This window comes from Macrotis lagotis, chromosome 1 (assembly GCF_037893015.1).
Source record: "Macrotis lagotis isolate mMagLag1 chromosome 1, bilby.v1.9.chrom.fasta, whole genome shotgun sequence".
Lineage (NCBI taxonomy): Eukaryota > Metazoa > Chordata > Mammalia > Peramelemorphia > Peramelidae > Macrotis > Macrotis lagotis.
In genome coordinates this window covers 238,335,578-239,382,888 of record NC_133658.1, presented here as the reverse complement: position 1 = coordinate 239,382,888, position 1,047,311 = coordinate 238,335,578, and the positions used below count along the sequence as shown (strand labels likewise).

At 36.3% G+C, this 1,047,311-nt stretch overlaps 4 protein-coding genes and 1 pseudogene across 8 annotated transcripts; 3 read left to right on the top strand and 2 right to left on the bottom strand.

Annotated features, from left to right (window-relative positions):
- Positions 1-105,445: 105,445 nt before the first annotated feature.
- On the top strand, positions 105,446-110,603 carry MRPL33 (mitochondrial ribosomal protein L33). The gene is made up of 4 exons (XM_074209810.1): positions 105,446-105,562; positions 106,161-106,179; positions 109,341-109,447; positions 110,265-110,603. Exons 1-4 carry the CDS (start codon positions 105,541-105,543, stop codon positions 110,312-110,314), a joined length of 198 nt encoding a protein of 65 aa, XP_074065911.1. The 5' UTR covers positions 105,446-105,540; the 3' UTR covers positions 110,315-110,603.
- On the bottom strand, positions 109,263-241,466 carry RBKS (ribokinase). Its single transcript, XM_074209809.1, has 8 exons — positions 241,051-241,466; positions 195,539-195,671; positions 174,488-174,551; positions 171,613-171,675; positions 166,924-167,088; positions 165,184-165,275; positions 159,946-160,137; positions 109,263-112,534 (listed from the first exon to the last, which is right to left on the bottom strand). The coding sequence occupies exons 1-8, from the start codon at positions 241,125-241,127 to the stop codon at positions 112,361-112,363; spliced, it is 960 nt and encodes a 319-aa protein (XP_074065910.1). The 5' UTR covers positions 241,128-241,466; the 3' UTR covers positions 109,263-112,360.
- On the bottom strand, positions 219,586-240,037 carry LOC141504667 (nuclear receptor-binding factor 2 pseudogene; annotated as a pseudogene).
- A 30-nt stretch (positions 241,467-241,496) lies between the features above and the next one.
- Positions 241,497-788,229, top strand: BABAM2 (BRISC and BRCA1 A complex member 2). Of its 4 annotated transcripts, none has more exons than XM_074209807.1 (13): positions 241,497-241,602; positions 247,858-247,998; positions 301,049-301,125; positions 344,597-344,691; positions 385,868-386,062; positions 394,701-394,775; positions 466,443-466,529; positions 512,314-512,423; positions 650,892-650,991; positions 653,087-653,157; positions 654,037-654,119; positions 725,388-725,541; positions 787,800-788,229. In XM_074209807.1, the coding sequence occupies exons 2-13, from the start codon at positions 247,871-247,873 to the stop codon at positions 787,861-787,863; spliced, it is 1,239 nt and encodes a 412-aa protein (XP_074065908.1). In that variant the 5' UTR covers positions 241,497-241,602; positions 247,858-247,870; the 3' UTR covers positions 787,864-788,229. The 4 variants fall into 4 exon arrangements, with proteins under 4 accessions (XP_074065908.1, XP_074065906.1, XP_074065907.1 ...); XM_074209805.1 differs by lacking the exon at positions 241,497-241,602 and adding an exon at positions 241,753-242,146; XM_074209808.1 differs by lacking the exon at positions 241,497-241,602 and adding an exon at positions 242,208-242,228.
- A 125,821-nt stretch (positions 788,230-914,050) lies between these two features.
- Positions 914,051-957,199, top strand: FOSL2 (FOS like 2, AP-1 transcription factor subunit). 2 transcript variants are annotated; one of them, XM_074209803.1, is made up of 4 exons: positions 914,051-915,208; positions 927,836-928,087; positions 939,839-939,946; positions 943,616-957,198. In XM_074209803.1, exons 1-4 carry the CDS (start codon positions 915,104-915,106, stop codon positions 944,129-944,131), a joined length of 981 nt encoding a protein of 326 aa, XP_074065904.1. In that variant the 5' UTR covers positions 914,051-915,103; the 3' UTR covers positions 944,132-957,198. The 2 variants fall into 2 exon arrangements, with proteins under 2 accessions (XP_074065904.1, XP_074065905.1); XM_074209804.1 differs by lacking the exon at positions 914,051-915,208 and adding an exon at positions 915,215-917,464 and having other exon boundaries at positions 943,616-957,199.
- The last annotated feature ends 90,112 nt before the right edge of the window (positions 957,200-1,047,311 follow it).

Sequence of the window (1,047,311 nt, the reverse complement as noted above, 5' to 3'; positions counted from 1 at the left end):
TGGCTTAAGGCCACACAGCTAGGTAATTATTAAATGTCTGAGGTCGGATTTGAACTCAGGTACTCCTGACTCCAAGGCCAATGCTGTATCCACTGTGCCACCTAGCCGCCCAGTGGAAGACTTCTAACACATATATTTCATGCCAAAAAAAAAAAAGAGACAGTGGTGGTTGTCCAGGTTCCAATATAGAATGGCAAAAAAAAAAATTGTAGTTAGTTGCTATTCCATGTAACCCTGGGAAGAATGTTACTAAACTTTTCAGAATCAGGGAACCTATGGTTGACTATGTTTGCCTCCTCAAATGTGGCTATAAGTCAATCATACAATAATATTTACTGAGTGTTCAATGAGTATGAAGAAGAGAAGGACTGTCTAGAGAAGCTGGAGGCTGATAAGCAGAAATAGACCTTACCGGGCAGCTAGGTGGCACAGTGGATAGAGTACCAGCCCTAAAGTCAAGATGACCTGAGTTCAACTCTGACCTCAGACACTTAATATTTACCTAGCTGTGTGACCCTGTGCAAGTCACTTAACCCCATTGCCCTGCAAAAAAACAAAAAGAAAAAAAGAAATAGACCTTACTCTTTTCCTAGAATTTCCTTCCACCCCTATTTGAAGGACTGGAATAAATGGGACTGTCAGTAGATGAACCATACATTGTCAGAAGATGATCCCCAGAGTTCTCTCCTAGTCTAACAAAAAGTGGGTATTATGCATGTGTTGGGGGGTTGGGGAAGGTCCCTTTACACAAGCTTAGTCCCTGACAAATTCCATATAAATGCTTGTCAACTAATTGGTTGATAAGAGTAACAAAGGTGTAGTGGAAAAAAGCACTAGTTAGGAAGTCAGAAGACCTGGGTTCTTATACTTGCTTTGCCACTGGTGCTGTAGAAAGATTTCTGCATTTTCAGTCAAGACCCTGTATGACCTTGGATAAATCACTTAACCTTTCTGAGTCACAGTTTCCACATTTTGGAAAATTAGAATAATTGTTCAAGGTGACCCCTTTTTCCTGCTAGCTCCAAGTCTATGATGATGATAATTATAGTGATTAATGAGCTTCATGGACTTCATTTCTCTGAGACTTATTTTCCTTCTAAGGAGATGGGGGATCAAATAATCTTTAAGTTTCCTTCCAGCTGGAGCTGGAAGTCTATTGATTTTCTAAAAATGACGAACTTTGGAGGTGGAAAGTAGAAAGAAAGAATTGTAGATGTAGTGGGAATAGGGATACTTGGGATGTTTCCAGACATAAGCTTGAAGAGAATAGTTTCTGTTGAGTGTCGAGGTCAGGAATCAGTTTGCAAAGAGTGGAGGAGTGAATGAGAGGAAAGGAAATGGAGGCAGCAGGTGAGGACAGCTTTTTCAAGGAGTTTAGTGGAGAAAAGGTGGAGAAAGATAGAATGATAACTTCAGAGGTTGGTAGGAGTGTTTTTTTTTTTAAAGGATGGGCTTGAAGTTACCTTCAAGAAAAGGAACCAGTGGAATCAAACACATATGTACAAATGTTGGCCTTGACAAGGAGAAGGGCATTTTCTTAGTCAGAAACTCTTTTTTCAGAGAGGAAGGAATGTTTCATCGTCAGCTCTCTGGGACTGAGATTATAATGAAACAGAGTTCAACCGTTTTTTTATTGTTTTCGTTCACATTACTTGGAGTCATTGTGCAAATCATTCTCCTAATTCTGCTTACTTCATTCTGCATCATCTCATCCAAGTATTCCCTGTTTGTCCTGAATTCCTCACATTCATCATCATTACTGTTCATTATACAGTAAAATTCCATCTCATTTATACACCACCATTCCCTTACTGACAAATATTGAACTTTGTTTCCACATTTTTGCCATCATAAAAAGACTATCAGTTAATTATTTTATTTTTTATTGATGTTTTCTGTTTCTTACATCACCATGGTATTTCATGTATCCCTCCCCCTTCAACCACCAAGAGTCATCCCATATGACAAATAGTATTATTTTTAGAGAAGAAAAAAATGCAGCACAACAAAAGTCTAAAAACATGTGCAATGTGAAACACATGTGGACAAAAGACTCTCAGTTATTTTTTTTTCAGACCAACCCCAGTACATTTTAGGAATAGTATCCATCAAGCCACAGTTGTAATCCCAATCTATCTACTGTAATCCTTCTCTCACGCTTCATCTCAACAGCATGGAGAAATAGTGAAGCTGAATAGAAAGAATACTGTATCTGGAGTCAGAGAATGTGGAACCAAATCCTCATCTGTGAAACCTTGGGCAAATTGTTTATTCTCCCTGGATCTCAGTTTTCTCAACCACAGCCATGATATCTATTGATATATCTATAGCTATATCCCTGTAGTCATTATATAGGAGGATTTCTTAAGTTTCCTCTAGTTCTAAATCTATGATTCTATGAAGCCCTTGTCATTGTGAGTGGGCAAGTACTGATCTGTGTCAATTAAAATATTAGATTCTCAAATGGTTCTGTGAACACATCAGTTTGTTCTCCAAGTCAAAGCTATGCCTCTGATATGTTACTATCTCAAGTCTGCAGATCTTTTCTTAGAGCCTGTACTATCCTGATGGGGCACTTTAGCTTGGTCTCATCTCTCTCTTTTTGATTTTAATAATATTTTATTTCTTTATTTTTCCAATTGCATGTAATGGTAGTTTTCTACAGTCATTTTTTAAATTAAAAATTTTATTTATTTTGAGTTTTACAATTTTTTCCCCCAATCTTACTTCCCTTCCCCCAACCCCCCACAGAAAGCAATTTGTCAGTCTTTACATTGTTTCCATATTGTACATTGATCCAAATTGAGTGTGATGAGAGAGAAATCATATCCTTAAAGAAAAAACATAAAGCATAAGAGGTAATAAGATCGGGGGTGGCTAGGTGGTGTAGTGGCTAAAGCACCAGCCCTGGAGTCAGGAGTACCTGAGTTCAAATTTGACCTCAGACCTTAATACTTACCTAGCTGTGTGGACTTGGGCAAGCCACTTAACCCCATTTGCCTTGCAAAAACCTAAAAAAAAAAAAGAGAGAGATAACAAGATCAGACAATAAGATATCAGTTTTTTTCTAAATTAAATGGAATAGTCCTTGAACTTTTCAACAATCATTTTTTGTAAGATTTTGAGTTTTACATTTTAACCCTCTCTCCCTTCCCTCCCCCTCCCCTGACAAAAAGCAATCTAATATAGACCATTCATGTAAGCTATTCTAAACCTCAATCCATATTAATCATGTTGTGAAAGAAAAATTAAATTGAAATGGAAAAAAAAAGACATTAGAGAGAAGAAAAAGCATAATACCTAGGACAACTTTTTAAAAATTGAAGATAGCAAGCTTTGGTCTGCATTTAAACTCTACAATTCCTTCTCTGGATATGGATGGTATTTTTCTATCACAAGTCTTTTAGAATTGTCTTTGATTATTGTGCTACTGAAATGAACAAGTCCATCATAATTGATCATCACCCAATGTTGCTGTTAATGTGTACAGTGTTCTTCTGGTTCTGCTTACTTCATTCATAATCAGTTCATGCAAGTCTTTCCAGACCATTCTAAAGTCCTGTCCCTTATGATTTCTTATAGAACAATAGTGTTCCATCACATTCATATACCACAATTTGTCCTCCAATTGATGGACATCCCCCCCAATTTCCAATTTTTTGCCACTACTACAAGAGATAATATAAATATTTTCACATGTGAATTTTTTAACCCCCTTTTTTGTTATTTCTTTGGAATACAGACTTAGAAATGGTATTACTTGATCAAAGGGTATGCACAGTTTTACTGCCCTTTGGGAATAATTCCAAATTGCTCTCCAGGAATGTTGGATCAGTCCTCTGATTCATCTCTTAATATGTTCAATTGAGTATTGTTAAAATGATCAGAGAGAAGGTTTCCTCAATGGATAGAAAGTAAGATATAGGTCTAGGCTATTTGAGACCTTCCAATATCAATATCTTATTGAGCAGCTTGCTTTTAGAATTTGTCTTGATTAGAGTAGATATAGGCAGGGAATCCGAAAACTAAGAAATACTTCCCTCTTCAACACTAGCAACTATGGAGGTTTCCTAGTTTCTCATTGTAAATGCTTATGCATAACTAGTGAAATGATCAGTCAATCACCATTAAGATGTTGTTTATATTTTTTATTCCTTATAGAGAGAAAAACTTAATGCAGACAAATCTCAAGGATTTTGTTGGCATATTCTCCAAATATTCAGCATGGGTTGGCACAGTGTGCACAATTTTTACACTTCTGAGTGACATCTGCTCTCATCTTTGGTCATTAAAATCTGTTTCCTACAAGCTTCAGGGTCCACTCAACCCATATGGACAAAAATTATCTTGTAGGGCTTTCATGGCCATAGGGTGTTATGCTTTGGGTAGCAACAACTTGCTTCCTGGTTCCATGTGTGGGATCAGTCACAATGCAGTATAGCATTCCATTGCATACTTCAACTTCTGACATTTTCCTAGCAGTAAGGTGTCTTCTGGCAATTAGAACTTGAGTCCTTCAGTATCAATTCCTTGCTTTTTTACTTTTATCCCTCTCTCAGTTCTTTATTATCCATCTGTCCTCTTTGCTGGTCATCTACAGATAATTGAAGCAAGGAAGATGATTCAGTGAAACAAAATTGACATGAACAGCCTCCCTCAGACCTCCCCTTATTTATTCCCTCACATACAAGAGGTTCCATTTCCATTAGTCCCTTACAAGTGGAGACTCTATCCTTGACAATTAATTTTTATATTTTTTCTTGAAACTCTCTTCTACTATTAAAACTTGAGAATTTTTTTGAAAGTCATTTTAATTTGTATTATACTTGGGATTTTTTTGGGACGGTTACCTTTGAGCTGTTCCCTGGACCAGATTTCTGTTGATGTTGCCCAGAAGTTGTGGGATTTTTTTATGTCTCAATCATTAATTTTGTTTCATATTTTTGTACTTAGTCACTGACATAATTTTATTTTCAGGGAGACATTTTTCAGGGTTTCATTTAATTCTTTGTAGATTATAGAATCCCATGATTATCAATCATATTACAACATTGTAAGGATATTGGTATTAAAAAATGGATCTTTGTTTCAGAGAGAATTGGATCTTTTGTTTTGGTATTATTAAAAGAATTTTATAATTTACTAGGGGGGTTCCAACCTGCATCCTTCCTTATGTCAGATTAGAAGAACTCATTTTCCATTTTAAATGCTTGTCCAGCACAGACACAAATATATACACAAGGATGGCACACATATGTTATATACATACATACACACATATATATCTTCTTGAGCAGCTTGCTTTTAGAATTTGCCTTGATTAAATAGAAATACTCTACATTCTTAGATACATTTATAATATTTATTTATTTATTTATGTATATACATGCACACATTCATATCATATATATGTATATACATATATATGAATATATAGTCTCTCAGTGGATAAAGTGCTGACCCTGGAGTCAAAAAGATTTAAGTTCAAATTCAGTCTCAGAAACTTACTATGTGATCTGAGGCTGCCCATTGATTTGGGAATGTCTAAACAAATTGTGATGTAGAATATTATTGCAACATAAGAAATGGCAAATGAATTCAAAGATTTTATAAGATTGAATAAGAGAACATTTACTTGATCATCACAATAATTTAAAATAAAATATTGAATGATTTCAGAATATGACGCGATGCCCACTCATGACTTTGGGAGCCTGTTGACAATGATTTGTCTTGCTTATTTCTTTTTAAGAAAAGTTGTGGATAAAAGTATAGAATAAGGCATTTTTCAGACATGTACTGTTTTATTTTATTTCTTTGGAAAGGTTCTGTTGGAATGGAAATGAAGAATGTCTTTAGAAAATGACAACAACTTTTGAAAAAAGCATCGTTTCCAATTTTTCAATTCAGACTGGGCAAAAAGTATAGCAAGTTTAGACTTTGCAGAGATCTGATCCTAGGAAAGCTCAGTGTTACTGATATATTATTGTTCAAGATAGTATTCAGTATAGATCAGGGATCTAGGTGTAATTCTCAGCTTCTCACTTTCTCACTCTTATTCAATTAGTTGCAAAGTTCTGTCAATTTGACTTTTGTTATCTTTCAAATGTGAGCCTTTTTCTTCTCTGACACCGCTAATATCCTAGCAGCAGTCCGTATTGCTTCATTTCTTTATCTTTGCAGTAGCCTGCTGCTCTATCTTTACCTCAAATATCTTTCTACTCCATCTGCCACTCAGTTGTCAAAGTATCTTCTTAAAGCTAAGGTCCAAACACCTCAATAATATGTTATGTCAGATGACAGCAAACAAAGGGAGGAGGAATGCTTCACCTGATACAATTCTTTTATTATCACAAAAGTGCTCAGTTCAAAGTCAATTCCTAGACACCGTTATAATTAACTGTGGGGACTTAAAGATAAAACATGCTAACAGGAACTCAAAGTAAATAAAATGCAAGCAGTGAGCCTATGCACATAGAGAACTCCCCTCCCCACTTAGTTAACTATAGCCTAGCTACCCTGCCCCTTCACACAGGTTGCTGCCCTCCTCACTGCAAAGCTCCAATGTATATATGTTCTCATTGTTAGGGATATTCTCTCTAATAGCATCTTTAGAGTCCATTCATTCTTGCTTTTCTGCGCAACTTCATGGACTATGAACCCCTTAAAACTACTCCCAAGTTAACGACTCAGTTTATTATTTATTCACAGTCTCATATTTCCTTTGGATCTCACTAGACAAAATAAGATAACACATGAATTCAAAGCAAAAAATATTTAAGAACAAATAATAGTAAGGCAAATTAGAAGAAAAAATTCCCAGAGGCAAAATGGGGCATTATCTCCCACAGATTCCTACACTGCCAATTGAACTAGAATAGAATCCCCAAAAGAACACCTCTCATAACTCTGTGATTAATTTCCTATACAAAGAGGGTCTGGTCCATATGTGGAGAGAGTGCTATGTGGAGAACTTGGAAAACCTGCTTCAGGGAGCACTGCAGAGAAGGGAAGTATCTCGAGGAGTCAGTGCAATATGCATAGACAATTCTGTAATTGGCTCAGGGCAGCTAACCATGGGTTGAAGAGGAGGCTCTTTCATTCTCTGTGGAGACATTCTAAAAAGTTTATCAGTTTTAGCTATTTTTACCTTTTATCTTATTGACATTCATTTGGTGAGTCCTTAGTTCACCTGAATCTGTTGTGAGACCATGGAAATCCTGGCAGTATAAACCACAGAAATCTCAAAATCAGGATTTAGATCGGGTTTCTCAAACCAACTCAACATCCATGCTCAAGCTGATATAAAATGTCTATATGTGTTTCACAGTCTCTCCAAGGCACTTTTCTTCCACATCATTAGGATTCTACTGGAAGCAGGCAACCTGGATTCTCCTCAAAGAGAGACACCTTGGGCCAAGACTTCAATTTCATTATACCTCTGAAGCTGCCATTTCCTGGTTCCCCCACAGAGTGGTTGCTATCTTCGGTTGCTGGGCTGCTTTTTGCATTGAGCTGCTGATGTTTTCTGCTTTAAAGGAAGTGTTTTGGATTTCTTTTGTTTTTTGTTTTATTTTTTGAGGGAAAGGAAGGAAGGAAGGAAGGAAGGAAGGAAGGAAGGAAGGAAGGAAGGAAGGAAGGAAATCTAAAAGAACCATGGTTTGGGCAATCCCTCAAAAAATTCTTATTGTTCTTATTGATATGAATATTTCCTCTAATGACGTGATTACAGCCCATTCATGCTTGCCTATTTTGTAAAAGTTCATGTCTCTCCAGAAATCTATAAAGTCTACCCAAGGTTTTTCTTTTAATAAGCAAATGTGAACACTTTTCTTGAGATCATCTCTATGTTATAGTAGGAGGTATGGAAATTTCAATTTCTTTCACTTGAGATGTGCAGTGACCACAGAATTATTGTTTTTTTCACTTCACAATCTGCTGAGAAATAGGAGGCATAGCAAAAAAGTCACCTACAAATAGCTCTAAAAAAGCATGATTTTAATGGTCCTATTGTTGCCAATTTTTTTTTTCCTGGCTTAGCTAAGATAATTTTTTTTATTACTTTTAGCCAGAAGGGAAGAACTGTGGACAGGTGTCAAATTCATGTTCTCCATCCAAACAGAGTATAGTCAACTAATTTATAGTCTTACAACAGAATTGAGAAGACAAAGGAAAAAACTGAGGGTGGTATAGAATTGAAAGTTCAATGGGGGATAATACAATTCTGAAAGAGGGAGGGACAAAATGCTCAAATTATGATTTGAATTTGAGAACTGGAAGTTCAGCAGATACTTTCCAATGTTGTGTTGCCTCAGAAAAGGAATTTTCTCCTAGTTGATTTCAGGATATCAATGTTTAGTCAATCTATAAATAGGCCTTTGCCTATATTCTCTAGAAATACAGCAGAATAAGATAGGCCTAGCATCCTGATTCTACACAAATCACCATGAGGAATGGAATACTTTTACAGTTAACCAACTCATCAAGTTGACAGAGTTTCCAGGGTCTCTGAACTCTAGGTCTTCCAAGACAATGCATTAATGGCCTCATTTATTGTGATAGAACCCTAACTTAGTTAAGATACAAAATTTTTAAAAAGTTTAATGCTAAATGCTAAAAATGAGTGAACAGCATATACAAAGAGAGGAGTGTCCAGGATGTGTTTTTGTTAGTTCTCTAAGAGATTTCCTAAGTCAGGGATAGCCAAAGCGAGTCTCAACATGTGACCCCAATGATAATTTAGCAAGACTAGCTTCTTTTGTTGAACATGGACTGACATGTTGAGCTGTGACAAGTCTTGGCCAATCTTCAACAGGTCACTTCAGGGCATCTTTAGTAAGTCTGTACATTAAGAAACTCATGCTATCAATAACCATATTAAAAAATGCTCCAAATCACTGAGTGAAATTCTAATTAAAACAACTTTGAGGTTCTACCATATACCCATCAAAGACAATTGACAGAAGAGGAAAATAAGAAAACTAGGAGGCACTAAAGAAAAAAAGAAATGCTAAATCATTGTTGATAAAACTCTGAATTGTTTCAGTCATTCTGGAAAGCAATTCGGAATTCTGTTCTAAGTCATCAGACTATTCATACTCTTTGACCCAGTAATATCATGACTAGGCCTACACTCCAAAGATTTTAAAGAAAGAGAAAAAAGGATACCTATGTATAAAAATATTTATAGTAGGTCTTTTCATTGTAGCAAAAAACTAAGAAAATGCCCACCAATTGTGAATGGATGAACAAATTATGGCATATGAATATAATGGAATAGTATTGTACAATAAGAAAGAATAAAATGGACAATTTCAGAGAAAATTGGTAAGATTTCAATGAAATGATGCAAATGAAGTATTTGGAACTAGGAGAACAATTGAGAATGTCAATAATATAATGTAAAACAACTTTAAAGGACTTTAGACCTCTGAGCAATGCAATAATAAATTGCTACAGATGTGTCCAACCTGCAACCTGTGGGCCACCTGAGGACTTCAAAGCCTAGTCAAGAAACTCCTGTAAAGTAACCAGAAAAGTAAGGAATGGGTGACAACACTACAACAGGACAGGCCAGTTTGACCCTTAACTTACACAGTTAGACTTTTTCAAGTAACTAACATTTGTGAGGTTCCACAGGCCACAGAGTTTTTGACAAAAGATATACATTTAGGAATTAAGATCTTTTTTAAAACATCATATGACTCATCAAAGTTGTAACAGATAACTTTATTATATACCACATTAACTACTATTTTGTTATAGGACTTTGAGAATAAATTTCAAGATATTAGAAAACAGTGAATATCAACATGTTAAGTGCAAAACTGCAAATAGAAGGTATAGAGTTTTAATCAAATATGCAACTTAATAAAAAATTTGTATTGGACTTTCAAAGTTTCTTGCTTAAATAAAAGTATCCAGCATCTCACAAACATATCCTGTTCGTGACTTTTTTTTGAGGAGTGTATATATATTTTAGAGCAGCTTTTTTTCCCTTATGAAGTATACAAAAAGTAAAACTAGAATAAAACTTTCAGATGAACTTCTTGAAAACAATCTTCATATTACTACAACCTTTATCAAAACAGATATAGATAGGGCAGCTAGGTGGCACAGTGGATAGAGCACCAACCCGGGAATCAGGAGTACCTGAGTTCAAATCCGGCCTCAGACGCTTAATAATTAACCTAGCTGTGTGGCCTTGGGAAAGTCACTTAACCCCATTTGCCTTGCCAAAAAAAACCCCACCTAAAATAAATAAACAGATATAGATGCACTGGCATTGAAAATGCAGGTTCAGTTTTTTGGGTTTTTGCAAGGCAAACGGGGTTAAGTGGCTTGCCCAAGGCCACACAGCTAGGTAATTATTAAGCGTCTGAGACCGGATTTGAACCCAGGTACTCCTGACTCCATGGCTGGTGCTTTATCCACTACGCCACCTAGCCACCCTGCAGGTTTAATTTTCACATGTTCTTTTTTTGTTTAATAAGTAAATGTTTTATTATTATATTCAGCTTTATTATTACACTTTATTGCATTTTTAAAACTTTATTACATTTTGTTATATTCATTGGTAAGTTGGGTTACATTGTAACCCAATAATAATAAATTATTGTTAAATAAATTTAAATTCTATATGCCACCCTTGACAAGTTTTTGAAGAGCTAAAAAATTGAACATCCTTATTCTACAAAATCAAAGATGAACAATGCTACCTCTATTCTACCAGAATGGTGATGGACTTAGAATGCAGAACAAAGTATTTTTGAATGTGGCCTATAATTTTTATTTTGTTTAACTGCACATTTGTTATATGAGTTTTCTTTTTCTTTTTAAATTGTTCAGTGGTGATGGGGAAAGAGGAGGGAGAAATGACAGATACTTGTAAAAAAATTAAAAATTAAATTTAAGAAAAAGTAACTTAACCATTCTTTCAATTCATTCTTGTCTATTTGCTTGAGATAAGGCACACCAGCAAGTAGTCAAAATATTCTTTTCCACAGATTCCTTAAACTTAACTGTAAATGCAGACTTTTTATCATAAATTACATTATACAGATAATCATGCATTGCAAATAGTTAAGTTGCTACAGAAGTTTGAGATTGAATGAAGAATACTTTTATTCTTTTAAAATCTATTTTAAGGAAGATATTACCACAATCAAGAAATTTTTCTTTGGGTCAGTTTTGCAAGCTTAATATGTATCCACGACTGAAAAGGTCCCAGAAAAACTTTATGCTTTTGTCAGGTTATACTGAATAAACCACCTGACATGTGTCATACTCCCTTAAAATCTTGTCAAAAGCAGAATCCATTACAGGTTACTAGATATAGATTCTAGCCAATACATCCATGAGAATAATTCCCGGATGCACTGCCTATGTTGTTTCTTCTGGAATAACAATGTGATTTCCTCATTTATTTGTCAGCAGATAACTAATGTGGACAATTAATGAATGGTTTTATTTCCTTCGGTAATTTCTCTGCTGGCTTCCCCCCCTCCATATCCAGTTTGTTTTTTTTTTTAGGTTTCTTTGCAAGGCAAATGGGGTTAAGTGGCTTGCCCAAGGCCACACAGCTAGGTAATTATTAAGTGTCTGAGACTGGATTTGAACCCAGGTACTCCTGACTCCAAGGCCAGTGCTTTAGCCACTATGCCACCTAGCTGCCCCTTATATCCAGTTTTTTTTTAAGTCGTTTTTCATTCACATCTGATTCTTCGTAACCCCATTTGGGGTTTTCTTGGCAAAGATACTGGAGTGGTTTGTCATCTCCTTCTCCAGCTTTATTTTACAATCAAACAGGGTGAAGTGACTTGCCCAGGTTCACACAGCAAGTAATGTCTGAGGAAGAGGAGTCTTTCTGGCTCTAGACCTAGTTCTTTATCTTGCCCAATTAGTAATAGAATTGATTTAGGCAAGCGTGGATCAGTGAGGTCTTTTAATATAAACCTTCCAGGGGACATGGTGCAACTAAGTTTGAAATCTATTTTGGCAGATGGCAAAAAACCAAAACATTTTAATTTGCTATTTCAAATACGTATTTAAAATTATTGGACAAAAGACTTCAACACTCCATAAAAGGTAATAATTAAGAGTACATTCTTATCCTTTAAAAAGGATTCACCTAAGAGACTTGTGACTAGTACAAATTCTAAAGGCGCAATCATAAAGATAGCCATGAAATTGCTCAACTCCTACACTCTCAGCCTTGTTTTCTTTGTCAGTTTATCAATTGGTGTGCAACTCAGTTCTGAAGATCACATTGTTCTTGAATAGCTGACACATCAGCTCCATCTGACATTTTATAGTTAAGCACAACTGCAACACCATAAGTGTCACTGCTAAGAAACAGTGGCTTACTTTCTAACAGCAATGCAGGAGTCAGTGACTGTGTGACATTCTCGAAAATGTCCTTGTGTTGGCAAGTTTCACGTGAGGAATAATGTCTTTCCAGTAGACAGCATTGTTGCTTGGCAACAGTAGTTTTCTGTGGAAGAAAACCTTATTTTGGGAAGGAAACCAGTGGCATTGATACCATAGCTTGGGAAAGGGACACTGTATGTTCTGAAATTTGAGCCTATTACAGATGAAGGTCCATATCCTCTTTCCATGTTTATTTTTACTAACAACCAGAATCAGATCAAAGTATATCAGATCATTATAGCAAAGAAAATGATAAGAGAAGCTTCCCCCATACCCATAGTAGTGTATTCTCCCACATTACCACATCACCAATGGGGAAGTGCACAAGTGCAAAGACTCCACATGAAAAAGAAAGGTACTCATCTAAAGGAAATGTGTGGTCTGGCTACACAAATGGACACTGTGTGTGTAAGCATAAGAATGGTCAGGGCAACATGTGTGTCTTGGGTAAATGACCCTGCCACTTCTATCCTTTACTAATATCATCATGGTGTTGATATTCATCATCTTCTAGGCATTATATCTCTATTACCTGTTGGGAAGACTATTAGTCTTTGACTATGTTGTTCCCTGAGCTGCTTTCCCTTGACATCTACCAGTCTTTGGTTATGCAACCTCTTTTGGCTCTCTGTTGCTCTCTTTTGCTAGAGACTAGTTGCAGGTAAACCTCTTTTTTTGTGAAAAATATTTTGTTTGTGTTTCCAACTACATGCAATTGTAGTTTTCAACAATCATTTTTTTCAAGGTTTTGAGTTTTACATTTTTCTCCCTCCCTTCCCTTCCCTCCTCCCTCCCCCCTGACAGAAAGCAATCTAATATAGTAAGCTCCAATTTTAAATGGAAGGTTAAGTTAATTCTGTTCTCATTCACAGTCTTAGATACCCACAAACTATCTGACCTGAAAATTTCTGATTGTCAGACTGTGTTCCCTCAGGAAATTCTAAAATTTTTTAATATTGCAAAATATGTCTTGGCAGCTAGAGCCTCAAGCCTCCTTTTATGTACCTACAATATAGGCGAATTAATCTGTGGCAAGGAACAAAAGGAATAGCTAAAGCTATCAATTTTTGGCTTAGATCTTTTGTTCTAAATCCTGTGTTTATTATTCACATCTGTCAGCAATAAAATCTCTAGATTTTGTGCAACATTTCAATGAATAAAAAATATACTTGGTCTTAATATTTTAGACCACATCTATATAGAAATGATTTTTAATAATTTTATGAATGTTGCTTTCTAAAATATAACATTAGTGCAAAGTCATAAATAATATATCATTTTATATGAGTAACATGGAAAAAACACTGGCCCTGTGCCTAAATTCCAGGGCTTCAATCCATAAAAATTGGATAATTCATTCATTCTGCCTGTGTCTCAGTTTCCCCATTCTCTATACAACTAGTGGTGTAGTGGTTAGATGCTTAACCTTGAGTCAGGAAGACCTGTGTTCAAATTTGACCTCAAATTGATTCTTCTGGTATGGCAAATTAGGCCATCTTTTGTCTCAATTCTTGCCTAACCCTTAATCACTGAATGGGTTTTGCCTCAGATAAACTAAGACCTGGAGAAGACCTTAGTTTAAAAAGGCCAAACTGTATCCTGCACCAGAGCTAGTCATTTTGACTTTTGACTTGCCACTGGACTCTGATGACTACAGAGGAGAGAGTGGGGCTGATGCTTTGCACTGCTCTGCCTCACTTAAACGCAATTCAGACTCAAGTCAAATTAAGGGACAAGTAATAAAAAGGTACAGAGTTGGGAAATGGAGTGTTATATATAAAGAACATCAAAATGACCAGAGCTACTGGAATATAGAATATGTGAAAGGGAGTAAAGTATAAGAAGATGAGGAAATGTGGGAATGGGCCAGGTTGTGAAGAACTTTAAAAGCTAAACAGAGGATTTTGTATTTGATCTTGAAAATAACAGGGAATCACTGGAGTTTATTGAGAAATTGAGGGTTACATGAATAATCCTGTATTTTGATAGCAGAGTAAAGAATAGACTTAGAGAAGGGAGATGAAGGAGACAGACGACCCAGTTTGGAGGCTTTTGCAATAGTCTTGATGTGAGTTAGGAGCTTGTACTTACACCTATATATTAGAGAGTAGGTTTCAATGATTATTTATTTTCAAGGTTTTGGGTTTTACATTTTTTTCCCTCCCATGGATGTGTGATTTTAGTGCAAATGAGAAGTTGAACATGACCCCCAGTTTGTGAGTCTGGGTGACTGGAAGGATGGTGTTGCCTTCTGCAATAATGGGGAAATTTGGAAGAATAAGAATTTGATATTAAAAATAAGAAGTTCTCTTTTGGACATGTTGAGTTTGAGGTTTCTATAGGACATTCAATTAGAAAAGTCCTATAAACAGTTGAAGTTGTGAGACTGGAGGTCAGCAAAGTTTAGGGTTGGATAGGTATATCTGAGAATCATCAGCAAAGAGATAATGACTAAACTTATAGGAGATGATGAAATCATCATACAATATTGTTGTTTGTCTTTTGTTTTATTGGGCAATGGGATTAAATGACTTGCCCAATATCATATAACTAGTAAGTATCAAGTGTCTGATTCCTGATTTGAACTCAGGTCTTTCTGACTTCAGGGTTAGCATTCTATTCCCTGCTCCATCTAGCTGATCCTTGTCCTTTGTTTTTTGAAGAAGATCTATGGCTTCACAGGTAGTGTTTTGATTTTTGGGTGAATTGGATTTATTTTATTTTTATTATTTTGGTTTTTTCAGGGCAGTCAGTCAAGTGACTTGCCCAAAGTCACACAGCTAGGTAATTATTAAGTGTCCAAGGCAGGATTTTGGGCTCAGGGCCAGTGCTCTAACCACTGAGAAATCCCTGGTGAGTTGGATTTAAATGAGACAGAGTTGCATAGTCACCAGCCTCTCTCTTTCAGAGTCATTGAAGTCCAGTGACAAGACAAAAGTAAATATAACTGGCACAATAACTGGGATGCAGTGGATGACTTTGGTGTCTTCAATGTCTGACCAAACTCTAAGCATTCCACAGCACTACTTCAGCTGTTTTCTTGGCTGTTAAAATAAACTGTTCTCATCTGCTCATTCTACCAGAAGAATTTTCATATGCTTGAGAGATACATTCCCCTAACTTATCAATGGGTCTTGGAACTATTGGTTCCACCCAATCTGGTTTAGATTGACTACTGAAATGGTTTTTACCAGGTTGTAACTATTGTGCTTCTATAGCTTTTTGGAACCACAGGTGAGAGTTGAGTAAAAGGTGGACACTAAAGATGAACAAGCAGCCCTGAAAAGGATTCATTCAATCCTAACACCAGAGGTTTTAAATACCTATAGGACAAAATAATATAGAGGGAAAAGAGGAAAAACCAAGATAAAAACACTTGGTGAGATATCTGTGGCTAGTGGGAGTGAACTGAAAAAAGATCCAAAAGAGACTGAGGAGGCAAGTAGGAGGAGAACCAAGAAAAAACATTACCATGAAAACCTAGAGAGCAGAGAGTGCCAAGGAGAAGAGGGTGATTTACTGTGTCAAAGGCTGAACAGGGGTCAAAAAGAAAGACAATTAATAAAGGATCATTAAACTGGCAACTAAGAAATCCTAGGTAAATTTGGATAGAACAGTTTTAGTTGAATGATGAGATTAGAAGGGGTTTAGAACAGAGGGAGAGGGAAGGAAGCAGAGACTCCTGTTTTAGACAATTGTCCCAAGGATCTTAGTCACAAAAGAAAGAAGAAATAGAGGTTGAAGGCTCCTAGAGATGGTTAAATCCAGTAAGGGTTTTTTGAGGACATAACTATATTTGTAGACATCAGGGAAGCAGCTGATAGATATGGAGAGATTTAAGATTAGAGAGAGTAGAGATATAATAGAGGAAGCAATCTGCTGAAAAGAAGAGTGGATTCAAAGGCTTATGAAAAAGAGTTTTTCTGGTCAAAGAAAAAGGTCTCTTGGTGAAGGAAAAACCTTTTCAAAGGAAATAGTGAGGAAATGCATTCCATTGATGTGAGATGAAGAAGATGGAGAAAAGGGTACTTTATAGCAAATGGCCTCAAGTTTTTTTCATTGAAGTTTGAGGCAAGGTCTCAGCTGAGTGGATGAGTTAGGGATGGGATTGCCAGGAAAGGGATAAGAAAGGATGAAATGGCTTGGAATAGCTGTTGGGATAGTGAATACATTAGGGATTTGCCTTACTACAGAGAGAACCCAGTTGAGATTATTTAACACATTTATTGTGGATCTTTTTAATGTGCTTTCATGATTTTCTGCAGCTTTATTCAACAGCAAATGAGCAGGCAGTGAATGGTGAGTGTAATCCAAGGTTGGTACTTATTAATATATGATCAGCCATAGGAAGGGACAAAGGAATTGCACTTGTTTACCAAGGGGTAAAGACAAGAAAGGAAGGAGAATGTAACCAGTGAAGTAGTGATGACTTGGTCAAAACTAAGGGTGGAAAAGGTCATAAGGAGGAAGAAGAACAGGTAAGGCAAGGGTTAAGATGGAAGGATAAAAGTATGTGATCAGATAAAGGAATTTTAAAATTCATTAAAATGGGGGTGTGACACTAGTAAGTTATGGCAAGATCAAGTCTGTAGTGGGGTGGCTAGGTGGCACAGTGGATAGAGCACCAACTCTCAGGAGTACCTGAGTTCAAATCTGACCTCAGACACTTAATAATTACCTAGCTGTGTGTCCTTGGGTAAGCCACTTAACTCCATTGTCTTGCAAAAACCTGAAAAAGAAAAATAAAGATCGATTCGATAGCCTTTCCTAGGGTGATTGGAAAGACTTTTAATTGACTTCATTATTGGGGGCAATCTACATTCCACAGACTGTTTATTCCTTTTGACTTTGAAGCTCAAGGACAAATCTCTAAGATGTCCAGCGGGTCATGTAAGGAAACTACTTTGTCCCCACTGAACCATAAAGCATGAGCTTATGGCCTCTTGGGGCAAACTAAGTGATTCTGTGGATAATAGAAATGGGTCTGGAATCAAAAAGACTTCTCTTCTTGAGTTCAGATTTGGTCTCCGATACTTACTAGCTGTGTGATCCAAGGCAAGTCATTTGACCTTGTTTGTCTCAATTACCTTATATGTAAAATGAGCTAGAGAAGGAAATAGCAAACCATTCTAGTATCTTTGCCAAGAAAACCCCAAATGAGGTCACAAAGTGTTGGACGTGTCTGAACAACAACATAACCCTATAGGTAAGTAAGTCTGTGTCTAAAATGAAGCCGCCTTCTATTTTTGCCATTTCTTTTAATACAGAACCTGGTGAGAGATCTTGGAAGGCAACTGGCATCTTCCCATTCTTGGACATTTGACTAGCATTAGCAGCTAATGGAGCAGTTATCGCCACAGCAGCAGAAGCAGACAGGCCAAAGGTGAAAGAGTCGTCTGGAAAAATGAAAGACCAGTGGACTTGAGATTGATTAGACTTCTCTCTGTGAAGGTGACATATAAAATGACTCATTAGCATCCCTTGGAAAGAAACTTTTTCAAATGTCCCCAACAAGTCTTGAATACTGACTTTTTGATTAATTGTACTGGTATTGATAAGTTACTTGATTCCCTTCTAATCATTATATTATTTTTATTGCTTATTGTCCTCTTTTTTGTATGGGAATAAAACTTCCTGTTTACAACTGGCTTGTATTCTCTTCCCTCTCCCCCCGACCCCATCCCCAACGTGTTGACAAGAACCTTTGAATTAGGATCAAAAATAGAACTCTTTTCAGTACTTAGGGTTGGGGTATGGGCCTATAGAGTGAAAATGGGGATGCTACTTTTCTTATTGAGATGCCAGACTCCCTGCATTGAACCTAAACAAACAAAGGAATAGGCAGAGGTTCCCAGCCCCTGGGATAGTAGTCTAATGATGCCTGTCTTGGTTACTGTGGTAAGTAATCTACAGAGAAGGGATCATTACAAAATAATCCTTTCTCCTGGAAAATGGACTAGGAACTATAAGTAAAGATCATAGATTTGGAATTACAAAAGATCTTGAGGTAATCTAGTCCAACCTTCCTCATTTTTCAGATGAAGAAACTAAGGTTCAGTGACTTGTTCAATGACAACAGGTGACAGAATAGCACAGTGGAGATTTAAATGCAAGTTCACTCTCTCCAAGGTCTCTTTCCCTCTTGGCTATGCTTCTGACTTTCCAAACTTTGCTTCCATGTTCTCACATAAGAACCTTCCTCTGAGTACCTTTTATGTGTTATCTCCTCATGTAAACTCCTTAAGGACAGGGTCTGTCCTTTTTATTTGCATTTATAGCCTCAACACTTAGCACTGGCTATCTAAAGAGGAGAGAACTTGTCCCGTTTAGGGAAAAAAAATCATATAAAGAGCCCATGAGTAGCCTTTGCATTTCTCAATTAAGTTTAGTTTAGAAAGACCCAGTCTCCAAACATACAAAAACAAATATCCAGTCCAGCAACTGGAGAAGAGCTAAATCAATAATGGCACATTAAGAAATTATACTGACAGTAGCATGGATGGAGATCCAGATTTGGTGGCAGGAAGACCTTACTTTAAGACTCCTGCTTCTAACACCTTCTGGCTGGTGAATTACCTCTCAGTATCCCTAGGCAACTTTCCAATGCTATTAGTTGCCCAGAAGATTTTGATCTGCATTGAAAGAAAAGTTTCCTTATTGAGAGTTCTTTCTACCAATAAAATCATTGATTCAGAATTTTAAAAAAAGTAATAGAATATTATGGTGTTCTGAAAAATGATTACTGTGAAGCAAGAAAGGAAACAGAAAGATCTCTGAAAGGTGATGCAGAATAAAATAAAAAAGTGTAACTGTGTGCAGATTAATTCAAGTATACTTTTTTAAAATTAGAAGAAAAGAAAGAATAGAAAGAAGTAAAATAGAGCAAAAAATAGTATAAATTTAGATAGCCCCACAAAAGGATATTTTCATTGATATATAAGTAATTCAACAGATAAGAGTATGGGGCCCGGAGTCAGGAAGACCTGAGTTCAAATTTGCCTTGAGTCACCCTAGGAGAGTCAATAAACCTCTGTCAGCTTCAGTTTTCTCAGCTATAAAAAAGGTGATAATAGTAACATTTATCTCCCAGGGATTTTGTGATAATCAAAGGAGATGTTTTTAAAATGGTTAATTCTTTGCTTATTTATAGTTTCCAGTTCATTTGGTTCTGTTCAATAAAGTCTAAGGGTTTGGGGTACAATTTTGTTTCCTGGTTTTAAGTTTATGCTTTTTCAAATAAGAGAGATTTATTTCCTTTGATCTGTGTTAAAGTCATCCCACAGAATGTAGGATAGACTTGGTATATTGTCCCCACAGAATGAACAAATGTGACTCTGGAGGAGAGCAGAGTGTATGTTCAACATTCCTTGAGAATTGCTCCAATCATAACATGTGCCACCAGAAGTGGCCAGGGTCTAGGTCTATCCCCTTGCACAGTCCATGAGATGGCTTCCACTATTTGACCTATATCTAATCTTTTTCTTCCTTGAGCTTTATGAATTCTGTGCTTGCAAGAGGAACCAGTAACAATACACTAGGTGTTATCATGTAATGAAGTTCCCATATATTCTGATTGGGGCAATCAGCCAGGGAAGTGAGAAATTCCTCAAAGTATGCCAAGGTCTGTTATGTCATGGGAGAGGCTCATACAACATTCATATTTGCCTTTTTTATTTTAGAAACTCAATAGTATTTCATTTCTTTTGCATATTTTTAAGTTTAATCATTTATTCCTCAGATGCTGGACATGTAGGTCATTTTCAATATTTTAGTATTATAAACAAATCAGTTATGAATATTTTTGTACATACAGGTACTTTTACCCTTTTAATATCTCCCTCAGGATATCATATCAATAAGAGATAGTGTCAAATGGTATGATCCTTTTCATGAGTCTTAGTATATGTGCCAGGCAGCTCTACAAAAAAAGTTTACACTGATTCAAATTTTCACAATTACAAGTCATTTCTCCAATTGATAAATAGTCAATGAATATGAACAGGCAGTTTTCAGATATTAAAACATACTCTAAACATCTTGATTAGAGTAATACAAATTAAAACATCTCTGAGGTACCACCTCACATCTATTAGATTGACCAATATGACAAAAAAAGGAAAATAATAAATGTGGGAAAACTGGATATTAATACACTGTTGGTGGCATTGTGAACTGATTCAACTATTCTGAAGAAAAATTTGGAACTATGCCCAAAGGGCAATAAAACTGCATATCCTTTGATCTAGCACTTCCTCTACTAGGTCTATATCCTAAAGAAATAGCAAAAAAAGAAAAAAGATCCACATGTACAAAAATGTTTACAGCAGATCTTTTTTAGTTGCAAAGAAATGGAAATTGAGGGGAGGCCCTTCAATTCAGCATTGGTTGAACAAATTGTAATATGTGATTATGATGAAGTGCTACTGTTCTGTAAGAAATCATGAGCAGTCGGACTTCAGAAAAACCTTGAAAGACTTACATAAACTGATACTGAATAAAATGAGCAGAACCAAGAGAACATTGTACAAATTAACAGTAACTCTGTGTAATGATCAACTGTGATTGGGCTTAGCTTTTCTCAGTAGTACAATGATCAAAGACAATTCTTAAAGACTTGTGATGGAAAATGTCATCCACATCCAGAGAGAGAACTATGGAGTCTGAATACAGACCAAAGTAAACTATTTTTACTTTTAAAAATTAATGTTGGTGTGGCTAGGTGGCGCAGTGGATAAAGCACCGGCCTTGGAGTCAGGAGTACCTGGGTTCAAATCTGGTCTCAGACACTTAATGATTACCTAGCTGTGTGGCCTTGGGCAAGCCATTTGCTTTGCAAAAAACCTAAAAAAAAAATTATGTTTTTTCCTTCTCCTGTTTTTTCCCTTTTGTTCTGATTCTTCTTTTTTAATATAACTAATTTGGAAATATGTTTAACATAGTTATATATGTATAACCTATATCAGATTACTTGCTATCTTAGGGCAAGGAGAAGGAAGAGAGGGAGGAAGAGAAATGTGGAACTCTAAATCTTACAAAAAATGAATGTTGAAAACCAGATTTACATGCAATTGGAAAAAAATTTAAAAATAAAGAAATAAACCAAAAAGTTTATACCAGTCTACAATTCCATCAAAAATGTTATATGTGATAGCTTAATCTAGACATCTGATCCATAAAAGAGCAGTTGGGTGATGTGATGAATGTCAGTGAGTGAGTAAATAAGAGTGAGTTCCTAAGGTTGGAAATCTCGTAATTTCGACTTTGGCTTTTTGGTGGATTGTATGACTTTAGCCAGTCTCATTCCTCTCCTCCAAAGGGAACATAGGAAGCCTTCCTGAATTATTTCAGAGGAATAAATGATGAACCTTATTATAATACATGCTCTATTATAGAGTACAATTATGCATGTCCATGTCTTGCCTTCCTTATTTGATCTTTAATCACCTTATTTATTTTTGTAGCATCTATTCCGATCAGAATCAGAATTAACCACAATTATAATACCTAGTAGTGCTTGTTGAATAAATGAAGGAGGGAGAAAGGTGAATATGGAGTCAGAAGACCTCAGTTCAAATTCTAATTAGTACATGGTTATGACTTAGTATATTGGGTAAATCACCTAACCTTTCTCTTTGCTCCTCAGTTTTTCATTTGTAAAGACAGAAACTGGATGGATAGCCTCTATGACTCTTGTCAGTTCTAGAGCCATGATCCTATAAGTCTATGAATTAATGACTGAAGAAATGAGTGAGTGAATGAATGAATTTGTTCTCAGACATGAAACTTTACCCCTTAAAGGAAAATAACAACTTTAGAACTTGTGGAACAAGTCAGTTTGTGTCACATGGAGAGACATGATGTAAGGCTATCCAGTTTATCACACAGACAACTCTCAGAACCCCTGAAAGTCAGCTGAATTGGGGCTCTGACTCATTCCTGTGACTCATGTACTGTCTCCCTAGGCTCCACTTTCTCCATAGCACATCCTCTGTAATAGCAGACCCAGAGGCCTCTGCAGTCTCAGTTGGGGGAGGGGGGATCCCTAACTTGGTACCCCCATACATGAGTCATCATCCTGAGTGGGAGGTAAGCAACTCTGCTACTCTGCATTGACCTTAGTGGGAGAGGAAACCTATGAGAACATTGAGCTCTGTCACTCTTTAAGACCTTGAGTAAGTCCAGTCTGCTCGAGAATCCATTTCCTCTTTTGTCAAATGAGGGGGTTGAATGAGGTATTGTGCTTTCAGAAATAAAATTCTTGGAATCTGTAAGTGGGGGCCACTAGTGACACAATACAGAGAGGACTGGCTTTGAAATCAGAGGCCCTGGGAGCATATTCTGCCTCTGATTCTCATTTTCTTTGTGACTCTGGTAAATTCATCAGCTTTCCTGAACCTCATTTTCCTCATCTGTAAAATGAGGAGGTTAGGCTAGATGACCCATGAAGTCCTAAGTATCTTCCCAAAAATTGTTTCCTTGATCCTCATCTGCCTTTTACAAGAAGAGTCTTGAATTGGCACACAGGTGTTAGGAGTAATTGTAATCTATACAATACTTATAATCTATTTAAAGGGTAAAGCTTCATGTCAGAGTATAAATTCATTCATTCATTTATTCATAGGATTAGATAGATAGATACATAGATAGATGTTAGGAATTGTCATGTATGGGAACACTGTAAATTATCTTCACCTGATGTCCTTGAGAACCAGAGCCTTATTTTACTAAGTGCCATGGGAGTGGGAGTGGATTAGAGACTGGGGGGGGGGGGTATTTAAGCCCTGGTATTTGGTTCAATAAATGGAGACCTTGGTGTATAGTGAGAACTTGTCATCCTTGTCTTCCTTGTCTTCTACCCCTCCAACACTCACCTGGGGGAAAAGATAAGGGAGTCCAGAAAGGGACTTCAACTTCCAAACTGGGACTCAATAGATAGATAGATGATAGATAGATAGATAGATAGATAGATAGAGAATCATAATTCCAGAACTTGCAAGTGCCATTGAGACTATTTATCCAGTCTCTCTCTTTACAAGTGAGAAAACTGAGGAGCAGAGAAAGAGGTTAATTGCTTTACTCATTATATTGAGTCACACAGAGCAGCAAATGCAGGCTGACTGACTGACAAGAAGGATCAGAAGATCATGGAACTCTATATTAGTGCTAGAAGGTACTTTAGAGCTCACAAGATCATTGTTTTACAGCTGGAAGGAACCTTAGGTTCATTTAGTCCAAATCTTTATTTGAGAGACTAGGAAAGGAAGGTCTAGGTATCCTGCTCAAGGTCACTTAAGTAGAAAATGGCTAAGCCAAGATTTGAGCCCAGGCTCTCAACTTAATAAACTTTTCACTTTCCTATGTGGTTTCCCAAATCATCCATTCTGGCCTCCTCATTTTATATTTATGTAAACTGAGGACTGGAGAAATTAAATAACTCGCCCAAGGCCACACAGAGCTAGAGAGGCATCCTGTTCCTTTGATTCCAAATCTAGCGCAATCTTGTCTGAGCTCCTCATTCAACAGGTGAGATATTTGGGAACTCAAGTTATCCACCCCTTCTGCATCCCAGAAGTCAGAATTCCACCTCTCTGGTCCCATTGTTCCTTTATGGCTGGTCACAACAGACAGATAGCCAGTCATATGAGGTCAGGCCCTACCAGAAGTGTTCAGTCCCAGACATAACCTGTCAGTCAGGAAATGAGCTCAAAGGGAACAGTTCCCTTAGTCATGGAGAGAGGGGATGGGCATACTCCTGGGAAGAAGGCATCTTAACCCTTTGAGGGGAACTGGGAAGGATGTTGGAGGAGGGACTAAGCCCTTGGGATTAGAGAGGGTGGAGTCTCCTGTCCAGGACATGCCATAGTCCTGGGAACTTTCCTCTGGCTGTGGGCTTCCCTGTTCTTGATCATAGTATCTCCAACCTTCATCCTGCTTGCCAGTGTGTGTGTGTGTGTGTGTGTGTGTGGTGTGTTCAACTAATTGAATGCTGAGATTCCAAGCCACCTCCTCTACTCAGAAACTGTTCTCATGGAGCAATGTGCCTGACATAGCCAGGAATCTAATTCCTAGCAAGAAACTCTGATAGGGTAAAAACTTCACTGTATGGGATGGTTCATAGTCTCAGGCCCAGGCTTGGATGAGAAAGATTAAAGGAAGTCACTTGCAGTTAACATTTATGGAGGCCCACATGCTAGGCAAGGGGAAATGAAACTTGATGTTTTTGTTCAATAAAATACAACTCTTCATCAACCCATGAAGAGTTTTCTTGTTAGAGAAACTGAAGTGATTTGCTATTTCCTTCTCTAGCTCATTTCACAGATGAGGAACTGAGGCAAACAGGTTTAAGTGACTTGACCAGGTTCCCATAGAAAGTGTCTGAGGATAGATTTAAACTCAGGTCTTCTTGACTCCAGGCCCAGGAGTTCTACTGGACTGAGTCACCTAGCTACTCTGATGTTGACTCTATCCTAAAGAATTTTTAAGTCTATTGGGGAGGAAAACATACACACAAAGACAGGAAAAATACCCCAGGCCCCTTGGAAGAAAAATCCTGGATTTGGGGAGATAAAATGCTATATTATCTGATACCTTGGAAAGAAGGGATTTGGTGGTCATCTTGTCCAATCCCTTATTTTACAGATGTAAACTGAGATTCAGAAAGGAAGTGACTTGCTCACACAAGTCACACAGGTAGTGGAGCCTGGATTAAAACCTAGGTCTTTGGACTTTTGGTCCAGGGTTCTCTCCATCATATCATTCCAACACTGAGTAGTTTTCTTCCTTCCTTCCCTCTCTCCTTCCTTCCTTCTTCATTCTTTCCTTTCCTTTTCTTTCATACTTTCCTTTCATCAGAAGCTGATAAGGAAAAGTAGATTCCAGGTGACATTAACTGTTTCGTAGGACATTTAAACTCAGGTCTAATTGATTCCAGACTGAGCCCCTCTACCCACTGAACCACCTAGCTACTCCAGTTAGGTAGCTCCAGGTAGAATGGAGGAGATTTAAAGTTGGCTTTTCCTTAATTAGAAATGAAATGAAAGTAGGATATAGCATGAACTCATTATTGCCTTAATTATCTGTGCATTCAGTTCTCCAGTCTGAAAAAATGAAGGAGCCAGGATCACATGAGTCCAGAGCTATAGTGACACAGAAAGGGTAGAAAGTTTCTTGACACACAAGGAGCCACACCTCACAGACTGGAACACTGGAAAAAACTCTGGATTTGAAGTCAGATTCAAATCCTGACTGTCCCCTTGATAACTTTGTGTTATCAGGCAAGTCACTTAACTTTTCTAGACCTTATTTGCTTCAACTGAAAAATGAAAGGGATGAACTAGATGACTTCTGAGATCCCTTTTAGCTCCAGTCCTCCAAAAAGGAAGCAAATAGTTCTGGACTCCCACTGAAGTATTATATCAGTGGGTGTGAGTTTTGTTCTCAACCAATTCTCCTTGCCTCAGTTATCCTTTCTTCAGTTGTCAGCAAATGCATTCATTCATTTATTCATCAGCATTTTTTTTTTAGGTTTTTGTAAGGCAAACTCAGTTAAGTGGCTTGCCCAAGGTCACACAGCTAGGTAATTATTAAGTGTCTGAGACCGGATTTGAACACAGGTACTCCTGACTCCAGGGCCAGTGCTTTATCCACTATGCCACCTAGCCGCCCCCATCAGCATTATTTCTTGAGCTCTTCTGTGGACCAAGTCACCATACCATGATGATACAAAGATAACGAATGAAACAGATTCTCTCTTCAAATAACTTCCATTCTATTGGGAGATTAAGGACAGTAATTACACAAAGAGGTAAATGTAAAGTATATTCAAAGTTAATAAAAAGTAATTTCCAGAGCAGGGCACTAGCAACTTGAAGTATCAGGATAAGTGCAAAATGGGTAGATGATTTATGCATAAAAGGTTATGCCATAAGTAAATTAAGAGGACATGGAATTGTTTATGTCAGATATATGGATAAGGAAAGAATTTAGGATCAAAGAAGAGATAGAGGGCATTGCAAAGTGTAAAACAGAACTTTGATTATATAAAAATTAAAATTTTTGTACAAACAAAAGCAATGCAACAAAATTATAAAGAAAGCAGAAAACTGGGGGAAGATTTCTCAGCAGGTATCTCTGATAAAGGCCTCATTTCTCAAATATATAGAGAACTGAATCAAATTAATAAAAATTCAAGTCACTGCTCAATTGATAAATAGTCAAAGGATATAAAGTCAGTTTGTAGACAAAGAAATAAAAGTTATATATAGTCATATATAAAAAAGTTCTAAATCACTTTTGTTTAAAGAAATGCAAATTAAAACAACTCAGAGGTACCACCTCACACTTATCAGATTGGCTGATAATAAAATAAAGGAAAATATTGGATATTGGAGGGAATATGGGAAAGCTGAAACACTAATACCTTACTGGTGGAGTTATGAACTAATGTGGAGAGCATTTTAAAACCATGACCAAAGAGCTCTGAAACTGTGCATACCCTTTTGTCTAGTAATACCATTGCTAAGTCTATAGCCCAAAGATACCCAAAAAAGGAAAAAAGGACCTATTTGTTCAAAAATATTTATAGTAGCTCTTTCTGAGGTGACTAAAAATAGAAAATGAAAGGGATGCTCATCATTTGGGGAAATGACTAAACAAGCTGTGATATGATTGTAATGAAATATTATTGTGCTATAAGAAATGACAAGTAGGATCATTTCAGAAAAATATTGACTTATTTGAACTGATGAAGTGAACAGAACCAGGAGAACTTGTATATAGTGACAGTAGTATTGTTTGATGAAGAACTATGAATGATTTAGTTATTCTCAGCAATACAATGATCCAAGTCAATCTGAAAGGACTGATGATGAAGCATATATATAAAATGTTATATTATATAAACATTATAAGATATAATGTTTATATAATATATGTTTATATATTATAATAATATAATATAATTACACATATAACCTATATCTAATTACCATCTTAGGGAGGGGAGGGAGAAGGAGAAGAAAGAGGGATAGAATTTGGAACTCAAAGCTTTAAACAAAATATTAAAAATTGAAAAAACCCAAAAGGTCAAGAATATTAAGGGAATCATCCCCTCCCCCTCAACAAAGGATAAGCCTCATATAGGATGAGCCTGGAAGGAAACTGAAGATTATAAAAAGTGGAAGTGATAGGGGAGCATAATCTAGGTATTGGAGACACCTTGTGTCACTCTACAAAGACATGGACACAGAATATGAAAATCTCTATGGTCCAGGGATCATGTACCATAGCAATCCTATTTAACTAGAATATAGAATGGATAAAAAACAGTACAGTAAGATGGAAAAGCAATAATATAATAAAATAATGTTTATATAATACCTATTCTTTGCAGGCATTGTATTAAGAACTTTATAAACATTGTCTCATTTGTTCTTCACAACAACCCTAGAGAGGTGCTATGATTACTCCTATTTTACAGATGAAGAAACTGAGGCAGACAAAGATTAAGTGATTTGTCCAAGGTCACACAGCTAGTGTCTGAGGTTACATTTGAACTGAGGTCTAATTGATTCCAGACTGAGCCCTCTACCCACTGATCCACCTAGCTACTCCAGTCAGGTAGCTCCAGGTAGAATGGAGCAGATTGTGATGGGCTTTAAATACTCAACAAAAAAGTTTGTCATTTATCCTAGAGTCAATAGGGAGCCACTGAAACTTTTTTTTTCATTTTAACATGATTTAATGAAATAGATATTCAAACCAATGGTTTATTAAAGTCAGGAATATAAAAATATTACTACAATAGTGGAAAGGACAAGGCAAATAATACTATTTCACAGGTGAAGGTGTCAAAACTAGTTTAATATGACAGTTATTTCTGTTTCTGGAGCAAAAATCTCATCTGGTTATTTTCTTTTCTTTTTGAATGTTCCTTCCCTGTCTCTTTTTGCAGGCTTCTCTTCATTCTCCTGACCTGCTTATTACAATATTCTTTCAGATTCTGTCTTTAATCAGCTTCTCTTCTCCATGTTTCTTGCTTTGGCCATCTTGTACATCTTGTCTTGGCCATCTTATTCATATATATATATATATTTACAACTATCATCTCCATAACATGGTTTGAAAATGTTTACATCACTGACCTGGTCCATATTGTAGATCCCCATCTCCAACTACCTGGCCATTTCTACCTGGAGAGCAACTAAGCAACTCAAATGAAACATGTTTAAAATAAAACATATCTTTCCCCAAAATTCTGTTCTTCATTCTGGCTTTAATATTTATCACTATTGCCACCATTTAACCACTTGTCCATTTTAAAAAGATTGATGGTATCTTTGATTCTTTAACTTTCTCAACAATTTTTTACCCAGAACTGTTGATTATATTTCCATAATATTTCTGGCGTTACTCTTTATTGTTACTGTCACTACCTAATACAGGATGTCATTATTGTCATCATTGACTATTTTATTTGTTCCTAGATCTTTCCTCTTTTCTTCCTTATTGTTTCCATATTAATTTTCCTTATGGTCAGATCTACATATGGCACTCTCACATTAAAATCCTTCAATATGGAAGCAGTAAAAAAGAAAGCCCAATAAAAATCCCAGTTCTGAAAAATGTATTCTCCAAGATCTCAAGCATTTATTATATACTTTAGGGGAAAATCTCTAAGTCTTTTATTCTTAAATTTCTCTTATGCTCTGATTTATCTAAGTTACTTGATTTTCGAGGTTATTAGTTGGTCTTAGGGATGTCCCTCATAGAGACACATTTAGAGTTATTGAGATGTTTTTAAATAGAGACAAGTATATCAAACCATTCCATTTCTCCTTATGCAATCATATCCCCTTTTCAATCGATGTCTTTTTTGTTTTGTTTTTTAATTTAATATTTATTTATCATTTTGTACAATTTTTTTATACATTAATAAAATATTCTTGCTTAAGAGTAAACAAAATACCTCCTCCCCCCAAAAATATAGACTCACTTGAGCAATAAAGTAAAGGGGAGAGAAATAAATTAAAATTAAAATAAAAAAATAATAGAAATAATTGTAGGTATGGCCAGGTGGCACAGTGGATGGAGCACCAGCCCTGGAGCCAGGAGCACCCAAGCCCATATACAGCCCTGTACACCCAACAATCACCCAGCTGTGTGACATGCAAGCCACCCCAACCCCACTGCCCTGCATAAAACAAACAAACAAAAAAGACCTAAAATAAAATAAAATAGTAATAATAGTAGGGGCGGCTGGGTGGCAGACAGAGCACTGGCCCTTGAACCAGGAGCACCTGGGTCCAAATTGGGCCTCAGACACCCAATGATCACCCTGCTATGCGGCCCCAGGCAGGCCACCCAGCCCCATTTGCCCTACACCCTCCCAAAAATAATAATAATAAAAAATTTGCTTCAGTCTGTGTTCAACACCACCAACTCTGTCATGGGTGGATCACATTCTTTATGATAAATCCATCACAAAAGTTACTTCCATATTTTTCCACCACTGCCATTGCTGATTGCAACTCCCTCTTTTCGTATTTCTCCATTACCATATACTATATTTTCTCTATCCTTTCACTCTGACTCTGCTGTAGGGTCGCTGAGTGGCACAGCAGACAGATCCCTGGCCCTGGTGCCAAGAGGCCCCGAGCCCCCATACCACCCCTTAGGCCCAACATCCACCTGCCCCTATGGTCCCGGACAGGCCATCCAATCCCAGCCCCTTGCAAGTTGTAAAAAAGAAAATGTGTTATATCTGACCACTCTCCCCCCATGGTCCATCCTCTCCTCCATCACTCACATCCCCCCCCCTTTCCCCTGTCCCCCTTCTCTCCTTCTTACTCTAGATGTTGATACCCCATTGAGTATATATGCTGTTTCCTCTCCTAGCCACCTCTGATGAGAGCGAAGATTCCCTCATTCCCCCTTGCCTTGCCCCCTTCCATATCATTGCAATAGCTCATTGGAATAAAGAAAAATCTTATTATATGAAATATCTTGGCCTATTCCCCCTCTCATTTTTTCTTTCTCCTATTATATTTCCCTTTTTTCCTATTGACTCCATTTTTACACCATATTTTATCTTCAAATTCAGCTTTCTCCTGTGCTTCAACTATAAAAGCTCCCTCTACCTGCTCTATTAACTGAGAAGGTTCATATGAGTATTATTAGTGTCATTTTTCTATGTAGGGATACATACAGTTCATCATCATTAAGTCCCTCATATTTTCTCCTTCTCTTCCAATCTCTATGCTTCATCTGAATCCTGTATTTGAAGATCAAACCTTCTGTTCAGCTCTGGCCATTCCAACAGGAACATTTCAAATTCCCCTGGTTCATTGAAAATCCATCTTTTTCCCTGGAAGAGGACATTCAGTTTTGCTGGGCAGTTGATTCTCAGTTGCATTCTAAACTCTTTTGCCTTCCAGTATATTATGTTCCAAGCCCTATGAGCTTTTAATGTAGTTGCTGCTAAGTTCTGTGAGATCTTGACTGCAGTTCCATGGTATTTGAATTGTGTCCTTCTGGCTGCTTGTAATATTTTCACTTTGACTTGGGAGTTCTGGAACTTGGCTATAATATTCCTGGGGAGTTGGTTTTTTGGGATCTCTTTCTCAGGGAGATTGGTGGATTCTCTCCATTTCTATTTTGCCCTCTGCTTCTAGGATATCAGGGCAATTTTCTTGTAGTAATTCTTTGAAAATGATGTCAAGGCTTTTTTTCCTGATCATGATTTTCAGGTATTCCAATAATTTTTAAATTATTTTTCCTAAATCTGTTTTCCATATCAGTTGTTTTTTCTATGAGATGTTTGACATTTTCTTCTAATTTTTCATTCTTTTGGTTTTGAAGTATTGAGTCCTGATTTCTGGTAAATTCATCAATCTCCCTGTGTTCTATTCTTTGTCTGAAGGATTTGTTTTCCTCAGAGAGCTTTCTTATCTCTTTTTCCATCTGGCCCATTCTGTTTTTTAAAGCATTCTTCTCCTCAATAACTTTTTGAACTGTTTTATCCATTTGACCTAAGCTGGTTTTTTACATGCTATTTTCTTCAGCATTTTTTTGGATTTCCTTGACTAAGCTGCTGACTTCATTTTCATGTTTTTCCTGCATCTCTCTCCTTTCTTTTTCCAGTTTTTCTTCTAACTCCCTCATTTGATTTTCAAAGTCTTTTTTGAGTTCTGTCATAGCCTGAGCCCAATTTCTGCTTTTCTTGGAGTCTTTAGATGCAGGAACTTGTGCTTCCTCATTTTCAGACTGAGTGTTTTGATCCTTCTTGGGCTCACAGGCAAAATATTTCTCAATGGTGTTCCTCTTGTTTCTCTGCTTGCTTATTTTCCCAGCCTTAGCCTGTTTTGGGGGTGCTTCCTGAGCTTTTGGGACACTTCCACAAGGATCTCAGTGTGTGATGCTCTGTCCTCCCTCCTGGTCTGTTGAATGACCATATGTGCCCCCCTCTGCCTCAGGGCTGAGGTGGGGGGGCCCTGCTGTTCTGTGGGGGGGCCTAGACTGTGATCAGGATCTGAATGTGGTCAGAACCCCAGTGTCCTGTTCCAGGGGAAGAGCTCTGCAGTCTCTCTCTCTTCACTCCCCTCCCTAGGTTAAATGGGCTCATGCCCTGGGGGCTCCTGCTTATCCACTCTGCCTGCTTCTGTTTCCTGGATCTGGACTGCCTTGGCCAAGCTGCTTGCTGTGTGCCCTGAGGGCTGGGCTTCACGTGCTCACTCTGGCAGAGGTCCCCCCACTGTTCCCCCAATCTGTGCCCGGTGCTCCTCGGGGCATAGGTCAGGAAACACCCCCACTGCTGTGAGCCCCGGCTCCTAGCACCCTGGGACTGCCTCCGGGAGGCTGAAGTTCTTTCGCTCTGGCGGGCCATCCAACCCCCCCACTGAAACTTCTTGAAAAGGGAATTAGTGATATAATCAGAGCTGAACGTTAGGAACAACCTCTTGAAAGCTAGGAGGCTAGGTAGGCAAGGGATAAGATTTAAATTAGGAGTTGTTAAAATAGTCCAGGAAAGATGATAAGGACACAAACTGGGATGGTGCCCACTTGGCTTGAGAGAGGGGACAGGTCCAAAAGATGTAACAAATGTAAAATGGACAATACTGAGCATCTGATTAGATGGTGGAGGGAAGCGGGAGATAGCAGGAAAAGTTAAGGACTTTGAGGTTACAAGCCGGTGCAAATTGATAAATGATGGCATTCTCAACAAAAATAAGGAAATTAGGAGAGGGATGGGTTTGGAAAAAAGATGACTTCCATTTTGGACAAGTTGAGTTTCAGATGTATGATCCAGGGTTATGAAAAGTAATGAAACTATTATGTGTTTATATGTGACTTCATGATCACTCTCAGGGGACATCCTGCTCTCTAGAGAATTCCAGAAGTTAGAGCTCTGCAAGGTATCATTGTTTTAATCCTGTCAGTGGAACTAAGAAGCCGGGATTGCCATACAAAGAATTTTGCTCTATTACCTTATAAATACTATTTGATGACTTTGGATACTTGGGACAAGAAAGACTATTTGAGTTAGTAAGAAACAAGCGTTCAAATCTCACCTGAGACACATATAAGTTTGTGACCCTAGGCAAACTGCTTAATTGGTTTGTGTCTCAGTTTCTTCAAATGAGTCTTGATGATCACTGTAAATGATTCATCTGTGAATTGTTGGAATTGATGGTCACTAAGATCCATTCCAATTCTAAAACTTATGGTTCCATGAACTAGTTTCTTTACCTACAGAAGACAGGCACTTTGAAAGCAAACTACTAAAGGAGGTATTGGTTCTGATAGGAAAAATTGTGATCTGCTGCATATGTTAGGAATTCTTAAGGTTACAGTCCCATCAAACTGGAAGTAGGTAGCTTTTCTGAAGAACCCAGAAGAGGAAGTGACTTAGATGCAACACGTAATTTTATTTTAAATTTGACTGCCCATTTTGTATCTATCTAGTGACTGGAAGACAAAACACATATGACTAATTGTCCATGGCCCAGGATGTATCCATCAACTATCTATTTATCCCATGACCAAAAATTGGTCCCTTGTAGCCAGAGGTCCTTGACTGAGGTGAGGGATCAGGGAGAGCTATGGTATTGCTTTACTTTCTATCTCTATAATGCACTTATTGCAATCTACCTTGTGCTAAGACTTTCCCCACTCTTTTCAAAATGATGTTGTCTTAGATTAGAAAAGGCATGTTAGGGGATATAAGAAAAGGTTTCCCTACTCACTGCTCACAGTATTTGCCTAAGAGATTCTTAAGCATAAACAGAATTAGAGAGGAATTGGGGTTCTTTACTAACATCCGAACATGGGGTACATCCCTTTGCTTGGAGAATGTCCATCTCCAAAGGAAAAAAAGAATATAAGATTTATCATCACCATATCTGAACCTGGACTTGATGACAGGGATTTTCTTGAAACTGAAAGGCAGCAATGTCCTGCTTGTTAGGCAAGTTTTGGTGAAGTTAGAGAATGGCAACGGTTATTGCAAAGGGGAAAAACTTCATAGAAAAGAAGATCCTAAACTGGGGCTGCTTCTCTGCAGTTGTAACACAGGAAGTATGTATTTCCTGTCATACAGGGCCAAATATGAGAGTTTTAACTTCTGTGTTGGCCAAGACTATTTTCAAATGATGGAAAAGGGTTGGCTCAGTACAAGATTTTAACTATGGCAGGGATCAGTGCCTGGTCCACTCGTTGGATTCCAAGTAGGACTACAAAAGTGACTATGACTGGCAAGATGGAGACTTTTGGAGTCAGAGGCCCTAGGTTTGAATCCTGTCTTTGTCACTTACTAGCTATGTGGCCTGTCTATGTCATTTGCCCCTCTATGAGTATTAATATCTTCCTCTTTAAATGAGGGATTTGAACTGAATGATCACTAATATCCCTTTTAGTGCCAAATTGTTTTTTTTTTAGGTTTGTTTAGTTTTTTTTGCAAGGCAAGGGGATTAAGTGGCTTGCCCAAGGCCACAGAGCTAGGCAATCATTGTGTCTGAGGCCGGATTTGAATTTAGGTACTCCTGACTCCAGGGCCAGTGCTCTATCCACTGTGCCACCTAGCCACCCCAAGTGCCAAATCTTGCACTTGGAATAGCACAAAGAACCTATCTATTTGGTCTGAGAAGTTATCTCAGGGAGAGGACTGCTCTTTGGAAAGTATATTTTCTTTGGGTTCTATCTTGGGTTCTGTTTTTTTCTTTGCTCTTTTAAAGAAGACTTTGATTTCATGAATTGCATGTTTTTGAGGGAAAGACATCATAGTGTCAGCTTATGATTTCCCCAGATTTTATGAGTGTAGGGTACAAAACAGAGAAGTAAGAAATCCCACAAAGCGGACTTAAGCCATTAATGCAGAGGATGCCTCAAGAAGGAGAAGGCACATTCAAGGACTTGATAATCTATTTGGGGAAACAGGACATTTTTGCACTTGAAACACCTGAATAATAATAACATTAGAGACACGTTTGCAAGTAAAATGGATAGATGAGTACTTAGCTGCTCTGGCAGCACTGAGTAGAAAAGTGAGCAATTACGTGGGAGCAACCTGGAGGAGGTGAATTTTGATCCATGTTTTGAAGGAAAAGGACATAGCATAGAGATGTTAGTGGCAATAAGTATGAGAAACCACTATATATCCCATTTTGTATGTATTTCGAAATGTTAGTCCTGAAATAAAGACAAAAACTTCAAAATAAACTTAGAGCATTCAAGCAGCACCCAGGGTCCTGCTAACATGAGGAATTTCCCCAGGTCTGATGTACTTGATAGGCCAGCACACCCTCAAAACCATAATTTGTAAATCCTTGGAAGCAGTAGTTTAAAACAGGAGGTATTTCATCTAAAAATATAGCATAATAAGTGACAAGACACCTTCCTCACATAATATACACAGAAGTACACACTCCAGTAAATTATCATGATATCATTGAAGGAAAGGGCACACATAGGTAACACAAGTTACTAAAAACTCATTTAAAGGGCACATAGAGAAGGAATACTTGTGGCGTGACATTGCTCTACAGCATCTGGCCTCTCTGCTGCCTTCTGCCAGGCTTCAATTCTGATATGACTTCCTTCCAAGTAGAGTCCTGTGCCAACTCTTTAGCTTATAGCCTCTTTTGTGATGCAGGCCCCAGCCAATCAGATTCACCAAATCAGCTAGAAAAATCCTTAGGGCTTTCTCTTCCTATTGCTTGCATATAAACTAAATTTTTATCTTTCTAAAAGTGAAATTCCTCTAATCTTCTTTCTATCTGTGATACTTATAGTGATTCATATAAATCAATTCTTTTGTGGGAAGAATGAAAGATAATCAAAGATGAAAAGTAAGTCTTTATCCCACTTCCCCTCCACAACCAAATCATTGTCCTTACTACATATAAACCTTACCATTTGATGCACATTAGCTTTTACACATCATAAGACTTCAAAACAAGAGCTTTAGTCAAGGAAGGAGGCAAATTGAGGAAAATTAATGATTAGAAGGGGGGAAAAGAACAGTCACTGTGAAAAGTAATACATGCATAACAACTATTTTCTCTCTGTACTGATTGTGAAAAGGAAGGGATGTAGAAAAGAGAAGGTTATATAGTTTACAAGGGCAAGAGTTGTTAGCAGAACAAAGCTGCATGCTTCTATCTTCAGATATCTGGAAAGTTAGTCAAAGTGTTAGTACTGGCATTCTTGAATCTTGAACCCAGATCTTCTTACTCTACTTTCAGGGCTCTTTCAATGAAAAGAAGAGTGGAAAATGTATCAGAATAAGTCCAGTGTTCAGTTACTATTTGAAATTTAGTGAGAAAATTTTACCTTTGTCTTGCTTTAATTATATCATACTTTCAATCTACATGTAAATATTATATAAATGTTAGTAATTAGATCCATTAATTATTATGATTTATTTTGATAAAGATATTTTTACATATTGAAAAGCTTAGTTGACTTGATGTACTAAATAAATATTCTTTAATAAAGTTCTTTACAAGAATGGTAAGGCTAACCAATTGACCTGTCCTAGGTCAGGTATCACAGTTCATCTGGGGGTAGCTACCCAATAGTAAGAATTGGAGAAAATGAGCATCCTGGAACATTCTCTGAAAAGGAAATATGGTGCTGGGGAAAGAGCACTGGATTGAATCTAGTGTTTTAGATACCAAATTTGACTCTGACACGTATGACCTTGAATAAGTCATTTTTTTTTTTAGTTTTTGCAAGACAATGGAGTTAAGTGGCTTGCCCAAGGCCATACAGCTAGGTAATTATTAAGTGTCCGAGGCCAGATTTGAATTCAGGTACTCCTGACTCCAGGGCCGGTGCTCTATCCACTGTGCTACCTAGCCTCCCCGAATAAGTCATTTTAAAAAATATTTTTATTTATTTGTTTTTCCAACAACCTGCAACAGAAGTTTTCATCAATCATTTTTTTACACAGTTTTGAGTTTTACATTTTTCTTCCTCCTTCCCCCACCATAGGAAGCAATCTAATAAAGGCTCTACATATGTAATTGTACTAAATATAGATCCATATTATCATGTTGTAAAAGAAGAATCAGATACAAATGAAAGAAAAAAGCAATAGAAAGAAAAATGACATAATACATAAGACAACTTTTAAAAACCGAAGATAGTAAGCTTTGGTCTGCATTTAAAGTCCACTTTAAACTCTAGATATGTCTTTGATTATTTTACTGCTGAAATGGACAAGTCCATCATAGTTGATCATTACCCAATATTGTTGTTAATGGATATAATGTTCTTCTGGTTCTTCTCTTTTCATTCATCATCAGTTCATGTAAGTCTTCTCAGGCTTTTCTGAAGTTCTATCCCTCATGATTTCTTTTAGAACACTAGTATTCCTTCACATTCATATACCATAACTTGTTTAGCCAGTTCCCCATTGATGGGTATTCCTTTAATTTCTGATTCTTTGCTACCACAAAAAGAGCTACTAGGAATATTTTTGTACATGTGGATTTTTTACCTTTTTCATGATTGCTTTGGTATGCAAACCTACTAATGTTATTGCTGGATCAAAGGATATGCAAAATATTCATAGCAGCTCTTTATGTAGTGGCAAAAAATTGGAAATTGAGGGGATGCCCATCAATTGGGGAATGGCTAAACACGTTTTGGTACATGATTACTAGTACTATTTTGGTACATGAATACTATTGTTCTATAAAAAACCATAAAGGGTCAGACTCTAGAGAAGCATGGAATGACTTACAGGATCTGATGCTGAGCAAGGGGAGTAGAACCAAGAGAACAATGGACATCAACAACAACATTACAAGATGAACATCTATGATGGAAGTAACTCCTCTAGGAAGTCCAGAGAGCTAGGATGACTAAATTTGACTGGTTATGGATTATATTATCCCCAACTAGAGGAAGAAAAACAAAACAAAACAGGAAAAAAAAACCCTTCCTAATCTGATGAACACTTTATAAAAATTATCTCTTATGTATCTCTTTCCCTTAATCCTAATTCCCCATGCCAAAAATTACTAATTTGTAAACACGTTTAACAAAATATGTGCATAAAATGTTAACCTGACTGTTCTTTGCTGAGGGGAAGAGGGGGAAGGGAGGATGGAGGGAAATTTTGTAACTTGGAAATATGCATGTACATATCAAAGAAAATAAATAAATAAAATTTTAAAAGGGTATGAACAGTTTTATTGTCCTTTGGACATAATTCTAAATTGCAGATGTCATTTAAAAAAATATCTTTGGGGGTGGCTAGGTGGTGCAGTGGATAGAGCACCGGCCTTGGAGTTAGGTGTACCTGGGTTCAAATTCTACCTCAGACACTTAATGATTACCTAGCCATGTGGCCTTGGGAAATCCACTTAACCCCATTGCCTTAAAAAAATCTAAAAAAAAAAATAAGCAGTATCTATCTAAAACTATCAATAAGCAATATATGTCCTGGAGATAAACCAGGAGTATTTATATTAAGATCAGGGGTGAAACAAGGATGCCCATTATCACATTACTTTTCAATATTGTATTAGAAATGTTAACTTTAGCAGAAAGAGAAGCAAAAGAAATTGAAGAAATTAGAATTGGCCTTGAGGAAGCAAAAATTTCACTCTTTGCAGATGATACAATGATATACTTATAAAACCCTAGAAAATCAACTAAAACACTATTTGAAACAATCAACTTCAGCAAAGTAGCAGGATATAAAATAAATCATAAATGCATATTATATAATATATATTAAATCATAAATCATCAGAATTTCTATATGAAGTTCAAGGGCAAGAGATAAAAAAGAAATTCCGTTTAAAGTAACTTACAGATAACAAAATACTTGGGAATCCACCTCCCAAGACAAACCTAGAAACTATATGAACACAATTACAAAACAGTTTTCACACAAAGTCAGGTCAAAACAATTAGAAATGTCAATTGCTTATGGTTAGGCTGAGCTAATATAATAAAAATGACAATTCTACCCAAATTAAATTACTTATTCAGTGCCATCCTCAAACTACCAAAAAGTATTTTATAGAGCTAGAAAAATTAGTAACAAAATTAATCAGGAGTAACTTACAAAAGGTCAAAAATACCAAGAGAATTGATGATGGCCTAGCTGTACTAGATCTAAAATTTTATTATAAAATGGTAGTCATCAATATTGTACAAAAGAAGAAACAGAAAATGTAGTAATCTATTTGACGATCCAAAACATTAGCTTCTAGGAATAGAACTCACTTTTTGACAACTGCTGAGAAAACTGGAAAACAGTATGGCAAAAACTAGGTATAGACCCATTCTCACCCTATACCAAAATAAAGTCAAAATGGGTACAGGATTTAACCATAAAGGTACCATAGACCGATTAAGAAAACATGAAATACTGTCAGATCTATGGAGAGAGGAAAAATTTATGACAAAACAAGAAATAGAGAACATTATCAATTGCAAAATGAATGATTTTGACCATATTAAATTAAAAAGGGTTTGCATTAATAAAACTATTGCAGCCAATTTTAGAAGGAAAACAAAAAGCTGGGAAACAATTTTCACAGCTACTGTTTCTGATAAAGGACTCATTTCTAAAATACATAAAGAATTGAATCAAATTTATAAGATTGAAAGTCATTCCCCAATTGATATATGGTCAAAGAAAATGAATAGGTGGGTCATCTAGGTGGCGCAGTGGATAGAGCACCAGCTCTGGAGTCAGGAGGACCTGAGTTCAAATCCAGCCTCATACACTTAATAATTACCTAGCTGTGTGGCCTTGTGCAAGCCACTTAACCCCATTGCCTTGCAAAAAAAAAAAAAGCTAAAAAAAATATATATCTTTGAGTCTTATTTTCTCATTTATAAAATAATGGGATTGGACTAGATCCAGAGTCCTTAGCCCCTTTGTAGTCTCCTTCCCCTATACCCCTTTATACAGAGTCCCTTGGTCCACCTTTTCAAATGAATATATAATTGGATTAGTGAGTCTTTTTGAAGAAAAACAAATATTCAGACAGAAGTCATTAAAAGAGTTGATTACTATAAACTTGAAACAAATATACAAATTGCCTCTGAGTCCTTTATACTGGATGGATTATTTGTAAGGTTCCTCCTGGAAGTAATAAGATATGATTCTACGCTTTGACATAAATTGCATTTAAGAGCCCTCAGCAGCTTGTTTCTGCCTATAGTTTTAGGCCTACACTCACAGTGCTTTTCTCATATAATCAAACTTCATGGGTACAAATTATGTTTTTGACATAAAATCCTAGAGGAGGAAGAGATCAATCCAGTGCTGACCTGAAGGAAGAATTAATTCCCATTAAAACTTATTGAGAATTGACTTCTATTTAAGAAAGAAATGATAAAAACATTTAAATTTTTTTGTACTTAAGTTCCAAAAACTATTAATATTTTCATATATAAAATAGACCTGAAAAAGGCAATTGCCTGTGAAACCAAGAATCTCTCCTTTGTATCACTTGCTTTCCAGGGAAATACATAAAAAGAAGACAGGATGGGGTAGGAACTTTTTCTGGTTTTACTTATTTCCTTATCCTAGTTGGGGTGTGGGTTTTTTTTGGTGGGGGGGGGGAGAGAAGGATGAAGTGGGGAAGGCCCAGATACATATTTTCATCATTGTAGGAAACTTCCAATGTGGAAATTCTCCCTGAAGAGCTGTAATTCCTTTGTAATTTAAATTCTTGAGACTAGCCCAGGGTACTAAACATACTAACTTTCCCAGAATATGTAAGAAGCTGAATGGGAATCTAGGTCTTCCTGTGTAGTTATCCTTCCCTGCCTCTTCCCCTTCTCTGTTATTACTTTACATAAATATTCTGGGGAGTAATGAGCTCATATTTATAAAGTACTCCAAGTTCTCAGATATGAATTTTTTTATACTACTGATATTATTCTTTTTATTACTATATTAACCAAGGCCACACCCTATCCATGGTTTTTAGGGGGTGGGGAAGGAGGCTAAAGGAGAAAGTTTGGGATCACTGAATGTTAAAGAATCAACCAGGAGTCTATTCCAGCTCCTCCTCCCTTCTCCTAAAATGTTGAATTAATTTTAATTTATAAGTTTGCTCTCACTCTTTATTAATATAATAGTTCAATAACAACACAAAATCCTATCAAAAGAATGCTGACAGACTGTGTTTGTTTATGTTGAGTCTGACTCTGAGAAGTTGCAACTGCTAATGCACTTTAAAAAAATACAATTAATTCTCAGAGGAGAGATAAGGAAAAATTTTCATTCCTTCTCCTTCTGTAGAAGATCAGTAGTTCCTGTGAGGTCTCAAGATAGTTTGTTTTAAAAGTGAATGTTTTAAAATGTTTGCACTTAATAAGTTCCAAAACTCATGAGCAGTTCCACACACAAAATTACCCCCCCAAAGATTGCTTATGAAATTATGACTCTCTATTACGTATCATTTGCTTTTTTAATTAAAAATTTTCAATATGCTATTTTCAAAATTCTCCTGCTTGTAACTGCCTCCTTCTGAACTTTCCTTCTGCTCCCTTTTGTACATTTTCTTTTAAATGTTTCAATGCTTCTCTTTTCTTTTTTGGCAACAATATTGATGAACTCTTTCCCTTCTCCCTCCTACCACCATTGGAATCAAACTAAAACAAACCCCTTGTAACAAATAAGGACAGTCAAACAAAACAAACCCTGATATTGGCCATGTCCAAAAATGAATGTCTCATCTAAAAATGAATTTATTCTTTCTGAGTCAAAGGGCAGGAGGACCACCAGAATTAGGTGGGTCACAGCTCTAGAAATAAATAGGTGATTCAGGCAAGTAGCTTACATTTTCATGTTCAGTTTATCCCCCCTTCCCCCCCCTCCATTCTTGTATATGTGAATACTTAAAAAAAATTTTGATGCAGTAACTACATCTAAAATACTTTTTTTTTTTTAAAGAAAGGAAAGTTCAAATTATCTTCAGGATACTCTGAGCCTCCTGAGTACAAGTAAAGGGAAGTGTGAATTTAAGAAAGACAATGAGAGAGAACTAGAGAATCAGTATTTATCTTTGGACAAGAACAATTCAGTGCCATTCAGTTCCATAAGCACAAGGTAAATAAGCTGGGAATACAAAGACAAAGACAAAAGTGAAATAATCCCTAATGAGAGATATTAATATTAATAATTTGTGATTCACCCTTTTCATTTTATTTCTGCTAAAACCCAACTTCTGAAAAAATCAGTTAATCTCTGGCCATGGTCATGTAATCCTAGCCCCCAGGGTACATCCTCATTACTAGGTGGGCAGGATCCTACCCAACTGGGAGACCTAATTTCTGTCTTGATTCAGTTTCCTCTTCCACATCTAGGTTTTAGTTTAAGAAATTAAATGGAGGGGGTGGCTAGATGGCATAGTGGATAAAGCACCAGCCCTGGAGTCAGGAGTACCTGGGTTCAAATCTGGTCTCAGACACTTAATAATTACCTAGCCGGGTAGCCTTGGGCAAGCCACTTAACCCCATTTGCCTTGCGAAAACCCGAAAAAAAAAAAGAAATTAAATGGAATTTTTGGGTGGATTTTGTGGAAGCTGAAAATGACATAGAAATGCATAAAATATATGTATAGAATTGTGTGATATCAATATATTTTATATTTTAATACCATAATAATTCAGACATCTCTGGTATGAAGGGAGGGGCAAAAATTTTTATGTAGAGCCAGATCATCCAGGGTGTCTACCCCTGAACCTCCAATTTGGAAAGGATAACTGCATAAACAGAATCCAGTATAGGTAAGTCTTTGCTGGGGGAAGAACCCCTTGTCCTTGGTCCCTTCCATTAGAGGGTAGGGGGATTTCGTTCATGAAGGAGCAAACTAGCTGGAGAGGTTCATATGGAAATGACTTTCCCAGTTCAGAAGTTTTAAGTCTTCTGAGTCTTTCCATCAAGCCATTTTTGTCAGTAGGAGAAACTTAAGACTTAGTCTACTATCAGTAGACTATGCTACTACCACAGACCAATTAACAAATCAAGAAAATAGATCTGTCAGATCTATGGAAAGGAGAGAGATTTATGGCCAAACAAGAAATAGAATACATTTATAAATGCAAATGGATGATTTTGACTATATTAAATTAAAAAGTTTTGCACTAATAAAATCAGTACTGCCAAGATAAGAAGGAAAGCAGAAAGCTGGGAAACCATTTTCACAACTAGGGATCTGTCTCATTTCTAAAATATATAGAGAATGGAATCAAATTAATTAGATTAAAAGTCTTTTCCCAATTGATAAATGATCAAAGACTATGAACAGGCAGTTTTCAAATGAAGAAATTAAAGCTATACATAATCATATGAAAAAATACTGCAAATCTTAACTGCAAATTTGAACAATTACGAGTTATCACTTCATATCTATTAGATTGGCTACGATGACAAAAAAGGGAAAATGATCAATGTTGGAGAGGCTGTGGGAAGATTGGGACATCAATGCACTGTTAGTAGAATTATGAACTCCTCCAACCATTTTGGAGAGCAATAGGGAACTGTGCTCAAAGAACAACAAAACTGATAATACCTTTTGACCCAGCAGTACCAATACTAAGCCTAAATCCAGAAGAAATCATAAAAAAAATGGGGAAAGTCCCACATGTTCCAAAATATTCATAGCAACTCTTTTTGTAGTGGATTGGAAACTGAGGAAATACCCATCAACTGGGGAATGGTTGAACAAGTTATGGTATGTGAATATTATAGAATTCTGTTGTTTTATAAGAAATCATGAACACTTGAACTCTAGAGAAGCATAGAAATAATTTCAGGAATTGATGCTGAGTAAAGAGAGCAGAACCAAGAGAACATTGTACACTAACAACATTGTGAGCTGATCAATTTTGATGAATGCAGCTCTTCTCAGCAGTTCAGAGAGCTAGGATAGCCCTGGAGACCTGTTACTGACAATGTTATCCACATCTAGATAAAAAAAAAAACAGAAAAACTGAATGAATACTATATTCACTTTTCAAAAAACTTTTCTTATGGGGGAAGCTAAGTGGTGCACTGAATAGAGCAACAGCCCTGGAATCAGGAGGACCTGATCCAGCCTCAGATGCTTATAATTACCTAGCTGTGTGACCTTGAACAAGTCACTTAACCACTTTGTCTTGCAAAAAACAAAAAAGAAGAAATTTCTCTTATGTTTTTTCCTTCTATCCCATGATTTTCTTTCTTTTCCCTTAGTCCTAATTCTTCATACAGAAAATGACTAAGGGCTAGGTGGCACAGTGGATAAAGCACCGGCCCTGGAGTCAGGAGTACCTGGGTTCAAATCCGGTCTCAGACACTTAATAATTACCTAGCTGTGTGGCCTTGGGCAAGCCACTTAACCCCATTTGCCTTGCAAAAAAAAAACCTAAAAAAAAAAAGAAAATGATTAATATGTAAACATATTAAATACAAATATACATGTGCCGTATTCACTAGACTGTTCACTGATGAAAGGAGGGAGGTGGGAAGGGAGGGTAGAGGGAAATTAGGTAACTTATAAATATGTATATGTATGTGGATGAATGTTGAAAAACTTTCATAATATGTAATTAGAAAAATAAAATATCAGTAAGAAAAAAAGACTTTTAGCTCACCTCCTCATTAAATGTTCATAGGATTGATTTTCACTTTTCAGGAGAGATCACTTTCTGCAGGAATTTAAGGCATTTCAGGGTCTCCCTTAGTGTTTGGTTGCAGAAAGAAACTAGTGATCACCATCAATTTATTGATTACCAGCTAACCCAATTAATAAACCGATTATTAATTTCCTAGGAACTCAGGAATTTCATTCATCAAAATGCTCTCAAGAAGCTTACATTCTGCTGGGAGATATAACCTATAAACAGATAAGGCTATACAAAATAAGTAGAGGCTGAGAGGATTCAGTTCCATTCCAATCAGCTATCTAACCTTTATTGAGTACCAGCTACAAAACAGGTTCAAGGTTTGGTGTTAGAAATACAAAGAGCTTCAGGGAGTTTACATTCTAAAATGTGAATGATTGAAGTGACCTAATAATAACACATGAATGTAACAGAGTATCTGGGCAAGTTCAGATGAGGGAAGAGTTGAAACATGTCTGAATGATCTTTTACCTTTGTGTAATGCTTATGGTTGCAAAGAATTTTATGTACTTTATCTCAGTTGATGAAGAGAGTGAAAAAATGTGTATGTATATATGTCTTTATGTGTTCACATAAATGTGATCCAAGGGTATCTGTGCATCTAGCCTCATTATTCATAGACTAATCAGCACAAATATATCCTTAATGTTCCCAGAAAAGGAAGGTTGTCAGATACTTTCCTAATTTTTTTTTAAATAAATGCTTCTATCTCTTATTCCCCTTCCAACCATTTTTGTTGAGGAGATTATCTTGGGAGGGTACAGCTAGATAGAAATTCTCCTGAAAAAAAAAATAAAGGGTTTACTAAACTCCAAGCTCCATATGAGTCAACAGTATTATATGGCAGTCAAAGATGTGAATACTCTTAGTTTGCATTGGGAGACATAGATTCCAAGAAGAAAGAAATGATCCCATTGAACTTTTTCTGGCAAGACTGCATCTGTAGTATTTTGTTCAATCATAGGAATAACATTTTATGGAAGATACTAAAAAACTTAAGGTTAGTCAGAGGAAGGTATTTTAGTTAACCAAAATAGCAACCTTGGAATAATATTTGACTTTATCTTCTTTCTCATACCCCCTCCTCTATGTTCAATCAAGATTTTGCCAAGTCTTATTGATTCTTCCTCAATACCTCTGTTTTTTAATTCTTCTCTCTTTTCACATAACTGTCATCCTTTACTAGGACACTTCTTGTCTGGACTATTGCAATACTTCCAATCTCCTTGCGTCTATCTTCTCTCTCAAATCCATCTTTTACACAGCTGCCAGATGAATATTCTGAAAACATGACTTTGATAAGATTGCTCCTCTGCTTAAAAATCTTCAGTGGTTCCCCATTTCCTCTAAGATAAGTTAAAAAAAACACCTGGCATTTAAAGCCTTTTACAATCCTGTTTCTACCTACATTTTCAGAATGATTTCATATTATTTTCTATGATTCTATTAATAGAAACTGGAAGATATGATTATTGAACCATTGTCAGTAATATCTGAAAGATCATGGAGAATAGGAGTGGTGCTGAAAAACCAGGAAAAAGGCAAGTGGTTTTAAAGAAGGTAAGGGAATGAAATCTGAAAACTCATTCTAGGTTCATGTGACTAATTCCAAAGGTTGGACAGGTGATCAGAGTTTTTTGCCCATTCCCAAAATTTAGTAGCTAATGCTTTCAAATGAATAACTATGTAGTAATGACAAAACCCAGTATCTATAACAAGAAGTTGAGGGCATCCTTGATGAAAACATGAAAGGAACAGTCAAGGGCAATTTTCTTCCTGAAATATAAAGGGGGATTGGTCTATAAGACCTACTCCTTATGACTTTGCACAGAGTACTTCAGTCTTCAGATATTTTCTAACTGGTTCTGGTTCACTAACTCCATGATGGATTACAACCTTTTTTATTTGTGGCAGTTGCAGAACTGCAATGGGAGTGCCTTCAAAATGCCTTTCTGTTCTTTCTTTTGGTTAGAACTCTCTGTTCTTGGTCTTCTTCACTCATGGTGTCCAGTAAGGGAAAATGCTGATGGGTCTTGTTTCTCTGTCTACTTTGGTACACCAATTCTTTCATCTTAAGTAAAGGGGATTACTCTGGAGGCTCCAACCTAGTGAGTCATGAAAGATCAAGACATTAATCCTAGGAAGGGGGGGGGGAGTTCAGGGAATGCAAGGAATTCAGGAATAGAATTCATGTTGGGTTTTGCAGACAATCTAGCAATGATGTTCCAAGGACAATGGAGTGAGCAACCTTTATAACTCAGTCCAAAGATAGCTGAGGTGAGGACTCTGTGGGAACAATACTACACAGAAATTGTGCTAAGTCTGAGTCCCAGAGATCAATATGGAATGGGAGAAGGGTATCAGGGGAAAATGTTAGTCTAGTGCTATTACTATTATTATTATTTATTATATCGGGGTAAATATACTTTATAAAAGCTAATTGATATTGATTGCTAAATGGTTCTAGGGTGCTAATAACTGACACCCAACAATTGGGGAAACACAACCAGAGAGGGCCCAAGAAGAGACATCCCATCCCTTCATGGGTACTCTTAGAATACTGAATTGAACAGTTAGCAGTGAGGCACTGGAATAGCATGTTGAAGAACACAGGTTGCACTTTAAAAATATATATTAACTCTTGTGACTTTGATACAGTAGACACTTCCCAATAATATCGATTAATTGATAAATATTTATTTAAGCACCTATTATGTACTGTTACTATCCTAAGCTCTTGGGGGAGGATACAAAAAGAGGCAAAACCTAAAATAGGAGTTTACAATCTAGATGAAGATAGTATGAAAACAAATATATACAAAGCAAGCTACAAACAGAATAGGTAGGATATAATGAAAAGAGAGAAGGCTCTGGAATTAGGAGAAAAGGGGAAAGGTTTTCAATAAAAGATGGAATTTTAGTTGGGACTTAAAGGACACTAGGTAAATCTTTTGGGAGGGCAAAGAAGGGAGAACATTGCCGGGTATGAAGGATAGCCAGAAAAAAATTTCTGAAGCAGGGAGGTTTAAGAAGCCCCGTTACAAACTACAGTCCTCAAAAAAGTTTGTTGATTGATTATTAACAGAAGGAAAAATATGTCATTTAAATTTGGCATGAAATTCATGTTGACCTTTGTATTTGAATATTATTTGCCTCTCAATGTCATCTTTATTTATATTTGTAGACCATTTTCCACCTCAGGCCACATCTACATAGTCCTACAGTTGACTCAGAAGTATATAGAGTATGAGTGCCTGCTGGGTGTATTGTTTATTGATTTTAAGCCAGGCAAGCATTTGACTCAGAAGAGCAAACTACAGCTTCAAAGGCTCTCTCACAAGGTGTGTGTCTCATGTATATATTAAGATCATAGGGGTGGCTAGGTGGCTCAGTAGATAGAGCACCAGCCCTGGAGTCAGGAGTACCTGAGTTCAAATCCGGCCTCAGACCCTTAATAATTACCTAGCTGTGTGGCCTTGGGCAAGTCAATTAACCCTATTGCCTTGCAAAAACCTAAAAAAAATCATATAAGATATAACCATAGATAGAAGTTTAACAGTCATCTGATTTGCAAAACTGAGGCATAAAACATAAAAATGAATGCTTGTGAAAAGTATTTTGCATTGTCATATAGGATATTTTGAGTAAAGACTAAATGGTAGAGAGAATTCTTATAGTATTTAATAATTAACATTTGTGTAGTACTTTCAAATTTGCAAAGCACATTGCAGCTATTATCTCAGTGAGCACCATCACAACTTTAGGAGGAAGGTGTTGCTGCTGTTTTTCAGTAATGTCCAACTCTTTGTGACCTCCTTTGGGTTTTTCCTTGACAAAAGATACTGGAGTGGTTTGCCATTTCTTTCTCCAGTTCATTTTACAGATTAGAAAACTGAGACAAACAGGGTTAAGTGACTTGACCAGGGTCACTCATCTTATAAGTGTCTGAGGTCAAATATGAACTCAGGAATATGAATCATCCTTACTCCAGGTCCACATTCTATGCCACTTAGCTGTCCTACCTATGAGGAATGTACTATAGATTTTATTGACTTCATTTACAGATGAGGAACTTGAGGTGCAGAGAGACTAAGGCCCATTGTCTATAGGACTAAGTGCCCATAGTCCCATAACCAGTGTGTCAGAGGCAAATATCGAGCCATTTCTAACCCCAATTCCATCATGTTCTTTTTTTTTTGGGGGGGGGGGTGATTTGCAAAGCAATGGGATTAAGTGACTTGCCCAAGGTCACACAGCTAAGTGACTGAGGCTGTATTTGAACACAGGTCCTCCTGACTGCAGGGCTGGTGCTCTATCCACTGTGCACCTAGCTGCTCCTGCATCATGCTGCTTACTACACTACACTGCTTCTGAAATGATGAGACACCTATTTGGAGATAATATTGTGCTGTTTGCTTCGAGTAACCCATGGCCTCTTAAAAGATGTCCAGCTATCAAGCTGCAAAGGGAAAGACAAATGAGTGGAAAAATGTACATAGTGGAGTCACATTTATTTGGGGACTAGTCAACATATAAGATGAAAGTGGCTTATAATTTGTATGATTCTATAATCACAGACATAGGAGTAGAAGGGATTTAAGCATCTTCCAACTTCCCTGCTTCATAGATGCGGATGCTGAGGCCCAGAAATATGAAGTTGTTTGTCTAAGTCAGAACTATACTTTCTGTCAAATCCCTTAAAATTGCCTATAAATTTCAATATGTTAGTTCAGTATTACAGGCCCCTAGGTGTGATGCTTACTAGCCCTAAAACTTGGCCTAGTTCTTCCCTACTTTGTGGGGAAGATAATGAGGTGTAGAGGAGGAGCAGGGGTAGCCATAGGGCACCTGGTTGGGTAATTAGAGATCCTTGTCCAGCTATTTCTTTGGCGCGGTCCCATTTTGAGTGTACCCCAGTTCAACTCAGTCCTAAGAGTCAATACTTATTCTGGAAAGACTCGCATGAATTGATACTGAGTGAAATGGGCAGAACCAAAAGAACATTATACACAATAACAGCAATATGAAGTGATTATCGATGGACTTGTTCATTTCAGCAGTACAATAATTAAAAACAATTCTAAAAGACTTGTGAAGGAAAATATCATCCATATCCAGAGAAGGAACTATGGAGTTTAAATGAAGACCAAAACTTACAATCTCCAATTTTTAAAATTGTCTTATGTCATTTTTTTTCTCAAATTTTTTTCCTTCCATTTTGATTTGATTCTTCTTTCACAACATGAGCATTATGGATCTATGTTTAGCATGGTTATACATGTAGAATCTATATTAGATAGATTTTGTCTGGGGAGTGGGGGAAGTAAGCGAGGAAAGGAGAAAAATACAAAACTCAAAACCTTGCAAAAAAAAGGATTGGAGAAAACTACCACTGGAAAAATAAATAAATAAAATATTTAAATTAATATAGATAGAACTTTTCAGTCATTCTCAGCTGTGTCTGACTCTTTGTGACCCTATTTGGAATTTTCTCGACAAAGATATTGAAGTGATTTATCATTTCCTTCTCCAGCTCATTCTACAGATGAGGAAACTGAGGCAAACAGGATTAAGTGACTTTCCCAGGTCTATGACAAATTAAAAATCCAAGAAACAGAGTTTTGGAGTAATTAATATTCAATTTAATAATTAGGCTACCTAATAACTAATTAATTGTCAGTTGTTTCTCTTGATAACCAAAGACAAAAGATATGAAGAATCTGAAAGCTTTAATCCTTGAAAGGAAATTTCTTTGACAACTGAAAATCAACCCTGATTGGTGGGCATGTAATGAGGCTGAAAGCATGGCTTGCTCGTGAGATTCATCTACCTCATACAATATGTACCAGGAATCCATCTTCATCCAGATAACTCCAGTTGGTTTTCTCCTTCATAAACTGGGTAACCTCAACCCTAATGGAGAGGTACAAGGAGAGGGGATTTTCTCCTAGTCCAGACTAGATTCTCCTTATACCTTAAACAGAAACAAGATCTCCCATTTGGGTAGGGTCCTGTCCATGATCTAAGAGCATGTTCTATGAGGATTAATACAATCTCAACAATCTTTCATGTTTTTCAGAGACTGAATTTTTATAGTGGCTGGACTTTAAATGAGAAAATAAAGGTGAAAAATTTGGAATCCAAATTAATAATTCATTATTGATATAATCACAAAATAATTTCTCTCATATCACATAGCTAGTAAGGGTCTGAAGGTGGATTTGAACCCAGAGATATGAGTCTTCCTGATTCCAGGTCTAGAGCTATATCCACTGAACCATTTAGTTACCCTAGTAGAGTATTGACTTGGAATCTTGAAGACCTGGGTTACTGCCTCAGACATATTCACTGTGTGACTTGGATAAATCACATAATCTCCCTTATGTGTAAAATGAGGGGTTGGATCTGATGTTTCTAAGGAAGGTTCCTTCAAAACAGCCCTTTGTAACCTGGTCCCCTCTTACATTATAGTCTTCTTACACTTGAGTGTTCAACACATAGTCTTTGGTCCAGTGACAATGGCCTCTTGGTTATTCCACAAACAAGACACTCCATTTCTTGGGGACTTTCTCTTGTTATCCACTGTGACTGAAACCTTCTCCTTCCCCTGCTCCAACTATTGACTTCCCTAACTTCTTTTAAATTCCAACTAAAATTTTACATTCTACAAGAAGCCTTTCCACTCCCTCTTCATTTCTAGTGCCTTCCATCTTTTAATTTTATATTCATCATGCACAGAACTTGCTGTTATCTCTCCATTAGTAAGCTCTCTGAAAGGAGGGACTGCCTCTTGCCTCTTTTTGTATCCTGAGTGCACATCACATAGTGATGATGATGTTTGTCCTTCATTCTTTTTTTCATTTTAAAGATTTTATTTATTTTGAGTTTTATACTTCTTCCCCTCATCTTGCTTCCCTCCCCCCACCCCCCCACAGAAAGCAGTCTGTTAGTCTTTACATTGTTTCCATGGTATACATTGATCCAAATTGACTATGATGAGAGAGAAATCATATCCTTAAGGAAGAAAAATGAAGTATAAGAGATAACAAGATCAGACAATAAGATATCCGGTTTTTTTTCCTAAATTAAAGTTAATAGTCCTTGGTCTTTGTTTAGACTTCCACAATTCTTTCTCTGGATGCAAATGGTATTCTCCATCACAGATAGCCCCAAATTGTCCCTGATTGTTGCACTAATGGAATGAGCAAGTCTATCAAGGTTGATCATCACCCCTATGTCCTTCATTCTTGGAGAGGCCTGTGACATCAGGGAGGTGATGCCATGACAACTACATGAATTAGATGATAACAATACCATATGTCATGTGCTGTGCTGTTACCAGTCTCACTTTCTCCTCCAGAGCCATCTGGGTCCAGTGGTCCGATATGAATTGGGTTAAATGGAGATGGCCCTGGATTTGAAGTAATTAGGATGACTTGTAATTAAGTGACTTGCCCAAGGTCACACAACTGAGACCAGATTCAAACTCATGTCCTCCTAACTCTAAAACCAGTACTTCATCTACTGCTCCACCAAGCCGTCCCTTCAGCACTTGGTATATATTTAAGATATTTAATAAAATGTTTATTGGTCTTGACATGGAATTGGGAAAAATACTATTAAACAAAAAATTTATTAATTCCTTCCAATTCTAAATCTACAAACTTTTTGAGTCAATTTTCTTTCCCTACATTATTCTAAAATGTTCACCAACTATTCACCTTCAGTGTCTGCTCTAAAGCTGGGATAGTGGAGAAGGTGGAGACATGACATATGGTATCCTTAATTTTTTTTAATGGGGACACAATGTTGCTTTGGGAAACTTGGTGGTACAGTCAATAGTGTGTTGGGAGGGAGTCAGAAAGACCTGAGTTCAAATCCAGCCTCAGACTCTTACTAGCTGCATGACTCTGGACAAGTCATTTAGCTCTGTTTCATTAGTTTCCTCATCTGTAAAAGAAGTTGGGGAAGGAAATGGAAAACCTATCTCTGTCAAGAGAATCACAAAAGAGGTCAAGGGTCAAAAATGACTGAAAACAACTAAACAATAATAACAGAACAGTGTTGCTAGGGAAAGCAACTCTGGACATCAACCCAATCTGAGAAGGAACATAGGAAACACAGTCTTACACAGCGGTGTAATTCCCTAACTCTGCTTAATGAGTTTGAATTTAAATTATTTTCTCTTTTCCCCCCAGAACATAGTCAAATTCTCATAAATTCAATACATATAAAATTCAACTCTACTTTTTCATTCAGATTAAAACATTGAATTGAATGGGTAGTCATTTGAATAAGGTCAACATTGTACATATCCCAAAGATTGGTGTTTAATGTAGGAGTCTTTTGGGTGTTCATTTATAAACCTATATCTTCATTCAACACTCACACAGTTTCTTAGGAACTTCCAAAGGTTATCATTGCTTCTTAATAACAGATTAAGCAGAAACCACAAATTGAAAAAATACACAGGGCAAATTGCCTTCTTTGGGGGGGGGGGGTGAGGAGAGGGAAGCAAGATTGGGGGGAAATTGTAAAACTCAAAATAAATAAAATCTTTAAAAGGAAAAAAATAATGAGAGTTAAATTTTAAAGTATCATATGTACATTTTTATAAAAAATAAATAAAAGACATGGCTATTTACTAGCATACTCCTGAGGGTAGTCCTCATCTCCTTAGCCATTCCTCTACTACACTAACTTCCTGCTGGATATCTTAAAGTAGTTGTTCCATAGGCATCTCAAACCCAACATATCTAAATAGAATTCATTATCTTTTTCTTCTCTTAACTTCTCTATTTCTATTGAGGATACCACTATTCTATTAGTCACTCAATGAAATCAGTAACTTAATATTATTCATTCTCCCATACTTTTCCAAATCTAATCAGTGGCTTAGTTTTTTTTGTTTGTTTGTTTTTTCGGGTAATCAGGGTTAAGTGACTTACCAGGGTCACAAAGCTAGTAAATGTTTGAGACCACATTTGAACTCAGGTCCTCCTGACTCCAGGGTTAGTGCTCTATATACTGCAGCACTACCTGCTCCCAGTAGTCAAACTTTGCTAAGTCAGCTTCCATAGCAAGGTTTCTTTCTCTGAAGCTGGAAAGAAGTATACAGAATTTTACGTTTAGAGAAGGCATTCTACTTGGAAAAAATGTTTGTCAATATCAGACTTCTTCCACTTCTGTTCTCAACAATTCTTTTTCCTTTCTTTGTGGTGTTTTAGGAACATGCCATGACTCATGAGATGCTATCATTAGAGATTTACAAGCCCTTTCACTCAGATTCTATATATTTCTTTTCCTTTGCAGTGTCTTCTATTTTCTTTCAGTGATATAATCACCATTTCCACACATACCCCAATCTCATAAGCAATGGAGTTCTGGAAAATTTTTCCAATGAGTGATCATTCTTTAGGCCCAGGCATTCTGGGAAATGTAGTCAGTTTTTCTCTGCTTTATCTTATCTAAGGTTGCCATAGATTCAAGTTGAGTCATTTTTAATTATGTCCAATTCTTTGTGACCCTATTTTTGGGTTTACTTGGCAAAGATATTAGAGTAGTTTGTCATCTTCTTTTCCAACTTTTTTTTTTTTGCAGATGAGGCAACTAAAACAAACAAGGTTAAGTGACTTGCCCAGAATCACACAGTTAGTTACTATCTGAAACCAGATATTCAGATCCCCTTGACTCTAGATTCTAGCTACTGAGGCATTAAGCCCATGGAAAACAAGTATCATAAATTAAATATACTATAGCATGTTACTGATGATGATAGATGAGTGAAAACAACATAAAAGAAATCAGTAAGGACATATATGACCAGAAAAGAAGGTAATGTCCTGAGAGTAAGGGATTACATGAAGAATAGTTCTCAGCAAAAAATGTAGAGGAAATCTTTGAGTGCATTCTGTAACTCCTCTATGGAGGCTTTTGGGAAGAACTAGTTAAGTATTGTACAGACTGAGAAGGCTTATAGGGTCTGATTCCCTGAGAAAGAAAAACATTAGTTAAAAAGCCTCCCTCCTTGGTCTTTAGATCCTTCTTGATTGAAGGAGCCTCTCCTGAAATGCTGTTATAGCAATGATTCTAATCTCTCTTTTCCAGAATGAGGAAAGCTAATTCTCTTTCTTTCTCTCTGAGTTTTGGAAATACTCCTATGAGGGGTAAGTAGTTTTCTCTAATGCCATGAACTTGAGCCCCCACTCTGCTGTGTTTTCCCCCAACTCTTAATTGTCAATGATTAATTTCTCAGTTCTATTTAACCAATTAACATCAATTAGCTTTCAAAGGGGTATTTACTTCAAAGATATAGCAAGAATAGAAGTATAGACATCCTCTCCCAAAACTTCATTAGTATATTCTTCCCTATATCACTTTAGTCCCTGGGAAGATTGGCTTAACTCAGTTTCTATATAGCATTTGTGTTTCTATATAGCATTCTATATAGTATAAGTTTACTTCTAAATATGGCATGGTTGATAGATAAACCCAACCATTGGATTGGGTCCTGAAGGTTATTCCTCGAGATTTAGCTGCCCACTAAATTTAGCATGGGTTTGCTCTCCTAACCTTTCCAAGCTCCCAATGTCATAGCTATCTCCAATTTCCTCCAACTCACAAAGGAAAGAACAAATGCAGAGACAAAGAATTGAGGACTGTATTTGTGGACTACAGATTGGAATCAGACAGGAAGGACCTGAGGCCTCTCTCCATACTTCATAGTCTCTATCCTTTTACTGGAATGTAGCCAGGGAGGAAGGAGTCAGACCAAGGGACTGGTCCTGCCTTTTGAAAATATCCCACTTCTGGCTATGTGCCAATCAATAGTCTGCCTCTTCATTACATAGTTAGCAGACCGGAACCAGTTACAGAATGTCTGCACATGCTCCACATTAAGGACCAAGGCACTCCAATTATATATTATTATGTCTTCCTGGAAGCAGGCAATCCAGACTTTTCCATGTTGGAGGGTGCATCATTCCCCTCCCTTCTCTTCTATCCCCAAACTCTTTCCCTGTATCAGAGCAGCAAGAGCAAGCCACCAGAAGACCTAGAATTAAAACCATGCTAGGTTAAGTGGTCAGTTAAGTCACAAGGAATAACCTTCAGGATCCAATGGTTGGGTTTATCTATCATATTTAGAAGTAAAATTCTAGTTAAGAAAAGGACAGCTACATTAGCTAAGTATTACCCCTATTTCTTGCTATAACCCAAACTATCACTGATCAGAAGCCTCTAAATTCTGAGTTTGCCCCTCTGGTCTCCTATAGTTTCAAGTCAATCCAGAGAGGAAGCATGAGTGGCTGAGCTTGGAAACAGAGAGCCTGAGTTTGATTGCTAGCCCTGCCTCATACAATCTGTGTGAACTTAGGCAAGACACAACTTCTCTGTCAAAGTAGAGGTTTATTATTTATAAAATGATTGCATTTGACTAAAAGACTTTTAAGATCTCTTGGGGATGGAAATCAATCTTATAAAGAGAGGAAATTGTTTTGTTTGTTGGCAAGGAATAGAATTTATTTGCATCTACGAATGCATACCAAAAAAGATATTAAAAGTTTTCATTAAGGTTCAAAAGTTAACTTATCAGTTGAAATGTCCAGTGATATATTTCTTGGACTTGCTAAACTTCCTTATCTGAGCTAATATCTTGTAAAACCCCTCTAGGATACAGGAACTGGCTACCTTAATTTGGAAATCATCTAGATGGTGGTATGGGGAGAGACACAATACATGACCTTTCCCTACAAGTCTTCCTAGACTTCCTTTTCCTTCCACAGTGCTCAGCAAAGAACCTAATCTCTAGTTTGCATGATCTAGGTCACTGTCAGGGTCAAGATTAGCAGATGGCTCCAGGCCAATAGGTAGGAAGATCCCTTAACTTAATCTTACTCTGACTCACGGCTTTGTTTATAGTGATCTTATTGTACAATAGAGAGCCATTTCAGAAAAGAATATGGCCTACATACAGATCATGCTTGCTATAGACCATAGCAGTCAACAGTTACTCTGAAATTCAAAACAAAAACCTATTCCTTTACCAGTCCTGCCCCATTAACTTTTGTTCTTATTCCCTAATGCTTTCCCAAATTTTATTGGATTTTGTCTTTATTTTATATCTACTTGTATATCTCTTGAAGGCAAGAACTGTTTCCTTTTGGTTTGTGAATTACCAGCACATGTATGTTATTATTAAACATTAAATAAACAATTAATAAATGCTTGTTAGTTAATTAGAGAGAGTATGTAGCACAGTGAAAAGAGCATTGCTTCTGGGGGCAGAATCTCGGGTAAGTCACCCAATTTCCCTTAGTCTTTATTATCTTTTCTGTAAAATGAGGGAATTAAAAAAGATGTCTTCTAAGGTCTCTTTCAGCTCTAGGTTTATGATCCTATAATTATTTATTCAAAAACATTTACATTCACTTTATGGGTACATATTGTCTCCCCTACAGAATGCAAGTTCCTTATAGGTAGAGACCATTCCATTTCTCTTTGCATTTGCTTAGTAAATGCTTGTTGATTGGTTGAATCTAATAAATACATGACATAGACTCTATTAATAAGGATCATGGATTTAGAACTGGAAGGTGCCTTAGTCTAGTTCAATCCCTTCATTTTATAGATGAAGCTTGGAGGGGTTACTATCTAGCAAATATTGAGATAAGATTTGAACTAAGGTCTTCCTATATTCAAGTCTAGTATTCTCTCTATTATATGATGACCTCTCCTAGTTTATGGTCTGGTTGAATAGGCTACACAAAGGAAACAAGTAAGGGACAAAATAACATTCTGAGAACATAATATGTCACTAATTTAGTAGAGACAGAAAATATAAAAAGAATTTGAGAGAGTAATTAAACCAGGGGCAGCTAGATGGACCTGGAATTAGGAGAACCTGAGTTTAAAATCAGCTTCAGACATTCACTAGCTGTTTGACCTTAGGCAAGACATTTAATCCTGATTGGCAGAAAAAGAAAAAGAAAAAGAAAAAGAAAAGAAAAAAGAAATGAAACCTGTGTACTGGAGTTATTAGGAACCAATTACATAAGGTAGATGAGACTAAAGATGAGTGTTAGGAAATGAATAAGGTTCATGAATTGGAGCTTTAGTTCATACTTTGTGAAATGCTACATTCAGACAGCAGGGGAAAGGGAACAGGAAGGGAAACAAAAATGTTTCCTTCACTGTAAATATTTCAATAATGTCGCCTTGTTTCTGTGATCTCATCAGTATAGGCATTCCTACTCATTTTGTAGGACATAGGATCTAGGAATGTGTCGTTCTTGTTTGAGTTCCCCCAATTTCAACTTTTCTCTAAGGTTCTTATCTAAGACCATCTCCTTCATGAAGTCTCCTCTGATTTCCCCTCCTTTATTTCACATTGTACTTTGTAACACTCATATATTTTTACATTTTATTTGGCAAAACCCCAAACAAGTGTGTGGGTCTCAAAAAAAGGGGATCACACCCTTGGGGTTTTCTAATTGGGATTTCTAGGCCTCAGTATACAAGTATCCTAATAAAAGCAAACAAAAAGAGCACTGGTTTGGAGTCAGAATAACTAGATTCAAATTCTTTCTTAGCTACATGGCCTTGGCCATGTAACTTAACCTCAATCTCAATTTTCTCATCAGCAAAATGAGAGGAAAATAGCAACTACCTTACAGGGTTTTTGTGATGCTTAAATGAGATAATACATATAAAGTGATTTGTAAGCCTTAAGGGACCATATAAATGCTAGCTATTATTATAGATGTGTTTAAAAGCAGAGGGCAGTTAGGTGGTGTAGTGGATACAGTGCCAAACCTAGAGTCAGAAGGAGTCTTCTTCCTAAGTTCGAATCTGGCCTCAGATACCTATTAGTTATATGACCCTGGGCAAGTCACTTAACCCTGTTTTTTGCTCATCTATAAAGTGAACTAGAAAAAGAAATGACAAACCATTTCAGCATCTTTGCTGAGAACTGAAATGACTCAAATTGATTAAATTCATAAGAAAAATATAAACTCATAATACCTAGGCATCAGTATTTTAGGGATGCAAACTTCATACTTATTATACTAGTTTCTAAATTGATACTTGTAAAGAATTCAGCAGTCTAACAGGAATCAGAGCTTAAATGTTTAACTATGCAAAAGTTATCTCAAAAGGTCCTAGTATGAATAGTAAAGGAAACAAACTGGAAAAACCAACTAAACAATTATAGCTCAAAACAACATAGAGGAAGAAAGTTGCCAAATATCCTCTAAAGCAAGGGTGGGGAAACTTTTCTCTATCAAGGATATTTATAACATCATTTGTGAGCTATATTTGGTCAAACATTTAATTAATTCACTCCTAAAAAGCTGCTAGATTTATTGAACTTCGAATCCCCACCTGTAGTGGCAACAACACGCCAATACAGCCACGTGTCTGTATTGCCCCTAGAGGAACCTCAAAATTAAGGTATACAATAACTAAAGTCCTATGTGGAAAGTCTTTCTATTGGGTCCTCATAGCACAAAGGACCTAATTTTTATATCAGAGGAGACCCCACATGTAGTCTATAAAAAGACTAAAGATTGGAAGAAAGGTGCCTTTTGCAATAATGCCAGGATGAGGTGAAAGAGATTTAGATGTAGATGATGGCAATGGAGACATACAAAGAAACAGCTCAAATGCCACTTCCTGACCAAGGGCTTCACTAATTCTGAATGGTTAGTGTCCTCCCCTAGTCCTATTTATTTTTATACGGACTTGTTGTATCATCCCAGTAAGCAATAAACTCTAGGGTCAAAGTCTATTTTTCTTTGAAATCGAATCCCCAGTTCCATTAAATGGAAAGCTTCTTGAAATCAGGGACTCTGTTTTTTTTTCCCTTTCACTGTATTAGCAAAGTGCTGAGTAGATGCCTGGCTGCCATGTAGGAGATATTTAATAAGTGTTTATTCTTATTGACTCCCTGAAACAGTGCCTTGCATACAAGTAGACACTAATAAATGTTTATAAAGTGGAAGTGATTGATGAAGGAAGAGTTGGTCAGAGTTGGTAGACTGGTTTGACTAGAATCTAAAGTGGAAAAAATGATGGATAATCAGCCTGGAAAGATAGACTGGAGCTAGCCTGTGAGGGTCATTTTCAGCCATTGAAGACAGCTGAGAGAAATATGGAACGTGTTAGATTGCTATCTCTCTGGATCTAGGAAGGGTTGGAATGGAAAGCCCAGGTGATGAGGTTCCTTTTCTTTTCAGGAGCCAGAGAGCTCATGCAGCAATGTGAGTAGACTCAGAGGAGAGGGGCAATCTCACACTAGTTCCATAATGTGTGCAACAACAGTCAGAAATTCTGCTATTCTTTAGTGGCTTGCTAGAGGAATATCTTGGGGGTCCTGCTTAATGATGTCAGTCACTGGCACTAAGGTGACTCAGGGCCTTGAGCTGATGGGGCTTGCCTTGGCTTGGCTCTAACTGCTGTGCCAGGAAGAGCCCATGCTTTAGCTGCAGGTGTCTAAAATGGAAATGAGAATACAAGAGCCCTTCCCTATGCATGGCAGGTTCAAGTATGTTTGCATCCCCAGGCAAATCTCTTCAGCATACTTGGCATCTAACACTGATGCCTGCTCAGCTCCTCTGCCTCTGCCCTCAGTTAAGCTTCCTTGTTTGTGTGCCAGAGTCCTGGGGCACCCCCCACCCATGTCTCCTTCTACCCTTTTCCTTCCTGGCAGTGATAATCTTAGGACTAGGACCTAACTTCAGACTAGAGAAAGGAATAAGCCTCATGTAATAAATGTCAGATACTGCTAAGTGCTTTGCGGTTACTTCATTTGATTCTCACAATAAAAATAATTTTAATAATAGCTAACATTCATATACATTTGTTCTGTACCAGTGCTTTACAATTATTCTTTCATTTGAGCCTTACAACACTGAGAGGGAGGTGCTATTCTTATTCCCATTTTACAGATGAAGAACCTGAGACAAACAGAGCTTAAGTGACTTGCCCAGGGTGAAACATTTCAGAAACTTCTGACAATTCAAGTTAATGTTGGAAAAGGATCTGATGTTGTAACCAGGATGTACAAGGCCCAGATGTCTCCTCTAAGCAATCTCCCCATCCTCTCCTCACTCCATATCCATTCATTTAAGTCCTACTTGTCTTTCAGTACCTGGCTTTGGTGTTGTCTTCTCTCTCAGACCTTAGCATGTACAAAGAGCAACTAGGTGGTACAGTGGCTAGAGCACCAACCCTGAAATCAGAAGGACCAGAGTTCAAATATGACCTCAGACACTTTGACAGTAAACTGTGTGACCATGGACAAGTCACTTAATCTTGATTGCCTCACATCCAGGACCATCTCCAGTCATCCTGATTCATATCTGGCCACTGGTTCCAGATGGTTCTGGAGGAGAAAGTGAGATTGGCGACCTAGCACAGCCTCTCTTGATCCAACTCTAGCTCATGTGCTTGCCATGGCCTCACCTCCCTGATATCATGATCTTTTTTGAGAAGGAAAGACAAACATCATCATCATCATCATCATCATCATCATCATCATCACCATGCACAATTAGGTGCAGTCAGTCCTAAGATTGTAGCTACAGAGTCTACAGAAGACCTCAGAGGCCAACTGATCCAACTTGCTCATTTTATAAGTGAATAAATTGAAGTCCAAAGACCCAGGTCATACAGGTAAGACAGTGGCAGAGAGAAGAATTGAGCTAGAGGCCTCTGACTGGAAAGTTGGCAGTCACTCTTTCTATTAGCCAGGCTGATTCCCACTCTGGTGAACCCTAGAGACATTTCATTGACATAGTATCTGACAAATAGTAGGTATTTAATAATTTATCAATAATTTATTGAAACTTCATCACCTATGAGCAAGAAGGGACTTTTTAGGTGGCACAGTGAATAAAACTCTCAGCTTGGAAGGAACCAGGAAGATTCAAGTTAAAATCTGGCCTCAGACTCTTACTTAATATGTGACCCTCTGGTTTTTAACCTCTGGTTGCCTCAGTTTCCTAAACTGTAAAATAGGCCTGAGGCAATGTTTCTTTTTTCTTTTTTTTTACTGTACCATATCAGTACAATTCCACAAGCATTTTTTCAGTGCCTGTTATGTGCCGGCCCTTGGGGTAGGGAATAGGATTACAAAGTCCATGACAATGTTTCATCATCTTTCATAAATATTTGAAATTAATTCCTTTCTGTCCTATAAACTGCTGAGCAGCTGCACTGTCTGGGACCACCCCCACCTTACTCCATCCAATGCTGTACATGCAATTTCCCACAAACCACCACTTCAGAGATGTCAAGGGAAATGCAATGGAAGGAAATTACATGTTTTCCAGCAAACTCATTTGTATAACAATGTGATTTGCATACTGGAGGGGACACTGGGCTGCTTGTCCTACCAGGCTTCCTCCCTGGAGGAGACCAGTAATATTCCAGAATTCTTTTTTAGGGAGGAAGCAGTTGTGTAGAGCAGAAATCCCAAGGGATATAATTTTGTTATAGAGAAACACTTTTAGTAAAAGGTCAGATAGTGGAGTCTGAAGGGAGCTCAGTATATAAGGTGGTTTTTTTTTACATTTTTTTCTTCTTTCACTCACCTCCAGCACATGACTGGAAAAGACTTGGAGGCTTCCAGTTTATCAAATTGGTCCTTTTCACCAATTTTCTGTGATCCTTGACAGTATCTCCCATTCACATCCTAGATCTCTATTGTATATTCTTGGAAGAATTTGGAGAGGGTTCATAAATCCCCTCATTTTATGGATAAGAAAACTGAGGTTTAGAGGGTCCAAGGAACATGCCTCAGGCCTTAGAGATTAAAACTCAGGCAATCTGAGTCCAAATCCAAGTCCTGTCCACTTCTTGGGTTCCTTAGAATGAGTGGATGATGCTAGAGGGCCAGATGTGCCTTCAGGTTATAGTTCCATTTGGTGAGGCTATTATATTTATATATATATATATATATATATATATATATTATATTTATATATATATATATATATATATATATATATTTATATTAACATTTATTATTAAGTACCTACTGTATTCTACATATTGTTCTGAGGATACAAAAGCAAAAATACCAGGTATCTAAGAACTTACATTTTATTGGGGGGTTAAAGCAGGTCCTGAGACAAAACACTAGAAGACTGGAGGGAAAGAACTGTGTCCCCTGAGGGGACCAGGAAAGGTCTGTGATTGGTTCCTGAACTGTACTTGAAGGAGACTCACTGGTCTAAGAGGTGGAAAGGAGGGACAAATGTGTCATGGAGATGGGAGATGGAATCTTCTATAACAGAACAGTTGGCCAAAAAAAGAGCATATGAAGGTAAATCACATGAAATGTTTGGAAAGATATGGAGGAGCCAGATTGTAAAGAACTTTACAACCCAGGCTGAGAATTTTATCCTAAATATTTTGAGGTCAGGGACTATTTGTTTTTTGTCTTTGTGTGCTGTCTAGAGGCAGCTAGGTGGTAGATTGAGCATTGGACCTGGATTCTGGATCCAAGTACCTGGGATACTTAACTAGTAGGGTGACTGGGCAAATCATGCAAACTCTGCTCATCAATAAAATGGCCATAATGATACTACCAAACTCTAGGGGTATTGTGAGGATCAGATGATGCTTTTTGTAGGTTCAAGTACTAAACAAACATTATTATTCTTATTACATATTATCTCCCCCTAGAGAAGGTAAGTTCCCTGAGGACAGGGATGGCCTTACTTTTATAGCCTCTAGTATGGTGGTTTATACCTTGTTGGTGCTTATTAAATATTGATTTGGATCAGATTGGATTGAATCAGTCTGAGGGAGAGATGCCTCAGGCCCAGGGCAGCAACCTTGCAGTCCTCATTGCAGTCCTCTAAGGAGGGAGGGTAGTATGCAGAAGTCTAGCTTCCCTGGTGATGAGTCACCCCTAAGCAGAAATCTGACCCCTAGACTCTGGTCCCACCCAGGCAGGGGAGCCTAGGGGGCCGGGGGAGCCTGGACCTACAGCCTGGGAAGGTGGCCAGCTGCCTTGGGGAGGGACGGACTTTACTGGGAAGTGACAAGAGCAGGAGGTGCGGTGGCATTTTTAGTTACTTGCCCATGGTTTGAGGGAGGGGGTAGGCAGGGGAGGGAGATGGTTCAGGGGCCAGGAAGTCTCAGAGCCCAGAGCACTTCTGGGAGACGGGGACAGAGACTGATGATTTCCTGTCCCTTTAGCTGCAGATTTCCCAGGGGCTCCATCTCATGCATCACAGAAGCCCATTGGTGTCAGGCACTTTCCTTTTCCCTGGGTGCTCGGCCGGCCGGCGACAAAGTTGCTGTAAGAGACACCAGGATATCCGGGAAAGAGGAGGATGAGGGGGAGTAGCTGGGGGCTGGGTGGAGGGGGGGGACCTGGCAGGGAGAATGCTGAGAAATGGGCAGCCCCCTTCTGGGAAAGGGCAGTGACTCACCAGCCCAGCCCCCTGCCTACCTTCTAGCTAGGCTCTGGAAAGATTCACTGGAAGGGGGTGGGGGTAGGAGGGTGGGAGGAAGGTGCCGGCCTGCCTGGTGCTAATCAGAAGGGCCCAAGAGGAGCAGGAACAAGGCTGCATCACTTGGCCCTGAGCCTGCTTCCTGGGTCTGTGGCTTAAAGCAAGGAGGGAGGCTCACTGCTGCTCCTGTGACATAGGTTAATCTACCTTTCCAGGCCGCTGGGTCACAGGGCATTGGTGAATGACAGAAAAGATGGCCCAGAAACAGAACTCAGACCTCTCCTTTAACCCAGTTGTCAAAGGGATCCCAGCATCATTCATCTGGGCTTGGAAGAGCCCTAAAAAATATCTCATCTAATACACTCACTTTTACAGTCATGGAAACAGACTCAGATAGAAGTGACTAGACAAAGACCTTTAAGAGAGATAGCAAGGATTTGAAGCCAGTCTTCTGACTTTGGATCAATATGATATGGTAGAGAATAATCTGGATACCTCAATAAGGAAAGAGCTAGCAGCCTTTTGAATACCAAATCCAGGTACTACTGATTTAAAGTTAGAAAGCATCTCTAAGATCATTTCAATTTCCTCCCTTTATGGTTTATGATCTTTGATCATATATTAAAAAAGCATTTATTGGCACCTACTGTGTTCCAGATATGCAATGGTAGTTTTCAACATTTTTTGCAAGGTTCTAAGTTTCACATTTTTCTCCTTCCTTCCTTTTCCTCCCCTCCTCCACCATTAGAAAGCAATTTAATGTAGACTATATATTTTATAACCATACTAAACATAAATCCATATAATTCATTATGTGAAAGGAGAATCAAATCTAATAGGGTTAAAACATTAGAGAAAAAACACAATACATAAGACAACTTTTAAAAATTAAAGATAATAAGTTTTGATCTGTATTTAAACTCCATAGTTTCTTCTATGGTTGGTATGTTCCATCATAATTGTCTTTGTTTATTGCAGTGCTAAAATGAACAAGTCCATTATAGTTGATCATCACCCAATTTTGCTGTTAGTCTAACAAATATTTTTTAAATATTTATTTTCCCTCTGGGACACTATTATACTGTTGGTGGAGCTGTGAACTCATCCAACCCTTCTGGAGAGCTATTTGGAACTATGCCCAAAGGGCAACAAAAATGTGCATACCCTTTGACCCAGCAGAACCACTACTGGGTCTATATCCTAAAAAGATGATGAAAAAAGGGTAAAAACATCACTTGATCACTTGTACAAAAATATTTATAGCAGCCCTGTTTGTGGTGGCAAAGAATTGGAAATCAAGTAAATGTCCTTCAATTGGGGAATGGCTTAGCAAACTGTGGTGTATATATATATATATATATATATATATATATATATATATATATATATATATATATATGTCATGGAACACTATTGTTCTGTTAGAAACCAGGAAGGCCTGGAGGGATTTGCATGAACTGATGCTGAGTGAGATGAGCAGAACCAAAAAAACACTGTATACCCTAACAGCAACATAGGGGTGATGTTCAACCTTGAAGGACTTGCTCATTCCATCAGTGCAACAATCGGGGGCAATTCTGGGCTGTCTGCAAAGGAGAGTGCCATCTGTATCCAGATAAGGAGCTGTGGAGTTTGAACAAAGTTCAAGGACTATTCCCTTTAATTTAGGAAAAAAACAGATATCTTATTGTCTGAGCTTGTTACCTCTTAGACTTCTTGTCTCTTCTCTAAGGATATGATTTCTCTCTCATCATACTCAATTTGGATCAAGGTACAACATGGAAACAAAGTAAAGACTGACAGATTACTTTCTGTGGGGGGATGGGGGAGGGAAGTAAGATTGGGGGGAAAATTGCAAAACTCAAATAACATCTTTAATAAAAATAAATTTAAAAAAATTATTTTCCCAAATTATATATAAAAACATTTTTAACATTAATTTTAAAAATTTGCATTCTAAATTTTCTCTGTCCCATCCTCAGTTTCTCCTTCTGACAAACTAAGCAATTTGGTATAATTATGTATGTGCAATCATGCAAAGCACAACAAATAATATTTTTAAAAGTCAGCAAACATAACTAATACATTGAACATGTCTGGAAATCAAGGTTGTGTTCCAGACTCATATACTTCTCCCCTCTGCAAAGGACTTGGGCCAGGATGCCTTCTCACAACTCTTCCCTGGGGTTATGTTTGTTCTTTGTAATTTTGCAACACTCACTTCTAATTGTTTAGTGGTGGCTGTTCCTTCCATTTATGTTGTTTAAATCATTTTGTGGACAATTTTATACACAATCCATTGTGTATTGTTTTCTTAACTTTGTTTACTTATTCTACAATATTCCTTGTAAGTCCAAGCTTCTCTATATCCTTATTCTTCTATAATTTCTTACAGTAAGGTGATATTCCATTACATTTGTGTATCACTATTTGTTTATACACTCCCTCAATTGATAGACATCTATTTTGTTTCCAGTTCTTTGTTGCTACAAAAAAATATGAAGCTTGTACTTTTAATGGGGGCTTGGGGGTTGGGAAGGGGAAACAGTATGTATGCAAACAAGCAAATAATATATATATATATATGTATGTATGTATATACCAAATATATATATGTATGTATATACCAAATATATATATATATATATATATGTATATACCAAATAAATACATAATAATTTCAAGAGGGCAATTGTAGGAAACAGGGGAGGTTCCTATAGAAGATGCTTCCTGATCTGAACCTTGAAGGAAGTTGGGGATTCTAAGTAAAAGCAAAGAGGGAGAAAGTATTCCTAGCATATGGATTTGACTATCTTATAGAGAATAGATTTCATGGAACATAGATTTGAGAGTGAAGAGACTGGAGTCAAGACCAATTGAGAGGTTATAAAAGTTCAGGCAAGAGCTGACAAAGGCCTGAACTTGGGGGATGCCTTTGTGAATAAGGGAAAGGAAAGAATGTGAAAATGTTCTGTAGGTACAATTGACAAGATATGCGAACTCATTGGTCAAGAGGGAAGAAGGAGGGTGAGAAGTCAAAGAGGGCTCCAAGATTAGGAATCTGGGTGACAGGAATGATTGTGAAATGGGAAAGTTAGGAAGAGGGTTGAGGTTGGGGACAGAGATCAGGGGTTTTGTTTTGGTCATACTAAGTTTGCACTGCTTATGGGACTACAAGTTGGAGAAATCCTGTAACCAGTTAGTGATGAGGGATTGGAGCTTAGAAGAGAGTCTAGAGAGTGAAATAATTTACATGAAGTCACATATTCTGTAAGTAACAGAGCTGAGATTCAACCCCAGGTCTTCTGAGTCCAAATCTGCTCTTTATATTGTACCCTCATTCAAGGTTCTCAGGAAATTTGCTAAGCAGTCAAGTACGATGTTCCCATGTTTGACTATTTATTTGTTTTCTTTTTTGGAATGAAGTACTTTTGCTCTATTTACTGAGGAGGCCTATAGGGTTGTTTTATGTTTTTATTTTTGCTATTAATTGCAGAAAGATTTACTGTGGCTACTTTTCAAACACTAGTTCAAAGCACAAGTTAATTCAATGAGTCTTCTTGAACTAGCTGCACATTCACTGTTAATCATATGATCATAATGAAACCTCCTTAAACCAGAATTATTGACTGCTTTTAAAAACTTAGAGGGGACAGTCGTATACATATAATCCGCATACTGTTGCTATTCTGTAGAAATCAGGTGCAGAGGTTCAGCAGAAATGGAAGCCTGCAGGTTAAACTAACATGCCAAGTCATGCTTTAGACAACTTTAGTGGCCCCCATCTAGAGGAAGCAGGGGCCCATAAATGGGCAGAATGGAAACCCCACAAGCTTGGGTGGTGATTTTCCCAGGACCTGCCTCTGCCCACACCCTTTCGAGGTTCCATTGTTGGGTGGAATCCACTGTTTAACCAGCATTCCTGTTGTTACTTGTCTAGTCTTCCTCCTACACTTTCAGGAGGCAAGAAGACTAGAACACAGCTACCTCACAGTGTTGTTATAAAGCTTAAGAATGAGATCATGATGTCAAGTGATTTGCAAACTTTAAAGTGCTATGCAAATGTCATCTATCTTTTTCTTTTTGAATGCTAGAGAGAGTGCTATATTTGGGGTGAAAACCTGGGCTTAAATCCTGTCTCAGCCTAGTTGAGTGGCCCTGGGTAAGTCATATGATGTCTGAGCTTCAGTTTGTAAGAAGAGATAATATAGAGAATCAAATGAATTAATTCATACAAAGTTGTAAAAATATCATAATAAAAATAAAGATGATAACTATTATTAGATAGTGTGAGTCAATTAAATGAACCCTGGGTTTAGCATCAGAAGCATTGGGTTTCTCCCTCTTACTAGTCATGATATTATGGAATAGAATTTTTTAAACCTTTTTGAACCTCTGTTTCCTCATTCATAAAATGTCAGCAATCATAATATTTACATAATTCACCTCACAGGTTGTTGCGAGGATGAAATAAGATAATGTATTTAGGGTACTCTATAACCACAAAGAGTTATGTGAATGCTAGCATTTACAAGCTTATGGGGATTCTAGGCCACCCAGTGCTTCCTCCACTGGACAACTCTTGAAGTCATAGAAATATGGTCAGAGTGCACATTGCATACCATTCCTCTCTTCATTAGACACAAACTTCCCAATTAGGTGGCACAATGAATAGTGCATTGACCCTGGAATCAGGAGGACCTGAGTTCAAATCTGATATCAGACAGTTGTTAGCTGTGTGACCTTGGGCAAATCACTTAACCCTGATTGCTTCTCCTTCAGGGCCATCTTCAGTCATCCTTATTCACATCTGGTCACTGGACTCAGATGACTTTGGAAGAGAAAGGAGAAAGAAAGTGAGACCATTGACTTAGCACGGCATCCCCTTCACTCAAATCCCATTCACTTGTTTGTCATGGCATCACCTCCCTGATGTCATGGTCCTCTTTGAGAATGAAGGACAAATAACAACGACTCTCACCCATCCTGGGGAGCACCATCTGTCAGAATCCACATTCCCAGGACTCTAGGATAGGATCAGGAGGAATCTGATGATCTCAGGTTAGGGAGAGGGGTTAGTTAACATTTAACTACTCAACAAGTTAGTACTGCTTTTCAATGTTCTTCCATGATTGTCTTGTGAAGCAGTCAGTTGAGTCTGAGTCTGCTGTCCATCTGATACTGAGTTTAGGTTTTGTTGACAATAAAAAATATAAGTACTCTAAGAAGAAGTTAGGTAATAATAGTGGGGCCTAAAGTCATGAAGACATGAGTTTGGATCCTGTTTCAAACACAACTACTTGCTGTGTAACCCTGGGCAAATCACTTGACTCTGCCTCAGTTTCTGGGTATAATAACAGCATCTACTACCCAGGGTTGTTGTTTCTGTTATTGGTGCAGTTAGATAGTGAAGTGGATAGATCACTGGGTCTGAAGACAGGAAAACTCATTTGCTTGAGTTCAAATCCAGCCTCAGAAGCTTATTAGCTGTGGGACCCTGGGCAAGTCCCTGTTTGCCTCATTTTCTTCATCTGTAAAAAATGAGTGGGAGAAGGAAAGGTCAAACTACTCCAGTATCTCTCCCAAGAAAACTTTAAATGAGATCTTAGTCTGACAAGACAGAAATAAATGACAGAACAACTGAATTTTCTGACTCTAGGTCGACCCTATCTATCTGCCCCTCAAATGAGATATTTGTCAAGGATTTAACACAATGCCAGAAGGTGACAAAGGGTAAAGAGAAATATACTGAAATTGTAAAGGGAAAGTCCTTCAGAGAGAAAATAAACATTCCACACCCTGGGAAAGATCAGAAGCTTGGATAGCTCAATTGCTTTAGTAAGAAGACTTCAAAGACAATGAACTTGTCTCTAGGGCACAGGTTGTAACCCTACCTTGTCCCCAGTCACTCAACCATAAAGACCTCCAAAGGAGTCTGGGAAGAATGCCTGACTCTACTGAGATAGATCATCATAAGAATAGGTAGAATACTTTACAGAGGGAATTGTCACTGAACAGGGAAGGATTGTTTAGTAGAAGACTAAACTACATTTACTATCTGCCTGGAGGTAACCTACCTCATAGCTAAGGGTCTAAGGGATTAAAAGGAGAGAGTTTTCTGCAAAGGAGCATTTGCCTTAGGATGGAAGAGCATACTTGAAAAGAGCACTATAACACACCAACTGACAAAAGCATTGTATCACTCAGTCAAGTCTTTTGCTGAAGGTAAAAGACTTAAGCTGCCTATCAAAGAGTAACTGGAAGTCTAGCAGATCCAGCCATACATATATATTTATAGCATACCAGAGATACTAAACCCAGAAAAGAGCAGTTAAAGTGGCGTGCCCAGGCCAGTATGGCAGCAGCTTAGCAAGGGAGTAACTTATTCATATTTTCATGTCCACACTATAATAAGAACTTTTCAGGACTCTCTGTAGAAAAATAGTTCCAGACTTGTGAGTTGCCTTGTCCTTGTATGGTTCCCTATATGCATACCTCACTATCATTGAACTTTAAATTTATACCCTCTCTTCTCCCCACAGATAGTATGTGTATTCGTGGAAGAGTTTAGCTCTGGTTTGGGAGGAAATGCTTTATAATTTCTGTTTGTATTGTGACACTGGAATAAATGACTTTTGCTAAAGAACTAAATCCAGGGGCTGATTGTGTGTTGTTTTTTTTTTTTCTGGCAAGGCAAATGGGGTTAAGTGGCTTGCCCAAGGCCACACAACTAAGTAATTATTAAGTGTCTGAGATTGGATCTGAACTCAGATACTCCTGACTACAGGGCCGGTGCTCTATCCACTGCACCACCTAGCCGCCCTGTAGGAGGGTGATGGTTAAAGGGAAGCACTGCTGTTTGCTCATGAGCCAGTATTGGAAGATACTTACCCTTAGGGTTACTCTTATAACCCTATCAATGTCTGTGTCTCTCTGGACACTCAACCTATCAATGCTAGTACAAGTTGGGGGAAGATACCTCAGAGGGAATATTACAAAAGTACAAGATACTCTAGGGTGTACTGATTGAAATTACAAGAGTCAAATTTCCAAGCATGATTTAATTGAATAACCAATAAATTGAGATCATTGATCTCTCTTGATTATCAAAGACCCCATCTGAGGGTCACAAGGTCTTTATATCCAGGTGTGTCTTCCTTTTGGTTGACCTGATACTACATCAGTGAAACCACCCCGGCAAAAGTAAGACAACTTTGATTGGTAGATGGGTCGACCTTCAGGTTTAGTTGTTTATGCCTCTCTCTGATGCTCAAGGATTTCCAGTTGCTCCATGAGACAGCTGCCTCCACCAATCTTGGCTCAATTAGGACCCTCTGGTTTTAACTTCCATACTGGAGACTAAATTGCCCTGAATCTGGATTAGAAAACAAGGTCACAAGAATCATTAGCTCAAACTGGCTTCAGGGTAAACAGAAGCAAAGCACTCTATTCAAGCAAGTAAGCAGATGCTTTGGAGACTGAGAGTAATTATCTTAATCACACCCTTCAGAAACTGTCCTTCAGATAGGGTCTGTCAAAATGAGGAAAAGGTTGGATGACATTATTAAATAAGACTAATAAATAAGGCTATTAAATATACAATTCAATATTAATTTTCCTCAGTTCTCCTGACTTTTTGATTCAGTGACTTAGTCTCCTCAATGATTCATTAACAGACATGACAATTATATTTTCCAGGATTGATTCACTAGGATACAAAAAAGATCTAAAGATAAAAGTACTTTCATCAAGAGTTTTAAAATATGAGACTAAAGTGTTTTAACATGATGGGAACAGTGTAAGGGGAAGAAAAATTTGAGAAGTTTGACTGATGCATTGACAAGAACCATTAGGGGCAGTTCCCTTTTGTAAGCTGTCTTTACAAAGACAACACCACAGAGGGAAGAAGTAAGAGGAAAGGGTAAACATTTAGTCTCTTTCTCAGTAACCCATTTCTACTTTCCAATTCATTAATTCATTATATCTCAGAGTTCAGACATCTCATGCAGCTGTCTGATTTCTCAGAACATCTAGTCTTCTGAAAATCTCTCCTTTTAGTCATTCTGGAATGAACTTGCTCTCAGAGCAGCTTCTTTTAGCAGATGTGCTTCTCTAGTTCAGGTCACTTGTAGTTATCTTCTAGAAGGTTCTGTTAAATTCTTTTGCAAGGAGACTTCTAGTGTAGAGCCAAAATGGTGGCATGAAACTAGTATGTTCCCTGAGTTTTTCCCTACACGATGTTAAATGAGTCCTCTATACAGATAATAAAGCTACAGTTCCCATCAAATAAAAAAGATGGAAACAAATTATCAATTGTAGACAACATGGAGCAACTTTAGTGAAGATCTGTCTCTTCTAGGAGAAAAGGGGAAACAAAGTCCAACTAGGCAGGGAGAGTGGGGAAGTCAGCAGGAGGCTTTTAGCCACAGGTCCTGGGAGCTAAATAACAGGCCAGCAGAAAAGGTTCCATCCCCAGACAAAGTCTGAACCCTGGAAACACTGGATTGACGGACAGGACTGCATAAGGGCATAAGGGAGTAAATGAACCTCTCTATAGGCAATACCTGGACTACATAGGCAACAGCTTGGCAAGTAATAAGTCAGAGATCAGACCTCAGCCCCAGCAAAAAAGCTTGGGACTATATTCCCTATACCCCCAGGAGCAGAGCTCAACAATCAAAATGAGCCAAAAAACCCCCCAAAATGTGCTATCCATAGAAAGATATCATTCAGATAGAAATAATAAAAATGCCATCTCAGAAGAAGAAAGCAAGGAAAACTTACCTACATGCAAAGTCTCAATGGAGTTTATGAATTGGATTCAAATCCAAAGCCTCATAGAAGAGCTTAAAAAGATTTTAAAAACCAAAGAAGAGAGGAAGAAGAAAAATGGAAAAAAGAAATGAGAATCATGCAGGAAAATTATGAAAAATTGACCAAAGAAATAAATTCCTTTAAAAGCAAAAATAATCAACTGGAAAAAGAATGTAACTCATTAAAAAAAATAAAATTGATCCAACTGGAAAAGGAATGCAGCTCACCTAAAAGTCAAATTAACCTACTGGGAAGGAAATACAACTCAGCAAAAAAGTAACATTAACCAAATAGAAAAGGAAAACAACTTTCTGAAAAATAAAATTAACCAACTGGAAAAGGAAACTCAAAAGCTAACTGAAGAAAATAAAAACCTAAAAATTAGAATTGGATAAAGAATCTATGAGACAACAAGATTCCATCAAACAAAATCAAATGACTGAAAAAATTGAAGACAATGTAAAGTACCTTTCAGGAAAAACAAACAACCTGGAAAATAGATCCAGAAGAGATAATTCATGAATTATTAATCTACCAGAAAGCCTAGATTTTAAAAAAGAGCCTGGAAAATATCATTCAGGAAATTATCATGGAAAAACTGTACAAATATACTAGATCAAGAAGACAATATAATCCTCGAAAGAATACACAGAACACCTCCAGAAACAGACTCCAAGGACTGGCCAAATTCTTTTTTTTTTTTTTTAGGTTTTTGCAAGGCAATGGGGTTAAGTGGCTTGCTCAAGGCCACACACAACTAGGTAATTATTAAGTGTCTGAGGCCATTTGAACTCAGGTACTCTTGACTCCAGGGCCAGTGCTCTATCCACTGCGCCGCCCAGCTGCTCAATCATAGCCAAATTCTAGAATGTTCAAATAAATGAAAAAATACTGCAAATAGCTCAAAACAATCAATTTAAATAAAAAGAACCACAATCAGAATTTCATAGGACTTAGCTTCAACATTAAAGGACTGAAGAGATTGGAATATGATATCGTAGAGGTTAAAAGACCCTGAATTACAACCAGGAATTGTAAAATTCAACATATTCTGTTAGGGGAAAAGATGGACTTCCAAAATTTTCTGATTAAAAAAAGACAAGAACTGAACAGAAAATTCACTCTTCAAATACAAAACTCAAGAGATGCATGGTAAGTTAAATGGAAAGGGGGAAAAAAAGGTTAGACAAAAATATCACATTGTGCATATCCCTAAAAGGGAAGTTAACACTTGTAACTCTTGAGAATTTCTCTCAGAGTAGTTAAAGGGTTGAATATAATTGAAGGGATTGTGCTTAGAGGATATGATATGGTTGGTTCTTGTCCTTTGTTTGAGACAAATTACAGTGTGTCTACCATGGCTGATCAGACCAATATCAGCTCAGAATGCTCTACCACAGGTTGGGCACAAATAGTTCCAGTGAACACTTGGGATGTTTATTTTAAACTTATGTATCTAATATTTCCTTTGAGCCACTTGAAATCTGCCTTGCTCCTAGAGCTCTGCATTTTCTCTGATGAGGGCACCCTATGCTGGGTGGTCCTCTGCCAGTGTTTCCATGCCTTGCAATCAACTCTAAAGTTCTTAAGAGAGATCTTCAGGGTTTCCCACTAATTAGAGATTTAAACATAATTAAATCAGAAGTAACCTTATATTACTACATAACTTAGTTAAGGAAGATTGTTTTACATTAAGGACAGAGGATGGTCCCCTTAAGTATGTTCCCATATGTCAAGAGTTGACATAAAGAAATTAGGAAGTGATCTTGGCCTTAATCCATACTTTAAGTTGACAAGGTTAACCATGGTTGGGGTGCTAAAGGGACAATGGAGAGAGGGTCCCCAATACTTTGGTTGGAAAGGATTGTAGGGCTATGCTTGGAGTACTATAGAAAAAGAGGGAGAGAGTGTACTTAGAGGGACTAGACCATTAAAACATGAAGAAATTTTGCTTTGCTTGACACTCTGGCTACCACTGCAGGAAGTGAACTTGGGGAGGTATAAATGGTTCATGAAATGATTTGGCTTTGCATGATGCTTTGGCTCAGGAGGTTTGTGTGTCCATAGAAGGTAATTGAAAAGGGGGTAAAGTATAAAGTGATGATTCTTGAGAAGTGTATTTCTAATGAGACAGAAGAGGGGAGAGAACTCAGCAACTATGAGACAATGCTGCTTATCAATCAATCAGACAATCAGTCAATCAACCTTTGAGAATAGACTTCCATCAGGCTAGATAAAAGGAGCATATTTTTGACAAAGGGATTGTAAATACAAGACAATATCAAAACAATAAAACATAAAAAGAATATACTAGGAGAAAGCTAGGCATTAGTGCATAAATAGTGCTAGGTAAAGGGGCACAAAGACCTAGTTGAGGGAAAGAAGGAAGGGTGTGAATCAATAGATTTGACCTAGAGAGAGAATAACATACATTACCAATTGAGTTAAAAAATCTTTCCTACCCTTCAGGGAAGTGGGGGGCGGGGAAAGAAAGGGGAGAAGGGACTGATAAAAGGGAAGGCAATGGTATGAGTGAAAATAAACTGAAAGTTAAAATTTAAGAGAGAAGCTAAAGAGGAACTGTAAATGTGAATAGGATGATGTTAGGGACTGTTGTGTATGGAAGTACTGTAAATTTTCATCACCAGAGCATTATTTACTGGTTGATTGAAGAGTGTCATGGGAGTGGAGTGGACCAGGGACTGGGAAGGATAATTAAGCACTTGTATTTTGGTAAATGAATGGAGATCTTATACAGGGAGAACTTGTCTCTCTTGTCTCTCTTGTCTCTCTTGTCTCTCTTGTCTCTCTTGTCTCTCTTGTCTCTCTTGTCTCTCTTGTCTCTCTTGTCTCTCTTGTCTCTCTTGTCTCCCTTGTCTCGTCTCCTGCCCCTTCAACATTCACCTGGGGAAAGGATAAGCGAGTCTGGGGAAAGGGACTCAGGATGAACTTTCCCATAAAATAGAAGCATATAGCAGAATGGATTAAAAACCAGAATCTTACAATATGTTGTTTACAAGAAACACATTTGAGGCAGATAGATACACAGAGGGTAAAGGTTCAGTTAAGATTATTAAGTCTTTATGCTGTATTTTTCCCATTTATACTTTTCTCTTTCCTTTTCTCTTACTCCTCTTCACCAATACTTTGCTTCTTCTCTTTAACTTTTCTTTTAAATTTTAACTTTCAGTTTATTTTCACTTATATTATGCTTCAGCAGAAGTAAAAAAAATCAGAGATGATACTAATTTCATACAAAGCAAGAGCAAAAATAGATCTCATTAAAAGGGATAAAGAAGGAAACTACATCTTCTCAAAAGGCACCACAGGCAATGGAAGTTGCGTATATATCAAGTGGATTTAAATGATTGGAAAAATGTCAATTGCTCATGGTTAGGTCGACCTAAAATAATGAAAAGGACAATTCTACCCAAATTAAATTACTTATTCAGTGCCATAGCAATCAAACTACCTAATAACCATTTTACAGTGCTAGAAAAAATTCATCCAGAGCAACAAAAGGTCAAGAATATCAAGGGAACATGAAAATTATGTAAAAGAAAGTGATTTAGCTGTACCAGATCTAAATCTATACTATAAAGACACAATCATCAAAACTGCCTGGTACTGGTTAAGAAATACAATTATGGAACAATGGATTAGGAAAGGTACCAAAGAAGCAATAGTAGTCTATTGTTTGACAAACCCAAAGATATTGGCTTCTGGGATAAGAACTCACTATTTGACAAAAACTATTGAGAAATATGGAAATTATATGGCAAAAACTAGGCATAGACCCACATCTCATACCTCATTTCAAAATAAGGTAAAAATGGGTACAGAATTTAGACATAAATGGTGATATCATAAACCAATTAACAGATCAAGAAATATTCTATATGCCAGATCTATGGAAAGGGGAAAAATTTATGACCAAACAAGAAGCAGAGTACAAAAATGCAAAATGGATGATTTTGTCTATATTAAATTTAAAAGTTTTGCCCCAATAAAATCAATATAGCCAAAATTAGAAGGAAAACAGAAAGCAGGGAAACAATTTTCACAGCTATGGGTTCTGAAAAAGGTCTCCTTTCTAAAATATATAAAGAATTGAATCAAATTTATAAGGTTACAAATAATCCCCCAATTGATAAATGGTCAAAAAATATTAATAAGCAGTTTTCAAATGAAGAAATTAAAGCTATAAATAATCATATGAAAAAATACTCCAAATCAATAATGATTAGAGAAATGCAAATTAAAACAACCATGAGGTACCACCTCTTACCTATCAGATTGGCTAAGATGATGAAAAGGGAAAATGACTAATGTTAGAGAGGTTGAGAAAGAATTGGGACAGAAATGCACTACTGGTGGACTTTTGAAATAATACAGTCATTCTGGAGAGCAATATGGAACTATATGCGAGAAGCAATAAAAGTGACCATACCTTTGACCCAGCAATACCAATACTAGGCCTATATACAGAAGAAATCATAAAAAATAGGAAAAGTACTACATGTTCCAAAATATTTGTAACAGCTCTTTTTATAGTGACAAAGAATTGGAAATTGAGGAGATGCTCATCAATTGGGGAATGACTGAACAAATTATGGTATATGAATGTTATTTCTATAAGATAACCATGAATGGTTGAACTCTAGAGAAGCATGGAAAGAATTACAGGAACTGAGGCTAAGTGAAGGTAACAAAACCAAGAGAACATAGTGAGAACATTAACAACATTGTCAGTTGATCAGTTATGATGGATGCAGTTCCCTTCAGCAGTTCAGAGAGCTAGAGAAATCCTGGTAGACCTTTTATGGACAATGCTATCTGCATGGCAAGTGAAAAAACCCAAACCCAAACCCAAACCACAGAATCTGAATGAACACTATGTTCACTTTTTAAAAAATTTCTTTCATATTTTTCCTTCCTATCCCTGATTTTCTTTCTTTTCCCTTAGTCCTAATTCCTCATACAGAAAATGACTAATATGTAAACATGTTAAATACAGAATTATAAGTACAATGTTCATTAGACTTCACCACTGAGGGGAAGGGGGAAAAGGGAAGCTGGAAGAAAATTGTGTTACTTATAAATATGCAAATGGATGAATGTTGAAAAACTTTCATAATATAAAATTGGAAAAACAAAATATCAATCAAAAAATTATTTTGCAAAACAGATTTCAATACAATTTTAATTTTGTTTTTGCCAATAAGTAGATTATAAAATGACTATGAAAAACTTATGGTATAAGAACATCAGATTAGGAACTTTTAAACCCCCAAAATGTGCATTTTCCCCATACTTCTTGCTATTAAGAATTTGATTTAGACACTGCCTGAACAGAGAATTTAAAAGGGTCTATGAAGAAATCAAATGTAGAATGAGCCCCTTTGGTTAAAAAATTTGATATTTACTTTTCATCTTGGATTCAAGCTCCACAAAGGGAACAAATTTCAGTTTTATTAACTTTTAACTTCCTGGTGATATAAATTGTTTTGTTGAAATATTTAGGCATTAGACAACATTATAATATATATGTATATATACATACACATACATAGCATAACATAAATATTTATATATCATGTTATTGTTGCACCATGCTATGTCTTGCCTTTTTATACATGTGTCATATCATGTCATGTGAAGATTCATTTCCTCCATTCAGGGACCAGCACACACATGTCCTTTAGAAAGGTGGCAGAGCATGTGCTAGCCCCATAAAGATACCGTAAGCCAATATAACTGGCCTTTACACATATTCCAATCACCAAAATAGAGAGCAATATCACACCATGTCACATATATGTTTTACAATAGCACACCATGCCACACTATGGGCTGTGTAATCCTGGGCAAGTCACTTAACCTCTGTCTGCCTTAGTTTCCTTATCTGTAAAATAGGATTAATAACACCATCTCTTCCTGGGGTTGCAATGAAGATAAAATGAGATATAATAAGCAGTTTTCCTCTCAGCTGTAGTAAGCTCTACTATTGCTAATGAGACCCATAAGAAGAATGAAGAATGGCTGTAGTGGGTGTTCTGTGGTTGGTGGAATTTGGAGCCTGTGATTGGGTCACTCTTGTTTGCCTGAAGTTTCCGCTGGGTAGCTGGAAGCCTTGAAGCTTCCAGATGGCTAATTGCTTTCTGCAAATCACCATGATTCACTGTCCCTGTTCAGAACATAGTCCCTTTTCAAAGATTTAATGGCTTCCAAAATTAATTTAGCCTGAACTGTTTTGCCCAGGCTCTTGTGTGCCATCTTCCTCCCCCCTTCTCATCCCTCAGGAGGCAGGGAGACTGGCACCAAGGAATTTATTTTTTTTTTTTTGCTATAGGAAGCAGTGGTGTGGAAACATGACTTGTTTGTATTTTGGAGATACCTTTTATTTCAGATTGGGACAGAGCCTGATTTTATATGGTGGTCTAACATAGAGACAATGCTCAACCAGGACTCAGGGGATGGCGACCTACACCAGTTTATGTTGTGAACCCAGACATCATGCTTCATACCAGATTAATCCTTGGGAAAATTTCACTTGGAATTCGGGGATTGGGTTCCACCTTCTTCCCTAACAGATACTCTAACAAATTCCTCATTCCAGCATCCTGAAAAATTGTTAATTATAGTAGCATTAATGATTTAAAAGTCTAAGGGATTTCCCACAGGTGAGGAAGTAAAAGATACTCAATGCACAAACAAATCCTATATAGGATAAGTTTTGGGTTTTTTTTTTTTGACGTGGAGAGGAATGCTAAACCTCAAATGGAATTTAGTAACAATTTACAGTTGCTATTACAATCTACTGAGAGGTTGATAGTTAAGCCTCATCAGTACATACAAGTTTGAGGGCCATAATTAGGAATACTGCTGACAATATCCTGCCAGTGGATGATGCCACCACCAGAATCACAATCTTTCAGACTTCTGAAGCTCACAAGGTTACCTTGTTCCTTCTATTTCAAAATACTCTTTTACCTAAGACCAGGAAAGAATAAACGCAAAGATAAAAAATAAAGCAGTCTCTTCCCTTTTGATTACATTCTGCTGAACCTCAGGTAAAGAGGTTGTCATCTTTGAGGCCTGAGAAAGAGGATGATCCTCTGTGGAATCATGTTAATGGAGAGATGTATTTCTAGGTATAGCTCTTGGATATTGCAAAGGGATGACTCTCATGTGAAGCAGTTTTTTCCTTTTAGGTTTTTGCAAGGCAAATGGGGTTAAGTGGCTTGCCCAAGGCCACACAGCTAGGTAATTATTAACTGTCTGAGACTGGATTTGAACCCAGGTACTCCTGACTCCAGGGCCGGTGCTTTATCCACTGCGCCACCTAGCCACCCCTCAATAATTGCTTTTTGATACACCTGATTTAGTAAACATATTTTCTAAAAAAATAATTAAGTCAGGCCCATGATCTTTGGGGAAAACACAAGTCCTTGTGAATCATATTACTAGAAAATCCAGTCCCTAAGGGTTAAACCTACAACCCTGCAATGTAAAAGCTATCCTCTAAGAAGGAAGGAGGGGAGGAAGGAAAGAAAGAGAGAAAGGAGGGAGACAATGAAGGAAGGAAGGAAGGAAGGAATGAAGAAGGGAGGAAAGGGAAAAGAAAGGAAGGAAGGAGAGAAAGAAGGAGGGATAGAAGGAAGGAAATAAACATTTACCGTCTACTATGCGCAGGAATTGTGCTAAGAGCTTTACAAATATAATCTCACAACAACTGGGTATGGTAGGTGTTATTATTATCCTATTTTACAGATGAGAAAAATGAGGTAGAGAAAGGTTATTTGTCCCGGAATCACATGCTATTAAGTATCTGAGCTCACCAATGAGACTAGGAATTGGGAAATTAGCCCCAGAGAAAGTGCTATACACTTCAAATTTATCAACTGTGGGCTTGATATTTTACTATCTAGAAGATATTTGTGTTTTCATATAGAAGTTATATATTTCTTCTTCCAGATCATTTATTTAAAAAAATTAAAACTCAAGCTCCTCCCTATTCAGAACTGAAGTGATTTTCCTAAAGTTCAGGTCTGACCATGTCACTCCATCCCACTCCACCCAATAAACTCCAAGAGACTTCCATGATCAAAACCAAAATCTTTTGTTTAGCATTCAAAGCTCTTCATAGCCATGGCTCTTCCTACCTTTCCAGTCTTCTTACACCTGACTCTCTGCTATGTCCTTTTTTATAGGTAATCAGATTTAAGTGACTTGCCCAGAGTCACACACTTAGCGTAGCTGAGACTGAATTTGAACTCAGTTCCTCCATAACTCCAGGACTGGTGCTCTATCCATTGATGTATTCTTTGATCTAGAGACATTGGCAATTCTCCAACTCTTAGTTCTAAGTTTTCTTTAGCTATTCAACAGGTCTGAAAATGTTCTACTTCCTCATCTCCCTGTCTACTGATTTGCCTGGTGTCAAGTCTTGTTTTCTACAGGAAAATTCCCCCAACCCTTCCTCTAATGCCTTTCCTCCATCTATTATTTCCTATTTATCCTGTAAATAGCATGCTGTATTTCCCCATGTGGTTGTGCGTTCTTGAAGTCTTTTGTCTTGTTTTGTATCCCCATGGTCAGTGCTTGAGCTAACTCCTGGGACACATAGAAAAGTACCCATTTACCCATGCTTTGAGTTTCTGGCTAAATCTATTGTTTCTTTATAGATTTACATAGGAAGCCCAAAGAAAGAACCATCTGCTTCTGCAGTAATGGGTCAGTCTGTCAATAATTATTCAATAAGCACCTACTATGTATCAGACTTGGTGCTCAGTGATGAAAGTTTGTTTAATTTCATAAAAATCCATTCTTTTCCTTAAAAAAAAAAACACCCTAGAAACATCATCAAAAATCTTTTTGTAAGTTTAAGTAAATTATAGTTTTTCCCCACAGGCTTATCTATCCTCTCAGTGACCTGAGCTCCAGCAAGTGAACATGACCCTTGTCCTCAAGGAGATATCCCTAGGTCCTGATTTGCCATCAATTGTATTCTAATGCATGTTGAAAACCAAGGTGTGGCTATTATTTGTCTAACCTGAATTTAGAGAATGTCTCTGGAGCTTTACAATGAGTTCAGGCTACTTCTGATTCTTTCCTCTAAGTCAGTTTTCTGTGTGTAGTAATCATATTCTGTGTACTCTGAGTTCAATTCAATTTGATAATTATTTTTAAATTTTAATTTAATAAGCAATAAGCCTATGTACCAGGCTCTGAATATGACACATGGTCATTCAAAATATATTCATTTTGCAGAGCCTCAATAGGAATCTACTTTATTTTCTTGAAATTTAGACCATCCTGGAAAATACAGCTGTGGAGTGGTTGCCATGGTCATACTTGCTTGACATGATCTTTGAGACACTTCATGTTCCATAATCAACATTTGGAAACAGTGACCTGAACTTGAGAATGAGTTAGGGGGGTGCACTGATGTGGGGGTTGGGGGTGAGAGTCATGCACATCACTGAACACAGATTAGTATTTATGCCTTTTGCAAAGTAATCTATCCCCTGTATTTGGAAGCATTGTTTGGTGAAGAGTGTGATTTGGGGCAAATCGCTTCATCTTTCTAGACATCAAGTGCTCTTCTATTGAGGTTGGACTAGAGGATCTCTCACTCTAACTAGAACCCTTCTGTCTCCAGATCTGTGATCCTTTGATGTTCCCCTTGGCCCCAGATGATCCCAAATGGCCCCTAACATCCTTCATAGAACATCCCAGACTCCCCTTTTACATGAGGCTTTCCCTCCCAGGACATTGGAAATTGTTTTGTATATATGTATTTGCGATCGTGTTAGATTCCCCTTAATAAGAACGTAAGCTTCATGAGAGCAGGAATAAGTTCATTTCTATCTTTGTCTCCCAGACCCCAGAGAAGTGTCTGGAAGACAGTCAGCATTTAATCGATGCCTGTTAGACTGAATTCTCATACTACTTTCCCCAAAGCTAACGTTTTATGCTATAAAATCAGATCTAGGGAAGCAGGGTTGCTGACCCACTTCATCTCTTCCCCAAAGTAGTCTATTAGTCATTGAGAAAGACATTCCCTTCTGGCTTAAAACTTTATCCTCCCTCTTCCTAGATGGCATCAATGGCTGAAATGGCTCCACTGGGCCATCCACACCTATACTCCTTTCCCCTAATAACTTATTAATCCAGGAAATGATCTCTTTGTTCTTGTTATACTTGTTGACCCTTACACACCCTTCTGAGGAGAGAATGAGGAAACTCATGGGGAAAGTGAGGTCAGAATCTGATTAAGGGAAAAGGTAAGCATCTGGTGGAAGATGGAGCCTCTGTGCCCTCAGTGCCTCTGCCCTTAAGGAATGTGGCAATGCTACCACCCTGCCTAAGTCCACCTGCTGCATATCCAGGTCCCCAGACCCCCAGGACCTTTAGGAAGTGAAACTACTGGAAATCTAAGCAGGGAGAGGATGTTCACAATAGATGCTTGTCTCTTAACCCCTAGTTAACCTAAGGACCTGACTGTAAATAAAGACACTTCAGCCTTGGTGTCTTCCTATAAAGCTGCCCTTCTGCTTGGAATGCTCTCCCTCCTGGAATCCCAATTCCCTTCAAGGGCAACCTCTTACCAGAGGCTTTTTCTGAGTCCCCCAGAGACCAATGCTCTGCAATCCCCTCCTTCACTGTGTTTTTATGTCATACATCTCATCCCATAGTTATACTTGTCTGTCAACCTCTTATAGACTCCTAGTAGAATGTTAAATTTCTTGAAGACAGGAACGGTCTCACACAGTTCTAAGCACCATGGCTGACACTTATTTTCTTTCTGGCTAGGATCAGAGAGTTCTTGATGAAGAAACTTCTTCCATCTATGCACCTTCTTTGCGATATATTGCTTTATGAGTTTGCATTGTGAATTTAAGAGGTTTGGTTAGGGTCCCACAGCAAATATATGTTAAAGGCAGGATTTGAACTGAGGTCTGAGGTTAGTTGTTTAATCCTCCTAAACTATGTAATCAAGAGCTTAAGCAATCACTTGTTTAGACAGCGACTTACCCCAAGAAGCATCATCATTTAATATGCTGTAATCTCCCTCTAGTAGAATGTAACCTCCTTAAGGGAGGACCAGCTTTTATTTTTGTCTTTGTATCCCCAGCACCTGACACATGCCTAGAAATATTAAGTGCTTAATAAATATTTGTTCAATTGAATTGACTATAGATTTGTATGATTTTTTTTTTTTTAGGTTTTTGCAAGGCAATGGGGTTAAGTGGCTTGCCCAAGGCCACACAGCTAGGTAATTAAGTGTCTGAGACCAGATTTGAACCCGGGTACTCCTGACTCCAGGGTCGGTGCTTTATCCACTGCACCACCTAGCCGCCCCTAGATTTGTATGATTTTTAATGAAAGCACCTTCTTCAGTAACTTGGGGAGTTGACCTGGGAGATAAGGATTGTTATCTCCATTTTACAGATGGAGGACAGGAAAGCTCTGAGGAATTCTCTGATTTGCTTGTTACAAAGCTAGTATGTAATAGATAGTAAAGCTTGGCTTAGAACCCAGGTTACTAACAGAGGGTTCTAGAGGGACATGAAGAGACCTCCTTTCCCAGATTCAGAGAATCTAAGAGTTGGAAGGAACCTCCAAACCAACCCATATACAAAAGAAATCCCAACCATAACAGACTCAGCAAGTGTTTGTTAGTCTCTGCTTGAAGCTCTCCCAGAGGAGAGCCCTATTTACCTGACACTAAGCCTAACTTCATTTTATAGCTTTTATCCATTGCTCCTACCAATGAGGGGGATAGACCAAACAGTCCTATTTCTTTGTTATACAGATTAGGCAACTGAGGTCTGATGATTTGTATTTTCCTATTTTTGATAAAGACGTGGTAAACTATAGATGTGGAAAACCACAGACATGGAATGCTTCATGTATTAGCAGGTATGGGTGATGAGTCTGTTTCTCTTGGTTACAAGGGTTCTATTAGAGAGGAGGTAGTTATTGGGGAAAATTTTTATATATATTGTATAAATATACAACATTATAATAAAATATTAAAATATAGAATAAATATAGAATATATACTTATTTAGTATACATTATATAATACATAATATATTTTAATATCATATGCTTTACTATATAATATCATATATGTATGTATACAATATATAATTTTCTCTTTCCAACAACTCTACTCCCCATTATATTTACAAAACAAACACAGTCCTCAGTCTGGACTGTATTTCCTTCTTACCTCTACCTCTTAGAATTCCTGGTTTCCTTTAAGACTCAGTTGAGGGGCAGCTAGGTGGTGCAGTGGATAAAGCACCAGCCTTAGAGTCAGGAGTACCTGGGTTCAAATCCAGGCTCAGACATTTAATAATTACCTAGCTGTGTAGCCTTGGGCAAGTCACTTAACCCCATTTGCCTTGCAAAATCCTAAAAAAAAAAAAAGACTCAGTTGAATGCTACTTTCTGCAGACCTTTTCTTGTCTGCTCAGTTATTGGTGCCTTCTTGTCTAGGATTACTTTTCTTCTACTCCATATATATCTTGTATATGTCTATTTATATTCATGTGGTCCCTATTTCACCTTCAATAGAATGTAAGCTCCTTGAGGGTAGGGATGATTTTGCTTTCATTTTTTAAATAGTCTCTGCATTTGGTACATGGCCTGCTAAATAGTGGGTACTGAATATTCAGTTCTATTTAATAAATATTTATTAGGCACCTACTTTGTGCCAGCACTTATCTGTGCTAAACTCTAGGGATTCAAAAGTCCTTACCCTCAAGGGGTTTATAATCTAATACTTATAGATTTATTCTTTCTTTTTTTAAAAATTGTTACTTTCAGCTTGGTACACACTAACTCTGATTATTTGTGATCCTCTCACACTAATCTTTTTCTTGAGTTCCTTCTCTCCTACCCCACTGTAGGTTCATCTACCTCCTGTTACCTTCCAGATCCTTCCTCTTGTGCATCCCACTTCAACCCCTGCTATGGGATTCACCAACTCAACCATCCAGTAGAAAGGTTCATTTATGTAACACTGAGATTTGATTTGTTTAAGAGGTACAGTGGACAGACTGCCAGGCCTAGAAGACTCATCTATGTAAGACTGGCCAAATCACCTAATGGTATTTGCCTCAGTTTCCTCATCTGTAAAATGAGGTGGGAGAGGAAATGATGATCCACTTCAGTATCTTTGGTGAGAAAACCCCAAATGGGGTCATGGAGAATCAACAACTGAACAACTATGTATCTATACCCCAGGTACCTGGAAGGGCTGAATGAGTGCTTGGAAACAGGGCTGGAGAACTTGATGGGGTCAGATGGGTGGTGTTCACCTAACAGTGTAGACTTCATGAATCATGGGACCCTAGATTTAGAACTAGAAGGGACCATCAAGGTCACCTCTAATTTTACAGATGAGGAAACTGAGGCCATAGAGGTAAAACAATGTGTCCAAGGTCCCACAGAGCATGGAAGCCAGAGCTGGTACTAGAACTGTGGTTCTCCAGTTTTATATCTGGGTTCCTTCTGCAGCACACCACTGCTCAAGGGAGTACCTTGCTGGACAGGTCAGCCTGCTCCTGTAAGACCTGTGAGATCCATTCACACTGGGAGCAGACAGGCTATTTTGCCTGGCTCAGAGGTTTCCTAACCACTACAGAATATCCTGTCTCCTGCAAGGTAGACAATCTAGTACTTTGTGTCATGTCTTGTATTGGGGAGCCTAAATAGCCCAGACTCAGTTCAGGTTTTCTGAAGCTCTTCCAAAATGGATTTTATTGAGGGTCATGGTGGCAAATACTTATAATTCCTGCTGTAGGAGAAGCTAAAACTGGTGGATCCTTTCTTCTCTGGAGATCTGAGCTGCAATGAGCTAACTCTACCAAGTGTCCACACTAAATCTGATATTAATATGGTGAGTCCCTGGGGTATAGTAATCAAGCTGCCCAACAGGGAGCCAAATCAGTTCAGGTTGAAAACAGTTAGACAAAGCTTCCATGTCAACCAAAAGGAAGAATTAGGTCTGTGAATGACTGCTGTGTTTCTACCCTGAGTGATATAGGGAGACTTAGTCCTCTCACCACCTCCCCACAAATGAATTCTACCTCCCCAACCTGCCCTGTCTGGAGTCTAATTAATCTCTTTAGAAAGGATCATCTCTGCCAATTTAGACCTATTTTTTGTTTTGCTCAAATCTTTGACAAATAGTCAATCTATAAAGGTTTTTGAATTCATCACCAATTTGACACTAAAACATTGCAGAATTGCTTGAGTCCAATACTCATTCATTTCATCTTACAGTAATTCAGAAGGAAAGAACACTCATTGGTCTAACTTCCTACTGGAGCTCCCATCTAAAGACCAACTAAGCCTGAGCACTGGGTTCTTTCAGCTCTTACAAATACAAATAGAGAGTAGTGGCTAGACATTAGGTAATCTGCACCCTGGTCATTATCTGCTATTAGCTAGCTGTGTGTCTTAAGACGCACCATCTTTTGACTCTGGGCATTTTCTCTAGTTGTCCCGCACATCCTTTCATTTCCATCTCCAAGCTTCTCTGGCTTCTTTCTAGGCTTAACTAAAATCCCAACTTTCCCAATCCCTCTATTGATTATTTCCTATTTATCATGCTTGTAGTTCATTTGCACATAGATGTTTGCCTTGTTTTTGCCATTAGATTATAACTCTTTGAGGAACTGTATTTTGCCTTTTTTTTTTTTTTTTTGCATCCCCAGAGCTTGGCACAGAGCATAGTATAATAGTAGGCAGTTAATAAATGTTTATTGATTGTCTGCCAACCTCTCTAAGCTTTGGAGTCCTCATCAGTAAAAGAGAAGGGGTCAATGATCTCAAAAAATATATCCTGATTTCTAACATTCTATGATTCTGCCATCCCCCAGTGTAAGATAACCATACAAACACAAAAAGCATGCCTTTTTCAATTCAGATAGAGGCAGATATTTTATAGAAGGACTGCTGATATGTTTGCTATCTGGAGGACTGTGGGGAGGCATCTGATTGCAGCTCTTTGGACCACTGAGGGGTTTTAGGTTTAGCCTCTCCCTGTTCCTGGGTAATTGCCTCACAGGCAATTACTTAACTTGATTTACCACTTTCCAGGGGCTGTGATGGAAGGACAATGTCTGATGCAACAGAGATGAAAGTACTGGGGAAGATCAGACTGGGCCAGGTCAATCTCTGATTGCAATCAGGGATTGCAAATCTAGGTTCTTTGATTTCCTCTTTCTCTTCCCTCTTCCTCTTTCTCTATGCTGCTGCTGGAAGGATGGGGTGAGGTGTGTGTGTGTGTGTGTGTGTGTGTGTGTGTGTGTGTGTGTGTGTGTGTGATGTGACTTTTCAGTTGGTTGCAACTGAATTTTGGTAAACTTAGGGAGATAAATATGTTAAATACAAGTGGGTTCTACTTTAAGAAAATCCAATATGTGAAAATCCAAATAGATAAATTCGTTGGAAGTATTGGGAAGGGGTTCTATTCATTTAAAAGAATTGACCACAGATGCCTCCTATTAAATGTATTGGCCCAAATATAGGCTTTACATTTTCCCCTAATTCCCCTAGTTTTTGTATGAAATGTTAGTGCAGCCTATAATCAGTTTTTTTTAATGGCCTAGGCATTTTGTTTTGTTTTCTTTCCCTTTCAGAGAACTCTTCTTTTAGGGGACTATTCTTTATTTAGACCTTAAAACCATAGACTGTTATAGCCGTAAGGGTCATCAAGTCCAATCTCCTTATTTTAAAGATAAGACTCAGAAGCATGTTCATATTCCATAACTTAATAATAATAAAATGCTTCTGATAAATGATATATAATATTAAAACATACAATATATAGAAAATTATATACTATATTATTATTACAACATAATAAAATAATAACGTATCTTTCAAATTTTTTAAAATTAACTAGTTAAATTAATTAAAATAATATCATGCCAGGGAACATATATAATAAAAATATATAACTACCCATTAAAATGAAATAATTAATTGATAATAAATAATAATTTAATAGTTTTGGAATGGATTTACATGGTAGTTCATATGTAGGTAAAGGTTGTGAAGTGAGAACTATAATTCAAAGAATAATTAACTGGGTCAACTTGAAACTTTATAAGATAAAAGGTATCTATAAATGGGGCAGGAAGAGAGCCCAGGGAACCCAATTTGACCTATAATACTTCCTAGTCCGTTCACTGGAAAGGAATGTGAATAATTTACTCAGATAACAAACTTCTCTGCCCTACTCTCCTCATTTAGTTTAGTCAGTTTCAATGAGAACACTGGTCTATCCTCATTTAATCATTAATTTACTCAGATGTTTATTTGGTGAACGGAATTTGGTCAAAGGTATGAGAACGATTGTCCTTACAAGAGCAGAAGCTTATGTGAAACTCCTAATTGTTTCCTATAAACTGTACTGGGATACTTCACTTTAAACAAAATTTTATTGCAAACCAAATGTATGCAGATCATACTGGAAAAGGACTATTTGTTGCCCTTCTGTGTGGAATCCATTCAAAGTTTATCTTTGGTAGAATACCTTTGAAATCTATGAGAAAAGATGAGCAAATAGTTGCTATGTTTGTACTTGTCTTATGATCCTTGATGCATCTGGCTTTATTTTCTGGTGTTGTGGGGAGGTGTAGGGCTGATTGTGACAGAAGGGCACAAGTTTTGGCACATCCTACCAAGTTGAAGAGTCTGAGCCCAAGGAAAGTCTTGCAATATCAGTGTATTAGTCACAGGTAGTGACTTTTTTTTTTTTAATGATAGTTAATGAAACTTAGAGGCACTGAAGTCATGTTTTCATCAGAGGAAGGAAGAGCCATATCAATAACATTAAGGATCTTTGAAATATTAATTTGTATTACTTCTACTAGATAGTTGGCCCTTTCTAAACTTGGTGATTCTATCTCCTTTCCTCTTATTGTTTTCTTAAACATATAGTTTAGCTTCTGACCTTCTCACTCAACTGAAACTTTTCTTTACAGATCCCTTTTCTCAATCCTCATCCTTGACTTTTCTGGGACTCTTGACACTATCAGTATTCTTTTCTTAACACTTTTTTGCTAGATTTTTTTCAATACTGCTCTTAGATGTTCTCCTACTTGCCTAATTGATTCTTCTCAGACTTCTTTGTTGACTTTTCATCCAGGTAGCTTCCACTAAGCCCAGATGGCTTTTCCAAGGTTTTGTCTTAGGACTTCTGTTTTATATTATTTTATATTATTTCTTTGAGTGAGCTCATCAACTCCCATGTATTCAATGATTATCTTTTTCCTGATGTCTCTTGATGTATTTATCCATAACCTCTCTCCTGACCTCCAACCTTATAGCTCCACCTGCCTCTTAGACATCTCAAATTAGATGTTCTATAGATACCTCATAGTCATCAAATCTAAAACCAGGCTCAATCAATATTTTTCTCTCCAAACCCTCCTCCCTTCTGAACTTTCCTATTTCTATTTCATGTACCACCATCATCTTACATCCCAGCTCACAACCTAGGTGTCACTCCCTCCTTCTTACCCTCATCCTCATCCAATCTGTTGCCTGGAACTGTCAATTCTATCTTTGCAATATTTCTTGGGTACAACCCTTTCTCTCTTCTGACACAGTTGCCATCCTGGTGCAGAATCTCATCCTCACTCTATTTCCATCTCCAGTCCATTCTCCATTTAGTATAGAAGTGGGCTTTCTAAATTTCAGGTTTAATCATGTAATTTCCCGGTTCAATAAATTCCAGTGGCTCCTTGTTACTTCAAAGATCAAATATAAAATCCTTTGGTTTTTAAAGTGATTCATAACTTGACCTCTTCCTTCTTTTCTAATCTTCTGACATCTTACTGAACTCCACATTCTAGTGACACTTGCCTCCTTGTTGCTCTTCGTACAACCACCCCATCACCCTACTCCATGTCTTCTCATTTGAATCGTTGATGCTTGGGATTCTCTCCCTGCTTTTCTCTGCTGCCTCTAAGTCTCAGCCAAAGTCTCACTTTCTACAAGGATCCTCTCCCGGTCTTCATTAAGACCAGGGATTTCCCTCTATGATCACTGCTAATTTAGCCAGTATATCTTTCTTGGACACAGTTGTTTGTGCATTACTCCTCTCCTGTAGATTAGATTGTGAGCTCCTTGAGGGCTAGGATTTTTTTTTTCTTTGCATCTCCAGTGTTGAGTATATGGTATATAGTAATTGGAATATAGGATTTAAGAAGCACTTTTGAAGAGGTTTTTTGTTTTGTTTTTTAATTTGGGGTGAGGGGAGATATGGGAGGAGCAACGATAAATGCTTGGCAATTTTAAAAAATGAAATTTAATTGAAAAAATTGAATTGCCTGATACCTTTCATTTGCTCATGGCAGATATTTCCACTGGCACACTGGAACCTCCAGTTGAAGACAAGTTAGACTTTTCTTCTAATATCCCTTGTTGAGTCCCTCTACCGGATGTCATATGATGAGTCCCTTTTCCAAACTCTTATGTTGAGTCCCACTTCTGGACTCCCTCAATCTTCCCCAGGTGAGCATTGGAGGGGCAGGAGACAAGGGAGACAAGGGAGACAAGGGAGACAAGCACTCCATCCAGATCTCCAAGTGCTCCATTTATTCACCAAAACACCAGTGCTTAAATACCTTTCCAGTCTCTAATCCACTCCCACTTCTATGACACTTAGTAAGATAAGACTCTGGTATTCAAGGACACCAGGTGAAGATAATTTACAATGCTCCCATATACAATGGTTCCTAAACAATCCCTAATGCATTAACATCTTTTGTCTCTTTCCCAATTATTAGTACCTTTCTTTCCTTCTTTTTTCCTTTGGAGACAATCGGGGTTAAATGACTTCCCCACTTTCACATGACTAGTGTGTTAAGTTGAATTTGAACTCAGGTTCTCCTGCCGCCAGGATCAATGCTCTGTTCCTTCTGCCACTTAGCTGCCTCTAAGAATACCTTTCCTAAAATATTTAGCTTGTGTTATACAAGGCAACTAGGAGTAGTGAGCATGCCAGGCTTGGGACTCAGGAAGGACTGAGTTTGAAGCCTGCCTCTTCAGACAATTAATTCTGTGATAATATACAAGTCACTTGACTTCTCTCAAACTAAATTTCTTCATTTGTAAAATAGGAATAATATTATCACAACTTAAAGGGTTAATGTGAACATCAAATGAGGTAATATAAGTAAAGCACTTTTCAAACCTCTAAGTGCTCTATTATTATTATTTTTATTTATATATGTTTTAGATATTTTTGTGGATGCTTGTCCTTTGTACACACCAGAATGGACAGAGACCTGGTTGAGCAATTAGGAAATTTTATTGTTTAGTTGTTTTTCATCTCAGCAAAGATCCTGGGTCATTGTCATTTCCTTCTCTGGTTCATTTTATAGATGAGGAAACTGAGGCAAATAGGGTGAAGTGACTTGCCCAGGGTCACCCAGTCAGTAAGTATCTAAGGCTGTATTTGAACTCAGAAAAATGACTCTTCCTGACTCTAGGTCCAGCACTTTATCCACTGTGCCACCTAGAAGCCAATTCAAAAAGACTTGGTTTTAAGTTTAGTTTCTGACACAGACTGGCTTATCCAGCCAGAGCATAATCTCTTGGGGCCTCAGGCTACTCTTCAAGATTATAAATTTCATAGGAAGTGCTGATATGTATTGACAAATTGAGTTTTTTCATCAAAAGTATCCTACACTAATTAAAGATCTAGTTCAAAAATTATCCACACAAATATATTTATATGCTTTCTATATTTATGCATAAATTATATACATAGCATATGTTTCTATGTGTTCATCTTATCTTTTTGTTTCATTTTTACTTCAATATACCCAGAGTTTAGCACAGTACTGGTACATAGTAGGTATTCAATGCTGATGGATTGATTTCCTCTTCACACTTCTGTGTTATAATTCCCATGGATCGGTGTGATCATTTCCCAAGGTGGGAAAGTGGTTTGGAAAGAATAAATTATAGAAGAAAATGGTTCCCAAAATTAAGGATATGTTTTCACTGGCCTAAGAACAACACATTAGTTGAAACATACAGAATAGGAAGGGTGAGACCTCCCATCAGGTGTGGTCAGCCACCTGGTATGTCTGTATTTCTCCTTGTCTGTTCAGTGTGTGTGTGTGTGTGTGTGTGTGTGTGTAGGGGAGGTGTAGCTATTAATCTTTTTGGGGAAAGGGAGGATGGGGACCTTTCAACTTTGATTTTTTTAACCTATTTAGTTTAAAATTTTCATTTACCTTTAATGATCCTAACCCTCCATAAAAGCTCTCCTCTGATGCCACCTCAAGGTATGGAAGTGACCCTGTTTTATTCTGTAGGTTATGCCAGAGGAACAAAAGTTATGGCAGGTCTTCCCCAGCGGACAAGGCTTTGAGCAGGGCTGGGCCACAGACTCTGTGTCTCGCCAGTCTCCATAACCTCCAGGTCAGGCTGCTGCTGCAAGATGGTTTTTCATTTATAGCAACCGTTGAAGCCGCCTCCTGAAGTCGTGATCTGAGTCAGTGAAGAGACTCCCCACACTGATACACTCATGCTCCCTTGAAGTATTTAAGTATAAGTGAGCATTCTGAAGAATTTTTAAAATGCTTTCTCAGGTATTAAACTGACATGTCTCCTGTGTGAGTGACTCATGCTCTGCTCTCCAGGACCCTTGAAGAGGAGGATTCTTCCCCAGCGGTGCAGGTGCGTCTCCACCTCTCTGCCGGCAGCCAGGAAACTAACCACAATCTCTTGGCTGTTGGCTCAGAGGCTCCAGCCCAAGATGGAAAATAGGCCCAAACCTCAGAGCTTATGTGAGGTCATCCTCGTCAACACAAAAACTTAGCAAAAAGAAACAGAAACAGACCCATCTGGACAGACCACTGAAGCATGAAACTTTTGTGGTTCCCCATTGCTGCTACAATTTAGTACAAACTCCTTTCCTTTTGGCATTTAATGCTCTTCACAATTTGGCTGTTGTTTAGTTGTTTTTCAGTGTCTGTGACTCTCTGTGACCCCATTTTGGGATTTTCTTGGCCAAGACACTGGAGTGGTTTACCATTTCCTTCTCTAGTTCATTTTAAAGATGAAGAAACTGAGGCAAACAGCCCTAGGGTCACATAGTAAATATCTGAATCTGGATTTGAACTCAGGAAGATGAATCTTCCTAACTCCAGGCCTGGCACTCTAACCAATATGCCACCTAGCTGCCCACCTGTCATGGAGCATTTCAAGTTCATATTAGTCTGATTGACCAGAGGTAAAAATATTGTAACTGACTCCAACACAGTGTGTCATTCTGGTCCTCTTAGAGAAGGAAGAACAATAGCCATTATCCAGCCTGAATTTCCCAGTTTTTTATGTTGCTTCCCTTCCCTCATTCTACTTTCCAGGTGACCTGGAATTTCCATCTTTGATGCTTTAGTGCTTTTGCCCTGGCTTCCCCCAGTGACTGGAAAGGTTTCTACCTTTTGGAATCCCTCACTTCTTCAAGCCTAAACTTGAGTTCCTCTTCCAACATGAGAATTTTTCTAGACTTTTCAAGTTATTCCCCTCTAATATTATTTTTTTATTGATTTGTTACATATTTTGTATTTAAGTTCAAAGTTTAAAAGCCTTAGACAGAGAAGAAGCCAGTTCAGATAAAGTAGTTAAAAGGTGAGCTTCCTTTTTGGAAACTTCTTCATGGGGGACAAGATGACCATATATGGTTGGTTGATGTTTTATTTCATCTTGACTATAATTTCAGCAGCTATCAACCAGACAAAGTGTTATAGGAATTTCACACGTTTATTCAAGTCAATGTTGCCATTTAAGCAATTCAAAGTTTCCTTTTGAGGAAAACATTGCTTGGTTTTTGTCATACCAAAACTTAAAATATTTATTGAGGGGGAAAAGACCCTTTAAAACATTACTAGGTATCTTTAGCAGAACATGTGGGTAGAGTGACATGGCAGTGAATGTGTTAAGGATTGAAATATATATTAACTAATGCCAGCATCAGTCAAGTAGATTCGGTTTGCTATTTTAAAAATCCCAAATTTAGAGGCAGCTAGGTGGCATAGTGGATAGAGTATGGGCCCTGGAGTCAGGAGGACCTGTGTTCAAATGCGGTCTTACACATATAATAATTATCTAGCTGTGTGACCTTGGGCAAGTCACTTAACCCCACTGCTTTGTAAAAAAAAGCTTTTAAAAAATCCTGAACTTAACAAAAATAAATAAATCCAGTATTTCCAAATATATAGAAAAGAAAAAAATGAATCATGTAGGAAGTCTTGAATCCATATTATTTAGAACTTGTTTGTTAAATATATAAACAATTTCAACAAATAACTTTCAAAGTTTTCCACTTGTGTGTTTTTTCCCCCTGACATTTCTGTTCTCTTTTGTGCATTTAAAAATTGCTTCAACTAACCTCTTTTCTTTTTGGTAATTTTTGGGTAACTTGGTAATTATTACTAGCTTTCCTTCTCTAATGCCCAATCCCATTAGCAAAAGAAAAGAAAAACTCTTGCAACAAGAATGCATTAGCTAAGAAAAACAAATTCTCTCACTGATTGCCTGTGTCTGAAAATGCATGCCTCATTTAGCACTTTGAATCTATCACTTCACTCCTAGGAGGTCTGAGGCATCTATCATTACTGGTCCTCTGGATTTGTAGCTGGTCATTGTAGCATTGATTGGTCAGTGTTTCTAGGATGTTTTTCCTGACAGTGTTGCTGTTACCATTGTATGAATCGGTCTGTTCTGCTCACTTTATTCTGCATCAGTTCATAGAAGTCTTACCAAGACTTACCATTATAGAACAATAATAACCCCTCACCTTCATGTACCCTAATTTGTTCATGCAGAGGTACCCTTTTAGTTTCTAGTTGTTAGAACAAAAAGAACTGCTATATAGCTATTTTTGTCCCTATGGTTTGAACTTGTCAACATGGGATATGATTTTGAATTCCATCACTGACATTTACTTGCTGTATGACTCTGGACCAGTCATTTAACCATCCTGGGTCTCATTTTCCATGTTTATAAAATGAGGTGCTAGATGACTTTTTAACTCTACATATCTAGACCCTAGGATCCTAGGAATGGTTCTATGGGTATATGTGATGCAGTGAATAGAGACCTTGGAAAATTAATTTTTACGAGTTCAACCCAATTTGCCTTTGTTTCCTCATCCTTGAAAATGAGCTGGAGAAAGAAATGATAAACTACTCCAGTATCTTTGCCAAGAAAATCCCAAATAGAGTCATGAAATGTCAGAAATAACTGAAATAAATTAATAACACAAGAACATAACCCTATATCTTGGTCCAATACTGGGGTCCATGATTGGAAGGGTAGGATTTGCACTGTATGAACCTAATAGTGGCAGCACATACAAGCTCACTCCAGTGAGGCAGAGGACTGATTGCCTCATCAGGTGGTTTTTTTGGCAATTAAATTCAAGATCGGCAACATGAAATGCATCATCTAAAGACTATGGAAAATGAGCATATGTAATAAAAGGATCTACAAACATGACACTTGTGACAAAAGGCACATGCTTAAAGTATGTACTGAACCCATTTTGTGAGCGATTGCACAATCTGAGGGGAGGCAGAGCTTGCTGCTGCTATACCTCACATCTTTCCCTGTACTTGAGACTAAAATTCACAAATTCAGATGATTTGACTTTGAAAATGGAGCATACAGAAATTACATATGTAACACAGATCAATGAGCAAGTTTTAATACTTATTTTGTCATTTTTTTTTACTTTTTTGTGATATCATTGAAGGCTTTGCCTCCTCTGCCTTCTCTGACCCTATTTCATTTCTCTGTCCAGAGTTCCAGTTCTTCCAAGACTAAAGTCCTGCTTTGATATCTTTAGTCCTTCTAGTATCTGGATTCCTATCTCAGAATCTTACTCTTTATGCATAGATTGTTCCTCTTTTAGGGGCCAACTTGGTGCATTCCTGATCTTCTGCCCAGCTCTTGATATCTAATTTTCCTCATACTGTGCACTGATGATCTTTCAGGACCTTCACCTATAATTACTGCTAAATCTCTTTATTGTTGACCTTTGGTCTGCTTGAATTTTCTTTTATTTTTTGCTTAGACCTTCTCAGATTTCTTGCCTTGCCCCTGTGGTTCTATCTGGTTTCTGAGTCCTGGTCATTCCTTGGCTGGGTCTAAATTCCTGTATAATTTTATACAATGATAATAGGAGATTTATAGTTGGATAGGATCTCTGAGGTCATCTGTTTAACACTTTCACTTTGAAAATGAAGAAGCTGAGATTCAGAGATATTAAGTGATTTACCAATTGCCTTATTATCTACTTGATCCGTTTATGAACTCTAGATCACAATCAAATCCACTTACTTACTAATCCTCACATAAGATATTCCATTTCCCTCCTCATTCCTTTGCCAAGGCTGTCTTCCATGTCTGGAATGAATGAATGAAACTAAAATTCCTAGTTTCCTTCAAAGCTCAGTTCAAGTACAACTTTTTCCATGAAACCTTCCCTGGTTGTTCCCCTGTTCCACCCACAGCTGCTGGTGCTTTCCCAATTACTATAAGTTTATTTTTTTAAATGCTTATATGTTTATATGTTCACCTACCTCATCCCAAAATACAAGATTTTTGTGAACAGGGATTTGGGTTTTTTTGAGTCTTTGTATGCCTAACATCTGGCATCATTAATAAGTGCTTCTCATTTGATTTCCCTAAGGTCACAAAAGTAATAAGTAGCAGAGCCAGTATTTGAATCCAGACCTTCCTCCTCCAAGTGCACTATCCTTTCCATTCTATTTTACTATCACTTTATGAAATTTGGCAGCAAGAGGATCTGTGGCTACAGCTTAGAGACAGTGTTTGTGGACAGAAAGGTGGAAGTGAGATAGAAGGTGACATCTCATAGGTGGGGGGTAGAGTAGGAATCCATAAGACTGTACCCACTCTGACTCTACTTGCTGTGCCCATCTTTGTCTCCACAACCTCAGGGTGGTCCTATTGCCATAGTCTGTGTAGCTGTAGTAGTAAATGTCTTCCTTTCCCCATTTCCATCTATTAATTTCTCTTCTACTACATTTACATTATTTAATCCTACATAATAAAGCCTTAAAATGAGAATTTGGTTAGGTAATTTATGTTTCTTCTTCCAGATTTTGATTTGTGAGGTGGAGTGATTGTTAGCTATTTTTGTGGACTTTGCTTTTAGTGTCTCTGCCAAAGTTCTTTTGTCATTTTTGTTACATGGAGAAGAAAATCAGATTCCTTTTCCAGAAATTGCTTTGGGGGAAGAAACTTTCATTAATCAAAGAGTTAGAAGAGAAGTTTGAGGTCATACAATCTAATCTCCTACCCAATGCAGCAATCAATCTCTTTCACAGACAATGGCAAAATCTCCTATTCTAGTCTCCAGTTTCTTTCCAGATAGCTCCACCCTTTTTCAATCTCTTTTCTTCAGCTTCTGTAGATCACCTTCCACTCCTCAACCCAAGTAATCTCTCAGCCAAACCACACATATTTAATTGGTTAGATTTTTCCCATCAGCTGGTTCTGTCATCTTTTCAATTTTACAGCTCTAGGACTAAGTGAAGTAAGTGGGTGGGAAGGGTATTATCGGCTGAACTTCTCACAATTCTCCAGGAAGAAAATTTAACCTCTTATTTTCCTTGTATTTTTATTAAGAAGTATTTTAAATAAATATTGCTACTTTATTTTGTCTTCTGGGAATTTTACAGCTTTCTGAGACCTAGATGGACTATGATGCTTCTAGTTCCCACAATACTTCAAGGCATTTTTATCCTCCGAATTTCGTTTACCCCACCCTCCTTCCCAGACAGTTTAAGGAGGTCATATTGGGCACTCACAGTCAGCCCCTGCCCCACAGGAAGGAAAATCAAATGAGATGTATGTGTAGACAGGATGGAACCAGAAAAGTTTTACCAGATCTTTTTCTGATTAATGAAATAAAGTTTCATGGAAGAATTGGGATTTCAGAAAATGCTCAACTATAGGAATGTTTGGAAGGTTAGAGAAAAATATGTTCCACGTATAAGGTATATTTTGACAGAAAACTATTTCAGAGGAGTTTTTGGACAAGCAGATGAGAAGTTGACTCTAAGGTGTAGAAAATGACAAGTTCAATAAAGAAAAATTCTTCCTGCCCTAAAGTGTATGATTATCAAATGACAGTCCAACAATTTGTTGAATTGATTGAGCTGTACTGAAGCACAATATATGTATGATTCTTGTGCCAGAGAGGCCTGCACAAGGAGGACTCAGGTGACTTCCCTTTACTGGGCTCAAGTTTTTCCACTTGAAAAAAAAGATTAGCTGATTTCCAAGGTTCCTTCTAATTCTTTTGGGAATTATGGGAACCTCCAAAGCTACTAGTTAGCTACTGAGAAATAAATAGTGCTTAGGACTGGGAAATGCATTCTGGTCAGGGTGACACATTTTAGGAAGGACTAAGAAGCTAAAGAATGGCAAGGGAAGTTAACAAAAATGGTGAAAATGGTGAAGAAAAAATGGCTGAGTTCTTGCCATATGAGGATGGGTTGAAGGAAAAAGGGGATTTTTAGCTTGAGAGAATTCTTAAGCAGATGTTATAGCATTCTGTGAGAACTTGAAGGACTGAGACACATGTAATATGGGGACTAGCCAATGAGGGCTCAGGCCTTAGAGTATGTTTAGGGGTGTCTTTCCTGTTGGGTTATACAGAGAATGTATAGTTCCTGACCTGATTTTAACCTATCCATTTTTAGAGGCCATGAGTGATTAAGTGACTGGTGCTGTGTGGCATCTTCTGGTTGCCTAGGGAGTTCAGAAAATGAATGGCTCAGAAGGTATTGGGCCAGAACTGAATTCTCCCTTCACCTTCTCCAGTTTCTTTTTCATTACACATTGAAGAGGGATTAAGACTTTGACTTTTCAGAACTAGGAGTGCTAACATAAATAGAATAATTATATGGAAGTTATGAGGAAAATTGAGACAATGTTAGGAAAAAACTCCCTATGTACTACATCAGTCTCAATATGGAATGGATCATCTGGGAAAGTAATGGCTCCTCCTCACTAGAGGTCTTCAAGCAAAGGCTATATGACCTCTTGCTGGGTAAGATGAGAGAGGATTTTTGTTTAGATGCAGAGTTGGGTTGAAAAAGTTCTGGGTCTATAATGCACATCCCTTTCCCTCAAGAACTGATCATTTATTTAGGAGGCAGAACATCCACATAAGAATGAGTTCAACAGCAATATAAGATTATGAATAATTGACGGTTGGCATGGGAAGTTCAAGGTCGGGAGTAGGGAAGACTTAGCCTTGAAGTTACTTCATCAAATGGGGAAAACTTCATGGAGGAAAGGGTACATGGAGGGGCAGCTAGGTGGTGCAGAGCACCTGCCCTGGAATCAGGAGGATCTGAGTTCAAATATGGCCTCAGATACTTAATAATTACCTAGCTGTGTGATCTTGGCCAAGTCACTTAATCCCATTGCCTTAAATAAATAAAAATTTTAAAAAAGGGTACACGGACCTGAGGGGATGGTTAGGATTAAAAAAATACAATTGAATTCAACTCATTAAGTATTTTAGACAAGGAAAGTAGCATAGTCATGGACATGGAGTATATACCTAGCTCATTGAATCACTCCTTGTTGAATTAATGCTGTTAAATTTGGTGTGTGGGGGGTGGTTAGAAGGGGTTCAGTGGAATTTTAGATGTGAGAGAAACCTAAAGGGTCAATTTGGTTCAACCCTTAATTTACAGATGAGGAAAATGAGACTTAAAAAGGTCAAATGATTTACATAAGGCTTTAGAGAGAGATTAAGAATCAGTTTCAAGATTTGCACTCTGGTCTTTTAGCCCCAGATTGTTTTCCTTCTACTATTCTACGCTGATTGAGGAGATAGAGGAAAATCCTGCCAGGCAGAAGATACATGTTAGGGAACTGTAAGAGACAGGAGACAGGAATGAATATTGTGGAAAGTCACTAAAGTGCCAGTGATGACCATACTCTCCAGCAAGCTGTTCACCCCTATGAGGCTTTGTTTCCCTATCTATGATATGGAGACAGGAATGTCTACATTACCGCTTACAGGATATTTGTGAAGACAGAGCTTTGAAAACTTAAAGAATCATATTCTTATTATTCATAGTAAAATCTTTGCCATTAGGCACATAATTTTTCTTGATGGATTCATATTAAGATACTAAAAGGGGAGGGGATAACATAATTGGGGGTGGGTGTAAAAGTCAGAGAAAATATTTTTCTTTTAAGTTTTTTCTCTTTTACCTTGCGGTCCAGAGCATAGCACAGTGTATGGCCCTACAGTAGGAGCTCAAGAAATGTTTATTGATTGATTGATTGTGGCAGGTTTGGGTGTATTGGTCTCAATCAAGGCCCCAAATGCTCAAGAATAAAAATCTGTGTGGAAATTCTCTCCCAGAGCTACTTACTAGCAATCTGACCTTGGGAATGTCTATCACTTACTTTGTACTCTATGAGGGTGGTCTATGGGGAAAAACCACTTTTCTTGATGTGGGTGGGGACTGTCTATGTTATAGCAGCACATGTAAAATGTTGAAATGTGTAAAACTCTATGGTAGGATTCCAGGAAGGAGCCACTCCCCAGTGGGGAAGGGTGGGAACCAACCTGGAAATGATTCAGCATTATGAGCCCAGTGAAAAGGTGGAGCCAACAGCTGGGTCTGGACCTGAACCAAAATGACCTCTTCATTTAATCTGAGGGGTAGTGAATTTTACCTGGACTTGAATGGGCTCAAGGAAAGGTCCTTGCCTCTTGAATTTACTGGCTACCAGTAATGATGTCAAACAGAACTTTTCTGTGTACTGACAAGGAGACTATGCTAAAACTTTAAATTATTAAGGTTAGTCCGAGAAACTAGCTGGAGATGAAAGGGATTAAAACCCAACTAGAAAACCAGCCTTATTCAGCATTCTTGACCCCTGTGGAGCAAGGTTATGGATTTGGTATGGTGGGTCAGCAGTGAGAATAAGAATCTCAAGAAAAGACAAGGTTTAATGGAGTTGTGAAGAGGACTTTTTCTCTTCCTCTTATTTTAACCCTTTATATCTTAATTTGGTTTATTTAAAATGTATATTTATTTCTGCTAAATTAAATCAATCACAAACAGCAGAAATCACAAACCTGGAAAACACTGAGCAAAGCACAACATAGAATGTGGTTTCATATGATTGAATATACATCTACTCTATGGTTAAAAGAATCAAAGATCACTTGAATTAACTTTGAGAAGGTAACACTCACTTTTGATTGAGGAATGCCTAAACAAATTGTGGAATGTGACTATAATAGACCATTACTATATTGTAAGAAGCAATGACAATGATAAATATAGAGTAAAATTTATGTGAACTGATACAAAGTGAAGTTAGCAAAGTCAGGGGAAACAAATATATACATGTATCTATATATTTCTGTGCATATATGTATGTATGTGTGTATCTCTATATCATAAACAAACATATTTGTGCAGTATGAGGAAAAATAATAACAAAAAATTGAATATTGTAAAATTATAGTGTTTAAAGTTGATTTCAAAAAAGAGGTATGAAAAGATACTTCTCATCTTGCTTTGCAGAAGCAGATGTCCATGAGCATGGAACATTGCATATAATGTCAGTTGCTTTCATTGTGCTGAAGGCTTTTGCTGAAATTCTTTCTTTCTTTTTTTAAAATTCTCTGTTTTTGAAAAGGAGGCTCTCTTGGTTGGAGGAAATGTAAGTTCTATAAAAACTAATAAATCAATAAAATCTATTTTTAAAAAGTTGGTACAAATATTGTCTATTGCTTTTACCTTGAGTTTTGGGCATGTTTTACATCATCTTCCTTCATAGAGTTGTAGATATGTTTTAACTCATACAATCATCAATCATATATTAAATGTAAAGCACTCGGCCAGGTATAAAAAAAGTGAAAATTCCCCAATGTCAAGACATTCTTTTGTTCTTTTAGGTCTGCTTTTTTTCCATCATCATTACTTTATCTTCCTGGATCTCTTGGTATCTTTCATGTTCATTTTTCCTTAAGGCTACTTTGTTTTATGTTACTCTTTTCATTAGATCCTTAGTAAATCTTCTTTACTCCTGTTTCCTTAATAACCTTGGCCAGAGAATTGAGGAACACGCAGTAATAATATTTTACAGTGCTCTATCAAGTGCTTTCCTTACAACAGAACTATGGAATCAATTCATGTATTACTGAATTGGAAGATATGACTGCTGACTTATCCTTAATGAGCTTTAAAAGGTAGTGGAGAGTAGGAGAGATCCTGAAGACTGAAGAAGAGCAAATATCCCAATTTTCATGAAAGAGAAGAAAGTTTGCAAATCATATATCATTGGCCTTGACTTCAATTCCTAATCAAATTCTTGAATGCGAATTATTAAATGTAAAGTTAGTGAATATCTAGAAAAGAAAGCAGTGGTAGGTATCTATGAATTGGGGAATAGTCAAGAAAATTATGATCTATGAATATAATGGACATCACAGTGCTATATGACAAAAGAAATGGATTTGGAGAAATCTGGAAAGATTGGTATGAACTAATTCAAAATGAAGTGAGCAGAACCAGGAAAGTGTGTGTGTGTGTGTGTGTGTGTGTGTGTGTGTGTGTGTGTGTGTGTATGTATGATGAATACAAAATTGTAAAGGAAAACAACTGTGAAAGATCTAAAGACTAATTAATTCAGTGACCAATCATAGCTCCAGAAGAATTTTGCTTTCTAAAAAAGTAGAGAGTTGATGGACAAGAGGAGCAGAAAGAGACATGCATTTTGAGAAGTGGTCAATGTGTGGATTAGATTTGTTCATTATGGTTGTTGGTATGGTTGTATGGTTGTTTATTTATAAAGGGAGGGCCATTATTGGTTTTTGGGGGTGTTTCTGTGTGGAAAGAGTTAGAGAGGATTATGATACCAAAAAGGAAGAAAGTAAAACATCAATGAAATATTTAAAAACATACAGAAGAGAACAGAACAAAGTTCATGAGTGGGTAAAGACTGGTATATTTAATCATATTAAATTTAATATTTATTTTTAAAATCCTGTTATTTTTGTAGTGTTAAATGTACATATGCAAAAGGAAAAATGGAGAAGGAAGTGGTGATCAGAAAGATTTAACAGGGTTATGCTAGACATTTTCATTTTTGACAAAGTTACTATATTGATAGATCAAATGCTATAACTGATAAATTCCATCATGCCATTTTTATAGACAGGATGGAGAGATTTGAATTTGACATTAGTAGATGGATGAATGAATGAATAGATTCAAAAATGGCTAATGATTGGGTCCCCAGAAAATTTAGATATTAAATTGGAAGGTCTCCAGTGGAGTACCCCAGGGATCTATGCTTGGCCTTGGGTTGTTGAACATTTTTATCTCGGCATGAATAGTCATCAATGGCATTCTTGTCAAATTTGTAGATGATTTCAGGCCAAAAAGGACAGCTTAAAATGCTGTAGGACAGTCAAAATCCAGAAAAGTATCAAGGGGCTAGAACATGGGAACAGATTTAAGAAGCTGAAATTTAATATGGATAAGTGTAAAGTTTTTCAGCATTGCATGAACCCCCTGAAAAACTGATTTTCATGTTAGGACATAAATAGCTTAAATAAATGCAGAAAAGAAATACTGAACATAACCGTTATTGATTATAAATAATAAAAACTGTGAACATGTGAAGCATGAACAAAAGATAGAACTTTAAATTGAGACTAAACAATGAATTGGTCATAGAAACAATAATTACATTAAAGAAAAATGGAAGCTAAATCAATCATTGGTTACTTATATTGCAAAGCAAGGGAAGACTAATTACTTGAGTATGCGATTAAAAAAATCGGGAAAAAAACCCCCAAACTGTAAGTGAAGTACAAAAGCAGCTATTTTTAAAATCAAATTAGAGATAAACATAAGCTTATAAAAGTAAGAGCCGGTTTCAGGTCAAGTTCAATAAAATTGATCATTATCATTAGCTAATGGGGAAAAGAGGAGAGAGACAGAGATAGAGACAGGAAGTAAATTACAAAAAAAATTACAAATGAGAAGAGAAAAATTGAACATGACTATTAGGATTAAGGAACTTTGTTAGAAACTTATTTATGATACCTACATCTATGCCAATAAAATGAATGAATTTCAATGGAATAACTACTTACAAAAAATATTTAAATGAACAAAACAGCCATTAGGGAATTAAAAATCTTGGTCTCAGATAAAAGATACTGTCTTGGATATAGCAGAGGCTGAATAAAATGTAGTTGGGTTGAATTGATTGGGGCCTGTCAAATTCCTGTTCACTAGAAACTTCAATTTTCCAACATTTTGAAATGCTGGTAATTATATGATTCACACTCTACAGATGAAATTATGCACAGTGGGGAATGGCAAGCCCCCTGAACCAGGAAAGATGGGCGAACTTACAGGCTGAGGGGGTTAGGAAGGGACCACAGGTGGAGGTGAAGCAGAAAAGAGGCGGGACTCCCGCAGCGCCCCGGAAGTGATTTTCGATCGCAGAGGATTGCTCCGGAAGTTAATGTGTGTAAGGTAGTTGGAGGGTTCCGTACAGTTAGGGGACGTTTTAGCGAATTGGGAAGGTCGTCTTAGTTTCCGTCGCCATGTTACTCTCTGCTGTTTGCCGTAAGTGGGCCTGAGGGCGGCGGGGGTGGCGGCTCGCTGGTGATAAGCGTAGGGAAGGCGGCGGTGCCCGGGATGTTGGACCCAGCGACCGCTCGGCAGGCCTCTGATTCGTAAGCTCTAGGCACTACAATACCCAGGAGGCCCCGCGCGGCGCGCCTGCGCACTGTATGCCGACCCGGGTTTCTTCCCTAAACAGTGTCCCAAGGGTCCAGCTTCGATATGTAGGCGATCGAAATTGATTACTTATTTCCCATCTCTAATACCCCCCCCCCAACGGGAAAAGCCAGATTTTGTAAAACTTGGTCGTGCATGTAAATGATCCGAGTCGAAAGGTGCCGGCGTGCCACCGAGTGTGGTGGAGTCTCTCCGGAGCAAAGTCAAGTTCAAAATGTTTGCAGAGCCGCGGAAACCCGAGATGGAGCCCTCCTACAAAAATGTTACCTGTCCCGGGGAGGCCTGGTGCCGTCAGAATGTTTGCCCTGATATGTTCATTTTGTGGGGAGCGGTAGTTGTGTTCTGTAAAATCATAATGGGAAGCCGTGGGTATTTGGCTTAACATTTTTTTTTCTTCCTTCCACCCTTGCTTTGCCACCAAAAGTTGCCAAGAGCAAATCAAAGTAAGTAAAAGTTTCCTTTGTTTTAAAACGTCAAAGAAACATTGGTTTTATTGATTTTTTTAAAAAACATCTTAACTTCACAAAGTTTCTTTCCCATCTGGTATCCAACCGGTCACCCGTTGTAATAGGATTAAAAAATAGAAGAAAAAAGTTTTGAGGGAAAAATACATGAATTTTGCCCGACATATGCACTATTTTTCAGACTCGCAGCCCCCTTCCTTTGCAAACTCAGAGGGGGTGTGTGTGCATTTTCACAACTCTTCTTTGGGATCGAGGTTCTTTCCATGGTAGCCATTATATAAACTATGTTTCTGGCTTTTCTTAGCTCACCCTGTATCAATTTATGTTGTTTTTTATGGGATCATAGATTAAGAACTGCAAGGGACGTTAGAAGTCTTTGAATTTGGGGCGGCTAGGTGGCACAGTGGATAGAGCAGCAGCCCTGGAGTCAGGAGGACCTCAGTTCAAATCCTACCTCAGACACTTAACTGTGTGACCTTGGGCAAGCCTTGCAAAAACCGAAAAAAGAAGGAAAAAAAAGTCATTGAATTCAACCATCTTATTTATTTTTTATTTTACAGATGAGGATATTGAGGCAAAATCACTTGTTCCAAGGTCACACAGCTAGCAAGTATATGAGGTAGAATTTGAATTCAGGTTTTTCTGATTCCAAATCCAGTTTTTTTTATAGCACAGTAATATTTTATTACATTTATACAGCACAGTTTGTCAACAGTCATTCCTCAATAGAAAAGCAACTATTGGGTTCCATTTTTGGCTACCCTGGAAAGTACTGCTTATTTATATTTTCTTGTATATAGTACCTTTCCATTTTTTGTCCCCTTAAGGTAGATAACCCTTCCTTTATTAGTTTCCTATGTAGTGTCAGAATAAATAGGTGAGCCATCATAAGTTCATCTTTTAATTAAAACTTTTGTGTTAGAGACTTGATAATTTAAATAATTTGAAAAAATTTGAAACCAAACCAAACTCTTTTCCTGACATTCCAGTTCTTAAGTGGACATATCTCATAGTGGGGATGGGGTGATGTCGAATTAACCTAAACTCAACTTTTTCTACATTAAATCACTACCTTGTTTCTCTCTCTTTTTTGGTCTCACGTTAAGGGTCTGCTATGATTACTCAAATTAGAGGGTTTGGTCAGGGATGCTAGTTCTTATAAAATGTCTCAAGTCATATCAGTTTCATTTTCTGGACTGAATTATTGTCATTTCAAAAATATCAAAGACTCAAACAGAGAGAGTCTGAAAATAGTTTGTAAATTGTAAATTGTAGTATTGGATTGTTGCCCATCATTCCAAAAAAAGGTCTCGTAGCTGATGACTAGAATAAGTCTCCTCTAGAATAAAGTCTGTGATCTTTTGAAAAGACATTTGCCTTTAGTTTATTAAAAAGTAAAGTGGGGGCGGCTAGGTGGCGTAGTGGATAAAGCACAGACCCTGGAGTCAGGAGTCAAATCCGGTCTCAGACACTTAATAATTACCTAGCCGTGCGGCCTCGGGCAAGCCACTTAACCCGTTGCCTTGCAAAAACCTAAAAAAAAAAAAGGTAAAGTGAATAAAGAGAAGGTTTCCTTTGTCAAAGTAAGTGAAAAAATTTTACTATTTTACTATTACTTTACTATTACTATTACTTTAATATATGTGCTGTAGAAACAGGTAACAAATAAAATGAGCCCTGCCCTCACAGTGGTGAGTCTGGCAGTCAGCAGCTCCAACTACTTGAAGCCTCTGACATGGAATAAGTAAATTGGTAGTAGTATCATTTTTTTTTTTTTAGAGTTTTCAAGGCAATGGGGTTAAGTGGCTTGCCCGAGGCCGCACGGCTAGGTAATTATTAAGTGTCTGAGGTCGGATTTGAACCTAGGTACTCCTGACTCCAAGGCCAGTGCTCTATCCACTATGCCGCCTAGCTGCCCCTTAACATTTCTTATTTATTTATTTTTTTTGCAAGGCAAACAGGGTTAAGTGGTTTGCCCAGGGCCACACAGCTAGGTAATTAATAAATGTCTGAGACCAGATTTGAACCCAGTTACTCCTGACTCCAGGGCAGGTGCTTTATCCACTACGCCACCTAGCCGCCCAGGTAGTAGTATCATTCTAATCAGATTTCACATTCAGGTCTTCTCTGAAAGTGCATTTCAAATTTAAGAATTTAGTGGGTTTCTTCTGCTATTATAGCAAAATGGTTTTTATTCTTTCTGCTATTCTGGACAATGCTATTTCATCAATTGTCTCTAATAGTGGGCCTGATCATGTGTTGTTTAGTATTAGTCTCTGCCCTCTGTCCTAAGTCTTTTGAGTAGCCCAATTTATATAAGGATGTTATCTACCTGGCATGGTGCATGATTTGATACCCAAGTCATCAAGTATTTATTAATTACCTACTATGTTAGTGCTGGTGTACAAAGAAAGGCAAAAAATTTTATTCTAATTATTGCATACTGAAGTCACATGTTTTTAAAATACCTTCTCCATAAGATACTATAAGAATACAAAGTTCTTGCCTTTGAGAGTCATAAAATCTAGGAGTCAAGTCACATGGGAAAAAATTACAATATGACTAGTTAAGGGCCAAATCAGTGATGTACTTTACAAATTTTGGCAATCTTTTACTCTGAACATATTAAATATACCTTAGGCCAAATATGAAGTAGCTGTTGAAATCTTGCCTTACATAAATACCAAGGTAGGTGTATATACTTATAATGGTTCAGTACTAGTACTCATGGATGGGCCATTAACTATAGTGTTTCAGAGGTATAGACCCACATATTTTAGGGAATTCCTATTTCATATTCTTTGTATCATGATATCTAGCCTGACCCTAGATGGTGGCAAGTATATCTTTTCATAGACTAATGTCCTTACAGTTTTCTAAATTAGTCTACAGGTTTTGCTGAGATTATTATCACTTCCTTAATTCTAAGGTGGGAATTATTGGGTCACCAGACATCTTGTTTTACATATAGAACTCCTGAAAATGCAGGATTTACAATGAAAAATCCTTCACTTGAAAGGGTATAAATAAAATAGTACAATTTTGCTAATATTGTACTATGTGATATCAATATATGCCATTGCTCGAGTGACTTTGTAGTTCTTTTCCTCATTTGGTGATAAATTCCTCTATAATTTTAGGACCCTCCTGGTGAAAATGGTGAGCCAAGCAGGGACAGGTTTCACCTTCAACACCAAGAGAAGCCGGTTACGAGAGAAACTGGTCCTGCTACATTTCGACCCAATTGGTAAAAATGAGAGAAGTTACTTCATGGAAAGAGTAGGCATTTCCAGGACTTATTGTAGCTTCTGGAAGCACACATAATAGCTCTGAACTTTGTCTGCAGGGTTTAGATTGGTCATTTAAATCCTTTCATGTCCATGTCCTTCTGTCTGTCTATTTTTCTGACTGTAGGAGATTCTGATTCAGGAGTAAGGGTGAATGTTTGAAAGGATAGAGGTGGTGATTTAATTTTGGCATAAGATTTAGGAAATCAAACTTTTCATATCTGTTGTTCATTTAAATGTCATTTAGTCAAGTGTTAAAACTTTAAGTCATATGCCTCCAGTAATGCCTAGAGGGGGGCGGAAAACCCTTTTCCTCAAAGAGACTAGCATTTGCTTGGTCTGCTTGTGGCTCCAGGTATCCTTTCAGGTGAACCATCATGGATTCTAGTTCCTGGGCCTAACCTTGCTTAAGACTGAATCAGTGATTAGCTGAAGCCTAAGACTTATTTCTAGCTTTCTTCTAATTTTCTTCTAGTTGGTGCACCAAGGTGGTTCATGCTTACCAACTCTTTAGGACTTCATGGATTAGCTGGTGGTTGTGAATTTGGCCTCTGGTCTTTTGACCAGTGTTTCTTGATCTTTCTTTGGCTACCAGTCAATGAATTATGTTGAATGAATCTTTCTTAAAAACGTAAAATGAGAAAGAATGTGTAGGAGAATAAAGGTAGAACATGGAGAAAGTTTATTTCAAATAATGTTTTTGATGAAAAGTGTTATCAGGCCTGTAAATTTTCAGATTTTAAAGTTTTCCATTAAAATGTTTGGTTTTTTTTATAGTGAACAAACGGGTCCTATTTGTGGAGAAGAAAAAAGTGCGTTCCATTTGAACAATGGATTGAAAACGAATTTGATTTATAAACGAGGAAGACTCTTGTTGGAGGGGGAACATTGATTCAGAAATCCTGCAGTGTGTGTACCCAGAGGAAAGGAAGTGACTTGGAATTACCACCTCCTTTGATTTGAATGCCATTGTGAAGGGAAACAATGCACTTGAAAGAAAATTCTTCACTTTAGGACATAGATCATTGCATCAACATTTATTTATCTTTCTGGTTATTTTTACAGCCTTCAATTAAAAATATTAAAATAGCTAGTACTATTGTCTTTTAGTTTTTTTTCCCCCCACTGATTTTTTTCATAGTATGGTTGATTTTTTAAAAATTGACCATTGTTTCATATACTGATGAGAAATGAAAATTTTCCATAACAGGACTTCTGGTGCAAGAGTTTTTAGCCCTCTTCTTATTCCAGAGAAGAGTAAGAATTAGCCTTCCAGAATAATCATACAAAAAGTACCTAGATATTTAAGGCAGAAATGAAAAGGAAAAGTAGGGAAACCCCCACATGGAGAATTTAGAATACCATGAAACTGTAGAAAACCCACTTTGTTTTTATAATTAGAAAAAAAAATTACAGTTAGCTCCCCTTCTTAAGCCCAAATCACCTAAAGTCTATTAGTTTTTAGTATAGATAGGTAGTATTTCTTATACTTCTTCTACCTTCTTAGAGAACCTCAACCTTTTCAGAAAAGCTATTTTTAATTTTGAAGCTTTGTGATCACATTTTAGGAGTAGAGAGCTTTCACAAGGTTGCAGCAGCTAGATTAGTATTGTAGAATATTAGAACTGAAAGAAACCTTGCACATTTAGTCCAGATTCTTCATCTATATGAAATATGCCCAGAGAAGTTATGAAAGTTGCCTGTAGTTGCACAGCAGGATAGCTGGCAGCACCAGAACCAGAAACTCACAGTATGAAAACTGGGCTTAAGAGGCAGATGTGGTTTCAAGATCTGGCTCTATCATTTACATCTTTGTTACCTTGGGCACTTCCCTTTGCTTCTGTAAAATGAGGCATTTGGGTTAGTAAATCACTGAACTCCATTTCTGTTCTTAATACTCTGTGACCCTGTTTCCTGTTGAGTATATGTCAAATGAGCCTTGGGGTCTTACCTATCTGTAGGTCCATCTTCAAAGAAGCACCTGCCATTCTCCTTATTCATTTCTTACAAATTTACTTTTCCTGAAAGCCTGGCTATGAGGGAATCTAGTGGGGAACTAAAAGAAAAAAAACATCTTCCCCTCTGAGAACTAGCTTGATTTCCATCTTTCAGACTGAGAATATTACTAGTAATGGTGAAAGAAGAAATGACACCATGGTTGTAACCTCTAGGAGGTTAACGCAGTTACAGAAATACTAGTCTTTCCATGGCTCCAGGCTAGCCTGTGGGACAATGAAAAATCTATATTTTAGCTTCAGGTGGACACTAGAGATAGGAATGTGTCAGGAGTCCCATTCTAAGTCCTACATAGGCTCAAATAATGCTGAGGTTTAGGAATAGGAGTTGGCACAGGGCATTAATATGATAAGTAGCTCTAAGGATATATAATTAAGCCTTAGACCAAATAATTTATTCATTCCCTGTCCCCTGTTATGCCAGTATGGAAGTGGGGACCCACTGGTTATTTTAGACTTAAATTTAGGAATCTCAAATAATTGTTCATTTTTTCATTTCATTCATTCACTGAACATTTATTGAGTGATGATTATGTGCAAGACAGTATAGGATATGTCTGATGCTACTGACCCACTAACACCAGACTGTCTGAATTGTTTTTAAATAGTGATGAAATTGCAGATCCCTGCAAAATTCCAGCCTAGCCTTGGGTTGCACCATTAACCCTCACCAGCTGCTTTGCAAATGTGTGCAAGAAGAATCTGTCATAATTACTGTATAAACAATAGAAAGAGGTACCCCATGGATAGTAGGTGAACACTCTTTGTATATAAAGGAGAGCATGTTATACTATACAAGGTAGCTGAATTATCTGCCTTGCACACATTATTACAATCATATGAGCCTTAGAATATCAATCAAAAAAGACTAAGTGGCAGGTCCTTTTTGTAAGGGAAAGAAGTCTGAGTTCCTGCAGATTGGACGCTGACTGAAGCAATGAAGTTGGCTCTCTTGATCATTTCTTCCATAGTCAGGTTAGGATAATAGGCCAGGTAGAAGGCCAGTGCTCCCACAAAACTATCGCCAGCTCCCTGCAAAGGGAAAGCATATTTATATAAATTAGCACATACTCCAGGCTCTTTCCAAGGAATCCTAGAAGATAACAGGTCCACTGTCTTTGTTTAAAAAATGTTTCTACAAATAATGAAGATAATGTCAGAGAATTCTGAAGAGTATGAATTGGTACAATTGGTAAATACAGTAGAACAAGGAGAATAATTTCTACTTCAACGAATGAAAAGCAAAACAACTTTCAAAGACTTAAAAACTCAGGTCAGGCAATGACCAAACATGTCTCCAGAGGAACTCTGATAATGCAGATTATGTATCTCCTGACAAAGAAAGACATTTTTCAAAATGGCTAGCATGTAGCTTTGTTTTGCTTGACTCTACTTACTTGTTATAAGGCTTTCCCCCCCCCCCTTCTAAATTTGTGTATGCAGGGAAACTGAATTTAGGAGAGGAGATCAGCAATTCTTTTTTAAACTTTTCTCTATATTTTTTTATATTTTTGCCAGGCAAATAGGGTTAAGTGGCTTGCCCAAGGCCACACAGCTAGGTAATTATTAAGTGTCTGAGGCCGGATTTGAACTTGGGTACTCCTGACTCCAGGGCCAGTGCTCTATCTACTGCACCACCTAGCTGCCCCAGGATTAGCAATTCTAATTCTAAAAAAGGGGTGGTAGTGTTGAAACACTTTAAAAAACATACAAATGAGAAGACATGGAATTTCAGAAAGAAGGATGAATACTTTTCAAAGAAGGAAATGGTATGAAATACAGACATGGTTTTATATAATTGTGTTCTATGTCTATCAAAATGCTCATTTTTTTTCCTGTTTAAATTCAAAATAATTAAAGTATTCTAGGCCTTTTCTGTGTAGTTCCAAAGATTGGGTTGGTGAAGATCTTACAGGGATAGAAACTGAGTAATTTAATGAGTCGTTTAGATTAGAAAGTGACTAAAATGGCAATATTTCTATAGTACTGTCCTTACAAAGGTTACAGATTAGCTGGTCAGAACATGAACTATTAAGAACAATAAAAGACAGTGAAATTAGTAAATGGTATCATCAGGCTAGGCAGCACAGTGTAGATTGTAGAGCTGTAAGAGTTCTGATAAGTGAGAAGAAGGCTGGCTGTGATAGATAAGATAAGTAGAGAAAACCAGATTTCAGGGAAAAGTTTTTTTTTTAAATGAAAAAGCATAAAGTAGAACTAATCGTAATAAGCCAGGTCTGGTCTGTGTGTAGAATTGATGTTTTAAAGTATAGGAAAATAAAACTGACTAGGTAAGCTGGAGTCAGAAAGCAGAGTTTGTATTTAATATAATAAGAAATCATTTGAAATATTTTAGCAATTAGTTTGATGAAAGCAGTACTTTACTTGAATATTTCATAGGTGTATGCTATCTCTACAGATGTACACATCAACCTCTTCAAAATGGGCATTGGTTCTATTCATTATCTGATGACTGATATTCTGGCAACAGGTCTCTCTTAAGTTGATGATGAAATTCTCAGGTGGTAAATGTTGAGATTGTTACTGGACTTATTTTGGAAGCCATTCCAAGTGTTAAGATGTATTCCAGTGCCATGGGCTTTGAGTCATTTGCCTACCACAAACTATATAAGGAAGATGAATTTAGTCATCAAGTATAAGCTGGTCTCTAAAAGCCCATTCTGAGACCTCATGGTGAGATGGAGGTTCTGGGTTGGGGGAAGGGGAGAGAAACAGTTTCATCAAACTTGAAAAGCTCTTCTAATAAGAGGCCCATGAGATACTGTTGGTGGAGGCCAAAAATGTCAAAGAACTTCACTTCCTTAAGATCCTCAAAAGCAGCAAAATCAGTCAGTCAATCAATGTTCATTAAGTTCCAATCATGTGTCAGGAATTGGCTAAGTGCTGGGTATACAAAGACAATAGTGAAACAGTCTTTGTCCTGAAGGACATTATATACTAAGCATATAAATAATATATACAAAATGAGTACAGGGTATTTCTTTTTTAGCTAGCTGGATCAGGAAAGGCTTCATGCAGAAGATGTCACTGGAGCTTGAAAAAGCTAAGAAACACAGATGAAAAGGGCTGCCCCCAAGTACAATGACATGGAGTGGGGAGAGAAGCATCAAGGCAGTATGGATGGAAGGGTCAGATTAGAAAGAGATTTAAATCCAAACAGAGAGGTTTTTGTGTGAATCTAGTGATAATAGAGAGCTGGGGGCAGGGAGAGAGAGAAGATGGCTATGTATTCAGATTTGTGTTTTAGTTAAACCACTTTAGCAACTATGTGGAGGATGTATTGGAGAAGGCAGCAGCCTGAGGTTGAGAGAAAAGGCTACTGTAATAGTTCAGGTGAGAAGATGAAGAACTAAACTAGGGTGATGGTAAGTAGAGATGGTGGGATGTATGTGAGAGATAATATAGAGACAGAAAAGATACAATTGAGCATATGATTAGAAATGTGAGGACAGCAAAGCTGTGAACCTGAGTGATTGGAAGGACAGTGGTGCCTTCAATAGTAATAAAGATACCAAATACCAATTAGGTACCATATTCACCTCCAAACAACCATAAAATAGCAGCTCCAAATGAATTCTGCAACAGAAAAACCAGCAAAGAGACTTGTTTTTTTTCTTTGAGCCCAAGAAACTTGAAAAATTGTCAGGAAATGTCTGTCTCACATGGGTAAAAGGAGAATGCAGTCCAAAATAAGAAATACCCCAGGCAAACAGCAGCAAGCCCCAGATCAATATTCACAGTAGATCCTGAGTCCTAGTACACTGGAACAGGCAAGCACAAACACCAGGACCACCTCATGTGCCTCAGCATAGCCAGGGGAATGGTCAGATTCCAGCTCTAAGAACCCTCAGGTACTTCAGGGTAGCCCCCAGCAAACAGGCAAACTCTAGCAGCCAGACTATCAAGGTTTTAGGGCTTCTGGTGTATTCCCTAGAAAACACCCCACTGGCCTTAGTAAGACCCTGCACCAGATCCCTAAGGCCTCCAAGTAGTACTCTCAGCTCAGCACTAGACACAAAGATCCTCTGCAGGCCTCAAAGCAATATTAGTGCAGCACTAGGAAAACAGCCAAAGTCAGAAGCCCCAGGCACAGGAAACCTGAGACAGTACTCCTTCTACCCTGGCAGCAGAGCTCAACCTTAAAGGAAAAAAGGTTAAAAAAAAATGAGCAAAAAACCAGAAAAAAAGAATTTGACTATAGAACATTTTATGGTGAGAGGGAAGATCAAGACAAACTCAGAAGAAGACAACAACATTAAAGATGACAACACCAATGGACAAAATCCCAAAATAAAATGGGAAGTGGTCTGAAACTCAGAAAGAGCTCATGGAAAAGCTCAAAAAAGTAACTTAAAAATCATAAGAGGTAGAAGTAAAATTGGGAAAAGAAATGAAAATGATGCAAAAGAATTATGAAAAAAGAGGAGCTTAGAAAAAAAGGAAAGCATTTGCTAAAAAATTAAATTGGCCAAATGGAAAAGAAGATACAAAAATCCACTAAAGAAAACAACTTCTTATAATGTACAATTTCCAAAATAAAAAAAATAAAGTACAAAAGCTGATTGAGGAAAACAGCTGCCTAAAAGTTAGAATTGGGAAAGTAGAAGCTAATAACTCCATGAGATATCAAGAATCAATCAAATGAATCAAAAGAATGAAAAAAATAGAAGAAAATGAAAACTATTTCATAGGAAAAACAACTGACCTGGAAACTATATCCTTAAGAGACAATGTAAGAATAATTGGACTATCTGAAGTCCTAATTAAAAGAAGAACCTAGTAAAACTGCCTTGATATCCTGGAAACTGAGGGCAAAATAGGCATTGAAAAACTCTCTACCAATCACCTCAGGAAAGAGATTCCAAAATAGAAAAGGAACATTACAACCAACTTTCAGAACTATCAGTCAAGAAAAAAATACTGTAAGTGGTCAGAAAGAAACAATTCAAATATCAAAGAACCAAAACAGAACTTAGCAGCTTTAATATTAAAAAATTAAAGGTCGGGTGGCTAGGTGGTGCAGTGGATAGAGCACTGACCTTGGAATCAGGAGTACATGAGTTCAAATCCGGCCTCAGACACCTAATAATTACCTAGCCATGTGGCCTTGGGCAAGTCACTTAACCCCATTGCCTTGAAAAATCTAAAAAAAAAAATTAAAGCTCAAGGAACATAATATTCCAGAAGGCAAAGGAACTAGAATTAAACCCAAGAATCACCTAAATTAAGCATCAAGGGGAAAAACAGACCATTCAATGAAATAGGATTTCATAAGGAAAAGACCAGAATCGAACAAAAAAATTTGATCTCCAGTATCAAGAGAAGCAAAAACAGTAAAAAAAGGGAAAAGAAAACATAAGGGAGTCAATAGAGCTAAACTATTTATATCCCTACATAGGAAGACGATACTTGTAATTCTTAAAAACTATACCACGAATAATGCAGCTAGAAGGAACATACATAGAGAGTGAGGGTATAAGGTGAATTTGAGGAAATGACATAAAAATAAATAATCTATGAGAAAAAGGAGTACACTGGGTACAAAAGGAAGAAAGAGAACAGGGTAAATTATTTCACATGAAAGACATTTTACAGCGAAGGAGAAGATGGGAGGTGATCTGGACCTTATTCTCATCAATATTGGCTCAAAGATGGAATAATATATACACAATCAGTTGAAAATATAAATATCTGATAGGTAAGTAGGAGGGGAGGAGATTAAGGAAATTGGGGGGGACAGATCAGGGGAGGTGATAAACAGGTAAAAACACTGATGAGAAGGGAACAGGTGAATGGAAAGGAGGAAAAATAGGACAGAGGGACATACACAGTAATCATAACTGTGAATGTGAATGGGATAAGCTCTCCCATAAAATAGAAATAGATAGCAGAAACACACTTGAAGTAGAGAGACACAGATTAAAGATAAGAGCTGAAGATGAAGGTAACTTAGAAACAACAGAGTTCATATTATATCACAAAGCAGTAATGATCAAAGCTATTGATCAGGTACTAGCTAAGAAATGGTGTGGTGAATCAGTGAAATAGATTAGGTCTACAAGACATAATAGTCAATGAAGGTAGTAACCTAGTGTTTGATAAACTCAAGGACACTATCCTTTGGGATAAGATATCTCTAACAAAAACTGCTGGGAAAATTGGAAAACAAGCTAGTTGTAGACTAACATCTCATGATGCATCCAAAGATAAAATCAAATTGGATGCATGATTTAGATATAAAGGGTAACATAAACAAATCAGAAGAACAAGCAAAGTCTTCATGTCAGATCTATAGGGAAGGGAAGAATTCATGATCAAACAAGAAATAGAGAACATTACAAAATGTAAAATAGATAATTTTGATTTTATTAAAAATGAAAAGGTTTGTATAAACAAAACTAATGCAGAAAACTGGGAAAATCTTTTAAACAAGTTTCTCCGATAAAGGCCTCATTTCTCAAATATATAGAGAAGTGAATCAAATTTATAAGAATACAAGTCATTCCCCAATTGATAAATATCAAAGAATATGAACAGGCAGTTTTCAGATGAAGAAGTTAAAGTATCTATTGGCATATAAAGAAGTGTTCTAAATCAATTCTGATCAGAGAAATGCAAATTAAAACAACTCTGAAGTACTACCTCACACCTATCAGCTAATATGACAAAAAAAGAAAATGATAAATGCTGGAGAAGATGTAGGAAAACTGAACTGTTCAACCATTCTAGAGAGCAATTTGGAACTACGCCCAAAGGGCAACCAAACTGTACATACCCTTTGATCCAGCAATACCATTAACAGGTTTGTATCTAAAGAGATCATTAACCAGGAAAAGAGACTTACATGTGCAAAAATATTTATAGCAGCCCTTTTTCTGGTGGCAAAGAATTGGAAACTGAGGGAATGCCCATCAACTGGGGAATGGATGAAAAAACTGGTATATAAATGAAATGGAATATTATTATACAATAAGAAATGATGAATAGGCAGATTTCAGAAAAAAAAATGTAAAGACTCATATGAACTGATACAAAGTGACATGAAAAGAACCAGGAAAACACTGTACACAGTATCAGTAACATTGTATGATGAGCTAACTATGGATGACTGAGCTCTTTTCAGCAATATAATGGTCTAAGACAAATTCAAAGGACTTATGAAGGAAAATGCTACCCACACCCAGATAAAGAAAGGATGAATTCTTGAAGCCCATTTTTTTCATTTACTTTATTATTTTTTATGCTTTTTTTCTTCTGATGTTTCTTCTTTTACAAGTATGACTAATATGAAATATGTTTTATGTAACATATCAAAGTGCCTACCATTTTCTGAAGAAGGGAGGGCAGGCACAGAGGGAAAAAAATTTGGAACTCAAAATCTTGTAAAAATGAATGTGAAAAATGTCTTGATATGTATTTGGGCAAGAAAATAAATAGTGTTAAAAATAAATAATAGAGGATGCAGGAGAAAATAAGAAACAAAACAAAATAAAAGCTATTTTTTGGTTTAAAAAAATAGGCACCAGGCTTATATAATCTCTCTAATTTATGCATTGATGGTTGGTGGAATGTTGGAAAATGGGGCAAAAGGTTACCAGAAATACACAGTTCTTATACTGCTAATAAATATTCATTTATCAATGTATGGGCAGCTAGGTGGTGCAGTGAATAAAGTGCTAGACCTGGAGTCAGTAAGATTCCTTTTCCTGACTTAAAAAATCTGGCCTTAGATACTTTCAAACTGTGTGACCCTGGGGAAGTCACTTTACCCTGTTTGTCTCTGTTTCCTCATCTGTAAAATGAGCTAGGGAAGGAAATGGAAAACCTCTCCAGCATCTCTGCAAAGGAAAACCCTAAATGGGGTCACAAAGAGTCAAATACAACTGAAAATGACTGAACAACAACAACTCAATGTTTAGTTTTTATTCAATGACCAACAAAGAAACTATTGCTGTTGGAGGTGAATAGTCTCCATACTTACATTTCTACCATAAATGAAACCAAATATCATAAGGCTGTTGCAGATATATGAAAGGATATTATAATATCAATGATGACTTATGTACAAGTAGTCTAAAAGATCATTAAAATATGTACACTAGAAAAGAAGATAAGTGAGTGATGTATTGAGAATGTGAGATAACAAGTAGATGATCCAAATTTTACAATGATACTCGAGATATCAAAAAAAAACTTGGTGGGGTTTTACAGTACTCTGGAGTGATTTATGGAAAGGCATGAATGAAAATCATATGAGCTGACAAGTTGTGGCTAAGTTGTGATCTGTACTAGTGAAGGAACTATGAACACCAATTGGATGCTATCTGGTTCTATTACTGTATCCATTTGTTGATCATAGGACAAAAATTGACAGAATGCCAATAATACTTGCAGATAAAATAATAATATAAAAATATAATATGAAATGATAATAAAAACAAAATAATACTTGCAGGTGGCTGTAGAACTATGCATTTAAAAAATAGTTTATGCCCCATTGTCTATTACTTCAATGAGATCAAAGATCCATCTGATTATTTCAGGAATACCAATTAAGAAGTTAGTTTCTTGTCCCAGATATGAAGTCATAAAAGCTAGATCCAGATGGCATTGATGGAAATGGAAAGGAAAGAATAAGTGATAGGCACTTCAAAGGATAAACAATACAAAGTGATAGATTAGATAAAGGCGATAAAGCCAAAGGGATAAAATGAAGATAATGATAATATCTAACATTAATCCACCACTTTTAAGTTTTGCAAAGCACTTTACATACATATTCTCTCATTTAATTCTCAAAATTCTGTAGTAGGTATATTATCATCCCCATGAAATAGATGAGAGAAGTTAAGGGCTGCACAGGTCACACAACTGCTGACTCAGTATTTAAACTGCCTCCAAGAACATAACTCTTTTATCTCCTGGGTTTCCCAGCTGTCTATGACAAATGAGGTATTAAACCTAGAAATCTGAAAGAAATGGGAAAACTGGAGAGAGTATGAAACAGGAATGAGGTTAGCTTTATAGGAAAAGATGAGGATGAGCTTTATTCCACCCAAGTTTCATTTGAAATAACACTGGGATATCCAAGTGAAAATGTGGTGGAGGCAGTTGTGTATATGGGATTCAAAGGCTGATGGTAATTCAGAGAATTCAGATAAACATTTGGAAATCATCAGCACTATTATGATCAAAGCTATGGAGATGAGAATACAGAAGAAGAAGAAATGCAAGTCTCATCGACTGAGTTTTGATGTCCATAGTTAAGGGGCAGAAATTGAATGAGAGGAATTCAAGAAGGTGATAAGGAAGGAGTGCTTGAACAATAAGGAAATGTAGTAATAGAAACCAAGGGAAGAGAGAGCTTGAAGATGTGGGGAGTGACCAAAGTCAAAAACAGCAACATGGAGATCACTGGTAGATCCTTAATTAGGGTGTGACACTGAGGGAACCTGGACTTGGTGACAGTCAGAAGATGGAAGGAGAGAAGAAAAAATTATGATGAAAGCAAGTTTGTTGCTGATGGAAGAGGCATACCAGAGGGCACAATGAAAGTGGTGTATGTTAAGTTGGTATTTTGGAATAGGTTGGTTGAAAGGGATGGGTATTAATTAATCAGGTAGTCGGGGATGGGAATGGGTTTGTATGATAAACTAAAGGGTTCTGAATCAGGGGGATGTGTAGAGTATTACCAGATGTTAGTTTGTTAATCAGTAAGTGAAAGACACCTCTTCTTCTTCCAGCAGAGGCTGGAAATCAGGCAAGAGAAGGTATAGAAGCAGATGGAAGGTCCCTTCTGTAGAAGACATGTGCAATAAATAGGAGGTGGAAAGCATGTTGCTTGATCTTTCCTCTTCTCTCTAAGGCTGGGGATGGCATAGGAGAGACAGAAGGCATGCCACTTATCCTTGTATTTTACTAAACTTGTTTCCACCATTCTCATCAACTAGATACAATTAGATACTTTGAACAAAAATAAACTACCAACATTTTTGTGAGTATGTTCTAAACTTAGCTCTTTCCCTACATAGCACTAGTGCCATCACACATATCCAGCTGTTGTTTGTTTGTCCTTCATTCTTGAAGACTAAGATTTCAGGAAGATAATACCAAGACATGCAAGTGAACTGGATTTAAGTGAAGGGGTGCTGTACAAAGTCACCAGCCTCACTCTCTCCTCTGGGTCCAGTGCTCAGATATAGATCAGAATGACTGCAGATGGTTCTGGATTCAGGGGAGACCTTGTCTTTTTTAAACTAAGGTCTTTTTCAGATCTCAGTTTGTCTGAGATAATAATACCCATTCAGTGATTAAAGCCAGGTAAGAAATAAGGCAAAGAATGGCATTTTACCTTTTCCAAAAAAAAAAAAACCCCAAACCAAAAACCCAAAACTAATCTTGGAGAGGAAGACCCTTAGGATTTCTGCCCAAAACAAGCTAATTACATTCACTCTTAGGCAATCAGGGTCCAAACTATTGCCAAGTGGGACTTGGCTGGGATCTATTATTGGCTAATCAGTGATAGCCAGAGTGATTTATGGTTCTTAAGAAAGAAATCTAGCTGGTAATCCCTAGATATCTTGAAGGGTTTCAGGGATCAAAATTTACATTCCTTTGGGCAGAGCACCTGTAGGGAAGGGTATGATACTCTATGTGGACAATGGGAAGGAAGGGGGGAGGGAAAGAAGAAAGAAAAGAAGGAAGTCAGGAAGGAAGGAAGAGAATGAGGAAGGGAGGAAGGAAGGAAGAGAAAAAAGAAAGAAGGAGAAAGAGAGAGAAAGAGAGAAAGAAAGAAAGAAAGAGGAAAGGAAGAGAAAGAGAAAGAAAGAGAGAAAGAAAAAGAAAGAAAGAGAGAAAGATGAGTAAGTGGGCTGTGTTGCCCAGTTGTCCAGTTCCAGTTGGTCCCCATTGGGGTAGCTCCTACCAATACTTATAGAGATTGTTGTTTGTCCTTCATTCCTGAAGAGGACCATGAGTTCAGGGAGGTGATGCCATGATATGCAAGTGAGTTGAATTTAATGAGGAAGGGCTGTGGAAAATCACCAGCCTCACTTTTTCCTCCCGAGTCATTACTGATCATGAATTTGTACCTCTCTACTGAAAAAGGGAAAGGATGGAAAATGTTTCATCTTCTATTCTTGAAAACCAAGAGTGTTCATTGCAACTAATTCACGTTCATTTGCCTTTGTGTGGTTTTCATCTTTATAACTTTAGTCACTATACTATATAAATTATTCTATTAGTTGTTATCTTTGTTTGGTACATACATATCTTCCAAAGTTTCACTTATTTCCTACATTCATTGTTTATAATGCACAACAATACTTCATCATATTCATTTACTTACCACAATGTATTCAAATATTTCTCAATTAACGAGCACCCACTTTTCCCACTTTTCTGTGTGTATGTGGTTATTGAACAGTACTACTATGAATATTTTGCTGTAAGTGGTACTATTCTTTCCTTCATTGAACTTGGGATTACATCTAGTAGTTAATTGCTGGGTCATAGGATATGAATTGTCTAGTGACTTTTTCCAAATTGTTTTTTCAGAATAATTGGAACAAACTGTGCGTAGCCTTTGATCCAGCAATATCATTATTAGGTCTATATCCAAAAGAGATTAAAAAAAACCAAACAAACCAGAAAAGTTCCATATGTATGAAAATATTTATAGCATCTTTTTTTTGTAGAGGCAGAGAATTGGAAATTGAGGAGATGTTAGTCAATTGAGGAAATGGCTGAACAAGTTATTGTGTATGAATATTATAGAGTACCACTGTTCTGTAAGAAATTATGAGTGACCAGACTTGAGAATAGCATGGAAAGAATTACTTGAACTGATGCTGAGTGAAGTGATCAGAATTGGAAAAGCATTGTACACATTAACAATAACATTATGAGATGATTAAATATGATGGATGCAGCTCCTCTCAGCAGTTTGGTGATCAAGGACATCCAGAGAGAAAAAAACCATGAAATTGGAATGTAGAGCAAAGCATACTATGTTCATTTTTTAAAGCTTCTTTTATGTTTTTTCTTTTTTGGCAAGGCAATGGGGTTAAGTGACTTGCCCAAGGTCACACAACTAGGTAATTATTAGGTGTCTGAGGCTGAATTTGAACTCAGGTCCTCCTGACTCCAGGGTCAGTACTCTATCCACTGTGCCACCTAGCTGCCCTTTTTCTTTCTTTTTCATGTTTTTCCCCCTCTTTGGTGCCAATTCCTCTTTCACAACATGGTTAATATGAAAATATATAAAACACAATTATACTTGTACAACTTTTATCAGTTTATTCCCCTATTATGGGGAAGGGGTAGGGAAAGGAGAGTAGCAGAAAAATTGTGGAACTCAGAATGACTGGCACAATTTATAGCTCCTGCAATAGTTTCTTAGTGTGCTTCCCTTCTTCTGACATTGACTGGAATATAACTCTTGGTTGAACTTGGATCTCAGCTTTCCCCTGGACTGGTTACCATGGGTCATTGCCAAAGGCTATAAATTGCTCCTCAGGGCATGGAACCTGAAATCCACATGATATGATGACAAGGAGTCTTCTGGAACTTTTGAATTCCCAAGACTATCAGCTCCCCTCCCTTCACTGATAGCTGAGCACTTTCAAGAGCTCAGAGGCAGAGTATATGGCTGAAGCTGATGGACTTTTCTGAATGCCTTGACACTCAATCCAAGAGCCCCCTCTTCAACACATGGTGGGTCAATCAGAACCAGTTACAGAATATCTAGGCAGGCTCTAATCCGTGTCTCTAAAGCACATAATTCTCCCAGAAGATGCTCCCTAGAGAACCTCTACATGGAGAGGTGCCATCTGCTCCCTAACATTCTCCAAATGAAGGAATCTGAGGCACTCTGTGCACCTGCCAACTCCCATAACACTATATAGGAGAGTCAGATCTGTGCTTTAGGAAAATCATTTTGGAAATTGTATGGAGGATGGATTGGAGAGGAGAGACTTGAAGCAGGGAGACCAGTTAGGAGGCTATTGTAGTAGTTTAGCTGAGAGGTGATTGTTCTGAACCAGAGTAGTAGCTGTGTGAATAAAGAGAAGGGTGGAGATGAGAGATGTGGAGGTGGAAGCAGAAGTTCTTGGAGATATCTCTCACCCTGTCCACTTAGACCAACACCACTTCTGTCACAGGCGAAAATTTCATATACTATACTTGGTTAATGAGACATTTATGCAATTTTTCACATATTATGCTTAAAAATAATAGATATATATTTGAAAACACACTATGTCATTTAATACATTTCCTCCTATAGTCAGGACTGAGAAAATACTGCTCAGAGATAGAGCAGTATATGCTGATAGCATTGTTGATATGATGGTTTGTTCTGTATCTTACTCCTTTTTAACTTCTGCTAAAATGTTACAAATTGCATTGGTGGAGATGAGAAAAGTAATCAATAAATCATTCATAATCTTGAATTCTATCAACCTTAAAAGTCTCTAGGAAATAAGGTTATTGTTTCTAAGCTATTTGCTGCATTAGTTTTGGGCCTATCTACCAGTTTGTAAATGGGTTAGTTTGTGCATAACAGCAAAAGACAAACACAAACAATGATACTATGTGGCCCTGGCCAAGTAACTTCCACAAAATAAGGGGGTCAAGATGAAATGATATCCAAGGTTTTTTTAGGAACTTGAAAATTTTGGGGGTCCTTTTATTCTGCTTCCTAATCTTTTGTTGGTTCGTGGAATCCTTTGGAATGCAGAAAGCTTTCTTTGTAATTCTATACAGCATATAAAATCTTGTGGGTACTCTAAATTTGCTGACTCACTAATATTGGTCAGCCTTGTATTGTATTGGTTCTTAGTTCTCTTTGTGTTTTCCTGTTTCTGTAGTCTGTTCTATGATGAATTAATTCCCCTTGGTGGACTAAATGTTATTTTCTTTTAGCTTAGTGAAAGTGTGGATTTAACTGCTATGAACTGGTTAAGTATTCAGAGTGGAAAAAAATAACCTGTTGTTTCTATTTATAACTAATGGTTTTTAAGTGCCAACAGATTACTTGGTTGTTGATTCACATCTCCAGTATAACTATTTTTATCTAGTAGTAAGATGCTTCTTATGAAAAGTGTTTTTTTAAGGTTTTATTGGGTTACCATGATTTTCCTGTAAATAAAACGCTTTTTAATCAACTATACTCAGAATAATAGAACAGCTCTCACTGATACAAAGCAATAATTTCTAAACTTTTTACTGAAAATAATTTTTGTGTTAAAAGAGTAATTTTCCATCAGTAAAAATAATTGGATAGGTTCTTTCTCACTTACTGTCACTTCCCTTAAGGAGGAGCCAATGTTTCAGGGTAAAAGGCCTGCACTGGGCTGAATAAAACCATTTATGGATGTCTAAGCACTAATCCAAGGGTCCAGCTGATGACACTAGAGCTTTGTAGTACTTTTTGGTGTTGTTCTGATCTTTTGGACCAGGACTTTTCTAGTCACAAGATTCTATGATTCACTAAAAGAAAGAAGTACACCGAAAATTACACTTATGGGGATTCTCAGTAGCTTGGGGAGGAGAAGGGCAATGACACACATACATTGACAATGCTCCATGCAGATGGATTTCCCATTCATAACAAATCCATGGAAGCCAGTGTGGGAATTCCCTGTAATGACACTGCAGTATTTTATAAATCAAAAACTGGATATGAAGGGAACATTAGCTAGCCTAGTATTATAGAGTAGAACCAATTGAGTTCAGACTCATTTTGCTAAGATATGGAAACTAACTCAAATCCTTAATTTCATTCATCAAATTATTATATATGATATTATATATAGCTTATTATATATTATTAACTATAAGGCAATATCCTAGGCACTAGGGCCATAAAGTTAAAAATGAAACTATTCCTACCTACAGCATTACACGGGGGGCGAGAGGGAAGGGCTAAGCCATGCATATAGAAAGGTATAATATAAAGTATTTTGATGAGGAAAAGAACATTGGGCAGTTGGATATATCATGGCAGGCTACATGAAGGAAGGAGCATTTGAATATAAATCAGATGAGGATTAGGAAAAATATATATGAGAACATAGTGGAATCCAGGTATGTGGAATAGCTAGCTTATAGAGTGCTTGGAGGCAGGAGATAGAAGGCCAAGTTTTGTGAGGATGTCATGGTAGTTTGATCCAGAACATGGAGGAAACTGAGTGCCAGAGTGATGTCTTTTATCCTATAGATGCTGAGATATCACCAAACGTTTATGAGTATGGACACCTCAAATGAACAAACAAACAATCATAAAACCCCCTCAAGTCCCTGGCCAGACCTGGGCTTTATAAGGCAGCTCAATGTCAGCACTGGAGAGGGGACAGAATGGAAACAGATCTAATTAAGGAAGCGATTGTAGTAGTCCAGGTAATAGATGTTGTGGAACTGATGATGTGGGCAATAGTCTGATATGGAGGATAAGGAAGAGAGAAGAGGCAAGAAGGACTCCAGAGTTATAAACCTCAATGACTAGAGGAGGGTGGGGCACTCGAGAAAAAGTGGGACATGTTGAGTTTGAGATGCCAGAATCCCAATACAGCTGTACATCACATCTGCAATTAAGAGCTGTGGGCCTGAAGTGAGAGAGATTAGAATTTGGAGACAGAGATTGGAGATATTTGCATCAAGAAAATACTTCAATTCATGGAGCAATCACCAAAGAAAAGAATATAAAGAGAAGAAGGAACCTTGAGAAATCTCCATCATCTCAGGACAGGAGATGGATGATGATTCATCAGAGAGAGACTGAAAAGGCATGATAAAAAGAACCAGGAAAGATGAGGCTTGGAGAAACCAAGGGAGGTCGAAGTATCTTGGAGAAGGATTTCAGTATCAATAGAACAGTGAAGGCTAGGAGTTTTATAGAATCTTGGGCAAGTACTATGACTAAGTAGTGTGTTTTGGGTACTTTCATGCTTCTTCTTTTGGTTCTTCTCCCATCAACATGCTTTTCTTCCATTTGTCCTTTGTCCTCATGTTGCTATTAGCTACCCCAGGTACTGCATTAGGTTGCTGTGCACTCAGCCTAGGTCTTTCCATTTTACTTCTCTGCTAAGTGACAGGGTTAATTTAATAAAACAACTCAAACTAAATTGTTATCAAATAAAAATAGATTAGTGTGTCATTTCTTCAGGTAATATTTAGCTTTCAACAAGACCTTTAAATACTTTAATTTGGAGAGAAATTTGAGATTTAAGATAACCTGGCTAGGTTAGGAGGGAAATATTTTGGGGCAGATTATTTTTTAGCTGATCATTACAGTGTAGACAGTTATGTATTCATTATGTATTCACACCCTTATGTGACCTTCACCTCAAATGAACTATGTTTGGTATTACATAGTTTTTAGATAGAGGAGATTACAGGGAGTTAAATCTTCTTGGGCTAAATTCAAAGTCATGATTCTTGGTAGGTACATGCTGTAAGGGCTTTAATTTAAGGCTCTTTTAATGGAGGCACTTTCTAGGCCCAATTTTAGAGGAATTCTGTGTTCCAGTGCTCCCTTCTTTGTGCACTACTGGAGAAAAGAAGAACTGAGTGATAAAAGAAAGAATTCACTCATATAATCCCATTACTTCCCCATTTCAAAGAGAATTCCATGTTATTAGGAAGATGAGAAAATTCGATGATCAGTTAAAAAAGAACAGGTACAATCTAATACATTGAACTGGTACCTCAAAAAAAAGGATGTTAGACAAAATGATATTACAGGGGATAATTATAAATACTGCAAATGTTAAATATGGTTGTAAGCTAAACAATACACAGTGGGGTTTTGCAACTTTAACTGTAAAGTTTGGTTAGAACATTTTAGTAATAGTATTGTGAAACAACCTAAGTTGGGGTAACCTTATGTGCAATATGCCTATCTGTTATATTCTAAATGATATATAGATAGGAGGGTCTAGATTCCTCTCCCTCATATACTCTGTGTTCCAGATAAATTGTTTACTTTTCCATGCCTTTGTATAGGTTATCCTCAATGCCTAGAATATACTTCCTTCTCATTTTCCCTACATGGAATTCTTAAGTTCCTTTAAGACTCAGTTTTAGTACTAGCTCTTATAGAAAGTCTTTCTTGACCCCTCCTTCTTTCTCTCTCTCCTTTCCCCCCAATTGTTATATTCTTTCCTGCTAAATAAATCAGAAGGAATCATCTTGGGTATCTGATGTGATTAGGAAAAAAATTAAAAAAGGATGATGTTAATCTTGAAGGTAGTTTTTCATTTATAAGATGATGACATATCTATAATCATGCCAAAAACAATGGGATCATCCAGTACTTCACACATCAGGAATTTGTACCCACTTTCTGACACTGGATGATTCATTAACCAAACTGCCAACTGGCTTAACCGTTAAAGCTTTTGCATTCCTAGAAGATGTCTCAACAAATTCCATCTAACATGTAGAGTCAATTTTTCTTTCTCCTCAAAACCTCTTCCTACACCAAATCATTTATCACTTCAGGCAACTTAGCTGACTTATAGTGATGTTGTGGGAGGCAGGGAAAAGGAAGATGTTAAGATTATGATGGAACTAAAATTGAAAATACATTTTTCTCCCTTTCCCCTGCAAATCATCCAGAGAGATATTGAAAGAAATGGCCAAAGATAGAATCCCTACAAGACAAGTAGATATCAAAAATGATCTATTTACTAAATCTTGCAGATATACTTAGAAAAATTTAGTCATTTATGCACCAGGTAGAACTGGAACTAATCAATTCTCAGTCCTTTGGGGAATTGAAATTACATTTTGAACTGGTTCACTCTGAATCCTTTGAGTATATATTAGAACTGAGCCAAAATCCTTTTGGTTAGGAGATAGCTGAATAATCTGAGAGTTGACAAGTGGGTCTAATACCAGCCACACTCCTATGACTATTCTGAGCTACAGTTTCTCATCTATGCTTGGATTCTGGATTCCAAATTCAGCACTTCTCATTCAAGTCTGGATTACTTCTGTGGATGTTGGATTCTGAATGACAAGAGGCTAAATTTTTTTTTACTTGCAATGTATGAGTATCTTTCTTATAAATCAGTCCTGTCTTAGCTATCCTTCTCCACCAGAATAAAAAATACCATTCAGAAAACCCAATAGCATCAAGACGACATGAAAAAAAAAAGTGTAAGAAGGGTATACTAAAAGGCTCAATTTTGCAACTCAAAAGCAAAATTTTTTGGAGAAAATTAGGAGTCCCAACATTGTTTTGAACTATGGTGGCTCATTTGAAAGAAATGAGGAGTGGGATAAGTCCCTAATTTAACATTTTAATTAATTTAATTATTTTTAATTATTTCATTGGATCTGATAAATTAAATATATTTCTTGTTTTAACTTTCACCCTGGTCCTCTTATCTTTTTCATACCAGTTTTGTTGACCTTCACTTTGGTCTCAGAGTCTTGATACTGCCAGATCCCTTTATCCTGTTGTTCTGAAGTAGTGAAGATACTCATCTAGTTTATGAATACGCTTCTTGCTTCTGGCCCTAGTCTCAAGGCTCATTTTTTTCACCTGATAATTGGCTTCTTTCACTATTATAATCTATTCTTTGCCTCTGGGCACTCAAACTCAATATTGTATTAGCACAGATCTTCCCACCTGACCTGGTACTCCATCTAATATGAAATCTCTACTTGAATTACAGAAATCTCTTAATCAAACTGGATATAGGAGATCAGGTTGGGCAGTATCAGTGGAAGAAATAGGATTCTCATTTGGATATGTAAGCTGTGTTTTTTGTTTTTTGTTTTAGTTTTTATAAGACAATGGAGTTAAAGTGACTTGCCCAAGGTCATAGCTAAGTATGTACTAAATGTCTGGTCCTCCTGACTTCAGAGTTAGTGCCTTATCCACTGTGTTACCTTGCTGCCCCTAGCTGTGTTACTTTTTAAAAATTAATTTCGTATTTTATAATGATACCTGCTATGACATCACTACATAATGAAGCCTAGAGAGATGGAATGTCTTGTCCAAGTCTCTATAGCTAGATGGGAGCAATGCTGGGATCAACTTTTAGTTCAATCTTCTTTCCTCTGTACAACATTACCCAAAGCTTTAATCATCAACATCTTAATTTTCTGACTTTAGATTAAAAAAATTATAAATAGTGGAGATGATACCTATATCAGAAACAACCAATTTCCCTACAGAATTCAGGGTCCCTCAGAGTAGCAGCAGCAGCATCAACAGGACCAGCAGAGTGTCCATGGATGGTAGAGGCAAGTACTAGTAATGTGAAAGCTCATGGGAAAGCTTTGACTCTTTCTAGTCTGGATCTTTCAACTAGGATAAGTCATATTCTAGTTAGAACCTAAGTTCAAATACAGAAGAGAAACATGCAATATTCCTTGCAGAAAAGACCTAGGAAAAAAATAGAATAACTGACTATACTTCCTTAAACGATGGAGGAGAAACAGTGTCCCACAAGGAGAAGAAAGGAAAAGTATTGCTAAAAATTATTTTTTAACTCTCCAATATGCTAGTATTTTTCTTACTTCTGTTTAATTTGTGGCAAATGCTGACACAAATCAGCGTGTTATCTTTTTTTTGACAGCTACATTTTTCTTGAATTATGCATTTCTACCTAGATTGAGTTCCTATGTGGAACTAAAGGCTTCTTTTAGTATGAAAAAGGCAAATGGGAAGAGTCCTAGATCAATGGAAAGTTGATACTCAAGAATGAGGTCTGGGTGGTCTGTGTGCTGTGCTGTTTCATTGCCAAATAAGGTTACATATGGTCTTACATATGCTCTTAAGTAAGAATGTTAGCTATTTCATTTCTTGAACATTGATTGAACTTGAGTTATTAGGGGGTAAAACTACTGGCCCTCATCCCAGGCACACATATTCAGTTCAGTAATTAGAGTTTAGAAGATATTAAAATGATTACTTCTATGATAGAAACTGCAATTTGATTTTGATTTTCCTTCAAACTAAATCCAAGGCAAAATAAAGTAATATTTTATGCTGAAAATTACTTTATTTTGCCTTGGATTTAGTTTGATAAGTTTCATAAACATATTCAGATCTACCATATGACTGGAACAGGCTGAATTCATTAGATTCAAAAATTCAAGAGGGTCAGCAATCTATGGGTCATTAAAATACCAAATAGTGGTGGATTTCAGATCATGGTCCAATTTGATGGGCTCTGTCTTGAGGTCTATTTATATTTCTGTCTATGTCCCTGAGTTTTTGGCCTGAAAGATGGATCTGAATTGTATTCTATGATATGGGGAATTAGTCATGTCAAAATTCATTGGTTTAACAAGAAACTTAATGGTGATACAATCTGGTGTCTATAAGGAAGTGTGTGCCAGAACATAGGTCAGCTTTACTATGGGAGTAGGTATCTCAGTAACAAAGAAGCAAAAGGGACAATGTCTTTGCATTGAGTCAACTGTCCCAATATTAATCTTTTAGAGTAGTTTGGAGAAGGGCTGTAGAGGTAACTGAGACCTGAACCAGAGTCAACAGGTGATTCTTCTTTTTTTGCAAGGCAGATGGGGTTAAGTGGCTTGCCCAAGGCCACACAGCTAGGTAATTATTAGGTGTCTGAGGCCGGATTTGAACCCAGGTACTCCTGACTCCAAGGCCGGTGCTTTATCCACTATGCCACCTAGCTAACCCTCAGGTGATTCTTAATTAGTTGGAACAATCTCTGAGACAGGATATGCCTTATTCTTAGTTTACTTATGAATCTAAAGAAGAGATTGGCTCTCCATTACTTAAATCTCGTTAATCTCTACTTTAGCCAAAATATTTGTGGTGAATTAATTTATTCTAAAATTCAAGGAATTTTATTTCATGAAAGAAAAGTGTGGGTTGTAGCTGAGTGTGGACTAAAAATGGATCACAAGAGTCCATTCTTCCATCATTGTTGATGGAAGCTTAAAATTAATTTAATTAATTGATTAAATTAAATTAATTAACTAATCCAAATATTGGTGCATAAATGACTTAAAACCAAGATATTGTGAGATACCCATTTTTAAAAAATGGGTCTCTCTAGACTATGATCTTTTTTATGAGTCTACAATTCTGGTTAGAAAACAGTTAATCCAATAAAATCTAGCAATTTTCAAAAGAATCTGCTGAAATATTTCTGCCAAATGTTCATCTTCTAACAGCTGCTTTTTTATTTCAGTGAGAGGTACTTGAAATAAAATCATTGTTCTTATTGAAAATTGCATGCTAAATAATGTACAGTTACCAGATTATTAAATAGCAAAGGCATCTGATAATATTAGCAGCAACCACAGGTTCCACTTCTGCTGATGCACAAAATTCTGAGTAATTAGTCATTGTGCAATATTGTATTTATATCCTTTCTTCCAGAGCCGTTAGGCCACAAAATCAGCAGGCAGTTGCTATTATAAAGGACTCTCTAGGTTATTTATAATGTTTTAGTTTCAGTACAGTTTCTGCTTCATTTTTAGTCCAGGTCTAAACTATGAAAATAAAGTAGAAAATTGAGCAATTAGTGAATTTAGGTTGCATTGATGGCTAGGGTAAATAATTCCTTTAAAAATATGAATTTGAGGGCATGAAAAATATGGTATATTTGTTTAAGGGGTCTACTCCACAGATCCTAGACTGACATAATGGAAAGAGCAGTCTGTTTGGAATTAGAAGATGAATTTGAATCCTAACTCTGTCATTTACTATGCATATGATCCTCAGCACATTATTTTATATCCATGCACCTCAGTTACCTCATTTGTAAAATAAGGGGCCAGGTTGTAGGATATCAAAGTTTCCTTCACACTTTGATTTATGATCTTGACAGACAAGCAACTATACTCCCAGAATCTATAAAACTCCCTTCAGGCATAAAAGTTCTTTTGTTTTATTAAGAATGGCTGGGTGGGGGCGACTAGGTGGTATAGTAGATAAAGCACCAGTCTTGAAGTCAGGAGTACCTGGGTTCAAATCTGGTCTCAGACACTTAATAATTACCTAGCTGTGTGGCCTTGGGCAAGCCACTTAACCCCATTTGCCTTGCAAAAACCTAAAAAAAATTAAAAAAGAATGGCTGGGTGGTGCAGTGGATAGAGTGCTCAAAAACCCCAAGCAAGTCACTTAACCCTGTTTTTTTTGGTTTCCTCATCTGTCAAATGATCTGGAAAAGGCAATGGCAAACCATTTCAGTATGGGGGGGATGGGTATCATAAAGAGTTGGGCACCACTAAAACAAATAAACAAAAAAACCCCAAGAACAGCTATGAAAAAAATGAAAGAAGCTTTATTTATCTACACATTCATTTAATAAACAATTATTGAGCATGCATTATAAATATGGCACTGTGCTTAGTGCTATTTGGGAATGGAAAGAAGAATAAAGATAGAAACAATTTCTATTTCTTCATAAAATCTCATGGTTTGGCTAAATGAGTACCCCATCTGAGGTAGCTGGTGACACAGTGGATAGTTGGGTCTGGAGCCAGGAGACTTTAGTTCAAATTCAACCTCTGATAGTCACTAACTATGTGACCCTGTTTGTATCAGCTTCCTCAACTGTAAAACGGGGATAATAAAAACACCTAACTCATAGGGTTATTGAGAAGGTCAAATGGGAAACAATATCTACGTAAGTATTTAGCATGATGCCCAGTACAGAACAGATGCTATGTAAATGTTTATTCCTTTCCTCCTTTCCTTAGAGCTTCCATTCAGTTCAATGATTCAATATTTCTATGGAATACATTTTAGCCTCTTTGCAGAAGTTTGGATAATACTTTATCCCAGGTATTCTCTAAGAAATGTCATTTCAATGCTCATACATCTTTAGTAGCTACCTACTGCCTATCAAGTGAAGTCCAGACTTATTAATAAACTTGTATTGAATTGAATAGTTATGAAAAAGGAGAAGATAGCGTAGAATCATTGATAGCTAAGTTATCATACTCACACTTTGAGACCCACCAGCATGGGAGCATTGGGACTCAGGTGTGTAGGAGAAGAAAGAGGAGGTCTAAGCCCTTCCTCATAAACCTGGATCTGTAAAAGAGTTGTTTATGTATTCTTACTATGGTTGTCATAGCTACATACTACTCTATATTATAGACCATGAGGGAGACTAACTAGGCAGGACAGTTATTTCTGATCATTTCAATCAAGAGTTGCAGAGGAGCTTGGGCATAGAACTACAGTAATTTAGATTCTATATACTGACTTTTGTTGTTCAGTCATTCAGTCATGCTCAACTCTATATGAGCTCATGAACTTTTGTCCACCTGGACTGGTTTGTTATTTCCTTCTCCAATGTGACTTTATTTTTACAGATGAAGAACTGAGGTAAACAGGGTTAAGTGATTTGTCCAGGAGCACACTGCTATAAAGTGTCTGAAGTAATATTTGTACTCAGATCTTCCTGGTCCCAAGCCCAGTGCACCACCTAACTGCCTCTCTGCTCAAGGACTTAGTCAAACTGTGAATGAACAGGGATAATTTCTATTTTTATTTATTCTCTTGATTCCCCCATTGCACCAAACACAATGACATACTTACAGTGGATACTCAAAATTGTTTGTTAAATCACTTTTACCAAGGTTTAAGGTTAAGGGCAATATTACTCCCTAGGACCATGTCAGTCTGGCACTAGAAACTATGCCCACTCCCTCTGCCCTATTTTTAATCCTTCTCCCCTCCCTTCCTAACACCCCATTCCATTACTTCCTTGGTCTTTGGCCTTGTGTGGTGTACCTGTGGAGCTTAAGACTGAGCACAAGATTGAGAGAGCTTAGATTTGACCATGTAATAATGCAATGGATAAAATAATAAAAAAAAGGGAAATCCCATGTAAAATAACAACATAATCCACAATCTATCCAAGGTATACCAAATACTCATATAGGAAATAAAGAACTTAATAACTGGATATTCAGTGTTCATGATTTTTCTTGTGTAATTATTTTATAGTGAGATCATGAATAATCAGGTGTCTATTTTGAGCTTATTATTATGGTTCATGCTGCAATCTAAATCTAATTTCTACCAAACTGATTTCCAGTTTTCTTAGGTCAAAAAAAAGTAGGAATGAAGTATGAATAACACATCTAAACTTCAAGATACACTATAAAGCAACAAATATTAATACTATTTGGTGATTCTTAAAAAAAGAAAAGTAGATCAGTGGGGCAAGATAAAGAAGAATCAGTACAATTAAATATGATAACCCATTACATGATAAATTTTAGAACATAAATTGTGAAATGAAATTTCAGAGTTGGAAACAGTTAAGATTGGAAGGGATGTAGGAAGTTAAGCACAACTTTTTCAGTAGAGTTATGAAACAGTTCAACCATTTTTTTTTTTTGCAAGGTAATGGGGTTAAATGGCTTGCCCAAGGCCACACAGTTAGGTAATTATTAAGTGTCTGAGGTCGGATTTGAACTCAGGTACTCCTGAGCCTCCAGGGCCGGTGCTCTATCCACTGCGCCACCTAGCTGCCCCCAGTTCAACCATTTTGAAAAACAGTTTTGAATTATATGAGAAAAATCACTAAACTGTTCACACTCTTTAATCTAGGATTCCCCCCAAGAGGCATAAATCCCAAAGAGGACTAAAAGAAAAGTCCTATATACAACAAAGTATTTATAGCACACTCTTCATGTTAGACAAAAATTGGTAAAAATGTTCCAGTTGATTGGGGAAAGGCTGAATAAACACTTTATATAATAAAATGAAATAAAATATTATTGTGTAGTAAGAACAATTAATAAAAAGAATTCCAAGAAACATAAGAAGACTTATGATATGTTGTAGTATGAAGAAAGAAGAAACATGAGTACAAGAAACATAATGGCTTCACTAGTGAAAATGAAAACAACTCTAAAGGAAAATAATCTGCTATGAAAAATCATAGTTCTTCGTAGAGAGAGACATAGGGAACTACAGGTATAGAAACTGCAGAAACTGTTAGATGTGGAAGGTTCTTTGTTTTTGCTTAATTGTTTTTCTCTCTATTATTCATACATGGAGAGTTCAATGGTAAGAAAAGGGTGAGGAAATATATTGAGAAATATTGTGATGTTTAAAAACAACAGAGCTCATTAATTAAAAAAAATAGCATGGAACCCTTCTTCTATAAGTGATGATGAAATTTCTGATGAGATCTTTTTAGAGTCCTGCATTTTATAGCTGATCACACACAAAATGAAGATGGATAATTTTAAATGTTTAATTCTGCCTGATTAGCTAATATATGAGGTGATTTGCTGAGGTGAAAGTAATATTATAATGCTAAAACTGTACCCTGTGGGTGATAGGCATTATGCCTGTCAGTTTTTTCAAAAGACAATTATCGCATGAAATGTCCTCTCTCTGCATTTATTTAAACCCTCCCCCCCCTTCTTTATATCTTTCCTTGGATAGCATTGAAAAGGAGAGTTTTCACAGATGATTTAGTAAGTTTAGTTCAATTTCCTTCAACACATCTTAAGTTCTTACTATATACAAGCCAGTGTTAATATTTAAATAGAAAGGGAAAAAAGTGGGAAAAAATTGCATATGGGACTGTGTATATAACAATAATCTATTAATATTCTAAATTCAGACATAGTTTCCTTATTAAATTTTATTTACTATGAATATGACAAAGAATGACAAAACCAAATATTTCTCTATACAAGATCTCTAAATCTTATTACATAAATCACATATATATATATTATATATTTACCATCTTTAAAGGTAATTTACTAAATTCAGTACATTAGCCAGTCAACAAGTGTTTAATGAGTACCTACTCTTCTGCCAGGCACTGTGCTCAATTCTGTGGATACAAAGAAAGGCGAAAGATAGTCTCTATTTCCTCAGGATCCATCAATGATCCTCAGTGTAGTGTCATGAGAACGTAGGGGGAAAGAGGCTAAATGACAATGTCAAAAGCTGTAGAGAAGTCAAGAAGGATGAAAATTGGGAAGTGGCCATCAAATTTGGCAAAGAATATCATTACTGATGACTCTGGAGAAAGCGGTTCCAGTTGAATGATAAGGTTAGAAGCCAGACTGCAGAGGGTTTAAAGCAGAAGACCTTATTGTGGTCAGCCTTCTCAAGGAATTAGCCACAAAAGGAAGTAAAGATAAGGGATAATAGCTAGTGGGGGGTGAATGTTTTGAGTGTTTTTTCAGTTTGGGCATGTTTGTAGGGAGTAGACACTTAATGAGTGAGTGGGTATGATAGGAGAGATCAGTTTGCTGGATATCAGATTGTTTATACATGTAGAAGAGTTTGCCTTGGCATCAACAGAGTCTGTACAGGAGATAGTGACAATGATATGGTATGAAGAAGGAATGAGAGGACAGAACTCTCAGAAAATGGTCTCAATTTTTTCATTGAAATATAAGGTGAGGTTCTCAGTCGAAAGGGTAGGAATTGCTCTTGGAGAGTTCAAGAGGGGGTGAAAGGATTGGAAAAGCAGCTGGGACGATTGAGATAGTGAATCAATTAGAGAGGTATAAAAGGATTGCCTTGTTGTAGTGAGGGCTTATAGTGAGACCTCCTATGGCTCTTCCTCCCCCCACTCTCTCAGTTGAGACCCTGGACTCATATTTTACAGAAAATATATTTATTGTAAGTTCCCCCTTTCTCCCTTTTCCTCATCTCTTATTACTCATATGCTTTCTGCTACTATTTCCTCGTTCACCCCGTTCCACATGATGGAACATTGCCTTACTCTTTGCCAGGACTAACCTCTCTACCTATTCAAGTGATCCCATTCCATCCTATATTTTTCAACATAATCTCTGTATTCCCTGTTTTATTACCTATTTTCAATCTCTTCTTGTCTATTGGCTTATTACCTGTCACCTACAAAGATGCCTTTGACTCCCCCATCCCTGGTAACTATTGTCCAGAATACACTCTAATGGTAGGTGTATGTACAGGATTCTGTCCTGGGCCCTCCTGTCTTCTTCCTCTACACTACTTTATGTGGTAATCTCATTAGCTCACATGATTTAAATACCTTTGTTATGCTGATACTTTCCCAATTATTGCAAGGGCAATATCATCTCCCAGTGCCTCAGGCTTACAACCTGTCATCTCTATTATCTTCACTATCTCTCAACCATCACATCTAATCTGTTGCCTAGGCCTGTCAGTTTTGCCTTTGTAACATCTCTCTCTCTCTCTTTTAGGTTTCTACAAGGCAAATGGGGTTAAGTGGCTTGCCCAAGGCCACACAGCTAGGTAATTATTAAGTGTCTGAGACTGGATTTGAACCCAGGTATTCCTGACTCCAGGGCTGGTGCTTTATCCACTACACCACCTAGCTGCCCCTGTACGCCACCTAGCTGCCCCTTGTAACATCTCTTGATGCTACATATGCTGCCTTCTCTCCTCTGACTTTGGCACCACTGGTACAGACCCTTATGCCCGAATCATTGTGATAGACTTCTAGAAGGTCTGCCTTTCTTTGTCTCTCCCCATTTCAATTCATCCTCCATTCAGCCAATGAAGTGATTTTTCTGAAGTATAGATCCCAAGTCACTCCCAGTGACTTTCTATTGCCTCCAGGATCAAAGATCAAATTCCCATTATATATGATGAGGACCAACTATATATGAGGCATTAGTAGGGAACAAGCAGGTTTTCCCATTCTCATTCAACAATGAGTCACATCTCTATCATCTCACAATTACCTGAGATGAATGATGTTGAGGATGTCAGATTCCATTGGGTATACTGTTTGTTGGTTGTAAAAAAGACATTTGATTGAGTAGAATAAAACATTACTTTATGAGCTTGTCTATAGAAAAATGTCTACCATGAATTTCAGGATCATTTTAGATTCCTTGGAAGAAGTAAAAAGAGAAAAAACTTGTTCAATAATCTATTTCATAATAAATGTCAGACAAAAGGTGTTGTCAAAGGTGTTTGCTAGTGTAATAGCCTTCTAAGACATTGTAAGAGATCTGTAAGAGTCTAATCTGTCCATCTAAACTGCAAAGACTGAGTGGATGATACTATCTATTGTCTAGAATTCAACATTCATTTCAGTGGATACCTTATGGAGCTAGTCCAACAACAAATAGTTTAGGTAGACAATGAACTGGGCCTAGAGTTAATAAGGAAGAGAAAATCAAGCTGTATTACTTTTGGAAAATTTGCAAAATGCCTTAAATAATCCCAAGGTTCATATGAAAAGTCCATTGTTTAATAATAACATTTTTACCAGTGCTATTATATATTATTGAGACTTGGAAAACCACTGCCTCTGAAGAACTGAAGATGATTATCTTCATATACTCATATGATTATCTTCATATATAACATATACTCAAAAGGGAATGATGAAGAACAGGTATGTATAACAAAGAGAGGATGTGCAAGAATGAGGGATGATAGGCAGATAGCTAGAATGCTCCACTGGTACCTGGTGATAGAGAAAGTGAATTAGGTCTCAGTACATTAAGTGGATGCTCTATGGTAAATTGTTATGAGAACACAGATGAGAAAACAAGATGGACAGACATGGTATGTGATGAAATGCATCATCGGAGGGTGCTCCCAGATTGATGACACTACAGATGCATTTGAGTGTTTAAGTATGGTTTATTATGTTTTATGATTTTCTTAACACTGAACCAGATCTACCTTCATCTTTATAAATTATATTTCTATAGCCTCCTTGTTAATATATTATTCAATATTCACAAGATATTTTTGCCTCACTCTGGTTTAGGTATCAAGACCATATTTGTGTCCTAGAAGAATACTGGTAGGAATCCTTTTTTGTCTATTTTTGGAAGCAGTTTATACAATACTCAAATTGTTCTTTCAGTGTTTCCTAGAATTTACTTTTAAATCCATCTGCTCCAGGGGTGGTTTTCTTCTGAAATTTCTTTCTGGCCTGTTCAATCTCCTTTTTTGAGAATGGTTATCTAAATTGTTTATTTGGTTATTTTAACATTAAGCCATTTGGTATTTTGGCATATATTGTATAAAATAATTTCTAATAATTTTCTTTTAGCATAGTGAATTTTCCTTTTTTATTTCTGATATTGGCATTTTAGTTTTCCTTTTAAAAAATCCAATACTTTTAATCAATACTTTTTTTGTCTTAATGGTTTAAAAGAAACTACTAGTTTAATCTATCAGTTCAATGCTTTTATTTTAAATTTAGCTAAGTCTTTTTGATTTTCATAGATTCTATTTTTGTACTTAGATGAAGTTTTCTCGAATTGTTGTTTTTCTATTTTATAAACATTACACACTTCATTCTTTCTTTTATTGATGAGAGTGACTAAGGGAGACAAATTTTTCTCTTTTGACTACTTTGGCTGCATTACAAAATTACTTAAATTTTTCTGTATACTATATTATTTTGGTGGGTTTTTTTAAAGTTTTTTTTGCAAGACAAACGGGGTTAAGTGGCTTGCCCAAGGTCACACAATTAGGTAATTATTAAGTGTCTGAGACCGGATTTGAACCCAGGTACTCCTGACTCCAGGGCCAGTGCTCTATCCACTATGCCACCTAGCTGCCCTTGGTGTTTTCTTTAATAAAATGATCTACGTTTCTTTGATTTGTTCTTTGGTGCAACAATTATGGTTAAATTATTTAGTTTATTTAAATTTAAATTATTTCTTTCAAGGCTCTTATTGATTATAATTTTTATATAGTATTGTAGTCAGTAAATGATATATTTAGTAGTGTTTCTGGTTTTCTGCATTTTTTTAAGGCTTTTATGCACTTGGGATGTAGTCAGTTTTTGTAAAGGTGCCACATACAGGGGCAGCTAGGTGGTACAGTGGATAGAGTACCGGCCCTGGAGTCAGGAGCACCTGAGTTCAAATCTGACCTCAGACTCTTAATAATTGTCTGGCTGTATGACCTTGGGCAAGTCACTTAATCCCATTGCTTCAAATAAATAAAATTAAAAAAAGAAAAAGGTGCCACATACATCTTGAGAACATATATATTTATTTAGACTTTCATTCAGTAATTATAGAGATCTATCATATCTAACTTTTACAAAGTTGTATCTATTGTTTATCTTTTTTGTTAGATTTGTCTAAGTCTGAGAGGGTATGTTGAGGGCCCTAAATAGTATAATTTTATAATCTATTTCTACCTAAATTCATCAATTGTACTTTAATTAATTAAATTATAGAATTATTATGGATTTTAATTACATAGATGCTATGCGATTTGGTGAATATCTTTTAAAGAATTGATAATACTTCATTGCCTATGGTACCTTAAGCTTAATGTAATTAATTTCCTTTTTCATCTTTTTTAATCATGCCTAATATTTTACCATTATTTTATCTGAAATCATGACTATTATCCTTGTTTTCTGAGTTTATTTTAAACATAATATATTTTGCTCCTGCCCCTCATTTTAACTGTGTGAATTTTTAATGTTTCTAAAAAGCAGCATATTACTATATCCTACTTTCTAAATCATTCTAAATAAGACAAACCTTGTTTGTCTTATTTATTTCTCCCAAAAAGTCTTGAAAACATTAACATTCTGAAAAGTTCCTTCTATCTTCTCCCATTAGAATGTAAGTACTTCTAAATGCTCAACTTTTTTTTTAATTAGGTTTCTCTTGATTCCTATGTTTGCATTTCAAAGTTTCTCTTAGTTCAGTCTTTTCATTAGGAGTACTTGAAAGTCTCTATTCTATTAAAAGAAATTTCATTTTCCCTGAACTCTGCTAGAGGATTATACATCAGTTTTGTAGATAAATTACTCTTTGGCAGAAAGTCTTTATCTTTTATCCTTTTGAATATTTTATTCTAAGATTTCTCTCTCCTTATTATGATTGCTGTCAAGACTTATGTGATCCTAACTATAATTTCTGCCTGGCTGCTTGAAGCATTTTTAATTTTGACCTAGAAGCTCTAGATTCTTTGGAGTTTGATTTGGGTTTTCTTTCAGGTGACTGGTAGTGTTTTTCTTTTTTTACTTTGACCTCTGGTTCTGCTAAGACTGGGAGATTTTTTTCATAAGTTTTTCAAATATGCTGCAAATTTACTCAAATATATCCAAACTTTTTATTAGTTATGATTTTTAGGGATTCTAAAGATTCTTAATTTTTTTTGACTATTTCTTACATGAAGGCAGGTAGGAGGTACAGTGCTTAGAGGGCTTGGCCTTAAGTCAGGAAAACTTACCTTCCTGAGTTCAAATCTGGCCTCAGATATTTAATAGTTGTGTAACCCTGGGAAAATCACTTAACCTGTTTGCCTCAGTTTCCTCTTCTGAACATGAACTGGAGAAAAAAATGGCAAACCACTCCAGTATCTTGGCCAAGAAAACCCTGGGGTCAAGAAGAGTTGGACAGTACTGTAGCAATTGAATAATGACAAATTTCCTAGATCAGTTATTTTTGATTATAGATATTTCATAATGTTTTCCATTTTTCAATCTTGATTTTGTTCTGTGTTTCTCATTATCACACATTGTCTCAGGTGCCATCTCATCCTGTTACTTCCCTTAGCACTCAGTGTTTCCTTACTCTGGAGCAACCCTCCGTCGTGCTGGTGAGTTTCTTTCGGGGGCCTCCACTTTGGGGAGAGGCTCAGGCTAGCCAAATTTCAATCCCTTCCTGGTTCTGCTTCCAGTCTTCTGGTCTTGGGCACTTAGTTACCTTTCTCTCTTTCTAGCACTCTTTATATGCTGTCTTCATCTATCAATGTAAGTTCCTTGAGACCAGGGTTAGTGTATGCATGCTTCATAAATGCTTATTGCTTTGTTTTCCATGATTGCTGAGTAAATGTGGAAGAGCTTAGGTTCCTCTGCACCTTTTCACAATGCTATTATTAACCAGAACTCTGTCATCCTTTATTTTAAACTTGGGTACTTTACCTGATTCTCCTTATAGTTAAAATAAATGCAACCTTCTGATGGAAGGAAAATTTAAGAATACTGTATGCTTTAAAATAGAAAACTAGGTCAGTTTTAAATTCTCAAATCTTAGAAAAAGAATATTTGGATCCGATGGTTGTTCTTTTCCTATGTATTTCCTCATCATAGTACAGGCCCAGAAGAACTAGTGTTCAGGAATGTTAGCAAGCAAAGGAAAGACAGTTTTGTGTAACAGAAAGGACATTGTTCTCGTAGTTAGGAGATTTGGGCCCTGCTGTTAACTAGTCCCATGATCTTGGGCAAATCATGTCACATCTCTGAACCTCAGTTTCCACATATGTAAAATTAGGAGCATGGAAAAGATAGATTCTAAGCTAAAAGCTTTAAAACTTTGTGATTTTATGATGCTATTTTCACCATCCCTTATGGTTACCAGAGTAGACATTATCATCTTAAACTGCTTGATTTGAAAATAATTTTCATATTCTTTTACATTCCTTTGAATTTTCACATTCTATGAATCCTTTTGATTCTTTTCATAATAATTCACATTTGGTAAAGTGCTTAGAGGTTATCTAGACTAAATGATACTTTAACTAGAATTCCCTCTATAATCAAGGATTCTTAATCTGAGATCTATGCACTTTTGTGTGTATTTGTATTTTTAATGTTGGTAAGTGTTACAGAATAAGTGGTGAAGTCAAGGTTATTCAACAAATAATCATATGACTTGACCATGTAACGATTCAGTTGGGCTCTTTCTGCAGTCAGGTCCCCATTCTTCCCAATTGATTCACTACCGTATTCTCCCTAGAGGTTGCTCTAAGCCTTCTTTCACTAGAGTAACTGAGCCCATTCACTATAAACTTCCTTTCTCCCCTTAACATCTCCTTTCACTCATATATTCTGCTTTATTATTTCTTCATCTACTTCCATGTAAGGTGTAGAGGTGGCCCCTGACAGAGTAAAGACAAGCCTTTGCTGTATCCTTGACCTCTTGCCATCCCCTTTTCCAGAAGATCTATCTTTTCTCTTCAGTTTCTTCCTATCTTCTGGTTCTGATCACGCTGCCTTCAAACATACCCAGACCTTCCCTCTCCCTGCTAGCATTTATTCCCTAGCTTTTCTTTGCAATCTGGACTCAGACACTTACTAGCTGTGTGACCCTGGCCAAGTCCTTTCACCTATGTTTGGCACCTCCTTCACATAGTTTGAGGATTAGATGAGATCCTATTTCTAAAAAGTGATGAACACAGTGGCTGGCATAGGGTAGGGGGCTAGAGAAGTGTTTATTTCCCACCTCCCCTCCATTCCTTCTAAGCTAATCTCTTTGAGAAATCAGTCTACACTAAATGCTTCCACTTCTTGTGCTTTCACTTTCTTCTGAACTCCTTGTGAGCTGGATTCTGATTTTATTATTCAACTGAAGCTGCTTTCTTCAAATTTACAGTGATCTTTCAACTGGGAATCTAACAGCCCCCTCTCATTCTGCATCCTACTGAAGCTCTCTGTGGCATCTGGTAGCCACTTGTTCCTCCTTTGGAGGTTGTGGTGATTGAGTTGTGACATGGCTCTCTTCTGGCTCTCCTTCTACCTGTAAGGTAGCACTTATTCATTCTCAATAGGTGCTTCATCCACTACATGTCCAGGTCCTCAGTGCGCCATTCTGAACCCTGTTCTCTTTTCCTTCTGTTATCTCACTTGATTTCAACAGCTTTCATTAGTTTAATTATTATGATCCCTGAGCTAGAAATGCATTACCAGTTTCTTTTGAACTGAAAATCCTTTAGAAATCTCAAATCCAACATATCCAAAACAGAACTCATTATCTTCTTTCCCTTCTTCTCAACTTTTCTATCACTTCTGAGACTGCTACCATCGAAGTCCAGTCACGCAGGCCTTTAACTGTTGTTTTCCTCAATTTTTCAATCTTACCCTATACATATATTCAATCTATTGTAAAATCTTGTTCCTGCCTTTCTAATGTCTCTTATATATTCCCCCTTCACTCTACTCACACAGCTACCCCTCTAATTCAGGTCCTCATCAACCCCTGCTTAGGCTATTTCAATAGACTTCTAATTAGTCTCCATACCTTAGATCTCTTGTTTCCAATTCATTCTCCACTCAGTTGCCAAAGCATTTTTATCTATGGTTTTGACTATGTGGGAGTCTCCCACCCAACTCATTAAACTCCAATAGACTATTATCTCTAGTATCTGATGTAAAATCCTTTAGGATTTTAAAGCTCTTCCCATCTAGCCTATTCTTACTTTTTTTAATCTTCTTGTTTTTTCCCCCTTTTCACATACTCTAGGGTCCAACTATTTGCCTTATTTGCTATTTCTTACATGTAACATTTGATCTCCCATAATGCATTGGCTTTCTCCTATACTTGAAATACTCTCCTTCCCTCTTACCTCCACTTCCTAGCTTCTTTCAAGACTCATCTCAAATTCCACATTGTTCAAGAGGCCTTTCCTGGTCCTCCTGGCTCCTTTCCAGTGATTACCTTCTATCCACTCCAGTATATATCTACATGTTAGAACATGATCTTCTTGATGGCAGAGACTGTTTTAACTTTCTTTGTATCTTCAGTGCTAAGCACAGTGTCTTAACACATAACAAATGAGTAATAATTTACTTTCTGACTGACTGGTTGCCCTTCTTTATTTGAGATATGGTCTGATCTCAGCAGAATGCATCAATATTTTCTATTATCACTTCCCTTGTCTATGCCTCTCAAGGTATTTAAAAATGTTGTTAGATGTTTTTTTAAAGCTGTCACTATCACTCTTGATGTTCACTAAATCCCCCAGATTTTTTTCAGGGGAACTATTGCCTATTTATCCTCCATTTTATATTTGTGAAATGTATATTTTCAAATCCAAGTATAAGACTTTACATTTATCCTCATTAGATTTTATCTGATCATGAATCAAGAATTTGGAATTGCAAGGGTCCTCCTTTATTTTACAGATAAGAAAATTGAGGCCCAGAGACATGAAGTGATTTGTCCAAGGTTATGCAGACTTTACAGGATCTGTCTCCAAATCCAGCTCATTTCCATTAGATCATATTGATTATATTAGATTTAGCCAATATTCTTGACTGTCAAGATCTTCCTGAATATGGAGCATCATCTAAAATGTTAGTTATCTATCCCAGTTTTGTATCATTTGCAAATCTGATATGTATGGAATCTATGCCTTTATCTAAATCAATGAAAAAAATTAGCAACAAAGGGTCGAGTACAAATCCCTAGGGTAATCAACTGGAGACTCTTCCAAATTAACAAAGAATTTTTTAAAATTAAATTTTTTATAATTATCAATCATTTTTTAAAAATATTTTTTCAATTACTGTTCTTCACTTTCTAACCTCCCCCTCAAAAGAAAACCAAAACCCTTGTAAAAATATGCATAGTCAAAAAAAAAACTTCTCACATTGGCCTTGTACAAAAATGTGGTATATTTAGTTCATCATTTCTTTGTCAGAAGGTGGGTAGTATTCATGGAATTATTAATAGTTACCCTGCATCTAACCATTTTTGAATCTTTTAAATCGTATTATTGTTTAATACATATTTCTCTCTTCTCCATAAGAATAATATAGGCATCTTTGTCAAATGCTTTGGAAAAATGTAAGTAAAGCATATTTACAGCAGTCTCTTGATCTTCCAGTTTAATAGCCCATTCAAAAAGGGAAATGATGATAGCCTGACATGTCTTGTTCTTGGAGAAATCAAAATAGACCCTTGTCAGCATCACTTCTTTTTCACTAACCATTTCTTTCCAATCCAAAGACTATTCTCCTCATCAGAGAAAACAGATGAAATTTAAGAGTGGGGTAGATATATCTTTGTCCTATCACCATGTTGCTTTCTTTGTTCTTCCCCTTTTTCACAAGAGATCTCAAACAACAATAGCCATAAGAACTCTCCTGGTTAACATTTACTTTCCTTGCCAGACTTAACTCATTGGGAATTTTAGTATTCAGGAGAGTTACTCTTAGAGGACCTGTGCCATGCTTTTATATTCATCTTCTGACATCTCTCTTCCGAAAATGGCTTTTACAATCCAATTGGGTTTTAATTCAGACAACTCCCATTTTTATTCATGGGTAGGATAGTTTCTTTTTTTCTTCAGGTTTTCATTCTTGATTCCTTACCATCTCTTCTAGGCTAAAGCAGTAGAACTTTAGTTTAGGGAATCTGTCTTATCTTTTCCTTAAACACTTTAAAACTGCTCTCCCAAAATTATAATGCAAGTCAGACTATGCCCAGCTTTCCTTTCTTGCTCAGTTACAAACTCGAAGATAGAACCATCACTTCCCACTAGATTTTCACCAGTTTCACCTGAACAATCAGGGTAGATTTTTCCCTTTGTCGATTCCTTTATTTTTTAAAGAATAAAATTGTTATTGAAACAAGCCAGAAGATTATTATCTACTCTGCCTTGACACAGAGAGAACTTTAGCAGCTATGCTGATAATGGGAGTTCTTTCTTCTGAATAATGACTCTGCCAAGCTTGTGACCTGTTTCCTGAGCTTTTCTTCCTTCTGCTTAGATAATCTTCAATGACAACTGATATCTCCCTTGATCTTTGCTCAAATTTCTCTTCCATGCTTTCCCTTCTCTGATTTGTATAGACTTACTTACATAAGTAAATCTTATTAATATTCCTCTGTAATTCCACCATTGTTCCACCTAGGAAGGACAAATAAGTTGCATAGATTGTTGGAGGCAGAATGATTTGGGTGGATTAGTCTCTTTGTCTAAGAGAACTGACATGATCAGAGTCACAGTTGAATCCTTGTTAAAAAAAAGCCCAACTTTCATTATAATTTAATTCTCTCATTAATTGCTAACCAATCATAATTTATTTTCAGCCTTAAGGTCACCCCCTTTTCAAAGGATATTTAAACATTCAATGGACTTCATGCAGGGTCTTAGTTTCCAAGAGAACCACTGATTTCAGTTTATTGATTATCTGTTAGTTTAATTAATCAATTACCCAGAAACTATGCCACTTTGGTTTTTCATTTATCTCAATACTTAAAACAATCATGGGAGATAATTGCTGTTATTCTATTCATTTGATAGTTGAGGAAACTTAAGCAAATGGAAATTAAATGACTTGCTCAGGGTCACCCAGTTAGTGTAGGAGGTTGGATTAGAATTCAGGTTTTCATGATTCCACAAGTGTATATCACAAATTGTAGTTAATCTTATATTGGCACATAAAACTATATGTTATGTTCTAATACATTAAGAAATAATTAGCAAAGTAGGCTGGAGTCCTAAGTCTCATTTAAATCAAAGATTTAATTATAGAAGAAAATTTCTAATCACTCTATCAAGGAAGGAACTTAATTCTCATAAACTAAAACAATTATTTATTAATAATTAATTAATAAATAATAAACTAAAATAAAGTCTGTGAACAAATAAATAATGACAATCTTTTTTTACTTAATCCAATTAAGGAAAGTATCTCTTTGTTCACCTTTGATGTGGTTGAAAGAAGAATCTTTAGAGCAGGGATTTTAAACCAGGGATTGATGAGATCTATGGATAGATTTCAGGGGACAGGCCAATGAATCTGGATGGGGAAGAAAATTACACCTTTATTTCATTAACCTCTAAACTGAAATTTAGAATGTCTTCCAATTATTCTTCTGTATTTCAATTATTCTTCAAATATTCTTCTGGGAGAGGTTCACAGGATCCCTCTAGAATGTACCAAGGGGACCATGACACGCAAAAAAAGTTAAAAACATCCTTTTTTTTTAAATAAAAAGGAGTTACAAAGGGAGTAATGGATATCAGAAGCTTTCTTCAAGAAGCATTACTTATGTTCTGTATAAGTAAATCCAAAGTCCTACATTTAAAACTACGTATTTTTATTTTACTTAGCTATGAAATTTTGTCATGTGTTTCACAATTCTATAGAATGAAACTAGAAACAGCTTGGGTCAGAAAGCATTCTGATAAGCAGCATAAACTCCCCTAATCTGAGTTCCCCTCAAGACAGAAATGCTTGTATAAATATTGTATAATTGTGTCTGAATAGGTTTCTTTAAGGATCTCTAGTGTTTTGTTTAGTGGATATACATGGCTATTTTTTTTTCTCTGCCTTATCTTTTCAATTTACAGGGCTTTTACTTTGTAAGATATTCTTACCAGTCTTTGAAAGGTATATCATAGAGCCTGTCATTCCAATAAATATTTTAAATTGTAAATTCCCTTTCTTGGATACAGCTACTTAACTAGCTATTTATTCCCCTAATCTGCTTTTTTCTTTTGAAGCCCTTGTCTGTTATGAGAATTAGTGAGGAAAGGCCACCTCTGCTCCAGGTCTTTAGTTTCTTGGCCAAAATTGTAATTTTTTTGTGGTACTTTCTAGACTTCTTCTGGTAGCATCTTATGTACCCACATGAATCTGAAGTGAGTGGTAGTCATCTGCCTTGATGAGTCTTGGGAGGTTTTTAGTCCCATCTTCTATACATGTGGTACCTAGGTGGTACAGTGAGTAAAGTGCTAGACCTGGACTTAGGAAGACTTGACAGCAAATTTAGCCTTTAAGATTTACTAGCTGTTTAACTTTGTTAAGTTACTTAGCCTGACTGCTTCAATTTCCTTCTCTGTAAAATGGGGATAAGAATTCCATCTACCCATGGTTGAGACAACTTCACAGGTAAAAAATATATACAGTATACTGTTCATCTGAAAAAATATTTGAGGACAGGTTTAATAAGTTTGATGACTCAATAAAAATATACCTTTCATAGAAGCAACAAAATGATAGATTAGACATTTTATCGATCCCCATGATCTCTTAAACCTGTCCAAAAAAAGATTATGTGCCAAAGATAAAGTAACTTCAGCAGTCTCCTTGGTCTAGAGACTCAAAATCCAAAAAAAGTAAAGATAAAAAACAAAAATAAACAAAAAACCAAGACCCCAAACCCAAGAACTCACACTTCTCTTAGTTCACTCAGAGCACTCTTCCTTCATCTCTCATTTTACTAGAAGCAAAGCTGCACTAGCAGAACCAAAGACAAGACCCTCTAGTCCTGCCTCCTTCTTTTCAGTGCTATGGAGACCTTGACTCAAGCCTCAGAAGTCTGCTGGATCTGCAACCTGGAAGAACCAGTGCTGCAGAGCTCTGAGAACAGGTTCTGAATTACAGGTGCAGAGCCAGAGAACTGAAGAACAGAAGGTGTAGGAGAGGTCAGGACAACATGCATGTGGGAGGTGATACAGCATTTGACCAAGTCTGGAAAAAAGAGAACAGCTCCCAGTTGTGGCCAGAGACCTTGGCTTATGAGCTGTAAATTGGCCAGTGTTGGAAGAGGTTAAGATGTTTTGAGATCCACCCCTAAAGGAAATCACAACCAGAAAGGAGTCAGGAAGTAAGTATAAGCAAAATAAGGGAGGAAAAAAAAAAGACTGAATTACTAAAGACTTCAGGAAGAAGAAAATTCAAGGTCCTTGAACATAAATGCCTCCAGAGCTAAATGAGCCCAGATAGCTATGAATAAACACTGAAAAATAAAGGAAAATGATCCAATATTTGTTAAGACAGAGGACCCTGTACAAGTTGAGAACATGGTACTACAACATGCTGTTCCTGAGTGGTTTGACAGAGAAATGAGAATTATGAGAGAAGAATTTATGTCCTGTTCAGCAAAAGTAATGAACAGAATAGAGAACTTGAACCTTCAATGGCAAATCTCACCAAAAAAAAAAAAAAAAAGACAGAATAATAGATTGGGAATGCAAATATACAGAAGGGAAGTACAACCTAGAAGAAGAGAAGTAAAAAACCAATAACAAAGAAAATATGTTCACTATGCAACCAAAACATATTTATTTTGGAGATAGGATGCATACGAACAACCTAAGGTTTAAAGGTTTCCCAGCAGAATATGGAAGAAAAACCCTTAATGACATAATGAAGGAAACAGAAGAGAACTGACTAGAATTTCTGAATATAGAAAATGAAATTCCAATGGAAAGAACTCACCAGATGGCCTCTAGAAAAAAACTGAAGGCTGCAAATTCTAAAACACATAGTGGTTAAATTTAACAGTTCAATTCAGTAACAAGTTTTGCAAGTCATCAGAAGAAAGACCTTCAGATACTTAATGTAAGACTATTCTTCAATCAGTAGTAAAAGGAGGGTATTCAATAACATGATCCAAAGAGCAGTGAAGCTCAGGAAGCAGCCCAGGGTGACATATTCTACAAATCTTAGCTTAACTATACAGGATAAAATATTCAGGTTCAATAATAAAGAAGAATTTGAAACATTTTTAGAAAGAAAACTAGAACTGAAGAGATTATTTGCTTCTCAAACACTCCAAACAACAGAAATGTAGGAGTGGGAAAAAAAAATGCAACACAAGAGGATAGCAACAGATTAACAACAGAAAGCCAAGTAAGAGATTGTTCTCTAAATGTACCCAAGGAGATATAGTGTTGATGACAGAAATCTGGTAGAAGTAATAGTAAGGAAGTAGGCAGAGGGAATTATAGATAGAAGCTGATGACACCTTCCCTCCAGGTGAATTAATACTGCTTTTAAAAACCTTATAAATGAGGAAAAATAAAAAATGGCAACAATCAATGATGGAGAGATTGTGAAATGATAGGCACACTAATACATTGTTGGTATAGTTGTGAAATGGTGTAACCATTTTAGAAAGCCTTTGGAATCATGCAAATGAAATGACTAAAACACACACACACACATACCACACATACTTGTACACACACATACAAGTACACACACTTTTTTTTTTCTGTTTTTAGATTTTTCAAGGCAATGGGGTTAAGTGGCTTGCCCAAGGCCACACGACTAGGTAATTATTAAGTGTCTGAGGTCAGATGAGCCACCTAACCACCCCCACACACTTGTTTTTGAATCAGAGACTATTATTGTAGGAAGTCATGAGTAAGAAGAAAGTTCAGATACACCAAAATCTTTATAGAAGTACTTTTTGTGAAAGCAAAGAGTTGAAAACAAAGTTGATAACCATCAACTGAGGAATTACTACACAAATTATGATACATGAGTGTAATGGAATAATACTGTACTGAAAGAAATGCCACTTGTGATGAATACAGAGAAACATGGAAAAAATCTATAAGAACAGATACAGAGTGAAGTAAGCAGAGCCAAGAAACAAAATATACACAATTACTACAATGTAATAGAACAATAACATATCAAAAAATCAAAAGTGAATACAACAAAATTATAAAACTCAAGCAGAACTCAAACACATTATTTGTCATATGAGATGACTCTCTAGGAGGGAAAGGAGGAGTGATTCTTGAGATAACTGCAGATGTAAGAAACTGACATAAAAAGCTTATTTAAAAAATAACACTCTGTTCAGGTCAGTGTAAAATTTGCATAGCACTCCTCACTCACTGGAAATGAGAACCTCATTTTGTTATTCTAGCTAGTAACTGTTCAGCAGAACCACTCTGATGCTTATGTGAGTGTGGGACTTCAACTGTGGAACACCCCTCCCCCACATCCCATCTACTTATGAGTGTTTCTTTAGCCCCTACCTGCCCAATTACTTCTGATTTCCTTTCCCATTATGATCCTAATCTTTTAAATGTCTTAGAGATTAATTTCTTATTGTCTTAGCTTCTTAGAGTTCCTTTCTTCTTCTTTGCTTCTCTCCCCTGGTATCCTCCTCCTTAATCTCAAATTTTTCCTTGAATCTTTCTCTTCCAGTTCTGGGCTTTTTCTTTTTTCAATTTGGGTCCTTCTCTTCTTAAATCTCTTCGGTTCCTCCTCCCCAAATATGGTGATCTTCACAATTCTACACTTTCTTCTCCTATTCCTTTTCTCATGTATCATTTTCTCATAGATGCTACAAATATCAAGGGGAGACAGTTTCCACTTTCAAAGAACTTACAGTCTATTGCATCATCTGGATACATATGTGGATTCCATTCCTATATGGTCCTTCATCTTCTGTAATATGAAGGCATTTCCCAAAGAGATCCTAAACTTTTCTGAGCAAGGAATGAGCTATACCTTTCTTTTCTTTTCTTTTTTTTTTTTAGATTTTTCAAGGCAATGGGGTCAAGTGGCTTGCCCAAGGCCACACGGCTAGGTAATTATTAAGTGTCTAAGGTCAGATTTGAACCCAGGTACTTTTGACTCCAAGGCCGGTGCTCTATCCACTGTGCCACCTAGCCGCCCTGAGTTATACCTTTCTTCGGTGAGCACCAAACACTCACTCAACTGTGATCCAGTGACTCTTAGCCCTGGTGATTCTTCTTGTTGTTACAAGAAGCCCTAAGGTGAACTACTGAGCCAGCATGGGGAGCATTAGTGCTCCCAGCCTCCTATGTGACAGCTGCTCTGTGCCTCATCAACATTACCACCTCTCTAGAGATGTAAATGTGATTTACAGATGCAAATGTGATTTAGAAAGTAACATGACAAGAACTGTATTGGCACAAGAAACAAACTTTTTTTCTGCTTTCCTATAGTAATCCTTTTGTATGAAGAAGTGTAGGGGTAACTAGGTATATGGTAGATAGCAGACTGGGTCTAGAGACAAGAAGTCCTGGATTTAAATCCTACCTGACACTAACTAGCTGTGTCATCCTAGGCATCTCTCTCTGCCTCAGTTGCAGAGATACTAATAATACCCATCTCACAGAGTTCTTGTTATGGTCTAATGAGATAATATATAATCCTCAAAGTGCTATGTAAATGCTAGCTGTTATTATAGTATCTTATTTTTCCCCAATTATGTGTAAAAATAATTTTCAACATTTGCTTTTTAAATTGAATTCCAAATTCTCTCCCTCCATAAAGAAGCCAAGCAATTTGATATAGGTTATACGTGCATAACACAGTTCCATAGTGGTCATGTTGTAAAAGAAAACATGGGACCAAAATAAAAACCCAAGAAAATATTAACAAAGTAAAAAAAATATGCTTTGATCTGTATCCAGACTCTATCAGTTTTATCTCTGGGGATAGATAGCACTTTTTATTATAGGCCCTTCAGAGTTGTCTTGGATCTTTGTATTGCTGAGAATTATTGTTATAATTATCAAAGGTTATAATTATTAAAGGGTAAATTAATTTAAAGCTCAGAGCAGGGTTAATTAACACTGTCACATATTCATATTGACATTGGACTAAGATAAAAACATTATAACAGAATTCTATTCACATGTGTATAGACTATTAATGAAAATTGGCTGCTTTTTCAGTGAAGTCTACAACACAGAGAGGACAAAGTTCTAGTGCTGCAGATTTGTGAAGGGACAGAATGAGGATATGAACTCTCTGTCATTATGAGGTTAAGTATCAGAGAACACAGAAAAGAATTAGAAAACAGACACATCTGTCATGTATTCCAAACTGAGCTGTAGACATCTGTAGTTACTGCCACCATTTCCTTCCAGCACAACTTGGGTAAATAAAAAAGGATGCAAAAATAGAAATGGTACACTCAACTATTAGCATTTGAGGATAAATTGAATACAGCAACCTGCAGAAATACTGACGTAGAAGAGGAAATGGTTTTCACAGGACTAATATGTCAAATGGACATTGTGCCAGCTAACTAAAGATGCTCCTATCATCCAGATCACCAATCATTCTTTTACTAGGAAAATAGAAAGAAAATATAAGAGAGAAGATTGAAAAACTAATTGAGACCAATTAGAGTCCTAGCAGAGAGGTAAAAGAGACCTTCACTGGAATGTCTTCCTTAATCACACAAATTATACAATCCATATTAGACTTATAATGAGGTCAGTTGATTGTGTGGGTAGCTAGGTTGTACAGTGGATAGGGTGCTGGGACTGAAATCAAGAAGATCCATCTTTCTGAGTTCAAATCTGAGCTCAGACACTTACTAGCTGTGTGACCCTGGGCAAATCACTTAGCTCTGTTTGCCTCAGTTTTCTGATTTGTAAAATGAACTGGAGAAGAAAATGACAAATCAGTCCAGTATCTCTGTCAAGGAAACCTCAAATTGGGGTACAAAGAGTCAGACTCAACTGAAAAATGACTAAACAACAACAAAAGATTGGTTAAGTACAGAATAGGCAAGAATTTTAACAATGAGAGTGACTAATGTAAGCAGTGATTAAATCATAATGCTGGCAGTAAAGAGAAGCATGAGATTCTTAGCCAAAAAACCAACTTTGTTTTCCGTCAGTGTCCCCTCTACTCCACACATACACTCTACGCCCCCCTCCCCAAGTTGAGAATTCATTCAATTATGCAGATGCTTAATTATAACAGTATCTGTCAAATAAAATATTTGCTAGACTGTCCTAGATTAAGCATTAGCAGTACTGAAATGACTTGTGGAAAAATCACAACTTGAAAGTGGTGATATATTAGGTTCTTATTTGAAGATACTAATGCTGGTGTTGTATCTTAAGGATAATAATTTAGTATGATAGCATGGTAGTGCATAACTTCATTTGGCATCTTACACGAAAACTAATTGGATGAGTCTGGGCACAGGACAGGAAAGGGTATATGTGTTAATTCTATACAGATTACTAGTTCATTTATTTATATAATTAATATTTTTTGGCTATTGGGGATGGAGGTGGGATGCTATGGAGATGTGGAAGAAATAGTTCCTTGGGGGTGGCTAGGTGGCACAGTGGATAGAGCACCAGCCCTGGAGTCAGGAGTACTGAGTTCAAATCTGGCTCAGACACTTAATAATTACCTAGCTGTGTGGCCTTGGGCAAGCCACTCAACCCCATTTGCCTTGCAAAATCCTAAAAAAAAAAAATGGCCCTTCCATCTTGGAGCTTATAGTCTTATAAGAGCAGAGATGAAACAGATAACTATAACATACTACATTATATAATTAGTGTTGCATGATTGGTGCAAATAATAATTGCTGTAGCAGTTGAGAGGAAGGTGAGAATACTTCTGGCTGATAAAAGTGGTATTTGACTGTCCCTTGAGAAATGGGTAGGATTTCAACAGTTAGGGATGGGGAAAACAGAATTCTAGGTAGAAGAAATGAACAAAGATGTGTTTTATAAAACATAAATAAATAAAATATAGAAATATATACATAAATTTATAGATAAGAACTTCTATAAATGTGAAATATTATTTTTTGAATTGAGAAACTTGATTAAAGAAGTGTTTTCAGAAGATTTATCTGGCTGCAGTATAGAGGATGGATTGGAAAAAGGAAAAGATTAGAAGCAGGAAGACTGGCTCAAAAAATTCCCCTTAACTAATTCAGTCACTGGAAGGGAAGGCTAACCTCTCTTTAAAGATTCTCAGGAGGCTGGTTTCAGCAAAATGGGGAATTTTTTAAAGCAGGTATTTGATGGCAGAATTGATGAGAGCTATGTTTTGAGCAGCTATGTGTCTTGGTAGCTTGAAAAGCCTTTGTATCTTTCGGTTCTAAGAGAAGCCCTATAGAACTACATATTGATTATAGGATTGAAACTGGAGTTCTCCAAAGCATATGGGGGTTGTAAGAGCCAAGAAATCTTACTATGTTCTTTCAGGGTTTAGGATAGCTGAGATACCCTCTTATGGTATTTCTTTTATCTACATGAGGATAGTGATTGACTGTGTTCTTACAATCATCCTGGCTGCTGAGGTCCTATAGAGATCTATAATAACTAGAGGACAAGGTTACATGGTTGAATGCATGCCTCCTTCCATATCAGTCATATTCCATCCTACTGATAACAGAGTGGAGAGATATTCTACAACAAGGACAGGGAACATCCAGCCTGTGGGTTGTGTAAGGCTCTTGAAATCATTTGGTCTGATGCTGCCAAGGCAACTGGTAGGCAGGACTTGAAATTCAGTAAACCTAGGATCTTTTTTAGAGGTGAATTAATTAAATGTTTGGCCAAAAATTTCTCCACTCCTGCCCTACAAAAATAACAGCCATTGCATTATAATTCAGGTAAACTTGCAGAAGGTTCCCTCAGAATATGAGTAGGAATAAACATGTATCTGTCCAAGACTCTAAATCTTTCAGGCAGTTGAGTGAAAAGGACTGTACCTTGAAAATAGGAAACACTAAAAAAATAGCTACTGAACTAGGTGGTGGATACATTTGCCAAAGATATGGTGAAGGCTTTATTCACAGATCCTAGATGACAGCTTGCTGGGTACATGTTATGGAACATTTAAGTGGTTGGACTAGATGATCTAATGCTAAGATTCTATGAAGAAAAATGTTCTATACATATTACAGTTAATCATATTTGTTGACCAAGATCATAAAGAAAGAGAGAACATTTGGAAGAAGAGGAAGGAAAGCTGTCACGATCTGTCCTAGATACAGACAATCCATATATATACAGTTGTCTATATCTTTAATCAGTTAGCAAATATTGACTACATATCAGACACTGTGTTAAATGCTGAAAGAAGACAACATGGTCCCTACTCTCAAAGAGCTCAGATTTTATTGGGAGAGAAAACATACAAACAACTATTTACATACAAGATAAAATCATGTGTAAATGGGAGGAAGAAGGCTATAGTAGTAGGGGTAGGGGAGCAAAGCAGAACCTGGGAAAGGCTTCTTGAAGGAGAGGAGGTTTGAACTATGTTTTTAAGGAAGCCTGGACGTAGAGGTGAGGATAGAAGGCATGCCAGAGAAAAGGGACACCCAGTGCAAAGGGACAAAGAGTCAAGAAATAGGGTATTGTTTTAAAATAAAGGAGAAGAAAAAGAATGAGAAGAGAAAAGAAGAAGGAGAAGAGAAAAAGAATGGAAAGAAGAGAGAATAATCTTTTGAGCAAGGCTATTTTAGTTTAATATTAACTTTTAATTTCTTGAACCATTCCTCACAAATTAGAACTATTATGCAGTGAACAAGCTATATGGTCTGGTGTTATAGTGTTTTATAAAAGGTAAAGGGTGGTTGTTAGGTATAACAAGTGTTTGCTGAAATATCAATCAAGGTGAGGAAGGAGAAATTAGTCCCAGTTGTCCAGGACAGGTTCCAAAAGCAGGTCAACATCCTAAGCATTCTAACACTTGTTTACAACACCCAAAATCAGAGAGAAGGAATATGATTTCTTTTGCCATGGAGGGAATGGAAGAATTTTTTGAAGGCAATAAACTAAAGATAAGTTACACAGGGTATCTCCATTAAGAATAAAAATAGGGGCGGCTAGGTGGCGCAGTGGATAGAGCACCGGCCCTGGAGTCAGGAGTACCTGGGTTCAAATCCGGCCTCAGACACTTAATAATTACCTAGCTGTGTGGCCTTGGGCAAGCCACTTAACCCCATTTGCCTTGCAAAAACCTTAAAAAAAAGAATAAAAGTAATATAAACTATATAGATACTTCCATTTCTTATTATGCAGAGAATATATATTTCATCTTCTTCCGATTAAAAATTCTCATTATGAATGTCATTTATTGTATGATATTGCAGTGTTAGCTCAAATACTAGTACACCTGTGAAGCAGTAGCCTTGCACTTAGATTTTATTAGTATTTGTATTTCACTTGTTCATTTTTCATGTTCTGATTTGTATTGAAGTTATTTTGCATTATGGTATCTCTCTCTCTCTCTTAAGGATTTTTGCAAGGCAAATGGGGTTAAGTGGCTTGCCCAAGGCCACACAGCTAGGTAATTATTAAGTGTCTGAGGCCGGATTTGAACCCAGGTACTCCTGACTCCAGGGCCGGTGCTCTATCCACTGCGCCACCTAGCTGCCCCTATGGTATATCTCTTACTAAATGTTCTTGAAGACAGGAAAAAAAGAATAAAAAGTATACAGAAGGAAAAACCTTGATGAATACTCCCTGAAGTAATTTAGCACAAAGATTGTGACATTTCCCAGAGCCATCATTATTTCTCAGTTGAAGAAATGGGATTTTGTAGGTTTTGTCATAGGGGGATCATTTTTCTCTACTATTTACAAGCTGAAGAAGATGTACTGTTTTATGTTCCTTCAACTAGAAGGAGACATCTGAGCAATGAAAGTAATTCATCGTGTCCTCATTGTTTCCTGGAGGCAGCCTTGAACCCCAAAAGGTTATCCCAGAATGGTATGAGTTAGGGCAGGTTTTCAGCATAGAATCTGTGACTGATTGTCTTTTGACTGAGGCCTGATGTAGCTTATTACTTTGAGATTATCCACTAGATGGTTACAGGTTTGGTCAAGGCAACTCATGAAAACATGAGTTTCCCAATCCTTATAATCAAAGTTTCCAAGTCCATTGTTTCTGATGACCAAGCAATCTTTTTTTCCTTGCAAGAACTCTGTGAGATAGAAAATATATTTAAAAATTTTGTTTGAACAGATTTACCAATTTATGGATTTTTATTAGGAAAGAAGATTTCTGGAGAGTTGTGAAGAAAGATTCAGTTGCATCACTGGATTAGAATCCAAATGTTCTAATGTGTTCAGTAAAATTGCCACTCTACCTCACTGGCTCTCTGGGCCTTCATATTTTCAATCTAAAGATTAAAATATACTAATTAGGTAATAAATAATTTCCCCCCAAAAGTACTAAAAAATAAACAAACCCCAAAACATACCGTAGTATCCACAGGCCTGATGACCTTCTGTGTGAGAATATGCTTTGGGCCAGGTTCTTCGGCTGATACAAACACACATCCTTCAGCACCCAAGGTAATAATGACTATTTTACAACCTCTTTCTATCAGCACAGAGCCAGCCTTTCCAGCTGCAGCAGGGCTATTAATTGTAAGCCCAGTTAAAATTTCAGCCTGGAAACCAATCAGAAAATAAAGACATTAACAAGTAATTTGTATCAATTTGTTGGAAGTGGCTTTATTAGAAAATTGTTTTTTTTTTCTTTTAGTTGAATAGGTTTTGAGACTCCTGAGAAAAGTGATATAGTGATGTCATGAAGCTTGGATTGTGTTGTACATTATAGGTGAGAACAAATGACATTTATATAATGCTTTAAAAGTTTTGCAGAATCCTTTCTATTTAGAATCATAATAGTAGTAACTGATTACACAGAACTTTAAAAATTTTAAAGTATTTATATACAGATACATAGGTTATCTTAAAAATCTTAGTGTGAATAAACAGTTCTGCAGATCTCCATGTAAAGCAATTTTTAGTAAAGAGAATTTGCCCACAGACATAAGGAAGGGAGGAAGAGAGGCAGGAAAGGAGCAGGGCCTTTGGAGGGAGAGGACTGGCACAGGGTTAAGGACATGATATGAGGCCAATTATGTTGCTAGAACTGAGAGGAAGAACACTGGGATCCAGGGAGCAGACACATAGGGATTGCACATGGACACAGACACAGACAGTAGAAGCCAGGTAACATATGGGGGGGTCTAGGGACAAACAGTTGTTATGGACATATGAGTAGGTGAACAGAGTGGGGCAAAAACCTCCTCTCTTGGGTACAAATCTCAAGCCAATGACTTGATTCAGCAGCTGTGGTCTCTCAAGATAACCATTCTACAACTTTCACTAAAAGGATTTTTTAAAACTTTTTTTGGGAAGAACAGGGTGCTAGTGAATAAGTGAGGAGCAGAAGCAGAAACATAGAGCACAGTGCTGTACAATAAAGTTAATGTGTTTTGGAAAAAAATTCTTAGTGCAGTTTTAAATTTTAATAATATGCCTTTGGGGGCGGCTAGGTGGCATAGTGGATAAAGCACCCGTCTTGGAGTCAGGAGTACCTGGGTTCAAATCCGGTCTCAGACACTTAATAATTACCTAGCTGTGTGGCCTTGGGCAAGACACTTAACCCCATTTGCCTTGCAAAAATCTAAAAAATAAACAACCCCCCCCCAAAATAATATGCTTTTGGGATATCCTTTATATTGTCTTATCTGAATCTTACAACTCTGTGATGTTAGTAGACACTAAAGGTATTCTTTTTTTTAAATGATGAAACTGAGAATAGAGTAATTAAGTGATCTGCCCCAGTAAGTATCAGCATCTTAAGTATAAGTATCTTAGCCAGTAAGTATCAGATGGTATCTGTACCTAGATATTCCTATGTTATATGGGGGGGATTTCTTTTAGAGAAAGAAGTTGGATTAGCTTATCTCTAGTACCTTGCAACTGTAAAATCACATGGTTCTATGAAGCCTAGAAGCTTGTAGTTTACCAAATGAATATATTTATATTTCAGTAATCATTATGGAAATGAGGAAATTCCCATGTAGAATATGAAGAAGTTATATGGCTTCTTGATGCTATATTAGGTCAGGGCATACTATCCGTGAGGCACATAGTCTTCCTTAGGCTGGGTATGGCAGTCAAACATTTATTCTAAACCTACAATTGTTTAATCAAGATTTTAAAATATTCCCAGCAAATAGGGAAAAAATTCAATTTTAGATTAAGTCCCAGGAGGTCTCAGTCCTGATATTGGATGGGTACCTAATGCTTCTGGAAAAAATCCTATTTATAAAGCTATAGTAGTATAAAAGATGAAAGACCCTCCTGTGAAATTTTCTTTAAAATCAACCAACAAATCAATCAAACAATCAACAAGTATTTATTAAGCGCATACTATGGTTTTCTTCCAGAGGCATTAGGTTTGTCCCTTTCTCCTATCTCCAGATCAAGGTGTGAACAGCCTCATTGCTTCATTAGTGTGGTCTTTGCTTAGGCAGCAGCAGCAGTTCATATCATAATAATGTGAATTCATATATTCAAACTGGTCTTTGAATTTGACCTTTAAAGACATATCAAGAAGTAGAGCAGTGATGAGAAGTTTATCTATGGTCACTATGTACGACTCGGAGCTAGGCATAGACACAGAAATACCTAAGTGGAGGTGGACCTGGAGAGAAATCTGAATAAGTATGAAATCTTTACAGAGGCTGATGACATTTGAAGAGATGAAACTTCAATAAGATAAAGAGGAAAAGGATTTTGGTGGGCTGAAAAGAAGATAAAGATATTTCCTCCACTGTAGTTGTGACAGAATCTGATAAAATACTCAGCTTGTATAGGCCCCCAAAATTAGAAGAACTGGCATGTGAGGAAACTTTACAAATATTGAGGAGCAACCTTGTTTTCAAAGGTCAAAAGTTATATGAACTATAAAGGTTGAGAGGGAAAGGAGGAACCAAAAAGAAAAGCAGGCAGTTCAATTGTGCTGGGAAGGGAGGGAGAGGGGAAAAGATAGTTTAAAACAAGCAGAGACATGGAGTCTGCTTCTGAGAGGTAGAAAGAGGTGATGTGATCTTGAGAGAGTCTGGGGGTTGAAGATGTCCATCACTGAGGCTCTGGTTCCAACATAGAATCAAGGTGAAGAACATGATCTTCCCTGACAGGTAGAAGTGGCCTTATGACAGAGCTAGTGAATCTTTTAAGCAAGTTCAATGAGCAAGCAATGAATGGTTGCTTCCTTCCAAGGTTCTTATCACATCCACATCACTAACCAATTCTTGTTGCTCAGAATAAAGGCCATTCCTATATAATTTTTTGATTCCTTTTCTTGGGAGATGAAATTATAGCAAGGGAAATAAAGAATTATAAATCAACAAGTATTTATTAAACCTCCCAAGTTCCTGTACAAGTTTCTTTGCGAGGTTCTGGGGATAAAAAAGACATAACTAAAAGCTTAGTAACATCAACATTAACAAGCATTTATCAGGTGCCTACTCCATCCCAGGCTCTGTGCTGGGGACTGAGGATACAAAAATAAAAATTAAGTATTCCTGCTCAAGAGGTTGCATCCTATTGGAAGAGAAATACAAGCAGAGAAAAGCAACTTCCAAATAATGAATACAAGGGAACTACACAATAATTTTGGAGAGAGGCAACTAGCATCTGGGGAGAACACAACAGGTCTTCTACAGATGACATCTGAGCAGTTGAGTTTTGGCAGATGAGAAAAGAGAATGTTTTGTAGAGCCATGCAAAGTTATGAAGACAGAAGATGAAATGTGATGTTTGGCAAGCATCAAGTACACTAGGCTGACTGAAAGAAAGCAGGCATGAAGGAGAGTGATGTTCAATAAATCCAGAAAGGTAAGCAGCTAGGAGCCAGATTGTGAAGGGTTTGAAAAGGCAAATACAGGAGTTAGCATTTTATTCTGGAGGCAAAAGGAGGCTAATGGAGCTTTTTTGAGCAAGAATTAACCCAGTCAGATTTGTGCTTTAGAAATGTCAGTCTGGCAGATGTGGAGACTGGTTAGAGGTGAGATACCTTGGAGGCAGAGACCAATGAAGAGGGAATGTTCAGGCAATAGGTGATGAGGGACAAGGCTGACTATGATATGGGTTAGGGAGAGAGGGAAAAGGATTTAAGCAATTTTGTGAAGGTAGAATTGGCAGGATCTAGTGACTGGATATAAGGGGTAAGGTGGAAAGAGGAGGCAAGGAGAAGTCTCGGGGTTGTGAATTAAAGCCACAGAAAGGATAAGACTGTACTAAGATATAGGGAAATTAGGAAGAGAGGGAGATTTTGTGGGAAGAACAGTGAGCTCTGTTGTGGACATGTTAAGTTTGAGATGCCTAAGGAACCATCTAGCTGAAAATACAGGGTTGAGTCCAGGAAAGAGAGCAGATCAAAGCATCATCAACAAAAATAATGGTTAAATTCATAAATTAATGAGTTCACTGAGAAATAACCTTAAGAGAGAAGAGGTTCTAGCATGCAGCTATGGACTATGCCTATGCAGATGGGGTGGGACGTGGATTTCATGAAAATCTGAAGAGGGGGCTGTCTAGGAGGAGGTGAAGGTCAAGAGTACAAAATGCTGCAAAGAGAAGACTGAGACATGGATGGGGCTTGGGAAGTAAGGGAGGTGTGGAAATGATGGCAATGACTTTAGACAGCTTTTTGTAGAGTTTGGTTGTGAAAGGAGCAAAGAAATAGAATGATTGATTACCTGAGACAATGGTAGGATCAAATGAAGATTTTATATATATATGTATATATTTATATATATATATATATATATATTCACACATGTATATATACACATACATATGGATGGTCCCATATATATATATACACATATACATATACATACATATATATACATATATATATATATGTTTTGTGTGTTTGTGTTTGTGTGTGTGTGTATGTATTTTGAGAATGAGGTCTAGAACTGTTTTTAAACATTAAGGGAGGAGTCAATGGATAGGGAAAGATTGAAAATTATTGAGAGGGAGGGTGATCAAAGGAAAGATCATAGAGAATGAGGGAGGAGATGGGAACAACGGAACAAGTAGGGAGATGGTATTAGAAAGAAAAGGGATATTTTGTCCTTCAAGGTGGGAGCTTAAAACAAGAGAGCTGTGTTGAGGTAATTTGGAGTATAGAACTGGGGAAACAGAGTGTGCTACAAAAAGAGGTTAGGATGTAGGGGAAGGCTGCGAGACAAGTACTAAGCTCCTTGAGAAAGTAGGGAGAATAACCTGGGGGTCAGGAAGAACAGCCACTAGGACCTGGACACAACCTGGTGTTGTGTACTCTTGTATTGGAGTTCAACCTCAGGAAGATTTTTGTTTGAAAGGTAACCGAATTTTAGTTTTATTTTTAAAATTCCCAGTATGTGGCAGATCTAAATAGATTTAAGAATATTTTGAATAAGGATTGATATAGTACTCTTATATTCTTACAACAGCTGTGGGAAGTAGGTGTTATTATCATCCCCATTTACAGCTGGGACATTCACTTCCAACCTTGCCCCCAAAATGAACAAAGCAATCATATAACTGAGTGACCGCATGACTTTGCTCTGTCCCTGTACTTTATCCCCGAAGAAAAAGTTTTTTTCTAGTTGTCATGGAAAGATCAGGTCCTTTGACTGTATTACCTCACTTTCGTTGCAGCAGAATACATCTGAAACAGTATAGAACTGTGTGTCCAGGTCAGCTGTGGCAGGAGCAGGATTGAACAGGGTCTTCACTGCAAGAGAATGAAAAATGTGTGTAGTGACTGGGATTTAGATACTATGCATTTTCAAATTTCAGAGTGTCAAGGCATACTATATGTTCATAGAATAATATAATCTAATGTGATGTGAGGAGGAAAGTGAAGGAAAGCTTCATGGAGCAGGTATCACTAAAAATGATCCCTGAGTGAAATTAGGGGAGGGAGTACAATTCATGTCTGGATAACGGCTTAAGTATAGCTAAGAAAGTGGAAGATTGGGTAGAAAGCTCAATGGCCAGCTCATTGTTCAATCTGGTGGAAAAGTATATAAAGGAGAGTGATACAAAATAAGGTTGGATGAAACTGGTCATGCTATGAAAGATGATGATTTATTAGGGGGTCCCAGAACTGATCAAATGACTGTGGCTCAAAGAATAGTTACTTGATGTTAGTCTACAAGAGACAGAGGTCTCTTGTAAGGTACTCCAGGGATGGATCTCTCCATGATCTTGTGCTTTTTAACTTCTTTTCGCCAAAGACTTGGATGAAGGCATAGATGAGATGCTTATTAATTTGGTGGCAATACAAAGCTAGGACTAGCTAACACAATGAGTGGCAAAATCAGAATACAATGTAAATCTCAATAGATTGGAACTATGGACCAAAGTGAATAAGATGTGATGAATACAAGGTCCTAAACTTGAGTTCCAGATCTCAATTTCACAAATACAAGAGGAAGGATATGTTTTTAAACATCAGTTCATCTGGAAAAGATTTGGGGGTCTAAGGGGATTGCCAGCTTGATAAGTTTGACTGTGATACAGCAGCCAAACAATGCTAATATGATCTTAGGCTGTACCAAGAGGCATACTATCTAGAATGAGAACGGTATCAGTTTCCTTTAATGTATTGTCTTCCCTCATTAGAATGAAAGTTTCCTGAGGGCAGGGACTGTCTTGTTTGCTTATATTTGTATTCTCAGCACAAAGCAAGCACTCAAAGATATCTATCTATTGAAGTTTAAAAAAGTACTAATTGAGAACTTATGGTAAACAAAAATGCCTTATATGAAGTTCCCAAACCTAAAAATATTCCTAAATACACAAAGATAAACTGCTTGAAAAATAAAAACTACTTAAAAAAATTCTGAAATTTGGAAATAACCTTCTGTTGCAGAAAAGGTTTGGAAGTTTTACAGAACTGAATAAGAATGACTCTCTAGCTTCTGAAGGTGTTTATCAAATGGTGACTATGCCGTTACCATACACGTTTATGTGACAAAATTCATTTCCAGATTCTCTGAGCTAAAATAACATCACCAGAAACTGTTTATGTTAGGCTGCTTCAGTGGTGATTCAAGTCAGTTCTGGCATTAGGCCTGGGAACTGGGCTGAGGGTTTGTATTGTGGGACAGCTGACATGCTAGCTTTTGGAGCTCTGTGACTGGTATTGAGCCAGATGGCTCAGTTTTCACCATATTTGTAAAGTTCCCTAACATTTGCTAAAACTAAACGACAAATGTAAAGCCAAGTAGATATAAGAAGACACAGTAGTTTGCTGTGAAAAATTGTTAAAGAGATCAAATCAAAATAAAGTTGCCTCTTAAAAAAAGCTAATTTTAAGTTAGCATGAGAGACACAGAGATGTTTTCATAGAAAGAATGACAAATGTGTAAAATTACCTCCACTCTTGCGGGCCATTGTCAAGGCTTCCAGAGAAGTAGCTGGAGATATTTCTAGCTGGCAGATAATTACTTTGGCTCTGCTAATGATATCAGCTGCCTTCCTCAGGTCATCAGAATTCAACAGCAAGTTTGCTCCGGCCACGATGACGATAATATTCTGTCCTAGAAAGACATTTCTGGGTGATTATTTAAGTCACAAAAACAAGCATCACAAAATCTCTGCGTTGGAAGGGACTTCAGAGGACATCTACTGAAAACTATCCCTGAATAAGAATTCATTCTACAACACACATCCAGCTTTTATTTCGAGGCCTCCCAAATGGGAGGAAAGCATACCACTTCCCAAAGAAGTCCATTTCATAAGTTTCAATTATTGTAAAGTTTTTCTTCACATCAAATTTAAAGTTGACTTTTTTCCTCAACCTCTATCCATCGATCCTAGTTCTGACCTTCGATGAGGGTAACCAAGGCCAAACAGATCAAATCGAATCTGTCTCTCATATGGCAGTAAGCTCTTTAAATACTCCAAGTCATTTGTTATATTTCCCTTAAGTCTTAAGGCTAAGCTGTTACTGCAACCAAGCTTTGTTTGACATCAACTCAATTCCTATCACATCCTTGCCTCTCTTCTAGCTTATTAGTATTGTCTCTTAAATGAGGTAATATTACTTCCCTTGTGGTTTGACCAGGGCAGAGGGCAGAAGGCAGTGGGATTACTACCTTCCTATTTCTAGAAGCTGTGTCTTTTCATGTAGCCCAAAACTACATTATCTTTCCTAGATGCCAACTTTCACGATTGATTTATGTTAAACTTCGTAAAGCCCCCAGACCCTTTCCATATTAACTATAATCTAGTCAGATTTCCTCATCTTGATGTGTAAAATTGTTTTTTTTTACCGAAGTGTAAGACTTTACATTTAGCTCTATTAAATTTCAATTTTATAGAATCAGGATCACAGTTTTCCATCTTGTTAGATTTTGCCCAATGTTCTAGTCTATCATGATTTTTTTTTTGAATCCTGACTGTCTTCTGGTGTTAACTATCCCTTTGAGCTTGGCATTATTCACCTATTTGAAAAGTCACTGATAACGATGTTAACTAGCATAGGACTAAGCATAGATCACTAGAAAACACTATAGGAGTCTGCCTTCTAAATGAACTTGTAATCTTACTACACTTATGAGAAAGGAATTTTTGGATGCTAAATGATGTAGAACATGAAGCAGTTGGATTAGATAAAGTATCTGGTCCTTTCCAGCTTTAAATCTATGATCTTATTGAATTCATCATTTAGCTTTCCATTAAGGGTAACTTTGGTAACTATAATTTTTTTCTATTTGCATATCATATTTTGATCACTTTCAATCTTGATTAAAATAGTAATTTATCAATGTTATTTTAGTAATACTTAATACGAGGTCCATATGCCAATTAATGCTATATGATGTTGTTATGGGAACTGTTTCCACCATAGTAGATCACAATTTGAATGTAAGTTAGCAGATAAATCTTAGGGGATTGTCCAATACTTAGAGAGATTAAATGACTTGTCCATGGTCATGAAGTAGTTGAGCATGAGAGGTAGGATTTAAATCTAAGTCTTCCTGATTCTAAGAATAATACTCTATCTATGGTGCCACACTATTTATATCAAAATTATAGAATAAAAATAATAATAGCTTAGATTCACAGAACACTATATTATTATTCAGCAAGTTGTAGAAGATTTATGGAAGGACACAAACAAGAATTACACTGGGTGGATAAGAAGGGATGAAAAGGCTGCAATCTAAAATAGCAGAAGGAGGACCTATATCACTGAAGTACTGAAATAAATATCTGGGCATAATATACCCAGACTACAGAACAACCTTGTGAGGCAAGTAAGGCAAATATCATTATCCTCTTTTTACATATGAGATAAATTAGCTGCAGGATGATTTAGCTGTAAAAATAAGGGTCTAGAGTCAAGGGACCTGGGCTCAGAGAGAGCTCTGATGCTTGCTAGCTGTGTGTGATCATGGACAGCCTGTCTGGACCTCAGTTTCCTCATCAATAAAATAGAAACAATAATGCTTGATATGTGTATGGTACAGAGACCTTTGTCTACAATGTGTTTTGTGTGGGTTTCCATGCTAAGTGGTAAGAATATGGAACAATGACAAAATTCCTGTCTTTAAGGAGCAAATCATCTAGTAGGGGGAATGTGACCTGTATGCCAATAACTCAATACAAGGCAGAAAGTGAGAAGAATAAAGAGCCCTCAACAAATCCTGAGGAAGGGATGGGGTGATCAGGAAAGGCTTCGTGCAAGAGATGGTGCTTGAGTTTGGCCTTCAAAAAATGGAAGCATTTCAACAAGCTGAGGCAGGGATGGGGAAATGTGGGGCAGGGAAAGCAAAAGCACAATGGAGAGAGGGTGGACAAGAACAGGGCACAGTGAATGGCCTCTCAGGAAGTGGGGAGAGATCAGGTGAAACTAGAAAAGTAGAGTCTAATTGTAGTAGGGATTATACTTAATATAGTAGGCCTTGGAGAATAGCTGAAACGTATGCCTCTGGGCAATGTCATTTTGAAATGATATATAAAACACTTTTTTTCCCTTTATATTTAGGGGGGGAGGGTAAGGGAGTGATGATAGTGGGAACAAGGTGGAGTTTGTGGTAAGGGTCTTGTAAATCCAAATGCAGACTTCACTGTTGTTGGTAAAAATAGGAGCAAATTTGCATGATACACATCGTCAATGAATCTATGTGCAGTTAGTTTGTGTGTACAAACAAATGAGGTATCAATCATGGCAGAGTTTCTTTTATTATAAAAAGTCTATAATTTGAAATATATGAAGAATATTTAACAGATGTTAAACTGTGACTGATACTGAAAGAATCCAGTGCCAATGACAATACTTAATATTACAGCCTCAGAATTATCCTTTTCTTACTAATCCCTAATTTTAGGGAAGAGAGAAATGGGACATGGAAAACTAGTCAAGGAGCTTGAACCCACTGTCTTATGACAGAAGAGTTTGCACCAGAGAGGCTACTGGTGCTTGGCCAAGGGGCTGCTCCAACCAGTCACCTGACAAAGGCATAGTACTAGTTGGAAAAGAGGATGAAGGATGGATGAGTCTAAATCTTTCTCTACTAACAGAAAAAGAATTCAAAAGAAGATGTCCTTGGGGTCCCATTCAAATGTAAAAGATAGCATTTTTATCTTAAGAATAAGAATAATCTCTGAGGTCCCTTCCACCTTTCCCATTCTATAATTCTAAGAAGAAAAATAGGAAAAGTGTATTTCTAAATACATAGACACAGCACTAAAACTTTTGGAATGTTTTACATGCACAAGCACACACACACACATACACATACCCCTTCCTTATTTCTTTTACATATATATATATATATTCATGCCAAAGTATATGTATATGTACACATACACATACATAGTTCTTGCAGTACTTATATATATAAATGTAAGAATATGACATTTAGAGTCAGAAGACAAAGGCTCAAATTCTAGCTCTGTTATTTGCTACCTTGAGCAAATCAATTAATGCCTTTAGACTTCAGTTTCTTCTGTAAAATATAATTTGTGAGATGAGAGGTTTGGATCAAATCCTTTTGAAGGTCCTTAATTCTCTAAATCTATGGTCCTCTGAATTTGAAGCTATCATTTACATACAAGAAGAGATATTAGACAAAGAATTAGTTTTAGCTTATAGTCATAATTATTCCAAAGAAAGTTTAAGGTAGATAATGGCATATCCAGACTTTTAACTGTCAGAATATAATAGAAACCAATATGTCTACTCTCAAATATGGAGAACTCCTGGTCAATTCTATAAGACTTGGCTTACCAAATCCAAGAAAAAACTGAAATAAGGAGCAAAAATTTAATTGAAGGAAATATGAAAAACTTAATTTTTCAGACAATTTTAATAGATGTAGTAAGCTTTTGTAAGATTCAGATGAAAGCAGAAATTTATTATTTGGACACTACTCAAATATGGGACCCAAATAAATACTGAAGACACATTAAGAGTCAATAGTTCCTGCCCTGTACCCAGGGGATATTAAAAAACTATTTATTAGGTGTCAAATTGTTATCCTTGCATCTACTTTTATTCAACATATTCAATATAATAACTTTAATACAATAACTGCTTTTATAAATAAATATGAATCTAGGTTTATATAAAGAGTAAAACTGGATATTAAAAATAAAAAATTTTATCTAAGATAACATATATGATGAGAGTGGTTAGAATGTGGATAGGGTCTAGAGTCAGGAAAATTTGAATTCAAATCCAGCCTCAGACACTTAGTAGCTGTGTGACTTTGGGCAAGTCGATTAACCCTGTTTGCCTTAGTTTCCTCATTTGTAAAATGAGTTAGAGAAGGAAATGGCAAACTACTCCAGTATTTTTGCAAAGAAAACCCAAATGGGATAATGAAGAGTTGGACATGACTGAAATAACAAAATGATGATTCCAAAACTTAATAAAGAGCAACTTCAGTAGAAATAGGCAATTTGATGAAATTTTATTATGGGACTTTTCAAAGGAATATCAGTACCAGGATGAGAAAACATAGCAGGTTAGGGTAAAAGCGATGTCTTCCTTTACAGTTGTGGAAGTAAAATATTCGTTTATAAAATGGTGCTTTAACATAAGAAATAACTACCTTCATTATTGACGATTATTGAAGCAGCTCCTGTAGAAGCATCTTTGGTTTGATACATATATTCTGAAAGAGAAGAAATAATACAAAATAGTGGTAGAACACAATATGCATAATATGTTTTGACAAAATAACAAAAATGAATAAATAATTTCATTCAATAAACACTTATTAACCACCCATTCTGTTCCAGGCAAAGATTCTGCTAAGTACTTGGGCTCTGAATCAAAAACTAAAACAGTTCCTTTCTTAAGGAGCGTACATTTAATTAAAAAGTATTATTTTATACCTACAAACTTAAAAAGAAGAAACAAAGGAACCTTTTTTCTGATGAATTTTTTCAGTGGCCATAAATTCCATAGCTTTAATAGAAAATACAATGGAATTTTTTGTTTTTTAAAAAAGTCTGTTAGAAAATTTAACACTGAAATCAAAACAAACAAAATCATGTATATGGTGACAATTTACATCTTAATAAATTTTAGTGAACAAAATATTAAAAAGTATTTCAGTCCTTGTATTCCCTTTGAGTCCCTATCAAATCTTTGTCCATTCATTCTCATTTTCTTTTCTTCATATGATTGTGATTAATGAATCTATAGATAAACTCCTTTTTCAGTTGTGCTTTTTTACTTTGAATTATTTCATACAGGTTTTTCTAGATTTCTTTACATTCATTGTATTGCATTAGAAGTACCATAATTTATTTAACCATTGTCCTATTGTTAGCTATTTAAGTTGTTTCCAACTTTTCATAATTATATATTATGCTGCCAAGGAAATCTTTGAGCAAATAGCTTTTTGTATTTTTATAGCAATTTAAGGGCATATTCTCCAAATTAATATTATTAGACTAAAGATTATGATTATTTTGCCTGTAGATTTTACTTAACTTCCACATTAGTCTCTAAAAAGATTCTACAAATTTGCAATTCTACCAGCAATGCATGAATCTTTTTTCATGCCAGCTCTGAATTTTGATACTTTTCATTATTTCTGCCAATTTGATGGATGAGTTTGTATCTTAAAGCTGTTTTAACTTCATTTGTCACTAGTGAAATTAAAAATTTTTTCAAGCAATTATTAATAATATTTTTCTTTTGAAAATTTCAAGTTTAAATCTTTTTGGCCATTTATCTATTGTGATCTGGGAGTTACCACTGTTCTTGACTTAATAGTCCCTCATGTATTTCAAATGTTATTTTTAAAGTTATGTTTGCTATAAAAATCTCCCACCTTCATGTTTATAATATTCCTTTTAGTTCCTTACAGTTAATTATATTTCTTTTTGTGGCAGAGAAAAAATTTTAATTTTAATGCAACAGATAATGGAATAAAACGTATATTTAGCCTCAATAATTCTTTCCATATATTGAATTTCAAAAAAATAATCATCACAATTCAAATATTTTATTCAATTTTCTTTCATTTTTTTCATGTTAATTATTCACTTGGAAATTAATGGAACATATGAATTAAGATTTGAGTCTAAATTCTTTCCCACTTCACTGACAGTCAATTTTCTAAAAATAATTTATTAAAAATTGAATTCTTTTGAGTTCTAATTTTTTAAAAAACATTGTCAAGTACTAATTTTTTTGTGTACTAATTTGTACACTAATACTAATTTTTTAAATGTCTGGTATATTTATTCTATTCCATCAAACTCTTCCTCTATTTTTTTTGTCCAGCCTCATTTTTTTTGAGTATAACTGCTTTGTAATATATATTAAAAATAGAATCTGAAGTATATAAGATTTTCTTCCCCCTCAATCATTCCCTCCTCCCCCCAGCCTTCATCAGCTTTTTTCTTCTTCTAAATAATTTTTCTTTTTTCTTTCATTTATTTATTTCATTGAAAAAGAGACTGACTAGTAAGATTAAAAAAGCATACTTGATTCTATTCTTATAGGCCTTCTACAAAAAATTATGATATGTGAAACTGTGATAAGGTGAAGTCTTGTTGGCAGCATAATGTCACACAATAACACAGAAGGAAGATTGGATTAAATCAAATGAGGAAGACCTTAATAACAGTCCTACCACTAATGAAATGTGTGACTTTGGATGAAGTTTTCTATCTCCATTGTCCTCTTTTCTAAATGTGGGAAATGTACTAGTTGTTTCCTTTATAATACTTACACATGCATGTACACATACTTGTATATTTATGTACATACATATATGCGTACATACATACATGTGTTTATACAATATGTTTTCTGGTCTGGGCCTATGTGTTCATTGGTCCAGAGAATTCTTAAATGAGGGAATCAACACCAACAATATAGATAGGCATCAAATTAGGACCTGGTGCAAGTCACTTAACTCCACTGCCTTACAAAAACAAAAGAGAAAAAAAGAAAGGAAAACTGACTTGCAATTTATATTAAAGATATGTCTGGGGCTTTAAGAAGTTAATTTGTCAAGAGTTGGAGTATGTAACAGGCTGGGCTCAAACACAGGACTTCCCCATTTCCAGGTGGTTTTTGATCCTATCTCTTGATTAACACAGACATCTGATAAGTATTTATTGAATGGAACTTCTCAGCATTAAGGTCTTGACCAGCTTTACTTTTTCAGATTTTATCCACTTAAGATTTTATCCTAAATGCCTTTTAGGTCAGTACATTCCAGTTTTTTCTGCCACCTCAGTTTGAAGCCAGGCTACCTGATAGAAAGTAATAACCGGCTTAAGTTTCACCTATCCTAGAAGAATTAAATTACACAAACTAGACTAGATAAAATACTGAGGGAGAAAAAATATTTGGCCAATAGAGGATAATGCAATAATAAATGTTTTTATAGCCAACTTTTTTCCCTCCCATAACAAGAACAAAAAAAAAGATGTTTTAAACTATAAAAGATGACTCTTTACCTGTAGAAATATCATTTTGTTTTAAGTTTTCCATATAATCACTGCCAAAAGAATCTTTGCCAACCTGTACCAAAGAGATGATGAATATTAGAGCTTTTACATTTAGCAAAATGCTATGATGTAGTTTTTAGAAAAATTAACATTTAAAAAGGGCATATCTGTACTATACTTTATAAACATGAACTAATTAATCCTCTTAATGTAAGATGTTAGACTTGATATTTTAGCCCAGAGAATTACACTATGAATTAATGTTCTAGTTATTTCCTACCTAAAATGAAAAACACTTCATGAGTATTTGAAGTGCTGACACGTGAAAGATGGATTAGACAATCAGTTTGGTCCAAAAGGATAAAGTTGGATGGAAATTACAGGGAAGCAAAGTTAATAGAAATACAGTCTAATACAGTAGAAAATTTCTAATTAGTAGAACCATCTAGTAATGGAATGGATTGTAGTATGCTTCATCAATGGAGGTACTATAAGAGGCATGATGGACCACTTATCAAGGATATGATGAAGGAAACTGACTATGAAAGTTCTTGATGAAGTGGACACCTGAGCTAAGTATTTGAAAGAAGAGAAAGATTTTGAAATATGGAGATAAAGGAGAGTGAGGATTCAGCCAGTCAATAAGCATTTATTAAGTGCTCACTATTTGTTAGGCATCTTTAAGCTTTGGGGTTACAAAGAAAGGGAAAAAAGGGGTCTCTACTCTTAGGAAACATACATCTGAATGAGGGAGACAACAGGCAAATAATGACTATTATAAGAATCATACAAAGTAGAAAAAGATTATTTGAAAGGGGGAGGGAATTAGCATCTGGAAGAATCAGAAAAGGCCTCCTGGAGGAAAGCAGGGAAACTAAAAGGCAGAGGCAGAAGCAGAGCATTCTAGGCATGTGATACAGCAAACGTAAAAAGATGGCATCCTGGTTGAAAACTGCAAGTAGGCAGGTGTAGTTGGATCGTGGGGAATATGAGAAGAGAAAGGAGGAAGAAGACTGGAAAGTCAGGAAGGGGCTAGGTTATGAAGAACTTTTTTCCAATGCCAAACAGCATTATATTTGATTCTGGAGGTAAAAGAGACTCACTGGTGCTGATGGAGCAGGGAAGGTGATATGATTAGACAGTCGTGAGTGGATGATAGAATGGAATGGAGAGAGACTTGAGATATGGAGAATAGTTAGAAGGCCACCGAAATTATCTTGGGGAGAAGTAATAAGGTTCTGAACTAGTGTTGTAAAGGTATGAGTCCAGAAGGGGATGCATATGAAAGATGCTGTGAAGGATTGGATATATGAAATGATTGATAGAAATACAAGAAACCACCAAGGATGGGGGATTGGAAAGATGATGGTAGTCTCAGCAGTAATAGGGAAACTGGGAAAAATTTTTTTTGGGGAAATATAATTCTTTTTTGGACATATAGAGTTTGAATTATCTATAGTTCTCTCAGTTTTGGATGAAAGAGGCAGCTGGAGATGTGTGACTATAGGTCAGTAAAAGGAATAGGGATGGATATATAGCTCTCAAAATAATTTTTAAAATGATGAAAATTGAACAGAAAAGAGGGCAAACCTACAGTGATAAACAAGATTAGCAGGTATAAAGTATTAGAGAGAAAAACCAAGAGCAGCAAAAGTGCCTCAAAAACCTAGAGGGGAGGGAGTCTACAAAAGACTGTGGCTGACAGTGTCAAACAGAACTCAAGGAGACTCATCATTAAGAAAAGACCACTAGATTTGCCAATCAAGAGGTCACTGGAAACTTTGAAGAAGACAGCTGAATGATGAGTTGGAAAAGTTTGTAAGGGTTTTAAAAAACAGTACAAGGATAGGGTCAAATAAAAGAACCCATATAGTTTTCTCAAGGAGTTTAATCATGAAGTATAGACATAGGATATGTAGTGGTGATATTTAAAGTGAATTTATTTTTTTAAAGAATGAGGAAGACTAGGACAAGCTTCTAGGGATCAGAGAAAGAATTGGAAATAGGAGGGAATAAAATAAAAGAAAGAGTGGCTATGACAGAGGGAGCTATCTCCTAGAGAACAGAGGAAGGAGTACATTCAAGGATGTGTAAAGAGACATGGCAAAGAGAAGGGGCACCTTTAAAATGAAAAAATGTTGATTTTCAATTAATAAGCACTTAATTTCTTTCTCTTATATCTTTCCACCTCAATTTAAAAGAAAAACAAAACCCCTGTAATAAAAATAAATAGCCAAGGAAAGCAAATCCCCACACTGTCTATGAGCACAAGTATATCTCATTCAGTCTTAAATCTATCCTCTATCTGAAAACAAGTAGCATTGGTAATCATCATTACTCTGGAATCATGATCACTGCACAGAGGAAAAAGCTTAAGTTTTAATTTCCCTCAGCAATGTTTTTGTAGAAATTGTTCTGTGACCCTTTCAAACAAGGGTTTGGTCATCAATTCTTTTCCTATAGTTCTGAAAGTTCTTTGTTTCTCTCATTTGTCTATGATGTGAGGATTACTTCTTCATCTGAGATCAGAGTGGAGGAGGAGACAAAGGGGGAAGTGACTCAGTGATGTGAAATGAGAACAAAGGAAAAAGAGAGAGGTCTTGCCAAATGGCCAGTTTGGGTTTTTTCAGTGAAGTGTGAAGCTAAAGAGGAGTAGAGGAAATGCTCAAAGAAAGGAAGTCTAGAATACACACTATGGAGAGAGACTCCACAAGCCAAGAAGAGAAGGGAGACTTGAAAGCTCACAAAGTTTGGAAAAGAGACTATTGAGGGAGGGAAAAAAAATAAGTTAGGAAGTAAACTAAATGTTTGCCTTGCTGCAGTTAGGGTCCATTAGAGATCAGATTGCATAAATCAGTAGTGGACCCAGTTAGCGCAGCTTTGGGATTTCCTTTAGTTCTGTTCAGCTATGTGGGAATAAAAGAAAGGGAAGTGGACAGCAGGAGTAGTTCTGGGTTGAGGTTTGGCAAGATATGATTGGTAATAGGATGAAGGAACAAGGAAATATAATGTAGGAGAGTATACAGATGATCTGATTCACCAAAGAATTGAGATAGGGAAGAGAAGTAGTGTAGCCAGTGCTAGAATAAGGAAAGAAAATGAGGGACAGAAAGAATAAAGATCATGTTTTGGGTGAAGAACTAGGTTATGGGTCATAGGGCATATGGAAAGATGGCATGATAAAAGATTATGATCAGATGAATGAATTTCAAAGTTCATAAATATTAAAGTATTAAACTTGTGGGTGATATCAAGGTCAATGGTGTGGCCATCTTCTGTGTAGCTTAAGTGGAATGGAGTAGACCTCAGGAATTTGAACAGATTGAGGAACTAGAAAGTTAGGATATTTTGAGGGGATATGAATATGTATGCTGAAGTCCCATAGTATATGGAAGGAGATGGGAAGGAGAGAAAGACTATGAACCAGGTACTGAACTCATTGGGGAAGGATGGAGAATGTCCTAGTGATATATAGATAAGAGCCACTAAGAACTGGATTGGGTGATAAATTTGGAGAAGGCACAGCAAAGAAGGAGAGGTTGCTTATTGAAGGTGATTGAAGGCAAGCCTCTTATTGTCAATGGGAGCAATGAATATTCCAGCTCCCGCATCATAACCAGTGAATAGGGGATTATGAGAGATGTAAAGGATAGTGAGGGAAGTGGGTTATAGGGAGAGAACCATGTCTCAGATAGGGTCAGAAGATGTAAGAAATAGATTTGAGATGAAAGAAATTTGATAATTATGGAGTCGGCATTATAGAGGGCACAGTGGAAAGGTAGGGAAATCTGATATAGTATACTGAGAGTAGAGGGTAAAGGTGGATAGGATTGAGGGAATAGAGCTAAAGATGGGGAATGGGGTCTCTAGGGAGTTCATGATTATTGGAATGCTATAAGTTTAAGGGAACAGAAGTATGCTGATCAATGTGAATATTATTGGTTCAAGTAAACTTCAGGAACAGGGAATAACCTGCACAAATGCAGAGGTTCTTGTGGAGTGTAGCAGGTATTGTCAGATGTAATCATGGAGTCAGCTGGTTTTGATTAACTTAAGCTCCATGAGGATGGATACATACTTTGGTTTCTTGCTAAGGGGTGTAAATCACCAGAGTTCCTTCTTAGTCCTTTGGCCCTACGGGGGTGGAGGAAGGGGTGAGTGCTGCTGAGAATCTCTGGTTAAATATGTTCTTTGACAATAGACTAGAATATGTTTCTAAAAGACAAGTTTCATTCATGCATCCATTTATTAATTGGGAAGGGAGGAATAGCACAATTGGAAATGGGTGATGTCAGTAAGTCAGTCAATATGTATTTAATAAGCCTGGGATTTTCTTTAGAACTGGAGCCTTCTTGTTCTGGAAGATCTAATTACTCCTTCAATCTGTCCATCCTATAATTTCATCCTCCTTCTCCCTAAATCCTCCTGGTGATTTCCTCTTGGAGCCCTTATTTTATGGTGTGGCTTAGATGAAGATGGACTTCAAAATCATGCCTTTATATTTGCAATTATATTTGTATTTTCAGCACATAGTTAATGCTTAACACATCTATCCATCTATCCATCCATCCACCATCCATGCATCCATCCATCCATCCATCCATCCATCCCTCTTTTGTTCCTTCTCTGTATCAATGCTATGTGCTGGAGAAACAAAAAAGAAAAACAAAACATTCCCTGACCTCAAAGACTTTACATTCTAATTAAGGAGAAGTGCATGTATATGGAAGCAATGCAAACTTATAAATACCTAGGCTTATATAAGCTAAATACAGAGTACATGGAAGGTAATCTCAGAGAGAAATTTTATTAGCAGCTGGGGGGAGGGAGGAGAGCTGCAGAAAATGCAATTTGATGCAGAAATGAAAGGTATGAATAAAACTTATTTTTATAGATAAACATCTAAATGCATGATATCAGTAGATAATATATCCAGTTAGAGGAACAGCTGAGTTGTCTAGTATGGTGGGTACGTAGCTTGGGGAAAGGAGAATAATGTGAAATCAAGATGGAATGATAGGAATGAGCCAAAATTCTCATGAGGTATGGCAGAAATGTTGCCAGAAACCAATGGTCTGATAGGCTTTTAGAGATTCTGGAAGTCTCCTTTGATATCTGCTTCTTCAGACAGCATAATTCTTCACCTCTTTACTGCTTTCTTAGATTTTTTAAAGATTCTTATTTCCATTTGTTTCATATTGTCAGAATCCCAATAATAGCAAACGTTCACATGCTTCAAGATTTGCAAAGCACTTTAGATATAGTATCTCTCATTTGAAACAAACTTGTGAAATAGCTGCTATTATCTCCATCTTACAGATGAAGAAACTGAGACTTTGAGAAGTCAAGTGATTTGCTCAGTCATAACTCATAAATGTGTCTGAGGCAGGATCTCAACCTAGACTTTCTCTTAGTCCAGCATTCTATCCACAACAGCTTCCTAAGTCTTATAATATTTAAACCTTAGTACAGTTTCAGTGCAAGAGATTTCTCTTATAGTAGGAATCCTCTGTCAAAGAAGACTTATCTATAGTAAATTGGCCCACTTCCAATGCCAGGTAAGTATTGAATTATCCTATTTCTTACTTCTGTGAGTCATACCAAAAGAACCCCTTCTTTCTTTTAAAAGTCCTTCCTTTGGGAAAAATTAAGTGTTGCACAGTAGGGGGTAAATTCCAGGCTAGAAAATTATAAATATCTAGAATAATATTTTTTATATCTAAACAGAGATAGCCCTATAAGTATGTAGAGCCAAGTTAAAATAACATTGTAAAGCTTTCCTCCCTACAGCTCATTTATGGATCAAAGACCTATGGTCTATCTTAACTACTCAGTACAGATGGAGCCTCATGGATTAATGATAGGGACATGATCCTAGAGAGAAGGATTGAACATTTCCTTAGTATTTTTTTTTTTAGGTTTTTGCTAGGCCATGGGGTTAAGTGGCTTGCCCAAGGCCACACAGCTAGGTAATTATTAAGTGTCTGAGACCGGATTTGAACCCAGGTACTCCTGACTCCAGGGCTGGTGCTTTATCCACTGCGCCACCTAGCCGCCCCATTTCCTTAGTATTCTTAACAGACTATCTTCATTCAATGTAGAAGCCATTGACCATTTACCTGAAGTTGAAGTCAATCTATCCTTGCTGAGGAAGAGGTTTTGAATGCTCATTAGATTCCTTTCATGTGGCAAAGCACCTGGTGCTGATTTTATTCCAGCTGAGATCTAAGGTGGGGGGGGGGGGTCATTGCTCATCCAAAAGTTGACTGAAATTTTCCAGATTATATGACATGAGAAAGTTATTTTACAGGAATTCATGGTTGCCTGCATTGTCTAACTCTAAAAAGGTAAAGGGAATAGATGTCCTGTGACAATTTTCTTGCCAGAATCCTCCTCACTAGGCTGATCCTTTACCTGGAAGATGGTCACCTCCCCGAGAGCCAGTGTGGCTTCAGAAAGAGTAGAGAAACGTTGATATGGTGTTTGCTGTCCAACAACTCCAGGAAAAATGCCAGGAGCAGAACAGAGGTTTGTATACAACATTTGAAGATCTGACCAAGATCTTTGATACCATCAGGATTGAAAATTATGGAAAATTATGTCAAAATTTGATTGCTTGGGAAAAGCTCATTAGTATTGTATGTCCATCATGCTTGCCCAGGTTCTGAATCATGCTCTCATGATTTACCAGTTACCAATGGATTGAAACAAGGCTTGCTTTATGCCTTTTAGCATGTTGTTTTCAACCACATTATCAAACATCTTCACTGAGGATGAACACAACATCAAGGTCAGTGACCACACTGATGGTAAATTCTTCAATTTGAAAAGGCTACAAGTCAAGACTAAAGTGGAGTGTTGGTGCATGATTTTGTTTGCAGATGGTTTATGCATTCAATGCAGCCTCTGAAGCCGAGAGGCAACAAAGTAGGGATTGATTCTCTGCTGCTTGTGCTAACTTTGACCTAATTATTAACACCAAGAAAACACAGGTACTTCCATCAGTAACACCATACTATCCATATGGAGAACCATCAGTTACGGCAAAAGGAGAAGTCTTGAATACTATGGATAAGTTCACTTACCTTGGCAGTGTCCTTTCTAGGGAGGTACACATTAATGAGATTGATACACTCATTGCCAGAGCTAGCTCAGTATTTGGGAGGCTCCAAAAGAAAGTGTGGGAGAGAAAAGGTATTAGACTGACTACCAAACTGAAGGTCTATAGAGCCCTTATGCTGACCTCATTGTTTTTTGCCTGGGAACCTGGACAGTCTGCCATGCTAGGAAATTGAATCACTTCCATTTAAATTGTCTTAGGAAGCTTCTGAAGATCACCTGGCAGGATAAGATAACAGACGATGCGGTCCTTTTTTGAGCTAAACTGCCAAGCATTCAAATATTACTACAGAGAGTGGAATGATAAGTGCAGGTCACATTGTTTGAATGCCAGGTGCACACTTGTCAACAAGACTATTTGATGGAGAGCTCCTACAAGGCAAGCACTCACAGGAGGCTTCGAAGAAGCTATATAGGGTCATACTGAAGGTCTCTCTTAAGAACTTTGGAATTTATTGTGCAGCATGGAAGACAGGATCATCCACCATGGCATGTCCTCATTAGTGAGGGTGCTATGCTCTGTGAAGAAGGCAGAATCGAAGCAGTTCAAAGGAAATGTTAAGTTTAGACTGGAAACTAATGGATGGGTATCCACTAACTGGCAATGGTTGCATAAATTATGGTATATGAACATAATGGAATATAACTATTGTGCCATAAGATGAGAGTTTTAGAGAAAGCTGAGAAGACTTGTATGAACATATAGTGAAATGATCAGAACAAAGAGAACAATTCTTACAGTTAAATCATCATTGTAAAGACAAACTAGCCATAGTTCTAGAGAACTGATGATGGAACAGGTTACTCAATTCCAGACAGAGAGGTGATAGATTTCTTTTTGAACATGAACATGAACATCTTTTTGAAGATACTTTTTGAACATGACCAATGTTGCAAATTGCTTTGTTTGACTAAACATATCTATAATAAAGTAGCTTTTCCCCCTAATATGGGAGAGGTAGAAGGTAAAGAAAATAGAATTTTGAGAAGTTAAAAAATTGAAATTTAAAAGAAAAAAGAAAATATGAAAAGGAGGTCCTTAGAAGTCATATCATTTCATTTTATAGATTATGAAACTGAGGCCCAAAGGAATTTAAATGACTAGCTCAAATTCCCCCCCCTCCCCCACCATAGCAGAGCTGGGATTTGAATCTCTGACACAGATCGAGTGCAATGTTTTACAAGTTGGTAGAGAAACAACTTCTATATCTTGGAGAGTTCGTTGCCTCCTGTGTGTGCTGTTTCCTAGGAGAATGGGATTCAAATCCTACTCTAGAAACTTACTAGGTGTGTGATCCTAGGCAAGCTACAAACTCAAAGTCACAAACTCTCAATTTCCTCATCTGTAAAATGAGGGGGTTTGATTTAATGGCCTCTAAGATGCCTTTCAGTTCTACAGCCAATGATGTATGAACTATGAAATAACAAATAAGAATTACACATTTTCAAAGAATTTTCTGGCAAAAGGAGACATGTTAGATGTTGGAATATACTTCAGTATGTTTTGAAATGATTTCCTCTTTCTCCTTCCATGTTAGCAGTGCTAATTTGATTTATGGCCAAAGAACATATGAGGAGGAGGAGAGTACTCAAACAAATCTGTTTAGGTCTTGTGCAGGATGCCTGTGCAATCTTTGGGGATATTCACTTCATTTTTCTTAACCTCTGTAGGGGGTCTTCATGTTAAAATATCATCAGCAACCATCACAAGACTACCCTTGTCCATAACTCAGGTGGTCATGGATACCAAGCACCAAACTCCTGCAGCTATTTCATTTCATACTCTTGTGAATGTCATTACAAAAATATTGATGTAATTCATACTTCTTATTCTTATTCACAATTTCTTAGCATACATTTTCCCTTAGCTCAACATCAGTCGTTTTTCCACCAAATGGACTTTACATCATTACAGCTGGAATTCTGGCTTACTACCAGGTAGTTTGGTTTATAGAAGCAAATTAATGATGCCAAGGAAAGAGACATTTCATATCAGTTTATCTTGTACTCCATCTGTTCATTTCTATAATGAATAATTCTATGATTTCTTCTTTCCTTTGGAAATTTTTTATTTTTTATGCTGTGGTAAAGCAAGTTTATCCATTTTGGCTATTGAAAATAAGTGGCTTTTACCATTTCTAGGTCTATATCCCAAAGACATTCAGAAAAAAAGAAAAGGACCTATTTGTACAAACATATTTAAAGTAGCTCTTTTTGGGGTGATGAAGAATTGAAAATCAAAGAGATGTCCATCAATTGTGAAATGGCTAAGCAAGCTGTGATATATAATTGTAATGGAATACTGTTGAGCTGTAAGAAATGAAAAGTTGAATGATTTCAGAAAAAACCTGGAATGATTTACATGAACTGATACATGGTGAAGTGAACAGAACCAGGATAATGTACACAGTAATAGCAAATGTTATTACAATGCAAAACTGTGAATGACTTAGCTATTCTCAGAAATACAATGATTCAAGACAATCCCAAAGGACAAATGATGAAGTATACTATCTACTTCCAGATATTGATTCAATATAGACTGAAGCATGCTATTTTCTACTTTTTTTCATTATTTTAATTCTGAATCATCTTGTAAAAAAAGATTAATATGGATGTTTTACATAATTGCACATATATAAACTATATCTGATTATATATTATCTCAGGGAGGAGGAAGGGGATTAAAGGAGGAAGGGATAGAATTTGGAATTCAAAATTTTAAGTGAAAATGTTAAAAAATTGAGAAAAAATAAGTGGTTTTTGCACTGCAAAAATACTGTTGTTTCATGTAACAATAACAGTCTGTTTCATCATCAGTGGGGCAGAAATTATTGTGATTAAACAAATCAGTACTCTAGGTTGCCAAGTCCAGGCCAACTTGGCTAGTTTTAGGAGAAATTATATTATCTTATCCCTCAATGTAATCAGCAATGCTTGAGTTCTATTAAAAGAGCATAGAATGGATGCATAATCCAAAAAAAAAAAGAATTGATTTTATAAGTTCTAAGGTTGTACTTTATAAATATAAATATAAATCACTGCTCAATAATTGAATAGAACATTTATTCATTTATTGACAAAACCTTGATGACTGATATCTTTTGCTGGGAGATGGGGAAGTTACAAAGATAAATAAGCCTCAGGACCTGACCATGATCAGTGTGCAGTCTTCCTCGATGTCCCCAGAAATTAGTGTCTTTTCTCGCCAAAAGTACTTGTCTCGCCAAAGCCGAGAACATTGCCTGGAACAAAGCAGGCACTTAATAAATATGAGCTGAAATGTGATTTTGCTTTTTTTGTCTTGGTATCCTTTAGATCCAGAAGCAGTGAGGTGATGTGGTAGATATAGGTTTAACTTGAAATCAGGAAGACTTGAGTTCAAATCCAGCCTTCAGACACTCATTTGATGTGTGACCCTGAAACTTCTGTTTGCTTTAGTTTATCTGTAAAATGAAGATAAAGCTAGCACCTACTTTTCAGGATTGTTGTAAGGCTCAAATGAAATAAAACTTGTAAGGAACTCAACACAAGGTCTTAGACACTGTAGGTAGTATAAAAATGTTGACTAGGGGGCTATTATTGATATTTAGGATAATACTTGGCTTTCTACAGAAGTATTAACATAGTACTTGCTATACTGTAGGTAGTTAATAAAAATAAGCTATTAGATTTACTGACAGTTTGATTCCTTTGAAATCTTACAAATCTCCAAGCATTTTCTCATGGCCTAGAGTGAACATATCTTAATAGGGTATTTAAGGTCCTCCACAGTTTGCTCCCAATTCCCTCTAAACTGTACCTCTTTCTAATATAGCTATGCTGGCTTTTTCCTTCTTTTTTTTTTAATGAAATTTTATTTTATTTTTTCAGTAACATGCAGTGATATTTTTTCAATATTCATTCCTTTGCAAGTTTATGAATTCCGCATTTTTTTTATTAGATTTTTGCAAGGCAAATGGGGTTAAGTGGCTTGCCCAAGGCCACACAGCTAGGTAATTATTAAGTGTCTGAGGCCGGATTTGAACCCAGGTACTCCTGACTCCAAGGCCGGTGCTTTATCCACTACGCCACCTAGCCGCCCCAGAGTTCCTCATTTTTATATCACCCTTCTTTCCTCCCCCCACCCCTTGGTGGCAAATAGTCTGGTAAAAGTTGTACATGTACATTCATGTTTAACATAGTTATATATTACTCATGTTGTGAAAGGAATTAGAACTAAGGGGAAAGAAAAGCCAAGAGAAAGGAAGGAAAAACATAAAAGAAATTTTAAAAAAGTGAACATAGCATGACTATTGTTTTTTTTTTCTCTGAATATGGATGGTATTGTCCATAACAGGTCTCTTAGAGTTGTTCTAGATCTCTGAACTGCTGAAAGGAGCTGCATCCATTAGAGGTGATTGTCTCATAATATTGTTGTTAATGTGTATAATGTTCTCTTGGTTCTGCTCACTTACTCAGCATCAGTACATGTAATTCTTTCCAAGCTTCTCTAAAATCTGACCATTCATGATTTCTTATAGAACAATAATACTCTAGGCATTCATATACTATAACTTGTTCAGCCATTTCTGGATTGTTGAACATCTCCTCAATTTCCAATACTCTGCCACTTCAAAAAAAGTTACTATGAATATTTCTGAACATGTGAAACTTTTCCCATTTTTTTTTAATGATTTCTTTGGGATAAACTGGATCAGTTTACAACTCCAGCAACCTTACATTATTACTGTCCCAAATTCTCTTCAACATTGCTCATTTTCCTTTTCTGCCATTTTAACCAGTCTAATAGGTTATGATCACCTTATAGTTGTTTTAATTTGCGTTTCTCTAATCAATATTGTTTTGGAGCATTTTTCATATCACTATATAGCTTTAATCTCTCTCTGCAAGGCAATGGGGTTAAGTGGCTTGTCCAAGGCCACACAGCTAGGTAATTATTAAGTGTCTGAGATGAGATTTGAACTCAGGTCCTCCGGACTCCAGGGCAGGTGCTCTATCCACTGCACCACCCAGCTGCCCCATCAATGGTTTTCTTACTTTCAATTTTATTAATTTCTGCTTTGATTTTCAGAATTTCTAATTCGGTATATAATTGGGGATTTTTAATTTTTTCTTTTTCTAGCTTTTTTAGTTGCATGCTCAATTCATGTAAACATTTAGAGATAAAATTTTCCCTAAAAACTGCTTTGGTTGCATCTCATAAATTTTGGTATGATGTCTCCTTGTTTTCATTGTCTTAGATGAAAAATGTTGATTATTTCTATGATTTGTTGTTTGATCCACTCATTATTTAAAATTAGGTTATTCAGTTTCCAATTTTTGGTTTATCTTTTCATTCCCTTTATTACATATGATTTTTATTGCATCATGATCTGAAAAGGATGCATTTTATATTTCTGCCTTTCTGTATTTGATTGTAAGGTTTTTATGCATTCTCAGTTTTGGTTTAGGTGCTATGTACTGCAGAGATAAAGGTTTATTTTTTCATATCCCCATTCAGTTTGCTCCAGAGTTCTATCATAATCTAAGTTTTCTAAGATTCTATTCACCTTCTCAACTTCCTTCTTGCTTATTTTCTTATTAGATTTATTTATTTCAGAGAGAGGAGGTTGAAATTCCCCACTATTATAGTTTGGCTGTCTATATCTATCTCACTATAATTCATTTAACTTTTCCTCTAAGGATTTGGATGCCATGCTACTCGATACATATACATATACATACATATATATATATATATATATATGTTTAATAATGATATTACTTCATTTTCTTATGGTGCCTTTTAGGAAGATATATTTTCCTTCCTTATCCTAATTTAATGTGATCTATTTTTGCTCTTGCTTTATTTGAGATCAGGATTGTTACACTGAAGCATAATATATGCTGCTTCAGTCTTTTGCCCTTTACCCTGCATGTGTTTCTGTGCTTCAAATGTGTTTCTTGTAAAGAACATGTAAGATTCTAGTTTTTAATCCATTCTGCTATCTGCTTCTGTTCTATAGGAGAGTTCATTCCATTCACATTAACAGTTAAGATTACCAACTTTGTATTTCTCCTCCATGCTATGTTTCCCCATTTATACTTTTTCCTTTCCCCTTATCCCTCCTCACCAATGATTTGCTCTCTCTCTCCTTTACCTTTTCTTTTTAATTTTAACCTTAACTTTTACTTTTGCCTTCTCTTTTATCACTTACTTCTTCCCCTACTTAGATTTAAAAAAAAAAATTTTTTTTCCCTACTTAGATTTTTAAACCCAATTGGGAATGTATGCTATTTCCTCTTTGGGCCAAATCTGTGAAGAGTAGGATTATATAGATCATTGTGCACTTCAAGTGGTGTTATTTATCTTCTAATGTCTACCCTTTCTCTAATGTAATCTTTCTTATGCTCCTTTTATCTGTCCTGATTGAAATACAATTCTCAAGGGTTGATTGACTAAATGATAAGCAACTTTGTCTTAGTCATTGTCCAAGTACACTCTCCTCTTCTGTCCATTAGAAATATACTTCTCAAGAGTCATAAATGACATCAAATTATATACAATTCATTCCCTTCCCTCTTTTCAAGTATCCTCTAGTCACACAATCCTCATGCGCTAAAGTATGAAGCAAAGCAAAATCATTTCATGAACCATTTATATTCTAAGTACAATCCCTCTAATTGTAGCTAACTATCAAGTAAGGCAAAATTAGTTCATGATCTATTTATGTCTAGTCTCTCTAAGTATATTTCTCCTATCCCTATAATACTTATAACTATAGCACTACAACCCTTGTTAACTTAAGTAGGGAATAAAGTAAAATCACTTCATGATCTATGTCCAGCCTAAGTATATTCTCTCCCTCTGTCCCTATTGTATTACATCCCTTGTTAACTAAAGTATCTAGTAAAAGTAAGATCACTTCATAATTTAATTATGCCCTCTAAGTACTCTCCCTCTTTCACTTGTAATCAATATCACTTCATGACTTGTTTATACTCATATCCTCTAAGTACAACCCTTTAACTCTATTTAACCCTCATTAGTTAAGATATTGGCTAAAGGCTCAACATTTTCATAGTCATCCTATATATCCTCTCTCTAAGTATGTTTCTAACTATTCTACGAAAAATACAGTTCTCAAGAGTTACAAGTATTATCTTCCTTTGTAGGGATGTATACAGTTTAATGTTCTCAACTAGCTATTTTTTCCCCTTGATCTTCAAATATAAGACTCAAGATCTCTTTTTTATGCATCTCTTGAGGCTTGTATTTGAAAATCAAATTTTTCTTTTCAGTTCTGGTCTTTTTACCAGAAAATTTTAGAGGTCCTATCTATATCTATCTTTCCCTTTGAATGAACATGCTGAATTTTGTAGGATAGTTAATACTTGGTTGTAATCCAAAGTTCTTTGCCTTCCAGAATATCATATTCCAGACCCTCCAATCCTTTAATAGAGAAGCTTTATAAGTCTTGTGTAATTCTGTTTGTGGTTCCTTGGTATTTAAATTGCTTCTTTTTGGCTGCTTGCAGTATTTTCTCCTTTAGATGAGAATTCTAGAATTTGCCCATGATATTCTTCAAGTTTTTATTCTGGAATCTCTTTCTAGAGGTGATTTGTGAATTCTTTCAAAGACTATTTTTGTCTTCTTCTTCTAGGATATTAGAATAGTTTCCATGATAATTTCCTGGAGGATATTTTTCAGGCTTTTTTTTTGATCAAAGATTTTGGGTACACCAATAATTCGTAAATTATCTCTCCTGGATCTATTTTTCAGGTTGTTTGTTTTTCCTAAAGGGTACTTTATGTTTTTTCTATATTTTTCAGTCTTTTGGTTTTGTTTGTTGGAATTCTGGCATCTCTTAGAGCTGTTGGTTTCCATTTATCCAGTTCTAACTTTCAGGAATTATCTTCAGTTAGCTTTTGTGTTTCCTTTTCCAGTTGGTTAATTTTAATTTTAAGTGAGTTGCATTCCTTTTCTATTGTTTAATTTTACTCTTTGATGTATTATATCCTTTTTCTATTAGTCATTTTAACTTTTAAAGGAATTGATTTTTTCAGTAAATTTTTCATAATTCTGAATAGCTCTTATTTCTTTTTTCCATTTTTCTTCTTTCTCTCTTTTGTTTTTTTTAAATGCTTTTTTGAGCTCTTCTATGAGGTTTTAGATTTGAGGTCAATTCATAAACTCCTTTGAGGCTTCAAAAATGGGCAATTTGTCACTGCTTTTTTTTCTGAGATGGCATTTTTATTGTCCCTTTCTGAAAAGTAGCTTTTCATGGTTTGCACTTTTTTCTTTTTTGCTCATTTTGATAATTGAGCTCTGCTCCTGAGCTACAGGGATTATAATCCCAAATTTTTTTGTGCTAGGATAGGGAACAGGTCCCTGACTCATCACTTGTCAAGGTGCTGACTAAGTAGCCCAGACACTGCCTTTGAAGTGGTTTGTTCCCAATCCAGTCCCATCTGTTGCCCCAGCATAAGGGCTTAGACTTTGCTGGGATTGGGACCTTCTCAGTTAGCCTGCTATCAAGGTGGCTTGCTGACCTAGGACCTGAATTACACAGTGGCTAGGAGTCTCCCACTGACTTTCCCATTCTCCTGCCTACTCTCTGCTATAGTTCTCTTTTACCCTCTAAGAGACTGATCTTTATTGAAGATCTTACACAATATTTTGAGTTGAGAACTTAGTTTATGCCTTTTTTTTTGTTGGATATATACCTTTAAGGTCTGTAAAAGGCATCATTTAAAGTTGTATTAAAATAAACTCTGAGAGTGTGCTAGCTTCATGCCACCATCTTGGCTCTGTCCCAGAAGTTTGGCTTTTTTTTTTATCACTTGAAAACAACTTTAAAAGGCATAAGCCTAAAGTTGCAGTGGATAGAGCACCAGCCCTGGAATCAGGAGTACCTGATTTCAAATCTGGCCTCAGACACTTAATAGCTATGTGACCTTTGGCAAACCACTTAAGCCCATTGCCTTGCAAAAAACCTAAAAAAACAAACAAAAAAAAAGGCATAAGCCATAGCTTCCTTAGACCATCCCTTTTTTCCTTCAGGCCTAACCAAATCCAGCTAGTGCTTTAATGCCCATCTTAAGATTCTCCTCTCCACTGGAGCCTTCTCAGATCATTCTAGCCCTTAGTAATCTCTTACTTCTTCAATAACACTTATTGACACCTCATATACAAATCTGTATTGTCAGTTAGCTTTTTATATGAATGTGTCATATCTCCTTAGTTAGGATGAGGACTCCCTGAAGGCAGACTATGACTCATCTTTCATACCAACAAAAAGTTTAATGGAATATATCCTGGACAATAAAAACTTTTTGATTATTTGATCTTGAACAATTCAGTTGAAAAATACATCCTAAGACATTCTTGTAAAATTAGATTTCCTTCATTTGACTTCTTCATATTACATGTGTTTCATCAAGTAGGGAGATGTGAACTCTATTATATTAATCACAGATTAATAAAGTTATACCTCAGTAATAGCTAAAATGATAATTGTATAGCCTGTAAATCACTGAAGGAATCCTAGGGAGAGAAAAATGTTGCAAGCAATAGGGAATTGAAGGTTGGCAGTTCAGAGAAGTTTCAGTAAAATCTGCAGTGTACTGAATTTGTTCTTTCCATCTTTTTCCTAAGGAAAAAAAATCAATCAAGTCTTATCCCCATTAAAGATGGATAAATCCATTTTTAAACATATCCCAAGGTATAAATATACCTTCAAATTTCACCAAATGCAAACATGGAAGGGAACAAACCTTTCACTTTTGGCAAAAATGTAGGTTCTTATGGTTCAATTTCAATTCATTTTAGAAAAATGAAGAGAAATGTAAATTAACAGTTCAGTGTATCTTTTGTTTGTAGAATAGTCTGAAAATGTTTATCATGGCAAAAAAAAAAAAGGTTTGTCACTCCTCATACCAGATGGAAATAATTTAAAAATGAGAGAAACACCAACTATTTGGCTAAGTATCTGAAAGCTTTGTTGCTGAAATTAAATTTATCCCACTATATTCAAAATTGTTTTGTTTAATTATCACCTCTAGGAAGATGATTGCCAAATTTATATATCTAGTCTTTCTCTCTCCTGACTGAACCCCATTCCTCCACCAAATCCCTGACAAGTCTAACTTGACACTCTAGACATCTTAAGCCCAAGCTAAACAAAGTTCATTACGTTTTCCCTAAAACCTTCCCATCTTGGGAATCTCCATATTTCTATACCAGATATCAAACAAATTAATCAATCAGTGAACAATTAAACCCGTTGTGCTAAGCATTGGAGATAGAAAGAAAGTAGTCTTTCTTTCCTAAGGAGCATACATGTATAGAAACAGATATGTAAACAGAAAGAAGATAACAGTAAAGGTGAAAATTCTAGAAGCTGAGAAGGTCAGGAAAGACCATTTGTAGAAGGTTATATTTGAACCAAGCTTGTAGGAAGCAAAGGGGAACTCAGAGACAGAGGTGAGGGGTAGAGTGCTTCTAGAATAGGGGTAAAAAACAGTTGGGAAACATGGTGACAGGAAATGGAGGATTGTGCACAAAGAACAACAAGTTGGTTGAATATTCTAAATAACTGGATGGATTGCAGAATGTGTGAAAGGGAGTAAAATGTATGATGACTAGAAATGCTGGAAGAGACAGATTATGAAGAGCTTTAATGCCGAACAATGCAATTTAAATTTGATATTGTAGGTAATCAAGTATCAGTGGAGTTTATTGAGAGGGGAAGGTCAGACACATTTTAGGAAAAGTCACTTTGGCAACTTAGTGGATATGGAGAGATGTGGGGCAGGGAGATCAATTAGAAAGCTATTATAATAATTCAGGAGAGATGTAGAGGACCTGAACCAGGTTAGAGTAGATAATAACATGAAGAGAGAGAAGAAGACATATATAATAGGTATTGTGAATGTAGGAATAAGATTTAACAATTAGTTGTATATAGGGAATGTGTAAAATTTAGAAGTTAAGGTAAAACTGCTATTGTATTTGCAGGTGACTAGAAGGATAGTGGTGCTATTAACAGAAATAGGAAAGCCTGGAAGAACAGAAGGTTCATGGGGGGAAATTTTTGAGTTCTGACTTGGACATAGTGAGTTTGAGATAATTAAGTAATTGGTGATATGAAACTATAGCTCAGAAGAGTAGGGTTAGATAGATAGACTTGGAAATCATATACACAGATTTAATCAATTAGAGGGCTGTTGAAACTATGAAGTGATAGTAGAGAAAGAAAATTGAAGAGGACCCAGAACATACCTTGGAGACTCCAAAGTTAATGGGTGTGACATGGATGAAAACCCAGCAAAGGAGACTGAAGAACAGTCAAACAGATTGGCAGAGAATCAAGAAAGAGCAGTGTTAAAAAAACCTAGAAATGAAAGAGAATACAGGAATTAAACAGGGAGAGGTCAGAAGAATAAAGACTAAGAAAAGGACATTAGATTTGGCAATTAAGAAATCATTGGTACTTTTGAACAGGGCAATTTCAAGTGAATGATGAGGTTAGAAAGTTAGAAAAGGGAAGGAAACAGAGGTACCTAATTTAGATGGTTCTCATAAAAGGGCATGGAGGAGGTGCAGCAAATAGAGTGCTGGGCCTGAAGTTAGAAAAATTCATCTTCATGGGTCCAAATCTGGCCTCAGACATTTATTAACTGTTTTACTGTGGACAAGTCACTAAACCCTATTTGCCTCAGCTTTCACATCTGTAAAATGAACTGGAGAAGAGAATGACAAATCACAACAAAAAACTGAGAAACTCCAAATGGGGTCATGAGGAGTCAGACACAATTGAAAAATAACTTAATAGCAAGGAGTTTAGCTAAGAAATGGAGTAATAAACATAGTATAATAAATATAGTATAAATATAATATAGCATAATAAATATAGATAAGATTTGGGTGTATTTGTAGGCTGTTAGGAAGGAACCAGTAGAGGGAAACTAGAGATTAAAGAGAGTGGGGATGATGGGAGGGCAATCTGTTGCAGAAGACAGGAGAAGATAGAATCAAGGGTGCATGTAAAGAATTTGGCAAGGAAAAAACAGATATCTTATTGTCTGATCTTGTTATCTCTTATACTCTTTGTTTCTTCCTTAAGGATATTTCTCTCTCATCACACTCAATTTGGATCAATGTACAACATGGAAACAAAGTAAAGACTGACAGATTGATTTCCGTGGGGGGGAAGGAAGTAAGATTGGGGGAAAAATTGTAAAACTCAAAATAAAATCTTTCATAAAAGAAAAAAACAATTTCAGGAAAAAAAAGAATTTGGCAAGGAGAAGGGTCATCTCTTCATGACAGACAAAAATGGAGGAGATATTAGGGAATTTTATCAGTGATATGAGATAAAGACAGTAGAGGAGAGAGTCTTGGCAAATAGTTCTCCCTTATTCTTTCTCCTTTCCCCAAATCTGAGCAGGAGTCAGTCAATTAAGCATTTACTGCTTACTATGTGCCAGGCAATTAAAAAGAAGCAAAAGACAATCTCTGCCCTTGAGGAGTTCATAATCTAATGAGGAGAGACAACATACCAACAATTATATATATATATAAAAAGAGATATACATGTTAAATAGGAAGTAGACAACAGAGAAAAGGCACCAGAATTAACAGAGATTGGGAAAGGCTTTCAATAGAAGGTGGGATTTAACACTAGCTGTCTACTGGAATGGAGATGACTCAGTGGACAGAATGCTGGACTTTGAGTTAGGGAGATTTGAGTTCAAATTCAGTCTTAGTCTGAATTATGAGCTGTGTGCCCTCTCTGTCTACCTTAGTTTCCTCCACAATAAAATGGGGATAATAATAGTACCTATTTCCCAAGATAGTGATGCTCAAATGAGATATTTGTAAAGTGCTTAGAACAGTATCTCCCAATAGAAGATGCTATATAAATGGGGGCTATTACTCTTATTATTATTATACCACCAAAATAATTTCTGAATATATCCTTTTCTCTTTATTCATATGGCTACCATTCAATTTCAGAACCATATCATTTCTACTTTGGAGTATATAACAGCCTTGCAAGTCGTTCCTCTCTTGCCAATCCTTTTCCTTTTCAAATCATGATTCATATTGATGTAGAAGGGACATTCTGGGTCTTTACCATGTCTTTCCCCTAATTAATAGGCTCCACTGGCTCCCTAATACCTCTTGGATCAAAATGCAACTTCTCTATTTGGTATTTAAAAGCTCATCTTAATTTGGCTCTAGTTTACCTATTATCCATCATGTTCCATGCTCTTGAAGACTTTCCCTCATGTTTAGAATGCACTCTTCCCTATAAGAGACCTTTTAAAAAATATCCCTAGCTTCAAGTACTTCCCTTCCAAAAATAATTACCAAGTATTTGTTTTCTATCTATTTTCTATCTACTTATATGTGTAGATGTTGCTTCTCTCTTAACATGTAAGCTTCTTAAGGGCAGGGACCATTTGGATTTTCATTTTGGTATCTTAGTTTCTAAATACAGCAATTATTATTCAGCAGGGATTCATGCTGGATTGGGTGCTGGATGGTCCCAGGCATCCTTCTCTCTCTACCTGTATAACAAGTTACTTTATTTCTCTGAGGCTCATTTTCCTCATTCTTAAGATGAAGAGAAGGTGAACGTTTTTTTTTTTTGGCTCTAAATCTATGATCCTAGGGGCTTAATAAATAATTGCTGTTTAATTGTGAAATTAAATAAAGAAATAAATAGAATTGTTTAACTGTGGAAATCCATAGGAACTCTACCAACGTTTCTCATACTCAATTTAAATCCTGTTCCTGAGATTATAAAGGCAGTGGATCTTGCATAATTTGCGCTTGCCATAGAAACCAATGATGATAAAATGAATGAAGGGCTTTGAAATATAATTATTTCAGATATGAAAGCAGAATACTTGGCCCATATAAATCTCTCTATTCTCGCTTACACTTACCTTACACACTATGGAAGTCTTGGCTCCAAGTCGGGCTGCTTGCACACACTGGTTGGCACCTTTTCCTCCAAAGCCAATAAAAAACTTGTGTCCATGGATGGTTTCTCCAACTTTGGGCAGACGAGATGTAAGGCTATTATAATCAAGAAAGGGAAAAAACCCAACAGATTGGACATGGATAACAGAAATGGCAATTAAATTGTTCAGAAGAGAAAAACAAACTTTAAAAATGCTATGTTCAACTATTAATATTCTTTATTAAGTCTTTTCTGATTAACCCAGATCAATTTTTCTCTCTCTGAACTTTAAATACCATTTATACCTATTAGATCTATATGGTGTGCTATATGAGATTCCCATAGAGCTGTTTTGCTCTTGAATTTCTACTTCTAACCCCAAGCTTGCCATCAATTTGCTCTACTATAAAAAATTCTACTAATTAGATATTTTCTGTAGTTATTAATCATGATACTCTTTGTAGAAGGGTCTCTCCTCATTCATTCCTCAGTGTGAATTAGGGCAATATGATTTTCTTCTGATTCAAATCTGACATAATTACAAGAAATTGGGATTAGTGTTAGGAGCAGGAAAGATAACTAATTTTGAGGTATGGAGGATCTGGAGGGGGAGGGATCGAGGAAAAGGAATAGAACAAGGATGAAAATGGAAACTTTTAACTAGTCTCTAATATCTGATAGCAAGTACTCTAAGAGCACAGAAAAAAAAGTTTAAAAAATCATCTTTATTTTAATTTTTGTCTCAGGCAGGGTCCTTTTTTTTCTAAGAATACTTTTGGTATTTAGTTATATGCTACTGCATACATTCTATAACTGTATTTCTTTATCTCTAACAGCTAAGGATGCTAGATTTTTTGAAGGCAGAAAGTACTCAATAAATGTATTGTTGTTGAGCATCTTCAGCTGTTTTGTTTCCCCCTCCTCCTCCTCCCCCCTCCCCCCAGACTAGACAATGCTCAATGGATAGTAACAGTCTATAAATACTTGTTTGAATGACTAGCTTTGCCCTTTCCACTTTATGCTGCCTTACCAAAGTCTGATCTCACTAGTAGGCAAATACATTATTCTCTTCCCTGCCAATTCGGGGCTTTCATCATGTTTCGCCTTTTCACCAAAATTAGCCTCTTTCCATTTCATTTCCTTGGGGCTAGGTACTTTCTGGGGTAACAAATAACAAATCTAAAAGAGATTTTAGAACCACAGCAAAGAGCACTGTACACTGGCCATTTTGTTCAAGCTGCATTTGGAGAGGGATTCTTCCTTATAAAATCAATGTAAAGTAGTTGCCTTGTCTCTTCTTGTGGATCTTAAGTGAGCTGTCAAACTACAATGTCTTTCTGCTGTGTCTACATACCAAAAGAGTCAAATGTTTGATGGTAGCTTTCATAACCTCCTAAGTTCCTTCTTCTCCTGATTATATACCTTCAGCTCCTGCAGGTGATACTCATATAGCATGGCCTCCAAGTTGCCAATGCCCTTTCTAAAAGAGTGTCAAGAAGTGAATATAATACTTCAGGTCATATAGTAAGATTAAAGCAGGGTCCAGTAGGAATAGCACATGTGGGGAGACCATGATATGCTGGATACAAGCCTTGATAAGGGGTATGGGCTTAAGTCTCGGATCAGTAATAAAGTGTATACTGTGTAATCTTGTACAAATAATTTAACTTCTGTCTCAGTTTTAAAAATAAGGAGGTTGGACTATCAGGTTTTTTTTTTTAATCATGGGGTCCATGAACTTTTTAAAAAGTATTTTGAAAAATATATTTCAATATAATTGGTTTCCTTTGTAATCCTATGCATTCTAAAACATTCTTCTGAGGAGGGGTCCATATCTTTTACCAGAACTCCAAAAGGGTCCATGATTTAAGAGTTAAGATCCCTTGGATGAGACATATTTAAGGTTCCTTCCAACTGCAAATTTTTGATTTAATGACTTTTCTAAATTCTGAATATTGTGCTTCCATTAAGTCAGTACAGGATTTTGTTAGTTTCTTGGTCACATCACTGTTGACTAATTGAGTTTGCAATTTATTAAATTTCCTATATAATTTTTTCAAATGAGTAGTCTAGCCAAAACTTGTTTTTTTATCCTTATGTAATTAATTTGCTTAAACCCAAGTTTTGTACTTTATATTTATCTCTATTAAAATTAATCTTTTTTTTTCTGAGGATAATAGCTCTATCTATACCTTTAATTCCATTCCTTTCCATCACATTTGGCAGTTTGCCCTCTGGATCATCCCTTAGCTCATTTTTACCTATTAGATTCTAAATATTTGTATAGGATTCCTCATTGTTAAAGTATACAGTCATGTACTTACCCACTCATGTCCTTTCCTTTTTTAATAGAAATTTTATTTATTTTTCTAATTACATGCAAAGGTACTTTTTCAAAATTCATTCATTTGCAAATTTATGAGTTCCACATTTTTCTATAACCCTTCTTCCCCCCCCCCCCCTTGGTGGAAAATAGTCTGGTAAAAGTTGTACATGTATATTTGTGCTTTAACATATTTACATATTAGTCATTTTGTGAAAGAGGAATTATAACTAAGGGGAATTAAAAAAAACAAAGAAAGGAAGGAAAAACATAAAAGAAGTTTTTTTTAAAAAGCGAAGGCAGTATACATTTAGAGTCTGTGTATTTTCCTCTGGATGTGGAAGGCAATGTTCATAGCAGTCTCTCAACTTGATCTCTGAACTTGTAAGAGGAGCTGCATCCATAAGAGTTGATCATCTCACAATGGTGTTGTTAATGTGTACAATGTTCTCCTGGTTCTGCTCACTTCACTTAGCATCAGTTCATGTAATTCTTTCCATGCTTCTCTAAAATCTGACCATTCATTTCTTTTAGAACAACAGTATTCCATAACATTCTTATACTCTAACATGTTCAGCCAGTCCTCAGTTGATGGACATCCTTTCCGTTTCCAATTCTTTCACACTACAAAAAGAATTGATATAAATATTTTTGAACATGTTCAAGTTTTTTCAATTTTTTATGTTTTTTTTTTGGAATATAGACCTAGTCCTGGGATTGCTGGTCAAACAATATGATCAGTTTTAATGATCTTTGGGCACAGTTCCAGATGGTATTCCAGAATGACTCCAGAATGACTAGAATAGTTCATAACTCATCAATAGTACATTAATGTCCCAATTTTTCCAAAACCTCTCCAACATTGATCATTTTCATTTTTTGTCATTTTAGCCAATCTGACAGGCGTGAGATGGTACCTTAGTTGTTTTAATTTGCATTTCTCCAATCAATATTGATTTTTTTATAAGACCATATATAGCTTTAATTTCTTCATCTGAAAAGTGCTTATTCATTTTTTAAATTTTTTTTATTTTTTTAGGGTTTTTTTTTTTTTGCAAGGCAATGGGGTTAAGTGGCTTGCCCAAGGCCACACAGCTAGGTAATTCTTAAGTGTCTGAGACTAGATTTGAACTCAGGTACTCCTGACTCCAGGGAGGGTGCTCTGTCCACTGTGCCACCTAGACGCCCCACCTATTCATTTTCTTTGACCATTTATCAATTCGGGAATGACTTGTAATCTTATAAATTTGATTCAGTTCTTTATGTATTTTAGAAATGAGTCCTGTATCAGAAACAGTAGCTGTGAAAACTGTTTCCCAGCTTTTTGTTTTCCTTCTAAAACTGGCTGCAATAGTTTTATTAATGCAAACCCTTTTTAATTTAATATGGTCAAAATCATTCATTTTGCAATTGATAATGTTCTCTATTTCTTGTTTTGTCATAATTTTTTCCTCTCTCCATAGATCTGACAGAGTATTTCATGTTTTCTTAATTGGTCTATTTTGACTTTATTTTGGTATAGGGTGAGAATGGATCTATACCTAGTTTTTGCTATACTATTTTCCAGTTTTCCCAGCAGTTTTTGTCAAAAAGTGAGTTCTTATCCTAGAAGCTAATATTTTGGATTGTCAAATGGATTACTAACTACATTTTCTATTTCTTCTTTTGCACACTATTGATGACTACCGTTTTATAATGAAATTTTAGATCTGGTACAGCTAGGCCATCATCAATTCTCTTGGTATTTTTGACCTTCTGTAAGTTACTCCTGATTAATTTTGTTACTAATTTTTCTAGTTCTATAAAATACTTTTTTTGGTAGTTCAAGGATGGCACTGAATAAGTAATTTAATTTGGGTAGAATTGTCATTTTTATTATATTAGCTCAGCCTAACCATAAGCAATTGACATTTCTAATTGTTTTGACCTGACTTTGTGTAAAAACTGTTTTGTAATTATGTTCATATAGTTTCTAGGCTTGTCTTGGGAGGTGGATTCCCAGGTATTTTGTTATCTGTAAGTTACTTTAAGTGGAATTTCTTTTCTCTCTTGCCCTTGAACTTTATTCTTCATATAGAAATTCTGATGATTTATGATTTAATATATATTATATAATATATATTTGTGATTTATTTTATATTCTGATACTTTGCTGAAGTTGATTGTTTCAAATAGTGTTTTAGCTGATTTTCTAGGGTTTTCTAAGTATATCATTTTATCATCTGCAAAGAGTGAAATTTTTGCTTCCTCAAGGCCAATTCTAATTCCTTCAATTTCTTTTGCTTCTCTTTCCTGCTAAAGTTAACATTTCTAATACACTACTGAAAAGTAATGTGATAATAGGCATCCTTGTTTCACCCGATCTTAATATAAATACTCCTGTTTTATCTCCAGGACATATATTGCTTATTGATAGTTTTAGATAGATACTGCTCATCATTTATTTATTTATTTTTAGATTTTTCAAGGCAATGGGGGAAGTAGCATAGTTTGGGCATAGTTCCAGATTGCGCTTTAACATATTTACATATTAGTCATTTTGTGAAAGAGGAATTATAACTAAGGGGAATAAAAGGCCACACAGCTAGGTAATTATTAAGTGTCTGAGGCCAGACTGGAACTCAGGTACTCCTGACTCCAGGGCTGGTGCTCTATCCACTGAGCAACCTAGCTGCCCCTCTCTAGTGTTTTTAAATAGAAATGGTTATTGTATTTTTGTCAAAGGCTTTTTCAGCTTCTATTGAGATAATAATATAATTTGTTAGTTTTATTATTTATATGGTCAATTATATTGATTGTTTTCCTAGTATTGAACCACTTCTGCCTTTCTGGTATAAATCCTACCTAGTCATGGTGTATATATTATTCTAGTAATAACTTCATGTAATCTCTTTGCTAAAATTTTATTTAAAATTTTTGCATCAATATTCATTGGGAGATTGATCTATAATTTTGTCTGTTTTGGCTCTTTGTGATTTAGATATCAGCACCATAATGCCACATTCCTTTTCTTGAGCTTGTCTTCTCAAAAACTATCATTCTATATAATTTCTTCCCTTCATTGCTAAACTCTCAGGAAGACGAATATTTAATTTCTGTTTTAATTTCCTCACTTTCCACCCCCTGACTCATCCCTTTTTTTCTGGTCTCTGATTCTAGCACTGTGTTAAAACTGCCCTTTTACAGTTTCTTAGAGAGGTCTCTTTAAAATTGTCATTGCTATCTTTGATTGCTATATCACCTTCATTTTCCAATATATTTCCCCTCCCATCCACAGAGTCACTTTCTTATATCAAACAATAAAAAAGAAAGAAAAGCTAAGCAGTAAAACTCAAAATCAACCTAGTCCAATAACATATATAGTCTTCCACACTCATAGCTTTTGATCTTTTTAAAGAATGGAGGGGCAGCTAGGTGGCGTAGTGGATAAAGCACCGGCCTTGGAGTCAGGAGTACCTGGGTTCAAATCCGGTCTCAGACACTTGATAATTACCTAGCTGTGTGGCCTTGGGCAAGCCACTTAACCCCATTTGCCTTGCAAAAACATAAGAAAAAAGAATGGAGGGAGATGCATTCTCATATCACTTTAATGGAGCTAAGCTTGGTCATAGAGTTAATTTTAATTTTTTTGTTCTTTTCATTTATATTATTATAATCATTGTTCATATTGTTTTCCTGGTCCTTCTTACTTTATACTTTACTTCAGAGAAGTCTTCCTGTGGATCCTCCATATTCATTATTTCTCACAGTCAAAAAAGAATAAAAAACATTCCATTCTGTTCAGGGACCACAATTTGTTTAGTTATTTTCCAAATGATGGGCATCTATTTTGATTACAATTCTCTATTGCTCCAAAAACAGTGCTACAGATATTTTGGAATGTATGAGATATCTGCCTAGTGATGGAATCTACTTGCAATGTCTTAATTTCTAAAGATATCCTGGCTCTATTCATGTGCTATGCTTCATTTCTATCTCCTCATTAAGAAACCATTCTGAGGCCCTATTTTTTCCTCTCACTGATGAGTCCTGAGCTTGTACAACCACTTTAGAAGGTGCTCTAGATAGGCTTGCTTCACTTTTAGTAGTCCTTACTCTAAAGACTTCTCATCACTTAACAAAATCCTTGCCCCTCTCTTCCTCACCCTTTCCCTCCAACTCCATTTATGTATTGCCCTTCCCCATTAAAAAAGTAAGATCCTTGAGGGTGGAGATTGTCTTATTTGCTTGTAATTCTATCTTCAGGGCTTATCATAGTGCCTAGTATACAATCAGTGCTTAAAAAATTCTATGTGTGTTTTATATACATATATAAGTATGTGCATATACAAATATATAATTCCTACTTTCTTTGCTTCTATGATACTTTCTTCTGATTCTGCTCATACTTGATTAATCTTAATCTTTGCTGATCCTTTAACTCTCATTCCCTAAGTGTTTCTCTCTATATTTGAGAATACTAATAGACTTTATGATCCTTATCTGGATATTCTGCTAGCAGCTTAAATTCAGCATTTACAAACCAGAATTCCTCATCTTCCTCTGTAAACCTCTCCCTCTATCATTTAACTTCTCAATTTCTTTTGACTGTATTCTCATCCTACCAATTATCCAGGTTCTTTGATTCTTGCCTCTTCATGTATAACCTCTAATCTGTTGTCAAGTTTTTTTTTAATTCTAATACCACAATATATCTAATATGTTTTCATTTTATTCACTTTGCCATCTGAACTTCTTGTCTGAACTTTAATTATGGTAACCTCCTAATCTTCCTTGTTTTTTTAAATTTTTTTTTAATGTTTTTGCAAGGCAAATGGGGTTAAGTGGCTTGCCCAAGGCCACACAGCTAGGTAATTATCAAGTGTCTGAGACCGGATTTGAACCCAGGTACTCCTGACTCCAGGGCTGGTGCTTTATCCACCGCGCCATCTAGCCACCTTAATCTTCCTTCTTTTAATCCCATTTCTTTTTCAATCCATCTTCCACACAACTGAAAAATTAATATCAATGAGGCACAAATCTGAGTGGGTCACTTCTTTGATCACAAACTTTCAGTGTATTCCCAAACGTTAAATAGGTAAATAAGACAACTATATGAGAACAAGTAGTTTTAGCTCATACACATCAAATTGACAAAGATAATAAGAATTAAAGGGAATAATTTTTTGAAGAGGTAGGGAAAGACACACTACCACACACCTTTGGGGAGCTCTACACTGACACTTACTAAGTGTCTATCATGTTCCAGGAACTGTGCTAAATGCTTTATAAATATTATCTCTTTTGATTCTCACAAAAATTCTGGGAGACAGTTGCTGTTATTATCTCTATTTTTCCATTTGAAGAATCTGAGGAAAAAGAGGTCAAGTGACTTGCCCAAGGTCACAGAGCTAGTGAGTTTCCAAATCCAAATTTGAACTCAGGTTTTCCTGACCCCAGGCTCAGCTTTACTGTACAACCTAGCTGTTCTGGAAAAATATTTGGAATAATAGTTAAAAATATTATTAAACTGTACATCTTTTTTGACTCAATGATAGACTTAAGGGGTGTATAGGGTATTCAGTACTAGAACCTCTGGAGGTAGGATTTGCTGAGCCCTTTTCAAGAATGCTCAGCCATCTTTGGGTTACAACCAGGATGAAGGTAGTTGACAGGCTTCCAACTCCTTTGTTAGGAGGATGGGGGGGATGTCTATTCCAAGCATATGAAGAATTTTCCCAATGGAATGGGTATCTGAGAACAATTTGTTCCAATGGCCATAAGGGCAGCTGTAGCATGAAGTGTGGAATGCTTAAAGCTTAGTTAGCCTGACCTATGGCCAGTCATCTTGACTTTTGTCCTGCCCTTAGACTTTGATGACTCAGGAAGACTGAGTAAGACCGAGGACTTTGTACAATTTTGTCTTATTTAAATCCAATTCACTTGCAAGTCAAGCCATCACTGTGATATTACTGGTTGTCTTCAAAAACAAAGGACAAACAACTACAGACTACCAGGTGTATACTTCAGAGAGATCAAATCCAGAAATAAAGGTGTCATATAGACAAAACATATTTTTAATACAATTTTTTTGTACTATCAGAGAACTGCTTTCCTTTGATTGAAGATTGAATAAATTGTGGTACATAATTGTATGAACATAATGGAATATTATGTCATAAGAAATGTATATAAAGAATTTAGGGAAACAGGAAGATGTATAATATAGAGTAATGTAGGCAGAACAGTTTGAATGACCACAATAAACACATTGCTTATATGTCAGTTATCCTCAACCTAGTTTAGCCCATCTCAGAACTGGATGAATCAGGTAGACTCCAAAGGTAGATGAGCATTCATGAAAAAGGCTCATGGTCTTCCACCATATTCTTTGGGTTATAACTTAAAGACTTCAGAATTCAGATCACTGTAGTGACAAATTGTGACTCGACAGGGTTAATGATGAAGTGGGATATCCACCTCTTGGCAAGAACATCAACCGAGCAGAGAGGTGGTGAATAGGCTTAGACATTTTCAAAAAAAGATAAAGTCTACACATGGAATGTATTTATTTTATTACAAGGGAAAGTTTTGTTGGTGATGGTGTTGAATGACATCTTTTTTAAAAAAAAAATCAAAACACTTAAAAAACTTCAGTGACTATTGTGTTTAGAATAAAATATAATTCCCTAGCTTGATGCTTAAAGCCTACAATGTAGCTTTTCAATGCCTTGACTGAAGTCCTGTATTCTACATTTCTGGCAAGCCAACTCCTCAAACTTGTCATGTTGCTTCCTACCTCTGCACAGACATAAGACTCTCAAACCTGGCATATCAGCCTAAATAATTTCTTTCTTAGAATCCTTTTCTTCAATGCTCAAATGCCACTTTTTCAGTGGAGCCTTTCTTGATTTTCTCCAAAGTAAGCATTCTCTTTCTTCCACCATATCCTCTGGGCTTATCTTGATCTTTTCTTGACCCTAATCATTTCCTACCTTGTACTATGTTCATTTGTGCCCATGTAGGATTCCCCCAGAAAAATGTCATATCTTTGAGGGCAAGAATGATTTTGTTTTTGTATCCCCCAATGCCTCACATGATACCTTCCTTATAGTAGTAGGTGACTAAACATGTTTGTTGAAGTCAACTACAGAATTCACACAGATGGTAACAATTATAAAAACAATTACATATTTATTATGAAGACAATAGGAATCAAAAGTAATGTTAACTTTTATCTTTCCACAGCCAATAATTCAAGATCTTCAAAATTTTTTTAGATGCTAGCAGATTTTAGGGAGCACTTCTGACTTTGTATGGGACAGTGAAGAGGTACCTGAATAGTGTTAGATTTGAAGTTGGGAAGATAGTTCAAACTTTGTCTTAGAAACTTATTAGCTGTGTGACCCTTTGAGAACAAAGGACAAAAGACAACAAATTTGTGGTCAATAATGATTAATAGCTAGGAATTATGTACTTTGTTAACAATGCACTTTTCTTTTGAGGTAGGTACTAGTTTATCTCAAGATCCTAGATACAAAGGGGGACCCTTGGACTTTTTAAGCTAGAATCTTTAACAGGTCTCATGAGGTTTGACTGAAGCAAATACCCTGTTTCAATGATTAAGGCCAAGTAAGTTATAATGCACTTCACTAAGAGAATGTCACAAAACTTACCATTTTCCTTCTCCTCTCAGTGTCTCCCAATCCCCTCCGGCCAACCCTCACCCATACTTCAGTATCTTTAGATCTTGTCTTCCAATAAGACATCAGATATTGTAACCTTTTCATCCTGTTTTTTTTCATTTTCTCCAAACTACATAGTAAATGAGTAAAAAACAAACCAAAAAACCCCCCCCCAAAACAAAGTTCTGGATTTTTGGTTACTGAAAGTCCTAAATCTAGTTTCTTTTATAACTTCAAGGAGCCTTAAATTGCTTGTTTGGATGATACCTAGTTTTGCTTAACTGTAATAGTTTTGGCAAGTCAGCCAAGATGGTGAAAGTTTGGACAGCTATAGAGATCACAAACCACTGAAAAAAACCTCTTGAAAACTCTGGTAAGATTTTCTAATGAGGAATTTTCAAGGCAAAGGAACACCCATCCTAGGATCTCCACTTTAGCCAAACTACATCCAAACAAAGTGAGTAGTCTCTGATGAGGGGGTCATGGGGGTCAGTTCTTCCTAGAACCTTAAGGAAATTCTTAATAGATTGACAAAAGGGAAATCTTCCCATTCACAGGGGGATGACTAAAAATCAGAAGTCTTAGAACTGTAAGATATAAATCCAAAATATAAAAAAAATCCATATGGGTCACTGATGTAGCCCAAAAAAAGGAACCAATGGTCATTGCTAATTAAAACTTCTCAAGATCTATGAACTTCAGTGATTAAAATATTGGGGTCTATTGGGATGCTCTTTCTTTTTTTTAAACTTTTATTTATTTAAGGCAATGAGGTTAAGTGACTTGCCCAAGATCACATAGCCAGGCAATTGTTAAGTGTCTGAGTTGTATTGAACTCAAGTCCTTCTGACTCCCAGGGCTGGTGCTCTATCCACTGTACTACCTAGCTGCCCTGGGATGCTCTTTCTGACATGGTTTGTCTCCTTGACTCTCTTTTGCCTGTTTTCTCTGTTTTGGTGTCTACTTTCTCTCTATCTTGTACTACTTCAATGAAGATCCAGAGACAATGAGTGTCAGACAACTAATTCTACTTGGGAAGAGATGACTGATTTATTGGGCATGTTTTCTTCCTCCAGGGAAAGAAAAGCTATCACTGAGGCTACTCTTTACCTCCTCGTGGAGGCAAATAATAAGGCAACCAACCAACTACCTAGGATCCTCATTGGAACCCAAATTACCTGGTGACTACACTAGATTAAAGAAGACTAGAGAATGTTTAATTAAGATAATGGAAAAGTGCTAAGAGGCCTGAAAGTTGGAATTAGTTCCAAGACCACTCAAAATAAGGTTGAGTCTCCAAATCAATTGTTTGAAAGACATGCTAGATGCTTTGTGGATCTAGATGCTTGCATAATCCAAAATGCCTTGCATATACTCTTATAGGGGGTTCACATTTCACTGAACAAATTCCTTTAGGTATCTCATCTTTCCATGCGAAACCATACCGTACTAGACTCTATCACAGCATCTGAGAAGCAAGCCTATGCAAAGATAAAGCAATCTTGTTACTCCTACATCAACAGATCTGGGACCATCCAAACTGCCTGCATAACACTTCAGCAAGTAATTGAAGAATTCCATTTTAACTCCCAAGCTTCTTCCTGGAGGGAGCCCTTGGTTACAGTCACAGTTTGGAGAAAAGCATTTTATCAACTCTATTCTTTCTGCTTACAATCTTTGTGATTCTTTGTCTATGCATAACTTGCTGCATGTCCTAGTGACCAGCTGTACTTCTTGCTGTAATCCAATGATACCCTTATGATAAAACTTAAATTTAAATAAGTGATCCTGGGGGATGGGATGTTAAGGGGAATGTAGCATTGAAATAGCATTAGTGATTCCATTTTGTACTTAATGTACCATCACTGATCAATGAAATTAAGTCTCAGTCACCTAATTTGGAGAAGTCACAAGATTACTTCACTGCTCCAGTCAGTTCAATTGCAGGTCACAAAATTACTTCTGGTCCTTCCCTCCTCAGTATCTATCTCCCAATCCCTTCCAGTCAAGCCCCTGAATTCATAGTCTCTAGATCTCCTCCAATAAGAAATGAGTAATTTTAATCCTTTCATCCTATTTTTCATTGTCTCCAAATTGTACATTACCTAGTTAAAAACCAAATTCTGGACTCTTGGCTAACAAAAACCTTGAAGTAATTTTATTTTTAACTGCATGCACTGCCAAATAAACTGTTTGTATGATATTTAATTGTAACAATTTCTCCCATATTAATTCTCCCATTTCTTGTTAAGACACTTAGTTTCATGTCTGTGAGATTCAGGGTTTGCCCCATTTAAAACATTCTCTTTTGATGAAGGTAATGATAACAGAAAGACGTGAGATTTTTGAATAATTTTGTAAAATATGATAACCATGAAAATCATACCACCCAATGACAGGATCTTAGGGTTATTATGGATTTAGAGCAGGAAGAGACCCTAGAGATCAATCACAATCCCTTTATTTTACAAAGGCAGTGACAGTACCTAGTGGACAGAGCACAAGACTTAAAGATTGTATGAATTCTTTTTCAGACATTAGTTGTTTGATCTTTGGAAAGTTATTTAACCACTCTCAGCCTCAATTTTTATGTCTGTAAAATGGGGATAAATAATAGAACTTACCTTTCAGGATTCTTATGAGAGTAAAATGAGGATGAATGATGAATTGATAGGTAGACATAACAATACTTGGTACAGGGATAAGTGTCTGAGACTTATAAATCAGAAAAAATAAGTTGAGGAAGCAGGTAAAGAACAAGAAGAGCTTAGAGAGAATAGATAGAACAGGATGAAAAAATGCGAAAAGTTAAGTCTTAGAAAGGAGTAAGGGCAATGATGAGCTAACAGGGAACTTGAATTTAGTAAACTGTAAAGTAAATGCCATTATAAATAAATTATCTTTACAGGCTAAATGTGAGATATGAGATATTAATAATCTATTTGGGGGCAATAAACAAATTAAAATATCTGTGGGGCAAAACCCTACACTAGCCACATTGGCATTTCTTTATTGAATAAATTAGTATAAATAAAGGTCAAATTCAGCCTAAAATATGAATTGAATTTACATCATGCTTGAAAATGATAAATTAGGCCATGCTTCTTTTTTAAATTGTCAAATATTGCTATTTTAGATCCAGAGAAGGCTTACCAATAATTTTGAAACATTCTACTTCTTCCCTTTCCAATTCTAATTTTACCTTGGATTCTAAATACATTTTTAGTAACTGATGCATACATATGTACACATATACATATATATGTTAACAGTAGATACAAAAACACATACCTATATAAATATAGACTCATATCCGGAGAATTTACTTCTACAAGTGATACTCAATTAAACTATTTTTAATGTAATGTTATTACCCTGTTATTTAGCAATGACAAGTGATTATATGAATTTGATTTGCATCAGATATCTTTGTAACATAACAGAACATTCTGTTATGAAATGGCAATGATGAGTAATCTGTGAGGTTGGAAAAAAAAAACAACCAGAAAAACTCTTGGCTTGTCAAAGGGGATTATTGAGGTGTTAATGGAACCTGTTCCTTAGGCTCTATTCCAGGAATTGGGTGGCCAATCAGAAGATGCCATCTTAGGCACCTTCTTACAGTTTCAGGCTCATATGGTACAATTTTTCCATCAATTTAACACAAAAGACTGAGTCACCTATTCTCTCAATATAGACATATGAGTCTCTTAGAGGGCAGGAGACCACCCTACTCTCCAGGGGAACAACTATGGCACAATTCTGTCTGATGGTAGTCACCAATATTTCCAGCACTGGAGAGAATATATTCAACAATATAGGAAGAGGAGTTAGGCACTCAATTGCTGTATGCTAATCGCTACAGCATAAAGTATTTAATGCAGTACTTTGGAAAGTGGCTCAATTTCTGGAATAGCAAGCTGGGAGGTCGATTGTTGTGAGATATAAACAATATATAGGAAGATTTTTTTTTATTTGTTGTGAGAGTCAACCTAAGCTGCAGTTCTAATTATTCCAAATGGTAAGTAGCTTTATATAGTATGCTTTATAACTGTTCACAGGTGCCTAAAAGGAGCCTTCTTTTAAGTATTAATGACTGAGCTGTAAACAAATTAATGACAGTATTAACACTTATTCACTGTTGCTCAGCTGTGTCTGAAATTTGGGATTTTTTTTTGGCAAAGATACTTTGCCATTTCCTTTTCCAGTTGCAAAAAATGAGGTTAAATAGATGACTTGCTCAGAATCATACAGTTGGCAAGTGTCTGAGGTTAGATTTGAACTTAGGAAGATGAGTCTTCCTGATTCCAGGTCTAGTACTCTATCCACTGTGTTACCTAAAAGTTGACTATATTAACATTCATTATTTTATAAAGAAACTTTCAACTTTATCTCAATCTATACACACTTCTAGGTCCCTAGATTCACTATTGACAAGGTTGTTCATAGGGGCAAAATTTGAGATTTCCAATAAGATAGTAGGCTGAATTGGCAATAGGTCAGTCACCTCTTTACTTCTGCCCCAGCAAAATAACAAATTTTAAACAGACTGAATGAACAGCAGAAAATCCAGTGAGAAGCTACTGTGACTGACACTTTCTACCCCAGAATCCCAAAACTGATGGAAAGGGACTATTTTAGCAATGCAAGTGATAGCATCACCACAGATGGAACATATTTAGCCTTCAAAACTTTATGTTTGGATTGAGAAAGCTCCAGAGTGTAAGTAAAAATTATTTAAAAATTTCTGTGATCTTATTTGGGCAAATAAATCACTTACAATCTGGACATCAGTGTCCTCTTCTATATATGAGGGATTGGTCCACATGATCTGAGGTTCTTTCCAGTTATGGATCTATGTTTCTGTGTCACATATCTGAAAGGTCCTGTGATTTGGAGCACCAATGGGGGAATGTCAAGAAACCTGAGCTATCAATTGGCTGAATTATCTCTTTTAAGTTCTTCTTTTAATGTTTCTTCCTTTATAAAATGGATTAATAACTCTTGTCAATCCCTTAAGTTTCTGGGTATTATACTTGGAATTACTCTATTGAAAGGAGGTTATCAGCAAAAGGTATCTAAATTTTGAATAATGTTATATAGCTGGTAGTGTCAAATAAATGTTACTCATGGCAGAGGAATGAACTGTGAGATGTAGATTAGAAATCTGTAATCTAAAGAGTTCATGTGCTAACACAAAGGGCTAAAAATGCATCTTGGATGCTATATTCCATCTAAAATTCTATAATTATTACTGCCAAAAGACAGGAAAATCTTTCGAATGAAAACATTTTCCTGTACTCTCTGGTTCTAGGCTTCTTCATTATAAGATTTTATGTACATGAATTGTATTAATAATAGTTGCCTAATGAAAATTCATTAACAATTCACTACTAGGATGTATAGTGTGATCTCTGACTTTGCAATTAATACTATTTTTCTTTCTTTCTTTCTTTCTTTCTTTCTTTCTTTTTGGTGGGACAATAAGGTTAAATTGCTCAGGGTCATACAGCTAGTTAAGTATCTAAGTGTCTGAGGCTAGATTTGAACTCAGGTCCTCCTGACTCCAGGGTTGGTACTTTATCCATTGCACTATCTAGTTGCCTCCTTTGATATTCTTTTAAACATTTGACCAGAACCTCTGCTGCCCCAAATTATCTGCATCCCAGACACATGAATAAAAATAACATATATTTTCAAAACAAAAATAAGGATAATTTTTATATCCAGAATAAAAGGTAGTAGGCTGACTAAAATCATTACTTTACAATTTCTGTAACTTGAATACAGTAGAAACTTGACCTTTTAATAAAAAGCAATTGTTCAAGGCTAGCAAGTTCTTCATAGCTAGTATCATATAATGAAAGAATTCTAGAGCTAGAATTTGTAGAGTAGAAATTCAAGGCTAGAAAGATCCTTACAGATTACCAAGTACAACATGGGATTGTGATTAACAACAATCCCTTCTACAATATGTGACAAGTATTTAATGAGAGTGCCTTCTGAAGATGTTTATTCCCCCTTTGGACAGTTACAAGTGTTGGAGAGTTTTCTCTAAGATGAAGCTATGATACAGCTTCACAGTCTCTGTCTTCTAGAGTCAAAGATGTCCTTTTTCCACCTGATAATTACCAGCCAGACAACTAACATGTCCTTTTTGACTTCAATATAGTTCCTTCAAGAATTCCTTGTACAGCAGTTTCCAGTCTTATCATTATTGTGGTTATTTTCTAGAAAATTCCAGCTTGTCAATATCCTTCTTAAAATGAGGTGCTCATTATTAAGACAATATTTAGTTGTGCTCTGACCTGGATCTTATTGAAAAGACTTGAATTTTATCTCAAATATTTACTATCTTTGATCACAGGCAAATCACTTAACCTCTCAAAACTTAAATTTCCTTATCTATAAAATGGGGATAACACTTGTACTATCCCCCTCATGGGATGGTTGTGAGTAAAGCACTTGGGATACTTTAAAGTACTATACAAATATGAGTTTTCATTGTCATTATCCATCAACATCATCATCATCATCATCATCATCATCATGCTGTAGAACCAGGAGGAGGCAGTTGTTTGTAGGGATGAGACTAAGCTGAATCAGTGTATGCCCAAATCCAGAAGAGATATGAAGTTCTGGAACCCTATATCCTTTTGTACATATGAAAGACCTAAGGAGAAAGGGAAGGGGCTCAAGGAGGGCTCCAAAATATCTCCTCTACTTAGTCCTGAATTATTCAATGAATCTATAATCCCTTAGGTAGGACTCTCTTTCCACTGGTGCAGATCTCAAACCACATTTACCTTCTTAACCTGTGTGAATCTTCATTGAGCTTTACTGTAAGTCATCTACCGAGGATTCACTCAACACGTTGGAGGATGTCCTCTACGTTCTTTTCATATTTAGAGGCTATGAGCACAGCTTATTTATCCACATGTTGTCTATCCCATGCCCTTTGTACATGCCTGGCCTACCTTCTGTTTGAGTCAGACATGTCCTTGATAAAATCTTTTATGTCAAGTTTTATATACAAGTCTTTCCTGGTAATGTACCAAAGGCAATTTTCACCTATCTTGAGTTTTTCCATTGCTATTAGGTCATGTAAAGTTTATGCTTTTTCTGAGTTGTGGTATTTTGTGGTTTGTAATCATAACTTTTTTTTGCATCTGTCATTTCATTGCTATAGGGAACATTTTAACAGGACACTCTTTAATCAATAAAAATCAGCACCTGTTTTGAAATTTATAGTTTTAGGAATCTACCTTGGCACTGAAAGGTTAAATCATTTGCACAGTGTTAGTATGTGTTTGATCTTAAGACACGAATATAGGTCTTTATTCCAAGATCAGGGTCATCTGCCTTTTCTTATAACAGTAATTTTAATATTTTGTTGTTGTTAAGTTGTTTCAATTGTATTTGACTCTGTAACTCCAATTTGGGGTTTTCTTGGCTAAGTTCTTGGAGTAGTTTGTCATTTCATTCTCCAGCTCATTTTACAGATGAGGAAACCAAGGCAAACACGATTAAGTGACTTGCCCAGGGTCAAAGAGCTAATAAGTCAGATCTGAATTTAGGAAGAAGAGTTTTCCCGACTTTAGGCTCAGCACTCTATACACTGTATCACTTAGCTATTCTTTAGTATTCTGGTAATAACATTACTAGAAAAATACTATGGCTAAGAAAATAGATTTTATAGCAGCACACAATTTGGGATCCAATCCAATCACTTCTACCTTTTTAATTCTGGACTCAATTCACTGTCAAATTCTGCTGTGCCTATCCAAGACATATGTCCTTCAGTGGGTTGTTCATCTAACTATATGCCATTACCTCAGGAGTGTGAATTATTCACTTATTCATTCATTCATTTATTTATCAATATAGATTCCTCAGCTGACAATCTTTGGAACAGTCATAGACTTTCCTCTAACTTTGCTCTAGTGAATGAGTGTAATTATTGGTCAGGGTCATGCTGTCTCAGCTGTTTAAATAAGATTTTAAGCTTGGATAGTTGGCAAACATGAAGCAAAAGGTTTCCCTTCTGGGGCAGCTAGGTGGCTCAGTGGATAGAGCACCGGCCCTGGAATCAGGAGTACCTGAGTTCAAATCCGGCCTCAGACACTTGTTAATTACCTAGCTGTGTGGCCTTGGGCAAGCCAACTTAACCCCACTGCCTTGCAAAAACTAAAAAAAAAAAAAAAAGTTTCCCTTCTTTTAGTCCTAATGGTTAGTTCAGTTTTGAGCCTATTGGGGTACAAAATCATGTCCACATGGATTGGTAGACTGAACTTGCACTAGAGTGTATCTATCATAAACCACTGAGAAGTCAATTAATTCTCTGAGAGGATTCCGAAAAGACCGAGCCTCAAGGATTTAAAGTGGAACTTCTTAACATTTTGTACCTGTACTCCTAGATCTATTTTGGAAATAAAAGGGTTGATGGGGCTGAAGATGGTATATGATAGCTAATTTGGGATATTATTTAAATATCAGAGAAGAGAGAGGCTCATAAAAGGCTGTTTCAAATAAGATGGCATATTGACTAAAATGACCTCTTGTAGATAGATGTGAGAGCTTTACAGACAAAATAACGGCCACATTTTGTGCATTTGGGGGTACTATACTGGAATTTTCTTTTCTTTTTTCCCCACCCTGGTATTCAACTCCTACTTTTACTTTCCTTATATACCAAGACTGACATTTTATAAAATGCTTTGAGATTATTAGGGGAAGGTAAGATCCTTAGGTAAATATAAAATGAAAATTTAAAAACATACTACAAAATAAACTCTCTTCTATTGATAAAGAAAATAGCAAAGATGATACATCATTGCCTAGGTTGTGTCACTACATATAGTAATTCTATGCATGACCAGAAAGTCCACCCATGAATTTTTTTCTTTTAGTTTTTTTTTTGCAAGGCAAACGGGGTTAAGTGGCTTGCCCAAGGCCACACAGCTAGGTAATTATTAAGTGTCTGAGACGGGATTTGAACCCAGGTACTCCTGACTCCAGGGCCGGTGCTTTATCCACTATGCCACCTAGCTGTCCCTCACCCATGAATTTTGATGATGGAACTGGCTAGTTTAGTTTTGGTTTAGTTTTGGGCATTTGAAAGGTAGGAAACTAGTCCACAACATTTACTGGCTCATGGATTTCCTAAATTGTGATGAAATTTCACTATGTGCAAAGCATTATACCTTATAGATCCTGATGATATAACAGAAGATATAGACATAATCTCCATGCTTAAATATATTCAAAGAAAATATTTAACATCTTCCATGTTAATACGACATGTTCCATGACATATCTAAGTTTCTCAAGGTCAGGGGCTGCTGCCTCTCTGCGTAGCTGGTACTTGGCAGGAGCTCAATAAATGCTTGTTGATTGACTGATTTGATATATGTTAACACCAGTACTAAGTACAGTGCCACGCACAGAGCAGTAGTTTAATATTTGTTGAAAAGATTAAAATACAATCAACTTCTAATTATTCACATTGTGGATTGTTTCAAACAAAATTTTAACTCCAAATTGTTTTCCAGTTATTTCTCCACTTTTTTCTAAGATAACTCTTTCATTTACTAGAATGCACTTAGTAAATGCAAAAGGACTTCAGATTTAGCCTAAGAAAAGAAAACAGAGGTTGTACGATTTATTGATTAAAACAGTTTTGGAATCAGGAAAACCTGAATTTAAATTCTGTCTTTTAAAGGCTCTAGGAGAACCCTGTAAGTGGGACAAGTTATTCCTATACATAAGTGAAAAAATTTCCATACCAGGAGTTCTCAATATGAAATCATAGGTTCGAACTTAAAAAAATGGGAAAATATAGTTAGGAAGGTAAATCTCCAGAAAACAAACAAAATTTTCCAAAAGAAACCTTTTAAAAGTTATGAAAACTTTTTTGGACTCCTGATGCTAATATATTCGTATGTCTCACAAGCAACAAGGAACAGGGATTGTAAATGTATAGCCAATGGTGGCAGACCAGAAAGATTCAGGAGTTAGGAGACCAGGGTTACTGTCCTCGTTCTTCTTCCACTACTGAGCTGTGTGATATTGACCAAGTCATTTAATCTCATTGTGCTTCAGTTTTCTTACCCCTATTCTCAAAGAAACCTCCAGAAGATGAAATGAAATGAGTGTTTTAAACAGAGGTGCTACTACATTCCCTGTTCTTCTTTGTCAGAGTTGTCCCATCATGGCATGAAGGTAAGCCTGTATAGTCAAAGGGTTTTTCAGTCTAAGTCTTCCTCAAGCTGAAAGTTTGCGACCCAGCCTTAGTGACAGACTGTCCTTGTCATCCAAGAACCCACTGAGCTCGCCATTAGGAGGTACTTCTTCAGCACTCATGTGGCTACTGTGATGAACAGTAAGGATACAACATAAGGCTTAAAACAAGCTCATAATGGGAAAGATAAGTATGAAAATAACTAGGTATATATAAGATATAAGACAAATAATCTCAGAGGGAAGTTAACTTCAGCAATTGGGAGCACAAGGAAATGAACTTCTGCAGAAGCTAGGATTTGATTTGAGGAAATTAAATAACAAAATGAGGAGGAAAGAGCACTACTGATAGAGGGGGAAAACCAGTGCAGGAGCATGCAGAGATGGCCTTGTAGTTGAGCTTGGAGCTATCAGGGAACCACTGGACTTTTACTGAGTGTATGTGTACAGGGACAGTGACACAGTCAGATCTATGGAAAATCAGTTGGGCAGCTGAATGAAGGATTAATTAGAAGGGAAGAGACTTGAGGCAGGGAGATGAATTAGAAGGCTATTGCAATAATCTAGCTGAAAGTGTTGAGGCTATAAACAGGGGTATAGCCATGTGAGTAGAATGAAGGGGAAATATTAAGATTTGTGAAGGTGGAAATGACAAGATTTGGTGGTAGATATATTGAATGAAAGAGAGGAGTTGAAAATAACATAATGTGTGAGTTTAACATAGTGGTTTCAAACTTGGATGAATGGAAGGATGTGGTTCCCTCAACAGTTATAGGGCCATTGAGAAAAGAGGAAGGATTTGAAGGAAAGACAATAAGTTTAGTAAGAAAGAAGAGTTGGAAATGCCTAAAGTGTATCCAATTTGAGATGTCCAAATAGTAGTTGTGGTGTGGAACTAGAGCTTAGGAGACAGAAACTAGAAAAAAAATGGGAATCACCTGCTAGAGGTGATAAGTAGACCTAAGAGAGCTGATACGATAATAATCATGTGAGAAAAGAGAAAAGAGAAGAGAATACAGAACCTTTAGGGATACCAATGGTTAGCTGGTATTCAATGGAGGAGGAGATATAAAAGATGCTGAGGAGTGGTCAGATAGATAGGAGAACCAAGGAGATATCAGTGTCCCAAAACTTAGAAATCAGAGAAAACCCAGGAGGTGTTCAATGATATTAAATGCTGCAGAGAGGTCAAGATGGATAAAGAAACAGTTGGTAATGTTTTCGAGGATAGTTCATCTGAAAGATAAGAGCAGAAGCCAGACTACATAGGGTTAAGACAAGTGATATGACTGGAAAAGCCCCCCTAGAATAAACAGCTTTCCCAAGGAGTTTAGCCAAGAGAAGTAAATAGAGATTTACTGAAAAGTTCATTAATAGAAAACTGTCAATGAGATTATGAATTTTTCAGTGAGGCCAACTCTTTAGGGTTGTGATATAATTTATGTAAGTGATGTGACTAGACACAATGATGAAACCTTGGATCCTTTAAAGTATCAAAATACTATAGTTATACAAATTATTATTTATACCATAAAGTAGACATCTGAAAAACAATGTGGTATAGTAAGAAAAGTGCTAGAGTTGGAACTAGACAACCTTGGTTTGTCCACAATCAAAATGTGTTGGAGTGGGAGCATCATATGCAAATCCATCTAGTCTTAAAGCCTCCATTTACTCATTTGCAAAATGAGAATGATGATACCTATCCTGCTGAGGCTGTGTGTGAGAAGAATGTTTGTAAACCTTAAAACACAAAAATCAATGAATGAGTGTTGTGTACTTATGGAGTTCAGAATTTGAATTATCCTGGGCAAGATGATATTGGACTGCAGAATGACTGCAAAGGAGAGAAATCATCCTTCCTCTACACATTTTGTTGTGCATTTTAAGTATTTTATAAAATAATAAAAATCTGGAGCTGTGGTTCTGAGTTTTATGTACTGAAACCTACTTAATGTTTTTTCCCCCTGGAATCCTGCCTCCTGCAAAATAAACAGGCTTAGTTTCACTGAGTTGAAAAGACATGATCAAGGCATATTAGGTGTGCATCTACAAGTGATGCTGCTGTCATTCAGCATCTGCTTGTAGATAAGGAGTCAGAGCAAAATCTCTATTTTGGCCCTCAGAGGGTCAACAAAAAGGCAAAAGTAATGCTCCATTTTCAGTGCACTAGGAAGTAAAAGTCTAGGGGCACAGGAGAAAATAATGAGGTGGAAGAACTTTATATTTCAGAAGGGAAAACCTACTAGGACAAAAAAAATAATTTCGGAGACAGCGGCTCAAGAGTGTTATGACATCTCATTTTAGGATTAACGACTATATAGGTATGGATAGTTCAAGGATTTATCTGTTTTGGGTTTTTCTACACCTCAAGTTCTGACAAATTAATCTTCTGTTTTAGCAATCTTAAGTTTTAGAAATAGGGATGGGAAATCTTTAGTCTTTGGTTTAATTAAATCTGTTTTATGGGAAGAATGCCAAGTTATTTCTAGGATTGTAAAGATTCAGAGCTCAAGGGGATTTTGGAGATTATTTAATCCAGCTCCCACTTTTAATAAATTAGGAAACTGACCACCAGAGAGGTGAATTGCTCAAGGTCACATGACTAGCAAGATTTTTTTTTACATCTGCAGTGCAAAAAACCACATGCCTTTAAATACCTTGCCAATGATGTTTTATAAAGGCTATAGAATGAATACTAGTGTTCCATGGAAGGCTGTCTATTTTCATTACTCTGCTTTGCTTTTTCCTTCTATTCAATAGGTTTTCATAGGATTATGAAAACATTCAGAGGTGGAAGGGATCTTAGAAACCATCACCTATTCCGAATCTCATTTTGCCAAAGAGAATAAGAAGACCCAGAGAATTCATGAAAGGGCTTGCCTTAGGTCACATAGGTACTAAGCAAGCAGCAGAGCTGGGAACAGAAGCCTTTGACTTCAAATTCACTATTTTTTTTCCTGTATCTGTTTCCTTCTTCAAGTACATGTCTTTTTCTTTAATTTACCAAATGTAGAGCTAAAGTTTAGTTTTACTATCTGATAGGTTTTTGTGCTCCTTATTTTTATTTTAAAAGTTCAGCAGAATGTTTTCTATTCCCCAATCCTCCCAAGTGTCTTTTCATTTGTTTGATTTTTGATATTTTTTTCCCCTGAGGTCCATTTTTTTGATATTGATTAGTTGTTTTCCATAGAAAAAGTTCCCTACCACATAAATGAATAATATTAACAACTCATATTTTCATTAATGTTTTAAGGTTTACAAAGCATTTTACACTACTGACTGATCAATCTTATGGATAGCCTTTTGCAGGTCTAACTTGGTAAGTAGATGGACTTATATGTTGGATCTGAGGAAGGAACTCCCTATTAGAAATGTCAATAAATACCATTTTTGTGGGTTTCTGAAAGGTTTTTTAAGTTTCCAACTGTCCCTTAACAAAAATGTACACATTAGTGACTTAGGTAACACCAAAGGCTTTACTCCCAGTCTTAGGTAGGAGACTGGTATATATGATTGTACTCTGGGATAGAGTAATTCATAATAAGTTGAAAAAGGAGATGGAAGAGGCAATGTCTTTATTGTAAAATTATAGTAAAGATACTTATACCATCTATCTCTTAAGAGTTGTTGTAAACAAAAGTCTTTTGTAAACCTTAAAAGTGCTACAGAACTGTGAGTTATTTTTATTGTTGCATATGGGATATAGAACATAGTAGTATAGTAAATTCATATCCCAGGTCTGACCTTCCACATTCATCAATGAGATGTCCTCTGTGTTCTAGCCTCAATACAGCTGGGGAGACAAAATAAACATATTTCAAACAATTAGAGAATAATTAAGTTCTCAAGTCTATAGTAATGACTATAAATATAGTAGGAGTTCAGAGAGAGAGAGAGAGAGATCAATTTGTACTCAAGCAGATGCTTGTTGGATGAATGTTGAGTGAACGAACAAATGAGAAGGCTTCCTGGAAGAAATGTGATCTGAAGAGAGAAAGGACAGCTTCCCAGTTGGAGAGAAAAATTTGAGCAAAGGCTCAGAGGAGAAAATGAGGTCAGTCTGAGCAGAGGAATTGTAAATCTTTCTCATGGGAGTGGAGGTTGTATGTTGTAGAAGGAGAAAGAGAAAAAAAAGCAGAGAAAAAGAAAAATAGGACTTAAGAGTCAGGCAAATAGAGTTCAATTTCTTGTTCTTCCCTTTAGTGCCTGTGTGACGGTGAACAAATTATTTAATTTCTTGGGGTAGCATTTCCTTTATCTACAAAATTAGACAAGTTGAATTGATTGCCAAGGTCCCTCCCACTGGATCTACAATCTCAAAATAAAAAAAAAAATTTTACTTCAAGAATTTTCCTATGACTGGCTCCAATTCTGTCAACATGAGAATAGTCCAAAACTAGGAATCATTTCAGCATTCTGACATTCCCTATTAATGAGATGTAATAACTCATGATTTTGTTTCTATGGAATGGTGTTGGTTGCCTTTGTCAAGTAGGGTCTAAGTACGTCATGCAGAAATACAGAACTGTCTTTTTACGAAAAATGACAGTTCACATTTATATATTGTTTTAAGGTTTGCAAAGTGCTTTATAGGTGCTATTTCATTTAACATAATAAGCCTATGAAGTAGATGCTATTGTCCTTCTTTTAGAGTTAAGGAAGCTGAGGCAGAGTAAAGTGAGTTGGACAGTGTTAGACACTGTCTAAGGAAGGAATGAAACTCAGATTTTCTTGACTCCAAATCCAGAACACACTATCTGCTATACTAATAATATGGTACTTTTCATTATGATTTTTCAAAGTACTCATACTCTCTCATTTCATTCTTACAAAGACTGTGAAGTAGGTAAACTAGGCAGTATTATCCCTATTTTTCTGATGGGGAAAAATGAAACTCAAAGAAGATAGGCTTATATGGTCTGGGGTAGAGCATTTGATCTTGGTCATATTCACAACTTGGTCATGGAGAAAGCTGAGGTAATGTTGGTAATAACTTTTCTGAGTATTGTGTATAATACTTTTTTCTTCCTGGAAAGTGACTCAATATAGAAATTACTCACATGTAGGAAATTTTTTATATATTTATTTACCTGTTTTTAGAGATACATGGGTGTATACATATACACATGTTAATAGTGAAAACAATTTGCTTCTTAAGTTTGCTTTGCTTAAGGATACATTGTTTAGCTAAGGGAGTCCTTCAGAAAAAAAGACCTCATTAAAATAGCTGTGAGTTCAGCTGATAAATTAGATGACTACTAACATTATTTCTAACTATAGAATTCTAAGAATCTGTGGGTAGGCCACTAATAATGAATTTTTAATACCTAAATCTGGGAATAGATTATATATATACTGATGGGTCAATATGCTATTATTTAACTTTTCATTTATTAATAATCTTCGGGATTATCATAAGACAGAACTTGTTTCAGGAATCATTCATATAGGACACCTAGGTGGTATGATGGATGGAACACCAGCCCTGGAGGCAGGAGGATAAGGAGTTCAAATTTTGCTTCAGATAATTGATACTTACTAGCTATGTGATTCTGGACAAGTCACAACCCAGAATGCCTCACAAAGGAGAATCAATCATGTAAAAATAGTTAAGAAAGTCAAGTTCTGATGCCTAACGATGAGGTTAACTTGATTTCAACATTAAGTATCTGCTACATATGACAGGCATTGTCCTAGGCATTGGGAAACAAACTTATGCAACAGTTCGTGCTTTCAAGAAGCTTCCATTCTTTAATGATATATAATAGAGCTATCATTGGTCTAGATATCAATCTGAACTTTATCAAACCACTGCTGCTATTCAATAGGCTCATATTTCTCATTACTAAATATAGTTTATATACATGTTATATAAATTATTTTATATATATGAACTATTTTTCAGCTGATGTCTTGAATAGGCAAGAAAAGTAGCTAATGAATTAGGGTTCTAGTTATATGATGCAAGATAATCAGCTGCCAGGGCCTAGTAATTATATTTCCACATGTCTCTCTTGTACTTATTTCCTTCTCACCTATACTACATCAATTCTCATCTTAACTACTGTAACAGTTTCTTAGTTTCCTTTCTCTTATTCATTCTTCACACTGCTCTCCAATTATTCTTCCTAATGTACAGCTCCTATGTTCAAAAACTTTCAGTGGTTTCCCACTTCTTGTAAATATAAGCTCCTTATCTTAGCCTTAAAGATCCATGACAATCTGGTTTTAATCTACCTTTTCACTGTTAATAAATGTTTGTTCATCATTTGCTATGTATAAGGTATAGGGCTTAGCACTAGGGAAAAAAGATGAAAAAAATGATCCAGGCTTTGACCTCAAGGGGTGTAATCTTGACTGCAGGGATATGACACATAAACAAGTTGATATATGGTAGGATTTGACAGGACTTCCAAAAGAAAGCCAAAGTTTTCACTCCAATTCCCAACATATTTTCTGCTTTCTAGTCAAACTGGATCCCTTTCCATTCAATGATCTTAATCTATACTCTTCTTCAGCATCTGGGCATTCAGGCAGGCTATTTTTAGGTCTTTCTCACCTTCCCCTACTGCTCTACTCTGGTTCTTTCAGACCCCTGCTCAAGTGCCAATTCTGTGAAGTCTTCCCTGATCCCCCAGTAGAAAGAGAATAATCAATGTCCCTTCATTTTTCCTGGAGCAGCTAACCAATCATTAATGACCATGCAGGTGAACCCCATTAGACTATCACTGATTACTTTTTAAACCACAGGAAATATAAATAAGGTTTTTACAGTGGATTCTTTTTTTTTTTTTTAGTTTTTTTGCAAGGCAACCGGGGTTAAGTGGCTTGCCCAAGGCCACATAGCTAGGTAATTATTAAGTGTCTGAGACTGGATTTGAACCCAGGTACTCCTGACTCCAGGGCCGGTGCTTTATCCACTATGCCACCTAGCCGCCCTACAGTGGATTCTTAAAGACTTTTGGTAGAATATCTTCTAGTGACTTTTGGAAATTTAAGACTAGTATTTGTATTTTCCACTATCTATTGATAAGGCTAAAAATGCAGAAGAATTCAACTTTATTAACATCACAGGCTGGGGACTGAACAAGATTTTAAAATAAAAGTGTGAATTTCTATTTGCAAGTGACATTTTAAAGAGGAGCACATGATGCTTCTGTAGTATTGTCAAAGAAATGGCAGTTGGAATTATTTTTGACCACCAAAATAGCCAATATGAATGTTAAATATTTGAAATCTGAGAAAAAACTACTTTTATTTAGAAAACAAATCAATCAAATAAATAATAAAAATATTTTATCATTTTCTTTAGAACACACATAAGAATGCCCCAAGTCAAATGCAAAGACATGAAACACAAAAAGATCACTTTGGAATATCCATGAAGAGATTTTTAAAATTACCCAAAATGGATTCTAATGCTGTTGCCATACATAGGAAACAGAGTACTACGTAATCTAAATAAATCTTGCTTTTGATGACAAAACCAAAGATTAAATGACCAATTTTACCATATAATATATCTTTAAAAAGTAATTTAAAAGTCATATCCTGATTTGACATAATAAATGCACAAGAAATTTAGTTATATTTAACTCACATTTTTCCTGAAATATCAGTTAATTTGTACAACCTATCCTGAGGAAGATGATTAGAATTAGCAGGATTTGCATTCCTTGTAAGCAGAGACTGTCTAGCTTTTCTGTCTGTATCACCAAAGGTTAGCACAGTGCTTAGTACATAAATTGCTTTTCATTCATTTGTTCATCTCAAGAACTTTGTACTATTATAATTAGAGAATGTATAACTAGACTTTATGTTAAACTCATTTTTACATCAGTGGTTTGTGTACAGTAAGATCAATGACTTAAATGACTTAAAATTAAAATATCAAAGCTAGAATAAAAATGTGGAAAAGAGTGGCCTGAAATGAAAATAATTCCATTCTAACCTAATTAAATGTAGTATTCATGATGAATAATGGGATATGGAAATAAAAGAGAACCCAGACCTAGATGACATTACTGTTATCTAAGAAAAGTCTAACTACTTTTCTCCATAACATGGAGCACATGTTATCTTAGTCAGCTGATACTTGACTTACTAGCCAAAAGAAGTAGCAGACAAGGATAATACCAGTTTAGAACATAAACTCATTTGTAACGTATTACAGAGAAAAAAATGATAGATTATAAATAATGTCACTTTATAAAACTGAGATTAGCAGTAGAGGGTAAAATCATTTTAAAGAGTTTGGAAAGCAGACTAATCAAAGTCATTCCAAGAGCATTTACAGCTGAAATCGAAAGGAAGACAACAAAAAGGAAAAAACATAAGAGATATGCAAAGATCTATATAATCAACTTTTTTTTTTTCAAACTTGGGACTTTCACATCAGAAGATATGCTTAAAGGAGACAGAAATAACAGTTAAGAAGGGAAAGGCGACTAAATTATATTAAGTATACAAAGAAGAGATGTATGATGGAGGGAAAGTAATTGTGAGAGTACTGAAGAAAAATAGAGGGGATGATAGCAATGATGTGGAAAAAATTATGGACCTTCATTGATTCTGGAAAAAGATGACTGGGAGAATACTGAGTTATTAATTTATAAGCCCTTTTCCTCATTTTTTATGAGAACACACACACACACAGACAGATACACCCCCCCAAAAGTTGTCATTGATAAAGCTATTTGTAGGAAACAGAAGGGTTTATAGGCAAAATACCATAATGACATTGCCCTTGTTTATTGATCATAAATAGAAGCATCTGATATGGTAGAATAAAACATGACCCTTATATAATAAGGTGTTTCCCAAGTATATATCAACATTAGTCAAGATTTTTGGAAAGCTAAAACAATTGAGAAAATCTTTGATAATTTTTTCAATTATTAATAACAATCATTTTTATTAAATGAAGCATAAAACAAGATGTATGTTTACCAATGCAATTCACCAAAATTATACTGGAAACCCAGTGTTTTGAACTAAAATGTGACCTCTGACAGATGGCAAAGTTCTCTAGATGATTTTGTCTTTGGGATGACATCATGATGATTGAATCAAATATAGAAACATTGTAGAACCTCCTGAATGAAATTTATAATCACTCAAAGGAATTTGGTCTTACTACTGACACAAGAAAAACCAAATGGTCTGAGTATCTAAAGTGATGAAGTCATAAATCAATTGAAGGCTATATCAAATTTTATAGAAATATAAAATATTTGACATATCAATTTTACAATAAGCAAACTATACGGTAAACACTGGAATAATGAAAGTTAATTTTAAGTTTTCTTAAAATTTGAAACAGAATGACAGTTGGTCAAGTCTTGATTTTATTATATGGCAGCATGATATTCAAAAAGATATGATTTTCACTCTTCCTTCCTCAAAATTTAGTTGACTAACATAGCACACATAGAAAGTAAATATCCAGAGGCTCCAGACAATTTGCAATCTTACATTAGCTGATTTTTGATAATGACGTTATGAAAAATGTTTATGTATTGAGCGATATTCTGTTGTTTTTAATTATTTCTTTAAACTATTTTCTCTTGTTTCACAGAATCCCTATTTTCTAGAATTATAAGATTATTGCAATTCAATGATGTTCTAATCACAAAATAACAGAGACTCAAACAGTAGAAACATTTTAGAGTAGCTTGTATAAGAAATAAGAAAACTGATGAAAAAGGAGAAATATAAAATTTTCAGTGTTACTATATCAATGGTATTTGGTATTCATCCAATCATAAAATAAGAAAGGTACCATCAATGATACACTTAACACTGAAAAATAAGAACAAGAACCAGAGCTTTATTACCCCTTCCTGGGATTACCAATTGCTGCTTGGTTTTTCCCTAGGAACTTCTAGCACTGGGTGCAGACTATCCTTTTGAGTTCAAATTTGGTCTCAGACACTTACTGGCTGAGTGATCCCGGGCAAGTCACTTAACCCTACTTGCCTCAATTTCCTCATCTGTAAAAGAAGTTGAAGAAAATGAAAAATCTTTGCCAAGAAAATCCCAAATGGGGACATGAAGAACTGGACATGACTAAACAAAAACTAGTATGAGGATTTCCAGCTTTCTGAGTCAAGGTTAGTATACTACAATGAACATAAACTATTATTTCTTGCCACAAATGGTTTATTGCATGATTTTACTGTAAAGTGTAATATCTTGTCATCACACAAAATGCCACTAAGGTTCAATTTAAAAGATTTCTCAGGCAGCTTTTGTTCTTACTAGAGTTATAAGGTTGAACTACTTATATAGCTATGCATTTACAAATGCTACTGATAAAGTCTCTGGAACTTATATGCATAATTATGTCACCAACCACATTATGCTCTAGTCACTTCCTTAGTGCTTAAAATTTATCTATTAGCCTTGAAAAGTAATACTTAATGCTGGTGCTCTAATATTCTGCTATTAGGAGAGCACTATAACAATCGATGCTTATAAAACACCAAGCTAGGTTCTAGAAACACAAAGATTAAAAATGACAAATCCCTTCTCTTAAAAATACTTAAATTTTACTGTGGATATGTAGAGAAGAGTGAGAATTTATATACAAAGGATATAATAGGATTAGATTATAAACTATGAACATATAACTCTTGACTGGACAAAAATCACTATTCTGATAGGTGGCACAGAGGCAGAAGTGCTGACCTGGAGTCAGGAAGACATTGGTTCAAATTTCTCTTCAGATGGGAGGAAAGTTAGGTCAGAACAGGATGCTGAATTCACAGAATAAGGAAGTGCTGATGGCTTATTAAGGATAGTTAGGGGCAAACTTAAATGTGAGGCAATGAGAAAGGTTGTGAGTCTGGGAGACTTAAGACAGAGACAAAGACTTAAACTCTGTCTGCCCCAGCAGGGATAAAAATATAAATACCTGCACTTCCTAAGGTTATTGGGAATATGAGGTATTTGCAAAATGCTTTGAAAACCCATATAAAAAGGGGCAGCTACCTGGTACAGTGGATAGAGCACTGGCCCTGGAAACTGGAGGACCTTAGTTCAAATCTAGTGTTGGTCACTTAATACTTACTTAGCTGTGTGACCTTGGGCAATTCACTTAACCCCATTACCTTGCAGAAAAATCAAGCAAAAAACCCTATATAAATGCCAGCTATCATCATTTTTGAGATATTTTTTTAAACAAAATATAATTTTTATTAATTTCTTTCAATTTAATACTGCTAACAGTATTATTCCCATTTATCATTAAAAATAAAGAGATGATTTTGGTATTTTTAAAATGATGCATAACATTTTAATACAGCAAAAATAAAGTTAAAACTTATGATGCACCCTGATGATGTAAACATATAATTTTCTAAAAAGCAGAACCAATAATTTAGTTCCTTTCTTCATAAAATAGATATTTAAACATTTCTCCCAATAGTCTTGAGGTTATCATCATGTTAAGATAAATGCAAAGTAGAACACATGTAGAATAACCTAGGAAGGCATAAAATAACATGCTTTATTAGAAATAATAAATTGTGCCAAAATGCATGCAGTCAATTCATGCCATAAAGTAGCTTTCCAATTCAAGGCTACACTCAGACTCCTGTATTATTTCAATTTTGCATTATCCTTTATGGCATCACAGACTAATTATGACATATAGCATAACTCTGAAGTTGAGAAGGAAAACTACAAGCTGTTTGGAAAAAGTTATCCTGAGTCATTTGGTTTGCATCAGGAGAAATTAAACCCTTGAAGTTAATCAACATTTGCCACCTGGAACATCTGGTGTGCTAAGTTACTTGGCTGTGCTAGATGTTTCACAGTGACCATTCTCTGAGTTGTGGCCAGGTCTCCTCTTATAGTGGTCTATCACCTGCTGATCCTTCACCTGGACTGGATCATCTCTAGCTTCCCGGTTTTCTCTTTTGCTGTGTTAATGATATGATTTCCTCTCTCTTACCACCACTGTTTTAGCCTTTTATGACCTTTCCATTTAACTATTCATAAGTCTTTTCAGAATATCTTTGGGGATCTCAAGAAAGAGGAGCTCTGGGGATGGAAAGAACAAAAGAGGAAGATTGGAAATAGGAATTTCCTTGGCTTTCCCCGTATTTCCTGCAAACTCCTGTCAGGTAATCTTTGAAAAGGGCAGCATTGAGTGGCTAGGTGGTGTAGTGGATAAAGCACCGGCCTTGGAGTCAGGCGTACCTGGGTTCAAATCCGGTCTCAGACACTTAATAATTACCTAGCTGTGTGACCTTGGGCAAGCCACTTAACCCCATTTGCCTTGGAAAAAAAATCTAAAAAAAAAAGGGCAGCAGGTTTCACAATTCAGATTTTTCTACCATCAATATTTACATCAAATTCCTTTTGAAGTGAAGTCTTTTGGAGTTCCTGCTTTTTAGCTTGGAGCTGTTTGTTTTCTCTTAAGCTTTCATCAGTCACAAAAACCTCAATGTTACTTTAGCTTAGCAATCTTCATTGATTCCTCTTTTGTTGTTCTGTCACCTTTTGGGGCTTTGTTGCTTGTATATTGCTCTGTTGGTCTTTCCTCTTCTGAAGGAGCAAAAAAAAAGGATCAGTCCCTGTCAAAGACCCCCTACCCTGCTCTTGAGAGTTTCTCAGGGGCAGGACTAAACTGCTGAGACTCAGGAACACTTCGGCTCTTAGACCCACACTTGGCAGATGGTTTGCACAATGTCAGAAGATGAAGAATTTCATCAAGTCTATTAGGCTTTCCATCTTTCCTGAATAAGTAAGAGTTGTTTCATGTGGCTAATTCCAGTGAAAACTGGGCCTGCTCAGATTGTTTCAGCTTTATGGCTTCAGAAAGATATGCAGCTGCCTTCTGGCAACACAAAATGGCCCCTTCACATTTTCCTGTAGCTAATAAGTAATCTGCTTTCTTTCCTGATGAGGCAGGTTGAGAGGCCTGTACATCACTATCACTTCCATAGATGCTGGAGGAGAGCAGTACTCTGACAGCCTCCTGCTTCCTCCTCCTCTTCAGCCGCTGATGGAATCAGAGCTATTTCTGTTATTGTTAATATTATCATCACTACCTTGCATTTCAGTCAAGCCAGTTTTCTATTCTTCACACTCCATATGCCATCTTCATACCTTTGCACTGACCACCCCACATGTTCATTACCTCCAAGTCACGGAATCCCTCCCTTCCTTTAAAAAGCAGTTTAGCACCACCTCTACATGAAACTTTTCTTAGTCTTCCTAATTGCTAATGCTCACTCTCTCAAACTGCCATGTATTTAACTTTTTATACTGATTTTTACACTTCTCTATATGTGTATATATGTGCATGTATGCATGTATATGTGTACACCCTCCCACACAAACACGTGTGGGAGCGCACACATACAGTGTTTGTTGTCTAAACTCATTAGTGGGAAGTGTTTATTTTTTGTATTTGTATCCCTAGCCCCTAGTACAGAACCTGGCACATAATTAGTGATTAGTAAATACTTGATTCCATGGTCTTTCTTTTTCACAATACATTTTTATTTACTTTGGTTCAGTATGGGGAAATTAAGGAAAACTTTTAACCAAGTTGTCAGACATAGGGGTAAGAATACTGAGAGTACAGCATAGACCAAAAGTGTCAAAACACATGGTTTGTATGTTGCCTGAAGCACTGAGAGCAGCCTGAACCAGATGAAAATGTCATTAGGAAATATTTAACAAAGTAAATAAAATACAACAGAACACATGTTAATATGGTTTTCTAAGTCACTATGTAGTTGACAGAGATCCTTATGCATAGTTTTTAGTACCCTCATTTTTTATTTCAGTTGGACACAAGTGGTGTAGCTTTTAAGAAGATTTGGGTTTAGTAAAGAGAGTATTGGCATTCGTATCAGAAAAACTGATTTCACTTCCAGTTCTGACTTTTTACTAACTATGGGATCCTGAGAACATCATGCACTTTCTCTATGTCTCCTTAGGCTTACTTATAAAATGTAGGTAATAATATGTGTACTATCTATTTCACAAGGTTGTTGTGAAGAAGGTATTATATAGAGTTTAAAGTGTGATATAAATGTGGATAATTATTATCATTACTACTGAGGATGCTATGAGATAGAAGAAGTAGAGGAAACTAACTTGTTAGATTTATTGTTTACACTAAGTCTAATAACTAATGAGTTCTCAAAAGACATCAAAACCTGTTGACTACATTCTTTGAGACAAAGATGAAATTCATAGGACAGTGTTGTATTATTGATGCTACTCTGGCAGCAGTGACTCTTCATTTATTTTTACCCTAAGAGATATTTTGGAGCTGTCCAAGGTGAATTCCTGCATTAGAGGATGTGGGTTATGTGTCAACAAAGTCCAGACTGTGGATGTACCTGTGTGGCAATGCCAGACATATTGATAATTTAAGAAAATGTTTCCCTCAGGTTCACTGGACCACATCCTTCTTGATCTCTGTTGTGCTTGATATTGCTATTTCTTCATAATAGTTACTCTCTCCTCTCCTATTTATCCTTCCAAAATACACCTTTTACTTATTTCTGAACTCTTACCATGAGAGTTCTCAAATTATCAGGCCTCGGCCTTCTTATCTTCCACATTTTCCTTCTATAGTCAAGCTCATTTTCTACCCAGTTTCAATTACTGCCTCAATATAGATTACTTCTAAATCTACATGTTCACTAATTTTTCAGTTCTATACCACATCTTCAGTTGCCTTGCACTTTAAGATAAGTGAGTCCAAATTAATCTTATTTCCCCTAAATTCACTATTTCTGCCTATGTCATTTTTCAGTATCTTGAATATGAAATGCTGGGATTACCATTCACTCTTCCATCTCCCTTACTTCTCATATTCAATTTGTTATCCACATTTTAATTCTACTTTTGCATTCTGTTTTTTTTTTTTTGTTTGTTTTATCGTTTTCCACTGCCACAAGCCTAGGATTCATCTTTTGTAGCCATTCTTTCTCAGGGCAATTGTATGCACACACACACACATACACACACACACAGCCTATACTCATAGATCAGCAAAGCTGCAAAACAAGCACTTGGTTTAATCTATGGAATCTGAAATGGAGTATTACAACCTGAAGCCTGGATTTTACCCTTTGGCACATGCCTTCTCTGATGTTGACTCAATTCTGAGTTTTGACACTTTCTGTTAGGGACTGTTGTGTGTGGGAGCACTGTAAACTATCATCACCTGGCATCCTTGAGCACTAGAGTCTAGTTTTACTAAGTGCTGAGTATTGAAATTTTGGTAAATAAACGGACACCTTGGTATATAGAAAGAAACTGGTCTTGTCTTCCTTGTCTTCTGCTCCTTCAATGCTCGCCTGGGGAAGGTAAGGGAGTCCAGAAAGGGACTCAACAACTTTCTACTTCAGGAGCTACCTCTTCCTTTAATCCTTTTAGCTCTGACTTCTATTTAAATCTAGAGCTTGGTTTCCTTACATCATGATTCTGATTCCAATGCAGGTATTTCTTAGCTGCCTTACCATACCCATAACCAAACTGAGGAAGATTCAATCGGCACAAGGGTTCCAGCTTACTTATATTCCTTTATAGAAATGGATTAGTTGGTTCTACTCTTGTTTCATTGATATCCAATATACAATGATTATATGGCCTCTATTCACAACTGCTATTTATTCCAATTGCTTCCCTTTATGCATAACTATGGGTCATCTCCTGCCTCTTTTACATCTATATCTTGCTTTCTACCAAAACCCAAAGTTCTATACTTGAATCTTATGAATTCCACCTAAACCATCTTAAAAATTTTTCTTATATTAGTCTTCCTAGATATCTGATGTTCCTCTGAGAGACAAAATCTTCTCAGGACCACATCTGTCCTTATGGAGCAATTTGCTTTACTACGTAGTTTGTCATTAGGGTTAAATTTAGCTCATTACCAATGAACTAATAATTCTTTTGAAAGGCTTTAAATTGCCTACTAGTAATTAACTTTTGAGATCAATAAAATGTGGATAAAAGGCAATATTTTTATTTCTCACAAGGAGGAAAAACTTGTTTTTTTAGTGATTGAGAAAATATGACTGGAACAAAGGCTTATTTTAGACTAAAGCACAATGGAGGATATTGCACTATGTTAAAATGATCTCAGACAACAAATCTATAGTTGATTTAAAAGGAGAAAAAAGCAAAACAAAACAAATATGGTCAACTTATCAACTGCTTTGAATCTGAAGTCATCTTAATTAATTTATTCTATATAAAATCTCCTGAGAATTAGGCAGTCATTTTTTTACTCTACATGGATTAAATTTAAAAGCATGGGTAAACAAGTTTTATCTCAATAGCTAGCATTTAAAATTACCAATGTGTAAAAGGACAGCATAATTTTCTGCCTGACATCATAGTTTATTGTCATGGAAATGATTGGCATAAACATAGGTGTGCAGTGAGATAACTATAGAACAACCTTGCCAGTATCAAAGCAGGATATGTACTCTTAAGTAAAATCATGTGTGATTCATTTCACATGAAATAAAATCAATTAAAAGTGACCCATCACATATGAATTCTGTAAATAAGCATGGACATTATATCACATGCCACATAAACTCAAAATAGATATGTAGTCTGATATTCTAATCACAAGAGGAAAAAAATAGAAAAGATCAGGTACTTTTCTAACACCTAAATACATGATAGAGGGAATCATAAAGATGAAATAGTTTGTATTTACTATAAAATTAAAAAGCCATTGCATGAATAAAATGGAATCAGAAAAGTGAGAAAATATTCACTACATATATCAGTCAACAAAGTTCTGATATCCAAAACATACAGAAAATTGAAACAACTACATTATACTAGAAACCATTTCCAAACAGATATATGGCCAAAGGATTTATAGTTTTAAAAACAATTGCAAATCACAAATGACCAGGTGAAAACATGCTCCAAATCACTAATATACAAAATGAAATTGCTGAGTTTTCACTTGAAACTGGATTTTGATAGAGATGATAAAAATGGCAGGGACAAATATGAGTGATTTTATGAACTAATGCAATCAATTACAAAACATACTATATACTTTGATGCAGCAATCATAGTACTGTTTGAATATTATAACCTGAGGAAAGTCAAATACAGAGACACAAGTCCAATATATTTCCAAAATATGTGTAATGGCACTTTTTGTTTCAAGGGAGTGCTCAATAGGTGGGATGTCAAAACAAATGTGATGTATTCATGTTTTGTTTAATAAAAAGGGTATTAAATAAAAAAATATGTATGTCATTTAGGCAAGCATGGAACTTTATGCTCAAAATGCTCCCAAAGATTTAAGTTTGTTTCATTCTTTTTTTCATTGGATTTAATGTGAATAGAGAACTTTTTTTTTTGTTTTTGCTCTTTTAGTTTTTTGCAAGGCAATGGGGTTAAGTGGCTTGCCCAAGGCCACACATCTAGGTAATTATTAAGTATCTGAGGCCTGATTTGAACTCCTGACTCCAGGGCCAGTGCTCTGTCCACTGTGCCACCTAGCTGCCCCCTGAATAGAGAACTTTTAGAGAATATTTGCTGCATTTAGGAAGATACTTGTATTTATTAATTTATTCAGAAAGTGACTATGATGTATAAGGTATTGTGCTAGGTATTAGGAATGAAAAGAAAAAAACAGTACTTGCTCTCAGGGAGTTTACATTTACACTTGTAAAGGGGACTAGCCAATTTGCTCAGTATGCACTATGAATATGTGTAGAATACTAGGGTGAATTGCCCTTGTGTGGGCTTTGGATCATTTGCAGACATTCTGGTTTTGATCTGCTAGCCACACGAAGAAGAGGAGTCTTTAATTAGCTATGCAACTGGAACTGGGGGTGCATTCAAAGGGTACAATTTGATCAGAACACTGAATCTTTTCTTCTTACTTCTTCCAGCCTAGCAGTAAAACAAGAGAGACAATGGAAGTGTCCATGGGCTCTCCCCATCTGAAGCCAATAATGTTTGTTCTTCGTTTTCAAAGATCATGACATCAGGGAGGTGACAAGGACATAAACTGGATGAGTGAGGGGGTTGTGTTAAGTCATCAGCCTCACTTTCTCCTCCAGAGCCATCTGAGTTCAGTGGCCAGATATGAATCAGGACAACTGGAGATGGTTCTGGATGTGAGGCAATCAGGGTTAAGTGACTTGCCCAAGGTCACACAGCCAGTACGAGTCCAGTATGGGAGTCCTGTCCTCCTGACTCCAAGGTCAGTGCTCTATCCATTGCACCACCTGGCTGTCTTACCTGTGGTCAATATATGGCCCATGAATAGAGGTCTCAGCTCTCTGCATTGGTAGCTTGTCTTTTATTTTAGGTGAGGATGGAAATGGAGGTTAAACATTGAAGTCCAGGTTGAGTTTTGCAGACAGTTCAGTATCAATACCCCAAGGAGTAATGAATGAATTTCAGGACCCAGTCTATTGATGGTTGAGATGGGGTTATATTTGGACTTGAACTTGAATGGCTCAATTCTAAGGAGAAACTGGAGTAAGTCTGAACCCAATCTCCCCTAGCCTGAGGTGTTATGGGAAAGGATATATCTCCCTGGTATTGGGGAGGAAGGGGAAATGTTAGTATTTCTGCTCTGATTATATTTTAGAAGTAGCACCCTGTAAAAGTAAATTGATATTGTTATATGAAATTAAGAGACCATTAAGAGTCTGTGTGAGTGAAAATATATAGGAATGGAGGGTTTGAGTCAGATATTGAACATTATAGTTAATTCTAAGGGAAAATGTAGTTTCAGGGTGGGTCAGTGAAGTAAGACTATTTGCTACCAAAAAATAAAATAAAGACAGATATATACAAGGTAATTTGGAAGAGGAGGAGAGATCACTAAAAACTGGGGAGGAGGGGCAGGGGAATCAGGAAAAGCCTCCTGTAGGAGTCTGTCCCTGAAATAAACCTTGAAGGAAGTTAAAAGACTTTAAGAAGCCAAAATGAGGATAAAGGGCATTTCAGTTTGTGCGTGCGTGTGTGTGTGCGCGCGCGCGCGTGCATACATGAGTGGGTAACCTATGGGAAAGGCACAGATGTGGAAAAGCAAGCAGTTCAGTTTGCCTGGATTAGAGAGTACAAGAAGGAATGCATAAAACCAATCTGGAAAGATTGGGAGTCATGTTGTGAAGTCTTTAAATGCCAAACAATGCCAATATTTATTCTAGAAGAAGTCAATGAAATTTTTTGAGGAGAGTAACATAATCAGAACTGAGCATTATAGGGGGCGGCTAGGTGGCGCAGTGGATAAAGCACTGGCCCTAGAGTCAGGAGTATCTGGGTTCAAATCCGGTCTCAGACACTTGATAATTACCTAGCTGTGTGGCCTTTGGCAAGCCACTTAACCCCATTTGCCTTGCAAAAAAACCTAAACAAAAAAAAAGAACTGAGCATTATTGACATCAATTTGCTAGCCATATGGAGAATAGAACTAAGGGGAAGGACTCTGAAGACGGGGAGACAAATTAAGAGGCTACTGCAATTGTCCCAATGAAAGGTTATGAGGATCAGAACTAGGAAGCTTGTGATATGACAGGAAAGAAGCAATCAGTTATAAGCAATGTTCTGGAAATAGAATAATTCAAACTTGGCAACTATATGAAGGAAAATGTACAGGAAGGGATTTTTCTGTGATTTACACCAATGAAGGGAAAGCTCATAGTGCTCTCAAAATCCATCAATCATGAAGAGAGGTGATATTTTTGGGAAAAGACAATTAGGTCCATTTTAGACATAAATTAAAATACAACATTCCTAGGTAAAATACATTTGAAAATATCCAAAAATTAGTTAGTAATGCTAGACCAGATAGGATAAATGAAGTCTATGTAAAATGTCATAATGTTTATAAAGAATGTAAATCTCCTGATTTTTTGAAAATTATCTGCAGAGGTGAGACAGTCAGTGCTACAAATGACCATAACTTAACCATGCTAAAATCTGCAAGGCCACCAACGGGATTATTCTTTATTAGTCATATTAATTAGAAATGAAAAAAGAAAAAAAGTAATATTGAAAACACATTCTATAATGGAACATCAATCGTCAATTTAAACATCAAAATTCCAAAGTAGAATTGATTTAGAACTCAAGCTGAAATGATTTTATTATTGAAATACTTAAAGCAATTTATCATGGGGGTTCTACAAGTTAGGCTTTCCATGTAAGGAAACTCCATGCTGTGGGCACAGTTCCTGAAGACAGTGGCTGATAAGCCACATGAGGTGTACTAAAGAGAACAGTAATGGGAATGCTGTACCTGAACCCAATGTCCCATAATAAATACCCAAGCCTTATCCTTAGACTTATTATCTTAGTTATCAAATATACTACAAATGGAGTATTATTGAGATACTATTATTATTTCTATTTTTCACATTTAATGAAACTGAGATGGTCTGGCTCAAAAAACTAAGTGGGGCAGTTAGGTGGTACAGTGGATGGAGCACTGGCCCAGTGTCAGGAGGATCTGAGTTCAAATCCAATCTTGCACACTTAATAATTACCTGTGTGACTTGGGCAAGCCACTTAACCCTATTGCCTTGCAAAAACCAAAAAATCAAACAAATAAAGAAAAAACCAAACTACTAAATGTCTGAGGCTAGATCTGAACTCAGCTCTATCCCCTGCACAAACACCTGCCAAACAGTTAACCTTCTGTCTAATTAACATTCACTAAATATTTACCATGTTTAAATTTCTGGGGAAGGAGGCAATCTTCCTGGAATTTAAAATTTAAAATTCAAATAAGGCAACTGTTATACAGTTTTTTTTTAGTCCAATCTGATTTTTTGTAACCCTATTTGGGATTTTCTTGGCAAAGATACTGGAGTGGTGTGCCATTTTCTTCTGCAGTTCACTTTACAGAAGAGGAAACTGAAGCAAAAATGGTTAAGTGACTTGATCAAGGTCACACTGTTAGTAAGGGTCTCAGGCAAGACTTGAAGTCAGGAAGTAAGTCTCACTGATTTCAGGCTGGGCACTCTATCCTCTGCCACCTAGTTGCCTAATAAGATATATAAACAAGTAAGAATGATACAGTTATGATAAAGGAAATACTTGAAATGCTCTAATCCCACATATTTCATTACCTCAATGGAAGTGTTAATATTATTGTATATCATATCTGACTTAAATATATATTTATTTGATTTTTAAATGTTTCATTCTGTTTAAATTTTTTTTTAGGTTTTTGCAAGGCAAATGGGGTTAAGTGGCTTGCCCAAGGCCACACAGCTAGGTAATGATTAAGTGTCTGAGGCCAGATTTGAACTCAGGTACTCCTGACTCCAGGGCTGGTGCTCTATCCACTGCACCACCTAGCTGGCCCCATTCCTTTTAAATTGTAAAGATAGGAAACTTCCAGACAACAAGGGTGCTTCAATAGGTACATTCAGTCCAATTCCAACATAGCTACTCAAGCAAATACCTCAATTTTGCATCAGACCAAAAAATGATCAAGAAAACCAGTAAGAACCTCTGAGTGACTTCTACCTGGAATTTTATCCCTGTCCTATCCCCCCCCCAAAAAAAAAATCATCTTGAAGCCTATAGGCAAAACAGTGTCAATTCAGGCAAAGATGTCTCTAGTGTCTCAGTGTGCCTATAATGGATTTGTAGCCCTTAGGGTACTGTGTCAGGAGGGAGTATTGGAGTTTGGGTTAACATAAATTTTTTTTATGCTTGAGCAAAAGTTAGCAAGTTGGTTAGTCCTTTAAGAGACAAGCAAAGAGAGCCAGATACAGTAAGACTTAAAGAGTTTATGTATTAAGACAAGATTCTGCACAAAGATGATTAGCACAATATCATGAAGAATTTTGTTATCACAACATCCTAAAGGTATACACCTCAGTATTTCCTTCAAGGGCTAGGGTTCTGTTCCATGTCTGGGGCATGACAACTTTGACAAAATGCATGAAAATGTTTATTGGGCACAGAGTACATGGAATGGAGAAATTTCTGTTGCTATACAGAATTTGTGATATAATTGCCATTGATACAAAAATGGCACCAAGAGGTATAAAATATCAAATTTTTCAGAGATGTTAGAAAATCATAATATAGCTTTCTTAGGTAGAAATTTAGCATGGAAAAGTATGTTAACTATTTGCTAGCATCACAGCATTTTTCCACTACCTAATATTTCCATGGCATTAAGAGCAGGAATAGGCTGTCTTCAGGAAGCACGAGAGAAACTAGCAATCGACAAGGTGTTCAGAAAAATTCGAGACCTTAAGAGCTCCAGTGAGCACTGTGGCATAGAAGTGCCCAAGGGATCCAGGGTCCATAGCACTATGAATGGAATTTCCATAGAGATTCCTCAAGCCTCAACACTCTGAACCCATCTGGGGCTGGTAGGTAGAGAAAATTGCAAGAACTTAAGTCATTCAGGGTAAGACTAAATAGGGGCCAGCACTCCACTCAAAATCATAGGAGTGGAAGGACCTTGGTCCTCTACATTTCAGAATTTAAAACTAGAGAGAAAAGCAATTTAAAGAAGATAGTGACTGGCTTAAAAACTTTTCGCAGCTTATCTACAGTCTTTCTTGAGGAAAGAATTGGAAGGAGAATAAATGGTTTAGAAAAGTGTTCACCTAATCCAGGTGATGGACTCCCAAAAAACTGGAAGCTATGAAAGAGAAATCAATAACTTTATCAACAAGCAAGAAATATTAGAAAAAAGTCAGGATTTTTAAAAAGTCCATAAGCCATCTGAGAAACAATTGACTTGGATATCAGATCAAGTAGAGATCATTTAATAACTGGGCTTCCAAGTAATCTTACTTCAAATCTCTACTATATTCCAGATAGATATTTCAGGTCAGGGAAACTGATAGGTGAGGTCTTTGTTATACTAACAAAAGATCAAAATGTTCACTGCAAATACAAAATACTACTAATCCACATGATGTAAAAATCATATTGATTGATGATATTGACAAAATGGACATAGGATATTGAAGAAAATTTGAAGCCATGCCATTGGAAAAACTAGTAATATTTATGCTGGAGAAGTACTGGGGTGAACAAGGCAAGGGGGGATAAGAAGAGTCTTTATATAGTTGAAAGGCTACCTCATTCCAGGGCAACTTTAGATCAAAACCCAGAAATTACAGGGAGACAGATTTCTTATGGATATTATGAAAAATCTTCTAACCATTAAGTGGAAGAATGAAGTCATCATTATAGATGACTTTAAATAGAGGCTGGAAGATTCATTAGATAAGATGATTTGGGTAGAATTTGTGTTATACTTTATGTACTTTGAGGTTCCTTTCACTCTTAGATTTTGATTTCTATTTCTTCCAACTCAAGTATCCCATGAATCTTTGTTTTTGCCCTCCCATTTTTAGTTATACATTATAAAGGAGCAACTTACTATGTGTCCCTCTAAGGCTCCAACTTCTTTCCTGGCTTCTTTCATACTACTCCTATATGTTCTTAACTTTTTGCCAAATTGAGCTATTAGCTATCCCCTAACAAGGTTTCTCCATGCAAGGTGTTCATATAATTACTATTCTTGCTCATTTCCTGAATAGAAACCTATTCTTTCAAGGATCAGTTCACCTGTCACAACTCTTGTGAAAGGTACTTTCGTCCTTCCCACTGAAAGTGTTCTTTCTCTGCCCAAGTTTTCCACACTACATCTGAATTACTTTGCCACAGTTACTTATTACTTTGCACTAAACTGAGAATATAGATTTATAGATAGAAGGTATATTATGGGGCATAAAAGCCTAATTTCCTTATTTTTTTCAGGAAAGAAAAATTAAGCCAAATTGGTTGTGCCATGTTGTAGGTCTAAATCTTTGTCCCTACTTCATCTACAGTAGTAGACCTAACTTCTTTGAGGCTTGCTTTTTTCATTTCAACTTCTAGTAAGTATGAAGACTTGCATTAAGAAATGTTTGTTGAATTGTATTAAATTAAGTTGAACGTTTGGCAAAGACTTGTGTTTCCAGCTTCTACAATGACTACCTCAGTGCTTGCCTGTAAAAATTCTTTACCAGGTAAGCTCTTGGGACCTTAAAAGCTCATTCAGTTAAAGAAGTTTCTTTTTTTTAGGTTTTTGCAAGGCAAATATCTTTGGATCATCCATTTAGATCCATAAAAAGGAACTTTTGAGATTATTCAGTGCAATGTTTGTCCTTGAAGAAAACCACATCAGGGAGGTGATGCCATGACAGACACATGAATTGGATTTGAGGGGGGGTGGGGTGCTGTGCTAAGTCACCAGCCTCACTTTCTCCTCCAGAGCCATCTGGGTCCAGTGGCCAGATATGAATCAGAACCACTGGGGAGGGCCCTGGATGAGAGGTAATCAGGATTAAGTGACTTGCCCAAGGTCACCTTAAAGAAGTTTCTTAAGGAGATAATAAGTTTCTTTATTAGTATTGTACTGGATAGGCAGCTAGATGGCACAGTGAATAGAGCACTGGCCTTAGGAATCAGGAAGATGAGAGTTGGAATTCCACCCTGGCACTTGATTCTTACTAGCTGTTTGACCTTGGGCAAGTCACTTAACCCTGATTACCTCTCATCCAGGGCCCTCCCCAGTGGTTCTGATTCATATCTGGCCACTGGACCCATATCCATATCCAATTCATGTGTCTGTCACGGCATCACCTCCCTGACGCGGTTTTCTTCGAGGACAAAGATTATTATTGCACTGAATAATCTCAAAAGTTCGTTTCTGGGGAGCAGCTAGGTGGTGCAGTGGATAGAGCACCAGCCCTGGAGTCAGGAGGTCTTGAGTTCAAATCCGATTTCAGACACTTAATATATGACCTAGCTGCGTGGCCTTGGGCAAGCCACTTAACCCCATTGCCTCGCAAAAGCCTAAAAAAAAAAAGTTCTTTTTTTTATAGATCTAAATGGATGATGCAGAGACATTTACCCCCCCCCCCCTTCTCCATATCACATTTATTGACTATTTTCTTTTGAGAGGCAATGGGGCATAAAGTTAAGGATCTAGGCCTGAATCCTACTTTTTTCAGGACTAATTACTTGTGTGACCCCGGGCAGCCCTTCACCTCTCTGGTAAGGGATGGGGGGGTCTGAGGGCTTTGGGGAGCTCTTTTCCTTTCCAGGGCCGGTCTGGAGTCACGTGCATGGGCTCTCCCCGCTCTTCCCGCCCAGACTTGGCGCCCCCCGAGCCGGGGCACGCCAAGGGCACGTCCCCGGGAGGACCCACGAGTCAGTGCCCGAGCACCGGCTGGAGGCCGGCCCGGGCGGCGGCGACCCCGCGGCACTAACCTGACCAGGTCGGTCATGCAGGAGCCCACCACCACCACGGCCGAGTCGGCTCGGAGCCCCTCCGCGCGGCCTGCCATAGTGCGCCCCAACCAGGCCGGCGGCTTCGCCTCCACCTCTGCCCTTTGCCCTTTGCCCTCCAGCCGGACTCCGAGGGGAGGGCCTTTCCCGTCCCGCTCCCCGCCCCCAGCCGCCCGGCGGGCAGCGTGCCAAGTGGCTGAAACAAAGCGGTCCTGCGGCTGCGCCAGTCGGCTCCCGCGGGGCTTGGCTGCCCCGGCCCGCCCCTCGCTCCCCCTGGGGCCCTCTGGGAGGCTGTCCGCTTAGCGGGCTATCCGAGGGGACAGACTGGGGTGCGGGAGGGGCACTTTGAGGCGCCGACTCGCCGCCCCACCCGCGCCGCCTCCGGGGTTTTCCCCACCTCCGGGAGCGCGCCCGTCGCCGGGCCGGGGGCGGGCGGCGGCGGCGGGAGCGCGCACGCCGCGGACGGCGCTGCGCCTCGCGGGCGGGGGCGCGCGCCTGGTCGCCGGTGTCCGCGTCTGTCGGCTGTAGCGGCAGGTACTCCGCGTGGGGCTGGGGGGCGGGCGGGGGGACGCGGCCCTGAGCGGGGGGCGGCAGGTCGGGGGTCGGGGGGCGCCGCCTCTCGTCCCGAGCGAGCCCCCGGGCCTCCCGGGCGCCTCCCCTCCCTCCTCCCCACCCCCCCGCGCGACATTTCCCCTCGGGCCGAGCCCACCGGGCCCACGCCCCGGCTCGCTTTTAGGCCCGAGCGGCCGCAGGCCCGCCCCGAGCCCGGCTCGGGGACACCTGTGCGGGCGAAGACGACGGCCCCGGGGCGGCGAAGGCCTGGGCCGGGAGCCAGGAGGACCCGGGTGCGAATCCCGCCGCAGACACCCAGCGGCCGGGCGCCCCCGCGCGACGCTGCCGTGGCCAGAAGCCAAGAGGAGGCGGAAACCGCGTGGCCGAGCCTGGAAACGCGCAAGAAGTGGACCAGGCTCATGTGCGCCCTGCCCACTGGCAGCCCGCCCTCGGAGAGCCATTTAGAGCCCTTGAGTTCTAAACCTGGGACTGGGCCCAGATTCCAAAGCACTTTGCCAGCCATAAGGTGCTATGTAAACACCAGCCATCATTCATTTCTCATTATTTGTGGAACTGAATTACATTGCCATTTCAGAGTCACCTTTAAGGTACCCTGGAGAGGGAACAGTTCATTTTTTCCCCTTCCTCCAGACAGGGTTTCCTCCCATGCCCTTTGCCGAGTTGAGGAATAAGTACACTCTCCTCCCGGGGCTGTGCATGATGTTTCAGTGATTAAGCACATGTCCTTTCCCTTCATCTTTTTACTTTCTCTGGCTTTGATATAGCATAGCATAAGTGAGTTGACTTTTGGGACCAACATGGGCCTCATAACTCAATCGCTCGGAACAGTTGATGATGATCAGCTACTGTCTGATTTCTGTATGCAGTGGCTCCTTTCCCGTTCATTTGCAAGGCCTAGTTAGCCCTAAAATGGCCTTAGACCATGGAAATAGTATAGACAATTCTTGCATTGCATAAGTGGATCTTTCCACAGGCTTCTATATAAAACAATTTTTACCTAATATGGTTTTGCTAGCTGAATGGGGGATCACTTGAACCTGGTTGAGAATAGAGAAATTGAGAGCAGGAGGTAAAATGTATGGACCAGTCTTGTAGGGACTTGGATACAGACAGGAGAAGATGGCAGACACATAGAGCAGAGATAGGCACACAAGATAGGGCAGAAGATAGAGACACTATGGGGCGGACTAATAGGTTTCAAGCCAATCCCTAATTGTCGGTGGTGGTGAGATTTCTCCTTCTGCTTCATTTGGAAGTTTGTTGTTTTTTTTTTTGGTGGAGGGAATGGAAGACCAGAGTACTAACTGGAGAGAGAGCAAAACATTGTATGCTAAATTTACCATTGGATTTTTCTTTCCTTTTTTTGGAATGCAAAATTTTTTCAGAATTCTTTATGAAGTCAGATTTACCTAAAGGGTTTTCTGTTCTATTTACTGTCATCTCCCTGCTTTAGATGGAAGGCAACTTTAACTGAAGTGCATTGCAAAAATGGATATTTTACTATAAGTTTACAAACCATAGGCCAGCGAACTTCAATTCTTATGAAGATTTTTAGAATAATCATTAAAGATATTAGTTGGTAAATATCTAGAAAAGGAATCAGCAATTACAGAGCCATCATGGCTTCATCAAGACCAAGTAATGGAAGACTAAACTAATTTCCATTTTGATTTGATTACTAATCTAGTAGAATAGGAGAATTCTATGGATATAGTTGAATTCGATTTTATCTGAAGTTTTGATATCATACCGTTATTCTGGAGAAAGGGATGATTATGTATGGATTAGAATACACAATCAGATAGTTTCAGATTGTGTTGGATTGCTTGACTTCAAGGAGTCATTAATGGTTCCATGTGCACATGGCAGGAGGTCTTCAGTGGTGTATTCTAGAGAACTTTGCTTGGCCTTGTGCTGCTTAATATTTTTATCAATGACTTGAATTAAGCCATCTTGTCAGATTTGCAGTTGACACAAAGCTAGTAGGGATAGCTGTCTCAGTGAATGGCAATGTTAAGAGCTAAAGACATTGTCAGACCAGAGTATTGGGTTGAATCTCATAAGATACAATCCAGTAGGAATAGATGCATTTGAATTCCAAAAATCATAGACCATGCCTATTTAAATGAAGAAAGTCAACCATGTTCACTCCTTAACATAAATCAAGAAACAACATTAATTTTAAGATCTTTTTTAATTTGGTAAAAACCTAAATTTATAACTTGATTTTTGTAGGAATTTGGAGTATAACAAATTGTTTAAGTAAAAATATTTCACTGTTATAAATGTAGGATAGTGGAACAACTTGAAAGTATTTAGCATTTGTTGTTCTATTCCTGTATCTTGTTCATTTTCTAAGTTGATCTTATGCTAATTTTTACTTCACATTCTTTGTGGAGTATTAGGAATGTTTAGAGCATTGTGGGGAAATCGGGTAAGGAAATGTTACAAAATTGTTATATGTCAAGCAGTGGGTAATCACATGTGAGATTGATTACCTTTTTAGTTTACAATACATATTTCACTACTTTTTGTTATTGATACTCTTTACATTTTTACAGTTTGGTTAGGGAAATTTTACTGCTTAGTTTCATTCAACAACATTGAAAGAGAAATTTCCATTTATATCCTTCATTACAATTCCAGTTCCAGTTCCAATCTTTGGAAAACGTGTGTAACCCACCTACTTGAAAGGGGGAACTAGGGTGATATGTTGGTGGGAAACAATATCTAGTTTCTGGGTGGGATTAAAAGAATTCCCCTGTTTTTCACTTCTAAAGAGGGAATGAATGGCACCTGTAGAATAAGGGACAAGGTGTGCTTATGTATGAGTAGATGCCCTCAATAATAATGTAGCTTACATTTATTTAACATGTTAAAATGTCCTTTACATATGTTATCACATTTGATTTTTCCAATAACTGACATAAGAAGTACTTGCATTATTGACTCATTTTTGCAAATGAAAAAACTGAGACTCAAAGAGGGTAAGGATCTTACCTAAGGTTACATAGCTAGTGAATGACAGGGCTGTAGCTTCTCAAACCCAGCTCTTCTGACTCTTTGTCCTCCTTGAAGACATGAATTATATATTAGCTTTTCTAGATATTTAGCATAGTGCCTGGCACCTAGTAAACGACTAATAAATTTATTTATTTATCTATCTATCTATCTATCTATCTATTATTTATTTATTTATTTATTTTGGTTTTTGCGAGGCAAATGGGGTTAAGTGGCTTTCCCAAGACCATACAGCTAGGTCATTGTTAAGTGTCTTGAGACTGGATTTGAACCCAGGTACTTCTGACTTCAGGGCCCGTGCTTTATCCATTGCTCCTGCTAGCTACCCCATCAACCTAATAAACTTATTGACTGACTTTCTGTTACAAATACCATGATCACCTCTCTTTTTGGAAAATTCACTTTGGCATCTCTCCTGTGGTAAATGAAGACTCATTTTTAAAGTGTTTATTATGGAGAAATGCCTATGAAACTTCTGTAATGAATTCTTTGTATAGATCTTAGAATTTGAAGTGGGAGAGAATCTTAGTGATTACTTAATCTCACTTGTCATTTCACAGATTATATTGAAACCCAAATTAGAATGGAACATTGCTTGTCACATTCTTTCTGTCTTGTACCTTACTAGAAATGTGATTTAGAGCTATTAGTTATTTTGAAGTAATGTGTTCATTTTAAATGTTCTCCCTTGCCCACTTAATAGTATTTTATTTTTTCCCCTACCACTTGTAAAGATAGTTTTCAACTTTGTTTTTATAAGATTTTGAGTTCCAAACTTATTTCCCTTTCTCCCTTTCCAAGACAGCAAGAAATCGGATGGAGGTTCTAAGTGAAAATCCTATTTATCATATTTCCACCTTAATGATTTTGTGGAAGAAGAATCAGAACAAAAGGGAGAAACCACAAGAAATAAAAAATTTTAAAATGTAAAATAGGATATTTCAATTTATGTTCACGTTACATAGTTCTTTTTCTGAATGTGGATAGCATTTTCCATCTCAAGTCTTTGGAATTTTCTTGGATCATTGTATTGCTGAGAAGAGTTAAGTCTATCATAGTTGATCATTGCACAATGCTATTATTACTGTGGGCAGTGTTCTGGTTCTGCTCACTTCACTCAGCATTAGTTCATATAAGTCTTTCCAGGTTTTTCTGAAATCTGCCTCTCAAACCTTTCTTATAGCACAATAGTATTACATTCAAATGCCAAAAGTTATTAAGCCAGCTTGTTTAGTTGGATCAGTTTGCAACTCTACCAACATTGCCTTTAATGTTCCAATTTTCTCACATATTCTCCAACATTTATCATTTCCCTTTTCTGCAATATTAGTCAATCTGATAGGTCTGAGGTGGTACCTCAGAGTTGTTTTGATTGCATGTCTCTAATCAATAGTGATTTAGAACATTTTTTCATATGCTTGTAAATAGTTTTAATTTCTTTATCTGAAAACTGCCTGTTCATATCCTTTGACCATTTATCAAATGGGGAATGACTTGTACTCGTATAAAGTTGATTCAGTTCTATGTTTTAGAAATGAGATCTTTATCAGAAAAGCAGGCTGCAAAAATTGTTTCCCAGCTTTCTGCTTTCCTTCTATGAAATGTTTTTTGTTTATGAAATATGATTGTCCATGTAGGAACTGTTAAAATGCATTCATAATCTACTCCATGATCTCTGCAGGATTTATTCAATGGTTGCTTTTGTACTTTTACTTAAAAAAAAAATCTCTGGAGGTAGTTAGATGGCGCAGCGGATAGAGTACTGGCCCTGGAGTCAGGAGGACCTGAGTTCAAATTTGGCCTCAGACACTTAATAATTGTCTAGTTGTATGACCTTGGGCAAGTCACTTAAAAATTCCATTGCCTTAAATAAATAAAACTTTAAAAAAAATCACTTGTTAAATAAATTTGGACAACTAATTTAACTCTGCCTTTAAGTTGGAAGGTAGAGTAGCACATCTTTTAATATTTAGTAGTAATGTAAAGTCTAGTTATTAAATGGAAGAAGAGTAGAATTATATTCTGTCATTCCTTCTTGTCTTTGGGAAGCAGTGGAATATCTGTTTTGAGCAGCCAATGGAGTACTTTTTGATCTTGGAAGGTTCTTTGAGAAGTCAGAAAAAATAGTGTGATCTTAGAACCACTGAGTTGATTCATGTTGGGGGAAGGGAGTAAGCATTTATTAGACTTAAGTATTTTCACATATATTAGGTAATTTTTCAATCAGTAAACATTTTTTAACACTTGCTGAGGACTGTACTAGATATTAAAGATACAAAGACAACAGTGAGACAGTTCCTACCCTCAAGAGACTGAGGATTTTCTTCAGGGAAAACAGTATTCACAAAAGTAAATGCAGTATTATGTGTGTGTGTATATATCTGTATATGAATATATATATAGATATAGATATCTCGATATCTCAATATATGTGTGTATTTACATGTACACATATTTAAACATACACATATATGTAAGTTTGGGAGGAAGGCATTTGAGATTAGGGAGACAGGACTCTTGATTATTTTCTTGTGTTTTGCACTCTACTTTGTATTATATGTTTATATGACTTATTCCCCTTACTGGAATGCAAATAATGCTTTGCTTATAGTGAACACTTAGGGCTTTTAGTGGATGGTGCCAGGTGATGTTTTTATAGAGTAGAGCTCTTAAGTGTTTGCTCATTAATGAAGGAAACTATTTTCTAACTATGGTAGGTAGTGAAATAAAAACTGTGGGCCATTTTCACACCAATATAAGGGCTGATTAGGAGGTCATATGGGATAGTAGAAGCATACCTGAAGTCAGAAGACCTAGGTTTAGGTAACAGCCTTGTTACTCACTAGATATTTTATATTGTATAATTGTATATTGTATACTGCATAAATCCTTTAATCTCTTTGAGCCTGATTTTCTTTATCAGTAGAGTGGCGATTATACTTGCTATACTCATTTATTGTACAAATGAATTATTAATTATATATCCTTGTATTTGAAAATTTCCATAGTAATACAAAAATGGACAAAGAACAAATACATTGAAATTATCTTTTTGTGTGTGTGTGTTGCCTTTGTGGGAGATGAGATTTGAACATCAGAGAATACACTGAATATATATTTTACAAGGATCTCAAAAACTGTATAGAATGTGAGGTTTGCTATGCTTGACCAAAATTTCTTTACTTTTCCTTACAGAGATCAAGCTAAAATGTCCCCTGAAATAGCCTTGAACAGGATTTCTCCATTGCTTTCTCCATTTATATCCAGTGTGGTCAGAAATGGAAAAGTAGGACTGGATGCTACAAACTGTTTGAGGATAACTGATCTGAAGTCTGGGTATGTATCAGAAGTAGTTACATTTAGGATTAAGAAGCCCTTCTCATAACTTTTCTTAAGGTCATATATATTTTGTATACAGTCAGTCTATTGTAAATATTTGTTGATTCATTTAGCTTTTATGTGGTTTTTGATATCTAATTTTTGAGATTCTCCTATTTATATTTTAGGCCACAGTGTTGTCATTTTTATGTCATATGCAGTGGAGTGGGGGGATTAAGTGTGGCTTTCATTAATGTGTGAATTTTTTCCTAAAGGTCTTAGATTTAGTGTTGGAAGGGAGTGATGGAAGTCATCTTCCTATTGAAGAGAAAAATCTGACTTAGAGAGCTTACTACCTGAATGGCCTCATGGAAAGTCACATAACATAAATAAGTAGGGAGTAGGAATTTGAAGCTAGGGACTCCTGAGTAGGAATTTGGAACTAGGGGCTCCTGATAGCAAATCTAGTACTCTTTCCAGGAGACCAGAGACTGGCAAACTATGACCTATAAGCCATATCTGGCATGCTACTTGTTTTTTGTATGGCTCATGAACTAAGATTGATTTTTATGTTTTCTAGTATCAGAACAGAGTATTTATTGTCTGTGCTTACATGCTATAAAGGTAGGGTTGAATAATTGTGACATAGACCACATATGACATTGTATGGGATAAAAATCCACTTTAAAAAATATAGAGACGCCTCTGAGCAAAAAAGAAAGTTTATTTTGGCTTTTCTCAAGAAAAGGGCACACTCCAAGTCTCACAAAGGTAGGGAAGATCAAGGAGCTGCCCCGAATTGACAGTCAAGACAGATTATATGGCCTAACGCGATCCCCTCCTTCTTATTGTCCCGCTCTGTCAACTCATTGGTTAGTCTTCAGAGTTACATTCTACTTGTAAAAATCTACCCCAGCAACAAAGAAAAGAATGAAAAGTTTTCATAAAATATTACCTCATCATCCAGATGATGAGAATAACCTTCAGGATTATAACTATCTTATTGAAGTAACAATCTACTTAACATCAAACAAGAGTAATCTTATGAGCTTTGTTGGAATGCAAGGTTTTTCTCATGGGAACAGCTTACCGTTCTCCCAGTTAAGATAGTTTTATCATCAAATAGGTGACTAACTAAAAATGCAAGGTCTCTCTGGAAATAGTCCACTATTTCCCCCCTTTCAGAATTGGGAGGGTGCTTGGCTTGGAATGCATGGTGTCTCTCTCCCTCTTTCTTCTAAGAATAGTCTTTCTTTTTAGGTTTTTGCAAGGCAAACAGGGTTAAGTGGCTTGCCCAAGGCCACAACTAGGTAATTATTAAGTGTCTGAGACTGGATTTGAACACAGGTACTCCTGACTCCAAGTCTGGTGCTTTATCCACTACACCATCTAGGCGCCCCTTAAAGGAACTTCTGAAAACAACATCTTATCAGGCAGATTCTTATTTTTATCATTAGACCATAAAATTCTAAAGCTATTAAAATTCACATTTTGCCTTACTCAGTGTCACATTGATATACATATTTTACTTTAACAAAAATACAACTTCCATAATTGTTCATCTCACAAGTGAATATATTGAAAATTATCAAGTTAACTTGAGCTTATAATATTTACATTAGGTGACCATCTTTGTACAAAGAGTATCCAGCAAGCGATGAATAGCCTTAATCTCTTGCTCCTCATTAAAATAATAACTCAAGTATCCTTAATTAAAATAGATTCTTCTTCCCAAAATGTTTCTTTCTTCTTCTTCTTTTTTTTTTTTTTTTGGTAAGGCAATGGGGGTTAAGTGGCTTGCCCAAGGCCACGCAGCTAGGTAGTTATTAAGTGTCTGAGGCCGGATTTGAACTCAGGTACTCCTGACTCCAGGGCCGGTGCTCTATCTACTGTGCCACTTAGCTGCCCCCCAAAATGTTTTTCTTAACTAAGCTATAGGTGATTCTTCTCCTGATATACTCAACTGATTGACATTGCCTTTTCAAAGTAGAACTTGAAACTGCTACTGCACAGAAGTCTATCTTGAGATTATATAACTTTCTTTATTCTTCTTACCTAAATATCCTTTTCCTAGCACAAAATAAAACAAAAGAACCTTAATTCTTCTCAAAACATATAGCTAACAGCAGAGGTTAAAACCACATGCTCAGGGTGGCTAGGTGGCACAGTGGATAGAGCACCAACCCTGGAGTCAGGAGTACCTGAGTTCAAATCCGGCCTCAGACACTTAATAACTACCTAGCTGCGTGGCCTTGGGCAAGCCACTTAACCCCATTGCCTTGCAAAAACTAAAAAAAAAAACAAAACAAAAAAAACAAAACAAAAAAAACCACATGCTTGCCTCTCTAGCTATTAAACTCCACTCGACCTAAAATTTCTATATCAGAATGAATTTTAGCAATTTACTATAAAGTTCTGGGACATCAAAGGAAAATTCCTTTATAGATATAATTTTGAGTATCAGTTTCTAAGCAGAGGCCATGTGGATAGTCAGATGCCTTAAGTCAAATTTTAGATTTATTTGGTGAGACATTCAAATGTCACATTTGGAGAAGTCAAGTCAAAAGCATCCAACTTCAGGTTGCACCAAAAAGTCGCCCCTTTGCCTTTTTCTCCCAATACATCTGCCACCTGTGGAGTGTCCAAGCCTCCTTCGGACTTCCAGACTTCAAGAGAGCATTGACTCAACAGCACTTCCTTTGCTGATCATACCCGATGTCAGAGACAAAACAAAAGCCAATTACAAGGCCCATGATCTAAAATAATTATTCCATCTAATTAGATTTCCAAGTGAATCCACTTCACAAGGACTAAATGCTAATTCTAATCTGGATTTTGGGGGGGGGCGTCACAATCAGCCCCCTTCCCTACACATAACATCACCTATATCTACTCTGAGTGCTCCTTTCATCAGAATACATTAAATAAAGTGACTTTCTAAAATGCAATCAAGTTCCCCCAGCATCTGGAGTATTCCTTTACATACCAAAAAAACCCTAACTTCTCACAAATATGTTTCATCATTCAACTAAAAGGTCTATCCTCCTGGTGGCACTAGCTTCTGCATACCCACAACCCTTTGAAATCATATCTGTTTTATTTCTGGATGAAGATGATATATTAGGGGCCTCTAACTAGCCTGCTGTAATAAAATAAATAAACACCTCCTTTGGTTAGGAAATAACTCTTAAGAATTCTCACATAACAATTAGCCAGAGATTGTCACCAAAAAAAAATCACAAATTATTATCACTATTTTCTTTCCCATGTTGCTCGGGTGCTTTTACTTCAAAGCAAACAACTACAACTTTGAGATTATAAATGTATATATTTACACATATACATATTACCACAAAAATTCCAATTATATATATATATGCATATATATATACATATATAAAATTGCAAGTTCTTATGCAGACAATTCTCTGTAATAAACCTGTTTAATTTTTAGCCATGTTTGAAATACAGATTATTACTTTGCAGAATTCATTCAACCTGTTAGAATATCTTAAAAGGGTCTCTAAATTTAGCAAAATAGTAATAAGTGTAACACATTAAAAACTAGATTTCACAAAACAATCTTTTCACTGTTACATTTATACCTGGACAGTTCTAGAGCAAGGTCCAACACATCATTTAAAATTTCAGGGAACCCAGAGGGTCATGACCTTTGATAATTTCCCTCATTATCCCTCCAAAGCAATCAATCATTAATTCTAGGTTTGAACATATTACAGTAAAATAGTTTATATTTCCAAAGATAGATCATATGTTTGATAACACTATTCAATATTTTATTTGTTGATAAGTCATCTGATTAGGGTTACATAATTTTTAATTTGTTAATCATTTTCCAAAGCCCGTCACATTTATGCAACATTACTGGAAAGGGTATCTTGCAGTTACACTATCCTTCTGAATCTGTATTTAATGTGGGGGAAGAAATCTGCAATTTTACTTTTTTTAAAATTTAAACATTAAATCCTTAACCTACATGAAACAGAAAGTTTTCATGCTGACATCTCCTCTTAAAGCAAAAAAAAAAACAACAGGTTCTCTTAAAGTTAACCTTATAATATCTTTTGCATACAAACCTCTTCTAAATTTATCTCTTCTTCCAAATACATTTATATTTTCAAGACAAAGAAAATATTCTCCATGAATGTAGTCTTATACATATGATAATTTCAAAAGCCCAATGTACACTTTTTACCTATGCTAGTGTTACATTTACATATATAATGACTTCTTCTTAAATAACTGATAATAAATAAGCTACATTGATCTTACATATAGATATTCCCTTTTATAAACATGAGAAGAAACAACAAAACAAAGCCTTTCACAAATTATCTGGGCCAAAAACCTGTTGGCAAGTTATTCTCTAGTTTTCTCATAACAAATCTTTAAAAATGTGATAGGTTAAATTTCAATATATTCATTGTTCATAAATCTTAACACAATCTTAAATTCTCAAAAAAAAGTTGTTTAAATCTGTTCTTATACAAAGTTTACTACTTTTTCACTATGTATTTCAGTTTCATATGTATTCCCTTTACTCCCTAGAATTTTGCAACACAGAAAAATTCTTAAGTCCAGTTGTTGCTAAAAATCCCTTTTTATAATTACAAGATTTTCTTTATACTTCTCTTAAATTCCAAAAGTCATGTTCAAAGTAATCTTAAATCATTTTCTTTTTCAAAGTCCCCCAAAAGTTTGCAAATTCTTTTTATCTTTAGTGCAATCCTAACTTCTCAGTGCTCTAACTTATAAGACTTCTATCCTTATTGACCAACATTTCTTAATATTGGAACATTTTATGTGCTGGGAATTGGAGATTCTCCTCAATTTGAGATATTAAAGGAATACGTACTAATTCTTTACCTTTACTGTTTATCATTCCTCACTCACCATCCATGAACTATACCACAAACATATTTCGAATCAGTGTTTCCCGAATCCCTTTGTTTAGTAATTCTAAAGTTTGATTAAGAGCACACTCACAGTCTATCCTGACAGTAGTTTTGGCAGACTGCTTGCCTCCACCAAGGCCATTCTGTCCCTATCTAATACAGCATTTCCATTAATTTTTTTTCCTCCTATGACTCATAAAATGTTAAACAACAAAAAAGAACCAAATCCGTTTTTTACACAAACCCCTTTAATTCAGTTTACATGTATCTTCAGATTACTTTGTGTAAAAGATGAACACATTATAGAATCAATAATAACAAAATAAAAAAGTTAACATTTACCTAGCAATTGCTTTCATATCAAACTTTTACCTTATTGGGTTTACCGCTTTTCCAATCAATTCACTGTCAGATATTGCAAAAGTAGCAGTTTAATGCAATTTTCAGATTACCTTAACCTAATTTAAACATATGTCTCCATTTGAACTTTTAGCTTTTTATACTACCCCCCCTTTTTTTAAATTGATTTTTGAAATCACCTCCCAAGGCTCCCCAAATTCCCAAAATCAGTCCTTTTGCTTATATGATATCAAACCTGCTCAAATCTTCTTTCCATACTTAACAAATGGTTCAAAAACCCCAATTCTCTCTGTGCCTTGATTCTCTTCCCAGTACTTTCAGAACCTCTCACTCAGAATATACAATTTATATTTTCCCTTAATATTCTGTTCTACTATTCTTTTTCATTAACTCTTTTTGACTGTAGTTAACACTGTTCTGAACTAGCTGTATAAACCACAGGCATGATTCCACTTTCCACACTTTCCATTTAAAGGATTTAATATTTAACACTTCTTGATTTTAACTGGTAAAACTTTTGAGAAGGCAAACAACTACTTAAAAAAAAAATCCCACAGCCTAATTAGAATATCACCTGCTCCTTTCTTCAGACAGAATAGACCACATAACTTTTCTCATAAGGAGGTAGGTCCAAAATCTTTCTTCTGTTCTTTAGGTCCCACTTGTTCCATTACCCTCTGTAATAACTTGCATCAGAATCTATGCTAATAAACTCCTGAAACTATAATGTTAGCATATCTTTCTGGTAAAAGATTAACTATTTAGTCTCCTTTTTCTGACATTTCTGTGTAACCAAATTATATGCTTTAGAATTAAAAGTTAACTTGACTCTCTTGACTTTTTGGAATTTTCTTCCCCAAAACTTTCAAATTAAAATAATATTTCTTTCTGTGATTTCTTTATTTAACATATTTGATCATTTTCATTGTCCCTTTCCTGTCTCTTTAACTTCAAAATAAGGTTCCTTTTAACACTTACTTTACTAAGTCTTCATGAATCAATTCTCTCTATTATTAATTTGTTATTTTTCTTAATAATTTCCTTTTTTGCTTCCACTTTCCTCCCAAGGTTGAGAGATAACAAGCCACCCCCCCCAAAAAAAAAAAACCAGGCAAGTGCCCCTGAGAAAAGAAGCAGGGAAGGGGAGGAGGGAAAGGAGGAGAAAGCATTCTGGCAACACAGAATCACGGTGAAGAAGCAGAGAAGAGAAAAAGTCAACAGCATTTTATCATTTTCTGCACTTTTCCCTTTTTACTTTGGATTTCTTCCCCATTATTAAGTCTAGACCCTAGAGCTCTTAGCCAGCACTTCTGGACCCTCCTGTCTTATCCCTATGGTCTCTAACTACTTAGACTTCTTTGGAATCTCTCCCTGCAAATTGTATTAATTACTTGGGAGTATCCTCCCCCCCCCCCTTTTTTTTTCTCCTATCAGATCAACCTGCAGATTTGATCTGATATGGGAGCAACAAGGGTGGGTCACCCAGGGCTACACCTGGGCTTGTGTACACAAACTTACAGACCATGGTGCCATCCCTGGGTCTTCTCCTGTGGTGGACCTGTCTCCTCTTCCGGAGGTCCTCTGGCTTTCAGTTTTGTTCAAGCTAAGTCTCTCTTCAGGATTCTTCCCTCACTCCTCAAGGGATCTGCTTGCACACTAAATCACAAGCTGCTGACAATTTCCAGCTTGTGTGTATGTCCACGAGAGTCTTAAGGAGGGGATTTATTCCTGGTCAGGGAACCAAACTGTGGGATAAACATCCACTTAAAAAATATAGAGACGACTCTGACCAAAAAAGAAAGTTTATTTTGGCTTTTCTCAAGAAAAGGGCACACTCCAAGTCTCACAGAGGTAGTGAAGATCATGGAGCTGTCCCGAATTGACAGTCAAGCCAGATTACATGGCCTAATGTGATCCCCCCCTTTTTTTTTAGGACCGGTGCTTTATCCATTGCGCCACCTAGCCACCCCGATCCCCTTCTTATTCTCTCTCTCTCTCTCTCTCTCTCTCTCTCTCTCTCTCTCTCGACTCATTTGTTAGTCTTCAGAGTTTTCTACTTGTGGATATCTACCCCAGCAACAAAGAAAAGATTGAAAAGTTTTCATAAAATATTACCTCGCCATCTAGATGGTGAAAATGACCTTCAGGATTATAACTATCTTACTGAAGTAACAGTCTACTTGACATCAAACAAGAGTAGTCTTATGAGCTTCGTTGGAATGCAAGGTTTTTATTAAGGGAACAGTTTACTGTTCTCCCAGTTAAGATAGTTTTATCATCAAATAGGTGACTAACTAAAAATGCAAGGTCTCTCTGGGAATAGTCCACTCTTTCTTCCCCAACAGAATTGGGAGGGTGCCTGACTTGGAATGCAAGGTCTTTCTCCCTCTTTCTTCTAAGAATAGTCTAAGAGTAATAGTCTGTCTTTGATTTAATGATTTTTTAATCATGAGAGGACTTCACTAGGACTTCACTCTTAAGAGGGAGTATCCCACTCAACACTGTGGGATTTTTGTTAGGTCTTGAAGGAAGCCAGTAAAGCTTAAAAGGTGGAAATGAGTAGGGAGAGAATTCCAGGCATGAGTCAAAGAATATGTGGGCTGAGGGTGGTGGAGTGTAAGAAGTAAAAAGATCAGAAAGGGGCATTTGTGGTATAACTTAAGAATTTTGAATGCCAAGTAAAGGATTTTATATCTGATCCTGAAGGTGATAGGAGGCATTGAAGTTTTTGAGTAGTGGGTAACATGGTTGAACCTGTGTTTTAGGAAATCACTTTGTAAGTGGGATTTAGAATATGGTTTGGAATGAGGGGTGGGGATTATTACAGGCTGACCCATCAGCAGGTTATTGCAAAGATAGGAGGAAATAAGGATCTATAATTAGATGGTGACAGTGTCAGAAGAGGGAAGAGGGTGTATTTGAGAAATGTTATAAAAGTGAGATTGACAGGCCTTGGCCACCGATAGAGCCCCAGGCCTAGAGTTAAGAGGACCTTTGTTAAGATCTGACTTCGGACTCTTTCTGGCTGTATTTCTCTGGGCTTAATTTATTAACTTGTTTGCCTCAGTTTCCTCATCTGCAAAATAAAGATAATAACAGCACCCACTTTTCAGGGTTAGAGTGAGCATAAGGTAATAATTGTTAAGCATTTAGCATAGGGTTTGGTACATAGTAAACACTGTAGAAATTATTATTATCGTTATTTTTGGATGATTTTGAAGTTTCAGGTCCAAGAGACTGGGAAACTTCCTTAGTAGGCTTTAAGTATAAAAAAAATACTGTTATTATTTCTGTATTTTGAATTTCATCAATAAAAAAATTTGTGGAAATTTGTTTTCTTTCTTGTTTTTATAAATATCTATATAATATCCTTGATTTTTGTCTCTTGGCATGTAAACTTAAAGTATTTGCTATCTGGCTCCTTATAGAATAAGTTTGCTGACCCTTGAATTAGACTTGTTATTTCCTCTTCCAGTCTAATTCAATTAAGCAGAAACATTATAAGTGATTGAATTTTTAGACTTGTAATATTTGTCTTATTTTGATACCTTGTCCTGATGTGAGGCATTCAATTATATTGTAAGGATATATTTGCCCCAGCATCCTGGGCACAGGAGTATATCCTCTTTTTCTTTTCTCTGTAACTCCTTACTGACTTCCTCTTCCTCTCTTACATATGTTCTCTATTTTAATAATAATAGCATTTACCCAGTATGTTATGGTTTGCAAAGTGCCTTGAAGTTGTGCCTTTGTTTATGATTTACTTCCCAAATATATCTGAGTATTACAACTCTTTTTTTTGCAATGTTAAACTTTAATAGATTTATCTATTTCAAACTTAGAACTTTGTTCTTATTTTTGTTTAGGATTGACGTACATAGATTTCCCTTGTACTCAATTTTGAATGGAAATGAGGATAAGGTAGTTTAATGGATGGAGCATTGGAGTCGGAAAATTTGGGTTCAGTGACATAACTAATATAGTTTCTTTGCTGAAGATTATGCTTTTGGGCAGTTGGTGGCTTGGTGGACAGAGTACTATTCTTAGAATCAGAAAGACCTGAGTTCCAATCCTGCCTCATACTTTTAAAGTAGCTATATGACTCTGGGCAAGTCAGTTAGCCATTTTTTTTGCCTCAGTTTCCTCATCTCCTATTTGGGGACAATAATGGCACCTAACTCCCAAATTTATTGGATCAAATGAGATAAAACTTGTAAAACATTTGTCAAATTTTAATTCAAGTTGTTGTTTTTATCGTAGTTATTATTATCTGAAATGACAGATCATTTGGTTCAGGATGTAAATAGGAGGCTTTAGTGATAAATAAGAAAGGAAAACTGTTAGTTTTTATTTTGCTTGCTATTTAACTATGCTATCATTGGTTTGATCATTTAATATTTGCTGTAGTGTTTTTCAATATGAAAGGGAAATAGAAATACTTTCTACTAATATAATACTAGATATCTGTCTGTATAGCACTTTTTGAAAATTCTTTTAGAAGTATTTTCTTTTTGACTTCTCAGTAGCCATGGTTTAAATTGCTCAGATTTCCACAGCAGGTCCAGAATTAGAAATAGAACTCAGAATGTTTGATTAATTCTCAGTTCTCCCTTTGAACATTTCACTTTCCTTCAGTGCTAATATTTGAAATCATTATTCATAATTTTATATGTCCTGCAGAATCTACCATATAATTTGTGATATTAAAATAGTGGAATTGTTTCTTAGATGCATGTCTATCATAGACGTTATTTATACTATATATTTCACTTGATTATCTCATTAATTCTCATGGATTCAACTATAATCTCCATGCTGATGATTCTCAAATCTTCTTTTCTTGCCCCATCTCTCCACTGACTTCCAGTCTTGCACCTCCAACTACCTTTCAGACACAAGAACTGAATGTCCAATAGAAATCTTTTTTAATTGAAATTTTATTTTATTTTTCTAATTCCATACAGTGGTAATTTTTCAACATTCATCCATTTTCAGATTTATGAGTTCCATAATTTTCTACAACCTTCCCTTCTTTCTACCTTCCCCATGGTAAAAGCTGTACATGTACATTCATGTTTAACATAGTTGCATATTAGTCATGTTGTGAAAGAGGAATTAGAAGTAAGGGGAAAGAAAAAAGACAGGAAGGAAAAACATAGTATGCATTCAGATGCCATGACTTTTTCCTTTGAATATGGATGGCATTGGCCGTAGCAGGTCTCTCCAGGTTGTCCTTGATCTCTGAACTGCTGAGAGGAGCTGTGTCCATCATAATTGATCAACTCACAGATGTTGCTAGCATGTGGGCAATGTTCTCTTCGTTCTGCTCACTTCATTCAGCATCAGTTTATGTACACATCTGAAATTCAATATCTCTGAAATAAAACTCCTTATCTTTCCCCCCTAAATTCTCCCTCCCCTTCTAAACTTCCCTATAGTTTGTGGGCTGGAGGATCTCTGTCCTTGTTCTACAGGAAGCCTTTCCCAAAGTTTTGATGCATTTCTCATTTTCATGCTGTCTTTTCTATTAGATTGTGAGTTCCTTGAGGAGAGGAACTATCTTTTGCTTTTCTTAGTATCCTTGTATCCCTAATATCTTGGTGTCCTTTCATAAACTCTTAGTGCAATGCCATAGAGTAGATCATGCTTAATATTAAATGCTTGACTATTAAATGCCTGCTGTGCAAGTCACGGTTTTAGGCATTTGTTAGACAAATGTAGAACCTTACATTCTAATGGGGAAGACAATGAATACGTGTGTGTGTGTGTCTGTTTGTGTGTGTCTGTTTGTGTGTTTACAGTATTAATAGAATAAACACTGATAAATTCAAAATAGTTAAATATAAGTTAATTTGAGAGAGAGGGCAGCATCAGTTGAGAGGATTCAAGAAAGTCTTTTTTTTTGCAGAGACTGGTATTTGATTAGTATCTTAAAGAAATGGATTCTTAAAGTTTAAAATGGGGAGTGTATTCTGGGCATGGTAATGATGGTGGCAGTAGTTACTTACAAAGGCAGGAGCCAGGATATGGAGTCTGTGAGAAACAAAGAATAGAACATTTTTTGCCTGGACCAGAGTGTGAGAAATTGGAGAAGGCTTGTGAAGAAGGGGTTTTAAAAACTAAGCAGAATTATATTTGTTTCTAGGAGAAACAAGATGCTGCTGGAGTTAATTGAATAAAGAAATGACATGGTTAACTAAATGCTTTAGGGAAATCAATTTGCTAACTATAGAGGATGAACTGAAGTAGAGAGAAACTTGGGACAAGAAGATTAATTTTAAGTTTGTTTCATTCTAATTTAGAAGTAGTGGGGGGGTCTGAACTAAGGTGTTTTCTATGGGAATAAGGCAGCAAAACCCACAGTGATGGTGTGAAACAATTTTCTAGTCTAAGATAACTTAGAAGGTCAGCAGGAAAGGTCTATTGCATCAGAGTGAGAGAAGAACACACTCTAGTTCAGGATGAACCAGCACATCCCTGACCCCAGCAAATGAAGAGCGGGGCCTTGGAGTGCCTGAAGCAGTGGCAGCAGTGACAGTTTCCAGACCTTGCAGCCTAGAGAAGTCAAAGACATCTTAGAAGGTCAGCAGGAAAGATCTCTTGCACCAGGGTGAAAGTTGCACCAGGGTGACAGTCTACAGCAGGCCACACCAAAGTTGACCCATCCCCTACAAATCAGGAGTAGGTCTTGCAATCCCCTTAATCAGGAGCAGCAGCAGCATTAGCTGCTACTGGAACTCTGCCTATAGATTGTATGGAGATTGAACATCTAGTCAGAAGATTACAAAAGTCTCTGTGCTAGCATTATGGCAGGACTTAATGACTTTGCCTTTACTCAGATCTGGGTCACAATCCTGCATGACTGTCTCAGGGCAAGGAGGAGCACTTGCACATCAGAGCTTGAAGCTACTGGGGAACAAAGATCCTCCTCACAGTTCCAGGGCGGAAAAGAGTGCTTGTGGTCTCTCACAAACCAGAGCATAGGCCAGGAGAGTAGTAAACACCTTTCCATAGATCACACCACCTTGGAAGAACTAAAAACTTACAGTACAATACAGAACAGACACTAGAAGGATCTTGGTAAACAGCTGCACAAAACCCCTGAAGCTGGAAGCAGATCCCTGTTTTATCTGTTAAAAGTCAAGTAAAAGGCTGGGAAAATGGGAAAATAGAAAAAAATTCTGACCACAGAATATCATTATGGTGACAAGGAAAAAATATACACTCAGAAGAAGATAACAAAGTTAAGGTTCTTGTATCCAAAACCTCCTCAAAAAATGTGAATTGGCCTCGGACCATGGAAAAACTCAAAAAGGATTTTGAACATCAAATAAGAGAAGAAGAGGAAATATTGGGAAGAGAAATGAGAGTTATGCAAGAAAATTAGGGGAAAAGAGTTAACATTTGGTAAAGGAGACACAAAAAAATTGAAGAAAATAACACCTTAACAAACAGATTAGACCAAATGGTAAAAGTAGTACAAAAAGTCAATGAGGAGAAGAATGCCATAAAAAGAACTAGCCAAATGGAAAAGGAAGTACAAAAGCTCAGTGAAGAAAATAATTCTTTAAAAATTAAAATTGAGCAAATGGGGGCTAATGACTTGATGAGAAATCAAGAAATAATCACAAAGCCAAAAGAATGAAAAATAGAAGGCAAAAAAACCCAACAACCTGGGAAAATAGATCCCAAAGAAAAAAATTTAAAATTACTGAACTACCTGAAAGCCATGTTTAAAAAAGGAGCCTAAAACATCATCTTTCAAGAAATTGTCATGGACAACTTGATGTTCTTGAACTCAGAGAATAAATTAGAAATTGAAAGAATCCACTGATCATCTCCTGAAAGAGATCCCAAAATGAAAATTCCAGGATTATGGATAAATTCCAAAGTTCCCAGGTCAAGGAGAATATATTGTAAACATACAGAAAGAAATAATTTGAGTATCATAAGAGTCTCAATCAGTGCAACACAAAATTTAGCAGCTTCTACATTGAAGGATTGGAGAGCTTGGATTACAATATTCTGGAATGCAAAAGAACTGGGATTACAATTAAGAATTAGCTGCCCAACAAAAGTGAGCATACTCTTTCATCAGGAAAGATGGACATTCAACAAAAGAGGGAACTTCCAAACTTTCCTGATGTAAAAAGATCAGAGTTGAATAGAAAATTTGACTTTCAATACAAGACTCATGAGAAGCAAAAAAAGGTAAATAGGAAAGGAAAATCATAAAGGGCTTAATAAGCTTAAACTGTTAACATTCCCACATGGGAAGATAATACTTGTAACTGGAAAAAATTTTCTAATTATCAGGTCAGTTAGAAAGAGTATATATATATATATATATATGTATATTATATATATATATACACACATATACATATATGTACATATTCAGAGGACTCAGTTTTGAGTTACATATGAAGGAATGATATCTAAAAACATAAAATTAAGGGGTGGCAGAGGGAAAGGGAAAGTTGAATGGGGTAATTATCTCACATAGAAGAGGGAAGAAAAAACTTTTAGTAGAGGTGAAGAGGGGGTAGATGAGGGCTAGTAAATGAACCTTAACCATTGGAATTGAATCAAAGAGGAAATAATATACATACTCAAGTGGGCATTGAAATCTATCTTACACCTCAGGAAAGTGGGAGATGAATGAGGAAAAGAGAAGAGGTGGGGGTGATAGGGAGGGTAGATTTGGGGAGGAGGTAATTAGAAGCAAAACACTCAAGGAGGACCAGGGTGAAAGGAGAGAGATAAAAGAATGAATGGGACAAATAGAATGAAGAAAAATACATTTAGCAATAGTGACTGTGAAAAAAATTTGAAGCAGGTTTCTCTGATAAAGACCTCATTTCTCAAATATATATAGCTGAGTGAAGCAAATTTTTAAAAATAAGAACTATACCACAATTGATAAATAGTTAAAGGATAAGAAGAGTTTTCAGATGAAGTAATCTAGGCTATCTATATCCATATAAAAATGCTCAGAGTCACTATTAATTGAAAAATGTAAACTAAAAATTCTGAGATACTAACTCATACCTATTTGATTGACTAATAGGACAGAAAAGGAAAATGACATTTGGGAGGCAATGTGGGAAAAATAAGACATTAGCTCACTATTGGAGGAATTGTGAACTGATTCAAACCATATGGAGAGAATTGGAACCATGTGCAAAAAGACTGTGAAACCATGCATATACCCTTTTGACCTCACAATGTCACTAGTAGGTCTATATTCTAAAAGAAATAAAAAACAAAAAGGAAAATGATCTAAATCTATGAAAATATTTATATCAGCTCTTTTTTGGTGGGGCAGGTCGTTGAAAATTGAGGGCATTCCATTTGGGAATGGTTGAACAAATGGTTGAACAAAACTATCCTATGTGATAGTGTTGGAATACTATCCTGCCATGGGAAATGATGAGCAGGATGCTCTTAGAAAACCCTAGAAAGACTAACATGAGCTGATTCAAAGAGAAGTGTATTATATTCAAAGTAATAACAATTTTGTAAGATTATCAACTGTGAATGACTTATCTTTTCTTAACAATATAATGATCCAAGATAATTCTGAAGAACTTTTGATAAAAAATTCCATCCATCCCCAGAGAAAAAACTGATGATGTTTGAATACAGACTGAAGCATACTTCTTATGTTTTATTTCTCTTGAGGTTTTAATTTTATTCTATGTTTCTTTTACAACATGATAATTATGGTAATGTTTTGCTTGACTACATGTTATATAACTGGTATCAAATTGCTAGCCTTCTCAATGGGGATCAGGTGAGGAGAGAGGAAGGGAGAAAATTTGGAACTCAAAGTTTTAAAAATGAATGTTAAAAATGTTTTTCACTTGTAACTTGGGAAAAATAAAAAACTAAATAAAATAAAAATAGAATTAGTATATTTAAATTCAACTTTACGTAAATCCATTTTCATTTTTTGATGAATGACATAATATACCTGTGAAGTTTCATCATAATGAGTTAAAGAAGCAACCTATTAAGTTCACAATAATAGAATTATTTTAGTTTCAGAATGAATTAGAATTTTGGTAGTTCACTCATGACAATTTACTTGGTTTATGCCTCTAGGTGGTGTGTATGCTGGGATTTAATAGTGTTGATTTCTGCTTTTCAGGGAGCTGTGCCAAGAGCTTACAGAATGTGTAGTAGCATCTTTGCTCCGGGTTATTCTGATTACAAGTAAAGAGCCATCTGCAAGATGCCTTACATTGCCATTATAAGTGATACTTATAATCTGGAAGATGTCTAAAATGTCTCTTCTGCATTTTGGAATTATGCCTGGAAATATATAACTCTTTAATAGTGGGAGAGGAGCAGAGGTCTGTCTGCAACTTGTAGCTAATCCTTAATAAGCTCTATTTAACATGTCCTGGGGACTCAACCCTACTGCCAAATGGCAGACTTCTCTGTCTAGGGCATCTGCTGTGGCATCTCACCCGCCCACAACTACCTGTTAAATTTTCTATCCATCTTCTGCATTTCATTATTGAGTTAAAAATAAATTCTTAATTCAGATACTTTGTTCCACTGTTTCTATTGATTGCTGGTTAGATACAGGCATTTAAAAACCATGAATGCATAAGGTGTCTTCAAGGCTTTTATGTCAATGTCTTTTTGTATAAACAATTGTCTTTAACTGGCAGGCTAAATTTTTCCTTCTCATACTATGAGGTGGGAAGAGGTTAGCAGATAACTTCAGATTGAATGCAAATCTTAAGGATTTAGGATTTTAAATTTTTGTTGCTTAGTTTTTTCAGCTTTTTCTTTTTTAAATTATTTTGTTTTCAGTTCCAAGAGTTTTCCCTCCCTCCCGTCATTCCTTCCCTCACCACTTGAGAAGGCAAGAAATATGATACCTATTTTACATAGGAAGTCATGCAAACATATTTCTGCCTTCATGTTCTTGGGAAAAAGCAAAAGTAATGGGGAAAATTGTGCAGTGAGTCCATCACTTCTCTGTCTGGAGATGGATAGCATTTTTTATTATAAGTCTTTTGAAATGGTGATGGAGTATTGTATCAATCAGTTGATTATCTTTCCAAAATTTCCGTTCTGCTTGTCACCTTAGCATCAGTTCCCATAATCTTCACAGATTTTTCTGAAACCATCTCCTTCATTATTTCTTACACAGCACAGTAGTTTTACCGATTATTTGCACTTGTACCAGAGACAAAAATAAAAATTATTCAGTAATGCAATCTGTGAATGATACTAGCTAACATAATATGTATCACTTTAAGGTTTGCAAACTAGTATATACCTTATTTCATTTGATCTTAATTCTACGAGAAAAGTACTACAGATAACAGCATATTTATGTGATTATTCATGCAACTAGCCCGTGGCATATTTGGATCTAGGTCTTTCCTACTTCTAAGTCATCAATGGTCATTTATTTTCATAGTTGTTTTCCATATTTTATATTGTATTTTATATTATTACTGCTCCTCAACTCCTTCTATCTTAAAATATGTATGTCTCCCTTACTTGAAAAAAAATTTGTATTTTGGCCAGCCTGTTCCTTTTAAGCACTCCATCTTTCCTTACTTTCACAGCCAGATTTCTTAAAACCTCTACCCACTACTATTTTTTTTTCCTTCTATTACTTCAAAGACCAGTTCATGTGAAAGATTTTTAGTGAATCCTTTTTTCATTCACCCAGCTGAAAATGATGTCTCTCTTTTTTGCTGAAGTACTTTTTTTCTCCACTCCTCAAAGGGGATGAGAGTACTAGGTACAGAAGTGAGAAAGCTTTTATGGGATTAGTATGATGCAATTTCTTCAGTCCCTCCCTTCCAAGAGTTAGATTAATCTAAATCTCTTCTGGGTTACAATCTTCCTGATATACCCTTTCTTTATATATTGCTTTCTCCTCTTCATGTTTCCCATATTATGTAAATGAAGTGTAATTTTATGAGGGGCATGGAAAGGAGTATGTATAAACCTTATTAAGCACGTGCAGTTCTTTCTTAGGTTTCTAAGTTTGGATCAGCTCCCCCTTTATTTCTCCCCCCTGCCTTTTTGCTGTCTTTGTTCATTTTTTTCTAACTGCAAACTTAACTATTTTTATTTGATTTTGTCTGGTCCTGTAAATGTTTCTACCAGGCAGTTATGAAAAGTTAAGTCTTAACATCACCATGACCTTGTTTGTCTCATGAATAGACGATTCTCATCAAACATCCTATGTCTTTCTCGTGATTAGATGTGTAGGTGTGGAAACTTAATTTTTTATTGCTTACAATTTGTATCCCTACATCTTAGCATGGTACACCTAATATTTGTTGAATCAAATTTATTGAATAAATGAATGAATAAAATTGTGATGACATAGATGGCTATAGGAAATTATATAAAGAGGCAGTATAGTGCAGTGCAAAGAGGACTGGTTTTGAAGTCAGAAAAACCCAGTTGGAATCCTGACTCTGGCACAATAGCTTGGGGCAAGTCACTGAAACTCTTTGGGCCTCATCTTTGTCATCTTTTAAATGAGAACTTTGGCCTAGTTGGTCTCTTATGTCCTTTCATGTTTGGTAATATCTACTTTAGGTGGTTTGTGTGAATTTTTGCATTCTAGTACAGTGATTTTCAAATACAATGTATTTGAATATGATTTATTTTATTTCCAATTACATGCAAAGATAATTATTAACATTCATCCTTTTACTGTTTATTTATTTGTTTTCTTTTTTTAAATAAAAGAAAGATTTTATTTATTTTGAATGTTACAATTTTCCCCCTAATCTTGCTTCCCTCTCCCCACCCCCCACAGAAGGTAGTCTGTTAGTCTTTACATTGTTTCCCTTGGTATACATTGATCTAAGTTGAAGCATTCATCTTTTTGTAAATTTTTGAGTTCCTCATTTTTCTACCTCTCTCCTTTCCCTCTCCCTTCCCATGACAGCATGTAATCTGAAATAGGTTATACATGTACAATCATATTTAACATATACAGTAGTATTTTAAATAATGAAAACCAGAATCTCAACTAAAAAACGGCCCAAAGCAAATGTTTATATTTATTTTAAGATTATTCATTGTACTGTAAAAGTATGAGTATCTTATTAATTTGAATATTTTCAGCATAAAATTTTGAATAAACTATATAATGAAATAGAAATTAGGGACGCTGGAGTAGAATCAAGGGTTTTAAAGCATCTGTTGGTCCCAGCACTGATATGGAGCATTGAGATAAGGTTAAGGCAAGGCCATCAAGTATTTATTAAATTGTACTATGTGCTAAGTTTTGGGAATGCAAATACTGGCAAACAGAAAGAAAGTTCTTTGCTCTCAAAGAGCTTACCTTCTAACAGGGAAGAAGGCACTTAAACAGAACCTAGGAGGGCTGGAGGAGATAAAAATATGCACTTGTGGGGATATGATAGAGAAAGTCTTTAGAGCAGAACCCAAAGAGAAAGGAAGACATTCCTGAGCTAGATACTGAAGTTCTAAGCATCCACACTACGAACTTTGAGACACATCTGGAATTGCAGGGCAGTGGACAGACTTAGGAATAGCCAGACCTAGTATAGAGTCCAGAATTAGCCAAGCAACAGTTTGGCATAAGGGACCCTGAGAGGCCCTCAGGGTAAGAGCTGGGGTATGAAGTACAACCTGGTTGCTATTTTGCACCTAAAGCATTTTTTGAGGAAAGAATGTCAGTGTAAGCAAACTGCCAGAAATCAGATAGTCACACAAAAACCAGGTGTCAGAGTAAACTAGGAATATTGAAAAAGATTAAGATTGTTGTTAGGACATTGAGAAAAGAAATCCAAAGTCTAAGGATCTAAAGATCTTCAGCAGCAGAATAAACAGGGCAAAACTAGTTTATGAACAGTTGTCAGGCACCCATAATTAGGAAAGATTTTATTGCCTCAGGGCTTTTATAGAGTTTATATGGAGTCAAGAATGAATCCCAGGGTAGGGAGAGCCCCTTGATTGTAGGGGAATAAAAGTCCCCAGTTTATATTTTTTAAAGACGCAAATTGCCCTCATTCTCAATTGTACAGGCATAGAATTACATTTCCACTTCACTTTCATCCCATATCATAAAGAAATCCAAAGATACAAGGGAAAGAGACTACTTAATAACTAACTTTGAAAAGTATTTTTGAACTTCATTTGTTGTCTGGTGGTGGGGGAAAAGAGAGAGGATTATGGACATTAGTAAAGCTTGCCTGTAGTGACATCAAGAACTCTCCCTTCCAACTTCTTATTGGCCTTGACTCGTTTTTAGGATTGCAGAACTACATTTTTAGTACATTATATAATGTATTTAGTTTTAATTTTTGAAAATTAGTCTCTTTTCTGTTAAATATGTAAATTAAAAAAATTTTAAAAGTGTTTTTGTATTGTATTTTTGAGGTCAAATTTTTGTCATAATATATCACTGAAACTATAATATTTTAGAAAACAATGTTTAATTTACATAAAATTTATCAGACATCACTTTTTTAACCAAGTAAGATTTGACAGTATAAAATAATACAACATTTAAAATGTTTAAAGAAAATGAAATTCCTTGTAGACAGTCATAGCAAAAGCCCTGTTGAATAAGTAAGTATAGGGAGGTCAGTTGCTATTAGGGAAGGAGTTATTAGGAGTCTAGGACCCCTGGAAATGAAATATTAAATTAATAAATATAAGGAATGTTGCTATATGTTATACATAATCAGAGGATGGAGAGGTTAGGGCATATCACAAGTGGATGTGGCATTTTCAAGATTTACTAATCAATACTCAGCAAAAGACCCTCTATCTTTGTCTTTATATTACTTGTTTTTTCCATCCCTCTTCTTTTCCCTTCCTTAGAGAGCTTTATAGCAAAGACTTTTTAAATAGGGGAGGAAAAGAGAAAAATTCAGCAAAGACATTTGACATATCAAAAAAATATTTCATACTTATGGATGATCTCCTCCTTTACACAGAAGTGTATGTATTGGGGGGTGTCTTTGTATATGTCTCCTTTGGGGCCAGACTTGGCCATTTTAATTCCACATCATTCAGTTTCAAAGGTAACAGCAGAGTTGTTATTTCCATCTCCATTGTTGTCAAAATAGATTTCTATTAAGTAGGGAATGACCAAAAAAAAGGGTGTTATGTGAATATAATGGAATATTACTATGCTGTAGCAAACAGTAATCATGATGCATAGAGAAAAGCATGCACTCATAAAGTAAATTAAGCTGTGCTAGGCAAACAATAGACATACAGCAATGTAAATTAAAAGAACAAAATATATTAAAAAGGAGACAAATGTTTAGTGTTGCTTGTATCTTGGGATTATGTTAAAAATTGAACTTTAAGAAAATTTTAAGATTGTTTAGTTTTCATGTTTGTAAAAAGAGAAAGGAAAGGGAATAAGCATTTATATAGTGATCTACTATGTTTTAGCCACTATTCTAAGAATTTGCATGAATATTTTCTCATTTGATAATGATGAAGAAACATGGGTAAATTTGATAGATCTCTGCGCACAAATATCTTAGCACAAATTCTTTCTAAATTTCTCTTGCTACTTCTCTGACTTTGCTATACCCTCCAGTCAGGTATCTTCTCCTGTCAATCAGTTTTCATCCTCCTTTTGTGCCTTGTCTTCCCAATGTTTATTGATTAATGTTGATGAGGGATAATACATTATCAACAAATTCAGCACAACTTGGGAAGAAGATTGGGAGTTTGGATCAGTGTCATTCATCAAAGAGGAAATTAGCACAGCTTCTGCAGAAGAATTAAACTTTTCTCAGGAATGTCTTTTTTCTAGCTTCCTTTTATGGCACCTTCATATTCGGTTGTGTTACACGTGTTTATGTCATGTTCCCCTTTTGATAAAAGCCTGAAGGCAATGACATTTTTTATCTTTGTCTTCTCAGGAGGTCACATAGTATCTTGCACCTTGAAGGTACTTAATAAATTGTTTTTGTTGGATTGAAAAAAAACCCTTTGCTAATAAAAATTCAAATAGTATTTTAAGTTTTAAAAATATTCTGAATAGCTTCAGACACTTAATAATTACCTAGCTTGTGTGGCCTTGGGCAAACCACTTAACCCCATTTGCTTTGCAAAAACCAAAAAAAAAATTCTGAATATTTGATAACCACAGGTTGTTTTAGTTATTGATTTTGCTCTGTAGAAAGATAGTTATTTTAGAATGCCTAGAAGGTTATGCAAATACAGATCCTTCAATTCACCTTTATGAGAAAAAGGGAGGGGTATAGATTCCCATAGCAATCTTAACATCAGCGACTTTCTTAGAAGCAAGCTTCTGCGAAAATCATTTGCAAATTACAAGAAAAATCCTGGAGTCAGCACTCATTTTGCAGTACACCCTATATTGTCTACATCAGTGGCTGTAGCTGTGACTATATCACAGTGAAACATTGATGTCCCTGGCAACCCTAAGTCATAATGAAAAGTTTAAAATTTTTTATATACAATTCACTAAATACTTTTTTCAAGAATCAATGAATCTCTATTGAAAAGTTGTTTAAAATAATTTGCAGAAATTATATTTAGAAATTTTCATCTGTGCAAATCACTTCATTTATATTATATAACTTGCTTTTTTGTATTACATTCTTTTTTTCTTTCCAGTTTCTGTCAGGCTTATCTATTCCTTAAAATTTTATTCCTTTTAAATTTTCTCTTTGAAGCATTCCTTAAATTCTTTCAAGGGACTGTTCATTTTTACTTATTTGAAGAATCGAAGTGTTTTCCTTCAGTCCTTTTCCTTTTTCTATGGCTTCTATTGTTTCTGTCAACCTCCATGAGTTTGACCTTACTAAAGAATTAAACTAAACCTGGTGTTAACCTTCAGACCTTGTTCTAATAAGGGACAAATATTTTTCTTTAGAGTTTCGTCTTAAGAAAGAACAAAACAATTAGGTAAACATATCCTTTATTAAATTTTTCTAAGCTTGATGATTATGGATGCATGTGTGGAAGCCCAACTAGAAAACTGCCCCCCTCCCAAAAATGGAATTTTGAAAAAAGGATTCTAATACAATCCTACTTTGAGAAGGTGGGATCTGAAAAAGCTGCTTTTGGCCTGACTCCATCACAGGAGTGGAGCTCAGTATCAGACATTACATTAGTTTAAGAGGAATGCCCCCTCCCAACTCAAGACCTTTGTACTTGTCAGTTGTGCTAGACTTCCACAAAGCATGGAGAATCTCTCCCCTTTAGTCAGTGCCATAGATTCATATTTGTTAATTTATATATACATAGGTGTTGCTTGACTATGACAGAAACATAACACATTTTTTTATTGTCTCCTTTATTCTATTTTGTTTTTTGTGGTTGTTAGAAACAGTTTTGTTATCCTCTTTTCCTTACTTGTAATTCTTAGGGATGTTACAGACTATCTCTTGGCTGCAAGTGGAGACTTGGTTGCTGGAGATTTTTGAGAAAAGTGTCTTTTATTTTTAATAAGATTTCTACTGTATCCTATGACAGCTGCTCATTTGCTTTGATCCTGTAATTAGCACATTCTTGGAAAACAGTGTGATATAATGCAAATGCAGTGGATTTGGTGTTGAAAAGACTCAGGAAAGTAAGCTATCATTCCCAGCTCTGTTACATACTAGTTGTATGATCTTAGGTGATTCACTTAACTTTTTTGATCATCAGTTTCTTCATCTATAAAACAAAAAGACAGGAACAGGTGACCCTTCAAGGTCACTTCAATTCTGATCTTATATGATTTCATGATATGAAATATAAAGTTCTAGTTGACAATTATGGGTTTCACATTTGTGGTTTTGGTTATTTGTGGATTGGCCATTGATAATTAAATGGGAATTTTTGCTTTGTAGTGTACTACAGAAAATGCAGATAATGTGGATGTATAAAGAAAACTAAAAAAATTTTAGTAAGTGAAAATGTGTAAATACTGTATTTAATCTTTTATCATTTGCTACCCTAAGAATACATACATAAGTTTATTTATAAACAGTTAAATTTGTTAAGTTTCAGTGTTCTTATGGGGCTTTGCATACTCTTTGGGAACTCCTCTTTGTCTTTCTACCATCCAAAAATCATGTGATTTTTCTCCTGCATTGATCCTTGTATCTTGCGCTTTTTATAGAAGAGACTCTGTGAAGTTGTTGCTGCAGCTATACTAAGGACTGTGAAGACTGCATAATGTGGGAGATACTAGTCTTTCTTGTATAGATATAATTAAGGTTTTATAGGTACAATGTTTTACTTGTTTTATGTGTTAAATGGATATTATCAGAATTATCAAAAATAAAGGTAGTTGAGATTTTTTTGCATTTGCAGGAATTTTGTGCCCCTAACCCCCACAAATGTAGAGGGGCATATATATTTAAACACATACCTGAGAAGGAATAACTAATTATACCATACCTAGAAAATAGTTATCCCTTTTGAGGCATCCATATCTACTTTTGATAGCTCTGTTTGTTAGTAAACATGAATTAAATGCTTGTCATATTAGCCAATCCTGATAGGTGTGAGGTAGTACCTTAGAGTTGTTTTAATTTGTACTTCTCTAATTAATAATGATTGAATAGCTCTCTATTCTTTAGCTAAAACTAAGTAGTGATGATGACTGCTATTGTTTCATAATAGAATTTGAGGTCTGAAAGTGCTATTCCATCTTTGTCTCTATTTCTTTTCATTATTTTCCTTGATATTGTAGCTCTTGCTTTTTCAAATGAATTTTGTTATTATTTTATCAAGTTCTGCAAAGTATTTCCTTGGTAATTTTTTTGTATATTACTGTCCTCCTTAAATTGTGGCACTTAAAAGAGTATCTAGAAAAGATCTGATGAGGGCAGAGTAGAGAGGAGTAATCCCCTCTTTATTTGGAAGCCCATCCAAAGGAAGCTGTAGTATAAAGTTAAAAAAAAAAGATTAATCTGAGAAAAAAGATGATTTAGTGAATTGTCATTCTCAAAATTAGCTATTTTATGTAATATTAGAAGTTAAAAAAGTAGAGTGAAAAAACTTTGTTCACCTTTTCATGTTTAGGTTAATAAAGAAAAACACTTAAGAAATCGTAAGTTTGGGACTATTTATATAATTTGTAAATATTATCTCATTTTTCATCACTTTTAAAAATCACAGTTTCCTACTTTGCATTTGTCAAAGCTATATATGGATTTATATTTTCCAAGTTGATGAGCATTTTAGCAGTATGTCAGTGACTTGGGTGGCATTTCAAATTTTTTTTCAAATTTTAACTGATGAACATTTTAAAAGTCTGCTAGTCACATTAAGTCAAGTCGTGTTAGAAGTTTTTTGTTAAAAGAAATATTTACCATTTGCCTTTTTAAGTTTGCTCTCTATTGTGGTTCATCAGCATTTTGAAAACTTTAATAATGAACTGATGTCCAATCTAGAAGTCTTATAAAAGTGCCATATGCTCTTAATTCAATCAGCTCAGTAGGAGTTTTAATACAAATAGAGAAGTCACACATGCTAGTGTGGTTGCTATTAGAGTGCAAATTAAAAATTCTCAAGAACTGTAATTTTCTGTATTCTGAATTTTAATTTTCCCTTATTTTTTTTATCTTGTCCTTAGAATGCATGAGATTCATTATAGTTCCTTATTCTTAGTGAATAGGAAACAGTTTTTTCTTTATTATTTTGCTTAATTTTTCCAATTACCTGCAAAGGTAATTTTCAATATTCATTCATTTGCAAGTTTATGAGTTCCATTTTTTCCTACCACTGTCTCTTCCCTTCCCCTCTCCTTATGACAGTGAGCAATTTGTTAAAAGTTGTGTATGTTAAATTGTGTTTAACTTATTTTCATATTAGTCATATTGTGAAAGAGGAATCAGAACTAAGGGGGGAAAATGAGAAAAAATGAAAAATATAAAAGATGTTTAAAAAAGTGAGCATAGTATGTTTTGCTCTACTGATTCATAGATTTTTTCTCTGGATATGGATGGCATTTTCCATAACAGGTCTCTCAGGATCATTGAACTGCATCTATCATAATTGATCATTTCACAATGTGCTGATAATGTGTCAATGTTATCCTGGTTCTGTTCACTTCACTCAGTATGGGTTCATGCAAGTCTTTCCTAGGCTTTTCTAAAGTTATAATTTTTAGAGTTATAGTTTCTTGCTGAACAATAGTACTCCATAGCATTCATATACCATAACTTGTTCAATCATTCCTCAATTGATGGCCATTTCCTCAATTTTCAAATCTTTGCCACTATCAGAAGAGCTGCTATAAACCTTTTTTTTTTACCATGTGATCTAGGAAACTACAATCTTAACAGGTAAAGGTACTACAGAAGCCATTGGTATGCTATAATTTTTAGCTATAACATTACAGAAAGAGAGTCTCAAGAGTCATAGAATCCTAGAAACAGATGGGCCTCAGCTGTAGCCTTTTATTCCAACTGTACCTGGAAAAGAATTCTTCCTATAATACCCACAGATAATCTAGTCTTTGCTTGAAGACCTATAATGAGGAAGGACCTATTACCTTTTGAGCTAGCCCATTATGAGTATGGGTAACCCTAATTGATAGGAAATTCCCCCCTCATCCCATTATGTGTAAGGTTTGTTATTTATTTATTTATTTTTTTTGCATATTTCACCCATTGCTGTGATGGGCTAAGAAGTTAAGGAAACTTAGACCCAGATGTCCGCATGACTGAATCAGAGGACAACAGGATATAGAAATTGAACAGAGCAATGATACATGTTGAAAGTTTTAGTTCTGATTCTCGTTTTGGTTTTTGTAGACTTTCCTATGTTTCCTTTTCTCTCAGGGAGATAGCATTTACAATGGTGACTGCTAGTAACTTGTGTGGTTTGGGAAAACTGCCAAGTCTGAGGAGGCTCCTTCCCATATTCCTGGCACTGTGTATTTTTATGTCTTTGGGGCTGCCAGATAAACATCACTGCTGCAATGCCTTCAGTCATATATGAAACAAAGAAACTTTTATATTTTAGTGACTTTTTGTCATAAGCAACTGTCCACCAGCATCTCTTAATTCCCACTGGTTTGTAATCCTATCTGCTTTGCTGTCTAGGCTGGGAATTCACTTGAAATCCTATCTTCTTCCAGACACCATTTCCTCCTTTGTAATATATATAGGTTTGGCCATAGCTATCATTATCTTTGGGTAAACAAAATAAGTCTGATCCTTCTAAGTGGCATTTTCATTCAAATACTTGAAGATACCTAACACCCTTTAAATTTTCTATTCTCCAGAACAAATAACACCAGTTATTTCACCTGATATGATCTATTCAATGCCCTTCACTATCCTGGTGGGTTGGGTTTTTTTTTTTTTTATATATATTTTTAGCTATTGATTGGTTTGCCTACATGGCATGGAGAACTGAGCATATTAGCTGAGATGAGATGTCTTCTAGAGCAGAGTAGAGCTGAGCTGCCACCTCCTTATTCTTGGACGTGAGGTGGTGCAGTGGATAGAGCACCAGCCCAGAGGATTTGGGTTCAAATGTGACCTCAGACATTTGGCACTTACTAACAAGTCACTTAACCCTGATTGCCTCTCATCCAGGGCCATCTTCACTTGTCCTGATTCATATGTGGCCACTGAACCCAGATGACTCTGGGGGAGAAAGTGAGTTTGATGACTTAGCAAAGCCTTCTGCACTCAAATTCATTTCACTTGCTTGTCCTGGTATCACCTCCCTGATGTCATAGTTTTCTTCAAGAAGGATATCATCATCATCATCATCATCATCATCATAATCATCACACTTAATGTGACTTAAGATTATATTAGCTTTTTGACTGCTGTGTGGACTCATATGGAGCTTCAAGTCCACTAAAAACATTTCAGATAATTTTTTCTTTTTTAATTATGAACTTAACAATCATCAACAACAGTAACAATTCAGTATACAAATAAGAACAGAAAAGATGCTTGTGTATGGAACCATAAAAGATGTGACCAATTTTTCTTCAGCATCAGTTCATGAAAGTCTTTCCAGGTCTTTCTGAATCCCACCTGCTTGAGATTTCTTATAGAACAATAGTATTCTATCACATTCATATATCACAATTTGTTCAGTAGTTGATGGGCATCCCCTCAATTTCTAATTCTTTGCTACTACAAAAAGAGCTACTCTGTACATGTGAGTCTTTCCCTCCATTTTATGATCTTTTTGGGATATAGATCTTGTAGTGGTATTGCTGGTTCAAAGGGTTTGTACAGTTTTATAGCCCTTTGGGCATAGTTTATTTGGTGTTTGGTTTTTTTTTTGGTAAATATTAATTGATTTCATTGAAGTCAGTTTTTTGACATGATGATGGTGATGATGATGATTATGATGTTTGTCTTTCATATTTTCTCTCTTTCTGTTTTGTTTTTGTTTTTTGTTTTGCAAGGCAATGGAGATAAGTGACTTGCCTAAGGTAACACAGCTAAGTAATTATTAAGTGTCTGCTCTATCCACTGCACTACCTAGCTGCCCCTTGTCCTTCATTCTTAATGACTTTGACATCAGAGAGGTGATGTCATGATAAGCAAGTGAATTGGATTTAAGTGAGGGGGTGCTATGCTAAGTCACCAGTCTCATTACTGAGTGATTGAGAGCCTAGAAATGGCAGAGGGTGAGCAAGCTATATTCTAGCTCTCCCATCTTGAGGACTAATTGAATAGAGGAGTAATGAGTAAAGTACACCTAGAGCTGGAAAAGGTTGCTAGGGAAGTTGTGCCATTAGGAGGGAGATAGGTTTCAGCAAGTACAAGAAAATAAAGCAGTGAGAATGGAAAAGCAAGTTTGTTAGCTGTGGAGTAGGCATTCTAGAGAATAAAGTAGAATGGGTGGATATTTCTAGGATGGTACATTTAAGAAGTTTGCTTGAGGACCATGGTAATAAATAGGGAATCATAAGGAATGGTGAATGGACTTTGAATGACAGCCAGGGCTTTAGAGAATCACTGGGTTGGGGATAGTGTAATAGGTGGGAGATTATTAGTAACTGAGGATGAATTCAAATAAGTATCAAACATTCTATCATTCTATTATAAGGGAAGCTATTTTTATTTTTTTGACAGTAGCAATAATATTTTTAATAAGAACTTTGAGTGAATAAATCATTTTGACTCCTATGGAAACCAGATGAACATATGAAGTTGCTATTTGCATTCAGAGGAAAAAATTGATAAAAAGAAATATGTATAGAATGATTTTTTTTAATTTTAGAAAGGTTTTATTTATTTTGGGTTTTACAATTTTTTCCCCCAGTCTTGCTTCCCTCCCCCCACCTCCCCCACAGAAAGCAGTTAGTTAGTCTTTACATAATTCCCATTAGTATTCATTGATCTAAGTTGAATGTAATGAGAGGGAAATCATATCCTTAAGAAAGACACATATAGCATGAGATATAGCAGAATTACACAATAAGAAAACTTTTTTTAAAAATTAAAGGTAATAGTCTTTGGTGTTTGTTCAAACTCCACAGTTCTTTCTCAGGATATAGATGGCATTCTCCATCGCAAATATCCCAAAATTGTGCCTGATTGTTGCCCTGTTGGTATGAGCAAGTACATTAAGGTTGATCATCACTCCCATATTGCTATTAGGGAGGGTGTACAATATTCTTCTGGTTTTGCTCATCTCACTCAACATCAGTTCATGCAAATCCTTCCAGGCTTCCCTGAATTCCCATCCCTCCTGGTTTCTAATAGAACAGTAGTGTTCCATGACACACATATACCACAGTTCATTAAGCCATTCCCTAATTGATGGACAGGGAAGTTACTTTTTTAGAGGATTATATGATTACAAGAAAAATGCAACATCCCCTGTATAAAGATAAAAAGATAATTGAATTCTTATTTAATACTTGGTATTTAATGGTTTGTATAATTCAGAGAACATTTACATTATATGTTTTACCCAGAAAAGAATGAAGATAAAAATTTCATTGCTGGCTCTGGAATCAGAAGACCTAGATTTGAAAATTCTGGCTCTAAAAATAGCATACATAGTGATTATAACAATGTAATTGGAAAGAATAGCCACAAAACAATAAAAATTGAATGTTGTAAAGCTTAGAAATGATATTATAAGATATTACTCCATAAGCTCTTCCTCTGCAGAACTAGAGCTCATGGGTATTGAAATTAGCATAAAATGTCAGATTTTTAAAAAATGTTACTTGGTTTTGCTGGTTTATTTCTCCATCTTTTTTTGTATTTTCAAATTTATTGCTTCTTTTTAGCATTTTTCAAATTTTGGGTTTCAAATTGTCTCCCTCCCATACCCTTCCCCTCCCATTGAGAAGGCAGGCAATATAATATTAGTTATACATGTGAAAACATGGAAAATATATTTCTATCTTAACCATATTTCTAAAAGCAAGAAAAACAAAGTGAAAAAAAATATATTTAAATTTGCACTCAAAGTTCATTTTTTTTTTATCTCTGAAGGTGTATAGCTTTTTTCATCATAAGGCCTTTGGTATTGTCTTGATTCAAGTCTTTTATAGTTGATTATTATGACAACATTGTTGTTACTATGAGCTATGATCTCCTGGTTCTTCCCACTGTATTTTGTATTAGTTCATATAGTTGCTTTTCTGTACCCCCCCACCAATCATTTCCCTTAGGACAATAGTACTCTGTTATTATGGTATGTTATGACCTGTTCAGTCATTCTCCAATTGAATAGCATTCTCTTGACTTTTTGTTGACTCTGCTACTCCAAAATGGATTTAAACCATTATTTTAAAGTTGTTTGGAGGGAAATAAGAGAGTTTAGCTAGATAGCCTCTAATCTGCCATATTCATCTTTTATTTAAAAATATTTTCTAAGAGATGGCTTTATGGAAGGGAGTAAACAAATGTGTACATCTAGGTGATGTAAAAGATTTATCAATAAAACTATTTTTTAAAAAAAATTTCTATCTCTACCATTTACTGTTATGTGACTTTGAACATTTCACTTATTTAAATTAAATTGTTTGCTTTAAGGTAGAGTAATTTAGTTATTAGGAAAGGTAATACAGTATAAGATAATTTGATTTTTCAATAAATATTGCCCATATCCCCTTGACAAATTTCATAAGTAATATTTTAATGTTATATGCAAAATGAGAAAGTTGGACTCCATGAAATAAAACTATTGAGGGACTGGGACTTTTATACTCTTTTAAGTAAGAACCATCTTTATTTATCTCCAGAATGATAGCCTCTACATATCTCATTTCTAAACTTTCTGCATTACTTATGGAAACTTTCTTTTTTCCTATCTCTCCTTCATTATTTTTCCATCATTATATAGAAAAGCAATACATTTAGATGGATGCTAATTCTCTCTTGAACATATTTATGATACTTATTTTTTTGTATGTTTTCCTTGGTGTTTAATTTCAACTGTCCTCAGGATAAAGAAACTACTTGAATTGTTTCTGTTATTTTTGTCTTCTGATTCAATTTGAGCTTTTTTCCTTTTAAATGAGTTATTAATTCAGTTCCTTTAAGATTTCATAGGAGTTCGATCTTTATATTTAAATTTTGCATATCTGTGATCTTATTTTGTAACATAACAAAAATACAGATATAATTATAGTTTTTCATCTGTCCAGTTTCCTTTTTAAGCAGTTGGGGAACCTTTCCCAGGTTAATGTTGCTTGCCTTCAACAATTGATAACATTTTATCAGGAACCTCCTGATTACCACATGAATTATAACTGTTTAATTGGCACTTTAAACTACCTATGAAACTATACTATCTGACAGAGAACCACAATGTCAGAGTGGAAGGTGGTTGAAGAGACCAAATAGAACTAAGTTTGACTGTTGGCCTTTCAAATTTTATTGCCCTTCCTAATGAAGGGATGGGGGAGGAAAAAGGGAACAAGATTTTTTTTTAAAAGACAGTGGGATTAAGTGACTGCCCAAGGTCACAACTAAGTAAGTATTAAGTGTCTGAGGTCAAATTTGAACTCAGGTCCTCCTGACTCCAGGACTTATGTTCTATCACTGTGCTGTCTGGCTGCCCTGGAACAAGTTTTTATTAAGTACTTAGTATTTTATAATTTAAAAATATCATCCTTACAACAACCCTGTGAGATAGGTGCTGCTATTGTTGTCATTTTACAGTTGAGGAAATTGAGGCAGACAGTGTTTAAGTGACTTACCTAGTATCATGCAAGAGTTAAAGATCAATTTCTCTTGCCTCAGGGCAATTAGAATCTTAATGGGGTAAAAATGAGGAAGGTCACAGTATCATAGCATCATATATATGGAGCTGGAATGGGCTTTGGAGGGCCTTCAAATCTAACCCCTTGGTTTTACAGATGAACAAACTGAGGTGCAATAGAGGGTAAGTGATTTGTTGGAGATCACATATATAGTAAGTGTCTGAGGCAGGATTTGAACCCAGCATCTGCTAACTCTAAGTCTAATATGCTCTCCCCTAATACATTGTCATGCTTCTGAATAGATAACTAATTGAAACTGGAAGTGAAGAAATTAGTTTACAATAGATCAGAAATTGTCATGCTTGGGTATGGGAATCCTGTCAAGGGGTTATGGTCAATGTTTACTGAAAAAATACAGTATCTTATATTCTATATTACTTTTCCTAATAACTAAATTATTAATGTTTGTGAAAATTTTTGGATTAGAGATTGAACAGTGAAGAGCTAGGGGTGTAATGAGAAAGAGAGGAAGCATTGTAATAGTGTATGTGGAAAATTTGAAAGTGATTTTTGATGGAATAATTCCTATTGATCAGAATCAAATGGAGGAGACTTGGTTGGAGATGAAAACCTTCTTATGGTGCGTTAGAACAAATCAGTGACAATGAAAGACAAACTAATTTATCTCCACAATAACCAGGAACTCCAGATTGATTTCTGATCAATGAAGTTACAGATTTTTGGTTTATTCTTGGAGAAACTGATCTCATTAAATGTACTCATAAGACTTTTAAATTCTGTTTATGACAATTTATGAGAATTAGGATTATCTTTCCTGTTCTCAGTTAAATCCAAAGAAGAAAGAAATTGTAAGTTTCATAATACCTAGATTAAAACTTTTCCTTGATAAGAAATAGTCAAGATTTTTGTTAATGTATTTGACTATATTCTCAAAAACAAATTACAATTTTGTAAAATTAAAAATGTTATGTTTTAAATAAACCTTTCATTATCAAACATCATTTTATTTTTATGTTCAGATGCTTGGCGAATTCTAGAATTTATTTTCTTTCTTATTGAATAAGGGACCCATTAATGTTTACTAAAAGCCAGATTGTATGAACAACAAAAAAAAGATTGATAACTCCTCATCTAAACTTCTTGAAATTCAGGTGATTATCACAAAAATGCTATGCTTTTTCCATGATGAGGATCTTAGTCATATAGTTTCCTTTTGACAGTGAGTCAGGTTACTGTACATACTTCTTTTTTGATTTAAAGGAAATGTTCTGTTGAGCCCAGGGATCTAAGTCATGACTATTATATTGAACAAACAAACAAAAAATTTTGTTATATTTTCAGCAATGAAAATGATTTAGAGATTTCCAGACTTTTGGGAAAAAGTAACATATATTGGTAATGGCTATAGCTTTCCTCCTACAGTGAGTGGGTAGTTTTGAAAAACAATCTATAATCTGTTTAATGAAAGTACCAGCTCTTTAAAGGAAACCTTTTTGTTGATATTTTTTATTTATACATTACCTTTGTTTCTTTACTTCTGTTATTTTCCCTGATATTACATTTTGCCCTCATCTGGCCAACTCATCATCCATTGTGAAACATTTTTTTTTTTGTTGTTGTCATTGAGTCATTATTTTAAGTTGTATTTGACTTTTCATGACCCCAGACTGGAAGATTTGCCATTTTCATTTCCTGCTCATTTTACAGATGAGAAAATGGAGGCAAGCAGAGTTAAGTGACTTGCCTAGGGTCACACAGCTATTAAGGGTTTGGGGTCAACTTTGAATTTAAGTCTTCCTGACTTCAGGCACAGTGCAAAGTATGTGTGATAGGCTGGAGAATCTTTTATGGTTTTTCCACTAGCTTGCTCTTTGAAATTCAACAACTGACTTTGCCTTCTCTGGGTATCAGTTTTCTTATTTATAAAATTTGAATATTGGACTATTTTAGAGGTAATAAATTTTTTTTATTAAATAGATCCTTTTGTTAGTGTGAATCCTTTCTCAGAATAATGTCTTTAAATGAAAAAATTAGGGGAAAATATAAAATTACAAAGAAAATAACTGTATCAAAATACAATTAATTATCAAAATATTTTAAAAAGAAAGTTCCCATACCCTGCCTAAGAAGTCCATGACTGGATGAACCCTGTAGATTTTCCTTCTAGCATTTCATGATTCCGTTACTTATGTAGTTTCATTACAGGAAATAAGCTTTGGTGTGAAATTGCATATCCTTTGTCATTATTTAACTCCAGAAACTTCTCACTTCATGAAGTTTTTTTATGTCATCAACTAATAAAATATCACCATGTTTATTAATACCAATGTCAGTATCTGTGATATCAGAAAAAGTTGCCCAAACAAGTAAGCCACTGATAATGATGAAACTTGTTCTCTTTTAGTGACAGGATCTTGTAACTCATCAACTATTGTCACTGACAGACTTCTGTCACTGAGGATGAATTAAGTCTTCTTTGACCTTGAACTTCAAATAGACAGATTGCTCTCAGTGAAATTTGTCAGTTTTCTTTGCTGTGAAATTTTGCTCTGAGTGGACACTGGCTAGGATGCTCTCTTGTCTTATTTAACAGTTATATCTATTGAAATGAGTACTACTAGTGAATTGTAAAAAAAACAAAGTAGAAAAAAAATCCCAAAACTTTTACTTTAAAAATAAGTTTTGTTGATAACTTTTGTTTTTATGACACAATTGGTTCTCACTAGTGCCTGCAAATCAAACTTTGCTAAAAAGAAAAATCATAAATAAATATACCTGATACAGAAATCTTGTGTGAGAATATTTGCCCTCTTCTGTACTAGTAATTTCTTTTCTTTTTTATTAAAGATATTATTTGAGTTTTACAATTTCCCCCCCCAGTCTTACTTCCCTCCCCTCACCCCCCAGGGAAAGCAATCTGTCAGTCTTTACTTTGTTTCTATGTTGTATATTGATCCAACTTGAGTGTGATGAGAGAGAAATCATATCCTTAAGGAAGAGACAAAAAGTCTTAAGAGATAGCAAGATCAGACAATAAGATATCTGTTTTTTCCTAAATTAAAGGGAATAGTCCTTGAACTTTGTTAAAACTCCACAGCTCTTTATCTGTATATAGAAGGCATTCTCCATTGCAGACAGCCCAAAATTGTCCCTGGTTGTTGCACTGATGGAACGAACAAGTCCATCAAGTATGAAAATCATCCCCATGTTGCTGATGAGGTGTGCAGTGTTTTTCTGGTTCTGCTCATCTCACTCAGCATTCATGCATATCCCTCCAAGTTTCCCTGAAATCCTGTCCCTCCTGGTTTCTAATAGAACAATAGTGTTTCATGACATACATATCCACAGTTTGCTGAGCTATTCCCCAATTGAAGGACATTTACTTGGTTTCCAATTCTTTGCCACTACAAACAGGGCTGCTATAAATATTTTTGTACAAGTGATGTTTTTAACCCTTTTTTCATCATCTCTTCAGGGTATAGACCCAATAGTGGTATTGCTGGGTCAAAGGGTATGCTCACTGTTGTTGCCTTTTGGGCATAGTTCCAAATTTCTCTCCAGAAAGGCTGGATGAGTTGACAGCTCCACCAACAGTGTAATAGTGTCCCAGATTTCCAGCAACCCTTTCAGCAATGATCATTATCCTTTCTGGTCATATTGGCCAGTCTGAAAGATGTGAGGTGGTATGTCAGAGAAGCTTTAATTTGCATTTCTCTAATAAGTAGTGATTTATAGCAATTTTTCATATGACTATGGATTGCTTTGATCTGTAAATTGCCTTTGCATATCCTTTGACCGTTTGTCAATTGGGGAATGGCTTTTTGTTTTAAAAATATGACTCAGGGGGCGGCTAGGTGGCGCAGTGGACAGAGTACTGGCCCTGGAGCCAGGAGTACCTGGGTTCAAATCTGGCCTCAGACACCTAATAATTACCTAGCTGTGTGGCCTTGCCCAAGGCACTTAACCCCAATGCCTTGCAAAAAAAAAAATATGACTCAGTTCTCTGTATATTTTAGAAATGAGTCCTTTGTCAGAATCATTAGTTGTAAAGATTGTTTCCCAGTTTACTACATTTCTTTTGATCTTGGGTATAGTGGTTTTATCTGTGCAAAAGCTTTTTAATTTAATGTAATCGAAATCACCTAGTTGGTTTTTGGTTATGTTCTCTAACTCTTCCTTAGTCATAACTGCTCCCCTTTCCATAGATCTGACAAGTAAACTAGTCCTTGGTCTTCTAATTTGCTTATCGTATTGTTTTTTATGTCTATATCCTGTAACCATTTGGATCTTATCTTGGTAAAGGGTGTTAGATGTTGGTCTAATCTAAGTTTCTTCCATACTAACTTCCAATTTTTCCAGCAGTTTTTATCAAAGAGAGAGTTTTTATCCCAATAGCTGGATTCTTTGGGTTTATCAAACAAAAGAGTACTATAATCATCTCCTGCTTTTGCACCTAGTCTATTCCACTTATCCACCACTGTATTTCTTAGCCATTACCAAACAGTTTTGATGACTGATGCTTTATAATATAATTTTAGGTCAGGTAGGGCTAAGCCCCCTTCTTTTGTGCTTTTTTTCATTAAGTTCTTGGAAATTCTTGACTTTTTATTTCTCCATATGAATTTACTTACAATTTTTTCTAGCTCATTAAAGTAATTTTTTGGAATTTTGGTTGGTAGGGCACTAAACAGGTAGTTTAGTTTTGGTAGAATTGTCATTTTTATTATATTAGTTCTACCTATCCATGAGCAGTTGATATTTGCCTAGTTATTTAAATCTGATTTAATTTGTGTGAGAAGTGTTTTATAATTGTTTTCAAAAAGTTTCTGAGTCTGTCTTGGCAAATAGACTCCCGGGTATTTTATATTGTCTGAGGTTACTTTGAATGGGATTTCTCTTTCTAGCTCTTCCTGCTGTATCTTGCTAGACATATATAGAAAAGTTGAGGATTTATGAGGGTTTATTTTATAACCTGAAACGTTGCTGAAATTGCTACTTGTTTACAGTAGTTTTTTTGAAGATTTCTTGGGATTCTCTAGGTAGACCATCATGTCATCTGCAAAGAGTGAGAGTTTTGTCTCTTCCTTCCCAATTCTAATTCCTTCAATTTCTTATTCTTCTCTAATCGCTGAAGCTAACATTTCTAATATGATACTGAATAGTAGTGGTGATAATGAGCATCCTTTTTTCAACCCTGATCTTATTGGGAATGCCTCTAGCTTCTCCCCATTGAATATAATACTTGTTGATGGTTTCAAATAGATACTGCTAATTATTCTAAGGAATAGCCCATTTATTCCTACACTCTCTAGTGTTTTTAGTAGGAATGGATGCTGTATTTTGTCAGAAGCTCTTTGAGCATCTATTGATATGATCATATAATTTCTGATAGGTTTGTTGTTGATATAATTGAGTATACTAACAGTTTTCCTAATAATATTGAACCAACCCTGCATTCCTGGGATAAATCCCACTTGATCATAATGTATTATCCTAGTGATAACTTGTTGTAATCGTTTTGCTAATATTTTATTTAAGATTTTTGCATCTATATTCATCAGGGAGATAGGTCTATAATTTTCTTTCTCTGTTTTAACTCTTTCTGGCTTAGGTAACAGCACCATATTGGTTTCATAGAAAGAGTTCGGCAGAGTTCCATTTTTCCAAAGAGTTTATATTGAATTGGAATCAGTTGTTCCTTAAATGCTTGGTAGAATTCGCTAATGAATCCATTACGCCCTGGAGATTTTTTCTTAGGGAGTTCATTGATGACTTGTTGAATTTCTTTTTCTGAGATAGGTTTGTGTAGGTATTTAATCTCCTCCTCATTTGACCTGGGCAACTTATATTTTTGTAAATATTCATCCATTTCACTTAGATTGTCAAATTTATTGTCATAGAGTTGGACAAAATAATTTTGAATTATTACTTTAATTTCCTTCTCATTGGTGGTGAGTTCACCTTTTTCATTTATGATACTAGCAATTTGGTTTTCTTTTTTTTTAAATCAAATTGACTAGAGGTTTATCATTTTACTGTTTTTTTCATAATACCAACTTTTGGTTTTATGTATTAATTTAATAGTTTTTTTTACTTTAAATTTTATGAATTTCTCCTTTAATTTTTAGAATTTTTAATTTGATATTTAATTGGGGAGTTTTAATTTGTTCTTTTTCTAATTTTTTAGTTGCATGTTTAGTTCATTGATTTCCTCTTTCTCCAATTTATTCATGTAAATATTTAAAGCTATAATATATCCCCTGAGAGCCACTTTGTGTGAATCCCATAGGTTTTGGTATGTTGTTTCATTATTGTCATTATCTAGGATAAAATGGTTAATTCTTTCTATAATTTGTTTTTTGTTCTATTCATTCTTCAAAATGAGATTATTCATTTTCCAATTGGTTCTGGGTCTATATCTCCTTGACCCAATATTGCATATGACTTTTATTGCATTGTGATCTGAGAAAGATGTATTTACTATTTCTGCCTTTCTACAAGTTGATCATTAGGTTTTTATGTCCTAATACATGGTCGGTTTTTGTATAAGTTCCATGTACTGCAGAGAAAAAGGTATATTCCTTTCTATTCCCATTCATTTTCCTCCATAAGTCTACCATATCTAGTTTTTCTTACAATCTACTTACCTCCTTAACTACTTTCTTGTTTATTTTATGATCCAGTTTATCTAGATCTGAGAGCAAGAGGTTGAGGTTTCCCAGTAATTGAGTTTTTCTATGTCTTCATGTAGTTCTTTCAGCTTCTTCTCTAAGAATTTGGATGCTATCCCATTGGGTGCATATACATTCAGTATTGAAATAATTTTATTGTCTATGGTACCTTTTAGGAGGATGAAGTTTCCTTTCTTATCTCTTTTAATGCTATCTATTTTTGCTCCTGCTTTGTCTGAGATAAGGATTGCTACCCCTGCTTTTTTTACTTCAGCTAAAGCAAAATATATTTTGCTCCAACTTTTTCCCTTTACTCTATATGTATCTCTCTGCTTCAAATGAGTTTCTTTTAAGCAGCATATTAATAGGATTCTGGTTTTTAATCCACTCTGCTATTTGCTTATGTTTTAAGGGAGAGTTCATCCCATTCACATTCAAAGTTATGATTACTAATTCTCTATTGCCCTTCATGCTATCTTCTCTCTGTATTTTTCCCCCTTCCTCCCCTTTATCCATATTCCCCAGTATTTTGTTTCTGAATACCACATCTTTCAGTGTGTTTACCCTCCTATATCACCCCCTCCTTTTTCTTTCCGCTTTCCATTTTCCCCTTTTCCCTTCCTTTCCTTTTGTTCTTTCCCCTTTTTCCCCCACTTCCCCTTCCTTTCTGTCTCCCCCCGCCCCTTTTCCTCTTTTAATACTTGAAAGGTTAGATGTTTTTTAAGTTAACTAAGTATGTGTAAGTTGACTTTAAGCCAAGTCTGATGAAAAGATTCAGGTGTTTCTCATCTCCTCCCTTCTTTCCCCTCTATTATCATAGGTTTTTTGGTACCTCTTAGTGTAATGAGATTTACCCCATTCAATCCCCTCCCTCCTCCCATCTCCTTCCTGTCCCTCTTTTTAAGGAGGTAGTGGTTTTTAGATCATTTTATCTGAGTCATAGAAAATTCTGAGTATCTGTCACTTCTAGTTCAGTATATTCTTTTTTTTTTTTTTTAAGGTTTTTGCAAGGCAAATGGGGTTAATTGGCTTGCCCAAGGCCACACAGCTAGGTAATTATTAAGTGTCTGACACCGGATTTGAACCCAGGTACTCCTTACTCCAGGGTCGGTGCTTTAACCACTGCGCCACCTAGCCAGCCCTAGTTCAGAATATTCTAATAGAGTTACAATTCTTTTCTTTTTCTTTTTTTAGGTTTTTGCTAGGCAATGGGGTTAAGTGGCTTGCCCAAGGCCATACAGCTATGTAATTATTACGTGTCTGAGACTGGATTTGAACCCAGGTGCTCCTGAATCCAGGGTTGGTGCTTTATCCACTGCGCCACCTAGCCGTCCCTAGAGTTAAAATTTTTGAGAGTTATTAGAGTCATTCTCCCAAGTGGGGTTAAAGCCAGTTACATCACATTGGATAGCAGTCTCATGGATAGGTCATGGATGTCCTTCACTTCTGGCTAGGCATATTCTCTCTGTTAGAGTTACAATTCTTAAGATTTATGAGAATCTTTTCCCCCATGCTGTGATATAACCAGTTTCAACTTAGTGGATAGCTGTTTTTTTTTCTTTTATAGCCCCCCCCCCCCATTTTATTATTTTTCCTCCACTTTTTCACGTGTCTCTTGAACCTCCTGTTTGATGACCAAATTTTCTCTTTAGCCTCTGGTCCTTTCATCAGAAATTTTTCGAATTCTTCCATTTTGTTAAGTGTCCATCTTTTTCCCTGGAAGAGAAGGCTCAGCTTTGAGGGATAGTGGATTCTTGTCTGCATTCCAAGCTCCCTTGCTCTTCTAAATATCTAGTTCCAGGCCCTTCAATCCCTTACTGTTTATGTAGTCAGGTCCTGCATAATCCTTACTGTGGCTCCTTGATATTTAAATTGTTTCTTTTTTGGCTGCTTGCAGACTTTTCTCTTTTATTTGATAGTTCTGGAATTTAGCCACAACATTCCTTGCTGTTTTCATTTTAGGATCTTTCTCTGGAGGGGATCAATGTATTCTTTCAATAACTACTTTGCCCTCTGATTACATGATATCTGGGCAGTTTTCCATCACTAGATCCTGTAATATTAAGTTCAGGCTTTTTTTTCTCTTCAGTGTTTTCAGGAAGTCCAATAATTCTCAGGTTGCCCCTCCTCGATCTATTCTCGAGGTCAGTGGTTTTTCTTCTTTTTTTTTATTTTTTTATTTTGTTTAATTGGCTCTTGCTGTCTCATGGAGTCATTAGTTTCTGCAGACTCAATCTTTTTTTTTTTTAGTCAGGAGTTTTCTTCATTAACCTTTTGCTTCTACTTTTGAAAGAGCTTTCCATTTGACCAATTGAGGTTTTGAGAGAATTATTTTCTTTTTGCAGTTGCCCAATTGAGGATCTGAGAGAATTATTCTCATTTTGTATTTGTCCAATTGATGATGTGAGGGAGTTATTCTCATTTTGTATTTGTCCAGTTGAGGATCTGAGAGATTTATTCTCATTTTGTATTTGTCCAATTGTATTTTGTAAGGATTTGTTTTTTTGTTGCAAGGTATTAATTGTCTCTCCCAAATTTTCCAGTTGATTTTTAAACTCCTTCTTTATTTCTTCAGGGAAGTCTTTCTGTGCTGAAGACCAGATTGTATTCTCTTCAGAGGTTCTAGGTCTCTCTGAGTTAGGGTGTTTAACTTCCAAGAATTTTTCTATGGATCCACCTTTCTGCTGACCCTTCTTCATTTTGCTAAGACCTTGAGTTAGAGAGGGACTGGTTCAAAGGGGTTTGGTGTTGGGATAGCTAGAAGTTTTACTCACTGAGTGCAGTTTCTCTGGCTGGCCAGTAGGAGGTGCTGGTTGCTTTCTCTGGCTTGTCTGTGACCTTGATTGAGGCCTTCTCCCTTAGCTTGAAGGGAGGAATTGGAGCTATTGAACTTTTTGCCTTCAATCAATGGTGGGCTTTACCCTGGGGTGGGGTCTTTTCTCTTGGTTTTGTCAGCTGGGCTGGTTCTTCTGCTCACACGCCTGTGCCTGAGGCAGAAGTAGTCTGCATTTGTTTGTTCTGGGAAGAGGCCTCAGCAGTAAGGGACAAGTGGACTCAGAGTTCCTCAGACCTGAGGAGCCCAGGGATGGTGTCCGCAGCTCTCCTGCATGGGAACTCTCCCCCCAGCCCTGTCTGCAAGCTCCAGAGGGACAGCACCAACACCAGTGCCTCTGCTCCCTAGTTGACTCAAGCCCCTGCCATCTAGCCCCACTGCTGATCCAGCAGGTCCGGCTCTCGGGCTCTCAGACTCCCCAGCTCCAAGTCAGCTGCTAATCTGGCTGATCCCGGGCTGATCTTGGGCTGATCCTCCCTCTGTTCCCAGACTCACCAGCCCAAATTCGCCCAATGTTGCTGTGGGAAACAAATCCTGAGGTAGGTGTTCTTTCTCATGCCTTTTTTTTTTTCCTGGGTTTTGTGTGTTGGATTTCTGTTAAGAAGTTGGTTTCATATGATAGATGGGGAAAGATCAGGAGACTTTAGAACTATGTCTGTCTTTTCCCCGCCATCTTGGCTTGAAATCCCCTGTGCTAGTAATTTCTCACCTCTTTTCCATGAGGTATTTTTATTCTTTTTTTCCCCAAGTCCTTAATTGGTTTTACTAGTTATGAGTCAAAAGCTTCCTCTTGCAATTTTTTCATTTACATTTGCTGTAGTCCTTGTATCATATTGTTTTCTTGATTATGCTTATTTCATTCTGCAACAATAGATACACTACAGTTTTCTAAATTCTTGTATGTTTATGCATATCTTATTTCATAGTATTATTCTATTCTATTCACATTCCATAATTCCCCCATTCTTCAATTGATCACCCACTTTGGTTACATTCTTTGGTACCACCAAAAATATTACTATGAATATTTTGGTGTATGTTAGATCTTTTGGTTTATCTTTGATTTCCTTGGGGCATATGCCCTAATATCATTTCTTTTGCTTGTTGAATCAAAGGAAGGACATTTCAGGCACTTGCAAAATTCCAAATTCAAACCTAGAACAATTGAACCACTTTCTAGTTTTATCAGAAATGCACAGTGTGCCTTTCTTGCCACAACTACTCCAATAGTGATTGTTTCCATTTTTCCATCTTTGACAGTTTGCTTATTTATATTTTATTACATTTTCTTCTTATTGATTTGAAGCATATATTCATGTGGTCATTTCTAGTTTGCAAATTTTCTTTTTTAAAACTGTTTTTGTTCCTCTCTCCCCCTTTCCTAGCTTCTCTATTGCTTTTTTGTTACATTCTAATGTGTTATATGATCATCCTCTCATTCTATCATCAGGCTCAGAATTTAGGTGTCATCTTCAAATCCACATTCTTTTTTAATCTCTCCCCATCTCCCCATTCCATGAGTACTGTCATTTCTACCTTTGTAAAAATTTTAATATAAACATCCTTCTTTCCTCTGAGAATCTACTTTGTGTTCTCTGATAATGGCCTGGACCCTGGCTTTGTTATTCCTTGCACTTGGTACTCCATTTCCCAATTGAACAGTTTTGTCGTGTTCCTCCATGCCTCCATTCTCTTCATCTCTCTCTCTTTTAGCTTCCCTGGTTTCAGCTAAAGTTCTGCTTCTTTCAGGTTACAAGAATCCTCTCCCAGTTCTCTTTAATCGTTCCCCCTGAGATTACCCTTAATTTATCTTGTCTGTATGTGTGTGCCTGTATGTTTATAGGTTATATATGTATACACAGATATAAATACACTGTGTAATATATATTTACATATATTTGTGCATGTAGTTCATACGTGGTTTATTTGCATGTTTTCTTGCCTCTTCCCTTCCCCCATTAGGCTGAGCTCCTTGAGAACATGGACTATTCTTCCCCTTTCTTTGTATCCTCCCATTGTTTAATACAGTGCTTGGCATTTAGTAGGGCATTAATCATCAATATTAATCTACTGTCAGACTTTCAATTTCATAAAAAGATTTTAATTCAGTGATCAGATGGGATAAAAAAGGGTTTTTGTTAATGTAAATAATGTTTCTCAAGAACTTCTCCCATTATTCACTTCTCTCCTATATTACCATAAAAATGTTATGAACCAGAAATGGTAGACTATAGTTTAATGATATATGAAAATTTGCTGTCTTTTAGAACAATGTGTAAGTAATAACTTTAATATTTTCAGAATGTGATTTGCTCAGGCTATGAATTACTTCTCTTTTGGGGGTAGCATAGCATTAATTATAATAAAAACTTTTTGATGCAAATGATCAGAAATCTGATATATGTAAATAAAAAATATTTTACTTAGCAGAGTTTTAGTTGGGATCTTGATTTTCTAGTTTTAGGTGTAAAGAGTAAAAAGGATAAGTAAAGATAGACTTTGGAAATTTAAATTAGTTTTATTATGAAATGCAATTTTAAAGAAATCGTCTTTCTTTCTTCATTATTAATCAGGCTGATGTTTCATAATCCCATGCACATGATCACTGTTGTTAGCTTTTATTGGGAGTATTAGAAAAACAGCTAATGCTTGCTTCTTACATAACTGGAGAGCAATACTATATACAATCTCTTCATGCTTACTGGAGTATTTTGCTTGCCGTTCATTCTGTGAAATTTTCTTTATGTGGTATCATAATCATTGGCATGGTGCCAAAAACATGTTGTGTACTAGGGTCATCCAAAGTAGGTGATGCCAGATTATTTATTTCTTATCTTCTCGTCCTTTGATAATCAACATGGTATAGAATCCTGAGTCTCCTCTTCTTTTTTGATTTTTCACAATCTAGTACAGCAAAGAGAAGGGGGAAATACTTCAGTGAAGAAGGGAACCAAAAGAATAAAATATACTTAATGACTATGTAAATGAAAAGATCAGTCGAAGGAAGTTATACTATGGGTAATGGAAAAAGAAATGAAGACCTTGAAGAAAGGATAATTTAACTTACTTCCCTCCTCATATTGGAGATGGGGGACTGCCAGTAGAGAATTGTTATATCATCAGATGCATTTATAGTATTGGAGGTTTTTGCTTGATTTTCTACTTTGAAGAAGCCTCGCAATAGAGGGTTCATTTTTGTGAGTAGTTAGAAAGGAAACCTTTCCAGAAATGATTGTGATTAAAAGACAAATTGCATCAATACATTTTAAAAAAAATTATTGATTTCCCTCCTGCTTTTGCCCTTTCCTTTTTCTAGATGATACCAATGTATATTTTCTGATTTCTTCTCACCTCGCCCCCCAAGTGAGAGAAGTAGGTAGAAGGCATCACTTGGAATCAGAAAGACTTGAATTCAAATACTAGTCCAGGAACTACCTATAAACTTGGGCAAGACACTTATGTTTCCAAAATAGGGACTCTAATAGCAGCTATTTCACAGAGTTGTAGGGGTCTAATGAGTATATGTGTGTGTGTGTGTGTGTGTGTGTGTGTGTATACATATATATATATATATATATATATATATATATATATATATATATCTTTCCCGTATTAAGACAGGTACAGATGAAATGTAGCAGCTGTAGCAGCAGCAGCAAATGACTACATTGTGCTGAGTGGGGTCATAGTAAGAAAGGGTCAGATTAAAGGATTATGTATGGTTCATGGAGAGGCCTTTGGTAGGACTAGCTATATCTCTATAGTTTCCCTCCAAACTCTTTAAAAGAAAGCTCAGACTCTTTTACTGTATCCCCTAGACATCTCCTCCCTCTTCCCAGTAATTTTGGAAAACTAGACATATCTAAGTGCCAGAAGATCAGCAGCAGTATAGTCTTAGGTTTGCTTTACTGTAAGATCTTTTTTTTCTAAATGGTGTTTGGAGAGCTCTCTTCCAGGAAATGGGAGATGAGAAATAGAGGACAGAGATGACTTTGTCTCCCTAAGGAAGCCCATCCTATCAAATAAACCTATCTCTAACTCCCTTATTCTCTAGTGTACCTACCCTGTTCATTGCTATGTCTCTTTGTTGAATAGTACCTGTTCATTGCTATGTCTCTTTGTTGAATAGTATCTGGAATAATTACCTCAGTGACATTAATAATATGTTTGTTGAATCATTGGAAAATTAGCTGAGGATCTTAAAAAATAGTTAAATACTACTGTACCAGATATAGTGTGTAATAATGACATACCAAGGGGTGAGGTGGGGAGAGAGAGAGAGAGAGAGAGAGAGCAGTGTGTGTGTGTGTGTGTGTGTGTGTGTGTGTGTGTGTGTGTGTGTGTGTGTGTGTTTATGTCAGTGAAGAGCAACAAAAAAACTAGCAAAAAATATTTTTATATTTCATTATTTAAGTCTCTGCTAGATACTGTAAAGTCCCTAGAAAATTTATTAAAGTCTTTTTTTTTTAGAGTAACATTAAGTACAAAAGAATACCATCATTAAAGAAGATTTGAAATTTCCCAAAGGCAATGTAGACCACTTTTTTCTTCCTTTGTAGTTCAGAGTCCAATTGTTTGTACGGTCTGTCCAGGATATCTATATATACACACATATGGATTAGCATTATGTAGTGTTCATAGTTCTACATGTCACATTATGCACAATAGACATTTTTCATCTCCTTCGTTTTCTATGTGGATGATGATGATGAATTCACCTGAGAGAACCAGTTGAGTGTTCTATGTAGTTAGTGCTGCTCTCACTTGACTTTTGTCCCCCCAAAAGCACCATCCTGTACAAAATTGAGCAATTAAAAATCATAGGGATTTATAGGGAAAATGAACTTTGGATGCAGTACCTAAAAATTTCATCTGTGATATGTTAGAAAAAGACATTTAATAAAAATGATAGTACCATTTTATATATGTTAAAAGATTAAGAAATACATACAAACTATAGTAGATAGTGATAGCATCTGTAACTTTAGATGGCTGATCTACAGGTCCCCCATCATCCCTCTCCCTTGATCCTTGCAAAGTCTGGAGCAAGTTGGGCAGACCAAAACTGGACCTCTTAGATGAGGGATGGTGGGTATTGGTATGGAATGACCCAGTCTTTTGCAATCTACATCTCCTACTGCACTAGAATATATATATGTGTGTGTGTGTGTACACACACACACACACACACACACACACACACACACGCAGTATACTGACACTTTATATTGAGAGAAGAATGAAGTTTGGAAATGGGAACTAGAAGGGTTACAACTCGTGAGTTATTGTGAAATGGTACAATTTTCTGCATTCCTGCTATTTCTTGTGGAAGAAATCAAGCAGAAACAAACTCCAAATGAGTTTTGTTCAAAACATTCTCTAATATATTAGTCTTGTTGGAACAAATCCATGTTGTTTAAAACAAGCATTCTAACAAAACTGACTGAACTCAGTACAACCAGTACAGTGACATACAAAAAACCTTAGCCCCAATAGTAAATCTATCTTGGGCTTGTATTATACCTACGCCTTGTCAATGACCAACACTTACAGTAAGCATTTATTAAGTGCCTACTAACTGCCAAGGGCTATGCTAAGCATTTGGAATACAAAGAAAGGCAAGGAATAGACCTTGTCCTTGAGGAAGTCATAGGCTAACATGCAAGCAATTATTTACAATATGCAAATAAGACAAATACATACACATACGTACACCCACAGATCTATGATATATAATCAACAAAAAAAAGAGGCATTAGAATTAAGGGAGATTTTGAAAGGTTTCATGTAGAATCTGGGATTTTATCTAGTACTTAAAGGAAGACAGGAGGTGATGATGAGGAAGAGCATTCCAGGTATGGGAATCAGCCAGTGAAAATACACAGAGCTAAGAAATGGAATGTCTTATTTGACCAGTGTCACTGATCTCTGACAAAACATAAACTTCCCTCTCTCTGACTTTAATTGATATATTTGTGATTGGAGCTATTGTAGGAAAGGCCTGGCTCATATCAGTTCACTGATGGTTTAGGCTCAAGAATGTAACAAAATGATATTGTGAAGCTTTTAGCAATTAAAATGAGAAAGTTTATTTTATCATGGTAGGAGCATATTCAGAAAGGACCATTCAACAAAGACACCATATGGATTGAGTCTAGTAATCACTTGCTTTGCTATCCCTAGCCTCTAGACCAAGTTAGAGATTAGTTACCAGGAAGCCACATCAGTAGCCTAACCCTTGTCCCCTGTTTCATTCTTAAAACCTAAATTCTTAGAGACCTGTTCTGTTAGGCCTTTTCTACTACACTTCTGATAATTTCAGTACCTTTAAGGAAAAGAACTAGCTGAGGCCACATCAGGAGTAGGGGAATAAGGGAAAGATATCTTTTACCACAAGAGAATTATTGAACAGAATTGTCTTTTTTTTTAAATTTTTTTTAAAATTCTTTCAAGGAATCTTAAATTTTCTATGTGGATAGAAGCCATCTTAGAACATTTAAGGTGGCATTTTGTTATACTGAAGTAATCAAGTATTTTTTAGTCAGCAGTCAGCATAATAAGACCTTATAGTGTACTGTAGTCTCCCATCTTTCACTGTACTGCCTGATGGTAAAGATCTGGTCTATTGTGGTATTGCTTACAAAAGCCTGTCAGTTTCCTGTTAATACTGAAAAACAAAGGCCTGTCTTTTTAATGTATTGCTATGATTCATGGACCACTGCAGAACTTAAAATGGTCACACAAAAGGCAATGGAGAGGCTCACAGTGTTTGTGAATAAATTGCATCATATTGCAAACCAGAAACTTTGAAGAAGAACCAAAGTAAAGGATATCAGAGAAATGTATGATCATTTAAATAAAGATGGGCTGTTTATGTGGTAAGACTGAGGGATAACTAACCCCTTGACAGACTTGGTATCCTCGTGGTGGAAGGAGAAAGTGAGGAACACTTCTAGATTGTTGGATGGCTCCTCTGTGACAGACATGGAAAACACAAATGAAAAAGCACATTTTGTGTTTCCTTTGCCAGAAGTTCATCTAGATTACTATGACAAACCATAGGGATTTCCTAAAATTTGTTCTGGGCTCTCTTCTGTTCTCTCTGTGTGATTTTCCCTTTATGATATCAGCAGCTTCCATGGATTCAATGATCTTCTCTATGCTGATAATTCTCAGATCTACATATCCAGCCCCAACCTCTTTCCTGACCTTCAGCCTGGCATCTCTAACTACATCTCTAACTTGATGTCTCATAAATATCTAAAACTCAACATGACCAAAATTGTTTATTGTTTTTCTATTCCAACCCCCCCCCCCCCTTTTATTATTATTGTCAAGGGCAGTCACCCAGGCTTGCAAACCTACATCCTCTACTTCTTATTCTCTTTTAATTCCTATAAACAAATGTTTACTAAGTCTTATTGATAAGATTTCTCATTTGAATCTGCTACCTTTCTCTCCTCTGAATCTGCTACTATCCTAGTGCAGACTTCATTCCTCGATTATTTCCACAGCCTTCTGGTTAATCTCCTTGTTTCAGATCTCAAAGTATTCTCCATTCAGCTATTGTATTTATTTTCTTGAAGTACAAGTTTCATCAGGTCACCCTTCTATTCAGTAAACTCCATAGACTATACCTCCATAACTGAATATAAAATATTGTCATTCAAAGTTTTTTATAACCCGTTCCCTTTCTACCTTTCCTAAATTATTACTCTGCAGTACAGTGGCCTGCCTACTGTTCCTCACACAAACTGTTCCATCACCTTCCTTTGGACATTTTCACTGACTTTCTTATATGCCTGGAATGCTTTCCTTCCTCCTCATCTCTTCTCTCCCTCCTCCCCCATTCTTGTTCCCTCTCTTCTTTTAAGTCCTTACTAAATTCCTACCTTCTTCGGAAGCCTTTCCTGATCCCCTTTAACTTGGGCCTTTCCTTTGTTGATTGTCTGCTTTTTATCCTGTGTGTTTATTTGTACATAGTTGTTTGCATGTTTTCTCCCCATAGATTCTGAGTTCCTTGAGAGCAAGAACTGATTTTTTGCCTTTGTTTCCTCAGTGCTTACAAAGTACCTGACTTAATAAATGGTAGTTGATTTGTTGTGAGGAATGAAGAGCATTGTTGGTCTTCACAGGCTGTGGAGGGGAGGCCCCTTTGAAATCCTTTACAAAGGGGAAATGGCTCCAGTCAATTACAAAACTGAGAAGTTCTCCTAATCCTATTCCAAAAATGACAAACTAGATTAGAAGAAACTAGTCCTTAACTGGTCAATTGTTACCTAGTCTTGACCTTCTCCTTTGCACATGCTCAAAGAGATCTATCTGTTCTTGCTCATTAGTATAATGAGCAGGGTGGGGAAATATATAGGAACCAATGTATCAATTAGATTTGTGATCCCAGGCTATGATTGGCATGAATGGGGCAGAAACAGAGTCCTTCAAAGTGCATGAAAAAGCTTGTATGTTGGGATTTCCCTTCCCTCTCTCCCATCATGAGAGAGGTGTGCCATTTTGTTACGATACCTTCATAAAAATTATTTTAATCACTCTGGACAAAGTATTCTTGAGCCATTTATAACATTTGTCTGTTCTGGACCAAGAAACAAGAATTCTGAAGGATAAAGGGCAGCTATTTTAATGAAATTTTAGAGGGAACTCAGTTTCAAGCCTTTTTGATAGGTCATATTATAGAGAGTAACTGTCTTAGGAGCTTCAGAGGTGAATGCCAGCAACTTTTTGGGTTATGAAAAATTGTTTTATTTTGTTTTTCAGACATTTTGAACTAGGCTGTGCTTTTATAGTTCCCTGGTGTTGCAAGGAAAAAAACTAGGTGACTGATGGGCTTAATCATCAGGAGCCAAAAGTGACATCCATTGAACCCTCTTAAAAATATCAGCAAGAAGAAAGCCTACCTATGGGAGGTTGCCAGAGCAAATAGCTGAAATAGAAAGGGGACAGATTTAGGTGGCAGGATAATAATGTGAACTTTTCCAGCAAGATATAAAACATTGTAAAATAGAGTATTATACTGTATGTAGAAGTATCCTGTACAATAACTGCTTTTTTTGGTAGTTCTGAGTATTTGTTCTTTGCATTTGAAAACATTCTGGAAATGGATCCCCAGACTTCTCTAGACTGGGCCAAAATCATGGACAACATAAAAAAAAGGATGAGAACCCTTGCCTTAGACTAATCCTAGGGTCTTCTGAATTCGTCTTTTTTTTTTTTTTAAGGTTTTTGCAAGGCAAATGGGGTTAAGTGGCTTGCCCAAGGCCACACAGCTAGGTAATTATTAAGTGTCTGAGGTCAGATTTAAACTCAGGTACTCCTGACTCCAGGGCCAATACTCTATCCACCTAGCTTCCCTGCTCTGAATTCTTAGTATGTTCCAGACTCTCCAAGGTAACAGAGGAATGATTTGGACAATAATACCTCTTCCCTAATCTCTGCACCCAAGACATTTCACTTTGAATGAAGACCATTTTTAGAAGAGGAACATTTAGAACACGTTCCAAATAGACTAATAATGCTTGGGGGAAAAATGCTCAGTATTACTTTTAAGTCTTTTAGTAGCCATTAGGCTTCACTTTTTAATGTGCATCAGTTTATGCTTTTTACTCAAATATTTCAAATGACTCGTTATTGGGGACAGAAAATATCAGTCTGCCCCCAAAATGGTTTTTTAAATGTAGAAAGGAAATCAGATCTTTGCAACCTGTAAAATTTAAATTTAGAGACAACAATATCACACACACACATATAGCTTGTAGTCAGGAAGACCTAAGTTCAAATTTGGCTTCAGATACTTAGATATGTGACCTTAGGCATGTCACTTAACATCTGTCTGCCTTAATTGTTCTGCCTTAATTTAATTGTAAAAAGGAGCAAATGAATAATAATTGTAGATCAGGCAGCAAAGGGTCTAGAATGTAATTGGTATTTGCTTAATAAATTATTATTTTCTTCTCAATTCCCTCTCTTTTGTAGTAATAAAACTAAGTTGTTAAACTGCTAAGCTGCTACTATTATATTAACTCTTAACGTTTTTAAGAAAGTTTATTAATCATCTAATATAAGGAGGAATTAAGTGATTGTAGTGATCAGTACAGAGTACATATGGCCATGTTAAGTTGGATTGTGATTTAAAGAAGACAGCCTGATGGAGTGAAAAAGATGGTTTTATTTGAAGTCGGAGCATCTGAGTTTGGATCATGATTCGGTCACATGCTGCCTTTGTGACATTGAGCAAATCACTGAATTTCTGTAGGCCTCAATTTTCTCATTTGTCACATGAGAAGAGTGGACCAGATATGCTTTTAAAAATTCTGTCCAGCACAAACTCCATGATCCTTTGAAATGGAGTGATTTGCACCAAATTCACTGTGATATTAATATCCTATGTAGCTTTTCTGTCTTTCATTAAAGTAAAAGCAGTGGTTACTTAAATGTAATATCATCCAAGGTATCATCCAATTAATCTAGCTTAAAGGGTTCCACAGTCATTTGGATATATATATATATATATATATATATATATATATATATATATATATATTTGTAAGACAAAACAAATGCCCCATTATTTTATAATCCTATCTCAAGTTATTTATTAAGCTTGAAGAAAAATTCTTTTGGCAGGTTCTTTCTACTTCTTTAAAAATACCTGAGGAATTTTGCTCAGGTGTAGGTGTGTGCCCTGTTTTATCATTTGACTTTTCAGTTATAATAAGATTCTTATTTGCAGCCCACAGTATCAGTGTTTCCTAGATTTTCTTAGAGCCCCTCCCCTCCTTCCCTTCCCACTGCCTTTAGAGAACCTCTTCTCTCCATTATTTGCTGGTGTCTCCTATTCTCTAGTCTTTCTTTATAGTTCTTCTCTATCTTTATCCTTTATTAAATTAACCTTTTCCTGTTTCATTTTATTATGTATTTGTGATGGATATCATAATAACAATTATTTAGCAAAAGCTAGAAATATTATTTTCCCATTAAATCAAAATATACAGCTCCTCCCCGATTCACTTTATAGTGACATTTTTATTTGTTATTTGTTAGTTTGTTGACAACTATAACTTGTGGGATGATCAAAGATGCTTTTTTGAGTAACACATCTATACTTGTGCTTATCTTTTTGTAAGTAATGTAGTTGAAAAAAATGACTGAATCCTGGATGATTAATATACTAGATTACTAGATTCGATTTTTTTTTTGGTTTTTGCAAGGTAGTGGGGTTAAATGACTTGCCCAAGGTCACATAGCTAGGTAATTATTAAGTGTCTGATGTCGCATTTGAACTCAGGTCCTCCTGACTTCAGGGTCAGAGGTCTGTCCACTGTGCCAACCTAGCTGCCCCTAGATTCAATTTTTTATTGAAGCTTAGTTTATTGTCATTCTTTAAAGTTTAAATTATAATATCTCGATATGAGCTTTTTTTGCATTTACATTGGAAGAAAGGAAGCTGTGTGTAGAACAGTCTAAAATCATCTCATTTTGTACTTATCAATTGACTGTAAAAAGTTTGTGTGTGCATATATCTTTAAAAATGTTCCTTTATTTTGGGGGTATATTTTTGGATCTCAAAGAATGGAAATTATTTTTAATTATAAGCTTAGTTTTGAAAGTTGATATTTGACTCTTGATGTTACTAGTTGGAAAACATTTGGCTATTTTGCTATAGCAATAAACTTTTCAGAGCCATTGAGGTTTTCATTTCAAGATAATCTATGTCTCCCTTATTAATGAAACATTTATATTTACATACATTCATAATCTCTCCTTCCCACAGCCTACCTTCCTTCCTCTGTTTAAAAAAAGGAAAAGAAAACCCTCATTGCAAATATGTATATTCCAGCAAGACAGATTCTTACATTGGTAATGCCAGAATATGTGTCCTTTTCTTTGCCTTCCTATCTTCTGTCTTTCAATTCGTCTGTCTACATCTTTTCTCTGACTGTCTCTGTCTGTCTCTTTCTCTCTTCATGTCTGTCTTACTCTCTCTTGGCAATAATCTCTCTGCTAGGAAAAATATGGAAAAACCATTGCTATAACGTTTTCATGTGCATATAAAATACATTTTGGTTAATTGTTTTCTAATTTTTTTTTTTTTTTTTTTTAGCTGTACCTCTTTGACTCCTGGACCTAGTTGTGATAGATTTAAATTGCATATACCATATGCTGGAGAAACATTAAAATGTAAGTAAATGCTGCCTATTTTTCAGTGAAATAAGTCACTATACTTTCTCAAATTATATTTTCCTGTGCGTTGAGAAGTGCTATTGCTTTACATTTACATCTTTGTGACAGGCTTTCCATGATTCTTAGGAATTATGCTTTTGTTATTTAAGGTTATGACTAGATCAAAACACCTCATTCTACCATGTCTGTTTATCCACAGTAAGAGAACCAACAGGTATTGGAATGCAATTAAAAGAACATGAGGTAAATCTTTACTTTTTCCTCCTAACAGGACAATTTTTACTTTCATTCATATACTACCAATTAAAAGGAACCAACAAAAGCGCAGGCAGTCACTTACTTATGAATACCTACATTATGAATGACTTGGCATGTGATCAATCTCTTCCTCTTCCAATCAATAAATATTTATTATAATTTTTACTAACCATTGTTCTTCTGCTGTTCAGCTTGCAACTATTCCTGTCTGTCCGGTAACAGCAGCAATGAAAACCATTTTAGCAAGAGTCCTCAATTTCTATAGAAGCCACAACTTCTAAAGTCCCTGCTCACTTATTTTAGGACTTCCTTTTTTCTACTCTTACTCCCAAGGCTCTTATCTTTGTGTTCTGTCATCTGTTGCTCCCCTTAAGATTCCCATCTGGACTTGGTCACTAATATCATCAAGATCACTTCTTGTAGAGGACCTAGGGGTACTTTCACCTTTGGGCTTATAATGAACACCAGGATAGGTAATAATGTGATTCCAAAGTATAATTATAAACATATTTCACATAAAATTGCTTGTATAATGTTAGTATAAATATTGTCAGTAGAGATCATTAGTTCTCAACTTGTAATCAGAAAGACCTGAGTGACTTGTCTAATATATACTTATTAGCTGTATCACTTAACTCTTCAGCTTAGTTTCATCAGCTGTAAAATAGTAATATAACACCATGCAAAGTTATTTGATTTTCAAATGAGACATTTGACAAGTGCTTTATAAACCTTAAAACATTATTATCACTGTTATTTTTATTAATAAAATATTATTAATAATAATAAGCTCCTTGAAGGCTTTCTTAGGCTACCCATCTGGAAGTGATCTCTCACTTAGCTTTAAGGCTCTCTTAGCTTTAAGCCTTTATAGACTAAGCATTATCTTATCAGCAGTACTTGGCAGAGTGCATTGCACAAAGAGGATAGTTAAATTTTTCTGAATGAATAAGTGAGTGATACAGAAAATTGAGTGTAGTAAGAAGTTGTGTTCCATCTTATAAGTTTAATATTTGTATTTTGCTTCTAGGCATTATGTTATACAGCATTTTGATTTGTCTTGGTTGTCATACATTTTACTTTTTATATTTTTATAAGATTCACTTACTTGAAGATTACTCTTGCACTTACATGCTATTTTTAGCATCTAATTAGAGAGGCAGGTCACCTCAGATTTAGCTGTATAGTTGTTCTAAAAAGGTTTTTTGAAGGGAAATTAGCAAGTTTTTTTGTACAATAGGTAATCTTTTTTTAATGGTAATGACAGTTTTTATACTTTTTGGTATTTTTTGCTTTTTAGAATGAAATAATTTTGAAGATTTCTTTGAATGGGTATTTCAAGATGCTTTAATAATTTCTTAGAATCCATATTGCATTGGATACATTAATTTGTAACTTAGAATAAATCTTAAGAAAATCATCGTGTTTGCTAGAAATAATATATGAAATCTTCTATTTGTTATTATTGTAATATATTTTACCAGGAATTTTTATTTGTTTTTAAACCCCTTTTTATGACTCTCAAGAGAATCATGGAATATTAGAGCTAAAGCAAAGGATTTTAGAAGTTACTTAGTCCAACTCATTGCTTTTGTGAATAAGAAAATTGTCTTTGAACATTAGATGAAAAGAAATAAGCTAAGAATTATAGGTGTTCATATAACCCAGAGGATGTATAACATATTGGATAAAGTTCTAGTCTTAGTGAGGAAAATCAATATTCAAACCCTATCTCACATGTATTAGCCGTGTGACTCTGGAAAAGGTAATTTTAGGGTCAGTCTAGCTAACAATAGTAGTAAAAATTCTCCACTAACTATAGTACTTTGAAGTAGTATCTACCTCAAAGAGTTCTGCTGTTTCCAGTTGTGTATTGGCTCAACTTTCTCTCCCAAGTTAGAACACAAGAAGTGCTCTAATCTGTTGTCATGAAGTATTCTGGTAGTAGTCTTATCTTGGGGCTGCTGCTTTTGTTGAATACAAATATGTGTGTTTGTGTGTGTGTGTGTGTGTGTGTGTGTGTGTGTGTGTGTACATGTTAAAAGTATATATATATATTTTAAGGTTTTTTTTGCAAGGCAATGGGGTTAAGTGGCTTGTCCAATGTCACTCAGCTAGGTCATTATTAAGTGTCTGAGGCCAGATTTGAACTCAGGTACCAAATATATATCTTGAAGAAGCTATGTCTTATGACCAGTCCAATACACTAGGTCACACATCTCCTTCATCCCTCTCACATCATGTTTCTTCTCTTTTTAATGATATAGTCTATTAAATGCCAATATATAAATGCAGTGTACTTTTCAGGGATATCCACACTGATGATGAGGTTCATGCATACATTATCACAAGTAGTTCAGTATTTGGGAGGTTCCCAAGGAAAGTGTGGGACAAAAGAGATATTAGGCTGCCTGCCAAACTGAAGGTCTATAGAACTGTTGTGTTGACCTCATTGTATTATGCCTGTGAAACTTAAATATTGAAACTGCACCATGTCGGGAAAGTGAACTGCTTCCATTTGAATTGTCTTAGGAAGAATCTGAAGATTACCTGGCAATAAAAGGTACCAGACTGAGGTCCTCTCTTGAGCTGAACTACCAAAAATTTAACTCTACTGCAGAGAGTGCAACTGTGATGAGTTGGCTACACTGTTTGAATATCAAATGTTTATTTGCCTTAAAGATTTTTTTACAGTGAATTCAAAACAAGTGCTCATATGAAGGTCAGAAGAGTAATCTAAGGCCATTCTTAAAGTCTCTTTGAAGAACATTAGAATTGATTATGAGACATAGGGGACAGTGGCAGAGGATTTTCTAGCATGTATGGTTACAGCAAAGAAGGAATTGTGCTGTATGAGCAAAGCAGATTTACAGTCATTCAAAAAAATGTAAGATGTGCAAATTAATAGACATTTCTACTCCAAATATTCACAAGGACTATTTTTCTCTAACCTTTGAGTTGAGCCTTCTTCCCTTATATTAATTTGATAAGCCACAGCTGGATACATGTACCTTGACTTCAGCATAGTGATGCCATTTTGGTCTTCTTTGAGCATGAAGGACAGAACTGACCAATCTCAAAGAGTTATTGTTATATAATGCTTTAAAAACTTTAAAATTCTGTTTAAAAGTATTATTCCAGAAAATTATTCATAAGAATAAAGGCAAAGTAATGATCAATAAAATCTATAGGATCCTGAAATAAAATCCTTAAATTTACTTCACCAAGAAATATTATGGTCAAATGTCATAATTTCATTATCAAGCAATAAATATTTTATGTATTCAGGAAAAATTCCTTCATATTTTAAGGAAAACAACTTCAGATTGCATAACTCAATATAAGAAATGAAAAGACAAATTAGAATATGTTAGCCTGAAAAAGATGATTCTCTTTCACTCCCAAATATGGTATTTTGTTAAGCTGAGCTTAGTAAATGGAAAAAAAAGATTTGACACATTTTGAAACCAGAAGTAACCATTTCATTTAATATCCACATTTCAAATAGTAGAAGAAGCCTAAGAAAGTTCCAGCAAAAAGTGTAAACCAGTTTTTTCTGAATTTTTAGTTTTTTCTAATTCAGGACAAATCTTTCTGTTCTCTCAATTTTAATCCCTCTAAGCTACTTTTAAGATAAACTGAATTCTAAAAGAAACTGGAGAAGGGTTAAATTACTAGACTTAAAGACTCACTAAAACTGAAACCCTAAGACAATTTACTGCAATTATATTGAAGTTACACATCTCTCCTTGCTGAATGACCACAGGCCACAGTTGACTGTCTAATCAGTCAGAAGTGAAGGTCACCTCTTAATAAGGTACTTCTATCTCTAGGGAATACCAAAAGTACAAATTAGAATCATGAAAGCTTGCATCCAGGTTCATTTTCATTTGCGCTCCTGGGCTCCCCTTCAGTTGAATCCATTCTATTCCAGTCCAGGGAGACTATTGCAATTATTCTGGTCTGGACTTGACTCAAGCGAGTTCCCTAAATAATTAGGTTTGATCTTTGAATAAAATGAGACACTCATTGATCATTAAATATTTATTAAAAATTTACTAGAGGGATAGTTATAGATAGTTAATAAGGATTAATATTGAGGATACTTTGTTTAAATTAGCTGAGTGTAGCTCCCTTTCCAGTTAACCTATCTTGAAATACTAGCCAAGTATGAGAGGGTCCACTTCCCTGTGGATGGAATTTCTGATCTTTGGCTGGAACTATGACCTATTCTGACTAATTTTTGGATTTCCTAGTCATTTTTTGTTCTCATGTGGAGAGGGGTAGTACTTGTGGCAGAAATTTTGAAATTGCTTTCCTCCTATTCCACCATCTTTTTCCATCATAGTATATAGGTTCTTAAAGGAATAGAAAGCGTAGTGCTATTTACATTGAATTTGAAAAACTTAGTGTTTTTATTATTTGAACAATAATATATTTTTTATCATTATTTGATAATTTCAAAAAATTTTATGAAAATATATGGGGTAGAGACATCATAATAGAAATAAACATAAAAGTTGAAGGAATGATAAGCATATCCTTTAAAAAGAGTAATTCAACAAAAGTCAGTAATGGAAACATGATTGAAAGAGTATGGGTCTGTAGAGTAAGAATATCCTCAATAAGTTAGCTAAAGCAAAAATCATAGAAGCAGTGAATAATTATTTTCAAGAATTTTAATGTGATAATGTACCGTTTTTTAATCAGAATATTCCAAGCAGTCCTTAAAAGAAATGTTTTACTTCTGAAAGCATTTATTAAAAAAAAGTAAAAGGAAAGTTAATGATTTTGAGAATTCATTGTAAAAAAGTTATAAAATCAGTATATTAAAAAGTCTAAAGAAAGCACAAAGACATAGCTTTAAAATTGTGGGAGAAACAGATTAAAAGAAAAATATTAAACTAAAGAGAATTATAAGCTGATTTTATAAAAATTATTTTTGAAAATGGCCATTGATCATGAATTATTTTTAAATTAAAATTAATACTTTGATCAACTGAAATAACATGGTATATTAAAAATTTATCACGTAAGAATAAGTTAAATCAACTGTAGTCATTGGTTAAAATTAGGGAAACAATTGGCATTTTTCAACAAATAAATATCAGAAATAAAATCTTTGTAAATAAGAACAGAAAAAGTATTTAAGAAAATATGGCATATTTAAACCCCTTAAATGCACAATAAGGGAATGGTCCTTTTTTTTAGTAGGATTAAAAGTATTATTTAATCCTTAGAGCTAATTTTGTTTATGAAATATTATATAGGATCTTTTCCAGTAAGTTTGGTAGCAAAGGAGGAATGACCTCTTTCCCCATGTATTTGATATAGAAATAGAAATATTAGCTCTAACAATAAAAAAAGAAAGTACATGTCAGCAAAGACAAGAAAACATCCTTATTTGCTGATTGATGCTATTTTTAGACAGTTTCAGAAAGTCATCTAAATGGTTATTCATTAAGGAGCAGATTGCAAACCAAATCTACAAATATCATTGGGATTTCTAAATCTACAAATATCATTGGGATTTCTGTAGAGTAGTAAAAGAATCCTGGATGAATAAATGGAAAGAAATTGTACATCAAATCTCCCAAAAATTCATAAAATAACCAGATTTTATACTATCAGTTCACTACTGGACTTTCTATGAATGTTGACTACAATTTGTCTGCAAAAGTAAAGGAAAACTTAAATAATTGAATGTATTCATTATGTATAGATTACATAAGCATAATACAATGGTAATGAAGCCACTGAAATTTATACAGTGATTTTACTCTCTATCAGTGTAATTAGTCAGGGAGGGAAGAGAAAGGCAGATGGAGATACTTTATAGAAGTAGACAAAGTAATAAAAAATTGAAGTAAAAGACTGAAGAACTTCATGACTTATAATTTTAGAATATTATTAATGATGGGGATCTCATACTGATAAGTCAGAAAAATATATATCAAAACCACACCAAGTCAGCAACATGGAAGATCACTTAGTTCTACACAGACCAAAGTAACTGATCTCAAAGATGAACCTTTTCAGACAATCCAAGAATGATTTGAATTATAGGAAAGTACAGTGAAACAACATTCCCTGCTACCTTGTTAAGTTTCCAGATTCCTCTAACTCTGCAGTATCACCAGTCATGCCTTGATTCTGGTAGGTATAACACGTTACCTTCTATTTTTACCTGATTACAGCTAGGCTTCAGGATACCTCTCAGGGGAAAAGCAATTTGCAGGTTAGGATAGTTGAGGGTCGTAACTGAAATCTGCCAGGTCAGCTTTGGTCCTTTTAGCTTACTCCTTTATTCCCTTCCATACTTCATTTCTATCCATCACATGAATCTCTTTCTTCCCCTTCCCTATCCCCTCCACCCACCAACTTCACAGTTTTATTCCAGATCTGCCTCTTTTCTACTGTTCCCTCTGTAACTCATGTTCCACAAGTAACAGACTACTCTTACCTCCCAACACTTTCTCTTTTGCTGCTTCCTTTCACCTTCTAGTTCTCATTGATACCTAATTTCTTCTAGATAATATTGGATATGCTTTCCTGTATTGGATGTACTTTTTTTTATACCCTCTGACTCAGTAATTGTGGTGAGGGTGTTGAATTATTTCTCATTCCTCACCACTATTTTTAAACTTTCTACCACCATCATTCAGAATCACTATCTTCTTTTGAGTTTCAGTGCAAAGTTTATCACCCAATCCAAATTGGGCAGTTGTTACCTTCTTATTCCTTTCTCTGTGAGTTCATTACCTGGCTCATGGTCCAACTCTCCACTCCAGCTCCTACTTTAATCTTAAAGAACTTCAATTTAGATATTTATCTTCCTTTAGATTCCCTAACTTCCCAGATCTTCAAACTCAACATCAATAGACTTACACCTTTATTTTACTCTAGTTATATATTAGGATATTCATATCTCAGCTTTTCTTTATTAGATCATAACATATGCTTTACTGCTCCTGTATCCATTCTTCATCTGTACTGAGACCTCTATTCAAATTACATGTTAGGATTTTTTTTTTTTTTTTTGGTAATTGACCCCCTAACTGATTTCACAGTCTCTTGACATTGTTTCTGTCATGTTCACTTAAGGCTATTATGATGTGATAGTACTATTTGCCAAGGCCAACTGCTGAAAATATACCCTTGAACCCATTCCTTCATAACTTTTCCAGGTCATCTCCACTGTCATTTCCATTATTTCTTTAATTTTTAATATTTATCTATTGATTCCTTTATTGTTGCCTACAACTATGTCTGGGTTCTCACATATTTGAAAAAAACAAACCCACCAACTATCTTTCCATATCTTTCAGCTACTTTCAGCTACATTTCTTCAAGAAGCTTTCGGTATTAAGTGCCCTTTCTTCCTCTCCCATCACCTTCTTTTAAACTTGAATTTTATTTCCAATCATCATTTAATTGAAATGTTTCTCCAGGGTTACCAATGATATCTTAATTGCTAAACCTAATGATCTTATCTCACTCATCAACCTACTTGCCCTATTTGCAGCATTTGAACTCATTGGTAATGGTTGTCCCCTTAGTAGTACTCTCTGTTCTCTCGGTTTTTAATAGTCTTTTCTCTATTTGATTTCTTTCTCTCTGACTTATTGTTTCCCCTAAGCCTTTTTTGTTAGATCTTCAACCATGTCCTACTCACTCACTACCTGTGGGTATTCAACAAGATTCTGTTGTGAGTTTTTGACTTGTTTCATTCTGTAGTCTATTATTTTTGTGATTTCAGCAACTATCATGGATTAAATAATAATCTTTTTATTATTTATTATATTATTTATTATATTTATTATATTATTTATTATATAATTACAGTCCTAGTTTCTCTTTTGATATCTAGCTATGTATTGCCAAATGTCTATTGGATATTTCAAATTGAATGTTCTGTAGTCATCTCATATTCAGTATATTCCAAACTGAACTTATTATCTTTATGCATCCAATCTTCCCCTCTTCCATACTTCTCCATTACTACCAGTATGTCCATTTATCCAGATCTGAAATCTTGATTTCTAGTCATCTTATATATCGATTAATTACCAAGTTGTAATTTCTTTCTCTAGTATACTTCCCCTTCTTCTGACTCACACAGCTGACACTTTAATTCAGGCCTTCACCATATATTTCCTGGACTATTGAAATAATTTTCTAGTTGGACTCTCTGCTCCAGCTGGGTGTGTGAAAAGAGTTGTGCAAATGTGAAAGAACATTGGTCCAAAATGGGAGAGGGATAGGTCAAGAGTAAGATGTAACAGAGGGACAGTCCATATGTGCCACTAGTACTAACCTGATTGCAAGGATACAGGAAGACTCCCAGGTTATTAGGCTGCTTGCCTCAGCAGAGAATTTATGACAGGACATTTGTGTTCAAGGCAAGAAGTTCTAAATGGGTTATAATTTCTACCACTGGAGAGAATATTCAGATTAAATTACATTGAATATTGAACTGTGGTACATAGATAACTTTCTATCCATTGTACCACAATGCCTTTCCAAATAGGTATATTGAAATCCTCTAGCTGCAGTAGACCGTGTGGATTTTTTCATGTTGAAATAGGAATTAACTGCCCCAGTACTACAATTTTCATTTACTTGTTTTCAGTTCAGAACTGCATATAACTTTGATACATTACTGTATTAGCATGCTTTAGCTTTTTTTTTTTGTGACTGAGACTTTGGTAAGGCTGAGCCCTTGATACTTTGATAGATCTATGATTTCAGTGACTTGGGTACTCCTTCCAACAATGCAGATCACAACCTACTGATGTCTGCCAATGCAGATTCTCTATATTCTTCTATAAAGCTTCCATTGAAAGTTCATTCAGTATGCTGGGAGCCTGCCTTTAGATCTGGCAATCTAGTGGAGCACTCCTTTTCCCCTTTCCACCTTTCTCTTGCTCTTGAAGTCTATTTAAAATCAGTCAACTTAATCAAGTTGATTAAATGGGTACTATGTGTCATGAACTGCTTTTTGATATCCTCAGCTTAAATAATAAGGTATTATTATAGATGAAAGCAATTGTAAGAAAGTTATTTATCAGGAAATAAATATAAAGTAGTTAAATGCCAAGTAGTTTGAGAGGGAGGGCACTAGCACTTGGTAACATCAGGAAAGGTTTAATGTAGAAGGCATGACAGGAAGTATTATTTATTTCCTCCCTGTTGGATACTGGTCCAAGTGTTGTTGATAAAAATACTGGCATAGAATAAGACAGTCTCTGCCATCAAGGAGCTTATAGTCTAATGGGAGAAGGGACCTGAAAATGAAGGGGAGTGGGAGAGTGTAGTATTAAAGTCTACAAAGTCAGAAGCAGAACTAGGAGGAAGATGTAACTTGGCTAGAGAGGACTCATTCCCCGAATGAAGAGCCTAGGGAGGGGAGAGGGAGAGGAACATGAAAGGAAACTGGAAGGTTTAAGGGAAGTTTAGGGTAAGAAGACCTCTAGGAAGGATGAATGTTCCAGGGTCAAGAGGTCCCAGGTAACTGATGGAAGTTCCAGGATGAAACAGCATCTGAGATATGATACTGATTCAGAAGCAGAGCCAGGGAGGGAAAGGTGGTGCTTTGAGTTCATCTTGCAGGAAGAAGAGGATTCTTTGAGGCATCTATCAGAAAGGAATTCATTCTAGACATGGGAGATAGTCACTCTCTTAGTTTGCATGTTCTTATAAACATGGAAAAAATGACTACTACAAGCATGGGACTTTGTCTTCCAAGTCAATCTCCCTTGCAGTTTACCTTTTTTTTTTTTTTTTGCAAAGAATGGGGTTCAGTGATTTGTCCAAGGCCACACAGCTGGGTAATTATTAAGTATCTGAGACCAGATTTGAACTCAGGTCCTCCTGACTCCAGGGCCAGTGCTCGATCCACTGTACTACTTAGCTGCCCCTGCAATTTATTTTTTAAAAACTTTGTAAGAACAAAACAGTGATAATTCTTCCCCTCCATACTGATGGCTATTGACCACATACCCTTTCCATAGAACTAAGGGTTAAGACAACGTGGGTTTTAACCTCCTTCTCTGTTCTAAAGCTCACAATTTTCTGATCTTGTGATCTAGTCCAGCTGCCTTATTTTATAGATGGGGAAATTGAATTCCAGAAAGAGGCAAGGACTTCTGAGGTTTATATGGTTCATTAGCTACAGAAGTAAGTCTGAAATCTATTTTGTAGCACTTCTAGTATTTAGAGTTTTTCTTATTTAGTACACCTATTTTTTTGAGAAGAATGTGACTAGGTATGACTAGGAAAATGGATGAACTTATATATTTGGACTTTTTCTATAATGCTACTCTCTCCTTTTTTAGAGGGTTCTTTAAAAATTGGGAGTAAATAATTTTTGTCTACCCCAGATGGGCATACATGTGGCATATTTATTGATGATAATTGGAGCCCAAGACAATATGGTTAGTTAATATATATCAGAGTTAAACTTTTTTACAACTAGAAGGTCATACTTTATACTTGTATTTAAAACTCTATTGCAAAAAAGGTCAGTTTGCCAATTAATTTAAATAAATAAGAACATTCTTCAATATGAGTGGTGAATTTAACCCTCCTTGGAATACTGAGCAATTTGTGACCATATGTTAAATACCATAAGACAGATTTAAATATTTGGTCTCTGGCCATTGCCAGATTGCATCGTAGGAGTACTACAGCATTGAAAAGCATTGACAATGTTTTCATTGGCTCTTGGGGGACATAACAGCTCCTTGATATAACATATAAAAAAAACCCCTGTTTTCAAACAAACCCATTACACGGAGGTGAATTATAACAGAGATCCTTTCTCCCATTCAAATGCGTTAAACTTAACCTCTGACTATAAAGTGGAAAAATCAGTTTGAAAAAGATTGTGTAGGAGGACAGGTTATGTAAAATACTATCAATGAATATAGAAGGTAAGCCTAGAGTTACATGATAAATGCTCTTATTCTTTTTAGAGTATGTACTGGTCTTTCTCAGACAAAAAAATCGTGTTACTCATTCATTTTATTTTTGCCAACTTTTCTAGTGTTAAAATTGTTTTTTAATGTTAATGCTGATTTCATGCCATAAGGGCTTCCAATTAGGGTTTTTTTTTCTTCCAGGACTATGATTCATTATCTGGTGAAGTCAAATATTAAATTTTCTCCTTGCCATAAGTTTAGGATACTTATGAATCATCTGTGGTATTCAGTAGGATCATGGCTAGCAGAATAAAGTCTTGTGCCAGCAAATATAAGATGGTTTTGGAATTATATAGTATTTTACAATTTATTAACTTGCATTCAGTCACATTGGCACCAGCGAAGGACAGTGTTATTAAGTATGTGGCAGGAACAAGAACCTCATGAAAGATTTTTTTGGCCATTCATTAATTGAACAAGCAATTAACCTCTCATTGTCCTCATTGTAACTCTTAAGGCAAAATATTTTCAATGCAGGTTCTGATTTGTATGGATTGAGGTAGTTTCCTTATCTGGAGCTCCTTATACCATGAATTCAAAGGTCAAGGCCAAAATAACTCTACCCCCAACCCAGCAAAATTTTAGGTAAGAAAACAAAATCAAAAACTACTCCTTATCTAATGCTGGAGGAAGTAGACAGCAGTTTGGAATCGCTGTTATTATATTGTATTAGACTGGGGACAAGCATTAGATTTATTTCAGTCTTATCTTACTCCTACTACCTCCTCCCAAATTTATTTTTTATTTGTTCTTTATATTGTATATACTTATTTGTGTACATGCTGTCTCCTTAGATAAAATTTAAATTCTTTGAAGATAGCTTCTGTTTCAATTTTTTTTCTATTCTCAGTACATACACTCAATATACACATACCTTCCCATCCTTTCTCTCTCTCTCTTTCTTCCTTATAGTGTGTGTATATATGTGTATATATGCATACATACTCACATGTAATCATATTTGTGTACATATATCTTTCACATATACCTATATATTTGTATATATCATATACTTTTACATTTATATATATATTCACACTATATACACATATACCAGAGAGACACATACATAGACACATACACATACACACATGCACACATATATATGCATGTGTGTATGTGTATGTACACACACATCAAGAAGTTAAATTCAATTGAAGAAATTGAAAGGAAGCATTGTAGAGATGATGTGAGTTGAGGGATAATCAGAAGGAATACTGCTGCTGGAGTACCTGGAGGAGCTGATGAAGAGTATAATAATGAGATCATAGATTGGGCACCAGGGCATGATATAGTAATAATGAGGATTATAATTATCAGGATATTTTCTGATGTTTTCTTTCTGAAAAACTGAGTTACCAGTATATATTTTTGGTCTTGCTTTAGTGATAATTTCATCCTTCAAAAAATGGAGGAAATAATGGAGAGAATTAATATCATGGCAATAATAATAATAGTTAATATTTCTTTAGTGCTTTAAAGTTTCACCTTGTTTTATAAATATAATTTTATTTTGTCATTATAACAACCCATGGGGGGTTTATTATCCTCATCTCTTTTTTATTACATAAATATTTTATTTGTTTTCGAATTATATACAGTAGTAGTTTCTACCTATCATTTTTTGTAAGGTTTTGAATTTTGCTATTTTCCCCCACTCTCCCTTCCCTCCTTCCTTCCCCTGAAGGCAGTCTGATAATCTTTACATTACATTCATGCTATGCATTGATCAAAATTAAATGTGTTTAGAGAAAAAACATATCCTTGAAGAAAAAATAAAATATTAGGGATAGCAAAATTATGTAGTAAATAAGACAACTTTTTTTTTTTTTTAAATTGAAGGTAAGAATCTTTGGTCCTTGTTTAAACTCCACACTTCTTTCTCTGGATACAGATTGTATTCTTCATCACAGATACCCTAAAATTGTTCCTGATTATTGCACTGATGAAATGAGCAAGTCTATTAAGGTTGATCATTACCCTGATGTTGCTGCTAGGGTGTATAATGTTCCTCTGGTTCTGCTCATGTCACTCAGCATCAATTCATGCAAGTCTTTCCAGACTTCTCTGAAATACTATTCCTCTTGGGTTTTTTGGGGATTTTTTTAGATTTTTCAAGTTAATGGGGTTGTGGCTTGCCCAAGGCCACATGGCTAGGTAATTATTAAGTGTCAGAGGCTGGATTTGAACTCAGGTACTCCTGATTCCAGGGCTGGTGCTCTATCCACTGCGCCACCTAGCCACCCCTCCCTCCTGGTTTCTAATAGAACAATAGTATTCCATAATAAGTGATGTTTTTACCCTTTTTCATTATCTCTTCAGGGTATAGACCTAGTAGTGATACTGCTGAATCAAAGAGTATGCATATTTTTGTTGTCCTTTGGGCATAATTCCAAATTGCTCTTCAGAAAGGTTGGATCAGCTCACAGCTCCACCAACAATGCATTAGTGTCCCAGATTTCCCACATCCCTTCCAACATTGATCATTATCCTTTCTTGTCATATTGGCCAATCTAAGAGGTGTGAGGTGATACATTAGAGATGCTTTAATTTGTATTTCTCTAATCAGTAAGGATTTAGAACAGTTTTTCATGTGACAAATGTATAGCTTCGATTTCCTCATCTTCAAATTGCCTTTGCATATCCTTTGATCATTTGTCAATTGGGGAATGGCTTTTTTTTTTTTAAGTAAATTTGACTCAGTTCTCTCTATATATTTTAGAAATGAGTCCTTTTTCAGAAATACTCATTGCAAAAATTGTTTTACTACATTTCTTTTGATCTTGGTTTTTGTGGTTTTGTTTGGGCAAAAGCTTTTTAACTTAATGCAATCAAAATTATCCATCCATGCTTTTAATAATGTTCTCCATCTCTTCCTTGGTCGTAGACTGCTTCTCTTTCCATATCTGACAGGTAAACTATTTCTTGTGCTTATAATAATTTTGTCTTTTATGTCTAAATCGTACACCTGTTTCGATCTTATCTTGGTGTAGGGTGTGAGATGTTAGTCAAATTCAAGTTTCTGCCATACTATCTTCCAATTTATCCAACAGTTTTTTATTGAAGAGAGAATTCTTATCCCAGAAGCTTGGCTCTTTGAGTTTATCCAACAGATTACTATAATCATTTCCTGATGTCTCTTTTGCACCTAGTCTATTCCACTGATTCACCACTCTATTCCTTAGCCAGTACCAGACATTTTTTTAAATAAGTACCACATATTTTTGATGCCTGATGCTTTATAATATAATTTTAGATCTGGTAAGGCTATGTTACCTTCTTTTGTACTTTCCCTCCATTAATTCATTTGATATTCTTGACTTTTTGTTTCTCCATATGAATTTAGTTACAATTTTTTCTAGCTTATTAAATTAATTTATTATTTAAATTAAAGTAATTTTTTGGAAGTTTGATAAGGTACTAAATAAGTTTAATTTAGGTAGAATTATTATTATTATTATATTAACTTAGCCTATCCATGAGCAGTAGATATTTTCCCAGTTATTTAAATCTGATTTTATTTGTGTGAAAAGTGTTTTATAATTATTTTCATAGAACTTCTGAGTCTACCTTGGCAGGTAGACTACCAAGTATTTATATTATCTTGAAGTTATTTTAAATGGGATTTCTCTTTGTAGTGCTTGCTGCTGTATCTTGCTAGTAATATGTAGAAATGCTGCAGAATTATGTGGGTTTATTTTATATCCTGTGACTTTGCTAAAATTGCTAATTGTTTCTAATGGTTCTTTTATTTACATTTTTAAAAATTTAAGATAGTGGGTGTAAAGTGACTTGCCCAGGGTCACACAGCCAGGCAATTATTAAGTGTCTGAGACTGGATTTAAACTCAGATCCTCCTGACTCCAGGGCCTGTGCTCTATCCACTGTGCCACCAAGCTGCCCCCTCTAGTAGTTTTGAAGATAATTTTTAAAGGTTCTCTAGGTATACCATCATGTCATCTGCAAAGAGTGAGTTGTTTCTTCCTTCCCAATTCTAATTCCTTCAATTTCTTTTTCTTCTCTTATTGCCAAAGCTAACAGTTCTAATACAATATTAAATTGTCCTTGTTTTACCCCTGATATTATTGAGAATGCCTCTAACTTATCCCCAATGCATTTAATGCTTGTTGATGGTTTCAGATAAATGTTGCTTATCATTTTAAGGAACAATCCATTTGTTCCTACATTCTCTAGTGTTTTTAGTAGGAATAGGTGCTCTGTTTTGTCAAAGGCTTTTTTTTTTAGTATCTATTGAGATAATCATGATTTCTGTTAGGTTTGTTATTGATATAGTCAATTATACTGACATTTTTCCTAATATTTAACCAACTCTGCATTCCTGGGATCAATCCTGCTTGGTCATAGTGTGTTATCCTAGAGATAACTTGCTGTAATCGCTTTGGTGAGATTTAAGATTTTTGCATTATTGCATATACAATAGGGAAATTGGTCTATAATTTTCTTTCTTTGTTTGACTCTTCCAGGTTTAGGTATCAGCACCATATTGGTGTCATAGAAGGAGTTAGGCAGCGTTCTTGTCTTCACCTATTTTTCCTGAAAGTTTATAGAGAATTGGAATCAATTGTTCCTTAAATGTGTGATAGAAATAACTTGTAAATCCAACTGGCCCTGGAGAATTTTTTTCTTAGGGAGTTCATTGATGGCTTGTTGAATTTCTTTTTTCTGAGATAGGGTTATTTAGGCATTTAATTTCCTCTTCATTTAACCTGGGCAACTTATATTTTGGTAAATATTCATCCATTTCACTTAGTTTATCAAATTTATTGACATACAATTGGGCAAAATAATTCTGAATTATTACTTTAATTTCCTCCTCTTTGGTAGTGATTTCACCTTTTTCATTTATGATAGTAGTAATTTGGATTTTTTCTTTTTTATTCAAATTAACAAATTTTATCTATTTTATTGATTTTTTATGGTTTTATTTATTAATTTAATAGTTTTCTTTCAGTTTTATTAATTTCTCCTTTAATTTTTAGAATTTCTAATTTGGTATTTAATCGGGAGTTCTTAATTTTTTCTTTCTCTAATTTTTTTAGTTTCATGCTTAGTTCATTGACTTCCTCTTTCTCTGTTTTATTCATGTAAGCATTTAAAAATATAATATATCCCCTAATAACTGCCTTGGTTGTATCCCATAAGTTTTGATATGTTGTCTCATTATTGTCATTGTCTAGGATGAAATCATTAATTCTATCTATAATTTGTTATAATTATATAATTACTCTTTTTTATCATTTTTAAAAAATATTTATTACATATTTATTACATTTATTATATTGTTTGATCCACTCATTCTTTAAAATTAAGTTCCCAATCATTTTTGGTCTGTCTCTCCATGGTCGATAATTACATGTTATTTTTATTTTCATTATGTTCTGAGAAGGGCGTATTCACTATTTCTGCCTTTCTCCGTTTGACTATGAGGTTTTCATGCCCTAGTACATGGTCAGTTTTTGTGTAGGTGCCATGTACTGTAGAAAACAAAAGTATATTCTTTTCTATCCCCATTTAGTTTTCACCAGTAGGGTTTTGCTGTCTATGTCTTCCTGTAACTCTTTCAACTTCCTGATCTAAGAATTTGAATGTTATGCTCCTTGGTGAATACATATTTCATATTGAAATTGCTTCATTGTGTATGGTAACTTTTTTGGAGAATAGTTTCCTTCCTTATCTCTTTTAATGAGATCTATTTTTGCAGTTGCTTTGTCTGAGATAAGGATTGCTGCCCCTGCCTTTTTCACTTAAGCTGAATCATAATATATTCTTTTACCTTTACTCTATATGTATCTCTCTGCTTCAAATGTGTTTCTTGTAAGCATCATATTGTAGGATTCTGGTTTTTTTATCTACTCTGCTATTCATTTACATTTTATGGGAGAATTTTTCCCATTCACATTCAAAGTTATAATTACTAACTTTTTTTTATCATTTAAAAAATATTTATTAAAGGCAATGGGGTTAAGTGACTTGCCCAAGGTCACACAGATAGGCAATTATTTAAGTATCTGAAGCCAAATTTGAGTTGATTTCCTCCTGACTCCAGGGCTGGTGCTCTATCCACTGCACCACCCACCCACTGTGCCATTACTAACTTTTAATTGCCCTCCATGCTATCCACCCTGTTTGTTCCCCCCCTTTGACCTTATTCATATTCCCCAGTATTTTGCTTCTGAATACCACCACCTTAAGTGTGTTTGCCTCTTTATATTCAACCTCCCCTCCCCTTTCTTTCCCCTTTCCTTTTGCCCCTTCTTACCTTTCTTCTGTTAGTTCCTCTTTTCTCCCCACCCTTTCTTCTCCCTCCTAATACTTGAAAGGTAAGATAAGTTTTTGAACTTAACTGAGTGTGTATATGTTAATCTTTCTTTGAGCCAAATCTGATGAGAGTTAAGATTCAAGTGGTTTTCACCTCTTCTCTTCTTCCCCCTCCTTTCTAAAAGGTTCTTTGTACCTCTTCATTTAATGTAATTTACCCCATTCAGTCTTCTCCATCCTCCCATCTCTGTACTGTCCCCCCCCCCTTTTAAGGAGATATTGATTTTGAATCATTCTATCAGTCATGGACAAGTTAAGAGTGTCCATTACTTCTGACTAAGTATATTGTCTCTAATAGCGTTATAATTCTTTTTTAAATTCTTTTTTATTTTTGTACAAGTGATGTTTTTTGAAACATTACTAAAATATTCTTGTTTAAGAGTAAATATAATACCCCCCCCAAATGTAGACCCTTATGAGAAATAAAGTAAAAGAAAGAGGAAAAATATGTGTTTCAGTTGGTTTTCTGATACCATCTGCTCTGTGTTGGATGGATCACATTCTTTATGCCAAGTCCATCACAAAAGTTACTTCCACATTTTTCCACTGTTGCTGTTGCTGATTGTAATTCCCTTCATCCATACCTCCCAACTACCATATGTTATATATATTCTCTCTCCTTTCACTCTGTCCCTCTTCAAAATGTGTGGTAGGGTAGCTGAGTGGTGCAGTGAACTGATCACTGGCCCTGGGACCAAGAGGCCCCCAGCTGACATACCAGTTCTGAGACCCAGCAACCACCTGTCCCTGAGTGGTCCTGGACAGGGCATCCAATCCCAGCCCCTTGTAAGAAGTAAAAAAGAAAATGTGTTATGTCTGACTATTCTCTCCTGTGTTCTATCCACTTCCCCCCACTTTCCCCTTTCCCCCTTTTCTCCTTTTTACTCTAGATGTCTATACCCTATTGAGTGTGTATGCTGTTTCCTCACTGAGCCATTTTTGATGACAGTGAAGGTTCCCTCATTCCCCCTTTCCTTCCCTCCTTCCATATCACTGCAATAGCTTATTGCAAAAAAAAAAATTTATAGGAAATATGTTGCCCTATTCCACTTCTCCTTTTACTCCCAGTCTATTTTCTTTTCATCCATTGACTCCATTTTTACAATATATTGTATCTTCAAATTCAGCTCTCTCTTGTGCTTCTTCATCTATGAAAAGCTCCTTCTACCTACTCTCTTAAATGAGAAGTGTCATATGAGTATTATTAGTATCACTTTTCTGTGCAGGAATACATGCAATTCATCATCTTTAACTTCCCTCGTATTTTACTCTTCTCCTCTGCTCTCTATGCTTCACCTGAATCATGTATTTGAAGGTCAAACTTTCTGTTCAGCTCTGGTCATTTCAACAGGAACATTTGAAGTTCTCTTGGTTCTTTGAAAGTCCATCTTTTTCCCTGGAAGAGGATGTTCAGTTTTGCTGGGTTGTTGATTCTTGGTTGCATTCCGAGCTCTTTTGCCTTATGGTATATTATATTCCAAGCCCTATGAGCTTTTAATGTAGTTGCTGCTAAGTCCTGTGTGATCCTGATTGCAGCTCCATGATATTTGAATTCTATTCTTCTGGCTGTTTGTAATATTTTCTCTTTGACTTGGGAGTTCTGAAACTTGGCTATAATATTCCTGGGAGTTGTTTTACTTGGATCTCTTTCCTGGGGAGATTGGTGGAGTCTCTCAATTTCTGTTTTGCCCTCTGTTTCTAGGATATCAAGGCAGTTTTCTTGTAGGAATTCTTTAAAAATGAGGTCAAGTCTCTTCCTGATTATGACTTTCAGGTAGCCTAATAATTTTAAAATCATCTTTCCTAATCTGTTTTCCAGATCACTTGTATTTTCAATGAGATGTTTTACATTTTCTTCTAATTTTTCTTTCTTTTGCTGTTGAAGTATTGTGTCTTGACTTCTCATAAAGTCATCTGCTTCCTTTAGCTCCATTCTACACCTGAAGGATTTATTTTCTTCAAAGACCTTTCTTATCTCCTTTTCCATTTGTCCAATTCTGCTTTTTAAAGCATTCTTCTCCTCAATAACTTTTTGAACTGCTTTATCCATTTGACCTATGCTGGTTTTTAACATGTTATTTTCTTCAGCATTTTTTTAGATCTCCTTGACTAAGCTGCTGACTTGGTTTTCATGTTTTTCCTGCATCTCTTTCATTTCTTTTCCCAATTTTTCTTCTATCTCCCTTACTTGATTTTCAAAATCTTTTTTTGAGCTTTGTTATCGCCTGAACCTAACTTAAATTTTCCCTGGAGTCTTTAGATGCAGGAGCTTATACTTCCTCATTTTCAGATTGAATATTTTGATCTTCCTTGGGATCAAAGACAAACTATTTCTAAATGGTGTTCCTCTTTTTTCTCTGTTTACTCATTTCTTCAGCCTCTGCCTGGTTTGGGGGTGCTTTGTGAACTTTTAAGTATTATTGGGACTTTCCCTCCCCCCCCAAGGATCTCAATGTGTGACACTCTGACTGCTCTCCTGGTCAGCGAATGACCTTATATAAGCATACCCTTCTGCCACTGGGATGAGGTGGGGGGAGCCCTGTTCTCTGGGGAGCCTAGACTGTGATCAGGATCTAAATGTGGTCAGAGACCTAAAGCCCTGTTACAGGTATAGAGGGCAGACCTTGGGTATTCTCCCTCCCCTACCTTCTATGAGATGAGCACTCAGGGCTCAGTTGCCTGGAGGCTTTTGCTTGCTGGCTCCACGCCTGTTTCTGTTTCCTGGCTCTGGGCTGCCAAGGCCACGACAGCTGCACTCAGTGCCCTGAGGGCCTGGGCTTTATGCTTGCTCTGGCAAGGTTCCCCCCCCCCCCCCCAATACTCTAAGTTGTGCCTGGTGCTTCCAGGCTGCAGGTTAGGAAATTGTTTCTGCTGTGGTAGCCTGCAGCTCCCAGGCTCCCTTGGGGCTCTTTCTGGGTGACTGAAATTTCTTCACTCTAACCCCATGGAGTGGAATTTTTCCACTCTTTTCCAAGTTAGCTTGGTTTGGAGAATTGTCTCACTGGATCTTTCTGTGGGTTCTGTCTCTCAAAAATTTAGTTAGAGTCATAATTTTAAGATTTTTGAAATATTATAGAGAGAGCACCTAGAAGAGGCTCTTCTCCTGGTGCTATCTTGGCTCTGCCTAAAGTTAAGATTCTTAAGAGTTATGAGAATCTTTCTCCCAAGTGAGAATATAGCCCATTTTATCTTATTGGTTACCATTTTTTTTCACTTTTTTCCCTTGTCATGTATCTTTTGACTCTCCTGTTTGAAGTCCAAATTTTCTATTTAGCTCTGGTCTTCACATAAAAAGTTGGAAGTCTCCTCTTTTGTTAAATGTCCATCTTTTCCCCTGGAAGAGAAGGGTCAATTTTGTCAGATAGTGAATTCTTGGTTGCATTCCAAGATCCCTTGCTCTTTGGGATATCATATTTCAGGTCCTTAGTTTCTTTAACGTTGATGCAGCCAGATCCTGTGTAATTCTTATTGTGACTCCGTGGTATTTAAATTGTTTTTTTTTTTTTCTGGCTGCTTGTAGGATTTTCTTTTTTATCTGATAGTTCTGGAGTTTGACCACCATATTCCTTGGTGTTTTCATTTTGGGATCCCTTTCAAGGTGGTATCATTGTATTTTTTCAGTATCATTGTATTTTATTCAGTATTTTTTCCTCTCCTTCCATGATATCAGGGCAATATATTCTGAAGTATCTACTCCATGCCATTTTTTTTTCTCCTCAATGTTTTCTGGAAGTCCAATGATTCTTTAGTTATCTCTCCTGGATCTATTCTCTAGGTCAGTTGTTTTGCAGATGAGGTATTTTACATTTTCCTCTATTTTTGTTTTTTTATTTTGTTTAACAGATTCTTGTTATCTCATGAAGTCATTAGTTTCCACAGATTCCAGTCTCTTTTTAGAGAAGAATTATCTTCATTTACCTTTTGCAACTCCTTTTCTAATTAGTCTATTCTATTTTTGACGTTTTCCATTTGCCCAATTGTAGTTTTGAGAAAATTATTTTCTTTTTGCACTTGTCCAATTGTATTTTCATTTTGTGTTTGCAAGATAATACTTTTCTCTTGCAAAATGTTAATTTTTTTTGCATTTCTTTTCCCAATTCTTCCAATTAATTTTTAAACTTCTTCCTGATCTCTTCTAAAGAGCCTTTCTAGGCTGGGGACACCATTCATATTTTCTCCAGAAGTTCTAGATCTGTCTGAGTTAGGATCTTTGGAGTCCAAGTAACTTTTTTTTTCTAGGTCACTTTCAATGGACTTTTTAGCTGGCTTTTCTTCATTTTCCTAGAATCTTGTTTTGGGGGGAGGGGCTAGTTCACAGACCTTTGGTGTTGAAATCCCAAGAGGTTTTCTCACTAGGTTTAGTAAGTCCAAGTGGACTGGCTGTTAGAGATGGCAGTTGCTTTCTCTGGAATTCTGTGACCTTGATTATTGGTCCCTTGGTCTGGAGGGGTGGGGTGCATGCAGCAGAATCCTGGTTATCCTTAAACAATGTGAACTGTGCCCTCAGCCTATATAGTTAATCTCCTTAATCTTCACTTTTCACTGGGAGAGGTTTACTGCTCACACCTGAGCCTGGGGGTGTAGGGGAGCTGTTACTGTGTTGGTTATGTAAAGAGTCACTTTTCCCCACAGGAATGGGGGTGGGGAACTCAACTGAAAACCTGGGGACTTCACTTCTAACATGGGGATACTGACCCTGGTCTTCCAGACCAGTTGAGATGACCAGATCAATGTCTAGCTGCATTCTGAAGCTCTCTTGCCCTCTGTGCTGGAACTCTCCCACCTGCTGCTCACACAGCCAAAGCTTCCATGGCTGTTCTCAGGTTAGTTCCTGGGCCTCATGATTCTCCCCATTTTGCAGATGAAAGTGAAGCAGACAGGTAAAGTGACTTGTCCAGTGTTTGATCTGATGTGAACTCATGTCTTGTTAATTTCAGGTCCAATACTTAATCCAGTGGGCCGCCCTGGTGCCTTTTAAATCACGAGCATTTGCTTTTTAAAAAAAATTTTATTTATTTAAGGTTATAGGGTTAAGTGACTTGCTCAAGGTCACTCACGTAGGTAATTATTAAGTGTTTGAGGCTGCATTTGAACTGAGGTCCTCCTGATTCTAGGGACAGTGCTATATTCACTGTGCCACCTAGCTGCCCCTAAGCATTTACTTTTTGAAAAAATATTCCAGATTTGAACATAGAGAATTTAGATTTGAACTTGAGATCTGTCACTTTCTTTGATGAGCTGGTCACTGAACCCAGCCACCACAAAATAAATATACAATTGGACAAGTGCAAAAAGAAAATAATTTTCTCAAAACTATAATTGGGCAAATGGAAAACTCCTTCAAATATAGAATAGACTAATTAGAAAAGGAGTTGCAAAAGGTAAATGAAGAAAATTCTTCTCTAAAAAAAAAGATTGGAATCTGTGGAAACTAATGACTTCATGAGATAACAAGAATCTGTTAAACAGCTCATATCCAATGCCACTGGATTCTAGAGATGCTTCTTCCCAATGAGGAAAACCTGTTTTCTACAGTAGGAATGTGGCAACCTTAGGGCACATCTTCCCCCACAGACTTCTGTTATGGTTTATTGTAGCAATTTTGCCACATAGAGTAGATTTTACAGAAATGTGTAGAGTATTAGACCTATGTAAAAGAAGACCTAAGACTGATAATGAGATACTTGGTGGTGAGAGTATCTAAGCAGTACCAATAAGGGAAGAATATGACCTTATATATTATTTGATCTTTTGTGCAGTGGTCTTTAGCTATAGGAGAGTTTTCAGTCACTAAAAAATATTTTGGATTTTCTCATGTGGTTAGATAATAGATTGTTGGAAGAAATTGTGGGGGATTTAGTTAAGCTAAATCAGGAAAGCTAAGATTGTATTAAGAGAAGTGTAGTTTCCAGGACAAGGAAAGTGAAAATCCCACTTTAGTTTTCTTTGGTTGGACAAGAGTGTTCAATTCTGGATGCCACGTTTTTGGCGAATGTCTAGGAGAGGTTAATTAGAATGATGAATACCCTTGAGATCAAGCCATAAGATCATCAGCTGAAGGATATGAAGATGTTTATCATGGAGAAGATAAAAGACAGAATATCTTCAGGTATTTGAAAGAATGTTATATGGAATAAGGTTTAGGACTCATTCTACTTGGCCTTGAAGATCAAAACTCATGACAATAAGGTGAATGTTTCAGAAAGTCAGATTTAAGTTCAATTTTAGGATGAAACTTCCTGATTTCAAGAACTGCTCATGAGTGGATTCGTTGCCTTAGGTGGTGGTGAATTTCCTTTCCTGGAAAGTCATCAGGCAGAATTGGATAAACACTTGTTTGGTATGTTGTAAAGAAGATTTTCTTTATCATCTTTGGATTTGACTAGGCAGTCTATGAAACCTTTTCTTTCCTTGGGAATTCTGTAACTTCTTTTTAATTTGATTAGTCCTGGAGTGGAGAGATGCAGTGCTTTCCAGTTTCTCCTTAAGAATGGAGACCACCTAAATTTGATGATCCTAGGTTATGGATATGGAGAGTTTGAAAAGACCTTAGAATTTATCTAGAACAATGTCTTTACTTTAAAAATGAAGAAATTGAGAGCCAGAGAGGTAAAATTACTTGCACTTGGACACACTGAGAGTAAATTTAAAAGTTGAGTTTGAATCTTAGTTCCCATATGTTTGTTTATTTTGCTGTATGAAAAATGAAAACTTTAGCCCTAGCAGAACTAGTACTCCTGTCTTCTACCTTTGTGGAAATTGAGATCCTTAATTCTCAATTTTTCTTATGGTTAACTGCCACAATAATATGTCTGGGCGATGGGGGTGAAGCATGAGGAGAGGAATCCTTATTGAGGATTCTCCATTCTCAATTTTTCTTTATCATCTTAGCACTTTGTCTAGGTCTCTTAATACCTTATACCTTAATACAAATAATGACTGCTCACAAATTTTCTGGAAATGCATCTTCTAAAGAAATCCAACTTTGCCTCTTTTCTCCTTTTAAACTTCTCAGAAACTTGTTTCCTTTCTTTTTTTTCTGTGCCCTTTGCTGATTTTATTTCTTGCATTTCTTACTATTACATTTAGAGAGGCAATATAACATAATGGCTAGAATGTTAGACTTGTATTCAAGACTTGGGTTTATTCCTGACTTTGATGATAGCTGGTTAACTGTGTCACTTGTCTTCTCTGAAGCTCAATTTCCTCATTTACAAAATAAGGAAAGTGATAGCTATTGTACCTTATCTCATTATGTTTTGTAAGACTCTAATGAGAAAGCAAAATATACATAAATATCAGTTGTTATTGTCCTCATCATTGTTGTTTTCTAATAGCCAAGTTTTGCTTATTCATTGGGTTTTTTTTTTTAGATTTTTGCAAGGCAAATAGGGTTAAGTGGCCTGCCCAAGGCCACACAGCTAGGTAATTATTAAGTGTCTGAGACTGGATTTGAACCCAGGTATTCCTGACTCCAGGGCTGGTGCTTTATCCACTGGTCACCTAGCCGCCCCTTCATTGTTTTTCAAATGTATTCCAACACCTGGCTTTTGTTTAGCAACTTCTTCTGTCTGAAGTGCCTTCTTCCCTCTTTTCTACCTATTTAAGCCTTTACTTTTCTTCAAAGTCCAAGTTAAGTCTTATCACTTCCTTGGAGTTTCCTGTAGTAATCATTTCCTTCTCCAATTGGAACATTCATTAGTTATGCAGCTCATTTGTCTCAGCACAATATGCTAATTTTATTTCCCCAAATAAGTAATGAGTTCCTGGAGGTCAGAGAATCTGTACTTACGTCTTTCTAGAATCTCAGCATAGGGATCTGTTTGTAATTAATTGTCAGTGAGAGTCTGAATGGTTTTTTTTTTTAGGTTTTTTGCAAGGCAAATGGGGTTAAGTGGCTTGCCCAAGGCCACACAGCTAGGTAATTAAGTGTCTGAGACCAGATTTGAACCCAGGTACTCCTGACTCCAGGGCCTGTGCTTTATTCACTGTGCCATCTAGCTGCCCCTGAATGTTTGTTTTTGATGCTCCTTCTAAATCTTCTGAATTTCCCCTTTTACCATGAAAGTGCATATGTATACTCAAAAATACACTTATAATCAGCTTCTTCCCTAGTGTAGATAACCAGTGCTCATCTTGATTACAGCATCATTTCAGAGTTCCAGTCATTTACTCTGAAAAAGTGAGCCAAAGCAGGAAGGAACTAGTTATTTTATCATTATATCATTGCTTAAAAAGTTTCTTATACTACTAGAGAAAGGGTGTTTTGCGCCCACGTGTGTGTGTGTGTGGAAAAAATAATGCAAGTGATTTCTACCTAAAAGAAGCATACTGAATCTTCCTTGCAGCTTTTTGAATATTAATTTTTTAGGGGTCAGTTGGTTAATAAACATTTATTAAGAACTTATTATGTATGAGGCACTGTACTGCTTAAGTGCTGGGGATACAAAGAAAGGCAAAAAATAAAACATGTGTTCTGGTTCCTTACAGTTCAGTTGGGGAGACTATATAAGCACCCAAATAACAAGCTATATGCAGGATAAATAGGAAATAAGGGCACTAGAATTAAGGGATTTGGAAAGACTTCCTGTAGAAGGTCATATTTTAGCTGGAACTTTAAAGAAGCCAGGAGATGGAATGGAGGAGGGAGAGTATTCTATGTATGGGGGATAACCAGGAAAATGCCTGAGATAGAATGTTTTATTTGAAAGATGTAAGTAGGCCAGTATTACTAAATTTCAGGGAATACTTAAATCATCAGAAAGTTGTTTCTGGTGATGATTCTAAAGATATAAGGAACACTTGAGTACATTTGGCTCTAAGTTTGTTGAATGGTGGGACAATGTATCTGTTTCAGTTTTGCACTCTCTAAAGTGCTTTTGCTCACAGTGAGAGTTCAGTTAAGTGTTGTTGACTGAATGACAGTTCATTCTATAAATATAATATTTGTTTCTGTTGAATCCATCAGTCTGGCTACCAGCCACACGCAAGTCTACTGTCAGTTTACTGTCTCTCTGAAGAATTATAAACTCCTTGTCTACGTGTAGTCTTTAGTGTCTGGGAATTCTGCTTGTTTTAGAATCCCATCTAGTGGGATAGGGTAGCTCTTCTGTTGTTAACAAACCTTTTGTTTAATGTTTTATGAACATTGAAGAAATTTTTTTTTGTGCAGTAGAAACCCTCTAAATACTCTTGTAGGTGGAGAAGGAAAACCTGACATACATTAACCATATTTATTATAATCTTTTACTTTTTGTTTCAGTGTATGCTTTTGATTTGTAGTAAAGCTAAATTTGTACAAAAATGAACTGTCTCATAATGAGATTCAAAAATTCCAAATATGTTATCAATAGTCTGATTTTTTTCCTCCACTTTCCCCAAATGCTCGTTTACTTTAATTCTTCTGTTCTCACTGACCCTTACATTTTTTTAATGTTTTCTTTTGTTCCTGGAAACTTTGATATGTGTGGATGCTTTGCTGTTTACAGAGATTATACTTGAATTGATTCTGTTCTTTTGAATGTAATTTTCCAGATGGCAATATATGATGTCTTTTTGTTTGCCTTTGGCTTTTGTCTGCTGAAATTTAAATAATTAAATAGTGTATTGCTGCTCTGATGTTACTGTTATTTTTTTGTGGCTTCTTGGTCATTTTCTTTTTTTTTTGGTACTTCTTGAGTTTTCAGTGAATGTTGTTTCCAATTAATCTTTTGAAAATAATATATAAATTAAAATCTTAGGATATCATCTGATTCAGTCCTCTTATTTTAAGTTGGAGAAATAAAGATTTAGAGAGCTCCTTCCCTTTCTCTCTCTCTCTCTCTCTCTCTCTCTCTCTCTCTCTCTCTCTGTATGTGTGTGTTTCAGAGTGTTTATTTTCTCTCCTTTCAATTGTAAATAATTTTTGATTTTCCAAATTTATTTTTGTTTTGATTTTTAAACACTGATTACTTTCCATGTTTTTAAAAAAGTGTATTCTTAATTCATTCATTTTTCTTTCATTCGTTTGTTGATAATCACAATTTAGAGATATCCCTAAAGACTTCTTTGACTTCATTGCAAAAGTTTTGTTATGGTATCCCCTTGTTAAAATTTTCTTGAATAAAATTACTTATAGATTAACAAATTAAGAATTTATTTTTCAGACTTTATCACCATTCTCCAGTTGCATTCTCTTTGTTCCTTTCCTGCTTCTTTCTTCCATTGTTGAATTCTTCTTGGAACTTTCCATTTTGAAGAAGGACCCAGATCAACCCCTTTCATTTCTTGTACTTTGGCACTCTGACCTTGAGTGGGTGCTAGTTCTTTCTTCTTTCCCAGCTTTCAATACTTTTGCGTATATTATCTTCTATCAGAATGTAACCTTCTTGAGGTTAGGGACTGACTTTCTTTTTGCTTGTATATTTATCCCTGACACATCATGACTTTCCTCATCATGGCTTTGATATATCTTGAGGTCTGCAAAAGAAATGAAATGGGAATTTTTTGGGAGTTTTGTGGAACAAGTGAAGCACAGAAAATGTTTAGAAACTTAGAATTGCATAAAATATATGTACAGCATTGTATAATATCAACACAGATTTTACAGTAAGGTACTGCAAATACCCCATAAAAGAAAAAAGAAAAATTCAGATTTCTCAATTACAAAGGGAGGAACAAAAAAATCTAACTTGAATTTTCCAGATTGTGGGGGTGCCACACCCATAATCTGTATGATATGGAAGGGACAACTGTATTTGTATCCTTAGCAGTTAGCTTAGTCCTGATAAATAGTAAGGGCTTAACATTTAAATACTTGTTGACTTGACTCCTTTATTGTTTATGTGATAGTTGTTATTTGACCCAATAATTCTTTGAAGTTATATTTTTTTAATTTCTTGGCCCTTCTTACTTTTAACTTATCCTTTAGTCACTTATCATCCTTTAGTTACAAGTTTCAGGGAAGTAAGTGGTACAGTTGAGAGTGTGTTGAGCCTGTACTTGAACATTCATTTTCCTTGGTTCAAATCTGACCTCAGATGCTTATTTTCTATGTGATCCTGGGCAAGTCACTTAATCCTATTTATCATTTCCTCATCTGTAAAATGAACTGAAGAAACAAATGGCAAGCCACTTGAATATGTCTGCCGGGAAAACCCTAAATGGGGTCATGGAGAGTTGCACATGAAAGAAAATGACTGGACAACAACAAGATAACATGTCTACCTGCATTTCTTCAAAAAAAAAAAAAAACCAAACCTCCTTACTTCTTGTCCCTGTATAATGGCTGTCTCTAGTACCTAGAATGTTCTTTCCCCTCAATTCCTCATAGTTTCCCAGATTTCTTTTAAAACTCAGCTCAAATCCTGCCTTCTGTGGTAGGTCTTCTCTTCTTGGTCTTCCCAACTATCTTCCATTTTCAGATGACATTTTTTATATATCTTATATATTTCTGGATATTTGCCTGTTGTCTTCCCCATTGGAATATACATTACTCAAAAGAAGGGACTATGAAATTTTTCACCTTCTTTATATCTCCAATTCTTAGTACAGGACTTGGAACATTGGGTTGTTAATAAATACTTTATGATTTACTGATTCCATTTGAAGTTAAATCTTTTCTTCAGATCCTCCTCATTAAATATAATTTTCATTGTATTATATTTAATGTTTGTTATATTGTATTCATTTTTTAGGCTTTTATGACTTAAAACATTTCAGTGTATTTATAGGTACTATACAAACCTGAAAAATATGGATACTCAGAGTTCCTGTTCAGTAGTTGTCAGAGATCTATTATTCCTATTTTTAATATTTTCTAGGTTCTTAAATTTTTTCCTGTTTAACTTTCTTTTAGATTTTTTTTCTTGAACTGAAATGGTCATATTGCAATTCTTGTTTTGCTATTTTTCTTGTAGTTTGAGTACCTTTCTTTTAAGTTTAGATTCCACAGCATTCATGCATATTCATTTTGTATGGAATTTTTTTATTCTGTATGGTACTTTTAAGCAAAATATAGTTCCTCTTTTTATGTTTTTAACCCAAGTGTGTTTTTATTCTTGTGTGAATTAATACTTACAACCTCAACTTTTTAAAAATTCTGAACTTAAGCAGCTCCCCAAAATGAGCATTTACATATATAGAACTTAGTCCAAAAATTATGAAATCTTATATAAAAACCATGGAAAAATTATGTGAATCCCTAGCTATTTCATACTCCTTCATTTTAATAATATTCCTCTATCTCTCACTCTCTCTCTCACTCTCTCATCATTGTTACTAATATCCATTTCCCCAGTTAAAAATCAAGAGGCAAAAAATAAAACCCTTTTAGGAAAGAAGTGGGAGGGTAGAGGAGTGTCATAAACTATGCCAAGTACTTTAAAAATTTCCTCTCATTTTATCCTCACAACAATTTAGTCAAGTAGTTACTATTATGAATCACCATTTGCAATTAAAATAATAGAAGCAGACAGAGGTTAAGTTACTCACCCAAGGTCACATGGTAAATGTCTATCACATTTGAACTCAAGTCCTCCTAATTCCAGACATACAGTTTATCCACTTTGTCCCAAGTATTCAAGTAAAAATTAATCCATACAATGTCATGTCTGAAAATGTATTTATGTCTCTGCATCTTGAGTCCATCACTTTTCTGTTAAGACATGGTTAACATGTTGCATCATAGGTCCTTTGAAAATATGATTTCTGTATTAATCAATGGTTATGTCTTTTTCTTTACAATGTTGTCCTTTCATAAATTGTTCTGGCAGGAGATAGGTGATGTGGGATAGAGCACCGACTCTGGAGTCAGGAGGACCTGAGTTCAAAACCGGCCTCAGATCCTTAATAACTACTTAGCTATGTGAACTTGAGCATATCACTTAACACCATTGACTTGCAAAAACCAAATAAATAAATACATAATAAAAATTGTTCTGATTCTGCTTTTACTGTGTCAGTTCATACTGCTTAACATTCTCTAGAATATTCTCTCTCTCTCTTTTTTTTTTTTAAGTTTTTGCAAGGCAATGGGGTTAAGTGTCTTGCCCAAGGCCACTGGCTAGGTAATTATTAAGTGTCTGAGGCCGGCTTTGAACTCAAGTACTCCTGACTCCAGGGTCGGTGCTTTATGCACTGTGCCACCTAGCCACCCCCTAGAATATTCTCTTGGTGTTTCTTATGGTGTAGTAGTATTCTATTATATTCATATACTACAAATTTTGTTCAGCTGTTCCCAGTTGAAAGACATCTTCCTTGAAATTTAGGCCTCTTCTACCAACTCTCCTCCTTCAATTCTCACCATAAGGATCAGGGAGTTTGTTTTGTTCTGACTCTTCTCTCAACTACCATCTAATTCCCCCCCTCCCCTTCCACCCCTAATTGTCACTCATTTTCCTTTTGAGTTTTAAGTATAGATTAACAGCAAAGTGTGTGTAATATGTTGTCAGCCCTTCTTTGTGAATTTTTCCTAAAAGTGAAGTTAATCATGTCACTCTCCACCATTCCTTCATCCAACTTTGCATCCTGTACTTGGCAATGCACACTAGGTCCTCTGTTTTTCTTATTTAATGACCGCAAAAATCCTTTGTACATATTAAGATTCAGAAAGGAATACTTGTTTCTTTTGTCTCTTTTTGAATGTTAGTAGTATACCATCATAAAATCTTTCTAGTTGCTCAAATCAATTTACCTTTCTAGGTTTCTCTGGACTTTTGTGTTTATATTTTTGAATTCCTACTCAGGGTCTTTTTTTTTTTAATCAAATGTTTTTAAAAAGTCCTATTTTCCATTAATGATCCATTTTTTTTTCCTTCAATAAGATTATAATCAGGTTTTTAGAACGAATTATTTTTAGTTGTAAGCCTCTATCTTTTGCCTTTTAGAATATTGTATTCCAAAATCTCTTCTCATTTTGACCAGAAACTGGTAGGTTTTATGTGATCATGACTGTGGTTCTTTGGTTCTTGAACTTTTTTTTTTCTGCTTGCATTTTCTTCTTTTCTGTTTTTTTTTTTTCTTTTATTAACTAAACTGTGTATTTGACTATGACATTCCGGGGACATTTCATTTTGGGACTTCTTAAAGAACATAATGAATGAATTATTTTCTTTCTTTGCCTCTAGTTTTAATATATCTGGTACGTTTTCATTTATGATTCTTTGAACTATATTGTCTATAAACTTTACATGTAAAATTTATAGATTTAAAAAAAGTCATGATTTTTCAGGAAGTCTATTTTTAAATGATTTCTCCTTGACCTATTTTCCAGGTCATTTATTTGTGATGTCACATATATTATGTTCATTTCTATTTTTTCAAACATTTGACTTTTTTTTGTATTTTTTTCCTATCTTTTGTTCTTTATTTCTTATCTGTTCCTTTACTTCTCCCTTCACCATAGATCTGAAACCATATCTCTTGATCTCTTAATTATTATATGGTATCACCCTTTAAGTCTAAATCCTGAGATCATTTTGACTTTATCTTGGTTAAGAGTATGAGATGTGCCTAACTTTTGCCATACTGTTTTACAGTTTTTGTTGAATAGCAAGTTTGTATCCCAGATTCTAGTGTCTTTAGGTTTATCAAATACAAAATTACTGTAATCATTTACTGTTGTTTCTTTTATACCTAATCTAATCCACTAATCTTTTACTCTATTTCTTAACCAGTTCCAGATAGTTTTGGTGATTTCTGCTTTATAATATAGTTTTAGATCTGGAATAGTTAGGCTTTGTCCTTTGTATTTTTTTCATCGATTTTCTTGTTTTTCTTGATTTTTTTGTGGCTTCAGATAAATTTTACTATTACTTTTTTTTTCACCCTGTTAAATAGTTTTTGGGAGTTTGGTTGGTATGTCATTGAATAAATAATTTAATTTGGATAGAATTGGCCTTTTTATTATAATATCTCTTCCTAACCATGAGCAATTAACATTTTTCCTATTGATTAGATCTGACTTTATTTCTGTGAAAAATATTTTGTAATTGTGTTCATATAGTTTCTGGGTTTGTCTTGTAAGGTAGATTTCTAGGTGTTTTATGTTTATCCACAATTTCTTTAAATGGATTTTTCTATCTTGCTCTTCTGATGATGACTTAGGTTGGTTTATTTTATGTCCTGCTACTTTGCAAAAGTTGTAGATTGTTTTAAATAGATTTTAGCTGATTTTCTACTTTTTCCTCTGAGTATGCCATCATATCACATGCAAAGAGTGAAAGTTTTGTTTCCTCATTGCCTATTCTAATTCCTTTAATTTTTTTCTTCTCTTATTGCTAAAGCTAACATTTCTAACACAATACTGAATAGAAGTGGTGATAATGGGATTCATTGTTTCTCCCCTGTTCTTATTGGAAATGTTGCCAGGTGATGCTTATATATATATATATATATATATGTGTATATATACACATATATATATATATGTGTATATATACATATACATATATATATATATATATATATATATATATAATGCTTGTTAATGGTTTTAGATAGATGCTGCTTATCATTTTAAGGAAAACTCCATTCATTCCTATGCTCACTAGTGTTTTTTTTTTTCTTTTTTAGGCTTTTGCAAGGCAAATGGGGTTAAGTGGCTTGCCCAAGGCCACTCAGCTAGGTAATTATTAAGTGTCTGAGGTCGGATTTGAACTCGGGTACTCCTGACTCCAGGGCCAGTGTTCTATCCACTGTGCCACCTAGCTGCCCCTCAGTAGTGTTTTTTTAAATCAGAATGGGTGTTGTATTTTGTCAAAGGCCTTTTCAACAGCTGAGATAATCATATGACTTCTGCTAATTTTGTTATTTATATGGTCAATTATGTTTCTTGTTTTCCTAATTTTGAAGCATATTTGCCCATCTGGTACAAATCCTACTTGATTATGGGGTATTATCCTCGTAATAACTTGTTGAAATTTCTTTGCTAAATTTTTGTTTAAAATTTGAATCAATATTCATTAGGGAGTTAGGTCTATTTTTTTTTTTTTTGTCTGTTTTGACTCTTCCTGGTTTAGATATCAGTACCTCCTTGGTTTCATAGAAGAAATTTGGCAAAACTCCTTTTCCTCTTTTTAAAAATAGTTTCTATAGTATTAGAATTAATTGTTCCTAAAATGTTTGGTAGAATTCACTTGTAAATCCATCTAGTGCTGGAGATGTTTTTCTTAGGGGTGTGTGTGTGTGTGTGTGTGTGTGTGTGTGTGTGTGTGTGTGTGTGTGTGTGATATTGTAGAGATAAAAGTATATTCCTTTCTATCCCCATTTAATTTTCTCCAGAAGTTTGTATATCTTAGTTTTCTAATGTTTTATTAACCTTCTTAACTGCCTTCTTGTTTATTTTTGCTTAGATTTATCGAATTCTGAGAGAGGAAGGTTGGGGTTGTCCCCCATTATTATAGTTTTACTCTTTATGTCTCCCTGTAATTTGTTTAGCTTCTCCTATAAGAATTTGGATGCTATATCACTTGGTGCATATGTGTTTAATAATGATTAAAATGATTAGAAACACCTATGATGCCTTCTAAAAAGATGTAATTTTCTTCCTTGTCTTTTTTAATGAGATCTATTTTTGCTTTTGTGTTGTCTGAGATCAGGATTTCTACCCTTGCTTTTTCTTATTTCTGCTGAAGCATAATATAAACTACCACAACCTTTTACCTTTACCCTGTGTGTATCTCTCTTCTTCAAATTATGAACAGCATATTATAGTATTCTAATTTTTAATCCATCCTACTATCAGCTTCCATTTTATAGGAGAATTTATCCCATTCACATTTACACTTATGTTTACTAACTCGATATTTTCCCCTATACTATCTTCTCCCATTCATTCTTTTGTCTTTCCTTTTCCCTCATCCCTCCCTTCTGACTGCTGCCTCTCAATCAACCCCTTTTTTTGTATCTACCCTTTTCCTTTCCTTCTGCCTCCTCCCTTTAACTTTTCTTTTATACTTAACTTTGCTTTTACATTTGCTATTCCTTTTTATTAGTCCCTTCTTCCCTCCCTTTCCCTTTTAACCCTGCTACTTCCTTGTCGAGTAGGATAAAATTTTAAACTCAATTGGCAATGTATGTTATTTCTTCTTTGGAACCAACTTGTAAGAGTTCTCACACTCTCCCTACTTTCCTGTCTATTGTAGTAAGTCTTTGCACCTCTTCATGTAGTTTTATCCTGTACGGTTTAGCTTTCTCCTGGTATAATCCTTCTGTTCATGTCTTGATTGTTTTATCCCTGTCTTATAGTCATAGCCCTCTGTCAAAATATATTTCTTTTATCTGTCCTTATAGAAGTACAGTTCTCAGTGGTTGGTTGATTGATTTTATGAGCAAAATTACCTCAAAGTCACTTCCTACCCATAACATCTGACCAAGCACCCTCCCCTCATCTGTCCCTTTAGAAATACATTTTTCAAGGACCATAAACAATATCAAATTATAATCAGTTTATATCTCTCCTTCTTTTCAAGTATCCTCTGTAGAAAACAATCCTCAAATGGGCAGCTAGGTGATGAATTGGATAAAGCACTGGCCTTAGAGTCAAGAGGTCAAGAGTTTAAATCCTACCTCAGATACTTGACACGTGCTAACTGTGTGACCTTGGATAAGTCACTTAACCCTGATTGCCTCACATCCAGGACCATCTTCAGTTGTCCTGTTTCATATCTGTCTCACTGGACCCAGATGGCCCTGGAGGAGAAAGTGAGGCTGGTGACTTAGCACAGCACCCCCTCACTAAAATCCAATTCACGTGCTTTTCATGATGTCACCTCCATTCAAGAATGATTGACAAAACATCATCATCACATCCTCATGAGCCAAAGTATCTTGTAAATCAAAATCATTTTAAAATCCATGTATACCCTCCCTTTCTAGGTAAAATCCCTTTAATTATAATTGAAGCATCATCAAGTCAAACAAAATCACTTCATGACCTGTTATGTCCAGATGCTCTAAATATACTGCTTTCCCCTGTCCCTATAGTTATACTGCCCTTATTAGCTAAACATCAAGTAAAGCAAAATGACTTCATGATGGAATCAATACCCCCTTCTAAGTACTTTATTCAACCCTCATGAGTTAAAGTATCAGCTAAAGCATCATTATTTTCATTTTCAATCCGGATATAGCCATACACTTTCTCTAAGAATGTTTCTTTTACCTATCCTAAGTGAAATACAGTTCTCAAGATTTACAAGTATTGTCTTCCTTTGTAGGGATGTATCCAGTTGAATGTTATTGACAAGTGCTTTTTCCCCTTCTTGTAGACCTTTTTATACATCTGTTGAATCTTCTGTTTGAAGATTGAAATTTCGGTTATGATCTTTTTAGAAAATTTTGAAATTCTTCCATTTCATTGAAAGCACATCTTTTCCCTGAAAGAATATGTTGAATTTTGCATGGTAGTTGATTCGTTGTTGCAATCTAAACTTCATAGCCCTCAGGAATATCATATTTCAGGCCCTCCAATTCATTAATGTTGAAACTGCTAAATCCTGCATCATTCTGATTTTGGTTCCTTGGTATTTAAATTGATTTTTTTGGGCTGCTTGTAGTATTTTCTCCTTCTACTGAAAATTCTCAAATTTGACTACATTATTCCTTGGCATCTCTTTCTGGAGGTGATTGATGAATTCCTTCAAGGACCATTTTGTTCTCTTATTCTAGTTAGGACAGTTTTCCATGACGTTTCTAAAAGATACTTTCCAGGGTTTTTTTTTTTGTTCATGTTTTTCAGGTCCACCAATAATTCATAAATTATCACTCCTGGATCTATTTCCTAGGCTGATTGTTTTTCCCAAAAGATATTTTACATTTTCTTCTATTTTTTTCAGCCTTTTGGTTTTGTTTGATGGACTATTGGAATCTCATAGAATCATTAGTTTCCTTTTTCCCCAATTCTGATTTTTAGAATTTTGTTTTTTTATTTTAGAATTTTCTTATTTTTCCTTTTTGATTTGATATATTTTACCTTTAAATGAGTTGATTTTCCTTTTTCTAGTTAGTTAATTTTACTTTTTGATGAGTTAATTCTTTTTTCTAGTTGGTCATTTTTACTTTCAAAGGGGTTGATTTCCTCAGTCAATTTTTCGTAATTCTCCTTGATACTTCTCATGACTTTTCTCCATTTTTCTTCTTCTTCTTTTGTTTTTAAGTTTCTTTTTTAAGTTCTTCCAAGAGGTTTTTTTTTGAGCTATGACCACATCATAAAGTCCTTTGAAGTGTCATGTGTAGACATTTTTCACTGCTTTCCTCTTCTGAGATGGCTTTTTTATCATCCTATCAGATTAGTAGCTTTCTATGGTTAGTGCTTTTTGGGGCTTTTTTTTGCTCATTTTGATAGTTGAGTGTTGTTCGTGGATACACAGGGAGAATAGTCCCCAATGTTTTGTTCTGGGACCCTGGCTTATTGCTAGGTGTTTGTTTCCTTTTTGGTTAGCTCAACCCAGTCCTGTGTTTTGGCTCAAACTTTGTTTTTAGAGCTGGGGTTGGGACCCTCACTGCTGACCTGCTGCTGCCACTCTGGCTTGCTGAATTGCTCTGTGACTGAGAGTCTACTACTGACTTTCCTGTTCTCCCACCTATGCTGGGCTATACTTCCAGAAGTGACAGACCTTTACCAAAGTTCCTTCACAATATCTTGGAGTTGAGAACTTGTTTCACTTCTCTCTCTCTCTCTCTCTCTCTCTCTCTCTCTCTCTCTCTCTCTCTCTTATTGGAATCTGTAGTTTTAAGGTCTATATAGAGATTTCTTTTAAAGTTGTTTTGGGAAAAATTCTGTGAGTTTCCTTTGTGCTGCCATCTTGGTTACTAATTTACCAGTTCTAAGCTATTTCTTTTCCTTTTAGTTATTTTCTTTTTTCTTTTTTTTTAGTTTTTTTTTTTTTTTTTTTTTTGGCAGTGGGGTTAATTGGCTTGCCCAAGGCCACACAGCTAAGTTATTATTAAGTGTCTGAGGCTGGATTTGAATTCAGGTACTCCTGATTCCAGGGCTGCTGCTCTATCTACCCTTTTAGTTATTTTCTCCAGAGCTTTTAATCTTTTATTTCTTGCTTTTTTCTAGGTTTCATATAGTGCTTATGACAAATCTATTTTAGGCTGAACTTTTGAGTATCCCTAGAGCTACAGTAATTTTTTAATAGTTGTCCCTTTCCTCTTTAATTTATTTATCTTTCTAAATTTAGTTCCTGAATTTAAGCATTATACCAAGGTCTAGGACTTTCCCATATGGTGCCTCCTATTCATTGCTATTCTGTCCCCTGCCCCTATGCTGCCAGAGTCGACAGCTACCCCTGCAGGAACCCTTACTACCTATAAATTTTGTCCTGAGACAGTGTTACCTGAGTGGGCTGTGACTCTGATTCACTGTGTGATGGGTTTGCTTCTTTTCAAATGGACACTGCTACCACTTGGACTAGCACAGAGTATGAGCTCTCTTTCTCTGTATTACTGGAGTCTAATTCTGTTCTTGACAGGAGACCTTCTGACCTATTCAGTATATATTTTGGCAGATACTGCAAATGGACAATGTGTAATGGAGTAGAATACAATAGTGACCTGAATTGTATTTGGAATAATGTACCATATTTTTAAGGATCCCAAGCTTTTCTTGAAATTGAAATACCTTTTTGTAGCATCATCATTTTTTGCGTGATGATGTATGGTTCTAAATCATGAAATTTTTTGAGGAATCAAGAGTGTGAGTCTTCTAGGAGGCAGTGGAGATACAGGCAGATAGAAAGTGGATACAACCAGTAGCAAATAGTCACCATGATTTGATTTAAAAAAAGATATCAGCCAGGATATATGTGACTACTAAAGCAGTAGGTTTATTATGTAGCTCAACTTAGAGATGATAGAGAGGGATCCATCATATATTGGTACTTTTCATATATTAAGAAATCCAATAAAAATCTGCCACCATATTGCAGGGGGGATCATTGGAAAGGATTTATTGGATCACAGGATGAGAAAACAAACTTAGGTTGTAATCTTTTATTGGAGGAGGTATGCTCATCTGTGAGATAATACATCTATTGGAGTATTGAAGTTTCTACCTTACAGATTTCTTGCAGGGATCACATGAGATGTTTTTACTTTATTTACATAATGTCTTACAGAAATAAAAGCAATTGTTTCTAGGCTTCCATAGAATTTTCTTTAATTTTTCAATACTCTTGTAAAATTTCTTTTCAAAATTATGTTCATTTCATACCTGCTTCTAAAAACCACAAGGAAAAACCATAGGTTGAGAAAGTTCAGTCTCTTTATGTTGTCAGTTCCATTATTGTCATTAAAAATGAATTTTAATAAATTAAACTAATGAAACAGTTTGTGCATATGCCTACAAAAATTATCAGGATAGGAAATTTCTGCTCAAGAATATTTATTGATCAATAAAATGATGCTAATTCATAGCACTTAACTTCAAAATGTGCTCAATTTAAATATTCAAAGCAGTACATAGAAAATTACAGGTTAAATCTTTAATTTAAACCTGTTATAGAATTTAAGAATACATTATACTCCATTCTTTAATTAAAGCACCATATATAAAGGTTTTTTTTTATTATAATTGGTTGTCTTGCTATTTATAAATAAGAATTAGGTGGTGCAGTGGAGTCAGGAGATCCTGAGTTCAAATTCCACCTCAGACTCTTAACAATTACCTAGCTGTGTGACCTTGGGCAAGTCACTTAAACCCCCATTGCCTTGCAAAAAAACAAACAAAAAAAGAAATAAGAATCATGTGCCTTAATTTTCCGGAAATCATGTTTTATGTTGAGTGGTTGAAGCAAATGAAGATGTTTAATGCCAGAAAAGATGTCTTCATATATTTAAAGAACTGTGAATTCTTTATTACTTCAGAGGAAAGAACATGGGTAAATGGGTAGAAATTATTGGGAACCAGAAAGAAATATTTTTCTACCAACTAGAGCAATCAATCTAGCAGTGATGGAGCTTATGAGATGACGAGTTCTGAATCACTAACAACATTCAGCAGAAAGTACTGAATGTGTTCTTAGACTTGAGCAGGGATCTTAACCTGGAATTCATGAATATTTTAAAAAATGTTGTTTTTTTAAATAATGTATTCCTTGTATTTCTATGTGTTTTCTTTTATGTTTTTAAAAACATTATTCTGAGAAGAGGTCTGTTGATCTAACCAGACTTCTGGAGGATAGCATTATTCAGAAAATGGTTAAAATTCTGACTAAATGATCTCTGAGATACTTAAAACTTTTAAGAGTTATAAGTTTCTCCCTTCCCCCAAAATTTTCTCCTTAGTGTACAGAATGGTGATTTTTATCACTGAATAGAAAGCTATGAACTCTGTAAAAATTCATAGAAGATAGATAGCAGTGCCTGGTACAGAGTAGATATCATGTAATGTCAGAGAAGAGAAATGGGCTGTATACAATGGGAAGAAATGGGAAGGAAACAAGTGCAAATAGAATTCCGACCATGTTCCAGGCATTGTGCTAATCACTTTTTACTAATATTATCTCAATTATTCTTCATAGAAATCTTGTGAAGTTTGTGCTCTTATACAAGAGATGTTGCAGACATATAAAAGACAGGACAGGACAACTGAATGAATCTTGGGAGTAGGGACTGTAAGAGAAAGTAAACCAAATCCAACTAGTTCTTTTCATTGAAATTTAGATTTAAGTTACTTTCATAAGTCACAAGATCATCCCTTTGGCTTTCCAAAAATTTTTAATCTGCAAGAACAAAGGAGTAGATGTAACAGTAGGAAACATAGAGCAAATCAGCCTTTCTTTCTCATATCTCTAGTTCAGTATAGTTTCTTTGACTCATTTAATGGGAAAAATTTAGTTTCAGTGAAGGTGAAAATGAGGAAAGAATGTGGGAAAAGATAAATCTAGTGAGATCTAGTGAGTGAAAGTATCCTTAAGAGAGTTTCAACACTATCTGTACTTTGATCTTTCCTTCTAATGAGAAAGTCCTTCCTTCCCCAGAACTACATGAGAACTTTGGTTACATTGGTACAGTTTATATATGTATTGGGTCAGTATTACATGTAATACCTGAAGTCCTACAATGTTTATTTCTAGTAATGTATGTTATATACCTTCTTTGGTCTAAATCTGTTGAGAGTCAGATTTACTCAGTGATCACACCCTTCCTTCTTTCCCTCTACTATAATAAGTCTTTTGTGCCTCTTCATGTGATATTACTTATCGTCTAATGTCTAGCTTTCTCCTAGTATAAATCCTTCTGTTCATGTCTTGATTATCATACTCACAGGCCCTCTGTCAGAATATACTTCTGTTATCTCAAGGATTGATTGATTGATTGATTGATTTATAAGCAAAAGTAACTCAGTCACATCATATCCACAGCCTCTCTCCAAGTACTCTCTCCTCATCTGTCCCATTAGAAAAATACTTATCAAGAGCCATAAACAATCAGATTATGATCAATTTATGCCACACCTTCTTTCCAATACCCTCTATAGAAATTCAGTTCTCTAGAACTGAAGTATCATGTAAAGCAAAATTATTTAAGTACGTTCCTTCTAATTGTAGCTAAAGTATCAAAGAAAGCAAAATCATTTCATGATCTGTTTATGTCCACACTCCCTCCCTCTCCCCATAGTATAGTCCTTACACAAGTATAACATGATCATTTCATGATCTTTTTATAGTCAGACTCTGTAATTACATTCCCTCCCTCTGTCCCAATAGAAAAACTACACTTATAAGCAGAATCACTTCTTTCTCCATTTATACTCATACTCTCAAAGCACAGTCCCTCCAATTACATTCAGCCCTCATTAGCTAAAGTATTGGCTAAAACATCCTCACTTTCACGTTCAGTTTCTACCCATACCCTCTCTCTAAGTATATTTCTTTTAATTCTCCTTGACGAAATATAATTCTTAAGTATTACAAGTACTGTCTTGTCTTGTAGGGATGTATCCAGCTTAATGTTATAGACTAGTGTTTTCCCTCATATCCATTTATCTTTCTATACATCTTTTTCTTTTTCCAGTTGGTTTATTTGACTTTTTGTTCTTATATTATTTTTCCAGTTGGTCATTTTTACTTTTCAAGGAGTTGATTTCTTCAGACAATTTTTTTTTATTTTTTTTGCAAGGCAGTGGGGTTAAGTGGCTTGCCCAAGGCCACACAGCTAGGTAATTATTTGAGCCCGGATTTGAACTCAGGTACTCCTGACTCCAGGGCTGGTGCTCTATCTACTACACCACCTAGCCGCCCCCCACCCCCACCCCCACCCCGAGACGATTTTTTTATAATTCTTCTGCATGGTTCTCATTTCTTTTCTCCATTTTTCTTCTTCTTTTCTTTGGGTTTTAACATTCTTTTTTGAGCTCTGGTTCCAAGAGGCTTTTTTTTTTATTTGAGACCAATTCATAAACTCCTTCACATGTAGTCATTTTTCACTGCTTTCCTCTTCTGGGATATTTTTATCAACCTATCAGAATCATAGCTTTCTATGGTTAGTGCTTTTTTGTTTTTATTTTTGTTTTTGCTCATGTTTTAATAGTTAATCTCTGCTTATAAGGTACAGGGAGTATAGTCTGAACCTGGATCTGGTCCCTGGCTTATTGCTTACCAAGGTGTTGGCTATACAGAAGTTTGATGCTTCCTTTATGCTTATAGAGTGGTTTCTTCCCAATCCAGACCCATCTGTTGTACCAGCATTCCCAACGCTTGAACTGTTTCTTCCAAGCTGGGGTTGGGACCTTCACTCCTGGTCTGCTGCCACATCAGCTACACTGCAGTTGAGAGCAGCTACACTGCTTTCCTGCTCTCTTGCCAACGCTGGGCTATTATTTCCTTTTACCTAGAAGAGAAAGACTTTTACTGAAATTCTTCCATGATATCTTGAGTTGAGAACTTGTTTTACTTTTTTTTTTGTAGTGGAATCTATAGCTTTAAAGTCTGTGTAGAGGCTTCCTTTCCAGTTTTTTAGGGAAAAGTTCTGGGAGCTTCCTAATTTCGAGTTGCTATCTTAGCTCTGCCCCAGAAGTCTGTCAGTGTGTTCTGCTTTATGTTTTTTGAACACACATTCACAGTATACCCACTTTCATTGTCTTCCTGATTGAGTTTTCTTTATGGGAAAACTTGTAGTCTCTTATGTTTCCCAAGAGAGGATTGGAGTTCCAGGACTGTGCCTTTTTTTGTTTTGCTTAAATTTTATTTTGCATTTTAGTTTTTCTTGAAATAAAATGTTTTGATCTTAAATTTGTATTGCCATTTTCCGCATTGGACATAGTAAGAAGTTTTTTGGTCATATGATTGTTAATTAAATGTAATTTCACAGGAGTCTTTTCTATGTAGAATAATAAGCAAATACTCCAGATATGATTGTATATATTTTCCGACTTTATTATATTCATTTTTTGTTTTGGACAGAATTTGTGATTTCACTAACCATTTCTCTCTCTCAGTGAAGAAACTCCCTTTACTATTGCACATTTTAATTTGCGTGCAACTTAAGAGTTTTAGAAAGAATCCTGAGTCAGTGCAAAGTTAAGGAAGGGACATGTCTAGGATTGCATATTCAGCATCTATCAGAGGCAGGGCAGAGAAGTTAGATCTTCCAACTTCTGGACCAGTTATTTATCATCTATGCCTTGCTATTTCTCTTTACAATGTATTACATTATAAATCAATTTATAGATTTTTATATATTCTTAAAAATTTTTCTTTAAAGTTTTTGGTGTATATGCATGGTTTAGGATGCTCACATAATGAAAAACATCTTTTAAAATTAAAGATTAATAAATATTATTTCAATTGTTCTTCCCAAATTACATTAAAAACCAAAAGATCTGGAGTTTTGTGTATAGCATGAAAGATATTTTGATTTTTAACATAGGATTATAAAATGCATTTTATTTTATTTTCCCTTAGGGGATATTATTTTCAATGCTCACTACCCAGAGCTGCCCCCTGATTTTATCTTTGGAGAAGATGCTGAATTTCTGCCAGATCCTTCTGCTCTGCATGTGAGTATCTTTGGTATACTTATATGATGATTATTTGATGTTGAGGAAAAACAATTGACTTTAAATGGAAAAATTTGCTTGTAATGCAGTTTGCCACCCACCTCTTTTTGTTATTATCCATATCCACTTTTACTTCGATTTGTAAATAAAGATAATCCATTTGCTGCTATAATGTTAATACTCAGATCATTTATTATAGCTTTATTTTCAAAATATTTTAAGTTAACTTAAGAGAAAGGAGAGCTTTTTAGATTGCTCTTTAGACAATTGAGGAATGGCTGAATAAACTGGTACAATAGAATAGCATTGTGCTATTAGAAATGATATAAAAAATGACTTCAGAGAGTCTTTCATAGTATGAATTAATGTCAAAAGTAATGAGAAGATCCAGGAGAATGATTTATATACAAAGACAATAACATTTTAAGGCAAACAACTTTGAACGAATTAAGTGTGAACAAAGCAATCAGACATCCTCTGATGAAGCCCAACTCTTGACAGAGGCGATAAAGGAATCTAGGGCACAGATACATTTTTGTATATGGCACCAATTTGAATTTGTTTGATTATGCTTATTTGTTACAAGATTCTCTCCCCCCTCTTCTTTCTTTATCTTCATTAATTTGAAGTAGTATCAGAGGGAGTGATGAAAAAGGAAAAAAGAATACCATTGAAGCATTTTTAAAAATACACAGAAAAGGACAGAAGGAAATTCAGAAGAAAGCATAAACAAAGATAACAGTTTGGAAGTAACAACTAGAATTTATTATATACTTTGAATAAAAGCAAGTGCTAGGAAGTAGAAATTCATGATTTCATGTAAAATACCATTTTTGTGTTCTGTTGTATGTATGGAAGTATTCATTTCAGTAATCAAGTTCAGTCTAAAAAAATAAAATTAAAAAAAAATTAAATCAATGCAATAGTTTAAAGTATTGGCCAAAATATTCTGCCTGCCAATTTAATGAGCCATACCGGAAACAGTTTGAACTTAATACTTAGTCCTTACAGTAGTTTTCTGTGTATCCAAGAATTAACATTTTAGTCAGTAGAATTTTTTTAAAAATTGTTCCAATAGTCTTTTTGAGTGGTAGAGTTAAGAGGTCAAGTTGGACTGAATTTTCGCATTACCTCAGGAGTGAAGCCCATGTCCCCTACATGTTGTATTCTATTACCATAAACAATTTATTTGATAAAATAAAAAGATACTGTAATTAAAATACTACTTGGGCAGGATTGTATTTTGCATGTTTATTGTAAGGAGGCTGTGACTTCTTGATTTAATATTACTGCCTATTATATAGAAATGTTGCTTTAAATGTGCTTGCTCAAGAATAACTGCCAAGTTGCCAGTGTTATTTGTACTATATTTCCATATAGTTTATAAATGAACTACCAACACATATATAAGTGTCTAATGGTGAAGATTTTATTTATTCCTACTATTTCTTTTTAAAATTTTTTAATTTTATTTTTAAGACAGTGGGATTAAGAGATACTTGTTCAAGGTCACATAGCTAGGCCGTTATTAAATGTCTGAGGTCACATTTGAACTCAGGTCCTCCTGACTCCAGCACTCCAGGGCCAGTGCTCTATCCACTATGTAAGCTTGTGCCTTTTTTTTTTCCTGTGGAGGAGTATGTAATAAAGCTATAGTGACATATTGTATTTCCCCATGTATTAAGATGCACCTTAATTTGGGTGCCTGAAATTTGAAAAAAAAGTATATTGCATAAAGTTATTGAACTCAAGTTTTATTCATCATAAAGTTCTTACAACTCATCACTGTCAATACTCCAATCCATTAGCTCATCCTCATCTGTGTTTGATGACTAATCACTGCTTTAGGAGAGGCAATGCTATCCTGCCTGTATTCTGGTCTGTGGTTCACCACAAACACTTCTTGGACAAGTATGGATAAAGATTCCTGTCTTATCCTATAGGGAACTAGGAGGGGAGGGGGAAAAGAAAGGGGGTGGGGCTGCTAAAAAGGAAGGCAGATTGAGGGAGGTAGTGATCAGAAGCAAAATACTGGCAAGAACGGTCAAGGTGAAAGGAAAGAGAAAGATATAAAAAGGGATAAAATAGGGTAGAAAATATAATATACAGTAATTTACAGAAGTAAAATACAGTAATATACAGTAATAACTATAAATTCAAATGGGATGAACTCTCACATAAAATGGAAGCCGATAGTAGAATCGATTAAAAACCAGGATTCTATAATATATTGTTTATAAAAAACATTTGAAGCAGTCATACATGGAGTAAAGGTAAAAGTCTGAAGCAGAATAAATTAAGCTCTAGCTGAAGTTGAAAAAAGGCAGGGGTAGCAATCATGATCTCAGACAAAGCAAAAAAAAATGTATCTAATTAAAAGAAACAAGGAAGGAAAGAACCATAGACAGAAGTAATATTAATATTAAACATATGCTTCAAATGGTATAGCTTTCAGGAGAACTTAAATGAGTTACAGGAGAAAATAGATAGTAAAACTATACCAGTGGGGGAATCTCAACCTTCTTCTCTCAGAACTAGAGAAATCTAATAATAAATAAATAAATAACCAAGTAAGAAGTTAAGGAGGTGAATAGAATTTTAGAAATGTTAAGTAGACAGAGAAAATCAAAAGGAACATACCTTTTTCTCAACAGTACATGGGACTACACAAAAATTGACTGTATCAGCATAAAAGCCTCACAATAAAATGCAGAAAGACAGAAATATTAAATTCGTTCTTTTTAGACCATGATGCAATAAAAATCATTTTTATTAAGGACAATGGAAAGATGAATGAAAACTTAATTGGAAACTAAATCTAATCCTAAAGAATGGGTGGGCCAAATAACAAAAACAATCAATAATTTCATCACATGAATGACAATAACAAGACAGCATACAAAAATTTGTAGGGAAAATATTATAATCTCTAAATGCTCATGTTAGTAAAATAAAGAACAGAACAATAAACTGGGCATGCCACTAAAAACACTAGAAAAAGAACAAATTAAAAATCCCCAAACTCCAAATTAGAAATCTTGAAAACCAAAGGAGAAATTAATAAAATTGAAAGTAAGAAAACATTGAAATAATAAAACTGGTTTTATGGGGAAAAATGCAATAAATTAGATAAACTTTTGATCTTTTAAAAAACAGTTGAAAATCAAATCATCACTGTTAAAAATGAAAAAGATGATTTTACCACCAGTGAAAAGGAAATTAAAGCAATAATTTGGAACTATTTTTGTGCAATTGAATACCAATAATTGACAATCTGAATGAAATCATTGGATATTTATGAAAATATAAATTACCCAGATTTACAGAAGAGGAAAAAGAATACTTAACCTATTTTAGAGGGGAAAAAAATTGAACAAACCATCAATGAACTGCCTAAATCAGATGGAATTACAAGTGAGTTCTATAAAAATTTAATTAGAAATTTATTTCAATACTATATAAACAATTTAGAAAAACAGGTGAAGGAGTCCTAACAAATTCATTTTATGATACAAATATGATATTGATAGATAAGAGGAACCCAGACATTAAAAGAAAATGAAAGACCAATTCTACATGAATTCTATATGATTATTAATGCAAACATTTCAAGTAATATTTTAACAAGAGGTTACAGCAATTTTTCACCATGATAATACATTATGATGAAGTGAGATTTATTGTAGGACTGACTTCTTAATAGGACTTCTTAATAGGAAAACTCAGCATAACTGACCATATCAATATCATAACTGACCATATCAATAACAAAACCAACAAAACTTATATGATTATATCAATAGATGCAGAAAAAGCTTTTGGCAAACTAAAGTACATGTTCCTATTAAAAACATTAGAGAGCATAGGAATAAATGCAGCTTTCCTTAAAATGATAAGAAGTATCTAAGACCAATAGAAAAACATTATATGTAATGAGAATAAGCTAGAAGCATTCCCAGTAAGATTGGATATTATCCCAATTTTTGTGAACTATTTTTTTGGATGATATAATGGTATACTTAGAGAATCCTAGAGAATCAACAAAAACTACTTGAAATAATAACTTTAGCAAAGCTGCAAAATATAAAATAAATTCACATTTCTATAAATGGTCAAAAAAGCCCAGCCCAGCAGAAGAGATAGAGAAATTTCTGTAAAATAACTGTAGACAATATAGTATACTTGGGATTCTACCTGCCAGGATAAACCCAGGAACAAATAGAAAACTTAAATCACATCTAAACAACTGGAAAAATATCAGTTGTTTATGGGAAGGCTGATAATAAAAATGGCAATTCTATCTAAATGAATTTAGTCAATGCTGCACCAATCAAGCTGCCAAAATATTATTTTATAGAACTAGAAAAAAATAATATCAAGATTCATCTGAAAAATCATGATTGCAGATATCAAGGGAATTAATTTAAAAAATGCAAAGAAAGGCACTGGATATACTTAGTAGCATCAGTCCTATATTAGAAAATGACAATCATTAAAACTATTTGGTACTGGTTAAGAAATAAAATGGTATTTTGGTGGAATAGAATAGTACACAAGACAAAAGTAATCTATTGTTTGATAAATACAAAAACTCCAGCTTCTGAGATAAGAACTCAAAATTTGACAAAATCTACTGGGACAACTGAAAACTAGTATGGCAGATCTAGGTATAGAATAATGTTTATACTGTATGTCAAGTTAAAGTCAAAACAGGCACATGTTTTAAACATAAAGAGTGATTTCATAAGCAAATTAGTAAAACAAGGATTAGTGTACCTGTCAAATCTGTAGATAATTTCCTCCTTCCCTCTCTGATTTCCCTCCTCCCTAAGGTGATAAGCAATTTGAAATAGGCTTTATATATATATATATATATATATATATATATATATATATATATATATGCAATCATGTAAAATATATTTCCTTATTCAACTGCTATTAATCTTGTAACAGGCTAAGAGATCTAAAAAATTTTCACACAAGTGACTTATCTAGCCAACCCTCTCCACTTTGAGCTCATGACATTGATCTTTTGAACCAAGTTCAGGATTTATTTATTTCTTTTAAATTTCATCTTATTATCTCAGTTCACTAATCTCCTGAAATTCTTTTAAATCATAATTCTTATTATCAGCATATTAGTTATACCTTCCAGGTTTGCTTTCACTCCAAATACAGTAAGCATTGCATCTATGCCTCCATCCAAAGCAAATTAAATGATATGTTGGATGAAATGTCAAGCATTACAGAACCATGAGGTATAAGGGAAGTTCCTTGGAAGAGACTGGAGCATATTCTGTAACTAATTCTTATTGTCTAGCTGCATGGTATATAGGAAGAACCTTTTTTGATTGGTTAGAAAGCTGAAACTGTATCTTCAAAAGGACCTGATTCAGCTTCAACCATCTCTTTGCTTCAATCAAGTATGTGACAATAATGACCCCTCTTTGTGTCTGGCCATATAATCTACCTTAGTGACCTTTCTACCTAACTGGTAATGCCATCAGGTCCACATGTCTCCATATGTGTTCATGAAGGGTTACAAGAGACTCTCAAATGCTTTGCTGGTCTGCTATGAGCAAATTAAATATATACATTAAAACTGTAAACTAATGAGTGATTTCTTTTGAACATAATGTAACTGTCTTATAAATACTATAGATACTATACTATTACTTTAAAAGACAAATTTTGGGAATTTGGGAGCTTATGGGGAAAAACAATTTATGGAAGTGAATGTTGAAATATGTCTTAGTACACTTCCTTTGGAGTGAAGTACAAGTGGTATATTTTGTCTATTATCTATGAAGATCCAGGGAGAATCTGTGGAGACAGAGCAAAGGGAGGCAGTATAGAACTTCTTATCAAAATTGTCAAAAGTGATGTTATGAGGAAAACTTAAAGGAAAAATCCTATGAAGAATTTTTGTTATTACTAAAGAGATCATTTAAAAAAATATTTATTTTTGAATTTCACAATTTTCCCCCTTACCTCATTTCCTTCCCCCCACCGAGATCATTTTAAAAAAGTTTAATCCAGTTTATTCCCCAAGAATAAATCTAACTCTTATATAAGAAGAAAAATATGAAAATTTATAAGGTTTGTAACCAGTATCTAGAGTAAATTGATTAGTCTGAGACTTTCTAGATAAGCAAAGAGGAAATTTACTGTATTGAGGATATGAGGAGATTATAGCTGTAAATTTCTGCATAATCACAATATTATAAATAACTATGTATGCTCTTTTATTAATTTTGGTAATTAGTTATATATTCAGAAATTTTCATATTTAGTTATAGACAAAGAAGATTACTTGCTATTACAAAGGTTTGTTCTGCTCACTAAATAATTAATATTTAATAAACTGGGATAGAGTCCTTAGCTAATTAATGAATGAGAAAATAGATCATACTCTAATTTTAGTCAGGCAGTCTACATTTCCCTCAGGGGTTTTAGGGTATCCTGAGCAAAGAGAAGGCTGAAGCTCATTCAAGTCCTTTTGAAAATATAGTTACAGCTATGCCACAAATTAAAAAAGACTCCTCTCATTCACCATGCAACTACCCAATAGGAATTAGTTACAGAATATCTGCACATGCTCCACAATCTCTCCAAGGCACTTCCATTACACATCACCATGCTTCCATTACAAATCTATCACTGTTGGCTCAAGTTCCCACTGTCTGTATTTTCCAGCTATTAGGGGAGCAGTGACTGACATCCCTATTCAAGGAAGGAGATAAACAAGCAATTATTAAATATCTACTATGTGCTAGACACCAAGCTAAGCACTTAATAAATATTATCTCATTTGATCCATCAATAAACTCTTAGAAAGGGATTTTTATTTTATTTTAAAGATGTAGTAGGAACAAATGTACTATATTTCCCCATGAATAAGATGTTCCCATATATAAGATGTACCTTATTTTGGAGCACAAAATTTGAAAAAAATTTATTACATAAAGTTATTGAACTCAAATTTTATTCATCATGAAATTCAAGGACCTTCTGCTCATAGTTTTCAGTAATCTTTTGGGCAAGTCTAATACTTGGATACATGCTTAGTCCATTCCATTTCATGAATCTGAAGCACCAGTTGTGTCCTCCTTTAAAATCAATAACTTCTTTTTCATCAGTAATTCTTCTGGCCTCATGCTCATCTTTGTGGACACAGGAATTCCAATTGCCCTCTGTTCTTAAAACCATATCTTCCATTCTCTCTCTGAATCAAGCCATTTTGCTGACTTGCCTCTCATGCCCTTCTTCTGCCATGGTGTTTTCAGAAGGGTTTCTTTTTTCCTGTAACCAGTCTCAGTTGGAGGAGGACCAGCATGATTTCCATTCACTTTTTCAAACTGGATCACTTTTAGCTTGAATTCAGCACTGTATGAAAATTTTTTCTGAGCCATTTCTGGGCAGAATATGGCAAACCTACCACATCAGTAACAAATAACTATTGACAACATTAAATACTTGGGAATCTACCTAACACGACAAAACCAGAAAATGTATTAACACAATTATAAAGGACTTCTCGCCCCAATAAAGTCAGATCTAAATAATTGGAAAAATGTCAATTCCTCATGGCTGGGTCGAGTTAAAATAATAAAAATGATGATTCTACCCAAATTAAATTACTTATTGAGTGCCATACCAATCAAACTATCAAATAACTCTTTTACCAAGCTATAAAAAATAGTAACCAAATTCATCTGCAGCAACAAAAAGTCCAGAATAATAGCAAGGGAACTGATGAAAAAAAATATAGAGGAAGGTGGCCTAGCTCTTCCAGATCTAAAACTATAAAGTAGCAGTCATCAAAACTGCTGGTATTGGTTAAGAAATAGAGTAATGGATCAGTGGATTAGGAGAGGTTCAGAACAAATGCAGTAAATGACTACAGCAATCTATTTGACAGATCCAAAGACATCAGCTTCTGGGATAAGAATTCAGTATCTGACAAAAATTATTGGGAAAAACTGGAAAATAGTATGGTAAAAATTAGGCATGGTCCCATATCTCACACCTCATACCAAAATAAGGTCAATATGGACACAGGATTTAGGCATAAAGTGTGATCATAGATATATTGATAGGCCAAGAAATACTCTATCATCAAATCTATGGAAAGGGAACACATTTATGACCAAACAAGAATTAGAGTACATTATAAACTACAAAATGAATGATTTTGTCTATATTAAATTTAAAAAAAATTTGTGCTAATAAAATCTATGCTCCCAAAATTAGAAGGAAACCAGAAAGCTGGGAAACAATCTTTACAACTAGGAGTTCTGATAAGGGTCTCATTTCTAAAATACATAGAGAATTGCATTGAATTTATAAGGTTACAAGGCATTCCCTAATTGATAAATGGTCTTAAAATGAAGAAATTAAAGCTATATATAAAATCATATGAAAAATACTTCAGTCGTTATTGATTAGAGAAATGCAAGTTAAAACAACTCTGAGGATCACCTCATATCTATCAGATTGGCCAAGATGAGAAAAAGGTGAAAATGATCAACGTTGGAGAGGTTGTGGGAGGATTGATGCATTGCTGGTGGAGTTGTGAATAGATCCAACCTTTTTTGGAGAGCATTATGGAACTATGCCCCAAGAGCAATAAAACTGTTCATTCCCTTTGACCCTGCAATCCCAATTCTAGGCCTATATCCAGAAGAAATCATAAAAAAATAGGAAAAGTTCCACATGTTCCAAAATATTCATAGCAGCTGTTTTTTTTTAGTGACAAAGAATTGGAAATTGGGGGAGAAGTCCATCTATTGGGGAATGGCTAAACAAGTTATTGTACATGAATACTATGGAATATTATTGTTTTCCATGTAATCATAAATGGAGAAGCATGGAATGAGTTACAGAATCTGTTGCTGAGCAATGGGAGCAGAACCAAGAGAGCAATGTACACATTAACAACATTGTGAGATGATCAACTTTGATGGAAGTAGCTCCTCTCAGCAGTTCAGAGAGCTAGGACAACCATATTAGCCTGACTATGGACAATGTTATCCCCATCCAGAGGAAGGGAAGAAAAACAAAAGAAAACAAAAAAGCAAAAACAAAAAACAATCCTTCAGAATCTAATGAACACTTAAAATTTTTTTGTTTTGTTTTTTGAATATTTTTTTAAATTTTGTTTTACAATTTTCCCCCCATTCTTGCTTCCCTCCCCCCACGGAAGGCATTCTGGTAGTCTTTACATTGGTTCCATGTTATACATTGATCTCAGTTGAATGTGATGACAGAGAAATCATATCCTTAAGGAAGAAAAATAAAATATGAGATAGTAAAATTGCATAATAAGGTAAGCTTTTTCTTTCTAATTTGAAGATAGTCTTTGGTTTTTGTTCAAAGTCCATAATTCTTTCTCTGGATATAGATGGTACTCTCCATTGCAGACAGCCCCAAATTGTCCCTGATTGTTGCACTGATGGAATGAGCAAGTCCATCAAGGTTGAGCATCACCCTCATGTTACTGTTAGGGTGTACAATATTTTTTTGGTTCTGCACATTTCGCTCAACATCAGTTCATGCAAATTCTTCCAGACTTCCCTGAAATCCCATCTCTCCTGCTTTCTAATAGAACAATAGTGTTCCATGACATACATATACCACAGTTTGTTAAGCCATTCCCCATTTGAAGGACATTCACTTAATTTCCAATTTTTTGCCACCACAAATAAGACTGCTATATAAATATTTTTGTAGAAGTGATGTTTTTAACCTTTTTTCATAATCTCTTTAGGGTATAGACCCAGTAGTGGTATTACTGGATTAAAGGGTATGCATATTTTTGTTGCCCTTTGGTCATAATCCCAAATTGCTCTCCAGAAAGGTTGGATGAGTTCTGATGAATATTTAATAAAAAGTATCTCTTATGTATCTCTTTTCCTTAAACCGAATTCCTCATACTGAAAAAGACTAATCTGTAAACATGTTAGCCAAAGATATGTATATACAGTGCTAATTGGACTGTTTGCTGCTGTAGCGAGGGGCATGGGAAGGGAGGGTAGAGGGAAATTTTGTAACTTAAAAATATACATGTGCATATGAATGAAAAAATAAAAAATTAAAAGACACCCTTTGGAAGGAAAACAATGGCAAATCTGGATAGCATACTAAAAAGCATTGCTTTGCTGACTAAGATCTGAAAAGTGAAAGCTATTGTTTTTCTAGTAGAAGGCTATGAGAGTTATACTATATAAAGAAAGCTGAGCACTGTAGAACCAGAAATTCCAAATGGTGGTGCTGAAGAATACTTTTAGGAGTCCCTTGGATAGCAAGGAAGTCAAATTTGTCAATACTTAAGAAATTCAGACTCTTCTTTGGAAGGACAAATGCTGAAGTTGAGACTTAAATACTTTGGTTAGGTGATAAAGATTAGAATCAATGGAAAAAACCAGATATTGTGAGAGATTGAATGTAAAAGGAGAAGGGGATAGCAGAGGCTGAGATGGATAGATAATTTCATTGAAATAATTTAAAAGAGCCAGGGCAGACTTTGAGAGTGGGGATAGAAGGACCTGGCATACTATGATGCATCTACAAAGAGTCAGATATGATAGAAAGTTTGAACAACTACAACATTAGTTTGGGGTACATGTTTGTAGTACAGGGATTAATTGCCCTTTAATTTAGGGAGGAAAATATTTTTGGCTATTTGGGACTAAATTTTTGCAACCTTCATTATAATTCTACAATTTTTACTGTTTCCTTGCATAAGTATTTTGTTGAAGATCTGATTCTGAATTGTTACTATATTCCATTTCTTTAAACAGATACACTTGACTCAAATATTTGTCCAACCTTTTTTAACATATTAACATATTTGAGTTGTTATTGATTACTTAATTTTAATTGGTCCTTTTAAAATAATAAAATCAAAAATAAAAGGAATAAATATTTTAGAACTTTGATTTCATTTTTGACTAGGTTTTTTCTTTTTTAAAAAATTTTATTTGTTTAAGGCAATGGGGTTAAGCGACTTGCCCAAGATCACACAGCTAGGCAGTTATTAAGTGTCTGAGGGCATATTTGAACTCACGTCCTCCTGACTCCAGGGACAGTGCTCTAGCCAGTACACCACCTAGCATTGTCCTTTGTTTCAATAAAAACTTTTATTAACCCTAATATTATATATACACATGTATGCATGTGTATATATATATAATATCTATATCTAAATAAATCTATAGCAATATATATGTACAGAAAAAGAGAGAAAAAAGACATAAACTTGTAAATATGTTTGCTGCCATAGCTATGAATGACCAGTGATAAAAAGGAGCAAAGATTCATGAATTAAAGAAGTTAGAGAAAAAATTTTTTGCTCTTGGGTAAGATACTAAAAGTAGTCTGAATAATTTTCTTAAGGAGCATACCCACAAAGAGAAGAGATATACATACAAACAAAATATATGTGTTTATACACTCGTAAATAATATACAGGCATATCTTGTTTTATTGTATTTTGCTTTTTTTGGAGTTTTTTTAAACCAACAAATAGAAGATTTCAGACAACTCTATTTTGAACAAGTTTATCAGTGCCATTTTTCTAACAGCATGTCCTCACATTATGTTTCTGTGTCACCTTTTGGTCATTCTTTTCATATTTTAAACTTTTTCAGTATTATATGTTATGATGATTTTTAATCAGTGATCTTTCATGTTTCTACTATTGTGATTGTTTTGGAGCACCATGAACCACATATAATTTAATCAATAAATTTAATCAATATATGTTTCATGTGTTTTGGCTACTCCATTGACTGACCATTTCCTCATTTATATATTCCTCCTCAACCCTCCCCATTCCCTAATATGTTATAATATTGAAGAATATCTTATAAATTTAGTTGACAGGATTTGAAAGGATAGACTCTAATTTTGAGAGTACTGCTGTGAGTAAAATGCTGTCTAATAGCATTACATGGTATAGAGAATCTTCAATGCAGCCAAACTTCATTGTTGTCTTTTTTGAGAAATTGCCATGACCACCCTGATCAGTCTGCAACCACCAACACTGAGGCCAAACCCTCCACCGGAAAAAAGACTGCCATTCACTGGAGGCTCAGATAATGACTACCATTATTTTAGCAATAACATATTTTTAAATTAAGGTATGCTCATTTTTTAGACATAAGACTATTACACATTTAATAGATTACAGTTTAGTGTCAACATAACTTTTACATGCACTGGGAAAACCAGAAATTCATGACTTGCTTTATTACAATATTTACTTTCTTGTGATGGTCTAGAACCAAACTCCCACTATCTCTGATGTTTGCCTGTATCTCCTTTTGTGTGTGTCTGTGTGAGTTTGTGTGTGTATGTACACACACACACACACACACTTAGACTTTGTAAAGGAATTTAGCCACAAAAGCAGGGATAGAATTCTAGTTTATGTGTATGCATACAATATGTTACACATAAATCACATAGATGTATGTATCTGTGTGATTCTAACTCTGTGTGTGTGTGTGTGTGTATGTGTGTGTGTGTATACACATCTTTACATCTTTCTATAGATAAGGCCATAGACTTCTGCTTCATGGCCAAACTCCTTAATAAATATGTCTGTATTTGCTCAGTCAGTAAGTTGGCACATCATACTTTAGACTGTGCTAAGTGCTAGTGGTGCAAAGAAACATACAAAACAACCCCTGCCTTCTTGAGCACATTCTCACAACTAGAGCTTCAGCTTTTGCTTTTCTAAATTCTTTGTAACTTGACTTCCCAAATTGAACATTCAGCTGAAATTGCCCTCTCCAAAGTTACTAGTAATATCTTAATTGTTAACTCTAATGGCTTTTCTCTCATCTTGATCCTCCTTGACCTTTCTGCAGCAGCTAACACTGTTAAAAACTTTCTCTTCTGTTTTCAAAATACAGGTCTTTTCTGGTTCTCCTATGTATCTACCTGTTCCTTCTTACTTTACTTTGCTTGTTCATCATTTATGTTATACTTCCTAACTGAAATATCTTCCAGTGCTGTTCCCTTGACACTTTTTTCCATTCACTTGGTGGTTTCATCAACTTCCATGGAATCAATTTATGTATCTGGATTTTCCATCATGTATCACTACCTTCCCTTTTTTTTAAGAAAAAATTTTCAAAAAATTTTATTTAAGGCAATGGGCTTAAGTAACTTGTCCAAGGTCACACAGCTAGGCAATTATTAAGTGTCTGAGGCCGGATTTGAACTAGGTCCTCCTGACTCCCGGGTTGGTGCTCTATCTACTGTGCCACCCAGCTGCCCATGTGCCTTCCCTTTTGACATTTTTTAACTAGATCTCTTATAGGCATCTCCAATACAACTTATCTAAATATGAACTCATCCTATTTTCCTGTCTTTATCCCCCAACCTCTCATTTTCATCCGTTTTCCCAATGAGTGATGAGTGTACCATCATTTTCCCAATTATTCAGTTTTGTGACCTTGGTAGCACCTTCATTTCTCACTCTTACTCAATCCACATATCTCTTGCCACTTGCTCCCTGCCTCTAATCTTGTTATTTTTACCTTCATATTATCTCTCATTTATGTAATATCACCACCCTAGTTCAGGATCTCATCTCCTTTTTTATCTTACCTATTATAATAGCCTTTTGGTTGATTTCTGTTACAAGTGTCTCTTTATCATCATCTATACTGTTACCCAGTTGATTTTCTTAAAATGCAGATATGCTCATGTCACATGTCCCCTTACCCTACTCCTCCCATTCTGTAAACTCCTGTGCCTTCCTATAACTTCTATATAACATAACTGACAAATTGAGTAGAGCTCTGTAGCTGGGGCATGAAGAAATTTTCTTGCTCTTCTGATCTGGATAATCTGTAACCATTGAGAACTCCTACTGCAGTAGTTTATGGGAACAAACGTTCATGATGCATAGAATTTGGGGAAAAATATTTTAGCCTTTGGATAAATGATTAAAAGCTCTCTCTACTTCAATTTCTTTAGAAAAATGAGAGATTTGGAATAACTAATTTTTAGTCTTTACGCCTCTGAAATTTTATCATCATTTGAGAAGTAGATTTTGAAAAGTTTTTAGAATATCTGACTGTGGACTCCCAACTAACATTTACTCATTCCCAGTAATGATTCTTTTGAAGTTGAAACACATTTCTCCCAAAGTATTACTTTATTAATTTCTCTTTCATATTATTAAAGAATTAAAGCTTTTTGTTATATTAATAATCTGAAGAAAAATTTTCCTTTTAGGATGTTGAGGAATCAAGAAATGTCTTTTGTAACTTCTCTTTTTCAAGGTCTCATATTGAAATAGTGTTGTTGAGCTATGTGCAAAAATAGAAAAGAAATATAACTATTATCTTATGTATTACATGGTTCAGCACTTTATTTTATACTTAAGAACAGATGAGGGACTGAATTGGCTCAGAACTCCTTTGTTTTGTGCATGAGTGAATGAATGAGTAAGTGGATGAAAGAGTGAAAAATTTAAGTACTTACTCCATAGGTAATAAAAATAGAAAAATCATACAGACTCTTCTTTCACAGAATACACATTCTAGTTGGAGAGGAATGTTCAACTATAGGGTGGCTAGGAATGCCCAGAGGTCTGCAGGAGGGAAGTGGTAAGCAGAAGATAAGGACAGAAAGGTGCATAGTGCAGGTAAATAGTAAGGCTCAGGGATTCTCCATCTTGCCAGATAAGCAAATTGGGAACTTCTTGCTCAGTATAGTAGTGTGAATGCCCTCTGGCTGGGGGGACTGGAAAAACCCAGGTAATAGAAGAAACATGTTTTCATATGATGAGACTTTTCCCTCTGTGTGCTGTGGGCTTATGGAATATTATGAAGAGAGATATAAAGCTAAAGCATCCCCACTTATCTTTCCTTGAAATTAAATTCTTTTTTAAAAAACTAAAACAGTTTATTTATACATTTATGATGAGAGCTGGAAAAGGGACTTCATTTTATTGTTTTGTTTTGTTTTTTTAGGTTTTTGCAAGGCAAATGGGGTTAAGTGTCTTGCCCAAGGCCATACAGCTAGTAATTATTAAGTGTCTGACACTGGATTTGAACCCAGGTACTCCTGACTCCAGGGCCGGTGCTTTATCCACTGTGCCACCTAGCTGCTCCAGGACTTCATTTTAAAAAATAAAAAGAAAGCAATATGTGATGTAGAATCTTGAATAGAAGAGGAAAAAGACACAAGAAGGGAGAAGAGACATACATATACTGACACTGTCTGTCTGTATCTCTCTCTCTCTTAAAAATATTTACATGGTTATATAGATAGGAATGATGGTAGAACTTTTGAAGGAAGGAAGCAAGCTGAGCAATCAAGGTCCAGGATTTTTACTAATCACTTGCTAAATATAGAATTCCTCCAGGCACTTTTTCAAGATTATGGTTCATCTAGAGATCAGCCACATGTCAATCCAGTGTGTTGTTGATGTTTCATTCTCCCAGCAAGTTCTGGATAAAAGCATGATAGAACTGGTATCTTGTGGAGTTATAGTTGTTGTTTTGGTCATATATGACTCTTTTCTGATCCCATTTGGGGTTTTCCTGGCAAAGATATTGAAGTGTCTTGCTATTTCTTTTCTAGATCATTTTAAGATGAGGAAATGAGGCAAATATTACTGGTTGTCAAATGACTTGTCCAGTGTTACACAGTTAATAAGTATCTGAGACTGGATTTGAGCTCTTGAAAGTGAGTTTTCCTTTTTCCCAGACCATTGTGTCATGTAACTTTGGGCTTTTTAAAGGCAAATGGGGTTAAGTGGCTTGCCCAAGGCCACATAGCTAGGTAATTATTAAGTGTCTCCATGTCACGTAACTTTGAAGAAGACCAAGCAGATGTTGCTTATGTGTTCATTTTTGGTAAGAAAATGACAGACATCACAAATTGATGTATTGAGGGATAACCTACTTAATTTTAGGAAAGTCTTGATCCTCTGGACTTCATAAACTAGTCTATCTGCCTCAGTGGCCCAGTCCATCCATATAAAGAAATTGACTTAAGGAAGGCAGAAATTCTCTTGTCTCTAGACATAGCTAGAATTGTCAGTTCCTGTTTTAATCTGTCGAGGGATCTGTTCCCTGCCTATCCCCTATCACAGTCTTGGTCACCTTTTGGGTGATGATGGAAGCTAGGTCATGATTTTGAGATGCTATTGAGGAAAGCAACTAAAAGGAAAAGGTATACCCAGGTGGCAACTACTCTAAATTTTTTTCTTGCATTGAGCTTTTTGGAATGAATTGTATAACTTAAGCAAGATCAGTAAAGTTTGTCTTTTCATTGTTCTTCTATTGAAGTGCTTTGACTTTCCTTCTAGATTTTAATAAGTTAGTTTGTATTGATTGTTAGGATTTTGTTTAAATTTATGTAATGATGTTATATTACTGGTTGAATTTTTTTTTGTCTTTCAACTTACTTTGTTATAGAGCTTGGATGTCTACAGATTTGAGCACATTAAAAAGCAAAATACTATTACAAATTTTGAATCCAATTCCGATGTATGTTTTTTCCAACATTTTGAAAAGCAAAAAAACCTTAACTGTTAAAAAATAATTTCAGTGAAATTCTCTTCATTGGACTGATATTGTATGCCAAACTTCAGCCCCCACAGAAGCCTTGAAGTGCCAAGATAATAAGCCTATGAGGAAATTGCCAATTCAACCTTAAGATCATCCAATGAAATCCTTTGTAATTCATGGATGCAATCTTGAATTGATTCTTACTTGAGTGCATATTACTTTCCAATTTAGGTTGTTAAGATGGAAAAATAGAGGAAAATTTCACTTATGCAAATATTAAACTTATTTCAGATATTTAAAGCTGTTTCCTAAATGAGAAGCTAAGAGGAAACACTGAAGTAGAGTATTATATATGGAGTTAAAGAAGAACTGGGTTCAGATCCCACCTCTTTATAGTTGTATGATCATGGAAAAATCACACCTTTCTGAACTTCAGTTTCTTCATTTGTAAAATGAATTGGTTAGACTAGATAACTGTTCATCATCCCTTCACATTCTAAATCTGTGATCCTATTTTCCTATGAATGAGTTTTCTCCTTGTCTATGCTAGATGGTTACTTGTCTAAAGATAAGTGTAGGGATCATTCTTTTAAAGATAGTAGAAATTTGTATTAGGTGACCTCTATTACATTTCAATTCTATGATTCTGATATTCATGTGTAGCAATGATGATATTAAAGTAAAACAAAGAACAGACACCGTAGTTTTCTTTAATTATACCAATTGAGGGCCAGGCCAGTCTCAAAAAGTAAAAAGTAGGAAATATAGAAGTCAAGTAATCTTGGCACATGAGAGGACTTCAGAGGTCTAAAGTATACCTGAACAGGAATCCTCTCTATAATGGTCCAATCATTCTAAATTATAAACAGGAACTAAATTAAAAATTACTTATCTTTTGCCTTTAATTACATCCTTTAGGGCAACTCGATAGAAATGGTTTAATGGCTAATATTTATATGCAACCTTAAGGTTTACAGAACACTTTATTTGTGTGAGAATTTTCTACTTTACAAAGTCAAAGTTGCTTATTTTCTATTTCATGATCTATATCTCTTAGTTAAGAATTTTTCTTCTATTTCTTACTGTAAAGTGCTGATATCTTTTTAACTGACTGTTCTCTTACCAACTATCTTTTTCCTTTGAACCTCATTGCTTAGATGGGCAGTAGTTATGGAAAACATCATAGATCTTCATTTTCCCTTCTCTTTTTTGCTCTTTTCTTCCTCTCCTCCTCCTCTAATTTCTTCTTCACTTCCCCTAAATTGGACTTTTCTATACTCTGGAAACTTTTTCACCGTGGAAATTGCCTCCTACTTTTGTGAATTTGTGAATATTTCACCCTGAAAGATCTCTTTATTGTTGTTGCCTCATCCATTCTGTGCCCATGCTAACCCCATACTCATTCTTTTATTCCTTTTCTGTAGTAATTCCTAATGCATTGGTCTGTTTTGTGCCCTTCCATGAGTATCTTTTTTGTTCCTCTTGCATTTTAATCTATTTTTTGTATTGTCTTTCCTTGTATAGTATATGGCATATAGTAAACATTTGTTAATTACTGTTGACTTAAGTTCTTTGATCCTTTACTGTACATCAGAGATGGAGAAGATGATATCATCACAGTCTTTGTGAAGAAAGTTAAGAAGATGATTTTACAACCTTTTTTTGGAGAAAGGGCCAGGCATCTTAGCTCCATCAAAATTTATGGTAGATCAACTGCTTAGACAAGTGGTTCCAAGCATCCTGGAAACACTAATGTCCTCAACCATGCTTACAACTTGACCCCACTACTATTGTCTAGAGTATTGAGTCAACAGTAACGTCTTACCAACTGCAACTAATATGTCAGGTGAATTAACTAGATGAAGCACTACCTTCTGTTTTCCTGTCTTGTTTCCATTTTAACCCTTGAAGGTAATCGGCCCATAGATCAGTGCCTTTTCAATGCAGGGTCTGCTATCCCAGGGACCACTACCAGTAGTGGCTGACCAGTTGCCAAACATGTGAACTCAAGAGCCCTAGTAATAGGAGCACCTTGTGGATCACAGGTTCTATAGCTAACTCAACCACTCTCTAAGGGAATAAAATTTGAGGAGATATGGATGATCAGCTGCTTCAGGTGTTTTCAACCCCTATTGGCCTCCTCAGCTTCCATAAAAAACTCATGAATAAAGATTAGCGTTTTTACTACCATAGTCCTTAGCACCTTCAGAAAGTTAAATGAATGTCATTTTTTTTAATGAAAATAAGACTAAATGATGTAATTTGTTCTACAGTTGTACCTTAAGGACCATGAGAGCTTTCCATCTGATTTAAAACTTCTTTTGTGCATGTTTTGACCTCCCTTGATAGAATATAAGCTCTTTGAGAGGTAGTGCTCTCCAACTTTTCTATTTGTATCATTAATGATTTGTTCAGTACTTTGAACATTTAATGCTTATTCATCATTCATAACATCATGACATATATAGAAAGCTTAAAAGTTCTCTATAAATATGTTTTAATATTATTAATTGCATAGATCTATAGAAATTGAAAATTTTGACAAAGGCATTATAATTTGGTTAAATTAATTTTTGATTATTTATATACTCAGATATAAACATAAGCATAATAGAATCCTGCTTTGGAATCAAGAGGCATTTAAGACAATGCCAGGTCTAGGACTCATTGGGTACTAAATAAATATTGTTTGGGATAGAAATGAATATATTATGATTGTATTATAAATATACAAAAATTATAGTGAATAGAGATTTCCTTCAGAATGCTCTATAATGGATTTCACTGAAGAATAAGAAATCACAAACCATATATGAAAGGTATAAGGCTATCAATATTCTAGAAAAGAAATCTTTTTTCTATTTATGCATTGTATATATTCATAGCTATTCATATACTTATATACAATATATATATATACACACACATACATACATATATATCTTTCTCCTAAATTTGGCTAAATCCTTATAGAGCATTCTGTGAAAATTTTTTTACCCAACCTCTATATAGATATAACTCTGTGCTTATTGATATTCATTAACTCACAGATACATATAACTCTGTGTGTATACACATACACATATATGCATATATTCCATATCCAAGTTTAATCTAGTTTAGTTTTCCCATTAAAAACCAATATGGTACAAGCATAATTTGAAGAAATTTGACTAAAACGTATTGAGAGGAAATTGGCTGTGAAGCAAAGTGATTTTGGCCTCAGACTATAGTCATACTGGCATGTTATGCTATCTGTTTCCTTGTGAGAATTCCAAGATCATAAGAAATAGTTGGCTCAGCGGTAGCAGCTTGTTAGTTTTCTGGAAGCACATTTACAAAGTTTATTGAAAAAAAAAACCAGGAAGATCTTTCACAAGGTCCCTTGAACTATGAGAACATTTAAATTTGATTTTATGTTGCCCTAAGACTTCAAATATTCAGTCATGATTATTTGTTTTTCAGTCTCTTAGAACAAGGAGAATAGTCTTCTCATTTAATTCTATTCCGGTAAATATTTCAGAAAACAGAAGTATTAAATAAAATGACAAGTTAACTTTGTGGTGGTTTTCCTGGTTTTTCACAACTCTACATGGTTGTCTTGACAGTCTGGGAAAGAGGGTATCTTCCCAATCCATCAATGGACCTTGCTTCACCTTCCTACAACTATATATTGCTTGTCTTGCTCTGCTCCCTTTTGGCAGAGGTAGGGTGGTGGACGGCGGGGGAGGGGATATAATTCTTCTCTTCTTCCAGCTATAGACCTCTACCTGAGATACTAGGACAGCTCTACCCTGAGACCCTAGGAACTAAGAAAATCTATAAAAATGCTATTCTCAATGACTATTTCCATCCTGTTATACCTTCCTTATTCCAGTAATCCTGAATCCTTGCTTTTATTGTTCAAATCCTGTTCTCTGTTTCATACTCGCCACTTCCTTATTCCCATCTGATTCAATTGAACCTAGTTCAATGTGACAGTCTAAATTTATACCCTGGAATATCTCTGGAATATCTGCTCCATAGGTCGCAAACTTTTTTTGTCTTTAACCTTTCCCTCCCTACATTCCATCTTCTTGAATTCATTCAGACTTGGCTCCCTGGTCACCCTTTCTGGCACTGGTTATTCTTCTAGGCTTCATTCATCATGGTACGGAAGTCAGAATACTCTTTGCTCCTGTGGCCACCTTCAAGCTTTCTTTATATCACCATCACTAAGTAACTGCTCACTGTTCCCATCTGGACCCCTTGATGAACCAATTCATTTTTTTTACTATCTTTTGAATCTCTTGCCCACCCCCCCTTCTTAGGTTTTTTTTTTTTTTTGCAAGGCAAATGGGGGTTAAGTGGCTTGCCCAAGGCCACACAGCTAGGTAATTATTAAGTGTCTGAGACCGGATTTGAACCCTAACTCCAAGGCCAATGCTTTATCCACTACGCCACCTATCTGCCCCTCTTTCCCCCTTTTCTTAACACACATCTTTGCCTGCCAACTGTCCCTCTCTCCTTTGTTCCTCTGAGTACTGCTGAACAAAATAGGGAGAAAAATCAGAAAACATGATGATTATGGATTCATATTACATAATCTCAATTGGGTCCAAATTGTAGCAAGGTATAACCTTTTTACCCCCTTAATCTTTTCATCTCTCCTCAAACCTCTTATGACACTTGCTTTCCCATCCTCTCAACTATGAATGTTGCTTCATATTTCACTCATATCTCTTTATTATCTGATATCATTCATATTCCTCCCACCATTACAATAATCTTCTAATTAGTTTCCAGGTGTCAAAGCACTCTCCATTCTGTCAGTCCTCAACTCAGCTTATATTGATCTTTCTAACACTTAGGTCTTTATTCAGTAAATTCCATTGATATTCCATTTCCTTCAGGATCAAATATATAAACTCTTTGCTGTTTCGTTTTCAAATCCCTTCTTAATACAGCACTTTTTTAACCTTTCTAGTCTTCTTACACTTTTTTGCCTCTCATGTTGCTCCGAGATCCTTTGACATTGTCCTTTTACTATTTGTTCTTGAATATCCACTCTATCTGTTATCTCTATATTTTTCCTGGGTGTCCTCCAAGTCTGGAATTTGGCCTTATGTTCTTCTGGAATATAGTTTTTAAGTTGACTCCATATGACCTCTGCAATATGTTTTGCTTGTTTGCCGTTCATATTTTCTTTTAATGATATTTCTTTTTTGCTTTCTTTCTTTCCTTTATTTTCATATATTTTCATTCTTAATCAAATATTCTCTCTTTTGTTTTTTGCGGGGAGAACTGCCACTGTAGATTCTAATTTTTTTCTTCTGCCAATTATTTCCACTATGCAGACCAAAAACTATTTCACAATTCTTATTTTCTTTTTTAAAACTATTCAGCATCCTGGGCAGCTAGATGGTGCAGTGGATAGAGAGCTGGCTCTGGAGTCAGGAGTACCTGAGTTCAAATTCGGCCTCAGAAACTTAATGATTACCTAGCTGTGTGGCCTTGGGCAAGCCACTTAACCCCATTGCCTTGCCTAAAAAGACCCAACTAAAACTATTCAGCATAGAGCAGCTGGGTGGCACAGTGAATAAAGCACAGTCCTAGAGTCAGGAGGATCTGAGTTCAAATGTGGCCTCAGACTTTCTTAGCTGTGTGACCTTGGGCAAGTCACTTAACCCCATTACCCTGCCAAAAAACAAACAAACAAACCAAAAAACCCCAATCATTCAGCAACATCCTGCTCTGGTTCCAGTCTCTCTTTGCAATCCATATGTTCTTCTGACTTATGAGAAATGAAAATTTGTCTGATAATATTTATTTGTAATTATCTAGACTTTTAGCTTATCTAGAGTATTAATCTATTCTGTTATTAATATTTTTCATTTGGTTCATTTAATTATGCTTTGAGGTCTTTGGTTCCATTTTTTTGCTTATGAGATATATAGTTATTTCAAATGTTAATATTCCTTTATTGCTCACTTTTTTGCATCCTCATTTAATCTGAAATGGTTTCACCGAGATTTGGACCTCTAAACAGTCTTAAGCTTCTACCCTGGGTGGGTAATTCATGATTCATCAGTCTGAATCTCTGCCCATGTGAGGTCTAGGAGATCAGAACTAGTCCCATATGGATGCTGGGCTGTTTTCCTCAGGCTTAGTAAAATTAAAAGAGGCATAGAAATTTTAATTATTCTTATTGCAAACTAACATAGAACTTAGTTATGTTAATAATTACCTCTTCCTGGCATTTTTTTTCTTTAGTTTTTGCAAGGCAGTGGAATTAAGTGGCTTGCCCAAGGCCACACAGCTATGTAATTATTAAGTGTCTGAGGCTGGATTTGAACTTACATACTCCTGACTGGTACTCTATTCGCTGCGCCACCTAGCTGCCCCACCTGGTATCTTTTCTAACACTAAAACCTCACATATCTTGAGATGTATGGTTTAGATTTCTTTATGACCATGTCTTAAGCCCAAAATTACTCTGGTTCTTATTGACTGACCAACTCTAGTCCCAGACTTAGCCCCTTTTGTCCATTTTTTGGGTCCTGATTGGCTCAAAGTGAATATAAATATCAGTTGTTTCTGTTTTGGCCAGAAATTCTGAGGGCTTCTCCTCCCAGATTGATTTTTTGTTTTGTTTATTTGGACTAGGTAAAAGAGACTATTTTTTGCTTCTTTTCTTTCTTTCTTCCTTAGCCTAGATCACTGCTTTGGTGTTGCCTCCGTGAAACTTAGAACTGCTAAATATCTTAGTTGAAATATGCCAAGTCTCTCACTGCATCTAGGGTCATCTGTAGTCAATCTGATGATGTTTGTCCTTCATTTTCTTTTTTTTTAGAAAGATTTTTATTTATTTTGAGTTTTACAATTTTTCTCCAATTTCGCTTCCCTCCCCCCCATCTCCCACAGAAGACAGTCTGTTAGTCTTTACATTGTTTCCATGGTATACATTGATCCAAATTGAATGTGATGAGAGAGAAATCATATCCTTAAGGAAGAAAAATAAAGTATAAGAAATAGCAAAATTACACAATAAAATAATGGGTTTTTTTTCATTAACAATAATGATGACATACTTATTATTTAATTTGCAAAACACTTATATCTGTGTCCCCAGAATCTTATAATCCATGATTTTACAAATAGTGGTTCTCTTTATTTTTTTTAATTTATTTTTTATTCTCATTTTGTACAAATGTTTTTTTTTACATTAATAAAATATACTTGTTTACAAGTAAACAAAATACCCCTCCCCTCATGAATATAGATAGACTTGCTTGGGCGAATAAGTAAAGGAGAGAGAAAAAAATTAAAATAAAAAAATAATAGTAATAATTGTAGGTATGGCCAGGTGGCGCAATGGACGAAGCACCAGCACTGGAGCCACGAGCACCCGAGTCCATATCCAGCCTTGTAAACCCAATAATCACCCAGCCATGTGACATGCAAGCCACCCGGTCCCCACTGCCCTGCAAAAACCAAAAAGAAGAAAAAAAAAAGACCCAAAATAAAATAGTCATAATATTAGGGGTGGCTGGGTGGCAGACAGAGCATTGGCCCTTGAGCCAGGAGCACCTGGGTCCGAATCTGGCCCCAGACACCCAAAGATCACCCTGCTATGTGGCCCCAGGCAGGCCACCCAGACCCACCTGCCCAGCACCCTCCCCCAAATAATAATAACAAAAAATGTGCTTCAGTCTTTGTTCCAACACCATCAACTCTGTCACAGGTGGATCACATTCTTTATGGTAAGTCCATCACAAAAGTTACTTCCATATTTTTCCACCATTGCCATTGCTGATCGCAACTCCCTCCTTTCTTATTTCTCTACTACCATGTACTCTATTTTCTCTCTCCTTTCACTCTGACTCTGCTGTAGGGTCGCTGAGTGGCGCAGCAGACAGATCCCTGGTCCTGGGGCCAAGAAGCCCTGAACCCCCATACCACCCCTTAGGCCCAGAATCCACCTGGCCCTGTGGTCCTGGGCAGGCCATCCAATCCCGTCCCCTTGCAAGAAGTAAAAAAGAAAATGTGTTATATCTGAACACTGTCCCCCCATGGTCCATCCTCTCCTCCTTTATTCACATCCCCACCCCCTTCCCCCTGCTCCCCCCTCCTTCTTACTCCAGATGTCTATACCCCATTGAGTATATTTGCTTGTTTCCTCTCCTAGCCACGTCTGATAAAAGCAAAGGTTCCCTCATTACCCCTTGCCTCCCCCCTTCCATACCATTGCAATAACTCATTGTAATAAAAAAAATCTTATTATGTGAAATATCTTGGACTATTCCACCTCTCCTTTTTCTTTCTCCCATTCCATTTCCCTTTTTTTCCCATTGACTCCATTTTTATACCATATTTTATCTTTGAATTCAGCTTTCTCCTGTGCTTCAACTATAAAAGCTCCCTCTACCTGCTCTATTAACTGAGATGGTTCATATGAATATTATTAGTATCATTTTTCTATACATGCAGTTCATCCTCATTAAATCCCTCATATTTTCCCCCTCTCCTCCACTCTCTATGCTTCACCTGAGTCCTGTATCTGAAGATCAAACCTTCTGTTCAGCTCTGGCCATTCCAAAAGGAACATTTGAAATTCCCCTGGTTCATTGAAAGTCCATCTTTTTCCCTGGAAGAGGACATTCAGCCTTGCTGGGTAGTTCATTCTTGGCTGCATTCTAAGCTCTTTTGCCTTCCAGTATATTGTATTCCAAGACCTACAAGCTTCCAATGTAGTTGCTGCTAAGTCCTGTGTGATCCTGACTGGAGCTCCACGATATTTGAACTGTGTCCTTCTGGCTGCTTGTAATATTTTCTCTTTGACTTGGGAGTTCTGGAACTTGGCTATAATATTCCTGGGGGTTGGTTTTTTGGGATCTCTTTCTCGGGGTGATCAGTGGATTCTCTCCATTTCTATTTTGCCCTCTGCTTCTAGAATAGCAGGGCAATTTTCCTGTAGTAATTCTTTGAAAATGATGTCAAGGCTCTTTTCCTGATCATGACTTTCAGGTATTCCAATAATTTTTAAATTATCTTTCCTAAGTCTGTTTTCCATATCAGTTGTTTTTTCAATGAGATATTTCACATTTTCTTCTGATTTTTCATTTTTTTGGTTTTGAAGTATTGATTCCTGATTTCTGGTAAATTCATCAATCTCCTTGAATTCTATTCTTTGTCTGAAGGATTTGTTCTCCTCAGAGAGTTTTATCTCTTTTTCCATCTGGCCAATTTTGCTTTTTAAAGCATTTTTCTCCTCAATAACTTTTTGAACTGTTTTATGCATTTGACCTAAGCTGTTTTTTAGCATGCTATTTTCTTCAGCATTTTTTTTGGATTTCCTTGACTAAGCTGCTGACTTCATTTTCATGTTTTTCCTGCATCTCTCTCCTTTCTTTTCCCAGTTTTTCTTCCAACTCCCTCATTTGATTTTCAAAGTCTTTTTTGAGCTCTATCATAGCCTGAGCCCAATTTCTGTTTTTCTTGGAGTCTTTAGATGCAGGAGCTTGTGCTTCCTCATCTTCAGACTGAGTATTTTGGTCCTCCTTGGGCTCATTTGCAAAATATTTCTCAATGGTCTTCCTCTTGTTTCTTTGCTTGTTCATTTTCCCAGCCTAAGCCTGTTTTTTGGTTTGCTTCCTGAGCTTTTGGGACCCTCCAACAAGGGTCTCAGTGTGTGAGGCTCTGTCCCCCCTCCTGGTCTGTGAATGACCATAAGCGCCCCCCTCTGCCACGGGGCCGAGGTGGGGGGGCCTGTTGTTCTATGGGGGGGCCTAGACTGGGATCAGGATCTGAATGTGGTCAGAGCCCCAGAGTCCTGTTCCAGGGGCAGAGGACAGAGCTCAGCACTCTCTCTCTCTCTCTTCACTCCCCTCCCTCAGCTTAATTGGGCTCATGCCCTGGGGGCTCCTGCTTACTGGCTCCACCTGCTTCTGTTTCCTGGATCAGGGCTGCAGAAAAGACCAAGCTGCTGGCTGTGTGCCCCTAGGGCTGGGCTCCAAGTGCTTGCTCTGGCAGAGGTCCCCAGCTGTTCCCCCACTTTGTGCCTGGTGCTCCTTGGGGTGCAGCTCAGGAGACTCCCCCGCTGCTGTGAGCTGAGGCTCCCAGTGCCCTGGGGCTGCCTCCGGGAGGCTGAGGTTCTTTGGCTCTGGCAGGCCGCCCCTCCGACCACGGGGAGCAGAGCCTTTCTGCTCTTTTCCAGGTTACCTTAAGTAGGAGAACTGCCTCACTGGGTCCCTTTGTGGGTTCTGTCTCTCGGAAGTTTAGTTAGAGTCCTTAGTTTATGAGTTTTTATCAGAGAGCTTCTAAGACTGGATCCCTTCATGTCACCATCTTGGCTCCGCCCCCTGTCCTTCATTTTCAAAGAAGACTTTGACATCAGGGAGGTGATGCCAGGACAAGCACTTGAGTTGGATTTGAATGAGGGGATGTTGTGCTAAGTCACCAGCCTCACTTTCTCCTCCAGCACCATCTGGATGCAGTGGCCATATATGAAGCAGGATGACTGAAGATGGTCCTGGAAGTGGCGTAATCAGGGTTAAGTGCCTTGCCCAAGGTAACATAACAACTTCGCCTCAAGTGTCTGAGGCTGGCTTCAAACTCCCTCCTGACCCCAAGGCCAGTGCTCTATAAGCACTGTACCACCTTCGGATCACATGATTCCCTTCCTAATGTGCCTGATCCACATCCAGCTACTGGACCCAGATGGCTCAGGGTAGGAAGTGAGGCTGGTAACTTTGTGTAGCCCTTTTGCATTTAAATCAAATACATTTGCATGTCATAAAACATCACATCACTGATGTCATGGTCCTCTTTGCAAAGCACCAACCATAATAAATTTGTACCAAACATACTGTTTTATATGTATTATTGCTTAATAAATATTTCTTGAATTTAATTGAATTTTTATCAATTGAATTTGAGATAGTTTGGCATGGTGTATAAAGAAATCAGGAGAAACTAAATTTCTTTCATACTGCTGATACATTCTGATTGTGTGACCCCCTCAGTAAGACACTTAACCTTTCCATATTTTCAGTTCTCCAACACCCTAATTTGCTGAGAAGTTACCAAAATGTATTGGTAAAGGGATTATGCCCAGGAGTTACCTATATCTACTCAGGAATTTCCTATATCAGTGAAATCAGAGGTCTAGTTCTTAATTCTTCCTTGCCCTTATTCCTCCAAGTTGGTCCTACAGTCTACTTAGGAAAGGCCAAGTGAATGAAGATTATCTGTTTCCTATGTGATGACATGGTTAATTGCATATAATATAAAGAATTTGTGAATACTTTTATTATCCAAGATAGAAATGGACAGCTAGAAAGAGATTTACTATATTGCTTTCAAAAAATTATAAAACTTCCTTAATGATCCTACAAATATGGCAGAAACAAAGGATTGTCTTTAATTATCAGCATTCTACCACTTTTGTATGACTCTGAGACATGATCACAGAAATCTGCAGATTGAAAATGGTGTTCACAAAGAGGACAGTGAAGAACATTGTGGTTGTTAGCAGATTATAGCCAATAAATTAAAATTCCAGAGAACAGGAATAGAAGATGTAATTAGGGAAATATATTATGAGGAGAAAAAAATGAGTAAGTCACATGAGGGATAACAGGTGAATAGCCTGAGTGTTCTATTGGTATTTTCTTTATCTTAAGAGAAATAAAAAAAATTCTTCCATTACATTTGGTAGGTCTTCTGTGATGTACTTATAGGAGAACATGGATAAGAATCCCATAAGATGAAGAAACATAGATGGGTTGTTATTGTCATCTTCGGTGGAAAGATCTAAAGATATTAGATTACAGATAATTTTAATATTGGAGAAATTTTATCATTGCCAAAAGGAAATCATTTATAAAAATTATGCCTGCCACTGGTTGAAGCACATAAGCATCTCAGCATTGCTTCTTAGCAAGGATGATTATAAAATAGGGTTTCTTACACATCTTTTTTGATTTCATTAGGTCTCCAACATAGCCTACATAAATCACTGCTCTGACGTAAGAGAAAGGATTTTATTGTAAGCTCCTTTTTCTATAATTTTGTGAGTTTTAAGTTATGAAAAACTTTGGTTGCTATACTTTATTTAGCTACATGATTTGTCTATGTAATTTGTAACATTTGTTCAGAATTTAGAATGTAGTTGGATAAAATATAGGATTGGAAAATTTTGATGTTTGAGATAATCCTAGAGATGACTGACATTTTCTAATGAAAAATGATAGCCTATAACGTATTTGCTGTATCTAAATGATTGCAGCTAATTTCTTGTAAAGAAACACAGAAGTGACTTAAAATACGATCAGACTGTTGTTTCTTGTAGTACAGCCAGGAAAAACAGTAACAAGCTGTCTTTTTAAAAATTCCTCTCCCTGAATGATATTCTAGCAACCTGGAAAATTTAAATATATCTCCAGGAAAAAAACAATTTGGATTCAGTTAGAGTTCACATTTGCTAATTTTCTTTCCTTCTTTTTTTTTTTTTTTTCTTTTTTAGCAGTTACCTTTTACTCTCAAGGATTATGTGGCAATGATGGAGATTCTGAGTCTCATCACTGCCTCAAACTGATACATGAATATTGCTTATGTTTGTAGATTCCCAAAGCAGGACTAAATACCTGTGTGAGAGGTTGTTTAAACCATGTTCTTTCCAGTCTATTCTGGTATTTGTAACCAAAAAAAGATAAAAGAAATTTTAAAAGAAATGAAAGACAATCTCGATAGGGTTCTTCCATATTTTGTTAGGTAACTGGGCTGTGGCTGGGAATGTATCATATTTGCTATACAAAGGGACGATTCAGCATTTTAAAGAAAGCATCTTCAACAAAGTGCTCCAGTGAATCCAGAAAGTAGATAATCCATTTTCTCTTCAAGAGTAAGCTGACTTTTTTTAGTTTTCAAGAATTCTGTGGTTTATATGTTTGGTACTTTTTTATAGACTATAAAGAAAACACTGCTACTACCTTTTTATATATTTAACTTTTAAATGCTACCTGACTGAATAATTTTATTCTCTTTGGATAATTGTTCATTTTTTGATTCTGTCTTTTGTACTAGCTCCTCCAAGAATTGACCATTTTAAGATTTCCATCTTTCATTGCAGAGAGATACTTCTTTCCCTAGGAAATTTTTTTTTTGTGACCTCTTCCTACTAAGGGGGTGATATATCCTCGTTTTACTCTCTCAATTTATATCTCTCCTTTTTTCCTCTTCTCTCATTTATTTGTAGCCACTCAGTTTGCTACTAGAGTTATCTTCCTTCTTTGTTCACTGTAGACTTGATTAGAATATATCATGAATTTTTCACTATCCTTTACCGTCCTTCTTTCTATATGTTTATCTTCCCATTCTGCAAACTATACTTATAGATGTATTATAGGTATTATAGGTTCTTTTTCATGGTGTTTCAGGTAATATCCTTCACCATCATTTCTAGTTTTGTTTTGTGTTTTAGTTCTGTCTTCATTTTTTAAAATTTATTTTTATTAAAGATATTATTTGAGTTTTACAGTTCCCCCCCCAATCTTACTTCCCTCCCCTCCATGGAATGGAATCTGTCAGTCTTTACTTCATTTCCATGTTGTACATTGATCCAAATTGAGTGTGATGAGAAAGAAATCATATCCTTAAGGAAGAGACAAGAAGTCTAAGAGGTAACACGATCAGACAATAAGATATCTGTGGTTTTTTTTTTAGATTTTTCAAGAAGGCAATGGAGTTAAGTGGCTTGCCCAAGGCCACACGGCTAGGTAATTATCAAGTTTCTGAGGTCAGATTTGAACCCAGGTACTCCTGACTCCAAGGCCGGTGCTCTATTCACTGCGCCACCTAGCCACCCCTATTTTTTTTTTTCTAAAGTAATGGGAATAATAGTCCTTGAACTTTGTTCAAACTCCACGGCTCTTTATCTGGATACACATGGCACTATCCTTTGCAGACAGCCCAAAATTGTTCCCAATTGTTGCACTGATGGTATGAGTGAGTCCTTCAAGGTTGAACATCACCCCCATGTTGCTGTTAGGGTATACAGTGTTTTTCTGGTTCTGCTCATCTCACTCAGCATTAATTTATGCAAATCCATCCAAGCTTCCCTGAAATCCTGTCCCTCCTGGTTTCTAATAGAACAATAGTGTTCCATGACATACATATACCACAGTTTGCTAAGCCATTCTCCAATTGAACGACATTTACATGGTTTCCAATTCTTTGCCACTACAAACAGGGCTGCTATAAATATTTTTGTCCAAGTGATGTTTTTACCCTTTTTTCATCATCTCTTCAGGGAATAGACCCAGTAGTGGTATTGCTGGGTCAAAAGGTATGCTAATTTTTGTTGCCTTTTGGGCGTAGTTCCAAATTTCTCTCCAGAAAGGTTGGATGAGTTCACAGCACCAACAATGTAATAGTGTCTCAGATTTCCCACAACCCTTCCAACAATGATCATTATCCTTTCTGGTCATATTGGCCAATCTGAGAAGTGTGAGGTGGTACCTCAGAGAAGCTTTAATTTGCATTTATCTAATAATTAATGATTTGGAGCAATTTTTCATATGGCTATGGATTTCTTTTATCTCCTCATCTGTAAACTGCTTTTGCATATCCTTTGACCATTTGTCAATTGGGAAATGGCTTTTTGTTTTAAAAATATGACTCAATTCTCTGTATATTTTAGAAATGAGTCCTTTGTCAGAATCATTAGTTGTAAAGATTGTTTCCCAATTTACTACATTACTTTTGATCTTCGTTACAGTGGTTTTATATGAGCAAAAGCTTCTTAATTTAATGTAATTGAAATCATCTAGTTGGTTTTTGGTGATGTTCTCCAACTCTTAGTTGGAACCTGCTCCCCTTTCCATAGATCTGACAGGTAAACTTGTCCTTGATCTCCTAATTTGCTTATAGTATTGTTTTTTATTGCTATGTCCTGTAACCATTTGGATCTTGTCTTGGTAAAGCGTATTAGGTGTTGGTCTAATCTAAGTTTCTTCCATAGTAACTTCCAATTATCCCAGCAGTTTTTATCAAAGAGGGAGTTTTTATCCCAGTGGCTGTACTCTTTGGGTTTATCAAACAGCAGATTACTATAATCATCTCCTGCTTTTACACCTAGTCTATTCCACTGGTCCACCATTCTATTTCTTAGCCAGTACCAAACAGTTTTGATGACTGATGCTTTATAATATAATTTTAGGTCAGGTAGGGCTAAGCCACCTTCTTTAGCACTTTTTTTCATTAAGCTCCTGGAAATTCTTGATTTTTTATTTTTCCAAATGAATTTACTTACAATTTTTTTCTAACTCATTAAAGTAATTTTTTGGAATTTTGATTGATAGGGCACTAAACAGTTTGGTTTTGGTAGAATTGTCATTTTTATTATATTAGCTCTACCTATCCATGAGCAGTTGATATTTGCTCAGTTATTTAAATCTGATTTAATTTGTGTCAGAAGTGTTTTATAATTGTTTTCAAAAAGTTTCTGAGTCTATCTTGGCAAATAGACTCCCAAGTTTTTATATTGTCTGAGGTTTCTTTGAATGGGATTTCTCTTTCTAGCTCTTCCTGCTGTATCTTGCTAGACATATATAGAAAAGCTGAGGATTTATGAGGGTTTATTTTATAACCTGCAACTTTGCTAAAATTGCTAATTTTTTCAGTAGTTTTTTGGATGATTTCTTGGGATTTTCTAGGTAGACCATCATGTCATCTGCAAAGAGTGAGAGTTTTGTCTCTTCCTTCCCAATTCTAATTCCTTCAATTTCTTTTTCTTCTCTTCATTGCTGAAGCTAACATTTCTAATACAATATTGAATAGTAGTGGTGATAATGGGCACCCTTGTTTCACCCCTGATCTTAATTGGGAATGCCTCTAGCCTCTCCCCATTGAATATAATGCTTGTTGATGGTTTCAGATAGATAACTGCTAATTATTCTAAGGAACAGTCCATTTATTCCTACACTCTCTAGTGTTTTTAGTAGGAATGGATGCTGTATTTTGTCAAAAGCTTTTCCAGCATCTATTCGTATGATCATGTAATTTCTGATAGGTTTGTTGTTGCCATAATTGAGTTTACTAACAGTTTTCCTAATATTGAACCAACGCTGCATTCCTGGGATAAATCCTACTTGATCATAATGTATTATCCTTGTGATAACTTATTGTAATCATTTTGGTAATATTTTATTTAAGATTTTTGCATCTATATTCATCAGGGAGATAGGTCTATAATTTTCTTCTCTGTTTTAACTCTTTCTGGTTTAGGTAACAGCACCATATTGGTTTCATAGAAAGAGTTCAGCAGAGTTCCATTTTTCCAAAGAGTTTATATAGAATTGGAACCACTTGTTCCTTAAATGTGTGGTAGAATTCACTTGTGAATCCATCAGGCCCTGGAGATTTTTTCTTAGGGAGTTCAGTGATACTGCCTTTATTTTTATTCCTTTGCATACTTGAATACGCTTATTTGTCCTTCTGTTATTTAATCCCTCAACAGATCTTGCTTCTTTCTTTTTCTTTAAAATAAAGATCTCCGGAAATTTATTTCATTATTTACTCTTTTCTTAATGTTTGCATTTACTTACCTTACTTGTTTCTAATGTTTAGAATATTTGTAAATTAAATAATTTACTTGCAAATTAAATTTTTTCTAGGAATACTTCAAAGGCCCCTCTTTACTGAATGCTAATCTTTTTTCATGGTGATTAAGCTTTGATTTATAGACTATGTGTTTTTGGTTTGCAGCTTGAGCTCTTTTACTTTTCACATTATACCCTTCTAGAAAGTGAAGAAGCGTAGAATATAGTCTCCTGTTATTTGTATTTTTTTTTATTTTTGAAAGTCATCCTTCTGATTGTTGCTTATTTAAACCAACTAGATTTGGAAGGACAGTTTGCCTCCTCTCTCTCCCAGACTTTATCTGTGGATTCTTTCCTTTGGTAGTTTGTTTTATGTGTTCAGAAGATGTTGGTAGATATCTTGTATTATTTCTTCCCATATAGTGTTCAGGTTTTTCAATTTGTCATGTTCTTCTGAGAGACTTTTAATTCTTTGGTTGTCTCTGGGCAGTCTCTATTTGGGATATATGGCTTTTTCTATGTTCATTGATCATGTGTTCTTCAGGGTTATTCTTTTTTCAATGAGATGTTTCACATTTTCTTTTAATTTTTCATTTTTTTTTTGGTTTTGAAGTAATGAGTCCTGATTTTTCATAAATTCATCAATCTCTCTGAGTTCTATTCGTTGTCTGAAGGAATTGTTTTCCTCAGAGAGTTTTCTTATCTCTTTTTCCATCTGACCAATTTTGCTTTTTAAAGCATTCTTCTCCTCAATAACTTTTTGAACTGTTTTATCCATTTGACCTTAGCTGGTTTTTAGCATACCATTTTTTTTTCAGCATTTTTTTTTTTGGATTTTCTTGACTAGGCTGTTGACTTCATTTTCATGTTTTTCCTGCATGTCTCTCATTTCTTTTCCCAGTTTTTCTTCTAACTCCCTCATTTGATTTTCAATGTCTTTTTTGACCTCTGTCATAGCCTGAGCCCAATTTCTGTTTTTCTTGGAGTCTTTAGATGCAGGAGCTTCTGTTTACTTATCTTTAGACTGAGTATATTGATCCTTCTTGTGATCACAGATAATGTATTTCTCAATGGTATTCCTCTTTTTTCTCTGCTTGCTCATTTTCCCAACCTTAGCCTGTTTTGGGGGTGCTTCCTGAGCTTTTGGGGCACTCCCACAAGGGTCTCAGTATGTGAGGCTCTGTCCTCCCTACTGGTCTGTGAATGACCATAAGTGCCCCCCCTCTGCCGTGGGGCTGAGGTAGGGGGACCCTACTGTCCTATAGGGGGCCCTAGACTGCGATCAGGATCTGAAGGTGGTCAGAGCCCCAGAGTCCTGTTCCAGGGGCAGAGCTCTGTAGTCTTTCTCTCTTCACTCCCCTCCCTAGGTTCAATGGGCTCATGCCCTGGGGGCTCCTGCTTATGGGCTCAGCCTGCTTATGTTTCCTGGATCTGGAATGTTGCTTGCTGTGTGCCCTGAGGGCTGGGCTTCACGTGCTTGCTCTGGCAGAGGTCCCCCACTGTTCCCCCACTTTGTGCCCGGTGCTCCCCGGGGCGTAGCCCAGGAAACTCCCCTGCTGCTGTGAGCCTCTGTTCCCCGCACCCTGGGGCTGCCTCCGGGAGGCTGAAGTTCTTTGGCTCTGGCGGGCCACCCCTCCGGCTGGCCGCCCCTAGGACCCCGGGGAACAGAGCCTTTCTTCTCTTTTCCAGGTTACCTTGAGTAGGAGAACTGCCTCACTGGGTCCCTCTGTGTGTTCTGTCTCTCGAAAATTTAGTTAAAGTCCTTACTTTCGAAGATTTATGAGAGAGCGCCTAAGACAGGATCCGCTTGTGTCGCCATCTTCAGGGTTATTCTTTTTATCTCCAAAATTAACCCCCGTTTCTGTATATTTGTATTTCTTATCTGTTGTTCTTTTTTTTTAATTCTTTGGAAAGATTCATCAGAATGGATTTCAGTTTTTTTACTCTTCTAATTGCATCTGCAATATTAAGGAAAAGTTTTGACATTTGTCTTATGTTTATAATTTGTCTTTAGAATCATTCTCTAACATCTTGTTATTCTTCTATGCCCTCTTATGATTCCACAAGCTCTTTGTTTCTTAAAGGCATTGTTTTGATTTCCTTTGTGTTGCAGTATTTATTTATAGAAGTTGTAATCTTTTTGATGTTTTCATATTTGGCTTTTCTTCCATCTTCAATATTTGCTCTGTTGATTTATTTACTTATCTTCCAGGTTTTTAATAGCATTTTCTTCCCCTTGAAATCTTTGGGGTTAACTTTCTGAAAATAAATTCCATTGCCTTTCTGTTCTGACTGATGGTTTTACTTCTCTGAGCTAGACTCTAAAGCTTTCTCAGTTTCCTTTCATGTTGAAGAATTTGCTTTTTTTCAACTTTCATCCCTGTCCTAGATTAAGCAAAATTATCTCACTTAATTAGAATGAACAAATAGACATCTATATGAGCATGAGGAGAAATGGGGAGACCAAATGAATATTCAGCTTCACTTATATAAAGTGGTTAAAGGAGGGAGAACACATACACACACACACACACACACACACACACACACACACACACACACACTCTCACACCAGAGTTGAGTACAGAAATACATTTAATTAAATGGAGATATAGGGAGAAGAGAGAATTAGTAGAAGCCTAACTTGAGGAAAGAATTAATGTTTTGGGTTTTTTTTTAGGTTTTTGCAAGGGAAATCTGGTTAAGTAGCTAGCCCAAGGCCACACAGCTAGGTAATTATTAAGTGTCTGAGACCAGATTTGAACCCAGGTACTTTTGACTCCAGGGCTGGTGCTTTGTCCATTGCACCACCTAGCTACTCGGAAAGGATTAGTTTTAAGAAAAATAAATGCCTAGACTACATTCTACCCTTCTTCAGTTTCTAGAAGGGTATAATCTGAAAAGTAAAAGAGTTCAAGCTGCAAACCAAAAACACATAGTCTATAAATCAGAGCCTAAGGATGTACAAAAATATTTATACCTCTTTGAGGTTGCAAAGAATGGGAATCTGATTGGTGCCCGTAAATTGGGGAATGGATGAACAAGTTCAAGTGTGATGGAATACCTATTGTGCTTTAAGAAATGTCGAAGGAAAGGATTGCAGAGAAATATGGAAAGACTTGTGTGAACTGATGCAAAGTCAAGTGAATAGACCAGGAGAATAATTTCTATAAAGACAACCAAATAATAAAAGCAGAAAACTTCAAGAGAATTAGGAATGCCTATCAGTATAATGATGAACTATAATTCTAAAGGTCTAATGTCGTATTACCATTTCCTCTTGGAGAAATGAAAATCTCGGGAGTAAAGGCATTTTCTTTTATATATGGGCAATAAGGAAATTGGTTTTGATTTACCAATCATTTTTTTTGTAATGGGTTTTGTTTTTATTTTGAACCTAGTTGAAGGTGGGACAATTTGGGGGGGGTAATAAAGCAGTTTCGCTGATTGATTCAGATAAAATGCATTTCAAGAAGATGCTACCTACCTCCTGATGGAGAAATGATAGACTTCAAGATATAGAATGAGACATAGATATTTTTGGAATTTGTTTTGATTTATTATGCATATTTTTGACAAATGTTTTGTTTCAATGGCAAGAAAAATTAACTGTTTAATTGAAAACAAAAATTAAATCAAAGAAAAATATAAGAGGTTATGGGTAGATAAACAGATCTGAAAATTATCGGACTTCAGGATAATGAGAGTTGAGTTATTATAGATAGAAAAGGGAAGAAGACCCAGGTTACAGTCTTAAGTGACATGTACAATTAGTGGGTCTTGGATTATGGTGTAGCAAAGGACACTAAAAAAGTGCAGTTAGAGGCAGCTTGGTGAAGGGTGGTTTAGCCCACTGGACCTGAGTTCAAATTCTACCTCAGACACTCATTAACTATATGAATGTAGTGAAATCACTTAAGCTTAATTGCCTCAGGATAAAAAAAGATAGAAAAAAAGTATGGTCAGACATTAAGAGGAGAACCATTAGAAATTGTTGCCATGGAGAAGAATGTGTTTGACTGGTCAGAGGCTGTGGAAAGGTCAGGAAATTGATAACTGAGAAAAGGTCATTAAATTTAGCACTTGGGGCAGCTAGATGGTGCAGTGAATAGAGCACCGACCCTGGAGTCAGGAGGACCTGAGTTCAAATCTCATCTCAGACACTTAATAATTACCTTGCTGTGTGGCCTTGGGCAAGTCACTTAATCCCCTTGCCTTGTAAAAACCAAAAAAAAAAATTAGCAGTTACTATAGGAATGATTCTACCTGGATTTTAATCCCCTTTCCTTCAAGCTAAGTGTAGTCATTTGCATTTACCCAGTTTTAATCCTGGCTTTTGTTATTTTCTTCTCCTGGTGGGCCAATATGGATTCTGCCACTCTTTGTAGGTTTGGAGGAGGTGTAGAATGTGTATTTGGGACAGAAACTTAAGCATTGCTGTTCTTTAACCCAGGGTCACATGAAACAGAAAGAAATCTAGCTGGCATATAATTCTCCCCCTTTTTTTAATTGTTAGAAAATATCTAATCTAGAAGATGGTCTAGTCTACCATCTTGTGTTGACTCTGTGATCTGGAAATCCTTTAATCTTACAAAACTTCATTTTACCATCTCTTTCAGTTATCATCCTATGTGCATCCTTTTACTGTCTGTTGGCAAGAATCATTATATTTGATGTTTCATCATCTCCTCAGGCCTGGATTGTTGGAGGAGTCTGCCATAAGTCCCTGCCCTCACCATTCCCCAAAATCCTTATCCAGTTTGTTCTTCACCCTGCTATTAAAGTGATCTTCCTAAAGTATAGGTCTAAGCAGTTCACTTACCTAGGCATTAAATTCCCAAGACTCCGTAACACCTCCAGGATCAAATATAAAATCCTCTATTTCATATTCAAAGTCTTCTTACACATTATACCTTCCCCCACACCCTATCACAGTCCCTCTTGAATTTTGTGATTCAATGACACTGGTGGTCTGATATTCCTTGTACATGACATTCCATCTCCCAACTCTAGATTTTTACAGACTGTTACCTGTATGGAATTCTCTTCCTCATCTCTGCCTCCTGACTTCCCTGTTTCTTTCAAGTCTTAGTTAAAATTCTCATCTTCTGCAATAGTCTTGCCTGACTCCCCTTATTTCTAATGTCTTTGCTCTGTTGGTTATTTCCAATTTACCTTGTTATGTAGCTTGTTTGTAAATGTTGATTATTTATTTGTCTCATTAAATAGTAAGCTTTTTGACAACTAGGACAGGCTTTTGCCTTTCTTAATACTCTTATCAATTAGCACAGGGCCTGGAACATAGAAAGTACTAACTAAATATTTATTGACTGATAGGTATTCTGCATTTGGTTTCCTATTGTATCCATTGATTGCATGCCATTGACTCCTTGCTCTGGTATTAAATATCAGAGCCAGAATTCAAACTCAGATTTCTGACTCTTAACTCCATTATCTGTTGTCATGTTCTAATTTGTTAGGCAATGAATGTGTTAGGAATAAAAAGACAAAAAGAACATAGTCCCTGACCCCAAGAAATTTACATTTTACTAGAAGGGAACAGCCTGAATTAAGTCCTTTTTTTTTTTTCCTGGGCTAAACCTGTGATTTCGTTAATTTATTCATTAATTAACTCATGATGGAAACTCTCTGATGGTTCAAATCAGCCACAACTTTTGCAACTTAGAAGTTTAAAAGACTTTTTACCAAGGCTAATAAAAAACCAAGTGACTTTCCCAGTGTTATTTGTGGCTATTATGTGTCAGGGCCATCATTTGGACTGAGTGAGGCCTAGTATATCCAGTATACCATATAGCTCTATCCACATATAGATATAGAAATATAGATATGTAGCTATAACCACACACACATACAGAATAAATGCAAAGTAATTTAAAAGTATAGTAGAGACTAAACTATTGAGGGAATCAGTAAAGGCCCTCTTTAGAGGTGGCAGTTGAACTGAACTTTAAAATGTGGGGCAGAATGGTAGTTGCAAAAGGTGAAAGTAAGAAAGGAGAGTATTCCTTACAAGGGAGGATGGTTTATGCAAATACAGAAAGGCAGTTGATAGAATATCAGTTATGTAGCACAGTGCATGAACCACTTTGGCCAACATTAAGAATACAAGAGTAGTATGTGGTCAGTTGGAAGGGGAGAGAGACAAGGGTCAGAGTATGACGGATTTAAACTCTCAAAGAAAGGACTTTGTCTTTTCCTGGAGAGAAGACAAACAGTGACATGTTCACACTTTTACTTTAGGAATGTAAATTTAGTTTGTGTCTGAAGACTTGATTAGGTAAGGGAGAGGCTAGATTCAGGGAATCAATTAGAAGGCTCTTGTAGTAATCTCTCCAAAAGGTAATGAGGGCCTAAAGGACCCTGGTTATGGTGTGAATGGAGAGAAGGAATTCTGGAGAGAAATGTTGTGGGAACAGAATCTATAAGACATGACAGCTGATAAGTCAGTAGTCTTGTTAATAATATGTCGCTTTAATTGAAGTCATTTCCTCTTAATAAAAAGTGAACACATTAAAATTAAACACCAACAAAAATTTTTAAATGACGTTTCACTTAAGGAATGATTAGGTAGGGAGAAATGACAAAAACCTGCTATTTGTAGGAAGTCATTGTTCATACATAAACACACACACACACACACACACACACACACACATGCAATTGTCTTAAAATAGTTCCATAAAGTAGAGGCCACACCTTTTCCTTTTTTTATTTTCCCAATGAGAAGACTTTCAAAAATTTCTTGCCTCTTCATCTACAATTAAGCTAATTAGACTAAATATATATTTATATATGTAAATCTATATAAATTATAATAAATATATTAGGCTAATGATATAAACTACCATTGGTCATTTTCTAAGACTTCATTTTCAGACACTATGCAAATCATAAGCAATGACAGAAAGATTTGTAAAAAATTCTTGTGCCTGTTACAACTTTTACATTCTAATATATTGTATTAAGTTTTCTGAAAATGTTATCTGAGACTCAAATTTTAAATAAAGAACTCAAGGTTACTTGTTACATTTATTTGATTAAGTAAGACATTTTATTAATAGCAAATTTGGTTTACTGAATGAGTATAAAGTTTACCTTAGAACTTTTGTAAATCATAAATTGAATTTCCTGTATCTCAAAATTGAAAAACAATTGACAGTGATTTGAATTGTACTGATTTTCTTCTAATTCTCATAAGATTTCAGAGGAAACTTCTCACACCTTCCCTGAATTCTTACTTCCTTTTTATTCTTATATCCTCCAAGTTCAGCCCAAGCTTATTGAGTTGAGTTGAGTTCAGCCCAAGCTTATTGAGTTGAGACTGATATTTTGTCTCCATGGTTGTCACTCTACTGCTTTAAATAGAATATAGGTTTGAAGTCATTGCTGTTCTGATATCAATAAATATGTAAATTTTAGATATAGTATAGTATATATCGAATAGAGATATGATATACTGGATATACTGGGCCTTCAAGATGGATTATAATAAAGAAAAACATTGATATAGCTGTACCTAATGTTTCCAAAAAGCCCAGTGTTCCATATTTCCCCAAACCTAACCCTCTGTTCTGCTACTCAACTCTTAATATCTTCTTAATACTAGCATTTTGTCTTTGTTGATGATAAATAAAAATATGAAGGATATGTGGCTTTGTTGACACAAAATTATTCTGTGTGAAGTGTGGAATTCCCTTTACCAACACAGATTGCAAATTATGATTTATTGGTTAAGTTGTTTAAGAAGTTGAATGACTTAATCCAAAATTATACAGCTAATTAATAAAATAAATTGTATTTGAACCCAGGTCTTTCTAACTATAATTAAACTCAGTAGTTGTATCTACTATTCTACGAAACTTTGTTTAAAATGAAAAAATGTCTAGAATGGAACCTCTAACTTCATGTGCTTATTATTAATAGCCCCTACCTCTGAGGCTTTCTGAAGCAATTTGGACTTAAATATAAGAAAGTATAATATTAAGTTTATATAAGCATTTTTTTTATCTTGTCCTTTGTTTATGTTATTTGCAGACCCTTGCAACCTGGGATCCATCTAATCCTGATTGCCTTCTACTTGTGGTGAAAGAACTTGTGCAGCAGTATCACCAGTTTCAGTGTAGCCGCCTCCGTGAGAGCTCTCGCCTCATGTTTGAGTACCAGACATTACTTGAAGAGCCACAGTATGGAGAACACATGGAAATTTATGCTGGGAAAAAAAACAATTGGGTGAGTCTTCAGGATAAATAAGTTAACAGCAAAAATTTTCCTATTAAATGCTAGTTGTCATAATGGATGGAGCCCTGGAACTGGTATCAGAAAGACTTGAGTTCAAATTCAGCCACAGGACATTTAATAACATTGTGATCCTGAGGAAACAATTTAACATATCCTAGCTTTTCCTCATCTGTAAAAAGAGGATAATGTTAAGGTCAAATACATTCAGAGCTATGTTTTTTTTAAGAAAGCCCCCATTCACTGGGGTCTGTGACCTTTTTTTTAAGTATTTTAAAAATTGTCTTCCTAATTTTTATTTTATTTTATTTATTTAAAATAGCTATTATGACAAGGGATGCATTGGTTCACCAGATAGCAAGAGTTGTCCGTAACAAGATCCAGAAGCCCTGCTTGACGGAGGCTGGTGTTTCAAGAGCCATAATTAGTACAAAATCAGTGAAGTTGTTATGCTAGGAGACAGTATGGTGTCATTGAAAGGACTGCAAACTCACATGACCTGTTTGTTCAAGATAATTTAAATTTATTAAATAACTGCATGTATAAGGGCAATTTTTAGAATTTTTGTATCCCTAATGGTAACACTATCAGGTTTAAAGAGTCCTTTGCACACAGATAGTGAACTCATATATGCCATTATAGGTTGTGTGCTATCAGAGGAGCAAAATCTAAATATCTTATATTCTACAGTCACTGAGACTTTAAGAAATGGCACTTGGGGGCACTAGGTGGTACATGGATAGAGCACTGGCCCTGGTGTGAAGAGGACCTGAGTTCAAATGTGGCCTCAGATATTTAATAATTACCTAGCTATGTGACCTTGGGCAAGTCACTTTTTTAAAAAAAAGTTTTTGCAAGGCAAATGGGGTTAAGTGGCTTGCCCAAGGCCGCACAGCTAGGTGATTATTAAGTGTCTGAGGCTGGATTTGAACTCAGGTACTCCTGACTCCAGGGCCGGTACTCTATCCACTGCACTACCTAGCCGCCCTGGGCAAGTCACTCTTAACTCCATTGCCATAAATAAATAAAACTAAAGAAAATAAATAGCACTTGGCTCAACGAACAGTAAGCCAAAATAGAAATTAGTCTCTTTTTATAATTTTGAAATCTTAGTGTTGGTTTATCTTGCTTTATGTTTTGACATTTTTTTTTATATTTGAAAGTTTTTATTTATTTTGAATCTTAGTTTTTTGCCTAATAATCTTTCCTCTCCAGAAAGGTTGGATCAGTTCACAGGTCTACCAATAAACTTTACATTGTTTCCATGCTATGCATTGGTCAAAATTGAATGTGTTGAGAGAAAAACATATCCATGAGGAAGAAATAAAATGTTTGAGATAGTAAAATCATGTAGTACATAAGACAACTTTTTAAAAATTGAAGATAATAATCTTTGGTCCTTGTTTAAACTCCACAGTTCTTTCTCTGGGTGCAGATGGTATTCTCCATCACAGGTGCTCTGAAATTGTCCCTGATTATTGCAGTGATGGAAATGAGCAAGTCCATTAAGGTTGATCATAACCCCATGTTGCTGTTAACATGTACAGTATGCTTCTGGTTCTGTTCATCTCACTCAGCATCAGTTCATGCAAATCCTTCCATGCTTCTCTGAAATCCCATCCCTCCTGGTTTCTAATAGAACACTAGTATTCCCTAATGTACATTTACCACAGTTTGTTTAGCCATTCCTCAATTGATGGACATCCCCCTGATTTCCAATTCTTTGCACCACATACAGAACTTCTATGAATTTTTTTGTACAAGTGATGTTTTTAACCCTTTTTCATGATCTCTTCAGGATATAGACCCAGTAGTAGTATTGCTGTATCAAAGGGTATGCACATTTTTATTGCCCTTTGGGCATAATTCCAAATTGCTCTCCTGAAAGGTTGGATCAGCTCACAACTCCACCAATAATGCATTAGTGTCTCAGATTTCCCACATCCCTTCTGACATTGATCATTTTCCTTTCTGGTCAGTCCTATTGGCCAATCTGAGAGGTGTGAGGTGGTACCTCAGAGGTGTGAGATGGTACTTCAGAGATGCTTTAATTTACATTTCTCTAATTAGTAATCATTTAGAGCAGTTTTTCATATGACTATAGTTAACTTTGGTTTCCTCATCTGCAAATTGCCTTTGCATATCCTTTGACCATTTGTCAATTGTGGAATGGCTTTTTTTGACTTATTTCTCTATATATTTTAGAAATGTACTAGTTGTAAAAAATGTTTCCTAATTTACTACATTTCTTTTGTTCTTGTTAGAGAGGTTTTCTTTGTGTAAAAGCTTTTTTAATTTAATGTAATCATAATTATCCCATTTGTTATTTATGATGTTCTCTATCTCTTCCTTGGTCATAAACAGTTCCCCTTTCCAAAGATCTGCTAGGTAAACTATTCCTTATTCTCATTGTCTTTTATGCCTATATCCTGTACCCATTTTGATCTTATCTTGGTATAGGGTTTAATGCCTCTTTTTTGCCACCTCTCTCCCCCTCCTTCTTGCACTTCTCTATCTAACTGCAGAGTTTTTGGTGCCATTGAGAGCTCCTACCAGATCTACATAAGGGAAGGCAGTCAAGCAAAGAATGCATCATTTGCACTTGACTATAGGACTTCATCATCCCCCTGTTCTAGGTACCCTTCCTTCCCTTCCTCCCTCCCTCCTTCCATCTTCATTCGAAGCTTTTAAAAATGTTGTTCTCCTTCATTAGACTTTGAGCTTCTTGAGGGCAGAAACTATATTTAGTTTTTCTTTGCATACCCAGTATGGCTTTAGCACAGTATGGGGCACATACAGTGCCTTGCATATAAGAGCTTAACAAATGTCTATTTACTAATACCATGATTAGGATTTGGATTATATTTAATAAACATTGGGGAACCTGTGAAGTTTTTTAAGGGAAAAATAATATCAGTATTTATTATTTTTCAGTGCCCAAATACTCAAGTGGAATTTCAAAATCATTAATTTAAGAGCTTGATCCAACAATGCAGACCATTGTCCATTTATACCTGCCTATCCTATGAAATTCTTGTCTTATATCCTTCTCAAAGTTCACCTATCTGTTATGTGAAGGTCTTCTTTGTTTTTCTCTTTACTTTTGAACTCATTTTGCCATAAAATATTGTAAAAATTTTAAAGCCAATTTCGTTTCAAATCAAGAACTGTTTTAAAATTTATGATTTCAAATTTTACTCGGAAAATATGGGTTCTACTAGAATATTGTATACATTTAATTTTAAAGAATATTTTGTTTTACAATTATATACAATAGTAGTTTCTACCTATCATTTCATGTAAATTTTTGAATTTTATAATTTATCCCTCCCCTCACGCCCCCACAGAAGGTATTCTGATAATCTTTATATTGTTTCCATGCTATGCATTGATTGAAATTGAATGTGTTGAGAGAGAAATCATATCCTTGAGGAGAAAATAAAATATTAGTGATAACAAAACTATATAGTACTTACAAAAAATGATGTAGGTAATAGACTAGTCTTTGTTTAAACTCCAGTTCTTTCTTTGGATACAGATAGTATTTTCCATTGCAGGTACTCTAAAATTGTCTGTGATTATTGCTTTGATCGAATGAGCAAGTCCATTAAGTTTGATCATCAACCCCATGGTGCTGTTATGGTGTACAGTGTTCTGGTTCTGCTCATTTTGCTCATTATCACTTCATGCAAGTCTTTCCAGGCTTCTCTGAATTCCCATCCCTCCTGGTTTCTAATAGAACAATAATGTTCTGTAACATACATATACCACAGTTTGTTCAGTCATTCCCCAGTTGATGGACATTTACTCGATTTCCAATTCTTTGCTACCACAAACATCTGCTATGAATATTTTTTCACAAGTGATGTTTTTACCCTTTTTTCATCATGTCTTCAGGGTATAGACCTAGTAGTGGTATTGCTGGATCAAAGAACATTGTATACATTAACAACAACATTGTCTGAGGTTCAACTATGATAGACTTAGTTCTTCTTAGCAGTACACACAAGGGACAACTTGATGGAACAGTGGTTAGTGCACTGGCCTTGGAATCAGGAATGAGTTTGATTCCAGCTTAAGACACTTGACATTTACTAGTTGTGTGTTCTTGAGCAAGTCACTTAATCCTGATAGCCTGGAATCCAGGGCTATCTCCAGTCATCCTGATTCATATCTGGTCACTGGCTCCAGATGACACTGGAGGAGGAACTGAGACTGGTGACATAGGACAGCCTTCCTCACTCAAATCTAATTCATGTAATTGTCATCATATCACTTCCCTCATGTCATGGTCTTCAGGAATGAAGGACAAATATCATCATAATGATCAAAGAGAATTCTAAAAGACTTATGGAAAATACCATCCACATACAGAGACATGACTATGGAATCTGAATGCAGAACAAAGCATATTATTTTGACTTAAACATTTTTTTTTCTTTCTCATGTTTTTTTTTCTTTTATTCTGATTTTTCTTTTGCAGTATGACTAATATTGAAATGTGTTTAACATCACTGTACATGTTTAACCTGTATCCGATTACTTATTATTATAGGGAGCAGGAGGAAAGGGAAGGAGGTCAATAAATGTGGAACTCAAATTCTTATAGAAAATGAAAGTTAAAAGCTATTTTTATATGTAAATGTGCATTTGTAAAATTAAAAAAAATACTGGTTCTAGTTCTGTCTCTATAATTTACTACTACTGCTCCTGTTGTTGCTGCTGCCATTATGATAGTTGACAAATTTCAAATGATAAAATTTAGGATTTAGATTTTATTTTAACAAGTGGTTTATTTACTACATTTTTCCTTTGATTAGTTCCTTTGTTAATGACTTTGGAAAATTTCTCAATCCTTCTTTTCAAATGAGATGAGATTAAATGAGATAAAGTACTTTGTAACCAAAACAAATAGTAAGTAGTAGTGCAGACATTTAAGTAGTGCTTTAAAATTTACAAGGTACTTTTCATCCATAATCTCTTTTAATTGGTTAGAATACTTTTTTCAAATAAAAAATTCTTATGAAGGTATTCTCTGTAATCTCAACTGCTAATTTATTCTGCTATATTCTGAGTTCTACAGAGAGTAATTATTGCCAGGAGTTACATAGATAAATATAATCTGGAGAATTTTTCTATTTTTTCTTTTGAAGAAAATTTGACTAGGTTTTCAATTCCATTTTGGCAGTGGAACCAATGGTAGAAAACACATGCAGTTAGAAATCTGGATACTTGAGATAATTTTCTCACTAACTACCTGTCTCAGGCAGGTGTTGTAATTGCTTTCTTATCTGGGAAATGAGGATGATAGTAATTTATTTACTTTAATGTTTTGAAGATCAAATATTCTTAAACAAGAAAGAGGAAAAATACTAAGTAGAAATAATACTTATTTTCCACTTTTTAAAATATGGAACACTATGAACATATTATCTATTTCATATGTTAGTTTGCCATCTGACTTCCTGCCTAATTTCTTTGAAATTAATTTTGAATAAAACAGAGTGCCATGAACTGTCTTGATCAACTTGAAGATAAGTTTATATTGAATTTCAAAAAGTATTTAATAGAGTATCTTAAGAGCCTATCTTCTGTGCTAGGCATTGTGGGTGTCTAGTTAAAATATTAATACTTTATCTCATTTATCTATTGAATAAGCTTATGAAGTTGTTGGTAGGTAGAAGTATTATTCTAATTTTGAAAATGAGAAAAATGAAGCTTATTGAGGTTGTTACTATAACAAGTAATTTGGTGAACAGCAGAACCAAGATTCAGTTATGAATATATATTCAGTGTTTTTGTAAATATTAGGTAAGAGAGCTTAGTTTTGAATCCAATTTTTAAAATTTTAATTGAAGTACTCTTTTGCTACCCCATGTTGCTTCTCCCATTTAGATTTGAATGTACTTGTAACTACTGCTGTAGATCACTGCTATTCCTTAAAAAGTTAATACCATTTGCAAAACCCCTCCATTTAGAATCTTAAGATTTTCAGAAGTCATGTAATCCAATCCATACTTTAAAAAAAAGGATCTTTAGTACAGTGTGTACTTGACAATTTGTTATCCAACTTTCCTTGATAACCTCCAAAAAGGAGAAACCCAGTACCTCCTAAAGCAGTTAATTCTAGTTGTTGGGGAATTGTTAGGAAATAGGTTATTTATTTATTTATTTTTAAGATCAAGTCTAAAGAGACTTAACTCTTTGAAAGTTATTCCTTCCGCCTCTTTCTGTACAGGTTCTCCTTGCTGTTCTCTCTGAAGCCAAAGAGAAAATATCTAATTTCTTTCCATATGATAGCCATTCATATTGAAGAAATTTATCTTTTCCTTTCTCAGCTTTTTTCTCCATTCTAAAATGTCCATTTCTTTTATGTAGATTTTTTATGTAATATGATTTTGAGGTTCTTATTGATTTTGATTACTCCCTTCTGTCTATTCCAATTTTTCAATGTCTTTTCTAAATTGTGTGCTTTACTCTAGATCTAAATTAAAGATTCTGGAGACCAGTTTGTTTGTTTAATGGATAGACAACTAATGCTCAGAGAAATTAAATGACAGGTCATGCAACTTAATAATGTCAAAGACAGAATTGAAATTAAGGCTCCCTGACTCTATTCTCTCTTGTATTATCCTAAAAACAAAAATAAGGGCTCTCCTGTCTCTAAATCTTTGTTCTCAATAAATGCTTTTTATTTTCAAATAGCTGCATGTTCTAATGGCATAATTTTTAATTATAGCTTCCCTCTCCGCAGTGGTTGTTGTTTATCCTTTATTCTGGAAAATCATTTAATCAAAGAGTTGATGCCATGACATGTGAATTGGATTTGTGTGAGGGGATGCTATTCAAAGTCACTAGTTTCACTTTCTCCTCCATATGGGTCATCCAGTGACCAGATGTAACTCAAGATGACTAGATTGCCTTGGATGTGAGGCAGTAAGTGTTAAGTAACTTGCCCAAGGTCTCACAACTAGTAAGAGTCAGCTAGGTGGTGCAGTGGCTTGGGAGTTAAGAAGACCTGAGTTCAAATCCAGCTGTCCCAGTGCTTTCCACAGCTGATCTAAGTTATTAGAACTCTGATCATAGGGTCCCAGAGTCTAGCATTTCCATGAATTTTTGCAGATGTTATTTATAGTTGGTAGAAAAGTGGCAGTCCTTGGAAGATGGCCAATGATTAATCCCACTGAAAAACAAGAAAAAAGAGAATGCCATTTGATACTGTAATCCCATTATTCACTTTTCTAGAGATAGTAGGATATCATTTAAAAAGTGCAAGGGGAACAGAAAAAATTCAGACAAAGGCACTGTCTATCACTAATCAAAATAGTTAAGGGTTTCAAGGAGTCAGGTCACTCAAATACCTAAAGCTAGTTTTTCATTCTCTGAAATGAACATTCATCTGGGTAGTAAACCGGATACTCTTTTTTGAAAAAAAAAAAGGTATCAATTGAATTGTGGCTAAACAAATTATTAGAAATGAATGAAATAAGATTTTTTGCTTCCTAACAAAATATTTTTATGAGAAATGCAAAACAGCATGGGATTATATAAATGAATGAGTAAAGTAAACAGAACCCAGGAAATGATGGATTTAGTATTGTTTATTTGAATGTAAATACTTTGCTTGATATTTTTGTTTTTGCAAGGCATTAGGGTTAAATGATTTGCCTAAGGTCACACAGCTAGGAAATTAAGTATCTGAGGCTGAATTTGAACTCGGGTCCTCCTGACTCCAGAGCTGGTGCTCTATCTACTGCCCATGACATTCTTTCATTTCTGTAAGCTCTCACTTTCAATTATATCCTGCCTAGTATACCTCCCTTATTTAATTTTGATTCTACTTGCTCTCACCCCTTGTTGAAGTTGAGAATGACTCCAGACTATCATTTACGATTATATTTTCCTTTTAACATAGATAGAGGACTTGACCTATTTTTGAATTTACCTTATGACAATCTGTCTTTTCACCTATCTGATTCTTCGCCTCAACTCCTAATTTCTTTTATCTAAAAATGGAAGTTCTTCAAAGTAATTAGATACCTTATATTGGATTAATATTTGCCTTTTTCCCCTCTGAGTAATTAAAAATCAAATTTATTAACAGCAGTCAATAAATTAATAGTCAGTCGTTTCTCTCAGGAATCTCAGTGCTTTTTTTTCTTGGTAACCAAAGGTCACTTTTACCTCTTTCTTAAAACTGGCTCATTAGTAGATTGAGATATACATAATGTTCATTAAATTGAAAATTATGGTTAAATAATTATCAGGTCCTTTAAGTACTTATTTTATTGTTTTATATAGAACACTTGATATATGTGTCATACATTTTTTTGTATTTTAATAATAGTGAAATGTAGCATCAAGCCAGTGTGCTATAAATATTAATGCCAATGATTTGAGTACTTCCTTATAAACTCACCAAAAAGGATGATGCTAATTACAATAAATTTTTGTACTTTTTGTTAATATACAATTCTTCTTAATTATCATTCTTTTCTTCCCCTTTTTTAGAGTTCTTTTCCCAATGTCGACTGAGAGATTTCAGGCCTTAAAAGAGAGGTATTATAATTATTATTCTTTGCCTTTTGGGGAAGTTTTTGTCTCACTGTCATGTTTCTCTTTCTACATACAGACTGGGGAGTTCTCAGCTCGTTTCCTTTTGAAGTTACCAGTGGATTTCAGCAACATTCCCACATACCTTCTCAAGGTAAGGGGAAAAAAAAGATTTCATCCAAGTTAGATTACAAATGAAGTATCTTGAAATAACCTGAAATATTGGATAGCCAGAAATTCCTCAGGATGATAAACAATTTTTATTGCTCATGCCATCTTTTTTTGTAACTTAAAAGTTATCATAGCCTCAAAAGTTAGTAGGAAATTAACTTTCTTTTAAAAATATAACACAGGAAAATTAAGCTTAGAAATAAAATAAATCATTGAAATTCTTATTTAAGAAATCTTGAAAGCGCTATGTTGTTTCAAGTAGAACTTCATACAAAATACTTTTTTTTTGTAAGCTAATCAATTTCTTATTTTATTTTTCACGTACTTATTAGTTCACTAGTAACTTAGTTTTGGAGACTATGAGATCAATTAGAAGGGACTGGAAACAGCAAGTTGGGTTGCCCCAGTGGGATTGTTGGGCTGAGAGAGAAGATTCAAACATGAATTATGATGTAGAGTTCATTTGATACAAGGATAAATGCATGAATACTGGAACATTAGGGGATGCATCAAGTTTTCTTCTTTTTCTTTTTTTAATCTTTTTTATTTTTTATTGCTACCTATTGCCTTTACCTATTATTTTACATTACTTTCATAATAATTATTTCTTCCTATTATTCTATTCATTAAACTCTTGTAACTGAAATTCTAAAAGAAAGGGAAAGAGAACACAATTTTTCCCCAAAAAAGCACATTCTTTATGTGTGACTATGAATACAATATTCCACACCCATTGTTTCTCACTTTTGCGAAGTTTTCTCTGTGTTAACAAAAAATAACTTTTATAACTCTCTCCTCAGATTCTAATGTCACTAAAGTCCTACTCTTTACTCCATCCTAGTATGGTGAATTCTCTGGATTCCTTTTGAGGGGGAGCTTTTTTTTTTCTTTTGAAGTAGCATTCGTTTCTAAATAAACAATTCTTCTCTCCTTCCTTTATATTATTTTTCCATTAAAAAAAGCAATTGAAGGTTTCTGGAAAGATAGGACCTAGGGAATTCGAGATCTTCTCCACACGGATGGACTGAGATCCTAAAATTGTGTTAGAAGGAGCAGTGATAATGAAAATCAAAGAAAAATCACCATGAATATTAATATATTCATCTTATTGAGGACTGCACCAAAATAACACCAGAATCTCCAGTAACTTTGAGCTGAGACAAACTAAGCCAGACAAGGATGTTGGTAGAGTACTTTTTCTCAAGAGAGAAGAACAGTGTATGTAACAAGTTTTAATTGTTCCTTAAATATTAATTAAAATCTATCTGACCTGGAAATACAGTTCTAAAGAGGGAAATGGAAATTGGTGATTTTTGTACCATGTCAATATGAAAAGATGAAAAAATTACCAAAATTAATTAGAACTGGAAAAGTCAGTAGTAAAGTTCATTTGTAAGACCAAAAATTCAGAATCTCACAGAAAATAATGAAGAAAGTTGAGTTTACCAGTACCAAATCTCAAACTATAAAACAATAATCATCAAAAACTATTTGAGTACTGTCTTGATAGATTTAGAGAATTAATTTCTCAAACCTTTAAAGAACAATTAAAATTTACCCTATACTGGTTATTCTAAAAAATGTTCTTTTATGTTTTTTGACTGGCTGAATTTTTATTTTAGAGATTAGGTTGTTTAGGGTCTTTTTGTCTTGATTGTCACAGCTTATATATTTTATAATCGGTTCCTTTAAATTCTTTCTGTTGACATATAACTTTGGTAATTTCTTATCATTTTCTTTGTTTTATTTCTACTTGTAATAAATTTAGCCCATTCATTTTGCATTTTGGCAATTTGCTTTCTCACCTCTCTTTTTGAATAAAATTAGCAACTTAATTTGTTTCTGTTTTAAGTAAATCAACCCTTTGTTTTCAATTTTTATTTTCAAAATGCCTTTTATGATTATTTTGGATTCTTATTATACTAATGTCTCAGAAACATATAAAGAACAAAAATATGTGTAAAAGTGAATCCCTTAAAGAGGAGCAAAACAAAAATGTCCAGAGAAGGGAGGAAGGAAAGGAAGTGAGGGAAGAATAAAATGATCATTTCTTGGAATTAGGTGAAATACATGTTGATTACTACAAGAAAGAGGGGGATCAGGAAAAAATAAGTAGAATCTAGAAATACTCATTTGCTTGAGCAAATTCTAAATTCTTTTTACTTTATTTTTTAAAAAATCTGCTCAATTTAACATAGTAATTTAAAAAAATTGTTTTTGCTTCTCTGTTCTTCCTATGCAAATGATTCTGAAAATGTCTTTGGATATAGTATCAGAGGATATATCTGTTACTTTCTGGGTCTTACACTCTTTTAAAAATTTTTTGCTAATTTAACAAGTGATAAGTAATTTCTCAATGGTGTTTCAAGTTTAGTTTTTCTTTTTATTGTAAAATTTGAATAGTTTTTCAGATGTTTATTATGTTCTTTAGAGAATTGCCTGTTATATTATCATTTATCGATTGTGGAAATGATTTTATTTTTACAAATGTATATTAATTTCTTAGAGATTTTAAGTGGCATATTTTTATTAGTTATTGGTATTATTTTTAGGTTCTTATCATTATTTCTATGTACATCTTATATTTACTTAGTAAATTGTAGACTGTGCAACAGAGACAGGGCAGTACCAGTGCCTTGGATAATGCCTGTTTTATGATAGATTAATGTTTTTCAAATTATAGTGAATAAATTTTGTTTAATTTCGTTCAGTGACACAGATGAGTGACTCAGTGGATAGAAAGACCTGAATTTAATCCAACCTCAGGCAATTGCAAGCTGTGTGATCCTAGGCAAGTCACTTGTCCCTGTTTGTCTCATATAGATAGTTCCTCATCTATGAAATAAACTAGAGAAGGAAATGGCAAGTGAGTCCAGTATCTTTGCCAAGAAAACTCCAGAAGTGGTCATGAAATACGACTAAACAACAATAAACACATAGCCATCCCTTGAGTTGTTAAAAGGATATTATGAAATGATATTTGTAATGTGTTTGCATAGTTCCTCACATATAGTAGATACTTTTAAAATGGTTGTTCTGTTCCCTGATTAATAGCACCAGCTTCCTAAGGTTCTTGTGAGAAAAATGTACTAATAAATTACTTTACAAACTTTAAAGACTTGTGTAAATGCTAGCTGTTGTCACAAAATTTTCACATAATACATTTGCTTTTCTTCAATAATTTTATTTTTAAAAAATAGGCAAGCAGTTTCTTCTTGACAACTGTGATAGTGGATTTCATTACATTTTCTAGATTTTTTTTTTATTTTGAAATATTCACATGATTAAGTGTTTGAAATCCCAACAATTTTTATTGGATAATGATTCCCTCCCTCCAGTTTTCCATATTTTGGCATCTATCAAACTTGTTGTATTACTTTCTTTGTTTTCAATACTGTGTTATTTATTCTAGTCTGTTGTTCTTTTTTATATTTTTCTGTTACTAGATTTTTTTTATTAAAGATTTTATTTGAGTTTTTTTCCCCAATTTTTCCCCCAATCTTACTTTCCTCCCCCACCCCACCCCACCCACAGAAAGCAATCTCTCAGTCTTTACTTTGTTTCCCTGTTGTACATTGATCCAAATTGAGTGTGAGGAGAGAGAAATCATATCCATAAGGAAGAAACAAAATTCTTAGAGATAACAAGATCAGACAATAAGATATCTGTTTTATTTCTCCTAAATTAAAGGGAATAGTCCTTGAACTTTGTTCAAACTCCACGGGTCTTTATCTGGATACAGATAGTATTCTCCATTGCAGACAAGCCAAAATTGTCCCTCATTGTTGCACTGATGGATTGTCCATTAAGGTTGAACATCACCCCCATGTTGCTGTTAGGGTGTACAGTGTTTTAGTTCTGCTCATTTTGCTCAGGATCAGTTCATGCAGACCCTTCCAGGCTTCCCTGAATTCCCGTCCCTCCTGGTTTCTAATAGAACTATAGTGTTCATGACATACATATACCACAGTTTGCTAAGCCATTCCCCAACTGAAGGACATCTACTTGATTTCCAATTCTTTGCCACCACAAACAGGGCTGCTATGAATATTTAAAGAAAGATTTTATTTATTTTGAGATTTACAATTTTCCCCCTAATCTTGCTTCTCTCCCCCACCCCCCACAGAAGGCAGTCTGTTAGTGTTTACATTGTTTCCATGGTATTCATTGATCTAAGTTGAATGTGATGAGAGAGAAATCCTATCCTTAAGGAGGAAAAATAACGTATAAGCGGTAGCAAAATTTCATAAAACGTTAAATTTTTTCCCCCTAAGTTAAAGGTAATAGTCTTTGGTCTTTGTTCAAACTCCACAATTATTTCTCTGGATATAGATGGTATTCTCCAGTTGTTATGCCATTCTCCAATTGAAGGACAGTCACTTAATTTCTAATTTTTTGCCAACACAAACAGGGTGCTTATGAATATTTTTGTATAAGTGATATTTTTACCCTTTTTCATGATCTCTTTGGGGTATAAACCCAGTAGTGGTATTGCTGGATCAAAGGGATACCAGATGATTTTGATAATTACCCTTTATAATATAATTTTATATCTAGCTGTACATGCCTTCTTTACTTTTTGTTATAATGCTTCCCTTTGATCTTCTTATCCATTTGTTCTCTCATGTGATTTTTATTATCAGTATAATTGATTTTAGCAGCCCCTTGGAATTTTGTTTTATATTTCACTAAATCTATAAATTTATTTGGGTAATATTATCATTTTTACTATATTGTCTTAATTATGTACATTTTGGTCATTTTAGATTTTTATATTTGTATTACATATCTTATTAAAACTGTTATATTGATTAATTGTTTTTGGTTGAAACTCTTGAAGTTTCTAAATATACTATTGTATCATCTTAGAGTATAGATATTTTCTTTTCTTTGCCACTGTTTATTTTAACTTTTTTCTCAATTTATTGTGTATAGTTGGGATTTTAAAAATCATGCCAAAAAGAATTCTATTCTTAGTAGGATTGGATCTATTTATTCATTTCATGTTTATATAATATTAGTTATTTTCATCATGTTTAGGAAATATACTATGATTAATATAGTTTTTAGAGCTTTAAAAATGAATTATTGCTCAGCTGATTATGGAGAAGCATAGATGTATAAAACAAGTGTCCAAAGCAGACTGCAAAAACAGCAAATATAGAACCATTAAGAATTGTAGTAAAACATGTTATCAGTCATTTAATAACTTTTAGTAAGCACCTGCTTAATGTGCCAGACAGTTCCGAGGCACTAGAGAAACGAGATTAAAGAACAAAACAATCTTTAGTTATAAAATGCATATATTCTAATGTTCAAGACAAGTACATATGTGTATTTATGTGTGTACACATAAAGTTAAAATTAGTACTTGCAAATACATGTATGTTATTAAATATAAAATAAGATGAGAGGAGGTGCCCTAGCAGTTGACAAGTTCAGGAACTTCTTCATACAGAAATTACTTGAGCTGCATCTTAAAGGTTTGGGAGATGAAAGTACATTGTTGACATGAGGAACAGCCAATACAAATAAACACATAGAGTGAGGAGATAGAGTGCCATATGTGAAGAATAAAAGAAAGCCCAGTTTGCCTAGATTGTAGAGTGCCCAAGAACTAAGAGGGAGGTTAATATTCAGTAAACCTGAAAAAGTAATGTGGGGTTAGGTTCTGTAGGTCTTAAAAAGATTAAAAGAGGAGTTCATATTTTATCAAAGATAATAACTTGATTGAGTAGGAGAGCCTTCTAGTAAGATATCTAAAGAAAAATACTTTAATAGGAATGTAGTTTGGATCTGAGTTGATAGCTTCAAGGCAGAAAGATCATTTAGGAAACTAGAAATATTTTAGAGAAGCAAAGATTGGGGTTTTAAACAGAGCTGGTAGCTTTATGGGTGGTGCAAGAGGGTCAGGTGGAATCTAGAAGTTTATTGAGTATGTGGGGGGGAGGGAGAGACAGACAGATAGAAAGTGAAAAGAGATGCTCGATTTAACAGGAGCATTATTATTATTATTGCTGTTAATAATTTCTATTTGGTAATTGCCAGAAATGGTTAATATCTATTTTTTCTAATATTCAGATCCTTGACATTTTTGTGATTTAATATTTTTAGATTTTTCTAAATCTTAATGAGATATAGATGCCCAACCATTTTTGATTTACTATTTGACATTCTTTAATTTAGCTTATCCTTTTACTTATATCGCTTCTATACTATTCAATGAAAACGCATATAATATGAACGTGATGTCATGTTATTGAGACACCCTTGGTATCTGAGATAAATAGTGAATCACTAAGTAAGGAAGATCAGGTATAACTCAGACTGTTTTTGTGGATGAAATGGGATTAGAATGAAAAAGAATGATTTTCAAATCATTTGACACTTAGGAAAAAGTTTACTTACCCACAGTATGGAAAGGAATCAATAGACTGAAAAAGTACCAAAGGAAAGATGAGTGTGAGGGTAGGGTCAGAGTGGGGAGAGAGAGATTATTAATCATTATGTATCAGAAACGTTTTTTTATTTACCACAAATTATTGATTGCTATGTGCCAGACCAATTTTCCTTGCCTCTGCTTGACTTTTTATGTACTAGCTTTTTTTAATTTAGCAATCAGAAATTCAATTTATTCATTCCTTGGGTCATTTAAGAATTTATCATGATTTCAACACCCTTTAAATAAAAACTAGCCTAACTTAAGAAAAGCTAGTCCAGGAGCTATGGCTGTGACTGTGGCTATGTTGCCAGTATTCAAGTCTTTTCCTTTTAATACACATTGGCTGTGTGGTCCTGTTTACATCATTTAATCTCTTTTTGAATGTGCTGATCTGTATTGGTGCAAAGACTTTCCCTGTGGAGAGTTTCCTATAAAAATAAAAGCATAGGTTTCATCTAAAAAGAATGTGTAATTATATGTCTTTATTTATAATATTATTTCCAGTTGCTATCTTTTTTTGTAACTGTTGCTTTGGTTAGTATTGCAAACTTATTATATTAGGTTCAGCTGAGACATAATAAATCCTTGTGTTATCCCTCTGTACTCCATTTCCAGTTAAGTATTGTAAATACAGTACATGTGCTTCTAATTTTTTCCTTTTGATTGTTCAAATTTTCATTATTAATATAGAATTTTCATTTTGTTTCATTTAGGATTCATATTCATACTATATCTTCTATACAAGTGTTATCAAATTCAAAGAGAAATGTCCCTGTGGCCATTGTAATGACTTAGAAAGTCATAAATTAATATTAATCATGTTGGAGTTTTATTTTGCTAAACATTTCCCAGTTATATTTTAATCTTGTTTATCTGCAGTCACTGAGTCAGATGCCTCTGATTTATATTGCATAGAGTGATGGGACTTGGAAGGATAGTGTCTTTTGACTGTGTTGTGTGGTATAGTAGTAAAATTAGTCTATCAGTCAAGAAACATATATTAAGCACCTACTTTGCCAGGTACTCTACTAAGTCCTGAAGAAAGCAAAAGATGAACAAGAAAATCTGTACCCTCAATGATCTGTTTATATGATAGATAGGAAATACTTAAGAGAGGAAAGGTGTCATATGGGATAAGATTAGATCTGACCTTTAGAAACATAACTATGGTGACTGAAGGAGAATGAATTGGACTAGTGATTTCAAGTTTCAGTTTGTTTCAAGATTTCTTTGATTTAGTAGCTGTCTTAACCCATCAATTTTTTTTTTTAGATTTTTCAAGGCAATAGGGTTAAGTGGCTTGCCCAAGGCCACATGGCTAGGTAATTATTAAGTATCTGAGGTCAGATTTGAACCCAGGTACTCCTGACTCCAAGGCCAGTGCTCTATCCACTGTACCACCTAGCCACCCCTTAACCCATCAAATTTAAATCAATCTCTGTGTGTGTGTGTGTGTATACATATATGTTTATATATATATATATATTTGATTAATATTTCTCAGTTGCATGTAGCATTTTTAAGATTAGTTTTTTTAAAAATTTTGAGTAGCAGATTGCCCTTCCCCTACATCTTAAGAAGGCAAGCAATGTATCAGGTACACATGTGAAGTCATACAAAACACATTTCCATATTAGATGTGTTGCAAAAGAAAGTGTGCGTGCACACACACACACACACAAACACACACAAAACACAACCAAGAAAAATAATGTCTGAATTCAAGTCTACTCTCAGATAGCATTTTCTATCATATGTCCTTGGGAACTGTCTTGGATCAATCAACCATCTTGGCTTAATCAGATTAGCAAAGTCTTTCACAGTAGATCATCCTTATGGTATTGTTATTACGGTGTACAGTGTTTTCCTGGTTCTGCTCACTTAATTTTACATCACTTTATTTGTCTTTCCAGTTTTTTTCTGAGAGCTCTATCATTTCTTACAGTATAATAGGATTCCATCACAACCATATACTACTACGACTTGTTTAGCCATTCTCAAGTGATGAGTATCCCTTCAATTTTTAATTCTTTGCTACCACATAAAGAACTGCCATAAATATTTTTATACATATAAGGTACAGAGAGATCCTTTCCCCTTTTCTTTGAGCTCTTTGAAATACAGACCTAGTAGTGATATTTCTGAGTCAAAAGATGTGCATAGTTTTAGACATTGCTCCAAAATGTTTTCCAGAACAGTTGGAACAGTTCACAATTCCACCAGTAACATCCTCTTTAACATTTGGCATTGTACTTTTCTGTTGTGTTAGCCAATTTAATAGGTGTGATGTGGTACTTCAGATTTGTTTTAATGTGCATTCCTCTTAACAATAGTGATTTAGAGTAGCTTTAAATGTAACTTTTGATAATTTCGATTTCTTCTTCTGAAAATTGCCTTTGAACATTTATCATCTGGGCAATGACTTGTTTAATAAATTTGGTTCATTCCCTCTATATTTCAGAAATGAAACTTTTATCAGAGAATTTTGTTATAAATTTTTTTCAAGTTTCCTGCTTTCCTTATAATTTTGGTTTTGTTGTTTTTGTTTGTACAAAATATTTTTAATTTCATGTAGTCAAAATTGCCCATTTTACTTCCCATGATTCTCTCTTTTGTTTGGTCATAAATTCTTCCTTTTTTCTTTAGCTCTAACTGATAAAAAAATATTTATTATCTCCTAATTTACATGTTGTTCTATATGTGTAAATAATTTATTCATTTTAATCTTGATTTACAGTGTGAGATGTTGGTCTAAGTTTTTTCCCAATCTGATTTCTAGTTTTCTGTCAAATGATGAACTTTTATCTCCAAAACTGTATCTTTGGGTTTAACACTATATTATTATAATCACTTGCACTTATTCCATTCCACTAATCCACCATTCTTTTTCTTAGCCAGTAATAGGTTGTTTTCGTGATTATTTCTTTGTAATATAATTTGAAATTTCATATGGTAGGCCACTTCCTTTTGAATTTTTTTTTCACTGATTATCTTGATATTCTTGACCTTTTGTTCTTCCAAATGGATTTTGTGTGTGTGTTTTTTTTTTTTTTACTGTTTCTATAAAATAGTTCCTTGGAAGTTTGATTAGTATGGCACTGAATAAATTAATTAGAATATTCATTTTTGTTATATTGGTTTAGCCTACCCATGATCAAGTAATATTTCTTCCATTGTTTAGATCTCTCTTTGATTGTAAAATGTTTTGTAATTGTATTCAATGGGCTTGTCTTAGCAAAAGTCTTCCAAGTATTTTATTTTATCTACAGTTATTTTAAATGAAATCTTTCTTATTATCTCTTGCTACTGGATTTTGTTGGTAGTAAATAGATATGTTGATGACCTATGATGTGGATTTATTTTATATTTTATAATTTTGCTAACATTTATTTGTTTCATTTATTTTTAGTTGATTCTCTGGGATTCTAAAGTACTATCATGTCATCTGTAAAGAGTGATAATTTTGCTTCCTCATTGCCTATTTTTATGCCTTCAATTTTTTATCTTGTCTTATTGTTTAACTTTCAAATCATGTATGATATTGGATAAAAGTGGTGATAATTGACAACCCTTATCTTTTTTGGAAGCATTCTAAGTTCATCCCTGTTACAGATAATGCTTGCTCTTGGTTTCAAATAGATCCTACTTATTTTTAGAAAGGCTTCATTTATTTCTCTACTTTTTAGTAATTTTAAATGGAATTGAATGTTGCATTTTTATCAAAAACTGTTGGTGCATCTTTTGATATAATCACATAATTTTTGGTTGCTTTAGTTATCAATGTGGCCAATTATGCTGATAATTTTCCTAATATTAAGCCAGCCCTTCAATTCTGGTATAAATCCCTCTTGCTCATAATGTGTAATCTTTGTGATATATTATTGTTATCTGCCTGCTGTAGGGAACCTAGGTGGTGGAGTAGACAGAACACTGACCTTGGAATTAGGAGGATAGGAGTTCAAATCCAGCTTCAGACATTTGACACATACAAGCTTGGTGACTTTGGGCAAATCACTTAACTCTAATTGCCTTGCAGCTGGGGCCTTCCTGATTTATATCTGGCCACTGGACCCAGTTGACTCTGGAGGGAAAAGTGAGGTTGGTGACACTACATAGCATTTCCCACACTTAAATCCAATTCATGTGCTTGTCAAGGCAGTCACCTCCCTGATGTCTGAAGGACAAACATTATCATCACCTCCCTGCTGGTATTTTATTTTAAATTTTTTCATTTATATTTATCAAGGAAATTTTTCTTATGGATTTCCTTCATTTTTCGTTTTCCTTGGTTTAGATTTCAGACCAATTTTGGAATTTGGTAGGACTCATACTTTACCTATTTTTTTCAAATAGTTTATATAATATTGAGATTAATTGTTCTTTAAATATTTTGACGAATTCATTTGTCAAACTATCTGGTCCTAGAGATTTTTTTTTTCTTGGGGAGTTTACTGATGGCTTCTTCAGTTGCTTTTTCTATACTCAGGTTAGTTAAGTATGATATTTCTTCTGTAAATCTGAGGAGTTTATTTTTTTTTGTTAATATTCATGTATTTCACTTAGATTTTTCATTTTTACTGATATGCATTTGCATCTAATATTCTTAAAAATTGCTTTAATTTCTTTTTGGTGCTATAATCATCCTTTTTTTGAAACTGATAATTTGATTTTATTCTTTTTTTAAAATTAAATTAACTAGTGGTTTATCTGCTTTTTAAAAATATAAAGCCAGCTCTTAGCTTAATTGTTAGCTTAGTTTATTGGTGTTTTTTGCTTTAAGTTTTTTCAGTATCTCCTTTGAGTTCCATTTTAGAATTTAATTGGGAATTTTTTATTTGTAATTTTTGTATGCCCAATTTATGATTTGTTCTTTCTCTCTTTTTTTTTGATATTTGCATTTAGAATTAAGCATTTTCACCTAAGAACTTTTTAACTGCATTACATAAATTTTGGTATCTTATCTCATTATTGTCATTCCATGTAAAGAAATTATTCATCATTTCCATGATTTGATCTTTGACCTACTCATTGTTTAGGATTAAGTTATTTAGTTCCAATTAATCTTTAGTCTGTACTTCCATGGACCTGTATTGAATGTAATTTTTCTTTGCATTTAAAACTGAACATGGTGAATTTGAAATTAATGCTTTTCTCCATTTGGCTTCTCCATGTTCAGGGCATGGTCAGTTTTTGTGAAATTACCATATATAGCTTAGAAAAAGATATATTCAGTTCTGTTTCCATTCAGTTTTGTATAGTGGTGTCTTATAACTAGTTTTTCTAAGATTCTATCAATCTTTTTAAGTTTTTTCATATTTCTTTTATAGTTAAATTTATCAAATTAAGAGGGGAAGATTGAGATTTCCTACTAGCATAGTTTTATAATTTCTTCTTGTAATTCATTTAACTTTTCATTTAAAAATTTATATACTGGGGCAGCTAGGCCACAGGCCCTGGAGTCTGAAGGACCTGAATCCAAATCTGACCTCTTACATTTAATAATTACCTAACTGTGTGACCTTGGGCAAGTCATTTAACCTCATTGCTTTGCCAAAAAAACCCATAAAAATTTGGATACTGTACTTTTTGGTGCCTTTGTCTCTAGGATTAGTATTGCTTCATTTTCAATGGTATCTTTTACCAAGTTGTAAGTTTTCCTTTTAATTAAATCTATTATATCTTTTAATTACATTTATTTTTGATTTTGCTTTGTCTGAAATCATGATTGCTACCCACTTTTTTACTTTAGCTGTAGCAAAATAGATTTTGGTAGGGATTTTACAGAAGCAGAAGAGATAGCAAGAATACACATAAGAACTATATAAGAAAGATCTTATCACCAATAACTTACTATGGTTTGGTTATTGATCTAGAGCTAGATGTTCTAGAGAATGAAGTTAAGTGGGCCTTAGAAAAAGCATCACTAAGAATAAGGCTGGTGGAGATGATGTAATTCTAGCTGAGCTATTTAAAATCCTAAAACATTTTGTTAATGTTGTTAAAGTGAGACAGTCAATATGCCAGCAAATTTGGAAAATGAAACAATGGTCATTGGATTGGAAAAGATCAGTTCATGTTCCAGTCCTAAGGAAGGACAATGCAAAGGATTCTTCAGATTACCAAACAAGTGCAGTCATTTCACATGTGGACAAGATTATGCTTTAGATCCTGAAATCTAGGCTTTAGCATGTGAACTGAAAATTACCAGCTAGTTTTTGAAGAGTCAGAGGAACTAGAAACCAAATTGCCAACGTTCTCTGAATCATGGAGAAAGCAAAGGAGTTCCTGGAAAGCATTTTCTTCAGCTTCATTGGCTCCACTAAAGCCTTGGACTTTGTGGATTATAATAAAATATGGGAAGTCCTCAAAGAGATGGAAATACCAGTTTATCTTACATGTCTCCTGAAGAACCTGTATGCAGGCCAAGAAACAGCAATTAGAACTGAATTTGGAACAATTAATTGGTTTAAGATTGATAAAGAAATATGAAAAAGCTTTATACTGTCACCTTATTTATTTAACTTATATGCAGAGTACATCATGCAAAATGGCGGGCTGGAGAAATCAAAAGCTGGAACTAAAGTTCTTGGGAGAAATATCCACAATCTCAGATGTAATAATCAATATCATTCTGATGGCAGAAAGTGAAGAGAATTACCAATTCTCTTGATGAGGTTGAAAGAAGATAGTATAAAAACTTTTAAGTCTTTTTCTTATTTTTTCAATTACATGTTATGAAAGTTTTTCAATTTTCATCCATTTGCATATCTGTAAGTTACATAATTTTCTTCCACTCTCCCTTCCCACTCTCCTGCCCTCAGTGGCAAACAGTCTAGTAAATATTGTACATATACATATTGTCTTTATCATCCTTATATATTAGGCTTTTTCTGTATGAGGAATTTGGATTTAGGGAAAGAAAAAAAACTATAGAATTAAAAGGAAATACCAGTGAGAAATTTTTAAAAAGTGAACAAAGTGTTCGTTCAGATTCTGTAGCTTGTTTTTGTTTTGTCTTGATGTAGATGATATTGACAGTAAAAGGCCTCCAGAATTGTCCAAGCTCTCTGAATTGCTGAGAGGAGCTACATCCATCAAAGTTGATCACCTCAGAGTATTGCTAATATGTAGTGTTCTCTTGATTCTGCTCCCTTCCCTCAGCATCAATTCCTGTAGTTCTTTCCATACTTCTCTAGAGTCCAACCATTCATGGTTTCTTATAGAATAATAGTACTCCGTAGTATTCATATACTATAACTTGGTTAGCCATTTCCCAATTGATGGGCATCCCCTCAATTTTCAGTTCTTTGCCACTACAAAAAAAAAAAACTGCTATGAATATTTTAGAATATGTTGGACTTTTCCCAATTTTTATGATTTCTTATGTATATATATATCTAGTATATACATATATGTGTGTGTGTGTATATACATATATATGTACATATATGTATTTGCTGGTTCAAAGGGTATGATGAATTTTATTTTTCTTTGGGCATAGTTCTACATTGCTCTCCAGGATGTTTGGATGAGTTCATAAATCAGCTATCCATGCAGTAATGTCCCAGTCCTCCCACAACCTCTCTAGCATTGATTGTTTTACCTTTTTGTCATCTTGGCCAATGTGATAGGTGTGAGGTGGTACTTCATAGTTATTTTAATTTGCATTTCTCTAATCAGCAATGATTTGGAGCATTTTTCATATGATTATATATAGCTTTAATTTCTTTATTTGAAAACTGCTTGTTCATATCTTATTAAGATTAATCAATAGGGGAATGATTCATAAACTTATAAATTAGATTAAATTCTCTATGCATTTTTGAATTGAGACCTTTATCAGAAACTCTAGCTATGAAAATTATTTCCTAACTTTCTGTTTTCCTTCCAATCTTGTTAGCATTGGTTTATTGGTGAAAAAAACTTTCTAGTTTAATATAGTCAAAATCATTCATTTTTGCAATTTACAATGTACTCTATTTTGGTCTTGAATTCTCTCCTTTCCATAGATCTGGCAGAATATTTCTTGATCTGTTATTTGGTTATGGTATTGCCTTTTATGTCTAAATCCTGGACTCATTTTGACCTTATTTTGATGTAGGGTGTGAGCTGTGAGTCTTTGCCTAGTTTTTGTCATAATATTTTCCAGTTTTCCCAGTAGTTTTTGTTGAATAGTGAATTCTTATCACAGAACCTGATGTCTTTGGATTTGTCAAACAATAGATTACTATGGTCATTTATTACTGTTTCTTTTGTATTTATCTTAAACCACTAGTCCATTGCTTCATTTCTTAACTAGTATTAGGAGGTTTTGATGACTGCTGCTTCATATAGATCTGCTACAGCTAGACCATGTTCCTTTACATTATTTTTTTATCAGTTCCCTTGATATTTTTGAACTTTTTTGTTCTAGACCAATTTTGTTACTATTTTTTTTTCTAGCTTGGTAAAATTGTTATTTAGTGATTTGACTGGTATGGCCACCCTGCTGTCTTTTTAACTTGTGAGCATTTACTTTTTTAAAATTTTTATTTATTTAAGGCTATGGGGTTAAGTGACTTGCCCAAGGTCACACAGCTAGGTAATTATTAAGTGTTTGAGGTCAGATTTGAACTCAGGTCCTCCTGTCTCCAGGGTTGGTGCTCTACTCACTGTGCCATCTCACTGTCCCTTAAGTTTACTTCCACTCATACTTTTGTCTTCTCTTTTATCAGTCCCTTTTCCCCTTGTCTTTCCCTTTACCCCCCCTTACTTCCCTGTAGGGTAGGATAGATTTTTAAACCAACTCAGAATGTGTATTGTTCCCTCTCTTGGTCAAATCTATTGAGTAGGATTTATTCAGTGTTCACACCCACCCTACCTTCTTTCTACTATAATAGGTCTTTGTGCCTCTTCACCTGGTGTTGTTTATCCTCTAATGTCTAGCCTTCTTCTAATATAATTCTTCTTTTCATTTTTTAATCCTATCTTGTATTTACATTCTCTTTGTCAAAATACATACCTTTTATCTGACTTGATAGAAGTACTATTCTCAGAGGTAGATTGATAATCAACTTTTCCTCATAATCACTAAGCACCCTCCCCTCTCTCATCTCATTAGAAATATACTTCTCAAGAGTCATAAATCACATGAAATTATAATTACTTTATACCTTATTCCATTTTTAAGTATCTTTTATGGACACACAGTGATCATAAGCCAAAACAACATGCAAAACCAAATCATTTCTTGAACCATTTATACCCCTCCCCCAGTCATATTTCCTCAATTTCTAGCCAAAGCATCAAGCAAAGCAAATTTCTTCATGATGTTTTTATGTCCAGTCCCTCTAAGTATATTCTCTCCTTCTGTTTCTGTACTCCAACAGTTGCTTTACAACAACTTCTCCAACCAAAGTATGGAGTACACTCTCTCCCACTATCCCTTTAGCACCCCAACCAGGGTACAAAACCCCTTAAAGAAAGTATGGATTAATATAAGACCACTTCTTAATCTCTTTATATCCAACTTTTTGTTCCATATCTTAATGGTAGAGCTTCATGAATTAGTATTGATCTGAATAGCCACAGTAGGTCACACTGTAATTTGTCTCAAACATAATGGTGTCCTTTTGTTCTTCAGTAACAAAGGAGAAAAACCAACCATATCCATATCCTCTAAGTACAATCTCTTTAACTATATTCACCCTTTTTACTATCCTAAGAGAAATGTAATTCTCAAGGCTTACAGGTGTTATTTTTCCCTTGTAGGATTGTATATAATTTTATGTTCTTGACTAACATTTGTTTCCCGCCCACCCCCCTTTTTTTTTTACTTTTTTTATGCCTTTCTTGAGTCTTGTCTTTGAAAATTGAATTCTCTGTTCAGTTTTGGTCTTTTTATCAGGAAATTTTCAATGTCCTCTGTTTCACTGAACATCGACCTTTTTCCCTGAAAGATTATGCTGAATTTTGCAGGGTAGTAAATTCTTGGTTGTAATCCAAGTGGTTGTCCTCTGAAATGTCATTTTTCCATGCCTTTAGATCATTTAATGGTGAAGCTGATAAGTCCTGTGTCATTCCGATTGTGCTTCCTTTGTATTTAAGTTTGTTCTTTTTTGCTGCTTGTAGTATTTTCTCCTTTATTTGAGAATTCTGAATTTTATCTGTGATAGTCCTTGGAGTTTTTATCCTGGGTCTCTTTCTGGAGGTGTTCTGTGTATTTTATTCAAGTGCTATTTTGTTTTCTTGTTCTAGTGTAGTTGGACTGTTTTCCCTGATGATTTCCTGAAAGACATTTTCCAGGCTCTTTTTTTGTTCTAGGCTTTCTGGTATATCAGTGATTTGTAAGTTATCTCTTCTTGATCTATTTTCTAGGTTGTTTGTTTTTCTAATAGATACTTTTCTTTTTCATCAATTTTTTCAGCCTTTTGATTTTGTTTGACAGAATTATGGTATCTTATAGATGCATTGGTTTCTATTTTTTCCAATTCTAATTTTTAGGGTTTTATTTTCTTCAGTTAGCTTTTCTTTTTTCCTTTTTCAGTTGGTTAATTTTACTTTTTGCTGACTTGAATTCCCTTTGCAGTTGGTCAAATTGAATTTAAATGAGTTACATTCCTTTTCCATTTGGTCAGTTTTATTTTTTGTAGAGTTGCATTCTTTTCCAGTTGGTTATTTTTACTTTTAAAGGAGTTGATTTCTTTGGTCAATTTTTCTCAATTTTCCTACATAGGTCTCATTTCTTTTTTTTTGCCATTTTCTTTATCTCTTTAAATTATTTTTTAAAGCTCTTTTGTGAGATTTTGAGTTTGAGTCCAATTCTTAGATTCCTTTGAGACTTCCCATGCGTTCTCTTCTTCTGAGGTAGCATTTTTATCATCTCTATCTGCATAGTTGCTTTCTATGGTTACAGATCTTTTAGTTTTTTTGCTCATTTTGATTGTTAAGCTCTGCTGTTAGGATACAGGGAGTATAGTCCCAAGCTTTTGCTGCCAGGGATGCAGTCTGACCCTTGCCTTAATCTCTATGCAGTCCAGGTGTTGCTTATGCAAAGACAGTTTTTAACATTTATCTTTTTGTGTTTGAATTCCACATTTTTCCTTATCTCCTTCCCTCCAAATAATCTGATATATAAATAATCGTATTTAACATATTTCCATATTATATATTTATTATAATTAGATATTAGAATCAGAACTAAAGGGGAAAAACTCTTGAAAAAAAACCAGAACAAGTTTTAAAAGATGAAAATAGTATGCTTTGGTCTGCATTCAGAGCCCAAAGTTTTTCTCTGACTGTGGATGGCATTTTCTATCACAAGTCACAGTGTTATACTGGTTCTGCTCACTTCATTCAGCATCAATTCTTGCAAGTCTTTCCAGGCCTTTCTGAAATCTGCCCACTTACGTTTTCTGACAGAACAATAGTATTCCATCACATTCATATACCATTAATTTTTCAGCTATTCCCCATTTGTTGGGCATCCTCTCATTTTCCAATTCTTTGCTATTACAGAAATAACTGCTATAAATATTTTTGTACATGTAAATTTTTCCCCCATATATCCCTAGATACAGACTTAGTAGTGGCACTGCTGTATCAAAGGGATTGCACAATTTTATTGCCTTTTGGGCTTAGTTCCAAATTCCTTTCCAGAAAGTTGGATTTGTTAACAATCCCACCAATAGTACATTGGTGTCCTAGTTTTCCCAGTCTCTCCAACATTGATCATTTTCTTTTCTTTATCATTTTAGCCAATCTAATGAGTATGAGCATAGTACCTCAGAATTTTTTAAATTTGCATTTTTCATTTTTTTCATTTTCTTTTTTTAATTTATTTTTATTAAAGATATTATTTGAGTTTTACAATTTTCCCCCATCTTGCTTCCCTCCCCCCACCCCACAGATAGCACTCTGTCAGTCTTTACTTTGTTTCCATGTTGTACCTTGATGCAAATTGGATGTGATGAGAGAGAAATCATATCCTTAAAGAGAACAGAATTATCAGAGGTAACAAGATCAGACAATAAGATATCTGGTTTTTTTTTCTAAATTAAAGGGAATAGTCCTTGTACTTTGTTCAAACTCCACAGCTCCTTATCTGGATACAGATGGTATTCTCCTTTGCAGACAGCCCAAAATTGTTCCCGATTGTTGCACTGATGGAATGAGCAAGTCCTTCAAGGTTGAACATCACTCCCATGTTGCTGTTAGGGTGTACAGTGTTTTTCTGGTTCTGCTCATCTCACTCAGCATCAGTTCATGCAAATCCCTCCAGGTTTCCCTGAAATCCCGTCCCTCCTGGTTTCTAATAGAACAATAGTATTCCATGGCATACATATACCACAGTTTGCTAAGCCATTCCCCAATTGAAGGACATTTACTGGATTTCCAATTCTTTGCCACCACAAACAGGGCTGCTATAAATATTTTTGTACAAGTGATGTTTTTACCCTTTTTCCTCATCTCTTCAGGGTATAGACCCAGTAGTGGTATTGCTGGGTCAAAGGTTATACACATTTTTGTTGCCCTTTGGGCATAGTTCCAAATTAGCTCTCCAGAACGGTTGGATGAGTTCACAGCTCCACCAACAGTGTAATAGTGTCCGAGATTTCCCACATCCCTTCCAACAATGATCATTATCCTTCCTGGTCATGTTGGCCAATCTGAGAGGTGTGAGGTGGTAACTCAGAAGCTTTAATTTGCATTTCTCTAATAATTAATGATTTAGAGCATTTTTTTCATATGGCTATGGATTGCTTTGATCTCCTCATCTGTAAATTGCCTTTGCATATCCTTTGACCATTTGTCAATTGGAGAATGGTTTTTTGTTTTAAAAATATGACTCAGTTCTCTGTATATTTTAGAAATGAGTCCTTTGTCAGAATCATTAGTTGTAAAGATTGTTTCCTAATTGACTACATTTCTTTTGATATTGATTACATTGGTTTTATCTGTGCAAAAGGTTTTTAATTTAATGTAACCGAAATCATCTAGTTTGTTTTTGGTGATGTTCTCCATCTCTCTTCCTTAGTCATAAACTGCTCCCCTTTCCTTTTTGCATTTTTTGCATTTGCTCATTTGAGGATCTGAGAGATTTATTTTCCTTTTGTGTTTGTCCAATTGTACTTAAGGTTTTGTTTTCTTGTTGCAAGGTATTAATTGTATCTCCCAAATTTTTAAGCTCCTTCCTTATTTCTTCAAGGAAATCTTTCTGTGCTGGAGACCAGATTATATTCTCAGAGGTTCCAGGTCTCTCTGAGTTGGGGTCTTTCCCTTCCAGGAATTTTTCTATGGATCCACCTTTCCGCTGATCCTTCTTCATTATGATAAGACCTTGAGTTGGGGGGGCTGGTTCACCTGGGCTTGGGATCGCTGAAGGCTTTACTGTGTGCAGTTTCTCTGACTGGCCAGTAGGAGGTGCTGGTTGCCCTCTATGGAGTGTCTGTGACCTTGGTTGAGGCCTTCTTCCTTTGATGGAAGGCAGGAGTTGGAACTATTGAATTCTTTTGCCTTCAATCAATGGTGGGCTTTACCCTGGCCTGAGGTCATTCCTCAGCTGGCCTGGTTCTCCTCACACAGCTGGGCCTGAGGCAGAAGTAGTTTGCAATTGTTTGTTTGGGAGGAGGCCTCAGTGCAATGGAGGCTTGGACTCAGAGTTTCTTAGACAGGAGGAGCCCAGGGATGGCATCTGCAGCTCTCCTGTACCAGACCTCTCCCTGCAGCCCCTTCTGCAAGCTCCAGGGCGATAGCACCAACACCAGTGCCTCTGCTTCCCCACGGACCCAAAGCCCCTGTCATCCAGCCCCACCACTGATCCAGCAGGTCCGGCTCTCTGGCCCTCAGACTCCTGGTTCCAATTCAGCTGTTAATCTGCCTGATCCGGGGCTGGTCCTCCTCTCAGCCCAGACTCACCTGCTGGTACTCAGCCAAGGCTGCTGCGGGAGACAAATCCTGAGGTAGATGTTCTTTCTCCTGGCTTTTCTTTCTGGGTTTTGTGGTTCGGATTTCTTTTAAGAGGTTTGTTTCATGTGATAGATGGGGAAGAGATCAGGAGACTTTAGAACTGTGCCTGTCTTCTCTTCGCCATCTTGGCCAGAAGTCTAAATTTGCATTCCTCTAATCAATAATGTTTGAATCATTTTCTCATATTACTATAGATCTCTTTTCATTTCTTAATCTGAAAACTGCCTGTTCATATCCTTTGACTATTATTTAAAAAATTTTCTGACCTTTCTAAATGGCTCTTTGTTAAGGATCATTTTTTTTGTTTAATCTTGAATGTTATCTTATTGTATTCAGATTTAGATTTCATCTCAATGTTATCCTATGAATTTCTTTGTAATTGACATACATATTTTCACTATTTATCCAAAAATTTTCTTTAATATTTCCTAATGGATTCTCACAATTTTAAAATTTTCAGGAAATCTTTTAATTTTTAAATTTTATTTCTTTTATTTGTCCTCTAAATATATCAATCTAAGCTGTGTTATTTCAAAAGAATTTCCACTTGTTTGACTTCTTGGGTTTGTTTTTATCATGCCATGTTTTTTCTGCCATTTTTATGAAATCCTACTTTTTCTTTGGATTCCATTTTTGTGTTTGCATTCCCTCCAGATATTTCTGTATTTGAGTTGCACTATCTTCTCCTGAGTTTCTATTTGCCATACAGGGCAGCTAAGTGTCACAATGGACAGAGCACTGACCTTGAAGTCAGGAGGACAGGAATTCTGCTCTGATCTCAGATACTTACCACCAAATAATGTGTGACCTTGAGTAAAGTCTCTTAACCCTAATTTTCTCACATCTAGGGCCATCTCTAGTCATCCTGAATCATATCTGGCCATTGTGTCCATATGGCCCTGGAGGAGAAAGGCTGGTGACTTGGCACAGCACCCCTTCACTCAAATCCATTTCATGTGCATGTCACGGTCTTCTTTAAGAATGAAGGACCAACCTTCAGTTGGGGAATGGTTTAGCAAACTGTGGTATATATATGTCATGGAACACTATTGTTCTATTAGAAACCAGGAGGGACGGGATTTCAGGGAAACCTGGAGGGATTTGCATGAACTGATGCTGAGCGAGATGAGCAGAACCAGAAAAACACTGTACACCCTAACAGCCACATGGGAGTGATGTTCAACCTTGAAGGACTTGCTCATTCCATCAGCACAACAATTGGGAACAGTTTTTGGCTGTCTGCAAAGGAGAGTACCATCTGTATCCAGATAAGGATCTGTGGAGTTTGAACAAAGTACAAGGACTATTCCCTTTAATTCAGAAAAAAAAAACCCCAGATGTCTTATTGTTTGATCTGGTTACCTTTGAGAATTCTGTTTTCTTTAAGGATATGATTTCTCTCTCATCACACCCAATTTGGATCGAGGTACAACATGGAAACAAAGTAAAGACTGACGGAGTGCTATCAGTGGGGTGGAGGTGGGGGGAGGGAAGCAAGATTGGGGGAAAATTGTAAAACTCAAATAATATCTTTAATAAAAATTAAAAAAAAAGAATGAAGGACCAAAAGAAACCCCATTTGTTATGCTTATTACCTTGTTTTGTCCTATATATTTTCAATTTTTTTCTTCGTATTTTTTTTTAGTTTGATTTAATTATAGCCTTGTTTCTGATGCTCATGTTGGTATTCAGTACATTTTCTTCTGCACTGTTTTCCCTGTTTTTTTTTTAAACTTAAAGACTTTTTTCTACTATAGGAGAAACTTTGGGTTTTGCTCATTGTCTTCTATAATTTTTACTTTTTTTCTTTTGTGGTTTTTGTTGTTTTCTTCTTTTTAGCATTTCTTTTACTATTTACTGATGGGAACATTGAGAATGTACCCTCCTTTTTTATCTGTCTCTTCCAGAAATCTTACCATAGCACTTTTTCCAAGATCTTGTAATGTAGTGATGTAGTATTTGAAAATATTTCATGAATTGAATGGGGGAATACATTATATGATAAAAATTTATAGTAGTGACTTTCTTTTTTTTTCCTGTTTTTTTTTTTAAAGATTATTCTTTATCTGAGCTCATTACATTTTGATATAAGTGTGTATGTTTCTCGGGAGCTTGATAGCCTTTGATTGCCTAGAGACAGGAGAATCATATACAGTTTTGGATAAAAATAATTGTTAATCATGAATATAATTGAATATGTAGGATTGTAAATGTTTTCCAAATTAGTGGATTTTTTTCAAGCTGCTAACTCAAAGGGAAAGAACACACTTTAAAAAAAATCCTGAGTAAAATACTAGTTTCCTGCCTCATTAAACCTTCAATTTCCATTTCCATTTGACTAATTTTCCACTTTGCACCCATGGGTTATAAAGTCCAAATGAGAGTGGAGATCAGCAATTTCTATCAATTTCTCTACCTCCTGTGTTGTGGAAAATATACATATTAAGTCTGTGATTATTAAGCATAATTAATTTGTTTCAGTAACTACTTTGCTCCATTAGAATAGTAAGTAGTTACTGTGGCAACACTTTTGACACAGATTTCTTGATGTCATCCTTATGCCTCAGTTAAGTTTCTATTTAGGCACATTCAAAGACTAATTTAGTAATATTTAAAAGCTTATTTTTAATATAATCTCTGTAACCCTAGAATTGCCATGATTATTCATTTGTTTTTATTTATATATAATAGAACCATTAAGTATAATACCTAGTCTAATAAATTTGTGTGCATCATCTGAGAAATATGTTTTATTTACATAAAATTTATTTTTATAATTTATTTGCATAAAATAAGTTTTACTTCTTTTCATATTATTCTAAGGTCAAGTAAAAAGAAGAGATTCTGCAATATAATATACCATAGACTTTCCCATTGGAAAGTTTTATTTATTGTTTTGTTAACATTATAACGCTAATTTGGAGAAAGTCAAGATAGTGAAATAAAAAAATGGAATACACCATTTAGTGTGTGATCCACACTAATGTTTTGCTCTAAGATGGAATATTTTATTCTTTTCTCTTTTTTTCAGTTTTCCAAGTATCTATTTATTTATTTATTTGTTCATTTCATTTCATTTTATTTTAAATTTTTAAATTTTTCCTGTGTGCAAAAGCAAATTTCAACAGTTTGCTTCTAAAACCTTGGGATTCAAATTTTCTCTCTTCTCTCCATTCTCCCTCTCATTGCATTGAGAAAGTAAGTTACTTGGTATAGCCATGAGAAACATTACTTCAGTAATCATGTTATAAAAGTAAACATACCTCTCCATTCATGCATGCATGCGTGGGCACACACACACACACACACACACACACACACACAGAAATATAAACCTCAAGAAAAATAAAGTGAGGAAAAAACCATGCTTCATTCTGTATTCAGACACCTTCAGCTCTGTCTTTAGAATGAATAGCACTCTTTATCATAAGTACATCAATATTTCAATATTTTTCCCCACGCTTGCTATTTCTAGCTGTATTTCTTTCCATTTGATCTCCCCCCAGCCCCAATCATTCTATTTTCTTTCTCTTATCTCTCTGTCCCTCCTCAAAATTGTATTGTATCTGACTACCCTCTTCCAGGATCTTCCCACTCTTCTATCACCTACAACTCCCCTCCCTCCCCCCTTTCTGCCCTCCCTTTTCTCTCCTATTTTCTTCTAGAATAAAATAGATTTCTATGTCCTGTGTATTTTTCTCTCTCTGAACCACTTCCAATGATAGTCTCATTCACTTGCCCTCATCTTCTCCCTCTTCCACTCCACTGCAAAAGCTTTTTCTTGCCTCTTTTATGTGAATTAAATTATCCCATTCTACCTCTTCTTTCCCTATCTCCCATTTACATTCCTGTCTCTCCCATCAACTCCACCTTTTTAATTTATTATATCTTCAAATTCAGCTCCCTCCTGTGCCTTGTCTATCTATACATGTTCCTTCTAACTGCCCTAATAAATGAGAAGGTTCATGTAAGTTATCAGTATTATCTTTCCATGTAGGAATACAAGCAAAGCAGTTCAGCAGCATTAAGTCCCTCATGCTTTGCCCTTTTATCTATCCTCTCTATGCTTCACCTGAGTCCTTGGAGATCAAACTTTCTATTCAGCTCTGGTCATTTAATCAGGAAAGTTGGGAAGGCCTTTATTTCATTGAATGTTCATCTTTTCTCCCCTGAAAGGATATGTTCAGTTTTGCTGGGTAGGTGATTTTTAGTTGTAATCCAAACTCTTTTGCCTTCCAGAACATATTCTAAGCCCTATAAGCCTTAATGTAGAAGCTGCTAAATCTTGTGTTATCCTAAATGTGGCTCCACAATATTTGAATTGTTTCTTTCTGGCTGCCTGTAATATTTTTTCCTTGTCTTGGGAGTTCCCGAAATTTGGCTATAATATTCCTTACAGTGTTCATTTTGGGATCTCTTTTTAGAGGTGATTCATGAATTTTCTCAATTTCTGTTTCACCCTCTGCTTTTAGGATATCGAGCAGTTTTCGTAGAGCATTTTTTGAAAAATTATGTCTTGGTTCGATCTCTCTTGGATCTGTTTTCCAGGACAGTTTTTTTTTGCCAATGAAATATTTACATTTTCTTCTAGTTTTTCATTTTTTTGGTTTTATTTTATTGTTTCTTGATTTCGCTCACAAAGTCATCAGTTTCCCTTAGCTCTATTCTACATTTGAAGGAATTTTTTTTTTTGTTTTTTTGCAAGGCATTGGGGTTAAGTGGCTTGCCCAAGGCCACACGGCTAGGTAATTATTAAGTGTCTGAGACCGGATTTGAACCCAGGTACTACTGACTCCAGGGCCAGTGGTTTATCCACTGCACCACCTAGCTGCCCTGAAATATTTTATTCTTAAAAAATAAAATAGCTAAACAATAGTTGTATGCAAATAATTTATAAGTGTTTTCAAATTTTATATACAAATTTTTCACTTAAGTTTAGAATTACAAAATAAATATTGTCCCTCTTTCTGATGTAGATACATCCATATCACTCCATATATTCAGTCAGTTCCATTGACACTGTATTACCTACAGAATCAAAGGCAAAATCCTCTGATATTCAAAACCTTTTAATAATCCTTGGCACCTACTCCCTCTGCCCCTTTTTTAGTCTTCCTGCATTTTCTCTTCTTTCATGCTCTTTGGCCTCTTTTCTTTTATGCAAATGATATACTTCATTTCTAAAGTCTGGATTTTTTTTGATGATCATTTCCCATGCCTGGAATGTTTTTCCATCTTCATCTTTCCCTCTTGGCTTTCTTCAAATTCCAACTAAAACTTTTCTCACAGGAAGTTTTCTCAGTCTCTTTTAATTCTAGTACTTTCCCTCTCTTTCATTATTTTTTTAGCTTGTTTGTACATATTTGTTTGCTTGTTTTCTCCCATCCCCCACCCCCTCAATTAGATTGTGAACTCCTTGAGAGAAGAGAATATCATTTGCCTTTAACTTAGCAAAGAATCTGGAACACATTGGGTACTTAGTAAATACTTATTTTCCAGCAGATGCAAACACATCACTATTTATTGATGTTCTCAATTTTGAGAAACTCTTCTTTTTTATTATTGAACAAATAATCCATGGACTGTGTGCCTTTTTTTTCCACCTCAAAGGTTTCCTTAGGTAGAACCTCCCTTTTGCTTCATTTTCATTGAACTGAACTGAATCTGTAAAAAGAGATCATTTGGTAAGATTCTAAGTATTCTAATGCTTTCATTTTGTATGCAATCTATTATTATTATTTGATGCCCTTGACTTTTACTACCTTTCATTTTGTATTTAATAAATTATTATTAACTAATGAACCTTGCAGTATATTCATTTATATCTATAACTTTTTGCATCTTTTTTACTTTGTACTTTTTGCATGTGTATTGTGTGTGTGTGAAGTAACCAATAATATCTCTAATATAACAGAAAGATGCCAATTCCCATGCTATTTTATTCCCTCAAATCATTTCCATACATTATACATACATATATGTAGACATAAACACACACAAATATATTTGTTTATATATATTTTCTTGCTCAGATACACACACACACTTATATAAAGGAATTTTTTTTGTTGAATTGTGGTATATAATTTTGCTGTACTCAGTAGCTAACTATAAAAATTATGTCAATATTAGGTACCTTCAGTTACTTTTGCCTTTCTATCTAGGTGTCCCTAAAACCACCACAGTGCTCTCTAGCCATCTTCATGTTATGCTACTACTACTACACATCACCCCTACCCTTCATCTTTGATCTGTAGTTAGCATTCCAGTTCTAGCCTGGCACCCTATGCTCCTGAATGACTGAGATTTCATATCTAGATGTCCCCATGCATAATATGATGAACTCCCATTTTCATGAAACATCGTTACATGCAAACCCTTACCCCTGCACCTCTTGAACTAATATTTTTCCCATTTTATATTTATGCTTGAATAATAATAATTAGGACTTCTGAATGTGTCATCAAATGACCTATGTCTCATTATACTTACCATACAATTTGCTTCTAAATTACACTGTCCACAACTCTCCCATCTTTATTGGCTTCTCTATTAAAATATAGTTCCTTAAAAACAGGGATTGTCTCTTTTGTGGAGGGCAGAGGGGTATCCTCAGTACCTGCCACATTATAATAAACATCCAGGTGTTCATTCATTCATTCATTCATTCAGTGTTGGCCTGTTGAGTTTTAGGCTGGAGTCAGGAAAACTTATCTACCTGAACTTAATCGGACCTCCCCCACTTTCTACTCATCTGTAAAATGAGTTGGAGAAAGAAATGATCAAAGTTGGCTAATAAAGAGTCGAACTTTACTGAAAATGACTGAGCAGCAACTACAGCAAACTATGTAAGACCAATCCCCAGATGGTTACACAGATAATGCATTATATTGTTATGACTGAAGCATCCACACCTGCCACAGGCATAATTTCTTAGTTTTATACCAGTTTTATTTGTAATCCTAAATATCACAAGGCAAGTTAAAATTAACCATGATGCTTGAGCTTGTTTTCCCATTCTCCTGCTTTTCCACTTGCTATTCCCATGCCTAGAATGCTCTACTTCCTTAGCTCTTCTGACTTTCTTGGCCTTCTTGATCTTTCAACTTAAATCCCATCTTCTGCAAGAGGCTTTCCCTATCTTGGTCACCTCCTCTCTTCCTTTCCCTCCCCAGATTTGCTCACGTACTCTGTATACTTTCTTGCCCAACCTGCATGATCGTTTTATTAATCTACTTTTGCTATTCCTCACCTATGATCTTCTGCCTCCCAAATCTTTACATTTCTACTAGCTGTCCCTCCAGGCCTAAAATGTTCTCCTTCTTCATCTCTGCTTTTCTGTTTTCCTTTAGGTCTCACTTAACATTGTTTCCCCAGAAGAAAGTGAGAAATTTGAGTTCAGGCACTGTTTCATTTCTTTCTTTGAAATTCATTTACCCAGCACTGGCCCTGGCACATAGAGACATAATAAAGTCTTGTTGAATTAAAGTGTATTTTATGAACAAAATATAGAACAAGAATAGGGAGAAAAGTAATAAGGCTAACCAACCCATGAAACTGAGGTAGGAGAGGATGGGAGTTGGAGGAACCCCACTTATAATACAATATAATGCAATAAACATTTTTAAGTGCCTACTATATGGCAGGCACTATGCCAAATCCTGGAGATACAAATAAGAAAAAGAAAGTCCTGCCTCAAGGAACTTATAGTCTCTATGGGACAAGATGTCACAAAAAAGGAAGCTGCAAAAGGGGTTTGGCAGGGAGGAAGAGAAGATATCTAGTTCAAAGCATGTTGAAAGTAAAAATTGAATCCAAGCAGTGCAGTTGGTAGGAAATGAAAAGTTGACCCAATTTCTGAACTTTCTTTAAATAGGAGCTTTAGGAGGAATTTTTTGTTTCACACTGTAGCCCTCCAATAAGAGACAGAGGTAACTGATGATACCTGAGACTGATAGTACTCTGACAGTAGCAGACAGTACTATTAAAGTGTGAGTATCAAAGCTGATGCCTTCTCCATGATGATAAGTACCCCATTTCCTGGGGATTGTTTGCTGTGGCTGAGGATAGTCTGTGTAATAGGCTGAAAAGGATCTCTAGGAAGAAGGTGAAATTTTAAGGGAATATGAACTGAGTGTCTCAAATCATTTAATTATAGTAACTATGGTAATTATGGTGATATTTTTCTACCTCATAAAGTTTATCTTTGGAAATTATCCCGTCACCTGAATCACATTTAGTTCTACTAGAAAACTATTTGTGTGAGATGAACTATTGTGGTGAAGTTAAAAGATGCTAATCCTACTACAGAAGACACAGAGAATGTGTGTGGGAGAAGAATGTTCTTGGTTTTTTCATGTCATTATAGAGAAAAATCATTGCTTCTATGGTAGATTATTTAACAAAGATCTCCTGGGTCAGAATATTATAGTCCTAGTGAATGTAGCAAATATGAGGAGATACAGACTATATTTTAGGGACAGAAAGTAGAGAAGTCTGACTAAAGTAGAGAATTATTATGATGTATATAGATTTTCACTCAGAGTCTAGAAACCTAGAAAATTTGGATTTTTCATTAATTTCTGGGGAGATTTAATTAAGTCATGTAGACATAACTGCTCTGGTCTTTCTACTTCTAGATTTTCCTATTTCCAGTCTCTTCTGTACCTTTCTGTCAGATTGATTTTTCTAACATCCCATTTTATTCAAGTCATTTTCTTACTCAAGAATATTCAGGGGGTGGCTAGGTGGTGCAGTGGATAAAGCACCGGCCCTGGAGTCAGGAGTACCTGGGTTCAAATCTGGTCTCAGACTTTTGATAATTACTTAGCTGTGTGGCCTTGGGCAAGCCACTTAACCCCATTTGCCTTGCAAAAAATAAACCTAAAAAAAAGAATATTTAGTGATTTAATCATGTGTTTGTGTGTGTGTGTGTGTGTGTGTGTGTGTGTGTGTGTGTGTGTATGTAGAAAAGCAAATCTTGTTTCTTTTGCCTGCCTTCAGGCCCCTCCCAGGTTAAGTTTCAGATTGTGGTAGGACTTATAGGATGATATATTTCATAAGATAAGGACGTCCAAAATTGGAAAGAGGATAAAAGGTCAGGGTTGTAGTTGGAAATATATGAAATATGTGCCTATAAGTGTCATTTCAAACTGAGAATGCATGAGAGTTTTGGTTTTGCCATGGAGTGTTTTTTGTTTGTTTTGTCTTGTTTTTTGGAGGACAGTGGGATTAAGTGACTTGCCCATGGTCACTTGTAAGTATTAAGTTACCTGATTCTGGATTTGAATTCAGGTCCTCCTGACTCCAGGACAGGTGCTTTATCGATTTTCCATTTCGCCACCTAGCTGCCCCCAGATGTATTTTTTGAAAATGTAAAATTCAAAAAGAAGAAAAGACCAATTTTTTAGGACCAGCCCTGTGGAATCACTATAGATAGAAGGCCAGGGGAAGAAGAGGGGGCAGAGAAGATGAGACTAATCATTCTTGTAGGAGTATAGGAAAGATGTTATATAAGCCAAGGGGTTAAAAAGCCTTTCAAAACGGAAAACATCTTGTTCATACGTGTCAAATGATGTTGCTAAAATAGAACTAAATCCATGAAAGAATTAGTTAATTTGACTAGGAGTAGAATGTTCATGAGCCTAGAGGACAATTTCACTGAAGTGCTGAGAGCATCCATCAAATTTTAAGGTATTATGGAGTAAAATGAAGGGAAGGAAATTTAGTTAGTGGTACTTGAGAAACTCGGCTTGGGGAATGAATGGAATGGTAACAAAGTGGTGACAAAGTTGAGTGAAGATGTTTTAAAATGTTATTTGATTTTATTTCTTCTAATTACATGCAAAGACAGTTTTCAACATGCATCTTTTTGTTAGCTTTTGATTTCCTCATTTTTTACCATCTTCATTTCCTTCCAACTTCCACTTGACAGTAAGTAATCTGATATAGGATGTAAATGTATAATTTTGTTAAATATATTCCCATATTAGTCTTATTGTAAAAAAAAGAATTAGAACTAAAGGGGGAAAAGTGAGAAAGAAAGAAAAAAGTTTTAAAAATTGAATATAGGGACAGCTAGGTGGCATAGTGGATAAAGCACAGGCCCTGGAGTCAGGAGTAACTGGGTTCAAATCCGGTCTCAGACACTTAATAATTACCTAGCTGTGTGGCCTTGGCAAGCCATTTAACCCTGTTTGCCTTGCAAAAAACAAAACAAACCTAAAAAAAAGTGAATATAGTATATTTTCTCTATTCAAATTTCATAGTTTATTTTTCTAGACATGAAGGACATTTTCTATCACAATTCTTTTAGGATTGTCCTTGATAAGTGGAGATTTTCAATTAAAAATTTATTTATTTATTTATTTATTTGTTTGTTTATTTAAGGCAATGGGGTTAAGAGTGACTTGCCCAAGATCACACAGCTAGGCAGTTACTGAGTGTCTGAGTTTGGATTTGAACTTAGTTCCTCCTGACTCCACGACTGGTGCTCTATTCATTGCACCACCTGGTTGCGCACCGTAAGTGCAGTTTTTTTTTTAGACAAAAGACAAAAAGGATTGTAATATTTATAAGGCCATAATTGATTATTATGTACAAATGATGTTTTTTATACATTACTAAAATATTCTTGTTTAAGAGTAAATATAATACTCCCTCCCCTCAAAAAATATAGACCTGTATGAGCAATAAAGTAAAGAGAAAAAAATAAAATTAATAATGATGATGGTAACGATAATAGGTGCAGTCAGGTGGCACAGTGGATGGAGCACCGGCCCTGGAGCCAAGAACACCTGAGCCCAAATCTGGCCCCCCACACCTAACAATCACCCAGTTGTGTGACCCTAGGCAAGCCATCCCAACCCCATTGCCCTGCAAAAAAAAAAAACACAACAAAAAAAGGACTGAAAATGAAATAAAATGATGATAACGATGATAATAATAATGATAGTAGTAGGGAAGGCCAGGTAGCACAGCGGGCAGAACACCAGCCCTGGAGCCAGGAGCACCTGGGTCCAAATTTGGCCTCAGACACCCAACAATCACCCAGCTGTGTGGCCCCAGGCAAGCCACCCAGCCCCATTTGCCCTATAAACCGCCCCCCCCCATATAATAATAATAATAATAATAATAATAATAATAATAATAATAATAATAATAATGATGACGATGATGATGATGATGATGATGATGATGATAATGTGCTACAGTCTGTGTTCCAACACCTCCAGCTCTGTCATGGGTGGATCATTTCTTTATGATAAGTCCATCACAAATGCTACTTCCATATATTTGACTACTCACCCCTCCACGGTCCATCTTCTCCTCCGTCACTCACATCCCCCCCTTCCCCCTGTCCCCCTTCTCTCCTTACTCTACATGTCTATATATCCCATTGAGTATATATGCTGTTTCCTCTCCTAGCCACCTCTGATGGGAGCGAAGATTCCCTCTTTCCCCCTTGTCTTCCCCCCCCTTCCATATCATTGCAATATTTCATTGTAATAAAACAATCTTATTATATGAAATATCTTAGCCTATTCCACCTCTCCTTTTTCTTTCTCCCATTACATTTCCCTTTTAGCCACTGACTCCATTTTTACACTATATTTTATCTTCAAATTCAGCTCTCTGTTGTGCTTCATCTATAAAACCTCCTTCTACCTGTCCTATTAAATGAGAAGGTTCACATGAGTATTATCAGTGTCATTTTTCTGTGCAGGAATACATGCAATTCATCAAGTCCCTCATATTTCCCCCTTCTCCTCCACTCTCTGTTCTTCAGTTGAGAAGGGTTTTTTTTTTTAGGTTTTTTTTAAGGCAGACGGGGTTAAGTGGCTTGCCTAAGGCCACACAGCTAGGTGATTATTAAGTGTCTGAGACTGGATTTGAACCCAGGTACTCCTGACTTTAGGGCTGGTGCTTTATCCACTACGCCACCTAGCCTCCCCGAGAAGGTTTGAAGATCAAACCTTCTGTTCATTTCTAGCCATTCCAGCAGGAATATTTGATATTCTCCTGGTTCATTGAAAGTCCATCTTTTTCCCTGGAAGAAGACATTAAGTTTTTCTGGGTAGTTGATTCTCGGTTGCTTTCTGAATTCTTTCGCCTTCTAGGATATTATATTCCAAGCCCTACAGGGTTTTTTTTTAATTTTTTTAGGTTTTTGCAAGGCAAATGGGGTTAAGTGGCTTTCCCAAGGCCACACAGCTAGGTAATTATTAAGTGTCTGAGACCGGATTTGAACCCAGGTACTCCTGACTCCAGGGCTGGTGCTTTATCCACTGCACCACCTAGCTGCCCCTAAAGAGATACAGAATATTTTTTTTTAGATTTTTTTTTTTGCAAGGCAAACGGGGTTAAGTGGCTTGCCCAAAGCCACACGGCTAGGTAATTATTAAGTATCTGAGACCGGATTTGAACCCAGATACTCCTGACTCCAGGGCCGGTGCTCTATCCACTGCTCCACCTAGCCGCCCCCCTACAGGCTTTTAATGTTGTTACTGCTAAGTCCTGTGTGATCCTGACTGCAGCTCCATGATATTTGAATTGTGTCCTTCTGGCTTCTTGTCATATTTTCTCTTTGATTTGGGAGTTCTGGAACTTGACTATAATAGTCCTGGAGGTTGTTCTTTTTTGAGCTCTTTCTCAGGGAGATTGGTAGATTCTCTCAATTGCTATTTTGCCCTCTGCTTCTGGGACATCAGGGCAATTTTCCTGTAGTAATTCTTTGAAGATGATGTCAGGGCTATTTTCCTGATCATGGCTTTGAGATATTCTAATAATTTTTAAATTACCTTTCCATATTCTAATAATTTTTAAATTATCTTTCCTGAGACTGTTTTCCATATCAGTTGTTTTTTTCGATGAGATGTTTCACATTTTCTTTTACTTTTGAAGTATTGTGCCCTGATTCCTCATAAAATCAGCAGCCTCCCTCAGCTCCATTCCACATCTGAAAGATTTGTTTTCCCCCAGGAGCTTTCTTATCTCTTTTTCCATCTGGCCAGTCCTGCTTTTTTAAAGCATTCTTCTTCTCAATAACTTTTTGAACTGTTTTATCCATTTGACCTATGCTGGTTTTTAACATGTTATTCAGCATTTTTTGGATCTCTTTGACTAAGTTGCTGACTTCATTTTCATCTTTTTCCTGTATCTCATTTCTTTTCCCAATTTTTCTTCTATCTCCCTCACTTGATTTTCAGATTCAGCTCTATTATAGCCTGAGCCCAATTTCTGTTTTTCTTGGAGTCTTTAGATGTAGGACCTTGTGCTTCCTCATCTTCAGACTGAGTGTTTTGATCCTTCTTGGGCTCATAGACAAAGTATTTCTCAATGGCGTTTCCCTTTTTTCTCTGCTTACTCATTTTCCCAGCCTGTGCTTGGTCTTAGGGTGCTTCCTAAGCTTTTGAGTATTATTGGGGACCCCACCACACACGGATCTTCATGTGTGAGGCTCTGTCTTCTCTTTTGGTCTGTGAATGACCACAAGCGCACCCTTCTGCCACTGGGCTGAGGTACGGGGGGCCCTGCTGTTCTATGGGGTGCCTCAACTGTGATCAGGATCTGAATTGGGCCAGAGCCCCAGAGTCCTGTTCCAGGGAGAGAGGAGAGACCTCAGAAGTCTCTCTCTGCTCTCCTACCTGGGCTGAGCACTCATGCCTGGGGGCTCTTGCTTACCCGCTCTGCTTGCTTCTGGTTCCTGGATCTGGGCTGCTGTAGTCACACTCCTGGCTCAGTGCCCTGAGGGCTGGGTTTCACACACTCCCTCTGGCAGATGTACCCCAAGTTGTGCCTGGTGCTCCCCTGGTGTAAGTCAGGAAACTGCCCCTGCTGCCGTGAGCTGAAGTTCCTTTGCTTTGGCCGGCTGCTCCTCCAACCCTGTGGGGTGGAGCCTTTATGCGATTTTCCAGGTTTCCTTGGACTGGAGAACTGCCTCACTGTATCCCTCTGTGGATTCTCTCTCTTGAAAGTTTAGTTAGAGTCCTTCTTTTATAAGTTTGGAGAGAGAACACAGAAGAGATTATCCTCTCCTGTTGCCATCTTGGCTCCGCCCCCCAAGTGCAGATTTTTAAAACAAAGTTTTGAATCATTTTTATGGAAACAAAATTATTTTAAAGAAGTATTAATAATAAGAGAATTATTATATTTTTCTCTATTAAGTATTTTTATAGTTTATATTAGCTTTTTAAATTCCTTTTTAGAATGTCTAAAGGAACAATGTTTCAAGTGCCATAGTAATTTTTTCCCATTCTTTAGAAAACAAATATAAATCAAATATAAATATACGAGTATTGTTATTTTAAAATATGCATATTCAAGTGGCTTGATTTTGAAAGAGAATTCTAGAGAATATTGGAATGTAGTCTAATTTATGTTATTAGTCCTTAAAGGTTCAGATATCATGAATCTTTAGTTTTTATTTAAATTATTCTATCTCCTCTTGAGGGCTGTTATTGAACCAGAAGAGAATTTTTTAATTTTTAAAATTTATTTTAGGCATATGAAATGTTTATTGTCACTTGGAATTTAAGAGTGAAATTTTTAATACATTTTCTAAAAAGGAAATTGGCAATTTTTCCATATTTACTTTTGATTTAAATTTCAGGCCTGCTGTATTACATCGCAAGCTAGTTAGGCTAATATGGATTGATTAAAGTTTTTTCTCAGCAAGTTCAAGATAGGTATTAACATGCCAGAATTTTTGATAAAAAGATATGTATTCAAAAGCCAACCCCAAAAAGAATTTTCCATAAACCTTTCATGGAATAATGATTTAGAATATATCTTACTCATTTAGTTAATTTTTTTTCTGTTGGTTGAAGATGACATGCTTTAATAGGCAGCTTTTAGAAAAAAAATGTCTTTTTAGCAAACCTTTATGAATCTAGCTTTAGAGCAAAGTACAGTTATCTGATACTTACATGAAAGTTTCTGAAATATTCCCAGGAGTCCCCCGTTCTCATCTCATCTCATCTTAAAGGAAAAAATTTTTGCCTAATCAAAGAGATGTGGGCTTGCTTTTATAAATGTCAGAATATATGCTCCATGAATCATAAAAGTAAAATGCCATATGCATCAGAGTAGATACATCTCATTAATTTTTGCTAATATAGAGGCTGAATCTTATTTGAGACAGTCTGATAGAAAGTGATCATAGTGATCAAAATATTGACTCTGGCCAGATGGACAGCTCTGTGTCCAGCGTAGAACAGACAACTTTCATCAACTGAAATAGAAGAGGATAACCGTCATTCATCCTTGTTTCTTACTTTTTGACATATGATCCACTTTCATCATTGGTTCTTAATCTTTTTTATGTGATGTACTTTTCTTCAACAGAGAAATCAGAGGTAGTAGCCCCTGAAGAGGAGTATAAGTTAATAGCTTCAGTCTGAGGGTCTATTAGGCTTCTTTTTACTTGACTTTCATTGTTAGAATTTATTTTTTCCTGTATTTTTTTTTTTTTGTTTTAGAAAGCTATCTTTTTTTTATTATTACACTTACACTAGGGATATACTAGAGAGCAGAGACTTTTTTTTTGGTATTGTATCCTATGCAAAGCACATAGTAAACATTTATTAACTTATTATATTAGTAATTTGCTGCATTCTTTATTGTGGTTTTTAAGTTTGTAACTCCTTATTTGAGAACTATTTTTTCTTAGTCATTGATCACTTATTTTGAGGAATGACTTTTGATGTTAAATATTTTTGCTAGTTATCTACATATCTTGTATTCCAGCCCCTAATCTTAGAGATATTGGCTTTAGCTCCCTAAACTCATAATTGGTGATTATGATTCAAATGGTAGCTTATGCCTTTTTTTCATAAAAGCAATAGAACACCTTGGAATGTATAGTAGGTTATAATGAGTGTTTCATAGAATTTTCCTAGAATTTCTGATTTTAGAAGGACTTCAGCAACTGTCTTTATCAAACTATATTTCAAATGAATTCTCAAACTATATTTCAAATGAATTCTCAAGATAACATACCAGAAAAGTGATCATATATCCTTATTGAAGACCTTGAGTGAAAGGGAACCTATTGCTTCACAATTCTATAAGGAAATTTTTTCCCTGCTTTAGGTCTCATTTTACCAATAAGAAGTTGCCACACCTCTTGTTCATGATTTCTTCCTTTGGGTTCCAAGCATAGTATCATTCCAGATCTTGTCTAAGTTGGGTAAAATAAGCCATCCTTAAGCTTAGAAGTTTGCTTCTCTTAATGTAGACCTAGTTCATATTGTACCTTGAATTTCCATAACATACTTCTGATCCTTCTTTCCACTAAAACCTGTAAATCCTTTTTTTTCAAGAGAAATTGATTTTTACTATATTTTATTTGTGAATTTAATTTTTTTATATTCATGTGAAATAGTTCATATTTGTTTTTTTTATTAGAATTCATCTCATTAGATTTAACTCAATTCTCTAGTTTTCCAAGTTCTCTTTGATTTTTCTTTTTAGCTTTTTGCAAAGCAAATGGGGTTTAGTGGCTTGCCCCAGACCACACAGCTAGGTAATTATTAAATGTCTGAGACCAGATTTGAACCCCAGTACTCCTGACTCCAGGGCCTGTGCTTTATCCACTGTGCCACCTAGCCTCCCTCTCTTTGAATTCTTCCTGTTATCCAGTGAGTTAAAAATCTCTCTCAATTTTGTATCATATTCAAATTTGATAAGTACTTATATTCATTTATTCAAGTTAATAAAAATATTAAACAGTTCAAGGACAGGCATAGTTCTCTGGATTACTATACTAGAGACCTGCCATTTTGTCTTTAGGGTTTAGGTCATTGAAGGCTATTACTACTTTTTGTATTCAGATATTAAACCTCTTGCAACTACAACTACTTATATTATCATATCTTTGATGTTTCCCTCAAAAAGATCATTTATCATATATCACATATACATGTTCTTCCATTCTTGGAATGTACTCCTTCACCTCTACCTGGAATTAAGTGCTGTCAGTAAATACTCAAGGTCAGTTGCTATTTTCTACATTAAATTTTTTTTTTATGCTTCTAGCTAGTTGCTAGAATTTACCCTTACAGATTGTCTCATTTTTGTTTGCATAAATTACATGTTTTCAGGGAGTCACAGAATCAAATAATAAAAAAATCCTCAATGGCAATTTAATCCAATGCATACAAGAATAGCATACCTGATATAATTTACCCTAGAAGTGCTCATCCAACCTATCCTCATAAAACCCTCAAAAGAGGACTCCATAACCTCACCAGGACAGGCTATGTTATTTTTGAACAGCTTTAAGTTTAAGGAAGTGTTTACTGACATCTTTGTAATTCCCACCATTTCACTTGATTCTGCTCTTTGGGACTAAACTGAACAAGTGTAACCAACCCCTCCTCCACATGATAGTTGCTAAGATATTTTGAAGATAGCTGCTACATCTTCAGTGAATTTTCTCTTTTCCAAAGTAGATAGCCTTTAGGTGATCTTTGAGGCCCTTTAATTTCAAATTTTTTTAAATCTTATTTTATTTTTTCTAGTTACTTGCAAAGATAGTTTTCAACATACATCTTTTTGTAAGATTTTGCAATCCACATTTTTCTGCCATCTACCCATCTGCCTTCCCCTCAACAGCAATTAATCTGATAAAGGTTATACATTATACAGTCATGTTTCATATATTTCCATATTAGTCTTATTCTTTTTTTTAGGTTTTTTTCAAGGCAAATGGGGTTAAATGACTTGCCCAAGGCCATACAGCTAGGTAATTATTAAGTGTCTGAAGCCGGATTTGAACTCAGGTACTCCTGATTCCAGGGCTGGTGCTCTATCTACTGTGCCACCTAGCCCTAAACTAAAGGAAAATAGAACCATGAGAAAGAAAAAAACATAAATCATTTTAAAAATTAAAAATAGTATTCTTTGATCTACATTCAGATGCCAGTTTTTTCTCTGAATGTGGATGACATTTTCCATCACAGGTATTTAAGAATTGTCTCAAAGTCTTTTGGCATCATGTTTTTCCTTCCCTGTCTTTGAATTCTGACATAATATTCAAGAAGAGATATCATTAGTACAGAGTAAGAGAGATTATCAGTTTTCTGTTCCTGGAAGCTATGCCCCTCTTAATACAGTCTAAGATTATATTAATCATTTTGGCAGTCACATCAAAATAACCATTGTCTAGCCATGTTCTCCCATTTTCTACTTGTGAAGCTGTTTTTCTTTGTATACCAAAAACATACTGTCTCTTCTGATAGATGTAACTCCTTGAGGCAGGAACTCTTTCATTTTTGTCTTTGTTTCCTGAGTGTCTAGTGTAATATTTAGTGTATAACATTATCTTAAGTAATGTTTGTTGATTGATAGATTAATTAATGATATACTACCAGTTCAGTAATTCTGTCAAGAAAAGGAATCAAATTTCAGTTGGCAACTCATTAATAAAGTGTTTAATGAAGTGATCCAATTAAAGTAATAATTCAGCTATTTGCCCCAATCTATGCTGATAAGTATGAAGATCTAAATGAATTGAATGAATATTTATGAAAATATAAGTTGCCCAGATTAACAGAAAAAAATAAAACATTTAAATAACCCCATTTTAGAAATATAAAGAAGTCATCAAAATGAACTCCCTAAGGAAAAAATCTCCTGGACCAGTTGGATCCATAAGTGAATTCTGCCAAACATTGAGAGATTAGTTTATTCCAATACTATATAAACTATTTGGAATAATAGGCAAAGAAGAGTCCTACTAAATTCCTTTTATGATTTCAAATACGGTGTTGATACTTAATGTCAAAATAGCCAAAATAGATTAAAAAATTATAGATCAATTTCCCTTATGAATATTGATGTAAAACTTTTAAATAAAATATTGGCAAAGAGATTGCAAGTTATTTCCAGGATTATATGCTATGTTCAGGTAGAGTTATAACTGATCATATCAATAACAAAACTAATTATCCCAATAAATGCTGAAAATTTTTTGACAAAATATAGCCACTTGTTCCTATTAAAAACACCCGAGAGTTTAGGAATAAATGATATTTTCCTTAAAATAATAAAGTATCAATCTATCAGCAAATTTTATCAAGCATTATTTGTAATGGGGATAAGTTAGAAGCATTACAAGTGGGATCGGGTGAAGTAAGGGTGCTCATTATCCCATTAATATAAAATACTGTTCTAGGAATGTTAGCTTTAAGAGTAAGAAAAGAAAAAGAAATTTAAAAAATTAGAAAAAGCAATGAGAAACAAAACTCACTCTTTGAAGATGATATGACCAGCATACTTAGAAAATTCTGAAAAATCAACTAAAATTACTTGAAATAAAACTTTTGCAAAGTTGCAGTATACAAAATAAACCCCCATAAATCATTAGCATTTGTATATTACCAACATAAAACCCTAATAGCAAAAACTAGAAAGAAAAATTCCCTTTAAAGTAACTGTAGACAATATAAAATACTTAGGAGTCTGCCGCCAAGTCAAACCCAGGACACAATTATAAAATTCTTTCACACAAATAAAGTCAGATCTAAATAATTGTAAACCTATCAATTGCTCATGGGTAGGTTGAGCTACTGCACTAAAAATGACAATTCTATCTAAAATCTACTTTCTCAGTACCATACCATTCAAACCACCAAAAATATTTTATATTAGAAAAACTAAAGACAAGGTTCATTTGGAAGCAGAAAAGATTTAAGATTATCAAGGGAATTAGTGAAAATTGCAAAAGTCAATGGTTTAGACATAACAGATTCTATAACTATGTTATAAAGTGGCAATTATCAAAACTATTTGGTATTGGCTAAGAAATAGTGATAGGTCAGTGGAATAGGTTAGTTGCATAAGACAGTATGGCTATAGAATATCCAATATACAAATACAATATGATTGTAGTACAAATAACTATGGTGATCCTCTGTTGGATAAACACAAAAAATACAGCTTCTGGGATGAGAATTCATTATTTGATAAAAAAAAATGCTGGGAAACTGGAAAATGGTATGACCAACATATCAATCTCTATACCAAGAAGAGGTCTAAATGATTATAGGATTTAGACTTTAAGGAAGATACCATAAGCCAATGAAAAGAATAAGGAATTTTTTATCTGTGAGATCTATAGAAAAGCAAAGGATTTGTGACCAAACTTAAGAGATAGAGAATATTATGAGAGGCAAAATGGATAATTTTGATTACATTTAATTGAAAAGTTTTGCCCAACCAAAACCAATGCAAAGAAGAATTAGAAGCAAAGCAAAATACTGGGAAACAATTTTTACATCCAGTGTTTATGATAAAGTCCTCATTTCTAAAATGCAGACAGAACTGAATCAAAATTATAAAAATATGTCATTCCCTAATTGATAAATAGTAAAAGGACAATTTTAGTCACATGGAAAAATACTTAAATTGGTAATGATTAGAGAAATGCAAATTAAGACAACTCTGAAGCACCACCTTACACCTGTCAGATTGGCTAAGATGACAGAAAAAGAAATTGATCAAGGTTGGAGGGTGATGTGGGAAAACAGTAACTTACTGTTGGTGGAGTTTTGAATTTATCTAACTATTTTGGAGAGCAGTATTGAACTATGACCAAATACTATAAAACTCTACTTACTCATTGAACCAGTGATACACTACCACTAGGTCTCTATCCTAAAGAGATCATCAAAAAGAGAAAAGGAGACAGACAGACAGACAGACAGACACACACACACACACACACACACACACATATTTATGGCAGTTCTTTTTGTGATGGTAAAAAATTGGAAATCAAGGAAATACCTATCAATTGAGAAATGGCTAAGCAAGTTGTGTTTGATTGTAATGGAAATCATAAGCAGGATGGTGTTTTTCTTTCTTTTATTCTTTAGGAATTTAAAGAATAAAACTTAACCATAGTGTTCCCTCCCCTAGTCAGTGCCTTTAATGTCATTTATAGGTCTAAGGGGGAAGAAGAGTTCTCCATTGCTGATTCATGATATTGAGACTCCCAGAACTGAATCACTTTGCCATGTTCTTCAGGATATGCATGGCTGCTTAGAGTTCTAGTCCCAGCCTTAGGCAGCAATTTATGGATCTGGTAGAATGGAGGAGGTGTTTTTTCAGCTTTATGATCCCCCAACCAGCCCTTTGCATTTGATTCCTGTATTACAAAACCATGCTTATCAGTATGTTGCAGCAATTATTTGATTGCTCAGAGCAATGTTTCCTGATCTAGAGGGAAAGGATAAGTGGTCCCTACCACTGTAACAGTTGGGGCAGTGGTCTTATTCTTGCTCTCTCCCAGTAGGATGGTAGATTGCAACAAGACTGACTAGCTGACCTTCTCTGCCTATGGAGGTACAAAACCCTCCCACATCTGACTAGTTCATTTGGATTTTGGCATACACAGTCAAATCCAAGATTTATTACATTACATTTTATTAAAGCAGCATAATAATACCAGCACTGATAGTAGTGGGGTAGGCAGCAATAGTTGCAAAAGTAGGGTACATAGCAACAGTGAAAAGTAAAAGGAAGAAGGACAGAACTCAGGAGAGAGAAAGAGAGAGAGAGAGAGAGAGAGAGGAGAGAGGGAGAGGGAGGGAGGTAGGTTCTTTTCTTGGGCATCCTCCACTTTGACTATTTGTTTTAGAGTGGTGTGTTCCTCCTCACTTCAGAGTGAAGAAGGAACATTTCTCCATGTCTTCAAAGTAAGGATAGGATGTTGACCCCTGAATATCTGAACAGCTATGTACCTTATCTTCAGAGGCAGGGTATTGAAAAGCTGCCCAACATCCCAGTTTCAGGGCCACTTTGACTGTACTGACTTTGTGCCAGGCATGGGTGTTCATCAGAATACATAGTCAGGGGAGGACAAGGTCTGGGGGATTTTAGTAAACCAGCTAGTGAGTGACCACAGAAAATAAAAATTGTGCCATAAAGTTACAAGTTAGGCCCCAAATAATGAAATTGATTGCTGTCATTTGTTCTCAAAGATAATCAAAATGACATTACTATGTTAGAGGCAAAGTACAGTGTGTCTGACTGGCTAACCAGACTAACATGAGCTTATCATAGGTTGGACACAAATAGTCCATATGAGCATTTGCAGTGAAATGTCTCTAAATTTGTTCATCTCATATTTCTTTTGAACTACTCCAATTGTGCTTTGCTCACTGAGCACAGTGCCTTCTTTTTATGCAAGCATTTTATGTTCCGGGATCTCCCTTACCACATAATTGATTCCAAAGTTTTTCAGTGTTCTTATATTACTACTTCTGTCTTTCACATAAGAGTTTGTTTTGTGTGAGTTCTCCTTAAAATGATCTTTTAAGTCAAATATATGTTAGAAATTTGAACAATGTAGCCAACCCATTGGAGTTGAACTTTACTAAGTAGAGTTTGAATGCTTGGCAAGGACCTCAGTTTCTGGTAACGTCTCTTGTCAGATGGTCATTAGAATCTTTCCAAGACAATTCAGTTGGAAACAATTCAGTTTCTTACATGGTTTTCACAGGCATATAACAATGAGTTCAGTGCAATGACTCTTTAGACCTTCAGTTTTGTTATCAATCTAATGCCTCTTCTCTCTCACACTTTGTTTTGGGAGCCTCCCAAATGCTGAACTAGCTCTGACAATGCATGCATTAATCTCATCATCCATATCTGCATCCCTAGCAAGTATACTGCTATTGTAAGTGAACTTATATTTGAATACTTCCCATAGTATCCAAAGTTTCTCTATTTGCTGAAGCCAGTGGTTCCTTGTATGGATGATGTGTTACTGGCTGGTGGAAAAGTCTGTGTTTTCCTGGTGTTGATTATTAGACCAAAGCTAGCATAAGCAGCAGAAAACCAATCCATACTTTGTTTTGTATTTCAACTTGAAGGCAACATTGAGTGCATACTCATATTCATATGCAAACTAAAAATCATGCACCAACTATCCTTCCACTTTAGTCTTGCCTTGTATCTTGTTGAAGTTAAATAATGAAAGCATCTGACAACATTACTGAAAATATAGTAGCAAGCTCAGTTTTGCTTCCTTCCATCTGTGACTGGGAAAGCAAGAGAGATGTATCCATTATTCAGAACCCATGCAAATATGCCAATATGACATTGATATACAATACTATTGAACTTCTCCATGCAACCAAATTTTGACATAATTTTCCAAATGCCCTAATGACTGACAGTATTATCAAAAGCTTTTTTCAGTACAAACATTTATACAGACCTCTGTTCTGTTCTGGAATTTTTCCTGGAATTGTTGGACATCAAAACCCATATTGACCATTTTTCAGCTCTTTCTGAAGTTACACTAGCTCTCAGGTAGATGACCATTTTCTAGGTAAAGCATTAACCTATTAAGGAGGTCTCTGGTAAGGATCTTTGCCAACAGTGACTAAGAGAGACTCCTCTGTGATTGTCACAGGACAATCTTATTTCTGGGGCGGCTAGGTGGCGCAGTGGATAAAGCACTGGCCCTGGAGTCAGGAGTACCTGAGTTCAAATCCTGTCTCAGACACTTAATAATTACCTAGCTGTGTGGCCTTGAGCAAGCCACTTAACCCCTTTTGCCTCGCAAAAAAAAAAAAAAAAACCTTAAAAAAAAAGGACAATCTTATTTCCTTTTACCTTTACAGAGATGGACAATGGCGGTTCCTTGATATTGGAGGATAACCTTCTCTTACCATATGACCTGGAAAGCTTTAGTCAGCTTTTGTAGAAGTAGTGGTCCTTGTAAGTGTCAGTGGAAAGAAACTCAGCATTGCATGCTTTGCCATATAAGAGAAGCCTAATGACATTCAATACTATCTCTTCTTTAATTGGAAATTCAGCTAGAGAGGAATTCAGTCTGAGGTATATGGTCAGTGGCTTCAGCATTGATTGATGATGATGGTTTGTCAAGAACATTATGAAGTGTTGAGCCCATCTCTCCAGGATCAAGTCATTATCATTAATAAATGTGACTCCATTATAACTGAGTAGTTGACATGTCTTTATGGCTAATGGTACAAATTGTTCTTATCCACCCATTCTGCTGAGGGAAGCCTTCACATGCTTGGGATAGACCCTCCCCTAACTCAACCTGATTTAGCTTATCTGATGAAATGGTTTACTGGGGTGTGACTGCTGCTCATGTTACAGTTTCTTTGAGCTACAGGCTTTAGTTAGGTGAATCAGGTAGACACCAAAGGTGGAAAATAACCCTGAAAAGGGCTGAACAACCCTCTTACAAGAGATCCTAATCTACCCTAAACACACCCTATACTCCAAATAGTGAGATGAATTTTAGGAAATCAAATCAGGAAGTCATAATAATAAACATCAAAGGATCATGTAGAGAAACATGTTATCTTTTTTTTTACCCACCTGAAATTGCTCTTGTCTTTGAGAAATCAAAGATAGAATAATGATGTCTCAAAGCTAAGGTAATTGGACAGCAGAAATTTATTTTGTAAAAATGAACCTATTTTTTCTTTTCAAGTTCAGTTTTGCTTTATTTTTAGTTACAAATTTTCTCTTTATTTTCTCTCTCCCCAATCAATGAGAAAACAAGAAACACAAAATCTATTATATATCTATGTGTCTATATCTATACATACTCATATATATATATATATATATTCATGTGTATATATGTATATGTGTATATATATATATGTGTGTGTGTGTGTGTATATATATATATATATATATATATATATCATCTCAGTTTAGAAGCAACCATTCCCTCTCCTACCCTTCCCCCCCTCCAGAAAAGAAGAAAACAAAACACCTTCCAGTTTACACTAGTAGGTTTTTATCTTTAGGTAAATATTGTGTTTCATCATGATTCCTTTAGAATGGTCATTGGTTACTGTGTTGATCTGAGTTACTGTTTAAAAGTTGATTATATTTGCAATATTGTTGTTACTGTATAAATTATTGCAGTTCTGCTCATTCTGCAGAGTATCAGGTCATAAAGAATGAGTATCAGGTCATACTTGTCTTCTCGAGTTTTTCGGTGACTATTCCATTCATCATTTTTGACAGCACAATGGAACTACCTTTCCTTGTCATGCATATAAGAGATTCGTTGTATAGTTTTTTGTTTCTTCAGCTTATTGAGTTTACTCTCTTTGACCCTAGGATAGAGTGAATAAATGTAAAATGCTCCCCCTTCCCTTAGAAGCTATATGTTTTAAAAAAAAAGGCCAAATTGCCATGCTTTGAGGAGAGAATAAAAGCCAACACTTGCAGACTCAGAAATGGAAGAAAGTTTTGGGGGTCAGCTGAACAGATGTAGAACCATCTGGGGAAAGTGCTTTCTTTATGCAGTCCTTTTCTGGTATTTATATTTTATTCAGTTTTGGAGGAATTAAACTGTTCTGCTTCATTTTAGATCCTTGCTTTTCCTGATAGGTGACTGCATCATATGACCCATAATATTTATACAGCTTTGTTTATTTTGACAAAATCATCACCCTATGCATCCCTGAATTCAACTTTTCCTTCATTTCTCCTGCTCTGGAATGGTAACTAGATAAATACTGCATTGCTGTTCTCCCATGACTTTTCTTTGTATCCCTCTATCTTTCCAAGCCATTATATGCCTTGACCATCACTCTCCCTTCTGTAAGCATTGCTTTTTCTTATCTGCTTCTTGTGATTAAAGTTGGTCTTCACATTAGTTTGTATCTTCAGAACTTCATACTGTGCTTGGCACAGAGTCAATGCCCCTCATTTTTTTTTTAATTTATCATTTCTGATGGAATGTAAGATCCTTCAGACCAGGTACTATTTTACTTTTGTCTTTTCTTTCTTTGCTTTCTAATGTAGTACCTAGCAGATAGATGGTGTTTAATAATTCCTTATTATTTCCCTGGGATTTCTCGTTTCTCTATACAATGTGTTTCCTACTTCTCTTCTACTGTGGTTTTTTTCTTGTTTCTGGCATATTACCTTTTGATCAAGTTGGTGAAGCTAGAGAATGATTCTAAGAATAAGCTCATTTTGTCATGTTTCAGTCTGGTTCTGAGATAAGAAACATAGTAAAAAGCTATTAATTAGCCAAAATTATTCTAACTTGCTGTTCCATAGGCTTTGCTCTACTGGCATAGTTTTCAAGAACACAGTCTTATATCACTGCTACAATAAAACATCAGATTGGACATTAGCAGGGAAAAAGAATTATGATCAGGATGATTCCATGAAGAACTTTCATCATAATAAAAATGTTAAAATTTGTAGTTGTTCTTGACAACTCACTAATTTCAACTTTATCAACTCTGTTAAATTCGGTTACTAGTAACTAACAACATATAGATATGCTGATGTCAAAGCCATATGTTGAAAGTCAAAGGAATTCTTTTTCTATTAGAGTTGCTTACATTTTATTGGCAAATTTTCTTGATGAGATCTGTCATCTGGAAGAACTCATTTTGTGCAGTACATGGTTTCTATAGGTTATGTTTTCTGTCTGAATCTTAACCTTTTGTAGTCATACTCTGCTTAAAATCTCATCACATTCATATAATACTTAAAACATTTATAAAAATTGTGACATTAATGGTTGACTTGTTAGAATTTTTTAGTATTTTTTAAAAATATCTAGTATTCTAGAACATACATATGTAAACATTTTAAATGAAATTTATATGAGTAAGCTGGAAAGTTCACAAGTATTTTGCATTGTGTGACTTAATTCAGATTTTTCTTAATACTGTTAGTTAGCTATATATATATATGTACACAGTAAATATTTTATAAGGAGATTGGCATGAAATTGGTATAAAAATAATTGGAGGTTATTGAATAATCATATGCCTATTCCTTGTTAGTCCATTCTCATGACAGTAAGTTATATATACAGTCTTAAAAATAGAATGACTTTAGTAATCAATCTTGTCTTTTGTTTTCTTTAAGTTTAGATTCTAATAAGGGTAAAAAGATGGGATAAAGAGGTAATTTCTAATTCCTTTGTAACTGATAGTAGCTCTTCAAAAATCATCAGGAATGTAGCACTCATGTCTGAATTATATGATTCCATGATATATTTATCATAAGACCTATCATTAAGTCAGAAAATATTTTAATCTTCTAGAAATTTATTAATTTGATTTTACAATAAATATTTAGAGTCCTTTCAGATAAGGGATCCTGACTTCTTTATCTTTATATCTCTGTATCTTCTTCAGGGCAGGAACTTAATTTAATATATATTTATAATTTCCTTTGGATCTAATCTGCATATAGTAAATATTGCTGAGTAAACATTTATTTAATTGGATCTCAACTGCTTCTTAGCATTGCATTACATTACAAATATGTGTGTGTGTACACATGTATATGAATATGTATATATGGAGGAGAAATTTCTTTGTAAATGGTTGTTGAATACATAGATGACTTACATGTGGTTCTACTCCTTACCTTATACCTTTACAATAGCATTTCGATTTGTCCCCCTTCTTCCACATTCTATCCTCTTAAAATTAGTTATACATTCTTTGACCAAATAATGTTTTTCTTTTTTCTTTTTTTCAAGGCAAATGGGGTTAAGTGGCTTGCCCAAGGCCACACAGATAGATAATTATTAAGTGTCTGAGGCCAGATTTGAACTCAGGCACTTCTGACTCCAAGGCCGGTGCTCTATTCACTGCGCCACCTAGCCGCCCCAAATAACCTTTTTCAAGATCAAATTTGATCATATTATTCCCCTGCTCATAAAATCTTCTAGGCCTAAATTAATGTTATTATTGCCTTCTTAGTAAAAACCAATCAATTCAGCATGACATTAAGGGTTCTCCACTCTTTGAATCTAATATACCCTTGTTTCCATTCTATAAGATGAGATAGATAACCTTTTTATTCTTAGAGTTGTATTCTAATCTACCTTCTGGGCTCAGAGCTTTAGGAACATTACTTTAATGACTAAATGGAGGATAGGTTGGAGTGATGAGAGACTTGCTACTGGTAGACCCACCAGCAGGCTCTTGCAGTAATCTGGGCATCTGATGATAAGGGCTTGCACACAGTGACAGTGACAGAAAAGAAAAGAGCACATTGGAGCAGTGTTGCGGATTGAAATTGACAGTCCTTGGGCAGTGACTAGGAAATGAGAGAGGAGATAGATATAGTGAGGAGTCCAGACTGACATCTAGGCTCTGAGCTTGTGGAAGTGTGAAGATGGTACTGCCCTCTATGGTAATAGGGAAGTTGATGGTGGTGGGAGGAGTTTAGGAGAAAGGTTAGGGAGAAATATAATAAATTTTGTTTTGTATCTGTATAAAATGTCTACTGGACATCCAATTCAAGAAATCTGAATGGCTGTTGAAAATAGTATATTAGAGACCAGTTGAGAGATTGGGGTAAGAAAAATAGACCTGAGAATTGACTGCATAAAGATGGTAATTAAATCTGTGGAACCTGATAAGATCACCAATTTAGTAGCCTAGAGGGAGAAGAGAAAGTCTAGGAAAGAACTCTGAGAAATAATTATTAGAGTAAGATCTGAAGAAGGTTCCAGCAAAGGAGAAAGAGAAGGAGATAGATAGGGAGAAAACCAGAAGAAAGCCTTGTCCCAGAAACCAAGAGAGAATCAAGGAGGAGTGATTAGCAGTGACAGGGGCTAAAGAGAAGTCAAGGAGAATGTATATTAGGTCTTAAAAGCAGCAACACATTAAATTTATTTTATTCTTTAATAAAGTTAAGACAGCATAGAATAGATTTTCACAGTTTCATATATTTCTTTTTGTGTTCTAACTTCAGGTGGAAATGCCCTTTTTCTGGGGTATCTGTTGGAATAAAAATTTAAAATATAATATTTTTAGTTAACACTTTGGGAGATGGAAATTGATTTTTTTGTTTGCAAAAGTGAAAACTAGGAAGATGGGAATGATCCTTGATGGATTAGGAGAATTTTTGACTACTTAAAAATACAAACAAGAAGATTCCAATTGTCAATAATAAATTGTAAAAGGAAGTGGAAAAGAATAAAAACAGATTATGCTGTTGTAATTTTACTTTTGACTATGTTATCATTGGCTACCATAAGTTGCTAATAGGCATTGAGATATTAAGACTGTTTTGTTAGGCTGACAACCTGACTTCTCCATCCATCTCTCCCTTCTCACTGGAGGGTAATTTAACTCTCTCCCAGAAATTTGTTTATTTCCTGCCCCTCTCATTCCTGAGAACAAGGTATAAAAGATGCAAAAATAAAATGAAGTAGGGATTAAAAGAGAAATATGTAAGATATATATACACACATGCTCCTCAGGGTCATTCAATTTCTATAAGTATTGTACAATAAATATTTATTAAACAGACAGATGGACAGATAGAATAATCACTATTTATGTTGGACTTAAACATTTGCAAAGTACTATATGTAATTCCACTTGATCCTCAACAATGTAGGGCAGTTGCTCTTATTATCCTCATTTTACAGATGTTGAAGCTGAAACAGGAGAGATTGAAGTGATTTGCCTTAAAGTCATATAGCTAATAAACATTTCAGCAGGTGACATAAATGTGTGTGTTATATACATTTGTGTGCATATATACATATGTGATTCCAGGTTCCAGGTCTTCTGTTAAATCTTTGACATGCAAAGGTAAAATAAAGGCATGAATGAAAGTCCTTACCCTCAAGAAACTAAATTTCTAATGGGGGAGCTAGTATGTATAACAGTATATAAATAATATCTATGTAAGGAAGTTGGCCTTTAAAAGTCCAAGACCTAATCATAGAATGTAAGGATCCAGATGTTAAGTAATGCTAGGCAAATTCTTTCTGAGATGGTAGAGTGGGTGTTTGTGTGTGAGAATTCCTTAAATTATTTTAGAAAGGGAGAAGTTAGTTTCAGTTTGTGCAGGCAGGAGAAACACCTGAGGTTGAATCTTACCCCATGAGACACATGGAGATAGAGAAGAAGTCAGGTGAGCAGAAGTTGGGTTAGAGGCATCCACTAACAGGGTTTAGGTAGAAGGAACTTAGCTAATTAGAAAAAGGTGCAAAGGCTCATGGGCCAAAGAATGATTGGCCATGTTGGCAAATTCCATTTAAAGCCATGCAAGATTTTGAGCAATCTGGATTAGAGTCTAGTGCTAATTCATGGTTGCTTTAAATTGGTTGAAGAAGGTAGACCAAAGGAGAAACCCAGTTTCCTGTTAGATTTTTAAAAGACAATGAGCTAAGAAAGAAAAGACTCTTGAATTGCTAGGAGACTGGATGCAAAGCAGAAGAATCCTTTTCTAGCTCCAGAGAAAACAGATAAAGTTAGCCATGAGCCTCAGTCAGAGACAAAACACATAAATTTCTCCCTTTTTCTTCATTGGTGATACTCTCCTCTCAAAATTCATTGGCATTGAACTTCCAGACTAATAATGCTTATGTTAACATTGTTTATAAAGAGAAAGTAAAATTTTTTTAAAGATTTTGCAAGGCAATGAGATTAAATGACTTGCCCATGATCACACAGCTAGGTAATTATTAAGTGTCTAAGGTCTAATTTGAACTCAGGTCCTCCTGACTTCCAGGGTCACGATCCTATCCACTACTCCACCTAGCTGCCCCCCAAAGTAAATTTTTAAAAAAAGATTTAATATATTTTATCTTGGCTAGCAGTAAAAGGCTCCAGGCTCCTATGAAGGACTCCAATGGAAGAAAGGAAATACAGAATTACCAATTTAGGGTCTGTATTCTGGGGAACTATAATGATGTCACCAGAGGTGACATCTAGTCATATGAAAAATACTATAAATCACCATTGACTAGAGAAATGCAAATTAAAGGCAGCTCTGAGACCTATCAGATCAACAAATACAAAAGAAAAGGAGAATTTTGGATGTTGGAGGGAATGTGCGAAAACTGGGACACTAATGCACTGTTGGTGGAATTGTGAACTGACCCAGCCATTCTAGAGAATTATTTGGAATTCTGCCAAAAGGGCTTTGGAACTGCACATACCCTTTGATCCAACAAAACCACTGCTAGTTTTTATCCCAAAGACATCCAGGAAAAAAAAGTGAAAGGACTTGTTTGTATACAGATATTTAGAGCAGCTCTTTATGTGGTGGCTAAGAATTATAAATCGAAGGCATGCCCATCAGATGGAATGGCTAAATAAGCTGTATTATGTGATTGCATTGGAATATTATTGTGGTATAAGAAATGGCAAGCAAGTGATTTTAGAAAAACTTGGAAGGATTTATATGAACTGATACATAATCAACTGAACAGAAGCAGGAGAACATGGTATATGGTAACCACAATATTTTTTGATGCAGACCTATGAATGACTTAGCCATTCTTAGAAATATGATGATCTAAGACAATCCCAAAATATTAATAATGAAGCATACTATCTGCCTCCAGAAAAAAGAATTGATGTTGTATGAATACAGACTGAAGCGTGAAGCATGCTATTTTTTACTTTCAGTTTTTGAATTTTCCTGTAAAAATGATTAATATATAAATGTTTTACATAATTACACATTATAACCTTTATCTGTTTGCTTACCATCTCAGGGAGAGAAAGAGGGATGAATTAAGTTAGAAACTAAAAACTTGAAATAAAAATGTTAAAAAATTGAAGAGTATGTTCGATTCAGAGGGATTGTTGTGATTCTCTAATCTGTATTCTAAATGTTTGAAATGTTTTGTGAATGATTTTTGGAGAGAAAACTCTGAAATTTAGGATAGGTAAGTCATTTTTTCATTACTTAGCTGAATGGGAAATATTCACATTTGAAAAGACATTCTGGAGAACTAGGTGAGGAAACAGGAAATCTCAGATGTAGTTTCACTATTGCAAATTTGAGATACTAGTTAGACCTAGTAATAGGAAATTGTCTCAGAATATTTTTTAATGTGTGATCCCAAGGAATTTTTTAAATTATTCATTCATTAATAAATGAAAATTTTATACATCAACCTAAAATAGCTCCAAGAAACAATTAAATTTAACATACGAACTTTAGTGACAAGACACAAGAATACTTTTATTACATGTTTGTTTATTTGTTATTGAGATAGTTAATTGTGTCTGGATCTACTTTGCATACCATGTGGTAGGAAGGACTTAGCTCTTTTTTGTAATGTAAATTGGTAGTGATTAGTTCATTGTTCTTGAAGAAGACCATGACATCAGGGAGGTGGTGATGCTATGGCAAGCACATGAATTGGATGTGAGTTGGGGAGCCCTGTGCTAAGTCAACAGTCTCACTGTCTCCTCCAGAACCATCTGGATCAAATGACCAGATACAGATCAGTATGACTGGAGATAGCCCTGGAAGTGAGGCAGTCATGATTAAGTGACTTGCCCAAGACCCCACAGCTAGTAAGTGTTAAGTGCATGAGGAGGGATTTGAACTCCCGTCCTCCTGACTCTAAGATCAGTGCTGTATTCACTGTGGACCTAGCAGGGCAGCTCAGTCAAATCCAATTCACATGCTTATCATGGTATCACCTCTCTGATTGTGGTCTTCTTTGAAAATTAAGGATAAATACAAGGTAAATTGGAAGTGGTATTACTGGAGCAAGATTATAATAACAGATACAGGTATTAAAGACTAGCATAATATTAAAAATGAACAAAATCAGGAATGGACTCATTGTTCTTCACATGAAGAATGTAGAACATATACTTAAATGGAAGTAAATTAAGAGGTCAAAGTTGATAGCAGTGAAATAACCCATCTTTGTCTATGTAATTCCTTAATTTATATTTACTGTTTCTATCACTTGAACTTTGAATCATTCAAAGGAATGTTTGTTAATTACTTAGAAAATTTATTTCACTAATATATTGTCTTCAAAATACAGAGATTATTCTTTTAAAAAAACTAAATCAAGGCTAGATTATATGTTTTGTTTTGTTTTGTTTTCTAATTCCTGACCATTAAGTATAGTTAAAATGCAAAGACTGCTGTTGCCTTGACCAGGAACACTCTTTTGCCTAGTGGGAGTTACACCACAGACCTTTTAGTTAAGAACAAATAACCACTGGGTAGTGGCTTTGTCATAGAGGTTCAACCCTGCTTTAGGGATAAAGCAGTGTTTTGTTATTTTACTAAGAAATTAAGGTTCTAGGAGGGAAAAAAACCACAACTGTCCAAAGTATAATTACGTATAAATTTAAAACGTATAAATTTAAAAACTTAGTCATCTCAACCATGCTTTTATTACCCTCTCACATGTTTTTAATTATTCATTTTAATTCATTTTAGCAATATGGTAGGTAGTATGGTATGATAGTTATAAAAAAGCACTAGATTTGGAGTTAGGAAGCCTTCTTGCTGTGTGATCTTGGTTATTTATCCTCTTTGTGCCTCAATTCTCTTATCTGTAAAATAAAGGATTTAAGTGATTTCTAATGTCTTAACTTGAAAAATTCTACATTATTCTAATTTAAAAATAAATATTATATATAATATAAAGTTGTGTTAGGAAGTTGATAAAAAATGTAGAATGACATAAAATGAAATGAAAATTTTATTTTATCCATTCGGATGAGACAGAATACCCCATAAGTGAAAATATTTTATAAAGGTTTTATAAAACCATGTTGTTTAATCATTTATGTATTTAAATCATTAAAAAGGAAAACAGCATTCTCCATATTACCTTTTATGTTAAATAGCTTTTTAAGCCTCATTGTTTTAACTAATGAAATTGGAAAAATTGTGTTCCATACATCAACCACATGAACTTTCACTTTTCATTCTAAAAAAAAATCAGAGGGGCAGCTAGGTGGCGTAGTGGATAAAGCACTGGCCCTGGAGTCAGGAGTACCTGGGTTCAAATGCGGTCTCAGATAATTACCTAGCTGTGTGGCCTTGGGCAAGCCACTTAACCCCGTTTGCCTTGCAAAGAAACCTAAAAAAAAATCAGAAATAATGGGGAAAATGGTACTTTTTTATAGCTAATGAAGTAACAATTGTTCTTAAAGAAAGAAATGAACAAATCAACAACAAATTTTTAATTTAAATACCTTGAGCATAATAGTTTAATAGATATTTATTGAAAAAAGTGAATACAGGTCCACTATTTGGTCACAAGATTTGGTAATAACAACAATCTAGTAATTATTTTTGAACGACCATAATGAATCATTAAGTCAGACAAAAATATTAAGTTTGATAAGATGAGATTTCCATGGTAATGAGATTAGAAGACTGAAATGGAATGTAAATTACTTTTATTGTGTGATAACACCTTGCTAATATAATTTTAAATAACTGTTAATCTTTTTCATTAAATGCCTGATACCTTTATTATTATAATACACATCTATGCTAAAATATATATTCCTTGCTGAATATCAAATTTAGTTTATTCTAGGCCTCTTTTCCTATTAAAACTACATAAGGCAAAGAAGTATTGTGGTAATAATGTTGCTCAGTTGTCTCAGAACATTAAGATTCACAGTCTAGATCTTTTGTAACCATAAAAGGCAATGTATCATGCTTTCCTGTTTTGTATCAACTAAAGAGGAGTAAAAAATACCAAAAGAATTTTTATTGCATCGAAATATTTCCTTCCTAGCAGTTTATGAAACAATAATATCCTTTCAAAAACAGCTTTTAAGTGGGGGAGGGATAGAGATGGAAGAGAGGAGAAATGGGTATACAAACTTGCTCAAAATAAATTCTACTTCCCTCACAGACACAAATGACCACAAGGACATTGTCAAAGCAAACTAGAAAGGAGTCCCATAGTTTATCCAATTTATTTTCTGCTCATTAACTTTTAATAAATCAAACCTGATTTCTTTCTGTATATGGCATAAGCTAATTGGTTAGACTTTTTTGAAAGACATAGGATGTATTTCATCAAAATTATCATCTTAGAAATGTTTGCCACCCAAGATGCTTATTTAGCAGCAAGATATTCTGAGAAGTGAACAATATTTTTAATTCCTTTTAGCACTGAATAGAATAAAAGTTAATCTATACAAAAGTAACATACACTTTTTGCCAGTGGAAGTGAGCGAGTGTCTATAAAGGCATTAAATCATGATAGAAGGCTAAATTTATTTGACCAGGTCATGGCATATGTGCCAGAGAAAGAAAATCTGTGTACTTCACTGGTCTTAATCACATGGAAGGTTCATCAAAGTTTTCTCTTCCAGGTTAAATATACTTTTCTTACTTCTAACCAGCCATGTTTGTTACCCCCCCCCCCCCCCCATTTTTGTCTTCTTAATCTCACTCTACTCACACATCCAGGCAGTGATAGATCTTGACATTTCCTGCAACTGCCATCCTGGCTCAGGCCTGACTTACCTCTTAGCTGTTCTTTTGAAATATCCTCCTAATTGACCTTCCTCTCCCTAAAGACTTTCTACTCCAATCCATCCTTTTTTGCCATTGCCAAGATTATTTCCCTAAAGTATAAGTCAGATCCCAAACAGAGTAAATTTCTTGAATCAGATATAGATTCTTCAAAGGATTTCAAGTTCTTCACAATCTTTTCCTTCCCCCTGCCCCAGCCAGTCTTGTAATCTCTCACACTTTACACTTGACATACTAACCCTGACTTGACATACTAACTGTGATTTAGTAGCTTTGTACTAGAGGCATGTTCATACCAAAGCACTGAGGGATACAATTACAAGCAAACACTTTGAAGTCAGTGTCCCTCCATGAGGGTGCTGACATTCTCATGAGGGAAAGCAGTATTTATAAAGAGCATTTGAAGAGGGAAAAGACAGCTTCTGAAGACATAGAAAGATCCAGAGAATGAGTTAAACTGAAAGTTGTGAGTTTGGCTAATAATAGTCATCCTTCGATATTGAAGAGGACCACACTGACCAAGTGTTTGGTGATGTGACTTATACAATTATGTTGATTATAGTGATGGGTATGTTGTACAAAGACATTATTGCTAGATAAGCACCAGCTTGTGATTTCTGGTGACAGAATGCAACATCCTGAGAAATCCAAACCTATCTCTCAGTGAATTAATCATCAGGATGCTTTTCCTCTCAGACCTTCCACTTTCAACATGCTGCCCCCAGAACCTGAAAATTCTGGTTTTCTAGAAGCTGCCTGGTAGGTCGTGGAATAAAAAGTGCCAGATTGCTAGTCAGCATTGTGTATGGTCAGAATTACTGTGATATTTGATTTTCTTCAAACCTCTGACTAATTTTTGATTAACGAAAACATTCTTAGGAAATATTTTCACTCTTTTCCATCTAGGGCCTCTCATGAAGTCAAAGTTAGGGACTCAAGCAATGAAGAAAAGAAACCATTGGCAGAAGTATTTCCTTGGTGGTAAAGCTACTGGAGAGAAAATAAAGAATTTTATAGATTAAGTTGAGCCATTTTTTCATTTAAAATTTACTATATATAAATAATGGAAACATAAGGTGGAATAATTTATTTTTCACTATCATATTGCCTTGAAGTTCTCCGTTGAATGATGAGGTCAAATGCGAGATTGTTAAGAATTTCTTAAAGAAGAAGAACAGTGAAGGAACTTACTTTGTTTTGATGGCTCTCAGAGAATTTTTTGAGCTTTGCGTGCCAAACATGTTTTTATATTTCATCCTGGAGGTGATAAGGAGTTACTGGAATCTACTGAGAAGAAGAATGACATGGTTGGACCTATATTTTAGGAAAATCACTTCAGTGGTTGAATGGAGGATAGACTGGATTAGGAAGAAATTTATGACAATCTGAATGACCAGTAGACTATTGTAATGCCCATGTGTGAGGAGATGAGACAGAATAAAGATGGTGTTAGTCAGAGAAAAGCAGGAGGTATATTTAAGGGATGTTGGAAAACATCTTGGCAACATTTTGACTAGGGGCAGGGTATATGGTGAAATGATAATGAGGAGTTAAGGATGACACCTGGGTTCTAAAGTTAGAGGACTGGGAGGATGGTAGTACCCTCATTAATGATAGGTTCACTGAGGGAAGGAGTTTTTTGGGGGAAGGATGATGAATTCTGCTTTTAACATGTTGAGCTTGAGGTTTCTATATGACATCCAGTTGGAGATGTTTCAAAGACAGTTGGAGATACTAGACTGGAGGTCAGCAGAGAAGCTAGGGCTGGATAAATAGATTTGAGAATCATCATCATCATCATCATAAATATGATCATTTAATCCATGGGAACTCATAAGATTACCAAGTGAAGTACTATCTAAGGAGAACAGAAGAGGGTCTTGAACAGAGTACTGAATGATAAGGCAATCTTTTATAGAAATTGGATCAACCTTAAGTGTTCAAGGTTGTTTGTGATTTAATACAAGAAGATATATACTTCAATACTAATGGGGAATACCTTCTATTAAAGTGAATATCAAACTTGATTGGTTGAAAAGTGAAATATTTTAGCTTATTTAATTTTGGTGGCAATCTGAAAGTCAAAATATGAAATTGTTGTGCAGCATATGGTACTTTCTGGAGATTGCCTTTAGAAGCAGTTTATAGATTTGGCTTTCATGGTAGTGAATTTCTTTGTAAACTCATCAGAAAGTCATTTTTTGGAAAGGTCATGATTTTTTCAAGGAATATGCATTTATGATAGTATTGAAGCTAATATGATTTTTGAGGAAAATCTTAGTTGACATACTTTTTATTCATTATTTTACTTTATTATTGGTCAATCATTTTTCAGTTGTGAGCAACTCTTTGTGATCCCATTTAGGGTTATCTTGGCAAAGATACTAGAATGATTTGTTGTTTCTTTCTCAAGCTCATTTTACAGATGAAGATAACTGAGGCAAGCAAAGTAACTTGCCCAAGGTCAAAAAACTAGTCAGTGTCTTAGGTTAAATTTGAACTCCTGAACGAGTCTTTCTAACTCCAGTCCCACCATTCTATCCACTGTGTCATCTAACTGCCTAGTATTTTACTTTTCTTCAGTATTAATTATATTAGTGAAGAAAAATATTACAATTATTCATTGTATGAAAAAACTCTTCAGTAACGTGTAACAAAAATATGCTTCTTGTATATCATGTCTGTAATTTTTGGTGACATATGAAAAAAGGAAAAAACTTAGGTTCCTAGAACAATGCTATAGACTTTTTTGTAACATAAATTACTTCTCTTTGCCTTATAAAATTGTATGCCGTTCTTTTGTTATGTGACAGTTTAATATTTTGGCATAGACTATAAATTGACTTATCCTAGAAGATTATTATACTCTTAGAGTAGTGTAGAAACAAACTATTTTCAGCTGTGTAGTTTCCTTAAACCCATCTGTACTTGAAATGTAATTAATCTGACATTTATAAAGGTTTCATTGAATTATATACTTATGTAGGAATATATCTACATATATAGACATATATACACAAAATTTTAACTCCAGCACTTAGGGAAGTATACTTAATAGAAGTGAAGATTTGGAGCACATCTTTCCGCGCGCACACACACACACACACACACACACACACACACACACACGAAATTAGCTTTTGTACATGAACTATTTCATCTGCAAATTGATACTTGAATTCTGCCTAAGTGCCACTGAAAGCTTGTCAAGCTTTTAAAACAGGGAAACATTAAAGTAGTACTCTCAGTTTTTTGAGTTTATAAAGCAATCTCATTTTTCTTTTGCTTCATAAATATTTAAAAATATAATTTAGTTTCTTTATTACAGAGGTCTATTAGGGTTCCATATCTACTTAAGTATTCTCTGTAATTTACAGATTAGCAAACCATTTTGGATCTTTATATGCACTCACACTTTATCTATCTATCTATCTATCTATAAACTTTAAATATATATATATATATATAAATATTTAAAGTATTTTCATTAAATTAGTATTTTTCCAAGGTTTTTTGTTATTTAAAAGTCTATCTTTTCTGTAATACTTTTGTTTGAAGGGAATGGAATTTAATAATTTCCTTTAAAGATGTATTATCTCCTTCTGATTTTATAATTTGTCATTTGATTTCTGTAAAAATTCATTGTAGACAAAATATATTTAATGATATGAAAGAACTATATTTGTCCAGATACCTTCTTTTGTTTTCCTTGGGCCCTTAGAAAATACTTTTACACTTTAAATTCAGTCTGTAGTGTCAGTTAAGGTCAACAATCACTATGGAACACCTAGTATTACCATCCTTGGTTATTTCAGCAGTTGTTGACCTACCTCTAAATCTATCAGAGTTAATGAGAAAAGCAGATAAAAAGCCCTTTTCTCCTCCAGATCACTTTCCATGGATCAAAGTTCAAGATGTTGTTGCATGAAGAAACAAATCTTTTTATCCATTTCAGCATATTTTATTTATATATTTATCTGTGTAATTATTTTATCTGACATTTATATTTTTAACATTTTCAAGATAATTTATATACATTATCATATTTTAGCCCCATAGCAACCTTATGATATAGGTTCTACAGATATTGTGTTTGATAGAAGATAAGTCTCTTACTTTGTAGAAAAGTAAAGTTAGCTTTTGAGAGGTAAGTATTAAAGGTGGGATTTAAGCTCCATTTTCCCGACTTCAAATTTAGTATGGTATCTCTATGCCTAAATGATGTAGGGTGAAGTTCTAGAAACTATGAATCGCCCTGTGACCTTCTAAGTCAGGGATTTTTCACTCTCCCCTCCATGACATCCAAGGATAGATTCCGAATAGTCTGTAAACTTGGATGGGGGGTAGGGGGTAGGTAATCACATCTTTGTTTTCACTAAAGTGAACTAATTGAAATTTAGCATTTCCATCATTTATTTAAAAAACAAACCTTTGAGAAGGGGGGTATATAAATTTTACCACATTGTCAAAGGAGTTAATGACACACAAAATAGTTTAGAATCCTGTTGAAATTTTAACTGTAATGCCAGCCACAGTGAAGGAGTCTCAACTTGGAATATTGTCTTGTTCTGATGGTAGTGCTTGCTATGGCCCTTCTGTTTCTTAGACTGAATTGTGCGCTTTCGTTTTAGTTCATCACCTTACTCTATGCCTTCTTTGTTCCCACAAAGAAGAGAAAATTGAGACTTTTCTGTGAATTATGCAGTTTTAGTCATTCCATAATTTTATTTCTGAACCTTATTTAAAATCAATTTTCAGTTTCCCACATTTTAAATTGTCCATGAGAATGTATCCTTCTTAAGTAAATTTTTCTCCTGATGCCCCTTTATACATGTTCCAGAATGACTTCATGTTGTTGTCGATAGGTTGTTCTTCATTTGTGTCTGGCTCTTGATGATACCATTTGGGATTTTCTTGATAGAGAGATATAGATGAGAAATGTGAGTTAAGTGACTTACTCTGGGTCACATAGCTAGTTGAGTGGCTTAGACTGAATTTGAACTCAGGAAGATATGTCTTCCTGACTCCATGCCCAGAACTCTTATCCACAGGGCCACCTAGCTGCTGTCATATTACATACTTCATATTACCACTCTGTTGTATGTTCATGCTGTATAATTTCAGTAATTTTCACTTGTTTAAATAAATATCAAATACTACCCCAAAATAAAATAATTTGAAGGTTTAATCTATATTGCTTTTCCCTTTTGTTAGAGTAGCCAAGAGTCCAGTGTAGTCCAATGTATATGTATAGTTTGGTAAAGGATTTACTAATAGCTGTCTATAAGTGGAGTGGGGTAGACATTTACTTTTTATGAAGAACCTATTTTGTAACCTGTTTATCATGATCATCTTCTGACATGAGACTGAAAAATGTGCCAAATAGAAAAATGGAAACATAGGATCCTCATTTTGGAAAGGATCATTCTTTACTTCTAGTCTGATTCTTTCCCTGAATCATGAATCAATCAACAATCAAGCATGAAATATTTATTAATTAAGCACCTACTGTGCATCAGAAAATGTACTTAGGGCCTGTGATACAAATTCAAAGAATAAATTCCCCCTATGGATGAACTTTAATATCTACAATGTTGGAAAACTCATTACTCTCCAGGATAGATATTTTAGGAATTTTTAGGAAAGCCATTTTATTGAATAATAGTTTTCTTTTTTTAAGCTTCTGTCAATTGACTTAGTACTGACTTCCAAGACCAAATAGAATAATTCTAATTCAAAAGATTGAAAATATTTTCTTTCTTCTTTCAATTTTTCTTCTTGTGCCATAATTTTGATCAACCTCATTATTATCTCCCTGTCCTAAACTGATTCTTAATTCTAGCATCCACAGTTGAACGCAGTACTCTAAATGTTATCTAATAAGGCCAGATTACATTGAAATTATCTTTTAATGTGAATTTGGATTTATACTACCTAAATCCCATTACTTATTTTAACTATTATATTATACTTGGTTGACTAGATCACTTTGGGGTAATTGCCCTGGTCACACAGCCATTATGTTTCAGAGAGAGAAATTATGCTAGGACTCCCTGATTTCTCGGACCAACTCTCTATATTTACTATACTGTTTAATAACCCTTTCAGACAAAGGAATAAATTTAATCTGTCATGATCTATTTTTGATGGTCAAAATCTTTATTATTACTGACTTTTTATTATTACTCTCTTTTTCTAGATATTCAATAACCAATCCTTTAATATACTGAAGAATTTTTCCATGAATCAAAATAACGCTCATTGGCCTATCATTTTTTAGACTCTGGTCTTTTTCATTTACTTAGAAATTTGGAGTGCATTTCTTCCTAATTTTTCAAAGATTATGAACAGTGGCTCAACAATCACAACTTTTCTTCTTCTTCTTCTCATTATTATTATTATTTTTGTTATTATTATAAATATTTTATTTATTTGTTTTTCCAACTACATGCAACAGTAGTTTTTACCAGTCTTTTTTGGCAAGGTTTTGAATTTTACATTTTTCTCTCTACCACCATTTTCTCTTCCCTTCTCTTGATAGAAAGCAGACTAAAAGAGACTCTGCATTCATAACCATGTTGAACATAGATCCATATTGATCTTGTTGTGAGAGAAGAATCAAATCCAAATAGAATAAAAATAATTAGAGGAAAAAAAGTGACATATAAGACAACTTTTAAAAGTTGAAGATAGTATGCTTTTGGTCTTCATTTCAATTCCACAGTTCCTTCTCTGGTTATGCATGGTATTTTCCTTTACAAGTCTTTCAGAATTGTCTTTGATTACTGTATTGCTGAAATGAAATGAACAATTCATCATTGCTGATCATCTCTCCATGTTTTAGGTAATGTGTATAATGTTCTTCTGGTTATGCTCATTTCTCTCAGCATCAATTTTTTCCAATAAATTTTTCCAGACTTCTCTGAAATTCTCTCTCTCATGATTTTTTTATAGAACAATAGTGTTCCATGACATTCATAGGCCACAATTTGTTCAACCATTCCCCAATTGATGGACATCCCCTCAATTTTCAATTTTTTGTCATTAAAAAAGAACTGATATGAATGTTTTTGTTTATGTGGAATTTTTACCCTTTCTTGTGATCTCTTTAAGTTACAGAACTAGTAGTGGTATTGCTAGAGCAAAGGTATGCACAGTTTTATTTTACTTTGGGCATAATTCCAAATTACCCTTCAGAAAGTTTGAATTAGTTCCCAACTCCACCATCAATACATTAGTATCCCAGTTTTCTCATATCCACTCCAACAATGATCATTTTCCTTTTTTTAGTAATATTGACCAATCTGATAGGTATGAAGTCATACCTCAGAATTGTTTTAAATGGAATTTCTCTATTCAGTAATGATTTGTTGGGGGGGCAGCTAGGAGGTGCAGTGAGTAGAACACTGATCCTGGCATCACGAGGACCTGAGTTCAATTCTAGTCTCAGCTACTTAATACTTAGCTATGTGACCTTGATCAAGTAACTTAACCCCATTGCCTTGAAAAAAAAAGGAAAAAAAATTAAATAATGATTTAGAGCATATTTTCATATGACTACAGATAGCTTTGATTGCCTTTACATATTCTTTGACTATCAATTGGGGAATAATTTGTTTTCTTATAAAATTTGCTTGGTTCTTTATTTTAGAAATGAGTCCTTTGTCAGAAATGGTAGTTGTAAAAATTGTTTTCCAATTTACTGCATTCCTTTTTATCTTGGTTGCAGTGGTTTTTTTTTTTATTAAAAACCTTTTTATTTTAATGTAATCAACATTACATTATCATGTCTTTCATAATGTTATTTATCTTTTCTTTGGTCATAAACTGCTGCCCTTGTTATTTATCTTTTCTTTGGTCATAAACTGCTGCCCTTTCCATTGATCTGACAGGTAAACTATTTCTTCTCCTAATTGGCTTTAATGTTACCATTTATGTTTATATCCCATACCCATTAAAACTTTATCTTGGTATGGGGTATGAAATGTTGGTCTAAGCCTAGTTTCTGTCATACTGCCTTCTAGTTTTCCAGCACTTTTTATCAAACATTAGCTTTCCTTTTCATTCTCGGCCCTCTTTCAGGCTTCTCTATTTTTTCAACAGCACTACCATTCTTTTAATTTTTCAGATACATTACTTTGGCTTTATCTTCAAATCTTTACTCTCCCTCATACCACATATCCAGTCAGTTGCAAAATTTTTCTTTTTCTGCTCCCATAATGGGACAGCTAGGTGACACAATGGAAAGAGTGCTGTGCTTGGAGACAGGAAGTCTTCATGTTTGGCCTCAGACAATTCCTAGCTGTGTGACCCTGGACAAGTCACTTAACCCATTTACCTCAGTTCTTCATTTGTAAAATGAGTAGGAGAAGAAAATGCTAAGCTACTCTATCTTTGCCAAGAAAATCCTGCAGGGGTCATGAAGAGTTGGACACAATTAAAATGATTGAATAACAAATCCCATATTATTTCTTATATCTGCCTCTTCGTTTCTACTGACAGAGGTGCTATCTTGAGTCAGAACCTTATCATTTTATGCCTAGATTATTGCAATAACCCTCTAATTTGTCTCTCCCTTAGTTGTCTTCCCACTTTAGTTTGTATTACATATTGTGACCAGCACAATTTTCCTTTAGTTCAGCTCAGATCATATTACAGCCTTATTCAATCAACTTCAGTAATTCCCTATTGCCTCTTGGGAAAAAAATGCAACCTCCTCTATTTAGCTTTTAAAGAACTTTAAAAAGAACTTTTTAACTTTTTAAAGTTAACTTTTTAACTTTAAAAAGTTCTTTAGAACCTTGATCCAACCTACCTTTCTTTCCTCATTGCAGAATTTTCCCACTACCATATGTTTTGATTTAATCAAACTGGTCTTCTCTCTATTCCTCATAAATGAAACTCCATCTTATCTCTTTGCACTGACTATCTTCCTTGCCTGGAATGTGCTTACTCCATCTTGACATCTGCTTCACAGAATCCCTCTCTTCCTTCAAACCAAAACTCAAGCAATTCCTTCGATGACTTTCTCAATTCCTTTAACTGCTAGTACTGCCCCTCTCAAATTTTCTTGTATTTAGCTATTGTATTTATTATGTTTGTGTGTGTGTGTGTGTGTGTGTGTGTGTATTTTTATGTGAATCCTTGAAGTCTTCATTATTAAATTGAATGCTCTTTGTTAGATAGGGTTATTTCATTTATTATATTTCTTTCCGCCAACCAGTACACTTAATAAATGCTTATTGTTTGAATGATCAAATTAAAGCTCTACAATTTATTAAAATATATCTTTAATTCTTGGCAATACTTTCAAGTTTAATTCATAATTTTTTTTTCTAATTATGAAATGAGTTTTAGCCAACTGTCCTGAAATTTGCTGTACATTGATTGGTATTTAGGTGATTAAAGGAAGAACTTTGACAGTGAATATTTGATCTCAATGGTGTGTTTATTTCCTCCATTTGTGAGCGTGGCAATCTACCATTGCTTTCTCATTCTGATGGATTCTTATCCTTCTACAAGCTTTTACATAGTGGGTCCTTTAAATGTATTGGAGACCTTTTTATAGGTTACATACGATTATATGGGTATTAATGAAAACAATAGCTGTCTGTCTGTTATCACATTCGATGACTTCCTCATCTCTTTTTTCCTTTGGTGTATAATTATGAATTGGTAATTTACTGCAAATTCCTTTGAGGCTATGGTATTTAATTATTCTGTTCTGGATCCACTTTATTACCCATTTGTAGTATCTATGTAAAATATACATATGCATACACACACTCTTATAGAACGGTTTATATGTATTGATTTTTCAGCTGTACATCATAGTTTGGATAATAGCCATTCTTCATTCACTTGTCTTTTTTATGAATAGAGGCTTTGTGCTGTTGCTGGCACATTATAATTGTTTAATAAATGCTTGTTGACTGCCTGACTGACTGTTTCAAGACTGGATGCAGAGCACAATGCAATGCTTTAACAAGATAATCTGAACAGTTCATCAGTTGAGAATTCCTTGCTCATTTGGACACTTCCTTTGACATCTGTCTTTACTGATATTTATGATGAAGGAGCTGTCAAACACAGTCACTGTTGTTTTCCTTTGTAAATTTAAATTATTTTAATGAACAAAAATCTATTTTCTTTCCTGAGGGAAAACAGCTTGTAAGAAATAACATAGTCAAACCAAAGAAATTCCCATATTGACAATGTATAGAACATACCTTGTTCTTTACTCTTAGTCCATTACCTCTCTGTGTGGAAGGAATTGGGAAAGCAGACTTATCACTGGTCCTCTGGAATTTTATTGTGTAGACAAAAGTTCTCAATTCATTCAAAGTTATTTGTTTCTGGACAGTTTTTGCTATTGTATAAATTATTGTTCTGGTTCTAGTTACATTATTCTGTAGCAGTTCATCTAAGTCATTCTTGGTTTCTTTGAAATTGTCCTTTCATCAATTCTTGCAGCTTAGTAATATTCCATTACATTTATAAATAGCATCATTTGCTTATGCATTCATCACCAGATGGGCATCTTAGTGTCCAGTTCTTTTCTACTATTTAAAAAAAGTGCTGCTATAAATATTTTTGAACGTGTAATACTTTCCTTTTTAGGGGTACAATTACATTTTTATTCTTTTTTTATTTAAAAAATTTTTTTTAGTTTTTTGGAAGGCAAATGGGGTTAAGTGGCTTGCCCAAGGCCATGCAACTAGGTAATTATTAAGTGTCTGAGGCCGGATTTGAACTCAGATACTCTTGACTACAGGGCCGATGCTCTATCCACTGTGCCACCTAGCCGCCCCTACATTCTTATTATTTTTAAAAAAAATTTTATGTGATTTTGACATTCATAGGAACAATCTTATTGGAAGGGAGTTTTAAAAGTACCATTTTCCTTCACCAAATTAACTACTTTTTAGTATTAAAAAACAATAGGCACAGTCTGTTTTAATCACCTATATATAAAAAAATGTGTATGACTGCAGGATATTATTTATAAATGCTTATCTGTTCCCTTTTTATATTTTCTTCAAGAATAAAGTATAGAATGTTCTTGTAAAGATCTTATAGAAATGTAAAATTAGGTACAAATTGATCATTATTTATATTACATTTTCATAATTTTTGTCCCCTAGGTGCTTTTCAGTGGATTAAAGAACTGGCTTTTAGAGTTATGAAGATCAGAACAAGTCTTGCCATTGGCACATACTATACCTGCATTGGGATTTTGTTTAATTGTTTCAAGTAGTTTTTAAGATAATTTTCTCAGTTTCTCTAAGTATACCATCACATCATCTGCAGAGATAGAAAGCTTTACCTCCTCATTGTCAATTCTATTTCCTTCAATTTCTTTTTCTTCTATTGCTAAAACTAATATTTTTAATGCTATATTAAATAATGGGGACAATGGGCAACCTTGTTTAACCCCTTATTGGAAATACTCCTAGTTTATTCCCCATTATGTATAATATTTGTTGATAGTTTTAAAAATAGATACTGCATATTATTTTAAGGGAAACTCCATTTATTCCTATATACTCTAGGAATAGGAATGGGTGCTATATTTTTACAAAGGCTTTTGTGGCATCTATTTAGATAATCATATGATTTTTGTTGGTTTTGTTATTGATATATTCAATTATATTGTATGCTTTCCTAGTATTGAACCATCCCTGCCTACTTGGTAAGTTGCTGTTATCTTTGCTAAAATTTTATTTAAGAGTTTTGCATCAATGTTCATTAGGGAGGTTGATCTAATAATTTCCTTTGTTTTGGTTCTTCCTGGTTTAGGTATGAGCACCATATTGGTATCATAAAAGGAATTTGGCAGAACTCCTATTTTTTAAAATAATTTATGTAGAGTTGGAATTAATTTTCCTTAAATCTTTGGTAGAATTCACTTATAAATCCTTCTGGATTTGGAAACTTTTTCTTCAGGAGTTTTTTTATTATTTCTTCAATTTCTTCTTCTGAAATGGGATTATTTAATATTTTATTTCCTCTTCTGTTAATCTAGGCATTTTATATTTTTGTAAGTATTCATCTATTTCATTCAGGTTATCGTGTTTATTGGCAATATAATTCGATAAAGTGGCTCCAAATTATCTCTTTAATTTCCTCATTGGTTCACCCTTTTCATTTTTGATACTGGTAATTTGGTTTTCCTTATTTTTTAATCAATTTAACCAAAGGTTTATCTATTTTTTTCCCATAAAACAAACTCATAGTTTAATTTATTAGGTCAAGAGTTTTCTAGCTTTCAATTTTATCAATCCCGTGATTTTAAAAATTTCAGATTTGGTATTTAATTGAGGATCTTTAATTTATTCTTTTTTCTAGTTTTTTTAGTTGCGTATACAATTCATTGATCTCCTCTTTCTCTATTTTATTCATATGAAAACTGGTATACCATAAATTTTGGTATGATGTTTCACTGTATCAGTTTCTGGAATGAAATGATTATTTGTTGTTTGATCCACTTGTTCTTTAAACAGTTTAGTTAATTTGTGGTTTATCTTTCCATGACCCTTTATTGCATGTATTATTAGTTTTACCTTTTTGCATTTGATTGTAAGGTTTTTTTTGCCTTAGTTCAGGTCTGTCCATCCATTCTTTTAAAAGTTTTTATCAGAGAGAGAGAGAGAGAGAGAGAGAGAGAGAGAGAGAGGTGTCTATTTGTGTTCTTTGATTTCCTTTTATCGTTGAATTTATCATTGTTCTAATGCATACCTAGAGTTCTCATTCAAAAATAACTTTTCCCTCTGTTATCAAGTATATTTAAAAAAAAAATTATTGAAGTGTTTACTAGGTACTTTGCTCTCTTACTCCTTCTTGAAGAAAATATGTGTGATATGTAGCCAAGAGGTTTTTCTGTAGTCTTTAGTCTGTTGGGCTCTTTTACTCCACCTCCTGACAGAGCATTCTCACTGCATCCTCCCTGCTTGGAGGGCTCTGCCTCTTCTGTCTCCTCCTCTGGCTTCCCTGGCTTTCTTAAAGACTCCCCCAAAGTCCTCTAAGTCCTATTCCTTCTAAGATCACCCTCGATTTATTCAGCATTTACCTTGTTTGCATAGAATTATTTTCATATTTTCTCCCTCATTAGCTTCCTAATTCTTTGAGAGCAGAAATTTTTTGTTTGTTTACTTTGCTTATGTTTGTTTTTGCCTTTTTTTTTGTCTCCCCAGTTCTTAGCACAGTACCTGGTATATACTAGGTGCATAATAAGTGCTTGTTAACTTTACATCTGGACAATATTTTTCATCATCTTCACCATTCTTTCCAATGTTTACCTCTTTCAAAAAAGAATAAAAATATTTTGGGGAGAGTATTCTTTGAAATCATAAGTCTTCTGTGACCCAGTTTTTTTTTTTCTTCTTTAGATAATAACCCTTCTCCTAGCCTTGTGTTCCCATTTAGCCTTTTCATGGAATTCTCCATATCTGTAATTCTGTGGTCCATTATCTTTCACGTTAAAAACTTATAGACTCCTTTTCTTTACTGAATCAGGGCTTACTAGTCAATCCTTGGTATCTCTCCCAGTCTATATGTGGGATAGGAAACTAATCAAACATGGCTGTCAGGTACCACACTCTCTTCATTTAAATCCTATGTGTCCTTACACTGTGTCACTGAGTTGTCCGGATATATGAAAGATAAAATCTAGGTACCCTTATAGTGAACTAAGGGGAGAAATTAGAACATAGTAGAACCTGGACATACCTGTTCTGAAGGTCATTCTTTTGTATAACAATTTTCTTCTATTCTATGTCCTAAAGATTATTCCACTCAAGGCCCATCAATTTCTCCTCTCTAATTGCTGAAACCTAAATGCATCAATCCCTTTTATTTTGCTGGTGCTTCCATTAGGTCTTATGATATCCCTTGTTTAAGTTTAAAAAAAAAGCTTTAATAAAGGACTATTTTTGGCATTACTGGCCAGTCCATTTCTTTTGGAAAAATCTCTTTATGTCCAAAGCAACTGCAGTAGACTGAGATACTAACATGATAATTTAATGTCAAAGTTTTTCTTAGAGCTCTGTATGAGCCTTCAGTTATTTACCTTTGGGAGTGGTTATTTTGTAAATCCTAAATATTGCATTGTGAAATGACTTTGTTCCATTCTTTGAAGATTGTTGTTACCTTTGGTATAAAATAAAAACCAATTCTTCAAATTCCTTTATTTTTTTCTCCATCTACTACTTTTATATTCTGGTTTAACTTCTTGTGAGCCTATCACTATTAGATATTATTTCAGTTCCTTTAAAAATATTCCTACTTAGTCATTGGGCAAGAATGTCATATTTAGATTTCTGAGCATGTAGTTAATATTTATAATTTATCTAACAATTGTGGTTTTTAGTTCTGATTTTTACAATAGAAGTACTAGAATACTGTGTAAGAAAAGGGCCATTTTGTAGTTTTCTTTATTTCGTGTTGTGTGCCATGAATCAAAAATTCATCACCTACCTTGTCACTGCTTTACTGGTGGTGGGAGCCACTCCATATTTAGCTAGGCCAAATACATACACAGTCTGTTGCTAGGACCATAGCTAAAGTCTTTCTAACGTAAACTAATAATAATAATAATATCAGCAACACTAGTAATCAGAAGTTATTATATAGTCACTAATAGTGCTTAATGGTTTATAAAGCAGTTTATATGTTTCATTTCATTTGATTCTCACAACTTTATGAATTAAATACTGTAAGTTTTATTGTCTACATTTTATAGTGAAGAAACTTGAGAATAAGAGGTCAGTGAATTGTGAAAGTTTATACATATAAACATCAAAAGCCATCTTTGAATCCATGTTTCTCCTAAGTTCAAGTCCATTATCCTTTCTGTCATAACCCTAAATGCTCTGCTGCTTCCCTTAAATCTAGAGTTTATACTCAAACCAACCTAGCCTTTTAAGAAACCAGTCACTTCTTCACAAAATACCAGAGTTGACCCTTTGTGGAAATTGACAATAATGACGTCCACAAAAAGGAGCTACTGGGACACCAGGTAGCATAGTGGATAGAGCATCAGCACTGGAGTCAGGAGGACCTCAGTTCAAATCCAGGTTCAGACACACTTGATACTTACTAGTAATGTGACCCTGGACAAGTCACTTAATCCCAGTTGCACCACCCCCCCCCCCCCCCGCCAAAAAAAGAATTGCCAGAAATGAAATAAAAGTACTTATTTGACAGTTTTCTAAATGAAGAAATTCTAGGGTACAAGAACTCACTTGGGATTTGAAGTAATAGGAAAATCGTTGCTCATCAATACTGAAGGGGATCTAGGAAGAAGAATTTAAGTTCATACTTCATACTTATCTGATTAAGCCTGAGCTCATTTCTAAGGCAAAGACTGTTAAGTCTAGGAGGAGTCTGAGAGATAATCTAGATCACTTTATTTTAGGTCCAAAAGTTTTAAATAAGGTCATATCACCAATTAATGATTGTGCCAAGAGATGTCAAGTCTCCCAATTTATAGTTTTCTTCTTTTGTCTACCATGTTATCAACTATTCTCAAGCAGTCTAAATGACAACAGCCCTATTCTGTTCTTCTTCCCATCCCAGACCAGGATTTCATGAGGTGCCATGCTTATTTTACTCTCAGCTCTACTCCTCACTCTCCAGACTTTTCCATGTCCTCTCCAGTATTTTTGCATCTAACATTTTGTGATACTCTTTTCTTATTGGTGAGTTCTTAACCTGAAATGTCATCTCATGGAATATCCAGAACTTACTTATTTCATTCCTGGCTCCTTTTCTCACAAGTATCCTTTCTCCCTTCTCCTTTTTCAGCTGAACAGCTCCCTTTTTGTGCTAGCTTCTCCCATTAGAATGATGATGATGATGATGATATTTATCCTTCGTTCTTGAAGAAAACCATGACATCAGGGAGCTGATGTCATGACAAGCATATGAATTGGATTTGAGTGAGGGGGTACTGTGCTAAGTCACCTGTTTCACATTCTCCTCCAGAGTCATCTGGGTCCAGTTGGCCATATTGAATCAGGACAACAGAAGATGGCCCTGGCGAGGCAGTCAGGTTTAAGCGACTTGCCCAAGGTAACACAGTATTAAGTGTCTGAAGCTGGATTTGAACTCAGGTCCTCCTGTCACTTAGGAAACTCTTAATCATTGCTTTATTTGCCCATCTATCTGTGTATCATTGCATATCTGTGTGTATCATCTCATCTCTCCCTTTCTAAATTTTAAGTTCTTTGAGGGAAAACACCAGACCTTATTTCTCTTTATATTGTCCCTCAGTTAGTCAGTGTAGAGCAAAGTACTTTGCTCTTGGGAATTGTTTATAAATGAATTGACTCATGATTGAATAAATTAGTGATTGAATCACTAGTTCACTTCAACTAAAGAAACATTTATTAAGCACCTACCAAATAACAGACCCAGGACTAAGAATGAGGAATATTTAAAAAGGCTTAAAACTGTCCCTGCTCTCCAAGAACTTACAGTTTAATGAAGACAACATTCAAATAAGCATACACACAACAAGTTATATACAGGACTAGGACTAGTAGGAAATAATTAACCAAAGTGGGGGTACTAGAATTAAGATTGTTTAGGGAAGTCTTCTTGTAGTAGGTAGGTTCAGATCCATGACGCTACTTTAGAAATATAGAATTTTCCCTCTTTTTTGTATCTGTACATATGTAGAAATACATAATAGATTCATATATTTTTATCATAGGAGTGAATCTCTCTGAAATCATCTAGCCCAACCCTCTCAATCAGTAATAAAAGTCTAGAGAGAGGAAGTAATTTGTTCAAAGTCTAGCTAGTTGCAGAATTAGACTTTGAATTTGAGTCTCTTAACTCCTTTTGCAGTGTTCTCACAACCAGAAATTGAATAATGATAAACTGATTGAAAAAAAAAGGAAGAATTAGCAAGTTTGATAAGAGTGACTGATTTAGTTATATTCCATCTAGCTGTCAATTGGTTCAGAAAAAAACACATTATTAGCAAAGTGATGTTATATAGAAAAGGCATGAAATCAATATTATAAATGGAGAATTAACTAAACAACTCTACAACAACATAATATTGGGGTTTGGTTATAATGTTAACAATATATTACTATAAAACAAGATGGGTAGTTGAGTTTCAAATCTGAGGAATTGGGTTTGCCAAGATACTGCCTGTAACTGCACTTCATTTAAACTCTCAAAGTCTCTCTATAGTGTCTTCCATTTGGCATATAAGAACTTAAGTTGAATCAAATATGTGAGATAACTTAACTCAGAAGCTCAGGGTTAGCCTAGGGCACAGGTAGACTTGGGATCCATTTCTGCTTCTGCCATGTGCTGGTTCTCTGACTGTAGACTGCTCATCTGCTGAAAGGATTTTCCTAAAACTCAGATCTGACCTTGTTATTAGCCCTCTTCTGATTTAATGCCAGGGTATTGCTGTTACCCCCACAATCAAATAGAGAACTTTCCTTTAATTTTTTAAACTCTTCTAATTCCATTCCTGCCATCCTAGATTTATTTTCTCCTTGCTTTATTCCCTACACCTTATGATTCAGTTAACCTGGTCCATTTTTGCTTTTTCTCACATGTAACCACTTATCTCCTAAATCCATGCTTTGTATCAGCTCTCCTCATACCTAAAATACCTCCCTCTTCACCTCTCTCTGCTTCTTAGCCTCCCTAACTTCAGGACTCATCTCAGATTCCATTTTCTATTTGAGGGCCTTCCACTTCCCCTTGATGCTACTTCTTTACCTCTAAGATGATCTTAATTCTTTCATTTTGCCATATCCACAGTGTTTACTATGCTAACTATATCATAGTAAATGCTTAATAAATTTTTGTTTACTGACTGATTTCATTTCTCAATACAGTTCTCAAAACTATGTTATAAGGAATTTTTAGTGCTAAGTAGCAGGAGTTTCTTATACTGAGTAAATCACAGGTACAGATGCCCTTTTCCATCCCACTTTAAATTCCATAATGAATGAGTAAGTCAATCAAAGGATAATACTAAGCCAATGAAAAGGAATAATTGAAAGCAATAATATTGTCTGTCACCATGAAAGTATTAACACAAAGAATAAGCTTCTGCATTACTATGATGAATGGTAATAAGAATATGTGGGTCACTGTCCACTGTAAAAAATGAATGCTGAGCAGTTGAAATAATTTATGTTGTTTCATTAAGGATTATTTCAGAAGCTATATATAGAAGTACAGGAGTTGATTGAATATGTTCTAACAAAGAAATTGAGAAAAATGGGGGCAGAGTCAAGATGGGTACAGAGCCAAGATGGCAGCAGGAGAAGAGCCTCTCTTAGGTGATCTCTCTAAAATATTTCAAAAACCTTAAAATGATGACTCTAACTAAATTTTCAAGAGACAGAACCCACAGAAAGATCCAATGAGGCAATTCTCCAGGCCAAGGTAACCTGGAAAATAGTTGAAAAACTATGTTCCATGGTGTTGGAGGGCCAGCTGCACCAGAGCTAAGGAACTTCAGCCTCTCGGAACAGCACCAGTGCACCTGGGAGCACCAGCTCCCAGCAGCAGAAGCAGTTTCCTGACCTGCATCCCAGAGAGCACCAAGCACAACTTGAAAGATCAGCTGGGAGACCTCTGCCAGAGCAAGTGCGAAGCTGAGGCACTCAGCACAGCCCAGATCCAGGAAACAGAAGCAGGCCCATAGAGCCATCCAGCAGGAGGCTCCAGGCTGCTACGCCCTGAGTGCTTCCTCTGTCCCTGAACAGGACTCTGGGACTTTGACCACATTCAGACACTGGTCACAGTCTAGGCCTCCATAGAGCAGGGGAACCCACCCACCCCCCAGCCCCTTGGCAGCAGGGTGAGCTTGTGGTCATTCACAGACCAGGAGAGCAGTCAGAATCTCACAAACTGAGGTCCTTGGGGGTGTCTCAATAATACTCAAAAGCTCAGGAAACACCCCCAAACCAGGCACAGGCTGGGGAAATGAGTAAACGGAAAAAAAAAAGGAACTTGACACTTTGTTCACATGGAGGACCAAAATACTACATCTGAAGTTGAGAAATTTCAAACTTCTGCCTCTAAAGACTCCAAGAAATATAGAAGTTGGGCTCAGGCTATGACAGAGATCAAAAAAGATTTTGAAAATCAAGTAAGGGAGATAGAAGAAAAATTGGGAAAAGAAATGAGAGAGATGCAGGAAAAAACATGGAAACCAAGTCAGCAGCTTAGTCAAGGATATCCAAGAAAATGCTGAAGAAAATAACATGTTAAAAACCAGCTTAGGTCAAATGGATAAAACCATTCAACAAGTTATTGAGGAGAAGAATGCTTTAAAAAGCAGAATTGGCCAGATGGAAAAGGAGATAAGAAAGCTCTCTGAGAAAAACACATCCTTCAGATGTAGAATGCAACTAAAGGAAGCTAATGACTTTGAGAGAAATCACAGGTACAATATTTCAACACCAAAAGAATGAAAAATTAGAAGAAAAAGTGAAATATCTCAATGAAAAAAACAACTGATCTAGAAAACAGATTCAAGAAAGATAATTTAAAAATTATTGGGCTACCTAAAAGTCATGATCAGGAAAAGAGCCTTGAACTCATTTTTTTTTTTTTAATTTTAGAAAGGTTTTATTTATTTTCAGTTTTACAATTTTTGTACAAATCTCACTTCCCTCCCCCCACAGAAGGCAGTTTGTTAGTCTTTACATCATTCCCATAGTATGCATTGATCTAAGTTGAATGTGATGAGAGAGAAATCATATCCTTAAGGAAGAAACATATATTATGAGATATAGCAAAATTACATAATACAATTTTTAAAAAAATTAAAGGTACATAGAAAGTCTTTGGTCTTTGTTCAAACTCCCCATCGCAGATATTCCATAATTGTGCCTGATTGTTGCTCTGTTGGTATGAGCAAGTCCATTAAGGTTGACCAGCATTCCCATGTTGCTGTTAGGATGTACAATGCTCCTTAACCTCATTTTTAAAGAATTTCTACAGGAAAATTGCCCAGATATCCTAGAAGCAGAGGGTAAAATAGAAATTGAGAGAACCCCCCCCCCCATTTCCTCAGGAAAGAGATCCAAGAAAAACAACCCCAGGAATATTATAGCCAACTTCCAGAACTCCCAAGTCAAAGAGAAAATATTACTAGCAACCAGAAGGATGTAATTCAAATATGATGGAGCTGCAGTCAGGATTACCCAGGAATTAGTACCATCCACATTAAGTGCCCGTAGGGCTTAGAACATAACATTCTGGAAGTCAAAAGAGCTTGGAATGCATTCGAGAATCAGCTACCCAGCAAAACTGAACATCCTATTCCAGGGGGAAAAGATGGACTTTGGTGAAACAGAGGGATTTTAAATGTTCTTGTTGAAACGACCAAAGCTGAACAGAAAGATTGACCTTCAAGTACAGGACTCGGGTGAAGCATAGAAAATGGAGGAGAATGGTAAAATATGAGGAATTTAATGATGATGAACTGCATGTATTCCTGCATAGAAAGATGACACTGATAATACTCATGAGAACCTTCTCATTTAAAAGAGTAGGTAGAAGGAGCTTTTATAGATGAAGCACAGGAGAGAGCTGAATTTGAAGATACAATGTATTGTAAAGATTGGAGTCAATGGTTGAAAGGGAAATGTTCTGGGAGTAAGAGAGGAGAGGTAGAATAGGCTAAGATATTTCATATAAAAGATATTTCATGTAGCTTTTGCAATGGCATGGAAGGGGGGAAGGTGAGGGGGAATGAGGGAACCTTCATTCTCATCAAAAATGACTCAGAGAGAAAACAACATAGACACTCAATAGGGTATAGACATCTAGAGGAAAAAGTAGAGAAGAGGGAATAGGTGGAAGGGGGGGTGTAGGTGATAGAAGAGAGGGTAGATCATAGGAAAGAATAGTCAGATATAACACATTTTCTTTTTTACTTTTTGCAAGGTGGTTGGATTGGGTGGTCTGTCTGGGACCACGGGCCTGGGTGGTTGCTTGGTCTCAGGTGGTATGGGGGCTTGGAATCTCTTGGCCCCAGGGCTGGTGCTCTGTCCACTGTGCCACTCAGCTACTCCACAGCACACTTTAGCAGAGGGAGAGAGTGAAAGGAGAGAGAAAATATAATAGATGGTAGTGGGGAGGAATGGATGGAGTGAATTACAATCAGCAACAGCAACTGTGGAAAAATATGAAAGTAGCTTCTGTGATGGACTTAGGACAAAGAAAGTAATCCGCTCGAGACAGAGCTGATGGTATTGGAACACAGACTGAAAGACATTTTTTTCCCTGTCTTTCACTTTATTTCTCATGTAGTTTTATATATTTGTGGGGGAGATTATGTTTACTCTTAAACAAGACTATTTTAGTAATGTGTAAATAAAAAATAAAATCTGTCTTGAAAAAAGCAATTGAGAAAATAATAATTTCTTGACTCAATTAGCATCAAAGCTTTCCTAAAATTAAAGATCTCTAATAAATGTTTAAATAAAATGGATTTATGTAAATTTGCAGCCCTTGCATTGGAGACAGAAAACACATAAATCTGAAGTGAGAAACTTTCACCATTTATATCCTGGAAATAAGATATATCCTAATACATAAGACTGAAGTGAAATTGCGTACATACATCGATTGTTTTTTCCTCTAACTTGTGTAGATGACCATGCATGCCATATTTATTCTTAGGGAGCAAAAAAAAAAAAAATAAAGGTTAAAAAAGGAATGTTTTGTTTAGGAGATAATTGAGCTCATTATTATTTAATTTTTTTATAAAAATTGATAAGAGAATTCTTGGAAAAATCAAATTAGACAATAATAATAATAATACTATCTAGCATTTATATAGTACTTTATCATTTGAAAAACCCTTGATAAATATTAACCACCTTGTCAGATTTCTTTTTCTTTGGATATTTCAGTCAACTCTGTGGGTTTTCTTGGCAAAAATACTGGAGTGGTTTGCCATTTCCTTTTCTAGCTCATTTTGCAGTTGAGGAAACTGAGACATACAGGGTTAAGTGACTTGCCCAGGATCACATAGCAAGTAAATGTCTGAGGCATGATTTGACATCAGGTTTTACTGACTCCAGATCCAATACTCATTCCACTGTGCTTATCAAATGAATGAATTAACCAAATTTCAAGATTGAAGTCCCCAAGATACCTTTCTATGGTGATCATCTTTTGTTTATCTTGTTTGTGTGTGTGTGTGTGTGTATATATACACATATATACATACTTACATACATATGTACATACTTAATTGTATGTTGTTTCCCTCACTAGATCGTTAACTTCTTCAGAAAAAGGATTATTTTCTTTTTACTTTCATTGTATCCTCAGATCTTATTCTTAGTGCTTGACACATGGTAGGGATTTAAACTACTTGTTCTGATTTAACTTGAGGTCATTTTCCTATTCTAGAGTTCAAATTTAGAATTTTTTTTCTCTGCTCTTGAATCGAATCACAATTGAAATAATGAGTTGTATTGCTTTTAGATCTTCTCTATTCTTAGTTTCCTATGGAAGTAGTAATTTAAGTTTTCATGCTTGTTAGAATTTCCACATGCCATTTGCCATTGGTTCAACTGGTTAAATTCTTTTCTAGTAATTGAATGGAATTGTGTGTAAGAATTAAATGAAAATACCACAGTTGATTGTAATTTTTTGCTTACTTTTCAACAAATGTTATTTGAAGTAAAATTTTGAAACTCATTTTAGGACTCATTTTTTTCCATAATATGCAAATTCTTATGTTTGTATGTATATATACATGTACATATACATATTGCATATCTATATATCTATTTCTAGATATACTTCTGGACATGAAAGGGTCAAAAGTGAAGAATATATGCTGAACTCTTCTGAGCATACTACCAGATATCTTGAAATACTTAAGGGAGTTTAATAATGTATTATGTGATATGAAGGGAATTTTATGCATAGCAGTAAAATCAGATTCATTTTAAGAGGATGAGGACACAATTAATTGCTTTTGTTGCCAGACTTAGCCAATAGTTTTTACTTACATATTACACTATACATTATGGTAAGTTAGTAGTATTTATACCGATAATTTGTGTTGTGACGTGGCATATTACTGAAACTTTGTTTATGCCTTTGGATGAGTTGGTGTAGTCATGGATATGATGCCATAGGAGTAGTTTTATCTCTGATTTTGATTTTTTCCCATGGATTTTGGACCTGACTTTATAGTTAGGAATTTTATTTGCAGTAAATGAGTGTAAGAAAAAGAAAGTGCTAATCAAATATGTCCAGCTGACAGTTCACTTGTTTTCCATAAAGAGATTTCACATCTAACAAGGTGTGGAAAACACTATAGTCCTGTGAAAGTAACATAAACAGATAATTAGTAAGAGTATAGCAGATCAATTTCCTATGAATAGTACTTTTTCAAAAAAAAAAACTATATTAAAGGTATGTTTTCTCTCTGACCACACTCACGATCTCTGAAACTATGTTGTAGATCACAGTAGTAAGAGGAAACCTAAAAAATCTAAGGAGTCAGAAGACACACTCCCCCTGTCTCCTGACATCTAAGGAAGGCAGTGCGATTATTTTGAAAAGCATTCTGAGTGAGATAAATGTGAATGGCTTTCAAACTTTTGGTAAATCATTTTTAGGAGATAAGGAATTGTAGAGGCATGATAGAGTGTTTTTGTTACTGATTTGAATGAAAACATAGCTCCCCATGCTTATAAAATGTGTGGATGGCATAAAATGTTTTTTTTGAATTTCAGAACTATATTTCAATGAATGCAATGACAGCATCTAATAAGACTTAATTTTAAAATGATAAATTACAAAGTTCAAGGACTATTCCCTTTAATTTGAAAAAAAACTGATATCTTATTGTCTGATCTTGTTATCTCTTATACTTTGTTTCTTTAAGGATATGATTTCTCTCTCATCACATTCAATTAGGATCAGTGTAGAACAAGGAAACAACATAAAGACTGACAAATTGCTTTCTGTGGGGGGTGGGGAGAAGTAGGATGTGGGAAAACTGTAAAACTCGGGGCGGCTAGGTGGCGTAGTGGATAAAGCACCAGCCTTGGAGTCAGGAGTACCTGGGTTCAAATCCGGTCTCAGACACTTAATAATTACCTAGCTGTGTGGCCTTGGGCAAGCCACTTAACCCCATTTGCCTTGCAAAAACCTAAAAAAAATAAGAAAGAAAGAAAAAGAAAATTGTAAAACTCAAAATAAATAAAATCTTTAATTAAAAAAATGACAAATTATAGATTCATAAAATGCCAATAGTGATATAGAATGGGGAACACTTGGTGTATCAGCAGTTTTTATAGAAAAGGTAGTTTCATTGGCTGCAATTTCAATATGTGTTACAAGTGGGATTTAACTTGTTCCTGAATCTTAAGTATTATTATCACATCTGGAGTATTGTGGGGTGGCTAGGTGGTGCAGTAGATAAAGCACTGGCCCTGGAGTCAGGAGTACCTGGGTTCAAATCCAGTCTCAGAGACACTTAATAATTACCTAGCTGTGTGGCTTCAGGCAAGCCACTTAACCCCATTTGCCTTGCCAAAAAAAACCCTAAAAAAAACATCTGGAGTATTGTGTTCAGAGGAACACTGGCAAACTAAACCAGATCTAGAGGAAGGCAACAAGATAGTGAAAAAATTTGAAGTCATGACATAGGAGGAATTGTTGAAGGAGGAATAGTGTGAAAAAAAAATTTAGGAAATAGATGGCTGCCACGTGGAAGAGGCATTAGCTTTTCTCACTGTGACTTTAAGCAGAAAAATTACAAGTTATAGGTAATTGTATTTTGGCTTAATATAAGGAATCAGTTGTTAAAAGAGCTATTAAATCAATTTACCTGCCTCTTGAGGCATTATATTTCTCCGTGTTTTGAAGTGTTTAAACAAAGAGATAGATACCTATGTCTTAGCATTATTGTATAGATGATTATTTACACATATGGCTTGAGGTAGGGAGTTAAATTAGAAAAGCCTATTCCAGCTCCATGGTCTTATGATAAATTTAGAGTACTTTTACATAATTACTTTATTATTCTATGAATGAAAGCTGTTTAATAAGGGACATGTAAGCTTGAATTGAACAATTTGGAATGTTAAGTCTGTTAGTTTTTTCTTTTTATAAACAAGCTAAAAAGACAAATACTTTACATGAAAAATTGTTATCGTCATTCGTGTAATTTTCCTGCAAACCATATTTAGCATCTTTTAAGCACTTAGATCTTTGTTAAGGCTTGACATTGAAAAAGGAGAGAAGAGGACAGGGAAAAGGGGGTTGGTGTGGGTGATAGAGGAGAAGGTAGATCATAGGAAGGAATAGTCAAATATAACACATTTTCTTTTTTACTTTTTGCAAGGTGGTTGGATTGGGTGGTCTGTTTGGGACCATGGGGCTGGGTGGTTGCTGAGTCTCTGGGGTGGGACATAGACTTGGGGCATCTTGGCCCCAGGGCCAGTGCATTGTCCACTGCATCACTTGGCTACCCCACAGCATTTTAGAAGGGGGAGAGAGTGAAAAGAGAGAGAAAATATGATAGATGGTTGTGGGGAGGAATGGATGGAGTGCATTTCAATCAGCAACAGCAAACTGTGTAAACTTCTATGATGGACTTAAAAGAATGTGTTCCACCAAAGACAGAGCTGATGGTATCAGAATACAGACTGAAACACTTTTTTTCTCTTTCTTTCACTTTATTTCTCATGAGGTTTTATATTTTTTGTGGGGGAGGGGCATTATGCTTACTATTACATCATTGGATTTTTGGCTAAAAATGTAATTTGAAAATAAATAAAATGACCAAAAAAAAAGGAGTTTCCACACCCGAAAATTCTTTACATAAAGTCTGTGCCTTCCATCTGTGTTCTCAGCATACATGTATTTGAATTTAGAGGTTAGAGTGTCTGGTAAATTTTTCTTAATTACTAAAAAACAAAACAACTACCTCTTTAAAAAAATTGTATTTTGTTTTTATTGGTAACTTTTATAACACATTTATTTTTATTTTTATTTTTTTTCAAGGCAATGGGGTTAAGTGGCTTGCCCAAGGCCACACAGCTATACTGGATTTGAACCAGGTACTCCTGACTCCAGGGCTGGTGCTTTATCCACTGCACCACCTAGCCGCCCCAACACATTTATTTTCAATTATATCCCTCTACTCTTCCCTCCTTAGCAAACCATACTTTATAGCAAAGTTCAAAATTAAAAGAAAAAGCATTTTAATTTCTCTTTAGACTCTTATCAGGTTATAAAGTCAGCTATATCAAATTCTAATTAAACTAATGAGAGAACTAGGTAATTCATCTTTGTAGTTAAGGGTTTTAAAGGATCCTTTCAGTCACCAGTCAGTTGATAAACATTAGGATCTTGGGACTTCATACTATGCTGTATCCAGTTTTATAAGACATTTTCCTATGCTTCCAAGATTTTAAACTATAGTTGGAGAGTATTTTTTTCCTCCAATACTTACTTCTTGTTCAAATTATATGAGTAACAAGCTACTTGTGAAATGTTTGGGATTAAACCTGTAGCTGATTATGAAAAACTTTGCCCCAAGCATTTAATTGCGTAGTGTAAAGACCTTTAGCCTTTGTGTCAGTAGACCCAGATTTGAATTCTAGTTGAGAAATTTATTAAAAGCTGTGAAACTCTGGGTAAACTAGGTGATAGAATATACAGCATGCAAGTTCAAATCGAACCTTAGACACTTACTAGTTGTGTGACCCTGAGCAAATCACTTAGCTTCTGTGTGCCTCAATTTCCTCTACTGTAAAATTAGCATATAGAATAGCACCAATCTTATAAGGTTGTTGTGAGAATCTATTAAGATATTTGTTATTACCATTTAGAATAGTGTCTAGCATATATTGATGCTCTTAATAAATCTCCCCTAGCCTCCCTATTTTGAGGCCTGAAAATTGGTATAAATATACTTGTTATGAAATAAATAGACATTTCATTTTGTTAATGAAACTTGCATTACAGGGGTGGCTAGGTGGTGCAGGGGATAAAGCACCGGCTTTGGAGTCAGGAGTACCTGGGTTCAAATCCAGTCTCAGACACTTAGTGATTGCCTAGCTGTGTGGCCTTGGGCAAGCCACTTAACCCCATTTTCCTGGCAAAAACCTAAAAAAAAAATATCGCATTACAGAAGATATATCTAGTTTAGCATTGCAACCTAAGGACAAGGTTTTTTAATCTGATTTGCTTCTTGAGACTTCTTTTATATTAGAATGTTAGTTCCTTTGAAAATAGGTACTATCTAGACTTTTCTGTTTCTTTTACCCAAATGATCTCGCAAATAACTTTTTCAATTAACTTTGTTTAATAATAAAATCAATCAACTTTCCAGTTTTGCTGTTTTCCTTTTTAATATTAATAAAAATCCATTTTCTCTGGCTTTACTGTTTAGAAGAAACAATACATATAATGACTACATCATTGTAAAAGAAAAAACAAAAAAACAAAACTAAATATTTAATCCAAAAGCCTGGTTTCCTCAAATTTTATCAATTGATAATTGTATGCTATACTGAGGGAGAAGATTTCATAGAATCTTTACATTTAAACTAATTTGATTTATTTTAATTAAATACATGTTCAGAAATGAATTGATTTAACATTTGCCTTTTTTGTCATGTTACTCATGCTTCACATTCTTATGCTTTTTCTCAAAGTGTATGTTTTTGTCAGTCATATTTGAAAATAGTGTTTCAGAGTACAAAAAAAAAGAGATTTAAATCAGCTACCATTCCCAAAACAGTTTCCTGTTAAATTACAAAGTAGAAATTGAAACCAATATAATTTAATCAAAGTTTTATTTTCTTTAAATTGGTTGCTCAATTTCCTTTAGTCTCTTTCTCTGTGTGCATGTATATTTTCATGGATACAACTGAGAAAAGATTGAGATAATTTGCTTCTATTTATTGGCTATTTCAATTTTTGAGACTACTTTTTAAAATATTTCGAATTATATTAATTATTGAAACACAGCAGAATAAGACTTTCAGCGACCTCAAAGTCCAACAAATCATGAGTAAATTAGATATTGAGACTTGTATGGACAAGGGCTAAGTAATAATTAATAGGTTATAAATATAAAGAGTCTAAAGGGAAAGCATTCTCCTACATCTAGCAGATCTATATACTTAGAAGAGAACACTTTAAGGGAATGGTTTCAAAAGAGATAAATAAAGTTCATCATTTAGCAGTTTGGTTCAGTTAAAAGGGATTAGACAGGGAAGAAGAGGCTTCTAAGAAAACAAACTAGATTGTAGACTCTAGGCTGTAAGTATCTTATCTGTTAAGACATCAATGCATATTGAGTATCAAGGTGGTAAATCTGCAAATGGTGTCTAGAAATCCAAAATAGATGAATTGGGTACACAAAAGTGGAACAAATGGTTATGGTCTTGAAACAAAGATAGTCTGCATACTCCCTTGGCTTTACATTGTCTACCAATTGTGATCTTAGGAATATTAGTGATTATGAGCCCATATTTATTGTGCAGCAGGGCTCCATGGATTTCTATAGAGACATCATGGTATAATGAATACTGTGGTACAACTAGAATTAAATAGTTCAAATTCCTTGTATAGAAGTTATAACTTCTCAGGACTTTGTTTTCTTTATCTATAACCTTAGGATAATAACACCTGCATCTAACTTGATCATAGTGTTGGACATGGGGCTTTGAAAATCTTAAAGTACCATGTAGATGTGGATTATTACAATAATGGCTTGTAATATAAATAGACATTTAGGTTCTTTATTTGTTTGTTTATTTATTTTTAGGTTTTTGCAAGGCAAATGGGGTTAAATGGCTTGCCCAAGGCCACATAGCTAGGTCATTATTAAGTGTCTGAGACCGGATTTGAACCCAGGTACTCCTGACTCCATGGCTGGTGCTTTATCCACGACACCACCTAGCCTACCCTGACATTTAGGTTCTTAAGGTGCTTCTAATATTTAAATGATCCTAACACATTTTCTGTGTTATAGCTGTTATATAGCTGTTAAGGGAAGCATTTATATGGTGAAGGTTGAATTATGGAAAGAGCAACACTTTCTCTATGTAAAATTAAGATGTTTGATTGTTTAGATTTTCCTTAACTGTGAGTCACATGCAATCAGTCCTCAATATTTACACACTTAACTTTTGTGACTTCAAACATTCATGTGATTTTAGTAACCTCATTTTTACTTTTGTGTTGGTAGCCACTCATTTGTGTAATAGAGAAAAAAGGAGAGGCACAGTGTGCACAAGTTTGAGGAGTGTCTGGTATACTACTATTAACTTCATTTTGTTTTGTTCATCCAAACATTTAAAAGAGAACCATGTATATCCCTTGCATATTTTCATTGTTTGCCTTTGAAATTTAAGTTTTTTTATTGCACTTTTGCCCCCCCCCCCCAAAAAAAAAACCATAGTGCAAGTTCTTTAGGCTCAAGACCTCACCAGTTTTGGCATTTTTCTAACAGCAGTGACCAATTTCCCACTAACCTCCCCCTTGGTTTTGAAAATACAGAGTTTTATGGCACTATAATTTTATCTAATCATCCTCTTGATAATTCTCATTAAGGATAAGAATACTCAGCCAGCTTGGGGGTCACTTAACTATCTGAACCTGTCTTAGGGAATTTTTTAAAGTTTCCCATTTTTGGTGATGCCAGTCTCCCCTTTGATTCCACCAGGCACTTTGTACTTTGTTGTCCTCTTCATTAATCTCCTATTCAGGTCTTTTCTCTGGAAAGTATCCATTTAACCCCTATCAACTACAGGATAAATTACTGATAAAATTATCACTCTTTAGAACCCTTTATATTGTTTCAAACTGAAATTTCAGTATACCTCTGTTTTCATTATTATCATCTAAGCCTATTTCTTTTCACAATAAATAATAGCAGTAATGTCAATAACTATATTAACTAGCATTTATATAGCTCTTAATTTGTGTCAGGCCCTATATTAAGCACTGTTCAGTTTTCTTATTTGATCTTGATAATGTGTGGGATAAGAATCCACTTAATAAAAAATATAGAGACTCCTCTGAGCAAAAAGGAAAGTTTATTTTGGCTTTTCTCTCACAAAAGTAGTGAAGAGCTGCCCCGAGGTGAAAGCCAAGCAAGATTATATGCCCGGCATGATTCCCCACTCCCTAGCCCCCTCTCTTCCAACTTGATTGGTTAAGGTTTTCAGAGTTACAGTCATTATGTGAAAAATCTACCCAGCAACAAAGAGAAGAATAAAAGGTTTTTATAAAATATTATCTCATCATCCAGATGGCAAAGATATCAGAAGAAGATTTCTAATGACCTTCTGTTAAATGAATTAATGTCTGAGTATGCAAGGTCTTCTAAGGAACTCTACTATCTTCTTAGTTTAGCACTTACCAACAAGAGAAGGTAGGCTACTATTCTCACAGTCTTTTATCAAATAGGTGGCTAACTAAAACTGCAAGGGCTCTTCTCTGGAGGTATTCCACTATTTCCCTCCATAACAGAATCAATGCAAAGTCTTTCTGGAATGAGTCTACTATTTCACTCCCTAGCAGAATCAGGAGGGTATCTGACTGGGAATGCAAGGCCTCTTTCCCTCATCTAAGAATAGTCTAAAGGTAACAGTCTGTCTTTGTTTTAATGATTTTTAACCCTGAGAGGACTTCACTAGGAAAATTAACTCTTAAAAGGGAATATTCCACTCAATAGCAAACCTAGGAGGTGCATACTCTTATTATATCCATCTTACACAGTGGAATGTAAGGTTCAGGTTTAAAAATGTTTGAGATTTAAGAATTTTTTTAATCATGCAATATTTATGATACTGTTAATTTCATGTATTAAAGTAAATATTACCTGAAGTCAGTGTTTTTTTTTTTGTTGTTTTTTTCTTGAGATGGTAGGACAAAATGTCACAACATTCTAGGGAGTTACCAGTAAGAAAAAATGTTTTGCATGTTACCAATTTTATTTTGTGTACTGTATTTTATGGATTATTTTTAGGTTACTGGGTGAGGAAAATGCATATTATCAGAATTAATATTTTGTTAAAAAGAATTGTATGGAAAAGTGAATGCTTAGTAATCTCTAGCAAAAGATTTCAGTTTTTGATGTCCACAGGTACCAAATATTCTATTTTCCATAGGGTCAGTGTATCAACATTCTCAGTTTTTACTTATGCCATTTTCTCAGTATTTTTAAGGATCTGTCATATCACTTTCCACAACCTATCTTTGAGAGACCAAAAAAAGTTTAAGCTAGTACTTAAAATTGGACTATTTGCCACAAGATCGTTTCATTCTTGTAACTGAATATACTGCACTCTGTTCCTGGCTTAGGAAACAGGTGTTCACAGACTCATTTGTAACAAGATGTTTTTGAAGAAAAAGAAAATTAAATTTACTTGTACCTTAAAGTGTATAGAGTAGGATTAAATACTACTGAAGTTGCTTTCTTTGTATGTTTAAAAAAATTCTTGATTATATGAAAAAAACAATTCTATACAGTCTTTAAAATATGCAAAAAATAGATTCAATCCCTGCAGAAGAAACCTTAGAAGTATGTTTTTTTACCTTTAGGATAAATGCAAACATCTCTGTTGGTCATATTAAAACTCTTATAGTCTGACTATAATCTCTTTCCAGAACAATTGCTTTATGCTATACCCCTGCATTTTCTTTACATTCCTACCAAACTTATCTTCTGTGTCTTTGCACAGGTTATCTTCTATGTCTGACATGCTCTCCTTCACCTCTTCGTCTTGAAGTCTTTGGCCTTTTTCATGGCCCAGCATACTATTCATGTCCTTCACAAGACCTTTCCTAATCTTCTAAGCTTTTGATGTTCTCTTTCCATCATCCCTTGTTTGCTCTTCTCATTATAGTATGTCTCTAGACATTGTTTCCACTCAGTAGAATGAAAGCTACTTGAGAACAAAGACTTTTTTCACGTGCCTGGCACATAGTAGTAATTTAAATGCTTGTTAAATTTAATTGCATTCTTCATTTTATTTTTCTACACCCTGGAACGAAATGGACATGGAAGTAGACATGAATTGTCTTTTTTTAATTCATGGGCTCATTTTACTTCTCTGTATCTTTAAGATAAACAATTCTAATCTACCACTTGGTCATTCTCCAGATTTAAAAGGAAATGGATTGTAGCAGTTGCAACTGTGTAGAACAGATGTTTTGGTTGGAAGGGCTATCAACCATCTGACTCATAATAAATCCTCAATTCCAGTAAATTCCCAGTTTTCAGTTACTGTAGGTAGAATGCAGGAAAAACATTGTCTTCAACTTTGGGTTCTTTGAATTTATCCCACATATTATCATTGTTCACTGTGCATTGCAATTTGTGAGAGGACAGAATTCTGGGGGAGGAAGGAGACAGCTTTTCCAGTAAACTATGTAGGCAGGTGGTGTTTTTTAGAAGGACCATTAAAGGTGAAACAAAACTACTGCACTCATTAAAGGGCACTGATATCAAAGAACATAAATATTCTTTTTATTCATTTCCTTCACTAAAATATATTCTGAAGTTGCACCTTTATAATCTAACAAGGTTTATGATTTTTTAAACATGAATTTAAAAATGCTTAAGCAGAAATGACCCATGTCAATAATTAAATCCACCCACAGCCTCCACTTTGCCCTTGTGTAATTGACAATGATGGAAAGAAAATAAATTGAAAGTATCGAAAGTGTTCTTGGGGAAAATATACATCAATTTATTATTGTTGAAGTTATATAAAAATATTGATTCCAGCCCCTTTTGTTATGTCAGAGAACTAGAAAGTAAAATGTGATGATGCCTTGCACTAAGTTGGGAAACAACTGAACCAGTTTTGGTATATTAATATTATGCAACAGTAACATTCAATAAGGGCTGTTTCTGTGAAACCTGAAGTAGCTATATTAACTACTATAGACTGTAGAGAGTAATAAATAACATTACTGTGGAGGTCAATAACTTGGCAAGATGTCCCATCTCTTCTTGTAATGAGTAACTAATATATCATGGACTTATTATTGTGCTACCTGCCTCCTTTCCAGGGGCTGATGGATACCAGATGTACAATAGAAGGGCCATATTGTTAGGGGGAAAAAAGATTTATGATTTTTACTTCTTTCTCTTCCCATAGAATTTTTTTTAGGTTTTTTTTTCAAGGCAAATGGGGTTAAGTGGCTTGCCCAAGGCCACACAGCTAGGTAATTATTAAGTGTCTGAGATTGGATTTGAACCCAGGTACTCCTGACTCCAAGGCCAGTGCTTTATCCACTACGTCACCCAGCTGCTCCTTCCCATAGAATCTTAAAGCAATGTTTCTTTGGTACCTTTTAGAAATGCATTCATTTATTCAGTTGTTGCTATTAGAGAGATAGTACCTCAATGAGGTATAGAAGCAAACCAAGAAGACCTGGTCTCAAATCCTGCTTCTCTTACACACTAGCTTTCTGACTTTGAACAAGTTTATCGATCATTCAGTGCTCTAGGTAACTCTTTTAAGATTGTACTTTGCAGAGAAATTGTCAACTCATTTTGGAAAAGGATTTCACTAACCTTGAAGTTCTGTCAACAGAACCACATGGTTGGCTCTTATGCTTGTTATTATTATTATTATTATTATTATTATTATTATTAGTGATTAGGTGTTCTCTGGGAAGATGACATGAACTTCAAAGGAGCAAATATTATGAAATGTAAATCTAGAAGTAGCAGGAACAGGTTGAGTTTTTTTACTATCCCAATATAGAGAGCATGCTGAATGTAGTGGTCCACCTTGAAGAGGGAAGCAAGGATTCATGGTCTTTTAGAGGCAGCTAGGTTTCCATGATTACTACATAATACAAAGACTGTGAAATTTAAAAGTCTTAAGGTGAAAGGAAGATTATTAACATTAGATTGGGAGTTCCAGTAGACATTTCAGAATGGAAGGGTTAGAGGAGGAGTTGAACTAGGGAGGTACAGGGTCAAGGTTGATAGAAATAAGTATAAGGGAGAATTAGACATGTCCCACAACCTTATCATCAGGGATTTGTATGACTAGAACAGGAGGTGAGTTAGTCCTATAGAAAAGTAGCAGGTGGACAGACCAAATCTCACACTGGTTTCCCTGAAATATTCAAAGGGAATCTAGCGTACCTTAAATAGATCCTCTTGGAATATTTATTGGAAAAATTACCCAAGGACACGATGGCATAGACAAAGTCTCACATCAGATCAGAATAACATTGAAGTAGAAGTTGAATATATATTTGTCAAACCAGAAATGTTCATTTTTAAATAGTAATTCTCCTGGATTGCTTTTTGTTATAAGACACCAATACCTTCATCATAATTTAAATATAATAATGGTTTATAGCTATTACAGTACGAAATTATAGATCTTCAGTCTGTTCATGGATGTAAACACTCTTAATAGAAACAAATTAAGCAAAGCACACTTTTTGTATTTAGCCTTAGTATAAGATAGTACCAACACCGGGGAGGCTAGGTGGTGTAGTGGATAAAGCACCGACCCTAGAGTCAGGAGTACCTGGGTTCAAATCCGGTCTCAGACACTTAATAATTACCTAGCTGTGTGGCCTTGGGCAAGCCACTTAACCCCATTTGCCTTGCAAAAAAAACCTAAAAAAAAAAAGATAGTACCAAAACCAAAATAAAAATATGTTCAACCGTACTAATTTAAATTTAGTAATGTTTAAACACTGAAGGATCTTATTCAGCAATTATAAAAACATAGTTATCTTGTTTAAAAGTTTTGATGTTTGAATTTATCATTGATCTTCTTATGATTCCATCTTTTTGAATTCCTCTCCATTGTATACTTTATTAGAATTTTTTTTGATTTGTATCAACTTTAGGACTAAACATCTTTATACTTTTGCCACATCACTTTTCACCTTAATTTTCAATCCCTGAAATATCATATTCTGCTTGTCACCCTCTTAACTCTTCTACAGGCCTGTTTATCCCTATTTCATGTCAAATGAAACTGAAAATATCAGTGATCATGGTCACGTTACCAAAAGAGTCATTGTGATTTTTCAAAGTCTCTCTGATTCTTTTCTATTTTTCCTAGGTGCCCACATTCTGTTATATCTATCATCCATTTTCATATGGCTTAACCATAGATGGGAAGCTTATCTTCTTGTCTTTCCCTGTATATTTTTGTCCTAAGTTATTTTCCTTTTTCTTGAACTATATATTGTATCACCAACTCCACTTAAATTTGTTTGCTGGGATGAATTAGGGAGCAGTCACCACCATGCAGAGGGCTGGATTTGGAATTAAAGGACTTATTTTACTCTTTTTTTACCTGTTTGACTTTGGGGACCTTATTTAATCTCTGAATTTCAATTTTCTCACCTGTAAAAATGATGAGATTAGACTAAAATTATTTGACAATCTTTCCAGCTCAAAATTTATGAAATTATAAGACTGATCATCTCCATATTTCTAGTTGATAAAAAATACACAGCCAGTTTAGGGTCATTTGATATCTGTACCTAACCTAGGGAACATCATGAAGTTAATCATTTTTTTGTGATACCAGCCTCCCCTTTAATTGTCTCTATGACAATTTGATAAGCACTTTGCACTTTGATGTCCTCTCCACTGAGTCTCCTATTGAGATCTTTTCTCTGTAGATTATCTGATTAATCCATTTCAACTACAGGATAAATAAATGATAAGATTATCACTCTTTTGGAATCCTTTAGTACTTACTGTATATACTAGTGGTTTCAAACTCAAATTTCAGGTTTGTTTCAAATTTGTAGTACTCCTTTGTTTTTGTTACTACTACCCAAATCTATTTCTTTTCACCATAAATAACAATAACAGCAACAGCAACAATAACTAGCATTTATATAACACTTAATTTGTGCCAGGTCCTATGTGGCTGTTTTGACCTTCATTCTCAAAGAAGACCATGGCATCAGGAAGGTGATACCATGACATGAATATAAATTGGATTTGAATGAGGGGGTGCTGTGCTAAGTCACCAGCCTCACTTTCTCCTTAGGAGCCATCTGGGTCCAGTGACCAGATATAAATCAGGATGACTGGAGATGGTCCTGGGTGCAAGGCAATCAAGGTTAAGTGACTTGCCCAAGGCCACACAGCTAATAAGTGGCAAGTGTCTGAGGCTGAATTCAGACTCCTATCCTCTTGACTCCAAGGCCAGTACTCTATCCACTGCACCATCTAGCTGTCCTGTGTCTTGTTCTATACCTATCTTGTACCCACACCTCTTTATCCTGATAGAAGTACAATTCTCAAGAGCCATAAGTATCACCATCATGATCAACCCTGTATTCAAGAATACTTTCTTCAACTTGCCCAATGGAAATATAACCCTCGCGAGCTAAAATGCCTTCATTTCATAATCAACCTCTACCTAATTGTTTTCCTCTCAACTGTCCTAAGAGAAATACAATTCTCAATAGTTATTGGTTTGTCTTCCTATTTCATCTCATTGATTTTTTTCTTAGTATTATTGACTAACTTTTTTTCTTTCCATTTACCTTTTTACACATTATTTAAGTCTTGCATTTTAAGATCAATTTTTCTGTTCAACTCTGGTCTTTTTTATCAGGTAGGTTTGAAAGTCCTCTATGTCATTGAAAGTCTGTCTTTTCCCCTGGAAGATTTTGCTGAATTTTGCAGACTAGTTGACTCTTGGTTGTAATCCAAGCTCTTTTGCCCTCTAGAACATCATATTCCAGGGCCTCTGATCCTTTAATGTTGAAGAGATTTTTTTTTAGGTTTTTTTTAAGGAGGCAGTGGGATTAAGTGGCTTGCCCAAGGCCACATAACTAGGTAATTAAGTGCCCGAGGCCAGATTTGAACTCAGGTACTCCTTACTCCAGGGCCAGTGCTCTCTCCACTGTACCACCTAGCTGCCCTCTTTAATGTTGAAGTTGATAAGTCTTGTGAATTTTGACTGTTAGACCTTGGAATTTAAATTGCTTCTTTTTGACAGCTCCTTTAAGTGAGAATTCTGAAGTATGATTATAGTGTTTCTTAGAGTTTTAATTTTTTTTTTTTTTAGGTTTTAGCAAGGCAAATGGGGTTAAGTGGCTTGCCCAAGGCTACACAGCTAGGTAATTATTAAGTGTCTGGAGGCTGGATTTGAACTCAGATACTCCTGACTCCAAGACCAGTGCTCTATACACTGCGCCAACCTAGCTGCCCCGAGTTTTAATTTTGGTATATCTTTCTGGGGGAAATTGATGGCCTCTCATAGAGTCATTCAGTTTTTATTTGCCAGTTCTAATTTTTTAGCGTTTTGTTTTCTTCAGTTAGTTTTTGTGTTTTCTGTCCAATTGGTTAATTTTACTTTTAGAGTAGTTGGATTCCTTTTCTGTTTGGCCAATTTTACTTTTAAAGTATTTCCTGCTATTTTCTGATAGTCTAATTATTAGGAAAATTTTTCTTACATCAAGTCCAAATTCTTATTTTTGCAATTTTAAACCTCTGCTATTAGTTCTACCCTCTAAGGTTAAGCAGGATGACATTTGTCTCTCTTCCTCCTCATAGCAATCCTTTAAATACTCTTTAAAAATATTTTATTTATTTGTTTTTCCATCATCATGCAAAGATAGTTTTCAGCAATCTTTTTTTGTAAGGTTTTGTGTTTCACATTTCTCTTCCTTCCTCCCTTCCTTCCCCTCTCTCCCTGACAGAAATCCCTCTAATATAGATTATACATATATGATAGTTACCTTATTTGATTTTAAGAAGTCTGGGAGATATATTCTTTTAGTTAATGACTTGCCCAGAGTTAACCAGCAAGTAAGAGTTTGAGATTAGATTTGAGCTCAGGTCTTCCTGACTCCAGTCCTGTTACCCTCTGCCAGCTAGGTGTGTGTGTAATCAAATTATATATTAATCTGAAGAGCCAGAATCAATGTGAGAGAGGGTTGATTGTAGGAGATTAAACTAACATATGCCAAATTTTGGGGTTATTTCCATTTATTTAGCAATTTGCGTTATACTGTTGCCTTATACTCATTGGATTTAACCATTGTTTTCTTGAGAATAGATAGAGCTCTGGGAGATAGGGCACTGTACATAAAAGTCACTCTGTAAATATCTTTAGCAATTATAGTCCTAGAGCTAAGTTGTTGGTTAGGAGGACAGTTATAATTGTTATGATGTATCAGTATTTGGTCTCAGCTTTGGGAATGTGCAACCTCAATTTTTAGCTCATTCAGGAGTAATCAAGTTCTGGGAAAACTACTACATTTATCCAGATTCACATAAGATTCATTGTAGAAGAAAGCTGTAGTATTTGTTGTAGAAAACAACCCTTTCTTAGTAAAGACGACTATTTGGGAAATAAGGTTCTCATAAGAATATTATTTGGTAAGCTTATAGCATTATGTTTTGATCTACCCAAACCTAATTCACTTCACTAATGCTAGAGACACTTGCCCTAAATTTCTCCAAAGACATTTTAAAAACATACATCTGTCACTTATCCTCTCTGAAATTCATTGTCCCCCTTGTAAAATAGAGAAATATTTCCTAAAGTCTCTGAGTAATAGGGTTGTTGAAAGGATCGAATAAGATGGTAAAAGCCTGTATACATCTCAGCTATTATTATCCCTCCAGCAACAGCCAAAATTACTGGGAAAAGTCCAAGATTGCTTCCTGGAGTGTGCCTCTCATAGGTATTAATCTCTCTTTCAACACCTTGTTGTTTCTGATTGCATCAAGTGAAGGACAGTGGGGTTCTACTTTTTCTAGGGACTGAGGCATTTAAATAACAACTTTGTTCTGTTGCCATGGGTACCAAAGAGTAGGTGCCAGGTGACCTACTGAGTGGGTGGGTACAAGGGTGCTCTTTTTGGTTCCTATACTCCTTTCTCCTCTCACTCTGAACCACCTCCAAGGTGATTATATATAATCATCTAAGATGTTTCAAACATTTCCCAGCTTCTGATCAGAACAGAATAGCTTTCATCTCTCAGACTCCAAAAGTACAGTATCCAGACTAGTATAATTCTTAAAATGAAGTGTTCTCCTACTTGATATAATAATTTGAACTAGAGAGAATATGATCTTCATTTCTCACCACAGAATTTTAGTTATTTAAAATGTTTTTAATATTAATCCTATAAATGATTCAGCTATTATGTAGTTAGAAAAACTTGGTTGGACCATTGTTGGTCTTACCACTTTAAGGTTATCACAGAATTTGAGAGTTGAAAAGAACCCCCAATGACTAGCTACTTCAACCAGTACTTGATAGCCCATTCACTGTAATGTATGAAATTTATAGTAGTACAGCCACAAGGTGAAGAAGTCCAAAGAGAAGGAGACCTTCTTTTCCTCTTGCAGCCTTCTCCAATTTGATACAACTCTCTTTGTTAGAGAGGGGTGTGTGTGTGTGTGTGTGTGTGTGTGTGTGTGTGTGTGTGTGTATGAGAAATCAAGTAAAATTTTCTTTCTTTGCCACATTTATTTATTCCTGTTTTTTCCCTCAGGGTCCAAAGAAGCCTCCAACTCTATTCCCTCCCTTTTCCTCATCACATCCTTTCAAATACTTGAAGTTAACTCTTCTATTCTCCTCCCTACCTTCCCTTCCCCATACTTTTCTCTCCAGGTCAACCATCTTTCAACAGATCCTCAAGCACCACAGTGAGTAATGTGGTAGACCTGAAATCAGGAAAATCTGAGTTCAAAACCAATCTCAGGCACTTATTAGTTGTCTGATTCTGGGTAATTGATTCTGTTATCCTCAATTTTCTTATCTGTAAAAAGGGGAAAATAATACCTACCTTCTATGATTCCTGTGAAGATCAAATGAGATAATATTTCTAAAAAGCTTTGCAAAACTTAAAGTACTACAGAGATGCTAGCTATTATATGGCATATCTTTTACTCTGACTCTCTTCCTCACTTATCAATGTCCTGTTATGTAATTTTAAGGGGCAGCTAGGTTGCAAAGTGGTTAGAGACCCAGCCCTGGAGTCAGGAGATCCTGAGTTCAAATCTAGCCTCAGACATGACACTTACTTGCTGTATGACTTTAGACAAGTCACTTAACCCTGATTGCCTTGCATCCAGGACCATCTCCAGTCATCAGGATTCATATCTGGCCCCTGAACCCAGGTGGCTCTGGAGCAGAAAGTGAGGCAGGTGACTTAGCACAGTGCCCTCCCTCCGCCCCCCAGCACCACCACCCAGTCCAGTTCACATGCTTGTCATGACATTATTTCCATTATGCCATCATCTTCAAGAACAAAGGACAAGCATAAACATAGGAAAGGTAGGGAATAAGTATCCATTTAGTTTCTGCTAAATGTCTGGCACTGTCAGAAGCATTTTTTAAAAAGTCATAGCAGCATATGTCATAAAGAACCACTGGATCTGGATTTATAGAACATAAGTTTGAATTCTTTTCTTCTAGACATTTCACAAGCATTTGATATATAATTTTTGATTGATTATATATTATTCTTTTGGACGATTATATATACTTTCTCCAATCCTCACGAATTCTCAAAACTCTTCAGACTAGGAATTATACATAAGAAAGTAAAATAACGTTTCTAGTAGAAAAGTACAATTCATCCCTGGTCTTGTGTTCTGGTATCTACTAAGTGGTTTTCTTGATGTTTCTACCCTCTTCCCCTGTGCTCACCCTACAGACCTCCATCTTCTTGCTCTTACCCCCTCTGGGAGAAGATGGTCATCAGCTCCATAAACACCATTATCATTATCCCCTTTCTTTTTGTCTCAGTGTTTAGCACAGTGCCTGAAATATCTTAAGCCCTTCACAAACTTTTGATGGTTTTGATTCATCCTCAACCTCAGCACAAAGGCCTGTACTAGCAGTGTTATCCTTATTTTTCCAGATAAGGGAACTGAAGCAAAGAATGGTTTTAAATGATTTGCCCAAGGTTACTTAGTATCTGAGGAAGGATCTCTTTAATTCCAAGTCCTTCACTCTATAATACTACATCACAAAGTATCCTACTTTGATCTTTCTTTTAGGCTTTAAGTTTCTTTTCCTAATTAAGGAACTAAGGTAGAATTTTTAAACAACTTTAGGTTTCTAAAGCAATCTTTCTTCTCTAAGTGAGCATGACATGCCTTTTCTGTTTGATTTCAGTTTTCCTTACCTCTTTTATTTTTCTTTCTATAGTATTGTATAGGTGAGATTTGTCAGGGAGATTGAGTGATGGAAGAAAATTTCTGAGAATATTTTTAATTATTACTAAACTGGTTTTGAGGAAGGTCTCTGTGTCTCCACCTGTGATTTGTGAAATGTTTAAGAGTAGGGGAGATGATAAGATGCATAGCCTTCCTTAAAATAGAAGCAGACTCTAAGACACATTCATAAGTTTCTACAATTTCACGTTAAAAATCTTAAGTCTTTTTAGTTCCATTTTATTGACAGTACCTAGCTTTTTTAAATGAGTTAGTCATTAGATTAAGGCAAGTTATATTTTAACATATTGAGTGAATTTTCTAATTTAATTTCTGAGCTCTTTTTGTTGATCTTTGGAAAATATTGTGATACAGACAAATCTCCTAATTTTCACAAAAAAGGAGAGGGTAAATTCTCTAAACTATAACCAAATAATTTGCTTGGGATTTCTGGCAAAACCCTAGAATTATTATTAAAAGAGTGAAATACATTCATTTTGAGGAAGGGAAACAATTCTCTGTAATAACCAGACAGGCCATTTTAGACTCAATCTCATTTTCCTTTTTTTACAGGGTTTAGAGATTAGTGGATCAGAGGAATTCCATAATTCTAATCTACTACTTGGACTTTAGCATGACATTTGACAAGTCTTTTATGGGTATCCCTATGGATAAGAAGGAATTAGAGAAATATAAACCAATTATTCTATAATCTTTTTAGATTTGCTTGAATGACTGGACATAGTCAGTTTGGCAGAAGATTTCTGATAAATCCCTTTATCACTGACGTAGAACTGGAAGGAGCCATATAGGTATCAATAGAGGCAGAATCCAAACCCACATTTTACATTCCCAGAGCCAGTGTACTTTCCATTACATCATTTGGCCGGAAGTGCTTCAGGCAATCTTTTCTTGACCTTTGACACAGTCTTGTTAGATCAGGCTTACTCTTTTGCTTGAGAGGAAGGGGTGTAGATGTAGATATAAGATATCTTCATACCATAGAACATAGAACAGAGGATTTAAAGTTAGGAAGACCTGTATTCAAACCTTTGTTCAGACACTTATTAGTTGTATAATGCTGGACTAATCACTTTGCTCAGCCTCAATTTCCTCATGAATAAAATGTAGATAATAATATTATCTGCTTTATAGAGTTGTTTCAAGAATCAAATGAGATAATAGATTTAAAGCATTTTAAAGCATTTTGAAAACTGTAAAGTGTTGTGTATATATGTGTGTGTGTGTATACATATATATATATATATATATATATATATATATATATATATATATATATATATACTATTATTATTGTTACAGTTGTTGTAGAAATAGCTGGAATGGCTCATGTCTCTTAATACCACAAATACAGCACCAATATTTATTGGTATTTCATTTGTACATAATGTATTCAGAAGTGCCTGGTTTCCACATTTGTTAAGATTCCTGCCTTTGTAAAAGACTTATGAATCCCTTTGTCTACTTCCTTATCAATACCATAAACTTTAAACATTTGTGTGGCTTCAAATAAGTTTTCTATGTGTGTGATATCATTTCCCAGAATTAGAATAAGACTATATAATGTGTGTAGAAATGGGACAGTAATATGTGTGTATCTAGATATATCTGTGTGTGTGTGTGTGTGTGTGTGTGTGTGTGTGTGTGTGTAATTTTTTTTGTAAGTGTAGAGTTGGAAGGACTCATATAGGTATCAATAGAGGCAGAATCCAAACAGTAATGTCTTCTATTAGCAATCTTTGTCCTTAGATGAGATGTAGATATGGCTGTGTTTCTATTCCACAACATCAAGAACCACATTAATGCAACTATATCCTGTTAAAATTTTTAATGAATGACTTAGATGAAGTCATTGATAGTCTGCTTCTCAAATTCGTTGATCTAGGAGGAATAGCTAACATGATAGATAACAGAATAAGATAAAGAGCTACAGAGAAGATAAAGATATAACCTATCTTCTCTCAAGAAATTTCTGATTTCATTTAGGGAAATTAAAATACATCAACACTTCCTATTTTTATATCACTGTTCTCCAAAATCAGGAAAGATATAAAAATGTAATTTAAAAAACAGTTTATTTTAACAATGTAGTAGAAAAATGTCACAAGACAGTGCATGATTAAAATTCTCACTTTTTCCTCACCAAAATATATGTTTGTACTTGTTTTAGACTTATTTAATATGAATCAAAACCTGGAATTAAGATTGCTGGCAGAAATATCAACAGTTTCATATATGCAGATGATACCACTTTGATGACAGAAAGTAAAGAGAAATTAAGACATTTCTTGATGAAATTGAAAGAGGAGAATTTACAAGCTGCCTTGAAGTTTAATGTGAAAACAAACATACCCAAAACTGAGATCATGACAACTGGTCCCATCACCTCCTGGCAAATAGACGGGGACGAAATGGAAACTGTATCACATCTTTTATTCTTGAGCTCAAAGATCAGTGTAGTTCTTTGCTATTACAAAAAGTAATGCTATAAGTAATTGGCTTTTGTATTTATATAAATGTATGTGTGTAGGTACGTGTGTGTGTGTGTGTGTGTATGTGTGTTTGTGTGTTTGTGAAGGAGAGAGAGAGAACCAGTATCCACCAAATCTTATTGTCTGTTTTATAGGTTTCTTATACATGTTTCAGTTTAACTTTATTACCAATATACACTTCTACAGACAGATTTTATTATGGATAAAAACAGTGATGTGATCTGTGCTTCTAACAGCAATAAACTATATGGTTTGCTTTGGTTTAGTTTTAGAAAATCAAGTATTTTTTTAATTATCTTTATTTGGAAGTATGCTTATTTTTTTTTTCATAGTACTACAATAGTCTTGTTGGTAAAGTAAGCATAATCTCCCTTCCCCACCACAAAAATAGAGAAACCTTAAGAAAAATAAAATGGGAAGGAAAAGAAAATGTGCTTCAGTCTGTATTCAGATACCATCAGTTCTTTCTTTGGGATGGATTGCATTCTTTATAATATGTCCATCAGAGAAATTGTTTCAATATTTTTTTCTCACATTTACTATTGCTAGCTGTTTTTCCTTTCATCCTATTCCTCCTTACTCCCATTTATTATGTTTGTTCTCTCTCTCTCTCTCTCTCTCTCTCTCTCTCTCCATTAACCTTGTTCCTTCTAAAAAAGTGTTTATCTGATTACCCTTTTCCATGATTTTCCTTCTCTTTTATCACCTACACCCCCCATTCCCCTGTGTGCTTTCTCCGATCCCTTTCCTCTCCTTTTTTCCTTTATAGTAAGTTAGATTTCTATATCCTATTGAATATATATATATATATATATATATATATATATATATATACATGTTATTTCCTCTCTGAGCCACTTCTAATAAGAATGAAGGCTCACTCATTCCCCCTCACCTTCCCCCTTAATATTCCATTGCAAAAACTTTTTCTTGACTTTTGCATGAAATAACTTAGCCCATTCTACTTCTCCTTTCCCCTTCTTCCAGTACATTCCTTTCTCACTCCTTCTTTATGATATATTATACCTTCATATTCCATTCCCTTCCGTACCTTTTCTATATATGCTTCTTCTAATGTCCTTAATGAATGAGAAGGTTCATAGGGGGTTTGTCCTAGCTGATTTCTTATATTTCTTTCAACTAACTTGAATTTATAATCCTCTGATCCAGACTGGTTTAATACAACATCATTAAATTCCTCATAATTTTCCCTTCCCATGCTCTCTGTGCTTCACCTGAGTCCTTGGAGTTCAGACTTTCTAGTTCAGCTCTAGTCATTTAAACAAGAAAGTTTGAAAGTCCCCAGTTTCATTGAACGCCCAACTTTTCCCCTGAAAGAGGATGTTCAAAGTTGCTTCTTGGTTGCAATCCAAGCTCGTTTGCCTTCCAGAATATTATATTCCAAGCCTACAAGCCCTTAAATTAGATGCTCCTAAATCCTGTGTAATCCTGAATGTAGGTTCCTGATATTTGAATTGTTTCTTTCTAGCTGCTTGTAGTATTTTCTCCTTGACTTAGGAATTCTGAAATTTGACTATAATATTCCTGACAGTTTTTATTTGGGGATCTTTTTCAGGAAGTGATGGGTGGATTCCCTTAATTTCTATTTTACTTTCAGCTTCTAAGATATCAGGGCAATTTTCCTAGAGAATTTCTTGAAAAATAAAGTCAAGGCTCTTTTCCTGGTCATGACATTCAGGTAGCCCAATAATTTTAAAATTATCTCTTCTGGATCTGTTTTCCAGGTCAGTTATTTTTCCAATAAGAAGTTCACATTTTCTTCCAGTTTTTTATTGTTTTGTTTTTATTTTATTATTTCTCGATTTCTCACAAAGTCATCAGCTTTTCTAACTCCATTCTTATTTCTTTCTAATTTTCCCTCTCCCTCCCTTATTTGATTTTCAAAACTTTTTTGAGTTCTTCCCTTGCCTGAGACTAATTCATGTTTTTCTTGGAGGCTTTGGATACCGAAGTGTTGACTTTGTCATCTTCTGAGTGTGTATATTCTCCATGGGGTCAAAGTAATTATTTATAGTCATATTCTTTTTCTTCTGTTGTTTTCCCATTTCCCCAGCCTATGACTTGCTTTCAATTCTTTGTTAAGTTGGAGCTCTGCTTTTAGGGTTGGAGGAGGGTGTACTGTCCAGGCTTTTGAGGGATTTTGCAGCTGTTTTTCAGGGACACCTCCCCTAGGACCTTATGGGAGGCTCTGACCTCTCTCCTGGCCTGTGTTCTGATCTGTGAATGACCACAAGCACTCTTCTCTGCCCAGGAGCTGTAAGGAAAATCCCTACTCTGCTATGCAGTAAAGTTTCCCTTTCTGAGACTGGGACCTCAGTATGGGCAAAAACAATAGATTGCTGCCTCAGAGATAGCAGAGAGATCTCTTTAGTCTCCCCCCTTACCATATATGGGCTGAATGCTCTAGAAGCAGCTGCTGGTGGCTCAGCAGACCTGCTTCCAATTCCCAGGACTGGGACTGCGCCAAGGTCTGCACTGGATTTGACTCCATGCTCATTCTGATGCTGCAGAGTTTTTCATGTTGACCTTCCAAGTTGTCCTTGGCAATCTCTGGTTTAAGAGGTCTGGAAACTGTCCCCACTGTCACGAACCCAGGCTCCCTTCAGGCTGTTCCTGGATGACTAGAGATGATTTGCTTCAGCACAGCCTGGGCTGTGCTGCAGCCCTTTCCAAACCTGGTATAACAGACTTTTCCCAGGGATCTTCCAAGTTCTCTTGGGGTTGAAAAATTGTTTCATTAAGTCTTTCTTTGGTTTCTGCCACTCGAGAATTTGATTGGAGTCATTGCTTAAAGGCATTTGAAAGTTTTTGGAGTGATCTGGGGGGAAAGTTTGTAGGATTTCCTACTTTGACCATATATACATACATACATACATACATACATACATACATACATACATACATATATATATATATATATATGATTTTTAATACAACTTGTGAAATCAAAATTTGTTCATCTATTAGCTCCTATAGTTGACTTTCTCCTTAATGTTAGCTACAAATGATTATCTTAGGAAGAAAGCACGTAAAGAGGCTATTTTTGGTAACTAACCTGATCTTAAGAGTAAATAGAGTAGATAGTTATTAGACAACAATAAATGTCATATCTCCCAATATCTATCTGTGACTGTAATACTATATTATCTGAAATATCATCTTATAGATTCCCTCCTTGGATCTTCTTTCTTAAGATTATCTTTTAATCTATTTCTAGATGTAAGCACATGAATGTAATTTGTAGTTAACTGTGATTTACTTGGTGTCTGCCTTCTCTATTAGCCATGCCAGGTTATCTTGCCATGATTTTGAGCAAGTCTTTTTAGCATCTCCAGTCTTCTTTTCCTTTACCTGTACTGCTGGGGTTTGAACTAAGTGATTTCTTAGATTTCTTTCAACTAACTCTAGGTGTTTGATTTTATAATCCTCTGATCCAGATTGGTTTAATACACTTTTTCATATCTAAAAAAACGACTTAGTCTATTGTGATAATATATTAGGTGGAGTTCCCAGGCTGTTTTAAACCTTATTATATATATATTTTTAAGTAATGGCTAATTCTTGGTGGAGTGGCTTCCTAAGGTCTTTTGTTGTGCCTTCTTCTGTCATCAAGCTGGAAATGAAATGACAGAAAAAGGAACAGTTCTTGTCTTCAGGGAGTTTGCATAAATTATATGCATAATACATACAAAGACAGTACAGTGATTGGAAGTAAGGATGTTCCTTGCATAAAGTTCTGAAGGAAGTTTAATATTCTAAGAGATAAAGAAAAGGGAATGTTCCAACCATGGAAACAGCTTATTCAAAGGCCCAAGAATATATACTTTTTACATCTTCTGAGAGTCATTTGAGTTTGAATTTTTAATTTTAACAATAGTATATCTTTGCAGATTATACCTAAAAAGTTATATTTTGCAGGTCTTTTGAAGAACTTTATTAAATGTGAAGAATGAAATACATTGTAGGAATTTTAACACAAAAAATGATACATAAATCATTCATCAATAGATATTGTTAGCTCTGTCAGATGATTATTTTTTGTGAAAACACAAAACTTTTTTTTTAAGTTTGAAATTTTCCCCTTCTCTTCCTTTTTTTTCTTTCCTTTTCATATTCCTTCTAAAGAAGGGGAAAGGGAAAAAATATAAAATATAAATATAAAAAATTTTGGAACAAATATGCATTCCTAAACAAAAAAAAATTCCCACATTGGTCAAATCTGAAAATGTAGGTCTTTTTCTGCATCTTGTGTCCATTATCTATGTCAAGAGACAGGTAAGATGACATCATCAAGGAGAGAAGAAACAGACTATAGAGGTTCTATGATTTATGAGGATTATGATAGGAATAATTAAGGTTCTAAGCAGGAGAAAGTATACATGAAGAATTGGAATCTGCAAATTTTAGGAAAATATTTTTGAGAATATATTACAGATCAATCTGGACACCTTTTGAAGGATCTGTTCTTCCTGACCTCTGGTTTCACATCCTCAGTTACTTATTAGATAAATTAAATTAAATTAAATACAGATATTTCAAACTCAGCATGTCCAAAACTGAATTTATTTTCATTCCTCTCAACCTTAATTTTTTTCTGTTTCTCTATTTCTCTAGTTGTCCAAGCTCCTAACTATGGTGAATACCAGTATCATTTTCATTCACACTCATCTTGTATATCAAGTTTCTTTCTAGATCAAATTGTCCCTTGTATTGATCCCCTATTTTCTACTCATATCTACCACTTTGAACCAGACACTCATGATCTCACAACTAGACTATTGCAGTGGTCTTCCTGATTTGTCTCTTGGCCTCATGACTACTTCCACTAGGCTGTCCAAATGATGTTCCTAAAGTACAGATCTGACCTTGTTATTGCCCATACTCTATCATTATTTTCCCCAACATCCTTCCAGAGAGCTATCATATTTAACAAATTATTTTTTTAAAGAAAAAGAAAAAATGAAGAGAAAAAAGTCAGCACAACTGATCGATGTATTGAAAAAAATCTGAAAACATTTGCAATATGCAAGACCTGTGTACCTCCCATCTCCACAAATAGTTGGGAGCATCACAACACATTTGGGAGAGTCCTATCACATTTCTTCTTTAGAATCATGCTTGTCTTTTCGTTATGGTAAAGAATTGGAAATTGAGGGAATACCCATCAATTGGAGAGTGACTGAATAAGTTGTGTTATATGAAGGTAATAGAATACTATTTTTCTATAAGAAATGCTAAACAGCTTTTTGTAGTGGCAAAGAATTGGAAATTGAGGAGAAGCCTCTCGTGGAATTTCTGAACAAATTGTGGTATATGAATGTGATGGGATACTATTGTAGTATAAGAAATCATGAGGGATGGAAATTCAGAAAAGCCTGGAAAGCATGAGTTGCTGCTGAGTGAAATGAGGATGACCAGAAGAACATTATACATACTGACAACATGGGATGATGATCAACCACAATGGATTTGTTCATTTCAGGAGTATAATAATCAAAGACAATTCTAAAAGAGTTGTGATGGAAAAGGAAGGAACCGTGGAGTTTAAACGGAGACTAAAGCCTACTATCTTCAGATTTTAAAAGTTGTCATATATTGTCGTTTTATTCACTCTAATATTTTTTTCCTTCAATTTGGCTTTGGTTCTTCTTTCATAACATGATCAATATGGATTTATGTTTAACCTGGTTATAAAAGAAGAGCCTGTATGATACTGCTTTCCTGTAGGGGGAGGGTGAGGGAAGGGAATGGAAGGGAGGGAGGGAAAACATGTAAAACTCAAAATCTTGCAAAAAAAATATTGTTGAAAACTACTATTGCATTGAGTTTGAAAAATAAATAAATTAAATATTTATTTTTTTAAAAAAGAAAGAAATGGTGAGCAGCCAGATTTCAGAATACCCTTGGAAGAACTACATGAACTGATACTGAGTGAAGTAAACAGAACCAGAACACTGTAAGCTTTAATCAACTATGATCTGATGATCAATTCTCAACAATTCAGTGATCAAAGACAGTTCTAAAAGACCTTCAATAGAAAATGCCAGAAAAAGAACAATAAAATCTGAATACAGATCAAAGCATACTATTTTCACTTTTTAAAATTTATTTTTTGTTTTTTCCTTCTGGTGGTTTTTCCCCTTTTCTTCTGATTCTTCTTCACAGTGTGACTAAAATGAAAATATGTATACATGATTGTACATGGTTAATCTATTTCAGATTACCTGTTATTTTAAAGTAGGGAAAGGGAAGATTGGGAGGGAGAAAACTTTATAAAAATGAATGTTTAAATTTCTCTTTACATATAATTGAAAAACTAAATAAAATTTTAAAAAAGAATCATGTTTGATCTTAATAATTTTCCAACATTCTTTTTTTAATATATTATTCTTTCCATTTACATTGTTGTAACTCATTAAAACACAGTATATTTAACAAAGTATATTCACACACCACAATTAGCCCTACTCAATTAGTGATCATCAAATTTGTTTCCAATTCTTAGCTATCACAGAAAGTTCTGCGAGAAACATTTTGATGTACATAGAGGTTTTCTCTGTATCAATGACTTCCTTGGGGTATAATCCCAGTAATGGAGACTCTGGTTCAGGGCGGCATATTTACATATTTTCTAATAACTTTCCAAAATTGCTGTAAAAAAATTTATTTGATCTCCAGGACTTTCTATTCTTAGATATTCATCTGAGAACTTTACATGATGGTTAGTCATTTCCAAGGAAGAAATTATTCCTTAGAAAAATCTTCCCACCAATTTGAATTTCCCATGTTTCCAACATTGTTAGGTGTCTACATTCCCCTTGGGACATATTATTGTTTCAGTATGACCTATGAGAACTCTAGTAAGTTGTTCAGTCATTTTGGTTGTATCCTATTCATAACCCCATTTGGGATTTTCTTGGCAAAGGAAATTTCCTTCTCCAACTCATTTTACAGTTGAGGAATTGAGGCAAACAGCATTAAGTGACTTTCCCAGAGTCACAAAGCTAATAAATATCTGAGGCCAGATTGGAACTTATAAAGATGAATTTTCCTAATTCCAAACCCATATCCATTATGTCCTCTAGCTGCCAATAACCAAGTTTTTTTTTTTACTTTGTAGTTTCAGTTGGTCAAATTAGAAAGTCTTTAATAAGTTTATCAGGAACAATTGGACTCAGAGGTCATCAGGTTCCTCAATATATTTCCCTAATGTTACACAAACTGATGATATTGATTAATAAACCAAAATTCTAAATGATGTGTTAGTTTACACTGAGAAACATAATCTCCCTAGAGACCTGGAATACTTATGTTAGCTGATGGGGCATATTTTTCTCAGTAGGGAAACTAAGGAAATCAAAGGATATAAATCACAATGACAAAATTGAAGTTCATTTGACTTAATGTAGCAAGTAAAAGAACTAGGATTTGAACCTAGGCCCCTTATAAATCTAGTATTCTTACCTTTCTGATAACTAGGTTCCTTACAAATCTAGTATTTTTACCTTTTTGATAACTATTATCCCTAGATTTTCACTTCTTTTCTTAGTCTAATGATCTATTTTGCTAATATCTGTTATCTTCCTCAGTAATTAATATGTCACTTAGATTTTTTCTGACTAAAGGAATAGTAATAAATTATAATTTTGTTCATCACCTGGTCTGTAAGATTAAAGGTTAGTGTTTCATCTCCTGATTTCAAGTTCTAAAAACTTTATCTAGTTGGATAAAGAAAACATTAGATCAGAATCTCCAGTCAGTTTACTACTGTGGTGCCTGAACCTGGGTTTTTGAAAGCTTTAACAGTGAACAAAAAGTCAGGTAGGTACTATCAAGTTTCAATTACTGGGTTTTGAACCTGTTGAAAATTTGCCTTTCTGAGGTCTATTGAGGACCAGTCAAGCTAAAGTTATCAGTTGAATTTAAGATGATGACAATAATACAAAGGAAAACAATTCCAAAACACTTCATATCTCTGATCTAAAGAATTACTTCTGAAGACTGATGATAAAGTATGGTTCACCCTCTTGCCAGAAATGTGACTGAATATAAATGCACAGTGAAACTTAAAAGTTACAGACATAGCCAGAATGTTGATTTATTTTGCTTAAATAGACTTTCAAGGGAAGGCTTCTATGCGGGAGTCACAGAAAGTCACATCATAGTGAGGTACAAAAAGGAAAAAACATGAAGAAAACATTTAAAAATATATAAAAGAAAAGGAAAGAAGTTTATAGGCACAGAAAGGCAGTTTTGTTATTATTGTTAAATTTATGTGCATTTAAATATTGTATATAGCAAAAGTTCACAATTCTATGTACACACCTCTTTTCTGGAGTCAGAGTAAGGATGATTAATCCTGGGTTCATCATAAATACCATTGTAAATATTTAGCACCATTTGGAAAAAGAAAAAATCCTTTAAAATCCAGCTCCATAGTTTTCTTCTCTTTGCCCTAATTTTATGTGTTGCAGTTTCAAATGGTTTAGTTTGTATAGCTCTGAAAATCCAGACTTATACATTTTAAAAGTGCTCATTTCCTTCCCAAATTCTTCCATTAGTGGTAACAATAATCATATGTAATGTTAGCTTCTAAGAATCATGGTGCAAGAGTTCTTATCATTTTCCTCTTGGGAAGAACATGTGTAATACAGTTAGAATCCCAGAAAGTAGAAAACAATATTTTATAGATTTATCTTTTTGTAGCTCTCTTAACTTATTTAAAAGTAACAGTTAAACTTATGTAACCACTGAGAATCAATACCAACTTAATAAGAACTACTTTAAAAACATTACGAAATCAGGGGCAAGAGCACTGGCCCTGGAATTAGGAGTACCTGAGTTCAAATCTGGCCTCAGATACTTAATTATTACCTAGCTGTGTGACCTTGGGCAACCCCATTGCCTTGCAAAAACCTAAAAAAAAATTGAAAAAATACATTACAAAATCCTAGAAATTACTTTATTTTTACATATGATAATAAGGTTTACTCTTTTCATTATGAAAGATGAAGAATATTTAATATGGAAACTAGGATCATTTCAGTTGCTTAAGAATTCTGTGTAATGCATTTTCTATCCTTTACCTTGAGAAGAGAAAATTTGTTAGAAAAGGAAAAATAAGTAAATATGGTAAAAGTATATTTTGGTAATAGTATAGAAAATATAGACTGTCTTAAGATTTTGTTGCAGTGGGTTTTTTTGGCAAGGTAGTGAGTTAAGTGACTTGCCTAAGGTCACACAGCTTGGTAAATAATTATTACATGTCTGAGACCATTTGAACTCAGGTCCTTCTGACTCCAGAGGCAGTGCTTTATCCACTGCACCACCTAGCTGCTCCCTCTTGGTGCATTTTTAAACAAATACATTTTTCATAGTCTATAAAACTATAATGAACTTTTGCAAGTTTTGTGAATTATTTTCATGACCTATAGCCTTCGCTGTTAGCAAATAATCTAATCTTCATGAGAAAATACATGAAAATCACCATCAGCCAATTATGAATGAATAAATGATAAATTATTGAGTACTTTCTATTCTGTTTTTTATGCTGGAAATACAAATAGAAATCAGTAGAGTTTCTCTAAAGTAGCATGTTTTATAATTGTGTGAGATATGCATACCATTTCATTAGATATTCTTCAGAGTGCCTTGACAGGTCTAAAGCAATGGCTACGAGTCTGGAGGGCCCAGTGTTTCTCCATTTTACCACAAGAATTGTAATTAATAACTCTCTGCTCTTTGAAGTGGGTGAATGACAATGTGGACAAGTGTCCATCCCAGATGCAAATAAGGTCATTTTTGCCTTGTCTTGAAAATTTTTTTCAAAACTTCATTTTGACACTCAAGTTCCCGTCATTTATAAATTTAAGTGTTAAATTTGTACTTTAGTTTCAAATTACTTTATAAGTCAGAAATAATTCTTTTGAATAACTCCTTTCTCTAACTTTACCGATGATCTTTCAATCACCAAATCTAGTGAACTTTTCTCAATCCTCTTCCATTTCAACTTCTCTTTAGTGTTTGACATAGTTGATCACCCTCTTTTCCTTACTACTCTTCTCTCTAGATTTTCATAACATTACTCTCTCCTGGCTCTGTTCCTACCTATCTGACTACCTTTTCAGTCTCCTTTTCTGAATTTTCATTTAAGTCACATCTGCCAACCATGGGTATTCTCCAATGTTTTCTCTTGGTCCCTCTTTTCTTTTCCCTTCATTTTGTTTCCCTTGATGATCTCATTGGGTCTCATCAATTCAGCTATCATCCAGCTCTCAAATGATTCTCAAATCTACTTATCCATCCTCACCTTAAGTCTGCCATCTATAACTTCCTATTGGATATTTCAAACTAGATGTTTCAAAGACATCTTAAACTCATAATGTTCAAAGCTGAATTTCTTATCTTTCTTCCCAAACCCTGATGTCTTTCTAACATCCTTAATACTGTTGAGGATACTATCATCATACTAGTTACCAACTTTATAGGTGTTATCCTTGACCTTTCTTTCATGCCCATATCTGATCAGTTGTTAAATTATCTTGATTCTAATATTTCTCCCATGCTTCCTCTTCTACCTCTGACACTTAACAATCTAGTGTAGACCCCTCATTGTCTCAGGCTTGCTCCTCTACAAAAATCTTCTAGTTAGTTTCCCTACCCCAAGTCCCTCCCTCAGTCCATCTTCCACTTTGCTTTTGAAGTGAAGTGATCTTCCTAAATTACAAGTTTGATCTTGTTGTTCTTCCTTCTGTCCCACTCAGTAAATTCCAGTGACTCTGTCACCTCCAGGATCAAATATAAAATTCTCAGTTTGACTTTTAAATCCCTCTATAATTTGAATTCTTCCTTCCTCTTCTGAATTCTTATTCTTTCTCCTCTCCATTTTCCTTATACCTGTCACCTCCCCAACTTACTCTTTAATCCACAGACATGTATTCCAGTGTCAGAAACAGAATTTAAATCTAGCTATCTTGACACCAAACCCAGTGCTTTTTCTGTCAGAAGACACTATATCTTTTTTTTAATGTTTTTACTGACTTATTTAAATATCAACAGCTTCATACCCATCCCTTTTATTGCCTAGTCGCTTTTAATATTCTAAAAAAAAATCCTTTACTCTTCCAGGTTTGGGTATCCAGTGATCAGCTAAATGGTGGTGCTTAGCAAAACTTCAAGTTAGAATGGACCATGAAAAACAAAGAACATAGAATATCTCAATCTTGCAGATGCACAAGAAGTGCACTTAGTCAGAATGTCAAATCCATTTTTTTTCCTCTTTTGCTGTGAGAGAAAGTGAGGTTGGGATATGGACAGATTAAACTTTGCAAAGATTTCAGAGAAAACTCACTTCTGTTGTTTTAGATACAGAAAAGAGAGAAAACTTGGTTTAGCCATGGAAAAAGCCATGGAAAAGTAACACATTGCAGTCATTTATATGAATGGCTTTCTATTTTGAACTAATTACTATGTATAAAAAGACTGTATGATATATTCAACAAAATCTAATTATTAAATGCCTCTTTTAGGCCAGGCATCATGCTAAATGCTGGAAATACAAAAGCAACCCAAAATAATCTTTACCCTCAGGAAGCTAACATTGAGAAAATTGAGGAGTGGGGTAACAACATTTAAAACTTAAATATATACAAAATAAGTAAATATAAGATATATGCAGAGTATTTTTGGCATTAGGAAAGAGCAATGCTAGGACTAGGAAAGCTTAATGTAATATATTGTGGCATATGGACATGACCTATGAAAGTATTAAACTAAAAGATGACCTTTTCTGAATCATTGACCCCTTTGGCAGTTTAGTGAAGGCTATGAACTCCATCTCATAATAATGCTTTTAAATAATGGAAGAAAATGCCAAATTTCATCTGAACTGTAAGTGAAAATAACCGTTTTCTTCCCCATCCAAATTTAAAACCTTTCCTCCCCTTCCCCCCCATCTCAGTCTAACTATGGACCTATTGGAGATCCATAGACTCTATCTTAAGGATTCTGTGAGTAAAGGTGGGGGAAAACATTCCAGGTATAGAAGACAAGTCTATGCAAGGGCACAAGTCAGGTGACTGAATGTCCTGAAAAAGGAACAGCAAGTACTCCAATTTGAAGGGATCCATTCTTAGGAGCTCTCTGATAAAACTCATCAGCTAAGGACTCTAACTAAACTTTTGAGAGACAGAACCCACAGAGGGACCCAGTGAGGCAGTTCTCCTACTCAAGGTAACCTGGAAAAGAGCAGAAAGGCTCTGTTCCCCGGGGTCCTAGGGGCGGCCAGCTGGAGGGGAAGAACTTCAGCCTCCCGGAGGCAGCCCCAGGGCGCTGGGAGCAGAGGCTCACAGCAGCGGGGGAGTGTCCTGCGCTACACCCCGGGGAGCACCGGGCACAAAGTGGGGGAACAGTGAGGGACCTCTGCCAGGGCGAGCATGTGGAGCCCAGCCCTCTGGGCACACAGGGAGCAGCTTGGTCTTTAGGCAGCCTAGACCCAGAAACAGAAGCAGGCAGAGCCAGTAAGCAGGAGCCCCCAGGGCATGAGCCCATTGAACTGAGGGAGGGGAGTGAAGAGAAACTGCAAGCTGGGTCCTCTGCCCCTGGAACAGGACTCTGACCACATTCAGATCCTGATCCCAGTCTAGCCCCCCCCCCCCATAGAACAGCAGCCCCCCCCCCCCACTTCAGCCCCGTGGCAGAGAGAGGTGCTTATGGTCATTCACAGACCAGGAGGGAGGACAGAGCCTCAGCCCCCCAGAAGCTCAGGAAGTGCCCCAAAAACAGTCCCAGACTGGGAAAATGAGCAAGCAGAGAAACAAAAGGAAGACTATTGAGAAATATTTTGCAAATGAGCCCAAGAAGGATCAAAATACTCAGTCTGAAGATGAGGAAGCACAAGCTCCTGCATCTAAAGACTCCAAGAAAAACAGAAATTGGGCTCAGGCTATGACAGAGCTCAAAAAAGACTTTGAAAATCAAATGAGGGAGTTGGAGAAAAACTGGGAAAAGAAAGGAGAGAGATGCAGGAAAAACATGAAAATGAAGTCAGCATCTTAGTCAAGGAAATCCAAAAAAATGCTGAAGAAAATAGCATGCTAAAAACCAGCTTAGGTCAAATGGACAAAACAGTTCAAAAAGTTATTGAGGAGAAGAATGCTTTAAAAAGCAAAATTGTCCAGATGGAAAAAGAGATAAGAAAACTCTTGAGGAGAACAAATCCTTCAGACAAAGAATAGAATTCAGGGAGATTGATGAATTTACCAGAAATCAGGAATCAGTACTTCAAAACAAAAAAAATGAAAAATTACAAGAAAATGTGAAACATCTCATTGAAAAAAACAACTGATATGGAAAACAGACTTAGTAAAGATAATTTAAAAATTATTGGAATACCTGAAAGTCATGATCAGGAAAAGAGCCTTGACATCATTTTCAAAGAATTACTACAGGAAAATTGCCCTGATATTCTAGAAGCAGAGGGCAAAATAGAAATGGAGAGAATCCACCGATCCCCCAGAGAAAGAGATCCCAAAAAAACCAACCCCTAGGAATATTATAGCCAAGTTCCAGAACTCCCAAGTCAAAGAGAAAATATTACAAGCAGCCAGAAGGACACAGTTCAAATATCGTGGAGCTGCAGTCAGGATCACACAGGACTTACCGGAAGGCAAAAGAGCTTAGAATGCAGCCAAGAATGAACTACCCAGCAAGGCTGAATGTCCTCTTCCAGGGAAAAAGATGGACTTTCAGTGAACCAGGGGAATTTCAAAGGTTCCTTTTGGAATGGCCAGAGCTGAACAGAAGGTTTGATCTTCAGATACAGGACTCAGGTGAAGCATGGAGATTGGAGGACAAGGGGGAAATATGAGGGACTTAAGGAGGATGAACTGCATGTATTCCTGCACAGAAAAATGACATTAATAATACTCATATGAACCTTCTCAGTTAATAGAGCAGGTAGAGAGAGCTTTTATAGTTGAAGCACAGTAGAAAGCTGAATTCGAAGATAAAATATGGTGTAAAAATGGAGTCAATAGAAAAAAAGGGAAATGGAAGGGGAGAAAGAAAAAGGAGAGGGGGAATAGTCCAAGATATTTCACATAAGATTTTTTTTATTACAATGAGCTATTGCAATGATATGGAAGGGGGGAGGCAAGGGGGAATGAGGGAACCTTTGCTCTCATCAGAGATGGCTAGGAGAGGAAACAGCAAATATACTCAATGGGGTATATGCATCTGGAGTAAGAAGGAGGGGGGAGCAGGGGGAAGGGGTGGGGATGTGAATAAAGGAGGAGAGGATGGACCATGGGGGGAGACTGGTCAGATATAACACATTTTCTTTTTACTTCTTGCAAGGGGCTGCGATTGGATGGCCTGCCCAGGACCATGGGGCCAGGTGGATTCTGGGCCTAAGGGGTGGTATGGGGGCTCAGGGCTTCTTGGCCCCAGGACCAGGGATCTGTATGCTGAGCCAGTCAACGACCCTACAGCAGAGTCAGAGTGAAAGGAGAGAGAAAATAGAGTACATGGTAGTGGAGAAATAAGAAAGGAGGGAGTTGCGATCAGCAATGGCAATAGTGGAAAAATATGGAAGTAACTTTTGTGATGGACGTATCATAAAGAATGAGATCCACCCATGACAGAGTTGTTGGTGTTGGAACAAAGACTCAAGCACATTTTTTCTTATTATTATTTGGGGGAGGGTGCAGGGCAAGTGGGGCTGGGTGGCCTGCCTGAGGCCACATAGCAGGGTGGTCTTTGGGTGTCTGGGGCCGGATTTGGACCCAGGTGCTCCTGGCTCAAGGACCAATGCTCTGTCTGCCACCCAGCCACCCCTACTATTATTACTATTTTATTTTATTTTGGGTCCTTTTTTCTTTTTTCTTTTTTTTGGTTTTTGCAGGGCAGTGGGGATTGCATGTCACATGGCTGGGTGATTATTGGGTTTACAAGGCTGGATATGGACTTGGGTGCTCGTAGCTCCAGGGCTGGTGCTTCATCCATTGTGCCACCTGGCCATACCTACATTTATTACTATTATTTTTTTATTTTAATTTTTTTCTCTCCCCTTTACTTTTTTTCGCCCAAGCAAATCTATCTATATTCATGGGGGAGGAGGGGTATTTTGTTTACTTGTAAACAAGAATATTTTATTAATATAAAAAAACATTTGTACAAAATGAGAATAAAAAAATTTTAAAAAAATCTAAAAAAAAAAAGATAGCCCATTCCACTTTTGAATAGCATTTAGCATTAGGAAGTTTTTCCTGGTAGCTGGTTTAAATTTACCTCTTTTGGTTTTTACCAGTGCTCCTAGTTCTATCCCCTAGAGGCAAATAAAACAAGTTTAACCTCTCTTTAAGTACTTAAGCACAGTTATTTGGGTATTTTTTTCTTCAGACTAAAAATTTCCAATTTTATCAACTGATCCTCAAATGATAAAGATTCTAGATCCTTCATCCAGATTGCCCTCCCATGCATACTCTTCAATCCTTATTGGGTGTCCCTTTTAAACTGATGCCAAGAACTAAACCCAGTCCTCCAGATTAAATCTGACCAAGGAAGAATACAGTGAAATATAACATGTCCCTATTCCTGGAAACTATGCCTCTCTTAATGCAACCCAAAATTGCATATGATATTTTTTGACTGTCACTTCACACTGCTGACCAATATTGAATTTTCAGTTCACTAAAATTCTTAAATGTGTTTCAGAACATCTACTATATTGTTTCCCCAATCTTATGCTGGGGAATTTTACTTTTTGTAGCCAAATGAAAGACTCGACGCTTATTTCTTTTGAATTTAATCCTATTAGAGCCAGTCCAGTGCTGTAGCCTGTCAAGGTCTTTTTTGTTTCTATCATTTGATATGCTGGCTATCCCTCACAGTTTATTGATGAGCATACAATCTATAACTTTATCTAAATCATTGGGGGTTTTTTAAGTATAAGAGGAGATAACCAAAGCAGGTCTCTGTGACATCCCACTAAAAAGCTTCTTCCAGGACTACATTGTACCATTAATAACTAGTTGTTGAGTATATCTATTCAACTAGTTCTGAATCCATATAATTGGACTATTCTGTAGTCCATATATTTCTATCTTCTCCAACAGCTAGTATGAGGTACTTCAATAAAAGCTTTGCTAAAATATAGGTGAATTATGCTTATTCCATTTCCTTCATCTCCTAGTTATTAAGCTCTCATTCTGGATAGTTATTAGTCTAACAGTATAAAATGTAAGGATCAAATGAAACAATGCTTGGTTAAAAAAAGACATTTTACACAATGACTGACACATAATGGACCTATTTAAATGCTTATTCTCTTCCCTTTCCTTCCTTAGTAAGTGTATATGTCATAAAGGGAAAAGGTCTTAAAATGCCAAACTAAGGAGTTTGTATAATTTTCTTCTATAGGCAGTAAGAACTTCAGTGGTTCTTGAATCAGGGAATTGTATAAGCAATCCTTTATTTTAACAATATCATGGTGATAGGTCTATTTCATTTGATTACAGCCACTCTTCTCTATATACAACCTTGTTTCATGTAGTTTTCTGCTTAAAAAATAAAATATAAGGAACATTTGTATTAGCCATGGAGATATAGAGGAAGTGCTCAGCCTAGGAAGAAGTATTGTAAAAGAAAATCATTATCAAAGAGGAAGGAATTGCTTGTTTACAAATCAGTGAATAAATAAGTATTAGGAAAAATGGGGTAAATTAAAGAGAATGAAGTGTCAAAGAGCTCAGTAAATTTGAGTTTTGGAAAGGACAAGGAGAGCCATTCAGTCATAGAATTAAAAGAAATTTTAGGGGTAATCTAATTAACCTTCTATCTCCTAAATTTAATAAATGAGGAAAATGAAGTTCCAGAAGTTAATTGACTTCTCTCCAATCAGAAAACAAACAAGTAGGGAGGCTAGATGGCACAGTGGATAAAGCACCAGCCCTGGAGTCAGGAGTACCTGGGTTCAAATCCGGTCTCAGACACTTAATAATTACCTAGCTGTGTGGCCTTGGGCAAGCCACTTAACCCCATTTGCCTTGCAAAAACCTAAAAAATAAAGAAAACAAACCAGTAGCAGAGCTAATAGTTGAGCACAATCTCTTGACTCCTGCCCTACCAAACCAGGCTACAGTAGAATTAAATGCAGCACAGTTAAAGACTGAAAAAAAAGCACTGAATTTTACTACCACCTATTGAGACCTTGTAATGATTATTTTGAGTACTGAATGAGGAGAAAAATTTAAGTTTACAAGATTGTGGGAAAATTGGTATGAACAATTATAATTGGTTACCATTGACCAGTTATTTGAGAAATTCAACTTTGTACAAGAAGTAGCAAGATGTTAAATGAAATTGATTATTTTGCCTGTTTTGGAAAGCAGAAACATAAGTAAGTAACAGGTAGAGAGGGAAAGGAGACAGGAAAGAAGCCAAGATTTAGGAAGGGGGACCATATTGCTTTGTAGGATAAAATACACACTCCTTAACCTGGTCCTTGAGGATTTCTATAATCAGGATTCTTTTCACAACCTTCTCTAACTGCCTTATTCTCTCAGTATCCTTTATGTTCCAGCAAAAAGGCTACTTTGTATTGCAAACATTTATTCAGCACCTGTTCTGTGCTAGGCATTGTACTAAGCTCTGAGAATACCAAGAAAGTCCAGAGATAGTCCCTGCCCTTAAGGAGCTCCCTGTCTAATAGATTAACAAGCAAACAACTGTGTAAAATCATGATAGGTTCCAGATAAACTAATGAATAGAGGGAAAATAATTGGATTAAGAGAATCAAGAAAGGCTTTCTATAAATGGTACAATTTTAGCAGGTATTTGAAGGAAGAAATAAGGGAAGTCTGAACCAGAGTAAGTACTGAGGGTATTCCAGTTTTAAGAACAGCTAGTGAAAATGCTTGGAATTGTGCTTAACTCTAATAGATCCAAATATTCTTGAACACAAGCATTTTTCATATGTATGTCTCCATTGCATGGAAAGAAAGAAAGTCATGTCATGGTCTTATCTTATTATAATGATTTAAGATTATCAGTAATTTGATATTATTTTTATAATGTCTTTTTATACTATTTATTTAGAGTAATAGGGGCAACTACCAAAGACTATTCTATTTTTTTATTTAAGGATGCAAATGAAGATCCTGGAGAAGATGTGGCTCTTCTTTCAGTCAGTTTTGAAGACACCGAAGCTACTCAAGTGTTCCCAAAACTATACCTGTCACCACGCATTGAACAGTAAGTATTAGTGCATTTGACTGTTGCCTCCTTTTTGTTGTTATTCTGAAGGTAGCATTATTGAACTCTGCTTGTATTGATTTAAATAAAGTATTTGAATTATGCTTTCTCTATAATTGATTGTTTTTTGCTTGAAAATGAAATGAATTGGGAGTTTGAAGATGGGAGAAATAGAATTCAAATTGTAATTGGATAATTTGAGTCCAGGAATAATTCCTTTAGTTGGATAATTTGAGATGGGCTCAAATTACAGAAATTACAGTACTATCTTAATATTATGCTGGGAAGCCAGGTGGAACAATGAAAAAATTACTGAATCTGGAGTCAGGAAACCCAGTGTGCATTAGTGTCCCATTTTCCCACATTCCCCCCAATATTTATCATTTTTCTTTTTTATTATGTTAACCAGTCTGATAAGTATGAGGTGATTCCTCACAGTTGATTTGATTGACAGTTCTCTCCATTTCTGTTCTCAAGAGCAATGTGCAGTGGATCTATGACTAGATAGAATGCTTCTCTTAAGATTGCATTGTGCTTTTGCTTTCATATTCATATTTCATATTTGCTTACATATTGACATATGTAATAGTCACAAAAATGCCCTGATCTTTTCAGACAAAATATAATCGCACAATACTTCCTGAAGCTTGTATGTGTGGAGTAAACTTTTTGAAGCCAATTGTGAGTCTTCATATTTATTCTGGTTGGATTTCATCTTCTTAGATTCAACCCAGCGCCCTAGCCTTTCTAGAACTTTTTGGACCTTGATTATGTCATACAACATAGTCTTTTTTTTTGCTTTATTTTATCTTCTGCATATTTGATAACTATGTTTTTAGGTTATTGATAAAAATGTACTATTGTACAAGATCATGAACAGATTCTTGAAGCATTCCTTTATTTTACTTAGACACATTAATGGTTACCCTTTGGTTTGGTGGTTCAATAATTTACAAATATATCTAAAATACTACTACCTTATCTGTGTCTCAGCATTTTAATAAGAATGACATGAGAAATTTTATTAAATGGCTTTCTGATATTTAGATAAACAAGAACAACCTTATTTCATTTTTCTAAAAAGAAAATGAGATTTGTCTAGCATGGCTTGTTTTTGATGAAGTTATGGTTGCTTTTGGTTATCACTGCTTGCCATTTTCAATTTTCTTAAGGTTCAACATGCCTTCTTTTGAAAATTGCAATATTAACATATTTTGGAGTACCATGGCTCTTCATCTATTCTCTAAATACTTCATTGATTTTTTACATTGCAGCAGTAATCCCAATTAACAGTAATTTTTGACTTGAGCATGTCTTCTGGGTCTGGTAATTGGAACTTTGTTCTCTTATTTTTCTCATGTAAACTTTTCAAGTAGGGATTATTTCATTCATTATAGTACCTATTATATAATAAGCCCTTATTAAAAGTTCATTGATTGATTCTTTTCTAAAGATTGTTCAACTTGACAGGAAAAAAAGAATAGAAAAGAGTTTCGTAGTTCTACTAGCTCTCTGTCATCTTATCTACCCTAGTACCATCCCTTACCTGATTCTTTTCTCTTCCCTAGAACGTATTTTTTTTTAATTGTATCATATTCCTAGTTCATATTCTTTTATTTGTAATTCTTAGCATTTCTTGTCAATCTCAGTGGAGATTTCAATTTTGGACTTTATATTGGAAATATTCTTTTTTTAAACAAGATTTCTATTGATATTTTCTATTTCTTATATATCATGATAGCATCCCTTATATCCCTCCAACTTCCCCTCTTGGAGAAACCATGCCTTATGATAAGTAGCATTTTTTTAGGTGACAAATAGTATTTGTTTTGTCAGAAAAATTGATTAATACATGTGCGATGTAGAATATTTGTGGACCTCCCACTTCCAGAAAGGGGTAGGTTTGGAGTATTTTCTTGTCTCTTATTATTCAATTCTATTTCTTCTTTATAATGTCTTCCTATGTATGTTTATGTGCATGTATGTCTCACTGTTCTTTGCACTTACATTGTAATGGTCATTGTATAAGTTATTTTCTTGACTCTCCTTATATCATCCACATTAATTCATCTAGATCTTTCCATGCAACTCTATTCATCACACGTAATCATTTCTTACAGTACAGTACTTTTCCATTACATTCATGTATCACAAGTTTGTTTAACCAAAACCCAGTTTTTGAGTGGCTAATTTGTTTCCAATTCTCAGATATCATAGAAAAGTGCTGTTATAATATTTTGGAATATATGGGGACTTAATTTTTATTGATGACTTCTTTGGACTAAATCCAACAGTAGAATTTCTAATTCAAAATCTATGAATAGTTTAGTCACTTATTTTTTTGCATATTTCAAAATTGCTTTCCAAAACATTTGGATCATTTCACAGCTTCAACAATATTGTTTTAGTATAGCTATATTTCCACAAACTCTAAAATATTGATTATTACCATTTTGTGGTAATTATTGCCCACTTGTAGGATGTGAGATGAAACTGCCAGGTTGTTTCAATTTGTATTTCTCTTATTAGTGTTTAGATACTTTTTTTCATGTGGTTATAAATGCTCTGCAATTCTCCTTTTGAGGAGTTTGTTTATATTCATTGACCATTTACATAGCCTTGAGAGCTATATGATTCTAATTTTCTTAAAGAATGCTTTTTAATATTAAGGTAATATGTCTACTAAGAACGTATTATGGAGTGTGGTATAAAATGATCTGATACTAATTTGATCTAAATCTAATTTCTGTCAGATTGCTCTCTAATTTCACCAGCAGTTTTTATTCATTAGGGAGTTTTGCCTTAACTAACTCATGTTTTTTCCATGATCAAATATTGTCTTTTTGAGTTCTATGGTTTCTGAATCTCCCTAATCTAATCAGTTTAATTGATTTATTGCTCTATTCTTTAATCAAAAACAGGTCATTTTGATGAGTAATGCTTTATAATATAGTGTAAGACCTGAAAGTGTTATAACAAATTTGTCTTTATTTCTTTTAATCCTTTCCATTGATTTTCTTGGTGTTCTGTTTTTGTCTAAATGAATTTTGTCATGAAGTCTTATAAAGTGTTCCCATGTTAATTTTATTGGAATAGAATTAAAAGTGTATATTAATTTTTCTAGCATTGTTATTTTTATTATATTAGGATGACCTAGTCATGAACACCAGTTTTTCCTCCAACTATTTAGGTTGTTCTTTATTTCTTTGAGGAATGCTTCCTAATTAGATCTATACAAGTCGTTTGGGGCTTTGAGAGGTTGAATTCCAGATATTTTGTGCATTTTGTAATTATTTGGAATGAGATTTTTTCCACTCATTAATGATATTAGTCCAGTTCTCTCTAGTTTCAAAATAATTCTGGTGATGTCCTTTTTTTCCTCAGTTTTTGAGAATAATTTGTAAAGTATTGGTACTCATTCTTCTTTAAAAGTTTATCGGGGGCAGCTAGGTGGTGCAGTGGAGAGAGCACCAGCCCTAGAGTCAGGAGGACCTGAATTCAAATCTGGCCTCAAACACTAATAATTACTTAGCTGTGTGACCTTGGACAAATCATTTAATCCCATTGCCTTTTCAAAAAAAAAGTTTATCAGAATTCTACCATGAATCCATCAGGACCAGAAAAATTTTCCCTTGCTAGTGTTTTTATAACTGGATTTATTTCCTCTTCTAAGATTGGATTGTCTAAGATCTCTATCTAGTCTTCTGAAAGTTTGGGTATTTCACATATATTTATGTATGAATTCCTCTATTTCTTATGCATTTTCAGTTTTGTTCACACATAACTGTGCATAATATGTTTTGGTTATTCTTTTTAATCTGGTTTTGCTATGATTTCACCTTGATTATCTACTATTTTTATTTAATTTTTCTGTTTCTATTTTATGTAAGCATTTTTCGATTTTATTTGTCTTTTCAAAAAATTAGGTTTTAATTTTTTTGATAATTCCTATTTTTTATTCCAACTTATCTTTTTCTCCTTTAATTTTTAACATTTCCTCTTATTATTACTTTAGGTTTATTTATTTTCTCATATTTTAAAATGCACATTAAATTTATTAATCTACTTTTCAATTTTAATGTCACTGTATGACTTTATAATTTTTCTTGACACGGAAATGGGTTTAAGTGACTTGCCTAAGGTCACACAGCTTTCTAATTATAAAGTGTCTGAATCCGGATTTAAACTCAGGTACTCCTGTCTCCAGGACTGGTGCTCTATAACATCTAGCTACCCCCTATAATATAATTTTTAATGAAGATATGGCTGGGCATTTAAGGACTGCTTTAAAATTTTTGATATTTATTTGTTATTTTATCATTTTATTTTTCACACTTGCTATTATTTCTATGATTTGTTCTTTCATCTACTCATTATTTAGGATTTCGTTGTTAAGTCTCCATTGGGATTTTTATTTTTTGTTTGTTGTCTCAGACCAATTTCTACTTATTGTCTCATGCTCTGTTAAAAGGATATATATTGATAATTTCTGTCTCTTTCATTTGTTTGCAATATCTCTATAGCCTCGTATGTGGTTAGTTTTTTGTAAAAGATCCCTATGTTGCAATGAATTACTTGTATATGTATGTAATCGTTTATGTGTATTTTTGTGTGTGTGTGTATGTATGTATATGTATATTCACATATTTTACCTCTTGATTATATTTGTGGAAAGATAGAGGGATAAATGGAGTATTGGGGTAGGTTTTGATATGTCTTGGATTCCTGAATTCTGCTTCCAGTTGTGTGGAAAATGGTAGTGGATGCTTAGTGAACTCTACATCCATAAATATCAGTTCATGGTTTGGTGTAGTTTTTTGTTTGTTAGGTTTTTTTAGCCTTCTTTGGATTCTGAGTGTCCTAGAACATGGAGGAAGCTGAAATTGCTTTATATTTGGCAAATAATTTCTATTTTGGAAAGGTTTGAAAGGTCTTGGGGATTAAAGAAAATTTTTGTCTAGTACTCATCTTGTAACATGATACAGAAGTGTAAAATCTGCTTTCCCTAAATTCCACTTACTATCCTAGTTCTATTTGCCATGGAAAATGAATGTGATTATTTTTATATGACTTGAAAAACCAGAAGAAAACTAACATGTGCTTTATAAGTCACCATTTTCTCTATGGTAATAACAGCAGAAATAATAATTGTAGCTTATATTTATTTTAAGATTTACAAAGCTGTGAGCTATGTATATATCATCCCATTTTGTGAAAGACATCAATAAACTTTAGAGCACAGAAGGACAAATTGTTGGAGATCAAAGGTCATTCTGTTTAAAACTCCATCAATGGAACTGGGAATATCTTAAAAGTAGAGATGGCTAACTAGGATGAGTACTAAACTTTCTTTAGCAGCCCAATGAAGCTTATTTACATCTCAGAATAATTTTCTTAAATTGAAATTGATTCTAATTTTCAATTAGAAGTTAGTGAAAATAAAGAAGCAAGTTTTCCTTTCAAAATTCATAGACCTTCATAAAATCTATCCGTAGATTGTATATGTCTTTTGCAAGTCAGGTTAAGATCTCCTTTCGTAGCTTAAGTATTTAAAGGATTGAACAGGTGATTTTCAGATGAAGAAATTAAAACTATATATAGTCATATGAATAACTGATCTAAATAAATATTGGTTAGAGAAATGGAAATTGAAATATTTCTAAGGTACTACCTCATACTTATAAGATTGGTCAATATAACAAAAAAGGAAAAATGATCTATGTAGAAGGGATATGGGAAAACTGGGACACTTAATTCATTGTTGATAGAGTTGTGAACTGATCCAACCTTTCTGCAGAATAATTTGGCATTCTGATCAAAGGGCTATAAAACTGTGTATATGGAGACTTCCAGGGCAGAGCCAAGGTGGTGGCGTGAAGCTAACATACTCTCAGAATTTTTCTCTGCCAAAGACAGGACTGGGTTGGGAACAAACCACTGTTAAGTCAGAACCTGGACATAAAGGAGGGGAAAAACCTCTGCACAGGCAAGGCCTAGACTGCATAGGCAGCATCCTGGCCAACAAAGAGCCAGGGATCAGATCGCAGCCCCAGCAAAAAAAAAAAAAACAAAACCTTGGATCTATGCTCCCTACCCCAGGAGCAGAATTAAAACAACAAAGATGTACAAAAAAAAGCTAGAAAACTACAGACAAAGATGACAGCAGTGCCATGTCTGAAGAAGAAAGCAGTGAAAAATATCACTCAAAGAGGGAAGTATCAAAACAGTCTATAAATTGGATTAAACTACTTAAAGAACTTATATACAAAGAGCTTAAAAAAGAATTTAAAAACTAAAGAAGAGAAGAAGAAAAATGGAAAAAAGAAAATCATGCAAGAAAATAATGAAAAACTGACCAAAGAAATCAACTCTGTTAAAAGTAAAAATAACCAACCAGAACGGAAACACAGAAGCTAATTGAAGAAAATAAAACCCGGAAAATGAGAATTGAACAAATAGAAACCAATGAATCTACAAGAGTGCAAAATTTTGTCAAACAAAATAAAAAGGCTGAAAAAAATTGAAGAAAATGTGAAGTACCTTTTAGGGAAAACGAATGACCTGGAAAACAGATCTAAGAGAGACAATCTACAAATCATCGGACTATTAGAAAGATTGGACCAAAAGAAGAACCTGGAAAACATCATCCAGGAAATTATAAGAGAAAAGTTTCCATATCTACTAGAACAAGATAACAGTATAGCCATTGAAAGAATCCATAGAACCCTTCCAGAAAGAGACCCCAGGCAAAAAAACTCGAAGGGCTATAATAGCCAAATTCCAGAACTTTCACATAAAGGAGAGAATATTGTATTCAGCAAAAAGAAAATAATTCAAATACAAAGGAAACACAAAGGACTTATCAGACTCAACACTGAAGGATCGTGAGAACTGGAATAGCATATTTTGGAGAGCAAAGGACCTGGATTACAGCCCAGAATGTACTACCCTCCAAAATTCAGCATATATTGTCAGGGAAAAAGATGGATGTTAAGTGAAATAGAGGACTTTCAGAATTTCCTGACACAAAGACCAGAACTGAACAGAGAATTCAGTCATCAAATATATGACTAAAGAGTTGCATTTAAAAAGGTAAAGGAAAAGGGGAAGGAAAAAACAAAACAAAGCAAAACAAATGTTGGTTAAAGACCATCATATTGTATGCAACCCTAAAAGGGAAGATAGAACACTTCTAATTCTTTAGCACTTTACTTCTCTTAGGATAATTAAAAGGTAGAATATAATTGAAGAGAATGAACCTAAAGGATATGGGTATAGTTGGATCCTCTCTCTCCATTGAAGAGATTCAAGTTGACATTGCTATGTTTGAAACAAAAAGCACTGGAGAAAAGCAGGTTTGTTGACTTTAAATTTAAGTGTCTCATTATCCATTGACCCACTTTAATTCTACTGTGCTTAGCACCTTGTCTAATGAGGGCATCTTTAACTGTGAGGATCTGAGTCAGTGTCTCTATAACTTTTATATCATTTAAAAAGTTCTCAGGTGATACCTCCAGAGTACTTAGAGATCTTTAAGATTTTTACAGTTAATTAGATCAGAGTTTCACTTAACCCTTGCTTCACTTAACAGGAGGTTATGTCCCCTGGGTGGGAGGGAGGAGGTGAAGTGTGAAAGAAAGAAAATAGGCCTTGCTTCACTTAACAAGGGGTTAAATGTCCTGATTTGGGTTGGGGAGAGGGAGGGAGGACTAATGTGTTAAAGAAAATAGGCCAGGCGGGAAGGGTACAAATAGTTCAAGAAATGGTATGGCTTTGGATGATACTTTGGTTCATGAGGAAGATTGTGGATACTTGAAAGATACTTGAAAAGGGGATAAGATAAAAAATGAATATAATTATAATTTGATGCAATTTGAGTCATTGCTGCTTATCAAGCAAACAATCTGTGATAATACCTTGATAATAATATGAACTTATCAAGTAATCAAATAATCAAACTAATTGATGATAACTGATTAAAAAGGAAGAGGCACAAAGATTTATAATTTTAGAGGAAAAGAAGGGAGAATGTGAATACTGAGTATATTCTATGCAATAGATTTAGCCCAGAGAGAGAATAAGATACATTCCCACTTGTGTTTTAAAAATCTAACTTAATCTACAGGGAAAGATAAGGGAAGAAGGGATTGATAAAAGGGAAGGTGAAGGTATAAGTGAAAATAAACTGAAAGTTAAATTTTTAAAAGAAAAGTCAAAGGGAAAAAGTAGTAAAATTTTGGTGAGGAGGAATAAGAAAAGATGGAAAGAGAAAAATATAAATGATGAAAGATAGCATGGAGGGAAATACAAAATTAGTAATCTTAACTGTAAATGTGAATGGGATGAACTGTCCCATCAAACAGAAGTGGGTTGCAAAATGTATTACAAAAACAGAATCTTACACCATGTTGTTTACAAGAAACACATTTGAAGCAGAGAGATACGCACAGGGTAAAGGTTAAAGGTTGGAATAAAATCTGTTATGCCTCAGCTGAAATAAAAAAAATCTGGTCTTGGCGATGTAATCCCAGATAAAGTAAATGCAAAGGTCAGTATTATTTAAAAGGGATAAGGAGGGAAACTACATCATTTTTTTTTTAGGTTTTTGCAAGGCAAACGGGGTTAAGTGGCTTGCCCAAGGCCACACAGCTAGATAATTATTAAGTGTCTGAGACCGGATTTGAACCCAGATATCCTGACTTAAGGCGGGTGCTTTATCCACTATGCCACCTAGCTTCCCCAAAACTACACCTTCTTAAAAGGCACCATTGGCAATGAAGCTATATCATTACTAAACACCTAGTGGTATAGCATCTAAATTCCTAGAGGAAAAATTGAGTGAATTACAAGGAGACTTAGACAGCAAAACTTTAATAATGGGAGACATCACTCTCCCTTTCTCAGAACTAGATAAGTCTAACAACAAAATTAACAAGAAGGAAGTTAAGAAGGTGAATGAAATCTTAGACAACTTAGATATGATAGACCTCTGGAGAAAACTTAATGGGGATAGAAAAAGCTTTTTCTTGACAATATATGACACCTACTCCAAAACTGACCATGTATTAGGGCGCAAAAAGCTTAAAATCAAATGCAGAACAGCAGAAAGAATAATAATAATACATACTTCTCAAACCATGATGCAGTAAATATTACATGTAATAAAATGCCATGGAAGAAGAAACCAAGAACTAATTGGAAATTAAATAACTTTTATCTTAAATAATGGGCGATTCAAAAGCAAAATAGAAATAATCAATAATTATATCCAAGAAAATGATAATGATGAGACATCATACCAAAATTTATGGGATACAGCCAAGGAAGTTTTGAGAGGAAATTTTATATCTCTGAATGTCTATATGAATAAAATAGAGAAAGAGGCGAATAATGAATTGGGTATACAACTAAAAAAGCTAGAAAAAAGCAAATTAAACATCCCCAATTGAATACCAAATTAGAAATTCTGAAAATCAAGGGAGAGATTAATAAAATTGGAAGGAAGGAAACCATTTATCTCATAAATAAAATTAAGGGTTTGTTTTTTGAAGAACCCAATAAAATAGACAAACCTTTGATAAAGATGATAAACAAATTACCAGTATCAAAAATGAAAAGGGTGAACTTAACACCAAAGAGGAAGAAACTAAAGAGATAATTCAGAGCTACTTTACTGAACTGTATGCCAACCAATTGGATGACTTGAGTGAAATGGATGAATATTTACAAAAATACAAACAGCTTAACAGAAGAGGAAATAAATTACTTAAATAACCCCATTTAAGAAAAAGAAATTGAAGAAACCATCAGTAAACTCCCTAAGAAAATTTCTCCAGGTCCAGATGGATTTGCAAGTGACTTCTACCAAACACTTAAGGAACAATTAATTCTATTCTACATTAACTATCTAAAAAAATAAGAGAGGAAGGAGTTCTGCCAAACTCCTTTTAAACACCAACATGGTGCTGATAGCTAAATCAGAAAGAACCAAAACAGACGAAAAAATTACAGATCAATCTTCCTAATGAATGTTGATGCAAAAGTCTTAAATAAAATTTTATCAGTGAGACTACAGCAAGTTATTGCTAGGATAAATCACCAGGAACAGGTAGGATTTATACCAGGTAGGCAGGGATGGTTCAACGTTAGGAAAACAATCAATATAATTAAATATATCAATAGCAAAACTACCAGAAATTATATGATTATCTCAATAGATGTTGAAAAAGCCTTTAATAAAATACAACATCCATTCCTATTAAAAACACTAGAAAATTTAAGAATAAATGGAATTTGCCTTAAAATGATAAATAGTATGTATCTAAAACTATATATAAAATAGGCATAAACTCAGAGCATTTCCAATGAAGTCAGGGGTGAGATAAGTATGTCCATTATCACCATTACTATTCAAAATAGTATTAGAAATGTTAGCAGTAGCAATAAGAGAAGAAAAAGAAATTGAAGGAATCAGAATTAGTAGTGAGGAAGTTCTTTGCAGATGATATGATGGAACCCAAGAAAATCATCTAAAAAACTCCTTGAAGCAATTAACAAATTCAGCAAAGTAGCAGGATATGAAATAAACCAACATAAATAATCAGCATTTCTATTTATGAACAACAAAGCCCAAGAGCAAACGATAGAAAGATGAATTCCATTTAAATTAACTATAGATAACATTAAATACTTGGGAATCTACCTCCTAAGACAAATACAGAAACTGTTTGAACACAATTATAAAATACTTCTCACCTAAATAAAGTCAGATCTGAATAATTGGGAAAATGTCAAATGTCCATGGTTAGGTCAAACTAATCAAAATGAGAATTCTACCCAAATTAAATTACTTATTCAGTGATTTACCAGTCAAACCACTAAATCACTACTTTGCTGAGCTAGAAAAAGTAGTAACAAAATTCATCTGCAGCAACAAAAGGGGAAAAAATAGTAAAATGATCAAAAAGTAAAGGAAGGTGACCTAGCTCTAACAGATATAAAACTAGATTATAAAGTAGCCATCATCAAAATTGCCTGGTAATGGTTAAGAGATAGAGTAATGGATCATTGGATTAGGATATGTTCAAAAAGTAAATGTCTATAGCAATCTACTATTTGACAAACCCAAAGACATCAACTCCCGGGATAAGAACTCACTATTTGACAAAAATTGTTGGGAAAACTGGAAAATAGTATGGCAAAATCTGGGCATAGATCTCACACCCTATACCAAACTAAGGTCAAAATGGGTAAGGACTTAGACATAAAGAGCGATACCATAGATAAATTAATAGACCAAGAAATGCTCTATGTATCACATCTGTGGAAAGGAGGTAAATTAATGACCAAAAAAGAAATAGAGCATGTTACTAACTGTAAAATGAATGATTTTGACTCTATTAAATTAAAAACTTTTTGCACTAATAAAATCAATGCTGCCAAAATCAGAAGGAAAGCAGAAAGCTGGGAACCAAGTTCTGATTTCAAAAATATATAAAGAATTGCATCAAGTTTATAAGGTCATAAGTCCCTCCCAATTGATAAATGGTCAAAGGATATGAACAGTTTTCAAATGAAGAAATTAAAGCTATATATAATCATATGGGAAAAATGCTTCAAATCATGATTCATTAGAGAATTGTAAATTAAAACAACATTGAGGTTTTTACATTTCACACCTAGAGAGATTGGCCAAAATGAGAAAAAGGTTAAAATGATCAATGTTGGAGAGGTTGTGGGAGAATTGGGACATTGATGCATTGCTGGTGGAGTTGTGAACAGATCCAGCCTTTCTGGAAAGCAATATGGAACTATCCCCAAAGAGTAATAAAACTGTTCATACCCTTTGACCCAGCAATACCAGTTCTAGGTTTATATCCAGAAGAAATTATAGAAAAAGGAAGAAGTCCTACATGTTCCAAAATATTCATAGCAGCTCTTTTAGTAATGGCAAAGAATTGGAAATTGAAGGGATGCCCATCAATTGGGGAATGACTAAACAAAGAGTGTTACATGTATACTACAAAATGCTCTTGTTTTATGAGAAACCATAAATGGTTGAAATCTAGAGGAGCATGGAATAACTTAGCTGAGTTAAGGGAGTAGAACTAAGAGAACAGTGTTCACATCAACAAAACATTGTGACTCATTTTGGATGAATGTGTACAATATGGAAACAAAGCAAAGACTGACAAATTGCTTTCTGTGGGGTGGGGGAGGGAAGTAAGATTGGGGGAAAATTGTAAAACTCAAAATAAATAAAATCTTTAATAAACAACAACAACATTTTGAGATGAACAACCTTAATGGAAGCAGCTCCTCTCAGCAGTCTATTCAAATGTAACAATTGTATTATACTGGCTATGGGCCAGAGGAAGAAGAACAAAACAAAATAAATTACACAAAAAAACCAACCCTTCAGAATCTGATGGACACCTTATAAAAATTATCTCTTATGTATCTCTTTCCCTTAATCCTAATTCTTCATGCTGAAAATTACTAATCTGTAAACATGATTATCAAAATATGTATGTACAATGCTTACCTGACTATTTGCTACTGAGGGGATGGGGATGGGAAGGGAGGGTGGAAGGAAATTTTGAAATTTAAAAATATACATGTACATATCAATGAAAATAAATTAATAAATTTATTTTAAAAGTAGAAAAAAACTGCATTCTCTTTGATCAAGCAATACCACCACTAGATCTGTATCACAAAAAGAAACACAAAAAAGGGTTAAAATCCCATATGTACAAAAACATTTCTAGCAGTTCTTTTTGTAGTGGAAAAGAATTGGAAATTGAGGGAATGATCATCAATTGAAAATAAATTTTGGTATATAAATATGATAGAGTATTATTCTGTAAGGAAACATAAGGGACAGGACTTCAGAAAAGCCTGGAAAGTTTTGCATAAACTGAAAATGAGTGAAATGAACAGAACCAGAAGAACATTGTACACACTAACAGCAATGTTGTGTGATAATCAACTATGATGTATTTGCTCATCTCAACAGTACAATAATAAAAGACAATTCTAAAGCACTTGTGTTAGAAAATACCATTTACATTCAGAGAAGGAACTATGGAGTCTGAATGCAGACCAAAGCTTACTGTTTTAAATTTTAAAATTTATTTTATGCATTATGATATTTTTCACTCTCATGGTTTTCCCCTTTTTAATTTGATTCTTCATTTACAGAATAATTAATATGGATATATGTTCAACGTAGTTATACATCTATAACCTATATTAGATTGCTTTCTGTCAAGGAGAGAAGGGAGGGAATGGAAAAAAGGAGAAAATGTTAAAACTCAAAACCTTACCAAAAAAGATTATTGAAAACTATCTTTTCATGTAGTTTGAAAAAAAATAAATTATTTTTAAAGTATTTAATGGATTGCTACATGGAGGAAGAAAGAGATGAAGATCTTCTTAGCCTTAGACAGTAGAACTAGTAGCAATCATTCAAAGTTGCAATGATTAGAATTTAGACTTTATGTAAGGAAAATTTTCCTAATAATTAGACCTATTTGAAAATAGAAGGTACTATTTTTAAAAGTAAAATTGTCCAAATGGAAAAGGAAGCACAAAAACTATCTGAAGAAAACAAAACCCTAAGAAATTTAAAAATTATACAAATGAAAACTGAATGACTCTATGAGAATCTAAAATTCCAGCAAGCAAAAGCAAAAGGCTGCAAAAAAATGAAAGGAAAAAATAAAGTACCTTTTAGGAAAAATGACTGCGTGGGAAAATAGATCCAGGTGAGATAATCTATAAATCATTGATCTTCCTGATAGACAAGATTAGAAAAAGAGCCTGTAAAATATGCAGGAAGTTATCATGGAAAACTGTCCTAATATCCTAGAACAAGAAGAAAATTAGTTCCTGAAAGAAGCCATCAATTTCCCCCAGAAAGAGATACCAAAATTAAAACTCTGAGAAATATTATAGTCAAATTTCAGAATTCTTAGGCTAAAAGAGGAAATACTGCAAAGCTGCTAAGAAGAAGCTATTTAAATACCAGGGAGTCACAGTCAGAATTACGTGGGACTTATCAACTTCAGCATTAAAGGAACTATTCCAAAGGGTAAAAGAACTTGGATTACAACCAAGAGCCAACTGCCCTGCAAAATTCAACGTATTCTTTCAGGGGAAAAGATGGATTCTCAATGAAATAGAGGACTTTCAAAATTATCTGATAAAAAGACTAGAACTGAATAGAAAGTTTGATCTTAAAATACAAGACTTAAGTAAATAGAAAAAAATAAAATATTAGTAAGACTAGGGGAAAAATGTCAGTGAGACTTGTATTTTTCTTAGGACAGTTGAAAGGAGTATAATTAGGCAGAGGGTGATCATAAAGTTTTGATATTTTAGCTCATGAGGGTCATATTTCCATTGGGAAAGTTGGGGAGACTATATTGGATATAGGGTGTGGGTACAAATTGATCATGATGATGATAATGCTCATGGCTCTTGATAATTTTACTTCTATCAGGATAGTTGAAAGTAGTATACTTTGACAGAGGATAGGGGGTACAAGACAGGTATAAAACAATTAAGACATGAGGCAGCTAGGTGGTGCAGTGGATAGAGAACTGGTCTTGGAGTCAGGAGGATAGGAGTTCAAATCCAGCCTCAGACACTTACCACTTACTAGTTGTATGACCTTGGGCAAGTCACTTAACCCTAATTGCCTCACATCCAGGGCCATTTCCAGTCATCTTGATTTGTATCAGTGGACCCAGATGGCTCCTGAGGAGAAAATGAGGCTGGTGACTTAGCACAGCACCCTCTCATTCAAATCCAACTTATGCACTTGTCATGGTATCACCCTCCTTATGCCATGGTCTTCTTTGAGAATGAAAGTCAAACCACAAAACAATTAAGACATGAAAAAAAGGATTATACATTTGATGGAGGCATTAAAGGATAATTAATACCACATGAAGAGACACAAAGGAACTATGGAAAGAAGTGAGAATTTAAACACAGAGTGAATCTTACTCTCACCAAATTTGGCCCAAAGAAGAAATGTTATACATTACCAATTGGATTTAGAAATTTATCCTACCCTACAGGAAAGTAGAATGGAAAAGGAGAAAGGACAATGTGAGGCAGGCAGCAATCAAAAACAAAACAATGGTGAGGATGGATGAAGGGAAAGGAAAAAGAAAGTACAAATAGAGGGAAGACTCTCACTGACATGGAGACTAAATTCCCTTCAAATGAAACTTCTGATTAAAAATGTAGGCAGAAAAGCTCCCAAGTATATTGTGATTCTGTGAGACTCTGAAATATGATCAACATCCTGAAGGTTGTTCTTTTTGCCCTGATAGTGGAATGGTTCTTCCTGTGTCTGTCAGCTAATACTTGACTACAACCCATTACCTGTTTTAGATGCAAATGAGGGTGTATAATTTAGTAAAGAATATCCCATTTAAGAATGATTCTCATAGTCTGTGCACAGGAAAAAATTATAATATATATATATATATATATATATATATATATATATATATATTATATATATATATATATATTTCAGACATTTTTAAATTTGTTTTCCCAATATCCAAAAATCAATCAGTCTTATTAAAGAATGAGGACATTATTTGATTTTAAAAGAAAAAAAATGCCATTGTTGAGTTCTGCAAAATAGAACTTCTTTCTTTTTCTTTAGAGACTTAGCTTGAATGTTAGAAGGGAGGAAAGAAATTTGATTCTACACTAGCTGAATTTTCCATTTGGCAGAAAAACTAAATTGTACTTATTTCATTGGAACTGGCACTAAGCATTCCTTGCCCTTCCCTTCTTCTCAGACTATTGGCAATTTCGACAGTGAAGGCAAATGTTAAATGGGCACTAGAGACTATCCAGTCCCCTCCTTACAGAAGTATAGGCTTCCAGTTCTTGATTGAACTGCCTTGAAAGAAAACCAGCTCTGTGATTCCATTCTATACTGTTTTCATTCCAGGGAAAAGAGATTCTGCCCTGAGGGAGTCCAGGTGGCATCTTTCACTAGGCCAATATTTGTTTTTAGAACTTTTTGTTGTCATGTTATAAACCAAGTTTGGAAATAAATATTAAATATTTACCAGTCCATAAAAATTAGCCAGCACTGTTTTTGCCAGTAATACACATTTCTGCATGACCAACCTATTAATCCTATTTCCTTAATATCTTTTGTATCATTATCTACATAAGATTTTAACCATGGAAGGCAACCAATGTAGCCATTGATGGTTAAAAAGACGTATTTTCTGACATAATTTAAATGGCTAGTTGGAAGGAAGAAGAAATGAGAAGAAAAGGGAAAAAATGGAGATTAGAAATCAGCTAAGATTTGGAAGAAATTTGCCAAATATATTTTGTTGATTGATGAAAGCTATTAGACAGGAACAAGGGAAGGAAAAAAGGCAAGAATAAAAGAAAACAAATTTGAGAGAAAAAGTGGAAGGAGAAAAAAGTTATAAAAAAATATTTAGACCCCAGTTCTGTACTTCTAGAGTTCTAGAAGGAACATGAAGACTTTGTGGAATATCATTTTCATCTTTTAACAAATATTGTTCTATTCTTACTATGTCTGTGCTTTAAATTATTTCTTGACTTCTAGAAATGAGTTTTACTGAAACATGTATACTTTATTCCAGATTGCAACTGCTTTCATTTTTACAATAACTGGTCATAATCTAGGTTTATTATTTTAGTCACAAAATGGACTTTTTCTTTGGGTTGTGCTAATTTTTTTGTCAACATACACCTTAATCCTTATTTTATTCTCTTTTTTTATGAGAAAGGGATGAAACCAGGGATATTTAAGTTTCTGAGATGTTTTGGAGGTTTATCATTGGAACTTGCAGATTAAAGACCTCCTTTCATTCAAAGTCCTATGTCCCTAGGAGCAAAGATTTGAACTGTCAAATTTAAAATGTTTAGAGTATGTGGATCTGCTTAGTTTAATCATTGCCCAGAAAGATTGTCAGTATTATTTAAGGAAAAGAATACTATTTGGGGAGACAAAAGACCTGACTTTGAGTACTGATGATATAGTAATTCACATGTGCCCTTGGTCAACTCATTGAATTTTCTAAATTTCTAGTTGTTCATCTGTTAAACGAGGAGGATGGACAATATGTTTCTAAAGTTCCTTAAAGCTGTAAACATTTAATTCTAGTCTTTCATCTGACCTATAATGCTTCTTATATATTTAGAAAATCATGTAATATCCCCCTCGATTTCAGGTTTTTTTAGATATTGATAAAATAAAAATATTTTACTAGATCACTTCCAAGGTCCTTTCCCGCTTTGTATCTTTAAACTTGTGATCTCATTCCCCAGTTAAAGGTGAGGGAAAAATATCATTGGGTTATAGGATTTGGAACTGGAATGAAAAATTAGAGATCTTTTCCCAACCTTACAGATGGGGAAACCAAGGCTCAGAGCAGTTAAGTAAATTACATTCAAAGACATACTTGTAGTAAATAGAAGAACTGGAATTAAGAACCATGTCCTTTAACTTAAATACCCCTTCAATTGTGCCATGCTGTTACCGAAAATATCTTTTTTTTTAAGCTAAGTGACTTAAGTGTCATTGTGTTTCCTTTGCCACATCTTACATAGTCTGTTAGGTATGGAATTATTTATTTTTAGAATGGGTTATCAGCCATATCTTGGACATGGTACATAAGTATTTTCTCATATACTTATTCCCTTTATTCCTGTTTTACCTATCCTAGAGTCCTTTTACTACTACTTCTACCCAATGTCATTATGCCTAAGAATAATGGTGACCATCTAAGAAGTAGTGACCACTTCAAACATGATCCATAATCTTAAAGATGATTAAAAGATATAACTCTTGTGTAAAAATCTAGTGAGAGTAAGATTTCAAAGTAAAAATCATCTTTCCTTTAGTATTTTTAGCAGTGCTTAATGATATTAAGATCCGGTGAAGTCACCAAAAAAAAAATCAAATAGCAACAAAGGTTGTTTATTGTGGCCAAAATGCAATCTTAAATAATAGAGATGTCACAAAACCAAAGCTTCTTGCTGCTGGCTATTTTATTCCATTAGTGAATTGTCCCAAAAAGGTTAGCCAGAATATATTGGAGCTATTTTGTGTCAGGATTTCAGTAATAGCACATCATAGTAAACATGGTTTAATTTAGCCTTCCTTAGACTTATTGAATCATAGAGATAATCTTATAATAAATATAGTTCTCCTGGAGGGTTTTCTTCAATGATAAATATACAGTCTTGAGTATGCTAAGACAACCAGCTGTCAGGAGAAGATATGTGTTTGACTTCATTGGGGAAAGCACTGTGTCTTGGCCTTTGGGAATGATGCTGTTCATTTGACTAGTCTGGGAGAATGGCCAGTGGGGCTCTTCGTGACTTAGAAAGGAATTCTGAAAAGTAAGTTCAGCAAGTTTTCATTAGGAAATTTGGTTTTTTTTTTTTGTCTTGTCTATTCCTCATAAGAGCAAGATCTCAGCCTCTACTTTGAAAGCCCATTAAAAAAAAAAGCAAAGAAAAAGAAATGAATTTATTTGGAGACAGAAACCAGTCAACCCTTAAATAAAATATTTATGGAAGCACTCTGATATGTAACTCCTAACTCCTTCCCACAAATGGGAGACATTTCAATGTTTTTAATGCATCCATCCTTTTAGAAAGGAATTCTTCACTAGAAAGTATACACGTGCAAATATAAATAAAAACTTAAATTCCTTTTTGGTATTTGCAAGTCAGTCGGGTTAAGTGACTTGCCCAAGGTTACACAGCTAAGTGTTAAGTATCTGTGGACAGATTTGAACTCAGGTCCTCCTGACTCCAAGGCCAGTGCTCATTTCTCTGCACCACCTAGCTTCCTCCTAAAACCTTAAATTTCTTAAGCTTCAAACCATTCGTATTTTTCACCAAACTTTTCTGCTTCCTTATAGCAGGTTGCTTGATAGAGCTAAATTAACTATGTCTTTTAATTGAATGCTTGACGGAATATCTTATTATGAATTGTAGGGTCTGTTGTTTAAAAAAAACTCACAAATAATATAATTAATAATCTTCTTTTATAGAAGAGAAAACTAAAATCTAAACCACACAACTAGCAAATATAAAAATCAAGGATTTGAATCCAAATCTTTTATTCAAATCCTATTGCTTTCCCCTCTTAGTAATGTTTCTTGGAGTACAGGAAAAAACAGTCTACCTCACAATTCAAGAAACTGATTTAATTTGTTTAGGTTCTTATTTCATTAACACAGTTTATACCTGAATGGATGATACTCTTGAGATATGTTGTCCTCTGTTATCAAAATCATTACTGCATAGGCAGCCTTTTTATTTTTAAGGATTTTGCAAGGCAGTGGGGTTAAGTGGCTTGCCCAAGGCCACACAGCTAGGTAATTATTAAGTGTCTGAGGCCGGATTTGCACTCAGATACTCCTGACTCCAGGGCCGGCGCTCCATCCACTGTGCCACCTAGCCACCCTTTGGGCAATCTTTTGATGAAGACTTACAATGTCAGATGTACCATTTGTAGATCACTGGGATAGATTAGGTACACAATAGATTGTAGTAATAACAATCATTTTGTATATGATAAACCCAGGATCCAAACTTTTGGGATAAGGACACTATTTGAAAAAAAAATTACTGGGAATACTAGAAAGCAGTTTAGCAGAAACTAGAAATTGACATCAACATCTCACACCACAGATCAAGATAAGATCAAAATAAGTTCATGCTTTGTACATAAAGGATAAAACAATAAACAACTTAGGGAGGCATGGAATAGTTTGCCTGTCAGATAGCACTGATATAAAATGGATCATTTTGACTACATTAAATTTCTGCACAAAAACCTTCTACACAAACAAAATCAATGTAACCAAGATTAGAAGGAAAGCAGAAAAAAAATTGCAGCAGTTGTCTTTGATAAAGACCTCCTTTTCCAAATATATATATATATATATATATAGAGAGAGATAGAGAGAGAGAGAGAGAGAGAGAGAGAGAGAGAGAGAGAGAGAACTAAACCAAATTTATAATAATATTATCATTCCCCAATTGATAAATAATCAAAGGATATAAACAGGCAGTTTTCAGTTGGAAAGTATCAAAGCTATCTATAATCATTTGAAAAAATGCTCTGAGTCACAGTTGATTATAGTAATGCAAATTAAAACAACTTTGAGGCACCACATCACACCTATCAGATTAGATTTAAAGAAAATGATAAATGATAGTTGTTGGAAGGGATGTTTGAAAGCTAGAACATTAATGCATTGTTGGTTGTAAACTGATCCAACCCTTTTAGATAGCAATTTAGACTGCTGTACATTCCCTTTGATTCAGCAGTACCACTATTACATCTGTATCCCAAAGGGAGGACATATCTGTGCAAAGATATTTGTACCTGCTCTTTTCTTATTGCCAGGTAACTGCTGATTCCTCACATACATTCCAAATTTTTTAAAATTTCCTTTCAGGTGGCATGCAGGGGAATACCAGTGGGACCAGGGGTCTTGATATTGAAACTGAGAAGCACTCTGGAACTCACTTCTAGGGTCATTGATTTTAATTGACATTTAACTTACTGGTCATATTTCTACTTTGGTGTCCTATACCTCTAAGAATCCTAGCTCATCACTGCTCCATCATGCCTTCCAACATATCAGAATACCACTTTAGGATTTATTTGTGGAATCATTGATGTTGTTCAGTAATGTGATAACAAAGTGCTGTGCTGTTTTATTTCCTTGGAAATAAGTTTCTTGAAAATTCTAATGGTTGGTACTTTGGAAAAAAAGTTTTGTTTTGTTTTTTGTTTTTATTTTACTTTCCTGTGTCTTATTTATAAAATATGCTTAGAAGATTATGATTTGAGGAAAACAATATGCCAATGAAGCCATTTAGCCCTATGGGGTTTGCTGTTAAGTGACCTTTAAAAGAATGGCCCTAGCCTCAACTGGAGTTTCTCTTAAACTTCACCTGACTCATAAGGTAACATGTCCTTATGTCCCTCTCTGCTCTGTAATAACAGATTGCCATGATCATTCCAGGTGAATCATAATTAAATATGAGAAGGGGAAGCCTTGGTGGTGCAGTGGATAGAGTACCAGCCCTGGAGTCAGGAGGACCTGAGTTCAAATCCGGCCTCAGACACTTAATAATGGCCTAGCTCTGTGACCTTGGGCAAGTCACTTAACCACATTACTTTACAAAAAACAACAACAAAAATACTTAAATATGAGAGTGCGCCATTAGAACTCTTATATTCTAAATTTTAAGTAATTGACAAGTATTTTTGCCTTGGCCTTTTAACATAGGATGTGACTTTTTTACCATAAGTTCCCTTAAGGAAAATAATATCAGTGTGGCTATCTATATATCAGGATAATGCCATATTGGTATTTTTTTAAGAGAGATCCTTTCTTCAACTAGAATTTTTGTTCATTCTAAATACAGCCAAAGCAAAATAGAAAGTTTTGCTGCAAATTACCACGTGCAGTTTTAAAATGCTTTTTCAGTACATTTGTTTATATTATTTTTGAGCTTTTGTTTACAATTTATATGACATCCATCAATGAATCTGTGTTATATTGGAACCCATGTTCTTATAAAAGGTATTTTGATATTGGCTTAGGATCATAAATTATAATTCTTGTTTTTCCTAATTATTGGACCTCTGTTAAATAGCCTTCTCTGTTACAGTATCCCTGGTTTTTGCCTGCTCAACTTTTTCCCTTGCTCAATTTTTTCCCTTGAGTTTTGTGACTTTTGTTTCTCTAGCTGTATATCTCTGAGACCAGCCTCTGCAGGATGCCAGCCAGCTTTGCCAGCTGATCATTCTCTGAACCCTGCCTCAATGTAGTATTGTATTAATACTCACTGTCTTAATGTATTAATCTCCAAATTGACTCTGAAAGGCCCCGAAGAATCTGGGACCTGAATAATTTTGAGGGGGGAATGATACAAAGGAAAGATGAAGAGAATTGTGAATGTAGAAACTGGATGGAGATGTAAATTGACTACCATCAAAAAGATATAGGGAATTATGATTTTAACTAAAACAAAATTTGTAGTCTTAAAGGCAGCTAATCTTGTCAAATTGGGTGGAGATCTCCATCCTTGAAGCAAAATTTGTATCCTGATCTCCTTAGGCTTCTCCTTCTACCTAATTCAAGGTCAGTAAGGGAAAGGGAATTCACCTTTTGCCCCCTGGGTGAGAGGCACAACATAAAAACCTGGGTTGGACTCCTGCTTAGGGCTGCAGACTTATCTGACCTGCTGGCCCAGCCAACTTGCTTGGCTGTTCTTTTATATCTCTCTCTCTCTCTCTCTCTCTCTCTCTCTCTCTCTCTCTCTCTCTCTCTCTCTCTCTCCCCCCCCCCTATCCCTTCCTAATAGGTCTTATAACTTCTTTTAATACATTTTTGTTTTATTTCCACCCAAAAAAGATTAAAATCTTCTAGTAATAATGCTGTGCAGAATTATTCTGAACTTATTAAAAATCAAACACTTCATAATTCATTGGCAGATGCTAATGTAGGCAGAAGACGTTAATTCAAACCAATAAATGATTAGCTCTGGCAGAAGAACTACAAAGGAGTCCAACTAAAGCCCACAAATGATTAGAGTTGACAATAGAAGTAACAATGAAAACTTATTAATGAATGCTTTTCCATTCTGTGGACATTACCCTATGAGGATAGTTTTAACAACCAAGAGAATCCTGCCAACTTTCTTCTGGGGAAAAAAAAAGTAGCTATTGAAGTATGTTGAGCTTCTTTTCACTCCCTTATGCCCTTCCCCCTCTCCTTTTTTTTTCTCTTGGAAGACTATAATGCATAGCTTAACTTGCTTGTATTAAATTTTCATCCTAGAACCAAATTTTACAGCCATATGTTTCTGAGAAAAGTAGTTTAATGACCAAATATGGCAACACTTACATGTGTTAATGTTTTCCTCTGACATAATACTTTTCCTTTCCTTCAACTTCATCTAAATTAAAATTGAGCCATTTAATGTATTTGAATGTTTAAAGAAAAAAAATCATAAGATGATAAAGGTCTGCTAAATATAACAATGTCTTGTAATGTTCTTCTTGAATTTGAACAATTTAAGGAATCTGTGATTTTATATATCAAATATTGGGTTTTTTAAGATTTTATTTGTTTTACAGTTTTTCGCCTGATCTTCCCCCCTACCCCCGAATGCAGTCTGTTAGTCTTTACATTGTTTCTTTGGTCTACATTGATCTAATCTGAATGTGATGAGAGAGAAATCATATCCTTAAGGAAGAAAATTAAAGTATAAGGGATAGCAGCCTGATATAATAAGATAAGTTTTTTCTTTTCTAAATTAAAGGTAATAGTCTTTGGTCTTTGTTCAAACTCCATGATTCTTTTTTGGATACAGATGGTATTCTCCATCTCAGATAGCCCAAAATTGTCCCTGACTATTGCACTGATGGAATGAGCAAGTCCATCAATGTTGGTCATCACCACCATGTTGCTGTTAGGGTATACAGTATTTTCTGGTTCTGCTTATCTCGCTCAGCATCAGATCCTTCCAGATTTCCCTGAATTCCTATCCCTTCTGGTTTCTAATAGAGCAGTATTGTTCCATGACATACATATACCACAGTTTGTTAAGCCATTCCCCAATTGAAGGACATTTACTTAATTTCCAATTCCTTGCCAACATAAGCAGGTCTGCTATGAATATTTTTGTACAAGTGATATTTTTACCCTTTTTCATAATCTCTTCAGCATAGAGACCCAGTAGTGGTATTGCTGGATCAAACGGCATGCACATTTTTGTTTCTGTTTCGGTATAATTCCAAATTTCTCTACAGAAAGGTTGGATGAGTTGAAAGCTCCAGCAAAAATGTATTAGTGTCCCAGATTTCCCACATCCCTTCCAACATTGATCATTGCCCTTTTTGTTCATATTGGCCAGTCTGAGAGGTGTGAGGTACCACCTCATAGATAATTTAATTTGCATTTCTCTAATAAGTAATGATGTAGAATAAATTTTCATTTAACTGTGGATCGCTTTGATTTCCTCATCTGTAAATTGCCTTTGACCATTTGTCAATTGGGGAATGGCTTTTTTTAAAAAAAAATTTGATTCAGTTCTCTGTATATTCAAATATTGTTTTGAAGGAAACTAAGCAAATCATTAGTTGATCTCTATGTTGACATAAAATGTTCGTGGAATTATTAGGGAAATTGAAGTGGAGAACCATTGGTCTTCATTATTTTGGACTTCTAGGCAACATTTAATCAAGAACTGACATTGTAACTTCAACTTTTTTTCTAAATAGCTTAGATTGGATTGTTAGATTTAGAAGGAATTTTAATGGTACCCCCTCATTTTAGAGATGACATTAAAGCTTAAATAGGCAAAATGACCTTGCTAAAGAGCATATACCTAATTAATGGAACTCACATCCTGACCTCTTTACTCCTATGCTTTTATTTTTTCCTTTGTACCATGTTGCCTGGTAAAAGGGGATTTTAAAAAATAAGTATTAAATTAGAGAGGATTCGTGGAATGTTTTACAACATGCAAATAAATTGAACATGTTTCTGAGAACTGTGCTGCAACTAAAAGAATGTACTTTGTGATTATACTTGAAATTTGATAATTATCTATACTGTAGTGTCACTAATCTTCCCATTCCACATTCATCCTCAAGGAAACAGTTATTAAGTGCTTAATTGCATATGCCAGCATGCTAAACCTTATATGAAGCAAATTAGAAACAGAATTTGCTCTTGAGAAACTTAGAAGATAAACAATGCTAATGGTGACACTTGTGAAAGAAAAGTAGAAGCTACATTCAAAAATCTATCTGCACTTTATATAGGTAATAATATACATGCATGGAAAAAATACACATGAGGGATAACTTGACTAGTTTAAGTAGAAAGTATCATGCCATGTCATGCTGATTCAAAAAAAAATGATAATACTGAATCTTTCAGTATTAACTAATGACTAGTTCCATTTTTTCTTCTGTACCTTTGGCCTCTTTGGATGCAGTACTTACAAACATTTAATAAATATTTTACAGCCAGCTTCTTCCTGGACCCACTCTCCAATCAGGTTTTTGTCTCTTGAACTCTTTTGAGTTCATTAAGGTCATTGATCACATAATACCTAAGATCCTTTCTCTCTTTTTGACCATTACTTCTTAACCATCTTTATGACAGATATCAAGATATTTACCACTCTTCAGTACTCTCTCCAGCTATGGCATATAAAACATTCTTTTTCTGGTTCTTTTTTCATTTATTTCTTCCAGTTTCTCTGGAGCAGGTCTCCAAAACAGTTGTTTATGATGAATCAGAAAATCTTGAGGTCCTTGTAGATTTCACAACCAGATATGGTAGTCAAACTTCTCATTTTAAAACATGTCCAGATTTCTAGTGAGAAGAATGAAGTTTATATTAGTGCTTTTTCCTCACAGATGAAAAATCCATGTTAACCCATATTCTTTGGGACCCTTATCTTTCTGGTCAGATATATTGTATTTTCCTAAAGATGAGTCATTTTGCATGCTGCTACCTCAAGGAAAATAGTAAAGGTGATGCTGTTCATTCATTCCTCTCCATGACCTGACCCTCCATTATAAGGACAATGATATTATTTCTCTAATATAAAAACCTTAGAGATATTTTTAGCTTCCCCTTCATAGAGAGCCATCCCTTATTACAAGTAACTAACTTTTTAGAGAGGGAAAAAAAAGTCAGTTGAAATGAAAATCTGAAAATATGTACAGTGTCCAATACCTGTACACCTTCTACCTCCACAGTTGGATAATTTGGGATGTTCTCTTATATTTCTTCATTCAGATCCTGTCTGATCATTATAATTTTATTACATTTACTTTTGATCTGTGTGTGTATGGTAGTTCTTTCCATTTGTACTGTTTTAAGTAATTATGTATTTTTTTTTCCTTAATTCAGCATCACACTGCATCGGTTCTTATAGATCTTGCTGTGCTTTTCTCCAGTTATTGTATATACATCTTACAGGACACTGATATTTCATTCCACATTTTGTATCACAAATTTATTTTAGTTCATTCCTCAATTGATAGATTTGTACTTTGTTTCTAATTGTTAGCCATCATAAAATGTACTGTTGTAAAGATTTTGATCTTATAGGGACTCTTTTCTTATTGATGACTTCAATGGTATATAAACCCAGTAGTAGAGTCTGTGGTTCAAAAACAGCTGCAGAGAGGGGCAGCTAGGTGACTCAGTGGATAGAGCACTGGCCCTGAGGTCAGGAGGACCGAGTTCAAATCTGGTCTCAGACACATAATAATTACCTAGCTGTGTGACCTTGGGCAAGTCACTTAAACCTACTGCCTTGCAAAAACAAAAACAGCTGCAGAGTTTTCAAAAATAATTTCTAGTTGCTTTTCAAAATGATTGTATCATTTCATAGCTCTTCCAACAATTTATTGGTATACTTGTTCTTCTACAACCTTTGTAACATTGACTCATTGCCATTTATTCTAATTTTTCCAATTTAATAGCCATAAAGTGAAACCACAGAATTGTTCTGATTTTCATTTCTCTTATAATTAGTGATTGAACATTTTTTCATGTGGTCTTAAATGCTTTACAATTCTGTTGATAATTGTTCATTCATAGTCTATGACCATTTATAGTATTGGAACTAGTTATTATTTAGAAGTATCTATTGTTTTTGTAACTTGGATAACAAATCCTTACCAGAGAAATCTGATACAAAGGTTCACCCACCCCATTCAACTACTTCCCTTCTTATTTTTAAATGCATTAGTGTTATGAGTACATGAGTACAGAAACTTTTCAGTTTCAGTAATCAATTTTCTCTTTTAAAATTTATATTAAAATTTAAAATTTAAATTTCATCTTTTAAAATTGTATCCTGTTTGGTTAAGAATCCATCTCCTATCCATACCTATGAGAAGTATATGATATATTTCTCTTCTGTTTTTTTTTTTACAGTATGATCTTTAATATTAAGGTCATATAACTATTTAGATTACATAATGCATTGTGGTATAAGGTTTTAGTTTAAGCCTAGTGTCTGGACTATTTTTCTATTTTCCTTACATTTTATCAAATAAGGATTTTCTTAGTTACCAAATACTAATCATCTCATTTTTTCATTAATTCCCTTAATATTCTTGACCTTTTATTCTTCCAGACCAATGTTCTTATTTTCCCTAGATTTTATTTTAATTTTATTTTAAAATAAGCATTTATTTTTAAAATAGCTTTTATCAATTTAATTGGCATGACATGAATAAGTAAATTAATTTAAGCAGGATTGTCATTTTTTGGGTTACTTCGACATTTCTTTGAACAGTTGTTTCTTCAAGTTGTATAAAAGAGAATTTTGTAATTGTTTGCATGTAATACCTGTGTGTGTTTTCAGCAGCTAGTTTTCTATGTCTTATTCTTTCTGCAGTTATTTTGAATGGTATTTCTCTGTCCTGGGTTTTGTTGCTAATGCTGATAATTTGAGTATATTTGATTTATATTCTGCAGCTTTGCTGAGGTTGCTAAGTTTTCAGTTAATTTTTTGTTGATCCTTTAGGGATCTCTAAGTAAATTATCATCTTCAAAAGTTGTACTTTTGTTTCCTCTTTATCTGTATTTACTACCTCACCTTTTTTTTTCTCTTTGCTATAGCTAGTGATAACTTGCATCCTTATTCTTGCTTTATCCCTAATCTTATTGGAAATGTCTTTGGTTTATCCCTGTTACAGATAATTCCGGTTCTTAGTTTTATTAAGGAAAGGTAGGTTTCCTTTGTTTTCTAGTAGTCATTAGGAATGAATGCTATTGTATCTTAACATTGCTTTTTCTTTATCTATTGATATGATCATGATTATTGACTTTGACTCTGCAAACTTTATGATGATGATAATGCTGATGATCCTTTCATTTTTGCTGCTGCTTTCTTGGGTTATTGAGAATTGTGTTATTTGAAGATTTTAGAACTGCTAGCTTTCATTGTGCCCAAAACAATTTGATCCAGAGTGAAACCTGAGAGCCAGCCTCCTTCCTGACCTGAACTCTGAGCAGAAACTCAGACTTGGATTTGGGTTTGAGCAACACAGCTGCAGGTTTGCTCCTTCTAGGAACTTCAGTAAAATATTGCTATACTTCACCACTGTTTACCAAGTTCAGGGCAACAGGACTTTAGTTATCATTTATACACTCCTGTACTAGTTATTTTGTTGCAGAATTCAGATTGGATTGAGGATTAAATCTAATCTTCTGTCTTCCTCCCAGGTTCAGAGCCACAGCTGCTGAATACTTTTTTTTGGTACCTCCTCCTAGCTAAGCACATAGCTGTGACAGCTCCTTGTCCTGGAATCAGCTCTAGGTACAGATCCCCTTCTCAATTCCCACTACATCTATAAACAGTCTTTAGATAAGTGACATAGGTGGTACCTATTCCTGTTTCCTTATTCCCATAAAACCTGAGACTTCTATGCTGGATCTAGCACCATGTCTTTCCTGTTTGAATAGCAGCCAACAAAGGCTCCAAGTGATGTATTCCTAGTTAGATCCTTTCTCCAGGTCCACAGACCTCTCCTTCCATCATGATACCAAACTTGCTAGAAAAATGAATCACTGTCATATTTTTTTCTTAGATTTTCCAATCAGGCTGTTCTGGTATGTTTTTTAGACCTTTGTGGAGTAGTTGTAGGAATTTCCTTACACTTCACTATCTTACTTGATCTCCCTGTCATAGGGTTTAGTAAGTTTAGCAAGTTTCCAACTCAACATTCTCATCTATTCAAATATTAGACCTTTCTTATAACTTAAACTAACCACTCTTCCTCTGAGTCCCCACTTGGGTTAGAGTTGACCTTGCTCAACTCAGTATAAGGGTTTCATATTCTAAATTTCATGTTAGGAAGAAAGTTCTAGAAATCTTAGGAATAATTTATTTATATAATCATAGATCTCAAGCATTTAAAATATCAGTTATTTCATATTTAAGAACATGATGTGTCATAAGAGACTGATTTCATATTTCTCATTCTAAAATTCTTTAAGTTTGTAGGGGAAAATGATTAGTGTCTTGTTACTCACTACCACTTTTGATAATGTTGGATTTTGAATCTACCAATGGAGAAGTACTGTATTTCAGTGAAAAAAAATTTTTTTAATCTGGACTTGAATTCAAATAATTTGGACTTAAATTCTCAGTCTGCTGTTTGCCAAGATTAAAATCTTGCCTCTTTCTCTTTCAAACTATGTGATATTGAACATGTCACTTAATTTCTCTTGACATCAGTTTACTTATCCTCAAAATTTAGGAATTAGACTAGATAGCCTCTAAGGTCTTTTTCTATTCCAAGTCTGAGTCTCCAAATTTCTGATGGTTACACTTCAGAAGTATCTGCTTTGATTCCATGTCAAGACTAACTCATTAATTTTTTAAGGTTCACTTACTTTTAACATACAGATAGGTAACTCCCTATTTTTTGGGAAAAAAAAAATTGGGTTCCGTTATGTAATTCTAAGTCTTTTGTTTGTAATTTGAGACCTCTCTTCTTATAGGAACAATGATGTAAATGGTGACTGGTTTCTAAAGCTCACTTAACCGATGATTAAAGCTCATTAATACTAATTGTATGTTTGCTATTCTGTGAACACATATCTGGCACACATATCTTGCCAGTATAAAGGCAGGAGAAGGGAGAGTGCTATGCCCATACTACTGCTATAGAGAAAGGGATTTGGCATCTGTGGAAGCAGAAATGTCTACAAATATATTGATAGAAGAATGGTGAAAGGGAATTTATGTGAGAGGTTTAAGATAACAAGATTGATTAAGGCCTTCTCCTGAGTAGTGCTGAGCTTCAGCCAGCAACATTAGTATCTGTAGCAGTGGAAAGAAGTAGTTCCACAGGATAGTGGGCTAGGATTACAGGAGAGATTGTAAGCATAATTACTTCCCAGGTATTAAGGAAGGTTCTAGCTACTAGAGAATGGGAACATTCATAAATTGGGTTATATTAAGGTAATGCTAAGTACTATCTTTGCTCTAATCTTCAGTTATGCTGGTTTCAGGTTCTCCTGGTGCTTTCTTATATTGATTTTTCTATGATTGTTGTTGTTATTATTATATAATTTACATTTGTATAGTCCTTTAAGATTTTCAGTTCATATGCACATCCATTATCTCATTGGCATCTCACAAACAATCCTATAAAATAAATATGACTAATATCTCCATTTTACTTTTGACCAAACAAGTAACACAGCTCATCAAAAATTAAAGAGTATCAGAGTTGGAAGACACCTCAGTGGCTATCTAGCTCAACACCTATCAAAAAAACCAAATCCTCATGATGACATACTTAACAATTCAGACTGTGTTCATAGACCTCCAATTAGCAAGAAACCACCATGTTCCAAAGTTATCTATTTCACATTTGAATAGTTTTAATTTTTCTTTCCATGAAGTCTATGACTTTAATTTTTACAACTTCTACTCTTCTGATTTTAGTCTTTTTTTTTCCTACTACATTACAGTCTCTTTTTGGAACTCTGTGTATTCCATAATATTTCTTAGTTCCTTTTTGATTTAGCTTAAGTAAATAGAGAATTGACATTCCCTCCCTGACTGTTTTACTAAAATTCTTTTAGCACTTATGCCTTTGTCGATCTTTTACCTCAGTAAATTGGCACCCTTGTGTTAGCTCTCGCCTTGCTATATTTGAGTTATTGGCACCTTCACATGTTTTACAAAGTGCATTAATGCCTTGGGTTACCCAGCTTGATGATTAATGAGATTACTATGTCTTATATAATGTCTTTCATCAAAGACCTGCATTATTACTACATTTTACTGAGAAGACTTCTTGGGTAAAAGGGTTAAATCACTTTGTCTAATGTCACAACAGCAAATCATTAGCAAGATAAGACCAGCCTCAGGACCTAGAACAATGAGGATGAAGCACAAAGCATATATTATATGAAGAAGCCTCATAGTTATCTAACTACTAGTCTTTCATGGCACAGCTGGCATCATATTCTCCTGATCTCTGAAGCCCAAGTATTACTCCAGGTGATTAAATTCTTGTTTAAAAATTCATTGTTGTCTATTTAAAAATATTTTCTTAATGTTCTAGAACAAGGCAGTCCAACCATAGATTATTCAAGGGCCACACCCAGAATACAAAATACAATACACTAATATAATAGTTAATTTGTAGTCTTACCTTAGTTAGCTTTAGCAAGCTCTATGAAAAGTCATGGTACTTTTACCTTCTTAGAAAGTGGGGGAACATGCATCACCAATATGGCAGGCAAAAGGGCAAAATTCAAAAGGAAAAACAAAACAACAAAGTGACAATGCAACAGTATAAAGGCAGATGCATATTGCCTAATCTGCATCACACAGACAGAATACATCCCATAGATTGATTGAAAATTCCATGTGATATATTCCATCTGTAATACTATTTAAAGATACCAAAGAAAATTAACATCAACCAGATTATTTATTAGTGATGGAATTAAAAAATCTAACATATATTTCATGTAAATTATTATTTTATTTTTTCTCTCAGACAACATAAAATCACACTGCAGACCACATGAGTCCCATGGGCTGTATTTTAGACAGTCTTATTCTACAATAAGCTTGGATTCAAAACTGCAGCCTTTAGAAAATAAAGGAGTCTTTATTAGATAATTCATAAGGTGCTTAAGTAGGTGTAGTTAAAGGAACTATTAGATAACTTTTGTTAAAGAAACCATTTTAAGTAAATTTCATATTTATCAATAGCTAGAATAGTATATGAAAAAAAAAGAAATATATCAAGGTAGAGTGACTCTATCTCTAAATAACAGTATTATTTTGGAAAAACCACTTCATTCTCTGGGTCTCAGCTTCTTCATCTGTAAAATGAGTTAACCATACTCAGTAGTCTTTCTCAACTGTAAACTTCCTTAAGGGTTAGTGGAAAATAACATTTCTCTAGTCTAAATATACATATATATAGAGAGAGAGAGATTAAAGAGAGAAAATTGTTTTCAACTTTTCAAATAGAGAAATATTTACGTCTTTCCTTGAGAGACGAAAGGAAAATAAAAAGATAGCAAATAAAAAGTTAGATATGGAGAGTCTATATTGTCTTTCCCAAGTAAATTTTTTCTCATGCTAGTTTATAGAAGAGTATGAATGAATGAATTTAAAGCATTTATTAAATGCTTACTTTTTTGTATAGCACAGTGGTAAACTTTGGGAATATATCTATCTCTATATATAATCTATATATCTAGATAGATAGATAGATAGATAGATAGATAGATAGATAGATAGATAGATAGATATGAAAGTGTGAGTCCCTACTTCCCAGGAGCTCACATTCTTATTGGGGGGAATAATACCTAGAGATGTATTTAACTACATAGAAGATGGAAGTACCCTGTGGTTCTTAAGGTGCATTGGAAGGCCAAATGGCAATTGCTGGGAATCTTGAGGTTAAATGGAAAAGCAGTGAAGACATAAGGGCACTCTGGTGGAGTTCATGTTTCCTCTTATTAACTGAAGAATTATAGTTGGTCATTCTCTGCTTATCCAGGTGTGTGAGCTGTTCTATCCCCTGTTTGGCATGGGGGGTCCAGCTTACTTTCATTGGGAAATAGAATGATCTTAGAGTCCTAGGGGAACAAGGGTGCCTTCTCACAGAGGTGGCATTCATAGAATCAGTCTCCAGCCAGTAAGTGGGGATTATGGAAGTTAAGATTGGGAGAAAATGTTCCCTAGTGGCAACTTCTTACTAGTCGCATGTTTGGAGTCTTGTATGAGTACAGAGGAGTAAAATATCCTTGAAGAGCTAACAGTTTACTAAAGAGATAAGACAAAGCTATCTGTAATATGCAGCATTACATAGTAAATATATCTCTTATTTTATAAATTTATTTATTTTGAATTTTACAGTTTTTCCCCCATTCTTGCTTCCCTCCCCTCCACCCCCATACAGAAGGCAGTCTGGTAGTCTTTGCATTGTTTCCATGGCACACATTGATCTAAGTTGTATGTGTTGAGAGAGAAATCATACCCTTAAGGAAGAAAAATAAAGTATAAGAGATAGCACAATTATATAACAAGATAACAGTTTAAAAAAAAAGTCTTTGGTCTTTGTTCAAACTCCACAATTCTTTCTGTGGATACAGATGGTATTCTCCATTGCAGATATCCCAAAATTGTGCCTGATTGTTACACTAATGGAATGAGCAAATCCATTAAGGTTGATCATCACCCCTATATTGCTGTTAGGGTATACAAGGTTCTTCTGGTTCTACTCATCTTGCTCAGCATCAGTTCATGCAAATCCTTCTAGGCTTCCCTGAATTCCCATCCCTTCTGGTTTCTAATAGAACAGTAATATTCCATCACGTACATATGCCACAGTTTATTAAGCCATTCCCCAGTTGATTCACTCCATTTCCAATTCTTTGCCACCATAAACAGGGCAACTATGAATATTTTTTGTACAAGTGATGTTTTTAACCTTTTTTCATCATCTCTTCAGGGTATAGGCCCAGTAGTGGTATTGCTGGATCAAAGGGTATGTACATTTTTGTTGCCCTTTGGCATAGTGCTCTCCAGAAAGGTTGGATGAGTTCATATCTCCATCAGCAATGTATTAGTGTCCCAAATTTCCCACATCCCTTCCAACATTGATCTTTGTCCTTTGTGGTCATATTGACCAGTCTGAGAGGTGTGAGGTGGTACTTCAGAGATGCTTTAATTTTCATTTCTCTAATAATTAGTGACTTAGAGCAATTTCTCATATGAATATGGATTGCTTTGATTTCCTCATCTGTAAATTGCCTTTGCATATCCTTTGACCATTTGCCAATTGGGGAATATCTTGTTTTTTAAAAACTTTGGACTTCTGGCCAAGATGGCGGGGAAAAGACAGGCACTGTGATAAGTGCTTCTCTTTCCCCTCAAAAATAACATGAGAGAAACCTCTTAACAGAAATTCAATCAACAAAACATAGAAAGAGAAGCTAGGAGAAGAACACCTACCAAGAAGATCTGTCTCAGGGTACCATGGGTGAACTAGGAGAAGAGAGCAGAGGATCAGTGTGGGGACAGCAGCTGGAGGAAAATGGAGGGGCAGCCTCAGCCATAGAGACTTTGGTGAGTGGCAAGTGTGAGATCCAACTTGAGCTGTGGAATCTTTCCCTGGGGTGAGAGGAGTTATGGGAGGGTGAGTTCTAGCACAGAGTCTCAGAGCATGCCTGGAGAATAACCAGCTGGGTCAGGCACCTGAGCTCCATACTTTCAGCAGAGCCTTTTGCTCAGAACAAACAATGAACAACCCCCCCACCCCCCTGAGGGCAACAGAGTTCACTCAATGGAAGGAAATCAACTTCTTCCCCCAGGGCCCAGCCCAGTGTTCAAGGTCAACTTAGACCCTGCTGCTGAGGAACTCAAACATTCCAGGAAGAGCAGCCAGTGCCCCCTACTGGCTGGCCTTTGCAATTACTAAGCCAAGTGAACAAAGACTCTAGGATCTTCAACAGTAAACTTCTGAGATCCAGCTTCCCCTTCCCCCAACACAGGATCCTAGAAAGATGAAAAGAGGCCAAAGGGAGACCCATGGAGAAATACTTAAAAGAGATAGATTCTAAGCCAGTGAGATCTACCACTGCTGAGGAGAATATGAATTGGTCTCCAGCCCAGAAATACTTGAAAACATCAGGAAGGAGTTTAAAAATCAGTTGGAAAAATTGGGAAAAAAGAAAGTCAAGAAAAAATTAATATCTTGCAACAAGAAAACAAATCCTTGGAAAATACAATTGGACAAATATAAAATGAGAATATCTCTCTCAGATCTTCAATTGGGCAAATGCAAAAAGAACATGATTCTCTCAAAACTACACTTGGGGAAATAGAAAATTCCTTCAAAGATAGAATTGATCAACTGCAAAAGGAGTTACAAAAGATAAATGAAGAAAAAGCCTTGGGCAAGCCACTTAACCCAGTTTGCCTTGAAAAAAAACCCTAAAAAAATACATAAATAAAAACAATACCTCATTAAAAAGCAGGGCAGTGAGGAGAAGGGAGGTTGGAGGGGGACTGAATGGGGTAAATCTAATTACATCAAGTGATACAAAAGACTTATTGCAATTGAGGGGAGAAAGGGAGGAGGAGAGAACCACCTCAATCTTCATCTCATCAGACCTGGCTTAAAGTTACTTTAGATATACTTTGTCAATTTAAGAAACTTACCTTACCTTTTAAGCATTAAAAGGGGAAAAGGGAAGGGGGGGATGTGGAGGGGGAGAAAAAAGGGGTACTAACAGAAAGAAGGGAAAAAGAGAAAGAAAGGGAAGGGGAGTTGATGTAAGAGGACAAACACACTGAAGGTGGTGGTATTCAGAAACAAAACACTGGGGAAATTGATAAAAGGAAAAAAATACAAACAGAAGGAAGATAGCATGGAAGGCAATAAAGAGTTAGTAATTATAACTTTAAATGTGAATGGGATGAACTCTCCCTTAAAACATAAGCAAATAGCAGAGTGGATTAAATACCAGAATCCTACAATATGCTGCTTACAAGAAACTCACTTGAACTGTTTTATCCATTTGTCCATTTATCCATATAGAGTAAAGGTAAAAGGTTGGAGCAAAATATATTTTGCTTCAGCTGAAGTGAAAAAAGCAGGAGTAGCAATCCTTATCTCAGACAAAGCAGCTGCAAAAATAAATAGCATTAAAATAGATAAGGAAGTAAACTATGTCCTACTTAAAGGTACCATAGACAATAAAGTAATTCTAATACTAAATATGTATGCACCCAATGGGACAGCATCCAAATTCTTGGAGAAGTTGAAAGAGCTACAGCAAGACATAGACAGCAAAACTCTACTAGTGGGAGACCTAAACCTTCTGCTCTCAGATTTAGATAAATCCAATCATAAAATAAACAAGAAGGAAGTTAAGGAGGTAAATAGATTGTTAGAAAACCTAGATATAATAGACCTATAGAGGAAATTGAATGGGTATGGAAAGGAATATACTTTTTTTTCCTGCAGTACATGGCACTTACACAAAAATTGACCATGTACTAGGACATAAAAACCTAATGATCAATTTCAGAAAGGCAGAAATAGTAAATACATCTTTCTCAGATCATCATGCAATAAAAATCACATGCAATACTGGACCAGGGAAATACAGACCCAGAATTAATTGGAAACTAAATAACCTCATTTTAAAGAATGAGTGGGGGGGGGCGGAGCCAAGATGGAGACAAGAGAGGAAAGTCTCTTAGGCACTCTCTCATAAAACTTCAAAAGTAAGGACTTTAACTAAATTTTTGAGAGACAGAACCCACAGAGGGACCCAGCGAGGCAATTCTCCTACTCAAGATAACCTGGAAGAGAGCAGAAAGGCTCTGCTCCCCGGGGTCAGAGGCCAAAGCGAAAGAACTTCAGCCTCCTGGAGGCAGCACCAGGGTGCTGGGAGCCATGGCTCACAGTAGTGGGGGAGTCTCCTGAGCTACACCCCACGGAGCACCGGGCACAAACTGGGGGAACAGCGGGGGGGGGGGGAGACCTCTGCCAGAGCCAGCACATGAAGCCCAGCCCTCAGGGCACACAGCTAGCAGCCAGCAGCAGCATGGCCAAGGCAGACCAGAAAAATGGAAGCAGGCGGTGCCAGTAAGCAGGAGCCCCCAGGGCATTAGCCCATTCAACTCAGGGAGGGGAGTGAAGAGAAACTGCAGAGCTCTGCCCCTGGAACAAGAATCTGGGGCTCTGACCAAATTCAGATTCTGATCACAGTCTAGGCCCTCCCATAGAACAGCAGGGCCCCACCCCCACCTCAGCCCCGTGGCAGAGGCGGGGCACATATGGTCATTCACAGACCAGGAGGGAGGACAGAGTCTCATTGTCCCAAAAGCTCAGAAAGCACCCCCAAAACAGGCTTAGTCTGGGAAAATAAACAAGCAGAGAAAAAAGAGGAACACCATTGAGAAATATTTTGCCTGTGAGCCCAAGAAGGATCAAAACATTCAGTCTGAAGATGAGGAAGCACAAGCTCCTGCATCTAAAGATTCCAAGAAAGACAGAAATTGGGCTCAGGCTATGACAGAGCTCAAAAAAGACTTTGAAAATCAAATGAGGGAGTTAGAAGAAAAACTGGGAAAAGAAAGGAGAGAGATGCAGGAAAAACATGAAAATGAAGTCAAGAGCCTAGTCAAGGAAATCCAAAAAAATGCTGAAGAAAATAGCATGCTAAAAACCACCTTAGGTCAAATGGATAAAACATGTTCAAAAAGTTATTGAGGAGAATATTATAGCCAAGTTCCAGATCCCAAGTCAAAGAGAAAATATTACAAGCAGCCAGAAGGACACAGTTCAAATATCATGGAGCTGCAGTCAGGATCACGTAGGACTTAGCAGCAACTACATTAAAAGCTCATAGGGCTTGGAATATAATATACCGGAAGGCAAAAGAGCTTGGAATGCAGCCAAGAATCAACCCCAGCAAAAGTGAATGTCCTCTTCCAGGGAAAAAAGATGGATTTTCAATGAACCAGGGGAATTTCAAATGTTCCTGTTGGAATGGCCAGAGCTGAACACAAGGTTTGATCTTCAAATACAGGATTCAGGTGAAGCACAGAGATTGGAGGAGAAGGGGAAAATATGAGGGACTTAATGATGATGAATTGCATGTATTCCTGCATAGAAAAATGACACTGATAATACTCATGAACCTTCTCAATTAACAGAGCAGGTAGGAGCTTTTATAGATGAAGCACAGGAGAAAGCTGAATTTGAAGATAAACTATGGTGTAAAAATGGAGTCCATAGAAGAAAGGTAAATGTAATGGGAGAAAGAAAAAGGAGAGGGGGAATAGGCCAAGATATTTCATATAATAAGATTTTTCTTTATCACAATGAATTATTGCAGTGTTATGGAAGGGGGGAAGGCAAGGGGGAATAAGGAAATCTTTGCTCTCATCAGAGGTGGTTAGGAAAGGAAACAACATATATACTCAATGGGGTATAGACATCTGGAGTAAGAAGAGGGGGGACAGGGGGGGGGAAGGGGGGGTGTGAGTGAGGGAGGAAAGGATGGACCTTGGGGGTAGAGTAGTCAGATATAACACATTTTCTTCTTTTACTTCTTACAAGGGGCTCGGATTGGATGGCCTGTCTGGGACCATAGGGCCGGGTGGATGCTGGGCCTAAGGGGTGTTAGGGGGACTCGGGGCCTCTTGGCCCCAGGACTAGGGATCTGTCTGCTGCACCACTCAGCTACCCTACAGCAGAGTCAGGGTGAAAGGAGAGAGAAAATATAGTACATGGTAGTGGAGAAATACGAAAGGAGGGAGTTGCGATCAGCAATGGCAATGGTGGAAAAATATGGAAATAAAATATGAAAATACCTTTTGTGATGGACATATCATAAAGAATGTGATCCACCCGCAACAGAGTTGATAGTGTTGAAACAAAGACTGAAACACATTTATTATTATTATTATTATTATTATTATTATTATTATTATTATTATTTGGGGGGGTGCAGGGCAAATGGGGCTGGGTGACCCGCGTGGGGCCACATAGCAGGGTGATCATTGGGTGTCTGAGGCCACATTGGTACCTGGGTGCTCCTGGCTCAAGGGCCAATGCTCTGTCCACCATCCAGCCACCCCTACTATTATTTACTATTTTATTTTATTTTGAGGGGTTGTTTTTTTTGTTGTTTTTTTTTTTTTGGTTTTTGCAGGGCAGTGGGGTTGAGGTGGCTTGCATGTCACACAGCTGAGTGATTATTGGGTGTATGGGGCCAGATATGGGGCCAGATATGGGCTCGGGTGCTTCTGGCTCCAGGGCTGGTGCTCCATCCATTGCGCCACCTCGCTATACCTACAATTATTACTATATTTTTTAATTTTAATTTTTTTCTCTCCCCTTTACTTTATCGCTCAAGCAAATCTATATTTTTTTGGGGGGAGGGGGTATTTTGTTTAATCTTAAACAAGAATATTAATGTATAAAAAAATGTACAAAATGAGAATAAACATTAAATAAAAAAAGAATGAGTGGATCAACCAACAAAATATAGAAAGAATTAATTATTTCATCCTAGATAATGTCAATAATGAAACAACATACTAAAACCTATGGCATACACTCAAGGTGGCTGTCATGGGTTATATTATATCTTTAAATGCTTACATGAATAAATTAGAGAAAGAAGAAATCAATTAACTAAATATGCAACTAAAAAAATTAGAGAAAGAACAAATTAAAAACCCCCAATTAAATACCAAATTTGAAATTCTAAAAAGTAAAGGAGAAACTAATAAAATCAAAAGCAAGAAAACTATTGAACTAATAAATAAAACCAAGACTGCTTTTATGAAAAAAACCAATAAAATTGATAAACCTCTGATCAATTTGATTTAAAAAAAGGAAGAAAACCAAATTGCTAGTATCATAAATGAAAAAGGTGAACTCATCACCAATGAGGAGGAAATTAAAGTAATAATTTGGAATTATTTTGCCCAACTATATGCCAGTAAATCTGACAATCTAAGTGAAATTGATGAATATTTAAAAGAAATAAGTTGCACAGATTAAATGAAGAGTAAATTTAAACCTAAATATCCCTATCTCAGAAAAAAGAAATTCAACAAGCCTTTAATTAACTCCCTAAGAAAAAATTTCCAGGGCCAGATGGATTCACAATTGAATTCTATCAGACATTTAAGGTACAAATAGTTTCAATTCTACATAAACTCTTTGGAAAAATAGGTGATGATGGAACTCTGCCTGACTCTTTCTATGACACCAATATGGTGCTGTTACCTAAACCCAGAAGAGTTAAAACAGAGAAAGAAAATTATAGACTTATTTCCCTGATAAATATAGAAATCCCATTCAAAGTAACCTCAGACAAAAGTAAAGTATCTGAGAGTCTACCTGGCCAAGGCAGACTCAAAAACTTTTTGAACACAATTACAAAACTCTTCTCACACAAATAAAATCAGATTTAGATACCTGGACAAACATTAACTGTTCTATAATAAAAATGACAATTCTACCTAAAGTAATCTACTTGTTTAGTGCCCTACTAATCAAAATTCTAAAATATTACTTTAATGAGTTAGAAAAAGGTTGTAAACAAATTTATATGGAGAAAGAAAAAGTCAAGAATTTCCAGGGCTTCAGTGAAAAAAAAAAGTACAAAGAAAGGTGGCTTAGCATAACCAGATCTAAAATTATATTATACAGATCATTCATCAAAACTGCCTTGTACTGGCTAAGAAATAATCATGCATCCAGTAGAATAGAATAGTTGCAATAGCAGGAAATGATTATAGTAATCTGGTGTTTTGATAAACTCAAAGAGTCCAACTATTGGGATAAGAACTCTCTCTTCAATAAAAACTTTTGAGAAAATTGGAAGTTAGTATGGAAGAAACTTATATTAGAATAACACCTCACACCCTATACCAAGGTAAGATCCAAATGTATACAGGATTTAGACATAAATAATATTATAAGCAAACTAGAAGATCAAGGAGTAGTTTACCTGTCAGATCTATGGAAAAGGAAACAATTTATGACCAAGGCAGAGATAAAGAACATCATTCAAAACAAACTAGATAATTTTGATTACATTAAATTAGAAAGCATTTGCACAGAAAAAAACCACTGTAACCAAGATCAAAAGAAATGTAGTAAATTGGAAAACAATTTTTTTGACTAGTATTTTTTTTTTAGATTTTTGCAAGACAAATGGGGTTAAGTGGCTTGCCCCAGGCCACACAGCTAGGTAATTATTACATGTCTGAGGCCGGATTTGACCTTAGGTACTCCTGACTCAAGGGCCGGTGTTTTATCCACTATGCCACCTAGCTGCCCCTTCCTAGTATTTCTGACAAAAGACTCATTTCTAAAATATACAGAGAACTGAGTCAAATTTTCAAAAAAGCCATTCCCCAATGGACAAATGGGCAAAGGATATGCAAAGGCAATTTATAGCTGAGGAGATCAAAGCAATCTATAGTCATATGAAAAATTGCTCTAAATCATTACTTACTAGAGAAATGCAAATTAAAGCATCTCTGAGGTAACACCTCACACCTCTCAGGCTGGCCAATGTGACCAGAAAGGACAATGATCAATGTTGGAAAGGATACAGGAAATCTGGGACATTAATACATTGTTGGTGGAGCTGTGAACTCTTCCAACCTTTCTGGAGAGCGATTTGGGATTATGCCAAAGGGCAACAAAGAAATGTGCATACCCTTTGATCGAGCAATACCACTACTGGGTCTATACCCTGAAGAGATGATGAAAAAATGTTAAAAACATCACTTGTACAAAAATATTCTAGCAGCTCTATTTGTGTTGGCAAAAAAAAACGGAAATTAAGTTAATGTCCTTCAAATGGGGAGTGACTTAACAAACTGGTATATGTATGTCATGGAACACTCTTGTTCTATTAACAACTAGGAGGAATGAGAATTCAGGGAAGACTAGAAGGATTTGCATGAACTGATGCTGAGCAAGATGAGGAGAACCAGAAAAACACTGTACACCCTAACAGCAACATGGGGGTGGTGATCAACCTTGATGGACTCGCTCATTCCATCAGTGCAACAACCAGGGACAGTTTTGGGCTATCTGTGATGGAGAATACCATCTGTATCCAGAGAAAGAATTATGTACTTTGAACAAAGACCAAAGACTATTACATTCAAATTAGGGGGGGAAACCCGTTATCTTATTATGTAATTTTACTATCTCATACTTTATTTTTCTTCCTTAAGGATATGATTTCTCTGTCATCACATTCAGCTGAGATCAGTGTGTAATATGGAACCAATGTAAAGACTAACAGAATGACTTTTGTGGTGGGTGGGAAGAGAGTAGTAAAAATGGGGGGGAAATTGTAAAACTCAAAATAATAAAATCTTTATAAAATTTTTGACTCAGTTTTCTGTATATTTTAGAAATGAGTCCTTTGTCAGAAATATTAGTCTTAAAAAAATGGTTTCCCAATTTAATACATTTCTTTTGATCTTGGTTACAGTGGTTTTTGTCTGTGCTTTTTAATTTAATGTTATTGAAATTTTCTAGTTTGTTTTTAATGATGTTCTCCATCTCTTCCTTTGTCATAAACTACTTCCCTTTCCATAGATCTGACAGGTAAACTATTCCTTGATCTCCCAGTTTGCTTATCATATTGTTTTTTATGCTTTATAATATAATTTTAGATCTGGTAGGGCTAAGCCAGCTTCTTTTGTACTTTTTTTCATTAAATCCCTGGAAATTCTTGACTTTTTATTTCTCCATATGAATTTACTTACAATTTTCTCTAACTCACTAAAGCAATTTTTTGGAATTTTGATTGGTAGGAAACTAAATAAGTAATTTAATTTAGTACATAATAAGTATATCTGAGCAAAATGCTATGAGGAGTTCAAGGAAGATATCATTGGTATTATAGGGATATTAGAAAGGACTTTGGAAAGAAAGTAGCATCAGATTTGATTGATATTAAAGGGAAAGGAGGACATTTCTGGCATAGCACAGAGTGCCTAAAGGAAACAAAGTAATCTAACCTGGCTGAATCAGAGTGTTGGGATTTTGGAATTATGGATACCTCCTCTCTTCTCTCTTAAATACCAATATGCATTATTCAATATTCCTAGGAGGAACAGAGTCATTTCTCTCTGCCTTGGACCCTCCATTAAAAGTCTCTTTATTTTTCTCCTCTCGGCTTATTAGTGACATGGGTAAATACTGTTCTATTCCAAAGAGACAGAGGCTCAGAGGGCCTTGACAAGAAATTACACCACACATGCTCACTCTAGCCCCATAGAAATGTACTATTTTATGATTATTTATAGGGCCTTAAGGGTCCCTAGAAGGCATCTAGTTCAAGCCCCTAATTTTATAGAAGTACATATTGAGGGTCATAAAGGGTAAATGCCTTAACCATGGGTACTTAAGTAGTAAATGGAAGGGCTGAAATTTGAGCCCAGGATCCCTGACTCCTAAAACCATTGCTCATTGTACTGAGCCTTTACTCTAAGCCAGAAATTTTCTCTTCACCCTCACACCATTCATATGCATATAGGTAATTTCTTGTAATAACATGGGACATTGCTTTTACCATTATATTGCAAGTATCTCTAAGCCAACCAAGGTTTTGGAAATGGTCATTGTAAATATGCACAGTTGATTTAGTGTCACAGTGCTACTAGAATGGAAACTTTCCCTAATACATTTGCTTTCTTTGGGGCATTAAAATCTTTAGTTTCTGCTGTAGCAATGTGTTTACATTGTGGTAAAATTGTCTGACTTCCTCTGGAAGCAATGCCCTTGTACTTTCATATTTTGGACTTACTGTATCATTTGGACTAATAAATGTCTCAGTTACTAGAGTTGGACCAAAAAAAAGAAAATATTATCTTAAATATTACCAGATTGCATTAAACATTTCATTTGGTAAAGGATATTTGTAAGACCACAATGTACATGGGCACAGAATTTCCCAGTTCTGTTATTTTTCTTTTTAACTAACATTCACCAAATCAGAAATATATAGGTCCTTTCTGGGGTCTTATGGCTATTTTTATAAAAGAAGCAGCAAACATAAATTCAAACGTGTGTGTGTGTATGTGTATATATATATATATACATATGTATATATGTATATATATATACATATATATAGTGTATGTATATATAATAAATATAAATTAGATCACTGAACCAGTGTATTCCTTAATAGCAATATGGCACTTGCCTAACGCTTCATGACCCTAAAATCTAATACTTTAATGCCCAGGCCATGGGAAGAAAATGGTCCCCGAGCCAGAAGACCTGAGTTCAGATACCTCTTCTGATACCTAATAACCTGTTTGACCTTGGAAAAATCCTCAATTTCTTTGGGTCTCAGTTTTTTCATATGTAAAATGATGGAGTTGGAATAAATACCATCTGGGGTTACATTTACCTCTTGTTCTATGAGTTTATAAAGAAAGATTTATGATGGGGCGGAGCCAAGATGGCAACAGGAGAGGACCATCTCTTAGGTGCTCTTGATCAAAACTTTTAAACTAAGGACTCTAACTACATTTTCAAGAGACAGAACCCACAGAGGGACCCAGTGAGGCAGTTCTCCAGCCCAAGGTAGCCTGCCAGAGTGAAGGAACTTCAGCCTCCTGGAGGCAGCCCCAGGGTGCTGGGAGCCGCAGCTCACAGCAGTGGGGGAGTTTCCTGATCTACACCCCAGGGAGCAGCAGGCACTACTTGGGGGGATCAGTGGGGGTACCTCTTCCAGAGCAAGCACATGAAGCCTAGCCCTCAGGGCACACAGTGAGCAGCTTGGCAGCCCTGATCCAGGAACCTGAAGCAGGCAGAGCTGGTAAGCAGGAGCCCCCAGGGCATGAGTGCTGAGGCTAGGGAGCGGAGTGGAGAGAGACTGCAGAGCTCTGTCCTCTGTCCCTGGAACAGGACTCTGGGGTTCTGACCATATTCAGATCCTGATCGCAGTCTAGCCCCCCCCTCCCCAATAGAACAGCAGCTCCCCCAACCTCAGCCCCATGGCAGAGGGGGGTGCATCTGGTCATTCACAGACCAGGAGGGAAGACAAAATCTTACACATTTTTTTTTTTACTTCTTCCAAGGGGCTGGGATTGGATGGCCTATCCATGACCATAGGATCAGGTGGATGTTGGGCCTAAGGGGTGGTATGTGGGTTCGTGGTGTCCTCTTGGCCCCAGGGCTAGGGATCTGTCTGCTGCGTCACTCAGCTACCCTACAGCATATTTAAGAAGAGAGACAGCGTGAAAGGAGAGAAAAATAGTATATTATATATAGTATATGGTAGTGGGGAAGTACGAATGGAGGGAGTTGCGATCAGCAATGGCAACAGTGGAAAAATATGGAAGTAACTTTTGTGATGGACTTATAAAGAATGTGATCCACCTGCAACAGAGTTGTTGGTGTTGGAACAAAGACTGAAGCACATTTTTTATTATTATTATTTTGGGGGGGTGCAGGGCAAATGGGCATGAGTGGCCTGTCGGGGGCCACACAGCTGGGTGATTGTTGGGTGTCTGAGGCCGGATTTGGACCTGGGTGCTCCTGGCTCAAGGGCCAGTGCTCTGTCCGCCACCTGGCCACCCCTACTATTATTATTACTATTATGTTTTATTTTGGGTCTTTTTTTTTTTTCTTTTTGTAGGGCAATGGGGTTGGGGTAGCTTGCATGGAGTCACACAGCTGGGTGATTGTTGGGTGTCTGGGGGTCAAATTTAGGCTTGGGTGCTCCTGGCTCCAGAGCTGGTGCTCCGTCACTGCACCACCTGGCCATACCTATAGTTATTATTATTATTATTATTATTATTTTAATTTTAATTTTTTTCTCTCCTCTTTATCACTCATGATGGTCTATATTTTTGGGGGTATGGGTATTTTGTTTACTCTTAAACAAGAATATTTCAGTAATGTATAAAAAACATTTGTACAAAATAAGAATAAATATAAATTTTTTAAAAAGTTAATTATAAAAAAGAAAGATTTACAACACTTCTAAAATCTAATGTTCAAAAATATTTATAGTTTCATTTAATTTAGTAACATTAAACAAAACCAAAAGGCTAAAAGAAAGAAAAAAGAAAATTTAGTTTAATTATTAATTTAATTTTAATTTTTATACTCACTAGCTGTGTGACCTTAGACAAGTCACTTAACCCTGATTTCCTTGTATCGAGGGTCAGCTCCAGTCATCCTGATTCAGGGATCTGACCACTGGTTCCAGATGACTTCGAAGGAGAAAGTGAGGCTGGTGACTTAGCACAACCCCTTTGCTCAAATCCAATTCACGTGCTTGTCATAGCATCACCTGCCTGATGTTGTGATCTTCTTCGAGAATGAATGACAAAACAAATTAAAATCTAAGATAGTTACTGATAGATTTCTTACATCCTCTTGGACACCATGATAATTCTTTAGGACTGCTTTTGTTACCCAGTACCTTCAAGTCTTTGCAGAATTGAATTTTGGGAAATATAGATCTGGTCATTTATGTTTATACTCTCTTTGCCTAATTTTATATCTCTAAAATGGCTTTTCAATATCCCCATCTGTGAAATGTTAGATTAATTTCTTTAACTGATATACGTTTTGATTTCAGATAAAATTAACTTTCAGAATGATTCAAAAATTGATAGATCATTGTTATCGTTAAAAATTTTTTATTATTGGTTGCAATTTGGGGGATATTCATCCCCAAAGAATTGTGCACCTTTCCAAGACCAGTGATTCTATGTATGATAATTAGAAAGCATCTTCCTATATCATGGATCACTGTATATTAGAATATGGAACATAGCTAGTCTGGACTGGGAATTTTATAATAATAGTAATTAACATAATGATACTTTTTAATTCTAGTGTCTTTCAACTGAAGGGTCTTATTAAATACTACCCTTGAGACAGAGGTCAATGTTAAATGTCTTATTTTAATGATTGAGAAACTGAAGCATGCAAAATTTAAGGATTCCCTGGGCCTGATTTGCTGTGATTGCAGTATAGATATCTTAACCAATAATTCTTTATTAATAATCTGATTTGATTTATATTTGATTCATTTATTTATTTTGATTTTTGGGTTTTGCAAGGCAATGGGGTTAAATGACTTGCCCAGGGTCACACAGTTAAGTGTCTGAGTCTAGATTTTGTATTCAAGTCCTCCAGACTCCAGAACTTGTGCTCCATCCACTGCACTACCTACCTCCCTTGCTATTTGATTCATTTGGAGAGGATCATTGTGTTTATCCTAAGGAAATCAATCAAGATATATATTTTTGGAGCAGTTAGGTGATGCAGTAGATAGAGCACCAGCCCTGGAGTCAGGAGTACCTGAGTTCAAATCCCACCTCAGACACTTAATAATTACCTAGCTGTGTGGCCTTGGGCAAGCCACTTAACCCCATTGCCTTGCAAACACCTTAAAAAAAAGATTAATATTTTGCAGATCTGTACTAAACTCTGGAGATGGATACATAGCATTTGTTGAACATTTACTATGCATCAGGAACTGTTCTAAGCTAAGTGGTGCAATGGATAGAATTTCGGACCTGGAGTCAGGAAGATCTGAATTCAAATGGGACCTCAGACTTTTACTGACTGTGATTCTGATCACCCTGACTGCCTCAGTTTCATCATCAAATGAGCTAGAGAAAGAAATGACAAACCAATCCTGTATCTTTGCCAAGAAAACTCAAATAAACAAACAAACCAAAAGGGTTCACATAGAGTTGGACACACTTGAAAAACAACCAAATAACCATAACTTCCAGACTCTAGTCCTAACACTGCCCATTGCCCACCTAGGTGCCCGGTAAACAGTGCTTTTAACAATGTAAATAGAAAGTGAAACCAGTGAGAAAGAGTGCAGGGTTCAAATGAATTCGCTGGAACTCTTGACTCATAGGTGTTAGGAAAATAAAAGTTGATTACCATTACTGCAGACTATTTCTTAAGGAATTAGCAAAGTAAAGAATTAAACAGTATTAAAGCAGGATTTCTTAGAGAAATTTAACAAAGTTAAGGGATTGATCAATGCTTGCTAGAGTAGATTTCCTTAAGAAAACAGCAAAGAAAGGAAAGACTTAAACTGAAGCAAAGCCTGTATTTGGGAATGCAAAATGGAGTGATTAGAGTGGAGTTAGGAAGGGACTAAGGAGTGGCTAGTTTTTAATGGAACATGCAGTTTGATTCTTATAGAAACATGGATTTTGGTCCTTAATCTGAGCATGTTATGTGCCTTTCCTACTGAGTTTTTGGAAAGGGGGGAGGAACTCATCTGCATATGTGAATTTTATGGAAATTAGGCTCTTGTTAACTTGCAGTTCAAAGTTAAGTTTACTACCCATGTCCTGAGTAGATAGCTAGCATTCATGTTTGTAATTTAATTGGTGTCCATTATCTCAGTGTATTTTTGTACCTCAGCCTCCCACTTTGGTGGGATAACTCTTCAGGTGCCAGTCCCAGGTGCCTTTTTGTCTGGATAACAAGAAATGGGATGGGTGTCTCAGCCTCCATGGTAAGATAGCTTTGAGGTGACATTTCTAGAAGTCTTTTATCTGGATAATGAGATGTAGCTGATTGGTGTCAGCACAAAATACAGGATTTACAGAATAGTACTATTGCTGGAGGAGTGATGGCATCGATTAAGATTTAAGGATTCTCACAAGTGAAAGAATTTACAGACAAGGGTGGGGGGAGAGAACAAATCACCGACCTTGCAGGGCCAAGTTAGGGTGAAGATGAGAACCAGCTTCTCCTCCAGTCCTACTTAAATGCTCTTCTCTAAGTGCCACCCTCCAGTCCTACTTAAATGCTCTTCTCTAAGTGCCACATTTGTGTTACTCAGAACTGAAGTTGCTCCAGAGTTCTGCATATGATTTATGTGATGCTGCAATCTTAAGGAGATCACAGTTTAAAAATAAAATCTCCAAAATAAAAACCAAATCTTTTTTCATGTAAAATATTGTCTAGCCATACTTCTTGCAACTTATACTACAGATATTTTGGACCCAAGGGTGGGTTTTTGCATTTAACTCTCCATTATTATTAGATATGAATTATTATTCCACTCTGTTTAATAGATCAGTTTCTTTTTTTGTAACAAGTTTTTTTTTTTTATTTTATTCATTTAAGGCAATGGAGTTACATGATTTGGCCAAGGTTACACAGCTAGGCAATTATAAAGTGTCAGGCGGCTAGGTGGCGCAGTGGATAAAGCACCAGCCCTGGAGTCAGAGTACCTGGGTTAGTATATAGCAAAAGCAACAACTACAACTCGTATTACTTTGAGATTTCCTTATAATACTATGAAGTAAATGGTACAGAAGTTAATCGCCTCCATTTGATGAATAAGGAATTGGAAAGTCAGAAAGTTTTAAAAATGACTTACTTATGGCCAGAGAGCTTGGCAATGTAGTGGCTTGGTAGGAAGAAAACTGAGTTTGTAGTCAAAAGTCCTGAATTCATATTCTAGCTCTGGTACTTATTAGTTTTGTGATCTTGAAAAAGTCTCTCTAATCATCAGACCAGGTCTCTCTGACCCTCCAATTTCCTAAAATAATAATAATACAATCTGAATTGCCACCTTTATGTAGTTATTCTAGGGAAAGTCCTCTGCAGACTTTTAAATGCTATACAAATATAATTATATTGAAAGTAATTTAAATATTAAAGTTGGGATTCAACACCAAAAAACAATAACAAAAATCTTGAAAACTAGTGTTCTTATACTATATTATACCACTCCAGAAACTTCAAAAAATTAGGGTTTTGATTGATTTAAATTGTAGCATTATCTTTTGGGCTTTATGTTCTATTTCTTACCTCTGTAGAAAGGGTATGGCTAATAGCAAAATGCTCCATTTTATGCATAGGTAAATAAAGTCTCCAGTTTCTCTTTTTAGCATGCTCCTTATTTAAACACTTGCATTTTAAAAGCATCTTAACTGAATATGACACTGAAGTGCTGACATTTTGATAGCTGTCATTGCATGGTATAGTTCCAGCGTTTTTCAGCACATTCACAAGCATCAACCTTTATGTGTTGGGTCTCCTCCAACAACTGTACCCATAAAATGAATAAAAGCTGCACATAGGAACATTATCTAGCTTTAAGACTAATGTCAGAAGTCTTTTATGACAATTGTATGTTTAACTGTTAAGATGTCAGGGAGATTTTGATTTTTTTCCTTTTCAGATATAATTGAATTGGAGAAAGAATAACCATGGCCTATAAAGCCAAAGGCAACAGAATTTACATTTTAACCATAATGTTATGGAAAATAAAAACTTATTCCACATTTTTAAGATCCCATTTTGTTTCATTGCACAAATTTATAGAATGACCACATATTCAATTTAAGAAAAAAAGAATATAGTTGTTCTCTTCTCCAGAACTACTCATATCTTTGTCACTTTTATGATAACTACACTGAGGGTCAGATCTGTATATTTACAGTTATAGCTTAAAGAAGCATCATTATCATTGTCAGGATTGGTCTTAGACCTATTCATTAGCTAAGATAGAATAGGTTTAGTCATTTTGTTCATATTTACTCTTATCCTCATCCCTAGTAAGCTGAATTCGAAAGAGCATTTCCCCAAAATCGGCTCTCTTGGGGAAATTTAGAGAATCAAAATACCATGTACACATCTATGAGCCAGTGGCAGAAACACAGACATGTACTCTCTGTACCAGAGACAGCTCAAACAAAAAATACATAGTTTTGAAAAATTATATGACTGCCACTATTCAGAAATTGAAATACCACCATCAATTTTACATAGATCCATTTCTCAGTTTTGTCTTCAAATATAGTTCTAATTTGTGTCTTTTTTGAGAATTGAATATGTTTCTACATAATTTGTCCAATAACTGTAGAGGGAAAAGGAAATGGATCCTGATTTCTGTTCAATTTAACAAAGATTTATTGAATAGCTATTATATACAAGTTCAATACTGAAAAAATTGTGAAGTAAGCATACATAAACCACTCAATTGGACTCTTATGATACTTTGAACTTCTCAAGGGGACTTTATAGTGACAAAGTAGTCACTTTATGATAGATTGATATCAAAGCAAATATCCTTTGTATTTTTCCCTTGTGAGATAGATTTTATTTAGAAATTTGGTACCAAGGTAGCCCTAGAACAACTATGTATGATAAAATAAGGACATAAAAAAAATCAGAGTATCGAGCTTGGATGGGGTCAAGGGGTCTAAAAATGTTCCTTTGTGACCTTGTTTATTCCTGTTTTTCATTTGGGGAAATTGAGGCTTTTGACATTCTCTCTCTCTCCTAATATTTTTTTCTTAAGTATTTTGATTTAAAAGTACTGAATATTATCAGACCTAAACTTTAAAACATTGGCATTCCTATGTCTTTTCTTCATCCCAGATTATTAGAGTATACAAATTAATTTCAGTTTTAAAAGGCCCATTGTTTTATAGTTATTTATGCATCTTTCCCTCAGAATGTAAACTCTTTAGGGATAATCACAGTGTGTTGGAAATGTTTTCAAACCCTGATCATAAGAAAATGGAATATTTTAACTTTCTATACTTTGCTCCTAGATACCAAGGAACATAGAGATGAAAAATATAGCTATCCTTTCAAAGGTGACATCTGGTCATTTGACAGTGTTGTCATGAATATCGAGTGTTGTGGAAAAATCTGTACAAATAGAGCAAGGCAAGCAAAATAGATTCAGTATTTGCTATTCCCCTCTGTTTGGTTTAGTACTGTCAAACATTATTTAACTAGAGTTAACCCTGCTACTGGAGTTTTTCCTTGCCTTAAATAGGCCACTTTCTGGATATTCCAAGTAATAGAAGTGAAGATTGAAATCCAGGGCATCTAAGGACATAATGCCACAAAGTCCATCAACATCGCTATCATGTTCAACACAAACAGATGTTTATTTTACAATGTTTTGTTCTTGGTGGTTTTCCAATACATTTTAGAATCATTTATTCTAATTATTCCCTTTTTCTGTTTTTACTTCTCTCTACTGCTGCCCTCCCCCCACTCTTTCCTCATTGCCTCCCCCCCCCCCATACATTTAGAGCTATTCCTACATAGAAATTCTGCCCAGCTGCTTTCCAGAATAGACCTTTCCATAGCTCTAACTAGTCCCTTTGTTCTTGTATTTGAGGGAAGTACAGATTGCTTTATGTCATTTATTTAAGCTCCAAAATTTTAAGATATATAAACTTTTAAATTCTTTTCATATTCCCCCCAAATTATTTTAAATTTAAACAAAAATAAATAATGTGGTATTCCCTTATTTGTCTGTGTTCAATATTTTTCAAGATTTAACATAATAAACTTTAGTTTTAGTCTCTATCAATTTGTGATCATTCATAATGAATTTTATCTTTGAACTCTTTATGAAGAGGCTGATATTTTTCTTCCACTTTGTATGAAGAAAGGTTTTTGTTAGTAAATATGTGAAGAGATATATATATTTTTTGGCTTTTAGGTCACATAGCTAGGAAATTATTACGTGTCTGAGATCTGATTTGAACACAGGTCCTCCTGACTTCAGGGCTGGTGCTCTATCCACAGTGCCACTTAGTTGCCCCTGAGAAAAAAATTTTAAGAATAATGCTTTAACACCTTAAAAATCAATGATTTTAAACCTCCTTAAACTGCTCAAAACATGTTTAAATTGAGAATAAGTCATGTACTAATTGCAAATCATTTGTTGCTTGTTAAAGCGATTTCTATAAACTTTTTTATAACTTTCTGTTGCCCTCTCAGACATTCCCTTTAGAAAGGGAAATCTCAAAGTCTCAAAGTACCCCCTACAACTTATCAGGGTCCACCAACTACTGTGTTTCAAGGGTACAAGTGTCACTGATCCTTTGACACAGAATTGGTATCAGCAAGCAAACATTGATATTATTCTTCATTTAAAATCTCAGCTTTCTACACAACTCATTAAAGTTTTCTTTCCAAGGACAGCACAGAAGAGGAAACACACACACACACACACACACACACACACACACACACACACACGGAAAGTAAAGTTTACTCAACTCTACAACCAATAGAGCCATTTTAGATATACCAGACAAGAACTACATTTAAAAAAAAAAATGCTATTAAGTTGACACTCTCACTAGGGCTGCCTTTCTGCTCTCCCAGTTCGGCTTTTTGTCAGGCCTTTTGGTAACATAACTGGACACTGAATCTGAATTAAAAATTCATTTCAAGTTCACTCCTAAATTTTGATTGACTGGTTATACTGCTCCAAGCACAGCTATATGCATAAAATACAAAGGGACTAGAAAGCAGACCACCAGACACATCTTTGGTTGCTTTCCCAGGGGATCAAGACACAGACATAGTACACATAAGACACTTGGAGTGGGTACTTTTCCTAGTCAAAAAGGCTTTTTCAGCCTTGTTTTTTCACTCTTTGTGAAGTTTTATTGTCTTTCACTCTTAAGATGAAAAAGGTTAAGAATAAAAGATTCTGTGATCAATCACAAAATATACCCCAAATCGAGACTGCCTTTCCCTTCTTAACATTTTAACACAACATAATGACCTTGCAGTGTCCCTGAAAGCTTCCTTTTAACCTGTATGATTCAGTTGAATCACCTACATTCCAATGACAAAGGTAATAGACAATACTTTATTAGCCTAGATTCATTATCATATATATTTAAAAGTTAAGTTGCATTTATTTCACAATGTCTTGTACATAGATCTTCAAAACATTTAATTCATTTACATATCTGTATATATATTTTTACTAATTCAAAATGACTATTTAATTTGTCTAGAACAATTGTTTACATGAATGTGTGAATGAAATTCTCTGTTAAAAATCATGCTTGGATTCCATTGAAAGAAACCTTTTGAATTTTTCGTTTTACAACCAACATCCAGTATTGCCTTTCCTTACCAAACCTCACTATTTGTCCACTTCATGATCTCCAATCGCTCAACTTTTTAGTTCTCTCTCTGGGTATCATCCCTGCACTAATCACGATTTACTAAGTTCTTGGTCCCATTTATCATATCACCTTTAGTCTCTAGCCAACCATCTGGAGAAACAGTGTACACGAATAGAGAACTGAACATAGAGTGATAAAGATTTCATGTTGAATTAACCTTTCACACTTCTAGATCCCTCACCTCAGGATGGCCATTTGACCTCTCAGAACCTGTTTTCTTCTCTGTAAAATGGGGATAATGATACCTCTAGTACCTACCTCAGAGTTGTTAAGAAGTTAGAAAAATGAATGTATAAAAAACTTTTTCATATACTTTAAAGTAATTGTCTAGTAGTAGCAGCAGCAACAGCAGTAATATAACAACAACAATAATAATAATGATGATGATGATGATGATGATGATGATAATGTTTGTCCTTCATTCTGGAAGAAGACCATGACTTCAGAGAGGTGATGCCATGACAAGCACATGAATTAGATTTAAGGGAGGGAGGGCTAAGTCACCAGCCTCACTTTCTTCCAGTCAGCTGGATCCAGTGGCCACATATGAATCAGGATGACTGGGATGGCCCTGGATGTGAGGCAGTCAGGTGAAGTAATTTTGCCCAGCGTCACACAGCTAGTTAATATCGGTTGTATGAGATCAGATTTGAACTCTGGTCCTCTGGACTCCCAAGGCCAGTGCTGTATCCATTGTATCACCTGGTTGCCCCAGCAGTAGTATGTGCTATTCATCTAACACCCTAATGTAAAATTGTTTTTTACTGGTATGCAAGAATATTATTCCACTATTTTGAAACATTTAATTCTCATTTATTCCTTATCAAGCATGTTAGTAGGCTTAACTTCTCACAGTACTTAATAAAATGATTATTGACAAAAATTCTCCATAATCTGGCTTTAACCTTCATCCTCTTCTCATATCACCTTCTCCTTTTACATCTTTTTTTTTTTAATTTAAGGCAGTGGGGTTAAGTGACTTGACCCAGGTCACACAGCTAGGTAATTATTAAGTGTCTGAGACTAGATTTGAACTCAAGTACTCCTGATTGCAGGGTGCTCTGTCCACTGCACCACCTAGCTCCCCCCACATCACCTTCTCCTACAGCTCTGTCTCTACAAAGAGTGAACTGCTCATCATATTCTAGATATGCCTTATACTTTCCTATTTTTATATAGTTATTCATCCCTATAATTAGGAATTCTATAAGTAGAATGTTTTCTGCCACCCATCTCTACCTATTTAAGTGGTATAGTAGGCAGAGTGCCGAATTGGTTTCAGTTCAGATATTGCCTCAGACCCTTACTATGTGATCCTACCAAGTCACTTAATCTCTGTCTTAGGTTATTTTCCAATTATATACACAAGTAGTTTTCACCCTTCCTTCCCTTCCTCCTCTTTATGGCAGCAAACAACCTGATATAGTTTATACATGAATAATTGTGTTTGACATATTTACATATTAGTCATGTTGTGAAAGAAGAGTTAAAACTAAGGGAGGAAAAAATGAGAGAGAAAAAATCATAAAAGTAGTTTTTAAAAGTGAGTATAGTTTGCTTTGCTCTGCTTTCAGAATCCATAGTTCTTTCTCCGGATATGGATATTTTCCTTAACAGATCTCTCAAGATTTTCCTTGATCACTAAACTGATGAGGGAAATTACATCCTTCGGAGTTGATCATCTCATAATGTTACTATTTATGTGTATAATGTTTTCCTGGTTCTGCTTACTTCACTCAGCATCAGTTCATTCAAGTCTTTCCAGGCTTTTCTGAAATCAGGCTACTCTGTACAGGACAATATAATTCTCATAAAACTCTATAACATTCATGTACCACAGCTTATTCAGCTATTCCACTATTGATGGCATCTCCTCAATTTCCAGTTCTTTGCCACAAAAGAACTGCTTATATAAATACTTTTGTATATATGGGTCTTTTCCCCTTTTTTAATGATCTCTTTGAGATAAAGACCAAATAGTGGTATTGCTGGAGCCAGTGGTATGCACAGTTTTATTATCCTATGAGTATAGTTCAAAATTGAACTCCAGAATGATTGGATCAGTCCACAACTCCACCAGCAATGCATTAGTGTCCCAATTTTCCCTCATCCCTTCCAATATTGATCATTTTCTTTTTTTTTTTTTTTTTGTTATGTTCGTCAGTTTGGTAGGTGTAATGTGATACTTAAGAGTTGTTTTAATTGCATTTCTCTAATCAGTAATAAATTGGAGCATTTTTTCATATGACTGTATGTAGTTGGTTTTATTTTTGTCATCTGAAAACTGCTTATTCCTATCCTTTGACCCTTTATCATTTGGAGAATGATTTATTTTTTTATAAATTTGATTCAGTTCTCTATATATTTTAGAATTAATGAGATAATATTTGTAAAGTACTTTCTAAGCTTTGAGGTGCTATGTACATGTTTCATTAATATCATTAGCAATAATAACAATACCAATTTCAACAACATCATAATCAACAAAGTCAGGGTCCAGTATGAAAAGCCTTCCTTTTTCCCTCAGTAAAAAGTAATTTGTACCATTTGATCTCAGAGCACTTTTTACTTTATGCTATTATTATATTATAATTTGTTATATCAGGGGGTACAAATGTAGCTCTCCTCTACTCCTCCCCCTTACAAATCAGCTCCATGATGGTAGACTATTCTTATTTTTTTTTTGTATCTCCCTTCAGCTTAGCCCATTTCATTTAATAAATCTGGATGGAATATACTAAAATTATATATCAAGTAGACTTTCAAAGGTATTCTTATACCAAAGGATTCTGAAGACTGAATTATAATGTTGTTATTCATTTTATCTGAAAAAATTAATAGCACACTCTATTAGATTAAAAAATTCATCCCTTTTAGCAGATTAGCATTTCAAATTAAAAACTATCCCCACAAGTTACTTATTTCAGCATAAAATTGTTAAAATCTATTATATACAAGGTCTAGTTTGTACAGAAACTGGTGAATAATAAGTTATACATTTGGTATTTTTCTAAGTAGAGAAAGCTAATAGCTTCTTCTTCCATGTCTAGAAATTTTCTAGCATCCTGGAATCATGAAAACTTAACAGAATTTCCTCATAGAATTAGGACGACCTTCATCCCATCCCAAGGCATTGATTTTTTTTTTATTTGTTTAGTCATTTCTTAATTAATGGTCCCCCACCCCACCCCCCACAGAATGCTGTCTGTTAATCTTTCTATTGTTTCCATGGTATATACATTGATCCAAGTTGAATGTGATGAGAGAGAGAGATCATATCCTTAAGGGAAAAAAATAAAATATAAGAAATAGCAAAATAACATAACAAGATAACAGGTTTTTTTTTTTAATTAAAGGTAACAGTCTTTGGTCTTTGTTCAAATTCCACAATTCTTTCTCTGGATACAGATGGTATTTTCCAACGCAGATAGCCCTGAATTGCCCCTGATTGTTGCACTGATGGAATGAGCAAGTCCATTAAGGTTGGTCATCAACCTCATGTTGTTGTTAGTGTATACAATGTTCTTCTGGTTCTGCTCATCTTGCTCAGCATCATCAGTTCATGCAAATCTTTCCATTCTTCCCTGAATTCCCATCCCTCCTGGGTTTCTAATAGAACAGTAGTGTTCCATTCCATATATATACCACAGTTTATTAAGCCATTCCCCAATTGATGGACATTCACTCAATTTCCAATTCTTTGTCACCACAAACAGGGCTGCTATGAATATTTTTGTACAAGTGATGTTTTTACCCTTTTTCATAATCTCTTCAGGGTATAGACCCAGTAGTGGTATTGCTGGATCAAAGAGTGCTAAGGCATTGAATTTTAAGTCTCTTACTTCTCTCCACATGATGAAGATATTTTTAGCACATTTTTGCTTGATAACTATAAACTTTTTTAAAGTTTACTCCAATATTCATCATCAAGTAAAGAATGATACATACCAGTGGAGGAGTTATTTACCTTTTCCCTCACTCCCACAAAATGATCTAGCAAGGGGTTCACTCCTCAAGAATCTGAGGAATTCCTTAGCAGATCTCTCTATACCCCTATCTTGACTTCTGTGTTGGACCCTTGTTAGCTCTTCTCAGAGGGTTAGCAATGACATGCAGATGCTCACACCTAATATTCATATATCTTGATTTTTTGGCCAAGAAATAATATTCAAAATTTGGGATTCCAGAAGTTGACTTGAGAAATACTTTTTTATGATGTTACTATTGCTTTAAATTACCATATATCATTACCTAGATTCAGATTATCTTGTTTCCAATCACAGCTCTGCTCTTTACTAACCATATGACAGTGAACAACTTCTTAGGCATTCTTTTCATTCTCTTTAAATAGAATAAATAATTATCCTAATCACCTTAAAGAGTTATTGTAAGGATCAAACAAAATAATATATTTAAATAATTTTTAATCTTATATCAGTATATGGGTATAAATCAGTATGTCAGCTATTCCATTATTGTTGCAGTTTAGAGCACTATTTTTTATAATCAGTCATTTACCTTTTCAGCCAAATAAGCAAGTCAGGAATTAATTAAGTACTTGCTATAGTAATTGGCCCTGTGCTAAGTACTTGAGATGTAAAGAACATCAAAAAAAGCCCTTGTCTGAAGGAACTCATATTCTAACATATACATATATATATATATATATATATATATATGTATATGTATGTATGTATGTATACACACATACACACATTGAAGTTATTTGGATAGAAAAATTGTACATAATCTCTGAGAAAGTACTGACATTGTGGGTGACCAGGAAAAAAAATCTTAAACAAATTAGCATTTTCACTGATCCTAGAAGGAAGTCAGGAAGATAAGATGAGTTGAGGAAAGCAGCCCAGCCCTGGGAGACAGCCAATAAAAAGGAAATGTTGCAAAAAGAGATGTTGCAAGGGTGAACCTGACAGGCCTTAGCCTAGTTGTGGGAGAGAGTGAAAAGTCAAGGGTGTCACCTTGTTGCAAACTTAGAAGACTGGGAGGTTAGTGATATTCTTGACAGAAATAAAGAAGTTGGAGGCAGCTAGGTGGTGCAACAGATAGAGCACCAGCCCTGGAGTCAGGAGGACCTGAGTTCAAATGCAACCTCAGACCCTTAATAATTACTTAGCTGTGTGACCTTGGGCGAGTCACTTGATTCTATTGCCTTGCAAAAATCAAAGCAAAAAAAAAAGAAATAAAGAAGTTGGGGGACAGCTTAAGGGAAAACAATGAGTTCTATTTTGGACATGTTGAATTGAGGGAGGTCAGCAGAGAGACAAGAAAGGCAGATTTGAGAATCATCAGCATAGAGATGGCAAATCCATGGGAACTGATGAGGTTACCAAGTGAAGTGGCAGAGAGGGAGAAAAGAACAGGACCCAGGATAGGGCCCAGTAGTACACCCAAGGTTAGAGCACAGACTGAGAAGGAACATTCTGATAGTTAGGAAGAAAATCATTTGTTCCAAAAAACCTAAAGGAGGTAAAAAAAAAAAGGTTGATCAACAATGAGAGGTTGAATAGAATGAGGATTGACAAAAGATCAGTGAAATTGGTCATTGAAGAGGTCATTGATAATTTTTCAAGAAAAAAATTTTGGTGGAATCATGAGGTCGGAAACTATATTATAAGCATTTAAGAAGAATGTGAGAGGAAAGAAAGTGAAGGCATCTGTTTATTATACATGAACTTTTGGGGGGGGGGTTTACAAAGGTGATGGGCTGAAGTCACTTGCCCCAGGTCACACAGTTAGGTAATTATTAAGTGTCTGAGTTTGGATTTGAACTCAGGTCCTCCTGACTCCAGGGCTGATGTTCTATCCATTGGGCCATCTAGCTGTCTCTTTAGCACATCTTTAATCTTTAGCAATGCTCACTGATATGTTTACCTGGTACAATTTTTCTAAAGGTACAAAATCAGCTTTTCCTATTATGTCCTTAAACATGACACTATTGAAGTTATTCTGCTTTGCTTTTGCTCCACTTGTGATGACTGAATGGTTCTAACATAACTAGTTTTATCATTATCATAGCTTTTTGGGGTAGCAGGTAGATATACTCACCCTATCTAGAGCTTTCTGTTAGTATTATAGTCTTTAATGGATTGTTAATATTATTTAAGTCTTTGACCTTAAAGATAGAAATAGTTTTCTTGTTTTGTCACCTGTGGTAACACTATAATTTAGTTAAGAATGTACATAGAAGTAAATTCTACCCAGTTCTCTAACTTTATAAATGTTCTCTTAGATCGATATGAGGTTGAGAACAGAAAAGCTATATAAAGTCATGTGTGTTTTCAGTACTTTTGCAAAGGCAAAGTGAATCCCTGAAGAAATTTGGTGTCATCTTTTTGAATGCTTTTCAGAAATATTCATGCAGACCTCTGGCTCAAAAAAAGCACAGTGCCTCGTGAAACACAGCATATCAGAATGAACACACAATAGTTTTCTTTCCTCAGCACTAGGGAAACCCAAATTCTGCACTGCGCACAAGAGAATTTTCCTGATTATATAGAATTCCTTTCTGATAAAAACTTAGTGTTCCTTTTATGACATGTGAAAAAATATCAGAATCGTAGAATATTAGACCTGGAAAGGATTTTGGGCCTTCTCATATGCCAGTGCACTTAAGGTCCAGAATACTAATCTGTTGAGCCCAAGGTCAGTTCATAGAAGGACTCTTCACTCAGCCACTTTGCTTCGTGTTAATTCTTAACAGATTGATGAGTCAAGAAAACATACAAAAACAAACCAGCAATGATAATCGTAGAAGCATTCGTGGAACATTCTAAAATAAATATGACATTTATTGATGAAATATATTGATTATAGGAATTTATTAAGTACCTATCATGTGACAAACACTATAAGTTATTAGAGATACAAAGGCAAAAATGAAAGTCCTGATCCAAAAGAGCTGTCAAGCTCTTCTATCAAGCTCTTCTATCAAGGAGCCTAAGACAAGAAAGCACTCTCATTTCTTGACTCTGGGGTGTCCTTTGGCTGATTCCCATGCCTGAAATACTCGGTTCTGGGATGAAAAATGGGAATAGTGATTAGAGTTTTTGGGATGTCCTTTTCAGGAATGATAATAGAGATTTGATTACTATTCTGCATGCCAGAGCTGGAGAGTATATGGTAGTAGAGAGGGCAGAGTATAAAGATAGCCAGTGGTAGGGTGGGCCTTTCCTCAGGCAAGATAAGGAGAATACTGTTCCATCAATATTGGCACTCTTATCTCTCCAGAAATTTTCTTTGACTGAAGAATGGCTACTGTTTTCCTTGACTTCAAGTTCAAATCTTCAAAATCTACCTTGTATTAGAACCCTTTTTCCAAGCTATCTTAATTCTCTTTTAATTATTTCTTATTTATCCTGTGTAAAGCTTATTGTAATATTCGGTGCTTGTTGTCTCAGCTGTTAAAAGACTTTAACTTAAAAGAGCCAAGGACTTACACTGTATTCAGGGCTATCTTCAATTGTTCTGATCCATATATGACCACTGGACCCAGATGGCTCCAGAGGAGAAAGTAAAACTAGAGAATTTGCATAACTCTCCTTCACTTAAATTCACTTCACTTGCATGTAATGGCATCACCTCCTAGATGGTCTTCTTCAAGAACAAAAGACAAACAATAACAAAGACTTCTTGTATCTCTTTATTAGACTGTGATCTCCCTGAGACCAGGGACTGTCATTGACTGACTGACTGACTGACATGTATACTTACAAGTAAATTGCAAAATATGTACAGAACATTTTTTGGCAGTAGCTTCTCGGAAGGTTAGAAAGAAAGTAGCAATATGAGAGTTGACCTTTGAAGGAAACTAGGGATTCCGAAAAACAGAGTTGAAAAACTAGTGCATTTCAGGCATGGATGAGTAGATAGCCTGTGTGAAGGGATGAAGATAAGTCATGGAACCTCATGTGTGAGGAACAGTAAATCAGCCACTTGTCCTTTCCTGGAAAGAGCATGAAGTGGGATTGGAAAGTAGTACTTTGCAGTCATCTTGGAAAGATAGTCTTAATCAATTAGGAATGGCTTTAAATGCCAAACAGTAAGAATGGAGAGCTGCTGGGAACTTTTTGAGCAGGAGAATTGGCATATTTATACATGGGTTTTAGAAAAATCAATTTGTAAACCTGGATGTCCAGAAGGATGGTGATACCCTCAAAAGAATTAGAGAAATTAAAATTTCAAGGAAAAAAGAGTTCTGGTTTAGACTTGCTGAGTTTGAGATATCTATGGAACATTTATTTGAAGATGTCCTATAAGCAGGTGATGATTATGGTTTGGAACTAGGGCTTAGAAATACATCTATAAGTCAAGGAGTTTACATACATAGAATTAATGATGATAATGTATGATAAAGCATTTATTAAGTTTTTAATATATGCTGAACACTATGCTTCGTGCTGAGAACATATAAAATAACAAAACAATCCCTTCCTTCAAGAAGCTTAAGAGACTAATGAGGAAAAGCAAAAAAAAAAGGGAGCTACATGGGATACAGGCAAATGATTTGGAAATGAGTGAGAAATTACCGAAAGGCTTGGTTCTGCATAAATTAAGATAAACGTTCAACCACCCCCAAAGTCAGAGACCAGGTAGTTTCAGTAGGAGATGATCGAGGATTAACTGGAATGGAAGCTTCATGGTCTGGAAATGACTGGAACTCACAAAAATGAAATTGAATTCATTGAAGTTACTGGTTAATGATAGAATCCAGTTTCACTTAAAGGCTGAAATTTTTTCCGTCATCCTGTGCATATTCATTCTGGAACAACTTTAGACAGTTGTGACAGATATTCACTTACTCTGTTGTATAAGTTAGTTTGTATTATGTGCCATCCAAGCTGCTTCATAGTTTTTTAGAATTTTCATTTTGCAGAAATGAAGTATATTTTTTATTTTTAAAACTTGAAAACAGACACTAATATCTTTTAAGCAAACGGTGGTATTATTATGAATTCATCTGTTGACATTTGCGTTACATTGCTTCATAGGTAATAAAAAATAAGAAGTACTAGACTAAATTTCCTCATGGAAAGACCTTATATCAGTCATTAGTTGCCTACATATCCACCAGCATAATCATGGTTTCCTTCAGATACTTTACCCTGATTTCTGTTTTGTTGAGTAACCAGTTTTGAGTAGAATAGAGCCACTTCCACTTGTTCAGTTGGATCAGTGCATCCCTGAGTATTGCTCCCTTCTTTTTGCAAAGGAAAGAAACCTCAGGCTTAATATAAAGTCCCATTTAAAATCTAGGTTTTTGGTGATATCTCAAACTCATGAAAAGGAAGGATTTCTCCTGATGCCTTGAATAATAACCTGTCTTGTGAATAGATTTTTATCTTCCCAGTGAGAGTATCTACATCTTAAGAGCAGGGGCTATATCTTATAACTGCTTAAATTTATTTTGAGACTTACTGGCACAGCATTTATTGAATGAAAGAATAATATAAAACTCTTGATGAACAGCTTTAATGAGACACTTGAATTTCTAAGAATCCATCATTGATTATTTGATTTTTCAGTCTATAAAAAATGTAAGAGAATATAGTGTTTACTGCTGAAATGGATTAGTGAAGTTGAACACTTAAAACTGAGGCTAGCACAAATCTTTTTTATTAGGAATTGTTCTTTAAGAATTTTTAAAAGAATTGAAGGGGGGGGCAGAGCCAAGATGGCAACAAGAAGGGATCAAGTCTTAGGAGCTCTCTGATAAAATTCATCAGCTAAGGACTCTAACTAAACTTTCAAGAGACAGAACCCACAAAGGGACCCAGTGAGGCAGTTCTACTCAAGGTAACTGGGAAAAGAGCAGAAAGGCTCTGCTCCCCGGGATTGGAGAGGCCGCCCACCAGAGGGATGGCCCACCAGAGCCAAAGAACCTCAGCCTCCCGGAGGCAGCCCCAGGGCGATGGGGGTCTCAGCTCACAGCAGCGGGGGAGTCTCCTGAGCTGCACCCCAAGGAGCACCGGGCACAAAGTGGGGGAACAGCGGGGGACCTCTGCCAGAGCGAGCACATGGAGCCCAGCCCTCAGGGCACACAGCAAGCAGCATCCTCTTTCCCCAGCCCAGGATCCAGGAAACAGAAGCAGGCGGGCCAGTAAGCAGGAGCCCCCAGGGCATGAGCCCATGGAGCTGAGGGAGGGGAGTGAAGAGAGACTGCCTAGCTCTATCCTCTGCCCCTGAAACAGGACTCTGGGGCTCTGACCACATTCAGGTCCTGACCACAGTCTAGGCCCCCCCACAGAACAGCAGCCCCCCCCCCACATCAGCCCCCTTCCAGAGGGGGGCGCTTATGGTCATTCACAGACCAGGAGGGAGGACAGAGCCTCACACACTGAGACCCTTGTGGGAGTGTCCCAAAAGCTCAGGCTTAGGCTGGGAAAATGAACAAGCAAAGAAATAAGAGGAAGACCATTGAGAAATATTTTGCAAATGAGCCAAAGAAGGATCAAAATACTCAGTCTGAAGATGAGGAAGCACAAGCTCCTGCATCTAAAGACTCCAAGAAAAACAGAAATTGGGCTCAGGCTATGACAGAGCTTAAAAAAGACTTTGAAAATCAAATGAGGGAGTTGGAGAAAAACTGGGAAAAGAAAGGAGAGAGATGCAGGAAAAACATGAAAATGAAGTCAGCATCTTAATCAAGGAAATCCAAAAAAATGCTGAAGAAAATAGCTTGCTAAAAACCAGCTTAGGTCAAATGCATAAAACAATTCAAAAAGTTATTGAGGAGAAAAATGCTTTAAAAAGCAAAATTGGCCAGATGGAAAAAGAGATAAAACTCTCTGAGGAGAACAAATCCTTCAGACAAAGAATAGAATTCAGGGAGATTGATGAATTTACCAGAAATCAGGAATCAATACTTCAAAACCAAAAAAATGAAAAATTAGAAGAAAATGTGAAACATCTCATTGAAAAAACAACTGATATGGAAAACAGACTTAGGAAAGATAATTTAAAAATTATTGGAATACCTGAAAGTCATGATCAGGAAAAGAGCCTTGACATCATTTTCAAAGAATTACTACAGGAAAATTGCCCTGATATTCTAGAAGCAGAGGGCAAAATAGAAATGGAGAGAATCCACCGATCCTCCAGAGAAAGAGATCCCAAAAAACCAACCCCTAGGAATATTATAGCCAAGTTCCAGAACTTCCAAGTCAAAGAGAAAATATTACAAGCAGCCAGAAGGACACAGTTCAAATATCGTGGAGCTGCAGTGAGGATCACACAGGACTTAGCAGTAACTACATTGGAAGCTCATAAGGCTTGGAATACAATATACCAGAAGGCAAAAGAGCTTAGAATGCAGCCAAGAATGAACCACCCAGCAAGGCTGAATGTCCTCTTCCAGGGAAAAAGATGGACTTTCAGTGAACCAGGGGAATTTCAAAGGTTCCTTTTGGAATGGCCAGAGCTGAACAGAAGGTTTGATCTTCAGATACAGGACTCAGGTGAAGCATGGAGATTGGAGGAGAGGGGGGGAAATATGAGGGACTTAATGATGATGAACTGCATGTATTCCTGCATAGAAAAATGACACTGATAATACTCATATGAACCTTCTCAGTTAATAGAGCAGGTAGAGAGAGCTTTTATAGTTGAAGCACAGTAGAAAGCTGAATTCGAAGATAAAATATGGTGTAAAAATGGAGTCAATAGAAAAAAAGGGAAATGGAAGGGGAGAAAGAAAAAGGAGAGGGGGAATAGTCCAAGATATTTCACATAAGATTTTTTTTATTACAATGAGCTATTGCAATGATATGGAAGGGGGGAGGCAAGGGGGAATGAGGGAACCTTTGCTCTCATCAGAGATGGCTAGGAGAGGAAACAGCAAATATACTCAATGGGGTATATGCATCTGGAGTAAGAAGGAGGGGGGAGCAGGGGGAAGGGGTGGGGATGTGAATAAAGGAGGAGAGGATGGACCATGGGGGGCGAGTGGCCAGATATAACACATTTTCTTTCTTACTTCTTTCAAGGGTCTGGGAATGAAAGGCCTGCCCAGTACCACAGGGCCAGGTGGATTCTGGGCCTAAGGGGTGGTATGGGAGCTCAGGGCACAGCAGGGTCATAGTGAAAGGAGAGAGAAAATAGAGTACATGGTAGTGGAGAAATAAGAAAGGAGGGAGTTGCGATCAGCAATGGCAGTGGTGGAAAAATATGGAAATTATTTTTGTGATGGACTTAACATAAAGAATGAGATCCACCCATGTTGTTGGTGTTGGAACAAAGACTCAAGCACATTTTTTGTTATGATTATTTGGTGCAGGGTGCAGGGCAAGTAGGGCAGATGGCCTGCCTGGGGCCACATAGTGGGGTGATCTTTGGGTGTCTGGGGCCGTATTTAGACCCGGGTGCTCCTGGCTCAAGGGCCAATGCTCTGTCTGCCACCCAGCCACCCCTACTATTACTACTATTTTATTTTATTTTGGGTCTTTTTTTTTTCCTTTTTTTTTTTGGAGGGGGGGGGTTGTAGGGCAGTGGGGATCGGGTGGCTTGCATGTCACATGGCTGGGTGATTGTTGGGTTTACGAGGCTGGATGTGGACTTGGGTGCTCATGGCTCCAGGGCTGTTGCTTCATCCATTGCGCCACCTGGCCATACCTACAATTATTACTATTATTATTTTTTATTTTAATTTTTTTCCTCTCCCCTTTACTTTTTTCGCCCAAACAAGTCTATCTATATTCATGGGGGAGGAGGGTTATTTTGTTTACTTGTAAACAAGAATATTTTATTAATATAAAAAAATTGTACAAAATGAGAATTAAAAAAAGAAAGACATTGAGGTAATTTCAGTTGTTTTACCCCAGCACCAAAGCATTCCAAATTAATATTTGTTTTTAAGAAGTTTTCTTTCTAATATTTTGAATGTAATTTTATATGGTCTATGGGCCTACAAATCTATTAGATAATTTGAATATGCCATTTTGATTTTGCTGTACGCTAAGAAACTAAATAATCACATTTATTAGAAGTGTTTGTAGAATGAGAAGAATGTTTCAAACAATAAATATCATTTATAAAGAATTTTGTCAACTAAAAAAAAGAATGTAAGGGCGGGTGAACAAGGTTCTGTAATCTGAAAAGATTCTTGGCTTAAAGTTACATTAATGGTATAAAAACACATTCCTTATAAGTTAAGCTTTAGATCAGGAAGACTCTCCAGATTTAAATTCATATTGTTTACAGTGTCTTATACTCAAAGTGGATGTTTGTGTTTTGGGTTTGTATCTAGGTGGAATTATCTCATATTCTCTTGCCTTAACCACAGAATTGCACAATACTAATACACACCTGTGTTTTGATCTTTAAAATCTACCTGTTGTAGGTATGTATCAGCCAAATTTAGAAAGATTCATGAGTGATCTAAGATGCACATCATCTGATTCCATCAGAAACACTGTTATCATAACTGAGTTAGGTCTATATTCCATTAAATTCCCATTATATTAAAGCACTTTTGCAGATTTCTTTGATTTTGACATTTTTTTATCTTATGTCTCCTTAGTTGTTTTCTGTGTATCATGATATTAACAAATGCAGAGTCACCAAACTGCACTCTTCCTGAGTTTTGTTTCCTATCTATTGGTTTAACACTTTTAGTCTTAAAGTATCATAATTATTGCCAGTAATTGAATTGTGATAACTGCTGATAAAGTTGATCTCATATACACTGTCATGGATTTTCTTAAAAAGTACAAGTTGTAAGGAATCTTTTGTCAAATTATTAGCTCCAGGACAGTGTATTGCACAAAGCTTAATCAGTGCTTGTTAATTGACTGCCGTGATGTTTTGTACTATTTATTGTTTATGATCAAAGTGCTTTTAAACTGAAAAGAGGGGCAGCTGGGTGGTGCAGTGGATAGAGCACTACCCCTGGAGTCAGGAGTACCTGAGTTCAAATCTGGCCTCAGACACTTAATAATTACCTAGCTGTGTGGCTTTGGGCAAGCCACCTAACCCCATTATGGCCTTGCAAAAAAAAAAATCTAAACTGAAAAGAATTTTTCCAGGTATTAATTTTTGAACCAAGAAACAGGTGATTATTTTTCTTTTTCTGCCTGTTGACATCTATAATATGCCAAAGTTTCTAATAGTTGTCCCTCCAGTTATATTTAATGATCTTATACTCATTGACCTAGAAGGTGTTATTCTACCACCTATGCCAGGCTTTATCCTAGGGCAAACAAATGATTATATCACTATTAGTTGCTTTCTTCCATTAAATTCTTACTTTTATTCATTTATTTATTTAAGGCAATGGAATTAAGTGACTTGAATTCAGGTCCTCCTGACTCCAGGGCCGTTGCTCTATCCACTGTGCCACCCAGCTGCCCCGAATTCTTATTGATTATTAATAAAGAAATTTGGAGAATAGAGCTGGGATATCTCAGATTGCTTTTTTTGCCAAACAATGAATAAGGTAAGATTCATCAATATAAGCTTATCAACAGACTGGTTGTATATCTTCTAATACAAGTTCTATCTGCTGGTTATAGCATCTGTCTTTAGGTGAATGATTGTACTATTCAGTTCATTTAGTAACAACAACTCTGGCTATTAAGTTATTTCATTGATCCTACAATAGCTTAGTATTTAGTACTAGTACCTTCCCTCTGTTGATTGTCTTCAGTTTCTTTTATATTTCTTTTTTTTTTGTACATAGTCTTCTCTATTAGGCTCTGATTTCCTTGAAAACGGGATTTTATTTTGCCCTTACCCTAATGCTTAGTGTAGAGTCTAGCACATAGTAAACAATAAATGCTTATAGATTTGACCAGCTAGTTAATAAACATTTATTAACCATCTACAATATATTAGGCACTGTGCCAAGTTCTGAAGATATAAATAAGAAAAAGAGAGTACTGGCCTTCAAGAGGCTTATACTTTAACAGGGGAGACCACATACACAAGAGAGAGAAAAGGAAAAGATGCACAAGCAAGGGCATGATGAAGTCCAAAAGATTGTTACTGAGTAGGAAACAAAGTGATGACTGACCTGGACATCCTCTTTAAATGGAGGTTTCAGGGAATAACACTCCTCTCCACCTTCCAATTAGAGGTATCTGAGAAGAAGAAGATACTGTTGAGGTCTAAGTACCAAAGTCCTCACAGAACAGTGAGGTTCCTAGAAACATGACAAAGTCCAAAGGAATACCGCCTGATGGAACATCAAGAATACTTGGAAGAAATCAGCCTAACCATCCAAATACTTAAGAAAAGTTTGAAGAGTGCACATTACTGATTATATTATGAAGTTGTACAATAAGGCTATTCAGTTAATGTAATCTATCTTGACCAAGCACTAAAAAAGAAAAATGTGATGAACTCAATTGGGATGGTTAGATCACATTTGGAAAATGTGGAAACATTTTCAATGATTCTCTGCCTCCAAGTCTTATCATTTTCAAACCAAATGTTATCACAGCAGTTCCATATAACTGTAAATCATAGGACTATGATCTCTAAGGATTGTAATTAAAAAAAGAAAAATAGAAAGATATTATTGAGTTTTAAGTACATAGCAATGTATTGCCAATAATGAATTTAAAATGTTATAAAAGATATAATCAAAGACAAATATAGCAATAAAAGGACTTGTTATAGACATTTATTGAGAGCATAGCATAACAGAATGTTCAAAAATTATACTGTTATTTATGAAATGTTAAAGGAACCAGGGGAAGCCCTCTAGCGTATTGGGTATTTCTGTTATGGAAAAAAAAATCACAGTATTAAGTGCATGGATATATTGTATTTTGACCAGTGAAAAGAATACCTACTGATGAGACAGAAATGAAGTATACCAAGATATAATTCCAGAAATGAGCATGTTATTTGAATTTAGAATGTCTGGGATAGTGGCCACTATGACAGGAACATACAGTCACTCTGAATTCCTTTGTGACTTTCATTTCTTCTGTAAAATAGACCAAATGATATATACTTATCTCTATAGGGATGTTATATTGAGTTCACATTAGTATTTCTCTTTTCTGAATGATCTAGTAGTCTTCATTAGTACCATTACTTGGTCACACATTGCTCTCATAGATTTAACAAAACTAATTCACAAGTATATAATTAATTTTTTAAAACTGTAAGTATGAAAATTTCCTTGGAGATAACATTTTGTTTTCTTTGTTTTAAACTTAAACACCCAAAAAGGTCTTTTTATATACATACAAAAATGGTATTCTAAATGAAACCATGAATATCTGTTTCACACTACCTACTCTTTTAAAAAAAAAATCAATGAATTCCACATGTTTCTTTCAAAATCATCCTATTTGTGCTTTCTGAACTTCTCTTTTGTACATTAAAAAAAAATATTACAGTAGTCTTTGGGGATTGGGGGAAATCACTTATGCTCACTCCCTCCCCAGGCTCACTCATCTCAATAAACTGAATCAGAGAAAGGAGGAGGGAAAATTGTAAAATAAAAATAACCATAGTTAAATTTACATAGGAGCCATGTCAAAAATTGTATGTATTGGCAGCCTGAGTTCATCACCTCTCAGGAGATAAGTAACAACATTTTCATTGCTTTACGCAAAGTTCATTAGACTTTCAAAATTGTTTTTCTTTACAGTATAAATTATTGTTCTGTTCTGCTCACTTCACTCCACATCACCTTAAGATTCGCTAAAATTGTCTCATTGTCTCTCATGGCACAGTAATATTCCATTATATACTTATACCAGTTTATTCAACCATTGCCCAATTGTCTCTGAGATTATTTAGATTCTTTTTTTTTCTTTTACCCTTCTTTTAATCTACTCAAGGATAAGGAAGTGAGTTGGGTTTTTTGGTTTGTTTGTTTGTTTCTTGCTTATTGCCTCCCAAATATGCTTTTCCCTCTTAACCTCTCCTCCCCATTCTTGCAAATTTCCTTTTTGAGTTTGTGTATTTGTATAAATATGCATATACATGTATGTCTTCAACCTTCCTTTGTCCATTTAATATAAAGTTGATTTACATTTACCCTCTCCTTCCATACTTGTATAATCTCATGTTCCCTAAATATAAGAAAAAGAAATTTTACTTCCTTCTCCTTTCTGTTTTATCTTTACTTCTTTTTCCTCCCTTAAAGTTCTCAGTACAGAGCCAACCCTCTATAACCCCACAGGGTCCTTTCTCTGATCCCTTTGAAAGCATTGAATTTCTCTAGAAGGACACTTGTTTCTCCCTTGCCTCCCAATAGAATGTTAGTGTATAATTATATAGCCCCTTTCAACTGTCTTCAAAATCTTTTTTTATTTTTCTTGACTTATGTTTGTATTTTTAAGTTCTATTGTTTTCTTTAGAAATGCTTGAAAATTCTCTATTTCATCGAAGATACTTTTTTCCCCCCTGAAAGGATTATCCTGGGTAGCCAAACCCTTCTTTAGGTAACTTTCTTGGCTAGAAGTTAATCATCTTTTATTTTCCCTAATGATTTAAGTTTCTTGAGGTGAAGAAATATTTTGTTTTTCTTTTTTACTTCCTACAGTGTGTACACTAAGCATAGTTAAGAAAGTATTTCAGTTATTAATAATATTATTGTAAACCAAAAGAACTTTAGGACTACTGTAGCTTGTAGAACATAATTCTTAGAATTGTTTAAAAAAAAAACTTTTACCTTCTTTATTTTAATGTTTTGATTATTTTTATTTACCTGCTTTACCATGCCTCTAGAATAGCTCATTTTCTGACTAACCAGGGAGGAGGGGGGAAATAGTAAATATATAAATAAATATTATGTTTAGATTTAAGGTAGTATTTTATTTTTATTTCAAACTCACTGGTATTAGCATATTGTATGAATGCAGACATTTATCAAATTTGAGTTATTAGAATATAGATTCTATATTTATATGACTGTCAAGTAGAATTAATACCACTAAATAACAAATTTCTGGTTCCTTAAGAGACTTAGACACACATACAAACACACCCCAAAAACAAACATTTGCAACAAAGTGTCAACATTTTTCTTAATTACAATTTGCTCTCCATATAATTATGTCCTCTTTTAAAAAATCACACTTTATAATTCTGAAATTAATGATTGGTAATTTTCATTGCAAAGAAATTCATTAACTAGCCATCTCTTCTAGTATATTTAAAATGATATTTGGTTTATAGAAATCAAGTTAATATGTTTTTCAGGAATCTATCTCTGACATAAGATGAAGTCCAGAAACATTTGTTTCTAATCACAATTACCCAACTTCTCCTATACCCTCATAATGATACAGCTTTTCAGTTTTGGAATTTGAAGTTTAAAGTAAGGATTTGTTTGTTTTTATTTAATTTCATTTGTGAATTCTTCCAAATGCCTGCCTTTTTTGATGTTTCCTAGGTGACAGAATATCTACTTTATTTGTCGGGATTTATTGATCTTCCAGTTCTGACTTTTTAACCAATGAACTTCAAGGATGCTCTGGAGTGGCCTCAAAAGAGTCAATTGCTGAAATTTCAGTATTAGCATTCATACCTTGAGATTTGAGAAATGCTACAAATCAAGGCTTGATTTATCATTGATTTCTTTAGAAAGTTGTGGAGAAAATATTAATTGTGCATATCAAACTTTAAGAAGTTGTGTATATATATTCTTACTAGTAAATCTCTGCTTATACAGGTTTATGATAAATTTTTATTAGTTCTTATAATCGATTTTTTCCATATACTAGGTTACAAATAAGTTTTTGTGCCATTTTCTTTAATTCATATAATTCAAAATAGTTTGTTTAAAATTATATGCTATATTCATTTGGCCATATTATCAGTTGCACCTTTATTATTTAGGGTTTATAACTTTATTACTATTTTGTCTAACAGAAATCATAGGATGTCAGAACTAGAAAAGAGTTTAGATATTATCCGGTCTAGCCACTTCATTTTGCAAGTGAGAAAACTGAGTCCCAGATTTCTATTAAGTATGCATCATGTTTTAAATTCAATGAATATCCTTTCTACCACACCATGTTGCTGTGTTGTATGCCCTTGAGTGAACTGTCTTAGATGGGTACCATATATCTTCTCTTTTTTTCAAAGTCTATATTTGGGAATCAGTCATCTTCAGATTTTCTATTAGATGCTTTAAACCCTTACATTTAAAAACTGTTAAGCTCTTATTAGCTTTACTGACCAATTTACTTGGACTACAATCTATCTTGCTGTAAAAGCATTCCCTCAGTTTTATTATCTTAGAACAATACAGGCTACTGATGTTAATTACACCTCTTTTACCTTCTTCATGTGGCAGGATGATCCTCTGAATTGTAGCCTTTGGGTGATGTGCATAATTTTTGGTTATTAGCATTCTGAACAGTTTTATAGTTTTATATGGATATGTTAGAACTAGAACTACAAAGTCATTTATAGCCTTAATCTTGTTGTGATACATTTTCCCTCTATATATGAACTAAATATTCTCAGCAGCTTTTCTCTAACTACAGTGTTATTAATTTCTGTCAACCGCAAGAAGTTCACATATCTGTAAGTTTCCATTTGAACTAGAATTTCCATAGTTACATCCTGTTAAAAACCTTTCTATCACTTACTTACTAGTTCTACCAGCTTTCATTTATCCATTTTAAGTTATATTTATATGTCTGATAATTTCACAGTTTTTTTAGAGTTGACACATCACTTCAAATCAACCGTGTCCATGTGACTGATACTATAAGATTTTATATGATATTTTCAAACATATCTTTTTTAGCATGATAGAATCATAGTATTGGGTAAAGAAACTCCAAAGACCATCTATTTCAGTCTTGCATTTCATAAATCTCCCACTTCCCTGACATTACCAGCATATGGTTTATCCAGTCTACCAGTGAATCATGACAGAGAATTTACCACATCATAAGGCACCCCTTTTATTTCTTATGTTTCTACTTAGCATTGTTACAAAGTTATTCTTTATGTTGAATTCAAAACAGCATCCCTATTACTTCTATTCATTAATCTTACTTCCATCTAATCATTTTCTAATAATGAATCTTCACATATTTGATAATAAGTATTATGTGCCCTCCAAGCCTTTTCTTTGTCTCTTAAATTTAAGCCTAGCTTAGCACTTTAGATGGAATAAAGAGGTACAACCAACTTCTCACTTCTTTAAGAGACAGTCTGCCTCTACTGAATTACTCAGATTACCTCTTGACTATCATTATTTCCAATCCTTCAGTCTTCTGGCTGATCGATCCCACCTTCCTAATTGCTTTCTGTTACAACCCCTTGGACCCTGAGCACCTTTGGAATTTGTGCCTCCTGGCATTATTTTATTGATGCTATTGCTAAGACTCTGCTTTACCAGCCCAAAATTGTTTGTCTGTGTGGTTAAAGTTATACTAAAAACTAGTATTGCCTTCAATCATCATGTTTCTTTGCTTCACAACATGATTAAGTTTGCTGATTGAAATGGATTTCTGGTCTCTTAATGACTTCCTCTTGTGGTAACTTTTACATGTGGTTAAACATCTAGGAAATAATTATAGTTGAAATCAATGTCTTTTCTTTTGTACATTTTCCATTTTTCAAAATTGATAACAAGTTTGGTAATGATTTTGATTTTTAACCACCTGACTTGAATACACACAGATAATAGATAGTTTTTGCTTTTCAATTTTTTTCAAATAACTGCCTTGCACCTCCTTCCCCCAACCCCCAACTAGGAAAAAAAAAGAAAAGCATAATGCTTCTAACAAATATACATGGTCAAGCAAAATAGATTTACTACACATTAACGATATCTGAAAATTTCTGTCTCATTTTTCTTGAGTCTGTCATTTCTCTCTCACTTTGATTCTCTGGAGTCATGGTTGGTCATTACATTTTTTTAGACTTCTTAAGTCTTTGAAAGTTTGAGATTTTTCCTATCTAATGTTATTGTTATTTTATAAATTGTTCTAATTCTACTCCTTTCTGCATCAGTTCTTATGTTTTCACATATTTCTTTGAAATTAGCCTTTTCATTATTTCTTTTGGTATACCATCATAAACATATACTATAATTTATTTGTTCATGTACATTGTAGACACTTTTAATTTTCAGTTCTTTTCTCCTACAAAAAAAGATTATAAATATTTTTTACATATTAGACTTTTGTATGATATTTGGACTTTTTCTATTTTTTAGTCATTTTTTAGTATAGGTCTAGTAATTGTATTATTGGGTCAAAAGATTAAAGTTTGGTAATTTGAGGTGCATAGTTCCAAGTCAATTTCCAGAATGGTTGGACTAATTTATAGCTCCACCGGAGCTGTGCCTATTTCTCTCATTCCTTTTGACATCTCTTTCTTTTTTGTCAACTTTTGACAGTCTAATGGGCACAAATTAGAACCTCAGAGCTCCCCTGCTTTGCATTTCTCTGATAATTAATGACTGGGAGTATTTTACCATATGACTATTAATAACTTGGATTTCTTTTTTGAAAGCTCCTTGTTCATATTCTTTAACCACTTTATTTTTAAATAATTAATTTATTTTTCCAGATATATATTACAATAATTTTCAACATTCACTTTTGTAGTTTCCTCCCTGTCAACATTACCTCTCCACACTATTAGGTAGCAAGTAATGTGATATGGATTATACATGTACAAGCATGTTGCATATATTTCTGTATTAGTTATGCTGTGAAAGAAGATTCAGAACAAAAGGGAAGAGTTATGAGAAAGAAAAAGGAAAAGCACCCCAAATAGAAAAAAGGGAAAATAATATACTCTGATCTTCATTCAGACTCCATAGTTCTTTCTCTGGATGTGGATGGCCTTTTCCATCACAAGTCTTTTAGAATTGCCTTTAATCACTGTATTGCTAAGAAGAGCTAAGTCTGTAATAATATGTTGAACTTACCTAGTGGAATATGCACAGTTTTATAGTCCTTTGGACATAATTCCAAATTTCTCTCTAGAGTAAATGGATCAATTCACATTTCCATGAGCAGTGTATTAGTGTCCCAATTGTCCTATGTTCTCTCCAATATTTTTCATTTTCCTTTTTCATCATACTAGCCAATCTGATTGATGTGCAGTTGTATCTCAGAGTTGTTTTCATTTGATTTTCTCTAGGAAAAAGTAATTTGTAGCATTTTTATATGACTATAGATAGCTTTAATTTCAAAGTTTTTTTAATTTTTTTTTTTTTTACTTAAGGCAGTGGGGTTAAAGTGACTTGCCCAAGATCACATAGCTAAGCAATTATGTGTCTGAGGATAGATTTGAACTCAGGTCCTCCTGATTCCAGCTGCCCCACTAGCTTTAATTTCTTTATCTGAAATCTGCCTATTTATGACCTTTGACCACTTATCAATTGAGGAATGATTTTTATTCTTATAAATATGACTCCATTCGCTATATATTTGAGAAATGTGACCTTTATCAAAAAAAGTCTGTAAAAATTATTTCCCAACTTTTTGCTTTCCTTATAATCTTAGTTATATTGGTTTTCTTTGTATAAAATCTTTCAATTTAATGTAAACAGAATTATCCATTTTGCTTTTCTTAACGTTCTTCTCTCTTGTTTGTTCATAAATTCTTTTCTTCATAGATGTGACAGGTAAACAATTCATTGCTCTTCCAATTGGCTTATGGTATCACCCTTTATGTTTAAATCATATATCCATTTTGTTCTTATCTTAGTTATAGGGTGTGTGATATTGGTCTATGCCTAATTTCTGCCATGCTGTTTTCCAGTTTTCCCAATGATTTTTGTCAGGTAGTGAATCTTTATCCCAGAATTTGGAATCTTTGGTTTATTAAACAGTAAATTATAATAGTTATTTACCACTATGTTTTGTGAAGTTAAATCTATTCCATTAATCTGCCACTATTTCTTTTTTTTTTTTATGGTTTGTTTTTCTTTTGCAAAGCAATGGGGTTAAGTGGCTTGCCCAAGGCCACACAGCTAAGTAATTATTAAGTGTCTGAGGCCGAATTTGAATTCAGATACTTCTGACTCCAGGGCTGGTGCTCTATCCACTGCGCCATCTAGCCACCTCCTACCATTCTATTTCTTATCCAGTACCAAATAGTTTTGATAATTGTCACTATATAATATAGTTTTAGATCTGGTATGGCTATCTACCTTCCTTTGCATTTTTTCCCATTAATTCCTTGATTTTTGATATTTGATTCTTACAGAAAAATTTGTGGCTTTTTCCTAGCTCTACAAAATATTTTTGATAGATTGATATATATGGCAGTGAATAGGTAAAATTATCATTTTTATTATATGAATTTGGTCTCCCCATGAACAATTGATATATTTCCTGGTTTTTAGATCTGATTTTATTTAAATGAAAAGTATTTTGTTACTGTATCCCCATATGGTTTCTTTGTTTGTCTTGGCAAGTAGACTCCCAAATAGTTTATATTGTCTAGAATTACTTTGAATGGAATTTCTCTATCTCTTGCTGCTGGGTATTGTTGGTAATATATAGAAATGCTAATGATTACTGTAAATTTGTTTTATATCCTACAATTTTGCCACCTCTGACTATTTTACCACTTGTGGAATGGCTTTTATTCTTACAAATTTGAATCAATTATTTATCTTAGAAATAACATTTTTATTATTGGACAAAATAGTTGAAAAAATTTTCCCAGTTAATTGTTTCCTTTCTAATTTTAGGTTCTTCAGATTCATCTATAAAATTTTCTATGTAATCAGTTGTCAGTTTTACCTTCTGTGATCATTTGTAACCATTGTGTGATTAGGAACTTTTCCCTGTACATAAGATCCAAAAAGTAATTTAAAAAAATTTTTTCAATTGCATGTAAAGATAGTTTTCAGCATTCATTTTTATAAGGTTTTTGAGTCCTACATTTTTTCCTTCCCTCCCTTTCCTTCCTTCTTCTCCATGACAACAAGCATCCCGAAATGTTATATCTGTACATTTCCATATTAGTCATGTTGAGAAAGAAGAATCAGAACAAAAGAGAAAAAATTGTGAGAAAGAAAAAATGTACAACAAATTTTTAACAGTGAAAATAGTATACTTCAGTCTGCATTAAGGATCCATAGTTCTCTCCCTGGATGTGGATGGTATTTTCCATCACAGGTTTTCTAAAAGATAAATTCTTTTATATCTGAGGTCATATATCTGTTTAGAGTTTATATTGCTATATGTTATGAAATGTTCCCCTAAACCAAATTTCTGCCATACTACTTTCCAATTTTTCTAATAGTTTTTTTTGAGTACTGAGTCAGCTATTAGCTGAATTCCTTGGATTACAATATACTGCTAGATCCTCTGCTTTTATATCTTGTATACTTAATTTATTACACTGAATAACCTCTATAACTGTATCAAATAATTTTGATGATTATTGCTTTGTTTTTATTTGAGATCTGGTACTGCTAGGCACTGGTGAGCTAGGTGGCATAGAGGATAGAGTGTTGGACCTGGATTTAGGAAGAATTTAGTTCAAATCTAGCCTCAGATTCTTACTAGCTGAAGGCAAGTCACTTAATCCTGTTTGCTTCAGTTTTTTTTTATCTGTAAAATTAGCTGGACAATGAAATGGCAAATGACTCTGATATCTTTGCCAAGGAAAAGATGAAATGGAATCTCAAAGAGTTGGACATGACTGAATACCAATTACTAATTCTACTAATGGGCCCCATTCCTTTCTTCTTTTTTTAAAAAAATTTATGTCTCAAAATTGTTAAACTATTCCTTTTGATGAATATTGTTATTAATTTTTCTCTCTCTCTAAAATGCTCCCCACTAAATAATTTAATTATTATTGTCATTTTTACTATGTTGACTCAGCCTAACCAAGAACAAGTCACTGAATAATTAAATTAGTTTTTAATTAGAATTGCCTTTTTTTAAGAGCAAATCATATTTTCCAAGTTATTTCTATCTTCATTTCTGTAAATAGTGTTTTGTAATTGAGTTCATTATAGTTCTTTTGTATGTCTTGGTAGATAGACTCCAAAGTAATTTTATATACATACAATTTGTAAAATCATCTGGTTCCCTTTTGGGGAATGGAATTCATTATGATTTTTTTCCAATTTCTTTTTCTGAGATTTAATTATTTAGCTGATTGAGTATAATACTTTGTATAAATAATCATCCATTTATTTAAATTATAAATTTTATTGGTATGTTGTTAGGCAAAAGAGTTTCTAATAGTTTCCTTTATTTTTTACCTGACTATTCACATCTTTCATTTTTGTTACTCGTGATTCAGTTTTTCAATCAAATTAGTTATTTTATTGTGTTTTTTAAAATGGTTCATAGTTTTATTAATTTCACTGGGTTTTTGTTTTGCTTTCAATTTTGTCATTTGACTTTATCCTATAATTTTTTTAATTTTAGAAAGGTTTTATTTATTTTGAGTTTTGCAATTTTTCCCCCAATCTTGTATCCTATAATTTTTGATATATTATCTCATCATTATGATTATCTTTGGAGAAATTATCCATTGTTTCTTTGATTTGTTCTTTGCCTGATTAAATGATTTGGTCTTAAATTAGTTTTAACCTTAACTTCAGTAGCCCTTTAAAGAAAATAATTTCTATTGTGTTGTAGTTAATAAAGAATATGTTTACTCCCTGCTTTTCCCCATTTGTTTGTGAATTTTTATGCCCTAAAAATACATGGCCATTTTTTTGTAGATTTGGCAATTCACAGCTGAAAATTTATCAATTACTCCTTTCTATTCCTATTTCATAATGATCAGAGAACTATGATATATAATTCTTCTAATTTCTATTTAGATCCTTAACTTTCTTTTTATTTCTTTTGGTAGTTTGCTAAAGGTCTACAATGATACATTAAAGTCCCTTACTAGCATATTTTACTGCCTATCTCTCCTTGTAGCTAATTTAGATTTTCCTTCAAATATGTAACTGTTATACCATTCAGTAAATAGTATGTTAAATATTAATATTAATTCCTGGTCCCTTCACAGTAATATGGTTTCCAGCTTTTATTAAGTTCAATTTTTGCTGTTTCCATGAATTTCATAATTACTTTGACTGCTTTTTTGAATTCAATTGAGCATATTACATCCAGACCTTTATTTTAACTATCAGTCTCTGTATTTTCAAATGGGCTTGCTCTAAATAACCATAATGTAAGAATCTGCTTTTAATCCATTCTATTACCACCTTCCATTTTATGGATAGTGAAGGTAACACCTTCAGTTAGATTCACTAATTGTGTTTCCTTCCCTCCTAATTAAGGGCCGCTTGTTAGCTAGGAGACAGGAAGATTCATCTTCCTGAGTTGATATCTGGCCATAGATATGTAGTTACTATGTGTGACCCTGGACAAATCACTGAACACTGTTGCCCCAGTTCCTCATCTGTTGAATAAGCTGGAGAAGGTAATGGTATAGACCACCCTAGAATCTTTGCCAAGAAAAACCCAAATAAGGTCATAAAGAGTTAGCCATGACTGAATAACAGTACAAATTATATTCTCAAATTATTTTTCTTCTCTTTTCTCCCCATTCCAATAGAAAAAGAGAAGGGTGAGGGAAAAGGCATGTACAGCACTCTAGATTACAATCTGCTTCTTTTTCCCTTCCTCTCTCTTCTCTTTTCTTCCCCTTGCCCAGGGGGCAAATCATCCTTGGAATTAGACTTTATTTTGCTTATAACTGATCTCTCCCTAAATCTCCATTTCTTCTTATTCCTTTTTCTTAATTTTTCCTATTTTTTTTTCAGTATTTTGACTTTGTTTTCCATTTTTTGTCTCATTGAGTCATTGATTTCTCTTTGGTCCATTTGAGTTTTCAAGTAGTCTATCACTTTGGTAAGGCTTGACTCTTGTTCTAAGATATTAATTCTGTTTCTAAATCTTTCCTCTAAAGCTCCAATTTCTGTTGAGTCAATATATTTCTCCAACAAATTCTCTTAAGTATATGTGTGTTTTATGTGTATGTACTTGTGCAATAGCTTTCTTTGGTAAGGCTCAAAGTGTTGCCTGATTATTTGTATAATCTATTTAGGCACTCAGATTATCTGAACTATTTAAGATCCCTCAGCCAACTCTTTCCTCTTTTCCTTTTTTTTCTCTAAGGCCATCAAAATATAATAAAACCACTCTTTGGGTCTCATGTTAAGTTCTTCTTTGATTTCTGATAACATCAGAATTCTGATGGGAAAACTATATCATCTCCTCTATTAGAATGTAAACACATTCAGTTCTTTCTGATTGCTCACTCTTTTTATATTTCTTTTGAATTCTGTGTTTCTGTTTCAGAATTTCTACTCTGCTTTGTTCATTTCATGAACACTATTTAAGAATCTTTTATTTCATTGAAAAACTCAACTGACTCCATTTTTACAATATATTATATCTTCAAGTTCAGCTCTCTCCTGTGCTTCATCTATAAGAGCTCCTTCTACCTGCTCTATTAAATGAGAAGTTTCTTATGAGTATTATCAGTATCATTTTTCTAGCAGGAATACATGCAGTTAGTTCATCATCAGTAAGTCCCTCATATTTTACCCTTTTCCACTCTCTGTGCTTCATCTGAGTCCTGTATTTGGAAGATCAAACTTTCTATTCAGCTCTCGGCATTTCAACAGGGGCATTTGAAATTCCCCTGTTTCACTGAAAGTCCATCTTTTTCCCTGGAAGAAGACATTCAGTTTTGCTGGGTAGTTAATTCTCGGTTGCATGCCGAGCTCTTTTGCCTTCTGGAATATTATATTCCAAGCCCTATGAGCTTTTAATGTAGTTGCTGCTATATCCTACATCTTTCTGACTGCAGCTCCACAATATTTGAATTGCGTCCTTCTGGCTGCTTGTAATATTTTCTCTTTGACTTGGGAGTTCTGGGACTTGACTATAATATATTCCTGGGGGTAGTTTTTTTGGGATCTCTTTCTGGGGGGAGATCAGTGGATTCTCTCAATTTCTATTTTTCCCTCTGCTTCTAGGATATCTGGGCAATATTCCTGTAGGAATTCTTTAAAAATGTTCTCAAGGCTCTTTTTCTGATCATGACTTTCAGGTATCCCAGTAATTTTTAAATTATCTTTCCTAAATCAGTTTTCCATATCAGTTGTTTTTTCAATGAGATGTTTCACATTTTCTTCTAATTTTTCATTCTTTTGGTTTTGAAATATTGTGTCTTGATTTCTCGTAAAGTCAGAAGCTTCACTCAGTTCCATTCTATGTCTGAAGGATTTGTTTTCCTCAGAGAGCTTTCTTATTTCTGTTTCCATCTGGTTAATTCTGCTTTTTAAAGCATTCTTCTCCTCAATAACTTTGAACTGTTTTATCCATTTGATCTATGCTGGTTTTTAACATGTTATTTTCTTCAGTATTTTTTTTTGCATCTCCCTGACTAAGCTGCTAACTTCTTTTTCATGTTTTTCCTGAATCTCTCTCATTTATTTTCCCATTTTTTCTTCCTATCTCCCTTACTTGATTTTCAAAATCATTTTTGAGCTCTGTCATAGCCTGAGCCCAATTTCCATTTTTCTTGCAGTCTTTAGATGCAGAAATTTGTACTTACTCATCTTCAGATTCAGTATTTTGATCCTTGGGATCATAGGCAATGTATTTCTCAATGGTGTTCCTCTGTTTTCTCTGTTTATACATTTCCCCAGCCTGTGCCTGGCTTGGGGGTGCTTCCTGAACTTTTGAGAATTATTGGGATACCCCCCCACACAAGGATCTCCGTATGTAAAGCTCTTTCTTCCCTCCTGTTCTGTGAATGACCACAAGCACACCCCTGTGCCACAGGGCTGAGGTGGGGGGCCTAGACTGTGATCAGGGTCTGAATGTGGTCAGAACCCCAGAGTCATCTTCCAGGTACAGAGGACAGATCTCAGAAGTCTCTGTCCATTTCCCTACCTCGGCTGAGCACTCAAGGCTCAGTTGCCTGAAGGCTCCTGCTTCCCTGCTCTGCCTGCTTCCCATTCCAGGATCTGGGCTGCTGTGGCCACACTGCTGGCTGAGTGCCCTGAGGACTTGACTTCATGGGCTCTCTCTGGCAAAGGTCCCCCGCTGATCTTTCAAGTTGTGCCCAGTGCTCCCTGGGATATGGGTCAGGAAACTGTCCCCACTGCCGTGAACTGTGGCTCCCAGGCACCCTGAGGCTGCCTTCGGGAGGCTGAAGTTCCTTCACTCTGGTGGACCACCCTTCTAACCCCGTGGAGCAGAGCCTTTCCACCATTTTCCAGGTTACCTTGGGCTGGAGAATTTCCTTACTGGATCCCTCTGTGGGTTTTTTCTCTTGAAAATTTAGTTAGAATTCTTATTTTATAAGTTTTGAAATATTAGAGAGAGCACCTAAGAGAGAATCTTCTCCTGTCACCATCTTGGCTCCGCTCCTGCCACCCACTTTTAACAGATACTTTTCTATGTCGTGTCAATTATACCTTCATAACACCTCTCCTGTACCAGGCTTCTCTGCTCTGACATTGCCAGTACCCTGATAAAAGGCATTGCCTCATACCTAAACAATTGCAATCGCGTATTGATTAATCTCCCTGCTTTGTTTCTTCCAACTCTATTCCTTCTTATTTTCAAAAGATTTTCTTAAACTATATCATAAATTGGGCATCTAGTTTTCAAGCAACCATGCTTGTCTTTGTTTCCTCTTGGCCTTCCTTCCACTCTTTCCTATGCATTCTTTTAAAAACTCAATGATTTTAATTTTTTTCTTTCCCTTTTGTCAAGCCTATCACTTAGCCCCCCTCACCTCCTAACAAAGGGAGGGGAAAATAAAAATATATAATTAAGCAAAAAGAATTCCTACATTATCCATGTACAAAAATATAATTCTCATCCTGTATCTCTGTTCATTATCCTTCTTTCAGTGTATGGGTAGCATGCTTCTTCACTAGTCCAGTGGAATCATGGGTGGTCATTGCATTGATCAGAGATAATAATTCTTTCAAAGTTGTTTTTTTTTTACTTTGGGTTTTTTAATTTTATTAGATTTTATTTATTTTACAATTTTTCCCATAATCTTACTCCTCCCGCAACCCCCACAGAAGGCAGTTTGCCAGTTTTTACATTGTTTCCATGGTATACATTGATCTGAATTGAATGTAATGAGAGTGAAATCATATCCTTAAGGAAGAAAGATAAAGTATAAGAGATAGAAAGATCAGACAGTAAGTTATCAGGTTTGGTTTTTGTTTTTGTTTTTTTCAAACTTAAGGGTAATAGTCTTTGGTCTTTGTTCAAAGTCCATAATTTTTCCTCTGGATACAGATTGTATTCTCCATCACAGACAGCCCCAAATTATCCTTGATTCTTGCACTGATGGAATGAACAAGTCCATCAAGGTTGATCATCACCCCTATGTTGCTGTTAGGATGTACAATGTTTTTCTTGTTCTGCTCTTCTCACTCATCATCAGTTCATGCATATCCCTCCAGGCTTCCCTGAATTCTCGTCCCTCCTGGTTTCTAATAGAACAATAGTGTTCCGTGCCAGTCATCATTTTCATGGCATATTTATATTCCATTGTGCCAATATATTGTAATTTTTTTCAATCTTTCCCTAATTGATGACCAAGCCTTCCCCTAGTTTTCGATTCTTTGTTGTAATAAAAAAAAATTCTATAAATATTTTTGGCCATATGATTTCTTTTGCTCATTCTTTTATCCCTTTTCAGTATAGACCTAATTGTAGTATCACGGTCAAAAGTTTGCTCAGTTTTGTCACTTTGTCCTGAGCTTTTGAGTATTATTGGGACACACACCCCCCATAAGGATCTCCATGTGTGAAGCTCTGTCTTCCCTCTTGGTCTATGAATGAACACAAGCATACCCCTCTGTCACAGGGCTGAGGTGGGGGTTTGGGGCCTAGACTGTGATTGGGATCTGAATGTGATCAGAGCCCCAGAGTCCTGTTCCAGGTACAGAGGACAGACCTCAGAAGTCTCTCTCCACTCCCCTACTTAGACTGATCACCAATTCCATAGCTCCATTCAGAATGCATTAATGTACCTTTTTTTTTCCTCAAAGGCTCTCCAGAATATACCATTGTTATTTTTCTTTTTTTCTTAATTTTGCAAATCTTGTGTGTACAACCTAACAAGAAACTGTTAAAAGGAAATAACAGAAAAATATAACACATTTATTCAACAAATATATTTATTCATTGCCTTCTGTTTGTAGAAAACATGCAGGCTTTCTTGGTCCACAGATTGAAACCACTGCTCCAATGGAATATGAGAAAGCACCCAATTATAGAGAATTGTATTAGCAAAGATGAGATAGTATAGCATGAAATATTTTGGGGAGACATTGAGTAATATAATTAGGCTATTGCATATATTGGAGTGAATAGTGTGAAGTAAAACAAAAAAGTAGTTAAGAACTCAATTGTGATGGTCTTTGAATATTAGCTTAATGAATTAAAATTTCTTGGTAGACACAAAGGAGTTATTGAAAGATTGTTCTAGTTTTGTGCTGGTAGAGGAGAGGAATGGAAGTTGATATCAAAGCTGCTTATTAAAATGGATCTTATTCTTGTATGTAAGAATGAATTAGGGAAAGAATGAAAGTGAGGAAATTGAATAGAAGTCTGCAACTTGGAATAGCATGGGAATGATAGTAGATATGAGAAATATAAAATTTTTCATTCTTTAGTAATTTATTATATATATTATTCAAAATTCATTTTATGGACTATCATTAGTTTTTATCAGGGTTTTTTCCATTGAGAAATCAATATATATTTGTTTCACTTATTTATGTATACATATATATACATATAAATACATTTATATTTATTGAATTCTCATGGAAAATATAGAGGGTAATTTGTTAAGGAAATTGATAAAAATGCTACATGAAATAGAAGTATTAATTCTGTCTTCCAATCACAAGTTATTTTAACAGTGTATAATTTTAGGGGAGATCTAAAATCAAAAAATACTACCTTTATAAAGCCATGGCACAAAAAGCCTTTTCCTCACCAGAGGGTTAAAGGATTCACTGTTGTAAGTATGTGAATTTGCTAAAGCAGTTGCTTTAGCTATTCAACTATAAATAATGGCTTAAATAACTTCCTTTTATTTCTTGCTTGCCTCCAAAGTCAATCAAACACAGAATAGTATCATTAACCTTTCTAAAAATAGATCAACATTAAAGCTATTTGTTTATCTTTTATTATGTAAATCTACATACTAATTACAGATTCATCAAAAATAAGGGGATTCCATATTCTTTGGGGAAAAGGAATTTACATCACTTGGGCCCTTTAGTAAAAAATGTAATAGTCATTCCAAGATCTATATAAACATTGGCTATGGTATTTTGTAAGAGGTAAACTTTTTTTAAATTATTTCATCCTCCAGTTCCTTATCATGGAATTGAGTTGATTCAATAGAGATATTTTAAAAAGAGCCAGGTCCAGAAGAGGTAATTATTTATCCTGGGCCAAAATTATACATATTAAGACTGATATGGGATTTGTGATTTTACTTGCTTAGAAGAAATCACCTTTAGTTAATTTTCAAATAACATAATGTAGTAAAAAGAGTACCAGATTTGCATGAGATCAAACCCCAGTTCGATCATTTGTCTATCTTTCAGTCACTTAACTTCTTTGTGTTTCAGTTTCCTTATTTGTAATGATATTACCTCCTTTACCTCTTTCACAAGGTTGTTGTGAGAGTCAAGTGAAGTTATATAAGGAAAATATTTTGTTTAAAATCTGTTCTGTTATATTTAGTCAGATTGTAACTCCTCCTCCAGTCAAGGATTTTTTTTCCATTTTGTAGCCTAGTGTCCACTACCTTTACAATTTCTTACAAAAAACTGAAATCTCCTTAAATCTTAAGAAGTTATAAATCTGGTAAGAAGCTACAGAGAATCATCAAGGATTAACTTGCAAAGTATCATTATAACCTCTGCTGGTGAAAGACCTTGGAGCAGTCACATTACAGAAGCTAATAAATGATGCTCTTCCCTATGGGGAATGCTTGAGTTAATTATAGGGCAAGTTAGAACATGCACTAAGATATTAAAACTATAAACCAACTAATTCTCACCTGAAAAAAATCAAAAGAAGTTATAACAGGAACCAAAAAAAAGTTGAAAAACAGGGTCATACGAAAACAATTCATATTTAGACTTTGAAAGGTGCCCTGGAATATGTGAAGGAATAAAGAAACCAGAGTCTGAATAAATCCTGAGGAAGCTCTGTAGGTGAGAGTTTTAGAGAAGCACGAGTTCTTAGTAGTTACTGGTGTTCATACCAGTGTTACTGGTATCTAAATGTCATATTATTTAGAGCCTTGATCTACTTTGTGAATCATTTTTTATTTTGTGATTCACTTATGAATCCTTAACTTAAAGGATTAATCAAAATAAATTATTTTAATTAATAAAGATGGTTTAAAAAAAGATTATTTAATGGATCCTGGACTATATACATTTTTTTCCCTTAGTTGCCCACACTTTAAGAAAACCCAGCTGGTGTGCTAATGCACTGAAGGCAAATAAATACCAAACATAGAGGGCTAATTCTCAGGAGAAATTTTTGTAGGGTTTATACTACACTTGCAGAATTTCTCAAAGTAATTATTATAAGCCACAGCTATATGTAGAACTTTACATTATCCGTAACTGTGTCTCTTAAATGTATGTTATTTATAGTACATTTGATATTTTAAAAATTGTTTAATGTCTGATTATATATTTCTAGATTTGCTTATTGGTATACAACTATGTTTTATCCATAATAAGTGGTATCTTTTATTGTTTTATTTTCTTTTCAAAAAAATTATTTATGCATTTTGTGTATGTTTACATCCGTGTGTTTATTTATTCTTCTCCACTGCCTCCACCCAGTGACCTTTAGGGGGTAAAAAATAGTTCTGTAATACCAGTGTATTGAGCATGACTGAGTGTATATGCTACATTTCAGACTAGGAAAAGAGAGTTCATTTTCAAAACTCTTCCCTAGGGAGGATATGACTGTGTGTATGTATATGTGTGTGTGAATACACACACATATATGTTTTTTATTTTCATATATATGTATCCATCCATATCTTCCTTTGGTTAGTATAGTTACAATATTTATCATTTCTAATGATGCATGTAATATTCCTTTACATTTCAGCAAGTACGTATCTTCTTGTGTGTTCTATTAAAATAGCAGTTGCAAATTCGGTAACATATACCTTATCCAAAGGACTTTCCAAAGGATTTTTTGCTAGTGTTTATGTCCAGTTAAGTTGAAAAAGTTCCCCAAAGAATATGAAAGATACCCTAATACTAGCCTGTGAGCAGGTAAGCTAAACTGCATGATATTCCTTGATAACATTGATGATGAGAAATTAGTTTAATTGTGCAATACCTAGCACATTTAGGTTGAAGATCATGGGCAGGGGCACCTTTGAGCCTGTTCATAACAAGCAAGGGACCCAAATATAGATAATAAATCATTCTTCTGCTTTTTTTTAACCTGCATTTTTATTGGGCTCTCTTTGTTGTTGCTCAGTTGTTTCAGTTGTGTCTGACTCTCTGTAACCCTGTTTTGGTATTCTTTTTTCTTTATATTTATTTTTATTAAAGATATTATTTGAGTTTTACAATTTTCCTCCCAATATTACTCCCCTCCCCCCAATGCCCCACGGAAAGCAATCTATCAGTCTTTACTTTTTTTCCATGTTGTACTTTGATCCAAATTGGGTGTGATGAGAGAGAAATCATATCCTTAAAGAAGAGACAAGAAGTCTAAGAGGTAATAAGATCAGACAATAAGATATCTGTTTTTTTCCTAAATTAAAGGGAATAGTCCTTGAACTTTGTTCAAACTCCACATCTCTTGATCTGGATACCGATGTCACTCTCCTTTGCAGACAGCCCAAAATTGTTCCCGATTGTTGCACTGATGGAATGAGCAAGTCCTTCAAAGTTGATCATCACCCCCATGTTGCTGTTAGGGTGTACAGTGTTTTTCTGGTTCTGCTCATCTCACTCAGCATCAGTTCATGCAAATCCCTCCAAGCTTCCCTGAAATCCTGTCCCTCCTGGTTTCTAATAGAACAATAGTGTTCCATGACATACATATACCACAGTTTGCTAAGCCATTCCCCAATTGAAGGACATTTACTTGATTTCCAATTGTTTGCCCCAGTGAACAAGGCTGCTATAAATATTTTTGTACAGGTGATGTTTTTACCCTTTTTGATCAACTCTTCAGGATATAGACCCAGTAGTGTTCTTGCTGGGTCAAAGGGTATGGATATTTTTGTTGCCCTTTGGGCATAGTTCCAAATAGCTCTCCAGAAAGGTTGGATGAGTTCACAGTTCCACCAACAGTGTAATAGTGTCCCAGATTCCCACATCCATTCCAACACTGTTCATTGTCCTTTGTGGTCATATTGACCAGTCTGAGAGGTGTGAGGTAGTACCTCAGAGAAGGTTTAATTTGCATTTCTCTAATAATTAATGATTTAGAGCATTTTTTCATATGGCTATGGATTTCTTTGATCTCCTCATCTGTAAACTGCCTTTGCATATCCTTTGACTATTTGTCAATTGGGGAATGGCTTTTTGTTTTAAAAATATGACTCAGTTCTCTGTATATTTTAGAAATGAGTCCGTTGTCAGAATCATTAGTTGTAAAGATTGTTTCCCAATTTACTGCATTTCTTTTGATCTTGGTTACAGTGGTTTAATCTGAGCAAAAGCTTCTTAATTTAATGTAATTGAAATCATCTAGTTGGTTTTTGGTGATGTTCTCCAACTCTTAGTTGTAAACTGCTCCCCTTTCCATAGATCTGACAGGTAAACTGCTCCTTGATCTTCTATTTTGCTTATAGTATTGGTTTTTTATGGCTAAGTCCTGTAACCATTTGGATCTTATCTTGGTAAAGTGTGTTAGTTGTTAGTCTAATCTAAGTTTCTTCCATACTAACTTCCAATTATCCCAGCAGTTTTTATCAAAGAGGGAGTTGTTATCCCAATGGCCAGACTCTTTGGGTTTATCAAAGAGCAGATTACTATAATCGTCTCCTGCTTTTATACCTAGTCTATTCCACTGGTCCACCACTCTATTTCTTAGCCAATAACAAACAGTTTTGATGACTGATGCTTTATAATATAATTTTAGATCAGGTACAGCTAAGCCACCTTCTTTTGCACTTTTTTTCATTAAGTTCCTGGAAATTATTGATTTTTTAATTTCTCCATATGAATTTACTTACAATTTTTTCCAAACTCATTAAAGTATTTTTTTGGAATTTTTATTGGTAGGGCACTAAACAGGTAGTTTAGTCTTGGTAGAATTGTCATTTTTATTATATTAGTTCTACCTATCTATGAGCAGTTAATATTTACCCAGTTATTTCAATCTGATTTAATTTGCATGAGAAATGTTTTATAATTGTTTTCAAAAACATTCGGAGTCTGTCTTGGCAAATAGACTCCTAAGTATTTTATGTTGTCTGAGGTTACTTTGAATGGGATTTCTGTTTCTAGCTCTTCCTGCTGTATCTTGCTAGACTTATATAGAAAAGTTGAGGATTTATGAGAGTTTATTTTATAACCTGCAACTTTGCTAAAATTGCTAATTGTTTCCAGTAGTTTTTTGGACGATTTCTTGGGATTCTCTAAGTAGACCATCATGTCATCTGCAAAGAGTGAGAGTTTTGTCTCTTCCTTCCCAATTCTAATTCCTTCGATTTCTTTTTCTTCTCTCATTGCTGAAGCTAACATTTCTAATACAATATTGAATAGTAGTGGTGATAATGGACACCCTTGTTTCACCCCTGATCTTATTGAGAATGCCTCTAGCCTCTACCCATTGAATATAATGCTTGTTGATGGTTTCAGATAGATACTGCTAATTATTCTAAGGAACAGTCCATTTATTCCTACACTCTCTAGTGTTTTTAGTAGGAATGGATGCTGTCTTTTGTCAGAAGCTCTTTCAGCATCTATTGATATGATCATATAATTTCTGATAGGTTTGTTGTTGATATAATTGAGTATACTAAGTTTTCCTTATATTGAACCAACCCTGCACTCCTAGAATAAATCCTACTTGATCATAATGTATTATCCTAGTGATAAGTTATTGTAATCATTTTGCTAAGATTTTATTTAAGATTTTTGCATCTATATTCATCAGGGAAATAGGTCTATAATTTTCTTTCTCTGTTTTAACTCTTCCTGGTTTAGGTAATAGCACCATATTGGTTTCATAGAAAGAGTTCAGCAAAGTTCCATCTTTCCCTATTTTTCGAAAGAATTAATATAGAGGGACTGCTAGGTGGCGCAGTGGATAAAGCACCAGCCCTGGAGTCAGGAGTACCTGGGTTCAAATCCAGTCTCAGACACTTAATAATTACCTAGCTGTGTGGCCTTGGGCAAGCCACTTAACCCCATTTGCCTTGCAAAAACCAAAAAAAAAAAAAGAGTTTATATAGAATTGGAACCAACTGTTCCTTAAATGTTTGGTAGAATTTGCTTGTGAATCCATCAGGCCCTGAAGATTTTTTCTTATGGAGTTCAATGATGGCTTCTTGAATTTCTTTTTTTGAGATAGGGTTGTTTAGGTATTTAATCTCTTCTTCATTTAACCTGGGCAACTTATATTTTTGTAAATATTCAACCATTTCACTTAGATTATCAAATTTATTGGCATAGTTGGGCAAAATAGTTTTGAATTATTACATTAATTTCCCCCTCATTGGTGGTAAGTTCACCTTTTTCATTTATGATACTAGCAATTTGGTTTTCTTCTTTTTTTTTAAATCAAATTGACCAGAGGTTTATCAATTTTATTGGTTTTTTCATAATACCAACTTTTGGTCTCATTTATTAATTCAATAGTTTTTTTTGCTTTCAATTTTATTAATTTCTCCTTTAATTTTTAGAATTTCAAATTTGGTATTTAATTGGGGATTTTTGATTTGTTCTTTCTTTAATTCTTTTAGCTGCATGTTTAGTTCATTGATTTCCTCTTTGTCCAATTTATTCATGTAATCATTTAAAGCTATAATATATCCCCTGAGAGTTCCTTTGAATGAATCCCATAGGTTTTGGTATGTTGTTTGATTATTATCATTATCTAGGATAAAATGGTTAATTCTTTCTGTAATTTGTCTTTTTGGTCCACTCATTTTTTAAAATGAGGTTATTCAGTTTCCAATTTATTCTGGGTCTGTATCTCCTTGGCCCAATATTGCATATGACTTTTATTGCATTGTGATCTGAGAAAGATGTATTCACTATTTCTGCCTTTCTGCAGTTGATCATTAGGTTTTTATGTCCTAGTACATGGTCAATTTTTGTGTAAGTTCCATGTACTGCAGAGAAAAAAGGTATATTCCTTTCTATACCCATTCAGCTTCCTCCATAAGTCTACCATACCTAATTTTTCTAACAATCTATTTACCTCCATAACTTCTTTCTTGTTTATTTTGTAATTTGATTTATCTAGATTTAAAAGTGAAAGGTTGAGATCTCCGTATATATGTGTGTGTGTGTGTGTATATGTGTGTATATATATAGATAGATATATATATATCCATTATTAAAATAACTTTATTGTCTATGGTACCTTTTAGGAGGATAAAGTTTCCTTCCTTAACTCTTTTAAAGCTATCTATTTTTGTTGATGCTTTGTCTGAGATAAGGATTGCTACCCCTGCTTTTTTACTTCTGCTGAAGCAAAATATATTTTGCTCCAACCTTTTACCTTTATTCTATATGTATCTCTCTGCTTCAGATGAGTTTCTTGTAAGCAGCATATTGTAGGATTCTGGTTTTTAATCCACTCTGCTATTTGCTTATGTTTTAAGGGAGAGTTCATCCCATTCACATTCAAAGTTATGATTACTAATTCTTTATTGTCCTCCGTGCTATCTTCCCTGTTTGTATTTTTCCTCCTTCCCCCCCATCCATATTACCTAGTATTTTGTTTCTGAATACCACCCCTTCAGTGTTTGCCCTCCTATATCACCCAATTCCCTTTCTTTCCCCTTTCCCTTTTCCCCTTTTCCCTTCCCTTCCTTTTGTTAGTTCCCCTTTTTCCCCCACTCCCCTTCCCTTTCTCTGCCCCCGCTCCCCTTTTCACCTTTTAATACTTGAAAGGTTAGATGTTTTATAAATTAACTGTGTATGTGTAGGTTGACTTTAAGCCAAGTCTGATGAGAAGAAGATTCACGTGTTTCTCATCTGCTCCCTTCTTCCCCTCTATTACCATAGGTTTTTTTGTACCTCTAAGTGTAATGCGATTTACCCCATTCAATCCCCTCCCTCCTCCCATCTCTTTCCTGTCCCCCCTTTTTTTAAGGAGTTAGTGTTTTTTTAGATCATTCTATCTAAGTCATAGAAAATTCTTAGTGTTTGTCACTTCTAGTTAAGTACATTCTGTGTAATAAAGTTAAAATTCTTGAGAGTTATTAGGGTCTTTCTCCCAAGTGTGGTTAAAGCCAGTTACATCCCATTAGATAGCAGTCTCATGGATAGATCTGAATGTCCATGTCTGGCTAGGTATATTCTCTCTGTTAGAGTTACAGTTCTCAAGATTTATGAGAATCTTTTTCCCCATGCTGGGATATAACCAGTTTCAACTTCTGTTTGGCTATTCTTGATAAAGGTTCTGGAGAGTTTGCCATTTCCTTTTCCAACCTATATTATAGGGTGAAGTGACCTGCTCAAGGTCACACAGCTAGTGAGTGTCTGATGCAAGATTTGACCTCAAGAAAGTCAGAACTCTTTGAGTCCAGGTCTGGTGTTCTGTCCACTGCACTGCCTAAACACCCTATTGCTGAACCTTCGGTTCTCTTATTTTATGTCTAAGTAGCCACTTGTCCCAAGACGATTAGAAATCCTCACCTGACAAACATTCAGAATGCAGCCCCATAATTAGAGGCAGCTCTTAAAAATCAAACTTGGGCATGGTGTTCAGCCTTCAGAAATGAGTGAGAAAAAGTGAAAAACAAAAACTGTGTCCACCACCACATCATACCCTCTAAGCTCATCTATCTTTTTCAGAGTTAGTTCCACCTGGGAGGGGAGGGCCGGCCCCTTTAAGCCTAAAACAAGACTGACTGCTATTTATTTTCATAATTTCCCCAATTTGCAAAAAAAGATAGATAATTCATTAAGCACTTGTGCCAAGGACATACAATATAAAAAAGTCTCCACATTCAAGGAACTTGCATTCAAATGGTGGAATGAAAAATAATGAGTGAGCCCATGAATGAGAAATGATAAGCTAATGGGAGGAGATGGGGAAACAACTCGTGAGGAGACTGAGCTTTTACAGAAGATAGTAGAAAGTCATAGGGGCTTATGATAATTTAACTGATAATTTGGACTTAATTTCAAGTGCTATACAGAGTGAGCCAAGAGAGAAGTGAGCAGCAATGCTGGAATTTAGGATGATTAAGAGATTCCAGGTCACCTGTCTTTCCTTGCAGAAATTCCTTCCCAACATTTGTAAAGAAAACTATGATTTCCCCTGTCCCCCAAATCCAGAAAAAAAAATAGAGAAGAAGGAAATACAGTGTTTGTATGAAAGAAATAAAAGTTAACAATCATTGTAGAGATTCAAAGGAATACATTGACATCAAAGTGAAAACAAGCAGAGGCCTGAAGGTCAAGATCAACTAAACTAGAACAGCAGCACATAGAAGAGAGGTTATGATCTATTCAGTCAGTCTTACTTGAAATTTATCATGCTACAAATATGTATTAGCTGATTGAATCATTCTTGCTAATAAAATAAAGTTCACATAGTATATTTTATACAAATCCTATGAATGGTTTTCTAAGAAATAGGGTTTTTTTTTTTTCAGCAAAATCAGTACTTAAATGGGTGGTTTGAGTATATATGTGCAATTATTCGTGCTAAAATACTTGAATGCTATTCTGTTTGGAGAATGAAGGAAGGAAGAATGGAGGGAGGAAAGGAAGGAAGGAAGGAAAGAAAGAAAGAAAGAAAGAAAGAAATCATTTATTAAGATACAAAACACTTTGCCAAGGGCTAGAAATATAGACAGTCCAAACCCAGTAATATTCTCTGGTATTTCTAGTGTTTGGAATTTTGCTATACTCTATGGTTCTTTGGAAATACTACCACATATATTTCTTATATAATAAATAATTTTAAAGTATCTAGAATAAAAAGTATGAAGGATGTTACAGGTATTTTCAGAAAATTAAGTAAGCTATTACAATATATTGGTTCATGGTAATAATCAAGCATTTATTATAGTTTTGAGGTTTTTTTTTACAGAACACTTCTTAAACTTTTAGTAGACTTCATTGCAGAGGGGAAGAAAGAACTGATTCACTTTTTATTATTATGGCCACTCATTTAAAAACATGTTCTGAAAAATAAAGAATTATTTGTGATTTCTGAAATTCCCTAGAATTTCTAGGAATTCTAATTTCTCATTTCTTAATTCCCAAAGATTAAAATCTTTTGAGAATTTGGAAACAATAAAAGCAAAGACTTACTCATTATAGAGTGGGTTCTTAAAATGCAGTCAGCCTAAGAAGGGCAAAGTGTATAGATTTGGTTGATTTATTTACTTTCCTGTGGTGGAATTCTGTTAAAGGTATTCTTTGTTGTAGGGGATCTCTTTTTTGTTCCAAATTTGCCTTGCAAATATATGTTTCTTTTGTACATAAGCAAGTTATCCAGCTTTACAAAACAGACTTAAAACAGAAGAACTTCACTATGGAATAGAAAGAAGGGTAGATACCTGTAGGGACACAGTTGGATTCTTCTGGATTCTAGTCTAGAAATTTAAAAAAAAAAAAAGGACTTCATGTCGTGTTTTTGTACCCAGTTCACAATTTGGTTCTAGAGTTTTCCTTCCTAAAAATGGTGTGCTCATAATTGAACAAAACTACAAAGCAGCTTAGTGGTGCAATGGCTAGAACACTGGCTTTGAACATACAGTTGAAGGAAATGGCAAGCTACTGCAGTATCTTTAACTAGAAAACTCCAGGGACAAAAGTCCTGTAGTCTAACATAACTGGCTAACTTATCAAGAAAAATTCTATAGCCTAACAAGGGTCAATACTGTGGGGCAATTGCCTTCCTTTTACTATTATGTCTCACTTAATATTGCCTAAGAACATATATTAATTTTTTGTCTAATTCATCATACTTCATTGCCTCAAATTGCACATTCAACTGCTGAAACCCTAAGATCCTCATATGAACAATTTCTTAGCATCCCTCACATATTTATTACTTTAGAATTTGATTTTTATAGTCAAATGAAGGATTTTTCATTCACTCATATTAAATTTCCTCTTAGATTTGACCAATAATTCTAACCTATTGAAATCTTTTTAGATTCAGATTCTGTCCCTTAAATCAGCTAACTTTGAGCTTAATGTCATCTTAATCATCAGATTTTAAAAACATGACATCTGTTTTCATCCAAGTTTTTTAATTAAAATATTAAAAACACAGGGCCATAGCAAAAGATACTCTTGTTATATAATTTCAAGGTAATATCAATCTATTAATGATTATTCTTTGGATATAGTTATTCATCCAGACCCTAATTATCACTTATCTTATATTTCTCTATTTTTCCATGAGTATCAAATAAGAAATCTCATCAGATGTTTCCTGAAATCTTGATATATTCCTGATTTACCAATCTAAAAGCCTTGTCCAAAAGGTAAGGTCTAGTATGACCTGTTCTTAAGGAAGTCAGTTCTAACATGTAGTGACCTCTGTTTCTTTCTAAATGCTAACAGACTCATAATTTAAAAATATGTTCCAGAATTTTTACAGGAATCTAAACTCTTATTATATATGGCATTGCATTTAGTATTTTGAAGTCTACATATAATATATATTATAAATATAAAAATTAATATATATATAATTAATATATATAACTATTTTATACACAAGGAGTTTATATATGTATAAATAAGACTACAGTCTAAAATAATGCAAATGTCAAAGCAGTGGAAAAAATGCACTAGGTCACCTGATTTGTAAACATCTTTTACATATAAATCATTGCTATGATATATACCCATGCATCATCACTACCTATTAAGTCATATAGAGAAAAACATGATTTTTTTTTTATGTATCCTCTATTTTTAGATCAAGTGTGTCTTCACCTGCTCTTTTCTTTCTTCTTCCCGGTGTATCACTTCCCTTATCTTCTCTCACAGGTCAGTTAATTCTATCTCAATTTATCTTATTCATAATATATGAATTTAAAAGCTTCTCTATTCTTTCAGCTCTAGCCCAGTTGTGTTGAGAAACTCTCTAGTTTTTCTTTTTTTCCCTTCTTTTTTTCTATCTATGAACCAAAACAACCTCAAACATGACTGAGAAACTATTAATTGATATTAATGATGCACTTGTATTAAAGAAAAGTTCGTGAAAATAGGCATAATAAACACCCCATGCCATCAGTCTCTAAAGCTCTTTAAAATGCCCATTAAACAGTCTACAAAAGCATGTATTTTTTCTTCATCTTTTAACTAAATCATAAAAACTTTTATTAATTTCTGTTTAAATTATAAATAGTGCCCAAGGTAATTTTTCTTGAATATTCTTTATTAATGTTTGCTATATCAAACACATTATGGTTTTTAAAATTTTTAATTTCCAACCTTTAGAATCTGACCACAATTATAATATTGTTTCTGAGAGGAAAGTGTTCTAAGGTCAAAATATCTGATATATAAGCCAAAAAAGAATTCTTATTTTGAAAGACACGGTCAAGAGATGAGAGGAAGTAATTGTCCTATTGTATTCTGTCTTATTTAGAGTACATATAATATTTTTAGGTATCTTTTAATAGGAAGGACATTGACAAACTGCTGTACAGAAGGTGATATAGTGAAGGGACTTAAAACCTTACCAGAAAAAAATTGAAACCAGAGATATTTTTCCTTGAGAGAAGATTTAAATGGACACATGAGAAAAGTCTAAAAGTATTTGAAGGTTGTCATGTGTTTGCTTGTCGCAGAGAGTAGAACTAGAAACGGTGAGCAAAAACTACTAAGAGGCAAATTTGAACTTGATATTAAGAAAAACTTTCCAGTAGTTAGAGTTGTCTCAGAGTAGAATAGACTTCCTCAAAATGTGGTGAGTTCACAATCACTGGAAGTCTTCAAGAGGCTAGAAATGTTAAAGACATTCCTGTTCAAATACAAATTTTTATTTACTGGCTTTATGTTCACCCTTGAGATTCTGTGGAATTAGCTTTTGCAATATAAAGTGAGGCTGATGACTTAACACAGCAGTCCCTCACTTAGATCCAGTTCAAGTGCTTGTCATTACATCAGCTCAGTGATGTCCTGGTCTTCTTCAAAAATCAAGGACAAACATTTTTATTTTTATATAGAACAACTTCCTTTAAATTTTTCTTTTGATGAGTTGTGTATACCAACAGAGGGGACAAGCTATTCACCAGTTTTTCCTTGCTTTTTCCAAGTGATAGACCATTTTCTTTTACATTCATATGTATGATAACATCCTTTCACAACTCTTGGCTAGTTTGTACCTCATTATAGCTCTTCAGGTGTCCCTTAACTGTACTTCTTCAGAGACTTTAGTAGTCCATAACTTTCAGTGGTATAACACTGCCTTAACAGTTGGTGTTTAAAGGATAGCTCTTTTTTTCTACTTTAAGGAGGAAAAACTTTGGATCATTATAAGTATAGTTTTCTTAAAACAATCATCAGCACCCCCACCCAGGAAACTTTTCCTATTCAAATGTGTACTCAGATAATTGTCCTTTTGCACAGTCTGCCCAGTAAAGTAAGTATTGATAGGACAGTTATATGGATTGTCCATCCAATTCCATATCATAATATGTACTATAGATTTTCTTTATCCATTAGATTTTTCTAGCGTGGATAGTTTGTCCAAACCCCTTTTAATGATTGTGTGCCTAGTTTAAGAAATCCTATATTATTCTAGTGCTTGCTACAGCATCATGTACAATCACGCATGTTTGGAGGGCCTCATCATTTATGAGTAATTCCTCTTCTATTTGGATTTTGCATTGGACTCTATGCTTTTCTTGATTATGTTGATCAAAAAGTAATCTAAGTTGTCTTCATCCTGAAATCTTATGCCAAATTTTGCCTAATGTTTTAATATTAGATTTTAATTTTAATAAATATAAATAATAATTATGAAGATTTTAATGACTACAAGTTATTCTGTGATAACTAAACAAGCAGTGTTTTTATACAACTTTAACAGTTCTTTCCAAAAGAAATGAAGGTAATTTGAACATATACAGCCATTTGCTACAAAAATCTCTATTCTGGTTATTAGAAACATTTGTCTGGATTTCACCCTGTAGTATTTTTATTTAGTAGATATTTCTTTAGCACCTCCCTTATGCTTGTGTATTATGAAATACCTAATGAAACAATTTGGAACAGTGGATATGGCGCACTGCATTTAAGACCTCGGTTCAAATTCATTCTGTACTAATTACTTGTGAAGCTTTGGGGAAATCATTTCACTTCCCTGGGTCATAATTTCTTCCTCTGCTTAAAAAAGAGAAAAAGTTGGATTAGATTGTCTCTAAGGTCCTTTCGGTTCTTTAATTACATCATATTATGAAGTAAAATTGATAGCTACATATTTTTAAATGGCAGTATATGATCAGTGTTTTGGTGCTTAAGGGACACTTAGCCCTAGAATCGATCAAAGTTATAAATGAGGTCTGATGAGAGAATGTTCATTAGGATTATCATCTATAAATTGTACTTCTTTTAATACAGACCAAGATTGCATTGGCCTGTTTTGGTTGTCACTTTACACTACTGATTCATATTGATCTTGAAGTCAACTAAAACCTCTGTATTTTTCAGAACAATTTCTGTCTCACCATGTCTTCCTTTTCTTGTGCTTTATTTTTAAGCCAAGTGTAAAGCTTTACATTCTATGCTATTGAATTTCAGCCCAATATTCTAGTTATTTCTCAGAGGCAGTTTGTTCATCTTAAAGATGACAGTAATCATGTCTCCCCTAGTGTTCCTCATGAAGATCAAATGAGATAATGGGCCTGAAAGAATTTTGTAAACCATAAAACAATGTACAATAAAGTGTATTGTTATTCAGGAATAAGGAGTAGTATGAGTAGAGGCTTAGAGACCAAAAGAAACGTTACTTTTGAGGGAAATAAAGGTACAAAACACCTAGGGAAAAATGAGAGATGAAGTTGGATAGATAACAGAGGAAGCTAAGAGAGATCCTATATGCCAGAAAAAGAAGAGTTTAGATTTCATATCATGGACAATATTGTGATATTGCACATTGAAGTAAATGAATCAGTTCATGCCTTGTCTTATAGTTCCTCATTTGAACAAGATAGTCTTACAGCTTCTGATATGAAACAGGATTCCACTTAAGCCTGTTATGTCAAGGCTTTTTTGGTAACTTTAACTTATTCCCTTTCTTTCATCTTTCTTGCAAGATAAAAAACAAAAACATTTGATTATAGTCATGCAGAGAATTCTTGTTGGGGGATTTGGGGTCATAATTAACTCTCCAGTTAATAGTAAATTTGAAGAAAATTTACAGAATTCTTAGAGACAATACAGAATTATTAGAGACCTGCCAACCATTGAGACTTTCCATTGCTCTTATACATGTTCATATTTTATAGTTATTCATTTAGCTTTTGTTCCCCTGCCATAAGAAGGTAAAAAAATTAAATCAATCAAGAAATATTTATTGAGTGCCTACTATATGAAAAACACTGCAATACACAATCAACAGTAATTATAAGGTTAGACAGCCAGTAACAGATTTCATTTGTTCACCTTACGTTTCCTAAAGAAAAATACTGAACCAGTAAAACAGACTTTACCTCTTGAAAGCCTTTTTTTTCATGTCATTGGAGAAATGAAGGATAGTTTGCCTGTCATTCATATTCAGAATTTATCTGCTTGTCACATCAGGCATCTTATAAAGCATAGAAAAAGACATCATTAATAGGATTTTGTATTTAAAGCTCAAAGAAATTTTAACAGTCATCCAACCAAAACTCTCTTATTTTACTGAAAAGGAAACTGAAGCCCATCTTATAAAGCAAAGAAAAAGACATAGTTCATAGGAATTTAGATTTAAAGCTGGAAGAGATTTTAATAGTCATTGAATTCAATCCCCCTTAGTTTAGAGAAGAGGAAACTGAAACCCAGGAAATTAATTTACCTATGTATTGAGTGGCAAAGCTGGAATTTGTACATGGATCCTTTCCTTCTAAATTCATTTTTACTATTATACCATATTATTTCCACATCTCCAAAAGGGATTTGATTGTATCTTTTGGCTACAAGAAATGAAAACTAATTTCTTTTGGTGCACTTTCCTTTTTATTTTAATAGTGTAGGAGAATGATTCCTTGAACCTGTTATTTTAAGGAAGTTAGCACCATCTCATTTTTGCTTAATTAGAAATAATAATCTGAGAGGATTACAAGTGAAGGAAATAACATAGAAATATTCTATGGCAAGTTGTTTCATTTGTAGGTAACAGAAATAGTCTTGGAGTGTCAAGGATATAGTTTGAGAGGAATATGGAGAACTGATTAGTTTCACACATAAAGACTTTTAGAGTGCAGTAGAAGATCATGGAAGCATGTTGGACTCAGGAAAATCTAATATGTTTATGGTATTTTTGGAAAAAGAACACGGCCACATAAATTTCAGCATGTCTGGTGTGGCAGAGCTAATAAAATTATTATATTAAAAATAGTTGTGGAGACAGCTAGGTGGTGCAGTGGATAGAGCACCAACCCTAGAGTCAGGAGTACCTGAGTTCAGACCCAACCTTAGACACTTAATAATTATCTAGCTATATGGTCTTGGAAAAATCACTTAACCCCATTTGCCTTGCAAAAAAAAAAAACAACCTAAAAAAAAACCTAGTTGTGGCTAAGTTTCTGTGTTGGCTGAAGAAAATCTCCCTACCTAAATCATAGTTCCTAGATAGTCTTTTTGTACTATGCCTGTGGTAATTACTATGTTTCAATTTTGTGCCAGGAATAGTTCCTAAGGGAAGAAATTCAAGCTATCTATAGCCATATGAAGAAAAATACTCCAAATCCCTCATTCTTAGACAAGTTCAAATTAAATCAGCTGTGCAGTTTCATCTCATACCTTTCTAATAGCACAGCTGATGAAAAGAGAATGACAGATATTGGAGAAACTGTGGAAGAATAAGCACATTGATGTAGTATTGGTAAAGTGAATTGGTACAGCCCCTCAGGAAGGCAGATTAGAACTCTGACCTTAAAGTTATTAAATGGCATAGATCACCGGCCCTCAAGTCAGGAGGACCTGAGTTCAAACCCAGCCTCAGACACTTAATAATTACCTAGCTGTGTGGCCTTGGGCAAGTCACTTAACCCCAATGTCTTGCAAAAACCTATGAATGAATGAATGAATGAATGAATGGTACATACCTTTAACCCACTGATATCATTACTAGGTCTAAAACTCATAGATATGAAAAAATATTAAAATGTCCCATGTGTATAAAAATATGGCAGTTTTTTTTTAATGGCAAAAGAACAGGAGACTAAAAGTGTCAGTTGGAGAATGAGTTAATAAATTGTACTATATGAATATAATGAAATACTATTTTGCTGTAAGAAATTTAAAAAGAGATAGTTTCAAAGAATCTTTGGAAAGTTTGTATGAACTGATAGAGTTAAGTGAACCAGAGGAACAATTTAACCTATAGCTCCAATATTGTAAAAACAAATTATTCTGAAAAATTTAGGAATTCTTTTAAATGCAATGAGCAACCACGATTCCATTAGACTTAGGGATGAAGAATGCTATTAACCTCATGACATAAGGGTAATGGGCTTATAAACAGAATGAGCCCTGAATTTCTTAGACAAGACCTGAATACACATGAATACTTTACTTGACCATTCTTATTTTTTATATGAGTTGCTTGTTTCCCCCTCTCCTGCCCCTAATGGGATGGCAGTTGGAAGAGTGGAGGAAAAAATGCTTGATAAATTTTGTGTGTTGATGGAAAAAAATTAAAGGTTACAAAAGCCATTGTTTTTTGGTTAGTTTGTGTAATACTTAAAGTATACTAATACAAATTTAGAACATCTTCAGAATATCTATTATCTTCCCATTTTATTCCTGAAAACATCCCCATTTACACAGAAAGAAATGCCTAGGAGACAAGTTAGAGAACCTGGTCCTTTGATACTCTGATGCTCTAGTTCCTTGGTACAAGGAAGCTCCTGGTTGAACTCATAGAATGATGCATTAGTGACGTAGAAGATAGTAGAGAAGGGAATATACATTAAGAAGCAAAGAAAGAAGAGAATAGTAATATTAGTTGATGATTCCCTGATCATAGCAAGAGCTATTTGAAAACTTGGTAACAATATCAAAGTAACATAGTTTCTTCCTAGGGCCTGTATTCAAAATTCAATAGAGAGCTTCTCAAGACTTATCAAAATTGATAAGTGCCCACTTTTGATGATTCATATGGGTAAAATTAACACTACCAGAAGGAATCTAAATTGGTTATGATATCTTGAACAAGTAATTGAAGACCAGGTTGTGTATTTCTCACTGTTGACCTGTGAAGGCAAGGGATCCAGAAGAGAAAAGTTAACTTGGTCAGTGAATCACAGGTTAAGAAAGGTGAAGCCTGAGAATACGATTTGGATTTTGGTTTACAATATAGACTTGAGACTCTTGACTGGAGATGGAATATAATCGACAAAGACCAGTAAGAATATACTTGCCATGTATCTTATAAATCTGATCAAGGGGATCAAAGATGGGATAGGACCTTTGCCTCAAGTGAGTAGGATGGTAATAATTGACAACAGAGAGAAGGCAGAGATGCTGACATCTAATCTTGTATATTTTATCTGCAAAGGAAAATGGTCTTTACATAAAACTAACATAACAAAATTATTAACATACTCAAGTATCAATAGAGAGAGTAAAAGAAAACCTAGCTGCCCCGGATGAATTTAAATGGCCTGACCCAGATAACTACATACAAAGATTGTAAGAGAATTGGACAATATGATTTCTGAGTTATCATCCTGGTCATTTGAAAGATCATGGAAAATGGGAGTAGTACCACAAGATTGGAGAGGGATGGTTTATTTTCCCTAGTTTCAATAAAAGGGAATTAAACAGTTTGCAAACTATAGATCAGTGAGTTTGACTTCAATTCCTGAAAAAATGGAGGAAAGATCATTAAAGAGATAGTTGGCAAATTTTAGAAAAGGGAAGTGGTTACTATAAAAATGCATTACTACCTTTTCGAGAACATAGCATTTTTTCTAATTGATTTCATGAATGATTGGACCAGTTCCCCCAGCAAAGTGTACCTACTTTCCCTTATCCTTTCCAATAATTGTCCTTTGCCTTTCTTTGCCACTCTCTTAGATGAGTTGGAACTTAAAAGTTATTTTATTTTTTAATTATGATTTATTTTTTCAGTCAGCATCCCATTCCTGCTCCCTAATTAAGAATGAAAGGAAAATAAAATCCATATTACTAACATGTAGAGCTATGGAAAACAAATAGCCATGTTGATCATGCCAAATACATACATATATATGTGTGTGTATATATATATAATGTAGATGCATTTGTATGTATATATATGCATACATAAAAACTATAAAAAAATTACACACGCACACACACGCACGTCAGTCCTCACCTTATAGCTTCTGTCATGTTGCTATATGATTCTGAGAGTTTTAATCCATTTCTTTCTTTTCAGGACAAGTACTATAACAAACCAAGCCTCCTAACTTGACTTCTAAGCAATCCCATTTGTATAATGAAATTGTCCTTAGGAAATACATTTTTGAGTGTGGCAGATAGATATTATGAAGAATTTTTTTTCCATTTGTATCAGGGCGTGTGCTTGTGTCATTTTGCACTCTGAGCTTCTGACTATGAGGAGAGTTTTCATCATGAGTCCTCTGAATTTATTACTAATAATTTTGCAGATCAGTGCTCCAATGTCTTTCAAAGCTTTTTGTTCTAATATTATTGTCACTGTACAAATTATTTTTCTGTCTCTGTTCTCTGTACTCTGCAGTAGTTCATACAAGTCTTTGCAGGTTTCTCCAAAACAATCCTTCTGATATTTTATGCAGCACAACAATACTACATTATATTCATATACCATAACCCATTCATGTTCATAACCACAGTTGATGGATATTAATTTTCCCTTCTTTGCTACCTAAAAATAACTAGATATTTTTTGCACCCTTTATTTTGCTTACAACTGATCTCTTCCTCAATCTTTCCTCCTTCTTCATCCCTTCTTTTCTCCTCTTTGACTCCTATTTTCCATGTTAAATGAAAGATATTTCTGTACCCAACTCTGTGTGTATGTATATATGTACATATTCTTCCCTCATTTGACTAGTTCAAATGAAAATAAGACTCAGATGTTAACTGCTTCCCCTTTGTTGTACAGACATCAATTTACGCACACTGATGATGTGAAATAATTTTTATCTGCCTTTCCTTTCCTATTTGGGCTTTTCTTGGCAAAGATACTGAAGTAGTTTGCCATTTCCTAGGTAAAAAAAGGGTTAAATGACTTACCCAGGGTCACACAGATAAGTGTTTGAGACTAGATTTGAATTCACAAAGATAAGTTTCTGATCCCAGATGTGACACTCTGTCCACTGTGTCACCTTGTTGTCCTTGTTTTTATTTTAATTTCTCATTATTAGTAAATTTGGGACATTTCAGAAAATATGATTCTTAAGTGGCATTTTAATTTTGTATTTTCAAACTTGTCCATTTTCTTTTATGTAGTCCTTTCATCTTTGGTCATGGCATTTTCTTTTGTCCAAAGTTGCTACTGGTATTTCATTCTTTTTTCCTTTGTTTTATAATGTGATCTTTTATATATTAACCCTAATTTCTTCCAGATATCTTAATAATTTTCCCAATAGTTTTTGCTGAAGAATGAATCTTTAATCTTTTAACTGATCATCTTATGGCATGGACTCAAGGCTCTTTATTGTTCGGATTAGTCTCTTCAAAACTTTCTCTAACTTATCAATGTTCTTTCGAAAATATGGTGCCCAGAATTATATCAAAGACATAGCCTTAGCAAGGCATAGTACAGTGAACAATTCAGTATTCCTAGAAAGTAGACCACTCTTATTGCAGCCAGAGATCAAATTAGCTTTGTTGGCTCCTATATCATACTTCTGGCTCATATTGTACTTTTCCACTATAAAAAAAAACCCTTGATCTTTTTCAGACAAATTGCTAGCTAACCATGTCTCCTTCTAATTGTACTTGTGAAGCTGTTGCTGAGCCCAAGTATAATATTTTATATATATATGTATGTATACATGTATGTATATATACATACATATATATATTTCAGTTTATTAGATTCTGCCCACTTTTTCTAGTCTCTTAAGATTTTGGGAAATTTTAATTCTGTTTTCCAGTATATTATCTAAGTGGAAGATAATGTTGTACAACAGAAAGGCTTTGAGAAGCTTGTAGTCATAGGTTTATAGAATTAAAGTTGGAAAAGACTAGAGAGATCAACAAGTCCAATTCCCTTTAAAAAGTTTGGGTTTGGATCCTAAATTCTGCTGCTTTCTACAGGATTGGATATGCCATATTGTCATCAATATTATGAGACAGGTTAATTTAGCCCTACTGGTGAGAGAGTATTGCCCCCCCAAAATCCCTGTATTACAATGGCTAGTCCATTGAGAGACAAGTTTGGATATACTATGTCAAAACCATTTTGGTGCCAGAAAATTATTTGCTAGCATTTTTCTGGCGATGCTGGGCTACCATGGTGCCTTGCTGATATGGGAGAGAGACCACATCCATAAGGCCATTTCTGCTGCATCCAGACCTTCACCAGAAGTACTGTTCCTATGAAATCAGACCATGGGGTGAAATGGTTCTGAAAAAGGCAATGAGAAGAATGTCTTTGCATATCTCCCTTACTATAATAAATATAATATGCAAGTATGCACATTATATATGATAACATAATCCTCTTCATTTACAAAGGATGACTACTGTTGATGCTGCTGCTACTGCTACAAACTACTATTACTGTTACTACTACCTATTCAAGAGCAGCTGAAATCCCATCCCTCCTAATTTCCAATAGAACAATAGTGTTCCATAACGTACATAAACCACAATTTATTCAGCCATTCCCCAATTGGTGGACATTTACTCGAGAATCATTTTATCTGAGATATTTACTAACCACTTTTTAAAGAATATATCATAAAAATTTGCCAGATATTGAAATCGAGCTCCCTGTCCTATACTTTATAGCCTCCCTTCTCTTCTCTCTCTTTGGAAATAGATACACCTTTGCCCTCCTGCATTATTTTTCCTGTTTTTTCCAATATTTCAAATATTATTGACATATGTTAATTGTTTTTGCTTGACTTATGGAATTTTCAATTGGTAGTATGAGTAAGTGGTGTGTGTGATAAAGATTAAAAAGAACACATCAATAAAACATTTAAAAATACATAGAAGAAAACAAAGTCATTCAGAATGGTAAACAAGCAACATTTTTGTTAATGCCTTGTTAAATTTAGTAGATTTTTAAAAAATTTATATTAAATAAATTTAAAAATAAAGTAAATAAAATTCACAATTATACCATACTCTTGGGCTCTTCCCTGGACATTAAGATGTTTATTTTTATTGATTATTAAATTTATAATAAAATGTATATGCATATTTTCATATATGAGTGAATTTTGGTTTAACTTTAGCTCTCCAGTTCCTTTTTAATACATAACAGTATAAATCAAATCAAATCATAAGAATGAAGGGAAGCTAAATTTTCATCTTGACATGCCCACAACTTCTTACTTAAAATAATTCAGTTCCTCTCACCCTTCCTCCTACCACCATGAGAACCAAAATGTAGGAATAGGCATATATAAAGGGTCCACTCACACTTTCCTATGCATCACCAACTAGAAGCATATATGTTACACCAACGACATAGATTTAGTGACCATTAAAACTGGAAAGGATAAAAACTGTCAGTTGCAGCACTCTCATTTTTCTAATGCTGAGTTCAAGAACCCTAGAGATAAAATCATTTGCCCAGAGTCATACAACAAGTAAGTATCAGAATCTGGATCTGAATCCTAGTCTTTTCCCATTACAATGAAATGAAGATTCCTTTGAGAACTAAACAAACTAAATAGAATATATGAAATTTCCAAAACGCCTTCTGCTAACGTTCATTAAACCTTCTCTACTTTCTTTGGCATATCTAGCCATGTGAGCCAGTGTTTCTTTTTTTGTGGTGACTCCTTCTTTCTGTAATGGAAACTAAGCACTTTAATCTGATTTTTAAAATTTATCATTAAATTTAAAAATTTTATTCTTGTTAAACTAGTGGCAACCTTTTTTACCTACTTTAATCTTTACCTCTTTAAATTGACTTTGTTCACTTTTTTGTTTCATAAACTCAGGGACATTAAAGCTAGGATAAACTTTCAGATTCATCTAGTTAAACCTCTATTTCATAGGTCAGAAAACTAAGGAAAGAAAGGTAAAAAGCTTTCCCAAGAACTCACCAGTAGAAGGTAGCACAACTAACTTAAATTCAAGTCCTTTCAATCTAAACCAGTGCGTTTAACACTATACTTTGTTTGAATATGTAATACTATACTCATGTTATAGTGTGCTCTGTATAGTATCCATCTTCTATTTCTAGACTGTAATAATTAATCCTCGTGTTTCTTAGGCACATTTTGGGGTAGTAAAAGTAAAAAACATTTATGTTCTTATCAAGTAGTTACAGCTTTCATTATGGTGAGTGTTCTATGCTCACCTTTATGGTTGTTTGTTCAGTCAATCAGTTAGTAAACATTCACTAAACTCCTACTATGAGCCAGATACTGTACTAAGTTCTTGCTATAAAAGAAATAGAAGAGTCTACTCTTAAGTAAATCACAGTAATGGAGGAGATAGCATACAAACAAATAATTGCAAGCCAGCTACAGATGAGATAAATTGGAAGAGGTTAACAGAGGTAGTTAAGATAGATAAGAAAAGGTTTCCTGTAGAAGGAAAAATTTTAGCTGATACTGAAAGGACATCAAGGAAACTAGGAGGCAGAGATGAGAGATAGTCATTGAAAATGCCCAGAGTCAAGGGGGCAAAGCCAAGATGGCTACAAGAGCGGATCTTGTCTTAGGCGCTCTCTCATAAATCTTCGAAACTAAGGACTTTAACTAAATTTTCGAGAGACAGAACCCACAGAGGGACCCAGTGAGGGAGTTCTACTCAGGGTAACCAGGAAAAGAGCAGAAAGGCTCTGCACCCCAAAGTTGGAGGGGTGGCCCACCAGAGGGGTAGCCTGCCAGAGCAAAAAGAACTTCAGCCTCCCGGAGGCAGCCCCAGGGCACTGGGAGCCGTGGCTCACAGCAGCCGGGGAGTTTCCTGAGCTACACCCTGGGGAGCACTGGGCACAAATTGGGGGAACAGTGGGGACCTCTGCCAGAGCGAGCATATGAAGTCCAGCCCTCAGGGCACACAGCAAGCAGCATGGCCACTGCATTACAGATCCAGGAAACATAAGCCAGTATGCAGGAGCCCTCAGGGCATGAGCCCATTGAGCTGAGGCAGGGGAGTGAAGACAGACTTCAGGACTCTGGGGCTCTGAACACATTCAGATCCTGATCACAGTCTAGGCCCCCCCCCACAGAACAGCAGGGGCCCCCCTCCATCTCAACCCCGTAGCAGAGGGGGGCGCATACGGTCATTCACAGACCAGGAAGGAGGACAGAGCTTCATACACTGAGACCCTTGTGGGAGTGTCCCAAAAGCTCAGGAAGCACCCCCAAAACAGGCTTAGACTGGGAAAATGAGCAAGCAGAGAAAAAAGAGGAGCACCATTGAGAAATACATTATCTATGATCCCAAGAAGGATCAATACACTCAGTCTCAAAATGAGGAAACACAAGCTCCTGCATCTAAAGACTCCAATAAAACAGAAATTGGGATCAGGCTATGACAAAGCTCAAAAAAGACTTTGAAAATCAAATAAAGGAGTTAGAAGAAAAACTGGGAAAAGAAATGAGAGAGATAAAACATGAAAATGAAGTCAGCAGCCTAGTCAAGGAAATCCAAAAAAGTGCAGAAGAAAATAGCATGCTAAAAACTGGCTTAGGTCAAATTGATGAAACAGTTCAAAAAGTTATTGAGGAGAAGAATGCTTTAAAAAGCAAAATTGGCCAGATGGAAAAAGAGATAAGAAAACTCTCTGAGGAGAGCAAATCCTTCAGACAAAGAATAGAAGTGAGGGAGATTGATGAATTTATGAGAAATCAGGACTCATTACTTCAAAACCAAAAAAAAAAAATGAAAAAATTAGAAGAAAATGTGACACATCTCATTGAAAAAACAACTGATATGGAAAACAGATTTAGGAAAGATAATTTAAAATTTATTGGAATACCTGAAAGTCATGATCAGGAAAAGAGCCTTGACATCATTTTCAAAGAATTACTACACGAAAATTGCCCTGATATCCTAGAAGCAGAGGGCAAAATAGAAATGGAGAGAATCCACCGATCCCCCCGAGAAAGAGATCCCAAAAAACCAACCCCTAGTAATATTATAGCCAAGTTCCAGAACTCCCACGTCAAAGAGAAAATATTACAAGCAGCCAAAAGGACACAATTCAAATATTATGGAGCTGCAGTGAGGATCACATAGGACTTAGCAGCAACTACATTGGAAGCTCATAGGGCTTGGAATATAATATACAGGAAGGCAAAAGAGCTTGGAATGCAACCAAGAATCAACTTACCCAGCAAGGCTGAATGTCCTCTTCCAGGGAAAAAGATGGACTTTCAGTGAACCAGGGGAATTTCAAATGTTCCTGTTGGAATGGCCAGAGCTGAACAGAAGGTTTGATCTTCAAATACAGGACTCAGGTGAAGCATAGAGATTGGAGGAGAAGGGGAAAATATAAGGGACTTAATGATAATGAACTGCATGTATTCCTGCATAGAAAAATGACACTGATAATATTCATATGAACCTTCTCAGTTAATAGAGCATGTAGAAGGAACTTTTATAAATGAAGCACAGGAGAAAGCTGAATTTGAAGATAAAATGTGGTGTAAAAATGGAGTCCATAGAAGAAAGGGAAATGTAATGGGAGAAAGATAAAGGAGAGGAGGAATAGGCTAAGATATTTCATATAATAAGATTTTTCTTTATTACAATGAGCTATTGCAATGATATGGAAGGGGGGAAGGCGAGGGAGAATGAGGGAATCTTTGCTCTCATCAGAGGTGGCTAAGAGAGGAAACAGCAAATATATTCATTGGGGTATAGACATCTGGAGTAAGAAGGGGGGGGACAGGGGAAAGGGGGGATGTGAGTGATGGAGGAGAGGATGGACCATGGGGGGAGAGTGGTTAGATATAACACATTTTCTTTTTTACTTCTTGCAAGGGGCTGGGATTGGATGGCCTATCTGGGACCATAGGGCCAGGTGGATGCTGGGCCTAAGGGGTGGTATGGGGGCTCGGGGCCTCTTGACCCCAGGACCAGGGATCTGTCTCCTGCACCACTCAGCTACCCTACAGCAGAGTCAGGGTGAAAGGAGAGAGAAAATATAGTACATGGTAGTGGAGAAATAAGAAAGGAGGGAGTTGAGATCAGCAATGGCAATGGTGGAAAAATATGGAAGTAACTTTTGAGATGAATTTATCATAAAGAATGTGATCCACCCACCACAGAGTTGTTGGTGTTGGAACAAAGACTGAAGCACATTTTTTATGGGATACAGTCAAAGCAGTTATTAGGGAAAATTTTAATCTGTAAATGTTCATTTAAATAAAATAGAGAAAGAGGAGGTCAATGAATTGGGCATGCAACTAAATAAGTAAAGAAAGACTAAATTAAAAATCCTCAATTCCATATTAAATTAGAAATTCTGAAAGTCAAAGGAGAGATTAATAAAAAAAAAACTATTGAAAGGAAACCATTGACCTAATAAATAAAATGTAAGTTTATGAAAAACCAATAAAATAGATAAATCTTTAGATAATTTGATTTTTTAAAAAGTAAGAAAATCGGTTATCAAAAAATGAAAAAAAGTGAATTTACCACCAATGAGGAAGAAATTGAAATAATATTTTGGAACTATTTTGCCCACCTGTATTCCAATAAATTTGACAATCTAAATTAAATGGATGAATATTTGCAAAAATATAAATTACCCAGATTAACAGAAGAGGAAATTAAGTTTCAGGAAGAGAAATTGAACAGACCATCAGTGAACTCCCTAAGAAAAAATCTCCAGGGGTGGCTAGGTGGCATAGTGGATAGAGCACCAACCCTGGAGTCAGGAGTACCTGGGTTCAAATCCGGTCTCAGACACTTAATAATTACCTAGCTGTGTGACCTTGGGAAAGCCACTTTACCCCATTTGCCTTGCAAAAACCTAAAAAAAAAAATTCCATGACCAGATGTATTCACAAGTAACATCTACCAAACATTTCAAGAAAAAAATAATTTCAATTCTAAATAAATTATTTGAAAACATATTTGAATACAGAATTCTGCCAAATTCCTTCTATAACATCAATTGGTACTAATATCTAAACCATGAAGAAACAAAACAGGGAAAGAAAATATAGACTTATATCCCCAATGATTATTGATGAAAAAATTTTAAATAAAATATTAACTAAGAGCTTATAGTAAGTTATCACTAGTAATAACACATTATTATCAGGTAGAATTCATAAAAGGAAATGCAAGGTTGGTTCAATATTAGGAAAACTGTCAGCATAATTGACCATATCAATAACAAAACTAGCAGAAATCATTAGATTTATTTCAATAGATGCTGAAAAAGCTTTTGACAATTATAACAGCACTTATTCCTGTTAAAAATATTAGATAACATGGGAATAAATGGAGTTTTCCTTAAAACAGTAAGCAAAGTCTAAGACTATTAGCTAGCATTACATGTAATAGGGATAAGCTAGAAGCATTCCCAATAAGAGCAAGGGTGAAACAAACATGCCCATTATCAACATTATTTTGAAATATGGTATTAGAAATATTTGATTTAGCCATAAGAGAAGATAAAGGAATTAGAATAAATAATGAAGAAACAAAACTCTCACTCTTTGCAGATGATATGATGATATACTTAGAGAACCCTATAAAATTCACTAAAAATTCTTGAAGCAACTTTAGCAAAATAGCAGGATATGAAATAAACCCACATAAGTCAATAGCATTTCTATATTTTACCATCAAGACACAGCAGCAAGAGATAAATTCCATTTAAAGTAAATATAGGGGTGGCTAGGTGGCACAGTGGATAGGACACCAGCCCTGGAGTCAGGTGTACCCGAGTTCAAATCCAGCCTCAGACACTTAATGATTACCTAGCCATGTGTCCTTGGGCAAGCCACTTAACCCCCATTGCCTTGCAATGAATGCATGAATGAACCCTTAAAAAAATAAAGTAAATATAGACAACATAAAATACTTGAGAGTCTACCTGCCAAAACAAACCCTCAAACTATATGAAAACAATTATAAAACACTTTTCATAGAAATAAAATCAGAACTAAACAGGGCAAATATCAGTTGTTCATGGTAGGTTAAGGTAATATAAAAATGAGAATTCTACCTAAATTAAATTACTTATTCAGTACCATACCAATAAAACTACCAAAAGAACTACTTTATTGGGCTAGGAAAAATAGTAACTAAATTCATGTAGAAGAACAAAGGTCAAGAATATAAGGGAATTAATGAAAAAATGCAAAGGAAGGTACCCTAACCATACTGGATCTAAAACTATATTATAAAGTTTCAGTCATCAAAACTATTTGGTACTGGCTAAGAAATAGAGTAGTGTATCAGTGTAATAGATTAAGTTGCAAAAGAAATAATAGTAAATAACTATAGTAACCTACTGTTTGATAAATTCAGATTCCAGCTTATGGAATATGAGTTGGATAAAAACTGCTGTGAAAGCTGGAAGATTATTGCAAAAACTAGACATGGACCAACATCTCATACTCTATACCAAGATAATATCAAAATGGGAATAATATTTAGACATATAAAGCGATAATATTAGCCAATTAGGGAGAATAAGAATAATGTAGTTTGTCAGATCTATGGAAAGGGGAGCAGTTTTATTACCAAAGACGAGATAGGAAGCATTATAGAATGCAAAATAGATAATTTTGATCACATCAAATTGAAAGGTTTTTGCACAAATAGAACTAATGCAACTAAGTTTAAAAGAAATACATGGGGTTGAGAAAAATTTTTACAGTTCATGTTTCTGAGAAAGACTCATTTCTATATTATATAGAGAACTGAGTCAAATTTATAAGAATATAAGTCATTTCCCGATTGATAAATGGTTAAAGAATATGAACAGGTAATTCTCAGATGAAGAAATTAAAGCTATCCATAATCAGATGAAAAATGCTCTAAATCATTATTGATTTGAGAAATAAAAATTAAAACACTTATGAAGTGCCATCTTTCACCTGTCAGATTGACCAATATGATAAAAAAATCAAAGTGATCAATGTTGATGGGGATGTGGGAAAATTGAGACACTAGTTGGTAGAGTTGTGAACTAATCCAATTTCTTTCTGGAGAGTAATTTGGAACTATACACAAGGGGCAATTAACTGTGCATACCCTTTGTTCCAACAGTACTACTACTAGGTCTGTATCCCAAAGAGATCATGAAAAAGGGTTAAAAAAAAAAAAACCTGTGCAAAAAATATTTATAGCTTTTCTGTGGTGGCAAAGAACTGGAAATTGAGCAGATACCCATCACTTGGGGAATGACTGAACAAATTGTAGAATATGAATGTAGAGTACTATTGTTTTGTAAGAAATCATGAAGGACAGGACTTCAGAAAAACCTGCAAAGGCTTGCATGAATTGATGTTGAGTGAAGTGAACTGAACAGAAGAACAGTGCACACTAACACCAACACTGTGTGATGAACAACTATAATGGACTTGCTCATCTCTACAGGACAGTAATCAAAGATAATTCTAAAAGATTTGTGATAGAAAATACCCTCCATATCCAGAGAAGGAACTATGAAGTTTGAGTGTAGACCAAGTTTACTATTTTCAACTTTTTTTAGGTTTTTTGGGGTTCTTTTTTTAGGTTTTTGCAAGACAAATGGGGTTAAGTGGCTTGCCCAAGGCCCCACGGCTAGGTAATTATTAAGTGTCTGAGGCCAGATTTGAACTCAGGTACTCCTGACTCCAGGGCCATTGTTATATCCACTTCACCACCTAGCCGCTCCTGAATCTTTAATTTGTATTGATCTTATAACATATACACTATAGGTCATGTTAGTGTTCAGGATAAATGTCTAAATTGCCTGCAAGATTGACAAATGTTCATTATAAAGTAAGTGATCTCTTTCACTCCTTTAGGTATTAAAAGTTTAAGTTGTCAAGTCAATTGCAAAAAAAAAACCTGAATTCATTAAATTAAGGATATATTTATACCACTGTGCATTTTCTGGTATTCTAGTTTTCATTGTACATTAATCTGCTTTGTCAAAAACTAGCTGTGAATATAAAATTGAATCCTCTAGAGCTATAATTTTTAAAGTTTGGGGAGTTGTAATGTCTTCATATTATCTCTCTGCCCTATAAATCATAGATTTTATATTGGAATTATTTTGGTTTTATTTATAATTAAATTGAATCAGGATCATTTCTTTAATATTTCATGCTGAAGAGATACCAGAAGTTACCATGGATGAAGGCCTAAGAAGCATGACTATAGGACAAAAATCTTCCAATTTTTTAGAAGAGAAACTAGATCTGATTAGTCTCTGTCCCCTTAAAACTTTGTGAAACTTTATCTAGTATATTCTAACTAGGATGATTGTCAGTTCTTTGAATTGAATAAATACAGTTAGAGAAGACTCAGTTCAATGTTAGAAATCCCTAGGTGCTAATCAAATTCTTAAAGGTTTTTAGTTGCATGAAATAAGAGAAAGACCAATTCTAAACTCAGAACTAGATCGAATTTAAAAGTAAAAGAAACCCTTTGTTGTTCTGTTTTACTGCAGCTCTGGATTGCTGATTGAAGCAGAATTCCAATGTTTTGACACACCACCACATTGTTAACACGACAGGGAAGATTTGATTATGGGAGAACAAGTCCAAAAACGGGAAATTGACCCCCAAAAAATCTGGGATCTTGGTTCTCAAGATGGCTTTTGTGGTTGAATTCTTTTATTTGATGTGGTTCCATCTTTCTCCTATGCCAAACTGTGTAATATGGAAAAGTGATGAAGCTGCAGAGAAAAGAAAAAAGAGAAAAGTAGACTGTTTAGTTACAAGAGAAAAATGAAAGAGTTGGAGATCAAAGACAGAAATACCTATCTCTCCAGTTGGGAGGAAAAAAAACTTCCTTTTCCCAAGCTTAGCCAAAGAACTTGACAGCTGCTTCTCATATAATCTAAACTAAGGAAAATAGCAACAGGGAATCCAGGGCTATCCTTTTAGTAGAAAAAGACAAGGTAGAGTGATCCTTTAGCATGCCAAATAAGAGTACCAGCAAAGTAGAGTATACCTTCCATCATCAAAAAATAGGACTAAACATATATATTTAACATTGGTCGAGGCAGGAGAACTGAAAGCTAGAAGGAAAAAAAAATCCATGTCGATTTAGATTTTCAGTGCTGGACAGATTTTTCTGCTCTGTGCTTTATGACTATCCAGAATGACATTTATCTTGCTTTGCCTTTTCAGTGTTAAAATTAATATTTTTATTTTAATATTTCTGAGGATCAGTCACTAGCTCAAAACTAGTGATTGAGGTAGAAAGAAGGCTTTTCTAGGTAATGTTTCTCTTAGCAATAGGTAAAAAGCACCAATCTCATTCAGAAACATATCTAGAGTTATTGATAATCTTAGTAGAGTTATAATACAGTACACTGTATAGAGATCTTCTATACCCTACAAAGTGCTTCATAGTCTCTAAAGGTCACTGATAACTCTACCTTCTCTGCTGATACTATTTCTTGAGATAGAATATCTTGTTATTTTTTCTCATTTACCATTCTGTTCACTCTCAAGTCTTGGTAGTTCAGTGTCATCTTTGGTAACTTATTCTCCTGCCCTCATCCGCTATCTTTATTGCTTGATTGATTATTGTCCTTTGTAATCGAAGAAGATCATGACATCAAGTGAATGATGGCATGGCTTGCACATTATTGATTAAAGTGAGAGGAATGTAATGCAAAGACATCCTTCTTACTGCCTCTTCCAGAACCTATGGTCTGTTAGTATAGGAAACCAGGTGATGATCTGGATACAGAGGGAAGCCTTGGCCATTTAGATGTGGTCTCTCATAATCAAGACACCACCAGGACGCTGGACAAAGTGACAATGTGGGATTTTTTTGGTGTCCCAGTTTTGACATTTACTAGTTATATGTCTAAATCACTTAACTTGTCTTGAGTCTTATTTTCCCCAAACATGATGAACAAATGAAAAGTATTTATTTAAACCCTTAATATGTACCAAGTTATTTTACATAGTACTCTTAGATTTACAAAGTACTTTTCTCACAATAATCCTTGTATTGCAGCAGTTACATTAAAACTCTGTTTTTATGCTTTATCATGATTTGGGGTTGACTCTAAGTTCTTCAAAGACTTATCCAGAGAACACAGTCTCTGATAAATCCTACCAAAGTGGAAGTATAGAGTTTGTAAAGCGTTCAATTATATATTACTTGTCCAAGGACTAATGCAGCTAAGTTTAGAAAACTAATTGACCAGTAGATATTTATTTTTTTTTGTTTTTTCCTCCTCCCAGTTCTCCCAATTCTCTTCCCTCTATCAAGAAAAGGAAAATTCTGAAGTTAGCTATTTCCAAAAAAATTATATGTCTCATTCTGGACCCCAGGTCTATCATCCTCTATCAGGAGATAGGTAGTATGCTTTACCTTTATCCTCTGGAATTATGGTTGATCATTGTGTTAATAAAACTTTTTAAGTCTCTTTTTATTTAGTATTTTACTTTTTCCCAGTTAGATGTAAAAAAAAATTAATGTTCATTTTCAATCCTTCAAAACTTTGAGTTCCAAATTTTCCATCTCTCTCTCTCTCTCTCTCTCTCTCTCTCTCTCTCTCTCTCTCTCTCTCTCTCTCTCTCTCTCTCTCTCTCTCTCTCTCCCCCCTGTAGTACTATGATGACTATGAATTACTTTGTAGGGCATAGAAGGTCTCTTAATAACTGTAGTTATATGTCTCTGAATGAGACATACCTTTTTACCTATTGCTAAGAGAAACAATACCTAGAAAAACCACCTTCCTACCTCAATCAGTGCATTGAGAAGACAAGCAATTCTATATAAGTTCTACATGTGTAGTCATGAAAACCATTTCCATAATGGTCATGTTGTGAAAGAAAACAGACAGCCCCCTCAAAAAATACTTCAAAAAAAATAAAGTTTAAAAATATGCTTCAATTTCTATTCAGACAGCTGTATTCAGCTCTTTCTCTGGGGATGGACAGCACTTTTCATCAGTTCTTCAGAGTTGTCTACTCTAAGAATAGCTAAATCATGCATAGCTGATCACCTTACTTGTATTGCTGTTACTTTGTCTTTACAACATTAGACTTTGCATCAGCTCAAATAAGTCTTTCCAGATTTTTCTCAGAGCATCCTGCTTATCATTTCTTATAGCAGAATAGTTCGTTATAATTCCCATATTAATGGATATCTCCTCAATTCCCAAATTTTTGCCACCAGAAAAGAGCAGCTATAAATATTTTTGCACATATAAATCTTTTTTCTTTTTCTTTTTTTTATCTCTTTTGGGATACAGACCTAGTAATGATAATGCTAGGTCAAAAGGTATGCATAATTTTATAACCCTTTGGACATAAATCCGAATTGTTCTACAGAATGGCTGGATCAGTTTACAACTACAACCAAGAGTGCATTAATGTCTCATTTTTTTCCACATCTCTTCCTACATACCTTTTCTGTCTCATTACCTAATCAGAATTGTTTTCATTTGAATTGGTCCAATCAGTAATGAATTAGAGTATTTTTCATATGTCTATAGATAACTACTATATCATCTGAAAGCTGTTCATATATTTTGATCATTTATCACATAGGGAATGACACTTATTTTTTTATAAATTTGACTCGGTTCATATAAAGAACTGGTTGAGAAATGAGGTCCTTACCAGAGAAACTTACTTCAAAATTTTTTCATAGTTAGAATTGCTATTTCTCTCCATCCTATTTCCTGTTTATTCTTTTCTCTCTCTCCTTTTACCCTGTCCTTCCTTAAAAGTGTTTTCCTTTTGACAATCCTCTCCCTAAATCTGCCCCCTCCTATAATCCTCCTCCTTTTCTCTCCCTCCACCTCTTCCTTTTCTGTAGGATAAGAGATAGCTTCACCCAACTGAGCATGTGTATTATTTCCTCTTTAAGTCATTTCTGATGAGAGTAAAGTTCACGCACTCCCTTCCACCTCTTCTCTCTTCCCTTCAACTGTAAAAGCTTTTTCTCACCTCTTTTATGTGAGATAATTTACTCCATTGTCTCTCCCTTTCTCTTTCACCCAATACATTCTGCTCTCATCCCTTAATTTTCTTTTTAAAAATATCATTCCTTCATATTCAACTCATACCTGTGCCTTCTGTATGTCTGTCTCTTCATTTATATATATATATATATATATATATATGTAAATTCCTTCTAATTGCTCTACTAATGAGAAAGTTCTTCTGACTGTCCAGTATCATCTTCCCATGTAGTAATAAACAGTTTAACCTTATTAAGTCCTTTATGATTTCCCTTTCCTATTTATATTTTTATGTTTCTCTTGAATTTTGAAAGTATTTGAAAGTCAGATTTTCTATTCCACTCTGGTCTTTTCATCAGGAATGCTCAAAAGTCCTCTGTTTCATTGAATATTCATCTTTTTAATTCTGAAGTATGATAGTCAGTTTTCTTGATTGTAATCCTAGCTCCTTTGTCCCCTGGAATATTGTATTCCAAGTCCTCTGAGCCTTTCATATAAAAGCTGCTGAATTTTGTGTTATTCTGACTGTGGTTCCACCATACTTGAATTATTTCTTTCTAACTATTTACAGTATTTTCTCCTTGACATGGTAGCACTGGAATTTTACTATAATATTCCTGGAAGTTTCATTTGGGGATCTCTTTCAGGAAGTATTTGATGAATTCTTTTAATTTATATTTTACCTTTTGTTTCTATAATATCAAGGCATTTTTTTCCAGGTAATTTCTTGAAAGATGATATCTAGGGTGGTTAGGTGGTGCAGTGGATAGAGCACTGGCCCTGGAGTCAGTAGTTACCTGACTTCTAATCTAGCCTCAGACACTTGATAATTACCTAGTTGTGTGGCCTTGGGCAAGCCACTTAACCCCATTGCTTTACCAAAAAAAAAAAAAAAAAAAGATGATATCTAGGCTTTTTTTGTTTGTTTTTTAGGTTTTTCCAAGCAGTGGGGTTAAGTGGATTGCCCAAGGCCACACAACTAGGTAATTATCAAGTGTCTGAGGCTAGATTAGAACTCAGGTACTCCTGACTCTGAAGCTATGCTCTATCCACTGTACCACCTAGCTGCCCCTAGGCTTTTTTTCTTTGATCATGGCTTTCAGGTAGACCAAGAATTTTTAAGTTATCACTTCTAGATCTATTATCTATTATCCAGGTCAGTTATTTATCCAATGAGGTATTTTATCTTTTCTATTTTTTGATTTTACTTAACTTATTCTTGATGGTCTCATGGAGTCATTAGCCTCCATTAACTCCAATCTGTTCTTCAAGGAAGTATTTTCTTCAGTTAGCTTTTGTACCTCCTTTTCCATTTGGCCAAATCTACTTTTAAGGAGTTTTTTTATTCAATGAATTTTTGTGCCTCTTTCTCCATTTGACCAATTCTAATTTTTAAGACATTCTTGTCTACATTAGGTTTTTGTACCTTTTTTAAACCAATGGTCTAGTCTGTTTTTTTTAAGTTATTATTTTTCTCATTATTTTTTGTCTCCTTTAAACATACTGTTGATTCATTTTTCATCATTTTCTTGCATCACTCATTTCTCTTCCCAATTTTTCCTCTACCTCTCTTACTTTATTTTCAAAATTCCTTTTGAACTATTGAATAATTTATATTTTTCTTGGAGACTCTGTTTCACATGATAGATGGGGACAGATCAAGAGACTTTAGAACTGTGCCTGTCTTCTCTCCGCCATATTGGCTGGAAGGCCTCTTAGAGACTCTAGATGTAGGAACTTTGACTTGTCTTCTGAGTGTGTGTTTTGTTCTTCCTATCACACATAGCAACTTTCTGTGGTCAGAATTTTTTTCTACTGTTTCCTAATCTATTTTCTCAAGCTATTACTTGACTTTTAACTCTTTCTTATAGTAGGGCTCTGCTTCCAGGGTGAAGGGTCAAGCTTCAGGGTTTTGTGCAGCAGTTTTCATAGATACTTCTTGGAGAACCTATAAATGATCAGTTCTTTCAATGTGATATCATTTAAGGAGAGGTGTCTGGCCTGTGCTCTATTCTGTGACTGACCCACAAGCATTCTTTTCTGCCCTGGAATTGTGAGACATGTCCCTACTCCATGCTCTGGTGTCAGTACTTCTTCTTAACCTGAGACTCGCACCCAAGACTGAGACCTAGATCAGAGTATTAATGACTGTGGACTCCAAATCTTGCTCCTGGTTTGCTGTGGTTAGGTCTGTGCTGGTGCAACCTTCCTGAGCTGCATATTCACCCTCGTGTAAATGATCTTTCCTATTGATGTTCTAAGTTACCTTTGGAATCTGTGAGTTGGAAGGTCTAGAAACCAGCACTCCTACACTGATTCAGTCACCCCAAGATTGCTTCCTAGTTTGCTGGAACAGGTATGTCCCACTGGCATGCCTACCCTGGTCTGGCAGACCCTCTCTCACCTTGGTGTAAAAGACTTTCCTGCCAACTTTCTAAATTGTCTCGGCTGGAAAATTGTTTCACTACATCTTTTTGTAGGTTCTACCATTCTAGAATATTTTTTAGAGTTGTTATTTAAAGGTATTTGTTGGGGTTTGAGGGAGAGCTCAGGTTTTTCCTTGCCTTTTCTCCACCATTTTGAATTCTAAGAGTTCGTTCACTCAAAAAAAAATTTTTTTTATCTCTACAGTATTGTCTGCAGGTAATATTTCAATCAATCATTTGTTAAGATCTTGCCATGTTCCAAGTGCCAAGAATGGAAAGACAAATGAAACAACCCTAACTCTTAAGAAAGGAAAGAAAAAAGGGAGGGAGAGGGGAAAGTTGTGAAATAAGATTGAAGAGTTAACTCCAAGGCTGTGAACCTAGAAGATTAGAAGAATAATGATGCATATAACAAAAATAGCAAAGTTCAGAGGAGGGGAGTAGATTTGGAGAGAAAAATGATGGTTTCTATTTTGGACATGTTGAGTTTAAAGTTTGGGTGGAAAAGAACATATGGAGATTTTTTTCTGGTTTTTCCAGTATCAAGTGTCCTTGGAGAAAATATGGCAATTCTATGGTATTTCAAGGATTCAGTTGAATTTCATAATTTAAACTTGTATTATGAATGTGGGTCCAAAGCAGAGGTTGAGAGTAGAGTTAGTAAAAGAGCAAAAAGGGATAGTGCCCTGTCCCCCTTGGACCCAGTGCCAGTTGACTGGAGCCCTTTGTTTCTGACTAAATGTTTCATGTGCACTCAATCAGATCAGTTTGGAGTTTCAACTAATGGTGAGGGAATTTTCTATGCAACTGTTTTTTTGTTTTGTTTTTGCAGAGCAATTGGGTTAACTGACTTGCACAAGGTCACACAGGTAATTATTGTCTGAGTCCAGATTTTAACTTAGGCCCTCCTGACTCCAGGGCCAGTGTTCTATCATCTACACCACCTAGCTGCCCCCCAGTCAACTCTTAAATCGCTTTAGAGAGACCTTCATAGTCTATAACATATTCTATAAAGGCCAAATTTCCTTTTGAGAAGGAAAAAAACTTAACTTTCTTTACCTCTTCTTCCTTCCTTCCTTCCTTCTTTCCTTCCTTTCTTCTTTCCTTCCATTCTTTCTTATTACCTTGGTTTGGGGAAGACTATTTCAAGCAACAAGAAGCACTAACAGTGTATGATCCTCACAGATGAATTGATGATCTCACCAGTTCTCATGAGTTCACTTAATACTTCTGCACATGTGATTCCCACATCTTTATATACAAACATAATTTCTTTTCTTTCTTCAGTCTTTCATATCACTAGATCTAGCATACATTTAAAACTCATAATCTCAGTGTCACCCTTGACTCCTCATTTTTATTTTTATGATTTTAATTTACTACAATTTTTATTTTTAAATGACTCTCATGCCCTCAAATATCAATTATTTAGACTTAAAATTTTATTTCACATTTTTCTATTTGTCAAATAACCTCTGTCACCTGCTATCTATAGAATTTCCACTGGGTGTTCCACTTTCAACTCATTTTTTTTAGGTTTCTTTTTTTTGCAAGGCAAATGGGGTTGAGTGGCTTGCCCAAGGCCACACAGCTAGGTAATTATTAAGTGTCTGAGACCGGATTTGAAACCAGGTACTCCTGACTCCAGGGCTGGTGCTTTATCCACTGCACCACCTAGCTGCCCCTCAACTCATATTTTATGTATGGAAAGCCTGATTCCTCTTTACCTCTCAAGCAAGGTCTCTTTCCCAATTTTTCTTTTAGTAAATGACATCAGCATCTGTCCAAAATCCCATGCTCAGAATTGCTGAATAATCTCTGACTCAATTTTCTCTCCTTTCTCACATATCATTTACTGAGTGCTGTTGAAATTTCCTTAGAGGTATCTTTTGGAGCCCCCTTGCCCCTGCTCCAGTCCCACTACTGTTAATTTGTCTATCCCCTCATTACTTCAGTCTGGATTGCTGCAGTTGCTTCTTTAAAAAAAAGTTTTTATTACTATCTTTTGGTTTTTACATCACCAGATTTCCTGTTTTCATACCTTTTCATGGAGAGCTATACTATATAATGAATAATATTTTTAAAACTAAGAAGAAAAAGAGAACGAGGGGAAAAAATTAGGCAAGATCAAAATATACATCAAGAAAGCCTAAAAATATATTAATGTCCCATACTCGTGGAACTCTCAGTTCTGCAAAGTAGAGGAGAATATCTTCTCCTGAAGATACAAGCTTATTTTTTGTAATTTTGAAATATTCACTTTTGATTGTTTTGTTTCTTTCCATTTAGATTGTTCTAAGTCATTATGTATATTGTTGCATTTGTCTTCTCTTCCTGATCACCTCAGTCTGTTTTTCTTCCCAAAATGTTGCTTTCATAATCTGCCTCCCTCAGAAACTTCTCTCCATTTAAGATTAAGGCTAAATGACCCAATGTAGCATGCAGAACTCCCCATAATATATTTTAGTATTATACTTTTACACATTTTTTATTCTGATATTCTTTCATTATTTTCCAACACAAATCCTTTCTTCAATCAGTCTGGGCTTTGGGCATCCTTCTCTCCCCATCCTAATACCCAAATGATTTCCACTTTTTTCAGATTTTCCCCCATTCTCCATCTCCATCATTTCTTTTGTTCATTTTACTTCCCAGCATAATAGATACCTTAGAAAGTAGTCAATAAATACTATACTAGCTCATTAATCTGTGAATTTATCTCAGCTTTTCCTAAAATCATATTTTCAGACTAAACTGCCTTCAAATGATACGTAGTTATATAAAGTAATCTTAACTTTTTTCCCCCAATCTATCTCTTCCAAGATTCATCACCACTGTACTTCACCATTTTACAGTCACTTAGGATCCAGATTTACCTCTTAATTCTTCCCTCTCCTTTGCCCCTTTTTCTAATGAGTTGCCATATCTCAAAGATATACTCCTCTGTCTCAGTGATATTATTATCTCTTATATCTGTTTCCTTCTCTTCAGAACCAGAACCTCTATATTAATTTAGGCCTTTAACACCTGTCCCCTAGACTATTCCATTGGTGTCATAATTATCTCTGCTTCCAGATTCTTCCCTCTCCAGTTCATCCTCATATTTGTTAATTTGATATTTTTTACTATTTTGCTATAAGACATGATTAATAGGATACCCTCAGAAAAACCTGGAAAGACTTAGATGAACTGATACAAAGTGAAATGTACTGTGTACAAAGTAGCAGCAAACTTGTAAGATGATGAGTTGCAAATAATTCTCAGCAACACAATGCTCCAAGACTACTTTGATGGACTTATGATGAAAAATGCTATTCATCTCTGGAAATAGAACTGATGATGCCTAAATACAAACTGAAGCATATTTTCTTACTTTATTTTTCGTGAGATTTTTTTTAAATCTATGTTTTCTTTCACATCATGACTATTATGGAAATTGTCAACACTTGTATAATCTATATCAAATTGGTAAACTTCTCAGTGGTGGGAGAAGGGGAGAGAGGGAGTAAGGGGAGAGAATTTGAAACCCAGAGTTTTTAAAATGTTAAAAAATTGTTTTTATATGTAACTGGAAAAATAAACTACTAAATATTTTTAAAAAATTGATATTTCTAAAATACATATCTAATCAATCTGTCCACCTTATCAAGACTTTTCAATGACTTTTTTAAACTTCTAGGTTAAAATGCAAACTCCTCTCTTTGTCACTAGTTAACTCCCACTTACCTCTTCACTTTTATTGTACGTTACAGCCCACCACATGCTTTCTAGTTCAACACGCTGACTGGTTCCTTGTTTCTTATACATGATCTCCTACATCCACAGCTTTTTGCACAAGGAAACACTCCCCCTACCACCTCAGAAATGTACTACTCATGTCTGTCCCATAAAACCCATGACTTCCTTCAAGGTATAACTCAGGTGTTACCTCATGGCAGTGTTTGCTGACATTCTCAGATATTAGCACTCTATTGAAAATATTTTTTGTGTTGCTTTGTATATATTTATCTGTGTAGATCCTGTATTTGAATTTGGAAGGATCCTATCTTAGTTGCAGTGTTCAAAGTATGTTAAGAGTCCCTGATGATAGTATCATTATGCTCACTGAATTTTTGGCAGTCTATAAAGTATCCCTATTAGTCTTTCCCAGTTAAAAACTGCAAATCTTTCTCACCTTACATATATCCATCCATTCCTCTAATCATTTTGTAATTTCCTTTCTATGGATCTTTTGCAGCACCATTGTGTATTTCTTGAGGTTTAGTGACCAGAATTTATTTTATTATGTGTGTAGGGGGATACAGTGGTTCTGAATAAGAGCAGAATAATGACCAATATTTTTGTTGGCTTTTTAAAACACAGTAATGCATTGTTGTAATGTGTTAAGAAGTAGTTTACAATCTAGCATCTTTATATAACTTATAGCTCAATCCAGTCAACATGAATGTGTTGTAGTATATTTGTTTATGATTAAGATTCATTACCTCCTTATTTATTCACATCCTCAAAAGATATTTCTGCAGTCATTTTTTATTAAGTCAGTATTTTACTACCCAGAGAAACTTAGTAAATTAGAAGTAAAGAAACTTTATAAATTTGTTGATTTCACTGCCCAATTCATATGTCAGTTAGTTTATACATTGTTAAATAAAACTATCCCCAGCACTGGTCCAGAGGAGAACATTATAATTTATATTTTTTCCACTCAGGCAAGTACTTTGTTTACCCTTTCTAAAGCATTTATCCATAACAGAACTTTCCTCTCAAACACTCAGTCAGAGAATAACTATTTTAACAGATTTTTTTGTGAAATCATGTCAAAAGTCTTTAAGTCTGAATATGAATGTTTTTATTGATGTCTTCTGTTTTGCTACATCATCATATTTGTGTCCAGTATCTCTCCTCCTCCCAGAGAGCTACCCCATATAACAAACAATATTCTTAAGGGCAAAAAAGAAACTAAAATCAGCACAATCAATACATTGGAAAAAGTCATCTAATTTTCCTTTGTCACTCATTGTACTTTTTTTTTAGGTTTTTGCAAGGGAATGGGGTTAAGTGACTTGCCCAAGGCCAGACAGCTAGGTAATTAGAAAGTGTCTGAGGCTGGATTTGAACTCAGTACTCCTGATTCCAGTGCAGGTGCTCTATCCACTGCACCACCTAGCCGCCCCCACTCATTGTACTCTTAATAGTTTAGTGAGGCATCATTTCATCTTAAGCCAGTGTATAGTTCCCCTAATTGGTTATATTTGCCTATTCAGTTGGTAACCCAGCCCTTCATTATTTCTTCCAACTTTGGGGGTATTTGTGTATTTTAATATTACATTTCTGTACTTTTATGGTGATACTGGGAATGAGACAGTAACTAAAGTAACTGAAATAAATTTAAACATATAATTATATTGCTTCATTTTAGCATTGTGAACAAATAGATTACTAACTTCACATTGCTAAAAATTAGGAAGACTCTACATTCAAGATGTAATGATGTAGGTATATAAAAATGAGGGCTGCCTGGATGAAAAAATCCATGAAATATACCATTGTTATTCTTTCCTCAGATTCCTCATTATGTAATTTTTGTGGGTAGTATATATATTTCTCATTCCCTTCACTGCTTCTGAACCCTATCTTCCTTTAACACACAAAAATCTAGTAGTAGGTACTTCAGGTGTCTGGTACATCATTATTCATCCAGGTATCTATTGAGTATTCTAAGAAGCAAGTATTACTTCCTTCTTACTAGCGAAAGAGTCATTACAATCTATAGTTCCCTTTAAACACAGGCACAAAGTATGTCTCACTGAGGACAAGCTTTGTAAAGATCTTTCTAAAAAGAAAGGTTTCTTTTAAAGCCTTTACAAATATAGGATTTGTTTTCTGTGCAATAAAATACCTTCAATAAAAATAATATGAAGTAGTTCCATGGGAACATGGAAAAAGACCAAGAAAAGGGCCATGTATTATGGTGTACATCTATAATACCTGATACCAGATAGGACTGAAGCTGTGGATTACCTGAACTTGAGCATTCTAAGCTACAATTGAGCTAAACTAATCAGATAACTGCTGCAAATCTAGCATCAGTATGGTAAAATCTTAGGAGTAAAGGACTACCAGGTAACCTAAGGAAGGTAGAGCCTGTCCTACTTTGAAACAAACAGGTCAATGGTACTGTGCCCATAAATAGTAGCATCAGGACCATCAGTGACAACTCTATTTTCATCCTAGATTAGATAAGAAGAAGGAAGGAAAGAGAAAAAATAGTAAATAAGTAAGTCAATAGGAATCTATTAAAGCATCTACTATGTGACAGACACTATGTTAAGAACTGGGGATACAAAGAAAATATCCCTGCTCTCAAAGAGTTCAGTCTAATGGAAGAGATATCATGTTAAAAATTATGTACAAACAAGTATATATACTAAGAAAAATTGGGATAATTAACAGAGGGATGGCACTAGAATTATGGGAAATTAAAAAAATCTTTATGGAGAAAGTGGAATTTTTAACTGGACCTTGAAGGAATCCAGGAAGCAGAAATAAAGGAGAATATTCTACACATGGGGACAGCCAGTGAAAAAAAACAGGTTCAGGAGATGGATGTCTTGTGTGTGAAACAACAGGAAGACTGGTATCACCAGATCACAGAGTATATGAAGAGGAGTCATATATAAGAAGATTGGAAAGGAGTGGCAGCAGGAGATAGCAGATTATAAAAGGCTTGGAGTTGGTAGGGAGCCACTGTGGTTTATTGAGGGTAGGCAGGTAGTGACATGGTCAGACCTCCATATTAGAGAGATTGATAGATGAGTGGAGGATAAGCTACAGAACAGAGAGATTTGAGAGAGGAAGACTAACCAACCCAGTAAGTAAACAAATAAAAAGATGGTCTGTTATAGTTTATTGACAGGTGAGCACTAAAATCATTCAACTATAAATTGATACCAGCCTCAGTAAATGTATTTTGCATTAACAAAGTTGACAGTGGCTCCCTGTGACATTATTCCAACTAGCCATCCAATTACCTAGTTGCTACGAAAGAAAAATTTTTGTTTGTTTGTTTCAGCATGATCGTGCCATGGGTGACTGGGCATAACATATAAGGTTGTTCATACCAAATTGTAATGTTACAACATCTGCTAAGACCTTTAAAAAAATTTTTTATACTTTTCCACATACTAACGAAATCCTGATGGTGGGACATCTGTTAAGATTACTGCCTTTTAAAGGCCTCTTTGCGATGTTAGCAAATTCCTTTAAAAAAAAACCAATTCTGAACAGAAACTTGGTTAGTTTTCATGTAATTAGGCATATTCTGTTTGCAATTACTATACCCCAATCCTTTTTTATAATGTGTTTAAATTTAAATCTTTCCAACTCACATTCCACCCTTGTCTGGGAAAGTTTTCTTGGGGTGTAATGAAGCAAATCATCTATACCTCAGGCTTTGGCCAAGCTTACAGGTGTTAATTTTTTTTGTACAAAATGAAAAAGACAGTAATCCTATACCAGAACTTAAGGAACAATTTTAACCATTATATATCAAAAATTAATAGGAAATGGAAGGAACCTCAGAGGTCATCTATCACAAACTCCTGCATTTTGAGCAAGGTCATGATTGAAACATCTGAGCCAGATGGTTATCTGTTCTTTCTCTGGGGAAAAATTTGATTCAGTTCAAGAGTTATCTGTTCAGTTTTAATTATGTGTTTAGCTCTGAACTTTGTACCATGATGGCTACAATAGTACATGACTAATATCTACTTTTAGAAAACTTACAGCCACAGTGAAAAGAACAAATTCATAGTTTTACCCATAAACATGAAATAATGATACAATTGACAGTGTAGCCAAGTGCTGTGATCCATGCAATAGATAGACAGTGGTCAAGAAGAGGAAAATAGTATCTAAACTAAACTCTGAACTTGGTACATAACACTTTACTAGGTACCAAAGAAGGAGCATAGGTTTTCTAAGTAATGTAACAGAGGCATATAATTTTCATGGCCATAAATAAGAATTGCATTACAGAAAGTGAGATCAGTTTGACTGGAATAAAGCATATAGATTATATGAATGTCATTAGGACAGAGAAGTCTTGAATTCCAGGATATGCATATGATCCTTTGGTCACTGGGAACCAGTAGGCTCTTGAACAGAGAGATGATAATGAAAGAATGAGCAAAATTATTAATTAATATTAAAAGAAAGTTGAAGCAAAAAAGCCATTGTAACAATATGAGTGAAATTGTGGCAGTGATAATAGAGAAAAACATTTGAACATAAGAAAAATGAAAACTGGGAGATAAATATAAAAGATAGAAAGAAAAAAGTTGAAAATGCTTCAGATTGATGTCATTGATAGGAATTGATTGGTAATGTATGAAAGGACAAGGTATGCATATCCTGTGAGAGCTCTTTTTCAGTCACATTTATTGTGTTTTCAGAACCCTTCAGTTTTTACATATGCCCTAAAAGCATGAAATATGAAGCTGAATAATGAAGATCTGACCTGTGATGGGGAGGCTTTTTCTGTTTCATGAGATTGTCAAGAACTTGCTAGGGATGCATTATATCATATTTATGCTCAGCTAGTTGGTCTTTATCTGGCATCATTTATTTTATTTCTAATAACCCTTCACTAAAATCCCTTTCTTATCACCCATTATGGCGTGAAAGGGATCCTGGGTTCTCACATGTTTTACCAGTAAGCTTTGGCATTTCTGGCAAAATCAGGAAAACTTTACGTTTGGGTCTGCTGAATAACTGTCATTCAGGACCCCTTGGCTGCTATACCCACAAGGTTGGTTACCAGGTGATAAGATGTTTGGTCCCAGCAATTTGTGAGACCATCTGTCAAGTGAGGCATGAAAGGCTTGTAGTCTACACTGCTAAAAGGAGTGACTCAAAAACCATATAGAATCACAGATTTTTTAAAGCTAAAAATGTTTCCTCGGTTTTAAAATTCGTACCTCATCAAATCTTACCTTCTGCAGGAAACCTTTCTCGTTCATTCCTCTCCTTTATTCTTCCTTCTCTTTTCCACTCCCCATCCCTGCTAGTGCCTTTTCCTCTAAGATCAGTCACCTTTTGCCTACCCTGTATATAACTTAGTGGTAAATAGTTATCTCCTCCATTAATATCCTCCCTGAGGATAGATATTATTTTTGCCTTTCTCTGTATCCCCTCCATATTTAGCACATTGCCTAACAAATAGTAAGGATTTAATAAATGATATTTGATTAAGTTTGGAATTAAAGCAATTGTATTCTTCCTAGTACTTTTTCATATTGAATTATATAGTGTTTTTTATTTAATTACATAAGATAACTGCAAGTTCTCAAGCTACTTGAAGATAAATAAATACATCAGACTCATTCTTTCTAAATCCACTTGTTGACATACTATGTATCCTAGGTCCGCCTCAAACACTACTTTGAAATTTTCCCTATTCTACCTCTTTTTCCCTATAAGAAATGATCTTTTCTTCATCTTGAATTTTTTTGCCTCTTATCTGTCTTTATGTTTTAATCAGCATTATATTTTCATATAGTTATGGCAGATTTGGTATAAGGATCATATGTCAATCATTGTAAACTCAGTGAGGGGGTCTCCTTGATCCAATGATGAGTGCCTTAGTCTTAGTGTATAAAATGTATATAGTGCTTAGGATTTATGGCTCTTGAATGAACAAATGAATGAACTTTCTTAAATCACTGAATTATAAAATCATGAATGGCTTCAAAGGCTGAAAAAATGCTCTAAGTAAAAGAACTTTCTAAAAACCAAATTTGAATTTCCTTCCCCTACTCCTACAAAAAAAAAAAAAGACTACATCCACCTACATATACATAACTCAATTGTTCCTTTTACTCAGTGAGATGAATCATTCACCTAATCCATTATTATTCTCTAATTGTCCATTCAGGAATTACAGTAGCAGCTATATCTCCCTGTCCCACCAACCCACCCTAGTTACTCAAATAGAGAATTTAAAAATCTCCTTTCCCTTCCATTTCCAAAGCTAAGTAGTTGCCATCATAGGATTTGTAGAAGATCTTTTGGTGTGGGTAAATATACTTTGGTAATATTCAGATGCTTCAAATCATATAAAGTGCACCAAATATTTGAAGTTTCAAATAATATTTCCATTTATAAAAGTATACATTCTATATAATTAGAGATAGCTAGTTCTCTATGTACATATTCAGAATAGGGAACTCATTTGCACCCTTTCCTAATGGTTCTCTTAGATCAGAAATGTTATTAACAGTTTATAGGTAAAGCCTGATTCTTACACAACTCTGTTTTCTTGTTTTGCCACTTTGAGTAGTATTTTTTGTCATTTCCCTCCTGCTAGAGATAGCAACCATATTATCCCTTCAATGTCCAAAACTCCAGTATAAGGGCATAACTCTCCTGGGTGTTCTTGACAGTGTTGGATATGGATACTTGGAACACTGAACACTGCAGAATATACACTGTAGATCTGTCTTAATGAAATCAATGCATTTTATAGTCAATTATTGTCATTTTGTAGAATTGTTCACTATTTGAGTTCTAATTACCATCTTGGGGGGGGGGATGTTTTTCCATGACGTTTTATTTTGTTTTAGAGCATCATGAGTTCTCATATATCTTAAGGGAAATTTCTCTTAGGCCTCTCCTAGTAACTCAAATCTTTATATTTTCTTTTTCATATCAAATAATTACCTCAAGAATCAGTCATATTCCATGTTTCACTTATATTCCCTGAATTTTGCCTCACCAGACCAAATGAAATTCATCCTTTCCATTTCCTAGACTTTTCCCCCACCTTTTTGCCCATGAAGCTTCCTCATTTTCTCCCTTTCTATACTGAAGATCAGAAGAATCAAGTTGTTTCTTTCATCTCAAGCTTACCACTTATGGCATGATTCTGCCTTTAGCCCACTTAATCCTGTGTCTGAGAGGAGAATTAAATACTAAGCAGGTCATGGAAGCTCCAAGTTTCTTTTCCTCTGACCCAACTTTATTTTTTTCCAACTCATTAATATTAAGCATCTAAAAATCACAATTTTACTCTTTTTGAAACTTTAAAGCCTCTCAGACTAATGATTTTGTTTCATACTGCTTTACTTGGTTTATTCAGCAAAATCAAAACCACTTTCAAACTATAATAAGTTTGTTAAATATTTACTAATGAGGTGGATATTTATATGAGTCAGCAGTACTTATCAGAATGTAATGGTCTGGACATTAGGTTCAGTAGGCTAACAGGCTAGGAAACTACTGAATCAAATAATGAATGAAGAGTCTTAAAAATAAGCTCTTCAGTTAAATTTCTTCATAGTAACTGAAATCCCTCACACATATTAAAACTCCTTTAAATAAATGAACCAAGTCATTCAAAATTAGACTTGACAGAAAACTAAGTGACTTACCACAGTCCACAGTTTGGTAAATTTAAGTTTATGTCTGTGTGGAGAAAAATGATAATGAAAACTATGAACAAGAGAAAAAGTCATTTCAAAATTCTTAATTTGTTGGAACTGAGGAACAGAAAAGTGAAGGGTATATATTGGATCATCTATATTGATACTGAAACTTGTGGGAGGGGGCACTTTGGCACTTGACAAAGTAAAGTTGCAAAGAATAACACTGTTGCTTTCTCTCAGCGTCATCTAACCTCATCTTGCTTTTGGAGCAGTTGTGTAATCTATCCCACTCCGCCTTCCCCTTTACTATTCCTCATCTCCACTGAAACTGAGTATTATTAGTGAAGCTTATTGACAATCCAAAGAGTCTACAAACTGGCTCTTTTGCTTCATCTTATGGAATGCTGTGCCACAGCCCGGGCTGAGTCTAGATTCATTGTTGTTTAGCCTGTCAAGTCCAGCAGTGAAAGGGCCAACAATCACCCAGCTGGATAATGTCCACGTTCCCCTTCTGTATGATAACATCTGGAAACATCCAGTGTACTACAGTGCGAAGAAATAGAGGGGACTGGTGAACACAGAATTTTTTAAATCTAAGTTTTATTTTTAAATCACAATCATTTCTAGATGAATTTTACTCCTCTCCTTTCTCACTCTCCAAGTCTTCTCTTTTAATAAAGGAAAACATTAATAAGTAAAATTATTTTTTAAAAAATTGAAAAAAATTGTCACATTTGGCAGCATTTGCAACCTCCCACACTCATAGTTCCCTATAGAACAAAAGGAGGGTGATATATTTCCTCATTTCTTCTCTGAGGCCAAAATCAATCACTGTAAGGACATAGAGTTGCATTGTATTTGGTTCTTTTAATTTATTTTGTTTGAATCATTGTTTATATTGCTTCTCCTTTCTGTATAATTTCATATGGCTTCCTAAGTTTCTCTGAATTCCTCATATTTGTTGTTTCTTATGGCACAGAAATATTCCATTAAATTCACATGCTAGATTTTATTTAGTCATTTTTCAGTCTATGGGCATTTACTTTGTTTTCAGTTCTTTACTATGAAATTTCTGCTGAAATATATGGCACCCCCCCCGTGTGTGTGTGTGTGTGTGTGTGTGTGTGTGTGTGTCTTTCTGTCTAATTGAAAGAACAGGAATTATCATTGACTCTTTTTTTATATAATTCTAAATGATTTTCCAGAATCTTTGGGCCATTTCACAGTTTTGCCAATAGCATTTTAGTGTGCCTTTTTTCCTAAAGTCCCCCCCCCAACACTGACCATCTCCATTTTTTTTTTAACATTTTTGCCAATTCTGGAGCCTCAGAATTACTTTAATTTTCATTTCTCTTACTTGTGATCTGGAACAGTCCTTTAGAAGTATGTTAATAGTTTATAATTCTTTTGAGAAACTTTATTTATATCAATTTATCAAGTTCTTATCTATTGGGAAAGTACTTTTGTTAATATCTATATATCTTGAATAGCAGAATTTTATCAAAGATAATGCTACATGGGGTATTTTTTCTCTTATTGTTTCCCTTCTTAGCCTAGCTACATTGATCTCTTCATGCAGATCTGTTAATTTCATATAATTTAAATTGTATGTTTTATTATTGATCTATTTTATTTGTTGTTGTTTTTTTTTGAAGAGTTCTCTCATGGCTATGAAAGGTAGGTTTTATTATAGGTGTTAGAACTGAAAGGAACTAAGAACATTATTTTACAAATGTTGGAAGTGAGACCCAGAGAGATAAAGTAACTTGTATGAATCATACAGTTGTGTTAGAAACAGGATTGAAACCCTGGTTCTTGGATTTCAAATTGGGGGGGGGGGGTCTCAGGTACCTCACAATGTGTAATATCTACTCTTTTGTCTTTTCCATTTTCCATTAGTATTGGTTAGAAAAATCTGATTATTTCAGAGCAATATACCATCTAAATAATGACAGATTCTTAGATTTAGAGAATTACTCAAGATTAGAAGATACTTTTATAGTTTATTTGCAGTTTATCTAATGATTATAGACAACTCAAAATATTTTAAATAGTTCATATCCCATTTCAAATAATTTCAAGATGTTCAAATTATTTTGTTGCACTCGAATTTTGTTGTAATAAATATTGCTCTATTAAGTTGACCTTACCTGCATATTAACATTTTTTTAGTCAGAGAGAGAGATTAGGGTATACTAGTAGTATTCATTATACCAAATTTTGATTAGTAGTTATGCTTTAGGAAAAAATCATTCATAGCTCTATATAAAATCCTATGCCAAAGCCTATGGCAGTTCTCTATGGTAGTGTAGAGATATCAATAGGTTCCCAAAGGCTGTGTCAGTAGAGTGCAAACACAATCAGTTCCTACCAAGATGGAAAAGCTTTGAGTATGAAACCAGCAATAGACTGATGGACTGCACCATCAACAATCATTTATGTGTATGTTCAGAAAATCATCCTTCCTAAATAAGAAGAGACTTAAGCCACAGATTAACTTCAGGCTCATGAATTTCTTTGGCCAAAGCAGCTCACCAATGCCATATCCATTAAGTCCCCAAGGAACTCTTGATATGCATTAGTAGAAAAACTACCCACCCACACTACAATTGCTGTTCCTTAGCATATGAAACTCAATAATTCATAAATTTGAAACTTATAATTTGTTTTATAATTATTCCATAGAATAGAAATGGAATGTTTTCTGACATGTGAACAAGAAATACACAAATATTCAAATGTATTTGGGATCTTACAAATTCAAGAGCCCCTCCAACAATATAGATGGCAATTTATTCATGCCTATCTGTCCTTGTGTAATTCTTATCCACATTCTTTCAAAAATGCATTGCAGGTGATTTTTTAACATACTGATGACTCTCCATTATTTTTCCTGACCTTATTAGGGTGCCATTGGAGAATCCTGATCATCTCCCTATCATTCCTCTCTCTTGCCATGAGACAAGCTCATTTTCTCTTCCTGTCATACAATTTTTGATATTTTTACTTCTTCAGAGTTCCTTGTTTGTTTTATATTGTAGCCTGCTCACTTATACCTCTATCATCTACTGTATCATGATCATCTTAGTTCATTGAAGCCAGTAATATTCCAGGTGTCACCTTTATATAGAATGATTAATAAATTGTTTAGTTGAAAAGATGGACCTTTGCTTTAATGGGAAACAAGGTCAATAAAAGAATTTTTCAGTTTTCCAAAAGCCAGTCAGGCTGCTCTCTTTCCGCTTTTCAACTGTTCCAAATCCTTGTCTATCTGTGTGTGTGTGTGTGTGTGTGTGTGTGTGTGTGTGTGTGTGTGTGTGTATAATCACCTATGCAGTAGACAAGTCTTTATCCATACACACACACACACACACACACACACACACACACACACACACACATACATGTATATAGACAATCTTCATCCATTTGGTCCTTCCTGTGTGCATGAACAAGCCATATGCCTTCAAGTTTTTTTTAAATATTTCTTTCAGGAGGCTCTGTATCATCTTGGAGCTTGATGTAATTAACCTAGTGCCATCTGCAAATAAGGACTTCTGGAAGACCTCACTATGTACAGAAATGTTTTATGCCTCTTATTGGTGCATATTGTCAGAGGGTCATAAAAAAAGATTTTTTTTGTTGTTACATTTTCCAAAGAATCCTAAATTATTTTGATGTATGAATGGAAGACATCTTGTTGTAAAAGAACTTGTCATAAGTGATAAGTTACTAAAAATGTTACCTTGTTCATTTGTCTTCCTCTATTCTGTATTCTGGGAACAAGTCATTGTTGACTGAAATGTGAAGACTCATTTTCATAAGTCAGAAGTTTGTTGAGGAATGTGATAGGACTGTCATTATTTTAGTAATATATGATTTTAACCCCCAATCGTAAAGTTTGGTTTAAGAGTCAAAAACTTCTTAATTGTTTAAAGTTCAACTTCATGGAAGACATGTTGAGATGCTTCTTCTAAAAGAAATTCTGAATTTCTTTTTATAACAAAGTAGACTTTTAGTTGCAAATGGTTCTTATAATTTCCATGTTGGTATAATTCTGCTTTAGTCAAGTTTTGTCATTTCTTTCACTTAGGTATGTAAATGAAATTCCTCTTTCATTTCCAGTAAAATATAAGCTCCTTGAGATCAGGACCATGTATTTGTCTTCATATTCACATCCTCTATCATATAACATAATAGATACTTGATAAAAATGTTTTAAAATTTAAAAGTCGTGTACTGATTAAAGTTGATAATGGGATATAGCACAAATGAGTTACTGGCTGTTAGGTAAATATGTAATTTATTTATATGTAAACATTCTGGATGCATAATTTTATGAATACTAAACATTTGAAATGAGAAACTTATAGATTTTCTAGTCCACTGTGCCCCAGATTTCTGCCAAACATATTATATAAACTTTTGTGAAAATGTTAATGTTGGTGACATTTCATTCTAAATTAGGAGTTCTTAGCCCTTTTTTGTGTAATTGGACCATTTGGTAGTTTGGTTATACATATGGACCCATTTTTCAGAAAAAAACAAAAGATACTTAAAATATATAGGATTATGGAGAAAACCAATTATATTTCAATATCAAAAAGTTATCAAAATAATTTCAATATCAAACAGTTATCAAAATAATTTAAAAAACAAATTCACAACCCCCAGGTTAAGAACCCCTGCTCTAAACTGTTAAACAAATGTCATATTTGTTTCTAGAAATACATATTGCATATCTCAGTTTGTATATGAAAATAGACTGAACTCTCTTTATTTTGCTCTGTGGTGTTCCTTATGGACAGGACTATGGACTGATATTTGTGACTTAAGTCCCATTATTGTTCTATGACCAAATGAATTTATACATCTTAGTATTCTTGCTCAGGTTAGCTTGGAAAATGATTTTCAGATACTTATTTTTATATAAGTAAACTAATGATATTTCCTTATTTGCCCCAGAGTCATGTAGATATTAAGTGGTAAAGAGAATCTTCTAGTTCTCAGTCCATTGTTCTTTCCAAGATATTACATGGTTTCAATTCAGCTAAATTCAATGCAGCAAGTGTTCTTTGAATACCATCTGTGAACTCGTCACCCTGTTAGGAGTACTAAAGAAAAGCAGGATGTTTCCATAAAATGGATAGAGTTTAAATATTATTAAGATATTCACAAATGCCCATTAAAATTGAGATTTTGTATTTTTGTGTGACAAAGACAAGTTTATAATTACTGTAATTTCTATTTAGGTTTAAAAAAGATAAGAGAAATGGCACAATACAGTTTGGTATTGTTCATACTTATATGATCTGAGGCAGCTGGTGATTTAGGAGATAATCAAAGACTTAAGAACATCATTTTTTAAATTTCTTGAGATTCAAAAGAGATGAAATATCTGATGAACTCTTATCTTTTCAGTGCTCTCGGAGGTTCCTCAGCTCTTCACATCCCAGCTTTTCCAGGAGGAGGATGTCTAATTGATTATGTTCCTCAAGTATGCCAGCTACTAACCAACAAAGTAAGTCATTTTTCTCTTCTGCTTGTGAAATATTCCCCAGGCACCTCTGTTTGTCCTAAACATTGTTAACTATCAAGATGTTTTAACCTTCTCCCATCTTTCCAGTTGAGGTTCTTCCTCACTGCCTTTTCTTAATTGGAACTACTGTCCTCTATTCTTATGAATAGGCATTTACTCTCTGCTCCTACTTTGTTCTATGAAGACTTGATCAGTTGTTTGTCTTTTATCTTGTCATTGCCTTCACCTGTTTTCATTCATCCCTGACTTCAAATCACGTCCACATTGTATAATTCTCAATAGATCTTGACTTTTTTTATAATTTTAAAATTCAGAAGTTTTCTCAATTCATCGAGGTTATTTATTCCCTGTCTCCATTTTGAGACTTTTTTAGCACTCTGCAGTGCCCACTGCTAATATCCAATTAACATATTCTACTCAAAATCTTTTTTAGCTCTTCTCTTCTCTAATTTCTGCTCTATGATTTCCAAATATATCTCCTTTTTGTCTTCATGTTTTCCATATATCCATTTGTTTTTATTCAGTCATCTATAGGAGGTCTGGAAATAGTCTCTTCTCTCCAAGGGTAAAAAACTCATAGGGATTATAGGCTAGCTTCCTTGTGAAAGTTTTTCTATATCTATCACAAAGATTAGTAGACCCTTATCACAAAAGCAATATATGTTATAGTTTGAAGAAAATAAATTTTAATTAATATCCATCCATTATATTTTTCTGTAAGATTGAAATGATCAATCTACATATGAATTTGAATTCATTTTTTATTCCACACTTACTGTGATTCAATTCATCAGATTGTCCAAAATGTTAATTTCTTCTTTACTTTTATTGAATTTGTGTTAAAGAATTTTTTACATTGGCTTCAAAAGTAGGCTTTTTGATTACTTCTGTCTTTCAAAAAATAGACCATCTCTCTAAATAGAAAATACTGTCTCAGGTCAATGATATCTCAAAGATTCAAGTATTTTTTTTAAATATCAGCATAACTCAGATTTGGAATCTATAGGACTGGCATATATTTCCTGAGGTTTAATTCTTTTGACATAATTAGTTCTAATAGAGCCAAGTGCCCATTACCTTCATTCTTTCTAGAAAATTGACATGAAAACAGAACTCAAATCTGCACTCAGATATCTTGCCCTTCCCTAAAACGTTTGTCACTATGTTGTATGGGGAAAAAAAGAATGCAGATTTAGTGTCCCAGAACTGAAAATAAAAGTCTTTTAAAAACTTTGCAATTACGATTAATTTCTAGGCACACTTTTTACTCAAAAAATTTTAAGACTATTTTCTTCAGAAATCAGTGAGTTTTTCTTATCTGGTTCCATTTCATTAATTTTACTTGTCTTTTAAAATTATTTTTTTCCTAGCTTTTCACAAATGAGGACAGTACTTGGCAGCTTTTAGAAACAATGTCTTCAAATGAATTTCCATAATTATACTGGAATCTCTTTATAGCCAGTTTTGTTTTGGGTTTCTATTAAAATGATTTTCTGTTTTTAAAAATCAAGTACACAGAGCTGTTTTCTTCTCTTTTTAAACAAAACCACTTAAGCAAACTTATCATCTGTTTTCTTTTCCCAAAATAACATTTTTTATCCTACATTATGCCTGCAAAGTAAGCAGTGTTTTTTATAAATTGCCATAAACCCTATTTTTATAAATAGAATTGTTTTACTTTTGGAGAGTACAACATAAGTATCAGTTCTGTCTTTATCAATGTTACTTCAAATAATTTTATTATAGGCATCTGTTAGTCTTGGAAATCTTATGGGTTGGCCAATAGAAGAAAAAAGTTTTACACTCTATCTCTCTCTCTTTCCTCCCTCCATAATAAAGGCACTTTAAAACAATGTGTTTTAGTCTTAAAAAATAATGTCTACTACTAAACTACCCCAGAATTAGAGATATTTAGAGCTAAAAAAAAAGAGTAATTAGAGATTATCTTTGTTTACACAGCAGGAAAAGTTCAGAACTAAGTATTTTTTCAGTGGACTGTTCATTGATTACAGAGAGACTTAAAATGGGGAAATATTGCTGACTTTATTTCACGTTTGTTTCTTTTTTTCTTTTTCAGGTGCAGTATGTTATTCAGGGATATCATAAAAGAAGAGAATACATTGCAGCTTTCTTGAGTCACTTTGGAACGTAAGTTTTTCATACTTAAAACTCTAATAAAAAGTACTTTCCTTTCATTTATCCATTCATTCATTTGTTCAACAAACATTTGCTGAGCACCTGCTGTGTGCAACATATATTGCGAGATGCCAACAGAGATTAAGATATCAAGAAAAATAAGACATGATTTCTACTGTCAGAATGGAATATGATGGAAAGTATGCTCCTTTCATTTATGCCATCGCGTCCTCAATGCTTAGTATTATGCCTTGCACACAACAGGTGGTTGGTAGAAAATTGTTAAGAAGAGTTCAGAGAAGGGAGAAATCATTCATACTCTTAAGTGCTAGAAAAACTTCCATGCTGGTAGCAAAATTTTAACCAGATTTTAAAGGATAAATCTGGTTTTAATCCCTTTTTAAACAAAACCACTTATGCAAATTTATCATTTGTGTATGTGCTTGAGCACATGTGTGTGTGGGGGGGTACATAGGTGGGTGTGAGGGTGTTTTTGCCACAGTGTCAGATGACTGTATAGATCTCAAGGGAAGTCATTGTGATAGAAGCTTCTATTGTCCTTCCTGACTGGCTCCTCCATCAAAGAACAGATGTACTGATATCCTTGTCCATCAACTTGATTAATTAAACTGAATTAAATTTTCTCTGTTCAAATGAACAAGCACTTTACATAATGTGTTTAATTTTCTGTTATCTAGTCACTTACTATAATACAATCTCAGGAGTATCCCTTTGCAATGAAGCTACCAGTGTGAAATTTAGTATATTAAAGTGAATTTTGGAAAAGTAAAAATATAACTTTTAATAACTTCAGAGCATTAATTTAATTTTTCATATGGTTCCTAGTCCTTTACATTTTATACTGATTGTGATATATTTCTTGTTTTCTAGAGGAGTGGTAGAGTATGATGCTGAGGGCTTTACAAAGCTCACCCTGCTACTGATGTGGAAAGATTTTTGTTTCCTTGTACACAGTAAGTATCATTTTGCCAGCCGCAACATAAAAGACTAACAATGCTCATACTAACAGGTTTGAAAATACTTAACATAGTAAGCTGTTTCTGCTCATTTGGGTGGCTATGAATTTTTATGATACCCTGCTAAAGGCAAATATAGTAGCAAGCAGATTGCTGTCTCAAGGTTAGATTATTGACTGTCCATTTTAGGTTCTGTAACTTCAGTGCTTCTTCTGTAATCCACAGTTTGAGATCAAAATTGTGTGTGTGTGTGTGTGTGTGTGTGTGTGTGTGTGAGAGAGAGAGAGAGAGAGAGAGAGAGAGAGAGAGAGAGTGTGATATCGGATTTATTTATACCTGTCCTTATCATATACTCTAATCCAGATTTTTCCCCCTGAATGAGTTATTCCCTTTTTTTGTAATTTCTTCATATTTTAGATAAATAATTAGATTGATCTTTTTTGTTCAGATCTAAAGAGGGAAAGGAAAAATAGCTAAGGCTTTATTTTGAAGTTATGTACTATAGTTAGGGGTATTCTTCAGTCCAGATGCATGTTTTATCTTTCCCAGTTATAGGCAAAGAACTTGTATTTTTTTTTTTTTTTTTTTTAGAAAAAGCTATGAAATTGTGAGCTAAACCAGTGGTGTCAAACTCAAATAGAAGCAGATCCCTGAAGGCTGCTCTTCAACTTATTAAACCACAAATTGGCATCCCATATGTTGTATTATATTTTCATATATTTTGTTGAATATTTCCTAATAATATTTTAATCTGATTGAATGGGAATTTGAGGGTTGTGAGAGCTAGAAGAGGCGAATTTGACACACTGAACTAGACAGCCTGGAACAGTGAAAAGAGTCACAGGATTTTAGAGCCCAGAAATGAAATCTTGAATCCTCACTCTAGAGCTTACTGACATGAGATATAGATAATGATTACAGACCTTTTGCCAGATTTGAAAGCTATAGAAATGTCATTATGACTAGCCGTAAGACCTTAGGTAAGTCATAAAAACATAGATTTCTAGAACTCTTAGTATTCTTCCTAGCACAACCCTTTCATTTTTTAGATAAAGAAATAAAGACCCAGAAAGGTTGAATAACTTGCTGGATACAACAATTAATTATTGTAATTCTTGATGAGGAAGCTGGAGTTCAAGCTCAGCATTTTGCTACCAGATCTTTTCTACTTTATCATACACACACACACACACACACACACACACACACACACACACACACTATCTCCCTGGTTGTAACTCCCAAGGTAGCTGCATGACTTAACATTTCTGAATATAAATTCTGTATCTGAACTTAGGTCCAAATTCTGCCTCTGCTACTTATCATCTATGTGACCTTGGGCAAGTCACTTTCTGTCATCTTTAGTTCTTCATCTGTAAACTGAAGGGGTTTAAACTAGAGAGCCTCTAGAAAGTCTCTGCTACAATTAAATCCTCTCTAAATTTATACAGTTAGTTGCTTTAGGAAAGTGCTTTGTAAAATGTTAAATAAAAGATATTTTTAACATGTAATTTTTTTCTGAAAGCAGTAAAGACAATATTTATCATATATATGTTTATATTATAAATGTGTATGTGTTTGTATATACATCTATATATACATGCATATGTATACACATACAAACATCTTGGAAAATGATTTTATAATTTTCCCCTTCTATGCCAAATTATCCTCCAAGTTACATTTTACTTAGACTGAATTAGTTATGAAATCAGTTTGTTCCCAAAATGAGCAGTAGGGAAGGAATCCCAGATGTGTGCTACTAGGTAGCTAAAGGAAACTCACTTGTAATTTTAAAATTCATCAGAAAAAATTTGTATGAAGATTAACTGAAAGTCAGTATTAGTTTTGAAAATTTAGAACTCCTTTCCTTTCCAGTGTTATTTCAAATATCATCACTGATCTGCTTTATAATAGTCTTCTATTAAAAAGTAAATACTTACCATGGAGTCTGATCAAAGTCCAAGGACTATTTCCTTTAATTTAGAAAAAAAAACCTGATATCTTATTGTCTGATCTTGTTACCTCTTATATTTTATGTTTCTTCCTTAAGGATATGATTTCTTTCGCATCACACTCAATTTGGATCAATGTACAACATGGAAATAATGTAAAGACTGACAAATTGCTCTCTGTGGGGGTGGGGGAGGGGGGAAATTGTAAAACTCAAAATAAATAAAATCTTTAATTAAAAAAAGTAAATATTTTGGGGCGGCTAGGTGGCGTAGTGGATAAAGCACCTGCCTTGGAGTCAGGAGTACCTGGGTTCAAATCCGGTCTCAGACACTTAATAATTACCTAGCTGTGTGGCCTTGGGCAAGCCACTTAGCCCCATTTGCCTTGCAAAAACCTAAAAAAAAAAAAGTAAATATTTAACAGACATTCAGTGAACTAGAAATATCTTTTCTGATATATCTTAAAAATATAACATTTAATTCTCATCATGTAAGTAGATGTTTTTAACAGAAGGACAGTAGACTAGACAGCCTTTACAAAGATGTATAATTCTTTTATGACCCTATGCTATACTCAGAAGCAAAGATCCAGCTGTTTTTTTTTTTTATTATTCTTCCTTTTATGTTGTTTGGTTGCAGGTAATGAATGAACTCAGTAGGCTCTAAAGAACTCAAGCTGGGGGCAATGAAGGGAATAGGTGTGAATAGACTACAAGACAGTATAAATGAGGGGTTACTTAGGAGGAACAGTATAAAGAATGAATGACATCAGAAAAACGATGGCCAGGAAAAAAGATGGGTCAGTCACAGTGATAGTGAAAAATTAACTGTTAAATAGACTTTGTGTTCCATTAGTTTCTATTTAATGTCAAATGAATTCAAAGAAACTCAAAAAATGTTGATTGGATCCCTGTGATGGATATTTGAGAGGACAAGGATGTGTGTATCATATCATAGACAAGGATGGACTAATTATGATTGTATTATTGGAGAGAGTACCCACAACAGATTTGTTTTTTGATCTATTCTTTAGAATTAGATGTTTCCAATTAATTTTAATCTGTTTCCACAGTCCTTTATTGATTATGTAGTTTTTATTCCATTGCAATCTGAAAATGATGCATTCAAAATTTTTGCTTTTCTGCATTAAAATGTGAGATTTTTAATACCCTAATACGTGATCAGTTTTTGTGTAGGTACCATGTACTGCTGAAAAAAAAGATATATTCCTTTTTAATTCCCATTCAGTTTTCTCCGGTTTTCTCTATCATGTCTAGCTTTTCTAAAATTCTATTCATCTCCTTAACAACTTCTTATTTTTTAGTTACATTTATTTAGTTTTGAGAGGGGAAACTAGTAGATTACTTTCTATTTACTTTCTATTCCCTAAAACCATTTAATTTCTCCTTTAAAAAAAATTGGATACTATATCATTTAGATACTTTGATTGTTAGTATCGATATTACTTCATTGTCTTTGGTACCTTTTAGCAACATGTATTTAGTTTCTTTATCTTTTTAAACTTGATCTATTTTTGCTTTTAGCTTGTCTGAGATCATGACTGTTACCATTTGTTTTTTATTAAAGTTCAGTTAATACAAAATATATTCTGCTCCAACTCTTTATCTTTACTCTCTGTTTCTTGTAAACAACATATTGCAAGATTCTGGTATTTTAATGTAGTCTGCTATCCATTTCTGTCTTATGGGTGAGTTCAGTCCATTCACATTCATAGTTCTTCCATCCTATTTTCGTCTTTTTTTTTATATTTCTTTCTCTTTCACCTTGGCACTTCTCACAAGTGTTTTGCTGCTTACCACTGCCTCCTTCAAACTCTCTGCCTTCTATGAATCTTCCCCATCTTTTATTCTGCTTCTCTCCTGCTTCCATCCAGAGTAAAATAAAGTTCTATATTGAATCGAATGCATTTGTTTTTCTCTCTTTGAACCAATTCAAATGAGAGTAAGATTCAGGCATTGTCTGCCACCCCTCACTTTTCCCTCCACTGTAAAAAGTCTTTCAAGCCTTCTATGTGTGAGTTAATTATTTACCCTATTCTACATTTTCCTTCCTTCTTCTACTAATATAATCTTTTTTCTCATCCCTTAGTTCTGTTTTTTTATATATCATCTCTGCAAATTCAACTTAGATCCATACTCTCTGATTATATATATATTCATTCTAACTCCCCTAATACTGATAAAGTTCTTTAGAGTTACAGGTATCATCTTTCCATGTAGGAATGTAAATATTTTAACCTTAATGAATCCCTTATGTTTTCTCTTTGTTGTTTACCAAATGGTAAATGCTGCTCTTGAGTCTTGTATTTAAAAGTCATATTTTTTCTTTAGCTCTGGTCTTTTCAACAGAAATGCCTAAAAGTTCTCTATTTCATTGACTATTCATTCCCCCCGCCTCAGTTTTACTGGGTAGGTGATTCTTGGTTGTAATTCTGGATCCTTTGCTTTCCAAAATGTCATATCCCAAACCCTCCTGATCCCTTAATGTAGAAACTGCTGACTGTGACTCAAGAATAATCGAATTGTTTCTTTCTAGCTACTTGTAATATTTTCTTCTTGCCCTGGGAGCTCTAGAATTTCTAGTATTCATGGGAATATTCCTTTGGGGATCTCTTTTAGGAGATGATTGTTGCATTCTTTTAATTTCTATTTTACCCTCTGTTATAGAATATTGGGGCCATTTTCCTTGATAATTTCTTGAAGTTAATTGGCCATATCTTTTTTGATCATGGCTTTCAGGTAGTGCAATAATTTTTAAATTGTCTCTCTCCTCAAATCTACATACCAGATAATTGATTTTTTTTGTTTGTTTTTTGTTTTGTTTTTAGGTTTTTTGCAAGGCAAATGGGGTTAAGTGGCTTGCCCAAGGCCACACAGCTAGGTAATTATTAAGTGTCTGAGACTGAATTTGAACCCAGGTCCTCCTGACTCCAAGGCCGGTGCTTTATCCACTATGCCACCTAGCCGCCCCCAGATAATTGTTTTTTTCAGTGAAATATTTCACATGCTTTTCTGTTTTCATCCTTTTGATTTTATTTTTTCTTGATGTGAAGTAACTAGCTTACACTTGTCCAATTCTAATTTTTAAGGAATTAGTTTCTTCAGTGAGTTTTTATATCTTCTTTTCCATTTATCTAATTCTGCTTTTTTTTTTTTTTTTTAGGTTTTTGCAAGTTAATGGGGTTAAGTGGCTTGCCCAAGGCCACACAGCTAAGTAAATTAGAAAGTGTCTGAGGCCAGATTTGAACTCAGGTACTCCTGACTCCAGGGCCGGTGCTCTATCCACTGCACTACCTAGCCGCCCCCTAATTCTGCTTTTTAAGAAGTTGTTTTCTTCAGTGAATTTTTATACATATTTTTTCAGTTTTTTATGCTCCTTTCATAGATGACTCTCTTTTTCCCTCTTGCATAATTCTTATTTCTTTTCCCAATTTTTCTTCTACATCTCTTATTTGATTTTTTTTAAAATTTTTTTGAGTTCTAATAGTTTTTTTGGCCCTCATACCAGTTTACATTTTTCTTTGATCCTTTCCAGTTAATTGTTTTGACATTATGGTCTTCTTCTGAGTTTGTTTTTTAATCTTTTTGTCGCTATAATAACTTTCTGTATTAGGTTCTTTTTTGTCTTTTGTTCATTTTTCTAACCTATTTTGTACTTAAATTTATGATATAATTGGGCTCTGCTCTAAGGGTGAAAGATAAACTGTCTCAAACCAGCAGCATTTGGCCCCACTGCTGGCCTTCTCTGGCTTTGTGTGACCTTACAGCTAGGCTCTCCTGAGACTCAGGGATTTGCTCCTGATTTGGGGGGGTATAGTCAAGTACAGGCTTGCCAGGATGCCACCTGTGCTTTCATCTAAGTAAGACATAACTTTCCTTAAAACCTTTTAAATTGTCTTGGGCTGGAGAATTATTTTACCCCATCCTTTTATTTCTTCTGCCACTCCAGAACTCATTTGTGGGCATCATTTTATAGTTGTTTGGAGATGAATTTGGGAGAGTTCAGGTGAGTTCCTGTCTTACTCAGTCATCTTGGCTTTGCTTCCCAAAAAAATCCAGGTTTAATCCCAAGTGTACCTGACTAATTGTTGGACTTTTATGTTGACCTCTTATCTTAACCTCTGATTTAATTTTCTCTCTTGTCAGGCAATTTATTCAGTTCAGTTGATCTGATATTTATTGGAAAGCCTTCTATGTTGGAGGGTATGTCAGAATTGGGCAGGGGCAGTATGTGATTTGGATCAGTTGAAGTTAGATTGCCAGCTAGAATTGTCATAATGTAAAGAGGAGACATCATTAAGTATAGCCAGAAATTTAAGCATTCTGTAAATCTCTCTGATGATGTTTTCAGACCCTACTTCATTTTAAATAATTCAAGCCAACATTTATTATATATCTATTTTATATTGAAGCTGCAAAGTAGTATAATAGGTAGAATGCTGGACTCAGAATTAATTAGATCTGAGTCTACCTCTTACCTCTGATTCTTACTTAGTTATGTAACCTGAGCAAATGACTTAATCTCTCTCAGGACTTGTTTGTTCATCTGTAAAATGGATACAACAGTAATACCTACAGCTCAGGGTTATTATAAGAAGCAATTAAAAAAAAGTGACATGTAAATTCTAGCTATTATTAATAGACATTATTTCTAGATGTTGTTATATGGAAAAAATTAAGCAAAACAACTAATTAAATATACATTTATATATCTATTATATTGTGTAGGAGAAGAACACAAAGAATATGGAATAAGAAATTTGAGGGAAAGATTATTCTGGCTGGGAAGATCAGGGAAAAACTCATGGTATAAGTAGCATTTAATCTGGGCCTTAAAAGACTAGAATTTCAACTGATTGAAATGTAGGAAGGCTTACATGCTAGAGAACTTTATGATCAAACTCATGGAGACAGAAAAGAGCATTTGGACTTGACCTTTGATATTTCCCTTCACCCATCTGGTCTTTTCTGTTTATGATTCCATTCCTTGTTGCCACACCCCAGAAGTTATGCTCCATGTTACTGACCTTAACTGACACCTTGAGTATGTTCTCCCCTTAAGAGGTGTTTTTTTGTTTCTTGACCAAAGACCATCATTAGCTCAGTCACAGAAGCCAGTAGGCAAGACCTAAGCTCTTCACTTGATGGTTCCTATAGTAATGACCCCCTGCCTTACACAATAGCTATGAAGAATATCATTTAAAAATAAAAGGATTATTAACAGTTTTGCAACATATCTGGCTTAGTTGGCTGCTTTCAACTAGCTACTTCCTCTCCAACTGCTCAGGAATCTGATCTCTTTGCATCCAAGGTTACTTTTGGTCTCTCAGTCTTGAATTATTGTACTTTCACTTTATGTAAACCCATATCAAATTTCAAAACATTGTGGTAAGAAGTAACATGGAGGACTGACCCATTAAAAGCAGTACTTTCCACATGGAATTCAAGGGTGAATTTTCTAGTGGTGGTTGGCAGGAGAAAATTGTCATTCACAGGACTGTTCAGGGAATGAAGAACACCATGGGGTGCATCCACCCATTAGATAGTTCCTGCCAAATCCCTTTTAAATATATTCAGTGTTATAGCTATTCTTGTTGCTTTTGAAAGCCTGTTCCACACATAATACTTTCTGCCTAGTGCCATGTGTCCCGTATCTCTGACAGCTCTTTTCCCTGCTTTCTTTCTTAACTTTTCCAAGTTTGACATATTGAACTGAAATACAATATCATATTTTCATTTGGCTTTGAATTATCTTGTTCAGAAGCATAAGGCTCCCAGGTGATCATTAAAACAGCTGCCAAAGACCTTGGGATTAGCTTAATTTTTCTTTTTTTCAAAAGTATTGCCCTAATGTGCCATAGCTTTACTCTTCCCTAGACTGTTTGCTCTTCATCTCTTAGCATCACTGCCTATGTTGTGTTGGCTTTAATTTAATTAAATTAAAATCAAGGAACTTTGGTTCTATTTCCTATTTCATCACCAAACACATCTTGATTGCAGATGAATTGTTTCCTCTAAATCATTTACTTTTTCTTATCAGAAAAAGAATATCTGTATCCTACAACCTTCAAAAGTGAATGACAACCATTAATTAAAGTATTTGTCCATATTCACCTACTTAAAAGCCTGTCACTTTGCTTCCCTCAGAATTGTCACTGTAGAAGGCTAAAATACCTATAGGAGTATCTATTCCATTCCTTCCCTATCTGAAGCTCAAGGAAAAGTGGAGCAGCAGAGGCACCACTCAATATTATAGTCACTTCCCTTCACCCTCAAAAAAGTCCCAATTAAGTGATAAGTGAAGAAGGATGTATTCTAGGATTGGGACCATGTACCTCTATTACTTAAGAACATTTCACAGTTGAAATGAACCTTAGGGACAAGGTGATTCAAAACATAACTGACTAACTTTGCTAACTAGTATTAATCCAATCTTCATTTGAAATTGGTAAAAGGAAGGAGCCATTGTTCCTTTGAGGTACCCATGTAAGACTTTTTTTTTTACACTTTCAAAATAATGTGGAAACAGAAAAATCTTGAAAGAAAAGATGTTATCACATTCTAAGATGTCTCAGGAGGTTCTGGAACATTCTGACTAATTGCCTTTTTGAAGCAACAGCTATAATGAATGATAAACCATAGTCATGACAGAGAATCCAAGCCTCCCAAGAAATCTAAGATCAACTAGAACAGAATATAATATCTTTTTGTTTAGTCTTTGCTAGAAAAACTTAGAATCCTCAGGAATCATACACAATAGGTGTGTAGGTGAGTAAACATCCATTTGATTGTTTTAATCTGTTTGGATTTAGAGATTATTCATCAGCTTCTCCATGCTCTAGGAATCTGTGTTTTCAATGGAGTACTAGAAGTACTAGCAAAAGAACAAAAACATTGAACACATTAAATATTTGAGAAAATGTAAGAGATAATGAGATGTGTCTCTGTGGTTTAAATGGTTTGTTTTGAATTTAACTTTAAATATCAGAAAAACCAATTAAACTGACTTTATACCTATTTACATTTGAATAAATTAATTTCAAACAAAATCATCTATATGACCCCCATCAGGTACTCCTATGTGAACTCTTAACTTTTTTACAGGTAGATACTTATGAGCACATTTTTTCCTCATATAGTATATATTTTTCTCTAAGGATTTTGTTTTCTAATATATTTTACCAACTCTTTGTTTTTATTTTTTTAATTATATAAATATTTTGTTTTCCAATTATATACAATTAGTAGTTTCTACCAATCAGTTTTTGAATTTTTGAATTTTACAGTTTTTCCCCCACTCTCCATTCTTCCCCCCCCCAACAAATCACAGATCCCCCAAAATTTTCCCTGATCATTGCACTGATACAGTGAGCAAGTCCATCAAGGTTGATCATCATCCCATGTTGTTGTTAAAGGTATAATGTTCTTCTGGCTCTGCTCATCTCACTCAGTACCAATTGATGCAAATCTTTCCGGACTTTTCTGAAATTCCAACCCTCCTAATGTTTTATAGAACAGTAGTGTTCCATCACATAAATATACCACAATTTGTTCAGCCGTTCCCTACTTGATGGACATTACCTCGGTTTCTAATTTTTTTGTCCCTTCAAACAGAGCTGCTGTGAATATTTTTGTACATGTGGGGTTTTTACCCTCTTTCAAGAAGATCTCTTCAAAGTGTAGATCCAGTAGTGGTATTGCTGGATCAAGGGTATGCACATTTTTGTTGCCCTCTGGGCATAATACCAAATTGCTCCCCAGAAAGGTTCACAGTTCACAACTCCACCGATAATGCATTATTATCCCAGATTTCCCACATCCCTTCCAATATTGAGCATAATCTTTTCTGGTCATACTGGCCAATCTGAGAAATATGAAGTGGTACCTTAGAGATGCTTTAATGTGCATTTCTCTAATCAATAATGATTTAGAATAATTTTTCATATGACTACAGATAGCTTTGATTTCCTTTTCTGAAAACTGCCTTTGCATTTCCTTTGAACATTTGTCATTTGGGGAATGGCATTTTTAATATACATATAAATATATATAAATATATATTTTATATAAATATATAAATTATATATTTTTGACTCCGTTCTCTATATATTTTAGAAATGAGTCCTCTGTCAGAAACACTAGCTGTAAAAATTGTTTACCAATTTACTACATTTCTTTTGATCTTGGTTACAGTGGCTTTGTTTGTGCAAAAAGTTTTTTAATTTAATATAATCAAAATTACCCAGTTTGTTTTTTTCCTAGGGTTCTCTGTCTCTTCCTTGGTCATAAACTTCTCCCCTTTCCATAGAACTAACAGTAGTATTCCTTGTTCTCCTACTTTGTTTATAATATCATCTTTTATGTCTAAATCCTGTACCCATTTTGGTCTTAACTTGGGTATGAGATGTTGGTCTAATCCTAGTTTCTGCCATACTGTCTTCCAGTTTACCCCGCAGAGTATGTTCTTATCCTAGAAGCTGGACTCTCTGGGTTTATCAAACAGCAGATTACTATAATCATTTCCTGCTGTCTCTTTTGCACCTAAACTGTTTCACTGATCCACCATTCTATTTCTTAGCCAGTACCAGACAGTTTTGATGATTTATGCTATACAATATAATTTTAGATCTGGTAGGGCTCAGATATCTTCTCTTGCATTTTTTTCATTAAATGCCTTGATAATCTTGACTTTTTGTTTCTCCATATGAATTTAGTTACTATTTTATCTAGCTCACTAAAGTAATTTTTGGAAGTTTGAATGGTATGGCACTAAATAAGTAGTTTAATTGAAGTAAAATTGCCATTTTTATTATATTAACTCAGCCTATTCATGAGCAGTTGATATTTTCCCGGTTATTTAGATCTGATTTTATTTGTGTGCAAAGTGTTTTATAGTTGTTTTCATAGAGTTTTTGAGTCTGCCTTGGCAGGTAGACTCCCAGGTATTTTATGCTGTCTGAGGATATTTTAAATGGGATTTTTCTTTCTAGTTCTTGCTGCTATGTCTTGTTGGTGATATCTAGAAATGCTGAGTATTTATGTGGGTTTATTTGATATCCTGTGATTTTGCTAATGTTGCTAATTGCTTCCAGTGGTTTTTATATGAATTTTTATATCTAAGTTCTATAAGTATATCATCATAAAACATCTGCAAAAAGTGAGTTGTTTCTTCCTTCCCAATTCTAATTCATTAAATTTCTTTTTTCTTCTCTTATTGCTAAAGCTGTCATTTCTAATACAATATTGAATAGTAGTGATGATAACAAGCATCCGTGTTTCACCCTTTATCTTATTGGTAATGCTTCTGGCTTATCCCCATTACATATAATAATTATCGATGGTTTCAGATAGATACTACTTATCATTTTAAGGAACAATCCATTTATTCCTGCACTCTCTAGTGGTTTTCATAGGAATGAGTGCTGTATTTTTTCAAAGGGTTTTTCAGCATCTTTTCAGATAATCATATGATTTCTGTTAGGTTTGTTATTGATTTAGTCAATTATGCTCATAGTTTTCCTAATATTGAACCAGCTTCACATTCCTATAATATATCCTGCTTGGTCATAGTGTATTATCCTAGAGATAACTTGCTGTAATCTCTTTGCCAAGACCTTATTTAAGATTTGTGATCCATATTCATTAGGGAAATTGGTCTATAATTTTCTTTCTCTGTTTTGACTCCTCCTGGTTTAGGTGTCAGCATCATATTGGTGTCATAGAAGGAATTAGGCAGAGTTCCGTCTTCACCTATTTTTCTAAATAGCCTATAACCAATTGCTCCATAAAGAATTTTGGTACAATTGTTTTGGTAGAATTCACTTGTGAATCCATCTGGCCTTGGAGATTTTTTTCTTAGGGAGTTCATTAATGGCTTGTTGAATTTCTTTTCCTGAGATAGGTTTATTTAGGTATTCAATTTCCTCTTCATTTAACCTGGGCAGTTTATATTTTTGTAAATATTCATCCATTTCACTTAGATTATCAAATTTTTAGGCATAGTTGGGCAAAGTAGTTCTGAATTATTGCTTTAATTTCCTCCTCATGGGTGGTGAATTCACCTTTTTCATTTTGGATACTAGTAGTTTTTCTTTTTTTTTAATCAAATTAACCAAAGGTTTATTTATTTATTTTATTCATTTATTGGTTCAATAGTTTTCTTGCTTTAGATTTTATTAACTTCTCCTTTAATTTTTAGAATTTCTAATTTGATATTTAATTGGGGATTTTTCATTTGTTCTTTCTCCAACATTTTTTAGTTGCATACTCAGTTCATTTTCTCATTCTCTATTTTATTCATGTAAGTGTTTGAAATATAACATATCCCCTAATAACTGCTTTGGCTGTATCCCATAAGTTTTGATATGTTGTCTCATTATTGTCATTGTACTGGATGAAATCATTAATTCTTTCTATGATTTGTTGTTTGATCCACACATTCTTTAAAATGACGTTATTTAGTTTCCAATTAGTTTTAGTTCTATCTCTCCATGGCCCATTATTGCACATGATTTTTATTGCATTATAGTCTGAAAAGGAAGTAGTCGGGGAAGCTAGGTGGTACAGTGGATAGAGCACCAGCCCTGGAGTCAGGAGTACTTGAGTTCAAAGCTGGCCTCAAACACTTAATAATTACCTATCTGTGTAGCCTTCAGCAAGCCACTTAACCCCATTTGCCTTGCAAAAAAAAAAAAGAAGAAGTTGCTATTTCTGCTTTCTGCATTTGATTAAGAGGTTTTTATGCCCTAGAACATGGTCAGTTTTTGTGTAGGTGCCATGTGCTGCAGAAAAAAAGGTATATGCCCTTCTATCCCCATTCATTTTTTTCCAAAGGTCTAGCATGTCTTAAGTTTTCTAACATTCTGTTTACCTCCTTAATTTCCATCTTGTTTATTTTATGGTTAGATTTATCTAATTCTGAGAGAGAGAGGTTTAGATCTCCCATTAGTGGTGTTTTGCTGTCTATGTCTTCCTGTAACTCATGTAGCTTCTCCTCAAAGAATTTGGATGCTATACATATTTAGTATTGAAATTACTTCATTTTCTATGGTACCTTTTAGGAGGATAGTTTCCTTTCTTATCTCTTTTAATGAGATCTATTTTTGCAGCTGCTTTTTCTTAGATAAAGATTGCTACCCCTGCCTTTTTCACTTCAGCTGAAGCATAATATATCCTGTTACAGCTTTTTACCTTTATTCTGTATGTATCTCTCTGCTTCAAATGTGTTTCTTTTAAGCAGAATTTTGTAGGATTCTGGTTTTTAATCCATTTTGCTATCCACTTCCATTTTATGGGAAAGTTCGTCCCATTCACATTCAAAGTTATAATTACAAACTCTTTATTGCCCTTCATGCTATCTTCCTTCCATTTTTATTTTTCCCCCTTTTTTTTAACCTTATCCCTCCCTATTCCCCAGTATTTTCACTTCTGTATACCATCCTTTGATGCATTTACCACTTCTATCCAAATCCCCTCCCCTTGTTTCCCCTTTCCCTTTACCCCATTTTCCTTCTTTCTCTTCTTTCTTTCGTCCCCACTCCTCCTTTCTTCTATTAATACTCAAAAGTTAAGATAAGTTTCTGAATTCAACTGACTGTGGGTGTTATTTCCTCTTTGAGCCAAATCTGATGAGAGTAAGATTCAAGCAGTTCTCATCTCCTCCCTTCATCCCCTCTATTGCAATAAGTCTTTCGCACCACTTCATGTGATTTATCCATGTGATATTTACTCCATTCAGTCTCCCCCTTCCTCCCATCTTTTTACTGTTCCCCCGCCTTTTTAAGAAAATACTATTTTTAAATCATTCCATCAGAGTCACAGACAGGTCATAAATGTCCATTACTTCTGGCTAAGTATATTCCCTCTAATAGAGTTACAATTCTCAATAGTTATGAGAATCTTCCTCTCAGGTAGGGATATAGCCAGTTTCATCTTATTGGATTACAGTTTTTTTTTTTCTTTTCCCCTCTTTACCTTTTCATGTATCTCTTGAGTCTCCTGTTTGAACACCAAATTTTCAGTTTAGCTCTGGTCTTTTCATCAGAAAAAGTTGCAAGTCTCCTATTTAGTTAAATATCCTTTTTTTTTCCTCTTGGAAGAGACAGCTGTTTTGCTGAATGATAAATTCTTAGTTGTAATCCAAGCTCCCTTGCTCCTTAGAATATCATATTCCAGGCCCTTTGATCCCTCATTGTTGATGCAGCCTGTCATTTGTAATCCTGACTATGGCTCCTTAGTATTTGAATTGTTTCTTTTTGGTTACTCACAGGTTTTTCTTCTTGATCTGCTCATTCTGGAGATTGACCACAATATTCCTTGGTGTTTTCATTTTGGGATCCCTTTCAGGAGGGGATCAATGTATACTTTCAATGACTATTTTATCCTTGGTTCCAGGAAATCAGGGCAGTTCTCTATTTCCTGAAGCATGGAATCCAGGCTTTTTTTTTTAAATGTTTTCAGGAAGTCCTATGATTTTTAAATTATCTCTCCTGGATCAGTTTTCCAGGTCAGTTCTTTGTTTTGCTGTTGAGCTATTTTACATTTTCTTCAATTTTTTTTCATTATTTTGAATTTGTTTAATAGATTCTTAGTGTTTCATGAAGTCATTAGTTTCCACAGGTTCCAAACTTTTTTTAGAGAAGAGTTTTCTCCATTTACCTTTTGCACTTTCTTTTCCAAATTGGTCAATTCTATTTTTGAAGGAGTTGTTGTGTTTTTCCATCTGTCCATTTGTATTTATGAGAGAATTATTTTCTTTTGGCACTTGTCCAACTGTATTTTCAAAGGATTTGTTTTCTTGTTGTAAGATGTTAATTTTCTCTAACATAATATTAATTTTCTCTTGCATTTATTTTCCCAATTTTTTCATTTGAATTTTTAAGCCAGAAAATTATTGTTTTTTTCTGTAACAATTTGTTTTATTTATTTTATATTATGACAATAATCTTGTGAAAGTAAACATAACCCCCCCCTTCCCCTGAAAAAGATAGAGAAACCTCAAGAATAGTGAGAGACAGAGAAATTGTACTTCAGTCTATGTTCAGATTCTAATAGCTCTGTCCCTGGGATGAGTTGCCTTCTTTACCAATAAGTCCATCAGAAAAGTTGCTTCAATATTTTTCCCACAGTTGCTATTACTAGCTGTATTTTCCTCCCCACTCTCATTTATTCTATTCTTTTTCTCCTTTCACCCTTTCCCAGCTCAGTAGTGTGTTATATCTGAGTACCCTCTCCCATGATCTTCCCTTTCTTCTATCACCTACTCCCCCTTCCTTCCCCCCCCCCCCCCATTCTACCTTTCCCTATCCCTTTCCTCTCATTTTTCTCTAGGGCAGGATAGATTTCTATACCCTATTAAGTGTGTGTGTGTGTGTGTGTATTATTTCCTCTTTGAGCCATTTCTGATGAGAATGAAGGCTCACTCATTCCCCCTCACCTTCCATTTCAAAAGTTTTTTTCTTTACTCTTTTGTGTGAAATATCTTAGCCCCTTCTTCCTCCCAGTACTTTCCTTTATCGCCCATTGACTCCATCTTTATACCATCGTTATATTCAACCCCCTCCTGTGCCTTGTCTATGTATTCTTCTAATTGCTTTTATAAATGAGAAGGTTCATATGAGTTATCAGTTTCTTCTTCCCATGCAGGAATACAAACATTTCAACATCATTAAGTTCCTCATAATTAGTCCTTCCAGTTCACCCCCTCTATGCTTTACCTGAGTTCTGTACATGCAGATCAAACTTTCTGTTTAGCTCTTGTTGTTTCAATAGGAAAGTTTGAAAGTCCCCTTTGCATTGAAAGTTCATCTTTTTTCCTGAAAGAAGATGTTTAGTTTTTCTGGGTAGTTGATTCTTTGTTGTAATCCAAGCTCTTTTGCCTTCTGGAATATCATATTCCAATCCCTATGAGCTCTTAATGAGGATGCTGCCAGATCCTGTATAATCCTGAGTATAGAGCCATGGTACTTGTATTGTTTGTTTCTGGTAACTTTTAGTATTTTCTCTTGGGAGTTTTAGAATTTGTCTTTAATATTCCTGGGAGTTTTTCTTTTGTGATCTTTTTCAGGAGGTGATCAGTGAATTTCCTCAATTTCTAATTTACCCTCTGCTTCTAGGATATTAGGCCAATTTTCCAGGAGAATTTCTTGAAAAATGAAGTCTAGGCTCTTCCCGGGTTGCAACTTTCAGGTAGCCCAATAATTTTTAAATTATCTCTTCTGAATCTGTTTTCAAGGTTAGTTGTTTTTCCAATGAGATGTTTCACATTTTCTTTTAATTTGGGAGTCTTTTGGTATTGTTTTATGGCTTCCTGATTTATCACAAAGTTATCAGCTTCCTTTATTTCCATTCTATATTTGAAGGAGTTATTTTCTTCATTGAGCTTTAATATCTCCTTTTCCAGTTGACCCAATTCTGCTTTTTAAGGCATTGTTCTTCTCATTTGCCTTTTGGGCTGCTTTTTTCCATTTGACCTAAACTGATTTATAACATGATATTTTCTTCAGCATTTTTTTTTTTTGTATTTCTTTCACCAAGCTGCTGACTTGGTTTTCATGATTTATCTTCATCACTCTTATTTCTCCTCCCAATTTTTCCTCTCCCTCCCTTAATTGCTTTTCAAAGTCTTTTTTGAACCCTTCTATTGCCCAAACCCATTTCCTATTTCTCTTGAAGGCTTTGGCTACATAACCTTCGACTTTTTCATCTTCTGAGTGTGTATTTTGTTCCTCCACAAGACCAAAGTAATTTCCTATGGTCAGATTCTTCTTTTTCCGTTGTTTACTCATTTCCTCAGCCTATGACTGATTTACTCCACTTCCAAGGTTTTAGGAGGTTTTTGAGACACCCCACAGAGACCTTAATTCCTCCAAGGTCTTATGAGAGGCTCTGACTTCTCTCTTGCCTGTGCTCTGATATGTGAATGACCACAGGTTCTCCCCTCTTCCCTGGAGCTGAGGAGGGTCTCTGTTCAGCTATGGTAGTATGGGGGTCCAAAATGCACCCTGGATCTGAGTGTGGCAAACAGCAGAGTTCTGCCCCAGGGAAAGCAGAGAGACCTCTGCAGTCTCCCCCTGTCTGTGGACAGGGAGCTCTGGAAGTACTGGGTGACTTCACTGATTCCTGCTGCAGATTCTTACCACAGAGCTGCTCTGAGACTACTTCTCTGATCCACACTCACTCGGGCACAACAGAGTTCTCTCATTCCCCATTTCAAGCTGTCCCCAGTGATTCCTGGGTCAAGAGGTCTGAAAACCTCCCCCTCTGCCCTGTTCCCAAGCACTCCCAGGGACCAAGGGACCCAAGCACCCCATGGACTGTTTCTGGAAGGCTGGAGCTGGTTTGCTCCAGCCCAGGCTCTTTCCAACTCCTGGTCCAATGAAACAAACCCTTCTTGCAGAACTTCTAAGTTGTCTTGGACTGGGAAATTGTATCACTCAATCTCTCTGTGGGTTCTGCCCATCTAAATTTTGGCTAGTCATATTTTGAAGACTTTTGGAGTTTTGGTGGGGACAAGTTTCCAGGAATTCCTGCCTTCATGCTGCCATCTTGGTTCCACCACCCCTCCCCCAATTGATTTTTTTTAGGTTTTGTTTTTTTTGTGTTTTTTTTTTTTGCAAGGCAAATGGGGTTAAGTGGCTTCCCCAAGGCCACACAGCTAGGCAATTATTAAGTGTCCGAGACCGGATTTGAACCCAGGTACTCCTGACTCCAAGGCCTCCACTATGCCACCTAGCCGCCCCTTCAGTTGATTTTTAAACTCCTTTCTGATCTCTTCTAAGAAGTCTTTCTGGGCTAGAGACCAATATAAATTCTCCTCCTGAAGCTCCAGTCCTCTCTCAGTTATGATCCTTGTCTTCAAGGTACCATTCAGTGGACTGTACTTAGCGCTAGGCTTTCTTTATTTTAGGCATCTTCCTTAGGGTCTTGTTGGGGAGGAGCTGGTTCACAGACCTTTGATGCTGAGATCCCTGGAGGCCTTGCTTACTCCAGGGGATTACTCAGTATGCTCTCAGGGATGCCAGAAGCTTTCTCTGGATTGTCTGAGATGATGATTAGTGGTGTCTCCCTAGGCCTGGGGAGGTGGGGGTAGGACAGCAGGATTTGGGCTGTCCTTGAACAATGTGGGCTGGGCTACAAAGTTAATCAACTTAATCAGCAAATGACTCTGGGGAAATCTACCTCCCACATTTGAGCCTTAGGGCAAGATGCAAACACCTAATTCTAGGTTTTTCTGGAGAAAGTCAAGCTCAGCTGGACTCAGCTGGAAACATGGGGACTTGGACTGAAAACTTAGGGTCTCGTGGCCCAGGTCTTCCAGATCAGGCACACTGACCAAATAGGTGTCTGGACACTCTTGTTGAGCTCTCCCATCCACCCTTTGCACACTGTTCTCAGGTCAGTCCCCTGGCCTCACCCTGTGATCCCTGTACTGGGTCTTTACTCTCTGCTCCCCACCCCACCCCACCCCCAGCCCATGGTCCCTTGTGACAGACTTTCCTGACTGGTTCTTCTCTGTGTTCTGTGGATCCACAATCTGTTAAGAGGTTTGAATCATATTAATTCAGAGGGAAAGCCAGGAGAGCTTAAAACATTGCCTGGCTTCTTCCTGCCATCTTAGCTGGAAGTCTTTACCATTCTTCATATTTGTTGATCTTAATTATGTTATGAGAAAGCATTATGATTTAATTATGAGAAAGCATAGTATATAGAGGGCTTCTCTAAGAGTCCTAAGGAATTGGATTCAAGTCCTGCCTCTGACATATATCAGATTGTGACTGAGTAAATAATTTACTTTTATTACTGCCCCTATTTTGTTCTTCTTTTCTCAATGAAGTTTCTTTGGTCTCAAAATTGTATTTCACAAATATTTTTTGATCACCTACTGTGTTTTCAGCATAATTTCAAAGCTGTACTATTAAAGAACATCAAATATATGATCTGCTCTTTAACCTTAGAGAAGTTTCCATCTATTTTGTGGGAAAAAAAATGGTCAAAACAATACATTATATTAAAGGCCAGATTAGTGTAAACTGGAATTGACAGAAGGCATCATAGAAGAGATAGAACTTAAATTGGAACCTGAAGGGCAAGTAGGATTTAGATAATTCTGGATTAGAAGGAGGAACTGAAGTGAAAGAATAATCATTTCTTGTATACGAAAAAGCACAAAGATGGAAGCAAGAATGAGAATGACTATTTTAGGAGTCACTAGGAGATCAAACTACATAAAGTTGATTCCTAGCAGCATGAGAGATAAGGTCCAAGGCTGGATTATACCATAGCACAGTGGGCCATATTGCTTAATATGGATCTTCTAGTTTGGCAGTAGCTAATTTGTGCTTTATTGATTTCAGACTGTTCACATACCAACTGTGCTTTTCATTTACTACCCTTCTGTTGAAGCTTTATAGTCCTAGCTTGTACTTTCGATCAGAGTAGTCCCTAATGGTTTATTCCCTTTATTAAATATTCTCTGTAGTCATGACCTCAGTCTTCCCATCAAGTTGGAACTCAATACTTTTTTTTCTAAATTTTTAAATTTATTTTTCCAATATATATAAAGAAAATTTTCAGCATTCATTTTTATAAAACTTTCTCCCTCCCACTCTTTCCTCCTCCCTCCCTAAGATAGCAAGCAACCTGATATAGGTTATACATGCACAATCATGTTTCACGTATTTCCATAATAGTCATTCTGTGAAAGAAGACAGAACAAAAGGGAAAAAAATCACAAGAAAGAAATAATAAAAAGACATTTTATAAGGTGAAAATGGGATATTTTGATCTGCATTCAGACTCCATAGTTCTTTCTCTGGATATGGATGGTATTTTCCATCATAAGTCTTTTAGAATGGTCTTTAATCACTGTATTGCTTAGAAGAACCAAGTCTTAACATGGTTGATTATCATACAATGCTGCTTTTACTATGTACAGTGTTCTGGTTCTGTTCCTTTCCCTCAGCATCAGTTCATTAAATCTTTCCAAGTTTTCCTTAAATCTGCCTGCTCATTGTTTTTTATAGAACAATAATATTCCATTACCTTCATATGCCACAGCTTGTCTAGCCTTTCCCCAATTGATGGTCATCCCCTCCATTTACAATTCTTTTCCAACACAAAAAGAACTGCTATGAATATTTTTGTACACATTGATCTTTTTTTCTCTTTTTTTCTCTATTGCTGGATCAAAAGGTATGCAGTTTTATATGTCTTTGGCCATAGTTCCAAATTATTCTCCAGAATAGTTGATCAGTTCACAACTCTATCAGTAGTACATTGGTGTCCCATTTTTCCCATCTTCTCTCCAACTTTGATCATTTTTCTTTTATGTCATATTAACCAATTTGATAGGTATGCAGTGGTACCTCAGAGTTATTTACATTTACATTTTTTCTAATTATTATTTTGAGCATTTTTTCATGTGGCTATAGATATTTTTAATTTCTACATCTAAAAAACTGCCTGTTCATATCCTTTATCCATTTGTCAATTGGGGAATGACTTGTATTCTTATGAATTTGACTCAATTTTCTATATATTTTAGAAAGGAGCCTTTATCAGAAATACTAGCTGTAAAAATTGTTTCCCAAATCTCTGCATTCCTTCTAATCTTGGTTGCTTTGGTTTTGTTTGTGTAAAAACTTTTTGATTTAATGTCATTAAAATTATCCATTTTGCATTTCATAGTATTCTCTGTCTCCTGTTTGTTCATAAGTTCTTTCTCTTTCCATAGTTCTGATATAACTTATGGTATTTCTCTTCAGGTCTACATCATATACCCATTTTGATCTTAGCTTGATATTGGTCATGTCTTGTTTTGGCTAGACTATTTTCCAGTTTTCACAGCAGTTTTTGTCAAATAGTGAGGAACTCAGTATTTCTTTGATAAGCCCTAGTCCAAAGATATCACCATCTGCTGTTTGATTCTGTCTACTTCTGTCTGTTGCCTTCTAACAACCATACACTCCCATAGAATAACCAAATTAATGATTATAGGTGAGACTTTATTATGTATGCTGTTTGAGAAACAAACATGATGTTAATGTCAATGTTCTTTTATTTTATTCCATGATGTCTTTCTTAAATCCCTTTTCTAATTTTATATAATTAATGGTTTCATTCAGTTTAGAGTCAACATATATTTTATGTTATCTAAATCCATTTTTCTTTTATAATTTTAAAATTCTGTATTCTGAGAATGAAATAAGAGGAGTACTTTTGACATATTTTGCTCTTAAAATATAAATTCAAAAATGTTAATGACTTGAATACATAATAGAATAAACCTATTTCCCATTTTTTAAGTATTGGGGTTTCTAAAAAACTTTTCAGCATGAAACCAAAACATCATGGTACATTATTATAAAACATTACAAATGAGACAAAACCCCCAAAATCTTGGTATCTGCAATAGAATCATAGCCAGAAGTACTGGCATCTAATAGAAAACACCACAAACAACATTTTAGGATACTTTTCAAAATTCTGTGACTATGGTCATTCAAAGATTAATTTGGAATCTCACAAGGATAAATGATGGATCCTTTACTCCCCTGATTTTATTTACTTTGTTGTAAAGGTACTTCAGATTTCCTTATTGAACTGATTTTCTTAGAGCCAAAAGGGAAATTACATCACTATCCTAAATTTGATAAGTCTTTTTAATAATGACCATCTGGATCACTGAATAACTTAATCCTAAGTCAAAGAATAAAAGTTTTTAAAAATTTAACTCACAATTTCAGACTGTTGAATGAATGGCTGCTTATCTAGACAGATGACATTGCTATGTATTCACTTAAAGGCCTTGTTCACAGTTTACCAAGAAATACTTCAATCACTATATTAATAGTCTCCTATCTGAGGGACAGCTAGATAGAGCATCAACCCTAGAGTCTGGAGAAGATGAGTTCAAATCCAGCCTCAGATATTTAATAATAATTACCTAGCTGTGTGACCTTGGGCAAGTTGCTTAAACCCATTGCCCTGCAAAAACAGAGACAGACAGACAGACAGACAGTCAGTCAGTCAGTCAGTCTACTGTCTGCCTGGGGACACAAAAAGAGTCAAAAGTCAGCTTCCAACCTCAAGATGCTTACAGTCTAATGGGGGACACAATATGTCCCTCAAAATATTGTAAACAAATAAAAATGCAACATGTAAATAAATATATGGAAAGCAAGCTATATAAATATATGGAAAGCCAGCTATATCCATCTTAGCTACACACACACACACACAGAATAAATAGAAAATAATTAACAGAAGGAAAGTACTAGATTTAAAAGGAGTTAGAAAAGTTTTCTGGTATAAGAATGGGATTTTAGTTGGGATTTAAAGGAAGTTAAGTTCAACAGGTGATCAGTAGCCCGCCCCCCCCAAGCTCTATTGCCCAACCATAGGACTTCAAGGGTAAAATAATTTGGATTTAGAAAATGATGTTATGGGAACAACTAACTTCATTTTCTGTGTGTGTGTGTGTGTGTGTGTGTGTGTGTGTGTGTGTGTGATGGTAGAATTTTTAGCCCTGCAGAAGTAATGGTTAACAAATAATTCAATAAAAACAAAGTTAAGATCTTTATACTTATGCACAAGATCTATACATAAAACTAAAATCAAAATCTTAAAGTGATTTTAATGAGGAAAAAAGTATGGGATATAAAGAAACTTATCCCAAGTTAACAAATGGAAATGATGATCCTGTTAAGGAATTAGCATGTTACCCTCAATTAGAAACCATATTTAGGTTTTAATTTCAAAATGAAGATTAATGTTGAATTTTATTATTTCCAATGGTGATGATAATAATAGGAAGTTAAATTGATTATGATAAAAAATGAAGCCAGCCAACCTCTTTATTATTTGAGGGAATAAAAGTACAGGAAAGAAAACAGGTCTCAGGAAAATTCTCTTTATTTAAAAAAAAAATTCTTATCTTAAATAAACAGAGGGACTGGACATTTTTGAATAATATTTTCTTATTTTGAATAATATTTGTTATTTTACCTTGAATGATTCTTAGAAAGAGAATGGTCAGGCCTTCACAACCCTAAACAAAGTTGACTATCTTGACTATAGGTATAGGCAAATAATATTTATTTAAGTTCTTTTATTTTTACATGAATTTAAACAAAACAACATAGCAAACATGCCTGTTTCATTATACGAAGAGCAAACAAAAAACTTTTGGGAAACTCAGGTTGTTTTTCTTACTTTGATGTTTTTCCTGCCCTTCTCATGTCAGGCATCTTTAACTCTGTGATATAGCATTATAACAAATTTATTTACTCTCCAGTGTGGAATCATTTTCTTCCTTCTCCATCCAACTTCCACAAAATCATTTTAACTAGAAATCTCAAGACAGATATTCATTCATTCCTGTAAGTGATTAAGAATATTGATACAACACTCATTCCTGAATATTACAAATATTCTCTTCATAATACTTTGGGTTCGCATCTCTTATTTTTATTTTAAATTTAAAAGATGATTGCAAATAAGTTATATGGTAAATGAACAGATGTCATGTTATAATATGACCTGGCCTATTTTTTAACCTACACTTTGGATGTCTTTTAGTTCTGTGCATGTAGAAATAGAAATTTAGAGCTGAAAGAGGTCTTAAAGGTCATCAAGACAACACTCCTTATCTTACTGATGAGGAAACTGGGACCCAGAAAAATTGAGTTGCACATGGTCATAGACCTAATTAGCCTTAATGGGGGATTTGAACTCGGGTCTAACTGTCTCCAAATCTGCTACAAACATTTATTATGTATCAGTATAGTTTCTTTTAAAATGTACATTCATTTCAATAACCAGAAATCATAGTTGGTATTGGGAAATCAAAGAGAAAAATTACAGAGGACCAGCTTACAAGAAGTAGGGACTGTATGTCTAAGAGAATATAGAACATATACATAGATAATTATTATATTTATATTTCATAGAGGACGATGAGATCCATATACTCTAAGAATACTTAAGGAAGGAGAAATCATGCTTAGCTTTGGAGATTAGAAAAAAGTGACACTTGTGGTTCATAGGAAGTAAAAGATTTCAACAGATAGAGATGAAGAAGGATATTGTCAAATCAGTCTTGGAGAATGGCCAGCTGAATGTGTTGGGTAGTACAGAATGAGATTGAGGAACAACTTTGTTCTAATTTGGCTTGTATGAAGAGTACATAAATTGCTAGTAATGTGAAATAAGACTGATGTAGAAAACTTTAATTGCAAAACTAGGTACAACATAGTTTTTCTTATAGGTAATAGGAAGTCACTAATGAGTTGTGTGGGGTGAAGTGATATGGTCAGATCTGTGAATTAAGAAAATGATTTTGCCATCTATGTAGCAAATGAATTGGGGGGGAGGGAGATAAGAACACCAGTTAAGAGGCTGTGGTAGTCCAGGTAAAGGCCTGAATGGTGGCAGTAAGACTTGGTAAATACAAGAAATAAAGGAGAAAGAAGAGTAAAAGATAAATCTGATAAATTTAAGTCTTAGTAAAAAGTGGTGCTTCTGTATAGTTGAGAGGAAATATTTCACCTATATGTTAGGGACGAAAACAAGCCATGCATTACAGACACAAAGCAGAGAGACAAATTTGGAAATCAAATGCATAGCATTCTGGTAAAACCCATAGTGACAGTTTGGAGAGCATATATATAGAGAGAAAAGAGGCAGCCTAAGAACTGAACTTTGGGGAGTGCCCATGCTAAGAGGACAAGAGGAAGATACTAGTCAAGTAAAGAAGACCTGAGGAAAGACCAGAGAGTTAGGAGAAGCAGCAGAAATAGAATCATAAAAATAGATAATAGCCCATGGAAATCAGTAATATTAAAAATAGGAGAAAAGTCAAGAAGGATAATAACTAGGCAACTAATTTATCTATTAAGAAATAAAATAGGAGAGCAATTTGAGTGAAAAAAATGAATCCAAGGAGCAGTTAGGTGACACAGTGGATAGAGCACTGGCCCTGTCCGGACTCAGACACTTAATAATTACCTAGCTGCATGGCCTTGGGCAAGCTGCTTAACCCCATTGCCTTGCCAAAAAAAAAAAAAAAAACCAAACCTAAAAAAAAATGAATCCAAGAACCAGAGCCAGGTTGCAGATGGTAGAGGAATTAATGAATGAACAAATGAATGCATGCACTATTTGTTTTTTTTTTTTCCTTCAGATAGAATTTTTGGAATAAAGTAAGTATGTCAGATCTGAGAAAGTCACTGTGATTAATTTAGTGGTTTTCAATTCCAGGATTTAATCAGGTTTTTTCATGTCTATATGTCTTAGAACAGGAGAAATGTATACCACAAGAAAATAATGTTCTTTCAGAAGTTATTTACCTCATTGGCCATTGGTAGCATTGGTGTATCACTTATAAGTAACTTTGCCTTGGTTTTGATGCTAATTAAGGTAGTTGTTCTGTGACTCTTTTGTTGCAGGGATAAGCTGATGCTGAAAAAGCATTTGAGGGGCAACTAGGTTGCACAGTGGATAGAACACCAGCCTAGGAATAAGGAGGACCTGAATTCAAATTTGATCTCAGACCCTGAGCAAGTAACTTCACTTCGATTACTTTAATAAAAAATGTAAAATAAAATAAAATAAACATTGGACTGAAAGTCATAAAACCTGATTTTGATCCTGACTCCCAGACTGGTGTAGATATAAATAAATTAGATAAATGCTTGATATTCAGCATGCAGAGATTTATGATATTTTGAGCAAAATTGAGAACTGGAAGAGAATTCTAATCCAGTATCCTCATTTTACAAGTGACGATTTTGAGATTTATATAATGTAGTGACATGCCCATAGTTATGTAGATAATAAGTAGCAGAGCCATGATTCTTAACCAGGCCCTCTGCCTAAATCCAGTACTACATATTTCCCAGGACCAGGCTGCCTTACTATAAATGTGAGTCAGTATTGCCCAAAAAGTCTCTCCTGCATTACTAAATTTATTTTGGAAGAAGTCAACTTCTATGTGTTGCTGTAAAAACAAATGACTTTTTGTAACTAGTAATAAACCAAGCATGCTCTTTTTCAGTACCAGAAGGCACAGTTTTCAGAATGTTTCCTAAGAGTCTGTCCTCAAAGTGCCCTCTTTTCTCCCTTTATAGTCTCTCTCAGTAAGCTCATTAAATTCTATCAGTTTTAAGCATTATCTCAATGCAAAAGGCTTTCAGATCTATTTATCTTTATATGCATACACATACATACACACACACACACACACACACACACACATACATCCATCCTCTACCCTGAGTTTCAATTCTTGGTGACTAATTTCAAATGTCCCAGAGACATCCTAAACTGAGTACAATTAAAACTGAACTCATCTTTCCCCCTAAAAATATCCCTTTTCCAAATTTCCCTATTTTTTAAAATGTTATTTTATTTTCTCCAATTACATGCAAAGATAGTTTTCAACACTCATCTTTTTATAAGCTTTTTGAGTTCCACCTTTTTTATCTCCCTTCCTCTCCTCTTCCCCTCTGTGACAGTGAGTAATCTGATATAGGTGATATATGTGCAATCATGTTTAACATATTTCTATATTAGTCATGTTGTACAAGAAGAATCAGGAAAGAAGGGAAAAAATCATGACAAAAAGAAAAAAACTAAAACAAGTTTTAAAAAGTGAAAGTGGTCTGCAGTCAGACTCCATAGTTTTATCTTGGTGTATGTGGATGGCATTTTCCATCACAGGTCTTTTAGAATTGTACTTGATTACTGGATTGCTAAGAGGAGCTGAGTCCACCATATTTGATCATCATACAGTGTTACTGTTGATGTGTACAATGTTTTCCTGGTTCTGCTCACTTCACTCAGCGTCACTTTATGCAAGTCTTTCCAGACTTTTCTGACATCTACTCAAGTCATAATTTCTTTTTTATAAGAAAGATTTTATTTATTTTGAGTTTGACAATTTTCCCCCATTCTTGCTTCCCTCCCCCACCCCCCTCAGAAGGCATTCTGTTAGTGTTTACATTGGTTCCATGTTATACATTGATTTCAGTTGAATGTGATGACAGAGAAATCATATCCTTAAGGAAGAAAAATAAAGTATGAGGTAGTAAAATTACATAATAATATAATGCTTTTTTTCCCCTAATTTTATGGTAATAGTCTTTGGTCTTTGTTCAAAGTCCATAATTCTTTCTCTGGATACAGATGTGTTCTCCATTGAAGATAGCTCAAAATTGTCCCTGGTTGTTGCACTGAAAGCATGAGCAAATCCATCAGGGTTGATCATCACCCCCATGTTGCTGTTAGGGTGTCCATTGGTTTTCTGGTTCTCCTCATCTCACTGAGCATCAGTTCATGCAAATCCCTCCAGGCTTTCCTGAAATCCCATCCCTCCTGGTTTCTAATAGAACAGTAGTGCTCTATGACATACATATACCACAGTTTGTTAAACCATTCCCCAGGTGAAGGACATTCACTTAATTTCCAATTTTTTGCCACCACAAACAGGGCTGCTCTAAATATTTTTGTACAAGTGATGTTTTTGCCTGTTTTTATCATCTCTTCAGGGTATAGACTCAGTAGTGGTATTGCTGGATCAAAGGGTATGCACATTTTTGTTGCCCTTCGGGCATTAATCCCAAATTGCTCTCCAGAAAGGTTGGATGAGTTCACAGGTCCACCAACAATGTATTAGTGTCCCAGATTTCCCACATCCCTTCCAACATTGATCATTGTCCTTTCTGGTCATATTGGCCAGTCTGAGAGGTATGAGGTGGTATCTCAGAGCTGCTTTAATTTGCATTTCTCTAATAAGTGATGATTTGGAGCAATTTTTCATATGACTATGGATGGCTTTGATTTCATCAGCTGTAAAATTACCTTTGCAAATCCTTTGACCATTTGTCAATTGAGGAAGGCTTGGTTTTTTGAAAATTTGGCTCAGTTCTCTGTATATTTTAGAAATGAGTCCTTTGTCAGAAATACTAGTTGCAAAAATTGTTTTCCAATTTACTACATTTCTTTTTTATCTTGGTTACAGTGGGGTTTTTTTGGTGCAAAAGCTTTTTAATTTAATATAGTCAAAATTATCTAGTTTGTTTTGAATGATGTTCTCTATCTTTTCCTTGGTCATAAACTGTTTCCCTTTCCATAGATCTGACAGGTAAACTACTCCTTGATCTTCTAGTTTGATTATTAGTTTTTTATGTCTAAATCCATTTGAATCTTATCTTGGTATAGGATATGAGGTGTTGGTCTAATCTTAAATTTCTTCCATACTAACTTACAATCTTCCCAACAGTTTTTATCGAAGAGTTTTTATTCCAATAGCTGAACTCTTTGGGTTTATCAAACAGCAGATTACTATAATCATTTCCTGCTATTGGATCTAGTCTATTCCACTGACCCAGGACTCTATTTCTTAGCCAATACCAGACGGTTTTGAGGACCGATGTTTTATAATATAATTTTAGATCCGGTAAGGCTAAGCCACCTTCTTTTGCACTTTTTTTCCATTGAATCCCTGGAAATTCTTGACTTTTTATTTCTCCATATAAATTTACTTACAACTTTATCTAACTCATTAAAGTAATTTTTTGGAATTTTGATTGATAGGGTGCTAAACAAGTAGTTTAGTTTTGGTATAATTTGCATTTTTATTATATTATCTCAACCTATCCATGAACAGTTGATGTTTGCCCAGGTATTTAAATCTGATTTTATTTGCAAGAGAAGAGTTTTGTAATTGTTTTCAAAAAGTTTTTGAGTCTGCCTTGGCAGGTAGACTCCCAGGTATTTTATTTTGTCTGAGGTTACTTTGAATGGGATTTCTCTAAGTCATGATTTCTTACTGTAGAATAGTAGTCCATTGGATTCATAATTAGTCACTTAAAACTAAGTATGTTCAGGTGTTTTCCAGTTTTATGATGCAATACACACATATGTATGTATATAAAAATGTATATTGTATATTTTTGTATATATGTATGAGTATATATGCATGTATATATAAATTTATTATGTGTAGTATGTATATATAAATATAATAGCTATGCATTTTTATGTACAGATATATTATCTGTGACTTTTTTAGAAGAATGGCCAAGCAGTGGGGATCCCTGTGCCAAAATTATATGAATTTTGCAACTCTTATTATATATTTCCAATTGATATTCCAAAAACTTTGGACCAGGTCTCTTTATCCTACTAACATTGTAATATTTCCCTGGAGCCTCACAGGCATTCCTTCCATTCTTAATGACATAATAATATTCTTCTACATTAACATAACCTAAGTTTATTCAGCCAGTTTTCTGTTTTTGTACAGCATGGAAAAGGTACCTGCTCTAAAGCTTTAGTACAGTCCTCTGTACAGCATGGATACTTACTCCATGTTTACTGAATTGAATTAAACCACAGGACTTAATCATTTAGCCCAACCATCAGTTGTGCAGATGAGAAAACTGAGACTGAGGAAAAAGTAGAAAAGTCACTTTATCTTTCTAGGTCTTAGTTTTCTTATATGTAGATCATGGCTAATAACAGTCCCTATCTCCCAGAATAGTTGTGAGGATCAAATGAGATAGCATCTATAAAGTAATTTGTTGACTTTGAAGTGCTACATGTATGGGTATGTAGATTATGTGCTTATGTGTAGAAGTGTGTGTGTGAATGTACTTATTAGTGACAGTACTTATTACTTATTAGTATGTACTTATTAGTACAACTTATTAGTGACAGATTTTGGCTTGTAACTGAAGTCTTTTGATTCCCAGACCAGCGATCTTTCCATACTGCCTATTTATTTTTATTTTCTATAGAAAAAAAAAACAATATAAATTGCTGAGATTTAAGAATTTTAAAATCCTTTTTAAAAGTAAACTATCCCTTTGTTTTATTATGAGGTGCTTGCTGAAGAGCCCTGGAGTCCCTGAAATGCTTCCCAACAAAAAATTAAATACATTTTTAAAAAATTTCTTTGGCTTCAGTTGAAATTTCCAGTTTTTCACTTGGCTATACTATTGGAAACCTTATGTGCATCCTCTAAGAAGTACCAGTTGGACTAGTATAGAACTAAATCTTTAAATTTATTTAGCACTCAGATCAATGTAAGGAGGTAAGAAGGAAAGTGATCGATTGGGGGGAGGGTGGTAAAATTGTATAGGGGGAAAAAAACTCTTCAAATCTGATATGGGTTTGATATTCAAGATATGTATGGAACTAACACAAATATATAACACTAAAAGTCATAAAGCCAGTCTATAAGTGGTGAAAAGTTATGAACAAAAATTCTCAAAAGAGACCAATTATTAATAACCATATAAAAGATTTCTCTAAATCACTAATAATAAGAGAAATACAAAACAAAACAGTTCATTAATAATAAGAGCAATACAAAAAAACTGCTTTGAAGTTTCACCTTATATCTAGCAGACTGGCAAGATGACAAAAGATAGGATTAATCCAAAAATTTAGAATTATGCTAAGAGTGAGGAAAATGTTTATAAGCTTTCACCAGATTCCTCTGCTTCAAAGACCAAAAAAAAAAGAGTTTAATATACATAAAATATTATTTTCAGTACTTTAGAATACACAAATTGGAAACAAAATAAATGCACATCTAATGGAGAGTAGGTAAACAAATTGTGGTACATGAATGTGATGAAATATTACATAATAAGAAACAATGATTTTGAAGACTTCTAAAGACAAAGAAAACAACACACAATGTCTACAATAAGGTAAGTCAAAAGGATAACAATAACAACTGAAATTGAATTCTGTGTAATTATAATGGCAAAATGAGAAACAAGGATACCTTTCTCTATTATTTGCAGAGATGGGGCATTATGCATATGTAATACTATAGTCTTCTGGACTTTTCTAATGGGTTGGTTATTTGTGCTGAATTGCTTCTTTTTGGCTTTGTCTTTTTAAACTTCGTTACAAATTTAGTTTTCTTGGGGGAATTAAGGAAGGATATATTGGGGGATGAAGGTGATATAATAACAAGAGATATCTATTTTATAAAGTTCAAATATATTATTACCTGTACACAGAGATGGGAAAATTTATAACAGGGTTATAAATAACTTGCTCTGGGGAAACTAAGGAAGTCATTGAAAACAAAACAAAATAGAAGCTAGTACTGTTCTTACATGGTAACTATTAGAGAGTTCTACATTTGGTCGCATGAAATGCTTCAGAAAACTAAGACTATTTCAATGCTCTGATGTTAATCTGGGCTGGTTCAAAGAAGTTAACCATTGTTTAGAAGAATCAGACTTGAAAAGCTGAAAATGAGAAGGAATTCCTTTTGATTGTGGTGGTTTTCTGTAGTCCCCATGATCTCTGGAATACTGGAAACAATGAGTGATGATGGAATAAACTGTCTTTGAACATTACAGAGGGCATAGATTCAAGTTGTTTACTTTGTGTGGAATCTACTGAGCCTGCAATCTTAGGCTATTCACCTCCCAGTAGAATTGGTCTTTTGAAGTTTTCCATCCTCTCTGGTTAGAAACTAACTGAACATTATTTCATCTTCTTGTAAATATGGAGTTCGAGTACCACTTTGTTGACTGTGTTTCACCTTCTCATTCATGGGTTGCAGGAAAACAACTTGAATTGAGAGCTGTTGCCAATTCTATGGTTCCAACATAAAACAACTGCAAAGCCATTTGGGGACACTTTAGTGACACCACATTTCATTTCTAAGGGTCAAATCAAAAAACAGGATTTTAATAAACTGAAAATTCTTTTCATTTGTCTAGCATTGATCTGAATGCTAAATAAATTTAAAGATTTAGTTCTATACTAGTCCAACTGGTACTTCTTAGAGGATGATACTTCATAAGGAAGAAAAATAATTACACAATCCATTAGGAGGTATAGACAGTCTAGACTCTCAGAGAAAATCATGTTTTTAATAACCCACCCATGAATATTGCCTGTGAGTTTTAATTGGGGGAGAGGAAGGAGTAAAAAGTTCAGTAGTGCACCTTGCTTCCTGTAACTAAAGAATAGCAACTTCCTTTCTCCTCAATTTATATTCAGAGAATTCATTTTTATAGACTTTACTTTTAACAGACACCTTCCACCACCACTACCATTCAGTATTCTAGATCTCTTCTTGTAATCTCAGGGCTTTGGGGAAAATAACTCTTCTAGAAAAGATTGGGAATTTCTGCTTCAGTAGACAATTGTTTTTTAATGTTGCCTTGGGAATACAATTCATTACCTCTCCTTAAAACATCAGATGTTAGCCTTTGAAGATTTGGTTGAGATAGAATAAGAATCTTGAAACTTGGTAACTCTTCTTGGCCAAGGAATTCAGATGATGAATCTTTGTTTCCATTACTGCCAATCCAAATTATAATTGGAAAAGCCCATTCCAACTGCAGAGGAGAAAAGAATTTTTTAAAAATTAATTTACTTGATAATGCATCTCTACATTCTCCATGTTGTAATTTTTGCTTTTGGGGTTTCTTTCTCCCAAATTTTAGTTTTTATTGAATTTACAGACAGATCAGTGACAAAACTAGCAAATTTGTGCTTAAAAGCACCACGCAGTGCTCTCCTACATATTCAGTCCTACATATTCAGTAGCATTCCCTCTAGAACCCTAGAGGAGAGCTCATTAATCATCCCCTATAAACTCACCCAAACCTGGACTTATTCTTATTTGGAACTAACAATTGTATGCCTAAAATTTTCATCTTCTGAAAATATATTTTCCAGCTAATGTATTTCCTGTTCTTCTTTGCAGAGTTGTAAAAGAAATTAATGGAGTCAGGGCAGGTGGGCCACTGTGGGCTGAGGGAAATAGGACCATCTAACTAGATTTGCATAAATGGGTACAAGGTATTTTCATCCTTGTTCTGTTCCATAGAGGAGATAATCAAACTGATTGTTTTAAATAACAAGTAGCTGTTGTGCTTTGATTTAGAGTAAAGCTTTAAATATCATGTTACTTAACAATTATATCTGTCATTTATATTTAAGGTTTGTAAAACACTTCTAAAATATTGTTTCATTTTTGCAAAACTTAAAAATATTATTTCATTTTATTTCCACAACAACCCCAGGAAGGTAGATACTATTAATATTCTCATTTTGCAGGTAAGGATATTGAAGCAGACAAAGATTAAGGGATTTGCCCCCACCACTATCACACAGCCATGGATGCCCAAGTCCAATACTCTATGCAGGGATCATCCTGGCACCCAGGTGATGGAAGGAACTGAGACCAGCTAGTCTAGGGTCTTTCAGCTGTTCTACAGAATCCTCAAGTTTGATGGATCCTTTCCAAATGTTTCTTGATCAATTTTGTCAATGACATTATGTTTTTAGGTATGCTTAAACAAGATTCTGATTTCATACTTTAAGTCTTTGTGAAGCCTTCTTTCTCAACCAAATAGATCCCTTTTTCTTTCATCCATCTCTCTTTAGCATCTGCTTTGAAGCATAGCATAGCTGAACTATGCTAAATGAGCAGTAAACTTGGAGATGGAACCAAGGTTGGAGGTTTAGTCCTTCTGTGCAATCATACAAGATGTTTGCATTTCTAAACCACCATTTTCAAATGGAAATATTACCACCCAATCCATGTCACAGGATGATTGTGAAGAAAAAGTTGTGTTAACCATTAAGCACTTTACATATCTAAGTTAGTATTGAGATTGTTTTCTTCGTAGACTTTATGGACAAAAATGAATGATTCTGCTTTTACTACTTTTATGTGGAATTTTTTTTGTTTTCCTTTGATCTTGAAAAGAAACCTGAAAAATAGAAACATTTTCTTGTGACCTCACTAATCCTGTATTATATGAAGTTTCTGTAATTTGAGATTTTTTTAAAATTGTAAAATCCTAACTTTATTTCATCTTACTCATACTCATCTCTAGAAAAGTCCTTAGAGTTCATTTTGTTCAAGCCCCCTTTTCCAGATGTCTCCAAGTAAAGGTCAGTTAACCCAAACCTTCCTTCTTCCTCTTCTCCACATTTATACTCAAGGTTCATTGGTCAACAGGGTAGCATATAGGCAAAACACAATTTACTCTTGACTTAAGAGAGAACAATAACTCACATTTATATAGGACACTGTAAAGTTTACAAAATATCTTACCTCTATTTTATCATTTGATTCTCACAACAACCCTCAGAGAGAGGTAACAGAGGTTATGTATCTTGCCCATTGTCACAAAACTAGGGAGTGTCAAAAGTTCCTGACTCCAATTTATGTTTTAAGGACACCAATGCCACACAAGCTCTGCGTAAAAAACCTTAAACTCCTCTGTTATTTGAGAGACATGGAAATAAAACAACTGCATTCACTGAATGCAAATAAAATATACTTTCATTTACTATTTTGACTAGCTAGGAGTAGAAAATGAAGTAAGAAGGAGAAACATCATGAATATGGGAAATAGGAAAGAGGTTAGAAAGAGGCAAAAAAGAAAAAGAAAAGCCAGCATATTCTTTCTGCCCAGCTCTCTACAGCAGTATTTCCTGCCTGGTCTCCCTTCTTTCTTCCTCTTCTCTTCCTTTGCCTCTGTTCCAACACTCTCCTGTCTAAACTTAAGTTCATTCTGGTCAGCATAGATTGTTTATAAGCCCAGTGCTATATCATAAAAAGATTGCCCTGTGATTTATCTTCATTCTTGGTCATTAAACCCATTTGCCATACTATGCTTTTTAGCAGTGGTAGTTCATTTTTTATTATGTGCCTCTTGTGATTTACTAATGCTCAGCAATTCTCTTTCCATTTTTCAACCATCTAGATCTTGTTTTTGCTTTATAAATTAAATGGCTTTTTAGAAGAAGGATTAAGAATAAAATGTTCAAACTGTATATTTGGTAGTTAAGAAATAAATCTGTATTCTAAGAAGTCAACAAAGAGTAGGCAGATGACTCAGCTGGTTTCATTTTTCCCTTCAGTATCAATATTAATTCAATTTTTCTGCCTGGTGTTATTAAAAGTGACATGAGTAAAAAATATATTTTGTAGTATTTGTCAAAATATTATCACCTCTGCCTGCATTTTGCAAACTTCTGGCCATAGTGAAATGTCCAGAATCCTGTGGTGGGAGACTGTAGGTAATGTGTAGGTAGTGAATCAAACAGAAAAAGAATACACTAAGGCCACATATTGTCAGCTTATTTGTTTAACTTATAGGCAGAGTACATCATGTGAAATACCATTCCAGACAAATCAAAAACTAGAATTAAGGTTTCCAAGAGAAATATCAACAATCTCAGATATGCAGGTGATGGACTTTGATGGAAGAAATTGAAAAAAGAATCAAGAAACCTCTTTATGAAGGTGAAAGAGGAGAGTGTAAAAGCTGGCTTGATGCTGAACACTTGGCAGCTGATCCTATCACTTCCTGGCAAATAGAGAGAAGAAATGGAAGCAGTGTCAGATTTTATGTTATTGGGCTCCAAGATAATTGTAGGTAACTTCTGTAAATATGAAATTATAAAAGACACTTGTTCTTTGCAAGAAAAGTTATAACAAATCTTGACAGCATACTAAAAAGCAGAGACATTACCTTGCCAACAAAGATCCATAAAGTCAAAACTAAAATTTTTTCAGTAGCAATGTATAGCTATGAGAAAAACTGTAAGGAAATATGAGTATTGTAGAATGGACACTTAAAATTGTGGTGCTCAACTTCCGGGCAAGATGGTGGAGAGAAGACAGGCAGAGTTCTAAAATTGTGGTGCTGAAATGCTTTTGGCACTCATAGATAGTAAGGAAATCAAATCAGTCAGTAGGTAAAGAAATTAATTCAGACTCTTCATTGACCTTCATTGGATTCAGTACTAAAGAAGAAATCTATTTTCATGTAAAAATTATCTAAATCATTATTTATTAGAGAAAGGCAAAATAAAATAACTCTGATGTACCATCTCATAACTTTCAAATTGGCTAATATGACAGAAAAGGAAAATGATAAAAGTTGGAGGGGATGTGGGAAAACTGGGACATTAATGAATTGTTGATGAAGTTGTGGCAACTTTATTAACCATTCAGGAGAACAGTTTAGAACTATGCCCAAAGGGCAGTAAAACATACATATCCTTTGATCCAGAAATACCACCTACTAAATCTGTATCCTAAAGAGATCATAAAAAGAAATCATAAAAAAAAAAGAGAAAACAACCTAAAGTACAAAAATATTTATAGCAGCCCCTTTTTGAGGTGGCAAAGAACTGGAAATTGAGGAGATGCCCATCAATTGGGCAATGGCTGAACAAATTGTGGTATGAATATATTGGAATATTTTTGTGCTATAGAAATATGAACAGATGGATATCAGAAAACCCTGTAAAAACTTACATGAAGTGATCCAAAGTGAAGTGAGTAGAATCAGGAGAACATTGTACCCCAATGATCAACTATGAATAACTTAGCTCTTTTCAGAAATTCAATAATCCAAAACAATCCCAAAGAACTGATGATGGAAAATTCTATGCACATCCAGAGAAAGAACTGATGGGGTTTGAAGGTAGATGGAAACATTACATTTTCATTTTATCTTTATTTTATTTTTTCCTTTTGTGTTTTCTTCTTTCACAACATAACTAATATGAAAATTTCTTAGTTGTAAAGCCTATTCTTATCTTTTTAGGGAGAGAGAAGAGGGAGGGAGAATTTTTTTAATGAATGTTCAAAATTGCTTTATAATTGGAAAATATAAAATACTATTTTTAAAAAAAAGGCAGAAAAATCTCAAAACAAATACAGAAGCAAAGGATAAATATTTTGACCATATAAATGGCCTCATTGGAAAAGACCCTGATGTACAAGCAAAAGAATTGTTCTCCTGAATGGTTAGTGAAGTTGCCACAACTTCATCAACAGTTTGTCCCAGTTTTCCCACATCCCCTCCAACTTTTATCAATGTCACAGAAGCCATGAGCATGAACTTGGTTAGAGATAGTAGAAGAAAGCAGAACTTGGCATATTTTAATAGTCCATGGGGATACAAAGAGTCAGATACAGTTAGACAACTGAACAACAAAAATGTATGCCTAATTTCACAATGATTATTCAATTCATCGCATACCTACTAAGCACCTACAATGTTCAAAGTACTTTGCCATTTATTGGTGATATTTATAAAATGAAATAATTCCCTACCCTCAAGATGCATCTCTTCTGAGAATACAAAATCATTCATTCAGCAAGTATTTAGAAAGTGCAACTCCTTGACAGCAGGGTTTGTTAACCTGGGACCATAGTGCCCAAGGGAATCCATGCATAGATTTCAAAGGGCTTCTAAATTTGGATATGAAATATGTACTTTTTCAATGACAATTAACTGAAAGTTCATATTTCCTATACTTAATGGTTTTTTAAATGTACATATTATTCTGATGAGACAGCCTCACCAATCAAAAGTAATCCGTGGCCCAAAAGAGTATTAAGAACCCCAGGTTTCATTGTATTTTCACGTACATGATTTTATTTGATTCTGATAGCAATCTCTAAAGCAACTCAGTAAACTAAAATATGGCTAAGGTAACTAACTCATAAAAGTACCTCCTAGCTGCAACTAAGCAATCTAGAAATATGCCCCTGCTGTTTTTTTTCCCTTCTTGATATAAAAGCATGCTGCCTCTTGAATCCCCATCCTCCAGAGGCAACTGTATGCTTTGTGCCTACCTGTCGAATCATGATGTGGAGATGTGCAACATCTTTCCAAGTGGCCCAACAGAATGCAATCCCCTGGCCAGAGATAACAGTCTGGATGCATTACAGTAAATAAGGGACTTATTCCAGAAGCCATAGTCCAAAACCTACTATGCAATGTACTTGGGAAATAAATGACTTATTCTCTGCTGAGCATGATGTTCACTTCATATATTCTTATATTAAAACCTTTGTAAATTTACTTTTAAGCTTCTGTCAAAACTTGAATAGCAGCAGGAGATAAAATACAACTACTCCTTGTTTAAATGTATTTTCCTGGTGGGGATTTTATTCAACAACAAGACCCTTATTTTATCTGCCATTTTCTAAAGACCAAAAAAGATAGACTACAGATACCAACAAAGACTTAAAAACAATTAAAAACAAACCTGGGCCCATTTTAGTAGTCCAGGAGATTCTTTTTTTTCCTTTATTTTTTGATACTTCATTCTTATTTTTTGTTTTTTATACAACAAAACATCTATTAAGCAAAACCATCTAATGCATTTACTCTGATTACTTTAATATTACACACCTGATAGATAACCACATCTCTTTAAGGAGTATGTTCCAATAGCAGTCATCTGGAACTAGTATTGCATTGTCCTTTATCAAAGTCCTATAATCTGTTAATTTTATAAGGAACTACTTTTTAAAAAGAAAGAAAACATTTAAGATTAAGTCTTCTAACTTGGATCACAATATTTAACATCATGGTAAAGAGCACTAGCCTGGAACCAATTCTAACCACACTTGACCACAAGATTCTAAAGATCTTATAGTAGCTATACTTTTCATGGTATAGCTATAAAATATGAGCTGCTCTGGAATATAGTTTGAGAAATCATGCCTGTCATATACCTGTAAATAATTTACAAAAAGATGCCATATGGGTGAGAAATAAAGCATATGGATTAGTTGGTTGGATACTGATGTGAATTGCAGATGTCTTCTATTACTTTCCCAACCTCTCCATACTGGAGGTTCAGCCTTCACTTACCATTGAAACTTGTTCCCATTCTTGGGATGATGAATTCTAACTGGTTATCATCCACCTTTATCTTGCCCAGTTTCAATACAACCATCCTACTTTCCAGTCATCATGATGCTATGCTGTGGTGTTCTGTGTCTGCCTCTCTGTACTCTTGTGTTCCAACCAGCTTAGTTCCTCACACCTAACATCTCCCATTTCCTTGTCTTACATTGTCTGCTATGATTAGCTTATCTCCCTCTTTTGTTTCCGCCTCATAGAATGCCTCTCCTTCTTTAAGACTCAGTTTCTTTCTTAAGACCATCACAAACTACTAATACTTTTTTCCAAATTATCTTGTATTTAACTACTTTGCATATTTGTATCTATTTATTTTACATTTATTCTGTGCATACAATTACATATGTATCTGTTGTCTCTCCATTGAAACATAAACTCCCTGTGAGGGGAAGTCATTTCTTTGTATTTCCAGCACTTGATATACATAGTACTAGACATCTAGTTGTAGACAATTTAACAAATTCTATTTTAAAAATATTTCATTTTATTTTCTTTCTCACCTCTATCTCACACATTCCCCTCTCCCATTGGTAAAGCAGGAAAAACAAAACCTTTTACAAATATGTATAATCTCACAAAACAAGTTCCTGCATTGAGTTTATCTAGAATTTGTTATGTATGTTATCACATGTGCATATGTGTATGTGTTTCAGTCTGCACTCTGAGTTGCTATTAGCTTTCTAATCTGGAGGTGGGTAGCATATTTTCATTATGAATGTTCTAAATTTGCTGTTGGTCATTTTGTTGATTATCATCCTAAGTTTTTCAGACTTGTTTGCCTTTACAATATAGTTATTATATAAATTATTCTTTCTGTTTACTTCTCTTTGCATCAGCTTGAACAAGTCTTCCCAGGATTCTCTGAAACTAACCTTTCATCATTTCTTGTAATTTAATATTATTCTATTACATTCGTATACTATAACTTGTTTAGCTATTCCACAATTAATGAGCACCCATCAGTTTCTAGTTGTAAAAGAAAAAAAAGCTGCTATAAAATTTTTGACATTGAGTCCTTTTTCTTTTTTATGTCTTTGGAAAACAGACTTAGAAGTATTATTTTAGGTCAAAGTAAATGCATAATTTAATAGATTTTTGGACATAGTTCCAAATTGCTTTCCAGAATGACTAGACTAGTTCTTTCAACATTGAATTAATATGCTTAGTTTCTCCTAGTCCCTCCAGTAATTATCATTTTCTTTTTTGGTCAACTTTTCTTTTTTTGGGGGGGGGGGTGCAAGGCAATGGAGTTAAATGACCTGCCCAAGATCATCCTGCTAGGTAATTATTGAGTCTGAGGTCAGGCTTGAACTCAGTTCCTCCTGACTCTAGTGCTGGTACTCTATTCACTGGGCCACATAGCTGCCCCTTTGTCACCTTTTCCAAACTTATGGATATGAGGTAGTAAGTCAGGGTTGTTGTAATTTGCATTTGTTAATTGTTAAGTAATTTAGAACCTTTTTATATGACTTTTGATAGCTGCTATTTCGCTTCTGAAAACTGCCTTTGACTTTTATCAATCAAGCTAATTCCCTATGTGTCTTAGAAATGAAATGCTCTACTTGACATTCAAAACCCTTTATAACCTAACCCTTTCCTACCTTTGAAAGTTTTCTTATACCCTAAATCTTACTATATACTTGTAGATCCAGTGACCCTGGCTGCCCCTTGCCTCCTGGCTGTTCCATGAAGAAGGCACTCCATCTCTTAATACTAGACATTTTTTCAAGCTATCCCTCATGTCTGGAATGCTCTCCCTCCTGTGACCTGATTAAAATCTCATCTTTTAACTAAAAGCCTTCTCAGACCCTCTTAATTGTAGTAACTTCCCTCTGTTAATTATTTCCTATTTATACTGATTATAGCTTGCTATATATATATATATATATACATATATGTATGTATTTTTTTCATGTTTTCTTCCCCATTAGATTAGATTTTTGTATCCCCAGTGCTTAGCACAGTAACTAGCAAATCATAGGCACTTAATAAATATTTATTGACTGATTGATTGAAATGAGACCTTTATCATGCCAGCAGTTGCCATGGCAGCATCATACCAAATGATTCCAAGGGCCTTATATAGCCCTCAACTGTTCCCTGATATACAGGATAAATCAGAAGTAAATTAAGAGAGAGAAGGCACTGGAATTCAGAGAGGTTGAGAGAGGCTTCTGATAGAAAAGGGAATTTTAGTTGTGACCTAAAGAGAACCATGGAAACCAGGAAACAGAGGTGGAGAGAGTGCCAGGCATGTTGGATAACCAAAGGAAATGCCTGGAATCAAGAAATGGAGTATCTCGTTCATGGAACAGGGAGTAATTAACATGTAAGAAGACTGGAAAGTTTGAAAAGGGCTAGGTAATAAAGAGCTTTTAAATGATAAACATGGGTATTTTTATTTGATCCTGGAGGTAATAGAATGCCACTGTAGTTTATTGAATTGAGGGATTGGGGTAGCATGACCTGTGTTTTAAGAAAACCATTTTGGTCACTAGATGAAGGATGGATTGAAGTGGGCAAGGCATTTGAAGCAAGCCAATCCATCAGTAAGGTCTTTGCAGTAATCCAGGTGTAAGGTGATGAGAATCTGCACTAGAGTGGTGGTAGTGCCAGAGGAGAGAAGGGGAAGTATTGGAAAGTTATTTCAAAAGTGACAACCTGCATTGGCAACAGATTTGATATGAGAGGTGAAAGTTAAAAATTGAGGATGACACCTAAATTGTAAACCTGGGGAACTAGTAGTTTAGTGGTGCCCTTGACAGTAATGAGGAGTGAGTATTTAAAGAAAAAGAGAGGGAGCAGCTAGGTGGTGCAGTGGATAGAATGCCGGCCCTGGAGTCAGAAGGACCTGAGTTCAAATGTGGCCTCAGACACTTAATAATTCCCCTAGCTGTGTGACCTTGGGCAAGTCATTTAACCCCATAGCCTTAAATAAATAAAAAGTTTAAAAACTGAAAAAGATAGTGAATTTAGTTTTGGACATGTTTAGTTTACGATGTTTACTGGTCATTCAGTTTGAAATGTCTTAAAAATATATGGAGATACAAGATTGAATTTTGCCAGAGAAAGTAGAGCAAAAAAAAAAAATGGATTTGAGAATCATCAGCAAAGAGATAGTAACCAAATCTGTGAAAACTAATGAGATCACCAAGGGAAGTTGTATAGAAAGAGAACAGAATAGGGCCTAGGATAGAACTCTTTAGGATACCTGCAGTTGGATGAGAATCCAACAAAGGAGTCTGAGAAAGAGCAGTTTGGAAGTGAACTAAGTAATGTCCTAATTAATGCCCTAAGTACGAAGTTAAGAAGCCATGGTTAGTTAATAGTTTGTCTGGAAAAGAAACATCTTAGGGTTTTAATAGACTGCAGGATCTATCATGGTCTTCTGCTTTCCTAGAAAAAGCTAATGTACTCTTCAGCTGCATTAAGAGGGACTTGGCTTCCAAGAATAAGGTGGTAATAATCAGTCAACTCTGCCTTTGTTAAACCATAACTGGAAGATTGTTTTCACCTCCAATACCACAGTTTAGGAAAAATGCCAATACAATGGAGATTGTCCAGTAGAGGGCAGCCAGAATGGTGAAAACCTTTGAGTTCATGCCATATGACTGAAGGAAATGGGAATTTTTAGCCTAGAGAAGAGAAGACTCTAGGACACATGATAGCTATCTTGAATTATTCAAAAGAGTAATAGAAGAATTACATCTATAATTCTGGGTCCCCCTGGAAAAATAAATAAATTGCAAAGAAGCAAATTTAGTTTTAGAAAAATTTCCTAACATAGTTGTCCATAAGTAGAATGAGCTACTTCAAGGGAATAGTGGATGTTTCTTCATCAGCATTTGTCAGCAAAAAGCTAAATGCCTCTTGTTGAATGTGTTGTAGTATAGATTCTTTTGAGCATATGAATTGAAAAAGCTGATCCCAGAGGTTCTTTCCAAAATTGAAAATCTGTGATTCTGAGTAAAAACCCCAAAGTTCTATAATGGAAAATTGGTTGAATAATAATGAGAGAGATAGTGAAATCAAGATGAGATATAGGTTTAGTGGGTTTAAGGAATACAATTTTTAGTAATATGTTCACTGCTGATGAAACATAGCAGGGCAACTTTTTGAAAGCAAAGGAAATGCAGGTCTGGAATTAAAATAAGAAATCAGAGCTCAAGATAGAGATCTTAGAGAAATTTCCATATAGTTCTGTAATACTCAGAGGAGTTTGGCCTATCCAGTCACTCAGAAAAGATCAAGTGAAAAAAGTGTCCTTTGGTCATATTTCAATATATTTTGGCAGAACCCTTCTCCACCTTACAAATGGATAGTGCCCAGAGTTCAGAAGGAGAAGAGTGGCTTGTTTTTGTCAAATTGCAAAGCACTTTTATTGATTTCATAGTTACCAAAGAATCAAAATTCCATCTTTACAGTACTAACATTTTATTTGTTATTGCTTTATGACTTCAAGAATACTGTTATCTCCATTGAATGAAAGATGGACAATGGGAAGGTGTGAACAGACTACAACATAAAATAAACGTGGAACTCTTAAGAAGAATAAGAGTAAAGAATGTTGTTAAGGAAAATGTTATAAAAGGAAGATGGGCTGATCATATGACAAAAGTGAGAAATTACAGGTAACTAGCCTGAATGATATCATCATACAATGAGAAAAATCTTCAACTTGTTGGGTGGACTCACCATAGCAAATTGTTGGGAGAATGAGGAAAAGGTTCCTATATAGGATGGGTAAGCATGTTTGAGTTTGATCTTCATCCTTGGAGGCAAGATGTCAGTTGATGAGATAATAAATCCAATTATGCATGGTATTTTAGTAATTGGAGTTACTTCATTCTCTGGTAGCTAATTTGGGTGGAGCTTTTAACAAATTTTTTAGGGCTTAGAATGAGCAATAGGCACCATTTTATTCTAAAACACCACTATGCACTGGGAAATATTGTTCAGATAATTATTCTAATGAGACTTAGAAGTGTGATCTGCTAAAGAAAAAAGAAAAAAACAGTTGTGGAAAATTATTTTTAGACATAAGATATGTCAATATTTCCATTCCTGACCAAACAGGCAAGAAATCCTTTCAGTACTTTCAGGCAGATGCCTAAGTATAGACATCTATTTTGGAACTTCCTCATAATATTTTACTTCAGCAATGCTACTGTAATACTTTTGATGTTTAAACAATATTGTGTAACCTCCAAAACTGTAGTCTATAAGAGCACAACCTGTTCTGCCTCAATTCACAGAGTATTTACCAAACATAAAAATTGGCAATAGTGATACATAGTTACATTAATATATATGCATTTATATGTCACTGGTTTTTTTACTCTTCCTTTACCAAAAAATGTGTCAAATTCAAAGCCTAGGCCCTTACTACATTAAATTGCTGACATTTCTTGCAACACCAAACACACACTCCAACCACACCCCAGGAAGAAAAATGCAGAATGGTTGACTAATCTTTTAGAACTCTGTTTTTCTGAGCCAATGGTAAACTTTCAAAGGAATTATTGTCCTTTAAGGGGAATATGGAATAAAAACCACATTCCCACCCCCAAATATCTTATGGAATACTCTTCCCTTCCCCCCCACTTTTGCAGATGCTGGTTACAAAAGCCAACGCTAATATGACAGCAAGATTTGTACCTTCACAAGTAAATATTACAATTTAACCAGATAACTTGTGGAAGCTTGTTAGGTGAAGTGACTCACTTACGTAGATGAAGTTATTTTTAGAGATGTAATTTGTAGTGTTTAAAAAGGAATAAAGAGATGGTAAAAGGCTAGATCCCTTATTATAGTTTACAGAGCTCATGAACCCAGCATCCATGTAAAAGATGACTAAGCACGGGGTCGGTTGATACTTTCTCTCAGAATTTTATGGACATGAATCATCTACTTTTGTCTGCAGACACAGCACTGAGGTACCTGTGACTCAGCTCCTGTTTGAAAATAGCACTAGTATTCAATTCAGATACACTCTTTTTCTTAAATAGCAAGGAAATTACATACCAAGACTAAATAGGCCTTTGTAATAGTCACCAATGGGATACTTTTAATGCAGTGATTTCTCATCTGTGCTCTTTTAGAGATCACTTTGTGATTGGTAGTCAGAAAAACCACTCTCTTACTTGTTGCCATTCTAGTGACACTTATCTCATTTCTGGCTCACTGACCCACAAGCATGTTACCCCTAGCAGAAAACTTGTCCTTGTCTCTCTGGCTCCCAAATTGGATGACAACAGCCATGAACTTTCCAGCACCCAGGCTTAATTCTTCTATCAGATAAATCCCAGCATGTGACTGAGTCACAAAAAAGTCTAAAGTAAATCAAAATCTAAACAATTTAATTATTCTCTGCTGCATGTTTCTTTTCCCCTAATCATCTGCAGTATTTAGCAGTTCATAGTTAAACAGGTCTTTCTCAGTATTCATGCTATCCATCAGGTTCACCCACATTTTTTTTTCAGAATCCAGAGCTTCCCGAAATTTGACCATAGGGGACAAGAGTAGTAATACGAAGAGGAGGCCAAGATATTCAGATTCCATTTGGAGAGGCAGAGTGATATGTCCCTGATTTTCTCAGCTACACCTAATTGAGGTCTAAATACTATAACTGAATTGCTTTAATATTGAACAACCAGTCATCTGGTAACAGCTACTAGACTGGAGATCATGAATTTAAACTATAGGGTTTGCTGTGTAATCTCAGATCCTTTAATTGATAGGAATTTCACAAAGGAAAAAATCATCAACAGTGACATTTTCAGAAGTAAACACAAGAAATGAAACTGCACTAATGGAAATGGGGGACAGCTTGATTGGAAATTCCAGGAAGCAAGAAATGATGTCAGTTCTAAATATGTTGCATTTCATTGATAGCAGAATATCCTAATGATGATGCACCTAGTAAGGTATAATGGAAAGAGGATGTATCCCTAGCAAGATCTGGGTTAAAATCCAGCTTCATTACTGAATTGTATAACCTTAGGCAAGTTTCTTCACTAACATTTCTAGAGCCTCAGTTTCCTTATCTATAAAATGAGACAGTTGGATTAGGTGAGTTTTAAAGTTCTTTCCAGCTCTTAAGTGTATAATGCTACAATGTTCTATATGTAGAAAAGTACCAGAGAGATGCATGGTTGAGAGGTAAAAATGTAAATTTAAGGATTATTAGTTTAGAGATGATCAACTTTACAAGTATAAAATAGGGAAGAAATACCTAAACAGATATTTGTCTGAAAAATATATGGAGATTTTAGTTTAAAGCAAGCTTAATATGAGTCTACAGCAGGTCAAAAAAAAAAGAACTAATACTCTTAAAAGAGTGTGCTGCTTTAAGAGAAAAATGACTTCCAGGAATAAAAAAGTGATTAATAATCTTACTCTGCTCTTTTCCTGGTCAACCCACATCTAGAATAATGGGTAAAATTGTGCTAGCCACATTTGATGAAGAAGTTTGATAAACTAAAGAACATCCAGAAAAAGGATAACCATATAGGAAATGACTTCTAGATTATGCCATCTGAGAAATCATTGAGGGGAATTGGAGAAAGGTAAATCTAAGACACCAGAGAGAAAGGGAGGATGTGATAGCTACTTAAAGTGTCTCAAAGTACAGAATATTTTCCAATTCTTTTTTTTTTTACTTTATTCATAATTCTAATAAGCATGGATGGTCTAAGCTACCACAGCAGATAAGAAGTAAAAAATAAAAAAGATTCATGGATCTGCTAAAGTTAGCCTTGCTGACTATGAGAATGAAAGCTGGAAGCATCTTAAAAAGTTAGACAACAGAAACACATCAGACATAGCAATGTGGGACTCTTCAGTGTAGGTTCAAGTAGACATTTGACTCAATTCTCTATGTATTTGAAAAACAAGATCTTTATCAGAGAAACTTACTGTGAAATTTTTCCCATTTTCCTGTTTTTCCTTCTAATCTTGAGTTCGTTTTCTTCTTGCACAAACTTTTTAATTTAATATAGGCAAATTAATCCATTCTATATCCTGCTCTCTATCTTTTGTTTGGTCATAAATTCTTCCCCTAACCATAAATCATTGCATTAAAGTCCAAGAGGATAATTTATGACCATAATGACTGACACCAAATCATCCAAAAAAGATTAAATTATATTGAAGGATTGCCATATTCAGTAATGGGCCATATAAAAAGTCCATAAATGTAGGTGCCTGATTTTTTGAATTCTTAGCAAGGATAAAAATCATAGTTCTTTAAAAGTGTATACTTTTAACGAAACTTTGAAAGCAATATTTTAGCAGAAAAATATAATTCAAATATGTTATTAATTTAAAAAATTAATAGATCTAGTGATATTCCTAGATCAATTTTAATAGTCCATGAAAGTACTAGTATTTAAAATAAAGCTATTCCTTTTTCCTCAGTTACATGTAAAAACATTCATTTAAAAAATTGTTTGCAATCCAAATTCTCTTCCTCTCCCCTACTTCTCCCCTTCTTTGAGAATGCATGCAATTTATTATGGATTACATATGTAGTCATTCAAAAAGTATTTCCATTTTAGCCAGAAAAATACTAAACAAATGAAGTCATTTTTCTTTATTGTCATATTAGCCAGTTGATAGGTATGCAATAATTGTATCACAGAGTTGTTTTGATTTGCATTCCTCTAATCAGTAGTGATATAATTTTTCATATAACTATAGATAGCTTTGATTTCTTCTGAAAACTGCCTGTTCATATCAGTTGGAGAATGACTCATATTCTTATAAATTAGACTCAGTTCTCTATATATTTGAAAAGTAAGATCTTTATCAGAGAAATTTGCTATAAATTTTCCCCCATTTTCCTGTTTTCCTTCTAATCTTGAGTTCATTTTCTTCTTGCAAAAACTTTTTAATATAGACAAATCAATCCATTCTATAGCCTGCTCTCTATCTTTTGTTTGATCATAAATTCTTCCCCATCCATAAATTTGACAAGTAAAATATTCTGTGCTTCCCTAATTTGCTTATTTATGTCAAAATCATTTATTTTGACCTTATCTTTGTACTCGGTGTGAGAAGTTGGTCTATACCTAGTTTTTGCCAAACTGATGAGAAAAGTTATTCTTAAGAACTGTGAGTTGTTTTCACTGTCAGCCAATTTGTAATCTCATTTAAGGTTTCTGTCATTGATCCTTTTCTACTTTGAATTCAACAATTTTATGTGTGAGACTGTACCTTCAACTGTTTTATTACCCTTTTTGGCCCACTACCAGTTTAACATGTGATCCATTTTTTTTTCTTCTAAAGTCTTGGGTTGATCCTGCCCAACATCACAAACCATAGATTACCAAATTTTTCACCATTCTTTATTATGTGGAAAAATATGTCATCATCCATGTTACATTTTTCTTTTTTAAATTGAGGTGCTTAAAAAGAAGCAACCCTTAACCTTCTGGAAAGATAAATTGTTCCTAGGGAAACACTGAACCACCAACTGTACTACAAAATGGAATTTAACTCCAGTGTTTTAGAAGAACAAGCTAATCCCAATACCAAAAGCAGGTACTTGCTCCATGGAGTTATACAGCTAATATTCACTTATCCCTGATAGTGACAAAAAAATGCTAAATCAAAAATCTCAATTTAGTCTTAACTTTATCCCTAATAAAATCATTTTTATCAGAGTTGCTACCAAGAAGAAAAATTAATTTAGCATTCATTGTTTTTCCTTGCAAAATTTTCTTTTTAGATTTCAGAGCTGTATTTTCTTCTGAAATCAAATGCTTTTTGAAAATCAAACAATAGATATAATTAGACATCATCTTTTCTGTTTTTCTCAGTTTTGTGATTATAAAGAGTATTGTGGGAAATTGTCTGCAAAAGCCTACTACCTTGTGGACAAACAGTTCTTAAAAGAATTGCATGCTATTAACTGTGTCAAATCACCCTCACCAATAGAAATGCAAAACAAAATACCCATAAGATTTCACTGTAGCATCCAGAAAATTGTCATGGATGACAATACATGGAGGAGGGATTCTAATTTTTTTCTGTTTGATCTCAGAAGACAAATCCAAAAGCAACATTAGATGAAAGTTGCAAAAAATAATTTATACTCATCAAAAAACTTTATAAAATTAGAGCTGTTTAAAAGTTGAATGAGCTGCTTCAAGACATAATGAATTGCCTCTCCTTGGAAGTCTTCAAGAAGAGGTCAGATCATTAATTGTCAGATATGTCTTGTAGAAAATTCTCTCTTGAACGACTTGAATTATAAGGTTATTGAGATCCTTAACAACTCTCACAGTCTATAATTCTGTGAAATTTGGTTATCACTTTCTCACATAAGTCATCTGTCACTAAGATAGAAGAAATTCAATCAAAATAAAATATCTGTTTTTGCATCTATTTGTTCCTTTTCTTGTGCTTTTGTTTATAAATGCTCTCAAATGATCTGGTTTAATTGAATCTCACACTAAGCTCTCTCCTAGATTATTTTCTCCTCATCTGCTTTGTTAGATGAAACTGTAGTTTTCTGTCATTCTATTCTATAATGTTTTACAAATGAGCCTGGTATATATTGTTATTGCCTTTGGCTATTATAATTATATGCTTAGCAAGAAATTTTTTTATGTAGAAAGTTTATGACTCTTGTCTATGCTTTGGTGTTACTTTTACTTCATTTAGACATCTCTAAAAATGTAGAGGTCAAAGTCTATTAACATCTGTAACTTTTTCCTAGATGTAGAGGTCATTCCACAATCAAGTTTGCAGTCTATTGACTCCTCTAATTAGTCTAATTGACTAATTAGAGCAAAGAACAAAGTAAATATGAAATTAGAGGAAAAGATAAAATTTTTAAAAATAAAATATCATAACAGATACTGACTCAACTTATTTAAGATGGAAAGATTATAGGCCAAATATAACCAAAAGACTCTAGTCTACTCAGAAACCTCATGCTTTCAATCATGAATATTTTCTTTAAGAAGGGAATAAGTGCAAATCACATCACTTTAATTTACCAGTAACAAACCCCCCAAGAACCATCTTTTATAAGAGAAGAAAAAAAAAGTACTTCACTAAAATTAAAAATTCATCAAGTAAGTCCTACATTCTATGCAGTGTAATACATTCATAGACCCCCAATAACACCCTGAGAAGAATGAAAAGAAGCATAATCTCACATCTTTTTTCAAGAACAGTTTTGATCATTATAGTTTCACAGCATTCATTTTCAACTTTTTATATTCTTTCCATTTTCAATTATTATAGTCATTGTATTGATAAGTCATTCAAGTTAACAAGCATTGTAATAAATGCTGACTGTACAGAGAAAGGTAAAAGACTGTTCCTGCCTCAAGGAACTCCCAGTCAAATGACAGAGACTGTTCAAACTTGATGTATATCATATCAATTAGAGATAATCCAACAGATTATAGGCACTAGCATTAAAAGGAATCAGGAGAAAAACAGCTTTAAAAGTTCACATTTTAGCTGAAACTTGAAGAAATCCAGAGAAATTAAGAAAAGGAGTATAGCCCTTAAAAATGACTATTTTCACCAGGAGATGTAGTGTCTCATGCAAAGTTCAGCAATGAGACCAAATGTCACTGGTTTGCAGAGTATGTAGGGGTAAGTGTGATACATAAGGAGTAAGAAGACTGTAAGTATAGGAAGAAGCCAGGTGATGGAAGGTTTTAAAAGCCAAACAATTTTATATTTGATCCTAAAGGCAAAAGAAGATAATGGAATTGATTGAATGGGGGGAGGGAAAAGAGCAGAACTTTCAAATCTGTTTTTTTCTTGGTTCTGTTTATTCATTAATTTTATTCATTCATTATTTCATTACATTTAAGTCTTTTCATACCTTCCCTGTTTTTCTTCACATCCATATATCATAATTTGCTTAGTAATTCCCCAATTGGGAGAAGATTCTGGGAAGATGTCTAAACAAATCAGAAAACTTTCAACTGTCCAAATTGCTTCCACAAAAAAAAAGACAAAACATGATCTCAGGGGGAATGTAGAGCATCAACAATAAGTAGAAGTCAAGGTAAAGCAGTTGTTCTACAGAAGTCACTTGAGAAGATCCCCCAGGAAAGACCTGACCTCCAGGGCAAGAAGTCAGACCTCAATGAAGTACAGATAACTCCAGGTCAATTCTACTGAATCAGCAAACAACTAGCCCAGTAATTGGGTTTGGGAGGTTGCCTCAGCCTCAGAAACTTTCTTCTTTTGGACAGTGTGGGGGTCCGACCTTTGAATAAAAAATTGAAGGGCCTTCAACAATACCAGCAGTGATAACCAGATACTTAGATACTTACCAGGCTGGGCTTCCAGAGAAGGGGAGAAGGATCTAGCACATACCTGGTGAATGCAGTAACAAGAGAGGTGAGGACTGTGCTGACTGTAGGCACTTACAGGAGAGCAGAGCCCTGCCTTTAGTTTCAAGGCAGAAAGAGCAGCTTCAGTTGCAGTCACAGGAGGTACCACAAGGAACAAGAGCATATTCAGGACAGCATGGCTTAGGAGTGGAGAAAAGAACCCATAGTTAGGCCCCAGGACAGATCTCAGCAAATAACAGTAGAAAAGGGCCTGAGACTTGGGATATCATTCCATATATCTCAGGACTTGAACTTGATTACACCAATAGCATCTAAAAATAAAACAAAAAATAAATTAAAATGATTAAGCAAAGAAGAAAGAACTCAAACACAGATAGTTTCTATGGGGATAGAGATGATATGGATTCATTTTCAGAAGAAGATAATAGAACTAAAAAGGCCACTCCTTTTTTCAATGAGTGATGTCAAATGGTCCCAAGCACAGAGAGAGTTCTAGGAAAAACTTTAAAAAGACTTTAAAAATCAAATAAGAGAGATTAAGGAAATCAAATTGTGAAAAGAAAGTCAACCATCTTGAAATAGAGAATCAAAAACTTAAGAAAGAAAATAATTGCTTGAAACTGGAATTGGACAGAAGGAAGCTAATGGTCTTCTAAGACATCAAAAGAAAAGAAAAGAAAATGAATGAAAACCAGAAGAGAATTTGAAGTATCCCATCAGAAAAACAACTGATCTGGAGAACAGATTAAGAAGAAATAATATAAGAATAGTTGAGCTACCTGAATGTTGCAATAAAAAAAGAATCCTGGTACAATATTACAAGAAATTATCAAGGAAAATTGGCCTGTAGTTCTGGAACAAGAAGGCAAAGCAGAAATAGAAAAATATAACAATTACCAACCAAAAGAAATGCCAGGAGGAAAATTTATTAAAATTATCATAGCCAAGTTTCAAATTTCCCGGGTTAATTAGAAAATATTGGCAGCAACAAGGAAAAGAACATCAAAAATATCTTCAAGGGGCAGCTACATGGTGCAATGGATAGAGCACCAGCCCTGGAGTCAGAAGGACCTGAGTTCAAATGCGACCTCAGAAACTTAATAATTACCTAGCTGTGTGGCCTTGGGCAAGTCATCTAACTCCATTTCCTTGCCAAAAAAAAAAAACAGAAAAGAAAAAAATTGTCTTGGAGTTGCAATAAGTAATACACAAAACCTAGCAAGCACTATGTTGAAGGATTATAGGTCTTAGAATACCATGTTTCATAAAGCAAAAGAGTTGTGGCTATGGCCAAGGGTAACTTACCCAACAGAGTTAAGTGGAATTCTGAATTTAAAAAAAAAAATCCAAATATTTAATGAATTGAAAAACTTTCAAGTATTTGTGAATTGAAGGGAACTTAAGGGAAAATTCAACATATAACATCCAAGAAAAAATACAAAATAAACATTAAAGAGCAATTATAAGGGACTCAATAAGGCCAAATTATTTAACTATGTGAAAATATTAAAAGTACTTTTATTACCATAATCATTATTTAGGTAGTGTGAAAAAAAGACATGATGAACTGTATTTGATGGTGGTGTATTGAGAGATAAAAAGGAAGAATCATCTCAGAAATGAGGTATGAAAGGAAAAACTGATGCAGAAAAAAACTAATTGGGGGGGTAGATAGATAGTACTAGAATCATTGTAACATCAGGGGTTAAAGGGGAACATATATATGTGTGTGTGTGTGTGTGTGTGTGCGTGCGTGTGTATACATATATATATATATATATATATATATATATATATATATATATATACACATATATCTAGAATGGTAAAAAATCCTTCTAAATTCAGAAAGAAATCAGGATAAGGGTATAGGACAGGGGGAAAGTAAAAGGGAGAAACTCTTAGAGGGATTAGGTAAATTTGGAATCAGATAGAAAGATGACAGACAAGTAAAACAGTAGTGAAGAAAAATAAGAATAGGATGAGAAGGATAGTGAAGAAAAACAAGAATCAGTACACAAAAAATTGTAAATTAGAATGTGAATGGGATGAATTTTCCCACAAAATGGAAACTATTAACAGGTTAAAATTTTGAATTCAACAATATGTTGCTTTCAAGAAATGCTATAAAAATGAGAGATATACACATAGCTAAAGTCAGGAGTAGAATTTATTATGTTAAAAAAAGCAGGAGTAATAATCATGATCTCAGTTAAAGCAAAATAGATTTACTCAAAAGGGAAAAATATGGAAAAGTCACAATGTGTCAGCAATATTCAGTATTATTTTAGACTATTTGAAATAACTAGATAGTATAAAATACTTGACAGTATACCTGCCAAAACCAATACAGGAATTATATGAATATAAATATAAAACACTTTTTAAATAAATAAAATCAGATCTAAATAACTGAAGTAATATTTATTGCTCATGGGTAGGTAAAGCCAATATAATAAAATGACAGTTTTACATTACTAATCTATTTTCTTAATGCTTTTCCAATTAAATTTCTAAAAAATAGCACAGTTCATTTGAAAAAAACAAAAGGTCAAGAATTACAAAGAAACTAGGAGAAAAAGAGATAAAGGAAGCAGATTCAGTAGTATCAGGTCTTAAATTGTAAGGTAAAGAGCATAACTAAAGTGAAAATTTAATAATTTTTATTACTTTAAATTAAAGATTTGTATAAATAAAACCTATGTAGCTAAGAAGAAGGAATGTAGAAAATTGGGGAAAACTTTCATAGATAATCTCTCAAATAGGATTGGCTTGAAGTATTGTTGTGGTAGGAATTATGTGTATATATTTATAGATATCTATGTATATGTGTATTTGTGTGTTTATTTATCTGTATTTAATTGTAACCTTGAGGAGGGTAGGGAGTGGAAAGGGGGAAAAAATAAAGTAAAAAGTACAGAGCAGAGAACAAAAGGCATAATAATATCTTTTATTTAAATATATAAGATATAATAAACTTTCTTGAAATGTACATTTATTGTTTTATATTGAATCCTTTCATGTTCTGCTGTGTACTTGGCAATTTTTTTAATCATTTTTTATTAAAGTTTAAAATAAATTTTATTTCCTCTTTGTTTTGTATTCTTCACTGTTACAAAAAGTGCTGAGAAAAGATGGGACAAAAGCCAAAATGACAGATTAGAGACAGCAACCCAGGTAAACTTTCAGCATTCCTCTATGAACAACTTTAAGATAAGATTTATGTGATACCAGAATAAAAGCCTGTGAAGATGCACACACCTGATGGCAGCAGCAGCTTCAAGAGTTTACCCATCAAATCCGGTCTCAGACACTTAATAATTACCTAGCTGTGTGGTCTTGGGCAAGCCACTTAACCCCATTTGCCTTGCAAAAACCTAAATAAAAAAATAAAAAAAAAAGTTGTTGGTAAGGCAGTCAGACAAATGATCAGAAAGAGATTACAGGTGATCCACTGTTGGCACTGGTTACATATGGTGCTGACTTGCATCTGTATTGTCCATATGCAGTTCTGGAGCACAGTTCCAGGATGTAAAGAAGCTCTCGTGGTCAATCAGGGAGAACATTAACCCTAGTCACAATTTCAGGGCCAAGAAGAATGCTTGTACCTGCCACTGCAGGGGACAAGGAACCCTTCCTGGGTAAAGTTCAGAGCACAGACCAGGAAAGCAGTGACCATACCTCTCCAGCGATCATATTACCTTGGAAGCCCTAAAAACCCAGATCTAAATTTGAAAACAGCAGCAAGCAAAAGCCTAAAGCTTGATACAATACTTCCCTATCCCCCAGTAAACTAAACCCAGTTTTACCATAAAGTTCAAAATTGAGAAATAGACTGGGAAAATAAGCAAAAGTAAAAACAACAAAAAAGGAACTTGACCATAAAAATCTGCTACCGTGGAAGAGAAGACCAAAATACAACCTCAGAAGAAGATAATAATACAAAAATAGCTATAAGCAAGACCTCAAAGAAAACATTGTTAATTGAACTGAAGTCTAGCAAGAATTCCTAGAAGAGTTAAAGAGATAAAATGCTAGAGGGAAAAAGTAGCAGGGGGAGGGGGCAGAATGAAAGTAATGTAAGAAAATCATGAAAAAGAGAATAACCTGATAAAAGAGGCACAAAAAAAATTGAAGAAAGTAATACCTTGAGCAGCTAGGTGTGGTAGACAGATACCAGCTCTGGATCAAGAGGACCTAAGTCCAAAATCTAGTAGTAGATATTTAATGGTTACTTGATTGTGTGATTTTTTTTTAGGTTTTTTTCAAGGCAATGGGGTTAAGTGGCTTGCCCAAGGCCACACAGCTAGGTAATTATTAAGTGTCTGAGGCTGGATTTGAACTCAGGTACTCCTGACTCCAGGCCCAGTGCTCTATCCACTGCACCACCTAGCCACCCCTGATTGTGTAATCTTAAGCAACTCTTAACCTCATTGCCTTACAGGGGAAAAAAAAAAAGTAACACCTTACAAACAGAATTGACCTAATGGTAAAAGAAGTGCAAAATTTCACTACAAAAATCCTTAAAAAGCAGAACTGTTCAAATACATAAAGAGGTACAAAAATTCTCTGCAGAAAATAATTCCTTTAAAATTTGAATGGGACAAGTAGAAAGTTATGATTCTATGAGACATCAAGAAACAACCAAACAAAACTGAAAGAATGAAAAAAAAAATCACTGTAAAACAACTGACCTGAAAAATAAATCAAAAAGAAATAACTTGAGAATTTTGGGACTACTGGAAACCCATAATCAAAGAGTCTGTACATCATATTTCAAGAAATTATCAAAGAAACTTGCCTCAAAGTCTTAGATCAACTGAAAGAGATCCCAAAATGAAAGCTCCCAGGAATTTTATATCCACATTCCACGGTTTTCAAATCAAGGAGAAAATATTGCAAGAACCAGAAAGAAACAATTCAAATATCATGGAACTGCAGTCAAGATCACAAGATTGAACAATTTCCACGTTAAAAGTTCAGAGATCTTAGAACATGATATTCCAGAAGGTAAAGGAGTCAATATTACAACCAAGACTATCCTACCCAATAAAATTCAGTATAATCCTTCAGGGGGGGAAATGAATAGTTAAAGAAATCATTGTCTTCTAACATTGCTGATGAAAAGATCTAAACTGAATAGGAAATTTGACATTTACAGGCGGCTAGGTGGCACAGTGGATAGAGCACCGGCTCAGGAGTACCTGAGTTCAAATCCAGCCTCAGACACTTAAAAATTACCTAGCTGTGTGGCCTTGGGCAAGCCACTTAACCCCATTGCCTTGCAAAAACCTAAAATAATAATAATAATAATAATACATTTTTAAAAGTTTTTTTTTAAAAAACAGATGAGAAACTTAAGGTCCACAGGTGCCCATGGTCACAGGAAATAAATGTCAGAGCTGGATTTGAGCACAGATCTTCTAACTCACCAATCAGTCTTATTTCTATTCTGTCATACGAATAGTGGAAGCAAGATTCAGTTCATTTGACTCCAAACCCAGGGATTAAAACATGGTTTAGGGGGCAGGTAGGTGATGCAGTGGATAAAGCATTGGCCCTGGAGTCAAAAGGACCCGAGTTCATATGCAGCCTCAGACACTTAATAATTACCTAGATGTGTGACCTTGGACAAGTCACTTAACTCTTGCCTTAAATTAAAAACAAACAAAAAAATGGCAACAATAATGTACTAGAAATAAGTCCTATCCTGAGAGGATAGAAATTCATAAAATTCTCTGGAATTATTTTCTATTGAGCTTTGCTGTTCAGTCATTTATGACTCTTCATGACCCTGTGGTCCATACTGTTCGTGAGATTTTTCTTGACAAAGATAATAGAATGGTTTGCCATTTCCTTTTTCCAGCTTATTTGAAAGATGAAAAAACTGAGGCAAATAAGGTTGTGACTTTCCCAGAATCACACATCTAGTTAAGTATATGAAGCCAGATTTGAACTCAGATTTAGCACTCTATCCACTCTACAATCTAGTTACCTATATTGAGTTACCAAATATTAACAAATTCCTTTGTGATTTTGTGTTAACTGTCTTGTGAACCAAAATAAATTCGCTTCTCTGAATTGCTAGATATGCCCTATTGTGCTCTACTCTCTGTGCTTCTCTAAATTGCTCCCTCTCCCTGGAATGTCTTCTTCAGTTAAACATCCATCTTTTAAAGCCCAAATGTATTTGTTACACATTCTTTTATTAGAATATAATTTCCATGAGAGTATGGACCATGTCCTATCTTATCTTGGGAAGCAGGACAGTATTGTGAAATGATTGCTGACCTAGTAGAAGGAAGAGATCTATTTGCTCTCATCATAAATAAATTGCTGAAGCTCTCTGAGTCTTGATTTTTTGGTCACCATAATGGAAATAATAAGATTTGCATGTTCTTGCAGGGATATATGGAAATGCAAATGAGATAACACATGTAATATGCATTAAATATTAAGTATTATATTTAATACACTACTTTGGTATATATATGTATATATATATATATATATATATATATGTATTAGACTTTTCTTTAACTTCTTTGGCAGAAAGATCATTGAGTAAAATGGCATAGACATTTTAGTCTTTTTATTTACTTAATTCCAAGTTCTACTTCAGAATTTTTGGACCAATTCACAGCTCCACCATCAGTATATTAGTGTTTCCTCCCACATCTTTTGTCATCTGTCAGTGGATTGAGTATAGGGTGAAATCTCAAAGTTATTTTGATTTACATTTATCTTTTCATTAGTGATTTGGAACAGTCTTTCATATCATTTCTTTTAGTTAGTAATTCTTGTGTGTGTGTGTGTGTGTGTGTGTGTGTGTGTGTGTGTGTGTGCGTGCACGCGCGCGCAAGGCAATGGGGTTAAGCGGCTTGCCCAAGTCCACACAGCTAGGTAATTATTAAATGTCTGAGGCTGGATTTGAATTCAGGTACTCCTGACTCCAAGTGCTCTATCCACTGCGCCACCTAGCCTTCCCAGTTAGTAATTCTTTTTTTTTAATTTTATTTTTTTATTCTCATTTTGTACAAATTTTTTTTTACATTAATAAAGTATTCTTGAGAGTAAACAAAATACCCCCTCCCCCCCATGAATATAGACTTGCTTGAGTGATAAAGTAAAGGGGAGAGAAAAAAATTAAAATAAAAAAATAGTAATAATTGTAGGTATGGCCAAGTGGATCAATGGACGAAGGACCAGCCCTGAAGCCACAAGCACCCGAGCCCACATCCAGCCTCGTAAACCCAGCAATCACCCAACCGTGTGACATGCAAGCCGCCCGATCCCCACTGCCCTGCAAAAACCAAAAAAAAAAAAAGAAAAAAAGACCCAAAATAAAATAAAATAGTAATAATAGTAGGGGTGGCTGGGTGGCGGACAGAGCATTGGCCCTTGAGCCAGTAGCACCTGGGTCCAAATCCGGCCCCAGACACCCAAATATCACCCCACTATGTGGCCCCAGGCAGGCCATCCAGCCCCACTTGCCCTGCACCCTCCCCCCAAATAATAATAACAAAAAATGTGCTTGAGTCTTTGTTCCAACACCAACAACTCTGTCATGGGTGGATCTCATTCTTTATGTTAAGTCCATCACAAAAGTTATTTCCATATTTTTCCACCATTGCCATTGCTGATCACAACTCCCTCCTTTCTTATTTCTCCACTACCACGTAACTATATTTTGTCTCTCCTTTCACTCTGACTCTGCTGTAGGGTTGCTGAGTGGCACAGCAGACAGATCCCTGGTCCTGGGGCCAAGAGGCCCTGAGCCCCCATACCACCCCTTAGGCCCAGAATCCACCTGGCCCTATGGTCCTGGGCAGGCCTTCCAATCCCAGCCCCTTGCAAGAAGTAAAAAGAAAATGTGTTATATCTGACCACTCTCCCACCATGGTCCATCCTTTCCTCCTTTATTCACATCCCCACCCCTTCCCCCTGCTCCCCCCTCCTTACTCCAGCTGTCTATAACCCATTGAGTATATATGCTGTTTCCTCTCCTAGCCACCTCTGATGAGAGCAAAGGTTCCCTCATTCCCCCTTGCCTCTCCCCTTCCATATCATTACAATAGCTCATTGTAATAAAAAAAAAATCTTATTATATGAAATATCTTGGCCTGTTCCCCCTCTCCTTTTTCTTTCTCCCATTACATTTCCCTTTTTTCTATTGACTCCATTTTTACACCATATTTTATCTTCAGATTCAGCTTTCTCTTGTGCTTCAACTATAAAAGTTCCCTCTACCTGCTCTATTAGCTGAGAAGGTTCATATGAGTATTATCAGTGTCATTTTTCTATGCAGGAATACATGCAGTTCATAATCATTAAGTCCCTCATATTTTCCCCTTCTCCACTCTGTATGATTCACTTGAGTCCTGTATCTGAAGATCAAAACCTTCTGTTCAGCTCTGGCCATTCCAAAAGGAACATTTGAAATTCCTCTAGTTCATTGAAAGTCCATCTTTTTCCCTGGAAGAGGACATTCAGCCTTGCTGGGTAGTTGATTCTTGGCTGCATTCTAAGCTCTTTTGCCTTCCGGTATATTATATTTCAAGCCCTACGAGCTTCCAATGTAGTTGCTGCTAAGTCCTGTGTGATCCTGACTGCAGCTCCACGATATTTGAACTGTGTCCTTCTGGCTGCTTGTAATATTTTCTCTTTGACTTGAGAGTACTGGAACTTGGCTATAATATTCCTGGGGGGTTGTTTTTTTGGGATCTCTTTCTCGGGGGGATCTGTGGATTCTCTCCATTTCTATTTTGCCCTCTGCTTCTAGAATATCAGGGCAATTTTCCTGTAGTAATTCTTTGAAAATGATGTCAAGGCTCTTTTCCTGATCATGACTTTCAGGTATTCCAATAATTTTTAAATTATCTTTCCTAAGTCTGTTTTCCATATCAGTTGTTTTTTCAATGAGATATTTCACATTTTCTTCTAATTTTTCATTTTTTTGGTTTTGAAGTATTGATTCCTGATTTCTGGTAAATTCATCAATCTCCCTGAATTCTATTCTTTATCTGAAGGATTTGTTCTCCTCAAAGAGTTTTCTTATCTCTTTTTCCATCTGGCCAATTTTGCTTTTTTTTTTTAAGCATTCTTCTCCTCAGTAACTTTTTGAACTGTTTTATCCATTTGACCTAAGCTGGTTTTTTAGCATGCTATTTTCTTCAGCATTTTTTTGGATTTCCTTGACTAAGCTGCTGACTTCATTTTCATGTTTTTCCTGAATCCCTCTCATTTCTTTTCCCAGTTTTTCTTCTAACTCCCTCATTTGATTTTCAAAGTCTTTTTTGAGCTCTGTCATAGCCTGATCCCAGTTTCTGTTTTTCTGGGAGTCTTTAGATGCAGGAGCTTGTGTTTCCTCAACTTTAGACTGAGTATATTGATCCTTCTTGGAATCATAGATAATGTATTTCTCAATGGTGTTCCTCTCATTTCTCTGCTTGCTCATTTTCCCAGCCTGGGCCTGGTTTGGGGGTGCTTCCTGAGCTTTTGGGACACTCCCACAAGGGTCTCAGTGTGTGTGGCTCTGTCTTCCCTCCTGGTCTGTGAATGACCAGATGTGCCCCCCTCTGCCTTGGGGCTGAGGGGGGGGGGGCTGCTGTTCTGTGTGGGGACCTAGACTGCAATCAGGGTCTGAATGTGGTCAGAGCCCCAGAGTCCTGTTCCAGGGGCAGAGGACAGAGCTCCGCAGTCTCTCTTCACTCCCCTCCTTCAGCTCAATGGGCTCATGCCCTGGGAGCTCCTGCTTACCAGCTCCGCCTGCTTCTGTTCCTGGATCAGGGCTGCAGAAAGACCAAGCTGCTGGCTGTGTGTCCTGAGGGCTGGACTCCACGTGCTCGCTCTGGCAGAGGTCCCCCTGCTGTTCTCCCACTTTGTACCCGATGCTCCCCGGGGTGTAGCTCAGGAGACTCCCCCACTGCTGTGAACTGAGGCTCCCAGTGCTCTGGGGCTGTCTCCAGAAGGCTGAAGTTCTTTTGCTCGGGTGGGCCACTGCTCCGACCCTGGGGAGCAGAGCCTTTCTGCTCTTTTCCAGGTTACCTTGAGTAGGAGAACTGCCTCTCTAGGTCACTTTGTGGGTTCTATCTCTTGAAAGTTTAGTTAGAGTCCTTAGTTAGAAGTTTTATCAGAGAGTGCCTAAGACTCGATACTGTCTTGTCACCATCTTGGCTCCTAGTGATTCTTTTAAGAGCTATTTATTCATTTTCTTTGACAAGTTATCCATTAAGGAAAGTCTTGTCAAATTTTTAATCATTTCTTTAGTTCATTTTCTGAAAGGATTATTGCACATATAAACTACAGTAATCTTCCTGGTAATTTGTTTGCTTATTCCCATAATGAGCAAGGTGAAACAACCTAATGTCATATTTCTTGTTTCTTTTGGGCAAATAATAAAGTTCAAATTCATCTAACTTCTTTCTTTAAGGAACATTTTCAAACCATTTTTCCATAGAATTCTAATTTCTTTTAGGCTTTCCTACTTCATTTATAGTGACAGTGTTGGTATGGAATTGATTAGTAAGTCATGGTGGCACATCATTGGTTAAGGGTCCTTTGAAAATTTGATCTTTAATAGTTATAAGACATCCCCATGTATAAGAAGCACCTTAATTTTGGGACCCAAAATTTCAAAAAATAAATTTATGTAAAGTTATTGAACTCCACTTTTATTCATCATGAAATTCAAGGACCTTCTTCTCATCATTTTTAGGCATCTTTTGGACAAGTCTGGTACATGGACACATGCTTAGTCTATTGTTTCATGAACCTGAAGCACCAATTGTGTCCTCCTTTGAAATCAGTAACTTCTTTTTCATCAGCAATTCTTCTTGCCTCCTGCTGAACTATCTTTTTGAACACAGGAATTCCACATGCCCTTTGCTCTTCAATCCATCTCTTCCATTCCCTCTCTACATCAGGCCATTTGGCTGACTTGCCTCTCAGGGTCTTCTGCCGTAGCATTTTCAGTGGGGTTTCTTCTTCCCATAGCCAGTCTCAGATTGTTTTCTCAGTTGGAGGAGGACCAAATTGATGTTCAGCAGTAGGATTTCCATTCACTTTAGCAAACTGGATCATTTTTAACTTGATTCAGCTCTGTACGAAAATCTTTTCTGAGCTATTTCTGGATAGAAACATAACCTAATATAATTGTAACAAATGCAAAAACAATGAGTACAAAGACAAGAAGCTCAAAAAAATGGGAAATACAAGTAAAACAATCTAAACAATGAGTGCAAAAACAAGTGCAAAAAAGCAAGAAATGCAAGTAAAAAATCTTCAATAACTGTATAAAACACTCCCAGTTTTTAGACCCCAAATTTTTCAAAAAAGGGTGTGTCTTATACATGGGGAAATATGGGTTTTGTATTCGTTGATTCTTAGGACTCTCTGCTTCATTTTCTACTACATACCACTCTCACTGTTGAGGTAGACAGGGATATGGACCATTCTGAATTTGACCAAAAAAATTAATTATCTGATGTTAACCCTTGTTTTACACATCAAATATACCTGCCTGGTGTGCAGGAATTACTCAGTGATTGGTTTCTATTCTTATGTCAAGGTTTCTTCAAGGATTTCTACAAGGTTGCTTTTACTATAGAAATTCTTAGGTCATGCAGATGCAAAAAAAAATTTTATATCTTTAGATATTTTTCTTACTTTAATTTCCTTTGATTTTTTGTGAATGATATTCCAGCTTTAAATTCTGTGCCTTCTTTTTATAACTGAATGATCATTTGCCATTTATATTGTATTATATTGCTCTGAGTGATATTTTTCATCTTAACAGCTTACCAAACTCTGTATTGTGGAATTCTAGGAACTAATTACAATGTAAACTAAATTTTTGGATTTTGGGTGAATATTAGCAAAACAATATTTCTGTCAATTACTCTTATCATTACTTGGAGAAATTAATGAGCAATTTCTTTGGGAAATGATGGTAAAATTCTTTATTTACATTTTTCTGATAACTACAATTACTTTGGTTTAATCTCTCTGAGTTATAGTTCTACCATTTTTGCAGATTGTTTTCAAGTCTCTTTCCATTTTGATTGTCCCTTGATCTTGTTTTGTGACCTTCTCTGCTTTATCTGCTAAGTTGCCTTGCCATCTCAAAATTTTATTTCCCCTTTGTTCCCATAATATTCCCATATTATCCCATTTGTGCTGCTTTCTCCATTACTGTTGACTTTTGTCAATTAGTTTCATTCTAGTTTTATTGATTATAGATCACATGTACTGTATTCCATTCAGCCGCTAAAGTGATTTTCCTAAAATGCAGGTCTGATCATGTCATTCTACCTCCCCCATTCACCTCCACACCACATACACATTTTCAATGTGTGTGACTTCATTTCGCTTCTTAGACCAAATATGAAATCTTCTAATTTGATCTCAGGCTTTCCTGACTTAAGACCTGTGACCCCATCTACTGTTTTAACTAGCTGCCCTAATATTAATAACAGGTTACATTAATATAGTGCTTTAAAGTTTGCAGAAAATTTCACACATTTATTATTACCAGATCCTTTTAAATTCCTTTTATTTACTGTTCATTTTGATATAATTTTTGATAGTTCTGGCTTCACTTATTAGTCTAGTTGTTTTGTTATTTTTTTCTGGCAACTTCTGAATCTTTTTATCTAGGATATTGCTCATCATGTTGGAATTTTTTTCCTGCTATTTGTTCATTTGCTCATTTGTTTGGCCTTTCCTTATCAGAAATCTAGAAATCCTTTTTTCAGAAACCAGAAAGACTCTGGTTGCTCTCCTTACATTATTCATTTTATTTGGGAGGGAAATTATGACACTGAATTCCTTCATGACTTCTCACTTTACCATTTTCCTAGAACTTCCTTTTGGTTTCCCTACCTAAACACTTGGATCCCTGTGGACCACTCATTGACTTAGAAAACTACAAATTGATATTATCTGTGTCAATTTTTATTTTCATTTATTTTGTTAGACATTTCCTAATTAAATATTAATCTGGCAGGTTTGATACTTTTTATGTCAAGAATGTTGATCAATGACTTGGCAAAAGGATGGCAATAATGTGATCCAAAAACTATATTGTGAGCTCTGAAAGTATCTTTATCTGACCTGCTGTCCCTGTAGCCCTTGTTGTGTTTCACTGTACTGCATCATTACATGTACTCCTCATAATTACACTATGAGGTAGACCATGTATGAACTGAAATTCAAAATGGTTATGTGATTTGCACAAGTCTCCACAGGTCACTCCACCTCTCTAGGCCTGAATTTTCTCTTATTAAAAATAAGGGAGTTGGACTATGTCGTTTCTAGAGCCAACATAATAAGTCAGGTACTAAAACTTACATATTCTGAATCCCAAGTCTAGTATTCTTGACTGACTGCCTGACTCAGTGAACCATTAGTGCCCCACTTGAAGGATATACCTACTCTGAAATGAGGTATTCACCAAAATAGAAATAGAGCAAGATTTGGAGTAAGGCAACTTGGGTTCAAATCCTGGTTCTTCTATGCTTTTTATAACTCCACACAAAATACTTCACATATCTATGCCTTGGTTTCCTCTTCTTTTCTAATTGGGCAGGTCAGTTTAGGTGATCTCCAAGGTCCCTTCAATCTCTGGACCTATAATCTAAAAAATCCTACTCCTTTGCAGTGGCATTGACAGTTACATAAAATAGCCTTGAATGGTAGAATTTCCAGAGAAGCATTTTGATTTTTTTATCAGAACTTGCTTTCTGCTTGCCTTTTTCATCTATCAAATTCTATATATACAAACCATCTTATCAGACCCTGGGAAAAATACAACGTTTATAGGAAACATTGTTTCTGTCACCATCAAAACAATACTAAGAGTTAGCATTTAAATAGCTGAAGTGTAGGGGTGGCTAGGTGGCACAGTGGATAGAACACCAGCCCTGGAGTCAAGACTACCTTAGTTCAAATCTGCCCTCAGACACTTAATAATTACCTAGCTGTGTGGCCTTGGGCAAGCCACTTAACTCCATTTGCCTTATAAAAAAAAAAGCTATAAATGTGATTAAGGTTTACAAAGCACTTAACAAATATTAAATCATTTTGTCCTCACAACAGCCCTGGGATGTAGGTTCTCTGTTTTACAGATGAGGAAACCAAAGCAGACAACATTAAATGACTTTCCTAAGGTCACATAAGCTAGGAAGTATCTGAAGTTAGGATTTGAACTCAACTCTTCCTAACTCTAGGCCAAACTCTTTTCACTGCATCACAAACTGCTTATGAAACTTTAATTCCAGTAACCACAACAACTTCATTATTTTTCAATCTTTTTCCCCAAAAGTAGAACAAATATTATTTTCCCCATTTTACAAAAGTTTGAGGAAATAGATTCAGAGAACCTGCTTGCACAGAGCTTCCCTGCTCCCAATGCCAGGGCTCTTGCTACTAAACTAAGCTGCCTTTAATTAACTTGATTGTCCATTCGTTCCCTTTTTGAATACACATACTGCCAGGTAGCTTCAATGAATATGTAGAGGACATCTCAGAATATAGCCTTATTAAAGCACCCAAAAAAAAATCACTGGTTGACCTCACTCCACCCCTCCAGTGGTCAAGTTTTCCACTGAAGTTTTCTTTTTCATTTTTTTTCCTAGTCTCTGGTCATCAGTTCTACTCTGACCCCATGGTCTTTGAATATGTAGGTTTTTTTTATGTGACATCATGAACTTATGTATCAGTTTTAAATTGACAAAAGTGAGTTGGTAGTTTAATTGTGTGGCTACTTTTGATCTCCAGAATAACTTTATTATCTTCTGGTAGTAAGGTTACCAGAATAAGTGTTGATAGTATACTCAAATTTACTAAAAAACTTATTTCCTTGAGAAAAATTGGCTTAACCTTCAGAGATAAACTAATCTGTGTTCCTTCCTCCAGACAGGATTGTAGTTTAAATTATTCCAATCAGAGAAATATATTTTTTCTCAAATATTTCCAAGTAGATTTTTCTCTGCCTTTCTAAGGTTTTGCCAATTCATAATCAAAAATATTTTTCTCTAAATTAATTCCCTCATCATCTAACATAAATATGGCATGTTCATGATAGAACATAGGAATTTTCTTTTTGAACATGGAAATTCAAATAGATTCTCACTATGCCCTTTTTGTATTCTTAAATTTCATTTTATTTTACTTTTTTCCCCGGTTCCATGCAAAAACTGAGTTTCAGATTTTCTCCCTTCCTCCCACCCCACTCTCTCTCATTGAGAAAGTAAGTTTCTTGGTGTAGGTTAGGTGAAAAATATTACTACAGTAGTCATGTTGTAAAAGTAAATATAACACCCCCCCCAAAAAAAAGAGAAATTTCAAGTAAAGTGAAAAAAGAAGACAAGCTTCAGTCTGTATTCAGACATCATCAGCTCTATCTTTATCGCAAGTCCTTCAGAGTTCTCTTGGATCACAGTATTGCTGAGAAACAGTAGGTCATTCTCAGTTGATCATCCTGCAATTTTGCGGTTTCTTTGTATAAAGTATATTTTTCATTGCATCTGCTCATGTAAGTTTTTTACTGAGAGCCTCCTGTTCATCAATTTCCATAATAGAACAGCATTTCATCTCAATCACATTACAATCGGTTCAGCCATTCCCCATTCACTGGAATTCCCCTCCAACTCCAGCTCCCTGTTACCAGAAAAGAACTGCTATAAATATCCCTATACATATAGGTAGTATGCCCTTTTCACAGAAATTTCTTGAATGTGTCAGCCTTCTCTTCTATATATAATCTTAATTCTTTTTGCCTATCTTCATAGACCAGACCTCATTTTTTTCATATCAAGGGCCACCAATAATAGGGAACAAAATCAATCAAAGGGCACAAATAGATGGAAAGCAACTTAATTTTAAGAGAAATATAAAACACTTTTACATACCTTAAAAATAAGGAAAACAAAAATGAACTGAAAACCCCTTATGCAGTGTATCTTTTGTAATCAGTCAGAGGTGATTTTAAGAATCTTAAGTAAACTATATGTTCTACCTTAGAAACACAAGTTTAAAACTAGCTCAAGGAGGTAGCAGTTTAACTTCTAGAGAAAATTCATGTCATTCTTTTCTAGTTGTTTAACCTAGGTACTAACCTAACTGTGTGGTATTAAATACAAATATAGTAGAAATAGTGTGGTTGTCAGACAGAGCTTCATGGAAGTATGGAAACATGAGTTGATTGTTTCAAGTATTACCTCAGGCATAAGGGAATGAATGGATAACTGGGACACTGAGTACTCACACAATATGCAAATCCCCAAATCAGGGAGATCAAAAACCAGGTTAGCAAATAAAACAAGAGAGCACAGATACCAGAGTATCTAGCAAGCCAAGAAACCAGTTTGTGCCTGCCAAATCTACAGGAACTGAAGGTGCAGCATGAAGTGGGTGGTTAGACAGTCATTAGTCGTGTGGAGTTCCTGACAACTAAAAGAATAGAGCAATGGATAGTCATCAAGAAAATTAGACAGCTACTGTGTAAACCTCAGGCGTCATTATTTTTTTCTTCCTCCAGATAGAGTAATTTCTGAGCAAGGGAATCTGACTTAAGAGGTCTTCGGGTAAGGTGACAAAAAAAATAGCTAGCTAAAAAAGTGTGAGAAGAAGGAACAGGAACCTGAAAGGTACAAAGACTTGACAAACCAAGCCTAGAATGAATAGAAAGAAAAAGCATACTCTAGACAATAGAAACAGAATAGACAAGGCAAGGAGATAGATATGAACCTGGGGAATAGTAAACATAATGGCCTTACTCCTGGAGCTGAAATTGCATGTTAGGAAAAAATGAAAAATATAACTGGGTAGCTAGGGAAAGACCACATCATAGCTTTCTTGAGTTTGGGACAAGTAAATAATGTGGATAGTGGAAAGAATGCTGAATGTCATGTCAGGAAAGACTTGATTTAAAATTCCTATTTCATTTACTAACTGTGTGTGGTCATGAGCAGCATTTAACCTCTATGAATCTGTTTCCTCATAGAGTTTGTTTCAAAGCCCTGTGTAAGTGTCCACTATTACAAGATCTCTTTGATGACATTGACGGATAGGAACTTCACAACAGCCCTGTGAAATAAGTACCAAAGAGATTATTCTTTTGTTGCAGAAGAGGAATCAGATTTATACAGATTAAATGACCTGTCTGTGGTCACACAGCTAATGTGTCAGATCTTCCAGACTTAAAAATTCAACATTCTGTCCACAACTGCCACATTGAATCTGATACCAAAAGAATCCATTGAAAAGAAAAACTTCAACAAAGCAATTGTTTTTTTCCAAAACAATAGGAAATAAATGGTTTAAATATTTTTTTCATTGAATGAACTCAACTGACCAGTTGTTTTTGCATTGTGTAAACATAGCCTGATTGTTTTCCCTTAAGACACTTCTTTTTTGTGTGCTTTTCCTTAGCATTTTGACCTAGTTTTTTTATCCATTATGCTATTTTTACTGATGTTGTTCAGCAGTTTGTTCTCCATTTCTTCATAATCTTTTTTAATAATTTTGAGTGATTCCTTGAATCTAACTTACTTAACTATCTTTGTTCCTTCAGTAACCTTCCCCTAAGACTCTTCTTCTCCTTAAGATCCTTCATAGGAAGGCTCACAGAGAGCTGGAATGATTAGTTAACTTTGTAAAAATGTTTTTAAAGTAATAGAAGCAATAAGTCTTTTGTGAATTTTAGCCTCCTAGAACAGTACCATGACTCAATAAAACTAAAGAGCCAGCCTAACCAGGAACAATGATAACAATGTTTCTTTCACTTTTTTCTTAAATAAATGTTTTTATATAAGTTACTAAGAACTGAAATTACCTTGATGAACTTTGAGAAAATGAGGTTAAAAATTTAGTTGAAAACAGTTGAATTTCATCAATAGAACTATTAAAGAAATCCCTCCTTGAGATTGAATTCAATGAACTTGAGTGTAAAAGCCATGCTAATCCACTTTTTTGGTTACATAATTTTCAAGTCACTCAGAGATGAATTTCCAGAATGTCAGAAAACTCCTCAAAGAATGGGAAATAAATTATAAATACCAAAAGAAAAATATCAACCAGGAAGATATCTATAGTTATCAATACTTATGCCTATTTTAATTAAACCTTTATGATAATGACCTAAACATGTAAGTTCCCTTTCTTATTGTTAAACTCTTTGTGACCCCATTGGAGGTCTTCTTGGCTAAGATGCTGGAGTGGTTTGCCATTTCCTTCTTGAGCTCATGTTTACATTTGAGGAACTGAGGGAAACAATTTAAGTGAATTGCCCAGGGTCACAGAGTCAGTAAAGAATCAACAGGTATTTATTAAGAGCCTAATATGCCCCGATCAAAAAGTGCTTATATTCTAATAAGGTAAACGTGTGTGTGTGTGTGTGTGTGTGTGTGTGTGTGTGTGTGTACACACACACACACACACACACACACAACTATAAAGGCACCAAGTACAGATATATATGTGTATTTCACTATAAGGTCTTTTGTGAGGAGAGGGATTAGCAATTGGACGAATCAAGAAAGGTTTCATGTAGACAATAGTGCCTGAGCTGCTTCTTAAATTAAAATAGAGAAAATCCATTAGACAGAAATATGCTATACACTCAAACTATGGCACAGAGACAAGAGATGGAATATTGTTTATATGGACTAGAATAAAATCTAATTTGATGATCATGGAGGAGGAGGAGGAATAATATCCAGTGAGGTTCAAAAGATAAGTTGGATCCAAGATATATGTCTATGAAAGTGAAAGTTTATTTTTTATCCTAAAGGAATAGAAAGCCCTTAGAGTTGACTAAATAGAGGAGTCACTCGGGCAGATATGTTCTAAGGAAAATAACATTGACAGAAGTGTGTAGGTTGATTTGGAGTGGGGAAGAGACTTGAAGCAGGAAGACCAATTATAAAGACCAATAATTGCAATAATCTAGGTGAGAGATAATGAGAACCCAAACAAGAGAGTTAGAAAGAAGGCATAAAAAGATGTTACAGGTGTAGAAGAAATGACAAAATTTGACAACTATTTGGATTTGTAAGGTGAGGGACAGTGACAAGTTCAGGATGATACTTAGGCTTTGACCTTGAGCCTTTAATAGAATTATGGAAGTTTGGAAGAGGAAAAATGATTTCAGTTTTGCACTGTTGAATTTAAGACTTCTCTGGGATATACTCTTTTAAATATGCAACAGGCAATTGTTGATGTGGGTCTGAAACTCAGAAGAAAATAGCTGGATATATAGATTTGATTATTATCTTCATAAATATAATTATTTCCATAAAAGTTGATAAGGTTACCATGAAAGAGAATGTAGAAGGCAAGATTTTACATAGCAAATGCTCAAAAAGTATTTGTTGAGTGAATGATTTTTTTAACTTAACCAACACTACCCTTCTTATCTAAACCATCCTTTAAGGACCAGCTCAAGTCTTCTCTGAGCACTCTCTCCTTTCTCTGAGTTTCTGTAGTATTTATCAGCAGGCATTAATACATAACATGTACTCCATGTACTGTTAATAAACTTTTCATGTATGTATCATTTCATCTCATTAGATTATAAACTTTTTTTAAGAAAGATTTTATTTATTGTGAGTTTTGTAATTTTTCCCCTAATCTTGCTTCCCTCCCCCCCACCCCACCCCCATGGAAGGTAGTCTGTTAGCCCTTACCTTGTTTCCATGTTATACATTGATCTAAGTTGAATGTGATGAGAAAGAAATCATATCCTTAAGGAAAAAAAATAAAATATAAGAGATAGAAAAATTACATAATAAGATAACAGGTTTTTTTCTAAATTAAAGGTAATAGCCTTTGGATTTTGTTTAAATGCCACACAATTCTTTCTCTGGATACAGATAGTATTCTCCATCACAGATAGCCCCAAATTGTCCCTCATTGTTGCACTGATGTCTATCGAGGTTGATCTAGACTATAAACTTCTTAAGACCTTAAGTACTGTCTTAGTATATGGCCCAAAATCAATTACAGGTGCCAGCATGAAGAAATGACAACCAGGGCAGTAAAGAGACTTGCCCAAAGCCATACAACTAACCACTAGCAGAGCCAGAGCTAAAATCTCATCCTGGTCATATAATGTTCACTCAGTATAGGTCTGGTAATTAATTATGGCTTTAACCCAAAGTCTGATAAGACCAAGAAAATTTACTTCCATCAATTTATATGCCCTTTTTCTTTTTTTCCTTTCTTGCAGTTGACCTTCCCTTGTATTTTCCTCGAGATCAGCCTACTCTCACCTTCCAGTCAGTCTACCACTTTACCAATAGTGGACAATTGTATTCTCAAGCACAGAAAAATTATCCATACAGCCCACGGTGGGATGGCAATGAGATGGCCAAGAGAGCAAAGTAAGTAAAATTTACTGTTTCCCTTGAGTTTAACATTTTATCTTTTTTTTTAAGGGTTTTTTTTTTGGGGGGGGGCATCAAGTGGCTTGCCCAAGGCCACACAGATAGGTAATTATTAAGTGTCAGAGGCTGGATTTGAACTTAGGTACTCCTGACTTCAGGACCAGTGCTGTATCCACTGAGCCATCTAGCCACCCTGACTTTTTATCTTATACATCTACAACATACACATATATGTGTGTATGTGTATATGTATGCTTACATACCTTCAAAAGTTGAAGAAGTCTAATTTCTTTGTGGGTACTCTTTCCACTGATAAAAATCACAACTCAGTTGTCATTGAGTAGAGCCTCTTGATGAATCAATGGAGCCTAAAATTTGTTCTCTTGGTAACCTAGGTGACATCCAACATGTCCTGGCTTATCTGTGCTGGTCCTCAGATAATGGAAAACACTGTGGTCAGGCCTAGCAGAGCTTTGCTCCACTGATCAGGCAGACTTTGTGTCAAACACTGAGCTAAGCCCTGGAGAGACCAAAAAGAGGGCAGGTGGGGTTGGGGGGCACCATGGAGACATCCCAGTACATTAGAGCTAGTGTTTCTGTAGCATCTATTATGTGCTAAGTGCCTTCCAATTTTTATCTCATATAATAATAATAATAATAGCTAATATTTCTATACTGCTTACTCTATACCAGGCACTGTATTAGGTGCTTGACAAGAACCCCAGGAGGTATGTGTTATTATTGTTCTCGTTTTTATAGATGAGGAAAGTGAGGCAAACAGGTGAAGTGATCACACATCTAGAAGTATCTGAGGCCAAATTTAAATTCAGGTCTTCCTGACTCCAGTCTCAGTGCTCTGCATATACAGAGGAGATAGAAAGTAATCTGAAAAGAGAAGGGATTAGTAGCTGGGGGCATATCAAAAAGGTCTCTTGTGTAAATAGATTTGAATTGGATCTTGAAAGAAGTCAAGGAAAATAAGTAGGGATGAGGAAGTAGGTATTGGGGATAATTTGTACAAAGGCACAGAGACATAGTACTATTTAGTTCTATTATAGGGAGCGTATGGAGGAAAGAATGGTATAAAAAAACTGTAAAGGTTGGAAGGGGTCAAGTTGTAAATAACAAAGGAATTTATATTAATCCTGGAAGTAATAGAGGTCCAGTGGACTTTATTGAGGTTGGGGGTGGCAGCTCCACCCCATCTCACTGACCAGCAGTGATCTATGCTTATCTTCCTGAGCTCAAGTCTGGGCTCAGACACTTATTAGCTGGGCAAATCACTTAACCCTATTTGTTTCAGCTACTCATCTGTTAAAAAGAGCTGGAGAAGGGAATGCAAACCACTCCAGGATCTTTACCAAGAAAATCCCAAATAGGGCACAGAGAGTCAGACTGAAAAACTATTTAATGCATCATAATTATAACATTCCTAGGGAAAATCATCTTGGTAATTGAGCAGAGGGCTGTTAAGAATGAAGAGGCATGAAACAGAGTAATTAAAAGACTTCTGTGTTAGTCGAGGCAAAAAAATGATAAGGGCCTTTATAAGTAAAGGGACGTGTAGAAGAGATGTTATAAAGGGAGAAACTAGATTTGACATTGGAATGGATATGTGGAATGTGTAAGAGTAAGGAATTTATGGCATTGTGGTTATGGTCTTGAGTGAATAGAAGGATTATGATACCCTTGACTGTGATAGGGAAATTCAGAAGTGATGAGGATTGTTTAGTGAGAAAAATAATGAATTCTGACCCATTCATACATGTTGAATTTGAGATATATAGATATAGATATAGATATAGATGTCCAATAGCTAACTGGAAATATGTGAGGAGAGAGGTAAGGTGAAAATAGGCTCTATAGAGCTCTATAGAGCTGATAATTGAAACCATGGGAGCCATTGAGATCACCAATCACCAATGGAGATAGAGTCCAAAACAAAAAAACTAACTAGTGAATACCAGGTGATGGTTGTGATAGCAAAGGCAACTGAACAGGAGTGGAAAAGAACCAGGAGAGCTCAATGTCATTGAAAAAAAAAATCTGGAAAGGAGGGAATATCCAGGAGGTGATCAGATGTGAAGGGAAACCTCAGTATCAGATGTTTTGGAAAAATAAAGGAAAATCCAGTTTGATAAAAGGCTGTTCATTAGATTTATCAATTAAGAGATCAGTGGAAATTTTGGAGAGAATAATTTCAAATATAAGCACCAATTTTGGTGGCTTTTTTGAATTTAGGCACAAAGGTAAAAGGAAATATAGGATGATAGTTAACAGGGATGAATGGATCAAGTGAGAATTTTTTTTTAAATGAGGGAAAGACAGTATTTGTAAAAAGCAGAGAAAAATCAGTAGATAGGAAACATTTTAAGAAAAGAGAAAATTTGACAAAACACAGTATCTTTTCCTAATAAAAATACAAGGGAACATAAGAATACATGGAGCTTTCCTTAAAATGATAAGGAGTATCTCAAACTATCGACAAGCATTATCTATAATGAGGATAAATTAGAAACCTTCCCAATAAAATGAGGAATGAAGCAAGGATACCTGTTCACCTCCATTATTCAATATTGTACCAGAAATGCTAGCTGTAGCAGTAAGAGAAGGAAAAAAATTAGAATATAGGCAATAAGAAAATAAAATTATCACTCTTTGCAACTGATATGATGGTACATAAGAATCCCTACAAACCAAATATGAACTTAGTTTTAAAATGTAATGATATTATGTTTTATTGTATTTTTTATTTTGTTAAATATTCTGTTATATTTTAATCTCCTTTAATAAGGACATTCAGGAGGGGCCATGTGTTTGACACATTTAGTATAGCAGGAGAAAAGAACCCACAAGAGAGTTCTGTAGGATGCCCATGGGACATCTAGGCATATCCTGGATAAAGAATCAGTCCAGAAGACTGAAAAAAAGCAGTTAAAAAAAGGTAGGAGTTGAGAAAGAGAGAGCAGACTAAAAACCTAGAGAGAAGAGAGCATCAAGTTGAAGAAGGTGATCAGCAGTGTCAAAAACTGCCAAGATCAAGAAAGATGATTGCTAGGAAAAAGACATTAGATTTGGCAATTAAGAGATCATTAGTAACTTTGACAAGAACCATGTCAGTTGAATGATGAGGATGGGAGTCAGATTTTTAGGCAGTTAAAAAAAGAAGAAAGGTAGTAGAGGTACCTAGTATTTGGAGACAACAAGGAAGCAACCAGTTGACAAGGAAAGATTAAAGAGTGGGAATGACAAGAACGTAATCTACTGGAGAAAACCACAGGGAATGGGATCTCTTGTGCAAATAAAAATATTTGCCTTTGCAAAAAGAAGGGCCATCTCATTTTGTGAGACTGAGATAAAGGAAGCCATAGTAGCAGAATGCATCTTAGTGATGATGTGTGATGAGGAAGAAAATAGAAGGGAGAGCTCTTGATGAATGGCCTCAGTTTTTCCAGTAAAATATTAGATGCAGTTCTCATCTGAAAGGCTGAAGCAAGGAAGAGTTGTGAGAAGTTTGAGGAGGAATGAAAAGGTCATCTAGTCCAGTCTCTTCATTTTATAGAGGAGGAAAGGAAGCTCAAAGATATTAAGTGGCTTGCCCGAGTTTCATGACTAAGATATGTGTGGTTACATTTTAACCCCTTTAAGTCCTGATTTCAAGTTCAGTACTTTATTCCCTCTGTTTATACACTCCTCAAAGGTCCTAAACCTAGCAGAAAATTTATGAATTTGTTGTATAGTTTAAGACTTTCAAAGTCATCTTGGCAGGTAAGTTTTACAATTAGGTAGAGTAATGCCTACACTTATGGATGAGAGTTCCAAATGTATAAACCAGTAGTGCCCATGTACTTGTGCACCTGCCTTTGCCAGTCTGGCAGGCTTATGATCATAGAAGGAAATGCATTAAGTAACATAAAAGTATATCAGTGCTTTGATGGAGCCATGATATCATCACTATATAAGCTCCATCTCCCAAATTAGCTCATCATCCATTTTAGATTTTAGATTTCAAGGTCTTTCCTTTTAAGTGACCATAAAGTAACCAAGCCTTCACTTACTAGGGTTTGAAGGATCATTTTTAAGCAAGAATATCTTAATAATCAAGTAGATATGGAAACAGAAGCTTGATAAAATAATTATAATTCACATTTGATGGAATAAATAGAAAATGTTTACTAAATGTTTGCTATGTGTCCATCAGTATGCTAAGTAATGGAGATATATTTATAACAATCCTTTCCTACAAAAAGTTTAGATTCTAACAGAAGGTAACACACAAAAGGGAATAAAGTTATTAGAATGGCACATGGGCAATTGGAGAATAGATTGAAACGCACAATCCAGGAACAATGGCTAAATTGATTTGACTCAGGAGTACAGTAAATTTTGACTGGGGGTTTTCCTGAAAAGATGTTTGAGAGAAGCAATCACAAATCATGAAAGAAAACTCATGAAGGCATCTGGTAAGGAGAAATCTAGAATAGATGCATGATTTGCTAAGTACTTAGATCACAACAACCTTGTGTCATAGATCACACAATTATTATTTTCTCCATTTTATAAGTAAAGAAACTGCCTCTGTAATACTCATCTGGTATTCTCTTTTTTGAAATGGCAGTGACTTGTTTAGGTTGAAATGAGCCCAAGACAAGGAATTGTACAGTGAGTTCCATATTTGTAGTGTTCAGCATATTATAATAGTCTGATAATTTCTGGGGGGTTTTCCTTGTGAATACATACAATGCATTTTGAGAATATAGGCATTTTATTTGTGGTGTGTGTTATGTTGACTGAACCAGACATTTATGTGGGGTTTCCATGGCAAAGGAATCCTGTTTTTTTTTCTTAAGCAGACAGCTAAGAATGCATGAATTGAGCCTCTAAGTAGCTATGATTTCAGTATAGAATATAGAGTATTGTAAGCTAAATTTGTTTATCTTAACAGATTAGCTTGGAGTGTCTAAGGACATTTGCTTTATGTTAACACCACTTTAAAGAAAATATCTGAAGTGACCTTTAAAAAGTAATGGTTTTTCTTTTGCCTTGAAGAGGGATCTATTTAAATGTGATAAGAGAAAGACAAAGACACTATCATAGGCTGGCAAGAAGAAATAGTTAAAAAGGCAGATTTGAAGCTTGAAGAATTTCAACTGGAATTGTGCTTAGATCACAACAGATGATTCTAACCAGGAAAATCACCTCTATAGATATACTTACCAGTTGGTGAGGGAGGTTGAAGAGGTCAAATACAACATTGCTAAATTGCCTTGTTTGTCTTATGAAAATATTTGTATGTCAAGAGTGGGTAAAAGACTGTAATTCATCCAGGGAACTCAGTGGAGGATATAAACACTCTCACGGTTTATGTGGAGCAGGAAAGCTCCCTGAGTAGAGTCAGCTGTTTATTCTCTTTTTTGGAACAAAATTGTAAGCATAGCAACTTTGATAGGGACACAACCCTACACTGCCCTTGACTCTTACTGCCTGTCATTGACCAAACATGTTCCTTTGTTCATTGGATTTGAATAAAATTCTCTTATGGTAGTTAAGGAAACTCTTAAAAGTAAAATACACTTCCAAGCCATGATAAGAAATGTACCCCTTCACATCATTCACATTCATTTTAGTGAAGTTTGGTCAAACTAATTTATAATTTGTTCAAGAGTAAATTAATGTGCATATTTTTTAATTATTTTTTAACAAGCATTTATTTTTTCTCTCTCTTACCTTCTTCTCTCCTCCCCCATTCCTAACTTGATAAACCAAGAAAAAAAAAAACCTCTTGTAGAAAATCTGCATGGTCAAGCAAAACAAATTCCTATTTTGGCCATGTGAAAAAAAATGTGTCTCAGTTTGCACTCTGAGACTTTCATCTCACTTTCAAAGCCTGGGCAGCATTCATCATCAGTCTTCTGGAATCATGGTTGATCATTGTACTAATAAGAATTCTCAGGTCTTTTAAAAGTTGTTAATTTTTTCAATATATTTGTATATAAATAATTTGCCTAACTCTACTCAATTTACTCTTATCAATTCATGCAAGTTTTTCCAAATTTTTCTAAAACTATTTTCATCATTTCTTGTAGGGTGATAGTATTCTAAAACACTCATATATTATTACATATGTATATAATACTCCCCAATTATTAGACATCCTCTTAGTTTCAGGTTCTTTACCACTACACACCAAAAAAAGAAAAAAAAATATGCCATAAATATTTGTGTACAATACAGGATCTTTTCCTCTGTCTTTGATCTCTAGATTATGATTTTAGTAATAGTATTCCTAGTATGAATAGTTTAGTAACATTTTGGAGCATTGTTCCAAGTTATTTTCCAGAATGGTTGTAACTGTTCATATCCCCCAAAATGGGGCATTAATATGTCTGCTTTCCTAAAGCCTGCCAACTTTGTGTCATTTTTCTTTTTTGCCAGCTTTGCAAGCCTAGGAGTATAAAGCAAAATCTCAAGAATTGTTTCAATTTCATTTCTCTAATCACTAGAGAGTTGGAGAATTTTTTCATGTGGCTGTTATTAGCTTAAATTTCTTTGAAAACTACTTATTTATATCCTTTGACCAATTGTGGTTTGAGGTAATAAATCATTCTATTGTAAATTTGTAAAATGTATATATACACACACATGAATTATGTACATATATGTGTATACACATAAATATGAAATCTTCAAAATGAAACCTTTATAAATAAATTTGCTACAGAGATTTTTCTCTCTAGTTACTTGCTTTCCTTGTAATTTTAGCTACATTTATTTTGCTTGTGGAAAGTCTTTTAAACTTTATGTAATTAAAAGTAGTCATTTTATCTTTTGTGATCTGTTCTGTTCCTTGTTTGATCATGAATTTTTCCACTAGCCATACAATTAAAAGATAATTCCATCCTTGGTCCTCTAATTTATTTATGATTTCAATCTTTATATGTAAATAATGTATCCCTTTTTGCTTTTCTAGCAAAAAGTTGATGTGGAAGTTGATCTATACTTAATTTCTGCCATATTGCCTTGCAATTTCCCAACATTTTTAGATTATTTAATAAGTTCTTAGCACAGTAGCTAGGGTCTTTGGATTCGTCAAATACTACTAGACTATTAACAGCTTTTTATTCTCTAAGTTGTGTACTTAATCTGTTCTTTTGATCAGTCTAATTATTAGTGATTTGGGATATTTTTAATATAATTTTTGACAGCTCGGAATTCTTTTGAAAATTGCCAATTTGGGACATTCATCAACTGAGAAATTTTGGGCTCTTACTGTAACAAATTTGAATCAATTCCTTATATATCTTAGAAGTGAGATTTTAGGTGGACAGAGCCAAGATGATAGAGTAAAGGCAGGAATTCCTACAAGTTCTCCCCCAGACCTCTCCAAATACCTTTAAATAATGACTCTAACCAAATTCTAGAGTGGTAGAACCCAAAAAAGACTGAGTGAAATAATTTTCCAGCCTAAGACAACATCAAAAATCCACAGGAAAGGTCTGTTACACCAGTATTAAAAAGGGTTAGGGTTTGGGTTAGAGTTAGGGTACAACATAGAACAGGATCTAGCCATTCAGGAACAACCCACAGGATGCTTGGATCCATGGCAGCAAGTGATTTCCAGACCAGTGATTTCCAAGTACATTTAGGAAGGGCAGCAGGAAAACTCTGCTGCACCAATGAGCACAGTCTGGTGCAGGCCTCAGTGCAGACCCTGGCTTGGAAACCAGTAAGCAGGAGCAGATTTGGGGAGCCACCTGGCAGGGAAGTACCTGGCAGCTGCTTCCAGAGTGGTAAGGGAGTCAGGGAAGACTGCAGAGGTCTCTTTGCTCTCCCTGAGGCAGGATTCTGTTGCTTTGCCCATACTCAGATCCAGGATACAGTCTGAGGCCCCATTCTCAGGAAAAGGAACTTTACTGCCACAGTAGACTAGGGACCCTCCTCACAATTCCAGAACAGAAAGGAGTGTTTGTGGTCATCCACAGACCAGAGAACAGGCCAGGAGAGTAGTCAGAGCCTTTCATAAAGCCTTAGAGAAATTGAGGGCTCTGGGAGGGGAGGGAGTGACCCTAAAAACAATTGCAAAACCCCTCAAAAGCTTGGGACAATGTATCCCCGACCAGGAAGGAGAGCCCACCTTAACAAAGAGTTAAAATCAAGTCATAATCTGAGGAAATGAGCAAACAACAGAAGAAAATAAATCCAAGCATAGAAAATTACTTTGGTTTTATGGAAGATCAAATAACTAAGTCAAAGCTTCTGTATCTAAAGCCTCCAAGAAAAATATGAATTGATCTCAGACTATGGAAGAACTCAAAAAAGATTTTGAAAATCAAGTAAGGGAGATAGAGGAAAAATTAGGAAGAGAAATGAGATGATGAAGGAATTTCAAAAAAAGAAGAAATTTTTAAAAAGAATTTAAGAAAAAAGAAAATAACATCTTAAAAATCAGTTTGGGTCAAATGGAAAAAGCAGTACAAAAGGCCAATGAGGAGAAGAATGCCTTAAAAATCTGAATTGGCCAGATGGAAAAGGAGATACAAAAGCTCTTTGAAGAAAATGATTCTTTCAAATATAGAATGGAGCTAAGGGAAGCTGATGACTTTGTGAGGGATCAAAAAACAATAAAGCAAAACCAAAAGAATGAAAAAACTAGAAAAAAATGTGAAGTATCTCATTGGAAAAAACAATAGACCTGGAAAACAGATCCAGAAGAGATAATTTAAAAATTACTGGACTACTTGAGTCATGACTAGAAAAAAAGACCCTAGACTTCATTTTTCCAGAAATTCTCCAGAAAGATTGCCCTGATATCCTAGAAACAAAGGATAAAATGGAAATTGAAAGAATCCATTAATCACCTTCTGAAAGAGAGCTCAAAATGAAAACTTCCAGGAATATTGTAATCAAATTTCAGAACTCCCAAGTCAAGGAGAAAATATTACAAGTTGCCAGAAAGAAACAATTCAGATATCATAGAGCTAGTCAGAATAATACAAGATTAGCATCTTCTACATTAAGGACTCATAGGGCTTGGAATATGATATTCCAGAAGGCTAAAGAGCTTGAATTACAACCAAGAATCAACTACTCAGCAAAACTAAACATAATCTTTCAAGGGGAAAAGATGGATATTCAGTGAAATAGTAAACTTTCAGACTATTCTGATGAAACAACCAGAGCCAAAAAGAAAATTCGATCAAGTACAGGACTCAGATGAAGCACAGAGAGGTGGATGGGAAGGGCAAATTATGAGGAACTTAATGATGTTGAATTGTTTCTATTCCTGTATGGGAAGATGATACCAATAACTCATATGAACCTTCTCATTTATTAGGAGCGTAGATAGACAAGGCACAGAAGGGAGTTGAATTTGAAGGTATACTATATTAAAAAGATGGAGTTAATGAGTAATAAAGGAATGTACTAGGAGAAAGAGAAAAGATGGGTAGAATGGGGTAAATTATTTCTCACAAAAGAGGCAAGGAAAATGCAATGGAGTGGAAGAGGGGGAAGGTGGGGGGAGTTAGTGAACCTCTACTCTCATCAGAAGTAGCTCAGAGAGGAAATAAAATTCACAATCAATTGGGTATAGAAATCTATCTTTCCCTAGAGGAAAATAGGAGGAGAAAAGGATGAGGAAAAGGCTTGAGGAGGGAAGGGGAGTGTAGGTGACAGAAGAGAGTAAAGATCATGGGAGAGGGTAGTTGGATACAACACACTTTTGAGGAGGGACAAGGTGAAAGGAGAGAGAAAATAGAGTAAATGGGGCTGGATGGAGGAAAATACAGCTAGCAATAGCAGCTGTGGGAAAAAATATTGAAGCAATTTCTCTGATGAACTTATGATAAAGAACTGGTGGTGTTTGTATACAGACTGAAGCAAACTTTTTGCCTCACTTTATTTTTCTTGAGGTTTCTCCTTTTGGGAGGGAGGATTATGTCTACTTTTACAAAATTATTATTGTAGTATTGTGTTTCATGACTACACATTTTTAAACTATGCCATCTACCTTCCTTTCTCAGTGAGGGGAGTGAGGTGGGAGGAAGGGAGAGAATTTGAAAATCAAGGTTTTTGGATGTAAATGTTGAAACTTGCTTTTCATTGTAGCTGGGGTAAAAATTTTTAAAAGAAAATTTAAAAAGGAAACTAAAAAAAATGAGATCTTTATCTGCCTGGTTTTTCTTTTCTTCATTCCTCTCTGGGCTTTGGGTCTGATTTTCTGAACTTCTTTCTCCAGCATGTCCCATCCCTCAAGCAAGTACCTTCCCTCTCCCCCCCCCTTTTCAGCTTCCTTTTATACATTGTCTTACCCATTTAGAAACTCCTTGAGGGCATGAAGTTTCTTACTTTTTACTTCTTTTTTAAAATTCTATACCCTTGTGAGAGTGGTAAGAAAATTAAATATTTATATGAAGTTTACTATGTGCCAGGCACTATGCCTAGCACTGTGTGTGTGTGTGTGTGTGTGTGTGTGTGTGTGTGTGTGATTATCTCTTTTGATCCTTGCAGCATCCCATTAGAGGTGCGTACTATTACATTTGAGGAAATTGAGGCAGAGAAAGGTTAAAGTCACTTGCCCAAGGTTTATAGCTTGTAAGATTATCTCATGCAGATTTGATCTCAAGTCTTCCTGACTATAGTCATACAGCTGTATTGACTCTGCCATTTAGCTAATTAGCATAGTTGATAACATATAGTAGTAACTTCTTAATAAAATTTATTGGCTTGGTTTGGTCTGTTTTCCTTCTAATTTTAGGTTTTCTTTGTGCAAAAAAAAAAAATCAGTTTTATGTAATTGAAATCAGTCATTTATCTTCTGTGATCTTCTCTATGGTAGTCTAATCTAATTTTTGCCAGACTGCTTTCAAATTTTTCTAGCAGTTTTTGTTGAAATCACAGCTAAGATCTTAGGATTATCAAACACAAAACTATTAGTTCTCATTTGTTTCGTTTATGTTGTATACTTCATTTGTTCCGTGGATTGATGTATTATTTAACCAGCACCAAATAATTTTTATGATTTCTGCTTTGGAGTCTAATTTGAGGTGCTTAGTCCCCTCCTTTCCTACCCTTTTCATTATTTCCCCTTTTTATTTTTTATCTTTTGTTCTTTCAAATGATTTTAAATTTTTTAACTATTTATAGTTATTTCCATTTTATTATATTAGTTTAGCCCACCTTTGTAAAAATAATATTTAGCGCCATCTCTGTAAAGATTGTTTTGTAGTTGAATTCATATAGTACTATGTGATAGGCAGACTTTTAGGTCTTTTATACATTCTGCAGTTATTTGGGGGGAATTTGTCTTATTTCCTATTGAGTTTTATTGATAATATGTATAAATACTGATATTATGTGGATTTGAGTCATAAAATTTTGTTAAAAGCTATTTTTCAATTAATGTTTTTGGTTCACTTTCTAGAATCTGTATCAAATTAGTATTTGTATGATGATTGAAATGAAAAAAAGAAATTATGAAAGGTAGTTTCAGAAAAACTTAGGAAGCTTTATACAGTTTATACAATAGCATAGTATAGTCAAACAGCTTTGAAAGATTTAACTCATCAATACAAAGCAAAAGGCAGTCATAATTTCCTATTGAATAATGATGAAGCATGATACCACATCCAAACAGAAAAGTGATTGATTTAGCATATAGAATGGAGAAAGATTTTTTGGACATAACTAATATAGGAATTTGTTTGCCTGACGATGCATCTGTTTACAAGGGACTTTGCTTTTTTTATCTCAATTAAGGGAGAGGGATGGGAGAAAATATAAATTTTTGTTCATTGAACATTTTTTTAAAATTCTGCCAAAGGAGACTGCACTTAAGTAATTGAAGATGTTTAGCCTCCAGAAGAAAGACTTTGCAGGAGACATCATAACTATATACAAACTTTTATTTAACCCCAAAAGACTTCAGAAAAACAACAGCTAGTTTACTTTGACTGGATAGAAGGCAAATTATTCTTAAAAATAAAAATCTTACAACGTGGATTAAACTTTCTTGGGAGGGAAAGGGCTCTCCGTCTCTCTATGTCTTCAAATAATGATTAAATGGAAATGTAGCTGATAGAATTCTTGATTGGATGGACTGAACTAAAAATGCTCTTGCTCAGAACTCCTTCCTGCTCTTGAAATTCTGTGGTTGCCAAGCCCCATTGATGACTTCACTGTTTTACTCTGCCTTCCCTAACAGATTTCATTAATATTCTTTGACTGTAAGTCCCCTCAATCATTCCTATTTTAGACTTAAAGGAATTTTAACTCCTAAAAGAAAGTACCATATCAGTCGGAATGTGGTCTACACCCTTTTCCCTTAAGAACCATTTGCATATATTTGTCAATATTTGTCCAACATAGGATCATTTAACTAGAGCTAGAAGACTCCAGAGGTCATAATTTTTTTCTCTTTTTTGACTCTTCTTAAGTATCAAAAACAATTTGATGTTAGAAGAAATTTAGTAGAATCCCCTCTTTTCTTACTTTTTCCAGTTTTTTGAAATAATAGGAATTGTTCTTTGAATATCTTACACATACAGCTATTACAAATCCATCCATTCCTGAAGTTTTTCTTTGGAAAGTCAATTATGGCTTTTAAATTTATTTTTCTGAGATTGAATTATTTTAATTCTTTTGACTTGTTATTTTAATCTAGAAGATTTTAGTTTTTATAAATACCTTTCTCATTTACTTTCTGTTGTATTAGAATCATTTTTGATGATTTCCATTATTTTGCCTTCATTTGTTATGAATTCTCCTCTTTTTATTTTTTGATACTGATATATTGCTTTTCATCTTTTTAACCTAAACAGCTAATGACTTGTTTAATTATTTTGAAAAATATTGAGCTTTTTATTTTAAATTTTGTTTATTTGGGTATTTAGTTGGAGAGTTTTAATTGGATTTGTAGTTTTTTCAAGTCATATGCAGTTTATTGATCTATGCTTTCTTTAGTTTATAAAATTGTTTAGTGCTATAAATATTCTACTATGAATTGCCTTGGCAACCTACAACAAATTTTGCTATGTTTGCCATTTTCTTTGATGCAGTGATATATGATTTGTTCCTTGACCCACCAATTCTTAAGAATTAAGTTACTTAATTTCTAATGATTTTCAAAGCTTTCTTTGCCCTTTAATGAATGTTATTTTCATTTCACTGTGGTCAGTAATAAATGTGTTTAATATTAGTATTTTTCTGCATGTTTGTGAAGTTTTTAATGCTCTAACATATGGTCAGTTTTTGTAAAGCTTTAATGAAGAGCTGATAAATATTTATAATGCCTAGTTTATATAATACTCTTTTCCATTTCCATTTGCCAGAGATCTGTGTGTGTCTGTGTGTGTGTGTGTGTGTGTGTGTGTGTGTGTATACATTTCCTAAAGTTCTTTTCAGGTCCCTAAATTCTTTCCTATTTACTTTTGCTTAGATTTATCTAAATATCAAAGAAGTACACTGAGTTCCCAGATTCTTAAAGTTTTACTATTTCTCTTCTATAATTTATTCATTTTTTCCTTTAAGTATTTAGAAGCTATGCCATTTAGAACCTATACCATAGATACATAGAGGTATAGGTGTATATATATATATATATATATATATATATATATATATATATATATATATATATATCACCTTAAGCTTAAGCACCTATTCATCTTGTTGCTATTGCCTAGTCAGCGATCATTATTGTGACCTTTTGGGGTTCACCTGAATCTTATAGATTTTGCTGCAACCCCTTATGTGCATTTTAAAGTCTCAAGTTTACTTTGAAAAACTAACATGTTGTTGGTTTCTCCTTTTAATCAATTCAGCTTTCATCATCTGTTTTATGGGTAAGTTCACATTCACAATTAAAATTATTAATTGTGTGTTTGTTTTGCCATATTTATATGCTTTTTTCTTTATCCTTTATTCTCTATTTTTATGAGAGATACTGACTTCCTTACCATTCCATAAGCAAGGCATTCCACCTCTTACCTCCCTGAATTGGCTCTGGATTTCCCCTATGCCTAGAATGCTTATCCTCCCCTTTCCTAAACCCTCTTAATTTAAGTACCCTCCCTCCAGTAATTATTGCCTATTTATCATGTATATAACTCTGTGGGGGGGGGGGGCGGTATGGTGTGTGCATGGGTTTAGTATTTGTGTGAATGTGCATGTAGTATTGTGTGGTAGGTGTGTATAATGGGTGTGTATGTGGTATGTATGTTGATGTTTGTAGTGAGGTGTGTGGTGGATGGTGTGAGGGAATGTGCATATGTGGTGTGTGTTTGTGATGTGGGGTATGTGTGTGTGTTGAGTGTGAGTGTGGTATGTGGTATGTGGGTGTGGTGTGTATGGTATGTGTGTAGTGTGTGCATGGGTATAGTGTGTGGCTATGGTGTTTGTGTGAGTGTATGTGTGTATGTGTGTGTGGTATATGTTTGTGTTTGTAGAGTATGTATGTGTAGTAATTGTGTGTATGTTTGTATTGTGTGTGTTTGTGGAGGACTGTGTATCTATGGTATGTGTTTATGGAGTATGTATATATGTGTAGTGAGTATGTGTGTGATGGGGGGCATATGACAGGTATTTAATAAATGTTTGATTGACTTCTCAATTTATTTTTTCTTTGATCTGGAAGCTCTGAAGTTGGCTATGATATTCCTAGGATTTTTCATTTAGGAATTTCCTATAAACAGTGTCTAGTAAGTTCTTTCTTATTTTCACTTGGCCCTCTGATTCTTCTAAATTTGGGCCTTTTTCCATTGTGATTATTTTCTCTTGTCTCATTTCTTACAAGAATTCCAGTTAGCCTTGTAACCAAGTTATGTTTTGCATTGAGATTTAACTTATAGATGAGGTAGATATATTCTCTTGCAAGTTTGTGTCTTAAATGTCCTTCTCTCCATAGTAGCTTTTTATTATTAGTGTTTTTTTTCTAGTCCTACTCCTGACCTAGAACTTTATGTTAGGGACAGGTTCTATGTGTTTCTGGAGAGAATGTTGGAGCCTTGTTCAGTTCCAGTTGGTTTTCACTGGTATCTTGTTACTGTGTCTTTAGGAATCTTGGAAACTTCTCAGGCCAGGGAGCTTCTGATTTTGAGCATATTCTTAACAGATTGATTTGGGTTTGACCATTGTTCTCCTAATCTTTCCTTTACAGTCTTTGGACTCTAGTTTGGGTGTGAACAGTACAATTCTAGGTCTCTCCATGGGTAGCTGTCCCTGCCCCACAATACTACAATAGTAATTTTGTAAAAGTAGACATACCCCTCTCCCAAAAAGAGAAACCTCAAGAAAAATAAAGTGAGAAAAAAAAGTTTGAAAGAAGAACTAGAACCTAAGGGGAGGGAGGAGAAAGCAGAAAGAAAGAAAAATCATAAAAAGTTTTTGAAAAGCCAACATATTAATCTTCGCTCTGTATTTAGAATCCATAATCTTTTATCTGGATGTGGATGGCATTTTCCATAGCATAGCTCTCAGGATTGTTCTTGCAGGTCTCAAACTATATTATAAAATGGCAATCATAAAAACTATATGGTACTGACCAAGAAATAGAGTGGTGGATCAGTGGAATTAAGACACAGTAGTAAATGACTAGAATAATCTAGTTTGATAAACCCAAAGATAACAGCTTCTGCTATAAGAACTTACTATTTGACTTAAAAAAAAATTCTGGGAAAACAAGGATGGTTTGGTAGAAACTAGACATAGTCCAACATCTCACACCCTATACCAAGATAAGGGCAAAATGGATATGTGCTTTAGATATAAAAGGTGATATCATAAGCCAGTTAGGAGAAGAAAAAATAGTTTACTTGTCAGATCTATGGAAAGGGAAGCAGTTTATGACTAAAGAAGAGATACAGAACATTCTAAAATGAACAGTTTTGATTACATTAAATTGAAAAGGTTTTATACAAATAAAACCAATGCAATCAAAATTAAAAAGAAAGCATTAAGTTGGGAAATAATTTTTTATAACTAGTATTTCTAACAAAAGACTGATTTCTAAAATATAGAATGATCTGAGTCAAATTTTATAAAAATAAAAGTCATTTCCATGGATATGGAAAGGTAATTTTCAGATGAAAAAATTAGAGCTATCTCTTGAAAAATACTCTAAATCAGTATTAATTAGAGAAGTGACCAAAATTGACTAAAAAAAGAAAATGATCAATGTTAGAGGGGATGTGGGAAAATTGGGACACTAATGCATTGTTGGTGGAGTTGTGAACTAATCCATCCTTTCTGGAGAGCAATTTGGAATTATGCCCAAAGGATAATAAAACGGTGCAGACCCTTTGATCCAGAATACTACTACTACTAGGACTGTATCCTAAAGAAATCACAAAAAGGGCTAAAAAACCCATGAACAAAAATATTTATAGCAGCTCTTTTCATGGTGGCAAAAAACTGGAAATTAAGGAGATGCCTATCAATTGGGGAATGGCTGAATAAATTGTAGTATATGGATGTAAAGGAGTACTATTGCTCCGTAAGAAATCATGAGCGGGACAGGACTTCAGAATAACTGGGAAAGATTTGAATGAATTGATGCTGAATGAAGTGAGCAGAACCAGAATAAGATTATAGACACTAACAGCAACATTGGGTGATGATCAACTATGATGGACTTGTTCATTTCAGCAGAACAATGATCAAAGACACTTCTAAAAGACTTGTGATGGAAAATACTATTCAAATCCAAAGAAGGAATATTGGAGTTTAAATGCATACTAAAGCTTACTATCTTCAATTTTTAAAAGTTATTTTATGGTTTGTTTTTTTCTCTCTAATTTTTTTCCCCATTTTGATTTGATTCTTCTTTCATTACATGATTAATATGGCTCTATGTTTAGCATGGCTTATACACATATAGCCTATATTAGATTGCTTTCTGTCAGGGGGAGAGAAGAGGGGAGGGATGGAAAAAAATATAAAACTCAAAATCTTGCAAAAAAAAGATTGTTGAAAACTACCATTGTATATTGTTAGAAAAATAAATTCTGGAGAGCAATTTGGAACTGTGCTCAAAGGGCTATAATATGATGCATATCCTTACACTATTAGGTCTATATCCCAAAGAGATCATAAAAGAGGGGAAAGTATGCAAAAATATTTATAGCACCTCTTTTGTGGTGGCAAAAAACTGGAAATTGAGATTATGCCCATCAGTTGGGAAATGACTGAACAAATTGTGGTGAATGAATATAATGAAATAGAATTGTTCTATAAGAAATAATGAATAGGCAGATTTCAGAAAAACCTGGAAAGATGTATCTGAATTGATGCTGAGTGAAGTGAGCAGAACCAGAATATTATATACACTAACAGCAACATTGGGTGATGATCAACTATGATGAACTTAGCTCTTCTCAGCATTTCTAGGATTAAGATTTTCCAAAAGATTCATGATGGAAAAATGTTGTCCACAAACTAAGAACTATGGAATCTGATTGCAGATCAAACCATAATATTTTCAGGTTTTGTTGTTGTTTTTCTTCCTTATGGATTTTCTTTTCTATTCTGATTCTTGTGGAAATATGTTTAACATTATTTTATGTATAATGTGTAAGCTATATCAGATTGTTTGGTGTCTTGGGGAAGGAGGGAGAAAAATTTGGAACATAGAATCTTATAAAAAGTGCGTCTTAGTTGCTATCTATATGTAATTGGAACGATAAAACACTATTTACAAAAAAAAAAATAAGCCTTAGTTTTGAAATAGGAACTGAAGTCAAGGCTCCTGGTTTCTTTTGTTATCTTTTTTATTTATTTATTTTTCATCCATATGCACATGGATATTTTTAAGTTACAAAATTTCCTTGCAGCCTACCTTCCCACCAGCTTCTCCTCAGCAGCAAACAGTCAGGTTAGCATTATACATACTATTTTTGTTAAACATGTTTACAGATTAGTTATTTTTTATAAGAAATTAGAATTAAGGGATAGAGATATGTAACAGATAATTTTTATAAAGTGTTCATCAGATTCTGAAGGGGGGAGTTGTGTGTGTTTTGTTTCATTTTGATTATCTTCCTCTGGATGGGAAAGCTTGTGGTTTCAATTCCAGTAAAGTTTCCACAAGAAATGGAGTATTATTGTTCTGTAAGAAATTAAAATCCCTAATTTTCGGGGCGGCTAGGTGGTGTAGTGGATAAAGCACCAGCCCTGGAGTCAGGAGTACCTGAGTTCAAATCCGGTCTCAGACACTTAATAATCACCTAGCTGTGTGGCCTTGGGCAAGCCACTTAACCCCATTTTCCTAAAACCTAAAAAAAAAAAAAAAAAGAAAGAAAGAAATGGGGGGGGGGCACAGCCAAGATGGCGACAAGAGCAGATCCTGTCTTGGGTGCTCTCTCATAAAAATTCTAAACTAAGGACTCTAACTAAATTTTTGAGAGACAGAACCCACAGAGGAACCCAATGAGGCAGTTCTCCTACTCAAGGTAACCTGGAAAAGAGCAGAAAGGCTCTGCTCCCCGGGGTTGGGGGGTGGCCCTCCAGAGGGGTGGCCATCAGAACAAAAGAATTTCAGCCTCCTGGAGGCAGCCCCAGGACGCTGGGAGCTGCAGCTCACAGCAGCGGGGGCAGTTTCCTGATCTACACCCTGGGGAGCACCAGGCACAAATTGGGGGAACAGCGGGGGACCTCTGCCAGAGTGAGCACGTGGAGCCCAGCCCTCAAGGCATACAGCTGAATGAGCAGCAGCGTGGCCGAGGCAATCGCGATCCAGGAAAAAGAAGCAGGCAGAGAGGGTAAGCAGGAGCCCCCAGGGCATGAGCCCATTGAACCTAGGGAAGGGAGTGAAGACAGAGACTGCGAGCACTGCCCCGAACAGGAATCTGGGGTTCTGACCACATTCATATCCTGATCGCAAGCTGGGCCCCCCCACCTCAGCCCTGTGTTAGAGGGGGGCGCATATGGTCATTCACAGACCAGGAGGGAGGACAGAGCCTCTCACACTGGAGACTCTTGTGGGAGTGTCCCAAAAGCTCTGGAAGCACCCCAAAACCAGGCTCAGCCTGGGAAAATAAGCAAGCAGAGAAACAAGAGAAACACCACTGAGAAATATTTTTCCTGTGAGCCCAAGAAGGATCAAAATACTCAGTCTGAAGATGAGAAAGCACAAGTTCCTGCATCTAAAGACTCCAAGAAAAACAGAAATTGGGCTCAGGCCATGACAGAGCTCAAAAAAAGACTTTGAAAATCAAATGAGGGAGTTAGAAGAAAAACTGGGAAAAGAAATGAGAGAGATGCAGGAAAAACATGAAAATGAAGTCAGCAGCTTAGTCAAGGAAATCCAAAAAATGCTGAAGAAAATAGCATGCTAAAAACCAGCTTAGGTCAAATAGATAAAACAGTTTAAAAAGTTATTGAGGAGAAGAATGCTTTAAAAAGCAGAATTGGGGGGAAGCTAGGTGGCACAGTGGATAAAGCACTGGCCCTAGAGTCAGGAGTACCTGGGTTCAAATCCAGTCTCAGACACTTAATAATGACAAAGCTGTGTGGACTTAGGCAAGCCACTTAACCCCATGGCCTTGCAAAATCCTTAAAAAAAAAAAGCAGAATTGGCCAGATGGAAAAAGAGATAAGAAAACTCTCTGAGGAAAACAAATCCTTCAGACAAAGAATAGAACTCAGGGAGATTGATGAATTTACTAAAAATCAGGACTCAATACTTCAAAACCAAAAGAATGAAAATTAGAAGAAAATGTGAAACATCTCATTGAAAAACAACTGATGTGGAAAACAGACTTAGGAAAGATAATTTAAAAATTATTGGAATACCTTAAAGTCATGATCAGGAGAAGAGCCTTGACATCATTTTCAAAGAATTACTACAGGAAAATTGTCCTGATATCCTAGAAGCAGAGGGCAAAATAGAAATGGAGAGAATCCACAGATCCCCCTGAGAAAGAGATCCAAAAAAACCAACCCCCCAGGAATATTATAGCCAAGTTCCAGAACTCCCAAGTCAAAGAGAAAATATTACAAGCAGCCAGAAGGACACAATTCAAATAGTGTGGAGCTGTAATCAGGATCTCACAGGACTTAGCAGCAACTGAATTAAAAGCTCATAGGGCTTGGAATATAATATACCAGAAGGCAAAAGAGCTTAGAATGCAACTGAGAATCAACTACCCAGCAAAACTGAATGTCCTCTTCCAGGGAAAAAGATGGACTTTCAGTGAACCAGGGGAATTTCAGATTTTCCTGTTGGAATGGCCAGAGCTAAACAGAAGGTTTGATCTTCAAATACATAACTCAGGTGAAGCATAGAGATTGGAGGAGGAGAAAATATGAGGGATTTAATGATGATGAACTGCATATATTCCTGTATAGAAAATGACACTGATAATACTCATATGAACCTTCTCAGTTAATAGAGCAGGTAGAGGGAGCTTTTATAGATGAAGCACGGGAGAAGGCTGAATTTGAAGATAAAATACAGTGTAAAAATGGAGTCAGTAGAAAAAAGGGAAATGTAATGGGAGAAAGAAAAAGGAGAGGGGGAATAGGCCAAGATATTCCATATAAGAAGAATTTTCTTTATTACAATGAGCTATTGCAATGATATGGAAGGGGGGAAGGCAAGGGGGAATGAGGGAATCTTCGCTCTCATCAGAGGTGGCTAGGAGAGGAAATAGCTTAATGGGGTATAGATATCTGGAGTAAGAAGGAGAGAAGGGGGACAGGGGGAAGGGGGGACGTGAGTGATGGAGGAGAGAATGAACCATAGGGGGAGAGTGGTCAGATATAACACAGTTTCTTTTTTACTTCTTTCAAGGGGCTGGGATTGTATGGCCTGTCCGGGACCATAGGGCCAGGTGGATGCTGGGCCTAAGGGGTGGTATGGGGGTTCAGGGCCTCTTGGCCCCAGGACCAGGGATCTGTCTGCTGCGCCACTCAGCTACCCTACAGCAGAGTCAGAGTGAAAGGAGAGAGAAAATATAGTACATGAAAGTGGAGAAATACAAAAGGAGGGAGTTGTGATCAGCAATGGCAACAGTGGAAAAATATGGAAGTAACTTTTGTGATGGACTTATCATAAAGAATGTGATCCACCTGCAACCGAGTTGGTGGTTCTGGAACACAGACTGAAGCACATTTTTTTATTATTATCACTTTGGGGGTAGGGTGCAGGGCAAATGGGGCTGGGTGGTCTGCCTGGGGCCGCATAGCAGGGTGATCGTTGGGTGTCTGAGGCTGGATTTGGACCCAGGTGCTCCTGGCTCAAGGGCCAATGCTCTGTCTGCCACCCAGCCACCCCTACTGTTATTACTATTTTATTTAATTTTAGGTCTTTTTTTTTTCTTTTTTTAGTTTATGCAGGGAAGTGGGGTTGGGGTGGCTTGCATGTCACACAGCTGGGTGATTGTTCGGTGTACAGCACTGGATATGGGCTTGGGTGCTCCTGGCTCCAGGGCTGAGGCTCCGTCCACTGCGCCACCTAGCCATACCTACAATTATTACTATTTTTTTATTTTAATTTTAATTTTTTTCTCTCTCCCCTTTAGTTTATTGCTCAAGTGAATCTATATTTTTTGGGGGGAGGGGTACTTTGTTTACTCTCAAACAAGAATATTTTATTAATGTATAAAAAAATTTACAAAATGAGAATAAATAAATATTAAATTAAAAAAAATCATGAGCGGGACAGGACTTCAGAATAACTGGGAAAGATTTGAATTAATTTATGCTGAATGTCATGAGCAGAACCAGAATAAGATTATAGACACTAACAGCAACATTGTGTGATGTCATAGTTAGAAGACATAGTTTTAAGTCCCAATTCTACACTTACTTATATCCAGAAACCCTGAAAAAATTCATTTCATCTTTCTGAGTCCCTACTTTAAAATAGAAAAAATCATACCTGCTTTTTTCCTTATTCAGTTATTGTAAGGAGCAAATAAACCATTTTGACTGAAAATATTTTGTAAACAGCTATATTCAAATATTTCTTGTTATTTCTTATTGCTCTCATCTTAATCATCTAGACTTTTTTATTGGTGTTTTGTCAAGAATTTTCATTTGTTTATCCATTTGTTCATTTAAAACAGTCAAGAAAGGGGAGACGAGACATGAATACAAATTATAAGATAAAGTAGCCTGTGAGAAGTAAATAAAAGATGTACAAACTATTCTGAGAGTTCAAAGGAGGAAGAAATTGCTTCTGGTTTGCATTGATTTGGAAATAGAGTATGAAGATAGAAATAAAGACATGAAAGAGTTAGCATTTGAGGTGAGCCTTGAAAAATAAGTAGGCTTTCAAAAGACAGTGGTCATTCGAAAGGTGAGGAACAAGACATATGCAGGTAACAAGTTTGACTATATCATAAAATGCATCAAAACAACTCATATTTACTTGACATTTTAGAGTTGACAGAGTTTTTTTTCTTTTTCACAGTACTATGAGAAAGAGTATAGTGTGATATCCTAGAAATGGAGGTTAGAGCTAAATTATAGAAAGTCTTTGATTCCAGGTTATGAAATATGGACTTTATTTTACAGACCAAGGGAAACCAAAAAAAAAAGAAATTTTAAATAAATTAGATGAATTGGAAATGAGATAGACTAAAGATCCTGTGCTTTATACCTAGTAGTTGCTTGTGGAGACAGTTAACTGGTTCCAATTGCAACATTCCAGGTAATTAATGTACAAGGGCCTAAAGTAGGGCGGCTGGCAGTAAGACTGGGAAATGGCAAACAGAGAAAAATGCTGAAGTAGAATCGTTAGGACTTGATTGTTGATTGGATATAAATATGAGGGTGAAATTAAAGATCACCAAGTTTTCTAGCCTTGAAAAGTCAAGAATGAGGGAAGGGAAAGTTGGGATTGGGGCGGGGGGGATGAGAGAAGGCAAAGGAATAATCATTTAACTAGCATCTGCTCCAAACCAGAAGACTTTACAAGGGCTTTACAAATATTGTCCCATTTTCATTCTCAGAACAACCATTTGAAGTATATGTAAACTATTATTATGTTAGTCGAGGAAATTGAGGCTTTCCCAGGGTTCTAGAGAGCTATAGTTTTAGAGGTCTGATTAGAACTTTGCTCTTCCTGACTCCAGGCCCATAGCTCTATCCATTGGACCATCTAACTAAAACAATTCATATGCATCTTACTAATTCTAGATGATGAGTTCAATTTTAGATATGTTAGTTTTCAAGTGTCAGAGGGAAACCAGGTAGAAATAGTGATAAGTAGAAAGTTAGAAATGTGGAAATAAAACTCAAGTGAGAAATTGGAGCTAGAGATAAAAGATATGAGAGGCATTTGGCAAGAACGGCTGGTTGAAGCCATGTGCATACAATTTATAAGGAAACAAATGTAGAAAGAGGAAGAGAGCCAAGAACAGTATCTAAAGATTGACAACTTTGTTTGTATTTAATCAAAACATCTCCATTCTTCCCTTAATTCTGAAGAACTATTTTGTAGTGGCAAAAATACTCAGCAATTCATTAGTTTATTGTTCCTCCCACAAAAAACAACAGCAACAACAAAAATTCAATGTCTATCTACAAGAGCAATCTATCCTCTAAGCAAAAGATCCAAACAGTTTTTAAAGGAAGAATCTGAAACTATCAGGAGTCATGAGAAAGATTGATCTAAAAGAGAAATGCATTAAAACAGCGCTATTTGTACATATATATATATATATAACCTGTATCAGATTACTCTTTCATGGAGGGAAGGAGGAAAGAATGTAGAAAAATATAGAAATCAAAAACTTACAAAAAGATGAATGTTGCAAACTATATTGAATGTAATTGGAAAAAATGATATAAATGATATAAAAATAATATTCTCTGTCCTCTGTCCTCTGATCCAGAAAATTAAGAAAGATGACAAAGAAATATCAGAAAGCCTTCAGGAAGACTGCCTAATACTTTGTTGGTTATGATTATTAATTGATCCAACCATTCTGGAAATACTTTTGGAATTACATGTATGTGAGGAAAGTCATTAAATTATTCATACTCGGGGTGGCTAGGTGGCACTTGGGGTGGCTAGGTGGCGCAGTAGATAGAGCATCAGCCCTGGAGTCAGGAGTACCTGAATTCAAATCCGGCCTCAGACACTTAATAATTATCTAGCTGTGTGGCCTTGGGCAAGCCACTTAACCCCTATTGCCTTGCTATATATATATATATATATATATATATATATATATATTCATACTCTTTGATCTAAAAATTCATCTGTTGTTTATATTCCCTAAAAAAGCTCTGAGAAAAAGGTTATATACCAAAATATAAGAATTTTCTAAGTAAAAAACCTTTAACAAAATGTGGGTGCAAATCAGTTGTGAAAAAGCTGAACAAAATTTGAGATATGAATATAATAGAATATAATTGTTCTAGAAGAAATGATAAATAAGATATGGAAAAATATGAGAAGACTCATGTGCTGATGCAAATGAAAGTAAGGACCAAGGTATAGAAAATGATTTTAATAAATCATGAATAATAATAATCATAATAAAGAATAAATAGATCAAAAGAAGTTAGACATTGTAATTTTAATGACTTATCTGAAACCCCCCCCCAGAGAAAAAGTGAAAAAAATATCTCCCTCTTTCCACTGAAAAATAGGAAACAGTGAGTATAGAATGTTTTCAGATACGGTTACTAGATTAATTTGTTTTGGTTAACTGTTTATATTTGATCAATGCTTCCTGGGTCAGAGTAGGAAAGCAGTAAAAATATCCAAAAATAATTGCAATAAAAACCAAAAAGCACCAGTAAAATTCTTTTAAGGGTCCACATACATTTCATTTGACCTCTCTATTGCTTCTGGAAAAGACTTGTCATTGTATTCATTTATTGCCCTACTTACATCCCTTTAACTTTCTAAAGCAAAACTCTTTCTTAGCTAGCACTCCCTTATAGATATTGTTTCTTCCTACACATCAGAAATGTAATGATGCAGTGACAATTTGGGTCATTCTACTTGAAAAAGCAAAGAGGTTGGTGTCCTCAAACAATAAGGCAGGGAGTTTCACTTCTTGCCAAATTCTCGAAAGTATTACTAAAATGATTTTTGTTATCCTTTAGAAAGGGGAGTTGGCATCACGTCTTCCAGGATGGATCATGCCTAACCAACTTAATTTCCTTTTTATGACCCTGATATTTTAAAGAGAATGACATTGTCATGATTTACCTAGATTTCCCCTAAGCATAGCTTCATGTACAAGATAGAGGATAGATGTGAGATAAATAGTATTCCAGTTTGATGAATTTAGACCCAAGTCCCCCATCCAGTTAGATGACTAAACATCAAGTATCATGTTGATGCTAGTTTTACATGAGGTCCCCAGTATATTAACCCAGAACTATATCCTTGGCTTTGGGCTGTTTAAAATTTTTTTTATATATGACTTAGCTGAAGGTGTAGACATTATTCTAATCAAATTTTCATAGAATAGAAAATGGAGAGGAATTACCAACATATTAGATAACTGAAAGGTTGCAACAGGCAAAAACAATGAGTCAAATTCAACTAAACAAAATTTAGTTAGAAGTAAATGGGTTTTAAAAATCACTTCTAGGGGCAGCTAGGTGGCGCAGTGGATAAAGCACCGGCCTTGGAGTCAGGAGTACCTGGGTTCAAATCCGCTCTCAGACACTCAATAATTACCTAGCTGTGTGGCCTTGGGCAAGCCACTTAACCCCATTTCCTTGAAAAATCTAAAAGAAAGAAAAGAAAGAAAGAAAATAAAACCAAGGTTCCAGGTAAACTTGGAATGTTAAAAAAAGAAAGCACAATTATGTTGCTGCTTTGTTAATTTAGTTCAACTTTAAATGTGAATTGTTTTATTGAGATTTTTTTGTATATTTGATTATCTTTTAAATTAGTTGCAGAACTGTAGAATGGGAAAGGCATATGAAAATTAGGGATTTTTTTTAGGTTGTTTTTTTTTTATTTTTGCAAGTCAAATGGGGTTAAGTGGCTTGCCCAAGGCCACACAGCTAGGTAATTATTGAGTGTCTGAGACCGGATTTGAACCCAGGTACTCCTGACTCCAAGGCCGGTGTTTTATCCACTACGCCACCTAGCCACCCCGAAAATTAGGGATTTTAATGGGATGAAAATAGTACAGGTGGGGGAATTTAGAACAGGTTGAATGGCCAGACTTCAAAAAACTGAAAAATGGCTGCATGTTATCTTGGATGCAGATTTCAAGTGGAGTGCTTCAGGGATCTCTGGTTGACCATTTGTTGTTTTGAATAAATATAAATAGTGTTTTGAATAAAAGCAAACTGGAATCCTTGTCAAATCCACAGATAACACAAAGCTAGGGAAGATTTCTAACATGTTGGATGAGTGAGTCAGGATCCAAAAAGATCATGAACCTTAGGCTGTATCCAGAGTGATGAAATATAAGTCATTTATGAAAAATCATATACTAAAGTTCAAAAATTGACAAGTACAAGGCATAGTTTTGAAAACTGAAGATATCAGTGATCTACAAGCTCAATATGAATCATTCGTGCAATATGACTGTCAAAAAAAAACCTAATGTAATCTTGGGCTTCATTAAGAGAAACATAATAACTTCCAGAATAAAGAGGTGATAGTCCCTCTGTATGCAGATGTAATCACACCTGCGGTCTTGTGTTTAGTTCTGTGCACATTTTAGAAAATCATTTAACAAGTTGGGGTACAAGATGACAAGGACAGATAGTGAGGGCCAGGAAACTATTCCATAAGAGAATGTGTTGATGGAACCAGACATGTTTAACCTAAAGAAGAGTAGATTGAAGCTAAGGGAAGTCAGGTGTTAGTTGTCTTCAAATGGTTGAAGGGCTATCATATCAAAGAGGGAATGGACTTATTTTGACCCAGAAGGAGGAAGTAGAAGGAAAGGATGGCCTTTGTAGCAATGAAGATTTTTAAGTAATAAAGCAATCTAGTAACAGACTTTTCTCAAAGTGGAATGGGCTACCTCTGCTTCACAGTATGTGCTTCAAAGACTGAATTATCAGAAATCCCACTTAGAGATAATGTCTTTCTGAGATACAGCAATTTTTCCAATAGTTAGAGCCAGAATAAAACCCTTCAACAAGGAAGGGTTCATTCATCAAGCACAGTTGAACCAGACCCCTCACTGTCTTAAATCATTTCCCTCTCATTCTCACCCCCTATCCTATCTAGAGATAGCTCTACTGACTCTTACTGATATTTTGACCTGAAAAACTAAAAGGAGTATGGGTAGAGGATATTAAAAAGAGTAAAAGAAACAGTCATATTTCTGGTTCCTTTTGCTCTGGGCTTCTCCAGCCTAACTGGAGATTAATTACTATCCAAAAGTAGCCAAAGTAGGTAGAATTGAGGCAAGGCATTCAAAACTTGATTAAGCAAACAAACTAACCTGTGACTGGACTAACCAGTTTGCATGCCAATCATCTTCTTTTCTTAATTCCTTAAATTTCCTAGTGGAAAAAAATGGCTTTATCGCTACTAAACAAAAAAAAAAGTCTTTTGACCTAGTTTGACCTGAACCTAATTTAGTTGAAAAGTCTAAAGGTTCAGAATACCCTGGAGACCAGAAGTAATGGGTGCAAGAGGCTGCCCCAGCCCAAACTCTTGGGGAAGAACTAGAAACAGGTTTTTTAAATCATTTAAACCTCTTTGAGCCCCATTTTCCACATCTATGAAATGGAAGTGGGGGAATATCTAATATTTATACTGTCTATTTCACAAAGTTGTGAGGAAAGTTTCTTAAAAATTTCAAGGTAGTATAAAAATAGGAGATGAAGGGGCAGTTAAGTAGTAGTGCAGTTGATAAAATATTAACTCTGGAGTCTGGAGAACCTGAGTTCAAATCTGCTATGACCTCAGGCAAGTCAATTAATCCCAATTAACTAAAAAAAAATGAGTTGCAATTATCAGTAATTACAATTATATTATCATTCATATGTTAATAATAATTCTATTAGACCAGGAGGAACACATTTGGGTGCCACCGAGATTGGTAATACTTTTTCACCTAGTTTTTCCATCACAAGCTCTTTTGAGTTTTAGAAAAATAAGAAAAAACAAAGCAAAATGAAAATCAGGGAGAAGTTATAGCCTGGGGCTTTGGAAGAGAAACATTTTGAAAAGCATCTTAAAGGGTTTTTTCAGTGGAGAAGTGCAATAACAATTGAGATGAATCCAAATTTGCCTGACATACAGGCATCCTCTCCAAAATGCGTAGGTCAGAGAGAACATTTTATTTATTAGAACTTGACATCTGTTACTGTGAAATGATAAGATCCATTTCTAAAGCTGGCCATCAATTATCATTACTCTGCCTGCGCTTCCCCCCCCCATCTACCAATGCACTGATTACAACCTTCTCTCCCTTCACAGTCCATGCTGTACCAGGCACAGAAGTATTTACAGCTCAGCCCTTTCCCTTCCCTAAGGAAAAATGTGCCAGTGTAGGTGTATCGCCTTCCCCAGCATTCCCTCTGCCATTCTGAGCTGCTGTTCTTTTGCCAAAGTGCTATGGCACTCTCTTCCACCTACTGCATTTGCTTCTGTTCCCTCTTTCCTTCAAAGAATATCTGAAGCAGTGAATCCCCAGCACTTCCAGTTTCTCTGTGGCAAATAACTTTGGAATCTTAGCATCTGAAGTGCCTGAGAAAGACATAACCTGTCAAAAAAAAAAAAGTGTACAGAATGAGTTGTTCTATGGGTCTTTGTTGGGGGGAGGAGAAGGATTCATTTATTTTTTCCTATGATCAAAGTGACTGAAATATTCCAGAAGGACTAGTCTTGAGTCCTAATGAGCACTCTTCTAGTCATGAGGAAAATAACAATCTAAAAATGCTATTTCCTAATTTGTGAGTTGTCAGGCTCCACATCAAAAAAGATATGCAGATACCTTATAGAGAAGCTCTGTTTGGAGTTTATAGTGTACCAAAGAAACATTCCTTTCCTAACTGGATCAATATTAGTTCTTCAGCATTAAGTATAAATTGTAAGCAAAAGTAGACCCTACATAGAAAAATGGGAAAGGGTAGTACACTAGTAATCCAGAGACCTTATATTAGTTCTGCCACCAATTGCCTATATGAATTTGAAAAACTTTAACCTCAGTTTTCTCATCTGTAAAATGAAGGGGTTTTACTGTATCTCTGAAGTTCATCTCTAGATCTATATGACCCTTTCTGGGTTTGTCTATAAAATTAGGTAGGCAGGGGCAGCTAAGTGGCACAGTGGTTAGATTACTGACTCTGGAGTCAGGAGGACCTAAGTTCAAATCCACCCTCAGACACTTGATACTTACTAGCTGTGTGATCTTAGGCAAGTTACTTAATACATTGCCTTGCAAAAAAAAATAAAATAAAATTAGGTAGGCTGGATTAAGGCCCTTCCAACTTCAAAAATTCTCAAATTCTCTGACTTAGTTCATTTAAAATATAGCTTTGCATATGCTTATTTTTCATGCTTCAGAGAATTTTTAATTGAATATTGAAAACTAAATATAATTAAGGAAATAATTATGAATGCTGCTTAATGCATCTATATAAGCAATATTCATATTCACTGAGTTGCATTATTGATCATTACTTACATTTATATATCATTCCACAGTTTACAAAATGCTTCCTTGGAGCAACAAAATACTCTATAAACTAGGCAATAAAGGATCTCCATTTTACCTAGAGGAAAATTAAACTTGGGTCAAATGACTTTTCCAAGTCACACAACTATCTAGCAGCAGAATCAAGAATGGGTTTCCTATGCAATATTATTTCTATGTTTCAAATATGTATTTGTACAAAGACCTCTGAGGAAGCATGAACTAGCTAGCTTCTCAAAGGAATTCAAATATGATAGATTTTACTATGGTGGAAAGACTTTGAATAAGGCCCCAGCAATGAACTCTGCCTGCCTCTTTTTTCCAAGAATGAGCCATCATATATTTATAGATCTTTATTAGTATGTTGACCACTGTTTGGTGAATTCGTTTATCTTATTAAACTGTGAAACAAAGAAAAATACAAAATGACTTCCAATCCTATGTGATCTTCTTCAGCTTCTACAATGGCAGAAAAGAGGCAGCTATACCTCCATATCAGATCCAGTTCAGAACATCAATTAATATTTCTTTACCCATTATTTCTCCAGATAGGAAACTTAAGTCTTATGATTTGCCATATTACAGAGGAACTGTATCCTATTCAATCTTGAGTTACTGAATGAAACCAGAAAATATAAGAATATTATAATTCAATAGAAAGTTACAGCTTGTCCTCAGAGAAGTAAATAAAGGAGTTAGTGGAGTGAGTTTGATTATAAATACAAGCATAATTTTGTGGAATATTTGGTTCTTCCTGAAGTATTCATAATAAGCTTAAGGTCCTCCATTCCCCTCCAAAAATAATAAACCATGAGGAAGATTGTGGCTTGTATGTCAGAATCTGTTGATGGGGTAGAGGAAGTAAAATTCTATAAATGTGAGAAATCACATGTAGTAAAACCCCTTCATTTTACAGAAATCATGAAAGTCATTTCTGAATTAATCACTTGTTGGAACAATCAATACCAAATTAGAAGATAAAGGATAAAGATGAGAAGAAGCTACCATATCCAACATTTATAGATGTCTGTTCCTACATCCATTTTTCCATTTTTGGTGTAGATAACTATACCAAATAGGTCAGTGTGACATTGTCATGATTTACCTGGATTTCCCCTAAACATAGCTTCAGGTACAAGATATAGGATAGATGTGAGATAAATAGTATTCTAGTATGGTATGGTATGGATTGGTAGGATTTAGACCCAAATCTCCCATCCAGTTAGATGACTAAACCAAGTATCTTGTTGATGCTTATTTTACATGAGGTCCCCAGTATATTAACCCAGAACTATACCCTTGGTCTTGGGCTGTTCACCCTTTCCTAAGTATAACTAATCATGTTAGTATGCAAATATAACTAATTATGTTAGCATCATCCCCAACAAAGAGGTTAAAGGGCCTGAAAAATGTCAGCCAGCAACTATTTGGTGGTCTTGATAAGTGGAAAGAAATGGTACCAAGTGACATTGGTATAGAGTGCAAACATATTTGTGAAACCTTATAGTAAAGGATGTGAAATATTTAAAAAAAAAAAGAAATATTTCATTAAACATTGAGAAGCAGTAGAGGCAAGAAGTAGTTTGAGAAAGTTTGATAGAACATTAATGTGGATTTCAGCCAATCTCATCATTCATTAGGGCTTGGAAACTTAAAAGGAGCTACTGATAAGGATAAGGTCAGTTCGTTGTGTGCATATTATTAATTCTAAAGAAAAGATCTATAGAAAATTAGTATCTTCACTTTCAAGTATCAGATCACAAAATTTATGGATAATAAATTTGAGCATGTTAAATTCAATTATCCTGTGTATTTAAAAAAAACCATAAGAAGGACAACAAATAGACAAAAAATGGAAAAGATGTACAATCATTTTTTTGATCGGTGACAGTGGACCAGCACATTTGGACTCTACCATTATACAGTTTCCAGTATGCTATGTAAGAGTATATTTTAAAACAAAACTTTAAAAACAAGAAAGGTGCTAACAGCTAAGCAAGGCCAAGTGTTTATAAATGGTATGGAATGGTAGAAAAAACATGATTTCAAAGACAATGAAAAAGTTATTTTTAAGATATATGAAATAAGGGGAGAGATCAAATAATAGGAAAAATCATGACAAGTATTGATATTTTAAAAAGAAAACATTCAAGAAGTCAGCACCTATTACTAAGTATTTGCTTTCTTAAACTTTACAAAATGAAAATGAGAATTTTGAGAATAGTTTGCATAAATATTCTCGATGAAACTAGAAGGGAATAGTTTTACCAAATATACTAAAGTATATATCTTTATAATAATCATTCTGTTTACTAAGAGGTATAGAAATTAACATCTTCTACCATGTTTATTATATTTTGCCTACAAAATATTTGATTTGGTATACCAAACCACTGCCTTAAAGGCTTTCTTCTAAGAAGATGTCTCCCATACATAGTTATTATCACATATAATTCCTTAGTAGACATAGCAATTTAAAGACTTTGTTCAGTTTTCTGATCATTAGTAGTAAGCAAAGCATAAAACTATTTTTTATTGTCAAAAAAGTTCCATAAAGAATCCAAAAAGAAAACACACACACACACACACACACACACACACACACACACACACAGAATCCAAAAAGAAAGAATTTTTATAGATATTAACTGTGATTCTTTTTACAGATGACATTGTGCTAATAGCATTTCAGGGATTCCTAAGTGAGGATTATTACCAGTTCAGAATTTTTAACCTAATAATTCATTTGTGAAAAACCAAATGAATGATCTATTTTCTAGACTGTGTATGCCATTATGAATAGTCCAATAAATTTATTTGTCACTACATGTATCTTCATTAAACTTTTCAGAGAGATAGTGAACTGGGCCAATAATTTATAAATAGGAGGATAAGCATGGGCTTGATTTTATTTAGGAAATAGAAGGTTGCTTTTAATGACCTCAAGCTTCTCTGAAACCAAAGAAAAATTTTTTTCGTTTTTTTAACATTAGTGTTCTTCACACAATGTTCTATAGCTTTAAATTTTGGAATGTCACATCTCTAGTGTTTTAAAATTTCATAGTACCCAATAGACAACAGAGATTTTTGGTAGGTGTAGATAACTACACCAAATAGGTTAGTGTGACATTATGCAAGTCAGCAAAAAAGACAGAAAATCAAAGAGATATATGACAAGAAACAGAGGTGTTTCAGCTGAAGCAAAAGCAAGGGATAACAGTGAACTATTCACATGCTACACTAGTACTCACCCAGAAGAATACATCAGGAGCAAAATGTGGAGTCTTAAGAACAAGATCCTCACTTCAAGAGAAAATGTGTGGGCTCAGTATCTGTTGCAATAAACAGAGCCTTAGATTTTGGGTTAAAGGACCTAGGTTAAATTCTGGCTTGGCTACTTTGTTATCTTAGGGGCAGCTAGGTAGCATAGTGGATAGGATGCTGGGCCTGGAATCATGTAGACTAATCTTCATGGGTTTAAATCTGGGCACAGATAATTACTAGCTGTTGCACCCTAGGCAAGTCATTTGACCCTTTTTGCCTCAGTTACCTCATCTGTAAAATAAACTGGAGAAGGAAATGGCAAACCACTCTATTTACCAATAAAACCCCAAATGGGGTCATGAAGAGTTGAACATGACTGAAATGACTGAATCACAAATGTGCTCTTGTGTATAGTGCTTTGGAAGTCTGAGTCCTAGTTTCGATGACCAGTTGAGCTCTAATAAGGTCCCTTCCAGGTCTAAACCCTAAAACCCTAAGAGCCTTTCTTGACACTAAAGCCATTATTTCCTACCCCCATGCTGAATGGACTAAACTTCTGACAAAAGATGATCCAGGTTTAGCAGTGATACTGATTTGTACCTTCTGAATGTAGTTCACTCATGTACACCTCCCTTATCTCTCAGACAAAATACTTGACAGACCTTGAACTGAATTCCCTCAATGTCCCATCCAAGCTGCAATACTTATTTAAAAGGATTTTATTGGAGAGACAAAGAGAGAAGTATGGTGAAAGAAGAAAGAAATGCTGTCTTAATGAACTAGTCTAGGCTACAGGAAGAAAAAACAAGCCCTGTATGACCTCTGGAGTGACCTGAAAAAACAAATGGAGCTAGAGTGAGCAAAGCCCATAATGAAATTAGTAATTACATTCCTTTATACTCACTCAAGTCACATAACCAAAGTAGCCAAGGTATAGCATCTACATCCTAGAAGCATAAGAGACAGCATGAAGGCCAATCTTAGAACTTAGAATTCCAGATCTAAAAGAGAGAGGTGAGGCAATATACCTAAGGTTATCTAACAAGTTCAGCACTGGAACCCAAGAGCTTTCTATTCTTGAGAAGGATAAAATAAATATTTTATTCATTTCACTGTTTTGTTTATTTGCTCCCAAAAGCAAAGCAGACTGGCTTAGTAGAAGGCAAGCATATACCCTTATGTCCAGATATACTTCATACATCTCCCCCACAGGTTAATAAGAAAATGAAGTATGTTTTACTAGAAATTCTCAGGTTCAGAGCAAATCATGGATTTTTTTGGCATCCATAAAAGACCATTAAGTAGAAATATCAGTAAAGATTCCATAGACTTTGAAAAGGGTTAAGATTAAGGTTCTTAACTTTCTTTGTGTCATGAACTTCTTCAGCAGTCTTTGTAGCTTATATTCATAAATAAAGGAAATGCTAAACTTAAGTTATATGTTAGTAAAAATAAAGCAAAACTTTTTTCTAATTTAAGTTCTTAGATCTCCTAAAATCTATCTCTAGACCCAGTGGGCCCCCTGGACCTAGATTTAAGAACCCCTGTTTTAAGAAAATCTTCATATGTTCCCATTGAAAAGATTGTAACTGGGGCAGCTAGGTGGTGCAGTGGATAGAGCACTGGTCTTGGAGTCAGGAGTACCTGAGTTCAAATGCGGCCTCAGACACTTAATAATTGCCTAGCTGTGTGGCCTTGGGCAAGCCACTTAAGCCCATTTGTCTTGCAAAAACCTTAAAAAAAAAGATCACAAGATCATTGTTTCAGAGCTGAAAGTATAGGTATGATGTTGGAGCCAATTCTAACCCACTAGTGAGACCCAGTTGTTAAATTTTTAGTGTGAGCATTTGCCTTGGAAACCAAAAACAGGGCTTGATTTATTGTTGTATTGATTGCCTAACCAGAGGTCAACAAACTATGGACTGTACCATGTTTTTGTTCAGGCCAGGAACAAGAATAGTTTTTATACTTGTAAATGAACTTTTATTATATTTTGAAATATAAAAAAACCATTCTTGGGGCAGCTAGGTGACACAGTGGGTAGAGTACCAGCCCTGGAGTCAGGAGTACCTGAGTTCAAATCTGGCTTCAGACACTTAATAATTACCTAGCCATGTGGCCTTGGGCAAGCCACTTAACCCCATTGCCTAGCACAAAACAAAACAAAGCAAAACAAAAAAAGTTCTTAATTCATTGGCTGTACAGTTGGCAGGAAGAAGTATTTGACTCCTGAGCTTTAATCTTCTGACCCTGGATCTAGACTTAAGGAAGTGATGGAAAGGAGGTTAGGTGGCACAGCAGATAGAGCATTGCCCGTGGAGGCAGGAAGACCTGTGTTCAAATACAGCCTCAGATACTTAATAATTAACTAGCTGTGTGACCTTGGACAAGCCACTTATCCACATTGCCTTGCAAAAACCAAAAGGAAAAAAAAGTGATGGAGAAAATGTTAATAATATAAATTAAACTTAAAGTGTGTCCTGCATAGAATTTGGAAATCAAAGTTTTTTTAAAATATAACAAAATTATTTTTAATGTATAATTGAGGGGAAAATAAAGTACAGTTTAAAGAATATAAGTTCCTTGAGGGAACTGTCTTTGTATATGGTATATACTGGGCATGTAATAAATGCTTATTGATTAATTGTCCCAAGTGTCAGAACTTGGATTTGAACCCAGTTCCTCTTTCTCCATATAGTACCTCCAAGGAAGCATAGTACTGTTGTAGGCCTAAGGTTCTTAGCCTTTTTATTAATGACATGAACTTTTGATGGTGAAGCATATGGACTCCCCAGAATGTTTTTATCTACATTCATAATTAAAAGGAAATGCTAAATTTTAGAAATTAGTTCAGATAAAGATACAAGAATTTTTTTCCTATCTAAATTCAGAAACCCCTCTGAATTTTAGCCACAAGTCACTCTGGAGTCCACAGACCCTTGATTAAGAACTTTCCCCATCCACAGATGGGGAAAATGAAGCCCAGAAAAGATAAATGGCTCACCCCAAGGTCACTTAGAAAGTGAATTAGGAGCAGAACTGGCATCCAGAACTCATGCCTCACGAATCTGTGTGCTCTTAAGCAATTATCTATGGGATGTACATGTTTTCAGCCAACCTACTTCGATAATTCCTAATCAGATTTTTTGAAACAGAGGCGTCTAGTCCCAAACTACTGGTTAATTATTGAAACGCCTCTTGATGCATTTTCAGAGCTCTTTTATCTGTCTCTTAAACCATGCTGTGTTCTATATAGCATAGTGATCAGTGAAATGAGTTAATGACAATCTCTTGGAGTCATGTGTTCCTTCACTCCATTAGCATGTCTTTCCTGATCTCCCGCCCCTCCCTCACCAAGCATTCTATAACTGGCATAGAGAAACCACCTTATAGTAATGGCTTTTACCTTTGTCCACATAACATGAAGTAAAAATGAAAACTAAGCAGGGTGTGGGTCTGAACAGAACAGCGCCCTTAGGCTTAAGAGTGACTTTGACCTATTCCTCCCAAACCAGAATCATTGTCCTGCTGTCAAACAGTTCTTAGTAGAATAATTTTATTTAAATGATGTCAACAGTTAGGTGGTATTAGTCCTAAGACCAGCTTTATCTGAACTCTTTGAAAGACAGCCTGACTATACAGATAGATATGCTCATTTGAAAGGAGAATAAGGATCATGGGATCTTCTTGCCTTTCTCTTTTCTTATTCTTGCCACAGCTTGTCATGAAATCATGAAAACTTGTTTTGAAAATGCTTGACAAGCCAAACAACCTTAGTAAGTAGGTTTATTTCTATAACTATTTGTGTACTGTTAGCCATGTGAGTTACTAGAAGAAATTAATTTCCTTCCTATAGCTTGAAGAAGTCAGTAGAGTGTAAAGACAGTTGAACTAGATGTTAAGAAAGACCTGGGTTTGTATCTTATTTCCATTATTTATTAGCTGGGTGATCCAGAAAAGCCATTGCACCCTCTCTAAATATCAGTTTCCTCCAGTATAAAATGGAAATGATAATAATAATTACCCTACCTCACATGATAATGCAGAAATTTGCTTTATAAAACCTTGTATCACCATAGAAAGGAGTTGCTATTTTATAATTCAGAGCAAGTGTCAATGATTTTCCAATTTCTCATTTCTCTCCCTTATAGCACTATGTGATCAGAGACTAGTAACATGTACTTAATAGACAGTTAATAGTTACATTTCTGCCACACAGATTTATATTTAGGTCATGTTTCCTAATCCCATTTGAGAAATTTGTAACCTGTGATTTTCTGCCTGCTTTTCTTGCTACTCCAGGAGTACATCAGCATGAGTAAAGTAGAGCATTTGTTCCCTTCACATGTAATAAATTCAAAATTAGCAGCCACTGAAGTCCTTTTTAGTCCTCCTACCCTGGAAGTAGCAAATAATTACAGAAAATAACATAGAACTAGGAATTCCTGAGTTTGAGCCCCAGCTCAAAGAGCAAAAGACCTGGATTCTAATTTTTCCTGTACTTCCTGCTATCTCTGTGACTTTGGGCAAGATTCAGAGGTTTCATTTAAGCCTCAAGTTGTTCATCTGTAAAATGTAAAATTAGACAATATGGCTTCTAAGGCCCCTTTTAGAACTAAATCCTCCATCCTGTGATCCTATCTGTATGATCTTGAGCAAGTCACTTAAATTCTCTATGCCTCAGTTTTCTTGTCTATACATGATGATCAGTAATAAAATAATTAGGCATATCAGTAATAGTTTCCCCCCCTTCTCCAAGGATTATTGTAAGACTCAAGTGAGACAATGGATATAAAAATGTTTTGTAAACTGTGGAGTAGTGTGCAAAGGCTTATATTTTTGTTGTCATCATCACCATATTGGGTTTGCCGGACTATTTCGTTATGTTTAGACCCTCATTATGAAGAATTCCCTAAATAGTTAATTATTCATTCTGACTCTCCTTGATGTCATAGTTAACAATGAACAACATGGCAATGACAGCATTCTATACCATTGAAATCTAAAGAAAAATTTGTTTCCCATATCCAGTGCCTCCTGTGATCACTTTTGAAAAACTACCATAGCAAAACAGAAATGATCAGATCAGGGTAATCTCCATAGTACCTTCCAGCTCTAAAAATCCTACAAATATTCAGTGGCATTTTCTGCTAAAAGTATAACAGCTTTTCCCTGTACATAGAAATGGCTTAGGAGAGATCAATCTCAAAGAAAACCAACTGTCCTGTTGGATTATAACAGCATCTTGCCAGGGTGAAGTGGGTAGGAAGGAAAAGAGCAAAGGGTGCATGTTAGAGCTTGTAGAGCATCATATCCATGTGTCTGCCTAGATCTCTACATCTAAAAACTTTAATGAAATGGTCAGAGACAGGAAATGATTGGCTGCCATAGGTGCAGGACAAGAGAGGAATTAATTAAAGCATGAACAGGGAATTGGGGGACCCAAGTTGGAAAAGAAGTAGAAAGGATGTCTGACAAATCGAACCATGAGCTTTGTTTTGTTAATGAATCCACAGTCTCATGACTTCTGGGTTTTTTGTATAAGATTGTCACTTAGTCCATTCCTCAGTACTCAGCTGATTATATATAATTATATCTGTACAAGGGATATCACAAAGAGTTAAAAGGATCATGTTGAATGCCCCTTAAATATTTATTGTAAATCACAAGTCTCTAAGGTCCTTCTTTGGGGCTCCTTCTGCTCCCTACCAGCAGGCAACTTCAGAAGGGTAGATCAATCCAACTTGATCCTAAATCTTAAGATCTCAAGGGAACTAAGTCAGTTTTAAGGCCTCTCCCAAGTACTTGAAATGGACATTCAGCAGGCTGGTAGTGGCTTCAGGACTGCCGGTCTGAATTGGTCCCCAGGCACCCCAAACCCTATACCTCTTTTTTGGATTCAGAAAACATAATAGTGGCTCAGTGTGGGAAACAAGATGCTTTGTAGGCAGCTAAATATGGGTACTTTTGGCATCATGTTCAGTAAAATATGTAGACTCTAATTCAGGTGCTTATTTTGGAGAGCACAAACTTTTTTTGTGCCAACTTTGGGACGAAAAGTGGTCTCATTTAAGGAATGCACGTGGCTTTCCAAATAGCTAAATATCAGAGAATTAATGCCAGCTGTGTTTTACAATGAAAACAAATGAGTGAAAACCCAAGGAAATAGAGATAATGGAGAGCGACCTAACCAACATCAGACTGCACTATTATCCATATATTTGGTGACATAACTTTGCCATTGCATTATTAAAATATAGATTTAAAGCTCTTTTGCAAGAACTGTTGTCCTTTATAGATTGCATTTTGCAATAGTGATGTCAGATTCCAATACTCATGTTCCTGTTGGGAGATTGTATTTGGGTCAGCCATATGGGTAGTTTACAAAAACTTAACAACCTGGCATTTTCTCTCTCAATCTACCAGTAATTCCCAATATTCTCAAGGGGAAGAGAGTGGGAGAAGAGGGTGGGCAGTCATAGGGAGCTGGAGCCTCTTTGTCCCAGGCCTAGTCCATCATTAACGCTACATGTTTTATATATACCAGGAATAAGAGGAAATAAATAGAAGAACATTTAATCCTTTTTTTCCTCCCTGTATATTTTTATCTATTTCATTAAATATCACTCAATTATATGTAAGAAAATTTAACATTCAGTTTTAAAATTTTGAATTCCAAATTCTCTCTCTTCCTCTGCCCTCTTACCCTTCCTTGAGAAAGCAAGCAATTTGATATAAATTTTATGTGAAGTCATACAAAACATATTACAAAAGAAAACAGACCCCCCCAAAAAAGAAAAAGAAAATTTTAAAAGCGTTCTTCTGTCTTCATTCAGATTTCATCAGTTCTTTCTCTAAAAGTAGATAACATTTGTTCATTATAAGTCCTTGAAAATTGTCTTGGATCATTGACTTGATCAAAATAGCAAAATCCTTAACAAATTTCCTTTATATAGTATTGCTGATACTGTATAAAGTGTACAAATGGACCTGCTTACTTCACTTTCAATTAGTTAAGTCTTCCCAGATTTTTCTGAAAACATCCTGCTCATCATTTCTTATAGCACAATAATATTCCATCACAATCATATGCCACAAATTTGTTCATTCATTCCCCAATTAACTAGCAGCCTCAATTTCCAATTCCTTGCCACCACAAAAAAGAGCTGCTATAAATATTTTTGTCATATTAGCCAGTCCAATAGCTGTGTATTGCAGTTTTAATTTACATTTCTCTAATCAATACACCATTTTTTCATATGATTATGTATAGCTTTGATTTCTTCTTCTGAAAATTACCTGTCCATATCCTTTGACCATTTTTCCTTTGAGGAATGACTTGTGCTTTTATAAATTTAACTCCATTCTCTATATATTTGAGAAATGAGGTTTTATTGTAGAAACTTACTATAAAAAGTTTTTCCCTAGTTTCCTACTTCCCTTCTAATCTGAAATCTAGTACTGCTAAGCTACCTTCATTCACATTTTTTTCCATATATTTCCTTAATATTCTTGACCTTTAATTCTTCTAGATAAATGCTATTATGTTTTCTAGTTTTATAAAATAATTATTTAATAGTTTGATTAGTAGATTGATTTGAGTGAAATGACACTTCATAAATGCCATTTAAGTAAATTAATTTAGATAGAATTGTGGTTTTTATTATATTAGCTCATCCTACCCATGAACAATTAATATTTCTCGAGTTGTTTAGATTTGATTTTATTTGTGTGAAAAATGTTTTGTATTTGTGTTCATAGAGTTCCTAGTTTTGTCTTGGTAGGTAGTCTTCCAAGTACTTTACATTTTCTGCAGTTATTTTAAATAGAATTTCTCTTTCTATCTCTTGATGATGGACTTTGTTGGTAATACATAAAAATGTTTGATTTGGTTTTATATTCTACAACTTTGATGAAGTTATTCCAGTTGGTTTTTAGTTGATTCTCTAAGATTCTATAAGTACAAACATTATTGAATAATAGTGATGATAATGGGCATCTTTTCTTCATCCCTAAACTTACTGGAAAGGCTTCTTGCTTATCCCAGGACAGATAATATTGCTAATGGTTTTTAACTTATCATTTTCATGAAAGCTCCATTTATTCCTATGTTCTCTAGTGTTTTTAATAGGAATTGGCATTATATTTCTCAGAAGCATTTTCTGCATCTACTGAAATAATCATATATTCCTTGTTATTGATATGTTCAATTATGCTGATAGTTTTCCTAATATTGAACCATCCTTGTTTCCCTGGGTATAAATCCCACTAGTCATAATGTATAATCTTTGTGCTATATTGATCATAATCTACCTGCTAAATTTTAATTTAAAATTTTTGCATCAATATTCACTAGTACAGTAATATTCCATCACAATCATATGCCACAATTTGTTCATCCATTCCCCATTCAAATTGATCCATAGTTTTCTTTCTCTGTCTTTGTTCTTCCTGATTTAGATATCAGCAATATATTTGAAATGTAAAAGGAATTGGAAGGACTCTTTTGCCTATTTTTCTCAAATAGTCTATGGTTGATATATTTAGTGGAATTAATTGTTCCTTTAAATGTTTGTTAGAATTCACTGATGGGGGCAGCAAGGTGGAGCAGTAGATAGAGCACCGGCCCTGGAGTCAGGAGTACCTGAGTTCAAATCCGACCTCAGATACTTAATAATTACCTAGCTGTGTGACCTTGGGCAAGCCACTTAACCCCACTGCCTTGCAAAACAAAAAAACAAACAACAACAAAAAAAAGAATTCATTTATGAATCTACCTGGTCCTGGGCATTTTTTCTCAGGAAGATCATTGATAAATAGTTAAATTTTTTTTAATTATGTAAGTATTCTATTTCCTTTTCTATTAATAAAGGCAATTTATATCTTTGTAAATAGTCCTCCATTTCACTTAGATTGTCAGCTTTATTGGCATATAATTGGACAAAATAGCTCTTAATAATTGTTTTATTCTTTGTTGGCAGTGAATTCACCTTATTTATTTTTAATACTGGTAATTTGGTTCTTTTAAGCCTTTTGAGTATAAGGTAAAACCCTCTCTGTTTTATACAACTAAGAAGTATTACATTATATGAGGGTAATATCACTACCTCAGGAGTACATGAATTTGATACTTGTGGGTAGTCTATTCATAGATCATTTTCATGGATTACATTAGTAGGAAAAAATGCATTACCTGATGACCAGCCTTCTAGCAACAATCCTCCCAGAACTTAGCTTTTTTCTCATATAATAAATACATAATCCTTTGATGCACCCAACTTAAAACTTTTTTTTGATTGGTAAGACTTTGTGATAGTTTGCCCTCTGCCAGCACAGTCTTCAGTTACTCAGGATTTGCCTTCATGCCAGGGCACAGCATCAGAGGAAACAGAATTTTAGCAGAGCAAGGTGAGAGCAGACAAAATCAAATGATAATTCTTTTGATCCTACTGTACTGATATGATATAGGGAAAGGCAACATGGTTTAGATCCCACCATGCTGAACTGAGTCATGAGGGCTTCAGGAAAGTTACTGAATGATACTTGGGCAAATCATTTCACTTCTCTAGGTTCTAGTTTCCCTATCAGTAATATGAAGTAATTGAATGGCATGATAATGTAAATCCCTTCTTCCCCTAACTTTCTATTCTTCTCTTTGAAAGTAGAGTAACTTGACATCAACTTTCTAAATTTTGTTTGTTCTCTAATGGTACTGGAATAATAGCTTTGCAAAGCAACGTGGAACCACAGGCCTAGTACCTGAGATTATTTTGGGCCTAAAAGAAATTCATTCATCTATGAGGGATCATCTTAAATTTTAAAAAATCTCGTCCTACATCACTGGAACTGTACTTTCAGCCACTGTCATCCTATCACTAAATCTCTTGTGCTCTTTCCTTGAGCCTGCACTCCCCAGTGGCTCTCAGAAGTTTCCAAAACATAAATCTGAGCCAAAAGACCCTGGATATATTTAAGGGGAAGCAGAATACTATAGTTCTGAGGTGGATCCCATAGACACTACAAGATTCCATACTGCCCAAGGCCAGAATACAGTGAGTTTCCTCTCACTGAAGGTCTTCAGGAAGAGATCATTCTTCAAGGATATTAGAGAAGCATTTCTTCTTCAAATAGGAGTTTAGGATTTCTCCTAACTTAGAGGTTCTATAATTCATTGAAATGCCTAGTTCGTTTCTGAGTCCATAAACCTTGACCAAATTTAACTTTCCTCCCTCAAGGATGTCCTGGATTTCCAGGGATAACATAGACCAAAATTCAACCCCTGCATCAATGATTGTAGGCCAAATAATGGGAGCCACTTTAGGAAACCAGCATAAAATGACCATTATAGTCATACAAACCACTGGTCTTTTACCATTTCTTCTCTCACACACCCCCCAAAAAAAGCAGGTTTTTAAAACATGAATGGAGTCTTCATTCAATGAATCCCGAAAAGAAAAATTCTTCCTGGAAATCAACTACTCACTTAGAGGTTATTTCTGGTGTTTATATCATATTGAGAGCCCCAAAAGATTTCATTAATTAAGTAGTTTACTCCAGGGAGCATTTTATTTCATCAGAGAATCCAGTTATTAAAAGCATATAAACATAAAAAGTTCTGTCATTAAAACCCTGCCAAGTAAAGATACTCCTAACTCAAACTCTTCAGATGAGAATTGATGTTTAATCTCACTCCTTTAATTTGATTGATATTGCTACTACCACAGCAAAGCAACACAAATATGACTGATAATTCTTCTTTTCAAATTTAAACACCAATAAATTCTTATCAGTAAAAACCAGTGGAAGTACATACTTGCATCTGACAGGTATTCTTGGTAATTCCATGAGTTTTTGCAGTTGTGTGAAAGAGGTAGGAACAGGAGACTATGTTTGCTTCTCTGAGATACAGTCCAAAAAATTACCCTAGTAGCCCATGGATTTGCTTCCTTAGAATAGTAAGTTACCTGAAGAACTGCAAGTAGGGATGGGAGAACTAGGATTGAGAAGGAAATAAAAACCACAATCAAAGAATACCTAAATAGTGACATCAGAGAGGCAACCTGACCTTGCATTTTGGAAAACAGAGAGACCTTGGAATTCTAGCCTCCAGGCCAACAACCTACAAATTCTTATTGAATACCTATTGTGGAAAAGGCCAGTTATGCAAGGATAAGGACAGACTGTATTACCCAGTCTTCAAAAAAAGAGAGGAAATTAGATAAAAGCATGAGAGTTTATAAGGGGAGAGAGACATATTCCTATGGAATGCCAATAGTATCAACAACACCAAGCAACATATTTAGACTCACTGTTGTTTCACCAAAAAAAATCTGGAACAGGGGGCGGCTTAAGGGGTGGCAGAGCGGAAAAAGCACCAGCCCTGGAGTCAGGAGTACCTGGGTTCAAATCTGGTCTCAGACACTTAATAATTATCTAGCTGTGTGGCCTTGGGGCAAGCCACTTACCCCGTTTGCCTTACAAAAAAACCTAAAAAAAAAATCTGGAACAAAGGGTGAGAAATTAAAGAAAGGGGGTGGCTAGGTGGCGCAGTGGATAGAGCACGGGCCTTGGAGTCAGGAGTACCTGGATTCAAATGTGACCTCAGACATTTAATAATTACCTAGATGTGAGGCCTTGGGCAAGCCACTTAACCCCACTGCCTTGAAAAATCTGAAAGAAAGAAAGAAAGAAAGAAAGAAAGAAAGAAAGAAAGAAAGAAAGAAAGAAAGAAAGAAAGAAAGAAAGAGAAAGAAAGAAAGAAATTAGAGAGGTAGATTTTAGTTAAATAAACACAATATGGATCAACTTGCTAATAATCAGACTCTTCAAAAATAGAATGAAATGTGATACTAAATAATGACCTCTCTGTTAGGAGTATTTATGAGGAGACTATTTGGCCACCTTATCAGGGATGTTTTAAAAAAAAGTGTGGGAATTCAACTAGATGATCTCTAAGGTCCCCCTAATGTTTTAAAATGAAATTAAAATTAAAAATAAATGAATGAGGCACCTCCTATGTCCCAATTGTATTGAGCTGTACTGAACATTTTGAAATACTTTCTCATTTGATCCCCACAGCAACCTTGCAAGAAAGGTATTGTTATTATTTTCATTTTACAAATCTCAGGAAACAAACAAACAAGAGATTGGCCAGAGTCAGACAGGTAGAAAGTATCTGAGGCCAGATTTGAATGTATGCCTTCCTGACTCAAGGTCCTAGCTGCCCCTAAAGATTGAAGATTTCCAAATTTTATGATATGATTGATAAATGAGTGGTAGATGTTTCGATGTTGTTTGACTGGGACAATGATGAAAAGGCCAAACTCCTCAACCTCTGTTTCTCATTTTATTTTCCAAGGAGAATTAAGGAATAGAAACCCAAGTTAAGTGAGATGGTAAGAAAGCACCCAGTACCTCTAAATGAGTTCAAAACATAGGTTCTCAATAAACTAACTGAAAAATTGAAAGATATAATTATTGAAATGTTGATGACTTTTTAAACATTTGTGTGTATATGTGTGGGGGTGTGAGTGTGTGTATTTATATATCTATTTATGTATGTATATTTGTTCAGGGCTACTACTAGTCATTTGAATTGAAGATGACCACACCAACCAACCAAATGATTGGAGGCATGATTTGTACAAATAAGTTTATTATAGTGAGAGGTATACTGTACAAAGTGTTCTTCTCACTTACCTTTACTAGTATCCATTACAGTTCTGATGTTTAGGAAACAGGACTATTAGAGATGGTCTGGCTACCACGAGAGTCTCTGGGTCTTAAACGCTTTTGATTCTTCCCATATCAGTAAGGCAAGTTGCAGCACATCTACAATGCTGGGCAAGCACTAGCTTGTGCTATGTGATAATAATATTCTACAACCTGGTACATCCTTACCTGTAAGATATTTGTTATATTTTGAGTTCCAAGCTATTTCCGTCTCTCCCAACCCCACACCAGAGAAGGCCAACATTTGACACAAATGTGTGAAACCATACAATACATACTTCCATATATCAGTTCTCTCTGTCATGGTAGATAGCATCTACCTCCATAGATCTTTTGGAGTTGATTTGAATATTCAAATAACTCAGCACAGTCTAGTCATTCACAGTTATTCTTCAAATAATATAGCTATTATTGTGTACAACATTCTCTTGATTCTCATTTCTATAAAAACTTTAAAATTTATCATAATCAAAATTATGTTTTATATCTCACAATGTTCTGTATCTCTTATATATTCATAGATTCTTCTATCCCTAAATCTGAAAGTTAATATATTCCATGTTTTTCTGATGTATTTATATCTCCTTTTATGTCTAGTTCTTGTATCCATTTTGACCTAATCCTGTTAAATGGTGTAAGATATTGGCTTATACCTAGTTTCTCCCTAACTAAAGTTTATCCAACAGATTTCACCAAATAGTGCATTCTTATCCCAAAGGCTTAAATCTTTACCATTTATCAAAAACAAGATTGCTATAATCATTTACTACTGTGTATTGTATGTTTACTCTATACCAGTCAATCTATGTTTTTTGTTGGAAGGGTTTTTTTATTTTTTTATTTTTTAAAGTTTTTTGCAAGGCATTGGGGTGAAAAGTGATTTGCCCAGGGTCAAACAGCTAAGTAAGTATTAAGTGTCTGAGCCAGATGTGAATTCAGGTCCTCCTGACTCCAGGACCAGCACTCTATTCACTGCACCACCTAGTTGCCCCAAGTCATCATAATCGATCATTTATAATGCAGTTTGAGATAGGACACTTTTACACCTCCTTCTACTTGTTTTTTTTTTCATTAATTCCTTGGATGTTCTTAACTTTTTATTCTTCCAAATGAATCTTACTTTTTTCCTAGCTCAACAAAAAAAGTTACATAATTTAATTGAGATAGCACTGAATAAGTAGATTAATTTGTTATTGTTTTCTGTTATTTTTATTATACTAATATAGCATAATTAGTATTTATCCAGTTATTTAAATCTGATTTCATTTGTATTTTAAAATTATGTTCATATGGTTCCTGGGTAAGTGTACTCCCAGGTATTTTATATTGTCTATGATTATTTTAAATGAAATATATCTTTTTGTAGGGCTGCTTTGATGCTATACAGAAATTTTGATAATTTATATGAGTTTATTTTATATCCTGCTTTGCTAAAAATTATTGTTTCAGCTAACTTTTTAGTTGAATTTCTGGGATTTTCCAAGTACTACATCATATAGTATGCAAAAAAAAGCCATAATTTTATTACTTCATTGCCCATTCTGATTCCTTCATTTCTTTTTCTTTACATATTGCTATTACTACCATTTCTAGTTCAATATTGAATAATATTGGTGATAATGGGCATCCTTTTTTCATCCCTTAAATGAAAGACTTCTAGTTTATCCTCATTATAGATAATAATTTGCTGATGGTTTCAGGTAAATCCATACTTGTGCTTTCAAATATCCTTAATAGAAATGAATGCTGTTATGTCAAAAAAAAAAAACTTTTTCTGCAATTATTGATTCATTATGGGCTTTTTGTTATATCTGTTATGCTAAATTTTTCATATATTGAACCAGCCCTAAACCATTTGGTCAGCATATATAATATTTGTGATATATTGTTGTAGTCCCCTAGCTAGTATTTTATTTAGGCTTTTTGGATCAATATTCATTAGGAAAATTGGATTACAACTTTCTTGCTCTAATTTTTCCTCTTCGTGGTTGGTATCAGCACCATATTTGTTTCACAAAAGGAGTTTGGTAGAACTTTCTCTGTTTATTTTTCCAAATGATTTATTTAATATTTGAATTAGTTGATCTTTAAATGTTTAGTAGAATTCAATTGTAATTCTCTCTGGTCTTAATATTTGGGGGATTTTCTCCCCCCTTAGGAAGCTCATTTATAATATTCAATTTCTTTTTCTAAAATGGGTTTATTTAAATATCCTATTTCCTCTTTTGTTAATTATGGGGAGTTCATATTTTTCTAAATATTCTTTTAGTTCACTTATTCATTACTACATAATTAGACAAAACAAGCCCTAATAATTGCTTTAATTGAAGCTTCATCAGTTATATAGTCACCCTTTTCACTTTTGAAACTAGTGATTTGGTTTTCATCTCTCTCTTTTTTAAATCACATTAATCAATGTTTTATTATTTTATTTTTTAAAAAAACAACTCCTAATTTTATTTATTAATTTGATGTTTTTCTTATATTCAATTTTATTAATCTCACTGTTAATTTTCAGGTTTTCCAATTTGGTGTTTAACTGGGGGTTTTTAATTTGTCCTTTTTCTAGCTTTTTAAATTATCTGTCCAATTTATTGCTCTGTTCTTTTTTTATTTTATCAATGTAAGCATTTAGAGAATATCCAGTGATAATCTGCATTTAACTCTGGCTAGATCTTTACCATGGAAGATCAGATCTTTCCTAGTGTCCTTCCAAGTTGTCTTAGACTAACAAGAACTTTATCCCAACATAACCTAATATATGGTCAATTTTTGTAAAGATGCCATGTAACACTGACAAAAAGGTATAGTACTTTCTATTCCCATTCATTTCTCTCCAGATTCCTATCATATCTAGCTTATCTAAGATTCTATGCTTCTCTTTGACTTTTCCAATTTACTTTTTTGATAAAAAATTTATCTGGTTCTGAAAGGGAAGGTTAAAATCCTCTAGAGTTCTAGTTTTGCTATTTAGTTCCAACTTAATTCATTTGTCTTTTTATTTAAAAATCTGGATACTAGAGAATTTGGTGCATATGTTTAGTATGAGATTACTTCATTATCTAGTATTGCCTTTTAACATAATGTTATTTCACTGCTTTTCTCTTAACTTTGAGGTCATTATTCCTGCTTTTTTTGTTTTTATATCAGCTGAAGCATAATAAATTCTATTCAATCCTTTATTTTCATGCATTGTGTTTCTCTTATTTTTAAATGTGTTTCTTGTAAACTACATATTGTCAGGTTCTGATTTTTTATCCAGTGGGATCCATTTCCTTTTCATGGATGAGTTTGTCCCATTCACTGTTATAATTACTAGTTATTTATTTCCCTACCACCACCATTATATTTTTCCTTCTCTCTATCCTTTTCTCTCTTCCTCACAACTCTAATTTACATTTGACTTCCCTTTTCCACATACCCTTATCTTATCACCTTGTCCTTTTCTCCCTAAGTTAAGACTTTTATACCCCACTGTCTTTGTGTGTGTGTGTGTGTGTGTGTGTGTGTGTGTGTGTAGTTTCCTCTTTAACCCAGTTCTGATGAGAATAAAATTACCACACTACCTGCCCTTCTACCCTTTGCTGCTGCCTCCTACACATAGCTGTCCCTGGGCCTTGCTATTTGTTTGAATTCACTTTGAGACTTTTTTTTAAGTTACATAGAAGGATATTTGGGAGAGCAAGGTAATTTCCTGCCTTATTAAACACTTGAAAGATCTTGAAGAAGGGGAGAGGAGTTGTAAGATTGGAGAAGAGTAAATGTCCTGGTCTTAATTTAAAAAAAAAAAAGGTAGAATCTATAAAAGGTAAACCAATGAACTTGAATCTGATTTTTCAAATAATTCTAGAGCACATTTTTATTAAAGGGATAGTTTGGATATTACAAAGAAAAGAGGGAATCATTAAAAGTCATCATGGCTCTGTTAAGAACAAGACTTGATTAACTAATCTTTTTTTGACATTTTAACATTTTATTTGTATTGCAATTATATACAATAGTAATATGTACCCTTCATTTTTTGCAAGGTTCTGAATTCTACAATTTTTCCCCCACGCTCCCTTCCCTCCTCCCCCCACAGAAGGCTGTCTGATAGTCTCTACATTGTTTCCATGCCATATATTGATGTAAATTGAATGTGTTACAAGAGTAAAAATAAGAATAAATATAAATCCCCCCCCCAAGAAGATGAGAAACCGAGAGAGAGAGAGAGAGAGAGAGAGAGATGTACTTCAGGCTGTATTCAGATTTCAGTGACTGACTCTAGGGTGAGTTGCTTTCTTTTTCTTAAGTACACCAGAGAAGTTGCTTCAATATTTTTCCCACAGTTGCTATTACTAGCTGTACCTCCACTCAATTTCTGCCCACTCTCATTTATTCTATTCTCTCTCTCCTTTCATCCTAGCCCTGTCCAAAAGTGTGTTGAATCTGAGTACCCTCTCCCTCAGTCTTCTTCTTTTCTATCACCTATTCCCCCCTTCCCTCCCCCCATTCCCCCTCATCCCATCCCTTTGCTCCCATCCTTCTCCAGGGCAAGATAGATTTCCTCACCCTATTAAGTGTGTATGTCATTTCCTCCCTGAGCCATTTCCGATGAGAATGAAGGCTCATTCATTCCCCCTTGCCTTCCCCACCTCCACTCCATTGAAAAAGCTTTTTCTTGACTCTATGTGAAATCTCTCAGCTTCTTCTTCATCTCCTTTTCTTTCCTCCCAGTACTTTCCCCCATCACCCATTGACTCCATCTTTTTACTATATTATACCATTATATTCCGCTCTTTCCTGTGCCCTGTCTATATATACTCTTATAAATGAGAAAGTTCATATGAGTTATCAATGTCTTCTTCCCATGCAGGAATACAAACAGTTCAACATCATCAAGTTCCTCATAGTTAGTCCCTCTCTTCCATTCCCTCTATGTTTCACCAGAGTCCCATACTTAGAGATCAAACTTTCTGTTCAGCTCTCGTCGTCTCAATAGGAAAGTTTGAAAGTCCCCTGTTTCATTGAGAGTCCATATTTTCCCCTGAAAGAGGATGTTCAGTTTTGCTGGGTAATTGATTCTCAGTTCTAAGCCAAGATTTTTTGCCTTCTGGAATATCATTTCAATCCCCATGAGTCCTTTAATGTAGATGCTGCCAGATCCTGTGTAATCCTGACTATGGAGCCTCAGTAGTTGAATTATTTGTTTCCAGGAGCTTTTAGAATTTTCTCTTTGATTTAGGAATTTGACTATAATATTCCTGGAAGTTTTCTTTTGGGATCTCTTTCAGGGGGTGACCAGTGAATTCTCTCGGTTTCTATTTTACCCTCAGCTTCTAGGATCTCAGGACAATTTTGCTCTATTATTTCTTTAAAAAAAATGAAGTCTAGGCTCTTCTCCTGATTGTGACTTTCAGATAGTCCAATAATTTTTAAATTATTTCTTCTGGATCTGTTTTCAAGGTTGGTTGTTTTTCCAATGAGATATTTTCTTCTAATTTTTTACTTTTTTTTGGAAGAGTTTTATTTCTTCCTGATTTCTTGCAACGTCATCAGCTTCCTTTAGTTCCGTTATGCATTTGAAGGAGTTATTTTCTTCATAGAGCTTTTTTAATCTCCTTTTCCAGCTGTCCAATTCTGCTTTTTAAGGCATTCTTCTCCTCATTTGCCTTTTTTTGTTTTGCTTTTTCCATTAGGCCTAAACTGGTTTTTAACATATTATTTTCTTTCAGTATTTTTTTGCATATGTTTCACCAAGCTTTTGATTTGGTTTTCATGATTTATCTGCATCGCTTTCATTTCTCCTCCTAATTTTTCCTCCACCTCCCTTAATTGCTTTTCAAAGTCTTTTGAGCTCATCCATAGCCTGGGCCCATTTTCTATTTCTCTTGGAGGTTTTGGAAATGGAAGCTTCAATTTTGTCATCATCTGACTATGTGTTTTGATCTTCCATGGAACTAAGGTAATTCTCTATAGTCAGATTCTTCTTTTTCTATTATTTACTCATTTCCTCAACCCAAGACTAATTTACAGCACTTCCAAGGCTTTGGGGGTTTGGGGGGGGCACCCCACTGGGACCTTTATTCTTCCAGGGTCTTATGCTCTTTAACCTGTGCTTTGATATGTAGATGGCCTCATACTTCCCTCTGCCCTGGGGCTATAAGGAGGGATCCAGCTTGATTGTTTAGTATGGAAGCCCAAACTGCCATATCTGAGTGTAGGCAAACAGCAGAGTCCTACCCCAGGAAGAGTAGAAAAATCTCTACAGACTCCCCTTACCGCCTCTGGGGGTGCAGGCTGCTTTCTCCTGATTCTCACAGTAGATTCTGCAGCCAGTGCTCCTCACTCCACACTCATTCTGGTGGAGCAGAGTTCACTCACCACCCCTTCAAGCTGTTACAGGTGATCACTGGGCTGGGCTGGGCTGTGTTGGGCTGCACTGCACTGTGGCTATGGCTTTTTTTCCAACCCTTCATCTTGGTGAAACACACCTTTCCAGCAGAACTTCTAAGTTATCTTGGACTGGGAAAATGTATCACTCAGTCTTTCTGTGGACTGTGGGTTTTGCCTCTGTAAATTTTGACTAGAGCCCTCATTTGTTTGTTTTTTGGGAGGTTAGGGGGTAGAAGTTCCTGGGAAATGCTGCCTTCACGCAGCCATCTTGGCTCTGCCCCCTTGATTGACTAATCTTAATTCCTTTTTTGACACAGTAAATAGACTGGTGGAGTAGGGGAAGCTGTGAACATTAGTTTTCAGTAAAACATTTGACAAAATCTCTGTGGACAAGATAGATATGGGCTAGAAGACAGTATATAGTCAGGTAGATTTGTAACTGTTTGACTGGAGACAAAAATAATCCTTAATAGTTCAATGTTAACTTGGAGGGAGATTATCAATCTTGTAATCTAACTTGGTCCTGTCCTGTTCAACATGTTTTTTTTAATTAGTTTCTTGGATGAAGACAAAAGAGACATACTTCTCATATTTGCCAGTGATGCAAAAGTAATACCCTAACGTGTTGAATAAGAAACAAGATCCAAAATAATTTTGACAGGCTAGAAAAGGAGTGGACAAATTACAGCCAGTGGGCCAAACCCCAGCCTTTTCCAGTTTTTTGTTTTACCTGTGAACTAAGAATAATTTTATAATTTTTAAATAAGTAAATTTTTATTTAAAACATAGAAAGCATTATAGTATTTGCCAAGCTCTGGACTAGAACAATGGGCTGAGTCTAATAAGATGGAATTTAATAGAAAAAATTATAAAGCTTTAATTTTAGATTTTTAATATAAATATAAAGTAGGAGGTGAGGTAGATTATGGAAAGACAACCCATGGAAAAGATTTGGAGATTTTGATGACTACAAGCCTAAGAGCAATCAACAGAATTGTGTGACAACCAGAAAAGATATTACTTTCCTGGGGTGCATTAAAAAGTATATAGTCCAGGAAAAGGAAAGTAATTGAACTGTAATCCTTTGCCCTGGTCAGAACACATCTGGAATACTGTGGCTTAGTTCCTCATTTTTGGATAGTTGTACATAAATTGGTACTAATCCAGATCAGAGTGACTTGGATGATGAGAGTACAAGATAAGTGCATAAAAGAATATGTTGAAAGAGCTAGGTATTTTTAGCCAAAAGATAATTTCTGAGGTAGGAAGGACACATGATGAGGAGCAGGACAGTGGTGATGATGGTAGTGGTGGAGATGAAGACAATGAAGATGATGATGATGATGATGATGATGATGATGATGATTACAGCTAATACTGACATGTACCAAGCACTGAATTAAGCACCTTATAAATATCTCATTTGATCTTCACAACAACCTTGGAAAGTTGATGCTATTATTATCCTCATTTATAGATGAGGAAAATAGTAATAGCTTGGAAATGTCTAAGGCTGTATTTGAATTTAGAGTTTCCCAATACCAGGCCTGGTACTCTATCCACCATGCTACCTAATTGTGATTTGGACATCTGAAGTACTGCCCCGTATACAAGAAATTAGACTTGTTCTGCTTGACCCCAGAACACACTTGGTATAGGTTTAAGGTAAGGAATATACTTCCTAGTCAGTTGTTATACAAAAGTAGAACAGACTTTCTTAAAAACTAATGATTTCCTCCTAATGTTGGAGGTTGTAGAGAAGAGTCATGTTTTTAGAATAAATATTTCAGAGATCTTTTCTAATTCTTGGATTTTGTGATCCTATAATAGTTCAGTTAAAGCAATAAATCACTTTGGTCTGGCATAGGAAGGAAAGTTTCCCAGAGGAGACTTGGGTGTCCACTGGCTTTGAAGGGTAGATAAGCAGTTCCATTTCAGAGGCAGCTGTTGCAAGCGTGGCCTGAAGCTAGTTGATTTACTTAAGTATAGATGTTAACACCTACTTGCCTTATAGTGCTGCAAAGAAGAATTAATTACTATTTGTGAAGCATTTTGAGATGCATGGATGAAAGGCCTTCTATAAATGCAGATTATTATTCTTATTATTGTTGTTATTTTTTATTAAAAGAACTAGATGTCTGCCGTTGCAGTAATGCCTTAGGTTACACTGAGTAGACCTAAGTGCCAACATCAGACACATGTTGTAATCTCTAAGCAAAAGACTGTAAGGGCCCAGCCAGAGTGGGAGCTAAATTGCCTGGGAGTGGAAAGAGGCCCCATAAACTATGGGAACCTGAGTGACTTATTTCATGACCATCTCAACTATAGTTGCTAGGGTATTCAGTTGCTATGTAGAGTTTGGGAAAACACAAGAGAGCTTGAGTTCTCAAGCATCTAGTATCCTCATTCTCATTTCTTGGGGGCAAGGACTAAAGTTAATTATTGTATGTCTACTGAGAAACAAATTTTAGCTCTGTAAAAGACAACAGATTGGTAGGACCTTTTTCTGTTACCCATAATCAGAAGCAACGTGGAATGTAAAACACCAGTTCAGCTTCTTCCTTTGAGTAGCCAACCCAATTCTAGTGAGCTTAAGTTGTTTGGGGTTTCTGCTTAACCTTCTGAACATTATCAATTTATTATGCAGCAGGCCAATTGTATAACAAATAGGGACCAGACCTCTTCTGCTTGATACTGGACTCTAAATATGAGGGAAATAATTTTTTTATATATTTAAAAGAAAACAATTAAAAGGACAGAAACAATGCAAGATTAGATAATCTGATTGGATCTTTTCAAGTTGGGAGAGGAGAACAAACATACAATTCCTTGAAATCAGAAAAAAGAAGTCCCACTAGGCCAAATGTCTGTAGTCAATCAAGGGAACAGGGAAACAGTAACTGATTTATCAGTTTGGGACCAGTTTTCAGATAAGATAAATAAACTGCTTGAGATGCATGATTGTGAGAAAACTCCCTGCTTCAAGCTTTGGCTCTGACTGGGTCTCTGGTCAGCAATCCTAGATCATTGATTAAGATCCTAAGCAACAGGTAGAGGGAGTGCAACCTTCCAGCCACATTGTGCTAATGAAGTTAAATTTTGCAACTAATTTGCAGCTCCCAAGCTCACGTGACAAGGAGCTTTCATTGTGAACACAATTTATCCTAAATACTATGAACTTTTCAAATGAGAAAATATGAAAAACATTTCACAAGCTTTAAAGTACTTTATAGATGCCAGCTCTCTTTCACTTACCTCAGGTGAGAGGTTGCTGAAGCCCTTGACAATGTATATAGAGAGAAGGGATCTCAGCTCAATCCAGGTTCTAGATGGACTTGAGCAAATGGTTTCACTTCTCTGCACCTTAATTTATTCATCTGTAAAATGAGAGGATTGGACTAGATGGTCTCTAAGTTCAGTCTATATTCCTGTGGTTCTTCTAGTTAGAACTATATCTGTTTTACTATTCATTAGCAGGAAGCCCCTGTGAAAAGCATTCCTTTATGTACTCAGTCAGCAACCATTAATTAAGTACTTAGTATGTACAAAGCACTGTCCTAGGCATTGTAGGAGAGACCAAGGTAATTAGGATAATATATGCAACACTACCTATTCTGCTAGAATATGGACTCCTGGAGAATAAAGATTGTTTCATTCTTTCTTTGTCCTTGTATCCCCAGTGCCAACAAATGCTTGTTGATTGATAATTGATCTATGCAGAAGTTCTGAGAAGATAAGGGTTTCTTAACAAACATACTAAAGTAATTTGCCATTTCTTCTCGTTTATTTTGCAGATGAAGAAATTGAGACAGTTTTTGCCCAGGGTCACACAGCTAGTATATGTCTGAGGCCATATTTAAACTCATAAAGATGATACTTCCTGATTCCAGACCTGGCATGCTATCCATTGCACCAAACCAGGACAAAAACTCATTTACTCCAAGACCTTACCATTGTCCAGACATAGTATGATTCTGGCAGGGATGTTGTTGTACCTACCAAATAGGGTTACTTCCTAATGATAGTGCCAGATTTTTTTACTTTCCTAGTCACTTCAGGATCAGATAGTAAAATTCACAGAAGCACCATGAAGACTTGAGGAAAAGGTCAGTTTAGCAACAGTAATAATTTTATGGTTACAAAACACTGATAAGACTGAAATTTCATTTGATATTAATAACAACTCCATGCACACACATTATTACAGAAGAAGAAACTAAAGTCCAGGAAGGTTAAGTGATTCATACATAGCTAATATAGAAGACCTAGAACTCAAATCCAGGTCTCCTTATTATTTGTTCATTGCTTTTTCCCCTACACCACACTATCTAACCAATTTCATTGTTTTGTTCACTTCATGGTCTTTGGGCCATAAAGAAAATAATTCAGAATAATTCAGTCATTATGCTGGAGCTATAGGACAATGAGGAGAAGAGGAGACCACGAGAAGTGATTTGCTGGGTTCCTCTTGCACTATTTACAGAACTGCTTTGATTTTCAAACCACAGTCGGTTTTCAGATGGCTGATTAAAAACATGTGCCAAAAACTGGAGAAAACAAAACCAAAAAAAATTAAGACCCAGATGTTTTGAAATGTGGCCACATTTGCACAATGCCCTCCATCTGCAGGTAGCTTAGTTTAACAGTATCCTTGCTCAATGGCACCTCAACTGAGACCACTCTTCTCATTTGACATTCCTTCATGACCTCAGTATGGCACCACTAGCCAGACCTTATTCCTATCCCCAAAAAAGTATTTTAGCAAAAGATAACTCCAAGACCCCTCCCATGAGACATTGTACAGCAATCTGCCTTCAGTCAAGATGTTTCAAGTTGTCCTGGTAAAGGGAATAAAGACACAAAACCCTTTGAATAGGATCTTCCTTATGTAGTATCTCCTCTCTATTTCTAAATCTACACCAGTTAAAGCTCTAATATCTCAGTTTCTTCATCTGTAAAATAATATATATAGATATATATAGCTATATATACATATATATTACTTCTTCAGGTTGTTATGAGGAAATGTTTCCTAAATAAGTGTTAAGTTTTTCTTATTGAACTTAGAAACATGGGATATATTAGAACAATGAGTTGTCCAATTTAGCTATTGTATTCGATATTTAAAATGAAATAATATGGGTAAGTCTGAAAAAGTAAATTGAAGGGTCTAGATATTGTAGGCTAAGGCGTTCTTATTAATTTTATTAAATACATGATTTCTTCCACCTATGCTGAGGAATTCCCATTTCACTGACCTTGGTTTCTTCCCCAAGTGCTTCTAGAAGGCAAAACTGGCCTCAGCTGGAGGTCAGTCCCCCTCTCTGTCTTAGGCCTAGTGGAATATTACATACACAGGCAATCTCCCCTAGCTCCCTCTGATCCTCATTCCCTGACTGAGTACTATTGCAGGTCAGAGCACCTTTTGCCTTTTGGTTTTCTATAAGTCTGAGGGAAAGCAGGGTGGGGCTCAGAAGACAGTGGGGCAGAGAAGATAGAAAGTCAGGTAATTGAGTCCTGTTGCAAACTGTGAGCATTTTAGGGATTAGTGAACTATGAGTATAATAGTGGTGATAATAATGATGATGATGACAGTGGTGAAGATGGTGATGATGGTGATGATGATGTTTCCAAAGTGCTTTATAAATATCTCATTTGTTCCTCACAATAACTCCAAAGTAGTTGCTATTATTACCCCTATTTTACAAATGAGGAAACTGAAGCAGACAGTGATTAAATGATTTGCCCAGAGTTACAGAGCTATTAAGTATCTGAGGCCATATATGACTTCAGGCCTTCCTATTTTCAGATCCAGTGCTTTTTCCACTATGCCATCTAGCTGCTTATTCATCAAATTTTTATCTTATTAGCATTTTTGTGGTTTAGACCACAGATTTAGCTAAAATTGCTTTGTGTTTCATGCATTATTACTGTTTTTGAGAGATTGAAAGGATTGGGTAAAGTGTCGATTCTTCTACCTCTTTGGTCATGTGACCCAGAAGTCCAGATCATGGTTCTTAAGAAATTAAGGATAGTCCCATGTCTCTAGTTGCCAAATACCCATAGTTTACCCTCAAATCCTACTAGGATAATATGGAGCACTTCACAGTAAAAGGTGAGCAATGCATTTGTACTTAGGGCACCAGGATGTTACATTAACGACTCAAGTCTTAGCCCTCTAGACTAAATAAGATTCAAGGTCAACACCTTTAAAGAAAAAACTAGCCTAATCTATATACATTAGGACCTGAGAATCTTATAGTTCCTACCGTGTCTTCCCAAAACCCACACATACACAATTTTTTAAAAATTACCTTTTCCATTCTAATTTTCTATCCAAGTAAAAACAAAAGACAAACAAAACCCCAATACAAACATGCATAGAGAAATAAAACAAATATCTGCATTGGTCATGTCGATACATACACACATGCATACATATACACATACAATTAAATGCATACTGAGTCTAAAGATCTGAACAATTTCTTAAATGATTTCTTAAAATACGATGTCTAGGCTCCTTAATTTGGTCATGACTTTCATGATCAAAATTCAGATAATTATTAAAATTTTGCTTTTATCTATAAACCATGCTTGATAGCCATTTATCATTTTTATCAGCAACCAGTAACATTAGCCAAGCATGCATGTGTACATGGTGCTAATAAAGCTAATTAAACAAACCAGGCCACTGAGAGCTTAGATTCTAAATAGAAGCTTGTTCCATGAGTTTCTGTCAGCTGAATCCTCAGTGAATACCTCTGTAATGTTCCTATTCCTCCAAATTCCTTGGACTCTTGACAGGTGAATTTTCATCTTGCTTTCCTAGGATCAAAGCCTTCATTTCATTTCCTGCACATCTTTAGGACACGTTGCCACGTAAACATATATATGCATACATATGTCCATTTCTCTGGGCCTCAGTTTCTTCAGCTATAAAATAAAGTGCTTGGTTGAGATATGAGTCGTTGCAAAACAACTTTTTCCCCTTAAAACAGTAGTTCAGCTTCTTTGTCTCAATGACATCCAGTAGAATGTAATTATAAAGGGTTTCATTTTTTCAGGATTGATAGGGATACACTATTCTCTTTTGTAAATTTCTTAGATAGTTGAAGTTTACTACCTTTTAAATTCCACAACCTTTTAAAATCAAAACATATTTAAGGAATATTAATTTATTGCAACTTCCCTGCCTCCCTAAGCAGAGCATATATCAATTCTTCAAAGATATGGAATTTTGTCTGGGTGAGCACTCCTTCCCACATGGATTGTAGCCCTTATGTCTTTCAGTTGATGATCTCTGAAAACCATTGTGGCTAAAAATTTCATCCTTCTGCACATAGCAGTTGTTGCTCTCTTCAAACATAATTGTGCAAATCCTTGGATAGTGATATACCATGTATCACCTGGTCCATGTAAGAAGTCTTTCTGACTTGAGATGACAACAGAACTGATTCTCCACTAGCATAACTTTCAACAACCCTGGCATTTCCATGCTATTACAAGATATTGGAGTAGAAGTTTATTAGTAGTCAAATAACTATAATGCTAATAGCTAATAGCTAGCATTTAGAGGGGGCCCACTTTGTGCAAATCACTACTAAGTGCTTTACTAAGTGATTTACAATCATCTCATTTGATCCCCACCACAACCCTGGGAAGAAGGTGCTATTAATATCATTCCCCATTTTACAAATTAAGGAAACTGAGGCAAACAGGTTAATGATTTTCCCAGAGCCACATAGCTAGTAAGTATCTGAATTTATATTTGAACTCAGGTCTTCCTGACTGCAGGCCCAGCACTCTAACCCCTGTACTACCCATCTGCCCCATTCTCCATTCTGTCAACATTTTCACTCAAGTGGAACTTTGGCATCTTCACTTTTCAGATCAAATGTCCATACATGACTTATTGAGACAAGATCACATTATAGAAGTCTGTGGAGAGTGCTTCAAAATATTCACATAGTTAAGAGAAAAAGATTATATACTGTCCTAGTGAAGGCTTACTTCATGGAGAAGATAACCTGACTTGAACCTGAAAGACAAGTACAATTCAGAGAAGCTTAGGTAGGGGTTAAGAGTGGCATTCCAAGGGAAAAAATGCCATAAGCACAGAGGCACAAGACAGTTTTGGCAAATGGCCAAACACTCATTTTTGGCTGAAAGATATAGTAAGTCCTGGGGAATTATTGGAAACAAGATCGAGGGGACAAAATCAAAGAGTGGAATGCCCTAAATTTCAGCCTGAGGAATTTAGGCTTTATTTGCTAAGTAATTATTGGGTAGGGTAGTCATTAAAGTTTCTGAGCAAGAAAGTGTCTTGATCAGAGCTGTGATTTAGAAAGATTAATTTATTGCATTTTACAGGATGAAATCAGAGGTAAGAAAAAACTAGAGACAAGGAGACTAGTTACAATAATATTCTAGTTTTTAGGCAAGAAATAAAGGATCTGAATTAGGTTGGCAGATATGAGAATAGAAAGGAATGCCACGTATGAGATGCTGCAGAAGAAGAACCTGCAGGACTTGGACACTGCCCTGATGAGAGGGTGAGGCAGAGCAACAAGTCAACAATTCATATTTTTGTGATCCTTTCAGATTTGCAAAGTTTCCCTCACATCACAAAATTCCTGTTAAGTCGTGCAAGTATTAACAGAATCAAAAGTAACCCTGAGATTTCAAGCCAAAGTAAGCAGTGGAGTAATTGTCCTTTAAGCAGAAATAAAGGAATCAGGAGGAGGAAGCAATTTGGAGGATGAGATGCATTGTATTTTGACCAAATGGAATTATAAGTATCTCTGGCATTTCTGAGTAGAGAGATATTCACAAGGCAGTTGTGCTCAGGGATTGGGAATCATCTGCATAGGGATAACAGCTGAAGCTTAGAAGTAGATGAGAAAATCTAGATTCAGGATAAAAACATGGTCTAAAACATAACCACAAGAGCACTCAACTTAGGAGGTTTAAGAGAACAATCCATAATCACAGGACAATTCAGAATTAAACAGGAAACCAAGGAAGGAATGAGTTTCAAGGAGAAAAATTGTCCAACAACATCAAAGAGGACTGAGAGAAAGCCATGGGATTTCAATTTCAGAGTTCATTGTTGACAATGGATAGAACAAAAAGCCAAGTTTTCTCAATGAAGGTACCATGTTTTAATTTAGCCTTATTTTTAAAGGACTTTTGATATGTGTGTTTCATATGATTTGCTGAAATTATATTATCACATTTGTTCCAGTCATTTCTAAAATAAGATTAAAGAAGCCCTGAATGAGAACCTGTGGGAATCTACCCTTTAAAAAGTTCATATATTTGAATGGACAGATTTAGGGGGGGGTACATTTTTTGAACTTTTTTTTCTTGCTTCCTGTTACTTAGTTGTATTTTCTTTTAGATGAAGTTCATCAAATCATAGAATAGAATTGGAAAGGTTATTAGGGAGCATCTAATCCAACACCCTCCTATTATAGTTGGAAATTGAGACTCAGAGAAATTAAGTAGTTTGTGTAAGTTCCTACAATAATCAGTCAGGCTGAGACTTGAGCCTGGATCTTTTGATTTTAATCTAGTGTTCTTTCTACTATACTTCCTTGATAAATGGTATCTAGAGAAGTGAAATTTTGTTATATTATTATTATCCTATTCTTAAGACTAGGAAACTGTGAAGAGAAAATGTTATGATCTGTCCAAGTCTTACCTCTGGTCTTTAACTAGAAAAGTTTGTATGCCTAGCCCATTTTCTTTCCAGTCAATTAGATTTCTTATGTATTCAAGTACCAATTTGAGATTTTAGGCTAATTGTGAATCATTTTCCAGCCCTTTGTTCTCCTAATATTGGAAAATGAAAAATTCCTTTCTATGAATACTTCATGTAAATAAAACATCTGTATGATCACCTGAATTTTTCACATTTTGCTTATATGTTTGACTGTCTGACAGACCACAGAAGGCAGGCTACAGCCTTGTACTCAGACCCTTTGGGTTCTCTCTGGCTCGGAGACACCCTGCAAAAACCCTTTTGAATACAGAATGTACAGACTGTCTACAAAGACATCCTAACAGGGAACTATGGATATGCATGGTTCTTTTAACTGGCCCAGAGAATGAACTGAGTGTTTAATTATGCCTCAGTTGAATAAATAAAGATTTATGCCAGCAAAGAAAGAAAACAATTTTAAAATGCACATGTGACAACTAACAACTGTTCTGAGTTAGGTCTGAAAGCTCAGAATTGCTGGGTCTTCATGCTGGTTTGTGCTAACCACGATTTCTTTTCTCTCTCCCTTTTCCCATCAGGGCTTATTTCAAAACTTTTGTCCCTCAGTTCCAGGAGGCTGCCTTTGCCAATGGAAAGCTCTAGGAAACACCAATCTGCAGAGGACACCAGCCAGATTTCTCTGTCCACATGCATGTCAGCACATAAGACAACTTCCTGGAAGCCACTTGGAACATCTTCATGGGAGCATTTTGCTTTATCAGCAACTTGGATCACCACAGACAACAATAACTCTGTGGAGAAATCAAGATTGAGTTCTAACCTGAACGTTTCACTCCTTTTGTTTGCTCTTAGTTTCTTTCTCTATATTTTTTTTCTCAGTCATAAGAACTTAAATCACAATATTAAAATGCAGTATTTTTCCAGGGCAGGTAATACATCACAAGTTGAGATATTCTTCTTCAGAATCATTTGTCCCTGAGATCTCAATAAAATTAAATTTTTCTTTCATATCTGTATTTTGAATGTTTTTTTTTTAAATCAAGTGAAAAAACAAAACAACCTTTCTAGTTTAGAGTTAATTTTCTCTTAGAATCAGAAAATGGATAGTCGTGGTGGCACATACCTGTCAATACTGCTACTATAGGGAGAGGCTGAGCTCAGGAGTTCTGAGCTACAGTAGGGTTAATGCTGATTGAATGTTCACACTAGATCTGGCCACCAATGAGGTGAGCCCCTGGGAGGGAGGGGAATAGCAGCATCATGTCAGAAACAGAGCAAGTCAGAGTTTCTGTGCCCTTCAGCTGTGAGATTCATCTATGACTGGTCACTGCCCTTCTAGTCTGAGTAAAGAAGAAAGGAAAGGGGAAAGAAGAGAAAAGAAGAGAAAGGAAGAGCAGAGGAGAGGAGAAAAAGGAAAGTCAGCTCTGTGTCCTATACTGACTACCTGGGAAGACAACTGAGGACACCAGAAAATCTACCTTGTCAGACTTGGATGAAGTTAGAGATTCCCAACTTATAATTACAATCCCTCCTTCCTTGGGCTGTTAAGAGACTTAAGCAATATTCATTAAGTGCCCAGAGATCTGTGAGTAAAAGATAAAGGTCAAGGGTAGTAGCTTAATAAGATTAATTTAGGCTCTAACTCAGACCAAGTGGGCTTTATGTTGTTTTTTTTTTATCTTAGTAATGGTTGATAAGGAGACTTCAAGCAAGATCCATTTTTCCTAGAGCCAAAAGTTGGATGAGACCTTAGAACCTGCACTGAACACAGTGTCTGATATATAATAAGTGCTTAATGGTTGATTGATAATCTAGTTAATAATCTAGTCCAACCCTTTCATTTTACAGATGGGGAAACTGAGCCCAAGAGAGATAATATAAGCTATTTGTAGGGCACTTACAGAACAGGACCTGGCACAAAGTAGGTGTTTATTCAATGCCTCTTCTCTTCTCCTTGCCCAAGGTGACAGAGAAGAGTTAAAATCTAGATCTTCTGACTCCCAGTCCCACTGTTTCTACCCTTTCTTTGGGGGGGGGGGCTTTTTATCCATTGTAGAGTTGAAACTTCATCTAGACTTATTTCATAGGATCATAGATTTAGAGTTTGAAAGATACTTAGAAGTCATCAAATCAGGGGCGGCTAGGTGACGCAGTGGATAGAGCACCAGCCCTGGAGTCAGGAGTACCTGAGTGCAAATTTGACCTCAGACACTTAATAATTATATATCCATGTGGCCTTGGGTAAGCCACTTAACCCCATTGCCTTGCAAAAATCTAAAAAAAAAGTCATCAAATCCACACTCTCATTTTACAGATGAGGAAATAGAACAGAGAAGTTAAATTCTAACTCAAGTCTTTCTGACTCCCAAGTCCAATGCCTTACCCACTATACTATATTATACTATACTACACTGCCTTCCAGAAGTCAGTAGCCCCCTCCCTAAGGGGTATGGGATATTCACACCTCTAGTGTCCACCTGGCACTCACCTTTAACCTGAAACTCCAAGAAACTATAGCATACCCAACAACCTTGCCCAGGTATAGTCATCTTAGCAGACAGGCTAAGCCAGGTTTTAGGGTAACTGATGTGCCTCAAACTTGTCACTATTTGGGGGGTGTCTATCCCAAGCATGTGAAGACATCCCTCAGCAAAATGGGTAGATGAGAACAATTTGTTTCAACAACAATGAAGGCAACTAAAGAAGACACTGAGGAGTGCTTAGAGCTTGGTCAGATATCAAAGACTCCCAAGGACATCTATTGCATCCTGGGCCATCGTCAACCATCTTGACCACTGGATTTGAATGACTCTGGAAGAGATAGGCTGTTGACTTTATGCAACTCTGCCTCAATTAAATCCAATTCACATAGGAGTCAAGACATTACCTCATGATGTCATTGGTCTTCAAAAATGAAGGATGAACAGCAGCTGTTCCCACCATGAAGCATGAACCCACAACCCTCAGATCATGCTCTTGTCAAGAACCCTGGCATTTCATGTCCTCAGAGACAAAAAGTGATTAGATTCACACCACTGTTTGAATGCCAGTTGTGTTCAGTTAAGGATGGCTATATATTGAAGTCCCAATATACCATTGTAACTCTTCATATGTCACTAATTTTCCAGTGACAAAGGAGAGAATGATCTAAGAATGGGGACTCCAGCAAATAGCAAAGCATCTTCTGGATTATTCTTATCCATGTCCTCCCAAAAAAATCTTCCTTGACAATTGTTCTGCCATGAGGAAATTATTCTGGGTCTTTTGGCATTATGTGAACACAAATGCCCAAGTTCGGGCAATTTAACCCAAATAATATTTAATAAGTTCCTATTTTGTGGTGGGTTCTAGAGATTATTGTTCAGGGGGGGTTAAATCTGGATTTGTAATTTCATTAGTATTTGGAGCCCCTGAGGTGACATTCAACCCCTCTACTAATTCAAATCAATCTCTGTTGTGCAACTTAGACCCTATGAAAATTACCTGGATAATTGATAAATCACAGAATCACAGAGCCAGTTTATGTCAAAGGCAGGACTTGAACCTAGTGCTGTGACTCTGAATCTAGTTTCCTATTCCCAAGAAACTGAGGATAAAAATAGAAAATCTCTGCCTTCAAATACCTTACATTCACAGATGAGTAAGTAAATACAAAATAATTTGTCAATTTGACAGGAAAACGCTGTTAAAAAAAGGGGGGGGGGCGTGACCAGAAAATGGGTCCTAAATTAATCCTTGAGGGAAGTTAAGAATTCTAAGAGAAGGCAGGATTGCATTACAGGAATGGAGAACAGCCTGTACAACCCAAGTTTTCCTGACTCCAACTCCGGGCAGAGAGGCATGAAATGGAATGTCTAACTCAGAGAATAACAAGGAGGTCAGTTTGGCAGGAACATAGATGTGTGAAGGAGGACAAACAAAATGAGTTGTACATGAAGTGCAGCCATGGCCATCTTGCTACAGGACTTATTCCAGTTATATTCCAAATAGATTACATCTTTTCTGCAGCTTCTAGCATATGATTTAACATTAATAATATCCTACATAGAGTCTAGATGATGCAGTGGATAGAATGCTGGGTCTGGAGGTAGGAAGACCTGAGCTCAAATCCAGCCTCAGACACCAGCTGTGTGTCCCTGGGCAAGTCATGTAACCCTGTTTGCCTCAGTTTTCTCATCTGTAATATGAGCAGGAGAAGGAAATGATAAACCACTCCAGTATCTTTGCCAAGAAAGTCCCGAATGGGGTCAGGAAGAGTCAAACATAACTGAAATGACTGAACACCATTATATAACCCACCACATAGGATCATAGATTTAGAACTAGAACAGACCTTCGAGAGTATTGAATCTAATGCCTTCGTTTTACAGATGACAAAACCAGAACCCAGAGAGATGGAGTGATAAGTCACTTAGCTAGTTAGTCTAAAGCAGGATTCATTCTTAGGTTTTTCTGCCTCCAAGTCAAGCATTCTGCATTTTACCCATTAAACCTCCTGGCTAACATATGTTTGGGTTACTTACAATTTTGGTTCTCTGGAGATTTCGGTGTTACTTAAGACAAATGGGTTTTTGAATGGTAATCTTGGGATCACTCAAAGTCCCCTCAATAGTATCCAGACCTCTTCCTCTCCTATTCAGTTCTGGGCTCAGCTTATTTATCTGTATTGTCTGTTTAAGGAACTGATAGATCAAATTATTAGGATTTTCATCCAACTGGGTATCTAAAAAATTAGCATTCTTCTTTGATTTGATTTTTCTTGTGTGGATTGTTAGAACAAACTCTTTTGGGAAGTTGTATATCAAATTAAAGAAGGTACATCCTAGATCTTGATATAATCAAGATATGATCACTGTATAATCAATTTGTCTTTGTGCAAACAGGAATACCTAAAGGACCTCACTATTAGGAATCTATCTTTATCTTAGATTCTGCATTAGATATTCTCCATAAACATGTTTTATGCTTCAATTAATGTTGAGAAACCAGAACCATTGAGCAAAGTCAATCTGTTTTATTTATCAAAGAATCTTATGTGATTTTAGCATTCATGGGATTCTTGATTGGAGAAAAACTATTAAGGCACCATATCAAATGCTTTTATTTTAAAATAATAAAAAGCAGTAAACAAATAGGCTCTTATATTCCCTATACTTTTGCATCATTTGAGTGACTGAAGATATGAGCTGCTATAGAAAATTATCTGTGGGGGCAGCTGGGTGGAGCAGTGGATAGAGCACCGGCCCTAGAGTCAGGAGTACTTTAGTTCAAATCAGGCCTCAGATACTTAATAATTACCTAGCTGTGTGACCTAGGGCAAGTCACTTAATCCCACTGCCTTGCAAAAAAAAACTAAAAAAAAAATTGTGAAAACTTTACCTGTTCCTTTCTAATACTTCAATTAAGAATAACTTAAACTTACAACTCATTTTCTTTTATTTGGGGGGGGGGCGGTTTGTAAGGCAGTGGGATTAAGTGACTTACCCAAGGTCACACAGCTATGTAATTATTAAGGGTCTAAGGTCACATTTGAATTCAGGTCCTCGTGACTCCAGGACCAGTGCTCTATCCACTAGCTACCCCTCAATTCATTTTCATTAAGATTTTTAAAGAAGGGTGAAGTCAAGATGGTAGAATAGCAGGAAAATGTATAGGAGCTTCAACACACCAAAAAAAACAAAACAAGGCAAAATTCTGAACATCTAGAAAATGTATCAGATCAAATACTTATAGGAGATGGAGCGACTGACCCTGATGTTTATATCCTGTTTCTTTCACAGCTAGGTCTGGGGTCCTATAATTGCTTCCAAGATGGTGTGATCTTGGTGATTCTGGTCACCACCTTTCTGGTCAGGGTTCTGCTCCTTAACTAGGCAGGAGCTCCTGCCTGTTCCCTCACAACCACTCCTTCCTATCCTGGAACTGTGACCTGAAACTTAGACTGGACAATGGAGTTGCCAAATGATATTTGATTTGGCATCCAGTGTTACTACAGGGGTCCATTGGAATTTCTTCCTGACCAGATTTTCATTGTCCTTACTGTCCCTGGGTAACTAGCATTCCTATCACCACTGCCTCTGTTGTCACCCTCCCAGGTCCACAACTTCTGTCACCTTGACAGTCCCCAGGCCAGGTTCATATGCATTTGTGACCTCCAAAGCTGCTCTGGAATAGTTTTTTTTTAATGACTTATTGAGACTTTTCATTGTTTCTTTTTTGCTATTTTGCTCAGAATTTATTTTTGATGCATTTTTAAGTTGTTTAGAGGATATGTTGGTAGTCACTTCACTCCACCATCTTGGCTTTGCCCTTGAGTTTCCACTACTCAGTTCTGGATCACACACTCAGAGTGAACTCAGGAGAGGACTTGGGCCCAAAGGTAGTATTACAATGTAAAGTGCAGTTGTATGCTTTGGTCTCTGTATAAAGAAGCACATAGCAGCAGTGGAGTTCAGATCTCTAGAGTGATACAATATTCCAGCCACAGCTTCCAGTGCAATCTTACATCTGCAGAGGAATATGTAAGGCAGAACTAAAGGAAACCTAAAGGTTAGCCGCTTGGAACCAAAAGAACTTCTTACTTGGCTGATAGTGACTGAGTCCAGAAATAGTCTGTTTTTGTTTGGACCAAAACTTGGGTCAGGAATTTACAGGTATCAAGAGCCAGGATGGGAGTGAAGGTGTGGATCAACCTAAGTCTTTGATCAGAAAACTTTGAGAGTACTGAAAGCTTATTTTACCCAGCCTGAGCTTTCATTGAACTAACACAAAACTCAATATCCCCAAGAAGGCACAGCAGGACCAGATCAGATTTTCTCTCCAGATGTGCATAGAGCATAGAGCATAACATAAAATCTGAAGTCAGAAAGTATAGCTTTGGTAGAAGAACATTGTACACCCTTACTGCAACATGGGGGTGATGATCAACCTTAATGGACTTGCTCAATCCATCAATGCAGTAATAAGGGACAGTTTTAGAATATCTGCGATGGAGAATACCGTCTGTATCCAAAGAAAGAACTGTAGAGTTTAAACAAAGACCAAAGTCTATTACCTTCAATTTTTTTAAAAGTCTTATGTATAAACATAATTTTGCTATCTTTAATATTTTATTTTCTCCTCAAGGATATGATTTCTCTCTCAACACATTCAATTTCAATCAAGGTAAAGAAACAATGTAAATAGATTATCAGACTGTCTTATGTAGAGGGATGGGGAGAGGAAAGGAAGGGTAGGGGAAAATTTATAAAAAATGATAGGTGTTATATTGTATATAATTAGAAAACTAATAAAATATTTTTCAAAATAGCTATGGTACTGACAGAGACACTCAAGACCCAAACCTAGAAGAAAATAACTACAAATTACCTATATGCAAAGTCACAAGGAAAATCCAGTGTGGGCACAAATTCAACTAGAATTTCTAGAAGAGATGAAACAAGTATTGCTGATTTTTTAAGAGTTAAATTTATATATACATATATATATATATATGTATGTATGTATGTATGTATAAAATGAGAATACTTGAGGGAAAAGTTCCCAGTGATATGGATTTAGCAATCATCATTATAAAGAGAACTTCGTGGAAAAGATACAGGTTTACAGTCAAGGATAACTTACTCAGCAAAACTAAGTATAGTTGTATAAGAAAAAAATGGATTTTTAATGAAATAGAGCACTGCCAAGCACTTGAAGTTCAAACATAGAAGTTAACAAAAATATGAAAAGATAAATAAGAATAAGCAATCAAAAGGGTCTAAACAAGGTCAAAATATTTACATTCTAATATGGGGATCTGATGCATATGTCCCTTTTGAACTCTTATCATCACTAGTGGGTTTTTCTATTATGACTGCAATATACTATAGAATAATAGAATAATGATGATACTTTTAATCTCTTACATGAGAGTAGAAATTCACAATTTAAAATATTTTACCTTATACTAAGAATGTTTTACCAAGGAGAAATAAATGGAAGTAGATCTATAAGTTGAATGAAATCATTCAATTATATATGTGTGTGTATGTATATATGTATTCATACACACCTATTAGCCTTTAAATACCCTTACATTCATTTTCTTTTTTTTTCTTTTTTTTCTTTTTTTTAGTTTTTGCAAGGCAATGGGGTTAAGTGGCTTGCCCAAGGCCACACAGCTAGGTAATTATTAAGTGTCTGAGGCCGGATTTGAACTCAGGTACTCCTGACTCCAAGGCCAGTGCTCTATCCACTACGCCACCTAGCCGCCCCTACATTCATTTTCATAGGCTCATATTCACAGATTCAAAAGTAAGCAACTGTGTTTTACATATAGATCAGAATCTTTTTTTCAGAGGTTTTGCTCTTTTGGAATCATAGATTGAGAAGTGAAAGGCATCTTAGAGTCTGCCAAGTCCAACCCCTTCCTTTTGTAGATGAGAAGTTTAACACAGAATAACACTACTAATGAGGATCTGAAGAAGGATTTGAACTTGGTTGTTCCTGACTGTAAGCCCAATACTATATCCATTGCACTCACCTAACTGCCTTCTCTCTCTTCACTCCACTGATCATTTGATACACTCCCTGAAGTACATAGCTCCCACTTTGGAGACTACTATTTAGTCTTTTAACATTCTATGGATATTAATGCAACTCCTAAGCTGCCCACACATGTGGCATCTTTCACCCTCCTTACATGATCATCCTACCTCCTTTTTCAAACAGGTACATCCTTATTAATATCTCTGACACTACAAGTCACCAAGGAGGAGTGGGTACGTTTTCCATTAGACAAATCGAGGTTTATTGGGAATTTTGGTTGAAATCTATGATTTCATCTAAAAAGAAAACTCCCAATGAAGACATTTCCCTCCTCTCCCTCTCCGTCCCTCCCTACCTATTCAGACTGGCAGTTCATTGACCACTAGAAAGTTGCTTGGGGTCCTAAGAGCTTGAGTCACAGTTATTTTGTGCCAGTTACATCAGGTCTCACTGACCTTCTCTACCTCACTTCTCTGGTGTTGCCATTAGCTGGCTAATGAAAAAAAATTGGGGCCCCACTTTTGTAGTCATCCCTTTGGATGATATCTATAATTGTATAATTATAATAACTACAGTTGGTTCTTAAGAGTAGAAAATATACCTCCTCTTTTTTGCAGAAGTGCAACTTTATATGAATTGGCAGCCACTATGTGTTGGCTAAACTTGCTGGACTAAATTTGTTTTGTCCCTTGCTTTTTCTATTCATTGCTTTAACAAATGGTTTGGGGGCAAGAAAACAAGGGTGGCATATATTTGGAAATGAAGTTAACACAAAAACAAAAGTATCAATAAAAACATTTTTATGTTTAAAAATATATGTATATGACAGCAGAGTAGGACTGGGCACTAGCATCCTATGCCAAGGTTTCTTCTTGACATGGAGGTGCCCCTGGATTCTTTTTTTCTTTTAGTTTTTTTTAACAAGGCAGTGGGGTTAAGTGGCTTGCCCAAGGCCACACAGCTAGGTAAGTAAGTGTCTGGATTTGAACTCAGGTCCTGCTGACTCCAGGGCTGGTGCTCTATCCGCTGCACCACCTAGCTGCCCCATGGCCCTGGATTCTTGCAGGCTGTGTTAACAGGGTACAAACTCTACAAAGCTGGATTAGCCTCTGGCATTGGACCTGTAGCAAATTACACATCTGTTTAAGGACTAGCAGAGTAAAGTTTAGGGAGGTTCATCTCCTGATGTGCTTCCAAGTGAAAGAGCTTTCCATCACAGCTCATCAACTGAACCAGAGTGGTTTCCAACCTCCTTCTGCGCAGAAACTATCCACACAGATGGAATCACAGATCCTTGAACTATTGACATGATAGATGATTTTTCTTGATAGGAATCAAAGTAACTCAGGATTGGGAATAACAAGCAACTTCACTTTGGAAAAGCCAGTGGTTCAAATATTGGTTGGTTCATGAGGTTTATCTGCACATCTGAGCAGAAAGACGCCTTTAGGAGCAAATGTGCCAGACGGGCAAAGGTCCCCTGGGTATTTCTTTCCTGTATCTTTGTACCCGCATGTGGATTACATCTCAGGACCAATTAGTTAATGTTTATAAAATGTTTCAAAGATGAAAGGTTCAGGATATAAAGACACATTATTATAACCTTGTAAATCCTGGCTCCAGTCCCCTGCCTCTCATAATTTCAACTGTATCTTAAGTGCTTCACAAACAGACAAAAAAGGTTCAGATGTATTTACTCATAACATATTGGTGAGATCAGAACAGTGTAGCTCCCCAGAAAGCAGGTGCTCCTGGGAATGTAGACTCCAAAGCCAGGTGCCTAACTTAGCTGTGTTTTCAGGATTCTGATGGGACAGTTTGATAGGCAAAGAACCTAGGAAGTATGGGCACACATACACACACATACACACACATGCATACACATACACACATACACACACACACAAACACATCTTTTCATTTTTCATTTAAACTTAATGTGAAGTTCTAGATGGTACTGGCCACTTACTGGGTGACCTTAGGTTAGCTTGGATCTGCTTTAAATGACTTCTATATATAAGCCATATGTGCATATACTGTCTTTCTCTATTAGAATGTAAGTTCCTTGAGGTCAGGGACTAGTTTTGTCACAGTACTTGTATTAAGTACTTTTGTCACCACAGTACTTAATAAATGATTATTGATTAGTAGATGATTAGTAGAGAGAGTCCTTAGTAACCTTATCAGAAGTACTCACCTGTGTAGTATCATAAAAAAAACAAAACCTTTGCATTTTCATTTGCATTGAATCTGTAAGACCTGAATGAATATCCCAGAGACCTGAGGAACATATCTGAAATGCTGGGGAATTAGTTTTAAGATTCGATTTCTAGTTGGAGGGTGAACTAAGAATACCACTGCCAAACACCAAGGCATTGCTATTCAGTAGCAAACAGTGGGGAGGGGTAAAGAGGAAGGTAAACTGGTGGGAATGGAAGCCAGCTTTGTGATATGGACTTTGGTTGGGTTCTTAGTCTAAAGATCAGTATTCTGCTGTGAGGTAGTTCCCTAAAGAACACAACCTTCACAAGAGTTCAGACTACAGGAGTTCCATCATTCACTTTCCGGAGAAAAATTTCCAAACTGCTGGAGTAAAAAAGATCACACTCACTTGAGGTTTTTCCTTTCCAAAAAACATCTCATGCTTTTACATTCATCCTGACACTGGACTGACCAGAACTGCAAAAAAAGTTGAGCTTCTAGTCTGTTTGCTTACTCTGACATTTCTTTCACCAGGATGGGGAGATTGGATGGGGTGGGTGTGATTTTGCCTCAACTCCTTCTCAATCCTGATAGCCACAAACCCTTGCTTTGAGCTCCACAGCCTTGCAAGGGAAAAAAATTCCATGTGTTCTGCATCTGAGGTCTATTAATGTTTAAATATAGTAGAATGGTCCCCAGAGGCCCAAGGAAATGTTTTCATTTCACTGGTCTCTTGACTGGCTCCTTTCCATTTCTTGGTCTCTTTGGGAAATGGCACTTGGCAGCTCTAAGAGACAACACTAGGGGCAAGGATGCTGTCCTTAACAATGATGGCAGTAAAAAGAACATCAAGAGTAAGTAGAGCAATCCTTAATGTTTAAGCATTTCATATTCATTTGTTCAATTTTTAAAATTAATCTCTATTGATATTTGTTTTTATATAGCCTAAATTTCCCCCTATATTACTACCCCTGACTTTTCCAGAGACATTCCATATAACAATGGATCTTTTTTAGAGAGAAAAGAATAAAAAAGAGGAAAACCAGCAAAACCAATCAATGCAACCCCCCCCAAAAAAATCTGACAATATGTTTAGTGTTCCACACCCATGGACCTTTGACCTCTGCAAAAAAAGTCAGAGTGAGATATCTTCTCATATCTTTTCTTTGAGGAAAAGTTTATTCTTTTAAATTTCATAATTTTCATTTTTGACTGCTTTATAGTAGTCATTCTGTTTGAATTGTTGTAGTACACAATATATTGTTTTCTTAACTCTATCTACTTCCCTCAGTTCATGTAAGTCTTTCCATGGTTCTCTATATTCATTGTTTTTAAAACTCAGTGTACATTTAGATATCACTTCTTATTTAGTTACTCCTCCAACTGATGGGCATCTACTTTGTTATTAATTCTTTGCTACCACAAAATGTGATGCTATAAATACTGTGATGGATATGGAGCCTTTCTTTGTAACAGAGGATATATGCCTAGAAGGGGAATCTCTTAGTCAAAAGATATGGATTCAATCAATTTTAATATATTTGCTACTGGAATAAGCAGCATTTAACCAAGTACCAATACAAAAACCAAAATTGAAATAGTCCCTGCTAAAAAGAATTCTACTGTGGTTTGATCAACTATGATTGACTTAGCTCTTCTTAACAATACAATAATCAAAGACAATTCCAAAGTACCCATTATGAAAAATGTTATCCATGTCCAAAAAAAGAACTGGAGTTTGAATGCAGATTGAAATATACAATTTTTAATTTTCTGTATTTTTCCTAGTTTTTTCCTTTTATTCAGTTTCTTCTTTCGAAACATAACTAATATGGGAATATTTTTTATAGTATTACACTCAACCTATATCACATTCCTTGCCATCTTAGGGAAGAGGGAAGGGAAAGAGTGAGGGAGAAAAATTTAGAAATCAAAATCTTATAAAATAAATGAATGTTAAAATTGTCTTTACATGTAATTGGAAAAAAGAAAATGCTATTAAAAGTATTCTATCAGGGAAACAAGTACACATATAAGTGAAAACATATATACACACAAAGTAACATTCTATAAGATTATAATAGCTAGAAGGATCAGAAAAGATCTCAGGGAGTGCATTTGAGAGGAACCTTGAAGGCAGTTAAGAGGCAGAAGGGAAGAGGGAATGTATTCCAGGCACAGAGTTGGGGGAGGGGAAAGGGAGACAACCTGAGCAAAGGTTTAAAGATAGGAGATATAAGGGGAACAAGACAGTTTGACATGTATGAAGTAGTAAGAAAGGTAAAAGTTTATGAAGGATGTATATACTAAGTCTAGAAAGATAGATTGGAATGAGGTTGTGAAAGACTTCAAATAGCAAGCAGCTGAGTTTGTATTTGATCCTAAAAGCAATAGAAAGTCTCTGAAACTTCTTGAGCAGATAGGTAGCATAATTCAACCTCTGGTTTAGGAATATCAATTTAGACTTCTGGGGTGGAGCCAAGATGGCAGCACTAAGCTTACATTCTCCCAGAGCCTTTCCCTAGATAAATGAAGCCTCTACTCCAACATTCACACTACAGATCCCACCAAGAAAAAGAGAAGATTCAAAGAAGTTTTCAATTGGAGACATCATGGAGGATCTTCTATGAAGGTATGTCTCTTTCAGGGAAAAGGGGAAGGAAAGTCCAGGAGAAAGAAAAGTGGGGAAAGCCAGCAAGAGGTTTTTAGTTTTTAGGTCTCAACAGCTTAATAATAATGGAGGTACCAGCAGCTAGATAGCAAGCCAGCAGGGATGATCCCAACTCTAAACAAAGTCTGAACCCTGAAAACACCAGGGTAAAAGACAGGATTGGGTTGGGAATAATTCTCTGTTAAATCAGAACCTGGACATAAAGGAGGAAAAAAACAAACTTCTGTAAAGGCACTGCCTGAACTGCATAAGCAATATCTTGGCCAACAACAAGCCAAGAATCAGACCCCAGCCCCAGCAAGATAAAAGCTTGGATCTATATTCCATATACCCCAGGAGCAGAACTAAAACAGTAAAGATGAACAAAAAAAGCTAAAGGAGCACTCACTATAGAAAACTACTTTACAAACAAAGATGACAGCAATGCCATGTCTGAAGAAGAAAGCAGTGAAAAATTACTCCCAGGGGAAGTATCAAAACAGTCTATGAATTGGAATCAAATACAAAAACTCTTTGAAGAGCTTAAAAAAGAATTTAAAAACCAGAAAGAAGAAGAAGAAAAATGGAAAAAATAAATGAAAATCATGCAGGAAAACTGTGAAAAGTTGACCAAATAAATCAACTCCATTAAGAGTGAAAAATAACCAACTGGAAAAGGAAACACAGAAGCTAGTTGAAGAAAATAAAATCCTAAAAATTAGAACTGAACAATTAGAAACCCATGATTCTACCAGACTACAAGATTCCATCAAACAAAATAAAAAGACTGAAAAAAAATTGAAGAAAATGTAAAGTACCTTCTAGGGAAAATGAATGACCTGGAAAATAGATCTAAAAGAGACAATCTATGAATCATAAGACTACCAGAAAGCCTGGACCAACAAAAGGAGCTGGAAAACATCATACAGGAAATTATAAGGGAAAATTGCCCAAATCTACTAGAACAAGATGGCAATATAACCATTGAAAGAGTGAGGGAGAACAGAACCCCCCCCCAGAAAGAAACCCTAAGATAAAAATTCCAAGGGCTGTAACAACCAAATTCCAGAACCCTCAAAAAAAGGAAAGAATATTGCAAGCAGCAAAATGAAAACAATTCAGATACAAAGGGAATACAATCAGAGTAACACAGGACCTATCAGCCTCAACACTGAAGGATTGGAAGAAGTGGAATAACATATTTCAGAGAACTAAGAAGCTGGGATTACAACCCAGAATGTACTACCCTGCAAAATTCAGCATACACTGTCAGGGAAAAAGATGGATGTTCAATGAAATAGAGGACTTCCAGAATTTCCTAATACAAAGACCAGAACTAAAAAGAGAATTCAATTGCCAAATATATGACTGAAGAGTTGCATAAAAAAGGTAAATGAAAAGGGGACTGAAAAAAACAAAACTATTTTAAACAAATGTTGGTTCATTATCAAATTGTATATAACCCTAAAAGGGGAAGATATATCACTTCTAATTCTTTAAAACTTTATTTATCTAAGGATAATTAGAGGGTAGAATATCATTGAAGAGAATGAAAGGATATGGGTATAATCGGGTCTTTTCTCTCAATTGAAGAGGTCCAAGATGACATCACTATGCTTGAGACAAAAAGCCTGGAAAAAAAAAGCAGGGGTACTAACTTTAACTTAAGTGTTTCATTATACTTTGACTCAAATTAATCACAAGCATCTTGTCTAATGAGGACTCAAAGTAATCACAAGCAATCCAAGCATCTTGTCTAATGAGGACATCTTAAGCTGCAAGGATCTGAGAAAATGTCTCTATTATTTACAATCATTTGTAAAGTTCTCAGGTGAGACCTCCAGAGCTCCCAGTACTTAGAGATCTTCATGATTCTCTCAGTTAATTAGATCAGGATTTGAATTAACCTGTGCTTCATTTAACAAGGGGATGGGGAGGGGGAGGGTAAAGTAGAGAGAGAAAATTGGCCCTACTTCACTTAACAAGGTGTTAAGTACTTTGCATGGGAAGGCCTGGAGGTAAAGCATGAAAAAAAATAGGCCTGGGGGAACGTGGCACAAATAGTTCAAGATATGATATGGTTTTGGATGATACTTTGACTTGAGAGGAGGATTATGTGTTCTTGAAAGATACTTGAAAAAGGGGGTAAGGTAAAAAATGATTACAATTATAATTTGATGCAATTTGAGCCAATGTTGCTTTTCAAGCAATCAAGTAAACAATCTGTGATGATATCTTGATACAATAGGAGCTTATCAAGCAATCAAATAATCAAATTGTGATTGATGATACCTGATAAATAATAATAATAATAATAATAATAATATAATAGATCAATAAATAATATCAAGCGAAGAGGCACAAAGATTTTTAATTTTAGAGGGAAAGAAGGGGAAATGGGAATGTTGAATAAATTCTATTCAATAGATTTAGCCCAGTGAGGGAATAAAATACATTCCCACTTGGGTTTAAAATCTAGCTTAATCTACAGGGAAGGGGGCACTGGGAAAGGGAAAGATAAGGGAAGAAGGGACTGATAAAAGGGAAGGGAAGGTATAAGTGAAAAAAACCTGAAAGTTAAATTTTTAAAAGAAAAGGCAAAGGCAAAAGGTAGTAAAATTTTGATGAGGAGAAATAAAAGGAAATAAATAAATATAAATGGAGAAAGATAGCATGTGGGGGAAATGCAGAATTAGTAATCTTAACTGTTAATGTGAATGTAATGAACTGTCCCATAAAATGGAAGTGGATAGCAGAATGGATTAAAAACCAGAATCCTACACTATGTTGTTTATAAGAAACACATATGAAGCAAAGAGATACACACAGGGTAAAGGTAAAAGGTTGGAACAAAATATATTATGCCTCAGCAAAAGTAAAAAAATCTAGGGTAGCAATCCTAACCTCTGACAAAGTAAAAGCAAAAATCAGTCTCATTAAAAGGGATAAGGAAGGAAACTACATCTTCTTAAAAGACACCATTGGAAATGAAGCTATATAATTACTAAACATGTATGCACCTAATGGTATAGCATCCACATTCCTAGAGGAAAAGCTGAGTGAATTACAAGGAGAAATAGATAACAAAACTTTAATAATAGAAGACCTCAAACTCCCTCTCTTAGAACTAGAAAAATCTAACAACAAAATAAACAAGGAGGAAGTTAAGAAGGTTAATGAAATCTTAGAAAACTTAGATATGATAGATCTCTGGAGAAAAATGAATGGGGATAGAAATGAATATACTTTTTTCTTGGCAGTACATGGCACCTTCACTAAAATTGAGCATGTACTAGGACACAAAAACCTTAAAATCAAATGTAGTAAGGCAGAAATAATAAATACACTCTTCTCAAACCATGATGCAATAAAAATTACATGTAATAAAGGGTCAGAGAAAGATAAACCAAGAACTAATTGGAATTTAAATAACTTTATCTTAAATAATGGGTAGATCAAACAGCAAATAATAGAAATAACCAATAATTATATCCAAGAAAATGATACCAAAATTTATGGGATACAGCCAAAGCAGTTTTGAGGGGAAACTATATCTCTAAATGCCTATATGAATAAAATAGAGAAAGAAGAGATCAATGAATTGGTTATGCAACTAAAAAAGCTAGAAAAAACAGACTAAACATCCCCAATTAAATTCCAAATTAGAAATTTTGAAAATCAAGGGAGATAGTAATAAAATAGAAAGCAAGAAAACCATGGATCTCATAAATAAAACTAAGAGTTTGTTTTATGAAAAAACCAATAAAATAGACAAACCTCTGGTTAATCTGATTTTATAAAAGAAAGAAGATAACCAAATTACCAGTATCAAAAACAAAAATGGTGAACTAACCACTAATGAGGAGGAAATCAAAGAGCTACTTTGCTGAAATGTATGCCAAGAAATTGGACAATTTGAGCGAAATGAATGAATATTACAAAAATACAAATGCCCAAATTAAGAGAAGAAATAAATTACTTAACCCCATTTCAGAAAAATAAACTGAAGAAAACATCAATAAGCTCCCTAAGAAAAAGTCTCCAGATGCAGATGGATTTACAAGTGAATTCTATCAAACATTTAATGAACACTTAATTCCTATTCTACATAAACTATTTTAAAAAATAGGAGAGGAAGGAGTTCTTCCAAACTCCTTTTATGACACCAACATGGTGCTGATACCTAAACCAGGAAGAACCAAAACAGAAAAAGATAATTATAGACCAATCTTCCTAATGAATATTGATGCAAAAATCTTAAATAAAATTTTAGCAATGAGACTACAGCAAGTTATTACCGGCATAATACACCATGATCAGGTTGGATTTATACCCAGGCAGGCAGGGATGGTTCAACATTAGGAAAACTTTCAACATAATTAAACATATTAATAGTAAAACCAACAAAAACATATCATTATCTCAATAGATGCTGAAAAATCTTTGATAAAATACAACAGCCATTCCTATTTAAAACACTTGAAAGTTTAGGAATAAATGGAGTTTCCTTAAAACAATAAATAGTATCCAATCTAAACAAATACTAGCATTTCCAATAAATTCAAGGGCGAAACAAGGATGCCCCTTATCACCATTACAGTTCAATATAGTATTAGAAATACAGCAATAGCAAAAAGAGAAGAAAAAGAAATTGAAGGAATCAGAATTAGCATTGAGAAAGCAAAACTTTTACTTTTTGCAGATGATATGATGGTATACCTAGAGAACCCAAGAAAGTCATCGAAAAAAACTCCTTGAACCCATTAACAAATTTAGCAAACTAGCAGTATATAAATAAATCCACATAAATCAACAGTATTTCTATAAATGAACAACAAAGCCCAAGAACAATAGATATAAAGAGAAATTCCATTTAAAATAATGGTAGACAATATTAAATACTTGGGAATCTACCTCCCAAGATAAGCCCAGAAACTGTATGAGTACAATTATAAAGCACTCCTCACCCAAATGAAATCAGATCTAAATAACTGGAAAAATGTCAAATGCTCAGTTAGGTCAGGCTAATACAATCAAAATGTCATTTCTACCCAAATTAAATTACTTATTTGGTGTAATAGAATCAAACTACCAAATAACTCATTTCCAGGCAAGAAAAATTAGTAATTAAATTCATCTAGAGCAGCAGAAGGGCAAGAATAGCAAGAAAACTGATAAATATATAAAGGAGGCCTAGATTTACCAGATCTAAAACTGTACTATAAAGCAGCAGACATAAAAACTGCCTGGTACTGTTTAAGAAATAGAGTAATGGATCAGTGGATTAGGATAGGCTCAAAAGAAATTGTAGTAAATGACTACAGCAATTTCCTATTTGACAAACCCAAAGATATCAGCTTCTGGAATAAGAACTCAGTATTTGACAAAAATTGTTGGGAAAACTGGAAAATAGTATGGCAAAAACTAGGCATATGTTCACATCTCACACCCTATACCAAAATAAAGTCAAAATGGGTTTAGGATTTAGACATAAAGAGCAATCCCATAGATAAATTAATAGACCAAAAGATACTCTATCTGATCTATGGAAAAGGGATAAATTTATAACCAAACAAGAATTAGAGTACATTATAAACTGCAAAATGAATGATTTTGACTATTTAATATAGGCAAAACTTTTAAAAACTTTTGCACTAATAAAATCAATGCTGCCAATTAGAAGAAAAGCAGAAAGCTGGGAAACAATCTTCACAGCCAAGAGTTCTGATAAAGGTCTCATTTCTAAAATATATAGAGAAGTGCATCAAATTTATAAGATCACAAGTCCCCAATTGATAAATGGTCAAAGGATATGAACAGCTTTCAAATGAAGAAATTAAAACTATAATCATATGAAAAAATTTTTTCCAAATCACTATTGATTAGAGAAATGCAAATTAAAACCATGAGGTATCATCTCACACCTATTAGATTAGCCCAGATGAGGAAAAGGGAAGATGATCAGTGTTGGAGAGGCTGTGGGAGGATTGGAACATTGATACTCATGGAGTTGTGAACAGATCCAACCTTTCTGGAAAGCAATATGAAACTATATCCAAAGAGCAATAAAACTGTTTGTACCCTTTGACCTAGCAATTCCAATTCTAGGACTACATCCAGCAGAAATTGTAAAAAATGGGATAAGTCCTACATGTTCCAAAATATTCATAGCAGCTCTTTTGGTAGTGGCAAAGAATTGGAAATTGAGGGGATACTTATCAATTAGGGAATGATTAAACAAGTTATGGTACATGAATGCCATGGAATATTATTGTTCTATAAGAAATCATAAATGATTAGACTCTAGAGAAGCATGGAATGACTTATGGTATCTGATGCTGGGCAAAAGGAGTAGAACCAAGAAAACAATATACACATCACAGCATTATGAGATGAACAACCTTGATGGAAGCAACTCCTCTCAACAGTTCAGAGCACTAGGACAACTGTATTTAACTAGTTATGGACTATATTATCCCCAACCAGAGGAAGAAAAACAAAACAAAACAAAACAAACCACACACACACACACACACACACACACACACACACACACACACTCATACACACATAAACACCCTTCCGAATCTGATGAACACACTTTATAAAAATGATCTCTTATGTATCTCTTTCCCTTAGTCCTAATTCCTCATGCCAAAAATTACTAATTTGTAAATATTTTTAACAAAATATGTATATAAAATACTAACCTGACTATTCCCTGCTGAGGGGAGGGGGTAGGAAGGGAGGGTGGAGAGAAATTTTGTAACTTGGAAATATGCATGTATAAATGGATAAAAACAAATAAATAATTTAAAAAATTAAATGTGAAAAAAAGGAATATCAATTTAGCATCAGTGAGGAGGATAGATGGGCAAGGGGAGAAATTTGAGGCAGGGAGTCCAACAGGAAGTTATTGTAATAAGTAAGATGAGGAATGATGGGAGCCTGAACTAGGTGGTGCTCAAGTAACTGAAGGGAAGGGGATGTATTCTGAGATGTTGTGGCAGTAGTATAGGCAAGACCTTGAAACTAATTGGTTGTGGGCAATAAAGGAAGAATCAAGAATGACTCAAAGATTACAATAATCAAGGATGAGTCAAAGTTTACAAACTTGGGTGACTAGCTGGAAAGATAGTGATATCCCCAAAATGAATGGGGAATGAATGAAATCATTTGGTGGCCTTGGAAGGACCTTGGATAAAACAAATACATTCTACTCAGTATGACTACAAAGTAATGACAAATATTTTTAACTAAATACACTGGAAATAGTACATTGAGATATAGTATATCCTTCAAAATAATCATCTATGGATGCCATCAATTTATTCTATAAATAATTCTGCCATGGTTCATAACTGATTTGGAACTACTCTTTGGAAGATGCCTTCAGAGATCATTTCTAAGTGACAGAAGAAAACTATCCCTCTCACTTCAGAGTCAAACTAGAAGCAGATCCCCTAACTTGATCACCCACCTTATTCCCCAGGGGTCACTCTCAAATATTGACTCCAGAAATTGAATTCTAGGGTTTGACCAAATTCAAAATCATCATTAAAAATAATATCTTCTATTAAGCCACAGCTCAAACACCACTCCTGAGCTCCTTTAATGCTGTGATTCTCTCCCAAAGTAACTCATATTGAACTATTTTGTATGTAATATATATATATATATATATATTCACTTTATATTTATGTATATTTATATATGTACTTTTTGCCTCCATTATTAGAATGTAAGTTCCTTGTGAGAAAGGATCATTTCATTCTTTGTACTTGCCTCCTCAGGAGCTAGCACAAATCTTGCCTGGCACATAGTAGACTCTTTTTTTTTTAGGTTTTTGCAAGGCAAATGGGGTTAAGTGGCTTGCCCAAGGCCACACAGCTAGGTAAATAGTAGACTCTTAATAAATATTATTAACAGATTAATTAACAAAAGACACAATAATGATAGTAACCTTAATGTAATACATGATATTTATTTTCCTTTTCAGAATAATAGCTGAAATTTACAGAGAAGTCAAACTAGCAACAAACATTTAATAAACACCACTATGCTCCAGGAGCTATGGCAAGCACTAGGGTTACAAAAAGAGACAAAAGAGAGTCCCTTCCTTGAAGAATCTTATAATCCAATGGGGGGGGGGGGGTGTAACAATATGCAAATAAAGCAAGCTATTCATAGGATAAATAGGAAATAATTAATAGAGGGAAGGCACTTGAAATTGAAGGGACTGGGAAAGGCTTCCTCTAAAGGATGGAATTTTAGTTGGATTTGATGTGTATGAGCTCTTTTGATCTTCACTATCACTATCAGTCCCTTAGAACCATGATATTAAAAAAAAACAAATAAACCTCAATATGATCACATGCTCAGGACTTTCCTAAATACCCTGTGAGAAAAATACATTGAGTATTATTATCTTCATTTTATAAGTGGGGGGGGGACTCAGATTCAGACCCAGGACCTTCAGTCTCACATCTCCACTTGCCTCTTAGTGTGTGTGTGTGTGTGTGTGTGTGTGTGTGTGTATGTGTAGACATAAGTATATAGACAACACACATACATATATCTGCATGTGTAAGTATGCTTTCATGTATACATATGTTTCTTTATATGTTATACATCTGCAAACATATATATGTCTTGTTTCCACCTGGTTGTTTGTTTGTTGTCTCCACAAAAAGATTATGAGTTCCTTGGGAGCAGGAATTTTTTTTTGCCCTACTTTACCTCCTCAGTGATTAACATAGTGTCTGGTACATAGTAGGTGTTTAATAAATGTTTGTTGGTTAACAGATTGACTGACTTTCTCAGATCTAGCTAGTCAGTGTCAGAGCTAGAACTGGAACCCCAGTGTCAGAGCTAGAACTGGAACCCCAAGCCTCCTGACACCAAGGCCAGTACTAGCGTTAATCTGTTAATGCTGTCTCATTAGAACCAGAGGAAACCCTGGATCTTAGTTAGTCTAAGTCTCTAATTTTACAAATAAGGAAGGACCATGGGGATCACACTGCTAGGAAGTGAGTATCAGAGCCAGGACTAGAACCCATATAAACTGATCCCTAGACCAATGTTATTTTCTTTGTTTGTTTGTTTGTTTTTAAATGAAAGATGCCCATTGATAACCTGTCATCTCCATTCTACCCAGGTACTAGATCTTGAGACTTCAACTTCAATACTATTTCTAATCTAATCTTATTGAAAGGACAAGGACTGTATTATATTCTTCTGTTTACCTTAGGAATACCTATCAAAGAACCATAGTTATAATGAATATTCACTGTCTGTTAAATTAATTGAATTAATTACTTGAATATGTTAACAAGAAAAGAAAAATCAAAAAGCTTCAGAGATGGAAGGGTCTTCAGCAGCCATCTAATCCAAATGTCATTTTGTTATCTTTATGTTCAAGCATCAAACATAAAATCCTGTTTGAGTTTTAAAAACCCCTTTACCCTGGTCCCTTCCTATTTTCCACACACCATCCTCAACTGCCACATAGTCTGGAAGCCAGTGATGCAGGACTCCTTTGCTGTTTCTCTCAAATAGCAATCTGTTTCTAATTCCAGGCATTTTCTCAGGCTGTTCCCCTACCAGGAATGCTATCCTTCCCCCTTCTCCACCTCCATGCAAAAGTCCCACCTTCTTTAAAAAGTCTTCATAATCTTCCTTTCTTTTGACATTATCTCCTATATATGACATTTACCCTTATGCATATTAAACATATTCATGCACATTATACACACATATACATCTTTTCATAAACATGTTTCTACAAATATATGCATATATAAACATACACACATTACACATATATGTGTGTCTATTCATAGATGTGTAAATGTATATATCCTGTTTGTTTTTAACTGTTTACATGCATATTGTCTCCCCATTTAGACCATGAGCTCCTTGAGACTGATTCCTGGCTTGTTTGATTTGGGGTTTTGCCTTCTTTGTATCTCCAGTACTTAGCACTGTGTCTACCACATAATAAGCACTTAATATGTTTATTGATGGATTGATAAGCATGTTATGTGTCTTAACAGATGAAAAAAAGGAAAATGGGTGGACTATCCAATTTAGGGTCTGGATCCCATGAGACCTAGAAGCTGATAATTAAATGGCATGAATCAGTCAAACTGAAAAGTCCAGGATCATAAATGGATAAATCTGGACTCTTCTTATGTTAAAGAATTGTGATAGATATGACTGAATAAATACCAAATTGTTCCATTGATTCTCATATAGAATATTCCATTTTTTTCTCTTTGCCTCTTGTGTGTTATGGACTCCTTGCTCTTCTCTGAACCTTAGAATCCCTGGATTCCTTCAAAGCTCAGTTTAAATACTACCTCCAACATTATTCTTGATCTTCCCAACTGTTAGTGCTCCTCCACCTTAAAATTATACAACACTATGTCTGTGTTGTATAGCTAGCCTACTTAGTCTTCATCTTAGTTCCCACAAGACTGGAGCTGGCAAAGTTGAGTTCCTGAAGATGAGAGTACAGTTTTGGTAAACACAGGACTCACTCCAGGGCTGGGAATACTTCTGCCATAGCGGAAAGTGGGAGTGGGGTAGGCGCAGACCAACCCTCCTTAGTCCTCAGCTACAACTGCACCAGAAGATACACAATAGATAAGGCACTTTAGCTTGAAAAAAACCTGAAGCTTACTTGTGGAAGTGGTCATGGGAATAAGTGTAGTTTATAAGTTATTGTAAAATGGTGCAGTTTTCTTGTGTTCTCTTGATGTTTCTTGCAGATGTATTGACATGCTAAGCAAACAAAAAATTCATTTCTTCCTCAAACCATTCTCTAACATATAAGTTGAAATAGAACAAATTCATATTTTCAAAAAAAAGTGTAATAGAATTGACTACACAAACATTTCACCCAGCATATCTGGAGCACACTCTTCCTTTATGACACCTCAGTCTCTGACTAGAGTGGGTTCTAACATAATGAAATTTCTGCATAATATGAATTCCCTCCAAGTTCATGTCTAAATGAGCCCATATCTCATCTACCACTGGGCTGGATCCCAAAGGTTGCTGAAGTAACTGAAGGCAAACCCCAGTACATAAACTACTTCTAGACATCTTAATGATTTGTTCTCCTAACCTTTTGAAATTCAAAAGGTTGTAAGCCACCAATCTCCTTCACCTAATATGAAAGAATAAATACCAAGGAATTAGTTAGATTAATATTTCCACATTCCCAGGCCACATATCAAACTTTGAGAAGGGTCCATAATAGTTCCCCTTAGTATCATTGACTTTTTTCTCATTGGAACTCTGCCTGACTGAAAGCAGACAGACAACAAAATTGAAAAGAAATGACTTTTGAATACATCCAAGTTCCAACTATTCAACCACAGTCATTCACAGAAACTCCTCTTCTTCATCATGTTGAACTACCTACAATTACAAAATGTCTGTGCCTGCTCCTAAGTCTTTGTGGGAATTACATAGAAGCATTCTGTATATGCTCATTAAGGCTGGCCTCACTGACCAGTTCTCCTTACCTTATATCTGTAGCTATTGTTTCTCTTACAGCTATACTTTATTTTAACTCTACAGGTATCCCTTTTTTTTCTTTTAGAAAGAAAATCAAACAGTCTGTATGCCTCACACTCATTTATAATACTCACACTGATGCCCTCAACAAGCCAGCTGGGTACTCTAAGAGGGGATTCTTGCTACTGCTAGTAAGGCAAGGAGATGCTATTTCCAAGCAAGAAGCAACTGTGTATGTATTTCTGTAATAACCTGGAGCAATTATGTGGTAAGTGTGCCCAGAATCATCTCAAGAAGAGTCTCTCTTGCCTCTTGAACAGTGTCTGGCACATAACAGGTGCTTCAAACATACTTGGGGGCAGCTAGGTGTTACAGTGGATAGATCACTGGCCTGGAGTCAGAAAAACCTGAGTTCAAATTCAAACTCAGACACTTGATACTTACTAGCTGTGTGACTTTGGGCAAGTCACTTAACCCTACTATCTTGCCCCCCCCAAAAAAATATACTTGTTGAGGGCTGTTTCTCTCCTTCATAAAACTATGTTCTCATCATTTCATGATAAAATCTTTTTTTAAAATATTAACTAGTTCATGGCTAGTGAGCTCTCCCAGGTTCCCTTTCAGTTTGCTCTTTCAAAGAGAACTACATATGAACTCAGAGAGCTAAAGAAAGAAAAAACCAAGAGGAGAATCTTTACACACAGATTTAGTCTGAGTTCCTTGGAGAGAAACCTTCTTGTCTATGCAATCTCTCTAGAGAAAAATGTGGCCTGAGGAACTGGTACCATATGGTAAATTGATAGCTTCTTTCCTACTATTTCTAATATTCTATCTCTGGGTGGACACTAGAAGAGAAAGAAGGTTCATCATAGAAAGGAATGAGGACATGAAAAAGCAACATGGATTTATTTCTTTTCCAATATAGTGAGTTCAGTGAATAAACTGTAAAGTTGTTTAATTCCCTGATAACATCAAAGGTAATACCATAAGCCTTTAGGATTTTATAGGGGGAGAGAGAGAGAGAGAGAGAGAGAGAGAGAGAGAGAGAGAGAGAAAGAGAGAGACAGAGAGAGAAGAGAAGAGAAGAGAAGAGAAGAGAAGAGAAGAGAAGAGAAGAGAAGAGAAGAGAAGAGAAGAGAAGAGAAGAGAAGAGAAGAGGAGAGGAGAGCTGAAGGATGACTTAAATAGAAGAATTTTCAATTTACTAACCTGCAAATTCACTTCACATCTTTTGCTCAGTACAAGTAGTTAATTGTTCTTGTTGATTATCTGACATTTGTTTTTTCTTATGGAAAAAGTACTTTCTTGCTATTAAAAAATGGATTGTATGGATACTTGGAAATGGTAGAATTCACCAGAGGAGAGCATTTCTTGACTGTTTAACAATTATAAATGCTTTTCTTTTATTGGGGTACCTAACCAGGGTAGTACTAGAAGATGGAATGACTATAAAGTTATTGAGGTATATAGAGGCCTAGCAGAGAGACAGGGTAAATTGTTTGACTCTTTGTGGACTTGGGTACAAATCTTTACCTGATTTTTCTGTTAAGTAAAGTAAGACCTATTCTTTATCAATACTTTGTTAGCTTGAGTGTTTCATTGAAACTGAAAGCCTTTTTCTCTTTTCCCTTTTTATAAATTTATTTTTTTAATGGATCTACTAACAAATCACAAATTCTAATATTCTCAGGTTAAACCCTTTCCCCATCTCCCCCCATTTCCCCCCCCCCAGGAAAATTGAGCTAAATTTTAAGGTTCCCAGGAGAACCTAGGTGGTGAAAATGACATTGGGGCACATGTGACCTCTGGTGTCTAATTACAGTAATAGATAATATTTACAGGATGTTTTTACATATAAAGTGCTTTTGTAGCCATTGATCTCACTTGAGTTTGATGCTATAAATTTTATTACCCCGTTTTACGGATGAGAAAAGTCACATTGTTAGCAAATGGTAGAGGCAAAACTTGAACCCAGGACTTTTGACCCCAGGCTCCATGCTCTTTCTACTACATGGCAAAAGAAAATAAGTAAGTAAAGTGTATTTGGTAAGACAATAAATCTTGAGTCATATGTGAAACAGTATCTTCCTTTTAGGGATGAGTGCAATGCAGTGACAGAGGACAAGATCAAATGGTATAACTGAGGTTGTGTAGTTATGGCAAGATCAGATGCTAGGGAAACCGAAAAGTGAAGGGGGCAGGGTCGTCTGTCCTTCCTCATTACTGCCTAAACTCACAGGGTGCCCTTCCCTATGCAGGGGAGGGAGGGAGCCAGTAGTCTTCCCCCAATTCCCATGCCAGAAGTTTATAGTGGGGGAGGAGGAAAGGGTCTGGTTGACCTAGAACAACTTCTTTGAGGAAAGAAGCTTCCTGGGCTGACACAAATGATTAAACTGAGACTGGAATTCTTAAAACTGGAAGGAGAGCTAAAGGTCACTTGGGCCAAAGGACAGAGATGACATACTTCTCAGAAGAGGAAAGTGTCTGCTTTGTCACACACCCCCTCCCATCGACACTTCCCCCAGGATAGGACAGAAATCTCTCCCTTCCTTCCTTCACCCTTCTACTTCATTCCCCTTCCAGCTTCCTTTAATGTGTCCTTTTCTCCATTAGAATATAAGCTCCTTGAAGGCAGGCACTGTCTTTCTTTTAGTTTGAGTTTGTATCTCCAGCAATTGGTATCATGATTGGCAGACTGCATATTATATATATTTATACATACATACATATACACACACATAATAAAAACCTGTGGCCCTAATATTTGCTGCCTTGCCTTGCTTCCCCTAGCCCTCCCCACCAATCACGGAAGAATTCTGAGAACTCCCATGAATGCATGTACACTGACCCTTGCTGGGAATTGTATTCACCTACCAGAATGTGACCCAAAGTTGAGAATGCCGTAGGCCCTTTCCTCCAAGGAAGGGAAGAGCCAGCCTGGCCAACTAGCAAGGAGAGTCGTTGCTGTGAAAATACCAAGAAGTACAAAGGAAATCCGATCTGACGTCCATCCTGTCACCTCAAGAGACCACAAGACAGCCCAGTGCCACAACCCTGGGGTAAACAAGCAGGAAGGCTTTTATTTCTGAGGTAAAGAATGAAGATAAGAACCAGGAGAACAATTTACACAGCACCAGACATATTGTAAAGATAATCAGAGGGTCATCTCCAAATGTCCTGATTTATATCTAGTCACTGGACCCAGATAGCTCCGGGAAAGAGAGTAAGGCTGTCATTCAAATCCAGTTCACTTACATGTCATCATGTCACCTTCCTGATGTCATAATCCTCTTCAAGAACAAAGGACAAGCAAAGATAATCAACTTTAAAGACTTAGAAACTCTGATCAACAGCAAGGCTGGCCCACAATTCCAAGGACACATATTGAAACATATACTCCACCCCCAGAGAGAAAAGTGATGGCCTCAGAGTGTAGAAAGAAGTAGATTTTCATGTATTTCTTTTTCTTGGTTTTTATTTTTAATGGGGTAGATGTGTGGGAGAAACCTGGCTAATGCAGAAATTTGTTTGCAGGGCTATACAGTCATTACTTCCACATTGCTAGGATTACAGACACACAATCCTCACAATCTAGAAAATCTGTGTAAAATTTTTTGGTCTTTCTTTCATACCAGAGAAGAAATCTGAATTTTTTTTTCTTTTATGGAGTGTTTATGGTACCTAATTGTAAGTTTGGGGTTGATAAAATGCAATACTATGCGTTTAATTTATGCATTTCTGAGTTTCTGAACTTTTTCTGTGTCATTTTGCTGGCCTTCACTTGTCATCTGTAGTTTCTGCAAAATTTGTAACAAATTCCCATTAATTTCTTATGTCGAACTGTGATACATCGAAACTGCGATGAGGAAATTCACAATGTGGAGGGGATAACTATATATTTTGTAATGAATTCTATTTTTCTTGCCTTCTCAGTGGGAGAGAAATAGGGGAAAGAAAGAATTGGAACAGAAAATAAAATGAAATTGAATTTTAAAAAGAATTAAGGCAATATTGAATACAAGACATTAAACAAGTAATTAGCTGGGACCTAGGACACATCACTTTCCTCATCTCCCCACCCTGCAGTCAATGTGTTTTTGTTCTGTTTTCCAAGCCCCTATACCAGCCTCTAGGAGTCAATAACTATGGTCTAATTTTTCTTTTCCAAAGGCACACATTAAAAGGAAATTTTGGTTCAGACCTCACCCTAGTCAATGAGGCAAACTCAGGAAAAAGGCAAAAAGTATTTTATTAGCCCCCGAGGCAGAAAGCAGTCGGAGGGTGGCCAGACCCATTTCAAACCAGGCCCAGCTTTTATAGACAGGAGTAAACAAATTCCATATAAGAAAAAGGCAATGTTCATTGGTCCACCATAGGTTTTTATGCCACCTCAGCTTTTCCCCATGTCCAAGTATGCATGTGAAAGAGTATCTCCAGACCCTCCTTCTCCACAAGATGGTTTCACATGTACCCTAAGGTCAAGCAAGGTTAAAGTGTGAGTCACTTAGGCCAGCTTTGCTCCATCCAACCCTCTCCCCTTTGTAGCCACACTCAGGATACAACTCCATAATTGGACCTATATTATTGCTCCTCTGTCCTCAACTATCTTAATCTTGACTGCTTTTAATTTGGGGTTAGGCCTTGTGAGTAGTTCCTTAGACTAGGAGAGACACACATACACACACACACACACACACACACACACACACACACACACACACACACACACACAGAATAGGAGGACAAACAGAAAACCTACCAACAAATAATTCAGTCATGAAAAATTGGGTAACCATGATGTTAACCACTCCCATGAAGACCAAGGCTCCTAGCTATCTGCCTGGAACTCATTTCCAAACCCAGTCCAGGTGGGTTTGAATGCTGTCAAAGTTGTCAGGAATGCAGGTGCAGCTCTCCTGGCTTAGGAGGGCACACACCCCTCCTCTGTCTGCCAGGAGGAAGTCCAGAGCCAATCTATTTTGTAAGGCCTCAGAACAGTACTAACCTCCTCCACAGTCCCTATGGTTCCATTGACCAAGACTTGCAAAAATCAGATCATTCTGTTTAGGAGATAAGGCAAAGGGAAGCCCCAGGCTTAGAAAATATAATTGTGAAGATACATTTCACATCATCACAACCAATATTTATTTTGCAAGTCGTGTACGCAAAGGTAAGGTAGGCATGACTGAAAGGCAAAAAAAAAAAAAATAGATCCATCTCACAATGTTCCAGCTAATTTTGGAGATGCTAGTAATATAAATTAAGACTTAAAAATGAAGGCTGTAAAAGGCTATCCTAAAGAATTCTTCAGTGATTATCAAATCCTTGGAGTAACAAACATTAGCTAAAGTTCCCTCTTCTCTCTGGAGAGTCACATTTTTACATAGTCCCATTGTATAGTTAATATCTTGTCTACCACCCCATTTACCTGGCTTCTTGTCCCATTTTGCTCCCAATATGGCCGAACTGGTCTTTTAGTACAGAGCATTTGAAATGGGGGATGAGAATAGAGAGTGTATGTTTATAAACCTTCTTTCAATCATAAATAAAGGGCTGAGAGGACTCATTTTTCCAACCTAGGGCAATACAGTTAGGCATGTATTTTTTACTTTCAGGATTAACTGTAAACCCATAATTGTAATTGTCCTAATTAAAGGGGCAAGGAATATAAATCCAATAATCAACAGCCAAAGTTATGCCTGCCATTTTGAATCAAGTTCATTTAAGTATTAGCTTCCTCTGTTTTTTTCCCAACCCCAAGTTTACAAAACAAGACAGAAAGTATGGAAAACAAATTTATAATAGGTTACAGTTAAGGTTATAAGGTTCTAATTCTCAGAATCAAATATACAACTGACCAAGAGCCACTGGTTTGTATCAGGGTCTCTTTTCTGCTTAACTAGGTCTACTGGCAGCTCAAGTCTTCTTCCTTGGTTGGGCTGAGATAAATCATCGAAGGCTTCACACTCCCATCCTCTTAGGCCAGACTCAGGCTCTTAAAGGAGCAGTAAGTGTTCCACCAAATAGAATTTCAAAATCTAAAATTTCAATCCACTATCCTGCTTCCTACCATTTCTAAGTTGTAACAGCACAGATACAATCTGAGGTCATTTTCACTGTTTCTTGGCATAGTTTTCCCCAAATGGGTCTTCACCTTCTTATTTAGCCATTCAACTTCCCCTGCTGATTATAGCTGATAAGGATTATACAGACCCAGGGTTATCTGGGAGACTTGGAGAGTCACTGGGTATTCTCCAAAGTCAAGTATGGCTCTTAGTCATAGCCAATAGTACATGGAAGGTCAAATCATGGTATGTCCTTGTCAGACAGCTTGCTACTATGTTTGCTATAGTGTATAATTGGAAAAACTTCTACCCAATGGCTCAGTTGGTCTCAGCATACCAAAACATATCTATAACCCATAGACTTTGGCAATTGAATAAAGTCTATCTGCAGATATTCAAATGATAGCCTTGCCTACTTTCTCCCCATTTTTGTCACAGTTTTCTTCCATGAGGAATTAAATTGTTGTCAAGGAAGGCAGCGACAGACCATAAAATGAGTCTCTGCAAAAACACCATGGACAAACAGTAACTGGAAAATTTGTACAAGGGCCTCAGTTTCGATATGTCACTGGGTATGGAGTTGCTGGCATAGGAGGCACCCTAATCATCTAAGCACAATGGGATGACTATCAGGCACAGCCCCTAGAATATCCCAAAGAATGGCTTCATATCTGATCAACTAAAGATCAGTTTAGATACCTCTTACTAAAGAAGAGTAGTCAGTGGGTGGCTGGTAAACAGCATAAGCAGTGGGTTTGGTGCTTCTTAAGGACCCAGCAGGCAGTCATTTGGCCACCTTTTTTGTAAACTAGTTGGCATCTTACGAAAATGACTGCCCTCGAGCGTAGAGTGGTCAAGGCATCATAGAGATGACCTTGGGGATCAAGATAGCTTGATGGGGTTGGTCAATAAGTGAGACATGAGCTCTTGAGTTGCCATTTGAGTGATAATACTGCTCTGATTCCACAAAGTGCCAAAGGTATGAGACTTCAAAGGCATATTTGAAATTGATATGAATGTTTACTCAGAGTCCACTGGCAAATTGGCATGCCCTGGTCAGCATCACCAACTCAGTTCCCTATGCCCCAGACCATAGGACATCATAGTTGTCCACTCAACACTTGAGAAAGACACAACCACTCCAAATCACAAATACATCATTCTCATAAAAGAAACTGTCTTTTGTGAACAATCTGAGATCACCTTCTTCAGACTGTGAGCTCTCAGTAACCTCAGTTACCTCAAGGCATTAGTGGCTGCAAGGGCCCTTTGCTTTTTCCCAAGGAAATATTCCTAGTTTCTAACCATCTCCCTTCTCTATCATTATGAATATTATCTCCAGGATCCAAAACATTGTACAGATGGTTTGGTGTCTGTTCTTTTATAATAAAAACATACTAACCCTTCCCCTTACTTTCTAAATCTCCCTTTCTGGTCCTTAGTTCCTTCTCTATCTTCCTGTGTCATCCCCTTCATGATAGCCACTAATATCTTCACTTTCTTAACCTCATCTTCCTTCTCTTTCTCAAGTTCCTTCTCCTTCCACCATTCAAACAAGTTCAACACAATTCCCTTGAGTTCACTAATAGTTTTCTTACTATCCAGAGCAGAATTTATGAAAATAAATGTGCATATTTATTTCTGATTGATTAACATAAGCTGAAGGCATTGCTTTTAGATAATGCTCATTTTTTGGATCCAACTGAGCAAATTTCTAGACGGTTGTACACAAATACAGAAAGTATCAGAATGTTCATCTAAGTTTTAAATAGTGGCATGGAATATTTCCCAATTTATCAGTTGTTGTGCTGCCTGCTTTAGAGCATCATAGAAGGTTGTTTTTGGCATTATTGAACATTCCCCACTCCCCATCATTAGTATAATTTCAGTTAGGAGTCATTTGCAGCCATATGGTCCAACTCTGGTCAAGACCTTTGCTTTCTCATCCTTTGTGAAAAGGGCATTTAATAATTCCTCAATATCCTCCCAAGTTGGGTTATGGCTCCATATAATGGTCTTAATTTCCTTAATGAAGCTGACTGAATCTGTTCGAAAAAGTGGAGTAGATTGCTGCCATAATACAGTGTCTCCTGGTGAAAAGGGGACATATATTCTTCTCTGGTTATTCCCTACAAAAATGGTCCTTAAGGGTGCCATGGTTTTTGATTCTGAGAATTTCAGATTGCACGGTGGTGGTCTGATGGCTTAGACCAGTGACTATGAAGGACAGCATAATGATGGGGAAGTTTTAGTTTCAAAGTTCTGCCCAATAGTACCAATAATCCTTTGCTGAGGCTCTAGATCTTCAAGTATGATTTTTATCATGCACAACTGACCATAATCAAAGGTCCCATATTTGTCTGACCAGATTCATTTCCCACAATTCTCTAAATACCAAGCCCAGTCCTAACTGAGCTTTACTTCTTGAGTCTTGGACATTTCCTGTTGAACTGGAAGTGTCCCCTTGTCTCAAGCTTTTAACAGCCTGCCTAATAAGGAATTGGAGGAAGTTTACTCTGTCTTGATTCCATGATGATAGCACTATGTCTTGATAATTCTGTTCTTTGGTGACCTAATTTTGGGTCAAGACCAGTTACCTTTTCCTTTACAAAGAGCCTCTTCTTTGTCTTTATACAAAATGAGAAAAGTTAAATTTTGGATTCAGGACCAGTTTCTTCTCAAATTTCATATAGTTAATTTCTCTGACCACTCACAGTTTATTGGCCTTTGGGAGAGTCTATTTCTTGCCCATGATCAAACAAAGGTCTGAGTATTGACTACAGAATCAGACAATAGGCTCACCCAGTGATGGTCATGTGAGCAAAAGATCCCTTTGTGGTCTCCAAAAATTGTGAAAAGGAAATTTTTGTTCAAGCTTTGCCCTGGTCAATGAGACAAGCTCAAGAAAAAGGCAGAAGTGTTTTATTAGCACACCAAGGCAGAAAACAGTGGGATTGTGGTTGGTGCTGGTTTCAAACTACATATAACTTTTATAGTCAAGAATAAACAACTTGCATATAAAAACAAAGAAATATTGATTATCCATATATGTTGAGGAGATAGCTTTGCCCATGTATGCATGCAAAAGAGTTAACTCTAGACTGTCATTCTCCACAAGAAGGTTGTGTATATACCCAAAGGCCAAGCAAAGTTAAAACATGGGTCACTTAGGCTAGCTTTGCACACATTCATTCATTAAGTGCCTCTAATGTTCTAGACCCTGTCCAGAAGACCTAAAAAAAAAGGGACCTGCTCTCACCCTGTTGATGAAGTCAAGTAATAACACAGAATTATAAGTCTAGAAGGGTCCTCAGTGAGCATCTCAGTTGATTAATTAAATGTGTTTTTTCCTTTTCAGTCAATCCTGTGTTTATTGAACATTATTCTAGATGTTGTATGGAAAGGTCCTAGCCCACAAAAAGTTTATAATTCATTCTTACATTTAAGTCCCAACTAAAATCCCACCTTCTATGGGTTGCCTTCCCCTGAGTCTTCTTAATTCCAATACCTTCCCCTTTTAAATTGTTATTATTTATCATATATATATATATATGCAATTTGTTTATTATGTGTTTCCCTATTGTTCCCCCCATTACATTGTAAATTCCTTGAGGGCAGAGATAATCTATTGCCTCTTTTTGTATCATCATTGCTTAGCAGAGTGTTTGGAACATAGACCTCTAATTGATGTTGATTGAATGATATCAAATCTTTGTGAAAAGAGTGGTTAACTCTGGAGACAGGATGTATGTTAAAATACTACCTTTGAGAATACATGCTGAAATATTTTTTTTACATAGTCATTATAGGAATTTGTTTGCTTGCATAATGCATGTTTGTAATGGGGATTTTATTTTTCTTGCTTTTTATATTGGGAGAGGGGATTGGGAGAGTGAGAGAACTCAGAAATGAAAATAAAATTTAATTAAAAATCAAAATTCTACCCTGACCCAGGATAAGACACACAACCACCCCAAGTCTCAATTTCTTATCTATAAAATGACAGTATTGGACTAGAGCTCTGAGATCACTCCAAGCTTCAGATACTGTGAAGCAGAATAAAACCTCTGGATTTTATTTTTTGAAGTTTTTTAAACAGGAGAATGATAGAAGAATTCAATAAGAAGACAAAGTAAGCAGAACCAGGAAAACAACAGAGACAATGACATTGAAAATGAAAAGAATAATCACAAACATAAAACAATTGAAAATGAAACTTGTAAAATTATAAAGAATAAGCATGATCCCAAAGAAGAAATGGGAATATACCTTCCCTCATTTCTTTGTGGGGTATGAGGTGTGGAATTGAGGAAGAATGTGAATATAGCATATAATACTCATTTTTTTTAAATTTTGGACATGATCAGGTTTTTTGGAAATGTTTTCTCTTCCTCTTAAAAAAAATCCTTTGCCAAAGAGGATATCTCTCTAGGACAGGGAAGGAGGAAATCTAGACAATATAAAAAAGGAAGATACCAATTAAATTCTATTAAAAAAAAGACAGGAAGTGGTGAGGACCTCAACCAGAGTAGTGTCTCTGAGAATGGAGCATCAGGGAAGCCCTATCAATGGGTTGGAAAGAATTCAGTTCTATCCAAACATTTATTAAGCCCTTACATTGTATTTGGCATTATTTTATTCTCTAAGGGGTTCCAGAGAAGACCAATAGCACAAAGTTCTCAAGGAATTATATGATCTAGTAGAGAGATAATGATGATGATATTAATAGCCCACATATATTTAGGACTTTTAAAGTTTGTAAAGCACTCTCTCTCTCTCTTCATATACATATTGTATATATATATATATATATATATATATATATGTATATATATTATTTCTTCAAGGCAAGTACTCAAATATTATGTTAGAAAATGATTTAGTGCACAGGAGAGGTTGGTCAAAGTAGTCTAGCTAGGTGGGGCCTATAGATACCATCTTAAAATGGGGGAAGACTGTCAACAGAAAATGAGGGTACCCTACAGCAGTAATAAAAGATAAGGCACACAAAGATAGAAGACACAGAGGTTAGGAAAAACTAGGGGGTTCAGTGGATAAAATGCTGGATTTGAAACAGGAAGATTTATCTTCCTGGGTTTAAATCTGGCCTCAGGTAGTTAACTATCCATGTGATCCTGGCAAGTCATTTAACCTGTTTGCCTCAGTTTTCTCATCTATGAAATGATCTGGAGAAGGAAATAGCAAACCACTCAAGTATCTCTACCAAGAAAACTCCAAATGGAGTTACAAAGAGTTGGATGTGACTGAACAACAATGAAGAGAAAGCAAGTTAAGATCAGAGAACAATAGTCAGTCTGGCTAGAATGTAGAGTATATATGGCACAAGATACAGCTATAAAGATCTGTTGAGCCAAATTGTGGAAGGTCTACAGGAAGGACTTTACTTTTGAGCAAAGGAGTGACCTGATCAGAGAGGGGCAGTAAAAATTTTATTTTGATGACTACCTGATTTGGAGAAGGCAGAGATTGGGAAAGAACATAATGGTGCAACAACAAAAAAAAAGCAATAGATTTGGAGTCAGAAGTTGTAGGTTCAAATTTCAATTTAATTACTAGATTTTAGGCAAATAGCTTCTTTCTGGGCAAGTTTCCTCAAGTGTTAAAACATTGGACTTAATGACTTCTAAGATCCCTTCCAGCTCTAAATCTAAGATCCTTTGATCAGTTTAGAGACTCAGGCCTGAACTAGGTTGTCTGGAGTGGGAGTGGAAAGGAGGGGGAGGATGGGAGAGCTATCACAGGCATAGAATCCAAAGGATTTAGCAATTGATAGGATGTGTGGGATGAGGTGTGGAACTTCTAGAAGAAGGAAAGATGATAGAGGGAATGAGTCAGGGATGAATCAAAGACCAGTCCTGCACGACTGGGAGAATGGTGACGCCATCCATTGACAAAGGCAGGGAAGTTGGGGGTGGGAAGCTAGTTTGGGAGCTGGGGGAGGGGGACAAAGGGGAAAGGAAGAAGATGGTGAGTTTGCTTCCTTTCCTCTAGTCCCAGAATTCTCCTAGATGGTAAAGTGGCAAATCTTGCTTTATCAAGAGATAAATCTTTACTTTCAGAAAGTCACATGAATATCCTGGATTCTACATTCACAAAGAAGAACTCTGGGTCTTCCTTTCCTGTAGTTCCAGAATTCTTCCAGGGGGTGTAGTGGCAAACCTTGCTTTGTGAGAGATAAATCTGAACCTTCAAAAAAGTCACATGAACATACTAGATTCCACAACTCATCAAGAATTCTGGTAAGTAAAATTCAAAAGTCACCATTTTCTCCAGTTGACAGAGATACCTGCTCATCTTACTTTCTCCCACCTCTCTCAGTTACTAACCTTATCTGGAAGCTTATATTGATCCCTGGTGATAACTGAACCTTAGGGAAAAGAATAATGTGGTAGAAAGGGCTCTGACTTTGGAGTAAAATCTCTTGTGTTCAAATTCTCACTCTGGCACTCACTACCTTTGTGACTAGGGGGCATACCTTTAACTTTCCTCAACTTTAAAATGAGGGAATTGTACTGTATGACTTTGGAAGTCCTGTCCCACTATAAATTTATTTGCCTGTGATCCCTCAGAATGATAATCATGTCCTTAGCTCTTGTGGTTAATTGGAGAATTTTAGCTAATAAAATTAGCAGAGATTCCCACTAGGTTACTGGAAGAAGTCATAGGGAAGAGAAGAAAACAGACAGATAGGCGGACAGACAGACAAAGCATTTATTCAGAGTTTACTAGGTCTCAGATACTGTGTCTTAAGTATTTGGAATAGAAATAGAAGCAAATGAGACAATCTTTGCCCCTTAAGGAGTTTACTTTCTTATGGAGGTAGACTACACATAAAAATGGTCCTGAAAAAGAGCAAAAGAAAAGAGGCTTGCCTATTAGGATAGGCACCAAAGGTAAAGTCCTAAGTTGTTAAGAATTCGATTCACCTTAACAAAACGTTTAAGTGCCTACTATAGTGGAAATAGAAAACGTCAATAAGATCTTGTCTTCATGAAGCTGACGGGCACACCACTATTCCCAAGAAAAGAACCAAGTTGCTAGGGCTTCAAAATGCAACTGAATTGTCCTGTTTAATCAGTCTATCAACAAGTATTTATTAATTGCTAGACATTTGGCACAAATATAAAGAATGAAACAATCCCTATTTCAATGAGATTGTTGTTCATTTGTTTCAGTGAGGGTTGACTCAGTGACCCCATCTGAGGTTTCCTTGGCAAAGATACTGAAGTGATTTGCCATTTCCTTCTGCAGTTCATTTTACATACCAGGTAACTGAGGTAAACAGGATTAGGTGACTTGCCTAGGATCACACAACTAATAAGTATCTGAGACTAGATTTGAACTCATGAAGATGAGTCTTCCTGATTCTAGTCCATCCACTGGGCCACCTGGCTGCCCTAATTTTTTTATTAGTATCTTTTAAAAAATATTGCCTACATTTCCCAATGTGTTTCTTCCTCCTAGAGCCTTAATAACAAAGAATTTTAAAAAGACAGGGGAGTGGGGTGGGGTGGAGGGGAGGGGGAAGAGAAGTTCAGCAACACATTAAAAAAAATCTGGCATCATATGCAGTGTTCCCAACCCAGAGTTCCCTCTCTCTGCAAAGAAGAGAGGGCGGTACCCTTTCATAGCTTTCCTTTGAGGTCAATCTTGGTTATTATAGTTTCACAGCATTTAATATCTATTGTTTTATTGTTGCAATTTTATTGTTTGTTCCATTAACACTGTTCTAGTCAATATACACATTTTTTCCTGGTTCTATTCATTTCACTTTGTATCAGTTCCTTTATCTTCTCATGTGTTCCTCATATTCATCTTTCTTTAAATAGCATAACAAGATTTGATTGAAATCACATATTACTGTTTGGCTAGCCAGTCTCCAAACAATGGGGAAAGTTGGAAAAGGGAGAAAGGGAGGAATGAACAAATATTTATATACTACCTACTATGTGTGAGGCACTGTATTAAGTGATTTTTTTTCTTCATTTTTCCGCTCATTTGATCCTCATCATAATTCTAAAAGGTAGATGCTATTATTATCCCCATTTTGCAGTTGAGGAAACTGAGGCAAATAGAAGTTAAGTGATTCACCAGGGTCACACATCTACTGAGTATCTGAGGCTGGATTTGAACTCAGTTCTAATCACTGCACCATGTTGCTGCCTTATTGATTGTCTACTTTGTTTCATGAACCTAGGTTTTTAATGGAAGAAGAAAAAAATTGTTGATCATATATTTAGAACCTTAGAGGACTTCTATCTAAATTGTGTCTCCTTTTTTATAGCTAAGGAATCTAAGAGAGTTTAAGTGATTTGTGCAAGGTCACACAGGTACTAAGCAAGTTCCCTAGGAGAAATATGAATCCAGATCTTTTGGATTCAAAGTCATCAGTCTCTTCTATAGTATAACTATCTTTCAAATCCAAAAGTCAATCCTGTCCCCTTTCTGTGACTCTATGCAATTCAAATATCAACAAATATTTAAGTGCCTGCTATGGGTAAAGCATTTGTGCTAGTAAAGGGAAAGTCACAAAGTTTAGATAGAATATAGTAGTGTCCTCAATGAATACAAAAATTAAGTTCATACTCTGTGCTCTGCATTATGCTAATTGATGAGAAGAAAAATAGTCTTTGCCCTCATGGAGCTTATACTCTAGAAGCTACTTAGCTACTGGCTAAGACAACAAATATAGGAGAATTTATCTACAGGATAGATGGAAAGGCCTAGAAGTACTAAGAGAATATCAGAGGTAGGATGGAAGTGAGTGTATATCAAGGAGAACTTAGTTATAGAACAGACAATAAGGCCTAACGGTTCTACATCTTACTTGAAGGATGTTATTTATGAATTTCAACTTATTCAAACTGTATGAACAGCCATGCCAATTCTGTAAGATATTGGGACTGAGGATGGCACACTGAAAGGTCAGTTGACCACCAGTGGGATATGGAAAGAAGGTCTGAGAGTGTGAAAAGAGAGGGGAATCCTAGGATCCCTTCCACAAGGATGGGAATAGTGGAGTCTGTGCCAGGATAAGGGAAGGAGACTTGGCAAGATGGTTAGGAAGAGAACGTCTCCCACTAGTGGCTTCCCCCCACTTGATGCTCAGAAAGAGTTTGTGTGGCTGCTGAAGGGAAAGGGGCTCCTTAAGGAGTATTTGTTCTATTTAGGGAGATAAGACATAAACAAAGATACCAGTAAATATACAGTATCACATGATAAATATGTAGCCCCTTACAATCAAGGAAGTTAGTGAGAACAATAGTTTTGGATTTGTTTTGATTTTTTTCCCCAATAAAATGAGGGATTGAGGGATCATAAGAGGTTGAAGCCTAGGAATTTTAGAATCTTGGGATGGGGGACATGTGCTGGAACAGGATAGCCAATTATAAAGAAAAGATTCTATAATCATAAGACTTATCGGGCTCGCTGATCCACTTAAGGAGGGATCTGCTTGGACAGAATTTGCTGCCACATTGAGAACTAGTAAATTTATCTCCTCTCCATTTCTTCCTCCTTTTCTGCCTCACAAATGGTTGGCAAACTAGCAATAGGAAGTTCCTACTCTCTTGAAATCTTTCTTTTTTGTTGTCTGAACTTTTATAATAGTTTTTTATTGCATTCTGTACACATTTGCTTACAAATAAATGGATCACACCATGAAGCAAGACAAAAGGGAGCCTTAGATCAAACTATAAGTCTATGTTGAAGCTCACTCATTTTCTCTCTCTCTTTCTCACAAAAACAGATTCCAAATGCTTCTGAGAAGAATAAGGAGTCCATGGGGTGGTTGTTAGTAGTGGGGGTATCAGGAAAGACTTTGGGAAAAAGATGGCATCTGAGTTAGACCTTAACGGAGAGGTAGGAATTCAACAAACAGGGAGAACATTCCAAACATAATTGTCCCTTGTGACTGGAGTCAGGAAGGCCTGGGGTGTGTCCAGGGAACAGAATAGTCTAGTTTGGCTGGATCTTAGAGTGGTGGGGTTTGGAATTATTGACACTTTCTCTCATCTCTAGAAGTACAAATACATAAGACTAGAGGGCTCTTCATTCCAAAGGTAAATGACCTCACTTCTCTATACCTCTGGTGATCACTCTGTATTCAAAGTTTTCTAATTTGAATATGGATATTAGGGAATAGATATGATTGTGAAGATGTAGGAAACTTCCCCACCCAAGGACTTTTTAGAACCTATTAAACTGATACTTGTAGAGTCCAAGATGATGGCACCCTTATTTATTCTATATTTCTCTCCATCAGTGACATGGGGGCATTATCTTCCATCTAAGTGAGCCAGAAAAAGGTTCAGGGCAACTTGTCAAGAATTCCCCTTTAGGGGTGGCTAGGTGGCGTAGTGGATAAAGCACCAGCCCTGGAGTCAGGAGTACCTGGGTTCAAATCCGGTCTCGGATACTTACTAGCTGTGTGGCCTTAGGCAAGCCGATTAACCTCGTTTGCCTTACAAAACAACCTAAAAAAAAAAAAGGAATTCCCCCTTCCCCCGCCCCCTTAGAAAATCAGGTACTAGAGGGCAGCTAAGTGGCACAGAGGATAGAACACCAGCCCTGGAGTCAGGAGAACCTGAGTTCAAATTCAGCCTCATACAAAAAAAAACCCCAAAAAGGGGAAAAAAAGAAAATTAGTGATGAAGCCTGGATGAGGACACATAGCTTGCTTGAATCCAGGATGTCATCTTTTAGTTTAAAAGAGTTAAATCCAAATTGGAGGCATTTTCTTGAGACAGACTGTCAATATTGGTTGGAGGGGAGGGGAGGTAAGACAAGACAGAGAAGACCAAGAGGATTATAGATCCTTAGACTTAGAGTCAAAAGGGATCCTTGAGACCACCAAATCCATGGACTCCCTCTTTATAGATGAGAAAACTGAAGTAGTAAATTGGTTTGTCTCTAGGTTGGAAGGGGCAAAGGCTGAATCTGAGCCCAGGTCATCTCTCAAGAGACAACGTGATTTCTATAGTTCAATTATACCAGCCCAGGCTCACCTGGGCAGGCGGGGCTCCCTGCAGTTTGGAAAGGACAGTTTCATGCTAATGGAGTCATCTGGGCTGCACATGGATATTTCCACCCAGGAGGGGACTCTGTAATTATACAGTGGACAGTGGCGTGTCTGAATCTAATGGCACATCGGACTCTCTTTGTGGGTGACTCAGCCTGGCACCAGGCCAGGGATGGGTGAGTCACACTCAACAGCCCATCGGCTTGATTGACCACTCCACCCCACCTCCTTCCCACTGAGGCCCTGAGAGCTTGGGGAGACAAGGGACTGGGAGCTCCAGGAGCAGGAACCAAGAGACCCTGAAGCCCCTAAACATTTCAAAACCTCCCTGAATTCTTGGGGGTTCTCTGGAAAACAAACAGGATTTAGAGTTCTAAGGATCTAGATTTTGAATCTAAGGTCCAATGTGAGCTCCCTCCCAACTACCATGTTCTAGTATTTCATGTAATTCTGCTACTTTTTGTAATTCTGCTCCTGTATGACTGTTATTATTTTTGTTGTTGTTATCCAGTTGTATCTGACTCCTGACCCTAATTGGGGTCTTCTTGGCAAGGACACAGGAGCAATTGGCCATTTCCTTCTCTAGCTCATTTTACTGATGAGAAAACTGAGGCAAACAGGATTAGGTTGCCTAGGGTCACACTGCTAGTGTGGCCAGATTTGTGCTCATGGGCAGCTATGTGGTGAAGTGGGTAGAGCACTAGCCCTGGGGATAGGAGGACCTGAGTTCAAATCCATCATCAGACACTTAACATTTACTAGCTATGTAACCTTGAACAAACCACTTAAACCTGTTTATCTCACATTCAGGGCCATCTCTGATGGTCTTGATCCACATCAGGTCATTGCACCCAGATGGCTTTGGAAGAGAAAGTGAGGCTGGTGACTTAGCACCCTCACCCAAGTCCAATTCACTTGCTTGAAATGGCATCACCTTCCTGATGTCACGGTCATGGTCTTCTTTGAGAATATAGGACAAACAACATCTCACAAAGATGAGACTTCCTGACACCAGGCCAGAGCTCTATCCACTGTGCCACCTAATTGCCCCACTGTATGACTTTAGACGTTATTTCATATTCCTGGGGCTCATCTCTAAAAGAAGAGGGTCAGACTCAATAATGTCTAAGGTTCATACCAACTTGAGTCCAGGCCATTCCAGGTCCCCCTTTTATGGAGTATCACCTCTGCCTTTCCTGGGAGTTTATCCTTTGTTTCTTACCTGTTTTCTTCATCTCCCCAACTAGACTGTAAACTCCTTGAGGACAGGACTGTCTTCAGATTCTCTGGGCTCTGGCTTGAGATCTGCCAAATCACACTGAAAGTCAATTTCTTCATTTCAGAAGGATGACAATGCCTTCCTTATAGTCTTTGTGAATGAGGATCACATGCTATGGTAGATAAAATGCAGTCTAGTCTAGATGGAAGATGGTCATGTCCCTCTTATGTGGTTATCTCCCCCACCTCACTAGACCATACTTGTAGGTACAAGACACTCATAGTGTGTTCTATATGCCAGCACAAGGGCAGCTCCTGTTAGCAAAGCCACAAGTCTTACATGATAACCTAAGGATTCTGTTCCTGTTGCAATTCTACCCAAGTCTCAGTGCTATCTCTGCAAAACGTGAAGCTCTACAGTACACTAATCATTTCTCTAGATTTACTTTGATTTTCTCTCTCCAGAAAACCATTCTAAAAAACAACAAGCAACTTGTATGTAAATGAACCTATTTTATAGCATAAGTAATGGGAAAAACATGGATTTGGAGTCAGAGGTTCTAGGTTCAAATTTTGCTTCTCTACTCCTAAGTCAGTGAACTTCCCTAAATTTCAGTTTTCTCATCAATAATAATGATCCCCACCCGAGCCACATGAGCTCTGAGATCCCTTCCCATATAAATCTTAAAAAGGAAGGAGGGAAGGTGTTGGGGATGGAGAGGTACCTTCGAGTTCTTTGCCATTTAGCCCTTTCCAGAAGATTTGGTGGTGTCTGATTAGTCAATTGGTACCTTCCAAAGCCCAGAGAGCAAATAAAGGTCAGGTGCTTTGCAGCAGGGTGGGGAGAGATTTATAAGCAGGGCTGTGCTAGAGACAGCTTTAGCCTTGCTGGATATAGAGAGTGTCCATGTCGGCTACGAATCAGGACTTGGTTTATTATGTTGTTGCCTGTCTGGACTTAAGAAGTTGATAGAGGAACTGTGCCTGAAGATTAAATTTAAAAGTGTTTTGTGCAGTTGCTTGTTAAGTATTTATCAGGACACCCTTGGTTACGAGCCTTGACTGTGGAGGGCACACCCAGTTACCCAAGGGTCAGGAGGGCCACCCTGGAGGTGCCAGATAGAGGACAGAGACCCCGGACAATGAAGCCCCCAGAGTAAGTGTCTGCTAGGGAGGGAGTGGCAGGCTTAACTGAGGGGTGGGGTGTGTGTGTTTGTGTGTGTATGTGTGTGTTGAGGCAGGGGCTGACACACCAAAAACAAACCTTTCAGCCTTCACAATTATGCTGTTGGGTAGCCCTGATCCTTCCTCTCTTTGTTAAGGCCTAAGACTTAGGCTTTAAGAGGAATGTGACCGACACCTTTTTCCAACCCACATTCTGCCCAGGGCAAGGGAGGGATGACTCAGTTCTGATGAAAATCAGAGGGATTCCTTCCTGACCCCCAAAGCACCCCAGTCTGTACTCAAAGAGACTTTAGAGGTGGGATGTGCCTCACAATTGTCTCATAAATAGCTCACATTTCTACACCATATTAAACTAAACTTTGCTCACAATTCTGTGAAGTACAGCAAGGAAATAGTGTTACCCCAGTTTTATGATTAAAAAGATACAGACCCAGAAAGATAAAGTCACTCACCCAAGGTGTTCTAGCTAGTTAGTATTAGTTCCAGACATTGCTCAGTTCTTTATATCTAATGTTCTTTCTTGCCTTTGGTCAGGTCTATGACAAGCTTCCAGATAAACTGTACTCTGCCTATATTTGCCTATATCTTTACATGTTTCTTCATTAGAAAGTAAGACCTCTGAGGATAAGGTATGTCTTTTTACCTCTAGGTTTTAGCACATGATCAGCCTTGATAAATAGCTAATAACTGACTGGCTGTATCAAACTGACTCCCCTGCAATAGAGTTAGGTTCCTAGATGAGCATGAGAAGCCTAGTGACAGCCCTTGGTTGTCACAAGTCAAGGACATAGTAAAACTTCTGTGCTTGTCCTGGACTTCCTAGACTAGAGGACCCTCTATGAGGCAAGGGACCACTGCCCTAAAGGGGGTAGGGGGAAGCAGTTAATAAAACTAAGCAACACATAAACTGAGTAATAATAACTATTATTATAGCTAACATTTATAGAGCATTTACCATGCTAGGCATGGGACAGCTAGGTGGTGCAGGGGTTAGAGCAACAGACCTGGAATCAGGAAGATCAGAGTTCAAATGTGACCTCAAGCACTTACTGCTGGACCCTGGGTATGTCACTTAACCCTTCTTTGCCTCACTTGCTTATCTGTAAAAATGGGGATACACTGGAGAAGGAAGGAATAAACTACTCCATGGCCAAAACTCAGACAAGACTGAACAATCAATGTTCCAAACTTTTGTGCACATTAAGGGCAAAGACAACCCTGAGAGACCTGTTATGAAAAATGAGATCCACATCTAGAAAAAAAAACAAAAAAAATCCTAAAACAACATGAAGTTTGAATGCAGAGCAAAGCATAGTGTGTTCACTTTTTAAAATTTATATTGTTTTTTCTTTTTATAATCATGGTTATTATTCCTCCTTAGTTCTAATTCCTTTTTCACAACATGATAAATATGAAAATATGTTAAACACAATTGTATAATTTAGCTGCCATGGGACAGAGGGAGAGAAGGGAGGTGATAGAAAAATGTGGAACTCATAAACTTGCAAATGAATGAATATTGGAAACTACCTTTGCATGTAATTGGGAGAAAAATTAAAATTAAATGAATGAATGAATAAAATGTTCCAGGCTAAACACTTTACAATTATTATCTCATTTGAGCCTCACTACTGCTCTGGGGTTATTATTATCCCCAATTTTATAGTTGAGAAAACTGAGGCAAACAGGTTAAGTGACTTGCCCAGGGTCACACAGTTAGGAAGTGTCTGAGGCCACATTTGAACTCAGGTCTTCCTGTCTCTAGGACCAACCCATATTCCATGGTCATACCTTACTGCCTTATATGTGCAATGTTCTACCCATCATCCTTTCTCTCCATAAAGACCCTTCTGAGTTTTAATGGAACCCTGGAAAGATCTGCAGTTTCTTGTACAAGAGTTTCTCCAAACATGCTGACCTTCACAGTTAAATTTCTTTTTGAGCTTGGGATTTTCCCTTGGCCTTGTTTCATTCAGTGGAACAGGGTCCAGGTTGGCTCAGAGCATGGGAAGGGCTTGGTAAATCCTGCTTTTCATTGTTTTGCAAGCTAGGTGGGAGCTGGGCAGAGATACCCTCCACTCCCTTGGCACCTCCCATGACTTCACACATTCTCCCTCAATGCTTCTCATTTGATTCTCCTGAAACACTTCATGGAATGATTCATTGTGAGAAAAGGGACCAGGACTGTCCTACACCAGAAGCCACTGGGCATTTTCCCAATGTCTTCTGAATAATTTATCTTTTTCATACTCTTCCAACCTAAGGAGAAAAAAAGCAAAAGCCTTATAATCCCAGAACTCTGAACTGATGGGGATTATTTGGTCTATCTGTGTTCACTGACCCACCTTTCAAAGACCAGACTCCTTCTTGTCTTCCTCCATCCCACTGTTGCTTAGAAGGGAACCCTGAAACCTTAACTACTTCTCCTACCAATGGGGTTTGATTGACTCCTGACTCCATTTACAAAACCTGACCATCTCTGCAGAAGGATAGGTTCAGGACATTTGAGGGAAGACAAAAGTGGAATTTGAACAGTTCCAGTTCAGGACCAAGCAAGTATTAAGTGTAGTTTTTTCTGATAGAAAGGAATTTTGTGAGGATTCTCCTTCACCCTGACCTCACTCAGGCTGGTATAGTATTTGTATGAATATTACCTTAATACTTAGGATAGCTTCTGTTACAAACTATGGGATTAACTCACAGTAGTAGGACTATGTGAAACACACACACACACACACACACACACACACACACTTTAGCAATGAACAAACACAAACATTCTACTACACAAAGAAGAAAAAAGGAGAGTTGTAGATGAGGTTATGACTCTCTCTATATCTCCCAGCTAAGCTACAGTCACCAACATCACCATTTTTTGGATATACCAAACTGTCTATTCTATTAGCATCTCAAATTCAAGATAGCCAAAAAAAAAAAAATTATTTTCCCCACAACATTTCCTTTGTATCCAATCTATTGTCAAATCCTGCATCTCTACCCTAACTTCTCTTCACTCATCTACCCACAATCCTTGTTCAGGCACTCATCACCTCTCTCCTGGATACCTGAAATAACTTTCTAACTGGCCTTCTTGCCTCAAGTCCCTCTTCATTCTCATCCTTCACTCAGCTACCAATATGATTTTTCTATATTGTAGGTCTGACTAAGTTCTCCCACCCACCTAGGTCCACAGGCTTGAGTGGCTTCCTATTATCTCCAGGATCAATTATTAACTCTTTTGGCATTTAAAGCTCTCTTCTTGCACCTTACTCCCTTCTAAACACTCTACACTCCATTGACCCTGGACCATGGACAATACAAAACTCCTCCTATCTCTGAGTCTTTGCACTGGCTGTGACGGATACCTTGAATTCTCTGCCCTCTCACCTCCACCTCTTAGTTTTCCTGCTATTCTTCATGACTAAACTCAAATCACATCTTCAATAGAAAGCATTTCCTGATCCCACCAGTTACTAATGCCGTCCCCTTTCAGAGCACTTTCATTTACTTTGTACATAACTTCTATGTACCTAGATCTTCATATGTTGTCTCCTTTCTCCCATTAGAATGGACCTTTCTTGAGTGTAGAGACTGGATTGTGTGTGTTTGCCCTTTTTTGGTATCTCCAACACTTCAGACAGGGACAGACACATGTTATTGTTCATCCCTCATTTTCAAAGAGGACCAATGACATCAAGGGGTGATATCTTGACTTGTTTATGAATTGGATTTGAGTGAGAAAGGGTTGCACAAAGTCATCAACTTCATTCTCTCTTCTAGAGTCATTGAAGGTCAACGGCAGGACAAAAGTCAAGACAACTGGTGATACCCTGAGATGCAGTGGATGACCTCCTGCCTCAAGCTCTAAACACCTACACAGCACCTGCTTCTGCCATCTTAGTGCCCACTTGTAACAAATTTCTCTCACCAATCATTCCCTCTCCCAGAAGTCTTCACATACTTGGGGTAGACATACCCCTAACTCATCAATGGGTTTGAGGTATTTCAGGTACCTTAACCTGGTTTAGCCCGTTTGCCAAGATAGTTTTACTGGGGTGTGGCTGTTCTGCATGCTACAGCTTCTTGGAAGCACAGGTGAGAATTGAGTCCCAGGTATTCATCATGGGTGAATGAGCAGCATTAGATCACACTATAGATGCTGGTCCTCCCTGGACACCCTATACATCTTAGCACAAAGAAAGTACTTTAATGAATGTTTGTTGAATGAAAGAGTAATTGATATACAATTATCTTTTTTAAGTATATATTATAATTAACAAGGCAGTAACAATATTGCTCTTTTTCAGGTCTCTTGAATATCTTATCGTTTCCTTTAGTAGATTGTTAAAAAATGTTTTATTGATGAATGAATGAGAAAAGATTTATAAATTGCAGATATTCATGAAGTGGGAGACTTTAAAATACTGATCAGTGACATGACCAGTCATGATTTCAGAAGACTGATGATAAAGCATGCTGAGGACAGGCTAGAGTTTTATATTGAGTCATACATTCTCAAACAAAGCCAATCTGTTCATTTGTTTTGTTTTTGACTATGGTTATTTCTTTGTTTCAAGATGGAGTTTTTCTGGGGAGTTGACTTAGTGGAAAATGACAAATATGCAAAAAAAAAAGTCTTGTTCCAAATCAGGTCCCACACCATTCCCTAGACATTTCTAAACCAAGATTTCTTTCCAACAAGAGCTTGCCTTTATGCTATCTTCTTTTATTAGAATATAAGCTCTTTGAAAGCAGGAACTGTTTTATTTATTTGCTTTTGTATATCGTACTTCTCACAGTGCCTGGCCAGTGTTCCACCTGTTCTGACTGGGGACCTGGTGGGAAAAGCTGGGGCCTGTGGATTGCAGGTGTTTTGTCTCCCAAAGAGCCCTGTGGCCTTTAGCACCAAGGACAGGGGATTTCCTACTAACTCAGTGGTCTAGGACTCTTCATCTCTTTCCTGGTACTTCAGCCCACCCAAGGACTCCCACCTCATCCATGCCTCACTTCTCAGAGTGTACTGCCCCCTGGTGCCTCATTGGAAAGACACAGAAAATTCTTGGTTTTTCGTGAGAGGGGTATTACAATATTCAGTATCTTCATTTGACAGATGAGGAAACTAAAGTCCATAGAGATAAGTGATTTTACCAAGGTGACACAGCTAGTTAGGGGTTGAACTAGATTACAAGGTCACTTTTTTTTAAGGTTTTTGTAAGGCAATGGGGTTAAGTGGCTTGCCCAAGGAAACACAGCTAAGTATTTATTAAGTGTCTGAGGCCAGATTTGAACTCAGGTATTCCTGACTCCAAGGTCGGTGCTACAAGGTCCCTTTTTATCTACTGATTCTTCAGTTCAGGGCTTTCAGGGCAAGAATAATGGATAGAGTGCTAAAGTACATTCAGGATGTTGTTCAGTCATATATGACTCTTTGTAACCCCATTTGGGGTTTTCTTGGCAAGGACACTTGGCAAAGACATTTCCTTCTCCAGGTCATTTTACAGATGAGGAAAATGAGACAAACAGGGTTAAGTAACTTGTCCAGGGTCACATAATTAGGCCAGACTTGAATTCAGGAATTGAGTTCAGGATAAAATTGGTTCAACTTCCAATAGAATGTAAGTTCCTTGAAGAAAATAGCTATTTCTTTTCTGTCTTTGAATCCTAAGTGCCTAGCACAATTGTGCATATTATGTGCTATTTGGTGATTTTAGCTATCTCCAATAGCTATAAAAATAGCTGCACAACCATAGGCAAGTCATTTAACTTCTCTGGGTCTCAGTTTCTTCACAAGCAAAATGGGGGCAATTAATCCTGTAGTAAACCTCCAAGAGCTGTTGGGAGATTTAAATGGAATGTAAAGTGCTTTGTTAACCTCAAAGTGCTTCATTATGAATGGTATAAGCATCAGATTTAGGCAATCAGTCTGGATTATCTGGAAAATACTCTGTTGGGAATATCAAGAAAGATAAAATCTGACCTCAAGGAGCTTACATTCTATTGGAGAAGACAATATGAAAACAGCTAGGTAGAAACAAGATAACTACATTATCAGTGGGGTTCATTTCAGAGGAAAAATACTATAGAGTTGGGGAACATGGACCTAGAAAAACCTCTGACAGAAAGCAGGTTTGAAGCTGAGTCTTGAAGGAAGCCAGGGAAGCCAGGAGTCCAGAGGGAGGAAGTATGGAACAGCCAACCAGTGCAACCCCATAGGGTCAGGAAGATGGTATGTTACATGGAAGGAACAAGGAGACAAGTTCAGATGGATGGTAGTGTATATGAAAGGGAGTCAAGTGTAAGGAGACTGGGAGATTGTAAAGGAAAGGGCTGAGATGTGAAGGATTCTATGTGATTGTGATCCTGGAGCCACTGTGTAGGAAAACCATTAAATCTAGGATAATTTTCCCCTCCTCTGTAGGAAGCATCTTGAAAAGTTGTTCCATTCTTTGTTTCAACACATTCAGGAGCAGACAGCCCTGGACTTCCACTGGACACTTTGAACTGTTAGCAAGTCTTAGTTTATGCCGAGCCAATGTCTACTGCCCTGGGTCTTCCAAGCATTGTATCTAGTTATGGCCTGTCATGAAAAACAGAGAATAAGTCTCCATATACCACCTGTGATGCTTTATAGGCATGAATCATGGGATACCATGACCTCAGAAGAATCAAAATTGCTGGTGACCCAAAGGGCAACAGTGGGTGGAAACAGGCTGCAGCATGTAGACAGGGAAGACTTGTAATTGAGAGATGGTATAAAAGAAAATGTGTATGATTGGAATATGTGATGGACTGGTCATATGTGGGGATGGAGCTATGATCCATCATTGCCCTGGTATACTCGAAATCCTAAAAGAATATAAGCAGGGTTTTAAATGTGGGGGTGGGAGTAGGAATGGGGAAGAGGAGAAAGGGCTGCACCAACTGGTCGATTTAAGAAAAGATGAGGAAAAGACTTGTGCAAGATGGAAAAGCATGGATTGTTGCAATCTGTACCATAGAGAGGTGATAGTGCCCACATTAGGGATATCACTAATCCATCCAAGCATTCTACTTAAGAAGCCTATTCCTCCAGCCTGTACTTCCTGTATTCTGCCTAGTCTCCCTCCACCTCCCCATTGGCCTCACTGGCACATCCCCTTTACTGTTATCCCAATTTTCTCAGGCTGAGGTTATTTTTTCTTTTGCTGTTGTTCTGTTTTTATTTCCCAAAGGCTATGTCTGGCCCTTTCAGCTCATTTCCTTACATTGTGCTGATTCCTGTATCCAGCTGCCTGCACCTGAACTTGGCTCCAACTTCTTCCCTTAGTTTTTTGGCAAACATAAAGCCAGACTGAAGTGCCCAGCTTCTTTACCCTCCTACTTCAGTACAGAATTTGAAATTCAGACAAGACCTAGATAATTAGCTAATTTAATCCATCCCCAGAAGGAATCCTCACTATAGCGTACTCAACAATGGGTCATCCAGCCTTTGCATGAAGACTTTAAACAAAAGAGAACTCACTTCCTGAAGCACTTCTACTTTTGGACAGCTCTCATTTTTAAGAAGTTTTTGTTGACTATGGGAGAATGGGAAAATTATCATAAGACCAGGGAAGAGTAAACGTCTTAGCTGTCCAAAAAAGAGACCATAGCTTAAAAGATACAGGTTGATATATTTGACTTCAATACTTGAGCAAAACTCTAGAATGTATTATTATTATTATTATTATTATTATTATTATTATTAAAGAGATGGCTTGTAAATATCTCAAAAAGGAAGTAGTAAACAAGGCTTCAAGGGTAGGGCATACCAGACTCACCTCTTTCTTTTCTGTCAACTTAGTAAGGCTGATCAGGGAAATGATGGAAATGCAACTTAATCCAGATTTTAGCAAAATATTTAATAAAGTACCCAATGCATATTTGTAAATGAGATGGAGAAATATGTACTAGAGTATATCAGTTAGATGGTTTGGGAACAGCTGGACTGATCCAAAGAATAGTCATGGATGGCTCAATACCAACTAGGAAAGATATGTTTGGGGGAGTCCTTCAGGGATTTGTCTGTGACTGGCCCTGGACCATTTTAACTTTTATCAGTGACTTGGATAGAGACATAGATGGCAAATCTGCCATTGACCCAAAACTAGCTAATGTTTTTGACTATAGACTTCTGGGAGAAAGGAGAACCTAGGGGAATGTGTTTCCTATCCTTCCTATCCCAAACTTGAGTGAATCCACACTAATGAGCTTTACCAGAACAGCACAGTATGTAGATAGTAATGATTTCCTCTCTCCTAGCTGCCTGAAGGGCCAGATGAGGTTGGAAATGAAGGTCCTTGACTGGACTACCCAGGGTCCTCCTGGCAACTACCCAGGCTGCTGCTGGAGAACTATTTGTTACAGTTGTACTTTGCAAAGGATTCATATAAACTATGAGTTACATACATTCAATGGCCTTGATAGTGACAAATTGCTATAGCACCCTGATTGAGGTGGCTTGCCAGGGATTCCTCCTGTCTTTAATCTACTTGTGACCCCCCCCTCCCAGTTGTTAGTACTCATCTACCTTCTTTCTATTTCATATATTTATATTTTTTATTTTCTTATTCGTGTAATTACTGTTTGTTACCAGAAGAATATAAGTATTTTTAAGGCAAGGACTAATAAATGTCAAGTTTAGCAGTTTCTAACAAGTAGAAGTTAATAAATGCTTGTAGAATTGAAGGTGTCTCAGGACTGATTAGTCAGTGAAGAGAATTCCTCTTGGACCTTGAGATGGACTTAAAGACCTCACAGGATCTTCGAATATTAAAATGCCAAGGGACCTTAGAAATCTCCTGTTAGAATCTTCTTCCATGGGTTTTGCCTCAGGTCACAAAGAATTAGAAACAGAGAAGATGAGTAGACCCTGTGTCCTGACATTTAGTCTAGTATTCAACCCTACCATATCTTATGGTCTCCCAGTCACCTCAGGTATAGTTTCTCCTTCATTTCCTTTCATTCTTCCTTCCTCTCTTCTGTTATGAATGCTGAGACCAAGAGTTACCAGTTTCACTTCATAAAGAGTCATCTGATTGACAAGGATCCCAGTGAGAAGCAATCCAGAGACTGAGTAGGACCCACTCTGAACTTTAGGAAGCCAGGGTTCCTTCTCCCAGGTCATCCTATAGGTACAGAACCACATTTCTCCCACTTTAAAAAATAACAGTACTATTGTTCTATAATAAATATGAGTGATGGGACTTCAGAAAAGCCTGGAAGGGTCTGCATGAACTGATGCTGAATGAAGTGAGCAAATTAAAAGAACATTGTACATGCTAACAGCAATATTGTGTGATGATCAACCACAGGGTTTTGCTCATCTCAGCAGTACAATAATCAAAAACAATTCTAAAGGTTTTGTGATGGAAAATACCATCCACATCCGGGGAAGGAACTATGGAATTTGAATGCAGACCAAAGCTTACTTTTTTCAATTTTTTTGATTTGTTTTATATATTATGGTTTTTCCCTCTTATTTTTTCCTTTTTTGGTTTGATTCTTCTTTTACAACAGGATTAATATGGATATATGTTTAACATAGTTGTACATGTATAACCTATATTAGATTGCTTTCTGTCAGGAGAAGGGGGAGGGAAAAGAGGGAGAAAAATAATTGTTGAAAATTGGCTTTGTATGTAGCTGGAACAATAAATAAATAAAATGTTTTAAAAAGAAAAAAGAAACAAAAGTATTGTTGAGTCCATACCCTCCCTACTGAAGGAAAAAGAGGAGTGGGGAACCAAAGAATAGAGGTCAGGGAGGATTCTGTTAATCTCTTCTTGAATTCTTTGTGAAGTCTTGGAAAACATAGGAATTCTGGGTACAGTAATTGAATGATTGGCTAGAGTCCCTCCCTGATCTGGGCCTTGGTTTTCTCCCTTGAGGATTCAAGCTTTCTTCTCCTAACCCACCAGTCTGAGAGATGAGCTAATAATGAGGGAACATAGTTTTAAAAAAAAGCTGTCTCTTGTCCTCCCCAGTAATGATACCTGGTGCTTGGAAGGCAACTCTCTTCCACGGAGCTCAAAGCATTTTTATTAGCACTAATCTCATTCATCCTCCCAGGATTGTTGTCTTGCTTTAAATTTTATTATGGACTAGTGAGTTGTACTTAAGCCTCTGGGCATGCCAGAAAGGAAAGAATAGGGCCAGGGAATTTCCACTCTTTGCAAGGTGAAGGGAAAAAAAAAATGATCAACTAACAAACCAAAGTATCCCAGATATTGAATACCCAATCTATGGTCTCCTTTCCTACTCCCTCTTTGAGCCTGAAAAATGTCTAGCACTGACTGGAGAGCTCTGAAGGAATTGTAGGATCAAAGGATTTTGAGTTGAAAGGGATTAGAGTTCCAATCCATTTGTTTTCTAATGAAATTATATTTGTACTTAGTAGGGCTTGGCACACAGTAGGCACTATGTTAAATGTTTATTCCCTTCCCTTTCCTCAAATGAAAATTAAGGCCCCAAGAGGGGAACTCATTTGTCCAAAGTTCTACTTTGAGTTAGTGGAACTTCAAAAAAGGATGGATCAGAGGCAAGCACATTAGATTTGGAATTGGAAGACTTCAGTAGGCTCTACTATTTATTACATATATGTTTCTGGGCAACTCACCCTTACTAACCTTCGGTTTCCTCAAATGTGAAATAATAGAGTTGGGTTAAGTGACCTTTCAGACATCTCCAACTGAATGTCTAGTAGATTTGGCATATCCAAAATGGAGCTCATTGTCTTTCCCTTCTACCCCCTTTCAAACTTCCCTATTGCTGTAGAGGGCAACACCACTCTCCTGATTCCTCAGGTTCACAACCTGGGAGTCACCCTGAATTCCTCACTATCTCTCACCCCCCCCCATATTCAATCTGTTTCCAAGGTCTGACATTTCATCTTTTCATCTTCTCTCAACTATACCCCTTTCTCTCCTTTGATATGGCAAGGGGTTGTCCCTCATCATCTTATACCTGGATTATGGCAATAGCCTACTAGTGGATCAACCTGCCTTAAGTCTTTTCCCACTCCAGTCCATCCTCCATTCAGCCACTAAAGTGATTTTTCCTGCAGTAAAAGTCTGACCTACTCGATAAACTCACAGCTCCCTCTTGCCTCCAAGATGAAGTATAAATTCTTAACCCATCACTGTACACACACACACACACACACCCCTTGCAATCTTCTTTTACCTTTTTCTCCACCGTATACCCTTCAATCCAGTAAAACTGGTGTTGGCTGTTCCTTGAAAAAAAGACTTCACTTCTCTCTCTTCACTTACATGTTTCCCTGACTTACTTCAAATCCAAACTAAAATCTCATCTTCCAAAGAAAGTCTTTCCCAATAATTCTTAATTCTAACATTTTGATCAATTTCCTGCTTGTCCTTATTTGTACATATTTGTTTCTATGTTCTCTCCCCCATTATGTGATAAGCTCCATGAAGGAAAAGACTGTCTTTGCCTTTTTTGTGTCCCTAGTGTTTGGCACAGTTCATAGGGGTGCTTAATGAATGTCTTTGGGTTACAGTCTAGCTCTGAATCCATGATTCTATGACCCTTGGTAGTAGTGATGGGATTTGATCCTGTTTTATCTTATTCTTTATTTGAGTCTAATGCAGGGAGATGCTTTGGGACCAAGTCCTAGAGAAGATCTATCAGCAGCCACAGTCCTGGACTTCTCCTACTGCTGTTCTGCTTAAAAACATTCATATTTCTCATCTGGAAACTTGAGGGAGCAGCTAGCTAGTGCATCTTTTATACCCAGTCCTCTTGCTGACCACCAGGGCAGATGCAGGAGGATTGTCCCCCCAGATAGATGACCTAGGGTGGACCTACTCTAAGCTTCAAGACAAGCAGAATATCTACAGTTCTATCTGAAATTTGCCACTTACTAGCTGTGTGAACTATTTTGGGGGGGGGTCTTGTAAACAGTCACATTTCCCAAGCCTCCTACATCTCAGTCTGGGACCTACTTAGTTCTTAGATGGCTTCTTACCAGGATCCACTTAGAATTCTCATAATATGGCACTCACAACAAGAGAAATGCAAGAAAAATGAAGGAAAGGGAGGAAGGGAGGCAGACAAGGAGAGACAGAGTATTCTGGGAAGAGTACTAGCTCTTGTGTACCACCACATTTTCCATCTCAAACTCAGTTACAACTATTCACAAACATAAACAGAACTTAACAGTTTGTATACGGATGGTACAGGGTCTTCTCAGCACCAATCTGGATAATTTGCCCATCTTGTCCAGTTGAATGTCGCTGATATATTTTCCTTCACTGCTTCACTGTCAACTAGGCTGAATTGGTGATCAACAGCTAGGCCTGTTCTGGTCAAACCAGGTCTCCTTTCATGTCACTGCCAGCTGATAATGATGAAGGTGCTGTCTCTGGCTGGAGATGGAAACTCCCTCTCCCCCATAGCATGGTTTTCGTTTGTTTCTTCTCCTTATTCTTCTATGTACCCCTTCTCTGTCTAACACACAAAGTCCACTGACCTCAGGCTCAATGAATCCCAAATACCAGATCAGTTAAAGAAGAGAGAATTTCCTCTCTAAACCTAGTAACCCAGAGTCATAACTAAGAATTCTCTGACTTGGAGCAAAAACATTTGGCTTGTAGAAAGGCAAAGGACACTGGTGGGTGGCAAACAAAAGAGAGTCTGACTGTAGGTACAGTCTGGTCAGGAGAGGGGACTGCCCCATTCCCAGAGAGTCATTCAACCCCTTTCCTTACCACCCCAAGACTGAAGAGAAAAACTGGACTGAACTGGAGGGTTAGAAATTCTTTTGTTGGAATCATTAGGCTATTGTGCTGAAGATATACAGGTCTAAAGATTGTGGAGCTAGTGTGGGCTGTTTCCTTGCTAGAGAAAAGTGTGCCCATCCATGGAGGAAACAACCTTGGATACTGGTGTTCTGGGCTCAAGTCCACTCTGGTTCTGACAGTGACAAGACCAAGGAAAACTGATTTTACTTCTTGAAAGATCTAGATGACTCAGTAATAGGCTACAAAATGCTATTTTGTAGCTATTTGGCCCTAGGGACAATTTATACTGATGTGTGAGAATCTGGGAATAAATACTGTCTATGCTGAGTCTGTCTTTTCTGAGTCTGGCCCCACAGCCTGCATCAGGGTCTCATGAAATAAAATAGATCATAGTCATTAGCAAGCTGGGGCAAGATGCCAGTGAGTCAGAATCAAATATCTAGAGTGTTAGATCTGGTCAGAAAGTCATCTGAGTTCCATTTTATTGATAAGAATACTGAGATCCAGGGAGGTCATCTGATTTGCCCAAGAATTAGTAGCTGAGCCAAGACAAGAATATGGTCTTTGGCCCATATATTGAGACCTTCTCAAGTGCTTCATTAGAAAGGCTCCTGGATCCAGGGACCTGAAAGGGCTTTCCTCATTGAGTTTTCTTCTGGACTTGTGATGTCTGCTCTTAGTGAGATAGATCTGGAGAAAGAGTTCTCTACAGCTTGGGTCCCCAAAGAACACAGAGGCAGCTAAAGCTCATCTCGTTCAACCCATCTGGGAGGAGCTTAAAAATAGAAGATGTTCCTTCCCAGGGACATTTTTTAAATTTCACAGGATTAAAACCAGATGAGCCCTGTCCAAAAACAAAAAAACAAAATCAAACGTGTCACCCAGGGGTTTGGGGCCCTCTTGGTGTAATCCTCCCTGTCCACGCCTCTTCCCAGAATGTTGGGAGGCAGCATGGGATGGCAACAACCCTTTGAGAGGGTCAGAGATAGCTGCTCCTGGAGGGATGTATGATTATAGAACATACCACAAAGGTCTGGAATTTACTGGAAGGGTGAGGGTTTAGGGGCTGTCACTGTTTGAGAGAAGGTTCCTTCTCAGGCATGGGTTAGACTGGAGTCAATTCAATTTAATTCTGATCAATTAAACAAACATATATTAAACATCTACTCTAGTCTACACACTATGTCAGATTCTGAAGATACAAAGAAAAAACCCAAATTATCCCTGCCCTCAAGAAATTGTTTATATTTTCCTGGAGTAGTATGGGGAAGGGGGAAGAAGAAAGGAATACCACCTGTACGCAAGAAATAAATACAAAGTCTATTTGAAGTCAAAATTTAATAGAAAAAGAATGTTAACCCATTGATAGAAGATGGAAGAGGGGGGCTGAGTTGTACTGTTGAAGAAAGCTAGAGAATTTATGAGACAGAGGTGAGGACCAATTGCATTCCAAGCATTGGGGTTGCATTTGGGCAACTCCCTATACATACATACATATATATATATAACACCTCTGAAATCCCCTCCAGATCTGATATACTGGAACCCCATGTTTCTTTCCATTTGAAGGGCAGGGTTCTATATAGGCTTGTTCCTCTCTCCCCAGTGGAAATGTTTTCTCAATTTTAAAGAAATCTTCCAGAGTATTTGAGGTCCTCCTAAGATGTTGAAATCACTTTATTGTTATTGTTTATATGGATCTTGTGAATTTCTAGAGCATGGCCCTCTGGGAACTCTAAGTACTTTCCAGACATTATCTCACTTATTTCCATGCTCAGGAACAGACAGAAACAAAGATCATCTTAGTTTTGGAGTTGAAGGAACAGAGCACCAGAGACAAAAATACCCAAGATGATAGAGCAAATCAGTTAGAAGTAGAGATGGAGTTCATCCAGAAGGCTTACCTTCTATGGTGTGGACTAGTCAGTCTTGTGAAAAGGTGCTAGAGGTCATAAGCTCATGATTGCTACTATTTGAACAGGAACCCCTAGTTGCAGGGAACTAATTGGGTAGCTTAGACAGAGGACCATCCTCTTTTCCTCCCTTTTTTCCCCCAGGGAAAAGAAGATAATTCTAGCCCACATCTCTATAAGCTTCACAAAGCACTTTCCCTGAACAAATCTTGTGAGGTAGGTTGTGTGTGTGTGTGTGTGTGTGTGTGTGTGTGTGTGTGTGTGTATGTGTGTGTGTGTATTTAAAATTCTCAATTTACAGATGAAGAATCAGAGACTCAAGTCACAAAACTAGTAAATGATAGGACTAGCATTTGAACTCAGGTCTTCTAATTTCAAACGTAGTTCTAAAATACCTTGTCATCCCATATGCATCTAGATTGTCATTCGTGGCTATTCAGGCTGTGAAAACATTCACAGAATCATATTCTTCATAGCTGGAATGGGGAGGGGAGAGGAATGTTACCAATTGTAGTTCCTACAGAAAACACAAATCCCAGGTATGGCATTCCCAAAAGGAGGGCATTAATTGTTCCCTGTCCCCTAAAAAAAAGCAAATCAAATTTTTGACTAAAGTTCAGTAATCTTCTGGGATAAGCAGACTCCTCAGCATCCCCAATATTAGCCTCTAAGAGAAGGACAAGATATTCATCCAGGCCTCAAAAATCCATGAATAGAGGTTCCCCAGGGGCTAGTGGCATTTGATGTGGGAGATCTAGTATCCTTCCAGTCATCATTCCCGGAATTTGTCTGTTTGCCCATCTCCATGCTTTTAACTGCAATGTCCCCTCTGCCTGAGATTCCTTTTCCCTCCCTTCCCTATCTCTGACTGCTGATGTCTCTCTCATCATTCAAAGTGTAGTTCAAATGTCACCTTCTCCATAAAGTTCCCATTGATCCTATTAAGATGGAATTCAAATCACAAATTTAGAGTTAGAAAAGACCTTAGAGGCCATCTAGTGCAAACTCCTCATTAAAGATGAGGAAATTGAGGTCCCAAAAGGGTAAGTGACTTGCCTGAGGTTATACAATGGCAGAACCAGGATTCAAATGCAGATCTTTAGACTCCAAATCCTTCATTACATTAAGATACAACAATGCATGCTCTTTCTCTCCTCAACTCTTTCTTGGCAGATTGTATAAACCAAAATAAATAAATAAGTAAAAATAAAAATCTTATGGTCCTAATAACATATTATATAGTTAACTGAGTGTATTGGTGTCAACAAAAATTGATTATATTCCATGGAAAAGGCTGCTTAGGTCCTACTCTAAAATCTCATTAGGAAATAGAATTTATGAAAGGTAAAACATAAGTTCTGTCAAACTCTGTCAATATGGAAGGCTTTAAGCATAGGTCCCCATGATGGACTATGTTTCTAGAATTGAAGACCCTCATAGACCAGTGCCAAAAACTCACAGAAGAAGAAAAGAGTCCAGAGTTGCATTGATGAACTTGTCAGTAGTCAGAAAACAGATGGAAAAACTCTATTTTAACATCCAGGGTCATCAAGGACATTCCATGGATCCATTTCTACTTTCTAAAACAAGGAAGGAACTCAGAGATGGCTCAAATTTGAATGGTATCCTTACTTCCCAACACTTACCAAATTGATATTCCTAAACTACAAGTCTGATCATACCATTCCTTTGTTCATAGCTCATGAGTGACTGACTCTCTATTGCTTTAAAGATAAAATACAAATAATTCAGTTTTGTATTAAAAACTCTTCACAATCTGGCTCCAAGTTCTCTTTCTGATTTAACTTCACTCTCAAACACTACTTTCCAGACAACTGGTCTACTTGCTAGTCTCCCTACACAATATACTATCTACTGCATGGACTATTCTCATATCTGAGAAGTGCTCATCCTCACTTTCATTTTTTTATTTTAAAATTGAGTTGTAATATATTTTATTTTATTTTAAAAATATTTTATTTGTTTTTCCAACTACATGCAATGGTAGTTTTTAACCATTTTTTTTTTTGGCAAAGTTTTGGGCCTTGAAGTAATGGAAGAATTTCAGGAGAAAGAGATATGGGAGGGGATTCTTCTAAGCTCAGGGGGGGAGTAAGAAATGATAGAATGAATTGAGGAAATGACATGAGACCAGAGGGATCTAGTGGAAGCAAAGAATGTGTGTTGTAGCCAAATAGTGAGTACATTGAAGATCATTCTGAGGAGTTTGTACTTTATTCAGCAGATTCTAGGGAATCAAAAAGATTTTGTCTTTTTGCTTTGCAGAGAAGCTACCTGATCAGATTTGGGAATTAGGAGACATATTTGGGTGCTATGTGGAAGAACAGATTAGAGAAGGAAGAAACTGGAGGACAGGGAGACCAGTTGGAAAGTTATTACTATAATACAGGCAGGAGATTGAATATATTTTCGACTTCTTGATGGCGCACATCCCGTGATTTTTTTCAATACAGTCCAATTGAATTCAATAAGCATTTATTAACTCCTGTTATATATTCAAGGTCAAATTCTAAAACTGAAGCCGAAATACTATGGCAATATAATGAGAAGATGGAATGCATTGGAAAAGGTTCTGATATGAGAAAAGATTGAAGGCAAAAGAAAAAAGGGATGGCAGAGGATAAAATAGATGTATGATGTCATAGAAGCTGCAATATGAACTTGGACAGACTTGAGGAGATAATGGAGGATAGAAGGGTCTTGTGTGGTGTGGTCCTTGGGGTCATGAATGGTTGGATGTGACTGAACAACATTTTCAAAGTATTTTTTTAGGTGCTAAGGAAACAAAGACAAAAACAAATCCTTACCCTCAAGCTGCTTGTATTCTAGATGTGTGAGGAGAGAGACAGAGACAGAGACATAGACAGATTAGAGATAGAGAAAGACAGAGAGAGAGAGAGAGGATAAAGGGGGAGAAGAGAGGAGAGAGAAAGAAATAGAGAAGAGGGAGATAAAAGAGAGAGAGAAGAGTGAGGAGGAAGGAGAGAGGAGAGAGAAAAAGAAAGGAGAGAGAGAAGAGAAGAGAAGAGAAGAGAAGAGAAGAGAAGAGAAGAGGAGACAGAGACAGAAAGAAAGAGAGGAGAGATGTCAAAGAGGGAAAATTAACAAGATTTAGCAACTGATTCTGAGTGGATGAAAGGAAAGGAAAAGCAGAGGGTGTCTCAAAGATTTTGAATTTTAATTACTGAAAAAGGAGGTATTGGGGCAAATAGGTGGTACAGTGGATAGAGCACTGGTCCTGGAGTCAGGAGCCATGTGTTCAAACACTTAATGATTACCTAGCTGTGTGACCACATTTAATGATTACCTAGCTGTGTGACCTTGGGCAATTCATGTAACCCCGTTGCCTTACAAAAAAAAATGTCAATAATAAAAGTAAAATTTGGAAGAAAGAATTTTATTTTGGATATAAATTGGAGATACTGATAGGACATTTAATTGGATGTCCTTCAAATGGTTGATGTGGACTTGGAACTGAGGAGAAAGATTAGGATTAGATATATAGATTTGGGATTCATCTCAGTTCAACCCATTGAAGTTGATAAGATCAGAGAAAGAGAAGATGATATAAGATAGGAGGAGAAAGAGAAAGAGAAAGAGAAGAAGGAAGAGAAGTTGGATACTTCATATCCTCTTATTGAAGATACAGTACCTCACACAGAGTTGGCACTTAATAGTGGAAAAAGCATTGAATTTGAAGAGAGGATTCTATGTTAAACTCCTACCATTAGGTGACCTTGGGCAAGCCCTAATTCTTTATTTTACAGATGAGGAAACTAAGGCTTAGAGTGGACCTTATTTCCACCTTTTGAATGCCTAACTTCCTACAAAGTTCAGCTCAAACTCCTGGCCAAGGCTTTTCTGTATCCAGTGGGTGCTCCCTCAACCCCAACAAACTGACATGAATTTGTTTTGTTATAGTTTTCATATACTTATACATGTACAAATTGTTTCCTAAAATAGAATGAAAAGGTAGGATAAAGATTATTCCATTTTATCTTTGTATCCCCAAAACCTCCTACAATGTGCCTGGCATATAATGAACATTTAATAAATATCTGTTGATTGATTGAGAATAATAATAATAATAATAATTTAAAATTTCATTTGTAGAGTGCTTTAAGCTTTACAAAGTACTTTACATTCAGCTTGAAGGATTCTCTGAAACCCCACTAGCAAAATAACCAATGGCTAACTGAGGCAATAGGCTGAGTCAATGCCTATCCTTATTGAATATCCTTCTCCTTCTGTGGCGAAGTAAATCTCTTGTTTTTATTGCAATGTTAAATTACAACTACCACGGGACAGACCATTTTGAATTATTATTATTATTATTATTCTCAATCAATCAACAAATATCCATTAAGTTTTCATTATCTGGCAGGCACTGACCTGAGTCAAGCGTAAGCTAGAACACTTTTCTAACTCCATTATACCCAAGGGAGTATCCATTGATTGGGTAAATCCTGAGCAAGTTATGGTATATGAATGTGACTACTGTGCCATAAGAAATAATGAAGAGGAAGGTTTCAGAGAAACCTATACTTCACATGTAGGAGTGAAATGAGAACCAGAGGAACAATTTATACAATGATAACAACATTATAAAGACAAACAATTCTGATGATCAACCATCATTTTAGGGGACTATTGATGAAATATACAACCCACCTCCAAACTGAGAGGTCTGCCTTGCTTAATACTCTACAGATTTCAAAGGGGGGAAGCTGGAACTGAAACCCTATTTCACTAGGCCTGGGGTCAAAGTCACACAGCTATTGGTTGTTTCTGGACTTGTTTCTATGTATAGCACATAGCCCAAGGTATGTAAATTTGGGACTAGTGGTCTCTTTTTCCCCCTGCCATATATTTCCCACCCACCTCCACACAAGGCTCATGTCCCCTCCTCAGTCTGCCCTGGATCTCTGACCCAAACCTGGTTAGAGACAGATCTCCTAGTTGGTACGTCCTCCTAATGCACCACACAAATTTAGGCCCCTTTTTGCTGGATCTGGAACCCTTCTTGCCCTGGGTCATAACATTTCTCCAGATGGTATATCCCAGATTAGACCCTGTCCTCTGTCTAGAGATCTCTCTGTTTATGCTGAGCTGGGCTGGATAAACAACTCACTGTGATTTTTTTCCCTTGGATTTCTCAATCAGAATTTAGTCTGGTGTAATTTTTTTTAGATTTGTTTGAGGCGTTGGGCTTTTGGGGAGTGGGATGGGGATGGAGAACTCTCTATTTCTTCCTGCTATTTTCACTGTCTGTTTCTTCATGCTTAACTCTTAATTCTTACTCACTGTTCCCTAGCCAGATGATGTATAATCAGGTCTTTCCTGATTTCCCCCAGTTCTTAGTGCCCCAGTCCCCTAAAACACTTTCAACTTATTTTCCATAAATCTTCATTTATTTGTGATCAGGTTGTATCCCTTCAGTAGAATGTTAACTCCTTCTTGGGAGGGACCATCTTGCTTTTTTACATATGCTAAAACAGCAGCTTTGAGTAGGTTTTTGATTCATGCTTGTTCATTGAATCAATCAATCCATGAAGATATTAGTTCTGGAGGGGATTATCTAGTCCCACTCTCTTCTTTTGAGATGAAGCAACTTGCCCATGGTCAATATATGGTAGAGCTGGGCTACAGAGCTGGGTCTCCTGCCTTCAAACCCCCTGATAATTTATTAATACTAATAAGAACATTGAAGCTCATTTCCACAAGCTCTAAAGTCTCCTTAACCTTGATCAAGAACTTTCCTGATGATAGACCCAAGAGGGAAATCTACCCTGGGTGCTTGGCTCTAAGTCTCTCCTTGAGTAGCTGTGGCAAAGCTAATGAACTGGATGGCCAAGCTGGATGGCCAAACTGACCGCAGTGATGTCACTTTCATTCTCCAACACAGTCTTGAATTATTATCATTGTAGTCCAGGGAACCAAGGAAAACCTACTTCCACTGGATCAGTGCCTCAGATCTTGTTAATTGAAAAGGCATTTGTACTGGGTCATTCAATCCCAATCTTAATGCTTAATTAAGAAAACATCTTTTGAATGCTCTTCTTCCCCATTCTCCATCCTCCCCATCCCTAACCTCTATTCCCAGATTGCCACCCACAGACCCAGAATGTTAGCTCAGGAGAAAGAAACCTTGAAGATGGTCTATAATGATACTTCCCTCCCATTTAATAGATTGAGAAATTGAAGCCCAGAAAGGGGAAGTGATTTGACCACAGCTGGTAAAAGTTGGGACAAGAGGTATAGGGCATAACACCCAGAAATGTGAAAAGCAAACTAGCTTATAATATTTTTGATAAATGCATGTATTTCACATAAAAACTCTGCTTTTCATTACATGCAGAATTTATTTTGTGATAAATCACAGCTCTCAAATGCACTAATAACTGTCTCATTTTGCAGATGAGGACACTCCAGCCTTGAAAGTAGACATGACCCTCCTCAAGATCACACATTTTCTGCCTGATATTTTTCACTAATGCCCAAAGGCCTAATCTTCTGAGAGTCCCTCATGTCAAGTTCCTTAAGTCCAAAGGGACATCAGATATGACTGAGGGAGTTTGCCTGAGATAGCCTAGCTCCTAGCCCAATACTTCTAATTGGAGCCCAAGTTCATAACCCAACGAGGAAGAGAAGCTAAGCTTGTTCGACATCCTCTCTCTATGTCTGAGCTTAGGCAACATCTTCCTCCTTCTCCAACTCCTCCCACTCCTTCCCCTCTGTCATTCCTTAAACCCTGGCCATTGGCATCCAGGCTGCATTCCTGCCTGGGCCTTTTCGTCCTGAGTGCACACACGGAACCTTGCCATAGCTGAGGCCCAGTTAGAGGGCTGGGGGAGTTCCAGGCTTTGTGCTGTGAGACAGATGGAGGAAAAACAGAGGAAATGCCAGAGGGGAGAGGAAAGGGAGGCTGAGATGGGGTGAGGCACCCAAGAGGGTCAAATCGAGTGTCTAGAAAGGAGGAAGGTTCCAGAGGCATGCAGCTGCCTCCACAGACAACAGAATCACTGAAGGTTTGATCCTTTTTCAAGTTTTCTTATCAATGGAATAAGAACTAGCAGGAGAGCAGTTAGTTTCCAATTTAGGCAAGTTCTTGGAGTATTATTGTGTGGATATCAGATTCCCACCCACCCCAGGAGGCATGAAACACCATTATAGTCCAAATCCTGAAAGTCAGATAATCCTTATGATTCTAGAGATTTTTGGCCAGGGCTAAGAGCTGGTGATTATTGGGCTGCATATGGTTAGGAACAATGTGGGGAGTTTTCTCACGACATGTAGTGGGGTGCAGATAACTGATCCAGTCATAAAGTCCCTGTAGGAATAAGCCTCTGTTTTCTCAAGATTTTTTCCATCCAAATTCCAACTTTGAAGACCAAAGACCTAATCAGCAGAGGGCCTGGGGGAGCAGGTCAGACCTTGGCTTCTGAGACCTCATCCCAGAGACCACCCATATGGCCTCTATCAGCTTTTGTTCAGCTCTGACTCCTTTAGCCTAGCCAACAAATATAATTGAAAGGAACCAATCTGCCTTGGGACAGCCCGTCTCTTTCCTCAAAGGATCAGCTGCTGACCTAGAATCACTGAATTTTCCATCATGGGACAATGTGCCCAGAAAATGAGGGAGCTGAAGGTTGGCTCTAGATCAGATAAGAGTCATGGAATCATGGAATCAGAGTTGGCCATGGAATGTCTGTCAAGGTCAGATTGGCAGGCTGATGTAGTCCATGACCAGAACCTTAAACTAGCAATGTATGCATGAAATGGAAATAGTTGATTCAGTCACCTATTAAGATAAATTCAATTTGCCTGGAAGAGACACTTAGGATAGCAGCCCAAGCATGTTGGGGAGATAGAGACTCTGGGCCTGAGCCAAGGAGAAGTTCACTGGGGTGTGGCTATGAGGGAAAGGGTTCAAGTCATCTGGTAGCTTCCTATTTTATTAGTCCTATTTTAACTAATTATTTTTTATATCAAGGGGATAAATTCAGTTGTTTCAACACTGCTAAAGAACTGCAAGTGATGTCAGCACCCTCTAAATTTTGGGATCCTGAGGGAAAGTCCCAGTTACTCCTCTCTTATTACAGATTTGCCCAAGACTGTTATTTTGAAACTCAGGGATACAAATATGGAAAGAGACTGGAAGCTACTGAAGAGACCAACTAGTAGAATCCCCCTTAATTTTTAGAGATGAATAAATTGAGACCTAGAGAGGTCAGGTGGCTTCCCCAAAATCAATCGGTTAGTAAACATTAGCAGGATTTGAACCTAGATTCTCTGTCAATCAATAAACATTTACTTAGTGCCAACTATGTGGCAGATAGAGTGCTAGGAAGAAAAAAGAAAGATAGTTTATGTCCTCAAGGAGCTTACAATCTAATGGGGGAAGACAACATGCAAAAAAGAAACTGAAAAATAGAAGGTACCTGGCATGGCAGGTTGAGGAGTCCTGACAAGTGCAGTTCTGTTGGAAATGAAGACATGGTAGCCTGGGCACCTGCCTTAAATACAGATCTGGGGGGAACTCTCCATCTCTACCCTCTCCAGTAAGAGGGAAGGGCCCCAGGAGCAGGGACTACTGATAAGGTATGACTTCCAGGGTCAAAAGGTTCTTACAGGATGATGAAGTTCCATGGGGCACAAAATTCAGAGGACCACAGTCAGGTGGGAAGTGATTGATTAAACAGTCAAAACTCTTTCCTCTATTCATGTATAAACTTCAGTCTGATAAGCCCAGTTGAAGTGAGTTTAGATGTCCCTAAAGCAGACACCAAAAAAGAACAATGATCATGGCCAATGAGGGGTGGTAGATGCATATTTGATAGTTTTTTAGGCTACAAGGTTATTTATATATATGAAATCTTATAAAATGGTAGAGTTGGAAGTGACCCCTAAGTCACTTAGTCCATTGCCCTCAATTTAGAGATGAAGGCCCAGAGAAGGAAGTGAACTGATTAATGTCATACCACTTACATGGTAGATGAGTTGAGACTAGAATCCAGGACTTCTGGCCCAGTTCAGTACACTTTTCACTGATCTTCATTTAAAGATCTCATTTGATCTTCAAGCCAGCCTGTGAGGTGCAAATATTAATTTTCTACCTTACAGATAAGGAAATTGAAACTCAGCAGTAAGTTGAGTTGTTCAAAGTTGCCCATCTAACAAATTGTATTCAATAGTATAAGTGGACTAAGGATGAGAATTCCTTTAACAACATCAGAAACACTGAGGATATGACCTTTCCTCTATAGATCTTATCTCACTATGGAGGTGGGGTAGCTTCTCCTACCAAGTACTCTAATTACATAATCTATAGTTGCAAAGGTATTTCCAAATCTATTTACTTCAATAGTATATCCTTTCATTAGTGTGGGCATATTACTAATACAAATTACAGTCCTTCTATGACTTAATGATGATCTTTGAAGATTACTATGGCAGGATAATTCATCACACAAAAATAGGAGGATCCAAAAACCCCGCTTGATTGAAAAGATCTAGAGACTGGTACATTTGCTTACTATCGAAATTTCCATGAACATCTTACTAATTTCTAGAAATGCAGTAGTATAGTATGGGGATAACTTAGGGCCCTTAAAAGGGTATGCCAGTGAAAAGGAAACACAAGTGGGTCTCTCCACATCAAGAGTCTTCCCATTCAGTGATGATCAACCTTGATGGACTTGCTCATTCCATCAGTGCAACAATCAGGGACAATTTGAGGCTGTCTGCAATGGAGAATACCATCTGTATCCAGAGAAAGAACTGTGGACTTTGAACAAAGACCAAGGACTCTAACCTTTAATTTAGAAAAAAAAAAACTGATATCTTATTATGTAATCTAGCTATCTCTTATACTTTATTTTTCTTCCTTAAGGATATGATTTCTCTCTCATCACATTCAATTGGGATCAATGTATACCATAGGGGAAAAATTGAAAACTCAAAATAAATGAAATCTTTAAAAATTCAAAAAAAAAAGAGTCTCCCCATTCCATTCTCCTCTTGGCCACTTGTGATTTTTCTACAGAGAAAGTTTAACTGTCACTCCCTTACCTATTAACTCCATGGCTCCTTATGCATGCCCCTACCCCAATCAATTACAAGTTTCTTTGTGACTTTAAAAACTCTACCCCATCTGGTATCTTCCTATATCTCCAATCATCCTTTACATTATTTTTTCCAGTCACATTTGCCTTTGGGAGGCCTTCACATCCCACACTACATCTCTTTATGTCTTTGCCTTGGCTGTCCCATATGTTGGATGTTTTCTTTCCTTTCCTCTGCCTTTATTCCCATGGTTTCCTTAAAATTCAGCTCAAGTTCTCCCTTCTTGGTGAGGCTTTTACAGATTCCATAAATTTATCTCTTCCCAAAATTGCTTTGTATTTATTTGATATATATTCTGTATACACATATCTGTTATATCATTCCATCTCCCAATAGAAGGTAAGTTTCTTGAGAGAAAGAAATATTTCATTTTTGCCTTTGCCTTTGTATCCCTAGCACTTAGCCCAGTGACTAAGTAACCTACTGACACTGAACAGGAGCTTAACAAATAAATGCCTGCTAATTTAGTGATTAACTGAACCACTATGAAAGTGCTTCAAGTTTGAGTCTTGTAGCAGAGTGTTTATCTATTGTCCAAGGACTGGCCTGACTTTATTTTTTTTTTTTTTAGATTTTTGCAAGGCAATGGGGTCAAGTGCTTGCCCAAGGCCACACAGCTAGGTACTTATTAAATGTCTGAGGTAGTATTTGGACTCAGGTACTCCTGACTCCAGGGCCAATGCTCTATCCACTGCACCTCCTAGCTGCCCCCCCCCCCCCCCCACTGACTTCTAAATGAGCTTTAGCATTACTAGTCCTTGGACACTGGAGCTTTCCCTTCTTTAAGTGACCCCCTGTCCAATTCGGAGAAAATACTCAGAGCAGTTTCCTCCACTGTTCATGGAGTAATTGTTTGTCTGTTGGGTGGTTTAACTAGTCTTATTTCTTACAACCTTTGACACCCAAAAGCTAAAATTGTAGTCAAATTATAAAAATTAGTTTGTTTCAAATGTTTCTGTTTTGTTCAAATTTAGAAAATCTGTGCCCCATTTTGGAGAATCCAAACTTCTTAGATTTCCTCAGTGAATGAAATCTTGTATTTTGGTTCTTGGTTTTATATCAATGATAGCAGCTGGGTAGCACAGTGGCTAGAGTCCTGGTTTTGAAATTGGAGGATTCCTCTTCCTAAATTCAAATCCAGCCTCAGATTCTTACTAGTTGAATGAAGCTGGGCAAGTCACTTAATCCTGCTTGCCTCATTTTCTCATTTATGGAGCAGGAGAAGGAAAAGGCAAATTAGTATCTTTCCCAAGAAAACCCCAAAATGGGGTCATGAAGAATTGAACATAAATGAAACTAATACAAGTTGACTGTATGATCCCTGCAGTCCCTTTCCCCAATCTGGACTAGAATCATCTCTAAGATCCTCCCTTCTAGCACCAATATTTTGTGAACCTAGAGCTGGGACCTCAGAGGTCATTTAGTCCAATCTACTCTATTTATAGCTTATGATACCAAAGTAGGGAGAAGTGAAGAGATTTGTACAAGATCACACAATGAGATGATTGAATTTGAGTCCCGACTAGTCTATTTTGGAACAGTTGAAGGACAATACCTGGGTCATAGGACTACAAGACGTCAAGCTAAAGGTGCATGAGATCATCTGTGGATTAAGAGGCAGGAAGATCTTTAGAGACTGGCTAACCTAACTCCCTTAAAAGAGTTAGAGGTAATAAATGACAGAGGTAGGATTTGAACCAGGTCCTTTGTCACCTATCTCAGACCCCTTCTCTGTACTCTACCTTTCTGAACACTAAATAGAAGTCATGTGTGCCAGATCCCATTGCCCCCATACGACTGAAACTAGATGTAAGCAGAAATAACTTCTGATTTATCTGGCGGGAGGAAAATGACGTCTTGAGGTAAACCACACACCCAGAAACCGCCAGGCTGTTGGTGTTTGCTTTTCAGCAAAAGTCATTGATGTGTAAGGAGGGAAGAGGGGGAGGAGCCTGAACCATTCCGGTCAAAGGGTGGATGGGAAGAAAGGGGGAGAAATAAAATGAAACCACAAAAAAGGAGAGTGCCCCTGAGAGAAAGAGGAATGGACGTCAGCAGACTGGAGTCCCGGCTTTCTTCTTCCAGGGATCTCTGCTTCAACAATTCCATAGAAGGTCACTCACAGGGGGTTCTCTGGGGGGCTGGTTTGATGCTCCACATCTTATAGAGTGGAAATTGTTCAGGGCTAGGAGCAAAGGGATCAAAACCTTGGACTAGTGCCAGAAAATTTTTCTTGATCTCTATAGTGGAGATATAATAGGGGAGCTTTATCCCACCTCAGACCTCATAAAACTCTCTATACATACATACATGCATGCATAAGTATCTACATATATAAATTATTTGTAAATATGTCTCATCCTCCTTATTAGACTCTATGTTTTATAAGGGCAGATACTATGTCTTATTTAAACTCTATTTGTATCTACTTGTGTCTTTAAGAAGTAATATTCTTGAAACTCTTTCAAAAAGAGTATCAATTGAAGGAGGCTAGGTGGCATAGTGGATAGAACACTAGCCCTGAGGTCAGCAGGTCTTGAGTTCAAATCCAGCCTCAGACACTTAATACTCACTTAGCTGTGTGACCTTGAGCAAGTCACTTGATCCCATTTCCTTGGGAAAAAAATACTATTTATGTGGAACATTTCTCTGACAAAGAAAGACTATGTAAAAAACAAAATATAGCAATAAAAACTTATTTTGGATAGATTTGAAATTTTTTTTGAAAACAATGAGTCAAATGAAATGCCCAAAGTCACATACTAAGTGTCTGAGGCTGGATTTGAATTCAGGTTCTCCTGAGTCTAGGGAGGCACTAGTTCACCTTTTGGGGCTTCATTTTCTTTATAAGTAAATTGGGGAGCTGGACCAGATGGTGGTTAGAAACACTGCCTGACCAGCAATGCCTCTGGGGGTGGGGGTGGGACTCTAATCAGAGAGTTAGTTTGGGGCCAAAGTTAACTGCCTCAGAAAAAAAAAAAAAGCAAGTACTAGTTCAGTGATCCAAGAGGAAGAGTAATGGGTTGTTTAGTTTTCTGAGGAGCAAAAGTATAACTAAAAGTTTTTATACCTGGGTTGGGGAGAGGGAGGAAAGATAGGGTAAATCTTGTCAGGGGAAGGAAGTAAATCAGGGATGAGATTTCTGTGCAGATGGAAGACAGATTGTTGCTAAAGATGTAAGATTGGGTCAGGGAGGGCCAGAAACTAGAGTGAAAAAACTTCCCTGAGCTGATATTATCTTCAGTCTCTAAATTTTCTGGCCTTGGGACATAGCTCCAATTGCCTCATCCTAGTTATACATCAGTTTAGGTTAGTTTGGAAAAAAAGGTAAGAGGGAGTTTTGTAAGTCTATGGGTCTTACACACACATGGTGTTTCATAGAAACCTCTGCTGATTATATGGAAAGAGATGGAAATCTTCCTTAGGGGAAGTATGTGATGATACTGGGTCTAGGATTAACCCTTTTTAGCAAATAAACTTGTCTTTCAACTAAAAGCATCTGAGATCTAGGTGGAACCAGAAACTGGAAAGCTTATCATAGAAATTGTTCCCTTGCCAAATGGAATTGGGAAATGATTTCAAATGGTTCATCTTGTCCACTTGCCTTAATAAAAAAGCTCATTTATCCCTTTCACTGTCAGGAGATAGATAAGAGATGTGAGGGGTATTAACTTTTCAGAAAACATGAAATATTGTACAAAAGTAAGAAAAATACCTCACCTGTATGAAAAAAGACAACAGAAAAAGATTGGTATCTCACAATAATTCTGAGACTATGTAGTAAAAACAAAGAAGCCATCATGGTGGGGGGGGGGGTGGATCCAAGATGGCAGGGTGAAGGCAGCATTTCCTGGGAACTTCTTCCCCAAAACCTCCAAAATCCATCAAATTATGACTAGCCAAAATTTAGAGGGGCAGAACCTATAGAAAGACTGAGTTATACATTTTCCCAGTCCAAGATAACTTAGAAGTTGTGCAGGAAAGGTATGTTTCACTAGAACTGCAAGTTGGAAAAAAGCTCTGGTTGCAGTGCAGCCTGGGAAGAACTTGAAGGGGTGGTGAAAGAATTCTGCTACACCAGAATGAGTGTGGAGTGAGGAGCACTGGTTGCAGAACCTGCAGGAGAATCGGGAGAAACAAGCCTGCACCTCCAGAGCACAGCCCACAGATGGTAAGGGGTTCAGGGGAGATGGCAGAAATTTCTCTGCTCTACCTGGGGGCAGGACTCTGCTGTTTGCCCATACTCAGATCTAGGTTGCAGTTTAGGCTTCCCTACTAAGATAGCCAAGCAGGGCTCCTCCTTACAGCTCCAGGGCAGAGGGGAGTGCTGTGGTCACCTACATATCAAAGCACAGGCAAGAGAGCATAAGACCTTGGAGGAATAAAGGTCCCAGTGGGGTGTCCCCCCCAAAAAAAAACTACAAAGCCTTGGAAGTGCTGTAAATTAGTCTTGGACTGAGGAAATGACTAAACAACAGAAAAAAAGAAGAATCTGACCACAGAAAATTACTTTAGTCCCATGAAACATTAAAACACATATTCAGATGATGACAAAATCAAAACTTCCATATTAAAAACCTCCAAGAGAAATAGAAAATGGGTTCAGACTATGGATGAACTCAAAAAAGACTTTGAAAATCAATTAAGGGAGGTGGAGGAAAAATTGGGAGAAGAAATGAGAGCGATGCAGAAAAATCATGAAAACCAAATCAAAAGCTTGGTGAAAGAAATACAAAAAAAAATATTGAAGAAAATAATATGTTAAAAACCAGTTTAGGCCTAATGGAAAAAGCAAAACAAAAGGCAAATGAAGAGAAGAATGCCTTAAAAAGCAGAATTGAACATTTGGAAAAGGAGATAAAAAAACTCTCTGAAGAAAATAACTCCTTCAAATGAAGAATGGAACTAAAGGAAGCTGATGACTTTGCAAGAAATTAGGAAGAAATAAAACTCTTCCAAAAAAGCCAAAAATTAGAAGAAAATGTGAAATATCTCATTGGAAAAACAATTGACCTTGAAAACAAATCCAGAAGAAATAATTTTAAAATTATTGGGCTACCCAAAAGTCACAACCAGGAAAAGAGCCTAGACTTCATTTTTTAAGAAATAATACAACAAAATTGCCCTGAGATCCTAGAAGCAGAGGGTAAAATAGAAATTGAGGGAATTCAACCAGTTATCTCCTGAAATAGATTCCCAAAGAAAAACTTCTAGGAATATTATAGCCAAATTCCAAAACTCCCAAATCAAAGAGAAAAATTCTAAAAGCTGCCAGAAACAAACAATTCAACTACCAAGGCTCCATAGTCAGGATTACACAGGATCTGGCAGAAGCTACATTAAGGGCTTGTAGGGATTGGAATATGATATTCTGGAAGGCAAAAGATCTTGGTTTACCACTGAGAATCAACTACCCAGGAAAACTGAAAATCCTCTTTTAGGGGAAAAGATGGACTTTCAATGAAACAGGGGATGTTCAAACTTTCCTACTGAAACAACCAGAGCTGAACAGAAAGTTTGATCTCCAAGTACAGGACTCTGGTGAACCACAGGATGAGAAGGACTAACTATGAGGAACTTAATGATATTGAACTGTTTGTATTCCTTCATGGGAAGAAGATATTGATAACTCATATGAACTTTCTCATTTATAAGAGCTGTTAGAAGGAATATATATATATATATATATATATATATATAGAGAGAGAGAGAGAGAGAGAGAGAGAGAGAGAGAGAGAGACAAGGCACAGGAAGGAGCAGAATATAATTGTATAATATAGTAAAAAGATGGAGTCAATGTGTGATAAAGGAAAGTACTGGGAGAAAGGGAAAGGAGATGAAGAAGAAGCTAAGAAATTTCACATAAGAGTCAAGAAAAAGCTTTTTCAATGGAGTGGAATGGGGGAAGACAAGGGGGAATGAGTGAACCTTCATTCTCATCAGAAATGGCTCAGAGAGGAAATAACATACACACTTAATAAGGTATAGAAATCTATTTTACCCTATGGAAAAAATGAGAAGAAAGGGATGGGATAAGGGGGAATGGTGATAGACTAGAGGGAAGATTGAGGGAGAGGGTACTCAGATACAACATGCTTTTGGACAGGGCCAGGATGTAAGGACAGAGAATAGAATAGAATAGAATAAATGAGAGTGGGGAGGAATAGAGTAGAGGGAAATACAGCTAGTAATAGTATCTGTGGGAAAAATATTGAAGCAACTTCTCTGGTGAAAAAGAAAGCAACTCACCCCCAGAGACAGAACCATTGAAATCTGAACACAGACTGAAATACTTTTTTTTCTCTCTCTCACTGTTCTTGAGGTTACTCATCTTCTTGGGGGGATTATGTTTACTCTTATGACAAAATTATTGTAATAATATATAAAATAAATAAATCTAGAAAAAAAGACAAAAAAGGAATGTCATAATCATGTTACAAAGGAGGAAACTGAGTTTCAGAGAAGTTCCATGATTAGCAGAAGGTTGTATAACTAGTTCTCACATAGCTAGTTGAGTTGTGACTCAAATGATGCCTGACTCTAAAAAATATTCAATAAGCAATTGTTTGATAAGTGCCTACCATGTGTTCAACACTGCTAGAAAAGAGATTTTGTTGTTTAGATGTTTCAGTAATAGCCTGATTCTTAATGACCCCATTTGGGATTTTCTTGGTAAAGATCACTGGCATGATGTGCCATCTCCTTCTCTGATCACTTTACAGATGAGGAAACTGAGGCAAACAGGGTTAAGTGACTTGTGTAGGATCACACTGCTAATAAGTGTCTGAGGCCAGAGTTGAAGATAACCGTTTCTGATCCCAGCACCAGAGTTCTATCTACTGTACCACCCAGTTGCCTCAGCAAGAACCAAGACAAAAATCAGCCTATTTCATTATGCCCCTAGTAGTCAGCCAACAGACCTTTATTAATCATCTTCTACAAACCAGGCACTGCATCCTAAGTAGCAGGGAAACAAAAAGAAGTAAAAAACAGTCCCTGCCCTCATGGCACTTCCAATCTATTAGCATCAATCTAGTAGTGTAGAGAGATGGGACAGAAACTCTATTCCACCAGTTACTGGCTCTCATGAGAGTGAAGTGATGAGATGGCTTAGGTTCCTTACTCATTGGTGGCTTTTGCTAAAAAGTCAGAACCAGCGTAAAGGAGGTAGAGGTCAGGATGGAGGTTACTTTCTTTTAATTAGGGGACTTTGCTGGATTAAGTGACAGGAAAAATGACTTTTATTTTCTCATGTCTATTCATCCTGAGGAGGCCTGTTTTAGGATCATAGATTTAGAACCAAAAAAGAAATTTAGAGGCTACTTAGTCCTAACCTTTTGGTGATGAGGAAATAGACCCTTGTCTAAAGCCACACAGCTAGTAATTTACAGAAGTAGAATTTAAAGCAGGGTCTTCCAACTCTAAATCCAGCACACTTTTAGATAGTTGTTTGGAGAGATTTTCTTGAGATTGGTATACATAATTGCAAAATAACAACTCAACTAGAACAATGAGGGAATGATTAAATAAACTGTTGTCCACTGATGTAAGGAATGCTAAAATGCAATTAAGAACCATCCAGTATAAAGGACACAAAATCTCCTGCAAAGATGATTAAATAATGCAAAGACAAAGGAGAGGACTTAGAAGAAGGGAATACCTCCTTCTAATCACTTCCACCAGATGAGGAAAAGTAGGTAACTCTATATAGACAAAGGATCCTGATCCAGCATCAAAATAGTCCAATGACATTTTATGTGCTGAGACAAATTCATTTTACTATGGTCACTGAGCAATTCTTGTTATTTGTATCACTCTTCAGAGTAAAGTTTTTAATAGTGATAAGGAATGAGATTTCTTTGTCCTAGGGAACTCCTTTCAAAGAAGTTCTTATACATATATATATATATATATATATATATATATATATATATATATATATGCAGGTGACAGTCTTCTCTGTAATTCCAAGACTTAGAGAGTTGATGAGAGCCCTGAGGTTTTAAATGATAATGACCAATAAATGTCAGAAATGAAGTCCTATACTTTATAGTGTAGGGACAAGACTACAGAATGAAAGTATAAACACCTGGAGAAAGAGTTTGGAGCTTGACACTTAGGATGGGATCACCCAGGAAAAACTAGTTGAGACACCTTCAAGTTGTTCCTAGACAACTCTAAAATTGTACTAACAAACAAATTATCTTGGGGACAACTAGATGTACTATGGATAGAGTTGGGCCTGGAGTCAGGAAGATCTGAGTTCAAATCCATCCTCAAATACTTATTCTCTCTGTGACTGCACAAGTCACTTAACCTCTGTTTGCCTCAGTTTCCTCATATGTGAAATGGAGAAAATAACATCTACCTCTCAGCATTATTGTAAGGATCAATAAGATAATAATTGTAAAAGTTCTTTGCATAGTACCTGTAACACTGTTATATAATATTTGACATATATATGTATAAAACCTGAAATTGCTATATAAATTTTTGCTGTTATTGTTATTCAGGTGTATCCAATGCTTTATGACCTCATTTGGAATTTTCTTGGCAAAAAGAGATTGGAGAAGTTTGCCTTTTCCTTTTCCAGTTCATTTTATAGAAAAGGCAACTGCAGGGTTAAGTGACTTTCCTAGGGTCACACAACTAGTGTGTGAACTCAGGTTTTCCTGACTCTAGACCTAGTGCTCTATCCATTATACTGCCTAGCTGCCTCGTATATATGCTAACTATTATTATTATTATTACCTGCATTACTCATGGGTGATTCTTCATTGAAAATCCCCTAGGCTAATGAAATTGTAGGTCCAGATACCCCTAAATCAAGCACCTTAATGATAGCAACTGACATTTATATAGGATTTTAAAGTTTGCAAAGGCTCTCATATGTGTAAGCTTATTTGATTCTTATAACATCCTTGCAAGGTACATATTATAATTCCCATTTTACAATCAAGAAACAGTGATGGAGAGAGATTTAGTGACTTGTCCAGAGACACCCAGTTAGTGAGCTTCAAGCCCAGAACCCTTCCCTTTCTCTCTATGCTACACAGTCTCACCTACATTTAGGTTGGTAAACAAGTTAATCAGATCTTTTCCAGGAGTTAGCCAGTTGAAGGGGTGGTATACCACAAGAGGGAGTGCTCTGGGCTTCCAGGCTTGGACTGTGGGTGAACTGTTTAAAAGGAGGAAGGGGGAACAGTATAGGAGAATATGAAAAATAAATTTCACTTGCTTAACAGTTTTCCTAGGAGCAAGGACATCATTTTCCTCTCTAGGTTTCCTACTAATCCAAGTTCACTGAGCTGGTCCTTTGGTGATAATTTTCTGATTAATGGACCAATACAACAGAAATATGTCAAGTAACAAATAGAAATATGTCAAGGAACAAATCGACACCAAGGTCCTCTACTGCATCACAGACCATTGTCAGTTATCCTGACTTTTTTCTTATCACTGGATTTCATTGACTGCCTCACTCAAATCCAATTCGAACACAAATCAAGATATGACCCTGTGATGTCACTGATTCTCTTTAGAAACAAAGGACAAAAAAGCAACAAAGCAGAATGAAAAGAAATGTTTACCTCAGATGCAACTCAAAACAACCTTGGAAATTGTCTCTTAGCTGATTCTTAGAAAGATAATTTGGAAAGAACATCTTGGAGGAATTTGAGAATTCTAAGAAGTGACCCTAGTATGGCACACTCAGAAACAATAGAATAGGGGCAGCTAGGTGGCATAGTGGATAAAGCACAGGCCCTGGAGTCAGGAGTGCCTGGGTTCAAATCTGGCCTCAGACACTTAATAATTACCTAACTGTGTGGCCTTGGGCAAGCCACTTAACCCTGTTTGCCTTGCAAAAACCTAAAAAAAAAAAAAAAGAAACAATAGAATATTTTTAATCAGATAGAGAAAATCAGACCATAGAGCTAATGCTGGAAAGACCTTCAGAGATCAATGAATTCACATCCCTCAATTCATTTTATAGATGAGAAATTGATGACCAGAAAGATTAAATGGTAATTATTCCCTGCCCTCCCCTCCATCACATGATTTTAATCAGAACCCAGGTCCTCTGACTCCAAAATTCAGAAGAATTTTGCATTATACTATTCTGTGAAAGGAGTATATTTTGGGCATGGTGAAATCTTGCACAGATGTCTAATTTCTGGTAGCTGTAATTCTGTCTTCACAGATCAATGTTCAGTCCCTGATGGATATCTGAATTGGGGAAATGTCTTCTTCCCATCCTTCAGATCCTTGAGTCTGTATGTGGTATTTTTTACTTCAGTTTCCTTATGTGCAAAATGACAGGTTACTCTGCCCTTTCTCAGACATTCTTGGAATTTTTCTCCCTAAGCTCTGGCCTGGAACATATAACTAGAGTGAGGATGGTAGGACCTGGCCTAGGAAAATTAGAGAGTGCTGAAAGTATCATTCTAAAGCAAGCTTTCCCCCTACCCTAGCTTCATCCTTAGCCCTGGATTTCCCTTTACTTCTTCTCTTCCTCCCTTGGATCAGTTGACTCAGGTACAAAATTACTAGTGACAATTCTTCTTACCATTAAACTGCATTGTCATACAGTCTCTAGAATCCCTTGGCAAGAAAACTCAAGGAGAATCCAGGAAGGAACCCTGGAGAAACACTAAAGCAAAAAAGGCCTTGTTATCACCATCAGTACCACTTACTATCACCAACAATTCAACCATCTTTTCCATTATCCTTATCAATAGGAACACTGCCCCCATTTTGAGGCAAAATAAGGGCAAGGTTTCCCAAATTGTGTTCAAGATGAGAATAGTGGGGAAATTGAAAGAACAATGTCATAAAAATCTTCATTTTTTTCCCTGGCAAAAGAAGCTTACAGTCTATCTCAATTCACTCCAAAATTTCCCAGAATCTCTCCACCCAATTGCCTAGTCCAACTACCACAGACATGTCTTATTCTAGAAGTAGATACAGGAATTCCAGCCTCAGGCTCCCTAGCCCAGCATTTCTGGATTCTGTTGACATAAATCAAAGCCAAAATCATTTGAACCAGATTAGTTAGGAAAGTATTTCCTGGGGGTGGGAGGGGTGGGGATGGGGGGTCAGGAACCATTTCTTCAACTTGTCCCCTTCAATCACCTACCAGTCCCATTATAACACACTCTACTTCAGTCTTTCTTTCCCTGAGTCTCTGTGTCTCACTCTTGACCCAGGAACAGGGAATAATGGAAACCTAAATTCATTCTTTCACAACAAAGCTGCCACCCCAATACAGAAAACTTCCGAGCTCCAAAAAAGAAAGGCATCCCCACAGGAAGGAATGAAGGTTGTTCAGTGTGACCTAGAATTGATAAGAACTTCCCAGCATTATGGAAGACTAAGAACAAAAGGTCAAATTATCCAGAAAGGCCATGGAGGACAAGCAGATAAAGCTTTGATGCATAGTTCCAAAGACTGGTCCATGGAGGGATGTAGCCAGTCAGGACACAGGATGGTCAACCTGGAGCAAGTAAAGCACAACATAGTAGATGGAATGATTGAAGTGGGAAAGACTTGGATTTGAATTAAATACTTAATAGCTCCAACACTGGGAAAATCATATAACCTTGTGAAACCTGTTTTCTCATCTGTAAAATGGGGGTAATAAAAGTTCCTCTCTTGTTAGATTATTGTGAGGTTCAGATTAGAAAATTAAAAATAAATAAATGAAAAATAAATGAATGAATGAATGAATAAAAACCCTTTGAAGATCTTAAGGTTCTATATAGATGTTAGCCATCATTACCATAATTAAGATTTTTTTTAGGTTTTTTGCAAGGCAAATGGGGTTAAGTGGCTTGCCCAAGGCCACACAGCTAGGTAATTATTAAGTGTCTGAGACCGGATTTGAACCCAGGTACTCCTGACTCCAGGGCTGGTGCTTTATCTCTGAAGGATGGGCTAAAGAAAGTGGGTAGGAGGTTGTGAGTTAAGAGCAAAAGAGGATAGTTGAGAAATCCAAGAGCTACCTAGTTATACCAGTGTCAGGAAACCTGGGTTTTTTGAGTCCTGGCTCCAGCACCAATATACTAGGTGATCTTGGGCTTGTCATTTCACATCTGAGTCTAACCTTCATCCTCTATAAATGAATGAGCTTTTAGGGCCCTTCCAGAACTAACAATCTAAAAATCTCAGCATTCCCTCATTGGTTTCTCCTGTCCCCACCCCTAAAAGCAGAGGAGGATAAGGACAGGATAAGGACACCACCCAGGTCCTGCTGTTGCCTCCAGCACCCAGTCTTCAGAAGGGCTTTGTGAGAGAGTGTGTGGGTCTATGTCCTTGGGCTTAAGCTATTGCAAAACAACTTGAGGCACAGGGAGAGCCATTCCTTTGGCCTCTATTCTTTCATTGTCCTATGTGCCAGGACCTGACTTGTCCATATGTGTGACTTTGGGATAATCTGACTCTGACCCATCTTTTTTTCTTTTTACTTTTTTTAAATTTAAAGCAATGGGGTTAAGTGACTTGCTCAAGGTCACACAACTAGACAATTATTAAGTGTCTGAGGCTAGATTTGAATTCAGATACTCCTGACTCCAGGGCTGTGCCATTTAGCTGCTCTGACCCATCTTTCTAAACTGAACATTACACATTCTCTTCTTCTAGCCAAATAAGCCTCCTTGCAATTCCTTATGCAGAGCATTACATCCCCCACCTCCACACTTGCAACTACTCTCCCATCTTCCCCTCTTTTCCTCTCAGAGTCCCTTGCTCCTTCTAAGGCTTAACTCCAGTGCCACCTTGGACATGATGCCTTTTCTGATCTGCATCTCCCCAGACCCCCCTCCATCAGTTATAGCATCTTAGTCCTCTTAAATTTTATTGGATTGCTCCATATCATATACTTTCTGTTTGCTACTTGGTTCTGTGTACATATTGCTTATTCCCAGTAGAATATAAGCTCCTTGAGGACAGGGAATGTTTTTGCACTTTTTTTTAAAATTTCTAGCACATTGTATAATGGTCAGTATATGAATTGAATTCAATCAATAAGTATTTATTAAGTGCTTACTAAGAACAAGGCATAGGTAATTCAAACATAAAGAACATGGTAATCCTTACTTTTAAAGAGATTACATTCTTGTTTTGTTTTGTTTTTGCAAGGCAATGGAGTTAAGTGACTTGCCCAAGATCATGCAGCTAGGTAGTTATTAAGTGTCTGAGGTCAAATTTGAACTCAAGTCCTCCTGACTCCAAGGCTGCTGCTCTATCCACTGTTCCGCCTAGCTGCCCCTAAGAGCTTACATTCTAACAAAGGAGACATATATATTCATTTATAGAATAAAGAGAATAAATATACTTATGTCTTAATATTTTTACACGAGATTTTTAGGGAAGTAGGCATGAGCAACTGGGAAATTTGAAAAGTCTTAATGTAGAAGATGGTGCTTGAGCTGCATGATGAAGGAAGAGAGGAATTCTATGAAGTGGAGGGAAGGAATATTCCAGTCCTGAGAGATAGCCAGGTTAAAGACACAGAAATGGGAGATAAAGCACCCTGTATGAGGGACAGAGAGAAGGCTGATTTGCTTAGATCAGAGGCAGCCTATGGAAACCTGTGGATCCCTTCTCAAAATAATGCTTTTAAATGTATAAAACTGAATACATACAATCACAAATAAAATCAATTATTTTGAAATATAGTTATAATTTTTTTAAAGTTCATACATCCTACATTAAGAACCTATTATGAATGCAACTCCTCTCAGCAGTTCAGTGATCAAGGACAATCTTGGAGAGACCTGTTAAGGAAATACCATCCACATTCAGAGGAAAAACAACTATAGATTCTGAATGCAGAGCAAAGCTACTGTGTTCACTTTTAAAAAACTTTCTAATGTTTTTTTCTTTCTTTCTTCATGTTTTTTTCTCCCTAGTTCTAGTTTTTTCACAGTCTAACTTATGTAGAATTATGTTAAAGGTGATTTTACATATACAACCTATATTGGATTGGTTGCTGCTATGGGGAGTGGGGTGGAAAGGGAGGGGATGGAAAAATGAATGTAGAACTCAAAATCTTGCAAAAGGATGAATGCTGAAAACTATCTTTAAATGTAAGTGGAAAATAAATATGAAAAAACAAGAATCTATGATCTAGATTAAAGAGTGTGGGACAGGAAATAATGTCCAATGTGATTTAGAAGATAAGCTTGGGTCAGGTTGTGAAGGATTTTACAAAATTGTTTAGTTTATATTTTATCCCAGAGGAAATAGGGAGCCATGGGAACTTTTTGAATGAGGGAATGACATGATTAGATATGTGCTTAAAGAAAACCATATCCTCCATTATATGGAAGCTAGATTGGAGTAGAAGAAAGGTTTGAGACAAGGAGAATAATTAGGATGCTGCTGCAGAAATCCAGGCAAAAAGGGACAGTTAGGTGTTATAGTGGATAGGGCACTGGCCCTGGAATCAGGAGGACCTGAGTTCAAATCCAGCCTCAGACACTTAATAATTTACCTAGCTGAGTGATCATGAGCAAGTTGCTTAACCTCATTGCCTTGCAAAAAAAAAACCCCAAAAACCCAAAACAAAACAAAAAAAAGAAATCCAGGCAAAAGAGATGAAGACCAGAATGAAGGTTTTGGCAATGTGAATAGAGAATTGAATTCTCTGCTTCCCAACAAAGAAAGACTTTAGGGACTTCTAGAAAATGACTGAAGGGAGGATTCCTTTGGAGGAAGTCAAGGAGTGTACTGATCAGTTTTATCCCAAAAGCATAGCTACTTTCCTATACTAGGATGTGCTGGCTAGCCAGTTCCACATTAAACTAAGAGGAAGCATTTATGTAGCATCTACTATGTGCTAGACATAATACTAAATTTCTTAAATATACAAATACTATTTCATTTAATTCTCACAATGACCCTACAAGATAACACCTCCATTTTATAGGTGAGGATGCTGAAGTCAACAGAAGTTAACTGACTTACCTAGGATCAAACATTCTAAGTTTCTAAGATCAAATTTGAAATCAGATCTTTCTAGCTCCAGGCTCATACCACTTTGCAACCTACTGCCTCCATAACTAGGATTTATATAGTGTCTACTATGTGTCAGGCACATATTATATCATTTGATACCATAGAGACTCTCCATTCTCCCCTTCTTGTGAATAGCATTCTCCTCTTCCTTTTCCCATCCTTGTATCATAGATAGAGTTGGATCCTATAATACATTTTAACTTGGTTCTAAGTAGGGCATGGGGCAAATGGCTCCAAATTGCAGCCTTTATGAGCCATTGAGTCCAATCCCTAATATGTGCATCTAGCAAGACATAGTTGAATTAGTAGAGTCCAGGAACTATCTGGGTTATTCTGTTCAACTCCCCCAGGACTATGCAAGGCTACTTTCTTCTCACTTCCTACCCACCACACGTCTCTTGGTCTCTATGGGACAACCTCTAAGGAAAATGGCATCTTTTTCATAGCTAGCACAGTTTCTTTATTCCACTTTTTCTCTGCAAAATTGAGTGATAAGAGAAAGAAGGTAGAAAAGGATCTTGGTGGAAACCTTCTTAAAATCACTGAGAATCCCCACCCAGGTCCTGGAACATTCTCTTGGAGAATCAGGTGGAAAATACAATCCCAAGAACATTAGGTAGAAATTTGACTTCATAGAGCTGTTCAGAGTTTGTTCCTAAAAAGAAAGACCTGGACTTCCCCTTTACTCATTCTCAGCTCTTCCCCTACCCCATCCTTCTCCAGCCAAAGCCACCATATTAACATCCCCATGCTTGATGGTATCAATACAATTCATTTTTAGGCAAACCATCATGCTCCTAATGTCTCTTTTTCCATAACTAAAAGGATTTTCCATCAAGAACCTAGAGAACACCTTTTCCAGACTATAGCTACAAGCTAGTTAATCCTATCTGTCTGCTCAGCTGCCAGAACCAGGGAGGACAGCATCCTTGTACTCTAAACACAGGGCATTTAAAACATTTAAAAGTTTCTTCATAGCAGTCTTTGTGGCTTGAGTGGGTGAACTCTTAAAAAAAAGACTCCACTGCCCCCTCTTAACCATGATGAAAGCAAGGAAGGGCGATTACTCACTACTCCTACAAGACAAAGAGTGTTGGCCTGGAGCTAGGTAGGGGAGGAAGAGTGCAAAGACAATAACCACTAGGAACCTAGATCCTCCATGGATAATGGGTAACCAGAAGAGCTATCTCATAGACAGAACCATCAAAGCTCAGACCTGAGGGCCACTGAGATGAGGAGTGGGCAGGCGATCAGTCCTCAGCTAATGTGGCTTAGCATTTGACATAGTCTCTCATTTCATCTTGGCAGACAAGATAGAAAGATGTGGGCTAGAAAATAGTATGGTTTGGTGGAACTGGTTGAATGACCAAACCCAAAGACTAGTCATTATTCAATGTCATCCTGGAGAGAGGTCTCATTAGTGAAAGCCTTAGGGATCTGTCTTGTTGTTCAACATTTTTTCCAGTGACTTTTTGAATTTGCAGATGACAAGAAGCTAGGAGTGATGCCATTGATAGGTCAGTCAAATGGGAACTTATTATGTGTGAGATACTGTTCCAGGGGATACAAAGGGAAGAAAAAACTATGATTGTTGCCCTTAATTCTAATGGAAGAAGACAATATGCAAACAACTATGTACATACAAGATTTATAGACTATATGGAAGATGATCCTTTGGAAAAGCACCAGCAGAGGGAGGAATGGGTGTAGGAACTGGGTCCAAGATAGACTTCTTGTAGAAAGTGGGATTTGAGTCTTGAAGGAAGGCAGAGGAGCCAAGAGGCAAAAGTGAGGAAGAAAGAGCATTTCTGGCATGGGGGATAGTCAGTGAATAAGTATGGAGTTGGTAGATGGAATGTTGTGTGTGTTTCAACAAGGAAGCTGGTATTCTAGATTAAAGAGGATAGGAGGGGAACAAGAAGACTACAAAAGTAGGAAGGAGAAGGTAAATAGAGGATTTTATATTTTATCCTGAAGATAGTAGGGAGTCATAGGAGTTAATATTGAGTAAGGGGAAGGGTGAAATAGTCAGGAATGTTCTTTAAGAGAATCACTTTGACATTTGTCCAATGGAATGGCTTTTCATCATCTTGGCCACCTTCTTCTATGTTCCTAATTAGCAATATCTCCTACAATATGGTGCTCTGAAATGACCACCATGCCAAGGCAAAGACTTGAGGCAAAGAGATTAAATTAGAGACTATTGAGATTATGAATACCTGTGCCAAGGTAGTAGTAGTCTCAGAGGAGAGAAAGGGACATATAGGAGAGATGCTATGATGGTAAAAATGACTGGACTTGACAACAGATTGGATGTATAGAGTGAATGAGAGTGAGAAGTTGAGGATGACATTGAATTTGGGAGCTTATATAACTGGAAAGATCATGGTACCTTTGACAGGAAGAGGAAGTTGGAAAAGGAGAGTGTTTGAGAGAAATGATATTGAGTTTGTTTGGGGCATCTTGAGTTTGAGATGCCTGTGGGATATCTGAAAGTCAATGTCCCATAGGTGATTGGTGATGTGGGATGATCAAGAGTGAGGTTAGGGCTGGTTAAATAGATCTGAGAATCAGCTGCAAAAAGACTGAACTTAGAGGAGTTGATGGGAACTTTAAATGAGATAATATAGAAGAAGAAGAAAAAAAGAGGGTCAAGAACAAGATACTGGAATCAGGATCCCAAAAAGGTCATAACTGAATGGAATAGTTGGTGGAATCTAAGAAAGTAAAATGTGAATGTTAATTTATCTATATAGAATGAGTAAAACATAGCTGGGCAATAGCTTGAGTGAGAAAGAACTGGGTATTTTAGAGTGAACCATTATGACTTCAAACTCCCAGATCCTACCCCAAATTTCATTTTAAAAGTCTCAGTGTCCTGAACAAAGGGAATGATTATCTTGACAGTCCTAATCCTGGTCAGAACATACCTCAGAATGATGGTCATTGATGAGACCCATATGGTAGGAGACATTGACAACCAGAAGAAGGTAGACAAAAAGGTAAAAAGCCTTGAGAATGTGTTATCTCAGGATTACTGAGGAACAGGTGATATTGAGCCTTGAAAAGAGATGACTTGGTTGAGATGATGTTCTGTCCACCTTCATGACTTTGCATAAACTGTCAGCCATGCCTGAAGAGTATGCTCCCTTCTTATCTTCACTTCTTGGTATACCTACTTCTTTTAAGACTCAGCACAAGTGGTACCTCCTATCCCAGGTGTCTCCTGATTCCCTATGTCTTTTGGGTTAAATGGTAGTAGATAGAGCATCAGTCCTGGAGTCTGGAGGACCTGAGTTCACACTTCAAACATTTAAGGCTTACTAGCTGTGTGACAAGTCCCTTAACCCTATTTGCCTCTCATATCTTGCCACTGTACACAGATGGCTCTGGAGGAGAAAGTGAAGCTGATGACTTAGCATAGTAGCCCTCATTCAAATCCAATTCATTTGCCTGTCATGACATCACCTCCCTGATGTCATGGTCTTCTTCAAGAATGAAAGACAAACATGATCATCATCATCATTATCATCATCATCAGATCTCAAGAAAAAAAATTTTATTTAATTCATATCATATTTTGTTATTCACTTACATATATATATATATGTATGTATGTATGTATGTATATACTGTTTCCCCTCTGGTAAAATGGAAGTTCCTTGGGGGAAGGGCCAGTTCTGTTTTTGTCTTTGTAACACCAGTACCAAAGGCAACGCTTGTTCCATAGTAGGTGGCTTAATATTTATTGAATTGAGATATTTAGAATTACTAGCAATGGGTTGAAGTTACAAAAGGCAGACTTAGCCTTGATGTCAAGATAAACTTCCCCATACCAAATGGAATAGACAGCACTGGGAGACAGAGGTCTTTAAGCAGAGAATTGTTCATGATGTTGCAAAGGAATTTGGTCAAATAGAGGCTGAACTAGATGGCCTCTGATGAAATCATTCTCTCTCGTCTCTGCTGGAAGTTTGTGATGAAGCAAGTAGTTCAAGCACTGGATGGAGGGTCAGGAAGAACTAAGTTTAAATCCAGTCTCACAAGCCTACTAATTGTGTGATCCTGGTCAAGACATTCAATCTGCCTCAGCCTCAGTTACCCTATCTGAAAAAGAAGATAATCATAGTGCCTTCCACTATAAAAATGGGATTATTTTTAAAGAGCTTTGCAAACCTTATAGGGCTATATAAATGCTAACTATTATAAATCATGCTTACCCTTTAACCCAGTTATACCACTACTAGGCTTATATCCCAAAGAAATCAAAGAAAGAAGAATAAGAATCTATATATGCACAAAAATATTTTAGCAGATCTTTTCATCATGACCAAGAGTTAGTCTATCTTCCCATTTTTGGGTAACTTGGTACCACAGCAAATAGAGTGCCTGGCCTGGAGTCAGGAATATCTGGGCTCAAATTCAGCTTCAGACACTTATTAGCTATGTGACTCTGGGAAAGTTGTTTAATCCCATTTGCCTCAGTTTCCTCATCTATAAAATGAAATAGGGAAAGAAATGGCAAACCACTTTAGTTGTCTACCAATAAAACCATAAATGGAATCTCAAAGAACTGGACATTCCTGAAATGGAGAAGAACAGACCCTAGAAACACAAAAGAATGACACTTCACTCAGTGGGTTGCAGCTTGAGAGTACCATGAGAAGAGTTAGGGTACTCAACCCTTCAGGTTTAGAAGTGTGAACTTCCTCTGGGTGTGCCTCACTCTACCAATGTATTTTAAATCTGGACCCCTTCTTCCTTTTGATCCTGTGTTTGTGAGAGATTGAACTCCAGGTTTATGAGGGAATGGGAGTGGGGAGATAGTCTACACCTCTTCTTAATAAATACCTTTATTTAAGGACTCATTTCTAAAATATACAGAAAACTGAGTCAAATTTAAAAAAAAAGCCATTCCCCAAATGGTCAAAGGATATGCAAAGGCAATTTACAGATGAGGAAATCAAAGCTATCCATAGTCATATGAAAAATTGCTCTAAATCATTACTTATTAGAGAAATGCAAATTAAAGCATCTCTGAGGTACCACCTCACACCTCTCAGACTGGCCAATATAACCAAAAAGGACAATGATCATCGTTGGAAGGGTTATGGGAAATCTGAGACACTAATACAATATTGGTGAAGCTGTGAGCTCATCCAACCTTTCTGGAGAGCAGGGTGGAACTATGCCCAAAGGGCAACAAAAATGTGCATACCCTTTGATCCAGCAATAACACTACTGGGTCTATACCCTGAAGAGATGATGAAAAAGGGTAAAAGCATCACTTGTTTAAAAATATTCATAGCAGCCCTGTTTGTGGTGGCAAAGAATTGGAAATAAGTAAATGTCCTTCAATTGGGGAAATGGCTTGGCAAACTGTGGTATATGTATGTCACGGAACATTATTGTTCTATTAGAAACCAGGAGGGATGGGAATTCAGGGAAGCTTAGAGGGACTTGCGTGAACTGATGCTGAGTGAGCTGAGCAGAACCAGGAAAAACACTGTACACCCTACCAGCAACATGGGGGCGATGATCAATCTTGATGGATTTGCTCATTCCATCAGTGCAACAATCAGGGACAATCTGGGGCTGTCTATGATGGAGGATACATCTTTATCCAGAGAAAGAACTGTGGAGTTTGAACAAAGACCAAGGACTATTATCTTTAATTTAGAAAAAAAAACTGCTATCTTATTGTCTGATCTTGCTATCTCTTATACTTTTATGTTTCTTCCTTAAGGATATGATTTCTCTCTCATCACACTCAATTTGGATGTATACCATGGAAACAATGTAAAAACTGGCAAATTGCTTTCTGTGGGAGGTGGGGGGAGGGAAGTAAGTAAAACTCAAAATAAATAAATAAATACCTTTGTTTTAAGCTAATTGTATCAACTGATATAAATTCAACCACTGTAAGTTGTGAGATACGATCTACATAGTAACTATTGGTAATGATCACTTTTCCTTCCCCAGGGGTCCAGTGAATGCTATTAAAATTAAGGAGGTTTCTCTGTGGGGTTGCTACATTTGCAAGGGGTGTCGTAATACATTTATTATGAATTATTTCTATTAGAAATTATCTATTGATTTCTGTATAGTATATCTAATCTGTTATACTTTTCTCATTTTTTTAGCCAGAACAACCTAATTTTTATAATTACTGATTTGTAGTCTAGTTTGAAATATAGTATTGCTTCCCTCTTTCCTTTCCATTTTTTCATTATTTCCCTTGCTATTCTTGACCTTTTATTTTCAGATAAGTGTTGTTATTATTTTTTTATATTAATCTAAAGCAATCATTTAGTAGTTTAGTTGATGTGGCACTGAAAAAAATGATTTAAAGGGGTATTATCATTTTTTGCATTTGTATGACCCAACTATGAGCAACACTGTTTTACTATCTGTAAAAAGTGTTCTGTGTTTGTATTAACATGATTCTTGCATGTGTCTTAGTAGGTATAATCTTAAATATTTTACACATTCTGTAATTATTTTGATGGAATTTATTTTTCTATTTATTCACTCTGAATTTAGTTGTTAATATACAGAAAAACTGATAATTTTTGTAGGCATGTTTTATATTTTGTAACTATGTTGAAGATATTGCTTCAGCAAATTTTTACTTGACCCTCTTGGGTTCTCTATGGAGACTCTGTCATCTACAAATAGATATTTTTGTTTCCTCTTTGCAGTTAGATAGTGGAGTGGATAGAGTGCTGAATATGGAGTCTCAGACCCTGGACAAATCATCACTAATTCTGTCTGTTTCTTCTTTTGCTGTAAGGATGAAATTAAATCTTTTTTTTCTTTCTTTTTATTTTTTAGGGGTATTTTTTTTTTTGCAAGGCAAAGGGGTTAAGTAGCTTGCCCAAGGCCACACAGTTAGGTAATTATTAAGTGTCTGAGGTCAGATTTGAACTCAGGTACTCCTGATTCCAGGGCTGGTGCTCTATTCCCTGCTCCACCTAGCTGCCCTTCCCCCCTTTTTTTTTAAGACTTTCAACTTTGATGTTTAGTTGAAATTTAAAAAGTTGTCATTTTCTAGGTTGTCATTTTTTTAAGTTTCATTCCTAATGAACAGTTGGTCTGTTCTTTCTTATTTTTGTTGATCAAAGTGTTTAGAAATATAAAACCCTCTCCTGACTTTTTTTGATTGCATTTCAAAGGTTGTCAGGAAGCTGTTTCATTGTTATCATTCTTTGATAATGTTTTCTATTGTTTCTTAAATTGGTCTTTGACCCATGAATCTTTAGGGCTGTTATTTAGTCTCCAATTAATTTTTAATTCTTAAAAACCATGAATAGTAGATATGTCCCTGAAGTTGGTATCAGAAAGACTAGAATATACAACTTGCCTTAGATATTTGTTAGTTATATAACCCAGAGCAAGTCACTTAACATTTTTGTGCCTCAGTCTTATCATTTGTAAATGAAGGGAATTCAAATCAATGGTCTCTAAATCTATGGTCTTATTAATATAATTGTATTCCATTGTGGTTAATAAAGGATATGCTTTGATTATCCATGTATAACTTATAGCATATTACTAGCATGGGGAGGGAGGAGGGAAAGAAGGGATGAAGAAATTGTGGAACTCCAAAGCCATCAAAAAGATGAATGATGAAAACTATCTTTGCATGTAACTGAAAAATAAAATAACATTCAACAAAAAAGGATGTATTTAATATTTCTGCTTTTCTTTGTGAGGAATTTATGCCTTTATTTTTATAAATATGCTGTGCCAAACTAAGGAGTATGGATGCTTCTTGTTATTTCTATTCAGTAATCACTAATATCTGTCATTATCTGTCGATTCTATTCAGGTCTTTAATTTTTTTTCTTGTTTATCTTTCAGTTAAATTGTTCTAGGTCTGGGAGGGGATACATTAAGATATAGTTTTATGCCCATTTATTCCTATAAACTGGTTAGCTTTTCTCTTTAGTTGCTATATCATTTGGTTCTGATGTGTTGTGTTAATATTAATCCATTGTCTATTGCACATTTAAGTGTAATATAATTTCTGTTTATCACTTTAAATCAAATCTATTTTTGTTATTACTTTTTTTTAGGTTTTTGCAAGGTAAATGGGGTTAAGTGGCTTGCCCAAGGCCACACAGCTAGGTAATTATTAAGTGTCTGAGGTCAGATTTGAACCCAGGTACTCCTGACTCCAGGGCTGTGCTTTATCAACTATGCCACCTAGCCTCCCCTAGGGCTGGAACTTTTCTAAGGAAAATGTAGTGTCTTCTCCAGAGTCCAGCATAGTGCTATGCACACAAGAAGTGTTTAATGAGCCTTTACTGAATTGAATATCAATGATGATAATTATACTGGTTTGATTATTGACCTTGATCCCCTCATTTTACAGATAAGGAAACTGAAGCTCAGAGAGTATAAGTGCATTGTGCAAAGACACAGGAAATAAGTAGTAAGGTCAGCATTTAGACCTAAATTCTTTGAATCCAAACTCCCTGCCCTTCCCACTATGCCACATTGTCCTTGTTCATGGTCAAGATCACATGTGATCAATTTGTGACCCAGGCATGGATGTGAGGGATGGAAAAGGTACAGGTAGGTACCATGGTGAGTTGTAGTTTGGAGAATGGTCAATGTTGGCTGGGAGTATAGTTAAAGTTAAGGAGGGAGGGTGAGTAACAATCATTATATAGGTTGGAGTCAAGGAAGGGATGGGCAGAGTTGTTCTAGAGTGTGATTGGAGTTGATGTGAGAGATTACTACATTTTGGGATCATAGTGAGAATGAGAAGTTTAAGATAGACCAAAGCTGTGATGGGAAAGGGGAGGGAAGGGCAGTGTCCCAGGTTGGAATCACAAGGAGGGAAGGTCAAGGTTGATTGAGGAATGAGATTATAAACTGAAGTCATGGAGAGAGAAAGTCAAAGTTGGCTAGGAACAAAATCAGAATTGGGGAAGGGGGGGTTCTCACTAGTTTAAAAACCTTGGTTGTGGGGGGAAATAGTGTTAGTTGGGAATGAGATTAAAATTATTGGGGGGTGGTCACATGACTGGAATCATAAGAGATAGAATGGGGGAGGGGAGCAGCAAGGAGGGGTCAGGTGGTGATGGTCATGGGTCAGTGGAAAACCATTCCAGTTCCGTTTTTCTCCACCTCAAGCCCAATGGTTCCCCTATTCTCCTCCACTGCCTCTGGAGTGTACTTGTTCTTCCTCCTTTGAGTGCATGTTCTAACCTTAGGGAAACTAATCTGCCTCCTTAACCAAAACATAAGGGCAAGAACTAAGGGAAGTGGAAAGGGGGGAAGGGAAGGAACAGCACTGCTTTAACCCTCCTCTCTCTTCACCTGTTCCTCAGAATCTGAGGTATGAAGTTGGAAAGGAACTTAGAAACCATGGAATTCATCCTGGAAAGTTTGCTGGACTTCCCTTTAATGGACTTTAATGGATCTTGGCTATAGTTGCACAGACCATTCACACACACCCCCACCAGGAATTTTAGCTTCTTTTGTCAGGGGAGCTGCAATGTGGGGCTCTATGACTTCTGTCAGAACCTTTCCATATGCTTAGTAGGTGAAGGAAAGGACTGTGTGTGTTGGGGGATGAGGGAGGAGAGGGGAGACCTCATATTCCCCACCCACCCACCCCCAGAGCCTCAGGACTCAGCCTGCATTGAAACTGGATACCCAAGTTTATCAGATTAAGAAACCAAGATTGAGAGAGAGGAAGCTACTGGCCCATAGTTACAGAAACGTGGTTGAGTCAGGAAATGGCCTGCTTCTCCCTACCACCAGTAAATACCCTTCATCTTTCTTTGTGGGTGATGCCTACATTTACTTCATATAACCAATTTTTCTTAAGTCACTCTTCATTTCGGTTCAACTCTCTATGACACCAACTGGGTTTTCTTGGCAGAGATACTAAGGTGGTTTGTCATTTCTTTCTCCGGCTCATTTTTAGAGATGAGGAAACTAGGCAAACAGGGTTAGTGACTTGCCCAGGGTCATGCAACTAGATTTGAGACTAGATTTGAATTCAGGAAGATAACTCCAGACCCAGTACTTTATCCACCATGCCACTGAACTGTCCCATCACCAATATAATTTATGACTGAATAGCTCAGTTTGCTTCCTCGATTAGGGAGAAAGTAAACTCCTAGAGGACAAGGAAAGACCCTGATGACTTAAGTCATTTTATGGGGCCTAGCATAGTTATTACACAACCAATTGAAAGGGAGCCAGGTCTTTTGATGGTAGTATCAATATTAATAAGAACAGTTTGGTAGTACAATAAGTGCTAGCCCTGCAGTGTGGAAAATACAAATTAAAATCAAGCCTCAGACAATAGTGGTGTGATCCTGAGCATGTCACTTAACCTCTGTTTGCCTCAGTTCTTTTTTTTACTGTTTTTTGAATTTCACAATTTTTCCCCCAATCTCGATTCCCTTCCCCCACCCCCCACAGAAGGCAGTCTGATACTCTTTGCATTGTTTCCATTGCTATACATTGAGCAAAAATGAATGTGTTGAGAGAGAAACCATATCCTTAAGGAAAAAATAAAATAGATAAGAGATAGCAAAATTACATAATAAGATACCTTTTTTTTAAAAAATTAAAGGTAATAGTCTTTGGTCTTTGTTAAACTCCACAATTCTGTGGATCTGTATCTTTGGATACAGATGGTGTTCTTCATTGCAGTTACCCTAAAATTGTGTCTGATTGTTGCACTGATGAAATGAGCAAGTCCATTAAGATAGATCATCACCCCCATGTTGCTGTTAGGAAGCACAGTGTTCTAGTTCTGCTCATTTTGCTCAGCATCAGTTCATGAAAATCCTTCCAGGCTTCTCTGAATTCCCATCCCTCCTGGTTTCTAATAGAATAGTGTTCCATAACATACATATATCACAATTTGTTCAGCCATTCCCCATTTGATGGACATTCACCAATTTCCAATTCTTTGCCACCACAAACAGAGCTGCTATGAATATTTTTGTACAAGTTATTTTTTACCCTTTTTCATGCTCTCTTCATGGTATAGACCCAGTAGTGGTATTGCTGGGTCAAAGGTTATGCACATTTTTGTTGCCCTTTGGGCATAATTCCAAATTGCTCTCCAAAAAGGTTGGACAAGTTCACAGCTCCACCAGCAATACATTAGTATCCCAGATTTCCCACATTCCTTCCAACATTGATCATTGTCTTTTCTGGTCATATTTGCCCCAGATTATTTATATATAAAATGGAAATAACAATAACACATACTTCCTAGGGTTGTTATGAAATCAAAATGAGAATATTTGTAAGTCATTTTGCAAACCTTTAAGCTAACTAGCTAATAATAGTAGTAAGAGAAGTAGCAGCAACAGCAGAAGCAATAATAGTAGTAGTAGTAGAAATAATGATGAATTTAGATTGTATTTTGCTGTTTAAAAAGCACTTTTTCAACAAAAAACAAAAACCCAGGTTGTACAAGTATTGTTCTCCTCAAATTTCAGATAAGGAAACTAAGAAAGAGAAGGTAAGTCATAAGAAGGCTAACCTATTAGAGTATGTATAGGGGTGGTGGGGGGGCAGGGCAGGGGTCTGTGCAACCACAGGAAAGGTGGTAGCCCATTAAAGGAAAGTCAGGCAGAATTTCCAGGATAGATTCCATGACTTGCCCAAGGTCACAGTGAAGAGGCTAAATTTGAACCAAGGTCATTTGCTTTCAGAACCAAGTGACTTCCATTTTTAGGTTTGTTTATGTGGGGGAAGAGAGGAGGGGGGAACAATATGACAGGGCAGCCAAGATTGATCTTGAAGAAAGAGAAATATAGCCAAAAGAGATGTGGAGGAAAGGTATTTTAATCAAAGGGGAGCACCTGATGCACAGAACAAGAGATGGCATTATGAAACTAAGTTGTTTGTTTGGCTCATAGACTTCAAAAAGGGAAGTAATGGAAAATCAATCTGGAGAGAGAGAGAGAGAGAGAGAGAGAGAGAGAGAGAGAGAGAGAGAGAGAGAGAGAGAGGTTAGCTCTGGTTGGACTCTAGGTAGGGCTGAGAAAATGGAGGTTTATCTTGAAAATAAGTGGGAGACACTGTAAGTGCACCCTCCAAGCTGAGACAGCAGAGGTCACATGAAAGGTGGAAATAATAATAACAACTTACAACAATAGTCATAACTTGAATTTTTATTCCACTTCAAAATTTACACAACATTTTTCTTACAACCTGGTAAAGAAGGTACTATAAATATCATTATTTCCATTTTGAAAATAAGGAAACTGAAGCCAGATTAGATGAAGTCATACATACAGCTAGTTAACTGTTGAACTGAGGGTTGAGATTCAAGAGATTTGGGTTTTAGTCTTAGCTTTGTCAATAATTGACATAATAACCTTAAGTAAGTTATTTTCTTTAGTGAACATTTTCCCATCTGGGGGAAAAAGTGTAAAACTCTAAATAAAGCCTTTTTAAAATTAAAAAAAAAGAGAGTGAGATGCTCCACCTCCCGACCTTCCCTGTTCACCACCCCAAGCTAGAGCTTCTGGAGTTAGGAAGCACAGCAAATACTTGTGTAGGTTCATCAAGAAAAAACTGGAGACCCAGACTGACCGCAAGAAATGGTTTAGGAGAAGAGCAGGGCATAAGGCCAGGGTCAGGCAGAGGAGGAGAAGTTGGAAAAAGCCAAGTATATATTTCCATCTTTAAGCAAATAGAAGACAAATCTATATTTCCATTATTAAAGGAAGATATGACAGTGCCAAACCACATGAGAATGAACCCTCCAAGAGGGAAGTATCTACCCTGTCTCTGAGTTCTTCCCTGTCTGAATTTCCCTGTGCCAGGATGATAATATTGTTTTTCTGTTTTTAAAAGCCTGAAGCCAAATTTCTCCTCTATTGCTGCCTAGATTAATTGTATTATTTAGTAAGATCTGAGAAACTAGCCTCAATGTCTTTCAACTTCCTTCTCTGTCTAGGATTATTCCTTTGGGCAGCTATCATTTAGGTAGTCTCCTCATCCAGCAGTAAGAATGAAAACTTGGATACTCTATCACTCTCCCTCTTTGTGCCTAGCCCTTTAGGATTTCTTTGATTATTTCCTCATCTGAAAAACAGGTATAATGATACTTGTATCACCTGCTCTACATGGGACCTGTGAAGGTGTTTTTACTTTTCTAAGTGATGCTAAAGAGGAGTGTAATGAAAGGAGCTAACTAGTCTCTCAATTCCCTGGCTAGGCATACTGGCTGTGATTGGATCCCATCATCTTTGGAAGGTGCTAATTGACTATAATCAAATCAACAAGCATTTCCTAAGGACCTAATATGTACCAAGAACTATGCTAGACACTAGTGAGGCAAAGACAGAAGTGAAACAGTTCTTGACCTCAAGGAGCTTACATTCTCTGAGAGCTCTCCCCCTTCTTTCCTTTAGTTCTCCTGAGTCACAGATTTATTGATATTACTAGACTAGGAGAATTGAGAAATCTGAATCTTCCAAAGTCCAAGTGGAAGAGGTAGAGAGAGAAAGACCCCATGGCAGTGCAGGCCTGATAAGGAAAGGGCAAGAAAAATAATAATAATTCATATTTCTATAAAGCTTTAAGATTTACAAGATCATCATGGTGAAGTGCGAAAAAAATGTTCCCCTTGAGTCGGAATATTTGAGTTATTATCTGCCCCTTCCTACCTGTATGATCTTGGGCAGTTGACTTCATCATTCTGGGTCTCACTGACCTTATCTGAAGAATGAGGAGATTGAATTCTATTGTAGATTTAGAAAGGAACCTTAGGGAGCATCCAGTCCCTCTAGTTTTTTTTTTGTTGTTGTTGTTGTTTGTTTGTTTTATAAATGAGGGAGCAGAGAGAAGCTTAGAGAAGTTAAGAAACATCCCCAGGGTCTCATAGCAATGAAGTGTCTGAGGTCACTTTTCTCAGGTCTTTCTGAGCCAAACTCCACTACTCTATCCATTCTACAAAGCTGCCTCTAGCTCTTCTCTGAATTCTATTCAAACATTAAATTGACAAACTCTATGAGACAGGTATTGTTATTCCCATTTTACAAAGGAGAAAAATGGGCCTTATCACAGTTAAGGGATTTGTCTTGTGTCATACTACTAGAAAGTATTGCAGATAACTAAACATTGTGATATTATGTCTGTCACATCAGTCACATTAGTCCTTATTAAAACCAAAAAAAGGAGAACAAAATGAATCAAAATTGCTATAAAATGGGCAATGTAATCCTGTCACAGTTGCCAAAATGATTTCAGGTATTTTATTGTATATTTGAACCCTGTCTTCTAGTAGTATAAGGTCAATACTCTCATTTTCATCTGTGACAAGAGCACTTGGAGATGTTTGGATTTCTTTTGGGTCTATGTTTAAGTTTCTGTCTATAACCCTGATTTGGCTAAGATTGAGGTTGTTTCTTTTACAGGTAGTCCTGGCGATGGGATTAGAAAATGCAGATCAAGTTGCTGGGGTACCTGTTACCAGGGTTGGGCATGGCTAGAGAAAAGATTTGGGAGGCCAATGTACACTTCATGAAGAAATAGGAGTAGCCTTAGCATAGGTAACCGTGGGATAGGATATGACTCCCCTGAGGATGAAATGCTAGAAGAAAGACTGGAATCTTTCAAAAAGCACCCAGTCCTGGTCCATTGTGTGAGAAAGGGGACTGGAGAAGTCAGTAAGAATAAGCATGGAATCAGAATTTTCCCATAGGAAAAATAAAGGTAAGACTGGATTCCTGGGAAACAATATTCTGGTTACATGACTAAGAACCCTCCATCTTTAGTTTATTGATTTGACTGGTAGAGGACCAGCCAATATCAATAATAACCTTCAGTAGATGGGTTGAGGATAAGACCCTCAGGAATTCTCAGAGATTGAGTGGGAGGGTGGTGGACCTACATAGTAAGACTATGTAGACCTTTAGTTAGGGTGTACAACTAGGGCCTTGCTCCAGGTCAGCAGCATTTATAGAGTATCAACAATACTGACCCCAAACACTCTCTTCCTTCCCTGGCAGCTACACCTCTCATCCTAGCTCCAACACCAGGTGGTCCTTCATCAATTTAGAAACTGTTGCAGAACCCCAATGAGTAACTCTTCCCCTTACATCAAGCATAGAGATTTCTAGTTATAACTCTAGTCTGTATGAGAGAAGAGTCCCAGGAATTACTGAAGCAAGGAAAGCAATTTGTCTTTCTCAAGGAAAGATTAGGTCCAAAGTACTGGCTGTTTGAATAGAGATTAGGGTCAACTCTTTAGATATCAGTGAATTTACCTGGGAGGGAGGAAAGAAGAAGAGGAAAGAATGCAAAGGACATTTGGAAACATGAAATTAAAAGTCTAACCCCCCTCCAAAAGGAAGGAAAATGAATTGAGTTGGCTTTCTTAGAATCTCCAAAAAGGATTATGGTTAGGAGTGGAAAGAGGAGTCATTGTTGTTGTTTAGTTGTGTTTGAAAGGCTCTTTTGTGACCCCATTTGGGGTTTTCTTGGCAAAATGGCTGGAGTGTCATACTGTTTGCTTCTTCAGCTTGTTTTAAAGTTAGGGAAATTGAAGCAAACATTGAGAAGTAACTTGCCAGGGACAGGCAGCTAGTAAGCATCTGAAGCTGGAACTGAACTCAGGACTTCCTAAGTCCAGACCTGGAACTCCTCTATTCACTGTGCCACCTGACTGAAAGATAGTCAGACAGACAATGAATCAGAAAAATCAGAATACAGGTCTTCATTTTTTCCATTTTATGTACGACAAGAAGATGAAGGAGGAAAATACCTAGCCTAGCACCAGGACTTGCTCAATTATGTTTTCAGTCCTATCTGAATCTTACTTTTAAAAGTCCTTCTTTGGGGGTGATGATCAACCGTAATGGAGTTGCTCATTCCATCAGTGTAACAATCAGGCACAAGTTTGGGATATCTGTGATGGAGAATACCATCTGTATCCAGAGAAAGAATTGTGGAGTTTGAACAAAGACCAAAGACTATTACCTTAAATTTAAAAAAAAAGTTACTTTATTATGTAATTTTGCTATCTCTTATACTTTTTTTCCCCTTAAGGATATGATTTCTCTCTCATCACATTCAACTTAGGTCAATGTATACCACAGAAACAATGTAAAGACTAATAGACTGCCTTCTGTGGGGGGAGGGGGGAGGGAAGCAAGATGGGGGAAAATTGTAAAATTCAAAATAAATAAATAAATTAAAAAAAATGTCCTTCTGAATTCTTGGAACCATCTTAGGATTTTGATTACAAATAAAATCTTATCCCAATGGTTTATGCAGAACCATTGCAATGGGAAGATCTGGGTTTGAATCTCATTTCTACCATCAACTGTATGACCTTGAGCAAATGCCTTTGGTTTCTCCATCTGTAAAGCAAAGAAAAGGTTGGACTAAGTGACCCATTTAGGACCTTTTCAACTCTGATGAATTTTGACTTGAATACTTTTACCCTTCTCTCCCAGTGATAGTTTCCATCAAAGATTTATATATTTAATATTTGGCTTTAGATAGAGCCTTTGAATTCATCTAGCCCAATCTTAGCAATTTACAGATGAAGAAATTGAGGCATGGAGAAGAAAAGTATTTTGTTCAGGGCCACACAGGTAGCAAATAACTTAATCTATATTCAAATCTAGAATTGTCTGATTTAAAATTCAACATTCATTTTGCTTCACATAGAAAGACATGAGATGGGGAGAGGGAAGGCAGATACCTATCAGTCAAGCAAAATAACCTAATATTTCCTTTCTTTGTCTTGTTCTTAGCTGTTCTAGACTGTCTGATAGTTTCTTAACATTTTTCCTTCTCTCCTCTTAAGTCTATTGTTTCTTTTCCCTCTAGATTTTGGGCAAATCCTTTCTTCCTCATACTATAAGTTTGCAAAATATTCAATGCTATTCAAATTACTCAATGGGATTCAAAATACTCAGTGCTCCTTTCTTGCCTCCCAAGAATTTGCCCATCAAAATCAATAAACACTTAACCAATTCAATCAAATCACTTTGGAGATGGGTTTGGAGGTCCTTGTTGAGAAGCTAGAGAAGGTCAAGCTTCCTTGCCCAAGGGATATTCTGGGTAAGACTTAAATTTGGAGCTTTCATACATGGGGTTCCAGAAACCCCCTGGTGATCTCAACTCTGACTCATTTCCTGTATCCTTTCCCAACTCTAAGCTGGTCAGGTCATCCTGTTCTATTGTAAGTTCCTCAGGAAGAGTGACTGGTCCTTCTCTTTCTCCTGTACCTTTCCTTGGTGATCAGGTTGAGTATACAAGGCATACAGCTCAAGTCATGGAATGAGTTTATCCACTCATTTTTTTCCAAATGGAAGATCCAGTAGTTATGGGCTTTTAAGAAATTGCTCCTGGCCATTTCCTGGTCTGCCCCTTGTCTTAGGAGGATCACTCAATGGAAGGAGGGGAAAGTCCTTATAGTATTGCCAAGGAGTAGCTAGTTAGTGCCTTTTGTTCCCCATGGGTATGGTATAGTCCTAGGAAAAATGGTGAGGTAGACAGTTTTCTTTTAACTCTGTTCCTATCCATTTAAGTGTCCCTATCCCCAACCCCTTCAGCTGCCTAAGGGAAGTCAATGTACCCTTGTACCTTTTCTTACCTTCATAAGATCAATATTATAGAATTAGAAGGCTCCCTGGAGACCATGTTCACTAGAGCTGTCAAACATTCCACTGGAGGCAACTTGAGAGTGTTGCTGAAATCAGATTGAAATGTAATTGAGGGGGTGGCTAGGTGGCACAGTGGATAGAGCACCAGCCCTGGAGTCAGGAGGACCTGAGTTCAAATCCGACCTCAGACACTTAATAATTACCTAGCTGTGTGGCCTTGGGCAAGCCACTTAACCCCATTGCCTAGCAAAAACTAAAAAAAAAAAAGTAATTGGTTTATATTCAACAGAATAAATAAAAATACAATAGAAATAGATAATATGTGATTTTCTAAGTTAATATGCAACCATGGGATCTTTATGTATAATTTAGTGGCCCCAGGTCTGTTTGAGTTCAATACCCTGACCTAGGCTCCAAGTTCTTAACCTAGAGTCTGTGAACTCCATGTATAGATTTCCAAGGTTTTGTTAAACTTGGAAAGGAACAAAAATTTACATCTTTATTGTTATAAACCTCTAACTGAATTTAGCATTTCCTTCCATTGTAAATGTAAGAACCAAAATGTTATTCTGAGAAATGTCCATAGATTTTGACATTCTGTCAAAGGGGTCTCTCTTTCACACACACACACACACACACACACACACACACACACACACACACACACACCCTCTCCTATAAAGCAACTGAATAATTTTAGTAGGGAGACTGAGGTCCAGATTGGTATAGTAATTTGCCCAATATTAAGAATAATTGCTTTTACCTTACAATTACACTTCTGCTAATTAGGGGCAGAGATGAGACTGGAATGAAGACTGGAATTCAAAGTTAGGGCTCTTTCTGCTATACTTTGTAGTTCAGTCACTTTTAGTCATTCATGTATAACTCTTTGTGAAACCTTTTGGGGGTTTTCTCAGCAAAGGTACTGGGTAGTTTGCCATTTCTTTTTCTGGTTCATTTTACAGATGAGGAAACTGAAGCAAACAAGGTTAAGTGACTTGTCCAAGGTCACACAGCTCGGCAGTGTCTGAGTCTGGATTCGAACTTAGGTTTTCCTAATTCCAGACCCAGTGCCGCATCCACTGAGGCTTCCAGTTACTCTCTGCCTTATTTAATGGCCTCCTATCTTAGACAGGACTCTACATTCTATTCTTTATCCTTACCTCTGTCCAGACTTATGTGACTTATGCCCCATTCTCTCCCAGCTATGTTGTCTTTCCAAATGACAAATTAGTTAGTCTATTATGAACAAACTTCTGCAAATGTATTTATAGAAGGGCAGACAGCATGGTAGCCTGGGAAGGTTGCTGGACTGAGAATCAGCCTGGCTCTGCTATCCCTGGCCCGGTGACTTTGGGCAAGTCACATTGCTTCTCCTGCCTTGATGTTCGGAAAAAGTGAGTGAGCTGTGAATTAGCTTCCAATAATTAATCAATTCATTAATTTTACTATATGTCCCTGGAATTAAGACTTCTTGGTCTCTGTTTGCAAGCTAGCTCTAAATGACTACTGCTGGGCTCTTTGCTTTCTTTTTATAGCAAGCTTGTCTATGTGGCACAGTTCATATGAGCAGCCAGGCTGGCTTCATAGAGAAAGGGTCTCCCAATTATCTCTAGCAAGAAAATGAGCTGCTTTGTAAGATGATCTAATTAGAATTTGTGTTCTTGTTGGATACTAATTCTAGATTTAGGAAGCAGCTCAGAAGTCAACCAATCCAAACTCCTCATTGTACAGATGAGGAAACAGACCCATGGGGGATAAGATCACAATAACAGTAAGCATCAGTGGCAGGATTGGAACCTGGGTCCCCCTGACTGACTATTTTTCACCACTTTATCTATAAAATGTTAAGGGTAAATGATTAGTAAGGTTCCTTTATTTTGTAAAAATAGTAATTTATAGTACAAATTAACATTTCTATGTTAACCTAAGGTTTGCAAGGCTATTTCCTCATAATGGCTTTGTATGGTTATCCCATTTTAGAGATGATGAAATAAAGCTTTTGAGAAAATAGATGATATGCTCATGATCATATAGGAAGGCGAGAAACAAGCATTTTTTAACTGACAGGTTCTGTACTAAATAATTTACAAATATGATAATATTTAATCCTCAAAACAACCCTGGGAGGTAAGTGTTATTATTATCCCCACTTTACAGTTGAGGAAACTGAGGCTGGCAGAGGTTAAGTGACTTGCCCAGGGTCACATAGCCTGTAAAGATCTTGAGTTTGGGTTTGAACTCTGGTCTCCCTGACTCTGGGCATAGTCTTAGCTACCTCATAGCTGGTGAATATCCGAGGAAGGAGTTGAACCTAGGCGTCCTGGACCCAGTTCCAACACCCTGCCCACTTCATCATACCACCCTCTTACCTCTCAGTGTTCATCCCATATGAGGGCTCTCACATTCCAGGATTCTCTTAGATAGGACTAGCCTAGACTAACTTCTGTTCTTTGGGCCTAGGTGGCCTCCCCTAGCACAGATCTAATTCTAATCACTGGCCTCTAATCATTTGACTGAACAAACATTGTGTATTTTGAAAAAACAGCTATCATGTGTTGTTCAGTCACTCAGTCTTGTCCAACTCTTAGCTTAGATCATAGTGTGCCAGTATATTCCATGAGGTTTTCTTGGCAAAGGTACTAAAATGGTTTTGTCATTTCCTTCTCCTTTTCATTTTACAGATGGGAAACTGAGGCAATGACCTACCCAGGGTCACACAGCTAGTGAGATTAGATTTGAACTCTGGTCTTCCTAACTCCAAGCCCAGTGCTCTATACAACATAAGAGAGGAATCTGAAAAGGAGAAGGGGGAAAAGAGAGAAGTGGGGATGGTAGAGGAAATCCAAAGTGCAGTCTGAAAAGGAATGAGACATAAATGGTCTCCATAGGGGAATTCCTTAACCTAGAAATCTTAAGATCCTCCTGGAAAATAATTCCTTTCATCTTGAACCACTGAGGGTCAATAAATCAAGTAGTAAGGCTAGAAGATAAAAATTTAATTATAATCAGCTGATGGGCAGTTGCCAGGCTGGGGTTGGGGGGTGGGAATACTTCCTGGAATGGCAGGATCAGGGGAGGAAGAGTCTCTGGGTGAATGTCCAAGGAACTGTTGTCGTTCTCTGACCCCTTTGTTAAGTCTGGACTTAGCAGATAGGGAGAAACCCTGAGGGTGAAGACTCTTGGTTTGGTTCCTGCCTTTGCTACTCTTCACTCATGACCTGGTCTGACTTGGCTTCTCCTTCGGCTTAGGTTTTCCCATATGTGAAATGGGTCTAATCATCCTCAAAACACCCCTGCAAGGTACTAATTAGTGTCTATAAGGGGCTTTGAGATCCTTGGATGGAATAATAACAATAATAATAACGGATAATAATACTCTGCTCTTCTCCAGGGCCTTTCATCCACAGATCTCAAAGCATTTTATAAACCTTAATTAATTCTCACAACACCCCAATGCGGGAGGCTGAGGATGATTAGTCTCATTTTACTGTGGGGAAAATGAGACATGGAGAAACTAGGAGACTAGCTGGAGGCCACACAGCAAGTCAACGGGCACAGTGAGGACTAGACTCTGAGCCCCAGGCCTCTGGAGAGATGGTCAGATATTTCAGACTCCTAAAGTCCATGCAGTACTGTCATCACACGGACCAGGAGACCACTAGTAGAGAGCCTTCTGTCATGCCCAGAGTGTCTGGGGCTGGCAAAGTGGATGGAGGGGCTCTGAATTCTTGTCTTCTTCATAGCACTGGCAAGTCCATTGGGGTGAGTGGATAGGGCAATGACCTGAGGGTTAGGAGTTTGACATTCTTGCCACTTATCCTATAACCCTAGGCAAGTTCCTGATCAATAGCTTTTCTAATGGTTATCCCTAGACATCATACAGGCCCTGTGAAGATAGGTGAGATCTCACCTGCAAGAGCTTAGAAGTCCATTATGTTAAATTGCTTGCCTTGCCTTCTCAGTGGGGACGAGGGTGGATTGAAGGAGAGAATGTGAGAATTTGAAATTGAAAAATATTTTTTTAAGAAGAAAGTTAAGAATTGTTTTAACATGTAGTCGGGGGAGGGGGGGAAGAGCCGTGAGATCCTTGGAGGAGTGAGCCCCAAGTCCTCTCACCCTCACCTGAGGTGTCATTCCATCAGAAAATTAACAAGGTGAACCCAAACAAAGGGTTGGGCAGGGGAGTCATCCCTGGTTCTCCCTTCCCCTCCAGTTTTCCAGCATCTAATTAGGAGATTCCCTAGTCTCTTCTGCTTTTCCTGGGGCCCTTTTTTGGTAACAGAAGAGGATCACCCTTTGCCTAAGATGTAGACTAAATGTCTGAGTCCAAATTTGAATGTAGATCTTCCTTTCTGCAGGTCCATTGCCTACTTCTCTGTACCACCTAGTTGCCCTACATTGCAAAATTACAAAAAAATAAACTTGGCCACAAAGAAGAGGACACTTCTTCCCATTCCTTAGCAGGAGTAGGAGGTCCACAGGTATAGAATATTATATATTTTTCAGATTTTTTTCTATATATTGGTCAATTTTGCTGATTTATGCTCTTCTCCCTCTTTTTCTTTTAAAAGAATTATTTGTTATATAGGATAGTTCTCTGAGAAGGAGAAAGGCTACAAGAATGAATTTTTGGGATTTTATAAAAAGATATCCATGAAAAGTGACCCTTTTTTTTTAAAGTGACCCTGCCATATACCCCAAGGAAATCATTGACAAAGAAAGAAAACCACTACTATGTTACACAGTATTGCAACACTTTTCATGGTAGCAAAGATCAACTTGGATATTCATTGTTGGAACTAAGCAAATTGTGGCTATTAGACATAATGACCATGATGAAGTAGACACATGGAAAGATCTACATTGACTGATGCAAACTGAAGCAAGCAAAACCCAAAAAACAATCTATGTCAACAATGTAAATAGAAAGAAAACCCCTATGAACACATACAAATCATATGTTTTAAAACAGCCCCAAAGACAAAAAAGGAGAAGCCACCTTTCCCTGCCTTCTCCTTGTTCATTTTTTTTTTTTTTTGGCTGGGAGACTGCTGGATGGAAGGAGTACTGGAGTTTGAATTCAACCTCAGATATTTCCTAGCTGTGAGACCTTGGGCAAATCAATGAACCCCTGCCTGCTTCAGTTTCCTCAATCATAATAGGGGAATTCCAATAGCACTCCTTCATCAGGATCTTAGTGAAGATCAAATGAACTAATATTTGTAAAATTCTTGTAAAAAGTACAAGACTTGGCACATGGTATGCTTGTTTCCTTACTCATTTCCTTCCTGAATTTATATATATATATATATATATACACACACACACACACATATATATATGTATATATATATATATACATATATATATATATGTTGCTATAAACATTGACTCTCTAAAGAGGGGGAATGGGTAAGATACAGGGAAAAATCTGGATGATCTATAAATTTTTTTAATTTAAAATATCTATTAATTGAAAAGAAAAGTCATCCTGTAAAGAAAAAAATATAGTCAAGAGAGTACTGGACTAGAGGTTTGGCCCTAAAGATTCAGTCTAATGAAATGTATATTTTAGAGCCTTTGGACCTCAGTTTCCCTACCTGTAAAATGAAGAGGGTGGACTAGATGTCCCTACTGGCTTGGAGTCTACAAGAGCTTTATGATTAAGACAATTCTTTACTGAATAGTTTGTTATTCATAAATGACCTTGGATATGGAAAGAACTTGCCCACCAAGAGAGTCATCTTGGAGTTCCTATAAGGTCCTGAGAATGGGATCAAAGACTGACCATATGGCAAAGTTGAGGGGATGCCCATCATTTGGGGGATGGTTAAATAAATTGTGTGCAATGCAATACTAATATACTATAAAAAAAATGATGAACAGACTGATTTTACAAAAACCTGGAAAGACACAAACTAATGCAAAATAGTGACAGAACATTGTGTTGTTTTATATTGTACACAGTAATAGCAACATTGTGTGATGATCAACTGTGAATGACTTAGCCCTTCTTAGCAATACAGTGATCCAAGACAATCTCAAAAGACTCAAAATGAAAACTCCAGAGAAAAATGGTGGAGTTTGAATGCAGATTGAAGCATACTATTTTTCACTTTATTTCTTTGTGTTTTTTCTTTTGATGTTTCTTCTTTCATGACTAATTTCATGGCTAACATGGAAATATTTTGCACATGGATGCACATTTATCAAATTGTCTTAGGGATGGGGGTAAGAGTGAGGGAAAGAGGGAGAAAATTGTGTTTACATATAATTGAGAGGAAAATACAATATTATTAAAACAAATAAAGATAGACCATGAGAAGACCAGTAAAGACCTGAGTGGACCTCATTTGTTCATTTCCCTGGTGAACTTTAGGCAAATACTTTTCATTCTCCTTAACTCAGTTTCCTTCTCATGGGATAATATAGTGAAAAGAGCATTCTATTTGAAGTTAGAAGACCTAAATTTGAAACCTCACTTTGCCACCTGTTTAAGCTTGGACAAGTCATTAACCTTCCTTGAGCTTCAGCTTCCTCATGAATAAAGCAAAGGAGGGTGGGTGGGATGATTGGGTTATATTGTTGCTAAGGATTCTTCAATCAATCAATGAGCATTCATTAAGTGCCTACTATATACCAGACACTAGGCTGAGCACTAAAGATATAAAGACATAATTGAAATAATCAGTGTCTGTTTACAATATATCAAGGGGAAATAAAATGAACATATATTAATAGGTACATACAAAATATCTGGGGAAAGGCATTAGTAGATGCAGGACACTGTGGGAGAGCTAAGGAAGGCTTCTCAGTAGCTGAACTTGAAGTAAGCTATGAATACTAAGAAAGAAAAATAATGAGGAAATATGTTCCAGACATGGGGGACAACCAGTGCAAAGACTTGGAGACAAGAATTGGAGGCTAGCGTGTGAAAAACAGCTGGATATTCAGGTTGCCTGGAAGTATACTCATGTATAATAAGAACTCACAGGTAGGACTGGGCCACGTTTGAAGGGCTTTAAATGCCAGACTGAGGAGGTTATATATTTGATCCTTCAGGATAATAGGGCGGCATTGGAGGGAATGACACAGTCAGATCTGTGCTTCAGGAAAGATTCCATTGGCAGCTGTGTGAAGGATACAGTGGGAAGAGGAAAGCCACACCAAACAATTAGGAGATTATTGTTACAATTCTACTGAGAGGTGACAAGCACTGAACCTGAATCTTGGATCCTGAAAGTGGAAAGACAGAGAGTATGTGGAGATAGAAACAGCCAGATCTGGCAAATAAGTCATGTGGGTTGAGTAAGAATGAACATTCTGGCATGATACTGAGTTTCAAACCTGAGTGACTGGAAGGATGAAGGAGGGCTGAGAAAGAAAGGGGGTGGGTTTGGGAGAAAAGCTAAAGAGTCCCTGGATAGACAATTGAGCTTAAGATGCCTAGGCTCATATGTGTCCAAAAAACAAGCATCAAGAACATACTCTCTGAAAGGCACTCTGAAGGACAAAAGTGAAACTGTTTCTGCCCTCAATAAGTTTATATTCTATAGGGTAGACAATGTGGACATATATAGGTATATATAATGTATATATGATAAATTATTATTATTATTATTATAGATAAGTATATATACAGACTATTTGTGTTTGACCTGTGGTAGAGCATTCCAAGCTCTTATAGAACAATAAAACACACTGGACCTTGACCTCAACATAGTGTTGTCATTTTGATTCTCTTTGAGAAGGAAGGACAACAACCATATATATAATGTACACGAAATAAAATCAGGTGATTTGGGAGTTGGGGTGGCACTAATAGCTGGGTAGATATCAGGAAAGGTCTCATGCAAGAAGTGGCTCTTAAGCTGAACTTAAGGAAATGGAAGATTCTGAGAGGGGGAGAAAGGAAGAAGAGTTTTCCAAGCATGCTGGGGTGGCTTGTAGAAGATGGAATAATGCATGTGAGGCAGTAACATTGTGAACCATTTAGTTCTTGTCAGCAATACAATGATCCAAGACAATCCCAAAGAAATTGCTATCTAACTCAAGAGAAAGAAATAATGGACTCTGGATCAAAGCAGACTGTTTTCACTTTCTTTTTTTTTCTTTTTATTTGTTTTGTTCACAATATGACTAATATGGAAATATGTTTTACATGATTGTATACATATACCCTATATTACCCATGGGGGAGGAGGGAGGGAGAAAATTTGTAAGGCAAAATTTCAAAAAAATGAATGTTAAAAATTGCCTTTACATGTAATTGGGGAAATATACCATTAAAAAACTACTCTGTGTAAGAAATAGCAAAAGTCCAGTTTGGCTGGACCATAGGTTAGTTATATGAAGGGGAGTATTGTATAATAAGCCTAGAAAGTTAGGTTGGAACCATATTGTGAAAGGTTTTCAGTGCCAAACAGAGGAGCTTGTATTTGATCTTAAGGATAATGGTGAGTCATTGGATTTTATTGAGTACAGGATTGACACAATCAGACCTCTGCTTTAGGAAGAGCATGTGGGCAGACAAATGGAGGATGGATTAGAGAGAAGAGAGACTCGAGGAATAGAAATGAATTCAGTTATTACATTGGGCAAAGTAAGGCTGATGAAGACTACCACATTCTGCCTGTGCCCTTTGCTGGCCCTCTTTTCCCTACTGCCTCCCCCAAGATTAACTTACATAGTTTTGTATCTATCAATATATGAGTGTTTTCTTCCCTATTAAATGTAAGATTCCTGAGAGCAGGACTCTTTGGCTTCTGTCTTTGGATTGTGCAGTGTCTCACATAATGTTTGGCACATGATAGGTCTTGTTGGTTATCTGCTAAAAGGGACTACTTTACAAGGCAAGAAGATAATGCATCCTAGGCTCTTAGCATGTTCTGAAATTTAGAATCAAGGAACCCACATTCAAATCCTGACTCTTTCTCAATACCTGTGTGATCCTGGTCACTTACCTTCTCTTGGCCTAAACACGTTAGGCCCATAGCTTCCTTCTAGCTTTGAATCTGTGAGACTATTAAACAAGGTCAGGCAGGTGGCTTGGAACAGCAGACAGGCCCTATTTCTGCCTAGGCCAAGGGAAGGTACTAACTAGCTCACCTAAGCCCCAGAGAATTTGCTGCTGCCTACACAGCACAAGGCTGAGGTGGGAGGGAGGGAAATTGGGGAAAATATTTACAGCTCTGCCAGTCCTTTTGCCAAGAGCCTGCCCTGCATGTGGAGAAAGGTCCCTGCCCTCCAGAGATGAAGCAAGTCTCTACTTCACAGTGCCAGAGGAGGCACCACCCCATAGCCTCTAGGATAAAATAGCAACTTCTTAGGCTGGCATTGAAAGCTTCCACAGTCTGGTTCAAGCCTGTCTTTATAGATGTTCCTATCACTTCATTTTCCAGCTAAGCAAGTCTCCTAGATGTTTCCCAAATTCAGGATCCTATCTTTCACTTGAGTGCTTTTGTCTGTAGAGGTAATACCTCCCCCCACCCCACCCCATGCACAGAACACAATCCATTTTCCTCTATTAAAGTCCCTATCTTTCTTCTAGGCTCAGTTCAAGGGTTGCCTCCTATGAAGAACCTTGCCTGATTCCCCTAGTTGATAAAATGTTCTCTTCTTCCTCAAACTATCTTGTATCTACTTATTTGTGAATATATTGTTTCTTCAGTAGAATATAGTAAACTTCTTGAAAATAGGGTCTATTTTATTTTCATCTGTGTAGCCTCAGCCCTTAGGACAACAACTGGGACCTAGTAGGAGCTTAATAAATGCTTGTTTAAAAGTGAAATCAGAGAAGGGGATAAGGGAGGGGAGACAATGTCTGAATCCCAATCTCAGCAGGCCCCAGATTCAAGGAAGCATGAAAGGGAAGTATTCTGTATTCTGGGAGGTACTTGGTCCCAGCAAAGGGAACATCTGACCTTGCTAATGAGACAAAGGACAGCCTTTGGATGGAGTTAGCCAAGATTGCAAAGAAGCTGGGCGGGAGAGACCAGGGTGGGGATGCTCTAGGCTGGAGTTCATAAGGGCTGGGTGAGGCTCAGAGAACAGGGCGACCTGGACAGAGTGACCTGAGAAATAATTAAATAAGACAGCAGCTCTATGTGTGTAAATATGTGTGCATATGTGTGTGTGTGTGTGCGTTCACGTGTATGTTCAATGAGGCCTGTTGGGACATCTTTTAGCAGCCTCAGCAGTATCATCAGCAACAGGAGCTGCTGGACTCTCTCCATCATGTGTGTTTTCTATATCCAGAAGCTTTTTGAAGGGCCTTCCCCCCTCCCCTTTTCTTTTTCTTCTCTAGAAAGTTTTCCTTCTGTCCAGGAGGCATCTGAATTTTTTTTCCCTCCCATCAGGTGTTCAGTCACCTGAGTGCCTGCTCAGGCCTGCCCACCCCTACAGTGTACATCAGGGAACTCCCTCAGGCAAAAAATGTCTCTTCTAGAAGCCAGACAAGAGTTTAATTAAGCCCTAAATGCACAGTTGAGCCTGAAATTAAGGCAGTGAAGGGAGGGAAGGAACCAAAAGTAGCTGAAGATAGAAAGGACCTCATCCTTAAGCTGCTTTAGAGCCTCTTGTTATAGTGGGAAAGAACTCTGACTGGGAACCTGAGTTAAAATCCTGTCTTTGGCTCTTGTGCACATGACCTTAGACAAGTCACTTAACCTCTTTGGTCACAATTTCTTTAGCTGAAAAAATAAGAGGGTGGAGTGGTTGGACTCTGAACCTGTGAGGTTCCTTCAAGCACTAGATCCATGAGACTATGGGCCAGGTCAAGGAGAGGAGGTTTACCTTATCCAACTTAGGAAAAATAAGACTCCAAACCAAAGTATTTACAAATGTTCAATTACAGAAGTATTTTCTAACTCTTGGACAAGACAATGCCATTTTTTGCCTCTTGCTTAAATATATTTTTTTTTCTTTTTGGTTTCTCAAGAATTGGGGGGTGGGAAGGCAATAAATAGTTACAGGCTCTGGCTACATTCCTGTCTCCACTGGGCTATTGCATAAGGGATCACTGTCTTCAGAGGCAAGCAGGTGGGCCCACAGTACCACCTCTCAGCGTAGCCTCAAGGGTTGGAGGGAGAGGGGATTCGAAGCACCAAGGTTCTGTCAATTATCACACGGATGGCACAAGATAAGGGGTATTTTTGTCCCTGAGCCATGTCGGCCAATCTCCCCAAGCCAAATGTTTGTAAGGAGCTGGTTGTTTCTATCTGCTGCTGGGCTTCAACTTTCCTGTGAATCCAATAGATTTGTTTATCTCTTTATTCTTTAACAAATGGAAGAGATGGTCAGAGTACTGGATGGATCAACTAAATATACACATTCTTCATGAAAGATCAAGATCCTGGCCTGAGAGTATAGTGTATGGACTTTTAAAAATTCAGGGGATGGGTGGGGTGGCACAAGATTTGGGAAGTCTCCCCCCCACACACACAAAAATGCCTTTAAAAGATATGGTTTCATTTTCCTGATAATTGATGTTCTTTTGCCCTGCAACTTGGGCTGGTCCTAATTTGCCTGGGACTAAGGGCAAGAGTAGACGAGACAGGCAGGCATGTTATCTCTTGTCTTTCAACAGCTTCTAGGTTACAAAAGAGGGAGTTCATGTAAAAGTGCATGAATATTAGAGAGAGAACAACATGGGTGACTGTGTTTTGGTCAGACATGCTTATGGGCTTAAGAGGAAGTGTGTGTGTGTGTGTGTGTGTGTGTGTGTGTGTGTGTGTGTGTGTGTGTAAAGAAATCTCCTCAAGACTGAGTTCTGAGTCCCTTGGGGAAGATTAAAAAAGTGAAGTGAACTGAACAAAGTGATCTACAATACATTATTAAGATGAATCAAAAAGTGAATTGTCCCTCTGGTGGATGATGTCAAGACAGACCTGACCCCTTTTCAAAGCCTGGACTTGAAAGTCAAAGAAACTAGTTTTCAATTTTGTCACTCTCTGTGTGACCCTGGGAAAGTCACCAACTATCTCATTCTCTGGGCCTCTCCTCTTATTGAGAAGGTAAGAATGTGAAAGCTTCTGAGGTCTCTTCTAGCTCTAAATCTCTGATCTAGTTATCAGGTGAGATTTGATCATCCAATTGCCTATAATAGTGGTGGGGATTTTGAGCTGGGAAGAAATCTGAGCCCAACCAGTTTGGAGTCCAGATGTAAAGGAGGTAGGTGCTAGCAGAGTTCTGAAAGGTTATTTTTTCCCCTATTGAATTGCTTCCACTTACTTTCCAATTAAATGTTGCCTTGACCTTTCCACATCCTGAATCTTATTCTTTCTTTGTTTCTTTTTTTTTATTTTTGCAAGGTGAAAGGGGTTAATTGACTTCCCCAATGTCATACTCTTGAGTAATTATTAAGTGTCTGAGACTGGATTTGAATTCAGGTCCTCTTGACTCCAGGGTCAGTGGTCTATCCACTGTGCTACCTAACTGTCCCTTGAGTCTTATTCTTTCCAGTTTGTAAGAGAGATCTGGGTATGGGTCACTTGATAATCTAGTCAAAAGGTGAAGTGATGTGCCACTTCCAAAGGATGATTTAAGTAACCTTTTCTTGTTCTCTTTCTACTACAATTTAATACTTCTCCCTCCAAAAAACCCTCTAAAACTAATCAAAGGCAGCCTATAGAACAGAAAGCCTAAGAGTTTCTTTTTTATTAATTAAATTTTTTTCCAAAGATCTATCTTCTTTCCCTCCCATCTCCCCATCCCCATAAAGAAAGCAAGAAAAGCAAAATCCCTTGTTACAAACACATGCAGTTGAGCAAAACAAATTCCAGCAATAGCCACGTCCAAAAGGAAAGGGTAGTTTGTTTTATCATGAATCCTCTGGTTGGTCACTGTGTTGATAAGAGTCCCTAAGACTTACAAATTGTTTGTCTTTCCCATATTGTTGGGGCAGTTAGGTGTCAAAGTAAAGGATAGACCTAGAGTCTGGAAGACTCATCTTCCTGGTCCCAGATACCTCCTAGCTGTGTGATCCTGGGCAAGTCATTTTAACCCTATTTATCTCAGTAACTTTTCCAAGAAAATGCCAAAAATGGCTTTATAAAGAGTCCAACAAGCCCAAACAACAACCATATCATATATGTTATACTTTTGACTCTGTTCATTTCACTCTGTAAACTTTCAAACATCTTCCTAGGTTTCTCCAAAACCATCTTTTTTGTAACTTCTTACATCACAACTGTATTCCGATACATACATATCCTATAACTTGAAAGTATTGTGTCTGAAGCTGGATTTGAATCCAAGTCTCCTTGATTCCAGGGTCAGTGCTCTAAATACTGCGCCATCTAGCTGCCCTCAGCATTTACTACTACTTTGGTCAAGTCATTTAATTTCTTTGGATCTTATTTTTCTCATCTGTAAAATAAGGGGGTTGGAGAACTTGACCTTTGAGGTCAAATTCAGTTCTAGATTGAGGTTCACATAATAGGAACTTAATAAATCCTTCTTAAGTAGAAGTGAAGTGAACTTTGTTCTTTGGGGGGGGGGGGCAAGGGTGGTTCCATTTCCAGCCCCATCCCTTCTTTATTTACTGTGGGAGGGGAATAAAAAGATAGATTTGAAAGGTGAGTTTTTGTTGCTGTCAAATGAAACAACCCCAAACTGACAGCCATATCTACAGGTAGTTGGTTGGCCTAATTCTCTCCAGGGATGACTTGTTCTCTTCCTGGAAGGTAGGACATGGTCATAGGGATTAGGTCAGCCGTTGCATCTGGGGCCCACAGGGACTGTAGGAGGAAGGAAGAAGAGGAAGGTAGAGTTTCCGCTGGGCTGCCCATGGCAGAACAGAGGCAAGTGCTTGGGACCCTTGAGGTTTAGATACCTTCATCTGAACAAGTGGCTAAGCCTTGCTTAAGTCTGACTCCCCTGGGCCAGCTAGGAGTGCGCCTGAGTCTGAAGGAAGGGCTAGGAGTGGAATGAGCAGAAGCACTTTGATGAATAGAAAAGGAAAGTGAAGTTGGATTCCAGGGAAGGAGAGAAATATTAGAATTTGGGATTTGATTTGCATCTTGAAGCTGAGAGGGAACACTAAATCCATTCTTTAGCCTTCAGGGAGGACTAAACTTCAAAGAGACTGAGACATCTTGGTGGGCTAGGATTAGAAAGACCTGAGTTCAAATCCAGACTCAGACACCTACTAGCTGTGTAACCCTGGGCAAGTAATTTAACTTCTGTTTTCCTTAATCTACCAGAGAAGGAATTGGCAAACTGCTCCCAGTACCCTTGCCTAGAAAATCCCATGGACAGTATAGTCCACAGGGTCATGAAGACAGAACTGAACAACAACAACAACAAAATAATACAGTCAATCAATCAGAACTGTGATAAAAATAAAGATAAAAATGAAATAATCCCTGCCCTCAAGAAGCTTACATTCTACTACTCGGTGGCCAGGTCTCTGACTTCTTTCCATTTAGGAAGCTTTTCCTTATGTCTAACCTGAGGCTCCTGTCCCAGGCAGAAAATATTCTAGGCTTGTTGGCTCCTGGGGCAAACATTCCCACCCCAGCCTCAGCCTTTCCCAGTGATAAGCTATACCACTGGGAGGGAGTGGACTCCTAATTGCTGGGGTGGGAATGTTTGCCTTTTACTAATGAAAATAAGTGAAGGAGATACTATAGGAATGCCCAACCCAGTCCAGCAGTTCAGCCAGTAATCAGTGTTCCTAACAATAAGACCTTGTATTTGCCCATATTTGTGCCCTATAGTTATTGGCTCCAATCCCTACTTAGGACCCCACCTCTAGACATCAGGGTTCCTGTTAGGAGGCCAGGGTAATGTCTACCTTCAGCTCTGGCTGCAACTCAGCAACTTGTAGAGGAAGGTCTGTTTTTGAAATTCAGTTCCTATTCAGTTCAGTTCAATTCAACAAACATATATTAAATGTACTGTGTACAAGGTATTATATTCAATCCTGGAGAATACAACCATAAAATCTAGTTTCTGCCTTCAAGGAGCTTACATTCTATTACTTTCATGAGCTATGAAAAAAGCAAGAAAATGGAAAGAGTGAAAAAAGAATTGTTCAGTCTGTACTCAGCACATCTTTTTTCACTTTGTCTTGCCTTTTTATTTTCAATATGGCTAATATAGAAATTTGTTTTGCATGACTTCACATGTATAATGAATATCATATTGTTTGCCATCTCATTATGGAGGAGGGGCCTCAGGAAGGGAGGGAATTTGGAACTAAAAATACAAAAAAATTTTAAAAAACCAGTATGAGATATGACTATTATTTGGACCCTGACATAGGATATACAGGCCCCTTAGAGCTTGAGAAGTCCGTTCTTAGTCTTTTCCTATTTCTAAGGTATATAGCAGTAGCTCTGGGCTTCTTCATTCTCCTAGGTATAGAATATCCAAAATATATGGGAAATTGTCACAAAGATAGTTCAAGAGTCAATTCCCCAAAGTATTGCCAAAAGATATAGGATCCCAAATTCATAGACCTGAAATTGGAAGGGGTTACATAGTCCTACTTCTTAAAATGCAAAATGGAAAGTGAGGTTTGCTGAAATTAAGTGATCACACAGGTAGTTAAAAAATAGAGGGGCAGCTAGGTGGCTCAGTGCATCGCTCATGGAGTCAGGAGGACCTGAGTTCAAATTTGACCTCAGACAATAATTACCTAGTTGTGTGATGTTGGGCAAGTCACTCACCCCACTACTTAGAAAAAAAATAAAATTTAAAATTTACAAAAATAGAGATAAGATTTGAAGCCACAGTTTTCTGACTCTCCATAGGAACAGTTCTCTCTCTTTTTTTTAAGGTTTTGTTTTTTATTTTTGCAAGGCAATGGGGTTAAGTGGCTTACCCAAGGCCACACAGCTAGGTAATTATTAAGTGCCTAAGGTCGGATTTGAACTCAGGTACTCCTGACTCCAGGGCCAGTGCTCTATCCACTGCACCACCTAGCTGCCCAGGAACAGTTCTCAAAAGAAGAATTGCAAACTTTAACAACCTCATCACAGATTGCTCTAAATCATAAATAATAGGACAAATGTAAATTTAAAAACAACAGCAATAAATGTCTGAGATTTCACTCCCATACCCAGAAAATAGGCAAAGATTCTCTTAAACAAAGGAAGAGTCAGTGCTGGAGAAGCTGTCATTGGGAAAGACTTACATGCTGCTATACTATTGGTGGAATGTCGAACTGATCCAACCATTTAACAAGTCAGAAATGCTCACACCCTTTGATCTAGAGAGGTTAATAATAAAAGGAGGTTAATGATAAAATGAAATGTCCCACATATATATATCAAAGTAGTAAAGTGCATGGCTCCTAGACCTTGTTAGAAGAGAATCGAAGGGACAAAGATTTATTCCACCATTCTTGACTGGGAAGACATTGAACAGAGAAAGAAAAGCTGCATCCTACCCAGATTAGGATAGGATTACCCCATGGGGGCACAATTCAGAGCAATGGACAGCCATATTGCTCTTCCATAAATACACAGTCAATAAATTCTCATAGCACTTTTTCTGGACTTCTCCTTAGCCCCTATCATTATAAGATTCTTATTTTCAAGATTTTAAGTTTCTTGAAGGCAGGAATCTTTTTTTTTTAATCTTTGTATCAAAAGAGTCTCTTTCCTACAGTAGATGGTTAATAATTGCTGTTGGACTGAATTGAATTTACTATTTCATCATCTAGGAACCTTTGTGAACTATTTGTCTTCCTGCTTAACTTCCTTCCTTCCTTCTTCCTTCCTTCCACAAACAGCTTACTGCAAGTACTAAATAATCACTGGCAGGAAATTGTGAGATTTAGTCATTTCTAAGACAAGGAAGCCAAAGCCCCAAAGAATTTCTATTATGGGAGGTGGGGGAAGGGAGAAAGTACATGGGGTGTTGAAAGGAGAAAATGATAATTGGCTGCTGGTTCCAATGGGGATAGCCCACTGACCCACAATTGTAAACATACCAATCCATAATTCTATTCCTGCAGGTGTCAAATCCCAGGAGAGCTAATGAAGTCAAAGTAATCCACAGAACAAAAGTAGCTCTGTGTGTGTATATGTGTGTGTGTGTGTTAAAAGTTCATAGATTTCTATGACTAAAAAATGCCTTAGAGCTCACAGATTCAGAACCAAAAGAGCCCTAAGGGGGCATCTGGTCTGACAGCTTTATTTTACATGTAGAGTCATGGAGAATCAGGAAAGTTAAGTAAATTGTATTCAATCATCATTTTCTACATTTAATAGATGTGTGACCTTGAACAATTTACTTAAAATCTTGAAAATAGAATCACAGATCCAGAGCTGGCCCCACCTTTTCGTGGTGACTGAAAAGTTGTATCCTATGAAAGGATTCATAAATAAGTTTCAGAGGTAGGATTTTTAACTGAGACCTCTCCTGACATAGAAGCAGATCTCTAGGCACATTGGCATGCTTAGGAGACCAGGGTGATGCCAACCTTCTGCTCACACTTTAAGTCTAATCAACAACTTGGATTTGAGATATAAATTAGAGAGTTGGTCCAGCACCCAGGTACCTGGGTCATTCTAGCAGTCAGCACAATGTCACAGATCAAGATGCATTCCCCTGACTACTGTTTGGTGAGGTATCTAGTGATGGGGCCAGAGGGACAATTTTGAAGATTGGCCATCCTTCCTATAGCTGCCCTTTCTCTGTGTCACTCACTACCTGTGTTGTTTTCAGTCATTCAGTTGTTTTCAGTCCTTTTTGACTTTTTTTGTGACTCATTTGTGATTTTCTTGGCAAAGCTACAAGAGCAACTTGCCATTTTCTTCTCCAGCTCATTTTATAAATGAAGATAAGGTCAAGTATTTTAAAGTTACTTGTCAAAAGACATACGGGTATTGGGTGACAGAAATAGAATTTTGATCACAAAGTCCTCTCAATCCAGGGTTATCAAAGGTGTACTCCATGCCCATCAAAGGTCTTTTACTTATTTTGTCCTCAGTAATTCTGTGACATGGGCATGGCAAATATTAGGATCACCATTTCACTTGAGAATTCTCTCAAATAGAAATAGGGGCATTAAATCATATGTAAGGATCCCTGTGGGAAGCATATTGACTTAGAAAACCACAGATTTATGTTTTTTTAAATTAATATATCAGCACATTAAAATCATATAGAAACTATATTTTAATCTGGCTTGGGTCACAGTCAAGTGAGTTGTGGGTCTCCCTGTGTTTGATGCATCTACTGTAATGTCCTCAGAGCTGAGCCCATCCTGGATTAAATGCCTATGACAAGTGTAGTAGCTGTGTTATCTTAGACTTAACTTCTCAGTGCTTTAGTTAGTTCTCTAAGACTATGAGGGCAGCTAGGTGGCTCAGACTACCCAACCTGAAGTCAGGAAGACTCAACTTTCTGAATTTGAATCCAGTCTCAGAGGCTTAGTGGCTGTGTGACCCTGGGTAAATCCCTTATTCCTGATTGCCATAGTTTTCTCATCTGTAAAATGAACTTTGAGGGAAACAGCAAACTATTCCAATATATTTGCTAAGAAAATCCCAAATGGGACACAAAGAATCAGACATGACTAAATTACAACTAAGGTTGTGGCAAAGAAAATACTATACTATTTCAGGGAGTTTCCTCACCTTAGAGATTTCCTTTATCAATGAAATCACAGGTCTTTAAAGGTGAAGAAACTAAGAGGTTCTGGGAGTTGGAAAATGTGCTCAAGATCAGAAATTAGCTGGAGCTCAGGGCTCCTGCCTCTTAATCTGCTGTCCTTCCCTCTATACACTGGTCTAGCCCTAGAAAGGGAACTGAGAGGAATTTTTTCCTTGTTCCCCTTCTCTGGACATGGCAAACATTCCAACCACGGGTGATTTTTGTTCCTGACTCATAAAGATATTTCTGGATAACAATGTTGTTTATTTTTCACGGAGATGCATCAGGCATTGAAACAAATCTTTGTAAAAGAAATCCACTCTTCCTACCCTAAGCTCATCAGTGTCAAGTGTATTCCTGGAGTAATCGCATGAGACCAAGTCTGGCTATTCAATAGTATGAAGGACCTTTTTGCATTTGGTTTGTAGGATATTTTTGCATCTAATTTAAATATGCATATATCAACTTCACCATCTGATCTTAGGAAAATTTCAATGTTTAAATGTTATCATTGCCCTTAAAGTTATCATTAAAAAAAAAATTTCCTCCCTTATCTAGATTCCTGGAAAGAGCACTTGAATTTGAAATCATTAACCTCTTTGAGCCTCTGACACCTTGTTTGGGGTCCTGACTTGGCCATTTACTACCTGTGTGACTCAGTCAAGCCATAGCATCTCAAAGCTGGAATGATTTTTGAGGCTCTCTAGTACTTATGGGAAGGATCATACCCGATAGTTTGAAAACTTCTGGGAATTGGAAGTCCAAGATATTCCTTTCTGCTTTTGGATATTCCTAATTGTTTGTTGAGACAGCTAGATGGATCAGTTGATTGAGTGCTGGGCATAGAGTAAGAAAGACCTGAGTTCAAATCCAGCTTCAAATACTTATTAGCAAGTCACTTAACCTCTTGGTATGCCTTAATTCACTGGAGAAGGAAATGGCAAACCACTCCAGTATGTATCCTTGCCAAAAAAACCCCATACTAGGTCATAAAAGAGTCTGACCTGACTGAACAACAATTTTTTTGTTGGTAAGTTTTTCTAGTCAAGTCTAAATTTGTCTTCTAGGAAGCTTCTACCTATTGTTTGTTATTAACAAGAGGTGAGATAGCCCTCATAATCTGGAAGGCAGCTATTATGTCCTCATTGTCATAAAATCATAGGATTTTAGATTCAGAGCTAGAAAGGACCTGAGAAGCCACTTAAGGCAACCTATTCATTTAACAGGTAAAGAAACTGAACTATTATAGAAAAGTAAAATGACTTACTCATGATTAACATAGGAAGTAAAAAAAGCAGATCTGAAATTTGAACTCAGTTCCTCTGATACAAAAGCCAGTATTGCCCCAATTCCTTAGATTAAGGACAATATATACAGTGATTTCAACAATGTAAATGGAAAGAATTTTTAAAATTAACCAGATTCTTGGGTAATTAAAATGACCATGCTGAGACCAGAAGAAGATATGAGACAAGAGCCTCAGTGCCCTTTTTTAGTAGAGGTGGGGGACTATGGATATAGAACATTGTATTCACTGGGCATACGATAATGTGTTGATTTGTTTTGCTGAGACTCCCCCCCCTTTTCTCAGAGTAAAATGGAAGGAAATGAAGGTGATATTAAAACAAAAAATTTCAATAAGATTTTAAAAAGTTTTTTTAACCTTCATTTAACCACTTAAAAAGATTCTCTGAGTTTTTTCTTCTGTCAAATTAGATTTAAGTAGGATTAGATGATCTCTAATTTTCCTCCTAGTTTTAAATCACAATATATTAAATTTCACACATCAAATAAGGAATGAACTTGGGGTGAAAGAGATGGGTGACAAACCTGGAATACCAACTTTGGAGAAGTCTTGCTCTCTTCCTTAGATAACCTAAAGGTTAAGGACAGATTTAAGGGAGTTTTAGTTATTTACAAAATCTTCTCTGAGAGAAATTTTCCCTTTTAGTTGAAACAAAAAATATATATATCTTCAAGAAGGATGGAGAGAAATTTGGGAATGACAAATGGATGAGATTTTATTATTAGGAAGATGAAGAGATATTTGGAACAAGTTTCTGAAATTAATATTATAAAAAAACAACTGCCATGCTCTCTCACAGACCATTCCTTGGTGTTACCTCCAAAGACTAAATGTCACCCTGGGTGGACAACTGAGTTAACTTAGTCTGGGCAGTGATACTGTTAGTGGGAGTCAGGAGATCTGGATTCCAACTCTACCACTGACATTTTATGTGAAGTAAGACAAATCCCCTCAATTTTCGGGACTTAAGGTCCCCCATTTGTAAAATGTGGAGAGTAGATTGGATCTTCCAGTTCTAACATTCTATGATTCCATGACTTTAGGTCAATTTGGAGAAAGCTGAAGAGAAGTCATCCTTTCCCAGTCTCTTTTCTTCCTTCCTTCCCAAATACATTCCTTCAACTAGGACTTAATTAAAGAAATAGGGTTCATTCATTCAACAAATTTGTTGAATATCTTCTTTAAGTTAGACTGGCTATGAGTTATGAAGGATTTTTTTTTTTCTTAAAAAGGAACAAGACAATTTCAGTTGTAAGAATTTTGTAATCTTTCAAAGTAGTTTGTATAGATATACTGACACCTAAGGTGCTTAATTGCTTCTAGAAACATACAGTATTTATAGCCTCAGTCCCATTTATTCCAACTGTTATTGGAACTCTATGTTCCATGAAAGAAACTATGGAATAGTGATTAGAGTATTGGACTTGAAGGCAAGAAAATCTGGTTCAAATCCTACTATGATACTTACTAGCTGTGAGACTTTGGGCAAGTCACTTAAACTCTTTGAACCTCAGTTATCTATAAAATGTAATAAGTACCTGTAATAAGTACCTCCTAGAGTTATTAAAAGGTTCACATGTAATAACATTTGTAAAATGCTATATTCATATCAATATGATTATGGGAATAATGTTCTAATAATAGCTCATGTTTACATAACTCTTTAAAGTTTGCAGCTCTATTGTCTTTTAAATTTCACAACAACCTAAATGATGAGCAATCTGTAGAATTAAAAGTATGATTTGCTTATAATGCATTAATTAGTCTGGGTTAAATTTATGCAATATGTTCTTTTACTGTATACAAAGACTAAGTCCAGTAAAGGCAATGCAAGCAAACTCTTAAGAGGGTTCTGAACTGAGGCAGGATCCTTAAGGGTTGAGATAATCAGCTTTACAGGAGAGAAAACTGTCAACAGAGAAAGAAGGGCACCAGCAAAAGAACAAGTGTAGTCAAGTGTAAGATGAATATGGAGGTTAGACAGTAACCCTGACTAGCTGGAGTACCAAAGTAGTGGTGGGACTGGGGATGGGGGAAGCAGAAGGTTATTAGTCTGAAAACAGATTCTAGTTATATCAAGGCTATGGATTTGACTTACTATGCAATGGGGAGCCATGGAAGGCTTCTCATCTGAACTATACCTGGGAGAATAAGGGGGCTGCTTGAAGGTTGCATCAGCACCGGTTCCATGATGCTCTGTAGACGTGTCTGGGACTCCCCAGCTTTACTGGAACCCACAAGAAAGGAAAAAAGCTGGTGGGGGGGAGGGTGACAGAAGAATAGGGTGGGCATGAGAGACTTACGTCTGGGAGGGAACGGGTAAAGTGGGGGGGGCAGTGTGCAGCATCCAGCTCAAGTCATCTAATAGGAGGGCCATGCTCTCCAGTAGCTGCCAGAGAAGAAGCTCCCCCCTCCCCGCCCCCCAGGTATGACTGGAAAGGGTGTGTGGGTGAGACCACGCAACATCAAGCTTTTTTGAAGGAGGTGGGGGAGGGTACCCTACGGGGAAGCAGCTTCTATCTTGAAGAATCGGAAAACTAAAGCAAAGCAAAAAGATGATGGTGGTCTGCCGGCTCTCGAGTCGTTGCTGGGAAGGAGAGCAGCCGAGGGGGTGGCCGGGCGGACAGCCCCAGTTCCATGCCCTTCCTTCACTCTCTTCTCTCCCTCCTCTCCTCCATGAGTTTGGCAGGTTTGGGTGGGAAGCCGTTTCTGCCGCAGTTACCCCGAGTTGGACTACTCGCCGATGGTGGCAGGAGGGGAGCGAGGGCGGGGAGGTGAGTGGAAAAATTGCGATTGTTCTTTCTCCGCTTTTTTCCTTCCCCCCTTCCCCCCGCCCTGAGCTTTGGGGCTTTGCTGCCGGTGAAGGATATGATCCGTTTTGCGTCAAAGATCTGCATTTACTCATCCTTCTGGGAAAATTACATAAATAAATAAGCCGGCGAGGCCAAAAAGCCAAACCCCAAACAAGCAAGAAACAAAACACAAGCAAACCCCTAAACCTTTGTTTCCACTGCCGCTGACATCTCTCTCTCCTCCTCCCCCTGCCAGCTCCGGGACCCGGCTCGCCTTCTTCCAGGAGTGCTCTGGGATGGGTCGGAGGGGACCAGAAACACTGTCTCTTAGCTGGCGGGGCGGGGGGGGGGGGCAGGGGCGGGGGCCCGTCCCGGCCCGGGCCCGTCCCGAGCTGGCCTCGGTTAGGACTAAATGTGCGGGACAAGTGGGAACCACTGCCCTGAAGCGGCGCTGGGTCGCGCTGCTGAGGAAAGAATGAAACGTCCCCGACCTGGCGACCCCCAGAATTCTGGGGACAGGGTGTCCAAGGGCCCAGGCTCCTGGGCACTCTGTCCCCGCCCCGCCCCCATCAGCCACCTTGCAGGGTAAAGAAACCTAGTCACGCAAGGACAGTCACGGATTAGGGAATCATTACTAGAGCGCCCATTAGGTGCCGGGCTGAGCTCTGCCCATAGAGTATCCTCTTTGATTAGGACTGAGAGAGACCTTAAATAGGGGAATGGGGATTCAAAAAAAAATGACGTGACATGTCCAAGGCCACACAGCCAATCAGCGGCAGATCTGCGATTCGAAAGATTACAGATCCCGGACTACAAATATTCGCATTCCAACGAACCACAGATTTTCAGGCCCAGGGAGCTAGGGAGAATTTTGGCCCAAGCTCCTGGGCTCCCGAGGTCTTGCTCTTTGGCGGAAAGAAGCGAGGACGTGACCTAATCTCACCCCTCCTTTTACTCTCCCCCATTTCTCCCCCTCCACTCTCCAATCCATTATAGTTTGGGATTTGCTTATGACGTATTATTAGTACGTAAGAGATGCGTTCTACCAGGGTGAAGACTAACAGACTGCCTTCTGTGGGGGTGGGGGTGGGGGAGGGAAGCAAGAATGGGGGGAAAATGGTAAAACTCAAATAAAATCTTTCTTTAAAAACAAAAAGAAAAGGGATGCGTTCTAATTGTACTGCACTGAAGCAACAAGGATGTCTTTAGAGTCGTGCACTCTGCCTTTGAGGAGCCTGGGAAGCAGGCGATTCGGCTGCAGGCAGCTGGCACCCGCCAGCCCGGCCCCCAGCTTCTGCTGGGCCCGCCGGGGCTCAGAGCAGCCCTCTGGGAGCGCCCGGCGAGCCAGTCCCCGGCCCCACCCAGGGCTGCCCAACGCTCTGGTCTTTGGACCTCCACCTCCCCGTGGCCCTGACCCAGCCGGCGGCCAGGCATCAGGTAGAGCCCGGCCGCGCCTCCCACCCTTCTCCAAGTGTCCTTTGTCACCGTAATTAAAGCTAGGGAAAAAAGAGGCCAGGCCGAACCAGGCCGGGCGGGCGAGGCCCCTCTCTGCTCTCCCGCCCCAGGTCTGCTCGGAGCGGAGCTCCGAAGCCTCGGAGAGCCAGGGAGCCAGGGAATCCCTCTCTCCACACGTCACCCTAACCAAGGAAACCCGCACTCACGTCCTGCAACGCAAATGACCATCTTTGGCAAAGTGCGCCAATGGAACAGACCAACGCGAGCACGGGGGGAAGGGGTGGGAGAGGGGGGCAGAAGTGCCAGAAATCCACTCCGGTGCGTTCCACTCTGGGCGGGGGGAGCTCGAGCTCCGGGCGTGTCCCCTCCCCCTTCAGTCCCTTCCCCCGCCTCGTCGCCCCCCGCCACCTCCTTCCTTCTTTCCTCACGCCTGGGCGTCCGACTGGTGTCAAGTGCCCCTTAGCTGAGAAAGGGAAAGAAAGAAGCCTCTCCTTTCTTCCTCCTCCTCTCTCTTCCTCCCTCCCCTTCCCTCTCCCCCTCCCCTCCTTTCCTCCCTCCCCTCCCCGCACCCGCCGCTCCTCCTGCTAGGTGGGGTTTGGTGAGCGGGGGGTTGACGTGAGGGAAGGATCCACGGGGTGCGAGGGACTGGATAATAAAGAGTGTGGAGTTGAACTCGTGCCATTGCACTGAGTCATCCCGGGCAGGCAGAGCTCCGGGGCTCGGAGCGCACCGTCGGGAGAGAGCGAGAGCGGGGCCCGCAGAGACGGGCCCAGGGCGAGGCGGGGAGGGGGAGCTGCAGCCGCCGCCGGGAAAGAGAAAGACAGAAAAGGAGAGAGAGGGAAAGAGGAAAAAAAGAGCCCCACGCCGCCTCTCGCGTGCCGGAAAGAGGGCAGGGAGGCCAGGGTCGGGACCCCCAGCAGAGGAGAGCAGCGCTGTGCTCCGCTCCGCCAGACCGGGGGGCTCCGCGCCGCAGCCGGGACCACTCGGGCCGGAGAGCCCAGCCTTAGCTCGCTCTCCATCCAAAGGAAAAAAGCTTTTCCCTCCCTTTAGGCGGTGTTGGGGGGAAGTCCTCCGGCGGCTGGAGGTTTGGGGGTCTAGGGGGTTTGGGTTATTTTTTTCCCAAAGCATTTTTTGTCCGATCATTCTGTCAAGTGTCAGCGCCTCTCTGAAAGTCGGGCGGCTATTCTATCCACAGGAAGTTTATTCTCTGCCCCCCCCCCCTTTTTAAAAAGGAGGAAACAGCCGCAGAAGTTTCTCAAAGCGAGCTTTCCAAGCTGAACGTCCAGGGCCGCCACTGCCAGGACTCGCTAGTTCGGTCCTCCAGGCTTCTTTTTGCCCCGTCTTTCTTTGCGGACATAGGTTCCGTTCCCCTTCCCCAAGGACCCAGGCTCCCCCGCCCCCAACCTCCCGCTCTCGGGTTGAAAGGGGGAGGGCTAGTGGGAGGGCCCGAAGGGAGGGTCGGACTTTGGAGAGAGAGAGAGAGGAGAGAGAGAGGAGAGAGTGGAGAGAGAGAGGAGAGAGAGAGAGAAAGAGGACAGAGAGGGCCAGGCGGCCAGCTGGTGCCGGGCAGAAGTTCTGAGCGCGCCACTCCGGAGCCCGGAGCTCCAGCTTCTTGCCTCTTCGTCCCCACCCCGGGGGCGTTTGGAAGCCCTCGGCCCGGGGGTGGGGGGTGGGAAGGGCTTAAAAATACTGGGACCCCCGGCAGAAGAGATCATCGGGGGCGAGAGCGCTCCAGCAAGTGCGAGGCCGGGAGGAGGAGGAGGAAGAGGAGGAAGAGGAGGGTGGGGGAAAACAAACACCCTGTTTCCTCTCGGGCCCCCACCGCGGATCATGTACCAGGATTATCCCGGGAACTTTGACACCTCGTCCCGGGGCAGCAGCGGCTCTCCAGCGCACGCCGAGTCTTACTCCAGCGGCGGCGGCGGCGGCCAGCAGGTAAGCAGGAGAGCTCGCCGGCTTCCTGGGCGCACCTGGCGGGGGGCGAGCCCTTCCTTTTCCTCCTTTCCTACCTGCCCCCGCCCAAGCAGCCTTTCTTTTTTTCCCTCTTTAGTCTTCGGGCCAAGAATCCCAACCCTAGGAGTTGCTCGGGGTCTCGTTGCTTTGAACCTCTCCCACTCCTTTGCCTTTTTTTTATTTCCTAGGGAAAAATGGGGAGCCTGTAGATGTGAAGCGCTGACAATGACATCCCACCTACTCTATCATCCCAACTCTTTCCCCAGAGAGAATTATGTGTTCCTCCAAGACCTCATCCCTTTCCATAAAAAACAAAAACGTTAATCCCAGGGCTAGCCTGCTGGTTTCTTGGTGATTTTCCCTGTTCTTACCCCAGAATCCCCACAGATGGACAGGAAGGCCTGAAAAAGCATCCACCTTCTCCAGAAGCCATAGCTTGATACCCGTGGGGATACCCCTCCCTCCCTTCAGCCATGTTTCTAGAGAAGGACCCCCTTGAGGGAAGAGGTTGGAGTCAAGGGAATATACTTTGGACTTCTTGTGGTTCAGAAACAACAAACTACAGAGGAAAGAGCAAAGGATTGGGAACTGGGTTCAAATATCAGGTTACCACTTTGGGCCTTTGTGACATGGGGCAAGTAACTTTATCACTTGATTTCTTCAAATGTAAAATGCAGAGGTGGGACTAAGATGACCTGGAAGGAGCCTTCTAGTTTTGGATCAAGGATTACGAGCCTAGGTGAGGGAGGCTAAATGGTTAGAGCTCCAGGGCTTGGCAGGAGTGAAAGGCTCACTAACAAAGGGTCGGACCCATACTCAACTCAACTAACTGCCTTTCCCCTAAGAGAGCCCACACCATAGGGATTTAGCCCATGTCATGCCCACCTTGGGATGGGTCCACTCTGACCTTCATCCTCTCTCACTTCTCACCTGCTTTCTAGAGCCTTCTCCATTCCAGAAAAGACCTGACAATGAACCTTTTTGTGGGCAATAAAGCTTTATTGAAGAGAGAATGGAGAGAAAAGTAGGGGAAAAGGATTGTTATAGCAGAGCCTTCTTCTCTAGTTTTGGGGTAGTACTTGGAGTTGAAAAAGCAAGTCAGGATATTTTTAAAGTAGTTCAACTGGTTTGAAGTCAGAAAAATTGTGTATATTGAATTGTTTGTCTATAAAACTCAGAAAGATAGTGGTGGTGAATATTATCATCTTCACACAACTTTTACATGTATGGACTTGTCTTATGCATTGTGTTTAACCCATGAGGCCCACCAAAATCCAGAGAGTAACCTCTGCTTCCTATCTTCTTGAAGAGTTGTGGGGACCAGGCCAGACAGTGTCATCCAAGCAGCCTTCTCATTTGAGATTGTGTGTGTGTGTGTGTGTGTGTGTGTGTGTGTGTGTATGGGTTGTAGAAAGAACTCCAAAAAGAGTGTTAGAAGAATTCTATCTTGGATTTTCAGGGGTGGAGAGTAGATTTATAATAATGATTTTTTACACCTACGAAAGTATACTTTATTTAAAAGTGATATAACTGGTTAATGTCCACCCCTTAGTGGAGCCATCCATAGTCTCTAATTCTACTTTCTCTCTTCAAAACAACAGTCAAACATCACACACACACAGACACACAAATATCTCTTGAAAGAGCTACATAGGTTTAGACCCTTGTCAAAAAAATGCCATTGATTTCATGTCAATTTTTACAACTGAAATGCAATCATTTGCTCTCTTTGCCTTCCCTCCCCTACAATCTCAAATTCACTCAGCTCTGGAGCAGACCACCTTGAATCCTACCCACCTGGTTTTTCCTCATTTTCTCCCTATCTGCTTTTCTGTTGTTTGAGTGAGAACAATCATTTTCAATGTTCGTCACTTTGCTAAACCTATTTTTGACCTAGTTGGGATGGGATAAGAAGTTAGGGCAGTCAAAGAATCATTTCCAGCTGGATAATGTGTGTCACTGAGGCCTTGGAGCCCATGATTTAAATTGAAGCAGTGCCTTGCTGTGGATCAAAATCCAACAGCAATAGGAAGGAGGAAGAGAAATGACTCCAGCAGAGCATAATGGAGCCTCATTAGCTAAACAGCAAGCAAGTGTTGGCTAATTCCTAGCATGCTGTAACACATGAAGGTTTTGCAATTGATAATAACCTGGTATACTGCTTCTCTCATATGGCCTGCCAGTTCTGCTCAGCCATCCGAAGTCTGAGGCGCCTTTCAAACCAAAGAGATTTTCAAGGTAATTCGGGCATTAGACAAGCTCTGGAGCCACCCTGTGCTTTTATAGTTCTGGAGGATTTGGTTTTTTTTTTTTTTTTTTGGGTCTGGTCACTGGGGTTTTTTCCATTATGGTTGCAGCTTCTGTGCAAAACTGTATTGAAGGTAGGGAGTGGTTGCTGGGTTGGCCTTAGTTACTTCACAAGTAGGTGCTAGGGCCCTTTCAGAGGCACAGGCTGGCAAGGTTCATGGTAAATTACTGTAGGCCAGAGAACCTGCCATCACTTTATTTTCCCTAGTTGCCTTTAATCTGGGACATGTATGGTGTGGGAAGAGATGGACAGCTGCCCCCTTTCTGGCAGTCTCAACAGACTCAGACAACTGAGTTGGGTGGTTCCTTTCCAGTTAAGTCTCCCTGTGGCCACATTTTCCTAACTTCTTGCTTCTCAGGGGTTCAAACCTTCCTGGTAGAACAAACATGTTGCCCTAACATGAACATCAATCCTTTTCCACCCATCTCCTTCAAAGAACTTGGGTTGACTTAGCACAGGACCATGTTGGAGTGTGACATTTTTTCCAGAGAACTTTTTTTTAAGTTTCTAGTCTTGAGTATGAAGCATTCTTATTGGAATGCTTGAAGCATGGAACTTGAAGCATGAAAAATATTTCCTGCTCCAGTTCATGATTTTATTCCCAAAGATTGCTTGTCTATGATTCTTTATCTTTCTACCCTCCTAATCCCCCCCACCCCCACCACATTACCAGTTTTCTTTATATATTTCTAGGGGATTTTTTTCCCTTCTTCCTCCCTTTCCTAGGAAAACACCTCCCAGATCTGAATGCCTTCTCTGCCTCCCTTCTCAACATTTACGGTCTCTGGGAGGGAGCATTACGCAATCTAGCCAGTTACACAAACATAGGTTATTTCATAACTTGTTTTCATCAGCTGGGCCCCCTCTTTATTAAAAAACACACGCTCACACACATAAAAGACAACAAAAACAAAAGCCAGAACTTTTCCAAGGTTGACCATTTCTCAGATAACTTGGGATAATAAATCAAGGACACTAGAATCCCAGCTCTGTATCAAGGAATACTAGAGTCAAGCTCACTCCTCTCCTCCTCCCCCCTCCCTCAGCCCCCTCAATCCCCTCCTCACCCCATGCATGCACGCACACATACAATATTTCCCTGGGAGTGAACTTTACCAACAGTACCAGGCTGGGACATTCCTGAGTTCAAACAACTTTACCAGAAATGACTGAGATTCCCAAGGCATCTCCAGCCATACTTCTTGAGTGCCCTCTAGGGGCACCCGTTAGAACGTCCCTGACCAAGCTTTAACTCTTCTTGTGGTCTAGTTTTTAGAGGGATATAAATACCAATATGCTTAACCTGTCCTTAATTGGGAAACTGTTTCCTATTTGAACTATGTCTCCCGATGAAAAATGTATTCATTAGGTTAGATATATACCTGAAAGCAGAGATGTTTTTCTCATTTGGGTCACCAAAATGTATATGGGTATTATCACTCATTTTCCACACTCTCCTAGTGACATTCAAATAGGGACACAGACAATTTTCTTATCCTGAATTTGTTGGTGGTAGTTGAGCCTTGATTGAAAAGATGTTATAAATCAAAATCAGATTACAATGCTGTGGAAGGAATTTAGTCTATTCTTTTGATTCTTGGTGGAAGTCAGCTTCATTTTTCACCAAAGTGAATAGTTTTTGTTTTTTCCTTTTCCTCTCAGAAGATAAATGTAGCTATCTAGAATTGAGTGAGGGTTTTGGTTTTCCAAACTGAAATTTTAATTAATTTCCATTACCTGACTCCCCTCCTATTGAACACCGTCTTGTTGGCATAAGAGACATGGTTTTTAAAGCAAGGAGATTGCTTCTCTAAGTAATAAATAAGAACTGTGACCTCCTGACATGTTCAGAGCAGCCTTTTGGGGAGCTTACCCCCTTAATCCATTTGATGCCACTTTGTTTTATAGACCATTTGAAGGACCTCCTTGGTTGGGAGGAAGTTAGTGGGGGGGGGACATTGAGGAAAAGGGAAGCAGCAGTAAATCCTTAGCCTTTGAGTGGATTTTAATCTTTGAACATGATTTCAGAACTTCAGGAGCTGGTGAAAGAGATTGTTTGAGATACGATAGACAGTCAAAAAATGAGCTAGACCTGAGTGGTGACAACATTGTAGTGATAATATATTGCTTTGGAAGATAGCCTTTTATAGTGTTAGTGTCAGAGGGACCTGGGTTCAAATCACAGCTTTATCACTTAATTCTCTGTATACCCTTGGGCAAGTCATTGAATCTCTCTAAGCCTCAGTTTCCTGCTCTATTAAAATATTGGGGTTAGACTAATTGACCTCTATTCAGCTCTAAGTCAACTATAAGTCAACCATCCTACTTTAAAAGGCAGTGCTCATTTACATGTATACATGCTAATTCTAGTGGAACGTTAGCATCAGAAAAGCAGGTAACATGTTATTTATCTCAGTTTTGCTTCTTACTATCATATTAATATTTGCCTCTTGCTATTTGCTCCTCCCCCTATCCCCCAGCATGGGTCTTGGTCATAGTTGATACCTAATAAATGTTTGTCATTGAAATGCCCCTTTCTTGATAGTCTTGCCACATATCTCTTATGTGTATGTGTGGTGTATTCTAGAGGCCACAGCCTTTGTGAGAGATGGCAGTAACCATACATTCTGTAACTCTATACTGCTTTGGCTAGCTGGCAATTTTAATTTGTTGGGTTTGGAGAGGGAAAATACAGTATGCAGCTTTTCTTGGTCCTCCCGGCTGTTTCTCAGACCTACAACGTGGCAGGATTTGCCACTGTGTTTAGGAGAAAAGAAAAGATGGATGTTTGTCAGTTAAAAACGGAGCTGCTTTAGGATCAGTGAGGCAGATAGTGTACTTAATGCTTGTTGACTTGCTTTGAGTAGAGAATAAAGTCTGAGCCCTGAGTTAGCCCAGGCTCCTGTACCTTCTCTAAAAGATAGAGAATTCAATCACTCAAGACTAGATTTTGTTTTTAGAAGGACTTTGATCCAGATGGAAACAAGGAAAATTCAAATCTCCACAGTGATCATTATAATGCTTAATCAATAAATGTTCTTATTGTAAGTGGTGGTTCTTAGCTTTAGACCTGGTATTAGGACCCTCCCTCCCTCCCTCCCTCCCTTGTTTAAACATCAAATAATTCTTAGTCTTCTCAAAGAATGATAGAGAAGTGGAATACAGTTGAAAGACTTCCAAGCTCTCTTTCAACTCTAAATCAATGATTCTATGATCCTTCATTGAGAGTTATGCCCAGAATTAACTTACCCTAAATATATCGTCCCTGAACCCAGGAACATTTAATTTACATATTCTCCCATCCAGGCATGGTGGAGAAAACCTTGTCTTTGGAGCAAATACCTAGATTGAAATCCTGGCTCAACAACTTCCTCTTATGTGACCATAGGCAAATGAATTCACTTTTCTGGGTCTCAGTTTCTTGATTTGTAAAATGGGGGGATTGGATTAGATGTGTCTCATCTTTCCAGCTCAAAATTCATGCTTTTATAATTTTAAATGATTGAAGATTTTTTCTTTTTTCCCTTGCCCAGATGGCAATGAGTACAAAGGAAATCAATTACATTGTAGTAACACAATATTTTTTTTAAAAGTCCACAAACACCAATTTAAAAATTTCAGAGAAATTTCAGAGGAATAGCTTTTCCTAAGATGAGATTTGCTTGTTAATTTCAGTAGGATAATTTAGTTTATTTTTTTAATATGAATTTAAAGAAGTACTTGCTGTGGGGCCAAGCACTGGGATTCAGAGACAAAAAATGAAACAGTTCCTGCTCTCAAGATGCTTACATTCTACTGTGGAGAAGAGACTGATGGGAGACAAGATATAATTCCTTGTGAGAGGAGTAGAAGTACTTCATGTAAGTGAGAGTTCAATGGGAGTTTGAGATAGAGAAGAACACTCCAATCGTTCAATCAATAACCATTTATTAAATTACCAGTGATGGTGCTAAAGGCTAAAAACCCAGAGACAAAAATGAAATTGTCTCTGCTCTCAAGCAATTTATATTCTGTCAGGAATGAATGGATGGATGGAATTTCTTCTAGTTGCTCTCTAATTTTCCACTTGAGGGTAAGAAAGATAACTAGAAAACATTTAAGTCTAGATTTACCCAGAACCTTTTCTAGGAGACTTAAAAAAAAAAAGCAAAGTAAAATGAAAGGATAACTGAGGAATTTATCCTTTTCCTTCAGAATTATATGCTTACCTCACTCTATTCATCTCCTATGAAGATAGGAGAGGTTTGGCCTGACCACCTTGGGATCTAGAGAGGGGATCCATGGGAGAGGAAGCACAGTTCCATCCTCTACATCAGCTTTGATAAGAAAACACTCAGGGACAAGTCAGAGGATGTGTTTTCAGAAATTGTCTCTGCTCCTTACCCAGGTTCATATCCTGACTCTGCCACTTATTAACATCTTATCTATATTATTGCCTAGGGTCTCAATGTTCTTCTCATCTATTAAAAAAGGGGATTAGACTAAATGACCTTTAAGGTCTCTTCCAGCTCCAGATTTATGAGTTTATAATTTAGGAATTCATGACTTTCGTGTGTGTATTGTAGACCCCTTTGGCAGTCTGATGAAACCTATAGACTCCTTCCCAGAGCAATGTTTAAAATGTATAAAATGAAATACATAAGAGTACAAAGAAAATTAGTTATGTTGAAGTACAAACTTTTTGTTTTTTTGAAAGTCCACAGCCCCCAATTTTAGAATATCTGCTATAATCCTGTTTGAATGCCTGGTCCAAGATGACATTCCAATGATGAAATGCTAAAAATTGGGAATGGAACAAGAAGGTTGCCTTGGCTTTCCATCTCTGATGCCATTTTTAACCAGATCTGGTGACTTTATCTAGGACAAGCCATTTTATTATTTCAAATAGTATCCGAAATCCTGATTCTTGATCGGAATTTGAATAAGATACTTGTATAAAGGCCTTCACATCTGCATATGGGAGTGGATTGACTTTTGAAATACTGGGCACCAGATTTTAGAATCCCAGAATCTTCACAGAAGGGAGTGAACTCAAAGGTCATCTGATCTATTCCATAGCTAATTAGGAGTCCCCTTTAGAATATCTTCAAGTGGTCAAGCCAGTTTCTTCTTAAAGACTTCTTAAAATCACCTGGAAACACCCTGGAAGACAGTTCTGGTTGTCAGGAAGTTCCTGAGACGTGTGGCTAATCTTTTTCACATGACAGACCTCTAAATACTTAGAGACAGCTATCAAGTCTGTTTTCCTGTGGTGGTGGTGGCGGTGCTGCATGTGCGTGCGTGTGTGTGTGTGTGTGTGCGTGTGTCTGTATGTGTGATGAGAGAGAGAGAGAAAGAGGGAAAGAAAAAAGGGAGAGGAGGAAAGCAGAAAGGAAGGAGAGAGAGAATATGAATGGGGCAAGGAGAGATGGAGTCAGAGAGAAAGCTATTCATATCTGGATCCAAGACAGTAGTGAGGGTTCTCAAAAACGTAGCTTTCTCTAAGGCTCAACTCTGCTCTTCATCTTTTGGACTGCAGTGACCTGTCTGACTGCTCTACTGCATACTTCCTCAGGTGCTGACAATAGGCCCAGTGATGTCATTTCCATTTAGGGACTGGGTGGAGGTGAGGGTGGGTATAAGCCCAGTGTTTTCAGCCAACACCCTGCCAGGGTGTCTTGGATACTGGTCTATCTCAGAGTTTATTAGGGCCTCTGGAGACTAAAGATGAAACAGCAGGAATAGGCCTATTGACCACTGAATGCTTTAACTTCCGCTCCAGAAGCTTAGGGACAGGAACCAGGACACTGTGGTCTTTGGGTTTGCTGAAAATTGGTATTTTTTTCTTGTTTCTGAGGATATTGTTTTTCCATAGTTTCCCAGGGCCTCAGTAGGTGCTATCTTATTTTCCAGACCACCTGCACAGAGTATTCCAGGTTGTAGCATTAAACACAGAAACCCAAAACTTGGTAGGTGCTTAATGTATGTTTATTTTCTAACTGTTGTGCACATACTTCAGTCTTTGAGCTGAAAGATGATAGGTGTCTGGGCAAACTAACATAACCTGACATCCTAGACCTGTCCAGAGAAGGAGAGTCTCCAAGTGGTTGAAGGCACCCCCAGCAAACCAATTCAACTCAAATCAGTTCAGTTCAACAGACATTTATCTAATGTCCCTGAAGTGCCAGGCCTGGCCAACCATTGAGAGAACAGAGACAAAAATAAAACTGACCTCTCCTGCATCTGTAGCTGAAGCACCTAGGATCTATCTACTCATGCTGATTCCACTATTTGACTCCATCAGATTTTATTTTGGGTTCCCTCCCCATTTGTGTGGCACAGTGTCTTGGCACCTGGTGCTGAATAAATGCTTTTTATAGATGTTGAATGGGAAGGAACCTGACCCCCTGCCGAGTTAAGTTGTGATGAGCCTGAGACCCCCCTTAAGTATTCTGTTGTTCCTGGGGGCTGCAGGACTTATTCTCAGTGTGACATCATTGACCTGATTCTGGGGTCATGTTTGCATAGAGGGATGCCAGCATCATTTCAGGGACCACAAACTGCTAATCTCACCACTTCTCTCCTGCATCGTCGAAACTTCCTGCATAATGCTTTCAGAGCTGGGACAAGGCCCATCTGCCAGATCTAATTTAGACTTTTGCATGTCTCCCAGAAGGGCTCCTCAGAGACAAAAGCATTCTTTATCAGGGCCCCAGGCCCCTCTGGGGATGGGACATGGCTTTTCTTGCAGTTTTGTGCCAGGGTGTTATCCAGATGGATTTACCTCCTGTCTGAAACAAGGTGTACAAGCATTTCAGAGGCCCTCATTACCTACCACCTTGTTTTTACTGCTGGCTTGTTTTGTCTAGACAGGACCAATTGCTGCAAGGAATCTGGCGGACGGGATCTTTGGAATACGTTTAGTAGACCTGCTGTCTACAAAGCAAATCAAAATGCCAGAAGCAAACTTAACCATACTTTTCTTGGGGCCTTTTGCCCCTTAGTCCCAGTTGTCCAACCTCTGGTTTTTCCCAGTTCAGTGGATAGAGGTGGGGGAACGCCATTCATAAAAAAGTAGAATTCACTTTTTGAGGAAGATGCCCTCCTCAAAGTTGATAGCTCTTCTGAGTTCAGGAGGGGTCAGGTCAAATTACTGAATCACTTACCTCCAGAGAAAGCAATTCAGGACTTCCCTACTCATTGAGGACTCTAAGAATATTCAATTAAAAGTAGAGAAGTAAGAATGTAAATCTGAGGTACTTCATACAAAAGGAGAAAGAGAAAACAGTTTTCTTAGGAGCTGCTTGCAGTATGATATGGGGACACAAATGATGGTGATTTTGTTTTCTGAACCTCAATTTTCTCTTCTGTAAATTGCAGGGATTAGGTGAAATGACCTCTGCAGTTCCTTTTGACTCCTATGAGGATACTATAAGTTAAACAATCACATGTAGGCATATTCACAAAGGCTCTTTCACTTAACCCCACCCCCCCAATGTCAGAGGGGGTGCAGCCCTCTCTGCCAAACTGTTCTGTGTAAAATGATGACCACTGGACTTCCTGCCCTTTCCCCCCCCTTCTTTCCAGGCAGGTTCTTTTCAGGCTCCAGATTATGTCACCTACATAAAGTGTATCTTGATTTCCTCAGTGATTGGTGCCTCCTTTGCCCCTTGATCTTTCTTTGTGTTCATTTTGTACATATTTATACTTAGCTATATATATTATATATATATATATTGTTTTCTCAGTATAAGTTCTTTGAGAGCAAAAAATGGTATCATTTTTGTTTAAATGCACAGTCATAGGAGATACTTAATATGTATCAGTTGGATAGGTCATCTCTCAAGTCTAGTCATCTTTGCCCTTGAAGGTGCACCCCCAAATCTGTCACAGTGAACAGCATTCCTTGTGTAGTCTAAAGGACAAGGTCCTTTATTACTAGGTCCTTGGTGCAACCATGTTCTATTCAAAGCCAGTTAATACATAGGATCATATCTCTAGAGATATAGGACATTTAAAGGCCCTCTTTACCAACTCCTTCATTTTACAGAGAAAGAAACTGGAATCCAAAAAAGTTAAATGATTTGCACTAGGTCATATAGGTAGCAAGTAGCAGAGGGAGATTTGAATTGGGATCTTCTAACTCCAAGGCTATTACTCTTTCCTCTGAATCACATTGCCTATTTTAACCAAAGCAGGTTTCAAACCCCCCATCTTCCTGAGTGTAACACTCCTCTGTCTGCTATCTCAAGTAGCTGCCTCTAGGTTGGTATTCTTTAACTCTGTGGTTCCTTGCTTTGAAATGAGAACATTCTGTCTCCACTTATCATCTTCATTTCCACTGAAGGAACCCAGGTAGAGTTGGTGGATGATTTTTCAGGGCACCCTTAGGAGGAGCTGCAGCCATAGGTGATTCTGTTACTTCTGACAGACCAGAACACATGCAAACACCACCCCAACCACAGACACACACACACACACACACACACACACACACACACACACACACACACACACAGAGATGCTGTGCTCATAAGCAAATTAACAGAGTCCTGATATGGGTCTTCTAACTAAGAGGAGAGATGCTTCCAAGTTGTGGGCTGTCTGAATCCAACCCAGTAAATCTATGAAGATTTTTGGCAGGCTCAGGCTGGATGCCAGGGTGTGAGCTGATGTAAGGACAGAGTAGGATGTTGGACTGTAGTTATATTCTGTTTATCCTTGGTGAATTGGTCAATCAATGTGCATTTGGCATTGTGCTATATCTGAGGGAGTCACAGACAAAGATGAAATAATATTTTCTCTCAACAAGCTTCTATTCACTTTGTTAGAGATTCTATAGGTTAGAAGCAAAGTTTAGGAGGAAACACCAGAAGCATGAGATTTTCTGGTTATTCTTCACCCCTCAAGGCTAGAAACTTGGGGTAAAGGATTGCAACCCACTGGACTTCTGTTCCCTGACTATAAGATGACAAGGTTGTACAAATTAACATTTAAGACCCCTTCTGGCTTCTTCTTTGATAATGGAATTTCGTCTTTTTCAACTGAATTTCTGAAGGATGTTGCTTTTCATATATTGAAGACCCATGTTGTTTCCTTTCCCTTTCTCTCTCTCTCTCTCTCTCTCTCTCTCTCTCTCTCTCTCTCTCTCTCTCTCTCTCGCAGGGTTAACTAACTGACTTCCCCAGGGTCACACAGCTAGTATGTATCAATTGTCTGAAACTGGATTTGAGCATGAATCCTCCTGACTTCAGGGCTGGTTCTTTATTCACTTGTTTTCCTTATTTTTAAAATCGATTTCTTCATAAAGCATAGCACAAAAGCAAGCTTTACAACGTGGTGGTATGGCCGGGTCAGGGTAAAGACTAACAAAGTGCTCTTCAAAGTATTCTGGCTAGTGACTTTGGCCAAGTCATTATTTCTCAGGGTCCCCAGGAAACTCTAAGAATGTAAATTGCCAGTTTGTATCATTGGAAAGATTTTTTCCACTCTGAGAGTTTCCTACACTAATGAAATCACAGATTTGAATATTTTTTATTATCATTTGCCTCTCTTGGAGGATGAGATAAGAGACAAAGAACATTATATACCTATGAAGTTTCTTAGGAGAAAAAAATTTCCCAAATAGATGGGGATGGATAGATTGGATGCATGAATAGATGGATGGATGAGTAGAAGGATACATTATATATTCTGATACATTGTATATTCTGGTACAGATGAGCAGAAACGGACAAGTATGGAGTCTGAAAGCCGAAAGAGCTGCCCATTTGCATCCTCAGTGCCCAGGACCCTCTCCCAGAACGCTAATCTTTCAGCCCAACAGGGGTCCATCTTCTTAGGAAAGTGGTGTGTTCTAAAGGCTTCTCTCATTGGTCATGGCCACAGAGTTCCTGCACCTAGGGGAATGATTGATGGCTGTGAATCCCAAGCCTCTCTGAACACCCAGGCAGGAGGCCCTTCTGCTGAATACCAAGACAGCTTGCATGGGTGAGGTGCCGAGACTGGCTGGTTGTGAGCATACTGATGGGTTGTTGCATCTATTTTAAAAGTCAGCTTTGGATGTGTTGACAGCCTTAGTTCCCCGTCACATTCCTGTAGTTGGGCCGTGGACTGGAATGGAAAGACTCGTGTCCAGGCAGGATTCCTCTGCGTCACGGATGCTGCAGACTTTGTTTAAGGCCTCTGGGTCAGCCCTATCTTGGGTCCTGCCTTCACCTGTTTTTCCCCTGTTGGTACCTTCTCTTTCTTCTTTTGCTCAGATTGGCTTCTCATCTTCGTCTTATTTTATTTTATATCTCTCTTTTTTTCCTTCCTCTTAGAAATTCCGGGTAGATATGCCAGGATCTGGCAGTGCCTTCATTCCTACTATCAATGCCATTACCACCAGCCAGGATCTCCAGTGGATGGTACAGCCCACAGTCATCACCTCCATGTCGAATCCATATACCCGCTCCCACCCCTACAGCCCCCTGCCAGGCTTAGCCTCGGTTCCAGGACACATGACTCTTGCAAGACCTGGGGTGATCAAAACCATCGGCACCACAGTGGGCAGGAGAAGGAGAGATGAGCAGGTAAAGTACAGACTGAACCAGACGAGGGAGTTTGGGCAATCTTGTCAGGGGAGGGCGTTTTTCTATGGAGATGGAGAAGATGAGATTGGGAGACTTTCCACCTATTAGCAAGAGTTCTTAACTAGTGTGGATAGGAGACTGGACTTGGAATCAGTAAAGCATTCAGACTCATTAGCTGAGTCCTTGGACAAGTCACTTCATTTCAAACCAGCTGTGGTTTCTTAGTCTGTAAGATGGAATAAAATCATAGATATTATCATATTTGTATATTATTATAATTGTTATTATTACTCCAATATTCATTTCTTGGATAATAAAACAGGATAAGAGCACATTACACTTATTAAGTTGTCAATAGTGCCCTTGATAGAATGGAAAAAGCATCAGCTCTAGAGTCAATGGATCTGGGTTCAAATCTTGTTTCTGATGCTTCCTGTTGGTCCTTGGATAATCTCCTTGAGTCTTACATTCCTCATTTATAAAATCAAGGAATTAGATTAGATGACCTTTGAGATCATAAAATAGACTTTTAGTTGGAGGAGATCCCAGCTCCTAGACAGCTGAGCAAACAGTTGAGGAAACTGAAGCTTGAGGAAGTTGACTTGCCCAAGATCACAGAGATAGTCCTTGTCAGAGGTGAAATTTGACTCTCTGGCCAGTGGATATTGGTTGGCCAGTAGATATTGGTTTTGTCCTAGAAAGGACAGAGAGCCAGTGGCCATGCAATAGGAAGCTATCATAGCAGGCTCTCTTTCTGCTTTAAGTGTCTTAGCTTAAGCATCCTAGTGTTAACCATTTGGTAACCAAATGGTATTAACCATTTGAAGGATGACTTCCTGGAGGGTAAAGCCTCTGTGGCTATACTCCGGAGGGGGACTCGGGTCTTGTAAATGATTGACACATCCACCTATGGGAGTCCATCTTTTTTAGAGGGGAGGGCCATTCTGTGAGTTGGGTTTCTCAGTTGGACTGGGCTTGGTGAGTATGCAGAGGGCAGAGTCCTATAGTGTCTCCACGCCCCTGGAGGATTCAGGAAATGGTTGCCTGAGCATTTATGAAGCTCTTATAGAACTTTCAAAGAGGGTGTTAGGAAGTTTTATGAGCTGCTTTCTAAGTATCCTTAGGAATGGGGTCAGCATCAAATTGTCTATGCTACAAAGGAAAAGGAAGCACAAGTTGGGGGGGTGAGGTGGGGAGTACAAGTTTACCACAATGTTTATCAAAGTCCAAACTTGAATCTGGTTCTGTGACCAGGAGCTGGACCAGGGGCTTGAGAGGTCATCTAGTCTCCATCTTTGTCATTTTATAGTTAAAGAGACTGGGACCCACTGAAGGGAAGTGACTTGCCTGGGGAGATGTGACCCCTCCCCCAAATCCCCTGTCTCATCCAATGCTCTGTTCACTGCTAAACATCCTAATAGTATCCAGCATAAAATAACATAGAGTTCTGCCTCTGGAGTTAGGGGACCTAAATTAAAATTTCTCCTTTGATATTTAACACCCTTTTGAGTTTGAGTAAGTCATATAACCTCAGAGTGCCTTTGTTTCCTCATCTGTAAAAAGATGCCTTTGAACTATTGGTCTCTAGCTCTGAAAAAAATCTGTTATGGCCAAATTTTTTTTCAATTCAAATCATTCCAGAGGCAATATGACTTAAGTAGTATTAGACATTATGATAGGACTTAGAATCAAATCTTGCCTCCCATTAGCTGTATTGAACTCTGGCCAACTCTCTTAGACTTTTTGAGTCCCAGTTTCCTCATTTCTCATTTCTAAAAAAGGGCTAAAATAGCTCCTTTACCTCAAAGAGTGTTGTAAAGATTAAGTGAAAAATGTATATAAAAGGAAGTAGGGAAACAAGAATTAGTTAATTAATTATTAAATGACTTACAAATATTATTTATTTTGACAACAACTCTAGGGGGTAAGTACTATTATCATACTCATTTTTCAATTGAGGAAACTGAGGCAGATAGAGAGTCAGTGACACACAGCTGGTAAGTGTCAAAGACCAGACGAACTCCTAAGTTGGTTCCCTGTTACATTGCATTGACATTGCTAACTTGTATGGAGCACACTAGGCCAGGGCAGTCATCCCCACTTAGCACACTAGGCCACCTATTTGAGATGCCCACTTTACTAATTGACATTCTCTTGGAGGAGAAGCTCCATGTCTTTCTTCATTCTGAGCAGCTTCTGAATCTGTCCTTTTATTGAGAAGGGGAATCATCTGGCCATGCCACCTGATCATAATCATTGATTATTCCAGTTTTCTTTGGAATTATAAAGTCTGTTTCTCCCAAGAGACCAATACTTGCCTTGGAGAACATATCCTGGCAAGGTTATTGGGAGGACAGCTAGGTGGTGCAATGGATAGAGCACCAGGATTGGAGTCAGGAACATGGGTCTTCCTGAGTTCAAATCTGACCTAAGTAGTTGTGTCAAGTCATTTAATCCTGTTTGACTCAGTTCCTTGTATATATAAAATGAGCTCGATAAGGAAATGATAAATCACTCCAGTATCTCTGCAAAGTAAACTCCAAAGTTATATTTTAGAATGGCCCTTCCTAGGTCAAGGACCTCAAGATCACACTATATGAGAAACTGTTTGAAAAAATTGGATGGTGGGGGCGGTGAGAGGGGGAGAAGAGAAGTTTTTTGGGGTGGCAGAGGTGGGGTTAGTGTGATACATGATAACTGTCCAGTTATTTGTAGTGGGGAAAAAAAAGTAAACTTGTTGGCCCTCAGTGGGAAGAACCAGGAGTAAGGAGGGGGAGTTCCAGTGATGGAGGTATTAATTTAGTGGAAGTAAATTAGAGCTAGCTGTTAGTGCTATTCAAAAGTAGGATGAGTGGTTTTGAAAAGTTGTGGGTTCCGTCTCACTTTTGGAGGTACTTAGTTTTTAGAGGTTTTAATCAAAGTCTTGAATAGAATCCTATTAGGGATGGGTTATAGGGATTTCTGTTCAGATTGTACTATGACCCTGAGATCCTTTTGAGCTCAGACTTTTTGTATTTCTGTGATATATCCAACCCTTCATTTTATTTTTCACATATCATTTCTTTTGAGATTCTCTCATCGATTGGTATCTTTTTCCTAATCTTCATTAACACTAAGCATCCTGGTGTAAACAAAAAAAAATTATTGATGCTTTAAAAAATGAAATAAGTATTTTTTCAGCATACTTTTTCTACTTTGAACTATATCTTGTAACAAAAAGCAGATAACAAAAAATGATAGTGTATGTATACACTACTGAGGAAAAAGAGTTTGTGTTCTCTGGGACCAAGATTCAATCCCTGCAGTTTACTGATGAGAAAATCTGGGGGAAAGAAGCAGAAGACAAAAGGAGAGAGAGAGAGAGAGAGAGAGAGAGAGAGAGAGAGAGAGAGAGAGAGAGAGAGAGAGAGAGAGAGAGAGAGAGAGAGAGAGAGAGAGAAACAGAGATAAAGACAGAAATAGAGAAGAAAGAAGTAGAAGGGGAGAGAGGAAAAAGTGAGAGATTAAACTATTTGCTTAATGTCTCATAAAGTTGATTAGTGACAAACCTGAGAAGAATCAGAACCCAGGTGTACCCATATAGATTGCTTATCTTCTATACCAAATTGTGAATATCTGTAGGTCCTCCCAGCAGTGGCTAGATGAGAGGAATCCCCTGGCATCTCCCTGTCCTGTTTTGCTGCTACTGTACCTTTTCAAGAAGCTAGTGCTCCCTTAGCATTAGCAAGGATGCATGGTGTGCTGGGGTTGAGAGCCTTCAGACAGAGCTGGCAAAACCCCTGGAGCCCAAGGGGAGAGAAAAGATGGAAGTCATTCCATGGGGATGACATCAGGAGAGCCCTCAACTAATCTGGGACACTGTCTATTGTAGTTATTAAACACTGTGCAAGTCAGCCAGGGCACCTAATATTAATCAGGCTTCATTCACTAAGTGTCCTGATGTTTCCAGTGAGGTCTCTTGTAATTGAACCACCCTTCAGGATCAGCAATCATAATAATGTCTCCTATTAACATGCTTTTCTCCATGGACCTCAAAAGATTTTACAGACTTTGGCGAGCTAGACTCTCTCAGGACATAAATGACCCTAGGGATGAGTCAGGGTTACTTTGACTCTTTAGGGTTACAGGGAACCATGGAGGGAAGATGCTGACTAGCATTCACTTCCTCTCAATGAGCGATGCCTAACTCACACTAATACCCTAATACAATCTGCTGGAGGCTTTGATTTTGGGGGAGAGAAAGGGAAGGGACAAAAGACATTTTCTAATGATCCATCATGAGCTAGGAGCTCAGAACCATCTTTCATCAGAAAGAGTAGAAATATCACTAAACTGTTAGAAAACCAGAGTTCTGGTTCCAGCTCTGGGTGGATGGCATTGAACAAGTCACTTATTAGTGCCTCAGTTTCCTCATCTGCAAAGTGAGGGGATTAACTTCTTTCATTCAGCAAGAATTTGTTAAATACTTGGAGATACAAAGACTGGAGATACTGGAGATACAAAGTCAAAAACAAATTATTCCCACTTCCCTCAAGGACCTTTTACATTCTAGTGGGGGACAACAACATGGTTGTATTAGGTTATGTTTAGGGTCCTTTACAGCTTTGTTATTCTATTCTAGGACCAAACATCTATAACTAGATGGGATTCTAGGCATCATATAGTACAATGACCTCTTTTTTTTACAAATAAGGAAATAGAGGCAATGAGAGGTTAAATGACTTATTTAGTTTCACCCATATAGTGTCCAGTCTGAAGAAGGATTTGAATTCAGATACTCAACTTTCCAGACTCCTCTATTTTCCTTTCCTTTCCTTTCCTTTCCTTTCCTTTCCTTTCCTTTCCTTTCCTTTCCTTTCCTTTCCTTTCCTTTCCTTTTTCCTTTTTCCTTTTTCCTTTTTCCTTTCCTTTCCTTTCCTTTTTCCTTTTTCCTTTTTCCTTTTTCCTTTTTCCTTTTTCCTTTTTCCTTTTTCCTTTTTCCTTTCCTTTCCTTCCTTTCTTTTTCCTATCCTATCCTGCCCTGGTCTTATCCTATCCTGTCCTAACTTTTCTATTCTATCCTCTCCTGTCTTGTTTGTCCTGTCCCATACAATTTACATTCTACTCCATCTCATAGGACTTCCTTGCCTCAAAATAAATGATTTTTCGGTTTCCTCTTGATCACCCTAGGAAGTATGAAAAGGGATCCACAGTAAAGGAAATGTAGTTCCCTCCTGGATATCAGTGAGCCTTTCTTTTCTGGAAGCATAAGAAATGAATAAAGTCAACTTCATTATCAAAGTCCCCAAGCCCTCATGCCTGGCACTATGAAAAGAATGTTGAAGCTGAAGTCAGATGACCTGGGTTCAAAGTTCACTTCTACTAATTATTCCTATAGTGACCTTGGGCAAGTTCCTCTCTCTGACCCTCAATTTCTTCATCTGTAAAAGGAAGGGGTGGAGCCATATGGTTGGACTACAATTCCTTCTAGTTCTAATGCTGTTGTCCTATGATCCTATCACCTGGTGGGTGGGGCGCTTCAGCAGAAGATGGGTCTGGCACCTGCTTATGTTCCAAGAACTTGTCTTCTAGAGGCCTGGGGCTCCGAGGGGAGGGTGCGTGTCCTATGTGGGTGGGTAGGGCTCCAGTGCTGCTGACACATCCACGCTCTAACAATGTTGATCTCATGTTCCCTGGATACTTCCTATGTTGACAGCTCCCACAACTTGCCACTCATCTCCCAAGGCTGGGAAGTAAGGGGGAGAGAGGTTGGGAGTATATATGGAAACCTCTGGGCCAAACTTTTTTCAAGATCTAAGGATCTGAGGAAGGGAAGAACTGAAAGGAAGGGAAGATGTCACTAATATTGTCCCCAAGGACCACTTCTATTTGAACATTTCAAGGCTATACTGTTTTGTTGGTGGTAGGGTAATCCCTTTACCAACCCAAATGGCAACTCCTCTTTTACTTAGTAGATAGTCTTTGAGACTTGCTGTGGTAAAAAACCAAAACCTCATCCTACATCCGGTCTGGTGGTGAGCCTTTCTAAGCTTAGCTAGGATGGTGCTCAGAAAACACATAGAATATGGGGCCTAGTCATGATAATAAAAATAAGAGTAATAATTTATTTGGGATCAGTTCTAAGATTTCATTGGCATAGAGAGCCCTCAAGGAATTCCTTCTATACCACAATATGTTGACAACAGTTCTGTAGTTAATGGTCTCAGAGGGACATGGACAGTATAAATGATATGCTCAGTGTCACAGGTAGGATTTGAACCCATGTCTCACTGCCACTACCCACAATGCCATATCTCTCTAATAGTGGAGAGAGAGAGAGAGAGAGAGAGAGAGAGAGAGAGAGAGAGATGGATGGATATACATATACATACAAACACACAACTTTATCATTTTTAAAGGGTTTTTGAATCCATGCTCTCATTTGATGTCCTAATCAAAAAAGTAGGCATTTGCAAGAATCTGGGGAGATGAACAGCTCCAAGTCTCTTTTAGGAAACTTTAGATCAATGCTTATTATAATCATCTGTATACATGATCTAATGAGAACCCTTTGCTTCCTTCTGTATTATACCTAAATAAGGCTGATACTGAAGAATTAAGAACATCATAAGAATGTTCCTGCTACTACTAAACTTGTTTCAACCTGATCCCCCCAAAGTTGCCGATCTCACATAGAGCACCACGTGAAGACCAGCAAGGAACATCTTGAGACCCTGGTGATGCCCCTCAAAGCTTTTTTCCAGTTCAAACTCTAGTGCCAGAGGAGGTAGCCCCACTAGGCAATGAGGATCCTATTGTAATGTGGGCTTAGATCCTTACCTCACACCCATCATGTATTATCATGATGGAATGTCAGAGGTAGAAGGGACCCTAGAGATCATCTAATTACACCTAGAAAATTCCATCTTTATTTAATCAGTTAATCAATAAATACTTATTGGTGCCCTCCATGGGCCAGACACTCTGTTAGGTGATAGGGACACAAAGTCAAAAATGAAACATCCCTTGTCCTCAAGAAACTTACTTAATATTCTACTATGGAGGAACAACATGTCCATTAATAAGCATATCTTGAATAAATACCAAATACTTACCAGGTAGTTTAGACAGAAGGCACTAGTAGTTGGTTTTATGGAATCAGTAATGAGCTAAGTTTGCAAGGAAGTGAGGCATTGACAGTCAATTGACGGTCAGTGTAAAGCATGGAGAGTCTTGCTGAAGGAAGAGCAAAAAGGCCAGTTTGAATAGAGAGCAGTCTTCAGGGGGTCAGGTTTTGGAGAACTTTAAAGGTCATAGAGAGGAGTTTATTTTTAAGCTTGATGAGTTTAGGAGTATGACATGGTCAGCTCTTCCCTTGAGGAAAATTATATTGATAATTTCATAGAGGATGGATGGGAGAAAAAAGAGGCATCAATTAGGGGGTGGTTGGAACAATCTAGGTGGAAAGTATTGCTATACCAAGATGGTGGCTGTGTCCACTGAGGGAGGGGAAAACAAAAAATATTGTGGAGATAGAATCAACAAGATCTGGCAACTGATTAGGTGTCTAGGTTGACAGAGAATGAGGAGGCTAGGATAACCATGAGATTGTGAACCTCAGTGATTGGAAGGATGAAGTTGATGGAATATTCCAAATGCTCATACCACATATGTAAAAAGTACCCAATTTGGAGTTAAAAGACCTAGTTTTAAAGCTTTGCTTTGCTAATTGTATCATCTTGGCAAGTCACTTGACTTAACTTGGCCCCGGTGTCTTTGTCTATAAAATGGGGATAATAAGACCTGTCTTGCCTGCCTGACAGGGCTGGTGTGACATCAGATGAGATGATGGATTTGACAGCTCTTCATAGTAAACCTTAAAGTGCTCTATATACAGAAGAGACTGAGGTACAATGGGAGGATCATTGGTTTTGGGTTCAGAGAATTTGAACTCCTATCCTGTCACTTGCTAGCTGAATGACTGTGGGCCTCTCTGGGCCTTGGTCTCCTCATCTGTTTAATGAAGAGAAGGGTTAGATTAGAAGATTAAGGTTTCTTCTAGTTGTAAATCTATGAGACTGTGATTTGGTGTATGTAAAGCATTATCTATTATTATTTTTATTATTCTCATCCTTGCCATTGCCAATTTATTTGAGGAGGTTCATCATCAGATTGACTATGAGGGTATGAATTTTTTATCATAAAATTTTTGGTACCTTGGCAAAAATATATGTGTAGAATAGAGGTGGGAGCAGAGCTTAGCCACAGTAAACCCTTAGGTAAAGGTTGTTGTTGTCTAATCATTTCAGTCATGTCTGACTCTTGGTGACCCCATTTGGAGTTTTCTTGACAAAGATACATCTCATTTTACAGATAAGGAACCTGAGGCAAACAGTTAAGTGACTTGCCCAGAGTCTCACAACTAGTAAGTATCTGAGGTAGAATTTGAACTCAGGTCTTCCTGATTCCAGGGCCTGGTGCTCTATCTATTGCCCCACCTAGCTGCCCCCGTGGGTAACTGGAAAACTAGAGTCAAGTCAGCAAGCATCTACTGAAGCCACATGTCTGAAGAAGCTGTAGTGGACAAGGGTCCCAGGTGCTTCTGGATGATGTTACTATAATCCCTTCTCACCTCATCATGTGTGCTTCACTCTCTTCACCTTCCACTGTACCCTGAGAATGCCTTCATGCCTCATATATTTTCTTGGAGTCATTTTTGTTGTAGTCTAGTATCATCAGTGCTGGGTCTTTAAGGGTTTTCACCTGAGCAAGGGTGATAGTCATGCATATAGGTCATATGCTGTAGAATGTAAACTGCTAGTGAACAAAGGCAGGATTGTCTTTGTCTTTGATTCTTCATTGTCTACTGTAATGCTTGGCACCATAGTAGATACTCAGCAAATGTCTGCTGAATTGAATTTGGTGTGTGTGTGTGTGGTCATCAGGTTTAGAGTTAGCTGGCCATGTCCTCTGATGCAGTGGTCTCATTGCAGATACCCCACAACTGTCTGGACCATACCATAGCTTTTTCTTTTTTTATTCTCTTGAATTGTCTGGGAACTGAGCCTTAATCCAGGTGTTCAATTCAGCATGGTTCATCAATCAGCATTTATGAAACACTGAGTATATACAAAGTCTTGTACTAAAAGAATCTCAGGGTCCATTTCTGCTTCAGAGAGAACAGACTGCTCTCTTCTTCTGTACCTTCTTGTATCTTTGTTTAGGTTCTGGAAATATGAGATCAAAATGAATTCCCTGCCCTCAAGGAACTTACATCCTTAACAAAAACAACAAAAGAGCTATTGAATGGTTTTGTGTTTACATCATGTCATTTCTATAAATATTTCTCTACCCTCCTCTCATTGAACTCTTTGTCATAATGAAGAAAAATAGTTTGATTGTCTGACAGCTTATCCATGATTTTGTTTCTGTGGTCTACCCATTTCTTTTTGGAAAATGGAGGGATGCTTTATTAACTAAGGAGTTTACTTTCCAAGGGGATGGGTTAGAGTGGATGGACCAGAATGTTGGCAGAGGGTGGCCAGCAACCTCACACATCCTGGACCCAATGAGGATGATTCAGGTTTTCCCCTTAGAGGCACTAAGTTGTGGCCACATTCTTTGAAACTAATGTCCCCAACAGTGCCTGATAAATTAGCAGAGTGTTTTACAATTTAATATTGGTTGATTAAGTTAGATAATTTATACAAAGCATATGGTTGACTTTAAAGAAGTATGTAAATGTCAACTATTATTTTTACATTATTATATTAATGAAAAAGCTGTTATTTAGTTATCTCCAACTCTCTGGGATCCCATTTAGGGGTTTCTTGGCAGAGGTACTGTAGTAGTTTGCCATTTCCTTCTCCAACTCATTTTTACAGATGAGGAAACTGAGACAAACAGGGTTAAGTGACTTGCCCTGGGTCATACAATTAGAAAGTATCTGATGGCTAGATTTGAAATCTGAAAGATGAGTCTTCCTGACTCCAGGTTTGATGCTTTAGCCTCTGTATTACTTAGCTTCCCAATGAAAAACCTAGGGACTTTTTGAAGCTGCCATCAACTGTGGTTATACTCTCCTGAAATCCTGTCTGGGGTCTTAGAGCTCAGAGCCTTAGAGCTAGAAGAGACTTTTAAGGTTGAATCTAATCTTCTTCTCCCCCATCTCACCCTCCATGCTTCATTTTGCAAAGTCATAGAGATGAAGTTCTGTGCCTAAGGTCACACAGATAGTCATTGCTAGATAGGAGACTGGATCCCCGTCCTTCTAATGCTCTTTCCACTGTGTCACACTGATGGTGTGAGAAATCTTGGAAGAACTGCTATACCTACAGTCCTTTACAGCAGGCTTGGCTACCTAGGTCTGTGATAGTCCTGACTATTTGGGTCAATGTATGTATCCTTGGAATGTACGTGTGACAAGATTTTCAAACACCCTAAGATGTTTTTGGGATGGGAGAAGAGACTATAAGCCTATTGAGGGCATATATTGTGTCTTTTCCTTCTTTCATACCCTCCTCCCCTTCAGGGCACAGTTCTAGCAACAAAGTTGTTGTTCAGTAGTGTCTGACTCTTTCTGACCCCATTTGGGGTTTTCTTGGCAAAGATACTAGAGTGATTTTCCACTTCTTTCTCCAGCTCATTTCACAGATGTGGAACTAGGCAAGAAGGGTTAAGTGACTTGCCCAAGATCACATAGCTACTAACTGTCTGATTTAACTTAGGAAGATAAATCTTCCTGACTCCAGGTCCGGTGCTTTATCCACTTTACACCACCTAGTTGACTTAAGAACATAAAAAGTATGCAAAAATAAAATCATAGATCTGGTGCTGGAAAGTCCCACAGAGACCATGGAATCCAACTCTTCCATTTAACAGTTGAGGTAACTGAGACCTAGATAGGTTGTGAATTTCCCAAGGACAGAAGTAGTAAGGGACAAAGGTAAGAAGTAGAACCCATTGCCTCTGACTAACTCCAAATCTAGGCCCTTTTCCCAACTGTTCCATTGTAGCCTCATTTGAATTGAATTACAAGTCTCCAACACTTTGTCCCAGAGCATGTGATAGATCCTCTCAGGGGAGAGCCTAAGGAAGGTTTAAGTTTAGGTCGAGTCACAAGGTCTTTTCTGACTGTCCTGATGCTTTCTCCGTGTGCTGGACCCCATTGGAACCAGGAGAGATTCCTTGTGTTGTTCTTGTTCCTCCAGGGGTTCCAGGGCTGGGTTCCTCATCTGCCAAATGGGGATAATGAATCTGACAGGGATGACATAGGTGCTGGGAGGGATAATTAGAGTTTGGAAGAAGCTGCTTATGCAGGTGGGGTCAGTTCAGGCAATGAGTAGAAATCTCTCCAATATGCATTCCCAGCTTTTACATTTTGTTCTTGGCAAAGCATCAGGGGCTGACATGACAAAATATGTCATCTTGACACATCTGGTTAATCCCAGGGTCCCTTTCTGCCTCAGAGAGAACAGACTCTATTCTCTTCTGTACTGGACATCTCCTTCATGTGTGTCTGCTTAGTGAGCTACTCACTTCTAGTTGTGAAAGAGCCTTGAACTGTGGTCTCAAGTTAAACATCTCTCCCTATTGAACCTGGTCTAGCTTCCTTCCTATGCAATTTCTCCTATCTCATCACCAAGTTGTAATTTACCCAGTTTAAAATATTGCCTTCTGGGGAAAAAAAAAAGCAAACAAACCACAATTGGCCTGATTCTTACAATTTGTCACTTCTCTATTTCCTCCTCTCCTTTCTTTCCATACATCTAGCTGTCTCCTGAAGAAGAAGAGAAGCGAAGAATTCGGAGAGAGCGAAACAAGCTTGCCGCAGCCAAGTGTCGTAACCGACGCCGGGAGCTGACCGAGAAGCTGCAAGCGGTAAGAACTGGCGAAGGGCACTAGGCTTGTTGCTCTGACAGCTTGTCCTCTCTAGGCCTCTGGTATCCCTGGGACATAAAAGCAGGTGGGCTAACCCTAATTTGAACATTTTCAGCCTTCCAGGTCCAGTTTAATCCTGTTCTGTCCATGGTCAGTCCACTTTCCAGAATTTAAATCTAATTCTAAACACTTCAAGCACAAAGAACAATTTCTACTGGAGGTTCTCTCCCACTCTAAGAGTTTCATCATTAATAAAGATGTTTTCCCTGAACACCATAATCTGGGTTCCATTTTTGACAGTGATGAGTCATATTATGACTGTGCACCTTAAATTCTTCATGTTCTTTGTTGGCATGAACATCCTAACCTCATCCATACCATGTCAGATGAGCCTTTCTCTGTGGTCTTGGTACTTCCATTCTGACCCTGTGAGTCACTCTCTCTAGCTCCTTCTTCACCCAAGCTCTTGGGTGTCCATGACCTTTCCCTACTTGACCCTTAATCTGACTAATCTCAACATCATTTCAACTAAAGAATCTATAGCTCAACCCTCTAAGAAGAGAGAATAGAAGTTCTATATTGGGTCCAAATCCTTCTACCTTCATTCAAAGATGTCTATGGGAAGAAGGGTGCATCCTAGGTACATCTCTTTTGTTATGAGAGCTTCCTTTCCACATGAATAGCACTCTTTTAGTTTAACAGGAAACAAAGAATCTAGAGCAGGAAGGGACTGGGTGATCCATCTTGTCCAACCCCCCCTCATTTTATAATTGAGAAAGACTAAATTCAGAGAATTGAAGGAATTTGCACAGAATTACAGAGGGAAGAAGTAGGAGGGTCAGATTGTGAACCCATATCCTGAGTCCAGATCCAGGATTCTATGTATTGTACTATAGGTTCCATATACTATGATACTCTGCCTCTTCCTGAAATCCATGGGGCCCTTCCATGATGACTCTTTCCCATGGTGAATTCTGTGGATTGAATTTTCAGGATTAGATTGGCAGGGCTATTGTCAGAGATTGCATGAGCATGCTTTTTTTTTCTTAAAGCCTGAAGTGTATAGGCAAATCCATAATAGATGCATAGAAATATGGTAAAGAAAGTGAGGAGGGAGTGGAGAAAGTGATGAAGTAAGGATAAGACCATTTATTTTAGGATCACTAGATTAGAGCTACAGAGCTTGGAGATTCAGAAACCATCAAAGGTCAACCTTAATCTGATAGATGAGCAAACTGAGGCCCAGGGAAGGTTATTCGATTTATCCAAGGTCACATGGGAGGCAGAAGTGATTAACCTTTATTTTGATATCTGGACATTGTTTGTATTGGTACCTGAAAATTTTCCACTTTCTAACTGTGTCTTTCCCCACAAATTCTATTTCAGTTAATTCATAAAATCACACATTTACAGCTGAAAGAGGCTTCAGGGCCATCTAGTCCAATTTCCTCATCATTTTACACATAGGAAGGCTGAGGACCAGAGAAGACCAAAAGTCACAAAAGGTAGCAATTAGTGGGATTTGAATCCTGGCCCTCTGACTCCAGAGTCTTCATTGCTTCAGTTTGACAAATACCAATTAATCCTCTGCTAGGGGCTGAGGCTGCAAAGACCAAAACAAAATAGTCAGAAAGTTTACATTCTCCTGAGACTCAGAAAACCCTTCCAAAACCTAGAGTAAACTCTTGCAAAGTTCCCATGTTCCTTTTCGAGCCCAAGCACCTTGCCCCTCCCTTCCCCCTCACAGGTCCCTTGGCCACATCCTCCACAGGAAACCTCTCATAAGCCCATGACGCTTGTCAGACTTGAGGCCGATGGAAACTTTTCTTTTCTCCTGTAACTTTCCTTCACGTCCTGCTTTATATGACTTTATATGACTCTTCTCTACTACTCTTCCTTAAATAGGAGTTGGGGTTGAGAGGCAGTGTAGAAAGAGGAATGAGGTGGTATTTACTCCTTTAGAAATTTCCCAATATACCTTATTTGGCTATATGATTGACCTTGAAAGTTGATCAGAGTGGACCCTTGAAATCTTGAGAGCTATTCTGATGGAAATGAGGGGAACAGGGAGAGAATAATCATTTATATGCTGTGGGAAGTGCTTTTTTCCAAATATTGTCTCATTTGATCCTCACAATAATCCTGAGAAATAATAATAATAGTTAATAATAAATAATAATAAACAATTATTATTATTTCCATTTTACAATTGATAGAACTGAGGCAAACAGCCCCAGGGTCACTCAACTAGTTAGTCCCTGAGGCTGGATTTGAATTCAGATTTTCCTGAATCCAGACCCAGCACTCTATCCACTACTCCTCCAGCTGCCTGAAGGAGAAAATGAATTTGGGTTTAAGGATAACAGCTGGGGGGGTGGGGGGGTGGAACCTAGGAAGAAAAGGAAAGATTCCTAGGAATACTGATCTTTTAGTTCTCATTTTAAATATACTGAACTTGTGATGTACATGGAACATTGAACTGGAGATCCCTCTGTGAAATATATCTTGGGAAAGTCTATCATCTTCTCTAGGCCTCAGTTTCCTCATCTATAAAATGAGAAGATTGGATTACATGTCTTATAAGGTCCCTTCCACCTCTAAAGCTATGACCTATGACCTCACTAAGTAAAGCATTCCCTCATACTAGCTGTAGATTACTCCAGGAAACTACATTTCCCTCTCTTTTTTTAAATAGCCCTTTCTTCATTTTGTGTGCTAACCTATATTGGACTTTGGAGACAATAAGTATCTTATCTTCCAGATGCTTTAGACTCTTTTTTACTTCCAAGATGGCAAGGTGGGATGCTATTATTCATTCATTTGTTCATTCATTCATTAACCAAAAGACTTTATTTATGCACCCACTAGACTCTGGGGAAAAAAGCAAAACCTAGATAAACATAGGATCATAAAATAAAGGATAACAGATGTAGAACTTAGAAGAACCTCAAGATTATCTAATTCAATCCCTTTCCTTGATTTCTTCATAATGAGAACTTATAGTCTGGTAAGGTACAAACACAGAAAATTAGAATACAGACTTGACAAGTTCATCTAAAGATTACAAACTAAGTGCTATATGAGGTCTTGGGGGAATGTCATTTCCAATGGGAATATTAGGGCAGGATTCATGGAGAAAATGGCATTTGAATTGTTGTTTCAAGGAAGAGTAAGAAATCAAAGGAGAAGGAAGGTTGAGACATTCTAGTCATGAGGAATAATGTGTTGGAGGCTACTAGAGAGCAATTGATTTTGTCTTAGGGCATAAGGGGGAATGTAAAAATGGAAATGGAACATGGAACCAGTAGCAGATCTCTGGTGATTCTTCTGGTCTTATTAGGTACAAGTTAAATTAGATGTCTTTACAAGGTTCCTTCCAACTCTTAAGAATCCATGTTTCTTTGATTTTTTGTCTAGGTCCCCAGAAGTTGTTAGTGGTCAGTCCTGAGGTTGGACTTGAGACATTGTCAAATGATCCTCTATAATCAGGCCAAGATTTTAATCCTGTTTCTTGTTATTTAATAACTTTGTATGACTTTGGGCCTCAGTTTCCTCATCTGTAAAATAAGAGCTTGGCACCTTCCAGCTCTTGGTCTGTGAACTTTTGGTACATTAACTTTAAGGGGGGGGGAAAGGTACTTATTTTGATTTCTCTTCTTCTCCCAATAGGAAACAGAAGAGCTGGAGGAAGAGAAGTCGGGGCTGCAGAAAGAAATAGCTGAATTGCAGAAAGAGAAGGAGAAACTAGAGTTTATGCTGGTGGCACACGGGCCAGTATGTAAAATCAGCCCTGAAGATCGTCGGACCCCGCCATCCCACAGCCTGCAGTCCATGCGCCCCGGCGGTGGGGTAGGTACTGTCGTGGTGAAACAAGAACCCTTGGAAGAAGAGATCCCATCCTCCTCCTCTTCAGCCTTGGACAAGGCCCAGAGGTCCGTCATTAAGCCCATCAACATTGCTGGGGGCTTTTATGGGGAGGAGCCTCTCAACACCCCTATTGTGGTGACCTCCACTCCAGCCATCACCCCGGGCACTTCCAACCTGGTCTTTACCTACCCCAACGTGCTGGAGCAGGAGTCCCCTGTGTCCCCTTCTGAGTCATGCTCCAAGGCCCACCGGAGAAGTAGCAGCAGCGGGGACCAGTCGTCAGACTCCTTGAACTCTCCCACTCTCCTGGCTTTGTAACCCAGCTGGGCATTGTCCTTCCCAGCTCTGGAGGGGAATGAAGGGAAGCCACCCTCCACATTCTCCACTGTCTCCTTCCCAGGGACCAGCACACTGGCAATGAGTGACAGCAGAGAGAGGGACACTACAGGAGAGCTTGGCTTTGGGGAGAATGAAGTGGAATCTGGCAATGAGGAGGAAGAAGGACCTCAGGGCAGACCGGTGGATAAATTAATCCCACAGGCAGTTCCTGTGTTACCTTCAAAACTTGGGAGAACTCTCTGGTGGACTCATGCATCTCCCTGAAGTTGGTTTGGACCATTGCTTTCCCTTTCTTCTGACACTATCTTGGAGTGATGGTTTCTTTCCTTGGCTTCCCTTCCCCCTTGGGGGCACATTCGGTGCCTTCCTTCCCACTCAAACCATTCCTGTTGAGCTTTATTCCCCTCATATCAATTTCTCTCCCTTCTTTGTTTCTCACCCTTCCGGGACATTTCATGAGGGTGGTCTGAGCACTTAGAGACTCCCTTAAGAATCTATATTTGTTTCTGGAGGTAGGGCTGTGAGTAAATGATTTTTCTTGAGTCTGAAGTGTGTGGCTTGGGATACTGGGCCCCATCCAGGAAGCAGGCCACCAAAGGCTCCCCCAGAGACATGCCCCATCCCCACCTCCCGGAGCTTGTGATAGCACCGGCCCCTTGGCCCTTCCCACCCTCTGGGCAGAGCCAGGAAGAGGCAGCTGCAGCGGCTGCTGGAAGAAGAAGGTGTTCGTGGAGGCAGGAGATGAGAAGCATTGCTCCCCGTGGGTGCGTGCTTGCGTGTATGCGTGCAGTCAGAGCTGGCTTTGCAAAATGCTTAATTACCAACCCAGGAATAGCGCCAACAAAGCCAGGAGGGTGCCAGCGCCGGCTTCCCCCTCTTCGCTGCTGCCTCGAACAGGGCGTCTCCCATAATTACTGCCTCTCCACTTGGGCCAGGGACCCTTCTCTCTCCCGCCTGTTGGCCTGGGGAGGCCTCCCTCCCCTGGGAATCCAGGCAGCCTTCTCCAGGCTCCACCCTCTCTCTCTACAGACGCTCAGAATGACGCCACCCACGGAGTTTTAATGAGCGTGGGCCAACTCTCCCCATCCCTACTGAGGCGGCTCCTCCCCAGTGCTGAGGGGAGACACCACGATAAAGCACTGGCCTAGGATAAAAAGGGAATGGGGAGAGGGGCGGGGTGAAAGAAGGAGCTAGTTGCTAGGATGGTTTTTTGCAGCTCTCTGGCACCCAAGCTCAAACAGACCCATCTCAACCCTTCTGCCCTTACTTGTCCTGTTATTACACTGATGAGGACAACTCCTGTTCCCTCTGGCACTCTGCTTCATGATGGAACCAGAGCCTTTTTTCCACTTTAATCTCCCTCCTTCCCAACCTTCTCTTCTGGTCGGGTGGTGAGCCCTCATCTGGGGTCACTGAGCTGATTTTTCTTATTCAGAGTGGAACCAGATCTGTTTGATCCCCCTGACTGATAATGGCTTTGATAAGTTTTCCCCTCCTGCTGCTGTTAGAGAGCAGAGAGTCGTCTAGCCTCCCTTGAGAAAAGAGCTTCTGCCTGGCCCCAGTTCCTTTCCCTTCACCCTCTAACTAAAGCCTCTGGTCCAAGGGTCCAGTAGGGGATTCTTTTTTTGGATGCATTAACTTGGATTCTGTTGTGATCCTCCCTGCCTGTATTTAATTGATCCAGCCACTTTGGCAGGTTTTTCCTTTAGTTTGAGTCAACTCCCACTTCTGTATTCCTTTGAAGGAGACCCACTTGCTGGTAATTAGGCTACAAAGATTGGGTGATGTTTTTGAAAACACTTATTTAAAAATCAAACCCAGTGGGGACAAGTTTTCTAAATTGAATGCTGGAGCAAGCAACAAGACAGTAAACTGCTTCTTTGGCTCACCCAGATCACTTTACATGACCATATTTAATATAGTTTGAGCACCCAACATCCATTAGTCACCTAGAAATTTGACATAGCTCCTTTTTCACTGTCTTTTATGTCTAGGGTGGTATATATGAATGCTACATAAGATGCTAGGAAAACCTAGGTGGTGAGGAGGCTGGGATCACATTGAAATACACATTTTTCTTAAAACAAAACACTCCAGTGCAAAATGCTTTAAAACTAATGTCATTTCCACATTCCCTGACCCTGTTGGAAACTTCCTGGTTGTCCAGGAGGACTTGGTGAGCTCCTAAGTGAACTTGAATGTTTTGGGTTTCTGACTTCCAGTTAAGCAAAGAACTAACTCCTGAGTCAGCCAGACCTAGCATGAGGTGATGGAAAGTGAATGAGGTATGCCTTACTCTTAAAGGGTTAATCATCTCTAGTTGCATTGGTATCCAACCTGGAGCCCTTTGCTTTTATATGCATATACATTATATATTAAATGAAGCTGCTTTTTTCTGGTCTTAAAAAATATCCTTTACTTCCCTCTTTGCCCAGGACTGACCTGAAGGGAGGTCAAAGTCTCTTCTACTTAAGGCTACCCTGGACTATGAATAGGCGTGGATCATGGAACTTCATTCATTCATTCAACAACCTTCTTTTATGTACCGACTTTGTGCCAGGAACTCTTCTAGGCTCTGGGGACACAAAAGCAGAAGCAAAAATGGTTCCTAACCTTGAGGAGCTCACATTCTTCACATTGAGATCAATTAGGCAACAAACATTTATAGGTACCTACTGTGTCCCAGTCACTGTTAGGTGCTGAGTATACAAAATGGTAGTCCTTGCCTTCAGGGATGTTTGTTGGATTGAACAGAAAGCCATGTTGACTTTGGGACCATTTGTGGGTCAAAACTAGGTGACCCATATAACACCTTCAGAAGGTCTTTCTTATAGCTTCAGACCTTCTCCACTCAGGACCTGCTCTTCTGTGGGAGCTCTCACAATGATAATGGTTTTATTCAGGGAAGATGAAATTTGCACCTAAGTGATGATTAATGTCTTCAGTTTGCTGACCACTTCCTTCCAGGGGAGCAGTCCGAGAGACTGATGCATCTATTCACATTAAATATACACACATTTCTCCAAGCAGAAGGAAGTGTCCAGTCAGCTGCGTCCTAGAAAAGTATTGGAGTTGAGTTGGTTGGGATGGGAATTCCTCTGCTTCCCAGGGTATCGGGGTCAGGGAGGCAGTTCTTCAGTCTCCAGGCAGACTGGGCTGAGATCAGTTTTCTGAGAAGGCTGGGGCACGTTCTGAGCCAGCGTGTGGAACGCCCAGTCCTTTCTGATGCCTGGCTGACCTCTCTGAGAACAAATCATTCTCTGGCTGGACTGAGGAAGGCCAACCGACAGGGAAGGGAGGGAGGATCTAGGTGAAACTTAGAAAATTGCCAGAGCCAGTTCCAAGAAAAGAAGATTGGTTTTTGTTTTTTTGGGGAAAAAAGTAAACATTTTCTCCTGTCCTGCCTGGAGGGCTTATGCACATTCATTTTGGTCCAATTTCTTGAGTCATTCTCTGAAGAATCTGACAAACAAAGCTAAGCAAAGGCTGCTGCTGGTGTTTTTTCTGCCCCATGGAGGCTTTGCCCTTCTGTAGGCTGCAGACCTCCCCACAGTTCAAGTTCTGGAGGGTTGAAAGGTTTCTTCTTTTCTTGAGGAGCAGTTGATTCTGCTTTGGTTCCCTGGACTTTACTCCTGGGTAGTTTTTCTTCCCTGGCTTTTAAGACCTAGCTTGCTAGACATGAAAAGGTTATCTGTACAGTAGCTGCTGTCTTTTTCTTCTTCAACCTTAGTGAGGGGGTTGGACTCTGATCCTTCACTTTTCCAAATCTCTCATCCTCTGATTCTCTTCCTCCTTTCCCACTTCTCTCCCTCCCACTCTGCTTTCTTTTTCTTCTTTTTCTTGGATTTGACATTTTCCACCTCTCTACTGTGTTTCATCTCTTGGAAAGAATAATGGCTTTGGAGTCAGTCATGAATACTACCTTGTGGGCAAGTTATAAACTTGGGTCTCAGTTTTTTCTTCTGTAAAACAATAGACCAACTGGTCTCTCTGAGATCCCTTCAAGCTCTGAATCTATGATATGATGATACTGTTACTTCTCCTTCTCTTAGTACCTTTACTTTGGGGGTACAGTCCAAGACTAGCTTGGAAAAAAGGGAAGACAGTAAGTTCAGGGTGAGACGGTTTGTAGTTTATATGGTTTTATTTTCTATGCCTAACCAAACCTATCTCAAGCCATCATTTGCTTGTTTAGTCCTCTCTTTAAAAAGCCAAGATTGCCTTATTGGCAGGCAAATGTGTGTATGTGTGTGACTGCTCCAACAAATAAAACCACCCAAATAAAACCACCACTAACAATAACTTCCCATAATCTTTCCCCCCCTTAAAAATTAAAGAGGGGGCTGTTTTGTGTGTTTTTATTTCCTGAATCCCCTAGCATGCTAGTGACAGCAGGATCCTAAAGGGCTGGGTCAAATATTGGGGGATGGAAAAAGAACACAATCTACATTTATTTCATTATTTATTAAAATGTTTACATTTTCTTTGTTATTCTAAACCTGACTATAAAAAGAAAGCATTAAAATACTCAGTTCTGGGTTTGTTTTTTTTTTTTGGTAAGATTTTTTTTTTTAGACTGATGATGCTTTTTTTTCTTTCTAAAATGGTTTGTGACTTGTGTTTGTATAAAATGTACAAAGAGGTTCTGTGTCTAAAAATAGATGGTTATTTCTTTCAGGGCAGAGGTCAGGAAGAAGCCCAGCATGGTATGAAAATACTATCAGAGCCCTGTTCCCTAGAAATTGTTTTCTCTCCCTGTGTGATTAAAAGTCAATTCCATTTATTCTAGTTTGTGGTTAATTAATAGTGAAAAAGAAAATACTTGTCTGTGTATAGAAAATAGGTAACAGGGTGTCTTTTTTTGGCAAGGGGAGGAGAAAGGAATTGTATATATTTTGATATATGTTCAAAATAATAAATCATTGTGTATTAGAAATATGCCATTGACAGACATTGAAGCCTACTTTAAAAGACCTTGAAAGGTGAAACAAGTCAAAGAATTTTCATGCAGATCTATGGGGAATTGAACTATTTCTTGAACATTTTGGGGTTTTACTTTTTTTGTTTCCTTCTTAAAGTGATAGTGATTTTTTGCCTTGGATGAGGCCTAAGGCAGGGCCTAGGGCTGGTGCTCATGCCTTTTGTAGTTGTGAAGATCATGAGCTAGCTCAGCCCCTGAAGCATCTCTGGCTGTGTATGTTTTTTGTTTTGTTATTTTACTGTAATACAGGCCTACAGTATTTGCACTAAACAAAAAAATAAGAAAAGAGAAAGCTTGTTAGAAAAAGCTTGCTGCTATGGAAGAAAGAACATATTGAAAAGTTTTTTTGTTTTGTTTTTTGCTTTTTCAATTTAAACTGAGTAGCATTTTGTAGAATAAAATTAATTAAGATTAAAGAGCTTGATGTTGGCTTTTTTTCTTTCACATTCCTCCTCTTGCCTTTGGTATTGCCTCTAGAGTTTTTTGTTTATTTGTTTGTTTTGTTTTGCTTTTTTTTTTACACATCCTTTCTCCATGGGAAAGTTGTCTTCCTTTGGTAGAACTAGAGAGGTAACTGGATAGCAAGAATTCAGCACTTCAATTGGGTAAACATTGTTTCTTCTATTTGGTGGGCATCATACTAGCCCTTGAGGGATAGGAAGACAAACATCAGAATAGTTCTTACCCTCAAGGAGCTTCCTTTCTACTGCAGTAAAACATCTACACTGATAAAGAAATATAAGGTATCTAAGAAATCATCTTGAAAGAAGAAGTACTAATAAGTAGGGTCAAAAGGATTAGGAAAGATTTCTTAAAGGAGGTAGTCCATAAACCTTGGAAGAACCAGGGGTTATTAGAGGTGGAGGTGATGGGGAACTAAGTAGGTGTGAGGGACAGTCTGGATTAGGGTACCCTTCAGGATCTGTCATAAGCAAATGAAAATAGACTAAGCCTAAGCTTAGGGGTGTGTATCTGACTATGTTTTTGTGTGTGTGTGTGTGTGTGTGTGTGTGTGTGTGTGTGTGTGTGTGTGTTTCAAAAAGCAAAGAAACTTATGAAATTGCAGGACTTGGACACATTTGGGGTGTGAAGGACCTCAGATGACACCCCCTGCTATTCTCCCTACTCTCTGATACCCCTCACTTTTTTTGTCACCATTTAGGAATCGATTCTCCCTCCCCTTCATTTTTTTTTGAGGCAGTGGGGTTAAGTGACTTGTCCAGGGTCACATAGCTAGTAAATGTCTGAAGCTTAATTTGAACTCATGTCCTCTACACTACACCTTGCTTCCTATGACATTCACTTTGAAGAGGTCATTGGCTATAAATGTAGGGCTCTCCCAGAAGGGGATGTCCTAGCCAAGTCAATACTACTTAATGTCAGTATAGATAAATAGGCACACATATATGGCTGTTAGGAGGAAGGTCTTGTTCTAGGTACTGAGGGGGAGGAAAAAGCTCAAAAAACACTGACCTGGTTCCTAAGGAACTTAAGGTCATTATAATTTTCATTCTCTCATTAAGTGTTAACCAATTAGAGTTGATTGCTACCCTTAGGAACACCCACTCTTCTAGGGACATATAAGCATTCAGTGGGTTCCATGAGGGGTCTTTGGTATTTGAGAGTGTCACTGACCCCTTTTTTAAATTATAGGCTAGCATGACTAATAAAATGATTAATTATTCAGAAACTATGTCTCTTGAACTTTTAAAACATCATATACCACATATTTCTACTCTTCCTTTTTAGCCTATCTTTATTTCAGGAAAATGAACAACCAGATCAGCTGTTTCCAAATGATCATAGAATCAAGAAACACGTTGAGAATTCCATTTTAAATTCTTGCCTTGGCCCCTCATTTAACTTTTCTAGGAAGTAATCAGGGGGTTCAGTGGATGGAGTATTGGGCATGGAATCAGACAGATCTGAATTCAAATCAGACCTCAGATACTTTCTAACTGTATGACCCTGAGCAAGTCATTTAACCTTGTTTCTACTGGAGAAGGAAATGGCAAACCACTCCAGTATCTTGCCAAGAAAACCCCATGAACAGTATGATTCATAAGATCCCAAAGAGTCAGATATGAATATTCTAGGTCAGAGTTAGGTTAGTACCCTCCCATAAAGAGATTTCTCAAACTACTTCCAATTTTTGGCTGCTTTTCTTTTGTGTTCCTTTCCTGAGCATAAGTGATCAAACAAATATCCTGAGATGGTTGTTTACCACCTTGGTGGCAACTTTTTGGGTTTGAGAGATCAGGAGGTGACCACTGAAACATTTACTCAAAGGAGAAAATGAGCTCTACCAGAAGATGAGTCAAGTCATAGTCTCTTGGAGCATTTCTTTTGTGGTGGAGAAAAGCTATTGTTTTTCCTTGTACTAGAAAGTATAAGAAAAGTTGGACTCCTTTTAGGAGAATCAGGTTCCCCCAAGGTTAAACCCAAACACTTGAACAGCACTAGGTTCCTTAGGAAAGAAAGTTGCCTTAGATGTAAAAACCCTCAGCTCCAGATCAACTAGTATACCTGTCAATTCACTGTGCCTGGGGACCTCCACTGAGGGAGAACTCATCATCTTCTGAGTCACCTCATTCCAATCAGAGACAGTGCTAATGGAATAGGGAACTGTTCCTTATATCAAGGCTAAGTTATTGGAAGCAGAGATTGGATAGTCAGTTGTGAGCTTCTCCTTCAGGTATGGATTAGAATAGATGGCCCTACCTGGGCCTTCTGCAGTTTTAAAATTCTGTGACTCTGTGAAAGGTCTGTTCTTGAGATATCTAAGAGAGGGAAAGATATCAAAGGATTGGAAAACATCACAGACCATGTTATTACCCCAAAAGGTGACTTAGGGGATATTAGCATCTGCTTACCCATATGTCTACTCTTTAATCTCTATAAAATCTTTTTGGGAAATAGCCACAGATGCATCAAGGGAATCCATCCTCAATGAAAATTTGAGGAGAGAGCAGGCAATGTTTTGCATATTATTTGAGTACTGGTTCCAGATTCATAGAGCCTGGCTTCAAATCTTGCCTCTGGTTCTTGCCAGCTGCGGGATCTTGTTTAAGTAGAAATTGATCCCCAGGTATCTTCTGATTCCAGTGTTCCCTCGTGATCCTATACTCTCTTCCTTAGAGTACTATATAAATATGAATTTTTAAAAATTTTTACTCTTATCATTAAAGTCTATCATAGCAGAAGCTTTTCATTTTTTCTTTTGCATGCTGAGTACATAGCAGGCACCAAAAATAAAGTATAATTGGGAGGTTAAATAGGCCCCCAGCATTTCAATTGGATGTTAGAAGGGCTCCTCTCAGTCTCCTCTTATAATAGAAGAAACACAGGGCCTAGATTCAGGAAATTTAGGTTCAAATGCTACCTCTAATACTTATTAACCACAAGTGTCAATTAACCTGAGTTTTCCTCATCCCTTATAAATTGAGGATAATACTACCTACCTCGCAGGGGTGTTTTGAGGAAAGCGTTTTTTAAAAAGCCTTAAAGGGCTATATAAAGATGAGTAATTAATATTTGACTGTGCCTGATTGGTTGTATTTCTTAAAGGTAGGGATGAGGGTGGAGTTACTGACATAGCTTATAAAATGAAAGGTTGACCTACATGGCCTCTGGATCTATGATCCAGCCATCCTATTCATACTCTTTCTTGGTCTTTTCTAACCATAACACATCCTCATAAAATTCACAACTGATTGCCTGGTGGGGAAAAGTCAGTTCACAACTTGGGTGTTATCCTGGACCCTCCCAACCTCTTTTTCTCCTCTTGGAATGCCTTCAAGGCTTCTCTCAACATGGGCTTCTACCTAAGGCCTTTCCCAATTTCCCCAGGTGATAATGCTTCCCCTCTGGAAACTTTCTGTTTATATCTTGTGTTTATTTCTTTATGTTCACTTTGTCTTCAAGACTATAAGTGCCTTGTTGTTTTCTTTAAATCTTCAAATTTCTATCATTTAATGCAGTGCCATGAAAATAGAAGGTCTTAGCCATTGTATTGAATCGAATTAGGCTTTCTAGCAAAAAGGGTCTGGTAGTGGAGAAGGAGAAAAGGTAAAGAGTAAGAGAGGTGGTTGGTTGATCAGCATGGAAGTGCAGTAATATGATCTCTCTTTCTGGGTTTGGAGAACCTGAGGACCAGGAGAAAAAAATGGCACTCTTCACCCTCATCTCTATCTCTAGCAACTTGTGTAGCAAATTTGTGCCTGGGTTGGAATAGAAGCCCACCTAGGTCTTATTAATACTTCTCTTTAGGATTTGGCAGGTACAAAGATGGTAAGTGACAACTTAATTCTTTGTTAGGGACTGTGACTAGAAGACTTGAGCCAGAGAAAAGGGTGACCTAGTCTTGAAATAAGAAAGTCTGGCCATCTCTCTCATCTCTCATCCACCCCAGTTTTCTTTTCATATAATTCACCTGAGTAACCACCCTCCTAGGCTATTTCAATAGTCATTGAATAAGTCTTTCCACCTTGACTAGACCTGCCCTTTCTAAATTGTGCTTCTTATCATAGTGAGAATAATTTTTCATATACATGGATCTAGTTGTGTTACTCCTCTGCTCAAAAATCTTCAGTGGCTTTCTCTTATCTTCCAAATTAATTTTTAAAAATATTTTTTGTTTAGGGCTAAGTGACTTATCCAACTACAGCTAGGTAATTATTAAGTGTCTGAATCTGGATTTGAACTCAGGTCCTCCTGACTCCAAGGCAGGTGCTCTATCCACTGTGCCACCTAGCTGCCCCTCCCCAAATTAATTTTAAATTCTTTTGCTTTCCACACTCTTGATTTTACCTTCATAACCTCCTCTCATACTGCTCCAGTTAAAATGGATTTCCCTCTGTCCCAAATCAAAAGATCTTATCATATGAAGAGGAGTAGTTTAAAGTACCAAGTTGTTTAGAAAGCAAAGAATGAGGTACACATTACTTGAAGAATCAAATTTGTTCTTTGTAGCTCTGAGGGAAGAGGTAGGAATAATAGGAGGAAGATGGAAAAGGCAGATGTAGTTTCCATTTAAGAGAAAGTAGATTGACAGTATACAGCATACGGCCTCCCACCTTCACCTAGATTGTGTTCTCTATTTGGAATCCCTACCTTTCTCCTCACTGAATCCCTGCCTAGCCATTAAAGCCTAACTCAAATGCTTTCTTTTCTGGAAAGCCTTCTCTGATTCCTTCTGCTTCGGATCCCACCTAACACTTGGCTTTGCAATCAACACCTATTATTTTGTATTTTCATTATGTGTGTTTGTGTAGAACGTGTGGGATGACCTGCAGGGCTTGGCTGTTAGGAAAGCCTTAATCCCACCTCAAATGTTTACCAGCTGTGGGCCCTGGCCAAATCATCAAACCTCTCAGAATTTGTTTCCTTGACTATAAATTGTGAATAATAATAATAATAATAATAATAATAATACTCAGTTTCTAGGGTTGTAGCAGGGATTTAATGAAATAATGTATACAAAGCACTTTGTCAACCTTAAAGTGTTCTCCAAGTATGAATTATGATTATTATCATTGTTATCACTTCCATGTCCTCCTAGGTCATAAACTCAGTGAATACCAAGTCCCTATCTTATCTGAATTTTGCATCTCCCCCAGTCTAATCTCTGGGGGCTTTCACAAATATTTGCTTAAATTGAAGTGTCATGGTGCCTTGGAGGAGAGGGAGCCAGTGTCTAAATAAGAAACTTGTCTGTTCTATCAAGAGATAGAACCCCAGCAGAATCAGAACTTGATCCTCTTCAGCTGATTCAGTTTCAAGTAGAGTTCAAATAGAAAGAAAACAAAATTGTCCTTCTCTTATTTCTTTGTTATTGTTGTTCATTTGTCTCAATCATATCTGACTCTGTGAGACCCCATGTGGGTTTTGTTTTGTTTTTTTGCTAGAGATACTTGAATGGCTTACCATTTCCTTCTCCTGAAGAACTGAGGAAAACAAGGTTAAGAGACTTGCCCTGGGTCATACAGCTAATAAGTGTCAGATTTGAACTCAGGAAGGTAAGTCTTCCTGATTCCATGTCTGGCATTCTATCCACTCTGCCCCTTCACTGTCTTTTTGAGTCATTTTTCAGTTATGTCCAACCCTTTGTAATTCCATTTGTGATTTTCTTGGCAAACATGCTGTAGTAGTTTGTCATTTACTTCTGTAACTCATTTTACAGAGGAGGAAACTGAGGCAAACAGGGTTAAGTGACTTGCTCAGATAGTAAGCTAGTGAGTAGTAAGGGCGGATTTGAATTCAGAAAGATGAATCTTCCTCCGGGGCTCTATTCACTGGAAGAACTAACTTGTCTCTATCTCTTTAGTGGAGGGTTTATTTCTCCAGCTTACCTCCTCTATAAAAAAAGGTGGGAGAGCAGGGCTGCCTCAGTGCTTTAGATTTACCCTGCATTCTGGTCTCAATCTCTTGTCCCAACCCCACTGTCTCCTTTGGTTAGGTCAGTCAGTCAATGAACATTTCATAAAATGCCTACTCTGTGCCAGAAACTTTACTAAGGAAGTACTGAGGATCCAGAGAAAAGTAAAATATAGCACTTGCTTTCAAGAAGTTCAGCCTAATGGGGAAGACATTACCTATGGGCATACAAGATATCGAGAGGAGAAATTAGAGAGAATCAACAAAGCTCTAGAATGAAGGGGGATTGAGAAAAAAATTTCCTAGAGAAGGTGAGATTGGGACTTGAAGGAAGCCAAGGGCTAGAGGTGAGGAGGGAGAACATTCCAGATGTGGGGGACAATCCAAGAAAACATCCTGGAGTCTGCAGATCGAATATTATGTTGGAGAAACTGCAAACATTTATCCTTACCATTTTTAAAAAGAGCTTTCTCCATTCTGAAAAATTGATTTCAGACTATCTCCCTCACCCTCAGATGACTTGGTCAGAGGGGGAAAAAGGACTGGTTCATAAAGTTGTCATTCTTTGACCTTGCTGTCTCTCTCCAGTCCTACGATGAGCTCAGTCTTCCTATGGGAAGGTCCTGAGAAGGTACAAAAATCTAAACTTCCCAGAAGACTGCTTCTCAGATCTTTGGGGCCTTGATCATTAAGTGCCCAAGGGAGAGCACCCGATGCCTTCAAAGCCAGCCTTAGAGGTCCTGGAAGAGTTCAGATCTTCTCCTTAAACATTTCCACCTCCCAAGCTCTTGGGATGATTATCCCCAGGTCTGACTAACACACTGAGCAAATGAATGATCAAACAGAATCATCAAGGACTTATGGTAAGAGAGCAACTCCTTCAGGGAGGGGAACTGTGACATTTTGGACTTTGAGTCCCTAGTACCCAGAACAGGGGTCTGGCTTAACAAATGTTGGCTACACTGACCTGAAAATCCTTTAGAGCTCAGCGAAATTGAGATCATTGTTGGATGTTGAGTAAAGAAGTCATATTTTGAGTGGGACAACCTGTGCTTGCCAAAGAAGTTACAGTTCAATACTAGGAGGCCTTCCAGGGGAGGAGGACCCTAGTGACCTCCCTCCCTGGAAAGGATCAGGCCTTGCTAGGAACCAAGGAGCTCCATGTGTGTTGGGCATTGCTGAGGTCTATGATAAGCTAGGCTACCACAGACAAAAAAGATTTGTAAAGCACCTTACAAACCTTAAGTTGATAAATAAAATCCCATCTCTTGTTATAAAGATGCTATTATTATTGTTATTATTAGTCAGTGAGCTCCTTGAAAGCAGGAACTGTTTTTTTTCTCTCTTGTTTTTGTTTTTCTTAGTATCTTTGTTGTTTTAATAAAGGACCTTGAACATAGTAGAAACTTAATAATATTTGTTGACTGACTGAATGATTATTTCCTAGGGCCTGGGCATAGTTGTCTTGGAGATGATTGTCTCCAGTTCCTAGGATCTGTGGCAATCTCTTTTGGACACCCCCACCCCACACACTCAGACACATACACAACCCTTCCTTTGTAAAGGGCTTTCTCTCCCTTGGACTCCCAAAGAGTATTGGTCTCTCAGCTAGGGATCAGAATATCTGTTCAGTTCCTTGGGAGATGCCCCAGTTTGGGGATTCCTCTGATCAGTGGAACCAGATGACCTCCAAGGTCCCTTCTACTCCTAAATGCAGGGTCCTATAACTCTTGCTAAAGTGGGACTCACATGTAAAGTTGGAGCAGTTCCCAGAGGCCCAGAGAACCATCTAGTCCAACCCTTTCATTTTAGAAGTTGAGGAAACTGAGGTCCAAAGAGGTTAAGTCATTTATTTGCCTAAGGACTACAAATAGTGAGTGTCAAAGATTAGGATTTGAGCTCAAGAACTCTTGATTTCAGTCAGTTTTCTTTTCATTGTACTTCAGTGCCTTCAGAGGTTTATACCCCTCTGCTGAGGCACCAGGAGCCCCTGAAACAGTTCCCAAAATTCTCTTGCAGAACTTCAGGGTGGCAAGTTGAGCAGCTATGGCAGCATGTGGTGGGTGTGTGATCCAGTCCCTTGCTGTGACAGTGGGCGATTGGGTCATGCCCGCATGCCATGAGAGGGTTTGCCAAAGAGGCCACCTGAGCTCCATTCAGAAGTTAATTTAGGCCACTGTGCCAAGGTCGATGTCATTAGACAGGCAGCAGAAGCAGATGGGGAAAGCCCTAGGTTTATCTTGTAGACTGATGGCCAGGTTACAGATACTATCAGAGGACAGGTAGTACCTTGGAAGAAAGTTAAAGCTTTGGAATATTACAACAAAGCAGAAAGAACACTGAGTCAGGAAGCAGGGGACCTGGTTCCTTCGGATCCCTTTCAGCTCTCTGCTGCTAACTAAGCTATGTGACTTGGGGCAAAGCTTTACTCTCCCTGGCCCTCAGTTTCCCCATCTGTAAAAATAAAGGGGGTTGGATTAGATCTAGGTTCCTCTTCATCCACAATCTTCTGAATTTATCTATTTGATTCGATAAAAATTAAGAGTTTTCTATGTGAGAGGCATTTTAATAGACACTGGTAACACAGATAAAAACAAAAAAAAATTAAAATAGTGCCTGCCCTCAAGGAGTTTTCATACTTCTGAAGGGAGAGGGAAAATATGATATATTTACAGATAAGAAAATACAAAATATTTATAAAGGAACACAAGACAATTTCAACAGAGAGAAGGTACTAAAGAGAATGAGATGGGGCAGATCAAGAAAAGTCTCATATAGGAGGGAGGGAGGGAGGGAGGTAGTACCTCAGCAGTCCTTAGAAGGCAGTACAAGGCAGAGTCAAGGTGAGTGCATTGTAGACCTTTGGGATCACCAATATAAAAGACACAGGGGAGCCTGAATGGAAAGTATAGGTCTTTGGCTGCCTCTCTCCTCCCACTGCCCAGTTCCCATTTCCAGCTGGTATATCCCTGTAATCTCCCTATCCTGTATTACTATGGAATTTTCCAAACCAGACAACTTGAAGTCCTGGTTTAATATCCTACCTCAGATACTTACAAGATGTATGATACTGGGCAAATCACCTAAACTGCTTTTGCCTCAGTTTCCTCATCTGTAAAATGGGAATAGTAGCATATACTTCTTAGTATTGTTGTGAGGAATGAATGAGATGATATACACAAAGCACTTTAAAGCATTATATAAATATTAGTAAATGATTCTGATTCTGATTATTTTTATTGTTTTTCTGTTGTCCAGTACAGGGTCCACCACCCATCACTGTGGATTACAAAGAATTCCTTTTCTTTTGCTTCTCTCTTTCTAATAAGATTAGTGATCCTTCCTCCCAACCATCTAGGAAAGCCTGGTATGTGCATGAGGTCTTCATTTCAACAGGGAAGAAGTGCAGGATCTTGAGATGGGAGGGCTGAGTTGACTGCCATTTATGTTGCCCTGCTGGTCCATTTTTGCTTGTTGAGTCTGCAGGATCCAGAGGGTGTGATGCCCTAGAGACCTATCATATCCTTTGCTTATCACCTACCAGGCATTATTTCTTACCTAACTTCTACTTAGGTGGAGGTCATTTTTAATTCTCCAAATTAGGTTGGGCATTAATGATTGGGGAAGGTGGGGAGATGGGGAGCACCAGTTGAATCATAAGTTCTTGAAATACCATAGATAGAAAGGACCTTGGTGAAGAGAGCAGTATAATTAGAGGCAGGAGACCCAAATTCACATCCTGGTACTATCATTTCCTAGAGGTGTGATATTGGGAAAGTAATTTAAAATCCCTGGGTTTCAGTTTTCTCATCTTTCAAATGAAGAGATTGAACTACAGGTCCTCTCAGGTTCCTTTCTACTCTAGGTCTATGATCCTATGACCCTGGATGAGCCGATCCACCTCTCTGGCCTTAGTTATCTCATCTCAGTCAGTCAAACATTTATTTGTTTCCTTTTATGGGCCAATACATCTAAACACTAGGGTAACAAATGCAGATAACAACAAAGGCCTTGAAAACTCTCAAATCCAGTGGAGGAAGACAACCCTGGGAAGTGTGGGGTGGGGGATGATGGAGAAATCCAAAAGCAATGTAGCTGATAGGAAACAGGGAGAAGACTATGCTGAACCTCTTCCTTAAGAAAAGGCCCTGGAGCCCATGGCCACATCTACGCTTCAGTCAGACTATTCAATCAGAAGGAACAGAGGCTACTAATGATATGTGAGGACCAATAAAATAATGACTGTGATAGGTTAGATTAGAAAAAAAATTTTATTTCAATAAGCATTTATTATGAACTTAGCATGTATAAGTCACTGTGTTAGGTCCTGGAAATGTAAAGTAAAAAATACAAAAATCCTTACTTTTAAGGGGCTAATAGACTAGATGATGATGATGGTGACTAACATTTATATATCACCTACTATGTGCCAGATTGAAACAACTGACAATATGTATCAGACACAGTGATAAGTGTTTTATAAATATTTTCTCATTTGATTTTTTTTTTAGGTTTTTGCAAGGCAAATGGGGTTAAGTGGCTTGCCCAAGGCCACACAGCTAGGTAATTATTATTAAGTGTCTGAGGCCAAATTTGAACTCAGGTACTCCTGATTCCAGGGCACTGTGCCACCTAGCCATCCCTCTAATTTGATTCTTACAACTACCCTTTGAAGTAAATTATTATCACATTTTGCAGAAGAGAAAATTGAGGCAGATAGAGGTTAAGTGACTTACCCAAAATAATACAACCAGAAAGTGCCTAAATCTGGATTAAAACTCAGATCTTCCTGACTTTGGATCTGGCACTATAATCACTGAGAACCCATGAACCTCCAGTTTTGAACATGAGGAAACTGAGGTCTGAGAAAATTGAAACAACTTGCCCAAAGTTGCCCAGATAGTAAGTAATAGAACTTGGATTTAAACTCAGCTCTTTTCATTACCCCACACTGCCTTTTGTAGACTAGAAGCTGGGTCTCTCAGCTCCCAGATCAATCAGGGCTCCTTCTGCTCCCACCCAAGATGCCTTTTCTTTAGTTCTCTCTACTGTTTCGGGGCATTCTAGACTACCCAGATCCATATCTCAGCTTTTTAGACAAACAGGTGTCCTGTGACCAGGGATAGAGATCTCCCCCGCCCTCAAACACCTGATGTCACCAGGAAAAGCCCAGCTGCTGTAAATGTAGACATGTCTCCACCCGTTTAACCCCAATCTGTTTAATCCTGAGTTAGCAAAAAAAAAAAAAACCCAGCAAGATGAGATGATTCTGTTGGGTTAGGGAGCCCTCATCTCTTCCTCATGCCACCAAGTGTCACTCTGTATGGGTGATTTTTAATATTAGTGTTTCCATGTCCTTACTGTCTGCCTCCTGTAGGAAGGCAAGGGGTATGGGAGTAGGTGGAGTGGAGGGTAAGCTATCTGGTAGAGGAGAACCTTTGGCAGTGGGAAGTCCATTGAGTGCTGGGTGGTGCTGCTTTGACCCAGGCTCCGTGGCTGGCTTTGGAAGGACAAGGAAGGGAGCAAAGGGGCCAAGCCATCCTGGGAGCTGTACAGAAGCTGAGTGTGTGGGCAGGGTGACCAGATCCAGTTGGGGCATGTCCTTGCCCAGAACTGGTAGAACCAGGACTCCCCTCAGGCAGCCAAAAGGCACACCAGCTTTGGAAGGCCAAGGTGGTGGGGTAGGGAATCTGGAGGTGTATTTGTACAGCTGTAAGGTAACTAGGGAAGGGCCAGAAGCAGGTTGGCACTGTATTGAAGGGGCCAGAGTTTCCTTACCCATCTGTGAGGAAGGATGCCCTGCCCAGTCTTTCCACTCTGCTATTTTACCACCACCATACTACCTCCCCTCCCAATCCTTTGTATTTTAGTTTCCTCATCTAGAAAAGAGAAGTTACAAGCCCTAGTTTTAACCTGTCTGGGGATCTACACTATAAGAATGAATGAAAGAACGAATGAGCTAATGTCTGTAGTGTGTTTTCCCCTGCTCAAAGAGAAGTGTTCTCCAAATAGGATGAGTCTTATTTTTTTTAATTGCTCCTGATGCTCTGAAGGATCCCCTAAGGGAAAACTATAGACTCAGCCCTGTCTGTAGGGTCTGGCTGTGTCCTTGGGCCTGGGCTGTTTTTTGAACAAGTGAGAATGCCAAGGAGGAATCCTGAGCCCTCTGAGCCTGAAGGCACCAACCTGGATTAACTCTTTCAAAGCCTATTGTTCAGAGTGGAAGAAAACACTGCTGTATCTGTGCATTCTGGGTAAGCCAGAAACCCTGCCAGGGCGTTTGCTGGGGCTTAATGAGAAGGGTGTGCCAGGCTAGAGGAGCTGTTAGGAAAGGAGGTGAACTCCACCTACACTAGGTAGGCAGGTTTTACACAACAGTAACCTGTGCACCAGAGAACTGGGCTGCACTGCTCAGTCAGGTGTTTATTTTTTAAAAGCAAACAAGGAACTTAGGGGAAAAAAAATTGAGGCACTTAAAAATATATAGCATATTAAAAAAAAAAACCATCCTGAACTTTATCCCACTGGCAAAGGTAATGAGGACTGTGACCACACCTATTTTAAAAGAAGAATAATAATAAGATGTGTTCCTCCTCACCATGTGTGTCTTATTTTGCTTGTTGCTGATTTTGTTGTTTTTAAAAATCAGTTTTCCAAAGAGAGAATTTACAAAATTATTTTGTCATTGTAAGTCTGACATGGCCTCTTCCTACATTATAAATCGCTGATACTGGATAAACTTACTGCTTCCTAAATACCAAAATGCAAGGCTGACTTTATATGAACTGTTCGCTTTTTTTTCCTCTGAATTATAGAGACAAAATTATAATACAAATGGAAATAACCATGTAGATTCCTATAACTGGACTTGATTTTCCACTAAGTAGGGTAGTGATAGCCAAGAATCAGTACACAAAATTATAATACAAATGGAAACAACCATGTAGATTCCTATAACTGGACTTGATTTTCCACTAAGTAGGGTAGTGATAGCCAAGAATCAGTACCTCTCTAGGTTGCAGTTTCCTAGACAACATGGTATGATGATTAGAATTCTGGGGAGACTCATCTTACTGAGTTCAAATCCAACCTCAGACACTTACTGGCTGTGTTACCTTGGGCAAGCCTCTTAAACCTGTTTGCCTTAGTTTCTTCATCTATAAAATGTGCTGGAGAAGGAAATGGCAAACCCCTTCTGCATCTTTGTCAAGAAAACTCCAAATGGGGTCACAAAGAATCAGACAAAATTGAAATGACTAAGCAATAACAAAACCCCAGACAGGTTGGGTGAATTGTCCAGGATGACATTACTAGTATGATCCTGATCAAATCACATAATCTCCGGAAGCCTCCATTTTATCATCTTTAAAATGGGATGGGGGAGGAGACACCCACCTTGCAGGGCCGCTGAGAGGGAGATTTCAAGGATTTAGTTATACCGATGCTTTGCAAATTTTAAAAAGTTCAAAAAAGGCATTAGCTATTATTATTGCTCATGAAATGAGAAGATTGGTATGTTTTGTTTCTAAAGCTGCTTCTAACAGCAAAGTTCTGAGATTCTATGAACTCAGGGCTCTTCACTACAAACACTGTCCTTAATAAGGAGCTTGGTTTATTCAAATTTTTTTTTCCCCCAGTGGGATTTTTAACTGATCAGAATGTAGTGTAAACTTTCTGATTGCCAAAAAGGTTTTGATCAGGGTATTCTCCAAATAAAGTAAAAATGCATTTATTAAGCCCTTACTATTTGCCAGGCCATCCCATACTAGATACCTGTATATTAAATATCTTTTGGTGAGTTAGGAATTCTGTTACCCTGACTTGAGAAAACTTAAACATAGGCTATTCCAAAGCTATATTTTGTTGAGTTTCTTGAAATTCTCCAGGTGGGAGCAATAAGACAAAAAAGAGAAACTTACCCTTTTGGGATCAGGTTCCCCCTACCCCATCCTAGGATCAGACCTGTGAGAACCTAAAATCTAAAGAGCAACCATAACTACTTTCTCCCTGGATCCTGAGACATACAGTATGGTACCTTTAGCACAGATAAAATCTATTGAAGATAGGCAGGCATACATAAACAGGGAATGTAAGAGGCAGCCTAGATTAGACAGGAAATGGTACTGGACTTATTCTCATGAAAGATTCCTGGATCATACACACCTGGATGACCCTGAAAAACCTCCCTGACCTCAGTTTCCTCATTTGTACAATGGGGATAATCCTCATAATTCCTACTTCACAGTGGAGAAAGCACTTTTGTAAGGCTTAAAGAGCTATATAAAGGTGACATGTTATTATTCAAACCTGCCAAGCCTCTTTTCCCTTCCACCCTTTTAGCAGAATGAATTCATCTATGATGGCTGAATTCAAAATGCTCCTGCTAATGACAGTGACAACAACCCATTTTCACAGAAATGAACAGATTTTGTGTGTCCTTTCAAGTTTTATAGGAATGCATGAAAGTATAATACAGAGCATGATGAGTTGAAGGAAGACCAGGAAGGAGGAAACCATATCAAAGTCAAAGGTAAAGAAACATACCTTCACAAGCTGGCCCCACCCTATCTTTCCAGACTGATCACTCCCTGCCCCTGTCCCCCCCAGCCATGAACACTATGTTCCTGGCAGACTGGCCTATCTACTTCTCCCTGTTCACAGCAGGCACTCCATCTCCTGCCTACATGATCTCTCCCAAGTCTACAGAGTCCTCCCTTGTCACTTCTGCCTTGAAGAATCTCTAGCTTCCTTCAGAGATTCAAGTTCCAAGAACCACTTGCTAAGGGAGGCTTTCCCTACACTCTCCCCTCCACCATCCCCACCCCAATACTATATCCTCATCCTGTATATATCTTGTATATTTATCTGTCCTGTCCCTCATTCCCTCCTCTCAAAAAGCTCCTTGAGCATGGGAATTTTTTTTTTGACTTTATATTCCCAATGTCTGCCAATTTGGTAGGGGTTTTTTTGTGTTACATTGAATAATTTTTGATTTTGTTGCTTTTTTTAGCCATTTCCCATGGCCTCATGACCATATTTGAGGTTTACTTGACAAAGATGTTGGAGTGATTTGCCATTTCCTTCTCTAGCTCATTTTATAGATGAGGAAACTGAGGCAAATAGGGTTTAAGTGACTTGCCAGCTAGGAAGTGTCTACCACCAGATTTGAACTCAGTAAGATGACTCTTACTAACTTCAGACTCTGTACTCTGTCCACTGCTCCACCTAGTGGAAACACTTAGCTACTTTGAATCTTTTGTGGACTATTGGAGAGAAATCTGTCTTTTGTCTTCTAGGAGAATTGAATTCATTTTTTTACAGATCCAGATATTTGCATCTTATGTGCTCTATCTATCCCTCCCTGATTTGGGAATGTTATTGAGGAGACTCCTATTCAAATTTATGTTGGACTAGATGACCTTTTTCCAGTATAATGGACATTCCTGTACATATCTGGAATCATATTGCTCTTGGTTCAAAGTGGCCTGAACCCCTCTCCGATGTCTTCTGAGGAGACCTGAACTCTAGCCTGGGTTCTTGTGGCTTTGTCTGCCCATAACCAACTGTGCCTCACTGTTTCTTAGCTCTGACTCTTGAATATCGGCAGGTGTGGTCCTGGAGCTTCCTTGATGCTATTCCTGCCTCCAGGTCCCCAGCTGTTATTTAAACTCTGCTCTCTTCTACATTTCTCTGCCTCTGAAGCTTCCATTCTCCACTTCCCCTTGAGCTGCTGTTGACATCTTCAGATGTCACATGCTTCTATGGATGCTTCTTCTTCCCCAGGGGAGTGTTGAGAGTGTCAGTCTGCCCTGGGTCAGTATGCCTTGGGGTCAGCCAATATAATTTTAACGCTTTTATGCCTAAGATTTTTTTTTACTACAATTTATTACTAATGCCACACAAAAATGCCAACCAGATGTTTGTCAAGTCCAAGACTTATCATTTCCCTCATAGAGAAAAACCTCAGCTCTCAGTTGTAGCGGTATTCCTCTCATCTCTTGTCTGTTTTAGGATACAGAATGTGTCCCTACTCCCCTTGTTCCTGTTAAGTTCTGAGGCTAGTGAAAAACATACCCCCCCATATCTCTCTTCCTTTGCCATTTTAACTCTTATCCTGTATCTGGCAGTTGGCAACAAGGCCTTGAAAACTATTTTGAATCTTCAATAAGACTCAGGCACCAAATACCCTTGGTGAAGGAGGATTAGAGCTGGCAATCTGTTGTCCTACATTCTTGCTGTAATGGAAAAAGTCTCTTTTTCCCCTGCTATAGGATTTTACAAAATATATTTTGACTCAGTATCAAATGGGAAGCCATTGAGGAGGGCTAGAAGTGACAACTACAACTTCAAATTTGGCCTCAGACCTTGATTATTCCTTTGGTAGCTTCCACTAATGTTGAAATCATTTAGAAAGCAATATAGAATGATAGACTGGGAAGAAGGTTATACTTGGAATCAGGAAAGTCCTGGGTTCAAATTCTTCTACCAAAACTGACTAGTTGTTTGACTTTGGGTGAGTTATTTGAGTTGTTCATATGTTCTGAGTTTCTATTTCCTTATCTGTAAAATAGTACCTACTTCACAGGGTTAGTGTGAGAAAAATAACATGCTATTTTTATAAAGTCAAGTTTACAGAATGGCTATCTTCCAAGTTGGGGTCTCCGTAATCATTTGTTTGGTTACCAGCCTCCATGTTTTTCTTCCATCTACTAACTGGGAATTTTTACTAGCTGTTCCCCTATGACTTAATGTTCTTCCTTCCCATCTTGCCTTCCTTGGATTTTTTTTAAAAGTCTCCAAAACAAAATCTCATTTTCCACAAGAAGACTTGCCCAATTCTCCTTATTTCTAGTTCTAGTTTTTTTGTTGGTCATAGTTGTTTTCATGCTGTCTCTCCCATTAGACTATGAGTTTCTTAAGAACAGAAATTACCTTTTTTTTAGGTTGGTTTTTTTTTTTAGATTTTGCAAGGCAATGGGGTTAAGTGGCTTGCCCAAGGCCACACAGGTAATTATTAAGTGTCTGAGACCGGATTTGAACCCAGGTACTCCTGACTCCAGGGCCGGTGCTTTATCCACTACGCCACCTAGCTGCCCCTAGAAATTATCTTTTGCCTTTCTTTGTATCCCCATTTATCATAATGTCTGCATATGGAGACAACCAATGGACTTGCAGGTCTCTAGAGACTAGTGGATTTGCATGTTTACTCAAGAGAAATACGAATATGAGGAAATTCAGATGGTCATGGATGTCTCTTTATTCACTGAGAAGGGACTGAAATTAATTTCTCCTTGAGGGTGGGATACACCTAACTAGAATTTTCAGATGTGTAGCAGGGGTGGAAAGTCTAGGCCCAACACAGCAGAAATAATTGTTGATGAAAATATGCCTTCCTTGCTGTTTCCAGAGGATCCTGGGACCCTAGGCTTTAAATCTGTAATGTGGCCTGGTTAAGCCATTTCTTTGATAGCCAATGAAGTCCAGGGTCAAAGCCCAGCAAAACGGAGAGTTGGTCCAGGTGGGCTTCCCTCAGGATCCTCGTTAGGGAGATCTTCTAGGGCTAGATCTTCTCTTAAGTTCCTTTCTTGTGTCATACTCTCCTAACTCCAAGATCGGTCTACTGCTTATCATCAAGAATCCCATTCTATTTAGGGGAAGGATATTAGTCCAAGAACTCTAGAACTCTTATGGCCTGTGTTCTGTCCAAGGCTCTTCTTGTTATGCCTTTGGCAAACTCCTTGCTTGTCACTTCTCTATTGTAACCACTCGAGGAGGCATGAGGCTTGGCTATAAAGCCAGGCTTTCCTTCCTCAGTTCTCTTGCAATTTGCTAGGTGATTACTCCAAAGCCAAACATTGGACCCACAGGCTAGAGGCTCCCTTCTCTTAGGCAATGTCCTGTCAAAGAGGAATTTCAGTTATGGGGCCGTGGACATTCTAATCTTCCTCTATTTAGTATCCAGCTTTTGGAAATAGGCAGTTTTAACCCTTTGGTGTCCCCTCAGATAACAGATGACAGGGAATCCTCCAGAAGACCAAAGAACAAGTTGATTGGGTCAAATAGTTCACCCTATAGATCTAGAACTAGGAAGGCATTGCTTCCCCAATACATCCATTTTAGCCACCAGTGGATAATCTAATTAGGGTTTAGAAAAGTGTTTCTTAATTTTTTTTTAAAAGCTATCTCCCTATGTCTCCCAGATTGGTCAGAAGTTTTAATTTGTTCTATTATTCCAACTTCAGTTAGCTTGCCCTTCATTTCTTAATAGATGACCTGGTGGCCAAGCTTCTCGCCATATTAGTACTTGACTTAGTTTAGACATCTGGTGGGCTTTTGTACCTCTTAAACCAAATCATTTACCAATCTCAGCCTTATCTAATAAGAGGGCTGACAAGAGTATCCACCTTGTTCATTCCAGGTTCTTGACCTTTTTCCAGTGCCATAGATTCTCATGGCTGTCTGATGAAACCTCTGAAACCCCTTCCCATGTTAAATGTTAAATTTCAGTTAGAGGCTAGTGAAAAACAAAGATGTAGATTGTTTTCCCATCCAAGTTCATGGCTCCTTGAAATCTGAGTCCTTATTCTAGAGATTCTTATCAACAGATACTGATGGATCAGAAAACAGAAGGCAACAACATGCCACCTCCTGCATCTGCTGACATTGATATCATTTCTGCCTCTTAATTAGCCTGAATTAATCAATGGAATGATATTCTTCCCAAGGATAACACTATTGTTTACCTTTCTTCCCTCCTCATTCTGCTTTTGTTACCCAGTCCCATTCCAGGATAATCAGCCTTATTACTCAGCAATGTGGCAGGAGTGGCTGATAAGAATGCTTCTGGCATCAATCTGCATGTATGCCCCCCCTCAGAGGAAGTGTGGCATAGTGGAAAGAGTGGAAGACCTGGATTCAAATCCTATTTCCCCTATGATAAAGCTGTGTGACTCTGGGCAAGTTACTTTACTTTTCTGGGATACATTTTCCTTCCCTGTTAAATGGGATTAATAAAAGCAACTACTTCACAAGGTTATTGTAAAGATCTGAAAAAATGATGTCCATAAAGACTTTTTTAAAATTTATTTTTATTGAAGATATTATTTGAGTTTTACAATTTTCCCCCCAATCTTGCTCCCCCCCCCCCATGGAAAGCACTCTGTCAGTCTTTACTCCATAAAGACTTTTTTTTTTCAAAACTTGTAGTGGTCTGAGTTATTCTTTAAAACATACACTTGGGTCTCCAGCTGTAAAATATATGATTCTCTCTCCTTTCCTCCTTTCTCACCACCCCCCAGTTTGGAATTAGGCAATATAGGTTCAAATCCAGACCCTGTCATTTACTGCTCACAAAAATTGCTTCACTGTAGTGGGCCTCAGTTTCCTCATCTGTAAAATAATGGGGTTAGACTAGATAACCCCCAGAGATCCCTTCCAGCTCTAAATCCCATGATCCCATGAAGGTTGTATGTCTAGAAGGGCAATCTCTTTTGTATCTTTTGTACATCTTTCCATTTTCTTTTCTTCCCTACAAAACTCTCATAACTTCTCTTCAAATTCAGTTTCTATTTGACTTGGAGATGAGCTGTCTCTGGCAACCTTTGCTTCCAGTTCTGATGCTCTCTTGGGCATTTTACAGAAATGGGTCACATACTGAACTTGGTGATCAATGCTCCACTCTAGAGAACATACCTCGGAGTGTTCCTGGTCACTGGCACTGATGAACATGGGTGGTAGTAGAACAGAGAAGGGAACTGAAAGCTTAAGATCCCTTTTGTAGGGTCAGAAGGTACCTCATGGTCATCTAGTTCACCTCTGCCATTTTAAAAATAAGGAATTTGCGATTCAGCAAACCAAACTGATTCATCTCCAGGCCTGATCCAACCTACCTTTGCCAATTCACTTCATAGTGTTTCCTTCCATGAACTTGCTGTCCCAGTCAAATGATCTTATTCCCTTTTCCCAACCTGGGATTTCTACCTTATTCAGCAGCCTTTGTGTAGCCTGACTATCCCACATACCTGGAATGTATTCCTTTGGTCTTCTATGGGAAGTTTTTCCTGATCTTCATAGCTGTTAGCCCTCCCTTCTGTTTCAAATAATATTATAATTATCTGTTCAAGCAATGCATCCTCCCAGTAAAATGTAAGCACTTTTAGGGAAGGGACTGTTGTGTTCTACTTTGTATTTCCAGTTCCTGGCTCATAATCGTGTTTTTGTCTTTCCTATAACCCACTACTTCTGTTTTAATCATGATAGCTGAGGGCAGTGACCATACCTTCTTTATTCCATGAAAATCTGTCATAGGTTCATGCACATAATGGTAACTTATTCACTGGACTGGAAGTTAAGCTCTCAGAGATGAACTGAGTTTGAGAGGAGCTAAAGGGTATACTTAGCTCTCAGAGAGGAGCTGTTCAAAAGAGGGGGAAAAAGCCTATCTTATATTGTATACCTATTTTAAATATTTTAATAGCTCATTCTATAATAACAGCTCGCATTTATATAGTGCTAATGCTGTTTACAAAGCATTTTCTTTCTCATAACTCTCTGAAGTAGGTACAAAAGTATTTTTATGCCCATTTTACAGATGAGGAGACTGAGGTTCAGAGAAGGTTGATGAATGGCTCAAGATCACACAGCTAGTAAATGGAATACCTGAGAATCCAATTCAGATCTTCTGACTCAGATAGAATCATCTTATAGGATTATAGGATGTGGAACCTAAAAGTTAGTCCAACCTCATTTTTTAAATAAAAGAAGAACATTTGTTCCCAAGAAAAGTTTCTCATGGTCATAGAGCTAGTGATTATTGACGCGATGTTAATAATCTTTATTTAATAATAAATCACACATGTTATAATTTTGCTACTTTTCTATGACATTTAAAATTTTTACAAAGTATTTTCAACTTGATTCAGTAAACACATTTTAAGCCCTTCCTATGTTCTACACATTGTGCTAGATATAGGTGATTAAAAAAACCACATCTTTCCTCCAATTCTTTTACTATAACTCTCTGAGATAGGTGGCAAAAGTGTTATCTTAATTTTACAGATGAAGAAACTGAGACTTAGAGAGGGTGTGACTTGTTTATGGCTACCTAGTGACTACTCCAAGTCCAATATTCTTATAACAGGTTTTAAATAATGTTTCCCAGTTTTTGAAAGATTTAATTGATATGCTTTATTCCCACAACCATAAGGGTTAAAGCTGGGATTCAAACTCTAGCCTTGTGAGCTCTCAAGAGGAGAAATATACTTAAAGGGTTTCTCAGAAGGGGGAGCTAGGTGGTGCAATGGATAGAGCACCAGCTCTGGAGTCAGGAGGACCTGAGTTCAAATCCAGCCTCAGACACTTAATAACTACCTAGCTGTGTAGCCTTGGGCAAGCCACTTTAGCCCCATTGCCAGACAAAAAAACAAACAAACAAAAAGTTCCCACTCTGAGAGTGAGCAAGTCACTTTACTCTGAGCCTTTCTTTTCTTATCTATAAAATGGGTGTAATAATAATACATAAGGTTGTTGTGAAGGTCAAATACAGGGTTTATGGTTGTAAAGCATTCCATACATTGGATTGAATCTGTTATTTCAACTCCCAGCAGAGAAACCCCCTTGACAGATACAGATCAATATCTCCTTTGCAAATTCTACTCTTAGACTTACCAGGGAATGGCTTAGAGATTAAATGACTTGCCCAGGGTCATAAGCCTGTGCCTGTCAGAAGGCAAATCTTTCTGACTCTGAGACCAGTTAGCCATCTACTCTTCCATGATGTTTCTCAGTATATATATATATATATATGTATATATATATATATATATATGTATAATATATATATATTTATATATATTTATATATATATGACTAGTTCAATTCCTGCCTGATACCTAATAGTTGTGTGACCTTGGGAAAGGACTTTAGAGGTCCTTCCCAGAGACGCCACCAGTCCACTGGTGTCCAACTCAAAGAGACACAAGGGTCCTGTGGGATGTATATCGACTTAGAAAACCATATATTAACCTTATATTCTATTATATTTTAATTTATTTTGATAAGTATTTCCTAATTTCATTTTAATCTGGTTAGAGCACTTTGGGAGTTTGGCACCTATGATTTAGTTCAACCTCCTCATCTTGCAAATTGAGGTGCAGAGAGGTTAGATGACTTGCCTAGGGTCACACAGAGAGTAATCATCAAAGTTGTGATTTGAACCCAGGACCTCTGAGTCCAAATCCACTTCTCATTCCCTTAACATCTAGCACAGCATTGCCTTTAGGCAAGGGTTAGTCAAATGGAAACTGTTTATTTATCGAGAGACAAAGTGGTAAAGGGGGGAGAGATTCAATTCCACAAATATTTATTCATTCCAAAGTATCTACTATGTAGGGCAACTAGGTGGAACAGTAGATTGAGTTCTTAACCTGGAGTCAGAAAGACCTGAGTTCAAATCTTTTCTCAGACACTTAGGAGCTAGCTGTATGACCCTGGGCAAGTCGCTTCACTTTGCCTCAAGTTTCCTCGTCTCTAAAATGAGCTGGAGAAGAAAATGACAAACCATTCTAGTATCTTTGCCAAGAAAACTTCAAATGGGGTCATGAAGAATCAGGCATGACTGAACAACAACTAAATCTACCATGTTCTTGTATTATGCCAGGCAATGGTGATGACAAGAGAAGCCAGAGATGTCACTGCTGTCCTGGAGGGGTTTCCATTCCACAGGGTCCGAGAGAGGCGCTGGCCTGGTCACTGTTACCCCAGGGCCAAGAGGAGGAGCTGTCCTTCCTTGGGATTGCTACTTGCTACATGCTTTCCAACACTTGTGTTTTTTTCCATGTTATTCTAGGACTTTGCTACACCCATATTAGGAATGGGGAAACTGATGCTGTAGCCAGTACTATTTTTAAAGATGTCAGGGCTTCTTAATATGCATACTGTTCTGGGCAAGCCTGCTGAGCTTGACCCCTAAGTTGAGGGGCATAAAATAAATAGTGCAGTTAATTAACTGGAACAAGCTGCTGTAAATGCATTCTGGATTAATGTTCAGGACACCTGATTTTTAAGCCTGTCACTTTGATGATGTTGCAGATTAGAAGAGATAGGGTGAGAGAGAGAATCACACACACACACACACACACACACACACACACACACACACACATGCACACACTCATGTAAACACATGCACACACTCACAAATGCATGCACACACAGCACACATGTGGGACACATGTGCACAACACACACACTTACATGCATGCACACACACACACACAAACACTGGCTGAGCAGCAAACCAAACAGAGATGACTTCTGGACAGCTGGGCTGGGATCAGTCAGGAACCAGAAACTTTCCAGAAGGTACAGAGAGGGATGTGACCCCACCCAGAAGACAGTCCTGCTCATCTGGGATCCTAAGAAAGAAGTGAAGGTATGCAATAGCTGGACTTGGAGGAAGCCCTTGGTTCACATTGAGCAGCCATGGGTCGTTTGCTCTAGGCCTCAGCTTCCTCTTCTGTAAAATGAGTCTCAAATACCTCTGAGGATCCTTCCATGGATGATCATGGTGAAAGACAGAGAGCTAGGTGGTGTCAGTGGACTCAGAAACAGGAAGACTTGAGTCCCAATCCTACCCAGACACTAGATGCATGGCCCTGGACAAGTCTTTGACCTTTTCTCACCCTTAGTGACCTAGGAAAATGGGGAGAATAACAATAATTCACCTCACAGGTGAAATCAAATTAATTAACATTTGGTAACCCTTAAAACCACATATGAATATAGCTATTATTGAGGGTTCAGGTGGTATGAACTATTGAGCCCATGAGTAAAACACACACACACACACACACATACACACAAACACACCACACATGTACACACACACACACACACACATACATATACACACTACTGTTAATTGAGTTAGAAAAATGAGCATCTTAATCCTAGGGAAGCCTGGGAAGAGGGGGAGGTCAAGAAACAGCAATCCTCAAAATTCCTTCCTCCTTCCTCATGCTTCTATTATCCTCTTAAGCTGATGCTGCCTCTTTACAGTCTTCTCTCTACCTTAAAGAACAGACTATCAATCTTTCCCACATGGTTCTGGGGACTGAAGATGAAGCTCTGGATTTCTTTCACTATATTCTATGTTGGGGGGATAAGACCAAATTCCTGATTTTATTTTTAAGGAAAACAAATATGTATAACAGGAGACTGGTCAATGAGGACTCAGTCTTGACAATACCTGGGTATCTGATGAACCTGCTCCCAACTGTGCATAATGAAAGGTTCTGCTCTCCATTTTGGAACACATACAAGAACTCTGGAAGATCTTCCTGAGTTCAAATCTGACCTCAGACACTTACTAGTTAGATGATCCTAGGCAAATTGCTTAACCCTGTTTGCCTCAGTTTTCTCATCTACAAAATGACCTGGAGAAGGAAATGGCAGACTACTCCAGTATCTTTGTCAAGAAAATCGTAAATGGGATCATTAGGAGATGGACACAGCTGAAAAAAAAGCCGAAACAAACCAACAACCACACACACACACACACACACACACACACACACACACACATATTTAAATATAAAGTACTACATATGAATAATGATGGAGATACCTGGATAGATATTATACAAATGATAAAATAAGTAATTTGCATATATACATGTATATACATATATGAAAAGAGATAAGAATGAAGAAAAAGCAAGAGGGAAAAAATAAAGAAAAAAGAAAAAGGCAGAGGGTGAAGTAGAGAAGACACCAGATAGATTTGTAGCTAGATTACCAAGGTGTGAATCTTGCTCTAACATCTATGCCTGTGTGATATTAGACAAGACACTTAACTTCTCTGGTCTCAATTTTATCACCTGCAAAATGAAAGGTTTGAACTAGATGGCTTTTCAGATTTCTTTACAACCAGGGATGTGCTGGTAAATCGGGGTGGGGAACCTTTCCGCCAAGGGCCATTTGGATATTTATAATATCATTTGAAGGCCATACAAAATTATCAACTTAAAAATTAACCTGCTATATTTGGTCAAACATTTAATAAATTCAACATTTGGAAGTTTTATAACATCACTCATGAACCATATAAAATGCAACTTAAAAATTAGTCTGCTATATTTGGTCAAACATTTAATTAATTCATCCCTAAAAAAAATCCTAAATTTATTGAATTTAGAGTCCTGCCTGTGGTAGGCACCACTAGACCAAATGATTTTTCAGGCCTTATATGTTCCCTTCCCCTGTGGTAAATGTTTAACCACCAAGTCTCCAAAAAATAAAAGTACATATGAAATATCTTTAAGATTAATCTACATTATTTTCTTTGATTAGGGAGAAAAGAAAGTCATTCATCTTTGAGGTATTTGCTGATTTCTGAAATGTGAATACTCCCATTGAAAATTTAACAATCAATTCTGCAGAGCTGGTTTGAACCAGCTCCAGGATGCCCCTGGTCCAGCTCTGTGCTCCTGGGACTGGTGGAGGAAAGAACTGAGTTTTTTGCTTCTTATGCCTTAGTAAGTCCTCAGGCATATGTGGTTCTGGGGAGGAAAGAAAGCTGAACCTGAAGTGAGGGCGGCAAGTCAACTCATCTCTCTGGGTCTCCCCATGGGCAGATGGAGCTAACAATACTTGGGCTACCTGCCCTGCAGGTGAGGAGAGCTCTTTTTCACCCTGAAAACCTTGCAGAAGTGGGAGGTGTTATTAAGAAAGGCCTTGCACCATCTCTGGGGCCCAGGCTACACCCATCTCTGCTCTTCCTCTTTGGCTCTGACCTACTGCCCATCCCCAGGGCCCAGCAGGCCAAGGAGATTGGTGGAGAGCTGAACTCGTTCACCCTTTCTGACAGCCTTAGCAAGCTGCCTCTGACGTTCATGAGACACTTACTCATCAGAAGTGATCGGTCATGTTTCCAGCGGGATGAGTAATCAGAGAAGGAGGAGGAGGAGAAGGAGGAGGAAGAAGAACAGCTCGAGCTGGTGGGGAATGTTTTTTAGAAAGGAGACGTGCCTAGGATGTGCCATCCCCTATAGCTCGAATTCGAAGACTGAAATATCTGCATGATTATAATGGAGAAGACCCCTCAGGTTGTACTCATGGAAGGTGACCTGGGAGCCTTGAAGGCAGACTCACTATTTAAGGAAGGTAGAAATCAAAGGTCTTCCTAACCAAGCTCTAGAGGTAGACCTTAAAGTTCATTGAGTCCAACCTTCTTATTTACATTTGACCCAGACTCATGAGGTGATTTCCCAGAGATCATGTGCATAGTTACTGGCAGAGCCAGGATTTGAACCTCTACTCCTGATTCAGACCCCTTATTGGACACCTCACTTCCTTTAAAGAGAACTTTAGCTAGATATATGAAGGAAGAGGAATAAGGGGGAGAAGGGAGGTTCTTGCTGCTGATCTCAAAGATGAATGACTTTCTTTTCTCCCCAATAATGTAACAACTCTTTTCAAGGAGGTTCAATCCTGACCTTAGATGGATGAGTACTTCTATGACCCTAATGAGGATAGAACTTTACTCCTAAAATTCAGTAGTCTTCATCCACCAACCTTCTGCCCTTAAGTCAAGACATTTTGTTGTTTAGTTTTTTCCAGTCCTGTTCAATTCTTTGTGATCTCCTTTTGGGATTTTTGTGGAAAAGATATTAGAATTTTTTCCTTTTTCCTTCTCTAGTTCATTTTACAGACAAGGAAACTGAAGCAAACAAGGTTAAGTGATTTGTGTTGTAACAGTGATGGAGTTTTTAAGGGTTTTGGGGAAGAGGAATGACTTAGATCTGGGTATCCTTGTGAAGAATGTAGTAGAGAGAAAACAAACTGGAGGAGAAATTCAACTTAATGAGTGAGATGAGGGCCTGACCCCAGGGAGCCACAGGGAGAGTAGAGAAGAGAGGATGGAATGGAGAAATATTGCAACTGATTGTACCCGGGGAATGGAAAAGAGAATGCTGAGGTTTTGACCTTGATACTTGGGTTCAAAAATTCATCTCCACAAAGAATGAGGAAACATTGCACACCAACAGTTTGTCAGAAAATGTACAGACAGTTTGAATGACTGGCAATCTCGAAATGAATGGATGGCATGTTAGGGAAGCCAAGAAAACCAATTTCTTCTTGGTCTGTATTCAGAGAGGGTTAGGGAGGTGATAGACCCCATGCATTCTGCCCTGGTAAGGCTAGATTATTGTGATCACTTCTGGATGCTGACTTTTAGGAAGGATGTATGTGTACCAGAGAGAATATCCAGTGGAGGGCAACCAGAACAGTTGCAGGATAGGAGAGCAACCAGGACATGATAGCCATATTTAAGTGGTTGCTGTGTAGAGGAGGGCCTCTAGCAAGCAGAGGTAGGAGAATGGGTGGAAGTTGCAAAGAGGCAGATTTAAATTTGATGAAAGCAAATATTTCCCAATAATTAAAGGTTCTCCCAACATAGATTAGGTTGTCTTAGAGGTAGTAAGTTTTTCTTCCATTGAAATATTCAAACAAAAGCTAGATTGGGTATTCTCTTTGGGTCAACTGCAGAGAAGATTCCTGAATCAGGTATGAGTTGGATTAGCTAGCCTCTGGGGACTCTTCCAAGTGAAAGATTTTGTGGGAGTCTAATGGTACCACTCATAAAAGAAGAGGACTTACTGAATGCTAATAATGTCCAAGGTCCTTTGCTAATAGGGCAATGCAGAGATGAATGAGGTGCAGAAGGGTTGGGTTCCATACTGAGCTCTGAATTTTACTGCCTGAAAGATGATTGTGGCCAAGGAACTTCCTCTCTGGGTCTCAGTTTCCTCATTTCTAAAGTGAATCTGGTCTCAATGGTCCCTTCCTGGTCTAAATTCCTATGATTCTAAGACCCTTAACCTCAAGAAGTTTATCCTTTAAACTTGGATGAGACATGAACAACTTATAAGTAGAAACTCAAAGCAGACTGTGAATATATACAAAAATAATAGAATCAACTTTTGAGTTCAAAAGGACCTTTTAGATCCTGTAGCCCACTTTCTTCCCTACTTACATTTTTAAAGAAAAGAAAATGAAGGCCAAGAGTGAGATTTAAAGTTCATTAAAGAATTTAGAACTGGAAGGGACTTAAAAGTCATCTGTTCCAAATTCCTAATTTTATGGATGAGGAAACTTAAGCCCAGAGACATTATCTCATCCTCCTTCCCTTTTTATAGATGAGTAAACTGAGGCTCCAGAGGGCTAGGCTCATAAGATCCCAGTATTTAGAAATGAATAGGTCCTTAGGCTCTTAGGAAAGCAAGGAGTCTTTCATTTTCCAAATGAGGAACTTGCCCCAGAAAGGGATTTTTTCAAGGTAAAGTTGTGAAGGACTCTGAGAGTTCAAAAGAGGAAGGAATCATTTCCAGTGTGGGGTGTGTGTGGAGGGAAGATGGGAGAGCATGGGGGGAAATAATGGGGTTCTGAGAGTCAGGAAAGACTTTATAGAGGAAATCTCAGTGGTTTGAAAGGAACACTGCAGCTTATGAAGTCCACTTCTTTCTAAGTACTCAGTTCCCATCTTATGTGGTTACTGTATCCCTGCTATTCTGTGGTTTGAGTGGCTTCCCACTAGGGCTGATTTCCCTTGGCAAGAAGACAAGGAAGAACTTCAGTTTGGAGGGGGTCTCAATGCCTAGGACAGGGAACTGGGAAGCCTGTGATCAGCTGGGTGGGGATTGAGTTTTACCTTGTCCTCCTCTCTTCTCCCTCCCCCAGTTTTAGAGTATCTTAACTGTCTTCTGGCCTACCGGAAGATCATGATGATAATTTTTAATGTGATTCTGAGACAATAGAACTATGGGTTTAGATTTGGTGGGCAACTTTAAGTTTGAGTCCAACCCCCTCATTTTACAGAAGAGAAAATTGAGACCTATAGTTCAATGACTTGCCTAAGGATACAGAGAATAAATGTCAGAGATGGCATCATGAGACATCACTAGGTGGGAAGGAGCACTGATTTCTTGTGTGAAATGTCAGATGAGATAATAGGGAGTGGAAAGGGTGGTGATGGTATAAAGAAAAGCAAGGCATCCAGTGCTGTGACTGATATCAATCCAAGTAAACAGTAAATCTTGAAGTAATGGGTAGGGATGAGAGGATAAGAGATTTACTGAAGAGAAGATGGATAAATGGGAAGGTGGACTGGCTAGTCAGTTTAAACTGTTAAAGCTAGATCATCCTCAGGTATCTTTAAATCAAGGCTCATGCAGAAGTAGTATGAAATTCCTATCTGACTCTCAGGAAAATAGAAGCCTATTTTACCTGGAATGGAGGGAGGGAAAAAACCCTACAATTTATATGGCTCTCAGATGTTTTTGGACCTTTGGAGGAGAGATCCTATATGAAACTTTTTAGGAATTTGATAGCATCCTATACATAGATCTACCAAAAGTTTTCCTTTTTGATCTCTAGCCTCAATACCTGACCAGTGACAAAGTTGGGAGGTTTAGGAGAGGTCTGTAATATAAACTGGCAGACCAATTTGGGGATTTGTTTTATTCTTTTTTGGTTAGTATTCAGATGTAGAGCTGTGCAAATTGCCTACTTCCCCTGTCGAAATTTAACTTCCTGTTTCTTAGGAAAAACATGCTTTAAAGATCCCAGAAGGCATCCAGTAAACCCAACTCTTACCAAATAATTCTGGTTTTGATGAGCTCAGCGGGTATGAATCAGAAGCAGAGTTGCATTTCCCTTAAAATACACCCAAGATGGAACATTTGGGAGAAGAGCAAATAAAAAAAAAATGATTAGGAGTTTTTAGGCAACTGGGAAATAACTGGAAATATTATCCTGAAATGGAATTTTGCATATTATCTTGCTGGACTGTGTAGACAGAGCCTCCTGACCTCATCAAGTCATTATGCAAATAGCAATAGAACCTTCTGCCACCAGCATCCTATTAAAGAAAGGAAAACAGAGGTGGGGGAATGGAATTCAGAAGAGATACTCACCCTGACCCCACTCCTGGAAGTCTCCTGGTGTGTCTGCATAGTTTGGAACAGGTCCAGGTAACTTGACTTCCCGTTCTTACAATGGAGTGTCCTGGAAGTGGGGTAGGATGGGAATTGTCAAGGGTGGGCAAGTGTTCAGTGTATGAACGCACACCTTCTAGAAGCCTCCAAAGGTGGTAACTTGGGAAGTGGGGAGCCCCTAGCTATGGGGCTTGAGTGAGGTGAGTAGGACACAGGCTAAGTTTGAAGGGTTACTCAGAGTTGGAAGACACCTGAGAGATCATCTTGTGTGGTGTCCTGCTCTATCAATGTACTTCTATAACAGCCCCCACAAACATTGCTTGAGACTGCCTGTGACCAGGAGGGAATCCTGCCATCCCTTGGATGGTATCCCATGAATTGGCTTATTCGCTGTCTGAGGCAGTAGTGACAGTTCAGTTTGTGTCATACTTTCTTTTTAACGGGGGCTAATTGTCCTCACTGCTAGGGGAACCCAGTCATCTATATGTCACAAAATCTGAGTCACTCCATAGTGACCCTATTTCGCTGATTCAGTAAAGTGGTTCTCTCTACTTTCATTCATTTCTTTTGAACTCTCCAAATTAGAACATTTCTCCTTCTAATCCTCATCTTTCCCTTCTGCTTCAACCACTGCCATCTATACCACCATCTCTGACCCATCCAAGTATGGCATTATGGAAATAACACAGTTGGAGTTGTAGGTCCTGAGACACCATATATTAGCTGTATGATCTTAGACAAGTCATCAGCTTCCTTATTTGGAAAATGAGGGGAATGTCCTAGATGATCTTCAAAGTACTGTTCAGCTCTAAATCTTAGATCCTATTTTCTCAATCTGTTCCTTTTCCTCTTCCTCTTTGGGACTTCCTATGTAATTCAACAGAATCAAATTGAAATACAACATCATCATCATCATCATCATCATTTTTGGATCATTTTATATTTCCTGGATTTATCAATAGAAAAAGAGCAGGGATTTATTAAATAGCTACAACATCCTGCTGGACTAAGCACTTTCCAAATATCTCATTTGATCCTCACTACAGCCTTAGGAAGGAGATGCTATTATTATTTCAATTTATAGTTGAGGAAAAGGAATCAGGTAGAGGTTAAGTGACTTGCCAAGGACCATTGAATTTGTAAGCAACTGAAGTTGGATTTGAACTTGGGTCTTCCTGAAACCAAGCCCAGCAATCTATCTATTACTCTAGCTGTGATAATGCTCTTAAGATAATTCAGAGAGACAGAATCATGAGATAAAGGGCACAAGGTGAGAAAGGGCACAGGGTTCCTAAGTGAACTATGGGGTTGCACAAGGTGGCCCTGAAAAGAAGGGTGACCAGTTCTAGGGCCAATGCCAGTCTGAATAAGCAACCAACCACAAAGTATGGATGAGGGGTTGGGAGATTTATTGAGGAGGGTGGGGCCAGAAGTGGAAGTGGACCAGCCCAGGCAGTTTGGCTTCTTAAAGTTCTGACATCAATTAGCCAACCAACAAGCAATTAGTAAGCTCAGACTACATGTCATACACTGTATTAGGAGCTGAAGATAAAAATATAAAGAATAAAACACCCTCTACTTTCAAGGAGTTTACAGTTTCAAGGGGAGAAATACCAAGCACACATAAATACTCACATTTGTATATTTTATATTTGGATTATGGATATCATGAAAATGTAGTGAGAGACAACAAGCATGTATGAATATATATATATATATACATATATATATGTATATGTTCAGATAATTAATTATCTATATACAGAATGAAAACAGAAAAATGCAAGATAGAGAAAAAGGGAAGACTCATTCCCAGTAGGCATCTCTGAGTTTTTGGCATAGGCAAAAGGACTGAGGAACTTGACTCCTAAGGAGTGGGTTTGGAGAAGCCTTTTGCCCGAGGGACTTTTCCTTGGTTCAAGTCATTCTCTGCTCTGATCCAGAATTATCAATGTTCAGCACCTTCTAGTAATACCATTCCCCACATATGAAGCAGCATCACACATCTATGACTTCACAATTGTCTCCATTGGAGATGACATCCAAGACTGAATCTCAGTCCCCATCCTAGATCCTGGACTTTTTGTTTTATGCATCTATACATGTCTGAAGGAGAAGTCATTGTTTTCCCTCCCTCCCTCCGACCAAGTCAGCTCCACCCTTTCTATTTCTATTAAGGATGTCCTGTTTCTCCCAGTTACCCAGTCTCAGAAGCTGAATCACCTTTGACTCCTCCCTTTCTCTCACCCCCCCCCCCCCCCAGTCAGTTACCCAGGTGTCTTCATTCCAGTAGAATGCAAACTCCCCAAGGGTATGAACTAGCTTTGGTTTTGTTTGGTGCTTAATAAATGCATTTTAGTTTAAACTGAATTGAATTCTATCATCATATAGTTCTATTTTTCAATTTCTCTCCCCTTCTATGGATTCCACTCTCATTCTAACTTAAGGACTACCTCTTATGATAGTCCAATAAATGGTCTCCTTCCTTCCAGTTCCATCCTGGACTCCTTCCTCTCTCCTTCTAATCTAATCTGGTTCCACTGATTGATTACTCTTCCTAATCCACAGGTCTGATGACAGCAGCCCTTTCTCTCAAAACATCAATGGCCTTCCATTGTCTACAAGAAAAGATCCAATTTCTAAACTTGGTAGGTATTCAGAGCCTACTATCATTTGCCTCCAGTATATCTCACTTTTCCAGGTGCTTTAGCCAAGTTGGACTAGTTGATTTCTTCCCTCAGTGTTTTTGTTCATTCTGTTTCTCAGGTCTGCAATGTCTCCCTTTAGTCTCCTATTAGTTTTCCTTTGCTTGATTCAACTGTCACCTCTCTAAGAATCTTCATCTAGAGAAGCAAGGTTCAGGGAAAAGAGAGCATATCTTGGTGCTTGGAAAGACTTGGGCTTATCTATCCTCTCACCCTAGCTGAGTGATTGTGGTTGCTTAATATCTCCAAGCTTCACTTTCTTCCTCTATAAAATGGGGATAATAATAGCTGTCATACTCACCCTCAATGAAGCTCTTGTGAAGATCAAATGAGATAATGTATATAAAGGGCTTTGGAAACTTTAAAGCATTGTACAAATGTCAGCTATTATTATCCTCTCAACCAAAAATAGTCTCTTCCTCCTATGAACTCTGAGAACAATTTTAGTACCTCATCCATTTATCACACTCTACCTTATATTTAGAGTTATTTGTGTGTATATATATATATATATATATATATATATATATATTTGATAGGTATGAGATATGTACACAAATATCTACACCCCAAGGTCATTAAGATGCTCTTATATCCATCCCCTTCTTTCCACTCCCATAATTGTCTCATTCATATCCTCTTTACCTTTTGGCTGGATTATCGAAATAGTTTTCTGATTTCCCCCTCTTCCCTCATGCTTTCTCCTTTTTAGTCCATCCTCCAAATGGCTACCAAAACAATTTTTCTAAAGCACAGTCATTCCCTAATGGGGCCACTCCTTTGCTCAATAATCTTTGGTGGCTCCCCATTACCTCGTAAGAAAAATAAAAATATCTTTAGTCAAGCATTCACAGCCTGTCTTTGTATTTATAGTTTGACTCTAGTCTAACTTTACAGACTTATTTCACATTACTCTCTGTCAATACATTAAGTGTTTATGATAGTAAGATACTAAGTTCTTGGGATACAGACATAAATCAAAGCAATGCCTGATACTATGTTCACTTTTTAAAACTTCTTTTATGTTTTTCCTTTCTTTCTTTCTCATTATTCCCCCCCCCTTTATTTCTGATTCTTTCTTCAAAACACAACAAATATAGAAATGTGTTAAACATGATTGTACACGTGTAACCTATATCAGATTGCTTGCTACCATGGGGAAGAGAGAGGGAAGGAAGGGTTGTAGAAAAATAACTCAAAAGCTTACAAAAAGATGAATGCTGAAAATTATCTTTGCATGTAATTGGAAAAAATAAAATAACATAACAAAATAATAAAAAAAATTTAAAGATTTGTCCTCAAGGAGCTTCCATTCTTTTTAATTTTTTTATTTATTTAATGACTTGCCCAAGATCACACAAGCTAGGTAATTATTATGTGTCTGAGGCTGTATTTGTACCCGGGTCCTCTTGAATCCAGAGCCTGACACCTGCACCACCTAGCTACCCCGACCTTCGGTTCTTTTACAGCCTGACCCTTCACACACTCTGCTCCCATTCAGACTGTTCCACAATCTGTTGCCTGGCACTATGCCTCTGTCTAGACAATTTCTTATGCCTGGAATGCTCTCCTTCCTCACTTCTATCTCTCAGAAAACTGGCTTTCCTTCACTTCCCAACTCAGGTACTACTTAAATCTTTCCAGCTCCCCCTGGTGGATTTCTCAATCCTCAAATTTGTCATTACCAATAGTGCCACTATAGAGTGTAAGCTCCTAGAGGACAAGAAGATGCATTTTTTATTTTTGGTCTAGCACAGTGTCTGGCATAATTCATACTGGACTTAACAATTTCACTGGTAGGGTGGCTAGGTAGTGCTCTGAGTCTGGAGTCAGGGAGATCTAAGTTCAAATCTGATCACCATTTGTATTTGTAACTCTGGACTATTCACTTGCCTACCTTGGTTTCCTCATCTGTTAAATGAGAGTAATAATAGCACCTCCTTCCCAGGATGGTTGTGAGGATCAAATAAGATAATCATAAAGCCCTTAGAAGGGTGTCTGACACACAGTAGGTACTACATAAATGTTACTTTATTATTATTATTATTATTAATTAAGCTTCTCTACTGAAGCAGATCTCCATTATTCAGATACTTATAGTCTTGGCCTAGGGTCACTGGGATATTAAGCAACTTTGCAGGGGTCACACACTATCTCAACCTATGAGAGGTAGGCCCTAGGTTCAGGTCTTCCTTTGTTGCAGGTTATCTGCTATGCCAGGCTGCCTCTCACCAAGTAACTAGTAGGTGCTAAATAAATTCTAATCAAATGAATAACTACTTTCTTACTAGACACCACCTAGCCTGTTGTTTTCTTCTTCTTCCTTTAGTGCTAATCAATCTTGCTGAACTGAATTGAATTGCTCCAGAGTGTCCTCCTTAGCTAGTGGTCCAAAGAACCTTTAAATGTTAAGAAATGGCTCCTTTAACTTGGGGGTCAGTGGGAGAGGGAAGCAGTGGCATTCTATTCTATCCTTCAGTCAACCAACTAAGTTTAACACTGGACAGACACTTGGGTAAGCACTAGAGGCACAAAGAGGCAGAAAGGAGACTTTCCTGCTCTTATAAATTCAATGTCTACTCTCAAATAGGTGGCTAAGGAACAGGAAGCCCTGAACCAGATTCAAATCCTTAGTCAGAGGAAATGATCACTTTGCTGTTACATTTTTTTTCCTATGGGTAATGTCAACATTTGCCACATATCACCAATGCATTGCATCCTAGACATTCTCTAGTCATATTGATTTTTGTTTTCCCACTGGACTTTGATGACTCAACCCTGCCTCACTTAACTCTAATCCCAACATAGTGATGATTGGTCCTCTTTAAAAACAAGGGACCACTACCATCACCAACAACATTTGTGTAAAGTGAGACTGAATATCTCTTTACTTCTTAGGTACTAAGAAAAATTCTCAAAAGACTGGTTAGAACCTTTTTGTTTTAAGTCATTTTATGCAGGGTCTAGCATAGTTATTCTACACCAAGAAGAAATTTTTAATGTTCAGTTGTGTTTGACTCTTCATGAAATTCCAGAGGGGTTTACCATTTCCTTCTCCAGCTTATTTTAAGGATGAGGAAAATGAGGCAGATAGGGTGAAGTGACTTGCCCAGGGTCATCCAACTAGCAAATGGTTGAAATCAGCTTTGAAATCAGGAAGCCAGGTCTTTGCCTCTAGGCCCAGCATTCTACCCACTGTACCTAGCTATCTTTCTTTTTGATGATGGTGATGGTAATAATATAACCAAGACTTTCTTCTCCTTTTCTCCTTCCTTCTCCTCCTTTGCTTCTCCCTTGTTTCCTCTGTTTTCTCTTCCCCTCCTCTTCCCTCCTTCCTCCTCCTCCTCCTCCTCCTCTCCCAAGAGCACTGGGTCTGAAATGTGGAAGATCTAGTCACATTCGGCCCCAGATTCTTAGTAGCTAAGTGACCCTGGGCAAGTTACTTAATCTCTGCCTCAGTTTCCTTATCTGCTAAAAGTAGAAAATAATAGCACCTACCTCCTAAGGTTATTGTAAGGATAAAGTAAGATATTATTTGCAAATCTTAAAGTGCTAAAGAAATCCTAACTTTTTTTTGTTGTTATTATCATTGGGTGATTTGCTTTCCTTCACAAAGCCCTTGTGAGTTAGGTTGGCTGGTGATGGGAATTCAGAGGGAGGTGGGGTTGGACTCCTATGAAGACAGGATTCTTCTAACTATAAGAGTCACATTTTACTATTTGTGCTGGCAAAGAGAGCACAAGGTTAAGAGTTTATAAAATTAAGAAGGGAATTGATGGTTTAAGCAAAGGATTAAACACAACAGCAACAACAACCATGAGAATTTTAACATTGAGAAGCAATTCTTAAAGCTGGAAAGAGATAAAACTACAGAATAAGATGAGTCTGGAGCTCTTGCTAGGATTTCCAACTGCTTGATGATCCCCAAACCCATTGTTTCTAATGCACGTTTCCCTGGTACTGCTGCTCAGCTCTGAGTCATACCACACCATAGACTCAAAGAATCAAAATTGTGGGCGGCCTGAAGGGCAATGAAGAAGCAGATGGGGGGGTGAGCGTTATATTCCTCAAGAATCACAGATATAGAGCAATTTCTTCTAAGAGATGAGGAAATTGGTACTAATGACTTGCTTAGGGTCATATGGAGTGGTCAGCATCCCAGGTGGGATTTTAAACCTAGGGTCTGTGAAGCTAGACCCCATGCAGCCTGAGTTTGGAGGAAAAGAATTGGGGAAGGAAGAGGAGGTAGCCATTTATTAATTCACTTCATTCATTCAACAAGAATTATCTTGTATTTAGTGGGTTCAGGGCACTGTGCCAGCTGTGGGGATACAAAGAAGCTGTGGTCATATGGAGTTCACTTTTTCCTGGCCAGGGAAGGCAAGAGTTAGTAAATAGATTGTCGTTCACTACCCTTGATGAAGTGGTATGAAAGATGTCATTCAGAAAATATGGGATCAGAAAAGGAAGTAAGCCAGTCATGAACTAAGAATGAGGGACATATGATGGGGCAACATGAGGGCTCCTCTGGCATCTGAGGGATGCTAGCAAACTAATAGATTCTAGAAAAAACTCTCCAGGACTTTATGAGAAGACAAGGTCAGGAATTACAAAAATGATGAAGGGTTCTGGCGAAGAGAGAAGGGCTCCACTGGATGGGGTATCCCATGGATGAGATCTTGGGTTCATTGAAATATTAAACTACAGAATGTCAGGGATGGAAAGAACCTTAGAGATCATCTAGAACAGTGCTCCATTTTAAAGGTAAGGAAATACAGAGAGGTTAATTAGTCCAAAATCACACAGCATGTTAATGACAGAAGATTATAACAAGGGCTTCTGTGTCCTGTCTGGTGTTCTTTCCATTACATCACACTGTCTCCAGAGAGCCCTTCTGAATATATCAGGGATAAATTTGAGAATTTATTGTAGCAAGTAATATGGACGGGTTGTTTGGCATAACAGATAGAGGGCTAGCTTCACAGTCAGGAAGAAAACTGGGTCCAATTCCTTCTTCTGATGCATACAAGCTATTTTAACCAGGGAAACCTGAAATCTTTTTGGAAAGAACCCTAAATTTGGAATTAGAATGTTCCTCTCCTAAAAAGAGTGAGTATCTCCTCAAACACAAGAGTCATAGGCAATGATGTGTGGTATAGGAGTAAGACCATTAGACTTAGAGACTTGGATTCAAATCCTGGCACTGCTATTTACAAACTTTGTACCTTTTAGAAAAGTTACAGCCTGACTATAAGTTGGAGCAGAGTTTTGATTTTATTTGTAGAGTTTTCTTATCAGGACTTCCTTAAACTGATAAAATTTCAAGTCCAGACCTCACTTCACCTCCTTAAAATTTTTTTTAAAAAAAGATGCTTCATGAAGGAACAATAGAAAGTTAATGGAGAATTTAGACAAATTAATGGATGTCATAGAACATAGATAACTATAAATTACAAAGCATGGCCACTCCCAAGGTCATGTACGGGAGGAAGAGTGATTTCTAATAGGGGAATGTGATTGAAGGAAGAAGATAATGTCGGTCCTCATTACATAAACTTGAGTTCACAGTGAGACAACTTGTGAGACTCTGGGAGCCTCAGTTTCCCCAGTTGTAAAATAAGGGCCTTGAACTAGATGGCCTTGAAGATTCCATCCCAACTCTAGATCTAAGGTTTTATATATGGATAAGTCAATCAATAAACTTTTATAAAGAGCCTATTCTTTTGGGCCAAGTCATTCTTATAAGAGCCAATGGACACCAGTCTCCTCGCTACAGGACTCTGTTCAGATCCAGTGAAGGTCCAACCACTCCTGTGTTTAAAGCTAAGAGCCAGGGCAGGGAAGACAAACTGACCTAATTAATCAGATTGGGGACCCAGGAACACTTGGAAAGCAGGCAACTGGCTCCCTCTAGTGGTCCTGACTCCACAGTTGAGTTGCCCTCTTAGAGGACAGCTAGCCACTGCAGAATATGTACTATGGGGTGTTTGTGTCTGTGCATGTATATGTTTTTATATGTATATGCATATATATATATGTATATACATATGTGTATGCACACATATTTCTAGGAATTGGAAAGGCCCTTAGGGGACCTTATTTTGCAGATAATGAAATGGAAGTCTAGAGGAATTAAATGATAAGTAGTAGTAAACAGCCATTCCAGGATATAAACCTGCACTTCCTGAAGAATTATGGTACAGTGGAAAAAATGTTGAAATTAGAATCTGAGGATCAGAGTTCAGGTTCTGATCCTGCTACTTACTATGTGTGTGACCAAGGATGTGGCACTTTCTCTCTTCTTATCTACAAAATGGTGGTGGTGGGGAAATTGGACAGGATGATGATCCCTTCTAGTTGGGGGTGTACTAGAGGGAAACCTTAGTGGCTTGTGAGAGAGAATGGCTAAATTTAATAAGAGTATTTACATCTCAGAAGTCAGCAATCTTTATAAATCAGGTCTTAATTTATTGCTTTGTAGATTAAAGTTAAAAGTGTGGTGACTTCATTTCACCCCAAGAGAGATGGTTATTAAACATTTACCAGCACAGCACTGCTTCCAGTTTGAAAATAATGATTCTGTTGGGATCCTTCCCCTTTCATTTTGCTTTCATGGATCTTGTTTCAGAACTAGCTGAAATGAAAAATCTTATGCTCCCTCTTCTCTTTCCAACTATGTCAGTTCCCATACATTTCTCAGTAATAATAAAAGTCTCCCCTCTCCTTTCCCACTTCCCTTCACCCCTCAGCTAAATTTTACTTGTTCTGGGATTGCATTTATCTCTCTAGAAAAATGTGGGAGGCTTCATGTTCCCTTGCAAAGCTCCACTTCCTGAAATTTTAGGTGGAGATAACTTTAATTCATTTGAAGACATAGAGATCTTAATGGAGAATCTAGCTTTTTCACTTGTAATCTGGTCAAAGGTGGGATTCCTGGAATTCCTATACCTCAGGGACCAGTGAATCTAAGGCATACATGTTGAATGTATGCCTTAATAACATTCCCAACAAGTCAAAACAATGAAGAATGGTGAAAAGAGCAATGGTTCTGAGTCAGAGGTCCTGTGATCAAATCCCACCTCTGTCACTTACTGTTGGTGTGATCTTAGATAAGTCACTAACTTCTCTGGACCTTAATTTTCTTATCTGTAAAATGAGGGGAGTTTATCTGTAAACCAGGACCAGATGCCCTTAAAGGTTCCTTCTGATTCTAGAGCTGGTTCTTTCATTTGCAAGCTGTAAGACCTTAGACAAACTTCCCTGATTTTCTGTAAAATGAAGGTATTGGAGTCTGATCTCTTTCCTCTGGTCTTTTCCAAAGCTATGGCCCTTGAATTTGTTTGAAGATCTCTCTTCCCCCTTCTACCTCTTGCTCCCAGTTCTTCTGTCTAGGGGCCAAGTAGAACAAGTTCAATCCCTCCATCAAATATTTGAAGACAGTTCTCGTGCCCCTCCCACTCCAAATCTTCTCTTCTCCAGAATTAACGTCTCCAATTCCTTCAATCACTTCTTAAGGGGCATGAACTAGAATCCTTACACTTTTCTGATAGTCGTTTTCTTCAAGTTCTCTGGCTTATGTAGTATATAGTGAAAAGAGACCTGGATTGGGGATAAGAATTCCTGTATGATTCTGAGCAAGTACCTTTCTGGTTCTTCACTGGGCTTTCTCAACTGTAAAATGGGGATGTTGGGTGAGAGGAGCCCAAGGATTCCCAGCACAGACGATTCTGTAATTCAGGTTTCTCCCCCTGCCCCACAACAGAGACACACCATCTTTCTCAGTCTGTTGTTGGGCAGAGGTCAGAGTCTGAAGGGCTGAGGGGTTTTCCAAATCACTTTGGTTCTCTGATTTCACTGGAAACTGAGGGAGTGAGAATGGGTTTCTGTCTATCTCCTTTGGAAGACATAAATGATTGATTAAACCACAGCATACTAGAGGTCTTCAAGATCACCTGAACCAGAGTTCATCCTCCTTTCCTCCACCTCACTGCACCTATGGGGAATCTGAGGCCCCTGGGATCATGGGACATGTACTCTCGCTGCCCCCTTATTTTACAGATGATGAAACTGAGTCCAGCAAGTGAAGAGTTATACCCACACATCAGAAATAGCTCTTCAGACTCCAAAGTCATCTAATTTTCTCTTACTCCACATAGAAGGGGGTCCTAGGGTCACATAGCCAACAAAGGAAGAACAAAGCACTTTAACTCATTTCCTCATTCCCTAGTTCAGTTCTCTCTCTCTCTCTCTTTTTTAAATAAAGAAAAAGACATTTATTTAGTTACAGCAGGATAAATGATTCAACAAGTAGAGTTGCTGAGGATATCTTGAATTGATTCAGGTAAGGGAATTTCCTTTGCTCAAGTTACCCATAATGATCTCCTTTGTGGCTGTTTTGTACTCAAGCAATGCAGAAGTGATGTCAGCCTTCTGAATCTTGAGTCTCTTAGGTCAACCAAAACTTTCAAATGGTCTCAATACCTTTTGTTCAGTTTTCTTTATAGAGATTCACTGACCTCAATCACTGAGGAAAAATCTCTAGCAGGAGAGTTGTCCTTGGGGTGGGGCGTGCACCCGGTGCTCTGTCCAGGAAAGGGTGGGGGGGGGGGAGGTGGGGGGAGGGATGAGGCTGACTTTTATGTTCTCCAAACCAGTTTGCCCACATCCTGGGCAGCAGCACCTAGTAAAGTGTTTGTGCATGCCTGGGCCTGAGCAGAAGGCTGTGTCTACGTGAAGGAACCCTTGTTCTCTCTGCCTGTGTTCTTCAGGGATGGGGCCACCAGGCTGATGCTTTGTGAAACAGGATAGAGCCCCAGGCTCTGTATGTGCCATTCTGCTGTGCACGTCGGAGGGAGACCCTGCCTGGCAGCTGCTCCACTACGGTTCTTCATTAGATCTCAGAACCACTCTAGGGCTGGGAGAGGGAGGGAGCCAGGTGGACATGATCCCTCCTCTGTCAAAAGTTCATGAGACCCATCTGCACATAGTCTCTGCACCCCACCTCACTTTCTTTACTAGTCAGCCTAGGGAGAAAAGAATTGAGATGGTTTTTTTCCTCTCCCAGGCTTCTGACTGCCATGTTCTGAACTCATCCATCACACTTGGTGGCTCACACCCAGAGGCCCTGTTTTCATTTATATAGAGATATTGCAGAGACAGCAAAATATGTTGGAAAACAGATCTGGATTTCAGACCTTGATCTTTGAAAGGTGTAATAAGACCAAGGTTTCCTGTTTCCCAGCAAAAGGAATTAATTTTCTCCAAAAGCAACAAAATTGTTCCTGGGAATCTATTGGGTCCTGTCTGACAGTGGCTTCTTGATGACCTAAGGCCACTCACAAGGTGTGAGCCCCTCTGACTTGGTGGATTTCTGAAGACCTTATCACATCAGTCACCATTCCCAGTTCTGCTGTCTAGATGGATTTCTAAACATAGAAGAGGGAGGTAGCATCCAGAAAAACTAAGTGTCTCTGTATCCTTGCTGTATTAGAACAAAGCAAATCTTTCCTTAGTTGTTTAGTGATTTTAAAGTGCCTCATTTGATATCTATAATGAATCAGGATTACTAAGATGCAGATTTTAGACTTGTCCTTAATCAGGGGGTCAAACAGGATGATTTCTAAGGTTCTTTACATCTCATATTGATGGTCCTATCTAGAAAAATCTATTGTCTAGTCCTAAAGCAAGCCAATCAGCCATGAGACTTTGTACAAATAACTCCAATCTTCTGAGTCTCTGTTTCATCATCTAAAAACGAGAAGGCTGGATTAGAAGATGAATTAATATCTTATGTATTATTACTCACACAGTGCATAGTAACAGCATGGACACACATTCTCTGCCCACATGGTACAAACACTAGGGTACCAAGTACAAGGGGATTGCTAGTAAACATTTAACAATTTAAACTGCACTTTTAATAATTTTTTCATGACCTTCTTACATCTAGAAAATCAACAAAACAATAAATTAAACTCTAAGATATAAATGCTCAAACTAAAAAATTAACAATTGACTCTTATGAACCAGTTGGAGCTGGCATCCACATACTTCTATCTAACACATATTTTGGTCTCTTTCCTGAATATAAAAACCCCACCTATTAGAGGATATCAGGGATTTCCTCTCTTCTGGGCTGATAGAGACTGAAGCTTCTTAGTCTAAAAATAAGGGCAGTTCTCAGAAACCAAAAGGAGGCTGGGCTTGTTGATTTGCTTCTGTATTCATTGCAATGGGGGGAGGCTGAGGCTGGGCAATAGCGTGAGTTCCAAAGTTCTGAGCTACAGTAGGGCTAAAGTCAGCACTTTATGTTTAGCTACTGAGGACTAAACTGCTTTAGGAGTGGAGAACCAATCTAGGTTAGGAAAATGGAATGGGTTTGAACTTCACACTGGTGCTTTGCACTTCCAGTCAAGGAAGAGACAGGGAGATCCAATATCAAAAAAAAAAAAAAAAGAAGGAAGAAAGAGAAGGAGGGAGGAGAAAAGAGAGGAAGGGAAAGAGAAAGAAAGGTAGAAAAGGAAAAAGAAAAAGGAAGGAATGAAGGAAAGGGGAAAAAACAGATAAAATTCTTTACCTAGTCAGCAGAAGAGTGAATATTTGTAATTAAGAAATTGGACTCTAGAGAGAATGTGACTTGCTAAATTAGGCCATATAGCTAGTCATTGGTGGAACCAACCTTAGAACTTAGATTTTTTTAGGTTGTGCAGTGAAAAGGGCACTGCCCCAGGAATAAGAGAACCTGCATTTAAATCCTGGCTCTGCCCCAACTTGTGTAGCATTGAGCAAAACATTTAACTTTTCTAAGCCTGAGGTTCTTTATCTCTTAAATGGTAGAGTTAAACTAGAAGACTTTGAAAGACCTTTCTAAATCAAGGAAAGTACAGTGGTCTCCAAATCAGAGTCTTACATGTGAAAGCCAGAATAAAAAAAAATGTACATTGACATATAATATATATTGGACATATAATTATATATTTAAAAAAAGAAGAAATTTAGTTTTTACTAATATATAATATGTGGATTAAAACTGGCATTCTCTCTTAGTCCATGTGTCAGATAATCAAGTATCTTGCACAATACATGAGATATTCTAGAAGAATGGGAATTTCACCATGTGTAGGGATTGATGGCAGTACTGTCATTCATTCATTAGCTTTAAAAATTTTTTTATGGAATAAAGAATTTCTGTAACATAGTATAATAAAAAACATGATTACCCATGAAATTGTAAATCTATTATGTACAATTTGCTATTCTTTTAAAATATATAATAAAATAATCATGTCAATTTCTTTTTTTCATTAACTTTCATTATGACATGTTATGGTTTACCTATACTTATTTAAAAGAATTTATGGATTATATTATGCAGTTTTAAAAACATTAATCATCATAGGATAGAATAATACTTTAAAAAGATTCCTTCAAAAAAGCTATGGAATGAAAATAATAATAACATGAGTGCATACAAACAAGGATAACATGGCAGAGATGAAAATTTTCTTACTCCCATATGAGTCATATTGTGAGATAAAAACAGTGACAATCTAAATAGATCTGATAAGTAATTGTCCCAAAAGATGCAAAATTATCAAGAAGCTTATGTGAAATTTGGATTTACATCTACTATCCTTAATGATGAATTTTACCCTACATGTTCCCTGAGATGTTAGCTGATGAAAGCATGAAGCTATCCTAATTTTTGTTATAGAATTGTTTCAGTCATGTCCAGTTCATGACCCCATTTGGGGTTTTCTTGGAAAAGATATTAGAATATTTTGCCATTTGCTTCTCCAGTTCATTTTACACATGAAGAAACTGAGGCAAAGAGGCTTAAGTGACTTTTTCAGGGTCAAACAACTAGTATCTGAATTCAGATTTGAATTCAGGAATATGTCTTCCTGATTCTCAACCCACTGCTACACCTAGTTACTCTATCCTAATCAGCAAGCAACATTTAAAAAACAATTTCCTGTTGTCCAACATTACATAAAGGTGTGTTAGCTCTCTCCCTCTCTCTCCCCACCTCAATCTCTCTCCACAAATATATGTATACACACACACACACACACACACACACACACACACATATATATATATATGTAATTCTTATATCTATGCACTTTAAAAATGTGGAAACAGGATTTTCTAACCTTTTAAAAAATCTTCCAAACAATTTCAGTGAGTTTTGAATCCATTTGTTGAAAGTATAAAAATGTAACACCTTCTGATTAATTTGCAAGAACAACTGATTGAAATCAGAGAAGAGGGAAATTTATTAGTTGAATTTCAACAAAGACATTGGCATATGGGATTGAAAAATGAATATCATGAATGCAGTCAATGATTCACTTTTTCCAATTGGCTCTCCATATTTTTGTGAGGTATCATTTTTAGCTGTGACAGCTGAAGATTTATTTTATTGAAATAAATTGAACTTGGAACCAGACCCTTGAATCCCTGCATCACGAAGTGTTAAACCAAGATTTTCAAAATTAATGAAGCATATTCAATCACATTGCTCTTAGTGAGAACAAACAGGTTTTGTAGATTTAATAAGTTAAAAATATTAAATATGGCATATTTCATCATGATTTCATATTTTGAATTTCCTTTTTTAATGTTTGAAAATGTGTATCTAACAAATAGAATTGTTTCTTGGTGAAAAAGGCACAAGGGGCTAAAGATGCTGCACCATCTCCATTTCCACTAATGGACCTAATTGGGCTATCACCAGTAGTCTTGACTTATGACTTGCTACTGAACTACAATGACTAGAGGAGAGAGTGAGACTGATGATTTTACACCGTCCTGTCTTACTTAAATCCAATTTATCTGAGGTCAAGACATAATCCTTGTGATGTCATTGGTCCTCTTAAAAATTAAGGATGAGCAACAGGGGACTTATCAGTTCTGGACCCATTTTCATAGGGGAGCCTGACTACTAAGAAGAAGCACCAGATTCTTTCTCTAGCACTCATTAGATTGTACCTCCCCCCACCCCAAAACACACACTTGAGGGTAGGGGGAAATGTGGGGTGGAAAGGATTACTTTAAAACTTAGATTTGTCTAATGTCTAGAGTCCTTCCCAAGGAAGGAGTAGAAAGGTAATCAATGTACAACGTAAATTGAATATTGTACAGGTATTTATTTACTACTACATACAAAAGAAAAGCTTAGCACAAAAGTCTCTCAAAATCACACACTGAAAAACTTGAAAGAAGCAGCATTATTACTCTCCCTGGAAGTTGAGATTTAAACATCGAAACATGAAGGTACTGCAAAATAAATATTTTACTAATGTACTAATCACTACCTCCCCTTAAGATGAATGTTTTCTGACAAACCAGAGAAGAGTTGGGTTTTTTCCTACTGCAGGTGGTCATCCTTTGCAAGAGCAGAAACAGTTGACCTCAAGATTGATGTTCAGTTAGACAAAAACTCAGGTATAAGATTCCCCAGCTGAGCCCCCCTGCTTTCCTTGGGAGCTAGAATCATCCTGCTTCCAGTTGATACATATGGGGTACAGTTAACATGCTGCCATAGTAGGAGAATAGGCTACTGTCCAGCCCCACAACCCCTTCCCCAGTCTGGAGGACAGAGGGTAGGTTGCTCCTGCTGGTCCAAGTCAGCGGCTTTCTTTGCTTAGGGGCCAATAAAGGAAGACTTCCAAAGCCTCTTTCTCCAACCTTTCCTCTACCCCGTAGTGTCAGAGCCAACAGCAAGGATGGTGGGAAACTGATGAGGCAATCCCATACACGCTTTGTTTTACATACGTCTTTATCTATATGTATATATGTGTTTGTATATATATTATATATAGTACATTAATGCAAATAGATATGTACATAATTTGTAAATAAATATATATAAATATTGGAATTGCATACTCAAGATTTTTTTCTGATGTGATGCATGATTCAAAAAGTTTGGAAATCACAGATTTAGGATATAATAAAAACTTATTGGTGTGACATTTAAAACCCTCCACAATCTGGCTCCCACCTACCTTTCTAGTCCTATTTCATATCACTTTTTTCCTTACCCTCTCTGCTCTAGTCAAACAGAGCTGCTATCTATTTCTTGTACCCAATATTCCATCTTGGGTGTACATGAATTTGCATAAGTGATTCTCATGTGTGGAAAGCAGTCTCTCCTCCTCATCTCATCTTCAGCTTTCTTCCAAGTGCAACTTGAGTATCATTTCCTAGTAGTCTTTCTGGAACTCCTCAGTTAGTTTTCTCTTCCTCTTGAATCAACAAGTAATTATTAGTTCCTTACAATGAACCAGTCACTGGGATGCAAAGAGAACACAATGGAGTTCCAGAAACTAGTTTCAAGCAGCTTACATTCTAATGAAGAAGATAACATGAATATAAATAGTATTTTTAAAATATGTGTACATATGCATATATTATAAGATATATCTTGTATATATGCATATTTATCTTGTATAAACATACATATGTGTGCATATACATATATGTATATATTTGTATATATAGAGAGAAAAATAGAACTGGAAGCTAAGGAAGTGTCCATCAATTGGAGAATAGCTGATCAAATTATGATAGATGAATGTAGCAGATTACTATAGTGCTATAGGAAATGATAACATAACGGAGAAGACCTGTATGAACTAATGCAGAGTGAAATGAGCAGAACCAGTAAAACAAGTAAAACAATAACAGTAACATAAAGACAAACAACTTTGAAAGACTTAAGAATTCTAATCAATGCAATAACTAACCATGAATACAGGGGATCAATGATGTCACTCAACTCCCAATGGAAAAATGATACAGACTGAGACATATTTTTGGACATGGCCAATGCAGGAATTTGTTTTTCTTGATTGTGGGTATTTATTACAGGGGTTACCCACTTTTTTCCTTTTTTCCCTAATTAGCAGGAAAGATGGAAGGGAGAGAAAAATAAATGTTAGTTAATTGCTTAAAACAATTTTTAAGTGACATAGAAAGAAATATTTGAACTGAATTTTAAGGAAATGCAGCAATTCTAGGAGGGGGAGGTAAGGACAGATAGATTCTTAGCAATGGAGATATCAGGACTACCAAGGGGGTAAAATTATTCTGTGTTGCTTTGTATGTACTTTATATTTATTCACTAATGGATGTGTTGTATACTACTCCTTCTTCCCTCCGTCTCTCCCACATAAGCTCTTGGAAGGCAGGCACTATTCCTCTCAGCTGCCTTCTTTATTACCTCTAGAATCAGATTCAAACTCCACAAGTTGGAATTTAAAGTTATTTGTACCTGGTACAAATATTTTCAATATTTCAATTGAATTTCAATTTTCAATATTTCAGTAATTCAATATTCCAATATTCTTAGAAATTCCTTATCAGATGCTGTCAGTTACATTGATCTGCTTGATTTTCCTCATAAGGAATACTTCAATCTCTCTATTTTTTGGCTTTCTATCCCCCTATATCTGACTGTACTCTTTCTCACTTAACACCATTTGAAATCTCTGATTTTCTTTGAGATTTGATTCAAGTAGCACCTTCTGAGGGAGGACTTTATTAATCTTTCCAAGATGCTAGTCTCTCATGGGTTTTAATCTAGTTTCTGTGAATTTTTTTAAAAATAATTTTTGTAACTATTTGACTGGTCAGTCAATTTTTTTGTGCTATATGTCTTATTTTATACATTAAAAACATTGGTCCGAGAATAGGCTTCAACACTGTCAAAGTGGGAGACAAAAAGATCATGGACCTTCTTGTTCAAGGTTAATTTGTCTGTGTCATCTAAATAAGGATCTTTATGGGAAGCATATTTTGCCTTTGTCTTTGTATACCAAATAGAGGTATTTAGTACAGGTTCTTCATTTTTTTTTCTTTTTTTAGTCTTGACCTGTGATTTCACTGATGGGAAGTACTCCCTGTGTGGAAACTCCCTTCACCCATCTAGATTGACAATTCAATTGTAACTGAGAATCTTGCAGAATTACCTGAGTCACTGAGAGGTTATGATTTGTTTATGAACAAACAGCCAGTGTGACTCAAAGGCAGAATTTGAAGTAGTATTTGTCTTGTTCATAATAAATAGGTGCTTAATAAATATTTGGTTAATTTAAGTTTTCTCTCCACTCTAGTATTCTGTCTTCCCATGGAAAAGGTTGAAGTCACCATGTACAACCTCCAAGGGAAAAGAGAAATGTTTGGTCCTGGACTGAATCTGATGATTCTAAGATTTGAATGGTACTAGAAGGCTCCCCAGGGCTTCAGAAGACCCATTCTTCCCCCTGGTGACTGTCTGTCATATTCTGATTGGTATTAGAGGGCAGAACTAGGAGTGATGGGCAGAAGTTCAAAGAGACAAATTTAGACAAAAAATTTCTATTAATTAGAGTTCTCCAGTGTACTGCTGTTGTTTTGAAGGGAGAGGAGGAGATAACTCATCTTCAGAGACCATTTGTCAGATAGGTTGAAGTGGGAATTCTTTTGGATGAGATGGCTGCTGAGGTCACTTACAACTTGAAAAATCTGTACTTATGTGGTCCTTATCACATCCTGAGGCAGTGTATCTTTCAGATCCCAGAGATGAGGAGAGAATAGATTTACTCCAGTCCTCTCTGTAATGCCTAGCAAATGATAGGAGCTCCACCTCAGGAAAGTTCTCCCTAGTTTGCTCAGTTCCAGGTCCCCTTCCATCAGGTTGTACTTCCAGGTATGTCCAACAGGTGGCAAAACCACCCCAGCCTTGCCTTCTCTTTGTTTGAGGGGTAATTAACTATGGAAGGATGACTGGGGCTCTGTCTCTGTCTCAAACTCAACAGTAATGCTAGCTATCAGTAATTTCTCTGAAGTGTGAGAGGGACAAAATAAAGACTATGAATTTTTCCAGGCTTCTGTCACTCCCTCTCTCTCACCCATCACCCTTCTAAAATCACACTATTTAGACACACTATTTCCCATCTTTGAAATCTAAGAAGCTGATGTGCCAGGTTTTTTTCTTTTAATCTTTACAATTCCTTTTTGGGGAGAGAAGATGAAAGTTACCTTTGGTTCTCATTCCATTTATTCTCCTAAAATCTTCTTTCTCCTTTCTTCCTACCCCCAACCTCAGGGTCCTATGAGTTTAGATATCCAGTACCTAGCACAAGACTAGAGAAAGCTATAGAAGGGGGCTTCTGCCTGTAGTGGCTCCAGTCCATCCTCCACTCAGTGCCAAAGTGATTTCCTAAGCACCAATGCATCCAATCATGTCACCTGTGCCCTTCCCCCCACATAAATTCTAGTGGGTCATTTTCATCTCCAGGATCAAATATAAAATCCTTAATGTAGTATTCAAAGACTTTCATAACATGTCCTCTCTTCCCTTCCCCTCCCAGTCTTCTTACACTTTACATATCCCCGTGGACTATGCAGTCCACTTACCCTGACCCAGACCCACTTTGGGGCTCATCAACAAATAAGTGGGGACTATTCAAAATGTTTATTGATCAACTGTTAAGTAGACCCATTTGAATAAGCAAATGAATGAATGAAGTAAGCATGTGTTAATCACAAATCAAGAACTGTGCTAGGTCCTGGAAACACCAAAACTGTCCCTACCCTTGAGGAGATTATAGTATAATGTGACAAGGCAAATTTTGGTATGGACAGTGACAAAGGGAGAGTCTAGATTTAAAGGGGGGAACCTAGAAGATCGAGAACATAGGATGCTGAAATGAATCATCTAGAGCTCAGTTTTTTCAGCAAAGTAAGAATTTCCTCAACATAATGGTTTACCAGTCACAAGAGAGATAAGCATATTATAGAGGTAAGTCTTGGAAGTCTGGGTTCAAATTCACCTTTGGGTGAGTCTCTTAAATTTCTCTGGGTCTCAGTTATCACATGTGTAAAAATAGAGCAGGATGGACAAGATGACTTCTGAGGTCCTTCTTAGATTTAAATTAGGCCATCTTCCCCCTCAAGTTGGGTGGGCCTGTTCTTTTGAGAATATCCATGTTGGAAAGGATCTTTGAAAGGCAAGCATAAAATATAGAGGGAAGTCAATAATAACTGGACAAGCTAATAATGGCAATCATTAGTAGCAAGCTATAAATAGAATGTACCAAATGATCGGATTTTATTCATATTACTTAAAAAATTGAGGAAGAAGAGTGATTCCATTTAATATAATAATAAAATGCATCAAATACTACTAAACACACATATGGGACTTCTCAAGTACAGCTAAAATTTTTCTTATAGAAATAAAAATCAAATAACTGAAGTGATAACAATATCCATTGTTGGTCCACAGCAAGTAAGCTAAAATGTTTTTATCTCAATTACCCCATGGACTTAGTGCCATGTTAATCAAATTAAAAAAATATTTTATAGAATTAGGTAGAATTATGTATAATAATTAGAAAATTCCTTTGAAAGAATAATATCTAGAGATCTTCCATCACTCTAATTGAACTATGATGCAGTGTGACTATTTCCTCCAATGATATACATAGCAGTATATACTTGCTCATGTAATACAACTTGTGTTCTTTTTTTTTCTTTTGCTTTTGAAAGGCATTAAGGCTAAGTGACTTGCCCAATATCATACCCTTAATAGCTGTCTTAAGTGTCTGAAGTAGATTTGAACTTAAGTCTTTCTGATTCCAGGGCTGGTGCTCTATCCACTGAGCTACCTACTTTTCCTGCAATTTGTGTTCTTCCACAAATTTGCTGAAGGGGAACTACCAAAAATACTAGGGGCTTCCTTCCAGTTATACTGATATCATGAGTATAATCAGTTTTTCCTTGCTTTTGCCATAGGACCAGTCCAATGTTTTATTTCAACCATACATTTCTTTGAGAATGTTATTTTATTATGCCTCCTTTGTCTTTTCTTGTTTGTAATGAATTGCAGTCTGATCTACTCCCATTAAACCCTTCTCCTTTGTTGACTTTATTTCTTCAGACAATACTATGGTTCCATCTATTGTAGCTATGCACTGAAAAAATATTAGTATCAAAAATATCTGGGTCTTTGTTTCAGTAAAAAGCTTTGACTTATTACAATAATTTTGCATTTTCTTAGATATAATCTAGTCTGGTTTCCTCTTCTTATTTTATTTTGGGTTCAATTTATTGTCCATTTGTATCATCTGTCCAATATGTATATAATATATATAATATTTTTGCTAATATGTTTGCATGTATACATGTAAATACAAACATATATATGCATATATATGCATATATACATAGTGTATATCAGTATATAGGTATGTATAGACATATTAGTGTATGTACACAGATACATTTGTGTATACATATATTCATACCTATGTATTGACAGATAGATTCTTTTTGTTTATGCAACAGCATTGATATGGAAAACAGGCACTTTTCATTCTTGAATGAGCTTCAAATGAGATAAAAATATGTAAAACTTGGCAAACTTTAAAGTATTATATTATTGCTATTATTTATTCACTTGGTTTTTCCTTGTGGATAGGTAAAATTCTTTAAAAAAATTATAAATCTCATTTTGCAGATTGCAAAATCTAGGGTTTTGATGCAACCAGAACATTATCATCCACAAGTTGAAGCATTTGAAGGACTTCACCTTTTATAATCTTTTCTATTTATACTTCATGCTGTATGTCTTCCATGGCAATGGCAGATATCTTTCATGAATATATATCACTGTTTTGTTCCATACTAGGTATTATTCATCAGAGTTTTGTCATACAAGGTAACTTCTCTTGTTTTACTTATCAAGGAATTTTTAATAATTTTGGCAACTGAGTGGGAAATGCCTTATTAAAAAATAGAATTTAGGTCAATGTTTTACACCTCTGAAATATATATTTTTAAAATAGTAAAAAACAAAATAAAATTCCAATAAGTACAATGAGTTTACATATTCTCTATTTCTTTGAATCAGTTTTGACTGTTAAGATATGATCAATTAGAGAATAACTCTAGTCAAACTTTCCTCTAGTCAAATACTTTCTATACATGTGTAGATATTTAAATATTCAGATTCTATCAGGATCTATTATCTCATTGATTCAGGAACTTCCATGATTGATGTAGATCACAATCCATCCATGGCTCCCCATCCTTTATAACTCTCATTCAGGTTTTCATCACAGGGCAGTCAATCCAAAAATTCAGGCAAATCTTTCTCAATTTCTCCTGACATAAGGGCACCAAATGTAGCACTTTTCTCACCCTATTCTTTGATGACACCCTTCTTCCCTATACTCAAGGATCTCTTCTTTGGTTATTGATTGTAGCTTGCTTATACCTACCTTGAGCCTTTCCACTAACCTTAGTGTGATGTTCATCTTTAGTTCTTTGGAGGCAGTGAAATTCCAGGTCTCACTGCCATGTAGTAGCATCAGTAAGATGGATATATTGAAAATTATGAGCTTTTACTGTCTGTGACTGAGGTGCTTTTGAAGAGCAATCCAGTCCATTCCTCATTTTTTTTAATCTTTGAACTCACCTCAATGTCTCTCCTAGACATACATTCTATTGGACAAGCTCAATAAAGAATCTATTCAGATACATGTTGAAATATAGGAAATTGATATCTTCCTCTTGGTCTTTCATGTATGTTTGCACAGGTCAATTATATTCAATTATATTCTTCTATAAGACTGCAATGTCTTGCGGCTTGATGTGATCAACAAAATGTCATATAAGGACAAAAATATAACTCATCATCCACAGGAAATCTCCACCTGGTGTGTGCTGATTCTGCCCACCAAAATAGTGAAGATTTTTGACAAGCACACTTTGTTGTGTTTTATGTTTTGCTCATGCTTCTTATCAAAGGATCATCAAATAGGATTATTTCTATTGTTACATTTTCCAAGGAATCTTGAATAATATTGGTATATGGATACAAGACATATAGGGAATGCCAATATCATTCCTCTCTGTTCCTTTTTCCATATGGGGTGGATTCCTTGGGTCTCTATTCTCATAGGGCCTTGTGTCTTAAGTTTTGTTCTCCCCCAAACCCATCATGTTCAACTGAAATTATCCTGGGCATTCTCATTACTAGATATCGTTCCAGTTTATAGATACCATTCTCTTCCCTTTCTGAAAATTAGAATAGTTGTGTTTGTGCTGTCTGGTGTCATTTCTTTGTCATTTGTTAACTTCTAGAAGTCATAGACAGTGACTCAGCAGTCACATCTCCAAGTTCTTTCAGTACCCTAGATGTAGTTCATCACAAGATACTTTCTTACTATCTCTCAGCATATTTTGGATATTAATTCTCTATCACTATTTCTGTCCTTTTCAGTACAGTGATGATTATACTTGGGAGAGGAAAGAGAGGTAAAGACAGTTAAGTAGCTTTACCTTCATTCCACTGATCCCTATTTTTGTTTCATCTGCTAAAAGTAGTGATACTTTTGAACTTAGCTTTTCTTTTAGGGTTCTGTTGATTTTGTGCTGTTGCACTCCCATCATGCCTTATCTTCTGTTATCTGTCCTTTTCTCATCTTTTATATTTCTAAGTTGGTTGATATATGGCTTCATAAAGTAATTCATTGGTTTTCAGCTCACACAGGAACTCCCAGGGAAGAATGTAGATTAGAATGTAGATTAGAACTTGCTTTGCAATTTAGAGACAGTCCTGGGATACTGAGAGGTTAAGTACTTTGCTCAGGGTCATGTAGTCAGGACCTTTAATGGTAGGACTTGGACCCAGGTCTACATGATTCTAGACTGGCTTGCTTTACATTATATCGCTGTCTCTCATTGATCTGGTTCTTAGGTTGGTTGATGGGGGATTGCATTTATTTTGATCTTTTTAGAAAATGACCACTTTTTTCCCTTACTGGAATTATTTCTCCTCTTATTCTCAGAATTTCCTTCTTAAATACTTTACATTTTTTTTAGTCTATTGTTGAAGGGAAAATTTAACCAATAAATGAAATGAGGACATGTCTTCAAGTGTAATAGCATTTATGTTTTTTTAAATTTTTTTTTAGGTTTTTTTTTTTTGCAAGGCAAATGGGGTTAAGTGGCCTGCCCAAGGCCACACAGCTAGGTAATTATTAACTGTTTGAGACTGGATTTGAACCCAGATACTCCTGACTCCAGGGCCGGTGCCTTATCCACTGCTCCACCTAGCTGCCCCCGTAATAGCATTTATTAATAGGAGCATGAGAATTTTTTAAAAAGGACAGCTCAATAGTGTGCTTCCATTTGTACCAAAGACCCAGAGTTATAGTTGGCATGGTCATTTATATCTAAGTGTATCCTCTCCTGATTGGCCTGACAGTATATCAATGGGATCTTCCCAAACCCAATTGGTGGACATTTTAATGAAGAGGTAAACTAAGAGTCCTCAACACCTCCCTATTACTCATCTGTTGGGAGTTGGGAAGGAAGGAAGCTGGAAAAGGTAGGCTGGTGTTAAGATGTAGCCCCCTCTTATTCTTTTTTTTTTTTTTTTTTAGATTTTGCAAGGCAATGGGGTTAAGTGGCTTGCCCAAGTCCACACACAGCTAGGTAATTATTAAGTGTCTGAGGTCAGATTTGAACCCAGGTACTCCTGACTCCAAGGCTGGTGCTCTATCCACTGCGTCACCTAGCCACCCCCCCCCCCCCCCCCCGCCTCATTCCTAAGGAATTCAAGTTGCTAACAATCATAATTAGAAAAACATAAACCATCTCAATTGGGTTTTTACTTGCTTGTTCTCCCTTTGTAGACCAGGTCTCCCCAAACTTTAATGAAGAAAGCAAGGAGGGTTTAACTTAAACTAGGTCCTGTTTATAGCATATATGGAAGCCAGGTTCCCATTTGAGTGGGGCTTAGTTTAAACAAGTTCACAGATGTATTTAGGAGTGATCACATTACTAGAAATTCCCTGGGATTTTCAGAAGTGGGGTCTTTACAAAAATAAGAGGAAAAAGAAGGATCACAATTTAATAATTAGTTATCAAAATAATATAATATTAATTTCCCTCATGTTTTAGAATTTTAGGCATTTGCAGATCACTTAACTTTTCTCTGAAGCTTATGAAATCTGTTTTTTAGAAATCAAGGATTCATGTCAGACTGTGGCCACATTTCTTCTATCACAAATTCCAAGTTGGAATGGTCACCTCAAAGGTTCTTTTCATTTCTGTCCTCAGCAACCAAGTCCTCCATTGTGAGAATCAAGTCTAGAATCAAGCTGAAAACCAATCAGTTCCCTTAGCTGGTTCTTTCACTTTTTGCAAATGGAAATTATTATTTTGGCAAGTCAAGAAATTATTGATTGTTCTTCTTTTGATTTAATGAGAGCTTCAGAATATGCCAAGATAATCAGTCCTTATTCTCTGATGTTTCCATGCCATCCTTTTGATCTATTTCCCTATTTCATCTTTTTCTCCCTTCTGTTCAGATGGCTTTTAGTATCTTCCAATTACAATACTGCTTCTGTTTCTATCTCCCTTCATCTTTATCCATCTGGTTTCTAGGGTTCCTCATGTGACTACATCGTCTTACCATACAGTGCTATACTAGTTTCACCACCAACCCATACCTAAATAAATGATTAGTCACCCAGAGTAACATTCTAGCCATATATCACATTTCACCAAGTCTCAGTGATACCCATGAAGTCAAATTTATACCCTTTTAATATATATAGCTCTAGTTTAACTTGTTTATTTTTTCATATTTTTAAAATTTGCATATAGAATCCAGGTAGTAATATGCAGTGTTTGCCAGTCAATTGTTTCTACTCAGACTAGCACTTATCGTTAGTATAAAGAACACAGGAGAATGATGGGGAAGGTTAAAGACAGTAAACTTGCCATGGTTTTACTCAATGACTTTTTCTATTGGAAAAAGTAGACACCTGGAATGATTTGTCTTAACCAGGGAGTTATAATAAAAACTAAAATGGATTTCTGACTATTAGTCAGATAAGAGTTGAAATTAGAAGGGGCAGCTAGGTGGCACAGTGGATAGAGCACTGGCCCTGGAGTCAGGAGTACCTGAGTTCAAATCTGACCTCAGACACTTATAATTACCTAGCCATGTGGCCTTGGGCAAATCACTTAACTCCATTGTCTTGCAAAAAAAAAAGCCCTAAAAATAAAAAAGAGTTGAGTTAGGGACTCAGAAGAAATGGTAGAGGAAAGAGTATTTCAAAGAAGAGTTCCATGAGCAGATATGATAGCTTGGCCATTTGCTTCCTATTTTAAGCAGCCTGCCTGAGGGGAAGAGAGTCTTCATAGTTGTTGTTGAAGTCGAATTTTATAACCTCTCTCCTTGATAGATTGACTGGGAGACTTGTTTAAATAGAGCTATTGCCTTTCCCAAAGAAACTTCACATTTCTAACCTAACTGCACTAGACTGGGACATCTCCAACTTCATCATGTCCTAGAAAGCTCATTATTGGGAAAATCTCATGATCCTGCAAAATTCTATTAATCTGGTACTCTTCCTCATCACCCTCTGTCCCTCTGATTATATTGCTGCTGATTGAAGGAAATGATAATGGCCCTGCTTTTGTCTTTCAGATAACTCAGGAAGTAGCTAGAACCTTGAATATCACATACTTTCTTCCTTCATCTTGGAGTCCTCAAACATCAGGAAAGGTAGAAAAGATGAAGGGCACTCTCAAAAGCACCTTAAGCTAAATTGTGCCAAGAGACCAAGGGAGACCAGATAACTCTTCTTCCAATAGGATTGTTGAGAGTTCATATTGCTCCATGGGAAAATATTAGGCTTAGTCCTTTTGAGCCGTTATATGGCCGACCATTCCTGACATCAGACATTCTTGTGGACCCAGAGCAAAACTTAGTTACATAGTTTGCCACACAACTAGGTGCTGTTAGAACAGCTCTCTCTGAGTATGCTAATAAGCATCTGCCCAAAGCTGAAGATAATGGCTCTAGGGAAGTCTCTCCTGTAAGTCCAAGGGATTTATTTAAAGTCTTAGAAGGCCCAGGGAACAGATCCCCTGGGGGTGAAATGGAAGGGACCCTATGGAGTTATTCTCTCTACCCCAACAGCAGTGAAATTGGAAGGTCTCCCTAGCTGGACTCACCTTTCTAGGATTAAATCTGTCCCTCCCCCAGCTTCTCCTCCAGGTGACACCACATACTCTTGTGAACCACTGGAAGACTTGAAGTACCTGTTTAAGAAGACATCCTGAGGAGCCTTGGAGGTAAATGTCTGGATACTTTGCACTCCATATAACTGAACATATTATTATTCTCAGCCTCACTGTCCTTAAATCAAACACATTATGTTATTAATCAGATTGCTCTTGATTATCTCCTTGCATCTTCAGGTGGTATTTGTGCTCTAGCCAACAACCATTCCTATAAAGTGGAACTCCTTACCAAGAAAATACTGCAAGAGGCATCTTGGATACAAGATCTCTGTTCCACCTTGAGCTCCTCTTCCTCCGGATCTTCCTGGAGCTCCTAGTTACTCTCCTTACTGAGTCCCTTGATTGTTCCACTTATAATAACTATTCTTCTGCTCCTTTTTGACCTTCACCTACTTAAACTCCTTGTTGAATTTGTCTCTTCTAGGATTCAAGCAACAGGCCTACAGGTAGTGACCTCAGCTGAATATCTGCTTCTATCTGATCCTGATTGGCCACATCCCTTTGATCCTATTTCAATCAAGTTTTGTCTGCAGAATATTCCCTCTCCAAATGGGCCCCTAATAGGTTAGGTTAGGTTAGGTTAGGTTAGATTAGATAGGGTGACCGTTAAGCCCCTTCTCAGCTTTGAAGAAGTTCTAGAAGATGGACCTTCATCCCAATTCCCCAGAAGAATCTGGGTCCCTAATAATTTGAGGGGGGAATATGATGCAGAGAAACCTGGGCATGGGAGTGAAGAGATCAGTTGGAGACAAACTTTGAAAACCTTTTGTTTGCATTGTAAAGGGAATCTGCCTTCTTCCTCTTATCTAATTTAGATCCACACCTGAGGGCCTCACCTTCAACTTGATTTGGATTTTATTGTCTTTGGGTAGGGCAGCCAATGGAGCACAGGTCCTGGAAACACCCAAGACCACCCAAAAGAGATCCCTCCCCAAAAGTCTTCAATGTGGGACTTGGTCACTCCCAGGTCACCACCTCTCTCATGGACTCTGAGGGAGAATTTAAGGAGATTGAGGAAAGGGCTCCATCTCTGTTACCTTTCAGCCTCCTGCTGAACATTGATCAGCTGGCCTGGCCAATTAAATCAGCAATCCATGTGGTCTTCTCTTTAAACTCTTTTTAACTTTCCTATCACTTTCTTAATGTGTTATAGCTTCCTTTAATAAATCTCTATTTTCTTTCAAAACCTTCATTCCCCATTCTGAGCCTCAATTAATTGAGGGGCAGAACTGACCCCAAGAAACAAATAAGTGGCAACAATTAGAATATGTTATCTTGAGTTGCAAAGATTTATTGAAAGTGGGAGCTCATCTCCTCATTCTTCACCTGGCTACACAATCCAGGAATTTCTCTAACTTCTCTATCATGGCATTGCATGGGGTGCCATACTCTTCACCCTCTACTTTTCAACCTTTTATAAATTATCTTCCCTTCACAGTTTGTAAGCTATTTGAAAGAACTGCCTTTTTTTGTATTTGTATCACCAGCTCATAGCTCATGGTAGTTATTTAATACATGTTTTATTGAAAATTCACTATTGAGCTAATAGAGATCAGAATGCCACATGGCTACAAACTATTGCCTAAGCTAAAGAATGTAACTCAGACTTAGTGGATGAAACCAAAGAATTATATTTCTCCTTTACAGAGGTCAGGCTTATTAATCAAAGCTTAAGAGATATTTTGGACAAAGAATTAGGTGACCTTGAATGTAGTCAGTTCATGGAAGTCCAGCTTGAACAGGGAGATGAAATGTAATGACTGTCAGGAGCAAAAGTGACTTCACCAGAAGACTCTGCCCAGTCCTGCAGGTTTTAGATATAATTCTCTTCCACATGCATGCCCTAGTCATATGTGGTCTTTGTGTATAGTTCCTTGCATGCATGTGCCCTAAAACATGTTGCCCATTTGAATCTATCCAATGCATGATCCCAACTGAGAGCACATATATTTTCCAACTGAGATTATATATGTTTTTGTGAGAGATTAAACTCAGGGTTAGTAAAAGGACTATTTTATTACTTTTGCTATTCTGTTATTTTATTAAATGTCTTTGTTAAACTAAGTGTGTCTTCTGGCTGAATAGCAAAAAAACAAGATAAAGTTATAATAATAGAACTTGACTCCCAGGACTATTGTGAGTATCAACTTACTAGGTTTCTGGCACCCAGTAAGAAATATATAAATGTTAGCCACATTGATGTAGAATTATAAGTTGTGATTTGGAAGGAATTGTGACCAACGAAATACCAAGAACCTTGGACCATGCATGTAAAGACATCAGACTTTAAGACCATGGATTTCATTATTGGTTCCTTTTTTTGAATTTTTTTTCTTGCCAATTTCTGAGCATTTCTGCTGCTATTCTTCCTTTATTACAGTTCTTCTCCATAGTATCTCACTTGATAGATATAGTTAGGTAATTTTCTCCATTCCTCTTCATTTTCTATTTAAAATCCTTTTTTGTTTGGATTAGCAAAAATGAACTCAAATATCTTCTCCCCCTCCACCCCCCCTTTTTAACCAGCCCTTGTTAGGTTCTCCATTCCTGGCCAAGATTCTATTTTTCTTATTTTTAAGGTGTGTTCCAGAATCTAGTGTGTCACTTTCCAAATCTGCCTTTCTCTTTTGAAATTCTTTATTTCAATTGGCAGCCATGAAGAGAACATAATTTATATCCCTAAGATCTTCAATTCTTTGCCCAAGATATTGGAACTACTTTCTAGAGTACTTCTGAAAGTGTCATTTATGCCCATAGGAATCAACAAGAGTGGTTAATAGGTATTACATTTGACATGACTTGGGAGGTTGCTCTGGATTCATACAGTGACCCTTCTCTACAGCTGTTTTCAGTCTAGAAAATACATGCTTGAATTCTCCAATACCCATTCTTTCTCCCCCTAATATTATAACTGCATGATTCCTCAATTTATGTAATCTGTAGATTCCAATAATCATTCCTTTGAGGACAAATAATTGTTTCTTTTTCTGAGACTTCAACTTTTTCTTGGATGATTTTCATATCTATTACTTAGCTTTGATTCTTTGGAGTGTCTCTATTTTCATTTTTATTTTCCATTATCATTTACCATTAAGTTCTCCTTATTAGTCAGAGTAAGCTTCATAACAGCAGTTGCTTTCATTATTAACTTTTTGAAAAGTAGTTAACATTTATATAGTTCTTACTAGGTGCCAAAAACCTAGTAAGTTGATCCTCGCAATAGGCCTGGGAGGCAGATTCTATTATTATTATTATTATTATTATTATTATTATTATTATCATCATCACTATTTTTGAGATGAAGAAACTGAGGCAAACAGAGGTTAAGTGACTTGCCCAAAGTTATATAGATAGTAAGTATCTAAGGCTAGATTTGAATTCAGGTTTGTCCTGACTCCATGCCAAATGTTTTACCCACTGTGCCACCTAGCTGTTGCTTTTTGAAGACACTGTCATTGAGACCTGTAAAGAGCTTTTCAAAAACCTTGCTTTTGGTAGAGAAAAAACTATGTGTATATGCATAGTTGATTTCCTCTATTAATTTGTATTATGCCTTCATGGCAGTTATAAGATCTGCTCCTGAAAATCTTCATTCGTTTCCTCTTTTTGGTAAGTGGTCTGTAAATTGCTCCTACCATAATGCTATTTCTATTTCTCCCCATCATTGCTCAAATGCTCTTCCATACAACATTTGATTCTGACCATCTTTCCTTCTGTTCCTCTACTGTCCTAAGATAGTGGTCTTCAGGCTTGGCCTCCAGAGATCATGTTCCTCTTTCTTTGGGGAATTCAATCCACTCAACTTTGGCATTCTACTACCCTAAGGCTAGGCAAAGGAATGGTGAATGAGTGCAAATTGATTTAATTTTCTATATTTAATTGACTCCAGATTATGTTTTATACTCTACCCATTGATGTGACCACCTCGGTCATCTTACCATCTGCCTTCCTTCCATATGCATTATCCTTGCTTAGGCAGCTAGGTGAAACAGCAGATAGAATACTGGGTCTGGGAGTCATAAAGACATGAGGCCAAATCTAATTCCAGACACTAGCTGCATGACTTTGGACTTTGTTTGCCTCAGTTTTCTCATTTATGAAGGAAGAATAATAATAATATAACTTCCATTTAAGGAGGGTACCTAGGTCAGTCATCACTTTATTTCCTACTTGACCATATTCCAGACTTCATCATGCCTCTGCCTCCACAAGATATCTTCCTTCCCCTTGCACCCTTTTATCTTCCTTTTATGTGTTATCTTTATTTTTAACCTAAAAGAGACAAAACAGAAATCAATGACTATATAAGAAAGCAAAACATATTAGAGAAATTTCAAAAAGTGAAAAAAATAGAAGAAATTGTAAGATGTTGGATAAAAAGAAAATTATCCTGGAAAACAAGTTAAAACATATTAAAAACAACATTGTGAGATGATCAGCCTTGATGGAAGCTGCTTCTCTCAGCAGTTCAGAGAGTTAGGACAACTGTATTAGACTGGCTGTGGACAATGTTATTCCCCCAGAGGAAGAAAAACAAAAGAAAACAAAAAAAGCAACCCATCAGAATCTGATGAATGCATTATAAAGATTATCTCTTATGTATCTCTTTCCCTTAATCCTAATTCCTCATACCAAAAATGACTAATCTGTAAACATGTTTATTTGCTAACCTGACTGTTTGGGGTGGGAAGGGAGAGTAGAAGAAAATTTCGTAACTTAAAAATATACATGTGCATCTAGATGAAAAAAATAAATAAATAAATTAAAAGCAAAAAAAAAAGGAAAAAAGTCAGAGAGATATTTTAAGAATCATTAGTCATCTTGAAAACTATGATTAAAAAAACCTGGATATTATATTTGAAAAAAATCACAAGTGAAAACTTCCCAGTTCTATTAGATCTAGATGACAAAATAAAGAGGAAAAAAATTTTCTAATTACCTTATAAAAAAATACCTCAAAAGGAAAAAGTCCTAGGAATGTCATGGCCAAAATCCAGAGATTCTATATCAAAGAAAAAATACTGCAAGAATTCAGAAAGAAACAGTTCAAATAACCAGAAGCTATAGTCAGGATCATATAAAACCTGGCAGCTCCTACTAAAATTAAGAGGAGATATTTGAATATAATATTTCAAAGCAAAAGTGATAGGTTCAAAAACAAGGATAACTTGCCTGACAAAAGTGCATATAATACTATTGGGGGAGAAAATGGACCTTTGCTGATATAAAGGACTTTCAGATATTCCTAATGAAAAAGACCAGAGCTAAGTTGAAACTTTGAAATATAAATACAATGAACAAGAGAAATCTAGGAAAGTAAAATTATTTGAGCAATTAAAGGATCTATGGGATGATGCAATAATGTTATATGTTAGTTATAATGTAATTTAATAACTTTAATGTCTTTAAAGCTTACTGAGAAAGTGATATATGAAAAAAGGAGGGTTTGTGGAGGAACTGGTTTTGTTCTAAGAGTTTTAAGAAGGGAAAGAAAAAAGAGGATGGGGAGACGAACTATGGAAAGCAGGAAGAAGGGTATAGAATTTATTATTTCTCAAAACAGGAGTAGGAAGAATGATCTATAAGCATAGAAGAATGAATGGGGGAGTGGACATCAGATGATCCTTACTCTTAAATTAAATAGATAAAGAAGGGTAGATCAAACACACAGACACATAGAATTTGATGTAGGAATTATCAAACACAAGAGGGGGTTAAGAGAAAAAAGTAATACCAGGAAGGAAAAAAATCACAACTAAAACCTACTTCCTGATCTTGAAAGGGGAGAATAAAAGGTTGAAAAAGAAAAGAATTGGCATCTAAGGGAGTGCTTTAGGGTGTCTCAGACAATTAAAAATTCCTGAAAAAATTGGGTATAAGAACGTAATTGATTGCTCTGCAAGCAATGATGAAAGAGATGATTTCAGAGAATCCTAAATAGTATTAACTAAAGCTGAATAAAATGAGCAGAACCAGGAAAACCATTTATACAAGAATAGCACATCAGAAAAGACATTTTGTTTATTTTTTATTTTTAATTAAAGATTTTATTTATTTTGAATTTTACAATTTTCCCCCCAATCTTACTTCCCCCACCCCCCACAGAAGGCAATTTGTCAGTCTTTACATTGTTTCCATGTTGTACCTTGATCCAAATTCAGTGTGATGAGAGAGAAATCATATCCTTAAGGAAGAAACATAAAATATAAGAGATAACAAGATCAGACAATAAGATATCAGTTTTTTTTCTAAATTAAAGAGAACAGTCCTTGAACTTTGTTCAAACTCCACAGTTTTTTATCTGGATAGATGGTATTCTCCATTGAAGACAGCCCAAAATTGTCCCTGATTGTTGCACTGATAGAATGAGCGAGTCCATCAAGGTTGATCATCACCCCATGTTGCTGTTAGGGTATACAGTGTTTTTCTGGTTCTGTTCATCTTACTCAGCATCAGTTCATGTAAATCCCTCCAGGCTTCCCTGAATTCCCATCTCTCCTGGTTTCTAATAGAACAATAGTGTTCCATGACATACATATACCACAGTTGCTAAGCCATTCCCCAATTGAAGGACATTTACTCTTTGCCACCAGAAACAGGGCTGCTATGAATATTTTTGTACAAGTGATGTTTTTACCCTTTTTCATCATCTCTTCAGGGTATAGACCCAGTAGTGGCATTGCTGGATCAAAGGGTATACACATTTTTGTTGCCCTTTGGGCATAGATCCAAATTTCTCTCCAGAAAGGTTGGATGAGTTCATAGTTCCACCAACAGTGTAATAGTGTCCCAGATTTCCCATAACCTTCCAACAATGATCATTATCCTTTCTGGTCATATTGGCCAGTCTGAGAGGTGTGAGGTGGTACCTTAGAGAAGCTTTAATTTGCATTTCTCTAATAAGTAATGATTTAGAGCAATTTTTCATATGACTATGGATTGCTTTGATTTTCTCATCTGTAAATTGCCTTTGCATATCCTTTGACCATTTGTCAACTGGGGAATAGCTTTTTTTAAAAAATATGACTCAGTTCTCTGTATATTTTAGAAATGAGTCCTTTGTCTGAAACATTGGTTGTAAAGATTATTTCCCAGTTTACTATAAGAAGACATATTTGAATGACTTAAGAATTCTGATTATTGCTATGACCATCCATCCCTGTTTAAACAACGCAAGTATAGATATTTAGTTGCTAGAATGGGTAGGTGAAGCCTAATGGTGATAGGCATAAAGTACAAAGACATGCATTTTCAAACTTGGGGGAGAAGAACCTAAAGAAGGGGGCAGCTAGGTGGCACAGTGGATAGAGCACCAGCCCTACAGTCAGGAGTACCTGAGTTCAAATCCCACCTCAGGCACTTAATAATAATTACCTAGCTGTGTGGCCTTGGGCAAGCCACTTAACCCCATTGCATTGCAAAAAAACCTAAAAAATAAATAAATAAAATAAAAAAAGAACCTAAAGAAGGTCTTAGAAAATTGAACAGATCCTTGATGTAGGTTTTCTGAAAAGGCATAGTCAAAAATCCTAATCACTTTGGATGAAAAGGCATGACTATGTAGGTAATACCAATGAGGGAATTCCTTACTCCAGAGATTGTATAGCTAATGAAGCAGCTAGGCACTCAAACTATGATTATAAAATACAAAGTATCACTATAGAATAACAAGACTTTTTTAAAACAAAAATTCGAGGTCACACAATGAAATGGAGGTTTTCTCTCTCAAAATAGTTATCCCATGAGGTATGCACTTATTCCAGTATTCTAGATGTTGCTCAAAATATTTGGGAAAGATTTCTTTGGGGAATGACTTTGCACTCTGAATCACATTTGATTGAGTATACTTTTGTGATGACAAATCTTTGTCCATTGTGGATAATAATTTATTTTTGGAGAGTGAGTAAAAGTCATTTGGAATTGCAGCTTATGAAAAAGATAAATTATAGTACTAGAGGAAACTGTTTGTGGGGGGTAACTGATTCACAAAAAGGTTTGTTTCTTATTTTATTTATTTTAGGTTTTTGCAAGGCAAATGGGGTTAAGTGGCTTGCCCAAGGCCACACAGCTAGGTAATTATTGTCTGAGGCTGGATTTGAACTCAGGTACTCCTGACTCCAGGGTTGGTGCTCTATCCACTGCACCACCTAGCTGCCCCTTGTTTTTTATTTTCAAAAGGACCAATGACATTACAGGGTGATATCTTAGCTTGCACATGAATTGAAGTGAAGTAGAGTTGTGCAAAGTCATCAGCTTCACTCTTTCTTCCTAAGTCATCAAAGTCTAGTGGCAGGACAAAAGTCAAAATGACTAATGATGGTTCAGGATGCAATGCATGATATCAGTGTCTTGGTTTCTGATCAAGCTCTCAGTCCTCCACAGTGCCTGCTTTAGCAACCTTCATGACCATTGGAGCAAATCTTCTCATTTGCCTGTTCTGCCAGAGGAAATCTTTCCATGTTTGGGATAGACATCCCCTTAGCTCACCAACAGTTTGAGGTCTATTGATCATCCTCAACCTGGGTTAACCTCAGATGGTCACTGGGGGGGCGGGTATGCTTGCTGAGCTTGGAGCTGGCTTGGAGCCACTGGGGAGAGTTGTGTGATGGTAGACACTTTAGGTGAAGAAGCAGCCCTGAAAAGGGCTTGGCAAGCCCTCACACCAGAATGCCAATCTTCTCTGAATACCCCATATATCCTTTATAAAAGTGCTCAGTCATAGTTAAGTCAACAAATATTTATTAGGCACTTAGGAGACAGAAAGAAAAAAAAAACAGTCCCTGCTATCAAGTAGCTAACTTTCTAATGGGAGTAGCATATACATATAGAGGTACATATAGGAAAAATACAGTGTTGATGGAAAGCAACCTTAGAATGGAATGTGCTAATTGCTGGAGGACAGGTGGGATCCCTATAGAAGGTGATGCATGAATTTAGTCTTGGAAGAAATCTGAGATTCCAGCAGGTGGAAACAAGAAAGAGAAGTTTCTAGACATAGGAGATGGCTATTAGAAACACATGAGAACGGGAGATGGAGCATCAGGGGTAAGGAGCAGTAAGTGGGCTAATAAAGATAGAAAAGTACACAGTGTACATAAGGATATAAAGTACATCTTCTTAAGAGTATTGGGGAAAAAAGCATGTCCCGTTGGGGCAAATATATGAATATTTGAACCTAGCAGCAATAGGAAATAAATGATTTTTTAATAGGATGGTGAAATGATGAAATAGCCAATTCTGCCTACTTTTACAGACTAGAGTGTCTCAAATGCTAGAGAATTTCAACACAATGAATGGGATCACTATTTAACTTAATGCGATGAATAGTCTTAATGACATTTAATTCTTGAAGGGTGTGACCAGAAAGAACCTGGTAAAATTTTTTTCAGTCCCTCTTGAATCTCCTCAAGGAGAAAGATTTTCTTGTGAGGTCCTTGTTACCATGGAAAAAGCTTTTGTTTTAGAATTGGTAATATCTTCTAGGCAAGGCATGAACTTGACTTACTCAGAATAGTAGGTGGCCCACTGACATCCCACTGAAGATGGCTGATTCCTGGACAGTTGTTACATCTGGGATTAATTCTTGCATTTGACATTTAAAGAGGAGAAGAGATAGATTTACCATGGATTATATTTTAAAGAGACAAATTAACTTTGTTTTTACTTGTGATTTGGAGATATTTGCTTTTGTGGGTCTGGGTGTCTACTTTATTTATAGTATATGTATCCACTGTTATCTCCTGGACTTTGTTATTGGACAATGCTGAAAACACCATGTTTCATTACCATTTACTATTTTTCTCCAAAATGTTAAATTGCTCGTGTTGCATTAAAGATCAAAATAAAACCCAAGGATTGCCTGTTTCTGTTCTTCCCTCACAAGTAAGGGATAATAGCCACAGAATAATAGGGATTTCAGAATTAGAAGGGACTTCACAGACTAACAGTCTATATCTAAACAAGAATTCCTTCTTTTTTATCCCTATTTGTTCTTCTAGAGCAAGGGTAGGGAACCTTTTTTCTGCCAAACACCATTTGAATATTTATAACATCATTCATGGGCCATACAAAAATAATCAACTAAAAAATTAGCCTGCTATATTTGGTCAAACATTTAATTAATTTACCGTAAAAAACTCCTCCTTTGTGGTTATTGTGGCAGTGCTAGATCAAATAATTTCACAGGCTGGATGTTCTCTAGCCCCATTCTAGATCAAGCCCTCTAGTGAGGGGACACACACACAACCTCTTAGGATAACCTATTACAATTTTGGTTAGATCTAATTGTTAAGTATGTTTTTCCCCTTAAATCAAGATGTTGTCCAATTATTCATATTTTTAATAAAATAAGAGTGGCTCATTATTCAAATATAAGACTTTGGCCACTATTTATCTGAGCAAACTAAGTCTCTGACCTTCTCTTCATGTTTGCCAACCTGTGGGGATATCTTTGTGTATCATGAATGACTGTCCTTACCTTCTTTACACTTTTTGTGTTGGTCAGAAGAGCTTCCTTTTGACATTACTTCACCTCCTCTAGCTCTTTTATTATGTCAAGTATCTCATTCATAGATTTTTCCCCATATTACTCCAAATAATTTCTTAATTCATTGCCTTAAACAATGGTCAATAATTTATACATTGCAATGAAACTACATACTTCTCTTCATAACTACTAAATCAAGGTTGACTGATGCTGAAGGTATTGATGCTGCAGGTTGAACCATGCTGTAACTTGTCCTTGCTGTGACTTTTTTTCTCTACTTCCACAAATCGCTAAAAAAGGTCAATGTCATTGTTTTATTGTCATACTTCATGTTAACAGGTTACCTGATGTAATGGTGGTAACTTCTGCTTATAAGTGAAAAATTCCCCTTGTAAAATAATGTAGGGGATGTATCATGATGATGATTTTGTGGTTCATAGTTTAAAAATTTTATTTTTTTAAAGACTAGGTCTCCTTATCTCACCTAGTCTGGAAATGCAGGACCTATTCAATGGGTCCAACCTCACTCCAGAACAACAGGGAAGCTTTTTGCTCAAATTTTAACGTAGACTTGTTCAACCCTCTTAAGCAATCTGATGCTCGCTGCTCTCTGGGAGCTTTCCATACTGATGCTCAATATGGATAGCTGATCAGCATGGTCCACTATAGTTCTCAGCTCTGATGCTCAAGAGATATATATCAGCCTCAGCCTTCCAAGTAGTTGGTTTTATAGGAGTGGCAATCAGATATAGGATGTTATTATAAATTTAGATTTTGTTATATATTTCATATATATCTATATTTATAAATGTTATTTAGTAGACCTCCTCACTCTCTTAACATAGGACTTTGAAAATAAAGCCCAAGTTCAAAGCAATCTTTGAAACAGATTCTGTTCAAACTAATGCTTTTCTACCAGACACACAACTAACTCAAAGTGAAAGCCAATAATGAAATACAAGAGAGCAGATAAATGATATTGCCATTTTTTGTTCTCCACTGAATTGCTGCTATTAGGAGGAGGGATGAGCTATCTTTTATTAGTTAACTTATAGCTTCAGACATATTTCAGCTCATTTGTTAGGCCATAGCTTTGGCCAACTAAGAGTTGAATGGTAAAGTATATTCAGGTTATATCTTTCTTTTAACTGACCCTTCTCCCTTCCCCCATCATACACATGAATATCATTGAGTTGGGCTGAGGTCAATCTTGGGGACAATTCCTCCTTCCCTCTATCCTGACCCTGACTCCCTGATCATATCTCTTTAACTCATGGTTCTCTAGTCTAAACTAAAGATAACACTAAGGAAATCTCTAAATATTGCTCATATATAGGTCTTCCCATACATGTATAAAAGGATCTTCAGCTTCTAATAGAGTACTCAAGATAACTGCATATATTGAACACAGGACAGTCTTTAATCTACCCCAAAGAAAATGCACCAAATGATTCATATAATGATTTGTTATAATTCTTTCTCTCCAGTGAGTTCTCTCTTTCCCCAGGTCCCCCTAAACTTACAGCACTAGCCCATGATTTGAACTTCCTAAAGGAAAGAAAATGAACCAAGAGTTTTTAGAAAGAACCCTCCTGTCCCACTCTCATCCCTGAAACCAATAAGAGCATTTAACTTTATGGTAAGGGGGAATATGGATAGGGTGAGGTTGTACTGTCCTACAAAGGAAATGAATTTGGTATTATTAAGAGATTTTATAAAAATAATTCATCTTTATTTAATCAATCAATCAATTAACAACCATTTATTAAGTTCCTACTGCATTAGGCACTGGGGAATATAAAGAAAAAAGTGAAATCAATCCTGCCCTTAAGAAACTAACCATAGTTCCCTATGTATAAGACACTCCTTAATTTGGGGGCCCAAAATTTGAAAAAATATATTACATAAAGTTATAAAACTCAAGTTTTATTCATCATAAAATTCATACAACTCCTCACTGCCAAAACTCCCATCCATAAGCTCGTCCTTATCTCTATTTGATGATGAATCACTGTTTTAGGAAAGGCTCTGACTGCTCTTCTGCCTGTGCTCTGGTCTATGGTTGACCACAAGCTCTCCCTGGGCAAGTCTGGTACTTGGTCCATTCTGTTTCATGAACCTGAAGCTCCATTTGTGTCCTCTGAAAGTAGTAACTTCTTCTTCATCAATATTTCTTCTTGCCTCATGCTGAACCATCTTTGTGGACACAGGAATTCCAATTACGCTCTACTCTTCAATACATATCTTCAATTCCCTCTCTACATCAAGTCATTTGGCTGACTTGCCTCTCATGGCCTTCTTCTGCCAGGGTGTTTTCAGTAGGGTTTCTTCTTCCCGTAGCCACTCTCAGATTGTTTTCTCAGTTGGAAGAGGACCAAAATGACATTCAGCAGTAGGATTTCCATTCACTTTTACAAACTAGATCACTTTAAACTTGAGTTTAGCACTGTATGAAAATCTTTTTTGAGTCATTTCTGGGCAGAACATGGCAAAATGTAACCTTAATATACCGGTAACAAATGCAAAACAATGAGCACAAAGACAATAAACTTGAAAAAGTGAGAAATGCAAGTAAAAAGTCTACAACAATGAACACAAAAACAAGCATGAAAAAATGGGAAATGCAAGTAAAAAAACTAAAACTACTATATAAATCACCCCCAGTTTTTAGACCCCAAATTTTTCAAAAAAGGTTATGTCTTACATGGGGAAATCTGGTAGATTCTAAAGGGGCAGACAACACATCCATTTTGCTTTAGACTCAACAACCTTTGAGCATGGTTTAAAGGTGGAGTGGAATTTTTCTCAGTGCAAAAGGAAATGGAACATCAGGCATTGAAACTCACTAACATCATGCACTAACCCAGGGAATCTTTTTTCTATTAAAAAAGATTAACCCTCCAAAAAGATGTTAATCAAAGGCTTCATGAATAAATGTTTCTTTTTGTTTCTTTTAAGAAACGAAAAGAAAATTCTACACTTATTTGTTTTCCCAAGAATATAAAACTATACAATAAATATGATAGAATAAAAATATGCTGCATTTCTCTGTTGTGGCTAGTTAAGGGAGGGAAAGAAAAAGAGAGACATGCAGAGAGGGTGAAAGAGAAAAACAGATGGAAAGAGACAGTAAAATAGGCTTAGGAAGATAGAGACAGAGATGGAAAGTCAGAAATGCATGCAGAACACAGAAAGAGACAGACAAACATGAACAAAGGGGCAAAAGGGAAAAATCAAAGAGACAAAAGGAGACACAGATGTCAGAAAGAACAAACACAAATATACACATATGGATTTTCATAGTATGATTTCCTATGTTTTTCCAGTTAAAATGTTTAAATGTACTCGCATATTTAAAACTACAAAAACAAATGGCAATGGTGCCTCTTTGGATTTGCCTCAAAGTCAAGATATGAATAAATTGAAATAAACCAGAGGTTTATATAATCAATTGAGTTAAAGAGCCTAGAGTAACCTCCGTATAAAGAGCTAAAGACAACGCACATCATTGAAGAAGTCATTTCTTTTTAATGTAAACTTTATCACAATAGTTTATTATATAAATACGTAAACATTTATATATACATGCACAAATTTATAGATATAACATGCCAATACACATGTGCATGTATTTGTGCATATGTATAAACATAGTTATTCACACATATATGTATACATATATATATGTATACATATACATGTTAAGTGACACTATGGCTAGAATATTGAATGGCATCAGGAAAACCTGAGTTCAAAACCTTCCTCAGATAAAAGTCATGTAACCTTGGGCAAGTCACTTAACACTGTGTCAGCCTATTTGTAAGATGGGGATAATAGTTTCTAATGTACAAGGTCCATATGAGATAGTATATGTAAAGTGCTTTGAATTCTTAAAGTTCTAGATAAATGTTAGACGCTCTTAGTGTTGTTAAAGTTGCTATTATATTAGGGAGTGGGGAATAGCATACTACAAGACAGCCCAATGGGGTAGTTGTTACAAAGATAAATCATTAAACATCTTGATGTTTTATTTTTTTTATTTATAAAATATGGGGAAGTTGGACCATCAAGTGATCCTAAATATACCTTCTAGTTCTAAAAACTCTGAATATAAATAGCCAAAATTGATTGTATCTATTCAAATCTACAAATTCCTTACACTAACATATTCCTCTGGAGGATCTCCTTGCCTATTTAGTTCCTTTCCTTAATTCTTCCTTCATTTGGATCATTATGGCATCTGGTGTAACCTGCTCATGCTTAGCTTCCAGAAAGGGACTTTCAGGTTTTCCAGGTCTTATGTGGATGTTCTTAATCTATTCCCCAGTATTCTCCTTTCTTCTTATTCTATTGATCTTTGAATCTCAGATCTAAAAATACCACCAGTCTCAGTGGCCTTTTGGGGCAATGGACAAACCTGACTATGATTTTGCATGTAATTGAACCATAGTTGTGCCATTGTTGTATGTTAGTGTTTCCTCAGGACCTGAGGACTTTTTTTCTGAGAGTTGTGGGAGTCTGTTGAAACTAGACTGGAGGTTGGTAGAGGAGAATGAATATTGAGCAGGGGGAGACAGTGGGGAAAGAGAGTAGGGCTATGGTTATGAAAGAATTCAAGGCTTTGAAATTGGGAAGATACACATTTCCAGGAAATCAAGGGGATTTGAGATGGAAACCTTGTCGCTGAGTTAGTCTGGAATTTCCTCCATGTTCAAATGAATGTCTTTTGATCTTTGATAGGCCCAGTTGAGCAGTTTTTAATATTTGTTGTCTCTGCTCTGTGAAATCTAGATATAGTAAGGGTCTGACCAAAGAATGGGTCTTGATTATGGAAAGGAGTGGGAGAAATAAGTTCTAGAATAAAAAACTAGACAGAAAGGTTGGGTGGAGCAGATTCTCAGAAGAAGAACTGAGAACGATGAGTCAGTGAAAGAATCAAAGAAAAAGCTGGCTTAGTTCCATTCATATTTCAGTGAAGAACAGATATAAATATTACCATAGATTTTTAGGATTTTTTTGTAACTGTAAAACTTCCCTGCTTGGTTATTGCTAATTCCTGCCTGTTCTCCTGTAAGGTATGCACAAGAAAAATCTTTTGAAAGCCTCAAGAGGTTTGGAGTGGTTACTAAGGGCAGGAAGGGTCAGGATATACAGTCCAGCTAAATTCCTTTGGACATGGGAGAGGAAAAGAGTGAAAAAGCAGGAATAGAGTGGGAACAAAGAAGGGAATTAGGCAAAATAAGCATAGGTTCATAGTTAATAAGAGCAATAGCTAGTATTTATCTAGCATTTTATGGTTTTGCAAAGCATTTAAAAATATTATTTTATTCTCATGACCGTCTGGAAGAGGGGAGTAGGTTTTATTGTCATTCCCATTTTACAGATGGAGAAAGTGAGACAGAAGTTAAATGACTTTTTTTCTTTTAGATTTTTGCAAGGCAAACAGGGTTAAGTGGCTTGCCCAAGGCCACACAGCTAGGTAATTATTAAGTGTCTGAGACAGAATTTGAACCCAGGTACTCCTGACTCCAGGGCCGGTGCTTTATCCACTGTACCACCTAGCCACCCCTGAAGTTAAATGACTTTAACAGAGATATATACTTTGACTGAAGCAGAATTAAAGCTTGGATCCTCCTGATCTCCAAGTACAGTTCTCTAGCTATTGAGCCATGTAGCTGTTTCTAGGAGCATAAGAGCTGAAAGGACTTCTGAGTTCATGGATCAACTCCTTCATTTTACCAATGAGGAAACTGACTGGGGCCAGCCTTGAGTGTAAGGATCAATGCTTCCTTCCAAGAGCATAAAGCTCTTGGTCAATGTGGTCCATTATTTTCCCATATGCTTCTAAGCAAAAGACATAGATTACCTTGGTGTTCTCCTTCAAATTGGTTGGAGTTGGTGCTTTTCTCAATCTGCATCATCCTTGACCTCTCCACAGCCTTTGACACTGTTCAATATTCTCTCCTGCTTGACATTTTTTTCTTTAGGTTTTTGGGGTACCACTCACTCTCCCATGGTTTTCTTATCTATCTGACTGCTTCTTCTCTGTCTTTTTTGCTGGATCTCATCCAGATCACACTCTCTAAATGAAGTGTTCCCCCAGGTTCTGTCCTAGGTCTTCTTCTCTTTTCCTTTTATCCTACTTTACTTTGTGTTTTAATCAGTCCCATGGATTTAATTACTATCTCTATGTTGATGATTTCCAAAAATGCCTTTCCTGCACTCCCTACTGACCTCTAGTTTCACATCTTCAACTGCCTTTCACACATCTCAAACTGGATGTATAGTAGTGATCTTAAACTCAACATGTCCAAAACAGAACTCATTATCTTTTCCCTTAAATTGCACTCCCCACCTTCCACCCCCACTATAGAGGGCAAAAATCATCCTCGCAGTCTCTCTGGCTAGTAACCCAAGTGTCATCTTAGTCCTCATTATATCTCTTCATTATATTTAATCATTTGCTTAAGACCCATGATTTCACCTTTGTAACATTTCTCAAATAATTTTCTCCTTTAATACTGCTACCACTCTGGTGCAGACCCTCATCACCTTATTCTGGTATTATTACAATAACCTATTGGTGGATCTGCCTGCCTCAAATCTCTCCCCACTCAAATACACCTTCCATTTAAGCACCAAAGTGATTTTCCCAAAACACAGGTTGGATCATGTCAACAACCCACCCCTATTCAATAAGTTCCAGTGGTTTTTCTATCACCTCGAGGAGCAAATAAAAAATGAAGACCCTTCGTAAACTTGTCCCCTCCTACCTTTCCAGTATTTTTACACTTTATTTCTACTACCATGTACTCTGGGTTTTTTTTTTTTTTTTAGGTTTTTTTTTTTTGCAAGGCAAATGGGGTTAAATAGCTTGCCCAAGGCCACGCAGCTAGGTAATTATTAAGTGTCTGAGAGCAGATTTGAACCCAGGTACTCCTGACTCCAGGGCCGGTGCTTTATCCACTGCGCCACCTAGCCGCCCCTACCATGTACTCTGAGCAGGTGACACCAGCCTCTTGGTTGTTGCATGAACAAGACAATTCATCTCTTGACTGGCATTTTCTCTAGCTGTCTTCTGGGCTTGTAATGCTTTCCTTCTTCATCTTCACTTATAGGCTTCTCTAGCTTCCTTTAAGTCTCATTTTTTTGTCTCATTAAAAAATAATTTCATTTTTTACAAAAAACCTTTCTGAACCCCTTTTAATTCTAGTACCTTTTCTCTTTTAATTATTTCCCATTTATCCTGAATATAGTTTGTTTGTATATATTTGTCTGCTTGGTCAGCCTCCAAAAGATTATGAGCTCAATTGGACAAGGATTGTCTTTTGTATTTTTTTTTTTGTATCCCCCAGAGCTTAGCAAAGTGACTGATATGTGCTAAGTGCTTTAAAAATCTTTATTGACTGGCTGACTGTTTTCAAGCAATGTTGAAATTCCTAAGATATTTGCTAAGTCTAGACCTACCAGTACCATAATGTCTACTTTCTTAATGATACACACAACTTCCCTAAGAAACTCCAGAGTTGCTAAAGATATAATCCAAATGTGGGCAGTCCTTCTCCTTCATCCCACAGAGGCCTTATTGTCTCTGTTATATTATGTCTTTCATAAAACACTTAGAATCTTATTTTCACTATTTAATATAACAGGACAAAAAATAAAAAGGGAAGTGCTCAGGAAGAAATAATAGAGACTAGGAATTAAATTTGAGGGGTCCTAGAGTTCCTCTATCTGATCCCATCTCCATTCCATATTAACAATTAATGACAGAGTATCCAAATACTAAAGGAAATTTTTTTTTAGGTTTTTGCAAGGCAAATGGGGTTAAGTGGCTTGCCCAAGGCCACACAGCTAGGTAATTATTAAGTGTCTGAGACCAGATTTGAACCCAGGTACTCCTGACTCCAGGGCTGGTGCTTTATCCACTGTGCCGCCTAGCTGCCCCTAAAGGGAAATTTAACCAGTTTTTAAGAAGTCCTTTTCACATTCAGACAAACCTAACAAAAAAGATAAACAGTAAATAACTTAAAGACTGAATAGAATTTTAGAAAGTTGGATATATTCTGGCAACTACTGAATAGAAATGGAAAGGCATATACATTTTTTCAGTGGTACATAGTACTTCTATTAAAAAACTGGCCATATGCTAGGACATTAAAAACCTCATGAACAAATGTAATAAAGCAGAAATAAAAAATGTCTTTTATTGATTAGAATGTAATAAAAATTGAATGAAGATCATTTAGAGAAAGGTTCTAAAATTAAATGGAGACTAAATAAAGTAATCCTTAAAACTATAAGGATCAAAGAATAAATAATAGAAAAAACAAATTATTTCATTTTTTAAAAATAACAATAAAACAGTATAAAAGATTTAGGATGAGGTAAAGTAGGTCTTATTGGCAAATTTACTTCTCTAAAAGTTATGACCAACAAAAAGAGGAAAAATAGAAAAATAAATTGAGAATATGACTAACAAAAGTAAGAACAATAAATCAACTCTCCAACTATATAAAAATAAAAATTCTAAACAATAAAAACAAGCATACCAAAATTCCTATTGCATTGGCAAATAAAACTAGGAACTTTAAAGTTATTAATGTAATAGACAACCATTAACTTCTTAGATTTTTTAAAAGAAAGGAAAATTAAATAGCCAAAATAAAAAAAACTTGAAAGAGGAGAATTTATGAAGAAGAGATAAGGAAAATTATCAAAAAAGCATTATCTCCAATTATATGACAGCAAGACTAATAAATTTAAAAAGCATAAGAAGAAATAGAGAATTTCTATAACCTAGTCTCAGAAAAAAAATTTAACAAATGAGATTCCAGGGATTGGGGAAGGATAAATAGGCCCAAATGAATTTACAAATAAGTTCTACTACATATTTAAAAACAATGAATTCTAATATTACATAAATTTATTGAAAAAATAGATGATATAATATTCATTTATTCAAAAATATATGAAGAAAATATTCCACTGATACCTTCTATAAAACAATATAGTCCCAATACATAAATCTGGAGAAAGTAAAGAAATTAATTATATGCTCAAATCTCTAAGAGATATCAATTCAAAAATACTAAATAAAATGTGAGCAAAGAAGGGTATAAGAAAAATATTAAGGAAAGAAGACATAGTATGATCAAGTTGGATTTATAACAGGAATGCATTATTCTGTCATTGTTAGAAAACATATAAATTCAACATAATATTAATGAAGCAGTGATTACTCTGGCCCACTCTGCCTAAAGGTCAGGGACACTATATTTCACCATACCCTCAGGTTTCTCCAGGACCTTGAAGGGGGTTTTGGAGTTGTCTAGTCTCTCTGCCATTAGCTTCACCTTCCAACAATTTTGTTATTAAAATTAGCAAATTTAGTAAGTCCTCTGTATCCCAGTTCCCTGTAATCACTTATGAGTCAAATGAGTTTTACAAAGTAATAGCTACTTCAAAGGTATAATAAGAATAAATCTACAAACATTCCAGTCCTCCCCTCCCCCACATAAGGTGCATAATTCCCCTCTAAACTTTCTGCATCTCTGGAGAGGTGTTGGAGATCAGGTTTACAGTTTAGTTTTCATATAGCATGATTCTACAAAGTTTCAGTCCTAATTTCTTTTCTCCCTACTCCCCCTTAAGCTCAATTCCCAGGAACACTGGCTTCTCAGCACTCAGGTTGGCTGCAACATTTGAAAAAAGTTGCTATGGTTCAAGTCTTGGTCTGGAGACCCTACTGACTATGCACTAGACAAATTAAACAGAACAAACCTCCAAAACTGTTTCTTGGTGGGGCAGCTAGGTGGTGCAGTGGATACAACACCGGTCCTGGAGTCAGGAGGACCTGAGTTCAAATCTGACCTCAGACGCTTGATAATTGCTTAGCTGTGTGACCTTGGGCAAGCCACTTAACCCCATTGCCTTAAATAATAAAAAAATTTTAAAAAATAAATGCAATTTTAAAAAAGACTATTTCTTGGTGCTACAGAGTCTAAAAGAAGAGGAGGAACAGAACAGCTTCATTCATGTGTTCATATTGGGGAGTGAATCTGAGCTTCATCATGTGGGACACACCTGGAAGGAGAGTAATTGTTCCAACCTGTTAGTTTGAAAGATGTCACCTGCTCCAACTCTGCAGTCAATCGAAAGAGGCTTCTCCTGCTCACATGGTAGGGAAGGCAGGATGTCTTCTGGAAACAAGCCTCAGGGTCTTCCATATGTTGAGTATTTGGGCATGAGCAAAGTCAAGTCCTATTACTGTAATGACAAAAGCAATAAAAACCATGATTGTGTTATATCTATATATCTATATTTTGTATATTATATCAATACATGTGTGTACACATGTACATAACATACATATACATATTATATATACATATATATATGTAAGACTTTTGACAAAATACAACATTTATTTCTGGTAAAAACATTAAAAAGCTTAGAAATCTATGAATATTTCCTTAATAAGTTAAATAGATTTGATCTACCAAGAGCTGCCATTAAAACCCACAAAGTAGACTCTTTTTCAGGAGAATGAAGGTATGCCACTGGATCCCCATCATCACGATTCCTTTGGCAACCATCCCTTTCTCTTGTTTAAATCTATTCTGATATCTATGATAAAAGGGTCATTGAACAAGGATATCATCACTATATAATGAATCTTTAATCATTTTAATGTATAAATAAGCGACACTTCATTGGGAGAGAACCTTTAATGTGAACCTTTGTTCATATATATATTTCATCTTACTAGACTTATCCCAGTTTTCTGGACTATTAGATTGGGGCATCTAGGTGGTACAGTAGTTAAAGAGCTGGGCCTGGGGGCAGAAAGATCTGAATCCAAATTTAGTCTCAGTCTCTTATTAGTTGTGTGATCCTGGGCAAGCTGCTTAATCCCCATTTGCCTCATTATCCTGATCTGTAATAGTACCTAATTTCTAGGAGTGTTGTGAGGACCAAATGAGATAATAAGTGTAAAGCATTTAACATAGTTCCTGGAACAAAATAAGCATGCAATAAATGATAAATCTGCCTTTATCTATACTTATTGGTAAAAATATCAAATAGCATAGGGATAAAGGAACAGTGTCATTCTAGAAATTTTCCATTACTTTATTTTTATTTTTTAAATTATTTTTTGAAGGATTTAGATTTATTTATTTTATATTATTACAATAATTTTGTTATGAGTAAACATAACCACTCCCCCAGAAGATGAGAAACCTCAAGAGTAGTGAGAGAGAGGGAAAAAAATGTACTTCAGTCTGTGTTCAGATTCCAATGGCTCTTTTTCTGGGGTGAGTTGCTTTCTTTATCATAATTCCACCAGAGAAGTTACTTCAATATTTTCCCACAGTTGGTATTACTAGCTATACCTTCACTCTATATGTCCTCTCTCTCATTTATTCTATTTTCTCTCTCTCCTTTCATCCTGGCCCTGTCCAAAAGTGTGTTGTATCTGAGTATCCTCTCCCTCAATCTTTCCTCTCTTCTATAACCTATTTCCCCTTATCCCATCCCTTTCATCTCATTTTTCTCTAGGGTAAGATAGGTTTCTATACCCTATTAAATGTGTATGTTATTTCCTCTCTGAGCCATTTCTGATGAGAATAAAGGCTCAATCATACCCCCTTGCCTTCCCCCATTCCACTCCATTGAAAAAACTTTTTCTTGACTCTTATGTGAAATTTTTTAGCTTCTTCTTCATCTCTTTCCCTTCCTCCCAGTACTTTCCTTTATTACCCATTGACTCCATCTTTTTACTATGTTATACCATTCTATTCCATTCCTTCCTGTGCCCTGTCTATATATGCTCCTTCTAACAGTTCTTATAAATGAGAAAGTTCATATGAGTTATCAATATCTTCTTTCCATTCAGGAATACAAACAGCTCAATATCATTGAGTTCCTCATAGTTAGTCCTTCACTTCCACCCCCTCTATGGTTCATCAGAGTCTTGTACTTGGAGATCAAACTTTTTGTTCAGCCCTGGTTGTTTCAATGGGAAAGTCTGAAAGTCTCTTGTTTCATTCAGAGTCCATATTTTCCCCTGAAAGAGGATGTTCATTTTAGCTGGGTGGTTGATTCGCAGTTGTAAACCAAGATCTTTTGCCTTCCAGAATATCATATTCCAATCCCTACGAGCCCATAATGTAGATGCTGCTAGATCCTGTGTAATCCTGACTATGGAGACTTGGTAGTTGAATTGTTTGTTTCTGGCAGCTTTTAGAATTTTCTCTTTGATTTGGAAGTTTTGGAATTTGACTATAATATTTATGGAAGTTTTTCTTTTGGGATCTCTTTCAGGAGGTGAATGATGAATTCCCTCAGTTTCTATTTTACCCTCTGCTTCTAGGATCTCAGGGAAATTTTGCTATATTATTTCTTGAACAATGAAGTCTAGGCTCTTTTCCTGGTCATGACTTTCAGATAGCCCAATAATTTTAAAATTATTTCTTCTGGATCAGTTTTCGAAGTCAGTTGTTTTTCCAATGAGATATTTCACATTTTCTTCTAATTTTGACTTTTTTGGAAGAGTTTTATTTCTTCCTGATTTCTTGCAAAGTCATCAACTTCCTTTAGTTCCATTCTGCATTTGAAGGAGTTATTTTCTTCACAGAGCTTTTTTTATCTCCTTTTCCAGCTGGCCAATTCTGCTTTTTAAGGCATTCTTCTCCTCATTTGCCTTTTGTTTTGCTTTTTCCATTAGGCCTAAACTGGTTTTTAACATATTATTTTCTTCAGTATTTTTTTGGATTTCTTTCACTGAGCTTTTGATTTGGTTTTCATGATTTTTCTGCATTGCTCTCATTTCTTCTCCCAATTCTTCTTCTACCTCCTTTAATCGCTTTTCAAAGTCTTTTTTGAGCTCATCCATAGTCTGAGCCCATTTTCTATTTCTCTTGGAGGTTTTGGATATGGAAGCTTCAATTTTGTCATCATCTGAGTATGTGTTTTGATCTTCCATGGGACTGAAGTAATTTTCTATGGTCAGATTCTTCTTTTTCTGTTGTTTGCTCATTTCCTCAGTCCAAGACTAATTTACAGCACTTCCAAGGCTTTGGGTTTTTTGGAGGGGACACCCCACTGGGACCTTTATTCCTCCAAGGTCTTATGCTCTCTTGCCTGTACTTTGATATATAGATGACCACAGGCCCTCCCTTCTGCCCTGGAGCTGTAAGGAGGAGCCCTACTCAGCTATCTTAGTATGGAAGCCCAAACTGCAACCAGGATCTGAGAGTAAGCAAGCAGCAGAGTCCTACCCCGAGGGAGAGTGGAGAAACTTTCTGCAGTCTCCTCTGACCTCCTTGCCATCTGTGGGTTGTGTTCTGGAGGTGTTCTGATTCTTGCTGCAGGTTCTACAGCCAGTGCTCCTCACTTCACACTCATTCTAGTGTAGCAGAATTCTCTCCCCGCCCATTCAAGGTATTCCTGGGCTATGCTGTGACCCAGGCTTTTTCCAACTTCTGGTCCTGCTGAAACACACCTTTCCTGCAGAACTTCTAAGTTATCTTGGACTGGGAAAATGTATCACTCAGTCTTTCTGTGGGTTCTACCCCTCTAAATTTTGGATAGAGTCATAATTTGACGGCTTTTAGAATTTTTCGGGAAAGGAGTTCCTGGGAAATGCTGCCTTCATGCCATGCCACCATCTTGGATCAGCCCCTCCCCATTACTTTAATACTTCAATAGATGTATAATCTCATCAAGTTGATTATTTCCATCAATTTTACAGAAAGTAGCTAGTTATTGATTCAAAAATGGGAATTGGAGAAAGGAAAATATATGATCCATGTCTTCTATCTTATGTGTCTCTTGACCATGACCTCACTAAAATACTCTATCATTTGTTCAACAACCTCCTGAGGCTTTGCTATTGGTCTATTCTCTCTCTCTCTCTCTCTCTCTCTCTCTCTCTCTCTCTCTCTCTCTCTCCATTTATACAGATATCTGAATATATGCAGATATGTGCATATATAGAGATATATATTTATGACTGACCCACCTTTTTATCTCACAGATCTCTTGGATGGTATCTTTTATAGCAAATTTTGTCTTTATAGGTACTAGCATAGTATTTTGCTGTTGGTCTATTCTCATTCTCTCTCTTCTGACTTTGTCTCTTTCCATTTATACAGATAAATGTGTATATACAGATATATGCATATATACAGATATACATTTATGACTGACCTGCCTCCTTTTTAGATCACAAATCTCTTGAATGTTATCTTTTATAACACATTTTGTGCATAAGCTATTGTTAGCAATAGGATGAGTATATTTTCAGCCACCATATGTTTCTCCATTGCTATTTCAGTCACTCACAATTTTGATTCTCCAGAGATTGTGGTATTTGATGACTTATGCACAGATAGCATCACTGAAATAGATTTTTGCTTTCTGATTTTTGTCCCAGACCTGTGATTTAATCCGTGGGAGGTCCTCCTAGTACAATGTGAACTCCTTCAGATGAGAGATTATCTCACTTTAGTGCTAATTGAAGAAACTCTCTCCATCAATGCATATTGGCAAGTTCTAGCCTTAAGGAGTTGTTTGGGGGTACTGAGAGATTAAGCACTTGAACTCCAACCTTCCTGACTGCAAAACTGGATTACACTATGCTGTCTCTCCACTAGAGAATTTCTGTTTGTTTTTTGGATCATTAAAAGAGCAGTGCAGTTTCTTAAATGTATTAAATTTGTTTTCTTGCTTTTCTGATTGAACTCTTTGGTTCACTGTTCATATATGGTGTGTTGGATAGACTAGCTTTATGGATTTCCAGTACAAATTCCTTCTTTGGTTGGACAAGAGGTAATCTTTACTCACTCATTTTTTCCTGAGAGGACTATCAGACTGAGGTAATTTGAATGGTTGTGGAGCTCATTATGGAACTGGTGTGTCGTATTCTGGAGATGTCAGTTCAAGCTGCTGAGAGGGGCTTCTGCAAACAGGAGCATCTAGAGGACTTGACCATCCACTGAGTAGTTTTATCCTTTTCAGACTCCGTCCTGGGCAAACACTTTGAGCAAAATGTGTCTCCTTTTATGCATCATTTGCCTCCACCTAATCACCTTGTTGGAAGGGAGCTTTTAAGGCAACAATTTATTTTTCTTGGTCAAATATGTTTTTTTTTAATTTAATTGATTAGTTGCCAATTCTTGTCACATCTACCTCCTCAACACTTCTCACATCTTTTTCCTTCTCCCCACTCATGACCAGTTCAGCCTAGCCCTCATCACTTCTCCCCTGGATTATTCCAATAGTTCAAGCAGCCATCTTTACATTTTGCTGCAACTTTCTTATATCCCCTAGTTTTACTTAAAGCAACAATTCCAATATAGGTGTGACTGGTTTTTCCCAATGTTATGCCATTCTATTAATCATCAGACAAGGGTCCCATATTGAGCGGATCAGTAGTAAAATTAATTTTTTACAAATACCCAAATGAATCTGTCAATTGATGGTATAGGTGATAGAAACTGCAACCCTTCCATTCCTGACCACCCTTTCCAACTCATGTCTACATGGATCCATAAATTCACCACAGGAGCACTACCTAACATGCTAAGGACTTTCCTTATTTTTTTTGTTGACAGTGTAGCACATAGGCTGACTGAAAACAAGGTTCATACTGTATTCTCACCAATACCCAGCTAACTCCTGTTCTAATGCACATTTCCTTATTTGTAATGCATAGCAGATTGCTCACACCCATGGATTTCCCTTCTAGGTGATACTCATTGTCAATTTTTTTGAGGCCATAGTATCCCATGGCTCATACTTAAAGAATGTCATTGGAAGAACATTATTATTGAAAATCTGGGTCTTTATTCAGTTTGAGATCACTGAAAAATTTTGCAATTTCCCAAAGGCAAACTAAAGGACTCTTTTTTATCTGTTTTAATTTTGGCTTAACTTAATAATTTGGAGTATCTGTCCAAAGTGTATGTGACTGTCTTGATTGTCTATTTAACAATAAACATTCTTCATTCACTTTTTTTTTAGGTTTTTTTGTAAGGCAAACGGGGTTAAGTGGCTTGCCCAAGGCCACACAGCTAGGTAATTATTAAGTGTCTGAGGCCAGGTCCACTACACCACCTAGCCGCCCCCTTCATTCACTTGTATTTTGTTTTGCCTTGTGGCCACAATTCTTTCCATATTGCACTAGTAGAGTTAATCTTTTGAACTTAAGTATTATACTTTATATTTTTCTGTTAAGCTTTATCTTATTAGATTTTAATGAGTGTTCTAACCCATCAAGTTCTTTTTAGATCTTGATTCTGTCATTCATTTAGCATGCTAGCTATCCCTCCCAGCTTAGTGTCAATTGCAGATTTGAAGAACATGCCATTTTTGCTTTATCTAAGTTACTGATCCAAACTTCAAACATCACTATCTATTCAGTCCATCCATTTAATCAGAGCTGTAACTGGGGATTTTGGTTCTCCAGTACAAATACAAATAAGGGAGTGAAGTTCATGTCTGGAAATTGGCTGTGTGGCTCATATTTTTATAAGGCCAGTTGGAACAATATCATTAATTCTACTTGGTAGGTAGACCCTGGGAATTAAATTTTGACAGATATCTAGGAAATTGGTTTCAACTTGTGTCCCAAATGCCTAGACCTTCCAGACCCATTTCTGTAGAAAAGTAGCTCTTTTCTTTGCTCTTCAAACACCTTTGATATTGTTCTGGCCCTGTTGCCAATTGCTATGGCAATCTACTTCTGCCTAAGATGTTTATACAGAAGCTATCTGGAGGACAGATTGCTGATAATGACTTCCAAGAATTAGAGTCCCAGGATTATCAGCAGAATCTGGGAAAAGTGGTGGTGATCTGGATCCTTTTTAGGGGAAGAGAACATTATCTCTTAATCCCCTGTGAAGATATTCTGGTTGTTTTTCTCTTGTTCCCTTTTGCTATAGAGGTGGGATTTGATTTGGGAATAGTTGAATGGCTCCAAGTAATATTTTTCTCCCTTCTTATTGAGAGGTAAGTAAAAGAGCACTTTTAATTGATAATGGGTTTAAATTTTTTAAATATTAATTTAGCAATCATCAACAATACAAACATTTTACTGTATAGATGTAACCCACAAAGGGAGGGGAGTGGGTGGCCCTTTCCAGAAAAGGGAGTTCCTCTTTGGACCCATGAAGATCAGTTTAGACCTGGGGTAGGTTAAATGGAAAGAGAGAATCTGGCTTTTCTAAAACCATCCGAATCAGTATTCCTCCATTCAGAATAGACTCTTGAACAAAAGAAGTATATATCAAGTCTTCATCTACTTAGAATATACTCAAAAGGGTTAAATCGGGTCCCTCATAGAAATTTTACTCTTATCTACAAGTATATTTTCTTTCACCACAAAAGAAATGCTTATATCATGGAAGACCATCCAATGAGACCCATCCTTAAGAGCAGGCATAGAGTGTTCAATTGACACTACCCCCATATGAAATTTGGAGTATGCTCAGATATTTCAAAAGTGGTTCTATTCTGCTATTTAATTGCCATAGCTATCAATTAATAGCTGTAGTTACCAATCTATTTGATTGGCTAGGATGTCAGAAATAGGGTGCATTCAAAAAGCATTGGTCCTCCAGGCCAATCTCAGTATTGGTACTTTCCAGCCTAGCTGGCACCAGAGAAAGGGGCAAGGGTTGCTGAGAGTCTCTGGGTGAGGGAAAGGTCTTTCCTTTCTCCCTTAGGTTGGCAAGAAGTTAAGTGTGCATAACTGTTGTTTCTTCTTTTTCTGTTGTACTCATTCTTTCTTGCTTCTAGGTAAAGGAGATAAAATCTTGTGAACTTTGAAAGGTCAGGAGAGTTAATCACCTGTGGTCCAGGAATGTAGTCCTTGATGGGTTTTGTGAGTAGCCAGCCATTACTGGAGCCCTGAGGACCTCTAGGATCCAATCTAGCTGTAAATGACTCATAGATCATACAACAGTCCTGCCATACTTGGAAGATAAAAAATCATACAAGTGGTACCCTGATTAGGTACTGCTACCTAACATTGAAACAATGATGGAGAGATAGTAATTTTCCGTGTTTTATTTACATTCAGACTAGAGGTCCATCTATATGAAAGATACAGAGAGCCAAGAGCATGTTTCTTTTTATTTATTTAAATATTTAATTTAATTTTTTAGCTACATGTAATAATGGTAGTTTTCAACAATCTTTTTTTTTTTGCAAAGGTTTGAGATTTTTTTTTAGGTTTTTTTTTCAAGGCTATGGGGTTAAGTGGCTTGCCCAGAGCCACACAGTTAGGTAATTATTAAGTGTCTGAGGTTGGATTTGAACTCAGGTACTCCTGACTCCAGGGCCAGTGCTCTATCCATTGCACCACCTAGCCGCCCCAAGATGTTTTTTTTTTTTAAATCGATATTTTATTTTATTTTTTCCAGTTACAGGTTATGGAAGTTTTTCAACATTCATCCACTTGCATACTTATAAGTTACACTTTTTTCTACCATTCCTTCTTCCTATTCCCTTACCCTCAGTAACAAACTACCTGGTAAATTTATACATGTACTTTTGTGTTTAACATATTTATATATTAGTCATTTTGTGTATGAGGAATTAGGACTAAGGGAAAAGAAATAAAGCCATGAGATAGGAAGGAAAAACATAAAAGAAATTTTTAAAAAGTGAACATAGCATCATCCATTTAGACTCTGGTATTTTTTGTTGTTGTTGTTTTGTTTTTCTCTGGATGTAGATGGCATTGTTCTCAGGGTTGTCCTAGATCTCTGAGCTGCTGAGAGTAGCTTCATCTATCATAAATGATCAACTAACTTTAAATATAATTGGGGGAAAATAAAATTTTTCCTGTCCTGGAGATGCAAAGAAAGACACAAAATATTCTGGCCCTCTGTTTACAGAGCTGGAGGGGCTAGAGGACAGAGTGCTAAGTCTTTGCAAAGCCTCCATTCAAAGATGGTCATTTCTTTTATTTTTTTTCATCAAATTCACTCCTTCTACTTGACTTTATCACATTCTCCAGAAACTCATCATCTTTCCATATGTTTGGGAAATCATATTTCATCAGTAATCTTAGGACACACTTTCTCTTTGATTAGAATGCTTTAGTGTAAAGAATTCCTTACAAAGCAGACATTTTAAGAGGACTCCCAGGTCAGCCATCTGTTCATATGCATTGCTTACATCTGTCACTCATGTATGATATATTACATATTACCTATGAGTTGCCTACAACCAAGAGTCTCCCTTCTGTTCCTTTTGAATTATTCCCTCATAAAGCCTCTCATCTTTTCAAGAAGGGAATTCTTTTTTTTTTTTTGAGGGGATTTGTAACTTCAGACACCAAGTTCTTTAGAATAAAGAGCAGGAGAGGGCAATAAATAATGACTTCTGGTTTGGTCTGCTCTTTCATTTTCTAGATGCAGGGGATTTCTTCGTATAGTATCCCCAAGCCCTAACTGGTATGTAGTTGTTGTTTGTACTTTGTTATAAAAGAAGACCATGGCATCAGGGAGGTGATGCCATGACAAGCACATGAATTGGATTTGAGTGAGGGGGTATTGTGCTAAGTCACCAGACTCACATTTTCCTCCAGAGCCATCTGGATCTAGTGGCCAGATATGGATCAGGACAACTGGAGATGGCCCTGGACATGAGGCAATCAGTTTCAGTGACTTGACCAAGATCACAAAATAAGTATCAAGTGTCTGAGGTCAAATTTGAACTCAGGTCCTCCTGACTTCAGGACTAGTGCTCTATCCATTGTAAATGTTTGTTGATGGATTGACTGATTGTTTTGTCGGCAAACTCGCTCTGGCTTATGCGGGTAGGGAATCATTCCATATATTTCCCAATTTTAAACTCTGAAGATTAGACTATAAGCAAGGTAATGGGCATGTATCCAATAAATAATGCCAAATGGCTTTTTGAGGTCTGTGATTTTCTAGTTCTTAAGCTATAAGCCTTCTTCATTCTTCCATGTAAATTAGTGAGTAGGGAAAAAAACAGAGCAATAACACCAAGCCCAGGCATAAGGTCATTGTCTTCTCCACCAGTTCAACCACACTTCTGACCCTTCTCACATACAGATACATCTGGTCAAAATCTGAAAGGGTCTTTTAAAGCATTACCTCACATATAGATGCCTAGAAGTACATGGGGGTCCCTATAAGTCTTCCTATCCATATACCTGCTTTCAGATGAGGCTGTATTGGACCACTGCAGAACTTTAGAACAATGTTTGTGGATTTGCTATATTCTGGGAAAGTTCTGTGTCCTATTCAATTTACTATCAGACCTCTTTGTCAAATCAAAATAGGAAGGCAATGATTCCAAAGGAATATTCAATGTGTGAGGGAATGTGTGATGATTAACAACCTTCTTGATCTTAGGTAAAACACTTAAACCTATCCTGGGTTCAGTTACTTCATCTCTGAAGTCCTTTATAGGTCTATAACATATATCCTATAACATAGCTTAGCAATTAATTCCACTTTTGAACAACTCTAATTGTTAGAGTTTTTAATTATATGGAACTGAAATCTGTTTTTTGTCAGCTTCCACCTACTGTTCCTACTTCTTCTTTATGAGGCCAAAATAAAACTAGTTCTTATTATAAAAACATGAAAGATTGTTGAGGTAGGTGGAGAAAAATCACACAACTATTGTGATGGGGTCCACTATAAATTTGTTACATAACCTCAGCTGAGCCCTCGAGGATGCCAGGCAATTCTTTCTCATCCCCTTACCAACTCACTCTCATTCACTCTCTGTATAGAGGTTCTTCTGAAACTTTTAATCCTATTCAAACCTTCGTTTGCTTCCCTTTTCCCCATCTCATCTCCCTGAGAACCTCATCTCATTTTTTTACTGAAACAAAATTGAAACTGAGTTTTGTATATCTCAGAAACAGCATCTGCTTGCTTTGTGTCAGTCCTTACTTGTAGTAATCTCATCCATTTTTGTCTTCTGGCTTTACAGTTCCCTTGACTACTAACCTTTGAAGCATCAATTTCACAACATGAAAATCTAGGGATGTCAAATGTTGACATATTTAGTACAAGCTTATTTCAGGTTCTCTGCAATGCCACACTGATTCTTTAGTCTTTGCAAGTCTTCAAACACTGTGATATCAGATCTCTTAAATATCAGACCACACACCAGAGCCAAAGCTGGCTCCTGTGGATTTTTATGTAGTCTCCTTTTCATCATTTTAGTCATCTGCTACTTCTTCAATGTATCTGTGTTATATCTTATCTAGGATCCCAGTTGGTTCCTTGATGGTTGAATGTGGTGACTATCCTGAAAAGGAATGTAATTTGGCATGATGAAAACCTTGTTCTGGTTTGTAAATAGATCACCCTGCACTGTTAGATGTCAACTTTTTTCCTCTCATAAATGCATTAGACAGCATCTTCAGACAGCCTTCCCCTTTATAGTAGTAACTTGAATTTTATTTCTATCATCTCTTCTTTCATTTGGGGGAAGGAGGTGGGTTTGTATGACTAGCTGCCAGACATTACTACTGACTCCTTTTCTTTAGGGATGTCAGTATGTGCAGCCAATGCAAGTATATTATAGACTACAAATAGGGCTCTGTCTGCCTCCTCACAACATTTATTAAGAATTTCACAATTTCTGTCCCATGCAGTGATTTTATTACAATTGCATCGGTAGTCCCTTCAGGTATTCCTGACCCCAGAATTTCTAGTACAGATTTAATGCAAAAGCCTTAGACCAATACTATAACATTTTAATCTATATACTATTCATTTTAGCTTAAATTGTCCTCAATGGACATAGTAATGCAACAAATAATATTTAATCAAACAATAATGAAATTTTGCAGTTGAAACTTGAAAGGATTAGATTTTATTCAACATATATTCAAGGAGCAATAAAAATAAAAAACAATTATTATTATTATTGATAATAATAATAATAATAGTTGGAATTTTATGATATTTTAAAACTTATAAAGTGCTTTACAAATATTGTTTCAACTTTATTCTCATAACAAATCTGAGGAATAGGTGTTATTATTATCTCCATTTTACATATGAGGAAACTAAGCTGAACAGAAATTAAGTAACTTGCCCAGGGTCACACAGATAGTAGATGACTAAGTCTAGATTTGAACACAGATCTTCCTTATTCCAATCTAGCACTCTATCCCTTTTGCCACCTGGCTGCTCAACCAAATCTACATAAATTCAGCCACATGGAACCAGCAGAAGTTTAGTTCAGAAGATTCCCAGAAAGAAAGCAAATAAAATAAAGTTTGCCCTCAAGTCACAAAATTTTCCTCAAAATATAATTCTAGACATATTTGAGAAGAATATAAATATCTATATATACTTATGTTTACTTATTTTTATACCATCTAAGTATAGATTTGAACATAAGCATATATTTACTATTAACCTTATAGGGTTTGAAATTTTTATAAAAACAAACAGAATTAAACTAATATGTGTTAACCTCTAGAGTCTGTCCTAATAAGGAACAAATAGAATTAGTTCATTAACCTCCAGAGTTTGGTCTTAAGAAAGAGCATATAGAATTAGATTAGCATACATGTTTATTAGGTTCTCTAGGCTTGTAGCTAGGCATGCATGGGGGCTCAGTTAGAAACTGGACTTAAAGTGAAATTTCTGAGAAGCATATTTATATAATTGCATGAATCATAAGGGGGTATCTGATAGAGTTGCTTCTGTGCTTATCTATCAAAGGAGTGACTCTCAACTCAGGATGTTGCTTCATGTCTCGTTCCTTAGGGGTGGAGCGACTCTAGTAGGAACACCATTAGGTCAAAAGGAGTGCCCCCTCCTGACTCATGACTTCTGCGTCTTATTAGTTATGCTAAAGACCTTCACAAACTTGGGAATCCTCCCCTTCCAGGAAGCTGACACCAGCCTGTGGCAACAGACAAGGCCCAGATAAAAGGCCAGCCTTTTGTTTCTTAAAGATGAAGTTTGACAGCATACATATTATTGATCTTATATGATATAAATGTGTATATATGTATTTTTACATACATACACTTGTCTATGTATGTGTGTGAAGTAGGTGACACAATGGATAGATTGTTAGCCCTGGAAGAAGACCTGAGTTCATATCTGGCTTCAGATACTCACTGGCTGTATGACCCTGGCCAAGTCATTTAATCCTGTTTGCTTCAGTTTCCTTATTTGTAAAGTGATCTGGAAAAGGAAAGGGCAAACCACTTGAGTATCTTTGCCAAAAAAAATCCCAAAAGGTGTCACAAAGAGTCAGACACAACTGAAAATGGTTTAATGATAACAAATATATATTTATATGTGAATCTATATTACATATATCCATACAAAAAATTAATCTCCGATCAATTCCACCATTTTTCTATCTGGTCTACTTATTAGGGTGTACCAAGCTCATCCTTCAGGGGAGAGATGTGCCTCAATGGGATGGAAGTGAATAAATGTACTTTCTTTAGTAGAGTTCTATCAAAATCATTCCTTTTATTCAGTACCTGTTTTACATTTGCTACACATATGCCATAATGGTGTTTGAAATTCCATACTAGAAAGTGGAACAAGAATGAGTTTAGATCATCTCTTTAGGCCATCTTAAACTAAAGGCTCCATGGGATATTTGCCCAGACTTTCTTTGTTCAAAGGTGAGCTTAATGCATTCATTTAGTCAGTACAAATGTTGTCACTTTAAAACAAATGGCTTATTGCCCTTCTTCCTCTGTTCTTTTGTTTTCCATGTTGTGGATTGGAGAAATAATAAAGGAATATGGGGAAAGTACTAAGTTTGGAGTCTTGGTTCTGCTACTTGCTCCCTAGTAACCATGGTCAATTATTTTACATTCCTGGGACTGTTTCCTTATCTATAACATGAAGGAATTGGACTAGATGTTTTTTTTTTTATGCACCACTTCCCTTTTATCTCCCTTTTTATCATTATCTTTACTTTCTCTGTTTATCTTTTCTCAAAGCTGTTTGATAGACATAATCAATTCATTACATTGTTGCCAAAATGAAGTCTTAACATCCTATGCAAATACAGCTGTCAATTAAGTCATAATTCTGCAGCACTATGATAGTCATTATCCTTTAATCATTTAAGTTTGGTTGTTGGGTTTTCCTCCACCAGAAATTTGCTTCTAATAGTTTCTTTTTATATTTTGCATTTATAATTATATCAACAACCTATACTTGTAAATGGTCATTTATGCCCTGATTAAAAGACCTCTAGGAAGGGGGAACTTACTACTTTCCCAGGTTTCACTTGACTGACCATTCATTTTCTGTGTGGTTCTGAATGAATCATCTAAATTTTGTGGAAATCAGTTTCTTCATTTTTAGAATGAGAAGGGAGGAGGTGACACTGAAGGATAATAGTTGTCACTGGAGCTCTTGGTTAAAGAAATCAATTCTCTCCTCCAGCAATCAGGATCCAATCAACTGAAGCCTACTGTGAATTGACTATTTCTAACTGCTAGAACCTGAGCAACTTTGAATTCCTGGTGTGGTATCTTCCATTCTCCCTGTGAAGCTGCTATTCAGATTTTTCTACCTATCAATTATTCTTCCTAGTTCTTTTTTTAATTTAATATTTATTTATTCTCATTTTGTACAAATAATGTTTTTTATACATTAATAAAATATTCTTGTTTAAGAGTAAACAAAATACCCCCTCCCCCGCAAAAAATATAGACTCGCTTGAACGATAAAGTAAAGGGGAGAGAAAAAAAACTAAAATTAAAATAAAAAAAATAATAGTAATAATTGTAGGTATGGCCAGGTGGCACAATGGACGAAGCACCAGCCCTGGAGCCACGAGCACCCGAGCCCCGTAGACACAACAACCACCCAGCCGTGTGACATTCAAGCCACCCAATCCCCACTGCCCTGCAAAAACCAAAAAGAAGAAAAAAAAAGACCCAAAATAAAATAAAATAGTAATAATAGTAGGGGTGGCTGGGTGGCGGACAGAGTATTGGCCCTTGAGCCAGGAACACCCAGGTCCAAATCTGGCCTCAGACACCCTAAGATGACCCTGCTATGTGGCCCCAGGCAGACCACCCAGCCCTATTTGCCCTGCACCCTCCCCCAAATAATAATAATAAAAAATGTGTTTCAGTCTTTGTTCCAACACCAAGAACTCTGTCATGGGTGGATCACATTCTTTATGGTAAGTCTATCACAAAAGTTACTTCCATATTTTTCCACCATTGCCATTGCTGATCGCAACACCCTCCTTTCGTATTTCTCCACTACCATGTACTATATTTTCTCTCTCCTTGCACTGACTCTGCTGTAGGGTAGCTGAGTGGTGCAGCAGACAGATCCCTGGCCCCGAGGCCAAGAGGCCCTGAGCTCCCATACCACCCCTTAGGCCCAGCTTCCACCTAGCCCTATGGTCCCGGACAAGCCATCCAATCCCAGCCCCTTGCAAGAAGTAAAAAAGAAAATGTGTTATATCTGGCCACTCTCCCCCCCATGGTCCATCCTCTCCTCCATCACTCACATCACCCTCCTTCCCCCTGTCCCCCTTCTCTCCTTCTTACTCCAGATGCCTATACCCCATTGAGTATATATATGCTGTTTCCTCTCCTAACCACCTCTGATGAGAGTGAAGATTCCCTCATTCCCCCTTGCCTTCCCCCCTTCCATATCATTGCAATAGCTCGTTGTAATAAAGAAAAATCTTATTATATGAAATATCTTGGCCTATTTCCCCCCTCGCCTTTTTTTCCTCCCATTACATTTCCCTTTTTTCTATTGACTCCATTTTTGCACCATATTTTATCTTTAAATTCAGCTTTCTCCTGTGCTTCATCTATAAAAGCTCCTTCTACATGCTCTATTAACTGAGAAGGTTCATATGAGTATTATCAGTGTCATTTTTCTATGCAGGAATACATGCAGTTCATCATCATTAAGCCCCTCATATTTTCACCCTCTCCTCCAATCTCCATGCTTCACCTGAGTCCTATATTTGAAGATCAAACCTTTTGTTCAGCTCTGCCCATTCCAACAGGAACATTTGAAATTCCCCTGGTTCATTGAACGTCCATCTTTTTCCCTGGAAGAGGATATACAGTTTTGCTGGGTAGTTGATTCTTGGTTGCATTCTAAGCTCTTTTGCCTTCCAGTATTTATGTTCCAAGCCCTACGAGCTTCCAATGTAGTTGCTGCTAAGTCCTGTGTGATCCTGACTGCAGCTCCACAATATTTGAATTATGTCCTTCTGGCTGCTTGTAATATTTTCTCTTTGACTTGGGAGTTCTGGAACTTGGCTATAATATTCCTGGGGGTTGTTTTTTTGGGATCTCTTTCTTGAGGGGATCTGTGGATTCTCTCCATTTCTATTTTGCACTCTGCTTCTAGGATATCAGGGCAATTTTCCTGTAGTAATTCTTTGAAAATGATGTCAAGGCTCTTTTCCTGATCATGACTTTCGGGTATTCCAATAATTTTTCAATTATCTTTCCTAAATCTGTTTTCCATATCAGTTGTTTTTCAAATGAGATGTTTCACATTTTCTTCTAAATTTTCATTCTTTTGGTTTTAAAGTATTGGGTCCTGATTTCTTGTAAATTAAGCAATCTCCCTGAGTTCTATCCTTTGTCTGAAGGATTTGTTTTCCTCAGAGAGCTTTCTTATCTCCTTTTCCATCTGGCCAATTTTGCTTTTTAAAGCATTCTTCTCCTCAATAACTTTTTGAATTGTTTTATCCATTTGACCTAAGCTGGTTTTTAGCATGCCATTTTCTTCAGCATTTTTTTTTTTGGATCTCCTTGACTAAGCTGCTGACTTCATTTTCATGTTTTTCCTGCATCTTTCTCATTTCTTTTCCCAGTTTTTCTTCTAACTCCCTCATTTGATTTTCAAAGTCTTTTTTGAGCTCTGTCATAGCCTGAGCCCAATTTCTGTTTTTCTTGGAGTCTTTAGATGCAGGAGCTTGTGCTTCCTCATCTTCAGACTGAGTGTTTTGATCCTTCTTGGGCTCATATGCAAAATATTTCTCAATGGTTTTCCTCTTGTTTCTCTGCTTGCTCATTTTCCCAGCCTTAGCCTGTTTTGGGAGTGCTTCTTGAGCTTTGGTGACACTCCCACAAGGGTCTCAGTGTGTGAGGCTCTGTCCTCCCTCCTGGTCTGTGAATGACCAGATGTGCCCCCCTCTGCCACGGGGCTGAGGTGGGGGGGCCCTGCTGTCCTATGGGGGGGCTTATACTGCGATCAAGATCTGAATGTGGTCAGAACCCCAGAGTCCTGTTCCAGGGGCAGAGCTCTGCAGTCTCTCTCTTCACTCCCCTCCCTAGGTTCAATGGGCTCATGCCCTGGGGGCTCCTGCTTACTGGCTCTGCCTGCTTCTGTTCCTGGATCTGGACTGCCTTGGCCAAGCTGCTTTCTGTGTGCCCTGAGGGCTGGGCTTCACATGCTTGCTCAGGCAGATGTCCCCCCGCTGTGCCCCCAATTTGTGCCTGGTGCTCCATGGGGCATAGGTCAGGTAACTCCCCTGCTGCTGGAAGCCTTGGCTCCCAGCATCCTGGGAGCCTCTGGAAGGCTGAAGTTCTTTCCCTCTGGTGGGCCGCCCCTCCGACCCCAGGGAGCAGAGCCTTTCTGCTCTTTTCCAGGTTACCTTGAGTAGGAGAACTGCCTCACTGGGTCCCTCTGTGGGTTCTGTCTCTCAAAAATGTAGTTAGAGTCCTTAGTTTAGAAGTTTTATGAGAGAGCGCCTAAGACAGGATCCTCTCTTGTCATCATCTTGGCTCCGCCCCTCTGTATCTCCTTCCTAGTTCTTATACATTAAATGGAAGCCTCCTGACTCTCAGAGATTCATGTTTCACTTACAAATTCACAACTCCCCCAACTTTCCTATCAAATCAATAGTACTTAAAAAATCATGTCTCGTTCTCCAAATGTTTTTAAGATTTAAAAATTTTACCCTTAGTCAAAAAAACAGTTACTTATAAATGAACTGAAATTTGTATCATGCTTATGGCTCTGAAGGCCATGAACATCCTTCACTTTGGTACCTTGAAAGTGTATTCCTGTACATTCATTTAACTAATTTTTAATAAATAAAAGATCTTTCTCTGCCTACTTAAAGCATTAAACTATTCCCATACATTATCTTACATCATTCAGAGGGATTTGAATCTTCATATCATATACCACAGATATTTTTGACCAAATCTTATCTGAAAACATACCTAGATATGCATACATGTGTGTGTGTGTCTGTCTGTTAGTAGAGTATTTTAAAACAAGGAGTTTTTTTGGTTACTCTTTAGCTATCAGTTTTCATCTTTAACAGTCACAACATTTTACACCATTTAATAATTAACACAAATACTTTCCTTTACACAAAAATATTTTCAGTCTTTTTCCTCACCAAATTGCAATGTACTTACGCTAAGTATAACTTTCTAAATACTATCTGAAACCACTTGATTCAAACCTTTAGTCTGTACTCACAGAAGGAGAGCCTAGAAGATGGAATAACTGAGCAATGTTGTGGTCTTCTTTGAGAACGAAGGATAAACATCATCATCATCATCATCATCATCATTCACACTTTGCCCACTTAAGACTCCCTATTATCCTAATATGCATGGTTTAGGAAAAAGAAAATTTTGTTTCAAAACTTTTTTGAATTAGATTCTTGAATTTTCTAATTAATTCTTCATGGAAACCCTAATTTCCTTAGGATCAGGTCAGGTCCTACCTATATTAAGATTTTTTTTTTGATTTTCCCTCCTTGCCAGTGACCCCACATCCCTGTCAACACAGTCTCAAGAAGGTTTTCAGATTTCAGTAGTTCAGTACTAGAAAACATGGGGCTCATCACAAGGAAATAAAGCTAGTCAGCTGTAATGAGGTTTTCTCTGACCTTCTAGTAAGTCATGGAGATTACTGTATTTCTTAAACAACCCAAATTATATTTATTTATTTATTTATTTATTTATTATGCTTCCTAGGTGTACTTCTTTGTGAATGAATTGAATTCCCTTATAGAAGAATGTAAGCTCCCTGTCACTTGTAGACCCCTCAGTTTCAGGTCCACAGCCACAAGCAGCAAGCTGCAAGCAGTTAGCAATCCAGCAGCAGCAGTGTTGCCAGTGAAAACTGGGCAGCCAATTGGGCCTGCCTATGTTGGTTGGACCTGCCAAGTTACATGACACCCCTCTCAAAGTTCGCTCGGAGTAAGAGCAACTGATACTTTCTTGCTAGATACAGAATCCCCCCTCCAATTCTCTGACAAAAACAGCTTGCATATTCAGTTTTAGCTACCCAGACCTTAGATTTATTTTGGTTGATATTAAATGATTACTGGAAAAGGGCCTAACAAAATGAGTTTCAGCCGAACTTTTGATAATGGCTGGTTATTGCCATATACTGTGATATTTGCCTGTTATTGGAGTGAAGTGTTGTTGGCATATTATTGGCAGTCAATGGAATGATGCCATGATGTTGATGTGTTATTAATGTGTTGGTGGAGTGCCATGGTGATG

Coding starts and splice junctions, on each gene's coding strand:
- MRPL33 (XM_074209810.1), top strand. CDS start 105,541: ATGTTACTCTCTGCTGTTTGCC. Junction 109,448..110,264: donor GCTACATTTCGACCCAATTG/GTAAAAATGAGA, acceptor TTTTTTTTATAG/TGAACAAACGGGTCCTATTT.
- RBKS (XM_074209809.1), bottom strand. CDS start 241,127: ATGGCAGGCCGCGCGGAGGGGCTCCGAGCCGACTCGGCCGTGGTGGTG. Junction 160,138..165,183: donor TCTGCTGCAACGAAAGTGAG/GTAATACAGTCA, acceptor ATTGGTTTCCAG/GCTGAAATTTTAACTGGGCT. Junction 112,535..159,945: donor TCAGGCCTGTGGATACTACG/GTATGTTTTGGG, acceptor TTCCCTTTGCAG/GGAGCTGGCGATAGTTTTGT.
- BABAM2 (XM_074209805.1), top strand. CDS start 242,040: ATGTGCGCCCTGCCCACTGGCAGCCCGCCCTCGGAGAGCCATTTAGAG. Junction 394,776..466,442: donor TTCCCACATACCTTCTCAAG/GTAAGGGGAAAA, acceptor ATTCTCCTCCAG/AGTCATCTGGGTCCAGTTGG. Junction 512,424..650,891: donor CTGTCACCACGCATTGAACA/GTAAGTATTAGT, acceptor TTATCTTTTCAG/TGCTCTCGGAGGTTCCTCAG.
- FOSL2 (XM_074209803.1), top strand. CDS start 915,104: ATGTACCAGGATTATCCCGGGAACTTTGACACCTCGTCCCGGGGCAGC. Junction 928,088..939,838: donor GGAGAAGGAGAGATGAGCAG/GTAAAGTACAGA, acceptor CCATACATCTAG/CTGTCTCCTGAAGAAGAAGA. Junction 939,947..943,615: donor TGACCGAGAAGCTGCAAGCG/GTAAGAACTGGC, acceptor TTCTCCCAATAG/GAAACAGAAGAGCTGGAGGA.